General features: G+C 39.5%; 1 protein-coding gene across 18 annotated transcripts; it reads right to left on the reverse strand.

Moving 5' to 3' along the window:
* Positions 1–72,386: 72,386 nt before the first annotated feature.
* MSRA (methionine sulfoxide reductase A) lies at positions 72,387–886,284 on the reverse strand. 18 transcript variants are annotated; one of them, XM_064272632.1, is made up of 10 exons: positions 886,039–886,149; positions 739,938–740,056; positions 675,355–676,244; positions 575,139–575,207; positions 534,447–534,489; positions 520,950–521,069; positions 488,849–488,917; positions 335,195–335,299; positions 244,276–244,382; positions 72,392–73,703 (listed from the first exon to the last, which is right to left on the reverse strand). In XM_064272632.1, exons 4-10 carry the CDS (start codon positions 575,196–575,198, stop codon positions 73,539–73,541), a joined length of 669 nt encoding a protein of 222 aa, XP_064128702.1. In that variant the 5' UTR covers positions 575,199–575,207; positions 675,355–676,244; positions 739,938–740,056; positions 886,039–886,149; the 3' UTR covers positions 72,392–73,538. The 18 variants fall into 18 exon arrangements, with proteins under 18 accessions (XP_064128706.1, XP_064128704.1, XP_064128705.1 ...); XM_064272631.1 differs by lacking the exon at positions 739,938–740,056 and adding an exon at positions 682,645–683,909 and having other exon boundaries at positions 886,039–886,134; XM_064272634.1 differs by lacking the exons at positions 675,355–676,244; positions 739,938–740,056 and adding an exon at positions 625,210–625,372 and having other exon boundaries at positions 72,391–73,703; positions 886,039–886,057.
* Between the last annotated feature and the right edge of the window lie 267,149 nt (positions 886,285–1,153,433).

A 1,153,433-nucleotide genomic window follows, 5' to 3' on the forward strand; every position in this document is an offset into this window, starting at 1 on the left:
AGAAGAGCTTAACTGTCTCCCAGAAAGCAACTGCCCATCTGGAAATTACATTTTATGTCCTCTTTGCATCTAAACAAGACCATATGACTAGGGTTCAACATTGGAATTTGAGAAGAAATGATGTGTGTCCCTTTCAGGCCAAAGTGGTTAATAAGTGGGTGTTCCTTATCCACTCCCTCTTCCCCATATGCTCACTGAATAGGGGACTCTCACGTCATCATCCTCTGGATGATGGAACCACAAGATGAAACCACCATGGTTCCCTGAATCAGCACAAGGAAGAAAATGACCATTAAATAGGATGTCCACATTGGAATGTTACTAGAACAAAAATTAAAATTCTATTGAATTAAGCCATCAAAATCCTAGATTTCTGTTATAGCAGCTAGTATTAGCCTATTTGTCAAACCCAGGATTCCCAATAAGCTGTCTAGTAGCTGCCTTCTAAAACTAAGAAAGACAGCGTTAGATGCTGAGGGCTCCTTTATTTCATATGGGGTTGATATAATTCTGGAGTCAAAGGTCATACGGTAGCCCTTGACTGTCAAAATTATGATGGACATGGTGACCATGGTAGGCAAAGGACCAACAAAATCATTGCAGTGGTTTGACTAGCTTTTGGCACTGTCAGTGGCCAGTAATCGTAGGGTTCCTAGGATTGAAATAAAAAGGCAGCCTACTAGGCCTTACTTGATCTGTGAAAAAAAAGAAGAAGAAGAAAGAGAGAAAAGAAAATGAAGAACTACATCTGATGAATAGAGGCCACTTTGAGTCACAACGGTGTGTCGTACCTCTCACCTAGTTGCCTAATCTGAGCCTTAAATGAACAAAAGGATAGGGCCCCTTGAGGAAAGATTTTATACCTCTGACATAATATATAATCTTCTAGTCTTTCCCATATCAAGATTACTGTGTATTGGGAAAGAAAAAAAAAAAACTGTTGTGAAAAATTGGAAAGAATGAAACAGGGAATGAGGAAAATCCATTGAGCTAGTTTCTTCCGTGGGAAAATGGGCTCAATCCCACTGAAGATCCTCTGAAGAACTATGTAGAATGAGTCTTAGAACTGCCCCTTTAATGACTAAAAGCCAAAGAAGTGATCTACTATCTTCTGCCCCCATTGATCAGGGGTTGCTCCAGAGGGATGAAGTCCCCTGTAATTCTAAACTACACACATAAATGAGCCCAGTGAACCCCTGCCAGCTTCCTTGGCATTAGACGAGCCCTGGGCAGAAGGTAAAGATGTAATGTTCATGCTGAGGTAAGACATTGTCAGCATAGATGTCACCAAAGTGGAAGGTGAATCTGAGAGGATGTGATTCAGGATGTCAGATGCGTCTACTGCAACATACTCACATTGCACCTAGTAGAATATTTACACTGGTTCCTTGACCCATGGATTCTGGGGTACTGTGTCAGGAGAGGCCAAAATGAAGACCTGTGAAAAATCCCCTTCTCGCCAATATAATACAACATTCCTAAGACAATTGCAGAAATTAGTGAAACAACTACTTGAAAAAAAAAGGTAGAAATAGTCCTTTTTCACTGGCCCCATTTATTTCAGAGGCATATGGAAACCCTGGTAGCATAGTGGTTAAGTGCTACAGCTGCTAACCAAAAGGTCAGCAGTTCAAATCCACCAGGCTCTCCCTGGAAGCTCTGTGGGGCAGTTCTACTCCATCCTATAGGGTCACTATGAGATGGAATCAACTCAACAGCCACAGGTTTGTGGACTTTGGTTGTGTCATCTGCATAATGCAGGCTGTTAATGAGTCTTCCTCCAATCCTGATGCCCTATTCTTCTTCATATACTCCAGCTTCTTAGATTACTTGCTCACATACAGATTGAATAGGTATGGTGAAAGGATACAACCCTGACACACACATTTCCTGACTTTAAACTACTCAGTATCCCCTTGTTCTGTCCAAACAACTGCCTCTTGATCTATGTACAGTTTCCTCACGAGCACAATTAAGTGTTCTGGAATTCTCATTCTTCACAATTTATCTATAATTTGTTATGATCCACACAGTCGAATGCCTTTGCATAGTCAATAAAACACAGGTAAACATCCTTCTGGTATTCTTTGCTTTCAGCCAGGATCCATCTGACATCAGCAAAGGTATCCCTCGTTCCACATCCTCTTCTGAATCCGGCTTGAATTTCTGGCAGTTACCTGTTGATATACTGCTGCAGCCGCTTTTGAATGATCTTCAGCAAAACTTTGCTTATGTGTAATATTAGTGATATTGTCTGATAATTTCTGCATTCAGTTGGATTACCTTTCTTGGGAATAGGCATAAATATATATGTCTTCCAGTCGGTTGGCCAGGTAGCTGTCTTCCAAGCACTTACAGATGAAGATTAAAGACCACAGCCTTCAGTATGGATTACACCGTAACATAAAAAAAACAAAAATCTTCACAACTGGACCAATAAACAAATCATGATAAACAGAGAAATAACTGAAGTTGTCAAGGATTTCATTTTACTTGGATCCACAATCAACAGGCATGGAAACAGCAGTCAAGAAATCAAAAGACACATTGCATTGGGCAAATCTGCTGCAAAGAACCTCTTTAAAGTATTGAAAACCGAAGATGTCACCTTGAAGACTAAGGTGCACCTGACCTAAACCGTGTTATTTTCAATTGCATCATATGCCTGTGAAAGCTGGACAATGAATAAGGAAGATTGAAGGAAAATTGACGTCTTTGAATTACAGTATTGACAAAGAATATTGAATATACCACGGACTGCCAAAAGAACAAACAAGTCTGTCTTGGAAGAAGTACAACCAGAATGCTCCTTGGAAGCAAGGATGGCGAAACTGCATCTTACATACTTTGGACATGTAGTCAGGAGGTATCAGTCCCTGGAGAAGGACATCATGCTTGGCAAAGTACAGGATGAGTGGAAAAGAGGAAGACCCACAACAAGACAGATTGACACAGTGGCTGCAACAGTGGGCTCAAGGATAACAATGATGGTAAGGATGGCACAGGACCAGGCAGTGTTTCATTCTGTGGTACATAGGGTCACAATGAGTGGGAACCGACTTGATGGCACCTAACAACAACAACAACATGGACTTTGGTAATGAAAATGGATTATCATAAACTTAATCAGGTATTGATTAAGTATTAAGTATTGACTGATTACAACTGATGTTCCACTTATGATATTTTTATTGGAGAAAACTAATATAACTCCTGGTAACTGATATGAAGCTATAAAATTGGGAGATTATTTTTTTTCTTACTATCAAATGGTGAAGACCACCAGAAGCACTTAGTTTTCACTTGACGAAAAAACAGCTCATATTCTCCTTATCTATTTCTCTGAAACCTTCAGCTGTCTGTCATAATCTAGTCCCCAGAAATCTTGATTTTCTCATCATCCCACAAGATATCACTCTGGTCCACTACGTTGATGACATCATGCTGGTAGTATTAAGTAAATGGGAAGTAGGAAATATCATATATGTAAGACGCATTTGTGTTAATCATAGAAATATCTCAGTTGTAAGGATCTTGTAGATCATCTTATGGCCTAACTCCTACTTTTCAAAAGGGGTAAATGGGGAATTCAGGAGGACATGGTGCTAACAAGTACTGATGACATATTATATATCAGGATCTTTGTATATGCCATTAAAATTAATCCTACAACAAACCCATGATCTAGTGCAAATTAGCTCATTCCCCATTTTATAGACAGTGAAAAAGGTATATACATAAAAAAGAAAAAGACAGTGAAAAAGGTATAGTAGGCTTAAATGGCTTGGATAAATCTTACACAGCTGCTAAGGATTTGTGCCAAGATACAAATCCATATAATTTGATTCCTAAGGCCGTTGTTCTTCAACAATGTCCTTTCACTCAGAGTTTTTAATTCTCAAAATATTATTTAATTCTCACAACTCAGGAAAATGAGGAAACTAAGTATCAGATTTAAGTGATATTATTTTTAGGAATAGAATTCTACGTGGTATAGAATTTCTTTCAGTACTATAAAAATCCCCCAAGAGTCTGTCAGAATCTTGTATTCTGGGTGTTTGCATGTTGCCACTGGTATCCAAATACCAGCAAGGTCATCCACGGTGGAAAGATTTCAGCTCAGCTTCCAGACTAGGAAGAAGGACCTGGGGGTCTAATTCTGAAAAAAATTAGCCAGTGATAACCTTATGAATAGTACCAAAACATTGTCTGATAAGTGCCAGAAGATGAGGCTCTCAGGTTGGAAGACACTCAAAATATGTCTGGGGAAAAGCTGCCTCCTTAGAGTTGACCTGAATGATGTGGATGGAGTCAAGCTTTCAGAACCCTCATTTGCTGATGTGGCATGACTCACAATGAGAAGAAACAGCTGTAAAAACCCATTAATAATCAGAATGTGGGATGTACAATGTATGAATCCAGGAAAATTGGAAGTTGTCAAAATGAAATGGAAGGAAAAAAGATCGATATCCTAGGCATTATTGAACTATTACCTATTCCAACCCCCATGATGTCTTATTTTATAACTAGCCTCTCTACATCAGTCATCATGATCCAGCCACTACTCCCATGGTCCCCAGCCATTCTCTAGTATATCCTATTTTGTCTTCTTTGTACAATTTATTAGGACTTGAAATCATCTTAATCATTTATTTGTTAACTTGTACATTGTTTTTGCCCCAAAACTGCCTTGAAGGTAAGGGTTCTTGAAGGTAAGTTCTTATTTTCTGTCATTTCCTTCACTACCAACAAGAATTCTGGGTGCTGCTTAGCATTCAATAAGCATTTGTGAGTGGACAGATAAGGCTACATGACTTCTCAGAAATGAGATAGAGAAGACATCTTCAGTGCTAGTTGGTTTATTTAATATACTGTGAACTTGTTAAGGTTCAAGGTCCTAACCCAAAATATCAGAAACATCCTTCCTGGTGTTTTCAAAGAAAAAGCAGCAAGATAAAAAATCTGTCCTTAAAACTGCATGATATCTAGTCTCGTGGCACAGCTCAGTCAATTGGCATAACATAGTTCATAAAGATAATGCTCTGCATCCTAGTTTGGTGAGTAGCACCTGGGGTCTTAAAGTCTTGCTATTGGCCATCTAAGATACAACTATTGGTCTCTTCCTGTCTGGAGCAAAAGAGAATGAAGGAAACCAAAAAACTCAAAGAAGAATCCAGTCCACAGGACTAATAGCCCACACAAACCATGGCCTCTTCTAGTCTGAGACCAGAACTAGATGGTGCCGACTACCACTACTGACCATCCCGACCAGTGACATGATAAACAGTCCTGGACAGAATGGGAGAAAAATGTAGAGTGAAACTCAAATCCCTAAAAAAGACCAGACTTACTGGACTGATAGAGACTAGAGGAAACCCCAAGACTGTCTTCCAAAGACACCCTTTTGACTTGGAACTGAAGCCACTCCCTGAGGTCTTCTTTCAGCCAAATAACAGATTGGCTTATAACATAAACAACAACACCCGCGAGGAATGTGCCTCCTTAAACAATCAGCAATATGAGACCAAATGGTCAACATTTACCCCAAAAATGAAAAGGCAAGGAGGGTCAGGAAAGCTAGATAAATGGAAACAGAACAAACAGAATGGAAATAATGAGAATGCTGACACATTGTAAAAATTATAATCAATGTCATGGAAGAATTTGTACAAAATTGTTAAATGAGAACCCAATTTTCTGTGTAAACCTTCGCCTAAAACACAATAAAATACTCTTCCCCCAAATTGCATGATTTTGTGGCATTTTTGGCTGGTTGGCTGGTTATCCTAGTATTTGTGAGAGGCTTTCATTACTTATATTGACAATTCACTCTGGAAAAACTCTGATACCTAACAAAGATATTTACATACACATATACATACACACTATCATACCCAGTGAGGCTACTATACATAGTGACTTTAAAATTTTACATTTTACTAGAGTAATTTGTTGCAAACTATGATCCCAGAAACCACCAGAAATCTTTATCTCTTCTAAGGGCTTGAAGGTGTTCTTCTTTATTTTTCTCCAAAATATTGTTTTACCTTTCACATTTAAATATGACATCCGTATGGAATTGTTATCTGTTCTTAGTGTGAGGTAAAAGTCAAGACACATTTTTTTTCCGTAGGCCTATGCTAATGACCTTGCATTACTTATTTAAAAGACCATTCTTTGCTCACAGCACATCAGTGTCATCCTTGTCATAAACTGGACTTTTGTTTTCTGTTATTTTTATGTCTAACGTATAGAAATACCAACTTTTTATATATTGAACTTCTATCCAATGACCTCGCTAAATTCACTTACTAATTCTAACAGTTTGTATTTAATTTTTTTTCAGGTTTTCTAGTTACACAGTTATGTTATTCATGTATAATTACAGCTTTATTTCTTTTTTTCAATTCTTATGTCATACATTTATTTTTCCTGCTTTACTGCACAGGATACGCCTCTAGTACAATGTTAGATAGACATTGTGATGAGGATAGATGTAGCTTATCTTATTCCTTAACTTAGGGAAAAATTTTCCAATATTTCACCATTGAGTATAATATTTCTTATACAGTTGTTTTTTTGGGGGGTGAGGCAGAAATTATTTAATGGGATAAGGCAGTTCTCTTATATTCCTAATTCACAGAATTTTTTTTTAAGAGAATTTTGTGAAATACACTCACATGCACACACACATGTATGTGTGTGTGCATGTGAGTGTATTTCACAAAATTCTCTTAAAAAAAAATTGATTTTAGGGGTTGTGGTCACGTGTTTGTAGGGGATGGAAGCTCCAAAATTTGTATGACAGATTTTAGGGGTTGCGGTCACGTGTTTGTGGGGGATGGAAGCTCCAAAATTTGTATGACAGGTCATCAGGAGTTGACAGTACAGTCTTAAAGGAGAATTTCTTCTTCCATGTAAAACCTCAGTTTTCTATCTTAAAGTCTTCATAATGATTGCACTGGAGCCCTGGTGGTGCAGCGATTAAGAGCTATGGCTGCTAAGCAAAAGGTCAGCAGTCTGAATCCACCATCTGCTCCTTGGGAACCCTATGGGGCAGATCTTCTCTGTCCTGTAGGCTCACTATGAGTCAGAATCGACTTGATGGCCACTAGTTTGGTCTTAGTTTAGTAATGATTGCATTACGACCACTTACGTTATCAAGAAAAATCTACTTAAAGTCAATTGATTTTAAATACTACAAAATATCTTCATAGTAACACCTAGAGTAGTGTTTGATTAAATAACTGGATACTGCAGCCTAGCCAAGTGACACGTAAAACTATCATACACTGAATTTGACTTACTAATATTTTGTTGAAGTTTTTTGCAACTATGATCATAGGACAGATTGGTCTGTCATTTCCCATTCTTGTAATATACTTGTCATTTTTTGGAAACAAGGTTATGATGACATCATCAAGTGATTTAAGAGTGTTTCCTCTTTTTCTGGAAGAATTTGAACAAGATTGGTTATTTCTTTCTAAGTATTTGGAAGAATTCATCAGTACAACTATCTGGATTGTAGAGTCATGTTTTCTTGGTCTTTTGTATGTTTGGCAATATTTAAAAATTAATCAACCCTGTGTATTTAGAAAGAAGAAAAAGAAGTTCTAGATACTGTTATCTTCCACCATTGAGGATCCCCTTCTCCTCTGTTGGGCAGATAAATTAAAGAGATGATAATCTCAATCCAATCAGGGATTTAGCCGAGTTATAGCTATTTTAAAGAAAATGACAATTTCGTAACTGGACAAATAAACAACATCAAAATAAACGGAAAGAATTTGAAATCGTCAAATATTTCATTCTTCTTGGATCAACAATCAATGCCCATGGAAGCAGTAGTCAAGAAGTCAAAGTGTTGCATTGGGCAAATCTATGGCAAAGGAGCTCTTAAAGTGTTAAAAAGTAAAGATGTCACTTCGGTGAATAAGGTGCACCTGACCCAAGCCATAGCCTTTTCCATAGCCTCATATCCATGCAAAAGCCGGAAAATTAAAAAAGGAAGACAGAAGAAGAATCAATGCAATTGATTTCTGGTGTTGCTGAGGAATATTGAATATACCATAGACTGCCAGAAGAATGAGTAAATCTGCCAAGGAGAAGGTATAGCCAGAATGCTCCTTAGAAGCAAGGATGGTGAGACTTTGTCTCATTTACTTTGGACACTTCATCAGAAGAGATGAATCACTGGAGAAAGACATTATGCTTGGTAGAATAGAGGGTCAGTAGAAAAGGAGACCCTCAAAGAGATGGATTGACTCAGTGCCTTCAACACTGAACTCAAACATACCTACTATTGGGAGGATGGCATGGGACTGGGCAATGTTTTGTTCTGTCACACATAAGGTGGCTACGAGTCAGAGCTGCCTCAATAGTACTTAACAACAACATGACTGTTTTTGCAGTTTAATAAGACTCAGTCTATCTCTTTTTTATTCCTATTCTTTGGCATGGCCCTTTCATGCTTTTGATTGAGAGCCTGGCAGGTCTCAAATTCCTCAGCCTTGAAAGTCTGCAAGAGATCTAGAGTTCCCAAACTAGGTCTCCACCCCTCACTTCAGGCAGCTTCAACCTGGCATACGTTTTGAGAAGGAGATGAGTGGTGATCTTGAGGCTTATTTCTTCCATTGGTGGGTCTTTGTTCTCTAATCATTGGAGATATTTCCCTCTGCCTTTTAGAAGTTATTAGTCTAGTTTTCCAGACATCCACACAGCTCAAGATTGTGTGCTTGGGATCTCTCACATTTCCAGTTAGTCCTCCAGTCCCACACAACTGTTAAAGTCTTGTTTCTCTCCCACTGCAGAGGATCTCTACCTGGACAAAGTCTGATTTTCAGCCTGCACACAGAGTTGGCAAATGTCCCCATCGTAGGGGTGACAGAAATATGTTGGCAATGTCACTTCAGAACAATGCTGATTATCTGAAAGTTCAGCTCATTTATTCCTCATTGCTCTCACAGATTTCTGTGCTGTGATTTTAAGACTTATCCAGCTTTGTCTATTAATACAGTGGGAACATTCTATCTAGAATTCTATCCAGAAGTGAAAATCAAGGAAACTCTCATGTCTCCAAGTCCACAATATCCATCAGAATTTTTGCTTTAATTCTTCTGAATATAATCTTCAGCATAATGTAATGTTTTTCATCTCAAATATTAGTTGTAATCATGCTGTTGCCATTCTCTCAAAGGATGTCTTAAAGAAAAGGAGAAACTTGGGCCTATATTCTTTTTTTTTATTTACTTTTTTATTGTGCTTTAAGTGAAAGTTTACCGTCCTAGTTTCTCATACAAAAACTTATACACACATTGTTATGTGACTCTAGTTGCTCACCTATAATGTGACAATGCACTAACCCTTTCCACTCTGTATTTTCCATGTCCATTCAACCAGCTCCTGTCACTTTCTCCCTTCTCATCTTGCCTCCAGACAGGACCTGCCCATTTAGTATCATGTATCTACTTCGGCTAAGAATCACACTCTTCACAAGTATCATTTTTTGTCTTATAGTCTTATGGTTTTAGTTTGGGGCAAACAGAGAGTCCAGGGGTCATGTCTTCTGGGGTCCCTCCAATCTCAGTCAGACCATTAAGTCTGGTCTTTTTACTAGAATTTGAGTTCTGCATCCCACTTTTCTCCTGCTCCATCAGGGACTCTCTGTTGTGTTCCATGTCAGGGCAGTCATTGGTAGTAGCCAGGTGCTATCTAGTTCTTCTGATCTCAGGCTGATGGAGCCTCTGGTTTATGTGGCCCTTTCTGTCTCTTGGACTTCATATTTTCCTTGTGTCTTTGGTGCTCTTCCTTCTCCTTTCCTCCAGGTGGGTTGGGACTAATTGATGCACCTTAGATGGCCAGTTGCTAGCTTTTAAGACCCCAGACACTACTCACCAAAGTGGGATGCAGAACATTTTCTTAATAAACTTTGTTATGCCAATTGACGTAGATGTCCCCTGAAACCATGGTACCCAGACCCCCACCTGCTACTCTGTCCCTTGAACTGTTTAGTTGTATCCAGGAAACTTCTCAGCTTTTGGTTTAGTCCAGTTGTGCTGATTTCCCCTGTATTGTGCGTTGCCTTTCCCTTCACCGAAGATAATTCGTATCTACTATCTAGTTAGTGAACAACCCTATCTCTCCCTCATAACCATCAAAGAATGTTTTCTTCCGTGTTTAAATCTTTTCTTGAGTTCTTATAATCGTGGTCTCATACACTATTAGTCCTTTTGCGATTGACTAATTTCACTCAGCATAATGCCTTCCAGATTCATCAATGTTATGAGATGTTTCACGGATTCATCGTTATTCCTTATAGTTGCATACTATTCCATTGTGTGAATATACCATAATTTGTTTATCCATTCATTGGTTGGTAGGCACCTAGGTAGTTTCCAATTTTTGCTATTGTGAACAGTGCTGCAATGAACATGGGTGTGCATATATCTATTTGTGTGGGGGCTCTTATTTCTCTAGGATGTATTCCAAGGAGTGGGATTGCTGGATCATATGGTATTTCTATTTCTGGCTTTTTAAGGAAGCGCCAAATTGATTTCCAAAGTGGTTGTACCATTTTCCATTCCCACCTGCAGTGTATAAGTGTTCCAGGCTCTCTACAACCTCTCCAACACTTATTATTTTGTGTTTTTTGGATTAATGCTAGCCTTGTTGGGGTGAGATGATATTCCATTGTAGTTTCGATTTGTATTTCCCTAATGGCTAATGATTGTGAGCATTCCCTCATGTATCTGTTAGCCACCTGAATGTCTTCTTTGGTGAACGGACCTATATTCTTGACAGAGATCATCAAGGAAGGAGAAAGGTACTTAGGGGTAGTATAAGTTTTAAATGAAGTAGAAAAAGGTAGACTAAATTATGTATTAGAGTAGGAATTGTAGTGCTGTGGTTTGACACTCAATTCTGCCTTACTAACTAGGTTGCCCTGGTGAAGCCACTTGTTTCTCTCAGTTTCATTTTCCTGGAATTTGAAATGAGGCTTGTTTGACCCTAAAACCTATACTCTGCCCACTACACCAATGCTGCCTTAATTGCACATTGGGGATCCCTGACGTGGATCTTGTCTGTTTGAAAAAGGTCCTACAATAAAAGTTCTAACAGAGAGGTGTGATTTTTCTGACCGCCACTGCAAATGGATAACTGTCCTCTGAAGTTTTTTTTATCAGAGATATAATGAAATGAAAATTAAAGGACTCAGGATACTGGAGAGGCAAAAAGGGCTGAGGAGAGTCTTGGAGCTGGACTCACCCAAGATTATAGAGGCTGAAATCTTAGAAACTTCATTTCCTAGACTTCTTTTACAGCTGTATGGAAGACGAGTGAGTCCCAATCCAAGGTCTTCATTTTAGTACTCTGATGTCTTTCATGTCTTTGTTTCTCTAGTAACAAACATTTTCAGAGTGTTGTAATTTGTATTAGACTCACAAAGATAATTCATTGCTAGAAGAACTGAACTACAAAAATGTTAAAGGAAGTTCTCCAAACAGAAGGAGGATGATATCAGATGGAAATACGAATCAACAAAATGAATAAAGAGCACTGCAAATAGTAATTACATGGGTAAATATAGAATAATGTTTTCTTATTGTTTAAATATTTTCATAAAATAATTAACTGTTTAAAACAAAAATAGTAACAATGTATTGGGAGTTTACAGTATGTGTAAAGTAAAATGTATGCTAACAATAGCATACCCACCGGGGGGAAAGAAATGGAAGTACTGTATGCTGTTTTAAGTGTAATATCAATTGAAGTAGATGGTGATAAGCTAAAGATTTTTATGATAAATCTTAATGCAACCACTAAAATAACACAGCAAAGAGATATAGCTAATAAGCCAATGAAGGAGGTAAAATGGAATCATAAAAAAAATTCAATAATGTAAAAAAAGGGAGAAAAACACAAAAAGGAGAACAAAGAACAGGTAGGAAAGGAAAAACAAATAGAAATACGTTAGATTTAAGCCTAAACATATAAATTATCATATCAAATATATGTGGTCTAAACATCCAAATTCAAAGTCAGAGATTGTCAGATTGGCTAAAACAGCAACTATATGTACATACAAACCAACTTTAAAGATATATAAAGACACAAATTGATGAAAAGGATGGAAATTAAATATCCTATGAACATTTTTTTTATGAACATTAATCTAAGGAAAGCTGGAGTGGCTAAGTTGGTATAAAAAAGAGTGGATTTCAGAGCAAAAAATATTCCCAGGGATAAAGTGGATCACTTCATAATAAAAAGGTCAGTTCATCAAGAGGATATTAAAATCTGAGACAGTTATGCATCTAATGACAGAACTTCCAAACACATGAAACAAAAACTGATAAGCCTGTAAGGGGAAATAGACAAAGCCACAATCAGAGCTGCAGATTTTGACACTCATCTCACAATAGTTGATAAAAGGAGCAGACAGAACATCAACAAAGATGTGGACGACTTGAACAACACAATCAAACAACTTGGCCTCTTGACATTGACTCCACTCAACAACAGCAAAAAAAAATACACCGTTTTAAGGTGGACATGGAATATTTATCATGGCAGACCATATTCTGGACCATAAAATAAGTCACAATAAATTCAAAAGCATTCAAGACATACTAAGTATAATTTCTGACAACAATGAAATTAGAAACCAATAACATATCTCTGGAAAATCTACAAGTATGTGGAAATTAAATGACCAAAACCCATTGCTATCGAGTCAATTCTGACTCATAGCGACCCAATAGGACAGAGTAGAACTGCCCTATAGAGTTTCCAAGAAGCACCTGGTGGATTCCAAATGCCCACCTTTTTGGCTAGCAGCCGTAGCACTTAACCAGTACACCATGAGTATTTGGAAACTAAATAACATAATTCTAAATAATTCATAGGCCAAAGAAGATATCAAAAGGAAAATTTAAAAATAATTTGAACTGGATGAAAATGAAAGCACAATATATCAAAATTTGTGAGATTTCACTAAAGCAGTAGAAGGAAATTTATTACACGAAAGAAGGTCTCAAACTAGCGACCTTAGTTTCCAACTGTTATGTTGTTGTTAAGTGCTGTTGAGTCAGTTCTGACTCATAGAGACCCTATGTACAACAGAATGAAACACTATCCAGTCCTGTACATTCTTCACCATCATTGTTATGTTTGAGCTCATTGTTGAAGCCACTGCGTGAATCCATCTCATTGAGGGTCTTCCCCTTTTCTGCTGTCCCTCTACTTTACCAAGCATGATGTCCTTCTCCAAAGACTGTATAACATGAACAAAGTACTTCAGATGAAGTCTCGCCACCCTTGCTTCCAAGGAGCACTCTTCATGTATTTCTTCCAAGACAGACTTGTTCATTCCTCTGGCAGTCCATTCGTTGCCAATACCATAATTCAAAGGCATCAATTCTTCATTGTCTTCTTTATTCATTGTCCAGCTTTCCAATGCATATGAGGCAATTGAAAGTATCATGGCTTGGGTCAGGTGGCACCTTAGTCCTCAAAGTGACATCTTTGCTTTTGAATACTTTAAAGAGGTCTTTTAAAGTAGATTTGCCCAAAGCAATATTTCCCTTGATTTCTTAACTGCTGCTTCCATGGACGTTGATTGTGGAACCAAGTACAATGAAATCCTTGACAACGTCAATCTTTTCTCCCTTTATCCTGATGTTGCTTCAATTGTGATGATTTTTGTTTTCTTTATGTTGAAGTGTAATCCATACTGAAGGCTGTAGTCTTGAATCTTTATTAGTAAGTGCTTCGCGTCCTCTTCACTTTCGGCAAGCAAAGTTGTATCATCTGCATATTGCAGGTTGTTAACGAGTCTTCCTCCAATCTTGATTTCACATTCTTCTTCATATAGTCTAGTTTCTTGAATTATTTGCTCAGCATACAGATGAAATACATATGGTGAAAGGACACAACCTTGACACACACTTTTCTTGATTTTAAACTTTGCAGTAACCACTTGCTCTGTTCGAATGACTGCTTCTGGGTCTACGTACAGGTTCATCATGAGCACAAATAAGTATTTTGGAATCCCATTCTTTGAAATATTATCCATAATTTGTTATGATCCCTGCAGTCAAATGCCTATGCATAGTCAATAAGGTACACATCTGTCTGGTTTCTCTACTTTCAGCCAAGATCCATGTGACATCAGCAATGATATTCCTTGTTCCACATCCTCTTCTTAATCTGGCTTGAATTTCTGGCAGTTCATTTTTGATGTACTGCTGCAAGCCCTTTTGAATTTTCTTCAGCAAAATTTTACTTGCGTCTGATATTAATGATATTGTTAAATAATTTCTGCATTCCGTTGGATCACTTTTCTCTGGAACAGGCACAAATATGGCTATCTTCCAATCAGTTGGCCAGGTAGCTGTCTTCTACATTTCTTGGTACAGACAAGTGAGCACCTCCAGCACTGCATCCGTTTGTTGTAACATCTCAATTGGTATTCCATCAATTACTGCAGCCTTGTTTTTTGCCAATGCCTTCAGTGCAGCTTGGACTTCTTCCTTCAATGTTATCAGTTCTTGATCAGATGCTACCCCCTAAAATGACTGAATGTTGACCAATTCTTTTTGATAAGGTGATTGCATATTCCTTCCATCTGTTTTCAACGATTCCTGCGTCATTCAATATTTTGCCCACAGAATCCTTCAATACTGCAACTCAAGGCTTGAATTTTTCTTCAGTCTTTCAGCTTGAGAAATGTCAAGTGTGTTCCTCTTTTTTGGTTTTCTAACTCCAGGTCTTTAAACATTTCATTATAATACTTCACTTTGTCTTCTTAAACTGCCCTTTGAAATCTTCTCAGTTCTTTTACTTCATCTTTTCTTCCATTCCCTTTAGCTACTCAATGTTCAAGAGCAACGTTCAGAGTCTCTTCTGACATCCATTTTTGTCTTTTCTTTCTTTCTTGTATTCTTAACAACACTTTTGCTTTCTCAAGTATGATGTCCTTGATATCTTCCCACAATTCATCTGGTCTTTAGTCATTAGTGTACAATGTGCCAAATGTATTCCTGAAATGGTCTCCAAATTCAGATGCATATATACTCAAGGTAGTGCTTTGACTGTGATGGACTTGTATTAATTTTCTTCAGCTTCAGCTTGAATTTGCATATGAGCAATTGATGGTCTGTTCCTTAATCTGCCCCAGGCCTTGTTCTGACTGATGATATTGAGCATCTTCATTGTCTTTTTCCACAGATGTAGTCAATTGGATTCCTGTGTTTTCCATCTGGTGAGGTCCATGTGTATAGTTGCCATTCATGTTGTTGAAAAAAGGTATTAACAATGAATTAGTCATTGTTCTCCCAGCACTCTATCATGTGATCTCCAGGGTTGTGTCTATCACCGAGACCATATTTTCCAACTACCAATCTTTCTTCTTTGTTTCTAACTTTCTTATTCCAATCACCAGTAATTATCAATGCATATTGATTACATGTTTGATCAATTTCAGACAACAGTAGTTCATAAAAATCTTCAGTTTCCTCATTTTTGGCATCAGTGGTTGGTGTGTAAATTTGAATAATAGTCCTATTAACTGGTCTTCTTTGTTGGCATTTAGATATTATCCTATCACTGACAGTGTTGTACTTCAGGGTAGAACTTGAAATATTCTTTTTGATGATGAACAAGAAGCCATTCCTCTTCAATTTGTCATTCCTGTCATAGTATACCACATGATTATTTGATTCAAAATGGCTGATATGAGTCCATTTCAGCTCACTGACACATAGGATATTGATCTTTTTGCATTCCATTTCATTTTCAACTTCCAATTTTCCTAGATTTTTCTTCGTACAGTCTACATTCTAATGGATGTTTGCAGCTGTTTCTTCTCATTTTGAGTTCTGCCACATCACCAAATGACAGTCCTGAAAACTTGACTCCATCCATGTCATTAAGGTTGACTCTACTTTAAGGAGCCAGCTCCTCCTCAGTCATATTTTAAGTGCCTTCCAACCTGAGAAGCTCAGCTTCCGGCACTGTATCAGACAATATTCCACAGCTTTCATAATGTTTTTCACTGGCCATTTTTTTCAGAAGTAGACGGCCAGCTCCTTTTTCCTAGTCTGTCTTAGTCTGGAAGCTCTGCTAAAACCTGTCCACCAAGGTGACCCTGCTGGTATTTGAAATACCGGTGGCAAAGCTTCCAGTATGGCAACAACACACAAGTCACCATAGTACAACAAACTGACAGACATGTGGTGGAGTTTCTAATTTCCAACCAGAAACTAGTAAAATGGAGAAAAAAATAAAACCAAAGTAAGCAGAATAAAGAAAAGAATGACGTTCAGGACAGAAATCAATTGAATAGAATATGTTGTAGAGACTATTGATGAAAGCAAAAAATGTTTCATTGAGAAATAATTTGAATCACTTGAATAAATTCATAAATCTCTAGAAACTGATCATGATAAAAATAAATAGAGAAAAAACAAATTACCAATACCAGAAATGAGAGAGGTAACATCACTACAGGATAAATAATAAGTAAATTAAAAAAAAAAGAGGATATTATGGCAATAAATTCTATGACTTAGTTGAAATAGACAAATTCCTTGAAAAACAAAATCTACTAATGCTCATTGAAAAAGAAATAAATAACTTCAATAGTCTGTCTATTAAACATATTCAATTTGCAGTTAAAGCCCTCCTGCAAAGAAAACTGGAGACCCTGATGGCTTCACTGGCAAATTCTACTAAATATCTAAAGAATAATTAATACCAATTGTAACCAACTCGTTCCAAAAACTGAAAAGAGGAAATACCACCCAATTTGTTCTTTGTGGCTAGCATTACACTGATGCCAAAACCAGAGAAAGACTTAAAAAGAAAAAAAAAAAAAAAAAACTACAGACCAATATTCTTAATAAGCATAGATGCAAAGTTCTTAATAAAATTTTAGCAAATCGAATCCAACATTATACAGGTAGTCCCTGACTTATGAAGGGGTTCCATTCTAACAATTCCATTCTAAGTCTGTTCTGACATAAGTTGAATACCTCATTTTTTTTTTTTTTTTACTTTTAATTATTATTGCCTTTTATTATCAGTATTTTTATAAATCCCACCTTTGGGAGGTTGTAAACATTACGTATAAACTTACAGATATATTTTAATACATACATGAAAATAGTTTGTTGGATGACATCATTTTGTCAGTTGCAGTAATAATTCTACTTGTGCAATGTTCTGGATCATATACTTTATCCCTGGGAATGGGAATGGCATTTCTAGTCAATATATGAGTGAGCATTGTCTGTATAGTCCTTTTCTTTTTTTCTTCATATGTTTCCTAGTAACATCTCCCTGCTTCCCATATCTGCCTACTGACTTTAGTAAAGCGATCAGTGTTTGGGCCTATGTTTTCAAGCAACTGAAGCCCCTGATTTAGCTTAGAAAAAAACTTGAGATAATTCTTTCGCAATAAAAAAATTTTTTTTTTTACTTTAGATGAAAGTTCACAGAGCAAACAAACTTCTTATTAAACAACGAGTACACATATTGTTTTGTGACTTTGATTACTGACCCCACGACATGTCAACACTCTCCCTTCTCGACCTTGGGTTCCCTATTCCCAGATTTCTTGTTCCCTCCTGTCTTCTAGTCCTTGCCCCTGGGCTGGTGTGCCCCTTTAGTTTCCTTTTGTTTTATGGGCCTATCAAATCTTTGGCTGAAGGGTGAACACCAGGAGTGACTTCATTACTGAGCTGAAAGGGTGTTGGGGGGCCATATTCGCAGGGTTTCTCTAGTCTCTGTCGGACCAGTAAGTCTAACCTTTTTTTGTGTGTGTGTGTGAGTTAGAAGTTTGTTCTACATTTTTCTTCAGTTTTGTCCAGGATCCTCTATTGTGATCCCTGGCAGAGCAGTTGGTGGTGGTAGCCGGGCACCATCTATTTGTGCTGGGCTCAGTCTGGTGGAGGCTGTGGTATTTGTTGACTAATCTTTCCCTTGTGTCTTTGGTTTTCTTCATTCTCCCTTGCTCTTGATGGGGTAAGACCAGTAGAGTACCTTAGATGGCCACTCACAAGCTTTTAAGACCACAGAAACTACTCACCAAAGTAGAATGTAGAATACTGCCTTTATAAACTATGTTATGACAATTGAACTAGATGTTCCTTGAGACCATGGTCCCCACAGCTCTCGGCCCAGTAATTTGGTCCCTCAGGGAGTTTGGATGTGTCTATGGAGCTTCCGTGACTTTGCCATATACAGGCCGTGCTGGTTTCCCCAGTATTGTGTACAGTCTTACCCTTCACCAAAGTCACCACTTATCTATTATCTATTTAGTGTTTTTCAATCCCCACCCCTGCGCTCCCCCATAACCATCAAAGATTATTTCTTTTTGTGCGTATATCTTTTCATGAGTTTTTATAGTAGTGGTCTCATGGAACATTTGTCCTTTCGTGATTGACTTATTTCACTCAGTGCAATGCCCTCCAGATTCATCTATGTTGTTCCCAGATTCATCGTTGTTCTTTATCACTGTATAGTACTCCATTGTGTGTATGTACCATAGTTTGTTTACACATTCATCTGTTGATGGGCACCTAGGTTGTTTCCATCTTTTGCTATTGTAAACAATGCTACAGTGAACATGGGTGTGCATATGTCTATTTGTATGGTGGCTTTTATTCCTCTAGAACAGGTTCCTAGGAGTGGGATTGCTGGATCATATGGTATTTCTATTTCTAGTTTTCTAAGGAAGCACCATATCATTTTCCAAAATGCTTGTACCATTTTGCGTTCCCACTAGCAGCGCATAAGAGTTTCAATCTCCCTGCAGCCTCTCTAATATTTGTTATTTTTTGTTTTTTTTTACATTTGTGCCAGAAATTCTGGGGTGAGGTGGTATCTCATTGTGGTTTTTATTTGCATTTCTCTAATGGCTAGTGATCGCGAGCATTTCCTCATGTGTCTATTAGTGAGTGAACGTCTCCTTTGGTGAAGTGTTTGTTCATTTCCTTTGCCTATTTCTTAAATGGATTATTTGTCTTTTGTTATAAGGTGTTGGATTTTCCTGTAGATTTTAGAGATTAGACTTTTGTCAGATTTGTCATAGCCAAATTTTTTTTCCCAGTCTGTAGGTTCTCTTTTTACTCTTTTGGTAAAGTCTTTTGATGAACATAAGTTTTTAATTTTTAGAAGATCCTAGTTATCTAGCTTATCTTCTGGAGTTTATGTGTTGTTAGTTATGGTTTGTATCCTGTTAATGCCTTGTATTAGGGCCTCTAGCTTCCATCGTCTATGATCTTTATAGTTTTTGGTTTTCTATTTAGGTCTTTGATCTATTTCAAATTAGTTTTTATGTATGGTGTGAGTTATGGGGTCCTGTTTCATTTTTTTTGCAGATGGACATCCAGTTTTGCCTGCACCAATTGCTAAAAAGACTGTCTTTTCCTCATTTGATGGACTTTGGGCCCTTGTTGAAGATCAAGTGACTATAGGTGGGTGGATTTATGTCTGGGTTCTCAATTCTGTTCTGTGGGTCAAAATATCCACCGTTATACCAGTACCAGGCTGTTTTGACTACTGTATCTGTATAGTAGGTTCTGAGGTCAGGTAGTGTGAGCCCTCCTACTTTATTCTTCTTTTATAGTGCTTTACTTATCCAGAGCCTCTTCCCTTTCCCTATAATGATTAGTTTTTCCATCTCATTGAAAACGTTGTTGGTATTAGGATCAGGATTGCATTGATTTGTAGATTGCTTTAGGTAGAATTGACATTTTCATAATGTTGAGTCTACCTATCTATAAGCAAGGTACGTTTTTCCATTTATCACACTATAAAACTTGACAACTTTTCCCCTTCCTTTTCCTCATTATTTCTTTCTTCTTCAGCATTTCTTTCCTCTTCAAAATCTGTTATGTTCTCACTTGTCTATTCCCCTCCTTCATGAACTTTGAGCTGCTCCACATCAGTGATATCAGGTTCTAAATTCAGTGTCCTTGCCATATGAACAATTTATTTTTAGCAATCTCTCCCATCTTATTATCCTGATCAAATGGTTGGAGAATGTTCACATAACTCAGCAATTTTTTCCATATCCCCCTGAATGCATTTTCCCATAACTTCCTCCCAGGAAGAAGCAATGTTATAGATACACTGAAGAATATTGCAGTTATCCCAGAAATCGTAAAATGTTACCGTATCACCATCTGAGCAAAAGAAGTCCATAGGTAGTATGCCTTAAAGGTGGCAATTGTACATTAATCCATAGGGTAAACCACAGCTGTCGTACTGGGAGGTAGATCCACTTTCACATCTTGATTTAGATCATCTACGTGAGACATCAACATCCTATTTGTGAATAAAGATCCATTCTGACATCCTTTTCCAACAAGCCTGTCTCATCCACATTGAAAATCTGCTGTGGAAGATATTCTTCATCTTGTATGATCTCGTCCAGCCCATCCTTGAATTTTTCAGCAGCTTCTACATCAGTGCTTCCTTCTTGTCCAGTTATACAAATATTACATAAGCCAAATCTGTGTTTGAAGCAATGAAACCAGCCCTTGGTGGCATTAAAATACAGCACTCTTTTCCTTGTTATTGCTTCAGGTTTCCAAAAAGGCTGTGAGCTTTGATTTGAATTGTCAGTAAACTCATAGGAATTTTCCTCTGAATTTGGTCTTCTATCCAAATCATCAAAAGCTTCTCCATCTGTGAATTGGCCTTTGCCCCTTCTTTGTAAAAATTGTTGATTTTATGCAAATGCCTCCTTTTAACTGCTTCCAAAATATTATTTTTATCCTTAATGGTTGTTGAAATTGTTGAATGAAACAGTCCTTCCTCACACGATACTTCACTGACTTTTTTTCCTTTATCATAGGCCTTAATGATCTTCATCTTTATATCCATGTATAGAGCCTTCCTCGCCTTCTTTTTTGGTTTGGAACATTCAGTTCTAAACTGAAATGACTTCTTTTGCTAGACATATTGTCCAGGGTATAAACAGCGCCGGTGTTAAAGTTAGAGAAACTTGAACAACTTGGCTTCAGATTAACAACCGATCCTTCTTATGGTACAAAATGCTGAATAAGATCATGTTATATAGGGTTTTTTTTTTTTTTTTTTTAGGGTCACTATGAGTGAAAAATGACTCGACAGCAGAGGTTATAGGTCCGGTCTACAGTAAAGTCAGCATCAGTGTCATAAAAATGAAGTCAGAGTCATAATGGTTGTCAAGTGCATGCACAGTTCAATTGTCATGTCATTAGAGTTGAATATTGCTCAACTTTCTATCTGTTATGACTCCTGACACTGACACTGATTTCATTGTAGACCAGGCCATAGCTGGCTACCTAGCAGTATTTTGAACAGTAAATCATAAAATTGGACATCTGCAAGTGAATATCTAAGAAGAATAACATCAGCAAATTACATGCTACAACACTGTAGTTTAGTACATATTACTAATGATAAGATGTACCAAAAAAAAAGACCCAGACAATTGTAAGTACAGTTCGTTGTAACTCAAATATGTCATAAATCAGGGACTGCCTGTATAAAAAAGAAAATATATCAAGATCAGGTGGGCTTATCACAGGATTACAAGATTGATTTAATACTCAAAAAATCAATCAATGTAACTCACCGTATTTATATACTAGAAAAGAACATCCATATGATAGTCTCATATGAAAAACAAGCACTTGACAAAATCCAACACTCATTCCTCATAAAAACTCTCAGAAAACTGGAAATAGAAGTAAACCTCACTAAGGAAATCTATGAAAAGCCTACAGTTAACATATGTGTAACAGTGAAAGACTGAATGCTTTCCCCCTAAGACCAAGAACAAATCAAGAATGCCCACTCTCACCATTTCTACCCAACATTGCACTGGAGGTAAAGTGCGATTGAGGTAAAGGGAGAAAAAGCATCAGATTGGAAAAGAAGAAGTAAAATTGTCACTATTTGAACATGACATATGCTTCAGCAAATTTGAAAACCCAGAGGAAATGGACAAATTTCTAGAAACGCACTACCTACCTAAACTAACACAAATTTGAAGCCCTAGCTAAAAGCTCCTGAGAGGCATCTCAAGATAAGACAGAGTTGCTGTGCAAGGTCCGTTAACACCCTTTTCTTCCTGACTAATCACTGATATGCTCTAGGCAACATTTTCTTAGTAATATTTTTCAGGTCAGAAGGCTGCACCTTGAGAACCAGCTCCAACTGGCCACCCACACTTGCGCAGAACCCGACCTGGGAACCTCCTTCCTCCAAAGGGGAACACAATTACCAGCCTACCGTTGGACCTGGAGTCCATTTTGGAGCTAGAGGTCCATCCACTGGTACATCTGGCCCAAGGTGACTTGGCAACCTGACTCCCAAACTTGGACAGGGGAAAGAAATTCCAAGGTGGGTGGGCTAAGGGGGACTGAGGTGTAAGACAGAAACCAGTCTCCCCATAAAAGATTCCCAAGTCCCCAGCTCAGGAAGATCACGGTCTTCTGGTCACCAGGCCTTGCCTTGCTCCTTATCTGTGCAGATAAAAAAATTGCCACTTTCTGTTTTCCTTGCAACTGGTGTCTGTCTTATGTCAATCAGCTAATAGAACAGGATAAGAACCTGAGAAGCATTCAGTTAGAAACTGAGGTCAAAAATCAACAAACTCATAATAAGAAAAAAGATTGTAAAAGTAATAATAATAAACCCAACAAAAAATAGTCCTGGGCCAGATGTCTTCACTAAAGAATTCTACCAAACATTCAGAGAAGAGCTCACACCAGTACTGCTGAAACTATTGCAGAACATAGAAAAGTAAGGGATACTTCCAGATTCATTCTATGAAGCCAGCATAACCCTGACATAAAAAAACATAAAAACCAGGCAAAGACACCACAAAAAAGAATATTACAGACCGATATCTCTCATGAATATAGACGCAAAAATTCTCAACAAAATTCTAGCCGATAGAATTCAGCATCATATAAAAAAAAAGTACACCACGACCAAATGGGATTCATACCAGGTATGCAAGTCTGATGGTTAGCATTGTATGTCAACTTGGCTGGGCCATGATTCTCAGTGTTTTGGCAGTTGTATAAAGTTGTGATCACTTCCCTGTTCATGATCACCCCCATGATGGAATCTGCTGAGTTGTACTGGCAGGGCCAGGGCCTGGGGGGGCTCACCATCCCCTCAGCCTTCATCTCTCCACCTTCTGCCCTCTAGTTCTTCCTGCTTATCTTGCCGGGCTTTTGCTTGTTCTAGATCCTGCAGGTGGACCCCATTCATCTGACCTCCAGTTCTTGGGACTTGAGCTAGCAGTTTGCCTGCTGATCTTGAGGTTCCTCAACCTTCACAGCCCGCTACAGCCCTGCTGTCCAGCCTGCCAATCTTGGGTTTGCCAGCCTCTGTGGCTACATGACTCAGGACAATCCTCTGTCCTGCCCCATGGAATTGGGACATTACAGCCTCTAAAAACCACATGAACTATTTCCTTGATATAAATATAAAAATATATATGTATAAATAAATACATATATATATGCATATGCTTTACTGGTTACTGGTTTTGCTTCTCTAGTGAAACATTAGAAAATCAATCAGTGTAATCCACCACATAAATAAAACAAAAGAAAAAATCACACTATCATCTCAATTGTTGGAGAAAAGGCACTCAATAAAGTCCAACACCCATTCCTGATAAAAACTCCCTATAAAATAGGAATAGAAGGGAAATTCCTCAACATAATGAAGGTTATCTATACAAAACCAACAGCCAACATCATTCTCAATGGAGAGAGGCTGAGAACACTCCCCTGAGAAGGGGAATAGGACAAGGATGCCCTTTATCACCATTCCTATTTAACCTTGTGCTGTAAGTCCTAGCTAGAGCAATAAGGAAGAAAAAGAAATGAAGGGTATCCAAATTGGAAAGGAAGAAGTAAAACTATCCCTATTCATGAATGATATAATGCTATACATAGAGAACCCTGAAGTCTCCACAAGAAAACCACAGGAACTAATAGATTCAGTAGAGTAACAGAATACAAGGTAAACATAAAAAATCAGTTGGATTCCTATACACCAATAAAGAGAGCTATGAAAAGGAAATCAGGAAAATAATATTATTTATAATAGCCTCTAAAAAAATAAAATATTAAAAAAAAAATACCCAGGAATAAATCTAACCAGGGACATAAAAGGCTTATACAAAGAAAACTACAAAACACTGCTGCAAGAAACCAAAAGAGATCTACATAAATGGAAAACATACCGTGCTCATGGATAGGTAGACTCAACATTGTGAAAATGTCAGTTCTACCCAAAGCAATTACAAATACAAAGCAATCCTGATTCAAATACCAACAGCATTCTTTAACGAAATGGAAAAGCCAATCATTATTGAAGAAGAAGAGTAAAGTAGGAGGCCTCACACTGCCTGACCTCAAAACAGCCTGGTCAGGTACAATGACAGACACATTGACCAGTGGAATAGAACCAAGAGCCCAGATATAAATTCATCCACCTACAGTCACCTGGTCTTTGACAAATGCCCAAAATCCATTAAATGGGGAAAAGACAGTCTTCTTAATAAATGGTGCTGGCAAAACTGGATGTCCACCTGTAAAAAATGAAACAGGACCCCTAATTCACACCACACACAAAAATTAATTCAAAATGGATCAAAGACCTAATTAGAAAACCAAAAACTATAAAGATCATAAAAGAAAAAAAATAGGGTCAATGCTAGGGGCCCTAATATATGGCATAAATAGGATACAAACCATAACTAACAATACACAAACACTAGAAGATAAGTTAGATAACTGGGATCTAAGTGTTTAAAAATTAAACACTTATGCTCATCTAAAGACTTTACCAAAAGAGTAAAAAGAGAACCTACGGACTGGGAAAAAAAAAAAAAAAAAAATTGGCTATGACATATCTGACAAAGGCCTAATCTCTAAAATCTATAGGAAAACCCAACACCTCTACAACAAAAAGGCAAATAACACAATTTTAAAATAGGCAAAGGGTATGAAAAGACACTTCACCAAAGAAAAGATCGGGTGGCTAACAGACACATGAGGAAATACTTGTGATCACTAGCCATTAGAGAAATGTATGAGATACAATTTTACCCTGACATTACCAGAACAAACCAAAAAACAGAAAATAATGTTGGAGACTCTGCAGGGAAATTGGAACTCTTATGCACTGCTGGTGGAAAAGCAAAATGGTACAAGCATTTTGGAAAACAATATGGTGCTTCCTTAAAAAGCTAGAAATAGAAATACCATATGAAGCTGCAATTCCACTCCTGGGAATATATCCTAGAGAAATGAGAGCTGTCACACAAATAGACATGTGCACAACCATGTTTCATTGCAGCAGTATTCACAATAGCAAAAAGATGAAAACAACCTAAGTCCTCATCAACAAATGCATGGGTAGATAAACTATGGTACGTACACACAATGGAATACTACGCAAAGGAGAAGAACAAGGATGAATCTGGGAAAGTACTTCACAACATGGATGAATCTGGAGGGCATTATGCTGAGCGAAATGTCAATCACAAAAGGACAAATATTGTATGAGACCACTATTATAAAAACTCATGAAAAGATTTACACACAGGAAGGAACTATCTTTAATGGTTTGAGGGAAGAGAAGTGTTAGAAGGGAAAAACACTAACTACGCAATAGGTAAGTGGTAATTTTGGTGAAAGGTAAGACAGTACGCAATACTGAGGAAGTCAGCACAACTTGACCAAGGCAAAGTCATAGAAGTTTCATAGACACAACCAGACAAAGTGACTGGGTTAAGGGCTGGGGACCATGGTCTTGGGGGGCATCTAGCTCAATTGGCATAACATAGTTTATAAAGAAAATGTTCAACATCCTACATTGGTAAGTAGCGTTTGGAGTCTTAAAAGCTTATGAGTGCAAATCTAAGATACTTCTGCTTGTTCCACCTTGTCTGGAGCAAAACAGAATGAGGAAAACTAAAAACACAAGAGAAACATTAGTCCAAAGGACTAATGGACCACAACCACTACAGCCTCCACCAAACTGAGTCCAGAACAACTAGATAGTGCCTGGCTACCACCACCAACTGCTCTGACAGGGAACTGCTCTGACAGGGATCACAATAGAGGGTCCCAGAAAGAGCAGGAGAAAAATGTAGAACAAAATTCAATCTCACAAAAAAAGGCCAGACTCACTGGTCTGACAGAGAGTGTATAAACCCTGAGAGTATGGCCACCAGACACCCTTATAACTCAGTACTGAAGTGACTCCTGAAGCCCACCCTTCAGCCAAAGATTAGAGGGACCTATAAAACAAACAATAACACACATAGTTCAACCATGTATATGAGATGAAATGGGCACACCAGCCCAAAACCAAAAACCAGAAGGCAGGAAGGGATAGGAAAACTGGACAGATGGAAATGGGGAACATGAGGTTGAGAAGGGGAGACTGTTAACACATGGAGGGGTTGGCAACCAAAGTCACAAAACAACGTGTGTATTAATTGTTTAATGAAAAACTAATTTGCTCTGTAAACTCTTCACCTAAAGCACGATTAAAAAAAATAAAAGAAAAGAAATATTTAGTGGTAAATCTGACGAAAGATGTGTAAGATCACCAGGATGAAAACAAAACATATAAGACCTAAACAAATTGAGCACTGTCTTAGTCATCTAGTGCCACTATAACAGAAATACCACAAGTGGATGGCTCTAACAAAGATAAATTTATTCTTTCACTGTCTAGTAGGCTACAAGTCTAAATTCAGGGCATCAGCTCCAGTGGAAGGCTTTCTGTCTCTGTTGGTTCTGGAAGAAGGTCCTTGCCATCAGTCTTTCCTTGGTCTGGGAGCATCTCAGCACAAGAACCTCAGGTCCAAAGGACATGCCTTGCTCCTGGTGCTGTTTTCTTGGTGGTAAGAGGTCCCCCCTCTCTGCTCACATCCCTTTTGTTTTTATCTCTTGAGAGATAAAAGGTGGTGCAGGCCACACCCCAGGGAAATTTCCTTTACATTGGATCAGGGATGTGATGTGGGTAAGGGTGTTACAATTCCACCCTAATCCTCTTTAACATAAAATTAAAATCACAAAATGGAGAACAACCACACAATACTGGGAATCCTGGCCTAACCAAATTGACACATATTTTGGGGGGACACAATTCAATCCATGACAAGAGCTATATTGCATTCAAGGAGCCCTTGTGGTACAGTGGTTAAGCACTCAACTGCTAAACAAAAGGTCAGTGGTTTGAACCCACCAGTGGCTCCATGGGAGAGAGATGTGGCAGTCTTCTTCCCTAAAGATTTACATCCTTAGAGACTCTCTGGGGTGGTTTTACTCTGTCCTGTAGGGTCTCTATGAGTCAGAATCAACTTGATGGCAACAGGTTTTGTTTGGTTTATATAGTGTTCATAGGTAGAAAGACATAATACTGTTAAGGTAATAATTCTCCCTAAACGAGTCAGTGCAATCCCAATTGAAATCCCAGCAGGGTTTGTTCGTTTTTTGTGGAAATTGACAAGCTGATTTTAAAATGGGAATGTGAAGGACTTATGATAACCCAAAGGAACTTTGAAAAAAAAACAAAAACAAAGTTGGAGAACATATGATACTTGACTTTGTTAAGGATTATAGAATTATTTAATATGCTATTAAATGAAGATATAAACTACCAATGTTAAGTTTCCAGACAGAAACTTAAATAACAATTATATTCAGATCCGATTTGTATGTAGACCCTTCCCACATTTTCTCCCAGAAACCCACATCCATTCTGTTTCCAGGGCTGCAGGCCAGTTCACTCTTCAGGAGCCACATAACACCTCAGAAGGTTGCTTTGAAAATCCAATTCTTGTGCAGTGGTTTCTTTTGAACTTGTAGTCTGAGAAATCAGGTTCTGATTGTTCACAACACAATTTTCTTGAAATAGAGAACAAAATCAGACTTCAGAGAAATTTAAAGAATATGTATTCTTGCTGAATGATGGAAAAGGACAATTAAGAATCTCATTTGACACCAGAGTAGGGCTTTAACTTCTGATCTTTCACTGATTTTCATTGCTTATATTACCTGAGTGGCACAGTGGCACAGTGGTTATCAGCTTGGCTGCTAACCTAAAGGCCTGCAGTTTAAATCCACCAACTGCTCTTTGGAAACTCTAGGGACAGGTTTACTCTGTCCTATAGGGTTGCTATGAGTTGGAATTGACTTGACGGCAATGGGTTTGGTTTCTTTTTACAGTCATCAAGATGGTATGGCATTGCCATAAAGAGAGACAAATAGAATAAAACAGAATACATAGTCCAGAAATAGGTTCACACATGTATGAACAGTTTATTTTTAACAAACGTGCAAAATCATTTCTGTTGAGAAAGGATAAATGGTGATGGAGCAATTAGATGTCCATATCCAAAAATAAATAAAAGAACTTCAGTCCATGCTTTGGATGCTGTACAAAAATAAACTCAAAATGGATCATAGGCCTAAATGTAAAACATTATATTATAAAACTTCCAGTCTTTACTTAGGCAAATATTTCTTAAGTATAATATCAAAAACACAATCCTTAAAAGAAAAACTTGATAATTTGGTGTGCATCAAAATTAAGAACTTCTGTTCTTTAAAACACACTATTAAGAGAATGATAAGACAAGTTACATAACTTGCAAAACAGCTGATAAAGGACTTGTATCCAGAATATATAAAGGACTCTCAAAACTCAATATTAACAAAACAAAAAATCCAACACAAAATGGGCAAAAGATTTCAACAAATCCTTCACCAAAGAAGACATTCAGATGGCAGATAAGCACAAGAAATACAATCAACATCATTAGTCATTAAGGACATATAAATTAAAACCACATGATATACCACCTGCGATGGTTAAGGTTGTGTGTCATCTTGGCTGGGCCATGATTTTCAGTGGTTAGAGAGTTATGATCTACTTTGGCAGATATGTAATGATGCAGTCACCTCCGTGGTGAGATCTGATATAATGTATCCACCTCCATAATGAGACCTATTATGAGCATCCAATCAGTTGAAAGGGATTTTCTTTGGGGATGTGGCCTGCATCCAATATATATGGGCTTTCTGGCAAAGCTTGCTGGCTTTTGCTTTGCTCTGGGTCCTGCATTCAGCTCATCATCATCTGACCTCAAGTTCTTAGGACTTGAGCCAGCAGCCTGACCCACGGACTCGGGATTTTCCAGCCTCTACAACTGTAAGAGCCATTTTCTTGATATAAATCTCTCTAGGTGGATAGATGGATGGATAGATGGACAGACAGGCAGGAAGGCAGACAGACACAGAGAGACAGACAGATAGGTATAGATAGATAGGTTGATACACACATAGACAGATGCTTCACTGGTTTTGACTCTCTAGAGAACTCAGCGTAAGACATTTCGTACTGAGAGTGGTTCTTCTAGAGAAATAAAATTGTAAGGATGAATTTTCTGTATTGGTTCTCAAATCTGGTTAGTCTTGGAGATGTTAATGACTGCTTCCAGTAGTAAAGAGGTCACTGATAATCCATGACATGAGGTGGCAATAGAAATATGCAACATATCACCACCAGTAGATCAAGTATTGGTGAGAGGTGAGGTTTTGGGTGATCGCATGTTTGACACTTTTCTACAATTTTGTCAGAATAAGAACTATAAGAAAGCTTGTTGGTTGGTTCTACTTTTGCTAGACGAAGTGGCAAAAGAAAGAGATGAGCTTTGGGCTTCAGATTCAAAGCACAAGTACCATATAAACAACCTCGAAATTGCCACTTGTGCCCTGAAAGAAACTTTTATTTCTTGTAGTAATGGAGCTGATGCTGCTGAAAACCAAACTAAGAGTCTTATTGAGTGGCTGAATTACAATGTCAGTTGAATTCCCAACCTTGAGTGGTGCCTGAAATTAAAGTGAGGGCACTGATTGGGAAAAAATAGGAAACTGAAAATTGGAATGGGGATATATGGAGAGATAGTCAGGAATCTGAGGACACTGGACTCCTAAATTCCATTGAATCACTTCTGGCTACAAAACCATTAGTCCCTCCACCCCCATCTGATAAGATTAACCCAGCCATGTCTGAAGAACCATTGTCTGAGAAATTGCTTCAGGTGGCATCTGAGTCATCCCCTGGGGAGGCATCTGAGTCATTGCCTGAGGCATCACCTGAGGCAGATGTCTTACAAGACATTGTTTAATGTTCTCGAAACACATCTCCACCATCCATTTTTGCTTCTATACCTATAACTAGATTTAAGTCACAGCAAGGCCCAAGAAGTGAAGTACAAAGTGTGACCCAGGAGGAGGTATACTACACTCAAAAATAACTGCTCGACTTTCTTAAAACATACAGATGGGTTGTCATGGATTGAATTATGTCCCCCCAAAAATGTATCAACTTGGTTAGGCCATGATTCCCAGTATTGTGTGGTTGTCCTCCATTTTGTGATTGTAATTTTATGTTGAGAGGATTAGGATGGGATTGTAACACCACCCTTACTAAGGTCACCTTCCTGATCCAATGTAAAGGGAGCTTCCCTGGGGTGTGGCCTGCACCACCTGTTATCTCTCAGGAGATAAAATGAAAGAGAAGCAAGCAGAGAGTTGGGGACCTCATACCACCAAGAAAGCAGTGCCGGGAACCTGTGCAGAGAAGCTTTTAGTCTGGGGGAAGGTTGATGACTAGGCTGACAGAGAGAGAAAGCCTTCCCTTGGAGCTGACACCCTGAATTTGGACTTTTAGCCTACTTTACCATAAGAAAATAAACTTCTCTTTGTTAAATCCACCCACTTGTGCTATTTCTGTTACAGCAGCACTAGATAAGTAAGACATGGATCTTGGAGAATGACGATAGATTATCAGACTTAACCAAGTGATGACTCCAACTACAGCTGCTGTTTCAGATGTGGTTTTCGTGCATGAGCAATGTTATGTATCTTCTGATACCTGGTAAGCAGCTGTTGATCTGGCTAGTGCCTTTTTCTCCATACTTGTTTCAAAGGGCCACCAGAAGCAGTTTGCCTTCAGGTGGGAAGGCCAGTGATACACCTTCACTGTCCTACCTTATAGGAATATCAACTATCCAACCCTATGCCATAATTTAGTCTGAAGGGAACTTGATCACCTTTCCCTTCCACAAGATGTCACACTAGTCCATTACATTGATGACATTATGGTGACTGGACCTAGCCAGGAAGAAATGTCAATGACTCTGGACTTACTGGTAAAACATTTGTGTGCTAGAGTGTGGGAAATTAAAGCACAAAAATTCAGGTGCCTTACCCCACAGCGAAATTTCTAGGAGTCCGGTGGTGTGGGCATGTAAAGATATTCCTTCTAAAGTGAAGGATAAATTATTGCATCTGGCCCTTTCCACAACTAAAAAGGAAGCACAACACCTAGTGGGCCTCTTTGGACTTTGGAGACAACATATTCCTCATTTGGATGGGCTACTTCAGCCTATTTATCAAATGACTCAAAAAGCTGCTAGTTTTGAGTGGGGCCCAGAACAAGAGAAGACTCTGCAACAGGCTCAGGCTGTCATGCAAGCTGCTCTGCCACTTGAGCCATATGATCTGGCAGATGCAATGGTGCTTGAAGTGTCAGTGGCAGATAGAGATGTTGTTTTGGAGTCTTTGGGAGGCCCCTACTGGTGAATCACAGTACGGACCCTTAGGATTTTGGAGCAAAGCCCTGTCATCCTCTGCAGACAATTACCCTCCTTTTGAGAAACAGCTTTTGGCTTGTTACTGGGCCTTAGTAGAGACTGAATGCTTGACCATTAGCCACCAAGTCAACATGTGGCCTGAGCTAGCTATCATGAACTGGAGGTTGTCTGACCCATGAGTCATAAATTCAGACATGCACAGCAGCACTCTACCATTCAATGCAAGCGGTATACACAAGATCGGACCCAAGCAGGACCTGAAGGCACAAGTAATTTGCATGAGGAAGTGATCCCAATGCCCATGGTCTCCTGTCACAAGGAAATACCATCTCCCAGTCAGTACCTATGGCCTCATGGGGAATTCATTACGATCAGTTGACTGACGAAGAGAAAACTTCTGCCTGGTTTACAGATGGTGCTGCACGATATGCTGGCATCACTTGAGAGTGGGCAGTGGCAGCACTACAGACCTTTTCTAGGTCCTTCAGGGAGGACACAACAGGTCCCAACAGGCAGAACTTTGAGCAGTGCCCTTGGTTGTTCACTTCGCTTAGAAGGAGAAATGGCCAGATGTGTGATTACATACTGCTTCATAGCTGTGGCCAGTGGTTTGGCTGGATGGTCAGGGACTTGCAAGGAACATGGTTGGAAAATTGGATATAAGGAGGCATGAGGAAGAAGGATGTGGATAGACCTCTCTCAACGGGCCAAAGAAGTGTAGATATTTGTGCCCCAAGTGAATGTTCACCAAAGGGTGACCTCAGCAGAAGAAGATTTTAACAATCGAGTGGATAAGAAGGTGTGTTCTATGCAAACCAGTCATCCTCTTTCCCCAGCCACTTCTGTCATTGCCCTATGGGCTCATGAACAAAGTGACCATGGTGGCTGGAGGGAAAGTTATGCATGGGATCAGCAACATGGTTTTCCACTCACCAAGGCTGACTTGGCTACAGCCACTACTAAGTGCCCAATCTGCCAGCAGCAGAGACCAACATCAAGTCCCTTATATAGCACCATCCCTTAGAGGTGACCAGCCAGCAAATTGGTGACATTTTGATTATATTGGACCACTTCTATCTTGGAAAGAGCAGCATTTTGTTTTTACTGGAACAGACACTTATTCTGAATATGGATTTGCCTCCCCCGCATGAAATGCTTCTGCCAAAACTACCATTCATGGGCTTACAGGATGGCTAATCCACCATCATGGTATCCCATGCAGTATTACCTCAGATCAGGGGACTCACTTTAAGCAAATGAAGTGCAGGAATGGGCCCATGTGTATGGAATTTACTAGTCTTACCATGTTCCCCACCACCCTGAAGCAGCTGGCTTGATAGAACGATGGAATAGCCCTCTAAAGACAGAATTACAGTGCCTGCTAGGTGGTAATACCGTGTTGGGTTGGGGCAATATTCTCCAGGAGGTTGTATAGCCTCTAAACCAGTGTCCAGTAAATGGCGCTGTATCTCCCATAGCCAGGATTCATGGGTCCAGAAATCAAGGAGTGGAAATGAGAGTGGCACCATTATTACCCCTAGTGACCCACTCTCAAGGTTTTTGCATCCTGTCCCCATGACCTTATGCTCTGCAGGCCTAGAGGTCTTAGTTCCAAAGGGAGGAATCCTCCCATCTGCAGACACATTACTGATTCCTTTGAACTGGAAACTAAGAATGCCACCTGTCCACTTTGAGCTTCTTATGCCTCTGGATCAACAGGCAAAGAAGGGAATTACCACAGTGGCTGGTGTGAATGATCCTGATTACCAAGAGGAAATCCGATTCTTATTCCATAATGGAGCAAAGAAGACTATGTCTGGAATGCAGGAGATCCCTTAGGGCATCTCTTAGTACTACCATGCCCTGTGATTAAAGTCAATGCAAAACTACAGCAACCCAATCCTGATATGGCTACTAATGGCCCAGATCCTTCAGGAATGAAGGTTTGGGTCACCCTACCAGGCAAAGAACTACAACCAGCTGAGGTGCTTGCTGAGCATAAAGGGGTTACGGAATGGGTGGTGGAAGAAAATATTTCTAAATACCGGTTATGACCGCGCGACCAGTTGCAGAAATGAGCACTGTAATTATTATGAATATTTCTGCCTTGTATGTGTGCACCAAATATTTTTGTTTTCTTCATTTATATAATAACCCACCCAGTGCCGTTGAGTCAATTCTGACTCATAGCAACCCTATAGGATGGAGTAGAACTGCACCATAGAGTTTCCAAGGAGCACCTGACAGATTTGAACTGCCGTCCCTTGGGTTAGCAGCTGTAGCACTTAACCAATATGCCACCAGGGTTTCCTCATTTATGAAATATAAGATGTAAACAGGGCTTTTGCATATTCAGTTACACGTGTGTTCATTGTATCATGTTAGATGCAAGTACGACTGTAAAATTATCTTTAATCAGAGATTATGTATCTTTTAAGGAGATCTGTACAGATGCCAAGTTGACAAGATTATGTGTCACCTTGGCTGGGCCATGATTCCAAGTGCTGTGGCAGTTATGATATAGTTTGACAGTCATATGATGTTGTGATCACTTCCATGATGAGATTTGACATAATGTGGTCACCTCCATGATGGAATCTGCTGTGAGTAGCCAATCAGTAGAAAGGGAGTTTCCTTAGGGGTGTGGCCTGGATTGAATATAAGTGGACTTTCTGCCAAGGCTCCTGGGCTTTTGCTTGCTCTGAATCCTGCAGCTGGCTTCTGTTCCTCTGACCTCTGGTTCTTGGAACTTGAGCTAGCAGCTTACCTGTTCTCATGCCTGCCAATCTTGGGATTCATTGATCTTCACAGCCTGTGAGCAAGAGCTCTGCTCTTCAACTTGCCAACCTTGGGTTTACCAGCCCCTGCAGCTACGTGAATCGGAAGAAGCCTCTATTCTGACCCACAAACTTGGGACATTCCCGCCTCTACAATCTCATGAGCCATTTCCTTGGTATAAATCTCTCTCTATATATATTTATACACTTTACTGGTTTTGCTTCTCTAGAGAACTCAGCCTAAGACATGGTGGAAGGTGATAGGTCTAAATATCAGCTACAACCACTTGACCAGTTGCAGAAATGAGGACTGTAGTTGTTATGAGTATTTCTTCCTTGTACGCGTGCATCAAATTTTTTTTCTTCACTTATAAGATGTAAACAGGGGTAGTACCTTTTTGATTGTACATATGTTAGTTGTACCATATTAGGCTCAAGTGTGACTTTATAATTGTCTTTATTTAGAGATTATGTGGAGCCCTGGTGGTGCAACGGTTAAGAGCCTAGCTGCTAACCAAAAGATCGGCAGTTCAAACGCACCAGTCACTCCTTTGAAATCTTATGGGACAGTTCTACTCTGTACTGTAGGGTCACTATGAGTCAGAATTAATTCTAAGGCAATGGGTTCGGTTTTATGCGTGGCTTAAGGAGATGTGTACAGGTGCCAAGCTGACAAGGGGTGTGCTGTGATGGTTATGGCTGTGTGTCAAATTGGCTGGGCCATGATTCTCAGTGAATTGTCAATTATGATGTGTGTATAATGATGTAATTGCTTTCGTGGTGAGATCTGATATAACGTTGCCATCTCCTTGATGATATCTGCTATGAGCAGCCAGTCAGTTGAAAGGGAGTTTCCTTGGGAGTGTGGCCTACATCTGATATATATGGACTTTTGGCAAAGCTTGCTGGCTTTTGCTCTGCTCTGGGTCCTGCATTTGGCTGGTCATCATGTGACCTCTAATTCTTGGGACCTGAGCCAGCAGCCTACCATCTTACCTGACAAACTTGGATTTGTCAGCCTCCACTGCCCATGAGCCAGCAGCCTGATGGCTGACCCACAGACTTGGAACTTTCCAGCCTCTACAATCATGGGAGCCATTTCATTGCTACAAATCTCTCTCTCTTTCTTGCTCTCACTATATATATATATAAAATCCCCCTGGTTTGCTTTTCTAGAGAACCCAGACTGAAACACCACCTCACACATATTGGAATATCTAAAATAAAAAACACTGACCATGCCAAGTATTAGCAAAGATGCCAATGAACTAGAATTCTCATACACTGTTGGTAATAATGTAAAATATTACAAGTTTGGGAGGCTGGGGGCCAAGAAGGCTGACTAGGTAGAAGCTACCTCGGATCCCTCTTGCAACAAAGACTCGGAAAAACAAGTGAATTGATCACATACATGACAATCTACGAACCCTGACCATCAAACACAGATCTAAAGAGTCAACCTGAGTGACAGAGACTGAGAATGAACAACCACGGGGAAGGAGCGACTGTTTTCGGAGCCTGGAGCCAGCGTCCCAGTCAGGAAACCTTGGCGCCGGGCTTTGGACTGGGCTCAGGGGAGCTGAGCACAGCATCCTGGGGTGGTGCAAACATGGGATGCAGCCCTATCCACCAGAAGTGGCCTCGGGGGAAGCCCAGCCAGTGCACGCAGGCAGCACAGCAACACAGCTGACAGGAGAAGTCACCGGGAGGCAGTGACTGGTTTTGGAGACTGGAGTGCGGCATCCCAGCTGTGGAACCTTGGCACTGGGCTTTGGACTGGGAGAGGAGGAACTGACCACGGCTTCTGAGACAGCACAAGCACGGGATGCGGGCCTGACACTCCGGGGCAATCTATACCCAGCCAGCGCACACAGTCAACGCGTCCCTCAGAAATCCCAGATAAAACAGTTATCCCAAGCAAGATAAGTTACTTTGTCTATATTCCAGGGTCCTACTCTCTCCTATGTATCTGAACCCTCCCCTCCCCTTCCCAGGCAGCTTCATGAACATTGGAATTTCCTGAGCCAGAAAGTGAAGTGCGCTGTGGTTTTTCTTTCTTTCTTTCTTTTTTTTTTTTTTGGCCTTTTCCTAACCCATTCTCCTGGCCTGAGAGAAGCAGCTACAAAAAAACCAGGGGCCAAAAATCCTTCCCTAATTGGACTAAAAACACAGAACCAGCTCCAGCCAAACCTATGTGATCCACAGTCTTGGGCTTTCATCCCTACAGGGAACAAGGTGGCTATTATAATGCAAAGGCATTTCTGATAGGGATCTGACTGCAATTGTTTTAGTGGATCACTGGAAAGACAAGTTTCCCAGGTCTGATATCTCTGCATATGCAACAGAGCCATCACTGACCCACAACAGGGAACTGAGGGCTGAAGCTCCCCCCAGACCACCTAGTCTCCTGCCTTAGGGGTCTAAGGAGGGTGACACCTACCAATCTGTAGAGGTACTTGCATTGGGGGCATAAGGTACAGCTGCAGAGCCCACCCACCAAAGGGTTTTAAAAATAGAGACACACCTACCTCACTGGCACTTGGGGGAAGCCTGCCAGCATCCTGCCCCCCCGGAGTGTGACCCCCTGCTGCTACTAGAATCTGGTGCACACAACTATCGCCACTACTTCTCTAGGTGGATAGGTGACAGTCTGCACCACACACTTGATGACCCAAAATCAGATTCTACTCAAGAATAATGAATGGACTCTTAGGCTTATATATCTGGTAACAGCCCAAACCAGCTGGTAATAGGGCATAAGTGAGTCAAGGGCTACAACAATCAAGACAGCGCAATCTAGTAGCCCATGTACATATACTGAAAAAAAACAAAACAAGATAAGACTCAGTGAGCAAATACAGAATAAATCACTACAATATCTTAGAGATGGCTCGGAGACAGCAGTCGATATCAAACCACATAAAGAAGCAGGCCATGATCGCTTCTACAACTCCCCAAACTAAAGAATCAAAATCTTTCCCAAATGAAGATACGATCCTGGAATTGCCAGATGCAGAATAAAAAAACTAAGTTACAGAATGCTTCAAGACATCAGGGATGACCTCAGAAATGAAATAAGCCAATCTACAGAAAAAGCCAAGGAACACACTGATAAAGCAGTTGAAGAACTCAAAAAGATTACTCAAGAACACAGTGGAAAAATTAGTAAGCTGCAAGAATCCATAGAGAGACAGCATTCAGAAATCCAAAAGATTAACAATAAAATTACAGAATTAGACAACGCAATAGGAAGTCAGAGGAGCAGACTCGAGCAATTAGAATGCAGACCGGGAAATCTGGAGGACCAGGGAATTGACACCAATATACCTGTAAAAAAATCAGATAAAAGAATTAAAAAAAAATGAAGAAACCCTAAGAATCATGTGGGACTCTATCAAGAAGAATAATTTGCGTGTGATTGGAGTCCCAGAACAGGGAGGGATAACAGAAAACACAGAGAGAATAGTTGAAGATCTGTTGGCAGAAAACTTCCCTGACATCATGAAAGACGAAAGGATATCTATCCAAAATGCTCATTGAACCCCATTTAAGATTGATCCAAAAAGAAAATCACCAAGACATATTCTCATCAAACTTGCCAAAACCAAAGATAAAGAGAAAATTTTAAAAGCAGCCAGGGAGAAAAGAAAGGTCTCCTACAAAGGAGAATCAATAAGAATAAGTTCAGACTACTCAGCAGAAACCATGCAGTCAAGATGGCAATGGGATGACATATACAGAGCACTGAAGGAGAGAAACTGCCAGCCAAGGATCATATATCCAGTAAAACTCTCTCTGAAATATGAAGGCGAAATTAAAATATTTACAGGTAAACACAAGCTTAGAGAATTTGCAAAAACCAAACCAAAGCTACAAGAAATACTGAAGGTAATTGTTTGGTCAGAAAACCAATAATATCATACACCAGCACAACACAAGGTCACAGAACAGAACACCCTGATATCAACTCAAATAGGGAAATCACAAAAACAAACTAAGATTAATTTAAAAAAGAAAAAAATGCTCAAAACAGGGAATCACTGAAGTCAATATGTAAAAGATCACAATAATCAAAAGGAGGGACTAAATACAGGTGGCACAGAACTGTCATATGGAGACGGATACAAGGCGATACAGGACAATACAAGTTAGGTTTTCACTTAGAAAAATAGGGGTAAATATTAAGGTAACCACAAAGAGGTATAACAACTCCATAACTCAAAATAAAAACCAAGAAAAACATAACGACTCAGCAAACATAAAGTCAAATACTATGAAAATGAAGAACACAATTTACAAAGAAAAACATCTCAGCACAAAAAAGTAAGTGGAAAAATGAAATTGTCAACAACACACATAAAAAGGCATCAAAATGACAACACTAAACACATACTTATCTATAATTACGCTGACTGTAAATGGACTAAATGCACCAATAAAGAGACAGAGAGTCTCAGACTGGATAAAGAAACACGATCCATCTATATGCTGCCTACAAGAGGCACACCTTAGACTTAAAGACACAAACTAAAACTCAAAGGATGGAAAAAATATATCAAGCAAACAATAAGCAAAAAAGAGCAGGAGTAGCAACATTAATTTCTGACAAAATAGACTTAAAGTTAAATCCACCACAAAGGATAAAGAAGGACACTGCATAATGATTAAAGGGACAATTGACCAGGAAGATATAACCATATTAAATATTTATGCACCCAATGACAGGGCTGCAAGATACAGAAAACAAACTTTAACAGAACTGAAAAGTGAGATAGACATCTCCACAATTATAGTAGGAGACTTCAACACACTACTTTTGGAAAAGGACAGGACTTCCAGTAAGAAGCTCAATAGAGACACGGAAGACCTAATTGCTACAATCAACCAACTTGACCTTGTAGACTTACACAGAACACTCCACCCAACTGCTGCAAAGTATACTTTTTTTCCTAGCGCACATGGAACATACTCTAGAATAGACCACATATTAGGTCATAAAACAAACCTTTGCAGAATCCAAAACATTGAAATATTACAAAGCATCTTCTCAGACAATAAGGCCATAAAAGTGGAAATCAATAACAGAAAAATTACGGAAAGGAAATCAAATACTTGGAAACTGAAGAATACCCTCCTGAAAAAAGACTGGGTTATAGAAGACATTAAGGAGAGAATAAAGAAATTCATAGAATGCAAAGAGAATGAAAACACTTCCTGTCAAAACCTCTGGGACACAGCAAAAGCAGTGCTCAGAGGCCAATTTATATCGATAAATGCACACATACAAAAAGAAGAAAGAGCCAAAAGCAGAGAACTGTCCCTACAACTTGAACAAATAGAAAGTGAGCAACAAAAGAATCCATCAGGCACCAGAAGAAAACAAATACTAAAAATTAGAGCTGAACTAAATGAATTAGAGAACGGAAAAACAATTGAAAGAATTAACAAAGCCAAAAGCTGGTTCTTTCAAAAAATTAACAAAATTGATAAATCATTGGCCAGACTGACTAAAGAAATACAGGAAAGGAAACAAATAATCCAAATAAGAAACAAGATGGGCCACATCACAACAGACCCAACTGAAATTAAAAGAATCATATCAGATTATTATGAAAAATTGTACTCTAACAAATTTGCAAACCTAGAAGAAATGGATGAATTCCTAGAAAAACACTACCTACCTAAACTAAAACAATCAGAAGTAGAACAACTAAATAGACCCATAACAAAAAAAGAGATTGAAAGGGTGATCAAAAAACTCCCAACAAAAAAAAATCCCTGGCCTGGACGGCTTTACTGCAGAGTTCTACCAAACTTTCAGAGAAGAGTTAACACCACTACTACTAAGGTATTTCAAAGCATAGAAAATGACGGAATACTACCTAACTCATTCTATGAAGCCACCATATCCCTGATACCAAAACCAGGTAAAGACATCAAAAAAAAAGAAAATTACAGACCTATATCCCTCATGAACATACATGCAAAAATTCTCAACAAAATTCTAGCCAGTAGAATTCAACAACATATCAAAAAAATAATCCACCACGATCAAGTGGGATTTATACCAGGTATGCAAGGGTTGGTTTAATATTAGAAAAACCATTAATGTAATTCACCATATAAATAAAACAAAAGACAAAAACCACATGATCTTATCAATTGATGCAGAAAAGGCATTTGACAAAGTCCAACATCCATTTATGATAAAAACTCTCAGCAAAATAGGAATTGAAGGAAAATTCCTCGACATAACAAAGGGCATCTATACAAAGCCAACAGCCAACATCACTCTAAATGGAGACGAGCCTGAAAGCCTTTCCCTTGAGAACGGGAACGAGACAAAGATGCCCTTTATCACCGCTCTTATTCAACATTGTGCTAGAGGTCCTAGCCAGAGCAATTAGGCTAGACAAAGAAATAAAGGGTATCTGGATTGGCAAGTAAGAAGTAAAATTATCTCTATTTGCAGATGATGTGATCTTATACACAGAAAACCTTAAGGAATCCTCCAGAAAACTACTGAAACTAATAGAAGACTTTGGCAGAGTCTCAGGTTATAAGATAAACATACAAAAATCACTTGGATTCATCTACATCAACAAAAAGAACATCGAAGAGGAAATCATCAAATCAATACCATTCACAGTAGCCCCCAAGAAGATAAAATACTTAGGAATAAATCTTACCAAAGATGTAAAAGACCTATACAAAGAAAACTACAAAGTACTACTGCAAGAAACTAAAAAGGACCTACTTAAGTGGAAAAACATACCTTGCTCATGGATAGGAAGACTTAACATAGTAAAAATGTCTATTCTACCAAAAGCCATCTATACATACAATGCACTTCTGATCCAAATTCCAATGACATTTTTTAATGTGACGGAGAAACAAATCACCAACTTCATATGGAAGGGAAAGAAGCCTCGGATAAGTAAAGCATTACTGAAAAAGAAGAAAGTGGGAAGCCTCACTCTACCTGATTTCAGAACCTATTATACAGCCACAGTAGTCAAAACAGCCTGGTACTGGTACAACAACAGGCACATAGACCAATGAAACAGAATTGAGAACCCAGGTATAAATCCATCCACATATGAGCAGCTGATATTTGACAAAGGCCCAGTGTCAGTTAATGGCGGAAAAGATAGTCTTTTTAACAAATGGTGCTGACATAACTGGATATCCATTTGCAAAAAAATGAAACAGGGCCCATACCTCACACCATGCACAAAAACTAACTCCAAGTGGATCAAAGACCTAAACATAAAGACTAAAACGATAAAGATCATGGAAGAAAAAATAGGGACAACCTTAAGAGCCCTAATACAAGGCATAAACAGAATACAAAACATTACCAAAAATGACGAAGAGAAACCAGATAACTGGGAGCTCCTAAAAATCAAACACCTATGCTCATCTAAAGACTTCACCAAAAGAGTAAAAAGACCACCTACAGATTGGGAAAAAATTTTCAGCTATGACATCTCCGTCCAGTGCCTGATCTCTAAAATCTATATGAACCACAAAAAGACAAACAACCCAATCAAGAAGTGGGCAAAGGATATGAACACGCTCTTCACTAAAGAAGGTATTTAGGCAGCTAACAGATACATGAGAAAATGCTCTCGATCATTAGCCATTAGAGAAATGCAAATTAAAACTACGATGATATTCCATCTCACTCCAACAAGGCTGGCATTAATCCAAAAAACACAAAATAATAAATGTTGGAGAGACTGCGGAGAGATTGGAACTCTTAGACACTGCTGGTGGGAATGTAAAATGGTACAACCACTTTGGAAATCTATCTGGCATTATCTTAAAAAGTTAGAAATAGAACTACCATACAACCCAGAAACCCCACTCCTCGGAATATACCCTAGAGAAATAAGAGCTTTCACACAAACAGATATATGCACACCCATGTTTATTGCAGCACTGTTTACAATAGCAAAAAGCTGGAAGCAACCAAGGTGTCCATCAACGGATGAATGGTTAAATAAATTGTGGTATATTCACACAATGGAATACTATGCATCGATAAAGAACAGTGACGAATCTGTGAAACATTTCCTAACATGGAGGAACCTGGAAGGCATTACGCTGAGTGAAATTAGTCAGAGGCAAAAGGACAAATATTGTATAAGACCACTACTATAAGATCTTGAGAAATAGTATAAACTGAGAAGAACACATACTTTTGTGGCTACGAGGGGGGGAAGGGAGGGTGGGAGAGGGTTTTTTACTGATTAGCTTTAGTAGGTAAGAACTACTTTAGGTGAAGGGAAGGACAATACTCAATACACGGAAGGTCAGCTCAACTGGACTGGACCAAAAGCAAAGGAGTTTCCGGGATAAAATGAATGCTTCAAAGGTCAGGGGAGCAAGGGCAGGGGTTTGGGGACTATGGCTTAAGGGGACTTCTAAGTCAATTGGCAAAATAATTCTATTATAAAAACATTCTGCATCCCACTTTGAAATGTGGCATCTGGGGTCTTAAATGCTAACAAGCAGCCACCTAAGATGCATCAATTGGTCTCAACCCACCTGGATCAAAGGAGAATGAAGAACACCAAGGTCACACGATAACTATCAGCCCAAGAGACAGAAAGGGCCACATGAACCAGAGACCTACATCGTCCTGAGACCAGAAGAACTAGTTGGTGCCCGGCCACAACCGATGACTGCCCTGACAGGGAGCACAACAGAGAACCCCTGAGGGAGCAGGAGATCAGTGGGATGCAGACCCCAAATTCTCTTAAAAAGACCAGACTTAATGGTCTACCTGAGACTAGAGGAATGCCGGTGGTCATGGTCCCCAAACCTTCTGTTGGCCCAGGACAGGAACCATTCCCAAAGACAACTCATCAGACATGGAAGGGACTGGACAATGGGTTGGAGAGAGATGCTGATAAAGAGTGAGCTACTTGTATCAGGTGGACACTTGAGACTGTGTTGGCGTCTCCTGTCTGGAGGGGAGATAGGAGGGTAGAGAGGGTTAGAAACTGGCAAAATTGTCACGAAAGGAGAGACTGGAAGGAGGGAGCAGGCTGACTCATTAAGGGGAGATTAAGTGGGAGTATGGAGTAAGGTGTATATAAGCTTATATGTGACAGTCTGACTCGATTTGTAAACATTCACTTAAAGCTCAATAAAAATTATTTTTTAAAAATTACAAGTTTGGAAAAGAGTTTAAAAGTTTCTTAAAAAGTTAAACATATATATACCATATGACCCAGCCATTTTACTCCTAGATATTCAAGCAAGAGAATTTAAAGCAGACATCTACGCAAAGACATGTACACAAATATGCATAGCAGTTTCATGTATTATAGTCACAAACTGAAAACAACTCAAATGTCCAGTAACATATAAATGGAGAGCCACATCGTGTTATATCCATACCATGATATACTGTTGTTAGTTGCCATTTAGTTGGCTCTGACTCATGGTGGCCTTATATATACAAAAACAAAATATTGCCCAGTTCTGCACCATCTTCGTGATCATGGCTATGTTTGAGTCCATTGTTGTGGCTACTGTGTCAGTATCTCATTGAGGGCTTTCCTCATTTTTGTTGACCTTGTACTTTACTAAAAATGGTGTCCTTTTCTAGTGACTGGTCTTTTCTGATGATGCGTCTAAAGTAAGTGAGCCTAAGTCTCACCACCCTCACTTATTAGGAACATTTGGGTTGTATTTCTTCTAAGACTAATCTGCTCATCCTTCTGGCAGTCCACAGCGTATTCAAGACTCTTCTCCAACATCACAGTTTCTTTTTCATCATCCAAATTTTGCATGCATATGAGGCGATTGAAAAGACCATGGCTTGGATCAGACACAAAATAGTTATCAAAATGATATCTTTGCTTTTTAAAATTTCAGGAGTCTTTTGTAGCAGATTTGCCCAATGCAATATGCCCAGGTTGGAAGGCACTCAAAATATGACTGGGGAATAGCTGCCTCCTCCAAGTAGAGTCGACTTTAATGACACAGGGGGAATAAAGCCTCTGGAACCTTCATTTGCTGATGTGGCAGAACTCAAAATGAGAAGCAACAGCAGAAAACATTCATTAGTAATCAGTACATGAAATGTGGGATGTATGAACCAAGGAAAATTGAAAATTGTCAAAAATGAGATAGAAGGATTGACAATCAATATGCTAGCTATTAGTGAGCCGAAATGGACTGGTATTGGTCATTTTGAATCCAACAATCATATGGTCTACTATGCTTGGAATGACAAATTGAAGAGGCATGGCATTGCATTTGTCACAAAAAATAATACCTCAAGATCTATCCTGAAGACCAACACTGTCAGAGACAGGCTAATATCTATAGTCTATAAGGAAGACCAGTTAATATGACTATTATTCAAATTTATAACACCAACCATGAACGCCAAAGATCATGAAATTGAAGATTTGTATGAACTGCTGCAGTTTGAAATGATTGACTATGAAATCAAGATGTATTGATATTTACTGGTTATTGGAATATGAGTGTTGCAACAAAGAAGAAGGATCCGTAGTTGGAAAATATGACCTTGGTGATAGAAACTATGCTGGATATCATGTGATAGAATTCTACAAGGCCAATGACTTATTCACTGGAAATACTTTTTTTCAACAACATAATCAATGACTATATGTGTGGGCTTTGCCGGATGGACTACACAGGAGTAAAACTGACCACATCTGTAGAAAGAAACAATGGAAACACTCGGTATCAACAGTCAAGACAGCAAGGGGCTGACTGTGGCACAGACTAGCAATTGCTCATGTCCAAGTCCAAGAGGAAACTGAAGAAAATAAAATGAGACATTACTCAGCAATAAAAAATCAAATGAGATATTACTAGAATTATCTTCCATGTTCATGGATTGGAAGACTTAATATTGTTAAGATGTCAATACTACCCAAAGTGATCTATAAATACAATGCAATCCTGATCAAAACTCCAACAGCCTTCTTTATAAAAATGGAAAAACCAATCCTTAACTTTACATGGAGTGGCAAGTGGCCCTGAATAGCTAATGCAATATTGAATGAAAAGAACAAGTAAGAGGACTCACACTTCCTGATTTTAAAATATACAGTTACAGTAATTAAAACAGATTGCTACTGGTGTAACAATAGACACATAGACCAATGGAATAGAATTGAGTGCCCAGAAATACCCACATATGTATGGTCAACTGACTTTTGACAAGATTTTTGACAAGTCCATTTGATGGGGAAAGAAGAGTCTCTTCAATAAATGGTTTTGGGAAAATTGGATTTACACATTCATAAAAATGAAACCGAATGCCTGACTCACACCATACACAAAAACAAATTCAAAATGTATTCAGGACCTAGATGTAAAAACTAAAACTGAAAAATTCTTAGAAGAAAATGCAGGGTCAACACAGTGGGCCTAGCTTTTAAGAATGGATTATCTAATGTAATAACAAAAGCACAAACAGAAAAAGACAAAATAAAAAAATGAGGTCTCATAAAAATTAAAAACTTTTGTTCTTCAAAATACTAAAAAAGTGAACAGGCAAGCTACCGATTGGGAAAATATCTTCAGAAACCGTAGACCTGAAAAGAATCTAATAATAAAAATATTTATAAAACTTCAACAACTTAACAAAAAAAGACAACCCAATCATAAAATGGCAAAAAAACCTGAATAGACACTTCACCAAAGAGAAGATTCAAATGGCCACCATATACACTAAAAGATGCTCACTGTCATTATCCATCAAAAAAACAAACAAACCAGAAAATAACAAATATTAGAGAGGATGTGGGGAAATGGGAATACTTATCCATTGCTGATGGGAATGAAAATGGTGCAGCCATTGTGGAGAACAGTGTGGTGGTTCCTCAAAAAAACTAAAAATAGGACTACCATATGACCCAGCAATTCCACTGCTAGATATATGCCCAAAAGACTTGAAAATAGAAACTCAAATAGATACTTGTACACCAGTGTTCATTGCAGCACTATTCACAATAGCCAAAGGGTAGAAACAAACTAAATGTCCATCAATGGATGAATGGATAAACAAAATGTGGTATATACATACAATGGAATACTAATTAGCCAGCAAAAGAAATGAAGTCTTGATACACACTACAATATAGATGGAGCTTGAAGACCTTATGCTGAGTGAAATAAGTCAATCACAAAAGGACAAATATTGTATGCTCTCATTCATATAAAAAGACAAGAAAAGGCAAATGTATAGAGAGGCCAAAGTTTAATAGTGCTTACAAGGGACAGGAAGAAGGGGCAAAGGGGCATTATTAATTATGAGTACTCAGTAAAAAAAAAAAAGAAAAAAAAATTTTTCTTTTTTTTTTACTGAGTTTGTTTATGGTGGTAGAAAAATCTTATCAATTAAGGGTAGGACTGCACAATTGATTATAGTAATTGTTGTCAGTAAGTTGTACACCTGTAAAAAGGTGCACTGGAAAATGTTGTGTTTTAAAACAACGCCAAAAAAAAAGAAAAGAGAGAGTAGTTGCTGAGGCTGCTTAAGTACAGCCAAACACCTCATGGGATTTGATTCCTTGGTTGGAGATTTAAGATCATCATTTCAATTAATTGGCCTAATAACATGTTTAGTGCTTCTGTTCCTCCTCCTAGTTCGTTGTGTAGTGCTTGGGGCATTAGGAGCTTGCAAGTGGCCATCCAAGGCACAACAATTGGTCTCTATTCACCTGGAGCAATGGAGGAAGAAGGAGAGTCAGGAATAAGAGTAGGAAATTGATGCGTGGCTAATTGCCTCCATGACCAATTGCCTCCTTTGCCATGAGACCAGAACTGGATGATGCCCAGCTATAATTACAGAACATTTTGATCAAAGATTCTATCATATCATCCAGGAGGTGGAGCCAAGATGGCAGAATAAACAGACACTTCCTGCGAGCTCTCTTTACAACAAAGACCCGAAAGAACCAGTGAAACAAGCATATTTATGACAAGCTAGGAGCCCTGAGCATGAAAGGCAAGCTTAGAAAATGAACTGAGGAACAGGTGAAGGAAGAGACAGTTCAGGAGCAGAGAGGAGGTACCAGACCTGAATCATGGGGAGCCCTCTGGCACCAATTCCGGAGCGGTGGTGGTGGGCTGGTACTAGCATTTGGCTGCAGTTTCCTCAAGGAGAAACAGGCAGCCACACAGCCTACTCACACCTTCGGAACCAGGGAAGAATGGCACTCTTGGCAAAAGCTAAGTACTTGTGTATATTTTACCGCTCCCCTCCCTCCCACTCCCAAGCTGGCTTCAGTGGCTGATTTCCCTGGGCCTCAGATAGGTCCTGCTGAGCCCCTAGAGCCATCCTCCCGGTCTTGGAGAAGGAAAAATTTGCAATTGGGGGAAAAGATAATTTGCCAGCTCTGCTAACCAGGGGAGCTCAGGATAGAAGGGGATCCTGTCCAGGCATAAACGATCCATGGACTTTGAGTATATTTTCCCTCTGGATGGACCTGTGTGGGCCTATTACAGGGGAATAGGACCTTGTTGGCAGACTCCAATCATTTCAGCTGTGCGGCAGAGAGTTGGGTGTTTGATGTTTGACATTGCTTTGCCTATTAAGTAGGATCCTAAGCTACCCACATCAGGGGCCTAAGGACTGGTAGATCCACTCAGGTCACCCAGCTGCCTGTGACAGGGGTCCAAGGATAACTGGTACCTCAACCCACCTGGATCAAAGGAGAATGAAGAACATGAAGGACACTAGGTGATTACAAGCCCAAGAGACAAAAAGGGCCACATAACCAGAGACTACATCAGCCTGAGACCAGAAGAACTAGATGGTGCCCGGCTACAACCCATGACTGCTCTGACAGGGAACACAACAGAGAACCTCTGAGAGAGTAGGAGAGCAGTGGGATGCAGACCCCAAATTCTCGTAAAAAGACCAGACTTAATGGCCTGACTGAGACTAGGAGGACCCTGGTAGTCATGGCCCCCAGACGTTCTGTTGGCCCAGGACAGGAACCATTCCCAAAGCCAACTCCTCAGACACGGATTGGACTGGATAATGGGTTGGAGAGGGATGCTGATGAGGAATGAACTTCTTGGGTCAGGTGGACACTTGGGACTATGTTGGCGTCTCCTCCCTGGAGGGGAGATGAGAGGGTAGAGGGGGTTAGAAGCTGACAAAATGGACATGAAAAGAGAGAGTGGAGGGAGGGAGTGGGATGTCTTGTTAGGGGGAGAGCAATTGGGAGTATGTAAAAAAAAAAAATTTTTTTTTTTTTTGTAGCAAGGTGTATATTAGTTTTTGTGTGAGAGACAGACTTGATTTGTAAAGTTTCACTTAAAGCATAATAAAAATTAAAAAAAAAAAAAGAGAAAGTGTCCTGGGGTATTTGGGTATGAGTTCTACATGGAAGGAGGGGGAGGGTGCTGGTGAGCTCTGGAGGTTGGGTCTGGTTTTACCAGTATATTCTTTTCTGTTACTTTTACCCCATACATATATCCCTTCCTCTACTTCCTTTACTACAACAGAAAATCCCCCACTAAATAATATTCAAATTCCATCGCACTTTGTGGCAATGGCTGCTAGTTGTCTCTCAACATCCATCCTCCCCTCTGTCCTCTGGTAATGGAACTTCTGGGTTTTACCAGGCACACATCTACCTGGCCCAAGGCTAATTTTCCCAAACTCCCTTGTAGCTAGGTGTGGCCCCATGGCTGAGTCACAGCTCAGGGATGTGGAGGGAAGCGGAAGGGGTGACTTCTAGGCAACACTTCATTTTCACTTCCCTACTTCCCACTGGCTGGAATGTGGACATAATGCTGGAAGGTCTGTCTTGGACTGTAGGAGAGAAGTGTGACAAGTGTGACAAAACTGAAGGAGTCTGGGCCCCGATACTGTGAAGCTACCATATGGTAGGCTGAATAACGCACCCCCACCCCTCCCCAAAGACATCCATGTCATAATCCTGGAATCTGCAAATGTTACCTTACATGGCAAAAGGGACTTTGCAGACATGATTAAGGGCCTTGAGATGGAGCGATTATCCTAGATTATCCAGATGGGCCCAATGTCATTGTAAGGGTCCTTATAAGAAGGACACAGGAGGAGTCTGAGTTAGACAGAAGGCAACACGACGATGGATGCAGAGAGACAGAGAGAAAGAGATTTGAAGATGCCTATGTTGCTGGTTTTGAAGAAGGTGGAAGGGGATGGCCTTTGAGCTGGAAAGGGCAAGGGGAGAAACAGGTTCTCTCTTGGAGGCTCCAGAAGCAACACAGCCCTGTGTACCCATCATACGTCTGACCTCCAGAACTGTAAGATAATAAATTTGTGTTGTTGGAAGCCACTGTGGTAATTTGTTACAGCAGCAACAGGGAACTCATACATATCATAGTGCCCTGGATGCTCACACCCAGACTGTTACATGGGAAAGAATAAACTTCTATCTTGCTAAAAAAAAAAAAAAAAGATTCTATCATATGATCCAGAACAGAATTTGCAGACAGTGCAGAATAGAATTTCAAATTCTCATGGACTTCATATGTTCCAGAGCCATGGAAGCTGGACAAATCCCTGCAACTATTGCCCTGAGACAATCTTTTTATTTTTGTTGTGCTTTAAGTGAAAGTTTACAAATCAAGTCAGTCTCTCATACAAAAATTTATATACACCTTGCTATATACTCCTAGTTGCTCTCCCTCTAATGAGGCAGAACACTCCTCTCCACCCTCTATTTCCATGTCGATTCACCCACCTTCTGTCCCCCTCTGCCTTCTCATCTCCCCTCCAGACAGGAGCTGCTCACATAGTCTCATGTGTCTACTTGTTCTAGCCCTGAGATAATCTTTAAACCTTAAAGCAAAAAATATTCTTAAAACAAAACAATTGTTTAGCTTAACTAGTAAAGAATGTCCACCTGGACCATTACGCTCTCTTAAGATCTATCTATATAGGATCAAATTGACAAGAACAACTCGAAAGATTAAATAGGAACTAAAGAGGGCAGTAAGTTTATGTTAATGGGGGAGGAACAACTCAGAAAATTAAAGAGGGCAGTAAGTTTATGTTAATGGGGGAGGAACAACTCAGAAAAGGAGGATGAAAACACATCTCAAAGAATGTAATCAATGTCACTGAATTGTACATGTAGAAATTGCTGAATTGGTGTATGTTTTGCTTGTATACATTCTCAACAACAACAAAATAAAATAAATTACAAAAAAAGGAATGAATTAATAAGACATGCAATAACATGGATAAGTCTCAAAATACTTATGCTAAGTGCAAGGACCTGGACAAACAAAAGAATAAATACTGTTACATACAATTCTAGAAATGCAGATAAATGTGTAATAACAGAAAACAGATTGCCTCAGGATGCGGGTGGGGTGGGAGAGAGGAGAGGAGAATAGAGCTCAGGAATGAGTGATTTCAAAGAGGAACAAGGATTCTTTTGGTGTGATGGATACATTTACTGTCTTGATTGTGATGATATTTTCATAGCGATACACATACATCAAAAATATATGAAATTGCAGAGGCAGGGCTAAGATAGCAGAGTAGTCAGATGCTTCTGGTGATCCCTCTTACAACAAAGATCCCAAAAAACAAGTGAAACGATTGTATGTATATGACAAGCTAAGAGCCCTGAACATCAAAGGCAAAGTGAGGAAACTGAACTGAGTGGCAAGGGAAGGGAAAGACGGTTCAGAAACGCTAAGCTGCCAGACCTGACTTGGCAAGAACTGGCACTGCTCAGGCATGATCCTCTAGAGCGATTGTGGTGGGGCTACCAGTAGCATTCAGGACTCGGTTTCCTCAGGGAGAGATAGCGAGCCACACAGTCTACTCACACCCCCAGAACCAGAGAAGAACAGCACTTGCAGCAAAAGCTACTTGCATTTATTTTACCATGCCCCCAGCCCCCGAGCTGGTTTCAGTGGCTGTCAATTTCCCTGGGCCTGAGAAAGGACATGCTGTGCATCCTGAACTAGTCTCCTAGCCTTGGAGAAGGAATAAATTAAGAGTTGAGGGAAAAGATAGTTCCATTAAGCTGGGAAATCAGGACAGAAGCAGCTCCTGTCCAGACAAAAACTGTCTGTGGACTTTGAATACCTTTCAACCCTGCATGGGCCTGTGCGGGCCCATTTCAGGAGATTAGGCTATTGTTGGCAGTCTGCAACAGTATATGTCCTTGAGATCTAACTTCAACTGTTTCAGCTGTGTGGTGGAGAGGCGGGTTTTTGATGTTTGACACTCCTTTGCCTACTAAACAGTGTCCTCACCTACCCACATCAGGGTTCTGAGCACTGGTAGCTCCACCCACATCACCTAGCCACCTGTGACAGGGGTCCAAGAATAGGTTGTGCCAATCCTTACAACAAAAAGCATTGGGTGCCCGTGGTCCAGCTACAGAACCCACCCACCTGTGCACTCTAGAGAACAGGGATGCACTTTCCTCACAGACACTTGGGGGACGGTTGTCAGCCCCCTGCCTTGTTCAGAGTGTGCCTCCCTGCTGCAACCAGATACCTATGCCTACACTGAAAACCCCTGCCCCTCTAAGACTGTAGGACAGAGCCTGTACAACAAACTTGATGAACAACAACCTGGACACCTGAGCTGAATCCATAAAGAAAAGTGAATAAACTCCTAGGCTCATATACCTGGTAACATCTGGTGACAGGACATTATAGCTTCAAAGGCACAAATAATCAAGCTAGCTCACGCAAGCAGCCAATTTGGGCATATCAAAACAAAACAAAGAAGCTAGAATACAATAAGGAAACATTAAAAAAATTAATACACTAACATAGGTGGCTCAGAGACAACAGTCAATATCAAATCACTTAAAGAAGCAGACCACGATTGCTTCAACAGACTCTCAAAAAAGGAATCAAGGAATCTTCTGGATGAAGATGTCTTACTGAAATTACCAGGTGTAGAATACAAAAGATTAATATACAGGACTCTTCAAGACATCTGGAATGAGATCAGGCAAAATACAGAACAAGCCAACAACACACAGATAGAGCAGTTGAAGAAATTAAAAAGTTTATTCAAGAACATAATGAAAAATTTAATAGGCTGCAAGAATCCATAGAGAGACAGCAACCAGAAATTCAGAAGATTAACGATAAAATTTCAGAATTAGACAACTCAGTAGGAAGTCAGAGGAGCAGAATTAGAAATGGAAGGCAGAATTAGTGATATTGAAGATAAAACACTCAGTACCAATATATTCAAAGAAAAATTAAATAAAAGAATTTAAAAAATGATGAAACTCTAAGAATCATATGGCACTCTATCAAGAGAAATAACCTACAAGTGACTGGAGTACCAGAACAGGGAGGGATAATGGAAAATACAGACAGAATTGTCAAAGATTTGTTGGCAGAAAACTTCCCTGATATCATGAAAGATGAGAAGATATCTAACCCAGATGCTCATTGTACCCCACATAAGGTAGATCTCAAAAGAAAATCACCAAGACGTATTATAACCAAACTTGCAAAACCCAAAGATAAAGAATTTTAACAGCAGCTAGTGATAAATGAAAAGTCACCAACAAAGGAGAGCCAATAAGAAAAACCTCAGACTACCTGGCAGAAACTATGCAGGCAGGAAGGCAATGGGATGACTTATATAAAACACTGAAGGAAAAAAATTGCCAGCCAAGAATCATATATCCTGCAAAACTGTCTCTCAAATATGAAGGGGAAATTAGGACATTTCCAGATAAACAGAAGTTTAGGGAATTTGTAAAAATCAAACCAAAACTATAAGAAATACTAAAGGGAGCTCTCTGGTTAGAAAATCAATAATATTAGATATCAATTCAAAACTAGAACACAGGACAGAGCAACCAGATATCAACCAAGACAGGGAAATCACAAAAATAAATCAAGATAAAAAATGCTCAAAACAGGGAAATAGGAATGTCATTATGTAAAAGATGACAACACTAAAATTATAAAGAGGGACTAAAAAATGTAGTCATAGATCTTTCATATGGAGAGGAAGTCAAGGTGATATAAAGAAATAAAAGTTCAGTTTAAACATAGAAAAATAGGGGTAAATATTAAGTAACCACAAAGGAGACTAATGATCCTACACATCAAAAGTAAAATACAAGAAAAACATAAAGACTCAGCAGAAACAAAATCCAAAACAATGAATTAGAGGAAAAGACAATAGATAAACTACTCAGCACAAAAAATTAAGTGGGAAAAGAAACTGTCAACAACACACAAAAAAATTATATCAAAACGACAGCACTAGACTCATCCCTATCCATAATAATGCTGAATGTAAATGGACTAAATGCACAATAAAGAGACAGAGGGTGATACAAAGGATAAAAAAACACGATCTGGAGGCGGAGCCAAGATGGCTGACTAGGGAGAAGCTACCGCGGATCCCTCTTGCAACAAAGACTCAGAAAAACAAGTGAATGTATCACATACATGACAATCTGCGAACCTTGACCCTCAAACACAGAACTAAAGAGTTGACCTGAGTGACAGGGGAGCAAAAAGCCACATCCTGAAGCAGCGACCACTTCTGGAACTGGCATCCCGCACCACAGCCTTGAGCCCTTACAGTGCCCTGGTGCCAGAGAGGTGGGGCTGATTGTGGCTTACTGAGATGGGGCAAGCACAGGACACAGTCCTAACCCCTAACCCCCTGGAGTAACCTCAGCAGAGACTCAGCCAGTGCAAGTGGGCTGCACACTGATGCAGGTGACAAAAGAACGACCAACCATGGGGAAGCAGCGACTGTTTTTGGAGCCTGGAGCCAGCGTCCCAGTCAGAAAACCTTGGCACCGAGCTTTGGACTAAGTGCAGAGGAGCTGAGCACAGCTTCCTGAGATGGCACAAGCACGGCATGCAGCCCTAGCCCCCTGAAGTAATCTCGGGGGAAACCCAGCCAGCACACGCAGGCTGCACAACAACATGGCTGACAGAAGGAGAAATCACCGGGAAGCAGGGAATGGTTTTGGAGCCTGGAGTGCAGCGTCCCAGCCAGAAAACCTTGGCGCTGGGCTTTGGACTAGGAGAAGAAGAGCTGATCATGGATTTCTGAGACAGTGCAAGCACGGGATGCAGGCCTGACCCTTGGGGGCAATCTCGACCCAGCCAGCACACACAGCCTACACGCCCCTCTGGAATCTCAGATAAAACAGTCATTACCAAGCAAGATAAGTAACTTTGTCTATATTGCTGCACTAATCTCTCCTATCTATCTGATCCCTCCCCTCCCTGCCGAAGGAGGCTTCCTTAACATTGGAATTTCCTGGGCCAGGGAGTGAAGTGATCTGCAGGTTTTTTTTTTTTTTTTTTTTTCCCTAACCCATTCTCCAGGACTGAGAGAAGCAGCAACTAACAACCCAGGGGGAAAAATCCTTCCCTGACTTCCCTAAACTGGAATAATAATACAGAACCAGCTCCAGCCAAGCATATGAGATCCACAGTCTTTGGCTTTCATCCCTACAGGGAACAAGGTGGCTATTATACGCAAAGGCAATTCTGATAGAGATCTGACTGTAATTGTTTTAGCTGAGCAGTGGAAAGGCAAGTTTTTGAGGTCTGATACCTCTCTACCTATTAAACAGAGGCCTCATTGATCCACAGCGGGGAACTGAGGCCTGAAGCTCCACCCAAACCACATAGCCACCTGCTAAAGAGGTCTGAGGATAGTGATACCTACCAATCTTTAGAGGTACAAGCATTGGGTGCCTAAGGTACAGCTGCAGGGCCCACCCACCAAAGTGCTCTAGGAATAGAGACACACCTACCTCACTGGCACATGGGGGAAGGCTGCCAGCATCTTGCCCTCCTTGGAGTGTGACGCCCTGCCACTTCTAGAATCTGGTGCACACAACTATCACCACTACTCCTCTAATAGGTGACAGTCTACACCACACACTTGGTGACCCAAAATCAGAACACCTAAGCTGATTCTATTCAAGAATAGTGAATAGACTCTTAGGCTTATATATCTGGTAATAGCCCAAACCAGCTGGTAATAGGACATAAGTGATTCAAAGGCTACAACAATTAAGACAGTGCAATCTAGGAGCCCATCTGGGTATATTGAAACAAAACAAAACAAGAAGATAAGTCTCAGTGAGCAAATATAAAACAGATCATTACAATACCTTATAGATGGCTCGGAGACAGCAGTCGATATCAAATCACATAAAGAAGCAGACCATGATTGTTTCTACAAATCCCCAAACTAAAGAACAAAAATCTTTCCCAAATGAAGATACAATCCTGGAATTGCCAGATGCAGAATATAAAAAACTAAATTACAGAATACTTCAAGACATCATGGATGACCTCAGAAATGAAACAAGGCAATCTACAGAAAAAGCCAAGGAACACACTGATAAAGCAGTTGAAGAAATCAAAAGATTATTCAAGAACATAGTGGAAAAATTAATAAGCTACAAGAATCCATAGAGAGACAGCATTCAGAAATCCAAAAGATTAACAATAAAATTACAGAATTAGACAATTCGATAGGAAGTCAGAGGAGCAGAATTGAGGAATTGGAATGCAGAGTAGAGGAGTTGGAGAATAAGGCAATTGACACCAATATGAATATAGTTGAAGAAAAATCAGATAAAAGAATTAAAAAAAAAAATGAAGAAACCCTAAGAATCATGTGGGACTCTACCAAGAAGAATAACTTGCGTGTGATTGGAGTTCGAGAACAGGGAGGGATAACAGAATATACAGAGAGAATAGTTGAAGATCTGTTGGCAGAAAACTTCCCTAGCATTGTGAAAGATGAAAGGATATCTATCCAAGATGCTCATGGAACCCCATACAAGATTGACCCAAAAAGAAAATCACCAAAGCATATTATCATCAAACTTGCCAAAACCAAAGATAAAGAGAAAATTTTAAAAGCAGCCAGGGAGAAAAGAAAAGTCACCTACAAAGGAAAATCAATAAGAATAAGTTCAGACTACTCGACAGAAACCATGCAGGCAAGAAGTCAATGGGATGACATATATAGAACACTGAAGGAGAAAAAGTGCCAGCCAAGAATCATACATCCAGCAAAAAACATGATCTGTCTATATGCTGCCTATAAGAGACAAGTGTTAAGCTTACAGACACAAATTAAAATTGAAAGGATGGAAAAAAATATATCAGGCAAACAACAATCAAAAAAGGGCAGGAGTGGCAATGTTAATTTCTGACAAAATACACTTTAACGTTAAATCAGCTACAAAGGATAAGGGAGGACACTATATAATGATTAAAGGGAGAATATACCAGGAGGATATAACCATATTAAATATTTACACACCCAATGACAGGGCTTCAAGATACATAAAAGAAACTCTAACAGCATTGAAAATTGAGAAAGACACCTCCACAATAATAGTAGGAGACTTCAACACACCACTTTCGGAAAAGGACAGAACATCCAGAAAGAAGTTCAATAAAGACGCGGGAAGATCTAAATGTCACAATCAACCAACTTGACTTAATAGACATATACAGAACACTCCACCCAACAGCAGCCAAGTATACATTCTTTTACAACACACATGGAACATTCTCTAGAATAGACCACATATTAGGAAATGGAGAAAGCCTTAACACAATCTAAAACACCAAAATATTACAAAGCATCTTCTCTGACTGTAAATCCATAAAAGTGGAAGTAAATGAAAAAAAAAAAAAGCAAGGAAAAGAAATCAAACACTTGGAAACTGAACAATACCCTGCTCAAAAAAGACTGGGTTACTGAAGATATTAAGGATGGAATAAAGAAATTCATAGAATCCAATGAGAATGAAAAGACTTCTTATCAGAACCTTTGGGACACAGCAAAAGCAGTACTCAGAGGTCAATTTACAGCAATAAATGCACATATCCAAATTGAAGAAAGGGCCAAAATCAAAGAATTATCCCTACAACTCGAACAAATAGAAAAAGAGCAACAAAAGAAACCTTCAGGCACCAAAAGAAAGCAGATAATAAAAATTAGAGCAGAATTAACTGAAATAGAGAACAGAAAAACAATTAAAAGGGTTAACAAGACCAAATAGTGGTCCTTTGAAAAAAATAACAAAATTGGTAAACCATTGGCCAAACTGACAAAAGAAAAACAGGAAGGAAGCAAATAACCCAAATAAAAAGTGAGATGGACAATACCACACAGACCCAAATAAAATTAAAAGAATCAAATCAGATTACTATGAAGAATAGTACTCTAACAAATTTGGAAAACCTAGACGAAATGGATAAATTTCTAAAAACACACTACCTTCCTAAACTAACACAAACAGAAGTAGAACAGCTAAATAAACCCATAACAAAAGAAGACATTGAAAAGGTACTTAAAAAACTCCTAACAAAAAAAAAGCCCTGGCCCTTCCAGCTTCACTGAAGAGTTCTACCAAACTTTCAGAGAAGAGTTAACACCACTACTACTAAAGGTATTTCAGAGCATGGAAAGGATGGAATACTCCCAAACTCAATCTATGAAGCCAGCATATCCCTGATACCAAAACCAAGTAAAGACACCACAAAAAAAGAAGATTAGAGACCTATATCCCTCATGAATTTAGATGCTAAAAATCCTCAACAAAATTCTAGCCAATAGAATTCAACAACATATCAAAAAAATAATTCACCATGACCAAGTAGGATTCATATCAGTTATGCAAAGATGTTTCAATATTAGAAAAACAATGTAATCCATCATATAAATAAAGACAAGAACCAATTGATGCAGGAAAGGCATTTGACAAAGTCCAACACCCACTCATGATACAAACTCTCAGCAAAATAGGAATAGAAGGAAAATTCCTCAGCACAATAAAGGACATTTATACAAACCCAAGAGCCAGCATCATCCTAAATAGAGAGAATGTGAAAGCATTCCCCTTGAGAACGGGAACAAGACAAGGATGCCCTTTTTCACCACTCTTTTTTTTTTTTTAATAATTTTTATTGAGCTTTAAGTGAACGTTTACAAATCAAGTCAGTCTGTCACATATAAGCTTATATACACCTTACTCCATTAAAAAAAAAAATTTTTTTTTTACTCCCACTTAATCTCCCCCTAATGAGTCAGCCCTTCCAGTCTCTCCTTTTGTGACAATTTTCTCAGTTTCTAACCCTCTCCACCCTCCTATCTCCCCTCCAGACGGGAGATGCCAACAGTCTCAAGTGTCCACCTGATACAAGTAGCTCACTCTTTATCAGCATCTCTCTCCAACCCATTGTCCAGTCCCTTCCATGTCTGATGAGTTGTCTTCGGGAATGGCTCCTGTCCTGGGCCAACAGAAGGTTTGGAGACCATGACCACCGGGATTCCTCTAGTCTCAGTCAGACCATTAAGTCTGGTCTTTTTAAGAGAATTTGGGGTCTGCATCCCACTGATCTCCTGCTCCCTCAGGGGTTCTCTGTTGTGCTCCCTGTCAGGGCAGTCATCGGTTGTGGCCAGGCACCATCTAGTTCTTCTGGTCTCAGGACGATGTAAGTCTCTTGTTCATGTGGCCCTTTCTGTCTCTTGGGCTGATAGTTATCGTGTGACCTTGGTGTTCTTCATTCTCCTTTGATCCAGGTGGGTTGAGACCAATTGATGCATCTTAGGTGGCTGCTTGTTAGCATTTAAGACCCCAGACGTCTCATTTCAAAGTGGGATGCAGAATGTTTTTCACCACTCTTATTCAACATTGTGCTGGAGGTCCTACCCAGAGAAATCAGGCTAGATAAAGAAATAAGGGGCATCCAGATTGGTAAGGAAGAAGTAAAAGTATCTCTATTTGCAGATGACATAAGCTTATATACTGAAAACCCAAAAGAATCCTCAGAAAAACTACTGAAACTAATAGAAGAATTCACCGAATACAAGGATACAGGATAAACATACAAAAATCAGTTGGCTTCTTCTACACCAACAAAGAGAACATCAAAGAGGAAATCATCAAACCAATATCGTGTATAGTGGCCCCCAAGAAGACAAAATACCTAGGAAAAAAATCTTACCAGAGACATAAAAGATCTATACAAAGAAAACTACAAGACACTAGTGCAAGAAACCAAAAGTGACCTACATAAGTGGAAAAACATACCTTGCTCATGGATGGGAAGACTCAACATTGTAAAAATGTGTATTCTACCAAAAGTGATCTATAGATACAATGAAATTCCGATCCAAATCTCTGCGACATTTTTTAATGAGATGGAGAAACAAATCACCAACTTCATATGGAAGGGAAAGAGGCCACGGATAAGTAAAGCATAACTGAAAAAGAAGAACAAAGTGAGAGGCCTCATCCTACCTGATGTTAGAACATATTATACTGCCCCAGTAGTCAAAACAGCTTGGTACTGGTACAACAACAGATACATAGACAAATGGAACATAATTGAGAATTCAGACATAACTCTACCCACCAATAAGCAGCTGATATTTGACACAGGCCCAAAGTCAGTTAAATGGGGGAAAAGACAGTCTCCTTAACAAATGGTGCTGGCATAACTGGATATCCATCTGCAAAAAAATGAAACAAGACCCATACCTCACACAATGCACAAAAACTAACACAAAATGGATCAAAGACCTAAATATAAAATCTAAAACAATAAAGATCATGGAAGAAAAAACAGGGACAATGCTAGGAGCCCTAACACATGGTATAAACAGAATACAAAACATTATTAACAAACCAGAAGAGAAACTAGATAACTGGGAGCTCCTAAAAATCAAACACTTAATGCTTATCCAAAGACTTCACCAAAAGAGTAAAAAGATTACCTATAGACTGGGAAAAAGGTTTTAGAGATGATATTTCTGATCAGCGCCTGATCTCTAAAATCTACATGGTACTGCAAAATCTCAACAACAAAAAGACAAATAACCCAATTAAAACATGGGCAACAGATATGAACAGACACTTCACCAAAGAAGACATTCAGGCAGCTAACAAACACATGAGGAAATGCTCACAATCATTAGCCATTAGAGAAATGCAAATCAAAACTAAAACGAGATACCATCTCACTCCAACAAAGCTGGCATTAATCCAGAAAACACAAAATCATAAATGTTGGAGAGGCTGTAGTAGAGAGGCTGGAACACTTACACACTGCTGGTGGGAATGTAAAATGGTACAAACAATTTGGAAATCGATTTGGCACTTCCTTAAAAGGCTAAAAATAGAACTACCATATGATCCAGCAATCTCACTCCTTGGAATATATCCTACAAAAATAAGAGTCTCTACATGAGCAGACACATGCATGCCCATCTTCATTGCAGCACTGTTTGCAACAGCAAAAAGATAGAAGCAACCAAGGTGCCCATCAACAGATGAATGGATAAATAAATGATAGTATATTCACAGAATGGAGTACTACGCATTGATTAAGAACAATGATGAATCCGTGAAACATTTCATAACATGGAGGAATCTGGTAGGCATTATGCTGAATGAAATTAGTTGCAAAAGGACAAATATGGTATGAGACGACTATTATAAGAACTCAAGAAATAGTTTAAACACAGAATACTCTTTGATGGTTACGAGGGTGGGGAGGGAGGGAGGGAGGGAGAGAGGGAGAGGGGTATTCACTAATTAGATAGTAGACAAGAACTATTTTAGGGGAAGGGAAAGAGAACACACAATATAGGAGAAGTAGCACAACCAGACTAAAACAAAAGCAAAGACGTTTCCTGGATAGATTGAACCCTCCAAAGGCCAGAGTAGCAGGGAAGGGGGTCTGGGGGCCATGGTTTCAGGGTACATCTAGGTTAATTGGCCTAATAAAATCTATTAAGAAAACATTCTGCATCCTACTTTGCTGAGTGGAGTCTGGGGTCTTAAACGCTAGCAAGCAGCCATCAAAGATGCATCAATTGGTCTCAACCCACCTGGAGCAAAGGAGAATGAAGAGCACCAAAGACACAAGGTAATTATGAGCCCCAGAGACAGAAAGGGTCACATAAATCAGAGACTACATCAGCCTGAGACCAGAAGAACTAGATGGTGCCCGGCTACAACCGATGACTGCCCTGACAGGGAACACAACAGAGAATCCCTGAGGGAGCGTGGGTTGCAGACCCCAAATTCTTGTAAAAATACCAGACTTAATGGTCTGCCTGAGACTGGAAGGACCTCATGGGTCATGGTCCCCATACTTTCTGTTAGCCCAACACAGGAACCATTCCCAAAGCCAACTCTTCAGACAGGGATTGGACTGGGCTATAAGATAGAAAATGACACTCGTAAGGAGTGAGCTTCTTGGCTCAAGTAGACACATGAGACTGTATGGGTAGCTCCTGTCTGGAGGGGATATGAGAAGGCAGGCAGGGACAGAAGCTGTTTGAATGGACAGAGGAATACAGGGTGGAAAGGAGTGTGCTGTCTCATTAGGGGGAGAGCAACTAGGAGTATATAACAAACAAACAAACAAACCCAGTGCCATTGAGTTGATTCCGACTGATAGCGGCCCTATAGGACAGAGTAGAACTGCCCCATAGAGTTTCCAAGGAGTGCCTGGCAGATTTGAACTGCCAACCCTTTGGTTAGCAACCGTAGCACTTAACCACTATGCCACCAGGGTTTCCAGGAGTATATAGCAAGGTGCATATAAATTTTTGTATGAGAGACTGACTTGATTTGTAAACTTTCACTTAAAGCACAATAAAAATTAAAAAAATTATCAAATTGTACATTTTAAATACGTATAGTTTTTGTGACTCCAACTACATTTCAATAAATCTTTTTAAAAAAAAAACAATGAAATCACACAGTAAAATATTTACAGTTTTAGGAAAAGTATCAATAATAAACACAAAAGTCATCCAGTCAGGTCTCCCAAGGGCTGTCAGGATGTGAGTCTGGAAGATGGCTGAAAAGCTGAAGAAAAGGTAACAGCTTCATGCAACCAGGGTGTCTAGTGCAGTCCTTCCATTGTGGGTGCTCAAAAATACTAGTACAGTAGCCATTATCATTTTGGAGCCACTACCAATATTCATCCTTAAGACTCATCATCATACTCCTCAGTTATAAAAAGTTAATCATTAACACACAACACACATCACCATCATCACTGCTTTTCTTTTCTTCTTCCAATCTCACTGGCCTTCTTTCAGTTCCCCCAAAGTGTCCTGTTCCTTCCCACCTCAGGGCCTTTGCACATGCCTCTGCCTGGAATTTGCCCCCTCTCCCAACTGCAAGAAGCACCCCTTTTGCTTGTTAAATCTCATGACTTTTTCAGACTTCAGCCAAAATGTCACTTACTCATGTGAGATCCAAAAAAATACCAAACCCTTTGCCATTGAGTCAATTCCTACTCATAGCACCCTATAGGACAGAGTAGAACTGCCCATGGGGTTTCCAAGGAGTGGCTGGTGGGTTCAAACTGCTAACCTTTTAGTTAGCATCCAAGTTCTTAACCGCTGTTTTTATAACATATTATGATTTTCCTTCAGAGCATTACCTACAGTTTGTAATTATATATTTATAAAACTGATACTTTAATGCCCACCAGAGTATTATCTTTCTGAGACCAGCAACCATGTTTGGCTCCTACGAATGATTCTTACAAGTGATCTGGGAGCTAGGGAACCTCTGTTCACAGCTATTCCTTTTGCTTCCATTCATGGAGTTCCCCTGGAGAACATGGGGCCACTAGGCAGCAGAAAGCAGCTATGTAACAAGGAGAGGGAACTGGCTCATAGCGATGTCATCTCTTATGAAAATTCACATAGTGAGTAAGTTGTTGGTGCCCAGGAATATCTACCCCACACCCATTGCTGATGTCAGGGACATATTCTTGGTGTCCCAATGTTTCAACCGCAACACAGAATACATTGCAAAGTACCTGGAGCTTGATCTCAGTTGAAAATGTCTAGATTTTCACAGATGAAAAGGGCATCTTGGATTAACATATGGTGAGAAAGCTTGTTCCCCAGAAATTAATAATGTTTAGAAAGGGCCACTGATTATTCCAGGGTCAGACTGAATTCACAAAAGTGAATAAGACAAAAAAAAGTCTCATCAAATAATCTCCATTTCTCCTTTTCATAAGAAAACAATAGTATGTACCACATAAGGAGTACTTACTATGTCTCAGGCTCTGTACCAATTATATATTTAATATAACCTGTTGCCATCGAGTCAATTCCTACTCATTTTGACTGTACAGGACAGAGTAGAACTTTCCCACAGGGTTTCCAAGGAGTGGCTGGTGAATTCAAACTGCTGACCTTTTGGTTAGCACCTGAGCTCTTAACCACTGCACCACCAGGGCTCCATATTTAATATAGAACATATTAATCTTGGAAACCCTGGTGGCGTAGTGGTTAAGTGCTACAGCTGCTAACCAAAGAGTCGGCAGTTGGAATCTGCCAGGCACTCCTCGGAAACTCTATGGGGCAGTTCTACTCTGTCCTATAGCAGCGTTGCTATGAGTCAGAATCGACTTGACGACACTGGGGTTTTTTTTTTTTGGTTTTTACATTAATCTTCTCAACAACCCTGCAACATAGGTTTTATCATGTTCATTTTACACATGAGGAAAGTGAGTTTCAGAGGGATCATGTGACTTTCTCAAGGTCATTCAACATATGAGAGGCAGGACTAGCATTTTCATTTAGTCCATCTGATTCTAACTCCATTTAATTTCTCTATCAGCTCTTGTAATATTTCTAGAATTCCACAAGGCATCTGCCTCATTCTCTGATCATCATTTTTGTGGCTAATGATACACTGTTTGGATGATAGCCCTGTTGGATGACCTCACAACTGGTTGAGGCATTGTCTCTAAAGCGTTAGTCAATAATTCTGTGTCTACCTAAAAGGGAAACTCCAGGTTTCACCTGGAAAACCATGTCTGATTGGTTGGCAGTGGCTGCCCAAAGTCCTCTATGCAGAAGAATTCTGAAGGTGTACTTGGGCTCGACAGGAAAGAGTATCACAATCTACCAGCAATTTCTGCTATAAGTAGGAAAGAGGGAGGGTCATGAGCGGCACTAGAGTGACAAATCATGTCAATTATAATAAATGCTTTTATATCTTTCTAAGTGAACTGCCCAGGTCAATATTTTGCATAATGACTTTCAAGAAGACATTGAGGACATGCTAATGAAACCCATAAAAAAAACCCAATGCTTGTGACACAAAACTGAGAGAATATTTCAGATGTCAGAGTCTAAGTCAAAATTATTTTAACAGACTGAAATGCAGAGCTTAATAAAACAAAAATCATCAAAGAACAAACGTAAATTCCTATAACCCACGTTAAAATGATAATAATAAAGCAAGTATATAAGGATATGAATAAAGAGCTCTGGGTTGAAGGTAGCTTATATAAAAAAAAAAGATTTAGGCTTTTATCGATCCTTATGTGCCAATGAGATGACTTGACTGCATTAATAAAATCATATCATGAAGATCAAAGGACTTATAAGTCCCATCAAACTCTCTCCTTAGACCAGCACTGTCCAATTGAATTTTCTGTGATGATGGAAATGTTCTAAATCATACTGTACAATACGGTAACCACTAGCTACTTGTGGCTATTGTGCACTTGAAATGTAGCTAGTGCAAGTGAGGATATGGGTTTTAATTTTATTTAATGTTACTTAATTTAAATTTAAATAGCCCCACATGGCTAGTGGACACCATGTTGGACAGTGCAACCTTAGTCCATAAAAAAAAAAAATAGCTCATAAATAATCTTCAGTTCTGGATCCAGAGAATCCAGTGGTGGATGGTCAGCAGGTGTGAACCTAGGTTTTATAAGGACTACAGAAAGTTATTTAGCTTAGAAGTAAGATGATTTGGGGGAATGAGTTCTGTCTTCAAAGACCCTCAGGTGTCTCCTGAGGAAGAGGGTCAAACTTCTCTGGTGGCCCCAGATAATAGAACCAGGAATGATGGTTTGAAAACCACAGGGATAAAATTTCTTTTCAAGATAAAAATGAACTTGTGGCATTTTCCCATAGTGAAGAAAATATCTCCTCAGTTTCTTTACCTATAAAATGATAGTGATCATCTAAATTACATGTAAGACTTCTTTCAGCGCTAAAACGCTATGATTGTACATACTGAAGTATAGAATTTTGAAAATATTTTTACTTAATTAACATGAATATAGAATAGGAGCATCTTTTATAGTAATTTTTAACAGTTGTGGAAGAAAGCTTATTTTCCCTAGTTGTTTCTATGAGGCTTTTGGTAGGAAATAGATGACATACTCAAACTGGATGATTAAGGAGAGTTTCATGTAAGGAATATTTACAAAATGAACAAGATTCAGGAAAACCCTCAAGAAATGGTGCTTTAGACCATAATTAGCAACAATGTGGAGCTATTACCAACTACATACAGCCAACACTTGGGGGCCTTCAGGGAGGACAAATATCTTTACCAAACTCATCTCCCACCCTTAATCTCCTACTAGTATCACTATTGGCTAAATCCAAATTGAAGCAAGAGAGCCAGGAAGCCTATTGATACAATCCATACAGGTCAGATTCCCAGGACACAGACCAAGATGAAGAAGGGTAGAGTTTGGACCTGGAGGAACAAAAAGAAGATATTCATTATTTGTCTTTCAATACCCACATTCACTCTTGTCTTTTGTCTGGATGAAGGATTTATGTCCCCAACACAGGTTACACACAAAGTGCCATTAGCAAACGCATGTCAGTTTTGTCATATTCCCAGAAGAAACTAAAACGTTTGGTATAACCAGCAATCTTCATGTATGGTCATAGGGTAAAATGGAAAGGTGAGGGGACAATTAATGCATCTAAAACATAACATGAACCCTTCTTTCACCATTTATTTCCATGTTCTTCTTTCCTCTGCCAGAAACACAAATGGGCAGGGTTCTTTGCCTGCTGGGGTGATACGAGCCTTTATTCCTATTTGGTCTAGTCCAAACATAATCCTCTTTGCTCCCATTGTTTCCTTTTGGAAGTTGGGATCAATCATCTCAGTGAATACAGTAAACTTTCTTAACTGTCTATTGGTTCATCAGCATAAGGGGCCCAAAATGACTGGGGGATGAGGAGAATTTCAACTTTAAAATTAACAGAAATATGACTGTGTTCCATAATGGAAGCCTTGATACCTTGAGCACTAAAGCCTTCAAACCCACTGAGTCCAAGGCTTCAAGGATGTAAGCAAGTATTCCTTCAATTGACTATTTGGTGTTATGATGAGGGACCACTTGCATTTTCATGTCTTGATTGCTAGACCTGTGCATATTGGATGCTGGCTTAAGTTATAGGGTCACTATGAGGCAGAATTGACTCTATGGCAACGGGTTTTTTTTTTTTTTTTTTTTCGGTTGGCCTACAGTATATGACACTTCCTGTATAACAGCATACCAACTTTACTGGGGGTTGCCACCCAGCTGGGGTAGTAGCCAAGCCTTCAGCAGGCCGCTCCATAATTCTGTCAACCCAACTGCTCCTGAATGACGGAGAATGTGGTAAGACACATTTTCACACTTCTTTTACTATAAAATGTCTCTTTTATTAAAGTCAGTGTTGTAGAGTATTATACCATATTACAATTCCATTTGTAAGATCCTTCCATTCCTGCCACACGGCCACTTTATTCATGAGTCCATTGATCAAGCACCAGCATAGTTTTGGAAAGAGGCTGGCATCTACAAGATGGGACATATTGTTCACTTTCTTATTGACTCCAAAGTGATGGCCTTTAGTAGAAATTTATTTGAAAAACAAGTATTTCATACTTTGTGCCCAATTCAAGAGATTTAGCCATATATAATTCTCCCTTAGATCTCATTGTAATCAATCTTTCAATTTTCTTTCCTATTACCTGACCATTAACCACTGCCCATAAATCAGTATAGATACATAGAATTTGTACAGATACATATCTTTGGCTATCTCTTCTTCAATATCAACTGGATAATAACATGTACTACTCGAATCTCTGCTCACTGGGAGAAATTTCCCACCGCTGTCATTCAGGGCAAAGCAAATGGTGCTTCTGACTGCAGTCAACCTACAATGAACTATCTGTAAACCAGTCCACCATTTTCTCCTTCTTTAACTAGTTACAGGAGACTCCCTATTCGGTCATATGTGTGGGCTGAAGAAAAAGTGGTAAAGTTGAAGTAGGTATCGTGTGAGTCACAGCCACCTACTATAGCAGTGTATTTATACTGTCTAGATCTTTAGATCTGCTTGAGCCCAACCTCATATACATAATTTTCATTAAACAATAAACTGCTGTCAATTTTACTACTCAGAGGATCAGACAGAATCCAGGTCATGATGAGCTTTTGAGTTTCCTAGTTTTCTACCTGGGCATAATAGCAAACCAGGAGTTTAAATGGAGAAGGGAAGAGGCTGTGGCTTTATTCCCAAAACCCTAGGATCTTCACTGTGATTCTTCTATTAGGGTCTGCCAGTATCCTTATATAACATTTTTTTTTTCCCCCACAGATAATGTTCAATACACTGGAGACTGCTGTGTGGCTGAGTAGCTTGCATCACAGCCTGGATCTGCTGAAGAGTCTTCTCTTGCTCTAGACCCAACTCAGAACTGGCAGGTTATTCGGTGCGTGGTTCAAATCAGCCCACCCAAATGTGGCTGTCTGTGCTTTACAAACCTAAAGAGAACCACTAGGCATTATGTCTCTTTCTTTACGATGTGTAGTACAAGATGCAACAACTTGTCTTCTCATGTTTCAGATTTTCAGACTGCTAGAAATTTTACCAATATGGCAGCCCCCTGAATTTGTTGGCAGTAATTCTCTCACCATCTAGTCTGCTTGTTCCTTCCTGCCCACGAAGTTCAATTAGCCTAATGTCATCAATATAATGGATCAGCTGATGTTCTGTGAGATATCAAGATGATCAAGATTTCTTTGGATGATATTATGACAGAGAGTAGAATTGGTATAGCCTTGAGACAGGAAAGTAAAGATATAGTGCTGATCTTACTATATGAAGGCAAATTGCGTCTGATAGTCATACTCATAGGTAGCTAAAAGAAAGTATTTGCTAGGCCAATAGCTACATATTAGATGCCAGTGGCTGTGTTAACTTGTTCCAGTAAATATACTATATCTGAAGCCAATGAAGCAATTGTCATATCCACCTGATTAAGTTTATGACATCTACATTCATTCAATTTCCACCTAGTTTTACCACCTGCCAAACAGGGGAACAAAATAGGGATATGTATAAACCACCTCTTCTGCATCATCTAAGTTTACACTGGTACCACTAATCTTTTAAATTCCCCCAGAGATAAGGTATTGTTTTTTTTATTTACCACAATGGGAGTAAACCAAAAAAAAAAAAGAAAAACTAAACCCGCTGCCATCGAGTCAATTCTGACTCATAGCGACCCTATAGAAGTCTAATTCTTTAATGCTTGTATTAAGATACTAAGAGGGATTTTTTTTTCAGTAGTTTAAAAAAAATTGCTATAGAGTCATTTCTGACTCATGGTTACCCCATGTGTGTCAGAGTAGAACTGTGCTCCGTAGGGTTTTCAATGACTGATTTTTTGGAAGTAGATTGCTAGGCCTTTCTTTTGAGCACCTCTGGGTGGACTCGAACTTCCTACATTTCAGTTAGCAGCCAAGTACCTTAAATATTTGTACCACCCAGCTACTTTCAGCTATTAGGTCTTATCTATTCCTACTGTGTATTTTGAGAACGGGAAACCTGATCTTTATAAGCCTCGACTCTGACCTGTGGACCATGGTGGCATTTTAGGTCTCCAGGGATTAGCTTCAGTTCAGAGCAAGTATGTAAAAACTCCTAGAAAGCCTGGGTTATTTCCATTTCTCAAGTGCACAGTCATCTTGGTAAAGAGGGAAGGCATGGGGAAAATTCAGGATACACATCTCTTGAAACATTGCATAGCTGCCTCATCATTTTTGGCTTTAGTCTGCTCAGCACATAGAAGGAAGTCTAAGATTTGCCCCAGACTCATGATTCAACCTAGGATACATATCTGTGCTTAGTTTTCACTGGGAGAACACATTTAACTTGATGTGCAGACCTTAAGTGTCCCTTCTCAAATTCCTATGCTGATTCTTCCTCATTTTCGGACCTATATGTTGGAGCACCCTAGTTTTCAATCCTTAGATCCTGTCTTAGTTACCTAGTGCTGCTATAACAGAAATACCACAAGTGAATGGCTTTAAAAGAGAGAAATGTATTCTTTCACAGTCTAGGAGGCTAGAAGTCCAAATTCAGGGTTCCAGCTCCAGGAGAAGGCTTTCTCTCTCTGTCGGCTCCAGAGGAAGGTCCTTGTCATCAATCTTCCCCAGTCAAGGAGCTTCTCAGTGCAGGGACCCCAGATCCGAAGGACGTGCTCTTCTCCTGGCTGTCCTCAAGTCTCTCTCCTTGGTTCTCCTTTTATATATCAAAAGAGATTGGTTTAAAACACAATCAAATCTTTTAGATTGAGTCCTGCCTCATTAACATATCTGCCACTAATCCCATCTCATCAACATCACAGAGATAGGATTTACAACACATAGGAAAATCACATCAGCTGACAAAATGGTGGACAATCACACAACACTGGGAATCATGGCCTAGCCAAATTGATACACATATTTTTGAGGAACACAACGTGATCCACGACAGGCTCCTTCTCTTTCTTTACATTCCTCCCTAAATGATCTCAACTAGTTCCATGGCCTCAAATACCATATATAGCTGGTGATCATTTTTTTCTTATTTTCTGTGAAAATACAAGAAAATATACACCACTTCAATAATACCTACATGTACAGTTCACTGACATTGGTTACATTCTTCAAGTTGTCCCACCTTTCTAGACAGCCTTTTTCACCATCATTAACACAAACTCACTGACCCCTAAGCTTCTCATCTATCCTTTTGAGTTGCTATTGTCAATTTGATCACATAAAGATAATTCTTTAAAAGAGTATAATACTTAATGCAGATATTCTTGTCAAATTAAGCTAAACTAGTATCTGGACCAAAGATTACTTCAGGGTGTAGTTTTAGTTCAAGGTTTAAAGATTCCTCAGGTAATAGTTTTTTGGGGGCAGTCATCCAGCCTCGATAGCTCCAAGATGTCCAGATTCCATGAGAATTTTAAATTCTGTTCTGCATTTCTCCCTTTTGATCAGAATTTTTCTATAGACCTTTGATCTAAATGTTCAGTAATGGTAGCCAGACACCATCCGGTTCTTCTGATCTCATGGCAAAAAAGACAGTTGTTCATGGAGGTGATTCGATACATATTCCATTTCCTCCACCAATTCCTGGCTCTCCTTCTTCCTCTGCCAGTGAATAGACACGAATTATTGTACTTTGGATGCCCATTCACGAGCTTTCAAGACCCCAAGCACACTACACAATTAACTAGGAGGTAGAACTGAAACTCCAAAATCAATATTAGGCCAACTGATTAGAATGTCTATATCTGGTGATTATTAAATGTCTCTCTCTCTCAGACCTCTCCCAAGATCCAGACTCACACAGCAAGTTGCCCTACTCCACATCTCCTCTAGGATGCCTAAACAAACAAACAAACAAAAAAAACCAAACCCATGCTGGCAAGTCGATGCCAACTCATAGTAACCCTAAAACTCTGTATGGCCAAAACAGAACTACTCATTCACTTGTTTTCACCCCATATCTGCCCTCTCACAAGTAAATACCACCACCCATCTAGTTGCTCAGCTTGAAAAAAGAGAACTGTTTAAAACCCTCCAATGTCTGCTCAATTAAATAGCATAAACTCAAAGATCCATTACCATGTCCTTAGAAGGTTCTACATAATCTGAACTCTGCCGACCTCTCTGAGATATCGCAAACCAATACCTTTTCCCATTCACACTATTCCAGCCCCATTTGTCTTTATGTCCCTGTCTTTGACCATTTATACTTCCTGGTCTTTTTGTTTAGAAAGCTTTTCCTTCAAGCAACCATAGTGGGAATGTTGGCATTCGTTAGGTATATGTTTTCCACTTACATGTTCTTGATATGCTACCAGTTTTTCATCAGTCAGATCATTCAGGTTTCAACTTAAGTTTCACCACTTCAGGAAGGCCTTCTCTGACCACCCTAGCTAAAACCTAACTCTATAGACCCTAAACACAACTATCATCTTATCCTTTTTTATTATCTTCTTCATATCATTTATTAGATGCAAAAGTATCTTCTTTAATCATTTACATATTTATTGGTTATGTCCACTATACCTTGCCTTGAATATAAAGAACCTTATAAGGACATGGCAGGGTTTGAGTATGTCTTGTTTTTTGCTATATCTCTACAACTAGAATAGTTCTTGGTACATGGTAGACATTTAATAAATATTTGTTGACTAATAGACTGACAGACAAGGCTACACGAGTCCTCAGGACTGAGGTAGAGAAGGAGACACTTTAAAGCTAGTGATTTTATGTTTACTGTTCCCTCATTGTAGTATGTGACTCGTGGTTTAGCATAGTAGAGCTCTGACATAATCTGATACTGAGGTTTACATTCTTAACCTATGAAATTAGAAGATCTTCAGAAATGTTTCAGGTGAAAGCTGGATTTACCAGTTGTTAGGATATGGGTTGTCCACATGACTTCTTAGGCCTGCTGGCTGGTTGCCCAGGACTTGAAGGCTTTCGTTACTTATATTGACAACTCACTCTGGAAAAGCTCTGACACATAACAAAAATATTTAAACTGTCTCACACATGAGCTCACATGTATCATGTTCCTCCATATATAACTTTAAAGTTTGGGGAGGAGAATCCGGCCCAGCCTAATAGGAAGGTGTGTGAGTGGGTGGTGAGGAGAGGAAAGATGCCATTAGGGAAGACTCCTTTGAGCTGAGTTAGTCCATAAAGGGAGATTGCAGTGTGTGGTGTGTGGGTGGAAAGGCATTCCAGGCAGACAGAACTCTCTGTGCAAAGGCACGGAGGTGCATGGGAACTTCTTGAGGACACAGCATCAGGCTGGAGCAGTAAGCAGGGGTCAGCTCATTGTGTCAAGCCCAAACCAGAATAAATAGTCTTCTGTGATATATAAAAAAAAGAAGCCATCACAGATGTGACAGGAATATGGAAAACACCTATTATTACTAAGTTGCAAGGAACTAGAGGCATACATGTTTTCTAAAATTTCAATCATAATTATTTCCCAGTTGGGGGAAAATGACTATCAGATTTTTTCCCTCTCAAGTTCTTTTAGAGTTCTTAAATTTATCTTACAGCACTTAGAAATATCCTATCTAAAGAAGTAAAAGGTAGACAAAACATCAGGCAGTTTGTATTATTAGACTGTAGACTTTTATTAGAACAAGCATTTCTCACAGCTGTAAGCAAAACACCAGAATTCATCAAGCCAGCTCACATCTTTTCTCTCCCACAAAACCCCAAAAATGAAACCCGTTGCTGTCGAGTTGATTCCGATTCACAGCAACCCCATGTGTTACAGAGTAGAACTGCTCCATTGGGCTTTTTTGCCTGTAATCTTTAAGGAAGCAGATTGTTAAGCCTTTCTTCCATGGTACTGCTGGTTGAATTTGAACCACCAACCCTACAAGAGGGTGAGAAGGGAGAGGAAGCTGTGTACCCATGTCTAGGTTCAGTAGAGCAGTGTCTCAGTGAGTGATGTACCGAGGTTATAAGTGTCTACAGATTTTAAGGCACAAGAGGGCAAGTGTGCATGTAAGGTGGATCAGAGCATAGTAAATAATTCTCAACATCACCCCCAGCCTGCCCAACAACCTCCCAGCTTAATTCCTTAGCTTCAATGGCAGGCGCCCAGAGTTCAAGAAGGTGAATATAGCATATCTATTATCTTTATTTCAACCCCAAACGATCCAAAAAATTTCAGTTCTACTTCCATCAAAACTTATCAGAAAATAAATTGACATTTAATCAACTTGCCATTGTACTTCATGTAAATTATACCTCAATAAACCAGATTTTTAAAAATGCCTTTGTACTTTGCGTACTTCAAAAAGTCATTGATATGAATCACAAAAGAATTACCCAACTTGTTGAATGCATTTTTGCTGTACTTTTAAGGCCCGACACGTGGGGAGAAATTATTTTTTCACACCAATTGGACAGGAAACTCCCGTGCCCCCGAGCCCACAGTACCCATCAGGGTTCTTGCTCAGGTACTGCTGGTGGTAGTCTTCCGCGTAGTAGAAGGTCTGCCTGTCTCGGATGTCGGTGGTGATGGTGCCGTAACCACTCTGGGAGAGAACCTGTGCAGAGAGAGGAGCCATTAGGGCCTAAGTGCTAAACAGTGATCATCAGGACTAGCAGCTACTGGTGGGTGGTAATGGGGGTGGGGTTTTCAGTGAAGCAGACACAGGTGGTTTAGGTGGGTAGTTCAGGACTGCACTCTGCCAATTGCCAGCTGTGTAGTTCTGGGCAAGCCGCTTACCTCCCTGTGCTTCAGTTTACTGGGATTTGCCATCAGGATTTGTGACGCTATAACTTATGCTCTACCCACTACACCGATGCTGCCTCATTTGCATGTTTGGACCCTGTCAGTCTGTTTGAAACCAGTTCCCATGGTCTCCCAGAGGAAACAGCAGATACGTGTGGCTCCCTGGCTGCCCTTGAGGAAAGAACAAGCATCCTCAGAGGGGGCCCAAACAGGGCTGCAGTGGAAGGAAATGGAATGGCACTATGGGCCAGGGACCAGGCAAGAAGGGCTGCCGCCCAGCCCAGCTCTGCTGCCCTCTGCCTGCCAGCCCAGGAAGAGACCCTGGTCCACTCACAGGTCAGCACTCCCAGAGCTGGATAGAGGACTCCCACAATCACTATGGTTCTGGGGAGCAGGAACCTGGGTAGGACCTCCTGAAGAGAAGAGGTCGTTTGGGGATTGTGCATGGCCACTGAAGGTCGGGAAGAATGGGGAATCAGGTCATGGGAGGACATGCCCTGAGGGCCTTTGTCAGCTCATCATCACCCTCTCTGACCTAGTTTAAGTCCTGATGGTCTGGTGGCATCTGCTGCAAGGGAAAGAAACAGAACACAAAACACAAGTGGGGGAGGAGAGCAGAGCTATTTGGGGCAGGAGACAGACTAAGAAATAGAAGTTGTTCCCCCTATGGATTTTAGCCTGTTTCTCTTCTGTTTTGGATTTCTGCTGTGCCCTCATTTTTAAGACAGGCCGCTTGGAGTATTTGGGCACAAGGCGGCAGAGACTTTACCCCAGTTTCATGGATTCCGTTTGGTACAGAAGTGCAAGGCAGAGCCCTGGATTTGGGTTTTCATAAGGGAATTGACCAGGCTGTGACTGTTGGTCCTTGAGATAAAGTTCTCAAATCTGCCAAGTATGTTGAATCTAATACTAATATAATATGCAGCATTTTTCCACTGGTTCAGTTTTTCCTCAGGACTTTTCCCTTTTTTCTGAATCTCCATTCATCCCTCTAAGACAAAATGAGGCAGATTGATGATCCTAAAGCCAAGCAGGCCTGGGATGGTAAGGAAAAGGACTCAGGCCAATGAGTGTGGATTGGGATCAAACAGCTCAGAAACAGCCACTGTTCTTACAGGAGTTAGAAATGAGGACGAGGAGCCATTCTAACTTCAATCTTGATTTTTTTCTAGTAAACTAGCAATTATTAAGGCTTACTGTATACCACACCGTTGCTAAGACTTCACAAGTGTTCATTTTAGCCTCACAATAAGCATACGAAGGAAGTACTTTTATTATCACCCACAGTTAAGGGTATATATTAGGTATTGTTCCTTGATCCCTGAGATTCTAAGCTTCCTTTAGTATTGCATAGGCTGAGCGCTTAGAAACTACATTTACCAGGTTCTGTTGCCAGTAACATTCCAGTTCAGATTCCACCAGTGAGAGAAACTCACGTGAAATTTGGAGGGCTAAATAAAAGGAGAGGAGCCCTGGTGGCACAGTGGTTAAGCGTTTGGCTACTAACTGAAAGGTCAGCGGTTCGAACCCACCAGCTGCTCTATGGGAGAAAGATGTGGCAGTCTGCTTTTGTAAAGATTACAGCCTTAGAAACGCTAGGGGGCAGTTCTACCCTGTGCTATAGAGTCACTATGAATCAGAATCGACTCAGTGGCAGTAAGTTTTTTTCTTTTTTTTAAATGAAAGGAGACATTATTACTCTCTAGTCACAGCTGTGAGAATGGGCATGCATATCTGCAGATAGCAGACCGAGGCTTTGCCATACTCCTAACCATCATTCACTCTGGGGATAGGGGCAATGGAAATCATCACCAATGATTTCTGGCAACTTCTGTGACCTCTGATATCCTGATAGCTCTAGTGGTGATTTTCCCTGATTTTCATTTCCTCCAACAGCCTTTCTAGTGATTCTGTAAACACTGAATTCCTTATGTTAAATCCATCCTGCTTGAAATATCTAGAATACTTTCTGTTTTCCTGACTGAATCCTGGCTAACAGCATTTGGTACCAGAATTGTTTTCAGGAAACAGAACCTAAAAGATGAGAATCTAGAATTGGTTAGCTAACATCATTAGATTTAAAGTAAAGAATAGCCTCCTCATTGCCAGTGGAAAACGGACTAGTGCCATGTTGTGTACTGGCAAAACATTCACTTAAATTAGTATTAGCATTTGCCTGTGAAGAAGTGCCTGTTGAAGGAAGGCTTTGGGAAACCAGTGGCAGTAGTAATGGAATATTTTGGTGAACATTCAAAGTCAAGGTCTGTGGGGTGTGCTAGCCATTTCAGGAAGCACTAGAAAACTTATAGAAAGAAAATCACAAGTCCAGGACTTATTATGGGTCCAAGGCAAGGCCAGAGCACCAGAGAGTTTGTAGGAAAGATTTGAAATAATCTCTCATCTTTTGTTGCTATATCCAAATACCAGATGAAAAGTTTGACCCTGAGGCTTCCAGATTTACAATACAGTGGAGTTCACAACCTCAATAGATCTAAAGCCCAGAAACAATGTACACACCTAAAGCCCAGAAATAATCTCCCTTGAGCACTCATCCGCTCACATTGTTTCAAACACTGCCTATATGAGAATCTCGCCTCCAGTTCTTGCCGGAGATGCTCTCCCCTGACACAACCTCCTGTCTACACGACTCTTTCATATTTTGGCCTCAAACATTTCCCCACTATGGCCAAAACAGTCAGAGCTTCCACTCCCTTCTCTGTATCCTTCATCCCTCACATCAGGCCCACACTTCCCAAATCTACCCCCATCTCTCTGCTGACTCTCCTGGCCTGGCTCTGTTCTCTTTGTGCGTGAACAGCACCATAGCAACCTCCTCACAATCTGCCTGCCTGTCTTCACTCCTTCACAAATTTTGGTTACCCCTGTATGAACAAGAATGACCTGCCCCAGCCTAGGAGTTTACAACCATGGTCTCTGAGAAACTGCTCTAAAAATGGCATGCAGCCAAAGGAGATCCTACCAGCAGCAAGGACAGCAAGATTTACTAATCAAGCTCCTCTTCCCTCTCCCCCTGGTTAATGCCTCACAGAGCTGTCATCCCGTACCACCGCCTACAATCGCCACAGTCCCAGAGTGAGGTGCAATGCCAAGTCTTGGGGGAGCAGTAGGAACGGAGGTTGACAAGTGGGGGCCCCGTAAATACTAGTCCTTTGCCACGAGATGGCGGAGACTTGACTTTTATTTGAGAAACACCCCCCCTCCCGCCCCCAGAAAAAAAGTTGCTGTGGATTCTGACTCATAGCAACCCTATAGGTCACAGTAGAGTTGCCCCGTAGGGTTTCCAAGGAGCGGCTGGTGGATTCAAACCGCTGACCTTTTGGTTAGCAGCCATATCTCTTAACCACTGCGCCACCTGAGAGGAGGAGGGGAAAAAAAAAACACCCAGAAATAAACAGTGATGAAAACCCACACAAGATGGAGCTACAAGCTGCTTTTCTGTACCTCACATTAAGCTTGGACATCCTGGACAGGTCTTGCTAGGGTGGCCCATAAAAGCTGGGCTACCAGGGCCTTTGGTTAACATGGTCCCCTCGGCACTCAGTAAATCACGCCTCCTGGCTGGGGCTGTCACTAAGCTCAAGCCTTGGCTAGCCTCTCCCCTCCCCTCTGCATTAAAGCTGGGGGGAAAATAGGGCAAAAATGAAGGAAAGAAACTGGATGCAAAAGAAGAGGAAATAGGAAAAAGAAAAATAATTATCTGGTCAGCTTTCTTTTCCCTTCACATCCCCCACAATCCCTATCCTTTGCTTTCTCATTTGCATTTTCACAATATCAAGTAGCCCCCCTCAGAGGCCTCCCAGGCCCTGTGTCTTTCCTCCATAGGGTCTTGCCAGATGCACACAGACTGGACTGTAGTGATTTGCTCCTCTTCACTTTTTTTTTTAAAGATCGTGTCTCATGGCTTTCAGTTTTGCAGCTGTCATTTTTAATCACTCTTTCATTCTATCCCTTTTGCTGTGATCCTGTTATATGCTTGGCAGAAGCTACAGGGTTAAATAGAACGTGATACCTCCCCTCCAGGGACCTGCAGGCTTGTTAATCTTCCAAAATTGTAGGTGGTCTGATTATTCCCCACAGAATCTAGGAGAGTATATGTTAGTAATACACCTCCCTAAGCCAAGGAGAGGAAAACCTCTCCCTGGTTCCTGAGTAGACTATGAAAGGCCCTTCCTGGTTAGGCTCCACTCCACCTCCTCAGCCTCATCTCTTCACTTTTCTCTCTTTCCTTTCCTTTCCCTTCTGTGTACTATTGCTGGATTCATGTTGAACTTTACCTGTTTCCCTGAATGTTCCACTCCCTTCCACATGACCCCCTTGGAATGTCCTTTCCTGTCTTCCTTGTTGCATGAATTCTGACCTCATCTCTCAGGACGCAGATCAAATACCAGTATGTCTATAAAACTTTTCCTGATTCTCTAAGGTAGAAATTACTCGATCTCCTATGCTCCCAGAATATTAAAACTTTTCCTGATTCTCTAAGGTAGAAATTACTCAATCTCCTATGCTCCCAGAATATTACGATGGCTTTATTATAGCACTTATGACATTGCATTGTAATTACCCGCTTTTTCACTAAGTCCCCACTCCACTCCACTCTGACTATATACATACTAGACCATGTGCTCCTTGAGAGTGTAGACTGCCTTGTCTAGGCCTCATCTCAGTGTTTAATATACATGAAATGAATGAATGAATAAAAAATGAACAATTGATTCTTAGGGATTTGTTGGAGATTCTCTCCACCTTTCAGGTTTCTATCTGGTTTTAATAAGAATCAAACCCTGTGTCTGCTTAAAGACAAAGCACTTCCTTTAGGACCTGGGAAGGAACAGAGAGAGGGAGCTAGGGGACCCGGAAGCTCAGGCCCTCACTGTCCTTGTCACAGATCCCTGGCCAAATTTGTGGATGGGCTTCCTGGATGGGCTTACTGTTAGGTTGTGGCATTTGTTTGGTCCTACACAGGTAGGACCAAACATCTTCCACAGAAGGATGGTCTCAGCATCAGCCACAGCTCCTGAAAAATCCAGTTTTCTGTTCTGGGGGTAAGTGAGAGTAGGTGGAGGAGGAAAGGAAGTGGGAGATGAAGACTATTATCTCTGGGTTCCAGATGGTCCCTCTGGGCTGCTCCAAAGTCCACTGGTTAATTCAGCCCGGTGCCCAAGAGCTGCAATTGCTGAGGGAGTGGGGTGGGGGGTGGGGCACCAGGTCTTCTGATGTTTCTCACTGCAGCATCAGCTACACCAGGGTGTCCAAATCACTTTTCAGGTGGGCCATAAATTTGTTACCAATAATGGTTAAAGTAATTTACTTTTCCTTAATAAATTAGAGCAGATTGCAGGTTACCATGATCATCGCATCATTCTCTCTCACTTGCCTACAGAAAAGCAAGTGGTTGGGGATGGCATATCATCAGCAGCATGCCCTGCCTGCCCCACAGTCCATGATGATAGACCATTAATGATCAAAGAAGTAATGAGTCACATTGATAGTGAGTGCAGCCAGCAGCTGCTCGGCCATTATCCAGCAAAATCTGTCCCTCCCTGTCCACTGTCCTCAAAGACCCTGAAAGCTGTGTGGCTTAGTTCCTGTCTTAAACCACTCAAATTCAGTTTACCAGCCTCAGAAGTGTAAGATCTCCACACAGGGTGGGACTTATCTGCCATTTTCTGTACACACTAAGGGAAAAAAAAAATGCAATTTGTCTTACTGCACCTGCACACCATGAAAACCTATGTAGTTCATGATGCTTATATGAACTTCCTTGTGAAGGACGGCTGTGGGAGGGCTCTCAGCCCATGGAAGGCCTCAGCCACCTGAGGCCCCAACAGGTGTTTCCAGTCCTAGCCACTCTAGCTGAACACTACAGGCATACAAGGAAGTAGCCAGGCCATTCCCTTACAGATACTCTGCCAGCTGGAGCCCAGGGAGCCAAATCCATCCTTCAAGGGCTGCCAGTCAGAAGCTTGTCTTTTAATAACATTAATGAACATGTGATCTTCTTTCTGCTTACAAAAACCTGCTAATCAGCTTATTATTAGCATTGCTGAGATTCTTCGAGAGCCCAGCCATACTCAGAATAGTGCATGGAAATGACACACTTTTGCACCACTCTGGGAATGTGCAGTCTGAAGACACATAGCAATGCAGGTTACAGTGGACTATCCAGTGTGTAAGTTTAAAAATCCATCGAGAGAGGCCAGCATTAATCCCAAGCACTTGCATTTTTCCAGATACGCAGTGCTTCCAAATGCTCTCTATTTCATGTTATCCTTCCACTGACTCTAAGAGATGGATATTGTTATTCTTATTTCTCAGCTGAGGACAATGAAATCTAGAGAGGGAGGAGGCTTGTCCAAAGCCACTCACTAGTACCAGGTAGAGCTAGGACTAAACCCCCCAACTCCTATTTCCATTACTAGTCTAAGGCCAGTGCCCCAGATGGTCAGATAAAAATACTACCTTTCCCTACAGGAAGGACAGTTTATTATTAAAACTATCCAAAAGTGTTCTAAAAATTAATTATACTGGAATCATGAATGTCTCCCACCCTGCTCACATTCCTGGAACTCAAAACATGTGGTGTATATCTCACAGGTCATCTCATTGATTTTTAGTTGTCAAATGATACATCCTTCTCCATGACAAGCACTCCCTACAACAGTTACTTAGACATCTCCTGGCCTGTTAGAATGTTAAGTTCCTCCAAAGAATTGTAAAAAGAGTACGATAGTGAAAAAACTCACTCCAAACTTGTGTTATCAGTGATTCCTTCTGTTGTCCCACCTCAACTAATCCCATTATCAATAATTCCATTATAAAGATGGAACACTAATGCAGAGAGCTTGTCTAAGATCACCTAATTAAGTGAGAGCTGGAATTGCCTGCCTTGCATTCACTTAGACAGATAAATGCCCTCCAAATACTAAATTCTACAAACCAATATCCTGTATCACCTGGTTCCAAGGTTTCAAGAGATGACAGAGGACATATTCAATGTGTCAGGAAAGCAGAGTTTGTTCCGTCTCTATTGTCTAATAGATGTTAGAGGAGGTGTTTACTGGGCCCCTCCCATGTGGCAGAAGTGAGTTGAAGGTACTATTTCTTGCATTGTCTTGTTTCATCATGCCAGCAATACTGCCAAGGGGTGGAGGCAGCAGTGGGGATTCCAAAATATACACTGTCCCTCAACTTTGGGACTGTGGGGTAAGAGTGCATGGAGTTTAGTCTATACTGTCCTGCAGTGTGTCAGAGTTAAAACTGGTCGATATGAATACACCTAGAACCTTGTATTGGAATTCTTCAGAGCAGGAAGGGAATAGAGGGTTGAATCTAGAGACACTGACCCAAGCCAGCACTCAAGGGTCCAGTAAGGTTTCTAGGCTCATATCCAAAGGTAGGTGAAGGGATGTACACATGTATGTGGAAGCAAGGAGCATGTGTGTGTACACTTGCATGTGACTGTGTAATCAAGCAGACTTACCTGTGTACGTATACAAATGCATGTACATGAGGATGCTGTGTAATATATCCCTACCTTGGATGGGTTGACCTATAGATACCTTTCACTTTTGAGAAAACAAAAAAAAACTTCTTTTTGAGGGGGAGGTCATGGATTCCCTTCAGAATCTGATGAACACTATGGATACTTTTCCCATATAAATTCACAATAAAATATTTTCTTATAATTTCAAAGGATTCTATGACCCTCTTGTTCAACTATGCACCCCAGGATCAGAGCCTTTGCCAAGTCCAGAGTCATCATGGGCACTGCTCCCTCCCCAGCATTTACCATTCAGAGTTCTGGAAACATGCAGTCACATTCAGCTGGCAATGAACATATTCAAGACAGATGACCCTAATTTTGATCACAGTTTGAAGGCCCCTGTAGCAATGAGAAATGCCTGTGCTTGCTACAGAGGAAGTTACCAGGAAATGAAGATGGTAGCTGCAGTTCATACCTCATCAGACTCAGACTCATATTTTTTAAAGCCTTAATATATCTGATCCAAGCAAATCTCATTTCCTGCACCCACCAAAAGGATTTAGCCTTATCTTAAATATTGGGTTTTTTTTTTCATAATTGTTTGTAAAATGTATATATGTGTTTCACTTTATTTTAGGATCCTTTCTTTTTTTTTTTTTTTTTTTAATTTGAATGATATAAAATTAGTTTCCTAGAACTGAAATCCAATTTACAATACTGAGCCCATAGGAAATTGGGGGCTGACTCGGAACTGCTGTCTCCAACCAGGTGTTCTTTACAGGAAGGGGCTTTGGGGTAGGACGAAGGACACCTGGATTCTATTCCTCACTCTGCCCTCTAGTAGGTGCAGGGAACTTGTACCAGGCATATCAGCTCCTCAGTTCCTTCTGAACTGAGAGACCCCTTCAGTTCTTTCAGCTGTTGTTGTTGGTGTTGTTAGGTGCTGCTGAGTCAGTTCCGACTCATGGCGACCCTATGCACAAGAGAATGAAACACTGCCTGGTCCTGCGCCATCCTCACAATTGTTGCTATGCTTGAGCCCATTGTGGCAGCCACTGTGTCAGTCCTTCTCATTGAGAGTCTTCCTCTTTTTTGCTGACCCTCTACTTTACCAAGGATGATGTCCTTCTCCAGGGACTGATCCCTCTTGACAACATGTCCAAAGTATGTCAGACATAGTCTCACCATCTTTGCTTCTAAGAAGCATTCTGGTTGTACTTCTTCCAAGACAGATTTGCTCGTTCAACTTAATTCCATCTAATTCTGTGCTCTGCTGCCATCCTACGTACACACACACACCCTGAGCTGACTTAATAAGGCTCAGCCAATGCCAGTGCCCAAGTCAGCAGTTTTATTCCATAGGCAGCTCTGGCTGACCAGATTGCCATCAATCAAAAATTCTAGGAAAGGATATAAAATGACTGGCATCACTTTTAAATAAAACCACTAGAAATAAAAACACCATCTATTCCAAGCTGAGCCAGGCTCATGTATTTCTGGTTCAGCATGGCACAGAGCAAAGCACCCACAAAACTGCCAGTGTGCAGGTCTGGTCAGCAGGTTACCCCTGCCCATAGTACTTCAGCCATAGGGTGGGGCAGGGATAGGTACCACCAGAGAAAACTCTATCTAGGCTCTGAAATAATAGAATTACCCCTGTGAGTCACTCAATTACTGTTGGCACATGCAAGGAGAACAAATTGGAGCAAAGGCTCACTCAAACAACAATATGACATTGACAAGGAGAGTGGTGCTAAAAGGGGCCTTTATAAGGCCCAATGAGAGCCGCTGCAACCTTTCACAGTTTTGTGGAACTGATAGGAAGGAAAGTAGAAAAACAGATGACATAATTAGATCTAATTTGATCCATTAAGGAAAAAAAAAAAAAAAAAAAACCCTGCTTATGCAGATGGATGGATGGCCTCTAAAAAAAAAAAACCAAACCCATTGCTGTCGAGTCGATTCCAACTCATAGCGACCCTATAGGATGGCCTCTAGGTGGAACAATTTGGCTTCTTATAACAGATACAGTCTTCTTGTGCTCTGTCCTTCCCCAGACTCTACAGTTCTGTCAAACAGTTAATGGCTTTCATTATGTATTCTTCTGTGTTGCCCTCACCCTTGAGGTAATCACAAGTGTCTTTTGACCATCAAAGGATATTTTTTTGGTTTCAATGCAAAGTGATTGAGCTACAAGCTGACTTTTGTCTCCACAGAGAAGAAGGAGGAGGGAAGAGTTCAGTTTGCTCACTAGACCAATAAGAATCCAAAACTCTCCTGTTGCTACTCAAAGTGTGGACAGGCAGCCAGCGGCCCCCTTCCCAGGCCTAGTGAATCAGAACCTGCATTTTAAAATCATCTCCAGGTGATTCATACACACATACAGAATTTGAGAAGCTGTGTTCTACAGGACAAATGTGGTAGACTGCATTACTTATCACCAAAATCCCTTCCCTTCCCTTGTGAAGCCACGTTACCCCTGTGAGAAAAAGTGACACATGTCATTTCTGAGCAAGAGCTTTAAAGAGCTAATATGAGTTTCACTACTTTTCCCCTTTGCCACAGTAACCACCAAGGCTCCAGTTGGTAGTTACTCCATCATCCTGGGCCCTGACAATCTGGGAGCATAACTTTTGAACAGAGCCCCCAAAATGAATATTTTATTTCCTCTATTTTATTTTTCTGTTTTTTCCTGACTTTGGGGTACCCTTTTATTAGATTTCCCTGGCTTTTCCTGGTTTGCAGGGTGATGCTGGAAAATGGTAGTAGACAGGCAGTTTACTGTAAGTGTAAGCCAGTCATGAGACATCCCTGCAAATATGCTTTTTAACTCTATAACTTTACTTAATTAACTAATTTCAACAGTCATTATGGGGCAGTCCTATGTGCCAAAGATTGTGCTAGGCATTAGGAATATAGAGATGACCTCAAGTAGCTCTCAGTAGAACAGGAAAATCATGACAGATATGCGTGCCATTACAATAGTGTGTGAAGGGCCTCAAATGTAGCAGGCACAGGGTGAGGCACTGGGTATGTTGGGCTGAAGAAGAAAAAGTTCCCTGCCTTCAAAGAGTTTATGGATAGAGGGGCAGTCAGGAGACCCAATGAGGATGTGATAGCCTAAGGGTGAAAGGTAATAGCTAAAACGGGAAAAACAGTACTGGCGGCAACTGAGGTCTTCGGAGCTTGATGGAACAGGGGCCCTTATTCAATTCAGTGACTACTTATCAAGCACCTACAGAGTGCTACACCCATATAACCAGGAGTAAGATGGTCTCTGTCCATAGGAGACCAGAATTCTACTAGAGGAGTTAGGGCATACATGAATGTTGTCTTAGTCATCTAGTGCTGCTATAACAGAAATACCACAAGTGGATGGCTTTAACAAAGAGAAATTTATTCTCACAGTCTAGTAGGTTACAAGTCCAAACTCAGGGTGTCAACTCCAGGGGATGGCTTTCTCTGTCAGCTCTGGAGGAAGATTCTTTGTCATCAATCTTCCTCTGGTCGAGGAGCTTCTCAGGCACAGGGACCCCAGGTCCAAAGGACGTGCTCTGCTCCCAGTGCTGCTTTCTTGGTGGTATGAGGTTCCCTGTCTCTCTGCTTGCTTCTCTCTTTTATATCTCAAGAGATTGCCTCAAGACACAATCCAATCTTTAGATTGAGTCCTGCCTCACTAACACAACGGCCACCCATCTTCCCTCATTAACATCATAGAGGCAGGATTTAAAACATAGGAAAATAACACAATACCAGGAATCATGGCCCAGCCAAATTGATACACACATTTTTGGGGGGACATAATTCAATCCATGACAAACATGAATATTCACAGTGCAAGCCAGAGGGAATGTGCTATTATGTTGAAGGTGCAAACAGAATCCTTTGAGGGCATGGAGGAAGAACGGGTACTGAGGCAAGTGGGCACTGAACTGCAAATTTGAAAATGGACGGTTGTGAGGGCAGTAAAGGGTCTATTCTAAACAGAGGAAATTATGTAATCAAAGGAATGAAGGAGGGAGGTAGATAATAAGGCATCTTTGAGGAGTGCTGAATTTGAGGACTGTTGGAAGTAAAATAATAGAAAAGAAACAATGTGAACACTAGCCAAAAGAAGGCTGGTAAAGCATACTACTTACTGACCTTGTGACCTGCTCTCCTAAAGATCGTAGCCTAGGAGACCCTAAGGAGCAGTTCTACTCTGTCCTATAAGGTCCAAAATGAGTTGGAATCACCTGAGCAGCCCACAACAATATACTAATAGCAAAGTATGCAGGCGATCCTTGGAAACTCTATGGGGCAGTTCTACTCTGTCCTATAGGGTCGCTATGAGTCGGAATCGACTCGATGGCAGTGGGTGGGTTAAGTCATGAATAGAGGCAGAATCATAGAGGATTCAGATATTGAAGGTAGCAGACAAGGGCTTTAGGATAACCATAATTAATATATTAAATAAAATAGAGGCAATATGGACAAAATGAATGAAGAGATATAGAGCTCCAAAAGAGAATTGTAAATTATAAAGAGACAACTGGATCTTGTAGGGCTGGAAAAATATACTACCTGAAATTAATAACCAGATGGGTGATTTCAGTAGCAAATGAGATAGCAGAATACAGAAATTAGTTAACTGGAAGGGATGGGGAAAGCAATGGTGAAATTGAGGATAAACCAGAAGGGTAGGCTGGGGCCAGGGCAAGGAGGACCTGGAATACAGGCTGAAAGAGACTCTGGGGCTAAACAGCAGGAAGAGATGAAAGGAGAGTTAGAGGGAGAGGCCTTTGGAGGCATCAGTTCTGGCCTTTTTCTGGGTTACCCATTTAAGGTAACCCAGCTACTCACTTTCTGTTTATCTCCTGCCTTGCATTCACAGTGACATGTAGGAGGACTTTCTGAGATTAAAGGAACCACTTGAACTTAGGCCAAGGTGGCAGATGCCTCTGTGCTTCACCTGCTTGCCTGCAGCGATGTTTTTAAGACTGACCTGAGTCAAGGCGAGGATACAAGAAAAGGAGGTGGCTGTTGTTTGTTTTCCATTTGCTTAGTTGTTATACTTCATCTCCTCACAGCCTACAAATTCCAAGCACCATTTCCTAGGTACAGAAGGAACTGGGTCCTTCCTTCTTCTCTACTGTGTGTCTAGAAAACAGACACCCCAGCTAGGCTGGGCTGGACTGAACACAGCTGATAAGGCCTGAGAAGAGAGGCTGAACTGGGGAATTCTGCTTCTGGCCGACAGAAGAAGTGCAGGGTTGTATGGCTTAAATCTGCCATTGCCCATTCACTCTGGATTACTCTGAACATCCTCCACCCATAAGATGATTTACATCAATCACGTGTTCAGGGCTGCTGATTTCTCTTGATTTGGTCTTTCCGTTTAGGTCCACTGGTTTTGAAAAGGAATTCGAATGATTTTTTCCTATATGAGCTTTTCTGTCATGGCTTTCAGCCTCAAAGGAAATGGAGATCCTCTCTCTTTCTCTCTCTCCTCTGTCTATATCTCTGAGGGGTTATACTCCGCTTTTTCATATCTGAAATCAATTAACCACCCCTGTTTTTGTTATATTCTTAGCATTTAGTATACAAAAGAGACCGCTTTTCACTTTTCAGAGAAAGCCAAGGACACCAGGTTTCACCCTGAGGATGAAATGCAGATTTCATCAAAAGGAAAGATCCTTCATTCCAAAAGATTGAATAGAAAAGAACTTAAAGCAAAATGCCAGCTGCTTAAGCTTAGAGCATTGGATTCAGTACAGGAAAGGAACTTTTTTGAACATCATCATTTCTCATTTATGTATGAGTCTAAGCAATTCAGACCAGAGGAAAAATATTGGTCTCAATTTGAACTTTAGACAGAGTAACCAACCATCCCAGGACTGGAGGGGTTCTCAGGATGTGGGACTTTCACCACTAAATCTGGGAAAATCTCAGGCAAAATAGGATGGCTGGTCACCCTACTGTTGAACAGTTGAAGAAATTCATGTCTATTATGTTACAAGCACTGGGCAATTTGTTTCACCCACCTGGGCCTCAGTTTTCTCATCTGTAGAATGAGCATGTTAAAGTAGAATGCCACCCTTTTGTTACTATAGTCTCTCTTTGAACCGTGTGTTCCACAGTTGTCTTAGGCTGGGTTCTCTAGAGAAGCAAATCCAGTGAAGTGTTTATACATATACAGAGAGAGAGAGATTTATATCAAGGAAATGGCTCATGGGGTTGTAGATGTTGGAAAGTCCCAAGTCCATGGGTCAGACTGGAGGTTTCTCCTGACTCACGTAGGCGCGGGCACTGGCAAACCCAAGATCAGCAGGCAAGCTGGCAGACCACTGACTTACAGACTGCAGAGGCTGACTGATCCGAAGATCAGAAGGTGAGTTGGCATATACTGCTGGCTAACAGAGAGTGGAGGCTAACGAATCCCAATATTAGCAGGTAAGCTGCTAGTTCAAGTCCCAAGAACCAAATGTCAGATGAATAGGAGCTAGATGCAGGATCCAGAGACAGCAAAAGTCCACAAGCCTTGCCAGGAAGTCCACCTATATTGGATACAGGCCATAACCCCAAGGAAACTCCCTTTCAACTGATTGGCTGCTCACAGCAGATCCAATCATGGAGGTGATCACATTATATCAGATCTCATCATGGAAGTGATTACATCATTATATGACTGCCAAACTGCACCATAACTGCCAAACCACTGAGAATCATGGCCTAGCCAAGTTGACACATGACCTTAACCATCACAGTCCCCCCCTTGTAAACTTGGCACCTGTGCACATTTCTTTAAACCATACATAATTTCTGAATGACAGTCATACTTGTGCCTAACTTGACACACCTAACATGCATACAACCAAAAACCCACTAGCCCTGTCTATACCTTATATTTTATAAGTGAAGAAAATAAAAATATTTGATGGACACATACAAGGAAAAAATACTCATAACAATTACTGTCCTTGTTTCTGCAACTGGTCACGTGCTTCTATTCCACTGTCCATTATGGTAACTATGCCCACTTTGTCGATTGAGTGCCACCACTTGGCCCTACCACCAGGTGGTCCAATCAGCCCCATTGTAGTTAGGTGTCTTAATTCAGTTAAGACAGTTCCCACTGTCAAATCTGACTTACATAAAATAGCAATCATAGCAGTCTTCAAGGATGCCGGGGCTCCCTTCACAAATTTGTTCCTCACCGTTGTGGTAAAAGGTATGTCCTCTGGGCACCCCATGTGTGGGTCTGTGGGTATAATCTGATAAGTCCACTCTAATATGCCAATTTCCCTAAGCCTTTGGATACTTTCTTCTACAGTACAGTGAGGCAGGTCTGGTACTTCAACTTGATTTAGCGTAGGCCACTGTGTAAATCCATGCTTCAGTGATCCAACCAAATAAACTATTAGATCCTTTCCTAACCTCTAAAGCAAAAACACAAAGAATCTGTGCTTAGTTGGCCCATATCAATAAACTCAGATCGATCCATTTTTATGTTCCTTGCACAATTGTCCCACACCTTAATAGCCATTCCCACACATATCCCTTAATTTTCTGTTTGTGCATATTAGAAAAGTCAAGCAGTTCTTTTGGAGTGTAGCATACCCCCTCCTGGGTCACACTTTGTACTTCACCTTTTGGAGCTCACTGGGACTTAAATCTGGTTATAGGCCTAGAAGCCAAAATGGGTGGTGGGGATGTGTTTTGAGAACATTCAGCATTGTCTTGCATCTGCCTCAGTCAATTCCCTAGGCAATGGCTCAGACAAAGTCTCTTTAGATACGGCTCAGTTAATCTCATCAGATGGGGGCGGAGGGGCTAATGGATTTACCAGTGAGGGTGGTTTAGTGGGCAAGGATGATTACTCTTCAGATGGGAGAGGGTTTGTTCTGTTGGCAGGAGTGATTCAACAGAGTTTAGGGGCCCACCTTCATGATTATCTCCCCATGTGTCCCCATCCCAAATTTCAGGATTCCCTTTCTTCCTAATTAATGCCCTCACTTTAACTTCAGACACCACTTGAGGTTGGGAATTCAGTTTGCATTGTAATCCAGCCACTCTTACGATAAGACTGAGTTTGGTTTTCAGCAATATCAGCTCTGTTGCTATAAAAATAATAATAATAAGCCTTTCTTTCAAGGCACTGGTGTAAACTTTGAGTTTATACTGTGTAAGCCCTGAGCTTATACCTTTCTTTCACCACTTTGTCTAGCAAAAGTAGAACCAACAAACCAGCTTTCTTATACTTCTCATTATGACAAAATTGTAGAAAAGTATCAAACATGCAGAGCCTGGCTTCTCGCCAATACCTGATCTATTGGTGGTGATATTTTGTGTGTTTCTATTGCCCCAATGGCACTGGGTTCGGTTTTCGTTCGGTTATTGCCACCTCACACCATGGATTAGCAGTAACCTCTTTACTACTGGAAGCAGAGTCGTCAACATTTTTAAGGCAAACCAGACTTGAGAACCAATTTAGAAAACTCATTCTTACAATTATGTTTCTCTGGAATCACTCTTGGTACCAAATGTCTTTGGCTGGGTACTCTAGAGAAACAAAACCTGTGAAGCGTCTATATATGTGTGTGTGTGTGTACACGTGTATATATCAGTGAAGTGTCTATATATATATGCGTGTGTGCACACGCATATATATATAGACACTTCACCGATTTTGCTTCTCTAGAAAACCCAGCCTAAGACATGCCTCTATCTACCATCTAATCTACCTACCTACCTATCTACCTACCTACCATCCATCCATCCATCCATCCATCCATCCATCCATCCATCCATCCATCCATCCATCCATCCATCCATCCATCCATCCAGCCAGCCAGCCATCCATCCATCTATCTAATCATCTTAGTTTTATATATATATTTACATCAAGGAAATGGCTCACACAGTTGTAGAGGCTAGAAAGTCCCCAGTCTCTGGTCAGGCTGGAAGCTTCTCCTGACTCACACAGCTGTGCAGGGGTTGGAGAACCCAAGATTAGAAGGCCAGACAACAGGCCTTGGCTCACATGTTGCAGAGGCCAACAAATCCCAAATTGGCAGTTAAGCTGGCAGGCCACTGGCTCAGAGACTGTAAAGGCTGATAAATCCCAAGATCAGCAAGTAAGTTACTAGCTTAAGTCCAAAGAACTGAGATCAGAGGAACAGGAGCCAGATGCAAAATTCAGAGAGAGCAAAAGTCCACTAGCCTTGCCATAAAGTTTGCTTATATTGGATGCAGACCACACATCCAAGGAAATTCCCTTTCAACTGACTGGCTACTCACAGCAGATCTCATCATTAGAGGTGATCACCTTATATCAGATCTCATCATCGAGGTGATTACATCATTATATGAGTACCAAACTATATCATAGCTGCCAAACCAATGAGAATCATGGCCTAGCCAAGTTGACACACAACCTTAATGATCACAAGACCATTTTCTAAACTATGCTTTTTTTTTTAGTATGTAACAGTTTAATCAAGATACAATTAAAATACCATACAATTTCCCCTTTTAAAATGTTCAATTCAGTGTTTTTAGTATATTCACAAAATTGTGCAACCATCACTATCTAAGTTTAAAACATTTCCAGCACCCTAAAAGAAACCCTGTACCCATTAGCAGTCATTACCCACTACCCTCTTCTCTCAGCCCCTGGCAACCACTAATTTACTTTCTGTCTCCATGGATCTGGCTATTCTGGATGGTCCATGTAAATGGATTCATAAAATAGGTGGGTTTTTGTGTTTTCATTTATCTTGAGCATATACCTAGGAGTGGAATTGTTGGGTAATATGATAACTCTATGTTTAACTATTTGAGAGACTGCCAAATGATTTTCCAAAGCAGCTGCATCACTTTACATTCCACCAGCAGTGTGTGAGTGTTCCAATTTCTCCACATCCTGTCAGTTTTTTTTTTATTTTGGTCATCCTAGCAGGTATGAAGTGACATCTCATTATGGGTTTGATTTACATTTCTTTAATGACTAATGATGTTAAGCGCCTTGTCATGTGCTTGTTTTTTTTTTTTTTTTTTTAGTCATCTGTATATCTTCTTTGAAGAAATGTCTATTCAAATCCTTTGCCCGTTTTTTAATTGGGTTACTTCTGTTGTTGAGTTTCCAGGGTTCTTTACATATTCTGGATACAAGTCCTTTATCAGATCTATAATTTGCAACTATTTTTTCCCATTCTGTACATTGTGTCTTCATGAAAGTTTTTAAATTTTGATGAAGTTCACAATTTTATGTTTTGTGACATGTTTTTGGTATTGCATCTAAGAAACCAACACAACTATCACAAAGACTGACTCCTATGTTGTCTCCTAAGAGTTTATAGATTTATCTCTTTCATTTAGGTTTTTGACCCATTCTGATTTGATTTTTGTTATAAAAGGAGTCCAATTTCATTCTTTTGTATTTGAATATCCAGTTGTCCTAGCACCACTTATTGAAAGGATTATTATTTTGCCATTGAATTGTCTTGGCACCCTTGTGGAAATCAATTAACCATCAATATAAAGGTTTATCTCTGGATTTAATCCTATGGATTAATTGTATATTGATAGACATATTGATCTATATGTCTATCCTTATGCCATTACCACATAGCTTTGATTACTATAGCTTTGCAGTAAGTTTAAAAAATGGAAATATGAGTCCTCCAATTTTGTTCTTCTTTTGCAAGATTGCTTTGGTTATTTTGGGTTCCTTGCATTTCCATCTGAATTTTAGGATCAGCTTGTCAATTTTTGCAAAAAAGTAAGTTGGGATTTTGACAGGGATTTGTTGAATCAATACATCAATTAGGGGAGTATTGCTATCTTAACAGTGTAAGGCTTCTGTTCCATAACACGGGATTCTTTCCATTTATTTATGATCTCTTTAATTTCTTTCAACGATGTTTTGTAGATTTCAGAGTAGAAGTCTTGTGTTTCTTTGGTTAAATTTGTTCTAAGTATTTATGTTTATATTACTGTAAATATAAATTTTTCTTAAGTTCATTTTCAAATTATTCATTGCTGGTGTACAGAAATACAAATGATTATTGTTTGTTGATCTTGTAATTCTGTTGAACTTTTTTTATTAGTTCTAATTGTTTTTATGTATGTGTACGTGATCCCTTAATATTTTCTGCATAACAGATCGTGTCACTTTAAATAGAATTTAACTTCTACCTTTTCACACTGTCTTAGTTTCTTAGTGCTACTATAACAGAAATACCACAAGTAGGTGGCTTTAACAAACAGAATTTCATTTTCTCATAGTTTTGGAGGCTAGAAGTCTGAATTCAGGGTGCCAGCTCTAGGGAAAGGCTCTCTCTGTCCACTCTGGTAGAAAACTCTTTTCTCACCTTCTCTAACCCTGGCATACCTTGGTGGTTCCTTGGTAATCTCTTTCCCTCATTTGTGTTTGTTTGTCTCTGCGCCTAGTCTGTTCTTCTACATCTTGAAAGTGGTTAAGGTTAAGATACACCCTACACTGATATGCTTTCATTAATATAACAAAGAAAACTCTATTCCCAAATGGGATTACAGCCACAGGTGTTAAGTGTTAGGATTCCAACACATATTTTGGGGGGACACAAAGCCATAGCAAACTGAATGCCTTTTATTTCTTTTTATTGATTAATGGCTTTGGCTAGAAACTCCAATACATTGTTGAGTAGAAGTGGTGAGAGCAGACATTCTTGAGTTGTTCATGATCCTAAGAGAAAAGCATTCAGTCTTTCACCACTAAGCATTATGCTAGCTGTTAGCATTTTATAAGTGTCCTTAATCAGGTTGAGGAAGTTCCTATTTCTAGTTTGTTCAGTGTTTTTATCACGAAGGGGTGTTGGATTTTGTCAAACACTTTTCCTACATATATTAAGCCAGAAAAGGGTGAGTTTTGCCATTTATTCAGTTAATATGTTGTGTTACATTGATTTTTCAGATGTAAAACCAACCTTGCATTCCTTGGATAAATCCCACTTCAGCATGGTGTATACTTCTTTTTATATTTTCCTTGATTTAGTTTACTAGTATTTTTGTTGAAGATTTTTATGCCTACATTCATAAGGAATATTGGTCTGTAGTTTTCTTTTCTTGTAATGTCCTTGTATGGCTTTGATATCAGGGTAAAACTGGCATCCTAGAATGAATTGGGAAATGTTCCCTCTTCTATTTTTTACAAGTTTGTGAAGAATCACTAATTAGTTCTTATTTAAGAGCTGGGTAGAATTCATCAGTAAATTATTTTTCAATATAGACATTTACAGGTATAATTTTTCTCTCTAAGCACTACTTTAGCTGCATCCCGTAAGTTTTGGTATGTTCTGTTTTTGTTCTCATTAATCTCAAAACAGTTTCTAATTTTTCTCATGATTTATTCTGAACCATTGGTAATTTAGGAGAATGTTCTTTAATTTCCTCAAAGTCATAAATATCTTAAATTTCCTTCTGTCATTGATTTCTAACTTAATTCCATTGTGGACAGGGAAAATACTCTATAAATTCAACCCTTTAAAATTCATTGATGCTTGTTTTACCATCTAACATGTGGCCTATCCTGGAGAATGTTTCATATGCAATTGAGAAGACAGTGTGTTCTGCTCTTGTTAGGGGGGATGTTCTATAGATTTCTGTTAGAGTATTTGATTTAAAAATCTTCTATTTACTCACTGATATTCTGGCTTATTTTATTTTCATTATTAAAACTGGCATATTGAAGTGCCCAACTATTACTATTGAATTGTCTATCCCTTCAATTCTGTCAGGTTTTGCTTCATGTATTTTGGAGCTCTATTCATAGCTGCATATCTGTTTGTAATTGTCATAGCTTCCTGATTGACTCTCTTACTATTATAAAATGTCCTTCTTTGTCTCTTGTAACAATTTTCATCTTAAAATATATTTTGTTTGATATTAACATAGCCACTCTAGCTCCCTTTTGGTTACCATTAGCCTGGTATATCTTCTTCCATTTATTTATTTTGAGCCTATTTGTATCTTTGAGTCTAAAATTTGTCTCTTGTAGACAGCACGTAGTTGGATCATGTTCTTTTATGTTTATCTATTCCGCCCTTCTCTGCCTTTTGATTGAAGCGTTTAATCCATTTATATTTAATATAATTACTGATAAAGTAGCATTTATACCTGCCATTTTGCTATTTATTTCTATGTCTAACGTCTTTTTTTGTTCCCTTATTTCTCCATTATTACCTTCTTCTGTGTTACATATTTTCTCATGTACCATTTTAATTTTCTTGTCTCCTTTACTATAATTTTAAAGGTATTTTCTTAGGGATGCCATGGAAATTATAATTAACATCTTAAAACAATCTCGTTGTGATTAATACCAACTTAATTTCAATATTATACAAAGCTTTGTTCTTATATACTTCTATTCCCTCCTCCTTCTTTGTGCTATTATTATAATCCAAAATATATATTTATATAGTATAAGCCCATCAACACAGTTTTATAATTATTGCTTTATGTGATTTTATTTTAAATCATATAAGAAAAGAAAAATATTACAAATAAACTATATGTATATTATCTATTATATTTACTTGTCTAATTACCTTTTCTCTTGCTTTTTATTTCTTCATGTTGATTTGAGTTACACTCTAGTATCCTTTCATTTCAGCTTGAAGGACTCCCTTTAGTATTTCTTATAGGGAAGATCTTCCAGTGACAAATTCTCAGTTTTTGTTTATCTGAGATGTTTTAACGTCTTCATTTTGAAGAATAGTTTTGCTGGATATAAAATTATTGGTTGGCGCCACCTCTGCATCCTCCCAATATTTTGCATATGTCATCCCACTGCTTTCTGGCTGCCATGGTTTCTGATAACAAGTCAGCTGTTAATGGCATTGAGGGGCCCTTGTATATGATGTAAGTACCAGAGTGGTACTAATAATTAACGTGCTTGGCTGCTAACCAAAAGTTTGGACGTTTGAGTCTACCCAGAAGTGCCTCAGAAGAAAGACCTAGAAATCTACCTTAAAAAAAAAAAATCAGTAATTAAAAACTCTGAGGAGCAAAGTTCTACTCTGACACATATGGGGTTCCCATAAGTCAGTGTCAACTCAATGGCACATGGCTGGTGTATATGATGAGTCACATATGATGAGTCTTGCTGATGAGACATTTTTCTCTTGCTGCTTTCAGAATTCTCTCTTTGTCTTTGACTTTAGGCAGTTTGATTATGTTGTGTTTAGGTGTGGATCCCTTAAGAGTTTATCCTGCTTGCAGTTCATTGAACTTGGATGTGTACATTTTTTTTTTTCAAACTTGGGAAGTTTTCTGCCATTATTTCTTCAAATACTCTTTCTGTCCCTTTCTCTCTCTCTCTCTTCTTCTAAACTTCCATTTGTGCGTATGTTGGTATGATTGACGGTGTCTCACAGGTATGTTAGTCTCTGTTCATTCTTTTTTATTCTTTATTGTTTCTGTTCCTCAGACTGGATAATCTCAAATGACTTATCTTCAAGTTTGATGATTCTTTCTTCTGCCAACTTAGTCCCTCTAGTGAGTTTTTCATTTAAGCTTATTTACTTTTGAACTCCAGAATTTCTACTTAGTTTTTCATTTATATGTAATTTCTATCTCTTTATTGACATTCTTTATTTAGTGGGACACTATTTTCATAATTTTGTTTAATTCTTTAGGCATAATTTTCTTTAGTTCTTTGAGTATAGTTATAATAACTTATTTAAAGTCTTCATCTAGTAAGTCAAACATCAGAACTTCCTCAGAGACAATTTCTATAAACTGCCTTTTTCCTGTGTACAGGCTATATTGCCATATTTTCTTGTGTGTCTCATAACATTTTGTTAAAATTTGGACATTTTAAATAATATAATGTGGCATCTCTAGGAATCAGATTCCTCTCTCCTTCCTAGTTTTTTGTTCTTCTTTGTTGTTTTGCTGCTACTGCTATTCATTTGTTTAATGACTTTCTTGGACTAATTCTGTAGTTTATACTCCCTGTTATATGTGGCTACTGAAGTCTCTGCTCAGTTGGAAAATGATCAGATAATGAGCATACAGAAAATTCCTTAAATATTTTGAAGCAATAAAACCAAAAAACCAAACCCACTGCCGTTGAGTCGATTCCGACTCATAGCGACCCTATAAGACAGAGTAGAACTGCCCCGTAGAGTTTCCAAGGAGTGCCTGGTGGATATGAACTGCCAGCCTCTTGGTTAGCAGCCATAGCACTTAACCACTATGCCACCAGGGTTTCCAATAAGCCCTCCACCATTTGCTGAGAAACTCTGTGTGTGTGCTGGGGCACACTTTCAACATTTAAGCAGCTTTGAACTCGGCTTTATTTTTCCCTTTTGTTTGCACAGGACCTCAGTGTCAGCCAAAGATTAGAGCCTGCTCAGGTATACATATACCATAGTCTCTTTAACAATTCACTAGGCGAAGGACATTTAGGTTGTTTCCAGTTTGGGCTATTATGAATAAAGCTGATATAAACATTTGGTTATAGGTTTTTGTATGAACATAAGTTATCATTTCTTTTAGGTAAAAATCTAGGAGTAGGATGGCTGAGTCATATGATATACGTATATTAAACTTTGTAAGAAATTTTAAAATGGTTTTCGAAGGAGTCATTCCATTTTCCATCCCTCCCAGGAATGCATGAGAGTTCCTATTGCTCTGCACCTCACCAGCACTTGGTATTGTCATTATTTTTTTCATTTTGCCATTCCAATTGGTGTACAGTTGTATCTCAACATGGTTTTAATTTGCATTTCCCTAACAACTAATGAGAAGCCTGGTGGCACAGCAGTTAAGTGCTCAGGCTGCTAACCAAAAGGTTGGCAATTTGAATCCACCAGCTCCTCCTTGGAAACCCTGTGGGGCACTTCTACTCTGTCATATAGAGTCACTATGAGTTGGAATTGACTCAATGACAATGGGTTTGGGTTTGGTTTGGAATGACCAACGATGTTGAGTATCTTTTAATGTTCTTATTTGCCATCTATATATCTTCTTTGGTGAAGTGTCTATTTAAATCTTTTGTCTATTTTTTTAAATTGGTTTCTTTGCTTTTATTGTTGCATTTTGAGAATTCTTTATAAAATATCCCAAAGTTGTGTTTTGATTCAAATGCATTACCTCTACCCCAAGACTCTGGTATGCTCCCCTAGAGTCACATATGCCTCCCATTAAGTATCTTGGCTCTATATCTGTAATACAATGTTTTATATTTTATATTATATATGTGTGCATACACACATTGCTTAAGCAACTTGCTTTTTCAGTTTAGTTCAAGAACCATTTATTGTGTCCACATTCAGGCACTGTACAAGGTACTAGGGAATCAACATTGAATAGCATTTAAAAAAAAAAAAAAAAGCATTAGGCCCCTGCAATTGAGAAACTTTCAGTTTAAGAAATGTGGTTTTAATCTGGATTAAGTTAAGAAATAACAAAAAATGACTGCATGTAACGCATCAGCTTTTTGTATACTATTTGTTCAGATAAATGATTTAAACATTTTCATTATGATTCCATAAAGGCTATTAATTATAATTAGTAAACTATTTCTTTATTCATAGTCAAAAATATTCCTCAATACAGTCCTTGCCTAAAGTATCATATATTCTACAAGAATGCAGTTTGCATTAAAAGACTTCTGCTGCAATTTTAATTGGATATTCCTGTATTCTAAACTTATGAAATATGATGAAAGCAAAGTCATGTTCCCTTCAAAGACAAAGTAAAACCACTCTATGAACAGCTCACCACACACCCTTTTCCTGCTGAGGGGTTGTGTCTACGGAGCAGCCCTATAAAAATTCTCACTTAGCAGCAATATGACTGTCTATCTGTAGAACTGCTAGAAGAATCCTTCTGAACACAGAGAAAATTAACTTTCAACAGTAACTTAGAAAAATCCTCTTATACTGAATTAAAAAAATGAGACTTAGCAACTTAATTTTTTTTTATTCACTGATTAAGACAAAACTTGTGCTCATTTCAACATTACAAAATTAAAATCTCTCGAGATTTTCTCTGCCCTTGGGTAGGTTACATCTGTCAACTGCCAACAGGCTGGCCAGCTTGCAAGCTGAAATTCTCCCTAGGGCTGCAATATGTATAACGTCACACTATATTGGGTAGGGCTAAGAATTAAATGATTTGATTTTTATTATTTAAAAAAAAACCTAAAAATAAGACTATAAAATATAAGCTATAAGAGAAAATGCATTTAAAATACATTTTGATTTAATGCTTTAGCTTCCAGCCTAACATGGTAGAGAATTTAAGCTGATATAAAATAAAGAAAAGAAGCTTTTGTTAGTTTCCTCTAAAGCTTAAATGACACAGTGTGAGTGAATGAAGGCTGGCCTACAAAATGGGCTGTTTTCCTGAGATATTGTCAGTGTGAGGTCTAGATGCTATAGGTGATAACCATGCATTGCTTTCTAGTTTGAGACATCATCTCAACTTCTAAGTAGGCAACATTGGAGGATTCTTGCCTCCTCAGTTCTTCTAATTGGTAACAGAATAACAAAGGGAAAAATAAAACCTGAGTGGAGATAAGATGATGGAGTCAGTATTAATGAAGACTCTCTGTTCAGGTTGTTTAAGCTTCTCAGCAATGAAGTATAGTTAGGATTTTTTTTTTTTTTTGAAAGAAGGGAGGAGACAAGGGAAGATGGGAGGGCGAGAAGAGGGGGAGAGAAGAAGAAAGAGGGAGAGAAGGAAAGAAAATATAAAAAGAAAGAATGCCAAATAGGCTATGGATGTTCTTTGTCAAAGCATGATTTTACTTTTTTTCAGGGCTTGGAACCAGTGAAAGAACTAGAGTTCCCTCAAGAGAAGATATCGAGAACATTAGCTAATTATACAATTTAAATTTGATAATACAATATAATTGGCATACTTTTAGGTAAAGGAAATAAAAATCCGTGTTAACTGGAGTTAAGACATTTAAAGTAGCACTTTGTATTCTTTATAATATCTCCAGGAGTTCTCGAGTTGACTTTGGTGACAAGAGGGATCTGAAATCTACTCTTGGTTCTACCAAACCACATGGCCTTGAACATATTACCTTGAGGCTTGGCTTTCTCTTCTGTAAAATGAGGATAAGATACCTACCTGTCAATGTTGTTTTGAGGAATAGATGAAATTACACATTTGAAATAATAAATGTTAAATATTATATTTCAGCAGCACAGCTCAGGCTATGTTAATTATTTCTGAGATGTTATGGTCTCAGGAATTACATGGTGATAGGGATTATGCCCATAAAAGATGAGAAAACTAAAGCCCAGACTTATTAAAGCCATTTCTGTTTAAGTTTCTTAGCAATGAAGTATAGTCAGGATTTTTTTGGAAGAAGGAAGGAATGACTGACTTAATGTTTCACATCTCATCCACATTTTTGGTACTGAGAAGATACAGCCTGTGGACCAGACTTCCCACGTTGGAGTGCTGGTGGTGCCTGGCAAACCAGTCAAGTTGCACGTGTGTATTGAGTGTCACAAAATACACAACAATGGATGGGATCGGCAGCCATCATTAGGAAGAACCTGGACACAGGCTTCAAAGGACAATATATTTCCCTTTGATTCCTTCTGTGAAGAAATATGTGGATTGATATCTACCAAGGCCCCAGAGAAAATCCTGTGTTTCTGAAATGAATGGAATAGGATAGGTCTGAACAGATCTGGAGAAATTGGATGGACTAGAACAGAACAGTGTAGAATAGAATGGGTATGCCAGGGGAGCAGGTAGGGAGGAACCAACAGCTAGGTGCCTTACATATATTGTCTTATGTAATCCTTATAACATCCCTTCTTGTAAAAGTGATATTATTAACCCCATTTCAATAATGAGGACATTGAGCACAGAGAAGTGGTGGGGGTAGGATTTGAATCCAGACCATCTGACTCTGGAGGCCTGTCTTTTTAAGTGAAAAGTGTTTCATGTCCTCTGTGTGACTATATACCTGGCACCATGGTAATAGTAAATGTACTCATATTAACTCCTTTCAATATGATGGAAGAGGTTAACTTCACCTAAAAACTTGGATATTTTATTACATATTCTCCTTTGAATATCAATACAAAGATGTAAAATAAGACTAGTAACAATAACATCCTGGTAACAATTCCTGAGAACTTTAATTTTTATACTTCTCCTCCCAGAGATATGTCCATTTATCCCCGGCTTTTGTTTCCTGTCAGTAACCTAGGTCCTGTCTGTGACAACACAATTTTGATGCCATGCTCCTGATCTCATGGCTACACTTGAAACAAAATTAGAATTTGTTGTGTAAGCTTGCTGCTTATCAATTTTTTTTTATTGAAAATGTAAGCAGGTTATATCTACTGGTTCTTCTTTGCAATCCTACTAATCCACTCAGAGAATATTTGCATGGCTTGAAGATTTAAGTGATTCCAGATAAAACTCTCAGAATTGATACCTAATCAGGCCCGGAATGCAATTAGCATTGGTGGCATAATAGTCATTAAAGTAAAAATATAATGAGCAAGTAAGAATTTTAATAAAAATGCAAACTATTCTATACTCCAGGTACTATGTCATTTAGACCAATGATAATTCATACTCCATATTTCTATTCCTTACCATTTCCTGGGATCCAGACCCATCTCTCTACTTGCTTATGGAATACTTCCAACCTCTCCCCTGTCCCCTGAGCTTCCAACACAGCATGTCCAAAACTGGACCTATTATTCTTCCTCTCCCAAAACTATCCATTTTCCCCTATTCCCTCTCATCATATACAACATCATCGTCCACCTACCCCAAGATATACATCTCATTGCTACTGTAAACTCTCCGCTGTCTGATGTACCATAGCAAATAATAATTGTCAAGCAAATCTTGAAAAGTCATCCTGAAATCTCATGAATCTACCACCCTCATTGATATTTCCAAGGTTCAGTCATTATCAATCTTTTTCTGGACTGTTGCAATAACCCTTCAGTTGGTCTTGCTGACTCATATCATGACTCAACTCTATCCGTCACCCTGACATTGGACCAAAGGGAGCTGATGGAAGGGTGACTGGGAGAACATGGGCATTCTACATGAACCTCTAAATTGTTAGTTTCGTTATATCATATTTGCAAATGACACAAAGAAAATCAGATGATAAAGACAAGCAAGATTCAAGGCCATCTCCAACTTGATTCCTTGAATTGGGTATATGTCAAGGAGATCTCAGCTGGCCAGGAAAGTACATCCAAACAAGAAAATGTTTCAAAGTGATAAAGAAAATCCTTGCACCCTATTTGAAAGAAATCAAAGGAACAAGCACAGAACACTTTGAAAAGATATTTTGTGTTTGAGAGTAGACTGCCAACTTCACCAATGCCAAGAGGAAAAACTAGATGTCTTGAAGATAGTTAAACAATGTACAATGTCCAACGGTGAGGAGATAACCCCAATCTACCCAAGCTATCCTATCCCACTATGTGCTGCCTGATATCCCTGATATTAACTTTTAGCCTGCCTGCTCTTGGCAGTAATTAACACCATCTCTCCCATTTCTGTGCTTTAGTCACCCCGCTATACTGACAGTAATAATACCCACCACCACCATTTACTGAGTGTCTCCCTCTGCTAGGTACCACAGTGTAGTGGTTAAGAGCATGGACTCTGGAGCTTCCAGCTATTCCACTTATCAGCTGCATGACCGAAGCCAAATCTCTTAACCTTTCTGTACTTCAATTTCCTCATCTCTAAAATGAAAATGACAGCATCACCTTGTAAACTTGTTAGTTGAAAGTTCACAAAGCAAGTATTCAAGAGGATATTATTCCCATTTTTTCAGATGAATGACAGAGACTCAGAGAGGTTAAGTAACTTACCTAAGGCTGCACAGCTAACAAATTGCTATGACCGTTAGATACCATACTTGGCCTGCCATACTCAATTTTCCTTCAGTGCCTCTGGCTGAGTACATGTACCCCTTCTCCCTTTGCTCCTACCCTACACAAGTAGATGAGTATGAGTCTTTTTTCTAGTACCACCCTAGCTCAGTCTGGAGTCTGTCACTCCACAAAGAACCAGATAAAGTGAAAGTCATTAACATTTCTGCCTTGCATTGGGAAAGAGCAGCACTTAGTTCCTATTGTCTTTTTCTGATCCTATTCAGCACACTAAAAATGCATTCACTGCATACAGCCTTACACATATAATGTACTCAGTGACTAGCCCTTCTCTGCCAATCCTCTATCTCTTATGATCCCATCATCTGTGAGAGCTGTGCATGTATGTGTGCACGCATTTCCCTCAGAGTTCAATTCTAAACCTCACCACCTCAGCAAGCCCCACTCTGCCCACGTTCACATAATTTATTCCATTGTATTCCAAAGGAGCAATCAACATAAAGTGGCAAAAGTTGGCTCTAAAACAGTTATGGATATTGTGTCCCTAGGCGTCCAAGTTCCAGGGAAAGAAAAGTGATAACTGATATGTCAGGGTAAAAAGAAGAAAAAATGTGGGGCATGTAACACATTTTTATTCACTCTCTCTCTTTAAGAATTTGGCACAAAGAGCTCATCTCCTTCCTGTGAGTGATGGAACAGTAGTGACTTGGCAACAGTCTCAAACCAGATGTCATCCTCATCTGGTTGCCTTGGCTGGTTATTTGTTTGGAATGAACAGTCCAAACATCGTGCAGGCAGGGCTCTGGCAAGGCTGTGGGACCAGTGACATTCCTAACAATGCCCTGATCTGTTAGGGACTGGGGTCAGTTAATGGTATCTCTCTGCTTAAGTGCAGGGTCATTCATAAGGGCAGACCTGCTTATTCCCTCCTGGCTCTCTCCTGAGGGTGCGCTGCATGATTGTATTCCCTTTGGCAGCTGAGTCATAGACATGTCTTGCTATTTTATGAAGAGACAAGGCTCCCAGTACATTTCCAATCCAGTCAATAGTGGAGCAGCTTCTGCTCACATGAGTCTGTTCTGTCCAAAGTGTGCAAGACTCTGGGAAGCAGATGGAAGGGAGTAGAGCACAGAGCAGCCCTGGCATCCAGCGTCCTGTGATTGTGGCAGGCTGCGGCTTGGCCTTTGTGGGCTTCATCCAAGCAGAGCCCAAAGCCATCACTGTGGAGCCCTGGGTAAACAGTCACAGCTCTAGTTAAACACACCAGTGAGGATACACACATGACTATAGAATGCATGAGAGAGAAAACTGTGCCGAGAACTGAGAGCATGCCAGATTCCCAATCTTGTGGCCAGATAGTAAAGGGTTTTAAACTGAGGTGAATGACCCAGATGAACACATGTGTCATTCTGGAATGGGTCCTCTGGTCCCACCTGAAACCAAAGGCAGGTGCCTTTAGAACAAAGCTGAATACTCAAATGTGTGTTTGTATACACATCAGTACTTGCAATGGGAAAGCAGCATTGTGGTAAAACCTGCCAGCAAGCCCATTTTGGTCACCATCTGCTGTAGAGAGCTTAAGCACCTGTCAGAAACAGCTGCTGATGGCAGATTGTAGGTGAGGGAGGGAAGTAGCCCCACCCCAGGATGAACTATTGCAGGAGCACATGGCCTGTCCCCACAGGAACGCCAACTGTTCACTTTGAAGCCCATCCCAGTTAGGAGGGGGAGTGTGATAAAATTCAGCACTGCTCATTTATTTCATTCCAGGAAGTGTGGGAGGAATGCTATCTCCTTGCCTCCCCTGGCATCAGGTATGACAGTTGTTTGTCATAAGGGCTGAGAAGCCATAATGGGCATTCTAGATTCCCCATTGGCAAAGAAAATTCTAGGGGGATTCTTCTCTGGAGGCACGAACTCAAACAATCCCAAGCTAAAAACCCCTGCCTCACTGTATGGATGGGCAGCAGTGCCACTTCATTTCCTGGCACTATTTTTTTTTTTTTTTATTGGGGAACAAGGTGTCCCATCTGTGTGAGGCCAGGGGTGTAGCGATGGATTAAAATAAGCAGCAGAGGGTCAGGCAGCCTGGGAGTAAGTCCTCTGAAGTATTTCTTTCAGGTAACTGACATTTACTCCATTCAGATAAAATAACAACTTTTAACATTATAATAATTTTAATGAAAGTCTTTCTAAAATTAGTTATATACTCTCCTGTCTGCCATTTTTAAAAAGTATGTCATTTGTTAAATGCTTATTTGTTGCAGATATTTTTACTACTTTACTTCCATTAAACTTTACAACAATCCTAAGTGGTAGGTGCAGTTTTTATCCCTATGTAACAGATTGGAGAACTAAGGCTTAAAGAGATTAAATTACTCACTAGGGACACACAACTAGTAAGTATAAAGCTGGGACTCCAGCTTTACCATATGTCTTTGGTGTTCTTCATTCTCGTTTGCTCCAGGTGGGTTGAGACCAACTGATGCATCTTAGATGGCACTTGCTAGCGTTTAAGACCCCAGATGCCTCTCACCAAAGTGGGATGCAGAACATTTTCTTAATGCATCTTGTTATGCCAATTGACCTAGATGTCCCCTGAAACCATGGTCCCCAAATCCACATCCCTGCTACTCTGGCCTTCAAGGTATTCGGTTGTATTCAGGAGCCTTCGTTGCTTTTAGTTTAGTCCAGTTGTCCAGCGTTCCTTTTTAATGTTGCCCCTTAATCTTTCTCTTTCTGTCACCACCTAACATTGTGACTTCCCTGAAAGGCTGAGAGCGCACCTGTTCCCCATATCTCTCAACCAGATCATTACTACCTCCAGGCAGCAGCCCCCCAAACCACGTGTACCTTCAAAGTCAGCATACATGAAACATAATTCTTTATCTGTCTCCCACACCTGTTCCTACTCCTGCTCTCCCTATTTCAGTTCCAACACCAGTCACACAAGGGGGAAACTGATGTTATTCTCAGCTCCAGCCCTCTCATTTTATCTCATTCGCTCATCTCTTCCTCCCTCCCTCTCTTTCTTTCTGTCTCTCTCTCTCTCACACACAGACTAAATAAGTCATGAAGTCCTCCTGAACTCACCTCTGAATTATTTCTTAAAACTGTCTCCTCCCCCTCCATCTTCTCCACCATTGCCTCAATCTCGGCTCTTACCATTTCTCGCCTTTGATCTATCTTTCTGCCTCCACCCCATTCTAGCTCAGCCACCTCCAGTCTGATCATGTAACATGCAAATCTGATCTTCTCTCTGCTGTTGAAAATTCCTTAGATTCCCTACTTGTAGGAATACAGTCTAGCAGCCTAGCTTCACCACATACACACAAGCCTGCCCCATACTTTCCCCGCAAAAAACCCAAACCCATTGCCATTGATTCTGACTCACTGCGACCCTACGGGACAGAGTAGAACTGCCTCATACGGTTTCCAAGGACCATCAGGTGGATTTGAACTGCCGAACTTTTGGTTGGCAGCTGTAGCTCTTAACCACTATGCCACCAGGGTTTCCACTCTGTGCTTTAGACACACTGAAACTTCTGCTGGTTCCTAAATAATCCATATATATTTTTTAATTCTCATGCCTTTGCACATTCCTTTCCCCTTGTCAGGAAAGCCCATAACTCCATTTTCCACCTGATTCTTCCAAAAACACCTCAAAAACCAGTTGCTCCTGACGCATGGTGATCCCATGTATTGTAGAGTAGAACTGCACTCCATAGAGTTTTCAAGGCTGTGACCTTTCAGAAGCAGATCACCAGGACTTACTTATAAGGCACCTCTGGGTGGGTTCAAATCCCCAATGTTTCAGTTAGTATTTGAGCACTTAACTGTTTATGCCACTCATATCGCCTCCTTTGTAAAAAGTCCTGGATTGTTCCTAAAACCACCTGAAGCAGAACTGGTTGTTGTATCACATGTGTTGTAAATCCTCTGCAGTTTATTAACAATAACAACAACAGTAATAATTAACGCTACCACCACCACCATCACAACCATCTTCAGTACTGTGATGGTTAAGATTGTGTGTCAACTTGGCTGGGCGATGATTCTCAGTGTTTATATGTGATGACCCCATGATGGGATCTGCTGTGAGTAGCCAATCAGTTGAAAGGGAGTTTTCTTGGGCAAGTGTCCTGCATGCAACTATAAGTGGACATTCTGGTTTTTGCCTGCTCTGGATCCTGCAACTGCCTCCTGTTTGTCTGACCTCCAGTTCTTGGGACTCGAGCTAGCAGCTTATCTGCCAATCTTGGGATTCGTAGATCTTCACAGCCTGTGAACAAGAGCCCTGGTCTCCAACCTACCAATCTTGGGTTCACCAGCCCCTGCAGCTATGTGAATCAGGAGAAGCCTCTATCCTGATCCACAGATTTGGGGCATTCCAGCCTCTTCAATTGCATGAGCTGTTTCCTTGATATAAATCTCTCTCTCTATATATTTATATGCTTTACCAGTTTTCCTTCTGTAGAGAACCCAGCCTAAGACAACTACCATTTGTTTCATGCTTCCTATGCTCCAACACGATGAGGAACATTTATAGAATACTTATTTGTTCTCTTGTTCATTTCTGCCCCTAGACGGTGAGCTCTTTGAGGACAGGGATTGTCCTCTATTCATCTTGCAACCTCTGACACACAGCCAAATCAAACCCATGGCCACCGAGTTGATTCTGATTCATAGCTACCCCATAGGACAGAATAGAACTGCTCACACAGGGTTTCCAAGGCTGTAAATCTTTAGGGAAACAGATAGCCACATCTTTCTCCTATGGAGCAGCTGCTGAGTGCTTTAACCACTGCACCACCAGGGTTTCTTTGACACATAGCAGGTGCTAACAAATATTTGACAAATAAAAATGACTTCAATCTCCTGGTTTAAAGTTTTGTAGCCCATAGAAAATTCCACACTTTAGGCAGCTGCTCATTTCCTCTGTGCGAATAGGCAGTTTATCAATCCAACGGTTGGCAGCAGATTTGCTGAGCTTTTTTCTAGGGCCATCCCTCCACTCAGGTGGAAACTGCATCTGACTCTCTTGATAGGGGCTTTTGCCAGGGAGCTAGGAAAGGCTCAGTTCAGCCTTACCATTTCTAATGCTATTTTAAAAGCAAATCCAGAAGCAATGGTGATATTTTTTGCCCTTAAGAACAAGATAACTCCTTTGACATAATAAGTTTTAAAAAGTAACAAAAAATCCCATACTGCATTTCCTCTCGGCTGAATTGAAAAAATCCTCAATCTCCCAGTTCCAGCTGGCAGACCACTGGACTCTCAGCTTCTGAGGAGAAGGGGAGTGGAAAGATCAGTCCTCAGCAGCTGATGGCTTATTTTTGGCTGAGCAGCTGATGGAGGAACTGCTGACACCACACAGCATCTACCCAGCACAGAGTGCAGTGGCATCTGACTCTATATGGGGAGAAGACCCCTGTCCAAGTCTGGGCACGCTACTTTTAAACTGACATTGATGAGTCTGAAACTCTCAGGGTGAAGGCAACTAGAATGGTCAAGGACCTTATGAGGGCCCCTGGGAGGAGGAAAGGGTGTTCAGATAACCAAAAAGGAGGTTCCAGGGGAACTTCATTGCTGACCTCAAAGAAAACCATCTTTTGGAAAAGAAGAGAAGACTTGCTCTGCCTTGCTCTAATGCTGAAACTAGGACCAGTGGGTGGAATTACACAAAGGCAGAACTTGGCCCTTCCACTATCAAGAAAAACTTTCTCCAAATTAGAGGTCTCTGATAATGGAATGGGTTACCTGGACTGTCTAAATAGGTGCTGACTGATCCTTCGCTGGGAGTTTATAAGAGGGGCCACTGGGTTTTGTCAAAAGAACTTAGCTTCTTAGAAAGGCCATTTGAGACTAGTTAGAGATCTATGAAGTTATCATTTTGGATTGTCAACTGGATAATAGAGGTCAAAATTTTGATAGGTTCTAACCTGGATTTTTACCGTAAATAACAAATTTATTTGCTCTGACTAAAGCCATAGAATAATTGTTAATCTTCTTTATTTCATATTGAATACACAGTACATTTAATAATAATGATGGCATAGTCCAAGTTCAAGGCTTTCCATGATAACACCAGAGAGAAGAGAGTCTATCCACTTATACTAATCACTAAACTGTTATAATGGGCTCACTTCTTTACTTCTTTTTTAGTAATTTACAACAACAGGAATAAAAAGTCCTAAAGACTATGAGAAAATGGAATGTTTTTCAAAGAAAGCTTCCGCATTTATATTCAAGCCAGGCATCCAACACTCCAAAACATCTTCATGTTCATTGTGGAATATTTTTAAATGGAACTCTATCTAAAGCAAGAGAACATGAACTAGATAGAAGAAGAAATTATTTTCACTTGTAGAAAAACTTCCAATTCAATCTCAGAGAGCATCTGTTATGTGCCAAGTACCACACTGGCTACCATCACGCATAAAGAAATGTGAAAGCTGTGGTCCCTGCCCTCCAGGGACTTCTGATAAGCACTCTGAAGCCTGGCTACAGCAAACTCTCCCAGAAAAGAAAACAAGCTCCACAGTGCTCACACCTGTGTACTCCACCTCAACTGGGCTGTACTGACCTCTTCCTCCACAAATGCCCCCAGTCTCCGGCCCCACTGACTCTCTCCAGGCCAACAGGTTTACTCTCTGGCTGCTTTTATTTCAAACTAGGTCAATTCAACCAACATTTATTGAGTTCCTACAATGTACCAGGGTCAATGTCAGAGCCTCAGAGGAGTAGGATTCAAAGGTAAGTGATTTTTCTAAAAATTTTTCCATTTGCTTGTTTGTTTGCTATTGTTGTTAGTTGCTGTTTAGCTGGCTCCAACTCATGGCAACCTTATGTATAAGAGAAGGAAACATTGCCTGGTCCTGGACCATCTTCACAATCCTTGGTGTGTTTGAACTCGTTGTTGTAGCCATCATGTCAATCCATTCAATGGAGGATTTTCCTCATTTTCACTGACCTTCTACTTTACCAAACATGATGTCTTTATTTGTTTTTACCTTCACTTATTCCACAAGCATGTGAAATGGCTTACAAAAATAAAAGAGGACCAGGCAAAATATACATTCTAGGAGAAGGTAAAACCAGGAGACAAAGGCAGACCACACACATGCAGGTCACAGAGCCCTACAAGGATGGACATGACGTAGCCCCCAAGCTATTTGAGGGTGAAGAACAACCGATATACAGGTTTCCAGAGTGTAAAAGCACAGAGCCTGCCACACAGCAGGTGCTGTAAATGCTTACTGTTTGGATACTAATGGATGACATCAGCGCTGAAGAGGGCGTGCCTTGGAACACAAAAGAGAACCTTGGAACGCAGACATCAAATTGGATAATTTTGGCTGGGAGGTGCAGGGAAAGCTTTACCAAAGAGTTCTCATCTAAGTTGGGCTCCTTTGATGGAGAGTGCCAAAAGTAACCAAGTCAGTAATCACTGCTGCCACTGACACTGGAATGGAAGTGGCACTGTAAAGAAAAATACCACACAATTCCTCAAACCATGGTGGTCCCTGCTAAAAAGGGCATGCTGACTGCATAGGGGGTCAGTACCTCAGTTTAGGGGCTATGTTCCAAATACTCAATTTTGATTGGCTTGGGCAATTTCATTCATTTAACAACTTTGAGGTTCTAAATGGAGATACTGGTCTTATGAAAGGAAAAAAAAAGAAGGCCATAGCAACATTTCTAAAGGCAATTCCTTTGGGTATAGAAACAAGGTCATTCAACAGTCAAAAATATATAATCCTTCTAGAAAGTTCTAATCCAGAAATTATCTTCAACCCATACCTAAAGCCCTTACAGTCCAAGGAATCTAAAAAGATCTGTAATCATTCCAAGGAGGTTTAATGGCCATGACATGCTTACAGGGGATCACAACGTGAGTTCTCAGTGAGAAATCATCAAAAACCATTCCCGTTTTAGCTCTAATGTTGCTGTGGTTTTCCTCCAAGCAGTATTTTCCTTCAATGATACTGTCTCTTATCTCACTGAAGCTTCAAATACAGGAAAACAAGGGGTTATTAAAATATTAACATCCTTTTTCATTGAAATGCTGCATCTTCTTTCACAGCCCTTGCCACTCAGCATGTAAATAAAATAAAGAAAAAAGGTGGGGAGGTGAAAGGACACAGAAGGTGAAGAAATGGAAGCCTCTGAAGAACATCAGCATTGGATAAGTGCATGGACGGTTTCTCACTGAGGCCTGGTTCTTGTACCAAGGGCAAAGACCATTCATAATAACAACAGCTCCAGCTTGTCCCTGTAGTTTAACTGGCTGTGGGCCCACGCAAATGAGCAGAAAAAACAACATCATATAGGGGGATGTTATGGATTGAACTGTGTTTCCTAAAAACATGTGTTGTATAACCTGTGGTTATAATCTTGTTTGGGAATGGGTTGTCTTTGTTATGTTAATGAAACAGGATTAGTGTAGGGTGTATCTTGAGTCAATCTCTTTTGAGATATAAAAGAGATTAAATGGAAGCTAAGGAAGCAGAGATGCAGGAAGAGAGATGACAACTCACATGAAGATCACCCAGGAGCAGAAGCTCAAAAGAGACAAGGGCCTTCCCTCAGAGACAACAGAGAAAGAGAAAGCCTTCCTCTTGAACCGGTGCCCTGAATTTGGACTTCTAGCCTCCTAAACTGTGAGAAAATAAATTTCTTTTTGTTAAAACCTTCCACTTGTGGTATTTCTGTTATAGCCACACTAGATAAGACAGGGGATCAGTCCTTGCAGGTGGGAGATGCTAGCCTGAAAGAGTAAAGGTTGTTGCTAAGGAGCCTCGTAGGGAGGGGGGAGGAGGTAAACACCATTAGAGATGGATGATTCCAACAGAAATTGTACAATATGAAATATGGAGAAGACATTGCCCAGTGGAGCTTGAACCCATTTTGAGGGCCTTGCAAAGGTTGACAGAAACAGGTATCTTTGTGAAATGTCATCTCTGATTTTAGCTTTTGTAGAAGGGGGCTGTATGCTTAGGAGAGCCACTTCACAATTTTACTGAAGCCATTTGCCTCTGAAACCTATAGCAGATCAGTAGCCTCAAGGACTTTAGCACAGAGCAAAAATTAGTTGAAAAGCACTCTCGGAAGTAAACAAATGTGTTTTTGCTGGATCCAGGGAGGGTTTCCAATTGTTCTGTGCTAAAAGGTAATTTCTGTAGCCAGGGTGAACCCAAGGTCAGTGGGCCTGCAGACATTCTCAACATGTCACTACAAATGGAGGAGCAGTGACAATAACCCTTCTCACTCCAAGCTGAGATGGCTCGTATGACTCTGCCTAGACTTCTGCAATAGCCTCCAAATGGCGTCAGCCTCTATTTCCAGCCTCCTCCACACCATTTACCTTGCCCCAGTTAGAGTAATTTTTCTAAAATAATTCCCTGGCCTTGCCATTCCCCTATTCAAAATATTTCCTCCAATCTCAAGACTGGTCTCAGTCCCTCTACTCCCTACTCCCTTTCTATGTATAGCCTATGCTTCTACACCAATGAACACATGGCTTCCCAGACTCACAACTTATTGAGGTCATTCCTTCTCCCAGGAATGTACTCCTTCTCCCATTACCTACTGCAGCCCTTTGCAAACACATATGTGCACGCATGTACACATGTACACATATACACACCATTTTCACTGTTGGTAGAAACTCCTACTCATCTTTTAAGTCATACTCTTTTATAGGAACATCCTCTGGAAAGTCTTCCCTCATGCCCAGAATGAGAATTCAGTGGTCCCTTAGATAAGTCTCTAGAGCATCTTGAGCTCACCTTTGATATAGCACTTAACTACTTTGTCATAGGTGGCTGTATGTGTGCTGGTTTCTTCCACTTGACTATAAGTCATTTGAAGGTAGAGACTGAGATAGACTGTCCTAAACATGGTGGATACTCAGTACATGTATGGATTAATTGAATTGACTATTTAATTACAGATCATTGATTTACAATCAATAAGTATGGACAATATTGAAAGAAATCTGGATCTGATTCAGACAAATAACCATTACAATATTAGATAGAAATTGGACAAGACAACTCACATTGGTACCTCTCAGTGTCTCACTAAACAAAGTATTTATAAAGTAACTGATGAAATTAGAGCACAGTGTAGAAAGGAAGAAGTCTTAGTTGATTACTAAGAACAGTGGAAGGCATGGAAAATGACCTGGATGTGGACCCTGGCTCTATCTCTTATCAGCTTTGTGACTTCAGTTAAATTCTACAGCCTTTCTGTGCCTTGGTTTCCCCATCTGTAAAATGGGTATAAGAATTCTGCCAACCTGATAGGGCTGCTGAAAGAAATAAATGAGCTGATATATATGAAAAGGCTTCAAGAATTAAAAATGTGCCACTCAAATGAAAAAAAAAAACTTATGAAATCATTTTATAAATACTATTGTGATACGCAAATTTTTGTTGTTAACATGACATCAATCCTCTTTTTTAAACTGTGTAATGGAGGGACGTGGTAAGTAGTTCTACTTATATTTTAATGCCCTCTGGTACTTTGGGACAGCTTCTTTGAAAATAGAAACTGTTATCTTTGGGGAATCACAGGGTTATGACTTCTAAAAACACAGAGGCATAAGGGTCAATTTTGGTTTCTCTACAATAAAAACATTAGGTGGCTTTTTTGGGGGGGGGATGATTGAGAAAAACTCATCATTACAAACTACAGGAAAGATGAAAAGACTGCTAAAATATTTAAATGTTATTTTAAATATACAAAATGCAGATGCCATTTAGCTAATAATTCCTATCAACTCCCTGGAAACACAATACTAATATTGGACCTGTTATCTTATCTTAGTGTTTCTCCTATTTGTGTTTACTTTACCAAAGATGCCAAAAAGCTACACAAGGCCTGTTATGGATCGTGTCCCCCCAAAATATGTGTCAACTTGATTAGGCCATGATTCCCAGTATTGTGTGGTTTCTTCCATTTTGTGATTGATGTAATTTTCCTATATGGTGTAAATTCTAATCTCTGCCTATGGCTAATGAAGCAAGATTAGATTTCGTTAAAAAGGATTAGGGTGGGATGCAACACACTTGATCAGGTCACATCCCTGATCCAATGTAAAGGAAATTTTCCTGAGATGTGGCCTGCACCACCTTTTAGAGTACGGGGCCTCATACCACCAAGAAAGCAGCACCGGAAGCAGAGCATGTCTTTTGGACCCGGGGTTCCTGTGTGGAGAAGCTCCTAGACTAGGAGAAGATTGATGACAAGGATCTTCATCTAGAGCCAACAGAGAAAGACTTCCCCTGGAGCTGACACCCTGAATTCGGACTTCCAGCCTACTAGACTGTGAGAGAATAAACTTCTGTTTGTTAAAGCCAACCACTTGTGATACTTCTCTTACAGCGGCACTAGATAACTAAGACAAGGCCTGTAGCTGGCTAAGGTGCCATGCTTACATTATGCTGCATGCAGACCACATAACCACACATGTGGTATCTTCATCCCAGGCCATGTATACATCAATGCACTAAGCCCACACACTGACCATGCAGATATGCACACATGATGACCATGGGCTAATCACAAAACTGTCGATTCAATAACTATGTGCTCACTTGTTAGCTGTGTAACTGTTCATATACAATACCCACCTGCTGACCACATAGCTATAAATGTAAGTTGTCTGTGTGTGGGTCATAAGACATCTGCATGCTAGCCAGTACTGAATATTTACAATTGCTCTCCTGCAATCAAATACGTAGAATATTTGCACGCTATCCATTTAGCCACATATTCTATTTTTGCATGACAGGCAAGTAGTTATACATCTGTAATATCTAGGTGCTGGCCACAACACTGTTTACACAGTAACCAGGAGGTCATCATGTCACACAGTAGCTGTGTGTCAGGCATGGAATTATTGCAGCAATTCTCTTAAAGCTGGCATCCTTTTGCCTAGAACACAAGGCCCATTTTCACTAAAAGCCAAGAAATCCCTCTCAGCTATCTAGTAGGATTTAATGTAACAACTTTGAATTCAAGTATGAAAACTTCATTATGGAAAGTTCAATAGAAAAATAATGCAGTAAAAATATACCCAACAACCCCAAGGAAATAAACACCCAGCTGATGTTTTACCTACCCATTCTAAAAACATAAGAAGGGGCCTTGTCTCCTCTTCACAAACAGAATGGAAAAGGGGGTGGACTAGAATTCAGATGTGGTGGCCCTACTTTATTTTCTCAGATTCTCCCAAAACCCAAGAAGTGTCTGTGGGCAGCCAAGAGTGGTCAGTTCTCACTATATACCTCAGGGCTCAGGAATTGCCAAACATTTTTGTTTTGTTTTTTAGAAGGGCAGTGTTCCTTTCAAGTTAACTAATTCAACCCTTCTAAGATTTTTTTTTTTTTTTTAAATATCACAGAGGAAGCCATGGTGGCATAGTGGTTAAGTGCTGTAGCCATTAACCAAAAGGTCAGCAGTTTGAATCCACCAGGCACTCCTTGGAAACTCTAAGGGGCAGTTCTACTCTGTCCTATAGGGTTGCTATGAGTTGGAATAGACTTGATGGCAATGGGTAATGGGGTAACGGGTAATATTACAGATGAAAATATCACTGAAGGCAGAGAGGTAAAGTGATGGCTACAGGCCACACTGCTGATTAAAGGATGGTTACATACTCAGCCACCAGATTTTTAATTACAGGGTACTCTTGGCTACTGGCTATATTTAGTGATAACAAAAAAAGCATCATGGCTGCATCAATTGGTCTCAACCCACTTGGAGCAAAGGAAAATGAAGAACACCAAAGATACAAGCTAAATACGAGCCCAAGAGACAGAAAGGGCCACATAAACCAGAGACTATATTGGCCCGAGACCTGAAGAACTAGATGGTGCAACTGATCACTGCCCTGACAGGGAACACAACAGAGAATCCCTGATGGAGCAGGACAGTAGTGGGATGCAAACCTCAAATTCTCATAAAAAGACCAGAATTAATGGTCTGATTAAGACTACAGGGACGTTGGAGGCCATGGTCTCCAGACCCTCTGTTAGCCCAAGATTGGAACCATTTCTGAAGCCAACTCTTCAAACAGGGATTGGAGTGGACTATAAGACAGTAAATGATACTGGTGAGGAGTGAGCTTCTTGGCTCAAAGAGACTCATGAGACTGTGGGCAGCTCCTGTTTGGAGGCAAGATGAGAAGGCAGAGGGGAACAGGAGCTGGTTGAATGGTTACAGGGAATACAGGATAGAGGGGAGGACTGTGCTCTCTCATTAGGGGGAGAGCGGCTAGGAATACATAGCAAGGTGTGTGTAAGTTTTTGTACGAGAGACTGACTTGATTTGTAAACTTTCACTTAAAGCACAATTAAAAAAAAAAAAAGCATCATGGCCAGATCCAGATGGAAGGGGAAGGAGAAGATGAGGGTAGAAAGTAGAGCTCAGGACAAAGTGGAGATTGGAGGTTGGGAACAGCACAGAAGGGAACACTGGACCGGGAGGCAGGGCTGAGATCAGAGACTGGCTTTGATACTAAACAGCTGTGTGGTTTTGGCCAAGCCACCTTCTCTCTCAGGATGACTGCTTCCTGGGCTGTTAATAGGAGTCAACCTCTTTTAAAATTCCAGCATTCATGATTCAGCCTGATTCAGAAGGCAAATGCATTTTTTTATACCTAAGAAAGCTTCAAGAGAGAAGACAGATGTCTCTCCACTCAACTCTGGCCAGTCTTTGTGGTGTGTCTTTATTATCCTCACCTGATCTCACAGGTCTGTGGCCCACTCTCACCATAACACAGAAAAACTGACCCTCACAGTCTCCTTCCCTTAACAGAGGTGAACCTTCCTCTACAAAGTCAGCAGGGAGGCTGTAATTTACCAAACCTTCTTACCTTGTTTTCTGAGCACGCTATGATCATGTAGTGAATTCTTTTAAATCTGAAAGTCTGAAAAAGAAACCTAAAATATCAGCTTTTAGAAATGTAGAGGAATATTCTGTTTGGAAATGTTTCAGTACACTTATATAGATCAGAAATCATTCACTATGTTGAGCATCACTGTGGCAAAACTAGGCCAATGAACAAAGTCCTTGGTAAGTAAAATGCAGTATTTGAAAAAAGACATCACAGTCTATCTACTCTCTATTTCATCACTTCTTTTTACATGGGACAAATGAGAGCAAACAGACCACGAATTATTCTTCTTGAGTAGAAGAACCTGGCTCTAAACCTGGCCCAGCCATAGGCCAAAAAGTCAGATGTGTGACCCTGGGAACTCACTCATCTCTTCTGGCCTCAGATTCCTCATCTGTGTCATGCCAGTGTTGGGCTTATGTGTGCTCTAGAAAATCTTCTTGAATTCATTAATCTGATTTATTTGTAATAAAATGCTCACAGAGTTACCAATGAGTGATGAAAATTATCTAATTTTTTTTTTTTTTGGTGAAAATATACACCAATTCAAAAATTTCTACATGTACAATTCAGTGACATTGATTACACTCTTCAAGTTGTGCAACCTTTTCACTATGCTTTTCCAAATTATTCTACCACCATTAACATAGACTCAATGCCCCTAAGCAAAAACTCCTCCTTCTCCCCTCCCTCCCACCTCTGGTGGCCATTAATATTTATTTTTTGTTTGTTTATATTTGCTTATTTCATGAAAGTGAGATCATACAGTACATGTCCTTCAGCTGCTAACTGAAAGGTTGGTGATTTGAACCCACCAGCTGCTCCACCGAAGAAAGATGTGATAGTCTGCTTCTGCAAAGATTTCAGACCAAAACCAAGCTCATTGCTGTCAAGTCAATTCTGACTCACAGTGACTGTCTTAGGCTGGGTTCTCTAGAGAGGCAAAACCAGTGAAGCATATACGCACACACATATTTATCTATATAGAGAGATATATTTCTCTCAAGGAAACGGCCCACGCAGTTGTAGAGGCTGGCAAGTCCCAAGTCCATGTGTCACGTGTTAGGCTTAAGGCTTCTCTGGACTTACGTAACTGCACCCAAGATCAGCAGGTCAGACAGCAGGCTGCTGGCTCATGGGCTGCAGAGGCTGGTGAATTCAAGATCAGCAGGTAAGGTGGCAGGCTGCTGGCTCAAATCCCAAGAACCAGAGGTCAGATGATGATGAGCTGAATGCAGGATCCAGAGCAGAGCAAAAGCCCGTGAGCTTTGCCAGAAAGTCCATTGGATGCAGGCCACATCCCCAAGCAAACTCCCTTTCAATTGATTGACTGTTCATAGCCAAGTCAACTCCAATGATCTTATCATTGGAGGTGATTACATTATATTAGATCTCATTGAGGAGATCATTACATCATTACATAACTGCCAAACCACATCAGAACTGCCAAACCACTGAGAATTACGGTCCAGCCAAGTTGACATACAACCTTAACCATCACAGTGACCCTAGGACAGAGTAGAACTACCCCATAGGGTTTCTAAGGCTGTGATCTTTACAGAAGCAGACTGCCACTTCTTTTTCTAATGCAGTGTGGCTGCTGGGTTTGAACTGCTGATATTTCGGTTAGCAGCCAAGTGCTTAAGTGTTGCACCACCAGGCCTTCTTCTGCAATGGGTTTGGGTTTTGGTAGCAGAGCACCAAGGAACCCTGGTGGTGTATCAGTTAAGCACTCAGCTGCTAATCGAAAGGTCAGTGATTTGAACCCACCAGCTGCTCTGTGAGAGAAAAATGTGGCAGTCTGCTTCCATAAAGATTATAGCCTTGGAAACCCTATGGGACAGTTCTACCCCATCCTGTAGGGTTGCTATGAGTCAGAAGCCACTCAACAGCAACAGGTTTTATTTCATTCAGCATAATGTTTTCAAGGTTCATCCATGTTGTGGCATGCATCAGGACTTCATTTCTCTTATGGCTGAGTAATATTCCATTGTATGTAAATACCACATTTTGTTCATCAATTCACCTGTTGATGGAGATTTCAGTTGTTAACAGAGTTTTAGTTAAAGATTTCATTTTGATTTAATCAGCCAGAACGCCACAGACATCTACTATTTTCTGCTGGGTTCCAGGCAGCACACGAGATCCTTCATACACAATATAGTGCCTTCCCCTATGCAGGGCCAGTCTGAAGTAATTGCGCCCATTTTCAGATGAAAAAACTAGGACTTAAGTTGCCAAGAGCATAAACACGGTAAAGTGCTAGAGCAGGACTTGAATCCAGGTCTCCTGTTGTCACAACAACGATAAATGAACCTCTTTTCTCACCAGTTTAACATATGCAGGCTGCATTACAGATAACTTAAAGGTTTAATGGGAAAATGTAAAGGTCAATGCAAAATTAGGTTAATACTTTTATAAAATTGTTCTTCCTATGGGATCAAAATATTTAAGTTCAAAAATTACTTCCCTCTATTTTTACTTTTTGAATCACCAGAACATGAGCCACATTTGAAAATGGGTAGAATTCACCTTTACAAATTCAGAACATGATACTTTGTATTTTTTTTAAATTTCTCATTCAAAGTTTTATACATATATTGTTTTGTGACACTGGTTGAAATCCCCACAATGTGACAGTATACTCCCCCTTTCTATCCTGGGTTCCTGTATCCATTTGTCCAGTTCTTTCCCTTCCTGCTTTCTCATTTTGCTTTTGGGCAGGAGTTGCCCATTTGGTCTTGGATATTTGATTGAATTAAGAAGCATGTGCCTGGAGGTGGGGCCAAGATGGCGGACTAGGTGGACGCTATCACGGATCCCTCTTGCAACAAAGACTCGGAAAAACAAGTGAATTGATCACATACATAACAATCTACGAACCCTGAACAACAAACACGGATTTAGAGACGGAGAAAGAACAAATACAGGGAGGCAGCGATTTTTTTCAGAGCCTGGAGCCAGCGTACCAGTCAGGTGACCTTCGGCGCCCGATTTGGGGCAAAGCCCAGGGGGGCAGACGGCACAAACAAGGGGCCTAGCCCTGGCCCCCGAACTCATTCCGGGAGGGGGCCCAGCTGGTTGGCGTGGGCGGCGTGGCGGCGCAGCCGGTGGGAGAAGTCCCTGGGAGGCAGTGACGGGTCTTGGAGCAGGGAGAGCAACGTTCCAGCCGGGGAGCCGTCCCACCGGGATTTTGGTGGGGCACAGGCGTGGGGAGCTGCTCCACCCCCGAACTAACCCCGGGAGGGGGCCCAGCCAGTTCGCGCTGGTGGCGTGGCGGCGCAGCCGGTGGGAGAAGTCCCCGGGAGGTAGTGACTGGTCTTGGAGCGGGGAGAGCAGCATCCCAGCCGGGGAGCCGTCCCGCCGGGATTTTGGCGGACCGCGGGCACTGCATAAGTGCGGGGAGCAGCTCCACCCCCTTGAACTGACCCCGGGGCGGGCCCAGCTGGTTCGTGCGGGTGGCGTGGCAACGCAACTGGTGGGAGAAGTCCCCAGGAGACAGTGACGGGTCTTGGAGCGAGGAGAGTGGCGTCCCAGCCGGGGAGCCGTCTCACCGGGATTTTGGCGGGGCGCAGGCGCGGGGAGCTGCTCCACCTCCCTGAACTAACCCCAGGAGGGGGCCCAGCCGGTTTGCGCGGGCGGCGTGGCGACGCGGCCGGTGGGAGAAGTCCCCGGGAGACAGTGACAGGTCTTGGAGCGGGGAGAGTGGCGTCGCAGCCGGGACGCGTGGTCGTGGCGCAGGTGCGGGGAGCTGCTCTGCTCGTCTGAGCTGACCCTGGGGGGGAGCCCAGCCAGTTCGCGGGGACGGCGCGGCGACGCGGCAGGCGGGACGGGGAGTCCCCGGGAGGCAGCGACTGATTTTGGAGTCGGGAGTGCACCGTCCCAGGCTGGCAGTGGAGGATCTGACCGTGATTCCAGTGGGCCAGACCCCCCGGGGGCAATCTCCACACAGCCAGCACACATAGGCGACGCACCCCACGGAAATCTCAGATATAATAGTCATTCCAAGCAAGACAAGCAACTCTGGCTATATTCAGAGGTGCTACTCTCCTATCTCTCTGATCCCTCCCCCACCCTCCCCAGGCGGGTTCATTAACATCCGAATAGCCTGAGCCAGAGAGAGAACTCTGATAGGGATCTGACTGCATTTTTTTTAGCAGATTTTCTGGAAAAACTAGTTTCCCAGTGATGGCTCAGAGACAGCAGTCCATATCAAACCACATAAAGAAGCAGACCATGACAGCTTCTCCAACCCCCCAAACAAAAGAATCAAAATCTTTCCCAAATCAAGATACAATCCTGGAATTATCAGATACAGAATATAAAAAACTAATTTACAGAATGTTTCAAGACATCACAAACGAAATAAGGCAAACTGCAGAAAAAGCAAAGGAACACACTGATAAAACTGTGGAAGAACTCAAAAAGATTATTCAAGAACATAGTGGAAAAATCAATAAGTTGCAAGAATCCATAGAGAGACAGCATGTAGAAATCCAAAAGATTACCAATAAAATTACAGAATTGACAACACAATAGAAAGTCAGAGGAGCAGACTCGAGCAATTAGAATGCAGACTGGGACATCTAGAGGACCAGGGAATCAACACCAACATAGCTGAAAAAAAATCAGATAAAAGAATTTAAAAAAATGAAGAAACCCTAAGAATCATGTGGGACTCTATCAAGAAGGATAACTTGCGGGTGATTGGAGTCCCAGAACAGGGAGGGGGGACAGAAAACACAGAGAAAATAGTTGAAGAACTCCTGACACAAAACTTCCCTGACATCATGAAAGACAAAAGGATATCTATCCAAGATGCTCACCGAACCCCATTTAAGATTGATCAAAAAAGAAAAACACCAAGACATATTATCATCAAACTCGCCAAAACCAAAGATAAACAGAAAATTTTAAAAGCAGCCAGGGAGAAAAGAAAGGTTTCCTTCAAGGGAGAATCAATAAGAATAAGTTCAGACTACTCAGCAGAAACCATGCAGGCAAGAAGGGAATGCGACGACATATACAGAGCACTGAAGGAGAAGAACTGCCAGCTAAGGATCATATATCCAGCAAAACTCTCTCTGAAATATGAAGGCGAAATTAAGATATTTACAGATAAACACAAGTTTAGAGAATTTGCAAAAACCAAACCAAAGCTACAAGAAATACTAAAGGATATTGTTTGGTCAGAAAACCAATAATATCAGATACCAGCACAATACAAGGTCACAAAACAGAATGTCCTGATATCAACTCAAATAGGGAAATCACAAAAACAAATTAAGATTCATTAAAAAAAAAAATAATACACATAACAGGGAATCATGGAAGTCAATAGATAAAAGATCACAACAATCAAAAAGAGGGACTAAATACAGGAGGCATTGAACTGCCAGATGGAGAGTGATACAAGGAGATATAGAACGATACAAGTTAGGTTTTTACTTAGAAAAATAGGGGTAAATAAAAAGGTAACCACAAAAAGGTATAACAACTCCATAACTCAAGATAAAAGCCAAGAAAAACGTAACGACTCAACTAACATAAGGTCAAACACTATGAAAATGCGGATCTCGCAATTTACTAAGAAAAACGTCTCAGCACAAAAAAGTATGTGGAAAAATGAAATTGCCAACCACACACATGAAAAGGCATCAAAATGACAACACTAAACACTTATTTATCTATAATTACGCTGAATGTAAATGGACCAAATGCACCAATAAAGAGACAGAGAGTCACAGACTGGATAAAGAAACACGATCCATCTATATGCTGCCTACAAGAGACAGACCTTAGACTTAGAGACACAAACAAACTAAAACTCAAAGGATGGAAAAAAATATATCAAGCAAACAATAAGCAAAAAAGGAGTAGCAATATTAATTTCTGACAAAATAGACTTTAGACTTAAACCCACCACAAAGGATAAAGAAGGACACTATATAATGATAAAAGGGACAATTGATCAGGAAGACATAACCATATTAAATATTTATGCACCCAATGACAGGGCTGCAAGATACATAAATCAAATTTTAACAGAATTGAAAAGAGAGATAGACACCTCCACAATTATAGTAGGAGACTTCAACACACCACTTTCGGAGAAGGACAGGACATCCAGTAAGAAGCTCAATAGAGACACGGAAGACCTAATTACTACAATCAACCAACTTGACCTCATTGACTTATACAGAACTCTCCACCCAACTGCTGCAAAGTATACTTTTTTTTCTAGCGCACATGGAACATTCTCTAGAATAGACCACATATTAGGTCATAAAACAAACCTTTGCAGAATCCAAAACATCGAAATATTACAAAGCATCTTCTCAGACCACAAGGCAATAAAACTAGAAATCAATAACAGAAAAACTAGGGAAAAGAAATCAAATACTTTGGAAACTGAACAATAAAAAAAAAAAAAAATGAACAATACCCTCCTGAAAAAAGACTGGGTTATAGAAGACATTAAGGAGGGAATAAGGAAATTCATAGAATGCAACGAGAATGAAAATACTTCCTATCAAAACCTCTGGGACACAGCAAAAGCAGTGCTCAGAGGCCAATTTATATTGATAAATGCACACATACAAAAAGAAGAAAGAGCCAAAAGCAGAGAACTGTCCCTACAACTTGAACAAATAGAAAGTGAGCAACAAAAGAATCCATCAGGCACCAGAAGAAAACAAATACTAAAAATTAGAGCTGAACTAAATGAATTAGAGAACAGAAAAACAATTGAAAGAATTAACAAAGCCAAAAGCTGATTCTTTGAAAAAATTAACAAAATTGATAAACCATTGGCTAGACTGACTAAAGAAATACAGGAAAGGAAACAAATAACCCGAATAAGAAACGAGAAGGACCACATCACAACAGAACCAAATGAAATTAAAAGAATCATTTCAGATTACTACGAAAAATTGTACTCTAACGAATTTGAAAACCTAGAAGAAATGGATGAATTCTTGGAAAAACACTACCTACCTAAACCAACACATTCAGAAGTAGAACAACTAAATAGACCCATAACAAAAAAAGAGATTGAAACGGTAATCAAAAAACTCCCAACAAAAAAAAGGCCTGGCCCGGACGGCTTCACTGCAGAGTTCTACCAAACTTTCAGAGAAGAGTTAACACCACTACTACTGGAGGTATTTCAAAGCATAGAAAATGACAGAATACTACCCAACTCATTCTATGAAGCCACCATCTCCCTGATACCAAAACCAGGTAAAGACATTACAAAAAAAGAAAATTATAGACCTATATCCGTCATGAACATAGATGCAAAAACCCTCAATAAAAATTCTAGCCAACAGAATCCAACAACACATCAAAAAAATAATTCACCATGACCAAGTGGGATTTATACCAGGTATGCAAGGCTAGTTTAATATCAGAAAAACCATTAATGTAATCCATCACATAAATAAAACAAAAGATAAAAACCACATGATCTTATCAATTGATGCAGAAAAGGCATTTGACAAAGTCCAACACCCATTTATGATAAAAACTCTAACCAAAATAGGAATTGAAGGAAAATTCCTCAACATAATAAAGGGCATCTATGCAAAGCCAACAGCCAATATCACTCTAAATGGAGAGAACCTGAAAGCATTTCCCTTGAGAACGGGAACCAGACAAGGATGCCCTTTATCACCGCTCTTATTCAACATTGTACTTGAAGTCCTAGCCAGGGCAATTAGGCTAGACAAAGAAATAAACGGTATCCAGATTGGCAAGGAGGAAGTAAAGTTATCACTATTTGCAGATGACATGATCTTATACACAGAAAACCCTAAGGAATCCTCCAGAAAACTACTGAAACTAATAGAAGAGTTTGGCAGAGTCGCAGGTTATAAAATAAACATACAAAAATCACTTGTATTCCTCTACATCAACAAAAAGAACACCGAAGAGGAAATCACCAAATCAATACCATTCACAGTAGCCCCCAAGAAGATAAAATACTTAGGAATAAATCTTACCAAGGATCTAAAAGACCTATACAAAGAAAACTACAAAGCTCTACTAGAAGAAATTCAAAAGGACATACTTAAGTGGAAAAACATACCTTGCTCATGGATAGGAAGACTTAACATAGTAAAAATGTCTATTCTACCAAAAGCCATCTATACATATAACGCACTTCCGATCCAAATTCCAATGTCATATTTTAAGGGGATAGAGAAACAAATCACCAATTTCATATGGAAGGGAAAGAAACCCCAGATAAGCAAAGCATTCCTGAAAAAGAAGAAGAAAGTGGGAGGCCTCACTCTACCTGATTTCAGAACCTATTATACAGCCACAGTAGTCAAAACAGCCTGGTACTGGTACAACAACAGGCACATAGACCAGTGGAACAGAATTGAGAAGCCAGATATAAATCCATCCACGTATGAGCAGCTGATATTTGAGAAAGGACCAGTGTCAGTTAATTGGGGAAAAGATAGTCTTTTTAACAAATGGTGCTGGCATAACTGGATATCCATTTGCAAAAGAATGAAACAGGACCCATACCTCACACCATGCACAAAAACTAACTCCAAGTGGATCAAAGACCTAAACATAAATACTAAAATGATAAAGATCATGGAAGAAAAAATAGGGACAACCCTAGGAGCCCTAATACAAGGCATAAACAGAATACAAAACATTACCAAAAATGATGAAGGGAAAGCCGGTAACTGGGAGCTCCTAAAAATCAAACACCTATGCTCATCTAAAGACTTCACCAAAAGAGTAAAAAGACCACCTACAGACTGGGAAAGAATTTTCAGCTATGACATCTCAGACCAGCACCTGATCTCCAAAATCTACATGAGTCTGTCAAAACTCAACCACAAAAAGACAAACAACCCAATCAAGAAGTGGGCAAAGGATATGAACACACATTTCACTAAAGAAGATATTCAGGCAGCCAACAGATACATGAGAAAATGCTCTCGATCATTAGCCATTAGAGAAACGCAAATTAAAACTACGATGAGATTCCATCTCACACCAAGAAGGCTGGCATTAATCCAAAAAAACACAAAATAATAAATGTTGGAGAGGCTTCGGAGAGATTGGAACTCTTAGACACTGCTGGTGGGAATGTAAAATGGTACAACCACTTTGGAAGTCTATCTGGCATTATCTTAAACAGTTAGAAATAGAACTACCATACAACCCAGAAATCCCACTCCTCGGAATATACCCTAGAGAAACAAGAGCCTTCACACAAACAGATATATGCACACCCATGTTTATTGCAGCTCTGTTTACAATAGCAAAAAGCTGGAAGCAACCAAGGTGTCCATCAACGGATGAATGGGTAAATAAATTGTGGTATATTCACACAATGGAATACTACGCATCGATAAAGAACAGTGACGAATCTGTGAAACATTTCATAACATGGAGGAACCTGGAAGGCATTATGCTGAGTGAAATGAGTCAGAGGCAAAAGGACAAATATTGTATAAGACCACTATTATAAGATCTTGAGAAATAGTAAAAACTGAGAAGAACACATACTTTTGTGGTTACGAGGGGGGGAGGGAGGGAGGGAGGGAGAGGGTCTTTTATTGATTAATCAGTAGATAAGAACTGCTTTGGGTGAAGGGAAAGACAACACTCAATACATGGAAGGTCAGCTCAATTGGACTGGACCAAAAGCAAAGAAGTTTCCGGGATAAAATGAATGCTTCAAAGGTCAGCGGAGCAGGGGCGGGGGTCTGAGGAACATGGTTTGAGGGGACTTCTAAGTCAATTGGCAAAATAATTCTATTATGAAAACATTCTGCATCCCACTTTGAAATGTGGCGTCTGGGGTCTTAAATGCTAACAAGCGGCCATCTAAGATGCATCAATTGGTCTCAACCCACCTGGAGCAAAGGAAAATGAAGAACACCAAGGTCACACAACAACTAGGAGCCCAAGAGACAGAAAGGGCCACATGAACCAGAGACCTACATCATCCTGAGACCAGAAGAACTAGTTGGTGCCCGGCCACAACCGATGACTGCCCTGACAGGGAGCACAACAGAGAACTCCTGAGGGAACAGGAGATCAGTGGGATGCAGACCCCAAATTCTCATAAAAAGACCATACTTAATGGTCTGACTGAGACTGGAGGAATCCCGGCGGCCATGCTCCCCAGACCTTCTGTCGGCACAGGACAGGAACCATCCCCGAAGACAACTCATCAGACATGAAAGGGACTGGTCAGCGGGTGGGAGAGAGATGCTGATGAAGAGTGAGCTAATTATATCAGGTGGACACTTGAGAGGGTATTGGCAGCTCTTTTCTGGAGGGGGGATGGGAGGATAAAGAGAGAGGGAAGCTGGCAAAATTGTCACGAAAGGAGAGACTGAAAGGGCTGACTCAATAGGGGAAGAGCAGGTGGGAGTACAGAGTAAGATGTATGTAAACTTATATGTGACAGACTGATTGGATTTGTAAGCGTTCACTTGAAGCTTAATAAAGGTTAATAATAAAAAAAAAAGAAGCATGTGCCTTACGTGTTTTTTTTTTTTTTTTTTTTTAGGCCTGTCTAATCTTTTTTTTTTAATCTTAGTCCGAAAAGTAGCCTTTGGGAGTGGTTTCTGTTCTGAGTTAGCAGAGTGCTCAGGGGCCATAGTCTTGGGGGTTCCTTCAGTCTCTGTCAGACCAGTAAGTCTGTTCTTTTTTCTTGTACTAGTGCAATCAAGGACCCTCTAGCAGCCTTGCTATTCAAGTGTGGTTGAACTGTGCAGAACAGCAGCAACTGCATCACCCGGGAGCTTGTTAGAAATGCAGAATCTCAGGCTCCACCCCAGGCACCCTGAATTAGAATCTACAAGATCCCCAAGTAATCTGTATGCACATTACAGTTTGAGAGGCACTGGTCAGAACTGGCTGGAGTTCAGCTGCTCCTGTGCCTTGTGTTACCACTTTTCTGTAGCCTCTGAAATATTTTGTAAAGAAAAAAAAGGAAAGAAGAAGAAACTCTGAAAAGACTCCTCAAAGGAGAATGAGATCTAACAGTTTAGAGACTAAAACCAAATACATTTCTCCCATACTTTCGAAAATAGAATCTACCACCTTTGCACGGTAAATTAGATTCATGGTTCTCAAAATGTGATCCCAGGATCATCGACATCACCTGATAACTTGTTAGACATGTTTTTTTTTTTACCCTAGTCCTATCGAATAAAAAAAATCTAGGGGAGTGGCAGCAATTGTATTTTTACAAGCGCTCCAGATGCTTCCAATCCACACTGGATCGGAAAGTTTCCAAACCACTGGAGAAGACTACAGCTTTTAAGAATACAGAATAGAATGTTCATAGCCTGTGACTCAGACATGCCATTTCTGAGAATCTATCCTAAGAAAACACTCTTTCCTCTGTTGTTGGACAGTTTTGCCAGTAATTCTCTAATGAACATCATTGTGCAAAAACCTTTTGTTTCTGTCCTGTTTCAGATCTATTTCACCCCGCATTCCACAGCTGCCTTAAACATTTTCCTAAAGTCTCATCAGAGAAAAGTAATTGGTATGAAATGTGAGACAGTAGAATCAGACAGACCTGGATTCCAATATTATCTCTTCCACTAAATTACGAAACTTGGGGGAGTTATTTCACCTCTCTGAGCTCCAGTTTCTCCGTTTGTAAGCTGGAGACCATTATAGGTACTTATCTCACAGGACTGTATGAGATTTAAATGAAAATATATTATGCAGAATTGTTTTTAATAAATAATAATATGGTCACATATGCTAGAATGGCCCTTATACTCTGAAGTTTTAAAAGGAATTGACATGATATTGTGTATCCACCCCACCCACCCTGAAGTACCCACAGAAGGGGTCAATAACGAATGGGTTATGATAGGAAGGGACATTGTCTCCAGAAAGCCACTCCTTCATCTTTGTTTCTACAACAATATACTACTCTCCTGTATCAGTATTTGCTCTGAGTCACCTCTGCAAGCTCCTCTTCTTTTGCTCTCTCCACGACTGTTGATGTTCTTTCCTTGACCCTATTTTTATAGGACATCTCTCCCTGGGAGAGTGATAAAATTCACAATTCACTGCCATGGCTGTAGAAACCATTTAAATGCTAAGGATGCCTATATTTTTTACCCCCACCCTTCTGGAAATCTCCAGCTGGATTGCCCAACAAAGACCTCAAATGCCACATACTCCACAACTTTCTAACATCAGAGTGATCTTTTTAAATCAAAGACCTGATATTCTCACTCTCCTATCCCTGTCCCTCACCGCACAAAGGGCCAAACCCATCACGTCACATGCTCTTGCCATTCCCTTCTGCCCCACACCCTGTGTATGCTCCAGTGCAGCATGCTAACCCACATTCCCCTAATAAGCTTGTGGGTCCTTCCACTAGTCCATCAGTTCTCAACTCTGTCACATACTAGAAACACCTGGTGCTTAAAAAAAAAAAAAAACTATTCATGATGTTTGGGTCCCACCTCCCCCAAAAATCAGTTGTTGTCTCATCAGTTCTGATTCATGGCAACCTCATGTGTGTAAGAGTAGAGCTGTGCTTCACAGGGTTTTCAATGGATGATTTTTTTGAACTAAAGATCACGAGGCCTTTCTTCTGAGGTGCCTCATAATGGACTCGAACTGCCAATCTTTCTGTTAGCAGCTGAGAACATTAACTGTTTGCATCTCCCAGGGGTTCCACATCACAGCAGCTAAAAGAATGTGGAAGGAGTTTCTAAAGCTCCACAGGTGACCCCATGTGCAGCTGGTGTTGAGAACCTCTTACCTGGACCATTCTTTCTCCCCTTCACCACCTGAAGAAAGAAAGCAATTCTACCAGGGCTACCTTGAGAGGCTTCGTGCTGAAGCTCCCTCCAAACCCGTACCAAGCTAAACCCATTGCTGTTGAGACGATACTGCCACTGGGGCATTTATCTCATTGTGCTTCATTGTTTGTTTAGCTGTCCAAGCCCCCGAGAGCAGGAACTCTGGATTTTCATTCTCTGTGTTCCCAGCACTGGCAGATGGCTGGTAGTGTTTTTTAATCGAATTGAAGGAGTCAGAGCAGGCAGGTTGGGTGAGAGTCTTCTCCTATTTCAAGGCAGGCTGCTACTACTTCTCCCCTCAAAAGGAACTGTCACATAGTTCTCCAGGGTGCTACAGCCCTATACATTAGGAATTTCTTGTTTGAGGTACAAATTCTGGGTTCGTAGCTGTCTTAAAATTGGTGGGTAAAGGTCACTGTTATCATTTCAATGTGTGATTTTATGGAGCAAGAGTGGTACAGAGTCATTGATTTGGGTGTGATTCTCAGCTCTGTGACATCAGAAATGTGAATGTGGTCACATCCTCATACTCGGAACCCCTGAGAAATGAGTGGGGTGAGAATATGAAGAAGATCCCTGAAGTTCTTACATCTCTAACATCCTAGGATGCTCTGACAAACAAAATAGAAATGCTCTGTCCTTTTCTGTACTCAAGTGAATCAGAAGTCACAGAAATGAGGGTGTCAGTGAGCAGGAAATAAATTCACAAAGGCAGCCATGCTCGGCAGTATCCTATAATTTTACAACCCATCACTGGGCTTCGTCTGTGTAGACTGTTCAAAGAAGAGAGATAACAACTTGTAATGGCCAGAAGAATGATTCCAATTGTGCTTCCTAGAATAATGTACTTAAAATTCCTCTTTACTTCAAGGTTCTGATATAGTTTCCAAAACATTTTTACAAATGTCAAACTCACTGTTAACCCCCCCCCCCAAAAAAAAAAAACTGACAGGCAGCTAAATTAAAGGAGCTAAAATTTCACTGAAGTATTTCAGGGACCTTTTAAACCACAAGAACCAAACTAAAATTACTTCAGTGGAGCCCAGAAACTTGAGTTAGAACAGGCCACAAAACTCTCTCTCCCTCATACACATAGACACACAGACACACACACATACACACTTTATAATTGACCCCATGGGAGATGAACTGGAACCTTCTCTCAGAGCAGGGTCTCATTCACCGCATTTTCCATTCTGAGCTTCTCTTGATAAATGTCTCATGCAAGTGATCCTACAAAAGCCTGCATACCCACCTTCTTCCCCTTTATCTTTCTGGCTTTCCAGAAGGCAGCAGGATTTGGCTAGCACCCTTCATTTGGACAGTCCTGATTCTGCCATCAGTTAGTTCTATGAATCTGAGCAAATCCCCAGGTCTCAAATATTTCATTTAAAAGGCCAGGTGGGTGAACTAGGTCATCTCTCAATAATTCCTCCCATAGCTCTAAGGAAGCTCCCTACCTCTCACCCTTTTAGAAAATGAAGGCCCAAGAATTCTATTCTCACATCTAGCACCCCAGGAGTTAAGATAGAAGTTGCTAAAAGAGGAAAACAAGTTTACGAAGCTGAATACCTAGAAGGGAGTTGGCTAGGGATGGTGGCAGGGAGTCAGGAAGGGTAAATTATCAGGAAGCAGGGATGGTGTAATTGTAGTCTGCGTCAGCAGCTAGTTAGCAGCAGAGCTGTACCTCTTCCATATGAAGTCCTGTCCTTCCATATGAAGTCCAGTGTATCCACTTGGAGAGAAGGGTCCAGAAACACCATTTTGGCCCTTGAATGACCTTTAGCCCATTTGAGACATTTGCCATCTGCCAAATCTACAAATAGAGCTAATATGTTTGCCAAATGAAGCTGTAGCTGGTGGGCCCCAAAGGTCTGCTGAACAGATTTTCATGAGATGCTTTGGCAAAGCCCTCTCCTGAAACCATCTTTATGAATCTAGACCAGGCCTCCAAGTGAGAGGTAGGTACAGAATGACTGCCTCTGGTCATTTTGCAAATAGGGTACTCAAGATGTAACTCCTTCTCAGGTCAAGATGAGCCTCTATACCAGCTGGTACCAATGGATCTTTCCACTGAAAGTAATGCAAGGGAGACACTGGGCAGAGGCGACTCCTCAAAGCCAGTATGGGTCAGGGGGATAGAGACTAGGGAGATCATGGGCTTGGACCCTCATCCTAAAGACCTGAGAGAACCATGGTGGGTGGAGGATATATATGGGCAGAGCCATCTCCAAGTCCAAAGGGTCCTAAGCTGCTGGCATTGCTCAGTGATTTGGAGAAGCAGCTAGAAGAGGGAAAGGAGGCAGTTCCGTCTGCTGAAGCTAAAATTACAACCTGTAATTCATCCACAACCAAATAATACACAACAGCCTTGCCGAAGTCCAATAATCTCTGATGGTAGCACAACTTCAGACAAGCCACTAAACCCCACTGGGCCTCTGTTTCCTCACCCGTGAGGTGGGCAGGAAAATCCCACACCACACAGGATAAAATGGCTTAGCATTTCTAGTCTCCGAACATATTCTACTTCTTCAAACAGTTACTATGTGCAGTTTGTCTCCTGCAGGTCTGCTATGACATGTCTCTAAACCCCTGGGGTTCCAAAAGTGAAAAGTGCCTGATGTGGGACAGGAAGACTGACTCCTTAGGGATGGCCCTGACTTCATGGGTCCCTGCCAAAGTTCCCATAGCTCTAAGAAAGCAGTGCCTCATAATCTTCCTGGTGGTCCCACCTGCTTCTCTGCTTAGACATTGTGGATGGGACATAATCTACTACTCTTAACAATTATGGCGCAGGTACATCTCTGTGGTTTAATCTAACAAGTTCAGAAAGAATGTCAAACCTAGAGCACCCTCCAGCCACAGGGGTTTGGAACATACGTGTCCCTACCCACCAGCATGGCTTTTAGAAAAGCTGATAGGCTTGCCTCCAATGTGAAGGGTGAGAAACTCATATGTGGAGGGGCCAGTAAGGCAGATCAAGCTCCCAGGATCTAAGTGTCATAGTTTCCTTCTTCCCAGCATTTCTCCTGAAATGCTCAGGGGATTCTGTTCTACCATCAGCATCTTTCATAGGTCCCTTGCGATATGCTTAAAGAAGGAAATTTTAAAACTGTATTGTAACAATGCTCAAAAAAAGGAACTAAGATTCAGCATCCCTGCATCCTAGCACCAGAGGCCCATCCCACCAAGCACAGTGCCTGGGGGTGTCCTCTAGTTGCCCACCCAAAGCCTCCACCTAATCCTGCAGAGGTGGCAGTAGAAACACTTCCAGCAGGAGGTAACACTTCTAGCTGAGTCTTAAACCATGATTAGGAGTCAAACAGAAGATAAAAGGGAAAAAGACATTCTAGGTAGAAGAAACAGTATATGAAAAGATGAAAACAAAATAAAACATTAACAAACAAGGCAAGAACAATCACTGCCCATTCAGGGATGACTGGAATATGCAGTGGGGGGATGTACGGTAGATAAAGCTGAAGAGATAAACCAAAATGAAGGCTGACATCAACACTCTTGGTCATCTATCTTTCACTGGAACTTTTATTTTTACTGAATACGATTGCTTTTAGGTTAGGGGTACTTGCAAGTTTATTACAGGCCACACTCTCTCTTATCTTCTGGACCAATTCAATACTTACTGTACTAGCCTACCCCTTTTTAGGCATCTGAACTGAGTTTGTAATCCATAAGCCAAATATTGAAGAATCTAGTTTGCCATGTCATGAAGTTTGGATTTTATCCCCTAAGCAATGTGGAGCCATGGACAGGGGATAAATCCAGATTGCCACTAACAGAAGAGACAATGGCATAAAAGATGCCTTAAGGACCACCCTTAGACCTAGCAATTCCATATCTAGGAATTTATCCTAGTAAAATAATTTTTAAACATTACTGTGTTGGCAGTGGTGGGTGGTTGGGTGTTATTTTTATGGCCCAAGAATTATAACTGGCCTTAGCAAAATCCAGTAGGCTGCCACTAGGGGGAGTGCTGGTCAAGCTGTACGTTTCAGACTCTTTTCAAAAGGCTGTGCCAGGCTGGGTGAAGGGAAAAGAGAAAAGATGGCACACCAGAGTGGAAGAGTGAGAAGGTGGAAGCAGCATGAAAAGAAAGAGAGGGACCTTCCTGATGGGAGACCAGGATGCTCAGGAAATGACCAGTTTCAGCCCTGCTGGGTGCCAACAGCAGGCCTGGCAGGCCAAAGGGGCAGGGAGGTTCCTATTTCCAACTCCCACACCATACTCCTCCTCTCCTGATGCTGACTGTAAGTGAATGAGGCTAAGAAAACTTGGGAAAACTGGTATTTTTCAGTCATGATACATCACTGCAGATTTAGTATCTACTGTTTTCTTTCTGTTAAGTAATCTTCTTCAGATAATCTCATATTGAGGGCTTGCAGAGAGGTCAATATTGGGCTGACAGGAGGTTATAGGGAATGCCCCAGAAGCTGACCTAGCCCTGTGTCTTAGTTCACTGGACAGGCAAGTTATATTTACAATAGTGAAAAGTGGCAAGTCACCTAATGACTAATAATAGTCAAAGCAAGTCAGGGAAGTGTTTATAGCCATTAAAAATGATAATATGAAGGTTATGAAGCAATGAAAAAAAGAGTAAATTTTTTTTTATTGTGATTCAGGTGAAAATTTACAGCTGAAGTTTTTTAATTTCTCATTCAAAAATTTATACACATATTGTTTTGTGACACTGGTTGTAATCCTCACCATGTGACACCACACTTCCTCTCCTCTTTCCACCCTAATTCCCTGTGTGCATTCATCCAGTTCCTGTTCCTTCCTGACTTCTAGTCCTGCTTTTGGACAGGAGCTCCCCATTTGGTCTTGTACATTTGATTAAACTAAGAAGCACTTTCCTCATGTGTGTTATTTTTTGTTTTACAGGTCTGTCTAATCTTAGTCTGAAAAGTGGGCTTCAGGTACAATTTCAGTTCAACACTAGTATTGTTAAGACAGAAAAATACAACACAAAGTGTCTCTACACAATGTTGTTTATGTAAAAAATGTAAGTGCATATAGACAAAGACTGGAAAAGAGCTGTAATCACTAAGATGTGTGTCAACTTGGCTGGGCCATAATTCTCATTGGTTTGACAGTTATGATGTAGTTTGGCAGTCTTATAATGATGTGATCACCTCCATGATGAGATTTGATATAATGTGATCATCTCCATGATGGGATCTGCTGTGAGTAGCCAATCAGTTGAAGAGGAGTTTCCTTGGGGGTGTGGCCCACATCCAATATATGTGAACTTTCTGGCAAGGCTCATGGGCTTTTGATCACTCTGGATTCTGCAGCAGGCTCCTGTTTGTCTGACCTCCAGTTCTTGGATTCTGACCTGAGCTAGTAGCTCACCTGCTGTCTTGCCTGCTGATCTTGAGATTTGTTGGTCTTTGCAATCTGTGAGCCAAAGCCCTGCTGTCTGACTTGCCAATCTTGGGTTTGCCAGCTCCTGCAGACATGTGAATCAGGAGAAGCCTCCAGCCTCACCCATGGACTTGGGATGTTCCACTCGCCACAACCACATGAGCTATTTCCTTGATACAAATCTCTCTCTGCATGTATGTATATATTTATAAACTTCACTGGTTTTGCTTCTCTGGAGAACCCAGACTAAGACATTTGGTACCAAGAGTGGTTCTAGAGAAACAAAACTATAAGGATAAGTTTTCTAAATTGGTTCTCAAGTCTGGTTAGTCTTAAAGATGTTGATGACTCTGTTTCCAGTAGTAAAGAGGGCACTCACTGCTAATCCATGGCATGAGGTGGCAATAGAAATATGGAAAATATCACCACCAATAGATTAGGTATTGGTAAAAGATGGGGCTCTAGGTAACTGTATGTTTGATATCTTTCTACAATTTTGTCATAATGAAAAGTATAAGGAAGCTGGTTGGTTGGTCCTACTTTCACTAGACAAGGTGGTGAAAGCAAGAGATGAGCTTAGGGCTTCAGAGTCAAAGCTCAAGTGCCACATAAACGACCTCAAAGTTTGCACTTGTGCCTTGAAAGAAAGCCTTATTTTTTGTAGTAACAGAGCTGATATTGCTGAAAACCAAACCCAGAGTCTTACTGTAAGGATGTCTGAATTACAATGCAAATTCCTAGCCTCAAGTTGTGCCTGAAGATAAAGTGAGGGCATTGATTAGGAAGAAATGGGATCCTGAAACTTGGGATAGGGACATATGGGCAGATAATCATGAAGCTGGAGACACTGAGCCCCTAAATTCTATTGAATCACTCCTGCCAACAGAACCAGCTCTCTCACTCCCATCTGAAGAGATTCCTCCATCTTTGTCCACTAAGCCACCACCTCTAGTAAAACCATTAGCCTCTCTGTCCCCATCTGGGGAGATTAACCCAGCTTTGTTTAAAGAGTTTTTGTCTGAGTCATTGCCTGGGGCATCACCTAAGGCAGATGTCTTACAAGACAATGCTGAATGTTCTCAAAACACATCCCCACCACCCATTTTGGCTTCTAGACCTATAACCAGACTTAAATCCCAGAAAGCCTCAAAAGGTAAAGTACAAAGTGTGACCCAGAAGGAGGTATGCTACACTCCAAAAGAACTGCTTGAATTTTCCAATATGTACAACAAGAAACCTGAGGAATATGTGTGAGAATGGCTATTAAGGTGTGGGACAATGGTGCAAGGAACATAAAAATGGATCAGTCTGAGTTTATTGATATGGGCTGACTAAGCACAGATTCCTCTTTCAGTGTTTCAGCTCGAGAGGTTAGGAAAGGATTTAATAGTTTATTTGGTTGGATCACTGAAGCATGGATTACATGGTGGCCTACACTAAATCAAGTTGAAGTACTAGCCCTGGTTGTTATACTGTAGAAGAAGGTATCCAAAGGTTTACAGAAATTGGCATGTTAGAATGGATTTATCAGGTTAGAACCACAGACCCACACATGAAGTGCCCAGAGGATGTAGCTTTTACCACAATGATGCGGAACAAATTTGTAAAGAGAGCACCAGCATCCTTGAAGATTGCTGTGATTGCTATTTTATGTAAGTCAGATTTGACAGTGGGAACTGCCATAACTAAATTAAGGCACCTAACTACAATGTGGCTGATTGGACCCTATGGTAGTAAAGGCCAAGTGGTGGCACTCAGTTGACAAAGACGAGGTAGGCATGGTTACCACAATGGACAGCAGAGTCAAAGCAGTAATTAGAATAGTCTGACTCGTATGGACTTATGGCATTGGCTGCTTAATTATGGTGTCTCTAGGAGTGAAATAGATGGGAAATCTACTGAATATTTACTTGACCTGTACGAGGAGAAGAATTCAAGGCCAAGTGAACAGCAGTCTAACTTGAATTGCCAGAATGGAGAGTCATGAGATTAGAGAATCAATTCCAGACTTGAATGAGTTTAAAGACTCACAAGCCCTTGAAAGTAGGGAAGGCTGGGTCTCCTTGAGGAAAGACTCTACGAAACTGCCAAAAACTTATACTGTTCTTCTTTCTCCCAACCTTCCTCAAAGGGATCTACAGCCTTTTATGAGAGTGACTGTTCATTGGGGAAAAGGAAATAATCAGACTTTTGGGGGATTACTGGATACTGGCTCTGAACTGACACTAATTCCCAAAAAAACCCACTGCCGTTGAGTCGACTCCAACTCATAGTGACCCTACAGGACATAGTAGAACTGCCCTGTAGAGTTTCCAAGGAGCGCCTGGCGGATTCGAACTGCTGACCTTTTGGTTAGCAGCTGTAGCGCTTAACCATTACACCACCAGGGTTTCTGACACTAATTCCAGGAGACCCAAAATGTCACTGTGGCCCACCAATCAGAGTGGGGCATACAGATTTCAGGCTATTAATGGAGTCTTACCTCATGTCTGTCTCACAGTAGGTCCAGTGAGTCCCCAAACACATCCTGTAGTGATTTCCCTGGTTCCATAATGCATAATTGGAATAGATATACACAGCAACTGGCAGAACCTGACATTGGATTTCCTGACAAGTGGAGTAAGGGCTGTTATGATAGGAAAAGCCAAGTGGAAACCATTAGAACTGCCCCTACATAGGAAAATAGTAAACCAAAAGCAATACTGCATTCCTGAAGGAATTGCAGAGATTACTGACATCATCAAGGACTTGAAGGATGCAGAGGTGGTGATTTCCACCACATTCCCATTCAACTTGCCTAGTTGGCCTGTGCGAAAAACAGATGGCTCTTGGAGAATCACAGTGGATTACTGAAAACTTAACCAGGTGGTACCTCCAATTGCAGCTCCTGTTCCAGATGTGCTTTCATTGCTTGAGCAAATTAATACATCTCCTGGTACCTGGTATTCAACTACTCATCTGGCTAATGCCATTTTATCCATACCTGCTTCAAAGAACCACGAAAAGCAGTTTGCCTTCAGAAGGCCAGGCCAGTAATATACCTACAGTTGCCTACCTCAAGGGTATATCAATTGTCCAGTCCTATGTCATAATTTAGCCTGCAGGAAACTTGATGGCCTTTCCCTTCCACAAGGTGCCACTTGGTCCATTACACTGATGATTTTATGCTCATTGGACCTAGTAAGGAAGAAATGTTAATGACTCTGGACTTATTGGTAAAAAATTTGTGTACTAGAGGGTGGGAAATTAAACCCACAAAAATTCCAGTGCCTTCCACCTCAGTGAAATTTCTAGGGATCCAGTAGTGTGGGGCATGTTGAGATATTCCTTCTAAAGTGAACGATAAGTTATTGCATCTGACTCCTCCCACAACTAAAAAGGAGGCACAACACCTAGTGGGCCTCTTTGGATTTTGAAGGCAACATATTTTTCATTTGGGTGTGCTACTCCAGCCTCTTTTATTAAGTGACTTGAAAAGCTGCTAGTTTTGAGTGGGGTCCAGAACAAGAGAAGGCTCTGCAACGGGCTCAGGCTGTCTTGCGAGCCACTCTGCCATTTGGGCCTGAAGATCTGGCTGATGCAATGGTGCTAGAAGTGCCGGTGGCAGAGAGAGATGCTGTTCGGAGTCTTTGGCAGTCCCCTATTGGTGAATCACAGTGCAGAACTTTAGGATTTTGGAGCAAAGCCCAGCCATCCGCTGCGGAAAACTTCTCTCCTTTTGGGAAACCACTTTTGGCTTGTTACTGGGCCTCTGTAGAGACTGAATGCTTAACCATGGGCCAACAAGTCACCATGCAACCTGAGCTGCCCATCATGAACTGGGTTTTGTCTTACCCACAGAGCCATAAAGTTGTAGGTGCACAGCAGCACTCTACCATTAAAAGGATGTGGTATATACGAGGTTGGGCCTGAGCAGACATGCACAAGTAAGTTGCATGAGGAAGTAGCCCAAAAGCCCATGGTCTCCACTCTTGTCATATTACCTTCCATCTCCCAGTCTGTACGAATGGCCTCATGGGGAGTTCCTCATGATCAGCTGACTGAGGAAGAGAGAACTTGTGCCTGGTTTACAAATGGTTCTGTGTGATATGCAGGCACCACATGAAAGTGGACACCAGCAGCACTACAGCCCCTTTTTGGGACCTCCCTGAAGGACAGTGGTGGAGAGAAATCCTTCCAATGGGCAGAACTTAGAGCAGTGCACCTGGTTGTTTACTTTGCTTGGAAGGAGAAATGGCCAGATGTGCAATTGTATACTGCTTCGTGGTCTGGGACCAGTGGTTTGGCTGGATGGTCAGGGACTTTGAAGGAACATGATTGGAAAATTGGAGACAAGGAGATATAGGGAAAAGTTATGTTGATAGAACTCTGAATGGGCTGAAGAAGTGAAGGTATTTGTGTCTCGTGTGAATGCTCACCAAAGGGTGACCTCAGCAGAGGAGGACTTTAACAATCAAGTAGATAGGTTGATGTGTTCTATGGAAACCAGTTATCCTCTTTCCCCAGCCATTCCTGTCCTTGACCAATGGCCTCATGAACAAAGTAGCCATGGTGGCTGGGATGGAGGTTATGCATGGGCTCAGCAACATGGACTTCCACTCACCAAAGCCAACTTGGTTACAGTCACTGCCGAGTGTCCCATCTGCCAGCAGCAGACACCAACACTGAGTCCACAATATGGCACCATTCCTCAAAGGGATCAGCCAGCAACCTGGTGGCAGGTTGATTACATTGGACATCTTCCATCATGGAAAGGGCAGCGTTTTGTTCCTACTGGAATAAACACTTACTCTGGATGTGCATTGTCTTCCCTGCAGACAATGCTTCTGCCAAAACTCCCATTCGTAAATTTACAGAATGCCTTATCTACCATCATGGTAACCCACACAGCATTGCCTCGGTCAAGGGACTTACTTCACAGCAAATGAAGTCCAGCAATGAGCCCATGCACATGGGAATTCACTGGTCTTACTACATTCCCCATCATCCTGAAGCAGTTGGTTTAATAGAACGATGGAATGACCTTCTAAAGACACATTTACAGTGCCAGCTAGGTGGCAATACCTTGCAGGGTTGGGGCAATGTTCTCCAGGAGGCTGTATATGCTCTAAACCAGTGTCCAAAATATGGTGCTCTTTCTCCCATAGCCAAGGTCCATGGGTCCAGGAATCATGGGGTGGAAATGGGAGTGGCACCACTCACTATTACTCCTAGTGATCCGCTCACAAAATTTTTTCTTCCTCTCCCTGTGGCCCTATGCTCTGCAGGTCTTAGTCCCAAAGGGAGGAATTCTCCCATCTGGAGACACATCACTGATTCCATTGAACTGGAAGCTAAGAATGCCACCTGAGCACTTTGGAATCCTTATGCCTCTGGATCAACAGACAAAGAAGGGAATTACCATATTAGCTGGTATGAATGGTCCTGATTACCAAGAGGAAATTGGATTGATATTACATAATAGAGATAAAGAAGGGTATGTCTGGAATGCAGGAGATCTCTTATAGTGTCTCTTAGTAGTACCATGCCCTGTGATTAAAGTCAATGGAAAACTAAAGCAATCCATTTCTAACATGACTACTAATACCCCAGACCCTTCAGGAATGAAGGTTTGGGACACCCCATCAGGCAAAGAACTGCAACCAGCTGAGGTGCTTGCCAAGGGCAAAAGGAATACAGAATGGGTGGTGGAAGAAGGTAGCTCTAAATACCAGTTACAACCACGTGACCAGTTGCAGAAAGGAGGACTGTAATTGTTACGAGTATTTCTTCCTTGTATGTGTACATCAAATATTTTTGTTTTCTTGACTTATAAAATATAAGATGTAAACAGGGCCAGTGCATTTTTGTTGTATGTGTGTTAGTTGTATCATGTTATGTGGAAGTACAACTTTATAATTGTCATTATTTTGAGATTACATAAGATTTAAGAAGATGTATACAGGTGCTAAGTTGACAAGGGTGGACTGTGATCGTTAAGGTTGTTTGTCAACTTGGTTGGGCCATAATTCTCATTATTTGGCTGTTATGATGTAGTCTGGCAGTCCTATAATGATGTGATCACTTCCATGATGAGATTTGATATAATGTGATCAACTCCATGATGTGATCTGCTGTGAGTAGCCAATCAGTTGAAGGGGAGTTTTCTCGGGGATGTGGCCTGTGTCCAATATAGGTGGACTTTCTGACAAGGCTTGTGGGCTTTAGCTTACTCTGGATCCTGCAGCTGCCTCCTGCTTGTCTGGCCTTCAGTTTTGGGGACTTGAGCTAGCAGCTTACCGTCTTGCTTGTAGATCTTGGGATTCATCGATCTTTGTAGCCTGTGAGCCAGAGCTCTGCTGTCTGACTTGTCGATCTTGGTTTTGCCAATCTTGGATTTGCTGACCCCTGCAGCTACATGGATCTGGAGTAGCCTCCAGCCTGACTTGGAAAGTTCCAGCCTCTACAACTGCATGAGCTATTTCCTTGATATAAATATCTCTCTGTGTATATATTTATATGCTTTCCTGGAGAATTCAGCCTAAGTAAGAGCCCGAAAAGATAAAGAGTCATTGTGATGGGACAGTGGGGTTACGGACAATTTTAAAAACTGTAGTGTTGTCTTAATAATAAGACACTTTTTGAAATGAGACAGACAGACACTGATGAATAATATTGCCCAGTGCAGTGGTTCTCAAACTTCAGCTTGCCTTAGACAACTAGGAGGGGCTGTTAAAACCCAGATTGCTAGGCCCCACCCTCAGAGTTTCCGACTCAGTAGATCTGGGATAGGGTCTGAGAATTTGCTTTTTGAACAAGTTCCCAGGTGATGCTGATGCTGCTGGGACCATCCTTTGAGAATCACTGGTCTAGTGAATCCTAGGGGTTGATGGTCTGTGTGAAGGGATGAACTTTGAGCTATTGAGGAGGATGTCAGGAACAACATGAGGCTCTCAGGTGGCCCAGGAGATAAAGCTAGTTTTGCTCTGATGGATGAAGTAAGCCCAGCAATCTCCATCCTGTTCATGATCAGGATCCCTAACTCAGTGAGGTCACTAAAGATGCCGCCCTGATAGGAAAACTCTTCAAAGCCTCACAGAAACTGAGAAATCATTGTAGAGCCCAGTTATCTGACCAGCCCAGTTTCTGTGGTCAGATGGTGCCTGACAATAGGGGTTTATGTTAGATTCCTTTTGGGCAATTGTCTACTCAAGGATTCTTTCACTGTGAAATTGCTCTTTCAAGTCTGCTCTTCCCTGTGGTCTGAGAATCCAGAACACAGGCTTTTAAGCCAACTATCTAACTCAACTGCTAGCTTTTGTATGTGAAGAAACCAAGGCCCAGAAGGCAGAAGCCACACAGCTTGTTAGTGGCAGAGCTGAGACTAGAACCCAGGGTTCCTGATCCTCTGTTCAGAGAGATTTCTCTGCCATTAGGCCCTGTGCTCTCAGAAGTTAGCAGAGCCCCTCACTGCCAATGCTCAGCCACTGATAAAGACATCTGCTGGCCTTGCTACCCAGAGGCTTTCCCCCTGAGCAGGTGTTGCTGATTAGAAACTTCTGTGCTGGGGCCAGCGCTCCCAGTGTGGGGGTCATACGTATGCTTCCACAGCCAGAGCTCACATTGAAATCCTCTTGAACCACAAATGCCAGCACTGCCAGGAAACTTCCATGGGGATCTGTGCTAAGCTGGTCCCAGCTGGCCGGCCCTGAAAGATGCGGCACCACCTCCAAGCATAAAACAAACATACAAACAAAAAACCTGTTGCTGTCAAGTCGATTCCGACTCACAGCGACCCTATGGGATAGAGTAGAACTGCCGTATAGAGTTTCCAAGGAGTGCCTGGTGGATCGGAACTGCTGACCTTTTGGTTAGCAGCTGTAGCCCTTAACCACTAAGCCACCTCCATGCCTAGCATTTTGGTATTCATGACTCTCCCTTGAAAAAGTGGTTTGCCAGCAGGAGTTGGCCCTGTGAACTTGCCATAATTAAAGCAGCCCAGAGAAAACCAGTAAAGGTTCAAATCTGATTTCAGAGCCCTGAATCTGTCAGCCCCAGTGTTCTGAAAGATACATGCTACTGGCCCACCCACTCTCCCTCACCTCAACTTCACAGGATCCCAGCTGTCTCCATAGGCTATTCTGGTACTAAATCTTGCTGGGCAGGGGCAAAACCAAAGGTTGGAATTGCAAAGTACATTTCTGGGTAAAAATATCTATACTCCTTACTTCATCTACCTCTATGGCATTTTTTTTACCACTCACCCACCCACCCACCCAAAGGATACAGCTGACCAGGGAAGCTACTTATTCTAATAGAGTCAGTTGCTGCTATTGTAATAAACTTTTGCTGAAGTGAACAAAGAATCATGATCTGCTAATGATAAGGGATTGCTACTAGTCATATCAAAGGATCTGTTTCTCATTAGGTCACACTCCGCTTCAAATCAGAGGTCCTACATAGCGGCTGGCAGAAATCTCCTTAAAGGGGATTTAGGCCACCTTCAGGTCTGGGATTTTACCAGCCAAGAATGTCAAATGTAATTAATGTAAAATCATGCAGACAAACTGGCCTGGTTTTTACCCTCTGGCTGGGTCCACCTGCATAGCAGGTAAACCGTTCCAAGAAAACTTTTGATCGTTACTTTCAGTCAGACAGATTGCTATGGTCTTTCTACACAGTTCTATTATATTGTTATTGTTATGTGCCATACAGTCAGTTCCCCATAGGGTTTCCAAGGAGTGGCTGGTGGATTTGATCTGCCAACCTTTTCGTTAGCAGCCAAGGTCTTAACCATTGCGCCACCAGGGCTCCATGATAGAAACTACCATTAGAATTCAGGGCATAACTTTGTAGCCCTATTTTATAGAAGAGGAACCTGACTGAGACCAAGGAAGCTTCAATGGCTTACTCAAGTTCAAACGATGAATTGGTTGCAGATCAAGGCTAAGACTCAATCTTCTTGAGCTCCTCTCCTCTCTTCTTTAAAGTTTCAGGCAAGATCTTTTTTACTGGACTTAAATGCAGTAATACAGTAAAGAAAGCACCTACGTATTTGTTGTAGCTATTCTCAGGAATAGTTGCTTCCACTAGACTAAGGTCTCTTTAAGGAAAATGACTTTAGCTTAGTTGTCTTTATATATTCAGCATTTGTTATAGTGTCAGTTCATCGTATGTACTCACTGAATGTTTGTAGTTATGAGTTGAGTTAGACAACTAAATCTAATATATAAACTCCAATGAAGTTAAAAATAGGATATCCTTGGGGTTTGAGGTGCTTAATAATGGCTAGTATTTATCGATCACTGTTATGGAGGGAATCCTATTTAGAAATAGGGTTTCATTTGTTATGTTAATGAGGTCATACCAGTATAGGGTATGTCCTAAACCTAATCACTTCTGAGAGCATATTAGACACAGAAAAAAAAAAAAAACTTTTTTTTTTTTTTTCATGCACAAACTGGGGAAGACAGATACCATGTGAGGATCCTCTACAAACCAAGGAAGCAAGGAATGCACAGGATTACTTACAAGAAAGGAATCAACATAGCTCAGACCCTGATTTGGACTTTTAGCATCCAGAAATGTGAGAAAATAAATTTCTGTTCTTTAAAGCTACCCATTTGGGGTATTTGTGTTATGGCAGCACTAGAAAACTAAGACAAACACTTCTACGTGTCAGGCACTACTCTAAAAGATTTACATGGAAAAATTTAGTGAATATTTACTGAACCCCAGGATGCAGTTATTATTATTGTCCTAATTTTACAGACTGAGAAACTGAGGCAGAGAAGATAAGTAATGTGACATGTCCAAGAGCACACAGAAAGTGGTAGAGCTGAGATTCAACCCCAGATAATATGACACCAGAGTCCATGATCTCAACCATTGTGCTAGATATTATCTCTAATTTTAGGTAATTTCTTTATCTGTACTTGAGTATAAATATATGTACTGTAATGAAGATGTCTTATACCTAAATGCAATCCAAAGGATTTTTGCTGTTCCTGGTGGTACTGTAGAAGCAAGGGATATGAGGATCCTCAAAAAATGGGCCAGAAACATCGTTGACCTAAGGTCCACTTGCTTATGATCTCGTGTAAAAGTTACACTCATTTTACAATCATTTTGGCCAAATGACTCTGTTAAAGTTATTGTCTCTCTGCTAAGTAACAATGAGCTGCTTAGATGGTCAGAAATGTAAGTCTGCAACCCCGAAAAAGAATTCAGTAATAGAAACCTGAATAAAATCAAGTCAAATTCCAGGCATAGGCAGTCTTCCCAGGGCCCATAAAGTCCTTAACTTGGCAGGGCTTTGGGAGAACACAATCATTAAATAGGAATCATTGTTAGTAATCCCCACCCCCCAAAACTCTGAAAATCCACAGGGAAACCTCCCATGTAATGCTGATTTTATTGACCTAATACTACATTCCATCCCAGTGCCAAGAAGGGAAAAGGAAGTCTCTCTTTCAGAGGGCCAGGTCAGAGCATTCCTAGTTAACAGAGAACAGGAATGATCAGGCGTTTGTAACAAGTCCTGTGTCTGCTGACTTGGCTTTGTCCCGCAGCAGGATTTTGGTCTTTGAGGGGTTGCAGGCAAATGCAGAGTGTACCTGTGTCTTCTCCCTGTTTCCGTTAATGATGTGGCCTCCTGCTGGTGAAGGCGCAGTGCAGCTTCATGACTTATTCACCAATGGATTATCATTCCGAAAAATGCAAAGCCCAGGCCCTTGCTGCTGGTTACTGGGAATCTCCCATTAATCCTTGACTCCCTGCCTGATGCTTGGCTGCTGCCCTTGGCTCCATGTGCCCCCAAATGCAGCCTGTTCTCCCTGAGATATCCACAGAGCCACCAGCTCCACAGAACATCATTTCACCGTGGGCATTAAGACACATGAATTCAGCTCTGCAAATAAATTTGTGACGGTGACCCCAATATGAAGTTTTTTATTCACCTCAAGGGCCAAAAATCAACAACAGTCAGTCCATATATAGCATATAATCAGGTTAAGTCTAACAGTAAGTCAGACTGATACACATCTAATATTAGCCTAATTTTCATTTATTTATTTATTTTATTAAGACTGAGGAGGAGGGAAGATGCAGTAAAGAGAAAAAAAAAAATAGGAAGAGAAAGAGCAGATATACGTCTGTGCAAGTCATTAAAGAGAAGAAAAGAAAGAAAGGACCAAAATGGATGTCAGAAGAGACTCTGAAACTTGCTCTTGAACATAATGTAGCTAAGGTGAATGGAAGAAATGATGAAGCAAAAGAGCTGAACAGAAGATTTCAAAAGGTGGCTCAAGAAGACAAAGTATTACAATGACATATATAAAAAGGCCTGGAATTAGAAAACCAAAAGGGAAGGACACACTCTGCATTCCTTAGGCTAAAAGAACTGAAGAAAAAATTCAAGCCTCCAGTTGCAATACTGAAGGATTAACGGGGTAAATGTTAAATGATGCAGGAAGCATCAAAAGCGGATAGAAGGAATACACAGAGTCACTATACCAAAAAGAAATGGTAAATGTTCAACCATTTCAGGAGGTAGTGTATAATCAGGAACGATGGTACTAAAGGAAGAAGTCCAAGCTGTACTGAAGGCATTGGCAAAAAACAAGGCTCCAGGAATTGATGAAATACCAGTTGAGATGTTTCAACAAATGGATGCTGGGCTGGCAGTGCTCATTCATCTATGCCAAGAAATTTGGAAGATAGCTACCTGGCCAACTGACTGGAAGAGATCCATATTTATACCTATTCCAAAGAAAGGTGATCGAATTGAATGGAAATTATCAAACAATATCATTAATATCACACACAAGTTTTGCTGAAAATCATTCAAGGTGGCTGCAGCAGTACATCAAAAGGGAACTGCCAGAAATACAAGCTGGATTCAGAAGAGGACATGGAACCACGGAAATCATTGCTGATGTCAGATGGATCTTGGCTGAAAGCAGAGAACACCAGAGAGATGTTTACCTGTGTTTTATTGACTATGCAAAGGCATTTGATGGTGTGGATCATAACAAATTATGGATAGCATTGCAAAGAATGGGAATTCCAGAACACTTAATTGTGCTCATGAGGAAACTGTGCTTAGACCAAGAAGCGGTTGTTCAAACAGAACAAGGGGATACTGTGTGGTTTAAAGTCAGTAAACGTATGTGTCAGGGTTGTACCCTTTCACCGTACTTATTTGATTTGTATGCCAGCGAATAATCTGAGAAGCTGGACTATATGAAGAAGAATAGGGTATCAGAAATGGAGGAAGGCTCATTCATAACCTGCGATATGCAGATGACACAACCTTGCTTGCCGAAAGTGAAAAGGACTTGAAGCACTTACTGATGAAGATCTAAAACTACAGACTTCAGTATAGATTACACCTCAACATAAAACAAAAATCCTTACCACGACCAATAAGCAATGTTATGATAAATGGAGAAAAGACTGAAGTTGTCAAGGATTTCATTTTACTTGAATCCGCAGTCAACACCCATGGAAGCAGCAGTCGAGAAATCAAAAGACGCATTGCATTGGGCAAATCTGCTGTAAACAACCTCTTTAAAGTTTAAAAAATAAAGATGGCACCTTGAAGACTAAAGTATGCCTGATCCAAGCCATGGTGTTTTCAATGGCCTCATATGCATGTGAAAACTTGATGATAAATAAGAAGACTGAAGAGGAATTGATGCCTTTGAAATGTGGTGCTTGCGAAGGATATTGAATATGGACTACCAAAAGAATGAACAAATCTGCCTTAGAAGAAATACAACCAGAATGCTCCTTAGAAGGATGGCGAGACCACTTCTCACATGCTTTGCATATGTTATCAGGAGGGATCAGTCCTTGGAGAAGGGCATCAAGCTTGTTAAAGTACAGGGTCAGTGAAAAAGAGGAAGACCCTCAAGAAGATGGATTGATGCAGTGGTTGCAACAACGGGCTCAAGCATAACAATGGTTGTGACGATGGTGCAGGACCGGGCGGTGTTTCGTTCTGTTGTATATAGGGTCACTGTGAGTTGGAACTGAATTGATGTTTTTTTTTTTTTAACAACAACTACAAATCAATTCCAGAAGGCTCTAGTCTATTCAAATGCAAAATTGATGAGAAAATGCAAACTATATGATTGTGCTCTCCAAATGGTTCAAAGCAAAGATCCTTGGCCAGCCAGCTCCTACTACATGATTATTTCCAGCGAATGCACAGTGGGAAGGACACAGAAAGATGAAAATTGCAATTTTACTTGTCATTAATTAGCTGTAAGACATAGGGCAAGTTATTTAATATTTCTGAGACTTAATTTCCTTATCTGCTAAATGGGATTAATAATACTTTCTTCCAGAGTTCTTGTAAGGACACATCTGTAAAACACCCCACCTGGAACTTAGCATGCAGTATGGGCTAAATAAGTGGTTGCTTTTATCAAATATCTACCGCAGTATGGAGGCTGATTAGATAACTGTCCCCACTACCACTGAGGCAGCCAACAGGTCTGATACCACAAGGCTTTCTCCTAAATGGAGAACCACTATTTCCCCTTATAATATCTCTGTCCATAATCCTCAGCTTATAGTCTGTGATTTCACTTCTGTACTTTCTTATCCATAAACTCCGTAAGAAAAATGTTCTGGGACTAGAGGGATCCTAGGAATTTGGCCTGGAGAACAAAAGCTCATCAGCTTGCCACACTGAACAAAAGGAGGCTTGACTTCAGAATAATAGGGAAAAAATGTCACCACTGGCGTTTCCTGTGTTTACATATAAGCCAGGACCAGGGGTGTGCCAGGGAGTCCAAACTCATGGCTAAGGATGCTAACATGGCAGTGAGTCACACGTCTGCCCTCAGGTCTGATCCATAGTCTTTCATGGACCCTGAAAGTTTGGCCTGACCACTCTGTGGTCCTAACCGCAGTTTGCATTTGGCACCAAAATCCTGAACATGAGCAAACCAGGATTTTGGCACATGTGCAGGACCTGAAGAGCTGTGTCCTCAGCCTGAATCTGGACTTCAGCATTGCTGGTGAGGAAGATATTTTCCAGCACACCATGGTGCCTAAGCCCATTTGCAAAGAAAAGGTCTTTGTAACATGACTCAGTGCCGGTACCTCCAAGTGTGGGCATAGGAGGGCTCAGAGTTTCGGATTTTGAGCAACAATCCCTGTACCCTGGGGACTTGAGGACATAAGAGCTCCCAGCTCCCTGGTCTCATTGCTCCTTGTTTCCATGAACAATAAATTTCCACTTTCTGTTTCCCTTGCAACTGGTGGTATGGTGTCTGTCTTACTTTGATTGGCTAATTAGGACAGGACAAGAACTTGTGTTCCATTACAGCCACAGCGCTGACGGCCAGCCAAAGCTCTGCTTTGACGATCTTTACAAACACCTTTCTTCTGACCTCCTGCATCTGCTCAGAACCCTCCAAAGGCTCTTGTGATCTACCCCATCAGGTCCAAGCTCCTCTGTCTGTTAAATCCCATCATAATCTGACACATTCTCACCCCTTATCCACTTGTTCTCCACAGCCCCTCAACATGTGCCCTCTCTCCTGGTGTCCACAGTTCCGTAAACGGCACTTTTTCATGTTCTTGTGCCTCTAGTCATACTAGCTTCCTTCCTGGAATGCTCTTCCTCCTCTTCCCCAAAGAGGCCAATCCTGACTCCATTCAAGGGCGAGTTCCTGCCCAGCTAAGCATTTTCTAAATGAGTCAACCAAGGACTGGAAGAGTTAGGTAAATTGTCCAAGGTGACCCAGCTAGCAAGTAGCTATGTGTAGCTGAAACCCAGGCCTGACTGGAGCTTTTAACCCAACATCGTGCTTAATAATCTTCATGGAGGAAGCAGGGCAGGAACTAGGGTTTCCCTGGGTGGTACAAAAGGTTATGTGGTGGTCTACTAATTGAAATATTGATGGTTCAAACCCACCCAGAGACACCTTAGAAGAAGAAAAAGCCTGACGATCTGCTTCGGAAAGATAAAAACCATGAAAACCCCAGGAAGCAGTTCTACTCTAAAACACATGGGGTCAGCATGAGTTGGATTCAACTCGATGGGAACTGGTTTGGGTTTGCTTTTTTTTTTTTTTTAATTAATAATAATAGTACCTACCTCACAGACAAACACATTGCCATAGAGTTGATTCTGACTCATAGCGACCCTATAGGATGGAATAGAGCTGCCCCATAGGGTTTCCTAGGCTATGATCTTTACAAAAGCAGACTGCCACTTCTTTCTCCTGCAGAGGGGCTGGTGGGCTCGAACTATCAATCTTTTGGTTAGCAGCTGGCACTTAACCAGTATGCCACCAGGGCTCCTCAAAGACTGGATAGGGGACTAAATAAAATAATGCCTGTAAACACCCACTTAGCACAGTGCTTGGTTAATAGTTAAACCCTCAAAAATAGTAGGTATTATTTTACTTATTATTCCCTGACTATTCCAACCTTCTCTAGCAAGTCCCCTTAGCACCTAGGGTCTGTTTCACATCATTCAGTGTTATTTGTTTAGTTTTTCATATCTTGGCTTTCTCTAATTGTAAGTTTATTCCTTTTGTTCATATCCAGAAAGACAGAGGTAGGAGTAGATTCATGTCGATTGGATCATTCCTGTTGCTAGGAATACAGTAAGTAATGTCTCTCTGGGTTTGATTTGTGTCACAGATTTAACATCAGTTTTTTAAACAGTGTTTCCAAGGCCTCAGCTATGCCTGTCAGCTGAAACACATTTGATAAGAAGAACTTGATAGAAGCCACATGGAAAATATAGGCTTACGAGTTCTGAGTTCAATGAGTTGCCAAAATTTACTGAGAAGGTACCAGAGGAACTTAGGCAAAAGGTATCAGATGAAATTTAGCAGTTTCCTTTTACGAAAAGGTAAAATAAAAATATTTAGATGTTGAGTCCTATGATGGTTAAGGTTGTGTGTCAACTGGGCTGGGCGATGATTCTTGGTGGTTTGGTAGTTATGATGTAGTTTAGCAGTTATATGATGTTGTGATTGCTTCCATGATGAGATTTGATATAATGTGATCGCTCCCATGATGGGATCTGCTGTGAGTAGCCAGTCAGTTGAAAGGGATTTTCCTTGGGTGTGTGGCCTGCACTGAACATAAGTGGATATTCTGGCAAGGCTCATGAGCTTTTGCGTGCTCTGGATCCTGCAGCTGGCTCCTGTTCATCTGACTTCTGGCTCTTGGGATTTGAGCTAGCAGCTTACCTGCTACCTTGTCTGTAAATCTTGGGATTCATCAGTCTTCACAGCCTATGAGCAAGAGCCCTGCTCTCTGATCTTGGGTTCACCAGTCCCTGCAGCTATGTGAATCAGAAGAAGACTCTATCCTGACCCATGGACTTGGGATGTTCTAGCCTCTACAACCATGTGAGCCATTTCCTTGATCTAAATCTCTCTATATACATATATTTATACACTTTACTGGCTTTGCTTCTCTAGAGAACCCAGCCAAAGACAAGTTTTTACCCAGCATAATAGAGAGTACATCCAACATGGAGTCAAGGCTTAGCTTCTTCCCACACTGGTTGTATAAGACATTCTCTGAGACTCCATTTATCAATCTGTTGTTGTTGTTGTTAGGTGCCATCGAGTCGGTTCCAACTCATAGCAACCCTATGCACAACAGAATGAAACACTGCCCGGTCCTGTGCCATCCTTAAAGTCGTTGTTATGCTTGAGCTCATTGTTGCAGCCACTGTGTCAATCCACCTTGCTGAGGGTCTTCCTCTTTTCCGCTGACCCTGTACTCTGCCAAGCATGATGTCCTTCTCCAGGGACTCATCCCTCCTGACAACATGTCCAAAGTATGTAAGATGCAGTCTTCCATCCTTGCTTCTAAGGAGCATTCTGCCCACACTTCTTCCAAGACAGATTTGTTCGTTCTTTTGGCAATGCATGGTATATTCAGTATTCTTCACCAACACAATTCAAAGGCGTCAACTCTTCTTTGGTCTTCCTTATTCATTGTCCACTTTAACATGCATATGATGCCATTGAAAATACCATGGCTTGGGTCAGGCGCACCTTAGTCTTCAGGGTGACATCTTTAAAGAGGGCCTTTGCAGCAGATTTGCCCAATGCAATGCGTCTTTTGATTTCTTGACTGCTGCTTCCATGGCTGTTGATTGTGGATCCAAGTAAAATGAAATCCTCGACAACTTTAATCTTTTCTCCGTTTATCATGATGTTGCTCATTGGTCCAGTTGTGAGGATTTTTGTTTTCTTTATGTTGAGGTGTAATCCATACTGAAGGCTGTGGTCTTTGATCTTCATTAGTAAGTGCTTCAAGTCCTCTTCACTTTCAGCAAGCAAGATTGTGTCATCTGCGTAATGCAGGTTGTTAATGAGTCTTCCTCCAATCCTGATGCCCCGTTCTTCTTCATACAGTCCAGTTTCTCATATTATTTGTTCAGCATACAGATTAAATAGGTATGGTGAAAGAATACAACCCTGACGCACACCTTTCCTGACTTTAAACCAATCAGTATCCCCTTGTTCTGTCCGAACAACTGCTTCTTGATCTATGTACTGGTTCCTCATGAGCACAATTAAGTGTTCTGGAATTCCCATTCTTCGCAGTGTTATCCATAGTTTTTATGATCCACACAGTCAAATGCCTTTGCATAGTCAATCAAACACAGGTAAACATCCTTCTGGTATTCTCTGCTTTCAGCCAGGGTCCATCTGACATCAGCAATGATATCCCTGGTTCCATGTCCTCTTCTGAAACCGGCCTGAATTTCTGCCAGCTCCCTGTCGATATACTGCTGTAGCCGTTTTTGAATGATCTTGAGCAAAATTTTGCTTGCATGTGATATTAATGATATTGTCCTATAATTTCCACATTTGGCTGGATCAGCTTTCTTGGGAATAGGCATAAATATGGATCTCTTCCAGTCAGTTGGCCAGGAAGCTCTCTTCCATATTTCTTGGCATAGATGAGTGAGCACCTCCAGCATTGCATCTGTTTGTTGAAACATCTCACTTGATATTCCATCAATTCCTGGAGCCTTGTTTTTCGCCAATGCCTTCAGAGCAGCCTGGACTTCTTCCTTCAGTTACCATCAGTTCCTGATCATGTGCCACCTCTTGAAATAGTTGAATATCGGGTAATTCTTTTTGGTATAATGACTCTGTGTATTCCTTCCATCTTCTTTTGATGCTTCTTGCGTCGTTTAATATTTTCACCATGGAATCTTTCACTATTGCAACTTGAGGCTTGAATTTTTTCTTCAGTTCTTTCAGCTTGAGAAATGCCAAGCATGTTCTTCCCTTTTGGTTTTCCATCTCCAGCTCTTTGCACGTGTCATTATAATACTTTACTTTGTCTTCTCAAGAGGCCCTTTGAAATCTGCAGTTCTTTTACTTCATCAATTCTTCCTTTTCCTTTAGCTGCTTGATGCTCAAGAGCAAGTTTCAGAGTCTCGTCTGACATCCATCTTGGCCTTTTCTTTCTCTCCTGTCTTTTCAGTGACCTCTTGCTTTCTTCATGGATGATGTCCTTGATGTCATTTCACAACTTGTCTGATCTGCAGTCACCAGTGTTCAATGCATCAAATCTGTTCTTCAGATGGTCTCTAAGTTCAGGTGGGATACACTCAAGGTCATATTTTGGCTCTCGTTGACTTGCTCTGATTTTCTTCAGTTTCAGCTTGAACTTGCATATGAGCAATTGATGGTCTGTTCCACGGTTGGCCCCTGGCCTTGTTCTGACTGATGATATTGAGCTTTTCCATCATCTCTTTCCACAGACGTAGTCAATTTGATTTCTGTGTGTTCCATCTGGCGAGATCCAAGTGTATAATTGCCGTTTACGTTGGTTAAAGAAGGTATTTGCAATGAAGAAGTCATTAGTCTTGCAAAATTCTATCAATCTAGAAGTAGGAAATAGAGCATCTGCCCTACTTCCCTTATAACTTTATTGTGGGGAAATAAAATACAATAAAGTGGTATATGTGCAAGCATATTATAAATACAAAGCACTACACAAGCATAAAGAATTTGTTTATATTATTTGTAAGCATGGTGAAAATAATCTCTGTGGAGTTCATTTGGAAAATTACTACAATCACTTTCAGCTCAACGAGGCCTGCGATTGTAATAGTCTATTTCTTAATTCATAATTGGACCCCTCTGGCTAATGTAGCAGCAGCTGCCCAGCAGGGACGAGGACACCCAGTGAGAAAGCCCTGAGCAGTGTTTGAGGTGAAAGGTGGTAGAGCCTACTGCCTGTGTTCAAAGAGCCGACAATAGTCTTCCAAAGCCAAGGTTCTGTTCAGACTGCTCCATCATTCCAGACTACATTTGTTATTGAATAACAATAAAAGTAACTTCAAATTTTTGAAATTATCTGGCAACAAGTTGGCTATGCTCTCGCCTCTTCTACGTAAGTACGCTTCAACCTCACATGTAGGAGGAAAGGGAAAGAAGAATTGTGGAAACCCTATAGAATCACAGAATCGGGAACAGGAATCGAACAAACCTTCAGCAGAACTTCCTGAGTACCTAACGTGTGCCAGGTGCTTCCTCCTAGGCAGTGCTGGGAGAGGACAGTTGTGGACACACAAGAACACTACATAGCACAATAGAACTGTGATACTATGGACCACAGAGGAAGGAGGTACTTGCTCTCCTTGTACAGCTCATCACCGGCAGTAAGCTAAGAGCAAGGCAGGGGAAGAAGCAGAAAACACTGAGACAAAGGCACAGAGGTATCAATGAAAAAAAACAAAGAGGCTTATGGTATACAATAAAAGGGGTTAGGCAGAGGGAAGACAGCCTGGCAAAAATGCGTACAGCCTTGAATGCAACGCTAAGGGAGTCTAAACTCTGTCTTGGCCAGATGGCCAATCCCTCTTCTCCCTTCCCAACTGGTAAGAATGTTTCTCTTTGATGCTGTTTACTTTTGCCCAGGGAAAGAGCTGAGGGTAGTTCCTGGATGGTACAAAAGGTTAATTAATGTGCTTGGCTGCTTAACCGTAAAGGTTGGTAGTTCGAGTCTAACCAGAGGTGCCTTGGAAGAAAGGCCAAGAGATCTGCTTCTGAAAAATCAGCCATTGAAAACCCTGTGAAGTATAATTCTACTCTGACACACATGGGGTCACCATGAGTCAAAATCAACTCAACAGTGGTTTGGTTTGTTTTTTTGGACAGAGCTGAGAACAAGATGCAATTAAGTCACTCTCAAGATGCAGGGACTATCTTCGGAAAGCATGTGCTGATCTTATAGTTATCATGTGTGGGGTCAGGGAAAGGAGCTCTGGAGGCACATTGGTTAAAGTGCTGGGCTGCTAACCAGAAGGTCAGAGGTTTGAACCCACTAGCTGCTCTGTAGGACAAAGTTGTGGCAGTCCGCTTCCATAAAGATTTACAGGCTTGGAAACCCTATGGGGCAGTTCTACTCTATCCTATAGGGTCACTATGAGTTGGAATAGACTTGACGGCAATGGGTTTGGTTTTTTGTTTTTTTCGGTTTGGGGTCAGGGAAATTGGGGAACGTGGCACTGGTCACAGAAAGTGTGGGACTGATGACACTCTGCTCCATGTCCAACATGAAGGAGATAACATGAATATAGATTTCTCCCATAATATATGAACTTCCCTAATCTTAGATTTGCACCATTTTGAAAGGCTGAGACGACAAGTTACTTCCTTTCTGACTTTCAAATGACTTCTGGTATTTATTTCCTTCCTGAATCTTGTGCCCAAAATAATATACCCTAAAAATAGCTGATGAATGAAGTTTTTATCAATCACCTACCATGACACAGACAGTTCTGTTTCTTATTTGGGGTTGCAGAGATGGTGCAGTGGGTAAGCACAATTTGCAAAAGTCCCTATGGGATGATGATATGACCAGGTGGAGAATCATTAGCACAGGATGGTGAGCAAATGATCTTCATTTTTAGGACGGGCTAAAATCAGAAAAGGATTCAAATTATGGAGAGGAGATTTGGCTCATACTTCAGACACATTTTCTAATGACTAACCAGTGTGTGTGTGCACTCATATGTGTGATGGTGTGTCCCAAAACAAAATCAATGCCATTTTTCTCCAGGACAATACTGACACATATTTGCTCAAATAAATTGTCATGCAATGGGTTGCTTTTATATGGCCTTTCTAGCTGTGGTCTTGTAACTCCCACCGAAGCATTGGGTGGGACTATGTAAATAAGACCCACCAAGGGGATTGGACAGCTTGCTAATAATATGAATAAGGTGTATAGTACCCTTGTGGGGGGAGGTAAGACCACGCAAATAAGGTGTATGGAACCCTAGTGAGGGTTTTTCCATCCCACTAGGCTTAAAATAAGCCATCCCAGAGGCAGAAAGCAGGGACCTCACTACCACCTAGAAGAAGATACAGGAGTAGAGCACACCGTTTGGACTAGAGGTCCCTGTGCTGACAATCTCCTAGACCCAGGAGGCAGAGACAGAGAGTTGTAACACTGGACACGGTGCAAGATGGTGAGAAACAGCAGCAGAGAAATAGTGGCAGCAGAACCAGGAGACTGGTGTAAGATGGTGAGGTGGGTTTCCTGGCCCACAGAGCAAGGCAGTTATAGAAGGTGTGCCGACTCAGGGAGCAAGATTCCTGAGCACCTTTGGGCAGGAGGCTTCCTGGAGGAGTGGGGTGCCCCTGGGAAATTATTGGTGGGGCTAGGCTCACCAACCCATGGAGTGAGAGAGCTGAGTGCCTTCAGGCCAAGGCTTACTGGTGGAGTGGGGTGCCCCCAGCCATTATTGGTGAGGCTAAAGAGTTTTGTAACACTTGCCCAAGGAGAGCAGACGCCAGGGGGCCCGAGACCCATTAGGCCAGGGGCCAGAGGGATGCTTGCCTGTGGACACAGCTGAGAAGAGGCTGTCCTGATTAAAGAACTATATCCTGAGTCATTTTTTATCCTGAATTGTAACCTGTTACTTTCCTGATAAACCCCATAACTGTGAGTATGCTCTGTGAGTTCTGTGTGGCCACTGCAACAAATTCTCAAACCCACCAGAGAAGTAGAGAGTGCCATGGGAGGGACAGATGGTGCAGGAATTGGTAAAAAGGTTGGAGGGTGGAAGTATATCTGGCCTCCACCTCATAGGAATCAGCTTTGGGGTGTTGATGCTGGTAATAACTCCAACACCCTGCTATACCATTTTTATAGCTGGTATCAGGAGCGGGATTAGTTGCAATGGCTCCAGACTCACAGAAGCATGGGGATTTGTAACAGAAAGAACAAAGGAGTGTGGGAAGTAAAACTTTTGATTCTTGAATGGTTACTTTGGTTATTTTCTGTAATAGCTGAAAGGAAAGTAAGAGATGTTGCATTGCAGCTGAATACACAAAAGACGCATCTGGAGTTGCTTGGGGCAAAAGCCAGGCCAATAAAACAATATAATTGATAGGTGCCAGGGTCTTTTGGTTCCACCAAGCCAGAGGCCCAAGGCCATACACATATGAATGGTAGTCAAGGGGTGGAGAAGAGAATACAGAACTTGAATGTTTTAAAAGGGGTTATGAATGTCCTAGGGATATTAAATGTTTTTCCTACTTAGTGTTGTAAAACAGACCTAAATGTATAATGGAAATGATATTGGGTATTATAGATTATAGACAGTATGTAACTCTACCTTCGGCCAATGCTTGATTAGATATGCTAAAAGGGGAATGAAGGTTTGCCCAAAAGAAACACAGGCTGTTTATTTCAATGCAGTAGCCCTGTATATAGTGCATTAAGGGGTTAGGTTGAAAATGTGAGCCCCACCCAGAATCTTTCCAGTTAGGAAATTTGCATTTGAAATTATATGCAGGCCTATGGAAAGAGCAGATTTGCATTTGAAGGAAGGACCTGCAGAAAAAAAAAAAAAAGACTGTTTTACTTTTTGAATTTTGAGCAAGTGGTTTGCTGTTGGATGCATCAAGGCAGGGAAAGTCAGTACCCATCAGAACCCACTTCCAGGACTGGAAGTTAAAGGGAGCCAGTGAGTAGACAGCCTGGTATGCTCACCTGAGGTAACCACCTGGGGCCACAAGATGAGTGGAAGTGAGGGAGGTACAGCAATGAAGAAATGGGCTGAGTTTGGACATGTTCCCCTGGGACCAGGTGACCTAGCCCATGGAGGCTAGAGATGAAAGAGAAAGAACTGGCTAGTCTGAAGTGCAGGGAGTTGTGTGGACTCCTGAGCCTACAGGTGGTGTCCATTGACACAGGAGCTAGGAATGAGAGAGAGAGAGGAGGGGGTGGCTGGTCTGAAGTGCAGGGAGATGTGTGGGCTCCAGAGCCTATGGCTGGTACCCACTGACCTAGCCCAGAAGCGCTAGGGATAAGCTGACCAGAATTTGACCAAATAATGAGAAAGATGCTTGACACCGTGAGCGGGTATAGACTGCTACAGTTTGATGGCTTGCTCTGGACTCAATTTTGCTTATCGATGTAGATGCTCTAAGTTCCAAATGGAACAGAAGATTCTTTAGGTCAAGGAACACACTTGTCTCCTCAGAGTATTGGTTTGATAGAGATGGGCAATTTAAACACTGGCTACCTAAAATGAGAGGAGATAAAGGCATGAAGTGGCTGGCTTACATGCTTTCATGAGTATGTTGTTGTCATTGTTAGGTACCATTGAGTCAGTTCTGATTCATAGCAACCCTGTGTACCACAGAATGAAACAGTGGCCCATCCTCAGCCATCGTTACAATTGTTGTTATGCTTGAGGCCATCGTTGCAGCCACTGTGTCAATCCATTTCATTGAGGGTATTCCTCTTTTCTGCTGACCCTGTACTTTACCAAGCATGATGTCCTTCTCCAGGGACTGATCCCTTCTGACAACATGTCCAAAGTATCTAGGACACAGTCTCGCCATCCTTGCTTCTAGGGAGCATTCTGTTTGTACTTCTTCCAATACAGATTTGTTCATTCTTTTGGCAGTCCATGGTATTTTCAATATTCTTAACCAACACCACAATTCAAAGTGTTGATTCTTCTTCAGTCTTCCTTATTCATTGTCCAGGTTTCTCATGCATATGATGTGATTGAAAATACCATGGCTTGGCTCAGGCACACCTTAGTCTTCAAGGTGACATCTTTGCTTTTCAACACTTTAAAGAGGTCCTTTGCAGCAGATTTACCCAATGCAATGTGTCATTTGATTTCTTGGCCGTTTCTTCCATGGGTTTTGATTGTGGATTCAAGTAAAATGAAATCCTTGACAACTTCAACCTTTTTTCCATTTATCATGATGTGGTTTATTGGCCCATTTGTGAGGATTTTTGTTTTCTTTATGTTGAGGTGTAATCCATACTGAAGGCTATGGTCTTTGATCTTCATCAAAGTCCTCTTCACTTTCAGCAAGCAAAGTTGTGTCATCCGCATAATGCAGGTTATTAATGAGTCTTCCTCCAATCCTGATGCCCCATTCTTCTTCATATAGTCCAGCTTCTCAGACTATTTGCTCAGCATACAGATTGAATAGTTGTGATGAAAGGTTACAACTCTGACGCACACCTTTCCTGACTTTAAACCACTCAGTATCCCCTTGTTCTGTCCAAAAAACTGCCTCTTGATCTATGTACGGGTTCCTCATGAGCACAATTTAGTGTTCTGGAATTCCCATTCTTTGTAATGTTATCATAATTTGTTACGATCCACACAGTTGAATGCGTTTACATAGTCAGTAAAACAGAGGTAAACATCTTTCTGGTATTCTCTGCTTTCAGCCAAGATCCATCTGACGTCAGCAATGATATCCCTGGTTCCATGTCCTCTTCTGAATCTGGTCTGAATTTCTGGCAGCTCCCTGTCGATAAACTGCTGCAGCCGCTTTTGAATGATCTTCAGCAAAATTTTGCTTCTGTGTGATATTAATGATATTGTTCGATAACTTCCTCATTCAGTTGGATCACCTTTCTTGAGAATAGGCATAAATATGGATCTCTTCCAGTTGGTTGGCCAGGAAGCTATCTTCCATATTTCTTGGCATAGATGAGTGGGCACTTCCAGGGCTGCATCCATTAGTTGAAACATCTCAATTGATATTCCGTCAATTCCTGGAGCCTTGTTTTGCACCAATGCCTTCAGTGCAACTTGGCCTTCTTCCTTCAGTACCATCGGTTCCTGATCATACGCTACCTCTTGAAATGGTTGAACATCGACTAATTCTTTTTGGTATAATGACTCTGTGTATTCTTTCCATCTTCTTGTTAGGCTTCCTCTGTTGTTTAGTATTTTCCCCATAGAATCCTTCACTATTGCAACTCAAGGCTTGAATTTTTTCTTCAGTTTTTTCAGCTTGAGAAATGCCAAGCATGTTCTTCCCTTTTGGTTTTCTATCTCCAGCTCTTTGCACCTGTCATTGTAATACTTTACTTTGTCTTGTTGAGCCACCCTTTGAAATATTCTGTTCAGTTCTTTTACTTCACCAGTTCTTCCTTCTGCTTTAGCTGCTTGATGTTTGAGACCAAGTTTGGTTCTTGTAGGGGTGGGAGCATGCAAATAAGGTATATGGAAGCCTAACAAGGGGATTTGTCAATTTTGCCATCCCATTAGGCTTAAAACGAGCCATCTCAGAGGTGGAAAGGTAGGACCTCACTACCACCAAAAAGAGATGGAAGTGGGGCACGTCCTTTGGACCTGGAATCCCTGTGCTGAGAACCTCCTAGATCCAGGAGACAGAGATAGAGAGCTGAAACATCAAAGACAGAGCAAGACAGCAAGAAACAGTATCAGAGAAACAGTGGCAGCAGAACCAGGAGACTGTTGTGAGAGGGTGCAGTGGGCTTCCAGGCCCACGGAGCAAGGTGGTTACAGTGGGTGTGCCATCTCATAGAGTAAGAGAGCTGAGCACCTTTGGGCAGGAGGCTTCCTGGTGGAGTGGGATGTCCCAGGCACTTATTGGCAGAGCTAGGCTTACCAACTCACAGAAGGAGAAAGCTGAGCACCTTTGGGCAGGAGGCTTCCTGGCAGAGTGGGGTGTCTTTAGGGACTTGGCACAGCGAGGCTCGCAGACCCTTGGAGCAAGAGAGCTGAGCACCTTGGAGCAGGAGGTTTCCTGGTGGAGTTGGGCACCCCTAGGCACTTATTCGTGGAGCTAAAGTGCTTTGTAACACTTGCCTGAGCAGGGCAGAGGCCAGGCCAAGGAACTGAGAGGCTGAAGGCCAGAGAGGCTGAGGGCTAGAGAGAGGTCTACCTGCGGGCACAGCTTAGAAGAGGCTGTCCTGGTCAAAGAACTGTATCCTGGGTCATTCCTAATCCTGAATTGTAACCTGTTACTTCCCAAATAAACCCCATAACTGTGAGTATGGTCTGTTGAGTTCTGTGTAGCCATTGCAGTGCGTTATTGAACCCAGCAGAGGAGTAGAGAGTGCTGTGGAAGGGACAGCTGGTGTCAGAATTATTAAAAAGTTTGGAGGGTAGAGGTATGTCTGACCTTTGCCTCATAGGAATCAGCTTTGGGCTGTTGATGCTGTTGGTGATTTTCTCTTTCTCCTGAAGTTAGTGAAGGACCTCTGACCTTCTGCCACGACATTTTTACATCAGTGTTCCATTTTGACTGACTCATTTGGCAAGAGAACGAATCCATATGCCAGTACAAACGCTGACCAACAAGCTCTTTTTAGTGAAATCTGTATGGCGTTTTTAACAGAGTACATTTTCTCCGTTCTTTATAGTGACAAGCAATGCCATTCCCTTGGTATTCTAGGTACAGACACGGACTGGAGATGGCAAAGAACAGAAAAGGGCTTCAGAAAAAGTAGGAGCACATTACAATTCATCAAAATGTGGGCTCTTTAAGGCCAGGAGCCAAGTCTTTGTTCTTTGTCCTGACAGTGCGGAGGATATGATTGGCACTCTTTCAGTATTTACTATTGAATGAATAAATGAATGAATTAGAACAAATATTTTATTAAAAGAAAAGATTAGATCTAACAGTTTAAATGTGAAAACTCTTCCCTTGGTAACTCGAGACAATCGTGTTATTCTCTTGTTATTTTTTGACTGGCCACAGCTACACCACATATGTAACAGAATCAAAGATTTTTATCTTGAGGAATAATTCTTATTTTCTCTTGGAAAGCAGTGCCATGTAGTAAAATATGATGTTTACAGCCAGAAAACTTAGATTTACATTCCACCTGTGCCACTTACAGGCTATATGATCTTGGGCAGTCTTTCAATTTCTACGAATATAATGGTTTCCTCATCTTTAAAGCAAAGGTAATAACTATCTAGTGGTTGGAAAAATGAAAATGAAATTTGAAAGAACTTCACAATTCCAAAACATGATACAAATATTGGCTACTATTAAACCATAAAACAAAAGAATGACAAAACCTGCAAGTATACATGTATCTGTAGGCATATGTATATAATACATATGTGCTGCATAAATATAATAAAACATCTAGGGGGCACCGTTACGGATACTTCCTAGACATAACCAAACACCTCATAAGATTGGTTTACTGGGTTTGAAGTCTTAGGACCATAGTCTCATGGGGTAACTCAGTCAATTGACCGGACTTACTGGCCTGAGAGAGAATGCAGAAACCCCGAGAGTATGGCCCCCAGACACCCTTTTAGCTCAGTAATGAAGTCACATCATCCAAAGATTAGACAGGCCCATAAAACAAAATAAGACTAAAGGGGCATACCAGCATACCAGACCAGAGGCAAAGACTAGAAGGTAGGAGGGGACAGGAAAGCTGGTAATAGGGAATCCAAGGTCAAGAAGGGAGAGTGTTGACATGTCATGGCATTGTTAACCAATGTCATAAAACAATATGTGTACTAACTGTTTAATGAGAAACTAGTTTGCTCTGTAAATCTTCATCGAAAGTACAAAGTATAAAGTTCAAGTTCTACAGTCTAGTTTGGTGAGTAGTGGGGTCTTACAAGCTGGGAAGCAGCCATTTAAGATACAACTATTGGACTCTACTTGTCTGGAGCAAAAGAGAAAGGAGGAAACCAAAGACTCAAAGAAGAAACTAGTCTGTAGGATTAATAGTCTACACAAACCATGGCCTCATCTATACTGAGACCAAAAGAACTAGATAGTGCCCAGCTACCACTGCCAACCATTCTGACCAGGGACCTAATAGATGGTCCCAGATAGAATGGGAGAAAAGTACAGAATGAAACTCAAATTCCTAAAAAAAAAAGGCCAGACTTTACTGGACTATTTAAGACTAGAGGTACCCCCAAGACTATCGCTTTGAGATACTTTTTAAACTTTGAACTGAAACCCCTCCCGGAGGTCACCTTTTAGTTAAATAACAGATTGACTCATCAAATAAACAACGTCACCCATGAATACTGTGCTTCTTTTAAAAAAAATCATCTGTGTGAGACCAAATGGTTAACAGTACCCTAAAGCAAAGACGAGAAGGTAAGGAGGACAGGGAAACTAGATTTATGGAAACAGAACAACCAGAAGAGAAATAATGAGATGTTGACATGTCATGAAAAATGTCACCAATATCACTGAACAATATGTATAGAAACTATGAAAAGGAAACCTACTTTGCTGTATAAACTTTCATCAAAAACACAACAAAATATTATTTTTTAAAATGACAAAACAAAAGTTTATGAAGCTGACCCTGTCTACCCTTACTGAGGACTCAAAATCAAATTTCTACCTCAACAAGAACAGAACTTATATGCCACAGCAAGTGTGCACCAACAATCAGTATATTATAATTTTGCATATGTTGGTACTTAGTTATTAACTAATAGTTTCATAGACTCATAAGAAAATGAATGGGTGGTTGTTCTTCCTTTCCTTTCTGTTACAAATTATGTAAGGGTGCTTTTAAATCTGGTAAACTGAAAAATAATTGTCAAATGTGTATTTTTGTCCCTATGACTGTTTTTAAACATTTTTGACTAATAGGCCCCAATTAAGTTAAATACATTACCGAACCATCAAAAATGCATCATAAATAGTATAATGACCATTACCTACCACACATTAATAATTATTTTTATCTATGTCCAATTTTTAACAAGTTTTCTTTCTAAAAGCAAATTTTGATATATTTTAAATCTGTAATAATTTTTTAAATCTTTCATTTCATTCTGTTGTACATAGGGTTGCTATGAGTTGGAAACTAGTTTGTGGCACCTAACAAAAACATATTTTTACCTTGCCTTTACTTAATTTCTGATGAACTTTTGATGGATAAAGCACCATGTATCCAAAGGCAAGCAAATGTCAAAAGATGACATCCTATTATTTGGGTCTCATAATAAATTGTACACTATAGATAAGGTCATTTTTAATAGATAGGATTTAGCTAGTTGTAATTATATTTAGTTTGAAATTTTGTTTTTGTGTGCCAGCTCATAGCAACCCTATAGGGCAGAGTAGAACTGCCTCATACAGTTTCCAAGGAGCAGTTAGTGGATTTGAACCACTGACCTCTTGGTTAGCAACCTGAGATCTTAACCACTATGCCACCACGGCTCCTTTGAAATTTTAGTTCTGCTTCTTTAGGTACTTTGTCTGCAATTAAGGCACTCAGAAGTGTCATGATCATGCCATGATCCAAGCAAGCTCTGTCTAGAATTACTAGCTAGAAAGGAGCTAGAAATCTATTTTTCTTTCCTTTAAAAATAATAGATTTCTTCATGAATAAGAGCTACAATTTCAACAGTATTTGAAAAAACATTTTAGTTTTTACAACTTAATATAAGGCAATAGGAGTTCCTGAGTTGTTTAACTGGTAAACACGCTCAGCTGCTAACCAAAAGGTTGGTACCTTCAAGTCTACCCAGAGGCAACTAGGAGAAATGCCTGACAATCTACTTCCAAAAAATCAGATACTGGCTCACCACTTCAGGAGCAAGGTAGAATGAAGAAAACTAAAAATACAAAGGAAAGATTAGTCCGAAGGACTAATGGACCACATCTACTACAGTCTCCACCAGACTGAGTCCAGTACCACTAGATGCTGCTCAGCTACCACTACTGGCTGTTCTGACTGGGATCACAATAGAGGGTCCTGGACAGAGCTGGAGAAAAATGTAGAACAAAATTCTAACTCAAAAAGAAAGACCAGACTTACTGGCCTGATAGAGACTGGAGAAACTCCGAGAGTATGGCCCCCAGACACCCTTTTAGCTCAGTAATGAAGTCACTCCCAAGGTTCACCCATCAGGCAAAGATTAGGCAGGCCCATAAGACAAAATGAGACTAAAGGGGCACACCAGCCCTGGGGCAAGGACTAGAAGGCAGGAGGGGGCAGGAAAGCTGGTAATAGGGAACCTAAGGTCGAGAAGGGAGACTGCTGACATGTCGTGTTGTTAACCAATGTCATAAAACAATATGTGTACTAACTGTTTAATGAGAAACTAGTTTGCTCTGTAAACCTTCATCTAAAGTACAAAAAAAAAGAATTAAAAAAAAAAATCAGACATTGAAAACCCCATGGAGCATGGTTCTACTCTGACACAGACGGGGTCACCATGAGTCTGAATCGATTTAATAGTAACTGGTGTTTTTTTTTTTTTTAATATAAGGAAGTATTAAAAATCATAAATCTTACCTTAACTAGTCACCCTTAATCACTCAACCAATCACTACTTAACATAACTTCTCCCCTAAAAACTAAAAAAAAAACTAAATGCAGAGTTTATCTCAAACTCCCTTTGAATCCTTGGTTTGGATTCTGACACTTGCTTTTTTTGTTTTTGGACTTCATGCCAGTTGTTTCAATGCACCTGTGGGATATGATCCCTGTTGACACAGCTGTCCCTACAACCATACAATTCTGTTTTCTTTCTAAGCTATTAGAGCCCACTAAAGTGGAAGCTTACTTTGTTTTTCTGGCTATTAAAATGACTAGAAGACCCTTCTCCCAGCCTTCAGAGTTTACTGTCCCATCTTCCAGGCAGAAGAAAGAAAAAGTGGTGACAGATGTGTACAAGCCTCTATGGGGCAGCAAACACCACCAATCCGCTACTACATAGAAGAAAGTGATGTTCCACTCTTCCTTAAGGGAGAAACACCCCTCCTGCCAAGGGGAATCTTGAGATGTAAAAAAAAAAAAAAAATTTTAACTCATTTAAATAAAACCACACTTTCTACATGTTTCCCTTAGTAACAACTATAACTCAGGGTCAGATACAAACTCTCTCACAGAACTGCTTTATGAAAGAGCTTTTATCTTTTATCACACAGAGCGTATCTTGAAAATTGCATTTATGCAGATATCTTTGCAAGCTTTTAAATTCACACTTAAATAGTTCCATCACTAGAAGAAATCAGGGGAGAGGCCATGTTGAATTGGATTTGGCCTAAGTGATAGGTTTTGCAGCCCCTCCGCTGCATCCAGCAGTCTCCACTCCAGTGTTTCTGCAGACCAACACCTACAGTCCCTGGAGGGGAATCACTGTTTCATCTTCTGATTTTGCAAAGGAAAACACTTTTCAGTAAATCAGATGATAGTGCTGCATTTGATCGTGATTTCAAATTTGAATTATTATTATTTTTTAATTTCTACTCTTCTGATCAGATTTTCAAGCCTGGGGGCAGGAAAAGAGGTTAAAATGACTCATTCTGTAAAAATGAGTTAAGACTACTTTAAGCTTTAAAAATGTATCATCATCTGGGTTTGAAGAGTATAATGCTAGGGGAACTAAGTCAAGCATATAAGGACAAATATTCTATGATCCCTCTTTTATAAGAAGACATGAATAAATAAATATAGAAAGGCCAATATTCACTAGCTGTTATGAGGGAGGGGAGGGGGGTAAAGTACACTTCAGACCACAGAGACGTGTTATTTTTGGTGATGGGAACAGCGGCATCAAATGTGGATGTAGTAAGCACAGCACAACCAAGGTAAAAATGAGTGTTTGAGCACAAATAGATGGGTATAGGTATATCAGTAGGTAGGTACAAGGGTGTACCTAGGTGAGAACAGAGAGAAGTCTTTATAAAAATGTGTAAATACAAATATGTGGGTGCAGGCATATATAGTCATTGAAGATACAAGTACATATACTCCTCAGACATAACCAAATACCTTCTAAGATTCGTTTTCCGGGTCTGAAAGCTTAGGACCATAGTCTCATGGGATAACTCAGTCAACTGGCATACCATAGTTCACAAAAATCATGAACCACATCTAAGTGAAGTGAGTAGTGTCTGGGGTCTTGAAAGCTTGGGAGCAGCCATCTGAGACACAACTACAGGTCTCTGCTTGCCAGGAGCAAAACAGTAAGAAGGTAATCAAAAGCTTAGAGAAGAAACAAGTCTACATGAGCTACAACCTCATCTGCCCTGAGACCAGAAGAACTAGATGGTGTCTGGCTACCACCACTGACCGTTCTGACCAAGGTCACAAGAGATAGTCCCAGATAGAATGGGAGAAAAATGTAGAGCAGAACTCAAATTCTCATTTAAAAAAAAAAGCCAGACAAACTGAAACAGTAGAGGACAGAGGACTATCACCCTGGGGCACTTTAAACCTAGAACCAAGCCTATCACCTGAGATCACCTTTTGGAGAAATAGTAGAGTGACACACAAAATAAAGGATATTACCCATAAGATCGGTGCCCTACTTAAAAACCATCAGTATGAGACCAAAAGATCAACAATTACTTAAAAGCAAAGATAAGAAGACAAGGGGCAGGGAAACTAGAGTACTGGAAATGGGACAAACAGAACACAATTAAAGAGAATGTTGACACATTGTGATAAATGTAACTAATGCCACTGAACAATTTGTGTGGAAATTGTCAAATGTGAACCTAACTTGCTATGTAAACTTTCACCAAAAACTCAATAAAATATTATTTTTTAAAAAATGTATCATCATAATCACCATTGTTTTATGTACTAAACTAAAAATATAGAACTAAAGAATTTTGGAGTCACAATGGGCATTTTAAGACTCATTTGTACCAAATTCCATATCAGTGAGGTGTCCTTTCTATGGCTTCATGACAAATGGTCATTCTGTTGCTGCTTGGTTCTACTGTGAAGGGGCACTCAAGCCTTGGCAGGGCAGGACATTCTACTGTCCAGCAGCATGTGACCTTGAACAAGACATTTCACCTTTCCATGTCTCAACCTTCTAATCTGAACATTGAGGAAGCCTGACAAGAAGAGGCTAAGACATGTCTTCCTTCCCTACAGTCAGAGATTATGAAGAGATTCATTCTCGCTGGGGCTCAGACAATTTCTCCAGTCAGTCCTGTGATTCTGTATCCTCTTTTAACTAGAGGCAGGCAAGTAAAAAGTTCATGTTCTTAGTCTGTAAGTAGTTCTTGCTGTTGCAGATAAAATTAAGCGCCACGGCTATTTTGGTGGAAAATCAGGTAAAAATGCTGAAAAAATAAACTGTCAATGCCAACCCCTCCCTTCCCCCATGTTCTTTTAATGCCCATTTGGTATTTGTTTTTAATTCTGGCTGATTGTCAATTTTAAAACCTGATGCATAGAGTGGCTTGCAATTCCGAAGGCGTTATTTTAAGATGAAACAATGTAAATTCTGACTTGAAAGGCAGATGGCTGGCAGTTCACTGTTTGGCAAACCAACTGGTATGGTATGTTGGAAATTCAGAGCAGCAGGTATGCAGCTCAATTTGAAACCACCACAGATGCTCCCAGGGAGCAGGGGAGGGGCACAAGCTGGTCAGGAAATTAGGAACAGTAGTCTGAGCTGAGGAAAAAAAAAAAAAAAATTTTTTTTTTTTGAGCTGAGAGAGGGTGAAAAGATGATAATTAGCTGGAAGTTCCCTTCTTCCAGTTTCTACTCTTCTTTCTTTTTGGTTGCTTTTCAGAAAACCAGGAAGGGTCAGAGAAGTCAGCACAGGGAAAAGCTTCTAAATTTGAAATTTGCTTCACGTATCTGCCTGTTTGGCAAAGCTTAACCTGGCTGAGAAATTTAAAGGTGAGGAAAAAAGCAGATAAAGAGAATCTCAAACTTGTTATTCAACAGAGAGGTACAAATAAAATATATAAACAAATAGGTAGTGCTAAATAAGGAGCCTAACTCTGAGTAGATTTTTATCAATGAATTCTATGTCAGGAAGTAGGGCTCAGAGTTTAGGAAAGACCTGCACACACAAAGTCAACAACTTCAGTGTTTCTTCATCTACAAATTCCCCAAAACAAAGTAAGAAAAAAAAAAAAAAGAGGGCGTGATAATTACTGCTGATCTCCATTATAGATAATGTTTAGCTTGCCCACCTGAGGAGGGACTGAAGCCTCTGCCCAAATTTCACACAACAATTTAGACCTATTGAAAGTCAATAAGGGCACAGTATAAAAGGTCATTTATACTGCAAATATCAAATTGTTAGAATTCTGTCAAGTGGAATGTAAAAACAACTCATTAGAACATGAATTCTTGACTTTTTTGTGTGAAAATTGAGCTGTTTTTCATTTCCTCCAAGTTCTTAGGATCACTGGGAGGCAAGTAGGGTAGTTTCTGTTCATGGCCCCACAATTCCTCTCTAGGGATGTCAAAAGTAAACAGGAGGATAGACCAAGCAAAAGAAGCTAGAAGGAGACCTACCAGGTAAGATGTTGAATCTTAACAGTATCTCCTGAACTATTCCTGCATTAAGGGTCCTCTGACACCTTCCAGGTTTAAGGAGCTTGCTCTGAAGGTCCTGACAGGCAGCAAAAATCCCACTAGGGGTGTTCATTGATCCTAATGACTGAATAACTCAAATGGGCAGGGATGATCTGGGTCACTATATTGCAACCAGGTATTTTGACTCAGGTTAAATATACTTGGGGAGCCATCTACTTAAAGTGACTATTAAGAAAATCATTTTGTTAAGTAAATAATTCTTCTGAAATGTAAAAGTGACCTCCCAATTAATCTGTTCTAGAATTTCAACTTTCAGTATCACACTGTCATCTCTCAAGACAAAACTGTATTTTTTATTTCCATTGCCTTGCCCTTCATATCCTCATATAATTTCCTTCACATGAGGTATGTGGTTTCTCTTTCCCTAATTTCCCACGTGATTATTTGAATCTCTTGCTCCCAAGGAAGCTGAAGAAAAATCCTGGATTTGGGTGTGAGAGAGACCTGGGTTCCCACTCCAGCTTTGCCCTAACTAGCTGTGAAACTTTTAACTAGAGCCAGGCAAGTAAATTTTTTTTTAACAAACTAATTAAAATTCTAATTCATAACATAATTGCTTATCTGGACCTCCAGTAATAAGCAAAGGATCTCTGGGTTTTTAAAAGATAATACAAGTGTGTATGTGTGCCATTTCTGCAACAGAGCATTGCCAATTTCAGAAAATAAAAGAAGGCATTTGTCCAGAATGAGGTCTGGAGAAAGTAACCACTTCTCTTTGCTTATTCCTCATACCCTCAGTGAAGGATTAAGTGTGTGTGCAAACATTTAGCATCTACAAGGCACTGTTCTAGACACTGGGGGACACAAATCAGAATCAGATTTGGCTCTTCTAAAAAACTTTACAGTCTAGGTAGAACAATAAATTGTGAATATACATGATTACAGTGTAAGATAGAACATGGTAGCTCCTGCAGGAGAGAGGCAAAGAAAGACCTAAAGGAACTGTGAGTTCCCAGTCCTCTGAGGAGGTTTTAAGTCCGGAAAGGTGAAGCATGTTTGGAAAAGTCCTCACACACCCAATTTGACAGATTCTTCTCATGCTCTATTGGTCCTATGGATCAAGGGGGGGACAAAGTATCTCAAGCCCTTCCTTCCATTTTATGGCCCAAAGAATTGAGCCATATTCCCTCACAATTTTCCCTAGAACCTCATTCAATGGGCCAGATTGAGATGGATGCCCCAGCCTGAAAATAAATTAGAAACTGGTGTGTGTCAAATACAGAATTACCTGAAAGGCAAAGTAATCTTAGGAAGAAGGATAAAAATGATAGGAGAATGGAAATTTTGGGGTGGGGATGGGGGGGGGGATACTTTACTTGTTTTATAACCAACCACCAAATATGAACCACACCAGTGAAAGAGTCTGGAGAGGGTCCCTGAATACATTTCTTGTGGGTACACTTACCACCGAATGGATCAAAAATAAATTTTTTCCCAAGATGCTGCAAAAACAGCATGTCCTTCTGTTGTTTCAAAAATGACATTTAAGCAGCAACTGAGTATATTGGGAAGGGGAGGCAGGAGCAGGGACAGCAGAAGAGTTGGGGACCAGAAGAGGTGGGGTAAATTAGGAAGAGCACAGGTTGGTGAGGTGAACTGTGCTTAAAAATCAACAAGAAGGAAAAAAGAAGGGACAGAAGGCCAAGAGAAAAATCAGGACCAGCACATATAAGCATGATCTTCTAGTCTCTGAAGCAATATTTTTCAAAAGGGCCCCCATCTAAGACCATCTCCTCTTGGGGAGGACTGATGGGGGAGGAGGGAAAAACGAGTCTCTCTGTAGATCCTGGACTCTAAGGGGACTGCTTGGCTATGAGTGGTGTCTATCTCTACGAAAAGAACCAGGCACATCTATGACAACAAAACAGATGAGGCATGAAAAAATCAGAAATGGGAAGGAAAAGATGTCCCAATGCCCATCTGCCCCCACCACCCCCTACCAACCCACCACTCACGTTTTTTGGTTTGGATTTCTTTGCTTATGGCGTAACCGAATGGTATTTCTGATTTGTTTTAGTTAACTGTACATAAATTTGTATTGAGAAATGTCTTCAACAACACAGAAAGAGAAAGGGATGAAATTTCACCCAGAGAGGGTAGGGGTTTAGGATCACAAAGTATTTCTCTTTGGCAAGAGGTTGAATTTTCATTGACAAGAGTAGTAGTTCCCTCAATTATTTTTTTGAGCATCTATACTTTTTTTTTTTTTTTATACTTAGCCAGGTACCAAGTGCTTTATTTATGTTATTACATTAATCCTGCTGGCAACTAGTGATACAGGAATTTTTATACTCATTTTACAGGTGAGAAAACTGCTAGAGGTTACCTAATTTATCAAAGTTTCACAGCTAGTTAGGGCAAAGCTGGAGTGGGAACCCAGGTCTCTCTCACACCCAAATCCAGGATTTTTCTTCAGCTTCCTTGGGAGCAAGAGATTCAAATAATCACGTGGGAAATTAGGGAAAGAGAAACCACATACCTCATGTGAAGGAAATTATATGAGGATATGAAGGGCAAGGCAATGGGAAGAAAAAATACAGTTTTGTCTTGAGAGATGACAGTGTGATACTGAAAGTTGAAATTCTAGAACAGATTAATTGGGAGGTCACTTTTACATTTCAGAAGAATTATTTACTTAACAAAATGATTTTCTTAATAGTCACTTTAAGTAGATGGCTCCCCAAGTATATTTAACCTGAGTCAAATAAAAATCATTCACATGTAACTTTTGAGGAAGACAGGGAGTTTCCTGAAATGGTAAGGTATAGTTTGAGTCCTCAAATGTGTCTACCAGAAGTATTGTTTATTTGCATGCAGAATTCCCAGTATCTAAGGAAAAAAAAAAAAAAAAAACCTTTTTTTTTTTTTTTAAGAATCCTAACAAATGCAAAAATAGACTTGTGTGCCTCCAACACCCAGGATATAATGGTCTTCTGGGAACAGGGAGATTCAAAGGGGAAGTTGCTTATTTCATTACAATTTTGCCCAGGGCCACAGCCACTTGAGTTACAGTCTAAAAAACTGAAAGACTAAGAAGCATAAGTCCCAGGGATAAGTTTCTTGAACAAAAGTTTAATGAACTTTAGAGGCAGAAATATGGCATTATTAATATGACTCAACAGCTAAGGCAGTCACTGATCTTGGCTAAATCTTCCCCAATATTCTGCATTTCAAAAGGCCTGCTATGGCAGTAAAGGTTGCATTAAATGTCTCTTGTAATTACTCCAAGAAACAATACTGTTCTCCTCATTTTTTTTTCATTAAATGTTTCAGTGGGTGGTCCTGCTGAAGGAGGCAGGAACTTAACCCTGAAGCTATCATGCCTGAGAGGACAAAGGAAGAGGCCACCAAGGAGTTGTCTATCTATATTAGCCTGGGTGAAGCTTTTTATTGGGTTGAAAACTGTTTTTAATTAGGAATCTATACAAAGAATCAGACAAGTCAGTGCTATATAAAGTACTTTAATAGACAAAGGTACTGAGAGTCACAAGCTTGCCCAACTACTTTCCATCCTGGTTTTGTTCAAAGCAGAGCTTCAAATCGGTTTGTTCTGGTTTGAACCCCTGCAGAGAATTTGCATTTCCACTCTAGACATACTGAATCAGAATCTACAGTTTAACAAGATCCCTAGGTGATTCTCATGTATAATAATTTTTTAGAACCACTGCTCTACTAGTGGTTCTTAGAACTGGAACCTAACCAGCAGTTAGCATTGCCTAGAAACTTGTTAGAAATGCAAATTCTCAGCATGGGTTTGAACCAGAACAAACCTGTTCAAAGCCCTGGTTCATAGTGGCAGCAGTGAATTCTAAAAGCAAATAAAACATTTGCAACTCATCTCCAAGAAATATGCAGCCGAGAGCCACCCTCCCCCTACTTGAGGGAGAAATTCCCAAGGACCAGGACTAGATCATGTGTCCCCACCATCCTAATGAACGGCAATTCTCCTTGGAAATAGGATGAGTCAGCAAAAGCACATTTCTGCCTGTTTACAGGCTGGGGTTCTAATCCAGAGATGGACTGTTTTATTTTATTCCACAAACATTTATCAATCTATGTTATACACAGGACAACCTATGAAGTGCTGTGGGGGGTTTAACAATGAGCCCTGCCTTCTATCAGCCGAAAATACTGCTGGGGGATTCTAGGAAGATGGCAGCTGCAGGGACATCTTCCCAATGCCTCACAGAAAAAAAAGGAAAAGAAAGAAAAACAAAACAGAGAAACTAAAAAGCAAAATCAAAAACTGACATTTACAACAAACCAGGTGACAAGGTATCCTCCTGAACCCCAACATTCAAACCAGTGGATAAAACCACCCATAGCCACAAAACATGCATTTTATCAGCGTTTTTTGTACTACAGAAAGCAAAGGGAAGCAACAGGGCATCTGATGGACCTGAGAAGAAAACAGCAAAATATCCAACAGGTATTCACTGGAAAGCACAGATGGCCAATTTGAGAGCAACAGCTGAGACTAAGTAGTTTTCTCACTCTAAAAAGTGCATACAAAGGGTCTGTGGTAAGAAGCCAAAGCTGTGTAGGCTCTATGAACTCTCGATGAACTCTTCCAGGACTCCACTCCTGGGAGTGTGATCAAAATTGACTGGGATAGAGATTACAGAAATAAAGGAAAGGAAAAATTACAGAAATAAATATAGACACAGGTGGAGGAGGGGAACAGAAATAGGACATCTCAAAAGTAAGCTGCCATATTTTTTTCTTAACACTATGTGAAACAACAGAAGAGGGAACAGTATGAAGTAAGAAAAGCTATATATACTAATTCTCCTCCTAAAAATTAAAAAAAAAAAAATTCAGGAAAACTAAATTCACATAAAAATGCACATTTTGTTAAAGGACTCCCATCCAAGACTACTCTCCTCTTAGAGAGGATTGGTGAGGGAACTAGAGGAAGAGGCCTCCCTGTGGAGGTGTGTATTCAGGTCAAATCTTACACAAAAGTATTATTAAAAAAAAAAAAAGGAATAAACAGCAGAATAGCATCCCTACAGAAAATGAAGACATGCCAGAAAGACAGGCTCCAAAGCTATCAAAACTGTGGAATACTATTTCAAAATGAGCTAGCAACCTTAAGAAAATTATGCAAGTCCTGAAATAACATTGAAGTTTAATTTTGTACATGAAAACTAAAGTAGAAAAAACACAAAAGCAAATACATAAAATAAATAATGTCTTAAGAGAAATGGAAGGTGAAAAGGATAAAAGTTTTTAAAAATAAAAAAGAAGTTAAGAGATGTCACATACACACACAAAAATCCCCCCCCCCCACCAAAAAAAGAAGTTATGGACTGGATGGCTTCACTAGAGAATTCTACCAAACGTTCAGAAAACGGTAGACACAAATTCTACTCAAACTATTTCAGAACATAGAAAAGAAAGGAACACCCCCTAATTCATTCTATGAAGAGCATAATCCTGACACAAAAGCCAGGCAAACCATTGCTGCTGAATAGCTTCTAACTCATAGCAACTCTATAAGACAAAGGCAGCACAAAGAATGGAAAATTACAGACCAATATCTCTCATGAATATAGATGCAAAAATTCTTAACAAAATTTGAGCCAAAATAATTCAACAGCATATCAAAAAAATAATACATCATGATCTGGTGGAATTCATACCAGGGATGCAAGGATGGTTCAACATTAAAAAAATCAATCAGTATAATTCACCACATAAATAAAATGAATGAAAAGAATCACATGGTCATCTCAATTGATGCAGAAAAGGCATTTGATAAAATTCAACACCATCTCCTGATAAAAACTCTCAGCAAAATATGAAAAGAAGGGAAATTTTTCAACATAATTAAGGGCATATATGTAAAACCAATAGCCAAATTTATTCTCAAAGGAGAAAGACTGTGAGCATTCCCCTTGAGAATGAGACAAGGATGCCCATTATCACCACGCTTGTTGAATACAGTACTAGAAGTCCTAGCCAGAGCAATAAGGCAAGAAAGGGAAATAAAGGATATCCAAACTGAAAAGGAAGAAGTGAAACTATATACAGAAAATCCCAGAGGCTCCACAAGGAAGTTATTGGAGCTAATAGAAGGATTCAGCAAAGCGTCAGGGTACAAGATCAACACACAAAAATCAGTTGGGTTCCTTTACACTAACAAGAGGGACTCTGAAATGGAAATCAAGAAAACAATATAGATTACAATAGTCCCCCAAAAGATAAAATACCTGGGAATAAACATAACCAGGGACATAAAGACTTATACAAGGAAAACTATAAAACACTACTGCAAGAAACCAAAAGAGACCTACATAAATGGAAAAACATTTTATGCTCATGGATTGGAAGACTTAACATTGTGAAAATGTCAGTATTACCCAAAGAGATCTATAGATACAATACAATCCCAATCTAAATCCCAACAACATTCTTCAATGAAGTGAAAAAACTAATCTTCAACTTTATACGGAAAGGAAAGAGACCCTGAATAGCTAAAGCAATACCGAAGAAGAAGAATAAAGTAGGAGGCATCACACTTCCCAATCTCAAAACTTAGCATACAGCGACAGTAATAAAATAATCTGGTAGTAGTTCAATGACAGACACATAGACCAATGGAATAGAATTGAGAACCCAGAAGTAAGTCCATCCATCTACAGGCAGCTGATCTTCGACAAAGGGTCAAAGTACATTCAATGGGAGTAAAAAGTCTCTTTAATAAATGGTGTTGACAAAACTGGATATCCACTGGCAGAAGAATTAAACAGAATGTATAGCTCACACCAGAAAACCCTGGTGGCGTAGTGGTTATGAGCTATGACTGCTAACCAAAAGGTCAGCAGATCAAATCTACCAGGTGCTCCTTGGAAACCATAGGGGGCAGCTCTACTCTGTCCTTTAGGGTTGCTATGAGTCAGAATCAACTCAACAGCAACAGGTATACCTCACACCATGCACAAAAACTAACTCAAAATGGATCAAAAAACTAAATGTTAAATCTAAAACTATAAAGTACTTGGAAGGTAACACAGGGACAAAATGAGCAGTCCTAATTTTTGCATAAATAGCCTGTCGAACACACTTAAAAATGCATGAACAACAGAAGATAAATTAGATTAGCTGAGGCTTCCTAAAAATTCAATACTAAGGCTCATCAAAAGACTTTACCAAAAGAATAAAAAGAGAACCTAAAGATTCAGAAAAAAATCTTTGACAAAGACCTATCTGACTAGGGTCTAATCTCTAAAATATATAGAAAACTTTAACAACTCAACAACAAAAAGACAATCCAAGCAAAGAATGGGCAAAGGACATAAACAGACACTTTACCAAAAAGGACATTCAGGTGGCCAACAAATACATGAAAAAATGCTTGTGATCATTAGCCATTAGAGATAGAAATCAAAGCTACAATGAGATACCATCTCAGTCCTGCAAAAATGGCAATGATTAAAAAACAAATGCTGGCGAGGTTATGGGGAGATTGAAACTCTTTTTCACTGCTGGTGGGACTGAAAAATTGTTCTACCACTATGGAAAACGATATGTTGCTTCTTCAAAAAGCTAGAAATAGGGTGGGGCCAAGATGGCAGAATAGTCAGATGCTTCCAGTGAGCCCTCTAACAACAAAGACCTGAAAAAAACAAGTGAAACAAGTACATTTATCACAAGCGAGGAGCCCTGAACATCAAAGGCAAAGTTAGAAAATGAGTTGGGGGTACAGGGAGGAAGACACAATTCAGAAGCGGGGAGGACTTACCAGACCTGAATCGCTGGAAGCCCTCAAGCACCTACCAGACCTGAATCGCTGGAAGCCCTCAAGCACCTTTCCTGGGAGTGACTGCAGTGGGCTAATACTAGCGTTCGGCCACAGTTTCCTCAGGGAGAAGTAGCCAGCTGCACAGACTAATTACTACTCTGGGACCAGAGTAGAACAGCGCTTTCCGCAAAAGCTAAGCACTTGCGTATATTTTACCCCGCTCCCCACCCCTAAGCCAGCTTCAGTGGCTGTTGATTTCCCTGGGCCTGAGATAGGCTCTGTTGAGTGCCTAGAGCCATCCTCCAGGCCCTAGAGAAGGAATAAATTTGCAATTGGGGGAAAAGATAATTTGCCAGCCCCACTAACCGGGGGAGCTCAGGACAGAAGTGGTTCCTGTCCAGGCATAAACGGTCTGTGAACTTTGAGTACCTTTCCCCTCCGCATGGACCTGTGTGGGCCTATTTCATGAGAATAGGCTCTTGTTGACAGAATACAACAGTTTCAGCTGTGCGGTGGAGAAGTGGGGGTTTGATGTTTGACACCACTTTTCTTATTAAACAGGGTGCTCACCTACCCACATCAGGGACCTAAGGACTGGTGGCTCCACTCAGATCACCCAGCCACCCGCGACAGGGGTCCAAGGATAACTGCTACCTCCAGGTCCTTACAACCAAAAACATTGGGTACCCATGGTCCATCCACAGAACCCAAACACCTGTACACTCAGGGGAAGAGGGACGCGCTTTCCTCAGAGATACTTGGGGAATGATTCTCAGCCCTCTGCCTTGTTCACAGCGTGACAGCCTACTGCAACCAGATGCTGGTACCTACACCAATCATTCCTGCCCCTCAAAGACTGCAGGAGAGCTTGTACCACACACTTGATGATCAGCTACCTGGACACCTGAGCTGAATTCATACAACAAAAGTGAATGGACTCCTAGACTGATACCTTTGATAACAGCAATAGCCACCTGGGGACAGGACGTCAGAGCTCCGAAGACTAAAATAATCAAACTAGCTCACCCAAGCAACCCATTTAGACATATCAAAACAAACAAAGCAAGAAGCTACGATACAGTAAGCAAAGATAAAATAAGCTAAAACAACTTACAGATGGCTCAGAGACAACAGTCAATATCAAATCACAAAAAGAAACAGAGCATGGTCACCTCAACAAGCTCTCAAAACAAAAAATCCAGGGATCTTCTAGATGAAAGTGCCTTCCTGGAATTACCAGATGCAGAATACAAAAGATTAATATATAGAACCCTTCAAGACATCAGGAAGGAAATCAGGCAATACGCAGAACAAGCCAAGGAACACACAGAAACGGCAGATAAAGAAATTAAAAAGGTTATTCAGGAACATAATGAAAAATTTAATAAGCTGGAAAAGTCCATAGATAGCAATCAGAAATTCAGAAGATTAACAATAAGTTTACAAAATTAGACAAGTGAATAGAAAGTCAGAGAAGCAGAATTGAGCAAGTGGAAGGCAGAATTAGTGAACATGAAGATAAAGCACTTGGCACCAATATATTTGAAGAAAAATCAGATAAAAGAATTTAAAAAAGAGAAGAAAACTTAAGAATCATGTGGGACTCTACCATGAGAAGTAACCTACAAGTGATCGCAGTAGCAGAACAGGGGGGGATAACAGAAAAAACAGAGAGAATTGTTGAAGGCTTGATGGCAGAAAACTTCCCTGATACTGTGAAAGATAAGAAGATATCCACCCAAAATGCTCACTGAACTCCACGTAAGGTAGATGTTAAAAGAAAGTCACCAAGACATATTATAATCAAACTTTCCAAAAACCAAGGATAAAGAGAGAATTTTAAGAGCAGCTAGGAATAAATAAAAAGTCACCTACAAAGGAGAGTCCATAAGAATATGCTCGGACTACTCAGCAGAAACCATGCAGGCACGAAGGCAATGGGATGACTTATATAAAAAATTGAAGGTAAGAAATTGCCAGCCAAAAATCATATATCCACCAAAACTGTCTCTTAAATATGAAGGTGAAATTAGGACATTTCCAGATAAACAGAACTTTAGGGAACTCGTAAAAATCAAACCAAAAGTACAAGAAATACTAACGGGAGTTCTTTGGTGTGAAAAACAGTAATATCAGGTGTCAACCCAAGACTAGAACACTGGGCAGAACAATCAGATGTCAACCCAGGCAAGGAAATCACAAAAATAAATCAAGATAAAAAAACACTAAAAACAGGGAAACGGCAATGTTATTACATAAAAGAAGACAACGTTAAAACAATAAAGAGGGACTAAGAAATGTAGTCACAAATCTTTCATATGGACAGGAACACAAGGCTATACAAAGAAATAAAAGTTAGGGTTAAATATAGAAAAATAGGGGTAAATAATAAGGTAACCACAAAGGAGACAAACTATCCTACACATCAAAATAAAATACAAGAGAAAAATAGAGACTCAGCAGAAACAAAATGAATAACGAATATGAGGGAAAGACAATATATAATCTACTCAGCACAAAAAAATGAAGTGGGAAAAAGAAGTGGGCAACAACACACAAAAAAAGACATCAAAATGATAGCGCTAAATTCATACCTATCTGTAATTACGCTGAATGTAAATGGACTAAATGTACCAATAAAGAGAAAGAGAGTGGCAGAATGGATTAAAAAACATGATCCGTCTATATGCTGCCTGTAAGAGACACACCTTAGACTTAGAGACACAAATAAACTAAAACTCAAAGGATGGAAAAAATATATCAAGCAAACAATAATCAACAAAGAGCAGGAGCGGCAATATTAATTTCTGACAAAACAGATTTTAATGTTAAACCCATCATAAAGGATAAGGAAGGACACTATATAATGATTAAAGGGACAATTTTTTTATACCATGAGGATATAACCAAATTAAAAATTTATGCACCGAATGAGAGGGCTGCAAGATACATAAAACAAACTCTATCAGCATCGAAAAGTGAGACAGACAGTTCCACAACAATAGTAGAAGACTTCAACACACCACTTTCGCTGAAGAACAGGACACCCAGAAGGAGCGTCAACAAAGACACGGAGGATCTAAATGCCACAATCAATCAACTTGACCTCATAGACATACACAGAACACTCCACCCAACAGTGGCCAAGTGTACTTTCTTTTCTAGTGCATGTGGAACATTCTCTAGAATAGACCACATATTAATTAGGTCATAAAGCAAGCCTTAGCAAAACCCAAAACACTGAAATATTACAAAGCATCTTCTCTGACCATAAGGCCATAAAAGTGGAAATCAATAACAGAAAAGGCAGGGAAAAGAAATCAAACACTTGGAAACTGAACAATACCCTGCTCAAAAAAGACTGGATTATAGAAGACATTAAGGATGGAATAAAGAAATTCCTAGAATCCAATGAGAATGAAAACACTTCCTATCAGAACCTTGGGACACAGCGAAAGCAGTGCTCACAGGTCAATTTATATCAATAAATGTACACATCCAAAAAGAAGAAAGGGCCAAAATCAAAGAATTATCCCTACAACTTGAACAAATACAAAGAGAGCAACAAAAGAAACCCTCAGGCACCAGAAGAATGAAACAATCAAAATTAGAGCAGAACTAAATGAAATAGAAAACAGAAAAACAATTGAAAGAATTAACAAGACCAAAAACTGGTTCCTTGAAAAAATCAACAAAATTGATAAACCATTGGCCAAACTGACAAAAGAAAAACAGGAGAGGAAGCAAAGAACCTGAATAAGAAATGAGATGGGTGATATTACAACAGACCCAACTGAAATTAAGAGAATCATATCAGATTACTATGAAATATTATACCCTAACAAATTTGAAAACCCAGAAGAAATGGACGAATTCCTAGAAACACACTACCTACCTAAACTAACACAGAGGTAGAACAACTACATAGACTCATAACAAAAGAAGAGATTGAAAAGGTAATCAAAAAACTCCCCTCTCCCCATCCCCCCCAAAAAAAACCCTGGCCCAGATGGCTTCACTGCAGAGTTCTACCAAACTTTCAGAGAAGAGTTAACACCACTACTACTAAAGGTATTTCAGAGCATAGAAAAGGATGGAATACTACCAAAGTCATTCTATGAAGCCACCATATCCCTGATACCAAAACCAGGTAAAGACACCACAAGAAAAGAAAATTACAGACCTATATCCCTCATAAACTTTGATGCAAAAACTCTCAACAAAATTCTAGCCAATAGAATTCAACAACATATCAAAAAAATAATTCACCAGGATGAAGTGGGATTCATACCAGGTATGCAGGGATGGTTCAACAATAGAAATCAATTAATGTAATCCATTACGTAAATTAAAAGACAAGAATCACATGATTTTATCAATTGATGCAGAATAGGAATTTGACACCCATTCATGATAAAAACTCTCAGCAAAATAGGAAGAGGGGGAAAATTCCTCAACATAATAAGGGACATGTTTTATACAAAGCCAATAGGCAGCATCATCCTAAGTGGAGGGAGCTTGAAAGCATACCTCTTGAGATCAGGAACCAGACAAGGATGCCCTTTATCACCTCTCTTATTCAACATTGTGCTGGAGGTCCTAGCCAGAGCAATTAGGCTAGATAAAGAAATAAAGGGCATCCAGGTTGGCAAGGAAGAAGTAAAAGTACTGCTAGTTGCAGATGACATGATCTTATACACAGAAAACCCTCAGGAATCCTCCAGAAAACTACTGAAACTAATAGAAGAGTTCAGCAGGGTATCAGGATACAAGATAAATGTACAAAAGTCAGTTGGATCCCCCTATACCAACAAAAAGAACATCGAAGAGAAAACCAGAAATCAATACCATTTACAATAGCCCCCAAGAAGATAAAATACTTAGCAATAAATCTTACCAGAGATGCAAAAGGCCTATACAAAGAAAACTACAAAATATTTCTGCAAGAAACCAAAAAAGACCTACATCAGGGGAAAAACATACCTTGCTCATGGATAGGAAGACTTAACATCGTAAAAATGTCTATTCTACCAAAAGCAATCTATAGATTTAATGTAATTCTGATCCAAATTCCAAAGACATTTTTTAATGAGATGGAGAAACAAATCACTAACTTCATGTGGAAGGGAAAGAGGTCCCAGATAAGTAAAGCATTACTGAAAAAAGAACAAAGTGGGAGGCCTCACTCTACCTGATTTTAGAACTTGTTATACCACCACAGTAGTCAAAATAGCCTGTTACTGGTACAACAACAGATGCATAGACCAATGGAACAAAATGGAGAATCTGGACATAAATCCAACCACATACGAGCAGCTGATGTTTGACAAAGGCCCAAAGTCAGTTAAATGGGGAAAAGACACTGTTTTTAACAAATGGTACTGGCATAACTGAATATCCATCTGCAGAAAAATGAAACAAGGCCCATACCTCACACCATGCACAAAAACTAACTCAAAATGGAGCAAAAACCTAAATATAAAATCTAAAATGATAAAGACCATGGAAGAAAACAATACTGACAACATTAGGAGCCCTAATAGATGGCATAAACAGTATACAAAACATTACTAACAATGCAAAAGAGAAGCTAGATAACAGCAAGCTCCTAAAAATCAAACACCTACGCTCATCCAAAGACTTCGCCAAAAGAGTAAAAAGTCTACGTACAGACTGGGAAAAAGTTTTTAGCTATGACATTTCTGATCAGCACCTGATCTCTAAATCTACATGATACTGCAAAAACTCAACTACAAAAAGACAACCCAATTAAAAAAATGGGCAAAAGATACGAATAGACACTTCACTAAAGAAGACATTTAGGTAGCTAACGGATACATGAGGAAATGCTCACAATCATTAGCCATTAGAGAAAAGTAAATCAAAACTACAATGAGATTCTACCTCACTCCAACAAAGGTGGCATTAATCCAAAAAACACAAAATAATAGATGTTGGACAGGTTGTGGAGAGAATGGAACACTTATACACTGCTGGTGGGAATGTAAAATGGTACGACCACTTTGGAAATCAACTTGGCACTTCCTTAAAAAGCTACCATATCATCCAGCAATCCCACTCCTTGGAATATATCCTAGAGAAATAAGAGCCTTTACACAAACAGATATAATCACACCCATGTTCACTGCAGCACTGTTTACAATAGTAAAAAGATGGAAGCAACCAAGGTGCTCATCAATGGATGAATGGTTAAATAAATTACAGTATATTCACACAGTGGAATACTACACATTGATAAAGAATCGTGATGAATCCGTGAAATATTTCATAACATGGAGGAATCTGGAAGGCATTATGCTGAACGAAATTAGTCAGTTGCAAAAGGACAAATATTGTATAAGACCACTATTATAAGAACTTGAGAAATAGTTTAAACAGAGAAGGAAATATTCTTTGATGGTTATGAGAGGAGGGAGGGAGGGAGGGTGGGAGACGAGTATTCACTAATTAGGTGGTAGACAAGAACTACTTTAGGTAAAGGGGAAGACAACACACAATATAGGCGAGGTCAGCACAACTGGACTAAACCAAAAGCAAAGAAGTTCCTGAATAAACTGAATGCTTTGAAGGCCAGCGTAGCAGGGGCAGGGGTTTGGGGACCATGATTTTAGGGAACATCTAAGTCAATTGGCATAATAAAATCTATCAAGGAAACATTCTGCATCCAACTTTGCAGAGTGGCGTCTGGGGTCTTAAACGCTAGCAAGCAGCCATCTAAGATGCATCAATTGGTCTCAACCCACCTGGACCAAAGAAGAATGAAGAACACCAAGGACACAAGGTAATTACGAGCCCAGGAGATAGAAAGGGCCACATAAAGCAGAGAATACATTAGCCTGAGACCAGAAGAACTAGATGGTGCCCGGCCACAACCAATGACTGCCCTGATAGGGAACACAACAGAGGACCCCTGAGGGAGCAGGACAGCATTGGGATGCAGAACCCAAATTCTCATAAAAACACCAGACTTAATGGTCTGACTGAGACTAGAAGGACCCCGGTGGTCATGGCCCCCAGACCTTCTGTTAGCCCAGGACAGAAACCATTCCCAAAGCCAACTCTTCAGACAGGGATTGGACCGGAAAATGGGTTAGAAAAAAATGCTGGTGAAGAATGAGCTTCTTGGATCAAGTAGACACTTGAGAGTATGTTGTCATCTCCTATCTGCAAGGGAGATGAGAGGGTAAAGGGGGTTATAAGCTGGCAGAGTGGACACGAAAAGAGAGAGTGGAGGGAAGGAGCAGACTGTCTCATTGGGGGAGAGCAATCAGGAGTATATCCAAAACCCAGTGCCATTGAGTCGATTCCGACTCATAGAGACCCTACAGGACAGAGTAGACCTGCCCCACAGTTTCCAAGGAGCGCCTGGTGGATTTGAACTGCCAATCTCTTGGTTAACAGCTGTGGCACTTAACCACTACGCCACTGGGGTTTCCTAGGAGTATATAGCAAGGTGTACATAAATTTTTGTATGTGAGACTGACTTGATTTGTAAACTTTCACTTAAAGCACAATAAAAGTTAAAAAAAAAAAAAAAACTAGAAACAGAAATACCTTCTGATCCAGCAATCCCATTCCTAGAGTTATAAGAGCAGTGACACTAATAGACATATGCACACCTACATTCATTGTTCCACCAGAACCAAAATATGACCTTGAGTATATCCCACCTGAATTTAGAGACCATCTGAAGAATAGATTTGATGCATTGAACACTAGTGACCAAAGACCAGACAAGTTGTGGAATGACATCAAGGAGATCATCCATGAAGAAAGTAAGAGGTCACTGAAAAAACAGGAAAGAAAGAAAAGACCAAGATGGATGTCAGAGGAGACTCTAAAACTTGCTCTTGAACGTCAAGCAGCTAAAGCAAAAGGAAGAACTGATGAAGTAAAAGAACTGAAAAGAAGATTTCAAAGGGTCTCTCAAGAAGACAAAGTATTATAATGACACGTGCAAAGAGCTGGAGATGGAAAACCAAAAGAGAAGAGCACATTCGGCATTTCTCAAGCCTAAAGAACTGAAGAAAAACTTCAAGCTTCGAGTTGCAATAGTGAAGGATTCTATGGGGCAGGAAGCATCAAAAGAAGATGGAAGGAATACAGAGAGTCATTATACCAAAAAGAATTAGTCGATGTTCAGCCATTTCAAGAGGTGGCATATGATCAGGAACCGATGGTACTGAAGGAAGAAGTCCAAGCTGCTCTGAAGGCATTGGCGAAAAACAAGTCTCCAGGAGTTGATGGAATATCAAGTGAGGTGTTTCAACAAACACATGCAACGCTGGAGATGCTCACTCATCCATGCCAAGAAATATGGAAGACAGCTTTCTGGCCAACTGACTGGAAGAGATTCATATTTATGCCTATTCCCAAGAAAGGTGATCCAACCAAATGTGGAATTATAGACCAATTTCATTAATATCACATGCAAGCAAAATTTTGCTGAAAATCATTCAAAAGCAGCTGCAGCAGTATATTGACAGGCAACTGCCAGAAATTCAGCCTGGTTTCAGAAGAGGACATGGGACCAGGGATATCATTGCTGATGTCAGATGGATCCTGGCTGAAAGCAAGAATACCAGAAGGATGTTTTAATATCACATGCAAGCAAAATTTTGCTGAAAATCATTCAAAAGCAGCTGCAGCAGTATATTGACAGGCAACTGCCAGAAATTCAGCCTGGTTTCAGAAGAGGACATGGGACCAGGGATATCATTGCTGATGTCAGATGGATCCTGGCTGAAAGCAGAGAATACCAGAAGGATGTTTTAATATCACATGCAAGCAAAATTTTGCTGAAAAGCATTCAAAAGCAGCTGCAGCAGTATATTGACAGGCAACTGCCAGAAATTCAGCCTGGTTTCAGAAGAGGACATGGGACCAGGTATATCACTGCTGATGTCAGATGGATCCTGGCTGAAAGCAGAGAATACCAGAAGGATGTTTACCTGAGTTTTATTGACTACGCAAAGGCATTCGACTGTGTGGATCATAAAAAACTATGGATAACACTGCGCAGAATGGGAATTCCAGAACACTTAATTGTGCCCATGAGGAACCTTTACATAGATCAAGAGGCAGTTTTTTGGACAGAACAAGGGATACTGATTGGTTTAAAGTCAGGAAAGGTGGGTGTCACGGTTGTATTCTTTCACCATACCTATTCAGTCTGTATGCTGAGCAAATAATATGAGAAGCTGGATTATATGAAGAAGAACGGGGCATCAGGATTGGAGGAAGACTTATTAACAATCCGCATTATGCAGATGACACAATCTTGCTTGCTGAAAGTGAAGAGGACTTGAAGCACTTACTAATGAAGATCAAAGACCACAGTCTTCAGTATGGATTACACCTGAACATAAAGAAAACAAAAATCCTCACAACTGGACCAATGAGCAACATCAGGATAAATGAAGAAAAGATTGAAGTTGTCAGGGATTTCATTTTACTTGGATCCACAATCAACAGCCATGGAAGCAGCAGTCAACAAATTAAAAGACTGTACTGCATTGGGTAAATCTGCTGCAAAGGACCTCTTCAAAGTGTTGAAGAGCAAAGACGTCACCTTGAAGATTAAGGTGCGCCTGGCCCAAGCCATGCTATTTTCAATTGCATCATATGCATGTGAAAGCTGGTCAATGAATAAGGAAGACCAAGGAAGAACTGATGCCTTTGAATTGTGGTGTTGGCGAAGAATATTGAATATACCATGGATTGCCAAAAGAATGAACAAATCTTAGAAGAAACACAGCCAGAATGCTCCTTAGGGGCAAGGATGGGGAGACTGCGTCTTACATAGGTTGGACATGTCAGGAGGGATCAGTCCCTGGAGAAGGACATCATGCTTGGCAGAGTACAGGGTCAGCAGATAAAAGGAAGACCCTCAACGAGGTGGATTGACACAGTGGCTGGAACAATGAGCTCAAGCATAACAACGATTGTAAGGATGGCTCAGGACCGGGCAGTGTTTTGTTCTGTTGTGCATAGGGTCGGTATGAGTTGGAACCGACTTGACGGTACCCAACAACAACAAGAACATGTTCATTGCAGCATCTTTCACAATGGCAAAAAGATGGAAAGAACCTAAGTGCCCATTAACGGATGAATGAATAAACAATTTTGGTGAATACATACAATGGAATACTATGCAACTATACAGAATAATGAAGAGTCCACAAAACATCATATAACATGGATAAATCTGGAGGATTTATACTTAGTGAAATAAGTCAGTCACGAAAAGACCAATATCTTATGATTCCACTATTATAAAAAGTCAAGGATAGATATACTCGCAGAAAGCAACGTTCTTTGATGGTTACCAGGGATGGGAGGGGGAGGCAGAGGAAAATCACTTTCTAGATAGTAGACACTTGTTACTTTTGTGATAGGAAAGGGAATCCAAATATGGGTGAAGTTTACACAACTTAACCAAGGTAAATGAAGCACTAAGAAATATACAAGAAAAAGGGACAATTTTGGTAAATGTTATAACATATACAATTATGCAACAACAGTAATAATAACCAAAAAATATGTGTATGGTTACATAGGTAGATATGTACACATATATGTGTATAGGAAGGCATATATGAATAAATAAATGTGCATGTATAGGTATATCTGCAGGCATATGTATACATATGTTTGTGTGTGCTGCATATATATCCATATATGTAATAATGCACATAGGGGGCAGTTACATATCCAAATAACTTGTGGGATTGGTTTACTGTGTTAAAAGGCTTAGGACCATAGTCTCATTGGACAACTTAGTTAATTGGCATAACAAAGTTCATAAAGACCGTGTTCTAAATCCTAGTTTATTAAGTAGCATCTGGAATCTTACGAGCTTCAAGCAGCCATCTAAGATACAATTATCAGTCTGTATGTGTCAGAAGCAAAACAGAAAGAAGGAAACCAATGACTCAAAGAAGAAACTGGTCTACAGGACTAATAGTCTACGTGAACCACAGCCTCACCGGAAGAACTAGATGGTGCCTGGCTACGACTACCAGCTGTTCCAACTAGGGAGGACACATTAGATGATCCCAGATAGAATGGGAGACAAATCTAGAACAAAACTAAAATTCCTAAAAAAGGCCAGAATTACTGGACCTGTAGAGACCAGGGGAACCTTTGAAATTATTGCCCTGGGATGCCCTTTAAACTTGGAATTCAAACCACTGCCAGTGGTTACCTATCAGCCAAAAGAAAGAGTGATTCATATAATAAATAATATCACCCGTGAGAACTGTGCTCCCATAAACAATCATGTAAATGAGACTTAATGGTCAACATTTACCCTAGACCAAAGATGAGAAGGTAAGGGGGAGACAAGGAAGCTAGATTAATGGAAATAGAACAACCAGAGTGGAAATAATGAGAATGCTGACACATTGTGAAAAGTGTAATCAATGTCACTGAATAATATATATAAAGAAAAAAAAAAATGAGAACCCAATTTGCTATGTAAATTTTCTCCAAAAACATAATAAATTATTTTTTTAAAAAAAAGCTTGTAAGTGGCCACCTAAGACACAATTATTGGTCTCCACTCATCTGGAGCAAAAAAGAATGAAGGAAACCAAAAAATAAAAGAAGACACTGGTCCACAGGACTAATAGCCCACAAGAACCACATCCTCTTCTAACTTGAGACCAGAAGAATTAAATGGTGTCTGGCTACCACTACTGACCATTCTGACCAGGGACACAATAGAATGTGCCAGTTAGAATGGGAGAAAAATGTAGAACAAAATTCAAATTCCTAATAAAGGCTGGACCTATTGGACCAATAGAGGCTAAAGGAACCCCCGAGAATATCACCTTAAGATACTCTTTGAACCTAAAACTGAAGCTATTTCTGAAGGTCACCTTTCAGCCAAATAATAGACTGGCTTATAAAACCCATGAGTAATGTGCTCCCTTAAACAATCAACTATATGAAACCAGTCAACATTTATTCAAAAGCAAAGATGAGAAGGCAAGGAAGGGAAGGGAAGGGAAGGGAAGCTAGGTCAGTGGAAACAGAACAGAATGGAAATAACGAGAATGCTGATACATTGTGAAAACTGTAACCAATGTCATAGAACAATTTGTGTAAAAATTGTAAAATGGGAACCTAATTTGCTGTATAAACTTTCACCTAAAACACAGTAAAATATTTTTTAAAAAGAAGTTAAGAAAAATATTTTTAAAAATCACCAAGAAAGGGACACATACTGAAGATAGGCAAAGACGACCCAATCAATGGAAAACAGGTGTCACTAATAATTTCTAATTCTATCATCCCCTGTGTCCTTAAGAATCAGGATCCTTCATTTGGAAGAATGGAAATATAAATGCAATATATAAATGTTGTTGTTAGGTACCCTCCAGTCAGCTCCAACTCCTATCAATTCTATGTACAACAAAATGAAACGTTTCCCTGTTCCTGTGCCATTCTCATGGTTGTTGTCATGCTTGAGTCCATTGTTGCAGCACTGTGTCAGTCCATTTCACTGAGGGTCTTCCTCTTTTCCGTTGAATGGTGCCTCCTGATAACATGTCCAAAGTATGTTAGAAGAAGTCTGACCATCCTTGCTTCTAAGGAGCGTTCTGGCTGGACTTTGTTCAAGACAGATTTGTTCATTCTTTTGGCAGTCCATGGTTGTCAGGGATTGAATTATGTCTGCCAAAAAATACGTGTATCAACTTGGTTAGGCCATGATTCCCAGTATTGTGTGGTTGTCCTCCATTTTGTGATTGTAATTTTATGTTGAGAGGATTAGGATGGGATTGTAATGCTACCCTTACTCAGGTCACCTCCCTGATCCAATGTAAAGCGAGTTTCCCTGGGGTGTGGCCTGCACCACCTTTTATCTCTCAAGAGATAAAAGGAAAGGGAAGCAAACTGAGGGTTGAGGACCTCATACAACCAAGAAAGCAGTGCTGGGAGCAGAGCATGTGCTTTGGGCCTGAGATTCCTGCGCTAAGATGCTCCCAGACCAATGGAAGACTGATGACAAGGGCGTTCCTCCAGTGCTGACAGAGAGAGAAAGCCTTCCCCTGGAGCTGGCACCCTGATTTTGGACATTAGGCTACTAGACTATGAGAAAATAAGTTTCTCTTTGTTAAACCCATCCACTTGTGGTATTTCTGTTATAGCAGCACTAGATGACTAAGACAAAGGTATATTCAATACTCTTAGCCAACAACATAACTCAAAGGTGTCAATTCTTCTTCATCTTCCTGATTTTATTGCCCAGCTTTTGCATGCATGTGAGGCTATTGAAAGCACCATGGCTAGGGTCAGGTGTACCTAAGTCCTTAAAGTGACATCTTTGTTTAACACTTCAAAGAGGTCGTTTGCAGCAGATTTGCCCAATGCAATGCGTCCTTTGATTTCTTCACTGCTGCTTCCACAGGTATTGACCGTGGACACAAGCAAAATGAAATCCTTGACAACTTCAATCTTTTCTCCATTTATCATGATGTTGCTTATCGGTCCAGTTGTGACAATTTTTTAATGTTGAGGTGTAATCCATCCTGAAAGCTGTATTCTTTGACCTTCATCAGCAAGTGCTTCAAGTCCTCCTTACTTTCAGTAAGCAAGGTTATGTCACCTGCACATCATGGGTTGTTAATGAGCCTTCTTCCTATCATAATGCCCCATTCTTCTTCATATAATCCAGCTTCTTGGATTATTTGCTCAGCATGCAGATCGAATAAGTACGGAAAAAGGATGCAATCCTCATATAAACCTTTTCTCATTTTAAACCACGCAGTATCCCCTTGTTCTGTTCAAACAACTGTCTCTTGCTATCTACAGGTTTCTCATAAGCACAATTAAGTGTTCTGGAATTTCCATTCTTTCATTGTTATCCAGAATTTGTTATGATCCACACAGTCGAATGCCTTTGTATAGTCAATAAAGGTAAACATCTTTCTGGTACTCTCTGCTTTCAGCCAAGATCCATCTGACATCAGTCAGCAATGATATCCCTGGTTCCACATCCTCTTCTGAATCTGGCTTGAATTTCTGGCAGTTTCTATAGATGCACTGTTGCAACCACTTTTGAATGATGATCAGCAAAATTTTACTTACATGTGATATTAATGACATTGTTCAATAATTTCCGCATTCAGTTGGATCACCTTTCTTTGGAATAGGCATAAATATAGATCTCTTCCAGTTGGTTGGCCAAGTAGCTCTCTTCCAAATGTTTCAGCATAGACGAATGAGCACTTCCAGTGCTGCATCCATTTTTGAAACATCTCAACTGGTATTCCATCAATTCCTGGAGCCTTGTTTTTTGCCAATGTCTTCAGTGCAGCTTGGACCTCTTCCTTCAGTTCCTGATCATATGCTATCTCCTGAAATGACTGAATATTGACCAATTCTTTTTGGTACAGTGGCTCTGTGCATTTATTTCATCTTTTTTTGATGCTTCCTACATTGTTCAGTATTTTGCCCAAAGAATCCTTTAATATTGCAACTTGAGGCTTGAATTTTTTCTTCAGTTCTTTCAGTTTGAGAAATGCCTAATATGTTCTTCTTTTTAGGTTTTCTAACTGCAGGTCTTTGCATATGTTATTATAATACTTTACTTCATCTTCCCAAGCTGCCCTTTAAAATCTTCTGTTCAGCTCTTTTCCTTCATTATTTCTTCTGTTAGCATTAGCTGTTCAATGTTCAAGAGCAAGTTTCAGAGTCTCTCCTGACATCCATTTTGCTCTTTTCTTTCTTGCCTGTCTTTTTAATGACCTGTTCCTTTCTTCATGTATAATGTCCTTGATGTCACTGCACAACTCATCTGGTCTTGGGTCATGAGTGTTCAACGCATCTAATCTATTTTTGAGATGGTCTCTAAATTCAGTGGGATATACTCAAGGTCATACTTTGGCTCTTATGGACTTGTTCCAATTGTCTTCAGCTCCAACTTTATATTTATATGTAAATTTACTTATAAATAAATAGTTAAGTAAAAACCCTATAGTTCTGAATATAAATTGGAAATAACAGTTTGAACTCACAATGTGTTTAACATACATGCGTTCGCATGCACACAGATAAAAACAATGATCTGCTCAGTGGCAATGTTGTTGTTTTTAGGTGCCATTAATTCAGTTCCAACTCGTTGCAACCCTATGTACAGCAAAATAAAACACTGCCTGGTCCTGCGCCATCCTCAAAATCATTGCTATGTTTGAGCCTATTGTTGCAGCCACTGTGTCAATCCATCTCCTTGAGGGTCCTCCTCTTTTTTACTGACCCTCTACTTTACCAAGCATGATGTCCTTCTCCAGGAACTGGTCTCTCCTGACAACATGTCCAAAGTACTTGAGACACAGTCTCAACATCCTTGCTTCTAAGGAGCATTCTGGCTGTACTTCATCCAAGACAAATTTGTTTGTTCTTCTGGCAGTCCATGGTATATTCTATATTCGTCAACACTATAATTCAAAGGCATCAATTCTTCAGGCTTCCTTATCCATTGTCCAGCTTTCACATGTATATGAGGCAATGGAAAATATTAAGTGCATCTTAGTCCTCAGAGTGATATTTTTGCTTTTCAACACTTTACAGAGGTCTTCTGCAGCAGATTTGCCCAATGCAATATATCATTTGATTTCCTGACTGCTGCTTCCACGAGCCTTGATTGTGAATCCAAGTAAAATGAAATCTTTCAGAAATTCAATCTTTTCTGCATTTATCATGATGTTACTTATTGGTCCAGTTGTGGGGATTTTTGTTTATTTATTTATTTATTTTGAAGTACAATCCATACTGAAGGCTGCAGTCTTTGATCATCATCAGTACTTGATTCAAGTTCTCTTCACTTTCAGCAAGCAAGGTTGTGTCTGCATATCGCATGTGGTTAATGAGTTAATCCAATCCTGATGCCGTTCTTCTTCATATAGTCCAGCTTCTTGGATTAGTTGCTCAGCATACAGATTGAATAAGTATGGCAAAACGTTACAACTCTGATGCATACCTTTCTTGAATTTAATCCATGCAGAATCCCCTTGTTCTGTTCAAAGGATTGCCTCTCGGTCTATGTACAGGTTTCTTAATTCCCATTCTTTCCAATGTTATCCATAATTTGTTATGATCCACACAGTTGAATACCTTTGCATAGTCAATAAAACACAGGTAAACATCTTTCTGGTAGTCTCTGCTTTCAGCCAAGATCCATGTGATATCACCAATGATATCCCTTGTTCCAAGTCCTCTTTTGAATCTGGCTTAAATTTCTGGAAGTTCCCTTTCAATGTTTTTTTTTTTTTTTTTAAAAACCCAAAACCCACTGCTACCAAGTTGATTCTGACTCATATCACCCCTATAGGACAAAGTAGAACTGCCCCATAGGGTTTCCAAGGAGCAGCAGGTGGATTTGAACTGCTGACCTTTTGGTTAACAGCTGAGCTCTTAACTACTGTGCCACCAATGCTTAGATGCATTAATTCCTTGGGAGCTGCAAATGGTGATCTACTAATTCTATAAATTCTTTGTTGTGTGTCTTTGTTTCAGGTGTATTCCTCGTAAGCTGTATATTATGGAATTTTGTTTTTAGCCCATTTGATAATTTCCATCTTTTATTAGATTTTAATATACTTACTCTGATTAGTTTTAAAGGATTTTCAGGATGTTCTAGGCTCTATCCAGATAAAATCCAAAGGATAAGACTAACAACTAAGGAGTTTACTTACAGTAGTGACTGTCGAGGCTTCCTGAATCTGTAGCCACTGAAACTTCACAGCTGAGATCAGTTAATCCCCAGCTCTCCAAATAAATGAAGGTGCTTCAGATCAACAGCTCAGCAGTCAGGCTGCTGGTTCTATTCTTACCTTTGTACCTCAAAGGAACTGTTAAATTCATTATGAACATCCACTTCTTCAAATCCCAGTTTTAGTACTGAATACCAGTTTTCCTGTTGCTTAAATTCTAGGATCCCCCTTCCAATGAACAAAGCCATGCCTTGTTATTGCTAAATCTTTAAGAAATTGAGTTTCTACTTTGAACCCGAATCCCATGACTGCTGGGGCTCCCTGATGCAGGCCATTTGCCACCACCAACCATTGGCCTCTGAAGGCACCCATCTAGTGTCTGAAGTCCTGATCTCCAGCCAGTTAGGACTTCCAGATAATGCCTACTTCCAAGACTCACCTGGACTGCCTGGCTTCCCACAGTGTGGTTGTCCTGGTGTAGCCCAGGTCCTTCTGTTGTCATTAATGTTCTGAAGGAATGTATCCATTAGGTAAACTTACTTCTCCAACCTCATTGCAGTTTATCTTTGACAAAGCACATTACCCAAACTAGCTTTTTCCATCACTTACTCATGGCTCAGAATAAAAATCTCATAAATATATCAAATCAAAAAAACCAAACCCTTTGCCGTCGAGTCGATTCTGACTCATAGCGACCCTATAGGACAGAGTAGACCTGCCCCATAGAGTTTCCAAGGAGCGCCTGGTGGATTTGAACTGTTGACCTTTTGGTTAGCAGCCATACCTTCTAACCACTACACCACCAGGTTTCCCCATAAATGTACAGATCTGGAAATGCCTTTGGTCAGATCGCCTTTTTAAATTTTCTCATTCGCTTTTGTTAGGAAATTGAGAATCAGAGAAGTGATATATGTTTTGTAGGTCTCACATTTATCAGTGATAAAGCTTGTACCAGAATCCAGGTTTTTAGCCCTAGTTCAGAATTCAAAGTCCATTCCATTTCATCACACTGCATTTTCTACCAATAACCTTTGCAGTCTCTGACAATGACTTTTTCCCTACTTCCTCTCCATCCATCCACAGCCATTGTCACTTTTCAAACATGCATTAATACTCAGCGCTTCCATGCAAGCTTCCATTAACTCTGAGCCAGGAACTACACTGGGTAGGAGGCAGTGGTGCTGGAGGGGCTGGTGAGGTATGTTGGTATAGATTGATGAACAAGGCAAACACAGTCCTGCTCTAACAAAAGTAAAGATTTAAGGGGAGGACAATAAATAAGCAAATCACAATACAGTATGTTAAATGCCATAGTACAGAAAATACATGGTGCTATTGATACATATACATATCAAAAGCTACAAAAGTTTGTATTCCTATGTATACAGCAATTCCTCTGGGAACCTATTCTGGGGAAAAACTCATGGATTCATGGAAAAAATTAGCTATAAGTATGCTCATCACAGTAGTGAGTGTTTATGATCATGAAATATTGGAAACAACCCAAACATCAAACAATACTGGATTGCTTAAATAAATGATGGTATATCTGTTCAATGGAAACTATGCAGTGATAAAAAATAATAAAGTAACACTTAATGGTATAAAAATATATTCATGAAATATTGATCAATGAAAATGCATATTGCAAAATATAATGTAGATCATGATTCCATATTTAAGGTATTTATTCCCATACAGAAAGGAACAGAAGTATACATACCAAAATGTTTTAAAAAAAAAGTAATTATTAAAGGTAGTTTTTACACTCTTCTTTTGCTTGTCTGTGTGTTCCAGAAACATATATATAAATTATGTAATACCAAAACCAAACCCAGTGCCATCGAGTTGATTCCGACTCATAGCGACACTATAATTACATAATAAGAAAAAAAAAATTAAATATCCCGTCCCACCTCATAATACCTTAAAACTCATCTTACTTTCTCACTTACTCATCTTGTTGTGTTTCCTCAGCATTTGCGTGTTTAGGACATTTTCTGTGGTTGAATCTTGCAAACATGGATTCCACCAACTTAGGGATAAACTCCAAAGCAAATGCATTTAATTCAATTAATGGCTTTAAAAGACTATCAGTGAGCTAGTTTCTCTTTGTACTAGAACATGGGCTTTCCTGAGTACAAGAAAATATTCATTGTTTAAAAGAACAATAATTTAAATTCTAATACTAACAAATATATGCAAAACAAAAAGTGCTGTTTTATGCTTATCACATTTTTTTTTTAAAACATTAAAAATAATGATAGCACCTGGAGTTGGTAAGGTTGCAATGCAGTACACTGCAATGCAGTGGATTGAACATGTGCTTTTAAAAGTTAATTAATTGAAAAAAGAAAAATTAGTTTTAGTTCACGGCACTTGAGCAAATTTTCTTACATGCCAATTATACTGCCTTTTTCAATAACAAATATCCTGCATCTTTAAAGTTCTTTGCATTATCTTTTTTCTTCATTTTTTTTTCCTGAAATAACAAAGTTTCCAAGACATTAAACAAGTCCTGGGAAAATAGTTATTTACTTGTTTTGATTGCCCTGTGTGGGATTCAAAAGAATTTTCCAAATGGAACTCTGATCTGCTTGATATCTTAGAAGCTAGAAGAGTGGGCATTGGGCAAAAACTGAGAGGGAGAGTTAGGATTCATACCTTCCTTCCATCTGTAGCTGAGCCTATTTTCTATTCTTCTGTTAAACATGCATGTATGTCTTAAGGAGAATGCCATGGTTAGAAAAAAGGTACTTAGGAAAGTATTAAAAGAACAGAAGCTACCCAGAAAATTGCATCTAATCACAGAGAAGTCAGCCATGCTGCTCTGCAGTAGATACTGGCCCCAGTTTCAGGTACAAGAATCACAGACTCTGAGGTGGAAGGATGCTTCAGGATGGCTCACAGTCCCTCCCAGGGTCGTTCTCAATACACTCCATCAAGGAAGATGGTAGCAATCCAGCAACTAATCAAACTGTTGTAGCAAAAAAAAAAAAAAAAAAATTTATTTAAAAAATTTTTTTGTGACTACGCTAAACAGAAAGCAAGCTGCTGAGTGGCCTTGTAATAGCCAGGCTACAAGAAGCACTTTCTCCTCAAGAAATTGGCTATTTGCAAAATCAGTTCTCCTGAGAATGTTCTGCAGTGTGTCAACCACCTCAAGTAATTCTTTGTCTCTTAGTGGGAATGTGTGAGTACATACACATGTTTGTGGCTCTGGCCACAGTTACAGAAAAATGCAGAGAAAGGGAATACAATGCTGTCATTCTCCTCCCTCCCACTGGAATGGAGATGGTGCCTGGTAAAACAACTTCAGTTGCAGAAGTATACCCTAAAGACTGCTCAGATGGTCAATGAAGAGAAAGCAATGCGGCTCGCCAGCCGAGCACTGCAAAATGCTCTAATATACTGCAAGGCAGAACTGATTTTTAAAAATAAAAGAAAAAGGTAGTCAAAGCTCTTTTCTCCCCCTGATCGTTGTTGACTCTCGAAAACACTGCGTCTGGCGCACATTCTGATCCCTGGAGTTTGATGCACGTTTGATTCACAGACTGTAGCGCGTCTGCACCAGATGGCCTCAAGTTAATGAACACAAACTCATCACTTTTGCTCACCAGGGAAATGTGCAGCTCAATCTGATTTGTACTCTACGACTAAAAATATTTGAGTATTTTTAGGGAGCTTTTTACTGAGACAAAATGGCACTTTAGGAAAGCATAAAAGAATAGAGACTAACCAGCAAATTGCAACAGCAATCTTCCACAAATTGACAAGCCAGCTCCTCAGATCATTCTTCCATCAAAATTAAATATGCTATAAATTCTAAAGTAATGATTCTGCCCTCCCACCTCTTTCCTCTTCTCCAACTCTACTGCCCTGCCCCAAACTGAACTTGTTATTCCAAAGCACAACGTATAACTCATTCCAAACACTACATGTTCTCATTTACATATTAGCAGAAACATTTTTCAAAGGACATACATATATGTGCATGTGAAAATAACATGGGGGCAGTCTCTGACATCCTCTAATTTCACAAGGGGCAAGGAGAATTAAGATCAACAGCCCAAGGCTGATTCCTATGAGGTGGAAGTCAGACATGCCTCCTCTTTCCTCCATCTTTACCAGTTCTGACACCAACCATCCCTCCCACTGCTGGGCTTGATAATTCATTGCAATGGCCACACAGAACTCACAGACAATACTCATGGTTATGGGGTTTATTAGGGAAGTAGCAGCTTTCACTTCAGGTTCAGGAATGCTCAGGATATGGTTCTTCCATCAGGACAGTCTCTTCCCAGCTGTGCTGCAGGTACACCTGCTCCTGGCCCCTCGGCCCCTCTCCTGCCCAGGCAAGTGTTACAAAGCTCTTTCAGCTCTGCTGATAAGTGCCCAGAGGCACTTTACTCCACCAGCAAGCCTCCTGCCCAAAACCACTCAGCTTTCTCACTCTGTGGCCTGGAAGCCCACTGTGTGGTCTCCTGCCTGTCTCTGCTGCCAATCTCTCCTGCCATTGCTTCTTACCATCTTCAGGATTACAGCTCTCTCTCTCTCTCTCAGTCTCCTGGTTCCAGGAGCTTCTCAGTGCAGGGATCGCAGGTCCAAAGGATGTGCTCTCTGCTCCTGGCTGTTCTTCCTTGGTAGTGGTATATGATTCTTTCCCTGCTCAAGAATTGGGTTTATTTTAAGGCAAAACTAACCAATCCCCTTGGTGGGCCACAATTGCCTTATTTGCACAGTCCTACCTAATCACTTGGATAGGAGTTACAAGACAATGGCTGGAAAGGCCACACAAAAGCGATCCATCACACCACGATGTGTGTGTGCGTGTGTGTGTGTGTCTATATACACACATACATATACTATTATATGTGTTCATACACACACATATATACATACGTTTTTATACATAAGAAAACTTTAGGGTTCAGATAAATTCAATAAATTAACTCTACAAAAGTCCCATCTTTTCCAACTGTGATAGGCTTTTGCTCAATTGAGTGCTTTCCCTGGCAACAGCACCAGCCAACAGAATAGATGACTCTGAATAATGCACTGGAAAACCAGAAGCTCTTTTGAATAGCTCACTTTTTTCCTTCTCCAAACTCCCACCTTTTCTTGCTGTTTTATTTAGAAATCTCAGTGATTAGATTCATGAATATTAAAGTTAGGACTTACCTTGCTCAGGACTTACCCTGTCCATAAGTTCAGTTCCCATCAATCTGTCAACAAAGTCAACAACCACATAATCGGGTTCTCTCCCATTAAAGGTGACTGTTGGGTATCCAGGGTCTAGAAAAAATTCCTTATAGCCTTGAAACCTGGGCCTCATCCGGGTGGTTGTTAGGAATGCAGAGTCTCAGGCCCTACCCCAGGCCTCCTAAGTGAGAATCTGAACTTTAACTAGGTGCCCCGGTGACTTCTATTCACATTAAAATGTGAGAGGCATTGCCTTATAGTCATCTTGTTATATATAAAAATGCTTGAATACCACAAGTATTCTTACAGGTTGTACTGTCTGAGTTGGGGAAGTAGTTTAATGACCTAGAGTCCTTCCCTATAAGGATATTTTACAAGTATCAGGTTTTAATGGAAAGCTTTGATTTTTTCATAGTGATCATCTATAAAAATAAAAGTTACTCCACGGTTTCAGAGAAAAACATCATGCTTTACAAAGTGTTCTTTGTAAACATTAACATGAGAGAGGGGGAAAGTACAGTGCTTTTTACCAGAAGGGGTGAGCTTGGAGGTAGGGTGTCACTACTAAGAAATAAGCTTCACACCACGCATCTCAAGTTGCCTTTGGCAGGATGTCTCCTGACTTCTCCTACTCAGGGAGCTTAAATGAGGTTCTCTTTTCAGCCAATTCTGGGGCAGCAGCATATAATTAACAGGCCTCAGGCTGCTCAGGACTTACCCAATTTAATCCTTCCCTGCTAAGAAAATCTGAAGTGATCCTTAGAACTAGAAGAGATAAGAGAAGCCACACATAAGGGAAACCTTGTTGCTGTGGAGGGGGAGGCAGAGACCTCTAAGAGTGCTGATATAGTTGGTGAGTCATCTTATGGCTTGGTCTTGGTACTGCTGCCACTGAATGCTGCTGAACACATCAGGGCTGCTGGCCATGCCAATCCTCCACTGCATTGGGCCAGAAAAAAAGTGTGAACTTGCTTCAAGCCCACTCATCTCTGAAGGCCAGCAAATCTGACTCTGCAAATTTGAGAGCTGCTGTCTGGTTCAGTTTCAAACACTGTGGCTACTGATAAATGAGTTTTAACCCAGTGAAACTGCTGTGGTAGTTCTGGACTGATTTAACTCAGGAATTCACCTTAGCAGTAGATTCACCGGATGTCAGAGCAGAAAGGACTGTATATAACACTCTCATCCAGTAGTTTCTGATTCAAATGCCTTCAGAAGGACAAGAAATGAGCTAAGTGAGAAGGATACAGAATTACACTGTGCAACAGTGTAACCACTAGCTATGTGTGGCTTTTGAATACTTGAAATGTACCTAACCCAAATTGAGATAAAGCACAAAATGCTTTTCAAAGACTTAGTAGGAGACAAAAATACATAAAATAGCTCATTGATATCTTTATATTAGTTATATGTTGAAATAATATATCTTGGATATATTGGATTAAATAGTTTATGAAAATTAATTTCACCTGTTTCTTTTTAATGTTTTAATGTGGCTGCTAGAATATTTGAAATTATATATGTGACTCAGATTTTTGGTTCACTTTTCCTATCGGACAGTGCTGGTCTAGAACAACGGAGAGGGATAGGAACTATGACTAACTGTAAAATAGCTTTGTGAAAGGCATTAAAATTAAAAAAAAAAAAAGACCACAGACCAAATTCCACTCATAAGTCACTTGTTTGTGACTAATGATTTTAAACAGTAAGTGCCCCAAATCATACAGCTAGTTACTGGGAAATCCGAAATGAAAATCTAGGTCTCCTGAATCTTAGGGGTCAAAAAGTTTTTCTTATGGATGCTTGTTTAACAAAGTCAAAAGTTTAAATGACAGCTGGAAGGGAACCTGTGAGCTTAACGAAGTCTCCTCAGCTCTCTGGATTTGTATCTGTACAATAAGGAGGTTGTATGGGGAAAAAATATATATATATATATTTTTTTATGGGAAAGCCCCTAGGTATCCCTGGGCTCTCACATTCTAGCATTCATGAGTATCACATAAAGGACCCAGGAGTAACCCTTCACAGACATAACGGTTGGTGGGACAGGAGACGCCAAATGAATAGTGATGGGAGACAGCAGCTGTCTTAGAATCAAACTGTGAGAGTCCCAAAACTCTATTGGATCAATTTCACTAAATAAACATTTACTGACTTCCTACTAAGTTTCAGGTCACGTACTAGGTATAGCAATGGGGAGGAGTTTACAGAAGCTCTCCTAAGGCAGGGTCCTTTTAGTCTATGAGGAATGAACAGGGGAAGCACAGAGATGGAGAGAAAGGTACACGCACCAGGTACATTACAAGGCCACGAAGGCATGTTAGTAAATGTGCAAGGTGCTCTGCGGTTGCAGAAGAGAAAGCAATGCCAAAGGGAATTAGGGGTAGCTTCATGGAAGAGTTGGGGGTTTAATTAAATCTTGAAGAATGAAAAAAATGGAGAAGAAAAAATATTCTAGGCAGAGGGAACGGTATGTATAAAGGCATACAATGATGAAACTAAGCAGAATGGGGAAGGGTGTAGCAGAGAAACATTTCATTGCATCTACATTAACCATCACAAGCACATATTATACTTGTCATTCATACCATTTGAAATGGCTACCTTGCATCTCATGACAGCAAAGATGAATCCACTGGCAGTATAAATTTTGATGCTCCAAAAAGTACTTTCATTATATAAACTTCAGCAATTGAAATAATAAATGTATTGTTTAATTTGTAATTGTTTAAATCTATTATTATGTATAATTTGCATTGTCTAATCATGTTTTAAAACTAATGGATGTATTTCATATGATAATTAAGATTTCATAGGTATTCTTTTTATTCCATTTCCTTATGCTGGCATTCTCCACAGGTTTTATTGTCTTCTTCAGATGTAGAAATACAAGAACCAAAATACAAATTGGCAAGCTTTTTCAGCTCATACAAGCCACAGAGCAACCATTTTCTCGTTTTCCACCTTGCTGGTCTATGAATCCATAATTACACTGAATGTAAATGGACTAAATGTACCAATAAAGAGACAGAGAGTGGCAGAATAGATTAAAAAACATGATCCATCTATATGCTGCCTACTACAATCACCCTGCCTATCTAGCACTGTAGATAAGAGCCCACATAATACACTCAGTGACTGACGAGCTGGACACCTGAGCTGAATCCACATAAGACAAGTAAACAGACTCATGGGTTCGTATACCTAGTAACAGCTCTAGTGACCTGGAGACAGGACATGAGAGCTTCAAAGGTACCAATAATCAAAGTAGCTTATATTACCAGCCTATTTGGGCATATCAAAACAAAACAAAACATGAAGCTAGGACACAGTAAACAAGTATAAAATTCATAAATAACTTATTGATGGCTCAGAGACAACAGTCAATATCAAATCACATAAAGAGGTAGACCATGTTGCCTTCAGGAAGCCACCAAAACAAACAATAAAAAAAACTTCTAGAGAAGGAGAACTTCTTGGAATTCCCAGAGGTAGAATTCAAAAGACTAATATACAGAACTCTTCAAAAAATCAGGAAGAAGACCAGAAAAAATGCAGAACAAGCCAAGGAACATATGGACAAAGCAATAGAGGAACTTCAGAAGGTTATTCAAGAGCATAATGACAAATTTAACAGGCTGCAAGAATCCATAGAGAGACAGCAAACAGAAATTCAGAAGATTAACAATAAAATTTCAGAATTAGACGACTCAATAGAAAGTTATAGGAGCAGAATTGAGGCAATGGAAGTCAGAATTAGTGAGATTGAAGGTAAAGCACTTGAGATCAACTTACTTGAGGAAAGATCGGATAAAAAATTAAAAAAAATGAAGAAACCCTAAGACTTATGTGGCTACAAGTGATTGAAGTACCAGAACTGGGGGTGGATATCAGAGAATACAGAGAGAATTGGTGAAGATTTGTTGGCAGAAAACTTCCCTGATATTGTGAAAGACGAGAAGATATCTACTCAAGAAGCTCATCAAACTCCACATGAGGTAGATCCCCCTAGGAAGTCACCAAGACATATTATAATCAAACTTACGAAAACTAAAGATAAAGAGAGAATTTTGAGAGCAGAAGATCTAAATGCCACAACTAACCAACTTGATCTCATAGACATATACAGAACTCTCCACCCAAAAGCAGCCAAGTGTACTTTCTTTTCCAAAGCACATGGAACATTCTCCAGAATAGACCACATATTAGGCCACAAAGCAAACCTAAAAAGAATCCAAAACATTGAAATATTACAAACCGGCTTTTCTGACCATAAAGCCATAGAAGTAGAAATCAATAACAGGAAAAGCAAGTAAAAAAATCAAACACATGGAAACTGAACAACACCTTGCTCAAAAGCTACTGGGGTATAGAAGAAATTAAGGATGGAATAAAGAAATTTACAGAATCAAATAAGAAAGAAAACACATCCTACCAGAACCTGTGGGACACAGCAAAAGCAGTGCTCAGAGGTCTATTTATAGCAATAAATGCACACATCCAAAAAGACGAAAGGGCCAAGATCAAAACATTAACCCTACAACTGGAACAAGTAAAAAGAGAATGGCAAAAGAAACCCTCTGGCACCAGAAGAAAGGAAATAATAAAAAAAGACTAGAGCAGAATTAAATGAAAGAGAGAAGAGAAAAACAATTGAAGGAATTAACAAGACCAAAAAATGATTCTTTGAATAGATCAACAATATCAATAAACAATTGGCCAAACTGACAAAAGAAAAACAGGAAAGAAAGCACATAACCTGAATAAGAAATGCAATGGGTGATACCACAACAGATCCCATTGATATTAAAAGAATCATAACAGAATACTATGAAAAATTGTACTCCAACAAATTTGAAAACCTAGAGGAAATGGACAAACTTCTAGAAACATATTACCCACCTCGACTAACACGAACAGAGGTAGAACAACTAAATAAACCTATAACAAAAGAAGAGATTGAAAATGTAATTTAAAAACTTCCAAAAAAAAAAAAAAAAAAATCCCTGGCCCTAACAGCTTCACTGGAGAATTCTTCCAAACTTTCAAAGAAGAATTAACACCATTACTACTGAAGGTATTTCAGAGATAGAAAGGATGGAATACTTCCAAACTCATTCTATGAAGCCAGCATAACCCTGATACCAAAACCAGGTAAGACAACATAAAAAAAGAAAATTACAGGCCAATATCCCCCATGAACACAGATGCAAAAATCCTCAACAAAATTCTAGCCAATAGAATTCAACAACACATGAAAAAAATAGTTCATCATGACCAAGTGGGATTCATACCAGGTATGCAGGGATGATTTAACATTAGAAAAACAATATAATTCATCACAAAAATGAAACAAAAGATATGAACCACATGGTCTTATCAACTGATGAAGAAAAGATATTTGACAAAGTCCAACACCCATTCATGATTAAAACCTCTCAACAAAATAGAAATAGAAGGAAAATTCCTCAACATAATAAAGGGCATTTATACAAAGCCAACAGCCAACAACATCCTAAATGGAGAGTGTCTGAAAGCATTCCCCTTGAAAACAGGAACCAGGCAAGGATGCTCTTTATCACCACTCTTTTTCAACATTGTGCTGGAGGTCCTAACCAGAGCAATTAGGCTAGAAAAAGAAATAAAGGGCATCCAAATTAGTAAGGAAGAAGTAAAAGTATCCCTATTTGCAGAAGATATGATGTTATACACAAAAAGCCCCCCAAAATCCACAAGAAAACTACTGGAACTAATAGAAGATTTCAGCAAAGTATAAAGATACAAGATAAACATACAAAAGACAGTTGGGTTCTTCTACACCAACAAAGAGAACTTCGAAGAGGAAGTCACCAAATCAATGCCATCTAAAATAGTCCCCAAGAAGATAAAATACATAGGAATAAATCTAATCAGAGATGTAAAAGACCTATACAAAGGAAACTACAAGACACTACTGCAAGAAACCAAAAGAGACCGACGCAAGTGGAAAAACATACCTTGCTCATGGATAGGAAGACTCAACATTGTGAAAATGTTAAGTCTACCCAAAGCTATCTACAGATAAAATGCACTCCTGATCCAAATTCCAATGACATTTTTTAATGACATGGAGAAACAAATCACCTACTTCACATGGAAAGGGAAGAGGCGCTGGATAAGTAAAGCATTACTGAAGAAGAACAATGTGGACGGTCTCACACAACCTGATTTCAGAACCTATTATACTGCCATGGTAGCCAAAACAGTCTGGTACTAGTACAACAACAGATACATAGACCAATGGAACAGAATTGAGAATCCAGACATAAATTCAACCACCTATAAGTAGCTGATGTTAAACAAAGGCCCAAAGTCAGTTAAATGGATAAAAGGGAGTCTCTTTAACAAATGGTGATGGCATAACTGGATATCCAACTGCAAAAAAATGAAACAAGACCCATACCTCACACCATGCACAAAAACTAACTTGAAATGGTCAAAGACCTAAATATAAAATCTAAAACAATAAAGATCATGGAAGAAAAAATAGGAACAATACTAGGATCCCTAATACATGGCATAAACAGGATACAAACCCTAACCAATAATGCACAAACCCCAGAAGAGAAACTGGATAACTGGGAGCTCCTAAAAATCAAACACTTATGCTCATCCAAAGACTTCACCAAAAGAGTGAAAAGAGAACCTACAGAATGGGAAAAAATTTTTGGCTAGGACATATTCTATCAGGGTCTAATATCTAAAATCTACAAGATACTGCAAAACTTCAACCACGAAAAGACAAATAACCCAATTAAAAAATGGGTTGCTGTTGTTGTTAGGTGCCATCAAGTTGGTTCCGACTAATGGTGACCCTATGCACAACAAAACAAAACACTGCCTGGTCCTGAGCCATTCTTAATAAATCGTTATTATGCTTGAGCTCATTGTTGCAGCCACTGTGTCAATCCACCTCGTTGAGGGTCTTCCTCTTTTCCACTGACCCTGTACTCTGCCAAGCATGATGTCCTTCTCCAGGGACTGATCCCTCCTGACAACATGTCCAAAGTATGTAAGACACAGTCTCACCATCCTTGCCTCTAAGGAGCATTCTGCCCACACTTCTTCCAAGACAGATTTGTTCGTTCTTTTGGCAGTCCATGGTATATCCAATATTCTTCGCTAACACCACAATTCAAAGGCATCAACTCTTCTTCAGTCTTCCTTATTCATTGTCCAGCTTTCACATGCATATGATGCGATTGAAAATAGCATGGCTTGGGCCAGGCACACCTTAGTCTTCAGGGTGACATCTTTGCTCTTCAACACTTTAAAGAGGTCCTTTGTAGCAGATTTGCCCAATGCATCTTTTGATTTCATGACTGCTGCTTCCATGGCTGTTGATTGTGGATCCAAGTAACATGAAATCCTTGACAACTTCAATCTTTCCTCCATTTGTCATGATGTTGCTCATTGGTCCAGTTGTGAGGATTTTTGTTTTCTTTATGTTCAGGTGTAATCCATACTGAAGGCTGTGGTCTTTGATCTTCATTAGTAAGTGCTTCAAGTCCTCTTCACTTTCAGCAAGCAAGATTGTGTTATCTGCATAATGAGGGTTGTTAACGAGTCTTCCTCCAATCCTGATGCCCCGTCTTCTTCATATAGTCCAGCTTCTCATATTATTTGCTCAGCATACAGACTGAACAGGTATGGTGAAAGAATACAACCCTGACACCCACCTTTCCTGACTTTAAACCAATCAGTATCCCTTGTTCTGTTCAAAAAACTGCCTCTTGATCTATGTAAAGGTTCCTCATGAGCACAATTAAGTGTTCTGGAATTCCTATTCTTCGCAGTGTTATCCACAGTTTGTTATGATCCACACAGTTGAGTGCCTTTGCGTAGTCAATAAAACGCAGGTAAACATCCTTCTGGTATTCTCTGCTTTCAGCCAGGGTCCATCTGACATCAGCAATGATATCCCTGGTTCCATGTCCTCTTCTGAAACCAGGCTGAATTTCTGGCAGTTGCCTGTCAATATACTGCTGCAGCTGCTTTTGAATGATTTTCAGCAAAATTTTGCTTGCATGTGATATTAATGATATTGGTCTATAATTCCACATTTGGTTGGATCACGTATCTTGGGAATAGGCATAAATATGGATCTCTTCCAGTCAGTTGGCCAGGAAGCTCTCTTCCATATTTCTTGGCATGGCTGAGTGAGCATCTCCAGCGTTGCATGTGTTTGTTGAAACAGCTCACTTGATATTCCATCAATTCCTGGAGCCTTGTTTTTCGCCAATGCCTTCAGAGCAGCTTGGACTTCTTCCTTCAGTACCATCGGTTCCTGATCATATGCCACCTCTTGAAATGGCTGAACATCGACTAATTCTTTTTGGTATAATGACTCCATGTATTCCTTCCATCTTCTTTTGATGCTTCCTGTGTCATTTAATATTTTCCCCATGGAATCCTTCACTATTGCAACTCGAGGCTTGAATTTTTTCTTCGGTTCTTTCAGCTTGAGAAAAGCCGAGCGTGTTCTTCCCTTTTGGTTTTCCATCTCCAGCTCTTCGCACATGTCATTATAATACTTTGTCTTCTCAAGAGGCCCTTTGAAATCTTCTGTTCAGTTCTTTTACTTCATCAATTCTTCCTTTTGCTTTAGCTGCTCGATATGAATAGGCACATCATCAGATAAAACATCCAGGCAGCTAACAGATACATGAGGAAATGCTTAGGATCCTTAGCCATTAGAGAATTGCAAATCAAAACTACAATGAGATATTATCTTACCCCAACAAGGCTAGCATTAGTCCAGAAAACATAAAACAGTAAATGTTGGAGAGGTTGTGGAGAGACTGGAAAATTTATACACTGCTGGTGGGAATGTAAAATGGTACAATCACTTTGGAAATCGATTTGGCGCTAAAAAGCTAGAAATAGAAGTACCACAGGATCCAGCAATCTCACTCCTTGGAATGTACCCTAGAGAAATAAGAGCCATCACACAAGTAGATATATGCACAGGTGTGTTCATTGTAGCACTGTTCACAATAGCAAAAAGATGGAAACAACCTAGGTGCCCATCAACAGATGAATGGATGATCAAATTATGGTATATTCACACAATGGAATACTATGGAAAGATGAAGAACAATGAAGAATCCTCAAAACATCTGATAACATGGTTGAATCTGGAAGGCATTATGCTGAGTGAAATTAGTCAATCACAAAAGGACAAATACTGTATGAGACCACTATTATAAGAACTCAAGAAAAGGTTTAAATACAGAAGAAAACATTCTTTGATGGTTACAAGGGTAGGGAGGGAGGGAGAGGGGAATTCACTAACTAGATAAAAAAATAGTAGACAAGAATTCTCTTAGGTGAAGGGAAGGACACCACACAATACAGGGAAAGTCAGCACCACAGGACTAAACCAAAAGCTAAGAAGCTTCCTGAACACAGCCAAGCACTTTGAGGGACAGTGTAGCAGGGGGAGGGGCCTGGGGGCCACGGTTTCAGGGGACATCTAGGTCAATTGACATAACAATGTTTAAGAAAATTTCTGCATCCCACTTTGGTGAGTGGCATCTGAGGTCTTAAAAGCTGGTGATAAGATATATCAATTGGTCCCAACCCACCTGGAGCAAAGGAGAATGAAGAACACCAAAGACACAAGGAAAATATTAGCCCAAGAGACAAAAGGGGCCACATAAACCAGACTCCATCAGCCTGAGATCAGAAGAACTAGATGGCGTCTGGCTACCACCAACAATTGCCCTAACAGGGAACATAACAGAAAGAGTCCCTGATGGAGCAGGAGAAAAGTGGGGTGTAGAACTCAAATTCTAGTAAAAAGACCAGACTTAATGGTCTGACTGAGACTGCAAGGACCCCGGAATACATGCCTGCCATCTCTCTGTTAGTCCAGAACTGAAACCATTCCTGAAGCCAACTCTTTAGACAAAGAATATACTGGACTATAAATATAAAATGATACTCGTGAAGAGTGTTCTTCTTAATTCAAGTATATACATGAGACTAAACAGGCAGCTCCTGTCCAGAGGTGAGATAAGAAGGCAGAAAGAGATAGGAGGTGGTTGAATGGACACAGCAAGTCCAGGGTGGAGAGGAGGAATGTACAGTCACATTACAGGGATAGCAGCTAGGGTCACATAACAACGTGTGTATAAATTTTTGTATGAGAAACTAACTTGAGCTAAAAACTTTCACCTAAAGCACTATTAAAAAAAAAAAAAAAGTGTAGCCAGAATGCTACTTAGAAGCGAGGATGGTGAGACTTCGTCTCACGTACTTTGGCCATGGTATTGGGAGGGATGAGCTACCTGCTGGTCCCAAATTCTGCCAAACTATCTCCCTTTCCAGCATAACAGGGGATTGCAGAGTGTTAACAAGTAAATAAATATTCTAGATGCCTTTCACTTTTTTTTAGAGGGTGAACTGAACTTCCACTAAAGACAAACAGGTATTTTGCAATGCTGCTGATATATATCTCGAAAAAAAAGAAATCCCCTTGGAAGAAGGTCTCAGCAATTTGCAAAACATAATTATTTTGCAGAAACATAATTATTCTGATACTTTGTCTATATGATCCCAAAATTTTCAAGTAAACTCTCAAATGCAAGTTTGAACTAATTATAAAATCAATCTAAGATAAAATCATATTATGTGAAGCTTATTCGAGATGCACAGACCAGCTGCATCATTCATTCATTAATTCAAACAAATATTTATTGTGTGCCTACTCTAGTCCAGGCAAAGAGCAGCTAAGGTGGGGTTTCAATGAGCTCAGTCCAACAAGAGAAGGAAGATATTTGCATTGATACTGCAATATAGCGCAGCATATATCGAGGTGATACAAGGGACGTATGTGCTCAGTCATTCATTTAGGTTGGAGTGGTGGTAAAGTCACCACAGAGAAAGGAAGGGGAAAAACATGTCCTAGAAATGAGAATTAGGACAATTTTATCAGAAAGTAAGGTATGCATAAGGAATAGTGAGCACTGTGGGGGACAAGGTCACTTAAGATCATATTGTACAAAACACTGAACGCTAAGAAATATGAGGCCATAGAAGCATTTTCAGCAAGACAGGGAGCATAACCAAAGTGGAACTTTGGAAGAATGTGGAGGATGCAGTACAGAGAGGGAGAATAGAACCCAGTAAGAAGGAAGAAGGCTGTGTAAGAGTCCTAGCCAGAACAAGGGTTGAGATGGGAGTGAAAAGGAATGGGCAGAAATAGAGGAGATAAAGATGAGGGAGACTCACTGGTGACTAAGTAGCTATAGGGGACAAAGGAGAGGAAGCCGTGTTTGGAAGAACAGTGAGGCTTTAAAAAATGAGGACATCATAAGGAGGAACTGACTTAGGAGAAAGATCAAAAGTCTGGTTTTAGACACGTTAATTTTGAGATGCAAGTGGGATATCCAGTTGAAAATAACCATCAAGCCATGGGAAATGAGGACCAGAAGGTGAAAAGTGGGAGATATATTGGGCTATATTTGGTATTTGTCAATTATTTATTTAATAAAGATTTACTTTAAGCCAATTGGATACCAGACATTGTGCTAGGGAGTACAGATACAATGATGCACGAGAGAATCCCGGCCCTCAAATAATTTCTGTACCAAAAGGGGAAATAAACTGGTCACAGTTATAATAGAGGTGGATAAGCACTATAATAGACATGTTGAAGAGGGATTTATCCCAGAGTTAGGAAGTCAGGAAAGGGTGTGTGTCAGGAGAGGGAAAATGGAACATTCCAGGCAGAGGGAACTATAAATGCCCTGACTCTGGAACCAAAGAGAGCTGACTGGTACTTTCAGTTGGGGAAACGGCCCTGGTTCAGTAAAGCCAGGGTACAGCACACATCTGTTGGGGTGGAGGATCAGCAGACTGGGAAAGGGAATTAGGGTTTGGGAGAGTGGGGAATCAGCAACAATATTAGGAATGGCCTTATACCATGGGGAGTATGAAGTTCATGCTGAGTGTACAAAGTCATCCACATACAGATGATAACTGATTTCAAATCTTTACTCCCATCTTTTCAGGTCTAGTTTTCAGAGAATGAACAAAGGAATGAGTTCTGATGAGACTACAATCACAGAGCCAAGGAAATCCCAAGTCACTCAGTCTTTGTCCACCATATAAGTAAGGGGTTTATGGATGTCCCAGTACTCTTAGGGAACTTTGCAAATTTGAAACAGTGAGCAAGAGGTCACATCTGAACTGCCTGCCCCAACAAACACATGAAGATTCAAACCCAACACAATAAACAAAGTAAATAAACAAAAATACCGGGAGACAGAAGAGAAGAAACTAGCTGAATTACGGCTCTGTTTTTTTTTATCAGAGTAGATTTTTTTTTATCAGAGTAGACTGTTAAATGGTTAGAGTAAATAAAAACTTGGGTTAGCTAAAAAGCCTCCATTTTGAGTAAGGGCTATAACCAAATGGTAGATTTGACCTGTCAGTCTGCTTCTTTTGTGTTTAATTTCCTGAAAATGCCTTTTGATTTGCTAAACTTATTTAGAGTGAGCTTAAATCACCAGAAAAGAAATGGAAGCCTGAATAAGTTGGTTTTTATGACAATGTAATTATTTTTAATTAAGATATATTTTAGGAGATAAAAGATTCCAATCTCATGACAAGTTTTTTGAAAACATCAGAATTCTTCATAAATATTATTTGTAAATTTCATTTGTATATTCTTTATCATTTTCAAGATGCTCCCAATCAAATTTGGTTTCACCATCATTGTGTGGGATACAGCTTTTGTGTGTGTGTATTGATTGGTGGGCAGTTGTATCACTTGGTCCAAGTTTCCCTTTGCTGATAAAGAAAATGGAACCTGTGACCTCACACATACTTAGAAATAGATCTGGCACAGAAAATACATCTCTAGAGTCTCAGGCTGGTCTCCTGTGCATTCTTAGTAACCTATTCCCATCTTACTGACAAAAAAAACTGAGGCTAAGTGTGATAGATTGTTATGCTAATAGTCTCAGTGACTCACTCCTCCTGGTGTCCACACTCTTGTGACATTCTCTCCCACATTAATGTTGGGTCTGTATAAGCATATGCATACTAGGTCTCAGCATGCTACCTACCACTTCCTTGTGAGGAAGCTTAGCCCAGAATAACTTCCTTAAGGAAGAACGAACACATGAAGAGAGAGAGGTCAAGGACATTCCAGCTCCCTAAACTGAGCCCAGCCTCCGGGTGACCCACCAACTGAATGTAGTAGCATGAATGAGTCTAGCTGAAATCAGAAGAAACATCCAGCCAACCCAGAGAATCATAAAAAATAAAAAATACTTCTTGTTTTAAACTACTAAGTTTTGTGGTAGTTTGTTATGCAAGAATATAAACTGATACACTAAGGAAAAATAAATTTGTCCATGGCAGTCATTCACAAGCTCAAGAGAGGACCTCAGGTCTTTGAAAGCCACCACCTCACACAGAAAAAGGGAATGTCTTAGTGAGCTACCCCTGAATCGGAAACCTGAGATAAAGTTCTAGATTCACCCAAAATCACTATGGTTAGCTCATTCAGCTGCTTAAGCATACTCATTTTATGTAGCATACTCCTCCCATCAAGGCCATTGGATATGGGTGGCTTTGCATGCTGGAGGATAGGGGTGGGAAGGAGAACTACCTACCAATCTGTAGACCTACATTAGAGTTAGAAGGCTGCTGAGAGATTATGGTACAGAAGTAGTGAAAGGATGACCAGAGAGATGAAGGCACTTGCCTAGATCACACAGTTGTTAGTATAAGGGCCATGATGAGAACCCAGGGCTTTTTAATCCAAAGCTGGTATCTTTTGAGTGATACATCCTACCTCCTTAAGCAAGAGGAATAAGCTCCAGTCCTGTGACTTACAGATAACGATCACATGTTAGTTCTAGGAGTGACGCTGCTAGTGGGACTATTGAGTGTTATGTCTTCCAAGTGACCTTTGGGTGACCGGCAGAAACGCAAGAGGTGTTTCCCAGAGAGACAATCAGCAAGACTGAGAATGAATCAATCTATTCATTCACTATTGATACAGGATCTGAGATGGCAGGGCCATGGATTGTAGATGATCTCATTTGGCTTGATACATAAAACTATAGCTATTTCTAGGACATTATTGTAGACGCTCTATCTTTTGTTGTTTGCTAGAAAAGCCTTCAAGTTCACAAATACTGTCTGATCCATATAAATAATTTGCAGAAGAGATCTGTTGGCTTGTGTGTGAGGGCCACCAGGGACTCCAGAAATAAAGTGTTATATTTACATTTGTCAAATGAGAAGAACTGGGTCATCTACCATCACTAACCTCTACCATGAACTGGCCAGTAGACAATTAAAAAGTGGTTGTTGTTGTGATAGTTGTTAAGTGCTGTCAAGCTGATTCCAACTCATAGAGACCCTATGTACCACAGAACAAAACACTGCCTGGTCCTGCACCATCCTCACAATCGCTGCTATATTTAAGCTCATTGTTGCAGCCACTGTGTCAATCCATCTCATTGAGGGTCTTCCTCTTTTCTGATGACCCTCTACTTTTCCAAGCATGATGTCCTTTTCCAGGGACTGGTACCTCCTAGTAACATGTCCAAAGTAAGTAAGACAAAGTCTTGCCATCCTTCCTTCTAACGAGCATTCTGGGTGTACTAAAAAGTGGTTTGGGAATGTAATTTGCAAATGGGTGGTGCTAAAGGAGCACATATTCCATTTTGGAGGGGGAAAAAAAAAGGAAAAGAAAAACATGCTAGGAACAACTTTTAATCATCATAAATCATGCTTCAGTTTATTCAACTGTAATAATACTATTCCTTGGCACATTATGAGGTTTCATACTACCTTGAAAACACTGATCATGTCTGCATGACATACACCATGGATTGTTGGGTCTGACATGCAAACTAATTACATCTGATTTTAGTTCTAAGGCATTCAACACGAAATGTGGAATCTCCTCACCCTGCTCTTGCTGAGCCACCCTGAAGGTTGTCGGAAAGAGAAACAATTGAGACTGAAAGATGGGGAAAAGGTAGAGTAATTTCCAGTAGTGGCACAATGGTTAAGTTTGGTTGCTAACTGAAAGGTTGGCAGTTCAAACCAACCCAGCAGCTTCATAGGAGAAAGACCTGGCAATTTGCTTCCATAAAGATTTCAGCCTAGGAAACCCTATGAGGCAGTTCTACTCTGTCACACTGGGTCACTATGAGTGGGAATTGACTCGAGGGCACCTAACGACAATAACAAGCCTCCAAGAGCTAGTTTGTCTGAAGCTAAAAGAGGACTGTAAAAATGATTAGCAAGTCAGGGGAACCTATCAGACTATAATAATGGCTAATAGTTATCAAATGCACATGCAAGACACCACTCCCTTTCTATATATTATCTCACTTAATTTTCCCAGCAAGGCTACAAGGTATTTTTATTATCCACATTTTATAGATAAGAAAGTTGAGGCCAGAGAAATTAAGAAACTTGCCCAAGGTTATACAATAGCAGAGCTGGAACTGGAGCCAAGCTGTCTTTCACCTAAGCCTGTACTGTATGTCACTAAACTGAGCTGTAGGGGTAAGCCTAGTGGTCAGAAGCTCTAGGTTATAAACTCAGTGTGGCAACCAGGCTATACGAGCTTGGCAACATTGTTTCATCTCTCTGGGGCTCAGGTTTTTCATCTACAAAACCAAGGAACTGGTGTAGGCTCTGAGATTTTCTCTAAGGTCCCTTTCTAAGTGTAACATAACAGTCAGTGCTTCAGTATTCTGTGTTCTGATTTCTGTGCTTCTTTGTGAGACAGATCAGCATCGCAGGACGTATCCTGTACATTCAAGATCAACAGTTCTTGGTGCAGCACAGGGACTGCTGAGGTCCTCAAGATCTTTGTCAGGGGTCCACACAGTCAAAACTATGTTCATCATAATACTAAGACATATTTCCTTTTATACTTCATTCTCTCATGAGTATAGATGGACTTTTCCAGCGGCTTCATGACGGGCGATGACATCATCTCTCTGATGGCTAATGGAGTGTGTTTGTGTTTTAAAAATTTCTCAGTTTTAATTCCTAATAGGGAAAACATCAACAGATATAACCCTAAAAGACAAAAGTTCTTTGGGGTTTTCAATAATTTTTAAGAGTGTAAAGAGATACTGAGACCAAAAAGTCTGAGAACCGCATTTAAGGTCATACCTGTTTCACCAATGGAAATAAAATAGCCTAAAATCTCAAACACTGGAACTTCAGAACAAAAAGACCAATGCTTTTGTTTATCTTTTGCACAGCTGATTAATAAGATGACATTTTTAATTTCTTGAATATAGCGCATAACTGACAGCAGTGCACACACAGCACAGGAGGATGAGAGTGGGAGAAGACTGTTTGATGAGGATCTTGTGGGTTAACTCTTCCCTAAAATCCTTAACCACAACTTGAGCACTCAGAACACAAGAGGCATAGCTCATGTCGGAGGAGGAAATATATTGGTAGAAAACTGTGTAGCCAAGGATCAAATGAGGGAGTAACAACAACAACAAAAAAATTACTGAATTGGCCTAAAGATGACTTATGAACATACCTTAGTTAGCAACTCTTATGGATTGAATTGTGACCCCCCCCAAAAAAAACAGCATATGTTGGAATTTTAAGCCCTATGCCTATGGATGTAATCTTATTTGGGAATAGGGTTTTCTTTATTAGGTTAATAAGGCCATATCAGTCAGTGTAGGGTGTGAGCTAAACCTAATCACTTCTGAGTTATAAGGAGCAGCACAGACACAGAAACAAGCAAGCATGAATGTGAGGGTGGGGGCAGAACAGATGCCACATGAAGATCAGAAGGAACTCAGGAGTCCCAGGGCTACAAAAGTTGGGTCCAGGGTCTTTCCCCAGAGCTGACAGAGCATTCCCCCATAGCCAGTACCCTAGATTTGGACTTCTAGCCTCCTAAACTGTGAGAAAACAAATTCCTGTTCTTTAAAGCCACCCATTTGTGGTATTTCTGTTATACCAGCACTAGCTAACTAAGACAGCAACCATCCCGACCCATGCTTTGCTCATCAACAGTTCAATGTTTAATGCCAAACCTCTTGAGCAAGTCCTTTGCCACTGTATGCCAATCATTGATATAACTGAAAACTTCAGTATAAACTGAATCTTGATATAATGTGGTATTATAGTGTGGTAGAATGGAAAGAGTACTGAAGGGGAGGGAAGACAACCAACATTCAACCCTTTTAGAGATTAGGAAACTGAAACTGACAGGTTAAGTTACTTACTCAGGCTCAAACAGTCAGCTAAGTCTGTCTGACACCAAAGATTCAGTACTTGTCCACTGCACTTGATTTACAAACCCGGCTCTGCATCAAAATTACTTAGAGAAAAAAAAAAAAAAAAGCTTTTAAAATTTCACATTCCCAAGCCCCACACCTGAAGATTCTAATTCAACAAGTCTGGGTGGGGTTCTGGAATCTTCAGAACCCTAAAAATAGCCTACTTCTAGCTTGGGCTCTAATTAGCAATATGATTAGTTGGATAAGTCATTTCAGTTTTGGAAGACTTTCTCACACTACTGGTTAGCTTTTTTTTAGGGCCAATAATATTTTTATTATTTCACGAGAATTGCTCTTTAGAGACCAAATGAATAAAGAAGCTCATGCAGGATGGCTGACAGGCTCTTGCAAGCACCAAGTGGTCATGCATATACGTTTGTAGATTTTGATTCTACATCATGGTCTCTGCGACACCTCCCCTACCCTTAATATCAGGTACTTAGTAAATATTTTTATACAACCCCACAACATGTCAACACTTTCCCTTCTCAACGCTGGGTTCCCTATTACCAGCTTTCCTGTTCCTTCTTGCCTTCCAGTCCCTGCCCCAGGGCTGGTGCGCCCCTTTAGTCTTGTTTTGTTCCACAGGCCTGTTCAATCTGTGGCTGAAGTGTGAACCTCAGGAGTGGCCTCATTACTGAGCTGAAAGAGTGTCTGGAGGCCATATTTTCAGGGTTTCTCTGGTCTCTGTCAGGCCAGCAAGTCTGGTCTTTCTTTATGAGTTAGAATTTTGTTCTACATTTTTCTCCAGCTCTGTCTGGGACCCTCTATTGTGATCCCTGTCAGAGTAGTCAGTGGTGGTAGACGGGCACTATCTAGTTGTACTGGACTCAGTCTGGTGGAGGCCGTAGTAAATGTGGTCCATTAGTCCCTTGTGTCTTTAGGTTTCTTCATTCTTCCTTGCTCCAGAAGAGGTAAGACCACTGAAGTATCCTGGATGGCCACTCACAGGCTTTTAAGACCCCAGATGCTTCTCACCAAAGTAGAATGTAGAACATTTTCTTTATAAACTCTTATGCAAATTGAGTTAGGTGTTCCCTGAGACCATGGTCCCCACAGCCCCCGGCACAGCAATTCAGTCCCTCAGGGAGTTTGAATGAGTCTATGGAGCTACCGTGGCCTTACCTTTTACAGGTTGTGCTGGCTTCCCCAGTATTGTGTACTGTATTACCATTCACCAAAGTTCCTGCTTATCTTTTGTCTATTAAGTGTTTTCCCATCAAATATTGTTGATTTTTGTGTATAAACCTTTTCAGGAGTTTTTACAGTAGTGGTCTCGTGCAATATTTGTCCTTTCGTTATTGACTTATTTCACTCAGCATAATGTCCTCCAGATGCATCCACATTATGAGATGCTTCACAGATCCATTGTCGTTCTTTATCGTTGAGTTTATTGCTGTCATTTTGTAGTGCCTTTTTTTTTTTTTTTTGTGGTGCTAACATTTTCTTTGTTCCTCTTACTCTCCTGTGCTGAGTTTCTTTTGTTTGTGGATTTCTTTTTCCTTTCTTTTGTTTTTGTAGATTTTGTTTTTATTGAGACTTTATGGTTTTCTCCTTTATTTTGATGAGTAGGTTTGTTAACTTTCTTGTGGTTACCTTGAAATTTACCCTTATCTTCCTAGGTAATAGGTTCCTATTATTATTTGGTATCACCTTGCCTTCCTCTCCATTAAAAAGTCTTATACCTATACCGTTTACTCCCTTTTTTATTGTTCTGAAGTTGTCATTTACAGATTAACCTCTCTGGTTCCCTGTTGTAATTGTTTTGGTTTTGGATAGTCCTTGTGAGTTCATTCTAGGTTGGTATCTGGCTGGTACAATCTTGTGTCCTACATTCAGGCTGTGGTCTGATGTTGTTTGTTCTCAGACTGACAGGCTCCCTTTAATAATTCTTGTAAGTTTGGTTTGGTTTTTACATAGTCCCTTAATTTCTGTTTATCTGGAAATGTCCTAATTTCACCATCATAGTTGAATGAAAGCTTTGCAGGATATACTATTCTTGGTTGGCAAGTTTTTTCTTTCAGTGTTTTATATATGTCATTCCATTGCCTTCTTGCCTGCATGGTATCTGCTGAATAATCAGAGCTTAGTCTGATTGTTTCTCCTCTGTGTGTGACTTTTTGTTTTTCTCGAGCTGCTCGCAGGGTTCTTTCTTTGTCTTTGGTTTTAGTGAGTGTGATTATGATATACCTTGGTGTTTTTCTTTTGGGGTCTACCCTATATGGGGTTCATGGAGCTTCTTGGATGGTCAGCTTTTCATCATTCATGATATTAGGGAAGTTTTCTGTCAGCAATTCTTCAATGATCCTACGTTTTCCATTTTCCCTCCCTGTTCTGGAACTCTGATCACTCGCAAATTTTTGCTTTTGATTGTATCCCACATAATTCTCAGGGTTTCTTCATTTTTCTTTGTTCTTTTTTCTGATTTTTCCCCAGAGTTGTAGCCAAGTGTTTGTCTTCCATTTCACTGATTCTGTCTTCCATCATTTCAAACCTGCTCCTCAGCCCTTCTATGACACTGTCCATTTCTGAAATCTTGTTTATCGTTTGGATTTCTAATTGTTGTTTTTGTATGATTTCTAGTTGTGAATTAATTTTGACATTTCATTCCTCTATTACTTTCCTGAATTGTTCCATTTTTTTTGTCTGTATTTTCCACGAATTTGTCTGCCTTTTCTAAAAATTTATCTATTTTTCCCTCATTTTGTCTGCTTTTTGCTTCAACTCTTAGGTTGCTCTGAATATTAGAGATGTGAATTCCCTGTCAGGTAGTTCTAGCACCTTTTCTTCTATTGGAAAGTCATCTGGTGTTTTATTTTAGATGCCTACTAGACCTTTCCTGTCCTGTTTTTTTAAATATGTTTTGATATTGTCTGCTGTTTGGGGGACATTCAGTAGTTATTTTCTTTGCTTCTTGATTGTAGATTTGTTTGTTTCACCCTGCTTTTTTGTTTTATTTGATTATGCCGGAGCAAGTGGGCTGTGTGCTCTTTGTTGTTTGCTCATCTGTAGTCACTACACTTTTCACCTACTTGTCCAATGGGCAGGGCCAGTCACCCAGCAATGGTACAGCTGGGCAGGTCCCGCTGAAGGGGAGGGGCTGGGATGGGTTGTTTATGGCATGTACTAGGGCTGACAGGGCAGGCCAGGAATCAGCGCTGGGCAGGTTCCAGTAGGCTGCGCCTGTGCTGCTCAGATGTGTGATGCTCAGTGCACAGTGCAGGCAGGCAGGAAAGTGGGGGAGGTTGTGATGTGTGGAGCTAATGCGGGTATGGAAAAGAGGACAAAGAGGAGAGAAAAACAGGAGCCAAAAACAAACAAGCAAAGAAAGGGGGAAAAAAAGACTGCTAAGGGAGCTTGCCGTTGGAGTGATGAGAAACCGAGAAATGGAGAAAAGCAAAAAGGGAAAAAAGAAAGAGGGAAAAAGAAAGAAAAATGACTAAGATAAAAATTTGGAAAAGAGAAAAAGAAAAGAAAAGCCCCTAGGAGTCCCAAAGTCCCACTGGTAGGGATGCTAAGGCCAGGGAAGTGGCTCCCAGGCTGCGCAGTATAGCCTGGCTAGAGGGGGTATAGATGTCACACAGCACCAGGTATTCAGGAGACAGGAAAAGAAGGTAAGCGTAGAGAGACAAGAACTGAGAAATGAAGACAGAAAGGGAAAGAGAGACAGAAAAGAAAAAAGAGAAAGAAAAAAAGAAATGCCCCCAGGGATCCCACCTACGCAGCTGCGCAGATTGGGGAAGTGGTTCCTAAGCTGTGCGGTGTAGCCCAGCTAGAAAGGGCTCCCAAACTGTGAAAAGAGAAAGAAAACAAACAAAACTGAACAAAGCAAAACAGGGGGAGAAAAAAGCCCCAGGGCTCCCACCAGCATGGTGTCGCAGGCCGGGAACGGTTCCCCAGTCAAGCGTGGCTTCGCAGCCTTTCAAGAAGAAGCAAACATCGCACACAGACCGAGGTGTCCCAGGGGAAGAGGGGGTGGCGAGGTAGAAGGCACAGAAGAAACAAAAAGAGATGGCAAGAAGCAATACCAGCTCAGGGGTCCAGCCAGTGTGGGCAGGGCGAATCCAAGCAGCCTGAGGCCAAAGAAGTTGCCTGGGAAGCAGAGAAGGCCGAAGGTGGTGGGGTGGGGCGGGGGAGGAGAGGGGCTAGGAAAGCGTATATCACTTGTTCGCGCGTGCTCATCTTCTGCTGGGAACTTCGTGAAGCTGCTTTCCTGTACTCTCTGTCCACTGATCTCCAACATGGGTGGGGAGAACCCAAGTGGCACAGATTATGCACTTCCCGGCCAGCCGAGCCACCACAGCCAGCCAGGAAGCTGGGAGGGAGAGCAGCGGGGAGAGAACAGGGTGTGGGAAAGCGTGTATCGCTGGTTACCGGGTGCTCTGTCTCCTGCTGGGAGTTCCACTAAGCTGTTTTCCCTTGCTCCCAGTCTGCTGATCCCCAAAAGGAGTCCAAGATGGTGAATCTGTGCTGCATTAGCTGATAGAGTCTTCAGCACGTATCTCTCCTTGCTCTCTGTCCTCTGTCAGTTTCTTACTCAATGAGGTGCTTGGCTGAGTTCTCTGTCTCTTTATTTGGCACTTCAGGTTCCAGGAATGACGTTTGTCTGTGTTTTACTTAGTTTTTCGGGTCTTTGCTGTGGAGAGACGGTGTGGTGCTTCTGTCTATGGTGCCATGTTGGCTGGAAGTCCTAGTATTTTTTTAATTGAATTGAAATGTCATCTCATGCAGTCCTCACAACTTTGTAAAGTAGGTATAATAATTCCCAATTTGATGGCTCACAAGTTTTCCACAATAACTGGAATTGGGATATAAATCCTTTTTGATCTCCAAAATCTAGTTCAACAAACTGGTGGCACTGACTGCTCAAAAAAAAAAAAAAAAAGAACTGATAATTGCACAGACCTCTACGGGGAATGGGTGGCTGTGGCTCCTTAGGCTCCCGTGGCCACGTGTTCCCTTCCTTGTCTCCTTTCCAGTCTGTGAAAGCATTAATCACCATTCATACTCTCATACCACACAGGACAGGTAATGGCAGTGTTGACAGCTGCTACCACATGACAGCTAACAACAAACACCACCCTAGGAGTATACCAGCCCTGCTATCTTTGGGTACATGTGAAACTGAAAGAGAGGGAGAGCTGAGGCCTGGGTGGAGGCAGGGTCTGAGAATACCACAAGAGGGCAGGCAAGAGGGAGAGTCTCTCTGTTCTTTTAAATTTTCAGACAACTTGGTGTGAAATTTGCCTTGAAGGGTAGAGGGAGGGCACTGACAGCAAGGAAAGAGAAGGTGCCGAATTAATTTTATTTGTATTATATATGTTGGTTTCTAAATAGATCCAAATTAAAAATGGCCAAAATAAGACACGAATCACAAATTATAGCAAGTTATGATACAAATTCATCTGTAATTTAAAGGATGAGTTTACCTTCTGAAGACAAGTTATTTACCCAGGAGAATTACAGAAAAGGGGCCGTCTCCACATTTAAAGAAAGGGACAGTAATGGAAGAATTTTACAAACTCCAACTGAAAGGTTGTGGTCCCTCTAACTGTCCATGAGTTATGGTTTTCACTCTATATCTAAGGAGCTCGGAAAATACGTGCCATCTTGGCAATCGTTAATGATGTGGAATGGATAAGCTAAATGTACATGTGTAAGCCACCCTCAGCTTTGTCTCTGCAATTAAGTCAAATAGGATGTATGAGGGATGAGGACAGGACTAAGAAAGAAAATGCAAGCCATCGTACGCACATTGTGTATGAAAAAGGAACCTACAAAGTAGGCCTGAATAAAGAAATACTAGCAGAAAATGAAAGGTGGTCATGAATAATTGCATTCAAGAACAAAGAAAAACTAAATGTCTAAGGTTTGAAAAAACACTGGAGAGAAGTCACACCGAAAAAAACATCTGAGTAACACTGCTTATGAAAAGTTTCTAATACCCTTTGATGGGATTTTTATGATGCCTCAGTGACTCATACAACTTTTTAAAAAATAATTTCTTAATCTGCAAAATTGAACTAGTAATTCTTACCCTGCTTGCTCACATTGTGTAAGAAATTATTTCTCCTACCTAAGGATACTCTTTTCCTCTTCGATTATCCCTTTGGTTCATTTTCTTATCTTTTATCAACTACCCTAATGCCTGATTTCCTGGGCCACCTAATTTACCTCTCTACTTTCAAGTCTTACTACTCTTGCAACAGAAACACAAAGCCCTACTGTCATAACAAGCAATGTGTGCATTTGTTAGGACCATTCTTCAAACTGATTTAGCAGAAAGAAGGGTACCTTGCTGCATACTATCATTGTTTTAATAACATTTCCCTACCACAAGTGCTTCAGTGTTAAACTTTATGGATTCCTGAAACCACACAGCACCATTTGTGTGAATATGTGTAAAAACAATATATTAATGTTTAATTCACTAAATGTCTTTAGCACAAATAATGATATCCCCAAAACCAGGTTCATTTTTTTCTTGCATAATTATTTTTCTTTCTCACTATTTTGTGATGCAGTATTTGTATTTGTAAATGTGTTTCTACATTCGTAAAATAATCCTTGTGGTGCAAGAGTTTAGTGCTTTTCTTAAGGAAATGAGTGTCTAAATAAAAGAACATTGAACCTACATTCTGAGGATTTTGTATATTACCTTTATCCTACAGTGAGGAACTCAAATATAAAACAAGACAAGAAGACAAGGAGCACGGAGTTTAAACTTCAGATAAAAAACAAGTGTTGCTATTTAGTCTCCTGATATGCAGTAGGCCCAATAAATCTTTTTTGCGAAAATACCACTCTAATTCCAATCCATATTTTCTCTCCATTATTATGTTATTTTTGTTGGTGAGTGCCGTCAGACTACTAGCGACCCCATATGACAGAGTAGAACTACCCTATAGGGTTTTCTTGGTTGTAATCTTTACAGAAGCAGATTGCCAGGTCTTTCTCCCACAGAATCAATGGGTAGGTTCAAACTGCTTGCCTTTCAGCTGGCAGCTTGACCATTGTGCCACCAGTGCTCCTTATTTTGTTATAGAATCTGAAATTAATGAGGAAATTAAGGGTAATTTTATAGACTCACTAATCCACATCATTGTGGCTAAATAATGTTGGACAAAATAACTTAGAGGGCTTTCTCCAGGTAGAAGAATCTGTAATTACAGTTAAGAAAAAGGGAAAAGAAAAAGAGAAACAAACCCTTGCCATTTCTTAGATGTAGTAAGCATAGTCACGGGTAATGGTCTTATTCCTGCATGCCTCTAATAAATCACTATTATAGACTAGGGAGAATTTTTTTAGACTGATTTCTTTTCCAGGTGTTTAAACGGAAATCAGGAGCTTTCCTGCCTTTTATCTTATTGTTCCCCTCCACCCCCATGGAGAACTCATTGTTAAAATCTGATTCCCACTACATTTTTCTTATGGCCTCATAAATACTGATCAAGGAAATATTTGGAGAATTACCAGTGAACATTGGGAGTAAAAGGAAGGCATAATAAGAATAGTTGCTTGTAGGTTTCTTAAGCTAAGTGTGATCATTAAGGTTGTGTGTCAACTTGGCTGGGCCATGATTCTCAGTGGTTTGGCAGTTATGATGTAGTTTGGCAGTGGTATAAAGATGTAATCACTTCCATGATGAGATACAATGTGATCACCTCCATGATGGGATCTGCTGTGAGTAGCCAATCGGTTGAAAGGAAATTTCCTTGGGCTTGTGGCCTGTATCCAATATAGGTGGACTTTCTGGGAAGGCTTGTTGGCTTTTGCCCACTTTAAATCCTGCAGCTGGCTCCTGTTCATCTGACCTCTGGTTCCTGGGACTTGAGCTAGCTGCTTGCCTGCCAATCACTCGCCAACCTCCACAGTGGATTTTGGGTTTGCCAGCCCCCGCAGCTACCTGAGTCGGGAGAAATCTCTAGCCGACCCAAGGACTTGGGACTCTCCAGTCTCTACAACTGCATGAGCCATTTCCTTGATATAAATCTCTCTCTCTCTCTCTCTCTATACACACAGAGAGAGAGAGAGACGCTTCACTGGTTTTGCTTCTTTAGGTGCTGGGAGTGGGGTTCTTCCTCAAAAGGACCTGGCCTTCCCATCATTCAAGCGGTTGTGGGTCCTTATCCTCGCTCAAGTCTGGGAACTGACTGAGGGGACATGACACTCTATTCTGGCGATTTGAGTTAGATCGCTGTTCACTTAATCTTGAATTCTGCTTGTACAGATCAGCAAATATTTAGTAGATTTCCTATCTATTTTACTCCTAGGGACACCACGACGAAATAGCCAATGCCAGACTATTCTGATTACTGCTTTGACTCCACTGTCCACTATGGTAACCACGCCCACCCTGTCTTTGTCGATTGTGTGCCGCCACTTAGCCTCTACCACTGTGGGCTCCAATCAGCCCCATTGTAGTTATGTGTCTTAATTCAGTTATGGAAGTTCCCACTGTCATATCTAACTTACATAAAATTTAGGAGCTTCCATATGGGCAGATAATCAAGATGCTGAGGACACTGAGCCCCTACATTCTGTTGAATAATTCCTGCCAACAGAACCAGCCCTCTCACTCCCATCTGAAAGATTACTCTACCTTTCTCTGCTAAACCACCCTCCCCAGTAAAACCATTAACTCCTCCACACCCATCTGATGAGATTAACCCAGCTGTGTCTGAAGAGCCTTTGTCTGAGTCATCGCCTGAGGCAGATGCCTTACAAGACAACGCTGAATGGTCTCAAAACACAAATCCACCACCCATTTTGGCCTCTAGACCTATAACCAGACTTAAGTCCCAGTAAGCCACAAAAAGCAAAGTACAAAGTGTGACCCAAGAGGAGGTACGCTACACTTCAAAAGAGCTGCTTGACTTTTCTGATATGTACGAACCTAAGGAATATGTGTGGTAGTGGCTATTAAGGGTGTGGGTAATGGTGCAAGGATCATAAAGATGGATCCATCTGAGTTTATTGATATGGGCCCAGTAAGCACAGAGGCCTCATTCAGCATTTCAACTTGAGAGGTTAGGAAAGGATCTAATAGTTTATTTGGTTCAGTTGCTGAAGCATGGATTATGAGGTGACCTACACTAAATCAAGCTGAAGTACTGGACCTGCCTTGGCATACTGTAGAAGAAGGTAACCAAAGGCTTAGGGAAATTTGAATATTAGAGTGGACTTATCAGGTTAGACCCACAGACCCACACAGAGAGTGCCCAGAGGACACATCTTTTACTACAATGGTGGATAACAAATTTGTGAAGGGAACTCCAGCATCCCTGAAGACTGCTGTGATTGCTATTTTATGTAACTCAGATTTGACAGTGTGAACTGCCCTAACTGAATTAAGACACCTAACTACAATGGGGCTGATTGGACCCCATGGTAGTAAGGGCCAAGTGGCAGCTCTCAATTGACAAAGACAAGGTGGGCGTGGTTACCAAAATAGTGAAGTCAAAAAGCAGTAGTCAGAATAGTCTGATTCATATGGACTTATAGCATTGGCTACTTAGTCGTGGTATCCCTAGGAGTGAAATAGATAGGAAATCTACTAAATATTTACTTGATCTGTACAAGCAGAAGAATTCAAGGTGAAGTGAACAGCAGTTTAACTGGAATCACCCGAATAGAGTTATGGCCCCTCAATCAATTTACAAACTTGACTGAGTTTAAAGACCCACAACCCCTTGAATGAAGAGGAGGCTGGGTCTCCTTGAGGAAAGACCCCACTTCCAGTATCAAATATCTTAGGCTGGGTTCTCCAGAGAAGCAAAACCAGTGAAGTATACGTTTCACTGGTTTTGCTTCTCTAGAGAACCCAGCCTAAGACACCAAGTCGAAATCTACTCTTTTACATCTTTTACTCTATAGACTGGGTCCTATGTTCTGGGGCAAAATACATCTCTGGAAACTTTATTACTCAAGATATCCCTGGGTGGTGCAAACAATTAAGCACTGAACTGCTAACTGAAAAGTTGTTGGTTCCCAGAGGTACCTTGGAAGACAGGCCTGATGATCTCTTCCAAAAGCTCACACCCTTGAAAACCCTATGCAGCAGTTCTACTCTGCACACATGGGGTAACCATGAGTTGGAATCGACTTGAAGGCAACTAACCAAAGAGCTTCACTACTCAGATTTTAATAAAACTATTAACTTTGTTTATTAACTTTGCTGGATCTGCTGAGCATATGAATGAAAAAGACTGGTGTGTGAATCATTGATGATTGTGTCAGTCCTTGTTTAGCCATGTTACAGAAGCAATCACTCTCATATAATCATATAAAAAAGACAGGTCCATTACCTAATACTTTTTTCTGTTCCTTAGTTCTTTCAAAGATTTAGGAATGTATAAACCCCTAAACTTCTAGAGTTAGGACAAAGGAAATGAGCAAAGGTGGCAGAGAGGCAGACATTAATAGTACGGATTTTCTCCTTCATGATTTTGTGGTATATTTCTATTTTGATAATTCCCAAACTACCCCAAAATTCAGTCACCCAATAAATAAGTCTGAGAGAGGAAGGCAGAGTGAACAATAATTTTTACTTTTGTTTCATGGCTTTGGCACAAATCCAGTCTTTGTTCTTACCCATGGGCCATTTTGCTCAGTGAAAGTGCACTGTCTATGGTGCTTTCAAATTACTATAACCAAAAGCAGCCACTAGAAATGACAACAAAAATTTCTCAAACCACTAACCCCTAAAAAAAAAAAAACCCTGCCCTTGACAAATTAAACACTAATAAGACACTCTTGTAAAATAGGCACAAAAAGCATGAAGAAAAACAGGAGTGATCTTCTTCATAAGCCTCCTTCCCGCTTCTAAATCCCTAAAGGCATTAAATGTACAGAAGGAATGCACTGTGGCCATGTGACAGGATAGGAAAAGCATACAGTTAGAAAGCAAAAAATGGAAATTAACTTCCTGGGCTTGTCCATTTACAAATTATGTGACCTTGGGACAAGAGAATGGTTGTGAAAGTTCTTTCTACACCCCCAACTATGCTGTCAGTGGTGGCACAGTGCTGCAAGGTTACCACCACCACCAATGCCTGGTTATGAGGGTTGTAGGCCCTGGGTGTGGCTAACACACTGACACTTCCATTGCTCATCAGCGAGTACCTCATATCCACCATTAGAGTAGGGCTGAGAGAGGCAGCTCAGCCCCATCAGTGAGGCTTTCAAGGCTGCTCTTGTCAACATCTATCTGATTGGCCAGATGCAAGGTCAGGCATCTGGGGGTCACCTGTTCACCTGGCCCTGCGTAGAGGATACCAGAAAACTGCAGCTATCAGGACAGAACAGTGATTCCAACATGTAGTTAAATTCAGAGGTGACTCCAATAAGAGGAAAATGATTTTAAAAACAATCAGGTTCAGGTGTGGATTTTGAAAATCGAATGCTATCCTCTTTTCATTTTAAAGTGACAGGGTAATGGTCAAGACAGTGGAATTTGACAGAAGCTTTTATTCTGACAGCTTAACTTTGGCATAGGCCCTCTCACTATGAGGATGGCTGTGAGTAGAAAAGGTCATTCTATAGAATTTCAAATCTAAACACTATAAAAGAAAATGGAGCTCAGAGGAGGTCAAGGTGAAGGAAAACGCAGCCCACTTCTCTTTACATGCTCTGCTTTTGTTCTTCACACTCTTCACACCTGAGGGAGAAGCTAATAACATTGACCTCTGGGGCTCCATTCTACCCCGGCAGTGTACACAGCTGTGGTGGGCGGTCCCTGTGGACCTTGGTCAGCTTCAGCATGCTCCATTAACGTGGCCAAGCCAGCAGCTGACTGAAAACAGCGGCAGTTGGGCACTAGGCACATGACCCCTGACACTGTAGGCTCTTTTTTCCTCCTTTCTGCTTGCAGCCAGTGGTGGGCTCTCTCCTCTGGCTGCTATGGCAACGAGAAGGCTCTGCAGCGCCCAGAACAGATGTCAAATGAGCCAAGATGAATGTGGTGGGATGGGGAGTGTGTGGTGGGGGTGGGGAGGGAGGATGAGGGAACACATTTGGAGTTAAATGGTCCCACCAAAGGGAATAAGTCATATTTTGAAGTAGGTGTAAAGCAGTAACATCTATTTTCTTTCTTTCTCCTGTCCTTTATGTTCTAGACACACTTGCACAAACACAACTGTCCTTTCATCGCTGCTCCTGGGGTGCTTGAGGCTCTCTGGCTTTCAATGCAAACATGAAAGCTATGATCTCCTCTAAACCTTAAACAAAAGTCGCCTGCACTACAGAAATGCAAGCAGGCAGTCTCGGCCATTTGGGAGCAGGCTGGGAAGGTCTGTTTAGGTAAATAGGAGAAACTTAGAACCTCCTGGAGCTGAAACAAAATCTACGGGAATTTTAAAGGCAAACACACTACTTCTGTAGGCAAATAAATTGTTTTACTCTCATTGTCACTAAAATGAAGGGCTCCAGCTTGCCCCCTCCCCCATTTTTGTAGTTTCTCTGATCGTACCATTCCTAAGGTCATTTTACATAGACTAAACCCAGGCAAGTGCTATAAATCTACTTGCTTAAACAAAGACACTTTTGTTGTCTTGAAAATAGATTCAACCTTAGTTGAAATACTGCATTTAAAAATGTTTCTACTCACTCCAACAAGACTGGCATTAATCCAATAAACACATGATAATAAATGTTGGAGAGGTTGTGGAGAGACTGGAACACTTATACACTGCTGGTGGGAATGTAAAATGGTACAACCACTTTGGAAATCGATTTGGTACTTCCTTAAAAAGCTAGAAATAGAACTACCATATGACCCAGCAACCCCACTCCTCGGAATATATCCTAGAGAAATAAGAGCCTTTACATGAACAGATATATATGCACACACCCACGTTCATTGTGGAAACCCTGGTGGTGTAGTGGTTAAGTTCTACGGCTGCTAACCAAAAAAAAAAAAAAAAAAAAAACCAAAAGGTCAGTTCAAATCCACCAGGCATTCCTTGGAAACTCAATGGGGCAGTTCTACCCTGTCCTATAGGGTCGCTATGAGTCAGAATCAACTCAACAGCTATGAGTTTTTTTTTTTTTATGTTTGTTGCAGCACTGTTACAATACCAAAAAGATGGAAGTAACCAAGGTGCCCATGAACAGATGAATGGGTAAATAAATTATGGTATAGTCACACAATGGAATACTATGCATCTGTAAAGAACAATGATGAATCTGTGAGACATTTTTTAACATGGAGGACTCTGGAAGGCATTACGCTGAGTGAAATTAGTTGCAAAAGGGCAAATATTGTATGAGACCCCTATTTTAAGAACTCAAGAAATAGCTTAAACAGAGAAGAAAATATTCTTTGATGGTTAAGAGATGGGGGAGGGAGGGAGGGAAGAAGGGAAGGAGAGGGGTATACACTAATTAGATAGTAGACAAGAACTCATTTAGGTGAAGGGAAAGACAACACACAATACAGGAGAGGTCAGCACAACTAGACTAAACCAAAAGCAAAGAAGTTTCCTGAATGAATCAAACATTTCAAAGGCCAGCGTAGCAGGGGATCATTGTTTCAGGAGACATCTAGGTCAATGGGCATAATAAAATCTATTAAGAAAACATTCTGCATCCAGTTTTGGAGAGTGGCATCTGGGGTCTTAAACACTAGCAAGCGGCCATCTAAGATGCATCAATTGGTCTCAGCCCACATGGACAAAGGAAAATGAAGAACACCAAAGACACAAGGTAATTATGAGCCTAAGAGACAGAAAGGGCCATTTACCAGAGACTACATCAGCCTGAGACCAGAAGAACTAGATGGTGCCCAGCTACAACCAATGCCTGCCCTGACAGGGAACACAACAGAGAACCCCTGAGGGATGAGGAGAGCAGTGGGATGCAGACCCCAAATTCTAGTAAAAAGACCAGACTTAATGGTCTGACTGAGGCTAGAAGGACCCCAAAGGTCATGGCCCCTAGACCTTCTGTTAGCCCAAGACAGGAGCCATTCCCAAAGTCAACTCTTCAGACAGGGATTGGACTGGACTACAAGAAAATGATACTGGTGAGGAGTGCACCCCTTGAATCAAGCAGACGCATGAGACTATGTGGGCAGCTCCCGTCTGGAGAGGAGATGTGAAGGCCAAGGGGGACAGAAGCTGGCTGAATGGACACAGAAATACAGGGTGGAGAGAAGGAGTGTGTTGTTTCATTAGGGGGAGGAGTGCAACTAGGAATGTGTATATAAGTTTTTGTATGAGACTGACTTGATTTGTAAACTTTTACTTAAAGCACAATAAAACTTTTTTTAAAAAACTGTTCCCACTGTCTTCCATTTACCTGCCACTGAAATTAACAAGTAATTTAAATTCATATTAATTTAAATTAACATTAAACAAGTAAACATATTATCTTAGTTGATAAAATAAGAGATGATATCAGTGGCAGGCAGGCACTAGTCACAACCTCTGACACTGCAGGCCTTTTTTCCTCCTCTCTGCTTGCAGCCAATAGGCAAGAACTTGATCCTGTTACCAGACCAAAGGAATTAGGGAGACAAGAGGACAGATGTATATAAAAGGTCCTGTCCAAATCTGATAGATGAAATGTACCTCATAAAGTGTTCCAAAAGATACAAAGCAAGAGAAAGTCCCACTTATAATCAAGAAAGAGGAGAGATTTGGAAAATCTTACAATAGGTCAGATGAAATAAGTGTTTAAGCAAAACACTATGAGAACATGGAGGAAGGATGGTTCTGAGAAGCATCCTGGAGTGTAGGGAGATGAAAAGAAAGAATCTTGCATTGACTGAACACCTATTCCGTGACAAACACTTTATATATACCATATAATGTAATGCTTATGACAGTATCTAGTAATACTTAAAACTAGTGATCCTTAAGAAGTAGCTATTACTATTGTGATTTACGAATCAGGAAACCAAGGCTTAGAGTGGTTAAGTAACTATCCAAGGTCATACAGCAAACAAGTAGCAAAGCTATTGTTGACCAAACCTCAGTCATCCATGTACCTTTTTGCTCCATCTACAGACTAGAAGTGGTTAAGCAACTGGCTACTAATCAAAAGGTTGGCAGTTTGAACCCACCCAGAAGCACCACGAAAGTATGGTCTGGCGTTCTGCTCCCATAAAGATTACAGTCTAGAAAACCCTATGGGACAATTCTACCCTGTCACATGGGGCCACTATGAGTCGAAATTGACTCGATGGCACCTAACAACAACACAGACTAATGGAAGTGATATATTACTGAAAAGAATGTGGCTGTGTGTATAGGCACCATCTGCTGGGCTTTGCCTAAGCAAAAAGGTTCGTGAAATCTTGGGCTTCAAACACTCATCATATTTTTTCTAAAAATATTAAAATAAACACATAACTATTCAAATTTAGAAAGTTAATCTGGATACCCCCTAAAATCATCTTATGTACCACCAGAGGTACATATGTCACATTTCAGGAGTCACTGCACTTTCTCATATTAATTACCCTTGAAAGATGAGTGGGAGTGTGGTCCATGGAGAATTTGAATTCATTGAAATGTCACACTATGTTGGTCAGGGTTATTTTATATATATACCTTCACTAAAATGAAATGTCTTCTTGGTCCTCATAAGAACACTTACTTCTACCATTATCCTGACCTGTAAGTGGTCAGATGCAATGCAGTTGAATAAAATGTAGTGCATGTGTATGAAAGACTGATTGCCCAGCAATGTCTGATACCTGCATTGCTCCAGGAAGCTGCCACTGCAAGCAAAATCCCACGCCAGGGATGCAGTTCACCGCCCCTGCAGCAAAGGCCTGAAACCACCAGAGGGCAGTAATACAAATCAGATTTTTTTTTTTTTTCATTTGGGCGAAAATGTGGATGCACACAGTTTAATAACATGTAAAGCCCATTTTTACAAGCTTTTCCTCTCCCCACACCCTATTAATGAAAAAAATGCCCAGGAGTAATGCAGATATGTCTAAATACATTCCAAGAAAGGGCAATCTGTACTCATACACAGGGAGCCTAACACACAGTAATAAGTGGAAATGAAAATAATCACCCATATGCAACTAAACCATTAAGGCTAAATATTTAGCTATCTGCATGGCTGCATACTTAGAAATATAGATGCCTGCCTTCCAGAAATGGGAATTTTTAAAACATTTATTTCACAAGTTCTTATTTAAAGTTCATAACAATACCCTTAATTATAACCACAAAGACATTTTATTTCTACTTCTAGGCATACAAAGGGAAGTTTTTCTCTTTGACTAAGGTAAGTGAATGAATTATTCAGGGACTTTCCATGAACACTTTAAAATCATACCTCTTTGCTTTAAACAATAGCACACACACACACAAAGGTGACAAAGGAAGCTGGCTAATCCCCAAACCATAAAATGTAACTGGTATTTAGGGTCCTCCAATGTAAATAAATTATTTTCATTGTGGGTGAAAGCAGAAGTCTTTTGGTGCTGTTGCTGGTTTTAAACATCACAGCAAAGACAATATACTGAGAAAGAATACTTCTAGTATATAACCTACCCATTTCCCTGTGAACAAAGAAACCAAAATAACCCTGACATTTTCTCAATTCACAATAGAAATGAGGATTCCTTGATCTTATATTTTCATAATGATTTGGTGACTTCTGAGGACTTCTGAAAAAGGGAGGTTGCAGTCAAGCAATGTTATTGGTTTTCCTGGCACTGCAGATAGTTCTGTCTCTGGAATCACCCCTATGAAACTCTGGTTTTGTGAATGCTTGACAGATTACCAAGTGTCTCCACATTGCATGTGTGAACAGCATATGAAAGTCAGAGTCAAATGACTCTAACTCTCTAAATTTAATATCGGGATCATCTTGGGAATGTGAATTAACCTCTCCCAGTTTCAGTTTCCTCATATGGCAAGTGGGAGTACTGATCCTTACCTATCTCCCTGTGTGGATGTGAAGGCCACTCAGTATAATATAGAAGCAAGCACTAAAAACTTTGAAGATTTATGAAAGGTTTCATTGTTCTTATTTTCTCCATTTTACAAGTAAGGAATTACAGCTGCAGAGACTTTTCTAAGGCAACACTTGGTAAAGGCAGAGCCAGGGCTCCGAACAAGTGTTCCTACCACTCTGTGGAGCTGAGCACCCCAAACAGGAGCAGAAAGTGGGCTTCATTGCTCTGTATCTTTTCGTTCAGGTCAACAAATATTTGCTGACAATCTGCCATGTTCCGAGCACAGTACCAAGCATTGAGGAAACAAAGATGAACAGGAGCCTCCATAAAGCTTACTTAATGGAAAAAATATCAGAATATTTTGTGCACTGACTCTGTACAAAATGTTCTACAGGAAAGAGCATGTGTGAAATGTGGGCTTTTTTTGAGAGTGTGGAGGAAAGTTTATGACAACAAGTTCTACGCAATTCTTCAGATAGCATTGTTTAAAACAATTGTAATGTGAGTCTGGCAAGTAATTAGTACATAATTACTATTTAACAAGTAATTCATTTATTAATTTACTGAGGGAGGTGGAGGTAGGAAGAGAAGGTCATTTTTAGCCTATAAAAAAAACTAGATACTTAAAAAAAAGCAAAAAAGCAAAGTATCTGTACCTTCTGGAATGGAATCAATGGGTCCAGTTATATTATGACAGCTATAGTATGGCTGGTATGTACTGAATATATTTAATCTCTCTCAATTGGGTTGGCGTAATTAAAATTACTTTCTAGATTGGAAAACTGAAAGGGCTCAGGTTCAATTAATGTATATTGGGTGAATACTACATGCTTGTTACTTGTGTTTGTGTGTATAAGCTCATTTAATTCTTAGAAATGAGGAAAATTTTGCTATCCACACTTGTTATTGTTGTTAGCTGCCAATGGAGTTGGCCCCCAACTCATAGCAACCCTGGACCATTGTGATCCACAGGGTTTTCATTGGCTGATTTTTCAGAAGTAGATCATTAGACCTTTCTTCCTAGTCTGTCTTAGTTTGGAAGCTCTGCTGAAACCTGTTCAGTATCATAGCAACATGCAAACCTCCACCAAAAGGCAGGGGTGGTAGCTGTGCTTGAGGTACATTGGCCAAGAACAGAACCTGGATCATCCACATGGAAGGTGAAAATTCTACCACTGAACCACTATTAAAAAAAAAAAAAAACTTAGATATTTTAAAAATGAGGATCAGAAATATTGTTAAAGCTGACACACAGTAACTGAAAGAATACTAGAACACTTGTCAACCATCTAAAAATTTTTTTGATTATACACACACACACACACACACAAACGCAGTTTTCTTCTTCCCCACCCCCTCAAGCACTCTTCTCGTGAATAGGGTTTTGTTTATTTGCTAGTTTTCTGTTGTTATTTTGGTATGCTGCTTTATTTTAGTAAGTAGTCTGGAGGTAAAAAAAAAAAAAATTATTTCTATTATGGAGGTAGAGGAGCCCTGGTGGTGCAGTGGTTAAGAAATACAGCTGCTAACTAAAAGGTTGGCAGTTTGAACACATCAGCTGCTCCTTAGAAACCCTATGGGGCAGCTCTACTCTGTCCTCTACGGTTGCTATGAGTTGGGATCGATGGCAACAGGTTATATTAACAGGTTATAGAGATGAAGTTGGGTGTTTTTGAAGGTAGAGATATTTGAAAGGGATAAAATTATGCAAATTTCTACCTCCCTTCAAGGTCCCCAAGAAAGAGAAAATCAAGTCTCCCTGCTCTCCAGAGAACTTGAGTGAGTTCTGTGTGTTGCCCTGGGGTCCAGAGCAAACCAGCTGAGCACAGTGAGCTTGGCCTGCCTCTCCAGAGCAGCCTAGGGATGATGAGTCCCCAATTTCAGTCTCCATCTTAGGGAGATGAGCGATGATGACATGTTGGAAACCAGGCCACGAGGACTGTAGTAGACTGAATAATGGCCCCCCAAGTGTACACATCTGAATTCCCAGAACTTTGAATTACCTTATATGGTATAGGCTTTGCAAATGTGATTAAGGTAAGGATCTTGAGATGGAGAGATTATCCTGGATTATCTGGGTGGGCCCTAACTGCAATCACAAGTGTCCTGACCAGAGAGAGGCAGAAGGATATTACACACATTAATTTCTGCTGTTTTAAACTACCAAATTTCTGGTAATTTCTTACAGTAGTCACAGGAAATTAACAGAGGAATGGTCAGTTAGAGATTTGGCAAGCTGGGAAAAAAAGGCAGTTTCATGTATCAGCCACTCATTTAGTCTTATAAAATATTGTTTCATAATCACAACATTTAGCAATTTCTTGTGTCAAGAGAGCTTGCAAGATATGCTTTGGGGGCAAGAACACTGTGGCTAATGTATTGCTCCTGGTATACAGCACATACTAAACAAAGCAGCAATTACTCAGATCTCTGAATTTTGTCTCTTTGTGGCAACAGTAGGTCTGCACAGGAGTTAGCTTTAAAGTACAAAGACATATAAAGCCATTCTTTATAATGTTCACTGCACAGGAATAAAATTTTCCATGAGTGTACATGGTTCTTATCCTGAGTGCTCAGATCTCCAGAAGTTCTTAAACTTTATTTTAAAGATTCTGAGGTTTGGGCAAGAATTATGTATCTTAGATATACCACAATTATTAGACTCTCTGATTAGAAGTTACACATATCTCATAGAAAGATGGCAAAAGGATTGTGAGGAACCTTGTAGGTCATATAAGGTTCATTCTAAATACAATGGGAGACTATGGAAGAGTATGACATAGGGAAATGAAATGATCTGAATGAAATTCATGATGATTACTCTAGCTGCTCTGTGTGGGTGGTGGTGGTAGTGGAAGGATAAGAAATCCTGTGGTTGAGGCAAGAGATAATGGTGGTCTAAACTGTGGTAATAACTCTGAAAATGAGAGAGAAGCAGGCATATTTGAGATACATTTTGGTAGGAGAATGTAGATTAGTCTGATTAATTGGATGTGAGGCAAAGGGGTGAATCAAGGTGACTCGTAGGTATCCTGTTTAAGAAAATTAAAAAATGATGGATGGGGAAGGCAGTCGGGGGGGTGGGCGGGGAGAAGGGAGCTGTGAAGCTTGTAGTTGGGTGGGGGGGAGGGTCCTAGGAAATATTATGTGGATAAGTAAGTGCATATAACAAGGCAGTTGGATATAGGGCTCTGGAGTCCACAGGGTAGTATGGACCATAAATCTGAGCATCACTGACATACAGATTGTATTTAAACTACGCTAGAAAAATAAGCAAAAACCTAACTGATAGTAGAGGTAAAGGTAGGTAGGTTATTTGGGAATTAAAGTTTTTATCCTTCTATCTCCTTCCCCTGTCCCACTCTGCACATGCAAAATGTGCAGACAAACCACAACTGGAGAGCGTGGGGAGTCACTGAATATCTGGCTGCATTCCAAGTGCTTTAGGGGAGAAAATTAAATAATCTAACTGAACCTTTATTCCAAAAAAAATGCTAGTGGTAATCTATTCATTGCATACTATTTTTTTATCCTTCACTTTTATTTAAAATTGACACTGTACTGAGCATAGACAAACACATAGATGATGATAGATTGCTAGGTAATTGAAATTTAAGATAAAATTATGGCAAATACTTAAGAATTACAGTTATATGTTGGAGATACAGGTAATTGGATAGGTGAATGGATAGATGGATGAGAACAGATTGAAAAACTGAGAGATAGAGATTTTAAAAACTGTTTTATATTGAAATATAGTGGAAATTTTAGTATTGATTCCAAAATGGTTTTATTCTTATTAAAACTTACTAAGTCGTAAAATATATGCAAAGGAATCCCTGCTCCTTTTTTTTTTTCTTTAATGATAACAATTATCCAGAGGAGAGGTTGTGCTTACTGTTCATGAAGCTTCGGGAGTTTGGAAGATGCCAGGTCATGTGACCAGGAAAATAATCTTTAGGTGTATTAATTCTCTATTAAATTTCCAGAAATATAATCTAAAAGTATCATAGTTATCTAGTGCTGTTATAACAGAAATACCACAAGTGGCTGGCTTTAACAAACAGAAATTAATTTTCTCACAGTTTAGGAAGCCAAAAGTCCGAATTCAGAGTGCCAGCTCCAGGGGAAGGCTTTTTCTTTCTGTCTGCTCTGGAGGAAGGTCCTTGTCTCTTCTGGGCTTCTGCTCCTGGGGAGTTTTCATGTGGCTTGGCATCTCTCTTCCCCCAACTCTGCTTGCTAGCTTGCATTTAATCTTTAGTATATCTCAAAAGAGGCTGGTTCCAGATGCATCCTACACTAGTCCTTCCTCATTAACATAACAAAGACAACCAATTCCTAAATAGGATTATCATCACAGGCATAGAGATTAGGATTTACAACACATATTTTTGAGAGATGCAATTCAATCCATAATAGTCCACCCTTTAAAAAAAAAAAAACCCTTTAGTCCCCCAAAATTTATGTCCGTCCCACATGCAAAACACATTTACCCTATCACATCATCCCAAAAGTTTTAAATCAACTCTAAGTCCAAAAAATTCATCTTCTGAATCATCTAAATCAAATATAGGTGAGACTTTAGGCATACTCTATCCCGAAGCAAAATTCCTCTTCACCTGTGAACTTATGAAATCTAGACTACAAGTTATCTGTTTTCAAAGTACAATGGTGGAACAGACATTTCCATTACAAATGGGAGATACTGGAGGGGAAGAAGGGGTAACACGCACCAAGCGCATCGAAAACCCAGTAGAACAATTTAAATTAGCTCTAAAGACTTGAAAATAATCCTCTGTTCTCTGAGACTATTTGGGCAAACTCTGGAAGTTGGCCACGTCCTCTGAATTCTTGGCGGAGGCCTCTCAGCCCTGGGCTTCAGTTCCACCTTTCAGGCCTACTGGGACGGCAACTCTGCTCCCTCAGCTTTGGGCAGTCCCATTCTCCTAGACCATCTGAGCAGCAACCCCAAACTCTCTGCCCTGGTAGGCTCTGTTCTTCTGCCCTTTGGGCATGGCAGCCCTGTCCCCTCAGCTTTGGGCAGCAGCCCCATTCCCCTGGCACACCTTAATGGCAGCCCTACATCCTGGGAACTGAGTTGATGAGCAGACTCTGACACCTAGGCAGCTCTGGCCCTACCCTTTGGCATCCAGGAGACCATGGTCCACCTTTGATACCGAGAAGGTCCTGGTTACCATGGACCTTGCAACAGTTCTGTTGATCTCCAGTTTCCTCCGGGGATGGTCCTTTTCTTTTCTTGGAGGACAACAGATGTAGCTCCTGTGGCCTGTGTCCTGCCTGTAGAATTCCAAGAGGCAGACAGCATTTTTTCCTTTCATTCTTTTTCTGTCCCCTTCAGTCTAAGCTGATGGCTCTTCTGCTGTGATAGTTGGTTAGGTTCCTCAGTCACAGGCCTAATCTCTTTAACAAAAGGTTGTGTGGCCACATCCTTGATGAACAGTCTAGGATGTGTGTCCTTAGTTTGTACAACAGAATTTTCCAAATTTTAAGTTCTGTTTTCATTTTGCACTGTCCATTTTTTCAGTCCATCTCTTTCCTCTCACATTTTACTATAAGCAGCAAGGTGAAACCACATCGCCCCTTTAAGATCTTGTTTAGACATCTTATCAGCCAGATATCCAAGTTCATCCCTTACGAGCTCTACCTTCCATCAAACATTTGAACATAATTCAGACAAGTTCTTTGCCACTGTATAAAAAGCATATCCCTGGCTTCATTGTCCAATCCCATATTCATCATTTTCCTTTAAAGCCTCACCAAAAGTACACTGAACATCCAAATTTCTAGCAACATTCTGTTGCTGGCCCCATATGTATTCTCTAAGATGACAGAGATATTCTCTATAGCTTTCCTCACTTTCTTCTGAGCCCTTACCTGAAGTCCCTTTGATGTCAATAATTCTACCAACAGTCTCTTCAAGGCAATATATTTTTTACTTTTGGGTACTTTCAAACTCTTGCATTTTCCACCCATGACCCAATTTCAAAACCATTTCCACATTGTACAAATTTGTTAGAGCAGCACCCCACTCTTAATGCCGGTATAACAGAAATACCACAAATGAGTGGCTTTAACAAACAGAAAGTTATTTTCTCACAGCTTAGGAGGCTAGATGTTCGAATTCAGGGTGCTGGCTTTAGGGGAAGGCTTTCTGTCTTTGTCAGCTCTGGAGGAAGGTCTTTGTCTCTTCTGAGATTCTGCTCCTGGGCGATCTTCATGTGGCTTAGCATCTTTCTTCTCCTGTGTCTGCTTCCTAGCTTGCTTGTTTAATCGCTTTTGTATTTCCAAAAAGATTGACTCAAGACACACCATACGCTAATCCTGCCTCATTAACATAACAAAGACAACCCATTTCTAAATGAGATTATAAGCACAAACATAGAGGTTCAGATTTACAACACATATTTTTGGGGAACACAATTCAATCCATAACAAAAAGTGATCAAAAGACTAAATTTCTAATGAGGAAGAGTTGCATTTTCATGCTGTAGAAACCACATGTGAACCATCTCCCCCACCACTACCAGAGGCCATGATTCAGTTTTGGATATTAGAAAACCTTTGTCATGATAGGTTCACTTGTGAAGAAAATTTATCTACATTTGCTAATGCAAAAACAGTTATATATTAGATGATCTCTTGCAATTAATACTATAAGCAAATAATTCCACCATGAACTCTTTGAGGAAAAAAATATAAAAATGAGGTTAAGAAAAGATAACTAAATCTTCGTCAAAAGACAAAAATACTCTCACGTTCTATTCAAGACCTCAGCTCACCAATAGGCATTAAATAGCTGTCATATTTTGGGAGCAGAATGCAACATTTTTCAGGTCAGGAAATCCAGTGTGAAGTTTGCATTTCACTCTGATCCTCCCCTTTTAAGAGTTTCCTGCTCCTCTAATCTAATTAGAAATTAGCAAATGTATTCAGCCATTTTTCCTTTCCTGAAGTTGTTGGTGATCCTGGTATCTACAACCCAGCCAACTTTGCAGAAAACCACAGTTTAGATTGAAAATCACTTTAGGTTTCTGGCTCAACAGCAGTACTGCACATCTAATTAGTCCAACAATTGGTCCCTGTTACAAAATCAGCTAATTTTATGTTCAAAGGGCTGCTCTGTGGGAAGCAATACTGTCACTCTAAACTTCATATATAAAGAAGTTGCTGAAGAAGCTGGTTACTAGGAGATCACTGGGGGCAAGCTGGTGAAGACTATTAAATTAGTAACTTAAGTCAACATTATAGTTAGTGCATAGGGGTCCCAGCAGTGCTCAAATAAAATGAATTCCCAGAATCTAGTGACAGGGCCAGGAAATGCCAAATGAGAAATTTATATGTGGAAAATGAATGAAATGAGTAGTTTGCAGAATTTTCCCACTCTTGGACACAAACCCTAAATGTTTCAGATGAGATTATGGAGTTCTAGACCCTAATCTAGGACTGTTAAGAAATGACTCTCCATAACTTAAATATCTCTGTTGTTTCAGCTATTTGGTTCAAAGGTACTCTAGGTATAAAACACAGGAAAGCAAATTCCAGGGTCATCTCTTCAGCTTCCTGCTCTCCTTCAGTCAGCTGTTAATGCAATTGGTGGGATCTGAGAATCTCCCTTGTGGAATCTATTAGGAATCATGTTTCTTTTCAAGTTAAAGGTAAAAGCATGTATCAACTCCTTTATGTGGTAAAAGCTAATCATATTGCCTCTCGTAAGTATTGTCTCTTATCCCAGACTCTGCTGCAGTGACCAGTTCTGCATAGACTGTGATTAGCTTTATGTAGGTACAACCTTATAGCACCACCCCTTCAGATCCATGCCATGTGCCTCTTGCCTCCTGTCCTAGGGATGCAGTAACCTCCCTGAGACTATACATGTGCAACCTAGAAGTGCACAGTGAATTCTGACCAATAGGATATGGGATTCAACAGATAAATGCTTCCCTTTCTTCCCCTGGAATGACTGGTCCTGAAGTATATTTCATAAGGCTTCTCAGAGGGTTCTGCAGGATCAAGTCACCAGTGGCAATAGCCAACTTGTATTGGCTCTTTCTTCTTTTCTTTTTATTGCCCCTGCCCCTTACTTCTGCTCTCTGGCACCACATACCCCAAGAAGTACTCACACACAAGCCTTTGTCTCAGGCTCTGCTTTCTGTGGAACTCAGACTACGACAAAAATCATAGTGTCTACCTGTGTAAAAGTGGGTATTTAGTCCTATTGTTCACTAGGGCAATGTATATAGTGAGACATCATGTCCATTGGTGGCTGAAAACTACTTGATGCTTTGTGGTGTGGCTCTCCAGAAAGGGAAAGGGGGCAATAGTTCCTGGTGCTTACAGGAGGCCAGAAGGATATATTCTGATACAGTGCTTCTGGGTGGAGGCCATTGGCAATGGCTGTGTCAGGAATGGAAGAGCTCTCTGCACTTGACTGAGCTCAGTCAAGGGTTCCCAGGGCTGGGGCTTTCAGTACTTAGCTCTTCCATTAGTGGCAGAAAAGACACAGCTACTTGACCCATCATGCTATGGATTTCTAGAAAGGGAAAGGAAACAGTAGTTCCTGGTGGAGCATCTCTGATGGCCAGGAGGATCTATGTTCTTGGCAGTCCCATGGTCTTGTGATAAGCCATAGCAAGAATAGAAGGCTTAGAATCCTGAGTCTCCCAGCTTGGGAGCCAGGCTGGCATCTGCCTTTGCCACCCACAACACACACACACTTAGGGCTGTCTAGACTGCTGTGCTGTCTAATATGGTAGCCACTAGCCACGTGTGGCTATGGGAATATAAGTTTAAATTAAAATAAAATGAAGTAAAAATTTAAAATTCAGTTCCTCAGTCACACTAGCCACATGTTAGGTGCTCAAAGGCCATATATGAGTCGTGGCTACTCTTTTGGACAGCACAGAATAGACCACCTCCATCATAGCAGCAAGTGGTATTGGAAGGGCTTGTCTAGAGTCAAGGCTCTCCGGGTCTTAGTCATTTATCTCTGAGAGAAATACTGGACTTTCTACTCATCTATCAGTGGCATTTAGGGCTGGTTTATTTATGTGATAAAACAAAAGCAACATGACAGTATTTGGTCCCTGATTTAGTGATAAAGCAGTAATATGTGGTTATGTTAAACAACAGCAACGGATACCTAGATTCAGGGGACATAGGAGACCCCAATCTTTATGAAAAAAGGCCCCATTTTTAAAAACCAAACAAAAGAAAAACTATATGTCTGTCTATCTATATACTTAATTCCCATATGCTTGGGTGCAGAACACCCAAAAAGCATTTAGTTAGAACAACTCTCTGTAATTTAAGATTGTTGCTGTTGTTAGGTGCTGTCAAGTCAGTTCCGACTCATAGGGACCCTATGTACAACAGAATAAAACATTGCCTGGTCCTACGCCATCCTCACAATTGCTGTAATTTAAGATTTACCTTTAGATTATAATTTAACATTCCAAAAGGCTACAAAAATAATTGAGGCAATGATGACAACAATTAATTAATATTCCATACCTAAATTTTTATCATTTTAAAGTTATCTAAAATCAACATGGGCTCCATTCAAAGCTAAAAGTAAGAAACTATATTGGGATAAAAACTGGAAAATAATGTAAGTAAGCTTCTTTGTCCTTATATGGAAGTCATTGACAATTTGAACCTAAAATCTTAATTGCGTACACCAGAATATCATCTCATTTTGAGACATTCTGGAGAAAAATTAATATTCTTTCAGGTTCTCCTAGTATTACTGTCAATATTATGAGGGACTATGAATCATTACATCAGGCAATTTATATATAGCATTAATCACTAATTTAATATTAATTACTAAGATTGCCTTTATAATTAAATATAATGAGATTATGCCAAATAGAACTACTTTTTAAGTACTGCCTTGGGGTTGATTCTCTACAATGTCTTGCTTGCTGTGGGCATTCCCCTACCATTTCTCAAATATTGGTGTTCCTCAGGTTCTAAGCCTTCTTCTATCATCTCTTATCACTTTTCTTAGGTTATCTTGTCAGCTCCTAGGGCTTCATTTACTAAATATATGTTGATAATGCCCAATAGTATTAAAGATTAATATTTATTGAGCACTTTACAAGTATAAACCCAATTAACCATCACAATACCCCTTCCTAAGAGACAGGGACAGCCCAAGTCTCCCCCTAACCTCCAGTTGGATGCCCATCTCATAGGTACCTCAAACTCCACATTTCCAAAACTGAATCTACCTTCCCCACAAATCTGCCTCTACTTCTCCATACCTTTGTCCATACCTCCTCCATCCCTTGCCACATGAGCTGCCTCACAACACGGCTGATGGCTTCTCCCAGGGAAAGTGATCCCAGAAAGAGTGAAAGAGCCCCTAGAGGGAAGCCACAGTCTTTTGATAACCTAATCTCAGAAGTGACATCCCAACACTTCTGTCATTCACTAGCAGTGAGTCACTAAATCCAGCCCACACTCAAGGGGAAAAGATTACACAAGGGCAGGGACCACTGGGGCTTATTCTAGAAGTTGCTTACCACAAGGGGCTAGGTTTGATTGTCACCCAAACCCATCACAGCTTTGGACGGTGGTGGTCAGGGAGGGCTTAGGAATGAGTGAGGACCTATCAGCATCTTCCTCAGACCTCTCTGCTTTTTGGAGTTGAACTATGAGTTTCATGCCTTGCGTGTGTTTCAACAGTTGGCACATTCCTGGCCTAGTCTTCTCTTCACTGATGTCTCTCTGCCACCAGGGGAACAGGTGGAGAACCTACACATTCCAGAGGATACTGCATACCAGGCTTTTTACAAAATTCTAAAATAGATCAGCATTATAGTAGCTACTAGCTCTATTGTTAACTGTGAATCCAAATAGAAAATATCATAAGTAAATTTTATCCTGAAGCTCTAAAAAATAAACTCAAGTTGTTTTTAGGAGAACTATATCTCTATTGGAGGAAATTTAAGAATATTATACAGGTTAATACTGAAAATAATTATTTTATGATGTGATGTATATATTTCTGAGGAGTATTTTTATTACAATCCGATTTACTGTTACTGGGAGGAGGGACAGAGAGAGAATGAATGTATAACAAGCTACAGATTCATCTGGATGAGTTAATTTTAAAGAGAAATACTAAAGGCTCACTCTTAAAATCTCATTTAACAACATATATTGAGCACAATGGTTCCACTCCAGGAGGATGACACAAATTAAAAAAAAAAAAAAAAAATTACAAATGCAACACAGTTCCAGGGGAAAAGAAACCAGACTATTCCTCTAAAGGCAGAAACCTAGAGTGAGTCATGATTGCCCAACCAGGCACACAAGTGACAGCAGCCCGTACCTTCTGGTAGTCCTCTTTGGACCTCAAGGCCACCTCCATTTGCTTGGCAGAGGTGGGATAGATGGCTGAACGGTACTGAGTGCCATGATCGTTGCCTTGGCGCATGCCTGGTAAAGTAGAAAACAGAGAATTATTGGGGTTGAATGGTTAATAATGTCAGAATCCAACTAACCAAAACCCTGACAAGTCCAGGTATTAATTTTTTTATGTTCTCTATGAGAGATGTTCTGTTAGTGCTTGTTTTAATTTCACTTTGGCATCATTTTCTTTAAACAAGCATGAAATGCATCTTTTTTTCCTCTAAATTTATTTTGTTCCTGTTGTTGAGTATATACACAGCAAAACATACACCAATTCAACATTTTTACATGCACAATTCAGTGACATTGGTTATATTCTTCGAGTTGTGCAACCATTCTTACCCTCCTTTTCTGAGTTGTTCTTCCCTCAGTAGCATAAACTCACTGCCCCCTAAGGTTCCTATCTAATCTTTTTTGAGTTGCTATCGTCAATTTGATCCCACATAGATAGTTCTTAAAAGAGCGTAATGCTCAAGGTAGGCCTTTTTTTATTACTTAAGCTAAACTACGGTTTTAAGATGACTTCAGGGAATATTTTTGGTTTAAGGTTTAAAAGTTATCTCAGGGCAATGGTTTCAGGGTTTTATCCACCTTCCATGACCCCAGAAAGTCTAGAGTCCATGAGAATTTGAATTTCTTTTCTGCATTTTGCCCATTTTGATCAGGATTCTTCTATGGAATCTTTGCTCAAAATGTTCAGTAATGGTAGCTGGGTACCATCCAGTTCTTCTGGTCTCATGGAGGCAATTAGCCAGACATTCTATATCCTCTTTCTATTCCTGACTCCCCTTCTTTCTCTGTTGCTTCACGTGAATAGAGTCCAATTGCTGTGCCATGGATGGCCACTTGCAAGCTTTTAAGACTCCAGGCATGGGTGGAGCCAAGATGGTAGAAGAGACAGATGCTTCCAGCAAGCCCTCTTTACAACAAAGACCTGAAAAGACAAGTGAAACGAGTATATTTATCACAAGCTAGGAGCCCTGAACATCAAAGGCAAGCTCAGAAAACAAACTGAGGTGCAGGGGGAGGAAGAGACTGTTTAAAAGCTGAGAGGAGTTCCTGGATGTGAATCCCTGGCAGACCTCACACACCATTCTTGGAACGGCAGCAGTGGGCTTGTACTAGTGTTCAGCTGCAGTTTCCACAGGGAGAAGCAGCCAGCCACACAGCCTACTCATACCTCTAGAAGCAGAGAAGAACAGCACTCTCAGCCAAAGCTAAGTACTCACGTGTACTCCCAAGCCTGTTTCAGCGGCTGACTGCCTTGGGCCTGAGAGAGGCCCTGCTGAGCATCTAGAGCCATCCTTCCAGCCTTGGAGAATGGATAAATTTAAAATTGGGGGAAAAGATAATTTGCCAGCTCCACTAACCAGGGGAGCTCAGAACAGAAGCGGCTCCTGTCCAGGCATAAACGTTCCATGTGTGAACATTTATGTTTCAGCTGTGCAGCAGAGAGCTGGGTGTTTGATGTTTGACATTGCTTTGCCTATTAAACAGGGTCCTAACCTACCCACATCAGGGGACTAAGGACTGGTAGCTCCACTCAGGTCACCCACCCACCCATGACAGGGGTCTAAGGATAACTGGCACCTCCCAGTCCTTACAACTAAAAACATTGGGCCCCCATGGTTCGTCTGCAGAACTCACCCACCTGTACACTCTCACTCTAGGGAACAGGGACATGCTTTCCTCAGAGACATGTGAGGGACGATTCTCAGCCCCCTGCCTTGTTGAGAGTGTGACCCCATGTTGCAACCAGATACTGGTACCTACACCAATCACCCCTGCCCCTCTAAGACTGTAGGACAGAGCCTGTACGACACACTTGATGATCAGCCACCTGGAAACCTGAGCTGAATTCATACAAAAAAAGTGAATGAACTCCTAGACTGATATACTTGATAATAGCTCTAGCCATCTGGGGACAGGATGTCAGAGCTCCAAAGGCAAAAATAATCAAGCTAGCTCACTCAAGCAACCAATTTGAGCATACCAAAATAAAAAAAGCAAGAAGCTACGACGCAGTAAACAAATATAAAATAAACTAATACAATAACTTATAGATGGCTCAGAGACAACAGTTAATATGAAAGTCACATAAAGAAACAGACCATGATGACCTCAACAAGCTCTCAAAACAAAGAATCAAGGGATCTCCTAGATGAAAGTGCATTCCTGGAATTACCAGAGGCAGAATACAAAAAATTAACATACAGAACCCTTTAAGACATTAGGAAGGAAATGAAACAATATGCAGAACAAGCCAAGGAACACACAGATAAAGCAATTGAAAAAATTAAAAAGATTATTCAGGAACATAAAGAAAAATTTAACAAGCTGGAAAAATCCATAGACAGACAGCAATCAAATTGACAAGATTAACAATAAAATTACAGAAGTAGACAACTCAATAGAAAGAAAAGCAGATTTGAGCAAGTGGAAGGCAGAATTTCTGAACTTCAAAATAAAGCATTTGGCACTATTATATGTGAAGAAAAATCAGATAAAAGAATTTTAAAAAAGTGAAGAAACCTTAAGAATCAGTGGGACTCTACCAAGAGAAATAACCTACGAGTGATTGGAGTACCAGAAGAGGGAAGGATAACAGAAAGTACAGAGAGAATTGCTAAAGATTTGTTGGCAGAAAACTTCCCTGATATCGTGAAAGATGAGAAGATATCTATCCAAGATGCTCATCAAAGTCCACATAAGGTAGATGTTAAAAGAAAGGCACTAAGACATATTAAAATGAAACTTGCCAAAACCAAAGATAGAGACTTTTAAGAGCAGCTAGGGATAAACGAAAAGTCACCTAGAAAGGAGAGCCAATAAGAATAATCTCGGACTACTCAGCAGAAACTATGCAGGCAAGAAGGCAATGGGATGACTTATATACAGCACTGAAGGAAAAAAATTGCTGGCCAACACTCATATATCCAACAAAACTGTCTCTCAAATATGAAGGTGAAATTAGGACACTTCCAGATAAACAGAAGTTTAGGGAATTTGTAAAGACCAAACCAAAGCTACAAAAAATACTAAAGGGAGTTCTTTGGTGAGAAAATCAATAATATCAAGTATATCAACCCAAGACTAGAATACTGGGCAGAGCAATAAGAAGTCAACCCAGACAGGAAAAAAAAAAAAAAATCAAGATAAAAAAAAAGCTCAAAATAGGGTAACAACGATGTTATTATATAAAAGACGATATTAAAACAATAAAGAGGGACTAAGAAATGCAGTCATAGATCTTCCATATGGAGAGGAAGATAAGGTGACACAAAGAAATAAAAGTAAGGTTTAAATTTAGAAAAGTGGGGGTAAATAATAAGTTAACCACAAAGGAGACAAACTATCTTACACATCAAAATAAAATAAAAGAAAAAATAGAGAGTCAGCCGAAACAAAATCAACAGCACCGAATATGAGGAAAGGAAAATATATAAAGATGATCTACACAGCACAAAATTAAGTGGGAAAAGAAACGGTCAACAACACACACAAAAAGAGACATCAAAATGATAGCACTAAATTAATACCTCTCCATAATTATACTGAATTATACCAACAAAGAGAAAAACAATGGCAGAATTGATTAAAAAACACAATTCATCTATATGCTACCTACGAGAGACACACTTTAGACTTAGAGACACAAACAAAGTAAAACTCAAATGATGGGAAAAAAATATAATTAGCAGACAACAACCAAAAAAGAGCAGGACAAAACAGACTTTAAAGTTAAATCCATCATAAAGGATAAGGAAGGACACTATATAATGATTAAAAGGACAATACACCAAGAAGATATAACCATATTAAATATTTATGCACCTGATGACAGGGCTGCAAGATACGTAAAACAAACTCTAACAGCATTGAAAGCTGAGATAGACATCTTCACAATCATAGTAGGAGACCTCAACACACCACTTTTGGTGAAGGACAGGACATCCAGAAAGAAGCTCAATAAAGACACTGAAGATCTAAAAGCCACAACAAACCAACTTGATCTCATAGACATACACAGAACACTCCACCCAACAGCATCCAAGTGCACTTTCTTTTCTAGTGCAAATGGAACATTCTCTAGAATACATCACATATTAGATCATAAAGCAAGCCTTATCAGAATCCAAAACATTGAAATATTACAAAGCTTCTTCTCTGACCATAAGGCCATAAGAGTGGAAATCAATAAGAGAAAAAGCAGGGAAAAGAAATCAAACACTTGGAAACTGAACAATATCCTGCTCAAAAAAGACTGGATTATAGAAGACATTAAGGATGGAATGAAGAAATACATACAATCCAATAAGAATGAAAAAAATTCCTAACAGAACCTTTGAGACACAGTGAAAGGAGTGCTCAGAGGTCAATTTATATCAATAAATGCACACATCCAAAAAGAAGAAAGGGCCAAAATCAAAGAATTATCCCTACAACTTGAACAAATAAAAATAGAACAACAGAAGAAACCCTCAAGCATCAGAAGAAAACAAATAATAAAAATTAGAGGAGGCGGAGCCAAGATGGAGGACTAGGGAGACGCTACCTCGGATCCCTCTTGCAACAAAGACTCGGAAAAACAAGTGAATCGATCACGTACATAACAATCTACGAACCCTGAACAACAAACACAGATTTAGAGACGGAAAATGAACAAATACGGGGAAGCAGCGATTGTTTTCAGACCCTGGAGCCAGCCTCCCAGTCAGGTAACCTTTGGCACCCGATTTAGGGCAAAGCCCAGGGGAGCTGACGGCACAAACAAGGGGCCCAGCCTTACCACCCTGAACTCACCCCGGGAGGGGGCCCAGCCGGTTTACGTGGGTGGCGTGGCGACGCAGCAGGTGGGAGAAGTCCCTGGGAGGCAGTGACCGGTCTTGGAGCTGGGAGAGCAGCGTCCCAGCCGGGGAATCGTGCCGCTGGGATTTTGACTGGGCCCTGTCACGGCACAAGCACGGGGAGCAGCTCCACTCCCCTGAACTAACCCCGGGAGGGGACCCAGCCGGTTCGCGGAGGCGGCGTGGCAACGCGGCTGGCGGGACGAGAAGTCCCCGGGAGGCAGCGACTGATTTTGAAGCTGGGAGTAAAGCGTCCCAGCAGGGGAACATTGACGCTAGGATTTGGACTGGCAGCGGGTGGCTTCAGAGGGCCAGACCCCCGGGGGCAATCTCCACACAACCAGCACACATAGGCGACATGCCCTGTCGGAATCTCAGATATAATAGTCATTCCAAGCAAGACAAGCAACTCTGGCTATATTCTGAGGTGCTACTCTCCTATCTCGCTGATCCCTCCCCCACCCTCCCCAGGCGGCTTCATTAACATTGGAATTGCCTGAGCCAGAGGGAGAATGGCTCTGGCTCCGTGGCGGCTTTGCTTCCCCCCCCTTTTTCTTTCTTTTGGTCTTTTCCTAACCCACTCTTTCGGCCTGAGAGAAGGAACAACAACAACAACAAAAAAAAAACCACAGGGACCAAAAATCCACCCCTAATTGGACTAAAAACACAGAACCAGCTACAGCCAAGCAAATATGATCCAAATCTCAGACTTTCATCCTTACAGGGAACAAGGTGGCAGTTATAATCCAAAGGCAATTCTGATAGGGATCTGACTGCATTTTTTTTTAGTGGATTTTCCGGAAAAACTAGTTTCCCAGTGATGGCTCGGAGACAGCAGTCTATATCAAACCACATAAAGAAGCAGACCATGACTGCTTCTACAAGCCCCCAAACGAAAGAATCAAAATCTTTCCCAAATGAACATACAATCCTGGAATTATCAGATACAGAATATAAAAACTAATTTACAGAATGCTTCAAGACATCAGAAAAGAAATAAGGCAAACTGCAGAAAAAGCCAAGGAACACACCGATAAAACTGTGGAAGAACTCAAAAAGATTATTTAAGAACATAGTGGAAAAATTAATAAGTTGCAAGAATCCATAGAGAGACAGCATGTAGAAATCCAAAAGATTAACAATAAAATTACAGAATTAGACAACGCAATAGGAAGTCAGAGGAGCAGACTCGAGCAATTAGAATGCAGACTGGGACATCTAGAGGACCAGGGAATTAACACCAACATAGCTGAAAAAAAATCAGATAAAAGAATTTAAAAAAATGAAGAAACCCTAGGAATCATGTGGGACTCTATCAAGAAGGATAACTTGCGGGTGATAGGAGTCCCAGAACAGGGAGGAGGGACAGAAAACACAGAGAAAATAGTTGAAGAACTCCTGACACAAAACTTCCCTGACATCATGAAAGACGAAAGGATATCTATCCAGGATGCTCATCGAACCCCATTTAAGATTGATACAAAACAAAAAACACCAAGACATATTATCATCAAACTCGCCAAAACCAAAGATAAAGAGAAAATTTTAAAAGCAGCCAGGGAGAAAAGAAAGGTTTCCTTCAAGGGAGAATCAATAAGAATAAGTTCAGACTACTCAGCAGAAACCATGCAGGCAAGAAGGGAATGGGACGACATATACAGAGCACTGAAGGAGAAGAACTGCCAGCTAAGGATCATATATCCAGCAAAACTCTCTCCGAAATATGAAGGCGAAATTAAGATATTTACAGATAAACACAAGTTTAGAGAACTTGCAAAAACCAAACCAAAGCTACAAGAAATACTAAAGGATATTGTTTGCTCAGAAAACCAATAATATCAGATACCAGCACAATACAAGGTCACAAAACAGAATGTCCTGATATCAACTCAAATAGGGAAATCACAAAAACAAATTAAGATTAATTAAAAAAAATACTCATAACAGGGAATCACAGAAGTCAATATGTAAAGGATCACAATAATCAAAAAGAGGGACTAAACACAAGAGGCATAGAACTGTCATATGGAGAGGAAAACAAGGCGATACAGAACAATACAAGTTAGGTTTTTACTCAGAAAAATAGGGGTAAATATTAAGGTAACCACAAAGAGATAAAACAACTCCATAACTCAAGATGAAAGCCAAGAAAAACGTAACGACTCAACAAACATAAAGTTGAACACTACGAAAAAGAGGATCTCACAATTTACTAAGAAAAAGTCTCAGCACAAAAAAGTGGAAAAATGAAATTGTCAACAACACACATAAAAAGGCATCAAAATGACAACACTAAACACTTATTTATCTATAATTACGCTGAATGTAAATGGACTAAATGCACCAATAAAGAGTCAGAGCGTCTCGGACTGGATAAAGAAACACGATCCGTCTATATGCTGCCTACAAGAGACACACCTTAGACTTAGAGACACAAACAAACTAAAACTCAAAGGATGGAAAAAAATACATCAAGCAAACAATAAGCAAAAAAGAAGAGGAGTAGCAATATTAATTTCTGACAAAATAGACTTTAGACTTAAATCCACCACAAAGGATAAAGAAATACACTACATAATGATAAAAGGGAAAATTGATCAGGAAGACATAACCATATTAAATATTTATGCACCCAATGACAGGGCTGCAAGATACATAAATCAAATTTTAACAGAATTGAAAAGTGAGATAGATGCCTCCACAATTATAGTAGGAGACTTCAACACACCACTTTCGGAGAAGGACAGGACATCCAGTAAGAAGCTCAATAGAGACACGGAAGATCTAATTACAACAATCAACCAACTTGACCTCATTGACTTATACAGAACTTTCCACCCAACTGCTGCAAAGTATACTTTTTTTTCTAGCGCACATGGAACATTCTCTAGAATAGACCACGTATTAGGTCACAAAACAAACCTTTGCAGAGTCCAAAACATCAAAATATTACAAAGCATCTTCTCAGACCACAAGGCAATAAAACTAGAGATCAATAACAGAAAAACTAGGGAAAAGAAATAAAATATTTGGAAACTGAACAATACCCTCCTGAAAAAAGACTGGGTTATAGAAGACATCAAGGAGGGAATAAGGAAATTCATAGAATGAAACGAGAATGAAAATATTTCCTATCAAAACCTCTGGGACACAGCAAAAGCAGTGTTCAGAGGCCAATTTATATCAATAAATGCACACATACAAAAAGAAGAAAGAGCCAAAATCAGAGAACTGTTCCTACAACTTGAACAAATAGAAAGTGAGCAACAAAAGAATCCATCAGGCACCAGAAGAAAACAAATACTAAAAATTAGAGCTGAACTAAATGAATTAGAGAACAGAAAAACAATTGAAAGAATTAACAAAGCCAAAAGCTGGTTCTTTGAAAAAATTAACAAAATTGATAAACCATTGGCTAGACTGACTAAAGAAATACAGGAAAGGAAACAAATAACCCGAATAAGAAACGCGAAGGACCACATCACAACAGAACCCAATGAAATTAAAAGAATCATATCAGATTATTACGAAAAATTGTACTCTAACAAATTTGCAAACCTTGAAGAAATGGATGAATTCCTGGAAAAACACTACATTTTTTTTTTTTTTTTTACCTAAACTAGCACATTCAGAAGTAGAACAACTAAATAGACCCATAACAAAAAAAGAGATTGAAACGGTAATCAAAAAACTCCCAACAAAAAAAAGCCCTGGCCCGGACGGCTTCACTGCAGAGTTCTACCAAACTTTCAGAGAAGAGTTAACACCACTACTACTGAAGGTATTTCAAAGCATAGAAAATGACAGAATACTACCCAACTCATTCTATGAAGCCACCGTCTCCCTGATACCAAAACCAGGTAAAGACATTACAAAAAAAGAAAATTATAGACCTATATCTCTCATGAACGTAGATGCAAAAATCCTCAACAAAATTCTAGCCAATAGAATCCACCAACACATCAAAAAAATAATTCACCATGACCAAGTGGGATTTATACCAGGTATGCAAGGCTGGTTTAATATTAGGAAAACCATTAATGTAATGTATCACATAAATAAAACAAAAGACAAAAACCACATGATCTTATCAATTGATGCAGAAAGGCATTTGACAAAGTCCAACACCCATTTATGATAAAAACTCTCAGCAAAATAGGAATTGAAGGAAAATTCCTCAACATAATAAAGGGCATCTATGCAAAGCCAACAGCCAATATCACTCTAAATGGAGAGAACCTGAAAGCATTTCCCTTGAGAACGGGAACCAGACAAGGATGCCCTTTATCACCGGTCTTATTCAACATCATGCTAGAAGTCCTAGCCAGGGCAATTAGGCTAGACAAAGAAATAAAAGGCATCCGGATTGGCAAGGAGGAAGCAAAATTATCTCTATTTGCAGATGACATGATCTTATACACAGAAAAGCCTAAGGAATCCTCCAGAAAACTACTGAAACTAATAGAAGAGTTTGGCAGAGTCTCAGGTTATAAAATAAACATACAAAAATCACTTGGATTCCTCTACATCAACAAAAAGAACGCCGAAGAGGAAATAACCAAATCAATACCATTCACAGTAGCCCCCAAGAAGATAAAATACTTAGAAATAAATCTTACCAAGGATCTAAAAGACCTATACAAAGAAAACTACAAAGCTCTACTACAAGAAATTCAAAAGGACATACTTAAGTGGAAAAACATACCTTGCTCATGGATAGGAAGACTTAACATAGTAAAAATGTCTATTCTGCCAAAAGCCACCTATACATATAACGCACTTCCGATCCGAATTCCAATGTCATTTTTTAAGGCGATAGAGAAACAAATCACCAATTTCATATGGAAGGGAAAGAAGCCTCGGATAAGCAAAGCATTACTGAAAAAGAAGAAGAAAGTGGGAGGCCTCACTCTACCTGATTTCAGAAGCTATTATACAGCCACAGTAGTCAAAACAGCCTGGTACTGGTACAACAACAGGCACATAGACCAATGGAACAGAATTGAGAAGCCAGATATAAATCAATCCACCTATGAGAAGCTGATATTTGAGAAAGGACCAGTGTCAGTTAATTGGGGAAAAGATAGTCTTTTTAACAAATGGTGCTGGCATAACTGGATATCCATTTGCAAAAAAATGAAACAAGACCCATACCTCACACCATGCACAAAAACTAACTCCAAGTGGATCAAAGACCTAAACATAAAGACTAAAACGATAAAGATCATGGAAGAAAAAATAGGGACAATGTTAGGAGCCCTAATACAAGGCAAAAACAGAATACAAAACATTACCAAAAATGACGAAGAGAAACCAGATAACTGGGAGCTCCTAAAAATCAAACACCTATGCTCATCTAAAGACTTCATCAAAAGAGTAAAAAGACCACCTACAGACTGGGAAAGAATTTTCAGCTATGACATCTCCGACCAGCGCCTGATCTCTAAAATCTACATGATTCTGTCAAAACTCACCACAAAAAGACAAACAACCCAATCAAGAAGTGGGCAAAGGATATGAACACACACTTCACTAAAGAAGATATTCAGGCAGCTAACAGATACATGAGAAAATGCTCTCGATCATTAGCCATTAGAGAAATGCAAATTAAAACTACGATGAGATTCCATCTCACTCCAACAAGGCTGGCATTAATCCAAAAAACACAAAATAATAAATGTTGGAGAGGCTGCGGAGAGATTGGAACTCTTATACACTGCTGGTGGGAATGTAAAATGGTACAACCACTTTGGAAATCTATCTGGCGTTATCTTAAACAATTAGAAATTGAACTACCATATAACTCAGAAATCCCACTCCTCGGAATATACCCTAGAGAAACAAGAGCCTTCACACAAACAGATATATGCACACCCATGTTTATTGCAGCTCTGTTTACAATAGCAAAAAGCTGGAAGCAACCAAGGTGTCCATCAACGGATGAATGGGTAAATAAATTGTGGTATATTCACACAATGGAATACTACGCATCGATAAAGAACAGTGACGAATCTGTGAAACATTTCATAACATGGAGGAACCTGGAAGGCATTATGCTGAGCGAAATTAGTCAGAGGCAAAAGGACAAATATTGTATAAGACCACTATTATAAGATCTTGAGAAATAGTAAAAACTGAGAAGAACATATACTTTTGTGGTTACGAGGGGGGAAGAGAGGGAGGGAGGGAGAGGGTTTTTTTATTGATTAATTAGTAGATAAGAACTGCTTTAGGTGAAGGGAAAGACAACACTCAATACATGGAAGGTCAGCTCAATTGGACTGGACCAAAAGCAAAGAAGTTTCCGGGATAAAATGAATGCTTCAAAGGTCAGCGGAGCAAGGGCAAAGGTTTGGGGACTATGGTTTAAGGGGACTTCTAAGTCAATTGGCAAAATAATTCTATTATGAAAACATTCTGCATCCCACTTTGAAATGTGGCTTCTGGGGTCTTAAATGCTAACAAGCGGCCATCTAAGATGCATCAATTGGCCTCAACCCACCTGGAGCAAAGGAGAATGAAGAACACCAAGGTCACATGACAACTAAGAGCCCAAGAGACAGAAAGGGCCACATGAACCAGAGACCTACATCATCCTGAGACCAGAAGAACTAGTTGGTGCCCGGCCACAATCGATGACTGCCCTGACAGGGAGCACAACAGAGAACCCCTGAGGGAGCAGGAGATCAGTGGGATGCAGACCCCAAATTCTCACAAAAAGACCATACTTAATGATTTGACTGAGACTAGAGGAATCCCGGCGGCCATGGTCCCCAAACCTTCTGTTGGCACAGGACAGGAACCATCCCCGAAGACAATTCATCAGACATGAAAGGGACTGGACAGTGGGTGGGAGAGAGATGCTGATGAAGAATGAGCTAATTATATCAGGTGGACACTTGAGACTGTGTTGGCATCTCCTGTCTGGAGGGGGGATGGGAGGATAGAGAGAGTTGGAAGCTGGCAAAATTGTCATGAAAGGAGAGACTGGAAGGGCTGACTCATTAGGGGGAGAGCAAGTGGGAGTACGGAGTAAGATGTATGTAAACTAATATGTGACAGACTGACTTGAATTGTAAACGTTCACTTGAAGCTCAATAAAAGTTGATAAAAAAAAAATTAGAGCAGAACTAAAAGAAATAGAAAACAAAAAAGAAATTGAAAGAATTAACAAGACCAAAAGGTGGTTCCTTGAAAAAACTGATAAACCATTGGCCTAACTGACAAAAGAAAAACAGGAGAGAAAGCAAATAACCCAAATAAAAAATGAGATGAGCGATATTACAACAGACCCAACTGAAATTAAAAGAATCACATTGGATTACTATGAAAAACTGTACTCTGACAAATTTGAAAACCTAGAAGAAATGGATGAATTCCTAGAAACACACTACCTACCTAAATTAACACAAACAGAGGTAGAAAAAGTAAATAGACCCATAACAAAAGAAGAGATTGAAAAGGTAATCAAAAAACTCCCAACGAAAAAAAAAGCCCTGGCCCAGATGGCTTCACTGCAGAGTTCTAACAAACTTTCAGAGAATTAACACCAGTACTACTAAAGGTATTTCAGAGCACAGAAAAGGACAGAATACTCCCAAACTCCTTCTAAAAAGCGACCCTTTAGTACAAACTCCTTCTAGAAGCCGGCATATACCTGATACCAGAACCAGGTAAAGACACCACAAAAAAAGAAAATTACAGACCTTTATCCCTCATGGACACAAATGCAAAAATGCTGAACAAAATTCCAGCCAAGAGAATTCAGCAACATATCAAAAAAATAATTCACCATGACCAAGTATGCAGGTTTTTTTTTTTTTAATTTTTTATGCAGGGATGGTTCAACATTAGAAAAACAATCAGTGTAATCCACCACATAAATAAAACAAAAGACAAGAATCACATGATTTAGAAAATGCATTTGACAAAGTTCAACACCCATTCATGACAAAAACTCTCAGCAAAATAGGAATAGACGGGAAACTCCTCAACATAATAAACGGCATTTATACAAATCAGTATAGTCAACATCATTCTAAATGGAGAGAGCCTGAAAGCATTCCCCTTGAGATCAGGAACCAGACAAGGATGCCCTTTATCACCACTCTTATTCAACACTCTGCTAGAGGTCCTAGCCAGAGCAATTAGGCAAGATAAAGAAATAAAGGGCACCCAGATTGGAAAGGAAGAAGTCAAAGTATCTCTATTTGCAGATGACATGATCTTATACATAGAAAACTAAAGAAACCTCAAGAAAACTACTGAAACTAATAGAAGAATTCAGCAGAGTATCAGGTAGAAGGTAAACATACAAAAATCAGTTGATTCCTCTACACCAACAAAAAGAACATCGAAGAAAAAATCACCAAATCAATACCGTTTACAGTAGCCCCCACGAAGATAAAATACTTAGGAATAAATCTTACCAGAGATGTAAAAGACTTATACAAAGAAAACTACAAAATACTTCTGCAAGAAACCAAGAGAGACCTATATAAGTGGAAAAACATACCTTGCTCATGGATAGGAAGGCGTAACATTATAAAAATGTGTATTGTACTGAAAGTGATCTATAGATTTAATGCAATTCTGATTCAAATTCCAATGACATTTTTTAATGAGATGAAGAAAGACATCACCAAGTTCATACGGAAGGGAAAGAGGCCCTGGATAAGTAAAGCATTACTGAAAAAGAACCAAGTGGGAGGCCTTACTCTACCTGATTTTAGAACCTATTATACTGTCACAGTAGTCAAAACATCCTGGTACTGGTACAACAACAGATACATAGACCAATGGAACAGAATTGAGAACCCAGACATAAATCCATCCACATATGAGCAGGTGATATTTGACAAAGGCCCCAAAACAGTTAAATGGGGAAAAGACAGTCTTTTTAACAAATAGTGCTGGCATAACTGGATATCCATCTGCAAAAAAATGAAACAAGACCCATACCTCACTCCATGCACAAAAACAAGCTCAAAATGGATCAAAGAACTAAATATAAAATCTAAAACAATAAGGATCATGGAAGAAAAAATAGGGACAAAGTTTGGAGTCCTAATACATGGCATAAACAGTATACAAACATTACTAAAAATGCAGAAGAAAAACTAGATAAATGGGAGCTCCTAAAAATCAAACATCTGTGCTCATCCAAAGATTTCACCAAAAGAGCAAAAAGTTTACCTACAGACTGGGAAAAAGTTTTGAGCTATGACATTTCCAATCACGCTTGATCTTTAAAATCTACATGATACTGCAAAAACTCAACTACAAAGAGACAAATAATCCAATCAAAAAATGGGCAAAGGATATGAACAGACAGTTCACTAAAGAAGACATTTAGGTAGCTAACAGATACATGAGGAATGATCATGATCATTAGCCATTAGAGAAATGCAAATCAAAACTACAATGAGACCTCATCTCACTCCAACAAGGCTGGCATTAATCCAAAAAAAAAAAAAAAAAAACAGAAAATAATAAGTATTGGAGAGGCTGTGGAGAGATTGGAACACTTATACACTGCCAGTGGTAATGTAAAATGGTACAACCACTTTGGAAATCGATTTGGCACTTTTTTAAAAAGCTAGAAATAGAACTACCATAGCATCCAGCAATCCCACTCCTTGGAATATATCCTAGAGAAATAAGAGCCTTTACTCGAACAGATATATGCACACCCATGTTTATTGTAGCACTGTTTACAATAGCAAAAAGATAGAATCAACCAAGGTGCCCATCAATGGATGAATGGATAAATAAATTATGGTATATTCACACAATGGAATACTACCCACCCACTGCTGTCGAGTCAATTGTGACTCATAGCGACCCTATAGGACAGAGTGGAACTGCCCGATAGAGTTTCCAAGGAGCACTTGGTGGATTCTAACTGCCGAGCTTTTGGTTAGCAGCCATAGCACTTAACCACTATGCCACCAGGGTTTCCAATGGAATACTATGCATCGAAAAAGAACAGTGATAAATTTGTGAAACATTTCAGAACATGGAGGAATCTGGAAGGCATTATGCTGAGTGAAATTAGTCAGTTGCAAAAGGACAAATATTGTATAAGACCACTATTATAAGAAATCAAAAAATAGTTTAAACAGAGAAGAAAATATTCTTTGATGGTTACAAGAGGGGGGAGGGAGGGAGGGTGGGAGATGGGTATTCACTAATTAGATAGTAGATAAGAACTACTTTAGGTGACAGGAAAGACAACACACAATACAGGTGAGGTCAGCACAACTAGACTAAACGAAAAGGAAAGAAGTTTCCTAAATAAACCGAAAGCTTCAACGGCCAGCGTAGCAGGGGTAGGGGTTTGGGGACCATGGTTTCAGGGGAAATCTAAGTCAATTGGCATAGTAAAATCTACTAAGACAACATTCTGCATCCCACTTTGAAGAGTGGCGTTTGGGGTCTTAAATGGTAGCAAGCGGCCATCTAAGATGCATCAATTGGTCTCAACTCACCTGGAGCAAAGGAGAATGAAGAACACCAAGGATACAATGTAACTACGAGCCCAAGAGACAGAAAGGGCCACATAAACCAGAGACTACATCAGCCTGAGACCAGAAGAACTAGATGGTGCCCGGCTACAACCCATGACTGCTCTGACAGGGAACACAACAAAGAACCCGAGGAAGCAGGAGAGCAGTGGGATGCAGACCCTAAATTCTCATAAAAAGACCAGACTTAATAGTCTGACTGAGACTAGAAGGACCCCGGTGGTCATGGGCCCCAGACCTTCTGTTGGCCCAGGACAGGAACCATTCTCAAAGCCAACTCTTCAGGCAGGGACTGGACTGGACAATGCGTTGGAAAGGGATGCTGGTGAGGAGTGAGCTTCTTGGATCAGGTGGACACTTGAGATTATGTTGGCATCTCCTGCCTGGAGGGGAGATGAGAGGGTAGAGAGGGCTAGAAGATGGTGAAACGGACACGAAAAAAGAGAGTGGAGGGAGGGAGCAGGCCGTCTCATTAGCGGGAGAGCAGTTGGGAGGATATAGCAAGGTATATATAAGTTTTTGTGTAAGAGTCTGACTTGATTTGTAAACTTTCACTTAAAGCACAAAAAAAAAAAAAAAAAAAGGACTCCAGGCACTACACATTGAACTAGGAGGTAAAACAGAAGCACTAAACACGTTATTAGGCCAATTAACTGGGATGTCCCAGGAAAACATGACTCTAAACTTCCACACCAAGGAATCAGATTCCATGAGGTGTTTGGTTGGACATAAGCAGCCTCAGCAGCTATAATTTTTTTTTTTTTTTTGGTCTTTGTTGTAAATATATATATCACATGACTTTTTCCAATTCAACTTCTACTAGTGTAGAATTTATTGGCAGCAATTACAATAATCGGATGTGCAACCCTACCCCTGATCAATGCAATTTTTCCATCACTGTTAACCCCCCTTTTCCCTGTCCTTCCTGCTGCTGGAAACCATTAATGATCTTTGGTCTTTATACAGTTGCCTTTTCTTGCCTTTTTATATGTGTCTTCAAGCTCCATCCATACTGTAGCATGTATCAAGACTTCATTTCTCTTACTGCCTGAGGAGCATTCCACTGTATGTATGGACTGTATTTTCTTTATCCATTCATCTGTTGAACTGCATCTGTTTTGATTTGCCTGTTTTAATAATAAATATCTTTGAACTTAGGTAAATTGATCACAGGTCTTGGAACATAGCAGATGCATTAGAATAACCTGGGGATCTTGTTAAAATGTAGGTTCTGTTTCAGTAGGTCTGAGATGAGCCTAAGATTCTGCATTTCTAAGATCCTGTCAGGTGTGGTCATCAGACCATACTTTTAGTAGCATGGGTTTCGAGTTTGCAAAGATATTTTCAAGGCTCTTTATTTAATTCTTCAACAATATTTTCACTTCCAGTATTCTGATGAAAAAAAACCTGAATCTTCCAAATCAACCTTATTCAGGTATACCATGTACAATGCTCCCTCCAATGCTGAAAAGAGGCTGCCCTGATAGAAGAAGTGTATCTACAGTGTTCCTCAACCTAAATTGTAACCAAAGGGCAGCTCGAGGAGACAAAGTGAAGTATTATAATGAAATGTGCAAAGACCTGGAGTTAGAAAACCAAAACGGAAGAACAAATTCAGCATTTCTCAAGCTGAAAGAACTGAAGAAAAATTCAGGCCTCAAGTTGCGATTTTTAAGTATTCTATGGGGAAAATATTAAACGACACAGGATGCATCAAAAGAAGATAGAAGGGGAGGCGGGGACAAGACGGTGAAGTAGTCAGACACTTCATGTGGCCCCTCTTACAACAAAGACCCAAAAAAATCAAGTGAATCAATTATATATGACAAGCTAAGAGCCCTGAACATCAAAGGCAAAGGTGAGGAACTGGACTGAGCAGAAAGGGGAGGGAGAAACGGTTCAGAAGCAGTGAGGAGTTGCAAGACCTGACATGGCAGGAACCGGCACCCCACAGGCTGATTCCACTGCTGGCTGCCAGGAGCCCAGTGAGGCAAGCAGAGGTGCTCAGACTGTGTTTTCTACATTGGGGGAGGCTGAATGGCAGAGAATCTGCTCAACCCTCCAGAACAAGGGAGGAAAAAAAAGAAGTGGCCCACAATTGGCAAATGATAAGTACCTACATTTAATCTACTGCAATTCAAATATACACCTTCAGGAAAAACCGCTCACCCACTTACCTGCTCCCTTCCTGCTCCTCACTGGGTCCCACTGGGCTGCATCCCCTGAAGAAGGACCCTGCACTTGCCCAGAGCCATTCTTCCGGCCTGGGAGAGGGAACAAATTAACAAATGGAAAAAATAATCTGCCAGCTCCCCTAAGCCGGGAACTCAGGGCAGAAATAGCTCCTTTGCCTAGGCACAGGCACAAGGGGACCATGGACTTTGAATGCCTTTCACCCCTGCATAGACCTATGCGGTCCCATTTCAACAGCACAGGCCCTTATTAGCACAGTACAACAGGGTATATACCTGAAGTCTAACTTCAACTATTTCCGTTACATGGTGGAAAGGCAAGTTCGTGTCATTTGACAATGATCTGCCTATTAAGCAGGGTCCTCACCTACCCAGATCAGGGGCCTGAGGACTAGTGGCTCCACCCACAACACAGCCACCCGCGACAGGGGTCCAAGAATAAGTGGTGCCTCCCAGTCCTTACAGCCAACAGCATTGAGTGTCCGTAGTCAGGGTGCAAAATCTACCCACCTATGTGCTCTAGGGGACAGGGACACACTTTCCTCAGATACTCAGGGTGGTGGCCAGCCCCCTGCCTTGCTCAGAGCGTGACCCCCTATACCAATCACCCCTGCTCATCTAGGACTGTAGGTGAGAGCCTGCACCACACACTTGGTCACTATCTGGACACTTGAGCATTTATACAAAACCAACAGCCAACACCATCCTAAATGGACAGAGTCTGAAAGCATTCCCCTTGAGAACCAGAGCTAGACTAGGATGCCTTTTATCATCCTCTTTTAGTGCCAGAGGTCCTAGCCAGAGCAGTTAGGCTAGAAAAAGAAATAAAGGGCATCCAAATTGGTAAAGAAGAAGTAAGAGTATTTCTATTTGAAGAAGGTAAGATCTTATACACAAAAAACCCCAAAGAATCCCCAAGAAAAATAATGGAACTAATAGAAGAGTTCGGCAAAGTATCAAGATACAAGAGAATCATACAAAAAATCAGCTGGATTCCTCTACAGCAACAAAGAGAACTTTGAAGAGGAAATCACTGAATCAATACCATTTACAATAGCCCTCAAGAAGATAAAATACTTAGAAGTTAATCTAACCATAGATGTAAAAGACCTATGCAAAGAAAACGACAAAACACTCCTGCAAGAAACCAAGAGACCTAAGTCAGTGGAAAAACATATCCTGATCATGGATAGGAAGACTTAATATTGTGAAAATGTCTATTCTACCCAAAGCGATCGACAGATACAATGCAATCCCGATCCGAATTCCAACGACATTTTTTAATGAGACAGAGAAACAAATCACCAGCTTCACATGGAAAGGGAAAAGGCCTCGAAGTAAAGCATTACTGAAAAAAAAGAACAAAGTGGGAGGTTTCACACTACCTGATTTTAGAACCTATTATACTGCCATGGTAGACAAAACAGCCTGGTACTGGTACAAAAACAGATACATAGACCAGTGGAACAGAATTGAGAATCCTGACATAAATTCATCCACCTATGAGCAGCTGATATTTGACAAACAGAGTCTGTTAAACGGGTAAAAGACAGCCTCTTTAACAAATGGTGCTGGCATAACTGGATTAAAAAAAAAAAAAAAAACGAATAAACTGGATAGTCATCTGCAAAAAATGAAACAAGACCCATACCTCACACCATGCACAAAAACTAACTCGAAATGGATCAAAGACCTAAATATAAAATCTAAAACGATAAAGATCATGGAAAAAAAAATAGGGACAATGCTAAGACCCCTAATACATAGCATAAACAGAATAAAAAACATTCCTAACAACGCACAAACACCAGAAGAGAAACTAAATAACTGGGAGCTCCTAAAAATCAAACACCTATGACGGCACTAGGTTTTTTGTGGGATGCTCATCCAAAGACTTCTCCAAAAGAGTAAAAAGACAACCTACAGACTGGGGAAAAAAATTTGGCTATGACAAATCCAGTAAGTGTCTAATCTCTAAAATCTATATGATACTGCAAAACCTCAACAACAAAAAGACAAATAACCCAATTGAAAAATGGGCAAAGGATATGAAAAGGCTCTTCACCAAAGAAGACATTCAGGCAGCTACCAGATACATGAGGAAATGCTCACCATCAGTAGCTATTAGAGAAATGCAAATCAAAACTACAATGAGATACCATTTCACCATAACAAGGCTAGCATTAATCCAAAAAACACAAAATAATAAATGTTGAAGAGATTGTGGACAGACCGGAATACTTATACACTGCTGGTTGGAATGTAAAATGGTACAACCACTTTGGAAATACATTTGGCACTTCCTTAAAAATCTAGAAATAGAGCTACTATATATATATAAAAAAGATAGTAGACAAGAATTAACTTAGGTGAAGGGAAGGACAAAACACAATACAGGGGAAGTCAGCACAACTAGACTAAACCAAAAGCCAAGAAGTTTCCTGAATACAAGCAAACACTTCAAGGGACAGAGTAGCAGGGACGGGAGCCTGAGGACTATTGTTTCAGGGGACATCTAGGTCAATTGGCACAACAAAATTTAAAAAAATGTTCTGCATCCCACTTTGTTGAGCTGCATCTGTGGTCTTAAAAGATAGCAAGAGGCCATCTAAGATGCATCAATTGGTCTCACCCCACCAGGAGCAAAGCAGAATGAAGAACACCAAAGACATGAGGAAAATATTAGCCCAAGAGACAGAAAGGGACACGTAAACCAGAGACTTACACCATCCTGGGACCAGAAGAACTAGATGGTGCCTGGCCACAACCGATGACTGCCCTGACAGGGAGCACAACAGAGAACCCCTGAGGGAGCAGGAGATCAGTGGGATGCAGATCCCAAATTCTCACAAAAAGACCAGACTTAATGGTCTGACTGAGACTAGAGGAATACCGGCGGTCATGGTCCCCAAACCCTCTGTTGGCCCAGGACAGGAACCATTCCCAAAGACAAGTCATCAGACATGGAAGGGAGTGGACAATGGGTAGGAGAGAGATGCTGATGAAGAGTGAGGTACTTTTAGCAGGTGGACACTTGAGACTGTGTTGGCATCTCCTGTCTGGAGGGGAGATGGGAGGGTAGAGAGGGTCAGAAACTGGCAAAATTGTCACGAAAGGAGAGACTGGAAGGGCTGACTCATTAGGGGGAGAGTAAGTGGGAGTATGGAGTAAGGTGTATATAAGCTTATATGTGACAGACTGACTTGATTTGTAAACGTTCACTTAAAACTCAATAAAAATTATTTAAAAACAAAAACCAAACCAAGACTACAAGAAATATTAAAGGGAGTTCTTTGGTTAGAAAATCAATAATATCAGGTATCAACCCAAGACTAGAACACTGGACAGAGCAATCAGATGTCAACCCAGATAGGGAAATCAGAAAAATAAATCAAGATAAACAAGCATTCAAAACAGGGAAACAGCGATGTTATTATGTAAAAGAAGACAATATTAAAACAATAAAGAGGGACTAAGAAATGTAGTCATAGATCTTTCACATGGAGAGGAAGACAAGGCAATATAAAGAAATAAAAGTTAGGTTTAAATTTAGAAAAACAGGGGTAAATATTAAGGTAACCACAAAGGAGACAAACTATCCTTACACATCAAAATAAAATACAAGAAAAAAATAGAAACTCACCAGAAACAAAATCAACAACAACGAAGAAGAAGAAAAGACAATATATAAAGATACACTACTCAGGACAAAAAATTAAGTGGAAAAAAAAAAACTGTCTACAACACACACACAAAAATTCATAGTTATCCATAATTAGACTGAATGTAAATGGACTAAATGCACCAATAAAGACACAGAGAGTGGCAGAATGGATAAAAAAACATAATCCATCTATATGTTGCCTGCAAGAGACACACCTTAGACTTAGAGACACAAACTAAAACTCAAGGATGGAATAAATACATCAAGCAAACAACAATCAAAAAAGAGTAGGAGTGGTAATATTAATTTCTGACAAAATAGACTTGAAAGTTAAATCCACCACAAAGGATAAGGAAGCACACTACATAATGATTAAAGGGACAATATACCATGAGGATAAAACCCACCCATATTAAATATTTATGTACCCAATGATAGAGCTGCAAGATACATAAACTCTAACAGCATTGAAAACTGAGATGGACAGCTTCACAATTACAGTAGGAGACTTCAACACACCACTTTCACTGAAGGACAGGACATCTGGAAAAAAGCTCAATAAAGACACAGAAGATCTAAATGCCACAATCAACCAACGTGATCTCGTAGACATATACAGAACACTCCACCCAACAGCAGCCAAGTATACTTTCTTTTCTAGTGCACATGGAACATTCTCTAGAATAGACCACTTATTAGGTCATAAAGCAAGCCTTAGCAGAATCCAAAACACTGAAATATTACAAAGCTTCTTCTCTGACCATAAAAGTAGAAATCAATAATAGAAAAAGCAGGGAAAAGAAATCAAACAACTGGAAACTGAACAATACCCTGCTCAAAAACGGCTGGGTTATAGAAGACATTAAGGATGGAATAAAGAAATTCATAGAGTCCAATGAGAATGAAAACGTTTCCTATCAGAACCTTTAGGACACAGCAAAAGCAGTGCTCAGAGGTCAATTTATAGCAATAAATGCACACATCCAAAAAGAAGAAAGGGCCAAAATCAAAGAATTATCCCTACAACTTCAACAAATAGAAAGAGAGTAATAAAAGAAACCAGCAGGCAACAGAAGAAAGCAGATAATAAAAATTAGAGCAGAATTAAATGAAATAGAGAATAGAAAAACAATTGAAAGAGTTAACAAGATGAAAAGCTGGTTCTTTGAAAAAAATTAACAAAATTGATAAACCACTGGCCAAACTGACAAGAGAAAAACAGGAGAGAAAGCAAATAACCCAAATAAGAAATGAGATGGGCAATATTGCAACAGACCCAACTGAAATTAAAAGAATCATAACAGGTTACTATGAAAAATGGTACTCAAACAAATTTGAAAACCTAAAAGAAATGGATGAATTCCGAGAAACACACTACCTACCTAAATTAACACAAACAGAGGTAGAAAAACTAAATAGATCCATAACAAAAGAAGAGATTGAAAAGATAATCAAAAAATTCCCAACAAAAAAAAGCCCTGGCCCTGAGGGCTTCAATGCAGAGCTCTACCAAACTTTCAGAGAAGAGTTAACACCATTACTACTAAAGGTATTTCAGAGCACAGAAAAGGATGGAATACTCCCAAACTCCTTCTAGAAGCCAGCATATCCATGATACCAAAACCAGGTAAAGACACCACAAAAAAAGAAAATTACAGACCTATATCCCTAATGAGCTTAGATGCAAAAATCCTCAATAAAATTCTAGTCAATAGAATTCAACAACATATCCAAAAAATAATTCACCATGTCCAAGTGGAATTCATACCAGGTATGCAGGGATGGTTCAACCTTAGAAAAAAAAATCAATATAATCCACCACATAAATAAAACAAAAGACAAGAACCACATGATCCTATCAATTGATGCAGAAAAGGCATTTGACAAAGTTCAATACCCGTTCATGATAAAACCTCTCAGCAAAATAGAAATAGAAGGAAAATTCCTCAACATAATAAACGGCATTTATACAAAGCCAATAGCCAACATCATCCTAAATGGAGAGACTCTGAAAGCATTCCCCTTGAGATCAGGAACCAGACAAGGATGCCCTTTATCACCACTCTTATTCAACATTGTGCTGGAGGTCCTAGCGAGAGCAATTAGGGTAGATATAGAAATAAAGGGCATCCAGATCGGCAAGGAAGAAGTCAAAGTATCTCTATTTGCAGATGACATGATCTTATACACAGAAAACCCCAACGAATCCACAAGAAAACTACTGAAACTAATAGAAGAGTTCAGCAGAGTATAAGGATACAAGATAAACATACAAAAATCAGCTGGATTCCTCTACACCAACAAAAAGAACATCGAAGAGGAAATCGTAAAATCAATACCATTTACAGTAGCCCCCAAGAAGATAAAATACTTAGGAATAGATCTTACCAGAGATGTAAAAGACTTACACAAAGAAAACTACAAAACACTATTGCAAGAAACCAAAAGATACCCACATAAGTGGAAAAACATACGTTGCTCATGGATAGGAAGACTTAACATTGTAAAAACGTCTATTCTACCAAAAGTGATCTATAGGTACAATGCAATTCTGATCCAAATTCCAATGACATTTTTTAATGAGATGGAGAAACAAATCACCAACTTCATATGGAAGGGAGAGGCCCCAAGTAAGTAAAACATTACTGAAAAAGAAGGAAGAGGGAGGCCTCACTCCACCTGATTTTAGAACTTATTATACCGCCACAGTAGGCAAAACAGCCTGGTAGTGGTATAACCACAGGTACATAGACCAATGGAACAGAAGTGAGAATCCAGACATAGATGGAGTGGGGTGCCTCTGGGCACTTGTCTGCAGAGCTAAAGAGCTTTGTAACATTTGCCCAAGCACGGCAGAGGCTAGGGTGGCCCAAGAGGTCTGAGGGGCCAAGGGGTTGAGAGCCTGAGGGCCATACAGATGCCTGCCTGTGGGCACAGCTGAGAAGAGGCTGTCCCGATAGAAAAACTGTATCCTGGGTAATTTCTGATTCTGAATTGGAACCTGTTATTTCCCTAATAAACCTCATAATCATGAGTATTGTCTGTGAGTTCTGTGTGGCCATTGCAATGAATTACCAAACCCAGCAGAGAAGTAGAGAGTGTCATGGGAGGGATGGCTGGTATCAGAATTGGTAAAAAGGCTGGAGAAGGGAGGTATGTCTGACATGGACTTCATAGGAATCACCCTTGGGGTGATGCTGATGGTGAGTCCCTCTTCCCTTCTTGAAGTTAGGAGGATGTCATAAGCACCTGCATGCCTTCTTCTGCAAACATATATGTTTGCCATATATGGCAATGGAATTTCAGAGGAAAGAGAAATTTCTACAGTTCAAAGAAGTGAAGAAAGTTTTCATGAAAAGGAAGGAATGAGAACTGGGTTTCGAAGAATAAAAAAATGGAATATAAAAAGAAGTGAATTCTGGTGAGGAAAAGAGCATCACAACCTAAAGTCCAGAAATTAGAACAAACTTGGTATATTCTGAGACAAGAGACAAGACTTGGTTCTGACAAGGGGCCTGGTAGGAAGTGAAGCTGGTCAGTTGAGTGTGAGGTCAGGTCATACCAGAAATTAAAGATTTATGGAAAGATTAGTCTCAAAGTTGCTACAGAGCTTTGTGGAATCCTGGGCAGGTGAGTATAATCATCAAAAACCCGGAACTCACTTTCACACATATTAAATAACTATTGCAAAGTTCATCTGCCCTTCACTTACCTTTGCAAACACTAAGAGAATAAATTAATGACACTATTTGGCTGTCCTCATTTCCTAAGGAAGAAAGCAATGGGCTTGCTGTGGTGGATGAAAAGAGAATAACTGGCTCAGAAATAACATCTTGTGTTTAAAATTCTTCCATAATATTCTAGGAACTGATTGATGAGGACTGGGGCTTTCTTGAAGAGGACTGACCTCTTGTCATCTACCAACTGTTTAAGATTTCTCATCAACCTTTTCCAAATAAGATTTTAAAGTGACAAACCATCCTGAAACTGCTCTAAAGTTCCTCTCTTTCACAGCATAACCAGAGAAAACACAGAAATGCTTACTCTATAAGGAAGCAAAAATATCTATGGGTTATCATCTGCTCAGTGGGGCTTCAGACTTTAGCTCATCTTTGGTTAATATTTCTGTTTCATACATTCTGAGTGAAGACATCAGAAACATGTTTGAATATGAGAATTTTAAAGCGAAGTTCATGCTGTGGGTTTTTGCTAGGTGATCACTTTAAAGAGATCATAGGAATCACTAGCTGATAATGAACACCAGGTAAGAAAGGATATATCCTTAATAGTCTGAAATTACTATTTCTATATTGGGGAGCTTCCTAGTAACAACTGAATTAGCAGGAAATTTTTTTTTTTTTTACCCATGTTGGTTGAAACACAGGGTGAGTCCTACCAGGATGAACTCTGCATTCTCTTCTGTATACTGTTGCTAGGAAAAAGATAGATCCATAGTCTGCTGTATGGAGCAGAAGAATATGCATAGGTTTTGGCACAAGAAGGCTCTGAGTTCTAATTACTAAACCGACCTGAGCTTCAGTTTCCTTGTTTCGTAAAATGGGGATGATAATATATACCTTGCAGGTTGTTAGGTATCTTACAAACGTGCTCAGTAAACATATTTCCCCATCCTTTTGTGACTTCCAACACAGAAATCCAAGAAAGAGAATTTTTCTGCATACTACTCTAATAATTAAAAAAATCGTCAGTCAACAAAAGATTTACTAAGCATATACCACAGTCCAGGAATCTTGCTAGGAATCAGCTAAAATGTAAACCAATAGCTTGACCTCAATCTCAGTTTACTAGGATTTTGATTGTGATTGTGATGAATTTATAGAGTAATTTGGGGGAATTGACATTTTAGCTGTATTGAGTCTTCTGAACCACAAACATTGTTTTCTCCATTAATCTAGGTCTTTTTTTTTCTCTCATAATATTTTTTAGATTTCAGTGTATAGCTCTTGCACAATTTTTGTCAGATTATCTCTGAGTATTCCATATTTTTGTTATTTTAAATTATATATAAGTATAAATATATAATTGGAAGTACCCATTTGATGAGGTGGGACTAAGATGGCAGAATAGTCAGATGTTTTGTGTCATTCCTCTTACAACAAAGACCAAAAAAAAAAAAAACTCAGTGAACTGGATATATATGACAATCTAGGAACCTTAAGCATAAAAGACAAAGCCCAAGAATCAGGCTGAGTGATAGTGATAGGAGAGACAACTCAAAAACAGTGGAAATGGGGAATTACAGATCAGTGGATTGCCAGCGTTCTGCTAGCTGAATCTGCACAGGGCACATAGGTTGATGAAGCAGCATTATCCCAAGCGCAAACGTACCCAATCTGGTATAGCTAAGCAGCTAATCCCATGCACCTCCAGAACCAAACAGGAGTGACACCAGACCTACAAAAGTGAAGTACAAGCTCCCAACCCAGCATGTGTGCACCATAACCCTTCCCCCACCAGAGCTCCATTGCCAAAGAACACTTCCTTCTCCTCATCCATCTCCCTTCCTTTTCTGACACCAGTCCAGTGGCATTCAACACTGCCACACCCCATGGCCTGGTCCAGAGGCACCCACCCCTTCACCCAGCCACTGGCATAGAGGGCCCATGGGCTTGCAGCACCCTACACTCTCGCTACACCCACACCAGTGCCTTGTTGCCCAACCCAGCACAGCATGCTCTCATTAGGACAAGACAGGTAGGGTTTCCACCTGAAGCCCATTTTCACCTGCAACCACCAAGTGGGACCTGCAGATTTGTGACATCTGACACCACCCCACCTCCTAAGAAAGGGCATCACCCACCCAGCCTGGGAGCCGGAGGACGGGCAATACTACCCGCTCCATCTAACTACCCATGACAGGGGCCTGAGACTTACTGGCACCCCCCAATCACTCTAGCCAATGGCACTGGGCACCCAAGGACCAGCTGTACTACCCCCCCCCACTATGCATTCTAGCAGACAGGGGCACACCCTGCATCTGGGCACTCATGGCGGCTGACGGTACCCTGTCTTACTCCCCACATTGCCCCTCCCACAGCAACCAGAGACTTGTGTCTGCTTCCAAAACCCCCACACAGCCCTGCCCCCCAGGACTGCTGTACCACATACTTTGTGACCAACAACCTGGGAACATGAGCTCCAACCAACCAGTAAGCAGCAGAGCACACATACAACACCCAATCCAATGATCAGGGAGAACACCTCCTGCACCCATAGCCAGTGGACCAGCAGGAAAGATTCATCACCTCACCAAAAACACTGCCTACATCTTTAGCACCCTGCAAGAACAGTGGACAGACTCCCGGGTTCACACACCTAGTAGTTGCTCTGACCACATGGAGACAGGAGGTGAGAGCTTCAATGAGGCCAGATTAATGACCAGACTAGCACACATGCCCAGCCTACTGGGACATATCAAAACAAAACAAAAATTAAGACATAGTAAACAAAATATAATAAATAAATATAATAACTTATTGATGCCTCAGGGACAACAGTCACTATCAGATCACATAAAGAAGTAGGCTAAGATGGCTCAAGCAAGTGACCAAGGAAGATAAGGCAATGAAACTACCTGATGAAGAATTCAAAAGACTAGTGTACAGAACTCTCGAAGAGATAGAGAAGGAGATCAGGCAAATCATAGACTAAACCAAGAACACACAGACAAAGCAATAGAAGAATTCAGGAAAACAATACAAGAACAAAATGACAGAATAAACAGGATACTGGAAACCATACAAAAACAGCAATTAGAAATCCAAAAGATGAACAATAAAATTTCAGAATTAGACAACTCAATAGAAGGTCATAGGAAAAGAATTGAGACAATGGAAGTCAGAATTAGTGAGATCAAAGATAAATTCCTTGACCTCAATTTGTTCGAGGAAAAATCAGAAAAAAGAATGAAGAGAATTATGTGGGGATATTATCAAGAGATAAATCCATGAGTGATTGTAGTACCAGAATGGGGGAGGAGGATAATGGAAAACATAGAGAGAACTGTTGAAGATTTGCTAGCAGAAAACTTCTCTAATATGAAAGACAAGAAGATATCTATCCTAGAAGCTCAGTGAAGCCCATACTGGAAAGACCCCAAAAGAAAGTTACCAAGACATATAATCAAACTTGACAAAACCAAAGAACAGAAAGAATCTTGAGAGTGGATAGGGATAAACAAAAAGTCACCTACAAAGGAGAGCCAATAAGACTCAGCTCTGATTACTCAGCAGAAACCATGCAGGCAATGGGGTGACATGTGAAACCCTGAAGGAAAAAAAATTGTCAGCCAAGAATTTTATATCCAGCAAAACTCTCTCAAATGCGTTGATTAAATTAGGTCAACTCCACCTAAACAGAAATTAAGGGAATACATAAAAACCAGACCAAAATTACAAGGACTATTAAAGAGAGTCCTCTGGTTAGAGAACAAACAACAATCAGGACACAGAACAGATCAACCAGATACCAACCGATACGGAGCTCACAAAAACAAAAGAAAGCTAAAAGACTGAAAGTAGGGAACCAGAGATGCCAATATGTAAATGACAACAATGTAAAAAAAAAAAAAAAAAAAGGAATAAATGGTGTAGTCACAGAACTTCCATGTGGAGAGGAAGTCAAGGCGACACTAAGGAATAAAAAACTGGTTTAAACTTAGAAAAATAAAGGTAAATTTCAAGGTAACCACAAAGGAAGATAACAAAACTACCCAGAAAAATAAAAAAAAGAAAAACATAAAGACTCGGCAAACACAAAATCAACAATAATGAGAAAGATAAAAAGAACATACATAAACAAAAAGAACTCAGCACAGAAAAGTGGAGCAAAGAAACCATCAACAGCACACACACACACACAAATACAACAAAATGACAGTAGTAAACTCAGACCTATCAATAATTACACTGAATATAAAAAAAAAGGCCTAAATGCACCAGTAAACAGAGAGTGGCAGAATGGATAAGAACACAAAATCCATCTATCTGCTGTCTACAAGAGCAAAAATACAAAGACATAAACTAAAACTCAAAGGATGGTGCCATGGATTGAACTGTGGCCCCCAAAATATCTGTCAACTTAGCTAGGTTATGATTCCTTTGTATGATTGTATAATTGTCTACCATTTTATCTTCTGATGTGATTTTCCTATATGCTGTAAATCCTATTACTATGATGTAATAGGATTTACGTAATAAGATGGATTAGAGGCAATCATACTGATGAGGTCTACAAGATTAGGTAGTGTTTTAAACCAATCTCTTTTGAGATATAAAAGATAGTAGTGAGCAGCGGGACATGGGGACCTCATACCACCAAGAAAGCAGTGTTGGTAGCAGAGCATGTCCTTTGGACCTGAGGTTCCTGTGCTGAGATGCTCCCAGACCAAGGGAAGACTGGTGCATCACAAGGCCCTTCCTCCAGAGCTGACAGAAAAAGCCTTTCCCTGGAGCCAGCCCACTGAACTTGGACTTCTAGCCTACTGGAATGTGAGAGAATAAACTCCTCTTTGTTAAAGCCATCCACTTGTGGTATTTCTGTTATAGCAGCCCTAGATGACTAAGACAGATGCAAAAAAATATATCAAGCAAACAATACCCAAAAAAGAGCAGGAGTGGCAATATTAATCTCCAATAAAACAGAATTTAAAGCAAAATCCATTATAAAAGATAAGCAAGGACACTATATAATGATTAAAGAGTCTATACACCAGGAGGACATAACCGTGATAAATACATACACACCCAATGACAGAGCTCCAAAATACATAAAACAAACTCTAACAGCACTGAAAAGAGAAATAGTTCCACAATAATACTAGACTTCAACACACCGCTTTTGCTGAAGGACAGAACATCTAGAAACTCGATAAAGATACAGAAGATTTAAATGCCACAATCAACCAACTTGACTTTATAGAAATATACAGAACACTCCAACCAACAGCAGCAAAGCATACATTCTTTTCCAATGCACATGGAACATTCTCCAGAATAGACCACATTTTAGGCCACAAAGAAAGCCTTAACAAAATTAAAAACATTAAAGTAATACAAAGCATCTCCTCTGATCATAATGCCATAAAAGTTGAAATTAATAACAGAAACAGCAAGGAAAAAACCCCAAATACATGGAAACTGAACACCTTGCTTAAAAACTACTAGGTAATAGAAGAAATCAAGGATGGGATAAAAAAAATTCATAGAATCAGATGAGACTGAAAACAAATTCTATCAAAACCATTGGGATACAGCAAAAGCAGTGCTTAGAGGTCAATTTACAGCAATAAATGCACACATCCAAAAAGCAGAAAGGGCCAAAATGAAAACATTAACCCTGCAACTCAAACAAATAGAAAGAGAGAAGCAATAGAAGCCTTCAGGTACCAGAAGATAGGAAATAATGAAGATTAGAGCAGAAATAAATGAAATACAGAACAGAAAAACTATTGAAAGGATCAATAAGACCAAAAGTCGATTCTTAGAAAAAATCAACAAAATTGACAAACCACTGGCCAAACTGACCAAAAAAAAAAAAAAGAGTGGAGGCAAATAACCTGAATAAGAAATGAAATGGGTGATATCTCAACAGACTCAACTGAAATAAAAAGGATCATAACAGAATTCTATGAAAAATTGTACTCCAACAAATTAAAACACCTGGAAAAACTGGGCAAATTTCTAGAACTAAATAAACGAATACAAACTGAGGTAGAAAACCTAAACAGACCCATTACAAAAGAAGAGATTGAAGATGTAATAAAAAAACCTCAAAAAAAAAAAAAAAAGCCATGGCCGAAAGGCTTCACTGGAGAATTACACCAAACTTTCAGAGAAGAGCTAACACCAATACTACTCAAGCTATTTTAGAGCATAGAAAAGGAAGGAATACTCCTGAACTAATTCTGTGAAGCCAACATAACCCTGATAACAAAGCCAGGCAAAGACACCGACACCACAAAAGAGCAAACTATAGACCAATAACCCTTATGAAAATAGACACAAAAATTCTCAACAAAATTCTAGCCAATAGGGAGGCAGAGTCAAGATAGTGGACTAGTCAGACACACTAAGCCATCCTGCTGCAACAAAGACAAAAAAAATAAAGTGTAACAGATACAGTTGCATCCAGGGGACCCAGCCCGAATTTCAGGCTCTTTCCCACAGGCTCCGGACCCCTCGTGCTGCCTACTGCTGCCATCAGGGGAACATGCCCGGACTCTAGGCCCCAACTGCTGGCTTTGGACCCCTCCCACCACCCGCCACAGCTCCCAGGGGACCCAACCCAGACCCCAGGCCCCTTTTCGCCCACTCCAGAAGCTTCCTGCCACCCTGCTGCTGCCCCCAGGGGACCAGGACCAGACCCCAGTTCCAACTATTGGTTCTGGACCCACTCTGCCACCTGTCTTGGCTATGAGGGGACACAGCCCAGATGCCAGACCCCTTGCTGCTGGCTCCGGACCCCTCCTGCCACCTGCTGTGGTACCTAAGGGACATGGCCCAAACCCCAGACCCCTTCCCTCTGGGTCTGGGCCCTCCTGCTGTCTGCTGTGGCCCTGAGGAGACCTTGTCTGGACCCCAGACCCTTCTCCATTGGCTTGGGACACCCCCACAGACTGCAGGACCCCACTGCAGCCCCTGGCATGGTTCACGCTGCAGACAAAAGACCCATCTCTGCCCCTTCCCTTCTTACCAGACCTGCCATGCTGCACCGTAGCTGAGTGATTGGCCTTGCACACCAGAACAAGGTGGTGAGAACTATCACGCCCACAGACAAGCAAGCAACAAACACACCTGACCCACCTGTCAAGACATAACCAAGCAAAACAAAAAAGCAGGGTGAAATAAACAAACCTACAATCAATAAATGAAGTAATACCCGAATGTCTTGGAGACTGCAAACAATATCAAAACATAAAAAAAACAGGACAAGATGGCTCCAGTAAGTGACCAGAATAAAGTATCAGGTGACCTCCTGGCAGAAGAAAAGACACTGGAACTACCTGGTAGGGAATTCGAAAGTCTAATATTCAGGGCTATCCAAAAGATTAGAAAAGAGATCAAGGTAAAGGTAGGCAAAAGCATGGAAAACACAGACAAAACCAACCAAAACAGCCAAAATCAACAAAACCACAGACAAGGCAATAGAAGACTTCAGAAAAATGATACAATAACAAAATGTAAAAAAAAAAAAAAACTAGAAATCATGCAAAAATGGCAATTAGAAATCCAAAAGGTAAATAACAAAATTTCAGAAATGACAATGGAATGGAAGGCTTTAGGAGCAAATTTCAAACAATGGAATACAGAATTAGTGAAACTGAAGACAAATCCAGGGATGGGACTTTGAGGAAAAATCATAATAAAGAATGGAGAAGCATGAAGAAAACCTAGGAGCTATGTGGGATACAATCAAGGTTAAAAAAAAAAAAAAATTGTGCATGATTGAAGTTCCACAATAGGGGGAGAAAATGGAAAACACATAGAGGATCACTGAAGATTTGTTGATAAAAACTTCCCTAATATCATGAAGTTATTAAAAGCTGACCATCCAAGAAGCTCAAAGAACCCCATGTAGGATAGACCTCAAAAGAATCACCAAGACTTATCATAATCACATTGGCCAAAACCAAAGACAAGGAAAGAATCCTGAAGGCAGCTCAAGAAAAACAAAAAGTCACTGTAATGGATTGAATTGTGTCCCCCCAATATATGTGTCAACTTGGTTAGGCCATGTGTGGTTGTCCTCCATTTTCTGATTTTCCTATGTGTTATAAATCATAACCTCTGCCTGTGGTTAAATAGGATTAGGGTGGGATGTAATACCCTTGTTCAGGCCACATTCCTGATCCAATGTAAAGGGACTTTCCCTGGGGTGTGGCCTGCACCACCTTTTATCTCTCAAGAGATAGAAGGGAAGGGAAGCAAGCAGAGAGTTGGGGACCTCATACCACCAAGAAGGCAACACCAGGAGCAGAGTGCATCCTTTGGACCCAGGGTCCCTGCGCCTGAGAGCTCCTCAGCCTTGGGAAGATTGAGGACGAAGACCTTCTTCCAGAGCCGACAGAGACAGAAAGCCTTCCCCTGGAGCTGAAGCCTTGAATTTGGACTTTTAGCCTACTTTACCATCACGAAATAAATTTCTCATTGTTAAAGCCATCCACTTGTGATATTTCTGTTATGGCAGCACTAGATGACTAAGACAGTCACATACAAAGGGGAAACAATAAGACCAAACTCTGATTACTCAGTAGAAACTATGCTGGCAAGAAGGCAATTAGATGACACACATAAAACCTCAAAAGAAAAAAAATTGCCAATCAAGGATAACATATCCAGCAAAATTATCCCTCAAATATGATGGTAAAATTAGAACATTTCCAGATAAACAGAAATTAAGGGAATTTGTAAAAAACCAAACTTACAAGAGTCATTTAAGGGAGTCCTTTGGTTAGAGAACCAACAACATCATACAACAACCTGAATCTAGGACACAGGTCAGTATCAGCCAAATACCGACCTAGGTAATGAACTTTCAAGGATAAAATAAAACTAAAAAATTCAAAGCAGGGAACTAGAGACATCAATCTGTAAATGACGAAAATGTCAGAACAATAAAATGGGGGAATACATGGTATAGACACAGAACTTTCAATTGGAGAGAAAGTCAAGGTGATATCAAGTAATAAAAGACTGGTTCAATCTCAGGAAGCTCAGGGTAAATTTCAAGGCAACCACAAAGAAAGTTAACAAACCTACCAATCAAAATAGAGAAGAGAAACATTAAGTCTCAGTAAACACAAACTCTACAATAATGAAAGAAATGGAAATTTAACAAACAAAAGGAACTCAGCACAGGACAATAAGAGAACAAAGGAAATGTCAGCACTACAAAATGACAGCAATAAACTCACACCTATCAATAATCACACTGAACGTAAACGGCTTTAATGTACCTATTAAGAGACAGAGAGTGACAGACTGGATAAAAAACAGGACCCATCAATGTGCCGTCTACAAGAGAAACCACCTTAGACACAAAGACATAAATACATTAAAAATCAAAGGATGGAAAAAATATATCAAGCAAATAGCAACCAAAACAGAGCAGGAGTGGCAATACAAATCTCTAAAAAAAAAAAAAAAAAAAAAATTTAAGGCCAAATCCACCATAAAGAAAAAGGAAAGCTATTACATAATGATTAAAGGGGTGGTTCAATATGATGACATAACCATAATAAATATCTATGCACTCAACAACAGGGCTTCAAAATACGTAAAACAAATGATAACAGCACTGAAAAGAGAAACCGACAGTTCCACAATAATAGTAGAAGATTTCAACATACCACTCTTGGTAAAGGACAGAACATCTAGAAAGAAACTCAGAAAAGATACAGAAGATCTCAAGGCCACAATCAACCAACTTGACTTCATAGACACATACAGAACATTCCACCTGCTATGGATTGAATTTAGTCCCCCCAAAATGTGTGTCAACTTGACAAGGTCATGATTCCTGGTATTGTATGATTTTCCACCATTTTGTCATCTGAAATGATCTTCCTATGTATTGCAGATTCTACTTCTATGATGTTAATGAGGCAGGATTAGAGGCAGTTATGTTAATGAGGCAGGACTGAATCTACAAGATTAAGTTGCATTTTGAGTCAATCTCTTGCAATACAGAAGGAAAGCGAGCAGAGAGATGGGGGAACTCCTGCAACCAAGAATGAAGAACAAGAAGGGGAACACCTCCCTTGGACCCAGTGTTCCTATGCTGAGAAGATTCTAGATCAGGGGAAGATTTATGACAAAGACCTTCCCCCAGAGCTGACAGAGAGAGAAAGCCTTCCCCTGGAGCTGGCAGTCTGAATTCAGACTTCTAGACCCTAGACTATGAGAGAAAAAAATCTCTGTTAAAGTCATCCACTTGTGGTATTTCTGTTATAGCCACACTAGGTAACTAAGACAGAATTTGGTACTGGCAGTGGGGTGCTACTCTAATGAGACACCTTCAGTGTGGAAGCACTAACAGATACCTAAAGTGTGGAAGCAATTTTGAAACTGTGAATGGATCGAGGCTGGAAGAGTTTTAAAGTGCCTGATAGTAAAAGCCTAGATTGCCTTGAAAAGACTGTTGGTGGAATTATGGATATCAAAGACAATTCTGCTGAGGACTCAGAAGGAAATGAGGAGAGCTGTTACACTGGATATGGCACAGATGGTGGGAAGCAGCAGCTGAGAAATGGCAGCAGCAGAACCTGGAGACCAGCCCGAGACGGTGCTAGAAATAGCTGAGTGCCTTTGTGCAGAAGGCTTCTTGCCGGGGTGGGGTGCTTCCCAGGCACTTATAAGTGGAGCTAGGCTTGCTGACCCACGGAGGGAGGGCACTGAGTGCCTCCTGGCCAAAGTTTACTGGCAGAATGGGGTGCACCCAGGTACTTATTATTACAGCTAAGCAGCTTTGGAACACTTGTCCCACCAAGGCAGACACGGGCAGTGAGTCCCAGGGGGCTGAGAGGCCAAGGAACCAGGAAGCAGAAGCTGAAGAGACAAGGAACACAGGAAGCAGAGCTACCTCAGTCTCCAAGGGTAGGGCCATGACTTCTGGGGTCTCAAAGGGTGGAGTCACCACTCAGATGGAGTAGGAGAATGGAAGCACCCAAATTTGAGGATGTAGAGTTGCCATTCCAGTGGCCCTAGAAGGCAGAACTAAAGCCCGGGGCCAAGGTGCCTCCACTCAGAATCCAGAAAGCGGCCAATACGTAGAGTCTGCAGGGCAGGGCCATTGTCTAAATGGTTTCAGACAACAGAGGATTATTTTCAAGCCCCAAAGGCTAATGTAATATGTTCTGCTGACTTGATTTGATGCCTGTTAGCCCTCCCTTCCTTCTAATTTCTCCCATTTGTAATGAAAATGTTTACATTGTGCCTATTCCACCATTGTACTTTGGAATCAGATAATTTATGTTCTAGATTTCACACATGAGGAGGAATTTTTGGATTTTGAACATGGAGTTGATTTAAGACTTTTAAGACTTGATATGATGGCGTGAATGTGTTTTACATGTGGCAAAGACATGAATTTTTTTTTTTTCCAAATCAAGGTCTTATTTTTTTTTAATTGTGCTTTAGATAAAGGCTTCCAGAGCAAATTAGTTGCTCATTAAACAATTAATACATATATTGTTTTGTGACATTGGTTGCCAATCCCACGAGGTGTCAACACTCTCCCCTTCTCGACCTTGGGTTCCCCATTACCAGCTTTCCTGTCCCCTCCTGCTTTCTCGTCCTTGTCCCTCAGCTGGTGTCCTCATTTAGTCTCATTTTTTTTTTTTATGGCCCTGTGTAAGCTTTGGCTGAAGGGTGAAGCTCTGGAATGACTTCAGCACTGAGTTAAAAGGGTATCTGGATTACTACAGTCTCTGTCAGAGTAGTAAGTCTGGTCTTTTTATGTGAGTTAGAATTTTGTTCCGCATTTTTCTCCAGCTCTGTCCAGGATCCTCTATTGTGATCCCTGTCAGAGTAGTCAGTGATGGTAGACGAGAACCATCTAGTTCTCGCTGGACTCAGTCTGGTGGAGGCTGTGGCAGTTGTGGCCCATTAGTCCTTTGGATCAATCTTTCCCCTGTGTCCTTGGTTTTCTTCATTCTTTCTTGCTCCAGATGGGGTGGGACCAGTGGAGTATTTTAGATGGCTGCTCACAAGCTTTTAAGAACCCAGTCACTACTCACCAAAGTAGGATGTTGAACATTTTCTTTATATGCTTTTATGCCAATTGAGCTAAATGTCCCCCAAGACCATGGTCCCCAGGCCTCAACAATTAATTTCATCCCTTAGGGACTTTGGATGTGTCTATGAAGCTTCTATGACCTTACCTGATCAAGTTGTGCTGACTTGCCCAGTATTGTTTCTTGCCTTTCACCAAAGTTACCACTTATCTATTGTGTAGTTAGTGTTTTTCCCTATCCACTCCTCCCCTCCCTAGTAACCATCAAAGACAGTTTCTTTCTGTGTGTAAACCTTTTTTATAACTTTTTATAATAGTGGTCTCATACAGTATTTGTCCTTTTGTGATTGACTTATTTCACTCAGCATAATGCCCTCCAGATTCATCCAGGTTGTGAGATGTTTCACAGATTCATCATTGTTCTTTATTGTTGCATAGTATTTCATTATGTGTATGTGCCATTTTTTTTTTTTTATGTGCCATAGTTTGTTCATCCATTCATCTATTGATGGGCACTTAGGTTGTTTCCATCTTTTTGCTATTGTGAATAATGCTGCAGTGAACATGGGTGTACATATGTCTATTTGTGTGACGGCTCTTATTTCTCTAGGATATATTCCTAGGGGTGTGATAGCTGGATGGTATGGTAACTCTATTTCTAGCTTTTTCAGGAAGTGTCATATTGCTTTCCAAAATGGTTGTACCATTTTGCATTCCCATCAGCAGTGCATAAGAGTTACAATCTTCTAGCAGCATCTCCAACACTTGTCATTTTTTTGCCAGTAACGTTGGGGTGAGATGGTATCTCATTGTAGTTCTGGTTGCATTCCTCTGGTGGCTAATGATCGTGAGCATTTATTTCCTCACGTGTCTGTTAGCCACCTGAATGCCTTCTTTGGTGAAGTGTCTGCTCATATTCTTTGCCCATTTGTAAATCATATTATTTGTTTTTCTGTTGTTGTTGTAGAGGTGTTGGGTTTTAATATAGATTTTAGAGATTAGATCCTTGTTGGATTTGTCATACCCCAAATTTTGTTCCAAGTTTGTAGGTTCTTTTTCTACTTTTTAGGTGAACTCTTTTGATCAGCATAAGTGTTTAATCTTTAGAAGATTCCAGTTATCTAGCTTATCTTCTGGTGCTTGTGTATTGTTAATTATGGTTTGTATGCTATTTATGCTGTGTATTCGGACCGATAGCTTTGATCCTATTTTTTCTTCTACAATCTTTATAGTTTTTGGTTTTATATTTAGGTCTTTGATGAATTTTTAATTTGTATTTATAGTTTGAACCAGTCTCTTATCACTTGATATCACCTTGCCTTCCTCTCCATTAGAAAGCTTTATACCTACACTGTTTATTCCCTTTTTTATTGTTCTGACATTGTCATTTACAGATTATTCTCTCTGGTTCCCTGCTGTAATTCTTTTGGTTTACGATAGTCCTTGAGAGTTCATTTCCTAGGTTGGTATCCGGCTGGTACAATCTTGTGTCCTACATTCAGGCTGTGGTCTAATGTTTTTTATTCTCAGAACAAAGGACTCCCCTTAATAATCCTTGTAAGTTTGGTTTGTTTTTTACATAGTCCCTTAATTTCTGGTTTATCTGGAAATGTCCTAATTTCACCATCATATTTTTTTCATTTGAATGAGAGTTTTGCAGGATATATTATTCTTGGTTGGCAATTTTTTTCTTTCTGGTTTTTATATATGTCATCCCATTGCCTTCTTGCCTGCATGGTTTCTGCTGAATAATCAGAGCTTAGTCTGATTGTTTCTCCTCTGTATGTCATTTTTTGTTTTTCTCAAGCTTCTTGCAGTATTTTTTCTTTGTCTTTGGTTTTAGCAAGTGATTATGATATGCCTTGGTGATTTTCTTTTAAGATCTATCCTATATGGGGTTCATTGAGCTTCTTGGATGGTCAAATTTTCATCTTTCATGATATTTGGGAAGTTTTTTTGTCAGAATTCTTCAATGATCCTTTTTTTTCTCTATTTTTCAGGAATTTGTCTGCCTTTTCCATGAATTTGTCTATTTTTTCCTTATTTTTGTCTGCTTTTTGCTTCAACTCTTGAATATTAGAGATTTTGAAATCCCTGTCAGGTAGTTCTAGTGCATTTTCTTCTACTGGAAAGTCATCTGGTGTTTTATTTTGGATGCTTACTGGAATGATCCTGTCCTCTTTTTTTTTTTTTTTTTTAATATGTCTTGATATTGTCTGCTGTCTTCAGAACATTCAGTAGTTACTTTCTTCATTTATTGATTGTAGATCTGGATGTTTCATTCTGCTTTTTTGTTTTATTTGGTTGTGTCTGAGCAGGTAGGCTGTGTGTTCTTTGTTGTTTACTCGTCTGTGATCATGATACTCTTCACCCTCTTGTCCAATGGGCAGGGCCAGTTGCTCAGCTATGGTGCAGCAGGGCAGGTCCAGCTGAAGGGGATGGGCTGGGATGGGCTGTTTGTGGCACATACTAAGGCTGACATGGTAGGCTGGGAATCAGTGCTGGGCAGGTTCTGGTAGGCCATGCCCGTGCTGCTCGAGGGTGTGATGTTCAGCACATGGTGCAGGTAGGCAGGAAGGATGGGGAGGTTGAACTGTTTGGAGCTAATATGGGTATGGGAAAGAGGAGATAGAGGAAAGAGAAACAGGAGTCAAAAAGAAAGAAACAAAGAGTGGTAAGAGGGCTTGCTGTTGGAATGGAGAGATGAGAAACTGAGAAATGGAGAAAAAATAAGGGAAAAAGAAAAAAATAGATTAAAAATTGAAAAAAAAAAAAAGAATATAAAAGCTCCAAAGTGTCCCACTGATGTGGCTGCAAAAACTGGGGATGTGGCTCCCAGGCTGTGCAATATAGCTCAGCTAGAGGGGGTATAGATATCAAATAGCACCAGGTATTCCAGAGACAGGAAAAGAAGGTAAGTATAGAGAGACAAGAACTGGGAAAGGAAAAAAGAGAAAAAAAAAGTAAGAAAAAAGAAATGCCCCCAGGGATCCCACCTATGTGACTGCACAGATTGGGTGAGTGGCTCCTGAGCTGCACAGTGAAACCTGGCTAGAAGGGGCTCCCAGGCTGTGAAAAGAAAAAGAAAACAAGCAAATAAACAAAACAAAGCAAAAAAAAAAAAAAGCCCCAGGGATATCGCCAGTGTTGTGTCACAGGCCAAGTGAATGGTTCCCCAGCCAAGGGGCACTCAACAGCCTTTCAAGAGGTAGCAAAGATGGCACACAGAGCCAGGTGTTCAAGAGGAAGGAGGGCAAGGTGGTGGTGGTGGTGGGGGCACAGAAGAAACCAAAAGAAACAGAAAAAGCAAGATCATCAACAGACAAATGGCACTCAGGGACCGGCCCACATGGGCAGGGTGAATACAAGCAGCCTGGGGCTGAAGTAGTTGCCTCCAGGCCAAGAGACTGTGCTGCAGAGAAGCAGAGGAGGCGGGGAGGGAAGGAGGGTGGGTGTCAGTAAAGCGTGTATTGTTAGATACTGGGTCCTCTGTCTCAGGCTGGGAACTCCAAGAAGCTGTTTTCCCGTACCCCTGTCTGCCAGTCTGCAATGTGGGTGGGGTGAATCCAAGCTGCATGGACGCTGCACTTCCTGGCCAGCTGAGCCACTCTGGCAGCCAGAAAGCATGGAGGTAGAGCAGCGGGGAAAGGATGGGGGGTGGGAAAGCGTGTATTGCTGGTTACCAGGTGCTCCGTCTCCTGCTGGAAGCTCCATGACGCTGCTTTCCCCATGCTCCCTGTATGCCAATCTTGGCCAGGAGTCCAAGATGGCAAATCCGTGTTGTGTTAGCTGATAGGGGACCTCTGCGTGTATCTCTCCTTGCTCTCTGTTCTCTGTCAGTTTCTTATTCGGTGCTTGGCTGAGTTATTTATCTCTTCATTTGACACTTCAGGTTCCAGGAATGATGTTTGTTTCTGTTTTACTTAGTTTTTCAGGTCTTTGCTGTGGCACTGCCCATCAAGCAGGGGCAGGGATGGCACATGGGGCTACGTGGGTGGAATGAAGGAAAGGAAAGAAGGGAGAGAAGAAATAAAAAAAAATGGCACTGAAAGAGCCTCCCAGTGGGGGTGGGGCAGATCTGGGTGTCAGGTCGTGTCTCTCCAGGTGAGTGGCCACCTTCTGTTGGAAAGTGGTGGAGGCCAAGTAGAGGGAAGAATGATGAGGGGAAAGAAAGGGTGTATCCCTGGTTATCGGGTGCTGTCTTCTGTGGGGAGCTCCATTAAGTTGCCCTCCTGTACTCCCAGTCTGCCATTCTTGGTGGCTGAGATCCAAGATGGTGAATCCATGCTGCATTAGCTGGATCCCTGGGCCTGAGATAGGCCCTGTTGAGCACCTAGAGCCATCCTCCTGGCCTTGGGGAAGGAAAAAATTTGGAACTGGGGGGAAAAGATAATTTGCTAGCTCTATTAACTGGGGGAGCTCAGGACAGAAGCAGCTCCTGTCCAGGCAAAAACCATCTGTGGACCTTGAGCACCTTTCCATTCTGCACAGACCTGTGTGGGCCTATTTCGGGAGAATACGTCCTTGTTGGCAAACTCCAACCATTTCAGCTGTGCAGTGGAGAGGTGGGTGTTGGACGTTTGACATAGCTTTGCCTATTAAACAAGGTCCTCACCTACGCACATCAGGGACCTAAGGACTGGTAGTTCCACTCAGGTCACTTAGCCACCTGTGACAAGGATCCACAGATAACTGATACCTCCCAGTCCTTACAATCAAAAACTTTGGTTGCCAATGGTCTGTCTGCAGAACCCACCCATCAGCACAATCTAGGGAACAGGGATGCATTTTCCTCAGAGACACTCGGCGGTCGGTTCTCAGGCCCCTGCCTTGTTCCGAGCGTGACCCCCTGTTGCAATCAGATACAGGTATATATGCCAATCATCCCTGCCCCTCTAAGACTAGGACAGAGCCTACACCACAGACTTGATGATCAGCTACCTGGAAACCTGAGCTGAATTCATACAAGAAAACTGAATGGACTCCTAGACTGATATACCTGATAACAGCTCTAGTCAGCTGGGGACAGGACACCAGAGCTCCAGAGGCGAAAATAATCAAGCTAGCTCACTAAAGCAACCCATAGGGGTATAACAAAACAAAACAAAGCAAGCAGCTACAACACGGTAAGCAAGCATAAACTAATACAATAACTCATAGATGGCTTGGAGACAAGAGTCAATATCAAGTCACATAAAGAAACAGACCATGATCACCTCAACAAGCTCTCAAAACAAAGAATCAAGGGATCTTCTAGATGAAAGCAAATTCCTGGAATTAGCAGAGGCAGAATACAAAAGTTTAATATACAGAACCCTTCAAGACATCAAAAGGAAATGAGGCAATATATAGAAAAAGCCAAGGAACACACAGATAAAGCAAATGAAGAAATTGGAAAGATTATTCAGGAACACAATGAAAAGTTTAATAAGCTGGAAAAATCCATAGACAGTCAGGAATCAGAAATTCAGAAGACTAACAATAAAATTACAGAATTAGACAACTCAGTAGAAAGTCAGAGGAACAGAATTGAGCAAGTAGAAGCTAGAATTTCTGAATTTGAAGATAAATCACTTGGCACTAATATATTGGAAGAAAATTCAGATAAAAGGATAAAAAAAAATGAAGAAACCTTAAGAGTCATGTGGGACTCTATCAAAAGAAATAACCTACGAGTGATTGGAGTACCAGAACGGGAAGGGGTAATACAAAATACAGAGACAACTGTTGAAGATTTGTTGGCAGAAAACATCCCTGATATTGTGAAAGATGAGAAGATATCTACCCAAGATGCTCATAGAACTCCACATAAGGTAGATCTGAAAAGAAAGTCACCAAGACATATTGTAATCAAACTTGCCAAAAACCAAAGATAAAGAGAGAATTATAAGAGCAGTGTGGGATAAACGAAGTCACCTACAAAGGAGAGCTAATAAGAATAAGCCCGGACTACTCGGCAGAAACCATGCAGGCAAGAAGGCAATGGGATGATATATTTAAAAAATGGACGGAAAAAAATTGCCTGCCAAGAATCACATATCCAGCAAAAACTGTCTCCTAAATATGAAGGTGAAATTAAGACATTTCCAGATAAACAGAAGTTCAGGGAATTCATAAAAACCAAACCAAAACTACAAGAAATACTAAAAGGAGTTCTTTGGTTAGAAAATCAATAATATCAGGTATCGACCCAAGGCTAGAACAATACGCAGAGCAACCAGAAGTCAACCTAGACAGGGAAATCAAAAAAAACAAACCAAGATTAAAAAAAAAAATAAAAGGCCCAAAACAGGGTAATAGTGATGTTATTATATAAAAGAAGACAACATTAAAATAATAAAGAGGGACTAAGAAATGTAATCGTACACCTTCCATATGGAGAGGAAGACATGACGATACAAGAAATAAAAGTTAGTTTTAAATTTAGAAAAATAGGGGTAAATAATAAGGTAACCACAAAGGAGACAAACTATCCTACTCATCAAAATAAAACACAAGGGAAAAATAGAGACTCAACAGAAACAAAATCAACAACAACAAATATGAGGAAAGGAAAATACATAAAGAAAATCTACTCAGCACATAAAATAAAGTGGGAAAAAGAAACTATCAACAACACACAAAAAAAGACATCAAAATCACGGCACTAAATTCATACCTATCCATAATTAAGCTCTATGTAAATGGACTAAATGCACCGAAAAAGAGACACAGAGTGGCAGAATGCATTAAAAAACAAGATACGTCTAAATGCTCCCTACAAGAGACACACTTTAGACTTAGAGACACAAACAAACTAAAACTCAAAGGATGGAAAAAAATGTATCAAGCAAACAACAATCAAAAAGAGCAGGAGTGGCAATATTAATTCCTGACAAAATAGACTTTAAAGTTAAATCCATCAGAAAGGATAAGGAAAGACACTATATAATGATTAAAGGAACAGTACACCAAGAAGATATAACCATATTAAATATTTATGCACCTGATGACAGGGCGGCAAGATACATAAAACAAATTCTATCAGCACTGAAAAGTGAGATAGACAGCTCCACAACGAAAGGAGGAGACTTCAACATACCACTTTCACTGAAGGACAGGACATCCAGAAAGAAGCTCAATAAAGACACAGAAGATCTAAATGCCACAATCAACCAACTCGACCTCGTAGACATATACAGAACACTCCACACAACAGCAACCAAGTATACTTTCTTTTCTAGTGCACATGGAACATTCTCTAGAACAGACCACATATTAGGTCATAAAGCAAACCTTAGCAGAATCCAAATCATTGAAAAATTACAAAGCATCTTCTCTGAGCATAAGGCCATAAAAGTGGAAATCAATAACAGGAAAAGCAGGGAAAAGAAATAAAATACTTGGAAACTGAACAAAAAAGACTGGATTATAGAAGACATTAAGGATGGAATAAATAAATTCATAGAATCTAATGAGAATGTGAGTCGGAACCAGCTCGACGGCAGTGGGTGGGAATGAGAATGAAAACACTTCCTCTCAGAACCTTTGGGACACAGCAAAAGTCGTGCTCCGAGGCCAATTTAAATCAATAAATGCACACATCCAAAAAGAAGAAAGGGCCAAAATCAAAGAATTATCCCTACAACTTGAACAAATAGAAAGAGAGGAACAAAAGAAACTCACAGGCACCAGAAGAAAACAAATAATAAAAATTAGAGCTGAACGAAATGAAAAAGAAAACAGAAAAACAATTGAAAAAATTAACAAGACCAAAAGCTGGTTTTTTGAAAAAATCAACAAAATTGATAAACCACTGGCCAAACTGACAAAACAGGAGAGGAAGCAAATAACCCAAATAAGAAATGAGATGGGCGATATTACAACAGACCCAATTGAAATTAAAAGGATCATATCAGATTGCTATGAAAAACTGTACTCAAACAAACTTGAAAACCTAGAAGAAATGGATGAATTCCTAGAGACACACTATCTACCTAAACTAACACAAACAGAGGTAGAACAACTAAATAGACCCACAACAAAAGAAGAGGTTGAAAAGGTAATCAAAAAACTCCCAACAACAAAAAAAAGCCCTGGTCCAGATGCCTTCACTGCAGAGTTCTACCAAACTGTCAGAGAACAGTTAACACCACGACTACTAAAGGTATTTCAGAGCATAGAAAAGGACAGAATACTACCAAACTCATTCTATGAAGCCAGCATATCCCTGATACCAAAACCAGGTAAAGATACCACAAGAAAAGAAAATTACAGACCTATATCCCTCATGAATGTAGATGCAAAAATCCTCAACAAAATGCTAGCCAATAGAATTCAACAACATATCAAAAAAATAATTCACCATGACCAAGTGGGATTCATACCAGGTATGCAGGGATGGATCAACATTAGAAAAACAATTAATGTAATCCAGCACATAAATAAAACAAAAGACAAGAATCACATGATTTTATCAATTGATGCAGAAAAGGCATTTGACAAAGTTCAACACCCATTCATGATAAAAACTCTCAGCAAAATAGGAATAGAAGGAAAATTCCTCAACATAATAAAGGGCATTTATACAAAGCCAACAGCCAACATCACCCTAAATGGAGAGAGCCTGAAAGCATTGCCATTGAGATCGGGAACCAGACAAGATACCCTTTATCAACTCTCTTATTCAACATGGTTTTGGAGGTCCTAGCGAGAGCAATTAGGCTAGATAAAGAAATAAAGGGCATCCAGATTGGCAAGGAAGAAGTCAAAGTATCTCTATTTGCAGATGACATGATCTTATACACAGAAAACCCTAAGGAATCCTCCAGAAAACTACTGAAACTAATAGTAGAGTTCAGCAGGGTATCAGGATACAAGATAAACGTACAAAAATCAGCTGGATTCCTCTACAGAAACAAAAAGAACATCGAAGAGGAAATCACCAAATCAATGCCACTTACAGTAGCCCCAAGAAGATAAAATACTTAGGAATAAATCTTACCGGACATGTAAAAAACTTATTCAAAGAAAACTACAGTACACTTCTGCAAGAAATCAAAAGAGACTTACATAAGTGGAAAAACATACCTTGCTCGTGGATAGGAAGACTTTACATTATAAAAATGTCTATTCTACCAAAAGCAACCTATACATTTAATGCAATTTCGATCCAAATCCCAACGACATTCTTTAATGAGATGGAGAAACAAATCACCAACTACACATGGAAGGGAAAGAGGCCCCAGATAAATAAGGCATTACTAAAAAAGAAGAACAAAGTGGGAGGCCTTACTTTACCTGATTTTAGAACCTGTTATACCACCCTAGTAGTCAAAACAGCCTGGTACTGGTACAACAACAGATGCATGGACCAATGGAACAGAATTGAGAATCTAGACATATCAATCCACATACAAGCAGTTGATATTTGACAAAGGCCCCAAAACAGTTAAATGGGGAAAGACAGTCTTTTTAACAAATGGTGCCAGCATAACTGGAAATCCATCTTCAGAAAAATGAAACAAGACCCATACCTCGCTCTATGTACAAAAACTAATTCAAAATGGATCAAAGATCTAAATATAAAATCTAAAATGATAAAGATCACGGAAGAAAAATAGGGACGTTAGGAGCTCTAATACATGGCATAAACAGTATACAAAACATTATTAAGAATGCAGAAGAAAAACTAGATAAGTGGGTAAGAAAAAAAATTTTTTTTTTTTTTTTTTTGATAAGTGGGAGCTCCTAAAAATGAAACACCTATGCTCATCCAAGGACTTCACCAAAAGAGTAAAAAGACTACCTACAGACTAGGAAAAAGTTTTTAGCTATGAAATTTCTGACCAGTGTTTGATCTCTAAAATCTACATGATACTGCAAAAACTCAACTACAAAAATGCAAATAACCCAATTAAAAAATGGGCAAAAGATATGAATAGACACTTCACTAAAGAAGACATTCAGGTAGCTGTGATGCTGGAAGCTGTGCCACCAGTATTCAGATACCAGCAGGGTCACCTATGAAGGAAGGTTTTAGCTGAGCTTCCAGACTAAGACAAACTAGGAAGAAGGACCCGGCAGTCTACTTCTGAAAAGCATTAGCCAGTGAAAACCTTATGAATAGCAGCGGAATATTGTCTGATATAGTGCTGGAAGATGAGCCCCCCAGGTTGGAAGGCACTCAAAAGATGACTGGGGAAGAGCTACCTCCTCAGAGTAGGGTCAACCTTAATGACGTGGATGGAGTAAATCTTTCAGGACCTTCATTTGCTGATGCGGCATGACTCAGCATGACTCAAAATGAGAAGAAACAGCTGCAAACATCCATTAATAATTGGAACCTGGAATGTACGAAGTATGAATGTAGGAAAATTGGAAATCATCAAAAATGAAATGGAACACATAAACATCAATACCCTAGGCATTAGTGAGCTGAAATGGACTGGCATTGGCCATTTTGAATCGGACAATCACATAGTCTACTATGCTGGGAATGACAACTCAAAGAGGAATGGTGTTGCATTCATCGTCAAAAAGAACGTTTCAAGATCTTTCCTGAAGTACAATGCTGTCAGAGATAGGATAATATCCATATGCCTACAAGGAAGACCAGTTAGTACGAATATTATTCAAATTTACACACCAATGACTAGGGCCAAAGATGAAGAAATAGAAGACTTTTATCAGCTGCTGCAGTCTGAAATTGATTGAACATGCAATCAAGATGCATTGATAATTACTGGCGATTGGATTGTGAAAGTTGGAAACAAGGAGGAAGGATTAGCAACTGGAAAATATGGCCTTGGTGACAGAAACAACACCGGAGATCGAATGATAGAATTTTGCAAGACCAACGACTTCTTCATTGCAAATACCTTCTTTTGCCAACATAAATGGTGACTATACACATGGACCTTGCCAGATAGAACACAAAGAACTCAAATTGACTACATCTTTGTAAAGAGACGATGGAAAAGCTCAATATCATCCATCAGGACAAGGGCAGGGGCTGACTGTGGAACAGACCATCAATTGCTCACATGGAAGTTCATGCTGAAACTGAAGAAAATCAGAGCAAGTGCACGAGAGCCAAAATATGCCTTGAGTATATCCCACCTGAATTTAGAGACCATCTCAAGAATAGATTTGACACATTGAACACTAGTGACCGAAGACCCGACAAGTTGTGGAATGACATAAAGGACATCATCCATGAAGAAAGCAAGAGGCCATTGAAAAGACAGGAAAGAAAGAAAAGGCCAAGATGGATGTTAGAGGAGACTCTGAAACTTGCTCTTGAGCGTTGAGCAGCTAAAACAAAAGGAAGAGTTGATGAAGTAAAAGAACTGAACAGAAGATTTCAAAGGGCGTCTCGAGAAGACAAAGTAAAGTATTATAATGACACGTGCAAAAGGCTGGGGACGGAAAACCAAAGGGAAGAACACGCTTGGCATTTCTCAAGCTGAAACAACTGAAGAAAAACTTCAAGCCTCGAGTTGCAATAGTGAAGGATTCCATGGGGGAAAATATTAAACGACTCAGGACGCATCAAAAGAAGATGGAATGAATACACAGAGTCATTATACCAAAAGAATTAGTCGATATTCAACCATTTCAAGAGATGGCATATGATCAGGAACCGATGGTACTGAAGGAAGAAGTCCAAGCTGCTCTGAAGGCATTGGTGAAAACAAGGCTCCAGGAATTGATGGAATATCAATTGAGATGTTTCAATAAACAGATGCAGCGCTCAAAGTGCTTACTCGTCTATGCCAGGAAATATGGAAGAGAGCTTCCTGGCCAATTGACTGGAAGAGATCCATATTTATCCCTGTTTTCAAGAAAAGGGATCCAACCAAATGTGGAAATTATAGAACAATATCATTAATATCACACGCAAGGAAAATTTTGTGGAAGATCATTCAACAACGGCTGCAGCAGTATATCTACAGGGAACTGCCAGAAATTCAGGCCAGTTTTAGAAGAGGACGTGGAACTAGGGATATCATTGCTGATGTCAGATGAATTCTGGCTCAAAGCAGAGAATACCAGAAGGATGTTTACCTGTTTTTTATTGACTATGCAAAGGCATTCGAATGTGTGGATCATAACAAACTATGGATATCACTGCGAAGAATGGGAATTCCAGAACACTTAACTGTGCTCATGAGGAAACTTTATTTAGATCAAGAGGCAGTTGTTCGGACAGAACAAGGGGATACCGATTGGTTTAAAGTCAGGAAAGGTATGCGTCAGTGTTGTATTCTTTCACCATACCTACTCAGTCTGTATGCTGAACAAATAATACAAGAAGCTGGACTATATGAAGAAGAGCGGAGCAGTAGGATTGGAGAAAGACTCATTAACAACCTGCATTATGCAGATGACACAACCTTGCTTGCTGAAAGTGAAGAGGACTTGAAGCACTTACTGATGAAGATCAAAGACCATAGCCTTCAGTTTGGATTGCACCTCAACATAAGGAAAACAAAAATCCTCACAACTGGACCAATGAGCAACATCATGATAAACGGAGAAAAGATTGAAGTTGTCAAGGGTTTCATTTTACATGAATCCACAATCAACAGCCATGGAAGCAGCAGTCAAGAAATCAAAAGATGCACTGCATTGGGCAAATTTGCTGCAAAGGACTTCTTCAAAGTGTTGAAGAAGATCAAAGATGTCACCCTGAAGACTAAGGTGCGCCTGACCCAAGCCATGGTATTTTCAATCACGTCATATGCATATGAAAGCTGGACAATGAATTTGGAAGACTGAAGAAGAGCTGACGTCTTTGAATTGTGGTGTTGGCGAAGAATGTTGAATATAACATGGACTGCCAAAAGAACGAACAAATCTGTCTTGGAAAAAGTGCACCCACAGTGGTCCTTAGAGGCAAGGATGGCGAGACTGTGTCTTACACACTTTGGACATGTTGTCAGGAGGGATCAGTCCCTGGAGAAGGACATCACACTTGGCAAAGTACAGGGTCAGCAGAAAAGAGTAAGACCCTCAACGAGGTGGATTGACACAGCGGCTGCAACAATGAGCTCAAGCATATCAATGATTTTAAGGATGGCGCAGGACCGGGCAGTGTTTCGTTCTGTTGTGCATAGGGTCGCTGTGAGTCAGAACCGATTTGACAGCACCTAACAACAACAACAACAAACAGATATATGAGAAAATGTTCACAATCATTAACTATTAGAGAAATGCAGATGAAAACTACAATGAGATTCCATCTCACTCCAACAAGGCTGGTATTAATCCAAAAAACACAAAATAACAAATGTTGGAGAGGCTGTGGAGAGATTGGAACACTTATACACTGCTGGTGGGAAAGTTCAATGGTACAACCACTTTGGAAATCAATTTGGCGCTTCCTTAAAAAGCTAGAAATAGAACTACCATAGGATCCAGCAATCCCACTCCTTGGAATACATCCTAGAGAAATAAGAGCCTTTACACGAACAGATATATGCATACCCATGTTTATTGCAGCACTGTTCACAACAGCAAAAAGATGGAAGCAACCAAGGTGCCCATCAATGGATTAATGGATAAATAAATGATGGTATATTCACACAATGGATTACTACACATCGATAAAGAACAGTGAGGAATCTGTGAAACATTTCATAACATGAAAGAACCTGGAAAGGCATTATGCTGAGTGAAATTAGTTGCAAAAGGACAAATAGTGTACAAGACCACTATTATAAGAACTTGAGAAATAGTTTAAACTGAGAAGAAAACATTCTTTTGTGGTTACGAGAAGGGGGAGGGAGGGAGGATAGGAGACGGACATTCACTAATTAGATAGTAGATAAGAACTACTTTAGGGGACGGGAAAGACAGTATGCAATACAGGGGAGGCCAGCACAACTGGACTAAACCAAAAGCAAAGAAGTTTCCTGAATAAACTGGATGCTTCGAAGGCCATCATAGCAGGGGCAGGGGTCTGGGGACCATGGTTTTAAGGGACATCTAAGTCAATTGGCAAAATAAAATCTATTAAGAAAACATTCTGCATCCCACTTTGAAGAGTGGCATCTGGAGTCTTAAATGCTAGCAAGCAGCCATCTAAGATGCATCAATTTGTCTCGACCCACCCGGATCAAAGGAGAATGAAGAACACCAAGGACACAAGGTGATTACGAGCCCAAGAGACAGAAAGGGGCACATGAACCAGGGACTACATCATCCTGAGACTAGAAGAACTAGATGGTGCCCGGCTGCAACTGATAACTGCCTTGACAGGGAACACAACAGAGAGCCCCTGAGGGAGCAGGACAGCAGTGGGATGCAGACCCCAAATTCTCATAAGACCAGGCTTAATGGCCTGACTAAGACTAGAAGGACCCCTGTGGTCATGGCCCCCAGACCTTCTGTTGGCCAGGACAGGAACCATTCCTGAAGCCAACTCTTCAGACATGGATTGGACTGGACAATGGGTTGGAGAGGGATGCTAGGGAGAATTGAGCATCTTGGATCAGGTGGACTCTTGAGATTTATGTTGGTATCTCTTGCCTGGAGGGGAGATGAGAGGGTGTAAGGGGTAGAAGCTGGCGAAATGGACACCAAAAGAGAGAGTGGAGGGAGAGAGCGGGCTGTCTCATTAGGGGGAGAGTAATTGGGAGTGTGTAGGTGTATATGGGTTTTTGTGTGAGAGACTGACTTGATTTGTAAACTTTCACTAAAAGCACAATAAAAAGTATATATATATAAAAAAAAACAACAAAAAACCCACAGAAGCAGAAGTCAAGAAATCAAGAAGGATTGCACTGGGCAAATCTGTGGCAAAAGACCTTTTTAAAGGATTAAAAAGCAAAGATGTCACCTTGAAGACTAAGGCATTCCTGACACAAGCCATGGTGTCTTCAATCACTTCATATGCATGCGACAGCTAGAAGATGACTAAGAAAGACAGAAGAACTGATGCCTTTGAATTGTGATGTTGGTGAAGAATATTGAATATACCATGTACTGCCAAAAGAGCAAACAAATCTGTTTTTGGAAGTACAACCAGAATGCTCCTTAGAAGCAAGAATGGCCAGACTATGTCTCATATGCTTTGAACATGTTATCAGGAGGGATCAGTCCCCGGAGAAGGACATCATGCTTGGTAAAGTAGGAGGTCAGCGAAAAAGAGGAAGACCCTCAATGAGATGGGTTCACACAGTGGCTGCAACAGTGGGTTCAAGCATAACACCAATTGTGATGATGGTGCAGAATGGGTAGTGTTTTGTTCTGTTGTAACTAGGGTCTCTGTGAGTTGCAGTCGACTTGATGTCACGTAACAACAACAACAACAACAACACATCCTCTTCTGAATCCAGCTTGAATTTCTGGCAGTTCCCTGTCAATGTATTGCTGCAACTGCTTTTGAATGATCTTTAGCAAAATTTTACTTCGGGTGGTATTAATGATATTGTTTGATAATTTCTGCATTCTTTTGGATCGCCTTCCTTTGGAATGGGTACAAGTATGGATCTCTTCCAGTCTGTTGGCCAGGTAGCTGTCTTCCAAATGTCTTGGCATAGAGGAATGAACACTTCCAGCGCTGCTCTGTTTGTTGAAGCATCTCAATTAGTATTCTGTCAATTCCTGGAGCCTTGTTTTTTTTTTTTTTTTTACCAACACCTTCAGTGCAGCTTGGATTTCTTCATTCAGTACCATAGGTTCTTGATCATATGCTACCTCCTGAAACGGCTGAATGTTGACCAATTCTTTTTGGCACAGTGACTCTGTGTATTCCTTCCATCTTCTTTTGATGCTTCTTGCATTATGTAATCTTTTCCCCGTAGAATCCTTCAATATTGCAACTCATGTCTGGAATTTTTTCTTCAGTTCTTTCAGCTTGAGAAATGCAGAGCATGTTCTTTCCTTTGGGTTTTCTATCTCCAGGTCTTTGCACATTTCATTATAATACTTTATTTTGTCTTCTCATGCTGCCCTTTGAAATCTTCTGTTCGGTTCTTTTACTTCATCATTTCTTCTTTTGCTTTAGCTACTCTATATTCAAGGGCAAGTTTCAGAGTTGCTTCTGACATCCATTTTGCCCTTTTCTTTCTTTCCTGTCTTTTAAATAACATCTCATTTTCTTCATATATGTCATATCTGTTAGTTTGTTGTACTCTAAGGGCTTGTGTGTTGCTGTGATGCTGGAAGCTCTGCTGCCAGGATTCAAATACTAGCAGGGTCACCCATGGCAGACAGGTTTTAGCTGAGCTTCTAGACTAAGACAGACTAGGAAGAAGGACCTGGCAGTCTATTTCTGAAAAGAAAAAAAAAAGTGAAAGCCTTATGAATAGCCGCAGGACATTGTCTGATATAGTGCTGGAAGATGAGCTCCTTAGGTTGGAAGGCACTCAAAATATGACTGGGGAAGTGCTGCCTTCCAAAAGTAGAGTTGAGCTCAATGACGTGGATGGAGTCAAGTTTTTGGGACCTTTATTTGGTGATGTGGCACACCTCAAAGTGAGAAGAAACAGCTGCAAATATTCATCAATAAACAGAATACGGAATGTATGAAGTATGATTCTGGGAAAGTCATCAAAAATAAAATGGAATGCAGAAACATTGATATCCTAGGCATTAGTGAGCTGAAATGGACTGGCACTGGACACTTTGAATCAGACAATCATATGGTCTACTATGCCAGGAATGACAAATTGAAGAGGAATGGTGTTGAGTTCATCATATAAAAGAACATTTAAAGATGTATCCTGAAATTCAACACCGTCAGTGATAGAATAATATCCATACGCCTACAAGGGACACCAGTTAATATGACTATTATTAAAATGTATGCATGAAGCACGAAGGCCAAAGATGGAAGACTTTACGAACTTCTGCAGTCCGAAATTGTTTAAACATGCAGCCAACATGCATTGATAACTACTAGTGATTGGAATGAGAATGTTGGAAAGAAAGAAGAACTGGTAGCTGGAAAATATGGCCTTGGTGATAAAAACGACACTGGAGATCGCATAATAGAATTTTGCAAGATCAATGACTTGGTCATTGCAAATACCTTTTTCACCAACATAAACAGTGATTATACATATGGACTTTGCCAGATGGAATACACAGGATCAAATCAGCTGCATATGTGGATAGACTCTGTGGAAAAGCTCAATATCATCAGTCAGTACAAGGCCAGGGGCAGACTGTGGAACAGATCATCAGTTGCTCATATGCAAGCTCCAGTTGAAGCTGAAGAAAATTAGAACCAGTGAGAACAAAAGTATGACCTTGATTATATCCCACCTGAATTTAAAGACCATCTCAGGAATAGATGTGATGCATTGAACACTCATGACCTAAGACCAGACAAGCTGTGGAATGACATCAAGAACATCATAAATGAAGAATGCAAGAGATGGGGAGGGTGGGAAAAGGGAAATCACTAACTAGATGATAGTAGATAAATGTCAACTTTAGTGAAAGGAAAGACAACAGAGAAATTCAGCACAACTTGACCTAAACAAAAGCATAGAAGTGTCCTAGATATATCCAAACAATTTGAGGGACCAAGTACCTGGGACTGGGTGTTGGGCACCATAGTGTCAGTGGACATCTAGGTCAATTGGCACAACACAGCTCATAAAGAAAATGTTCTACATCCCTCTTTGGTGAGTAGTGTCTTGCATCCTAAAAGCTTGCTAGCAGCCATCTAAGGTACATCTATTAGTCCCATCCTACCCGGAAGAAAGAAGAATGAAGAAAACCAAAGACACAAGGAAAATATTAGCCCAAAGGACTAAAGGATCACATGAACCAGAGGCTCCATCGGACTGAGCCCAGAAGAATTAAATGGTGCCTGGCTACCACTACTCATGGCTCTGACAGGGATCAAAACAGATTCTCAGACTGAATGGGAGAAAAAATGGAGAACAGCATTCAAACTCGCAAATGAAGACCTGATTTAACAGTCTGAAAGAGACTGGAGGAACTCCCGAGATTATGGTCCCCAGACACTCTGTTAACCCAGAACTGAAACCACTCCTGAAGCCCACCTTTCTGACAAAGGTTAGATAGGCCTTGTTATTAATTGAATTGTGACCCCCAAAATTTGTGTCAACTTGGCTAGTCCATGATTCCCAGTATTGTGTGACTGTCCACCATTTTGTCATCTGATATGATTTTCCTATGTGCTGTAAATCCTACCTCTATGATGTTAATGAGGTAGGATTAGCAGCAGTTATGTTAATGAGGCAGGACTCAATCTACAAGTTTAGGTTGTACCTTAAATCAATCTCTTCTGAGATACAAAAGAGAGAAGAGAGCAGAGAGACATGGGGTCCTCATAGGACAGAGAAACAAGAGCTGGGAGAATATCATGTCCTTTGGACACGGAGTCCCTGTGCTGAGAAGCTCCTTAACCAGACCTTCCCCTGGAGCTGACAGAGAGAGAAAGTCTTCCCCTACAGCTGACAACCTGAATTTGGACTTCTAGCCTCCTAGATGTGAGAGAATAAATTTCTCTTTGTTAAAGCCATCTGCTTGTGGTATTCCTGTTATAGCAGCACTAGATAACCAAGACAGAATTTGGTACTGGGATTGGGTTGCTGCTCTAAAAGATACCTAAAATGTGGAAGCAATTTTGAAACTATGAATGGATAGAGGTTGCATGAGTTTTAAACTGCCTAATAGTAAAAGCCTATAGGGTCAATACGAGTTGGAACAGACTTTGACAGCAATGGTTTTTTTTTTTTTAATAGTAAAAGCCTAGGTTGCCTTTAAGAGACTGTTGGTGGCATGAGTGACAATGAAGACAATTTTGGTGAGGACTCAGAAGGAAGTGGGGGGAGCTGTTGCACTGGAGATGGCACATGTGTCGAGGAGCAGAAGCAGAGAAACCACAGCAACAGAATGAGATCACTGTGAGACAGCACTGGAGCTGATCCACTGAGAGAGAAACAACAGTGGCAGAACCAGGAGGCCAGCAGGACACAGTGCTGGAGACAACCCACAGAGCAAGAGAGCTGAATGCCTTTGCAAAGGAGGCTTCCTGGCAGAGTGGGGTCTCTCTAGGCATGTATTGGCAGAGCTATAGAGGTTTGAACATTTGCCCTAGCAGAGTAGATGCAGGTGGGGAGGCCTGAGGAGCCAAGAGGCCAAGGAGCCAGGAAGCAGAGCTGCCTCAGTCTCAAAGAGCAGAGCCATGACCTCTGTGATCTCAAAGGGTGGAGTCGACACTCAGATGGACAAGGAGAATGGAGCCACCCAAAGCTGAGGGAGTACAGTTGCCTTTCCAATAGGCCAGGAAGATGGAGCTGAAACCCAGGGCTGAGGGGCCTCCACCCAGAATCTGGAGAGTGTGGCCAACACCCAGAATCTGGAGGGCAAGGACACTATCTAAAATGGTCTCAAAGAGCAGAGGATTATTTTCAAGCCTTGAGGACTAATGTAATGTGTTCTGCTGACTTGCTTAGTGCCTGTTACCCATTCTTTACCTCCAAACTCTCCCAATTGTAATGGAAATGTCTAGCTTGTGCCTGCCTGTTGCACCATTGTACCTTTGGAAGCAGATAACTTGTGTTCCAGAATTCACAGATATAGAGGAATTTTTGGATTTTGGACTTGGAGTTGAATTAAGACTTTTCATGATATGATACGATACGATATGATGGGGTGAATGTGTTTTACATTTGACAAGAACATGAATTTTTGGGTAGAATGCTGTGGACTGAATTGTGTCTCCCCAGATTTGTGTCAACTTGGCTAGTCCATGATTTCCAGTATTTTGTGATTACCATTTTGTCATCTGATGTGATTTTCTTACCTGTTGTAAATCCTACCTCTATGATATTAATGAGGTGGGATTAGTGGCAGTTATGCTAATGAGGCAGGACTCAATCTACAAGATTAGGTTGTATCTCAAGTCAATCTCTTCTGAAATATAAAAGAGAGAAGTAACCAGAGAGACACGGGGACCTCATATCACCAAGAAACAAGAGCCAGAAGAATAGCGTGTCTTTTGGACCTGGGGTACCTGTGCTGGGAAGCTCTTTGACTGGGGAAGATTTTATACTATCTACTTCATGCAAGGAAACCCTAGTGGCATAGTGGTTAAGTGCTATGTATAGTATAAGAAATTTGCAACAATAGATGTTCATTTCTTTTATCCCAGACTTTGTGCTATTTTTGTCATACATTTTACTTCTACATATGTTATAACCTCAAAATATAGCCATTGTTTTTTCTTTAAACACTGAGTTATCTTTTAAAGAGACTTAACTTTTTAAAAGTCTTTATATTTACTCAACATAGTTAACACTGCTAGTACTCTTTATTCCTTTGTATAGATTCAGATTTCCATCTGGTATTATTTTCTGCTTGAAGGACTTCTTTTAACATTTCCTTCTAGTGCTGGTCTGCTGGTGATGAATTCATTCGGCCTTTGTATATCTGAAAAAAGTTTGTATTTCCCCTACGTTATTTAAAGATGTTTTCATTGGGCAAAAAATTCCAGTATGACAGTTGGTTTTTTCTTTCGGTATTTAAAGATGTTGCTCCACTGTTTGCTAGGTTGTGTTGTTTCTGACAATAAATCTGCTGTCATTGGTATCTTTGGTCCTCTACAGAATTTGTCTTTCTTCTGTGGCTGATTTTAAGATTTTTCTGTTTATTACCGATTTTAAGCAATTTCATTATGATGTTCCTGTATGTAATTTTTTCATGTTTTCTTGTGCTTAGTGTTCCTTTAGCTTCTTAGATCTGTGATTTTATATTTTTTATCAAATTTCCATTTTTTCTCACATTTTGTCTGAATTTTTTATCTTACACATTGTAGTTTTCATCTGTTTATGTTCAATTAGAGTCTTTTTAAAATCTCTTCCATGCTTCTATATACATGTTCATTCTTTCCTCTAGATTCTTAAGCATATTGAATACAGTTAAATAGTTTTAATGCCTTTGTTACTAATGCCATTATCTATGTCAACTCTGAGTCATTTTCAGTGGATTGACTTTTTTCCTCAGTACGGGTAGGACTTTTGTATTTTGCTTCTTTGAATGCCTGGTTATTTTTTATTGTATGCCAGAAATTGTGAATTTTACCTTGCTGGGTAACTAGATATTTTGGTATTTCTATATTTTTTTATATATAGTCTTATTCCTTGTCCCAAGGTGTAGTTAAGTTACTTGGAAAAAGTAACATGATTTCTTTAGGTCTTGCTTTTAAGTATTAAGTAGGACCAGAGAAGCTTTTAATCTAATTACCTCATTACTGAGACAACCCCTTCTGAATACTCTACCCGATGCCCAATGAATTCTGATATATTCTACTTTGTCTGAAGAAAACCGGTTCTATTTCCAATCCTATGTAAACTCTGGGATTGTTCCGTATTTCAGGTGATTCTTTCCCTAGCCTCAGATAGTTTAATCACACACACATGTTGGTCAGTACTCAGACAATGCTTCGAGGAAACCTTGCAGTTCCAGACGTCACTCCCTGAACATTTCTCTCCTTTCTGATCGTCTGTTCTGTGAATTCTACCTCCTTCAGTGCCCCTGGGCTTCTAGCTCCATCTCTTCAATTCATGGAGACTGCTGGACTCAGCCTGAGTTCCACCTCCCTGCAATGCAGCCTAGAAACTTTCTCCAAATAAGATGGGGAAATTGTAGGACTCATTTCTTTTGTCTGATGTCCAATGACTTGAGAGCTATTGTTTCATACGTTTTGTTCAGTTTTTGGTTGTTTCAGGTGGGAGGGTAAATCCAGTCCCTTACTCCTTGTTCACAAGCGAAAGTCTTTAGGCTAAAAATTTTCTAACATATCTTCTAGCCTTAATTTTTAAAAATCATCTGCAGTTAAAATAATTATCATGGAGACATAGACTACAAAAATTTCCTTAGGTTTGTTTTTTGTTTGTTTTTCCTTTATGTTAAAATTAATTTTGATAATTTATTTCAGTAAAATAACTTAGATAACTAAAATTTATACAAACGGCATGTGGATGGTGCTAAATATTTTAAAATCCCAACCATTAGTCAACAAAATTAATTTTGCCTAATTTTACCCTTTTGTTCTCATCCTTGATCAATCTCCTGCATCTGACAGTGTTAATAGCCCCTTACTTCCTTAAATGCTTTTCCCCTTGCCTCTTGTAATTACTACACTTGGACCTAAGTCTATCACCATTTCCCGACTGCCCTATCTCTATTTACTTTGCAGAGTACCTCCCCCCTTCCTTTTCACTACAGATGTTCCTTGGTTCAGTCCTTGACCTCTGTCCTCCCTTCCATGTGCCCTCCAGTGGAATCTGTCCCCTCTTGGTGCTGATAACTTATAAATCTACATCTGTAACACAAGCTCTCTTTTAGGCTTTGGTCACATACAGCCACCTTCCCATTAGATATTTACATATCTAGGCTCCACTGCCTCTCCGTTATCAACCTGATGTCATTATCTGTCATTGCTCTCCACCTTCATCATCTCTATCAACTGACATGATCATTCTCCTAGCCACTCAAGCTTTACATCTTAGAGTAATCCATGTGTCACTTTGGTCTCTTTTGTTCCTTAAACCAGGCAGTCACCTAGCTTTACCTTTGTTTTCTGAAAAATCTTTCACTAATGTTCTTCATTCCCTTTCCATAGACTGCACACTGATCTAGAGTCAATATCTCAAGATGTGTGGTGATAAAGCCAGGATGAACACCTGGATATTTGGAAAACTCATAATTCGATGTCGCTTAATGAATGCTTCTTGATTGTTTTTTATTATGTAGATTGACCAAAATGGAGCCCTGGTGGTGTAGTGGTTAAGTGCTTGGCTAACCTAAAAGTCAGCAGGCCAAACCCACCAGCTGCTTTGCAGGAGAAAGATGTGGCAGTCTGCTTCCATAAAGATTACAGCACTGGAAACCCTATGGGGCAATTCTACTCTGTTCTATAGGGTCGCTATGAGTCAGAATCGACTTGATGGCGAAAGGTGTATGTGTTTTTTTGGTTTAGGCTGGATAAATTCCTTGTAATAGTAGGTAATTTTACTGCATAATCCTGTCACTGCTTCCAGAACTGAATGTTTCACTTTTCTTCTCATGAACAAAGCCTAAGGGCACCATTTTTCAGATTTTCCATTCTCTGAGCAAAGTAAAAATAATGGAGAAAAATAATTAAGGTCTGTGATTCTTCCTATACAATATACCTTAATTTCCTAAGTTTTATGCTAGACTTACAGTTTCAACATGTTTTTTTATTTATAAAAGCCAATACATGAATCAGTTATTCTCCGTATCAATATTCACTAAAGTGAGATGCATAAAGTTGCCTTCAAACAATTCACTGAACTTAAAATATAAACATGTTTAATTTCTGATTTTTGAATCAAGGCACCCCAGGAAATTATATTGAAATATGGACTCCCCTATGGTTTTGGTTAAATGTAAGCCTTCAGTCACTGTTTGGCTACTAGGGAATGATACAGCATCAGCGTGGAAGAGTGTTAAGAAGGTCATTTGGAGGCAGACAAGAGCAACTGGGCTATTTTATAGATAGAGAAAATTCATGTACTATGAATGAAATTTAGGTGCTTCAAAAACATTGTTGGGCAACTAGGTGTTAAAATACAAAGAATGAAAGCCAAGGATTTTCTCTATATCAGAGATTTTTTTAACCTTTGGATTATTGATGTCTTGGGTAGAGTAATTCTTTGCTGTGAGGGGCTGTACTATGCATTGTAGGGTATGCAGCAGCATCTCTGACTTCTACTCACTGATGCCAGTAACATCCACCCAGTTGTGAAACCAAAAATATCTCTAGATACTGCTAAATTTCCCCTGAAGGGCAATATCAGACCTAGTAGAGAATCACTGCTCTATGTTAATGAAGTGCATGTTTGGATATCATGGCTTATAAGCCTCCTTTTTCAAGGCAGATAAATGAAGCAACACTTACCAAGTGATAGCTTTAGGTTGGTTGGAGACCAATAGTTCCAAAAGAGTATCAGAGGTCTTTGGTATTCATATTTTCTTTTGTATCCATTAATTTCAGTAGTCATCAGTGTGGTTTCATTTTTTTTTTTAATTGCCAAATTCAAGAGAAAGAATACTTACATTAGAGAATACCACTTTTTTTTTTCTTTATTTTGTAAAATAGCATTTTAAGCTACACATTGGAAGTTTGAAAAGAAGGGAAGAAGTCATTACAGACTTTTGATGAGTAAGTACAAATTCAAATCAGTACGCATATAGGTTGAGAGAGATGAGGTGCTTAATTACAGAGAGAAAGCAAGAAAAAGTCTTTTTTTTTTTCTTATTGAATACTTTGGGCAGGGACTACCTCGTGACTATCTCGTTTTGCCATCTCTCTCAGGAAATCTCTATGATACCTGTCTCTCTATCTCACTGTACCAATTAGGGATTGCCTTCAGTTACTAATAACAGAAATAAAAAATAATAGTGGCTTAAATAGGATTGAAATGTATTCTGCTTTCACTTAAAATAAATGAAAGATTACAGAGGTAGGAAGTTTAGGGGAGGTAGGGTGGCTGCATGGGCTCCAGGGACACATATTTCTTCCATCTTTTTGCTCAACTACCCTAAACATATAGCTTTCATTCTCAAGGACATAAACATCTTCTGGTACTACAGCCATCACACCCAAATAGCAGACTAGAAGAAGAAGAAACAATGGAAGGATACTCCCTCTATCTTTAAACAGCCTTCCAAGAAGTTCTACACCACACTTTCACTTATATCTTATTAGCCAGATCATAGTCACATGGTCACACCTCCAGAACCTCCCTTTCCCGTGATTCAGGCCAAGGCTAAACTTAACCTAGACCACATCCTTGCTCAGCTCCTTCACCTTCCTTTTGTTACTTGTGTCGCTACTTCACAGGATTTTTCCCGTGGGCATTCCTTAATAAACCACAAGCACCTGAATCCCTGACTCAGGCTCTGCTTCTAAGGAAGCCCACCTAAGACTCCAAGCTATTCAACTAGTTTTACTCTCATTCAAGCTGCCATACTGGTCCACCTCTAGTACTATGTTATCTCTTACATTCTATCACTTAGTTGTTTATGTCCTGGGATAAATTCTTATAAGATATATTTATTAAAATATTGTTAAATAAGTTTATTAAACTATAAGCTAGGAGATGTAACTTCTTGTGGTCAGCCATATAGCTTATATATCCTTAAAGGATATTACACTCAAAGAAGACCACTGGCATACATATTGAATTGGTCACATTCAGGACAGTGTGTCTTATGTCATATGATATGATTCTCTTTGTGAGATTAACATGAGGAGAGGCTTAGCTGCTATGCCTCTATTTAGCAGATTTTGAACACTCCCACTTGCCCCTTCTGAATTTATCTCACTGAAGATGAAACAACCAACAACACAAGACTTCAAGCATTCTGAACACATAAATAGAGTTAGTCCCTCCACTCTTTGCTTCTTAAATTGACCCACAAGTTTGCCTCCACAAAAATGGCACAGAAAGGCCACGTGGGACGGAAACACCTGTGTGCCGCAGTGGCTGCAGTGTGCTGCCATTTATGCATTAGTGGAACAGGCACAAGGAAATTGAGTGCATAATCTGCACTTTAACCCAGGTGTTTGAGATAAGGCTTATTAATATGGAATAATCTTACCTGATTGAAAATTTAATTCTGTCAATTTTAACTGACAGCTCATTTTAAAATTAAAACACTGAGTGGATAGATGGACAGTCCTTATTTCATCGCCAAAGGGGGGAAATACTAGAAAGAAATGTTAATTTCTTCAACTACCTCTTTCTTCCTCTGAAGTGTGAAAATAACTCTCAGAAGGAAAAAAAAAAATGAGATGAAGGAAACTATTATGAATGACCCACTATGAAACTGGCCAGTCTGCATTTAATAGAACTCCAACTTCTGCCTGGGAAGAACAGTAACACATACCAGTTAAGAAAAACACATCAATCCTTTCCATTTCTCATGTTTGAACATTACAAAAACTGGCAATTATCCCAGTTAGTTACAATTACACACATACATGCCTATTAAACTAAACATATCTTAACTACAAATGTAATGTTTGATTCAGGTAATCATCAAAATAGCTAATGATCCTAGAGCCCTTAACTATGTGCCAAGTATTGTGTTTTACTTAGGTTATTCCTTTAATACTCCAAATATATGGAGTACTATTAGGTCTCTGCAAGGAGCCCCAGTGATGCAGTGGTTAAAGTGCTTGGCTGTTAACCAAAAGGTTTGGCAGTTTGAACCCATAAGCTGCTACATGAGAGAAAGACATGGCAGTCTGCTTCTAAAAGATTTCAGCCTCAGAAACCCTATGGGGGAGTTCTACTCTGTCCTATAGGGTTGCTATTTGTCTGAATAGACTGGATGACAAGGGGTTTGGTTTTTTATTAGGTCCCTGGATGGTGCAAGTAGTTTGGAATTGGCTGCTAACCTAAAGGTTGGCAGCTGGTGGTTTAAAACTACCAAGGAGCACTGTGGAAGAAAGGTCTGATGATCTGCTTCTGTAAAGACTATATTCAAGAAACCCCTACGGAGCAGTTCTATTCTGTAACACGTGGGATTAGTTTGTGACTGTCATTTTCACAATATTCTTTCTATTCTTTCATGCAATGCATCTAAAGAGAGATAAAATAATATTGCTATATAACAAAGGTGCCAAATATTCACTTTGTACCTAAAAGCAAAAAGGAAGGTATTGATTTTCAGTATGAGAATACATTACTACATAATCATAAATAAATTACTTTGAAAAAATTGGTAATTTCTTCCTAAAAGGTAAAAAAGTTATCTTAGTGTGGATTTTGCTTCTATAAAAGCTAAATTCTAGGGGTAAATGCAGAACAGAATTTCAAATTTTCACAGACTCCAGGAGCCATGAAGGGTAGATGAATCCCTGAATCTATTGCCCTGAGATAATCTTTAAGCTTTAAGCCAAAAATATTCCCTGACATCATCTTAAAACCAAAAAGTAGTTTAGCTTAACTAGTAAAAAAAAAAAAGGTCTACCTTGAGCATTATGTTCTCTTAAGAACTACCTATATGGAATCAAACTGACAAGAGCAACTTGAAAGATTAGATAGGAAACTTAGGGGGCTGTGAGTTTATGTTAACAATGGAGGAACAACTCAGAAAAGGAGGGTGAGAATGGCTGCACAACAGGAAGAATGTAATCAATGTCACTAAATTGTACATGTAGTAACTGTTGAATTGGCGCATGTTTTGCTGCGTATATTCTCAACAACGAGAAGATAAATAGAATTTAGAAACAAAAAAGGTAAATTATTTTATAACTGGCCAAGGGAAATATTTTAAATTATCATATCTCTCCTTAAATGTTTTCTGGGACTACATATCCATTTATCCTTTAACTCACAAGTATGAACAAATAATGAGTTTTAAAATGTTCAAATTAACATCAAAATGTATAAGAAAACTTTCAAAACATTAAAATCTCTATGGTACCATGTCCAATACAAATCTTAAAATTTTGCAGAAATCGATCAGCCAAAGTATCCCACAACACAGCATCAGGTATGTTAATGAGATTTACAAGGTGCTTACATTTGAATTCGTACCAATCATATGTGTGCACAGACACAAAGCTAGTCCTTCATCACGGATATTTTTCACATTATTAGCAGAAGTAGCAGTCAACATATTAACCTTTGTAAATTCTAGATCCAATTACAGAAAAGTACATAAAATATACACAGCTTATTAAATACATTAGAAATCATTAATCATTTATATATATATATATATATACACACACACACACATACATAAAGTGAACACTCCTATATCCACTATCCATGTCAAGAAACAGAGCATTACTAGCACCCCTGGAAGTCCTCCATGTGTTCCTACTGATGACATCACCTTCCCTCTTTTCTACTTATAACCTCACCTGATTTTTATGGCTATCATTTCCTTGGTGCATAGGCACACCTGGAAAAAACACAGTTTAGTTTTGCCTGTTTTTGAAATTTATATAAATGAAATTATACCGTGGTTTGAATTTTTCATTTACTATTATGTTCATGGAGCCCTGGTTGCACGGTGGTTAAAAGCTGGCTGCTAACCAAAAGACTGGCAATTCAAATCCACCACTCACTCCTCGGAAACCCTATGGGGCTGTTCTACTCCGTCCTATAGGATTCCTATGAGTTGGAATCAACTCAATGGCAATGGGTTTAGTTTTCTGGTTTATTATGTTCATGAGATTCTTCTATTTTCTTCATTCTCATTGTTTCATAGTATTCCAGTGTATCAATACATCACAATTGATTTATCCATTCTACTGTTGACAGAAATTTGTGCTATTTCCAGCTTGGAGCTGGACATTGTTGACATGTATTCTGTTATACTTACGTATGAGTTTTTCTTGAATACATACCTAGAAATACAATTGTTGGCTTACAGGGTTTGCATTTCTTCAACTTAATTTGATGCTGAATCATTTTCCAGAGTAGTTGTACCAATTAAAAAACCCACATCAATGTAGGAAAGCTCCTTTTGCTCTAAATGTTAGCCAATTCATTAAAGTTTGTTAATGTCAAACTTTACTTTTTGTAAATATGCTTGGTGTGTGATCGAATCTCACTTGATCTTAATTTGCATTTATAGTGATATTTATTACCATTTCATATGTTTCTTCACTGCTGTTGAAGTCTTTTGCCTATTTTTTAATCTATCAGGTATATTTGAAAAATTTATTCTGTATATATTTTGAATACTAGTCCTTTGACAAATATAACCTATCTCTCTATTCTTGCTTTTTTTTTTAGGGTGTTTTTTTTAATAAGCCAAAGTTATGATTTTTTTTTTTTGAGTTGCACTCTTTTTTTTTTATTGTGGTATATATATATATATATACCTAAACATTTGCCATTTCAATATGTTTACATGTACAATTCAAAGACATTAATTATGTTCATCATGTTGTATAATCAAAACCACTATCCTTCTCCAAATTATTCCACCACCATAAACAGAAGCCAGTGCATCCCTAAGCAACGGCTCTTCTTTTCCCCTGCCTCCTGCCCCTGGTAACCACTAATATGCTTTGTTCTCTATACAGTTACCTCTTTTATATAAATGGGATCACACAGTATATGTCCTTTTGTGACTGACTTATTTCACTCAGCATAATGTTTCAAGGTTCGTCCATTATTGTAGCAGATATCAGGACCTTATTTCCCTTTATTGCTGAGTAATATTCCATTGTATGTATATACTGCATTTTGTTTATCCATTCATCTGTTGTTGAACATTTCAAAGTTGTGATTTTAATACAGTTGAATTTATCAAACACTTTTCCTTTATACTGAGTGCTTTTTGTGTCTTTTCTAAGAAATACTTGCCAAATCCTAGGTCATATATTACCTGCTATTACCTCTACCCTGGTAGAGTAGTGGTTAAGTGCTATGGCTGCTAACCAAAAGGTCGATGGTTTGAATCCACCAGGAGCTCCCTGGAAACTCTATGGAGCAGTTCAACTCTGTTCTGTAGTGTTGCTACGAGTCAGAATTGACTTGACAGGAACGTGTTTGTTTGTTTTTTGATTTTATTTTCTATTCAAAGTTGTGTAGTTTTGTCCTTCACATTTAGGCCTTTAGTATACATGGAATGGATTTTTGTGCATGGAGTGAAGTAGAAAACCAGTGGAAATTTTTCTCATATGAAAACTCAATCATCTTATGACTATTTATTAAAAAGTCATTCTTTCCTCAGTACTCTGAAATGCCAACTGTTCATCTGGCGTATCCACATATGTGTGGGTCTGCTTCTGGATTCTCTATTTTATCCTATTGGGCTATTGGTCTGTCCCTGAATCAAATTCACACTGTTTCGATTACTGTAGCTTTATAATAAATCTTGATATATGAAGAATAGAAAGCTATTCAGAAAGCTGTGCCAGAAATTCAGGCTGGTTTCAGAAGAGGATGTGGAACCAAGGATATCATTGCCGATGTCAGATGGATCCTGGCTGAAAGCAGAGAATACCAGAAAGATGTTTACCTGTGTTTTACTGCCTATGCAAAGGCATTCGACTGTGTGGATCATAACAAATTATGGATAACATTGCGAAGAATGGGAATTCCAGAACACTTAATTTTGCTCATGAGGAACCTTTACATAGATCAAGAGGCAGTTTTTTGGACAGAACAAGGGATACTGATTGGTTTAAAGTCAGGAAAGGTGTGCATCAGGGTTGTATTCTTTCACCATGCCTATTCAATCTGTATGCTAAGCAAATAATATGAGAAGCTGGACTATATGAAGAAGAACGGGGCATCAGGATTGGAGAAAGACTCATTAACAACCTGCGTTATGCAGATGACAGAACCTTGCTTGCTGAAAGTGAAAAGGACTTGAAGCCCTTACTAACGAAGATCAAAGACCACAGCCTTCAGTATGGATCACACCTCAACATAAAGAAAACAAAAATCCTCACAACTGGACCAATGAGCAACATCATGATAAATGGAGAAAAGATTGAAGTTGTCAAGGGTTTCATTTTACTTGGGTCCACAGTCAACAGCCATGGAAGCAGCAGTCAAGAAATCAAAAGATGTATTGCATTGGGTAAATCTGCTGCAAAGGACCTCTTTAAAGTGTTGAAGAGCAAAGATGTCACCTTGAAGACTAAGGTGACCCAAGCCATGGTATTTTCAATCACATCATATGCATGTGAAAGCGGGACAATGAATAAGGAAGACCAAAGAAGAACTGGCACCTTTGAATTGTGGTGTTTGCGAAGAATATTGAATACACCACGGACTGCCAAAAGAACGAACAAATCTGTCTTAGAAGAGTGCTTCTTAAAGGCAAGGATGGCGAGGCTGTGTCTTACATACTTCGGACATGTTGTCAGCAGGGATCAGTCCATGGAGAAGGACATCATGCTTGGCAGAGTACAGGGTCAGCAGAAAAGAGGAAGACCCTCAAAGAAGTGGATTGACACAGAGGCTGCAAAAATGAGCTCAAGCATAACAACGACTGTAAGGATGGCTCAGGACCGGGCAGTGTTTCATGCTGTTGTGCATAGGGTCGCTATGAGTTGGAACCGACTCGATGGCACCTAACAACAACAATGACAACAGCAATATGAAGAATGATTCCTCCTATCTTCTTGTGCTTGTGTGAGAATGTCTTTGCTTTTCTGGACCTTTTGAATTACCATATAAACTTTATAAGCAGCTTGTGAGCTCCACAAAAAAAAACAATAATAACAATGAACAAACAAAAACAAACTTTTGGGATTTCATTTGGATTTGCAGTAAATTTTAAAAAAATTGGGGGAGATTTGACATCTTTATAACCCATGAAAAAGACCCAATACTGGATCTTCCAGTTGTCTAACCACTAAGTCAATATCATATTTTAGATTTTTTTTTAGTGGCACCTCACTTCAAGGTACCAATTCCTGGCATATAAACAAGCCCTGAAATGTAAGGGGCTTAACTTAACAGAAATTTGTTTCTTGATCATGCAAAGTCCAATTAGTAAAAAGGAGCTGGGAAAGGGTTGTCTCATGAACTTTTGGAGGTCTAGGCTAACGGAAGCTTAACCATCTTTAATACATTGTTTTAATGGTTTCTTTTCTCATCCACAGTCAGCTGGAAGACAGGGGAAGAGAAAAGTTCAAATATATTGTCAGAAGTTTTTATGGGTCAGACCTGGAAGTAGCATATGTCATTTCTGCCCACATTTCATTGGCCAGAACACAATCATGTGGTCACTACAAGATGGGAAATGTTGTCCAGCTAAAGAAAGGTAAACAGATATCTGCTACAGTTTTCAATCATAACACTTTTCATTTCTTTTCTTGACTTACTATAACAGCCAGGGCCCAATACCCTGTCAATTAGACATGTAAAGGCATCATTTTGGTGTCTTAATATTTCACTAGTAAGTAAGATGTTTGTTGTACGCTTTGGTATATATTCTTCACAAGATTAAGAAAGTCATTTTTTATATGTGGTTTTTCTAAGACACTTTTAAATCATATATAAATACTGAATTATATTAAATACCTTTTCTGTAATTATTCTGGATAATCACATAATTTTTTTTATCTGCTAATGTGGTAAGTTACATTAATTAATACTAAAATGCAAAATCAAGCTTGTATTCTATGGATGAACCTAAATCAGTTGTGATGTATTACCCTTTTCATAGATAAATAAACTTAGTTTGGAAACCCTGGTGGTGTAGTGGTTAAGTGCTAACCAAGAGGTCAGCAGTTCAAATCCGCCAGGTGTTACTTGGAAACTCTATTTGGCAGTTCTGCTCTGTCCTATAGGGTCGCTATGAGTCGGAATCGACTCGACGACAGTGGGTTTTTTTTTAAGTACTTTGTTTAGGAGTTTTGCATATATGTTAATAAGTAAGATTATCCTATTTTTTTTTTCTCACATTGTCAGGTTTTGGTATCTTGGCTATACAAGGATCATAAAATGAATTGCATCTCCTTAATCTCTCTAAGAATTTGTGGAAGACTGCAATTATTTCTTCCTTAAACGTGGACAGAACTCCCTGATGAAACCATCTGAATCCAGTGGTTTCTTTGTGAGATGATTTTTAAATACTCTTTCAATTTCTTTAACAGACTTTAGGCCTATTCTGTTTTGTTAAGCTACATTTTTAAGGAATTTGTTTTATCTAACCTTTCAAATTTATTTACATAAAGTTGCTCATGATGTCATTGAGTATCTGTAATTATGTATGACATTATAAAGAATGGGAATTCTAGAACACTTAATTGTGCTCATGCTGAATATGTACATTAACCAAGAAGCAGTCATTTGAACAGAACAAAGGTAAACTGCATGGTTTAAAACTGGAAAAGATGTGTGGTAGGGTTGTATCCTTTCACCTTATTTATTCTATCTATATGTTGAGCAAATAACCCAAGAAGCTGGACTATATGAAAAAGAATGTGGTATCAGGATTGGAGGAAAGCTCATTAACCTCCTGAGATATGAAATGACACAATTTGCTTGCTGAAAATGAACGCAACTTGAAGCACTTACTGATGAAGGTCAAAGAATACACCTGAATGTGAAGAAAACAAAAATCCTCACATGATGATGATAAACAGCATCATGAAAAAAGGAGAAAAAATCGACATTATCAAGGATTTCATTCTACTTGGATCAACTATCAACACCCATGGAAGCAGCAGTCAAGAAATCAAATGATGTATTGATTTGGGCAAATCTGATACAAAAGACCTCTTTAAAGTTTTAAAAAGCAAAGATGTCACTTTGAGGACTAAGGTATACCTAAGCTAAGCCATGTTATTTTCAACCACTTCATATGCATGCAGAAGCTGGACAATGAATAAATAAGACCAAAGAAGAATTGATGCATTTGAATTATGGTGTTGGTGAAGAATACTGGATATATCATGGACTGCCAGAAAAATGAATAAATTAGTCTTAGAAAAAAATATAATCGGAATGCTACTTAGAAGTGAGGCTAGTGAGACTTCAACTTGCTTGCTTGGAGTACATCATCAGAAGAGATCAATTGCCAGAGAAGCACATCATGTTTGGTAAAGTATAGGGTCAGTTAAAATGACAGAAGTGCTGAATAAGATGGATTAACACAATAGCTACAACAGGCTCAAACATAACAATCATCACGAAGACGGCACAGGATCAGGCAATGTTTCGTTCTGTTATATACAATATCACCATGATTCAGAGCTGCCTTGACGGCAACTAACAAAAACAATGCCTGTAAAATCTGCAGCATCTGTAGTGATATCCCATTTTTTATTCCTGATACAGATTATTTGTGCCTTCTCACTTTTTCGTTGATCAACTTAGCTAGAGTTTTATCAATTTTATTAGCTATTTTGAAATACCATCCTTGACTGTGCTGATCCTTTCTACTGCTTGTTTGCTTTCCATTTAATTTATTTCTGTTCTTTATCAGCTCTTCGTTCTTCACTGTTTGGGTTTACACTGTTGTTGATTTCCTAAATTATTGAGATGAATGTTTAGCTCTTCTAATATTTGGATTTAGAGTTCTCTTTCCAACCGCTTTAGCTATGCCCAATAAATTTTGATGTATAGTGTGCTAATTACCATTTAGTTCAAAATATTTTCTAATTTTCATTATGATTTATCTTTGATCCACAGTATAGTTACAATATTTCTTATTTGCAAGATATCTTTTTGAGGTTGATTTCTAACATAATTGCATTCTGATAAGAGAGACATATTCTGTATGATTTTAATCTATCCCTCCTGCAAATAGAATTAATTTAGTGCCTCACCACCACTCTCTGAGAATACCAATCCCGTAGCTCACTCAGTCTCCCTCAGCATGCTCTGGATTTCCTTCAGGACTCACTCATCATTAAGCTCTAGGGGGTTTTCCTTGGCTTATTTTTTGGAAGGAGATCAGTAGGCCTTTCTTCCAAGGTGCTTCTGGATGGACTAAAACCTCCAACTTTTCAGCTAGTAGCCAAGTGTGTTAACCATTTGCACACACATCCTTACTAAGGCCTTCAGAATTCAAATTTTATGGGATTGGCAAATTTCCTAGGGTTAAATTTGTGTGCCTTAGCTCTCTGCTTACCTCTCTGGGGTCCTTTCAGTTTTAACCTGAAATTCTTAATAATTTTGTTAGCTCTTTGATGTGATGCTCTTAGTATGTTTTTCCTATTTTATACATTTCGAGTTACTTTCAGTGAGAAAGTTGATCTGAATAACCTAGTCTACCACTACTGGAAATTGGAAATTCTAGTTCCTGTCAATATTATAAGCTCTGATTTTTATAATGAAATGTGCAAAGACCTGGAGTTAGAAAACAAAAACGGAAGAACATACTTGGTATTTCTCAAGTTGAAAGGACTTATTATGGACTGAATTGTGTCCCTTGAAAACGTGTGTCGACATGGCTAGGCTAGGATTCCCAGTACTGTGTGATTATCCACCATTTTGTCATTTGATGTGATTTTTCTATTATCTTGTAAATACTACCTCTATGATGTTAATAAGGTGGGATAGACGGCAGTTATGTTAATGAGGCAGGACTCAATCTACAAGACTAGGTTGTATCTTGTAGAGTCAATCTCTTTTGAGCTATAAAACAAAGAAGCTAGCAGAGAGACAGGGGAAACCTCATGCCACCAAGAAAGCAGCACTGGGAGAGGAGCGCGTCCTTTGGGCACAGGGTTCCTGTGTGGAGAAGATCCTAGACCTGGGGAAGATGGAGGACAAGGACTTTTCCCCAAAGCCGACACAGAAGGAAAGCTTTCCCTAGGAGCTGGCAACGTGCATTTGGACTTCTAGCCTCCTAGACTGTGAGAGAATGAATCTCTGTTTGTTAAAGCCATCGAATTGTAGTATTTCTGTTACAGCAGCACTAAATTAAAAAAAATTCAAGCCTCAAGTTGCAATTTATAAGGATCCTGTGGGCAAAATTGGCACTGGGGTTGGTTTGGGTGGACAAAATATTGAACAATACAGAAGGCATCAAAAGAAGATGACAGGAATACAAAGAGTCACTTTACCAAAAAGAGTCAGGTGATGTTCAACCATTTCAGGAGGTAGCATATGATCAAGATCTGATGGCACTGAAGGATGAAGTTGAGATCTTTCAACAAATGGATGCACACTGGAGGTGCTCACTCATCTATGCCAAGACATTTGGAAGACAGTCACCTGGCCAATTGACTGGAAGAGATCTATATTCGTGCCCATTCCAAAGAAAGATGATCCAATAGAAGGCAGAAGTTATCAAAAAATATCATTAATATCACACATAAGTAAAATTTTGCTGAAGATCATTCAAAAGCAGTTGCAGCAGAACATTGACAGAGAACTGCCAGAAATTCAAGCCAGATTCAGAAGAAGTGAAATGAGGGATATCATTGCTGATGTCAGATGGATCTTGGCTGAAAGCAGAGACTACTAGAAAGATATTTGCTTGTGTTTTGTTTACTATGCAAAGGCATTTGACTATGTGGATCATAACAAATTATGGATAACATTCCAAAGAATGGGAATTCTAGAACACTTAACTGTGCTCATGAGGAACCTATACATAGACCAAGAGTCAGTCATTCAAATAGAACAAGGGGATACTGCACAGTTTAAAGTCAGGAAAGGTATGTATCAGGGTTGTATCCTTTCACCATACTTATCCAATCTGTATACTGAACAAATAATCTGAGAAGCTGGACTATATGAATAAGAACACGGCATTAGGATTGAAGGAAGACTCATTAATAACGCACGATATGCAGATGACACGACATTGCTCGCCGATAGCAAAGAGGACTTGAAGCACTTACTGATGAAGATTGAAGACCACAGCCTTCAGTATGGATTGCACTTCAATATAAAGAAAACAAAAATTTTCACAATTGGACTAGTAAGCAACATCATGATAAACAGAAAATATTGACATTGTCAAGGATTTCATTTTACTTGATTCATCATCAATGCCTGTGGAAGTAGCAGTCAAGAAATCAAATGTTGTATTGCATTGTGCAAATCTGCTGCAAAAGACCTCTTTAAAGTGTAAAAGCAAAGGTGTCAGTTTGAGGACTAAGGTGTACCTGACTCAAACCATGGTATTTTCACACACCTCATATGTATACAAAAGCTGGACAGTGAATAAGGAAGACCACAGAATTGATGACTTTTAATTGCTGGTGAAGAATATTGAGTATACCATGGACTGCTGGAAGAATGAACAAATTTATCTTGAAAGAAGGACAGCTAGAATGCTCCTTATAAGCAAGCATGGCTAGATTTCGTCTCATGTACTTTGGACATGTTATCAGGATGGAACAGTCCCTGGAGAAGGACATCATGCTTGCTAAAGTAGAGGGTCATCAAAAAAGAGGAAAATCCTCAAGATGGATTGATACAGTGGGTGCAACAATGGGCTGAAGCATAATGATTGTGAGGAAGGCACAGGACCAGTGTTTCATTCTCTTGGACATAGGGTTGCTATGGATCAGAGCTGACTAACAACAACATGATTTTTCTCTTATCTGATTTAGTGCTCTTTTATGTGAAGTACAGTAATTCTTCTGACTTTATTTCATTTTATTGACTTTATACCACTTTAGCAATTTTTTTAGCAATTTATCTAAATTTTAAGTGATCTTATCATTACTATCTAAAATATGTGAAATTCTTCCTGGCTGAAAGTTTTAAAGAGCCTGATTATTTGAATTTCTTTATCTTGCAAATCTTTAACAGAATTATAAAATTATAATGGATACCACAAACAGTACACGAGGATAGAAACTCTTTAATGAATAATGTGTTGCTGGTTCCAGTCACGGTGTGTTGTGTTTTCTGTCATTTGATAGTACCATATAACAAAGTGGGCCATGTGCTATACAATGGAAAGAATACCACGTTTGGAATCGAGCCCTTTGCTCCAAATCTCAGCTCTGTCACATAACGTGCTAACTGACTTTTGCCAAATCACTTCACCTCATGAGCTTGTTTCTTCATCTGTAATATGGGTGTAAGACCATCTACTCACAGGCTACTTTAAGGATTAAATGGGATGACACAAATGTCAAGTGATTAGCACCATGCCTAGCCCAGAGAAGATAACTATTAGGAGTTCTTTCATTAAGTTTGGAGCACCCAAACACTTACAACACTAGAAAAGCAAAGGAAAAGTGTTAAAATCTCTATTGTATTATACGAGAGAATGATTTGAAAGTGCTCTGTAGATAGCAAAGATGTTATGTACATGTAAGATAATGTTATGCAAGGAAGGTATGACTGAAAAAACAATTAATAAATAACAGTTAAATTTTGTCTTTTTTTTTCTGTTTCCGAAATTCTTAAAAGAATGAAATCCCTTTCAGAATTCATAACGCTGAGTTTGAGCCATTTTTGCATTTTATATGTGTGCAGCTGTTCCTCCAGTATAAGTATACACATCTGCTCATTAGCAATACAATTTCCACTGTCTAATTATTTGCAGATGATTCCTTGTACATGGTGTAAAAAAAGTACAGTCCTTCAAAACTTGTGACTTATTAAAAAAATAACTTAAAAGGGTCAGCATAACAAAGTTCATATATTAATTTGGCAAGTTCAAACATATTACACCAGCATATAATTCCCAACTCAATGAGAAACAGAAGGAAAAATGGGCTTTTTCTCCCTCCAATTAATGCTTCCCAGTACATAGCACAGGGGGTTCAGTTCTCTACCAAACACCTGGAAAGAGGCTATGGAATAAACCCGCTGCAAATAGAATGGACCAGCCTCTCCCCTCAGTCTCTGGGGGCCTCCTGAAAACAACCTGCCAACTTCACTGGAGCATGATGGGTGGCATGTAGGGACCAAGGGCACAGAGTGGAAAAGCATTCTTGAGTATTCTCCTGTTCCAATCACGGGCTGAGAAGCCCTATTTAATCTTCCACTCATGGCTCTGAAGCCTAAGGCAGCAGACCAGGGTGTGTGGTCCTGGGATTACATGAAACCTAACACAGTATAGTGTGGCTCAATGGGGCAAACCAGATGAAGCTTTCTAAGGACAACTGGGAGCTCACTGTTGGAGGGTGGAGGCGGTAGGGAATGGGTTGATGAGTTGATTGGGAATAAAGGGTATGAGCCAAGAACAGGAAATAATTGGAGGTAATTAGAACATGGGCTAGGAGAAAATACAGAGAAAAAGTGGAGAAATACAGGGGTTCAAGAAGGAACAAATTAAATTGGAGCTGGTGAAAGCTGCTCTGACATAGGCAGCATATTTATAATAGCATATACATATGCAGTCCTCAAGGAGCCCTGGTGGTGCAATAGTTAAGCACTCAGCTGCTAACCAAAATGTTGGCAGTTTGAACCCACCAGCTGCTCCATGGAAGAAAGATGTGGTAGTCTACTTCTTGAAAGCTTTGGAAACCTTATGGGGCAGTTCAGAATTGACTCCATGGAAACAGGTTTTTTTTTTTTTTTTTTTCCTCACTCTATGCCAGGTACAATGCTAAGCACAACAAACTATATTGCTTCATTACTTTTTTGATATAAATTATGAAGCAGAAAATATTTTACACGTGCAGCTACTGAGAAATATTTACTGTGGAGCTTACTTTCTAGAGAAGGAGACAGATAAATGAAAAACAAGTAAACAGATAATTCTACCTTGTGATAAATGTCAGAAAGGAAATAGAGTGCAGTGATAGAGAAACACGTGGGAGTGAGGACTAGGGAGTGTTACTTTAGTTAGGGAAGGCCCCTCTGAGATACGACATTATAAGCTGAGACCTAAAGGAAAGGGAGAAGCCAGTCAGGGTAAGAGCTGTGGGCAGACTGCGCAGTTACTGCAGGCCCTAAAGCAAGGTCTCCTAGGAATGGAATGAACAACAGCTACAGTGGCTCAAGAGCTGTGAATAGCAGTAGAGAGGAAGAGTCGCATGAGCCATAGGTTGAAGAAGTAGGCATGGGCCAGTTAATTATGGGTCTTGTTGGTTGATGTAAAGAGTTTGCACATTATCCCACAGACACTGGTCAACCAACAAAGGATTTTAAGTAGAAGAGGGACATACTTTGCTTTGCATTTTTCACAAATTGTTATGGAGAATGGATTGGAGTAGGGCAAGACAGTTCAGTTAGTAACTTTCCCAGGTCACAGAGCTAGTATATTGCAGACCTAGTTCAAAGCCATATCTTCTCTAACCTCAGAGTCTATATCTTAATAACAGGTTTGACCAAATAATATTTACCTAAGGGGACATTTTAATCAAGGTTTTCAGAGAGCTGACTGGGAGTTCAGTCACCAGGTTAGGATTGAAGGCTGTATTAGTTAAGAATTCTTGCGTAAACAATCCAGCCTAGAATGATGACTCTGTTCAATCCAGTTCAGGTCCAGGATCCTCATATCTAGCAGCTCCCCATCCCTGTGGTTCACCACCACATCCACATTCCAGCCTGTGGGAAAGGGGGAAGAAGATGAGCATACCCTTTCCTTTAAGTACACACACACAGAAGTTGTACATTATCACTTGTACTCATACTCCTGTAGTCAGATTTTGCGACATGCCTTACCTAGCTAAAAAGAGTTTGGGAAATCTATGATAGTCATTTTACTTGGATCCACAATCAACAGTCATGGAAGCAGTAGTCAGGAAATCAAAAGATGCATTGCATTGGGTAAATCTGCTGCAAAGGACCTCTTTAAAGTGTTGAAGGGCAAAGATGTCACCTTTAAGACTAAGGTGCACCTGACCCAAGCCATGGTATTTTCAATCACATCATATTCATGTGAAAGCTGGACAATGAATAAGGAAGAGCAAAGAAGAACTGATGCCTTTGAATTGTGGTGTTGGCGAAGAATATTGAATATACTATGGACTACCAAAAAAATGAACAAATCTGTCTTAGAAGAAGTACAACCAGAATGCTCCTTAGAAGCAAGGATGGCAAGACTGCATCTTAAATACTTCAGACATGTTGTCAGGAGGGACCAGTCCCTGGAGAAGGACATCATGCTTGGCAAAGTACAGGGTCAGTGGAAAAGAGGAAGACCCTCAACGAGGTGGATTGACACAGTGGCTGCAACAATGAGCTCAAGCATAACAATGATTGCGAGGATGGCACAGGACTGGGCAGTGTTTTGTTCTGTTGTGCATAGGGTCACTGTGAGTCAGAACTGACTTGATGGCACCTAACAACAAAAACAACAACATGGTGGTCCTTATTGGTGGCTGCATATACAGCTAAAATTCCAATACTACATGAGTGGGAAAACTGACATTGGGATCAACTAGCAGTCTCAGCCAGAAGGCCTTTGCACAAAGACCAGTGTTTCTGAAGGAGTGCCCTGGAGCAGTTTCCCATTTGTGGCTGCAGGTCCCTGGAAAGGCTTTGAGTTACTTTAAGAGGTCACAAATCCTGCTGTGCAGCAGGCATCATCTGGAGGCTGCGGAAGACATCATGTTTGAGCATTTTCATTTTCCAGAGGTGACACTGTGGTAGTTAATAAAATAGGCATTCAATTTATAGTGTAATTAAATTCATAGTAATATTTTAATACACTTGCATTAAAAAATAATATAAATACAACTATTATTATGTGGGTGATCTATGAAAATTTTTATCCTTAGAAGAAATCCTCTATTTCTGAACTTAGAAATGGAAGGGATACTTCCAAACTCAATTTGTGAAGCCAGCATAAGCCTGATACCAAAACCAGGCAAAGACACCACACAAAAAAGAAAATTACAGACCAATATCTCTCATGAATATAGATGCAAAAATTCTCAACAAAATTCTAGCTGGTAGAATTCAGCATCATATAAAAAAAATACACTACGACCAAATGGGGTGTGAATAGGGTCACTATGAGTCAGAACTGACTCAACAGCACCTAACAACAACATGCAAAGATGGTTCAACATTAGAAAATCAATCAATGTAATCCACCACATAAATAAATAAAAGACTTACATGATCATCTCAATCGACACAGAAGGGGCATTTGACAAAGTCCAACACCCATTCCTGATAAAAACTCTCAATAACATAAGTATAGGAGGAAATTCCTCAACATAATAAATGGCATCTAAAAAAAAAAAATCTTTTTTCTTTATATAAAACCAAAAGCCAACTCATTCTTAATTGAGAGGGGCTGAAAACATTCTCCTTGAGAACAGGAACAAGACAAGGATGCCCTTTATCATCGTTCCTATTTAATGCTGTGCTGGAAGTCCTAGCTAGAGCAATAAGACAAGAAAAAGAAATAAAGGGCATCCAAATTGGTAAGGAAGAAGTAAAACTGTCCCTATTTGTGGATGATATGATACCATACATAGAAAACCCAAAAGACTCCACAAGAAAACTACCTGGAACTAATAGAAAGATTCAACAGAGTAGCAGGACACAAGATAAACATACAAAAATCAGTTATACCAATAAAGAGAACCACAAAAAGGAAATCAGGAAAACAACACCATTTATCACAGCACCTAAAAAAAAATAAAATACTTAGGAATAAAATCTAACCAGGGATGTAAAAGACCTATACAAAGAAAACTACAAAACACTACTGCAAGAAACCAAAAGAGACCTGCATAAATGGAAAAACATACCATGCTCATGGATAAGTAGACTTAACATTGTGAAAATACGAATTCTACCCAAAGGAATGAAGAAATACAATGTAATCCTGATCCAAATACCATCATCATTCTTTAAAGAGATGGAAAAACTAATCATTATCTTTATACGGAAAGAGAAGAAGCCCCAGATAGGTAAAACACTCTTGAAGAAGAATAAAGTAGGAGGACTCACAATACCTGACTTCAGAACCTACTGTACAGCTACAGTAGTCAAAACAGCTTGGTACTGCTACAACAGATGCATTGATCAATGGAACAGAATTGAGAACCCAGATATAAATCCATCCACCTATGGTCACCTGATCTTCGACAAAGGCCCAAACTCCATCAGATGGGGAAAAGACAGTCTTTTTAACAAATGGTGCTGGCAAAACTGTATATCCATTTGCAAAAAAAAAAAAGTAAAACAGGACCCATACCTCACACTATACACAAAAACTAGTGCAAAATGGACCAAAGACCTAAATATGAAACCAAAAGCTTATAAAGACCATAGGAGAAAAAAGAGGGTTAACGCTAGAGGCCCTACTACTGGGCATTAACAAGATACGAACCATAACTAACAATACACAAACACCAGAAGATAAACTAGATAACTGGGATCTTCTGAAAATTAAACACTTAATGCTCATCAAAAGACTGGAAAAAAGTTTTTGGCTATGACAAATCTAACAAAGGTCTAATCTCTAAAATCTACAGGAAAACAACACCTTTACAACAAAAAGGCAAATAATCCAATTAAAAAATGGGCAAAGGATATGAACAGACACTTCACCAAAGAAGATATTCAAGCAGCTAACAGATACATCAGGAAATTTGAGATCTGCTTCCCACTGCTCTGTTCCATCAGGGATTCTCTGTTGTGTTCCCTGTTAGGCCAGTCATCAGTGGTAGTTGGGCACCACCTAGTTCTTTGGGTCTCAGGCTGATGGAGTCTCTGGTTTATGTGACCCTTCCTGTCTTCTGGGCTCATATTTACCTTGTGTCTTTGGTGTTCTTCATTCTCCTTCGCTCAGGTGCGTTGAGACAAATTTATGCATCTTAGATAGCCGCTTGCTAGCGTTTAAGACCCCAGACACTTCTCACCAAAGTGGAATGCAGACAGTTTTCTTAATACATTTTGTTATGCCAATTGACCTAGATGTCCCTTGAAACCATGGCCCCCAGACCCTCCTCCCTGCTACTCTGGCCTTCGAAGCTTTTGGTTCTACTGAGGAAATTTCTTTGCTTTTGATTTAGTCCAGTTGTACTGACTATCCCTGTGTTATGTGTTCTCCTTCCCTTCACCTAAAAAAAAAAAATGTTTACTATCTAGTTAGTGAATATCCCTCTCCCTCCCTCCCACCCTCGTAACCATCAAAGAATATTTTCTTCTGTGTTTAAACTTTATCTGGAGTTCTTATAATAGTGGCCTCAAACAATATTTGTCCTTTTGCAATTTCAGTCAGCATAATGCCTTCCAGATTCCTCCATGTTACGAAATGTTAGAACAAAACTTTAACTCACACACACACACACACACACACACAAACACCAGATGTACTGGTCTGACAGAGACTGGAGAAACACTGAGAGTATGCCCTCCAGACACCTTTATAGCTCAATAATAAAGTCACTATTGAGGTTCACCCTTTAGCCAAAGATTAGACAGGCCCATAAAACAAAACAAGACTAAATGGGCACAACAGCCCAGGGGCAAGGACTAGAAGGCAGGGGTGGGGACAGGAAAGCTGGTGATGGGGAACCCAAGGTCACGAAGGGGAGAGTGTTGACATGTCATGGGATTGGCAACCAATATCACAAAATAATATGTGTATTGTTTAATGAGAAACTAGTTTGTTCTGTAACCCCTCATCTAAACTACAATTTTAAAAAAAAAAGTCCTCCTAGTCAAGAAAGCTTAGGCCCTTCTGGTGTAGGGAAAAGAAAATATACTTCAGCTTTAGGTAGAGCCAGGTTCAAATATTGCTATTAACATCAAGAAAGATAGTTAATCTTTCTGAACCCATTTTTCTCTACTCTTAAACGAGAAAAATGATCTCTATATCACAGGGTTTTGTAAGGATTAAATGCAGTTACAAATATAAAACATCTATCACTAAGACTGGCACATAAGCGTTACTTAATAAATATTGCTATCCTTCTCCTCAGCAAGGGCTAAAGGCTGAGAGAAATAGCCTAGTAGATCAAGGAGAGTGAAACGGGTTGAACTGAGAAGTCAGGTAATGGGGTCAAGTCAGACAAAGCTGAAGTCTCTGGCTATGTAGTGCGTGTGGAGCTTGGCCCACAGTACATGGTCTGTCTGTGCCCTGGTGCCTTCATGCAGGAATGAGAGATTTGGAATGGTGTAACTCACAAACAGGGCCTGCTAGTTAGAAGGATACAGTCCGGACATGATTAGTAATTCTTTTGATTACTGTATCAGTATCAGATTTAAGGAACCTTGTAACTGAGGATCCACCAGCCTCACCAGCACCACCCCGTTTCATCACAGGATGACAACATAAACAATACGGAAAGCTTTCCAACTCACATGGAGTACAATAGAAACTCTGTGGGTGAAAACTCATACTTTAGTAGATAGAGGGTAAATTTTTTCCCACAGAAAGAAATCAAGGACTGCATGGATATAAAAACAAATGTTGTTGTTGTGAGGTGCCGTCCAGTCGGTTCCAACTCATAGCAACGTTATGCACAACAGAACAAAACACTGCCTGGTCCTGAGCCATCCTTACAATCGTTGTTATCCTTGAGCTCATTGCTGCAGCCACTGTGTCAATCCACCTCGTTGAGGGTCTTCCTCTTTTCCACTGAACCTGTACTTTGCCAAGCATGATGTCCTTCTCCAGGGCCTGAACCCTCCTGACAATATGTCCAAAGCATGTAAAATGCGGTCTCGCCATCCTTGCCTCCAAGGAGCGTTCTGGCTGTACTTCTTCTAAGACAGATTTGTTCGTTCTTCTGGCAGTCCATGGTATATTCAATATTCTTCGCCAACACCACAATTCAAAGGCATCAATTCTTCTTTGCTCTTCCTTATTCATTGTCCAGCTTTCACATGCATATGATACAATTGAAAATACCATGGCTTTTTTTTTTTTTTAGGTCAGGTGCACCTTAGTCTTCAAGGTGATATCTTTGCTCTTCAACACTTTAAAGAGGTCCTTTGCAGCAGATTTACCCAATGCAATGCGCCTGTTCATTTCTTGACTGCTGCTTCCATAGCTGTTGATTGTGAATCGAAGTAAATGAAATCCTTGACAACTTCAATCTTTTCTCTGTTTATCAAGATGTTGCTCATTGGTCCAGTTGTGAGGATTTTTGTTGTCTGTATGCTGAGGTGCAATCCATACTGAAGGCTGTGGTCTTTGATCTTCATTAGTAAGTGCTTCAAGTCCTCTTCATTTTCAGCAAGCAAGGCTGTGTCATCTGCATAACAAAAAAATTTTTTTTTTCCCTCCAATCCTGATGCCCTGTTCTTCTTCATATGGTCCAGCTTCTCATATTATTTGTTCAGCATACAGATTGAATAGGTATGGTGAAAGAATACAACCCTGAGGCATACCTTTTCTGACTTTAAACCAATCAGTATCCCCTTGTTCTGTCCGAACAACTGCCTCTTGATCTTTGTAAAGGTTCGTCATGAGCAAAATTAAGTCTTCGGGAATTCCCATTCTTCGCAATGCTATCCATAATTTGTTATGATCCGCACAGTTGAATGCCTTTGCATAGTCAATAAAACAATAAACATCCTTCTGGTATTCTTTGCTTTCAGCCAGGATCCATCTGACATCAGCAATGATATCCCTGGTTCCACATCCTCTTCTGAAACCGGCTTGAATTTCTGGCAATTCCCTGTTGATATACTGCTGCAGCCGTTGTTGAATGATCTTCCACAAAATTTTGCTTGCATGTGACATTAATGATATTGTTCTCTAATTTCCACATTTGGTTGGATCACTTTTCTTGGGGATAGGCATAAATATGGATCTCTTCCAGTCAGTTGGCCAGGAAGCTCTCTTCCACATGTCTTGGCATAGACAAGTGAGCACCTCCAGTGCTGCATCCGTTTGTTGAAACATCTCAATTGATATTCCATCAATTCCTGGAGCCTTGTTATTCACCAATGCCTTCAGAGCAGCTTGGACTTCTTCCTTCAGTACTGTTGTTTCCTGATCATATGCCACCTCTTGAAATGGTTGAATATCGACTAATTCTTTTTGGTATAATGACTCTGTGTATTCATTCCATCTTCTTTTGATGCTTCCTGCATCATTTAATATTTTCCTCATAGAATCCTTCACTATTGCAACTCGAGGCTTGAATTTTTTCTTCGGTTCTTTAAGCTTGTGAAACGCCAAGCAGGTTCTTCCCTTTTGGTTTTCCATCTCTAGCTCTTTGCACATGTCATTTAAAAACTTTGTCTTCTTGAGTGGCCCTTTGAAATCTTCTGTTTGGTTCATTTACTTCATCAATTCTTCCTTTTGCTTTAGCTGCTTGACATTCAAGAGCAAGTTTCAGAGTCTCCTCTGACATCCATCTTGGTCTTTTCTTTCTTTCCTGTCTTTTCAATGACCTCTTGCTTTCTTCATGGATGATGTCCTTGATGTCATTCCACAACTCATCTGGTCTTCGGTCACTAGTGCTCAATGCATCAAATCTATTCTTCAGATGGTCTCTAAATTCAGGTGGGATATACTCAAGGTCATATTTTGGCTCTTGTGCACTTGCTCTGATTTTCTTCAGTTTCAGCTTGAACTTGCATATGAGCAATCAATGGTCTGTTCCACAGTTGGCCCTTGGCCTTGCTCTGACTGATGATATTGAGCTTTTCCATTGTCTTTTTCCACAGAGGTAGTCAATTTGATTTCTGTGTGTTCCATCTGGCAAGGTCCATGAGTATAGTCATCATTTATGTTGGTGAAAGAAGGTATTTGCAATGAAGAAGTCGTTGGTCTTGCAAAATTCTATTCTGCATTGTTTCTATCACCAAGGCCATATTTTCCAACTACTGATCCTTCTTCTTTGTTTCCAACTTTTGCATTCCAATCACCAGGAATTATCAATGCATCTTGATTGCAAGTTTGATCAATTTCAGACTGCACCAGCTGATAAAAATCTTCTATTTCTTCATCTTTGGCCCTAGTGGTTGGTGTGTAAATTTGAATAACAGTCATATTAACTGGTCTTCCTTGTAGGCGTATGGATATTATCTTATCATTGACAGCATTGTACTTCAGGATAGATCTTGAAACGTTCTTTTTGACAATGAATGCAACACCATTCCTCTTCGAGTTGTCATTCCCAGCATAGTAGACTATATGATTGTCTGATTCAAAATGGCCAATACCAGTCCATTTCAGCTCACTAATGCCTAGGATATCAATGATTCTGCATTCTATTTCATTTTTGACAAGTTCCAATTTTCCTAGATTCATACTTTGTACATTCCAGGTTCCAGTTATTAATGGGTGTTTGCAGCTGTTTCTTCTCATTTTGAGTCATGCCACATCAGCAAATGAAAGTCCCGAAGGCTTTACTCCATCTATCTCATTAAGGCTGACTCTACTTTGAGGAGGCAGCTCTTCCCCAGTCATCTTTTGAGTGCCTTCCAACCTGGGGGGCTCATCTTCCAGCACTATACCAGACAATGTTCTGCTGCTATTCATAAGGTTTTCACTGGCTAATGCTTTTCAGAAGTAGACTGCCGGGTCCTTCTTCCTAGTTTGTCTTAGTCTGGAAGCTCAGCTGAAACCAGTCCTCCATGGGAGACTCTGCTAGTATCTGAATACCGGTGCCATAGCTTCCAGCATCACAGCAACACACAAGCCCCCGCAGTATGACAAACTGACAGACACACGGGGGATAAAAACAAATAAGTCAGTGAAATTTTGTTTTAAAAAGTCATAACAACAATATCTGGCATTTGCATGGTACTTTCAATTTCAAGTGATTTTCCCTTTATTCGATGAATTCTTGTGATAGCCCACAGAGTAGGCAATGTAGATATCATTATGCCTTTTCTGTAGGCGAGGAAACGGAGACTCTGACTGAGTAACTGTCTTGGCCAAGGTCACACAGTTGGGACACGGCCAAGCTGGGGCCACAATCCAAATCACCTAAAGCTCAGGCTGTGCCATGTTGCCCAGAGAATGTCTGAGTTTGGACACCACATGGTCAGGAATTGGCAGCTCTAGTTTATCCTTAGAAGTCTATATTTGACCCATGAGTGTAAAAAAAAAAAAAAAAAAGCTCCAACAGGACACATTAGCCTACATGGTGGTGTTTGAATGTGTGATGGTTAAGATTGTGTGTCAACTTGGCTGGGCCATGATTCTCAGTGTTTATACATAATCACCCCCATAACGGGATCTGTTGTGATTTGCCAATCAGTTGAAAGGGAGTTTCCTTGGGGGTGTGGTCTGCATTTGAATATAAGTAGACATTTTGGCTTTTGCCTGCTCTGGATCCTGCAGCTGCTTCCTGTTCATCTGACCTCCAGTTCTTGTGACTTGAGCTAGCAGCTTATCTGCTGATCTTGGGATCAGCTGATCTTCACAGCCTGTGAGCAAGAGTTCTGCTCTCTGACCTGCCGATCTTGGGTTCACTAGCCCTTGCAGTTACTTGAATCAGGAGAAGCGTCTATCCTGATCCACAGACTTGGGACGTTCCAGCGTCTACAATCTTGTTAGTCATTTCCTTGATATAAATCCCTCTCTATATATATTTATATACTTTACTGGTTTTGCTTCTCTAGAGAACCCAGCCTAAGACAGAATGCTTCTGTAGAAATAGAGGTTTCGTGGTAATTGGTAACTTAAGAGAAAAGACTACATGTGGCTACATGTAGTAATGATGTTATTAGGTCTGTTATTTCACCTGAAACTAATCTACTGAGTGACACTCTCTCTGGACTCACTGCATATTGGCTGTGGAATGATAGGTCTCTGGCTCCACATGTATCTTTTAAAAAGCCTACGGTTTTCTCCTGGTCTTTCTTTTACTAGCTTTGCTCCCTTCAAAATGGTGTACCACAAGTAGCTTTAAGTAGTGAAGATCAGGCAGAGTTTTCTCTGGCTAGTCTGTGCTATGAAGATATGATTTAGTTGAAAGCATACTATAAGCTTAAATTCATATTGTATAATTGACCGTTGACAATAGCAAGCATCCCCATATTTGCAAATACCATTCTAGGATATTGTTTCTCACATAAAATTCCATAAATTATAACTAAAATATTTAAGTGGCTCCCTCAAATCCTTAACGGCTTTATAAATAGGTACTAAAGTCTTTCAACATGTTAATTAGAACACATTTCTCCTGAATCGTATTTCTATTAATAATAATGTGTTTCTTGAGAATATCCTCATACCAAAGGTCAATGCCTTCTCAGCTTTTACTCAAGTTTTGTCTTTTTGGTTATAAACAATTCTGGCACAAGCAAGAACACTTCTCAAATACTGTAGTTTTAGGAATCACTCTAATACCTGAAAAGAACATAGAATAAGCTATCACTCTACAGGTCAGAGTCTCCATAAAATCCAGCATTCTGCTCTCTTCTGAAACATCATTTTCTGAGTAAGAACAATCAGTTTTACATATCTTCAGTTCCCTTATCTGCTCTATTGGGTGGCCTTCTTTTCAGGGCCACTTTTCACTGAGAGACTTTGCAAGAGTCACCATGTAACTTCAAATACAGAATAAAAAATCATGGTGGGGTGTAGTGCTTGACTGATGGCTAAGTTAATTTACTGGCCTGCCCATTTCCTTCTGCATGCCAGTCTTTCAGGGAGTAGGGTCCAAATCTTTGGTTGGCTACATGCTTTTGACCTTTAGGGCTCCCTGGGAATACTGAATTCATTGATAACAAAGTTCTACTGAACTTATACATTTTCTTTTGCTTTTAATATTTCAGTGTTTAATACATACTTGCTTTAATAATTTTGTGTTAATATTTTGATATTAACTTTCTTCATATAGGAATATATATTTTCTGTGTATTAACCAAAAGGCTAGATACACTTGCTTATTTGAGACATTTAGTGATTTAGCACCACCTGCCAGAGTGCTAAAGCCCTGGTGGCACAATGGTTAAGCACTTGGCTGCTAACCAAAAGGTTGGTGGTTTGAACCTACCACCTACTCCATGGGAGAAAGATGTGGCAGTCTGCTTCTGTAAAAATTATAGCCTTGGAAACCCTATGGCGCAATTCTTCTCGGTCCTTTATGGCCACTATGATGGATTAGAGTTTTGGTAGCACAGCGCCAAGGAACCCTGGTGGTATAGTGGTTAAGTGCTCAGCTGCTAACCAAAAGTTTGGTGGTTGGAACTCACCAGCTGCTCTGCGGGAGAAAAATGTGGCAGTTTGCTACCATAAAGACTGTAGCCTTGGACACCCTATGGGGCAGTTCTACCCTATCCTATAGGGTTGCTATGAGTGGGAATCGACTTGATGGCAACAGGTTTAGTTTTTTTTTTAAGGTTTTTAGCAGAGTGCCTGGCAAACAGAATAGACACAAGATAAATGTTAATGAATGACTGACTTTCACAATATTTTAGAGATAATGAGAGAGGGTCTGATATATTCTTGAGTCATATATGCCAAATCCTAAACCCAAATTCTTAATTCTGAATTGCCAAGAAAACCCCTATTTGAACTGTCAGCAGGCCTTGAAGAAGTAATTGTTAGTGGCCTCTACGCTATGACTAAGTCAATGTCAACACTGTTAACCAAATGGTTTTAGAACTTCTGGTTTATAAAGTCAAATGAACATAATGGACACCATAATTCTCTACATTGAATGAGTGTATTAGTTGGGCTTTTGTTGTTGTTACTACTGTAAGTGATAGAAACCCAACAATCTAGCTTAAGCAAAAAAATATTTTTAAATGGGGAACCTAGTAGTTCTCATAGCTTGGAAAGCTATCAGGAGAGCTCTCAAAATTGGTGAAAGAGCTGTGGGAAGGAGGGGCCTCAGGGACTGTGTCTCCTGGGTGTTCTCTATTAGTGTCTCTCATCTCAGTGTCTCTGCCTATTTTGATCCTTTGTTTTTACTGTAGACAGGATCTTTCCACATATAGAGGAGTTGAAGATTGGCATCCCCAACAAAATGAGAACATCTTTTTCTCTCATATACAATCTCAGGGAAGGGCTCTAATTGGTTCTGTTTGGGTCATGTACCCATTCCTTGAATCAAAAACTGTTCACAACAGCAGGACAAGATATTGTGATTGGCCAGGCCTGAGTCATGTCATGTACCAGCATCTTTGGCTAGTGAAGCAGGGTCTATTTCCAAAACAGTCTTGGAAAACTTTGCAAGGCAGAAAAATACTGTTACCATAGTCATTATACTGAGCTATCTAAAAAGGTCATTCTACTAATAACGTGAAAAGACTGGGTATTCTGTGATTTAATATGTGTGACTGTTACCAAGCACTATACTAAACAGGAACAAATATATTCAAGGGTAGAAAAACTCTCCTCCTACATGTGTAATTTGTCCAAAATATCAGTGGAAAAAAGTATGTCACTCAAAACTCAAAACTTGTTAACTGCACCATTAGCAATTTAGTCTTTTGTCTAATAGTATTGAATCTAAAAGGGTCTAGTCTGCGAAGTAAGGTCTTCTATAGCCTGAGTCTATGAATCCCCTGTTAGAAACAAAATACCTCTGAAACAATAGTAACCAAAGCTAATACTGGTCATTAATACATTATTGGACAGTAAACCATTAATTTCAAAAGAGATAGCTGAATTGTAAGGACCAAAGCATTTGAGACAAGATTAATACGTGGGGGAGAAGGAGAATGACAAGTTCTTCTAAATTAGAATTTTCCAGAGATTCAGGGGCCAGTGCTAGTGACCAAATCTGACAAGGTGTGTAGATGTGATAAAATGTCAATGATAGGAATTGGGAATAATTCCATTAGGAATGTCAATGATAGGAATGATAGGATTAGGAATTTTGCCAGGGCTGGGTCTAAGGAGATTCTATCAAGGCACAGCATTATGGTTAGCCAGGCCAAAGGCACGTACCCAATCTTGCGGGCCTGTGAGTAAGTTTCCTACAATACCTCAGGCTTGCCTGGGCTCCAGATGTGTGTCTCCATTAACAATTTTGGAGGTCTCAGCATCCTGCCCTGATCCTTGGCTTTGATGATCAAATGACTGAATGGCCTGCTCCTTCCAGCTAGAAATCTTACCAGTATGACCTCCTGGCCGTCACCACTCCTATTTATAATGCTCACCAGTCAGTTTCCTGCTGAACCAAGGCTGTCTACCCCTTAGGCCTACCTGTCTCATATGATATGACAATCCAGTATTACAAACGGCGGTGAAAACTGAATCTTTTGATTATAGTATTCTTATCTTACCAGTCTTCTACCTCTCCAGCCCCATACCTCATTCCTACCCTACCAGGGACTTATCCCCCCATGTCAAACCAGACTCTACTGTAATGAAAACCCTACCGCTGGCCTTCTTCCTAGGTCCAGTCCTTAAGCCTTCACCTATCCTGGTTGGTCTGCCTGAATCCTTGACCTACCCTGCCTTTCTCAAGCTTATCAAGAGCCTTGCTCTGCTGCTCTTGCTTTGGCTTTGACCTTTACCCTCCTTGGATGGTTCTTAGAACCAAAACTTAGAAACCATCAACTTGCACTACTGGGGTAATATTAAGATTCCACCAAAAAGTATGACAAACATTTGGAAATGCACATCCATTCATCACTAAACAGCCAATATCGCATACCCACTACACAAAAACCTGACACCAAAGGAAAACTATTTCTGTTAAATAGACTGCCAAATGAACAAGTGTTGTGAAAATCACATCAATTATATGTGACTTTTCAATTTATAAAAATAAACCCATTGACATGGAGTTGATTCTGATTCATAGTTACCTAATAGGACAGAGTAGGACTGCCCCATAGAGCTTCCAAGGAGCAGCTGGTGGATTCGAACTTCTGACCTTTTGGTTAGCAGCCAAACGTTTAACCGCTACTCCACCACGGCTCCTCTCAATTCATAAGCTTCATAATATCAGATCATCATATTGGCAAAGTGGTGCTTGTAAGGTTGGTAAAATGAAATTTGGAAATTGCTTTATTATTGAATGTTACAATGATTTTTGCCAACATGGGATTTTTTGCATGTGTGTGAATTCAAATGAAGTTTCTGGCCACCATTGTTTATAGCCAAAATATGTTATATCTCCATGTAACAAACTCCAAAGAAAACAATGAAATATTTAAATAATTGAAGCATTGTGGATTCACTGAATACTGTATTTTACCTTTATGTTCAATTTTTTTCTTATCGCCCACAGACGTTGAAAAAAAAAAAAAAAGCCTGATCAAGTTAAAAGATGAGAAAGGCTAAATTGAAGGAAATAAAGGAACCATAAATCAGGAAAACTTTGGAGCTGCTAGAAAGACACTTTAATTTTGTAGACAAAAGACTGCATTAAGGAGGAATAATGCAATAATCAAAGGTGAACGGATCTCTATTGTCTGGCGTTTTTCTATGTGGGAATTTTCCCACCCCTGACAGCTGTAAAAGGGGGGAGGGCGCCAAATGTGGCTGTGCCTTTATTCTCTCACCCTCTTTCTCCCCCGTCCCTCCTCCTCTCGTCAATAAATGTCTGCAATCATATTCTTGAGCTCCTGTGCGATTTCAAGGTTCACCTCTTCCATACAGCTCAAATACTAATTATCCCAACTGTAATTAGTAAGATAATTAAATACTGGCTCACTCATCACTCTACCTTGTGTTGGGTCATGATTCTCCCAGAAGACCTTGAGCAGTTCCTCAAAGCTGATGTGTTCTGGCTGGTACACAACTCGGACTACTTCTGCATGACCAGTTTTTCCTTGAAAGAAATGGAACATACAACCAAAATGTACTGAAAACAATTTATTACAAGTTATTTGTTTCAAAAACCAACAGGCACAAGCTGAAATTCTTCCCTCTGGAGGAAGAGGGTAGGAGGTTAATTGTACTTTAACAGTTTCATCCTAAGTCTCTGTCGGTGATATTTTAACTTCTTTTTGTATAAAAGCATACAGTTATTCTCTAGCAAGTTTCCTGAGCAAGATTAGTGTCTTCATTGTGTTCCGTTTTTTTTTTTTTAAGTTCATAAGGAAACAAACTGGGGTTTTTATTTTTCTAATCTCGTTCTCAAGAACCTATAGAGCCAATATGACACTGTGCTTAAGAAGGTTTGAAAACTCTGAATGGGGAATGAGCCAGTTTATTTTTACCATCATCTTATGCTATATGTAGTAAACTCTGCTGCACTACAGAGGGAGACAGTGCCAGATAGGAAACCTATAAAAAACAGGCTTCTAACTTGTTCCCATCAGATGAATTAGTTAACAGAGGAACATATTTGCTGTGTTGTTAACACTGAGGCCAGGGGCAAGTTGAAATACCCAGTGTTTTCTCAGCCTAATTCACCTCTGTCGTAAACAACTACTGGAACAAATACATCTTTGCTGCACGCACTGTTAGCAGGGGAGGGCCAATTCTTGAAGGTAGTTTTGGGTTCAGGAAACCAGGGGTTTGCAGTACCACTTCTACCTATAGAATACATGCTCTTTCTTATTTTACAGTTTTAGAACATGGTAAATAATAAGCCCCTACATATTAACCTCACCTCTATATTATTATTTTTTTTTATTAACTTAGTTTGCAACAGTTTTTTTCCCCCCATATGTTATCTCACTTTATTCTCACAACCATCTGATGGTATAGGCAGAAAAGGTAGAAATCCCCATTTTACAGTTGGGAAAACTGAGATACAAATAAGTTAGATTTGCCGAAGTTCACACAGCTAGTGAATTACTGGGCCATTAACTAAAGAAATACCTTCTGATTTCTTGTCCAGAGTTCCTTCCAATACATCAAAGGAAAAAGAGCAAGGTAAACATTCAGAAACATGGATCCAGAAAAGGGAAGAAATCTACTCATTATATTTAACCTTCCTTTTAATTTTTAAATTTCTTTCTGATTATAGAAACAATTTTGCAAACAGTGCGAAGCTTAGAAAGTGTAAAAAATAAAAACGAATATAAAAATCATCTATAATACTACCATATAAGATAATTACTATCAATATTTTTTGTGTCTCTCTTTCTAGATGTATATCAGATACATAACATGCCACCCCACATGGAAACTGTTTTATGTAATCATTGCATCTTGCCCCATTTACCAGTATACTGTATTTCCCCACGTCATTGAAATTTTTAGAAAACATCATTTATAATGACTTCATCACACTCCATTAGGTGGTTGTACTATTACCTATTCAATCATTTCCTATCACTGGGCATTTAGACTGAATTCTATTTTTAACTACAAATATCTTGTATATCATTTTCTATACTTCTTAGGCTGCCTCAAGCCATATTTAAATAAGTGGAATTTTTAAACCAATGTTTATAAATATTTTTGAGTTTCTTGATACCTAGTGACAAACAGTTTTTCAATTTTCTCTCCCGTCAGCAGCATCTTTGAGGGCTACTCTATCACTATTAAAGTAATTTTAATCCTTAGCAATTTATAGCTGCAAAACAGTATACTACTGTTATATACTGAATGAATTAAATTATTACTGAGATAAAAAATTATGTTTATTAGTAAGTTTACTTTATTATTTGGTCTAATTTTTGCTCCTGTCCTTTTTATATTGGGTTATTAATGTTTTATTACTAACTGGTATAGTAATCATGTGACTGTAAAACCACTTTTGAACTACTTTAAAAGTCTTATTACCTTGTATTTTGAAATGTTTAAATACACACTTCAACTACATAAACATTAAAACCCTATGACTATCAAAAATGGTAACAGTATGTCATATGACAGATATATTTGGTAAGAAAAGCTTTGAAACCATAATAGAAATAAAGGCAAAAGATATAAACAAGGCATAGGAAGAAAGAAATGTAAATCAAGACATAAAAAGTACTCAACATCATTGGGGATCAAAGAAATGCATATTAAAACATTAACATGCCATCTCTTTATAATTACATTTTGTAAAAATGCTTAAAAGTGAACCTGGAGCAGTTGAGGATTCAATAAAACTGGTGCACTTATATGGCTGGTAGCAGTTTAAATTCCTACAATCTTTTTGAAACCTACTGGCATATGTAGCAAGAACCACAAAGATGTTCATTCATCTTAGTTAAGTGGTTCAGGAAATCTATCCCAAAGATATAGCCTTAAATAATGGGAAAAAAATATATATATACCCAAAAATTCATTAATCATTATTATAACTGTACAGCACTCTAAGAAAGCCAAAAGTAAAACAAAAAAGAAACAAGTTATGGTATAACCACATGATGAAATATAATCATTACAATACAATGTCAATGTCCCACCCATAGCAAAAGCCATTACTATTTACCTTACACTGACAATTTGGCAGGCGCTTTATGTGCGTGCATGATGTCATTTAATGCTCACAACAATTTTGCAAGAAAGATCTGGTCCCTATTTTACAGGTAAAGAAACACAAGTTTTCTCACACAAAGTTACCCCAGCTAGTAAGTGGCAAAGTTCAGTCAAGATTTAAATTGGAGGGGAAGCTTGGGCTTGTTCTATAACTCCATGCTAGGCTCCTGAATGTACAAGGCCAAAGTCACCTCATGACTGCAAATGTCACACAGGCAGTAGCCCAGATTAAGAAATCAAGGCTGTCAAGAATATTGTACAGGATTGGCTCTTCTTTTCTGGCAGCAACAGTTGATCAGGAAAGATTTCCACCCACCAGCAAACACTTTCTGACATAATCTGAATACTGACATTATTTGTGGAAGTGTTTAAAGAAGCCTGGTTGTTTCAAAGAAACTACTACCATTAAAATTCGAGATCCATCTGCATTGATAAACAGTGCTGAGATACCCTCGCCAAACTCACATTTTAGTTTCTTTACTTTATTTCTCCAAAGTAAAAGAACCTGTGTAAAAATACACAGTGCAAATAATCAAAAAGATTAAGGGACTAGGAACCACCTACAGAAATGGCCACACTTTACAGAAATGAACCAATGTGCTAGGCTAATTCGATTTCAGTGACCAATCTGTAAACACTTTCTTGTGCTTCCAGAGATAAAAGGCTATATCTTAAAAATACTTCGAGCTGTGTCTTCACATAATGTCGTGTAAATAGCATGATAGATGTGATGTGCAAATGTGCATGTTAAAAAAAAAATCACAGTAGCATTGTAGGTGCTTCAAAATTGTTGTTCAAAAATATCTTTAAAGTAAAAATGAAAAGGATGAATGTTCTCTCTGAAGATTTTCCTCTTGTCTTATTCCATAATCCCTGAGGAAGGCGAATGAACTCAGAGGGCTAGATTATGAGTGACCACTTCTTACAAGACAAAACATCCAAGAAGAGGTACAATGGAAGTGTTTTGCGGGAGAAAATCAGGCGTTCTGGAATCATTCTGAGCTACATGGAGGCTGAGTAAGCCACGGAACCAGATGCTTTTAAAAAGAACCCCAAGATAAATCAACCAATTTTTTAAGTCCTCTTTCATAGCTTTCCATCCTATGGGGACAATGTTTTCTTCAACTCTTCTGGGTCAGCATGCTTAGTTTTTGCTATTGCTGACTGTTAGGGCAAGAAGAGAGAACAGGAAATTGGCCTATCCTTAGATGAAAATGCAAAAGAACCAGAGAGCTTGGTGAGATGTGTGAGCAGACGGATTGTACAGGGAGGCAGTGTTGCGCACTGGAGAGGAGGACTCACTATGGAGCCAGACTTCCTCTGTCTGCATACTGGCTCTGCCACTTGGCAGCTGTGTGACCTTGGCACAACCAGAGGAGAAGAGAAGCTCGTTCAAATTACAGCTCCCTGGCAAATGAGCTAGGAGCCCTGGTAGTACAGTGGTTAAGAGCTCGGCTGCTAACCAAAAGGTCAGCAGTTCAAATCCCCCAGCCACTCCTTGGAAGCCCTATAGGGGCAGTTCTACTCTGTCCTATAGGGTTGCTATGAGGTGAGATTGACTCCATGGTGAGTTTTTTTGAGGGGTGGGGTGGGGGTGCGAATGAGCTGTGCCTTTACTACGGGTCAGACCCATTATTGGAGAGAGGAACCCTGGTGCAACAATGGTTAAGTGCATGGCTGTTAATAAAAAGGCTGGCAGTTTGAACCCACCAGCTGCTCTGTGGGAGAAAGATGTGGCAGTCTGCTTCCATAAAGATTATAGCCCTGGAAACCCAATGGGGCAGTTCTTCTCTGTCCTACAGGGTCACTATGAGTTCGGAATCAACTCTGCCACAATGGATTTGGTTTGGTGTAACCTCTCTATGCCTCAGTTTCCTCATTTGCCAATGGGGGATTGAAATGGTACCTGGCACACGGTATAGAAGTCTATATGCCTTATTATTATGTTATAACTGTTCTCTAATCAGCAGTAATGGAGTGAAAAAGGATTAAAATTGAAGTAACGAGAAGTATCTTAAACCACAGTTCTAAATACTTAGTACTTGTTTTTAGATGAGAATAAAAATAACCTCTCTGACAGGACAGTTACAAAGATTAAATGAGGTAATATGTGAAAAAGTATTTGGGAAGAGTATATACATTATACTGTACACACAAAAGTGAGGTTTCTATTGTTAATATTCTTTTGTGGTTTCTTAAAATGGATGTCTGGACTAAACTCAAGGAGAATAAACTCCAGGGGAAGGTGTCTAATTTTTATTTTATTCATCCACTCATTCTAGAAATATTGGTTAAGTATTTTACTGAGTTGAATAGTGTCCCCCGAAATTCATGTCCACCTGGAACTTTGAAATGTGACCTTATTTGGAAATTGGATCTTCGCAGATACAATTAGTTAAGTTAAGGTGAGGTCATACTGGATTAATGTAGGCTGTCATCATCATACTATGCCAGAGAACTAGTATGATGAGCAAGTGAGACAGGAATTGAGAATCATACTCCAAATTCTATGTAGAAATGATGGCTCTTCCTAACAGAGTGGGCAAACCTCATGCAGAGGAGATTTCTATAAGGAGAATGAATCTGCACCAAGAGGAGCTTGAGCAAGGGAGGGGCTCCTGGGGGCAGGCTCATCTAGCCTGACCAAGAGAGGGCTCCAAGGGTGAGCCAGTCAATCAGAAGACCCACATAATCTACGTGGCTTCCCATGTTCTCTCCTTTATGTCAAGATCTGGCCAGTGGTCACCAGATCACAGTCAATAGTGTTCCTGTCTAGATGCAGAGTGCTGGACACTACCCAGACCAAGGAAGTATATGGCAGAGTACTTAGGAGCTTCAGCTTGGGAACCAAGTGCCTGAATTTGCTTCCGGGGTTTACTCCTGGCCACTCACCAGGTGTGTGATCTTGGTAAAATTTTTTACTCTTTGGGCTTTAGTTTCCTTATCTACAAAATGGGGAAATTAATAGTACTTACCTCATAGGACTATTTTGAAGGTTAGTTAAATAATCCATGGAAAGCTTTTAGAATAGTTTGGCCCATTACACATGGTAAGAGCTCAACCAATAAAAGCTATTAGTAGTAGTACTATTGTTAGACTGCTACTACTACTACTACTATACTGTTATTTTATAATTGGTGGGATTGAGTCTAGGAATTTATATTTTTACAAGATTTTTCAGGTGATTTTTAATAATAACTAAAGAGCCCAGGACACTCCCTAAGCAGCCAGCTCTCAACCTTTGCTCTTCTGCATCCCAATACTCACCATCTTAGTTATCAGGAGGAATGCAGGAGCCCCAAAGGCCTCAAGGAAGGAAGAAACGGAGGAAGGCAGGAAGGGCGAGGGCGACTGAGAGGGAAGGGAAGGGGTGGGAAGGGGAGAAAAGAAGAATAGAGGGTGGCAACAGAGGGAGTGAATGGGGAGAGGGTAGAAAGAAATCAGATCAAAGGAGGAAGGATATTAAGCCGTTACAAAAATCTGTAGTATGAATGAAGAGGGTGGGTGAATAGGGAAATATAAGACTTTTCTTTATCCTTAGGGAGATTATTCCCTAGGAATAATAATACTATGAATAGCTAACTTACATAGCATTTATTAAATACCATGTATTGTTCTAAGCACTTTATACATATTAATGGAGTTAACTCTCACAAAAACACAGATAGGTAACATAATTCCCTTTTTTTTGGATGAGAAGATTGAGACACAGAATGGTAAAGGAATGTGTCCATAGTCACACAAATATTAAGTAGTGGAGACCGGACTTGAGCCAGGTCTAATATGCTCACATTCAGACAATGAAGAGACAGCGTAAGTTTGATTTACAATCATGTAGCCACCTTAGAAGGGAGGATAGAAAGACTTGTACTTTGGACATGTTATCAGGAGGGACCAGTCCCTGGAGAAAGACATCATGCTTGGTAAAGAAGAGGATCAGTGAAAAAGAGGAAGACTCAACCAGATGGATTGACACAGTGCATGTAACAATGGGCTCAAACATAGCAACAATTGTAAGGATGGTGTAGGACCGGGCAGTGTTCCGTTCTGTTGTACACAGGGTTGCTAGGAGTCAGAGCCAACTAGACAGCACCTAACAACAACAACAACAATGACCTTATCAGGATATTAGCTACATAGACAGGGAAATAGCCATTGTGGAATGAAGAGGTCAGGGTGATTCAGGAAGGAGAGGGGAGGACATCTTGAATGAGGTGAATATCACCAAAAGCAGAGATTCAAAGATAAGAGGTAAAGTGACACAGGAGCTTGTTCTTTCTGCTTTAGTGTCCTAGGCCTGCTCCAGAAGCTCACCCCATCAGTCCCTTTACTATAAAAACCTCAAAGCTGGCCTTGCCTCCAGGCTCCCCTGCTGCATAAACCATAAAACCCCTACCTTTGTTAATAGCACTTTATACCTTGCGAAGTATAATGTACCTTGCTTTTGAATCCATAAAAATCATTTTATTACCACAACCACTCTTCAGGTTGTCAATATTAATACTATTATGTCCACTTTACGGATAGGAAAGCCTAGTCTAGCGAGATTGAATAACTTGCTCCAAGTCTCAAAACTTATAAGTGACTGACACAATCCAGAATTTAGCCAGAATCCAATGCTTTCTCCTCCCTGCTTCTTCTTTCATACCTTGACTCTGTCCAGGAACCTACAGGATCCTTTGTCTGCCCACCAGGACCTTCCATAAGCTGGCCTTATAACCAACTTCATTTCCTCCACACCTTCCTTCTGATGCAGGAAATCCACACCTCCACCTCTGTCCCCCAGCTGATATTGTCCTCCCCTTAGTCATTTGTTAATCCAAGCCCTCCCGTATTGTCAAGGTCATTTAAGGTCCTGAGTGTGAGATCTTGAGAAAAGCCATGCTGCAGCGGTAAAATCACAGTTAGGTAGATCCAATGGGATCTGATGTACTAAAATTCAGGCTCCTCAAGTGAATTACATCTCTTGAGGTCCTTCAGAGAGTTATTGTGATGAGCAAAGATAATTGTATGTAGCAAAGTCCAGTGACTGGCACATAGAGGGGATTTATAAAACGATGTTTCTCCTACAAACCCCACTGTTGGAGCATCCACTGAATTCTTATTATACTTGGAAACAGATCCTCATAGTGTAACAGTTGAGTGGTAATTATTCTAGAATGTTCATTTAGTCTTTCCTCACACATAGTGAGCTCCTTGAAAAAGGAACCATGACACTGGTTCTTCTCTGTAGTTCTCTAACAGTGAACATGTAATATGATATTAATAAATACATATGAATCAGAGGATAATTGTTTTGAATTTCTCCACTACTTACTTAACCTTCATCACAACGGATGTCTATGCTTAACAGCCACTCACCTGCTTAACGACCAGTCCCTTAAATGGAACCATAAGTTCATGCTCTGCTCAGACTTTCTATCCTTAACCACTGAATTATACATAAGCCACACTACATATCCTAAAATGTGAAAAGTACTAGAAATAATTAATATTAACACTTTACTGTATAGGCCAACATGATAGCTTTATTTACTCGATAACTAATACAAATTTATTGAACACCTATAAACTGCCAACCTGGAGACTCAATGGTGAGTGAATGTTAATATGATGACAAGAAATAACTCTTATACAATCAGTATTGCCTATAGTCTGGGTTCAAATAAGGGACTGCTCTTTAAAATAAAAAGAACTGATCTATTTTATTTATATTCTTTAGGCAAGATGGAGAGATGTGAGCTATAGCTATTTTTTTTCATTAAACAGTAATATTCTTCAACTTCCCTCATCTTTCTCTGCCAACAAGATCCATCCAAACTGTTAAGCCAAATGAAAGAGCACACAAAAAGATCCAGGTGTTTGAAGGAAGGAGAAAGTGTAGATGAATAATACCTCCCCCTTTCCTATACAAGATTCAAAACACTACTTTTTCTCTTGTTAATTAACTATATAGAGGTAAGATGCCAGCTCAGTTGCATCTCCAGCTCCTGCAGATAGAAAATGTGATTTCTAACAATGTACTCATTGTTTAAAAAAAAAAAAAAAATCCTAATACATCAAAATTTGATGCCCTGTGGAATTCGTTATAGGATTAGAGGAGTTGTCTATGCTGTCATTTCATCTTGGCTTTTTTTCTTTTGTCTCATCAGTCACTTAAAGTGTCCAAAGGGAAAAGTAATCGTTGAAGGTGTCATATTGATTGAAAACTACAAAAAATACTATTACAGCAATTGTAATTTTTTTTTGGTCCATCATGGAGAGACATGGCGGGGAATTTATAATCCTCTGGTGTATATGTAATAGGGAACATCCTTCAGAGATTATTCTCTCAGAGGAGTACTATAAACACATTTGAATATTTGATCAAGAAAACTCCACAGGAAACAAATGAACTAACCCACCACCAAAACCAACAAGTCAACTACAACCATTCTTTGTGCCACTGGAGGTGTCTTAATATTACCACAAAGGTAACTAGTAGTAACTAGTATAGGAGTGAGCAGCTCACTAGTTTCTATATCCAACCTGCTGATTATAGAGGCTAAACTTCACACCCCGTGTTAACACTTCAAGCTAGTTTCTCTAGAACATGAAGCATACAAAAGGATACATATGTAGTGGGCTGATAAATGGCTATTTCCTACATCAGCATCAACTCCCACCCCGCCATGAGATAGGCGGTGATTATGAGATATTAGCAAAATTAACCTGCCAATTAGAGATCGTGGTATCCTTGCAGTTTAAGAGAATAAACACAGTTTTACTAAACTGCCTGACTGATATTAACAAACCCTTGTTCACTAAGAAACTATGACTCCTTGTTGCTGCCAAATTAAATCACCAATTTCAAAATGTGGCCTTTTGTACCTTGTGATAAGTGGGGCTACATAAGAAGAGGGGTTTGGAGAAAGGCCAAGATGGCAGAAGACAGATGCTTCCCGTCATCCCCTTTACAATAAAGACCCAAAAAAACAAGTGAATCAATTATATATGACAATCCAGGAGCCCTGATCATCAAAGGCAAAGCTGAAGAGTAAGACTGAGCGTTAGGGGGAAGGAGAAACAATTCAAAACCCTGCTGGCTGGGTCAGCTGGTGCAACAGGCTGAGGTGAGCAATAGCATTCTGGACATATTTTACCACATCAGGAGAGGCTGGGTAGCAGCATGTCTGCAGCAGCTTCTGGAGCCGGGTGGAAGCGGTGTTGGACCTGCAAAGTTAAGTGTAAGCATCTAACCTACAGTGCAGGGGCAAAATAACTCCTACCCTTCCAGGAGTTTCACAGCAGAGAAGCGCTTCCTTCCCCTCACACGCCTCCCATCCCACTCCGTTCTGATACCTGTCTGCAACCAGTCTCACGGTGTTAAAAAAAAAAACACCAAGTCCCCCAAGCCAGGAACTCAGGGCAGGTTGGGAGGCCCTGACCTTTTTTTTTTTTTTTTTATTGTGCTTTAAGCGAAAGTTTACAAACCAAGTCAGTCTCTCATATAAAAACTTATATAAAAAATATATACACTGTGCTATATACTCCTACTCCCTCTAATGAGGCAGCACACTCCTTTCCTCCGCTCTCTATTTTCGTGTCCATTCGGCCAGTTTCTGCCCCCCTCTGCCCTCTCATCTCTTCTCCAGACAGGAGCTGCCCACATAGTCTCATGTGTCTACTTGATCCAAGGAGCTCACTCTTCATCAGTATCATTTTCTATCTCATAGTCCAGTCCAATCCCTGTCTGAAGAGTTGGCTTTGGGAATGGCTCTTGTCTTGGACTAACAGAAGGTCTGGGGACCATGACCTCTGGGGTCCTTCTAGTCTCATTCAGACCGTTAAGTCTGGTCTTTTTACAAGAATTTGAGGCCCTGACCTTTTGTCCAGTCACTGGAAAAGGGGCCCACAGACTTCCAGCACCCTTTTTCCCCACCTAGATCTGTGTGGGCCGAGTCAACACCACATACCCTTATTAGCATAAAACAACAGGGCACACACCTCATCATGGATTGAATTATGTCCCCCCAAAATGTATGTATCAATTGGGCTGGACCATGATTCCCAGTATTGTGTGATTTTTCTGTATGTTGTAAATCCTGCGTCTATAACGTTAAGGAAGGAGGATGAGCGGCAGTTGTCTTAGTGAGGCAGGACTCAATCTGCAAGATCGGATTGTGTCTTGAGGCAATCTCTTGAGATATAAAAGAAAGAAGTGAGCAGAGAGACAGGGGGACCTCATACCACTAAGAAAGAAGCACCAGGAGCAGAACACACCCTTTTTACCAGAGGTCCCTGTGTGAAGAAGCTCCTAGTCCAGGGGAACATTGATGAGAAGGCCAACAGAGAGAAAAAGCCTTTCCCTGGAGCTGACACCCTGAATTTGGACTTTTAGCCTACTTTATTGTGAAGAAATAAATCCCTCTTTGCTAAAGCCATTCACTTGTGGTATTTCTGTTACAGCAGCACTAGATAACTAAGACACACCTGAAGCTCATTTTCAACTGCAGCAGCCAAGGGGGAACTGCAGATTCGTGCCATTTGACGCTGCCCTGCCCATTAATCAGGGACCTTATCCACTCACGTTAGGGGCCTGAGGGCAGTTCCACCCACAACAGGAGTCTGAGAATAAATGATGCCTCTCAGTCCCTCCAGTGAGCTTCCAGCTTAGGGGATGTGGCAGTTGCAGACTGGTATTGGAATGGAGTGGGGTGGGAGGTGTTGAGGGGAAGGAAGCACTTCTCTGCTGTGAAACTCTTGGGGTAGGGGTTATTTTGCCCCTACACTGTAGGTTAGATGCTTGCACTTAACTTTGGCAGGTCCAGAGCTGATTCTACCCAGATCCAGAAGCTTCTGGACCAGCAGTAATACGCCACCCACTACACGTTGTAGGGGACAGGAACATGCCCTCTACCCAGGCACACAGGGGCAGCTGTCAGATCCCTGCCTTGCTCCACACATAGCCCTCTACTGCAGCCAGATGTCTGTGCCTGCTCCAAACACCCTACACAGCCCTGACCATCTAAGACTGTAGGTGAGAGTCTGTGACCACTTGGTGGTCGATCATCTGGACACCTGTGCTGCAACTGCACAAGAAAAGTGAATAGACTCCTGGTAGTAGATAATTTAACCATCTAGAGACAGGACTTGAGAGCTTCAAAGACACCAATAACCAAAGTAGGTCATACGCCCAGCCCTCTTGGGCATATCAAAACAAAACGAAAAGCTAGGACACAGTAAACAAATATACAATAAATAAATATAACAACTTATTGATGGCTTGGAGACAACAGTCAATATCAAAACACATAAAGAAGGAGGTCAAGATGGCTCCAGTAAACGACCAAAATAAGGAACCTGGAAACCTTCCAGAGGAAGTAAGATCACAGAATGACCTGAGTTAGAATTCAAAAGACTATTATACAGAGTTCTCCAAGAGATCAGGAAGGAGATCAGGCAAAACTCAGACCCAGCCAAGGACATACAGACAAAGCAATAGAGGAATCTAGTAGAACAATACAAGAACAAAATGACAAATTTAACAGGCTGCTAGAAACCATAGTGAGACAGCAAAAGAGTAACAATAAAATTTCAGAATTAGACAACTTAATACAAGGTCATAGGAGTAGAATTGAGGCAACAGAAGTCAGAATTAGTAAGACTGAAGATAAATTGCTTAACACCAACTTATTTGAGAAAAAATCAGAAAAAAGAATTTTTTTAAATGAAGAAAGCCTAAGAATTATGTGGGACACTACCAAGAGGAAAAACCTACAAGTGATCAGAGTAACAGGGGGTGGTTAACAGAAAGCACATAGAGAATTGCTGAAGATTTCCTGGCAGAAATATTCCCTGATATCATGAAAGAAGAGAAGATACCTATCCAAGAAGCTCAATAACTCCCACACGGGGTAGATCCCCCACAAAAAGTCACCAAGACATATCATAATCAAACTGGCCAAAACCAAAGACAAAGATAGAATCTTGAGAGTAGCTAGAGAAACAAAAAGTAACGTACAAAGGAGAAAAAATAAGACTAAACTCTGACTACTCGCAGAAACCATGCAGGCAAGAAGGTAATGGGATGACTTATATAAAGCCTTAAAGGAAAAAAAACTGCCAACCAAGAATTACATATCCAGCAAAACTGTCAAATAACAATGGCAAAATTAGGTCATTTTCAGATAAACAGAAATTAAAGGAATTTGTAGAAACCAAGCCAAAATTACAGGAAATATTAAAGGGAGTCCTCTGGTTAGCAAACTAACAATATCAGACAACAACCCAAGACTAGAACACAGGTCAGATCAACCAGATATCAACTCAGATAGAGGAGTCACAAAAACAAGTCAAAAGTAAAAGACTGAAAGTAGAGAACCAGAGACATCAATATGTAAATGATGAAAATGTCAAAACAGAGAAGAGGGAATAAACAGTGTAGTCACAGAATTTCCATATGGAGAGGAAGTTAAGGCGATATCAATATATAAAACACCAGTTTAAACTTAGAAAAATAAAGGTAAAATTTAAAGTAACAACAAAGGAAGCTAACAAATCACCCATCAAAATTTAAAAAAGAAAAACAAAAAGACTCAGGAAGCACAAAATCAACAATAATGAAAAAGCAAAAAGAAAATACATAAAGAAAAATGACTCCGCACAGAAAATTAAGTGGAACAAAAAAACTGTCAACACCTCAAAAAACGAAAATCAAAATGACAGTAAACTCATAAAGATAGAAACATACCTATCAATAATTACACTGAATGTAAAATGCACCAATAAAGAGATAGAGAGTGACAGAAGGGATAAAAAAAAAGCATGATCCGTCTACATGCTGCCTACAAGAGACACACATTAGACTCAAATACACACAAAAAAATAAAACTAAAAGGATGGAAAAAAATATATCAAGCAAACAACAACCAAAAAAGGGCAGAGAGGCAATATTAATCTCTGACAAAATGGACTTTAAAGCAAAGTCCACCACAAAGGATAAGGAAGGATACTATATAATGATTAAAGGGTCAACATACCAGGAGGCCATAATCATAATAAATATTTATGCACCAATGATAGGGCTCCAAAATACATAAAACAAATCTAGCAGCATTGAAGAGAGAAATAGCTCCACAATAATAGAAGGAGACTTCAACACTCCACTTTCAGTGAAGGACAGAACATTGTAGAAAGAAACTTAAAAAAGATAAGGAATATCTAAAAAAAAGGCAATCAATCAACTTGACCTCATACACATATAAAGGGGCCTTCACCCAACAGCATCCAAGTATAAATTCTGTTCCAGTGCACAAGGAACATTCTCCAGAAGAGACCACATTTTATGCCACACAGCAACCCTTAACAGAATCCAAAACATTGAAACACTACAAAGCATCTTTTTTGACCATAATGCCATGAAAATAGAAATCAATGATAGAAACAACAAGGAAAAAAAATCAAACACATGGAAAATGAATGACACCTTGCTTAAAAACTACTGGGTTACAGAAGAAATCAAGGATGGGATAAAGAAATTCATAGAATCAACTGACAATGAATACATCTTACCAGAACCTTTGGACACAGCAAAATCAGTGCTTAGGGGTTAATTTATAGTAATAAATGCACACATCCAAAAAGAAAAAAAAGGCCAAAATCAAAACAATAGCCCTAAAACTTAAACAAATAGAAAGAGAGCAGCCAAAGAAGCCCTCATGCACCAGACCCATAAAAAAAAAAAAACCCAGAAGAAAGAAAATCATAAAAATTAGAGAAGAAATAAATGAAATAGAGACTAGAAAAACAGTTGAAAGAGTCAACTATATCAGAAGTTGGTTCTTTGAAAAGATCAACAAAATTGACAAACCACTGGCAAAACTGACAAAGAAAACAGGAGAGGAAGCAAATACTTTGAATAGCAAATAAGATAGGTAATATCACAACAGATCCAACTGAAATAAAAAGGATCATAACCGAATAAATTGTATTGCAAAAAATTTGAAAACCTCGAGGAAACGGGCAAATTTCTAGAAACACACTACCTACCTAAACTAAAACAAACTCAGGTAGAAAAACTAAATAAAGCCATAACAAAAGAAGACACTGAAGAAGTAATTAAAAAACAAACAAACTCACAACAACAAAAAAAGGGCCTGACCTGGATGGCTTCACTGGAGAATTCTACCAAACTTTCATAGGCAAGTTAACAACACTACTATTAATGGTATTTGAGAGCATAGAAAAGGAAGGAATTCTCCCAAACTCATTCTGTGAAGCCAGCATAACCCTGATACCAAAACCAGGTAAAGACACCACAAAAAAAAATTACAGACAAATATCCCTCATGAACATGGATGCAAAAATCCTCAACAAAATTCTAGCCAATAGAATTCAACAGTACATTAAAAAAATAATTCATCATGACCAAGTGGGATTCATACCAGGTAAACAGGGATGGTTCAACATTAGAAAAACAATCAGTGTAATCCATCAAATAAATAAAATGAAAGATAAGAACCACATGATCTCATCAATTGATGCAGAAAAGGCATTTGACAAAGTCCAGCACCCACTGATGATAAAAACTCTCAGCAAAATAGGAATAGAAGGGAAATTCCTTGACATAATCAAGGGCATTTATACCAAGTCAACAGCCAACATCATTCTAAATGGAGGGAGACCGAAAGCGTTCCCCTTGAGAATGGAAACCAGACAAGGATGTCCTTTATCACCACTCTTATTCAACATTGTGCTGGAGGTCCTAGCCAGAGCAATAAGGCAAGAGAAGGAAATAAAAGGCACCCAATTTGGTAAGGAAGAAGTAAAAGTATCCCTAGTCACAGATGATATGTTCTTATACACAGAAAACCACAAAGACTTCACAAGAAAACTACTGGAACTAACATAAAATTTTAGCAAAGTAGTAGTGTCTTAGTCATCTACTGCTGCTATAACAGAAATATCACAAGTGGATGGCTTTAACAAAGAGAAGTTTATTCTCTCACAGTCTAGTAGGTTACAAGTCCAAATTCAGGGTGTCATCTCCACCTTTCTCTCTCTGTTGGCTCTGGAGAAAGATTCCTTGTCATCATTCTTCCCTTGGTCTGGGAGCATCTCAGCGCAGGAACCTCAGGTCCGAAGCACACGCTCTGCTCCCGGCACTGCTTTCTCGGTGGTACGAGGTCCCCATTCTCTGCTTGCTTCCCTTTCCTTTTAAGAGGTGGTGCAGGCCACACCCCAGGGAAATTCCCTGTACATTGGATCAGGGATGTGACCTGGTAAGGGTGTTACATTCCCACCCTAATCCTCTCTAACATAAAATTACTATCACAAAACGGAAGACAACCACACAGTACTGGAAATCATGGCCTAACCAAGTTAATATGCACATTTTGGGGTGGAAGGGGGACATAATTCAATCCATGACAAGTAGGATACAAGATAAACATAAAAAAATCGGTTGGATTCCTCTACCCCAACAAAGAGAACTTCCACAAGATATCACCATATCAATACCATTTACAATAGTCCCCGAGAAGATAAAGTACTTAGGAATAAATATAACAAGAGACATAAAAGAATGACACAAAGAAAACTACAAAACACTACTGCAAGAAACCTGTATCAGTGGAAAAACATACCATGCTCATGGATAGGGAAACTCGACAATGTGAAAATGTCAATTCTACCCAAAGCAATCTACAGATACAATGCAATTCCATTCCAAATTCCAATAGCATTTTTTAATGAGATGGAGAAATAAATCACCAACTTCACATGAAAAGGGAAGAGGCACCAGATAAGTAGAGCATTACTGACGAAGAACAAAGTGGGAGGCCTCGCACTGCCTGATTTTAGAACCTATAATATCGCCATGGTAATCAAAACAGCCTGGTATTGGTACAACAACAGATACATAGACCAATGGAACAGAATTGAGAACCTAGACATAAATGCATCCACCTATGAGCACCTGATATTTGACAAAGGCCCAAGGTCCGCTAAATGGGAAAAAGACAGTCTCTTTAATGACTTGTTCTGGCATAACTGTATATCCATCTGCAAAAAAATGAAAGAGGACCCATACTTCACACCATGTACAAAAACTAGCTCAAAATGGATCAAAGACCTAAATATAAAATCTAGAACGATAAAAGATCATGGAAGAAAAAATAGGGACAACACTAGGAGCCCAATACATGGCATAAATAGTATATGAACCATAACTAACAATGCACAAACACCAGAAAAGAAACTAGATAACTGGGAGCTCCTGAAAGTCAAATAATTGTGCTCATCAAAAGACTTCATTAAAAGAGTAAAAAGAGACTGGGAAAAAATTTTTGGCTATGGCATATCCAATAAGGTCCTAATCTCTAAAATCTACAAGATATTGCAACACCTCAACAACAAAAAGACAAATAATGCAATTAAGAAATGGGCAAAGGATAAGAACAGACACTTCACCAAGGAAAACATTCAGGTGGCTAACAGACACCTGAGGAAATGCTCACGATCATTAGCCATTAGAGCAATGCAAATCAAAATTGCAATGAGATGCCACCTCACCCCAACAAGGGTGGCACTAATAATAATAATAACCAAAATAATAAATGTTGGAGAGGTTTTGGAGAGACTGGAACACTTATGCACTGCTGGTGAGAATGTAAAATGGTACAATCACTTTGGAAGATGATTTGGTGCTTCCTTAAAAAGCTAGAAATAAAAATACCACACGATCCAGCAATCCTACTCCTAGGAATATATCCTAGAGAAATAACAGCCAAAACACAAATAGACATATGCATACCCATGTTCATTGCAGCACTGTTCGCAATAGCACAAAGATGGAAACAACCTAGGTGCCCATCTACAGACGAATGGGGAAACAAATTATGGTACATACACACAATGGAATACTATGCAACGATGAAGAACAATGATGAATCCGTGAAACATCTCACAACATGGATGGATCTGGAGGGCATTAAGCTCAGTGAAATTAGTCACAAATGGACAGATATTGTATGAGACACTATTATAAGTATTCAAGAAAAGGTTTCAACACAGAAAAAAGCATTCTTTGTCGGTTACAAGGGTGGGAAAGGGGAGGGGAATTCACTAACTAGACAGTAGACAAGGATCATCTTTGGTGAAAGGAAGGACAACACACTGTACAGGGGAAGTCAGCACAACTGTACCAAACCAAAAGCCAAGAACTTTCCCAGACACATCCAAATATTTTGAAGGACAGAGTAGCTGGGGCTGGGGCCTGGGGACCATAGTTTCAAGGGACATACAAGTCAATTGGCATAACAAAGTTTTTTAAGAAAATATTCTGCATCCCACTTTGGTAAGTGGCATTTGGAGTCTTAAAGCTTGCGAGCGGCCATGTAAGATGCTTTGACTGGTACCAACCCGCCTGGAGCAAAGGAGAATGAGGAAAGCCAAAGACACAAGCAAAATATTAGTCCAAGACTAAAGGTCCACATAAACCAGAGGCTCTACCAGCCTGAGACTAGAAGAACTAGACAGTGCCCAGCTACCACCAATGACTGCCCTGATAGGGAACACAACAGATAGTCCTGGATGGAATGATAGAAAAGTGCTGAGCAGAGCTCAAATTCACATAAAAAGACCAGACTTAATAGTTTGACAGAGACTGGAGGAACCCCTGAAACTATGGCCCCCAGATGCTCTGTTAACCCAGAACTGAAACCATTCCCAAAGCCCATTCTTCAGACAAATACTATACAGGACTATAAACAAAAAAAATGATACATGTGAGGAGTGTGCTTCTTAGTTCAACCATATACACGAGACTAAATGGGCAGCTGCTGTCTGGAGGCAGGATGAGAACACAGGAAGGGACAAGAACTGGTTGAATGGACACAGGGACCCAGAGTGGAAAGGGGAAGTGTGCTGTCATATTGTGGGGATTGGAACCAATGTCACAAAACAATATGTGTATAAATTTTCGTATGAGAAATGAACTTGAGCTGTAAACTTTCATCTAATGCACAATAAAAAAAAAGTGTTAGGAGCCAAGGTGGGGTATAGGTAAGTGTTTTGGAAATTTGGAAAGGAAGATAATAGGGAAGATTTCATACTGGAGGTGCATCGGAGGTGGATCTTGAAAAAGGGGTACAATTTAGACATAAAGATCTGGTGTGAGGGCCTGTCAGATGAGAATGTCAAGCACCATGGCATAGAGATAGAAAACCACAAGTGGTCACAATGGTCCAGATTAACTGATCTACACCATTCCTCTGGCAAACACAATGGCAAATGCCCACAGTACCAAGAATAAAAAAAACAGTACCAAGAATACCTACGGTTAATTGGCCATTCTCTGGCACATTTCCACTCTTCTACTCCCACCAGGTGAGATGCTTGCTTACCAAGTTAATTGTGGTTTTTTTCCAAGTATATTTAGATTAATTGTACTTTGCATTGTAATTGAAAAACTTAAATACCACATCAGAGGAAATAAATGTAGGAAAAGAAATAGAGTTTTGTTTCTATTAAAATTAAATTGAATGATATAGAAAAACTCAATAAAAAGGAATTCATTAAAAATGTTTTCTAAAGTCAATAACCTAACTCTACAACTGAGGAACTAGAAAAAGAAGAGCAAACTAAGCCTAAAGCTACCAAAGGAAGGAAATAATCTCTGATCAGAGGTAAATGAAATAGAGAAGAGAAAAACAATATAGAGAACAAATGAAACCAGAAATTAAAAAGAAAAAAATCAATAGAATTGACAAGCCACCAGCTAGACTGACAAAAAAGAGAAAATATGCAAATATATAAAATCAGAAATAAAAGTGGGGATGTTACAACCAACTGTATAGAAATAAAAAGAATCATAAAAGAATACTATGAACAATTATACACCGACAAATTAAATAACCTAGATGAAATGGAGAAATTCCTAGAAACACAGAAACTTCCTACAATGACTCCAGAAGAAATAGAAGATCTCAATGAGCCCATAACAAATGAGGAGACTGAATAAGTAATAAAAAACTTCCCAAGAAGAATAGTCCTGGACCAGATGGCTTCACTGGAGAATTCTAGTGACTCAGATCCTTCTTAAGCTTTTCCAAAAAAAAAAAAAAAGAGAAGGGAACACTTCCTAACTCATTTTATGAGGCTAGCATTGCCCTGATACCAAAGCCAAAGACACCACAGAAAAAGAAGATTACAGACCAATATTGCTTATGAGTATAAATACAAAAATCCTTAACAAAATACTAGCAAACCAAATATAAAAGCACATTTAAAGGATTATAACCATGATCAAGGGGGGTTTATTCCAGGAATGCTAGGTAGGTTTAACATTAAAAAATCAATTAACGTAATACATCGCATTAAGAAAACAAAGGAAAATAACCAAATGATAATTGACAGTGATAACCAATCTCAATTGACAGAGAAGGCATTTGACGAAATCCATCATCCTTTCATGATAAAAAATACTCAACAAACTAGGAATAGAAGGGAAATTTCTCAATATTTTAAATAATATTTTTGAAAAACCCACAGCTAACATCATATTCAATGTAGAAAGACTGAGAGCTTCCCCCTTAAGGTTGAGAACAAGATAGGAGACCATGTAGGGGCTGTCATACCTGGACGCCCCCCCCACCCTGCCATCCACCTTGTGAAGGTCAAAGTCCCTTTAGACCTCCTGAGAATATTGCTATTCAACATTTTATTGGAAGTCCTAGCCAAAGCAGTTAGGCAAGAAAAAGAAATAAAAGGTATTCAAAGCAGGAAAGAAAAAGTAAAATTATCTCTCTTTCAGATGACATGCTCTTATCTAAAGAAGACCACAACAAATCCACAAGAAACTACTAGAGCTAATAAATGAATTCAGCAAAGTGGCAGGATATGAGGTTAACACAAAAAAATCAGTCAGGTTTTGATACATCAGCAATGAGCAATCTGAAAAGGAAGCTAAAGAAACAATTCAATTTACAATACCATATGAAAGAATAAAATTAAATTTAACCATGGAAGTGAAAGACCTGTACACTGAAAACTATGAAACATTACTGAAAGAAATTTAAAAGACCTAAATAAATAGGACATCCCATGCTCATGAATTAGAAGACCTAATATTGTTAGAATATCAATACTACCCAAAGCAATCTATAGATTCAATGCAATACCCATCAAAATTCTAACAAATTTTCTGCAGAAATGAGAAATCTAATCCTCAAATTTCTATGTAATGGAAAGGGGCTCCAAAAAGCCATAGAAATCTTTTAAAAGAAAAACAAAGTAGGGGGACTCATACTTACTGATCTCAGAACATATTACAAAGCTACAGTGATCAAAACATTCTGGTACTGATATAGTGACAGACATATAGGCCAGTGTAATAGAATTGAGAGTCCAGAAATAAATCCACTCATGTAGGGCCAAATGATTTTTGACAAGGGTGCTAAGTCCATACAATTGGGAAAAAAAAAATTCTCTTTAATAAACAATGATTAAAAAAAAAATAAACAATGACAGAACACCTAAATTTCTATATATACAAGAATGAACCCAGACCCATACCTCATACCATATACAAAACTAACTCAAAATGGATCAAAAACCTAAATGTAAGACACAAAACTCTTAGAAGAAAACATAGGCCTAATACTTCAACACCTAGGTTTTAACAATGAATTCTTACATATGATGCTGAAAGCACGGACAGCAAAAGACAAAACAGATAAATGAGAGCTCATCAAAATTAAAGCCTTTTGTTCATCAAAGGAATTTATGAACAAATTGAAAAGACAAATTTGAGGAAATCTGGGGGAACCATTTATCTGACAAAAGTTTAATACCTAAAATATATAACTACTAAAAGTTAACAACAAAAAGACAACCAACCAAAACAGGGGCAAAGACTTAAGAAGACATTTCACCAAAGAAAAAATAAAAATGGCCAAAAAAAGTACATGAAAAGATGTTCAACATCATTAGTCATTAGGGAAATGCAAATCAAAATCATAAGAAATCTCTTCATACCCACTAAAATTGTTCTGACTCGTAGCAACGAAAGGCTGCCCAGTCCTGCACCATTCACAATCTTTGCTATGTTTGAGCCCATTGTTGCAGTCACTCTGTCAACCCATCTTGCCAAGGGTCTTCCTCTTTTTCGCTGACCCTCTGCTTTACGGAGCATGATGTCCCCCTCCAGGGACTTGTCCCTCCCAATAACATGTTCAAAGTATGTGAGACAAAGTTTTGTCATCCTTGCTTCTAAGGAGAATTCTGGCTATACTTTTTCCAAGACAGATGTGTTCATTCTTCTGGCAGTCCATAGTATATTCAATATTTGTAACCAACACTTTAATTCAAATTCATCAATTCTCTTCCTTATTCATTATCGAGGTTTTGCATACATGTGAGGCAACTGAAAATCCTATGGCTTCGGTCAGGCACAACATAAACCTCAAAGTGACATCTTTGCTTTTAAACACTTTAAAGAGGTCTTTTGCAGCAGATTTACCCTATTACACCATTTTTTTCTCTTTTTATTGTATTTTAGATGAAGGTTTAATAAGTTTCTTATTAAACAATTAATACACATATCGTTTTGTGACATCGGTTGCCAACCCCATGACATGCCAATTCTCTCCCCTTCTCGACCTTGGGTTCCTGTTACCAGATTTACTGTCCCCTCCTGCCTTCTCATCCTTGTCTGTGGGCTAGTGTGCCCATTTAGGCTTGTTTTGTTTTATGGCTCTGTCTAATCTGCTGAAGCATGAATCTCAGGAGTGATTTCAGTATTAAGTTAAAAGGGTGTCCACGGGCCGTACTCTCGGGGTTTCTCCAGTCTTTGTCAGACCAGGAAGAGAAGTCTTTTTATGTGAGTTAGAATTTCATTCCACATTTTTCTCCAGCTCTGTTTGGGACCTTCTATCGTGATCCCTGTCAGAGCAGTTGGTGGAGGTAGCCGTGCACCATCTAGTTGTACTGGACTCAGTCTGGTGGAGGCTGTGGTAGCTGTGGTCCATTAGGTCTTTAGACTAATCTTTCCCTTGCGTCTTTGGTTTTCTTCATTCTTCCTTGCTCCAGGTGGGGTGGGACTAAGTGAAGTATCTTAGATGGCTGCTCACAAGTTTTTAAAACCCCAGAAGCTACTCATCAAAGTAAGATGTAGAACATTTTCTTTATAAATTATGTTATGCCAACTGAGCTGGATGTCCCCTGAGATCACGGTCCCCACAGCTCTCAGCCCAGTAATTTGGTCCCTCAGGGAGTTTGGATGTGTCTATGAAGCTTCCATGACTTTGCCTTGGTCAAGTTGTGCTGACTTCAAGTATGGCGTAGTGTTATATCCTTTATCAAACTTACCACTTAATTATTGTCTAGGTGCTGTTTTTCCCTCCCCACCACTCACCTCCCTAGTGATCATCAAAAACTGTTTCTTTCTTTGTGGAAACATTTTCATGAGTTTTTATAATAGTGTTCTCATACAGTATTTGTCCTTTTGTGACTGACTTATTTCACTCAGCATAATGTCCTCCAGATTGATCCATGTTGTGAGATGTTTTGAAGATTTATCTTTGTTTTTTACTGTTGTGTAGTATTCCATACCGTAAGCACCATAGTTTGTTTATCCACTCATCTGCTGGTGGGCACTTAGTTGTTTCCATCTTTTTGCCATTGTGAATAATGCTGCAATGAACACAGGTATGCATATTTCTATTTGTAGGGCAGCTCTTATTTCTCTAGGATATATTCCTTGGAGTGGGATTGCTGGATCATATGATATTTCTATTTCTAGCTTTTTAAGGAAGCACCATATCATTTTTCAAAATGGCTGTACCATTTTACAATCCCACCAGCAGTGCATAAGAATACCAATCTCCCCCCAGCCTCTCCAACATTTGTTATTTTGTTGTTTTGATTTGTGCCAGTAATGTCAGGATGAGATGGTATCTCACTGTAGTTTTCATTTGCATATCTCTGATGGCTAGTGGTAAACCCTGGTGGTGTAGTGGTTAAGTGCTACAGCTGCTAACCAAAGGGTCGGCAGTTCGAATCTGCCAGGCGCTCCTTGGAAACTCTATGGGGCAGTTCTACTCTGTCCTATAGGGTTGCTATGAGTCGGAATTGATGGCACTGGGTTTGGTTTTTGGTTTTTGGAATGGCTAGTGATCATGAGCATTTCCTCATGTGTCTGTTAGCTCTCTGAATGTCTTCCTTGATGAAGTGTCTGTTTATGTTTTTTGCCCATTTTTCAATTGGATTATTTGCCTTTTTGATGTAGAGGTGTTGGATTTTCCTATAGATTTTAGAGATTAGACCTTTGTCAGATCTGTCATAGATATTTTTCCCAGTCTGTAAGTTCTCTTTTTACTCTTTTGGTGAAGGCTTTTGATGAGCATAAGCGTTTAATTTTTAGAAGATCCCAGTTATCTAGCTTATCTTCTGGTGTTTGTGCATTGTCAGTTGTTTGTATGCTATTTATGCCGTGTATTAGGGCCTACGGCCTCTAGCATTGACCCTATTTTTTCTTCTGTCTTCTTCATAGTTTTTGGTTTTGTATTTTGGTGTTTGATCCATTTTCAATTAGTTTTTGTGTATGGTGTGAGGTATGGGTCCTGTTTCATTTTTTACAGATGACATCGTTTTGCCACACCATTTTTAAAAAGATTGTCTTTTCCCTATTTAATGGAGTTTGGGCCTTTGTCAAAGATCAGGTGACTAAAGGTGGATGAATTTACAGCTGGGTTCTCAATTCTGTTTCATTGGTTAATGTGTCTGTTGTCATACCAGTATCAGACCGTTTGACTACCATAGCTGTATAGTAAGCTCTGAGGTCAGGTAGTGCGAGTCCTCTTACTTTATTCTTTTTCTTCCGTAGTACTTTATTTATACAGGGCCTCTTTTTAGTTTTTTTGTGACATTGACTCTTCTTTGTTCCTCTTACTCTCCTGTGCTGAATTCCTTTTGTTTGTGGATTTTTTTTGTTTCATTTTTATAGTTTTTGCATCTAGACTTTATGTTTTTCTTCATTTTGATGAGTTGGTTTGTAAACTTCCTTTGTGGTTACCTTGAAATTTATCCCTGTCTTCCAAAGTGTAAACCAGTTTTTTATTACTTGATATCATCTTGACTTCCTCTCCATTTGAAAGTTCTATACCAATACCATTTATTTCCTTTTTTATTGTTCTGACATTGTCATTACAGATTATCCTCTCTGATTCCCTGTTGTAAATTTTTTTAGTTTTATTTTAACGTTGAGAGTTCATTACCTAGGTTGGTATCTGGCTGATGCTGTTTTGTGTTCTAGATTCAGTTTGTTGTATGATGTTTGTTGTCAGACAAAAGGACTCCCTTAATAATTCTTGTAAGTTTGGTTTGGTTTTTACATATTCCCTTAATTTCTGTTTATCTCGAAATCTCTTAATTTCACCATCATATTTGAGCGAGAGTATTGCAAGATATATTATTCTTGCTTGGCAGTTTTTTTCCTTCAAGGTTTTATATAGGTCATTTCATTGCCTTCTTGCTGGCATGGTTTCTGCAGAGTAATTGGAGCTTAGTCTTATTGTCTCCCTTTGTATGTGACTAATTGTTTTTATCGAGCTGCTCTCAGGATTCTTTCCTTGTCTTTTGTTTTAGCAAATGTGATTATGATATATCTCGGTGATTTTCTTTTGGGGTCTATCCTATATGGGGTTTGTTGAGCTTCTTGGATGGTTGGCTTTTCGTCTTTCATGATATAAGGAAATTTTCTGTCAGTAAATCTTCAATGATCCTCTCTATATTTTCCATTTTCTCTCCCTGTCCTGGAACTCCAATCACATGCAAATTTTTGGTTTCGATTGTATACCATGTTGTTTTCAGGGTTTCTTCATCTTTTTTTCATTCTTTTTTCTGATTTTTCCTCAAAGTGGTATCCGAGGATTTGTCTTCAATTTCAATGATCTTGTCTTAACATTGTTTCAGATTTGCTCCTAAAACCTTTTATTGCCCTGTCCAATTCTGAAGTTTTGTTTATCTTTAGAATTTCTAATTGCTGTTTCCATATGATATCTAACTATTTTTTATTTTGACATTTTATTTCTGTATTATTTTCCCGAATTCTTCCTTTGCTTTTTGTGTTTTTCCTTATTTTGTCTCTATTTTCCATGATTTTGTCTACTTTTTCCTTACTTTTGTCTGCATTTTCTTTTATCTCTTGGAGAATCCTGAATGTTAGAGTTTTGAATTCTCTATCAGGTAGTTCCAGTGCCTTTTCTTCCACTGGAAGGTCAGTCATCCGGAGTTTTATTTTGGTTGCTTTCTGGAGCCATCCTGTCCTGGTATTTTTTTATGTTTTGATATTGTCTGGTGTCTCTGGGGCATTCAAGAATATTTTCTTCATATATTGATTGTAGATTTGTTTGCTTTGGCCTGCTTTTTTGTTTTATTTGGTTATGTCTTGGAAGGTGGGCTGGGTGTGTTTAGTTGCTTGCTAACCTGTGGGCACAATACTTCTTACCACATTTTCCAAATGGGCAGGACAGATCACTCAGCTCTGCTGCATCAGGGTGGGTCCAGCGGGGGTGAAGAGGGGGATGTGTAGTTTGTGACACAAACTGGAACTGATGGGGTGACCCAAGGGGCCAGTGCAAGGCAGGGTCCAGGGGACTGCATTGGTGCCCCTCAGGGGCACAGCACTAGGAACATGGTGCAGATAAGTGGGAGGGAAGAGAGAGGCTGTAATGTGAGGAGCCAAGTGGGTGAGTCAAAAAAGAGGAAGAAGAGAGAGAAAAGAAAAAAATAGAGGAAAAAAGAAAAAGGTAAATAAAATGGTGGGTGTGGTAGAATTCATCGTGTGGGGGAATGCACACCCAGTGAGGCCCTGTGCTGGTAGATCTCTGGGTGAGTGGTGTGGCTTGGTCTGTTGAGAAAGGGCATGGGAGGTACATGTGGCTAGGTGGACAGGAGAAGGGGAAAGAAAGAGGGGAAAGAGAGAGAAGAAACCAATCAATGAAAATAAATAAGTAAAAACAACAACACCAACAACAGTAACAAAAAATATGGTGGCAGGGAAGCCAGCCATTGGGGTGGGAGGGAGAAAGAGAAGGGAGAAGGGAAATGAAAAATAAAAATGTGGTCCTGAGGGATCCAGCCTATAGGGGCAATGCAGACCCAGGAAGGCCATGTGCCATGGGCTTTCCAGCCGAGCAGTACAGCACAGCCCACCAAGCAGGGAGGAGGGCAATGCATGGGGCTAGGTGGGTGGGAGAAAGGAAAGAAAGAAGGGAGAGAGAAGAAACAATAACAAAAAAAAGAACAACAAAAACAAACAAACAAAAAATAAAGAAATAAATAAAATGATGCTGGGGGAGCCAGTCAGTGACAGCAGTACAGACCCAGGGAGGCGGCATGTACTGACTTTCCAGCTGAATGGTGCAACACGGCCCCTCAAGAAGAGGCAGGAATGGTGCACAGGGCTGGGTAAATAGGAGGAAGGAAAGGAGAGAGAGAAAAGAAATAGAAAGAAAACAAAAGAACACACCAAAAAAATCACAGGCTGTCAACAAAGGGAGGGAATGGCACATGGGGCTAGCTGGGTGGAAGAAAAGAAAGGAAGGAAGGGAGAGACAGAGAAGTGGTACATGTGAAGAATGTTGAAATGGCATATGTTTTGTTAGATATATATATTTACCACACACACGCACACACACACACACAAAGATCAAATTAGGAACAGGCAATCCTACTACATTAAATTGGGGAGGAAATCATAAAAATCTAGGTAAATTCTATGTTCAGATTGTTTCATAAGGGTCTTTAAGTTTGCTCTTGATTTTAAAGAAGTCAAAACTAGAAATCATAGATGACGATAATAATAATGGCAAATGCTTGGTGTTATTCTATATAAGTCACTGTTCTAAGTGATTTACCTATATTAACTTATTTAATCCTCCTCGGAGCCAAGAAGGAAGGCACTATGATTATACTCACTTTACAGATGAAGAAAATTAGGCACAGAGAGGTTAAATGACATGACCAAGATCACAATGGCAATAAGTGGTAGAGTCAGAATCTAAACTTAAGTAGTCTAGCCACAGAGTCTGCACTCATAACCCCACTCTATGCTATGGAAGGAAAATAAGAAGGCACTCCAGTTAGAAAACCCATAATCAAAGAAAATAGAATGGCTCTTGTATTAGTTATCTAGTGGTATTATAACACCACAAGTAGATGGTTTTAACAAACAGAAGTTTATTCTCTCAGACTTCAGGAGGCTAGAAGTCCAAATTCATGGTGCCAGCTCCAGGAGAACGCTTTAGCTCCCAGCTGGCTCTGGGAGAAGCCCCTTGTCATCAATCTTCCCCTGTCCTAGGAGCTTCTCAGCGCAGGGCCCTCGAGTCTAAAGGACATGCTCCCCTTCTGGTTCTGCATTCTTGGTGGTAGGAGGTCCCCCTTATCTCTACTTGCATCTCTCTTTTATGTCTCTAAAGAGACTGACTTTAGATACAATCTAATCTTGTAAATTGAATCCTGTCTCATTAACGTAACTACTTCTAATCCCACCTCATTACCATCAAAGAGGTAGGACTTACAACATGTAGGAAAATCACATCAGATGACAAAATGGTAGACAATCACACAATACTGGAAATCATGGACTAGCCAAGTTCCCACACATTTTGGGGGGACACAGTCCAATCCATGACAGCCCTGAATCAAAAGACTGGTAAAAGAACATGCATTTACTTAAGTCAAAAAAAAAAATTAAGGTTTGTATAAATCTTTTTTTTTTTTTTAAATGATTTTCCCCTTTTAATCAATTTTCCCACAACTCTTCTGGTTTGGTCATTAGTGTTCAGTGCACCAAGTCTATCCTTGAGATGGTTTCTAAATTCAGGAAGGATGTATTTGAGGTTGTACTTTGACTCCTGTGGATTTGCTTTGATTTTCTTCAGCTTCAGCTTGAACTTGCATATGAGCAATTAAAGGTCTGTTCCTGCAGTTGAACTCTGACTCGTTTTGACTGAAAATATTGAGTTTCTCCATTGTGTCTTTCCACAGATGTAGTCAATTTGATTCCTGTGTAATCTATACAGTGAGGTCCACATGTACAGGCACTGACTGTATAGCTTGGAAAAATTATTTCTTACGAATAATTCATTGGTCTTGCAGAATTCTACCATAGGATCTCTGATGTCATTTCTATTACTGAGACCATATTTTCCAACTACCGATCCTTCTTTGTTCCCAGATTTCACATTCCAATCACCAGTAATTATCAGTGCATCTTGACTGCACGTTCTATCAATTTCAGACTGTAGAAGGTCATAAAAATCTTCGATTTCTTCATCTTTGGCATTTGTGGTTGGTGTGTAAATTTGAATAATAGTTGTATTAACTAGTCTTCCTTTTAGGCATATGAATGTTAACTGTTATGGATTGAATTGTGTCACCCCAAAATATGTGTTATAAATCCTAACATTATATCTGTCATTATAATCCTATTTGGGAATGGATTTTCCTTGTTATGCAGATAAGTAATATTAGTATTTGTCTTAAGCAAATCTATTTTGAGATATAAAACAAGCAGATAGGGCACAGAGAAGCAAGCAGAAATGGAGGAACATAGATGCCATGCCACAGGGACACCAACAAACCAAGGAACACAAGCTAAAAAGAGTCAGGACCTTCCCACAAAGCCAACAGACAGAGAAAGCATTCTCCTGGAGCTGGCACCCTGAATTCAGACTTCTAGCCTCCTAGACTGTGAGAGAATAAATTTCTCTTTGTTAAAGCCATTCACTTGTGGTATTTCTGTTTTAACAGCACTAGATAACTAAGACAGAATTTGCTACCAGGAGTGGGGTGCTGTTCTAACAGATACCTAAAATGTGGAAATGGTTTTGAAATTGGGTAATGGTAGAATCTGGAGGAATTTTGGTCTGCTTCATAGGAAGGCCCTAAATTGCCTTGAAGAGGCTGTTGGTAAAATGATGTACATCAAAGGCAATTCTGGTGAGGGCTCAGAAAGAAGTGAGGTGGGCTATAGAGAAAATCTCTATCATCTTAGAGAATATGTATGGCACTATCAAACTATTGCTAGAAACGTGGACATTAAATGTGCTTCTAGTGAGGCTTTAAGGGAAATGATCAACATATGATTGGACAATGGTGGAAGGGTGATGCTTTTTATGTAGTGGCAAAGAATTTGCCTGAATTATGTTCAAATGTTTGGTGGAAGGTAGAACTTGTAAGTGATGAACTTGAGTATTTGGCTGATGAGATTTCTAAGCAAGATCTTAAAGGGGCTGTGTGGTTTCTCCTTGCTGCTTATAGTAAAATATAAGAGGAAAGAGATGGACTTAAAAATGAACTTTGCAAAATGTAACCAGAACTTAAAAATTTGGAAAATTCTGTTGTACAAACCAAGGACACATGCATAAAACTCTCACCAAGGACTTGGTGACTCAACCTTTTGTTAAAGAGATTAAGCCTGTTCCTGCTGGACCTATTCAACCACCTAAACAAAAATTCCATCAGCTTAGACTGAAAAGAAAAAGGCAGTACAAAATGAAGGAAAGCTGCCTGCTTCCTAGGATTCTACAGGCAGAAAGCTGGCCAATGGAGTGACATGGTTCCAACCACCTATTGCGCTCCAAGAAAATAAAAGGACCATCCCTGGAGCAGATCAAAGATCATTAGAACTGTTGGAAGGAGCACAGGAAGTAGCGCTGCCTCAGTTTCAAAGGGTGGAGCCATAGCTTCTAGATTTCAAAGGGTGGAGCCATGGCCTCCTGGGTTTCAAAGAATCAGAGCTCCACCAACTCAGTTCTAGAATGTGAGGCTGCTGTTCAGGTAGCCCAAGAAAATAAGGCACCACCCAGAGCTGAGGGGGTGGGGCTGCCATGCCCAAGGGGCTAGAGAATGGAGCCTGACAGTGTCGAGGGACTGGGGTCTCCAATCAGATGGCCCAGAAGAATGGAGCTGCCCAAAGCTGAGGGAGCAGAGTTGTCATCCCAGTATGCCTGGAAGGTAGGGCTGAAGCCCAGGGCAGCAAGGCTTTCACCCAGAATCCAGAGAACATGGCCAACACCCAGAGTCTGGAGGGTGGAGCCATTGCCCAGGTGGTCCCAGAGAACAGAGGATTGTTTTCAAGCCTTGAGAACTAATGTAATTTGTTCTGCTGGATTTGGACTTGCTTAGTGCCCGTTATCCCTTCTTTCCCCCTAATCGCTCCCATGGGAATGGGAGATGTCTACCTTGCGCCTGTTCCACTGTACTTTGGAAGCAGGAAACCACTCTAGATTTCACAGGTTTACGGATGAAGAGGAATTTTGCCCCAGGATGGAATATGCCTAAAGTCTCACCCATATTTAATTTAGATGATTCATAAGAACAGATTTTGGATTTGGAGTTGATTTAAGCTTGTTGAAAAATGATGGGATGGAGTGAATGTGCTTTGCATGTGGGAAGAATATGAATTTTTGAAGGGCCAAAGGGCAAAATGTTATAGATTTGTGTCTCCCAAAAATATGTGTTGTAAACCCTAACACCTATACCTATGATTACAATCCCATTTGGGAATGGGTTTTCTTTGTTATGTTAATGAGGCAGTATTAGTGTAGGGTGTGTCTTAATCTCTTTCGAGATATAAAAGAAGCAGATGGAGCACAGAGAAGAAAGTAGAGATGGGGAAGGATAGATGCCATACCACATGATCACCAAGGAACTGAGGAACAGAAGCTGAAAAGAGACAATGACCTTCCCTCAGAGTCCAGAGAAAGAGAAAGCCTTCCACTAGAATGGCGCCCTGAATTTGGACTCTCAGCCTTCTCAAGTGTGAGCCCTGGTTGCCTGCACATTAAATGCTCTGCTGCTAACCAAAAGGTCAGTGGTTTGAACCCACCAATAGCTCTGCAGAAAAAAGATGTAACAATCTGCTTCCTAGAGATTACAGCCTTGGAAACCCTATAGGGCAGTTTTACTCTGTCCTGTAGGTTGACTATGAATTGAAATCAATTCAATGACACACAACAATAATAACAACCTGTGAGAAAATAAATTTCTGTTTGTTACCCACTTGTGGTATTTCTGTTATAACAGCACTAGATAACTAAGACATTAACCTATCATTATCAGTCAGAATCGACTGGACGGCAATGGGTTAACCGCATTGTATTTCAGGATAGATCTTGAAATGTTCTTTTTAACAATGAATACAATGCTACTCCTCTTTGATTTGTTGTTCCCAGCATATGTTTGTTGGATTCAAAATAGCTAATATCAATCCATTTCAGCTAACATCTATGATATTAATATTTGTGTTCATTTAATTTTTGATGACTTCTAATTTTCCTTGATTCATACCTCATACATTCCATGTTCTGATTACTAATGGATGTTTGCAGCTGTTACTTCTCACTTTGAGTTGTGCCACATCAGCAAATGAAGGTCCCCAATGCTTTACTCCATCCATGTCAGTAAGGTCAGCTCTACCTCGTGAAGGCAGCTCTTCCCAAGTCATATTTTGCATGCCTGAAAGATGAACCTGAAGGGCTCATCTTTCATCTCTGTATCAGACAATGTTTTGTTGTTATCAACAAGATTTTCACTGGCTGATTTTGAAGTAGATCATCAGGACTTTCTGCCCAGTCTCTCTTGGTCTGAAAGCTTTGCTGAAACCTGTCCACCATGGGTGACCCTGCTGGTATTTGACATACTGGTTGTACAGCTTCCAGCATCATAGCAGCACATAAGCCACCATAGACGGATGAACTGACAGATGGGTGATGAATAAGAGATACAGCACCTGCCTCTCCAGTTATATGATAGAGAACTCTGAATTTCAGAATCGAAAGCACAAATTTCGAGGCAAGAAAATGAGCTGATAAGAGCTGCATTATTTTAAGATCAACTTAGCAGCCCTGTGTGGGATAAGTTGGTGGTAGCAGGGGTATTAAAAGAGACTTGCCTTTTTTCTTGGTTTATGCTCATCTCCCATCCCCGTTACTCAACGATTAGGGTCACAAGAGAAAAGACTAAAATGTGCTGAAGGTTTTGTGTCAACGCAGTGCCATCTGGGCTAGACACAGTAGGGCATAGAATAAACACCTGTCCCCAGTACGGCAATGCTGCTGACAAATACGAACTTCACTAGATTTGCTATTCCCTAGAAGCATTTGGGTTACTGAATTTCATGGATTTCATCTTAGTAGGTATCTATTATGTAGATCAGCATAAATTATATTCCTTGACCACCAAAATAACTAATAAAAATAAATTTAAAGTGACTTTCAAAATATACATTTCAAGCTGCAGATAACTCAATAACTATTTCCATACTTTATTCTCTGTCTTGGCCCTTCTGCAAATTAGGGATAATTGTACTTTCCAAACATTTACTTCAGAGGTTGGTAAGAGGATATTTGTAATATCTTGTTGGTTTTCATGGATGAAAGATTTTTGATTAGAACAAATTATAAATTATTACTATTCATTAAAAAGAGCAAATAAATTATTTCAGCTCCTAATGCATCTCTGACATCCACATGCTATTGTACACAGGAGGACAGTCTTGAAGAACACACCCCATGCACAGCAACACCATTAAAGAAAACTACATCCCTCTATCTTAAAAAGAACACTTCAGAGCAGCCTGAAAAACCTGAAAAGCCAGTCCCATATTTCTTTGTTCCTTTATCTAAAAAGTAGAAAAAATATAATTAGAAACGTGGCTAAGAAGCCTTCACTATTGTGCTTGGTTATAAGCTTCAGGTGTTTGGATCTCAGCTCGATAATGGCAATCATCTTGATCGGTGCCCTTTTACAAAGCATGCTGCTACTTCACAGACAGGGTGGGGTCAAGGTTTCTGACATAGAGAATAAAGTAAAATTCCCCACAGAGGAGCCACTCCATAGAACCCAGTTATTGTGTAGATTTGATACCATTTTCCCCTGCAGCACATGCTAGAAATTGTATCTTAAAGACCATTTTTGAGATATAGCATTTTTCTAAGGTGTGTTATACAGATAGTCCCTGGATTATGAGCAAGTTCCACTCCTAAGTCTGTCTTTAAGTTAAATTTCTATATAAATCATAACAGGTACGGTTCATATCTAATGTCAGTTAGTCAAATGTTTGTCTTAGTATATAGTATATAGTGCACCATTCTATGCATAAAAAAAATTAAAGAAACATTTCCAGATTCACTAAAACATCTTTAACTTAATACAGTAATAATAATAATAATGTTTTGATATGCCTTTCAAAGTAGTGCATTTGTTATGAACCCATTGTATATACCTCAAATTTTTAATTTAATAGGCTTTACTGGGTTGGTTCGTAACTATAAGTCAGATGTTTGTAACATGGGGACTGCCTGAATATGGTATACTTGATTCTGCTTTCACCACAGTTGTATTGTTTCAATTTTTTTCCCAACAAAAGCATGGAGTCTGAGTGCTACTTAGTAAATACTGACACATTTTTGAGGTTGTATCACACAAGTTTGTTTGTATACCATTATCAAACATGGTAAAAAAAAAAAAAAAAGGTAGAAGTTGGAAAATTATGCTTATGTCAATGTTCTCCATTAATTTTCATTATATCAATCCTTTTTGATACATAAGTTAAATGAGACAGAGAGAGGCAGAAAGAGAGAATTTGCACAAATTTAAACCAAGCAGTTAGAGATATAATTTATTGGTGATTTCAGAAGCAAAAGCTTCCCCCCCGCCTTGGTAACAGCTTTATTGAGAGATAATTCATATATCACAAAATTCACCCATTTAAAGTGTACAAATAAATGGTTTTAGTACATTCACAGACGTGTTCAACCATCATCAAAATCAATGTCAGGTCATTTTCATCTTCCCAAAAAGAAGCCTTTATTCTTTGTGTGTGCATGTGTGTGAGGAAGGTTTACATAGCAATTGTTTCTCATCAAACAATTAATACACATATTGTTTTGTGACATTCGTTGCCAAAACTCTCCCACTCTTGACCTTGGGTTCCCCATTTCCATTGGTCTAGCTTTCCTGTCCCCTCCTGTCTTCTTGTTCTTGACCCTGGGCTGATGTGGCCATTTAGTTCCCTATATGTGGCTGAGCTATGTGCATTATTGTTTGTTTTAAGAGTTGTCTAATCTTTGGCTGAAGGGTGAACCTCAGAAGTGACCGCAGTACTGAGTTAAAAGTGTGTCTGGGGTCATACTCTTGGGGTTTCTCCAGTCTCTGTCAGACCAGTAAGTCTGGTCTTCTTTTGTGAGTTAGAATTTTGTCTGCAGCTCTGTCTGAGACCCTCTATTGTGATCCCTGTCAGAGCAGTTGTGGTGGTAGCTGGGCACGATTTAGTTGTGTTGGACTCATTCTGGTGGAGGCTGTGTTAGCTGTGGTCCATTAGGTCTTTGGGCTAATCTTTCCCTTGTGTCTTTTCTTCATTCTCCCTTGCTCCAGATGAGGTGGGACCAGTGGAGTATCTTAGATGGCTGCTCACGAGCTTTTAAGACCCCAGATGCTATTCATCAAAGTACAATGTTGAACATTTTTTTATAAACTGTATTATGCCAATCAAGCTAGGTGCCCCCTGAGACCATAGTCCCCAGCACTCAGCCTGGTAATTTGGTCCCTCAGGGAGTCTGGAAATGTCTGTGAAGTTTCTTCCATGACCTTGCCTTGGTCAAGTTGTGCTGGCTTCTCCAGTATCATGTACTCTCACCCTCCACCAAAGTTACCACTTATCTATCTAGTTAGTATTTTTTCCTCCCCACCCCTCTACTCCCCCATAACCATCAAAGATTGTTTCTTTCTGTGCGTAAACCCTTTCATGGGTTTTTATAATAGTGGTCTCATTCAGTATTTTTCCTTTGTGACTGACTTACTTCACTCGGCATAATATCCTCTAGATTCATCCTGATTGTGAGATGTTTTGCAGATTCATCATTGTTCTTTATTGTTGTATAGTATTCCATTGTGTGTATGTACCACAGCTTGTTTATCCATTCATCTGTTAATGGGCACTTAAGTGGTTTCTATCTTTTTGCTATTATGAATAATGCAGCAATGAACATGTGTGTGCATATGTCTATGACAGCTCTTATTTCTTTAGGATGTATTTCTATGATTGGGATTGCTGGATTGTAGGGCATTTCTATTGCTAGTTTTTTTTTTTTTTTTAAAAAGCACCATATTGTTTCTCCAAAATGGTTGTACAATTTTACATTCCCACTAGCAATGCATGAGTTCCAATCTCCCCTCGACATCTGCAACATTTGCTATTTTCTGTTTTTTTTAATTCTTGCCAGTAATGTCGGGGTGTAGTTTTGATTCACATTTCTCTAATGGCTAGTGATCACGAGCATTTCCTCATGTGTCTGTTAGCTGCCTGAACGTCTTCTTTAGTGAAGTGTCTGTTCATATTCCTTGCCCAATTTTTAATTGGATTATTTGTTTTTTTGTTGTAGAGGATTTAACCATAGATTTTAGAGATTAGATCTTTGTCAGATTTGTCATAACCAAAATTTTTCTCTCAGTCTGTAGGTTCTCATTTTATACTTCTGGTGAAGTCTTTTGACAAGTGTGTTTAATTTTTAGAAGATCCCAGTTATCTAGCTTATCTTCTGGTATTTATGTATTGTTAGTTATGGTTTGTATCCTATTTATGCCATGTATTAATGCCTCTAGCATTAACTCTATTTTTCATCTACGAACTTTATAGTGTTTGGTTTTATATTTAGGTGTCTGATACATTTAGAATTAGTTTTTGTGTATTATATGAGGTATGGGTCCTGCTTCATTTTTTTAAAGATGAACATCCAGTTTGCCAGCATCATTTGTTGAAAAGACTATCATTTCCCCATTTAATGGAATTTGGGCCTTTGTCAAAGATCAGGTGTCCGTAGATGGATGAATTTACATTTGGGTTTTCAATTCTGTTCCACTGGTCAATGTGTCTGTTATTGTACCAGTACCCAGTTGTTTTCACTTCCATAGTTGTATAGTAGGTTCTGAGGTCAAGTAATATGAGGCCTCCTACTTTATTCTTCTTCTTCAATAGTGCTTTACTTATCAGTGGCCACTTCCTTTCCATATAAACTTAAAGATTAGTTTTTCCATCTCGTTAAAGAATGATATTGGTATTTGGATCAGGACTGCATCGTATTTGCAGATTGATGTCTGGGCAGAACTGACATTTTCACAATGTTGAGTCTACCTATCCATGAGCATGGTATTTTTTTTTTTTTCCATTTATGTAGGTCTCTTGGTTTCTTACAGTAGTGTTTTGTAGTTTTCTTTGTATAGGTCTTTTACTTATTCCTAAGTATTTAATTTTTTAGGGGTTATTATAAATGGTATTGCTTTTCTGAATTCCTTCTCCTAGTTCTCTCTATTGGTGTATTGGAATCCAAATGATTTTTCAGTGTTTATCTTGTATCCTGCTACTCTGCTGAATTTTTCTATTAGTTCCAGTAGTTTTTTAGAGGAGTCTTTTGGGTTTTCTATGTACAGTATCATATCATCTGCAAATAGGAACAGTTTTAATTCTTTCTTACCAGTTTGGATGCCCTTTATTTCTTTTTCTTGTCTTTATTGCTCTAGCTAAGACTCCCAGCACTATATTAAATAGGAGTGGTTATAAAGGGCATCCTTGCTTTGTTCCTGTTTCCAGGCGGAATGTTTTCAGCCTCTCTCCATTGAGAATGATGTTGGCTGTTGGTTTTGTATAGATGCCCTTTTCTCTATTAAGGAATTTGCCCTCTATACCTATTTTATGGAGAGTTTTTATCAGGAAAAGTTGTTGGACTTCATTGGATGCATTTTCTGCATCAATTGAGATGATCATGTGATTTATTTATGTGGTGGAAACATTGATTTTCTAATGTTGAACTATCGCTGCATACCTGCTATGAATACCACTTGGTCGGGCTGTGTTATTATTATTATTTTGTATGATGCTGAATTTTATTGTGAATTTTTGCATTTATATTCTTAAGAGATATTGGTCTGTAGTTTTCTTTTTTTGTGGTGTCTTTGACTGGTTTTGGTATCAGGTTTATGCTGGCTTCAAAGAACGAATTTGGAAATATGTCTTCCTTTTCTATGTTCTGAAATAGTTTGAGTAGTACTGGTACAAGCTCTTCTCTGAATGTTTGGTAGAATTCTCTAGTGAAGCCATCTGGGTCAGGGCTTTTTTGTGGGGAGAAGGGAGTGTTTTTTATTACCTTTTCCATCTCTTGTCATGGGTCTGTTCAAATTTTCCACCTCAGTTTGAGTTAGTTTAAGTAGGTAGTGTGTTTCTAGAAACTTGCCCATTTCCTCTAGGTTTTCAAATTTGTTGGGGTATAATTTTTCATAGTATTCTGTTATGATCCTTTTTATTTCAGTTCAGTCTGTTGTAATGTCCCTCATTTCATTTCTTATTTGGGTTATTTGCTTCCTCTCCTTTTTTTCTTTTGTTGATTTGGCCAACAGTTTGCCAACTTTGTTGATTATTTCAAAGAACCAGCTTTTAGTTTTGTTGATTATTTCTATTGTTTTTCTATTCTCTATTTCATTTATTTCTGCTCTGATCTTTATTATTGCCTTCTGATAGCTGTAGGCTTCGTTTGTTGCTCTCTTTCTATTTGTTCAAGTTGTACAGCTAATGTTTTGATTTGTCCCTTTCTTCTTGTTTGATATGTGTATCTATTGCTACAAATTGACTTCTGAGCACTGCCTTTGCTGTGTCCCAAAGGCTTTGGTATGATGTGTTTTCATTCTCCTTGGATTCTAAGAATTTTTTACTCCATCTTTGATTTCTTCTATTACCCAGTGGTTTTTAAGCAAGATGTTATTAAGTTTCCATGTATTTGATTTTTTTTTCCCTTGCTCTTCCTTTTATTAATTTCTACTTTTATGACATTGTGATCAGAAAAGATGCTTTGTATTATCTCAGTGTTTTGGATTTTGTTGAGGGTTTCTTTGTAGGCCAAAGATGTGGTCTATTCTGGGGAACGTTCCAAGCACATTGGAAAACGATGTAGACTTTGCTGCTCTTTGGTAGAGTATTCTCTATATGTCTATGAGGTCAAGTTGGTTGATTGTGGCCTTTAGAGTTTCTGTACCTTTGTCGAGTTTCTAGATGTTCTGTCCTTTACCAAAAGTGATGTGTTGAAGCCTCCTACTATGATTGTGGAACCGTCAATTTATCTTTTCAGTGCTGTTAGAGTTTGTTTTACGTATTTTGGAGCCCTGTCATTGATATTTATTATGGTTATGTCCTCATGGTGGATTGTCCCTTTAATCATTGTATAATGTACTTTGTGTTTTATAGTGCATGTTTTTAAAAGTCTATTTTATCTGAGATTAGTATTGCCACTTCTGCTCTCTTTTGGTTGCTCTTTCCTTGATATAATTTTTTTTGCATACTTTGATTTTTAATATATTTATGTCTTTGTTTCTAAGGTGTGTCTCTTTTTGAAAACGTATTGATGGGTCTGTTTTTATATCCATTCTGTCACTGTCTCTTTATGGGTGCTTTGAAGCCATTTACATTCAGTGTGATTATAGATAGGTGTGAGTTTATTCCTGTCATTTTGTAGTGCTTTTTTTGTGGCATTGACTTTTTCTTTGTTCCATTTATACTCCTGCGCTGTATTCATTTTGTCTGTGGATCTTTTTTTTTTTGGTAGATTTTGTATTTACTGAGGCTTTATGTTTTTCTTCTTTATTTCAATGAACATGTTTGTTAGCTTTCTTTTTGGTTGCCTTGAAATTTACTCCTATCTTCCTAAGTTTAAACAGTCTTTTATTAATAGATATCGCCTTGACTTCCTCTCCATTTGAAAGTTCTATACCTACACCATTTTTTACCTCTTTTATTGTTCTGTTGTTTTTGTCCCTTAAAGATTGATGTCTCTAGTATATTGCTTTGAATATTTTAGTTTTGTTTTATCCTTAAGAGTTCATTACATACATTAGTATACGGCTGATGCTGTCCTGTGTCCTAGATTCTGGTTGTTGTTTCTCTAACTGAAGGACTCTCTTTAATAATTCTTGTAACTTTCGTTTTGTTTTTACATATTCCCTGAACTTCTGTGTATCTGGAAATGTCCCAATTTTCCCATCATATTTGAAAGAGAGTTTTGCAGGACGTATTATTCTTGGTTGGCATTATTTTTCTTTCAAGATTTCATGGATTGAATTGTGTCCCCTCAAAATATCTGTTAACTTGGCTAGGCCATGATTCCCAGTATTGTGTGAGTGCCCACCATTTTGTCATCTGATGTCATTTTCCTATGTGTTGTAAATCCTATCTGTATGATGTTAATAGGATGGGATTACCAACAGTTCTGTTAATGAGTCAGGACTCAGTCTACAAGATTAAATTGTATCTTAACTCAATCTCTTCTGAGACATTAAAGAGAGAAGCAAGCACAGAGACAGGGGGACCTCATGCCACCATAAAAGCTGTTCCCAGGGCAGAGCGCATCCTTTGAGGTTCGTGCATGGAGAAACACCTAGACCAGGAGAAGATTGACGACAAGGACCTTTCTCCAGAGCCAACAGAGAAAGCCTTCCCCTGGAGCTGGCGCCCTGGTTTTGGGCTTATAGCCTACTAAACTGTAAGAGAATAAACTTCTGTTTGTTGAAACCATCCACTCGTACTATTTCTTTATATCTGCACTAAATAACCACAACACAAGATTTTATAAATGTCATCCCATTGCCTTCTTGCCAGCACGGTTTCTGCCAAGTATTCAAAGCCTAGTCTTATTGTTTCTACTTTGTGTCTTTTTGTTTTTCTTGAGCTGCTCTCAGGATTCTTTCTTTGTCTTTAGTTTTTGCGAGTGTGATTATCATATGTTTTTTTGACTTTCTTTTGAGCTCTCTCCTACGTGGGGTTCATTAAGCTTCTTAGATGGTTTGCTTTTTGTCTTTCATGATATTAGAGAAGGTTTCTCTCAGCAAATCTTCAATGATCCTCTTTGTTTCTTCTGTTTTCTCCCTCTTTTCTGGAACTCTGATTACACATAATTTTTTGCTTTTTGTTGTATCCCACATTGTTCTCAGATTTTCATTTTTCATCTTTTTTTCTCTGATTTTTCCTTAATGTGGTATCCAAAGATTTGTCTTCAATTTCATTGATCCTGTCTTCCATTGTTTAAATTTGCTCCTAAAATCTTTTATTGCACTGTCTCTTTCTCATAGCTTATTGTTTATCTTTTGGACTTCTGATTTTTTTTTTTTTTTTTTTTTTTAGTATGATTTCTAGTTGTTTATTTTGACATTTTGTTCCTGTATCATTTTCCTGGGTTCTTGCATTGTTTTGTCTATGTTTCCCTGGTTTTGTTTCTATTTTCCATGATTTTACCTATTTTTCTGTGTTTTCCTTCATCTCTTTACTTATCTGTTGGACAGCCCTGATAATTAGACTTCTGAATTCCCTTTCAGGTAGTTCCAGTGCCTCTTCTTCTTGGAAGGTCATCTGGTTTTTTATTTTCATTGCTCTCTGGAGCCATCCTGTCCTGTTTCTTAATATGTTTTGTTATTGTCTGCTGTCTCTGGGGCATCCCACAATTATTTTCTTCATTTATTGATTGTAGATTTGTTTGTTCCATCCTGCTTTTTTGTTTTATTTGGTTATGTTTGGGCAGGCTGGCTAGGCATGTTTTGTTGCCTGCTTGTCTGTGGGCATGATACTTCCTACCACCTTTTCCAGGTGGGCAGGGCTAGTTGCTTAGCTATAGTGCAGCAGGGCAGGTCCAGTGAGGGCAGAAGGGGCAGTGGTGGGTCGTTTGTAGCATGAACTGGGGCCAACGTGGTGGGCCAGGGGTCAGCACAGGGTGAGATTGGGGGCCTGGGGATCTGCGCCTTTTTTGCTCAGGGCACTTGGTGCAGATAGGCAGAAGGGATTGGAGAGGATGTGATGTGCAGGGTGGGTGCTCCGTCTCCCGTTTGGAGCTCTGTGAAGTTGCCTTCCCATACTCCCTGTCTGCATTCTTCGTTACTGTAATCTAATATGGCAAATCCGTGGCTCATTAGCTAGTAGGGGACCTCCACTCCATAGCTGTCCTTCTTCTCTGTTCTTTGGCAATTTCTTATTCCATTCAGTGCTTGATCGAGTTCTTTATCCTTTAATTTGATGCTTAGGTTTCCGGGACTGGTGTCTGTATCTGCTTTAGGTAGTTTTTCAGGTCTTTGCTACAGAGAGACAGCATGGTGCTTCTGTCTATACTGCCATGTTGGCTCTGCCTCTGTTTGAAAACCTGTATTCTTTAGCTGTCTCTTCTACCCAGCCCTAGGCAACCTCTAATCTTCTTATGTCTCTATAGATTTTCCTATTCTGGACATTTCATATAAATAGAATCATACAATATGTATTTTTTTGTGACTAGTTTCTTTTACTTAGCATGCCCTTTTCAAGATCATTCATGTTGCAGCATGGATCAGTACTATATTTTTTGCAAATAATGTGCCCACATATATAATGCGCATAGTGCACCCAGGAAAATAATGCATAAGTGGGATGTGCAGTTGGAAAAAAGTATAATGGGCATTTTTTTTTACATAGAAATATGGTAATTCATTCTTTTTTATTGTCAAATTATATTCTACTTTATGAATATACCACATTTTATTTGCCCATTCATCAGTTGATGGACATTTTGTTTTTTTCCACTTTTCAGCTACAATGAATAATGCTGCTATGAACATTTATGCACAACTTTTTGTATGAACATGTTTTCATTAGTCAGAATCTAATCAATGGCAACTAACAGCAATAATATATATGTAGGAGTGGAATTGCTGGGTAACTATGCTTAACATTTTGAAGAACTGCCAGACAATTTTCCCAAATAGTTGTAACATTTCACATTCCCAAAAACAATGTATGAGGGTTACAAATGCTTTTTTGACTTAAGACCTGTTTTCATCAGCTGGCTGCAGTGTGTCTTAATCACCTATGATCATTCTAAGAACATAAATTTAGAGCATTATAGCCAAAACCATTCTGCAGGAGTTCATTCCTATTTGTAATACATATTTCTCTCTCAACTTAAAACTTTCTTATTAAAACAAATCTGCTGAAACACAAATCCTAAATAAAGTATAAAATATCTTTTTTAATCTATGTATGAGATCGGAGGAAACTAAGGGAAGTCTCCTAAGTCCAAAAATGAATCAGAAGTATAAGTTCATAGAAGCAAATGAGCAATGAAGCTACTGGTAACCTAGAGCTTCACTGCTAACTGCCCTGTGCAAAGGAGATAGGAGACAAGGTTTTGAGACTACCATGGCAGGAGTGAAATCAGAGACTGAGCATAAAGCCAGGACTATGAAAGCTGTATCATCAAGGAAAAGTCAGATAGAAAGAATTCACTCTAAAGAAAATTTATCTTTCTCAGCCTTAGTTCCAGGTGATAGAGGATTAAAAAAAAAAAAAAAACTCTCTTGAGAATTACTATATGGCCATAGATTTAAGTTCATGTGAATACATAGCCTAATCCATAGTATTTTCATTATCTGAAAATCCACAAGACAGAATTTAAATTTAAAATGGATTTAGATTTATACTGCCACAGCTACCTAATAGAACCAATAATAAATCATTTCTGGAGGAACACACCTTCAACCCAGGTCTCCGATATGTCACTGATACATGTCCAAAGCATATGAGCTACAATTAAAAAATAATAAAGCATGAAGAAACAAGAATCTAAGAACAAGAATCAGCAAACATAAAAAGCCATAAGTGCAGATCCACAGTTTTCAGATATTAGAATTATATGATAAATAATACATTTTAATTTTTTTAAAGAAATAAAAAAAGGGGATTAAAAAATGAGCAAAAAGAAGCTATCGAAGATGACCAGAAATGTAAACTGAATATAAAATATAATAACAAAAACTCAGTAGCCTTGCAGTAATGGCTTAGAGTTGGCGACATAAGAACTCATGTTTAGCTTACTTTAGACAAAGATGGTTATATAAAGAAATCTTTATAGATATGTGTATGTACATGGGTTGATACACATGTATTTCTCTGCTCTGTCAGCTGAAAGGGCCTAAAAGAAATGACATTACGGTAGCAACAAGCATACCTAACACCCAGATCTTGGTTTCAAATACCATTGTCCAGAAAGGAAGCAGGGCTCCTTACAGAAATGGCTGATTCTACTTCTGAGTCAGAAAATATACAATATGAGCTTGGAGCATCCTATAATATCATAAAGTAAGGAAGTACTAAAAAAAAAGCCACATTGATGAGGGCATGTCAAGGGGGCATAGGAGCCAACTGAAAGAGCTCCCAATGTCAAAGCTGGAAAATTTTCCATAGCAAAGGAAATAAAATAGTACTGGATTATAATCCAAAGTATAAAATAAATATCCATGAATCCATACTGATATAAATAAAATTATTAAATGGCAGAGTAGATTCAAATCTTCTGTGCAGAATAATTCCAAAAGAATTCTGTAGATACCCAACCCTAAAACACAGTGGCCATAACTACCTACTCCATAATTCCTCACTGATCATAGTGACTTGCTTCCAACATGTACAGGTGGAAAGAGGGGAAAAGAGTAGCTTTACAGTAAAGAAACCTGACAAACACTGCCTCAGCCTAGAGATCAATGTCAACATCAACAGTCATATGTACTCTTGATACAATGTAATGAAAATGGTACTTTACGCATGTGGTCTACCTTCCAAAAACCCATAAACCCAGGTAAATCATGAGAAAAACATCAGAAAAATTCCAATAGAGGGGCATCCTACAATATACCTGACCTGTACTTCTCAAAATTCTCAAGGTCATGAAAATCAGGGAAAATCTGAGATATTGTCACAGCTAAGATGAACCTAAGAAGACATGATAAGTAAATATAATGTGGTATCCTGGATGGAATCCTGGAACAGAAAAAGGACATTAAGAAAAGACTTAGGAAATCTGAATAAATTATTGACTTTAGTTAATAATAATATATCAGCATTGGCTCATTAACTGTAACATATACACTACAGTACTGTAAAAAAAAACACTGTTAAAATACAGGAAACTGTGTAGTATGGTACATGCATGGGAACTCTCTGTGCTATCTGCAGTTCTAAAAAACAAAGTCTATTAGTTTAAAAAAATGGAAAGGGGAAACAATAGATTAGAAGTGGCTGAAGAGAGAACTAGAAAACTGTAACAGAGATCTGGATAAATTACACAGAACGCAGCACACAGCGACAAAGAAAAGGATGAAAGCGAGTAGGAGACATAAGGAATAGAGTAAAAAGAATCTATTAGAGTCCTAGAAGAAAACGATAGAAAAAATGCAGTGAAATCAGTATTAGAAGTGGTTCATTATTTTAAAATTTTCAGAATTGATCCTCAGATTCAGGTCTCTCACTGATTATTAAACCAGTTAAATAAATAGAAAATCAACACCTACAAAAATCACAGTGAATCTGCAGAATACCACAGGTAAGGAGAAAAAATAAATAAATAAGGCAAAGAGAAAGTTTTAAAAGCTAGCCAGAGAGAAAATACAGATTATTCTCAGGGGAGTGGCAGTTAATATTGATAACTGTCTTTTCAATAGCAACAGGGCAACCCAGAAGGCAGTAGGATGACAGATCATTAAGTGGATAGAAATTAACTGTCAACCTAATATTGTACACTCAGTGAAATTATCAAGAATAAGGGCACAAAAAAAGATAATTTCATATGAAATAGTTTATTAGCAACAGACCTCACTAAGGGAATCTCAGGATGTAGTAGAGGAAGAAAGAAAGAAAATGATATCAAAATGAAGGTCTGAGATATAAGAAGGAACAATGAGCAAAGAAAATAAGTAAGCACTCATGTTCATTTAAATAAGCACTGCTGGTATAAAAAGGCAAAAAGATGAAGGTAAAATACTGGATAATGCAGTATGTAAGTGAGAATATGAATTAAAGCATTGTTATGTATCGTATTGTTAGGGAGTAGTGTAAAGATATTAAACGTAGACTTTATTAAGTAGACATGTTAAAATTTCAAGAGTAAAAACTGAAAGAATAGAAACAAAATGTATACCTATCAAAATAGTAGAGAAGTGAAAACAAAATGAGTAAAAGAATTTCAACAATTCCAAAGAAGGCAAGAAAGGAGAGAAAAAGAAATGTGAAAGAGGATATTTAAAACGTAAAAGCAGAGGAGAGCTGAAAATAAAAGGATAGTCAGATAAATATTAATCAAAGCAAACCTGAGACAGCTCTATTAATATAATCAGAAAAACAGACTCTGTGCAAAAAGCATCTCTAAAAACAGAGGGTCACTAAATAAGAAGAAAATATTGAGTTCTTCAAGAAGATATAACTCTAAAATTGTTTGCACTTAACACCGCTAAACTTGTTTGTACTTTAAGCTTTAAAAAAGTTTACAGCTAGAAAAAAATTTTTTAAATCATCATATCCATCCAGAGAAAGAGATTTCAACATACTTTTGTTAGTATTAGATAGAGTAAGCAATCAATGCAATTAAAAAACAAAACAGTGAGTATACAGAATGCTTGGCTAACACAATTCACAAACTTTACATTATCAAAATATATAGAACCCAGCGACAAATACAACAATGATATATTATCTGACCACAATGTAACTGTGATAGAAATCGGTATGAGACAGATAACGTTTAAAAATTAAATAAGCCAAAAAGAAAAAATTACCATGAAAATTTTAAAATATTTAAAGCTGAATTATAATGAAAGTGCTACTTTCAAAACTATTGGAATACAGCAAAAGTGGTTCTTTGATGGAAACTTATAACTACGATGCAATCATATTATTAGAAAGGAGAAAAACGTGAAAAATCAATGAACGAAGGAATGAGCTAAAAAGAAGACAACAGAATAAGACAGGTATTTGAAGAAAGAAACTAAAAGAGCGAAGAAAAATTAATGAAAAGTAAAACAAACATTCAATTGAAAGGATCATGAAGCTAAACACTGATTAAGAAAAGGAGAACACAAATAAATTACAAATAAAAGGGAGTTATAACTACAGATGTAGCAAAGGTTTAAAAGATGAAAAAGATACTATAAGAATTTTATGCCAATAAGTATCTTAGAAAAATATAACTTTCTAAAACTGGCCCACAAAGAGAAATGCTGAATTCTCTTTAATAACCATTGAAAAAAAAACTCTGAATTGTTAGTAAAAAAGAAATCTTCCCAGAAGGAAAGTGTCAGGCCTGGTGGATTTACAGGCGAATTGTATAGAATATTCAAGACACAAATTATCCAAATCTTATCTATACACACACCTCAACACATTCTACAGATTGGTATAACCTTTATACTAAAATTAGACAAAGACGGTATAAAAAAGGAAAACTACAGGCCAAACTTGTTCCTGAACCAACATGCAAACTCCAAACTAAAATGAATGATGAACCCTAAAATATGTGTCAATTTGGCTAGTCCATGATTCCCAGTACGGTGTGATTGTCCATCATTTTGTCATCTGATATAGTTTTCCTTTGTGTTTGTAAATCCTACCTCTATGCTGTTAATGGGAGCCCTGGTGGCATAGTGGTTAAGAGCTTGGCTGCTAACCAAAATGTTGGCAGTTCGAAGCCACCAGCCATTCCTTGGAAACCCTATGGGGCACTTGTACTCTGTTGTACAGGGTTGCTATGAGTTGGACCTGACTGCACAGCACCTAACAGCAACAACATGACGTTAATGAGGCAGGATTAGAGGCAGCTATGTTAATAAGGCAGGACTCAATATACAAGATTAGGTTGTGTCTTAAATGAATCTCTTCTGAGACATAAACTAGAAAAGGGAACACGAAGACCGCATACCACCAAGAAAGCAGTGCTGGAAGCAGAGTGTGTCCTTTGGACCCAGGGTTCCTGCGCAGAGAAGCTCCTTCACCGGGGAAGACTGATGACAAGGACTTTGCTCCAGAGCCAACAGAGAGAGAAAGCCTTTCCCTAGAGCTGGTGCCCTGAATAAATTCATGTTTCTTAAAGCCATCCATCTGCAGTATTTCTGTTATAGATAACTAAGACACAAACCAAATCCAACAAAGTATTTAAAAAAAAGGAAACCCTGGTAGCATAGTGGTTAAGTGCTATGGCTGTTAACCAGAAGGTCAGCAGTTCAAATCTGCCAAACTAAAACTTCATGATCAATATAGGTTTATACCCAAAATATTATCAAAATCATGATCAGAAATTTTTTGTGAAAGTTGACAAACTGATTCTAAAATATAGTATAGGGAAGAACAAAGGACTAAGAATAGCCAAAACCCTCTTAAAAAACTAGGTGAAATCACCTTGCAAAATACATAACTAATTATTAAGACACTACATTGGTGCAGTGACAGATGGAACTAAGGAACAAAACAATGAGCCTAGAAAGAGACCCATGCAAGTATGAAAACAGTATATAGCAGAGGTTAAACTGCAGATCCCTGGAACAATGGATTATTCATAAAGAGAGAAATGAAATTAGATTGCTACATATCACACCATAACAAAAACCAATCCCGTTTACATAAAAATTTGTAATGTAAAAGAAAAACTCCTTTATTGTCTTTAGAAGACAATAAGCCAAACCAAACCCCTTGTCATCGAGTTGGTTCCAGCTCATAGTGACTCTACAGGACAGAGCAGAACTGCCCCATAGGGTTTCCAAGGAGTGGCTGGGGAATTCAGACTTTTTGGTTAGCAGCTGAACTCTCAACCACTGTACCAGCAGGGCTCCTTAGAAGGCAATAGAGGTGAATATATTTGTAAAAATGGCATGGGGGCAAAGTCTGACCTCCTCTGACTTCACAAGAGGAAAGGAGAACCAAGATCAACAGCCCAACGCTGATTCCAAAAAGGTGGAGGCCAGACAAGCCTTTTCTCTCTGCCATCTTTACTAATTCTGACACCAACTGTACCTCCCACAGCACTCTCTACTTCTCTGCTGAGTGCCATAATTCATTGCAATTGGTACACAGACCATACTCAGGATTATGGGCTTATTATAAGGGAAGTAACAGTTACAGTTCAGGCTCAGGAACATTCAGGATACAGTTCTTTCATCAGGACAGCCTCTTCCCAACCGTGCTTGTAGGCACACCTCTCCCTGGCCCTAGGCCTCTCCCCAACGGCACTCAGCTTTATCTCTCCGTGGGCAAGGAAGCCCACTGTGCCATCTCCTGCTGCCCGGTCTCTGCTGCTGGGTCTCTCCTGCAGCTGCTTTTCACCGTCTTCAAGGTTACAGCTTGCTTTCTCTCTCTCTTTCTTTCTCTCTGGGTCTCCTGCTTCTCAGTGCAGGGATCCTGGGTCCAAAGGCTGTGCTCTCTGCTCCTGGTTGTTTTTCCTTGATGGTAATAGGATCCTCCTCTATGCTCTGGAATTGGTTCTCTTTTAAGGCAAAACTGACCAATCCCCTTGGTAGGCCACAATTACCCTATCACAGAGTCCCGCCCAATCACCTAGATGGGAGTTACAAGACCAAGGCTAGAAAGTAATTAATCCACTGCAATATTTATGATCTTAAGGAAGTACTTTTAGGCAAGATACAAAAGATACAGACATTAAAGAAAAAGATTAATAAACTCAACAACATTAAAATTAAGAACTGTTTATCGAAAGGCACAATAAAGAATTTTAAAAAGGAAAGCAACCAAAGTTAAGAAAAATATTTATTATGGTGTAACTATCAAAGGAGTACCATTCAGAATATTTAAAGAACTTAAAATCATCAAGAAAAAGACATTTCACAGAAAAGAAATATGAATTGTCAATAAATATATGAAAATTATTTCCCATTAGTGAATCAAATTAAAACCACCTTGGAAATACCATTTCATACCCATAAAATTGGCAAAACTTCTATACACTGAAATAGTACATCCTACTTTAGAAATCAAAAGCTGAGGATACCCTACAACTAAAAAAAAAATCTAGATAGAGCCTAGAAATACTCCTGCAGGTATGTACCGGCAGACATGTGCAAGGCTGTACAAAGCAGCATTATTTATAATAGAAACAAGTGGAAACAACTCCAATGTCCATGTATAGGAAAACGAAAAGATAAATCTCAGTATGGCCATACAGCAATATGCCATCAGCAAAAAAGTCAATGAACTATAGCTACCAGAACAATATGGATGAATCTCAGGAATATCATATTGAATGAGAAAAATAACTCATGCAAGAATAAGTAAGGTACCACTTACAAAAGGCTCCAAACAGGTGAGACTAAAATATCGTTTTGGGATACACACCCAAACCAAAAACTAAACCCTTTGCCATTGAGTCTATTACAACTCATTGCAACCCTACAGAACAGAGTTTCCGAGGAGTGGCTTGTGGATCCAAACCACTGACCTTTTGGCACATGTGGTAAAACTACAAAGGAAAGCACTAGAATGATCAACACCATATTCACATGGTGGATACAGCTGGAAGGAAAACAAGAGGATGTGATGAGGGAGGTGCACAGCAAGGGCTGCAACATTATTGGTAAAGTTCTATTTCTTACTTTGAGTGATGGGCTCATTTTATTATTATGCTTTACAATTTAAATTTGCTTCACATTATCCCTCTCATGGAGCAAATATTTAATTTAATTTTAAAATAAATGCCTTTAATGTCCCTAGAATATCAGCCTTATATCTGTCCCTATCAAAAGAAACTATGGGTATTGACCTTTATTTTTCATTTTAGGAGAAAATTATTCCTAACACCTCACCTATAATTCAATTTTAATTATACATACAAGCACACAATTACTAATCTACCAAAAAATTTTAAGGTACGTCATATCAATCTAGAACTGAAAATAATCATTTTCATTACAGAGACCGTGATTCAAACCTCTTTTCCTATTCTATTAAAATTTATCTTTCAGAAACCTTGATGTGGCTTGGAGATTGTTTAATAACCAAACTCCCAGACCCACTGGAGGGTCTCTGCTAGGAAGTTAATATGATTGCCTTCTACAGTAAACCTTTAAATGAACTAGAAAATGACTAGTGAATGACTAGATTAATTGAAAAAATCAGACCTTGAGGCAGAAGTCACATTGTTTATGACAGGTACAGTCCAAAGACCTCCTGATGATGGCCTTGTAAGAACATTCTCACTCTTCTTCCTAAATTGGGCCTGCTTCAGGCCAAGAATCTTGGAGTGGGGGTTGGGGGAAGGAAGTGGTTAGCTTCTTCATGTTCTGCTTTGTCCTACTCCCTCACTCTGATCCGTGCAGGGTTGGATCCATGGAGAAAGGAGGTAGGGACAATGAGCCCTGCCGTACATGGTGGGTGACATTTGTATTCTGGTATTGGGTTTCCCTCTATATGTGGTAGATGCACAATTAAAGCTTTTTTTCTACATTGAACAATTTTGGGGGCTTCTTGGGGACCCTCCCTTTGAGAATCTCTGGCCACCACTCCCTTGAGGTGGGTGACACCTCTCCTGTCTGCTCCAGCTGACCACTTACAACTGCCCCTACCAGCTCCCTAGCCTCTGGGCCTCCAGCAATCCATTTCTACAAATTTTCTCTGTAGGAGTCCCTTTGCTCCTCCAAGTGGTTCTCTAAGGATAGATACTTTTAAAAGATGCCAGGGCAGCTCTCTACATAAGGTCCAAAATACATCTTTGCCCTGCCATGATCCCAGTCTAGTTGTGTGTCTTCTTTCCATGGTCACTGCCTTAGCCTTTATTCTCCACAGGCAGGAATTATATACCAATCCTTACATTTCCCAAATTCCAGGATCCAAGTCAAGTCCTCTGGACTCTCTCCTTGAAAACTCCTTCACTTCACTAGAGATAACAATGAAGTATGTACTTTACAGGATATCCTTTAGTGTTGGGTAGGGAAGGTACTTCCTTCTCCAACAATTCTCTCCAAAGAAATACTCTCTATCAATTCTCAACTCTTTAATAACCCCCTCTTTTCCTCTAAAAAAAAAAAAAAAAAAAAAAATTTTTTTTTTTTTTTAATGTCAGTATAAAAGGTTTTACAATTTCTTAGAACGTCTCCTACACAGGTAGTATAAAACCTTGTTACAGAATGTGGGTTTTGGCACCTCCTCTCTTGTCCTACATTTCTGGAGCTCAGATAACTTTGACGAGTTGAATTTAACACCTAGTTCCACTTCAACTTTTGCTGCCCACTACCCTAGAATATATGAAGGAATGTATTCGTATTAGTGACTGAGACTGAAACCAGATATAAGCCACAACAAAGGGGCATGTTGGACTGGCTCTCCAAGTTTTCTCACTTTGGAGTTTTAATTCCCCTTTGTGTCGGAACTGACTCGACAGCAATGGGTTTGGGTTTTTTGTTTGTTTGTTTTAGTTTGGCTGGAGGAGTCTGAACGGTACAAACAGTTAACACACTTAGCTGCTAACAGAAAAGTTTACAGGTTTGAGTCCACCCAGTGGTGCCTCAGAAGAAAGTCCTGGTGATCCACTTCCAAAAAATCAGTGAATCAAAACCCTGTATGGTTTTTCTCTATACACATGGGTTTGCCACGAGTCAGAATTGACTCAATGGCAACTGGATTTTTTAGTTTGGCTGGATGATTTAACCCCAGGGAGTTTAATTTTCCCCTACTTTCCATGTAACAAGGTGAAAGAACAGGCCTAAAGCTCAAAAGAATAAATTTTAGACTAACTCTAGAGGCCAGAGAATGGTGGGGCTTGGGATTAGCTGATGGGAGAATCCCGGGACCCAAGCTTCTTAAGCACAGGAGCTGAGCTGCATTCTGTCTTTGAACCCCAAGAATCTAAGATTTGTACCTCCCTGTAGCAGGTAATCACTGAAGGCTCCTTAAAGTGAATTCTAAATACACTGACCATTGAGAGTCTGACTGAGCTGGAGTTCATGGAGAAACTCAGGAAAACTGAAGGCCACTGGTGAATTTTTGTTATCTTTCTGACTATTTTAAAACACATTTTAGTATCTGTGGGGAATTATTCAGTGCCGTAATATTACATGTATGTTGTGTGTGTGTCGGGTGATTTGGCCCCAAGCTACCTTTCCTACCAGCCTTTCCCACCAATTCTCAAGGGCCACCCTTTCCTAACACCATTCCTCACATACATCTGGTGCTTCTGTCTGGACTCATCCTCCCCCGCAACATCAGCTCCTATGTGATTCCTTGCTGATCCTCAGCCAGAAATCATCTCTCACTCCTTTGAATTCCTTTGGCTCTCTACCTGTATCTGTTTTGTGGCCCTCAGCACTGCCTACCTTAAGTTAGAGTTGTCTTCTCTGATCTACTATATGGCAAGCTACTAGAATTACAATAAAATTATGTCTTATGAATCTTTGTATCCCTCATAGCACCCACATTGTCCATCATATAGAATGCCACTCAGCAAATAACATTTTTTGTATTCAATGCACATAATTTCTTCCCCAATGATGAGAAAGAATGACAAAAAGGTTAACTCATACATTTGATTTACAGGCTTAATTTTACAGTCATTTTTCAGTAAACAAAGTCATGATTTTTTTATGGTTCTTCTTTTCCAGAAAGCAAAAATATACATTGTTGTCATTGTTAGGTGCTGCCAAGCCAGTTCTGACTCATAGAGACCCTATGTACAACTGAAGGAAACACGGCTGGGTCCTCACACTTGCTGCTATGCTCAAGTCCATTGTTGCAGCCACCGTGTCAATCCATCTCTTTGAGGGTCTTCCTCTTTTTCACTGACCCTCTATTTCAGCAAGTATGATGTCATTCTCCAGGGACCAATTCCTCCTGATAACATGTCCAAAGTATGTGAGACAAAGTCTCACCATCCTAGCTTCTAAGGACCGTTCTGGCTGTAATTCTTCCGAGACAGTTTTGTTCATTCTTTTGGCAGTCCATGGTATATTCATGATTCTTATCCAACACCGTAATTCATAGGCGTCAATTCTTCTTTGATGTTCTTTCTTCAGTGCCTAGCTTTTGCATGTATATGAGGCCATTGAAAACACCATGGGTTGGGTCAGGCACATCTTAGTCTTTAAAGTGACGTCTTTGCTTTTTAACACTTTAAAGGGGTTCTTTTACAGATTTGCCCATTAGAAACGGTTTTTTTAAAAAAAAAAATCTGCAAGTCCTCCATTAACAATCATCTCTTGCATCAAGTCTACCATCATGAATAAGTTAACTTTGATTATCTTACAGCAGTGCTTCTCTTGTGAGCCTAGCCTTTGTTATTATGACAAATATTTTTTTGTTTGGTGGTTTGTTTTTACTTTTGTATGGCAATTTGATGAAATATCTAAAGACCTATACATTATTTGCTTATTCCTCTTGCAAAATCTCAGAAAGCACAATTTTCATCCAAATTGATGTCTTGTTACATTTTTAAAGTTTTTTTTTTTTTTTTTAACATGGAGATTGTTTTGAACATATAGCTTCTAATGAAACAGGATTAAGGTACAAAAACCTTGGTTTTTGTGTGTGGAAATGAAAACCATAAAAGAAGGAACATATCTGGGATTTTGGATACATGCTAACAACTATTCAGTAGAATATTCTAATCCTAAACTTGCATTTACACCAAACTTTGTTCTGCCAAGCACTGTTACATGGTATAGCAGACACTGCTGACTGTCTACCCGACAGCTATCCAACCACTCTCCTTTTTTCTTGCTTAGGGAATACAATTTGGCTCAGGAAGCAGACATGAGGTAATTCAGAACAGGGTGGGCCCCCTGGGGCCCTCTGATGGAGCAAGGGATAAATCTTGACTATTCTATGTCTCCATGGTCATTTCTTTCCCTTTTTCAGTGACTGGTTTAGGAACAGGCATGTGAAACAATTCTAGCTAGTGAGATATAAGGGAATACCTTCTGGGGGACTTCTAGGAAATTTTTCTCATTCTTGAAAAAGGGTGCAAATATGAGCCATTAACCCCTTTTTCTTGACAGTGGATATTGATGTTCAGGATTTGATGCCTGAAATCGTTGCAATCACCCAGTGAAGAAAACTGCCAAAGCGAAGGATGGCAGAGTAGAAGTATGAAAAGAATCTGAATTATTAATGATTTTTTGAACCACTGAATTAACCACCTTGAAACCTCGTGACTTCCAGTTATGTAAAAAATACATGTTCCTATTTTTAAGCCAATTTTAGTTGAGTTTTCTGTTATCTGCAGCCAAGAAGTATCCTAAATAATCCACATATTGGATCTCATTAAATCCTCACATCAGTGGTGTGAAGCAAGCATGTTACAAATGAAGCAAATGAAATAGAAAAGTTAAGTGACTGTGCTAAGGTCACATGCCTGTAAATGGCATAGCTGGACCTGAAACCTGGTCTGATTCCAAATTTGGTATTTCTTCCAATGAAACCTGATCACACACACACACACACACACACACACACACAAACCCAGAGCAAAAACAAACAAAAAAACACATACTGTCAAATCTTGCTGACATCCTTAATGAGTCTAAGGCAACTGTGTGTGCCATCATGGAAACAGAATAGCTGCTGGGTCCAGGTGGTAGTTCTGTCAAAGACTCTGTGATTATGATTGAATCACTTAATATTTCTCAATTATGAAACTCATTTTCGTCATCTATAATTCAAAACAAGATAATTCAAGACAATTTCAAAAACACTAACAGCCTACCATTTGTCTAAAACTATTTGGCATTACGGGAGATCCATGATAGACCAGATGTTAGCTTGTCCTTAAAGAATTTACAGTTCACCTGAGAATCTGAGTCATGTATCACTGAAATAGCTAAAGAAGCACACTAAGGATTATATCATATACTAGCATACATGATGTCGATGATTCATACTAGAAGCTAAACGTAAGTATGGAACTCAAAAGAAGAGTAATATGCTGTTTCCCATGAACCCTAGGTTCAGGTGTCAAATGTCACTCAATAACCCCAAAAATATTTCGTGCATCCTATGTATTAGGATCAACCATAGGAAATGGGTAATATTCAACCATTTTTTACCACACAAATGATAATTTTATGCATTTCAACCTTGCTAGATCCAGGAAACAAAAAAGCATTTAATCTAGTAGGAGATTCAGAGATGTAAACTGGCAATAACAATAGAGTTGGATGAGCACTCAGGTAGGATAAGACCACTCAAGGGAATCATTTAACCCAAAGTTGTGGGGTCAGGAAAGGTTGCCCAAAAGAGGACATACCTCAGCTGAGTTCTCAATGGGAATTAATTTTGATATTACTGATTTCTTAAACCTCTGAGAATGTATATTTTTAAAATGCATGTTCATACTCCCCCTTATTTTCACCCATTGCCCATATCTGGAGAGCCAGCTATTTTATGTTAACTAATTCATTTAACAGAGCTATATTTTTTTATATTAATATATGGAAGATACTGTGATGCATGTTTTAATCATCACCTCATTCAGCAAGGCAAAAATTATTATCCCCACTTTTACTAATGAAGAAGCGGAGGTTCATACAGATACTCAAGGTAATATAGCCATTTAGTAGCAGAGCCTGGGGAAAAAATTATGGTGGGAAATAAGAGGAAGAAAACAACAGGATGATCCCCCATGTAATCCCCTTGGGGGAGGAGGAACTCAACCATCAAGAGAAATTAAGGGAAAAAAATCTACTTTAAGGCAAAAATCTATTCTGGTTACTAGGCATACTCAACACAACTACCGTAATTGCCCTGTCTGACTACCACCCAAATGGTGCCAAGAACACTTGTAGCTCCAATAAAATTTTAAAGACCAACGCAGAAGTGAAATTAGTCAGATGGGAGTTTAGAAATACCTAAACCCTTGAAATTCAACTTAAAAAGTGCTGAGCTCACAAGACAACCATTTCAGCACTTACTTCCAGGAGTTACCACATAACCATAGGAGTTACCAGTAACCATAGGAGGGTACAGCTGAAAATGACTTGAGTATCGCAGCCGATTCTACTAGCTGTTCACCAAAAATCCACTTCCTTGTCTTTGGAAGCCCAGTGTTACTACATTCCCTGGCTCCCCTGCAATTAGGAGTGGCCTTGTGACTGAGTTCTAGCCAAGGATGTGAGCAGAAGTGAGGTGTGCTATTTTCTAAGTCAAGGAAGGCATAAGGAAACAGGTTTTCCGACTCCATGTTCTCCTTACACATCCAGTGAGCTAAACATGGACAACAGTGGGGTCACAGTAGATAGCCTCGCCACAAGAAAGAAGGTGTCTGGCCCTCTCAATCATCATGTGAAGAAAGCTCTCCACTGACCAGAAATGCCTGTTTTCAGATGTTACATGAACAAAAAGTATTTGTATTGTGTTTGAGTCATTATACATTTTGGTGGTCTCTTTGTTACAAGGGGAGCCCTGGTGGCGCAGTGGTTAAGCGCTTGGATGCTAACCAAAAAGTCAGCAGTCTGAACCCACCAGCTGCTCTGTGGGAGAAAGATGTGGCAGTCTGCTTCCGTAAAAATTTATGGCCTTGGAAGCCCTATATGGCAGTTCTACTCTATCCTACAGGGTTGCTATGAGTTGGAATAGACTGGACGACAGTGAGTTTATTTGTTAAAAAGAGTCCCTAGGTGGTGCAAATGGTTAAAGCACTTGACTGCTAACCGAAAGGTTGTGATGTTTGAGTCCATCCAGAGGCACCTCGGAAGAAAGGCCTGGTGATCTACTTCCCCAAAATCAGCCATTGAAAACACTATGGAGTGCAGTTCTACTCTGATACACATGAGATAACCATGAGTTGCAACCGACTTGACAGCAACTGGTTCTGTTTGTTACAGCAGCTAGTCCAATCCCATAGATAATGGCATAATCAGATCAAGGGGCAGGTAATCTCCCTCTTGGGTAGTAAAGGGGTTTATGAGCAGATGGCTCAGACAGAGGAAATCTGCAGCACATCTGACTCATATCAAAGTGTCTCTCCCCTGCTATACCTGTCTCTTGGTCCCAGATGCTCTCTTGTCCAGGGCTGTGACCACGAATCATTTTTGGAAGTGAGACCTAATTAATTAAGAGATAAACAAATAAATAAATGACTCAAGTGACAGTTTAACAGGGTAGTGAATATCAGTGTTACGAAGGATATCAAAAAACTGGGCAAAATGAGAGGAGAATGGAAAAAAGTTTTTAGAACTTGTCCCTAGCATAACATGTACTACTCCTTGATAACTGTTTGTTTGTTTGTTTGTTTGTTTGTTTTTATTGACTGTTTGAAGAGTTCTTAATGTAAGCCAAATTTCTGGTAATAAGTCATCAAAGAAACATCAAAAAGATGACCATTTATTTATAAAAAGTATAACAAGCAATTAAAAGTATGTGCAATGACAACTGGACTAAACCAAAAGCTAGAAGCTTCCTGAACACAACCAAACACTTTGAGGGATAGAGTAGCAGGGGCTGGGGTCTGGGGACCATGGCTTCAGGGAACATCTAGGTCAATGGGTATAGTAAAATTTATTAACAAAATGTTCTGCATTCCACTTTGGTGAGTGGCATCTGGGATCTTAAAAGTTTGCAAGCAGCCATCTAAGCTGCATTAATTGCTCCCAACCCACCTGTAGCAAAGGAGAATGAAGAACACCAAAGACACATGGAAAATATGAGCCCAAGAGACAAAAGGGCCACATAAACCCAAGACTCCATCAGTCTAAGGCCAGAAGAACTAGATGGTGCCCAGCTACCACTAATGACAGCCCTGATAGGAAACACAACAGAGAGTCCCTGACAGAGCAGGAGAAAAGCATGGTACAGAACTCAAATTCTAGTAAAAAGACCGGACTTAATGGTCTGACTAAGACTGGAGGAACCCTAGAAGACATGGCCAGCAGACTGTCCATGAACCCAGAACTAAAACCATTCCCAAAGCCAACTCTTCAGACAAAGATTAGGCTGGACTATAAAAACATGAAATAATACTCAGGAAGAGTGTGCTTCTTAGTTCAAGCAGATACACAAGACTAAATGGGTAGCTCCTGTCAGGATGCATGATGAGAAGGCAAGAAGGGACAGGCGCTGGTTGGATGGACGTGGGAAGCCCAGAGTGGAATGGAGGAGTGTGCTGTCACATTATAGGGATTACAGCTAGTGTCACATAACAATATGTGTATGAATTTTTATATGAGAAACTAACTTGAGGTGCAAACTTTCACCTAAAGCTCAATAAGAAAAAAAAAGCAAAAGGTTTCACACTCAAAAAAAAAAAAGCAAAAACAGTATGTGCAATGATACTGAGTTATTTGAGGCTCTTTGACTTCTAGAAATTACTAGATGTGACTCAAATATCAGTAGATTTGGTCATTTACACTTTATAGTTTGTGAAGGGGAAAAGAAAAAAGACTGCATTGGAATTAGACTCAGAGAGTCATACTTTTTAAGTTGGATAAAACCTTAGACGTTGGAACTATATAGTAAAAGGACTAGAAGAGATTTTAGAAAGCTTCCTTCTCATTTTCCTAATTTTATAGATGAGGAAACTTAGGGATAAAGAGGTTAAGTGATTTTCCAAAGAAAAACAGCTCTTTGGTGAGAAAAAGTGAAGTTACTCCATTTTTACTCACCAAAGAGCTGCCTGCCAGTCTTTGGCTTTGAGAGTACAAAAGGAAGATCAAACTTCACTGCAGAAAAATATCTGAATATATACTTTCAAAGGCTAAAGTCTAAAAAAAAAGTCTAGTAAGAGGAAAAAAAAAGGAGAGATGAGACTTAGAATTATTACCCACTTAAGTTTGTTGGAATACACTTTATAAAAATAATTTCACTGGGCTTAAAAAATTATTCAAGACATCTATAAAACATTGTCCTTACTTCTTCCACTATCATTCACCACTATTATAATAAAAATCTAGGTATCAAATAATGAAGTGTACACTTTCTTATTTTAAAAAGCTAACAGATAATTTACAATCATTAAAACAGTTACATACTTTCAGTTATACAAAGAAAATATCAAATCCCTTTTAATTTTATCTTTCCTAACCCTGAAGGATATTTCCTCCAGATTTCACCAGCTGATACAATTTAGATGGAAAAAAAAAAAGTCCTTTATTACTTAAGAGAAAGCTGTAAATCAAATGTGGATCTCAAGGGGGTGGGGTACAAAGGAGAAAGAGGGAAGGTTCATTTGCTTATAAGGTTTCCATAAAAAAAAATTAAGAATAACAAGCAGAACTAAGTCTGCCTATAATTGAAGCCCTGTATCAGTTTGCTACTGAAACATTAAAGACTTCTTGTACAGACAAAATGCAATCAACCTAACTTTCTGTTGTCTTGTATACATACGTACTGCTCCCACTGATGAGATGTTATTAATAAAGGAAGAGATGGCTACAAATTAAAGCAAGCCCTGCTTAATCACATTAATCCAGAGCGAGTCAAAGGCTTTAATTTTCTAAATAATTTTGGGCTTAATGCCTTTGAGATGGGCAGACTGCTCCATTGAGGCAGCAGCTGCTCCAATTTAAGCTGCATTGTGCGGCAGGAATCGTCAGGTTCTTACAGAAACAAGGAAGCCTGACAGTTTTCAGGATACAAGCAAAACTGCTGAGACAAAGGAAATTTCAAGAAATTGAAAGGGGCCTGTAACAATCACAAGGCAACCCACTGTCGGGTGGATTACATATGATTAGCCAACTCTCACTCTCGGGATGGGGTGGCATGTACTTACTGCTACTGTGCCCCGCAGCCATTGAGCCCCAAACAGCTGCTGCAGGAAGCATGGACACAGAACTGCTATTTTGGGCCCCCAATTACAAAAAGGCCTCTTGATAAAGAAACAGAGCAACCACCATTGAAGAGGTCACCTTAACAATTCCCCTCTCTCCTCCATAGAGACAGCGGCTGCACTGGACTTCAGGCAGCTCTATGTCTGGAGAAGACAGACGTGGGAGGCACCAACAAGTAAACACTGCTGGAGCATCTGAATGACAGAAGGGGATTAAACCCTGAGTATTAGAGATCAGGTTTTCAACAGCAGGATTTTGATTTTCATAAGCAATGATCTTAATGATTTTCTATGCAACAAACTAAAAAGTAGGTCAAAAAAACAAGTACTGAATTGTGAATCAGGAGACCTAGTTTATAATCCCAGATGTACAACTCTTTGGTGTTGGGCAATTCATTTAATTCTCTGGGCCCTAGTTTCTTCATTAATCAAACCCAGGTTTCCAGCTTTGAGTTATACACTTTGTGAAAGACAGAGTTGGCTAACCTCAAATTTCCTATACCATCCCTTTATACTTACATATTTTCTAACACATTGGGAGACGACATTGCATGGCAGTTAAGAGCAGAGACTCTGCAGTCAAAATGCCTGGGTTTGAAAATTTGTTCCACAACTTACTACTTACTGTTATTATTATTACTTATTTCAACACTGAACAATGAAGAGGTCCTACAAAAGAAATGCTTTTCATGATTTCATTTCTGCCTTAGAACTCCAATTCTTTAAAATTCCCATGTGTCAGAAAATAAAACACATCCGTATTCAAACACTAAAATTATACTATTAACCCTCCCCGACAAGGCCTTAACTAAGGAGACAAGGAATTTGAAACATAAAAGACCTAGGTGCTAGTCCCAGCTCTTTGGCTTAAATAATTATGTGTTACCTTTTAGAAACTTCAGACTTAACAGCGTAGAATTACCTTGGAGTTGCTTATTTTATTTTACATGTTGCATTTTCTCATTTTAATGCTTTGTTCTATCTGGTTTTATTTAGTCTTCTTGCTGATATTACTCCTGTCTTTTTGGCGTATTATGAGAAATTTTTAGGAAAAGGACACCTGGAACATAAAAGACAGCAAATAGAAGAGTATTCTAATATTTAAACTGAATAAAAAGAATACATCTGTATGAAGGTCTTTGATTAGTTCAAATATTAATGTCATAGCCCTTGGAAGCCAATCAATAAACAGTGGTCCAAATAATATGAGTTTTAATTGACTGAAGTAACTTCACTGAGTTTCAAAGCAACTCAAAAGATGGATGGATGGAGGGAGCGAGGGAGGGAGGGATATACAGATAAATAGATGGATTGATAGATACATTGGTATGACTTACTTTAGGTTATAGAGGTGCTCCTGAAAAGTCCATAGCTTTTCCAGATTGGAATGGACCTTAGAGGTCATCCAATTCAACTTCCTACTCAGGTTGAGCTCCTACAGTTTGACAGTGAATCATCCTAGTCTCTGCTGCTTCATTCTTAATGATGGGAAAACTGCTACATTTAGAGACAGGCATCCACATTCCTCATGTAATGGCAAAATCCATCTCCGTATAACTTTCACTAGTTTTGTCCTTCTGAATAACAGCACACAATAATGATTTCCTCCTTCATGTGTCAGTTGTTCAAATATTCCAAAACAACTAACATGCACCCCACCTCTCACCACACATATTCAAATATTTGCTTTAGCATTTGTAATTTAACAGTTTATTAGAAGACTTCTTAATTTAAGAGGACAGCTAGTTATTAGATCATTGCCTCTCAGTTCCAAATCCATCCTTCTGTCCCTGCTTTGTGGTAATAGAGGTGGTCTTTGTAAATATTTCTCCTTTGCTTAGCGGCATGAGTTAAGCCTTGTCAGTAGAGGGCACTGGAGGGACACTAGAGGAGGAAGGGGTTCTCACCCTGGTTTTGGTGTGCTTCCCTCACCAGGCTTCTGAAGGACACAGCTTTTACCCACACTAGGCTCCTACTGGCTACAGTTTTCTTCAGCCCTCACCTACTATAAAACAGTTTCTCTCTACAGGCTCATACAGAGCACACCTTCTCTAGTGCTCAAGAGTGCACACAGTTTATCCCACACTTACCTCCTAGAGAAAGCAGCTTCTCCAGCTTCTGCTTTGTGCAGCCTGTGGCAACCAGTAGCAGCCAGTGAACAGCAGCATCCCCCAGCATCTTCCTCCAGCAAGTTTGCAGTGGGGTACTACTGGAGCGGCACTGCCCTGAGGATGGCCCTTTCTGGCACCCCCTCAGGAAATTTTGCAGCATATTTTGAGGCATAAAACCTCCTATGGACAGTTCTCCTGGCAACCCAGAGGACTGATTTACTATAAGTCCCACCGGTGAGGCACCCTAGCAAATTCTCCACCATCCAGTGAGCCATAGTCATACCTCTCCAAGGAGTCTGGATCCCAGCCCTGAGGAAAGGGAGAGAGATTCTTCCTCGGGCACTCTATCACAGTCCTAGGGTAGTAAATGTTCCTTATATCTGCTATTTCTGTATTCTTTAAAGTTATCTTTAACTCTTACTAGCTTATTCCCCAATTCTTTAATTCCTTATTAATAACTTAAAAAATTTTTAAATAACTTTTCATATTAAACTTTCCCTGTTCAAATTACTGTGTAGTTCCTGTTCTCTGATTGGAATCTGACTGATATAATATGGTTATGAGCAATTTATAATGTCAATCAAACTACAGCACTAAAAACAATTCAAAAGAGACATTGTTAAAAATGGTGGATCGCATTAGATTTTTCTATTTTGCCCACAAGACACAATTAAAATGAAAAATAAAGAATTGGTTTTTAAAAAATAAACCTAGTAAGACAAAGAAGATAGGCTCATAAATAACAACAAATAAGACATTTCAAAAAATCTCTAAAAGAGAGAAAACAAATAGATATGTGGCAATTGAAGAGCAGAAATCCAGGATCCTCTCCCTGAGGTGTTCACTGAGGTATTTAGAGTCTAGGAGGAAGTCAGTACGCCCCTCCCCGCAGAGTCTTGAAGAGATTAGAGACTCTAATTATGGTGGTGCAAACAGTAAGGTGTAGAGCTGAAAATGAAAGCTTTATAGAATAGTTGGCCCTGCTCCCATCCACATCTACCCACAGAACTCCTACAGTCAGACATTTACCACTCAGTAAAGAGATCATTTGTGCTTTCTCTATAGAAATACAGTGGCCTCAGAAAAAAGTCTTTACATTTAGTATTTAGGATACTGAGGAGTGGTGGTGTCTACCAATGTAACCCAGATCCCGCACCCCCTCAATTATTCTAAAGAACACTTGCCAGAAACTGAACCCTAACAATATAGAGAGAACCTTCAAGCAGTGTTTTAGTGCCTCATGCTTAAATATGAACTGTCAACCAAGGACCATGAAACATAGGAGGAAAGCTTCCAACTTAAAAAAAAAAAAGACTAATAAACAGAAAATAAAATAAGCCTAGATAAAATCAAGATAATAAAAAGTGACAGGAGAGAACTTTAAAAAAAATTAGTGTCTTCCATTATTTGAGAAACAATGATTAAAGACATAGTCTTGAATATTAAATATGTGATTTCTAAATTTGTTTTTAAAAAAATGAATAAAAGGGTTGGAAGACAAAAGTCTAAGACATCTCCTAGGAAGTAAAACAAAAAGACAATGAGACAGAACAAAACATAAGGAGATACAACAATGAAATAACAGGAATTCAAAAAGAAAGAACAGAGAATCTGCTAAAATATTAATATTAAATTATTAAATAAATAATACATGAAAATTTCTCATGGCTGAAGGGCATGAATCTTCAGGCTGAAAGGGTCCACAATGTGTGCTCTAAAAAATGATTTTAAAAGACCCACACTAAGACACATCATATTAAACACATTGAAAATCAAGTACAAAAAGATGATCCTAAAACCTTCAACAAAAAAGCCTGCTTATCTACAAAGTAGCAAAAAGTAGCACAGCAGCACTGACTGCTAGAATAAATAAAGCAATATCTTCAAAATTCTAAGTGAAAATTATTTTTTAATTAGAATTTCATACTGAACAAGCTATTAATTAAACTGTGAATTTAAAATAAAAATATTTTCAGACTTAGAAGTGGTTCCAGAAAATTTACCTCCCAATGGTTCTATATCTCAAAGATAAGGGGTGTTATGGATTGAATTGTGGACCCCAAAATATGTGTTGAAATCCTAACCCTTATATCTGTGGATGTGATCTTATTTGGAAACGGGGGTTTTATTTTTTTATGTTACTGAGATCATTCCAGTGTAGGGTAGATCCTAAACGAATCACTCCTGATTTATAAAAAGACCAGGATGGACACACACACACACACACACACACACACACACACACACACACGGGAAAGACAGATGCCATGTGAGGATTGTCAAAGAACCAATGAACACCCAGGGCTAACAACAAGAAAGGAATCTACATGGCCAAGACCCTGATTTGGACTTTTAGCCTTCAGAACTATGTAAAAGTAAATTTCTATTCTTTAAAGCCACCCACTTGTACTTATTTTTGTTATAGTAGCACTGGGTAACTAAGACAGAGGGTCACTAATAAAAAAAACAAATAAGTGGATGAGAGCCAAGAAATGGCAAATTCAGGCTAAAAGAGCTGTGCAGGAACTCCCAGAAGGGCAGCTCTGTAGCAGGTATAGAGTGCAGATGACCCAGCTAGGAGCAGAAGGATAAAATCTACAAAACGAGAAAGGAAGCACAGTAATTGATGATAAACAAGGGAGAAGAATGATGATTACTTTAGGTGAGTGACACAGTGCTGTGAGAAGAGGGTGCATTTGATTAGATATATGCCATTATTGAGGTCTTAGCTTTTGTTTTCAGTAGCGGGTTCATGGGTACTTATTACATTATTATAAATAAATATAAGCAGGTCATGATTGATGAGAGTATGTCATGAACCAAGGATTGGATGGATCTAATTATGTGCATCTGAAATCCAATTTTTTTTTTTTATGTTGAAGGAATTGGAAAAAAGAAAAAAAAGTGAGGACATATGCAGGATTACAGTACAGAACAAAAGGAAGCGAATTTTAGTACACATGGCATATATGGTAGATTCGCTTGTTGTTGTTGTTAGGTCCTGTCGAGTCAGTTCCAACCCACAGCAGCCCTATGCACAGCAGAACACTGCCCAGTCTTGCACCATCCTTACAATCACGGTTATGCTTGAGCTCATTGTTGCAGCCACCTCGTTGAGGTCTTCCTCTTTTCTGCTGACCCTATACTCTGCCAAGCATAACGTCCTTCTCCAGGGACTGATCCCTCCTGCAACATGTCCAAAGTGTGTAAAATGCAGTCTCGCCATCCTTGCCTCTAAGGAGCATTCTGGCTATACTTCTAAGACAGATTTTTCATTCTTCTGGAAGTCCATGGCATATTCAATATTCTTCACCAACACCACAATTCAAAGGCATCAATTCTTCTTCAGTCTTCCTTATTCATTGTCCAGCTTTCACATGCATATGATGCGATTGAAAATACCATGGATTGGGTCAGGCGCACCTTAGTCTTCAAGGGGACATCTTTGCTCTTCAACACTTCTTTAGAGAGGTCTTTTGTAGCAGATTTACCCAGTGCAATGTGTCTCTTGATTTCTTGACTGCTGCTTCCATGGCTGTTGGCTGTGGATCCAAGTACAATGAAATCCTTGACAACTTCAGACTTTGATCTTCGTTAGTAAGTGCTTCAAGTCCTCTTCACTTTCAGCAAGCAAGGCTGGGTCATCTGCGCAACGTAGGTTGTTAATGAGTCTTCCTCCAATCCTGATGCCCCATTCTTCTTTGTATAGTCCAGCTTCTTGTATTATTTGCTCAGCATAGAGATTGAATAGGTATGGTGAAAGAATACAAACCTGATGCACACTTTCCTGACTTTAAACCAATCAGTATCCCCTTGTTCCGTCCGAACAACTGCCTCTTGATCTATGTAAAGGTTCCTCATGAGCACAATTAAGTGTCTGGAATTCCCATTCTTCACAATGTTATCCATAATTTGTTATGATCCACACAGTCGAAAGCCTTTGCATAGTCAATAAAACACAGGAAAACATCCTTCTGGTATTCTCTGCTTTCAGCCAGGATCCATCTGACATCAGCTATGATATCCCTGCCAGTTTGTTGTACTGTAGGGGCTTGCGTATTGCTGTGATGCTGGAAGCTATGCCACTGGTATTCAGATACCAGCAGGGTCACCCACGGAGAACAGGTTTCAGCTGAGCTTCCAGACTAAGACAGACTAGGAAGAAGGACCTGGCAGTCTACTTCTGAAAAGCATTAGCCAGTGAAAACCTTATGAATAGCAGCAGAACACTGTCTGATATAGTGCTGGAAGATGAGCCACCCAGGTTGGAAGGCACTCAAAAGATGACTGGGGAAGAGCTGCCTCCTCAAAGTAGAGTTGACCTTAATGACGTGGATGGAGTAAAGCTTTTGGGATCTTCATTTGCTGATGTGGTGCAACTCAAAATGAGAAGAAATAGCTGCAAACATCCATTAATAATCAGAACCTGGAATGTACAAAGTATGAATGTAGAAAAATTGGAAATTGTCAAAAATGAAATGGAATGCATAAACGTTGATATCCTAGGCATTAGTGAGCTGAAATGGACTGGTATTGGCCATTTTGAATCAGACAATCATATAGTCTACTGGGATTGACAATTTGAAGAGGAATGGTGTTGCATTCATCATCAAAAAGAACATTTCAAGATCTATCCTGAAGTACAACACTGTCAGTAATAGGATAATATCCATACACCTACAAGGAAGACCAGATTCACTTAATCAACATTTATTCCAACCTACTTCTAGTATGCCTTCTGGTACTGCAGAGGCTGGAAAGCTAAAAATTATATTTCTCAGACTTCCTTGCACCCAGAGATCTAACTAAAAAGAAGGATCAGAAGCTGGAATATATGGCCTTAACGACAGAAACAATGCAGGAGATCACATCACAGTATTTTGCAAGTTCAACACCTTATTTATTACAAATACCTTCTTTCTCACAACATAAATGGCGACTATAAACGCGGATCTCCCCAGATGAATACACAGGAATCAAATCAACTATATTTGTGGAAAGAGATGATGGAGAAGCTCAATACCATTAGTCAGAAAAAGGCCAGGTGCTGACTGCAGAACAGACCATCAACGGCTCATATACAAGTTCGAGTTGAAGCTGAGAAAAATTAGAGGAAGTCCATGACAGACAGCCAAAATACAATCTTGAGTATATCCCACCTGCATTTAGAGAGCATCTCAAGAATAGATTTGACGCACTGAACACCAATGACCAAAGACCAGACATGTTGTGAGATGACATCAAGGACATCCATCATATGCAAAGAAAGCAAAAAGTCGTTAAAAAGACAGGAAAGAAAGAAAAAGACCAAAATGGATGTCAGAATAGACTCTAAAACTTGCTCTTGAATGTAAACCAGCTAAAGTGAATGTAAGAAACGATGAAATAAAAGAGCTGAACAAAGTATTTCAAATGGTGGCTCAATAAGACAAAGTATTATAATGAAATGTGAAAAGCCCTGGAGTTAGAACACCATAAGAGAAGAGCATGCTCGGTATTTCTCAAGCTGAAAGAACTAAAGAAAAAAAATCAAGCCTCGAGTTGCAAGGACTCTATGGGCAAAATATGGAACAATGCACGAAGCATCAAAAGAAGGTGGAAGGAATACACAGGGTCACTGAACCAAAAAGAATTGCTCAATGTTCAACCATTTCAGGAGGTAGCATATGATCAAGAGCTAATGGTACTGAAAGAAGTCCAAGCTACACTGAAGGGAATGGCGAGAAACAAGGCTCCAGGAATCGGCAAAATACGAAGTGAGATCTTTCAATAAACAGATGCATCGCTGGAGGCGCTCACTTGTCTATGCCAAGAAATTTGGAAGACAGGTTCCTGGCCAACTGACTGGAAAAGATCCATATTTGTACCCAATCCAAAGAAAGGTGATCCAATAGGATGCAGAAATTATCAAACAATATCATTAATATTATACGCAAGTAAAATTTTGCTGAGGATCATTCAAAAGCAGTTGCAGCAGTACATCGATTGGGAACAGCCGGAAGTTCAAGCCGGAATCAGAAGAGGATAAGGAATGAGAGGTATCATTGCTGATGTCAGATGGATCTTGGCTGAAAGCAAAGAATGCCAGAAATTTGTCTACCTGTGTTTTACTGAATATGCAGAGGCATTCAGCTGTGTGCATCACAGCAAATTATGGGTAACATTGTGAAGAATGAGAACTCCAGAATACTTAATTGTGCTCATGGACACAGAACCAAGAGGCAGCCTTTAGAGCAGAACAAGGGGATATTGTGTGGAAAGGTGTGTGTCAGAGATGTATCATTTCACCATACTTATTCAATGTGTATGCTCAGCAAATTATCCAAGAACCTGGATTATATGAAGAAGAATACGGTATCAGGATTGGAGTAAGATTCATTAACAACCTCTGATATACAGATGACATAATTTTGCTTGCAGAAAGCAAAGAGGACTTGAAGCACTTATTGATGATCAAAGACTATAGCCTTCAGTATGAATTACACCTCAACACACAGAAAAAAAAAATCTTCACAACTGGACCAAAAAGGAACATCAAGATAAACAGAGAAAAGACTGAAGTTGTCAAGGATGTTATTTTACTTAAATCCACAATTGACACCCACGGAAGTAGCAGTCAAGAAACCAAATGATCTATTACATTGGGAAAATCTGCTGAAAAAGACTTCTTTAAAGTGTTAAAAAGCAAAGATGGAGGCGGGGCCAAGTGGTAGAGTAGTCAGATGCTTCCTGTGGTCCCTCTTACAACAAAGGACCCCCCCAAAAAAGTGAATCGATTATACATGACAAGCTAGGAGCCCTGATCATCAAAGGCAAAGTTGAGAAATTGGACTGAGTGGCAGCGGGAGGGAGAGAAGGTTCAGGAGCAGTGAGGAGTTGCCAGGCATGACTCGGCAGGAACTGGCACCCCACAGGCTGCATCAGCTGGCATTTGTGGTGAGGCAAGCAGTGGTACACTAGATGCATTTTCCAGATCAGGAGAGACCCAGCAGCGGACAGTCTACTCAAGCTTCCAGAACAAGTACATGAATGGAGAGGAAGTTGAGGTGATATAGAGAGATAAAAGTTTAGTTGAAACTTAGAAAAACAGGGGTATATAATAAGGTAACTACAAAGGAGACTAACAATACCACACATCAAAATAAAATACAATCCCACTTCTAGGAATATAACCTAGAGATGTAAGAGTTGTCATGCAAATAGACATATGCACACCCATGTTCACTGCAGCACCGTTCTCAATAGCAAAACGATGGGAACAACTGGGATGTCCATCAACAGATAAATGGATAAACAAACCGTGGTACATACACACAATGGAGTATCACACAATGATAAAGAACAACGATGAATTGGTGAAGCATCTCATAACACGGATGAATCTGGAGGGCATCATGCTGAGTGAAATAAGCCAGTCACAAAAGGACAAATATTGTATGAGACCACCACTGTAAAAAATCAGAAAAGGCTTACATACAAAAAGAAACAATCTTTGATGGTTATGAGGGAGAGGAGGGGTAGTGTTGGAAAAACCCTTAATAGACAACAGATAAGTGGAAACTCTGGTGAAGGTAAGACAGTACAAAAACACTGGGGAAGCCAGCACAACCTGTTCAAGACAAGGTCATGGTAGCTCCTTAGACACATCCAACTATCTGAGGGACCAAACTGCCGGACTGAGGGCTGCGGGGACTCTGATCTTGGGAAATATCTAGCTCAATTAGCATAACATAGTTTATGAAGAATATGTTCTACTTTCTACTTTGGTGAATAACATCTGGAGTCTTAAAAGCCTGTGAGCGAGGGGCCAAGATGGCTCACTAGGTAGAAGCTATCTCAGATCCCTCTTGCAACAAAGACTCAGAAAAACAAGTCAATCGATCACATACATGACAATCTACGAACCCTGACCATCAAACACAGATCTAAAGAGTTGACCTGAGTGACAGAGACTGAGAACAAGCAACCATGGGGAAGCAACGACTATTTTCGGAGCCTGGAGCCAGCATCCCAGTCAAAAAACCTTGGTGCCGGGCTTTGAACTGGGCGCAGAGGAGCTGAGCACGGCATCCTGAGATGGCACAACATGGGATGCAGCCCTAGCCCCCTGAACTGACCTCGGGGAAAGCCCAGCCAGTACACGCAGGCAGTGCAGCGACGCGGCTGACAGGAGGAGAAGTCACCGGGAGGCAGTGACTGGTTTTGGAGCTTGTAGTGTGGCGTGCCAGCCAGGGAACCTTGGCGCTGGGCTCTGGACTGGGAGTGGAGGAACTGACCACGGCTTCTGAGACAGCACAAGCACAGGACGTGGGCCTGACCCTCGGGGGCAATCTCGACCCAGCCAATGCACACAGGCTACACACCCCTCGGGAATCTCAGATAAAACAGTCATCACAAGCAAGATAAATAACTGTCTATATTCCAGGGTGTTATTCTCTCCTATCTATCTGATCCCTCCCCTCCCCTTTCCAGGTGGCTTCATTAACATTTGAATTTCCCGAGCCAGAGAGTGAAGTGCTCTGTGGTTTTTTTTGGGGGGTGGGGGTCTTTTCCTAACCCATTCTCCTGGCCTGAGAGAAGCAGCTACAAAAAACCCAGGGACCAAAAATCCTTCCCTGACTTCCCCAAATTGGACTAAAACTACAGAACCAGCTCCAGCCAAGCATATGAGATCCACAGTCTTGGGCTTTCATCCCTACAGGAAACAAGGTGGCTATTATACTGCAAAGGCAATTCTGATACGGATCTGACTGTAATTGTTTTACCAATTACTGGAAAGACAAGTTTCCCAGGTCTGATATCTCTGCGTATTAAACAGAGCCTTCACTGACGCACAATGGGGAACTGAGGGCTGAAGCTCCCCCCAGACCACCTAGCCTCCCGCCTTGGGGGTCTGAGGATGGTGACACCTACCAATCTGTAGACGTACATACACTGGGTGCCTAAGCTACAGCTGCAGAGCCCACCCACCAAAGTGCTTTAGGAACAGAAACACACCTACCTCACTGGCACGTGAGGGATGCCTATCAGCATCCTGCCCCCCCGGAGTGTGACCCCCTGCTGCTACCAGAATCTGGCACACACAACTATCACCACTACTTCTCTAGGTGGATAGGTGACAGTCTGCACCACACACTTGGTGACCCAATATCAGATTCTACTCAAGAATAGTGAATGGACTCTTATGCTTATATATCTGGTAACAGCCCAAACCAGCTGGTAATAGGACATAAGTGATTCAAGGGCTACAACAATCAAGACAGTGCAATCTAGTAGCCCATCCACGTATATTAAAAGAAAACAAAACAAGATAAGACTCAGTGAGCAAATATAAAATAAATCATTACAATATCTTATAGATGGCTCGGAGACAGCAGTCGATATCAAACCACATAAAGAAGCAGACCATGATTGCTTGTATAACTCCCCAAATTAAAGAATCAAAATCTTTCCCAAATGAAGATACAATCTTGGAATTGCCAGATGCAGAATATAAAAAACTAATTTACAGAATACTTCAAGACATCAGGGATGACCTCGGAAATGAAATAAGGCAATCTACAGAAAAAGCCAAGGAACACACTGATAAAGCAGTTGAAGAAATCAAAAGATTATTCAAGAACATAGTGGAAAAATTAATAAGCTACAAGAATCCATAGAGAGACAGCATTCAGAAATTCAAAGATTAACAATAAAATTACAGAATTAGACAACACAATAGGAAGTCAGAGGAGCAGACTCGAGCAATTGGAATGCAGAGTGGGCAAGGTGGAGAATAAGGCAATTGACACCAATATAGTTGAAAAAAAATCAGATAAGAGAATTAAAAAAAATGAAGAAATCCTAAGAATCATGTGGGACTCTATCAAGAAGAATAACTTGCATGTGATTGGAGTTCCAGAACAGGGAGGGATAACCGAAAATACAGAGAGAATAGTTGACGATCTGTTGGCAGAAAACTTCCCTAACATCATGAAAGACAAAAGGATATCTATCCAAGATGCTTATTGAAACCCATTTAAGATTGATCCAAAAAGAAAATCACCAAGACATATTATCATCAAACTTGCCAAAACCAAAGATAAAGAGAAAATTTTAAAAGCAGCCAGGGATAAAAGAAAGGTCTCCTACAAAGGAGAGTCAATAAGAATAAGTTCAGACTACTCAGCAGAAACCATGCAGGCAAGAAGGGAATGGGATGACATATACAGAGCACTGAAGGAGAAAAACTGCCAGCCAAGGATCATATATCCAGCAAAACTCTCTCTGAAATATGAAGGCGAAATTAAGATATTTACAGGTAAACACAAGCTTAGAGAATTCGCAAAAACCAAACCAAAGCTACAAGAAATACTAAAGGAAATTGGTCAGAAAATCAATAATATCAGATACCAGCACAACACAAGGTCACACAACAGAACATCCTGATATCAACTCAAATAGGGAAATCACAAAAACAAATTAAGATTAATTTTAAAAACAAAAAAATGCTCAAAACAGGGAATCATTGAAGTCAATATGTAAAAGATCACAATAATCAAAAAGAGGGACTCAATACAGGAGGCACAGAACTGCCATATGGAGAGGGAAACAAGGCGATACAGAACAATACAAGTTAGGTTTTTACTCAGAAAAATAGGGGTAAATATTAAGGTAACCACAAAGAGGTATCACATTTCCAAAACTAAAATAAAAACCAAGAAAAACATAACGACTCAGCAAACATAAATTCAACTACTATGAAAATGAGGAACACACAATTTACAAAGAAAAACATCTCAGCACAAAAAAGTAAGTGGAAAAATGAAATTCTCAACAACACACACAGAAAGGCGTCAAAATGACAGCACTAAACACATAAAAAAATTTTTTTTTAATTATGCTGAATGTAAATGGACTAAATGCACCAACAAAGAGACAGAGTCTCAGACTGGATAAAGAAACACGATCCGTCTATATGCTGCCTACAAGAGACACACCTTAGAGTTAGAGACACAAACAAACTAAAACTCAAAGGATGGAAAAAAATATATCAAGCAAACAACAAGCGAAAAAGAGCAGGAGTGGCAATATTAATTTCTGACAAAATAGATTTTAAAGTTAAATCCACCACAAAGGATAAAGAAGGACACTACATAATGATTAAAGGGACAATTGACCAGGAAGATATAACCGTATTAAATATTTATGCGCCCAGTGACAGGGCTGCAAGATACATAAAACGAACTTTAACAGAACTGAAAGTGAGAAAGACACCTCCCAAATTATAGTAGGAGACTTGACACACCACTTTCAGAGAAGGACAGGACTTCCAGTAAGAAACTCAATAGAGACACGGAAGACCTAATTGCTACAATCAACAACCTTGACCTCATAGACTTATAGAGAACACTCCACCCGACAGCTGCAAAGTACACTTTTTTTTCTAGTGCACATGGAACATTCTCTAGAATAGACCACATATTAGGTCATAAAACAAACCTTTGCAGAATCCAAAGCATCGAAATATTACAAAGCATCTTCTCAGACCACAAGGCCATAAAAGTGGAAATCAATAACAAAAAAATCAGGGAAAGAAATCAAATACTTGGAAACTGAACAATACCCTCCTGAAAAAAGACTGGGTTATAGAAGACATTAAGGAGGGAATAAAGAATTTCATAGAATGCAATGAGAATGAAAACAGTTCCTATCAAAACCTCTGGGACACAGCAAAAGCAGTGCTCAGAGGTCAATTTATATCGATAAATGCACACATACAAAAAGAAGAAAGAGCCAAAATCAGAGAACTGTCCCTACAACTTGAACAAATAGAAAATGAGCAACGAAAGAATCCATCAGGCACCAGAAGAAAACAAATAATAAAAATTAGAGCTGAACTAAATGAATTAGAGGACAGAAAAACAATTGAAAGAATTAACAAAGCCAAAAGCTGGTTCTTTGAAAAAATTAACAAAATTGATAAACCATTGGCCAGACTGACTAAAGAAATACAGGAAAGGAAACAAATAACCCAAATAAGAAACGAGATGGGCCACATCACAACAGACCCAACTGAAATTAAAAGAATCATATCAGATGATTCAAACTAACACAATCAGAAGTAGAACAACTAAATAGACCCATAACAACAACAACAAAAAGAAACTGAAAAGGTAATCAAAAAATTCCCAACAAAAAAAAGCCCTGGCCCGGATGGCTTCACTGCAGAGTTCTACCAAACTTTCAGAGAAGAGTTAACACCACTACTACTAAAGGTATTTCAAAGCATAGAAAATGATGGAATACTACCTAACTCATTCTATGAAGCCACCATATCCGTGATACCAAAACCAGGTTTAAAAAAAAAAAAAAAAGACACCACAAAAAAAGAAAATTACAGACCTATATCCCTCATGAATATAGATGCAAAAATCCTCAATAAAATTCTACCCAATAGAATTCAACAACATATGAAAAAAATAATCCACCACGACCAAGTGGGATTTATACCAGGTATGCAAGGCTGGTTTAATATTAGAAAAACCATTAATGTAATCCACCATATAAATAAAACAAAAGACAAAAACCACATGATCTTATCAATTGATGCAGAAAAGGCATTTGACAAAGTCCAACACACACTCATGACAAAAACTCTCAGCAAAACAGCAACTGAAGGAAAATTCCTCAACATAATTAAGGGCATCACAACAGCCAATATCACTCTAAATGGAGAGAGCCTGAAAGCATTTCCCTTGAGAACAGGAACCAGACAAGGATGCCCTTTATCAACGCTCTTATTCAACATTGTGCTAGAGGTCTTAGCCAGAGCAATTAGGCTAGACAAAGAAATAAAGGACATCCAGATTGGCAAGGAAGAAGTAAAATTATCTCTATTTGCAGATGACATGATCTTATACACAGAAAACCCTAAGGAATCCTCCAGAAAACTACTGAAACTAATAGAAGAGTTTGGAAGCATCTAAGGTTATAAGATAAACATACAAAAATCACTTGGATTCCTCTACATCAACAAAAAGAACATCGAAGAGGAAATCACCAAATCAATACCATTCACAGGAGCCCCCAAGAAGATAAAATACTTAGGAATAAATCTTACCAAAGATGTAAAAGACCTATACAAAGAAAACTACAAAGTACTAGTGCAAGAAACTAAAAAGGATCTACTTAAGTGGAAAAACATACCTTGCTCATGGATAGGAAGACTTAACATAGTAAAAATGTCTATTCTACCAAAAGCCATCTATACATACAATGCACTTCCAATCCAAATTCCATTGACATTTTTTAATGTGATGGAGAAACAAATCACCAACTTCATATGGAAGGGAAAGAAGCCCCGAACAAGTAAAGCATTACTGAAAAAGAAGAAGAAAGTGGGAGGCCTCACTCTACCTGATTTCAGAACCTATTATACAGCCACAGTAGTCAAAACAGCCTGGTATTGGTACAACAACAGGCACATAGACCAATGGAACAGAATTAAGAGCCCAGATATAAATCCATCCACATATGAGCAGCTGATATTTGACAAAGGCCCAGTGTCAGTTAAGTGGGGAAAAGATAGTCTTTTTAACAAATGGTGCTGGCATAACTGGATATCCATTTGCAAAAAAATGAAACAGGACCCATACCCCACACCATGCACAAAAACTAACTCCAAGTGGATCAAAGACCTAAACATAAAGACTAAAACGATAAAGATCATGGAAGAAAAAATAGGGACAACATTAAACTTTCACTTAAAGCACAATAAAAATTATTAAAAAAAAAAGTGGGCAAAGGATATGAACACGCACTTCACTAAAGAAGATATTCAGGCAGCTAACAGATACATGAGAAAATGCTCTCGATCATTAGCCATTAGAGAAATGCAAATTGAAACTACGATGAGATAACATCTGACTGCAACAAGGCTGTCATTAATCCAAAAAACACAAAATAATAAATGTTGGAGAGGCTGCGGAGAGATTGGAACTCTTATACACTGCTGGTGGGAATGTAAAATGGTATAACCACTTCAGAAGTCTATCTGGCGTTTTCTTAAAAAGTTAGAAATAGAACTACCATACAACCCAGAAATCCCCTTCGCAGAATATACACTAGAGAAATAAGAGCCTTTACACAAACAGATATATGCATACCCATGTTTATTGCAGCACTGTTTATAATAGCAAAAAGCTGGAAGCAACCAAAGTGTCCATCAATGGATGAATGGTTAAATAAATCATGGTATATTCACACAATGGAATACTACGCATCGATAAAGAACAGTGATGAATCTGTGAAACGTTTCCTAACATGGAGGAACCTGGAAGGCATTATTCTGAGTGAAATTAGTCAGAGGCAAAAGCACAAATATTGTATAAGACCACTATTATAAGATCTTGAGAAATAGTATAAACTGAGAAGAACACATTCTTTTGTGGTTATGGGGGGGGGAGGGAGGGAGGGTGGAAGAGGGTTATTTACTGATTAGTGAGTAGATAAGAACTACTTTAGGTAAAGGGAAGGATAATACTCAATACACGGAAGGTCAGCTCAACTGGACTGAACCAAAAGCAAAGAAGTTTCCTGGATAAACTGAATGCTTTGAAGGTCAGCGGAGCAAGGGCGGGGGTTTGGACACTATAGCTTAAGGGGTCTTCTAAGTCAATTGGCAAAATAATTCTATTATGAAAACATTCTGCATTCCACTTTGAAGTGTGGTGTCTGGGGTGTTAAACGCTAACAAGCGGCCATCTAAGATGCATCAATTGGTCTCAACTCACCTGGAGCAAAGGAGAATGAAGAACACCAAGGTCACACGATAACTATGAGCCCAAGAGACAGAAAGGGCCACATGAACTAGAGACTTACATCATCCTGAGACCAGAAGAACTAGATGGTGCCTGGCCACAACCGATGACTGCCCTGACAGGGAGCACAACAGAGAACCCCTGAGGGAGGAGGAAAACAGTGGGATGCAGACCCCAAATTCTCATAAAAAGACCAGACTTAATGGTCTGACTGAGACTAGAAGAATCCCGGCGGTCATGGTCTCTGAACCTTCTGTTGGCCCAGGACAGGAACCATTTCCGAAGACAACTTATCAGACATGGAAGGGACTGGACAGTGGGTTGGAGAGAGACGCTGATGAAGAGTGAGCTACTTGTATCAGGTGGACACTTGGGACTGTGTTGGCATCTCCTGTCTGGAGGGGAGATGGGAGGGTAGAGAGGGTTAGAAACTGGCAAAACCATCACGAAAGGAGAGACTGGAAGGAGGGAGTGGGCTAACTCATTAGGGAGAGAGTAAGTGGGAGTATGGAGTAAGGCGTATATACGCTTATATGTAACAGACTGACTTGATTTGTAAACTTTCACTTAAAGCACAATAAAAATTATTAAAAAAAAAAAAAGCCTGTGAGCAGTCATCCAGGATACTCCACTGGTCTCACTCCTTTGGTAACAAGAAAGAATGAAAAAAACTGAAGTACAAGGGAAAGATTAGTCAAAAGGACTAATAGATGACATCTACCATGGCCTCCACTAGACTTAGACCAGTATGACTAGATGGTGCCCGGGTACGACCAGTGACTGCTCTGACAGGGATCACAATAGAGGGTCCCGGACAGAAGTGGAGAAAAACAGAGAACAGAATTCTAAGTCAGAAAGAAAGACTAGACCTGCTGGCCTGACACAGACTGGAGAAACGATAAGAGTATAGCCTCTGGACATATTTTCAGCTCAGTAACAGGTCACTCCCAAGGTTTAGCCTTCAGTCAAAGATTGAACAGGCCCATGGAAAAAAACAAGACTAAAGTGGTACACCAGCCCCGGGGCAGGGACTGGAAGGCAGGAAGGAACAGGAACATTGATAATAGGGAATCCAGGTTTGAGGAGGAGGAGCATTGAAATATTGTGGGGCTGTTAACCAGTGTCAGAAGACAATGTGCGTTTGATGAGAAACTAACTGTTTGATGAGAAACTAGTTTGTTCTGTAAACCTTCATCTAAGGTACAATAAAAAAAAAGAAGATAGAAGATAAACATAAATACTCAGCAAAAACAAAATCAACAACAATGAAACAGAGGAAAAGACAATTATAAAGAAAAACTACTCAGCATAAAAAATTAAGTTGAAAAAAGAATCTGTCAACAACACACAAAAAAAGACATCAGAATGACAGCACTAAACTCATACCCATCCAAAATTACACTGAATGTAAATGAACCAACTGCATCAATAGACAGAGAATGGCAGACTGGATGAAAAAACAAGACCCGTCTATTTGCTGCCTACAAGAGACACACCTTAGACTTGAAGACACAAACTAGAACTCAAAGGATAGAAATATATATATATAACGCAAACAACAATCAAAAAAGAGCACCTGTGACAATGTTTATTTCTGACAAAAAAAGACTTTAAAGTTAAATCCACCATAAAGGATAAGGAAAGACACTATATAATGATTAAAGGGATAATATATCAGGAGGATATTACCATATTAAATATTTACGCACCCAACGACAGGGCTTCATGGTACATAAAACAAAGTCTAACACCACTGAAAAGAAAGATAGACAGCTCAACAATAATAGAAGGAGACTTCAATACACTACTTCCAGTGAAGGACAGAAAATCCAGAAAGAAGCTCAATAAAGACATGGAAGAGCTAAATGCCACAATCAACCAACTTGACCTCATAGACATATACAGAACACTCCACCCAACAGCAGTCAAGTTTGCTTTCTTTCCCAACACACATGAAACATTCTCTAGAATAGACCACATATTAGATCATAAAGCAAGCCTTAACAGAATCCAAAGCATCGAAATATTACAAAGCACCTTCTCTGACTATGAAGACATAAAAAGTAGAAATCAGTAACAAAAAAAGCAGGGAAAAGAAATCAAACACATGGGAACTGAACAACACCTTGCTCAAAAATGACTGGGTTTTAGAAGAAATTAAGAACGGAATAAACAAATTCGTAGAATCTAATGAGAATGAAAACACTTCCTATCAGAACCTTTGGGACATAGCTAAAGCAGTACTCAGAGGTCAGTTCATAGCAATAAATGCACACATCCAAAAAGAAAAAAGGGCCAAAATCAAATTACCGCTACAACTTGAACAAACAGAAAGACAGCAATGACGACAACAACAGCAAAACCCCTAAGACAACAGAAGAAAACAAATAATAAAAATTAGAGCAGAATTAAATGAAATAGAGGATAGACAGACAATTGAAAGAGTTAACAAGACCAAAAGCTGGTTCTTTCAAAAGATTAACAAAATTGATAAGCCACTGGCCAGATTGACAAAAGAAAAATAGGAGACAAAGCAAACAACCCGAATAAGAAATGAGATGGGTGTTACCATAACCGACCCAACTGAAATTATAAGGATAATATCAGATTACTATGAAAAATTGTACTCTAACAAATTTGAAAACCTGGAAGAAATGAACAAATGTCTAGAAACACACTACCCACCTAAACTAACACAAACAGACGTAGAACAACTAAATAAACCCACAACAAAAGAAACTGAAAAGGCAATTTAAAAACTCCCAATAAAGAAATATATAATAAAGAAAAGCCGTGGCCGTGACAGCTTCACTGCAGAATTCTATTAAACTTTCAGAGAAGTGTTAACACCAGTACTACTAAAAGTATGTCAGAGCATAGAAAAGGACGGAATACTCCCAAACTCATTCTATGAAGCCAGCATTCCCCTAATACCAAAACCAGGTAAAGACACCTCAAAAAAAGAAAATTACAGACCTATATCCCTCATGAATTTAGACATAAAAATCCTCAATAAAATTCTAGCCAATAGAATTCAATAACATAACAAAAAAATAATACACCGTGACCAAGTGGGATTCATACCAAGTATGCAGGGATGGTTCAATACTAGAAAAACAATCAATGTAATCCACCATATAAATAAAACAAAAGGAAACAGCCTCATGTTCTTCTCAATTGATGCAGAAAAGGCATTTGACAAAGTCTGACACACATTTGTGATAAACACTCTCAGCAAAATAGGAATAGAAGGAAAATTCCTCAACATAATAAATGGGCATTTATACAAAGCCAACAGCCAACATCATCCTAAATAGAGACAGTCTTGAGAACGGGAACCAGAGAAGGATGCCCTTTATCACCACTCTTATTCAACACTGTGCTGGAGGTCCTTGCCAGAGCATTTAGAAAGCAAAAAGAAATGAAGGGCTTCCAAATTTGCAAAGATGTAAAAGTATCTCTATTTGCAGATGACATGATCTTATACACAGAAAACCCTAAAGAATCCTCAAGAAAACTACTGAAACTGACAGAAGAGTTCAGCAGAACATCAGGATACAAGATAAACATACAAAAATCAGTTGGATTCCTCTGTACCAACAAAGAGAACATGGAAGAGGAAATCACCAAATTATTACCATTTACAATAGCCCCCAAAGAAATAAAATACTTGGGAATAAATCTAACCAGAGACGTAAAAGACCTATACAAAGAAAACTACAAGACACTACTTAAAGACACCAACAGAGACCTACATAAGAGGAAAAACATACCTTGCTCATGGAAAGAAAGACTCAACGTTGTAAAAATGTCTATTGTACCCAAAGCAATCTATAGATACAAGGCAATCCTGATCCAAATACCAATGATATTTTTTAATGAGATGGAGAAACAAATCACCAGGTTCATATGGAAGGGAAAGAGGCCCCAGATAAGTAAAGCATTACTGAAAAAGAAAAACAAAGTGGGAGGCCTCACACTACCTGGTTTTAGAACATATTATACCAGCATAGTAGTTTAAACAGCCTGCTACTGGTACAACAATGGATACATAGACCAATGGAACAGAATTAAGAATCCAGACATAAATCCATCTACATATGAGGAGTTGATATTTGACAAAGGCCCCAACTCTGTTAATTGGGGAAAGACACCCTCTTTAACAAATGGTGCTGACATAACTGGATATCCATCTGCAGAAAAAATGAAACATGACCCACACCTCATACCATGCACAAAAAGTAACTCAAAAAGGGTCAAAGATCTAAATATAAAATTTAAAACGACAAAGATCATGGAAGAAAATCTAGGGACAATGCTAGGAGCCCTAATACATGGCATAAACAGTATACTAAACATTACTAACAATGCACAAACACCAGAAGAGAAACTAGATAACTGGGAGCTCCTAAAAATCAAACACCTATGTTCATCCAAAGATTCTACCAAAAGAGTAAAAAAGATTAACTACAGAGTGGGAAAAAGTTTTTGGCTATGACAATTCTGATCAGCATCTGATCTCAAAATCTACATGACACTGCAAAACCTCAACAACAAAAAGACAAATAACCCAATTAAAAAATGGGCAAAGGATATGAACAAGCACCAAAGGAGACATTCAGGATGCTAATAAATACATGAGGAAATGCTCATGATCATTAGCCGTTAGATAAATGTAAATCAAAACTACAATGAGATACCATCTCACCCCCACAAGGGTAGCACTGATGCAAAAACACAAAATAATAAACGTCAGAGAGGTTGTGGAGAGACTGGAACACTTATACACTGCTGGTGGGAATGCAAAATGTTACAACCACTTTGGAAATCAATTTGGTGCTACCATAAAAAGCTAGAAATAGAGCTACCGTACAACCCAGCAATCCCACTCCTTGGAATATATCCTAGAGAAATAAGATCCTTCACACGAACAGCTATATGCACACCCGTGTTCACTGCAGCACTGTTTACAATAGCAAACAGATGGAAGCAACCAAGGTGCCCATCAACAGATGAACAGATGAATAAATTATGGCATATTCACATAATGGAATACTACACAATGATTAAGAAAAACAACGAATCCATGAAATATAACATGGAGTAATCTGGACAGCATTATACTTAGTGAAATTGGTTAGTAGCAAAAGGACAAGTAAAGTATGAGAACACAATTAGAAGAACTCAAAAACAGTTTATACACAGAAGAAAATATTCTTTGATGATTACGAGGGTGGGGAGGGAAGGAGAGAGGTATTCACTAATTAGATAGTAAACAGGAACTATTTTAGGTGAAAAGAAAGATAACACACAGTACAGGAGAGGTCAGCACAACTGGCCTAATCCAAAAGCAAAGAAGTTTCCTGAATACAACCGAATGCTTTGAAGGCCAGTGTAGCAGGGGCGGGGGTTTGGAGACCATGGTTTCATGGGACATCTAGGTCAGCTGGCATAACAAAATGTATTAAGAAAACGTTCTGCATCCCACTCTGGTGAGAGGCATCTGGGATCTTAAATGCTAGCAAGTGGCCATCTAAGATGCACCAGTTGGTCTCAACCCACCTGGAGCAAAGGAGAATGAAGAACACCAAAGACATAAGGTAAAGATGAGCCCAAGGGACAAAAAGGACCACATAAACCAGAGACTACATCAGCCTGAGACTGGAAGAACTAGATGGTGCCCGGCTACCACCGATGACTGCCCTGACAAGGAACACAACAGAGCATCCCTGATGGAGCAGGAGAACAGTGGGATGCGGATCTCAAATTCTAGTAAAAGGACCAGACTTAATGGTTTGACTAAGATCAGAGGCATGCCAGAGGTCATGGTCCCTGGACCCTTTCTTAGCTCAAGACTGGAACTATTCCCGAATACAACTCTTCAGACAGGGATTGGACTGGACTATAAGACAGAAAATGATACTGGTGAGAAGTGATCTTCTTGGCTAAAGTAGACACATGAGACTATATGGGCAACTCTTGTCTGGGGACGAGGTGAGAGGCAGAGGGGGACAGGAGCTGGTTGAATGGACACGGGGAATACAGGGTGGAGAGGAGTGTGCTGTCTCATTAGGGGGAGAGTAGCTAGGAGTACATAGCAAGGTGTGTATAAGTTTTTGTATGAGAGACTGACTTGATTTTTAAACTTTCACTTAATGCACAATAAAAAAAAAAGGAAAAAAGGAAGATAAGTTCACGCATCTAACCTACTGCATGGATGAAAAAACACCCCCTTTGGGTAGAACCTCTCTCCCATTTACCTGCTCCCTCCCCACTCTGCACCGGGTCCTGGGCTGGCTTCAGCATTGGCTGCTTCCCTTGGGCAGAAGTAGGAGCTGTTGCTTACCCTGAGCCATTCTCCCGGCTTTGGAGAGGGGAAAAATTAACAAACAGGCAGAAATAATCTGTCAGCTTCCCTAAGCCGGGAACTCAGGCCAGGTACAGCCCCTTTGCCTAGGCACAGGAAAAAAGGGGTCCATGGACTTTGAATGCCTTTTATCCCTTCATAGACCTCTGTGAGACCATTTCAACAGCATAGGACATTAGCACAGTACAACAGGGTATATACCTGAATTCTATTCTCAACTGTATCAGCTATAAGGTGGAATGGCAAATTGGTGACATTTGACACTACACTGCCCATTAAGCAGGATCCTCACCTACCCACATAAAGGGCCTGAAAAGTTGTGGCTCCACCCAGACCAACTAGCCACCTGTGACAAGCATTCAAGAATATAAGTGTTGCCTCCCAGTCCTTACAGCCAACAGCATTGGGGGCCCAAAATCCAAATGCAAAACTTACCTACCTATGCGGTCTAGGGAACAGGGACACGCTTTCCTCCCAGACACTGAGGAGCAGCTGTCAGCCCCCAGCCTTGCTCAGTGCATGACCCCCTACTGCAGCCAGATACCTGTGACTACTCCAATCACCCCTGCCCTTCTAGGACTGTAGGTGAGACCCTGTACCACAAACTTGATGACTGACTACCTAGACACTTAAGCTGAACTCATACAAGAAAAGTAAACAGACTCCTGGGCTCACATACCCAGTAACAGTTCCTGGTGACAGGATGTGAGAACTTCAGTGCAGCCAATAATCAAACTAGCTCATACAACTAGCCTATTTGGGCATATTGAAAAATACCAAGAAGCCAGGATACAGTAAGCAAATACAAAATAAATAAATATAATAACTTACGGCTCAGAGAAAATGGTCAACATCAAATCACATAAAGAGGAAGACCACGATGGCTTCAGCAAGCGCCCAAAACAAAGAATCAGGAAACCTGCCAAAGGAATATAACTTCTTGGAATTACTGGAGGCAGAATTCAGAAGATTAATATACAGAGCTCTTTAAGAGACCAGGAAGGAGATCAGGCAAAACACAGAAGAAGCCAAGGAACATACAGACAAAGCAATACAGGAAATTAAGAAGATTATACAAGGGCATACTGATAAACTTAACAGGCTGCAAGAATTCATAGAGAGACAGCAAACAGAAGTCCAAAATGTTAACAATAAAATTTCAGAATTAACTGAATAGAAAGTCATAGGAGCAGAATTGAGGCAATGGAAGTCAGATTTAGTGAGACTGAAGATAAAGCACTTGATAACAACTTATTTGAGGAAAAAATTCAGATAAAAGAATTAAAAAAAATGAGGAAACCCTAAGAATTAAATGGGTCTTTATCAAGAAGAATACCCTACGAGTGATTGCAGTACCAGAACAGAAGGGGATAACAGAAAATACAGAGAGAATTGTTGTAGATTTGGCAGCAGAAAACTTCCCTGATATCATAAAGGTGAGAAAATATCTATCCAAAAAGCTTATCAAACCCCACACAAGGTAGATCCCAAAAGAAAGTCACCAAGACATAAACAAAATTGTTAAAATCAAAGATAAAGAGAGAATTTTAAGAGCTGCTGGGGATAAATGAAAAGTCATCTACAAAGGACAGTCAATAAGTCTAGCTCTGACTACTCAGCAGAAACCAGGCAAGCAAGAAGGCCATGTGATGATGTATATAAAGCCTTGAAGGAAAAAAAATAGCCAGCCAAGAATTATATATACAGCAAAACTGTCTCTCAAATATGATGGTGAAATTAGGGCATTTCTAGATAAACAGAAGTTTAGGGAATTTGTAAAAAACCAAATGAAAATTACAAGAAATACTAAAGGGAGTCCTCTGGTTAGAAAATAATAATATCGGATAGCAACCCAAGAGCAGAACACAGGATAGAACAACCAGATATCAACCCAGATAGGGAAGACACAAATAAGCCAAAGCTATAACACTGAAAATAGGGAAACAGAGACATCAATATGTAAAAGATGACAACATTAAAACAAAAAAGATGTAGTCACGGATCTTTCCTATGGACAGGAAGTCAAGCCAATATAAAGAAATAAAAGATTGATTAAAACTTAGAAAAATAGAGGTAAGTATTAAGGTAACTGCAAAGGAAACTAATAATCCTACACATCAAAATAAAAAACAAGAAAAACATAAAGACTCAGCAAATACAAAATCAACAACAATGAAAAGAAAATACGTAAAAAAGACTCACCACAGAAAGTTAATTGGAACAAAGAAACTGTCAACAACACACACACAGAAATTACATCAAAATGACAGCACTAAACTCATATCTATCTATCAATAATTATGCTGTATGTAAATGAACTAAATGTACCAATAAAGAGACAGAGAGTGGCAGAATGGATTAAAAAAACATGATCTGTCTATACACTGCCTACAAGACTCAAAGGCACAAACAAACTAAAACAAAGGATAGAAAAAATATATCAAGCAAACAACAATCAAAAAAAGAGCAGGAGTGGCAATATTTATCTCTGACAAAATAGACTTCAAAGCAAAATCCACTACAAAGGATAAGGAAAGATACCATATAATGACTAAACGGTCAATACAGCATAAGGACATAACCATAATAAATATTTATGCACCTAATGACAGGGCTCCAAAGTACTCAAAACGAATTCTAACAGCGTTGAAAAGAGAAATAGATAGCTCCACAATAATAGGAGACTTCAACACACCACATTCAGTGGACAGAACATCCAGAAAGAAGCTCAGTAAAGACATGGAAGATCTAAACGCCATAATCAACCAACCTGATCTCATTTAATAAATGGTTCTGGCATAACTGAATATCCACCTGCAAAAAAATGAAACATGACCCATACCTCACACCATGCACAAAAACTAACTCAAAATGGATCAAAAATCTAAATACAAAATCTAAAACGATAAAGATCATGGAAGAAAAAATAAGGACAACGCTAGGAACCCTAATACATGGCATAAACAGAACGCAAAACATTACTAAAAATGCACAAACATCAGAAGAGAAACTAGATAAATTGGTGCTCTTCAAAATCAAACACACTCATCAAAAGAGTAAAAAAGACAACCAACAAACTAGCGAAAAATTGTTGGCTACAACATATCTGATCTGACTCTAATCTCTAAAATCTACAAGACACGGCAAGACCTCAACAACAAAAAGACAAAAAACCCAATTAAAACATGGACAAAGGATATGAACAGGCACTTCACCAAAGACGATATTCAGGTGGCTAACAGATACATGAGGAAATGCTATCATTAGCCATTAGAGAAATCCAAATCAAAACTACAATGAGATTCCATCTCACACCAGCAAGGCTGGCATTAATCCAGAAAACACAAAATAATAAATGTTGGAGGGGTTGCGGAGAGACTGGAACACTTATATACTGCTGATGGGAATGTAACAAGATACAACCACTTTGGAAATTGATTTGGCACTTCCTTAAAAAGCTGGAAATACAAGTACCATTAGATCCAGCAATCCCTCTCCTTGGAATATACTCTAGAGAAGTAAGAGCCATCACATGAATAGATATATGCACACCCATGTTCACTGAAACACTGTTCACAATAACAAAAAGATGGAAACCACCTAGGTGCCCAACAACAGAAGAATGGATAAACAAACTATGATATATTCATACAATGGAATACAATGCAATGATAAAGAACAATGAATATGTGAAACAGGAAGGCATTATGCTGAGTGAAATTAGTCAATCGCAAAATAACAAATATTTTATGAAACCACTATTACAAGAACTCAAGAAAAGGTTTAAACATAGAAGAAAACCTTTGACAGTTACGGGGGTGGGGAGGGAGGTAGAGGAGGATTCACTAACTAGATAAAACTAGATAGTTGACAAGAATTATTTTAGGTAAAGGGAAGGACAGCACACAATACAGGGGAAGTCAGTACAACTGGACTAATCCAAAAGCTAAGAAGTTTCCTGAATTAGGGACAGAGTAGCAGGGGTGGGAGTCTGGAGACCATGGTTTCAGGGAACATCTAGGTCAACTGGCATAACAAAGTGTACTAAGAAAATGTTCTGCATGCCACTTTGGTGAGTGGCACCTGGGGTCTTAAAAGCTAGCGAGCTTCCATCTAAAATACATCAATTGTTCCCAATCCACCTGGAGCAAAGTAGAATGAAGAACACTGAAGACACAAGGAAAATATTAGCCCAAGAGATAGAAAGGGCCACATAAACCAGAGACTCCATCTGCCTGAGACCAGTAGAACTAGATGGTGCCTGGCTACCACCAATGACTGCCCTAACAGGGAACAGAACAGAGAGTCCCTGATGGAGCAGGAGAAAAGTGGGGTGCAGAACTCAAATTCTAGTTAGAAGACCAGACTTAATGGTCTGACTGAGACTGGAGGAACTCCGGAAGACATGGCCCCTGGACCGTCTGTTAATCCAGAATTAAAACCATTCCCGAAGCCAACTCTTCAGACAAAGACTAGACTGGTGAATAAGACAAAAAATGATATTCATGAAGAGTGTCCTCTTAGTTCAAGCAGATACATGAGACTAAATGGGCAGCTCCTGTCCAGAGGTGAGATGAGAAGGCAGGATGGGACAGGAGCTAGTTGAATAAGGACACAGGAAATCCAGGGTGGAAAGGAGGAGTGTGCTGTCACATTACAGAGAGAGCAACTGGGTCACATAACAATGCGTATATGAAATTTTTATATGAGAAACACATAAGCTGTAAACTTCCACTTAAAAGCACAATTAAAAAAAAGATTGCTAGTGAATGTAAAAAACAAAAGCAAAGATGTCAGGTTGAGAACTGAGGTGTGCCTGACCTAAGCCACAGGTATTTTCAATTGCCTCACATGCATATGAAAGCTGGACAATAAATTAAGATCAAAGAATTGATGCCTTTGAATTATGGTGTTGGCAAAGAATACTGAATATATACCCTGGACTGTCAGAAGAGTAAACAAATCTATCTTGGAAGAGGAACATCCAGAATGCTCCTTAGAAGTGAAGATACTGAGACTTCGTCTCCTGCACTTTGGACATGTTATCAGGAGGAACCAGTCCCTGGAGAAATACATCATGCTTGGTAAAGTAGAGGGTCAGCAAAAAAGGGAAGACCCTCAAGGAGATGGATTGGCACAGTGGCTGCAACAATAGGTTCAAACATAGCAAAGACTGCGAGGATGGCACAGGACTGGGCAATGTTTCATTTGGTTGTACATGGGGTCGTTATGAGTTGGAACGAACCTGACAGCACCTAATAACAACAACAACACTCCATGTAAATAATCATAAAATCAGAGACTCTCCAACACATTAGTTTGCATTTTCTAGAGTTTTATATAAATTGAAACACAGAGTATACACCGGCTTTTGTCTCGCTTCTTTCACGAGACCTAACTGCTTGAGATTCATCCATTTTGTTTTGTGTATCAATAGTTTATTGATTTTTATTGCTGAATAGTATTCCATACGATGCTTGATTCCACTTCACAGCATCCTTCAAAAACGTTTGGAACTAAAGCTTGTCTGACATCTTTTTCTCATTAAACAGTTAGCACAGATATTGTTTTGTAACATTGGTTACAAACCCCACAACATGTCAACACTCTCCCTTCTCGACCTTGAATTCCAATCACCAGCTTTCCTGTCCCCTCCTGCCTTCTAGTCCTTGCCCCTGGGCTAGTCAATGCTGTAAATCTTTACACAGCAGACTGCCACAATTTTCTCCCACTGAGCAGCTGGTGGGTTCGAACCTCTGATCTTCCTGTTAGCAGGTGAGCACTTAACCACTGTGCCACCAGGGCTTCTTGGGATTTGATACGTATCAATAAAACTCTCAGAAGCAAATATACAGTGAAACAAATTTTATGATAATATTTCATATTATTATTCATATTATTTCATTATAGTTTCATATATGAAACTCGAATTAGTTTTATAGTTCATATAAGAATACATTAATTCTACAGTAACTAAAAAAAAGTTTCTCCTATACTATTTAAACTGTAAAGCTGCATTGTCTTATTTGGCACTCAGCAAACCTATGAAGTGGCAGAAAGGGTAATTTTTCCACAGTCACATATAGAGCGAATGATAGCAACAGCAAGGTTGATACCCAAACTTTTCTACCTCTAAATCCCATTTTCCGCTATGCCCCACCAACTGCCTATAGGTAACACTTCCATGTTGTCCACACCATTCCATGCCTGATGCATCCAGGAAACTCAAAGAATTAATGGTGTGGTCCCAACCTTACAAAAGTCATCTAGTAATCAAAGTCAACATGTATATTATATATATAAATAAGTATATATCATGACATATTTCTGATTCTGCTGCAAATTCTGTTTCTTTAAGAAAAGAAATTCCTTTAAGCCTTTATTTTCCCTTTGAAAAATAGTTGACAAAGGAATGGTTTACAATGAAACCATTTAAATGATTCAGAAAACTGAGAATGGCTCACTCTGTGGTATCATTTCTTTGAGCACAACTGTTTGAGCACAGTTGTTGGGATGAATTCTATTCTTTCCCATTATCTGAACACAATGTGTGGCAGCAAATTGCATTTTGTGGTAATAATGCATCTATATTGGCTAGAACTCTATTTTCAACTGCCAAAACGGGTGTTGGAAAAGCATTCAAACCTAGAGACAAATGACTGTACAAGGAAACAGAGAGCACCTGCAAATGGGCCTGTGAGGGTAGGCCTTATCTATTTGTAGCAATTGTGTTCAAATCTGCATTTTTTCCAGGAAACTAAAAATAAGAGTCCCAAGTTATGCTCTAATGCCAAGAAGTTAAATTGTACCTGAATTCCAGGAGAATAAAATGAAATGGTTTTCTTTAACAGGTTAGCTCAGCTAGGCATATGGATGACAGCCATTTAATGGCTTAATGTGGCCTATTGAGAAAATTAGCCTGTAGTCTTGCTGAAAAGAATAACTGGGTCACAGAGTCACATTATATCCCGTGATGGTAGAAGACCTCATGGCCTTAAAAGTTTTGAAACCAAGATTATTTTTCTCATTCTTTATGGTATAGAACTTGTTTGAGCACATACTTAATCACTCAGCAGCAATTCATTGATTGCACTCTTACTATGTATGCCAGGCACTGTTCTAGATAATAAGGATTCAGTAATAAATAAGACAGATGTTAAATAAATAATTACACAAATGATTAGTAATAAGTGTAAGAAAAGAGGACAGTGCTGTGAGAATGTATAGTGAGGGGCTTAACCTAATCTAGGCAGTAGAGAGAGAGGTGCCAGGGAAAGCTAAGAAATGCAGATGAATAATGGCTAGAATAAAGGAATAAAGTCCCTCCTTATTTCTTCTACTCTGTTTAGAAATCATTTTTCAGCAACATATTTTTCACTGAAATGTCTTGAGTGTTAATAAAACTATTTTATTAGATGAGTAAGAATTGATGGGAAAATAAAGTGTTCATATTTTGTTTTAAAATGAATGAATGAATGAATTGCTATGTTAGAATGGTGTGCTACAATTACTCCTGTGTATGTTCATCTCCTCCATTAGGCTATGAATTCCTGTAACATAAGGTCTGCCCTGTACATCTTCATGTTTACTCATTTATTTGTTTATTCATAGGATAGTTATTAAGTGGCACTAGCGTTATAAATTAGAGGTTGCGGACCTGAAGAAGCTCCTATTCTAGTCAGGGAGAAAAAAAAAATCATTGCGATTTAGTAAGTACAATGAGAGAAGCACGCAAAGGCTAATGGGGGTGTGGAGGGAGAACTAACCCAGTCTCAGTGTGTGGGGATGGGATTAGTGAAGACTTCCAGGAGGATCTGAGGCTGATTCATGAGATGCCTCCCAAAAGCATATGTGCAAGTAATTTTTGCTATATGAAAGAATGAAAGGATGCATGGCCCTGGGCCATTATTAGTAACACTGTAGGTGTGCAGAGCACATGTCACAGCATACCTGTGATTACACCAAAAAGATACTCTTCTCTTTGCTTGGCAGATAAGGAAACAGGTGTTGGGAGAGGCTAAATGACTTACCCCTGGTCTCTAGGCAGGTATAAGGGACTGTCAGAGTGCAAACAGTCCAATCCCTTGACCCCTATTCCAGTGTTCTTTCTCTATATCTCTACTGCTTTTTAGAAAGCAAGCACACCTTCCCAAGCCAGGAGCACAGTGGAAGGTTAAATACTAGGATCCACGAGAAATCCCCATGGATGAATTGACTAGCTCCAATCTGTGATATCTCTTGCATGCAACCTGAGTTATACATTATGATCAGTGGGATGGTGCTAAGATCTCCTCTTTCTCTAATAACTACAAAAGTGAGCAGAACCAAAACCCCAATATCCTTACATAGCCTTCCAAAATTGACTGCTTCCCTGTCCATGAGCTGCTCTCCATGTCCCCAGTCTCTCCTCCCACAAACTTCTCTTTGGGCTGTTCCTATGAACAGCAGAAAGAGTGCTCTACATTGTTTGGTATATCTTGTGTACCCCTCCAGAGTTATAATTACATGAGTAAGCACTGCATTCTCTCCAGGAAATGTAAAGTGCCATAATTACCACAACCGGGAGGAGTAGGGGTAAACAATGTGCAATCACTGCTGTTGACAATATTTTAAACTTAAGCTCAAGATTATATTGGTCCCCATTAAACAGGGATGAGGCATACTTCTTACTCCAACTATGTTCATATTAGGAATACAACAAACTCTAATCAAAAATATAATCACGAATATAACAAAACACTGATTGCCTTTAATGGCCTAATTATTCTTTTGTTAAATGTATTATGAAAACTGGGTGATATATTTTAGTGATTTTTTGAGCGATGTACATATATAATGTATGGTTGACCTTTGTATTTAAATATGATAGCATTGGTAGAAGATTCCTATCCCCAACTGTGGATAAAGAGACCACATGCCTTTTGCTAGACTGAACACATGTTAAAAGGTTCCCATATACAAAATTAATTCAAAATGGATCACAGACTTAAACGTACAACCTAAAACTAAAAAATTTCTATTAAAAAAAAAAATCTTGTGAACTTAGGTAGACTTAAATGTACAACCTAAAACTAAAAAATTTCTATTAAAAAAAAAATCTTGTGAACTTAGGTAGGCCTACCTAAGTTCACAAAGATTTTTTAGATATAACGTCAAAACCATGAGCCATAAAATAATTTGATGAATTGGACTTCATTAAAATTAAATGTCTATTATTTGAAAGCCACTATTAGGAAAATGCAAAGACAAGCCACAGACTCAAAGAAAATATTTGCAAATCATATATTTACTGAAGACTTGCATCCAGAATATTTAAAGAATTCTCAAAACTCTAGAATAAGAAAACAACACAATTTTAAAATGTTCAAAAAACTTGAACAGACACTTGACCAAAGATATACAGATGGCAAATAAGCACATGAAAAAAAAAAAAATCCTCAGTATCATTTAGCCATTATGGGAATGTAAATGAAAATCACACTGAGACAACAATATATACCTATCAGAAAAGCTAAAGTTAAAAAAGACTGATGATACCAAGCAATGATGAGGATATAGAGCAACTGGAACTCTCAAATACTGCTGACGGGAATATAAAATGGTACAACCTGCAGTGCCATGGGTTGTTTTTGTGTGGCCTTTCTCACCAGGGTCTTGTAAATTCCACCCAAGTGATTGGGCAGGACTGTGCAGATATGGTAATTGTGGCCCACCAAAGGGATTGGTCGGTTTTGCCATTCTGCTGGGCTTGAAATGAGTAACCCCAGAGGCAGGAAAGAGAAGCTTCCACCACCATTAAGGAAGAGATCCCTGCACTGAGAAGCTCCTGGAAGCAGGAGACAGAGAGAGAAAGAGAGAGATGTAACACTAAAGGCAGCGAGATGGGGTAACACAAATCCGGCAGCAGGATATGGCACAGTGAGCTTCCGGACCCATACCGAGGGAAAGCTGAGTGGCTTTGGGCAGAGGCCTAGGGCCAGGGAGAGGAGTGCAGGCAAGCAAGGCTGGAAAGAGGCTGTCCTGGTGGAAGAACTGTATCCTGAGTGTTTCTGAGCCTACACTGTAACTGTCAGTTCTCTAATAAACCCAACAATCATGAGTATTGTCTGTGAGTTCTGTGTGGCCATTGAAATGAATTATCAAACCCAGTAGAGAGTGCTATGGGAGGGACGGTTGGTGTCAGAGTTGGTAAAGGTGGAGGAGAGAGAAGGTATGTCTGACCTCCGCCTCAAAAGAATCAGCCTTGGGCTATTTATCTTAATTCTCCTTCCATCTTGTGAAGTGACAGGAGGTCAGACACTGTCTCCATGCCGTTTTTACAAACCACTTTGGATAAGTTTGCAGCTTCTTAAAAAGTTAAACATACACCTATCATATGACCCAGCCATTCCACTCCTAAGTATTTATCCAAGGAAAATGAAAACATATGTTCACACAAAGACTTACATATGAATATTTATGGTAGCTTTATAAGCAATGTCCCCAAACGGGAAACATCACAAATACTCAACAATAGGTAGTATATACATATAACAAGGAATAAACTATTGATACACACAACATGGATGAATTTCAAAACTATACTGAATGAAAGAAGCTAGACATTAAAGAGTACATGCTGTCTGATTTCATATAAAATTTTAGAAAATAAACACTAGGCTATAGTGACAGAAAGAAGATGAGTGGTTGCCTGGGACAGAGACGGGAGAGCTGGTGGGGGAGATGGGGAGGGACAGCAGAAAGGGATTACAAAGGCACATAAAGAATCTTTGGGGGCGACAGATATGTTTAGTATATTGATCGCGGTGATGGTTTTATGACTGTCTACATGTCAAAACTTATCAAATTCTATAATTTAGGAGGCAGGGCTGAGATGGCAGAATAAACATATGCTTCCGGAGAGCCCTCTTACAACAAAGACAAAAAAAAAAAAAACAAGTGAAACTAGTATATTTATGACAAGCTAGGAACCCTGAACATCAAAGGCAAGCTTAGAAAACGAATTGAGGGGCAGGGAGAGGAAGAGCTGGTTCAGATGCAGAGACGAGTTACCAGAACTCAAATGTGGGGAGCCCTCAGGTACCATTGCCGGGAGCAGCGTTGGCAGGCTGGTACTAGCATTCAGGCAAGTTTCCTCAGGGAGAAGCAGCCAGCCACACAGGCTACATACACCACCAGAGCCAGAAACGAATGGCACTCTCGGCAAAAGCTAAGTACTTACGTATATATTACCAACCCCCCACCCCGCTCCCAAGCCAGCTTCAACTGTTGATTTCCCTGGGCCTGAGATAGACCCTGCTGAGTGCCTAGAGCCATCCTCCTGGCCTTGGAGAAGGAATAAATTTGAAATTGGGGGAAAAGATAATTTGCCAGCTACACTAACCGGGGAAATTCAGGATAGAAGCAGTTCCTGTCCAGGCATAAACACTCTGTGGACTTTGAGTACCTTTCCCCACTGCATGGACCTGTGTGGGCCTATTTCATGAGGATATGACCTTGTTGGCGGACTCCAGCCATTTCAGCCGAGCAGTGGAGAGGTGGGTGTTTACTGTTTGACATTGCTTTACCTATTAAACAGGGTCCTATGCACATCAGGGAACAAATGACTGGTGGCTCCACTCAGGACGCCCAGTCACTCATGACAGGGGTCAAAGGATAACTGGTACCTCCCAGTCCTCACAACCAAAAACACTGGGTGCCTATGGTCCATCTGAAGAACCCACCCACCTGTAGGCTCTAGGCAAAAGGGACATGCTTTTCTCAGAGACACTTGGGGGACAATTCTTAGTCCCCTGCCTTGTTCAGAGTGTGACCCTCCTGCTGCAACCAGATGCCGGTATCTACACCAATCACCCCTGCCCCTCTAAGACTATAGGATAGAGCCTGTACCACACAATTGATGATAAGCTACCTGGATACCTGAGCTGAATTCCTACAAGAAAAATGAATGGACTCCTAGACTGATATACCTGATAACAGCTCTAGCCATCTGGAGACAGGACGTCAGAGCTCCAAAGGTGAAAATAATCACACTAGCGCCCTCAAGCAACCCATGTGGCTACATCAAAACAAAACAAGGCAAAAAGCTATGACACAGTAAGCAAACATAAAACAAATACAATAACTTATAAATGGCTCAGAGACAATAGTCAATATCAAGTCACATAAAGAAACAGACCATGATTGCCTCAACAAGCTCTCAGAACAAAGAATCAAGGGATCTTCTAGATGAAAGTGCCTTCCTGGAACTAACAGAGGCAGAATACAAAAGTTTAGCATACAGAACCCTTCAAGGCATTAGGAAGGAAATCAGGCAATATGCAGAACAAGCCAAGAAACACACAGATAAAGGAATTGAAGAAAGTGAAAAGATTATTCAGGAACATAATGAAAAATTTAATAAGCTGGAAAAATCCATAGACAGACAGCATTCAGAAATTCAGAAGATTAACAATAAAATTACAGAAGTAGAAAACTCCATACAAAGTCAGAGGAGCAGAATCGAGCAAATGGAAGGTAGAATTTCTGAACTTGAAGATAAAGCACTTGGCACTAATGTATTTGAAGAAAAATCAGATAAAAGAATTTTTTGAAAAAGGAAGAAATCTTAAGAATCATGTGGAACTCTACCAAGAGAAATAACCTATGAGGGATAACAGAAAATACACAGAGAATTATTGAAGATTTGCTGGCAGAAAACTTCCCTCATATCGTGAAAGATGAGAAGATATTTATCCAAGATGCTCATCGAAGTCCACATAAGGTAGATTTCAAAAGCAAGCCACCAAGACATAATGAAACTTGCCAAAACCAATGATAAAGAGAGAATTTTAAGAACAGCTAGGAATAAATGAAAAGTCATCTACAAAGGAGAGCCAATAAGAATAAGCTCGGACTACCCGGCAGAAACCACGCAGGCAAGAAGGCAATGGGATGACTTATATAAAAAACTGAAGGAAAAAAGTTGCCAGCCAAGAATCGTACATTCAGCAAAACTGTCTCTCAAACATGAAGGTGAAATTAGGATATTTACAGATAAATAGAAGTTTAGGGAATTTGTAAAAACCAAACTGAAACTACAAGAAATACTACAGGGGGTTCCTTGGTTAGAAAATCAATAATATCAGGCATCAACCAAAGACTAGTACATTGGGCAGAGCAATCAGAAGTCAACCCACACAGGGAAATAAAAAAAATAAATTAAGATTAAAAAAACACTCAAAACAAGTAAACAGTGATGTCATTACATAAAAGAAGACAACATTAAAAAAATAAAGAGGGACTAAGAAACATAGTCATAGACCTTCCAGATGCAGTGGAAGATAAGGCAATACAAAGAAATAAAATTTAGGTTTAAATTTAGAAAAATAGCAGTAAATAATAAGGTAACCACAAAGGAGACAAACTAGCATACACATCAAAATAAAATACAAGAAAAAAAATAGAGACTCAGCAGAAACACAATCAACAACGAATATGAGGAAATGACAATATATAAAGATAACCTACTCAGCACATAAAATTAAGTGGGAAAAAGAATCTGTCAATAACACACACAAAAAAGACTTCAAAACAACAGCACTAAGTTCATAAGAAAAAAAACTACCCATAATTACCCTGAATGTAAATGGACTAAAAGCACCATTAAAGAGACAGAGAGTGGCAGAATGGATTAAAAAACACGATCCCTCTATATGCTGCCTACAAGAGACATACCTTAGACTTGAAGACGCAAACAAACTAAAACTAAATGGATGGAAAAAAGTATACCAAGCAAACAACAATCAAAAAAGTGCAGGAATGGCAATATTAATTTCTGGCGTGAAAGACTTTTAAAGTTAAATCCATCATAAAGGATAAGGAAGGACACTATATAATGATTAAAGAGACAATGTACCAAGAAGATATAACCATATTAAATATTTATGTACCCAATGACAGGGCTACAAGATCCATAAAACAAACTCTGACAGCATTGAAAAGTGAGATAGCTCCACAATCATAGTAGGAGACTTCAACACACCACTTTCGGTGAAGGACAGGACATCCAGAAAGAAGCTCAATAAAGACACAGAAGATCTAAATGCCACAATCAACCAATTTGACCTCATAGACATATACAGAACACTCCACCCAACAGCAGCCAAGTATGCTTTCTTTTCTAGTGCACATGGAATGGTCTCTAGAATAGACCACATATTAGGTCATAAAGCAAGTCTTAGCAGAATCCAAAACACTGAAATATTGCAAAGCATCTTCTCTGACTGTAAGGCTGTAAAAGTGGACATCAATAACAGAAAAAGCAGGGAAAAGAAATCAAACACTTGGAAACTGAACAATACCCTGCTCAAAAATGACTGGGTTATCGAAGACATCGAGGATGGAATAAAGAAGTTCATAGAATCCAGTGAGAATGAAAACACTTCCTATCAGGATTTTTGGGACACAGCAAAAGCAGTGCTAAGAGGTCAATTTATATTAATAAATGCACACATACAAAAAGAAGAAAGGGCCAAAATCAAAGAATTGTCCCTAAAACTCGAACAAATAGAGAGGAACAAAAGAGACCCTCAGGCACTAGAAGAAAACAAGTAATAAAAATTAGAGCAGAAGTAAATGAAACAGAAAACAGAAAAACAATTGAAAAAATTAACAAGACCAAAAGCTGGTTTTTTGAAAAAATCGACAAAATTGATAAACCATTGGCAAAAATGAAAAAAGAAAAACAGAAAAGGAAGCAAATAACCCAAAAAAGAAATGAGATGGGCGATATGACAACAGACCCAACTGAAATTACAAGAATCAAATCAGGTTACTATGAAAAATTCTACTCTAACAAATTTGAAAACCTAGAAGAAATGGATGAATTCCTAGAAACACACTACCTACCTTAACTAACACAAACAGAGGTAGAACAACTAAACAGACCCCTAAGAAAATAAGCGACTGAAAAGGTTACCAAAAGAACTTCCAACAAAAAAAAAGCCCTGGCCTGGACGGCTTCACTGCAGAGCTCCACCAAACTTTCAGAGAAGAGTTAACATCACTATTACTAAAGGTATTTCAGAGCACAGAAAAGCTTGGACTACTCCTAAACTCATTCTATGAAGCCAGCATATTCCTGACAAAAAAAAACAGGTAAAGACACCTCAAAAAAGAAAATTAGAAACCTATATCCCTCATGAACGTAGATGCAAAAATCCTCAAAAAAAATTCTAGCCAATAGAATTCAATAACATATCAAAAAAATAATTCACCATGACCACGTGGAATTCATACCAGGTATGCAGGGATGCAGGGATGGTTCAACATTAGAAAAGCAATTAATGTAATCCATCATATAAATAAAGCAAAAGACAAGAATCACAAGATTTTATCAATTGATGTAGAAAAGACATCTGACAAAGTTCAACACGCATTCATGACAAAAATTCTCAGCAAAATAGGAATAAAAGGAAAATTCCTCAACACAAAAAAGGGCATTTATACAAAGCCAACAGCCAACAACATCCTAAATGGAGAGAGCCTGGAAGCATTCCCACTGAGATCGGGAACCAGACAAGGATGCCCTTTATCACCACTCTTATTCAACATTGTGCTGGTGGTCCTAGCCAGAGCAATTAGGCAAGATAAAGAAATAAAGGGCATACAGATTGGCAAGGAAGAAGTGAAAGTATCTCTATTTGCAGATGACATGATCTTATACATAGAAAACCCTAAAGAATCCTCAAGAAACGTACTGAAACTAGTAGAAAAGTTCAGCAGAGTATCGGGATATAAGATAAACATACAAAAATCAGTGGATCCCTCCACACCAACAAAAAGAACACTGAAGAGGAAATCACCAAATCAATAGCATTTACAGTAGCCCCCAAGAAGATAAAATACTTAGGAATAAATCTTACCAGAGATGTAAAAGACTTATACAAAGAACACCACAGTACGTTTCTGCAAGAATCCAAAAGAGACCTACATAAGTGGAAAAACATACCTTACTCATGGACAGGAAGATTTAACATTATAAAAATGTCTATTCTCTACTATAAGCGATCTATAGATTTAATGTAATTCTGATCCAAATTCCAATGACATTTTTTAATGAGATGAAGAAACAGATCACCAAATTCATATGGAAGGGAAAGAGGCCCTGGATAAGTAAAGCATTATTGAAAAAAAAGAACAAAGTGGGAGGCCTCACTCTACCTGATTTAAGAACCTATTATACCGTCACAGTAGTCAAAAACAGCCTGGTACTGATACAAGAGCAGATACATAGACTAATGGAACAGAATTGAGAATCCATCCACATATGAGCAGTTGATATTTGACAAAGCCCCCACAGCAGTTAATTGGGGAAAAAAACATTCTCTTTAACAAATGGTGCTGGCATAACTGGATATCCATCTGCAAAAAAAAAAAAATGAAACAAGAAACATACTTCACACCATGCACAAAAACAAGCTTGAAATGGATCAAAGACTTAAATATAAAATCTCAAATGATAAAGATTATGGAAGAAAAAATAGGGACATTAGGAGACCTAATACATGGCATAAACAGTATACAAAACAGTGCTAACAATGCAGAAGAGAAACTAGGTAACTGGGTAGAAAAAAAAAAAAATCAAACACCTATGCTCATCCAAAGACTTCACCAAAAGAGTAAAAAGATTACCTACACACTGGGAAAAAGTTTTTAGCTATGATATTTCCGATCAGCGCCTGATCTCTAAAATGTACATGATACTGCAAAATCTCAACTACAAAAAGACAACCCAATTAAAAAATGGGCAAAAGATATGAACAAACACTTCAATAAAGAAGACATTCAGGTAGCTAACAGATACATGAAGAAATGTTCACGATCATTAGCCATCAGAGAAATGCAAATCTAAACTACAATGAGATTCCATCTTACGCCTACAAGGCTGGCCTTAATCCAAAAAAACACAAAATTATAAATGTTAGAGAGGCTGTGGAGAGATTGGAACACTTCTACACTGCTGGTGGGAATGTAAAATGGTACAACCACTTTGGAAATCAATTTGGTGCTTTCTTAAAGAGCTAGAAATAGAACTACCATACAATCCAGCAATCCCACTCCTTGAAATATATCCTAGAGAAATAAGAGCCTGAACACGAACAGATATATGCATACCCAAATTCACCGCAATGCTGCAGCACTGTTTACATTAACTAAAAGACAGAAGCAACCAAGGTGCCCATCAATAGATGAATGGATAAATTATGGTATATTCACAAAATGGAATACTGCGCATCGATAAAGAACAGTGAGTAATCTGTGAAACATTTCATAACATGGAGGAATCTGGAGGCATTATGCTGTGTGCAATTAGTTGCAAAAGGACAAATACTGTATTAGACCACTATTATAAGAGCTCGAGAAATAGTTTAAACAGAGAAGAAAACAGTCTCTGATGGTTATGAGAGGGGGGAGGGAGGGGTGGTGGGAGAGGAGTATTCACTAATTAGATAGTAGGTAAGAACTTTAGGTGAAGGGAAAGACAACACACAATACAGGGGGGAGGTCAGCACAACTGGACTAAACCAAAAACAAAGAAGTTTCCGGAATAAACCAAGTGCTTCGAAGGCCAGCATAGCAGGGGTAGGGGCTTGGGGACCATGGTTTCAGGGGACATCTAAGTCAATTGGCATAATAAAATCTATTAAGAAAACATTCTGCATCCCACTTTGGAGAGTGGTGTCTGGGGTCTTGAATGCTAGCAAGCGGCCATTTAAAACGCATCAATGAGTCTCAACCCACCTGGACCAAAGGAAAATGAAGAACACTAAGGGTACAAGGTAATTACAAGCCCAAGAGACAGAAAGGGCCACATAAAGCAGAGACTGCATCAGCCTGAGACCAGAGGAACTAGATGGTGCCTGGCTACAACAGATGACTGCCCTGACAGGGAACACAACAGAGAACCCCTGAAGGAGCAGGAGGGCAGTGGGATGCAGACCCCAAATTCTCATAAAAAGGCCAGATTTAGTGGTCTGACTGAGACTAGAAGGACCCCAGTGGTCATGGCCTCCAGACTGGAACCATTCCCAAAGCCAACTCTTCAGGCAGGGATTGGACTTTACAATGGGATGAAGAGGGATGCTGGTAAGGAGTGAGTTTCTTGGATCAGATGGTCACTTGAGACTATGTTGGCACCTCCTGCCTGGAGGGGAGATGAGAGGGTAGAGGGGGTTAGAAGCTGGGGGAATGGACAGGACAAGAGAGAGTGGAGGGAGGGAGCGGGCTGTCTCATTGCATGGTGAGCAATTGGGAGTATGTAGCAAGGCGTATATAAGTTTTTGTGTGAGAGACTGAGTTGATTTGTAAACTTTCACTTAAAGCACAATAAAAATTAAAAAAAAAATTTCTATAAATATATGTAGTTTTCTGTATGTCAATAGGCCTATTTTTTTTTTTTTTAAATTCAAATAAGATAAACACCAAAGTTCTGATTAGGCACTGCTGCGGGCATGAGTGGTAAGTTTTTTCCCTTCCCTGAGCTTCAATTTCCTCTTCTGTAAAAAGAAATGATTCCAAAGGCCCTTCTAGTTCTAATAATTTGATTAGAAGCATGGGTCACTATTTCCAGCAGTCATCACAATATGTGATGATCTCAGGAGCTTCAGTCAGCCTAAAGACCTGGCTTAAAGGGAGTATCCCAGAGTTTACTGCTGCCGAGAGGCCTGAGGGATACACCACTTCGTTGTTGGTGTCTGTGTGCACTACTGTGATGGTTAAGGTTGTGTGTCAACTTGGCTCAGCCATGATTCTCAGTGGGTTGGCAATCGTATGATACTCTGATCACTCCCATGATTAGATTTGATGTAATATGATCACCTCCATGATGGGATCTGCTTCAAGTAGCCAATCAGTTGAAAGGGAGTTTCCTTGAATGTGTGGCCTGCATCTAATATAAGTGGACATTCTGGCAAGGCTCCTGTTTGTCTGACCTCCGATTCTTGCAACTTGAGCTAGCAGCTTACTTGCGATCTTGCCTGCCAGTCTTGGGCTTCATCAATGTTTACCACCTGTGAGCAAGATCCCTGCTCTCTGATCTGCCAATCTTGGGTTCACCAGCCCCTGCAGTTATATGAATCAGAAGAAGCCTTTATCCTGACCCATGGTCTTGGGATGTTCTACCCTCCACAACTGCGTGAGCCATTTCCTTGATATAAATCTCTCTCTATATATATTTACATGCTTTGCTGGTTTTGCTTGTATAGAGAACCCAGCCTAAGACAACCATATATCTTTTAATGCTGTTGTGGATCCTCTAGACCAGCCTGAGTTCCTTTGCACCTCTCTTCTCTCAACACCACTTTTTGTTTGACCAGGCTCTCCTCTAGTCAGCTACTTGGCACCTTAGCATCTGGTTTTGATTTCTGGAACAGGGATTGGTCGCCCCTCCATCAAAAAGTTAATTGAGTAAACATCACAAGAAATTCAGATTGGGCATCAAATCAGCTGCGATTGAAAAGTGTGCAATAATCCTCAGTTCTCTTGTTTTCTTGAATCAAAGACAAAAGCCTCAGTTTGTCTCAACCTAATTGTACTGGCCACTTATGACTCACTAAAACTCCAGCCCTAGTGCCAGCACATACATAGAGGTGGATTTAAAGCATCCTGCCCCTCTTTGGGCCAGTCCAATTCCTGCTTCCTCCCATTTGGCTCTCACTTCAATCTCGTCAACAAACTGGCCTATCTATTTGACTGACTTCCCAGTACCCTCTACATTTGCCTCTCAAGTTTATTCACAGGGTACTTCCTTGGACTTGATATACAGGCATACCTCAGAGACATTGTGGGTTCAATTCCAGACTACTGGAATAAAGTAAATATTGCAAATAAAGTGAGTCACACAAATTTTTTTTGGTTTCCCAGTGCATATGAAAGTTATGTTTATACTATACTGCAGCCTATTAAGTGTGCAATAGTATTATGACTAAAAAAAAAGTACATACCTTAATTAAAAAATAATTTATTGCTAAAAAATGCTAACTATCATCCAAACCTTCAGCACATCATAATCTTTTTGCTGGTGGAGGGTCTTGCCTCGATGTTGATGGATGCTGACTGATCAGGTGGTGGTTGCTGAAGGTTGGGGTGGCTGTGGCAATTTCTTAAAATAAGACAACAATAAAGTTTGCCGTATCAATTGATTCTTCCACGGAAAATTTCTCTGTAGCATGCGATGCTGTTTGATAGCATTTTACCCATAATACAGCTTCTTTCAAAATTGTAGTCAATCCTCTCAAACCCTGCCACTGCTTTATCAACTAAGTATGTGTAACATTCTAAATCCTTTGCTGTCATTTCAACAATGTTTACCAGGAGCATCTTTACCAGGAGTGTTTCATCTCAGGAAACAACTTTCTTTCCTCATTCATAAGAAGCAACTATTCATCTGTTAGAGTTTTATCACGAGATGGCAGCAATTCAGTCACATCTTCAGGCTCTACTTCTAATTCTAGTTCTCTTGCTATTTCTACCACATCTGCACTTACTTCCTCCACTGAAGTCTTCAGCCCCTCAAAGTCATCCATGAAGATTGGAATCAACTGTTTACACACTCCTGTTAATGTTGATATTTTGACCTCCTCCCATGAATTACAAATGTTCTTAATGGTATCTAGAATGATGAATCCTTTCCAGAAGGTTTTCAACTTACTTTGCCCAGATTCATAAGAGGAATCACTATCTTTGGCACCTATAGCCTTACGGGGTGTATTTCTTAAATAATAAGACTTGAAAGTTGAAATTACTCCTTGATCCATGGGCTGCAGAATGGATATTGTGTTAGCAAACATGAAAACAACAGTAATCTCCTTGTACATCTCTATCAGAGCTCTTGGATGACCAGGCGCATTGTCAATGAGCAGTAATATTTTGAAAGGAATTATTTTTTCTGAGTGGTAGTTCTCATTAAAAAACCTAGTGCCAATAATGGACTTAAAATATTCAGTAAACCATGTTGTAAACAGATGTGCTATCATCCAGGCTTTGTTGTTCCATTTATAGAGCACAGGCAGAGTAGATTTAGCATAATTCTTAAGTCCCCTAGGATTTCCAGAATGGTAAATGAGCATTGGCTTCAACTTAAAGTCACCAGCTGCATCAGCCTGTAGCAAGTCAGCCTAAACTTTGAAGCTTTGACGCCAGGCATTGATCTCTCCCCTCTCTAGCTATGAAAGTCCTAGATAGCATCTTCTTCCAATATAAGGCCATTTCGTTTACCTTGAAAATCTGTTGTTTAGTATAGCCACCTTCATCAATTACCTTAGCTAGATCTTCTGGATAACTGGCTGCTTCACTTTGCAGTTTTATTTTATGGAGATGGCTTCTTTCCTTAAGCCTCATGAGCCAACCTCTACTAGCTTCAAACTTTTCTTCTGCAGCTTCCTCAGCTCTCTTAGCCTTCATTGAATTGAAGAGAGTTAGGGCCTTGCTCTGGATTAGGCTTTGCCTTAAGGGAATGTTGTGAATGGTTTGAACTATAGTGATCTGCACTAAAATTTTCTCCATATCAGCAATAAGGCTGTTCCATTTTCTTATCATTTGTGTATTCACAGGAGTAGCACTTTTAGCTTCCTTCAAGAACTTTTCCTTTGCATTCACAACTTGGCTAACTGGCACAAGAGGCCTAGCTTTTGACTATCTCAGCTATTTCTAGCTTTTGATTTAAAGTGAGAGATGTGCAACTTTTCCTTTCACTTCTCTCACTTAATATTTAAAGGGCACTGTGGGGTTATTTCAGGATTATTGGAAATCCTGGAGGCATAGTGGTTAAGTGCTATGGCTGCTAACCAAAAGGTCAGCAGTTCAAATCCACCAGGAGCTTCTTGGAAACCCTATGGGGGCAGTTCTACTCTGTCCTATAGGGTCGCTATGAATCGGAATCAACTCGACAGCAACAGGTTTTTTTTTTTTTTTTTTTGGTGGGATTATTAATTGGCCTAGTTCCAATATTGTTGTATCTCAGAGAATAGGGAGGTCTGAGGAGAGGGAGACAGATGGGGTAATGGTAGGTCAGTGGATCAGTCAGAACATACACAACAGTTATCGATTAAGTTCACCATCTTATATGGGTGAGGTTTGTGGTGCCCCAAAACAATTACAATAGTAATATCAAAGATCACTGATCACAGAGCACCATAACAGATATAATGAAAATGTTTGAAATATTGTGAGAATCACCAAAATATGGCACAGAGACATGAAGTGAGCACAAGCTGTTGGAAAAATGGCACCGATAGACTTCTTCGACATAGGATAGCCACAAACCTTCAATTTGTAAAATACGCAATAGCTGTGAAGTGCAATAAAGTGAAGCACAATAAAATGAGGTATGCCTCTACAGGACTTACGCATCAAGGCTAAAGGTTTCTCACTAATTAGTCATCTTACCTTAATAGCCACTGCACACCAAAAAGTAACCTTTATCCCAATTGCCCTTCCTCTTCTTCACCTTGGACACTACAGCTGTGCCCTTGGTTATGCCCACCTGTTTACTCCTGTTTTCCAAGAAGGTCAGTCCCAGCCTGATTACCAGCTTCCTACTGCACCCACTTGGGTCCAACCTAGAGCAGCTGTACCTGGAAACTCCACCTTTACCCTGGTCAGCCATAGTTCCAAAAAAAATTGAAACGTATGTGGAAAAGTTGCAGAATTAAAAACACTTTGGAGAGTCTGGAGGCGGGGCCAAGATGGCGGACTAGGGAGACGCTACCCCGGATCCCTCTTGCAACAAAGACTCGGAAAAACAAGTGAATCGATCAAGTACATAACAATCTACGAACCCTGAACAACAAACACAGATTTAGAGACGGAAAACAAACTCATAACAGGGAATCACGGAAGTCAATATGTAAAAGATCACAATAATCAAAAAGAGAGACTAAACACAGGAGGCATAGAACTGCCAAATGGAGAGTGATACAAGGCGATATAGAACAATACAAGTTAGGTTTTTACTTAGAAAAATAGGGGTAAATAATAAGGTAACCACAAAGAGGTATAATAACTCCATAACTCAAGATAAAAGCCAAGAAAAACATAACAACTCAACAAACATAAAGTCAAACATTACGAAAATGAGGATCTCACAATTTAATAAGAAAAACGCCTCAGCACAAAAAAGTAAGCGGAAAAATGAAATTGTCAACAACACACATAAAAAGGCATCAAGATGACAACACTAAACACTTATTTATCTGTAATTACGCTGAATGTAAATGGACTAAATGCACCAATTAAGAGACAGAGAGTCTTGGACTGGATAAAGAAACACGATCCGTCTATATGCTGCCTACAAGAGACACACCTTAGACTTAGAGACACAAACAAACTAAAACTCAAAGGATGGAAAAAAATATATCAAGCAAACAATAAGCAAAAAAGAAGAGGAGTAGCAATATTAATTTCTGACAAAATAGACTTTAGACTTAAATCCACCACAAAGGATAAAGAAGGACACTACACAATGATAAAAGGGACAATTGATCAGGAAGACATAACCATATTAAATATTTATGCACCCAATGACAGGGCTGCAAGATACGTAAAACAAACTTTAACAGAACTGAAAAGTGAGATAGACACCTCCACAATTATAGTAGGAGACTTCAACACACAACTTTCGGAGAAGGACAGGACATCCAGTAAGAAGCTCAATAGAGACACGGAAGACCTAATTACAACAATCAACCAACTTGACCTCATTGACTTATACAGAACTCTCCACCCAACTGCTGCAAAATATACTTTTTTTTCTAGCGCACATGGAACATTCTCTAGAATAGACCACACATTAGGTCATAAAACAAACCTTTGCAGAGTCCAAAACATCGGAATATTACAAAGCATTTTCTCAGACCACAAGGCAATAAAACTAGAGATCAATAACAGAAAAACTAAGGAAAAGAAATCAAATACTTGGAAAATGAACAATACCCTTCTGAAAAAAGACTGCGTTATAGAAGACATCAAGGAGGGAATAAGGAAATTCTAAGAAAGCAACGAGAATGAAAATACTTCCTATCAAAACCTCTGGGACACAGCAAAAGCAGTGCTCAGAAGCCAATTTATATCGATAAATGCACACATACAAAAAGAAGAAAGAGCCAAAATCAGAGAACTGTCCCTACAACTTGAACAAATAGAAACTGAGCAACAAAAGAATCCATCAGGCACCAGAAGAAAACAAATAATAAAAATTAGAGCTGAACTAAACGAATTAGAGAACAGAAAAACAATTGAAAGAATTAACAAAGCCAAAAGCTGGTTCTTTGAAAAAATTAACAAAATTGATAAATCATTGGCCAGACTGACTAAAGAAGTACAGGAAAGGAAGCAAATAACCCGAATAAGAAACGAGAAGGACCACATCACAACAGAACCAAATGAAATTAAAAGAATCATTTCAGATTATTACGAAAAATTGTACTCTAAAAAATTTGCAAACCTAGAAGAAATGGATGAATTCCTGGAAAAACACTACCTACCTAAACTAACACATTCAGAAGTAGAACAACTAAATAGACCCATAACAAAAAAAGAGATTGAAACGGTAATCAAAAAACTCCCAACAAAAAAAAAGCCCTGGCCCGGACGGCTTCACTGCAGAGTTCTACCGAACTTTCAGAGAAGAGTTAACACCACTACTACTGAAGGTATTTCAAAGCATAGAAAATGACGGAATACTACCCAACTCATTCTATGAAGCTACCATCTCCCTGATACCAAAACCAGGTAAAGACATTACAAAAAAAGAAAATTACAGACCTATATCCCTCATGAACATAGATGCAAAAATCCTCAACAAAATTCTAGCCAATAGAATACAACAACATATCAAAAAAAATAATTCACCCTGATCAAGTGGGATTTATACCAGGTATACAAGGCTGGTTTAATATCAGAAAAACCATTAATGTAATCCATCACATAAATAAAACAAAAGACAAAAACCACATGCTCTTATCAATTGATGCAGAAAAGGCATTTGACAAAGTCCAACACCCATTTATGATAAAAACTCTCACCAAAATAGGAATTGAAGGAAAATTCCTCAACATAATAAAGGGCATCTATGCAAAGCCAACAGCCAATATCACTCTAAATGGAGAGAACCTGAAAGCATTTCCCTTGAGAACGGGAACCAGACAAGGATGCCCTTTATCACCGCTCTTATTCAACATCATGCTAGAAGTCCTAGCCAGGGCAATTAGGCTAGACAAAGAAATAAAAGGCATCCGGATTGGCAAGGAGGAAGTAAAATTATCTCTATTTGCAGATGACATGATCTTATACACAGAAAACCCTAAGGAATCCTCCAGAAAACTACTGAAACTAATAGAAGAGTTTGGCAGAGTCTCAGGTTATAAAATAAACAAACAAAAATCACTTGGATTCCTCTACATCAACAAAAAGAACACCGAAGAGGAAATAACCAAAGCAATACCATTCACAGTAGCCCCCAAGAAGATAAAATACTTAGGAATAAATCTTACCAAGGATCTAAAAGACCTATACAAAGAAAACTACAAAGCTCTACTACAAGAAATTCAAAAGGACATACTTAAGTGGAAAAACATACCTTGCTCATGGATAGGAAGACTTAACATAGTAAAAATGTTTATTCTACCAAAAGCCATCTATACATACAATGCACTTCTGATCCAAATTCCAATGTCATTTTTTAAGGTGACAGAGAAACAAATCACCAATTTCATATGGAAGGGAAAGAAGCCTCGGATAAGCAAAGCATTACTGAAAAAGAAGAAGAAAGTGGGAGGCCTCACTCTACCTGATTTCAGAGGCTATACAGCCACAGTAGTCAAAACAGCCTGGTACTGGTACAACAACAGGCACATAGACCAATGGAACAGAATTGAGAAGCCAGATATAAATCCATCCACGTATGAGCAACTGATATTTGACAGAGGCCCAGTGTCAGTTAAGTGGGGAAAAGATAGTCTTTTTAACAAATGGAGCTGGCATAACTGGATATCCATTTGCAAAAAAATGAAACAGGACCCATACCTCACACCATGCACAAAAACTAACTCCAAGTGGATCAAAGACCTAAACATAAAGACTAAAATGATAAAGATCATGGAAGAAAAAATAGGGACAACTCTAGGAGCCCTAATACAAGGCATAAACAGAATACAAAAGATTACCAAAAATGATGAAGAGAAACCCGATAACTGGGAGCTCCTAAAAATCAAACACCTATGCTCATCTAAAGACTTCACCAAAAGAGTAAAAAGACCACCTACAGACTGGGAAAGAATTTTCAGCTATGACATCTCCGACCAGCGCCTGATCTCTAAAATCTACATGATTCTGTCAAAACTCAACCACAAAAAGACAAACAACCCAATCAAGAAGTGGGCAAAGGTTATGAACACACACTTCACTAAAGAAGATATTCAGGCAGCTAACAGATACATGAGAAAATGCTCTCGATCATTAGCCATTAGAGAAATGCAAATTAAAACTACAATGAGATTCCATCTCACTCCAAGAAGGCTGGCATTAATCCAAAAAACACAAAACAATAAATGTTGGAGAGGCTGCGGAGAGATTGGAACTCTTATACACTGCTGGTGGGAATGTAAAATGGTACAACCACTTTGGAAATCTATCTGGCGTTATCTTAAACAGTTAGAAATAGAACTACCATACAACCCAGAGATCCCACTCCTCGGAATATACCCTAGAGAAACAAGAGCCTTCACACAAACAGATATATGCACACCCATGTTTATTGCAGCTCTGTTTACAATAGCAAAAAGCTAGAAGCAACCAAGGTGTCCATCAACGGATGAATGGGTAAATAAATTGTGGTATATTCACACAATGAAATACTACGCATCGATAAAGAACAGTGATGAATCTGTGAAACATTTCATAACATGGAGGAACCTGGAAGGCATTATGCTGAGTGAAATTAGTCAGAGGCAAAAGGACAAATATTGTATAAGACCACTATTATAAGATCTTGAGAAATAGTAAAAACTGAGAAGAACACATACTTTTGCGGTTACGAGGGGGGAAGGGAGGGAGGGAGGGAGGGAGAGGGTTTTTTATTGATTAATTAGTAGATAAGAACTGCTTTAGGTGAAGGGAAAGACAACACTCAATACATGGAAGGTCAGCTCAATTGGACTGGGCCAAAAGCAAAGAAGTTTCTGGGATAAAATGAATGCTTCAAAGGTCAGCGGAGCAAGGTCGGGGGTTTGGGGACCATGGTTTAAGGGGACTTCTAAGTCAATTGGCAAAATAATTCTATTATGAAAACATTCTGCATCCTACTTTGAAATGTGGCGTCTGGGGTCTTAAATGCTAACAAGCAGCCATCTAAGATGCATCAATTGGTCTCAACCCATCTGGAGCAAAGGAGAATAAAGAACACCAAGGTCACATGACAACTAAGAGCCCAAGAGACAGAAAGGGCCACATGAACTAGAGACCTACATCATCCTGAGACCAGAAGAACTAGTTAGTGCCCGGCCACAATCGATGACTGTCCTGACAGGGAGCACAACAGAGAACCCCTGAGGGAGCAGGAGATCAGTGGGATGCAGACCCCAAATTCTCATAAAAAGACCATACTTAATGGTCTGACTGAGACTAGAGAAATCCTGGCAGCCAGGGTCCCCAGACCTTCTGTTGGCACAGGACAGGAACCATCCCCGAAGAAAAGTGATCAGACATGAAAGGAACTGGACAGTGGGTGGGAGAGAGATGCTGATGAAGAGTGAGCTAATTATATCAGGTGGACACTTGAGATTGTGTTGGCATCTCCTGTCTGGAAGGGGGATGGGAGGATAGAGAGAGTGGGAAGCTGGCAAATTGTCACGAAAGGAGAGACTGGAAGGGCTGACTCATTAGGGGGAGAGCAAGTGGGAGTACGGAGTAAGATGTATGTAAACTTATATGTGACAGACTGACTTGATTTGTAAACGTTCACTTGAAGCTCAATAAAAGTTAAAAAAAAAACACTTTTGAAAAGACTGAATGCTAAGCTTCTGGAAAACTTAGAATCAATCATATCTTGTAATTATTTTAAACTATGTGCAAGTAACTTATAATAGTTTCATTCAATGATAAGTTTGTTTTGAACAATTAAGGAAATAGCATAATGCTACATGAAATGAAATGCTACCTACTAATAGCTGGAGTTCTCATAAGCTATTGGAAATGAGGAGAAGATGATTTTGGCAGTGGCTTGATAACAAAGAGGCATAGATTGAAAATGGGAATTTAAAATCCACCATAGGTAAATTTTAACAAAAGAGTGGTGATTGATTTATAGAAGACGAGCTTTTTAGTCAAAGCTTTGAAGTTATCCTATAGTATAGTTTAAATTTGGAGGTTTTTTTTCCTCTATGGTAATAAACCACTAGCTTATTAAAGTAAAAACAAAAAACTTTTCATGACAAGCAAATATAAAAAGACCTGAGATAGTTTTTTTTTTTTTTTTAATGTAAAGAAACATATCATCAAACCATTATTTACCTGAGTAAAGAGGAGGGAACAAGGGTATAAACAAGCAGACGACAAAGCTTTTAAAATTATTAAAGCTTAATTGTGTAATGTGTTTTTAATTTATATTTGATTTCTAGAAGCACTGCATGTTCTAAGAATTTGCTTCAAATGGAATAACAAAATCACTCTGTGAAAATGTCACTATAAGATCCAAAAAAACAAAAACATCCATCGCCATCGAGTCGATTCTAACTCATGGTGACCCTATAGGACAGAGTAGAACTGTCCCACAGGGTTTCCAAGGAAAGGCTGGTGGATTTGAACTGCCAACCTTTTGGTTAGCAGCTGAGCTCTTAACCACTGCACCACCAGGGCTCTGACTATAGGATAGATTTGAAAAATTATCTAGTCCTCTCCATCTTATTCTCCTATTTAGCTCCTTTTCCATTTAGGGGAAGGCAGCCTTCCCTTCAGAGAGATCCAAGGCAAGAGTCTAAAGCCCTGTCTCAATGGACCAGCTGTACAGCCAGAGCCATTTCCACACAAATGGCATCTGGAATAAAAAAAAAAAAGGGAAGAATAGGCTTGAGAAGGATTTGATCGTTTAAGAAAAAGTCAAAGAATTCTTTCCAAATTTCAGCACTGTAAACACTCTTAGGGGCTGTCATACATTTACAGCCAACTGATTTTTGACAAGGGAGCCCAGACAATTTAACAGGGGAAAGAATAGTCTCTTCAACAAATAGTGCTAGGACAACTGGTTCTGCACATAAAAAAAATTAAGGTGGACCCCTACCTCACACCATACACAAAAATTAACTTAAAATGGATTAACAACCTAAATATAAGAGGTAAAATAATAAAACTCATAGAAGAAAACAGGGTAACTCTTCATGATCTTGGATTTGGCAGTGGATTCTTAGATTATGACCAAAAAAACATGAATAACAAAAGAAAAAAATTGAACTCCATCAAAATTAAATTAAAAAATCAAAATTAAAAACCTTGTGCATCAAAGAGCTTTACCAAGAAAGTGAAAAGACAAACTCCAGAATGGGGGGAAGTATTCACAAATCATACGTTTGATAATGGTCTCCTATCCAGAATATATAAAGAACTCTTACAACACAAGAGCAACAGGACAAACAACCCAATTAAGAAAATGAGCAAAGGGACTTCCAGTCAACATGGCACCACAGACAAAGCACCACACCGTCCCTCCACAGCAAAGACCCAAAAAATGAAGGCAAACATCAGACAAAGACAAACATCAGTCCTTGTACCCAAAGTGTCAAATGAAGAGATAAAGAACTCAGCCAAGCACCAAACAGAATGAGAAACTGAAAGAGAAGAGACAGCGAGGAGAGATATGTGCAGAGGTCCCCCATCAGCTAACGCAGCAGGGATTCGCCATCTGGAACTCCTCTTGGAGTTCAGCAGACAGGGAACATAAGAAAGCAGCTTTGCGGAGCTCCCAGCAGGAGACAGAGCACCCAGTAACCAGTGATACACGCTTTCCCACCCCCCATCCTCTAACCACTGCTCTACCTTGGTGCTTCCTGGCTGACAGCAGTGGATCAGCAGGCTGGGAAGTGCAGCCTCTGTGCTGCTTGGATTCATCCCACCCACAATGGAGATCAGTGGACAGTGAGTACGGGAAAGCAGGTTCATGAAGTACCCAGCAGGAGACAGAACACCCAGTAACAACTGATATATGCATTCCTAACCCCCACTCTTCTTCCCCAACCCCCAACCTCAGCTGCTTCCTGCAGGCCTCAGTCTCTTGGCTCAAAGGCAACTGCTTTGGCCCTGGGCCACTTTGATTCTCCCCGCCCACATTGGCTGTCTCCCTGAGTGTCATTTGCCTGTCGCTGATGTTGCTTTTTTCCGTTTCTTTTTTTTCTGTACATCCCCCCCCCACTTTCTCTTGAACACCTGGTTCTGTGTGCCATTTTTGCTCTCTCTTGAAAGGCTCTGAGGTGCCATTCAACTGGGGAACCACTCCCCTGGCCCTCGACACCACGCTGGTGGGATCCCTGGAGCTTTTTTTTTTTTTTTGCTTTGTTTTGTTTGTTTTCTTTTCGCAGCTTGGGAACCCCTTCTCACATGGCTGCACTGCACAGCTTAGGAGCCACTCCTCCACTCTGCACACAATGTAGGTGGGATCCCTGGGGGCATTTCTTTTCTCTTTCTTTTCTATCCTCTTTTTTCCTTTTTGTCTTTCTTCATTTCTCAGTCCTCATCTCTCTATACTTATTTTCCTATCTCCTGAATACCTGGCACTGTGAGACATCTATATCCCGTCTAGCCAGGTTGTACTGAGCAGTCTGAGAGCCACTTCCTCAGTCTTTGCAGCTGCACTGGCAGGACCCCTAGGGGCTTTTCTTTTTCTTCCAAATTTTTATCTAGTTTTTTTTTTTTAATTTTTTTCTTTTTGTTTTTCTCCATTTCGTGGTTTCTTATCTCTCCATTCCAATGGGAAGCTTGTTAGCACTCTCTTCTTTGTCTGTTTTTTGCTCCTGTTTCTCTCTCCTCTTTCTCATACATATATTAGCTCCACACATCACGACCTGCCCCCTCCTTCCTGCCTACCTGCACCATGTGCTGAACAACACAACCCCAAGCAGCACAGGCATGGCCTACAGGAACCTGCCCAGCACTGATTCCTGGCCTGCCCTGTAGGCCCTAGTGCTTGCAGCAAACAACCCATCCCAGCCCCTCCCCTTCAGCTAGATCTTCCCTGCTACACAATAGCTGAGCAACTGGTCCTGCCCACTGGGCAAGGAGGTGGAAAGTATCATGTCCACAAATGAGTAGACAACAAAGAACGCACAGCCTGCCTGCTCAGGCATAACCAAATAAAACAAAAAAGCAGGACAAAACTACAATCAATAAACAAGGAAAATAACTGCTGAATGTCCCGAAGACAGAGGACAAAATCAAAACATAAAAAAATAGGACAGGACGGTTCCCGTAGGCATCCAAAATAAAACACCAGATGACTTTCCAGTAAAAGAAAAGGCACTAGAACTACCTGACAGGGAATTCAAATCCCTAATATTCAGAGCTATCCAAGAATTGAAGCAAAATAAATAAATAAATAATGAGGAAAAAATAGACAAATTCATGGAAAATAAGGACCAAAAAAAAAAAAAAAAATGGAAGAATTCAGGAAAAAATATAGGAACAAAATGCCAAAATAAATTCACAACTAGAAATCATACAAGAACAACCACCAAAAATTCAAAGATAAACAAGATTTCAGATATGGACAGCATCACAGAAGGGCTGAGGAGCAGGATTGAAACAATGGAAGACAGGATTAACAAAGCAGAAGACAAACACTTGGATACAACTCTGTTTGAGGAAAAATCAGAAAAAAGAATGAAGAAACCCTGAGAATTATGTGGGATACAATCAAAACCAAAAAATTGTGTGTGATCGGAGTTGCAATACAGAGAGAGAAAATAGAAAACACAGAGAGGATCATTGACGAATTACTGACAGAAAACTTCCCTAGCATGAAAGATGAAGAGCTGACCATTCAAGAAGCTCAACGAACCCCATATAGGAGAGACCCAAAAAAAAAAATCACCAAGGCATATCATCATCATACTCACTAAACTAAAGACAAAGAAAAAATCCTAAAAGCAGCTTGAGAAAAGCAAAACATCACATACAGAGGAGAAACAATAAGACTAAACTCTGATTATTCAGCAGAAACCACGCAGGCAAGAAGGCAATGGGATGATATATGTAAAACCTTTAAAGGAAAAAACCGCCTATCAAGAATCATATACCCTGCAAAACTCTTGTTCAAATGTTGTTGTTGTTGTTGTTAGTTGTTAGGTGCCATCGAGTCTGTTCCAACTCATAGCGACCCTATGCAGAACAGAACAAAACACTGCCCGGTCCTGCGCCATCCTTACAATCGTTGTTATGCTTGAACTCATTGCTGCAGCCACTGTGGCAATCCACCTTGTTGAGGGTCTTCCCCCTTCCACTGACCCTGTACTCTCCAAAGCATGATGCCCTTCTCCAGGGACTGATCCCTCCTGACAACATGTCCAAAATATGTCAGACGCAGTCTCACCTCCTTACCTCTAAGGAGCATTCTGGCTGCACTTCTTCCAAGACAGATTTGTTCGTTCTTCTGGCACTCCATGGTATATTCAATATTCTTCACCAAAACCACAATTCAAAGGCATCAACTCTTCTTCGGTCTTCCTTATTCATTGTCCAACTTTCACATGCATGTGACGTTATTGAAAATACCATGGCTTTTGGGTCAGGCACACCTTAGTCTTCAGGGTGACACCTTTGCTCTTCAACACTTTGAAGAGGTCCTTTGCAGCAGATTTGCCCAATGCAACGCGTCTTTTGATTTCTTGACTGCTGCTTCCATGGCTGTTGATTGTGGATCCAAGTAAAATGAAATCCTTGACAACTTCTTTCTTTTCTCCGTTTATCATGATATTGCTCATTGGTCCAGCTGTGAGGATTTTTGTTTTCTTTACGTCACGTGTAATCCATACTGAAGGCTGTGGTCTTTGATTTTCATTAGTAAGTGCTTCAAGTCCTCTTCACTTTCAGCAAGCAAGGTAGTGTCATCTGCATAACGCAGGTTGTTAATGAGTCTTCCCCCAATCCTGGTGCCCCGTTCTTCTTCCTATAGTCCAGCTTCTGGTATTATTTGCTCAGCATACAGATTAAACAGGTATGGTGAAAGAATACAACGCTGACGTACACCTTTCCTGACTTCAAACCAATCAGTATCCCCTTGTTCTGTCTGAACAATTGCCTTTTGATCTACGTAAAGGTTCCTCATGAGCACAATTAAGTGTTCTGGAATTCCCATTCTTTGCAGTGTTATCCATAGTTTGTTATGATCCACACAGTCAAATGCCTTTGCATAGTCAATAAAACACAGGTAAACACCCTCCTGGTATTCTCTGCTTTCAGCCAGGATCCATCTGACAACAGCAATGATATCCCTGGTTCCACGTCCTCTTCTGAAACCAGCCTGAATTTCTGGCAGTTCCCTGTTGATATACTGCTGCAGCTGGTTTTGAATGATCTTCAGCAAAATTTTGCTTGCATGTGATATTAATGATATTGTTCTATAATTTCCACATTCTGTTGGATCACCTTTCTTGGGAATAGGCATAAATATGGATCTCTTCCAGTCAGTTGGCCAGGAAGCTCTCTTCCATATTTCTTGGCATAGATGAGTGAGCACCTCCAGCGCTGCATCTGTTTGTTGAAACACCTCAATTGATATTCCATCAATTCCTGGAGCCTTGTTTTTCACCAATGCCTTCAGAGCAGCTTGGACTTCTTCCTTCAGTACCATCGATTCCTGACCATATGCCACCTTTTGAAATGGTTGAATATCAACTAATTCTTTTTGGTATAATGACTCTGTGTATTCCTTCCATCTTCTTTTGATGCTTCCTGCATCGTTTAATATTTTCCCTGTGGAATCCTTCACTATCGCAACTCGAGGCTTGAATTTTTTCTTCAGTTCTTTCAGCTTGAGAAACGCCAAGTGTGTTCTTCTCTTTTGGCTTTCCATCTCCAGTTCTTTGCACATGTCATTATAACACTTTACTTTGTCTTCTTGAGAGTCCCTTTGAAATCTTCTGTTCAGTTCTTTTACTTCATCAATTCTTCCTTTTGCTTCAGCTGCTCGATGCTCAAGAGCAAGTTCCAGTCTCCTCTGACATCCATTTTGTTCTTTTCTTTCTTTCCTGTCTTTTCAGTGACCTCTTGCTTTCTTCATGGATAATATCCTTGATGTCATTCCACAACTCATCTGGTCTTCGGTCACTAGTGTTTTACGCGTCAAATCTATTCTTGAGATGGTCTCTAAATTCAGGTGGGATATACTCAAGGCCATATTTGGCTCTCGCGGACTTGCTCTGATCTTCTTCAGTTTCAGCTTGAACTTGCATATGAGCAATTGATGGTCTGTTCCACAGTCGGCCCCTGGCCTCATTGTGAACTGATGATATTGAGCTTTTCCATCGTCTCTTTGCACAGATGTAGTCAATTTGATTTCTGTGGAAGACCAGTTAATACGACTATTATTAAAATTTACGCATGAACCACTAGGGCCAAAGATGAAGAAATAGAAGACTTTTATCAGCTGGTGCAGTCTGAAATTGGCTGAATATGCAATCAAGATGCATTGATAATTACTGGCGATTGGAATGTGAAAGTTGGAAACAAAGAAGAAGGATCAGTAGTTGGAAACTATGGCCTTGGTGACAGAAATAATGCTGGAGATCGAATGATAGAATTTTTCAAGACCAACAACTTCTTCATTGCAAATACCTTCTTTTACTAACATAAATGGCGACTTGCTCAAATACCATGGTGAAATTAGGACATTTCCAGATAAACGGAAATTAAGGGAATATGTAAAAACTAAACCAAATTTACTAGAATTATTAAGGGAGTCCTTTGAACTGAGAACAAACAACATCAGACCACAGCTTGAATCTAGGATGCAAGATTGTACTAGCCAGTTACCAACCTAGGAAATGAACTCTGAAGGACTATCAAAAATCAACAGAATTACAAAAGGGAACCAGATATGTTATCTGTAAATGACAACAATGGAAGAACAATAAAAGAGGGAATAAACAGTGTAGGTATAGAACTTTCCAATGGAGAGGAAGGCAAAGCGATACCAAGTAATAACAGACTGGTTCAAACCTAGGGAGATAAGGGTAAATTTCAAGGCAATTAAAAAGAAAGTTAACAAACCTACTCATCAAAATAAAAAAAGAAAAACATAATGTCTCAATAAAAACAAAAGAAAGGAAAAAGAAGTCCACAAACTAAAGGAATTCAGCACAGGAGAGTAAGGGGAAAAAAGAAAATGTCAGCACCACAAATAAAAAGCACTACAAAATGATAGCAATAAATTCACACCTATCAATAATTACACTGAATGAAAATGGCCTAAATGCTCCCATAAAGAGACAGAGAGTGACAGAACGGATTAAAAAAACAAGATCCAGCCATATACTGTCTACAAGAGACACACCTCAGAAACAAAAATGTAAATTTAGTAAAAATCAAAGGATGGAAAAAAATATAACAAGCAAATAACTACCAAAAAAAAAAAAAAGAGTAGGACTGGCAATACTAATCTCAGAAAAAATAGACCTTAAAACAAAATCCACCATAAAAGACAAAGAAGGGCACTATATAATGGTTAAAGGGATGATCCATCATGAAGACTTAACCATACCAAACATCTACATACCCAATAACAGGGCTCAAAAATACGTAAAACATTCTAATAGCATTGTAAAGAGAAATTGACAGCTGCACAATAATAATAGGAGGTGTCAGCACACCACTCTTGGTAAAGGAAGGAACACCTAGAAAGAAGCTCAACAAAGTTACAGAAGAGCTAAAGGGCACAATCAGCCAACTTGACTTTATAGACATGTACAGAACACTCCATCCAATGCACATGGAACATTCTCCAGGATAGACTACATCTTAGGCCACAGAGCAACCCTCAACAAAATCCAACAAAAAACACTGGTATCTTCTCTGACTACAACATCATTAAAGTAGAAATTAACCACAGGAAGAACAAGGAGAAAAATAATCAATTATATGGAAACTGAATAACACCCTGCTTAAAAACCACTGGATAATAGAAGAAACTATGCAAAGGCATTTGACTGTGTGGATCATAACAAAGTACGGACAACACTGCGAAGAATGGGAATTCCAGAACACTTAATTGTGCTCATGAGGAACCTTTACATAGATCAAGGGTCAGTTGTTTAGACTGAACAAGGTGATACTGATTGGTTTAAAGTCAGGAAAGGTGTGTGTCAGGGTTCTATTCTTTCACCATATCTATTCAATCTGTATGCTGAACAAATAATCCTAGAAGCTGGGCTATATGCAGAAGAACAGGGCATCAGGATTGGAGGAAGACTCATTAACAACCTGCATTATGCAGATGACACAACCTTGCTTGCTGAAAGTGAAGGAGACTTGAAGCACTTACTAACGAAGATCAAAGACCACAGCCTTCAGTATGGATTGCACCTCAACATAAAGAAAACAAAAATCCTTACAACTGGACCAATGAACAACATCATGACAAACAGAGAAAAGACTGAAGTTGTCAAGAATTTCATTTTACTTGGATCCACAATCAACAGCCATAGAAGCAGCAGTCAAGAAATCAAAAGACACACTGCACTGGGTAAATCTGCTGGAAAGGACTTCTTTAAAGTGTTGAAGAGCAAAGGTGTCACCTTGAAGACTAAGGTGTGCCTGACCCAAGCCATGGTATTTTCAATCGCGTCATATGCATGTGAAAGCTGGACGATGAATAAGGAAGACCAAAGCAGAATTGATGCCTTTGAATTGTGGTGTTGGCAAAGAATAATGAATATACCATGGACTGCCAAAAAGAATGAACAAATCTCTCTTAGAATAAGTACAGCCAGAATGCTCCTTAGAAGCAAGGATGGTGAGACTGTGTCTTACATACTTTGGACATGTTGTCAGGAGGGATCAGTCCCTGAAGAGGACATCATGCTTGGCAAAGTACAGGGTCAGCGGAAAAGACACAGTGGCTACAACAACGAGCCCAAGCATAACAATGATTGTAAGGATGGCGCAGGACCAGGCAGTGTTTCATTCTGTTGTGCATAGGGTCGCTATGAGTCGGAACCGACTCAACGGCACCTAACAACAGCAACAACAATAAAAGAAATAAGAGATGGAATAAAAAATTCCTAGAATCAAAACACATCATACCAAAACCTTTGGGATACAGCAAAGAGAGTCCTCAGAGGTGAATTTATAGCAATAGATGCACACATCTAAAAAGAAGGGACAAAATCAAAACATTAGCTACACAACTTGATCAAATAGAAAGAGAAAAGCAAAAGAAGCCCACAGCCATGAGCAGAAAAGTACCAGAGCAGAAATAAATGAAATAGAGAATAGAAAAACAATGGAATCAACAAAACCAAAAGTTGTTTATTTGAAAGAATCAACCAAATCGACAAACCACTGGCCAAACTGACAAAGAAAAACATGAGAGAACACAAATAGCCCAAGTAAGAAATGAAATGGGGGACATTACAACAGATCCAACTGAAATAAAACACATTGTAACACAGTATTATGAAAAACTATACACCAACAAATTTGAAAGTCTAGAGGAAATGCGCAAATTTCTAGGAAACACACTAACTCCCTGAACTAACACAAAATGATGTTGAAAATCTGAACAGACCCATAACAAGAGATTGAAAAGGTAATTTAAAAAACTCCCCCCCCCCCCCCCCCCAGAAAAAAGCCCTGGCCCAGATAACTTCCCTGGAGAAATCTACAAACATTCAGAGAACAATTTATGCCGGTACTACACAAACTATTTCAGAACATAGAAAAGGAAGGGATACTTCCAAATTCACTCTATGAAGACAAAGTAACTGTGTTACCAAAACCAGGCAAAGACACCACAAAAACAGAAAATTACAGACCAATATTTACGATGAATATAGATGCAAAAATTCTCAACAAAATTCTAGCCAATAGAATTCAGCATCATATCAAAAAAATAATAACCATGACCACGTAGGACTCATACCAGGTATGCAAGGATGATTCAACATTAGAAAATCAATCAACGTAATCCACCACATAAATAAAACAACAGAAAAGAATCACATGAGCATCTCAACCAATGCATAAAAGGCATTCAACAAAGCCCAACACCCATTCCTGATAAAAATTCTCAATAAAATAGGAATAACCTAGAAGGGAAATTTCTCAACATAATAACGGGCATCTATGCAAAACCGACAGGCAACATCATTCCTAACAGAGCGAGGCTGAAAACATTCCCTTTGAGGACAGGAACAAGACCAGGATGGCCTTTATCATACCTCCTATTTAACAGCTAGGGCAATAAGGCAAGAAAAAGAAATAAAGGGCATCCAAATTGGTAATGAAGAAGTTAAACTGTCCCTATTTGCAGATGATATGATACTATACATAGAAAACCGAAAAGACTCCATGAGAAAACTACTGGAACTAATAGAAAGATTCAGCAGTGTAGCAGTGTCTTAGTCATCTAGTGCTGCTATAACAGAAATACCACAAGTGGATGGCTTTAACAAAGAGAAGTTTATTCTCTCAGAAGTCCAATTTCAGGGCACCGGCTCCATGGGAAGGCTTTCTCTCTCTGTCGGCTCTGGAGGAAGGTCCTTGTCATTAGTCTTCCTTTGGTCTGGGACCATCTCAGCGCAGGAACCTCAGGCCCAAAGGATGCACTCTGCTCCTGGTGCTGCTTTCTTGGTGGTATGAGGTCCCCCTGTCTCTCTGCTTGCGTCTCTCTTTTATATCTCAAAGAGACTGGTTTAAGACACTATCTAGTCTTTTATATCTCATCAATATAACTGCCACTAATCCATCTCATTTCATCTTAGTGATGGGATTTACAACACAGGGAAATCACAAAAAATTCTGGACAATCACACAATACAGGGACTCATTGTTCAGCTAAATTGACAGATACTTTTGGGAGATACAATTCTATCCATGACAAACAGGATATAAGATAAACACACAATAACCATTTGGATTCCTATTCACCAATAAAGAGAACGCTGAAAAGGAACTCACGAAAACAATACCATTTACAATAGCCCCTAAAAAAAAAAAAAAAAAAAAAAAAACTTAGGAATAAATCTAACCAGGCATACAAAGGACCTATACAAAGAAAGCTACAAAACGCTACTGCAAGAAACCAAAAGAGATCTACAGAAATGGAAAAAACATATCATGTTCATGGATAGGTAGACTCAAACTTGTGAAAATGACAATTCTACCTAAAACGATTTACAAATACAATGCACTCCCAATCCAAATACCAACAACATTCTTTAAAGAGATGGAAAAACTTATCATTAAGTTTATATGGAAAGGAAAGAAGCCCCAGATAAAAGAAAGCACTATTGAAGAAGAAGAACAAAATAGGACAATTCACACTACCTGACCTCAGAATCTGCTATATACAGCTATGGTAGTCAAAGCAGACTGGTACTAGTAAAACGACAGGTACATCAACAAATGGAACAGAATTGAGAACCCAAATGTAAATCCATCCACGTATGGTCACCTGATCTTTGACAAGGGCCCAAAGTACATCGAATGGGGGGAAAAGATAGTCTTTTTAATAAATGGTGCTGATAAAACTGGAAGTCCATCTGCAAAAAAAGTGAAACAGGGCCCATATACAAAAACTAATTCAAAATGGATCAAAGACCTAAATATAAAGCCAAGAACTATGAAGTTCATAGAAGAAAAAATAGGAACACTGCTACAGGCCCTAATACATGGCATTAACAGGATACAAACCACAACCAACAAGACACAAACTCCAGAAGATAAGCTAGATAACTGGAATCTTATAAAAATTCAACACTTACGCTCATCAAAAGACTTCACCAAAAGAGTACCTACAGACTGGGAAAAAATTTTGGCTATTACAAATCAGACAAAGGTCTAATGTCTAAAATCTATAAGAAAATCCAACACCTCTACAATAAAAAGACAAATAATCCAATTAAAAAATGGGCAAAGGAAATGAACAGACACTTCACCAAAGACGACATTCAAGCGGCCAACAGACACATGAGGAAATATTCGCGATCACTAGCCATTAGAGAAATGCAAATCAAAAACCACAAGGAGATACCATTTCACCCTGGCATTACTGGCACAAATAAAAAAAAAAAAAAAAGGAGATAACAAAAGTTGGAGAGGCTGCAGGGAGATCGGAACTCTAATGCACTGCTGGTGGGAATGCAAAATGATACAACCATTTTGGAAAACAATATTGTGCTTCCTTAGAAAGCTACAAATAGAAATACTACATGGCCCAACAACCCCACTCCCAGGTATATAAAAAAGTGTCATCACAGGAATAGACATATGCACAACCATGTTCATTGCAGCATTGTTCACAGGTAGCAAAAAGATGAAAACAACCTAAATGCTCATCAACAGATGAATGGATAAACAAACTGTGGTACATATACACAATGGTGTATTATGCATCGGGAAAGAACAAGGATGAATCTCTGATGCATCTCATAACATGGATGCATCTGAAGGGCATTAAGCTGAGTGAAGTAAGTCAATCACAAAAGGACAAATATTGTATGAGACCCCTATTCTACTGAAAAGGTTTACACACAAAAAGAAACAATCTTTGATGGTTACGAGGGAGGAGGGGGTGGGGAAGAAAAAACACTAGATAAGTGGTAACTTTGGTGAAGGGTAAGACAGTACACAATACTGGGGAAGCCAGCACAACTTTGTACAAGGCAAGGTCATAGAAGCTTCATAGACACATCCAAATTCCCCGAGGGGACAAATTGCTGGGCTGAGGGCTATGGGGACCTTGGTCTCAGAAAACATGTAGCTCAATTGGCATAAGATAGTTTATAAAGAAAATGTTCTACATTCTAATTTGGTGAGTAGTGTCTGGGGTCTTAAAAGCCTGTGAGCAGCCATCTAGGGTACTCTACTGGTCTCGCCCCTTTGGGAGCAAGGAAAAAAGAAGAAAACTAAAGATACAAGGGAAAGATTAGTCCAAAGGACTAATGGGCCACATCTACCACAGCTTACACCAGACTGAGATCAGTACAACTAGATGGTGCCCAGCTACCACCACTGAGTGCTCTGACAGGGATCACAATAGAGAGTCCCAGACAGAGCTGGAGAAAAATGTAGAACAAAATTCTAACTCAAAAAGAAAGACCAGACTTGCTGGCCTGACAGAGACTGGAGAAACCCTGAGAGTATGGCCCCCGGACACCTTTTCAGCTCAGTAATGAAGTCACTCCTGAGGTTCACCCTTCAGCCAAAGATTGGACAGGGCCATAAAACAATAGGAGACTAAAGGGCCACACCAGCCCAGGGGCAAGGACTAGAAGGCAGGAGGGAACAGGAAAGCTGCTAATAGGGGACCCAAGGTTGAGAAGGGAGAGTGTTGACATGTTCTGGGGTTGTTAACCAATGTCATAAAACAATATATATACTGTTTAATGAGGAACTAGTTTGTTCTGTAAACCTTCATCTAAAGTACAATAAAAAAAAATGGGCAAAGGACTTGAATAAACATTTCTCCAAAGATGACAGACAAATGGCCAATAAAAAAAAAAAAAAACCCAGTGCCAATAAGCACATGAAATATGCTCAACATCATTAGGCAATGCAATCAACGTTAGAAAAATGCAAATCAAAACTACTCCACACCCACTAAAACAAATGCCATGGAGTCAATTCCAACTCATGGCAACCCCCTGTGTCACAGAGTCGAACTGTACTCCATGGCATTTTCATGGCTGTGAATTTTGAAAGCAGATTGCCAGGCTTTTCTCCCAAGGTGTCTCTGGGTGCTTTCAAACCTCCAATCTTTCAGTTATTAGTTGAGCGCTTAACCATTTACACCACCCAGGAACCCATCACACCCACTGTTGGTTGTTGTTAGGTGCCATCAAGTTGGTTCTGACTCATAGTGACCCTGGGTACAACAGAACAAAACACTACCTGGTCCTGTGCCATCTTCACAATCGTTGCTATGCTTGATCCCAATCTTGCAGCCACTGTGTCAATCTATCTCGTTGAGGATCTTCTTTTTTCACTAACCCTCAGCAAAGATGTCACTTTGAGGACTAAGGTACACCTGACCCAAGCCATGGTATTTTCAATCACCTCATATACATGCAAAAGCTGGACAATGAATAAGGAAGACCAAAGAAGAATTGATGTCTTTGAATTATGGTGTTTGCAAATAATGTTGAATGTACTACGGACTGCCAGAAGAATGAACAAATCTGTCTTGGAAGAAGTACAGCCAGGGTTCTCCTTAGAAGTAAGAATGGCGAAACTTCACCTCACATACTTTGGACATGTTATCAGGAGGGCCCAACCAGTCCTTGGAGAAGGACACAATGCTTGGTAGGGGGTCACATCCAAGAAGATGGCTATAATTTTTTAAAAAATAGAAAATAACTAGTGTTGGTGAAGATGTAGAGAAATTGGACCCCTCATACATTGCTGGTGGGACTGTAAAATTGTATAGCCACTATGGAAAACAGTTTGGCCATTCCTAAAAGAGATAAACATAGAATCATCACGTTGTTATTGTGTGCCATCGAGTAGATTCCACCTCATAACGACCTATATGACAGAGTAGAACTGCCCACAGTGTTTCTTAGGGGATAATCTTTACAGGAGCATATTGCCAGGTCTTTTCTCCCACTTAGTACACTGTGAATGCACTAAATGTCACTGAATTGTACACTTAAAATTGTTACTTTTATGTTACATAAATTTCACCTCAATAAAACAAATTATTAATCTTAAAGACAAGTAATGAACATACATCCTTACGAAGGCAGAAACAAGTCAGCCTTGTTCACCACTGCACCCCAGCACCTAGCACCGTGACTTTCACATATCCATTGCTATCAAGTCAATTCCAACTCAGAGGACAAGGTAGAACTGCCCCATAGGGGTTCCTAGGCTATAATTTATACAGAAGCAGATTGCCAGCTCTTTCTCCCACAGAGCCACTGGGTGAGTTCAAACCACCAACCTTTTGGTTAGCAGCCAACTGCTTAACCATTGCTTCAGCAGGGCTCCTTTTAGGTGATTAATTTTAAGACGGTTTCAATAGAAAACTCATAACATGAATGTGTATGTATAGTAATGCATATAAAAATGTTAAGTAGATAGCAACTTAAGGTATGCAAATTCATTCATTTTACCATCAAATGAAAATGTTATCAGTGCCATCAGAGCCAACTATATTTTGTAGTACACTAATACAGTGACCTAAATGTAGACAGAATTTTTTTAACGTTATATTGTTTTTTTAAATGAAAACCCATTCTTGCATTTTATACTTTATTTTAAAAACTGAACTATACTTTATAATTAACTATTTCCAAGAAAGCTATTATTTTGCACTTTGTACTTAGAGTAAAAATTCAGTTTTAAGAAAATTTGTTTCAGATATATTTTGCATAGCCCTGGTGGTGTTGTGATTAAGAACTCGGCTGCTAACCAAAAGGTTAGCAGTTCAAACCCACCAGCTGCTCCTTGGGAACCCTATGGGGCAGTCATACTCTGTCCTATAGGGTCACTATGAATGACCTGCAGTCAGAACTGACTGGACAGTACCTAACAACAACAAAAACATAAATATATATGTATAAAACCCAGTGCTGTCGAGTCGATTCTGACTCATAGCGACCCTATAGGATAGAGTACAACCGCCCCATAGAGTTTCCAAGGAGCACCTGGTGGATTCGAACTGCTGGCCCTTTGGTTAGCAGCCCTAGCACTTAACCACTACGCCGCCAGGGTTTCCTATATATGTATACATATATATAACATCCAAATGTTATTCCTTATTCTAGCGCTCTGAATGTCATATGACTACAACATTCAGAAGTGACCAAATTAAAGTCAGGTTTTACAAAGATGAATTAAAGGTGATAAGTCCTCTTACAAAAAACATTAATAAAACAACACATATACACACACAACGGGATTTCCTTTATTCTCTGATTGAACTTCATTTGCTTTTTTCCCTACCAGTGCAAATTGCCGTTTGCTCCTCTTTCAGATCATAAGCACTCTGCTTCTACCGCTGCCCAGGTATGTTATCATTGGGTCAGCCTCATATGTCCTTGGATTTCCTACCAGGCATTTGTGGTCCCTGGGTATCCAATTTATGTGATAAATTGTCCATCTGTTGCCCTAACTCCAGGCTATGTGAGCAGCCCATCTGTACTTGTTGACATTGTGTGCTGCCTCACTAATGTGCATGTGCTGCTAGAGTTGGGGGGTGTTCTAGTTCCTTCTCTCTCTCTGCGTGTCAGTCTATCTCATTTATGGAGACTTTGCACATTCTCCCTTTCGTTAATCTTGGGCTACTGGTAGCTTTTTTACTCCACTTTCATTACTAAACAGATTTCTGTGCCCTGTATCATTGACTTAAGCATGGCGATATTAAATAGCTCTTGCTTACTTGTCATATGTGATTTCTCATCTAGAAATGGGGCTTTATTCTGCTGCAACTGGTCCAAGTTACACGTTGAGCCTTGTTCATCACATAGATCACCTACACACAGCTGCTGATTTCTTCCAATCCTTTGACACTGATTCTGACAGATAATATATTTACTATGCCTGCTTTTTGTCCTGGCAGTGTTTATTTCCAATCCACGTTGGAAAATAAACCAAAATAACACAGCCGTATTCTCTTTTCTGGAACTTCTATATCTCATAGAACCTCAGGGAAACAAGTCTAGGCCCTTTCTCTGGAGCTTCTGTGTTGAGGTTATCACAGGGCTTGTCCCAAGCTAGGATCATGAACAACAGAACCATTCACCAATGGGAGCCTAAAGGTGAGGGTGAGGTACACACAAGCAAGAGGAATCAAAGTCAGGAACATGTGTAAGCATGGTAAGACTACAATCACCAACTGAAAAGCCCACAAAAGCAGCAGTCACAATTTGAAAAGGCAAAGTCAGAGATATGGAAGATAAGATTCAGGGAAGGACAGAAAACACCACATCTTTAATCTCTCCTCTGCATACACTGATCACTGTCTTTTAGTCCTATATTCCCTACTGTAGGATACATTCCCAGAGTTTAATCAATATATTCATTTCTCAACTTCCAAAAATCCAGAAGAATATTTGTCACCTAGTATGTACTCAACAGATATCGGAAGAGAAAGAGGGAGGGAATGTAAACTTATGAATCCCACCCATGTGAAGGGGAAGAGAGATGCACATCACTACAGACAAGAGAGTGACTTGGGTCCCTAAATATCTGGTTTGACCATGAAGTAAATTCTTTATCACCTGACTCTAATTATGAATCATGTTCCTGACAATTTTTACAGGTTCCTTTCACCAATCTGTGAATTGATTCTACTTTATAGATTCAATGTTTAGAGAGTACTCCAGCAGCTATGTAAACTATTTGTGATAAACTGTGTCATTCTTACCACACTCCAACAAATGCTGATGGGGGGATCATTTATACCGAAAGTAAAGCCTTAGATATAAGTCCATTTTTTCAGGGCATTGAGAACTTCATTAAGTCTGACAGCATCAGAGGTAACAAATGGATGAACCTGAATATCCATTTTTTTTTTTTTTTTACATTTCTCAGATAATTAACAAAGTGATCTGCTAAAAAAATTCTGATGAAAAGCCTGGTTTTAACTAGACCTCTGCTCTTTAAACCATTAAGAAGGACTTTCAAAATATGAGACGATGTTGCTGTTAGGTGCCCTCAAGTCGGTTCTGACTCATAGTATCCCTATGTACAACAGAAGAAAGCACTGCCGGGTCCTGTGCCATCTTCACAATCATTCTATGTTTGAGCCCATTGTTGCAACCACTGTGTAAAACCATCTTGTTGAGGGTCTTCCTCTTTTTTGCTGACCGTCTACTTAACCAAGTATGATAAGTGGAACTGGTTCCTCCTCATAACATGTCTAAAGTACATGATATGAAGTCTCACTATGCTCTCTCCTAAGGAGCATTCTGGCTGTACTTCTTCCACAATAGATTTGTTTGTTCTCCTGGCAGTCCACAATATATTCGACACTCTTCGCCAACATCATAACCAAATGCATCAATTCTTCTTTGGTCTTTGCGATGGTTATGATTGTATGTCAACTTGGCTGGGCCATGATTCTCAGTGTTTTGGCAGTCATATAATGTTAACATTTTCCTGTTGAGATTTGATATGTGATTACCCCCATGATGGGATCTGCCATGAGTAGCCAATCAGTTGAAAGGCAGTTTCCTTGGGTGTGTGGCTTGCGTTTGAATTTAAGCAGATATTCTAGCAAGGCTCAGGGGCTTTTGCTCATATTGGATACTACAGCTGGCTCCTGTTCGTCTGACCTCCACTTTTGGGGACTTGAGATAGCAACTTACCTGCGGTCTTGCCTGATAATCTTAGGATTCATTGAACTTCAAAACCTGTTAGCAAGAGCCCTGCTCTCCAACCTGGTGATCTTGGGTTTGCCAGTCCCTGTGGCCACATGAATCAGGAGAAGCCTCTATCCTGATCCACAGACTTGGGACGTTCCAGGCTCTACAACCACGTGAGACATTTCCTTGATAAAAATCTTTCTAGATGTATAGATTTATACACTTTACTGGTTTTGCTTCTCTAGAGAACCCAGCCTAAGGTATTTGGTACTGGAAGTGGTTCTAAACAAAATTGTAAGGATGAATTTTCTACACTGGTTCTCAAGACTGGTTAGTCTTAAAGATGTTGATGACTGCTTCCAGTAGTAAAGAGGGTACTGCTAATCCATGACATGAAGTGGCAATTTGAATATGCAGAATATTATCACCAATAGATTATTTATTGGTGAAAGGCGAGGCTCTGGGTGATTGCATGTGTGATACCCTTCTATTATTTTGTCATAATGAGAAGTATAAGGAAGCTGGTTAGTCGGTTCTACTTTCACTAGACAAACTAGTGGAAGAAACAGATGTGCTCAGGGCTTCAGAGTCAAAGCTCAAGTGCTGCATAAACAATGTAAAAGTTTCCACTTGTGCCTTGAAAGAAAGCCTTATTTCTTGTAGTAAGAAAGCTGATATTGCCGAAAACAAAACCCAGGGTCTTATTGTAAGAATGGTTGAATTACAACACCAACTCAACTGCCAACCTCGAGAGGTGTCTGAAGTTAAAGTGAGGGCACTGATTGAGAAGAAATGGGATCCTGAAACTTGGGATGGGGACATATGGGCAGAAAATCAGGAAGTTGGAGACACTGAGCCCCTAAATTCCGTTGAATCACTCCTACCAACAGAACCAGTCCTCTCACTCCCATCTGAAGAGATTACTCCATGTTTGTCTGTTAAACCACCCTTCCCAGTAAAACCATTGACCTAGCTGGATTTAAGAGTCTTTATCTGAGTCATTGCCTGCAGCAGTGCCTGAGGCAGATGCTTTATGAGACAATGCTGAACATTCTCAAAACATGTCCCCACCAACTCTGACTTCTAGACCTATAACTAGGCTTAAGTCCCAAAAGTCCCAGTGAGCCCCAAAAGGTGAAGTACAAAGTGTAATCACGGAGGAGGTACACTACACTCCAAAAAGACTGCTTGACTTTTCTAATATGTACAAACAGAAACATGGGGAATAATTGTGGGAATGGATACTAAGGGTATGGGATAATAGTGCAAGGAACATAAAGATGGATCAGTCTGAGCTTATTGATAGAAGCCCACTAAGCACAGACTCTTCATTCAGTGTTTCAGCTTGAGAAGTGCGGAAAGGATCTAATAAGTTTATTTGACTGAGTTTCTAAAGCATGGATTAGGTGGTGGCCTACACTAAATGAAGTTGAAGTGCCAGACCTGCCTTGGTATACTATAGAAGAAGGTATCCAAAGGCTTAGGGAAATTGGCATGCTAGAGTGGATTTATCAAGTTAGACCCACAGACAAACACATAAGAGTGCCCAGAAGACACGCCTTTTACAACAGTGAGGAAAGAATTTGTGAAGGGAGCCCCAGCATCCTTGATTGCTGTGATTGCTATTTTATGTAACTCAGATTTGACAGTGGCAACTGCCCTAACTGAATTAAGATACCTAACTACAATCAGGCCGATTGGAGCCCGTGGTGGTAGAGGCCAAGTGGACGCACTCAGTTGACAAAGACAAGGTAGGCATAGTTACAGTAATAGACAGCAGAGTCAAAGCAGTAGTCAGAATAGTCTGACTCCTATTGATTTATGGCTTTGGCTACTTAGTCACGATGTCCCTAGGAGTGAAATAGATAGGAAACCTACTAAATATTTACTTCATCTGTACAAGTGGATAAATTCTAGGTCAAGTGAACAGCAGTCTAACTTGAATCGCCAAAATAGAAAGTCACCGCCCCTCAGTCAATTCTCATACTTGAGCAAGTTTAACGACTCACAAACCCTTGATTAAAGGGGAGGCTGGGTCCCCTTGAGGAAGTACTCCAATACACTGCCGAAAACTTACACTATTAATCTTTCTCCCAGTTTTTGCCAAAGGGATCTACAGCTTTTTATGAGAATGACTGTTCACTGGGAAACAGGAAATAATCAGACTTTTCAGGGATTACTGGATACTGGCTCTGAACTAATTCCAGGAGACACAAAACATCACTGTGGCCCACCAGTCAGAGTGGGGGCACTTGGAGGTCAGGTAATTAATGAAGTCTTAGCTCATGTCCACCTCATGGTAGATTCAGTGAGTCCCTGAACCTATCTTGTAGTGATTTCTCCAGTTCCAGAATGCATAATTGGAATAGATATGCTCAGCAAATGGCAGAACCCCCACATTGGGTCCCTGACAAATGAAGTAAGGGCTATTATGGTAGGAAAAGCCAAGTGGAAGCCATTAGAACTTGCTCCTGCCTAAGAAAATAGTAAACCAAAAGCAATACTGCATTCCTGTAGGGATTCTGAAGATTACTGCCACCATCAATGACTTGAAGGATGCAGGGATGGTGATTCCCACCACATCCCCATTCAACTTGCCTATTTGGCCTCTGCAAAAAACAGATCTTTGAGAATGACAGCGGATTACTGAAAACCTAACCAGGTGGTGAATCCAACTGTAGCTGCTGTTCCAGCTGTGGTTTCATTGCTTGAGGAAATTAATATATCTCCTGGTACCTGGTATACAGCTATTGATCTGGCTAATGCCTTTTTCTCCATACCAAAGGACCATCAGAAGCAGTTTGCCTTTAGTTGGCAAGGTCAGCAATACACATTCAGTTTCCTACCTCAGAGCTACATCAACTCTCCAGCTCTATGTCATAATTTAGTCCACAGGGACCTTGATTGCCTTTCCCTTCCACAATATGTTACACCGGTCCATTACATTGATGACATTGTGCTTATTGGACCTAGAAGGAAGAAGTGCCAAAGACTCTGCTTATTGGTAAAATAAATTGTGTGCTACAGGGTGGGAAATTAATCCCACAAAAATTCAGGCACGTTTCACCTCAGTGAAATTTCTAAGGTACCAGGGGTGTGAGGCATGTTGAGACACTCCTTCTAAAGTGAAGGATAAGTTATTGCATCTGGCTCCTCCCACAACTAAAAAGTAGGCACAGTGCCTAGTGGGCCTCTCTGGATTTTGGAGGCAGCATATTCCTCATTTGGGTGTGCTATTCCAGTCTATTTATCAAGTGAATCAAAAAGCTGTAGTTTTGAGTGGGGGTCTAGAACGAGTGAAGGCTCTGCAACAGGTTCAGATGGCTGTGCAAACCACTCTGCCACTAGGGCCATATGATCTGGCTGATCTAATAGTGCTTGAAGTGTCAGTGGCAGATAGAGATGCTGTGTGGAGTCTTTGGCAGGCCTCTATTGGTGAATAACAGCACAGACCCTTAAGATTCGAAAGCAAAGCCAAGCTCTAACATCCTCTAAGATAACTACTCTCCTTTTGAGAAAAGCTTTTGTTTCTCGGCCTTAGTAGAGACTGAATGCTTAACCATGGGACACCAAGTCACCATGCAGCCTGAGATACCCACTGTGAACTGGGTGTTGTCTGACCCGGAGAGCCATAAAGTTGGACGTGCATGGTAGCAATCCATCATTAAAAGGAGGTGGTATACATGAGATTGGGCCCAAGCAGGACCTGAAGGCAAGAGTAAGTTGCATGAGAAAGGACTCAAATGCCCATGGTCTCCACTGCTGTCACATTACCATCCATCTCCCAGTCTGCAGCTATGGCCTCACAGGGAGTTCCTTATGATTATTTGACTAAAGAAGAGAAAACTCGTGCCTGGCTTACAGATGGTCCTGCACAATAGGTAGGCACCACTCAAAAGTGGAGAGCGGCAGCACTACAGCCCCTTTCTGGGACCTCGCTGAAGGACAGCGGTGAAGGGAAATCCTCCCAAAGGGCAGAACTTCAAGCAGTGCGCCTGGTTGTTCACTTTGCTTGGAAGGAGACATGGCCAGATGTGTGACTGTATATTGCTTCAAGGGCTGCGGCCAATGTTTTGGCTGGATAGTCAAGGACTTGGAAAGAACATGACTGGAAAATTGGAGACAAGGAGGTATGCGGAAGAGGTATGTGGATAGACCTCTCTGAATGGGCCAAAGAAGTGAAGATATTTGTGTCTCACGTGAATGCTCACCAAAGGGTGACCTCAGCAGAGAAGGATTTTAACAATCAAGTGAAGAGGATGAGTTGTTTTGTGGAAACCAATCATCCTCTTTCCCCAGCTACTCCCATCATTGCTCAATAGGATCATGAATAAAGTGGCCATGGTGGTAGGGATGGAGGTTATGCGTGGGCTCAGGAAACATGGACTTCCACTCACCAAAGCCAACCTGGCTATAGCCACTACTGAGTGCCCAGTCTGCCAGCACCAGAGACCAACACTGAGTCCCCCAAGTGACACCATTCCTTGAGGTGATCAGCCAGCAACCTGGTGGCAAGTTGATTACATTGCACCACTTACATAATGGAAAGGGAAATATTTAATTCTTACTGGAAAAGACACTTATTCTGGATATGGATTTGCTTTCCCTGCACACAATCCTTCTACCAAAACTACCCTCTGTGAACTTTCAGAATGTCTTATCCACCATCATGGTATCCCACACAGCACCATCTCAGATCAAGGGACTTACATCACAGCAAATGAAGTGCGGCAATGGGCCCATGATCACGGAATTCACTGGTCTTACCATGTTCCCCATCATCCTGAAGCAGCTGGTTTGATAGAACAATGCAATGGCCTTCTAAAGATATAATCACAGCACCAGCTAGGTGGCAATACCTTGCAGGGTTGGGGCAATGTTCTCCAGGAGGCTGTATATGCTCTAAACCAGCATCCAATATATGGTGCTGTTTCTCCCATAGCCAGGATTCATGGGTCCCGGAATCGAGGGGTGGAAATGGGAGTGGTACCACTCACTACTACCCTTCGTGGCCCACTCACAAGGTTTTTGCCTCCTGTTCCCGTGACCTTATGCTCTGCAGGTCTAGACCTTTTAGTTCCAAAGGGAGGAATGGTCCCACCTGGAGACACATCACTGATTCCATTGAACTGGAAGCTAAGAATGCCATCTGGCCACTTAGGGATCCTTATATCTCCGGATCAACAGGCAAAGAAGGGAGTTACCATGCTGGCTGGTTTGACTGATCCTGATTACCAAGAGGAAATTGGATTGATATTACATAATGGAGGTAAAGAAGAGTATGTCTGGAATGCAGGAGATTCCTTAGGGCATCTCTTAGTACTACCATGCCCTATGATTAAAGTCAACAGGAAACTATAGCAACCCAATTCCAACATGACTACTAATATACCAGACCCTTCAGGAATGAAGGTTTGGGTCACCTCACCAGGCAAAGTACCACGACCAGCTGAGGTGCTTGCTGAGGGCAAGGGGAATACAGAATGGGTGGTGGAAGAAGGTAGTGCTAAACACCAGTTATGGCCATGTGAGGACTGCAATTATTATAAGTATTTCTGCTTTGTATGTGTGCATCAAATATTTTCCTTTCCTACACTTATAAAATATAAGATGCAAACAGCCTGTTGTGCATAGGGTCACTATGAGTCGGAACTGACTCGACGGCACCTAACAACAACAACAAACAGGGCTAGTGCATTTTCAGTTGTATGTGTGTTTGTTGTATCATTTAGGTACAAGTATGACTGTATAATTGTCTTTATTCAGAGATTATGTATGGTTTAAGGAGATGTGTACAGGTGCCAAGTTGAGAAGGAGTGGCCTGTGATGGTTACAATTGTGTGTCAACTTGGCTGGGCCATGATGCTCAGTGTTTCGGCAGTATTATAATGTTGTGATCACTTCCCTGTTTAGATTTGATAAGTGATCACCCCCATGATGGGATGTAGCCAATCAGTTGAGAGAGTTTCCCTGGCTGTGTGGCCTGCATCTGAATATAAGCGGATGTTCTAGCAAGCCTTGGGAGCTGTTGCTCGTTCTGGATCCTCCAGCTGGCTCCTGTTTATCTGACCTCCAATTCTTGGGACTTAATCTAGCAGCTTACCTGTTATCTTACCTTTCAGTCTTGGGATTTGTCAATCTTCACAGCCTGTGAGCAAGTGCCCTGCTCTTCCACCTGCCAATCTTTAGTTCGTCAGCCCCTGTGGCCATGTGAATCAGGAAGAGCCTCTATCGTGATCCATGGACTTGGGACGTTCCAGCCTCTACAACTGCATAAGCCATTTCCTTGACATAAATCTCTCTAGGTGTATATATTTATACGCTTTACTGGTTTTGCTTCTTTAGAGAACTCAGTCTAAGGCAGTCTTCCTTAATCATGGTCCAGTTTTCATACACATATTAGGCAACCGAAATACCATTGCTTGGGTCAGGTGCACCTTAGTCCTCAAAGTGACATGTTCGCTTTTTAACACTTTAAAGAGGTCTTTTACAGGAGATTTTTCCAATGCAATATTTCGTTTGAATGGTTTCTCATTCAAAAATTTATATACAAATTGTTTTGTGACATTAGTCGCAACCCCCACAATGTGTCAGCAATGTCCCCCTTTCTCTTTACACCCCCAGTTCCCAGTGTCCATTTGTCCAGTATTCCTGTCCTTTCCTGCCTTCTCATCTGCTTTTGGGCAGGTGTTACCCATTTGGTCTCATACACCTGATTGCACAAAGAAGCATGTTCTTCACTTGTATTATTGTTTTACAGGGCTGTCTAAGCTTTAGCTGAAAGGTAGACTTCAGGAGTGGCTTCAGTTTTGAGTTAGCAAGGTGTCCAGGGGCTATAGTCTTTGGGATTCCTCCAGTTTTTGTCAGAGCACTAAATCTGGTCATTTTTTGTGAATTTCAATTTTATCCCACAGTTTTCTCCTGATTTGTTCAGGACCCTCTATTGTCAGAGCTGTGGGTGGTGGTAGCCTGGCACCATCTAGTTCTTCTAGGCTCAGGTGGGTGGAGGCTGTGGTTGATATGTTCCATTAGTCCTTTGGACTAACATTTTCCTTATGTCTTTGCTCTGGACAGGATGGGGCCAATAGAAGTATCTTAGATGGCTCATTTGATTTCTTGACCGCTGCTTCCATGGGCATTGACTGTGGATCCAATTAAAATGAAATCCTTGACAACTTCAGTCTTTTCTCCATTTATCATGATGTCACTTATTGGTCCAGTTGTGAGGAATTTTGTTTTCTTTATGTTAAGGTGTAATCCATACTGAAGGTTGTTGTTTTTGATCTTCATCAGTAAGTGCTTCAAGTCCTCTTCACTTTCAGCAAGCAAGGTTGTGTCATCTGCTTATTGCAAGTTGTTAATGAGTCTTCCTCCAAACCCGATGCCATGTTCTTCTTCATATAATACAGATTTTTTGGATTATTTGCTCAGCATATAGATTGAATAAGTATGGAGAAAGAATAACACCTTGGAGCACACCTTTCCTGATGTTAAACCAGTATTCCCTTTTTCTGTTCGAACGATGGCCTCTCGGTCCATGTACAAGTTCTGCATGAGTACCATTAAGTGTTCTGGAATTCCCATTCTTTGCAATGTTATCCATAATTTGTTATGATCCACAAAGTCAAATGCCTTTGCATAGCCAATAAAATACAGGCAGACATCTTTCTGGTATTCTCTGCCTTCAGCCAAAATCCATCTGATATCAGCAATAATATCCTTCATTCCATGTCTTCTCAATCTGTCTTGAATTCCTGGCAGTTTCCTGTCAATGTACTGCTACATCCATTTTTGAACTATATTCAGCATAATTTTACTTGTGTGTAATTTTAATAAGTAGCCCTGGTAGCACAGTGGGTAAGCTTTCCACTAATAACCAAAAGGTCAGTGGTTAGAATCCATGAATTGCTCCCTGGAAATCCTGTGGGGCAGTTCTACTGTTCTATAGGATTGCTAAGAGTCAGAATCAACTCAATGGCAATTTTTTTTTTTTTTTTGGCTTTTATAACACTAATGATGTTGTTTGATAATTTCCACATTCTGCTGAATCACCTTTCTTTGGAATGGACACAAATGTGGATCTGTTCCAGTCAGTTGGCCATATTGCTGTCTTCCCAATTTCTTGGCACAGACAAGTAAGTGCGTCTAGCGTTACATTTGTTTGTTGAATTGTCTCAACTGGTATTCCATCAATTCCTGGAGCCTTATTTTTCACCAATGCCTTCATTACAGCGACTCTGTGCATTCCTTCCATCTTCTTTTGATGCTTCCTACATACCAGGGAGAATTTAGAAAAATCTTTGGACTTTGTCATGGTACTTTTCCTCCATTCATCAACTAATCAGGATGAATCACACAAGATTTAGTGGCAGGGCCTCGTGAGACTTTCAAGTAGGATGGCACCAATTCTCAAGCATTGAGTTTACTGAAAATAAAGTCCATTTAATTATAACTACTTGTTCTTTCTCACTTTCTTTTAGAGATATATAGTATTTTAAAGCAATGATTCTAGGTGCAGACTATCTAGGTGTGAATTCTGGTTCTGGCACTTACTACTTATGTGGGCTTAGACGAATTAGATAATCTTTCTGTGCCTTTGTTTGCTCATCTTTGAAATAGGCATACTAGCACCCCACTCATACAGCTGTTATGAGAATTGAGAAAGTTGTTACATGTAAGACATGTAGAAGTATGCCTGACACGTGCTAAGCACTCAAAAATATTAACCAATATTTTCTTTCTCCAACTTCATATTTAAAGACCATCAAAATGTGCAGGTATTAATATTTTAATCTCATTTCCTACTTCTAAACAAGAAATGCTTAGGCTTACCTCTCTGCTGCTTTGTTCTGGCTAAAGAGATCAGTGACATCAAGGGTATCCAGTTAGAAAAATAAAATTAGGAGGCAGAACCAATATGACACTATAGACAGAAGCATCATGCCATTTTTCAGTAACAAAGACCCAAAAAACTAAGTAAAATAGATACAAATGTTAATCCTGGAATCCTAAGTGTCAAATGAAGGGATAAGGCACTTGATTAAGCACCAAATGGGATAAGAAACTGACAGAAAACAGAGAACGAAGAGAGCTATGGAGAGAAGGTCCCCTACCAGCTAAAGTAGCATGGATTCACCATCTTCGACTATAGCCACCAAGGAATGTAGACAGACAGGCAACTTCTCAGAGCTGCCAACAGGAGACAGAGCACCCAGTAACAAGGGATACCCACTTTCCCATCTCCCACCCCTCTTCACCTGTGTGGTCATGGTTGCTCAGCCAGAGAGACACCAGCTCACTGCCACCCAGGTCTGCCCCACTCCCAGTGGCTGGCTACTTCAGTGCCACTTTTTAAAAAATTATTTTCTTGACTTTTTTTTACTTTCTTCTTCCGCTCTTCTTTCCTTCCTTTCCTTTCTCCCACCCAACTAGCTCCGTGCATTGCACCACCCCACAGCTGTGCTGCACTGCTCGTCTTGAGAGCCTCTGGCACATGGACTCCCAGGGTCTGTGCCACCTCCACAGAACAGCTACTTCAGTGCCATATTTTTTATCTTTCCCCTTCTGCCTTTTTCTTCTCCCTCCTACCTACACCCTGTGCTGCCTCTGCCCCTTCGTGAGGGGTCATGCCTCACCACCTGGTGAAAGAGATCACCTTGCCACCACTCCAACTACACCCTGCCCCCTATAGCAACATCCCTCAGCACCTATTTATTTTGTTGTTGTTGTTGATTCTGTTTGCTGGGGTTTTCTTGTTGTTGCTGTTGTTTCTTTCATTTTCCTTCCTTCCTTTTCTTCCTCCCACCCACCTACCGCCTATGCCACCCACATCCCTTCTCAGCAGGCCAAGCCACCCCACCTGGCTAGAGAGCCACCAGCACACAGCCTCCCTGGGTCTGCCCTGTCCCCATTTGCCAAATCCTACCACGTCACAGTTTTATTTACTTTTTAAAAATTTTTTCTTCATATTTTTGCCTTTTTTTGCTTCTGTTCCTCTCTCTTCTTTCTCTCACCCATTTAGCTCCACGCATCACATCCTCTCCTTTTCCTCCTGCCCCAGACCACCAGACCCCTCCCTGCACTGTTCCCCAGTCATGCCCCATCAGCACGAGCTGGTGCCGCAAATGAACCATCCCCACCCCTTCCCCAATTTGGACCTGCCTCGTTGCACCATTGCTGAGCAAAAGACCCTACCCACCTGGAAAAGACGGTGAGAAGTATCGTGCCCACAGATGAGCAAGCAACAAAACATGCTTAGCCAGCCTGCCCAGACATAACCCATTAAAACAAAAAAGCAAGATGAAAAAAACAAATCTGCAATCAATATCCCAGAGACAGCAGAGAGTAAAAAAGTAAAAAAAAAAAAAAAACAAAAAAAACAGGACATAATAGCTCCAGAAAGTGACCAAAATAAAACACCAGACGACGTTCTGGTCTGGTAGAAGAAAAGGCACTGGAACCACCTGATAGGAAATTCAAAAGTCTAATATACAGTGATCTTGAAGAGATTAGGAAAGAGATGAAGGAAGATGCAGATAAAAATAAGGAAAAAATAGTCGAAATCATGGAAAATACAGATAATACCAGGGAAAACACAGAAAATGGATGGAAGAATTCAGGAAAATATTACAGGAACAAAATGTCAAAATAAATAAATGACTAGAATTCATACAAAAACAGCAATTAGAAATCCAAAAGATAAACAAGATATGAGAAATGGACAGTGGAATAAAAGGTTTTAGGAGCAAATTTGAAACAATCAAAGACAGGATCAGTGAAATTGAAGACAAATTCCTAGATACCACATTGTTTGAGGAAAAATCAGAGAAAAGAATGAAGAAAACCTGAGAACAATGTGTGATACAATAAAAAGCAAAAATTTGCTTGTGATCAGAATTCCAGAACAGGGGAGGAAAACAGAAAACACAGAGAGGATCATTGAAGATTTGCTGACAGAAAACTTTCCTAATATCATTAAAGATGTAAAGCTGACAATTCAAGAAGCTCAACGAATCCCATATAGGATAGACCCCGTAAGAAAATCACCAAGACATATCATAATCACACTCACCAAACTGAAGACAAAGAAAGAATCCTGAGAACAGCTCGAGAAAAACAAAAAGTCACAGACAAAGGGAAAACAAAAAGACTCAGCTCTGATTACTCGGTAGAAGCCCTGCAGGCAAGAAGGCAATGGGACGATGTTTATAAAACCTTGAAAGAAAAAAACTGCCAACTAAGAATAATATATCCTACAAAACTTTCCCTCAAATATGATAGCAAAATTAGGACATTTCCATATACGCAGAAATTAAGGAAATATGTAAAAACAAAACCAAATTTGTAAGAATTATTAAAGGGAGTCCTTTGGTTAGAGAACCAACAACATCAGACAACAACCTGAATCTAGGACACAGGACAGTATCAGCCAGATTTCAACCTACTTAATGAACTCTCAAGGTTAAAACAAAACTGAAAGATTCAAAGCAGGGAACTAGAGGTGTCAATCTGTAAATGAAAATAAGATCAGAGCAATAAAAGATGGACTAACTGGTGTAGATACAGAACTTTCCAATGGAAAGCAAGTCAAGGTGATATCCAGTAATAAAGGACTGCTTTAAACTTAGGAAGATAGGGGTAAATTTCAAGGTAACCACAAAGAAAGTTAACAAAACTACTCATTAAAATAAAGAAGGAAAACATAAAGTCTCAGAAAATACAAAATCTTTTAAAATGAAAGAAATGAAAAAAAAAATCCACAAACAAAAGGAATTCAGCACAGGAGAGTAAGAACAAAGAAAACACCAGAACCACACAAAAAAAAAAAAACTACAAAATGATAGCAATGAACTCACATCTATTAGTAATCACACAGAATGTAAATGGCTTAAATGCACCCATAAAGAGACAGAGTGACAGAATGCATATAAAAAAGAGAACCCATCAATATGCTGTCTACAAGAGACACACCTTAGAAACAAAGACAAAAATACATTAGAAATCAAAGGATGTAAAAAAATAAACAAACAGTAAACAAACCAGAGTAGGAGTGGCAACACAAATCTCAAAAAAAATAGACTTTAAAACAAAATCCACCATAACAGACCTGAAGAATATTATGTAATGATTAAAGGGTCAATTCAACATGAGGACATAATTATAATAAATAGCCATGCACCCAGTGACAGGGATCCAAGATATATAAAACAAACTCTAGCAGCACTAAAAAGGGAAATTGACAGTTACACAATAATAATAGGAGGCTTCAACACACCACTCTTGGTAAAGGATAGAACATTTAGAATGAAACTCGACAAAGACACAGGAGGTCTAAAGGCCACGATCACCCAAAATGACCTCATAGACATGTATAGAACACCCCACCGAATAGTAGCATAGCACACATTCTTTTCCAACACACTTGGAAAGTTCTCTAGAATAGAACATATCTCAGGCCACAAAGCAACCCTCAAGAAAATCCAAAACACTGAGATAATACAAAGCATCTTCTCTGATCACAATGACATAAAAGTAGAAATTAATAACAGGAAAAACAGAAAAATAATTAAAAAAATGGAAACTGAATGACAACTTGCTTAAAAACCACAGGGTAATAGAAGAAATCAAATATGGAATTAAAAAAAAATCCCTAGAGTCAAAAGAGAATAAAAACTCATCATACCAAAACCTCTGCAACACAGCAAAGGCTGCTCAGAAGTCAATTTATAGCAATAAATGCACACATGAAAAAAGAAGAAAGGGACAAATCAAAACATTAGTTACACAACTCAAACAAATAGAAAGAAAACAGCAAAAGAAGCCCATGGCCACCAGAAGAAAGGAAATAATATGATCAGAGGAGAAATAAATGAAATAGAGAATAGAAATAATCAATAAAACCAAAAGTTGGTTTTTTTGAAGGATCAACAAAATCAACAAACCACTGGCCAAATTGACAAGAAAAAAAAAAAAAACCGGAGAGGATCCAAATAAGAAATGAAATGGGGGACACTGCAACAGACCCTATTGAAATAAAAAGAATCATTACAGAGTATTATGAAAATCCATACTCCAACAAATTTGGAAACCTAGAGAAAATGGGCAAATTTCTAGAAACACACTACCTACCTAAATTAACTTAAACTGAGGTAAAAAAAAAAATCTGAACAGACCCATAACGAGCAGAGAGACTGAAAAGGTAATAAATAAAATTCCTCCCTAAAAAAAGCCCTGGACCAGATGGCTTCGCTGGAGAATTCTACCAAACATTTAGAGAACAGGTTACACCAGTACTATTCCAACTATTTTACAACACAGAAAAGGAAGGGATACTTCCAAACTCATTCTATGAAGCCAGCATAACCCTGATACCAAAACCAGGCAAAGACACCACAAAAAAAGAAAATTACAAACCAATGTCTCTCATGAATATAGATGCAAAAATTCTTAACAAAATTCTAGCCAATAGAATTCAGCACCACATTAAAAAAAAAAATACACCCTGACCAAGTGGTATTCATACCAAGTATGCAAGGATGGTTTGACATTAGAAAATCAATCAATGTAATCCACCATATAAATAAAACAAAAGATCACATGATCATCTCAATCAATGCAGAAAAGGCATTCTATAAAGTTCAATACCTGTTTTTGATAAAAACTCTCAATAAAATAGGTATAGAAGAGAAATTCCTCAACATAATAAAGGGCATCTACACAACAGCCCACAGCATTCTCAATGAAGAGAGGCTGAAAACATTCCCCCTGAGAACAGGAACATGACAGGGATGCCCTTTATCACCACTCCTATTTAACATTGTGCTGGAAGTCCTAGATTAGAGCAATAGGGCAAGAAAAAGAAATAAAGGACATCTGAACCGATAAGGAAGAAGTAAAACTATCCCTATTCGTGGATGTTATGATACTATACATAGAGAACCCAAAAGACTCCACAAGAAAACTACTGCAACTAATGGAAAGATTCAGCACAGTAGCAGCACACAAGATAAACATACAAAACTCAGTTGGATTCCAATACACCAATAAGGAGAACCAGGCAAAGGAATTAGAAAAGCAATACCAAAAAAAAGGAAACACTTAGGAATAAATCTGAACAGGGACAAAAACTACAAAACAGTACTGCTAGAAATCAAAAGAGACCTACATAAATGGAAAAACATACCATTCTCATGTATAGGTAGACTCAACATTGTGAAAATGTCAATTCTACTCAAAGCTATGTACAAAAAAAACACAATCCTGATCCAAGTACCAACAGCATTCTTTAATGAAATAGAAAAACTAACCATTGACTTTATATGGAAAACAAAAGAGGCTCCGGATAAGTAAAGCACTGTTGAAGAAGAATAAATTAGGGGGTCTCACACTACCCAACCTCAGAACCTACTCTACAGCTACAGTAGTTAAAACAGCCTGGTACTGGTACAACGACAGACACACTGACCAATGGAGCAGAATCGAAAACCCAGATGTAAACCCATCCACCTAAGGTCACCTGATCTTTGACAAAGGCCCCAAGTCCATTAAAAGAGGAAAAAACAAATGATGGAGGCAAAACTTGATGTCCATCTATAAAAAAATGAAATGACCCACACCCCACACCATACACAAAAACTAATTGAAAGTGGATCAAAGACCTAAATATAAAACCAAAAACTATAAAGATTATAGGAGAAAAACAGGGTCAATGCTAGAGTACCTAATACATAGCATAAGTAGGATACAAACCATTACTAACAATACACAAACACAAGAAGATAAGCTAGATAACTGGGATCTTCTAAAAGTTAAACACTTATGCTTATCAAAACACTTTACCAAAAGTGTAAAAACAGAACCCACAGACTGGGAAAAAAATTTGGGCTATGAAATCCGACAAAGGTCTAATCTCTAAAAAATCTATAGGAAAACCAACACCTCTATAACAAAAAGACAAATACTCCAATTACGAAACAGGCAAAGGATATGAACACCCACTTCACCAAAGAAGGCTTTTCAGGTGGGTAACAGACACATGAGGAAATGCTCATGATCACTAGCCATTAGAGAAACGCAAATCAAAACTACAATGAGATACCATCTCACCCTAACATTCTGGCATGAATTAAAAAAAACAGGAAATAAACGGAGAGGCTATAGGAAATTGGAACTTTTCTTTTTTGGGCGGGGGGATGTACTGCTGATGGGAATGTAAAATGGTACAACCATTTTGGAACACAATATGGCACAGTCATAAAAAGCTAGAAATATCATACGATCCAGCAATCCCACTCCTAGCAATATATCAGAGAGAAATAAGAGCCATCACACAAACAGACATATGCACACCCATGTTCATTGCAGCATTATTCACAATAGGAAAAAGAAACAACCTAAGTGCCCATCAACAGATGAATGGATAATCAAACTATGGTACATACATACAATGGAATACCATGCAAAGAGAAAGAACAATGATGAATCTGCAAAACATGTTACAACGTGGATGAATCTGGAGGGCATCATGCTGAGTGAAGTAAGTCAATCACAAAAGGAAAAATACCATATAAAACCACTAGTATAAAAAGCCATAAAAAGGTTTACACACAAGAGAAACAAACTTTGATGATTATGAGGGAGAGGAGTTGTGAGGAGGGAAAAACACTAACTAGACAATAGATAAGTGGAAACTTTGGTAAAGGGTAAGACAGTACACAATACTGGGGAAGTCAGCACAACTTGACCAAGGCAAAGTCATAGAAGCTTCACAGACACATCCAAACTCCCTGAGGGACTGAATTACTGGGCTGAGGGCTGGGGATCATGGTCTTGTGGGACACTTAGCTCAATTAGCATAACACACTTTATAAAGAAAATGTTTTATATCCGACTTTGGTGAGTAGCACCTGGGGTCTTAAAAGCTTAAGTGGCCATCTGAGACACTCCACTGGTCCCACTCCATCTGGAGCAAGGGAGACTGAAGAAAATCAAAAGACACAAGGGAAAGAGTAGTCCAAAGGACTAATGCATCGCAATTACCACAGCCTCCACCAGACTGAGTCCAGCACTAGATGGTACACAGCTACCACCACCAAATGCTCTGACAGGGATCACAAAAGAGGGTCCTGGACAGACTGGAGATAAATGTAGAAGAAAACTGAAACTCGCAACAAAAGACCATACTTACTGTCTGACAGAGACTGGAGAAACCTCGAGAGGCCCTGGACGTCCTTTTAACTCAGTACTGAAGTTGCTCCTGAGGTTCACCCTTCATCCAAAGATTAGATCCAAAAACCAAACCAAACCCAGTGCCATCGAGTCGATTCCAACTCATAGCGACCCTATAGGACAGGGTAGAACTGCCCCATAGAGTTTCCAAGGACCACCTGGTGGATTTGAACTGCGATCCTTTGGTTAGCACCCATAGCACTTAAACACTATGCCACCAGGGTTTCCAAAGATTAGATAGGCCCATAAAACAAACAATAATACACATTGCTCAACTAGACTAAATGGACACACCAGTCCAGTGGCAAGGACAAGAAGGCAGGACGGACAAATGGAAATGGGGAACCCAAGGTCGAGAAAGGGAGAATGTTGACACGTCACAGGGTTGGTAACGAACCAATGTCACAAAACAATACATGTATTAATTGTTTAATGAGAAACTAATTTGCTCTGTAAACTATCATCTGAAGCACAATAAAAAATAAATAAAAAAGAAAATTATGTCTTAGGTAAAAGAATGAATTTTTGGACCAGCGCAAGTCCCCTTCTAAATGGGAATCTAATTCTCATCAAATGCCTGAGAAACGGGTCCAAAGATCAAGGTAAACTTGTACTTAGCATCTGTACTCAAATGGTAGGTCATCAAGGCAGAGTATGTTAAAACAAATGAAAGTGCTTATAGAACCACACAGAAAAGAACACCTGGGTCTGGTGGAATATATAAGCTGCCTAATGCATTGACACTCAAGGTTTCTGAGATAAAAATATACTAGTATAAGTGTATCCCACGTTTAATTGCAATGTTTTGCTTGGAGCTACAGAAGGACTGTCACAGTAGCTGGGGGGAGGGAGAAAAATATAAGTGCCACAGTAGCTGGGGGGAGGGAGAGAGCTTTCAAACATATTCAGAGAGCTAGAGCTGAAATTGAAAACTTCAGGAGTGCAAGTAACTGGGAGAAACTGGATGCTCAGGCAGCTCTGCTGTGTGACCTGGAACTTGGGCAAAAATGTCTATGCTTAGGGCTCCATGCCTGGGTAAATCAAGGCAGAGAAGGGAAAGGCCTCCTTCTCAAGCCTTCCAGAATTTTCTCTTTGGATGGCATCCCTGACATTCCCATGGATTCCTATAAGCTTTCAATGCACAGCCTAACAGCAAGCATTAGTGTCTAATGAGGCCTGGAAGATCTTCTTTTTACTGTGTGTTTCAGCCCAGAGTGAAGTTGTCTCTGGTCCTTAATCACTTTGCAAACTGAGCTGCTCGTGGGTTCCAAGGGGCAAGAATAAAGAGGAGAGTATAAGAGGGAAGCCCCCTCTTCCAATCAGAGCATCTCTGATAACTGTTTTAACATTAGACTTCTCAGTAAATTTTTTGTCTGAAGAAAAGATTCTTTTGCTTAATGAAAGTTTCAATAATCACTGGAATAAATGATCTCTAAGGTCCACTCAGCTAAAAAAAAATCCATGTTTCTATAGATAAGGTTCACTAAATGCTTCCATACTGATAGACTACTAAAAAAAACAAAAAACCCTCTGCCGTCAAGTCGATTCCATCTCATAGCAATCCCTATAGGACAGAGTAGAGCTGCCCCATAGAGTTTCTAAGGAGCATCTGGTGGATTTGAACTGCCGACCTTTTGGTTAGCAGCTGTAAACTTAACCACTATGCCACCAGGGTTTCCGATAGACTACTAGACATTTCTTATAAACCATTTCCAAAATTTTGGTTTATCTCAAGAAGAATTTAACAGATTTATTTAGTATTTTTTAAAGCATCCTAAAATGCTCAAGAAAGGTAAATAAAAATGCATTTATTGGAAAAAAAAAAATGAAGAAAGGGCTTAGAAGGAAACCTTCTAAAACAGAAATCCTGTTTTCCTTCCAAAAGAAATACCACTAGAAGAGATTGTCAGCACCTGTAATTAGCTGGGTGACACACTGAGCAGCTCACTAAATGTCTCTGAGCTGTTTGTACATTCATAAGTGTGAGCAATAATATCGCTCTGTCTATCTCAGGAGTTTGTTACAAAGATCAGTCGAGAGCATAGAGTATGTGAAAATGGTTTGTAGATCATAAACTAGCAATTGGGTTTTTTTTTTTAATTATAATATCTATTGTGAATATTATGTTATAAACCATTCTAAACCTAAAGTTGTCCATTAAATACTAAATCATCAGTTTTTGTGATTCTTAAGGACTAACTATAACAACAGCATAAACCAAAAAACCAAACCCATTGTCATCGAGTCGATTCCAACTCATAGTGATCCTACAGAACAGAGTAGAACTGCCCCATAGGGTTTCCAAGGAGCACCTGGTGGATTTGGACTGCTGACTGAGCTCTTAACTATGGTGCCACCAGGGCTCCAATAATAGTATAGGAGTGGGAAAAAAAACAACTTATCCTTAACTAGAAGAAAGAAGGAGAAAAAGAGGGAAGGGGAGGAGGAGAGGGAAGAAGAAATGACAAAAAAAAAAAAAACAAGGAAGGAGACATCTACAAATAAATGGTTCAAAACATTTGGATAAGCAGTCTTCCTAACCAGAACCCTTCTGCAAAAGAGACATTGACATTAGCTCCCATTTTCAAAGACCTAAGATGCTCAGAGCAGTTTCATCCCCTGGCATTCCTGATAGATAACGTAATTCCACACATCAGGGGTCAGGATTTATTAAGCAATGTTTACCCACAGCTGAGGAAACTCAGTGGTTTGTAAATGATTCACATGCTGACGAGGCTCAGGCAAATCTGAGGTGCAGGACATGCACTGGCAAACAGCAGAGGCCTCTTCCGAAGCCACACAGTTCATAACTGGGTTGACTCACTCATACGAATGGTGACCATACTTTTGTATGAGTCCCATTTGCTGTAATTTTAGCTTGGCAGATGGGGCAGTAATTAACCCAGATACTTAATTTTAATATAACTGAGGAAAAAGAGGAACCTTATTTTAAGGCTCTAAAAATTGATCGTCATTATGAAGTAATTAAGACCCAGCATATCACATAAAATTCCTAGAGAAGTTCAACCCCCTATAAAGTTATTTTCTCATGTTACCTTATGGCGCCATTATATGTGATTTGAAAATATCAGTGTAGGCACATTCATCAACTGCTTTTGCAATTATGTTTTAAGAACTTGCTATAGCAAATTCCTCTTAATCTCCCTTCTAAATTTTTGAGAATATAACCCTGAAACAATGAAAGGATAAACTAATTCCAGTGTTGGATGGTTATAAGAGATGTTTTTATTACTGTTTCTTTCCATATAATTTATTTCCTATTTAAATGATTAGAATTTTAAGGAACTCTTGTGGCACAGTGGTTAAAGTGCTCAGCTGCTAACTAAAAAGTCAGTGGTTCGAATCCTTCAACCACTACATGGAAGAAAGACGTAGCAGTCTGCTTTCGCAAAGATTTCAGCCTTGGAAACCCTATGGGGCGGCTCTACTCTGTCCTTTAGGATCACTGAGTCAGAATTGACTCAATGGCAATGGGTTTGGCTTTGTTTCACTAGAATTTTATTATCAGATATGCTGAAATATTGACACACTTAACTACTTACAGTATGTTAGTTTTTTGACTTTTGACCACCACACCTGTTCTCAGCATTGATTTAAGCTGTACAAGGTAAGAGATGGATTGAACTAGCCGTCACAATGCATTCAGACCCTTAAATGACAAAGAACAAACACTGACACAACTGGAGCCTGTGGTTGAAAGACCTGACAAAGAAAGTAAGGTACTAAACAGCTGTCTTTACAATCTGAACACAGCTGTCTTATGGTGGCTTATGTTTTGGTGCCTGCCAGCCTTCAGTTCTTTGAAGCTATACAAAATTCTCACCCTCTGTAATGTCTAATGATGAATTTAAATATTTTCACCAACTTAAAATATCTCTAGCAAAGTGTGCCAGTGTCTGTATCATTTCAACTTCTGGAACTCTCACCTACTCTTTAGCACAGTAGCTCCACCTCTAGTTGAACAACATGAGACCTGCAGCGTAATGGAGCACCTTTTTTTTTTTTTTTAAGGAAGCCGGTGTTTTTTTTTTGTTTGTTTGTTTTTTACTGTGCTTTAAGTGAAAGTTTACAGTTCAGGTTAGTTTTTCATACAAAAATTTATACAGACATTGTTATCTGTCCCTAGCTGCTCCCCCTAAAATGTGACAGTACACTTCTCCTTTCCAACCCAGATTTCCCATGTTCATTCAACCAGCTCCTGTCCCTTTTGCCTTCTCATCTTGCCTTGGGACAGGAGCTGCCTACTTACTCTCATGTATCTACTTGAGCATGGAAACCCTGGTGGCGTAGTGGTTAAGTGCTACCGCTGCTAACCAAAGGGTCGGCAGTTCAAATCTGCCAGAAGCTCCTTGGAAACTCTATGGGGCTGTTCTACCCTGTCCTATAGGGTCACTATGAGTTGGAATCGACTCAGTGGCACTGGGTCTGGGTCATCTACTTGAGCTAAGAAGCACTCTGTCTTGATGTGTATCATTTAATGTCTTATATTCCAGTCTAATCTTTGTCTGAAGAGTTGGCTTCAGGAATGGTTTCGTTTCTGGGCTAACAGAGATTCTGGGGGGCCATGTCTTCCAGGGTCCCTCCAGTCTCAGTCAGACCATTAAGTCTGGTCTTTTTAATAGAATTTGAGGTCTGCACCCCACTTTTCTCCTGCTCCATCAGGGACTCTCTGTTGTGTTCCCTGTCAGGGCAGTCATTGGTGGTAGCCGGGCACCATCTAGTTCTTCTAGTCTCAGGCTGATGGAGTCTCTGGTTTATGTGGCCCTTTCTGTCTCTCAGGCTCATATTTTCCTTGTGTCTTTGGTGTTCTTCATTCTCCTTTACTCCAGATGGGTTGGGACCAATTGATGTATCTTAGATGGCCATGGATCGCTTTTATTTGGCCATCTGGCCTTTCTCACCATGGTCTTGTAACTCCATAATTGGGTGGGATTATGCAAATAAGGTGCTTGCATCCCACCAAGGGGACTGGACAGCTTACTAATAATGCAAATAAGGTGCATGGCACCCTTGTGCGGTAGAACCATGCAAATAAGGTCTATGGAACCCTAACATGGGGATTGGTCAGTTCTGCCAACCCATTAGGCTTAAAATGAGCCATCTCAGAGGTGGAAAGAGGGGACCTCACTACCACCAAGAAAGAAGAGCCAGGAGTGGAGTATATTCTATGGACCCAAGGTCCCTGCACTGAGAACCCAGGAAACAGAGAGCCGTAACACAAAATGGTACAAGACAGTGAGAAACAGCAGCAAGTGTGGCAGAGTACCAGCAGCAGCAGAACCAGGAGACTGGAAGGAAATGGCATGGTGGGCTTCTCAGCCCATAGAGCAAGATAGCTGAGTGCCTTCAGGCAGGAGGCTTGCTCATGCAGTGGGGTGTTTCCCGGCCCTTACTGGTGGAGCTAAAGAGCTTTGTAACACTTGCCTGACCAGGGTGGAGGTAAGGCTGAGAGGCCTGCCTGTGGGCATGGCTGAGAAAAAGCTGTCCCAATCAAAGAACTGTATCCTGAGTCATCTCTGATCCTGAACTGTAACCTGTTACTTCCCTAATAAGCCCTATAACTATGAGTATGGTCTGCAAGTTTTCTGTGGCCGTTGCAATGAATTATCAAACCCAGCAGAGAAGTAGGAGTGCCATGGAAGGGACAGCCAGTGTCAGAATTAGTAAAAAGGGAGGAGAGAGGAAGTATGTCTGACCTCCACCTCGTAGGACTTGGGATGATGTTCATCTTGATTTTCTCCTACCTTTGTGAAGTCAGGCAAGGAGTTCTGACAATATACCATGCCATTTTTACAAGACCACATTATTTTGTCAAGACTTTGTATAAGAGCCCCCATTATAGTTGCTCTAAATTTAGATTCCATGAATGAAGGACATATGAGATGACAAAAAGCTGCTCTGAATTCAGTAACACTTTTTCAGGGAATGTATGTTTCCTTTGTCACAATGTCATTTCCCTTATACATTGAAATCAGAAGAAAATGTGACCAAAGTTATTACATCTATGGTCTGCAGGCCATGCTTGGTGACAAGTCAATTTGTAGACTGTTTGCCCTAACTCTGCAGGCCCTGGGGACCCACAGCTCAGGCAGGGAACCAGATCTGCAGAAGCTTTGAAAGAGAATGAGGGGAGGAAGAAAAGAAATTACTCTCTTGTTTAATAATTTCCTTTCTCATTCCTACATCCTGGGGAAATAGAAAATGCTAAAGCATCTGTTAACAAGAGAAGCTCCTCTAGGTTTTCTTTATTGTCAAAACCTTAGCTCTGCTCCTGGCTGTAGCAGACAGCACTTAAAGCATCTAGCAGACACAAGAACCATTAGTAAACAATTAAAAAAAAAAAAAAAAGAAACTAACCTAACTGAAATAACCATGAAATAGTTGACAAAAATATTGATCTCTGCAGATCTTAACATTCAAACTCAAAAGCCACCTCCACTTTGAATCCATGATCCTCCTCCTCACTCAAAAGAGCATAATGGAAACAAGGCCTTAACTTCCTTTTAGAATTCTAGCAACACGATAATCTGGGAACACAAAGAAATTTTCACCCCTTCTACTTGAATCTATTTCTGAAATCATTTAATCTCTCTCAGCCTCAGTTTCCTTATCTGAAAGAAAGTCATCTCAGTGGTTTTCAAACATTTTAAAGAAGTTTTTAAAAATAAAACATTAGAAACATATAGAACAGCTAAATGGTGTGAATGGGTTCTCCAAGCAACTTAAATTTGCAAATTTAGGTAAAATACTTTATTATTTTGAGGACCTCTGAAGTACCTTCCTAGAGCCTAGGATCCCAGGCTTACTCAGTTTGAAAGTCAGAAGCCACCCACTTTGAATCCATGATCCAATGTTTGAAATGTTAAGATTTTAAGAGATCAATATTTTTGTCAACTGTATCATAGTTATCATTTCAGCTGGCCTGGATTTCTTTATTTTTAAATTGTTCACTAATAGCTCCCTTCCAGGTCTAAAATGTCATGACTTCCCCTTGACCAATGCCCCATGACTCCTGATGTCAGCCCTTCAGAGAAGCGCCCGTTGTCAAAAACCCAAGCTTGTGTTTTCTGGTGATTGAAGTTTAAGAAAAACAAAAGCAAGCAGTTTTCCCATTACCTATTTTTTGTCCGTTCAACTATTACGTCTTAAATAGCCATGTGGATGGGCAGTGAAGGAGTTGGGATTGGGTGGGGAACCTATTTGGTCCTAGGGGTTATAATTGTGATTTACAGGGTTCCTGTACTTGAAATTTACTTACTTCCTGTTGGTTTGAGAGCGAGATGCGTTTCCATCATGCCTGCTACATGTTCAAGTTCTAATTTTATCTCTAAAATAAGAGAAACAAAAAGCAATCAAATTGCTTATAGCCAGACTGAAGACCAGGATTCTTGCATTTTCAGGAATATGTCAATAATTTAGTAATTTACTTTGACATTGAAATGAATACAATAAGACTGGCTATGCACTAAAAAGGGATTTAAAGCAGTCTGCAATGAATTTAGAAAGACTTTTATGTTGCTGGATAAAATCTGCTAATAACAGAACTCATCACCACTTTGAAGAAGAATGAGATCATTAATCTCATGGTAGATATACAGATATGTACATCTACCCAACAACTTCAGAAATTAAGTCAAATTAAAAAAGTGTACTTATTTGCTTTATATTCAATGTTTAGTTAGAGCTCTTAAGCATTAAAGAAATAGCTACATGGATTTGGGAAAGAGGATATATATGACCTATTAATAACACAGAACAGAAAGACAAGAAAACAGGTTTCCTTTGTAGTGGCAGGTACACATACTGTGAGCTGATCTCAATCCCTTGCCAAGCAATGCTCTATGACCCATCACTTTTACCTTTAACATGCCTAAGAGAGTGATAGAAAGCATATGTCCTGGATTTTCTGGAATACTTAAGATTTGAAATAATTTTATTTTTAAATAAAACCCTGCCACAACTCTTGTGGCTCCACAAAGCAGATATAACTCAAATTGTTGTTGTTGTTATCGTTAGGTGCCCTTAAGTCAATTCTAACTCATGATGACCCCATGTGACAGAGTAGAACTGTCCCATAGGGCTTCCTACATGTGAGGAAACAGGCTCAGACAGGGAAATGGCTTGGGCATCGAAACCACTAGAACGTGACATGAGGACTCCTGTTCTCTACTCCTTCCATATTCAGGGGCCTCTGTCTAACATTTTGCCTGAAATCCATCATTCTATTGATAAGGTAGGTGTCTGGGCCTCAGATTTTCTGTGGTGATTGTGTAAATCTCACTTGTGAGAAAAATGTGTACAGTCCTTTTCATCCTTCTGGTTTTGGTACCACTTGGTTTTGTGCAGATTTCTAAAAGCTTATGAATAGACTAATAAACATGGAATTGTTCTGAACATCTGTAAGCAAAATACGAAATGATATTAACCACCGAATGAACATCCTAGATTTTCTTGCCAGAATTGGGGTATTTGTGTATTAGGCTAATGCACTGAAATTAACCCAGAATGCTTATCCATCGCAAAATGTCTTTTCACATTTTTATCCGTACAGTTGTTATTATAAAACGTAAGAATAATTCTCTATCAGGGTATTCAGGAATCTGAATAGCTCAATTACTTCTAAAATCAGTGTAGTAAAGCAACAGCATGCCAGTTAATCAGATTTTTTTTTTTTTAATGCATAACAACTGTTTGGGGGGAGAGGAGTGTGTCTGTGTGTGTGTGTGTGTGCATGCACCTGCATGTGTGTGTGTGTAAAGAGGAAGCCAGGGTCAGCCCAACTCTTTAAAACAAGTATGAAAGATCAAGCTTTCATTTGACTGTAGAGAAAAGAATTCGGGAAGAGGGAGACTATTAATTGTATTATTCAACTTCATATCATAAACAACTTTCCCCTAGTACTCAGTACAATGTCTTACATCTGGTACATTCCCAATAAACAGTGTATTTAATTTATTCAGAAAGTCAACCTGAAATTCCAGATTCCTGTGGGTTCTCTAGCACCAAGTATACGCCAAGCTTTTAAAGAATACCAAATGTATGAATGAATCCCTGGAAATCATTTTAGGAACAGAATGGTGACCACTAAGACTTAAATTACTTCTCAGCACCTCCCTTAGACACAGATTAGAAACCCAATAGACACAGTGGTCAAATAAAGGTCTGCTGGCTGTAAGTGCTACCCTGCATCCAAGCTAAGACAGTTCTTGGTTCTAGTGCAGTAAATTGGTAGTGGGTGGCTCTCAGATTGAGTCAGAATTCAACCTGAAACATTTGGCAGATTCAAGTTACTCAGTATGTGAACTACGGGCTAAATGTCAATTAATGAATCCTAGGAAGAGAAGCTTACTTAAGTCTGTTACAGGAGAATGCCCACTTTTAAAACCAAAAACAAAAAACCCACTGCAATTGAGTCAACTCCTACTCAGGTTCAAATAAACTTATGAACATAAGTAAGGGGCAGGGAGTCTTCAGGGAAATCAAGGAGTCATCATAGGCCTTGAGGAAATGTTGGTGGTCTAGTTTCTGGCTTTCAGTTTTGCAAGGCCAAAAAATTCCATTTGTATCACTTAATTCAGACCAAAGTTAATCCAATTTAGAAAGAATAATCTATGCAGACTGAACTCATCATAGACTTAGATATTCATCTCAAAATGGCATTTTATTGATATTAAAATGAGAATCAGAAGTGTCTGGCTGACTGCCCTGATCTCATTGCATTGTCTTTTTTTTTTTTTTTTATATAGCTTTTATTGTGCTTTAAGTGAAAATTTACAAATCAAGTCAGTCTCTCACACAAAAACCCATATACACCTTGCTACACACTCCCAATTACTCTCCCCCTAATGAGACAGCCCGCTCTCTCCCTCCACTCTCTCTTTTCGTGTCCATTTCGCCAGCTTCTAACCCCCTCCACCCACCCATCTCCCTTCCAGGCAGGAGATGCCAACATAGTCTCAAGTGTCCACCTGATCCACGAAGCTCACTCCTCACCAGCATCCCTCTCCAACCTGCTGTCCAGTCCAATCCATGTCTGAAGAGTTGGCTTCAGGAATGGTTCCTGTCCTGGGCCAACAGAAGGTCTGAGGGGCCATGACCACCGGGGTCCTTCCAGTCTCAGTCAGACCATTAAGTCTGGTCTTACGCGAATTTGGGGTCTGCATCCCTCTGGTTTCAGCTCCCTCAGGGGTTCTCTGTTGTGTTCCGTCAGGGATGTCACTGGCTTTAGCTGGGCACCATCTAGGTCTTCTGGTCTCAGGATAATGCAGTCTCTGGTTCATATGGCCCTTTCTGTCTCCTGGGCTTGTAATCGCCTTGTGTCCTTGGTGTTCTTCATTCTTCTTTGATCCAGGCGGGCTGAGACCAATTGACGCATCTTAGATGGCTGCTTCCTAGTGTTTAAGACCCCAGACGCCACTCTTCAAAGTGGGATGTAGAATGTGTTCTTAATAGATTTTATTATGTCAATTGACTTAGTTTTCCCCTGAAACCATGGTCCCCAGACCCCTGCCCCTGCTACGCTGGCCTTTGAAGCATGCAGTTTATTCAGGAAACTTCTTTGCTTTAGGTTTAGTCCAATTGTGCTGACCTTCCTGTATTGTGTGCTGTCTTTCCCTTCACCTAAAGTAGTTCTTATCTACTATCAAATTAGTGAATGCCCCCTCCCACCCTCCCTCAATTCCCCCTCTCGTAACCACAAAAGAATGTTTTCTTCTCAATTTAAACTATTTCTCAAGTTCTTATAAAAAAAAAAATTTTTTTTTTTTTTAATAGGGGCCTTATAGAATATTTGTCCTTTTGCATCTGACTAATTTCACTCAGCATAACACCTTTCAGGTTCTTCCATGTTATGAAATGTTTCACAGATTCCTCACTGTTCTTCATCGATGCGTAGTATTCCATTGTGCAAATATACCATAATTTATTTATCCATTCATCCGTTGATGGGCACCTTGGTTGCTTCCATCTTTTTGCTGTTGTAAACAGTGCTGCGATAAACATGGGTGTGCACATATCTGTTCATGTAAAGGCTCTTATTTCTCTAGGCTATATTCTGAGTGGGATTGCTGGGTCGTATGGTAGTTCTATTTCTAGCTTTCTAAGGAAGCGCCAAATCGATTTCCAAAGTGGTTGTACCATTTGACATTCCCAACAGCAGTGTATTAGTGTTCCAGTCTCTCCAAAATTATTTTGTGTTTTTTGGATTAATGCCAGCCTTCTTGGAGTGAGATGAAATCTCACTGCAGTTTTGATCTGCATTTCTCTAATGGCTAATGATAATGAACATTTCCTCATACATCTGTTAGATACCTGAATGTCTTCTTTAGTGAAGTGTCTATTCATATCTTTTGACCACTTTTTAATTGGGTTATTTGCCTTTTTGCAGTTGAGTTTTTGCAGCATCATGTAGATTTTAGAGATCAAGCGCTGATCAGAAATGTCATAGCTAAAAACTTTTTCCCAGTCTGTAGGTAGTCTTTTTACCCTTTTGGTGAAGTCTTTGGATGAGTATAGGTGTTTGATTTTTAGGAGCTCCCAATTATCTAGTTTTTCTTCTACATTCTTTACAATGTTTTGTATACTCTCTATGTCATGTATTAGGGCTCGTAACATTGTCCCTATTTTTTCTTCCATGATCTTTATCATTTTAGATTTTATATTTAGGTCTTTGATCCATTTTGAGTTAGTTTTTCTGTGCAGAGGAACCCAACTGATTTTTGTATGTTTATCTTGTATCCCGATACTCTGCTGAACTCTTCTATTAGTTTCAGTAGTTTTCTGGAGGATTCCTTAGGGTTTTCTGTGTATAAGATCATGTCATCTGCAAATAGAGATAATTTTACTTCTTCCTTGCCAATCCAGATGCGCTTTATTTCTTTGTCTAGCCTAATTGCTCTCGCCAGGACCTCCAAAACCATGTTGAATAAGAGTGGTGATAAAGGGCATCCTTGTCTGGTTCCCGATCTCAAGGGGAATCTTTTCAGGCTCTCTCCATTTAGGGTGATGCTGGCTGTTGGCTTTGTATAAATACCCTTTATTATGTTGAGGAATTTTCCTTCTATTACTATTTTGCTGAGAGTTTTTATCATGAATGAGCGTTGAACTTTGTCAAATGCCTTTTCTGCATCAATTGATAAAATCATGTGATTCTTGTCTTTTATTTATGTGGTGGACTACATTAATTGTTTTTCTAATGTTAAACCACCCCTGCATACCTTTTATGAACCCCACTTGGTCATGGTGAATTATTTTTTTGATATGTTGTTGAATTCTATTGGCTAGAATTTTGTTGAGGATTTTTCCATCTACATTCATGAGGGATATAGGTCTATAATTTTCTTTTCTTGTGGTGTCGTTACCTGGTTTTGGTATCAGGGATATGGTGGCTTCATAGAATGACTTTGTAGTATTCCATCGTTTTCCATGCTCTGAAATACCTTTAGTAGTAGTGGTGTTAACTCCTCTCTGAAAGTTTGGTAGAACTCTGCAGTGAAGCCATCCAGACCAGGGCTTTTTTTGTTGGGAGTTTTTTGATTACTTTTTCAATCTCTTCTTTTCTTATGGGTCTATTTAGTTGTTCTACCTCTGTTTGTGTTAGCTTAGGTAGGTAGTGTGTTTCTAAGAATTCATCCATTTCTTCTAGGTTTGCAAATTTGTTTGAGTATAGCTTTTCATAGTAATCTGATATGATTCTTTTCATTTCAGTTGGGTCTGTTGTAATATCGCCCATCTCATTTCTTATTCGGGTTATTTGCTTCCTCTCCTGATTTTCTCTTGTCAGTTTGGCCAGTGGTTTATCAATTTTGTTGATTTTTTCAAAAAAACAGCTTTTGGTCTTGTTAATTCTTTGAATTGTTTTTCTGTTTTCTATTTCATTTAGTTCAGCTCTAATTTTTATTATTTGTTTTCTTCTGGTGCCTGTGGGTTTCTTTTGTTGCTCTCTTCCTATTTGTTCAAGTTGTAGGGATAATTGATTTTTGCTCTTTTTTCTTTTTGGATGTGTGCATTTATTGATATAAACTGGCCTCTGAGCACTGCTTTTGCTGTGTCCAAAAGGTTCTGATAGGAAGTGTTTTCATTCTCATTGGATTCTCAGAATTTCTTTATTCCATCCTTAATATCTTCTATAATTCAGTCTTTTTGGAGCAGGGTATTGTTCAGGTTCCATGTGTTTGATTTCTTTTCCCTGCTTTTCCTGTTATTGATCTCCACTTTTAAGGCCTTATAGTCCAAGAAGATGCTTTGTAATATTTCAATGATTTGGATTCTGCTAAGCCTTGCTTTATGACCTAATACATGGTCTATTCTAGAGAATGTTCCGTGTGCACTAGAAAAGAAAGTATACTTGGTTGCTGTTGGGTGGAGTGTTCTGTATATGTCTACAAGGTCAAGTTGGTTGATTGTGGCATTTACATCTTCCGTGTCTTTATTGAGCTTCTTTCTGGGTGTCCTGTCCTTCACCAAAAGTGGTGTGTTGAAGTCTCCTACTATTATTGTGGAGCTGTCTATCTCCCTTTTCAATGCTGATAGAGTTTGTTTTATGTATCTTGCAGCCGTGTCATTGGGTGCATAGATATTTAATATCTTCTTGGTGTATTGTCCCTTTAATCATTATATAGTGTCCTTCCTTATCCTTTATGATGGATTTGACTTTAAAGTCTATTTTGTCAGAAATTAATATTACCACTCCTGCTCTTTTTTGATTGTTGTTTACTTGATATATTTTTTTCCAACCTTTGAGTTTTAGTTTGTTTGTGTCTCTAAGTCTAATGTGTGTCTCTTCCAGGCAGCATATAGACGAATTTGTTTTGTAATGCATTCTGTCACTGTGTGTCTCTTTATTGGTGCATTTAGTCCTTTTACATTCAGGGTAATTATGGACAAGTATTAATTTAGTGTTACCATTTTGATGTCTTTTTATGTGTTTTGTTGATAGTTTCTTTTTCCCATGTAATTTTATGTGCTCAGTAGATTTTCTTTATATATTGTCCTTTCCTCATATTTGTTTTTGTTGATTTTGTTTTTGCTGAGTCTCTATTTTTCCCTTGTATTTTTTTTTGATGAGTAGGATAGTTTGTCTCCTTTGTGGTTACCTTATTATTTACCCCTATTTTTCTAAATTTAAAACTAACTTTTATTTCTTTGTATTGCCGTATCATCCTCTCCATGTGGAAGGTGTATGATTACTTTTCTTAGTCCTTCTTTATTATTTTAATGTTGTCTTCTTTTATATAATAACATTGCTGTTACCCTGTCTTAGGTTTTTTTTTTTTTTTTTTTAATATAATCTTGCTTTGTTTTTTGGATTTCCTTGTCTAGGTTGACTTCTGGTTGCTCTGCCCAGTGTTCTAGTCCTGGGTTGATACCTGATATTACTGATTTTCTCACCAAAGAGCTCCCTTTAGTATTTCTTGTAGTTTTGGTTTGGTTTTTAGGAATTCCCTAAACTTGTGTTTATCAGGAAATTTCTTAATTTCCCCTTCATATTTAAGAAACAGTTTTGCTGGCAGGGAATTTTTTCCTTCAATTTTTTAAATATGTCGGCCCATTGCCTTCTTGCCTGCATGGTTTCTGCCGAGTAGTCCGAGATTATTCATATTGGCTCTTCTTTGTAGGTGACTTTTCATTTATCCCTCGCTGCTCTTATAATTCTCTCTTTATCTTTGGTTTTGGCAAGTTTGATTATAATATGTCTTGGTGACTTTCTTTTAACATCTACCTTACGTGGAGTTCGATGAGCATCTTGGATAGATATCTTCTCATCTTTCACAATATCAGGGAAGTTTTCTGCCAACAAATCTTCAACACTTTTCTCTGTATTTTCTGTTATTGCTCCCTGTTCTGGTACTCCAATCACTCATAGGTTATTTCTCTTGATAGAGTCCCACATGATTCTTAAGGTTTCTTCATTTTTTAAAATTCTTTTATCTGATTTCTCTTCAAATATATTAGTGCCAAGTGCTTTATCTTCAAGTTCAGCAATTCTGGCTTTTACTTGCTCAGTTCTGCTCCTCTGACTTTCTATTGAGTTATCTAATTCTGTAATTTTATTGTTAATCTTCTGAATTTCTGATTGCTGTCTGTCTATGGATTTTTCCAAGTTATTAAATTTTTCATTATGTTCCTGAATAATCTTTCTAATTTCTTCAGTTACTTTATCTGTGTGTTTCTTGTCTTGTTCTGCATATTGCCTCATTTCCTTTTGATGTCTTGAAGGGTTCTGTATATTAAACTTTTGTATTCTGCCTCTGCTAATTCCAGGAATTTGCTTTCATCTAGAAGATCCCTGGATTCTTTGTTTTGAGAGCTTGTTGAGGTGATCATGGTCTGTTTCTTTATGTGACTTGATATTGACTCTTGTCTCCAAGCCATCTATGAGTTATTGTATTAGTTTATGCTTGCTTACTGTGTCGTAGCTGCTTGCTTTGTTTTGTTTTGTTATACCCCTATGGGTTGCTTGAGTGAGCTAGCTTGATTATTTTCACCTTTGGAGCTCTGGCGTCCTGTCCCCAGCTGACTAGAGCTGTTATCAGGTATATCAGTCTAGGAGTCCATTCTGTTTTTTTTGTATGAATTCAGCTCAGGTTTCAAGGTAGCTGATCATCAAGTGTGTGGTATAGGCTCTGTCCTACAGTCTTAGAGGGGCAGGGGTGATTGGCGTATATACCAGTATCTGATTGCAGCAGGGTGTCACGCTTTGAACAAGGCAGGGGGCTGAGAACTCACCCCCAACTGTTTCTGCAGAAAACTCGTCTCTGTTCCCTAGAGAGTGCTGGTGGGTGGGTTCTGCAAAGGGACCATAGGCACCCAAAGTTTTTAGTTGTAAGGACTGGGAGGTACCAGTTATCCTTGGACCCAGTCACGGGGTGGCTGGGTGAGCTGAGTGGAGCTACCAGTCCTTAGATCCCTGATGTGGGTAGGTGAGGACCTTGTTTAATTGGCAAAGCAATGTCAAACGTCAAACACCCACCTCTCCACTGCACAGCTGAAATGGTTGGAGTTTGCCAACAAGGGCCTATTCTCCCGAAATAGGCCTGCACAGGTCCATGCAGAAGGGATAGTTGTTCAAGGTCCACAGATGGTTTATGTCTGGACAGGAGCTGCTTCTGTCTGAGCTTCTCCGGTTAATGGAGCTAGCCAATTATCTTTTTCCCCCAATAGCAAATTTTTTCCTCCCCAAGGCCAGGAGGATGGCTCTAGTTGCTCACCAGGGTCTATCTCAGGCCCATAGATTCAGCCACTGAAGCTGGCTTAGGGGTGGGGGAGGCGCAGTAAAATATGCACAAGTACTTAGCTTTTGCCGGGAGTGCCGTTCTCCTCAGGTTCGAGAGGTGTGAGTAGGCCGTGTGGCTGGCTGCTTCTACCTGAGGAAACTGCAGCCAAAAGGCGGTACCGGCCCGCTGCTGCTGCCGTTCTGGGAATAGTGCCTGAGAGCTACCCGCGATTCAGGTCCTGTAACTCCTCTCCACTTCTGAACGATCTCTTCCTCCCCCGCCCCTCAGTTCATTCCCCAAGCTTCCCTTTGATGCTTAGGGGTCCCAGCTTGTCACAAATATACTCGTTTCACTTGTTTTTTCAGGTCTTTGTTGTAAGGAGGCCTCACCGGAAGCATCTGTCCATTCCGCCGTCTTGGCTCCGCCTCCTGCATTTTCTTTCTTAAATAATCTCCACAGGAAGACAAAAGATTAGAAGTTTCTACAGAGCATGGATCAGAAAAAGAGAAGTTAGTTATACAAGTTAAAAGTTTAAAGGTGTTCGGTTTCGTGAGTCCTAGCAAATCAGGCTCTACAGAGAACATAGTAGGGTGCCAGCAGGATTTCCTCCCTTTTCTAGGCTGTCATGGCTCCCTGTTGAGGTATGATTTTTTCTTTTATCTATGTCAATGCATTCCATCAGGTTACTCTAAAGTCCTACAGACCCGGAAGCTGTTTTCTTTAAGTGACTGCCTATCACTGCTCTGATTCATTATGGGTTTATTTTATACTTTGATTCCCAATGGGCAACTTTATTCCAGATTCTTATGGAATTGTTGCCCCCTTGCATCTTCTACATACAACAGGCTCAAGTCTCACCACAGGCACTCACCCAGCAGTGTAACAGACCCGTCAGTGAGCTCATTAGTGGATGTTCTACTTACATGCAATAGTCAGCTCCAATCATGTGTTAGTGCTGGGTCCCCTCCTCTCATGACTATTATTAGACATTGTAGAATTTTTTTTCTATATACTGATCACAACTCCAGTTAAGTCTTCAAAATCACTGGTCCATAAACATCTACAGAAAAATACCCATACTGACATTAATATACACTGTCTCTGAATACACACTTGCTTTTACATGCACACCTACACCCACTAACCCACTCATTACGTGATGAGACTGTGTATACACATGCGGAGCAGGCACAACAAACATGAGCCTTGGTGTTTGATCACAACGTACATGGGAACCCTGACATTTACTATCAGGTAATAGATTGGGAAAGAGCCTCGGTGGTGAAATAGTTAAGCACGCAGCTACTAACCAAAAGGTTGGTGGTTCAAACCCACCCAGAGGCTCCACAGGAGAAAGACTTGGTGATCTGCTCCCATAAAGATTACAGCCTAGAAAACCCTATGGGGCAGTTCTACTGTTACTTGGAGTCACTATGAGTCAAAAATCAACTCAAAGGCACCAAACAACAATAGGTTAAAGGGAGGGGGTGGTAAGGCTAGCCATGCGTATTTTGATTATGTATCCTGAGTACCTCCCTTGTAATATTGGCATCTGACTACAAGAAATTAAATGGTGCCTTAGATTCAAGAGTACTGTTCTGTGAGAGAAGGAACGGGGCACACAATCCAGGTCTTCATGCTTCCTTTCTTGGCAAACAACACTTGTAGGTTACGACCAGTTTTGCAAACTTAATTACAAACACAAGAGTAATCAATCTTGAAATTAACGTGAGTACTAGAGTACAAATTTATTTGCCTCACACTAAATCTCAGCGATTATTACTCATTTTAGTAGAGTCTTGGTTTTCTTTCTTTGAAGGGAGGCCCCTCCAAAGCTGACTTGTTCAGCAAGGCTTTGAGTACCAGAGGCTTCAGAGTGAAGGTCTACCAGTATAAATGGATTTCCATCTCCCCCAGCACTGCCTTGGTCAAGGACCTTTAATTAGAGGCAAGGCCAAGATGGCAAAGTAGTCAGGTGCTTCCTGTGGTCCCTCTTACAATAAAGACCCAAAAAAAAAAAACAAATGAATCGATCATATATGACAATCTAGGAGCTCTGAACATCAAAGACAAAGTTGAGGAGTCGGACTGAGTGGCAGGGGGAAGGAGAGACAGTTTAGAAGCAGCAAGAATTTGCCAGACCCGACTTGGCCGGCACCCTGCAGGCTGGATCAGCTAGTGCATGTGAGTTAAGACAAGCAGTAGCACTCGGAACACATTTTCCAAACCAGCAAAAACTGTGTGGCAGAGTGTCTGCACAGGCCTGCGGAACCTAAGAAAAGCAGTGCTGAATCTGTGAAAGTGCAAGCGTCTAACCTACCACACAGAATCAAAAAGACCCTTCGCCTCCGGGAAGTACCCCTCTCCAATTTACCCACCCCTCCCTGCTCTGCTCTGGTCCTGGTAGGGCTTCAACGATTGCCACATCTACTGGGCTAAAAGTGGTATGCATCGTGCACCCCAAGCGACTCTCCCAGTTTCAAAAAAGGGAACAAATTAACACACAGGAAAAAATAATCTGCCAGCTCCCCTAAGTAAGGAACTCAGGGCAGGCCCAGGCCTTTGCTTAGGCATGGACATAAGGCATCCACAGACTTTGAAAGCCTTTCACCCCTGCATAGGCCTGTGTGGGCCCATTTCAACAGTGTAGGCCCTCATCAGCACAGTACAACAGGGTATATACAAGAAGACTATATTCAACTTCAACAACTAAGGTGGAATGGCAGACTCATGACACTTGACAGCACCCTGCCCATTAAGCAGGTCCTCACCTCTCCACATCAGAGGCCTGAGGACTGATGGCTCCACCTACTCGACCTAGCCACCTGTGACAGGGGCCCATGAATAAGTGGTGCCTCCCAGTCCTTACAGCCAAGAGCACTGGGTGCCTAAAGTCCAGCTACAAAACCCACCCACTTACGTGCTTTAGCGAACAGGGACACACCTTCCACCCAGGCACTCAGGGGCAGCTGTCAGCCTTTTACCTTGCTCAGCACATAACCCCCTGCTGCAGCTACATACCCATGCCTACTCCAATCACTGCTACTTAGCCCAGCCCATCTAGGACTGTAGATGAGAGCCTGCACCTCACATTCAGTGGCCGATGACCTGGACACATAAGCTGAATCCACACAAGAAAAGTAAATAGACTCCTGGGCTCACATAAGCAGTAACAGCTCTAACCATGTGGTGACAGGATGTGAGAGCTTCAAAGATACCAATAAACAAAGTAGCTCACATGACCAGCCTATATGGGCATACCCAGAACCCAGAAAAAAACCAGTGCCATATCAAAATAAAACAAAGTGAGAAGCTAGGACACAGTAAGCAAACACAAAATAAATAAATGTAATAATTTATTGATGGCTAAGAGAAAACAGTCAATATCAAATCACATAAAGAGGCAAACCATGATGCCTTCAGCAACCAGCCAAAACAAAGACTCAAGAAACATTCCAGAGGAAGAGAAAGTCTTCGAGTTACCAGAGGTAGAATTCAAAACATTAATATACAGAGCTCTTCAAGAGTGGAGGAACAACATCAGGCAAAACAAAAACCAAGCCAAGGAACATGCAGACAAAGCAAAAGAGCAACATAAGAAAATTATACAAGAGTAAAATGACAACTTTAATAGGCTGCAAGAATCCATAGAGTGACAGCAAACAGAAATTCAAAAGAGAACAATAAAACTTCTCAATTAGACAACTCAATAGAAAGTCATAGGAACACAATTGAGGCAATGGCAGTCAAAATTAGTGAGGTTGAAGATAAAGCACCTGATACCAATTCATTTGAGAAAAAATCAGATAAAAGAATTAAAAAAAATTAACAAACCCTAAGAATTATACCAAAATAAACTCCACAGCAACAGGTTTGATTTTTTTGTTTTTTTAGGAATTATGTGGGACCACAGTTTCCTCAGGAACAGACAGCAAGCCTTACATCCTACACACAAGCCTGGAACCAGAGAAGAATGGTGCTCTCGACAAAAGATAAGAACTTGCATTTATTTTACCATATTCCTAGCCCCAAGTCAGCTTCAGTGGCTATTGATTTCCCTAGGCCTGGGAAAGGTCCTGCTCCATGCCCTGAGCCATTCCCCCGGCCTTGGAAAAGGAATAAATTCACAACCAGGGGAAAGGATAATCTGCCAGGTTTACCAGAAGCAGAATACAAAGGATTAATATACAGAACTCTTCAAGACATGAGAAATGAGATCAGGCAAAATGCAGAACAAGCCAAGGCACACACAGATAAAGCAGGTGAAGAAATTAAAAAAGCTTACTCAAGAATATAATGAAAAATTTACTAAGCTGCAAGAATCCATAGAGCGACACCAATCAGAAATTCAGAAGATTAACAATAAAATAACAGAATTAGACAATGCAATACAAAGTCAGAGGAGCACAACTTAGCAAGTGGAAGGCAGAATTAATGAGACTGAAAATAAAACACTTGGCACCAATATATACAAAGAAAAATCAGTTAAAATAATTAAAAAAAAATGAAGAAACCCTAAGAATCATTTGGGACTCTAACAAGAGAAATAACCTATGAGTGATTGGAGTACACAGAACAGGGAAGGATAACAGAAAATACAGAGAGAATTGTTGAAGATTTGTTGGCAGAAAACATCCCTGATATCGTGAAAGATTAGAGGATACCTATCCATGATGCTCATCCAACTCCATACAAGGTAGATCTCAAAAGAAAGTCACCAAGACATATTAAAATCAAACTTGCCAAAACCAAAGCTAAAGAGAGAATTTTAACAGCAGCTTTTTAGGGATAAAAGTATCTGCACAGAAGAGTAAGAATAAGCTTGGCACTACTTGGCAAAAAAAAAAAAATATAGGCAAGAAGGCAATGGGATGGCTTATATAAAGCACTGAAGGAAAAAACTGACAGCCAAGAATCATATATCCAGCAAAACTGTCTCTCAAATATGAAGGTGAACTTAGGACATTTCCAGATAAACAGAACTTTAGGGAATTTGTGGAAACCAAAACAAAACTAAAAGAAATACTAAAGGGAGTTCTCTGGTTACAAAACCAATAACACAAGATATCAACCCAAGTCTAGAACACAGGACAGAGCAACCAGGTGTCAATGCAGATACAGAAATCCCAAAAATAAATCAAGATTAAAAAACGCTCAAAAAAGGGAAACAGCGATGTCATAATAAAAAGAAGATAACATTAAAACAATAAAGAGGGACTAAGAAATGTAGTCACAGATCTTTCATATGGATAGGAAGTCAAGGCAATATAAAGAAATAAAACTTAGTGGAGGTGGAGCCAAGATGGCAGAATAGACAGATGCTTCTGGCAAGCCCTCATTACAACAAACACATGAGAAACAAATGAAACGAGAATATTCATGACAAGCTAGGAGCCCTGAATATCAAAGGTAAGCTTAGAAAACAAACTGAGGAGCGGGGAGAGGAAGAGACAGTTCAGGAGCAGAGAGGATTTACCAGACCTGAATCACGGGGAGCCCTCAGGCACCATTCCCAGACCAGCAGCGGCAGGCTGGTACTAGCGTTCGGCCGCAGTTTCCTCAGGGAGAAGCAGCCTGCCACAAAGCCTACTCACACCCCCAGAAGCAGAGAACTGCGCTCTTGGCAAAAGCTAAGTACTTGTGTACATTTTAAAGCACCCCCCCCCACCCCCAAGCTGGCTTCAGCACCTGAATTCCCTGGGCCTGAGATAGGCACTGTTGAGTGCCAAGAGCCATCCTCCTGGCCTTGGAGAAGGAAAAAATTTGCATTTGCAGGAAAAGATAATTTGCCAGCTCCACTAACCAGGGGAGCTCAGGACAGAAGCGACTCCTGTCCAGGCATAAATGGTCTGTGAGCTTTGAAAACCTTAACCCTCTCCATGGACCTGTGTGGGCCTATTTCAAGAGAACAGGCCCTTGTTGGCAGGCTCCAACCATTTCAGCTGTGCGCTGGAAAGATGGGTGTTTGATGTTGGACATTGTTTTGCCGGTTGAACAGGGTCCTCACCTACCCACATCAAGGGCCTAAGGACTGGTAGCTCCACTCAGGCCACCCAGCCACCCACAACAGGGGTCCAGGGATAACTGGTACCTCCCAGTCCTTATGACAAAAAACATTGGGCACCCATGGTCCATCTACAGAACCCACCCACCTGCATGCTCCAGGGAATAGGTATGAGCTTTCCTCACTGACACTTAGGGGTCAGTTCTGAATCCCCTGTCTTGTTCAGAGCATGACCCCCATCTGCAACCAGATACCAGTACCTACACCAATCACCCCTGCCCCTCTAAGACTGTAGGACAGAGCCTGTACCACACACTTGATGATCAGCTACCTGGAAACCTCAGCTGAATTCATACAAGAAAACTGAATGGACTCCTAGACTGATATACCTGATAACAGCTCTAGCCATCTGGGGACAGGACGTCAGAGCGCCAAAGGCGAAAATAATCAAGCTAGCTCACTCAAGCAACCCATCTGGGCATATCAAAACAAAACAAAGCAAGAAGCTACAACGGAGTAAGTGAACATAAATTAATACAATAACTTATACATGGCTTGGAGACAAGAGTCAATCTCAAGTCACATAAAGAAACAGACCATGATCACCTCAACAAGCTCTCAAAACAAAGAATCCAGGGATCTTCTAGATGAAAGCAAATTCCTGGAATTAGCAGAGGCAGAATACAAAAGTTTAATATACAGAACCCTTCAAGACATCAGGAAAGAAATGAGGCAATATGCAGAACAAGCCAAGGAACACACAGGTAAAGCAACTGAAGAAATTAGAAAGATTATTCAGGAACATAATGAAAAATTTAATAACTTGGAAAAATCCATAGACAGACAGCAATCAGAAATTCAGAAGATTAACAATAAAATTACAGAATTAGATAACTCAATAGAAAGTCAGAGGAGCAGAACTGAGCAAGTAAAAGCCAGAATTGCTGAACTTGAAGATAAAGCACTTGGCACTAATATATTTGAAGAGAAATCAGATAAAAGAATTTTAAAAAATGAAGAAACCTTAAGAATCATGTGGGACTCTATCAAGAGAAATAACCTACGAGTGATTGGAGTACCAGAGCAAGGAGGCATAACAAAAAATACAGAGAGAATTGTTGAAGATTTCTTGGCAGAAAACTTCCCTGATACTGCAAAAGATAAGAAGATATCTATCTATTCAAGATGCTCGTCGAACTCCACGTAAGGTAGATGTTAAAAGAAAGTCACCAAGACATATTATAATCAAACTTGCTAAAACCAAACATAAAGAGAGAATTTTAAGAGCAGCAAGGGATAAACAAAAACTCACCTTCAAGGGACAGCCAATAAGAATAAGCTCGGACTACCTGGCAGAAACCATGCAGGCAAGAAGGCAATGGGATGGCTTATTTAAAAACTTGAGGGAAAAAAACTGCCTGCCAAGAATCATATATCCAGTAAAACTGTCTCTGAAATATGAAGGTGAAATTAGGACAATTCCAGATAAACTGAAGTTTAGGAAATTTGTAAAAACCAAACCAAAACTACAGGAAATACTAAAGGTAGTTCTTGGTTAGGAGATCAAGAATATCAGGTATCAACCCAAGACTAGAACACTGGGCAGAGCAACCAGAAGTCAACCCAGACAGGGAAATAAAAAAAAAAGCAAGATTTAAAAAAAAACAAAAGCTCAAAACAGGGTAACAACGATGTTACTATATAAAAGAAGACAACATTAAAGCAATAAGGAGGGACTCAGAAAAGTAATCACAGGTCTTCCATATGGAGAGGAAGATACGGTGATACAAACAAATAAAAGTTAGGTTAAAATTTAGAAAAATTGGACTAAATAAAAAGATAAACGCATAGGAGACAAACTATTCTACTCATCAAAATAAAATACAAGAAAAAAATAGAGACTCAGAGAAAACAAAATCAACAACAACAAATATGAGGAAAGGTCAAAACATAAAGATAATCTACTCAGCACATAAAATTAAGTGGGAAAAAGAAACTGTCAACAACACGCAAAAAAAGACATCAAAATGACAGCACTAAAATCACACCTATCCATGGTTGGTCCATAATTACCCTGAATGTAAATGGACTAAATGTACCTATAAAGAGACAGAGAGTGGCAGAACTCATTAAAAAAACAGGATCTGTCTATATGCTGCCTACAAGAGACACACCTTAGGCTTAGAGACACAAACAAAAACTCAAAGGATGGAAAAAAATACATCAAGCAAACAACAATCGAAAAAGAGCAGGAGTGGCAATGTTAACTTCTGACAAAACAGACTTCAAAGTTAAATCCATCAGAAAGGATAAGGAAGGACACGATATAATGACTAAAGGGAAAATATACCAAGAAGATATAACCATATTAAATATCTATGCACCCAAGGACACGGCTGCAAGATACATAAAACAAACTCTATCAGCATTGAAAAGGGAGATAGACAGCTCCACAATAATAGTAGGAGACTTCAACACACCACTTTCGGTGAAGGACAGGACATCCAGAAAGAAGCTCAATAAAGACACGGAAGATGTAAATGCCACAATCAACCAACTTGACCTCGTAGACATATACAGAACACTATACCCAACAGCAACCAAGTATACTTTCTTTTCTAGTGCGTATGGAACATTCTCTAGAATAGACCACGTATTAGGTCATGAAGCAAGCCTTAGCAGAATCCAAATCATTGAAATATTACAAAGCATCTTCTCTGACCATAAGGCGATAAAAGTGGAAATCAATAACAGAAAAAGAGCGAAAAGAAATCAAACTCTTGGAAACTGAACAATACCCTGCTCAAAAAAGACTGGATGGAAAGAAGAAATTCATAGACTCCAATGAGAATGAAAACCCTTCCTATCAGAACCTTTGGCACACAGGGAAAGCAGTTCTCAGAGGTAAATTTATGTCAGTAAACGCACACCTCCAAAAAGAAGGGCCAAAATCAAAGAATTATCCCTACAGCTTGAACAAAGAAAGACAGCAACAAAAGAAACCCTCAGGCACCAGAAGAGAGCAAATAATAAAAATTAGAGCAGAACTAAATGAAATAGAAAACAGAAAAACAATTGAAAGAACTACCAAGACCAAAAGCTGGTTCTTTGAAAAAATCAACAAAATTGATAAACCATTGGCCAAACTGACAAAAGAAAAACAGGAGAGGAAGCAAAGAACCTGAATAAAAAATGTGATGGGCAGTATTATAACAAACCCAACTGAAATTAGAAGAATCATAGATTACTATGAAAAATTATACTCTAACAAATTTGAAAAACTAGAAGAAATGATTTCCTAAAAGCACACTACCTACCTAAACTAACACAAACAGAGGTGGAACAACTAAACAGATCCATAACAAAAGTAGAGATTGAAAAGGCAATAAAAAGGACTCCCAACAAAAAAAAGCCCGGCCAGGACGGCTTCACTGCAGAGTTCTACCAAACTTTCAGAGAAGGCTTAACACCAATACCACTAAAGGTATTCCAGAGCATAGGAAAGGACAGAATACTCCCAAACTCATTCTATGAAGCTAGCATATCCCTGATACCAAAACCAGGTAAAGACACCACAAAAAAAGAAAATTACAGACTTATATCCCTCATGAACATAGACATATACAAAACACTTCACCCAACTGAACTCAAGTATACTTTCTTTTCCAGCACACATGAAACATTCTCCAGAATAGACCACATATTAGATCATAAAGCAAGCTTTAATAGGATTTGAAACATCAAACTATTACAAAGCATCTTCTCTGACCATAGGCCATAAAAGTAGAAATCAGTAACAGAAAAAGCAGGGAACAGAAATCAAACACTTAGAAACTGAACAATGCCCTGCTCAAAAATGCCTGGATTATCAAAGACATTAAGGATGGAATAAAGAAATTCATAGAATCCAATGAGAATGAAAACCCTTCCTCTCAGTACCAATGGGACACAGAGAAAGCTGTGCTCAATGGTCAATTTATATCAATAAATACACACATACAAAGAGAAGAAAGGGCCAAAATCAAAGAATTATCCCTATAAGTAGAACAGAGAACAACAAAAGAAACACTCAGGTACCGGAAACAGTAAATAATAAAAATCAGAGCAGAATTAAATGAGAGAACAAACAACTGAAAGAGTTAACCAGACCAAAAGCTGGTTCTTTGAAAAAATTAACAAAATTGATAAACTACTGGCCAAACTGACACATCACACACACACACACACAAAAAAAGGAGAGGAAACAAATGAGCCAAACAAGAAATAAGATGGGCAATATCACAAGAGACCCAGCTGAAATTAAAAGAATCATATCAGATTACTAAGAAAAATTGTTCTCTAACAAATTTGAAAACCTATAAAATAGGTGAATTTCTAGAAACACACTACTTACCTAAACTAACACAAACAGAGGTAGAACAACTAATTAAACCAAAAAAAGAGAAGAGATTGAAAGGTAATTTAAAAGCTCCAAAAAAAAGCCCTGGCTTGGAGTGCTTAACTGGAGAGTTCTAATAAACTTTCAGAGAAGAGTTAGCACTGCTATTACTAAATGTATTTCAGAGCATAGAAAAGGTTAGAATACTCCCGAGCTCATTCTAGGAAGTCAGCATATTACTGATACCAAAACCATGTAAAGACACTACAAAAAAGAAAATTACAAACCTATATCCCTCATGAACTTAGATGTAAAAATCCTCAACAAAATTCTAGCCAACAGAATTCAACGACATATCAAAAAAAAAAAAAAAATTCACAATGACCAAGTGGGATTCATACCAGGTGTGCAGAGATGATTCAACATTAGAAAAACAATTAATGTAATTTATCACATAAATAAAACAAATGAATCACATGGTCTTATCAATTGATGCAGAAAAAACATTTGACAAAGTCCAATATCCATTCATGATAAAAACTCTCAGCAAATTAGGAATAGAAGGAAAATTCCTCAACATACAAAAAGGCATTTATACAAAGCCAACAGCCAACATCATCCTAAATGGAGACAGTCTGAAAGCATTCCCCTTGAAAATGGGAACCAGACAAGGATGGCCTTTATTATCACTCTTACTCAGCATTGTGGTACAAGTCCTAACCAGAGCAATTAGGCTAGATAAAGAAATAAAGGACATCCAGATTGGTAAGAAGTAAGAATATCTCTATTTGCAGATGACACGATCTTAGACACAGAAAGCCTTAAGGAATCCTCAAGAAAACTACTGAAACTAATAGAAGAGTTCAGCAGAGTACAAGGATACAAGATAAATCCACAAAAATCAGCTGGATTCCTCTACACCAACCAAAAGAACATCGAAGAGGAAATCACCAAATCAATACCATTTACAGTAGCCCCCAAGAAGATAAAATACTTAGGAATAAACCTTACCAGAGATGTAAAAGACCTATACAAAGAAAACTACAAGACACTTGTGCAAGAAACCAAAAGAGACCTACGTAAGTGGAAAAACATACCTTCCTCATGGATAGGAAAACTAAACATTGTAAAAATATCTATTCTACCAAAAGTGATCTATACGTACAATGCAATTGCAATCCAAATTCCAATGACATTTTTTTTAATGAGATGGAGAAACAAATCACAAACTTCATATGGAAAGGAAAGAGGCCCCGGATAACTAAAGCATTACTAAAAAGAAGAACAAAGTGGGAGGCCTCACACTACCTGACTTTACAATCTATTATACCACCACAGTACTGATACTGGTACAACAACAGATACATAGACAAGTGGAACAGAGCTGAAAATCTAGACAAATCCATCCACATATGAGCACCTGGTATTTGACAAAGGCCCAAAGTCAGTTAAATGGGGAAGAGATAGTCTGTTTAAAAATGGTGCTAAGCATAACTAGACATCCTTCTGCAAAAGAAATGAAACAAGACCCCATACCTCATACCATGCACAAAAACTAACTCAAAATGGATCAAAGACCTAAATATAAAATCTAAAACAACAAAGATCATGGAAGAAAAACTAGGGACAATGCTAGGAGCCCTAATACATGGCATAAACAGTATACACAACATTATTAAGAATGCACAAACAGCAGAAGAGAAACTAGATAACTGGGAGCTCCTAAAAATCAAACACGTATGCTCATCCAAAGACTTCACCAAAAGAGTAAAAAGATTACCTACAGACTGGGAAAAAGTTTTTAGCTATGACATTTCTGATCAGCGTCTGATGTCTAAAATCTACATGACACTGTGAAAACTCACAACAAAAAGACAAATAACCTAACTAAAAAATGGGCAAAGGACATAAAAAGGTACTTCACTATAAAAGATATTCTGATAGCTAACAGATACATGAAGAAATGCTCACGATCATTAGTCATTAAAGAAACGCAAATCAAAACTATAATGAGATTCCATCTCACTCAAACGAGGCTGGCATTAATCCAAAAAACAAAAAAATAAATGCTGGCGAGGTTGTAGAGAGACTGGAACACTTATACACTGCCAGTGGGAATGTAAAATGTTACAACCACTTTGGGAATTGATTTGGTGGTTCCTTAAAAAGCTAGAAACAGAATTACCACACAATCAAGCAATACCACTCCTTGGAATACATCCTAGAGAAATAAGAGCCTTTACATGAACAGATACATGTGTACCTATGTTAACTACCGCACTGTTTACAATAGCAAAAAGATGGAAGCAACCAAGGTGCCCATCGATGGATGAATGGTTAAATAATTTACAAACAAATTATAATTATAAGTTACAAATAAATGAGATGGTATATTCACACAATGGAACACTATGCATCAATAAAGAACAATGATGAATCTATGAAACATTTCATAACACGGAGGAGTCTGGAATGCATTCTGCTGGGTGAAGTTAGTTGAAAAAGGACAAATATTGTATAAGACCACTATTATAAGAACTCAAGAAATACTTTACACAGAGAAGAAAATATTCTTTGGTGGTTATGAGTGGGGGAAGGAGGGAGAAGGGTATTCACTAATTAGATAGCAGACAAGAACTATTTTAGGTGAAGGGAAAGGCAACACACAATACAGGGGAGGTCAGCACAACTAGACTAAACCAAAAGCACAGAAGTTTCCTGAATAAACAGAATGCTTTGAAGGCCAGCATAGCAGGGACAGGGGTTTGGGGACCATGGTTTCAGGGGACATCTAAGTCAATTGATATAATAAAATCTATCCAGAAAACATTCTGCATTCCACTTTGGAGAGTGGCATCCAGGGTCTTAAAAACTAGCAAGTGAACATCTAAGCTGCATCAATTGGTCTCAACCGACCTAGAGCAAAGGAGAATGAAGAACACCAAAGACACAAGGTAATTATGAGCCCAAGAGACAGAAAGGACCACATAAACCAGAGACTACATCAGCCTGGGACCAGAAGAACTAGATGGTGCCCGGCTACAACTGATGACTGCCCTGACAGGGAACACAGTACAGAATCCCTGAAGGAGCAGACTGGGATACAGACCTCAAATTCTCATAAGAAGACCAGACTTAATGGTCTGACGGAGACTACAAGGACTCTGGAGGTCATGGTCCCAGTCCGTCTGTTAGCTCAAGACAGGAGCCATTCCCAAATCCTACTCTTCAGACAGGGATTGGCCCGGAGTATAAGATAGAAAACGATAGTGGTGAGTGGTGAGCTCCTTGGATCAAGTGAGACACATGAGTCTATGTGAGCAGCTCCTGTCTGGAGGGGAGATGAGAAGGCAGAGGGTGAGAGAAGATGGCTTAATGGACATGGATATACAGGGTGAAGAGAGGGAGTGTGTTATCTCATTAGGAGAAGAGCAACTAGGAGTATATAGCAAGGTGTATATAAATTTTTATATGAGAGACTGACTTGATCTGTAAACTTTCACTTAAAACACAATAAAAATTAAAAAAAAATTATGTGGGACTCTATTAAGCATAATAGCCTACAAGGCACTGGAGTATGAGAGCTGGGAAGGGGGGAGGGAATACAGAAAAGACAGAGAGAATTGTTGAAGATTTGGTGGCAGACAACTTCCCTGATATCATGAAAGATGACAAGATATCTATCGAAGAGGCTCATTGATCCCACACAGGGCAGATCCCAAAAGAAAGTCACCAAGATATATTATAATCACACTTGCCAAAACCAAGGATAAAGAGAGAATTTTAAGAGCAGCTAGGGATAAACAAAAAGGCATCTACAAAGGACAGTCAGTGAGACTAAACTCTGACTGCTCAGCAGAAACTATGCAGGCAAGAAGGCAATGGGATGACATATATAAAGCCCTGGAAGAAAAAAATTGCCAGCCAAGAATTGTATATCCAGCAAAACTGTCTCTCAAATATGATGGCAAAATTAGGGCATCTTGAGATAAACAGAAGTTCAGGAAATTTGTAAAACCAAACCAAAATTACAAGAAATACTAAAGGGAGTCCTTTGGTTAGAAAAACAATAACATCAGATAACAACCTAGGACTAGAACTGGGGACAGAACAACCAGATATCAACCCAGATAGGGAAGTCACAAAAATAAATCAAAGCTAAGCAAATATAAAATCAACAATGATGAAAAAGAGGAAAAGAAAATACATGAAGAAAAATGACTCAGCAAGAAAACTGAAACAAACTGTCAACAATACATACAAAAAAAAAGGACATAAAAATAACAGCACTAAAACCATACCTATCAATAATTACACTCAATGTAAATAGACTAAATGCATTTATAAAGAGATAGACAGTGGCAAGGACAGGCAGTGGCAGAAAGGATTAAAAATACACAATCCATTTATATGCTGCCTACAAGAGAACAGAAAAACTCAAAACACGAACAAACCAAAACTCAAAGCGTGGAAAAAAATTTATCAACCAAACAACAATCAAAAGAGAGCAGGAATGGCAGTATTTATCTCTGGCAAAATAGACTTTAAAATGAAATCCACCAGAAAGGAAGGACGCTATATAATGATTAAAGGGTCAATACAACAGGAGGACATAACCACAATAAATGTTTATCAACCCAATGACACGGCTCCAAAATACATAAAACAAACTCTCACAGCATTGAAAACGGAAATAGACAGCTCCACAATAATGGTAGGAGACTTCGACACATCACTTTTGGTGAAGGAAAGAACATCCAGAAAGAAGCTCAATAAAGGCGTGGAAGATCTAAATGCCACAAACAGCTCGATCTCATAGATATATGCAGAACACTTCACCCAACAGCAGCCAAGAATACAGAACATTCTCCAGAATAGACAACATATTAGGCCACAAAGCAAGCCTTAACAGAATTCAAAACATCAAAATATTACAAAGCATCTTTTCCGACCATAAAGCCTTAAAGTAGAAACCAGTAACAGAAAAAGCAAGGGAAAAAAAATCAAACACATTGAAACTGAAAAACACGTTGCTCAAAAACTACTAGGTTATAGAAGAAATCAAGGATGGAATAAAGAAATTCACAGAATCAAATAAGAATGAAAACCCACCCTACCAGAACTTTTGGGACATAGCAAAAGCAGTGCTCAGAGGTCAATTTATAGCCATAAATGCACATATTCAAAAAGAAGGAAAGGGCCAAAATCAAAGAATTAACCCTCCTACTTGAAGAAATAGAAAGAGAGCAGCAAAAGAAACCCTCAGGCACCAGAAGAAAGCAAATAATAATTAGCAGAATTAAATGAAGTACAGAATAGAAAAACAATTGAAAGAGTTAACAACACCGAAATCTGGTTCTCTGAGAAGATCAACGAAATCAATAAACCATCAGCCAAACTGACAAAAAAAGAAAAAAAAAAAGCCAGGAGAGGAAGCATATAACCCAAATAAGAAATGAGATGGGCCATATCACAACAGACCCAATTGAAATTGAAAGAATCATAACAGAATAGTATGAAAAATTGTACTCTAACAAATATGAAAACCTAGAGGAAACGGACAAATTTCTAGAAACACACTACCTACCTAAACTAACACAGAGGTAAAACAATAAATAAACCTATAACAAAAGAAGAGATTGAAAAGATAATTAAAAAAACTCACAACAACAACAACAAAAGCCCTGGCACTGACAACTTCACTGGAGAATTACTAAAGGTATTTCAGAGCATAGAAAAATATGGAATACTCCTAAACTCGTTCTATGAAGCCAGCATAACCCTGATACCAAAACCAGGTAGACAGCACAAAAAAAGAAAATTACAAACCAATACCCTTCATGGACTTAGATGTAAAAATCCTTAACAAAATTCTAGCCAAAAAAATTCAACAACATGTCGAAAAAAAATTCACCATGACAAAGTGGAATTCATACCAGGTATGCAGGGGTGGTTCAACATTAGAAAAATAATCAGTGTAATCCACCATAACATAAACAAGACAAAAGATAAAAACCACACGATCTTATCAACTGGTCAGAAAAAGCATTTAACAAACTCCAACACCCATTCAACCCTATGGAGCAGTTCTACTCTGTCCTGTAGGGTCGCTGTGAGTCAGAATCTACTTGACAACAATGTGTTTTTTTGGTTAATATCTATTCATGATGAAAACTTCCAGCAAAGTAGGAATAGAAGGGAAATTCCTCAGCATAATAAAGGGCATTTATACAAAGCCAAGAGCTAACATCATCCTAAATGGAAAGCGTCTGAAAGCATTCCCCTTGAGAATGGGAACCACAAAAGGATGCCCTTTATCACCACTCTTATTCATCATAGTGCTGGATGTCCCAGCCAGAGCAATAAGGCAAGAAAAAGAAATAAAGGGCATAAAAATTAGTAAGGAAGAAGTAAAAGTATCCCTATTTGCAGATGACTCATACACAGAAAACCCCAAAGAATTTACAAGAAAACTAACTACTGGAACTGATAGAAGAGTTCAGCAATGCATCAGGATACAAGATAAACATACAAAAATCAGTTGGATTCCTCTACACCAACAAAGAGAACTTTGAAGAGGAAATCACCAAATCAATACCATTTACAATAGCCCCTAAGAAGATAAAATACTTAGGAATAAATCTAACCAGAGATGTAAAAGACCTATACAAAGAAAACTACAAGACACTACTGCAAGACACCAAAAGAGGCCTCCATAAGTGGAAGAAGACACCTTGCTCATGGATAGGACGACTCAACATTGTGAACATATCAATTCTACCCAAAGTGATCTACAGATACAATGCAATCCTGATCCAAATTCAAACAACATTTTTTAACAAGATAGAGAAACAAATCACTAACTTCACATGAAAAGGGAAGTAGCCCCAGATAAGTAAAGCACTGCTGAAGAAAAACAAAGTGTGAGGCCTCACACTACCTGATTTTAGAGCCTATTATATTGCCACGGTAGTCAAAACAGCCTCGTACTGGTATAACAACAGATACATAAACCAGTGTAACAGAATTGAGAATCCAGACATAAATTTAACCACCTATAAGCAGCTCATATTTCACAAAGGCCCAAAGCTTGTTAAATGGGGGAAAAGACAGTCTCTTTAACAAATGGTGCTGGCCTAACTGGATATCCATCTGCAAAGAAATGAAACAAGACCCATATCTCACACTGTGCACAAAAACTAACTCAAAATGGATCAAAGACATAAATATAAAATCTAAAACAATAAAGATCATGGAAGAAAAGTAGGGACAATGCTAGGAGCCCTAATAAATGGCAAAAACAGAATATAAACCATAGCTAACAATGCACAAACACCAGAAGAGAATCTAGATAACTTGGAGCTCCAAAAAATCAAACACTTATGTTCATCAAAAGAGTAAAAAGACAACCTACCGACTCAGAAAAAATTGTTGGCTACAACATATGCAATCAGGGTCTAATTTCTAAAATCTATAAGATACTACAAAGCCCCAACAACAAAAAGACAATTAACCCAGTTAGAAAATGGGCAAAGGATATGAGCAGGCACTTCACCAAAGAAGACATTCAGTTGGCTAACAGATACATGAGGAAATGCTCATGATCATTAGCCATTAGAGAAATGTAAATCAAAATTACAATGAGATTCTATCTCACTACAACAAGGCTACCATTAATCCAAAGAACAAAAATAATAAATGTTGGAGAGGTTGTGGAGAGACTGGAATACTTACACACTGCTGGTGGCAATGTAAAATGGTACAATCACTTTGGAAATCAATTTGGCACTTCCTTAAGAAGCTAGAAATAGCTCATAGTGACCCTATAGGACAGAGTAGAACTGCCCCCTAGAGTTTCCAAGGAGCACCTGGCAAATTTGAACTACAGATCTTTTGTTTAGCAGCTGTAGCACTTAGCCACTACACCAGCAGGGCTTCCAGATGTACCATGTGACCAGCAATTCCACTCCTTGGAATATAACCTAGAGAAATGAGAGCTGTCACATAAATAGATATACGCACACCCATGTGCATTGCAGCACTGTTCATAATAGCAAAAAGATGGAAACAACCTAGCTGCCCATCAACAGACAAATCGATACACAAATTATGGTATATACACACAATGGAATACTATACAACAATAAAGAACAATGATCAATCTGTGAAACATCTCATAATTTGGATGAATCTGGAAGGCATTATGCTGCATGAAATTAGTCAGTCACAAAAGGACAAATATTATATGAGACCACTATTACAAGAACTCAAGAAAAGGTTTAAACACAGAAGAAAACATTCTTTGGTGGTTACTAGGGTGGGGAGGGAGGGAGAGGGGAATTTGCTAACTATATAATAGACAAGAAGGGAAGGACAATACACAATACAGGGGAAGTCATTACAACTGGACTAAATCAAAAGCTAAGAAGTTTCCTGAACCAAACATTTCAAGGTACAGGGAAGTAGGGGTGGGGGTCTAGGGACCATGGTTTCAGGGGACATCTAGGTCGATTGGCATAACAAAGTTTATTAAGAAAATGTTCTCATCCCACTTTGGTGAGTGGCATCTGGGGTCTTAAAAGCTTGAGAGGGGCCGTCTAAGATCCCTCAATTGATCCCAGCCCACCTGAGCAAAGGAAAATGAAGAACACCAAAGACACTAGGAAAATATTAGCCTGAGGGACAAAAGGTCCACATAAACTAGACACTCTATCAGCGTGAGACCAGAAGAACTATATGGTGGCCAGCTACCACCAAGCACCGCCCTAACAGGGAACAGAACAGAGAGTCCCTGACGGAGCAGGAAAAAATTGTGGTACAGAACACAAATTCTAGTAAAAAGACCTGACTTAATGGTCTGACTGAGATTACAGGAACCCCAGAAGTTAACCCAGAGCTAAAACCATTCCTGAAGCTAACTCTTCAGACAAAGATTAGACTAGACTATATACAACATAAAATAATAGTTGTGAAAAGTGTGCTTCTTAGTTCAAGTAGATACACGAGACTAAATGGGCAACTCCTGCCTGCAGGAGGGATGAGAAGGCAGAAAGTGGTAGGAGCTGGTTGAATGGACAGGGGAAACCCAGGATACGAACGGGTAGTGTGCTGTCACATTATAGGGATTGCAACTAGGATCACATAATAATGTGTATATAAATTTTTGTATGAGAAATTAACTTGAGCTGTAAATTTTCACCTAAAGCACAATTGAAAAAAAAAAAAAACTCTTTAATTAGTTGTTCACCATAATTACTCTCTAGCTAGGGATCTTATTTTTTCTCCTTTCCTACTATTTCCAGGAATCTGAAGTCTCTACAATTCTGTGCCACAGGGACCTTTCTATCACAGCTTCTGTCTGCCTTCCTGCCCCCCCACCCCCCACCTTTCATGAATAGAACAAAAGCCTGGAGAAAGAAATCACCTCTCTGTCTCTGTCTGGGTAAGATCCCACAACTATCTTTTTCCAATCCAGAACAGGTTTCCATGACAACTATGCTTCACAATGCAACTGCTAACTTAGCAGGTAGTATTCATATCAACTAGAGGCCTCTTTACCAGCCCCTGTGGTTTCTGTACTTCACCATTGCTATAGGTCTCTAACACACCAGCTGTTAAAAAGAACTTTTTCTTAAAAGGGTCTTGTCCTTTTTTTCTTCTAGACATCAGAAAGACAAAAAAATTAAAAAATTGCTTAGTATTTTCCTTACAGTAATCACTAAGCACACCAATATAGCTATGAAGGTGAATATGTGGCCTGGATGGAAATGTGAATAGATGATGCAAAAAACCTGAAACACGATGACAGTTGTGTGATTTATCATCATGGTCAAGGGAATAAACTTTGTGCTGAGAGAAAATAAGGTTGGATCCCTGCTCTGTGTGACCTCGGGTAAGTTATTTATCCTCTCTGAGCCTCAACACTCACTCTGTAAATACAGAAACTAGGATAAAAAAACCCATGAGAATTGTTAGATCAAATGGGAAAGTTCAAAGACTCAAAGACTGCTTATTAGAGTCTCTGGCACATAGTAGGAGTTCAACAAATGGCAAATATATTGTTATTCTTAAGGAAAGGAGCCCTAGTGGTGCAACGGTTAAGCACTCAGCGGCTAACCAAAAAGTCGATGGCTCGAACCCACCAGCTTCTCTGAAGGAGAAAAGACCTGTCAATCTGCTTCTATAAAGATTAAAAAACCCACTGCCGTCGAGTCGATTCCAACTCATAGTGACCCTACAGGATAGAATAGAACTGCCCCTTAGAGTTTCCAAGGAATTTTTTCTTTTTTTTTTTTAAACTCTATAAAGATTATAGTTTAGAAAACCCTATGGGGCAGTTCTCTCATAGAGTCAGAGTCAGAATCAACTCAAAGGTACACAACAACAACAACATTGTTAAGGAGAAGAAATGAATCGAAAAGAGTCTGAGCAAACAAGTAGTCACAATATTCTAATTGACTATTAATATTTTCTTAGTACAGAATAATTTTTTTTTTACAGAATAATAGTATAAGCAGTAGATATCTGGAAATTTTTTTAGCAACCTTTTACTCTTAGGTTATTTAGTCATGTCTGAAATTCCAGGAACGGACCAATTCATTTCCATTCCTGAGACTTGAGAGGAAACACCTGAGCAATCTTCAGGGTTCATCTGAACCTCTCTATTTATAGTTCTGCATAAACACTGGCTTAATTTTGAAACAAGCAAAAAAAAAAAGTGAAACATTAAGGTATTTGCTCAATATTGCACATTCTCAACCCAATTAGAATATTTCAGTTCTTCTTCACAGGCAAAAAAAACTAGAGCATACATATTTTTATACTTCCATTGTTGCACAGCTCAAATTTCATTTCAAACTTAAATTTTATATTGTAGCAATCAAATCAACACGCTTATTATTCGAGAAATTCCCATGTTCCAACTCCTCCTCCACCTACACTCACAGTACGTCAGAGAGCTCAGAGGGTCTGCCACAAATATACTAATTCATACCTTTATGTCCAAAAAATAAAATTTGTCTACATAACTTTTAAATACCATTTATGTCAATATAGTAGATTATACATATGGATCAACTCTCCCCATTAAGAATTCTTAACTTTGATGGGGTTAGTAAATCTTAAAATGGTGAATAAAAATATATATTTTTCAATGTTTACATTTAGAAATATTCAAAAATATTCTTTTGTTTTTAAATGCTTCCTGAGATGGCGGGAAAGAAAGTAAAGGAAATCCTTGAGGGCCAGAGTCTTAAAATACAAATCCAGAGAGGTAATCTTGTATTCAAGCTAGAATTTCAAGCCATGAAATAATTTGCATATTCCCAGTAGCCTAGAGCAGAGACTGTCAGTTTTTTTTTCTGTAAAGAGCCAGACAGTATATATTTTAGGCTTGCAGGCCATACAATCTCTGTCACAACCACTCAGCTCTGCCATTGTAGCATGAAAGTAGCCACCCAAAAAATGTAGCCACAGATGATACATAAACAAATGAACATGTATGGGTTTCAATAAAACTTTATTTACAGAAATAGGCAGCAGGCTGGATTTGAGCTGTGGGACATAGTTTGCCAACCCCTACATTACATCATGGCTTTTAATGTTTTTCCCTCCAAAAAAATACGTCTGGTATATGACATGTGCTTCCCATGTGGTAGATTGTTGAAAACCCATTAAAAAAAAAACAAAAAACCTATTCTCACTGAGTTGATTCCAACTCACAGCTACCCTATAGGAGAGAGTAGAACTGTCCCATAGGGTTTTCGAAGTTGTAAATCTTTACAGAAGCAGACTGCCACATCTATTTCATGTGGAACGGCTGGTGGGTTCAAACCGCCAACCTTTTAGTTAGTAGCTGGGCGCTTAAGCACTGTGCAACCAGGGCTTCTTTTGATTGTTGAAATACCAAACCCATTGCCATCGAGTCGATTCCGACTCATAGCGACCCTATAGGACAGAGTAGAACTGCCCCATATGGTTTCCAAGGAGCCCTGGTGGATTCGAACTGCCAATCTTTTGCTTAGCACCAGTGGCACTTAACCACTATGCCACCAGGGTTTCCGATTGATTAAATAGTGGTCCCCAATTCCTTCACACCTGTAACCATGCCTTTGGGGAGCCCCTCCCACAATGACTCTGGGCTAAATCACGTAACTTGCTTTGTCTAATGGAACAATACTAAATATAACACAGACTTGGAAATTGCTAGCAGAATGGGGTTGTTCTCTCTTGGTGTTCCTGGTACCTCTGCAACCACCACAATGTGAATTAGCCCAGGCCAGCCTGCTGAAGACATAAGGCCCAGTTATCCCCATGACTCCAGACAATAGCCAGCACCAACCAACAGCCAATACCAATTGCCAGGCATATAAGTGAAGCCATTCTATACCAACCAACCCCAAGGCAACTTACCAGTTGACTGTAACGACATGCGTGAGCCCAGGAGAGACCAAACGAACTGCCAAGCTGAGCCCAGCCTATATTGCTGACCCAAGAACTTTAAGTTCATAAACAGTTATTTAAAGTCACTAAGTTTTTGAAGAGTTGTCTATAGCAAAAGCTGAATGGCACATTCTATGGAAAGTTTATTATTTTCTAAAAGCATAAAGTGAGAGACCAAAAAGCATACGTACAGAAATGGGAAAAAAAAGACTGAAGAAACACAAAAAAAATGTATTTCTATTTTCAGGACCCTGTCACCCACCAGCAGGGAAAAGCCCTCACTTGTTCCTCCTAGTTATCTGACAAAGCAAATTCCTCCTACCTGAACAGACTTCCTGATAAGTGGGATTGGAAGTATAGCCCCCTGCATAGCCAACTTGAGTGGAATATACTCCTTTCAGGATCCAGAATTTCCTTTCAGCTCCCCAAAAACACCCCATTCCTAAGGATAAAATAAAACATTGGTTAATCCTTTGTCAAAAACAAAGTGGTCAGTGCAAATTAGATTACCTGTTAGGCTAGAAAAGAAGCTGTTCCTGTCATCTGATAATCAATAATGACTAAAATCTATCTTTTAAAGGAGGGGTTTTTAACATTTAAAAATAATTTTATTTAATGTTATTTGCATAAAATATCTCTTTGCTTTAGATGCACAAAAACGTAGAAAGCCTCAAATTTTGATGAAGTTAATAAATCTACAACACCTTTCCAAATTAACATAATACAATGGTAACTTGGTATTTCATGAATGATTTCCACACTTGATTGATTACGGACTTGTCAAAATACAATAACCTGTATTAGTATACATTTATGTAATTATCAACTTCCTGATCACGCTTTAAAAAAATATTTTAATAAAGAGGAGTAGCACTAAATTACCGATTTTAATGGAAAAATTCCAGACTCAATACAGATTGAAGCAAAGGACAACTTCCCATACATGTTATAGTTTGGTTTTTAAATTTTTGTTGGAGTCATTATACAACTTCATGTGACAAATCACTGCTCACCAAAAAAATTATTTTTCTGAGTTCTATTACTGAATATAATGAAAAAAAGAGAATGAGACAAGGAGAAAGGGAGAGGAGGAGGAAACAACAACAAACTGACAATAAACTCACAAACACAGCATTCCATTCTATTAGCAAACATTGTGTGTTTACCAGTAGTTATTGGATTACTTTGAATATTCACCTTTCAAGAATGTACATACTTACACACACAAAAATGTTGCATTTCATTTCAGGGTGTTCTTCAACCCCTAGAGATCTATCCCAGGGCTACAGATAAAGAACCTCTGATTCCTTTTTTCTTTTTAATTTTATTCTGTTTTTGTTGAAAGTTTACAGCTCAAGTTCGTTTCTCGTCCCAAAATTTATTTACATATTGTTTTGCGACATTGGCTGCAATCCCCACAATGTGACAGCACTCTTCCCCTTTCCACCCTGGGTTCTCTGTGCCCATTCATCCAGTTCCTGTCCCTTCCTGCCTTCTTATGTTGTTTCTGGGCAGGAATTGCCCATTTGGTCATGTATATTTGATTGAACTAAGAAATACGTACCTCACATGTATTATTGTTTTTTAGGCCTGTCTAATCTTTGTCTGAAAAGTAGGCTTCAAGGAACCTCTGATTTCTATGCTAAGTTTCTGAACTGCCCGGGAAAGCTCCTATTCTGTGGCCAATCTCCAGATGTAAGCAAAATTATCACCTCACTCAGGTTTTATATGGCTTTATTTATTCATGAGTAAATAAAATCTTGGGTGGAATAATAGTTGGTAAATTAATATTTGCCTCTTCTTCATACAATCACTAGGTTTGCTAGGTTCAGCAACAGAGCTGCAAGAAAAATTAGGCAGTTTACCGAATTCTTGACACATTAATATATTGCTTTAAAAATTCAAAGCAACAATAACCAAAAAGCAATTGTGCATAAACTTATATACTATGAAAGTATTCTGTTTACTCAAATATGAGGGGAAATCTATTAATCAAATATAGATGAACAATTGAAAATATAATAGAACCAAATGATGAAATTTAATACAGTAAAAATAATTACTGCTGTGATACTGGTCAAAAGAGATAATATTTTTGATAGTATCATAATTACCTAAGACTAAATGAAAAAGAAAAAAAATACAATTATATGCATGTTTCTATTATAACTATAAAAAATATTCATACAAATAAAGACTGGGAAGAAATATGTTAATATTATAACCATGACTGTATCATAGTGATAAGAATGTATGAATTTTTTTTCGGATTTCAAATTTTTCCGTAATACAGTTGAATTACCTTAAAAATCCTCATGCGTCTCTCAATTTGTCATACCGTGATAGCTTGAGAGTGGCCATGATGCTGGAAGCTATGCCACCAGTATTTCAAATACCAGCAGGGTCACCCAGAGTGGACAGGTTTCACTGGAGCTTCCACGCTAAGGTAGACTAGTAAGAAGGAACTGCCAGTCCACTTCTATAAAAACTGGCCAATAGAGGCGGGGCCAAGATGGCTGACTAGGTAGAAGCTACCTCAGATCCCTCTTGCAACAAAGACTCAGAAGAACAAGTGAATCGATCACATACATGACAATCTACGAACCCTGACCATCAAACACAGATCTAAAGAGTTGACCTGAGTGACAGAGACTGAGAACGAACAACCATGGGGAAGCAGCGACTGTTTTCGGAACCTGGAGCCAGCGTCCCAGTCAGAAAACCCTTGCGCTGGACTGGGCACAGGGGAGCTGAGCAGGACATCCTGGGATGGCGCAAACACGGGGCGAAGCCCTAGCCCCCTGAACTGACCTCAGGGGAAGCCCAGCCAGTGCACGCAGGCAGCGCAGCAACGCAGCTGACAGGAGGAGAAGTCACTGGGAGGCAGCGACTGGTTTTGGAGCTGGGAGTGCGGCGTCCCTGCTGGGGAACCTTGGCGCTGGGCTTTGGAATGGGAGCGGAGGAACTAACCGCGGCTTCTGAGACAGCGCAAACACGGGACGCAATCTCTACTCAGCCAGCGCACACAGTCAACGCGCTCCTCGGGAATCTCAGATAAAACAGTCATCCCAAGCAAGATAAGTAACTTTGTCTACATTCTGGGGTGCTACTCTCTCCTATGTATCTGAACCCTCCCCTCCCCTTCCCAGGTGGCTTCATTAACATTGGAATTTCCTGAGCCAGAGAGATAACTGGGCTGCGGGTTTTTTTTTTTCTTTCCTTTCTTTTTTTGGTCTTTTCCTAATCCATTCTCCTGATCTGAGAGAATCAGCTACAAAAAACCCGGGGACCAAAAATCCTTCCCTAATTGGACTAAAAACACAGAACCAGCTCCAGCCAAGCATATGTGATCCACAGTCTTGGGCTTTCATCCCCACAGGGAACAAGGAGGCTATTATAATGCAAAGACATTTCTGATAGGGATCTGACTGCAATTGTTTTAGCAGATTACTGGTAAGACAACTTTCCTAGGTCTGATATCTCTGTGTATTCAACAGAGCCCTCACTGACCCACAACAGGGAACTGACGGCTGAAGCTCCCCCCAGACCACCTAGCCTCCTGCCTTAGGGGTCTAAGGAGGGTGACACCTACCAATATGTAGAGGTACTTACATTGGGGGCCTAAGGTACAGCTGCAGAGCCCACCTACCAAAGTGTTTTAGGAATAGAGACACACCTACCTCACTGGCACTTGGGGGAAGCCTGTCAGCATCCTGCCCCACCGGAGGGTGAACCCCTGCTGCTACTAGAATCTGGTGCACACAACTATCACCACTACTTCTAGAGGTGGATAGGTGACAGTCTGCACCACACACTTGGTGACCCGAAATCAGATTCTACTCAAGAATAGTGAATGGCCTCAGGCTTATATATCTAGTAACAGCCCAAACCAGCTGGTAATAGGACATAAGTGAGTCAAGGGCTACAACACTCAAGACAGTGCAATCTAGTAGTCCATCTACATATATTGAAAGAACACAAAACAAGATAAGACTCAGTGAGCAAATATAGAATAAATCACTACAATATCTCAGTGATGGCTCGGAGACAGCAGTCAACATCAAACCACATAAAAAAGCTGACCATGATTGCTTCTCCAAATCCCCAAACTAAAGAATCAAAATTTTTCCTAAATGAAGATACAATCCTGGAATTGCCAGATACAGAATATAAAAAGTAATTTACAGAATGCTTCAAGACATCAGGGATGACCTCAGAAATGAAATAAGCCAATCTACAGAAAAAGCCAAGGAACACACTGATAAAGCAGTTGAAGAACTCAAAAAGACCATTCAAGAACATAGTGGAAAAATTAGTAAGTTGCAAGAATCCATACAGAGACAGCATTCAGAAATTCAAAAGATTAACAATAAAATTACAGGATTAGACAACGCAATAGGAAGTCAGAGGAGCAGACTCGAGCAGTTGGAATGCAGAGTGGGAAATCTGGAGGATCAGGGAATTGACATCAATATAGCTGAAAAAAAATCGGATAAAAGAATTAAAAAAAATGAAGAAACCCTAAGAATCATGTGGGACTCTACCAAGAAGAATAACTTGCGTGTGATTGGAGTCCCACAACAGCGAGGGATATCAGAAAACACAGAATAATTGAAGATCTGTTGGCAGAAAACTTCCCTGACATCATGAAAGATGAATGGATATCTATCCAAGATGCTCATCGAACCCCATTTAAGACTGATCAAAAAAGAAAATCACCAAGACATATTATCATCACACTTGCCAAAACCAAAGATAAAGAGAAAATTTTAAAAGCAGCCAGAGATAAAAGAAAGGTCTCCTACAAAGGAGAATCAATAAGAATAAGTTCAGACTACTCAGCAGAAACCATGCAGGCAAGAAGGCAATGGGATGACATATATAGAACACTGAAGGAGAAAAACTGCCAGCCAAGGATCATATATCCAGCAAAACTCTCTCTAAAATATGAAAGCGAAATTAAAATATTTACAGACAAACACAAGCTTAGAGAATTTGCAAAAACCAAACCAAAGCTACAAGAAATACTAAAGGAAATTCTTTGGTGAGAAAACCAATAATATCAGATACCAGCACAACACACAGTCACAGAGCAGAGCATCCTGATATCAACTCAAATAGGGAAACCACAAAAACAAATTAAGATTAATTTTAAAAAGAAAAAAACACTGAAAACAGGGAATCATTGAACTCATTATGTAAAAGATCACAATAATCAAAAAGAGGGACTAAATACAGGTGGCATAAAACTGCCATATGGAGAGGGATACAAGGCGATATAGGACAACACAAGTTAGGTTTTTACTTAGAAAAATAGGGGTAAATACAAAGAGGTATAACAACTCCATAACTCAAAATAAAAACCAAGAAAAACATAACGACTCAGCAAACATAAAGTCAAATACTATGAAAATGAGGAACACACAATTTACAAAGAAAACCGTCACAGCACAAAAAAGTAAGCGGAAAAATGAAATTGTCAACAACACACATAAAAAGGCATCAAAATGACAACACTAAACACATACTTATCTATAATTACGCTGAATGTAAATGGACTAAACGCACCAATAAAGAGACAGAGAGTCTCAGACTGGATAAAGAAACACAATCCGTCTATATGCTGCCTACAAGAGACACACCTTAGACTTAGAGACACAAACAAACTAAAACTCAAAGGATGGAAAAAAATATATCAAGCAAACAATAAGCAAAAAAGAAGAGGAGTAGCAATATTAATTTCTGACAAAATAGACTTTAGACTTAAATCCACCACAAAGGATAAAGAAGGACACTACATAACGATTAAAGGGACAATTGACCAGGAAAATATAGCCATATTAAATATTTATGCACCCAATGACAGGGCTGCAAGATACATAAAACAAAGTTTAACAGAACTGAAAAGTGAGATAGACACCTCCACAATTATAGTAGGAGACTTCAACACACCACTTCCGGAGAAGGACAGGACATTCAGTAAGAAGCTCAATAGAGACACGGAAATCCTAATTGCTACAATCAACCAACTTGACCTTGTAGACTTATACAGAACACTCCACCCAACAGCTGCAAAGTATACTTTTTTTTCTAGCGCACATGGAACATTCTCTAGAATAGACCACATATTAGGTCATAAAACCTTTGCAGAATCCAAAACATCAAAATATTACAAAGCATCTTCTCAGACCATAAGGCCATAAAAGTGGAAATCAATAACAGAAAAATTAGGGAAAAGAAATCAAATACTTGGAAACTGAACAATACCCTCCTGAAAAAAGACTGGGTTATAGAAGACATTAAGGAGCGAACAAAGAAATTCATAGAATGCAACGAGAATGAAAACAGTTCCTATCAAAACCTCTGGGACACAGCAAAAGCAGTGCTCAGAGGTCAATTTATATCGATAAATGCACACATACAAAAAGAAGAAAGAGCCAAAATCAGAGAACTGTCCCGACAACTTGAACAAATAGAAACTGAGCAACAAAAGAATCCATCAGGCACCAGAAGAAAACAAATAATAAAAATTAGAGCTGAACTAAACGAATTAGAGAACAGAAAAACAATTGAAAGAATTAACAAAGCCAAAAGCTGGTTCTTTGAAAAAATTAACAAAATTGATAAATCATTGGCCAGACTGACTAAAGAAATACAGGAAAGGAAACAAATAACAGGAATAAGAAACGGGATGGGCCACATCACAACAGACCCAACTGAAATTAAAAGAATCATATCAGATTATTATGAAAAATTATACTCTAACAAATTGGAAAACCTAGAAGAAATGGATGAACTCCTAGAAAAAGACTACCTACCTAAACTAACACAATCAGAAGTAGAACAACTAAATAGACCCATAACAAAAAAAGAGATCAAAGCGGTAATCAAAAAACTCCCAACAAAAAAAAAAAAGCCCTGGCCCGGATGGCTTTAATGCAGAGTTCTACCCAACCTTCAGAGAAGAGTTAACACCACTACTACTAAAGGTATTTCAAAGCATAAAAGATGATGGAATACTACCTAACTCGTTCTATGAAGCCACCATATCCCTGATACCAAAACCAGGTAAAGACATCACAAAAAAAGAAAATTACAGACCTATATCCCTCGTGAACATAGATGCAAAAATCCTCAACAAAATTCTAGCTAATAGAATTCAACAACATATCAAAAAAATAATCCACCACGACCAAGTGGGATTTATACCAGGTACGCAAGGCTGGTTTAATATTAGAAAAACCATTAATGTAATCCACCGTATACATAAAACAAAAGACAAAAACCACATGATCTTATCAATTGATGCAGAAAAGGCATTTGACAAAGTCCAACACCCATTTATGATACAAACTCTCAGCAAAATATGTATTGAAGGAAAATTCCTCAACATAATAAAGGGCATCTATACAAAGCCAACAGCCAACAACACTCTAAATGAAGAGAGCCTGAAAGCATTTCCCTTGAGAACGGGAACCAGACAAGGATGGCCTTTTATCACCGCTCTTATTCAACACTGTGCTAGAGGTCCTAGCCAGAGCAATTAGGCTAGACAAAGAAATAAAGGGCATCCGGATTGGCAAGGAAGAAGTAAAATCATCTCTATTTGCAGATAACATGATCTTATACACAGAAAACCCTAAGGAATCCTCCAGAAAACTACTGAAACTAATAGAAGAGTTTGGCAGAGTCTCGGGTTACAAGATAAACATACAAAAATCAGTTGGATTCCTCTACATCGAAAAAAAGAACATCGAAGAGGAAATCACCAAATCAATACCATTCACAGTAGCCCCCGAGAAGATAAAATACTTAGGAATAAATCTTACCAAAGACGTAAAAGACCTATACAAAGAAAACTACAAAGTACTACTGCAAGAAACTAAAAAGGACCTACTTAAGCAGAAAAACATACCTTGCTCATGAATAGGAAGACTTAACATAGTAAAAATGTCTATTCTACCAAAAGCCATCTATACATACTATGCACTTCCGATCCAAATTCCAATGACATTTTTTAATGTGATGGAGAAACAAATCACCAACTTCATATGGAAGGTAAAGAAGCCTCGGATAAGTAAAGCATTACTGAAAAAGAAGAAGAAAGTGGGAGGCCTCACTCTACCTGATTTTAGAACCTATTATACAGCCACAGTAGTCAAAACAGCCTAGCACTGGTACAACAATAGGCACATAGACCAATGGAACAGAATTGAGAACCCAGATATAAATCCATCCACATATGAACAGCTGATATTTGACAAAGGCCCAGTGTCAGTTAATTGGGGAAAAGATAGTCTTTTTAACAAATGGTGCTGGATATCCATTTGCAAAAAAATGAAACAGGACCCATATCTCACACCATGCACAAAAACTAACTCCAAGTGGATCAAAAACCTAAACATAAAGACTAAAACAATAAAGATCATGGAAGAAAAAATAGGGACAATGTTAGGAGCCCTAATACAAGGCATAAACAGAATACAAAACATTACCAAAAATGACGAAGAGAAACCAGATAACTGGGAGCTCCTAAAAATCAAACACCTATGCTCATCTAAGGACTTCACCAAAGAGTAAAAAGACCACCTACAGACTGGGAAAGAATTTTCAGCTATGACATCTCCGACCAGAGCCTGATCTTTAAAATCTATATGATTCTGTTAAAGCTCAACTACAAAAAGACAAACAACCCAATTAAAAACTGGGCAAAGGATGTGAACACGCACTTCTCTAAAGAAGATATTCAGGCAGCTAACAGATACATGAGAAAATGCTCTTGATCATTAGCCATTAGAGAAATGCAAATTAAAACTACGATGAGATTCCATCTCATTCCAACAAGGCTGGCATTAATCCAAAAAACACAAAATAATAAATGTTGGAGAGGCTGCGGAGAGATTGGAACTCTTATACACTGCTGGTGAGAATGTAAAATGGTACAACCACTTTGGAAATCTATCTGGTCTTTCCTTAAAAAGTTAGGAATAGAACTACCATACAACCCAGAAATCCTACTCCTTGGAATATATCCTAGGGAAATAAGAGCCTTTACACAAACAGATATGTCTACACCCATGTCTATTGCAGCTCTGTTTACAATAGCAAAAAGCTGGAAGCAACCAAGGTGTCCATCAATGGATGAATGGATAAATAAATTATGGTATATTTACACAATAGAATACTATGCATCGATAAAGAACAGTGATGAATCTGTGAAACATTTCATAACATGGAGGAACCTGGAAGGCATTATGCTGAGTGAAATTAGTCAGAGGCAAAAGGACAAATATTGTATAAGACCACTATTATAAGATCTTGAGAAATAGTTTAAACTGAGAAGAACACATTCTTTTGTGGTTATGAGGGGGGGAGGGAGGGTTATTTACTGATTAGATAGTAGATAAGAACTCCTTTAGGTGAAGGGAAGGACAATACTCAATACACGGAAGGTCAGCTCAATTGGACTGGACCAAAAGCAAGGAAGTTTCCTGGAAAAACTGAATGCTTCGAAGGTCAGTGGAGCAAGGGCCAGGGTTTGGGGACTATGGCTTAAGGGGACATCTAAGTCAATTGGTAAAATAAATTCTATTAAGGAAACATTCTGCAACCCACTTTGAACTGTGGCGTCTGGGGTCTTAAATGCTAACAAGCGGCCATCTAAGATGCATCCATTGGTCTCAACCCACCTGGATCAAAGGAGAATGAAGAACACCAAGGTCACAAGATAATTACGAGCCCAAGAGATAGAAAGGGCCACATGAACTAGAGACTTACATCATCCTGAGATCAGAAGAACTAGATGGTGCCCGGCCACAACTGATGACTGCCCTGACAGGGAGCACAACAGAGAACCCCTGAGGGAGCAGGAGATCAGTAGGATGCAGACCCCAAATTCTCATAAAAAGACCAGACTTAATGGTCTGGCTGAGACTAGAAGAATCCCGGCGGTCATGGTCCCCAAACCTTCTGTTGGCCCAGGACAGGAACCATGCCCGAAGACAACTCATCAGACATGGAATGGACTGGACAATGGGTTGGAGAGAGATGCTGATGAGGAGTGAGGTATTTGTATCAGGTGGACCCTTGAGACTGTGTTGGCAACTCCTGTCTGGAGGGGAGATGGGTGGGTAGAGAAGGTTAGAAACTGTCATGAAATGAGAGACTGGAAGGAGGGAGCGGGTGACTCATTGGCGGGAGAGTAAATGGGAGTATGTAGTAAGGTGTATATAAGCTTATATGTGACAGACTGACTTGATTTGTAAACTTTCACTTAAAGCACAATAAAAATTATTTAAAAAAAAAAAAAGAAAGAAATGGACTGGATAAAGATCAATATCCTAGGCATTAGTGAATGGAAATGGACTGATACTGGCCATTTTGAATGAAACAATCATATGGTCTACTATGCCAGGAATGACAAATTGAAGAGAAGTGGTGTTGCAATTATCGTCAAAAAGAACATTTCAAGATCTATGCTGAAGTACAGTGCTGTCCGTGATAGGATAATACCTGCACACCTACACGGAAAACAGTTAATTTAACTATTATTCAAATTTATGCACCAACCACTAATGCCAAAGACCAGGAAATTGAAGATTTTTACCAACTTCTGCAGTCTGAAATTGATCAAACATGCAATCAGGATGCATTGATAATTACTAGTGATTGGAATGCAAAAGTTAGAAACAAAGAAAAAGGACTTGTAGTTGGAAAACACGGCCTTGGTGATAAAAACAATGCCGCAGATCATGAGGATCCTGTACATAGACCAAGCGGCAGTCATTTGAACAGAACAAGGGGATGCTGCATGGTTTAAAGTCAGGAAAAGTGTGCATCAGGGTTGTATTCTTTCACCATACTTATTCAACCTGTATGTAAACTGAACGACTGCCTCTTGGTCTATGTATAGGTTCCTCATGAGCACAACTAACTGTTCTGGAATTCCCATTCTTTGCAATCTTATCCATAATTTGTTATGATCCACACAATAGAATTCCTTTGCAGAGTGAAATAAAACACAGGTAAACATCTTTCTGGTATTTTCCATTTTCAGCCAACATCCACCTGACATCACAAATGCTATCCCTCATTCCACATCCTCTTCTGAATCTGGCTTGAACTTCTGGCAGTTCCCTGTCAATGCATTAATTCCTTTGGAGTGCCAAATAGGGATCTTCTAATACTATAAATTCTTTGTTGTGTGTCTTTATTTTAGGTGTACTTTTTTCTTATAAGCTGCATATTATAGAATTTTGTTTTTAGCCCATTTAATAAGTCTACCTTCTATTAGATTTTAATATATTTACTCTGATTACTTGTATATTTGAACTTATTTCCACAATCTTATTTTGTGTTTTCTGCTTAACTTTTTTTTTTTCCCCCCATTGATTTTCCCCCTCATATGCTCTCTCCATCCCCTGTTGATTTGGAAGATGAAAAAATGTTTTGCCTTTTTTTTTCTTTTAGGGCTGGCTCTTCGAATTTTTCCATATGTACTTCACTGCAATGTTTTCCTAACCAGTTCTAAAGTTACTCAGTATTTGCATCATCCTCCCAAAATCAAGGCCCCTTACACTAAACAATCCCCATCTTATCTAGTGTAGCCTAAAGAGTTGTTTTTTTTTTCCTCAACACAAAAAAATAGTTATTTTTTGACAGTTGATTTAATTATCAACATTTTAAAATCATCTTTGAGCCCACCATTATTTATTATACTTCATGATTCCCCTTTAGATTAATTTTTCTTCTTGCTGAAGTATAACTTTTAAAAGGTTTTTTTAATGCAGGTGTGTGTGTTGTGAAATGTCTTCGGTCTTTATATGTCTGAGAAAGTTTATCTTTTTGTTCTTCTACTGAATGAAAGTTTAGATGGGTATAAATTTCAAGATTTCACCAGTACTTTGATGATGTTACTCCACTATCTTCTGGCATTGATTGGAGCTGATAAGTCTGCTGTCATTCTGTCATTCCTTTGTAGGTAATCTGTCTTTTCTTTCTGTACTTTTTCAGATTTTTTCATTATTCTTAACATTTTGGAGTTTAATTACAATTTGTCAGGGTGTTCATTTATTTTTATTTATCTTGTTTAGTGCTTAAAATGTACTTTTAATATGATTATTTATGGCTTTGGGAGAAAGCTGTGACAATCTGCTTCCATAAAGATTTACAGCCTTGGAAACCTTATGGGGCAGTTCTACTCTGTCCTACAGGTTGCTCTGTCCTATGGCAGTCAAAATCAGTTCAACAGCAGTGGGTTTGGTTTGTGGGTTAATGGATTTCTTTAGTTCAAGAAAATTCTCAGCCTTTACCTCCTTAAATATTGCTCCTCCACCATTCTTGCCAGGATTTCCTCAGGAACTCCTTTTTACATCAATTGGAGCATCTCAATTTATCCTTCATATCTCTTAACTGTTGAAAGATGCTAGATAGATAGATAGATAGATTAGATAGATAGATAGATAGATAGATAGATAGATAGATAGATAGATAGATAGATAGATAGATAGATAGATAGATAGATAGATAGATAGAGAGAGATAGAGAGATAGATAGAGAGATTGATAGAGAGATTGATAGAGAGATGATAGATAGATAGATGATTTTTCTATTTTCCCTATTCTGTCTGCATCAGAACTATTCACTAAATTCCTCATCCACTGAGTTTGATCTAAAAATTCCATCTATGGAATTACTTCAATAGCTTTTTTTTTAATACAAGTTTTATAATTATTACTTTTGCTTTATTTTGCCTGATTTTGTCATACTTTTTATAATTTCATCATTTATCTCTTTGAATATAAACATGCATATTTAGAATTTTTTTCAGTTTGCTGCAAAAAATTAATTTCATGAGTAAACTTATATTTAACTTATTGATGTTATGGGTTTCTTTATTGACATTAGATTATTTCATATACTTTGGCATTTGGGTTTGCTGATGCAGTTGTAGCATTTGAACACCCAAGGGTATACCAACTTGGGCAGAAGGAAGATGTAGGATGCACTTTCAAGTTGCACCTGCATGACGGCAGTCACTGCTCACAGGGTTAGTTCCTGCAGCAGCAGCTAGAACAAGGGACAGGTGAACCCTGAAGGATCTGAAGTTAAGCATAAGATGTATCTTTTTTTTTTTTTTTTTTAACTTTTATTGAGCTTCAAGTGAACGTTTACAAATCAAGTCAGACTGTCACGTATAAGTTTATATACACCTTACTCCATACTCCCATTTGCTGTTCCCCTAATGAGTCAGCCCTTCCAGTCTCTCCTTTCGTGACAATTTTGCCAGCTTCCAACTCTCTCTATCCTCCCATCCCCCCTCCAGACAGGAGATGCCAACACAGTCTCAAGTGTCCACCTAATACAAATAGCTCACTCTTCATCAGCATCTCTCTCCTACCCATTGTCCAGTCCCTTCCATGTCTGATGAGTTGTCTTCGGGAATGGTTCCTGTCCTGGGCCGACAGAAGGTTTGGGGACCATGACTGCCGGGGTTCCTCTAGTCTCAGTCAGACCATTAAGTACGGTCTTTTTGTGAGAATTTGGGGTCTGCATCCCACTGATCTCCTGCTCCCTCAGGGGTTCTCTGTTGTGCTCCCTGTCAGGGCAGTCATCGATTGTGGCCGGGCACTAACTAGTTCTTCTGGTCTCAGGATGATGTAAGTCTCTGGTTCATGTGGCCCTTTCTGTCTCTTGGGAAAGATGTATCTTTTATAGAATATATGTGAATTGTTCTTTAGAGACTACTTTATCCCAAGGTAATGCTTATGTCAGTAGTGTGCAGGCCAGCCTTTGGAAGTAATAGTTTTAATGGATTTACCTGTTATTCCTTCCCCCAAGAACTTCTGAAAGTTGTCTACATTCTGTAAAAATAAAGTTCTGAGATGAAAAAAGATTCAAATTTACATTATAAATTTAGCACCTAAAAGATTTATAGAACATATCAAAATTACAACTGTGTCACTGCATCAGATTTACAATGTTGGCACTATCATTAAAAATCACTGCTTCATAAGAACCTTCCAAAAATTCTGCTAGATTTTTAAAAAATTTATAATTACCTCTAGATTCCTGCATTTCTATTCAAACTTTTTACCGTCATTTCTAATGAATTTCTGTGGCTATGGGATTTTATGGTACTCAGCTGAAGTCTACCGAAAGAACTTAAAAGTTAACTTAAAAGTAGTTTCAAAATTTTCCAAAATACATTCACAATGCAATTTTGACCTGACTAGTAAAGATCTGTTATTGTTAAAATGCTATCTTTATAAAAATAATTGACAGGCTGAGCACTACAACTTTAACACTCTTGAAAAGCAGTCTTCCACACTCTGCCTGAGTGTCCTTAAGGTTTTGCTGCACGAATTGGCTAGGAGAAGTTCTGCTAAGTAGTATACCCCATTCTCTGCTTACTAGAACACTCCATTCTCTGTTAACTAGCACACTCTATTCTCTGCTAACTAGCACACTCCATTCTCTGCTAACTAGCATACTCCATTCTCCGCTAACTAGCACATCCCATTCTCCCATTTTGCCTGTTAGGGGTGTCACTGAATAACAAACACTCAGGTAACAGATGGGGTAGAAAGAACGGTCTGTCCTATTAGAATGGAAACCAACAGAGAGGCTTGGCTTTTATTAGAGCATGTGCAATCACCCCAAGTTCCTTTAAAATTGTATCTAAATGTTGCCTCTCTTATTGCTCTTCTACTCACTTTTAGACTTTACAAGGAACATAGCCCTGTTCACAATAATTTCCAGTGTTTCCTCCACTACTAGTATCCTGGAAAGTTAGACTGGAGAACAAGAGTGACACAGCTGTCCCATTTTTGAGATTGTGTACTTTTCCCCCAGTTCCCTGATAGTTTTCTGACAGTTTGAGGCAAGAAAAGCCCTTTGCCTGTTTTAACTTGCTATATACACTTTACACTTTTTTACACTTTTAAAAAGCCCTTTTCTATATAGTTCAAATCACATACTATCTGTTTCAAAATGGCTCTGTTTCAAAATCTATAGGCTAACCCCTGACCATTCTCCATGCAAGCTTTAGAAAGGCATACATTCCCAATTCCCTACTAGGCATCTCTACCTGGAAGGCTCCTTGACAGTTTAAATACAATATATGTAATTGGCCAACCAAGCCAGCTCTTTCTTTTCTATTTGTTTCAATGGCATCACCATTCTTCTAGGTGCCTAAGTAGCAAACTTTGTTTCTTCTGTCTGACTTGTCTCACTCATCTAGTTTCCTAGTCTACAGTCCCTTATATTCTCTCCTTTCCCATCACCACCAGTCTAGTTCAGTTATTTATCAGGTAGGTGATTACAACAGTCTTCCCACCTCAGCCTCCTTCCTCAACTCCAACTCATCTTTTACACTGCTTTCAGGTTGATCTTCATATACTTTCAAACATGTTTCTTTATTCAAACCATGAATAGTTAATATACAAGAATCTTAAATGTAATGGTACCTTTTGATCCTATTATTCTACTTCCAAGAAACATTTTTTAATTGACAAATAGGGAGATTCAGAAATGTTTGTAACACCATTATTTATAACAAAAATTTTTTAAACAACCTAAATGTTCAACATTAGGAAAAGTATTTAATAAATGATGGTCCACTGATAATTTGGAGTTAGACTATTAAACAGCCATGTTTTCTAAGATTATTTAATTGTATGGAAGAAATGTTCAAACTATAACATTAAGGAAAAAAAGTAGGATATTGAACTTTATGAAGAATTTGTTCATTTCTGGGTTATTGTATAAAATGAAAAAAATTAAACCCATTGCCCTCAAGTTGATTCCAACTCATAGTGACCCTATAGGACAGAGTAGAATTGTCCTATAGGATTTCCAGGGAGAGGCTGGTGGATTCAAACTGCCAACCTTTTGGTTAGCAGCCATGCTTTTAACCACTCCACCACCAGAACTCCAATGCATATACATTGAAAAACCAACTCAAGGGAAATAAACCAAAATGTTAATAGTGGTGATTATTTCTAATTATAGGATTATAGGTGATTTTTTAATTTTTTTCTTTATATCCTTCAGTAGTTTCCAAATTTCTATCAGAAATATGTTTTCCAACTGTCATAATCAAAATGAGGTTTTTTGTTTGTTTGCTTTTAATGTTTATATAAATTGAGTGACAAAATCTGGAAGGAAATATAATAAAATATTGAAATGATAGATGTCTCTGGGTGTTATCTTTTGTGTTTTTATATACTTAACAAATTTTCTCTATTAAGCATGTGTCCCTTTTATAACCAACAAAGCTAAGACAGCTCTTAAAGTTCTAATACCCATACTCTACTGTGTAGCCAAACTGGAACACTTTGGTCAGGCCATACATCTTCACCTCCATCTTCACTTGTGGAAATCCTGCCCATCCACCCAGAATAATTTCAGATATCATCTTCTTCCTTAAGGTTTTCCAGAATCCCATCAAGATACAAAGTTTTACTTCTGGGAACTCCAAAGCATGTCCACCCCTTCTTAACTCAGGCATTTATAGTCTACTCTGCAGTATGATTCATAGCTCATAGTGACTCATAGCAACCCTATAGAACAGAGTAGAACTGCCCCATAGGGTTTTCAAGGAGCACTTGTTGGGTTTGAACTGCTGATCTTTTGGTTTGTAGCTGAACTCTTAACCACTACTCCACCAGGGTTTCACTATGAGTCAAAATCGACCTGACGGCTACAGGTTTTTTGGTTTTATCGTGTGATTATTGGCTGACTTCTTATAACTTCCTCTCTAGACTGTGAACTCTGAACACGGGACCTGCCTTCCTGGTGATTGTTTCCCTCTATCATCTAGTACATTGCATATATAAGGCTCCTGAAGTAGAGGAGAAAAAGGAGCCCTGGTGGTACAGTAGTTAAGCGCTTGGCTGCTCACTGAAAGATCGGCAGTTTGAACCCACCAGCTACTCCACAGGATAAGGATGTGGCAGTCTATTTCCATAAACATTACAGCCTTGGAAACCCTATGGGGCAGCTCTACTCTGTCCTATAGGGTTGCCATGAGTTGGAATCGGGTTTTTTTGTTCGTTTTTTCTTTTTTGGGGGGGGGGAGATCTGTTCAATTGAACTGGAATTCTTCGAAATTGGAATCAACCATCTTTTATAATTGTAATGGGGCTCATAATAGAGGGATTTCTAGAAATTATAGTCCCAGGTTATGGAGAGTTTAAGATCTTTCTTTGAGGCTCCTAAAGTAGAAATTAAATTATTATATGGTGAAAAAAATACAATGCTGAACACAAAAAGGAAAAAAAAGTTCTCATTTCACCTCTCCCTTTCCTCTTCCAGATTCCTGGATTTTTGTAGACATGGATTCAGAAGTACTGAATATGTTCTATTTCAACCAGACCTATATGATGAAACATGACCTGGGTGGCCTCAGGTAAGTTCCCTATAGTCTTTAAACCTTAGTTTCTTCATCTATAAACTAGGAATAAAGATAATATTATTCACAGTCATTGAAAGGATTAAACAGGTAACATTTAAAAAGCATCAAGTATATCGTAGCAAATAACCAGTTGCATCTAGTCAGCTCCAGTCATGACAACCCCACGTATGTCAGGGTAGAATTGCACCCCACAGGGTTTTCAATGCCTGATTTTTTTGGAGCAAATTTCCAAGCCTTTCTTCTGAAGCACTTCTGAGTGGACTCGAACCTCCAATCTCTAACCTTTTGGTTAGCAGCTAAGTGTGTTAACCATTTGCACCACCCAGGGACTCCAAGCATACACCAAAACCAAACCCAGTGCCATCGAGTCAATTCCGACTCATAGCGACACTATAGGACAGAGTAGAACTGCCCCATAGAGTTTCCAAGGAGTGCCTGGTGGATTCAAACTGCTGACCCTTTGGTTAGCAGCCATAGTGTTTAACCACTACGCCACCAGGGTTTCCCCCAAGCATATAAAAAAAAAAAGTAGATAATAAATGTTAGTTTCCATTCTCTTCTCTTATTTTCTCTGCTTACTCCACGTCCTCCTTCCTGACATACACATATGCACACTGAAAACTCCATTCCTCAATTCACACAGGTCAGGGCTGCTTCTCCTATCACCCTTGGTCTCTGAGAAACCACAATATCTCCGCAATAGAGCCTCAGACCCATTCCTCAGTTCTTAAATGATACAGACTACATTGTGGCCTCTTCTCCGAATTCTGCTCATGGAAATTTCTGTGAGCCACTTTCTCCATTTCCTGAGCACCTAACTCTCTGGTCACCACCCAACTGAGATGTTCTTTCTTAACAGCTACCTCTGAACCCATAACTTTTAAAAACATTTAACATTTCTTCATATCTCTGCCTTCTAACTGCCTCCTACCCAATGTCACCAGCCAGATCTTTGTCACTGCAAAACAGCAAGGAACACTAGCCTCGACCAGGGGAACTCTAAGCTGTACTTCCCTGGATAACTCAGTGGGATGTTTAAAGCTTTAATTTCTCACCTGAAAAACAAGTGAATTATTTCTAACACCCAGCTTGATGATTAAATGATCTAATGACACTGTAAAAAATAAATAAATAAATAAACCACTTGCCATCAACTCTAACTCATGGTAACCCTCTGTGTCAGAGTAAAGCTCCACTCCATAGAGTTTTCAATGGCTGTAGTCTTTTAGGAAGTAGATCACCAGGTCTTTCTTCCAAGGCATCTCTGAATCAGTTTGAACTGCCAACCTTTTAGTTAGTAGGTGAGGTCTTAACCATTTGCATCACTTAGGGACTCTATGGTGCCTCCGTGGAGTAAATGATAATAAGAATTGAAATCTATTTTCCTCTTTTCTTCAACCTTAACTGTGACTTTATGTTTGTGATCAGTCAGCAAATAAAAATTTTTCTATAAACAGTACATAACCAGGCATCTTTTTCTTATAGACAGGGAGGAAAAAAAAGAAAAGTAGTTCCTATTATTTATCAAATGTCTACTGTGAGCCACACATTGTACTAGTTAGTATCTTTGTACACATGTAATCCTACAAGGAAGACATTATTAGCTCCACTTTAAGGATGAGAAAACAGAGATTCAGAGAGTTTAGGCCACTTGCCCAAAGACATAGAACCAAGGCAGAACCAGGATTCTGATCCAGGCATGCCTGAAATTCAAAACCTATGTCCTTTCCACTATGTCATGCTGCCTCCCCGGAAAACAATTTCAAAATCTGAGTCTTTGTGAAAATCTGCAAACCTGTAAGCAAGGGGAATAGCCTCCCTACTATAGAGACAAAGTTCAAAGGATGATTGTGTTCTATCACATTAGTCGTAATAGAGAACTCAGTAGCACTTGATAAATAAAATGCCATTCATGTGGATCTGGTGAAGACAGCACAATTTTATAGAGCACTCTGTTGGAATTCCATTTTCTGTAATGGGATCTTACTGGGTATAAATAAAGTATACATATAATCAATAGCAAGTGTAGCACATGTCTGATGTACTCCTTTTTGTGGCTCTGTCCTCTTTAAAGGCACAGATATGGCATTTAGATAAGACGTTGTCCAGGGCAACAAATTGAAACCCAAATTTCAGCCACAATCTGACAGACGTGGGCCCTTTATCAAAAGAGGGAACTCAGAGGTGGAGCTAACATGACACTATCAACAGAAGCACCACACCGTCCCTCTACAGCAAAGACCCAAAAAACTAAGTAAAACAGATACAAACATCAATTATGGAACCGTAAGCATCAAAAGAAGGGATAAAGAACTCAACCAAGCACATAATGGAATAGAAAACAGAGAATAAGGAGAGCTACAAAGTGGAGGTATCCTACCAGCTAACACAGCACGGACTCACCATCTTGGACCATAGCCACCAAGAACAGCAGACAGGGAGTTAGGGAAGGCAACTTCATGAAGCTCCCAAGGGGAGACAGAGTACCCACTCCACACATCACATACTCTCCCTTTCCTCCGGCTTATCTGCACTGCCTGCCGAATGCCACACCACCAAGTGGTGCAGGTGCAGACTACCATACCCCACCCTGCACTGAACCCCAGCCCCACCCTGTTGGCCCCAGTATGTGCTACAAATGACCTATCCCCACCTCTCCCCGTCCATTGGACCTGCACTGCTGCAATATAGCTGAGCGACCAGCCCTGCCCACCTGGAAAAGGTGGTGAGAAGTATCATGCCCACAGATGAGAAAGCAACACAAGCACATTCAGTCCGCCTGCCCAGACATAGCCAAATAAAACAGAAAAGCTGGACAAAACAAAGAAATTTACAATCAATAAACCAAGAAAATAATTCCTGAATGTCCTGAAGACAATAGACAATATCAAAACATATTAAGAAAAAAAAAGGACAGATGGCTCCAGAAATTGTCCAAAATAAAACACCAGATGATACTGTGGTAGAAGAAAAGGCACTGGGACTACCTGAAAGGGAAGTCAAAACTCTAATAATTAGGGACCTCTAGGAGATGAAGGAAAATGAACACAAAAATAAGGAAAAAAAAAAAAAAGACAAAATCATGGAAAATACACAAAAAATCATGGAAAAGACAAACAAAACAATGAAAGTAGTCAGGAAAATAATACAGGAACAAAATGTTAAAATAAACAAAAAACTAGAAATCATAAAAACAGCAACTATAAATCCAAAAGATAAACAAGATTACAGAAACAGTGTAATAGAAGATTTTAGGAGCAAATATGAAACAATGGAAGACAGGATCAGCAAATTTGAAGACAAATTCTTAAGGAAAAATCAGAAAAAACAATGAAGACAAAGAAACCTTGAGAATGATGTAGGATACAAAAAAGCAAAAATTAGCATGTGATCAGGGTTCCAGAACAGGGGGAGAAAATGGAAAACACAGTGAGGATCACTGAAGATTTCCTGACAGAAAACTTCCCTAATAGAACACCAGGTTGAGAAGGGAGAGTGTTGACATGTTGTGGGGTTGTTAACTGATGTCATAAAACAATACGTATATTAACTGTTTAATGAGAAACTAGTTTGTTCTGTAAACCTTCATCTAAAGTACAATAAAAATAAATAAATAAAAAGAAAATTTCCCTAATATCATGAAAGATGAAAAGCTGACCATTCAAGAAGCTCAACGAACCCCATATATCACAGACCCCTGAAAAAATCACCAAAACATATCATAATCATGCTCCCTAAAACCAAAGGCAAAGAAAAAATCCTGAGAGCAGCTCGAGAAAAACAAAAAATCACACCCACAGGGAAAATAATAAGACTAAACTCTGATTACTTGGTAGAAACCATGCAGGCAAGAAGGCAATGGAATGACATATATAATACCTTGAAAGAAAAAACCTACAACCAAGAATAATATATCCTGCAAAACTCTCTCTCAAAAAAGGTGGTGAAATTAGGACATTTCCAGACAAACAGTAAAAAAGGGAATATGTAAAAAACAAACCAAACTTACAAGAATTATTAAAGGCAGTACATTGGTTAGAAAACTGACAAAACCAGACATGAGAATCTAGGATGCAAGGCAGCATCAGCCAGATAACAACCTAGGTAACGAACCCTCAAGGATAAAACAAAAAAAAGATTTATAACAGGAATCCAGAGTAGTCAATCTGTAAATGACAACAACGTCAGAACAATAAAAGAAGGAATAAATGGTGTAGGTATAGAACTTTCAAATGGAGAGGAAGTCAAGGTAATATCAAGCAATAAAAGAATGCTTTAAACTTAGGAAGGTAGAGGTAAATTTCAAGGTAACCACAAAAAAAGTTAACAAACATACTCATCAAAATAAAAAAAAGCAAAGTCTCAGTAAACACAAAATCTACAAAAAACAAAAGAAACAAACCAAAAAAAAAAAAAAAATCCACAAACAAAAGGAATTCAGCACAGGTGAGTAAGCGGAACAAAGAAAACATGAGCACCACAAAAAAAGTACTACAAAACAACAGCAAACATCTATCAATAATCACACTGAACATAAATGGCTTAAATATATACACTCATAAAGAATGGATTAAAAAATAGGATCCATCAATATCTTGTCTACAAGAGACACACCTTAGAAACAAAGACATAAATATATTAAAAATCGAAGGATGGAAAAAAAATTGATCAAGCAAACAACAACCAAAAAAGAGCAGGAGTGGCAACACTAATCTCCAATAAAATAGACTTTAAAAATCAAAATCCATAATAAAAGACAAAGAAAGAAAGATACTATATAATGATTAAAGGGACAACCCCCCACAAAGACATAACCATAACAAATATCTACACACCTAATGACAGGGTTCCAAAACACATAAAACAAACTCTAACAGCACTAAAAAGAGAAACTGACAGTCCCGCAATAGTAGGAGGCTTCAACGCACCACTCTAGGTAAAGGACAGAACATCTAGAAAAAAACTCAACAAAGATATAGAAGATCTAAAGGCCACAATCAACCAACTAAACCTCATAGAACACTCCACTCAACAGCAACAAAGCACACATTCTTTTCCAACATGCATAGAATGTTCTCCAGAAGAGATCATATCTTAGGTCATAAAACAACCCTCAACAAAATCCAAAACACTGAAATAATGAAAGCAACTTCTCTGATCACAACACCATAAAAGTAGAAAATAGTAACAGGAAGAGCAAGAGAACAAAAAAAAATCAAATACATGGATTGAATAACATCTGCTTAAAAACCACTGGGTAATAGAAGAAATAAAAGATGGAATCAAAAAAATTCCAGAATGAACACATAACGTATAAAAATCTTTGGGACACAGTAAAGGCAGTGCTCAGAGATCAATTTATACCAAGAGATGCACACGTCAACAAAGAAAGGGACATAATCATAGCATTAACTACACAATTCAAACAAATAGAAAGAGAACAGGAAACGAAGCCCACAACCACCAGAGAAAAGGAAATAACAAAGAGCAGGGAAAAAAGTGAAATAGAGAATAGAAAAACAATAGAAATAATCAACAAAAGCAAAAGTTGGTTCTTTGAAAGGATCAACAAAATTGACAAACCATTGGCCAACTTGACAGAAGAAAAACAGGAGAGGACCCAAACAGCCCAAATAAGAAATGAAATGGGGGGAGCAGCCAACATGGCTGACTACACAGAAGCTTCCGCTGAACCTTCTTGCAACAAAGACCCGAAAAAAGAAGTGGTGCTGTGCTTTGGCGTGAGTGCAGTGGGGCTGATGGTGATTTCCTGAGACAAGGTAAGCAAGGGATGCAGCCCTAAACCCCTGGGGCAATCTCAGTGGGGACCCAGCCAGCACACACAGGCTACACACTGACGTGAGAGACAGAGGAGCGAGAGACCGCGCAGAAGCGGTGACTAGTTGCGGAGCACATGTACAACGCCCCAGCCCTGATCCCTTGGTTCTGTGCTTTGGCACGAGTGTGGTGGGGCTGATGGTGGCTTCCTGAGACAAGGCAAGCACACGGGATGCAGCCCTAACCCCCGGGGCAATCTCGGCAGGGACCCAGCCAGCACACAGGCTACACACCCCTCTGGAATATCAGATAAAACAGCCCTCTCAACACAAGATAAGTGATTTTGTCTACTTTACTGCACTATTCTTTCCTATCTATCTGATCCCTCCCCTTCCTGCCCCAGCTGGCTTCATTAGCATTTGAATTCCCTGGGGCAGAGATAGAAGTGCCCTGCTTTTTTCTAACCCATTCTTCTGGCCTGGGAAAAGCAGCAAATTAACAGTCAGGGGAAAAATCCTTCCCCAACTTCCCTAAACTGGAAGATCAGAGCAGAAGCAGCTCCAGTCCAGGCATAAGAGATCCACAGACTTTGGCTTTCACCCCTACATGGAACCAGGTGGCTATTATAATGCAAAGGCAATTTGGTTAGAGGTCTGACTGTAATTGTTTCAGCTGAGTGATGGAGAGGCAGGTTTTGGAGGTCCGATACCACTCTACCTATTAAACACAGCCCTCACCTACCCACAGCAGGGAACTGAGGGCTGAGGCTCCACCCACACCACCTAACCCAGTACCCAGTGCCATCGAGCCACACCACCTAGGCACCCTCAAAAGAGGTCTGAGAATAGTGGTGTCTACCAGTCTTTACAGGTACAAGCACTGGGTGCCTAAGGTACACCTGCAGAGCCCACCCACCAGAGCACTCTAGAGAACAGAGATGCTCCTTCCTCACTGGCACTTGGGAGAAGGCTGTCAGCACGCTGCCCTCCTTGGAGTGTGATCCCCTGCTGCTATCAGAAACTGGTGCATAGAGCCATCAACACTACTCCTCTAAGATAGTAGGTGAGAACCTACACCACACACTAGGTGACCAACCATCAGGACACCTGTGCTGATTCTGTTCAAGAATACTGAATGGACTCATAGGCTCATACACCTGGTAACAGCTCTAACCACCTGGTAACAGGACATAAGTGCTTCAAAGTCTCCAACAATCACGTTAGCGCACTCTAGTAGCCCATCTGGGTATATTGAAACAAAACAAAACAAGAAGACAAGACACAGTGAGCAAATATAAACTAAATTATTACAATAACTTATGGTTCGGAGACAGCAGTGGATATCAAATCACATAAAGAAGCAGACCCTGATCACTTCTACAAACCCCCAAAACAGAGAATCAAGATCTCTTCTGGATGAAGATATATTCCTGGAATTGACAGATGTAGAATACAAAAGACTAATAAACAGAACGCTTCAAGACATCAGGTACGACATCAGAAATGAAATCAATGTGCAGAAAAAGCCATGGAACACACTGATAAAGCAGTTGAAGAAATTAAAAAGATTATTCAAAAACATAATGAAAAATTTAATAAGCTGCAAGAATCCATGGAGAGACAGCATTCAGAAACTCAAAAGATTAACAATAAAATTACAGAACTAGACAACACAATAGGAAGTCAGAGGAGCAGAACTGAAGAATTGGAATGCAGAATTGGGGAGATGGAGGATAAGGGCAATTGGTACCCATATATTTGAAGAAAAATCAGGTAAAAGAATTAAAAAAAAATGAAGAAACCCTAAGAATCATGTGGGACTCTATCAAGAAGAATAATTTGCATGTGATTGGAATTCCAGAACAGGGAGGGATAACAGAAAATACAGACAGAATTGTTGAAAACCTGTTGGCAGAAAACTTCCCTGACATCGTGAAATATGAAAGGATATCTATCCAAGATGCTCATTGAACCCCATACAAGGTAGATCCCAAAAGAAAATCACCAAGACATATTATCATCAAACTTGCCAAAACCAAAGATAAAGAGAAAATTTTAAAAGCAGCCAGGGATAAACGAAAAGTCACCTACAAAGGAGAATCAATAAGAATAAGTTCAGACTACTCGGCAGAAACCATGCAGGCAAGAAAGCAATGGGGTGACATACATAGAGCACTGAAGGAGAAAAACTAACAGCCAAGAATCATACATCCTGCAAAACTTTCTATCAAATATGAAGGTGAAAGTAAGTCATTTACAGATAAACACAAGCATAGAGAATTTGCAAAAACCAAACCAAAGCTACAGGAAAATCAATAATATCAGATAGCAACACAGAAGAGAGCATTCTGATATCAACTCAGATAGGCAAATCACAAAAATAAAATAAGATTAACAACAAAGAAAACAATGCTCAAAAAAGGGAATCATTGATGTCACTGTGTAAAAGATGACAATAATCAATAGTTAAGGACTTAATACAGGAGGAGGCATACATTTTCCATATGGAGAGGAAATCAAGGCGATATAGGGAGATAAAAGCTAGGTTTATACTTAGAAAAATAGGGGTAAATGTTAGGGTAACCACAAAGAGGACTAACAATCCCATACTTCAAAATAAAAACCAAGATAAACATAACAACGCAGCAAAAACAAATTCAACTACAATGAAAAAGAGGAACACATAATTTACAGAGAAAAACTTCTCAGCACAAGAAACTAAGTGGAAAAATAAAACTGCCAACAACACACAAAAAAGGCATCAAAATGAACAGCGCTAAACTCATCTATAATTATGCTGAATTTAAATGGACTAAATGTACCAATAAAGAGACAGAGCTGCAGACTGGATAAAAAAACATACTCCAGCTATATGCTGCCTGCAAGAGACACACCTTAGACTTAGAGACACAAACTAAAACTCATAGGATGAAAAAATAAAAAAATCAAGCAAAAAACAATCAAAAAAGAGCAGGAGTGGCAATATTAATTTCTGACAAAATAGCCTTTAAAGATAAATACACCACAAAGGATAAAGAATGACAAAATATAATAACTAAAGTGACAATTTACCAGGAAGATATATCCATATTAAATATATATGCACCCAATGACAGGGCTGCAAGATACATTAAAACAAACTCTAAGAGCACTGAAAAATGAAACAGCTCCACAATTATAGAAGGAGACGTCAACACACCACTGTTGGTGAACGACAGGACATCCAGTAAGACGCTCAATAAAGACATGGAAGATCTAAATGCCACATCCAACCAATTTGATCTCATAGGCATATACAGAACACTCCGCCCAACAGCAATCAAGTATGCTGTCTTTTCTAGTGCACATGGAACATTCTCTAGAATAGACCACATATTACGTCATAAAGCAAGCCTTTGCAGCATCCAAAACATCAAAATATTACAAACCACCTTCTCAGATCATACGGCCATAGATGTAGAAATCAATAACAGAAACACCAGGGAAAAGAAATCAAATACTTGGAATGTGAACACTGCCCTGCTCAGAAAAGACTGGTTATAGAAGACATTAAGGAGGAAATAAAGAAATTCAGAGAATCCGATGAGAATGAAAACATTTCCTATCAGAACTTTTGGGGCACAGAGAAAGCAGTGCTCAGAGGTCAATTTATATCAATAAATGCACATATACAAAAAGAAGAAAGGGCCAAAATCAAAGAACTGTCACTATAACTTGAACAAATAGAAAGAGAACAACAAAAGTAAGCCTCAGGCACCAGAAAAAAACAAATAATAACAATGAGAGCAGAATTAAATGAATTAGAGAACATAAAAACAATTCAAAGAGTTAACAAGACCAAAACCTGGTTCTTTGAAAAAAATTAACAAAATTCATAAACCATTGGCTAGACTGATTAAAGAAAAACAGGAAAGGAAACAAATAACCTGAATAAGAAATGAGATGGGTGATATCACAACAGATCCAACTGAAATTAAAAGAATCCTATCCGATTACTACAAAAAATTGCACTCTAACAAATTCGAAAACCTAGAAGAAATGGACGAATTCCTAGAAATACACTATGTACCTAAACTAACACAGAGATTGAACAACTAAATAGACCATAACAACAAAAAAAAGAGATTGAAAAGGTAATCAAAAACCTCCCAACCAAAAAAACACTGGCCCTGATGACTTCACTGGAGAGTTCTACCAGACTTTCAGAGAAGAGGTAACACCACTACTACTAAAGGTATTTCAGAAGATAGAAAAGGACGGAATACTCCCTAACTCATTCTATGAAGCCCACATATCCCTGATACCAAAACCAGGTAAAGACACCACTAAAAAAGAAAATTACAGACCTATACCCCTCATGAACATAGATGCAAAAATCCTCAACAAAATTCTCGCTAATAGAATTCAACAACATATCAAAAAAATAATTCACCATGACCAAATGGGATTCATAACAGGTATGCAGGGGTGGTTCAACATTAGAGAAACAATTAATGTAATCCACCATAAAAATAAAACAAAAGAACCACAAGATTTTATCAATTGATGCAGAGAAGGCATCTGACAAAGTTCAACACCTATTCATGATAAAAACTCTCAGCAAAATAGGAATAAAAGGAAAATTCCTCAACATACTAAAGGGCATTTATACAAAGCCAATAGCAAACATCATCCTAAATGGAGAGAGTCTGAAAGCATTCCCCTTGAGAACGGGAAACAGACAAGGATGGCTCTTATCACCACTCTTATTCAACATTGTGCTGGAGGTCCTAGCCAGAGCAATTAGGCTAGATAAAGAAATAAAGGGCATCCAGATTGGCAAGGAAGAACTAAAAGTATCTCTGTTTGCAGATGACATGATCTTATACACAGAAAAGGCTATAGAATCCTCAAAAAAATTACTGAAACTGATAGAAGAATTCAGCAGAGTGATAAAATACTTAGGAATAAATCTTACCATAGACGTAAAAGACATACAAAGAAAACTACAATACACTCGTGCAAGAAACCAAGAGACCTACATAAGTGTAAAAATATACCTTGCTCATCCATTGGGAGAATTAACACTGTAAAAATGTCCATTCTACCAAAAGCCATCTATAGATACAATGCAATTCTGATCCAAATTCCAAAGACATTTTTTAATGAAATGGAGAAACAAATCACCAATTTCATATGGAAGGGCAAGAGACCCTGGATAAGCAAATCATCATTGAAAAAGAAGAACAAAGTGGGAGGCCTCACTCTACCTGATTTTAGAACCTATTATTTTCTACCACAGTAGTCAAAACAACCTGGTACTGATACAACAACAGACACATAGATCAATGGAACAGAATTGAGAATCCAGACATAAAGCCATCCACATATGAGCAGCTGATATTTGACAAAAGCCCAAAGTCAGTTAAATGGGGGAACAGACAGTGTGTTTAAAAAATGATGCTGGCATAACTGAATATCCCTCCGTAAAAAAATGAAACAAGATCCATACCTCACACCATGCATAAAAAAGCTAACTCAAAATGGATCAAAGACCTAAACGTAAAGTCGACAACAATAAAGATCTTGGAAGAAAAAATAGCGACAACATTAGGAGCCCTAATACATGGCATAAACAGTATATAAAACATCACTAAAAATGCAGAAGAGAAACCAGATAACTGGCAGCTCCTAAAAATCAAACACTTATGCTCATCCAAAGACTTCACCAAAAGAGTGAAAAGACTACCTACAGACTGGGAAAAAGTTTTTAGCTATGACATTTCCAATCAGCACCTGATCTCCAAAAAGTACATGATTCTGCTAAAACTCAACCACAAAAAGACAAATAACCCAATTAAAAAATGGGCAAAGTATATGAACAGGCACTTCACTAACGAAGACATTCAGGCCGCTAACAGATACATGAGGAAAGGCTCACAATCATTAGCCATTAGAGAAATGCAAATAAGAACTACACTGATATTCCATCTCAGTGCAACAAGGCTGGCATTAATCTAAAAAATACATAATAATAAATGTTGGAGAGGTTGTGGAGAGACTGGAACACTTAAACACTGCTAGTGGGAATGTAAAATGGTACAAGTACTTTGGAAATCAATTTTGCACTTCCTTAAAAAGCTAGAAATAGAACTACCATACGGTGCAGCAATCCCACTCCTTGGAATATATCCTAGAGAAATAAGAGCCTTTACAGGAACGGATATATGCACACCCATGTTCACTGAAGCACCGTTTATAATAGCAAAACGATGGAAGCAACCAAGGTGCCCATCAACAGACAAAAGGATAAATAAATGATGGTATAGTCACACAATGGAATATTACGCATTGATAGAAAAAAAAAATAGAGAACAATAATGAATCCATGAAACATTTCATAACATGCAGAAATCTGGAAGACATTATGTTGAGTGAAATTAGTCAATTGCAAAAGGACAAATATTGTATAAGAGCACTATTATAAGAACTGAAGAAACAGTTTAAACAGAGAAGAAAATATTCTTCGATGATTACTAGATGGGGGAGAGAGGGAGAGGGGTAATCACTAATTAGGTAGTACGTAAGTTTTATTTTAGGTGAAGGCAAAGACAATACACAATACAGGAGAGGTCAACACAACTAGACTAAACCAAAAGCAGAGAAGAGAAGTTTCTTGAATAAACTGAACGCTTCAAAGGCCAGCATAGCAGGGGCGGGAGTTTAAGGACCATGGTTTCAGGGGACATCTAAGTCAACTGGCATAATAAAATCTATTAAGAAAACATTCTGCATCTCACTTTGGAGAGTGGCGTCTGGGGTCTTAAATGCTAGCGAGCGGCCATCTAAGATGCATCAATTGGTCTCAACCCACCTGGAGCAAGGAAGAATGAAGAACACCCAGAGACACAAGGTAGTTATGGGCCTAAGAGACAGAAAGGACCACATAAACCAGAGACTATATCAGCCTGAGACCAGAAGAACTAAATGGTGCCCAACTACAAGTGATGACTGCCCTGGCAGGGAACTCAACAGAGAAACCCTGAGGGAGGAGGACAGCAGTGGGATGCAGACCCCAAATTCTTGTAAAAAGACCAGACTTAATGGTCAGACTGGGAGTGAAAGAACCCCGGAGGCCAAGGTCCCTAGACCTTCTGTTAGACCAGGACAGGAACCGTTCCCAAAGCCAACTCTTCAGACAGAGATTGGACTGGACTAGGGGATGGAAAATGATACTGGTGAAGAACGAGCTTCTTGGATCAAGTGGACACATGAGACTATGTTGGCATCTCCCGTCTGGAGCGGGAATGAGAGGGCAGAGGGGCCAGAAGCTACCCAAAAGGACACGAGGAGAGAGAGTGGAGAGAAGAACTGTGCTGTCTCATTGGAGGGAGAGCAATTAGTAGTGTATGGCAAGGTGCATGTAAATTTTTGTATGAGAGACTGACCTGCTTTGTAAACTTTCACTTAAAGCACAATAAAAATTAATTAAAAAAAAAAATGAAATGAAATGGGGGACATTACAACAGACCCAACTGAAATAAATAGGATCATAACAGAGAGCTATAAAACTATACTCTGACAAATTCGAAAATCAGAGAAAATGAACAAATTTCTAGAAACACAGTAATCACCTAAAATAGCACAAACTGAAATCAAAAATATGAACAGACCCAAAACAAGAGAAGAGATTTAAAGGTAATTTTAAAAAGAAAAAAACTCCAAACAGAGAAAAGCCCTGGCCCAAAAGCCTTCACTGGAGAATTCTACCAAACATTCAGAGAAGAGCTTGTATCGGTACTACTCAAACTATTTCAGAACATAGAAAAGGAAGAGATACCTTCAAATTCATTATGATGCCAGCATAACCCTGAAACCAAAACCAGGTAAAGACACCTGTCGTGGATTGAACTGTGTCCCCAAAAATATGTGTATCAATTTGGTTAGGCCACGAATCCCAGTATTGTGTGACTGTCCACCATTTTGTCATCCATGTGATTTTCCTATGTGTTGTAAATCCTATCATTATGACGTTAATGAGCTAGATTAGGAGCAGTTACGCTGATGAGATCTACAGGACTGCATTGTGTCTTAAGCCAATTTCTTTTGCTATATAAAAGAGAGAAGCAAGCAGAAAGACAGGAGAATCTCATACCACCAAGAAAGCAGTCCTGGGAAAAGAGAACGTCCTTTGGACCTGGGGTTCCTGTGAGGAGTGCTCCTAGTCCAGGGAAACATTCATGAGAAGGGCCTTCCTCTAGAGCTGACAGAGAGAGAAAGCCTTCCCCTGGAGCTGACGCCATGAATTTGGACTTCTAGCCTACTAAACTGTGAGAAAATAAATTTCTCTTTGTCAAAGACATCCACTTGTGGTACTTCTGTTACAGCAGCACTAGATAAATAAGACAACACCATAAAAAAAATTTACAAACCAACTTCTCTCATGAATATAGATGCAAAATTCTCAGCAAAATTCTAGCCAGTAGAATTCAGCATCACACTATATGTATGTATGTATGTGTATATACACACACACACACACACACACACCCCACAACCAAGTGGGATTCATACCAGGTATGCAAGGACGGTTCAACATTAGAAAATCAATCAGTGTAACCTACCACATAAATAAAACAAAAGAATCACATGATCATCTCAATCAACACAGAAAACACATTTAACAGACTCCAACACCCATTCCTGATAAAAAAACTCTCAATAAAATAGGTATAGAATGGAAATTTCTCAATATAAAAAGGGCATCTATACAAAGCCTGGTGGCGTAGTGGTTAAGTGCTACAGCTGTTAACCAAAGGGTGGGCAGTTCGAATCTGCCAGGCACTCCTTGGAAACTCTATGGGGTAGTTCTACTCTGTCCTATAGGGTCGCTATGAGTTGGAATCGACTCAATGGCACTGGGTTTTGTTTTTAGTTTTTATACAAGGCCAACAGCCAACATCGTTCTCAACAGAGAAAGGCTGAAAACATTCTCCCTAAGAACAGGGACAAGACAAGGATATGCTTTATCACTACCCCTATTTAACACTGTGCTGGAAGTCCTAACCAGAGCAAGTAGGCAAGAAAAAGAAAAAAACGGCAATCAAATTGGTAAGGAAGAAGTAAAACTGTCCCTATTTGTGGATGATATGATACTATACATAGAGAACTGAAAAGACAAGCTGGAACTAAATGTAGAACAAAATTCAAACTCACACACACACACAAAAGACCAGACTTACTGGTCTGACAAAGACCAGAAAAACTCCGAGAGTATGGCTCCCGGACACCCTTTTAAATACAGTACTGAAGTCGCTCCTGAGGTTCACCCTTCAGCCAAAGATTAGACAGGCCCACGAAACAAAAGGAGACTAAATGGGCACACCAACCCAGGGTCGAGGACCAGAAGGCAGGAGTGGACAGGAAAGCTGATAATGGGGAACCCAGGTCAAGAGGGGGAGAGTGTTGACACATCTTGGAGTTAGCAACCAATGTCACAAAACAATATGTGTATGAATTGTTTAATGAGAAACTAACTTGCTCTGTAAACCTTCATCTAAAGCACAATTAAAAAAAAAAAAAGGAACTCAGGCAGAGATGGGGGGTGTCTTGGGCTAAATCCTAGAAAGGCAACTGAGTACCTCTGAGACAAGGCGGGGGGACAGGTACCTGACTTAGGCACTGAATGTGTCTGGCCTGGAGCAAATCACTGCTAGTCATCTGTCCAACACAGGAGGGGAAAGAAGAAGGCAAATTTGAAGATGGACCTCAGTCCAAAATGCTATGACTCACTCTCCGGAAAGATGAACATGTATGGTAAAAATGCAAGTGAGGTTTCAGTATATTTTCTATGCCAGCTTTACTTTTTAACAAGCCTACATCATGCCAGACATTCAAGTCAGATTCAGAACAGGAGGTGGAACGTGGGATATCACTGCTAATGTCAGATGGATCTTGGCTGAAAGCAAGAGAATATCAAAAAGATGTTTCCCTGTGTTTTATTGACTATGCAAATATATTCGACTATGTGGATCATAGCAAATTATGGATAACGTTGAGAAGAATGGGAATTCCAGAACACTTAATTGTGCTCATGAACAACCTGTACATAGACCAAGAAGAGTCGTTCAAACAGAACAAGGGGATACTGCATGATTAAAATCAGAAAAGGTGTGCATCAGGGTTGTATTCTTTCACCACACTTATTCAGCCTGTATGATGAGCAAATAATCTGAGAATGTGGACTATATGAAGAAGAACATGGCATCAGAATTGGAGGAAGACTGATTAACAACCTGCATTATGCAGATGACACAAGCTTGTTTGCTGAAAGTGAAAAGGACTTAAAGCACTTACTGATGAAGATCAACGACCACAGCCTTCATTATGGATTACACCTCAACATTAAAAAAAGAAAACAAAAATCCTCACACCTGGACCAAAAAGCAACATCATAATAATGGAGAAAGTATTGAAATTGTCAAGGATTTCATATTACTTGGATCTACAATTAACACAATGGAGGCAGCAGTCAAGAAATCAAACAACCTACTGCACTGGGCAAATCTGCTGCTAAAGACCTCTTTAAAGTGTTAAAATCAAAGATGTCACTTTAAGGACTATGGTGCGCCTGACCCAAGCCATGGTATTTTCAATTGCATCATATGCATGTGAAAGTTGGACAGTGAATGGGAAGGACCAAAGAAGAATTGATTCATTTGAATTATAGTATTTGCAAAGAAAAGAATTTTGAATATACCATGGACTGCCAGAAGAATGAACAAATCTGTCTTGGAAGAAGTACAGCCAGAATATTCCTTAGAAGCAAGGATGGCAAGACTTCGTCTTGCTTACTTTGGACATGTTATCTTGAGGAACTAGTCCCTGGAGAAGGACATCATGCTTGGTAAAGTATGGCAGAGGATTCGTGAAAAAGAGGAAGAACCTCAAATAGAAGGGTTGACACAGTGGCTGCAACAATGTGTTCAAACATAGCAAGGATAGTTAGGATGGCAAAGGACCAAGCAGTGTTTCGTTCTATTGTACTAGGAGTCGGAACTGACTCAACAGCATCAAACAACAAAAACATCATGTTAAATAATTCAACAAGATTCTTTCCTTATCGCTATTCTTACTTTAAAACTACAAGACTAAAAGGTATCTTCCTCTAATAAAAGAAACCATATAGCAATTAGGGTCTGGTTGATATTTTCAGTATTTAATGATAATTAATTACGTTCTGTCCACATCAATTCATAATACTACTTTCATTATTCTTTGCATATCTCTTCCCTAATTTAAAACATACACATAAACACACATGTACACCCCATAGTACCTTTGTGCTGTGATTAATGCAATTCCAAGTTCTTTAAACAAATTGCTCCATTTCAGCCTTCACCCTGGGAACATTCTCTGAAGAGTAACCCATTGCCATAGAGTTAATTCCGTCCGACTCATGGTGACCCCACATGTTACAGAGGAGAACTGCTCCCTAGGGTTTTCTTGGCTGTAAACTTTATAGAAGCAGATTGCCAAGCCTTTCTTCTGTGGTGCCCCTCGGTGGGTTTGAACTGCCAACCTTAAGGTCAATTGTTGTTGTGTGCCACTGAGTTGATTCTGACTCACAACAACTCTACAAGACAGAGTAGAACTTTACCATAGGGTTTGCTAAGCTGAAATCCATATAGGAGCAGATTGTCCAGTCTTTTATCCTGTAGCCAATAACAAGTCCTTTGCACCACCCAGGGACGTCGTCTTTGAAAAGTAAAAAAGATAACGTGTTGCCATTGATTCAATTTTGACTCATAGCAACCCAGTAGGACAGCCCCTATATTCAACTTCTTTTTCTTTAGCATAGTAGGAGAGCCACTTTCTGTTTGCACCCACTTTTCTTATAAGTTACTATGAACTGGGAAGTGCTCTCAACGGACATGCTGGTTAAATGCTGTGGTTACCAACTCTGTTTCCCTTCTTTCAGGGATTATTTCACCTCTGGTTACTTCCCATTTTTGGCTGCTCTCCAGTTGCCTTCATGCAATTTTTTTTAATTTATATTTTGTCCAGAGATAAAATTATTATTAGTCAGAGGTTCAGAAGCAAACTCAGCTCAGTTCACAATTCATAAGTAGCAGAGTTAAGATTTAAACCCAGATTTAAACAAACACCTGACACTTCTTCCAATCAGTATTTGGAGCTGGAAGAGTTAAAAGATATAGGCAAATGATGATTTACTTCACTGATAAATTTTAGAATGTTATTTTACACACAGAGTTTTTTAATTACCTCACAATATTCATTTGACCTGTGCTTCCCTTTCACACTTCACAAACAACAGAAGTACAATCTGAAGTGTTTCTCAATTGTTTAATAATACGTTTTGAATGGAATCTAGTTTCGTTCAACACAATGCTTAGTGGCTGAATTCAATACTTTCCATCTAAAAATGCAAGTATGCTGACCTATAAGTACAGCAATAATAATACCTAAGTACTCTATAAAGGAGAGTTTGTAGAGAATAAGGGTGATTTAAAATGGTCATTTAATTCTTAAAAAACAGGGATATAAAATATTCTAAAGCTATAAATATATAGCATTTGAGAAAGGTCCACAAGGGTATAGTTGAAGCTTTTTAAATTAAATTATTACTACTTTTTTTTAATTAAAGTAATGCAGGCTCAATCCAAAACCAATGGACTAGGAGGCAAAAATACTCCTATATGATATTTCTGTTTTTTCTCTCACCATCCTAAATAGTCTATCTTCAACACAGCAGCCAAGGTGATTCTTTAAAGAACAAGTCATATCATATCACTCACTCCTCTGCCTCAAATCTTCTAATGCCTTCCCACAGCACGCAAAATAAAAGTCAAGGTCCTCACAATTACCTAGAAGACCATTTACAATCTAAGTCTTCATAGTCTCTGACTTCAATTACTACTCTCCCCTGATATACCAGATATTTTGCATATTCATCTTATTTTCTGTCTCACCCTACTAGAGAGTATAAGCTCTATGATGGGAGGTATTTTTGACTGTTTAGCTCCTGCTGCAATAAGTGAATGAATGAATGAACAAATCCTCTGAATGCTAGACCTGGTTCTAACTCGACTAGTAGCCTTGCCCTGGGAAGGTCACTTAATCCTTCTGAGCCTCAGTTTTCTCGTCTATAAAATAGGAACAATAACTCTGGCTCTTCCTACTTCTCAGGGTGAATATAATAACTCTGGCTCTTCCTACCTCTCAGAGTTAATACAAAGAACAAATGAAATTTTATATATATATTTATATGCAAAAATTGCTACATAAATGTAAAAAGTTAGTTGTTGACGGTGGTGCTGTTTTACAGTCTCTTCGTTGTTAGTTAGATTAAAAAATATGCTACATGGGAAACAGACAGGGACAAAAATTTCGGTTGTTACCACTGCAATAACAGCAATTGAAAAGCTATTTGTCATTCAGCTGGACCAACTACCAGATTGTACGTCATGTGTCACTGTAGATGCATTTATTGGCACCAGGATTAAAGCACAGATGATTTGCTTGGGAACTCAGTTTGTATTTTTTCAGGTGGGAAAGTAGGGCCATATGCTGAATCCATGCCCACTGGGCCTTCTCCATATCGTGGTCACCTATCTGCACAGCTCTACTGCAAAGCTGTTAAGTTAAGACACAGACAAAGGACATACTGCTAATCACAAGATATTCCGCCAAGAGAAGGGGATGCCAGGAAGCTGTCCCGTACATTCCCGACAGGTCACTTGCTCCTCAGGTAGCTGTCACTCCAAGCTCCTAATGTCATCACATTCCTGTAATTTTCCCACATGATCCTCTCCATCACCACTCCCCCTTAGTATTTCTTATGAGGTAAATACAAACTCTTCTACTCTTCCCAGGGTAAATATCACTGCAACCTGGATAAAGGTCATATGCCAAGGAAATGGACCAAAAACCCACTGCCGTCGAGTCGATTCTGACTCATAGCGACCCTACAGGACAGAGTAGAACTGCCCCATAGAGTTTCCAAGGAGTGTCTGGCAGATTCAAACTGCTGGCCTCTTGGATAGCACTTAACCACTACGCCACCAGGGTTTCCAAGGAAATGGAACCCTGGTAGAAAAAAAGGTAACAAGAAATTCTACCAGGTAATCTACCAGTTGCTGTGGAGTCAATTCTAACTCATGGCAACCCCATGTGTATCAGAATAGAACCGTGCTCCACAGAGTTCTTAATGACTGATTTTTTTCAGAAGTAGATCACCAGGCCTTTCTTCCGAGGTACCTGTGGGTGGACTCAAATCTCCAAACTTTTGGTTAGCACGCTAACCATTTGCATCACCCCGGGGATACCAAGTATAGATGTGGGCTTCCACTGGAAACATTTTCATCGTGACCTGACAAGCAACAATACTAAGGAAACTAAGAAGCTGGAAAAGGTTCATCACATAGAAAGACATCCAAGATTGCAAGGGCTGCAAAGGAGTTTTTAGGGGAGACCAAAGATGTGGCCTGAAAAAAAAGTTTGTTTTTTTTCCCTTTTCACATAAAAGAAACATCACGGACTCCTGAGTAAGCTTGATTCTCCAGGCCACATCTGAGGATGTTTTCAGGCATCTTATGGAAAGTATATACATATTTTGAACATCTCTTTGAGTTTGCTCATGATAAAGTCTACCATGAACTATCATTAATTCTTTCCATAGTATCATGAGTCTTGTAATTACAGCTGAGACTCTGAAGAATATAAGGTGTGACCTATTCCAGAAAGATATCCACATGGCAAGCACCACTGTTAGTGCCAATGTCAGTAGGCTCAATTGGGAAACTTGATCTTGGTCAACTATAATCCTTTGTCTAAAGCCTAGGGCATTGATACACAACAGGAAGATGAAAGGTATTTTGTATAATAACACTTAGTGTATATGGACACCTGGGTTTTTGCTGACACTCTATACACAAGAATTCAGAAAAAGTTCACAGGTTCTTTCATCCTTTTTCATACTATTTTGGCCCAAGGCATGTCAGCCAAATAACTGTTTCTAAGCATGGATCAAATATGTTGCTTTAACTGAATCCCATCTCCTAAGGTTTCAGTGACAAAATATTTCCAGTTACTCCTGGAAAAGTAGAGCTGGCACTGTTTGATTTTGATTGCCTAAAAGAAAACTATATTATATTGGGCCTAAAAAATGTCATTTATAGAAATTAATTTATTTTTACTTACTTATACAAAGTATTACTCCAAAAGAAAAATTGGAGACATCTTACAAAAGTATGTGCAGTACCATGGGATAAAAATTAAGTAGGTCAGTAACTATTTCCCCCTCTTGAATCTCAAAATACCTGGCAGTGGTAACTGTGGATAGCTTTACCTACACTATCTGTGAAAACTGGAAGGATGAGAGAATAGAAAACGCACCCCGATAAATGTCTCTTGCTACCCTCACACACATTCACAACAGTAAGCCAAAGCATGAAAAAGTGTTCCAGGAGAAATAGCCCAGCTGTTAATCTTCACACTGAGCAGCATTCCTGAAGAGCTTTGTAATTTCTTGGCTGCTTATCCATTTCTGTCATTTCAATATTTTGAAAGCATTCCAATTCTAGGAGCAAGACCTCCCCAGTCCTCAGGCCCTCTCCGGGAGTTTGTTTTTTAACCATGTCTGCTGAGGTTCAAAACTGGAACCTAAATATAGCAGGATGACACCTGGTAAGGAGATCTGAGGTAAGAATGAATGGAGTTCACTGCTCCTCAGATACAGCTTTGTCTAAGAAACAACCTTCTGCCACCTGTCTAAATGTCTGTTTCTTTGTTTTTTCCAAATTCGTTGAGGCAGTCTGTCTACTCTTACTATATTTTCTAGCATCTGAGCAAAGGGTTACAAATTTCAATTATTTGGTTAAATGTCCAAGTGAAAACGGTCATTCAATCACATTGAAGGCATTTGCATCACTTATTAACTAACTTTTGATTTAAGCAAAACACACACACTGATTCATGAATATACATTTAACTCACGCTCGGATACATGGAGCAAAGCAGCAAATAACAGGAAAAAACTAAATACTTAGTCTGCTTTTTGAAGCAAACTAAATCTCAAGATAATCAAATAGTTGATAAGGGAAGTTTTAAAGAAATATTTCGGCTCATAAATAGCGGGAAATGCCAGAATTAGAATATTACCATTTTTTAGCCTCTAATAAAATAATAGATCTAGGCGATGGTCATTAAAGGGTGCTAACTTCACCAAAAGAACAAGGACCAGTTAATAAGTTTCTCTGGAATGACTTACACACCAACACCTATGGCGTATTCTTGCCAGAAAATCAAATTTGATTCTAATCAATCTCTAAGTTCCAGTTTATAGAAAATACAGAGGACAGACTAACATGATAATTAAATCCAGGCTGAAGGAAACTTTACCACATAAATGATCTAATTTCTTGAACAAATAAATTATAAGAAAAAAAAAAAGGGAGAGGTGAACTTTAAGATTGAGACAGACTAAATAGTCCTATCAACCAATTGCAATGTGTGGACTCTGTTTGAATCCTGACCAACTGCATGTGTGGACTCTGTTTGAATCCTGATTCAAAAAAAGGTTAAAAAAATGTTATGAGACAATAGAGGAAATATGGACAAACTAGGGATTTTTATGATAGTAAGAAACTACTGTTTGTTTAGGTAAGATAATGGCATTATACTTTCCTATTAAAATTGTTCTTATCTTTCAGAGATATATATCAAATGCTTATGGATGTTGAACATCTGCCTCCTTTGCCATGAGACCAGGAGAACTGGATGGTGCCCAGGTACCATTACTGATTATTTGATCAAAGATTCTATAGGGGAATCCTGATGAAAAAGGGAGAAATGCAGAATAGAATCCAAATTCTCATGAAATCCAGGTTTTCTGGAGCCACGGATGTTGGATGAACCTCCAAAACTATTGCCCTGAGATAATCTTTAAACCTTAAAACAAAAACATCCCCTGAAATCTTCTTAAAACGAAACGACAGTTTAGCTTAACTAGTATAAAATGCCTTGAGTGTTGTGCTCTTTTAAGAATGAGATCAAATTGACAATAGCAAATCAAAAAAAGATTAAATAGGAAACTCAGGAGGCAGTGAGTTTATATTAATCGGGAGGAACAACTCAAAAAAGAAGGGTGCAAAGGGTTGCAAAACTCAAAGAATGGAATCCATGTCACTGAATTGTGCATGTAGAAATTGTTGAATTGGTATATGTTCTGTTGTATATATTCTCAACAGCAGTGAAAATAAATTTAAAAAATATTTGTAGATAAAATGATATCTGATATTTGCTTCAAAATAATCTGGGGTAGGGGACAGGGAATGAGTGGGAATATGAATGAAACACATGTAGCCATAACCAATAACTGACTGAAGCTGAGTAAAGCTTCATTATACTCTTCTCTCCATTTTTACATATGTTTGAAATTTTTCATAATAAAATACTAAAAAATAAATATTAAAAAAAAACTCAACTGAGAGAAATAAGAATGATAGAAAATTCCTTAAAAGATATCTAGTTCATCTACTGTTTCAGACACAATAAAACTAACTTCTGAACTAAGCTTGAGCCTGTCAGAGAAGCATACTGGTGAGCTGCAGGACTGCTTGTACTGAAATGTGTCCTAGTGGATGTCATGAGCCTAAAGTGAAGATCAGCATTACAAACAATCCCACAAAACTCCCCAAGCTGCTAACTCTAAGGTGTTCTCAACAATACTACTTGCTGCATTACATTAGATGGTGTCTTCCTTATTAGTACTCTTGAGAGAAATGTCTTCCTGGTTCTAGAATTAGGAATTTTTATGATTTCCCAAGCATTTAGATTTTCAGTTATCAATAAGAAAAAAAAAAATCCATATAACCAACTGGTTTCTCTTAACATTGCTGCTAGAAAACATACAGCCATACTTGTGGCCAATTTTTTGATAAGTGTATAGGACTGTAGCACGCACTCTTTGTATATTTCATTTATCTCACGTTTATTTACTCTAATATTTACCTACTTAATGTATGCCATTATGCTGTGTCTTGTATGTATTTTAAGTTGCCTTTAATCCATTTTGGAAAACCTGGTGGCATAGTGGTTAAGTGCTACAGCTGCTAACCAACAGGTTGGCAGTTTGAACCCACCAGGTGCTCCTTGAAACTCTATGGGGCAGTTCTACTCTGTCCTATAGGGTTGCTATGAGTTGGAATCGACTTGACAGCAACAGGTTGGTTTTTTAACCCATTTTATAACAAAGTCCAAGGTAAACAGTTGGGGAGACTGAGTGTAAGAGAGAGAATATTCTGTTTCTTATTATCTTCAACAAAGGGCACAGTATTTTTCTTAAAAATGCTAGTTGAGTTAAACTGAAGAATGGGTAACGTTTTTAGTTTTTGTTATTCTTATATCCATATTTCTCTTCTATGACAAATTTAACACAGAAGTGGTAAAAGTATAATTATTGTTTCTCCTGCAGATTCTATTTTGTTTCCTCTATAAAAATTCAAGAAATTGCCACCACATTTGTAAAATAAGTTAAATAAATCTTTTTCATTTTTTAAACTAAAAAAAAAGGGGGTTGTCATTGTACACTAATGATAATAGTGTAGATGAGCCACAGCTCATCTACTTTCTGAAAGCCCCATACTAATACAAAAAGTAACTGTCTAGCTTAGACTAGCGGTGAGACTGAGTCTAGTAGAAAGTTTAATAACAAAGGCTGGCCAGTGTTATATTAGTTCTTAACTAACACTATTTGTTATCCTTCAAAATCCCTGAGTTAAAGGACTCATCAAGTATTGTGAAGGAGAGATCATGGAAATCAAATGGAACTGATTACTCTTGTGGTCACCCTCCTGGGGCCTTAATCACAGTTAGTCTTGACTGGGGAGACCACTGGTGGCCTACCAGGGAGTACCCTCTCCAGCTGGCCCTGGGAGTAGCACACTTTGTGTCAGACCCCAGGCACAATGCCGTGTATACATTGTCTGATAACACCCTAAAAACAATGTCATGAAGTTAATACTCTCTCATTTTCAGATGAGTAATGAGGCTTAAAGAGGGTAAGAAACTTGTCTAGAGTCACACGACAAGGTTTGTCTGACTCCAAAGACCTCTGTGAATTTCGAATTACTTATAGACTTCTCTACAACTCCATGCTGTTCTATTCTAAACTAGGGCCAGGACCACAATCCCAGGCAAAACTAAAAGGGATTTTTAACACAGATTTTAACTTCCCCCTTCTCTATGCTACATGACCTCTTCATACTTCCCTGACACCCACCCTCCAAAAATAATGAAAACTGAGATCGTTAAAGACATGAAAATGATATATAAAATAAAATGTGACTTAAAATATGTCTCCAAATGACAAATAATTGTCCTTTAAAGGTGTTTCGAACTACCATGGGAGAAAGGCCTATTTTTGTTTCCTCAAGTACCTCATCATTTTAGAAGTTTGCACCAGTTAGCAGCCTGCTGTTCTTACAGTCTTGTGAATTCAGATTCTTTAGTTAATTATAAACACAGCTCAAAGTCATTCTTTCTGGCCTTTTTCCTGGAATGACTGCCATTCTGCACCTCACAGAATGATCTTCAATGGTTTTTAGTCAAGGTTCTGGAAGAAATATGGTACACCGGGATTCGATTATTTACCAACATAAAGTTGGATTCAAGCCAAGGAGACACCAATATGTTTTTCTTTGAAGTCTGACATATTGCCTGCTGTTTTCAAGGCTGGCAGACAAATAATTGTGGCTGTTTCAAAAATCACCTAAAATTCAAGTCAGGGGGAAATTTCTTGTGATTGGTTCATCTTACAGTCACTGATCTCATGCTCCTTTGGGATGCCAAAGGTGAGTCCTCCACAGTGGGGTGAATTTTGGGACCTTTGACAGTCATTGAACTGACAGAATGATCAGTCCATCCACACAGCTATTCAAGAAGGTGTCCAGTGATTTCCTGGCACCTCAGCTACAAACAGAGATATGTAATGTGATCATCAGCTTAGATTGGTTGTTGTTCACTCTCGTTTCAATAACCTTAAGAGAAATGACATAGAAAACAAGTTTGGTAGGGGTCTGAGGTCACACAGCCATTGCTGTCAGGCTATTGCGAGCCTAAAACACCATAGCAACCCAAAGAATTCACTAAGGTACTTCTGCTGTTGTTGCTTGGTATCGATTTCTGAACAGCAGAATTTCTCACTAGAGAGTCTTACTCTCACCAAACAGCTTGAATGTGGGTTTCTAAATGACAGGATAAAAGAATTTAGAGTTAGAAGCATTCTGAAGCAAATTAGATTCTCAGTAATTGAGAGGAAAGAATCTTAGAGGCCATTTAGTCCTATTTTCCAACTGGTTAGGAATGATCTTTTAAATACCTCTAGTGATGAGGAGTTCATTACCCTACATCACTGAACAGCATTAGTACAATATCAACATTCCAAAGATAAAATCAGATCAATTCTGCATCTAATATAGAAGTTATATGAGCCAAGTTTTATAAATATAAATTAATTTTTAATTTAAGGTCATTCAGAAAAAATATAATACACCTACTCCTCACTTATCAGCTACTCATTATCCAACATTTTGCATTTATGACAATAGGAAAAACCTACTATCCGTCTATTTTGCACATTACCAACGTATATCTGGCAGTAATGAACACTGAGGTGCAAGGTGACAGTGATCCTGGCTGTGATGGTTAACTTGGCTGGGCCATGATTCTCAGTGGTTTGGCAGTTATGTAATGACGTATTCATCCTCCATTTTGTGACCTGATGTGATCATCTCCATTTTTGCACAATACTGATTTTCACATAACAACCTCTTCTTTGGAAGCTAACCACGTCAATAAGTTGAGGAGAGGGTGAGTAAAGATGCTACATTACATATAATTTAAAATTATTATGTTATATTTTGGAGCCTTGGTGGCACAGTGGTTAAGAGCTTGGCTGCTAGCCAAAATGTCAGCAGCTCAAATTCACCAGCTGCTCCTTGAAAACCCTATGGAGCACTTCTACTCTGTCCTGTAGGGTTTCTAAGAGTCGGAATCAAAAGCAACGGGTTACTTCATTTTACACATCTAAGATCATCATTTTTCAATTCCAACGTTACTCAATGCATATTTATTATTCTTGGTGCAGTATTTTATAACATCTACCCTCAACAGAGTGTAACATTATATTCAGTTGCCTGAAGCCTCCCAGGTTTACACAGCATCATTGCAGCATAATTTTTAATAGCACCCCTTTCACTCTCAAAAGTGTACTAGTTTGGATGATAAATTATACAGTCAAGTACTGTACTTTAAAGTTTTTTTAAATTATATTTCATTTTTTTTAATTTTGCTAAAAATGCTCACAAATTAAGATCCAAATCTCTGGCCTCCTACTTCCCACCCTTTTCAATTAAAATGCTTTAATTTTTTTAAATGATCAATCTTTCTGACTGTGGAGTATTTTTAATACAGTGAACAGTTGCTCCATGCTTAAGAACCACCACCACAGAGAGGCTAGAAACCTATGCTCTCTGCAAAGACAGAGTGGCCCACTGTCAGTGGAATGTCGCTTTCATTAAGAGATTGAGAGCGGTAGAGAGCCTTGCTAAAACAGGCACAGCATGTTGGCAAATGTAATGTGGATGTCCTCATACCCGAGAAAGCCTTCTCTCCACTTGACCATGTCTCTTTAATCTTTGTGTGCCTCAGTTTCTCTGTCTATAAAAGAGCAAAATAATACCCACTTCACAGGGCTGTTGTAAGGATTAAAGGGATAATATCTATAGGGTACTCTTAAATGTTCAGTTCTACTTTTTAAGCTTGTGAGAAAAGGTATCCCACTGACTTGAAAGAAAGCATCATACACAGAGAAGAGAAGCTCACTAGTAGAACAGAACCTATTACCTTCCTTGTCATTGTCCCAAATCATAGAGTGCAAAAAGAGCAACAAAGAAGCTAAAGAACTGTGTTTGCATAAAAACAAAATATAACAAGGAAAAACTAATGGCCCACAAAAGAAAATCTGAAAAAATAAGTCTTTAAATTAAAAAAAAAAAACCTGTGAAGACTGTATGCCAGAAATAGTTTTTAAGAAATCATCTATATAGTCCCCGATCACTTCAAATAACATATTCATATATTTTTCACAAGGGAATGTGCCCTTGTCCCTCACTCTATCCTTGTATTATGCATTCTAATCTAAAAGCCTAATGACGATGGTCACTTTCAGAGTAGATTAAATTTAAAAGTTACTATTTGGACATTATTCTGTAAGGTATATCCAAATTATTAAATAATAGATAATGAAGTTGAAATTGGTGATACTATTTTGGGATAAAATATTAAGGCCTCCAAAGTCGAGCAATGAGTTCAGATAAATACAAAGTGCCACTGCTGCTTTGGATAACTTGCAGTAAGACATTCTTCTATAAATCAGCAAACCAAAAACCAAACTTTTGCTGCCAAGTCCATTATGACTCATAGCAACCATACAGGACAGAGTAGAACTGCCCCATAAAGTTTCCAAGGAGCAGCTGGTGGATTCAAACTGCCAACCTTTTGGTTAGCAGCTGGGCTCTTAACCACTGCACTACCAGGGCTCCTAAACATTAATGTATGCTACTAAAGTCAAATCACACAACAGAATTTTGTAAGACCAAAGATTTCTTCATTGCAAATACCTTTTTCAACAACATAAATGGTGACAATACTCATGCACCTAGCCAGATGGAATACACAGGAATCAAATTGACTACATCTGTGGAAGGAGATGATGGAAAAGCTCAATACCATCAGTCAGGGCTAGGTCAGGGGTCAACTGTAGAATAGACCATCAATTGCTCATATGCACGTTCAAGCTGAAAAAAATTAGAGCAAGTCCATGACAGCCAAAATACTACCTTGAGTATAACCCACTGAATTTAGAGACCATCTCAAGAAGAGATTTGACACATTGAACACTAATGACCAAAGACCAGACAAATTCTGGAATGACATCAAGGATACCATATAAGAAGAAAACAAAAAGTCATTAAAAAGCAGGAAAGAAAGAAAAGACCAAAATGGATGTCAGGAGAGACTCTGAAACTTGCTCTTGAATGTAGAGTAGCTAAAGCAAACAAAATGATGAAGTAAAAGTACTTAACAGAAGATCCCAAACAGCAGCTCAAGAATTATAATGAAATGTGCAAAGACCTGGAGTTAGAAAACCAAAAGGGAAGAACATGCTCCGTACTCTCAAGCTAAAGAATTGAAGAAAATATTCAAGCCTCAAGTTGCAATGCTGACGGATTCTATGGGGAAAATATTGAACGACTCGGGAAGCATCAGCAGAGCATGGACAGAATACACAGAGTCATTGCTCCAAAAAGAATTGGTCAACATTCAACCAACCATTTCGGGAGGTAGTATATGATCAAGAACTGGTGGTACTGAAGGAAGAAGTCCAAGCGCCTGAAAGGAATAATGAAAAACAGGCTTCGGGAACCGACGGAGTATCAACTAAGATCTTTCAACAAACAGATGCAGCACTGGAGGTGCTCACTCATCTATGCCAAGAAATTTGGAAGACAGCTACCTGGCCAACCAACTGGAAGAGATCCATATTTGTGCCCATTCCAAAGAAAGGTGACCAAACAGAAGGCAGAAATTATCAAACAAAATCACACACAAGCAAAATTTTGCTGAAGATCATTCAAAAGTGGTTGCAGCGATACATCAACAGTGAACTGCCAGAAATTGAAACCAGATTCAGAAAAGGATGTAGAATGAGGGATCCACTGCTGATATCAGATGGATCCTGGCTGAAAACAGAGAATACCAGAGAGTGTTTTATTAACTATGCAAAGGCATTGGGTTGTATGTATCATAACAAATTATGGATAACATTGAGAAGAACGAGAATTCCAGAGTCATACAGAACCTGTACAAAGACCAAGAGGCAGTTGTTTGAACAGATCAAGGGGATACTGCATGGTTTAAAGTCAGGAAAGGTGTGTGTCAGGGTTGTATTCTTTCACCATACTTATTTAGTCTATATGCTGACCAAATAATCTGAGAAGCTGGACTATATGAAGAAGAACATGGCATCAGGATTGGAGGAAGACTCATTAACAACCTGCGTTATGCAGATGACACAACCTTGCTTGCTGAAAGTGAAGAGGACTTGAAGCACTTACTGATGAAGTTCAAAGACTACAGCCTTCAGGATGGATTACACTTCAACATAAAGAACACAAAAATCCTCACAGCTGGACCAATAAGCAACATCATGATATATGGAGAAAAGATTGAAATTGTCAAGGATTTCATTTTATTCGGATCCACAATCAACACCCATGGAAAGGGCAGTAAGGGAATCAAAAGACATATTGCATTGGCCAAATCTGCTGCAAAAGATCCCTTTAAAGTGTTAAAAAGCAAAGATACCACATTGAGGACTAATGTGCACCTGACCCAAGCCACAGTGTTTTTAATTGCCTCATATGTATGCAAAAGCTGGACAATTAATAAAGAAGACCAAAGAAGAATTGATGCCTTTGAATTATGGTGCTGGAGAAAAATACTGAATATACTATGGACTGCCAGAAGAATGAAAAAATCTGTCTTGGAGGAAGTACAGCAAGAATGCTCCTTAGAAGCAAGGATGGTGAGACTTCATGTCTATGTTGGACATGTTATCAGGAGGGACCAGTCCCTGGAGAAGGGCACAGTATTTGGTAAGGCAGAAGGTCAGCGAAAAATGAAAGGACCTCAACAATATAGATTGACACAGTGGCTACAACAATGGGCTCAAACATAGCAAAGATTGTGAGGATGGCACAGGACTGAGCAGTGTTTCCTTCTGTTGTATGTAGTGTTGCTGTGAGTCAGAACCAACTCGAGGGCACCTAACAACAACAACAACAACTAAAATCAAATAGGGAAAACCATGAATAGTAGAAGATGTCCCTCCAAGCAGTATTTCCCAGCAAAACTGCATGTCAAGAGCTCTTCAGAGTACTTGGAATGCATAAAATTTTACAAATCAATTTGTTAAACTGGATTGGCTGGAAATCACGCTCTTTGTGCATGGATCCAAGGAGGCCTGGTGGTTAAGTGCTTGGCTGTTGATGGAAATGTTTGCATTTTGAACCCACCAGGCTCTCTGCAGGAGATAGATGTAGTGGTCTACTTCCATAAAGATTACAGCCTTGGAAGCCCTATGGGGCAGTTCTGCTCTGTCCTATAGGGTTGCTCTGAGTCAGAACCAACTGGACTGCAATGGTATTTTTTAAACAGGTGCATGGATCCAGCAGAAAGGCATTTCTGAATTCTCCAGGCTCTCCAGGACTTATTCAACCAATGCTAAAAGAGGGTCAGGTGACATCGTGAATAGAGCATGGACTTCAGGGTCAGTTAGACTTGGGTTCAAATTCTCACTTGCTGTGTAACTTTAGGTAAGCAACGTGACCTCTCTCAGAAGAGGATTGCATAATACTATCAGCCTTACAAAGTACTAGGAGAATTAAAAACCCACTGTGCATAAAAGAGCTAAGCACCAAGCTTAATTTGGTTTTTTCAACATAGCTATAAAAAACCCAGAAAGAAAGACGTGTTCCCCCAAAACCATCTGCTCCCTCATTTCACTGTAGATCAGGTGGTCAAGTTATATAAAGCAAGTACAGTTTTAAAAACACTAATATAAAATGCTTGTATGTACCTAGCCAAAATAGATGCTTAATTTAATTTAAGCATCTAAAAGAGCCAAACTGCAGATTCTTAGATGTCAAAAGATGATCCTATTTTACGATCAATAAAGGAGCCCTGGTAGCACAATGGTTAAGCACTTGACTGCTAACCAAAAGGTCAGCAGTTCGAACTCACCCAGTGACTAAGCAGGAGAAAAGAACTAGAGATCTGTTCCTGTAAAGATTACAGCCTAGGAAACCCTATGGGCAGTTCTACTCTGTCATATAGGGTTGCTGTGAGGCAATAACAAATTGAAAGCACACAACAACATATATTCTTAACTTGTGGAAATTATACACATTCAACAGGTGAATTTAAGACTGAGGTTTGGAGAGGGGAAGTTGCTTTCCCCAAGTCAAACAATCAGACCATGAGTTAGGATTTTTAGTAAAGCCACTATAAACCAAACCTGTGACCAAAGGAAAAAAAAAAAAATCACCACAGAGCTTTATTCACTGACATTTCTAACTCTGTGGCCAAACAATGTCAGCAACCTGTCTGGCAATGGGTCTTTGGGAAGGTAATTTGACCTGTGGGAGGAAAGTTTTCCTCTAATATCACAACAGAGGGAAACCTGCTAAGATAAGGCAGCCTCAAATTTCTCAGTATGACATAGAACCTGCTTTCTAACATGTCTGGGGGTTGACAAACCTGAACGGCAAAAAAAATCATCAAAATAACCCTTTGAGCACTGAATGTGACACTTGCTGCCTCATGGTAAGAGACACTGTGTTAGGCCTACAATTTGGGTAAAACGTTATCATCTGAACATAATTTCTCACAGGTGAGTTAACAAATCAAACGTTTTAGCACACTTTTTAAAGTGTCCATTATACCTTTTTCTATAAAAATCAAATTCTCCAGTTAAATTTCTGATCATAATTACTTCTAATCACTGACCAGTACATTTAAAAGGTAACCCATACAGTGCAAGATTCATAAACACCTAAGTAGAATTAGGTCCCTGTTGCATAATTCTTCAACTGTAAATAATTTCATTTTACTTGGATCTACAATCAATGCCTATGGAAGCAGCTGTCAAGAAATCAAATGAAGCATTGCATTTGGGCAAATCTGCTGCAAAAGATCTCTTTAAAGTGTTAAAAAGCAAAGATGTCACTTTAAGAACTAAAGTGTGGGTCGGGGCCAAGATGGCTGACTAGGTAGACGCTACCTCGGATCCCTCTTGCAACAAAGACTCGGAAAAACAAGTGAATCGATCACATACATGACAATCTACGAACCCTGAACAACAAATGCAGATTTAAAGAGTTGACCTGAGTGACAGAGGCGGAGAACGAACAACTATGGGGAAGCAGCGACTGTTTTCGGAGCCTGGAGCCAGCGCCCCAGTCAGGTAACCTTGGCGCCGGGCTTAGGACTGGGCGCAGGGGAGCTGAACACGACATCTGTGATGGCGCAAACACGGGGCGCAGCCCTAGCCCCCTGAACTGACCCCGGGAGGGGGCCCAGCCAGTCCGCGCAGGCAGCACGGCCACGCGGCTGGTGGGAGGAGAAGTCCCCGGGAGGCAGTGACTGGTTTTGGAGCCGGGAGTGCAGCGTCCCAGCCAGGGAACCTTGGCGCCGGGCTTTGGACTGGGCACAGGGGAGCTGAACGCAGCAAATGGTCATGGCGCAAACATGGGGTGTAGCCCTACTCTCCTGAACTAACCCCGGGAGGGGGCCCAGCTGGTCCACGGGGGTGGCGTGGCAACGCGGCTGGCGGGACGAGAAGTCCCTGGGAGGCAGTGACTGATTTTGGAGCCGGGAGTGCAGCGTCCCAGCAGGGGAACCTTGACGCTGGGCTTTGGACTGGCAGCGGAGGATCTGACCGCGGCTTCAGTGGGCCAGACCCTCGGGGACAATCTCCACACAGCCAGCACCCATAGGCAACACGCCCCTCGGGAATCTCAGATAAAATAGTCATCCCAAGCAACATAAGCAACTTTGGCTATATTCTGGGGTGCTACTCTCTGCTGTTTTTCTGAACCCTCCCCTCCCCTTCCCAGGCAGCTTCATTAACATTGGAATTGCCTGAGCCAGAGGGAGAAGGCTCCGGCTCCACGGCTTTGCTTTTCTCCTTTTTTTTTTTTTTTGGTCTTTTCCTAACCCATTCTTCCGGCCTGAGATAAGCAACCACAAAAAACCCAGGGACCAAAAATCCTTCCCTAATTGGACTAAAAACACAGAACCAGCTCCAGCCAAGCATATATGATCCAAATCTCGGGCTTTCATCCTTACAGGGAACAAGGTGGCTGTTATAATGCAAAGGCAGTTCTGATAGGGATCTGACTGCATTTTTTTTAGCGGATTTACTGGAAAAACAAGTTCCCCAGGTCTGATATCTCTGCTTATTCAACAGAGCCCTAACTGACCCACAACAGGGAACTGAGGGCTGAAGCTCCCCCCAGACCACCTAGCCTCTTGCCTTAGGGGTCTAAGGAGGGTGACACCTACCAATCAGTAGAGGTACTTGCATTGGGGGCCTAAGGTACAGCTGCAGAGCCCTCCCACCAAGGTGCTATAGGAATAGAGACACACCTACCTCACTGACACTTGGGGGAAGACTGTCAGCATCCTGCCCCCCCTGGAGTGTGAACCCCAGCTGCTGCTAGAATCTGGTGCACACAACTATCACCACTACTTCTCGAGGTGGACAGGTGTTAGGGTGCAGCACACACTTGACCCAAAATCAAATTCTACTCAAGGATAGTGAATAGACTCAGGCATATATATCTGGCAACAGCCCAAACCAGCTGGTAATAGGTCATAAGTAAGTCAAGGGCTACAACAAACAAGACAGCACAATCTAGTAGCCCATCCACGTATATTCAAAGAAAGCAAAACAAGATAAGACTCAGTGAGTAAATATAGAATAAATCACTAAGTGATGGCTCAGAGACAGCAGTCGATACCAAACCACATAAAGAAGCAGACCGGGCAAAGGATATGAACACGCACTTCACTAAAGAAGATATTCAGGCAGCCAACAGATACATGAGAAAATGCTCTCGATCATTAGCCATTAGAGAAATGCAAATTAAAACTACGATGAGATTCCATCTCACTCCAACAAGGCTGGCATTAATCCAAAAAACACAAAATAATAAATGTTGGAGAGGCTGCGAAGAGATTGGAACTCTTATACACTGCTGGTGGGAGTGTAAAATGGTACAACCACTTTGGAAATCTATCTGGCCTTTCCTTAAAAAGTTAGAAATAGAACTACCATACAACCCAGAAATCCCACTCCTCGGAATATACCCTAGAGAAATAAGAGCCTTCACATAAACAGATATATGCACACCCATGTTTATTGCAGCTCTGTTTACAATAGCAAAAAGCTGGAAGCAACCAAGGTGTCCATCAACGGATGAATGGTTAAATAAATTGTGGTATATTCACACAATGGAATACTACGCATCGATAAAGAACAGTGATGAATCTGTGAAACATTTCATAACATGGAGGAACCTGGCAGGCATTATGCTGAGCGATATTAGTCAGAGGCAAAAGGACAAATATTGTATAAGACCACTATTATAAGATCTTGAGAAATAGTATAAACTGAGAAGAACACATACTTTTGTGGTTACGAGGCGAGGAGGGAGGGAGGGTGGGAGAGGGTTTTTTACCGATTAATTAGTAGCTAAGAACTGCTTTAGGTGAAAGGAAGGACAATATTCAATACATGGAAGGTCAGCTCAACTGGACTGGACCAAAAGCAAAGAAGTTTCCGGGATAAACTGAATGCTTCAAAGGTCAGCGGAGCAATGATGGGGGTTTGGGGACCATGGTTTAAGGGGACTTCTAAGTCAATTGGCAAAATAATTCTATTATGAAAACATTCTGCATCCCACTTTGAAATGTGGCGTCTGGGGTCTTAAATGCTAACAAGTGGCCAACTAAGATGCATCAGTTGGTCTCAACCCACCTGGAGCAAAGGAGAATGAAGAACACCAAGGTCACACGATAACTAAGAGCCCAAGAGACAGAAAGGGCCACATGAACCAGAGACCTACATCATCCTGAGACCAGAAGAACTAGATGGTGCCCGGCCACAATCGATGACTGCCCTGACAGGGAGCACAACAGAGAACCCCTGAGGGAGCAGGAGATCAGTGGGATGCAGACCCCAAATTCTCATAAAAAGACCATACTTAATGGTCTGACTGAGACTAGAGGAATCCCGGTGGTTATGGTCCCCAAACCTTCTGTTGGCACAGGACAGGAACCATTCCCAAAGACAACTCATCAGACATGAAAGGGACTGGACAATGGGTAGGAGAGAGATGCTGATGAAGAGGGAGCTAATTATATCAGGTGGACACTTGAGACTGTGTTGACATCTCCTGTCTGGAAGGGGGATGGGAGGATAGAGAGAGTTGGAAGCTGGCAAAATTGTCACGAAAGGAGAGACTGGAAGGGCTGACTCATTAGGGGAACAGCAAATGGGAGTATGGAGTAAGGTGTATATAAACTTATACGTGACAGTCTGACTTGATTTGTAAATGTTCACTTGAAGCTCAATAAAAGTTAATTAAAAAAAAAAAAAAACTAAAGTGCGCCTGACCCAGGCCAAGGCATTGTCAATAACTTTATATACATGCGAAAGCTGGACAATGAATAAGGAAGATCAAAGAAGAATTGATGCCTTTGAATTATGGTGTTGGAGAATATTAAATTTACCATGGACTGCCAGAAGAATTAACAAATCTGTCTTGAAAGAAGTATAGCCAGAACATTCATTAGAAGCAAGGGTGTAGAGATTTCATCTCACATATTTTGGACATGTTATCAGGAGGGACCAGTCCCTGGAGAAGGACATCATGCTTGGTAGAGGGCTGGCAAAAAGAGGAAGACCTTCAACAATATGTACTGACACAGTGGTTGCAAACAAGGGGCTCAAGCATAACAATGAATGTGAGGATGGTGCAGGACTGGGCAGTGTTTCATTCTGTTGTACCTACGGTTGCTATGAGTCAAACTCGACTCAAGGGTACCTAATAACAACAACAACAAAATCAATATTGATTACTAATCCTGATTCCATCTCTGGGATTAAGAAAAAACATATCCTGAATACATTAATTTAGAGACAGGGTTGTCCTGGGGCTCATTTCCAGTTCAAGTACATATCAATGCTTCAAAGCAGTTTTGCATGAAAAGCACTTACTGGAGACTACCATCAAGACCAGAATAGGATGGAAGCTAGAAGAGTTTTGACAACTCAAAACTACTTGAATCTCAGTCTTTAACAAGGTCATATATCAATGTGGGAAAAAAAAAATCCCTTCGGCTAGAGAAAAACTTGAACTCTAGGTGAATTCACAGTGTGGACGTAAGAAATAGCAAATACACAGTTTGATATTTAGGTTGTCAAAGCGAGAAAAGAAAGAATACGTAAGTCTATAGAATAAGCCTTTCTGATACCAGAAACTACTGAGAATTCAATAGTTTTCTTGGCTGCAATGACTTGTAAATATCTAGAACAGCCCAGATTTTGAAGCCCTGAGGACTCTTGCTAAGAAATTTGGCACTAGTCTTTGCATACAATTTGGGGTTTCTTTCAGTGTTGATATCTTACCAAATAGAGCCATCTGTGCTCCCTCTGGGAAAGGTTCAACTGTTCTGTTGCCATTGACATGATGTTTGGCTAGAAAAAAGGAAAAAAATGCAAGTTTAACTGTAAAGTTCTACACAGATACTAACACGTGTCATTAAATGTGTCAAGGAACCTATTTGTCATTTTTAGCTATAGAGAGCATCAAAGCTTGCCCTCTTCAGACAGTTTTGACTTTTATTTTTAATCTCATAGTTAGAGAAAACACTAGAAGAGATCATGTAGTTCAGGTGTACTTTGTTTTACACATGTGTGTGCCCAGGCTGAGCTTGTGGAGTTGTCCAGCAGGTGGTGACAGAGTTAGTCCAGCAGAAAAGCCCCTGACTCTTGGCCAGAAGGCTCCCACTGTGCCAGACTGTCCCTTAGAAAACCGGGGAAACTCCAGTTCCAGGGTGCACTGGGGGTGGCTTCCCCTAGAAGACTCCTGACAATCACTGACCCAATCAGTATTTAAATTGAGAAATAAAGATAGTGGGTCCAATTTTTCAAGAAACAGAAGAGCAGAGCACGTCATTCTACCACAATTCAAGCACTGTTCCCAGGGCCAAAGACACTAGCTCTTTTAAAGTCAAGATGGATATTCCAGTGCTTCTTACTACTTTTCATCCCCCAGCGCCCTCAACCAATCATCTTTCCCACTCTAATGCATTTCAAGTACTTAGAAATAAAAAGTGATAAGATTATGCTTTTCAGTATTAACTTGTTCTTACAGCCCTGAAATAGGGAACATACACAGAATTTTTGAGTATGTCCCATTTATGAGTAGTTTAATAATATCCTCACTAATTCTTTACTGTGAGCATTTATGTAGGAAATACATAAGAGAAGAATAGCTAAAACAATGTGCCGCTGCATCACTGAGCACAAATATCTTGATTTAATGGGTTATACTCGACAGCACTGGGTTTTTCTGTTTTTTTTTTTTTTCTTTATTAGATGTATGGAAGCCTTGGTGGTGTATGGTAAAGTAATATAGCTGCTAACGGAATTGACTCGATGGCACTGGGGGGGGGGGGTGGGAACCAAAAGTCAGCAGTTCAAATCCACCATGCGCTCCTTGGAAACTCTATGGGGCAGTTCTACTCTGTCCTATAGGGTCGCTATGAGTCGGAATCGACTCAACGGCAATGGGTTTGGGTTTATTAGATGTATGGAAACCCTGGTGGCATAGTGGTTAAGTGCTACGGCTGCTAACCAAAGGGTTGGCAGTTCGAATCCGCAAGGTGCTCCTTGGAAACTTTATGGGGCAGTTCTGCTCTGTCCTGTAGCGTCGCTATGAGTCAGAATTGACTCGAGGGCAACAGGTTTGGTTTTTTGCTTTATTAGATGTATTGAGCTCCAGCAAAGGGGTATGACCTAGGGTAAAAGGGATCTAGGGAGAAAATCCTGATGGAGAGTACAATTATCTTCAAGAGGTAAAAATTCAAAAGCAAACAATATCAGAAAGATTATAATTAATTATGTGCTAAGTAGTGGAGTATAGACGGAAAGTACTATAGCAGTTAGTGGCGGGTGGGAGGAAGTTGGGAAGTTAGTCTACAACATGGAGGAATTGAGAGTAGCGTAGAGTCTTAAAGGAGAGGTAGCGTTTGAAAAGGCAGAGAGTAAGGAAGTAACTTGACTGAAGGCCAAGAGCAGAATATAACCTCCGTATCTTCCTGGGCCAGAGAAGAATCTGGTCTGAGTGAAGCAGAGGTGATATGCTGAGAAGCAATGGCAATTAAGGACGGATTGGTAGGTCTTGAGAACCCTATTCAAATTCATGGGAACACTAGGCAGTCTCTGAAACCACTGAAAGTCTTGTAGAACCTGAAGGTTTTCGAGGTTCAATCTAGTTCAGACAATCCTTTGATGATTCTATCAGTTCAGGAGTTCAGGGGCTTCCACTGGTTCCTAAGTAATTATGGCACTATGCTAAAAACAGAAAACCTGGGAAAAGGGAAGGAGTCATCCCAGGGTTCAGAGTACAAGGTAGTAGTTTTAGCAGCCTGCAAGTAGTCTCTAGCTACTAACTGGCACAATTAGCAGCTGAATGAAGGAAGATCCCAGGTAGCCACATGACCTTGTCAAGTATACACTCATATGCTTAGTATCAATGATTACCGAATCCAAAGAAACATGATGAGGCTCCATGTGAAGGTCATGATTCTGTTCAACGGTTATAGAGATATCCAAAAAAACCAAAACCATTGCTACTGAGTTGATTCCAACTCATAGCGACTCTATAGGACAGAGTAGAATTGCCCTATAGGGTTTCTGAAGAGGCTCGCTTATCCAAAAGTAAAGAAATTGGTTCCTGGTATGGATTGAATTGTGTCCCCCCCAAAATATGTGTCAGCTTGGCTAGGCCATGATTCTCAGTATTATGTGACTGCCCACCATTTTGTCATCTGATAGGATTTTCTTATGTGTTGTAAGTCCTACCTCTATGATGTTAATAAGGCAGGATTAGAGGCAGTTTGGAGCCCTGGTGGTGTAGTGGCTAAGAGATTGGCTACTAACCAAAAGACCAGCAGTTTGAATCCACCAGCTCCTCCTTGGAAACCCTATGGGGCAGTTCTACTCTGCCCTACAGGGTCTCTATGAGTCAAAATCGACTTGACAGCACCGAGTTTGGTTTGGTTATGTTAATGAGGCAGGACTTAATCTAAAGATGAGGTTTTATCTGGAGTCTACCTCTTTTGAGATATAAAAGAGAAGTAAGCAGAGAAGCAGAGGGACCTCCTACCACCAAAAATGAAGAACCAGAAGGTGACCACATCCTTTGGACCTGGGGTCCCTGCACTGAGAAACTCCTCAACCCAAGAGAAGATTGATGACAAGGAATTTTCACCAGAACAGAGAGAGAAAGCCTTCCCCTGAAGCTGGCACCCTAAATTTGGACTTCTAGTCTCCTGGACTGTGAGAGAATAAATTTCTCTTTGTTAAAGCCATCTACTTGTGATATTTCTGTTACAGCAGCCCTAGGTAATTAAGACAGAATCTGGTACCAGGAGAGCGGGGTGCTGCTCTAACAGATACATAAAGTGTGGAAGCGGTTTTGAAACTATAAATGGGTAGAGGCTGGAAGAGTTTTAAAGTGCTTAATGGTAAAAGCCTAAATTTCCCTGAAGAGACTGTTGGTAGAATTATGGACATCAAAGAAAATTCCAGTGAGGACTCAGAAGGAAGTGAAGAGAGCTGTTACAATGAAAATGGCACAGATAGTGAGAAGCAGCAGCAGAGAAACAGCAGCAGCAGAACAAGGAGACCAGCATGAGACAGTGCTGGAGCCAACCCATGGAACAAGAGAGCTGAAAGCCTTTGCGCAGGAGGCTTCCTGCCAGGGTGAGGTGCCTCCAGGCACTTATGGGTGGAGATAGGCTTGCTGAACCACGGAAGAAGAGAGCTGCGTGCCTTCCAGCTGAGGGTTTTACTGGCGGAGTAGGGTGCCTCCAGGCAATTATCAGTAGAGCTTCACCAACTCATTTCTGGAGTGTGGGGCTGCCCTTCACATGTGCCAGTGGGATGGGGCCAGATCTGCTGCCCAATGCTGAGGGGGCAGGGCTGCCATGCCCAAGGGGTAGAAGAACTGGGCCTGCTGGGGCCAAAGGATAGAGTTGCCACTCAGATGGACTACAAGAATGGGGCCGCCCAAATGCAAGGGAGCAGACTGGCTGTTCCAGTGGGCCTGGAAAGTGGAGCTGAAGCTCAGAGCTGAGGGGCCTCCACCCAGAATCCAGAGAGTATGGCCAACACCCAGAGTCTGGAGGGCAGGGCCGTTGCCTAAATGGTCTCAGAGAACAGAGGATTATTTTCAAGCCTGGAGAGTGAATGTAATGTGTTCTGCTGACTTGCTTGGTGCCTGTTATCACTTCTTTCCCTCCAATTTCTTGTATTTGTAATAGAAATGTCTCCCTTGTGCCTGTTCCACCACCGTACTTTGGAAGCAGGTAACTTGTATTCTAGATTTCACAGATGAAGAGAAATATTTGGATTTTGGACTTAGAGTTGAATTAAGACTTTTGCTATGATATGATGGGGTGAATGTGTTTTATACATGAATGGGTGAGGGGAGGCAAAGAGTGGAATGTTACAGATTGAATTGCATCCCCCTAAAATGTGTGTCAACTTGGCTAGGCCATGATTCCCAGTATTGTGTGACTGTTCACCATTTTGGCATCTGATGTGATTATCCTATGTTTTGTAAATCCTACCTCTATAAAGTTAATGAGGTGGGATTAGAGGCAGTTAAGTTAATGAGGCTGGACTCAATCTAGAAGATTAGGTTGTATTGTGAGTCAATCTCTTTTGAGATATAGAAGAGAGAAGTAAGCAGAGAGAAAGAGGGACCTCCCACCATCAAAAATGAAGAACCAAGAGGGGTGGGTATCCTTTGGAAGTGGGGTCCCTGCACTGAGAAAGTCCTAGACCCAAGAGAAGATTGATGACGAGGACCATCCACCAGAGTGAACAGAGAGAGAAAGCCTTACCCTGGATCTGGCACCCTGAATGCATTCTTTTAGTCTCCTGGACTGTGAAAGAATAAATTTCTCGTTGTTAAAGTCATCCACTTGTGGTATTTCTGTTACAGCAGCACTAGATAACAAAGACACTTCCAAAACTATAATTCAAGAATTTATAGAATGGAATATTATGCAGCATATTTCAAATATAGCATTTGAGAGATATACAGAAACATGGAAAGATATTTGGGATAATGGCAAATAAAAAGAAATCCTATTACATATTCCACGTAGATTATAATTACAACTATGAATGATTATGGAAAAAGACTGGCAAAAATATGCAAAACTTAAAATAACTAGGGAGTCCCTGAGTGGTGCAAACACTCGACTGCTCATCAAAAGGTTAGCAGTTTGAGTCCATCCCAGGGCAGCTCAGAAGAAAAGCCTGGTGATCTACTTCAGCCATTTGAAACCCTATGGAATACAGTCCTACTCTGACACATATGGGGTCGCCATGTGTTGGTGTCCTCTTGACAGCAAACAGTTATTGGTTGGTTATCTTGTGGATTGTTTTGATAATTAAATGAGTTAATATATGTAAAGCATTTAGAACAGTGCCTGGCACATAGCAAACACTACATTAACCATTAAGGTATTACTAATACGTGTGTACTGCATTTCTAATAAAATCCAAGACAGAAATGGCAAACACATGGCACAAATTTGCCTCTCCTCTACCGCCATACCCATGGAATACATCACTAATAGACCACAGCATATTTTCATGATGACCCCAAATGTGATTACAAAATTCTTTCTCAGCATAGCACTCCACAAAATCTTTGATTACTTGGAGACAGCATGAAATCATTTTGCCATTCTTGGTATAAATTAAACAGAGATGGTACAAAGAAAGAAACCATATTCCTTATTATTTCTACATGATCAATTGCAATAAAAATCCTTTGAAAATCTCCAAAACTTTATATATAGCTTTAGGGATAAAAGATTGGGGGAGAGAATTTAGTGCTACTTTCAATTTCTTGCAGCTAAGCAATGGCATTTCTATTCCTTGGAAACCAAGGCTGAGCTTCTGAGGCATTTTCCAATTGAAACTCTCTTAAGGCAAATATTTGGAGGCCAAATAACCAAAAGTCCTATTTTTTAAATACATAAACATTTTTAAAACACTTATTTAAAAATAAGGGAAGGGCTAATCTGGTAACTTAACCAGCTTTTGTGTGTTTGTGTGTTTTAGGTGAAAATTTATAGTGCAAATTATTTTCTCATTCAAAATTTTATACACAAATTGTTTTATGGCATTGGTTTCAATCCCCACAATCTTTTGGCACTTCCCCCCCCCCCGCCACCCCACCACTTTCCTTTTACACCACGGGTGTATAGTAGGTTCTAAGATCAAGTAGTGTGAGGCCTCGTATTTCTTCAGTGCTTTGCTTTTCCAAGGCCTCCATCCTTTCCATGTAAAGTTGATAATCAGTTCTTCCATCTCGACAAAAAATGCTGTTGGTATTTGAATTGGGATTGCATTATATCTGTAGATTGCTTTGGGTAGGATTGATATTTTCATAATGTTGAGTCTACCTATCCATGAGTATGGTATTTTTTTTTTTTTTTTCATTTTGTAGGTCTCTTTTGGTTCCTTGCAGTAATGTTTTGTAGTTTTCTTTGTATAGGTATTTTACATCCCCGGTTAGATTTATTCCTAAATATTTTATCTTTTTAGGGGCTATTAGAAATGGTATTGTTTTCCTGATTTCCTTTTTGAAGTTTTCTGTTGGTGTATAGGAATCCCACTGATTTTTGTATCCTGATCTTATATCCTGCTGCTCAGCTGAATCTTTCTGTTAGTTCCAGCAGTTTGCTTGTGGAATCTTTGGGATTCTCTATGTATAGGGTCATATCGTCTGTGACTAGGGATAGTTTTACTTCTTCCTTTCCAATTGGGATGCCTTTTCTTTTTCATGCCTTATTGCTCTAGCTAGGACTTCCAGCACAAGTTAAACAGGAGTGGTAATAAAGGGCATCCTTGTCCGGTTCCCATTTTCAGCGGAATGCTTTCAGTCTCTCCTCATTGACAATGATGCTGACTGTTAGTTTTCTATTAAAAAAATAAAATGTTACCAATGAGTCAATTCCAACTCATAGTGACACTATAGGACAGAGTAGAACTGCCCCATTGGGTTTCCAAGGTGCAGCTGGTGTTTATTATGTGGAGGAATTTCCCTTCTATTCTTATTTCATTGAGTTTTTATCAGGAATGGGTGTTGGACATTATCAAACAACTTTTCTACATCAATTGAGATGATCAAGTGATTCTTTTCTTTTGTTCTACTTACATGGTGGCATATCTTTATTGATTTTCTAATGTTAAACCGTCCTTGAATACCTGGTATGAATCCCACTTGGTCATGGTGTATTATTTGATATGATGCTGAATTCTATTGGCTAGAATTTTGTTGAGAATTTTTGTATCTATATTCATGAGAGATATTGGTCAGTAATTTTCTTTTTTTGTGGTGTCTTTGCCTGGCTAGTGTATCAGGGTTATGCTGGCTTCCTTTTCTATGCTCTGAAATAGTTTCATTAGTACTGTTGTGAGCTCTTCTCTGAATGTTTGGTATAATTCTCCAGTAAAGCAGTCTGGACCAGGGCTTTTTTTTTCTTGGAAGTTTTTTTTATTACCTTTTCAATCTCTTCTCTTCTTAAGGTCTATTCAGATTGTCTATCTCAGTTTGTGTTAGTTTATGTACATAGGGTTTTTCTAGAAATTTGTCCATTTCTGCTAGGTTTTCAATTTTTTTGGAGTATAATTTTTCATAGTATTCTGTTATGATGCCTTTTATCTCGGTTTGGTCAGTTGTAACGTCTCCCATCTCATTTCTTATTTGGATCATTTGCTTCCTCTCCTGCATGGCCAAAGGTTTATCAATTTTGTTGATCTTCTCGGAGAATCAACTTTTGGTTTGTTGATTCTTTCTACTGTTTTTCTGTAATCTATTTCATTTATTTCTGCTCTAATCATTATTATTTCCTTTTTCTGATGGCTGTGGACTTCTTGGAAACCCTGGTGGCATAGTGGCTAAGTGCTACGGCTCCTAATCAAAGGGTCGGCAGTTTGAATCCACCAGGCGCTCCTTGGAAACTCTATGGAGCAGTTCTACTCAGTCCTACAGTCTCGCTGTGAGTCAGAATCAACTCAACAGCACTGGGTTTGGTGGGCTTCTTTTGCTATTCTCTTTCTGTTTCTTTAAGTCATAGGCCAACATTTTGATTTTGGCCTGTTCTTTCTCATTTTATTATTTCTTTTTATTGTGCTTTAAGTGAAAATTTAGAGCTCCAAGTTAATTTCTCATACAAAAATTTATACACATATTTTTATGTGACCATAGTGGCAATCCCTATAATGTTACAGCACACTCCCCCTTTACACCCTGGGTTTCCCGTGTCCATTCAACCAGCTCCTATCCCTTTCTGCCTTCTCATCCTGCCTCCAGACAGGAGCTGCACATTAAGTCTGGTGTATCTACTTGAACTATGAAGCACACTCTTCACAAGCATTATTTTATGTTTTATACTCCAGTCTAATCTTTGCCTACAGAGTTGGTTTCAGGAATGGTTTTAGTCCTAGGTTAACAGAGAGTCTGTGGGCCATGTCTTCTGGGTTCTACTAGTCTCAGTCAGACCATTAAGTCTACACTACACTTTTCTCCTGCTCTGTCAGGGACTCTCTGTTTTGTTCTCTGTCAGTGTGGTCATTGGTGGTAGCAGGGCACCATGTAGTTCTTTTGGTTTCAGGCTGATGTGGTCTCTGGTTTATGTGGCCCTTTTGTCTCTTGGGCTAATATTTTCCTTGTATCTTTGGTGTTCTTCATTGTCATTTACTCCAGGGGGCTTGGGACAAATTGATGCATCTTAAATGGCTGCTCGGTAGATTTTAAGACCCCAGATGCCACTCGCCAAAGTGGAATGCAGAACACTTTCTTAATAAACATTGTTATGTCAATTGACATAGATGTCCCTCAAATCATGTTCCCCAGACCCTTGTCCCTGCTACTCTGTACCTCAAAGTGTTTGGCTGTGTTCAGGAAATGTCTTAGCTTTTGGTTTAGTCCAGTTGTGTTGACTTCCTCTGTATTGTGTGTTGTCCTTCCCCTCGTCTAATTCTTGTCTACTTTATCTAGTTAGTGAATTCCCGTTTCCCTCTCTCCCACCCTAGTAACCATCAAAGAATGTTTTCTTCTGTGTTTAAACCTTTTCATGACTTCTTATAATAGTGGTGTCATACAATATTTGTCCTTTTGCAACTGACTAATTTCACTCAGCGTAATGCCTTCCAGATTGATCCATGTTGTGAGACGTTTTGCGAACTCATCAATGTTCTTTACCATTATGCAGTATTCCATTGTCTGTATAAACCGTAATTTGTTTATCCATTCATCTGTCGATGGGCACCTAGGTTGTTTCCACCTCTTTGTTCTTGCAAACAGTGCTGCAATGAACATGGAAGCATATACATCTATTCGTGTGACAACTCTTATCTCTCTAGCATATATTCCAAAGAGTGGAATTGCTGGATCACATGGTTCTTCTGTTTCTAGCTTTTTCAGGAAGCACCAAATCGATTTCCAAAGTGATTGTACTATTTTGCATTCCCACCACCAGTGTATAAGTGTTCCAGTCTCTCAAAAACCTCTCCAACATTTATTATTTTGACTTTACAGATTACTGCCAGCCTTGATGGGGTGAGATGGTATATCACTGTAGTTTTGATTTGCATTTCTCTAATGGCTAATGATTGTGAGCATTTCCTCATGTATCTGTTAGTCACATGGAGTCTTCTTTGGTGAAGTACCTGTTCATATCCTTTGCCCATTTTTAAATTGGGTTATTTGTCCTTTTGTTGTTGAGGTGTTGCAGTATCTTATAGATTTTAGAGATCAGACCTGGATTGGATATGTCATAGGCAAAATTTTTTTCCCAGTCTGTAGATTGTCTCTCTATTTTTTTGGTGAAGTCTTTGAATAAGCATAAGTGTTTGATTTTTAGGAGCCCCCAGTTATCTAGTTTCTCTTCTGGAGTTTGTGCATTGTTAGTTACGCTTTGTATTCTGTTTATGCCATGTATTAGGGGTTCTAGCATTGTCCCTATTTTTTCTTCCATGATCTCTATCATTTTAGATTTTATATTTAGGTCTCTGATCAATTTTGAGATAGTTTTTCTACGAGCTGTGAGTTGTGGGTCTTGTTTCATCTTTCTGCAGATGGATACTCAGTTATGCCAGCACCACTTGTTAAAGAGACTGTTCCCCATTTAACAGACCTTGGGCCGTTGTCAAATATCAGCTGCTAGTAGGTGGATGAATTTATGTCTGGATTCTCAGTTCTATTCATTGGTCTATACATCTGTTGTCATACCAGTACCAGGCTGTTTTGACTACTGTGGCGGTATAATAGGTTCTAAAATGAGGGAGCGTGAGGTCTCCCACTTTGTTCTTCTTGAGTAATGCTTTACTTATCTGGGCCTCTTCCCTTTCCATATGAAGTTGGTGATTTGTTTCTCCACCTCGTGAAAAAAAGTCATTGGAATTTGGATCGGGATTGCACTGTATCTGCAGTTTATGTTGGATAGAAATGACTTTTTCACAAGGTTAAATCTTCTTATCCGTGAGCAAGATACATCCTTCCACTTATGTAGGCCTCTTTTGGTTTCTTGCAGTAGCGTCTTGTAGTTTTATTTGCATAGGTCTTTTACATCTCTGGTTAGATTTATTCCTAAGTACTTTATCTTCTTGGGGGCTATTGTAAATGGTATTGATTTGGTGATTTCCTCTTCAAAGTTCTCTTGGTTGGCGTAGAGGAATCCAACTGATTTTTGTGTTTATTTTGTATCTTGATACCCTGCTGAACTCTTCTATTAGTTCCAGCAGTTTTCTCATGGATTCTTTGGGGCTTTCTGTGTATAAGATCATATCATCTGCAAATAGAGATATTCTTATTTCTTCCTTATCAATGAATGCCCTTTATTTCTTTTTCATGCCTAATTGCTCTGGCTAGGACCTCCAGCACAGTGTTGAATAAGAGTGGTGATAAAAGGCATCCTTGTCTGTTTCCCATTCTCAAGGGGAATGCTTTCACACTCTCCATTTAGAATGGTGTTGACTGTTGGCTTTGTATAAAGGCCCTTTATTATGTTGAGGAATTCCCCTTCCATTCCTATTTTGCTGAGAGTTTTTATCATGAATCGGTGTTAGACCTTGTCAAATGCCTTTTCAGCATCAATTGAGAAGATCATGTGGTTCTTGTCTTTTGTTTTATTTATGTGATGGATTACATGATTGTTTTTCTAATGTTGAACCATCCTTGCATCCTTGCATATCTGGAATGAATCTCACTTGTTCATGGTGAATTTTTTTTTTTTTTTTTATACTTTGTTGAATTCTATTGTCTAGAATTTTATTGAGGGATTCTGGTCTACAATTTTCTTTTTTTGTGGTGTCTTTACCTGGTTTTGGTTTCAGGGTTATGCTGACTTCATAGAATGAGTTTGGGTGTATTCCATACTTTTCTATGCTCTGAAGTACCTTAGTAGTAGTGCTGTTAACTGTTCTCTGAAAGCTTGGTAGAATCCTCCAGTGAAGCGGTCAGGGCCAGGGTTTTTTTCTGTTGGGAGTTTTTTAATTTCCTCTTCAATCTATTCTTTTGTTATACGTTTATTTGGTTTTTCTACCTCTCTGTTAGTTTAGGTAGGTAGTGTATTTCTAAAAATTTGTCCATTTCCCCTAGGTTTTCAAATTTGTTAAAGTATAATTTTTTATAGTAGTCTGTTATGATTCTTTTAATTTCAGTTAGGTTTGTTGTGATATTGCCCATCTCACTTCTTATTTGGGTTATTTGCTTCCTCTCCTGTTTTTCTTTTGTAAGTTTGGCCAGTGGTTTATCGATTTTGTTAGTCTTTTCAAAGAACCACCTTTCAATTGTTTTACTATTCTCTATTTCATTTATTTCTGTTCTAATCTAATCTTTATTATTTCCTTTATTCTTGTGCCTGTAGGCTACTTTTGCTGCTCTCTTTCTATTTGTTTGAGTTGTAGGTTAATGTTTTGATTTGGGGCCTTCCTTCTTTTTGGATACGTACATTTGTTGTTGTAAGTTGACCTCCAAGCACTGCTTTTACTGTGTCCCAGAGGTTTTGGTAGGATGTGTTTTCATCTTCTTTTGATTAAGTGAATTTCTTTATTCCATCCTTGATTTCTTCTATAATCCAGTAGTTTTTGAGCAAGATGTTGTTCAGTTTCCATGTATTTGATTTTTTTTCTCCCTTGCTTTTTCTGTTGTTGATTTCTACTTTTATGGCTTTATGGTCAGAAAAGATGCTTTGTAATATTTTGATGTTTTGGATTCTGTTAAGACTTGCTTTGTGGTCTATTCTGGAGAATGCTCCATGTACATTGAAAAAGAACATATACTTGGCTGTTGTTGGGCAAAGTGTTCTGTATATGTCTGTGAGATCAAGTTGGTTGATTGTGGCATTTCGATCTTCCATATCTTTATGGAGCTTTCTAGATGTTCTGCCCTTCACCAAAAGTAGTGTGGTGAAGTCTCCTACTATTATTGTGGAGCTGTCTATTTCCCTTTTCAATGCTGTTAGAGTTTGTTTTATGTATTTTGGGGCCCTGTTTTTGGGTGGGTAAATATTTATTACAGTTATGTCCTCCTGGTGTATGGAAACTTTAATTATTATATATCCTGCCTTATCCTTTCTGGTGGATTTTACTTTAAAGTCTATTTTGTCAGAGATTAATATTTCCATTCCTGCTGTTTTTTGATTGTAGTTTGCTTGATGTATTTTTTTCCATCCTTTCAGTTTTACTTGGTTTGTGTCTTTGAATCTAAGGTGTGTCTCTTGTGTGCGGCGTATAGATGGATCTTATGTTTTTATCCATTCTGCCACTGTCTCTGTCTTTATTGCTGCATTTATTCCATTTACATTCAGCATAATTATTGATAGATATGAGTTTAGTGCTGTCATTTTGATGACTTTTTTGTGTGTTGTTGACAGTTTCTTTGCTCCAATTAATTTTCTGTGCTGAGTCATTTTTCTTTATATATTTTCTTTTCATTCTTTACATTGTTGTTGATTTTGCTGAGTCTTTATGCTTTTCTTCTTTATTTTTGTGTGTAGGATTGTTAGTTTCCTCTGTGGTTACCTTAAAGTTTACCTTCAGTTTTCTAAGTTTAAAGCAATCTTTTATTTCTTGATATTGCCTTGACTTCCTCTCCATATGAAAGTTCTATGAGTACATTATTTAATCCTTCTTTTTTTGTTTTAATGTTGCCATTTTTCATATTGACATCTCTGTTTCCCTCTTTTTAGGGTTTAGCTTTGATTTATTTTGTGACTTCCCTATCTAGGCTGATATCTGGTTGTTCTGCCCTGTGTTCTAGTCCTGGGTTATTATCCGATGTTATTGATTTTCTAACCAAAAGACTACCTTTAGCACCTCTTGTAATTTTGGTTTGGTGTTTACAAATTCCCTTAACTTCTCTTTTTCTGGAAATGCCCTAATTTTGCCATCATATTTGAGAGACAGTTTTGCTGGACATGTAATTCTTGGCTGGCAATTTTTTCCCTCCAATGTTTTATATATGTCATCCCATTGCCTTCTTGCTGGCATGGTTTCTGCTGTGTAGTCAAAGCTTAGTCTTATGGACTCATCTTTGTAGACTGACTCTTCTTTTATCTTTAGCTGCTCTTAAAATTCTCTATCTTTGGTTTTGGGGAGTTTGATTATGTCTTGGTGACTTTCTTTTGGGATTTGCCCTGTGTGGGGTTTGATGAGCTTCTTGGATAGATATGTTCTTGTCTTTAATTATATCAAAGATGTTTTCTGCCAACAAAGCTTCAATAATTCTATGTGTGTTTTCTGTTACCCACCTCGCCCTCCCGTGTTCTAGTACTCCAGTCACTCATAGGTTATTCCTCTTGATAGAGTCCCACGTAATTCTTAAGGGTTCTTCATTTTTTAAAATTCTTTTATCTGATTTTTTTTCCTCAGATAAGTTCGTGTCAAGTGGTTTATCTTCAGTCTCACTAATTCTGATCTCCATTGCCTCAATTCTGCTCCTATGACTTTCTGTTGTCTAAATCAGAAATTTTATTGTTAATTTTTGGATTTCTCTTTGCTCTCTATGGATTCTCGCAGCCTGTTAAATTTGCCATTCTCCTCTTGTATAGTTTTCCTAAATTCCTCTATTGCTTTGTCTGTATGTTCCTTGGCTTGGTCTGAGTTTTGTCTGATCTCCTTCCTGATCTCTTGAAATCTCTGTATATTAATCTTTTGAATTACAGCTCCAGTAATTGCAAGATCTTACCTTCCTCTGGGAGGTTTCCTTGTTCTTTGTTTTGGTCGCTTGCCGGAGTCATCATAGTCTGCCTCTTTTTTTCAATAAGTTATATTTATTTATTGTATGTATATTTATTTATTGTATGTTACTGTGTTCTAGCTTCTTGTTCTGTTTTGATATGCCCAAATAGGCTGGTCGTGAGCCACTTTGATTATTGGCATCTTTGAAACTGTCACATCCTGTCACCAGATGGTTAGAGCTGTTACTAGGTATGTGAGCCCAGGAGTCTGTTTACTTTTCTTGTGTGGATTCAGCTCAGGTGTCCAGGTTGTTGGTCACTGAGTGTGTGGTGCAGGCTCTCACCTATAGTCCTAAAATGGCAAGGCTAGTAGGGTGACTGGAATAAGCACAGGTATCTGGATTCAGTAGAGGGTTATGTGCTCAGCAAGATACCAGGCTGATGGCTGCCCCTGAGTGCCTGGGTAGAAGATGTGTCCCTGTTCCCTACAGCATGTAGGTGGGCGGGTTTTGCACCCAGGCTTTGGGCACCCAATGCTGTTGGCTGTAAGTTCTGGGAGGCATCATTTATTCTCGGACCCCTGTCACAGGTGGCTAGGTGGAGTAGGTGGAGCCACCAGTCCTCAGACCCCGGATGTGGGTAGGTGAGGACCCTGCTCAATGGGCAGGGCAGTGTCAAGTGTCATGAATCTGCTACACCCTGTTCGCTGTTATAGCTAAAAATAGACTTCAGGTATATACCCTGTGGTACCGTGCTAAAGAGGGCCTAAAGCTGTTGAAGGGGCCCACACAGGTCTATGCAGGGATGAAAGGCATTCGTGTTCTGTGGACCCCTTATGCCTGTGCCTAAGCAAAGGGGTTTGTGTCTGCCCAGAGTTCCCAGTTTAGGGGAGCTGGCAGAATTTCTTTTTATGTGTTAATTTGTTCCCTCTCCAAAGCCGGGACAATGGCTCAGGGTACACGATGGGTCCCACTTTCAGCCCAGGGGGCATGGCAATCACTGAAGCCAGACAGGGACTGCAGTAGAGCAGGAAGGGGGCAGGGAAACGGGAGAGAGGTACTTCCCAGAGGGAGGAAGGGCTTCTTGATCTGCAAGGTAGGTTAGACACTTGCACTTAACTCTCACAGATTCAGTGCTGCTTCTTCCTGGTTCCAGAGGCTTCAACAGGCTCTCAGCCACTTGGTTTCTCCTGGTGTGGAAAACGCATCCCAAGTGCTACTGCTTGCCTCAGCCTGCGCGCACCGTCCGATCTGGCTTGCAGTTTGCCGGCCACAGCAAGTCAGACAAATCCTCATTGCTTCTGAACACTTTCTCCTTTACCCTGCCATTCAGTTTGACTCCTCAACTTTGTGTTAGATGTTCAGGGCTCATAGATTTTCATATATGATCGACTTTTTTTTGTGTCTTTGTTGTAAGAGGGACCGCAGAAATCATCTCACTACTCTGCCATCTTGGCCCTGACTGTTTTTTAATATATGTAATTATTGCTATAAATTTACCTCCGAGCACTGCATTTGCTGTGTCCCAAAGGCTTTGGTATAATATGTTTTCACTCTCATTTGATTCTAAGAATGTTTTGATTCCCTCTTTGATTTCTTCTAGTATCCAGTTGTTTTTAAGCAAGGTGTTATTCAGTTTACACGTATTTTATTTTTATTCCTTGCTCTTCATGTTATTGATTTCTACTTTTATGACATTGTGATCAGAAAAGATGCTCTGTAGTATTTCAATGTTTTGGATTTTTTTGAGGATTGCTTTGTCGTCTAAAATGTAGTCTAACGTAGAGAACATTCCATGTGCATTGGAAAGGAATATGTACTTTTCTGATGTTGGATGGAGTGTTCTATATATATCTATGAGGTCAAGTTGGTTGATTTTTGGCTTTTAGATGTTCTGTATCTTTGTTTAGCTTCTTTTTATGTATTCTGTTCATTACCGAAAGTGGTGTGTTGAAGTCTCCTACAATTATTGTAGAACTATTTCTCTTTTCAGTGATGTTACAGTTTGTTTTATGTACTTTGGAGCCTGGTCGTTGGGTGTGTAGATATTAAATAACGTTATGTCTTCTTGGTGGATTGTCCCTTTAGTCATTATATAATGTTCTTCCTTGTCTTTTATGGTTGATTTTGCCTTAAAGTCTATTTTATATGAGATTAGGATTGCCACTCCTGCTCTTTTTTGCTTTTAATATATTTATGTCTTCGTGTCTAAGGTGTGTCTCTTGTAAACAGCATATCGATGGGTTGTGTCTTTTTATGCATTCTGCTATTCTTTATCTCTTTACAGGCATATTTAAGCCATTTACATTCAGTGTGATTATCAGGGGGTATGAGTTTATTGCTGTCATGTTGTGCTTTTTTTGTGGTGCTGATGTTTTCTTTTTTACTGTTATTCTCCTGTGCTGAATTCCTTGTGTTTGTGGATTTTATTTTATTCACTTTTACAGATTTTGAGTTTACTGAGACTTTTTCTTCTTTTTTATTCTGATGAGCAGGTTTGGTAGCTCTTTGTGGTTACCTTGAAATTTACCCTTACCTTTCAAAGCTTCAACAAGTCTTTTATTACTTGACACCACCTTGGCTTCCTCTCCATTTGGAAGTTTTATACCTACACCATTTATTCCCCCTTTTATTGTTTTGATATTATAGTCATTTACAGATTGAAATCTCTATTTCCCTGTTTTAAGTCTTTTAGTTATGTTTTATTACTGAGAGTTCTTTACCTAGTTTGGTATCTGGCTGATGCTGTCCTGTGTCCTAAACTCCAGTTGTTGTTTTATGTTGTCTGTTCACTAACTGAAGGTCTCCCTTTAATATTTCTTCTAAGTTTGGTTTGGGTTTTACAAATCCCCTTAATTTCTGTTTATCTGGAAATGTCCTAATTTCACCATCATATCTGAGACAGAGTTGCAGGATATATTATTCTTGATTGACTTTTTTTTCTCTCAAGGCTTTATATATGTCATTCATCCCATTGCCTTCTTGCCTGCATAGTTTCTGCCAAGTAATCAGAGCTTAGTCCTATTGTTTCCCCTTTGTAAATGACTTTTTGTTTTTCTTGAGCTGCTCTCAGGATGCTTTCCTTGTCTTTGATTTTGGCAAATGTCATTATGATATGTTTTGGTGAGTTTCTTTTGAGGTCTATCCTATATGGGGTTCATTGAACTTCTTGGATGGTCAGCATTTCATCTTTCATGATATTTAGGAAGTTTTCTGCCAGGAAATATTCAACAATGTTGTCTATGTTTCCCATTTTTTCCTTTTGTTCTGGAACTCTCCATGTGCAAATTCTTGCTCTTGTGTCCAACATAATTCTTAGGTTTTCTTCACTCTTTTCTATGATTTTTCCTCAAACAAAGTAGTGTCCATGGATTTTTCTTCAATTTCACTGATTCTGCCTTCCATTGTTTCAAATTTGCTTCTGAAACCTCTTATTGACTTGTCTATTTCTGAAATTTTGTTGTTTACCTTTTAGATATCTATTTGCTGGTTTGGTATGATTCCCAATTGTCTATTTATTTTTGACAGTTTGTTCTTGTATTATTTTCCTGAATTCTTCTATTGCTTTGTGTTATTCTTCATTTTGACTATGTTTTCTTTGGTTTTGTCTGTATTTGCTGGACGGGAAGCAGTACAGGCTTGCTTCCCTCCATTCAGCAGCTGGTCAAGTGGTAGCAGAAGAGACAGTGCAATCCTGGTGTTGGCAGCAGGCCTGAACTAAGGATGGTCTAGCCATTATGGCGCTTCAAGGGCCAGCAGGAAGGTGGGGGGGGGGTGGTATATGGGGCTAGGTAAGGGTAATAAAGAGAGAGAAAGAAAAATAAGGGGAAAAAAAGGGTAGCTGGCAGGTGAGGATGGGGTGGACATAGGGCCTTGTGGAAGGGGGTGTAAGGTGTTGTACAGGGCTAGGTGGGAGAAAAAAATTTAAAAGAGAAAAAAAAGGTGCAGCAAGATCTCTTAGATGGGGGCAAGGTGTACCCAGGGTGACAGAAGACAAGTGGCTTTCTTGTTGCGGCAGTGTGGCATGGCCTGGCAGGAAGAGGTAGAGCTGGTATATGGGGCTAGGTGGGAGGGAAAAAGAAAAGGAAGAAAGGAAAAAACAAAAAAAGAATTGCATGATGAGAGCTGTGGGCAGGGGTGGGACGGACTTGAGCTGGCAGCAGGCTGGTAGCTTTTTACTCATGATTGTGTGACGTGGCCCAGTGGGAGGGGGTAGAGATGGTGTACAGGGCTAGGTGGTAGGGAGAAAGAAAAAAAAGGGGGAAAGATGGTGTTGTGGAAGCTGGAAGGCGGAGGTGTAGGGGACCCAGGGCAGCAGTGGGCCTGTAGCTCTCTACCTGTTGCAGCGTGGCAAGGCCCGGTGGGAAGGGGTAGAGGTAGTATACAGGGCTGGGTAGGGGAGAGAAAGAAAGGAGAAAAAACAGCAGGACAAGAGCTGGCAGGTGGGGGTGGGGTGGACCCAGGTGACAGCAGACCAGTAGCCTCTAGACGAGTGGCACAGCATGACCCATCAGGAAGGACTGGAGGTAGCGTACAGGGCAGATGTGTAAGGGGTGGGAGAGTATGTTTCTCTGGTTACTGCGTGCTCTGTCTCCTTTTGGGAGCTCCGTGGAGTTGCCTTTCCTATATTCCAGGTCCAGGGTTGTTTCTGGCTATGTTCTAAGATAGCGAAGCTGTGTCTTGTTAGTTGGCAGTGACCTCCCAGCACCCTCTGTAGAAGAGCCAGAACTTTAACATGTCAGAGCAGGATGAGTCAGAACAAGGCAAAAGCCTAAATCCCAGCTTATATAACAACGAGTTTTGGTGAAGCATAAATCATGGGAGGGTCTTTGCAGAGGTATAACAAAGGTATAGCAGGTAGGGTGTATGCCCTGGATGCCACCTGAAGCGGTATGCTAATGAGCAGTTTCTATGAGCCATGGCAGTTTCCACACCCAGGTATGAGAGATCATTCAGCAATTTAAAACTAATTACCATAGGTGCTATTTTCCATACATAGGCTCCTGCCTTTGCTTCATATGTTTTGCACTTGCAATTATGTTTTGAGTATTTAATATGTGCCAGTTACTATGATAGGTGTTGTGAGGGCAAAGATAGATATCACAGACCCTACATTCAAGGACATTCATTTAATCAACAAACTTGTTGAGAGAAACTCTAAGGGAATATTTCTAGCCAGACTAGTGAGGGAACAAGGGTGAGAATGTGATTTAAAAACTATAAAGCATTATTCAAATATAGGACATTCTTATGTATTTTCTGAGCTCTGCTCAGTGCACAAGATGAATATATTACAAACTTGGAACAGCAATGCCAAGCATAGCTATCCTCAGCTACTAAAAAAACAAGCCCCTATTATTTCCCAAGAAGAACAGGCCTAAAATGATCCTGCCTGGAATGATCCTACTGTGCCCTGTGTTCCTTGAGGCTACAAGCGTGCCCTGGATAGTGAAGGAAGATGTAACACAGGAGTACCCACAATTAGGTGTAAGAGGTAAGCCAGGGGCCCTAGAAACCGGCTTTAGGATGATTTCTCCATGGTCCCCAAGCAGGCTTCCTTGACTGTGTAAAAGATAGTGATTCCATTACCACAGAATAAGAGGAAAATGACAAAAACAGACATTACACATAAAAACTGAAAATTCTACAAATAACAAATAAATATGCAAATAGATGCTCAATCACACAGTGAGATACTATTCCGAATTCATCAATATGGCAAAAGCTAGAAAAAACAATGCTCGGTAATGATGTCAGTACGGTGAAATGGGCATGCTCAGCACCGCTCCTGGAAGTGTGAAGTTGTTGTTGTTAGGTGCTGTTGAGTCGATTCCGACTCATAGTGACCTTATGTACAACAGAACAAAACACTGCCTGGTTTTGCGCCATCCTCACAATCATTGTTATGCTTAAGCCCACTGTTGCAGCCACTGTGTCAATCCATCTCATTGAGGTTCTTCCTCTTTTTTGCTGACCCTCTACTTTGCCAAGCATGATGCCCTTCTCCAAGGATTGATCCCTCCTGACAACATGTCCAAAATATATGAGACATAGTCTTGCCATCCTTGCTTCCAAGGAGCAAGGAAGTGTGAAGAGCTACAATAAATTTGAAAAGCAACTTGGCAACATGCCTCAAGAGTATCAAAAGCTTTTAAACCTTTGACCTGGTAATTTCAATTACAGGTATCTACCTTAGGAAATAATCAGAATTGAGGCAAAGATTTCTGAAGATATTTGCAACAGCATTGTTTAAATAGTGAAAAACTGTAAACAACCTAAATAAACCAACAAAAGAGGAATAATGCAGGAAACTGTGACACAGTCACAAGATGCAGTTATTATATAATAATTTGAAAAGTATGTCCTTAAATAGTATTTCACCCATCAGGAAATAATAATAATATAGAGTTGAGTGGGAAAAAAAGCAGGAAACAAAAAAGTATCCTATTCAATTAAGTAAAGAACAAAGGCACAGAAAAAATGACTAGAAGGACACATGCTAAAAATATAGTAGTGGCTGCTTCTCTATGCTGACTTATGGATGATTTTTTTCATCTTTATACTTTTCCATACTTTTAGATTTTCTTAAGGAAGTGTTTCTTTGATAGCCAGGAAATGATATGTGTGTGTACATATATGTGTGTGTGTGTATATATATGTATACATGCATAAATATATATACGTGTGTGTGTGTGTGTATATATATATTTAACTCTAAAAAAGCAACACTTGAAGAAAAAGCTAGACTCTACCAGGTATATTTTCAAGTTATAAAAATCTAAACATTTTCCTTTGAGACCCACCCCTCTGTTTTCTTTGAGTAGAATGAACAAAAGAAAACATAACACTTCCCTGAAGTAAAAATAATCAATGAGCAGATTATTTCCTGCTTAATTACAGGACTCAGTAGGGGGCCCTTTTCTTTCCAGAGTTTTGAATATCTTGAAATGTCTCGGCTTGCTACATAAAACACTGTTCTGAGTGATGAGCACTGAAACTGTTCAGTGACTTCCAGACTAACTCAAGCCAGCTGTATCACTGGTACATTAAATCCTCTCTGATGACAGCCATCTAGGAAATCACTCCTGACTTGGGCAGAGCTATTGACTTTATGAATTCTTAGGCAGGCATGTGAGGGAAGAGAGAGCAGAGGTCAACAGAAGGAATTGGGAGGGCATATCTACCCCAGCAAGTCAAGGCACTGGGATCCATATTCTGTCCAAATAACATCATAGTTCAGAAAACATTTATTGACCACCTGTTATGGGACAGATACCCTACTTAGTACTGGTGATATAAAGACATAATGTTCTTGTCAGCTGCTGTCAAGTCAGCTCCCAACTCATGCAGATGCCATGTACAACAGAACAAAACACTACCCAGAGTTCTGTGCCATCCCCATGATTAGTTGGGGATGAGACCATTGTGACCTATGGGGTTTTCATTGGCTGATTTTCAGAAGTAGGTCACCTTACCTTTCTTCCTAGTCTTAGCCTGGCAGTTCCACTGAAATCTGTTCCACATCAAAGCAACACAGACGCCTCCGCTGACAGACAGGTGGCAGCTGCACATGAGGTGCACTGACAGGGAATGGAAGCTGGGTATCCCTCAAGGAAAGTGAGAATTCCACCACTGAGCTACCACTGCCCCCCTAAACACATAATATCTGCCCTCTATTCATTTTAGGAGCCCAGGTGGCACAGTGGTTAAAAGCTCAGCTGCCTTTAACCACCACAAAGGTCAGCAGTTCAAATCCACCAGCCACTCCTTTGAAACCCTATGGGACAGTTCTACTCTGTCCTATAGGGTCGCTATGAGTTGAAATCACCTCAATGGCAATGGTATTCATCTTTAACCAACCAGCAATGATAGCATACCCATTTCTTAGAGCTGCTGATCAGAAATATCTATGCAAGGATCTCCATTAATAGCACCGCCTACATCTCTTAAAGCATTGTGTTACTCCCACTGTTATCAGACTAGTATGAATTCCCAATTCATACTATATTATTCCAGTAAAAGTACTCCATCATGGTTAATTTCATTTTTAGAAGAATTCAATCTTCATTTTTATGATACTTTCATTAATTACCACATTTAGGAGCCATGTCTAACTTAGGCATCTATGATAAGTATATAGTACTAATTGATGAAAAATTTCCACCTGATTTTTATGAAATATTACCCTCCATTTACATATGTAATGATTACCAAAATTAGACAATTTTCAGAATAGAAATTACACTTAAAATAACGTTATTTCAAGGTTACTTAAGGATTAAAATTTATGTTTCAGCCTTATAAATGTGACATCCCTGTGAATAACAGTAATGAAAACAGTGTATTGAAAAATATGGTTGTAAACCAAAACAATCTTCTTTTATTCTAAGGTGCATGTTTCCTATTGAGCCTAAAATATATTTTACATTTTTACAGATAAATGTAAAACATATCTATAAAGGATAATGCAGAAATCAGACTTTTTATTATTGTTTAAAAAACATTGCCCTTCAAATACTTATAGAAGCCCAGTTTCCCTGGCTTGCATTGCTTTAGTCCGCTACACATAGATGAAAGTTGCTTACTTTCTCCCTAGCATTTGTCAATGTCAGTTCTGCCATATTAAAACAGTGTTGTGTACAGTATCCAACTTCTGTGAATATAATTAAGGCCTAAAACCCACGGATGTATTTTCTCCTTCTATCATCCTATCACTTTGAAGCCTAACTGTACACCTGTAATATACCATTAAATCTGCTTTTACAAACTAGTCTATGAGGTAAAGCATTTCTTAGGAATGAGGTAAAGCATTGCCTTAGGAAAGCACATAGCATGCAGCAGATCTTATTTCGCTTTTCCTTGTGAACATGTCAATGGCCTTAAGCAGGTAGTACACTGCCTCTTGATGGTGCATCATCTGCATGGAGGTTTTGTGAAGTGCCATCAGCTGTCAGTCAGTAGATGAACAGGAGTGATCCAGTAGACTCCTCCACTTCCCTCCATCCCACCTACCCCCTTTGACAGTGATAAATGACCAGGGCCTAATGCTCAGCTGAGCCTGATGGGCCCAGACCTCCCTCCCTTGCAATCTGTTCCAGGCCAATAACAACCTTTTCCCCAGAACATTTCCCGTCAGAACTACAAAGTGGGGCTGTTACAGTGTCAGGTCAGACCTATGGGCTTTCTTGTTGCTGTTCTCTCATGGAAAGAAATTATGACTTTATTTCTTGAAGGAAGCTCATAATCGAAAATAAAAAATAAAGGAACACGCAATGTGTTGTTACAAACCTTGCAGGAAACTTGTTTCAATTCTCTTTGTACATTAGAAATGGAGAAAGGGAGATAGAGCTAAATATGCAGCTTTAAGAAGAAAGAAAGAGGGACAGTCATAGATATAAACATAGATGTTGATTTTGCTTGGGCTGGCCTCTATTAAAGATAATAAGGCTTCCAATTTATTAATTATCCGTTGTTGGGGATTAGGAGAAGGAGATAAAAGGTTCTAGGGGGAATAAAATATTGATCAAAACATGGAAAAATAACATGGAACATTAATAAGGTTCATCAGAGATCAGCTTCTAAAACAGTTTTTGATCATGTACAAAGATAGTCATTACAGGATTGCTTGTAAAAAGATTGACATCAAACTTTTGCATAAAATAATCTACATTGTAGAATAATATTTCCCCATTATAAAGAATGAGGTAACTCTATAAGTGCAGATACGGAACTATCTGTGAGATACACTATTAACTGGAAAAAAATCAAAATGCAAGATAGCATATATAATATGCTACAATTTGTGCTTTTAAAAAGTACTCTCTTTTTTACCTTTTGAATGCCATACCATGTGATGTATTACTTTAAAAAAGAAAAAAAATTCGTGTCCCCAGTTTTTGCTACCCTGGTGAACACCAACAAAATCTCAAGAGCCTCTTCTCAGTGACTGTGTTTTTACTATGAAGGCTTCAACTTATTTTCAATGAGTCACTGGAATCAAAAAATGAAAAAACTTTTCCCAGCTCTTACTAGAGAGACAGCGTGTGTAAATCAGCTACTCTGAAATCTTCTCTAAAAACCAAAAAAAAAAAAAAAACCCATTGCCGTCAAGTCAATTCCGACTCATAGCAACCCTGTAGGACAGGGTACAACTGCCCCATGGAGCTTCCAAGGAGTGCCTGGTGGATTCGAACTGCTGACCTTTTGGTTAGCAGCTGAACTCTTAACCACTGTATCACCAGGGCTCTTGGTTCTACAAATGACACAGAAAGATATTTAAGATATTTGTTAAACTTGACTTCTAAGAAAGTGATGCAAAATAAAAAACCTTAACTTGGGGAAGCTAAGTGGAGATAGAGGTGGCTCTTAAATCTTGACCAAGAGCACTGTTTTGGTTATCTGACATAAGGGATAGAAATTAGAGGTGACAGTGTAAAGTATATTTGCTTACTTTTTCTAGAATACATACACAAGCAAATCAAGAAATGGGTCAATTCCTGAATCAATGCTCTAGTGGTTGACTCGATCATAGCTAAATAAAGTGAGAGCCATGTCCGAGAATATCAAACTCGCAATAGGTAAAGGCAGGTAGCCTTCCATTGAACCCACTCAGAAGCCTGAATGGTAGTCACACTCAGGTGGAAAACTGCCATATACATATGGGCTGAAGGGGGGATCTTACGGCAGACCAAAAATGTTTCTCATGTACTTAATCTGATCAAGTGTTTTGGAAGTACCTGATTAAGACCATAGAATTCTAGAAATGGAAAAGACAACTGTGACTGTAAAGGGGCTTCAGTACAGGTCCTGCAGAAAATCTGATTTTGAGTAGAAATGTATCTCCCTAGGTCTCCCAGGTTCTTAACACTAAGAGTAAATTACAGTCATCTCTATTTTCTGTCACTTTCTATTCCAAAATGGCTGATAGCTCAATGTAAACTATTGTGGAAAATGTTGCTAGGGAGGAGCTAATGTAATATAAGCAGTCCCCAACTTAAAAAAGAGTCACATTTCGAAAGTATGCTTAGAAGATTGACATCTGAGATATAGAAACCATTTTGCTATGAACATGCTGTTATAAATGATGGTGAGTTGGCCTACAAGGGCCTATTCAACATATAATGAGTCTCATATTTGACTCTTTCCTATGATTCTAACCATCATTTATAGAATACTATTTCAATGGGAAAATATATTCTAAGTTCTACTGTATAATACCAAGAGCCCTTTCGCAGTAGTCGTTTTTTTTTTTTTTTTAATTTTTTTGATGGGTAGAGAAAACATTTCCCTACTTTTCCAAGCAGCCTAACTACTAACCATACCGAAGAAAGTAATCCCCACACTGTACTACTCATCACCAGGAGAGAAGGAAGTCCTCCCAAGGAGAGAAGGAAGTCCCTAACTGCACAATAACCACTGTTCAAATGCATGATACATTCTAATTCAGAATCTAAACTCATATTAGAATATGAAATTGGATAACTCTGGCTCAGGGTCTCCCACAAGGCCGCAGTTACATGAAGGCTCAATTTAGGGAGGATCCTCTCTCAAGCTGACTCACATGATTATTAGCAGGCCTCAGTGGGCTTGAGAGCAGATACTCCCCCAATTCTAAATGTTGTTATTGTTGTTGTTAGGTGCCGTCGAGTCAGTTCTGACTCATAGAGACCCTACGCACAACAGAACGAAACACTGCCCGGTCCTGCACCATTCTTACAATCGTTGTTATGCTTAAGCTCATTGCTCCAGCCACTGTGTCAATCCACCTTGTTGAGGGTCTTCCTCTTTTCCGCTGACCCTGTGCTGTGCCGAACATGATGTCTGTCTCCAGGAACTGATCCCTGCTGACAACATGTCCAAAGTAGGTAAGACGCGGTCTCACCATCCTTGGCTCTAAGGAGCATTCTGGCTGCACTTCTTCCAAGACAGATTTGTTCGTTCTTTTGGCAGTCCATGGTATATTCAATATTCTTCGCCAACACCACAATTCAAAAGCGTCAGCTCTTCTTTGGTCTTCCTTATTCATTGTCCAGCTTTCACATGCATATGATGCGATTGAAAATACCATGGCTTGGGTCAGGCGCACCTTAGTCTTCAAGGTGACATCTTTGCTGTTCAACACTTTAAAGAGGTCCTTTGCAGCAGATTTACCCAATGCAATGCGTCTGGCCATTTCTTGACTGCTGCTTCCATGGTTGTTGATTGTGGATCGAAGTAAATGAAATCCTTGACGACTTCAATCTTTTCTCCATTTATCACGATGTTGCTCATTGGTCCAGTTGTGAGGATTTTTGTTTTCTTTATGTTGAGGTGTAATCCATACTGAATGCTGTGGTCTTTGACCTTCATTAGTAAAGGCTTCAGGTCCTTTTCACTTTCAGCAAGCAAGGCTGTGTCACCTGCATAAGGCAGGTTGTTAATGAGTCTTCCTCCAATCCTGATGCCCCGCTGTTCTTCACATAGTCCAGCTTCTCGTATTATTTGCTCAGCATGCAGATTAAATAGGTATGGTGAAAGAATACAACCCTGACGCACACCTTTCCTGACTTTAAACCAATCAGTACCCCCTTGTTCTGTCCGAACAACTGCCTCTTGATCTATGTAAAGGTTCCTCATGAGCACAATTAAGTGTTCTGGAATTCCCATTCTTTGCAGTATTATCCATAGATTGTTATGATCCACACAGTGAAATGCCTTTGCATAGTCAATAAAATACAGGTGAGCATCCTTCTGGTATTCTCTGCTTTCAGCCAGGATCCATCTGACATCAGCAATGATATCCCTGGTTCCACGTCCTCTTCTGAAACCAGCCTGAATTTCTGGCAGTTGCCTGTCAATATACTACTGCAGCCATTGTTGAATGATCTTCAGCAAACTTTTGCTTGCGTGTGATATTAATGATATTGTTCTATAATTTCCACATTCCGTTGGATCACCTTTCTTGGGTATAGGCATAAATATGGATCTCTTCCAGTCAGTTGGCCAGGAAGCTCTCTTCCATATTTCTTGGCATAGATGAGTGAGCACCTCCAGCGCTGCATCTGTTTGTTGAAACATCTCAATTGATATTCCATCAATTCCTGGAGCCTTGTTTTTCGCCAATGCCTTCAGAGCAGCTTGGATTTCTTCCTTCAGTACCATTGGTTCCTGATCATACACCACCTCTTGAAATGGTTGAATATCGACTAATTCTTTTTGGTATAATGACTCTGTGTATTCCTTCCATCTTGTTTTGATGCTTCCTGAATTGTTTAATATTTTCCCCATGGAATCCTTCACTATTGCAACTCGAGGTTTGAATTTTTTCTTCAGTTCTTTCAGCTTGAGAAACGCCAAGCGTGTTCTTCCCTTTTGTTTTTCCATCTCCAGCTCTTTGCACATGTCATTATAATACTTTATTTTGTCTTCTCAAGAGGCCCTTTGAAATCTTCTGTTCAGTTCTTTTACTTCATGAATTCTTCCGTTTGCTTTAGCTGCTTGACACTCGAGAGCAAGTTTCAGAGTCTCCACTGACATCCATCTTGGTCTTTTCTTTCTTTCCTGTCTTTTCAGTGACCTCTTGCTTTCTTCACATATGATGTCCTTGATGTCATTCCACAACTTGTCTGGTCTTCGGTCACTAGTGTTCAGTGCATCAATCTGTCCTTCAGATGGTCTCTAAATTCAGGTGGGATATACTCAAGGTCATATGTTGGCTCTCGTGGACTTGCTCTGATTTTCCTCAGTTTCAGCTTGAACTTGCATATGAGCAATTGATGGTCTGTTCCACAGTCGGCCCCTGGCCTTGTTCTAACTGATGACACTGAGCTTTTACATCATCTCTTTCCACAGATTGTAGTCAATTTGATTTCTGTGTGTTCCATTTGGCGAGGCCCATGTGTATAGTTGCTGTTTAGGTTGGTGAAAGAAGGTATTTGCAATGAAGAAGTCATTGGTCTTGCAGAATTCTATCATTCGATCTCCGACATTGTTTCTATCACCAAGGCCATATTTTCTAACTACTGATCCTTCTTCTTTGTTTCCAACTTTTGCTTTCCAATCACCAGTAATTATCAATGCATCTTGATTGCATGTTCTATCAATTTCAGATCGCAGCAGCTGATAAAAAATCTTATATTTCTTCATCTTTGGCCCTAGTGGTTGGCACGTAAATTTGAATTATAGTCGTATTAACTGGTCTTCCCTGTAGGCGTATGGATATTATCCTATCACTGACAGTGTTGTACTTCACGATAGATCTTGAAACGTTCTTTTTGATGATGAACGCAACGCCATTCCTCTTCGATTTGTCATTCCCAGCATAGTGGACTATATGATTGTCCTATTCAAAATGGCCCATACCAGTCCATTTCAGCTCACTAATGCCTAGGGTATCGATGTTTATGCGTTCCATTTCATTTTTGATGATTTCCAATTTTCCTAGATTCATACTTTGTACATTCCAGGTTCTGATTATTAATGGGTGTTTTCAGCTGTTTCTTCTCATTTTGAATCATGCCACATCAGCAAATGAAGGTCCCAAAAGCTTTACTCCATCCACGTCATTGAGGTCAACTCTACTTTGAGGAGGCAGCTCTTCCCCAGTCATCTTTTGAGTGCCTTCCAACCTGGGGGGCTCATCTTCCAGCACTATATCAGACAATGTTCCGCTGCTATTCACAAGATTTTCACTGGCTAATGCTTTTCAGAAGTAGACTGCCAGGTCCTTCCTCCTAGTCTGTCTTAGTCTGGAAGCTCAGCTGAAACCTGTCCTCCATGGGTGACCCTGCTGGTATCTGAATACCGGTGGCATAGCTTCCAGCATCACAGCAACACACAAGCCCCCACAGTACAACAAACTGACAGACATATGGGGGCCAATTTTAAATACATAGTCACAAATTCTTTGATCCTCCTCCCATCAAGAGGTGGAGCTTAATTCCCTTCCTCTTGAGTGCATTTAGTCACTTATTTTTATTGAAGAGCATACAACAGAAATATTGGAAGGTCAATTCTGAGAGTAAATTATAAAAAGACTGCAAGTTATGACATCCTCCTACAGCCATGGCCTGAATTCAGACTTCTAGCCCCCTGAATTATGAGGAAATACATTTTTGTTCTTTAAAGCTCACCCCCACCCCAACACTCCCCCCTGCAAAAAAGGCCACAACTTCTGCCTTGGGGCTCTCTTGGTTTCTCTTGGATAGCTTGCTATGAGGGAAACCAGCTGCCATGTCACGACACAGTCATGTGGCAAGAACCTGGAGCCTGCCAAAGCCTTTTGAGTGATCATGAAATTGGATCCTCCCACAGCTGGACCCTCAGATAAGACCACAGCCTTGGCTGACATGTTGATTGCAGGTCATGAGAGACCCTGATCCAAAGACTCCCCAGCTAAGCCACAACCAGATCCTTGACCCAAAGAAACTGTGAGATAATAAGCCACTAATTTTGGGATAATTCATTACACAGCAACAGATAACTAATACATTGACATTTTCTAATAAGGGAAAAATAATTTTCAGGAAGAGAAAACTAATGACATAAGACAGGAAATAAAATAATCTCCTATAAAGTTGTTTTCCACAAGAAAAAAAAATACTCCCAGTCTAACTAATTTACAATTCAACCTCTAGACATGACCATTTCTAAGTCGGAGACTAACTCTATATCATTTATTTTTCCCCAAAACATTGTTCCCTAGTGATGGAACTGCTAAAATAGGCATTCCTGAATCACTGAAGTCTAGGGAACCAACAACAAAGTCTAGGGACAGTGTATTAAATATCAAAGTAGGGCTTTTAGCACTTTTGCCATAACTCTCGCAATTTTGATTTCATTTGCATTATTCAGAGGATTGTTATTGCTTATCTACCCTGTCTTGTTTGGGGAAGTCCTATCTCTGCCTCACAGGGCTTACAAAAACAATGATGAAACATGTTTTTCCAAAATTCCCAAAGGAAGCTGAATTTAAACTCATGCCCAAGGCCAAACTTAGATGGAGAGATTTTTCTGAATCTCTATTGGGTTTTGTTTAGTTGGTTGGTTCACTGAGTTTTAGCTTTCTTTTCTTTCTCTCTCTTTTTTTTTTTTTTTTTGACTAGATGAAAGTAAAAAGATGTTTGGGCTATTTCTATTCATAGTAGTACCTATAAGAAATATGCTTTCCCCATTTTCTATGTGAATAAACATCAAATCTGAAAATTAAAATTGTTGCTGATATTAAGCTAGGTAATTTATTAGCCTGGCTACTTCAACCATAGTTTAAGGTCATAATACTTCTAATCTAGGCAGTGAAATACTGTGATTTTATTATATTCTGTGCTCATCAACACCTGAAGAAATTCAAAACATCTCTGGCAACCACCATGAAACACTGCAAGGGTAAATCTGGAGTTGGTCATTTCAGTGATGTAGAAAATGCTGTTCCTGTTTTCTGACTGATTGTTAAACTTTCCGTTCTTACAGAAATATTACTAGCCGCGCTCTGATCTTCCCTTCTCTTGTTTTAGTTAAGTTCCTGGTTAAAAAACACGGGAAGAGAATAAAGTGAAGGAAGGAGAAAAAAACTGTTCAATACATAACAATGTCTCCTACCTTTCTTGAAAATGAAGACAAAAACCACAGGTAACAAAAATCCCTGGGATTTTCCTCAACTCACATAGTGCTAACCAGAAATTCATTCTGTGGCAGCCTGGGTCCAATCAGGAGACAGAAATGACACAGTAGGTTAAAAAAAAAAAGGTTAAAAAGGGGAAGGTTTTTCTGTTTTTGTTTTTTTGTGTGTGTGATTTAGGTGAAAGTTTACAGAGCAAGTTAGTTTTTCATTCAAAGATACATACACAAATTTTTTCATGGCACTGGGTGCAATCCCACATTATATGAGCACTTTCCCTTTTCCGTTTCCATCCTGGGTTCACCACATCCATTTGTACAGTTTTCCTGTCCTCTCCTGACTTCTCGTCTTTGTTCTTGGGCAGGTGTTGCCCATTTGATCTTGTATACTTGATTGATCTAAGAAGCCCATTAATCACTAGTGTTATTGTTTGTCTTAAAGGCCTGCCTAATCTTTGGATGAAAGGTGAATTTCGGGAGTGGCTTCAAGCCTGAGTTAGAAGGGTGTCCAGAGGCCATAGTCTTGGAGGTTCTTCCAGTCTCTGTCACATCAGTAAGTCTGGACTTTTTTTGTGAATTTGAATTTTGTTCTGTGATTTTCTCCCACTCTGCCCTGGACCCTCTATTGTGATTCCTTTCAGAGTGGTCAGTGATGGTAGCTGGGCACATCTAGTTCTTCTGGTCTTAGGGTAAAGTTAGATGTGGTTCATGTGGTCCATTAGTCCTTTGGATTAATTTGCGCCCTTGAATCTTTAGTATTTTTCCATCTCTTTGCTCCAGACTACAAGAGATCAATAGCTGTATCTTAGATGGCTACTGGCAAACTTTTAAGACCCAAGAAACTACTCACCAAAGTAAGATGTAGAACATTGTCTTTAAGAACTATGTTGTTCCAGGGAGGCGGAGCCAAGACAGCAGAATAAACAGATGCTTCCAGCGAGCCCTCTTTACAAGAAAGACCCAAAAAAAACAAGTGAAATGAGTATATTTACGACAAGCTATGAGTCCTGAACAACAAAGGCAAGCTTAGGAAACAAACTGAGGGGAAGAGGGAGAAAGAGACATTTCAGAAGCAGAGAGGAGTTACCAGACCTGAATCTTGAGGAGCCCTCAGGCACCATTCCAGGAGCAGCAGCTGTGGGCAGGTACTAGTGTTTGGCCACAGTGTCCTCAGGGAGAAGCAGCCAGCCACACAGCCTACTCACACCTCCAGAACCAGAGAAGAACGGCACTCTCAGCTAAAGCTAAGTAGTTGCGTATCTTTTACCAGGCCCCCCTGGCCCCAAGTCAGCTTCAGCAGTTGTTGATTCCCCGGGGCTTGAAATAGGCCCTGTTGAGCGCATTCCTCCCAGCCTTGGAGAAGGAATAAATTTGCAATTATTTGCCAGCTCCACTAACCAGGGGAGCTAGGATACAAGCGGCTCCTGTCCAGGTATAAACGGTCCAAGGACTTTGAGTACCTTTCCCCTCTGCATGGACCTGTGTAGACCTACTTCAGGAGCACAGGCCCTTGTTGGCAAAATCCAACCGCTTCAGCTGTGTGGTGGAGAGGTGGGTGTTTGCCTATTAAACAGGGCCTCACCTACCCACATCTGGGGCCTAAGGACTGGCAGCTCCACTTAGGTCACCCAGCCACCCGTGACAGCTGTCCAAAGATAACTGCTATCTCCCATTCCTTACAACCAAAAACATTTGTTCCCATGGTCCATCTGGAGAACCCACCCAGCTGTACACTCTAGGGAACAGGCACGTGCTTTCCTCAGAGACACTTGGGGGATGACTGTCAGCCCCCTGCCTTGTTCAGAGTGTGACCTCATGTTGCAACCAGATATCGGTACCTACACCAACCATTCCTGCCCCTCTAAGACTGTAGGACAGAGCCTGTACCACACACTTGATGATCAGCTACCTGGACACCTGAACTGAATTCGTACAAGAAAAGTGAGTGGACGCCTGGACTGATATGCCTGATAACAGCTCTAGTCATCTAGGGACAGGACGTCAGAGATCCAAAGGTGAAAATAATCAAGCTACCTCACTCAAGCAACCCATTTGGCCATATCAAAACAAAACAAGACGCCAGGACACAGTAAGCAAACATAAAATAAACTAATATAATAACTTATAGATGACTCGGAGACAACAGTCTATATCAAGTCACATAAAGAAACAGACCATGATCACCTGTACAAGCTCTCAAAACAAAGAATCCAGGGACCTTCTAGACGAAAGTGCATTCCTGGAACTACCAGAGGCAGCATACAAAAGATTAATATACAGAACCCTTCGAGACATCAGGAAGGAAATCAGGCAATACACAGAACAAGCCAAGTAACACACAGATAAAGCAACTGAAGAAATAAAAACATTATTCAGGATCTTAATGAAAAATTTAATAAGCTTGAAAAATCCATAGACAGACAACAATCAGAAATTCAGAAGATTAACAATAAAATCACAGAAATAGACAACTCAGTAGACAGTCAGAGGAGCAGAACTGAGCAAGTAGAAGCCAGAATTTCTGAACATGAAGATAAATCACTTGTCACTAAAATATTTAAAGAAAAATCAGATAAAAGAATTACAAAAAACACAAAGAAAACTTAAGAATCACATGGGGTTCTATCCAGAGAAACAAACTATGAGTGATTGAAGTACCAGAACAGGGAGGGATAACAGAAAATACAGAGAGAACTGTTGATGATTTGTTGGCAGAAAGCTTCCCAGATATCATGAAAAATGAGATCTCTATCCAATACGCTCATCAAACTCCACGTAAAGTAGATGTTAAACTAAAGTCACCAAGATATAATCAAACTTGCCAAAACCAAAGATAAAGAGAGAATTTTAAGACCAGCTAGGGATAAACAAAAAGTCACCTACAAAGGACAGTCAATAAGAATACACTCAGACTACTCTGCAGAAACCGTGCAGGCAAGAAAGCAATGGGATGACTTATATACAAAACTGATGGAAAAAATCGCCACTCAAGAATCACATCTAGCAAAACTGTTTCTCAAATATGAAGGTGAAATTAGGACATTTCCAGGTAAACAGAAGTTTAGGGAATTTGTAAAAACCAAACCAAAACTACAAGAAATACTAAAGGCAGTTCTTTGGTTGGAAAATCAATAATATCAGCTTTAAACCCAAGACTAGAACACTAGACACAACAATCAGAAGTCAACTGAGACAGGGAAATCAAAAAAATAAGTCAAGATAAAAACAGCATTCACAACAGGTTCACACCGATGTTATTATGTATAAGAAGACAACATTAAAACAATAAAGAGGGACTAAGAAATGTAGTTGTACACCTTACATATGGAGAGGAAGATAAGGCAATACAAAGAAATAAAATCAGGTTTAAGTTTAGAAAAACAGGTAAGTAATAAGGTAACCACAAAGGAGACAAACTATCCTACACATCAGAATAAAATATGAGAAAAAAAAAAAGACTCAGCAGAAACAAAATCAACAACGAATATGAGGAAAGGACAATATATAAAGATAATCTACTCAGCACATAAAATTAAATGGGAAGAAGAAACTGTCAACAACACACACAAAAAGACATTAATATGAAAGGACTAAATTCATACCTGTCCACAATTACGCAGAATAAGCAGACTAAATGCACCAATAAAGAGACAGAGAGTGGCTGAATGGATTAAAAAACATGGTCTGTCTATATGCTGCCTACAAGAGACAACCTTACAGGCAGAGACACAAACAAACTAAAATTCAAAGGATGGAAAAAATATATCAAACAAACAACAATCAAAAAAGAGCAAGAGTGGCAATATAAATTTCTGACAAAATACATATTAAAGTTAAATCCATCATAAAGGATAAAGAAGGACAGTATATAATAATTAAATGGAAAATACACCAAGAAGATAAAACCATATTAAATATTTATGTGCCCAATGACAGGGCTGCAAGATACATAAAACAAACTCTATCAGCATTGAAAAGTGAGATAGACAGCTCCGCAATAATAGTAGGAGACTTCAACACACCACTTCCGGTGAAGGACAGGACTTCCAGAAAAGAGCTCAATAAAGACACAGAAGATCTAAAAGCCACAAAAAAAAAAACTTGGCCTCATAGACAAATACAGAACACTCCACCCAATAGCAACCACGTATACTTTCTTTTCTAGTGCACATGGAACATTCTCTACAATAGACCACATTTTAGGTCATAAAGCAAGCCTCAGCAAAACCCAAAACACTGAAATATTACAAAGCAACTTCTCTGAGCATAAAGCCATAAAAGTGGAAATCAGTAACAGGAAAAGCAGGGAAAAGAAACCACACTTGGAAACTGAATAATACCCTGCTTAAAAAAGACTGGATGATAGAAGACATTCAGGATGGAATAAAGAAATTCAGAGAATACAATGAGAATGAAAACACTTCCTCTCAGAACCTTTGGTACACAGGGAAAGCAGTGCTCAGAGGCCAATTTATATCAATAAATGCACACATCCAAAAAGAAGAAAGGGCCAAAATCAAAGAATTATCCCTACAACTTGAACAAATAGAAAGAGAAGAACAAAAGAAACCCTCAGGCACCAGAAGAAAATAAATAATAAAAATTAGACCAGAACTAAATGAAACAGAAAAACAACTGAAAGAATTAACAAGACAAAAAGCTCATTGTCTGAAAAAAAATCAATAAAATTGATAAACCATTGGCCAAACTGACAAAAGAAAAACAGGAGAGGATGCAAAAACCCGAATAAGAAATAAGACGGGAGACATTACAACAGACCCAACTGAAATTAAAAGAATCATATCAGATTACAATGAAAAACTGTACTCTAACAAACTGGAAAACTTAGAAGAAATCGATGAATTCCTAGAAACACACTATCTACCTAAACTAACACAAACAGAGGTAGAACAAGTACATAAACCCATAAGAAGAGATTGAAAAGGTAATCAAAACACCCCCACCCCCCAAAAAAAGCCCTGGCCCAGACGGCCTCACTGCAGACTTCTAACAAACTTTCAGAGAACAGTTAACACAGCTACTACTAAAGGTATTTCAGAGCATAGAAAAGGACATAACACTCCCAAACTCTTTCTATGAAGCCACCATACCCCTGATACCAAAACCAGGTAAAGACACCAAAAAGAAAAAAAAAAAAATTACAGACCTATATCCCTCATGAACTTAGATGCAAAAATCCTCAACAAAATTCTAGCCAATAGAATTCAACAACATATCAAATAATTCACGATGACCAAGTGGGATTCATAACAGGTATGCAGGGATGGTTCTACATTAGAAAAACAATTAATGTAATCCATCATACAAATAAAAGACAAGAATCACATGATTTTATCAATTGATGGAGAAAAGGCATTTGACAAAGTTCAATACACATTCCTGATAAAAACTCTCAGCAAAACAGAAATAGAAGGAAAATTCTTCAACATAATAAAGGGCATTTATACAAACGCAATAGCCAACATCATCCTAAATGGAGAGAGCCTGAAAGCACTCCTCCGGAGATTAGGAACCAGATAAGAATGCCCTTTATCACCGCTTTTATTCAACATTGAGCTGGAGGTCCTAGCCCGAGCATTTAGGCAAGATAAAGAAATAAACGGCACCCAGATTGGCAAGGAAGAAGTAAAATGATCCCTATTTGCAGATGACCCTAAGAAATCCTCCAGAAAACTACTGAAACTAATAGAAGAGTTCAGCAGAGTATCAGGATACAAGATAAACACACAAAAATCAGCTGGATTCCTCTACACCAATAAAAAGTACATCGAAGAGGAAATCACCAAATCAATACCATTTACAGTAGCCCCCAAGAAGAGAAAATACTTAGGAATAAATCTTACCAGAGATGTAAAAGACTTACACAAAATAGTAATAATAATAAAATATACAAATATACAAAGAAAACCAAAATACACTTCTGCAAGAAACCAAAAGAGACCTAAAAAAGTGGAAAAACATACCTTGCCCGTGGATAGGAAGACTTAACATTATAAAAATGTCTATTCTACCAAAAGCTATCTATACATTTAATGCAATTCCGATCCAAATTCCAACGACATTCTCTAACGAGATGGAGAAACAAATCACCAACTTCATATGGAAGAGAAAGAGGCCCCGGATAAATAAGGCATTACTGAGTAAGAAGAACAAAGTGGGAGGCCTCACTCCACCTGATTTTAGAACCTATTATACCGTCACAGTAGTCAAAACAGCCTGGTACTGGTATGACAACATATACATAGACCAGTGGAACAGAACTGAGAATCCAGACATAAATCCATCCGCATATGAGCAGTTGATATTTGACAAAGGCTCCAAAACAGTTAAATGGGGAAAAGACAGTCTTTTTAACAAATGGTGCTGGCATAGCTGGATATCCACCTGCAAAAAAGGAAACAAGACCCATGCCTTACTCCATGCACAAAAACGAGCTCAAAATGGATCAAAGACCTAAATATAAAATCTAAAACCATAAAGATCATGGAAGAAAAAATAGGGACAACATTAAGAGCCCTAACACAAGGCACAAACAGAATACAAAACATTACTAAAAATGACGAAGAGAAACCAGGTAACTGGGAGCTCCTAAAAATCAAACGCCTATGCTCATCTAAAGATTTCACCAAAAGAGTAAAAAGATTACCTCCAGACTGGGAAAAAGTTTTTAGGTATGACATTTCCGATCAGCACCTGATCTCTAAGATCTACGTGACACTGCAAAAACTCAACTACAAAAAGACAAATAACCCAATTAAAAAATGGGCAAAAGATATGAATAGACACTTCACTAAAGAAGACATTCAGGTAACTAACAGATACATGAGGAAATGCTCAGGATCATTAGCCATTAGAGAAATGCAAATCAAAAATATAGTGAGATTTCATCTCACTCCAACAAGGCTGGCATTAATCCATAAAACACAAAATAATAAATGTTGGAGATGCTGTGGTGAGATTGGAACACTTATACACTGCTGGTGGGAATGCCAAATGGTACAACCACTTTGGAAATCGATTTGGCGCTTCTGTAAAAAGGCAGAAAGAGAACTACCATATGATGCAGCAATCCCACTCCTCGGAATACATCCTAGAGAAATAAGAGCCTTTACACAAACAGATATATGCACACCCGTGTTTATTGCAGCACTGTTTAAAACAGCAAAAAGATGGAAGCAACCAAAGTGCCTATCAACTGATGAATGGATAAATAAATTATGGTATATCCACACAACGGAATACTGTTGTTGTTGTTGTCAGGTGCAACTCATAACGACCCTCTGCACAACAGAACGAAACCCTGCCTGGTCCTGACCCATCCTTACAATCACTGTTACACTTGAGCTCATTGTTACAGTCACTGTGTCAATCCACCTCGTTGAGGGTCTTCCTCTTTTCCGCCGACCCTGTACTCTACCAAGCATGATGTCCTTCTCCAGGGACTGATTACTTCTGACAACGTGTCCAAAGTATGTAAGATGCAGTTTCACTATCTTTGCCTGTAAGGAGCATTCTGGTTGTACTTCTTCCAAGACAGGTTTGTTCATTCTTTTGGCAGTCCATGGTATATTCAATATTCTTCGCGAACACCACAATTCAAAAGCATCAATTCTTCTTCGGTCATCCTTATTCATTGTCCAGCTTTCACATGCATATGATGCCATTGAAAATACCATGGCTTGGGTCAGGTGTACCTTAGTTTTCAAGGTGACATCTTTGCTCTTCAACACTTTCAAGAGGTCCTTTGCAGCAGATTTACCCAATACAATGGAATACTACGCATCAATAAAGAACAATGATGAATCTGTGAAACATTTCATAACATGGAAGAATCTGGAAGGCATTATGCTGAGTGAAATTAGTCAGTTGCAAGAGTACAAATATTGTATAAGACCACTATTGTAAGCCCTAGAGAAATAGTTTAAACAGAGAAGAAAATATTCTTTGATGGTTACGAGAGGGGCGAGGGAGGGAGGGAAGGTAGGAGGGGGGAACCAATAATTAGATAGTAGATAAGAACTACTTTAGGTGACAGGAAAGACAACACACAATACAGGCGAGGTCAGCACAACTGGACTAAACCAAAAGCAAAGAAGTTTCCTGAATAAACTGAATGCTTCGAAGGCCAGTGTAGCAGGAGCAGGGGTTTGAGAGCCATGGTTTCAGGGGACATCCAAATCAGTTGGCATAATAAAATCTATTAAGAAAACATTCCGTATCCCACTTTGGAGAGTGGCGTCTGGGTCTTAAATGCTAGCAAGCGGCCATCTAAGATGCATCAATTGGTCTCAACCCACCTGGACCAAAGGAGAATAAAGGGCACCAAAGACACAAGGTAATTATGAGCCCAAGAGACAGGAAGGGCCACGTAAACCAGAGACTACATCACCCTGAGACCAGAAGAACTAGATGATGCCTGGCTACAACCGATGACTGCCCTGACAGGGAACACAACAGAGAACCCCTGAGGGAGCAGGAGACCAGTGGGATGCAGATCCCAAATTCTCATAAAAAGACCAGACTTAATGGTCTGACTGAGACTAGAAGGACCCCAGTGGTCATGGTCCCCAGACCTTCTGTTGGCCCAGGACAGGAACCATTCCCAAAGACAGGGATTGGACTGGACAGAGGGATGCTGGCGAGGAGTGAGCTTCTTGGATCAGGTGGACACTTGAGACTATGTTGGTGTCTCCTCCCTGGAAGGAAGATGACAGGGTAGAGGGGGTTAGATGCCGGCGAAATGGACACGAAAAGAGAGAGTGGAGGGACGGAGTGGGTTGTCTCATTAGGGGGAGAGCAATTGGGAGGATGTAGTAAGGTGTATATAAGTTTTTGTGTGAGAGACTGACTTGATTTGTAATCTTTCACTTAAAGCACAATAAAAAAAAAAAAAAGAAAGAAAGAAAAGGAACTATGTTGTTCCAACTGACACAGATGTTCCCCAAGTCTATGGTCCTTTGTCTTCAAGCCTGGGAACTTAATCACATGAAGTATCTAGTTATGTCTAAGAGGTTTTCCTGACTGTGCCACTTGTGTGCTCTATTGTCTATATTCATATCTAAGGAGCACCTACACATGTATTTAGAAATTTCTACCTCCAAACCTGTATCTGCTGGTGGGTGTGTTCCCTTACCCTCTCCCTCACTTCTTGGCATATCTATGTATAAATTCATAGATTATTGTTTGTTGATTGTATTGTTGCAGGATTGTCTATACTATTTTTATAGTAGACAGCATCAAAAACGAACCCATTGCTATCAAGTTGATTTGGACTCATAGTGATCCTACAGGAAAGAGGAGAAATGCCCCGTAGGGTTTTCAAGGAATGGTGGTGGATTCAAACTGCTGACCTTTTAGTTAGCAGCCCTTACTTTTAGCATTGCACCACCAGGCAGGGCTCCATAGTTGTCTTTTATTCCTGCATTCCCCTTAGTGTCCTCTCTTGCCTTGGTCATGTTGTGCTGACTTCTCCCATATTGTATATTGCCTTTCCCTTCACCGGTATTAACTCATGCCTACTACCTCTTTCATAATTTTCCCTGCCCCCCGCCCCACCTTCATCCTTGGTAACTATCAAAGCATCTTTTTTATCTTTTTTTTTTTCCTTTTCCTGTGTATAAACCTTTTGTTGTTACTTTGTAAAAGGTGTCTCATATACTATTTGTCTTTTTGTTATTGACTTACTTCACCTAACATAATGCCCTCCAGATTGATCCATGTTGTGAGATGTTTCATGGATTTGTCATTATTCTTTGTACGTAATATTCCATTGTGTGTACGTCCCACAGTTTGTTAATGGGCACTTAGGTTCCTTCCACCTTTTTGCTATTGTGAATAATGTTGCAATGAACATGGGTGTGCATGTGTCCATTTGTGTCACAGCTCTTACTTCTTTAGGGCATATACCTAGTAGCGGGATTGCTGGATCATGTGATAGTTCTATTTCTAGCTTTTTAAGGAAGTGCCATGCCGTTTTCCATAGCGGTTGTACCATTTTACATTCCCACTAGTTCCACGAGTTCCAATCTCCCCACATCCTTGCCAACATTTGTTATTTTCTGTTTTTTTAATTAGTGCCAGTAATGTTGGGGTAAGACGATATCTCATTGTAGTTTTGATTTGCATCTCTCTAACTGCTAATGATTGTGAGCATTTCTTCATACGTTTGTTAGCAGCCTGAATGTCTTTTTTGGTGAAGTCTCTGTTCATTTCCTTTGTCCATTTTTTAATTGGATTATTTGTTGTTGTTGAGATGTTGAAGTTTTCTATAAATTTTAAAGAGATTAAACCCTTGTTGAATATGTCGTAGCCAAAAAAATTTTCCCAAGCTGTACATTCTCTTTTACTCTTTTGGAGAAGTTTTTTACGAAGCACAAGTGTTTAATTTCTAGGAGGTCTCATTTATGTAGTTCATTTTCTTCTGTGTGTGCACTTTTAGTTAATCCTGGTAATCTATTTATGCTATATATTGGGGCTAAAAAGGGGAAGTTTAACATAAAGAATTATAGACTATGATAAAATAATAGCTATACGATAAAAGGAAACCAGGCCTTCAAACTGGTTCGCTTTGGTTCGACCCCCTACTGAAAATTTCTCTTTCTACCCCAGATATACTGAATCAGAATCTACATTTTAACAAGATCCCCAGGTGATTGTAATATATCACCTGAGGGTACAAAATAATCACCTGGGGATCTTGTTAAAATGTAGATTCTGAATCAGTGTATCTGGGGTGCAAATGCAAATTCTCAGCAGCGGGTCAAACTAGAATGAGCCAGTTTGAAGGCCTGAAGGAAACTATAGTACCCTCAGGCTGAGAGAGACTAACTAAGAAGGTGCTCAGACCTCACTGGAGAATGTGTGGTTTGGCCCACCATAAAGCTGAGAAATTCAGTGGTTTGGCCAGGCCAGAGCTGATCTGGAGATGCTGGGCAAGCAATAGACCACCCTCCAGAATGCACGCTGGGGAGCAGGCCATCTGCAACCAGTGGCATAGGTGTGCAGTGGAAGCCCTGGTACTAGCATGGGCAAGAGGACTTTGTCATTTAGTTGTTCCATGCCATCAAGTCAATTCTGACTCACAGCAACCCTATGGGACAGAGTAGTACTGCCCATTGGGTTTCCTAGGCTATAATCTTTATGGGAGCAGATCTCCAGGTCTTTTCTCCTGTGTAGCCACTAGTTATCAGCCAAGTATTTAACCATTCGGCCACCAGGGCTCCAAGAGGCCTTTAGTACAGTAGAACTACTACAGAACTACCTCAAACAGAGAAATAGCCAGAGTATAAACTCCATGCTGACAGGGAAACATGTTTACCTAATACACTTAAAGCTTTAAGATTAATTTAAAAATAATAATGATTTGTTGATTTTATTCTTTTTCCACTGCTTACTATTAACATTTAACTATAATTAAAACACTTTGGGAAGAAATACAGAGGAATAAGTTGCGCCTTTTTATTACAATGGACAAACTACTTATTTTTCATTTTCTCAGATTATCAGTTGCACATTTGTACAGAAATACATTACATAAACATTCCTTTTGGGCTGTGGAATGTTCATTTTGAAGGGTGACTATATAATCAAGCACCTACATAGTACCCTAGCTGCAGCATTCTTAGTAAAGTTGCTAACAAACAACATTGGAGTGGGGGAGGCTGGGTGCAGAAGATAGCTTGGCGACTAGTGAGAGCCATCAAGTTCCTTATTAAATTTCCATTTCCTTTCCTGTGCTTCTTTCCAAATTCCACAAGCTGGTGTAACTTTTTATGAAAGCTTTTACTCTAGGGTGCACTCAAGAGTGGGTAAAAAGCAAACTTCAAGAGACCACAGACCAAGTTTCAGGCAATGCAAAGGCCCAGGTTCCATAGTTACTGTGAATCACTTAGAGACCATGCGGAGGTAGGTCAACCATTGATCTTCATGGCCAAAAGAAGGTAGACAGCAGCTTATTGGACCCTTTGCTGCAGTTTTCACATTAAAGGAGTCTAAAGTAGTCCTCTCTAGTATAATGGCAGGTGCCCATATCTTAAAAATCTAGTTGAGATTAAAAGTTTAACTAAAACTGAAACTCCATGTAGGTACAAACTGAAATAAAAACTTCACGAAATTGTTTACAAAAAAAGCGATCCCTCTAACAATACTAAAAAGTATGAATTTACAAAATCAACAATCAGAATGGCTGATGACAGCGCACGCAAAAAGATATTTTCGAAAAACAAAAAGCAAGATGTTTTTCTCTACACAGAGCTCAAACACAAATGACAAAATAGGGTTTAAACCTAACATTTTCACTAGAGAGACAATAATAGCACAGCAAGCCTGACCTTATTTTACACATAGGCAGCTATGTCCTTGGTATCACCTCTCCCACCCCACCATCACGGCCACAACTGCCCAAAAATCCCTTTAGGAGATGACAAAGCCTTTCACCTGCAATCAAAGACTTAATTGTCGGTGCTTCCAGGAGACCTAACACAGTGACAATTTTACCCAAAGGTACATGTTTACTATCCAATTATTTCCTAGAATGGGGGCTGGCAAACTATCGCCCTCTAGCCAAATCCAGTTTGCCACCCGCTTTTGTAAGGCCCATGAGTTCAGAATGGTTTTCATTTTTTTTAATAGTTGAAAAATATCAGAGGATTATTTTATGACACATGCGAATCATATGAAATTCAAATTTCAGTGTCTAAATAAAGTTTTATTGGAACACAGTCACACTCATTGATTTATATATCATCTATAGCTGCTTTCACAATAAAGAAGCAGAGCTGAATAGTTGCAACAGTGACAGTATGGCCTGGAAAGTGTAGTATATTTATTATCTGGACCTTTACAGGAAAAGTTTGCTGACCCCTGTCCTAGAACAAAACTCTGAGAGATAGGACAGAAAAGGATGAGAATGTGAGGGCACGGAGAAGTTACTGTTCCAGTAAAGAGGTAAATAATATGCTAGTTAAAGGCTTCACGGGGTTCCTGACTGATGCAAACAGCTAATGCATTCAGCTGGTGACTGAAAGGCTGGAGGTTCACAGCCACTCGGAGGCACCTCCGAAGAAAGACCTAGCAATCTGCTACCAAAAAATCAGTCATCGAAAACCATGGGGTCTCCCTGAGTCAGAACCAATTCAAAGGCAACTGTTTTTGAAAGGCTTCACGAGAAAGGGCCAGGAGCACAGGAATCAAACCTGGCTAATTTCACCACTGTGTCCAAGCCCAGTACAACCATATTATCAGCAAGGGGAAGGCCAATAAGATACGAGTGGAGCATAATGTGGAAGGAGCCTTGGCTGGAGAGTCAAAAGAACTGTATGGGGAGTTCTAGTGGGCTCTACTCACCACCAGAACTGTGTCTTTGAGCAAATCACATAACCTTCTGAGTTTCAATTCCCTTATCTGAAAAATGAATGAAAACAATATCAACTTATGGAGCTATTGTAAGACTTCTGAGGAAATGATCCACATGAAAGTCCTTGGTCCTAGCATTACAGTTGAGCTTTGAAAGATGAGTATGGTTTCCATAGGTAAAAAACTAGGGAAGAAAGGAAGACATCTGTGATGGTTAAAGTTGTGTGTCAACTTGGCTGAGCCATGATTCTCAATGGTTTGGCAGTTATGACATAGTTTGGCAGTTATGTAATGATCTAATTGCCTCCACGATGAGATTTGCTATGAGCAGCCAAGCAGTTGAAAGGGATTTTCCTTGGGGGATGGCCTGCATCCAATATAGACTTTCTAGAAAAGTTTGCTGGCTTTTGCTTGCTCTAGATCCTGCATCCGGCGCGTCATCATCTGATCTCTGGTTCGTGGAACTTCAGCCAGAGGCTTGCCATATTGCCTGATGATCTTGGGATTCAGTGATCTCTGCAGCCTATGAGCCAGCAGCCCGCCATCTTACCTACCAATCTCGAATTTGCCAGCCTCTTTTATAGCCTATGAGCCAGTAGCCTGCCATCTGACCTGCAGATCTTGGGTTTCTGAGCTCCTGAAGTTACGTGAGTGAGGAGAAGCCTCTAGCCTGACACCTGACCCATGGACTTGGGACTTTCCAGCCTTTATTAACACATGCATCATTTTCTTGATATAAATCTCTCACTTCACTGGTTTTGCTTGTCCAGAGAACCCAGCCTGAGACAACATCTGAGATTGAGTGAACTTAGGGAACAAAGGTCCCGGGGACTGACTGAATGATTAGTTTGGGCCATCATCTAAGACTCAGTCAGAGATATTGCAGGCAATCAAGACCCATAACCTTGGAAAGCAATCTGGGGTCCCATATTGAAGGTATAAAATACCATGTATAACTCTCTCCTTCACTCTTCCTTTGGTTATTTCTCTCGCTTCTCTGTTCATGCCCCTCTTTCCAATGACTCTCAAAGACACTCTTGAGTATTCCTTGGCCCATTAGGGGCATTAAGGGTTAAACTGTGCCCACAGAGTATCTATTCTGAAGTAGAAACAGGCGTTTCTGCCTTACCTCCACTCATCATCAGACCACGTGACCTACTTGTCCCTGATTCTCAGGTAAAATCTTTGGGGGAAACCCTAGATCCACAGCTGGTAGCATCTTCCAGTTGCTCAGTGAGAATTAAGTGACATTCCTGGGACTCTGAGGCATTTATAACGAATTCTAATGACTGCTAGTTCCCAGCCGTGATGCATAGTGATGAACTGCCCCTTGCAGCCAGCTGTCCTTCAATCACCAATTGTCCACAAGGGGGTTCACATTCACTAAGGGCACAGCCAACTTCCAGAGATGGGAGATCAGCAGGGGCTCTGCAGAGAAAGGATTTCATGGTAAATGTTGGGAATATTCACAAAGAGCAGAAGGCATGAACCAGATCTCAGCTCTGCAATAAAGATCATAATGCTATGCATGTAAACTATTTATTCTCATATTTTATTCAATGTCATTTACTTCCTTTTTCTTCTTTCACCCTTTCTTTCTCTCAAAGAGTGGGTGATAGAATCAGGCTGCTCAATCTGAGCATTGGATTTGAAGTCAGAAGACTTAGGTATGAAGCCTGGCTGCATATAGTTATTAGTTGTATAACATATAGCTGTGTGTCCTTTGACACATCACTTAACTTTTCTCAATCTAGATCTTGACATCTTCCATCAAATTAGGTCACATATGCTCTACCTGCCCGCCCAGATTTTTATGTGGATCAGGTGGTAATATATGGGAAGATGGGCATGGTAAGCTTAAAGTATCAGACAAATCTAAGGAATCTTTATTGTTGTTTTAAATATTTCTTTACCATTAAAAATTTTCTTGCCAGTTTCTAAAAGAACTGATCAGGGAAATATTTTAAAAGTAACCCTAGAATTCTATGTAAATTAAGCTATTTGATCCTGGCCTGGAAAGAAAGGGGGCTCTTCTGCTATTTTCACTGAATATAACATTAGGACCCCCGGTGGCACAGTGGTTAAGCGCTAGGCTGCCAACTGAAAGGTCGACAGTTCAAGCCCACTAGTTGTCACTCTGCAGAAGAACGATGTTGCAGTCTGCTTCTGTAAAGATTACAGCCTTGAAAACCCTATGGGGCATTCTACTCTATCCTGTAGGTCTCTATGAGTCAGAATTGGCTCAATGGCAATGGGTTTGGTTTTGTTTGTTTTTTTTTAAACATAGTTTTTTTTTTTAAGAAAACCTTCTACATTTAGAGGGAATATAGTTATCAGGGTTCACAGTTCCTAGACACAGAAAATTGATTTCTTATGCTTCATGGGAAGAGGTTTGTATTCTACAAATCTTTAAGAGGGGGAAAATTATTTCAAAGCTGGCTATGTAAAGAGTGCAATGAGGGAAAGTAAATTCTACAACTAACACCAATAGCAACAGCCTCAGCTTTCCTTTCCTGATGCACACCTGCTTCTATTCCAGCTAACAGAAAGGACACCATGCCTCTATATCCAGGCCTGGGCTACCATGAAAGATTCTTTAAAAAAAAAAAAAGTCCAGGGGCAAATGTCTTTGCCACTGCTCTCTGCTCACCAGTGTTGCTATTCTGCTCTATCTGAGCTTCCATATTTTACACCATTTTGCCTTGAACGCCACTGCTTCAAGCTCGCAGACTTTTGGCCTGTCATTGACTGTGGGTACCATGGACTCCCAACAACTGTTCTGGCTTCTTTGTTGTAGGATTCTTCCCTGGCTGTTTACAGTAGGTCTCAGTGGGCGTTCCAGCCATTTTCTAAACCTCTCACCTCCTCCTGACCCATTACTCGCCTTTGGTCCCTGGAAAACTGAGGCCATAAGTACCAGGTGGCATGCCATAGATCTGTCTTCCAATAGTTCTCACCTAGTCCTTTTTTTTTTAGTCCCAGTCCTGGCCATGACTAACCTATCTTTATCACCTTCTATATCCTAGTGTGACAGAGGCCTAAAATGACACACTTATAGCCAGGTCTGATGGGCCAGTGCAGCACCATGTCTGGAGAGCCACCCTGGCCTTAAGATCTAGGAGAAAACACAAAGTTCAGATTTAAGATAAACTAAACTATAAAATTGAAGGCTCTTAACATGGTGGTCTCTTCATGGCATTAAATGAAACTATAAAAGAAAATGTCAAAGACAAGTGAGATGGCTAATTCGATCATGCTTTGTGTTGCTTTAAAGGCTTGCTCTAAACTACATTATATGCTTTAAAGACATATTGATGCAAGAAAGGAAAAAAGTACAGAAAACACAGAATTTAACATAGGTAAGCCTTTTTTTTTTTTTTTAAGCCTTAACATCTTGAGTCTCAAACAGAGCCCCAGATGGGGCATTTATATCCCAGGACTTTGGCCTGGGATCTCCAGGTGGTGGCAGGGCATTTAAAATGTGCAGATGAATAAAATCCCAAGGTTGAAACTGCAAGCATAAAAACCACAAGCTGTCAGCTTTGTGGCAGGCTAAATATAATCCACTGACACTCCACTGGGTTCTAAATCATAAGTCCCAGCTCTACCTCATACTAGCTATGGTCTTGGGCAAGTCACATCACCTTGTTGAGTGTTAGGTTCCTCATCTGTAAGAAACAAGAAGGGTCCAGGATGATTCTGCTGTAATATTCTGTGAGTCAATCCACGATTCACAGATGTGGCAGGCAGTCTGTCTTAGTCATCTAGTGCTGCTATTACACAAATACCACAAGTGGATGGCTTCAATGAAGAGAAGTTTATTCTCTCACAGTCCAGTAGGCTAGAAGTCCGAATTCAGGGCATTGGCTCCAGAGGAAGGCTCTGTCTGTTGGCTCTGCAGGAAGGTCCTTGTCATCAGTCTTCCCTCGGTCTGGGGGCATCTCAGCTCAGGAACCTTGGGTCCAAAGGATGTGCTCTGCTCCCAGCACTGCTTTCTTGGTGGTATGAGGTTCCCCTGTCTCTCCGCTCACTTCTCTCTTTTGTATCTTAAAAGAGATTGGCTTAAGACACTACCTAATCTTGTAGACCTCATCAATATAACTGCTGCTAATCCATCTTATTACATTGTAGTGATAGGATTTACAACATATAGGGAAATCACATCAGAAGATAAAATGGTAGACAATACAAGGGAATCATGACCTAGCGAAGTTGACAGATATTATGGGGGGGACACAATTCAATCCATGACACAGTCTCTAGGATGGACTCCCATGACCCCCACCTCCATCTCCTTATGGCCTTGTGTCTTAGTTATCTAGCGCTGCTATAACAGAAATACCACAGACAGTTGGCTTTAACAAACAGAAATTCGGCTAGAAGTCCGAATTCAGAGAGCTGGTTCTAGACGAAGGCTTTCTCTCACTGTTGGCTCTGGAGGAAGGTACTTGTCTCTTCAACTTCTGCTTCCTGGTTCCTTAGAGATCTCCACGTGGCTTGGCATGTGTTTTTCCCCACCTCTGATCCTTTCACTTGCTTGCATAATCTCTTTTATATCTCAAAAGGGATTGATTTAAGACACCCTACACTAATCCTGTCTCATTAACATAGCAAAGACAACCTATTCCCAAATGGGATTTAAACCACAGGCACAGAATGTAGGATTACAACACATATTTTGGGGGGAACACAATTCAATCTGTAACACCTTGTGTAATCCCTTTTCCTTGAATGACTTGTTTCTAACTAATAGAATATGGCAACATTGAGGGTATACCACTTCCATGATTAAGTTACAAAAGACTATGATTTCTGTCTTGCTAATAAACTCTCTCTCTTACATGCTTTAATGACGCAAGCTGCCATGTTGGAGAGGGCCATGTGGCAAGGAACTGAGGGTGGTCTCCAGACAACAGCCAGCAAGGAACTGAGGACCTCAGTCCAACAACCTAGAGGAACTGACTGCCAACAATCATATAAGTAAGCACGGAAGCAGATCCTTCCCCTGTCAAACCTTCAGATGAGGCCTCAGCCTTGGCCAGAACATTGAGTGCAGCCTGTGAGGGACCCAAAAGAGGAGAAGCCAGGACAAAACACAAAATATAGGGTTCGGTACTATCTGTGGTTTCAGGCATCTACTGGGGGTTTTGGAATGCATCTTCTGCAGATAATGGGGGACTACTCTATATAAAACAATGTTCTGCTGATATTTGTAAGGCTTTCACTGGCCATTTTTTTTCAGAAGTAGGTCGTCAGGTCCTACTGTCTATCTGGAAGCTCCACTGAAACCTGTCCACCATGGGTGACCCTGCTGGTATCTGAAATACCAGTGGCATAGCTTCCAGCATCACAGCAATACGCAACCCACCACAACACAAGAAACTGACAGACAAGTGGTGGATTCAGAAAAGGATGTGGGACAAGGGATATCACTGTTGATATCAGATGGATCTTGACTGACAGCAGAGAATACCAGAAAGATGTTTAGCTCTGTTTTATTGACTATGGAAAGGCATTCAACTGTGTGGACCATGACAAATTATGGATAACACTACAAAGGATGAGAATTATAGAACACTTAATTGTGCTCAAGCAGAACCTGTACACAGGCCAAGTGGCAGTTGTTCGAATAGAACAAAGGAATACTGTGTGGCTTAAAATCAGGAAAAGTGGGCATCAGGACTGTATCCTTTTACTACACTTATTCAATCTGTATGCTGAGGAAATAATCTGAGAAGCTGGATTACATGAAGAAGAACATGGCACCAGGATTGGAGGAAGACTCATTAACAACCTTCATTATGCAGATGATACAATCTTGCTTGCTGAAAGAGGACTGAAGCACTTACTGACAAAGATCAAAGACTACAGCCTTCAGTATGGATTATATCTCAACATAAAGAAAACAAAAATCCTCACAATAGGGCCAATAACCAACATCATGATAAACGGAGAAAAGATTGACGTTGTCAAGGATTTCATTTTACTAGGATCTAAAATCAACACCCTTGGAAGCACCAGTCAAGAAATCAAACAATGTATTGCATTGGACAAATCTGCTGCAAAAGGCCTCTTCAAAGTGTGAAAAAACAAAGATGTCATTTGAGTACTAAATGCTCCTGACCCAAGCCATGGTATTTTCAGTGGCTTCATGTGAAAGCTGGACAATGAATAAGGAAGACTGAAGAAGAATTGATGCCTTTGAATTGTGGTGTTGGCAAAGAATTTTGAATATACCTGGGACTGCCAGAAGAATAAACGAATCTGTCTTGGAAGGAGTATAGCCAGAATGCTCCTTAGAAGGGAGGATGGCGAGACTTCGTCTTATATACTTTGCATATGTTTTCAGGAGGGATCAGTCCCTGGAGAAGGACATCATGCTTGGTAAAGTAGAGGGTCACTGAAAAAGAGGAAGACCTTCAATGAGATGGGCTGACAAGGTGGCTAAAACATAGCAATGACTGTGAGGATGGCATAGGACTGGGCAGTGTTTGTTGTACATAGGGTCACTATGAGTTGGAATTGACGCAACAGCACCTTACAACAACAAAAATGACCTCAAATGCACACCTACCGCATTGTCAGGCCAATGCACAGAGATCATGGAGGAAAGACCATTCACATATAGGAGCATGGATTTAAGTTAGGCTCCAGGGCACTGAATATTCTCAGAGAAACTATCTCTTCCAAACAGCAGTAAGTCCCGCTTGTTCAACCTTCAAAATATATGAGTAGAACCACATCCTACCACCTCTATCACTACTCAACCAGTTCATCAAGGAACTAGGCCTTTAGTCCAACAGCCTCGAATTTCTGCCACTAATGAAAGTGCCTCCTGATTTAACTTTTGCCCTCTCTTTAGGTCCCCCACCACCTCAGTGTATCCTCCAGTGAGCAACCTGAATAATTCTCTTCAATGTTAATAAAATTACATCAGCCTCCAACTTCAAAATTCCCTGAGGCTGCCCATCATTTAGGTTACATTCCCGTCTTCACTTTGACCGAAAGCTACTGTCAATCTTGCCCCCATCTGTCCCTGACTGGTTTCCAGCCTCATTTCACTCCTCTCTAGCCATACCCACCATCGCACTGTCTTTTCAGCTTATCAAGATTGTTACCACAAGGTCTTTACACTTGCTATTCCAACTGCCTTCTAGAACACTCTTCCTGCATGTATTTGCCTGACTCAGTTTCTCATTTAATTCAGGTTTCTACACAAACACTAGTCAAAAACAGGGATGGAGTCCCCAGTAAGCAAGGTACACACAGGCTTACTTTTGTTTATTTACTAACCTTTAGTGCACAATTTCAGATGTGGTGAAACCCATGTAAAACTGTACACTACCAGTTAGTAAGAAAACATAATTAAGCCCATATGTACCTTGTTACTGCAAGCCTGTGCATACCTTGCTTACTGGTTAATCTAACCGTGCTCAAAAACTACCATATACATTTGATTACTGGTTATTTTCTGTCTTCTCCATCTGTATACAAGTTTATTGAGGGTATAGATATTATCTATTTGCAGGACTAACTGTAAATTTGATAGGTGAGCCCAGAAAGAAAGACTGGAACGGAAGATATCAAGGTATAGGTCATGGGCAAGAGGTCAAGTTCAGCAAATCAGCTAAAAAGAGCGTAGTGGCAGGTTTCAAAACTCTGGCAATATTTGGAAGCGGTGAAGAAGTAGGCAGAGCATACTAGCACAGCTCTTAATCCTCTTGCTTCTGAAAACATCTGGTTTCATGTCTTCTTCAACGCATTCAAATGAAGGAAATAAAAAAAACAAGTTCAAACAATGCTTGATAGTAATAAATATGTGAATTGTATATAACTTAGGTATTCACATTTGACTATATAAAAACCCTTAAGGTGGGAGGCAGGGCCAAGATGGCGGATAAGTCAAACACTTCCTGTGGTCCCTCTTACAACAAAGACCCCAAAAAAACAAGTGAATCAATTATATATGACAATCTAAGAGCCGTGAACATCAAAGACAAAGTTGAGGAATCAGACTGAGTGGCAGGCAGAGGCACAGACAGTTGAGAAGCAGCGAGGAGCTGCCAGACCTGACCCAGTGGGAACCAGCACTCTGCAGGCCAGGATCCATTGGTGCCAGTGTTGAGGCAAGCAGTGGCATTCAGGACATGTTTTCCATATCAGGAGAGACCGAGTGCCAGAGAATCTACTCACAACTCCAGAATCAGTGAACAGCAGCGATTAATCGGCAAAAGATAAGTACATGCATCTAATCTACCACGGGGATCAAAAAACACCCCTTTGGGAAAAAAACTCTCCCCCATTTACCTGACTCCTCCCTGTTCCGCCCTGGGTCCCGGGCCGGCTTTAGTTATAGCTGCATTGCCTGGGCTGGACGTAGGACCCATTGCTAGGAACCATGCCATGTCCTGAGCCATTCTCCTGGCTTAGAAAGGAAACAAATTAACGAACAGGAAAAATAATCCACCAGCGCCCCTAAACTGGGAACTCAAGGCAGAAAGAGCTCCTTTGCCTAGGCACAGATATCAGGGGTCCATGGATTTTGAATGCCTTTCATGCCTGCATAGACCTGTCTGGGCCCATTTCAACAATATAGGCCCTCATCAGCACAGTACAATAGGGTATATACCGGAAGTCTAACTTCAATTGTTTCAGCTATATGGTGGAAAGGTAGGTTCACGACGTTTGACACTGCTCTGCCTATTAAGCAGGGTCCTCCCCTAATCACATCTGGGGCCTGAGGACTGGTAGCTCCACCCATACCACCTAGCCACCTACGACAGGGGACCAAGGATAAGTGATGCCTCCCAGTCCTTAAAAAGCCAACAGTATTGGGTGTCCATAGTCCAGTTGCAAAACCCACCCAACTAGGTGATCTAGGGAACATGGACATGCTTTCCTCACAGACACTCAGGTGTAGTTGACATCCCCCTGCCTTACTCAGCACATGACCCCCTACTGCAGCCAGACACCTGTGCCTACACCAATCACACCTGCTCATCTAAGACTATAGGTGAGAGCCTGTACCACACACTTGGTGACTGGCTACCTGGACACATAAGTTGAACACATATAATAAAATTAAATGGACAACTGGGTTCACATACCTAGTAACAGCTCTAACCACCTGGTGACAGGGCATTAGAGCTTCAAAGGTGCCAATAATCAAACTAGCTCACTCATGCAACTTATTTGGGCATATCAAAACAAAACAAGAAACTAGGACACAGTAAGCAAACATTAAATAATAAAATAATTTATTGATGGTTCGGAGACAACCAAAACCAAACCCAGTGCCGTCAAGTCGATTCCGACTCATAGCGACCCTATAGGACAGAGTAGAACTGCCCCATAGACTTTCCAAGGAGCGCCTGGCAGATTCAAACTGCTGACCCTTTGGTTAGCAGCTGTAGCACTTAACCATTATGCCACCAGGGTTTTCTTGGAGACAACAGTCGATATCAAATCACATAAAGAGGCAGACCATGATGGCTTCACCAAGCTCCCAAAACAAAGAATAAAGAAATCTTCCAGATGAAGAGAATATCCTGGAATTACAAGAGGTAAAATACAAAAGTGTAATATACAGGACTCTTCAAGAGATCAGGAAGGAGATCAGTCAAAATGCAGAACAAGCCAAGGAGCACACAGACAAAGCAACAAAGGAACTTAAAAAGATTAGAGAAGGGCATAAAGACAAATAAGCTGCAAGAATCTATAGAGAGACAGCAAACAAAAATCAAGAACATGAACAATAAAATTTCAGAATTAGACAACACAATAGAAAGTCATAAGAGCAGAATTGAGGCAACGGAAGTCAGAATTAGTAAGACTGAAGATAAAGCACCTGCCACCAACATATATGAATAAAATTCAGACAAAAGAATTTTTTTTTTAATGAAGAAAACTTCCAATTATGTGGGACTCTATCAAGAGGAATAACCTATGACTGATGAGAGTGCCAGAATGGGGAAGGAGGGGATAACAGAAAATACAGAGACAATTTAAGATTTGTAGGCAGAAAACTTCCCTGATATTGTAAAGATGAGAAGATATCTATCCAAGGTACTCATCAAATCCCACACAGGTAGATCCAAAAGAAAGTCACCAAGACGTATTATGATCAAACTTGCCAAAACCAAAGATAAAGAGAGAATTTTAAGAGCAGCTAGGGATAAACAAGACGTCACCTACAAAGGAGAGTCAATAAGACTATGCTCAGACCACTCAGCAGAAACCATGCTGGCAAGAAGGCAAATGGGATGACATATATAAAGCCTTGGAGGAAAAAAAAACTGCCAGCCAAGAATTATATATACCCAGCAAAACTGTCTCTCAAATATGATGGTAAAATTAGGGCAATACCAGATAAGTAGAACTTTAGGGAATTTGCAAAAACCAAACCAAAATTACAAAAAATATTAAAGGGAGTCCTCCGTTTAGAAAATCAATAACATCAGATAACAACCCAAGACTAGAATATAGGACAGAGCAATGAGATACATACCCAGATAGTGAAATCACAAAAACAAATCAAAGTTAAACGCTCCAAACAGGGAAACAGAGATGTCATTATGTAAAAGGTGATGACATTAAAACAAAAAAGAGGGACTAAAAAAATGTAGTCATAGATCTTTCATATGGAGAGGAAGTCAAGGTGATGTAAAGAAATGAAAGACTGGTTTAAACTTAAAAAAATAGGGGTAAATATTAAGGTAACCACAAAGGAAACTAACAACCTTACACATCAAAATAAAATACAAGAAAAACATAAGTACTCGGCAAAAACAAAATCAACAACAATAAAAAACAGGAAAATACATGAAGAAAAATGACTCAGCACAAAAAATTGAGTGGAAAAAAGAATCTGTCAACAACATGAAAAAAAAAAAAGACATCAAAACCACAGCACTAAACTCATACCTATCAATAATTACACTGAATGTAAATGAACTAAATGCACCTATAAAGAGACAGAGAGTGGCAGAATGGATTAAAAAACACGGCCTGTCTATATACTGCCTCCAAGAGAAAGACCTTAGACTTAAAGACCCAAACTAAAACTGAAAGGATGGAAAAAAATATATCAAGCAAACAATAATCAAAGAAGAGCAGGAGTGGAAATATTAATCTCTGACAAAATACAGTTTAAAGTAAAATCCACCACAAAGGATAAGGAAGGACACTATATAATGATTAAAGGGTCAGTACACCTGAAGGACATAACCATAATAAATATTTACACACCCAACAATAGGGCTCCAAAATACATAAAACTCTAACAGCATTGAAAATAGAGATACACAGCTCCACAATAATTAGTGGAAGACTTCGACACACCACTTTTGGTGAAGGAAAGAACATCCAGAAAGAAGCTCAGTAAGGACACGGAGGATCTAAACACCACAGTCAACCAACTTGACTTCAAAGACATGCAGAACACACCACCCAAAAGCAGCCAAGTATACTTTCTTTTCCAACGCACATGGAGCATTCTCCAGAAGAGACCACATATTAGGCCATAAAGCAAGCCTTAACAGAATTCAAAACATCAAAATATTACAAATCAACTTTTCTGACCATAAAGCCATAAAAGCAGAAATCCATAACAGAAAAAGCAAGGAAAAAAAATCAAACACATGGAAACTGAACAACATCTTGCTCAAAAACAATTGGGGTATAGAAGAAATTAAGGACAGAATAAAGAAATTCATAGAATCAAATGAGAATGAAAATACTTCCTACCAGAACCTTTGGGACATAGCAAAAGCAGTACTTAGACATCAATTTATAGCAATAAATGCACACATCCAAAAAGAACAAATGGCCAAAATCAAAGAATAATCCCTACAAGTTGAACAAACAGAAAGAGGGCAGCAAAAGAAACACCTGGGCACCAGAAGAAAGCAAATAATAAAAATTAGGACAGAAATAAATGAAATAGAGAATAGAAAAACAATTGAAAGAGTTAATAAGACCATAGTCTGGTTCCTTGAAAAGATCAACAAAATCAATAAACCACTGGCCAAATTGACAAAAGAAAAACAGACGAGGAAATAAATAACCCAAATAAGAAATGAGATGGGCAATATCACAACAGACCCAACTGAAATTAAAAGAATCATATCCGATTACTATGAAAAATTGAACTCTAACAAATTTGAAAACCTAGAGGAAATGGACAAATTTCTAGAAACTCACTACCTACATAAAATACCAGAGATAGAACAACTAAATAAACCTATAACAAAAGAAGAGATTGAAAAAGACTAAGTGGGCAGCGCCTAAGTGGGCGAGATGAGAAGGTAGAGGAGGACAGAAGCTCACTGAATGGACACAGGAAATACAGAGTGGAGAGGAGGAGAGTGCTGTCACATTATGGGGAGAGCAACAAGGGTCACATAACTATATGCGTGTAAGTTTTTATATGAGAAAGTGACTTGAATTATAAACTTTCACTTAAAGTGCAATAAGAAAAGGAAAAACAAAAACAGAAATTTTAGGGTGGCAGAGAACCAAGCAAGCGGGGACAGAGTGTCAAAACTAATACCACTGCTGAGCAGGAGAGCTCAAGGTAAGCATGGGGTGGATCTTAGGAAAGAGACCATTTTTGTCTGCCCTTTTTGGAATGCTTTGCTGGGCTCCAGTGGGCCAAGGCTTTAGTGAACACACAACCCAGACCTTTCTAAGTAGGTAAAATTTCATTCTTTTCCAATAAAACAATTTATTAAGAGCAAACCAGGAAATCAAGACTGTATCAGACTATGTATTCCGGTGTTCATTACAGAAAACAAAGTCCCCACTCTAGGACTCCTAGCTGTGGCAGCATCAAAAGAAAAACAAGTACCCCACAGGTACATGTATTCTAAGCCTTGATCCAAACAGGATCAAGGGTACTAGTTCTTCTCACAACCCAGGAAAGTCTCGTGGAAATGGGGCATTTTTATCATGCTCAGGGCAAAGGCATCAGTAGGTGGCTGCCTCCAGAGAAAGAAAAATGACATCCAGGCCAGCTCCAAACACAGGGCATCCTGAGATCTACCTAAGCAGGGGCTGGAGAAGCACACAGACTCTAAACAGCCATAGTTGTGGTCCAAAGAAGGCGAGGGCAACACCGGAGCAGTGATTCTCAAGGCAGCCCCACATCTCCCTCAGCCTTGATCCCTGAACAACTAACTACATGGAACAGAATGGCACCCACCCCAAGCCAACTGGGCTTTATGTAAGCAAAAAAATGAATTTCTGTTTTGCTGGACCGCTAAGATTTCAGAGTTTATCTGTTAGAACAACTATGGTTTAAAAAAAAGTTAAAATACTAGGTGCTCTGCACGTTACAAGAATGTATGAGAAGACACTGGCTTCAGAATATAACAGAATAAGACACCATTATATTTCTTAAAACAAACATCATTCTTAGAGTCTAGACTTCATATTCTTCTCATTGCCACTCCAAGGCAAAACTTTCTTTCTTTTCTTAATGACTGAAAGGTGCAGATACAACAAGCATTATAATCATAAATAACTGTTAGAGTGGAAAGTACCCACAGAGACCATTCAGTCCCATCCTTTACCTGAAAGACAAAGGGACCAAGTCCCAGAGCTCTGAGTCCCACCATTAGAGAGAGAAACTGAACCTCCATCTTCTCTCCTTAGTACCTATGCAGACCCAAATATTTGCAGCTCCTACAAGAAACTTGGCACCCTGGTGGTGCAATGGTTAAAGCATTAAGCTGCTAACCGAAAGGTTGGCAGTTCGAATTCATCAGCTGCTCCATGGGAGAAAGATATGGCAGTCTGCCTCTGTGAAGATTTACAGTCTTGGAAACAATATGAGGCCGTTTTGCTATCTCCTGTAGGGTCTCTGGAAACCCTGGTGGCATAGTAGTTAAGTGCTATGGCTGCTAACCAACAGATCAGCAGTTCAAATCCAACAGGCACTCCTTGGAAACTCTATGGGGCAGTTCTACTCTGTCCTATAGGGTTGCTCTAAGTCGGAATCGACTCGACGGCAACAGGTTTGGTTTATAGGGTCTCTACAATTGTGAAGATGGCACAGGACCATGCAGTGTTTTATTCTGTTGTACATAGGGTCACTATGAATCAGAATCGACTCAACAGGGTCTCTATGAGTTGGATGGTAATGGGTTTGGCTTTTCACTTTGGTATAAGAAACTTAATTCAAACTTGAACGGTTTGCTATATTTTTAAAAATAGATGATAATCCTGTCTTAACACTACATTACTATTGGGGAAAAAACTCAATTATTAAATAGGATGGGACACAGACTCACTATAGCTATCAGAGTAAACTGGATACTGTCAAGGGAGAGATTATTATAAAGAAGATATTTTAAGTCTAATGCCTCTGAATCAACAAAGGCATCCAGAAACTTGCAACAAGGTATAAGTATTAAGGGTCATGTCCCTCTAGCAAAAACAGAAAACAAAAATTACAAAAAGAAACAAACAAAAGCCTTAATGAAGGAACTTCTTCATTTGGCAACAGGTCTAAGCAATAGGTCCAGATACCAGTGCCATCCTTTTCTTCTCAAACACAGACAACAACAGTTGTCTCCCCTACCTCTTTATCTAGTAAAACATCCCACAACATTTCAATTCAGTTTCAATCCTTGATAAAATCTAGCGCCTCCAATCTTTCAACAATATGGCTTACATATCAACCTGGGATACTGTGAATTTCAACTGAAGAAATAAAATCTGAGTTACTAAAATGACAATTATTGTCACTGATGTCTAGGCAAAGTGTTTTGAATATGTTTTCAGTCACTAAGGTGAATATTTAATTTTCTTAGACAAAATGTTTATTATATCTTTATCACTACACTCATAACTCAGTAGTAGCTGCTGACACAAAAATCAGCATTATCGCAGTTAACAGGATTTTGAAATTAGTTTCCTGCTTGTAATGTTACTGTCGTTGAATAGCTAAGATCAATTTGGTTTTACCATCGGTATGTGTTAAACTAAAGGAAATCTATTAGGAAGTGTATATACCCTTGAGCTTTCTGATTTTCACACTTAAGCTCAGGGACAATGCAGACATTTAAAACATCATGGATAATTAGTTAGCCTTTTTACAAATAAGATTTCTTGCTCTGATAGAATCACCAAGTTTGCCAGTCTCAGTAATAGATGTACTCATTAGGAGGTGATCAGATGTGAAATATTTGTTTATCTTTCTGGAATAAAATAGACAGGGTGAAGTTGTAGAAAGGATGCAAGCCTAGAGGACAGGAGACCCAGGTTCTAGAACTAGTTCTAAGTGATTTGGGAAAAGTCACTTTATGTTTTTAACTCCATTTTCTCAACTATAAAGCAAGGGAATCTAAAGACTCCCTCCAGTTCTTAAAATCCTACTCTGCCTCAGCTATACTTAGACTTATCTTCAAATGAAACAGATGCTATGTAGATAACATGAACTTTCAACTAGGTATCCCCAGGCATCTGCAACTTTTCTTCTTTACCAGGCTGTTTTTAAGAAATTCCAGGACTATTCATAGACCTACTGGTAGAAAAAATTTACCAATAAATAAAACCTCAACAAATACCAGATATAAACTGAGAAATTTGTTACAAAAAGAGATCTTAAATGTCCCTAATGCATACATTTTGTCTTCAAAACTGTGGCTAATACCTATAAAAATCAAAACCCATTGCCGTCAAGTCAATTTCAACTCACAGCAATCCTATAGGACAGGGCAGAACTACCCCACAGGGTTTCCATGGAGCAGCTGGTGGATTACACTGTGAACCTTTTGGTTAGCAGCTGAGCTCTTAACTACTGTGCCACCAGGGCTCCCTAATACCTATAAGCAACTTTTAAATCAATGCTGATAAACTATGTCAAACCATTATTTTTATGGTCATTTAGGGTAAGTACTAAAATGTGACCATTTCCTCCAAAAGAAATAGTTGTTAATAATATACTTGTGAAGCACTAGGTACCTGGCAATTTCACTGCTTTAATAACAACAATAAACTTAAAGAAAATGTGCCAACAAAAAGTATCAAAGCTCCAAAACCAAAAACCAAACCCACTGCAGATGAGTCAATTCTGACTCATAGCAACCCTATGGAACAGAGTAGAACTGCCCCATAGGGTTTCAAAGGCTGTAAATCTTTAAAGAAATAGACTGCCATATCTTTTCTCCCGCGGAGAGGCTAGTGGTTTCAAACCGCTGACCTTTCAGTTAGCAGCCTAGTGCTTTAACCACTGCACCACCAGCACTTCTTTATGAAAGCTCAGGAATAAGAAAAGCAATACACAAGTAAATATAGTACAAGCACCTTGAGTTCAGAGAATCATATTTTTGATCCCCCACCGTATCCATCTAAGTGCCTTGTCAGTTACATTACATTGATGGAGTTGTTAAAGTACATAACAATTTTGGGTTGTAGGATCCAAACCAATCCCTTCACAATGAATCAGCATCGACCTGTCTTTGGCTGTGAGTGCTGTGAAAGGTTTCTGAAATCACAAGAGGCATATACTTGACACATTTCTTTAGTGCTAAGTTCTTCAATATCATAATGACACCACTCAGAACATCTACCATTTGCAAAGATACATGAGATGCATTGAACCAATGAGAAGAGCAGCACATAATAAACTGAATGGGTCTGCAGAACTATTTTTCACCCTGAACTCAGTATTGAGAAACAAGAGCTTTATCATAGCCCTGTTTCATTTATAAAATGCATTGAACTTATAGCCCCCATTAATAAGTCTCTAGATAAGATTCTAACTATACTAAGAAAGGAAGCTAAATTATTTAGGGTCATTTCCCAGACAAGAAGAAGGACATAGGTTAACGAAAATAATTTGAAAACACAGCTATTAAGTGATCAGAAGTCCCTGCTGGAATATACTTCTGAAAGTGATGGCAGGAGCCCTAGCTGGGGAATAGATTCTGCCATTCCAGTGTTAATTGGCCATGTGACCTTAGGTAAGCCATTTAATTTCTCTGATCTGTTCTTCAGATCTGGAAAATGAAGACAGTGGTCTAAGTACCTTTTCACAGGATTCTCTTGAGTTGGAATTTTTCTATCTGTATTCTTCATACAAAAATGAGAGAGAAGAAATCAATACTTGTGGAAAAACGTGAAGTCTTCCACAGCTGAAACAAGAGATGGGTTAAAAAAAAAAAAAAAACCCATGGAGTCAATTCTGACTCATAGAGACCCTATAAAACAGAGTAGAACTGCCCCATAGTGTTTCCAAGGAGTGGCTGGTGGATTCAAACTGCCAACATTTTGGGTAGCCTCCGTAAATTTTAACAGGGCTCCTGAGATGGATTAGTGATCCTTAGATATGAACAATCCATTCTGGAGCCCAACTTAACAACTGAGGCAAAGGAACTCTCTACTTGGGAAGACTTAAATCCAAGACTTAGGACTTTTATAGGACTATAAGAAGGCCTCCTGGTACCACACTGGGCTTCCATATCTGCTTCTTCTTTGTCCTTTCTGTCTTGGGTCTTTGTGAACTAGAACCCTATTCTTCCCAGTACTACTCTGTCAAAGGGAGACAGGGTTCATTTCTTTGGGGATGTTTAATTTGAGATGAACAAATGGTTCTGATTTTAGAAAGGACAGATTTAAGGACTTTTCCACAGGCAGGCTTCTTCTGAAACTTCAGTTCTCATCCTGAATTTTAAAACCATAATGTGACATTTTAACATATGGCAAAGAGAGATGAATTTGAGATCATTTCAAATTGCTTAAAAGATCTGCACTAAACACAGATTTCCATCTGGGCTATCAGCAAGAGTAAGTAATTACCATTCAACTTAGGCCTTCCAGTCTATTAGCCCAATACTGATGATTCAGGAAAAGCCGTACATGAAGAACAATATGCTGATAAAAGATAAAATGGAATGTAAGAAAATGCCGCTGCCTTATCCCATTCTGCTATACCTATTGTAAAGAATGAATCAAAAACAAATAAGTTCAAAGGTAAATATTAAGAATATAAAATAGAGTTGTAGCTACCTAGATAAAAGAAGAAAGCAAAATACCTCCTTGAATACATTATAGGCTTCAAAGGATCTTCAGTCATCAGTTACAATGCTTACCTATGTATAAAGACTGGATCTAAGTGATACCATCTTCAAATTGAAAAATTTAAGTAGGCATTCATTCAATAAACTTTAGCCAGCTTTTGCTCCAAGCTAGGTCTGAGGATACAAACATTAATGAGACACTATCCCTACCCTCAAGAAGTTTTAGGATTATTAGGGACATAAATAATTATACCGAATATTACAATACAATGTGACACATGTTGATAGAAATATGGACGGGGTGGAACTGAACCATATCAGGATGTCATTACTGAAGCATCTAACCCAGAGCAGATGGGGCCCTGAAAGGTTTTTGGAAGGAAGGCCAGCCAGAGTTGAGCCTTGAAAGAGAAAGGCGTTAAACCGGGTGAAAAAAGGGGCTACGAATGTTCCAGACAGGGAATGTAGCACATGGAGAATGAGAGGGAACGTGGAAGGTGGGCAAGAAGTATGAGGGTGGGGGTTGGGGGAAATAGAGAGTCTAGAAGATCTATGATGCTAAGAATGCAAGGACCAAATCATGTGGGAAATTTAAAATACTGTAACAAAGAGTTTGAGTGCTATCCTGTAAACATTTGGTTTTGAACCAGGGAAGTAACATGATCAGCAGAAAGATCTACTAATTTTAGTAGTAAGGACAAGAAATTGACGACAAAGACTGGCTGCAGTATTGTGGGAGGGATGCAAGTACAGGAAGGAAAAGAGATTCACGATAGTCCTTTTAACCATACCAAATTGAACAAACTGAGTAAGTTTTCCACTAAGACTAACTAGTTTTAAACTCATCAGACTAAAAATTTTCTTTAATTCAGAATCCCAGTTATCAATTAACCAACGTTTGTTGAGCCCATGTATGGTATACTTACTTTTGTGTGTGGCCTTCCTAGTCACTGTCTTGTAACTCCTACCCAGGTAATTGTGTGATAGGGTAATTGTGGCCTACCAAGGGGATTGGTCAGTTTTGCCTTAAAAGAGCAATTTTAGAGCAGGGAGGAGGAGTCCACCACCAAGGAAGGAGAGACCAGCAGAGAGACCCAAAAGCTGAGACCTGGCAGCAGAGAGCCAGCAGCAGGAGACGGTGCCTTCCCAGCCCATGGAGAGAGAAAGCTGAGTGCCTTTGGGCAGAGGCTCAGGGCCAGGAAAAGGTGTACCTGTGGGCACAGCAGGGAAGAGGCTATCCTGATGGAAGACTGAGTGTTCCTGACCCTGAATTGTAACTGATATTTCCCGAATAGACCCCTAATTGTGAGTATGGTCTGAGTTCTCCGTGGCCATCGCAGTGAGTTATCGAACCTAATAGAGAGTGCTACGGAAGGAACTGTTAGTGTCAGAATTGTTAAAAATGGTGTAGAGAGGAAGCGTGTCTGACCTCTACCTCAGAGGAATCAGCCTTGGGCTTTTGATCTTGGTTCTCCTTCCCCCTTGTGGAGCTGGAGGAGGTTAGACACCTCCCTCAAGCCATTTTTACACCCCGTTACATTCTTGGCATTTGGAGGAATACAAGAATAATGATCACTGTGATTTGGTAACAGTGTGTATTCAAATTAAGGATGTAAGACTAATATACTTGAAACAGGAGACACTGAACATGTATGTTAAATTGTGTAGTAAAAATGATCAGTTGCAGAGGAAGGCAAAGAAAAAAACGGAATGGGCTGAAAAGACTTCAAGGAGGAGATAAACTGTGACCATGAGGCCATCTCTTTAGCACAGGGGAGAAGGTCTTGTTCCTGGAATGGTGAAATGACTGGCATGGCTAGCAAAAATGGTGCATGTAGAAAAGTTATAGGGGAAAGGGCCACATAGATAGCGTACAGCCAGTTACATGGGTCATGAAAACCGTGTTAAACAGTGCTTAGGCTGGCAATGGAAACCCTGGTGGCGTAGTGTTTGAGTACTGCAGCTGCTAACCAAGAGGTTGGCAGTTCAAATCCACCAGGCCCTCCTTGGAATTTCTATGGGGTGGTTCTACTCTGTCCTATATGGTCGCTATGAGTTGGAAATCAACTAGACGGCAGTGGGTTTGTTTTTTTTTTGGTTTAGGCTGGCAATGGTATGGAAGGTGGATCACAGGAAATAAACTTAATGAGAACCACGTTGAAGGAATAAAGTTCAGAACTGGGGACAGCTGCATGGACCAAGGGGAAGAGCTAGATACAAGATCAACAAAACAAAGAGGAAACATCAGAGAGAGCTGATGACCACTAGTTTGGGGACATTAACTACTGACAGAAACAGGAAAACAAAAAGAAGTGCTATGTGAAGTGGTAAGATGATGAATTTGCTTTTTGCCGTAAAGCGTATGAAATCAGAATTGGAAGAGATCTTAGAGGTCATTTCACTGGACTCCTCCAATTGGATGTCTGAATATAGCACACTGAATCTGAGGTGACAGTGCAACAGCCAGTGGAAATGTCCAATAAGCAATGAAAATGGGAGCAGGGTTGAATGAGACCTCAAGACTGCAGACACAGATTTGAGAGTCTGTTGCCACACAAGTAATAAGTGAATCTGTGAGCCTGGATGAGGAGAGAGCTGAAAGAGAAAGCTGAGATAGAAGAGGATAGGACTAAGGGCTAAAACTTGAGCTCAAGAAAGGGAACAGGAGGGGTAAGTGAGCTTATAACGTATCTGGAGAAGAAGCAATCAGAGAAGGGCAGGAAGTGTTGTGGGATTACATTACGCCAAATGCAGTGAATTGCTGCTGGTTAATCTTCTGGGCTTCCTTCATCTTGAGTCCACACCTAGTCCATTTTTTTTTTTTTAAACCTATATGCCCCATGTATTTTGTCCACTTTCTCTTTTCTTGCTGCCTCCACAAGCTCTTCTATCAGTGTTCCCTTTTATAGGGTCGGGTACAAATTCCTCTTACCTATACCTCCATAAGGAAACCTTGGTGGCGTAGTGGTTAAGAGCTATGGCTGTTAACCAAAAGGTCAGCAGTTCGAATCCACCAGGCGTTCCTTGGAAACCCTGTGGGGCAGTTCTACTCTGTGCTATAGGGTTACTATGAGTCAGAATCGACTCGATGGCAATGGGTTATACCTCCATAAGGAGCCCTGGTGGTACAATGGTTAAAGCAACGAACTGCTAACCAAAAGGTCAGCCATTTGAAACCAGCAGTGGTTCCGTGGGAGAAAGATATGGCAGCCTGTTTCCATAGAAATTTACAGCCTTGGAAACCCTATGGGGTCACTATGAGTTGAGACTGACTTGACGGCAGTGCATGGGTGTATCTCCATACCCTTATCAAAATATCCAATTATGAGTACCCAAACCCCTTTTTGGTAATATGTAGAGAGCTAGGGCTGCTCATAACTCCCTTCCTCAAAACTTTTTTTAGGTAACCCTGTGGATGGGAGTCTTCATCTTAGCTCTTGTGTGAAATATCTGCCCAGCACCATCCTCTTTAATTTGGATGCTGGGTCCAGTCAATCAAAACCACAGTACCCTGGGATGACTAGCCCAGTTCCCCAGTTTGATGTGCATTCCAGGTGTGTTTCTCTATGCAGGAGACAAAAGCTGTTTTGTGTGACTTAAATGTAAATGTATAAACTGTCATTGCCATCGAGTCGATTCCAACTCATAGCGACCCTATAGGACAGAGTAGAACTGCCCCATAGAGTTTCCAAGGAGCACCTGGTCGATTCAAATTGCCGACCTTTTGGTTAGCAGCTATTGCTCTTAACCACTATGCCACCAGGGTTTCCAGCGTAAATGTAGTCATTTGCAAATGCAAATACATGAGATGGGACAGACTATGAACACAGATGACTGCAGGAAAAATGAAAACAGTGACAAGAAAACAGTGACAAAGAAGGGGCTGCAGATTGAGTTAATGAAGGCAGAATTTGGAAGACAACATCTTGAAAACTTGAGTCTGGCTGCAAGCCCAGAAGAGAGACAAACGGAAAGATCCCTGGGCATGTGGCCTAAGGAGGGTTCAGCACATGTGTGGGGTGTCAGGGAGATGCCTGGAGATCAGTTTTACCCTCAGTTTGTCAGCAATGCCCAGAAGCAGCCAGAAAGGGTTGATTCTTTCAAGGTTCAGGGGTTAGTATAGAAACAAGGAGACACCAAGAACTGAAACAGGACTCTTCTTTGCCTGGGCAGTTAAACCATGAAACTAGGTGACTTCAACTTGTCTACACTGTCAGATTCTTCATCAGAGTGATTTCTTGATTTCAGAACAGCTGGGTATGACAGTGCTGATACCAACTTTAATTTCTCACATGGCAGAGAACAAAGACTACTGGCAAATACAGAGTACATTCAGTTCAGAGATGCCTGGCATTTAACTGCCTTCTTTCCGAAAAGCTAAAAACCACATAGATGAACCAAAGGTGCTAAGATTTTAAGCAAGATAGTTTGTATCAGGGAAAACTTTGAACAGAAAAAGGATTCGTAAGGACCAGAAAATGCCATGAGAAAAAATTAACCCTCCCTCCATGCTCATCTATATGTAGTATAAGTAGCGCACTATTTTAAATGCCCTTTGTACATGCTTTTCTTTCTGCCTAAAATGTTCTTCCTGCCCTTTCTCCTCTCCACTGCACTTTCCAAACTACTCAGAGCCATAACTCAGATTTTAGCTCACTTTACTCCTGCTGTTGTTGTGGCAATTTCCAGTTGGAATTATATTTGTAATTATAGATTTAGTCTGTCCCCCTCTCATACATAACCTCCCGAAAACTCTTTTATTCATCTTTATAACACGGCACCTGTGCCTCACACATAATAGACACTCAATATGTACTAGCCTGGAAACGCTGGTGGCATAGTGGTTAAGAGCTATGGGTGCTAACCAAAAATTTCAGCGGTTCAAATCCACAAGGCACTCCTTGGAAACTCTACGGGGCAGTTCTGCTCTGTCCTATAGGGTCACCATGAGTCAGAATTGACTTCACGGCAACTTTTTTTTTTTTTTTCAATGTATTAGCCTGATAAATGAAAAACGAGTCCCCTTAAAGAGAAGGTGAGCTACAAGCGCCCAGAGTTTCCTGTTGCTCAATTAGTTTGCCTCAAGTAGGCCACCACTCTGTTTCCTCCAAGGCTCCTTGGTTTTACCTCTCTGGTGAGTCAGCTCTTCATATTATGCGAAACTTTGGGCCCCTAGCTTCTCTCTTAGAAATTCACTCTATCTTCCACTTCCAATACCAAGATGGACTATTTCTTTTGTGTCCCCGCCCCCCACTCCCCACCCCATTGGCCTGAGTTTTAGGTCTGTCCTCTATTTCAGGTCAAGGATGGTATCTCTTTCATCAAATGATTCTTAATTGGCATAGTCCCTAACCCCTCAGTTAATTCTTTATGATCCAACCAACGTCCCAAGCTAGAAATCTGGGTGTCATCCATGTCTCTTCCCCTTCCTACCCTCAACTGACCACAACTGGACTGTTCTGCTCTGGCTTCAGAGTCAGCTCCAGAAATAAACTGAGCATCCTTTTCCTTCCAGCCAGCCCAACTTCTTCTTGTCTGTACTGCTTTCTATCAGCCCCTAGCCCCTTCCCCCCAATATGCACTTCCTGTGTTCTCCTAAAATGCCATTCTTTTGCTGTTCTGAAATAGTCTAAGAGCTAAAGTTGCTAACCAAAAGTCAGCAGTTCAAATCCACCAGCCGCTCTTTGGAAACCCTATGAGGCGGTTCTACTCTGTAGGGTCACTGTGAGTCAGAATCGACTCAATGGCAACAGGTTTGTTTTTGTTGTTGTTGTTGTTCTGTTTTTTTAGCATCATCTCCCTTGCAGAGTGACTGCCACTCCAGCCACCCTTCCTCCCCAGATTTCATTGCCTTTGTTATTGTCACCTCTTTTTCAGATCCTGGCATGGAAGAAGTATGCATCTACAGTTCTATTGTACTTCCATTCCTCCGACCCCAGCCACATCAAAGCGACCCCAGCCACATCAAAGCGTACTCCCTAGTCCACAAAGAAATCCAGGAGGGAGGTTTTTTTTTTTCTATTAATCTTCTTCTGTATGGGACATTTCCTATACATTCCCTGTCCCATAACCTCAACTCTGGTTCTATTGCCTACTTTGATAAAGATTTCATTATCTCTTCTAATAAGTGACAAATAAACAACTTATAAAAGAAACACTTTGGAAAAATCTAAAAATAGACTATTTTCTGATTTCAAGTAATTGTTAAAAAAAAAAAACACTATAATGCTATTACAGTGATTGATACTTTGTACAAACTCTACTACCAGCTAAACAAATCGGAAATACATTTTTAAGGTGATTTTAAAACTGTTTTTCACATGGTTGAGTTGATGGTTTAACTTTTCTCAGTAATATAATCCTTATTTAATTAACTGGGTGATTACATCTCCGTAGTCTGCTGTTGCTGCCAGTGCTATTAAATGTGTAGTAATTTAGTCACAGGGGAATAACAACACTGACAAATTAAAAAGTATATTTCCCTTTACAGTTTTGTTCATTAATAACAGTTACTTGATGTCTTATCAACAAAGATATAAGGCCCTTGTTTTGTCTCACAGAAACTAGAAGGTAAAAATTTGATGAGAATTCCTGTTATAAATACAAGGAAGTGTTAAAAGCTATTCATTCTCACAAAGTAAGGTTTTAGCTGGGATAAGTCTCATCAAATGTTAGCTCTGACATTTTTCAGGGCTAACGAGTACAGGGAGAGAAGAACAAACTAGGGGGAATATACCTGCACCGGCCCACAGGACAGGAAGATCAAATATTTCTAAAACAAACTAAAGTGGACCTCCACAAAGTGTAGCTTTTTTAAGACTACTCTTGGCTCAGCCTCTTTCTTTCTCTACCCTTCAGCAGAATGTGAAAGATATAGGGAAAAAGTCAGTTGGGAGACTGTAACCCTGCCATTAATATGTTAAAAGTACAAAAACCTACAGCTAGCATAATTTTGAATGGTGTAAGAGTAAGTGCTTTTCCCCTAAGGTCCCCTAAGAACAAGAACCAGGCATATCTACTCTCACCATTCTTATTCAGTATCATGCTGGAAGTCCTAGCCAGTGCAGTAAGGTAAGAAAAGGAAATAAAATACATTTAGATTGTCAAGGAAGAAATAAAGCTGTCACTGTTTACAGAATAGGTGATCATTTACGTAGAAAATCCCAAAGAATGGACAAATAAGTTACTAAAACTAATAAGTTAGTTTAGCAGGTCTCAGGATACAGGTTAATATACAAAAATCAAATGAATTTTTATAAACTAACAATGAATAGTCAGAAATTGAGAAAAAATTTAAAGCACCATTTAAAGAGCATTAAACTACATGAAATGCTATGGAATAAATATGTGCAAGATTTGTCTTTTCTTCTTAATATCTTTTGAAGAACCAAAGTTTTTTATTTTTATAATGTCCAATTTATTTTTATTTTTATTTTTTTTTTACGGTTCATGGTTTTTGTGTCCTATCTAAGAATTCTTTGTCTAACTCAAGGTTACAAAGATTTTCTCCAATAGTTTCTTCTGGAAGTATGACAGTTTCTGTTTTACTTTTAGGTGTATGACTCATTCTGATTTAGTTTCATATAGGGTGCAAGGTATATAATTCTGAAATAAGAAGACACTAAAAAACTAAAGTGAAAACAACACAAGAAACTAAAATATAGACAAAAAATCAGAGGGTTCACACTAAGTGTACACGCACAGCTTTCTGTCAGCTTCCCCAGATTAAAGCAAACAGTTGTGCTTTAATTACATAGTAATTCATGTTGATGAATATGCTAATATTTTTGCCATGAAGGCAGGTTATGAGAAAAATTATACAAATGCAAAATTACTTAGAACATTGCTTGTATTAGGCTCTATCTCAAATTCCGCCTATAGCACATAGTAAATAAAAAATAATTTGTAAATCTCTTGGTTATGAATATCTATTAAAAAAATTTTTTTTTTATACTTGTATTGAATTATCATTAGCATTACCTGTAACTATAAAGGAACCCTGGTGGCGCAGTGGTTAAGAACTTGGCTCCTAACCAAAAAGTTAGCAGTTTGAATCCACCAGCCACTCCTTGGAAACCCTATAGGGCAGTTCTACTCATTCCTATAGGGTCACTATGAGTCAGAATTGACTCAACAGCAATGGTGACTATAAAAAATAAATCAGATATATTGATATATACTTAATATATTCAAGATGTCATGCTCTTCCAAATAGATGATTTATTCAAGAAAATTCTTGGTTATCAGTTTTTAGGAGTATGGAAGAAATGATTCCTGCATGGGTAGAGGTTGGATTTCATGAGCTTAAAGCCCCCCAAGTGGTGGGCAAGAGTTCAGTCTTTGAAAATAGAAAATGTTCAAATCCCACATGACCATTAACTAGCTATATAACATTGCACAAGTTACTTCACTTCTCTGAGACTCAGTTTCATAATCTGTAAGTGGACTAAAAGTACTTTATCTTATAGGGACATCCCCCAACCCCTACCCCAGGGTTAAATGAGACTACAACTAAAACACTGAACTTAGTGTCTGGCACTCACTAGATAATCAATGCTATTTCCTTCCTTCCTACTTTCCAACAATTACATTCATACTGTAGAATGTTCAAAAAAGTTATTTTTGTGCCAAGCTACAACATTCTGCATGGGAGTGGAAGGAGGACCAGTGCATATGCTTGAGCCTTAGCCAGTGACATCTAAGCTGACCTGGGATGCCATCACCTGTTGGTGGAGAACCAGAATAATATAGAAATATATACATCTTGATATTATTTGCCAGACTGGGATTCCACACAAATACATAGGACAAAGGAACAAAGATTATTAATAATAGTAGTAGTAGTAGCTAACACACAACTGTGTTCAACATAATACATGTAGTAACTCACTGGATCCTCACGGCAATCCTATGAGGGAGGTACTTCTATTATCCCCATTTTAATGATAGGGAAACTAAGGGAACAGAAAGAGCTTTCCCTAGGTCACTAGTAAGTAAAAAGTTGACATTCAAACCTGGCAGTCAGGCTTCAGAACCTCTAAAAAACCCACTGCCGTCGAGTCGATTCCGACTCATAGCGACCCTATAGGACAGGGTAGAACTGCCTGATAGAGTTTCCACCTCTACTGCGTCCTAAAGATCAGAAGGAAAGGAAAGGAAACATCTTCTCATCAAGAAGTGACATTTCCAAGTTCTAACAGAGGTTTTCATTCCTGCCCACACATATGTCTGTTCTACATGCCCAATTTTCTTAAACAACATATTCTTGGGTATTGGCAATATTCCATTCCGTGGGGAAAAGGTAGTTACGTAGGTATTTATAATTATTTGTTCTTTTTTATTGCTATATACATATATATAAGTAACAAACCATTTGCCATCTCAACATTTCTCACATGTACAATTCAGTGACATTAATTATCTTCATGTTGTACAACCATCACCACTATTTGATTTCAAAATTTGCCATCAATCTTAGCAGAAATTATTAAGTTTTATCTTCTCTTCTGTTTGTATATCTCTCTATAAGAAAAAGTGGATCAGCATCCATTCCAGGACCCAACTATCTGGGCTTTGGACATCGTGAAGGTTTCAAAATAAGCTGCCCCTGATACACACCTAAGACACAGCAAAGAGGTTAGCATGTAGATGAGCAAAAGACGCTGCACACTGCCACCCTCCTCTGCATACTCGGAATTTGCATGCTAGAATTACTAGAGCAAATACTCAGCTAATCTTCTGGCTGGCATGACTGTTATTATCATGCAGCACACACATGCATATTCATCCAGATTTAAAGAGAAAAAATAAGCCTCTCTCATAGCACTGCTGATAAACAAGCACCCCAAAATCTTTTTCCCTATACTCAAACACATTTTGAAGCCTTGTCATACTTAAAAGGGATTTGCTCATGAGTCTTTTATATGTTAATAACATTATACATTGAATATTTCTGAAAGATCATTATTTGATTGGTTTCCACATGATTCTGAGCACAAGGGAAATGGGATGCAGCAATATCTGGTGCATTTGGGCACCAATCTCCATGTTAAAACTCACATTGCTGGCATCTGAACACACTGAACACAGCTGCAGCAGAAGCCCAGGCCATGATTGTCAAGTCCGCTTATTTCCAGACAAAACATTTTAATTCCTTTTTTTTTTTTAGTGGAGAGGGGGCTGGGGAGAAAGGAAGTACTGGAAGAAGATGGAAAGGAAGGGAGGAGGATAGAGGGGAAAATGGAAAAGGTATAATCAACCCTAAGTCAAGGTATTTGGCTCTACTACTTTTTTAAAACCCCCCAGGTATTTTAAGAGTCTAACTTCTCTGTATAACCATGTTTTCTTCTCATAGCTTAGGGATATACAGCCAGTGGTTCTCAGCTTGGGGGCATATTAGACTCACCCTGGCTCCTCCTGCAGAGGGTCTTATTTAAGAGAGTCAGAGGGTGCTGAGTGGAGCAGGGAGAGCAGGAGAAACCTGGGCATCAGTCTTCAGATGACTTGACGTGCAGCCAGGGTTGAGAGTTTGTGGTAAGCCCTCAGGCTCTGCACACACAGGAGATTCAGGCAGATCACAAAGGTGGCAGGCAAGGATGCTCAAATATACCTGGAAATGGGTGTACCCCATCATTTAGTGAGGGCTAGGCTGAGATATGGGATGGGAATCCCTGGGTGGTACTGTTAGTGTGCTTGGCTGCTAACCAAAAGATTAGAGGTTCAAGTCCACCTAGAGGTGCCTCGGAAGAAAGATCCGGTGATCTACTTGCAAAAAATTATCCACTGAAAACCCTATGGAGCACAGTTCTACTCTGGCGGTCACCGTGAGTCATAATTCTATGGCAACTCGTGGTGGTGTGCTGAGATGGCTCAAATGGCATCTAGCCCTGAAAGTAAGATGAGTGAATGCTGAGCTGAAGCAATACAAGATACCAAAAGATAAAATTCAGATCCCCAACTCAGAGAATGCAAAGTTGAAGAATGAGGCCAGGTCACTTGTCAGGTAACTCTCCAATACACATACGCACACACATGCACCCGTATACACATGCACACACATACCTTTATGCCAAAATGTATCTCTTATACATTTCAACCTTTGACAGTTTCATTAATTAATAACATTCCAACGTTGATCTCCCCTGTTATAACATATGCCACCAAACCCTTCAAAACTTAAAGAAAAATTACCACCACCACTCACACCCTACCCACTAAAAAAAAAAAAAAAAAATTACCCACTAACCCATGCTAATTCTCGATCTCCTTGATTCTTTTGAGTGGAGAGATGATTACCTCTACTCCCACACCTCTGATTTTACCAGCCCCAGGGTCATTCATTTACTGAGAGTCTATACTGGGCCAGGCATTGTCTCAGGCACTTTCACTTGCCTTAGACAAGGCAGCACAGAACTTATGGTCACAGACTCTGGAATCATACTACCCCGGTTCCAATCCTATGCAATCCCGGGCAAGTTACTTAGCCTTTTTGTGCTTTCATTTTTTCATCTCTAAAAGGGAGATGATAATGGTACTTACCTCATAAAGCTGTTTTGAGAATTAAATACTACATTTTTTAAAAACTTAGAACCATATCTGGCACATAGTAAACACTCAATAAATGTTAGCAATTATTTAATCCTCCCTGAAATTCTGTGAGGGATTCCACAATGCCTACAATTTACAGATGAGGAAACTGAAATTCAGGCTCCAATTATAATATCCTCATATATACTCTCTCATTTACAAGACCATGTGTCCTTATTGGGGGATTAGAAAATAGACTTATTCTACAAAGATCTAGCCAAACCCAAAACCAAAACCACTGCTATCAAGTCAATTCCAACTCAGAGCGACGAAAAAGGACAGAGTAGAACTGCCCTATAGGGTTTCCAAGGCTGTAATCTTTACAAAAGCAGACTGCCACATCCTTTTCCCATAGAGTGGCTAGTGGGTTTGAACCGCTGACCTTTTGGTTAGCAGATGAGTGCTTAACCACTACTCCACCACCAAGGCTCCTTACCAACATCTAAAGACCTTTTGAAACTATCATAAAGAGGCTAAAACCACCTGGACACAAACTGCAATTTATTTCCTGGAAGATGATCCAGGTGTGAACTTGCTGCTTCCCTGCCCCGCCACCTCCCTCTAGACCTGGTCTTAGCCCCTTGCCTGACTGCAGGCTGGGTTTGTCTGTTTCTCAGGGCCACTGTAGCGCTGTGGCAGGAAACCATTTGAAATTTATGATCTAATCTCTTGTTTGAATGCAGTTCCAAGGTTCTGTTCTAGTGTAAGCTTGGGCTTTTGGTTGGAAGCTCAGCCTTTTAAAAAATAAGTGCATATGCCAGAAAGCGTATATATTTGTGGAGAGAGGGGTGTTAGTGCTCAGTAAGTTTAATGCAAAACAAATGCATTACATTTCAATGATATTAACCCTAACTAGAAGCCAGCTGCTTCAAAGGCAAAAAGCACAAAGGCAGCCAGTTTCATTCCTCTAAAAACTGAGCTTCTCAACCCAGGCTGCAATTAAAATTACCAGGGGAGCTTTTTAAAAATATTAACAACTAGGTCTCACCCCCTGAGATTCTGATTTAATTGATCTAGGATGGAGCCCAGGCATCAGTATTAAGAAAAAAGAAAGAAGCTCCCCTGGCAATTCTTATGGGCAGAGTTTAGAATCACTCTTCTAAAGGGAACGGGATGGATATTTTTTAAGTCCTTTTTTTTTTTTTTTTCTATATCCCAGGCATTGTACCATGCTTTCAAACACATTATATGATTAAATTAAAAAACTGAAATTTTATGAGGATTTGGGTGGTGCAAACAGTTAATTCGCTCAGCTACTAACCACAAGGTTGGAGGTTTGAGTCCATCCAGAGGTGCCTTGGAAGAAAAGCCTGGTGGTCTATTTCCAAAAAAATCAGCCACCGAAAACCGTATGGCACACAGTTCTACTCTGACACACGTAGGATCGCCATGAATCGAAATCAACTCAAGGGCAAGTTTTTTTTTTTTTTTTTTTTTAATGTAATCCCAAGGGTTTTTTCATTTTCCGTGACATCAGTTAACTTACTAATTTTTCCCCCTTTGCCCTATGGTGGGGCTAGAGAGGAGATGAATTATCAGAGCCAGCACAACATACAACTTCTAAAAACCTAGAGAAGCCAGTTAGGGCCGTCCTGCTAATTGCCCTGAACACTGGGCACACGGAACTGAGGCAGGAAAAACAAAGCAGCGACTAAGCAAAGGATTCCAGTTTTTCTGATGCCAGGATACACTGAAGACCCATAGAGGTGAATAGTAAAAACAACAACAGCTTAAGGAGAAGAATCTAAAGAATCAAGTACAAGTTAAGACAGACTAAGAGAATGATCCCTCTTATATTCCCAGGCCTGGATCTGGCAGTACTGGTTTCCCTCACGGGCTCAGAATACAGAAAGCAAAAAGAAGGCTAGTTCTAGAAAATACTTTGAGTATACTCAGCTGTAAACAAGCAGCAGCTGACAACACTGACCCAAGGTAAAAAAAGGTAAAGTGGCAGAATATGTCATGATGATCTTTGTTAGCCTCCCACTTGCCTCTATTCCTGATGGGCCATTTTGCTGCTGCTTAGGCGTCGAGGGTCCATGCCACACTCCCAAAGCCTCCATTCTGCCTGTGGTCCCCTATGAGGTTCTTACCCAGGCCTACTTTCCACTTTGACGATGCCTCTGGCTCCTTACCTTTGCCTCACTCTTATCAATAAATAAATGGTCATTTGAGCTCAGACTTCACTATCATGAGATAGAATTCTGTTTATACCCAATGCCATACTTATTTCACACTTAATTTTCCAATTTCTGGATATGTGCTAGCTTTGTTTGATTTTCAAGTGTGGCACCAAAACAGGAGTTTTTCCCTAAAATGCCCTACCTTCCAAGATAAATGGCAAAATAACTTGCTGTATGGTCAATGGTCATGAACCTCATGACATCTGAAAATGGAACATCCATCTGCAGTTGCTAACAGTATACACATCGGTTCCATGCACACAGCCTCATTTCTTTCTCACAACAGCCCTGTAGGGTGGGTACTATTTTACTGCACAAAAAACTGAGATTATGTTGTACAGGTTAAGTAACATAGCCAAGGACACATCCAAGGTTCTTAGCACACCAGTGTCCTGATTCTAGGTCATGATGACATTACACAAACTCCCCATCATACACAATTCTGTCATGGCTGAGAGTGTAAGGGCTCCAGTTAGAATGCCTGCATTTAAATCCAAGTTCTCTACCTACTACGTGAGTGACCCTGGGCAAGCCACTCAATCTCTCTAAACTTTAGTTTCCCCTTCCACAAAGGAGAATGATATCAGTTCCTACCACATAAAGAGTTGTGAGAATTAAATGAGATTGTGTATATAAAATGCTTGGTACAATACCTAAAACAGAAAATAATAAATGAAAGCTACTTTTGTTGCTATCTATCTTTATTTCATGGGTGTATCTGTGTATATATGTGTTTGCAAATATGGTTCTCAACCAGACTCTCTGAGATCTTTCTGGCCTCTTGCACTACTGTGATTTACAAGTAGCCTTTCCTTCTTCTCTGCTCTTCGGAAGTCTCTGGGACTATAAGAGGAAACCATTCTCTCAGTCTGTCTTATCCTTATTTTTTAGGCCAACCATCATCTCTACAATTTCTCCTTTGCCACAGTTTGGCAAGGCCTTAAATACCACCCCCCCACCCCCCCCCATCAAGGTCGCCCAGCCACTGACAGCTGCCAGTCCCTCCACTGATCAGGCACTTAGCTCAGCAGGAGGGCCTTACAGTCCTTCAGAATTGGGGCACTCACAGAAATAAAATACTTGTGAATTAAAGAAGCAACATTGTTGGCACTCAGTGGGTGTTAAATACCCATAATGATAGCAGGATGCACTCAAGATTGCATGCCACACCCCCAAAGCCTCCATTCTGCCAGTGCCCTTCCTAAAAATAAAAATAAATAAGAGCCTTGGCTCACAGCTATAGGAATAATTTAGGCATTGTTCCATTTCAAACTATTTCTCTGTACTAGGCCAAACTCTATCACTTTATTATTTAATCACCTCACATCAAAAGTCCTAAGACCCTGCTTCAAAGTCCTGCACACAGTGCCCTTAAAGAATCTAGGACAGGAGGGAGGGTGAGAACCAACATCCTTTGAGCACCTGCTAGAAGCCAGGCTTTGTGCAATTGCTTTCAAGAGTTTTTTTTTTTTTTTTTTAAATCCTCACAACCACCTTGTGACATGTAGGTAAAACAAGTGTCTTCCAATTTAAAAGATGGGGAACATGAGGCTTAGAGAGATTGCATGACTTTCTTAGAGAGATGGGGACCCACGGCTGGCAGGGGCAGGGGCAGGGGCAGGATTCAAACACAAGTCTGAGTGCAAAGCCTGTGCTCCTCACTCAGATTCTTTCTGAAAGGGGTCTTAGAAAGCCAGCAACCAAGTTCCCTAGCTTCCAGATGTGAAAATTGGAGGCGGAGCCAAGATGGCAGAATAGATGCTTCCAGTGAGCCCTTTTCACAATGAAGACCCGAAAAAAAAAACCAAGTGAAATGAGTATATTTATGACAAGCTAGCCCTGAGCTTCAAAGGTAAGCTTAGAGAACAAACTGAGGGGCAGGGGGAGGAAGAGACCGTTCAGAAGCGGAGATGAGTTACCAGACCTGAATCACGGGGAGCCCTCAGGCACCATTTCCTGGAGCGCAGCGGTGGGCTGGTACTAGGGTTCGGCCACAGTTTCCTTGAGGAGGAGCAGCCAGCCACACAGCCTACTCACACCTCCAGAACCTGAGAATAACAGAGCTCTTGGCAACAGCTATGTACTTGCATATATTTTACTGCACCCCACCCCCCACCCCCAAGCCGGTTTCAGTGGCTAAATTCCCTGGGCCTGAGATAGGCACTGTTGAGCATCTAGAGACATCCTCCCGGCCTTGGAGAAGGAAAAAATTTGCATTTGGGGGAAAAGGTAATTTGCCAGCTCCACTAACTGGGGGAGCTCAGAACAGAAGCGGCTCCTGTCCAGGTATAAATGGTCTGTGGACTTTGAGCACCTTTCCCTTCTGCATGGACCTGTGTGGGCCTCTTTCAGAAGAATAGGCCCTTGTTGGTAGACTCCAACCGTTTCAGCTGTGCGGTGGAGAGGTGGGTGTTTGATGTTTGACATAGCTTTGCCTATTAAACAGGGTCTTCACCTTCCCACAGCAGGGGGAAGGTGGCAGGTCACCCAGCCACCCATGACAGGGGCCAAGGATAACTGGTACCTCCCAGCCCTTACAACCAAAAACATTGGATGCCCATATCATAAAAAGACCAGACTTAATGGTCTGACTGAGACTAGAGGAATCCCAGCGGTCATGGTCCCCAAACCTTCTGTTGGCACAGGACAGGAACCATTCCCGAAGACAACTCAACAGACATGGAAGGGACTGGACAATGGGTAGGAGAGAGATGCTGATGAAGAGTGAGCTACTTGTATCAGGTGGACACTTGAGACTGTGTTGGCATCTCCTGTCTGGAGGGGAGATGGGAGGGTAGAGAGGGTTAGAAACTGGCAAAATTGTCACGAAAGGAGAGACTGGAAGGGCTGACTCATTAGGGGGAGAGTAAGTGGGAGTAAGGAGTAAGGTGTATATCAGCTTATATGTGACAGACTGACTTGATTTGTAAACGTTCACTTAAAGCTCAATAAAATTATTATAAAAAAAAAAAACATTGGGTGCCCATGGTCTGTCTGCAGAACCCACCCACCTGCATGCTCTAGGGAACAGGTATGTGCTTTCCTCAGAGACACTCAGGGGTCGGTTCTCAGCCCTCTGCCTTGTTCAGAGCGTGACCCCCTGCTGCAATCAGATACCGGTACCTACACCAATCACGCCTGCCCCTCTAAGACTGTAGGACAGAGCCTGTACCACACACTTGATGATCAGCTACCTGGATACCTGAACTGAATTCACACAAGTGAATGGACTCCTAGACTGATATATCTGATAAACAGCTCTAGCCAGCTGGGGACAGGACGTCAGAGCTCCAAAGGTGAAAATAATCAAGCTAGCTCACTCAAGCAACCCATTTGGGCATATCAAAACAAATCAAAGCAAGAAGCTATGACACAGTAAGCAAGCATAAACTAATACAATAACTTATTGATGGCTTGGAGACAACAGTCAATATCAAGTTACATAAAGAAACAGACAATGATCACCTCAACAAGCTCTCAAAACAAAGAATCCAGGGATCTTCTAGAGAAAAGTGCCTTCCTGGAATTACCAGAGACAGAATAAAGAAGATTAATATACAGAACCCTTCAAGACATCAGGAAGGAAATCAGGCAATATGCAGAACAAGCCAAGGAACACACAGATTAAGCAATTGAAGAAATCAGAAAGATTATTCAGGAACATAATGAAAAATTTAATAAGCTGGAAAAATCCACAGACAGCAATCAGAAGTTCAGAAGATTAACAATAGAATTACAGAAGTAGACAACTCAATAGAAAGTCACAGGAGCAGAATTGAGCAAGTAGAAGCCAGAATTTCTGAACTTGAAGATAAATCACTTGGCACTAATATATTTGAAGAAAAATCAGATAAAAGAATTAAAAAAAAAAATGAAGAAACCTTAAGAATCATGTGGGACTCTATCAACAGATGTGAAAACTGAAACCCAAAGAAAGTCTGCCTTGCTTCAGCTGCACACCAGGAACCAGAACCCCATTCTCCTGCATTCTTTTCAGTATATCACGTTCTTTATTCACCTTTTCTTTATATAAAAAAAAAAAAAATTTTAATATCAATAATTTGTTGATATCATGTAAAAGGATGTTCTCCTAGGAGACAAAGTGTCTCTCAAAGTTGTTTTCTAAAAGAACTTTATTTTTTTCCTCCTTTTCAAAAAACCCAGTTTAAAGCTGCATAAAACCTGCCCTATTTAGAGCTTCTGCTAAAGGTTCAGCTTTTGTACATGGTAAATCAAATTCAGCTTTACTGGGGGACTCATTATACCAAGTACTAACGAAGATAATCCATCAACACTACAGCAACTTTATTGGGCCATTCCTGCCCCCAGAAATAGCAAAAACAGCCAGGGAAAAAAAAGTCACCAGGAATTAAGTTGGGGAAAAAGATGATATTCAATTATATAAATATTCTCAGCAATGCTCTGAGGAATGAAATTATCGGCTTGCTAGGAAGGCTCTCATTGAACTAGGCAGCAAAAGAGATTTATACCACATAGTTCATGTTTTCATTAGAGTTCATACAGCCTGTATTTAGAAAGCGGGTATCTGTAATCTGATAGTATTGCATATTCATAATCTGACACTGTAATATGATGGCTTTAAAAAGAGAAGGGGGGCTCCACTCATTCATTTAATATTTACTTTTTATTAGTGTTATTATTTGACATAATTATATACAAAGAATTAGCAATGTTAATTAATGCTGCACTAATGCAATCATAACTACCTCCATTTATTCCAGAACATAAGTGAATTTATAAATTTATTTATTTGGAATTCAAGTGACTTCTTGGATTCATTTTGTTTTTTAAATAAAATCTATTTATCCATTCTCTCTAACTAACCCTGCAGAGCATAGAGGTTGTCTAGGATTTTAGCTAAACAGAACTCTCCTACTAAATTCACAAAATGGGAAAATTAAGTAGTTTTAAAGTTGAACCATTGATTCATCCCAACTATATTTCTAATTACCTATTAGGTTTGCTTGACATTATTCTTATCCCTCTTCCATCATAATAAAGTTGAATTAAGTTGCCCAAAGAGAATTTTAAATGAACAGCTTTTTACATTTTCAACTGACAAAATGCAAAGAATAAAAAGAAGAAAAGTACTTGATTTCAACACCCTCCTAAAATACTATACTATTGTCTCCAAAGGGCTTAAAAAGATTTCAAGTTATAAAAGTATCTTCCTGGGGAAAACCAAGTGAAACTATAAACATTTTCTTCCACATTTAAAGTAAAATATCCATTAATGATTAATATTCCAAAAATATTTTGGAGCAGAAAAAATGGAAATGTCTTTTGAGTTCATATTTAGGCTTCACTTCAATATCTAAACAACAGCCTCTACCCCACTTCCATTTTATGAGATAAATAGCATTACATTGAGATTATGAAACTAGTTTTATAAATGATTCACTTGCTTAACTAATTTAAATCAGCTGATCTGAGTCATCAGGATGACACCTCCCAGTATACTTTTGAAGTCCACCATTTGAAACACATAATAGTTTATATTACCAGTTCATCTTTATGACACAAAGCAAAACATTTGTGGTTGCTGGTTAAACTGTGACAATGAAAGGCACATTAACAATGAAGGAGGCGCACTGGATCCCACCCAACCCTTTTCCCCTTTCCAGGGACTTAACTCAATGGATGATGCCTTCTCTTTATCTCCTGGGCTCCTTCTCTGCTAGATTTCTTCCTATTAGCATATAAACCTGATGTATAAACAAATCTCCATTTTTTTTTTAATTTTATTGTTTTTTAGGTGAAAGTTTACAGCACAAACTAGTTTTTCATTAAAAAATTTTATATACAAATTGTTTTGTGACATTAGTTGCAATCCCCAAAATGTGTCAGCTTTCTCCCCTTTTCCCTTTCTACCCTCAAATCTCCAATTTAAAAAGGAACAAATACACATCTTCCAGCTCATGTTCCATTCTTCCTTCATTCAATACCAAAGTTCTTAAAAGGGTTTGTCTATCTACATTCAATGCCTCCCTCACACTCATTCCCCAGTCCACTCCCCATTTCTCCACTGAAACCTTAATCACTCAAACAATATCAACTAACTTCCTCATTGCTAAATTCAGTGAAAAATTAATGGTCCGTTATTTTATTCAACCATATAACAGTGCTGATCACTCACTCCACCTTGAAATGTTCCTTTCCCTCATCTGTGTGTTCTAGGATGACACATTTTTTCTGCATTTCCTCCTTCCTCTCTGGATGTTCCTTTCTCAGTTTCCTCTCTGAGCTGCTCTTTCTCTGGCCTCTATCCAAGATCCCAGTCTCCTATTCTCACGATTCAACCAACTCCCAAAGTTTGAATTACTTTCAATATTTTAACAATTCCCACATCTGTATCTCCAGCCCCGAGATCTCTCCTGATCTCATCTCTTGGCTGTAACCATGGGCACCTTAAACACAATGGTTCCAAATCTAAACACAACACCTTCACCTCTCCAGCAGAAAAACAGCTCATTTTGCCTTGTCCCCTAGGTCCATGAATGGTGTCATCTTCCATTCAGTTCCCAAGCAGCAAATCCAATTGCAAGCGATTCCTGATCCCCACATCCAACCAATCACAAATTCTTACGGGCTATACGTCTTTTTTTTTTATATACGTCTAGATACACCTGTAATCTATCCAGTTCTCACCATCCTCATAACCACTAGGTTAGTCTGTCCACTGTCATCCTTCACCTGGTTATGAAACAGCTTACTGACTGGTCTCCCTGACAGTATCCCTTCTACAATACAGTAAGAGTGACCTTTATAAAATCTAAATTAGATTGTCATTCCACTGCTTAAAACTGTACAAGAGCCCCCAGGGAAATACAAATCAAAACTAAATGAGTACCATTTCACAACTACTAGGATGGTTATAACCAAAAAGACAGATAATAACAAGTGTTAGTGAGAATGTAGAGGAATTTAAAACCTCAAACTCTGCTAGTGGGATTGTAAAATGATATAATGCATTGAAAGGCACTTTGGCAGTTACTCAAAATGTTAAACACAGGTTACCATATGACTCAGGATTTCCACTCTTGGATACATACATATATACCCAAGAGAAGTGAAAACATATGTCTACACAAAAACTTGTACATGAACAGCAGCAATATTAGTAATAACCAAGAATTGGCAAGAACCCAAATGTCCATCAGTTGATAAACTGGGTAAATAAAATGTATATCCACAAATGGGCTATTACTCAGCAATGAAAAAGAAAGTGAGGTACTGATATATGCTGCAACATAGATGAACCTTGAAAATATTATGCTATGTGAAAGAAGTCAGTCACAGAAGACCACATATTATATGTTTTCAGTTATATGATTTGTGTTCACCTAGGGCTGTGAGAGGTTTGCGGGGAAATGAGGAGTAACTGCCAAGAGGTGCAGAGTTTCTTTTGGGGCTGATAAAAATGTTCTAAAATTAATTGTAGTGATGGTTGCACAACTATGCTAAACACCATTAAATTGTACGCTTTAAATACATGAATTGTATCATATATGTATTATATTTCAGAAAGATGTTATTAGAGAAAGCGATAGAGAGGCTTGAAAGACCTATCAACCAACTGCAACACAAAGACCTTGTTTAGATACTGATCTGAACAAAGTGTAAGTAAAATAAATTTGACTCTGACTCAAATATTTGATGATATTAAAATTACTATTAAATTTTGAGGAGTGAAAAGAATTAAAAACATGCCAGAGCTTTCAGTTTTTTTTATGATCAAATTGCAACTCCATAATAACTCAGCCCATCTCCCTCTCCAGCCTCACCACCTCTCATCACTATACTTCCAAGCCCCCTTGGCTTACATCCCCCAGACTTTGCCTATGTAAGAGTGATTTTTTTTTTTTAATTTTTGAAAGTGTCATGCTATTATAATTCCTCAAATTAACTGAGATATCAACTAGATCAACCAATAATTATATTCTAGAAGACTATGGTCCCCAGGTCACACAGTCAGATAGTGATAGAACTGGAACTAGAGCCCAGGACTTCTTACTCCCAGTACAATTCTATACCTACCATTTTCTCTTCACACTCAAATATTATATATTGAGAGAATAACTTGATCTTTGTTGTTGTTGTTGTTGCCATCAATTCCAACTCATGGCAACCCCATGTGTTGATCTTTACTACAATGAATATCCTCAAAAATGTAATCATTTAAGAAACTATTTAAAATAGTTTATTTTCAGGTACAAGCAGCACAATGTTGTAGAATGAATACATAAAAAAAACTAAAGTCAGAGAGAATTGGGCTTAAGTTTCAACTCTACAAATTACTCACTGTATGACCTTGTGAAAGCTACTCAGCATCCTAAGCCTGCTTCCTTGTGGTAATAAGGAGATAATGAAGAATAGAGATAATTTACATAAAAAAACAAAGCAAAGTGACAAGCACATAGTAGGCATTCAACAAATGACAGATATTATTAATTACTTTGTTGCTTTATTTTCCAAAAGAATCTTCTAATATGTAAAGAACTAAGCTTATTGATACAGAACCAGATGAAAATAAGTACAGCTGCATTATTGGAAAATTCAACTCTACCACCACTATTCAGTAATAAGGTACCAACATTCACATTTTCCATGGCGGGGAGTAGCGTGGAAAGGATATAATGAAGCCCTGGTGGTACAGTGGTTAAGAGTTCAGCTACTAACCATAAGGTCAGTAGTTCAAATCCACCAGCTGCTCCTTGGAAACCCTATGGAGCAGTTTTACTCTGTCCTATAGGGTCACAGAGTCAGAATCAACTCCACAACCATGGGTATGGAAACTATTTCTCAGGGACTTCCTTAGCACTATATCTTTCTGGTTCTATAAGAAAAAGCAGAGATTAATGGGTATACTTTTTTACTTATTTTTAAATTTATTTATTTTTTATTTTGAAAACTTTCAAATCTACAGAATTACTGAAGCAACAGTTCAATGAACACCTATATACTCCTCACCTAGATTCACTATCTTGCCAAACCCATTTCCTATCTCTCTCTCTCTCTCACACACACACACACACATACACACATACACACACACACACACACATATGTATACATGCTTTCCTTTGGCCAAACTATCCAAATGTCTGCTTAAGACATCATGAAATTTTGCCCTAAATACTTCAAATGTATCTCTCAAGAAGAACGTTCACCTATGCAACCAAAGCCTTTAAAAAGTGAACATTAATTTAATGTCATCATCCAACATACAGTTCATATTCAGATTTCCCCAGTTGTCTCAAAAATGTACTTTATAGCTGTTTTGTTTGTTTTGATCCAGAATCCAATCAAGTTTCACTCACTGAAAATAGCTGTTATTTCTTCTTAGTCTCCCCCAATCTGAAACTGTCCTGCACTTTCCTCTTTCTTTGTAACATTAAATCCCTTAAAGACTCCAGGCCAGTTATCCTGCAGAAGTTGTATACTCCTGCTACATCACATCAGACTCCCCACTACTAATGATGCCAAGCTTGACCATTTGGTTAAGATAGGGACCACTAATCTCTCCATTTTTCCCTTAAATAATCTGTGGGGAGTTACCTTGAGAAATGAGGATATTCTGTTCCCTAACAGAACAACTTTCCCCCCACTAGTTTTAGCTTCCACCATGAGTCGACCATTACACTGGGGTTACAAAACAATGATTTTTAAAATTCTACAATTCTTTCTATATTTGCTATGTGGCATTCTTCTATAAAGTAGAGCTTCGCCCACCCTCTCTCCTGCCCCTCTCATCACTGTGGATCCCCAATTTTTTTTTTTAACATTTTATAATCCATGATCATCAACATTCTTTTTGATGCTTAAATTGTCCTAAGTTTGACTAGTGAGAGTTACTTAAAGCTTGTTCCTTGACATGACCCCTTTAGTCTTTGAGTACATCCTTGCTTTCTGGTATAACAAAATATCTCAGGTTCACCATTTCTTCAATGGTTTGTTTTACGGGAAAATGAAATTTAGAAACCAAGATCTGGTCATTAAAGATGCTCATTCTTACCAGGATGATATGGCTTCTAGGTTCTTTCAGCGGACACAGGTAGGAAATGTGTGTGTGTGTGTGTGTGTGTGTGTGTGTGTGTGTGTAATATGAATTCATACTGATACTTTCAATTCAAATCCAATACCATGAGATCCTTCCTCACATTCCAGCTTTCCCATATTTGTGTCCCTCCTTCTTCCACAGTGAAAATTCTGGTTTCCAACACTTGAAGATATTTACTCATTTGCTGTCTCCTAAATAAACACAAAAGTTTCAGAGTTGCATCACCAACATCCCTACCAACACAAGCTCACAAAAAAAAAAAAAAAGTCAATGTTTCTTTATAGTTCTCTTTGTCATAAGACTATATTCAGTGTCCTGGTTTGAAATGTGTCCCCCCCAAAAATATGTATCAACTTGGTTAGGCCATGATTCCCAGAACTGTGTGGTTGTCCTCCATTTTGTGATTGTAATTTTCTGTTGAGAGGATTAGGATGGGATTGTAACACCACCCTTACCCAGATCACCTCCCTGATCCAATCAAGGTAAAGGGAGTTTCCCTGGAGTGTGGCCTGCACCACGTTTTATCTCTCAAGAGATAAAAGGAAAGGGAAGCAAGCAGAGAGTTAGGGACCTCATATCACCAAAAAAGCAGCACCAGAAGCAGAGTGCGTCCTTTGGACCCCGGGTCGCTGTGCCTGACAAGCTCCTTGACCATGGGAATATTGAGGAAAAGGACCTTCTTCCAGAGCTGACAGAGGCAAAAAGGCTTCTCCTGGAGCTGATGCCTTGAATTAGGACTTTTAGCCTACTCTACTTTGAGGAAATAAATTTCTCTTTGTTAAAGCCATCCATTTGTGGTATTTCTGTTATGGAGGCACTAGATGACTAAGACATCCAGTGTGGGTATTTTTTTTTTTTTTTAATATAGGACTCTTCGTTAAACTTAGAATACAAGGAATCTGTTCATCATAAAATTAGCTTGTTCTCTTAAAATGCGAATGCAATGCAATGTCAATACATATGTGCATATAAGAATCAAACTCTGGCTATTAAAATTAGACTTGACATTAAATTTTCCAATATATATTTTAAAAAGTAACATTAAGTTTTTGTGAATCAACGTGAGCGAGCATTTAAAGACCATGGTCCCAATTTCCATTGAAACAATAGATCGCTATTTCCAAGAAAAAAAATTAATATCTTTTTAAATATATAAGGAATTTTCTTAAAATGGCCTTCAAACCATATGCTCGACTCATGTTTTCACATTATTTCCAAAGAAATGAGTGAAATCGTTCCATTTCAAATGTAAATTTATTATTCCTACTAAACACAAATATGGCCTTGAGGCTTCATCTTATTGAAGCAGATTTTGATAATATCTTTTTAGCTAGTGTTTTTAATTGGGTTGTCACATCTACCATAACGTTGGTAAGAATTATAAGTATTTTTGATGGCTACTCTTCTGCAATGTTCTCATACAAGTCCCCACCCATACAGATTTAATTAATGGGGATGGTTTGACCATTTCTCATCCCTCATGATCAGTCCTTTACCGTTCCTTACATTCTACTTTCAACAAACATATATTATGTGTTGAGGATCCCAGACTATTATTTCCTTTCATCCAATACTATCTATAAAAATACAGATTTTTCAGTTCAAGACCATAGTGGTTTCCACTTAAACTTTAGCTACAGGCATTGAATATCCACATGTAAATTATTAAATCTCATCAAATATACCATTGCTTTGTTTTTTTGTTTTCCTGTATCATGTTAAACATCTAGATAATTTTTAATTACTTATATCAGCAAGAAACATCCTAAAACCTTGATCTAAAAAATAAATTTTAGGTTGAAATTGAGAATGTTTAAGATTCTAAAACCAATTCCATTTTCTCTCTCTAGATTTTTTTCTGAATCTGGCTCACCTGCTTCTTACAGAAGCATGTTTAGTAGCACATACTACATGCTTCATTATGAAAAAGCAACGTGGAAGAACAGCCAATGCACTTAATGTTCTTCTCTGATGGTGGTCAGTATCCTCACCTGGGCTATTGGCTGCTGTTGCTTTGGGAAGTAACCAACAACAATAACTCAAACTTTCAGCAGAAAAAAGAGAAAAAGATCACTAAATCTCCACCCTAATTTGTGCCACAATCAGCCTTACAAAGAGAAAGGGAGACTTGAAGGCAGAAGCAAAAGAAAGATGTTCATGTGATTATTCTCCTAAGGTAAAGAATAACTAAATATGAGGGGGTAAAAGCAGGTTGGATGAAAAACAGATTGAGTGAAAGGGGAAAAAATTATGTAGTAGGTAAGTGAGAGATAGGATAAAGTAATTAAGGAGGGAAATGAAGGTGGAAGACTTCTTCCCTCACCTCATTGCTCAGAAGAATTTCCAGATCTGAAAACAATTTGACCATCCCAACTTTTCAGCCTTCTGTTTCTGATGTTCTGAATAAAATGCTTCATTCATTTTAACACCCTCCTTCAGAACGTACAGGAGCCCTGGTGGTGCAACGGTTAAGGCACTTGGCTGCTAACTGAAAAGTCAGCAGTTCAAACCTACCAGCCACTCCACAGGAGAAAGATGCGGCAGTCTGCTTCCATGAGGATTACAGCCTTGGAAACCCTATGGGGCAGTTCCACTATCCTATAAGGTCACTATGAGTCAGAATCAACTTGCCAGCAATGGGGTTAGTTACAGGTTCAGAACGTACAGCATTACCTCTTTCTTAATATAATTAAAAAAAAAAAAGTACTAGGCAAGACATCCATAGAATCTTAAGAATTTAGAGGAAATATCTGTTTTGATAAGTCCCCAGTTTACTGTTGCCTGATTAGGGTCCATGCCCTGGAGCAGTCAAGGCAGTGAAACATACTCCAAGTCAGAAAGAGAGAGAAAGTTTATTAGGAGGTGACACCAACGGGAAGTCTAGCAGCAATGCAGGCTGTCTTTATGGAGTTCTGAAAAGCAATTTCTACATCACAGCTTATATATCATTTTGGCAAGGATTACCTAGTGTTTTCAAGCACGTGGCCCACAGATGGTCACATACATCACAAAACAAGTGCAAGAAACTCTTTATTAAACTAAATACGCATGCCGGACATCTGGACTCTAATCTTTATGTTTGTAACAGGAAAAAAAACTTATATAAAAATCTCTTGGCTAGTGGAACTGGCCTGCCAAGTTTACTCTGACCAAGATAAGCAGCAAGAAATAAAGTTACAGACCAAAAGCACCACGCAGCCTTCCTAGCTGCTGTCTCGCAAGCTGAAGGCCATCCCTCCAAAAGAACAAAGAAAAGGACGAAAACCAAGGCCACAAGAGCCAAGAAGGCCCTGTACCCCTTTGGAAAGACAGCAGTGCAGGTGGTACAGTTTTAAAAAAAAAAAAACAGGTTACTTAAAGTATCATTATGGCATTAGTTATTTCAAGCTCTCAAGCTCCCATTTTGAAAAGGAGAAAACATGTTGAGAGGTATTAGGGCCACACCATCTTGATACCCAATCACTGATTTATCCAATGTTCCTAAATATCCAGCTTGAAATAAGTTTGTCCCAGGATTCTTTATAGCCTGTGATTCAGATCTAGTGACTCACCTTCCTGTCAAGACCATGAGGAATTAGGCAAAAAGAAATTGACACACTATTTCTTGGTCTTAAAAACACCTCTTAGATAACAACTACTTTAGGTGAAGGGAAAGACAGCACACAATACAGGCGAGGTCAGCACAATTGGACTAAACCATAGCAAAGGAGTTTCCTGAATAAACTGAATGCTTTGAAGGCCAGTGTAGCAGGAGCAGGAGTCTGGGGACCATGGTTTCAGGGGACATCTAAGTCAATTGGCATAATAAAATCTATTAAGAAAACATTCTGCATCCCACTTTGAAGAGTGGCATCTGGGGTCTTAGATGGTAGCAAGAAACCATCTAAGATGCATCAATTGGTCTCAACCCACCTGGATCAAAGGAGAATGAAGGACACCAAGGACACAAGGCAATTATGAGCCCAAGAGACAGAAAGGGCCACATGAACCAGAGACTACATCATCCTGAGACCAGAAGAACTAGATGGTGCCCGGCTACAACTGATGACTGCCCTGACAGGGAACACAACAGAGAACCCCTGAGGGAGCAGGAGACCAGTGAGATACAGACCCCAAATTCTCTTAAGACCAGACTTAATGGTCTGACTGAGACTAGAAGGACCCCGGTGGTCATGGCCACCAGACCTTCTGTTGGCCCAGGACAGGAGCCGTTCCCGAAGCCAACTCTTCAGACATGGATTGGACTGGACAATGGGTTGGAGAGGGATGTTGGTGGGTACCGAGCTTCCTGGATCAGGTGGACACTTGAGACTGTGTTGGCATCTCCTGCCTGGAGGGAAGATGAGAGAGTAGAGGGGGTTAGAAGCTGGCGAAATCCACATGAAGAGAGAGAGTGGAGGGAGAAAGCAGGCTGTCTCATTAGAGGGAGAGTAATTGGGAGTGTGTAGCAAGGTGTATATGGGTTTTTGTGTGAGACTGACTTGATTTGTAATCTTTCACTTAAAGCACAATAAATATTATTTAAAAAAAAAAACCTCTTTATTACACCTCACTTTTGAGTCATAAAAACAATCTCTCTCTATAGATTTTACAGCTAACATATTTATACTTTTATGACTCAATCCAATTTTGTTTTATTTACGTAACATGCATATATGTACATGTATGTATATGTGTACCTGTATACATGTATACACACACAAGGAACCTGGTGGTACAACAGTTAAAGCACTCAGCTGCTAACCGAATGGTTGGCAGTTTGAACCTACCCAGTCAATCCTTGGGAGAAAGACCTGCGATCTGCTCCTGTAAAGATTACAGCCTAGAAAATCCTATGGGACGGTTCTACTCTATCACATAGGGTCACTATGAGTCAAAATCGACTCAAGGGCACCTACACATCAACAACAACACACACACACATACACACATATATACTTACACACAGAGTTTTATTTTCAATCTATCCTTTTCAAGCTGAAGTCCAATAAGCTAAATTTTCAAGGTCATTTTTCCACTTTAATTAATATACACAAAAAATAAGATCATAACTACATATAATAAAATTTCCAGTGCAGTTAAGTGAGCCACGTTTCAGAATGGAGGTTTACACAAATTAAAATAAGTATTTTAGAAGCACCCCCAATTTTCTTTTGAATACAACACAGCCTCAAGATAAGCTGACCACAAGAATCCAAGGAAATGAGGGTCAAGTGATGTGATATTGATGTTGTGAAGTTGAGTTAAAGATTTTAAGTCAGATAAAAAGACCAGGTAACCTTTTAAATGACCTCTTTTGTGTGTGTGTGTGTGTGTGTGTGTGTGTGTGCTTTAGATAAAAGTGTACAAAGCAAATTATCTTCTCATCTAAAAATTTATGCACCAATTGTTTTGGGACATTGGTTGCAATCCCTACAATGTGGCAACACTCTCCCTCTTTCCACCCCGGGCTCCCTGTTTTCCTTGGTCCAGTTTCCCTGTCCCTTCCTGCCTTCTTATCTTTGCTTCTGGGCAGGTGTTGTCCATTTGGTCTTGTATATTTGGTTGATCTAAGGAACATGTTCCTCACATGTGTTGTTTATTTTATAGGCCTTCTAATCTTTGGCTGAAAAGTGAACTTTGAGAGTGGCTGCAGTTCTGAGTTATAACTGTGTCTGAGGGCCACAGTCTCAGGGGTTCCTCCAGTCTCTGTCAGGCCATAAGCCTGGTCTTTTTTGTGAATTTGAATTTTGTTTTACACTTTTCTCCTGCTCTGTCTGGGGCCCCCGTTGTTATCCCCGCCAGAGTGGTCAGTGGTTGTAGCCAGGCACCGTCTAGCTCTTCTGGGCTCAGGTTGGTGGAGCATATGGTTCATGTGGTCCATTAGTCCTTTGGACTAATGTTTTCCTTGTGCCTTTGGTTTTCTTCATTTTCCTTTGCTCCACAAATGACCTCATTCTTTACATAAGGGTTGAAACATGGTCTCCTCATCCAGCAGCACACACAGAATAAGAAATAATATTCTTCCCAGTATAATCCCACCATTGTTTATCTCCTTGGTTTAACTTCTAATCATACTTGTACCAATCCAATCCAAATACTCTAATACCTTCTTTCTTCTAGAATGTTCTCCACCCCCAATTCCTTCCTGTCTAAAACCTTTCCATCTGCTAAGTCTCCTCCATGTAACCCTTCCTGACACTCCCACACGTAAGCATGATTCCTCGCTCTCTAATCCTGCTCGTTTATGGTTCCCAAATAAAACAAAGGGTATGTTATAAATTATTACCATGTCTTGCTTCCCCACCCCAAACACATATGCACATGTGCACACTCACACACACATGCACATACACTTACATACTAGCTTGGGTTCCTTCAAGTTATCTACACAAGTTGTGTTTGGCCACCTATATCAATTTGTCCAGCTATACCTTACCTATCTACAAAATGAAGAGACTGCTGTCCCTGTTACCACCTCCACACACAGAGGTTCATGGGACAACTGAAAAGATACTATAAAGCAAAATAACTGACAGTGCAGTGCAGAAATGAGGGATGTAGGACCTGAAGAGAGGGATGGTTTAAAAACCCTATGCACTTTATACAGCGGCTTCAGAATAGCGAATTAAAAAAAAAAAAAAGAAAAAAACCACTGCTGTCAAGTCGATTCCGACTCATAGTGACCCTATAGGACAGAGTAGAACTGCCCCATAGAGTTTCCAAGGAGCGCCTGGCAGATTCGAACTGCCTATCTTTTGTTTATCAGCTGTAGCTTTTAACCACTACACCACCAGGGTTTAGGCTGGCTTTTTTAACATAAGTCAAATTACCAAGCCGGACATGAAAATAAACTCATAGATAACCATCAATCAGACTAGGCCATAATTGCTACGTGAGGCTATTTGTTGTTTGTTTCTAGAGATCTGAGGTCATATATTAACACATTAATTGAAATTTTGGTCATAATTAACATGTATTAAGCTGTTGATTACATGGTTGCATTTTGAAATTTTTAATTGGTTTGTTTCAGCTGATAAAAAATAATTTGGGGGTGATGTTTACAGCTATGTGTTTAATTATCATTGAATAGACAATATATTGTAGCAATAGTAAGCAATGACTACAGTAACTATCACTCAAGTATACATATTTGTACAGATAGTACAGACTGATTTTCTCTCTAAAGCTGCTTTAGTCTTTGCTCTGAGCTGCTTACATTAATAATGCCGTTTCACTTCCTCTGCAGATGTAATTAGCAGCATCTCTGTCTCATCTGCTTCCTTCAATTTGTAAAGAGCTTTGAGAATCCATAAGGACAAAGGACGTCCTAAAAATCACATCTCACTTCATTTTTCCCTCTTTGCAGTTTACTCACTCAGCTTTTCTGAATTTTCAATCTGCTGTCAGAATTCCTGCAGTTTTAAATGGAACCTTTTTATCAAAGTGTTCCTTTATCATCTGAGCACTCTTTTCCCCAACAGAGTCATCACAACCCAAGTGTGGTAAAGCTTCCCACCACACCAAACCCACTGCCATCAAGTCAACGTGGACTCATAGTGACCCTATAGGACAGAGTAGAATTGCCCCACAGGATTTCCAACGCTGTAATCTTTAAGGAGCAGACTGCCATATCTTTCTCCCGAGGAGCCTACCATAGTTGTTTAATTAAATTCAGTAGAAAAACATAGCACTTAACCAATAGGCTGAACTTCACTATTTGTTAACTGACAGATGAAGTTATCAGAAACGTCAGCATTTTTTAATCTTCTTTCCTTACCAAAAAAATCCCCAACTCATGAGAAATAATCATGAACAATATGGGCTCAATTTTTAAAGCTCTGCCTGTCAGCCCATCAATAAAACTGCTGTTACAGACAAGCCTCCTCAGAGGCTGAAGCCCATCACGTCTCCTGCTTGGTCCCAGAAGTGTGTGGTACATCCTGTGCAGAAGCTACAGGAGAGAGCTCAGTCACCAAACTTGACTCAATGGTAGTAAAGATATTTCTGTACCTCCCTAACAGTAACTAGATGCCACTAGGGAAACTGGCCCACACTTTTTCCCTTTTCAGACCTTCTCTCTTGCCTTCATTTCTCCCCTCTGTGTATACAAGGTGGTACCTCAGAGGCAGCAGTGATGGGGGAAAGAAATGACTACATTTTCTGGTGCTATAAAGAAAAAAGACCCAGGGCATGGTGACTGGCAAGTCTTCATTCCTCATCCCCACCAGAGCAGAGGAAGGGGTGGCCTGCCCTTTCCAGGCACATAGCACCCCAGGCTACACACAACTTAGGGCTTTAAACCACCCCCCTCCCCCCCTCAAAAAGCTCAAATCCATTGTTGTCAAGTCAGTTCTGACTCATAGCCACACAGGGCTTTAGGGATGGCCAAATCTGCAGCTCACTAAATGAACAAATATGAGCAAATTCCTAGTTTAATAAAACTTAAATGTGGGGGGTGGGGGAGGCATGAGTGGCCAGAATGCAAAGAGAGGGAAACCAAAAAACCAAACTGGTTGCTATCAAGTTGATTCTAACGAATGGCAACCCCATGTGTTTCAGAGTAGAACTGTGCTACATAGGGTTTTCGTGGCTGTGACCTTTCAGAGGAAACCCTGGTGGCGTAGTGGTTAAGGGCTACAGCTGCTAACCAAAAGGCTGGCAGTTCAAATCCAGCAGGCGCTCCTTGGAAACTCTATGGGGCAGATCTACTCCCTCCTGTAGGGTTGCTATGAGTCAGAATCGATTCGATGGCAATGGGTTTGGTTTGGACCTTTCAGAAGTAGATCACCAGACCTTTCTTCCCAGGTGCCTCTGTGGTTTGAATCACCAACCTTTCAGTTGTGCCACCCACAGACTCCAAGGGGAGGGGAGGAGCCCATACACTTTTTCTTTATTTATATGAAAAAGGTCTGGAGATCAGTAATATCATCTGAATATCAAGAAGACAAAACTAAAATATGGTTTGTTTGATCTTGTTCTAAAATGTATTTTTTTTAACATTTTCCAAACTTCTATAAAAATATGGGAGCCCTGGTGGTGCAGTGGTTAAGAGAGCAGCTGTTAATCAAAAGGTCAGCAATTCGAATCTACCAGGCTCTCCTTGTAAACCTTATGGGGCAGTTCTACTCTGTCCTACAGGGTTGCTATAAGTCTGAATCATCTTGATGGTAATGGGTTCGTTTTTTGGGGGGGGGGAGGGGTTCTATGAAAATATAAAATAGCATATTCTAACAGTTATCTTGCATACATGAAAACCCAATTTAATAGAACATTTTACCAGCATTAAGTGATGCAAACTGCACAAATATTATCTCATTTGGGTCCTCACAATAGTCCTGTGAGATAAGGAGAACAAATGTTATTCCATTTTAGAGTTAAGAAAACTATGGTCACACATCTAAGACATGATGATGCCACGCCCAGCACTGCTGAGGAAGAGTTCAGAGCACTCTTTCCCATAAGACAAAGATATCTCAACACCCATTTGTTGACTAGGTGAATGAAAGCTAAACTAACATATCCTAAGCTGGTGTTTCCTAAATGTTAGTCACTTTCATGATTCTACCAGCTGTAATACGATTTATATAATAATTGCATGTAAATTACTTTTTTTAAATATATATGCATTTATTTTCCAGAGAGAACTATATACTACTACCGTAAATGGAAACCCAGTTTATCATTCTCCATAAATAGAATATAATAAATGCAATGAAAACCTACCCAAGGTTTCTGAGGCTTCTCCTCTCTTTGTAAACAGGGAAGCCAGCAAATATGAGAAAGGTGATGATATAACAGCACTATACTGAGGCCTTCTCCTTCAATAAGGACTAAGAAACCTGAGAGTCCAGAAGAGTAGGGGAGATAGAAGGTGGTATAAATAGAACAAATTACCTCCAACGATTAATACTTGCCTCAGATCCCTCCCTCTGCCTAACTCCTCACTCCTGCAAAGGGTTCTCCTTTCCTCAGAGTTTGGGATTCACTCTTAGCCTTTCTGCCTTTTCCACATCCATTTCTTTTAATTGCCTGTCCTCATCTTATAATCAACTAAGTATCTAGAATTCATTACCTTTTAAATGCAATTAAATTCCTATTCTTAATATTAAGAACAACATTTTCCATTTCTTCATCCCCAACCAAAAAATTAAAATATGGTGAATATTACTAGTGGATAAATTTAAATAGGGTGAATATTACCAGTGGGTAAATTTTAACATATTTTTTAAATGGATTAGAAGCCACACCAATTAGGAAGGTTTATCCCATCCCTACGTCTCCAGAAATAGAATATTTATAACCCTATTCTAAAAAACTTCCCCCTTTCCAGCTTCACAGGACAAAATGAAATATGCTGCAGAGCTGAAAAGATACATTTATGTCCACTCGCATCCTCATTCTTAACTTAGTTGGGCTGAAATCTGATTTCAGGCAGGGACCACTCAACCCTTGCCTGGCAGCCTCTGTGGCCATGCCCAGAGTGGAAATCACTTTGGAACATGTCAAAAAGCATAGGTACTGGCAGCAATACCTCAAATGATGGAAAAACTCATTTCCTTTTCAGTCCCTCCAAAGTCATTTTTCCTCCCTTTGGGGCTTTGCATCATGGTCTGGAATTGGGAGCAATTGTTGGGGTCAAGAATCTCTACCCCACCCCACTGACCTGAGTCACGGGACAGCAGCCTCCCAAGGCTGACAGTCCAGAGAGACAACATCCTATGCATTTTGTTTCACCAGCATCTGGCACAGAGATGGTGTTTCCAAAGGTGAAGTAAATGAATGAATCCTTGAGGCAGCCCATGTATCCTTTCAAGTGAGCTTGCTCCAGACTGACAGCTAAGGGCCAGAGTAATGGCATTCCTCCACAGACTTTCCAGTGTCAATGACCCATACTGTTCAATTGATGATTTACACTCCAGTGTTAAGGAACCCGTACATGGTAGTCAGTATCCAAGATGGCTCCCAGTGACCTCTACCTGTATGGTTCTCTCTGCCTTTGCATCACAGTTGGTCTGTGTGATCATTAGCATACATCAGAACTAATGGTATATCATTAAGTTATAAAAGATCCGTGGCTTCTGCCTTGCTCACTCTCTCTTGGAACACTCACTCTGGGGGACACTAGCTGCCATGATGTAGGGACACTTAGGCAGTCTATGGCAAGGTCCATGTGATGATAATCTGAGGCTTCTGCCAAAATGTGGGTGAGTGAACCATTTTGGAAGTTGATCCTCCAAATCTCCTGTTTGCAGTCTCCCAAATCTCTGTTTCCGGCCTCTTTTCTGAGGTCAGAGCCACATTTCCAACTCTTCAGAGTGGATATACCTACCACTGGTCCCACAAATCCAGCATATGCCAAAAGGAAACCATTTTAAAGTAGAAGTTAGCACATTTAGACTCTTTATCTCCTGCAAACTTACCCTTCTCAGCACAACCTTATCTGGTTTGGCTCCCCATCCTCCCAGGAATGCAGCCTGGAAAACTGAGTGTTTCAGACCCTCTCTCTCCACTTACCCCACATCCAACAGTTAACAGGCCCTGCTGGGATTCCACTTTCTCAGTGTCTCTGACTTCTGTCTCCTCCTTTCCATTCTCACTGCAACCACCCCAGCTCCCAGTTAAGGACTACTTTGCCTCTCAGCTGCTAACCTAAAATAGCCTCAGCTGGTGTTCCACCTTTCAGAAACCACTCTCCTTGTGTCTGTGAATAGCTTTTTAAAGAACAGTTTAAATGTGCTATGCCTCTATTTTAAAACTTTCAATAGTTCCACTTTGCCAGTAGAAGCACAGACTTTTAGCATGACCTTCAAGGCTCTCTAAGATAAAGCTTCAGCCTATCCTTTCTGCCCAAACTCCCAGTACTCTTCTATCTCCTCTATGCTCCAACCCAGCAGTTCTTGACTCGGCACATTATAATCACCTGAGGAGCTTTATTAAAAGGTGAGGGCCTACTGCCCCATCTTCAGAGATTCTGATTTGACTGATCTGTAGTGGGACCCAAGCAGCAGTAATTTTTATAACAGCTTTATTGAGGTATAATTCACATACCATACAATTGACCATTTAAAGTGTACAATTCAACGGTTTCAGTACATTAAGAGTTGTGCAACCATCACCACATCCAATGTTAGAACATTTCCATCACCCCCAAAAGAAGTCCCATACCAGTTAGCAGTCATTTCCCATTTACCCTCGCTTTCCCAGCCCTGGTGTTATTAGCTGCCATCAGTCAACCCAGACTCACAATGGGATCTGACCATTGTGCTCCATAGGTATTTATTGGCTGATATTCAGGAGCAGATTACCAGGCCTTTTTTCCCCCTCATCCCTGGGCAACCACTAATCTACTGTCTGTCTCTATAGATTTCAGGCAGCAGTAATTTTTATTAACAGTTTTCCAGTGATGTGAAAGCATGGCCAGAGATGAGAACCTCCAGCCAAACCATACCTCTCTCCGGTGTAGCTGCTTTTGCTTATGTGTTTCACTCTGCTTGAAATGTTTTTCTTCTGTTTCTATGTTTAAAATTCTCCCCACACTTCAAAGTACACTTCAAGTACAACCTCCTCCTTTCAACCTTCACTGATCTCTCCTCTTCCTCAACTTACTCTTCCATCACCTGAATAGTGGTGGGGGGGTAGGTATTCAAAGCAAATTAGGTTCTTCCTCTACATTCTCTGCTGTTCTTTGTACCCTCAGCACTCATCACATTCCTGGCTATATTAGAGTTGTGTGTGCAAACATGTTCTCTTCCAGATCACACACTCCACAACGGACCACACACTCCCTAATGGATCACACACTCGCTAATGGATCACGTACTCCTTAATAGATACACACTCCATAACAGATCACACACTCTGTAACTACTGGAAAGAAACCATTTCTATTTTACCTCTGTGTCTCACAATGCCTACAGCACAGTGTCTTGCACATAGTAGGTGCTGAAAATATAGGTTCAAAACAAGCAGAAATATCATCTAATTTTCTTCACTGTTACAAAATTTCAAATTAAAGAACACCTTCTCTCACTCACACTAAAGTCCTACTATTTTCCTTAGTAAAAGTAATAATGAAAAAAATGCTGTTCAATAGCCTTTCAAGTTACTTACAATGCCAAAATTTTTATACACACATATACACACACACATTTGTATGCATATAATTTTTTAATGTCTGCCAAAGTGAGCAGAGATAGTCTGAATACAATACATACAATTATTAATCTACCATCATATAAGGCATTATTCCTTAAAACATTTCAGAGAAATCACATGTAAAAATTTCCTGTTAAATGAAGGACTTTGAAAATGAACAAGCCACATGTTCACATCATTAGAATTTGTAAACAGTACAAATACAACAAGGATACTTGCCATGCAGATTATATGATAACAAGCATGCATCTTCAGAGAATGCGTGCGTGGTGAATGTGGCAATATAAAATGAATTAGGTAGACAGTAAATAAAATACAAAATCAAGACAATACATTCTTAAGCTAAAACATAGGTTTAATCAATAGTCTAGCTGCTTCTTTAAAATGGATTAAATACACCTGAAAATTGCACACGGTAATTTCACAAAGAACCTTATCTAACCCAGATTACTTATTTCATCCTCTATCCATTGATCTTTCTTTTCCAACAAGATATTCTATGCATTAATTATTTTATTTTATTGTTTGTTGTAAATAAGAGAAAAGCAGAGCCCACTGTAGAAGAGATGCTCATATTAGACCTTATAGTTGTATTGCCTGCCTCAGTCACTTGAGTTTTGACTCAGCTCTGTCAGTGAAAAATTAGACTTCATTTAAGTATGCTAATAACAATCTATCCAAAACAATGTAATCAAGGCCTCATGTGCACCTATAATTTCATCCTTGACATAAGCCTGACAGCTATTTATTGTCTGAAACGAAGGGGGCAGGGGAGGGGAGAGTTCTACAATACCCTCCTCCTCCAAAACAAACCCAGCAGCTTTATATTTAAAGGCAGAGTCTTTGCAAACTCCAAAAAAAAAAAAAAAAAAAAGGCAACAATCATGGGGTTTACATTTGTCTTGTCTTAAGCAATCAAGGCAGAGAGTTAACAGGGAAGTACATTCAGATGTGCCAATTCCCAAACTGCCCACCTCTGATGAGCCAGCTGTGAGCCACAATTGTCACATTATAATTTAGGCAAAGGGGGAAAAAAAGGCATCAGAATATACACTGGATCAACATAATTATTCACAGCAGGATGCTGCAGAATTAATTTAGCCAATCAGAAATATACTTGGGGGTTGGGTGCACTGCAGAGATGGAGACGTGTAGTAAGAAAAAGCAGGGAGCAGGAAGGGGGAGATAGGAAGAGATGAGGGAAGGGGAAGGGCTGTTTTCAACACCTCACTAGTATTTGGATAATCCAATTTTCAATATATTTTGAACACATGTAAGGGCAATACTACTTATTTTTCATTTATTTACAAATACCTATATTTTGTTTTGTTTGTTTTACCTATATAACACTTACAATGTCCCAGTCACTTACCAATAATTATTTATTTAGTCCCGGTAACTACAGACTCTTTCACGGTCAGCCCCTGGGCTTATTCTGACTGACGATATTCAGCTTCTCCGTCATCTCTTTGCACAGCTGTAGTCGATTTGATTCCTGTGTATTCCATCTGACGAGGTTCATGAGTACAGCCACCTTTATGTTGTTCAAAAGGGGTATTTGCAATGAAAAAGTTATTGGTCTTGCAAAATTCTATCATGCAATATCCCAAGTTGTTTCTATCACCAAGACCATATTTTCCAACTGCCAATGCTTCTTTGTTTTCAGCTTTCAAATTCCAATCACCAGTAATTAACAGTGCATCTTGATTACATGTTTGATCAATTTCAGACTGCAGAAGTTGGTAAAAATCTTCAAATTTTTTCAGCTTTGGCATTAGTGGTTGGTATGTAAATGTCAATAATAGTCATATCAACTGGTGTCATATTAACATCAATATATTATACATTAATGCCTAGTATGTCGATCTTCAAGTGTTCCATTTCATTTCGTCAACTTCCAATTTTCCTTGATTCATACATAGTACATTTCATGTTCCGATTATTAACGGATTTTTACAGCTCTTTCTTCTCATTTTGAGTCATGCCACATTAGCAAATGAAGGTCCTAAATAAAAGCTTTACTGCATCCACATTATTAAGGTCCACTCTTCTTTGAGGGGGCAGTTCTTCCTCACTCATATTTTGAGTCACTTCCAACCTAAAGGACTCATCTTCCAGAATTATATCAGAAACATTCAGCTGCTATCCATAAGGTTTTCACTGGTCAGTTTTCTTAGAAGTGAATTGTCAGGTCCTTCCTAAATGTACGTCTTAGTCTGGAAGCTCTGCTGTTCAAGTTGAAGGTGCATGTTCAAGTTGAAGCTGAAGAAAATCAAAACAAGTCCAAGAGAAACAAAATACAGTATGTATTCGTTATAAGACAGAATAGAGGGCTACATAAGTGGGAAAACATAGCTTGCTCATGGAAATGACATTTTTTAATGAGATGGAAAAACAAATCATCAACTTCATATGGAAGGGAAAGACGCCCAGGATAAGTAAAGCATTATGGAAAAAGAAGAACAAAGTGGGAGGCCTCACTCTACCTGATTTTAGAGCATATTATACTACCACAATAGTCAAAAAAACCTGGTACAGGTTCAACAACAGAAACAAAGACCAATGGAACAGAATTGAGAGTCCAGACATAAATCCATCTACATACAAGGAGCTGATATTTGACAAAGGCCCAAAGTTAATTCAATGGGGAAAAGACAGTCTCTTTAACAAGTGATACTGGCATAACTGGATATCCTTCTGCAAAAAAAATGAAACATGACCCATACCTCACACCATGCAAAAAAACTAACTCAAAATGGATCAAAGACATAAATATAAAATCTAAAATTATAAAGATCATGGAAGAAAAAATAAGGACAATGCCAGGAGCCCTAATACATGGCATACGAAACATTACTAACTGCACAAACACCAAAAGACAAATTAAATAACTAGGAGTGCCTAAAAATCAAACACCTATGCTCATTCAAAGGCTTCACCAAAAGAGTAAAAAGGTTACTTACAGACTGGGAAAAAGTTTTTAGCAATGATATTTCCAATCAGCATCTGATCTCTAAAATCTACATGATACTGTAAAACCCTTAACAACGAAAAGACAAATAACCCAATTAAAAAGTGGGCAAAGGATATGAACAGACACTTTGCTAAAGATGACATTCAGGTAGCGAACAGATACATGAGGAAATGCTCACAATCACTAGCCAGTAGAGAAATGCAAATCAAAACTACAATGAGATTTTAACTCACTCCAACAAGGCTGCCATTAATCCAAAAAACACAAAATAATAAATGTTGGAGAGGTTGTAGAGATACTGGAACACTTATACACTACTGGTGGGAACGTAAAATGCTACAACCACTTTGGAAATCAATTTGGTGCTACCATAAAAAGCTAGAAATAGAACTACCATACGATCCAGCAATCCCACTCCCTGGAATATATCCTAGAGAAATAGGAGCCTTTACATGAACAGATATAGGCACACCCATGTTTATTGCAGCACTGTTTACAATAGCAAAAAGCTGGAAGCAATCAAGGTGCCCATCAACAGATGAATGGATAAATTATGGTATATTCACACAATGGAATATTACCCATCGATAAAGAACAATGATGAATCCGTGAAACACCTCATAACATGGAGGAATCTGGAAGGCATTATGCTAAGTGAAATTAGTCAGCTGCAAAAGGACAAATATTGTATAAGACCACTATTCTAAGAACTTGAGAAATAGTTTAAACTGAGAAGAAAACATTCTTTTTGTGGTTATGGGAGTGCAGAGGGAGGGAGGGTGGGATGGGGCATTCACTAATTAGATAGCAGATAAGAACTACTTTAGGTGAAGGGAAAGACAGCACACAACACAGGGGAGGTCCCCACAACTGGACTAAACCAAAACAAAGAAGTTTCCTGAATAAACTGAATGCTTTGAAGGCCAGCATAGCAGGGGCAGGGGTCTGGGGACCATGGTTTCAGGGGACATCTAAGTCAATTGGCATAATAAAATCTATTAAGAAAACATTCTGCATCCCACTTTGAAGAGTGGCATCTGGGGTCTTAAACGCTAGCAAGCAGCATCAATTGGTCTCAACCCACCTGGATCAGAGGAGAAGGAAGAACACCAAGGACACAAGGCAATTATGAGCCCAAGAGACAGAAAGGGCCACATGACCCAAAGACTACATCATCCTGAGACCAGAAGAACTAGATAGTGCCTGGCTACAACTGATGACTGCCCTGACAGGGAACACAACAGAGAACCCCTGAGGGAGCAGGAGACCAGTGAGACACAGACCCCAAATTCTCTTAAGACCAGACTTAATGGTCTGACTGAGACTAGAAGGACCCCAGTGGTCATAGCCCCCAGACCTTCTGTTGGCCCAGGACAGGAACCATTCCCAAAGCTAACTCTTCAGACATGGATTGGACTGGACAATGGGTTAGAGAGGGATGCTGGTGAGGACTGAGCTTCTTGGATCAGGTGGACACTTGAGACTATGTTGGCATCTCCTGCCTGGAGGGGAGATGAAAGGGTGGAGGGGGTTAGAAGTTGGTGAAATGGACACGAAAAGAGAGAGTGGAGGGAGAGAGTGGGCTGTCTCATTAGGGGGAGAGTAATTGGGAGTGTTTAGCAAGGTGTATATGGGTTTTTGTGTGAGAGACTGACTTGATTTGTAAACTTTCACTTCAAGCACAACAAAAATTATATAAAAAAAAAAAATACCATACAATCCAGCAATCCCACTCATAGGGATATATCCTAGAGAAATAAGAGCCATCACATGAATAGATATATGGACGCCCATGTTCACTGCAGCAGTATTCACAAGAGCAAAAATATGGAAATAATCAAAGCACCCATCAACGGATGAATGGATAAACAAACTATGGTACATACACACGATGGAATACTATGCAAAGATAAAGGACAATGATGAATCTGCAAAAATCTCAAAACCTGAATGAATCTGGAGGGCATTATGTTGAGTGAAACAAGTCAATCACAAAAGAACAAATATTATATGAGACCGCTATTATAAAAACTCATGAAAAGGTTTACATACAAAAAGAAACAATCTTTGATGGTTACCAGGGAAAGAAGGGGTAGGGAGGGAAAATCACTAACTAGATAACAGAAGCAGCAACAAGTACAACCAGAATGTTCCTTGGAAGCAAGGATGGCAAGACTGCATCTCACATACTTTGGACATGTTGTCAGGATGGATCAGTCCCTGGAGAAGGACATCATGCTTGGTAAAGTAGAGGGTCAGTGAAAAAGTGGAAGACCCTCGATGAGATGAATTGGCACAGTGCCTGCAACAATGGTCTCAAGCATAGCAACCAACAATTGTGAGGATGGCACCTGACCAGGCAGCGTTTAGTTCTGTTTTGCACGGGGTCGCTATGAGTCGGAACCAACTCGACAGCACCTAACAACAACAACAGACAATAAAAGGGGCTCTCGTGGTGCAGTGATTGAGAGCTTGGCTGCTAACCAAAAGGTTGGCAGCTCAAATCCACCAGCTACTGCTTGGGAGCCCTGTGGGGCAATTCTACTCTATGCTACAAGGTCACTATGAGTTGGAATCAACGATGGCAATGGGTTTTTCTTGGGTTTTAGACAATAGATAAGCGATAACTTTGGTGAAGGGTAAGACAGTACACAACACTGGGGAAGTCAGCACAACTTGACCAGTGCAAACTCATAGAAGCTTCACAGACATATCCAAACTCCCTGAGAGACTGAGTTACTGGGCTGAGGACTGGGAGCCACATTCTCAGGGGACATCTAGCTCAGTGGGCATACACAGCTTACAAAGAAAATGTTCTACATCCTACTTTGGTGAGTAGTTTCTGGGGCTTTAAAAGCTTGTGAGCGGCCATTTAAGATGCTCCACTGGTCCCGCCCTGTCTGAAGCAAGAGGGAAGGAAGAAAACCAAAAACACAAGGGAAAGATTAGTCCAAAAGACTAATCTACCACAACTGACACAGCCTCCACCAGACTCAGTCCAGCACAACTAGATGGTACCCAGCTATCACCACCCACTGCTGTGACAGGGATTACGATAGAGGGTCCCAGACAAGGTTGGAGCAAAATGTAAAACAAAATTCTAACTCACAAAAAAAGACCAGACTTGCTGGTCTGACAGAGACTGGAGAAACCCTGACAGTACGGCCTCCAGACACCATTTTAACTCAGTACTGAAGTCAATCCTGAGGGTCACCCTTCAGCCAAAGATTGGACAGGCCTATAACACAAACAATAATATATGTAGCTCAACCATGTATGTGAGACTAAATGGGCATGCCAGCCCAGGGGCAAGGACGAGAGGGGATATGAAAGCTAGACAAATGGAAATGGGGATCCCAAGATTGAGATGGGGAGATTGCTGACACCTGGTGGGGTTGGCAACCAATGTCACAAAACAATATGTGTATTAATTGTTTACCGAGAAACTAATATGCTCTGTAAACTTTCACCTAAAGCACGATAAAAAGAAAAACTACTCAACATTAATTGAGTGCCTACAATATGCTTGGAATAATGCAACCATGATAATCCCTCTAGAACACTATTTCATCTAGCAAAAACTGCTGTCAAATTTTTATTGCCTCTAACAAAAGCAGTGGTAGTTGTCATGGATTGAATTCTATCCCCCAAAAATATGTTTCAGCTTGGTTAGGCCATGATTCCCACTACTGTGTGGTTGTCCTCCATTTTGTGACTATAATTTTATATTAAAGAGGATTAGGGTGGGATTGTAACACCCTTACCAAGGTCACATCCTTGATCCAAAGTGAAAGGAGTTTCCCTGGGGTGTGGCCTGCACCACCTTTGAGATAAAAGGAAAGGGAAGCAAGCTGGGGGGTGGGGCGGGTGCGTGCACAACTTCATACCACCAAGAAAGCAGTGCTGGGAGCAGAGCGCATCCTTTGGACCCAGGGTCCCTGCTCGGAGAAGCTCCTAGTCCTGGGGAAGACTGATCAGAAGGCTGACAGAGAGGGAAAGCCTTCCCCTGGACCTGATGCCCTGAATTTGGACTTTTAGCCCACTTTACTGTGAGGAAATGAACTTCTCTTCGTTAACGCCATCCACTTGTGGTATTTTTGTTATAACAGCACTAGATGACCAAGACAGTGGTTCAGCAGTAGAATTTTCGCCTTCCATGCAGGAGACATGAGTTCCCATTCCCAGTTAATCCACCCCATGTGCAGTTACCACCTATCTGTCAGTGGAAGCTTGTGTGTTGCTTTGATGATGAACAGGTTTCAGCCTAGCTTCCAGACTAAGACAGACTAGGAAGAAAGGCTTGACAATCTACTTCCAAAAATCAGTCAATTAAAAGCGAGAGTAGAGGGAGAGAGTGGGCTGTCTCATTAGGGGGAGAATAATTGGGAGTATGTAGCAAGGCGTATATAAGTTTTTATGTCAGAGGCTGACTTGATTTGTAAACTTTCACTTAAAGCACAATAAAAATTATATATATTAAAAAAAAAAACCTATGGAACACAATGTTCTGATTCTCAACTGATCGTGGGGAAGGCGCAGAACCCAGCAACGCATAGCATCATCCATGAGTTGGGGCCAACTTGCTGGCAGCTAACAACAACAAACTCATACTGTCCCTTTCACTTTATAACAGGTCAAAACAAGCATTTGCCAAAAAATCTAACTCTGTGGTTTCCACGTGTTCTTTGGGTGTGTTTTCTTTGTCACTGACATAACTATCTTTGCATTTCTACACTTCTATGTTGTTGGGAGAAGGGGAGACAGCTGAGCCAATGTGGGTATCATTGTATTAATTGTGCATCTGTGTGGATTTTCCTTTGTGTAGAGCCCTTTCTAGAATCTGACTCTAGGTTCAAATCTCAGCACCATCGCTTACCAGCCGTGTGATACTGTGTAAGTCATGTAATCTCTTTGTGCCTCAGTTTCCTCATTTCTGAAATGGTGATAGTAACAGTATCATGCCTCCGGGGGTGTTATGAGAATTACATAAGTCATTATGGGTAAGGCACTTAGAAAAAGGCCTGACACATAGTACACTCTCAGTAAATGTTGGCTTTTATTTCTGTGGGTATTCATAACCCAGGATCTGATGTAGTGGCCAACAGGTGACAGATGGATTTCCTTTGGCAGTGTTCTATTGTGTTGGGTTTGAATGCCTTGAGGGGAGACAAAAACCAAAAGACCAAACCCGTTGCCGTCAAGTAGATTCTGACTTATAGCGGCCCTATAGGACAGAGTAGAACTGCCCCATAGAGTTTCCAAGGAACCCCTAGTGGATTCAAACGCCAACCTTTTGGTTAGCAGCTGTAGCTCTTAACCACTATGCCACCAGGGTTTCAGGCACTCTGCAATTAAACATATTGCCCACCACCTCTTATTATGTGACCTTATTACCTGCATGGACCACAAAAGGATTTCAGCTTGCTAGCTTTGCTGTTGTTAGGTGCTGTCAAGTCGGTTCCAACACTTAGCTACCCAACGTACAACAGAACAAAATACTGCCTGGTCCTGTGCCATTCTCACAGTCATTCCTATGTTTGAGCCCACTGTTGCAGCCACTGTGTCAATCCATCTCACTGAGTGTCTTCCTCTCTTTCGCTGACCCTATCCTTTACCAAGCATAATGTCCTTCTCCAGGGACTGGTCCCTCCTGATAACATGTTCAAAATATATAAGACGAAATCTTACCTTCCTCCCTTCCAAGGAGCACTACGGCCATACTTTTTCCAGGACAGATTTGCTCTTTATTCTGGCAGTCCATGGTATATTCAATATTCTTTGCCAACACCATAATTCAAAGGCATCAATTCTTCTTTGGACTTCTTTATTCATTGACCAGCTTTCACATGCATATGAGGCTACTGAAAATACTATGGCTTGGGTCAGGCACACCTTAGTACTCAAGTGCTTTCTAACACTTTAAAGAGGTCTTTTGTAGCAGATTTGCCCAGTGCAACACATCGTTTGATTTCTTGACTGCTACTTCCATGGGTGTTGATTGTGAATACAGGTGCAATGAAATCCTTTGACAACTTCAATCCTTTCTTCGTTTATCATGATGTTGCTTATTGGTCCAGTTGTGAGGATTTTCATTTTCTTTATGTTGAACTGCAATCCATATTGAAGGCTGTAGTCTTTGATCTTCATCAGTAAGTCTATCAAGTCCTCTTCACTTTCAGCAAGCAAGGTTGTGTCATCTGCATATCACATGTTGTTAATGAGTCTTCCGCCAATCCTTATGACACATTTTTCTACATACAGTCAGGCTTCTAGGATTATTTGCTCAGCATACTCCATTCACCTCACTAAGGTCAACTCTACTTTGAGGATGCAGTTCTTCCCCAGTCATATTCTGAATGCCTTCCAACCTGAGGGGCTCATCTTCTGGCACTATATCAGACAATGTTCCACTGCAATTCATAAGGTTTACACTGGCCATTTTTTTTTTTTTTTTTAAGAAGTAGATCGCCAGGTCCTTCTTCCTAGTCTGTCCTAGTTGGGAAGCTCCACTGAAATCTGTCCACCATAGGCAACCCTGCTGGTATTTGAAATATCAGTGGCATAGCTTCCAGCATCATAGTAACACACAAGCCCCCACAGTATAACAAACTGACAGATGAGTGGTGGTAGCTTTGTATATATTTCTGTGTATTCACTTTGTGTCTCTGTTTCTCATTTAGGTCTTTGTTTTTTCCTTTTTTTCTCTTAGTCTCTGTGTGTATGTGTGTTTTGTTCCATGATCTCTCTTTCCTCCTTTTTATTTCCCTTCTGAATCTCTGTTCATTTTTAATTTTAGCATTCATTAAATAGTGTTTTATGTTCCCTGGTCTTATTTTTTAAAACAGAGAAGTAGAATACATTCCCTTCTTAAAGAAATTAAGTTGCTTTTTACTTAGTAGACCTTTTTCTTGTGTACCAGTGACTTTTGATAGAAAAAGTGCTCTCCACCTCTGCTGTAAGAAAATTAAAATTATAAGTAGATTAATTGGGGAATTATGTACATTACAAAAAAGTTCACTAAGTGGTTTTTTTTTTGTTTGTTTGCTTATTTGTTTAGTTTTTACTATCAGGCCCTTAGTACACTGAATCATAAATTTATTATCTATGATCAGTTATTGAAGATGAACATTAACGGGAAAAAATGTCTAAAATCTGAAAATGAAACAAAAATAAAAATGGAGAATGTTTGAAAAACTATGCAAATAAATGGAAAATATGGGCACTTTATGCACAACTTTCAGAAACACAACCCCTCGTACTTTTCAGAGACACTCATTTTTCAACACCTGTATTCTTCCAAGACTTAAAAATGCTATTTTTAAAATAAAATATGTAGAATATCATTTCACCATCCAATATTCAGATTATTTTTTAATTCACGGGTTACATGTTCTTAAAATACATTAGCACATCTAGCCCAATTAAGATCATAGCATTCTCAGATTTTTTCTGATAAAATATTAATAGTGAGAAATCCACAAAACATAAGAAACTCAAATCTAAGATTTCTTCTTCGGTATTATCCAGTCAAATACAAGAAATTCAAATTACTCTGTTCAGTGTGATAGCTTAATGAAAACCTTCAAAATAATAAAACCTTAGATTTCAAAAGCACAGCAGGGTCTAATATACCACCCAATGTAGAGCTCTACTCCTCCATGTCCGGGACTGACAGTGGCCAGCCCCTGCCTGCCCATTTCCAAGGATAAACAGCCCAGCCAATCCCCAGGCAACTCGCTCCTAGTGAATAAGCTCTGTTGTTTTGGGGATTGTTGTTAGGTTGAACCCAAATCTCTCCTACTGAATGTTCTGCCCTTTAGGCTTTTCTGTGCCAGCATACCATATTTTTTCACAAATAACACGCCCACGTAAATAACATGTCTATACATATAATGCACATAGTGCTCCTAGGAAAATAGTGCTAGAGGGGGTTGCATGGTTGGCAAAAAACTTAGAACGCATGCGTTATTTGTGTAAAAACACAGCAGTTGCACTAAGATAGGCTTTTCTTGCAAGTGGCTTTTACCCTGATAAAATTGTGAGATAAATCGTGGTACTGTTGTTAAGTGCCATCAGATCGGTTCCAACTCAGAGCAGCCCTATGTACGACAGAATGAAACACTGCCCGGTCCTGCACCATCCTCATAATCATTGTTATATTTAAGTCCATTGTTGCAGCCACTGTGTCAATCCATTCCGTTGATGGTCTTCCTCTTTTTCACTGACCCTCTACCACTGACCCTCGACGGCACTGGGTTTTTTCTTTTTTCTACCAAGCATGAAATCCTTCTCTAGGGACAGATCTCTTCTGATAAATCGTGTTGAGCAACTTCTTTTTCTAAGGATGATTCAGAAGGGGGAAAAATGTTTTTAGAGTCTTTCATTCCATTCAAAATGCAAATATCTTTATTTCATCCCATAGGAAAATATATAACATTCTTACGATTCAGATTACCTACTCTGTTGAATAAAAGCATGTCATTGAGAAAACTGGCATATTTGAGAAGTAGAAACATGTAAGCAGGCTTCTATTTCCTTACTCTGAAAGCTGTATTTTGAAAATTAGTGAGCCACATGTGTCCCTTAGGCCATAAGCTGCTCATCACTGAAGTTACTTGCAAGTTTATGTTCCTTGTCCTAAGCCTCCCTGTCTTCTGCTCTTCATTCACTGCAACATCCACACCCTGTCCTTAGGCTCCCAAGCCTTCAGGTCTTCAAGACCCTCCTTAGATAGCATCTTATACATTTATTGAAACCAGTTCACACCAATGAATTAACTCTCCAACAGATTTCCATTTTAAAATCTTTTTCCTCTATGTTTCTGAAGGCTGTATCCCAGTTACCACCTAACCCTCCTTGAATATCTTCTAGTTTACCACCCACCACAGAACAAAACATTCCATAAATAGTTTGCCCAGTTCAAAGAATCCTGAGTTTTTATTTCATCCATATACAACCCTATGATTCAGTGAAATGAGCACTAAATTAAGAGTCAGAAGAACTACATTCTAATCCCTGCTGCTGTACATATTAGTTGTGTGGTCTTAGACAAGTTATTTAACCTCTACAATCCTCAGTTTTCTTTTATGAAAAATGGGTACATTGGGGATAATAATGCCTACACTATCTCTTCCTGAGGGTCAAGTAAAACAACGTATATAAATATGCCCCTAAAATTATAAAACTTTATGTGTACTTAAGTGATTACTACATCTATATAATTAATACATTAACACATGGTCTTCAAATGTCTGTGAAGGAGGTTACCTAAGGGAAGGAGAGACAGAGCAGGCTGTACAGTAGGGACTCTGGCTCCTTACACCTCCCCCAATACCACGAAGACCACACACTGCTTTCTCTGTTTTAAACAAATGGTTCCAAGTAAGATTTCCTTTGAGAAAAGGTTTCCCCACTGTATTAACTGTTTCAGCTTCAACATTACATGACTGATTCCTATCAACTTATGCTCAGTTCTTTCACTTATTCTGAAATGATTTTTCACTGGATTATTTCCCAGTATATCACATCCTCTTGCAGTGAAACAAGCACATGATAATAAAATAAATACTGATTCTAAGTGTAAATCTGAGCAGCCCTTTTTCCTCTCAGAGAAGGCAGTTACCAACTTCCGAATGTCAAAAGGGTCTTTTAGATGACTGCCGTAAAAAATAACACACACCTCAAAGTTCCTAAATTAAACAAAACCCAATTCCTTTACTCACAAACACAACAAACTAATTTTTAGAATATATTTTTAAGTTGGGAAATAAAGGCAGAAATGTTACTCTCCAAATCTAGTGTTAAAATGAAGATTTACTGAGGTACCCACAGTCCCCAGCGAAGAGGACAAGTTTTGTTTTGTTTTTTAAATGTATACCTTCTTCACAATAAGGATTTGAGATGGAAACAGATTTGTCTCAGCCCAACACACATCACAGGTTACTACAGAATTCAAGAAGAATATATTTGATCAATCTGTACAGTTAAAGGAGCAGTCTTTTCAGGCTGGTGGGAACAATGAATAGGGGTGTTCCTGACAGACTATATGTCTTCCACAGAGGACAGCAAACAGGGTGGAAATTCAGTGGGAGTGAGGAGTGGGAAGGGAGGCAATTTCTAATTTTGAGAAAGACATACAGAAAATAGTGAAGAAGAGGTAAAGATACAGTCAGTCAGAGGCAAAACCTCCAAAGGCAATATGATGTGTGCCCAAGATAGGCAATCCAATATTAAATTCCTTGAGGTCCATGTGTGGATTCCTGCTTCAGCCACAGACACAGCTGCATTTATGACACCACCTACACTTCCAGAAAGATGTCTGCTTCATTTATTTGGACTCCCTGGCTTGGTAAGCACTTGTTTCTACTCTATAAAAAGAAATACATTTATATAATGTACAGGTTTACTTTTGTCCCAATTTTCTAATTTCATGGCACTTTAAAAAAATCCAAACCCACAGTACCTATTGAGATGTATATGTTCCATATGGCTACTTATTATGTAAACATTTAAATTTAGCAGTCTAACAAGGTGGAACTAATTCTTATCTATGTCAGAGAATAAGGATGGATATGAGGAGCTTGAAGGTTGCTGGGCACCAAGTGAGTAAATTTGCATGAGGAGCATAAAGGCAGTTTTGGGAGGAGGAAATGTTAGGCCTTGAGCACCTAACCCCTTCTCCCCCAGTTTCAAATTCCTAAAGCCTATTGAGATTTTTTTTTTTTTTAATTGAGATGGATAAGGGTAGTGCCAGAGGCAGGGAAGGATGACAAGACCCCTGAAGTAAGAAGAAAGAAAAAGCTGAACTGCAAGTCCAATCCCAACCTGCAGTACTGATGCTGGCCTGTACCCTGGCAAAGACGCTATATGAAAAAAAAAAAAAAAGAGGAAATCTAAATCACTTCTGACAGGGGCTTGGGAAAGGAGCACTTGACAGACTAAGGCAGGTCACTTAACCATGGAAAGGCTCAGCCCTCATCTGCAAATGGCCTCTCCTGCTGGCACTTCCACATGTTGTACACCCAGTCCTCTGCTCCTCAACCCATCTCCTCCTCACCTGACCAGTCACCTTAAAGGCTGAATGGCTAACTCCCTTCCCCCATCACTCCTTCTCTGTACCACAGAACTTTCTATTGCCTAGGACCTCAGTACCTAGTTATAGCTAGAGGACTGTACCAGTTGCTTTGTTCCTAAATTAGGGACATCACAGGCAATATTTGTTTTGATAATCTGAAATTTAAAATCAATAGGGGAAGGCCAAACACATTGCCCTAGGAGATGAACAAGACTAAGTTCCAGGCTCAAGCTCCGCACAAATTCACTCCATGGCCACAGCAAGTCTCTGCACTTCTCAGGGCCTCTCTTCTATAAAACGAGGGAGTGCAGCCATGCAACCCCTAAGGATCCTTCTGGCTCTTCAATTCTATGATTTAATTATTAGATACACATTTGAGAATTTTATCTTTCTGCATGATTAGTTATACATTTGTGAAAATATATGCACATCTTTATGCCTGTGAAATATGTCAGAGATATCTCAATGAAATTCTGGAACTATGTCTGCCAGTTTGGGTGTACACAATGGTGTTTCAGTTGAACTACTTAGAGTTGCCATTATTTGGCCTTTTTTGCTCACAAAAACGGCAATTTCATGTGGTTCAACCTAAATCTATTTGTACCAAGCCAAAAAAACCAAACCCTTTGCCATCGAGTCAATTCCAACTCATAGCAATCCTACAGGACAGAGTAGAAACCACAGGGTTTCCAAGGAGCAGCTGGTAGATTCGAACTGCTGACCTTTTGGTTAGCAGCCACGCTCTTAACCACTGTGCCACCTCAGATCCACAAATGCACAGACTATTGCTGCCATCTTACATTCAGCTGTTGTGAATTTTATATATGTGGGATCATGAACCATACTTTTGTCTCATCATAGTAAAAATGTAAGTGTGATAACCTGTTGCCATCGAGTCAATTCCAACTCACATCCAATAGGACAGATTAGAACTGCCCCATAGGGTTTCCAAGGAGCAGCTGGTGAATTTGAATTGTGGAGCTTTTGGTTAGCAGCTGAGCTCTTTACCATTGCACCACCAGAGATGTGTGTGATAACATGTATTAAATGCCTAATATAATATCTAGCATATTAGTAATATCCCAATATGACCAATGAAATCATTGCTTCTACTATTTTTCACACAAGGAAATTACTTCATTCTATCTAATATATATATCAGACCAAAAAATCATTTTAGGTAGAACAGAACTGGGAAAATTATCACCAAGTAAACTGAGGAGTTTCTTTTGTCAATTTAAAGATTTGGGTTTCTGTGGTTAAAACATCATCACCTCATTCATCCCGTTGCCTTCGAGTTGATTCCAACTCATAGCATCTCTAGAGGACAGAGTAGAGCTGGCCCACAAGGTTTCCAAGGCTGTAATCTTTATGGAAGCAGACTGCCATATCTTTCTCCCACAAGCAGCTGGTGGGTTGGAACTGCCAACCTTTTGGCTAGCAGCTGAGTGTTTAACACTGCACCATCAGGGCTCCTATGGTTACAACACAGGAAGGCTATTTCTACTCACCACATTGCTTCTCTCTAAAGTAAGCAACCCCCAGTAATGGGGACTTCCTTGTCAAGGGCATTGCCTGAAAAGCAAAGTACAGCTGAAGGCGTAGCTTATATTGTTAGTTGCTGTCGAGTTGATTTCAACTATGGTGGCCCCACGTGTGTAGATTAGAACTGCTCCATAGGTTTTTCAAGGCTATGACGTTTAAGAAGCCTTACTTCCGAGGCGCCTCTGGGTAGGTTTGAACCACCAACCTTTCAGTTAGTAGTCGATCACTTAACCATTTTGAGACAGGGAACAGAGGGCGCCCCCCATATCTGCAAACAAAGTACAGGAAATGGGCCAGGACACAGAAACAAAGCCATTCCCCAGAACAGTGGGGCAGGGTATCAGAAAATAGCCCACAAACTTCTTTAAAGTTCACTTACAGAAGCAACTGGATAAAACCAGCCCCATGGACATGCACAGAACATCCACCTGTGACCGCTGTGTGACCTTCCACCAGGGACAGTGAGGGGCAACAGCAGCTGGGAATTGACTTTGGGGAGCGAGAGGCTGCACAGGCACGACACCCCATAATAAGTCCTGCTACAAATCCCAGAAGCCTCCAGGACAGGAACCATCTTAGAAAGCTGCTGCGTGCACACTGTAGTTAGCACATTCCCACCTATGCCTGTGAATAAACATGAATCTTTTCCCGTCCAAGAACTTTTAAAAACCCAGGCAAGTCTTTTATTCTGTGAGACGGGGGTATGCATTGCTTAGGCCCTCCTCGTGTCCGCTTGCAAACCTCTTCAATAAAGCTTTGCTCGTGTGGAAAACTCTACGTGCCTTACCTTCTCATTTTTGACCAGTGAGAGGCAAGAACCTTATTCCGGTAACAGAGACAGTTTGGCTGTAGCCTAGGTTCAAATCTGGTTCGCTCTTTACTAGCTGTGTGGCCTTTTAAGCTTGAACCTCTCCAAATCTTAGTTTTATCATTCCTAAAGTGGGGGGGGGGGGGAATACTTATAGGATTATTGTTAGACTTAAATGAGAAAATTGATAAAAGCACTAAGCACATGGCCTGGCACAAGGTGAGTGCTCAAGAAATGGTAGCGACTGCTATTATTGTGATTCTTTGAGGCTGAATCTTAACTGGTTGCTTTTCCTGACCCATAAATCTACTTCTTTAGATCCTCTCTTAAAAGAATTAATGTCATGATGAATTATAAAATGCCTTTTCCATGCCATCTGGCTTCCAGTATTCACTCTCCTACTCTCTACCATACTATTGCTCCATTACAGGAGAGGCTTACAGAATTCCAGGTGCAAGTCAGTACCTATTACCATATAAGGACAGGAGAAAAAGAATACCTTACCACTTCCTGGTGTTTATCAACTAGAAAACACTATATTTTAAATTTTTCAGTATTGAGTTCATGTGGACATAGCATAAAAACTGTAGATAAATTCTTTTCATGCCAAACTAGTCGGTAGAAGACAGAAATTTTAATGTACACGTGTTGGTGTTTTCAAATACAGGTGACAGTGTGACATATCCATTTCTGTCTGACACACATGCTGTCAGTATTTGCTTTTGTTTGAGGACGCTTTTGCTCAAGGGTTGATTGGTCTGCACAGCCTCTGGTCTAAATTCTCCCACAGCTCCTTGTTGTTTCATGGATACCAGTCCAGAAAACACTGGGTGTGTGTGTTAGATAGAGTTTCTTATTCTTGCAATGACAGAGAAAAGCCTGTTTTAAAAAAAAATAGGGATTAATGAAATCTTTGGGGGGGCGGATCTCTCTCTATGGTAGAACAGAGAACCTAAACCAAATGATTGTTTGAAATACATCTGTGATGAACCCACTATAATTCTTTGTTTGAAAATGTCATTTCATTTTCTGCTCAAATGTTGTTTTACAAACTATGTTCTGATTGCAATGTAGGCTTTTTAAGAAATCAATACCAAAGAACTCTTGCTGTAGTAGTCTGTATCCAAGGTAGGCTATAAAAGCTAGAGCTGTTGCCAAGGGAACCAAATGAGGAATTTAACTATATAAATCTCGCTATTGTATTGAATTTTCATGTAACATCTGACCCTTTTAAAGTGAAAAGGAAAACAGATGAAGAATTAAAAGTCAAAGATTAATGAGATAGGTATCATCATTTCAGGACTGTCTGCTTTTACCATCAGTGTTTATATTTCACTCTTTTAACAAACAATTCCATTTTTATTTTTGGTCACATTATTACCGGAATAAGGTTCTTGCCTCTCACTGGTTAAGAATGAGCAGGTAAGGCACGTAGAGTTTTCCACACGAGCAAAGCTTTATTTAAGAGGCTTGCAGGCAGAGACAAGGAGGGCCTTAGCAAAGCATACCCCTAATCTCACAGAATAAAAGACTTGCCTGGGTTTTTTAAAGTTCTTGGATGGGAAAAGATTCATGTTTATTCACAGGCATAGGCGGGAATGTACTAACTACAGTGTGCACGCAGCAGCTTTCTAAGATGGCTCCTGTCGTAGTGTTGACTGATGATATTGAGAATCTCCATCATCTCTTTCTACAGATGTAGTCAGTTTGATTCCTGTGTTTTCCATCTGGCAAAATCCATGTGCATAGTCACCACTGATGATATTGAAAAGAGGTATTTGCAATGAAGAATTTATTGGTCTGACGACTTCCCATTTTCCTAGATTTATACTTTGTACATTACATGTTCTGATTATTAATGGATGTTTGGAGCTGTTTCTTCTAATTTTGAGGTGCTGAAGGCTTTACTCCATCCACGTAATTAAGGTTGACTGTACTTTGAGGAGGCAGTTTTTCCCTAGCTGTATTTTGAGTGCCTCCCAACCCAAGGGGCTCATCTTCCAGAACTAACAATATTCTGCTGCTATTCATAAGGTTTTCACTGACCAGTTTTTTTAGAAGTAGACCACCAGGTTCTTCTCCCTAGCCTCTCTTAGTCTGGAAACTCCACTGAAACCTATCTACCAAGGATGACCCTTCTGATATCAGAAATACCAGTAGCATAGCTTCCAGCATCACAACAACATGTAAGCCACTACAGTGCAACAAAACTGACAGACACGTGGGAACATCATGATATATGGAGAAAATACTGAAGTTTTCAAGGATTTCATTTTACTTGGATCCACAATCAGTGCCCATGGGAGCAGTTGTCAGGAAATCAAACAATGTATTGCATTGGGTGAATCTGTTGCAAAAGACCTCTTTAAAGTGTTCAGAAGCAAAGATGTCACCTTGAGGATCAGATGCAGCTGATGCAAGCCATGGTATTTTCAATTTTTTTTTTCTATATGCATGTGAAAGCTGGACAATGAATAGGGAAGACAGAAGAAGAACTGATGCCTTGGAATTACAGTGTTGGTCAAGAATACTGAATATATCACAGGCTTCCAGAAGAATGAACAAATCTGTCTTGGAAGGAGCAAGATGGTAAGACTTTATCTCAGATACTATGAAACGCAATCAGAAAGGACCAGTCCCTGGAGAAGGACATCATGCTTGGTAAAGTAGAGAGTTGACCAGAGAAGGAATACCCTCAATAAGATGGAATGACACAGTGGCTGCAATGATGGGCTCAAACATAGCAATGATTGTGAAGATGGTGCAAGACTGGCCAGTGTTTCTTTCTGTTGTACATAAAGTCAGTATGGGTCGGGACTGACTAAATGGCACCTAAAAACAACATAACTATGAGTTAGGTACTATTATTACTCTTGTTTTACATACTGAAACACAGGCAGGTTAAAAAACTTGTCAAGATACACAGCTAGTAAGTGGTACAGCTAGAAATTGAACCCATATAGACTGGATCCATAAGCCATGCTATTAACCAGCACAGTTAAAGATTCTTGCTCCTACATAAAACAATTATCAATAAGAAAGAGAGCACACTATGAGAAGTGATGTGTTTAATCTATAAAAGTGTGTAGCTAGAGCTTCACCATCCCTATATTCCTTTAAAGTGATTTTTCTAAAGACAGCGGAGATCTGACACTATTGAACCTGGTCACTTTGCCTGAGAGCTATTAAATTCCTCACCCAGGTATTGTCATCATCAAAATTCCCAAACTGGGAAGAACAAACAGTTATCCCAGGAGTCTTGCAGTGCTCTGTGCAGACTGACATCAGGGATAGCATCTTGGCCTCCTCATCTTGACATCCAAAAACCCACTGCCATTGAGTTAATTCTGACTCATAGCAGCCCCATACTGTTTTCTAGGCTCTAAATCTCTAGAGAAGCAGACTCCCACATCTTCCCCCCATGAAGCCTTTCAGTTTGCAGTTGATCACTTTAACCATTGTACCATCAGGTATCCTTGTCTTGACAAATCATCAGATAGGAAGGCGGAGCCAACATGGCATTATAGACATAAGCACCAGGCCACCCCTCCACAGCAAAGAATAAAAACTAAGTAAAATAGAAACAAATGTCAATCCTGGAACTCTATGTGTCAAATGAAGTGATAAAGAACTCAACCAAGCACTGAATGGAATAAGAAGCTGACAGAGAACAGAGAGCGAGGAGCTATACGAACGGAGGTCCCCTGTCAGCTAACACAGCATGAATGACCATCTTGGACTCCTGTCGGAGACTGGCAGACAGGGAGTATGGGAAAGCAGATTCACAGAGCTCCTAGCAGGAGACAAAGCATCCGGTAACCAGAGAGAAACACTTTACCACCCCCTATCCTACCTCCCCCTGCTCACCATCCGCTGCTTCCTGGCTGGCTGATACACGGCTTCCCAGGGGGTCAAACCCTGGCTTCTCGGTGGGCCAATCCAGAGCTTATCAGCAGGATGATTCCTGGCTTCCTGGAGGGCTGATTCACTGCTTCCCAGAGGGCCCATACAGGGCTTCCTGGCAGGCCGATTTGCTGCTTCCCAGTGGACTGCGACAGAGGCACAGGAGGTTCCAATTCCATGCCGTACAGATTCACCCTACCCACACCAGCCACCTTCTTCACTGCCATTTCTTTGTTGCTGATGTTGCTTTTTTCAGCATCTTTTTGTTATTTCCCTGCTTCTTACCTCCTCCACCGCCTTTGTCTCCAACGCCTGACTCTGCGTGCCACCTTTGCTTCCTCTTAAAAGGCTATGAAGTGCCATACAGCTGTGGAACAGCTTCCCCGGTCTGAGCCACCACGCTGCAGGAATCCTGGGGGCTTTTGTTTGTTTGTTTTCTCCTTTTTTCCTTTCTATTTTTCTTCATTTCTCCATTTCTCATCTCTTTCTATTTACCTTCATTTCCTGTCTCTTGAATACCTAGGTCTGTGTATCATCTCCACCCCTTCTAGCCAGGCTGTATCATGCAACTTGGGAGCTGCTTCCCTGGTAAGTACAGCCAGGCTAGTGGGATCTCTGGGGGCATTTTTTTTTTCACTTATTTCTTTTTTATTTTAATTATTTTTTTCCTTATCATTTTTCATTTCTCAGTTTCTTGTCTCTCCACTCCAATGGTAGGCTCCCTCAGCATTTTCGATTTGCTCCAGTTTCTCTCTCCTCTCTCTCTCTTCTTTTCCATACCCAACCCAGCTCCACACATCACAACCTCCCCCCTGCCGTGGCCTATCTGCACGTGTGCTGAAAACTGCACTCCTGAGCAGCACAGGCATAGCCCACTGGAACCTGCCCTGAACTGACCTCTGGCTCAATTTGTAGGCCAGAGTACATGCTTCAAACTACCCATCCCAGCTCCCTTCCCCTTCAGCTGGACCTGCCCTGCTGCACCACAGCTGAGCAACTGGCCCCGAGAATTGGATAAGGAGGTGAAAAACATCATGTCTGCAGATGAGCAAAAAACAAAGCATGCACAGTCTGCCTGCTCAGACATAACCAAATAAAACAAAAAAGCAGAACAAAACAAACAAACCTACAATCAATAAACCAATAAAATAACTACGGAAAGGCCCAAAGACAGTGGACAATATCAAAACATATTTAAAAAACAGGACAAGATGGTTCCAGTAGGTGTCCAGAATAAAACAACAGATGACTTTCCAGTAGAAGAAAAGGCACTGAAACTACATGATAGGGAATTCAAATCTCTAATATTCAGAGCTATCTAAAAGTTGAAGCAAAAAGCAGAAAAAATGAGGAAAAAATAGAGAAATTCATGGAAAAGGCAGACAGATTCATGGAAAGTACAGGAAAAAATGAAGACTTCAGGAAAATAATGCAGGAACAAAATGCCAAAATAAATTCACAACTAGAAACCATACAAAAAAAACAACTAGAAATCAAAAGACAAACAACAAGATTTCAGAAATGGACAGTGTCACAGAAGGGCTGAGGAAAACGTTTGAAACAATGGAAGACAGGCTCGACACTTGGATACAGCTTTGTTTGAGGAAAAATCGGAAAAAAAAGAACAAAGAAAAGGGAAGAAAACGTGAGAAATATGTAAGATACAATCAAAACCAAAAATCTGAGAGTGATTGGAGTTCCAGAGCAAGGGAAGAAAATGGAACACATAAAGAGGATCACTGAAGAAGTGTTGACAGAAAACTTCTCTAATATCATGAGAGATGAAAAGATGACCATCCAAGAAGCTCAATGAAACCCATGTAGGATAGACCCCAAAAGAAAATCACTAAGGCTTATCATAATCACACTCGCTAAAATCAAAGACAAAGAAAGAATCCAGACAGCAGCACAAGAAAAATTAAAAGTCACATACAGAGTAGAAACAATAAGACTAAGCTCTAATTACTCGACAGAAACCATGCAGGTAAGAAGACAATGGGATGACATGTAAAACCCTTAAAAGAAAAAAATTGTCAACTAAGAATAATATATCCTTCAAAACTCTCATTCAAATATGATGGTGAAATTAGGATATTTCCAGATAAACAGAAATAAAGGGGATACATAAAAACCAAAACAAACATACAAGAATTATTAAAGGGAGCCCTTTGGTCTGAAAACAAACAACATCACACGACAGCCTAAATCTAGGATACCAGGTCACAGCAGCCATATACCAACTTAGGAAATAAACTCTCAAGGACTATCCAAAACCAAAAGATTTACAACAGGGAACCAGATAGGTTAATCTGCAAATAATAGCAAGGTCAGAATAAAAGAGAGAATAAATGGTATAGGTATAGAACTTTCTAATGCAGAAGAAGGCAAGGCAACAGCAAGTTATAATAGACTGGCTCAAACCTAGGAAGATAAGGGTAAATTTCAAGATAACCACAAAGAAAGTTAGCAAACCTACTCACCAAAATAAAGAAGAAAAACATAGTGTCTCAGTAAAAACAAAATCTATAAAAACAAAAGAAATGAAAAAAACCCACAAACGAAAAGAGTTCAGCACAGGAGAGTAAGGGGAATAAAGAAATTGGCAGTGCCACAAAAAAAAAAAGAAAAAAAAAAACTACAAAATGACAACAATAAACTCACGTGAACCTATCAATAATTACACTGAAAGTAAATGGCCTAAATGCACCCATAAGAGACAGAATGACAGAATGAATTAAAAAACAGGGTTTATCAATATGCTATCTACCACAGACACACCTTAGAAGCAAAGACATAAATTTTTTAAAAATCAAAGGATGAAAAAAATATATCAAGCAAACAGCAACCAAAAAAGATCAGGAGAGCAATACTAATCTCAGATAAAATAGACTTTAAAAGAAACTCCACCATAAAAGACAAAGGACACTATATCATCATTAAAGAAATAATCCAGCATGAAGACATAACCATAATAAATATCTATGCACCTGATGGCAGGGCTCCAAAATACATAAAACAAACTCTAACAGCATTGAAAAGAAAAATTGACAGTTCCACTATAATAGTAGGAGACTTCAACATACCACTCTCAGTAAAGGACAGAACGTCTAGAAAGAAACTCAACACAGATACAGAAAAGCTAAAGGCCACAATCAGCCAACTTGAACTCACAGATATCAGCTGCAAAGTACACATTCTTATCCAATGCACTCGGAACATTCTCCAGAATAGACCACATCTTAGGCCACAAAGTAACCCTCAAAAAAATCCAAAACATTGAGATAATACAAAGTATCTTCTCTGACCACACCACCATCAAAGCAGAAATTAACAACAGGAAGAGCAAGGGAAAAAAAAAAAAACCTAACTAACTATTACATGGAAACTAAATAACACTCTGCTTAAATACCACTGGGAAGTAGAAGAAATCAAAGATGGAATCAAAAAAAATTCTTTCGGACATAGGAAAGGCAGTGCTCAGAGGTCAATTTATAGCAATAGATGTACACATCAAAAAAGAACGAAGGGACAAAATCAGGACATTAGCTACACAACTCAAACAAATAGAGAACAACAAAAGGAACCTACAGCCACCAGAAGAAAAGAAATAATAAAGATTAGAGCAAAAATAAATGAAAAATAGAGATTAGAAAAACAATAGGAAGAATGAGCAAAATCAAAAGTTGGTTCTTTGAAAGGATCAACAAAATCAACAACTAGCCAAATTGACCAAAGGAAAACAAAAGTAACCCAAATAAGAAATGAAACGGGGGACACTATGCTAGAAGTCCTAGTTAGAGCAATAAGGCAAGAAAAAGAAATAAAGGGCATCCAAATTGGTAAGGAAGAAGTAAAACTGTTCCTATTTGCAGACGATATGATACTATATACAGAAAACCCAAAAGGCTCCATAAGAAAACCACTGGAACTAATAGAAAGTTTCAGCAGTATAGCAAGATACGAGATAAACATACAAAAATCAGTTGTATTCCAATACACCCATAGAGAGAAAGAAAAAAGAAAATCAGGAAAACAATACAATTTAAATTAGCCCCTAAAAAATAAAATACTTAGGAATAAACCTAATCAGGGATGTAAAACACCTATACAAAGAAAACTACAGAACACTACTGCAAGAAACCAAAAGAGATCTACGTAAATGGAAAAATATATCATGCTCATGGATAGTTACAGCCAACATTGTGAAAATGACACTTCTACCCAAAGCAATCTACAAATATAATGCTATCCTGACCCAAATACCAGCAACAGTCTTTAAAGAGATGGAAAAAACAATCCTTAACTTTATATGGAAAGGGAAGAGGGCCTGGACGACCTCAGAACCTAGTATACAGCTACGGTAGTCAAAACAGCCTGGTAGAATGACAGATACACTGACCAATGGAACAGAATAGAGAATTCAGATGTAAATCCATCCACCTATAGACACCTGGTCTTTGACAAGGTCCCAAAGTTCATCAAATGGGGAAACGACAGTCCTTTTAACAAACGGTGCTGGCAAAACTGGATGTCCATCTGCAAAAAAATGAAACAAGATACATACCTCACACCATACACAAAAAACTAATTCAAAAATTGATCAAAGACCTAAATATAAAACCAATTACTATAAAGATCATAGAAGAAAAGAAAGGATAATCGTGAGAGACCCTAATACACGGCCTTAACAGGATACAAACCATAACTAGCAACATACAAACTCCAGAAGATAGGCTAGATAACTGGGTCTTCTAAAAATTAAACACTTAAATGCTCAGCAAAAGACTTCACCAAAACAGTAAAAAGACAACCTACAGACTGAGAGAAAAATCGTGGCTATTACAAATCCAACAAAGGTCTAATCTCTAAAATCTACAGGAAAATCCAACACCTCTACAACAAAAAGACAAATAATTCAATTAAAAAATGGGCAAAGGAAATGAACAAACACTTCACCAAAGAAGACTTTCAAGCAGCTAAGAGAAGCATGAGGAAATGCTTGAGATCACTAGCCATTAAGTCAAAACCACAGTGAGACACCATCTCACCCGGGCATTACTGGCACGAATCAAAAAAAAAAACCAAACAAACAGAAAATAACAATGTTGGAGAGGCTGCAGGGAGATTGGAACTCTTATGAGCTGCTGGCAGGAATGCAAAATGATACAACCATTTTAGAAAATGATATGGCACTTCTTTCGAAAGCTAGAAATAGAAATACCATATGATCCAGCAAGACCACCGTTAGGAATACATTCTAGAGAAATAAGAGTCATCACACGAATAGACATATGCACACCCATGTTCATTTCAGCACTGTTCACAAGAGCAAAAGATGGAAACAACCTAGATACCCACCAACAGATGAATGGATAAACAAACAATGGTACATACAAACAATGGAATACTACACAATGATAAAGAACAATGATCAATCTGTGAAGCATTTCACAACATGGATGAATCTGGATGGCGTCATGCTGAGTGAAATGTCAATCACAAAACGATAAATATTTTATGAGACCACCACTGTAAAAACTCAAGAAAAGGTTTACGCACAAAAAGAAACAATCTTTGATAGTTATGAGGGAGGGGACAGTTGGGGTGAGAAAACACTAAACAGACTATAGATAAGTGGTAACTTTGTTGAAGGTAAGACAGTACACAATACTGGGAAAGCCACCACAACTTGTTCAGGGTAAGGTCATGGAAGCTCTATGGACAAATCCAAAGTCACTTAGGGACAGAATTACTGGGCTGAGGGCTGTGGGAACCATGTCCTCAGGGAACATCTAGCTTAACTCAGAGTTTATAAAGAAAACGTTCTACACTCTACTTTGGTGAGTAGCGTCTGGGGTCTTAAAAGCCTATGAGCAGCCATCTAAGATACTCCACTGGTTTCACCCCTTCAGAAGCAAAGGAAAATGAAAAAAAAACTAAAGACACAAGGGAATGATTAGTCCAAAGGACTAACAGTCTACAACTACCATAGCCTCCACCAGACTGAGTCCAGTACAGCTAGATGATGCCCGGCTACCACCACTGTACTGCTCTGACAGGGATCACAAAAGAGGGTCCCGGACGAAGCTGAAGAAAAATGCAGAATAAAATTCAAACTCAGAAAAAAAAAAAAAAGACCAGGCTTACTGGCCTGACAGAGACTGGAGAAACCCTGAGAGTATGGCCCCTGGATACTTTTTAGCTCAGCAGTGAAGTCATTCCGGAGGTTCACCTTTTAGCCAAAGATTAGACAGACTTATAGGACAAACTGAGATTAAAGGGGCACAGCAGCCCAAAGGCAAGGACTAGAAGGTAGGAGGGGGCAGGAAAGCGGGTAATAGGGAACCCAGGATCAAGAAGGGAAAGTACTCACATGTCACTGGGTTGTTAGCCAATGTCATATGTACTAACTGTTCTATAAGAAGCTAGTTTGTTCTGTAAACCTTCACCTAAAGTACAATTAAAAAATATATAACAATAAGATAAAGTGTCAGATAGGAGTCCGGAAAATCAATTGGTAAGAAAAGGGAAGTGGGCTGTTCCACAAGTAAGAGTTCAGTTACATGCCTGACATTAAAACACATATATAAACATTATAAAAGAAATTAGAGGTCACACTAAAACAACTTCTTGCCTGAATTGGTATCTGTAGAGTCAAGTTTGTGAATACATGAAATGATGCTCCCCTCTCTCATAGGTATAAAAAAAAAAAAAAGGATGATTTAAAATTGAAGCAGCCTTCTCTCTCTCATACCTAGAATTCTGTCATGAGGGTAGATATCAGAGAAGCCAAGAGGAGTCTTGATTTCCTTGTAAAAGTTAGACTTCAGCATGCATTCACTACTTCTGATAATGAAGGGGAATGACAGGGAGCAGCCCAGGATTTTATGTCTGGCAATAATGTTTGATCTATACCATTGTCAATGAGAACTGTGATTTAATCCATAAGGATATAGAGCCTCATGATGAAAGGGGAATAATGACAAATCCTGATTAACAATCACTGCTACACTAAAGCAGGTCACCATAGTAACAGGGCTGAAATTATACAACAAACTGTGATGCCATACCAAGCAAATTACTCCATGAAGGGGCTCTTCTCTGAAAGCATTTGGCTTTCTGTGTTCTTTTAAAATTAAGATGCAAGCATCTTACTTTTAAATTACATTAGTTTCCCCCTTTTTTTTTTTTCCAAACATTCCCTCTTTAGTTGGTTTCAGATAATATGAGAGATAAATATGTACCACAGGAAATATAGCAAACAAGCACATTCCATCCTCTCTTGCCCCTGAAAGCAGAAGACAAAACAAAATTATGGTAAAAAGTATCATATTTTCATACAATTCTTTTTATAAAATCATGCTTAATTTCTTTACTTACGGTATGGAGGAGTCAAAGCAGAACCCAGTAAAATATTCTCTCTCTCAATCCATGTAATAAAATTCTCTGAATTTGTAGGAAAGAGAGCAAAATAAAGGATCATAGTGGGGATTGGGAAATGGAATGTATTTCCTTTGTTTCCAAAGATGTTGAATTTTTAATTGAAATAAGAAAAAAAAAATGGTTTTAAAAGCTTACTCAAAATAATTTCAAAAACTATGCAATAGAATTAACATTGGTAAATATTATGCTATTTACCAATATTATGCTAAAACTATTATGCTATTGCAATGGCCTTTGGCAATGAACCTTTATAAAATGTATCATATCAAATAAAAACAGCCTAGGAAAAGTCCCCTGCATTTAAAAATTGTACTCAGTGTCCTCTTTCAATAACAGAGAAATAGAAAATGAGACATTAAAAATAAACAGAAAAATCATGGTCCTAAACATCCTCTTAAAGGAAGTGAAGATCTAAAGGGTGGTTAAGAAAATTTAAGCACAGCAGATATTTAATATTCCTCCTTTTAAAATAGGAAAAAAAGATCAGCCTCAGATCTTTCAGAAATGCAAAAGCTCTAGAAAAAAAATACATTTCCCTCAAGATTTATGAATGCCTTTCAGGTTTAATTATTGAAGGTAAACACTTTCTAGTGGAAAGAAAACTGGATTTAGAGCCTTGGGTACGAGCTCAATCACTTGCTGGCAGTAGGTCCTCAGGAAAATCACTTAGCCCTCCAGGTCTTGGTGTCTTCATCCGTAAAACAGGAATAATAATATCTATCTTGTTTACTTAAAGAAGTTTATCAGATAAAGAGTAAAATACAGTATATAAAAACATTCTGAAAAAACTGTTGAATAGGGAGGGGGCCAAGATGGCTGACTAGGTAGATGCTACCTTGGATCCCTCTTGCAACAAAGACTCGGAAAAACAAGTGAATAGATCACATACATGACAATCTACGAACCCTGAACAACAAACACAGATTTAAAGAGTTGACCTGAGTGACAGAGACCGAGAACAAACAACTACGGGGAAGTAGTGCCTGTTTTCGGAGCCTGGAGCCAGCGTCCCAGTCAGGTAACCTTGGCACCGGGCTTCGGACTGGGCGCAAGGGAGCTGAACGGCGCAAACATGGGGTGCAACCCTATCCCCCTGAACTGACCTCGGGAGGGGGCCCAACCAGTCAGTGTGGGCAATGCGGCCATGCGGCTGGCAGGAGGAGAAGTAGCTGGGAGGCAGCGACGGGTTTTGGAGCCGGGAGTGTAGCATCCCAGCCGGGGAACCTTGGCGTGGGGCTTTGGTCTGGGCGCAGGTGAGCTGAGCACCACATCCTGTGACAGTGCAAACACGGGGCGCAGCCCTACCCCCCTGAACTGACCCCGGAAGGGGGCCCAGTCGGTCCAGAAAGGTGGCGCAGCGACGCGGCTGGCGGGAGGAGAAGTACCCAGGAGGCAGCGACTGGTTTTGGAGCCGGGAGTGCAGGGTCCCAGCCGGGGAACCTTGACGCTGGGCTTTAGACTTGCAGTGGAGGAACTGACCGCAGCTTCTGCGGGCCTGACCCTCAGGGGCAATCTCTACCCAGCCAGCACACACAGGAGATGCGCCCCTAGGGAAGCTCAGATAAAACAGTCATCCAAGCAAGATAAGTAACTTTGTCTATATCCCGGGGTGCTACTCTCTCCTGTTTTTCTGAACCCTCCCCTCCCCTTCCCAGGCGGCTTCATTAACATTGGAATTTCCTGAGCCACAGGGAGAACTGCTCCACGGTTTTTCTTTTCCCTTTTTTTCGGTCTTTTCCTAACCCATTCTTCCGGCCTGAAAGAAGCAACCACAAAAAACCCAGGGATCAAAAATCTTTCCCTAATTGGACTAAAAACACAGAACCAGCTCCAGCCAAGCATATGTGATCCACACTCTCCGGCGTTCATCCCTACAGGGAACAAGGTGGCTATTATAATGCAAAGGCATTTCTGATAGGGATCTGACTGCATTTTTTCTTTTTAGCGGATTTACTGGAAAGACAAGTTTCCCAGGTCTGATATCTCTCCTTATTCAACAGAGCACTCACTGACTCACAACAGGGAACTGAGGGCTGAAGCTCCCCCCAGACCACCTAGCCTCCTGCCTTAGGGGTCTACAGAGGCTGACACCTACCAATCTGTAGAGGTACTTGCATTGGGGGCCTAAGGAACAGCTGCAGAGCCCACCCACCAAGGTGCTTTAGGAATAGAGACACATCTACCTCACTGACACTTGGGGGAAGCCTGTCAGCATCCTGTCCCCCCTGGAGTGTGAACCCCAGCTGCTACTAGAATCTGGTGCACACAACTACCACCACTACTTCTCTAGGTGGATAGGTGACAGTCTGCATCACACACTTGATGACCCAAAATCAGATTCTACTCAAGAATAGTGAATGGATTCAGGCGTATATATCTGGTAACAGCCCAAACCAGCTGGTAATAGGTCGTAAGTGAGTCAAGGGCTACAACAATAAAGACAACGCAATCTAGTAGCCCATCAAGTATACTGAAAGAAAATAAAACAAGAGAAGACTCAGTGAGCAAATATAGAATAAATCACTACAATATCTTAGTGATGGCTCAGAGACAGCAGTGGATATCAAACCACATAAAGAAGCAGACAATGACTGCTTCTACAACCCCCCAAAACAAAAGAATCAAAATCTTTCCCAAATGAAGATACATTCCTGGAATTGCCAGATACAGAATATAAAAAACTAATTTACAGAATGCTTCAAGACATCACGGATGACCTCAGAAATGAAATAAGGCAAACCGCAGAAAAAGCCAAGGAACACACTGATAAAACAGTTGAAGAACTCAAAAAGATTATTCAAGAACATAGTGGAAAAATTAATAAGTTGCAAGAATCCATACAGAGAGAGCATTCAGAAATCCAAAAGACTAACAATAAAATTAAAGAATTAGACAATGCAATAGGAAGTCAGAGGAGCAGACTCAAGCAATTAGAATGCAGAGTGGGAAATCTAGAGGACCAGGGAATTAACACCAACATAGCTGAATAAAAATCAGATAAAAGAATTTAAAAAAATGAAGACACCCTAAGAATCATGTGGGACTCTATCAAGAAGGATAACTTGCGTGTGATTGGAGTCCCACAACAGGGAGGGACACCGGAAAACACACAGAGAATAGTTGAAGATCTGCTGACAGAAAACTTCCCGGACATCATGAAAGACGAAAGGATATCTATACAAGATGCTCAACGAACCCCATTTAAGATTGATCAAAAAAGAAAAACACCAAGACATATTCTCATCAAACTTGCCAAAACCAAAGATAAAGAGAAAATTTTAAAAGCAGCCAGGGATAAAAGAAAGGTCTCCTACAAGGGAGAATCAATAAGAATAAGTTCAGACTACTCAGCAGAAACCATGCAGGCAAGAAGGCAATGGGATGACATATATAGAACACTGAAGGAGAAAAACTGCCAGCCAAGGATCATATACCCAGCAAAACTCTCTCTGAAATATGAAGGCGAAATTAAGATATTTACAGATAAACACAAGCTTAGAGAATTTGCAAAAACCAAACCAAAGCTACAAGAAATACTAAAGGAAATTGGTCAGAAAACCAATAATATCAGATACCAGCACAACACAAGGTCACAGAACAGAACATCCTGATATCAACTCAAATACGGAAATGACAAAAACAAATTCAGATCAATTAAAAAAAAATGTTCAAAACAGGGAATCGTTCAAGTCAATATGTAAAAGATCACAATAATCAAAAAGAGGGACTAAATACAGGTGACATAGAACTACCATATGGAGAGGGATACAAGGCGATATAGGACAATGAAAGTTACATTTTTACTTAGAAAAACAGGGGTAAATATTAAGGTAACCACAAAGAGGTATAACAACTCCATAACTCAAAATAAAAACCAAGAAAAACGTAAAGACTCAGCAAACATAAACTCAAATACTATGAAAATGAGGAACACACAATTCACAAAGAAAAACATCTCAGCACAAAAAAGTATGTGGAAAAATGAAATTGTCAACAACTCACATAAAAAGGCATCAAAATGACAGCACTAAACACATACTTATCTATAATTACGCTGAATGTAAATGGACTAAACGCACCAATAAAGAGACAGAGAGTCTCAGACTGGATAAAGAAACACGATCCGTCTATATGCTGCCTACAAGAGACACACCTTAGACTTAGAGACACAAACAAACTAAAACTCAAAGGATGGAAAAAAATATATCAAGCAAACAATAAGCAAAAAAGAAGAGGTGTAGCAATATTAATTTCTGACAAAATAGACTTTAAAGTTAAATCCACCACAAAGGATAAAGAAGGACACTACATAATGATAAAAGGGACAATTGACCAGGAAGATATAACCATATTAAATATTTATGCACCCAATGACAGGGCTGCAAGATACATAAAACAAATTTTAACAGAACTGAAAACTGAGATAGACACCTCCACAATTATAGTAGGAGACTTCAACACAGCACTTTCAGAGAAGGACAGGACATCCAGTAAGAAGCTCAATAGAGACACGGAAGACCTAATTACAACAATCAACCAACTTGACCTCATTGACATATACAGAACTCTCCACCCAACCGCTGCAAAGTATACTTTTTTTTCTAGCCCACATGGAACATTCCCTAGAATAGACCACATATTCGGTCATAAAAAAAACTTTGCAGAATCCAAAACATCAAAATATTACAAAGCATCTTCTCAGACCACAAGGCAATAAAACTAGACATCAATAACAGAAAAACTAGGGAAAAGAAATCAAATACTTGGAAACTGAACAATACTCTCCTGAAAAAAGACTGGGTTATAGAAGACATTAAGAAGGGAATAAGGAAATTCCTAGAATGCAACAAGAATGAAAATACTTCCTATCAAAACCTCTGGGACACGGCAAAAGCTCTGCTCAGAGGTCAATTTATATCGAAAAATGCACACATACAAAAAGAAGAAAGAGCCAAAATCAGAGAACTGTCCCTACAACTTGAACAAATAGAAAACAAGCAACAAAAGAATCCATCAGGCACCAGAAGACAACAAATAATAAAAATTAGAGCTGAACTAAATGAATTAAAAGAGAACAGAAAAACAATTGAAAGAATTAACAAAGCCAAAAGCTGGTTCTTTGAAAAAATTAACAAAATTGATAAACCATTGGCCAGACTGACTAAAGAAATACAGGAAAGGGAACAAATAACCCGAATAAGAAATGAGATGGGCCACATCACAACAGACTCAACTGAAATTAAAAGAATCATATCAGATTATTATGAAAAATTGTATTCTAAAAAATTTGCAAACCTAGAAAAAATGGATGAATTGCTGGAAAAACACTACCTACCTAAACTAACACAATCAGAAGTAGAACAACTAAATAGACCCATAAAAAAAAGAGATTGAAACTGTAATCAAAAAACTCCCAACAAAAAAAGCCCTGGCCCGGATGGCTTTACTGCAGAGTTCTACCAAACTTTCAGAGAAGAGTTAACACCACTACTACTAAAGGTATTTCAAAGCATAGAAAATGACGGAATACTAAATAACTCCTTCTATTTTTTTTTCTATGAAGCCACCATTTCCCTGATACCAAAACCAGGTAAAGACATCACAAAAAAAGAAAATTACAGACCTACATCCCTCATGAACATATATGCAAAAATCCTCAACAAAATTCTAGCCAATAGAATTCAACAACATATCAAAACATAATTCACCATGACCAAGTTGGATTTATACCAGGTATGCAAGGCTGGTTTAATATTAGAAAAACCATTAATGTAATCCACCATATAAATAAAACAAAAGACAAAAACCACATGATCTTATCAATTGATGCAGAAAAGGCATTTGACAAAGTCCAAAACCCATTTATGATAAAAACTCTCAGCAAAATAGGAACTGAAGGAAAATTCCTCAACATAATAAGGGGCATCTATACAAAGCCAACAGCCAACATCACTCTAAGTGGAGAGAGCCTGAAAGCATTTCCCTTGAGAACAGGAACCAGACAAGGATGCCCTTTATCACCACTCTTATTCAACATTGTGCTAGAGGTCCTAGCCAGAGCAATTAGGCTAGACAAAGAAATAAAGGGCATCCGGATTGGCAAGGAGGAAGTAGAATTATCTCTATTTGCAGATGACATGATCTTATACACAGAAAACCTTAAGGAATCCTCCAGAAAACTACTGAAACTAATAGAAGAGTTTGGCAGAGTCTCAGGTTATAAGATAAACATACAAAAATCACTTGGATTCCTCTACATCAACAAAAAGAACATAGAAGAGGAAATCACCAAATCAATACCATTCACAATAACCCTCAAGAAGATAAAATACTTAGGAATAAATCTGACCAAAGATGTAAAAGACCTATACAAAGAAAACTACAAAGTACTGCTACAAGAAACTAAAAAGGACCTACTTAAGTGGGAAAACATACCTTGCTCACGGATAGGAAGACTTAACATAGTAAAAATGTCTATTCTACCAAAAGCCATCTATACATACTATGCACTTCCGATCCAAATTCCAATGTCATTTTTTAATGTGATGGAGAAACAAACCACCAACGTCATATGAAAGGGAAAGAAGCCTCGGATAAGTAAAGCATTACTGAAAAAGAAGAAGAAAGTGGGAGGCCTCACTCTACCTGATTTTAGAACCTATTATACAGCCACAGTAGTCAAAACAGCCTAGTACTGGTACAAAAACAGGCACATAGACCAATGGAACAGAATTCAGAACCCAGAAATAAATCCATCCATATATAATCAGCTGATATTTGACAAAGGCCAGGTGTCAGTTAAATGGGGAAAAGATAGTCTTTTTAACAAATGGTGCTGGCATAACTGGATATCCATTTGCAAAAAAATGAAACAGGACCCATACCTCACACCATGCACAAAAACTAACTCCAAGTGGATCAAAGACCTAAACATAAAGACTAAAACGATAAAGATCATGGAAGAAAAAAATAGGGACAACATTAGGAGCCCTAATAAAAGGCATAAACAGAATACAAAACATTACCAAAAATGACGAAGAGAAACCAGATAACTGGGAGCTCCTAAAAATCAAACACCTATGCTCATCTAAAGACTTCACCAAAAGAGTAAAAAGACCACCTACAGACTGGGAAAGAATATTCAGCTATGACATCTCAGACCAGCGCCTGATCTCTAAAATCTATATGATTCTGTTAAAGCTCAACTACAAAAAGACAAACAACCCAATCAAGAAGTGGGCAAAGGATATGAACACACACTTCACTAAAGAAGATATTCAGGCAACTAACAGATACATGAGAAAATGCTCTCGATCATTAGCCATTAGAGAAATGCAAATTAAAACTACGATGAGATTCCATCTCACTCCAACAAGGCTGGCATTAATCCAAAAAACACAAAATAATAAATGTTGGGAAGGCTGCGGAGAGATTGGAACTCTTATACACTGCTGGTGGGAATGTAAAATGGTACAACCACTTTGGAAATCTATTTGGCGTTATCTTAAACAGTTAGAAATAGAACTACCATACAACCCAGAAATCCCACTCCTCGGAATATATCCTAGAGAAATAAGAGCCTTCACACAAACAGATATATGCACACCCATGTTTATTGCACCTCTGTTTACAATAGCAAAAAGCTGGAAACAACCAAGGTGTCCATCAGTGGATGAATGGATAAATAAATTGTGGTATATTCACACAATGGAACACTATGCATCGATAAAGAACAGTGACAAATCTGTGAAACATTTCATAACATGGAGGAACCTGGAAGGCATTATGCTGAGTAAAATTAGTCAGAGGCAAAAGGACAAATATTGTATAAGACCACTATTATAAGATCTTGAGAAATAGTATAAACTGAGAAGAACACATACTTTTGTGGTTACGAAGCGGGGAGGGAGGGAGGGTGGGAGAGGGTTTTTTTACTGATTAGTTAGTAGATAAGATCTGTTTTAGGTGAAGGGAAGGACAATACTCAATACATGGAAGGTCAGCTCAACTGGACTGGACCAAAAGCAAAGAAGTTTCCGAGATAAACTGAATGCTTCAAAGGTCAGCAGAGCAATGGCGGGGGTTTGGGGACCATGGTTTAAGGGGACTTCTAAGTCAATTGGCAAAATAATTCTATTATGAAAACATTCTGCATCCCACTTTGAAATGTGGCATCTGGGGTCTTAAATGCTAACAAGTGGCCATCTGTGAAGCATCAATTGGTCTCAACCCACCTGGATCAAAGAAGAATGAAGAACACCAAGGTCACACGATAACTATGAGCCCAAGAGACAGAAAGTGCCACATGAACCAGAGACTTACATCATCCTGAGACCAGAAGAACTAGATGGTGCCCGGCCACAATCGATGACTGCCCTGACAGGGAGCACAACAGAGAACCCCTGAGGGAGCAGGAGATCAGTGGGATGCAGACCCCAAATTCTCATAAAAAGACCATACTTAATGGTCTGACTGAGACTAGAGGAATCCCAGCGGTCATGGTCCCCAAACCGTCTGTTGGCCCAGGACAGGAACCATTCCGGAAGACAACTCATCAGACATGGAAGGGACTGGACAATGGGTAGGAGAGAGATGCTGATGAAGAGTGAGCTATTTGTATCAGGTGGACACTTGAGACTGTGTTGGCATCTCCTGTCTGGAGGGGGGATGGGAGGATAGAGAGAGTTGGAAGCTGGCAAAATTGTCACGAAAGGAGAGACTGGAAGGGCTGACTCATTAGGGGGAGAGCAAGTGGGAGTATGGAGTAAGGTGTATATAAACATATGTGACAGTCTGACTTGATTTGTAAACGTTTACTTGAAGCTCAATAAAAGTTAAAACAAAAAATCTATTTGGAGTAAAAAAAGATTAGGTTGATTATCTGAATATTAAAAATAAGAAACCAAAAAAAAAAAAAAACTGTTGAAGAACTACTAAATCTTGTGATTCAATTACTCAGTGTTACCCGACATTACTGGCACTAATCAAAAAAAAAAAAAACAGAAAATAACAAATGCTGCAGAGGCCTCTGGGAGATTGGAACTCTTAGCACTGTTGGTGGGAATGCAAAACAATATGGTGGTTCCTTAAAAAGGTAGAAATGGAAATGTCATACAGTCGAGCAATCCCACCCCGAGGAACAAAGCCTAGAGAAATAAAAGCCATCACACAAATAGACTTATGCACACCCATGTTCATTGCAGCATTATTCACAATAGCAGAAAGATAGAAACAACCTAAGTGGCCATCAACAGATGAATGGATAACAAACAATGGTACCTACACACAATGGAATACTGTGCAAAGATTAAGAACAGTGATAAACCTGAGAAACATCTCACAACCCAGATGAATTTGGAGGGCATTACTCTTAGTGAAATAAGTCAATCACAAAAGGACAAATGTATGAGACCACTACTATAAAAACTCATGAAAAGGTTTACATACAGAAAGAAACAATCTTTGATGGTTACGAAGGAGGGGAGGGGTAGGGATGGAAAAACACTAGACAGCAGCTAAGCAGTAACTTTGGTGAAGGGTAAGACAGTACACAATACTGGGGAAGCCAGCATAACTTGTCCAAAGCAAGGTCATGAAGCTCCATGGACACATCCAAACTCCTTGAGGGACCAAATTACTGGGCTGAGGACTATGGGACCAGGGTTTCGGGGAACATCTATCTCAACTGGCATAACATAGTTTATAAAGAAAATATTCTATATTCTACTTTTGTGAGCAGTGTCTGGACTCTTAAAATACATTCCACTGGTTCTACTCCATCTGGAGCAACAGAGAATGAAGAAAACCAAAGACATAAGGGAAATTTTAGTCCAAATGAAAAATGGACCACAAATACCAAGCCTGCCCCAGACTGAGTCTAACACAACTAGATAGTGCCCAGCTACCACCACCAATTGCTCTGACAGGGATCAAAATAGAGGGTCCCAGACAGAGCTGCAGAAAAATGTAGAACAAAATTCTAAATAAAAAAAAAAAAAGTGAAGCAAGGCCAAGATGGCGGAGTAGTCAGATGCTTCCATGGGTCCCTCTGACAACAAAGACCTGAAAAGTGCATCGATTATATGTACAACAAGCTAGGAGCCCTGAACATCAAAAACAAAGTTAAGAAATGGGACTGAGCGGCAGGCAGAGGGAGAGATGGTTGAGAAGCTGCGAAGACTTGCCAGCCCTGACTCAGTGGGAACTGGCACCTCTCAGCCCTGATCCCCTGGTGTGACCGTGGTGGGGCTGGTGGTAGCATTTGGGACTTGGTTACTTCAGAGAAAGAAGGCGAGCGAGTGGCGCAGCCCCGATCCCCTGGCATGATGATTATGTCAGGGCAGGCAGTAGCGTTCACGACATGGTTTCCATAGCCACAGAGAGCCAGGGGCACAGAATCTACTCATGCCTCCGGAATCGGCAAAAAAAATGCTCTCAGAATAAGTGATTGTGTCCAATTTACTGCAAAAATCTAATACTTCCAGTTTTGAAAGAACTCTCTCCCATTTATCTGATCCCACCTCCCTCTGCCCCCAGCCTCCTTCAGTGACAGTCAATTTCCCTGGGCCTGAAATAGGTCCTGCTGCATACCCCGAGCCACTCTCTCAGCCTTGGAGAATGAAAAAATTAACAAATCGGGGAAAAATAATCTGCTAGCTCCACTAAACTAGGAACGTAGGGCAGAAACAGCTCCTGTCCAGGCAAAAGTGATCCACTGAACGTGAATTCCTTTCACCCTGCGTGAACCCATGTGGCCTCATTTCAGCAGCTAGGCCCTTGTTACATTGCAAGGGTTTATGTGCCTGAGGTTAACTGTATCAGCTGTGCAGTGGAAAGGTGGGTTGTTGACCTTTGACATTACTCTGCCTGTTAAACAGAGTCCTCACCTATCCACCTCAGGGGCCTGAAGACTGGTGCCTCCACCCACACCACCTATCCACCCATAAGAGGAGTCCAAGGAAAACCGGTGTCTCCTAATCCTTACAGTTAAAAGCACTAGGTGCCTATGGTACAGCTGCAGAGCCCACCCACCTGTGCACTCTTGAGAAGAGGGATGCACCTTCCTCACAGACACTCACAGGAAGGTTTTCAGCCTCGTGCCTTGCCCAGAGTGTGACCCCCTGCTGCACCCAGAAACCTATACATACACCAATCACTACTGCTTCTCTAAGACCATAGGTGAGAGCCTGCATGACGAACTTGGTGACCGGCTACCTGGACACCTGAGCTGAATCCGTACAAGAAAACTGAATGGACTCCTAGGCTCATATACTTGGTAACAGCTCTAGCCATGTGGTGACAGGGCATTGGAACTTCAAAGGCTCCAATGCTTAAGTTAGCTCACTCGAACCACCTATTTAAGTAAATCAAAACAAAACAAGAAGCTTGGACACAGTAAGTAAACATAAAATAAAAATAACTTAAAAAACAATAACTTAAAGATGGCTCAGAGACAACAGTTATCAAATCACATGAAGAAGTAGACCATGATCGCTTCAACCAACTCCCAAAACTTCCAAAATCTTCCAGATGAAGAGTTCTTCCCGGAATTACTAGAGGTAGAATACAAAAGATTAATATACAGAACTCTTCAAGAGATGAGGAAGGAGATTAGGAAAAATGCACAAAAAGCCAAGGAATACACAGATAAAGCAGTAAGGAAATTAAAAAGGTTATTCAAGAGCATAATGAAAAATTTCATAGGCTGCAAGAATCCATACAGAGACAGCAATCAGAAGTTCAGAAGACTAACAATAAAATTTCAGAATTAGATAACTCAATAGAAAGTGACAGCAGCAGATCTTAGGAAATGGAAGTCAGAAGGAGTGAGATTGAAGATAAAACACTTGGCACCAACATATTTGAAGAAAAATCAGATAAAAGAATTTTAAAAAATGAAGAAACCCTAAGAATCATGTGGGACTCTATCAAGAAAAATGATTTACGAAGGATTGGAGTGCCAGAACAGGGAGGGATAACAGAAAATACAGACAGAATTGTTGAAGATCTGTTGGCAGAAAACGTCCCTGATATCATGAGAGATGAGAAGAGATCTACCCAAGATGATCGAGAGCCATATGAGGTAGATCCCAAAAGAAAGTGACCAAGACAGTTATAACCAAACTTGCCAAAACCAAAGACAAAGAGAGAATTTTAAGAGCAACTACAGATAAACAAAAAGTTATCTACAAAGGAGAGGCAATAAGAATAAACTCAGACTATTCAGCTGAAACCATGCAGGCAAGAAGGCAACGGGATGACTTATATAAAGCCTTGAAGGAAAAAAATTGTCAGCATGTATCCTGCAAAACTGTCTTTCCAATATGAAGGCAAAACTAGGACATTCGCAGATAAACAGAAGTTTAGGTAATTTGCAAAAACCAAACCAAAACTACAAAAAATACTAAAGAGAGTCATCTGGTTAAAAAATCAACAACATCAGATAACAACCCAAGACTAGAACACAGGACAGAGAACCCAGATATCAACTCAGATAGAGAAATCACAAAAATAAATCAAAATTAAAAAAAAAAAACACTCAAAACAGGGAAACATAAACGCCATTATATAAAAGATGACAACAAAATATCAATAAAGGGGGACTAAAAAAATGTAGTCATAGATCTACATAGAGTTAACAGGTGACATAAAGAAATAAAAGTTTGGTTTAAATTAGAAAAATAGCACTAAATAATAAGGTAACCACAAGGAGATTAACAATCCTTCACCTCAAAATAAAATGCAAGAAAAACATAAAGACAAAAAACAAAAGCAACAATGGAAAAGACAATACATAAACATAAACTACTCAGCACAAAAAACTAAGTGGAAAAACAATCTGTCAACAACACACACAAAAAGACATCAAAATGACAGCACTAAACTCATACCTCTCAATAATTACGCTGAATGTAAATGGACTAAATCCACCAATAAAGAGACAGAGAGTGGGAAAATGGATTTAAAAAAACCTAATCCATCTATATGATGCCTACAAGAGACAAGCCTTAGACTTAAGGACAAAAACAAACTAAAGCTCAAAGGTTGGAAAAATATATATCAACCAAACAACAATCAAAAAGAGCAGCAATGGCAATACTAATTTCTGAGAAAATAGACTTCAAAGTTAAATTCACCACAAAGGATAAGGAAGGACACTCTATAATGATAAAAGCGACAATATATATATTAAAAAAAAAGACAATATACCAGCAGGATATTACCACATTAAATATTTATGCACCCAGTGACAGGGCTTAAGATACATAAAACAAACTCTAACAGCATTGAAAAGTGAGATAGGGAGCTTCACAGTAATAGTAGGAGACTTCAATACACCCCTTTCAGTGAAGGGCAGAACATCCATAAAGAAATTCAATAAAGACATGGAAGATCTAAATGCCACAACCAACCAACATGATCTCATAGACTTATATAGAACACTCCACCCAACAGCTGACAAGTATACTCTCTTTTCCAATGCACATGGAACATTCTCTAAAATAAAGCTCATGTTAGTTCAGAAAGCAAGCCTTAACAAAACCAAAAACACTGAAATATTACAAAGCGTCTTTTCCGAACCGAAAGCCATAAAACTAGAAATCAGTAGCAGAAAAAACAGGGAAAAGAAATCAAACACATTGAAAATGAACAGCACCTTGCTCAAAAATGACTGGATTATAGGAGAAATTAAGGACAGAATAAAGAAATTCATACAATCAAATGAGAATTAAAATACTTCCTATCAGAATCTTTGGAACACAGCTAAAGCAGTGCTCAGAGGCCAATTTATAGCAATAAATACACACATCAAAAAGAAAGGGCCAAAATAAAAGAATTATCCCTACAACTTGAACGAATAGAAAGAGAGTAACAAAAGAAACTGTCAGGTACCAGAAGAAATCAAATAATAAAAATTAGGGCAGAATTAAATTAAATAGAGCACAGAAAAACAATTGAAAGCATTAACAAGACCAAAAGCAGGTTCTTTGTAACGATCCAAAAAATCAATTAACCATTGGCCAGATTGACAAAAGAAAAACAGGAGATGAAGCAAATAACCTGAATAAGAAATGAGATGGGCGATATCACAACAGAACCAGTTGAAATTAAAAGAATCATATCAAATTACCACAAAAAATTGAACTCTAACAAATTTGAAAACCTAGAAGGAACGGACAAATTTCTAGAAACGCACTGCCTACCTAAACTAGCACAGAGGTAGAACAACTAAACAAATCCATAATGAAAGAAGAGACTGAAAAGGTAATTTAAAAACTCTCAATAAAAAAAAAAACCCTGGATCTGACAGCTTCACAGGAGAATTCTACCAAACTTTCATAGAAGAGTTAACACCACTACTACTAAAGGTATTTCAGAGCATAGAAAAGGATGGAATACTCCCAAACTCATTCTATGAAGCCAGCATTTCCCTGATATCAAAACCAGGTAAAGACATCACAAAAAAAAAAAAGAAAATTACAGACCTATATCTCTCCTCAGAAAAAAAGCCAATGGAATTCAACAACATATCAAAAAAACAATTCGCCATGACCAAGTGGGATTCATACGAGGTAATTTTTTTTTTATGCAGGGATGGTTCAACATTAGAAAAACAATCAATGTAATCCATCTCATAAACAAAAGACAAGAACCACATGATCTTATCAATTCATGCAGAAAGGCATTTGACAAAGTCCAACACCCATTCATGATAAAAACTCTCAGAAAAATAAGAATAAAAGAAAAATTCCTCAACATAATAAAGGACATTTATACAAAGCCAACAGCCAACATCATCCTAAATGGACAGAGTCTGAAAGCATTCCCCTCGAGAACAGGAACCAAGCAAGACTGCTCTTTATCACCACTCTTATTCAAAATTGTGCTGGAGGTACCAGCCAGAGCAATTAGGCTAGATAAAGAAATAAGGGGCATCCAAATTGGCAAAGAAGAAGTAAAAGTATCTCTATTTGCAGATCACATGATCTCATACACAGAAAACCCTAAAGAATCCTCAAGAATACTACTGAAACTAATAGAAGAGTTCAGCAGAGTATCAGGGTTCAAGATAAACATACATAAATCAGTTGGATTCTTCTACACCAACAAAGAGGAAATCATCAAATCAATACCATTTACAATAGCCCCCAAGAAGATAAAATAGTTAGGAATAAATCTAACCAGAGACATAAAAGTCCTATACAGAGAAAACTACAAGACACTACTGCAAGAAACCAAGAGACCTAAAGTGTCCAGGGGAGAGAACCCTAAAATCTAGTCATGCCTATAGCCAGGAGCTCATCACTGAAGAACTGCGGGAATTGCAGAGCAGGGCCTGGCTCTGGACCAAGCATCTTTCTGGGTGGGGAGCTCCAGAGCCAGTCCCTCACCCCAAGGCCTGTTTTCATTTCTAATACCCAAAACCCAGTGCCATCCAGTTGATTCCAAATCATAGTGACCCTAGAGGATAGAGTAGAACTGCCCCATAGAGTTTCCAAGGAGCTCCTGGCGGATTCAAACTGCCGACCCTTTGGTTAGCAGCTGTAGCACTTAACCACTACGCCACAAGGGCTTCCTCATTTCTAATACGTACCAATAATACAAATCATGAGGATTCAATGAACTAAAACAGAATGTAAAGCACTTAGCACCATGTAGCTGATGCTCAGTTCCCTCCTCTTCCACTACTCTCCCCGATCTGACCCAACATATTCCATGGAAAAAGACAGAAAAAAGATAATTCAAAATGGAGGTCTTGCTGACAATGGATCCAGGGACCGTGGGCATCTTTCCAGAGCATTCATACCCAAAATGGCTTTTCTTCCCCGAGAGCTGGACGGTTTGGCCCTTCAAAAGGCACGTTTCAGGTCCCAGCTCTAAGGCAAGATCCCATATGGTGCCTATTACAAGTACAGCACAATTTATATGAGACGAGGCCTGCTCTACAGACTTCCAGTGTCCTAGCACAAGCGGCAATGTATAAAATGTTCAAGACCTTGTTCCACCCCAATATGGGATCTATCCAGACTAAGAGTAAAAAGACATAACTTTGCTTACTGACTCTGCAATCTCTTTACTTTATGACTGGGGAAATCATTCAACATTTCTGGCCCTATTATAGTAGGCACTCACCAAATAGTAACAAGTATACATACTGTATATCTTGCAGAATTGTTGTTAGACTTCAAATGTATAGGAAAGGCCTTGTAACATACAAAGGGCTATGGAAATGCCAGGAGATGGACAAACTGGGCTGAAGCAAACTGGGGAGCAGGGGACACAGAGGAGATGTGTTGTTGGGTCTGACAGCTAGGGCTAGGTCCAGACCAGCCCATTGACCTTTAAGAGGAAGAGGAGCAGGAAGTCATCTGCTAAGTCAAGCTATTGAAACAGCAGCCTTTAATATGTCACATGTGATTGCAAGGCCCACTTGATTGGTACAATACTCTTCATACCCAGTTGCACTGAACAACACACTACTGTAACCAGACCCGAGGCCCAAGTAGGGCCAAAGGTGCTACGGGGAATCCAGTGACAAAAATATCAGAGAGTGGCCAGGGCAGGAATACAGTGGAGCTTGGATTTGGCATCATTAAGGTCAGAGAAGCAACTGTTTTGTGAAAAGGGAGGCTTCACTTCCTTGAGTACAATCTCCTATTTACAAAAGGATCAGGACCAACGTTGGTTCACTGAAAAGCACATCTCAGATGAATTAAAAATACCAATAAACCTTGAGAGTTTTTTTGGAAAGGCAGGAATAATTTCACTCTATCTGAGCCATGACAAAAGATAACAGGTCAGTCTTCCCCATATATATTTCCCTTTATTAATCAGTTAGGAAACAAAAAAAAAAAAAATCACAATAAAAATCATACAAAAAGTTTACAAACGGTGGAGCCAAGATGGTCGAAGAGACAGATGCTTCCCACGAGCCCTCTTTACAAAAAAGACCTGAAAAAAAAAAGTGAAATGAGTATATTTGTGACGACCTTGGAGCCCTGAGCTTCAAAGGCAAGCTTAGAAAACGAACTGAGGGGCAGGGGGAGGGAGAGACCGTTCAGAAGTGGAGAGGAGTCACTGAACCTGAATCACAGGGAGCCCTCAGGCACCATTCCTGGAGCCGCCGCAGTGGGCTGATGCTAGCATTCAGCCACAGTTTCCTCAGGGAGAAGCAGCCAGCCACACGGCCCACTCACACCTCCAGAACCTGAGAAAAACGGCGCTCTCAGCAAAAGCTAAGTCCTTGCGTGTATTTTACTGCGCTCCCCCCCACCCCCAAGCCAGCTTCAGGGGCTGAATTCCCTGGGTCTGAGATACACCCTGTTGAGCACCTAGAGCCATCCTCCCGGCCATGGGGAAGGAAAAAATCTGCATTTGGGGGAAAAGATAATTTGCTAGCTCCACTAACTGGGAGAGCTCAAGACGGAAGCGGCTCCTATTCAGGCATAAAACCTCCGTGGACTTTGCGCACCTTTCCCTTCACCATGGACCTGTGTAGCCCTACTTCAGGACAATAGGCCCTTGTCGGCAAACTCCAACCATTTCAGCTGTGCGGTGGTGAGGTGGGTGTTTGATGTTTGACATTGCTTTCCGTTTTAAACAAGGTCCTCACCTACCCACATCAGGGACCTAAGGACTGGTAGCTCCACTCAGGTCACCCACCACCCACAGCAGGGGTCCAAAGATAACTGGTACCTCCCAGGCCTTACAGTCAAAAACTTCAGGTGCCCATGATCTGTCTGCAGAACCCACCCACCTGCACGCTGTAGGGAACAGGGATGTGTTTTCCTCATAGACACTTCCGGGTCAGATCTCAGCCCCCTGCCTTCCTCACAGTGTGACCCCTGCTGCAATCAGTTACCAGTATATACATCAGTCACCCCTGCCCCTCTAAGACTATAGGACAGAGCCTATGCCACGACTTGTTGATCAGCTACCTGGAAACCTGAGCTGAATTTATATAATAAAACTGAACAGACTCCTAGACTGATATACCTGATAACAGCTCTGGTGAGCTTGGGACAGGACATCAGAGTTCCAAAGCTGAAAATAATCAAGCTAGCTCACTCAAGCAACCCATAGGGGTATACCAAAACAAAACAAAGAAAGAAGCTATGACACAGTAAGCAAGCATAAACTAATACAATAACTTATACATGTCTCGGAGACAATAGTCAATATCAAGTCACATAAAGAAACAGACCATGATCACCTCAACAGGCTTTCAAAACAAAGAATCCAGGGATCTTCTAGAAGAAAGTGCATTCCTGGAATTACCAGAGCCAGAATACAAAAGTTTAAAATACAGAACCCTGAAAGACCTCAGGAAGGAAATGAGGCAATACACAGAACAAGCCAAGGAACATACAGATAAAAGCAATTGAAGAAATTACAAAGATTATTCAGGAACATAATGAAAAATTTAATAAGCTGGAAAAATTCACAGAGAGCAATCAGAAATTCAGAAGATTAACAATAAAATTACAAAAGTAGACAACTCAATAAAAAGTCAGAGAAGCACAATTGAGCAAACAGGAGCCAGAATTTCTGAACTCAAAGATAAATCACTTGGCACTAATATATTTGAAGAAAAATCAGATAAAAGAATTTAAAAAAATGAAGAAACCCTAAGAATCATGCGGGACTCTATCAAGAAAAATGATTTACGAAGGACTGGAGTACCAGAACAGGGAGGGATAACAGAAAATACAGAGAGAATTGTTGAAGATTTGTTGGCAGAAAACTTCCCTGATATTGTGAAAGATGAGAAGATATCTATCCAAGATGCTCATCGAACTCCACATAAGGTAGACCTGAAAAGAAATTCACCAAGACATATTATAATCAAACTTGCCAAACCCAAAGATAAAGAGAGAATTATAACAGCAGTGAGAGAAAAATGAAAAGTCACCTACAAAGAAGTGCAAGTAAGAATAAGCTCGGACTACTTGGCAGAAACCATGCAGGCAGGAAGGCAATGGGATGACATATTTAAAAAACTGAAGGAAAAAAATTGCCTGCGAAGAGTTATATACCCAGCAAAGCTGTCATTTAAGTATGGAGATGAAATTAAGACATTTCCAGATACACACAAGTTTACGGAATTCATAAAAACCAAACCTACAAGAAATACTAAAGCGAATTCTTTGGTTAGAAAATCAAATAATATCAGGTATCAACCCAAGATTAGAAAACTGGGCAGAGCAACCAGAAGTCAAACCAGACAGGGAAATCCAAAAAAACAAAGCAAGAAAATAAAAATAAGAAGCTCAAAACACGGTACCAGTGATGTTATTATATAAAAGAAAACGACTTTAAAATAATAAAGAAGGGCTAAGAAATGTAATCATACACCTTCCATATGGAGAGGAAGATACGGCGATGCAAAGAAAGAAAAGTAAGTTTTAAATTTAGAAAAATAGTAGTAAAAAATAAGGTAACCACAAAGGAAACGAACTATCCTACTCACAAAATGAAATACAAGAAAAAAATAGACTTAGCAGAAACAAAATCAACAACAAATATGAGGAAACAACAATATATAAAGATAATCTACTCAGCACATAAAATTAAATGGGAAAAAGAAACTGTCAACTACACACACAAAAAGACATCAAAATTCATACCTATGCATAATTACCCGGAATGTAAATGGACTAAATGCACCAATAAAGAGACAGAGAGTGCCAGAATGGATTTAAAAAAGTAATCTGTCTGTATGCTGCCTAAAAGAGACACACCTTAGACTTAGAGACACAATCAAATTAAACCTCAAAGGATAGAAAAAAATATATCAAGCAAACAACAATCAAAAAAGAGCAGGAGTGCCAATATTAATTTCTGACAAAATAGATTTTAAAGTCAAATCCATCATACAGGATAAGGAAAAACACTATATAATGATTAAAGGGAAAATACACCAAGAAGATATACCCATATTAAATATTTATGCACCCAGTGACAGGGCTGCAAGATACATAAAACAAATTCTATCAGCATTGAAAAGTGAGATAGACAGTGCCACAATAATAGTAGGAGACTTCAATATACCACTTTTGCTGAAGGACAGGACATCCAGAAAGAATCCCAATAAAGGCACGTAAGATCTAAATGCCACAATCAACCAAATGGACCTCATAGACATATAAAGAAAATTCCACCCAACAGCAATCAAGTATATTTTCTTTTCTAGTGTACATGGAACATTCTCTAGAATAGCACATATTAGGTCATAAAGCAAGCCTTAGCAGAATCCACATCATTGAAATATTACAAAGCATCTTCTCTGACCATAAGGCCATAAAAATGGAAATCAATAACAGGGAAAAGAAATCAAACTCTTGGAAAATGAACAATACCCTGCTCAAAAACGACTGGATGATAGAAGACATTCAGGATGGAATAAAGAAATTCAGAGAATCCAATGAGAATGAAAACACTTCCTATCAGAACCTTTGGCACACAGCAAAAGCGGTGCTCAGAGGACAATTTATACCAATAAATGCACACATTGAAAAAGAAGAAAGGGCCAAAAATCAAAGAATTATCCCTACAACTTGAACAAATAGAAAGAGAGCAACAAAAGAAACCCACAGGCACCAGAAGAAAACGAATCATAAAAATTAGAGCTGAACTAAACTAAATAGAAAACAGAAAAACAATTGAAAGAATTAACAAGACCAAAAGCTGGTTCTTTGAAAAAATCAACAAAATTGATAAACCACTGGCCAAACTGACAAAAGAAAAACAGGAGAGGAAGCAAATAACCCAAATAAGAAATGAGATGGGTGACATTACAACAGACCCAACTGAAATTAAAAGAATCATAGAGGATTACTCTGAAAATTTGACTCAAACAAATTTGAAAACCAAGAAGAAATGGATGAATTCCTAGAAACACACTACCTACCTTAACTAACACAAACAGAGGTAGCACAACTAAATAGACCCATAACAAAAGAAAAGGTTGAAAAGGTAATCAAAAAACTCCCAACAAAAAAAAGCCCTGGTCCGGACTGCTTCACTACAGAGTTCTACCAAACATTCAGAGAAGAGTTAACATCACTACTACTAAAGGTATTTCAGAACATAGAAAAGGATGGAAAACTACCAAACTCATTCTATGAAGCCACCATATCACTGTTACCAATACCAGGTAAAGACACCACAAGAAAAGAAAATTATACAACAATATTCCTCATGAACATAGATGCAAAAATCCTCAACAAAATTCTAGCCAATACATTTGATGAAGTCCAATACCCATTCATGATAAATACTCTCAGCAACACAGGAATAGAAAGAAAATTCCTAAACATAATTTTTTTATACAAAGCCAACGGTCTACATCATCCTAAATGGAGACAGCCTAAAAGCATTTCTCTTGAGAAGGGGAATGAGATAAGGATATCCTTTATCACCGCTCTTATTCAACATTGTACTGAAAGTCCTAGCCAGAGCAATTAGGCTAGATAAAGAAATACAGAGAATCCGGATTTGCAAGGAAGAAGTAAAATGATCTCTATTTGAAGACAACATGATCTTAAACACAGAGAACCATAAGGAATCCTCAAGAAAACTACTGAAACTAATAGAAGAGTTCGGCAGAGTTTCAGGTTACGAGATAAACATACAGAAACCAGTTGGATTCCTCAATATCAACAGAAAGAACACTGAAGAGGAAATCACCAAATCAATACTATTCACAGTAGCCCCCAAGGAGATAAAATACTTAGGAATAAATCTTACCAAAGAGGTAAAAGACCTATACAAAGAAAACTACAAGGTACTACTGCAAGAAACTAAAAGGGACCTACATAAGTGGAAAAACATACCTTGCTCATGGATAGGAAGACTTAACACTATAAAAATGTCTATTCTGCCAAAAGCCACCTATATATACAATGCACTTCCGAACCAAATTCCAACTACATTTTTTAATGTGATGGAGAAACAAACCACCAACTTCATATGGAAGGGAAAGAAACCTAAGATAAGTAAAGCCTTGTAGAAAAAGAAGAAAAAAGTGGGAGGCCTCACTCTACCTGATTTTAGAACTTATTATACAGCCACAGTAGTTAAAACAGCCTGGTACTGGTACAACAACAGGCATATAGACCAATGGAACAGAATTGAGAACCCAGATATAAATCCAACCATATATGAGCAGCTGGTATTTGACAAAGGCTCAGTGTCAGTTAATTGGGGAAAAGATAGTCTTTTTAACAAATGGTGCTGGCATAACTGGATATCCATCTGCAAAAAAATGAAACAAGACCCATACCACACACCATGCACAAAAACTAACTCCAAATAGATCAAAGATCTAAACATAAAGTCTATGGTAGAAAAAATAGGGACAACGTTAGGAGCGCTAATACAAGGCATAAACAGAATACAAAACATTACTAAAAATGACTAAGAGAAATCAGAAAGTTGGGAGCTCCTAAAAATAAACACCTATACTCATCTAAAAAAATAAATAAATAAAGACTTCACCAAAAGAGTAAAAGACCACCTACAGACTGGGAAAAAAATTTCAGCTACGACATCTCCAACCAGCACCTGATCTCTAAAATCTACATGATTCTGCTAAAACTCAATGACAAAAAGATAAACAACCCAATTAAAAATTGGGCAAAGGATATGAACAGGCACTTCACTAAAGAAGACATTCAGGTGGCTAACAGATACATGAGAAAATGCTCTAGATCATTAGTCATTAGAGAAATGCAAATTAAAACTACAATGAGATCCCATCTCACTCCAACAAGGCTGGCATTAATCCAAAAAATGCAAAATAATAAATGCTGGAGAGGCTGTGGAGAAATTGGAACACTTATACACTGCTGGTGGGAATGTCAAATATTACAACCACTTTTGAAATCGATTTGGCACTTCCTTAAAAAGCTAGAAATACAACTACCATACGATCCAGCAATCCCACTCCTCAGAATATATCCTAAAGAAATAAATAAGAGCCTTTTAATTAACAGATATATGCACACCATGTTTATTGCAGCACTGTTTACAATATCAAAAAGATGGAAGCAACCAAGGTGCCCATCAATGGATGAATGGATAAATTATGGTATATTCACACAATGGAATACTACGCATCGATAAAGAACAGTGAGGAATCTGCGAGACATTTTGTAACATGGAGAAACCTGCAAGGCATTATGCTGAGTGAAATTAGTCAGTTGCAAAAGGACAAATATTGCATTAGACCACTATTATAAGATACTGAGAAATAGTTTAAATTGAGAACACATTCTTTTGTAGTTATGAGATGGGGGAGGGAGGGAGAAAGAGGTTAATTTACTGATTAGATAGCAGATAAGACCTACTTTAGGTGAAGGGAAGGACAACACTCAATACAGGGGAGGTCAACACAACTGGACTAAACCAAAAGCAAAGCAGTTTCCTAAATAAACTGAATGCTTCAAAGGTCAGCAAAGCAGGGGCAGGGGTTTGGGGACCATGGCTTCAGGGTATATCTAAGTCAATTGGCAAAATAAAATCTATTAAGAAACATTCTGCATCCCACTTTGAAGTGTGGTGTCTGGGGTCTTAAACACTAGCAAGTCGCCATCTAAGATGCATCAATTAGTCTCAACCCACCTGGATCAAAGAAGAATGAAGAACACCAAGGACATAAGGTGATTACGAGCCCAAGAGACAGAAAGGGCCACATGAACCAGAGACTACATCATCCTGAGACCAGAAGAACTAGACGGTGCCCGGCTACAACCGATGACTGCCGTGACAATGAACACAACAGAGAACCCCTGAGGGAGCAGGAGACCAGTGGGATGCAGATTGCAAATTCTCATAAAAAGACCAGACTTAATCGTCTGACTGAGACTAGAAGGACCTCGGTAGTCAGGGTCCCAAAACCTTCTGTTGGCCTAGGACAGGAACCATTCCTGAAGCCAACTCGTCAGACATGGAATGGACTGGACAATGGGTTGGAGAGAGATGCTGATGTGGAGTGAGCTACTTGCACCATGTGGACACTTGAAACTATGTTGGCATCTCCTGTCTGGAGGGGTGATGGGAGGGTAGAGGAGGTTAGAAACTGGCAAAATGGTCACGAAAGGAGAGACTGGAAGGAGGGAGTGCGCTGACTCATTAGTGGGAGAGTAAATGCAAGTATGTAGTAAGGTGTATATAAGTATATAGGTGAGAGACTGACTTGATTTGTAAACTTTCACTCAAAGCACAATAAAAATTATTTTAAAAAAATTCTAGCCAATAGAATTCAACAACACATCAAAAAAAAATGCACCATGACCAAGTGGGATTCACACCAGGTATGCAGGGATGGTTCAAAACTAGAAAAACAATTCACATAATCCATCATATAAATAAAAGAATCACATGACTTTATCAATTGATGCAGAAAAGTCATTTGACACAGTAAACACGCATTCATGATAAAAACTCTCAGCAAAATAGGAATTGAAGGAAAATTCCTCAACATAATAAAGGGCATTTATACAAAGCCAACAGCTAACATCACCCTAAATGGAGAGCGCCTGAAAGCATTCCCCTAGAGATCGGGAACCAGACAAGGATGCCCTTTATCAAGGCTCTTACTGAACATTGCGTTGGAGGTCCTAGCCAGAGTAATTAGGCTAGATAAAGAAATAAAGGGCATCCATATTGGTAATAAAGAAGTAAAAGTATCTCTATTTGTAGATGACATGATCTTATACACAGAAAACCCTAAGGAATCCTCCAGAAAACTACTGAGACTGATAAAAGAGTTCAGCAGAGTATTGGGATACAAGACAAACATTTAAAATCAGTTGGATTCCTCTACACCAACAAAACAAACATTGAAGAAGAAATCACCAAATCAATGCCATTTACAGTAGCCCCCAAGAAGATAAAATACTTAGGAATAAATCTTGCCAGAGATGTAAAAGACTTATACAAAGAAAACTACAGTACACTTCTGCAAGAAACCAAAAGAGACTTACATAAGTGGAAAAACATACCTTGCTCGGGGATAGGAAGGCTTAACATTATAAAAATGTCTATTCTACCAAAAGAGGTCTATACATTTAATGCTATTCCGATCCAAATACTAAATACATTCTTTTAATGAGATGGAGAAACAAATCACCAACTTCACATGGAAGGGAAAGAGGCCCCGGATAAATAAGGCATTACTGATAAAGAAGAACAAAGCAGGAGGCCTTACTTTACCTGATTTTAGAACCTATTATACCGCCACAGTAGTTAAAACAGACTAGTACTGGTACAACAACAGATACATAGAACAATGGAACAGAATTGAGAATCCAGACATAAATCCATCCACATATGAGCAGTTGATATTTGACAAAGGCCCCAAAACAGTTAAATGGGGAAAAGGCAGTCTTTTTAACAAATGGTGCTGACATAACTGGATATCCATTTGCAAAAAAATGAAACAAGATCCATACCTAACTCCATGCACAAAAACAAGCTCAAAATGGATCAAAGAACAAAATATAAACTCTAAAACGATAAAGATCATGGAAAAAAAATAGGGACAACATTAGGAGCCCTAATACATGGCATAAACAGTATACAAAACATTATTAAGAATGCAGAAGAAAAACTAGATAACTGGGAGCTCCTAAAAGTCAAACACCTATGCTCATCCAAAGACTTCATCAAAAGAGTAAAAAGGCTACCTACACGCTGAGAAAAAGTTTTTAGCTATGACATTTAGAGATCAGTGCCTGATCTCTAAAATCTACATGATACTGCAAAAACTCAACTACAAAAAGACAAATAACCCAATTAAAAAATGGGCAAAAGATATGAATAGACACTTCACTAAAGAAGACATTCAGGTAGCTAACAGATACCTGAGGAAATGTTCACGATCATTAGCCATTAGAGAAATACAGATCAAAACTACAATGAGATTTCATCTCACTTTAACAAGGCTGGCATTATTCCAAAAAAACACAAAATAATAAATGTTGGAGAGGCTGTGGAGAGATTGGAATACTTATACACTGCTGGTGGGAATGTCAAACGGTACAACCAGTTTGGAAATCGATTTGGCGCATCCTTAAAAAGCTAGAAATAGAACCACCATACGATCCAGCAATCCCACTCCTCGGAATATATCCTAGAGAAGTAAGAGCCTTTACACAAACAGATATATGCACACCCATGTTTGTTGCGGCACTGTTTACAACAGCAAAAAGATGGAAGCAACCAAGGTGCCCATCAACAGATGAATGGATAAATAAATTATGGTATATTCACACAATGGAATACTACTCATCGATAAAGAACAGTGAGGAATCTATGAAACATTTCATAACATGGGGGAACCTGGAAGGCATTATGCTGAGCGAAATTAGTTGCAAAAAGGACAAATATTGTATAAGACCACTATTATAAGAACTTGAGAAATAGTTTAAACTGAGAAGAAAACATTCTTTTGTGGTTATGAGAGGGGGAGGGAGGGAGGGTGGGAGAGGTGTATTCACTAGATAGTAGATAAGAACTACTTTAGGTGAAGGGAAAGACAACACACAATACAGGGGAGGTCAGCACAACTGGACTAAACCAAAAGCAGTTTCCTGAATAAACCGAATGCTTCAAAAGCCAGCGTAGCACGGGCAGGGGTTTGGGGACCATGGTCTCATGGGACATCTAAGTCTATCGGCATAAGAAAATCTATTAAGAAAACATTCTGCATCCCACTTTGAAGAATGGCATCTGGGGTCTTAAACACTAGGAAGTGGCCATCTAAGATGCATCAATTGGTCTCAACCCACGTGGACCAAAGGAAAATGAAGAACACCAAGGACACAAGATAATTATGAGCCCAAGAGACAGAAAGGGCCACATAAACCAGAGACTACATCAGCCTGAGACCAGAAGAACTAGATGGTGTTCGGCTACAACCATTGACTGCCCTGACAGGGAACACAAGAGAGAACCCCTGAGGGAGCAGGAGACCAGTGGGATGCAGACCTCAAATTTTCATAAAAAGACCAAACTTAATGGTCTGACTGAGACTAGAAGGACCCCTGTGGTCATGGCCTCCAGACCCTCTGTTGGCCCAGGACAGGATCCATTCCCGAAACCAACTCTTCAGTCATGGATTGGACTGGATAACGGGTTGGAGAGGGATGCTGGTGAGGAGTGAGCTTCTTGCATTCAGACTTGAGACTATGTTGACATCTCCTGCCTGGAGGGGAGATGAGAGGGTAGAGGGGGCAAGATGCTGGCGAAATGGACACGAAAAGAGAGAGTGGAGGGAGGGAGTGGGCTGTCTCATTAGAGCAAGAGTAATTGGGAGTATGTAGCAAGGTGTATTTAAGTTTTTGTGTGAGAAACTCTCTTGATTTGTAAACTTTCACTTAAAGTACACTAAAAATTATAAAAATAAAAAAGCTTACAAACATCATTCAAATCTTCTTCACCATTCATTTGCTTTCTTTTAGTATAACTGGGTTTCCATTAAAAGAAAATTAAATAAAATATGAGATGTTATTGTACCTACTTAAAAAGAGAGTTGAGGATCATACGCCTTAGAAAAGAAATTTCCATTTCCATTCTGCTCTTGGCATCCCAGCACGGTCTTCCAGCTCGGTAACATACACGGCCAGAGTCTCCTATGGCTGGTGATGGTCCAAAGCTGCCCATCGGCTATGAGGAACAACAGGATCTCTGGGGTCTTCTAAACAAGGAGTAAGAGGAAGAACTCCTAGGCACTGGAATTTTTAGTAGGCTCCAAAGCAGTTTCTGGGGCATATCAAAGTTGGAGGACTAGAATTCTTAATTTAGTGACCGATAAATACAAGTTGATTCTCTGAATGATCAGCTGTATATACTAACATCTCCTAAGCCTTAGCTGTTCTCCATTTTATGCCACTCCTGTTCTAACCTTTGCTAGTGTTATTCCATTGGCTTGGAATGTCCTCCCCTGCAATACCTTCTTCTTTCCCCCTGCAAGCTAATTGCTACCTGCCCAAATCTTACATAGTCTTGAAAACAGTTAAATACCATTTCCACTCTTTCTTCTATGTAGCTTTCTTTGATTGTATCAGCCAGAAGTAATTTCTTTTTCTGCTAAATTTCCATTTAATTTCTACTTCATTTGTATGATTATCACCTTATACCTTGCTTTGTAGATATTAATGCACACACTTCCCCCATGTTAGATTGCTAGCTTCTGACCAGAAGACTCCACCTCTGATTTATCTTTATATCTATAGAACCTAGCACATGACATGTGCTCTGTTATATATAGAAGGAAATAAATAAGAAACAAAGGAAAGGATGAGAATGTGTGTCCTTTCTGATAACTTTTATAGTTCTGTAGTTTGTAAAAACAAGCTGAGCTTGCTCCACAGGCCATTAACATTTCTATATACGCACTCAGCCTGCTAATAAAAGCACAACTGAGGATTCTTAAAGGCCCTATAAGAAAGGTTTTATATATTGGCTTTGGCATCGCTGGCATCTGTGGCATCTAAAACCTGAGAATGCTATTCCTCTGAGGTATCATTAGCTTTCTGTATGCCTTCACAGGCTCAAAAACAATTTCCTGTACTCCTATAAGAATGTCAGTTTCTTTCCAGGCATTTCAAAATATATCTTAGCTACCACTACCACTGAAATTGTCATTTGCTTTCTATGCCTTCAAAAGCACTGTGAGAGATATAGTTCTGCACTATTATTGGCACTGTCGGTTTCCCCATATAATATCAAAAGAGCCCTCCAAAGTCTGTGTGTGCAGTCTCTGTGTGTGTGTACAGTGACACTAAGATTATTTTTCTGGTGAAATGCCTTGTTCACAAACCCAATCCAACTTTTATCTAATAGCATCCCAATGAAAGAATATCTGGAGGAAAAAATTCAAGTAGTAACAACCCTTTATTTCACCCATAAGAAAACAATGATAGCAGTGCCTTAAAATCCAAAATAATATTCACATCTATGTTAGAATTTAACATACCTAGCATTTCACAGCATGGATCAAAAGTCTGTGAATATTTCACTGAGTAATACTATTACTCAAGGCAAAGGCTCTCTTACTTCCCCTGAAAATGTTATGCTGTATGATAGAATTATAAGCAGACTTTCTAATTCACAAAGTTGCTGAGGGTTCTTGCATACTCTAATGGCACAGTATTTCTCAATGGGGGTGTTACCGGCATTTGGGGGAGGACAATTCCCTGTTTGGGGGTTCTCCTGCACTCTGCTGAATGTTTAGTATTCCTGAAAACACCAGTAACACTCTCTGCTCATTATGATGACTCCCCCCTCCACAAATACACAAACAGTTCCAGTTACCCAGTTACCCCTAAGGGAGACGACTACGGCTACATATGGATTGATGGATGGATACACATACACACACACACTTGCATTTACACACACACATCTTAAAATCAGTATTGCTACTGTGTACTATATTTGTATACAGTTTTACATATATGTGTGTGTGTGCGTATGCATATATCACTAGAAAGAGAGAGAAAAGGGAAATGTGGAGAATAGAGCGAACACCTGTTGAATGCTGACTATGTACGCTGCTTTCACAAGTATGAATGGGTTTGGACACAGGTCCAATTCAGCAATTTATAAACAAAGAATGTCTTTATTTTTCCTAATAACTAATATCTTTGCTTTTTTGAGCTTTCCATGGCTCGAGGAGCGGAATCTGGGGAGACAAAACTTAAGATTGCCCATTAACAGCATTCCTACCCCTTCTGATATATTCAGTCCAATCCAGTGAATATTGTGTTCTAATTCTGCTATTAAAACCAGGCTTCCTTGTCTCCACTAGTCTTTTCCCTTCTCCTCCTCAAGGTACTGCTTGTTGGTGCTCCCGGGTCCCTTGCACCCAAGGCTGTATCTGGTCATGAGGGGAAAGAAGAAACATAGTTTGTGGTTTCATGGTATTGCCACAAGCAAATTATTCATCTCATCATTTTACACATACATTATTGATTTAATTTTCTTAACTTCCTTGAAAGATGTGTATTTTAATTCACTTTTTCTTTACAGGAAAACTATAGCTCAGAGAAAGTCAAGTAAATTTTCCAAGTAGTGTAGCCAAAGCTATTCACTCCAAAGACTGTGCTCTCTTCTTTTTACATTTCTGCCTCTATGCTACCACACTACCACTATTATCACTCATAATAATGAAGAAAATAATAATACCAAAGAACATACATGGTGGGAAAGAACCTACAGAAAACTCATATCCAATTTTCTACTTAAAAATACCATCTCAGTCAGACAGAAAGCTAGAGGAATAGGATGCCCTGGTTGATGGAATCCATCAATTAACCACAAAGCTTGTGTACAAAAGAATATGGGATAGTATTAAAATACAGTCTTCTCTTTCCCTCAAGGGGCTTGAAAGTAGTGAAAAAATTAAGTCTTAGAGAGACAGTGATTAAGACTAAGTAGGGCAGACAGTAAAAGCATTTACCAGGGAGATTTGAATGTCTTCCTAAACTACTGTCATTGAAAAAAAAAATCAATCTAAAATGTAATTAATATAACAAGATTTGATATGATTAACTATAACATATCTATTGCATAGTGAATTATTTGTTCAATGAATAAATAAATGAGGTAATGATTAGTACCTTTGATAAAAATAAAAGAGTGGAACAGCAAAGAATTTTTCACTAAGACTTTAGCATTATCTAAGTAGGAAAAAGACATGATACAGTGGCCCCTTCCCATTCTGGAGACTCATGTAAATTTAGAATATCATTGTGGGTAGAATTTTCCTCACAAAATGAGTACTTGTACAGACAGCAAAGCCAAAATGACAGGTGAACAGTTAGTAGCTTGTTTTTTTAGGCTCAGCTACTAGCTAAATGAGCCACATCAGCTTCAATAGTTATGCCTCAGAAGATTCATAAATTAATATTCACAAATTAATATAAGTCACATGAGCTCACCTATACTAAAAGATAGTCAAACTCAGAAATGGCATAGCCAGTAATGCCACATGATCTTGATTATGTTTATGTTGCTGTTTTACTATTACTGGAATTAAGTGATAATTAATGATCTCTTGGAGAATGTTTCAAGAAATAGCTTGGCCATTCTCTAGAATCCCCTCTCCCCCACGAGGGTCTACAGGAGGGTCCATGACTCACTCCAGTTTAGGAAACACTGCCTACGTGGAAAGACTGAGAAAGCCAACATGGTACTACAGACAGAAGCACCATGCTGTCCCTCTGCAGCAAAGACTGAAAAAACTAAGTAAACAGACACAAACATCAATCCTGGAACCCTAAACATTAAATGAAGGGATAAAGAACTAAACCAAGCACTGAATGGAAGAAAAAACTGAAAAAGAACCGAGAATGAGGAGAGCTACGGAGTGGAGGTCCTCTGCCAGCTAAGGCAGCACAGATTCACCATCTTGGACTACAGCCACCAAGGACCGTGGACTGGTAGTACACGAAGGCAATTTCACAGAGCTCCCAACAGGAGACAGAGCACCCAGTAACAAAAGATACATGGTTTCCCACCCCTTAGTCCCCCCAGCACCATTTTTTTTGTTTGTTACTTTTTGTTTTTGGTTTCTTCTCTCTCTCCCTTCCTTCCTTTCCTTTCTCCCACCCACCTACGCCTGTGCACCAACCTGGTCCCTTCTTTATGGGCCATGCCATACCACTTGACTGGACAGTCACCAGCACACAGCCTCCCTGGGTCCATGCCACCCCCACCGGCCAGCTTCCTCAGTGCCATATTTTTTTGTTTTTATTTTATTTTTGGTTTCCTCTATCTCCCTTCCTTTCTTTTCTCCTGCCTACCTAGCCCTGTGTGCCATCCAGACACCCTCCTCGATGGGCCGTGCTGCTCCACTCAGCTAAATAGCCACCAGCACATGGCCTCCCAAAGTTCATGCCATCCCCACCAGCCAGGTCCATGAGCACCATATTTTTCTTTGTTCTGTTTGTTTGTTTTGTTTCTCTCTCTCCTCCCCTTCCTTCCTTTCCTTTCTCCCACACACCTAGCCCTATACATTGTCCCCGCCCCTTCTTAACAGGCTGTGTCGCACCACTTGGCTAGAGAGCCATAGACAAAGCTTCCCTGGGTCTGCACCACCTCCACCCGCCAGCTCCCACAGCACCATATTTTTTATTTTTATCTTTTCCTTATTCCCTTTTCCTTCTCTCCCCTACCAAGGGCCCACACTGCCTCCGCCCCTTCCTGAGGAGCCATGCTGTACAGCCCAGTAAGAAAAAAACCAGTTCACCCCCATCACACTTCTGCCTCGCCCCCAAAAGCTGGTTCTCTCATCACCATATTTATTTTTGTTGTTGTTGTTTTGTGTGTCTTCTCTCTTTCCCTTCTTTCTTTTCCTTTTTCCTGCTCACCTAGCCCCATGTACCACTCCCACCCCTTCTCGACAGGCTAAGCCAGACCACTCAGCTAAAAAGCCACTGCACACTGCCTCCCTCGGTCTGCCTCTCCCCAACCTGCCAACTCCCACCGTGCCACCATTTTATTTATTCCTCTTTTTTTGTTTGTTGCATTATTTTGCTTTTGTTTCTCTCTTCTTTCTCTTCTCTTTCCACTTAGCTCTGCACATCACATCATCTCCATTCCCCTGACTTCTCTGCATTGTGTGCAGAGTGCCATGCTCCCAAGCAGCACTTGTACAGACCTTCAGACCCCCAGACCCAACACAGCGCTGCCCCCTGGCCCTGCCCTATTGAGTGCTGCACACCTGAATGGCACTGGCACGGACCCCTAGACCCCACCCCACACTGCCCCCTGCCCATGCCCTGCTGGCCCCAGTTCATGCAACAAATGATCTCGCCTGCCCCTCTCCCCCACTGTACCTGCCCTGCGGCACAACAGTTGAGTGACCAGCCCTGCCCAACTGGACAAAGTGGTGAGAACTATTGTGCCCATGGATGAGCAACCAAAAATACACCCAGCCCACACACCCAGACATAAAGAAATAAAAAAAAAGCCTACAATCAATAAATGAAGGAAATAATTTCTGAATGTCTCAGGGACAGCAGGCAATATGAACATATATTTATAAAAAACAGGACAGGATGGCTCCAGTAAGCAACCAAAACAAAACACCAAATGACCTTCCAGTAGAAGAAAAGGCAGTGGAATTACTGGATAGGGAATTCAAAAGTCTAATACACAGGAATCTACAAGAGATCAGGAAAGAGATGAAGGAAAACAGAAAAAACTAAGAAAAAATGGACAAAATCATGAAAAATGCAGACAAAATCAGTGAAGACACAGACAAAGCAAAGGAAGAATTCAAGAAAATAATACAGGAACAAAATGTCAAATAAATAAACAATTGTAAATCATACAAAGCAGCAATTAAATATCCAAAGGATAAAAAAGAGTTCAGAAATGGCCAGTGGCAATAGAAGGTTTTAGGAGCAAATCTGAAACAACAGATGAAAGGATCAGTGAAAGTGAAAACAAATCCTTGGATACTACCTTGTTTGAGGAAAAATCAGAAAAAAGAATGAAGAAAAGCTGAGAACTATGTGGGATACAATCAAGAGCAAAAATTTGCATATGATTGGAGTTTCAGGACAGGAAGAGAAAATGGAAAACACAGAGATGATCACTGAAGATTTGCTGACAGAAAACTTCCATAATATTATGAAAGACGAAAAGGTAACCATCCAAGAAGCTGAACGAATGCCATATAAGATAGATGCCAAAAGAAAGTCACCAAGATATATCATAATCACTCAAGCAAAAAACAAAAGGCAGAACCTGAGAGCAGCTCAAGAAAAACAAAAAGTCACATACAAAGGGGAAACAAAAAGACTGAACCCTGACAGGTTGGCAGAAACCATCCACACAAGAAGGGCAATGAGATGACATATAAATAAAACTTTGGAAGAAAAAAATTTCCAATTAAGAATAATATATCCTGAAAAACTCTCTCTCAAATATGGTGAGGAAATGAGGACATTTCCAGATAAACAGAAATTAAGGAAATATGTAAAAACCAAGCCAAACTTAAAAGAATTATTAAACGGAGTCTTTTGGTTAGAGAAAAAACATCAGACAACAACCTGAATCTAAGACACAGGACAGCATCAGCCAGATATCAACCTAGATAATGAATTCTTGAGAGTAAAACAAAACTAAAGGTCTTAAAACAGGGAATTGGAGATGTCAGTCTGCAAATGACAATAACGTCAGAACATTAAAAAAGGAAATAAAAGGTATAGGTATAGAACTGCCACATGGAGAGGAAGTCAAGGTGATATCAAGTAATAAAAGACTGGTTCTAATTTGGAAAATGGGATAAATTTCAAGGTAACCACAAGAAAGTCAACAAGCCTACTCATCAAAGTAAAGAAAAACATGAAGTCTCAGTAAACATGAAATCTACAAAAACAAAAGAAATTAAAAAAAAAAATCCACAAACAAAAGAAATTCAGCACAGAAGAGTAAGAGGAACAAAGAAAACACCAGCACCACAAAAAAAAGCACTACAAAATGGCAGCACCACAAAATGACAGACACACCTATCAATAATCAAACTGAATGTAAATGGCTTAAATGCACCCATAAAGAGACAGAGAGAAAGAGAATAGATTAAAAAAATATGACCCATCAATGCACTGTCTGCAAGAAACACACCTTAGAAACAAAGACATAAATATATTAAAAATCAAAGGATGGAAGAAACATATAAAGCAAACAGCAGCCAATAAAAAACAAGAGTGGCAATACTAAACTCAGATAAAATAAACTTTAAAACAAAAATCCACCATAAAAGACAAAGAAGGACATTATATAACGATTAAAGGGAAAATCCACCATGAGGCCATAGCTGTAATAAATGTCTACACACCCAATGACAGGGCTCCAAAATACATAAAACAAACTCTAACAGAACTGAAACAGAAACTGACAGTTCCACAATAATAGTAGGAGACTTCAACACACCAATCTCGGTAAAGGACAGAAGATCTACAAAGAAACCCAACAAAGATACAGAAGGGCTAAAGGCCACAATCAACAAAATTGACATCATAGACATATATAGAACACTCCACCCAACAGCAGCAAAGTATACATTCTTTTCCAAAGCACATGGAAAGTTCTCCAGAACAGACCACATCTTAGGCTCAAAGCAGCCCTCAACAAAATCCAAAACATTGAGATAATACAATGCCATAAAACTAGATATTAATAACAGGAAAAGCAAGGAAAAAAAATCAAATCAATGGAAACTGAATAACACCTTCCTTAAAAACCACTGGGTAATGGAATAAAAAAAAAATTCTAAAATCAAACAAGAATGAAAACACTTGATAACAAAATCTTTGGGACACAACAAAGGCAGTGTGCAGAGGTCAATTTACAGCAATAAATGCACCACACATCAAAAAAGAAGGGAGGAAAGCAAAATGTTGGCTATACAACTCAAACAAAAAGGTAGAGAACAGCAAAAGAAGCCCACGGCAACCAGAAAAAAAAAGTAATAATAAAGATTAGAGCAGAAATAAGTGAAATAGAAAACAGAAAAACAAAAGAAAAAAATCAACAAAACCAAAACTTGGTTCTTTGAAAGGACCAACAAAAGCAACACATCACTGGCCAAAATGACAAAAGAAAAACAGGAGAGGAAGCAAATAACCCAAATAAGAAATGAAATGAGGGATATTACAATAGACTCAACTGAAATAAAAAAGGTCATAACAGTACCATGAAAAACTGCACTTCAACAAATCTGAAAAACCTAGAAGAAATGGACAAATTTCTAAAAACACACTACCTACTTAAACTGACACAAACTGAGGTTGAAAATCTGGAAAGACCCATAACAAGAAAAGGGATTGAAAAGGTAATTAAAAAAAAAAAAAAAACCCTCCCGAGAACAACAGCAACAAAAAAGCCTGACCCACATGGCTTCACAGGAGAATTCTACCAAACATTCACGGAAGAGCTTGCACCAGTACTACTCAGATTATTTCAGAATGCAGAAAAGGAAGGGATATTACTGAATTCATTCTATGAAGTCAACATAACCCTGATACCAAAACCAGGTAAAGACACCACAAAAAAAAAAAAAAAAATTATAGACCAATATCTCTCATGAACATAGATGCAAAAATTCTCAACAAAATGCTAGCCAATACATTTCAGCATCATATCAAAAAAAATAATACACCATGATCAAGTGGGATTCATATTAGGTATGTAAGGATGGGTCAACATTAGAAAATCAATCAACATAACACACACATAAATAAAACAAAAGAATCATATGATCCTCTCAGTCGAAAAAGAAAAGGCATTTGACAAAGTCCAATATCCATTCCTGATAAAAATTCTCAATAAAACAAGAACAGAAGGGAAATTCCTCAACATAATACAAGGCATCTATATCAGCAGCAATGGATTTGGTTTTGTTTGTTTTGGTTTCTTTTATACAAAATTAAAACCTAACGTTATTCTCAATGGAGAGAGCTGAAACCTTCCTCCTGAGAACAGGAAAAAGACAAGGATGCCCTTTATCACTATTTCTATTTGACATGGTGCTGGAAGTCCTAGCTACAGCAATAAGGCAAGAAAAAAAAATAAATGCATCTAAATTGGTAGGGAAGAAGTAAAACTATCCCTATTCGCACATGACATGATATTATACACAGAAAACCCCAAAGACTCCACCAGAAAACTACTGGAACTAAGAGAAGATTGAGCAAAATAGCAGAATACAAGATAAATCTACAAAAATCAGGTGGGTTCCTATACAGCAATAAAAAGAATTTTGAAAAGGAAATCCAGAAAGCAATACCATTTATAATAGTCTCTAAAATAACAAAATACTTTAGGAATAAATCTAGCCAGGAATGTAAACAACTATGCAAAGAAAACTACAAAACACTATTGTGAGAAACCAAACAAGACCTAGATAAACGGAAAAACATGCCATGTTCATGGATAAGTAGATTCAACATTGTAAAAATGTCAATTCTACCCAAAGCAATCCACAACTACAATGAAATCCCAATCCAAATGCCAACAGCATTCTTTAATGAATGGAAAAACTAATAATTAGATTTATATGAAAAGAAAAGAGGCCCCAGGTAAGTAAAGCATTATTGAAGAAGGACAAAGTAGGAGGCCTCACACTACCTCAGTCAGGACCTACTATACAGTTACAGTAGTCAAAACTGCCTGCTACAGGTACAATAACAGACACATTGACCGCTGGAACAGAAGCAAGAACCCACGTAAATCCATCAACCTAAGAAACCAGATATAAATTCATCAACCTTTGGTCACCTGATCTTTGAAAAAGGACCAAAGTTCATTAAATGGGGAAAAGACAGTCTTTTTAACAAATGGTGCTGGAACAACTGGATATCGATCTGCATAAAAATTAATCAGGACCCATATCTCACAACATAAACAAAAACTAACTGAAAATTGATTTAAAAAAAAAACTTAAATATAAAACCAGAAACTATAAAGATGGTGGAAGTAAAAATAGTGTCAACACTAAACCAAAAAAAAAAAAAAAACCCATTGCCATCGAGTCAACTCCAACTCACAGCAACCCTATAGGATCAAGTAGAACTGCCCTATAGGGTTTCCAAGGAGTAGCTAGTGAATCTGACAACACTAAAAAAAAAAAAAAAAAAAATTTTAGGGGCCCTAATATATAGCATAAATAGAATACAAATCATAACTAACAATACAGAAACACCATAAGATAAGCTAGATAACCGGAATCTTCTAAAAATTAAACACTTTTCCTCATTAAAAGAGTAAAAAAGAGAACCTACAGACTGGGAAAAAATTCTGGTTATGATGTATCTGACAAAGGTCTAATCCTTAAAATCTATATGAAAATCCAACAACTCTATGACAGAAAAACAAATAATCCAATTAAAAAATATATGAAGAATATGAACAGACACTTCACCAAAGACATTCAGGCACCTAATACACACAGGAGGAAATGCTCCTAATCACGAGCCAATAAAAACCAAAAACCAGGAGAGGAGCCAAGGTTGCGGAATAGACAGACGCTTCAGGCGAGCCCTCTTACAACAAAGACCCAAAGAAACAAGAGAAACGAGTGTATTTATGAAAAGCTAGGAGCCCTGAACACAAAAGGCAAGCTTAGAAAATGAACTAAGAGGCAGAGAAAGGAAGAGATGGTTCAGGAATGGAGAGGAGTTATCATACCTGAATCACGGGGAGCCCTCAGGCACCATTCCCTAGAGCACTGGCGGCAGGCTGGTACTAGCCTTCGGCGGCAGTTTCCTCAGGGAGAAGCAGAAAAGCCACACAGCCTACTCATACCTCTGGAACCAGAGAAGAACGGCGCTCTTGACAAAAGCTAAATAATTGTGTATATTTTACTGCACCCCCCCCCCACCACCCCTGCTTCCAAGCCGGCTTCAGCAGCTGATTTCCTTAGGCCTGAGATAGGCCCTGTTGAGCACCTAGATAGAGCCATCCTCCTGGCCTTGGAGAACGAATAAATTTGCAATTGGGGGAAAAGATAATTTGCCGGCTCCACTAACCAGGGGAGCTCAGGACGGAAGCAGCCCCTGTCTAAGCATGAATGGTCCATGGACTTTGAGTACCTTTCCCCTCTGCATGGACCTGTGTGGGCCTATTTCAGGAGAATAGGCCCTTGTTGGCAGACTGCAGCCATTTCAGCTGTGCGGCAGAGAGGTGGGTGTTTGATGTTTGACACTTCTTTGCCTATTAAACAGGTTCCTTACCTACCCACATCAGTGGCCTAAGGACTGGGAGCTCCACTCAGGTCACCCAGCCACCCATGACAGGGGTCTAAGGATAACTGGTACCTCCCAGTCCTTACAACCAAAACATTATGTGCCCATGCTCTGTCTGCAGGACCCACCCACCTGTACACTCTAGGGTATAGGAACACAATCTCATCAGAAACACTTCAGGGACGATTCTCAGCCCATGCCTTGTTCAGAGTGTGACCCCCTGCTGCAACCAGATACTGATACCTACACCAATCACCCCTGCCCCTCTATGATTGTAGGACAGAGCCTGTACCACACACTTGATGCTCAGCTACCTGGAAACCTCAGCTGAATTCACAGAAGAAAAAGGAATGCACTCTTAGACTGATATGCCCTATAACAGCTCTAGCCATCAGGGAACAGGACATCAGAGCTCCAAAGGTGAAAATAATCAAGCTAGCTCACTCAAGCAACCCATTTGGGCATATCAAAACAAAACGAAGCAAGAAGCTACAACACAGTAAGCAAACATAAAATAAACTAATACAATAACTTACAGATGGCTCAGAGACAACAGTCAATATCAAGTCACAGAAAGAAACAGACCATGATCATCTCAACAAGCTCTCAAAACAAAGAATCAAGGGATCTTCTAGATGAAAGTACATTCCTGGAATTACCAGAGGCAGAATACAAAAGATTAATATACAGAACCCTTCAAAACATCCGGAAGGAAATGAGGCAATATGCAGAATAAGCTAAGGAACACACAGATAAAGGAATTGAAGAAATTAAAAAAATTATTCAGCAACATAATGAAAAATTTAATAAGCTGGAAAATCCATAGACAGACAGCAATCAGAAATTCAGAAGATTAACAATAAAATTACAGAAGCAGACAACTCAATAAAAAATCAGAGGAACAGAATTGAGCAAGTGGAAGGCAGAATTTCTGAACTTAAAGATAAAGCACTTGGCACTAATATATTTGAAGGAAAATCAGATAAAAGAATTAAAAAAAAATAAAGAAACCATAATAATCATGTGGGACTATATCAAGAGAAATAACCTGCAAGTGACTGGAGTACCAGAACAGGGAGGGATAACACAAAATACAGAGAGAATTGTTGAAGATTTGTTGGCAGAAAATTTCCCCTGATATCGTGAAAGATGAGAAGATATCTACCCAAGATGCTCATTGAACTCCACATAAGGTAGATTTTAAAAGAAAGTCACCAAGACATATTATAATCAAATTTGCCAAAACCAAAGATAAAGAGAGACTTTTAAGAGCAGTTAGGGATAAACGAAAAGTCACCTATAAAGGAGAGTCAATAAGAAAAAGTTCACACTACTCAGCAGAAATAATGCAGCCAAGAAGGCAATGGGATGACTTATATAAAAAACTGAAGGAAAAAAACTGCCAATCAAGAATCTCACACCCACAGAAAGGGCTACATGAACTAGAGACTACATCATCCTGAGACCAGAAGAACTAGATGGTGCTCGGCCACAACTGATGACTGCCCTGACAGCGAACACAACAGAGAACCCCTGAGGGAGCAGGAGAACAGTAGGATGCAGACGCCAAATTCTCATAAAAAAACCAGGCTTAATGGTCTGACTGAGACTAGAAGGACCCCAGTGGTCATGGTCCCCAGACCTTCTGTTGGCCCAGGACAGGAACCATTCCTGAAGCCAACTCGTCAGACACGGAATGGACTGGACAATGGGTTGTAGCTGATGAGGAGTGAGCTACTTGCATCATGTGGACACTTGAGACTATGCTGGCATCTCCTGCCTGGAGGGGAGATGGGAGGGTAAAGGGGGTTAGAAACTGGCAAAATGGTCACGAAAGAAGAGACTGGAAGGAGGGAGCGGGCTGACTCATTGGAGAGAAAATGGGAGTATGTAGTAAGGTGTATATAAGTTTATATGTGAGAGAATGGCTTGATTTGTAAACTTTCGCTTAAAGCACAATAAAAATTAATTTAAAAAAAGGAAGAGGTTAACCATCTGTATAAGTCCTTAAGAGTGAAGTAGAAGTGATCTACTAAAGAGTTGCTTGGTAAATGAGTGGCTGAGGAGGCTTTTTTGGACATCCAAGTTCAAGGAAAGTAACAAGGAAATAATAAAATAGAACTAAAAATCTTTTATCTAACCAATGATATTGTAATCTTGTTTAAGGATATAGTATCTTATGATCTGAACTCTGTATTTCCATCTCTGCTCAGGGCTGACCACATGGGCCAACGCAGCTACAAGTTTGCTTGGTTTGGCTTCTTGTTGGTAAATGCACCAGACTATCATTAATATTTTATTATTTCCATTATTCTGACTACAGGTGCACAGAGCAAATTTCTAGTGTTATTTGCTTTCCCCTGAAGAGTTTATTTTACATCAAAGAGAATATGCTGGCCAACCACCAATACAGCTATAACCATCATTATTAATTCCTTAGCACTCTGTCTTAGGATGTATCTGACATTTGGTTATTGTGAGTCAGTCCTGCAAACCTGAAAAACTCTAGGTGAACGAAAAAATAATTTGATTATGCAAAGGAGAAGAAAAGAATTTGAATGGTGATGCCTCCAACAAGACCCAACCATTCTCTGAGGAACTGCCTGAACAGCCAGGTATTCCAGCTCCTTGGCTACTCCCAAATCTTTAACTGTATCTCTTTAACTGTGGCATATGCAGTTTCCTGGAACCAGAGGCTGAGGGTCCAGGAGCATTTTTAAGATGTCCCCTATTAAATGACTCCCTAAGTCTGCACAAAAATCAACTGTTGAGAAAGCTATCCTGAAATACAGACTATTCAGTGCCTAGGGTCTTAAAAGCTCGTGAGCAGCCATTTAAGATACTCTACTGGTTTCACCCCGTTGGGAGCAAGGGAGAATGAAGAAAACCAAAGACACAAGAGAAAGATTAGTCCAAAGGACTAATGGGCCACAACTACCACAGCCTCCACCAGACTGAGTTCAGCACAGCCACATGGTGCCGGGCTACCACCACCAACTGCTCTGACAGGGATCACAATAGAGGGTCCCGGGCAGAGCTGGAGAAAAATGTGTGACAAAATTCTAACTCACAAAAAAAAGACCAGACTTACTGGCCTGCCAGAGACTGGAGAAGCCGTGAGACTATGGCCCCCATATCCCCTTCTACCTCAGTAATAAAGTCACTCCTGAGATTCACCCTCAGCCAAAGATTACACAGGCCCATAAAACAAAACAAGACTAAAGGGGTGCACCAGCACAGGGGCAAGGGCTAGAAGGCAGGAGAGGACAGGAAAGCTGGTAATAGGGAACCCAGGATAAAGAAGGGAGAGCGTTGACATGTCGTGGGGTTGGTAACCAATGTCACAAAACAATATGTGTACTAATTGTTTAATGAGAAGCTACTTTGTTCTGTATACACTCATCTAAAGTACAATGTAAAAAAAAAAAAGGAATTATGTTAAGAAAAAAAGATAAAAAGAAATACTCTTAAAGGTCCAGAAAAAAAAAAAAAAGAATCTCACATCTAGCAAAACTGTCTCTCAAATATGAAGGTGTAGTTAGGACATTTCCAGATAAACAGAAGTTTAGGGAATTCATAAAAAACCAAATCAAAACTACAAGAAATACTAAAAGGAATTCTTTGGTTAGAAAATCAATAATATCAGCTTTCAACCCAAGAGTAGAATAGTGGGCAGAGCAATCAGAAGTCAACCCAGACAGGGAAATCACAAAAATGCATCAAGACAAAAAAAGTTCAAAACAGAGGAACAGCAATGTTATTATGTAAAAGAAGTCAACATAAAAACAATAAAGAGTGACCAAGAAATGTAGTCACAGATCTTCCATAAGAAGAGGAACACAAGGCTATATAAAGAAATAAAAGTTAGGTTCTAATTGAGAAAAAAATAGGGCTAAATAATAAGGTAACCACAAAGGAGACAAAGTATCCAACTCATCAAAATAAAATATAAGAAAAAAAACAGAGATTCAGCAGAAACAAAATCAACAACAACGAATATGAGAAAAGGACAATATATAATCTACTCAGCACATAAAATTAAGTGGGAAAAAGAAACTGTCAACAACACACACAAAAAAAAAACATCAAAATGATAGCACTAAATTCATACCTATCCATAATCATGCTGAAAGTAAATGGGCTAAACGCACCAATAAAGAGACAGAGAATGGCAGAATGGATTAAAAAACACAATCCATGTATACACTGCCTACAAGAGACACACTTAAGACTTAGAGACACAAACAAATTAAAACTCAAATGATGGAAAAAAAAACATATCAAGCAAACAACAATCAAAAAAGGGCAGAAGTGGTAATATTAATTTCTGATAAAATTGACTTTAAAAGTAAATCCATCATAAAGGATTAGGAAGTAAACTATAAAACGATTAAAGGCACAATATGCACCCAATGACAGGGCTGCAAGATACATAAAGCAAACGCTATCAGCATTGAAAAGTGAGATAGGCAGGGCCACAATAATAGTAGGAGACTTCAACACACCACTTTCAGTGAACCACAGGACATCCAGAAAAAAAGCTCAATAAAGACACGGAAGATTGAAATTAAACAATCAACCAACTTGACATCATAGACATACACGAACACTCCACCCAACAGCAGCCAAGTATACTTTCCTTTCTAGTGCACATGGAACATTCTCTACATTAGGCCACATATTAGGTCTTAAAGCAAGCCTTAGCAGAATCCAAAACATTGAAATATTACAAAGCATCTTCTCTGACAATAAGACCACAAAAGTAGACATTAATAACAGAAAAAGCAGGGAAAAGAAATCAAACACTTGGAAACTGAACAATACTCTGCTCAAAAAAGGCTGGATGATAGAAGACATTAAGGATGGAATAAAGAAATTCAGAGAATCCAATGAGAATGAAAACACTTCCTATCAGAACCTTTGGCACACAGCGAAAGCAGTGCTCAGAGGTCAATTTATATCAATAAACACACACACACAAAAAAGAAGAAAGGTCCAAAATCAAAGAATTATCCCTACACCTTGAATAAATCAAAAACACAGCAACAAAAGAAACCCTCAGGCACCAGAAGAAAACAAATAAAAAAATTAGACCAGAACTAAATGAAATAGAAAACAGAAAAACAATTGAAAGACTTAACAAGGCCAGAAGCTGGTTCTTTGAAAAAACCAACAAAATTGATAAACCATTGGTCAAACTGACAAAAGAAAAACAGGAGAGGAAGCAAAAACCCAAATAAAAAAATGAGATGGGCAATATTACAGCAGACCCAACTGAAATTAAAAGAATCATTATCAGATTACTATGAAAAATTGTACTATAACAAATCTGAAAACCTAGAAAAAAATGGACGAATTCCTAGAAACACACTACCTACCTAAACTAACACAAAGAGAGGTAAAGCAACTAAATAGACCCATAACAAAGGAAGAGATTGAAAAGCTAATTAAAAAAAACTCCCAACAAAAAAAAGCCCTGGCCCCAGTGGCTTCACTGCAAAGTTATACCAAACTTTCAGAGAAGAGTTAACACCACTACTATTAAAGGTATTTCAGAGCATAGAAAAGGACGGAATACTCCCTAACTCATTCTATGAAGCCCGCATATCCCTGATACCAAAACCAGGTACAGACACCACTAAAAAAGAAAACTATAGACCTATATCCCTCATGAACTTAGATGCAAAAATCCTCAAAAAAAATCTAATCAATAGAATTGGACAACATATTAAAAAAATAATTCACTATGACCAAGTTGGGTTCATACCAGGTATATAGCGATGGTTCAACATTAAAAAAAAAAAAAATTAATGTAATCCATCATATAAATAAAACCAAAGAAAAGAATCACATGATTTTATCAATTGATGCAGAAAAGTCATTTGACACAGTTCAATACCCATTCATGATAAAAACTCTCAGCAAAATAGGAATTGAAGGAAAATTCCTCAACATAATAAAGGGCATTTATACAAAGCCAACATCCAAAATGACCCTAAATGGAGAGAGCCTGAAAGCATTCCCCTTGAGATCGGGAACCAGACAAGGATGCCCTTTATCACCACTCTTATCCAACATTGTGCTAGAGGTCCAAGCCAGAGCAATTAGGCTAGATAAAGAAATAAAGGGTAACCAGATTGGCAAGAAAGAACTAAAAGTAACTCTATTTGCAGATGAGATGATGTTATACATAGAAAACCCTAAGGAATCCTCAAGAAAACTACTAATACTTATAGAACAGTTCAGCACAGTATCGGGATATAAGATAAACATACAAAAATCAGTTGAATTCCTCTACACCAACAAAAAGAACATCAAAGAGGAAACCACCAAATCGATACCATTTACAGTAGCCCCCAAGAAGATAAAATACTTAGGAATAAATCTTACCAGAGATGCAAAAGACTTACACAAAGAAAACTACAAAATACTTCTGCAAGAAACCAAAAGTGACCTACATAAGTGGAAAAACATACCTTGCTCATGGGGTAGGAAGACTTAACATTATAAAAATGTCTATTCTACCAAAAGCAATCTGTAGATTTAATGCAATTGTGATCCAAATTCCAAAGACGTTTTTTAATGAGATGGAGAAACAAACTGCCAACTTCATACAGAAGGGCAAGAGGCCCCAGAGTAGTAAATCATTACTGAAAAAGGAGAACGAAGTGGGAGGCCTCACTCTACCTGATTTTAGAACCTATTATACAGCCACAGTAGTCAAAACAGCCTAGCACTAGTACAACAACAGACACATAGACCAATGGAACAGAATTGGGAATCCAGATATAAATCCATCCACATATGAGCAGTTCATATTTGACGAAGGCCTCAAAGCAGTTAAATGGGGAAAAGAGATTCTTTTTGATAAATGGTGCTGGCATAACTGGATATTCATCTGCAAAAAAATGAAACAAGACCCATACCTCACACCATGCACAAAAATGAGCTCAGAATGGATGAAAGACCTAAATACAAAATCTAAAACGATAAAGATCATGGAAGAAAAAATAGGGACAATGTTAGGAGCTCTAATACATGGCAAAAATAGTATACAAAATACTACTAATGATGCAGAAGAAAAACTAGATAACTGGGAGCTCCTAAAAACAAACACCTGTGTTCATCTAAAGACTTCACCAAAAGAGTAAAAAGATTACCTACAGACTGGGAAAAAGTTTTTAGCTATGACATTTCCAATCAGCATCTGATCTCTAAAATCTACGTGATAGTGCAAAAACTCAACTACAAAAAGACAAATAACCCAATTAAAAAATGGGCAAAAGATATGGACAGATGCTTCACTAAAGAAGATATTCAGGTATCTAACAGATACATAAGGAAATGCTCACGATCACTATTCAGTCGAGAAATGCAAATCGAAACTAGAATGAGATTCCAGCTCACTCCAAGAAGGCAGGAATTAATCCAAAAAACACAAAATAATAAATGTTGGAGAGGTTGTGGAGAGATTGGAACACTTACACACTGCTGGTGGGAATGTCAAATGGTACAACCACTTTGGAAATCGATTTGGCGCTTCCTTAAAAAGCTAGAATTAGAACTACCATACGATCCAGCAATCCTACTCCTTGGACTATATCCTAGAGAAATGAGAACCTTTACACGAACAGATATATGCACACCCATGTTCATTGCAGCACTGTTTATAATAGCAAAAAGAGATGGAAGCAACCAAAGTGCTATCAAAAGATGAATGGATAAATAAATTATGGTATATTTACACAGAGGAATACTACCCATCGATGAAGAACAGTGACGAATCCGTGAAACATTTCGTAACATGGAGGAATCTGGAAGACATTATGCTGAGTGAAATTACTCAGTTGCAAAAGGACAAGTACTGCATAAGATCACTATTATAAGAACTCGAGAAATAGTTTAAACAGAGAATAAAATATTCTTTGATGGTTATGAGAGGTGGAGGGAGGGGAGGTGGGAGAGGAGTATTCACTAATTAGATAGTAGATAAGAACTACTTTAGGTGACGGGAAAGAACACAATACAGGGGAGGTCAGCACAACTGGGCTAAACCAAAAGCAGTTTCCTGAATAAACTGAATGTTTCAAAAGCCAGTGTAGCAAGGGCAGTGGTTTGGGGACCACGGTTTCAGGGGACATCTAAGTCAACTGGCATAATAAAATCTATTAAGAAAACATTCTGCATCTCACTTTGGAGAGTGGCATCTGGGCTCCTAAACACTAGCAAGTGGCCATCTAAGATGCATCAGTTGGTCTCAACCCACCTGGAGCAAAGGAGAACTAAGAACACCAAGGACGCAAGGTAATTACAAGCCCAAGAGACAGAAAGGGCCACATAAACCAGTGACTACATCAGACTGAGACCAGAAGAACTAGATGGTGCCCAGCTACAGCCAATGACTGCCCTGACAGGGAACTCAACAGAGAACCCCTGAGGGAGCAGGAGACCAGGGGGATGCAGAACCCAAATTCTCGTAAAAAGACCAGACTTAATGGTCTGACTGAGACTAGAAGGACCCCAGTGGTCATGGCCCCCAGACCTCCTGTTGGTCCAGGACAAGAACCATTCCCAAAGCCAACTCTTCAGACAGGGATTGAACTGGACAATAGGGTGGAGAGGGATGCTGGTGAGGAGTGAGCTTCTTGGACTCAGCTGGACTCTTGAGACAATGTTGGCATCTCCTGCCTGCGGGGGGAGATAAGAGGGTAGAGTGGGTTTAGAAGCTGGCGAAATGGACATGAAAAGAGAGAGTGGAGGGAGGAAGTGAGCTGTCTCACTGGGGGGAGAGCAATTGGGAGCATGTAGCAAGGAGTATATAAGTTTTGTGTGATAGACTGATTTGATTTGTAAACTTTCACTTAACGTACAATAAAAATTAAAAAAAAAAAACCTGTTGCTGTTGAGTCGATTTCAACTCATAACGATCCTATAGGACAAGTAGAACTGCCCCAGAAAAATGCAAATCAAAATAACAATGAGAAACCATCTCACGCTGACATTATTAGGATAAATCAAAAGAAAAATAAATAACAAATTTTGGAGAGGGTGCAGGGAGATTGGAACCATTATGCACTGCCGGTAGCAAAGCAAAATGGTACAACTATTTTGGAAAATGATATGACACTTCCTTAAAAAGCTAAGAATAGAAATACCATATGATCCAGCAATCCCACTACAAAGAATATCTCCTAGAGAAATAAGAGCTGTCACACAAATAGACATATGCACACCCATGTTTATTGCAGCATTATTCGCAATAGTAAAAAGTGGAAACAACCTAAGTGCCCATTAACAGGTGAACGGAAACACTAACTATAGCACATACACACAATGGAATACTGTGCAAAATTAAGTACAGTGATGAATCTGTGAAACATCTCACAACATGAATGAATGTGGAGGACATTATACTGAGTGAAATAAGTCAATCAAAAAAAGACGAAAACTGTAAGAGACCACTATCATAAAATCTCATGAAAAGGCTTACAGAAAGAAACAGTCTTTGATGGTAACAAGGAAGGGGAGGATTGGGGAGGGAAAAAATATTAACTAGACAATACCTAAGAGGTAAATTTGGTGAAGGGTAAGACAGTATACAATCTAGGGAAGCCAGCACAAATTGACAAAGGCAAAGTCATAGCAGCTTCATACCAAACCCAAACCAAAACCGTTGCCATCGAGTCGATTCTGACTCATAGCAACCTTATAGGACAGAGTTGAACTTCTCCATAGGGTTTCCAAGGATGGCTAGTGGATTCAAACTTTTCCCTTTTGGTTAGCAGCTGTAGCTTGCCATAGCTTTTAAGCACTTTGCCACCAGGGCTCCGCAGACATATCCAAACTCCCTGAGGGACCGAGTTACTGGACTGAAGGCTGGGAACCATGGTCGCAGGGGACACCTTGCTCAATTGGCATAACATCGTTTATGAGGAAAATGTTCTACATCCTACTTCGGTAAGTAGTGTCTGGGGTCTTAACAGCTTATGAGAGGCCATCTAAGGTACGTCTAGTGGTCACATCGTGTCTGGAGCAAGGGAGAATGAAGAAAATCAAAGACAGGGAAAGATTAGTCCACAAGACTAATCCACCACAACTAACAGCCTCCACCAGGCTGAGTGCAGCACAACTAGATGGTGTCCAGGTACCATCACTGGCTGCTCTGACAAGGATCACAACAGAGAGTCCCAGACAGAGCTGGAGAAAAACACAGAAAAAAATTTTAACTCATAAAACAAAACCAGACTTACTGATCTGACAGAGATTGGAGAAACCCCAAGAGTATGACACTCAGACACCCTTTTAACTCAGTACTGGAGTCCCTCCTCAGTTTCACCCTTCAGCCAAAGATTTAACAGGCCTAAAAAACAAATAATAATACACGTAGCTCAACCACGTATACGAGACTAAATGGGCACACTAGCCCAGGGGCAAAGAGAAGGCAGGAGGGGACAGGAAAGCTAGACGAATGGAAATGGGGAACTCAAGGTCAAGAATGGCAGAGTGTTGACACGTTGTGGGGTTGGCAACCAATGTCACAAAACAATATGTGTATTAATTGTTCAATGAGAAACTAATTTGCTCTGTAAGCCTTCACTGAAAGTATAATTTTAAAAAATATTTATCGTAAAAACAAAACAAACAAAACATCATGGGAATAGAAATTAAAAAAAAAACTGAGCTGGTTTCATGTTCACACGCAAACAAACTATTCCATGTGGTCAACAAAAATACATTCTTCTTGAACGTATGAAAAAGTCTGAAATTGAGTAAGATTTAAATTTCATACCACCATAAAGACAATAGTATTAGGTTTTCATACCTGAATTTCTATCTTTGCACTTACTCAAACTCTGGCATTTTCTAATTACCTATTTCTTGTATTTAACAAGAACCTTTTGAATTTTAACCAAATTATCTAATGTACTTGTTACTTTACTCAATTCTCTTTTATCAATAAATATAGCAAGCACCCTTAATCCCCGTATTAAATATTCATTGATTGTCTCAATGCTAAATAGTAATGTCAGGAAGAATCCCTGAAGAATGTCGTTAAATATATCATCCTTGGCTCATTTCATCTGGGTAATTCTAGTCTAGTGACATCCACTCTTCTGAAACAAATCTAACTAGTATAATGATCACTGAACACAAGAATAATCTCTAATCCACTACAAAAGTGGGTTAATCAAATCAAAGATAATTACAAATGGTTCAGAATCAGCTTATTCTCCCTCTCACTGTACTCCATATATATTTTATTTACTTTTTTGTAAATAATCCAATCACTGCAAAAAAAAGAAATAATGTTGAACATACTCCCTAACTTAAGAAACCTGAGGAGCAGAGAAAACATCTAGACAATCACAATACCACATGATACACTTCACCGAAGAAGGCATCCTGGCAGCCAACAAATACATGAAGAGATGCTCACAATCATTAGCCATTAAAAAAATAGAGATGCAAATCAAAACTACAGTAAGATACCATCTCGCACCGGTAATAATGGCACTGATCAAAAAACACAAAACAGCAAATTCTGGAGAGTCTGTGGGGAGACTGGAACTGTCATACACTGCTGGTGGGAATGTAAATGGTGCAACCACTATGGAAAATGATATGGTGCTTCCATCAAAAAGCTAGAAATACAACTACCATAGGACCCAGCAATCCCACTCCTACATATATCTAGAAATAACAACTGTGGCATGAATAGACATATACACACCCATGATCATTGCAGCATTATTTACAATAGCAAAAAGATGGAAACAGCCTAAGTGCCCACCAACAGATAAATGGATAAAACTGGTACATAAACACAATGGGATATTATGCAACATTAAATAATAATGAATCTGTGAAACATCTCACAATATGGATGAACTTCGAGGATATTATACTGAGTGAAATAAGTCAATCACAAGAAGACACATATTGTATGAGATCACTATTATAAAAGTCAAGAAAAGGTTTTCACAAACAGATACATTCTTTGATGGTTACCAGGGATGGGGGGATGGGGGAAGCCACTAACCAGATAGTAGACACGTACTAATTTTGGTGAAGGGAGAGATCATAATTAAGGTAAAGGAAGACACTGAAAGGTACTAATATATATATAATCCTGCAATAACAAACAATAATGTACAAACGGACACATAGATAAATATGTAAGCTGAACAGAGGAAGGAGGGCATATGGAAGTATACCCACATACATATATATGTGTTTATGCTGCAAATATACCCATGTATGCAATAGTGTGTACAGGGGACATAGTCATAAAAAATTTCTTAGCCATAACGACACATCTCCTGGAACTGAGGTCCTGGGCTTGAGGGTTAGGGACCATAGTCTCAGAGGACATCTAGGTCAATGGGCATATCATAATCCATACAGACAACATTCTACATTCTACCTTGATGAGCAGTGACTAACGTCTGAAAAGCTTGCAAGCCGCCATCTAAGATACAATTGGTCCCTTCACATCCAGAGCAAAGAGGAGTGAAGAAAAACAAAGATTCAAGGTAATAATTAGGCCAAAGGACTAACGGACCACATGAACCACAGCCGCCACTAGCCTGAGACCACAAGAACTAGATGGTGCCCAGCTACCACTACTGACCCTCTGACCAGGACCACAATAGTAGGTCATGGACAGAGTGGGAGTGAAATGTAGAACAAAATTCAAACTCATAAATAAGAACAGAGTTACTGGTCTGATAGAGACTGGTGGAACCCCCAAGACTATGGCCTTTAGACACCTTTCAAACTTGGAACTGAAATCACTCTTGGAGATCACATTATAGCCATACAATAGACAGAACTATAAAATGAATACTAAAACCAGCGAGGAAGGTACATCTCAGAACAATCAACTATACGAGACTTAAAGGGCAGCATTTGCCCAAAAGCAAATTTAAGGACAGTAGGGACAGGAAAGCTGGTAGAATGGATATGGGGAACCCAGGGAGGAAGTGGTGAGAGTGCTGACACATTCAGGAGTTTGCAACCAACGTCATGAAACGAGGTGTATATAAGCTGCTGAACGGAAACTAATTTGCTCTGTAAACTTTCACCTAAACAACAATAAAATGTCCAAAAAAAAAAAAAAAATACCACATGATTAATGCTACACTAGAAAGAGAACAAACCACTTTGGAATTTACAAGCTAAGAGTGACTAAGAATAGAAAGCTATACATTCTAGAGAGATGCCTTGAAGAATGCTCATCAAAATATTTTCCGTAACCACCAATTTCTGTCAATTCATTCTAACTCATCACGATCCTGTGTGTGTCAGAGTAGAACTGTGCTCCATGGGATTTTCAATGACTGATTTTTCAGAAATAGATCACCAAGCCTTTCCTCTAAGGCACTTCGCTCTTTGGTTAGCACCTGAGCGTGTTAATAATTGGGTGATTTTGAGACACTACTAGACTTCATTTACAATAAGCACATATCATGTAACAAAACAACACGGTTATTTTTGAAAAGAAAAAGGTGACTAAAACACTGGGCAATGGAGTGAGTCCATCGTCTTCCACCACTTTATCTGGTTTTAACAACTTTAATGTAAGACACATGTCCACTAGCCAGGAAGTATTTATGAATTATAAAAACCTTAGATTCCTACCCAGAGTTAGTCTTTCAAGTATATAATGGAAGTACCATTAAAGACAGATAAATACAAATCCTTGTTCTAAAATTTGGCTAAATCCTGTAGGGAACATTTACCCTTGGTGGTTTTAATTAATCTCAAAACATAAAAGCTGTGGCAAAGGCCTATTGAAGGGGTTGATGATCTTGTCTTAGTACAAAATGGTCAAAAGTCTCTGTCTTTGTTGTTTGGCAACTTGGAGTCAACTCTGACTCATAGAGACCCCATGTGACAGAGCAAAACTGCCCCATAGGGTTTTCTTGACTGTAATCTTTATAGAAGCAGATCACCACCATGTCTTTCCCGCACAGGGATGCTCTGTGGGTTCATACCACCAACCTTTCAGTTAGCAGACAAGTGCTTAACAGTTGTACCATGAGGGTGCCTTCAAAAGGCTCTAGTAACCTAACAAACTATGATAAATTGTTGTAACTAATAAAACTTACTGGTATCAGTTTCCATGAATTGACTTCTGGTCATAAACGACTGCAAAGTTTAAGCTATTGCATCATCTATTATACAATTTATACTACAACTTTGTGGAACAATTGATATTTTGAACAACCAAAAACGTTTAGGAGGAAGACTTTCTGATTAGAGGCTTTCTGATGACTTCAAAACCCTTAACAAGAGAAGAGATTGAAGAGGTAATTAAAAAAAGAAAAAAACTCCCCCCCCCAAAAAAAGCCATGGCCCAGATGATTTCAACAGAGAATTCTACCAGACATTCAAAGAGCTTGCACCAGTAATACTCAAACTATTTCAGAATATAGAAAAGGAAGGAATACTCCCGAATTCATTCTATGAAGCCAGTGTAACACATACACCAAACATACACCAAAGCCAGGCAAAGACAATGAAAAAAAAAATTACAGATCAATATCTCTCATGAATATAGATGTAAAAACTATCAACAAAATTCTAGCCAATAAAATTCAACATCATATCAAAAAATAATAACAATAATACACCACAATCAAGTGGGATTCATACCAGGTATGCAAGGATGGTTCAACATTAGAAAATTAATCGACATACTCCACCACTAAATAGAACAAAAGAAAAGAATCACGTGATCATTTCAATCAATGCAGAAAAGGCATTTGACTATGTCCAACACCCATTCCTGATAAAAACTCTCAATAAAACAGGAATAGAAGGGAAATTCCTCAACATAATAAAGGGTACTATACAAAATCAACAGCCAACAGCATTGTCAATGGAGAGAGGCTGAAAGCATTCCCCCTGAGAACTGACACAAGGCAAAGATACCCCTCAGCACCACTCCTCCTTAAAACTGTGACGGAAGTCCAGGCTAGAGCAATAAGGCAACAAAAAGAAACAAAGGACATCCAAACTGGAAAGGAAGAATTAAAACTATCCCTATTTGCACATGATGTACTGTACATAGGAACTCCAAAGATTCCACAAGAAAACTACTGCAACTAATAGAAGAATTCAGCAGAGTAGCAGGATACAAGATCAACATACAAAAATCAGTTGGATTCCAATATACCAAAAGGAGAACATTGAAAAGGAAATCAGGAAAACAATAACATTTATAATAACCCCTAAAAAGATTAAATACTTAGGAATAAATCTAACCAGAGACTTAAAAGGCCTATGCAAACAAAACAGTAATGCAAGAAACCCAGAGCGACTTATATGAATGGAAAAACATACCGTGCTCATGGATAGGTAGACCTAACATCGTGAAAATGCCAATTCTACCAAAAGCGATCTACAAATATAATGTAGTCTTGATCCAAATACCAAGAGCACTCTTTATAGAGATGGAAAAACTAATCACCATCTTTATATAGAAAGGAAAGAGGCCCTGGATAAGCAAAGTATTACTGAAGGAAAAGACTAAAGTAGGAGGATTCACACTACTTAACCTCAGAACCTACTATATAGTGACAGTAGTCAAAACAACCTAGTACTGGTACAACGACAGGCACATTGACCAATGGAACAGAATTGAGAGCCCAGATGTAAATTCATCCACCTTTGGTCAGCTGATCTTTGAAAAAGGACCCAAGTTCATTAAATGGGGAAAAACCAAATCCAGTGCCGTCAAGTCGATTCCGACTCATAGCGACCCTATAGGACAGAGTAGAACTGCCCCCATAGAGTTTCCAAGGAGTGCCTGGCGGATTGGAACTGCTGACCTTTTGGTTAGCAGCCATAGCACTTAACCACTACACCACAAGGGTTTCCAAATGGGGAAAAGACAGTCTTTTTAAAAAACAGTGCTACCAAAACTGGATATCATCTGCAAAAAAATTAATCAGGACCCATACCTCACGCCATACACAAAAACTAACTCAGGGAGGAGGGGCAAAGATGGCTGACTAGGTAGAAGCTACCTCAGATCCCTCTTGCAACAAAGACTCGGAAAAACAAGTGAATCGATCATATACATGACAGGCTACGAACCCTGACTAACAAACACAGATTTAAAGAGTTGACCTGAGTGACAGAGACTGAGAATGAACAACCACGGGGAAGAAGCGACTGTTTTTGGAGCATGGAGCCGGCATCCCAGTAAGGAAACCTTGGCGCCGGGCTTTGGACTGGGCACAGGGTACCTGAGCATGGCATCCTGAGACGGTGCAAACACGAGGTGCAGCCCTAGCCCCCTGAACTGACCTCAAGGGAGGCCCAGCCAGCGCACGCAGGCAGCGCAGCGACGCCACTGACAGGAGGAGAAGTCGTTGGGAGGCTGTGACTGGTTTTGGAGCTGGGAGTGAGGCATCCCAGCCGGAGAACCTTGGCGCTGGGTTTTGGATTGGGAGCAGAGGAACTAACCGCGGCTTCTGAGACAGTGCAAGCACGGAATGCGGGTCTGACCCTCGGGGGCAATCTCTAACCAGTCAGCGCACACAATCAAAAACACGTCCCTCGGGAATCTCAGAAAAAACCGTCATCCCAAGCAAGATAAGTAACTTTGTCTATATTCCCGGGTGCTACTCTCTCCTATTTATCTCAACCCTCCCCTCCCCTTCCCAGGCAGCTTCATTAACATTGGAATTTCCTGAGCCAGAGAGTAAACTGCTCTGCGATTTTTCTTTCTTTCGTTTTGTTTTTGTCTTTTCCTAACCCATTCTCCAGGCCTGAGAGAAGCAACTACAAAAAACACAAGGATCAAAAATCCTTCCCTAATTGGACTAAAAACACAGAACCACCTCCAGCCAAGCATATGTGATCCACAGTCTTGGGCTTTCATCCCTACAGGGAACAAGGTGGCTATTATAATGCAAAGGCATTTCTGATAGGGATCTGACTGCATTTTTTCTTTTTAGCGGATTTACTGGAAAGACAAGTTTCCCAGAGCCCTCACTGACCCACAACAGGGAACTGAGGGCTGAAGCTCCCCCCAGACCATATAGCCTCCTGCCTTAGGGGTCTAAGGAGGGTGACACCTACCAATCTGTAGAGGTACTTGCATTGGGCGCCTAAGGTACAGCTGCAGAGCCCACCCACCAAGGTGCTTTAGGAATACAGACACACCTACCTTACCGACACTTGGGGGAAGCCTGTTAGCATCCTGCCCTCCCAGAGTGTGAACTCCAGCTGCTACTAGAATCTGGTGCACACAACTATCACCACTACTTCTAGAGGTGGAGAGGTGACAGTCTGCATCACACACTTGATGACCCAAAATCAGATTCTACTCAAGAATAGTGTGAATGGACTCAGGCTTATATATCTAGTAACAGCCCAAACCAGCTGGTAATAGGACATAAGTGAGTAAAGGGCTACAACACTCAAGACAGCACAATCTAGTAGCCCATCTACGTACATTGAAAGAAAACAAAACAAGATAAAACTCAGTGAGCAAATATAGAATAAATCACTACAATATCTTAGTGATGGCTCGGAGACAGCAGTCGATATCAAACCACATAAAGAAGCAGACCATGACTGCTTCTACAACTCCCCAAACTGAAGAATCAAAATCTTTCCCAAGTGAAGATACAATCCTGGAATTGCCAGATACAGAATATAAAAAACTAATTTACAAAATGCTTCAAGACCTCAGGGATGACCTCAGAAATGAAATAAGGCAAACTGCAGAAAAAGCCAAGGAACACACTGATAAAACAGTTGAAGAACACAAAAGATTATTCAAGAACATAGTGGAAAAATTAATAAGTTTCAAGAAACCATAGAGAGACAGCATTCAGAAATCCAAAAGATTAACAATAAAATTACAGAATTAGACAACGCAATAGAAAGTCAGAGGAGCAGACCCGAGCAATTAGAATGCAGACTGGGAAATCTGGAGGAACAGGGAATTAACACCAATATACCTGAAAAAAAATCAGATAAAAGAATTTAAAAAATGAAGAAACTCTAAGAATCATGTGGGACTCTATGAAGAAGAATAACTTGTGTGTGATTGGAGTCCCAGAACAGGGAGGGATAACAGAAAACACAGAGAGAATAGTTGAAGATCTGCTGGCAGAAAACTTCCCTGACATCATGAAAGACAAAAGGATACCTATCCAAGATGCTTATCCAGCCCCATTTAAGATTGATCCAAAAACAAAATCACCAAGACATATTATCATCAAACTTGCCAAAACCAAAGATAAAGAGAAAATTTTAAAAGCAGCCAGGGATAAAAGAAAGGTCTCCTACAAGGGAGACTCAATAAGGATAAGTTCAGACTACTCAGCAGAAACCATGCAGGCAAGAAGGCAATGGGATGACATATATAGAGCACTGAAGGAGAAAAACTGCCAGCCAAGGATCATATACCCAGCAAAACTCTCTCTAAAATATGAAGGTGAAATTAAGACATTTACAGATAAACACAAGCTTAGAGAATTTGCAAAAACCAAACCAAAGCTACAAGAAATACTAAAGGAAATTGTTTGGTCAGAAAACCAATAATATCAGATACCAGTACAACACAAGGTCACAGAACAGAACATCCTGATCTCAACTCAAATACAGAAGTCACAAAAACAAATTAAGATTAATTAAAAAAAAAAAAAAAACGCTCAAAACAGGGAATCATTGAAGTCAATATGTAAAAGATCACAATAATCAAAAAGAGGGACTAAATACAGGTGGCACAGAACGGCCATATGGAGAGAGATACAAGGTGATATAGGACAATACAAGTTAGGTTTTTACTTAGAAAAATAGGGGTAAATATTAAGGTAACCACAAAGAGGTATAACAACTCCATAACTCAAGATAAAAAACGAAGAAAAACGTAAGGACTCAGCAAACATAACGTCAAATTCTATGAAAATGAGGAACGCACAAGTTACAAAGAAAAACGTCTCAGCACAAAAAAGTGGAAAAGTGAAATTGTCAACAACACACATAAAAAGGCACCAAAATGACAGCACTAAACACATACTTATCTATCATTACGCTGAATGTAAATGGACTAAATGCACCAATAAAGAGACAGAGAGTCTTAGACTGGATAAAGAAACATGATCCGTCTATATGCTGCCTACAAAAGACACACCTTGGACTTAGCGACACAAACAAACTAAAACTCAAAGGATGGAAAAAAAATATATCAAGCAAATAATAAGCAAAAAACACCAGGAGTAGCAATATTAATTTCTGACAAAATAGACTTAAAAGTTAAATCCATCACAAAGGATAAAGAAGGACATGACATAATGATAAAACGGACAATTGACCAGGAAGATATAGCCATATTAAATATTTATGCACCCAATGACAGGGCTGCAAGATACGTAAAACAAACTTTAACAGAACTGAAAAGTGAGATAAACACCTCCGCAATTATAGTAGGAGATTTCAACACATCACTTTTGGAGAAGGACAGGACATCCAGTAAGAAGCTCAATAGAGACACAGAAGACCTAATTACTACAACCAACTTGACCTCATTGACTTATACAGAACTCTCCACCCAACCGCTGCAAAGTATACTTTTTTTTCTAGCACACATGGAACATTCTCTAGAACAGACCACATATTAGGTCATAAAACAAACCTTTGCAGAATCCAAAACATTGAAACATTACAAAGCATCTTCTCAGACCACAAGGCCATAAAAGTGGAAATCAATAACAGAAAAATTAGGGAAAAGAAATTAAATACTTGGAAACTGAACAATACCCTGCTGAAAAAAAAGACTGGGTTATAGAAGACATTAAGGAGGGAATAAAGAAATTCATAGAATGCAACGAGAATGAAAATACTTCCATCAAAATCTCTGGGACACAGCAAAAGCAGTGCTCAGAGGCCAATTTATATTGATAAATGCACACATACAAAAAGAAGAAAGAGCCAAAAGCAGAGAACTGTCCCTACAACTTGAACAAATAGAAAACAAGCAACGAAAGAATCCATCAGGCACCAGAAGAAAACAAATAATAAAAATTAGAGCTGAACTAAATGAATTAGAGAACAGAAAAACAATTGAAAGAATTAACAAAGCCAAAAGCTGGTTCTTTGAAAAAATTAACAAAATTGATAAACGATTGGCCAGACTGACTAAAGAAATACAGGAAAGGAAACAAATAACCCGAATAAGAAACGAGATGGGCCACATCACAACAGACCCAACTGAAATTAAAAGAATCATATCAGATTATTACGAAAAATTGTATTCTAACAAATTTGAAAACCTAGAAGAAATGGATGAATTCCTGGAAAAACACTACCTACCTTAACTAACACAATCAAAAGTAGAACAACTAAATAGATCCATAACAAAAAAAGAGATTGAAAAGGTAATCAAAAAACTCCCAACAAAAAAAAGCCCTGGCCTGGATGGCTTTACTGCAGAGTTCTACCAAACTTTCAGAGAAGAGTTAACACCACTACTACTAAAGGTATTTCAAAGCATAGAAAATGACGGAATACTGCCTAACTCATTCTATGAAGCCACCATATCCCTGATACCAAAACCAGGTAAAGACATCACAAAAAAAGAAAATTACAGACCTATATCCCTCATGAACATATATGCAAAAATCCTCAACAAAATTCTACCAATAGAATTCAACAACATATCAAAAAAAATAATGCACCATGACCAAGTGGGATTTATACCAGATATGCAAGGCTGGTTTAATATTAGAAAAACCATTAATGTAATCCACCATATAAATAAAACAAAAGACAAAAACCACATGATCTTATCAATTGATGGAGAAAAGGCATTTGACAAAGTCCAACACCCATTTATGATAAAAACTCTCACCAAAATAGGAATTGAAGGAAAATTCCTCAACATAACAAAGGACATCTATACAAAGCCAACAGCCAACATCACTCTAAGTGGAGAGAGCCTGAAAGCATTTCCCTTGAGAACGGGAACCAGACAACGATGCCTCTTATCACCGCTCTTATTCAGCATTGTGCTAGAGGTCCTAGCCAGAGCAATTAGGCTAGACAAAGAAATAAAGACCATCCGGATTGGCAAGGAGGTGGTAAAATTATCTCTATTTGCAGAGAATATGATCTTATACACAGAAAACCCTAAAGAATCCTCCAGAAAACTACTGAAACTAATAGAAGAGTTTGGCAGAGTCTCAGGTTATAAGATAAGCATACAAAAATCACGTGGATCCCTCTACATCAACAAAAAGAACATCAAAGAGGGAATCACCAAGTCAATACCATTCACAGTAGCCACCAAGAAGATAAAATACTTAGGAATAAATCCTACCAAAGATGTAAAAGACCTACATAAAGAAAACTACAAAGTACTACTACAAGAAACTAAAAAGGACCTACTTAAGAGGAAAAACATACCTTGCTCATGGATAGGAAGACTTAACATAGCAAAAATGTCTATTCTACCAAAAGCCATCTATACATACAATGCACTTCCAATCCAAATTCCAATGACATTTTTTAATGTGACGGAGAAACAAATCACCAACGTCATACGGAAGAGAAAGAAGCCTCGGATAAGTAAAGCATTACTGAAAAAGAAGAAGAAAGTGGGAGGCCTCACTCTACCTGATTTTAGAACCTATTATACAGCCACAGTAGTTATAACAGCCTGGTACTGGTACAACAACAGGCACATAGACCAATGGAACAGAACTGAGAACCCAGATATAAATCCATCCACATATGAGCAGCTGATATTTGACAAAGGCCCACTGTGAGTTAATTGGGGAAAAGATAGTCTTTTTAACAAATAGTGCTGGCATAACTGGATATCCATTTGCAAAAAAATGAAACAGGACCCATACCTCACACCATGCACAAAAACTAACTCCAAGTGGATCAAAGACCTAAACATAAAGACTAAAATGATAAAGATCATGGAAGAAAAAATAGGGACAACTCTAGGAGCCCTAATACAAGGCATAAACAGAATACAAAACATTACCAAAAATGACGAAGAGAAACCCGATAACTGGGAGCTCCTAAAAATCAAACACCTATGCTCATCTAAAGACTTCACCAAAAGAGTAAAAAGACCACCTACAGACTGGGAAAGAATTTTCAGCTATGACATCGCCCACCAGCACCTGATCTCTAAAATCTATATGATTCTGTTAAAACTCAACCACAAAAACACAAACATCCCAGTCAAGAAGTGGGCAAAGGATATGAACACACATTTCACTAAAGAAGATATTCAGGGAGCTAACAGATACATGAGAAAATGTTCTCGATCATTAGCCATTAGAGAAATGCAAATTAAAACTACGATGAGATTCCATCTCACTCCAACAAGGCTGGCATCAATCCAAAAAACACAAAATAATAAATGTTGCAGAGGCTGCGGAGAGATTGGAACTCTTATACACTGCTGGTGGGAATGTAAAATGGTACAATGACTTTGGAAATCTATTTGGCGTTATCTTAAACAGTTAGAAATAGAACTACCATACAACCCAGAAATCCCACTCCTCGGAATATACCCTAGAGAAATAAGAGCTTTCACACAAACAGATATATGCACACCCATGTTTATTGCAGCTCTGTTTACAATAGCAAAAAGCTAGAAGCAACCAAGGTGTCCATCAACGGATGAATGGGTAAATAAATTGTGGTATATTCACACAATGGAATACTACGCATCGATAAAGAACAGTGACGAATCTGTGAAACATTTCATAACATGGAGGAACCCGGAAGGCATTATGCTGAGCGAAATTAGTCAGAGGCAAAAGGACAAATATTGTATAAGACCACTATTATAAGATCTTGAGAAATAGTATAAACTGAGAAGAACACATACTTTTGTGGTTACGAGGAGGGGAGGGAGGGAGGGTGGGAGAGGGTTTTTTATTGATTAATCAGTAGATAAGAAATGCTTTAGGTGAAGGGAAGGACAATACTCAATACATGGAAGGTCAGCTCAACTGAACTGGACCAAAAGCAAAGAAGTTTCCAGGATAAACTGAATACTTTGAAGGTCAGTGGAGCAAGGGTCGGGGTTTGGGGACTATGGCTTAAGGGGACTTCTAAGTCAATTGGCAAAATAGTTCTATTATGAAAACATTCTGCATTCAACTTTCAAATGTGGCGTCTGGGGTCTTAAATGCTAACAAGCGGCCATCTAAGATGCATCAGTTGGTCTCAACCCACCTGGATCAAAGGAGAATGAAGAACACCAAGGTCACATGATAACTATGAGCCCAAGAGACAGAAAGGGCCACATGAACCAGAGACTTACATTATCCTGAGACCAGAAGAACTAGATGGTGCCCGGCCACAACCGATGACTGCCCTGACAGGGAGCACAACAGAGAACCCCTGAGGGAGCAGGAGATCAGTGGGATGCAGACCCAAATTCTCATAAAAGACCAGACTTAATGGTCTGACTGAGACTAGAGGAATCCCGGCGGTCATGGTCCCCAAACCTTCTATTGGCCCAAGACAGGAACCATTCCCGAAGACTACTCATCAGACATGGAAGAGACTGGACAATGGGTAGGAGAGAGATGCTGATGAAGAGTGAGATACTTGTATCAGGTGGACACTTGAGAGTGTGTTGGCATCTCCTGTCTGGAGGGGAGATGGGAGGGTAGAGAGGGTTAGAAACTGGCAAAATTGTCACGAAAGGAGAGACTGGAAGGGCTGACTCATTAGGGGGAGAGTAAGTGGGAGCATGGAGTAAGGTATATATAAGCTTACATGTGACAGACTGACTTGATTTGTAAACATCCACTTAAAGCTCAATAAAAATTATTAAAACAAACAAAAAAAAACTAACTCAAAATGGATCAAAGATCTAAATATAGAATCTAAAATGATAAACATCTTGGAAGAAAAAATAGGGACAACACTGAGCCATTGCCATCAAGTTGATTCCGACTCATAGTGACCCTATAGAAGAGAGTAGAACTGCCCCATAGAGTTTTCAAGGAGCACCTGGTGGATTTGAACTGCTGACTGTTTGGTTAGCAGCCATAGTACTTAACCACTAAGCCACCAGGGTTACACTAGGGGCACTAATACATGGAATAAATATAATACAAACCATAAATAACAATGCACATGCACCAGAAGATAAACTAGATAACTAGGAGCTCCTAAAAATTAAACACTTATTCTATAGATTTTAGAGATTAGACCCTTGTTGGATACATCATAATCAAAAGTTTCCCCCAGTCTTTCCCCCTAAGTTTTCTTTTGGTGAACTCATGAAAAGACATCCTACAGTGTCCTGTAATCACCTTGCTCATCGAAAATATTTTCCTTCAACAGAGATCCATTCATATTTCATTATGAAGACATGCATTTTATAGACAAATTATATGGCAACATTAAAACACTCCAGGAATAATAGCCAAGATAATATATCTCCATGGAGTTAATGGTTGCAATTCACTATCATGCTCTTAGAAAATACTTGTGTAGACACAAGCTATGAACTATAAGGAAGCAGAACAAGAGCCTACAGAAATATACGAGAGGTTGAAATGCATACATACCTGGGTCCCCCATGTGCACAGAGAATTCCAGAGGCCCCTAGGAGTAGGGGGAGTCTCCTTTAAAGGTCTCTAAGAATCTGCCTTCATGAATGCTGAGATCTTTCTGAAGAAAGTTAAACTAGCCTGGGCTGGACCAGGAAAGCCAAGGATTGTTGTCTTCCAATATTCCAGGCACCAATGATCTTTATCCAAACTAATCCTACATCCCAGATGTTCTAGCACAACCCCAGAGACCCATTCTGCAGTGGGGACATGGGGGAGTTTGGACAAGAGTTTCACAGAGGAGGTTAACAGGGGACCTGCTTTTAAAGAATGTGTAGAAGTTGGCCATATAGTGAAAATAAGAGAATTCTAAGCAAAGAAGGCACAAAGGTAGTGAAGTGAATGGCATTTGAAGAAAGGGCAAAAAGATCAGTCTGAGAGGACAGGATGTGGGAAGGAGTGGTAGGAGGGAAGGATATCAAATTGCTTGGGATTAAATTATAAAGAACCTTGGGTGCTAAGCTATACTTCAAAGCTTATCGTAGGGGAAATAGCCACTGAAGGTCTTTGAAAAGAAAACAGACACAAAGAGACCTATAGTATTTCCTCCATGAGATTATACTCCCCTTGAAGTAAGGATTTGTCTTCTACAATTATTTATGTCATCCAGGGGCTTTTACACATAGTTGGAACCATTGATTTACATATTTTTGTTCCCCTCCAACACTTCCCATTGTTCACTGCACATAGCTAACAATGAATAAAAGAGTTATTATTATAAAGTCTTTCCTAAAAGATGTACATCAATGACTGATTGTACCTGCCAAGGCAATAACGTAAAAATATTACTTCAACAAAGGAACAAGGAATAAGAAAAATTACAGCTAATGCTCAAGATCTGCCAATGACTACCAAACAACATTAGCTCAAGTAGAAATCTGCATAGTTAAAATCCAGTGAAAACATAATGCCAGAAACTTTCACTTAAAACCTGTAAACAGGAGGCGGAGCCAACATGACAGAAGCACGACACTGTCCCTCCACAGCTAAGACCTGAAAAACTAAGCAAAATAGAAACAAACACCAATCCTGGAACCCTAAGTGTCAAATGAAGAGATAAAGAACTTAGCCAAGCTCTGAATGGAATAAGAAATGGACAAAGAACAGAGTGAAGAGAGACACAAATGGAGGTCCCCTATCAGCTAACACAGCACGGATTTGCCATCTTGGACTCCTGTGGGAGATCAGCGGACAGTGAGTATGGGAAAGCAGCTTCACGGAGCTCCCAGCAAGAGACAGAGCACCTGGCAACTAGTGATATACACTTTCCCAGCCCCCATTCTTCCCCATTCAGCCTCTGCCACTTCCTAGCTGGCTGTGGTTGCTCCGCTGACTGAAAGGTTCAGGCTCCATACCACCTGGATTCACCCCACCCACATCCAAGAGCAAGAGCCAGGGAGTATGGGAAAGCAGCTTCATGGAACTTCCAGCAGGAGACAGAGCACCCAGTAAACAGCAATACATACTTTTCCACCCCCAACCCTTCTCCCCCACACTTGGCCTTTGCCACTTCCTGCCGGCCACAGTCTCTTGGCCAGGAGGCACTGGCCCCGGCTCTGTGCCACTTGGATTCATCCCACCCACAGTGACCAGATCCCTCAGTGCCATCTCTTTGTTGCTGTGTTCCTTTTTTCTGCTTCTTTTGGTTTCTTCCCTGCCTCTCACTTCTTCGCCTCCTTTCTCTCAAATATCTTTGCTTCTTCTTGAAAGGCTGTGAAGTGCTGCTCAGCTGGGGAACTGCTTCCCCAGTCCGCACCACCATGCTGGTGGGATCCTTAGTGACTTACTTTGCTGTTGTTTTGCTTTGTTCTGTTCTATTTGTTTGCTTATTTTCTTTGTCTTTTCATGGCTTTGGAGCCCCTTCTAGCTGGGCTGTACTGTGTACCTTGGGAACTGCTGCCTTGGTCTGCGCAGCCGTGCCAGTGGGATCCCTTGAGACATTTTTATTTTCTTTTATCCTTTTCTCCTTTTAGTGTTCCGTTACTTCTCAGTTTCTCGTCTCTCTATACTACCTTCTTTTCCTGTCTTCTGAATACCTGGCACTGTGTGACATCTCTGCCCCTTCCAGCCAGACTGTACTGTGCAGCCTCTGAGCCACTTCCCTGGTCTTTGCAGCTGTACCAGTGGGATCCCTGGGAGCTTTTCCTTTCTTTTTTCTAATTTTTACTTATTTTTTTCTTTTTCTTCTCTTTTTCCTTTTTCCATTTTATTTTTCTCCATTTCTCAGTTTCTCATCTCTCCACTCCAATGGCAAGCTCCCTCAGCACTCTTTTTTGTAGCTGTTGTTTTTGACTTCTGATTCTCCCTCCTCCCCCTCTTCTTTGCCATACCAATCTTAGCTCCACACAGTACAACCTCCCCCCTCCTTCCAGCCTACCTGGACCATATGCTGAACATCACACCACGGAGTAGCACAGGCACAGCCAACTGCAGCCTGCCCTGCACTGACTCCTGGCCCACACTGTCAGCCTTAGTATGTGCCACAAACAACCCATCCCAGCCCCTCCCCTTCAGCTGGACCTGCCCTGCTGCAACTCAGCTGAGCTATTGTCCCTGTCCATTAGACAGGAGGTGAAAAGTATCATGCCCACAGACAAGCAAACAACAAAGAACACACAGCCTGCCTGTTTAGACATAACCAAATAAAACAAAAAAGCAGGACAAAACAAACAAATCTACAATTAATAAAAGGGGAAAATAACTACTGAATGCCCCAAAGACAGCAGACAATATCAAAACATATTTTAAAAAAGGACAAGATGGTTCCAGAAGGCCACCAAAATAAAACGCCAGATGACTTTCCAGAAGAAAAGGCTCCAGAAGTACCTGATAGGGAATTAAAATCTCTGATATTCAGAGCTATCCAAGAGTTCAAGCAAAAAGAAGACAAAAATGAGGGAAAAATAGACAAATTCATGGAAAAGGCAGATAAATTCATGACAAAATTCAGGGAAATAATGCAGGAACAAAATGCCAAAATAAATTCACAACTAGAAATCATACAATAACAACAATTAGAAATCCAAACAACAAGATTTCAGAAATGGACAGTGGCATTGAAGGGCTGAGGAGCAGGTTTGAACAATGGAAAAATGGATCAGCAAAACTGAAGACAAACACTCGGATACAACTTTGTTTGAGGAAAAATCAGAAGAAAGAATGAAAAAAAATATGAAGAAACCCTAAGAATTATGTAGGATACAATCAAAAGCAAAAATTGGCAAGTGATCAGAGTTCCAAAACAGGGAAAGAAAACAGAAAACACAGGGAAAACCACTGAAGAATTGCTGACAGAAAACTTCCCTAATATCACAAAAAATGAAAAGCTGATCATCCAAGAAGTGCAACGAACCCTGTATATGAAAGGCCCCAAAAGAAAATCACCAAAGCATATCATAATCCCACTTGTTAAAACAAAGGCAAAGAAAGAATCCTGAGAGCAGCTCGAGAAGAATGAAAAATCACATAGAGAGCAGAAAGAATAAGACTAAGCTCTGATTATTCAGCAGAAACCATGCAGGCAAGAAGGCAATGGGATGATATATACAAAACCTTGAAAGAAAAAAAATGGCAAAAAAAGAATAATATATCCTGCCAAACTCTCGTTCAAATATGATGGTGAAATTTGGACATTTCCAGATAAACAGAAATTAACGGAAAATGTTAAACCAAACCAAACCAAACTTGCAAGAATGATTAAAGGGAGGCCTTTGGTATGAGAACAAAGAACATCAGACCACAGGTTGAATCTAGGACACAAGATTGTACCAGCCAGGTACCAACCTAGGAAATGAACTCTCTAGGGCTATCAAAAGCCAAAAGAATTACAACACAGAACCACAGAGGTTAATCTGTAAATGACAACAACATCAAAACAATAAAACGGAATAAACTGGGTAGGTATAGAACTGTCTAATGGAGAGGAAGGCAAGGCAATACCAAGTAATAATAGACTGGTTCAAACCTAGGAAGATAAGGGTAAATTTGAAGGTAACCACAAAGAAAGTTAACAAACCTAATAATCAAAACACAGAAGAAAAACATAAAGTCTCAGTGAAAACAAATCTCCAAAAAAGAAATGAAAAAAAATCCACAAACAAAAGGAATTCAGCACAGGAGAGTAAGAGGAACAAATAAAACGTCAGCACCACAAAAAAAGCACTACAAAATGACAACAATAAACTCACATCTATCAGTAATTACACTGAAAGTAAATGGCCTAAATGCACCAATAAAGAGACAGAGTGACAGAATGGATTAAAAAATAAGATCCATCGATATGCTGTCTAAAAGAGACACACCTTAGAAACAAAGACAAAAAGTATATCAAGAAACAGCCACCAGAAAAGAGCAGGAGTGGCAATACTAATCTCAGATAAAATAAACTGTAAAACAAAACACACCACAAAAGACAAAGAAGGGCACTATATAATGATTAAGTGGACAATCAATCATGAAGTCATCATAATAAACATCTATGCACCCAATGACAAGGCTGTAAAATATGTAAACCAAACTCTAACAGCACTGGAAAGAGAAATTGACAGTTCCACAATAATAGTAGGAGACTTCAACACGCCACTCTCAATAAAGGACAGAACATTAACAAAGATACAGAAGAACTAAAGAGCACAATTAGCCAAATGAACTTCATATACATACACAGAACACTCCGCTCAACACCTCCAAGCTACACATTCTTTTTCAATGCACGTGGAACGTTCAGCAGAATAGACCACATCTTAGGCCACAGAGCAACCATCAACATAATCCAAAACACTGAGATAATACAAAGGACCTTCTCTGACCAAAACGCCATCAAAGTAGAAATTAACAATAGGAAGAGCAAGGAAAAAAATAATAATAATTACACGGAAACTGAATAACACCCTGCTTAAAAATGACTGGGTGATAGAAGAAATCAGAGATGGAATCAAAAAGTTCCTAGAATCAACAAGAATGAAAACACATCATAACAAAACCTTTGGGACACAGGAAAGGCAGTCCTTAGATGTCAATTTATAACAATAGATGTACACATCAGAAAAGAAGAAAGGGAAAAAATAAAAACATTAGCTATACAACTTAAACAAATACAAAGAGAACATCAAAAAAAGCCAAAAGCCACCAGAAGGAAGGAAACAATAAAGATCAGAGCAGAAATAAAAGAAATAGAGAATGGAAAAAAATAGAAATAACCAACAAATCCAAAAGTTAGTTCTTTGAAAGGATCAACAAAATCAAGAAGATGCAAATAATCCAAATAAGAAAAGAAATGGGGGACATTACAGCAGATCCAACTGGAAAAAAAAAAAAAAAAAAGGATCATAACAGAGTATTATGAAAAACTATATGCCAACAAATTTGAAAACCTAGAGGAAATGGATAAATTTCTAGAAACACTCTACCTACTCAAGCTAACACAAAATGATGTTGAAAATCTGAACAGACCTGTAACAAGAGACTGAAAAGGTAAAAAAAAAAAAAAAAAACTCCCAACAAAAAAAAAGTCCTGGCCCAGACGGCTTCACTGCAGAATTCTACCAAACATTCAGAAAAGAACTTCCACTAGTACCACTCAAACTATTTCAGAACATAGAAAAGGAAGCAATGCTGCTGAGTTCATTCTATGAAGCCACCACAATGCTGAAACCAAAACCAGGGAGACACCACAAAAACAGAAAATTACAGAACAATATCTCTCATGAATAAAAAAAAATACAGATGCAAAAATTCTCAATAAAATTCTAGCCAAGAGAATTCAGCATCATATCAAAAAAAAAAATACACTATGACCAAGTAGGGTTCATACCAGGTATGCAAGGATGGTTCAACATTAGAAAATCAATCAACATAATTCACCACACAAATAAAAGGAAAGAAAAGAATCACACGATCATCTCAGCTGAGGGCATCTGTGCAAAACCAATGGCCAACATCATTCTTAATGTAGAGAGGCTGAAAACATTCCCCTTGAGAACAGGAGCAAGACAAGGATGCCCTTTATCACCACCCCTATTTAACATTATGCTGGAAGTTCTAGCTAGGGCAATAAGGCAAGAAAAAGAAATAAAGGGCATCCAAATTGGAAATGAAGAAGTTAAAGGGTCCATATTGGAAGATGATATGATAGTATACATAGAAAACCCAATAGAGTCCATGAGAAAACTGCTGCAACTAACAGAAAGATTCAGCAGAGTATCAGGATACAAGATAAACATACAAAAATCAGTTGGGTTCCTATACACTAATAAAGAGAATGATGAAAAGGAAATCATTAAGAAAATGCCATTTATAATTGCCCCCCAAAAATAAAATACTTAGGAATAAATCTAACCGGGGATGTAAAGGACCTATACAAAGAAAACTACAAAACGCTACTGCAAGAAACCAAAAGAGACCTACATAAATGGAAAAACATACCATGCTCATGGATAGGTAGACTCAAAATTGTGAAAATGACAATTCTACGCAAAGTGATTTAAAAATAAAATGCAATCCCAATCCAAATACAACAACATTCTTTAAAGAGATGGAAAAACTTATCAATCACTTTATATGGAAACGGGGAGAAGCCCCGGATAAGTAAAGCACTATTGAAAAAGAAGAAAGTAGGAGGACTCATACTACCTGACCCCAGAACCTATTATACAGCTACGGTAGTCAAAACAGCCTGGTACTGGTATAAGGACAGATACATTGACCAATGGAACAGAATTAAGAACCCAGATGTAAATCCATCCACGTATGGTCATCTGATCCTCGACAAGGGCCCAAAGTCCATCAGATGAGGAAAAGACAATCTTTTTAACAAATTGTGCTGGCAAAACTGGACGTCCATCTGCAAAAAAAATTAAACAGGACCCATACCTCACACCATATACAAAAAGTAACTCAAAATGGATCAAAGACCTAAATATAAACACAAAAACTATGAAGTTTATAGAAGAAAAAATAGGATCAACACTACAGGCCCTAATAACAGGATACAAACCATAATCAACAACATACAAACTCCAGAAAATACGCTGGATAACTGAGACCCTCTAAAAATTAAACACTTATGCTCATCAAAAGACTTCACCAAAACAGTAAAAAGAGAATCTACAGGCTGGGAAATAATTTTTGGCTATTATAAATCAGACAAAGGTCTAATCTCTAAAATCTACAAGAAAATCCAACACCTTACAACAAAAAGACAAATAATCTGATTAAAAATGGGCAAAGGAAATGAATAGACACTTCACCAAAGAAGACGTTCAAGTGACCAACAGACACATGAGGAAATGCTCCAGATCACCAGCTATTAGAGAAAGGTAAATCAAAACCACAATGAAATACCATCCCACCCTGGCATTACCAGCAGGAATCAAAAAAACAGGAAATAACAAACGTTGGAGAGGTTTTAGGGCGATCGGAACTCTTATGCACTAATGGAGTGAATGCAAAATGATACAACCATTTTGGAAAACAATACGGCAATTCCTTAGAAAGCCAGAAATAGAACTACCATATGGTCCAGCAATTCCACTCCTAGGAATACATCCTAGAGAAATAAGAGTTGTCACATGAATGGACATATGCACACCCATGTTTACTGCAGCATTGTTCACAACAGCAAAAAGATGGAAACAACCTAGATGTTCATCAACAGATGAATGGATAAGTAAACTATGGTACATACATACAGTGGAGTATTATGCAATGATAAATCTGCGAAGCATCTCATAACATGGATGAAACTTTTTATGCTGAGTGAAATAAGTCAATTACAAAAGAATAAATACTGTATGAAACCACTACTGCAAATGCCCATGAGAAGGTTTACACACGAAAAGAAACAATCTTTGATGGTTACAAAGGAGGGGAGGTGTGGGGATGGAAAAACAGTAAATAGACAACAGATAAGTGGCAACTTTGGTGAAGGGTAAGACAATACACAATACGGGGGGAACCAGCACCATTTTTCCAAGGCAGGGTCATGGAAGCTCCACAGACTCATCCAGATTCCCTGAAGGACCGAATTGCAAGGCTGAGGGCTGTGGGGACCATGGTCTCAGGGAACATCTAGCTCAACTGGCATAACACAGTTTATAAAGAAAACGTTCTACATTCTACTTTGGTGAGTAGTGTCTGGGGTCTTAAAAGCCAGTGAGCAGCCATATAAGATACTCCACTGGTCCCACCACTTTGGGAGCAATGGAGAATGAAGAAAACTAAAGATACAAGGGAAAGATTAGTCCAAATGACTAATGGACCACAACTACCACAGCCCCCAGAAGACTGAGTCCAGTACAACTAGCTGGTGCCCAGCTACCACCACTGACTGCTCTGAAAGGGGTCACAATAGAGTGCCCCAGACACAGCTGGAGAAAAATGTGGAACAAAATTCTAACTCAAAAGAAAGACAAGACTTGCTGGTCTGACAGAGACTGGAGAAACCCTAAGAGTATGACCCCCAGACACCTTTTCAGCTCAGTAATGAAGTCACTTTTGAGGTTCACCCTTCAGCCAAAGATTAGACAGGCCCATAAAACAAAACGAGACTAGAGGGGCACACCAGCCCTGAAGGCAAGGCATAGAAGGCAGGAGGGGACAGGAAAGCTGGTAATAGGGAACCCAAGGTTTAGAAGGGAGAATGTTGACATGTCATGTGGTTGTTAACCAATGTCATAAAACAATATGTGTGGTAACTGTTTAATGAGAAACTAGTTTGTTCTGTAGCCCTTCATCTAAAGTATAATTTAAAAAAGTAGTCACAGACACACTGAAGACACTGGCAAAAAACAAGACTTCAGTAATTCATGGAATACCAACTGAGGTATTTCAACAAATGGATGCAGCACTGAAAGTGCTCAATTGTCTATGCCAAGAAATTTGGAAGACAGCTACCTAGCAAACTGACTGGAAGGGATCCATATTTATGCCTATTCCAAAGAAAGGTGATCCAACAGAGTGCAGAAATTTTCTAACAATATCATTAATATCACACGCAAGTAAAATTTTGCTGAAGATCATTCAAAAGCAGCTGCAGTGGTATATCGACGGTACTGCTAGAAATTCAAGATGGATTCAGAAGGGGATGTAGAATCAGGGATATCATTGAGGATGTCAGATGCATCCTGGCTGAAAGCAGAGACTAGCAGAGAGTGTTTTCTTGACTATGCAAAGGCATTCAACTGTGTGGATCATAACAAATTATGGATAACATTGCAAAGAACAGGAATTCCAGAACACTTAATTGTACTCATGAGGAACCTGTACATAGATCAAGAGGCAGTCATTGGAACAGAACAAGGGAATAGCACATGGTTTAAAGTCAGAAATGGTGTATGTAAGGGTTGTATCCTTTCACCATACTTATTCAATCTGTATGCTGAGCAAATAATCCAAGAAGTTGGACTATATGAAGAATAATGGGGCATCAGAATTGCAGAAGACTCATTAACAACCTGGGTTATGCAAATGACACAACCTTGCTTGCTGAAAGTGAAGAGGACTTGAAGCATTTACTGATGAAAATCAGAGACTACAGCCTTCAGTCTGAATTACACCTCAACATAAAGAAAACAATTATCCTCACAACTGGACCTATAAGCAACACCATGATAAATGAAGAAAAGATTGAAGTCAAGGATTTCTTTTTACTTGGATCCACAACCAATGCCCATGGAAGCAGCAGTCACGAAATCTAATGACACATTGCTTTGGGCAAATCTGCTGCAAAAGGCCTTGCTAAAAAGCAAAGGTGTCTGTCACCTTGAAGACTAAGATGTACCCGAACCAAGCTATGGTGTTTTGAATTGCATCATATGCCTGTGAAAGCTGGCCATTGAATAAGGAAAAATGGAAGAAGAATTGACGCCTTTGAGTTATGGTGTTAGCGAAGAATATTGAATATACCACGGACTGCCAAAAGAATGAACAAATCTGTCTTGAAAGCAGTACTGCCATAATGCTCCTTAGAAGCAAGGATGGTGAGACTGTGTCTCACATACTTTGGACATGTTACCAGGAGGGACCAGTCCTTGGAGAAGGGCATCATGCTTAGTGAAGTAGAGGGTCAGAGAAAAGGAGCAAGACCGTCAATGAGATGAACTGACACAGTGGCTGCAACAATGGGCTCAAGCATAAAAACAATTGTGAGGATGGTGCAAGTCTGGGCAGTGTTTCATTCTGCTGTACACTGGGTCGCTATAAGTTGGAACCGACTCGATGGCACCTAATAACAACAGCAACAAGTGCTCAACAACAGCTTGCTGAATTAATAAATTTTTACTCAATATATGAAATTAGTGAACTATATTGATCATTAATACTACAAGTTATCTTGAGTTTTAGCACTGTTGGTAGTAAAGATGGGTCTTCCCTTCTTTGACTTAGAGCTTTAAGCCATGCCCCAGGACAGTAGAGAGCATGGCAACTGTTTCAGTAACAGAGTCACAGGTAGTGGCTCCAGCTACAAACTCACACCTCCTTCTCCTCTAGCCCCCATGTATGACTGAGGGGAAAAGTGAAGACAGAGCAGCTACTCTGGTCCCCACAAGAGCCTGGTTCTACTCGAAACAGATGTCTTAGTTGTTTTACAAATTGACACGGTTTACATTTTTGTATATTTTCTATGTATTAAATCATTCGCTTAAGAATTATTGAGTGTCTCTCCTAGAGAAATAAGAGTCTTTACACAAACAGATATATGCACACCCATGTTTACTGCAGCACTGTTTACAATAGCAAAAAGATGGAAGCAACCAAGGTGCCCATCAATGGATGAATGGATAAATAAATTATGGCATGTTCACACAATGGAATACTATGCATCAATAAAGAACAGTGAGGTATCTGTGAAACATTTCATAACATGGAGGAACCTGGAAGGCATTATGCTGAGTGAAATTAGTCAGTTGCAAAAGGACAAATATTGTATAAGACCACTATTTTAAGAGCTTGAGAAATAGTTTAAACTGAGAAGAATACACTCTTTTGTGGTTACGAGAGGGTGGAGGGAGGGAGGGTGGGAGAGTAAAAGTATTCACTAATTAGATAGTAGATAAGAATTACTTTAGGTGAAGGGAAAGACAGCACACAATACAGGGGAGGTCAGCACAACTGGACTAAACCAAAAGCAAAGAAGTTTCCTGAATAAACTGAATGCTTCGAAGGCCAGCATAGCAGGGGCAGGGGTTTGGGGACCACGGTTTCAGGGAACATCTAAGTCAATTGGCATAATAAAATCTATTAACAAAACATTCTGCATCCCACTTTGAAGAGTCGCATCTGGGGTCTCAAATGCTAGCAAGCAGCCATCTAAGATGTATCAATGAGTCTCAACTCACCTGGATCAAAGAAGAATGAAGAACACCAAGGACACAAGGTAATTACGAGCCCAAGAGACAGAAAGGGCCACATGAACCAGTGACTACATCATCCTGAGACCAGAAGAACTAGATGGTGCCCGGCTACAACCAATGACTGCCCTGACAGGGAACACAACAGAGAACCCCTGAGGGAGCAGGAGACCAGTGGGATGCAGACCCTAAATTTTCATAAAAAGATAAGACTTAATGGTCTGAGACTAGAAGGACCCTGGTGGTCATGGCCCCCAGACCTTCTGTTGGCCCAGGACAGGAACCATTCCCAAAGCTAACTCATCAGACATGGATTGGACTGGACAATGGGTTGGAGAGAGATGCTGCTGAGGAGTGAGCTTCTTGGATCTGGTGGACACTTGAGACTATGTTGGTATCTCCTGCCTGTAGGGGAGATGAGAGGGTAGAGGGGGTTAGAAGCTGGCGAAATGGATACAAAAAGAGAGAGTGGAGGGAGGGAGTAGGCTGTCTCATTAGGGGGAGAGTAATCGGGAGTATGTAGCAAGGTGTATATTAAGTTTTTGTGTGAGAGACTGACTTGATTTGTAAACTTTCACTTAAAGCACAATAAAAATTATTAAAAATAAAAGAACTATTGAGTGTCATCTATGTTCTGTTCTCCCTGTTCTAAATGCTGGGGATACAGCAGTGACTGAAATAAAGTCCCTGTCCCCAAGGAATCCACACTGCAGATTTCACAAATCTATCAGGCAGATCTGTGAAGTTTCTTTTAAACATGAAATAGAACCTCTTATCTACCCAAAAAATGAATAAGTAAACACAGACTATGGTATCGAGCTTTTAGAAAACTCAGTAATATTTCTGCCTACTCCCTCTGTCAAATCCCACATCTGATTAGTCACTTAGTCCTCAATTCAGTGTCCAAAACATCTCTCAGCTCTATCCCCTCTTCTCTCATCCAGTTGCCACTCTCCAAGTTCGTACTTTTGTAATTTTATATATAAATTATTTTAATACTTTCCTGACTGGCCTCCTTCCATTCAATCTCTCTCCCTACCATTCCACAAAACTTAATCCACACATGACTGCCAGAACCTGTCTTCTGATGTTCTATGGCTACATTTTTCTCATAAATATTTAACCCATCTATAATTTATTTTGGTGCAAGGTATGAGATAGGGACATAACTCTTTTCAATTTAGTTATCCAGTTGTCCCCACACCATTTATGAGATTACCCATTTTTTCACTTCTGATGATGCAATGTCATCTTTATCTTACACTAAACGTCCATATAGCTTGGGGCTGTTTTTGGATCTTCCCTTTTGCTCCATTAAATCACTGGATCATTCAAGTACCGAACCATGCTGTTTAATAGTTAGCATTATGTTTAAAAAAAAATTTTTTTTTTTAATAAATAAATCTCTATCATTGCTGTTCTTTTTCCCCCAAACATACCTTGAATATTCTCATGCAATTATCATTTCAGTTGAACTTTAGAATCATTTTAGCAAATCCATCACTGGGATTTTAGTTGGGATTACATTTCTTTTGCATATGAGATTTTGAGAGAATTGACATCTTTACAACATTGAGTCTTTCATTTATTTAAGCCTTCCTTTATAAAAGTTTTATAGTTTCCTTCAAATTCATTCCCTTTGCTGTCCACTTGCCACCATCCTCAACTGCTGGCATGGAACCTCCCAGCAAAATCCCAACCATGGATCAATCCAATTGCTCGCCTTCAACATACACCTTGAATGAAATACCACTTCATACAGTCCTTGGGTGGCGCAAATGATTAAGCACTCAACTGCTAGTCAAAAAATTGGCTGTTCTACCTAATGGCCATCAACAGATGAATGGATAAACAAACTATGGTATATACACACAATGGAATACTACGCAATGATAAAGAACAATGATGAATCTGCAAAGTGTCTCACAACACAGATGAATTTGGAGGGCACTGTGCTGAGTGAAATAAGTCAATCACAAAAGGACAAATACTATATGACACCACTACTATAAAAACTCATGAAAAGGCTTACATACAGAAAGAAACAATCTTTGATGGTTACAAAGGAGAGAAGAGGTGGGAATGGAAAAACTCTAAATAGACAATAGATAAGTGGTAACTTTGTTGAAGGGTAAGACAGTCATAATACTGGGGAAGCCAGCACAACTAGCTCAAGGCAAGGTCATGGAAACTCCATAGACACAACCAAATGCCCTGAAAGACCAAATCACTGGGCTGAGGGCTGTGGGGACCATGGTCTCAGGGAACATCTAGCTCAACTTGCATAACATAGTTTATAAGGAAAATGTTCTACGTTCTACTTTAGTGAGTAGCATCTGGGGTCTTAAAAGCTTGTGAGTGGCCATCTAAGATGCTCCACTGTTTTCACCCTATCTGGAGCAAGAGAGAATGAAGAAAACCAAAGACACAGGAAAGATTAGTCCAAATGACTAACTGACCACAAGTATTACAGCCTCTACTAGACTGAGTCCAGCACATCTAGATGGTACCTGGCTACCACCACTGACTACTCTGGCAGGGATCACAATAAAGGGTCCCAGACAGAGCTGGAGAAAAATGTAGAACAAAATCTAACTCAAACGCACATACAAAAAAAGTCCAGACTTACTGGTCTGACAGAGACTGGAGAAACCCCAAGAAGTATGGCCCCCAGACATCCTTATAGCTAGTAGTGAAGTCACTCCTGAGGTTCACCCTTCAGCCAAAGATTATACAGGCCCATAAAACAAAATGAGACAAAATGGGCACACCAGCCCAGGGACAAAGATGAGAAGGCAGGAGGGGACAGAAAAGCTGGTAATAAGCAAAAGGTAAAAAATGGAAGAGTGTTGACATGTTATGGGGTTGGCAACCAACGTCACAAAATAATATGTGTACTAATTATTTAATGAGAAGCTAGTTTGTTCTGTAAACCTTCATCTGAAGTACAAAAAAAAAAAAAAATTGGCTGTTTGAACCCACCCAGAGGCACCTCAAAAGACAGGCCTGGCAATCTGCTTCCAAGAGGTCACAGACTCGAAAATCCTTGATTTCCATAAGTCAGAATCAACTCAACAGCAACTAACAACAACTGGATTACTATAATAAAAAGACTGACAGTAACAAGTTTTGGTGAGAATGTGGAAAAATTGGAACCCTCATACATTACTGATGAGAATGGAAAACAGTTGGGAAGTTCCTCAAAAAGTTAAACACAGAGTTACCATATAACCCAGCAATTGCAAGAGAACTGAAAATATATGTCTACCCAAAAACTCATATAAGAATGTATATACTGGCATTATGCATAATAGCCAAAATGTACAAACAACCAAAATGTCTATCAAGAGGTGAACGGATAAACAAAATATAGTATATCCATGCAATGGAATATTATTCAGTCATAAAAAAAGAATAGAGTACCAATAAATGCTCTAACATGGATTAACGCTGAAAGCATTATTCTAAGTGAAAGAACAAACGGCCACATATTACAGTTCCTCTTTATATCTCATTTTCAAAGAGCTTTCATTTCTTTTTTTTTAAGAAATTATATAACTCCAATTATATGAAATTCCCCAAATAGGCAAATCCATAGACACAAAAAGTAGATCAGTAATTGCCAAGGGCTGGGGAGACAGGAGAATGAATAGTGGCTGCTAATTTGCCTTTTCACCCCAGATATACTGTGTCAGATTCAGATAGCTACGGTAGAATGGCAAATTCTCAGCAGGGGTCAAACCAGGAAGAACTGGTTCAAAGCCCTGCTGCTAATGAGTATGGAATTTCTTTTAAAGATGATGAGAATCTTTTGGAATTAATGGTAATGCTTACATAACTTTGTGAATATACTAAAAACACTGAATCACATACTTTTTTAAGTAATTTTATGATATATGAATTATATCTCAATAAAAAAAATTAATTTTTTAAAAAGGATACATAAGTGCTTCCAGGGAGAATTGCCTAAACTGGAAGACTGCTGTCACTCTAAGTTCACTGTCTTCCACCTTTAACTGGGTGTCCAGAAAATCTTCCACATTTTTCTAGTCAGCTCTCTTTTTCTTTTCTTAATGGCTAGTTCATGTGTTTTTTAGTTCATGTTTTACTATCTATATTACTCAGACCTCCAGTCCTGCTATCTCCCATTCATTCTTAGAAAATTTCATCATCTCCTAGAGGAAAACTTTCCCAACTTCCTATCACTTGGCCTATAAACTTCACTTTCTGAGCCAATCTTCTCTTCCTACTTTCCCATTACAAAGAAGAGCTATTTTTCTTCTTCTTTCAGGCTAATGCCTGTGCTCTGTATCCCAAGCCTTCATAGGTTATCCCTCCCTCCCCTCTCCTGTATCTTCAGCCTCTCCCTCAGCATTTAAACATTCTCAAGTCTCTTCCACTTCAAAACACACAAAACAAAATGAAACAAAAAACCTCTTCTTATCAACGCCATACCTCCCCACCCCACCAAAGGCCCTGCCCCCTCTGACTCCTCCTGAAAAAGTTGCCTGTAATTGCTATCTTCTGTCTCTACTTCCTCTTTTTCAAAGCAATTACTCAACAAATATTTATTGAGCGCCTACTCAGTAAAGAAGGAGCCCTGGTGGTGCAGTGGTTAAGCACTTGGCTGTTAACCATGGGAAAAAGATGAGACAGTCTTCTTCTGTAAAGATTACAGTGATCAAGACTGAGAAGGCTCCTAAACTCTTGGAACATATATTCTAGGTGATAGGGATAGAGACAGACAATAAACAAGTAAGAAACAGATGAGACCATTGTAGAAGGCGACAATTGTGGTGAACAAAACGAAAAAAGTTGACATGAATAAAAGTGCCGGGCAGAGGGAACAGCAGGAGCAAAAGGCCGAGTCAGCAATCAGCCTAACACGTCTGAAGAACAGAAAACCTCACCCACCCCCGGCCCCCCACAATCCCTCAAAGCTGGATAATGCCCCAGTGGTTAAAGTGCTGGGCTGCTAACTGAAAGGTTGGTGGTTCGAACCCATCAGCCGCTCCATGGGAGAAAGACCCACCAGCCTGCATCCACAAAGATTTAAAGCCTTGGAAACCCTATGGGGGCATTTCTACTCTGTCCTATAGTGTTGCTATGAGTCGAAATTGACTCAACAGCAATGGATTTGGGTTTTGGGTTTTGGGTTTTGGGTTTTTGTTGTTTTTGGAGGGATTTATTATGCTCCCATAGCTCTTTGGGTTTTCTCCATCATAGAATTTATAATGCTAGATTGTAATTGCTGGTTTAACTGAATGTCTTCCCCATTATACTGCAAGTTTTTCGAGTCGGGGGTGTAACACAGAGTAGGTACTTAATAAATATCTCTTCATGAGCTCTCCAGGTAGTCATATCTGAAAATAATGTTTTCTTTTCCTTTCCAATATTTACATCTCTCATTTCTTTTATATTGTTTAATGGCATTAGCTACCATTTGCAAAACAAGGTTGAATAAACATCATTATAGCAGGCTCATGACTTTCGTAAGAAAGTTTCTGTTTCACCAATAGAGGGATGATGTCGCCAATGGTTTTTTTGTAGATATTCTCTACCATATGAGAGGTTCCTTTTTATATCTCATTTACAAAAAGCTTTTGTTTCTTTATTTTTAAGAAAAAGTAGATGTTGAATTTAATCAAATGGCCTTGGAGTGTCTATCTGGATGATCACATAGAGTTTCTTTCCTAAAGAATTAATATGATCCATTACTAGAAAAAAAAAAAAAAGTTTTTTTTCTAGTATTACAATAATAAGTTTCCTAATATTGAACCATCCTGTGTTTCTGGAATGAACTCTACTTGACTGTAGTGCAATATTTTTTTTAAATAAGGAGGATAAAAGCTAGGACTTGGGTATCAGAACTGATTAATGAGTCAAAGAAGAAACAAAATGCAAATAAAGAAGAAAAAATCTATTAGAATTAATAAACAAAATTCAGAACTGGTTCTTTGAAAAGAAAAATAAGGTAGGCAAATTTCTGGGAAGTCTGACCAAGGGAAAAGAACGAACACAACATTAAGGAGAAGAGATAACCTCAGCAATCACCAGGTGGTCCTCAATTCAATTAAGTCTCAGTTCCCCCATGTATTATGATAAATGTACCTCATAAGAGTGGGGTTGTGATGTTTAAATGAGATGATGTGTGTAAAGTGCTTGATACACAGAAATAAAAATAAATCCAATGATCACAGCAATTTGCTGCTTGAAAGTTTTCAATGGATACCATCTTTCTACTGCAAGGTCTTTAACAAGATGACTGTAACTCTTTCTCACGTCATCATCTAGAGCTCCATCTATAAGTCTATGATCCAGCCACAAAGAAGCATTTGTCAGGCCCCGTAAATCCCATGTAGTTTTATGTCTCTAAGTCTTTGCTCATGTTTTTCCCCTACCTAGAATGTTCTCTCCCAGTTTCTACACCTGATACAATTCTATTCATCATTCAAGATCCAATTTAATTGTGAAACAGAAGTGGTCACTCCTACCTCTGTGTTTGGATATTCCTTCACTCATAATAATTCTCACAGGATGTCTCATATTGTGTCATAATTGTTTATTTCTCTTTCTCTGCAGCTAGATTTTGAGTTTTCTGATGACAGATTATATCTAATTAAACCACTCTTCTTCTTAACATCCTTGCTCTACTTAATCCTAGTACTTAGCAAAATGCCTGGTACATAGTAGTAGCTCAATAATATGTTCTCATAACATCCTACACTTTTCCCTTACCATCTGTAGTCTATCTATCTATAGTTGTTGTTTTTAGGTGCTGTTGAGTCGGTTCTGATTCATAGCATTCCTATATACAACAGAATGAAATACTTCCCAGTCCTGCTCCATCTTCACAATCATTGCTGTCTGAGCTCATTGTTGTAGCCACTATGCCAGTCCATCTCATTGCCTTCTTCCCTTTCACTGATCCTCCCCTTTAACAAGCACGATGTCCTTCTCTAGGGACAGGTCCCTCCTGATAACATGTCCAAAGCACATGAGACGAAATCTCACCATCCTCACTCTGAAGGAGCACTACGGCTGTACTTCTCCCGAGAAAAATTTGTTCATTATTCTGGCAGTCCATGATATAGTCAACATTCTTCACCAACACCATAATTCAAAGGCATCAATTCTTCTCCGATCTTCCTTATTCATTGTCCAACTTTTTACATGCATATGAGGTGATTGAGAATACTATGGCTTGGGTCAGGCGCACCTTAGTCCTCAAAATGACATATATATATTTGGTAAATGCCTGTTCCCTATTATACATCATGAGGGTAGAGACCTGAATGTTTTGCTCACCACTATATCCTCAGCTCTTAGCATAGGACCTTGCATATGGTAAATGCTCAAAAAACATCCGATGAATGAATGTTGTTCGAAATAATTCATGTATGATTAACCTACAAGAGACAACTATTTGTCCAAGAGAGAGAAACATTAATATAAAATGGCTTTAGAATTTGACAGATTAATAGAGATTTGAGAAACCCTATGCTATAGCCACCCAAGTGTGGTAGTTTAGTAAGGATTCATTAGGAGGCTCTGGGGAAACTCTATCATTAGTATGGCACAACAGCTATTTCGAAACAATGGTAGCAACAAAGGTAGAACAAAATCTTCTGACTCATTCATTCATTCAGTGAACATTACTGAATGCCAACCACGTGCCAGGTAATGCTCCAGAGACTGAACATTCTCAAATTAAGATACTTTCAACCCCAATCACATAATCTTCCTTTTGGAGGAACTAGAGCATGATGTATAAACACTATGGTAAAAAAAAATCCCTTGAAACTGTCTGATAACCACTCCCTACTATGATTTCACTTGCTACTAGCCAGAAGAGATGAACAAATCATAAATGTAATTAACCTGGGAATTCATTTTATATACCTTAAGATCCTAGTACCTTATATCTTTAGCTCTTACAAAGTCTTTTCAAAGGAGACAAGATTAAGTGGCCCTATGAGACAGAAATATGCAGTAGTGTAGCACTGCAGTGAGGGAAGGAGCTAAGATGGAGGTGGAAAGGTTTATGCTCATAGACTATATAAACATTCCAGATGGCCCCAAATTTGTCATTAAACACCCTATCCAACACTGTTCTCCATACATTCACACATCATAATTACATAGCCCTATAATGGGTACTAAGAAATCACTGAAGCCAGGTTCAAATGATCAAAGTGAATCTAGGATTAAAAAAACCCACTGCCCAGAAATATCCTGCCTGTCTCTGGATACAATAGAAACCCTGTTGTCCTGCTGAGGGAAGAAAATAGTCTAGTTAGTCAAATACTCAGGCAAATAGGAAGTTAGCAGGCTTGCTTGACTTCTAGCAAGGACGATGATGGTCCAGCTTTGTCACACTGCACCAGTTACTTGTCATTTTGCAAGCCACTCCATAATAAAGAGGAGGTTTACAGGAGAAACATGTAACTAAATTATGCCATTTTATAAATGGCTGAATACAGGAGAGGCATTTTTCAAATATGTGAAGGGCTGCCACATGTCAGAATTAGAATTTGTTCTATATGAGCCCAAAAGGTAAAAGAAAGATCAGTAGATGAAACCAGTAGCATAAAGATCACAGCATCACAGCTCAACAGACTATGCTAACAAAGATAATATGGGTCAATCTATGAGAAAGTGACATCACTGTCGTGGAAAACAAGACAATCACTTGCCACAGGTTCGTAAAGCAAACTGAAGGACCAGAGAAGTAGTCTTGCAAAATAATATTTAAGTTACCCTCCAAATATGAGCTTCTGTAAAAAATTCTTTTTAGAAAACAACTAAAGAGAATCTCCAAATGCACTGATTAGACAATGATACAGGTAAGAAGTGATAGTTCTCATTTACGTTATTTCTCCTAATTAAACTAAGTGTTCATCCCACTTTTAGCCAGCAGTGAGAATGACTCAGTGGAATTCCAACATCTCTTTTGGCTCCAGTTCCATTCGCCCCGCCATATAAATCTTAGTAAATAATAAAACAGGAGGCAGGCTAGAAATCAAGACACAAATTTGGATAATCCATACACTTGGAAACATCATCCAGGAACAATTAAGAACTGAAAGAAGAAAAAAAAAATTATAATCTGATTCCATTATAATCTGAACCAAAAAAGTATACTGAAATAGACCAAATCTTGCTTGACTCAAACCCATCTTCAAATAGATATTAGCTAAATAATTTTGAGGGAACAAAGTGGGTCTAAATGGAAGTCTCATTGATGCCAATGTCATAACACTTGGCAGGTGCTCATAAATGTCTACTGAATGCATGAATTATGTGGCTGCAATCAGGCTTGGCCTCACATCTGAAAGCTGGGGACTAAATAAGATCTAGGATCTTGTAGTGAGAGAGATACATCCTACTAAGGGCAAACATAGTACGTAGAATGTACTTTTACATATGTTGAAACCAGAAATTGTGGTAACCTATCTTTGACAGGCTAATGTTAAAATGCAGAGTTAGGTAAGGTCACGTTCAGACTGGTTTTGAACTGCGTGGTACCACTGATCACTAGATTAAACAATTCAAATATCAATGAAAAGAAATGTAAAATGAACGTGTACCTTGCTTATAGCTTCACGAAATTAATGACTTCCCCGCCTCATTAAAAATTTTTCATAATACAAATTAAACTACTATCAGAGACAAACTGTTTCTCCAAATAAAATGATGTACCTTCAAAATGTGTAAGTTCAAATGCTAAAAGTGCATTATATGAAAAAAGAAGGCATTTATACTCATTAGCATTTTAGCATTCCAAGTATTAATTTAAATAACATTAAAAATTAAGCACTAGGGATAAAAAAGTTAAAACTGATTTATCATATGATGTCAAATTTTGTTCTTTTGCCAAAGCACTTATTTTAACGTCACGTACTATATGCATCTTACCTCCTGGTCTTAATTTGTGTTTTGCTATGTTCAACAATTTTAATGCCAAGAGGAGGAAACCAAGTGAGAAAGGGAATGTACTGGTCTGAATCTACAGAGTTGATCTAATTGAACTGAAAAATTAAAACCTTTCTCCATCTGTTCAGTATACCTGCTGATGGAGCACTACTACCACAGGTAGGGAGGAAATCCATCAGAGACCAGTTATAAATAGATTTTTATTTCATCTGCTAAAAGCTTGGCAGCACAGGTGGGAGGGCTGCCTATGTTGGCAGCAAGGCAAAAGCTCTGTGCTGCTTTTATGTTTAAGTGAATGGAGTGAAAAGACAAAGACCTTTAAAAAAAAAAAAAAAGGAGTAAATTTCCCAACAACTCATTTGACAACCAAACAAGAATTACAAGTTTGCTTAAAATCTGCCAAGCATTTCTGATAAGTGCTGGAGAGATACAAAGATCAATCACACCTCCTCCTGAAGATCATACAGAATCTAATGGGAAACAGACATGTTCACCAATAATTTACATAGCAAAGTTTATCCATTGAAACTTTCCTTGTAGCATGTATAAAATTAAATCATGAGTGAGGAGAGCACTGAAAACACGATAATTCTAATTTTACTTGCATGTTGTATCTTTAAAGGAGCCCTGGTGGCACAGCAGTTAAGCTCTCAGCTGCTAACCAAAAGGTCGGTGATTCGAACCCACCAGGGACTCCTCAGGAGAAAGATATGGCAGTCTGCTTCTGTAAAGATTACAGCCTTGGAAACCCAATGGGGCAGTTGTACTCTGTCCTACACAGTAGCTATGAGTCAGAATCGACTCGACAGCAATAGGTTTGGTTTTGGGGGTTTGGCCATATCTTTCTGAGGATAAGGTCAATGGAAACTCGAAATGTAAATCAGAATAAAGTCTCTTATTAGGGTAGAAAAACCAGTAGCTCTAATTCATAGACTATCAGAAGGAGCATAACTGGGAAGAGCTATTCGAGTTCCTCCTTCCAAGTATAAGTCCTACCATCCCCTTCAGCCTCTAAAAAGGCACCTTACACCTAGAAAGAAGTCAACAAACATCAGTTAAATTCAGTGAATCAACAGCAAAAGAAGTGATAAAAAGATCCTGCCCTCTGGGTCTGTAACAATGGATATCGCAAAACAGGCCTCGTGAATATTCAGATCAGAGTGTAAAGAGCAAAATGTCACAGATTATATTTCCAAATAGGACCCTTGAGAAGGGGGGGGGGGGCAGGTAGAAGAAAAGCCATAAATTTATTTCACTTGGAGAAGTGAAAGCTCGGGAAAAACTTCCTGGTGTCCTTCAAGAACATTAAGGATATTATACAGAAGACAGTGGCCTGCTCTTCTCTGTGGCCACCAAGGACAAGAGAAATGGATTTGAGGTGTGGCAAGGGAAAACTGGATTAAATATGACGAAGAATTTCCTGACAGTAAAAGTTATTAAACACTGAAAAGGGAAACTAGAGGAAATTAGGGCTCTCTGGAGGTCTTTAAAAAAGTAGAATAGCTTGGCAACTATCTGGGGGTAATTTAGGTATAGTTCTGTCTGTTCCTCTGGCCTTTATCAGAACTCTAATTTATCCCCTGGCTCGGACAGGACCCATTCACCATGGTAAACTACTGTCATACTCTCTTCGATAATGAGCTCTCAGAAGGAGGATAAGCATTAAGAAAATGGCAAAAGCTCTCCTGGAAGTAAAACTCATTTTTTCTTTATTTTAACTGCATGTTGGGTTTGCATGTGTTTCTCTTCTTTGCTTTCTTTTTTAGCACTTGTATCCAGAAATAGACAAACAAAGCTCATCTCCACTGGTCCGCTATTACAAAGCATTAAAAAGAAACCAGGTGGAAGATTAAGTGTGGATAATGTTTTGTGTCAGAGACATACAGAATAATTTATTATGCACTTCTCTTCCGGGTGTTGTTTAACATGGGAAACTGCTGCCTAGAAATTCTGGGATCTCCTAAGAAAAAAGGGTCTCACTGGTTTGGCTACATAGAGGCCAACTAAATGATCTTTAAGATTCTGAAAACTGTGCAATCTTTGTTTATTTCTGGACCTGTATACTCAGTGCTTAAGAGCTTGGCTGCTAACCAAAGGGTCAGCTGTTTGAATCCACCAGCCATTCCTTATAAACCCTATGGGGCAGTTCTACTCTATCCTACAGGGTCACTATGAGTCAGAATTAACTTCACCACAATGGGTTTTTATACTTGATGTGAAGCCCTGGTGGTGCAGTGGTTAAGAACTTGGCTAACCAAAAGGTCAGCAGTTGACTCAACAGCAATTGGTTTGGTTTATACTTGGTATTACATAAAAAGCACTCAGAAAAGTCTTCTATTCTAAGAGCGCCATATTCTTTGAAATACATGAATTTTTAATCTCTATGTTGAAAAGAGAAAAGAGGCTGAGGGTAAGAAAGCCAACTTTTTAAACCAGAACCCTCTTCTTCCCCTGTTACAACAGTCATTATACTTTGTTCCATTTACTTGTTAGGTCTTTCCTCACAATTATACTATAAGCTCCATAAAGGCAAGGATTGTGTATTACTTTGTTCATTGCTTAGCCCTAATAGACACTCAGATATTTAATGAATGATGGGTTGGCTGCTTGAATGAATGAATGGAGAACAGCGTATTTACCTAAATACCAGTCCCAAATACTGTACGGAAGGACTACTATAAGGGTAACAACTTGATTTTCTACAGGCAACTCTGTCACAGAATGAACAATCGCAGATAAATGGAAAGAAGAAGGGATTTGGAGGCAGAGGACATGATTCGAGCCCTGGTATTGCTACAAACTAGGCCAGGCACTTCTCTCTGAGCCTCAATTTTCCTACCTAAAATGTGTGTGTGAGTGTGTCACAGAGCTGCAGTAACTTACATAACATATAGAAAACAGTTTGTAATTAAATGATGGTCATTATTATCATACATTCTTTAATAGGGTTTTCTGTAAAATTTTAAATAGTAGAGGAATGGTAACTGGTGACAAACATCAATTCCAGGGAACAATTCACTAAGTGGATGAAAGAAGAATTATCAAAGCTCACCCAACGAGAGGACACTTAACTGGTTCCCTACCATGCTCTTGCAAGGCTCATTCACCACACTAAAGAGCAAGCTAGTAAGGCAAACATACGTTGAGCTAAGCATACAACATCTGTCCTTAATAAAGGCAAATCTGCAAATCCAGACCGGGAAGGCTTGTTTTATAGGTTTGGGCTTGCAAGCCCAGTCTTCCATCAACTGTTAATTTCTAGCTAGAATTTTACCTATTATTATGGCAAATTATCAGCAGACAGGCAGTGGTACCAAACAGCCCAAGCAACTAGGTTTTCTATCAGTATAGTCAGAGGAATATACTTTCCCACTCAAATTTTGTAATACACATAGAATTATTAAAGCAGTTACATAAACACAGTTACCAGCAAAGAAAGGAGTAGTCATCCATGCAGAACATACAACATCTGCCCGCATGCCTCCTGGTTTCTGTATTTTCTGTGTTCTTTGTTTCGCAAAGCGATGTGGGAGATTAGGTGGGTTTTGTTTAGCCAAGACAGTGTGAGGAAAGTTGCTGAATAATTGCTACTTGATTGCACAACAAAAGATACACAAGGAGACTCAGCCACAACTCACTTCCACTTGCCTCAACAGTTTGAATTTCTCAATTAGATTATTTTGTTAGCAAGACTACTGGTTAGGGAAAGGAGAAAGTGCTTATTGCACTGAGAGTATTCACTGTATATAAATCACCGTAATCAGATCAACAGAACATTCTTTCTAAGGGCCAGAGAACTTACTATTTGGTAATGTTGCTGAGGCAATCAGAACGTGCTGGAATTACTAGTGTGCTTAGGAGGCTCTTCTAAGCACTCTAAAGTAATCCTAAGCAAGCAAGTAAATATGGCATTTGTTAATTCTCTAAAACTGCACAATAGGGTCACTATGAGTCGGAAATCGACTTGACAGCAGTGGTTTTGGGTTCACAATAGTCTTTACTTCAGCAATTGATGTTGTAGAACTAGGAATCTGCCCAAAGATTTCAAATAGACCAAAATTCTATATGGCAAATCAGAAATTCTATTTTCAACATATTAATTAAAGGGATAAAATTCTGGTCATGCTAATGAAATATTAGTACCACAATCCCTCTCTGGTACATCCAACACATTGGACTCTAAGTATTACCAGTAAAACCATCTTTGAAAGTAAAAAATGCAAGCATTCCAATTTTCCAAGCACACACCATAGTTTATTTGAAAAGTCAGCGTAAACAAAGTGAAAAAACAAGCCAAAGACTAAGAGGATATTTTCAACTACGTTACAAAAGATTAGTATATAGAATATACCACAGATCAGTAAAAATAAAACAAACCTAATGAAAAAAATGTGCAAAGAGTATAAAGAGAGAATTTAAATCTAAATTGCTAATATAAAAAGATATTCAGTCTCACTAAGTAATCAGGTATGCAAATAAAGATAACAGTGGTACATGTCTTGCCCCTCAGATTGATAAAAAATTTAAAGTCTGATAATACCAAACATTGGTGAAGATATAGAGACATGAGAACTTTGATATCTTAGTGCAAGAATATTAACTGGGTTGCCAGGAACTGGAGGAGGAGGGAATGGGGAGGGACTGCTTAACGGATATGGAGTTTCCTTTTGGGGTAATATTCTGAAATTAGTGGTGATGGTTGCATGACACTGTGAATGTACTAAATGCCACTGAATAGTACACTTTAAAATGGTTAAAATGGTAAACTTTATGTGTATTTTACTATAATAAAAACTATTTACACAATTATATTAAAAAAAAAAACAAAACGAATGTTAACTGGCACAAATGCTTTGAAGAATAATTTGGCATTACTAGCAAAGTTGTAAAGTAACTCAGCTCCATTTCTAGGTATCTACCACAGACATAAATCCTATGGAACAGTTCTACTCTGTCCTATAGGGTTGCTATGAATCAGAATAGACTCTACAGCAACGGGTTTTGGTTACCACAGAGATTACACGTATGTGTAGGAGATATGCACAAAGATGGCCATTACAGCATGGTTAGCCCAAGCAAAAAAGTAAATGTCCACCAACAGAAAAATGGATAATAGGTCTACATTAACAACATGGATAAATCTCAAAAAACAGTACCAAGTGAAAAATCAGGTTTGCAAATGAATAGGAACGGTATAAAACCATTTATAGGTTTCAAATCATATAAAATACTAGTTATTTATGGCTACATGTGTATGCAGTGATACTACAAAAAAGTCCACGGAAATGTTCTACACCAATTTCAGAGATGAAAGAATAGGACTTTAGTTATACGCTTAACATTTTATTTTCTAAAAAAAAAAAAAAATCTTCAGCAAGTAAATATGGCATTTGTTAATTCTGGATAACAGGTACATGGGTATTCATTGTATTTTATTCATCACTTTGCTACATCTTTGGAAATTTTTCATAATTAAAATTTTAAAGCATTTTAAAAGGATATATGTGCATAATCCATTGCCTACTACCATGCAGAGCTGGAAGGCATACAAAACTAGGTACACTATCTTCACCAATAACAGTCAAGTGCTTGGGCTAGCTAGATAACTCTCTCTCAAATTGTGTAATACTTGCCAGTTAAATTGCTCCCCGGCATATTTTCTCACCTAATATTCTTAACAACTCTTTGGTGTAAGTATTATGACACCCATTTTACTGATGGAAAGTCAACTTTCCAAATTTAGATTTGCCTATGATCACCCATCCAGTTAGCCAGTGACCAAGCACTGCGATCCAGTACTGTCATTATTGGCCTTTAAGAATCCTATTACTCTCAAGACATATGTATTATCTTTAAGATCTGTGTTATTAACCTGAAACCACAAGTGCAGGTTAACAATTCAAATGAAATACTTTATCACTGAAATTTTAAAAGCCTCCAGTCCAACTCATTTCTTCTGATCATTTTCTAATATATTGACCTCTTCTAAGTTTAAAAAGTCTGAAAAAAACCTACCCACTGTCATCAAGTAGATCCCAACTCACAGCGACCCTACAGGACCCATAGGTTTGCCAAGGCTATAAATCTTTACGAAAGCAGAATGCCACATCTTTCTCACGTGGAGAGGAGCAGCCGATGGGTTTGAACCACCGGGCTTTCTGTTAGCAGCCAAGCACTTTAATCACTGTGCCACCAAAGCTCCTCTGATAAAACCTAGCACGCTAATAATAGGAAAATGGAATTCTTACCCAAGTAAGTTTTTTCTACTTTTAAAAATAAATTTTCAAAATTAACTTAAAAAAGGAACTATAATTTCATTTCTTCATTTAAAATCTTTTATTCAATGCATTACTGGTAAGCACATAATCTCAGAGAAGCTAGTAATTAGAAAAGGCTCAGTCCCTAATTTGAGAGCTTGACTATAATTAAGCAAGTAATCAAAGACACGTAGCACCAACAAAATAAGCTAAATGTAAGGTATATACAACCCAGGGATTATCCAGGTTATTGTGTCATATAAAAAACAAACAATAAAAATAATATCTATCATTTACTGAATACTTACTACGTGTCACATACTATGTTAAGAGTTGAGAATATATTTCCTTATTTCTCCTCCCAACAGCCCTTTGAAGGAGACATCATTATCCCCATTTTATAGGTGAAGAAACTAGGCCTATATAACTTGACCAAAGTGCCCAATTAAAAAGTGGATTCAAAATTCAAACTCAGATTGGTGAGACTCTGAAGCCTAGCCTCTCTAACACATATTATTAAAGGAATATTTGTTTCAAAAATAGCTTTCTTTTGAGTATACCTAAAGTAAAGCACTCTCAGGAGTTCCTAGGAGCACAAACAGTTAAGCACACATTTACTATACCAAAAGGTTGGCAGTTCAAACCCAACCAAAGGTACCTCAGAAGAAAGGCCTGACGATCTGTTTCCCAAAGGTTACAGCCTTGAAAACCCTACCCAACACGTGGGGTCACCATGAGTTACTATGGATTTGGCAGCAACTGGTTGGTAAAGTACTCTCAGATCCCTGAGAACAATTTGTTCTTTTCAAGTAAGGGAAAATAAGAATGGCTAAAGGAAAAACAGGAGCCCTGCTGGCACAATGGTTAAGCGCTTGGCTGCTAACCGAAAGGCTGATGATTCAAACCCACCAGCGGCTCCACAGGAGTAAAGACCTAGCAATCTGCTCCAATAAAGACTACAGCCTAGGAAGCCCTATGGGGCAGTTTTACTCTACCCTATAAGGTTGCTATGAGTCAGAATCAATACAATGGCACACAAAAACAACAAAGGAAAAAGGCATTAATACGTGGTATAAAAAGGATGGCATCACTACAGAAGTACTAATACCTTGAAACCTAAATCATAATTTCAAACTGTTTTCTACAAAACCTCAAGATCCATATATTAGAGATGTATTTATTTGTACAGGAACAAAAGGTCCTTAACTGTAAAAAACAGAGGAGAAATTTTAATTCTTATATCATTGTGGAATACAGAATACAAACAAGTAACCTTTTTTTTTTCTTTTCTGTACTTCCTTTTAGAGAAATGAAATAACCTTAGTCCAATTACCAAACTTTTAAGTTGAGCCTTCCAGAGTTGGTGCTATTATTCACAACCTATCAGGTTTCAACTAAACGCCTAACTCTCAGTACTCTCTGAATATTTTCTTTTACTTTACTGGAATTTCTACTCACTCATCTTTGCCTATCACCATGTTCTTGGGAACTTTTCTGACTACATTCCCCACACCACCTGAATCACATGGCCAAATACTGGGATGCTGCCTTCCCAACCCTAACCCATTTGATCATCCCTCCTATTGCAATTTCAAGCCCGGATTTGTCCCTACTGCCCATTCTCTCCAGAGCCACCACTAGCACCCATGCTCCCCATGTACCTTATCCAAGCACACCAAGGCACAGGGCTTGGGCAGAAGAGAAGGGGCTGAATTTCAGTCCCCAAACATCCCCTCAGCCAGATATCTCTCTGCAAGGCACACTCCATAACTATACACAATGGCCCTGACTCTGCTCCCTATTCAAAACACCCCTAAAGAAAGATCTAGAAAGATGTTGTTCAACATAAACTGGCCTCACCAACCATTTTACAGCCCCTATAATGCCTTATCACACTCTTGGCACTGATTGTTTCTGATATTCCATTCTAACCCCAACGTACCACACACACCCTCAGAGTTTTACTAGGCCTCACTGTGTAAGTTACTGACAGGACTGAAGGAGTGCCCTCAGCTCTCCACATTTTCCCTAACACATTCTCTCTGTCTCCATTCCCTTATCCTTCTTTCCATGCTCACAAATATTTTAAACTTGTTAGACAATTCAGCTGGTCTGCTCAATGCCTAGCCTACACCAACAAATCCTAACAGACATTATGGGATCCTTTGGAGAATCTAGGACAGAGAAAACACAAGAGAATGGAGGCCCGCTGAAGAGGGAATGGAAGTCAGGGCCATTGTGTACCACCCAAGCCCTTATCTTATACTGTCCACAATGGCTACCTCAGGTGATCCTAACACAGTCAAAAAGAATGTGGTCTTAGGCTCCACACCACCCCCCACCCCACCAGCAACACAAACTCAAGGTAAAAACAAGCACAGTGCTTTTTGTTTCTCAACCATGAGGAAAAAAATTCTCTTAAATAAGATTCAAGAGCAGTCTTAATGGTTTAGTCCTTCAGTAAACACTTATTGAGTGTCCATTATACCAGTCCTTGTACTAGACATTGCTGCTAGGATGAAATGAGATACCAGGTGAAAGCATTTGGTAAACTATCAAGAGATACACGTATATCAGTTATTCCTACCCTACTCCTCCCCACTATACTATGAATTCCTTACAGGTGGAAATTATATCTTTGTATCCCCTACATCCTACATGCTGACTGGCACAGAGTAGTAGGGCCTCGGGGAATATTTATGGAATTACTTCAGCAGTGCATACCTGCTGCTGAAACATTCCTTATTTCCATCCCATCAGCCACCATCCCTGCCACAGGCCTTGGCTACCACAACAGCCTCCGAGCTTATCTCCCTGACTTTTATCTCCTCTTCAGAATTATTATTTTTTTTTTTCAGAATATGAACCTATACTTTCTTTATTATATTAGAGAACAACTGCATGCGATAAAGTAAGCTACTAAGTTTAGTGCTCACTTACATCTAGAGTCAAAAGATGTGTTATACCTATGAGTCTTTTTTGTTAGTGAACAAAGCTAAGGATAAAAAAACATAAATAATTACCTTAGAGAATACATGAAGTGAACTGATTGGTCCCTTTAAAATACACTGCCCCCATCAAACTTACTTTCAAAGAGCCATGCTGGCTTAAGGATGTGGAATTGGCCGCCTCTTCCTCCTCTTTCTCACAAAAGAAAACAATGGAAAGAAAAAATCTCTTACAATTAGGTCACTGCCTTTTACACTACAGCCACATCTTGGAAAGGGTCAGCGACACTTGCTTCAACATACATAAAATCTAGCATGTGAGCAGTGGTTCAATCTTCCCCATTTCTTCCTCACAGCATTTGAATTGCTTATTTTACACATCTGTCAGAAAACTTGAACAACTGAAGCTTTTTGACTAATAAGATGCAGCCGTCTAAACAATGGTTAAAACAAAATTCCTATAACTATATGAACTACACCTAATTTCCTGATTTTTTATAATAACATTCTATAATACATGTATTGTGCAATAAAATTTAACATACTTTATGGGAAGAAATCTCATTGGCAGTACTGCTCTTTTCTAACTAGGCTTTTGTACCTCTATTTTAAGTCTATTCCCTCTTCCATTCATCTATGTGGCTTCCTTCCCTATTGCCCAAAATAACTTCAATAGAATATTAGCATATTTAAGTGGGTGCTCATTAAACATTTGTTGAATAAATGAATAAATAATTATAAAATACTGGACTAAGCCCCCTTGAGAGGCTCATGAATTGTTTATAAAATAAGGTATTTGTATGTTCAGGTATATACATCCAAATGGAATTTAATTATAGCTTTATCAAGTAGTAGTTAAATATTAATCTGTCTTAATAACTCTACTTCGAAATATACATTTCAAACTACAATGAATATATGCTGAAATAGAGTTCATTTACAATCAAACCACTTGCATTTATACACTTTAAAATAAGATCTGAAATATTCTCATGTGGAAATAATTAAAAGTTTTTTTTTATAGGTCAATGTGTTTGTTAATAGAAAGTCTAAAAGTAAAGACCCATGTGTTATGTTAAACCTGAATGTATGTTTTTTAAAAATGTAATCCACACAATTTCTTAAACATATCTTTAAAAATGGTTGTACAAAGGAGTATTTATTATACCAGGTAACAAGAAGTATCTTAATAGGGAACTTCATCATTTTAAGGTATGTAACAAGTAGGCCAGAGATAATGTATTGCTAAGAAACTTCATGGGATATAACAGCTGATATTTATAAAATCTTAAGTCTAATAAACTATAAAAGATAGTTCTACGAAAACCGAGAAATTTAACATTTCTTAAAGTATCTTCTGACATCTTCATTTCTTAATTTATCTACTCTTCATTGTAGTGTTAGAAAATAATACGTGGACATAAAATAGTTTGAATATAAGATAAGTTTGTTCTCACTGAGTTCGCTGCAAAGAAGTTAAAAAATAAGCCAGTAAAGATTCTTCAAACTTTAAGAAAAAAAATTATCTAAGATAAATTAAAGAAGTTATATAATTAGCAACCAAAATGAGAAGAGGTTATGTTAAATTTTCAAGAAGTAAATTAAAGTAAATAAAAATCGGTAATAAGATGGACAATATTAAAATGTAGCTCTCATTTAAACTTATTTACTGAACTTTCTTTTTGTTTCAAATATTGTTGGTTTTTAGTACAGGCATGAATGATCCTGTGATTATTCAAAATAGAAGACTATAGTCATGCAAACATTTCCTTTCCAGAGACTATCAGCATGTCTTTTATGTCTTGGCATCCATTTTAGGATTATGAGCAAGGTAGTGTATAAAGAAGCTTATAAAACAAAGGTTGTCATTTTGGCAACTCACATAAACATAAAAGTAATTTCATTTTATTGAACATCAAAATGTTGATTAGTACATTAGCTTAACTATTCAAACACTTATATTAGATTTCATACTAAATCATATTTGTATATTAAATGCCATTCTCAGAATTGCTGATGTATCATTCTAATTCTATAAATACCATTTAAAAAAATTGACAACGTAAGGTGGAAAATAATATAACTATAAAGAAAAAATCTTTCCTTTTTTTGTCAAAGGGTTAACAAATTAATAATTACATACTCAAAACAAAAGCATAGATCCTGGAACAGTCTTTTATACTGTCCAAAATGATTAGCACTTATGTAAATATATACGATTTTCTTCTATTCTTTTAATATATAAAATAAAAAGAAGATATATTGTTATAATAAGTCATAACCTAATCCTACAACTCAAACTCTCTTTTTTAAAATTAGAATACTTACTAGCAAGGAGGGAGGTCCACAAAAATACGTGACTTACACTTACCCTCTCCTACAAAAATGCTGATTTTCAGAGCAGAACTATCACAATCCAACCATAACCCGGCCTAATAGGTAGTATTTATTGTTAAGAAATTAGATATAAAGTATATATATAACTAAGACACCAGATAGTTTTAAAAAGAAAATCGATGAACTTTCCAGATTTTCCTTCTTAAAAAATTTTGAGAGCCAAGCTATAGTAATCGTTTAATTATAAAAATCTAACCAACTAAAAACAATGGAATTTTTCTCAAAGTATTTCAAATACAGCTCACTACTTCTTATCCTCAAGAAACATTTAGATTTCTATCCTCTAATTCTCAAGAAACATTTAGATTTCTATTCTCTACCATTCCCAGCCATTCTGCCAACATTACAAAAATTACCTTTTATCATTTCCTTCTCACAATGAGAATTCACTAATCGCACACATCTTTTAGACATAGACACCTACCCACTCCCCTCCCCAACCCTCCAAAAATGGTTCAGAGCAAAGACACAAAAAAAAATAATGACCAAGCTCACATTTCTTGTTTGCCCTTCAAGCGAAGTCTGGGTGTCTTCAGCTTGCCTTTCTGGTCTTCAGTGTTGTCACTAATTGCTGGGGGATAGTTTAGGACAGCAGGAAGCAGCAGAAATAAAAGCTGCTGCTTTAAGAAAATGTTTTCTTAAACACATAGAACAACTTTTACCCTGACTTCTTGACTGGGTTGCATAAAATCTTAGAAAGGCTCCTTGAAAAGTTAATGCCTATAAATGGGAAAAAATAAAATAAAATCTAAAAACTTACGTTCTGGACACATTCCGAAGGATGTCTGATTTGGTTTGAAAGCAGGTTTGTATTGATGAACAGACTTTATTTTGTAAAAAATTCATATCCTCTCTAATTAAAATTTGCCTTGCCATCTTCTAAATTAGTCCTGTCTCTCATGGTATAATCATACATGCAAAAAATCAAATACAGTATTTCCCAAATGCATGGACACTGTGGAAGCTTCATTTTGAAAACAGCATTTTATTTCCCTTAATACTGATGACTAAAGTCACTGTATGTACCAATACTTTCAAAGAGCCCAAGAGAGTTAAAAAAAAAAAAACCTTCTGAGTTTGAAAAACAAAAAGTTCTGAGTTTGTCTGTACCCCTGGACGGTTTTCCTTCCTGAAGCTCAAGCCGAGAAAGCAGACAAAAGAAGCTGATCTGACTGAGCTGTGCCAAGTCTTGCCTTTTTTTTTTTCTTTCCTCAGCTCTCCCTCTCACTCTGCCCCTCTCTCTCTTTCTTTCTCTCTCTCTCACATCACTCTTCTACTCCCAGTATGGCAACCTTCCGAGCAGTCTTGGCGGAGCTCCAGCCTGTGCCAGTCTGTCTGAATTCTTGTCTCCAAAAGATGTCCTTTGCAGATCAATTAATACATTTGAAAACAGGAAACTGTGGTATGGTACCCAAATCCTGGCACCAACAGCGTCGACTTCTGCCAAATCACCTTGCAGATTTCACGGTATCCTACCTTTCATAATCATTACTAACACATTCCCAGAGCAATAATGGAGTACTGGAAGCCACTCACTGCTCAGCAATAAGGAATCTGTTTCCTAGAAATGTCCATATGCGACATATGCACAATGCAGTGAATCAAAAATCTCCTGTGAGAAGAGATGTATGTAAATTTAATAAGCAGCACGTACTGTATTTCATTTTATAAGACTTAGTTTTCCTTGTCCTGCTGCAAAGAATCATGGGAGAATAGAAAAGGAAGCATGCAGATTAAAATTAATACTGTATGACCAAATAAGTCATTATCCTATGGGAAAAGAATGTAGGCTCTGACCAGTAAATCGTATTTTTAAGGAAATTCTAATATAAAGTTTACCTATTCCAAACTTTGCTGGAGATGCCGTGGGGAGGGGGATAGGATGGGAGGTTCTTTTCAAAAACAGAAATAGCAATAAAAAGGGAAAGAAAAAACAATGTGGACCTAGCAAAATTAAATATCTTTTCATATTTTGATACTCACGTTTTAACATAGTCACTTATTTGTTACATTTATACTACTACATTCTAATGACCATACATTTATTTGTAGCATGTATGCCTCTTGAGGCAAAATAGCCAGTATGTGCTTCACACATTTACCTTATTTAAAAAATCATTTTTACCTTTGAAGCTTGAAAATACAGAACTGTTACACCCTACAGTCCCATAGTTTCATATAAAGAACCCAAACAAATGGGTTCTAGTCCCTGGCTCTGCCACTTTCTAATTTATGTGACCTCAAGGTTTCAAATTGCTTGATCTGTCTAATCCTCAGTTTGTTTATCAAATATGAAAATCAATAACTTCCTCCTCTGTGATTCCATAATTCTTTGATTATACTCATAACATACGTCCATCTTATAGTCCTATTGTATTGTAGTTAGTTGAGTGTGGTGCTCTGCCAATCAAATGTGTTATCCTCACAGGCAGGACTATGTGTTACTTATCTCAAAACAATACAAGTCTCACACAGAGCCTTCCATATGCAGGTGATCAACAAATCCATCAAGCAAATGATTGATGAGAATGGATCACATAATTATCACTCTGAAGTTCTATGAACATATGAATTATGATAATGAAAATCAAACCAATGTATTACTAAGTCATAAAGTTGATAGATTAGAGAAATGCTATAAAGATTTCACAAAGGTTGAATTAAAGCATTAACAAAATGTCCCATGCTATCTTTTCTGATGGGTAATTAAAGGTAGGAAGGATCACAGTGGATTTTCAATTCATAATCAAACTTCTGAAAGACAAAGATGAGAATCTTGAAAGCAGCAAGAGAGAAGCGGCTCATCAAGTACAAACCAAAAAAAAAAAAAAACCTGGTGCCATGGAGAGTCGATTCGGACTCATAGCAACAAAGGACCCTCGATAGGCGTAACAGCTGATTTCTAATCGGAAAACATGGAGGCCAGAAGACAATGGGATGATATATTCAAAGGGTTGAAAGAAAAGACATATCAACCAAGAATTTGACATCCAGCAAAATCATCCTTCAAGAAACAAAAAGACTTTGAGATATCCCAGATGAACAAAACGTGACAGAGTTCAACACTAGCAGACCTGCCCTACAAGAAAGGAGGTCCTTCAGATTGAAATGAGTAACACTAGACGGTAATTTGAATCTACATGAAGAAATAAAGAGCATTGGTAAAAGTAACTACTTTTGAAAATATAAAAGACAATATAAATGTATTTTTTGCTGTTTGTAACTCCCTTCTTTTCCTATCTGATTTAAAAGACAATTATATAAAGCAATAATTATAAATCTATGCTGATGGGCACATAATGGATAAAGATGTAATCTGTGATAATAACAGCATAAAGGAGGGAGGAAAATGGAGCTATAAAGGAGCAAAATTTTTGTACGCTATTTAAATTAACTTGGTATTAATGCAAATTGTTTTTGTTGTTGTTAGTTGCCACCAAGTTGATTCCAACTCAAAGCGACCCCATGTGTAGAACTGCTCCCTAGGATTTTCAAGACTTTAACCTTTCAGAAGCAGAGCACCACACATGTCTTCCAAGACATCTCTGGGTGGGTCTGAGCTGCCTACCTTTCAGCTAGTAGTCAAGTGCTTAACCATTTGCCTACTAATCCAAAATAGGCTGCTATAAATTAAGATGGCAACTGCAGTACTCAGGGGAACCACTAAAAACATAACTCAAAAATATACAGTAAAAGAAAGGACAAGGGAATAAAAGTGGTAGCAAGGAGCAGCTGGTGGATTTGAACTGCTGATGTTTTGGTTAGCAGCCGTAGCTCTTAACCACTATGCTACAGCAGAATATAAATTCTTCTCAATTGCACATGGAACATTCTCCAGAACAGACCATAAGCTAGTCCATAAAACAAGCCTCAATAAATGTAAAAGGACTGAAATCACACACAGTAAATTCTCTGATCACATAGAATGAAATTAAAAATTAATAACAGAAAAAAATTGGCGAAACTCACAAATATGTCAGTATTAACCAATACACTTTTACACAATTCAAAAGGAAAATAGAAAAAGTTTGAGATGACAAAATTGAAGACATAAAATGCCAAAGCTTATAAAATGCAGTGAAAGCAGTTCTCAGAAGGAAATTTATAGCTATAAATAACTACACTGTAAAAGAAAGATCTCAAGTTAGTCACCTAAATTCCTACCTTAAAGAAATTGGAAAAAGAAGATCAAACTAAAGTCAAACCTAGCAGATGGAAGGAAAAAATAAACATTAGAGTAGAAATAAATGAAACAGAAAAACAATAGAGAAAATTAAAAAAAAAAAAGTTGGTTCTTTAAAAGATCAACAAAATTGACAAACATTTAGCTAGATTGACCAGAACAAAGAGAGAAGATTCAAATTACTAAAATCATAAATGAAAGAGGGGCACTTTTTACCAATCTTACAGAAGTAAAACAGATTATAAGTGAATATTGTGAACAACTGTATATCAATAAATTAGATAACTTAAAAAAAAATGGACAAATTCTCAGAAGAAACTACCAAAACTGATTAAAGATGAAATTAAAAATCTGAATAGACCTATAACAAGTAAAAAGATTGAATTAGTAATCAACAAATGCCCTTCACACACACACACACACACAGAGACACACACAAATTCCAGGCCCAGATGGCTTTAGTAGAGAATTCTAACTAAGGTTTAAAGGAGAAATGCCAACCTTCACAAACTCTTCCAAAAAAGAGGAGAGAACACCTCCCCACTCATTCTATGAGGCCGATAATCACGGACACCAAAACCAACAAAAATATAACAAGAAAAGAAAACTAAAGGCCCCTACCCCTTACAAATGCTGTGCAAAAATACTAAAAAACTAAATTCAGTAGTTTATAAAAAGGACTGTAAACCATGGCCAAGTGAGATTTATTCCAAGCATGCAGGTTTGTTCAAGGTAATGCACCACATAAATCAAATAAAGGACAAAAGCCAAATGACTACCTCAATAGACACAGAAAAAGAATTTAAGAAAATAAAACACCTTTTTATGATAAAAACACTCAACAAACTGGGAAAGAAAGGAACTTCCTCAAACTGCAACGGACACCTACAAAAAGCTCACAGCTAACATGATACTTAATGGTGAAAAACTGAAAACTTTCTCCCTAAGATCAGGAATAAGACATGGATGTCTGCTCTTTTCTCTTCCATTCAACATTTTACTAGAGGATCTAACCAAAGCATTTAGACAAGAAAATGAAATAAAAGGCATCCCAATTGGAAAAGAAGTAAAACTATCTCTATTTGCAGATGGCATGATGTTGTACATAGAAATCCTAAGAAACCCACAGAAAAACTACTAGAACTAATGAACAAGTTCATCAAGGTTGCAGGATACAAGCTCAACATACAAAAAGTAGTTGTATTTCTACACACTAGCAATGAAAAATCCAGAAATGAAACTAAGAAAATAATTCTATCACAATAGCATTAAGAAGAATAAATTTAATCAAAGAAGCACAAGACTTGCACACTGAAAACTAGAAAATATTGTTGAAAGAAATTAAAAACCTAAATAAATGGAAGGACATCTCATACTCATGGATTTGAAAGACTTCATATTGTTAAGATACTTCCACGATTGACCCAGATTCAATGCAATCCCATTAAAATCTCAGCTGGCTTTTTTGCAGAAATTGACAAGCTGATTCTAAAATTAATAAGGGAATGCAAGCAACTCAGAATAGCCAAAACAATCTTGAAAAAGAACAATGCTGAAGGGCTCATACTTCCCAACTTCAAAGCTTACTACAAAGCCACAGTAATCAAGACAGTGTAATATTGGCATAAGGGAAGAAATATAGATGGAATAGAACTGAGAGTCTAGAAATAAACCCATACATTCATGGTCAATTGGTTTAAACAGGGTGCCACAAAACTTCAATGGGGAAAAGAATACTCTGTTCAACAAATGGTGCTAGGACAACTGAATATCACATGAAAAGAATGAATTTGGACCCCCACATCAAAATTTTTGATCTCAAACTATATGCAAAATTGCTGAAAATGGATCACAAACTTAAATATAAGAGCTAGAACGATAAATCTCTTGAATTAGACAAAAAGTTCTACATGAATGTTCATAACAGCATTAGTTATAATAGTCAAAAAGTGGACGCAATCCAAAAAGCCCATCAATAGAATATTATTCAGCAGTAGAAAGGAATGAAATACTGGTAAATTCTACAAAATGGATGAACCTTGAAAACATTATGCTAAATGAAAGAAGTCAGGCACAAAAGTCCACATATTGTATGATTCCATTTATATGAAAGGTCTAGAATAGGCAAATCCAGTGACACAGAAAGTAGATTACCATATTTTTACGTAAATAATGTGCATCTTCTACATTTGTTTGCCAACCACGCTCTCCCCCGCAAGGTATTTTCGTGCTAATTTTTTTTACTTGTTGCTGTGTTCATATTATGGTAAAAGCAGCAAGCTAAGGCTCTAGGAAATACAGAGACACATCAGAAATGGCCCCAATCCTCGAGAAGTTTAAAGTCTTGTATTAAGATAAAACACATGCAAACCGTTATGCTTTATGTGGTAAATGTTATCATTTAAATTTCTGGTAAAATCCTAACTCTTCCATGTTGTCTTCCTGGTGCCATAAAATAAAAGATAAATTCCATTTTCCACCAAGCTCAAATTTGGAATTCTGATGGACCACCCTTCCCATGTCTCTCTCTCCCTCTCTTTCCTTTTCCCACTTCTTCTCCCTCTCCCCCCTCCTTCTCCTTTCTTCTCTCTCTCTTTCTCTCCCTCTCCCCTCCCCTTCTTCTCACTCTTTTCCTTCCTCTCTCTGCCTCCCTCTCTCCTCCTTTCTCTTCTCTCTTCCACTCTTTCTCTTTTCTCCCTCCCTCCCTCTCTCCCTTTTTCCACCATTACATACTTGGTTATTACCTGCATTCTTCGATTTATTAAGTCAGTGTTTGCTAAGCACCTGTTATGTGCAAAATAAGCGGTTAGACAATAACAATAAGCACTTTCACACTCCTTAACTCATTCATTCCTCACCCAACCTTTGGAGGAAGGACACGTATTATTTTATTTTATAGATTAAAAAAAACTGACATCACAAGTTTTATGACTTGTCCCAACCATCAGACAGACATCTAGGATACGGAAAATTGAAGCAGCTACCTCAGGGTGCATTATTTAATAAATTTACATAGATGGAATGAACATAGTTGGCCTCTATATCCAGCTACCTACTTAATAGTTCCTCTTGAATGGCTAAGAAGCATCTCAAACTCAACTTGGCTAAACCAAAACTCTCGATTTTCCTCAAAATGTCCATTCTTCTCTCAGCCTCCCATTAAATGGTAGTACCAAACACCAAATTACTCAACCTGAAAATCCAAGTCACCCTTGATTCATCTCTAATCACCCACTAGAATGGCTATAAGAAAAAAAAAACACACAATACAAAGTGTTGCCTACAACGTGGAGAAACTGGAACACTCATACAATGCTTTTGGGAGTATAAAATGGTAAACAATTTGGCAGCTTTTTAAAGTTAAACCTACAGTTACCATATGACCCAGTAATTTCCACTCCTAGTTACCCAAGAGAAATGAAAACTTATATTCATACAAAGACATGCATGTGAAGTTCATACAGTATTATTCGTAATACCCGAAAACCAAAAATGTCAATATCCACCAAGTGGTAAATGGATAAACAAAATGTAATATATCCATTGCTACATTTTTTTTTTTTACTAAGTAATAAAAACAAAAACACCACTAATACAAGCAACAACATGGATGAACCTCGGAAACATTTTGCTAAGTGAAGGAAGCCAGACAGAAAAGGCTACATATTGCATAATTCCATTTACTTAAAATTTCTTTATAAAGGCAGAAAATAGATCAAACGTTGCCTGGGCCTGAGGGTGGTAGAGGGGAGTGACTACAAATAGCAAGAGAGAATTTTTAGGGGTGATGAAAGAGTTGTAAAACTGGACTATTTTGATGGTTATGCAACTGTATAAATTTATTTTAAATGATCTAGCAGTACAGCTAAAACAGGTGAATTTAAAATAGGTGAATTTGGTGGTATATAAATTATACTTCAATTCAGAAACACAGCAGTTAGAATAAAATATTTACTAATATTTATTGCATCCAAGGCACTGTAATACCCTAATAAGAGTATTAAGATAATATCACACCCCCGTCCTAAAGGATAGTCCAGTCCTTTTCTTCCAGCTGAAGAAACAAGACCTACACATGGAAATAACAGAATCATATACCGAAAATGGAACAGATGATGAGCATGTCAAGGTCTAGATGAAGGAGACTAGAGCCAAGGTATGGACGGAAGGCCTTGCAGAGAACGTCAGTTTTGAATGGGGGGTTTAAGGATGAGTGAAAATTGGGAAAGTGGAGAGGAACTGGGAAGGCAGCCTTGAGAAAAAAAAAAAATCAGAAATGCTCAGAACATGTCAGTAATCAATGGGGCAGTCTGGCTATAATAGAGGCCCATGAGGAGAGCAGAAAATGCACCAGGCCAGTTGAAGACAGACGGTGAAGGCCAAAAGCATGTGCTCCTCCAACTTCAGGCATTTGTGGACCATGTTCATGTTTTTGCCATGTATCAAGCTACAGTATGACATATTTAATATTTACTTAGTATTTTAAACTCACCTTTGTTAACCTAGATTAATTTTAAAAGACATTTATATTATAATTATAAATGGAAAACCAGCATCATTTGCCAGAAATAGAAAAACTCTGTCAAAATGGCTATTTTTAAATTCTGAAAGCCTATAGCTGTCCCTTGCCATCTTATCAGGAGGGATCAGTTCCTGGAGAAGGATACCATGCCTGGTAAAGTAGGTCAGTGGAAAAGAGGAAGACCCTCAAAGAGAGAGACTGACACAGTGGCTGCAACAATGGGTTCAAGCTTAACAACGATTGTGGGATGTCACAGGACCAGGCAGTGTTTCGTTCTGTTGTACGTAAGGTCGTTATGACTGGGAACCAACTTGACAGCACCTAACAACAACAGCATAGCTGAAAGATTATTATCAAGTATTGGAGAAAGATTAAAAACATTCAGTACCAAGCTGACACTTCCATCATGATATAATCAGAAAAGCTAAAAGACAGTTGAAAAAAAGGAATAGTTTTTTCACTATGTGATTGTTATTCAACGCCATGCCCTTGAACCAGCTAATAACAACTTGAATTATTTTCCATATTTTGGAAAATGCTGGTCTACAGCAAATCCTAAAAGAAGGGTGGTAATAATTATAACAATAACTAACAGTTATTTAGCATTACAATGTGCCAAACACTGTTCTAAATATTTCTCATTTTATTTCATTAAATCCTCATAACAATATTATCGTTGTTACTGTTAGTTGCCTTCCGCTCTGACTCATGGTGGCCCCATGTATGAGAGAACAAAATATTGTCTGGTCCTGAGCCACCTTCGAGATCATTGGCACATAACAATGATACCCACTTTATAAGGGTATTATCAACCTCATTTTTCAGACTAGAAAACTGAGGCATAGAAAGTTTAATTAACTTACCCAAGATCATACAGTTAATAAACGGTAGAGCTGGGTCTGAACCCAGGCTGACTATCTCCAGTCTATGCACCTAAAAAGTACAATTGAGCTGCTTCTCAGGTGAAATGATATTTTAGGAAGATTTATCTGGCTATGATTTGTTTGATGAGCTGAATGACCGAGAGACCAGAAGACTATTGCAATGATCCAGGTATCAAAACCTATGAGCTAGCTGGCCCTGGAAGGGTTAGCTGCCATTTGCTGTGGGCAGTAGAGGGCAGCAAAGAGCTGTGGAGCAAGAGCTGGGCCCTTGCCCAGGCTTCTGGCCCGTGAGAAATGTAAAGCCTGCACCAGGGAAGAGAAGAGCTGACAATACCTCTGTATATAACCTGCTGCCGTCGAGTATATACGATGCCAAAATGAGTCAGATCGAAATCAGATCTTGGAAGTCAAGACAAAACCCGGAGAGATGTAGGGGTGCCAAAGGAGTAGTGTCCCCAAACAGCAAGGGAGTTGAAACACTTGGTTGTGCCCTCTGGGTTCCTGGATGACCACGAAAGATCCCCTTTACACTCTGACACTACCAAAGTTCTTTGAAGTTTAGCTTCCAAAACATAATATTTATTTGCAAATGGTTCTCAGATCTTTCAAGAGTACAAAATTGGGCTATATATTAGCCTAAATCTCTTTAAAATTCAAAATATTTACTTGGGACTGGTATCTAATTCTTTGAGAAAGTATTTTAAAATTAAAATGAAGAAATACATGTAGATGCTATTTCCAAGCTTCTAACAGGTCTGAAACATCCTGAATATAGACACCATTAATCCACAGACATCAAAATTGTTTTATTACTTTAATCTCCCAAAACCACTGTTTGAAGAAAAAAATGGGTTAGCAAATAAAACTGTCAGAATAAGAAAGAAAGCCTCCTCTAAAATAATTTCCTTTGCATGACGTTAAAAGAAAAACTCAAAAATTAAAAACAAAAATAATTGATCTGGAACTGCCCAATTTGCTACTTAACTCAGATTTTGTTAGAAAAATTAGACACCAGACATTTTGTGATTTACTCTTAGAAAAATGTGATTTCTTATTCCCAGGAGAAAAGTTTTAAGAACATCAATAGATTTCTCTGCATATAAAATATTTCTCCATTATTGTGAGTAAATTATATTTGGACCAAAATCAGATTAAATTTCCCTTAAAATACCCAGAAACATGTCACATACCCAAAAACAATATTTCATCCTAATACCCCCATGGAAATCTCTCCCTGTTAGAATAATTACCAGAAAACAAAATTAACTTGAGTTTTATATTTTTACTAAATTCAAAATAACTTGTTAAAACTAGATTGTCATTTGCTGATGCTAAAATGAAATTCATAATCTTTGATGCCCTTTAAAAATACCTGAAAATACGGCTATACACTTCTGTTCTTAATATGGAAAAATTGGGTATGTGAATCACTGATGAGCTGGATAAGAGTCGCAATTTTATTTAAATGCTGTAAATACAACAAAGAATGTAGATATGCTTAATTAAGCACTTCCAAATTCTTGACAAATTCACCCCCCAGTCAGTACCACAAGGCTCATGGCTTAATTATTCTCTGATTTTCTCATATGTGTTATTTTGCCTTCCTGACTAGACTATAAGCTCCTTAGAAACAAAGATTAACTTTTTTAACCATCTCCATTAGTACAGCACTGAGCACATCTATTTGCTCAATAAATATTTACTGAATATCTACTGGGTTCAGGGCACCTTGGTCCGTGCTTCAGGGATAAGATGATGATACAACATAGTCCCTGTCTTTAAAGTCTTTACTGTCTAGGAGCAAAGGTGATGGGGGATAAAACACAAACATGTGACAAGATCAGGGGAGTCCTCAGACACTCTGGAGTGGAGATTAGAAACAACGGTCCTCCAAATCCAATCGCTCCTCATCATCCCTTCTCCCCATCTCTCTCATAGTTAGTCTGGAAGCTCCAATGTTACAAAATTTAATCCAGGTCAATGAATTAAAAGTCTACTATCTTTGAGAAAATAACTTGATAATGTTTTTGAAGTAGAAGGTGAGATCCTCACAGCATGGATATTAGCTAGAACCCATGCCAAAAAGAAATGCTAGATTTGTTTTTTGTGAGAAAAGAAGATTTACATTTTCTTTGGAGGATGAAAGAGGGATGAGAAGGGTGGGACAAGAGGTGGGAAGGAGAGTGGAACCTGAGTGGTATAAGGCTTTGCCCTATCTGCTGTGAAGGGCCAAGAAGAAACCCCTGAATGAAAGGCTGGGCAAAAGGCACTTGGGAACAGGGATTTCTGAGGTAAGATTTTAACCTGTTCGCTGCATGCAGTGCAACTTCTCCTTCATCACCCTGACCCCAATCTTCAGTGAAGTTTATGACATTCTTAAATGTGTTCTGAGAAGAGCTTTGGTAGAAAATGCTAAAGGGGTCAGTTCAGTGTGAAAAAGAGATACTTTCTGTGGATGCAGGACTCTAGAGGCAAAGACAAGCAGGAAAACATAATCACCCTCCTCCTACACTCAGAAATTTACAGAAATCTTATGGGTAGATTTGGACTTCCACAAAATGGAATTGGGGTTTAAGCCAAGGACCAGGAAGTCCCAAATGTCAAGTGCCATATTCAGACTGCTGATGGATGCCAGCCAGTTCAGAGGAACACCGTGTCCACATTAATTCAAGCAGAGTGGCCATGTTTTGCCCTAACTCTCATACCTTGCTTCCTAATTAACCCTCTACTGCCATTGATCAGGGATTGCCTTCTGACTGAATCCGGCGTGCAGCCCTAACTAGACCTGCCACCTCCTGTCGTAGTGTCCTGGTATATAGCCCCATCCTGCCCCCAGCACTAATTCTGCCCCAATTTGTGTTGCGACATCTTGCCCAAGCATTTCCCCAGCAACCAACCTCAGCCTATCTGCTTTCCATTTGCTACCTCCCTTTCTCCACCACGTGTCTGTCAGTTTGCCATACTGTGCTGGTTTGTGTGTTGCGGTGGTACTGGAAGCTTTGCCACTGGTATTTCAAATACCAGCAGGGTCACCCTTGTTGGACAGGTTTCAGCTGAGCTTTCAGACTAAGACAGGTTAGGAAGAAGGAAATGGCAGTCCACTTCTGAAAAAAATTGGCCAGTGAAAATCTTAGGAATAGCAGAGAACATTATCTGATATAGTCCTGGAAGATGAGCCCTTCAGGTCAGAAGGCACTCAAAAGATGCCTAGGTAAGAGCTGTCTCCTCAAAGTAGAGTCAACCGTAATGACATGGACGGACTAAAGCTTTCAGGACCTTCATTTGGTGATGCGGCACAACTCAAAATGAGAAGAAACAGCTGCACACATCCATTAACAATAGGAACGTGGAATGTATGAAGTATGAATTTAGGAAAATTGGAAGTTGTCCAAAGTGAAATGGAACACATAAATATCCATACCCTAGGCATTATGGAGCTGAAATGGACTGGTATTAGCCATTTGGAATCAGATAATCATATACGATCTACTACACCAGGAATGACAAATTAAAGAGGAATGGTGTTGCATTCATCATCAAAAAGAACATTTCAAGATCAAACCTGAAGTACAACACTGTCAGTAATAGGATAATATCCATATGCCTACAGACCCCAAAACCAAATCCACTGCCGTCGAGTCAATTCCAACACATAGCAACCCTATAGGACAGAGTAGAACTGTCCCATAAAGTTTCCAAGGACTGCCTGGTGGACTCAAACTGCTGACCTTTTGGTTAGCGGCCATAGCTCTTAACCACTATGCCACCAGGGAGGGTTTCCTTATGCCTACAAAGACCAATTAACACGACTATTATTCAAACTTACACACTAACCACTAAGGCCGAAGATGAAGAAATTGAAAATTTTTACCAACTTCTGCAGTCTGAAATTAATCAAACATGCAAACAAGATAAACTGATAATTACTGGTGACTGGAATGTAAACATTGGAAACAAAGAAGGATTTGTAGTTGGAAAATATGGCCTTGGTGATAGAAATGAGGCTGGAGATTGCACAATAGAATTCTGCAAAACCAACAACTTCTTCATTACAAATACCTTTTTTCAACAACATAAACAACAACTATACATGTGGCCTTGCCAGATGGAATACACAGGAATCAAATCGACTACATCTTTGGAAAAAGATAATGAAAAACCTCAATATCATCAGTTAGAACAAGGTCAGGGGCCAAGTGTGGAACAGGCCATCAATTGCTAATATGTGAGTTCAAGTTGAGGTTGTAGTATACCTTGAGTATATACCACCTGAATTTAGAGACCATCTCAAGAATAGATTTGACATACTGAACACTAATGACCAAAGACCAGACGAGTTGTGGAATGACATCAAGGACATCATACATGAATAAAGCAAGAGGTCATTAAAAAGAGAGGAAACAAAGAAAAGACAAAAATGGATGTCAGGAGAGACTCTGAAAGTTGCTCTTGAATGTACAGTAGCTAAAGCAAAATGAAGAAATGATGAAGTAAAACATTTGAACAGATTATTTCAAAGGGCAGCTGGAGAAGGCAATGCAAAGTATTATAATGAAATGTGCAAAGACTTGGAGATAGAGAACCAAAAGGGAAGGAAATGCTCAGCATTTCTTAAGATGAGAGAACCGAAGAAAAAATTCAAACCTCAAGTTTCAATATAGAAAGATTCTATGGGGAAAATATTGAATGACGTAGGAAGCATCAAAAGAAGATGGAAGGCATACACACAGTCACTGTACCAAAAAGAATTGGTCGATATTCAACCATTTCAGGAGGTAGTATGTGATTAAGAACTGATGGTACTGAAGGAAGAAGTCCAAGTTGCACTGAAGGCATTGGTGGAAAAACAAGCCTCCAGGAACTGACTGAATACCAATTGAGATGTTTCAACAAACAGATGCAGTGCTGGAAGCACTCACTCGTCTATGCCAAGAAATTTGGAAGACAGCTACCCGGCCAATCCACTAGAATAGATCCATATTTGTACCCATTCCAAAGAAAGATGATCCAACAGAATGAGGAAATTATTGAACAATACCATTAATATCACAAATGCAAGCAAAATTTTGCTGAAGATCATTCAGAAATGGTTGCAGCAGTACATCAACAGGGAACTGCCAGAAATTCAAGCTAGTTTCAGAAAGGGACGTGGAACAAGGGATATCATTGCTGATGTTAAATGGATCCTGGCTGAAAGCAGAGAATATGAGAATGATGTTAACCTATGTTTTACTGACTATGCAAAGGCATTCGACTGTATGGATTATAATAAATTACGGGTAACATTTGGAAGAATGGAAATTCCAGAACATTTAATTGTGCTCATGAGGAACCTTTACTTAGAACAGAACAAGGGGACACTGCGTGGTTTAAAGTCAGTATGAATATCTGGCACACAGTAATTAGGGAAAGACTACTCTTTGGAACTCAACACTATGAACAAATTTCACATTTAAGAGATAGAGCTGCAAGCTGTCACAGAATCAACAGTCTTCAAGAACAAAGCCCACATGTATTCTGTGTGGAAAGAACTTTAAGTCATTGAGAAAACCATTGCTTGGATCCACTTTTAAACAGCTTATGAGGTTTGGTTCAATTGTACTTTCAAATATCCAGATATAGGGGAAAAAGGATAGGTTTCTTTCAGAAATTTCAAGAAGCTAGCTAGATTTTTTTTTTTTTTAATTTGTAAAAAGCCATCCCAACAAAATGAAATAATAAGAAAGGATAAAGTTAGATCCCAGGCAGAGATATGGATTCCTGGTTGCCAAAGTAACTTCCTCCAGATTTAGAAAAAGACTGTCAGGAAGAGTCATAACTGTGTTTGTAACTATGATGCATGTCTCTATTTCATTTCTCGTTCTCCACCTTTTACTCAAAGGGAAAAAAATGAGCAGGAAAAAAAAGAAAGTGAGACCCTGCAAGAAAGATGCAAGGCTTAGAGCTAGAATTAATAAGCTTTGAGGAAAGGAGATTAACACTCAAGGAAATAGAGAATGTGCTAAGCATAACACAAAGAAAATGCTTAAAATTGGTGCAAGTTAGACTGGAAACAGAACTTCCAGGAATTTTGCTTTCAAACACTTTTTAGAGATAAATGAATGGATGGCCACGGAAGCTATACAAATTGCACAAGGTTGCACAGTGAGTTAGCAGCAAAGCCCAGAACTCCTGACCCCATGTTCAGCGCTCCTTCTGAGCCGACAGTGGCTTCTCACCTGCCTTTGGTAAGCAGACCAAGTTTGGCAGTAGGAGAAAAGTGTCTTATGGGAGTCTCTAGATAGACCAAGAACCCTGTAACTATTAAATTTTGAGGCATCAAATAATGGAAGACAAGTAAATGGTCTCCTTAAAGTAGGAAAAATAAATAGAGGTCGAGCTTTTACAGTGCCGCACTCAATAATAGCTGAGTTTAACAACAAAGTTAGTTTTTACTAGGTATTTGCATATTTGTAAATGTTATTTCTTCTAGTGAGGAATGCAATAATTAGTGCTGCTACTTTAATCTTGTGTCTTGTTTTTCTAGAAAAAAAAACATAAGTACTAGATTATAGGCTGAGCCAGGTTCTACCATTCATCTGGTTATTGCAACCTAAATGTGTGCGCTGAGTGCCTCGAAGGGAACACTCAAAATCTGTGGGAGGAGCTGGTGGGGAAGCAAATCTACAGCCCCCACAGGCACTGTCACACGTATGCAGGAGTCCTCACCAGCGGCAGGCACTGTCACATATAGGCAGGAGTCCTCACCAGCCGCAGGCTCTTTATATACAATGGCAAACACTGGAAAAATACAAATGTCTAGCATGCCTGTGGCCCTATCATAGCCTTTCAAAAGTGACTCTTGTGAAAGCTAGCTAGAGACCACTGGTTTAAAACCAGTCATTCTCACTTCTTTTCTTTATCTTTTGAACATTTTATTGTTTTAGGTGAAAGTTTGCACAACAAATTCATTTCCCATTCAACAATTCATATACAAATTGTTCCACGACTTTGGTTGCTATCCCTGCAATGTGTCAGTACTCTCACCATTTTCACCCTGACTTCCCTGTTTCCATCCAGCCAGATTCCCTGCCCCTCCTTGCCTTCTCATCCTTGCTTTTGGGCAAATGTTGCCCATTCATTCTCATATAGTTGACTGTTCTAAGAAGCACATTCCTCACAGATGTTACTGTTTATTTTATAGGCCAATCTATTATTTGGCTGAAAGGTGACCTCCAAGAGTGGCTTCAGTTCCAAGTCAAAGGGGTGTCTTAGGGTGATAGTCTTGAGGGTTCCTCCAGTAAGTCTGCTCTTTTTTATGAATTTGAGTTTCTTTCTACATTTTTATCCCTTTCTAACCAGGAACTTCTACTGTGTCCGTAGTCAGAGTAGTCAGTACTGGTAGCCTGGCACCATCTGGTTCTTCTGGTCTCAAGCTTGTGGTAGCTGTGCTTCATGTGGGCCATTAGTTCCTGTGGACTAATTGCTTCCTTGAATTTTTGGTTTCCTTCACTCTCCTTTGATCCAGATGGGAAGAGGCCAATAGCTGTATGTTAGATGGCTACTCACAAGCTTTTAAGACACCAGACGCTACTCACCAAACTAGGACAGAGAACATTATGAACTATGTTATGCCAGTTGACCTTGATGTTCCCCCAAGACTATGGTCCTGAGCCTTCAAACCCAGTAATTTACTCCCATGAGGTGTTTGGCTGTGTCTAGGAAGCTTTCATAACTGTGCCCCCATGTGCTCTATTATATATATGAATATATATGCAGCATATTCAAATATGTATATACAAATACCCACAAATATAGCTATTCTTGCTTATTTTCTATTAAAGACAATTCCTTGTTAGGAGACCCCAGACTTAAGAGTAAGGAAGGCAGGTATGTTAGTTTGGTACAAGTGACAAAAATCCAACTTGAACTGGCTGAAAAATAGAGACAGAGATAGAAACAGAGAGAAATGGAGAACTCACTTTTTGTTTCAAGGAACTCAAAGAAATGTTGAGCAATAAAACTGTAAGCAAGGGCAGGAATGCAGTTAGAGGTCACCAGCAAACAGAATAAGGGGTTTGAGTGCAGCCAAGCATATCTATCATTTCTGCCTCCTGCACAGAACTTCATTCTCTCCTTTTGAAAATAGGCCTCCAGAGGGCAAAAAATACAGTTGCTGCCAGCTCCAGAATACCTTCCACCTGTAGAGAAGAGGCACAAAATGCCTGGAGAGAGACTCCGACCAGAGAGACTCCAGGTGTAATAAGCAGTGCCTAGGGGATGAGTCATATTAGACTACTGGAAGAGGACTGAAGCAGTTCCTAGGCAAGGGTGCTGGGCAGACTAGTCCCAGGTGGACATACAGCAACCACCCTCATCTCTGTCACATATGGCACTGTGTTCATAAGAAGTACATGCCTGCATAAACTACCCATACATATGAACTTTCATATTTCAGCTTTCCTGCTCATCTCCAACACAATATCAAACTGCCTGAGTAGAAGAAGAGGAAAAGGAGGATGAAGAAGAAGGAGGAGGGAGCAAAAGAGAAGGGGGAAAGGAGGTCAAAAAAGGGAAGTTTCAAAACTATACTTCGCTCTCTGCCCCTCCAAAAAAAAACTGTTACAATATACTTATTGGGAAACAGTAACTAAATTTCCCCACATGGGTTTTGTATCAGTTCTAAATTAAAAAACCATTTTGTGTACTTAATTATTTACACTACCTATGCTTGACAGAAATTGGTTAGGCTAACATCCCAAACCTTTCAAAGAATTAAGCACAAAAGTGAAAAAATTAGTAACAACAAAGTCTACAATGCCCTGAGATATGTCTCGGCACATATAAATTATACAGTAATCATTTAAAAATACTTAGTAAGGATTAATGTACACCTGAAGATGGACGAATGGGACAAATGGATAAGCTAGTTTCTTCCTAAAAGGAAAATACAAAGCTGCCATAACCCACATCTCATGTGGTACTGATGGTGTCCAAAAAAGATGGCCAGAAATCCATTATTAGATAAGATGTTAGAAATCCTTAAAAAAAAAAAAAAGATGATGACAAGAAAGCAGGCAAGCAGACAGGCTGACAGGTCTTCCACCCTGCCCCGACCTGGAAAACAACAAGAAATTAAAAAACAAAAGGAGACAGGGAGTCAGATAAGAACTTGCCTGTAAAATAACAAAAAAAAAAAAGCAGTGTGAATTTAAATGGATTTGTTTTCTTCAACACCCTCCCATGTCTTTCACCTTCAGAATATACACATATTCAATTCTTGCCCATCTTTAATTTCTTTAACTGCTTTATCTGTGTGTTCCTTGGCTTGTTTTGCATATTGCCTGATGTGCTTCCCGATCTCACTCTTAAAGAGTTCTGTATATTAATCTTTTGTACTCTGCATCCAGTAATTCCAGGAAGGCACCTTCATCCGGAAGATTCTTTGATTCTTTGTTTTGAGAGCTTGTTGAAGCAATCATGGTCTGCTTCTTTATGTGATTTGATATTGACTGTTGTCTTCAAGCCATCTATAAGTTCTTGTACTAGTTTATTTTATGTTTGCTTACTGTATCTTAGCTTCTTGCTTTGTTTTGTTTTGATATGTCCAAATAGGTTGCTTGAGTAAGGAGCTTGATTATTTTTGCCTTTGAAGCTCTAACATCCTGTCACCAGCTAGCTAGAGCTGTTACCAGGTATATGAGCTTAGGAGTCCATTCATTTTTCTTGTATGAATTTAGCTCAGGTGTCCAGGTAGTTGGTTATCAAGTGTGTGGTACGGGCTCTGTCCTACAGTCTTACAGGGGCAGGAGTGATTGGTGTAGGTACCAGTAGCTGGTTGCACCAGGGGGTCACACTCTGAACAAGGCAGGGGGCTGACAACCATCCCCCGAGTGTCTGTGAGGGAAGTGCATCCCTGTTCCCTAGAGCGTGCAGGTGGGTGGGTTCTGCAGATGGACCGTGGGCACCCAATGCTTTTGGTTGTAAGGACTGGGAGGTAGCAGTTATCCTTGGACCCCTGTTTGGAGTGGCTGGGTGACCTGAGTGGAGCCACCAGTCCTTAGACCCCTGATGTGGGTAGGTGAGGACTCTGTTTAATAGGCAAAGTGGTGTCAAACATCAAAACCCACCTCTCCACCACACAGCTGAAACAGTTGCAGTCTGCCAACAAGGGCCTATTCTCCTGAAATAGGCCCACACATAGGTCCATGGGGGCGGAAACATATTCAAAGTCCACGGACTGTTTATGCCTAGACAGGAGCTGCTTCTGTCCTGAGTTCCTCAGGTTAGTGGACTGGCAGATTATCTTTTCCCCAACTGTGAATTTATTCCTTCTCCAAGGCCAGGAGAATGGATCAGGACATGCAGCAGGACCTATCTCAGACCCAGAGAAATTGATGGCCACTGAAGCTGGCTTGGGGGCTGGGGACGCAGTAAAATATACACAAGTGCTTAGCTTTTGCAGAGAGCGCCATTCTTCTCTGGTTCCAGAGGTATGAGTAGGCTGTGCAGCTGGCTGTTTCTCCCTGAGAAAACTGCAGCCGAATGCTACCACCAGCCCACTGCAGCCTAAGGGTTCCCAGCGATTCAAGTCCAGCAACTCCTCTCTGCTTCTGAACAGTCTCTCCCTCCCCCTACTGCTCAGTCCGTTTTCTAACTTTGCCTTTGATGTTGAGAGCTCCTAGCTTGTCATAAATATAATCATTTCACTTGTTTTTTCAGGTCTTTGTTATAAGAGCATTCACTGGAAGTATCTAACTACTCTGCCATCTTGGTCCTGCCTCTCCTTCCCATCTTTAAAAACTACATACCCTCTGAGCTAAACCATTGACCTACCTCCTTTCTTTTTCAGTCAAGCCTTTTGAAAGAGAATATAAAACCAATTTTGGTCTCTACTTCCTCATACCTGTGTACTTCCAGGCCTAAGCCAGAGTCATCTGCTTCTGCTCTCCCTCCCCATCAAACAATGTCAGCAAAGCCTCCTGACTGCCAAATCCAATGGGGGTGTGGCTAACTATTGCTTTCTTCTTGATTTTCTCTCCTCTACTAATTTCCTGAGCACACATTCTTCTTTTCTAACTACTATATACGTGTGTGTGTGTACATACATACATATATACATGTACATATATATATATATATATATATATATACACGGGGCAGTTCTACTCTGTCCTATGGGGTGACTATGAATCAGAATCAACTCGACGGCAATGGGGTTGGTTGGGTTTTTTTATATACATGTATATATGTGTGTGTACATATATATGTCCTTAGTGGCACTCTGCTTTGGGGATTCCATATCACTCCACCCTAGGCCTTCTCTCTCTTCTTCTGATGCTACATACTTTGTCAAGACTACATGCAGACAACTGAGAAAAAGGCACTGGAATCTAGAAATTGAACAGAGTTGGAAGGCACTCTAGCTACCAATTATACAGCCACCACTGTTTTTAAGGGCTTTAAAAACATCCGAGTAAGATTCACCCAGCCTCTGCTTCAACTCTTCTGTCATAAGTGAACTCATTGAGAAAAATCAGAGAAAAGAATGAAGAGAAATGAAGAAATCCTGACAATTATGTGGGATACAATCAAAAGCAAAAAGTTGCAAGTGATCAGAGTTCCAGAACAGGGGAAGAAAATGGAAAACACACAAAGAATCACTGAAGAATTGCTGACAGAAATCTTCCCTAATGTCATGAAAGATGAAAAGCTCGCCATCCAAGAAGCTCAATGAACCCAATACAGGAGAGACTTTAAAAGAAAATCACCAAGGCATATCATAATCACAGTCAATAAAACCAAAGACAAAGAAAGAATCCTGAAAGCTATTCAAAAAAACAAAAAAAGTCACCTACAGAGGGAAAACAATAAGACTAAGATCTGATTACTCAGCAGAAACCATGCCAGCAAGAAGGCAATGGGATGACATATACAAAACCTGTAAAGGAAAAAATTGCCAATCAAGAATACTGTATCTTGCAAAATTTCCAGAAAAACAGAAATTGAGAAAATACATAAAAATCAAATCAAACTTACAAGAATTATTAAAGACATTCAGTTGGAGAACAAACACCACCACACCACAGCCTGAATCAAGGATGCAAGACTGTATCAACCAGATACCAACCTAGTTAATGAACTCTCAAGGATAAATCAAAACTAAAAGATTTACAACAGGAACCAGATAGGCTAATCTGTAAATGACAACAAAAGAGAGAATAAACAGTGTAGGTATAGAACTTTCAAAGGGAGAGGAAGTCATGGTAATACCAAGTAATAAAAGACTGGTTCAAACTTAGGAAGATAAGGGTAAATATCAAGGTAACCAGAAAAAAGTTAACAAACCTACTCATCAAAATAGAGAAGAAAAACATAACATCTCAGTAAACACGAGATCCACAAAAACAAAAGAAATGAAAAACAAAGTCTACAAACAAAAGGAATTACACACAGGAGACTAAAAAGAACAAAGAAAACAGCACACACACACAGGAAAAAAAAAACTACAAAATGACAGGAATAAACTCATACCTATCAATAATTACACTGAATGTTAATGACCTAAATGCACCCATAAAGAGACAGAAAGCGACAGAATAGACAAAGAAGAGCATCCATCAATAAGCTCTCTACAAGAGACACACCTTAGAAACAAAAACATAAATCCATTAAAAATCAAAGGATGGAAAAAAATATACCAAGCAAACAGCCACCAAAAAATGAACAAGAATAGCAATACTAATCTGAGATAAAATAGGCCTTAAAATAAAATCAACCATAAAACACAAAGAAGAGCATTATATAATGATCAAAGGGACAATCCACCGTGAAGACGTAACCATAACAAACATCTACCCACCCAGTGACAGGGCTCCAAAAACGTTAAACAAATTCTAACAGCACTGAAAAGAGAAACTCTTCCACAAAAATAGAAGGAAATTTCAACACATCACTCTCAGGAAAAGACTGAAAGTTTAGAAAGACACTCAACAATGAAACAGAAGATCTAAAGGCCACAATCAGCCAACTTGACCTCAAAGACATATATAGAACACTCCACCCAACAAAGTACATATTCTTTTCCAACACACTTGGAACACTCTTCAGAATACACCATATCTTAGGCCACAAAGCAACCCTCAACAAAATCCAAAACACTGAGATACTACAAAGTTTCTTTTTTGATCACAATGCCATCAAAGTAGAAATTAACAAGAAGAGCAAGGAAAAAAATCAAATACATGGAAACTGAATAACAGACTGGTAAAAAACCACTGTGGAATAGAAGAAATCAAAGCTGGAATAAAAAATTTCCTAGAATCAAATGGGAATAAAAATACAACCTACCAAAACCTTTGGAACACAGCAAATGAAGTGCTCCAAGGCCAATTTATAGCAATACATGTATGCATCAAAAAAGAAGAAAAAGACAAGATCAAAACATTAGCTATACAATTCAAAGAAATAGAAGGAGAACACCAAAAACACTAAATAGACAATAAATAAGTATTAACTTTGGTGAACCATAAGACAGCACACAATACTGGCAAAACCAGCACAACTTGTACAAAGCAAGGTCATAGAAGCTCCATAGACATATCCAAGCTCCCTGAGGGAACAAATTACTGGGCTGAGGGCTGTGGGACCATGGTCTCGGGGAACATCTACCTCAATTGCCATAAATTTGTTTATAAAGAAAATATTCTACGTTCTACTTTGGTGAGTATTGTCTAGGGTCTTAAAAGCCTGTGAGCAGCCATCTAGGATACTCCATTGGTCTCACCTCCTCAGGAGCAAGGGAGAATGAGAAAAACTAAAGATACAAGGGAAACATTAGTCCAAAGGACTAATGGACCACATCTACCACCGCCTCCACCAGACTGAGTCCAGTACAACTAGATGGTGTCTGGCTAAAAACACTGACTGCTCTGACAGGGATCACAATAGAGGGTCCCAGACAGAGCTGCAGAAAAATGTAAAACAAAGTTATAACTCAGAAAGAAAGACCAGACTTGCTGGCCTGAAAGAGACTGGAGAAACCCTGAGAGTGTGGCCTCCGGACATCCCTTCAGTTCAGTAATGTAGTCACACCTGAGATTCACCATTCAGCCAAAGATTGGGCAGGCCCATAAAACAAAATCAGACTAAAGGGGCACAACAGCCCAGGGGCAAAGACTAGAAGGCAGGAGGGGACAGGAAAGCTGGTAATAGGGAACCCAAGGTTGAGAAGAGAGAGTGTTGACATGTGTGGGGTTGTTCCCCAATGTCAGAAAACAATAAGTGTAGTAACTGTTTAATGAGAAACTAGATTGTTCTGTAAACCTTCACATAAAGTACAATAAAAACAAACAAAAAAAGGACTATGTAGGATGTATAAAAAAGGTAACAGCAGAAGTCCACAGCCACCAGAAGACAGGATATAATAAAGATCAGAGCAGAAATAAATGAGATAGAGAAGAGAAAAACAATAGAAATAATCAACAAAACCAAAAGTTGGTTCTTTGAAAGGATCAACAAAATCGACAAACCATTGGCCAGATTAACAAAAGAAAAACAGGAGAGGATGCAAATAACCCAAATAAGAAATGAAACAGGGAACGTTAAAACAGACCCAATTGAAATAAAAAGGATTATAACTGAGTACAGTGAAAAACTACACTCCAACAAATTTGAAAACCTAGAAGAAATGGGCAAATTTCTAGAAACACACTACCTACCCAAACTAACACAAACTCAAGTTGAAAATCTAAACAGACTCATTACAAGAGAAGAGATTGAAAAGGTAAAAAACAAAAAACTCCGAACAACAAAAAGCCCTGCCCCAAGTGGCTTCACTGAAAAATTCTACCGAATATTCAGAGAAGAGCTTACACCAGCACTACTCAAAACATAGAAAATAAAGGGATATTTCCAAATTCATTCTATAAAGCTGGCATCACCTTGATACAAAAGCCAGGCAAAGACACCACAAAAAAGGAAAATTACAGGCCAAATCTCTCATGAATATACATGCATAGATCATCAACAAAATTCTAGCCAATAGAAATCAGCATCATATCAAAAAACTAATAGCTATGACAAAGTGGGATTCATACCAGGTATGCAAGAATGGTCCAATGTTAGGAAATCAATCAACATAATCCACCACATACATAAAATAAAAAAACCACATGATCACCTCAACTGATACAGAAAAGGCATTCAACAAAGTCCAAATCCCATTCCTGATTAAAAAAAAACTCTCAATAAAATAGGTATAGAAGGGAAACTCCTCAACATAATATGCAAAACATCTATGCAAAACCAAGGGCCAACATCATTCTTAATGGAGAGAGGCTGAAAACATTCCACTTGAGAACAGGAACAAGACAAGGATGCCCTTTATCACCACTCCTATTTTACATTGTGCTAGAAGTCCTAGCTAGAGCAATAAGGCAAGAAAAAGAAACAAACAGCATCTAAATCGGTAATGAAGAAGTAAAACTATCCCTATTTGCAGATGACATGATACTATACATAGAAAACCCAAAAGATTCCATGGGAAAACTACTGGAACTAATAGGAAGCTGCAGCAGACTGGCAGGATACAAGATAAACATACAAAAATCAGTTGGATTCCTATACACAAATAAAGAGAACTACAAAAAGGAAATCAGGAAAAAAATACCATTTGTAATAGCCCTTAAAAAGATAAAATACTTAGGAATATATCTAACCAGGGATGTAAAAGACCTATACAAAGAAAATTGCAAAACACTATGGCAAGAAACCAGAAGAGACCTACATAAATGGAAAAACATACCACGCTCATGAATAGGTAGATTTTACATTATGAAAACGTCAATTCTACCCAAAGCAATCTACAAATACAATGCAATCCTGACCCAAATACCAGCAGTATTCTTCAAAGCGATGGAAAAACTAATTATTAAATTTATGTTGAAAGAGAAGAGGCCCCAAATAAGTAAAGCACTGTTGAAGAAGAAGAATAAAGTAGGACTGACATTACCTCACCTCAGAACCTACTATACAGCTACAGTAGTCAAAATAGCCTGGTACTGGCAAAACAACAGTTACATTGACCAATGGAACAGAATTAAGAACCCAGATGTAAATTTATCCACCTACTGACACCTGATCTTTCACAAAAGCCCAAAGTCCACTAAATGGGGGAAAAGACAGTCTTTGTAACAAATGGTGCTGGCAAAACCAGATATACATCTGTAAAAATAGGAAACAGGATCCATACCTCACACCATACAAAAACTAATTCAAAATGGATCAAAGACCAAAATACAAAACCAAAAACTATAAAGATCATAGAAGAAAAAACAGGATCAAAGCTAGAGGCCCTAAAACACGGCACTGACAAGATACAAACCAAAACTAACAACAGACAAACTCCAGAAGATGAGCTAGATAACAGATTTTCTAAAAATTAAACACTTATGCTCATCAAAAGACTTCACCAAAAGAGTAAAAAGAGAACCTACAGACTGGGAATAAATTTTTGGTTATGACAAATCCAACAATGGTCTAATCGCTAAAATCTGCAGGAAAATCCAACACCTCTACAACAAAAAGACAAATAATCCAATTAAAACACGGCCAAAGGAAATGAACAAATACTTCACCAAAAAAAACATTCAAGCGACTAACAGACATATCTGTTATGCTCAGGATCGCTAGCCATTAAACCATTAGAGAAATGCAAATCAAAATCACAATGAGATACCTTCTCACCCTGACATTACTGGTACTAATAAAAAAGAAAAGAAAAGAAAAGAAAACAGAAAATAACAAATATTGGAGAGGCTGTGGGGAGACTGGAACTCTCATGCACTGCTGGTGGGAATACAAAATGGTACAACCATTTTGGAAAATGATATGGCACTTCCTTAAAAAGCTAGAAATAGAAATACCATATGATCCAGCAATTCCACTCCTAGGGATATATCCTAGAGAAATAACAGACATCACATGAATAGACATATGCACACCCATGTTCACTGTAACATTCTCAACAGCAAAAAGATGGAATCAACCTAGATGCTCATCAACAGATCAATGGATAAACAAACTCTGGTACATACATACAATGGAATACTACATAACAATAAAGAATAATGATGAATCTGTGAAGCATCTCACAACATGGATGAATCTGGAGGGCATTATGCTGAGTAAAATAAGTCAATCACAAAACGGCAAACATCATATGAGGTCACTACTATAAAAACTCATGAAAAGGTATACATACAAAAAGAAACAATTTGATGATCATGAGGGAGGGGAGGGGTGGGAAGAAAATACACTAAATAGACAATAGGTAAATGGTAACTTTGCTGAAGGGTAAGACAGTACACAATACTGGGAAAGTCAGCACAATGTGACGAAGCCAAGGTCATGGAAGCTCCACAGACACATCCAAACTCCCTGAGGGACCAAATTATTGGGCTGAGGGCTGTGGTGACCATGGCCTCAGGGAACATCTAGCTCAACTGGCATAATATACTTTATAATGAAAATGTTCTACATTCCACTTTGGTGAATAGCATCTGGGGTCTCAAAAGGTTGCGAGCAGCCATCTAAGATACTCCACTGGTCTCACCCCTTCAGAAGCAAGGGAAAATGAAGAAAACCAAAGACACAAGGGAAAGATTAGTCCAAAGGACTAATGGATCACAACTACCCCAGCCTCCAGGAGACTGAGTCCAGCACAACTAGGTGGTACCTGGCTACCACCAACAACTGCTCGGACAGGGATCACAATAAAGAGTTCCAGACAGAGCTGGAGAAAAATGTAGAACAAAATTCTAACTCACACACACATACACACACACAAAAAAAAATATCATACTTACTGATCTGACAGAGACTGCAGAAACCCTGAGAGTATGGCCCCTGGACACCCTTGTTGCTCAGTGCTGAAGTCACTCCTGAGGTTGACCCTTCAGTCAAAGTTTAGACAGGCCCATAAAATAAAATGAGACTAAAGGGGCACACCAGCCCAGGGGCAAGGATGTGTAGGCAGGAAGGGACAGGAAAGCTGGTAATGGGAAACTTAAGGTCAAGAAGGGGAGACTGCTGACATGTTGTGGGGTTGGCAACCAATTTCACAAAACAGTATGTGTATTGACCGTTTAATGAGAAACTAGTTTGCTCAGTAAACTTTCATCCGAAGTACGATTTAAAAAAAAAGTAAAGATGAGAAGATAAGGGGCAGGGAAACTAGACTACTGGAAATGGAGCAAACTGAACACAGTTAAAGAGAATGTTGACACGCTGTGAAATGTGTAACTAATGTCACTGAAAAATTTGTGTGGAAATTATCAAATGGGAACCTAACCTGTTGTGTAAACTTTCACTAAAAACTCAATAAAATAAAGAGAAAAAGAAAGTGAGCTCATTGATGTCCAAGCAGTTCACCTATGAGAAATGGAGTGGGCCATTCAGGATGGATGCTATTTCCTGTGAATTGGGGAAAATGGAACCTGAGTAAATGCATACACCATGTTGGCCACCAAAAGTCATCGGAGAGATTCTCTTTTCAGAAGAGGTAAGAGGAATATGGGTTTAACTAATAATAGATTTCCTTGCCTTAGAAGGGGGTTTAGTGGCCAACTTTTCTGAAAGGAAGGCTGGCCCAGAAAAGGAAATTTAGTTGAGTTCAGATCAGTGGTGGGTCTGTGGCTTTATTGCTTCCCTGACCCATACTGCAGCTTGTGAGTGAGTCTTGTGATATCATATGACCATCAGCCACTTTTACAGAACAGGGGGCAACAATCCACTAGTATGTGGTACCCTAAACTTCCCACCAGATGCATTGGACTGCAAATGAAATGTTCTGTGCATCTACCAGGAGTAGTGTGTCATGCTAGATTCTTTCACCATTATCTCATCTAATCCCAGAAATATCCATGTGAGACACATACCACTGTTTCTATTTACAAAGAGAAAACTGAGGTAAATTTGTTCAAGGCAATACAGTCAGTAAGCATATGAAGTGAGGTTCAGACTCAGACAGTCCAACCATGAAGCGCCTCTACTTTCCAAAAACCAACTTGTCACTCATTGGAGAATACATTTCTGAATGCTGCCTAATTATATTGAGGCGTCAAACATCTACCTATGGCTATGAAAGGTCCTGTAGAGAGAGATAACAAACAGGCATTCATTTCCCAGCATCATATATAGCAGCATAAATGAGTTTCCACATCTTTGTATTAAGTCAAGAGAGGAAAGTGGTACCCTCGAGAGAAAAATATGAATGATACTAAAGGAATGCAGCAAACTCAACAAATTCAGAGTCTAATATTGCTATGTGATCTCTGTAGTAGTTATACTGGTACTCTTTGTGGAATTTGTTAAATCAGAAAATCATCTCTTCTCTTTTTCATGTAAATACAACCTTGGGGAAGCAGCAGATAACTGCAGATCTTTTTAAGATATTTTCTTCAGTCACACTGGGAGTCATTTCCTTCACTCACCAATATTTTTACATATTTGTAGAAAGACTTCTCTTCCATAAATATTAAACACAAATCATAATATAGAAGCTAAGAGCTCACAACTCCTCTAATAATTTGTGGAAAGTTAGCCATTGGGCTCACACAAGCAGTCATAGTCAAAGTTCTAAAGATTGATAGTTTGTGCTAAAAGGTAAGTTAAAAACATAGCATCCATTTATTGAGATTCATTAATATGTACTGACCTGCACCATACTATAAGGATTTTATTGAACAATTTCCAAACATAATATGACAGAGTACAAAATCATTCTTTCTTCATTTAATAATTATTGTATAACATAAATAAGCATAGGTATTGTGGAGATACAAACATGTAAATAACCCTTTACAAAACTTACAATGTAGTTAGAGAGAAAAAATATACATACATAAAAGTTAAATACTATTATAAAGTTAAACAATAATAAGACAACAATAAGATGTCTTAAAACAATATAAGTACATGTCAAAGGAGTAGTATAGAAAATAAACGGCAGGAATTCATAAGAGAGAAGAGTCAAATGGGTTGGAGAGTAAGAAAAGACATCACTGAGGGAGGGAGGTAACTGGGTAAGAGAAACTTGGCAAAAAGAAGAAAAAAGAGTATTACCAAAAAAAAAAAAAAAAAGCACATTGTAGAAAAAGTACGTCAAACAAGCTAGAACAAAATGTGTATGTAGAGATGCAGGACGTACTAGCTCCACCAATTAATAACTAATAAGCACAAAACCACACTGATTTCCTTTCCAGTAATCAAAGGAGCACACAGTATTCATCTATTTCCTAGCTTAAGGGCTCAGGTCACAGTTTATCCAGCTCCTAATTTCCAGCCAAAGCAACAAATCTGCCAAAGCTAAAAGCTTTAAAACTTCCTCAGAAAAACAAAACTATGATAAATAGGTAACTGCAATGTAGAGAGTCATAAAGCTTAGGATGCAACATTCCGCTGGACCCTTAGAGATCACTAAAGTCATCTCTCTTTCCATCATGAAAACATCCTGAAACACAGCAATGCAGACTATATAGTAAAAGAGAATCAAGGCAGGAAATAATGTACAGGCCATGAAGTAATTGCAATGCAAGTAACTTGTTTGGGGTGACAGTCAAGGAAAGGAGTTAACAGTAGTTATCGAATAACAGTATCCAAATTGCTGCTGCTGACAGAAACACAGACATTTTAGAGTAGGAAGGGCCTTTAGAAGACAGCTAGATCCTCATACATTCACCTCCATGTTTTCTTTTGAGGCTGGCACCAGCCAACGACTCAAGCCCTAGGTCGTGGTCAATTAAAACGCATATGTGGAGTCATTAAGAGTTCACAACCATCTTATGATATCGGGAGACAGGAGGAACTCTGAGAAGGAAAAAACAACTAAAAACCAAAAGACAGACTTCATGAAACTACAGAAGTCAGAAAATCTTTTCTGGAAAAAGCCAAACAGTAAATGTTTTAGGTTTTGAGGGTCATATGGTCTCACAACTACTCAATTATGTCATTTTACTATGAAAGCAGCCATACACCATAAACGAACCAATAAGCATGCCTGTGTCCTAATAACACTTTACGTATAAAAACAGGTGGAAAAATATTCATGATAAAAACACTCGCCAAGCGAAGAATAGAGGGGAACTACCTGAACTCAGTAAAGAACATCTACATTTACAAAACAACATACAAAAAAACCCTACAGTTAACATCATACTTAAGAGCAAATTCTTTCCTTCGAAAAATGTGAAGAAAGCAAGGATGTCCACTCTCACACTCTTAACATAGTACTGGACATTCTACCCACTGCAATCAGGAAAATAAAAGAAATAAAAAGCATACATATTAGAAATGAAGAAATAAAACTATTCACAAATAACACTGGTGTCTACGAGAAAAAATCCCAAATAATCTTAAAAAAAACTCCTAGAACTAAAAAGTAAATTCAGCATGTCTGAGGCTACAAGATAAATCCACAAAAATCAACCACACTTCTATATACTAACAATGAACACGTGGAAACAGAAATTATAAACACAATGCCATTTACACTCATTCCAAAGAAAATGAAATATTTAGATATGGACTTAACAAACATGTACAGGATCTATACACTGAAAATTACAAAAGGCTGGTGAAAGAAAACCTAAATGAATGGAGAAACACACTGTGCTGATGGATTGGAAGAAAACAGAGTAAAATTGTTAATTCTACCTAAATTGATCCATAAGCTTAACGCACGCAATTTCTATCAAAATCCTGGCAAGGTAGAGGCAGAGCCAACATGGCACTATAGACAAAAGCACCATGCCATCCCTCTTCAGCAAAAACCAAAAAAACTAAGTAAAATAGATACAAATGTCAATCCTGGAACCCTAAGTACCAAATGACAGGAAAAAGGACTTGATCATGCACCGAATGGAATAAGAAACTCACAGCGAACAGAGAACGAGGAGAGCTATGGAGGGGAGGTCCCATACCAGCTAACGTGACCAGATTTGCCACCAAGCTAGGGCCACCAAAGAACTCAGATAGGGAGTACAAGAAGGTGACTTCATGGAGCTCTCAACAGGAGACAAAGCACCTAGTAACCAGGGATACATGCTTTCCCACCCCTCCACCCTTCTTCCTTCTACTCCACCTCCACTGCTTGCCAAGAGGCCACAGCTGCTTGGCCAAAGAGACACTAGCTCACTGCCACCAAGGTCCATCCTGCCCCCACCAGCCAGCCGGTTCCGTGCCATTTGTTTGTTTGTTTATTTGTTTTTGGTTTGTATTTTTTGTTTTTTGATTTTCTTTTGTTGCTTCTCTCTCTCTTCCTTCCTTTCCTTTCTCCCGCCCAGCTAGCACCCTGTGCCATCCCCTCCCCTGCTTGATGGGCTGTGATTTTTTCCATCTGTTTGTTCTTTTGTTGTTGTTAATGGGTTTGTTTTCTGATATTGTTTTGGGGGGTTATTGTTGTTATTTCTCTCTCTCTCCTCCTTCCCTTTTTTCCTCCCACCCAGCTAGCCCCATATACCCCTCCCCTTCTTGACAGGCTGTGATATTTTGGTTTCTTTGCATTGTTCTTTTTTTTTTTGGTGGGTTTTTGCTGTTGTTGTTAGTTTGTTTTTTGATATTGTCTTCTGGGCTTTTGTGTTGTTGTTGCCCCTCTCTCTCTTCCTTCCTTTTTATTCTCCCACTAAGCTAGCCCCATATGCCATCTCCTCCCCTTCTTGATGGGCTGTGATTTTTTTGTTTGTTTGCTTTGTTCTTTTTTTTCTGTTCTCTCTCTCCTGTCCTCCCTTTCTTTTCTCCCACCCACCCAGCACTGTGCACCGCCCTGGCTCCTTCTGGAGGGCTGTACTCCACAGCTTGGTTAGAGAGTCACTGAGTGCAGTCTCACCTAGTCTGTGTCACCGTCACTGATCAGCTCGCTCTGCATCATTTTATTGATTGGTCTTCTTTTTTTATTGTTTCTTCTCTCTCTCCCTTCCCTCCTTTCCTTTCTCCTGTATACCCAGCCCCATGCACCACCCCAAACACCTTGGTGGGCTGTGATGTACCAATCACCTGGAGAGCCTCTGGCACACAGCCTCACTGGGTCTGTCCAGTCCCCACCCACTGAATCCTACTGCATCACCATTGAATCTACTTTTCTCTTTTTTCTTCATTTTTGACTTTTATTCGCCTTTGTTTCTTTTTTCTCTTCTTTCACCCACCCACTTTACATGTCACATCCTCTCCTTTCCCTCCTGCCTATCTGCACCATGCGGCAAACGCCATACCCCCAAGCAGTACTGACGCAGTCCCCTGGATCATGTCCTGCACTATCCCCCAGCCCCACCCTATTGCTCCCAGTTCTTGCTACAAACTACCTATCCCACCCCTCAACCCCTGCTGGACTGACCCTGCTGCACCATAGCTGAGTGACCCAGTCTGCCCACCTGGACAAGGTGGTGAGAAGTATCATGCCCACAGGTGAGCAAACAACAAAACACATGCAACCCACCTGCCCAGATATAACCAAATAAAACAAAAAAGCAGGATGAGCCAATCAAATCCACAATCAATAAATGAAGAAAATAATTCCTGAATGTCCTGGAGACAGCAAACACTATCAAACACATGAAAAAACAGGAGAGGATGGCTCCAGAAAGTGACCAAAATAAAGCACAAGATGACCTTCTACTAGAAAAAAGGCACTGGAATTTCCTGATAGGGAATCAGAACTCTAATATTCAGGGTTCTCCAACAGATGAAAGAAAATGCAGAAAAATATAATGACAAAAATAGACAAAATCATGAAAAATACAGATAAAATCATGGCAAAGACAGACAAAAGAATGGAAGAATTCAGGAAAACAATACAAGAATAAAATGTCAAAATAAACACATACCTAGAAATCATATGAAAACAGAAATTCAAAAGAAAAACAACAAGATTTCATAAATGGACAGTGCAATAAAAGGTTTTGGCACCAAATATGAAACAATGGAAGACAAAATCAGTGAAATTGAAAAATCCTTGGATACCACTTTCTTTAAGGAAAAATCAGAGAAAAAACAAAAATGAAGAAACCCTAAGAATGATGTGGGACATAATCAAAAGCAAAAATTTAAAAGTGATCAGAGATCCAGAACAGGGAGAGAAAACGGAAAACACAGAGAGGATCACTGAACATTTGCTAACAGAAAACTCCCCTAATATCATGAAAGACAAAAAGCCAACTATCCAAGAAGCTCAATGAACCACATATAGAAAATACCCCAAAAGAAAAACCACAACACATATCATAATCACACTCACTAAAACCAAAGCCAAAAATAGAATCCTGAGAACAGCTCTAGAAAAATAAGTCACATACAATAAGATTAAGCTCTGATTACCTGGCAGAAATCATACAGGTAAGAAGGCAATGGGATGATATATATAAAATCTTGAAAGAAAAAAACTGTCAACTGCAAAACTCTTGCTCAAATATGATGGCAAAATTAGGACATTTCCAGATAAACAGAAATTAAGGGAATACATAAAAACAAAACCAAACTTACAAGAATTATGAAAGGGAGTCCTTCAGTTACAGAGCCAAAAACATCAGACAACAACCAGAAACTAGCACATAAGACAGCATCAGCCACATACCAACCTAGATAATAAACTCTCAAGGATAAACAAAACTAAAAAATTTACGTGGAGCCAGAGATGTCAATCTGTAAATGAAAACGAAGTCAGAACAATAAAAGAGGGAATAAACAGTGCAGGTATAGAATTTTCAAATGGAGAGGAAGTCAAGAAGTTATCAAGTAGTAAAAGACTGCTTTGAACTTAGGAAGATACAGGTAAATTTCGAAGTAACCACAAAGAAAGTTAGCAAACCTATTCATCATAAAATAAAGAAATACATAAAGTCACAGTAAACACAAAATCTACAAAAATGAAAGAAACAAAAAGAACTACACAAACAAAAGGAATTCAGCTCAAAAGAATATGAGGAACAAAGAAAATGTGACCACCTTTAAAAATAAAAAACACTAAAAATGACAGCAATAAACTCACATATATCAATAATCACACTGAATGTAAGTGGCTTAAAGCATCCATAAAGAGACACAGAGGGACAGAATGGATTTAAAAAAACAAAAAAAAGGACCCATCACTATGCTGTCTACAAAAGACACAACTTAGAAACAAAGAAAAACAAAGACATAAATTAAAAATCAAAGGATGGAAAAAAATATGTGAAGCAAATAGCTAGCAAAAAAGAGCAGGAGTGGCAATACTAATCTCAGATAAAATATACTTTAAAACAAAATTCACCATAAAAGACACAGACTCACTGCTGTCAAATCGATCATGACTTCTAGGGGCCCCAAAGGGTTTACGAGGCTATAAATCTCTACAGAAGCAAACTGCCACATCTTTCTCCTGCAGAGCTGCTGGTGGTTTCGAACTGCCAACCTTTCAGTTAGCACTCAATCACTTTAACCTCTGTGCCAACAAGCCTCCTATAAAAGACAAAGAAGGGTATCATATAATGATTAAAGGGACAATCCACCATGAGGACATAACCATAACAAATATCTATGAACCCAATGACAGGGTGCCAAAATACATAAAACAAACTCTAACAGTGCTAAAAATAGACACTGATAGTTCCAGAATAATAGTAGGAGACTTTAACACACCACTCTTGGTAAAGGATAGAACATCTAGAAAGAAACTAAAGATAGAGGAGATCTAAAGGCCACAACCAACCAATTTGACATTATAGATACATATAGAAAACTCCACCAAATAGCAACAAAGTACATATTCTTTTCCAATGTACATGAAACATTATTCAGAATACACCACATCTTAGGCCACAAAGCACCTAAACAAAATCCAAAACACTGAGATAATACAAAGTATCTTTTCTGATCACAACACCATCCAAATAGAAACAGGAACAGCAAAGAAAAAATCAAATACATGAAAACTGCATAACGCCCTGCTTAAAAACCACTGGGGAATAGAAGAAATAAAAGATGTGATAAAAAATTCCTAGAATCAAATGAGCATGAAAACACATAGTACCAAAACCTATGGAACACAGCAAAGGCAGCACTCAGAGGTCAATTTATAGCAATAAATGCACAATCAAAAAAGAAGGGGCAAAATCCAAACATTAGCTATACAACTCTAATGAATAGAAAGAGAACAGCAAAAGAAGCCCAAAGCCACCAGAAGAAAGGAAATAATAAAGAGCAGAAATGAATGAAATAGAGAATTAAAAAAACAATGGAAATAATCAACAAAGCCAAAAGTTGGTTCTTTGAAAGGATCAACAAACTCAAGAAACCATTGGCCAAACTGACAAAAGAAAAACAGGAGAGGACACAAATAATTCAAATAAGAAATGAAATGGGAGATCCAACTAAAACAAAAAGAATCATAACAGAGAACTGTGAAAAACTATACTCCAACAAATTTTGAACCCTAGAGGAAATGGACAAATATCTAGCAACACACTACCTACCCAAACCAACACAAACTCATGTCAAAAATCTGAACAGACTCATAACAAGAGAAGAGACTGAAAAACTAATTTAAAAAACTCCCAACAACAACAACAAAAAGCCCTGGCCCAGATGGCCTCACTGGAGGATTCTATCAAACATTCAGAGAAGAGCTTACACCAGTACTACTGAAACTATTTCAGAACATAGAAATGGAAGGAATACTTCCAAATTCATTCTATGAAGTCAGAATAACCCTGACACCAAAACCAGGCAAAGACACCACAAAAAAAGAAATACAGATGCAAACATTATCAACAAAATTCTAGCCAATAGATTAGCACATATCAAAAAATAATATACCTTGACCAAGTGGGATTCATACCAGATACACAAGGACAGGTCAACATTAGAAAATCAATCAAAGTAATCCACCACATAAGTAAAAGAATCACATGACCATCTCAACTGATGCAGAAAAGGCATTTGACAAAGCCCAGCACCTATTCCTGATTAAAACCCTCAATAAAACAGGTATAGAAAAATAAAAGAAAAAATTCCTCAACATAATAAAGGACATCTATACATAACCAACAGCCAACATCATTATTAATGAACAGAGGCTGAAAACATCTCCCCTGAGAACAAGAATAAGACAAGGATGCCCTTTAACACCACTCCTATTCAACATTGTGCTTAGAAGTCCTACCTAGAGTAATAAGGCAAGAAAAAGAACTAAAGCATAAACAAACTGGTAAGGAGGAAGTAAAACTGTCCCTATTTGCAGACGATATGATACTATATGTAGAAAACCCAAGAGACTCCACGAGAAAACTACTGGAACTAACAGGAAGATGCAGCAGAGTAGCACGATACAATATAAACATACAAAAGTCAGTTGAACTCCTATACACCAATAAAGAGAACTACAAAAAGGAAATCAGGAAAACAATACCATTTATGATAGCCCTTAAAAAGATAAAATACTTAGGAATACATCTAACCAGGAATGTAAAAGACCTGTACAAAGAAAACTGCAAAACACTACAGCAAGAAACCAAAAGATACCTAAATGGAAAAACATAGTATGCTCATGGATAGGTAGACTTCACATTATGAAAATGTCAATTCTACCCAAAAAAAAAAAAGCAATCTACAAATACAATGCAACCCTGATCCAAATGCCAGCAGCATTCTTTAAAGTGATAGAAAAAACTAATTATTAAGTTTATGTGGAAAGAGAAGAGGCCCCAGATAAACAAAGCACTGTTGAAGAGGAATAATAAACTAGGAGGACTCGCACTACCTGAACTCAGAACCCACTATACATCTACTGCAGTCAATATAACTGGTACTGGTACAATGAAAGAATTGAGAACCCAGATGTAAAACCATCCACCTCTGTTCCCCTGATGTTCAACAAAGGCCCAAAGCCCATCGCTTGGGGAAAAGACAGTCTTTTTAACAAACGGTGATGGCAAAACTAGATGTTCATCTGTAATACAATGAAACAGGACCCATACCTCACACATATCCAGAACCTAGTGCAGTCGAGTCGACTCCGACTCATAACGACCCTATAGGACAGGGTAGAACTGCCCCATAGAGCTTCCAAGTAGTGCCTGGCGGATTCAAAGTACCAACTCTTTGGTTAGCGACCGTAGCACTTAACCACTACGCCACCAGGGTTTCCACCTCACACATACACAAAAATAATTCAAGATGGATAAAACACATAAACATAAAACCGAAAGATATAAAGATCATAGAAGGAAAAATAAGGTCAAAGCTAGAGGCCCTAATACACGGCATTAACTGGATACAAACCATAATTAACAATATACAAATGCCAAAAGATAAGCTAGATAACTGGGATCTTCTAAAAATTAATGATATATATAGACATATGCACATCCATGTTCACTGCAGCATGGTTCACAACATCAAAAAGATGGAAATAAACCTAGGTGCTCATTAACAGATGAATTGATATGCAAAATATGGCACATCCACATAAAAGAATACTAAGCAATGATAAAGAACAATGATGAATCTGTGAAACATGGATGAACCTGGAGGGCATTTTACTGGGTCAGGTAAGTCAATCACAAAAGGACAAATATTGTGTGAGACCACTACTATAAAAACTCATGGAAAGGTTTACACACAAAAAGAAACAATCTTTGATGGTTATGAGGGAGGGGAGGGGTGGGAAGGAAATACACTAAATAGACAATAGATAATTGGGAACTTTGTTGAAGAGTAAGACAACACACAATATGGGGGAAGCCAGCACAAATTGCCCAAGGCAGGGTCATGGAAGCTCCATAGACAGATCAAAACTCCCTGAGGGACCAAACTGCTGGGCTGAGGGCTGTGGGGACCATAGTCCAGGGAACATCCAGCTCAATCGGCATAACATAGTTTATAAAGAAAATGTTCTACATCCTACTTTGGTGAGTAGCGTCTGGGGTCTCAAAAGCTTGAGAGTGGCCATCTAAGATACTCCACTGGTCTCATCCAGTCTGGAGCAAAGGAGAATGAAGAAAACCAAACACAAGGGAAAGAGTCCAAAGGACTAATGGGCCACAGCTACCACAGCCTCGGCATGACTGAGTCCAGCACAACTAGATGGTACGCGGCTACCACCACTGACTCTTCTGACAGGGATCACAATAGAGGGTCCTGAACAAAGCTGGAGAAGAATGTAGAACAAAATTCTAACTCACAAAAGGAAAAAAAAAAAGGCTTACTGGTCTGACAGAGACTGGAGAAGCCCTGAGACTATGACCCCCAGACACCCTTTTACCTCAGTAGTGAAGTCACTCCTGAGGTTCACCCTTCAGCCTACGATTAGACAGGCCCACAAAACAAAACAAGACTAAATGGACACACCAGCCCAGGGTCAAGGATGAGAAGGCAGGAGGGCACAGAGAAGCTGGTAATGGGGAATCCAAGGTCAAGAAGGAGAGAGTGTTGACATGTCATGGGTTGGCAACCAATGTCACAAAACAATATGTACATTAATTTTTTAATAAGAAACTAGTTTGCCCTCTAAACCTGCATCTAACATACAATAAATAAAAATAAAAACATCCTGGCAAGGTTTTCTGTACACATAAATAAGTTTATTCTGAATTCATATGAAAGACACTCTCATAAAAAAGGTAAAGAAAATGGCTAAAACAATCTTGAAAAAAGAATAAAATAGGAGAAATCACTTTACCCAATATAAAGGATTACTACATAACTACAGTAATCAAAACACTGGTATTAGCAAAGGGATAGATATAGATAGGCCAATGCAAAGAATAAAGAACTCATAAAGGCCCACACCAAAATGCTCAGTTAATATCTGACAAAGGTACAAAAACAATTCAATGTAGGAAGGATTTCAACAGATAGTACTATAAAAATTCATAGTTTCATCCCTCATTATGGTTGAATAATATTCCATTGTAGGTATGTTGTTGTTAGGTGCAGTCGAGTCATCTCCAACTCATATCATACAACAGAACGAAACACTACCCAGTCCTGCACCATTCTCACAATTGTTGCTGTGTTTGAGGCCATTGTTGCATCCACTGTGTCAATTCATCTTGTAGAGGGTCTTACTCTTATTCACTGGCCCTCTACCTTACTAAGCATGAGGTCCTTCTCCTGGGATTGGACCTTCCTGATAACATGTCCAAAATACATAAGACGAGACTCGCTATTATACCTTCCAAGGAACATTCCGGCTGTCCTTCCAAGACAGACTTGTTCATTCTTCTGAAAGTTGATGGTATATTCAGTATTCTTCACCAGTACCATAATTCAAAGGCATCAATTATTTTTTGGTCTTCCTCACTGATTGTCTAGCTTTTGCCTACATATTAATGGCAACTAAAAATACAATGGCTTGGGTCAGGCACACCTTAGTCCTCAAAGTGACATCTTTGCTTTTCAACACTTTAAAGAGGTCTTTTGCAGCAGATTTGCCCAGTGGAATATGTCTTAGGTTTCTTGACTGATTGTGCATCCAAGTAAAATGAAATCCTTGGCAACTTCAATCTTTTCTCCACTTATCATGATGCTGATTATTGGTCCATTTGTGAGGATTTTTGTTTTCTTTATGCTGAGGTGTGATCCATAGTGAAAGCTGTAGTCTTTGTCATTAGTAAACGATTCAAGAGCAAGTTTCAGAGTCTCCTCTTTGTCTATCTTGGTCTTTTCTTTCCTGTCTTTTCAATGACCTCTTGCTTTCTTCATGTATGATGTCCTTGATGTCATTCCACAACTTGTCCGGGCTTCAGTCACTAGTGTTCAACGTGTCAAATCTGTTCCTGAGGTGGTCTCTAAATTCAGGTGGGATATACTCAAGGTTGTATTTTGGCTCTCGTGGACTTGCTCTGATTTTCTTCAGTTTCAGCTTGAACTTGCATATGAGCAATTGAAAGTCTGTTTCAGTCAGGCCCTGGCCTTGTTCTGACTGATGATATTGAGCTCTTCCATCCTCTCTTTCCAGAGATGTAGTCAATTTGATTCCTGTGTGTTCCATCTGGTAAGGTTCATGTGTATAATTACCATTTCTGTTGGTGAAAAAAGGTATTTGCAATGAAGAAGTCATTGGTCTTGCAAAATTCTATCATTCGATCTCCGGCATTGTTTCTATCACCAAGGCCATATTTTCCAACTACCAACCTTTCTTCTTTGTTTCCAACTTTTGCATTCCAATCACTGGTAATTATCAATGCATCCTGATTGCATGTTCCATCAATTTCCGACTGCAGAAGCTGATAAAAATCTTCAATTTCTTCATCTTTGGACTTAGTGGTTGGTGCATAAATTTGAATAATAGTCATATTAACTGATCTTCCTTGTAGGCGTATGGATGTTATCCTATCACTGAAAGCATTGTACTTCAGGATATATCTTGAAGTGTTCTTTTTGACGATGAATGCAACACCATTCCTCTTCAAGTTGTCATTCCTGGCATAGTAGATTATAAAAGGAAGAAATGATGAAGTAAAAGAATTGAACAGAAGATTTCAAAGGGCGGCTGGAGAAGACAAAGTAAAGTATTATAATGACATGTACAAAGAGCTGGAGATAGGAAACCAAAAGGGAAGGGCATGCTTGGCATTTCTCAAGCTGAAAGAACTGAAGAAAAAAATTCAAGGCTCGAGTTGCAATAGTGAAGGATTCTACGGGGCAAATACTGAACGACACAGGAAGCATCAAAAGAAGATAGAAGGAATATACAGAGTCATTAAACCAAAAAGAATAAGTCGACATTCAGCCATTTCAAGAGGTAGCATATGATCAGGAACCAATGGTACTGAAGGAAGAATTACAAGCTGCACTGAAGGCACTGGCGAAAAACAAGGCTCCAGGAAATGATGGAATATTAACTGAGATGTTTCAACAAACAGATGCAGCGCTGGAAGTGCTCACTATCTATGCCAAGAAATATGGAAGACAGCTTCCTGGCCAACTGACTGGAAGAGATCCATATTTATGTCTATTCCCAAGAAACGTGATCCAACCAAATGCAGAAATTATAGAACAATATAATTAATATCATGCACAAGCAAAATTTTGCTGATGATCATTCAAAAGTGGCTGCAGCAGGGTATTTACAGTGAACTGCCAGAAATTCAGGCCAGTTTCAGAAGAGGACATGGAACCAGGGGTATCATTGCCGATGTCACATGAATGCTGGACAAAAGCAGAGAATACCAGGAAGGATGTTTACCTGTGTTACATTGACTATGCAAAGGCATTCAACTGTGTGGATCATAAAAAATTTTGGATAACATTGTAAAGAATGGAATTTCTAGAACACTTAATTGTGCTTATGCAGAACCTGTACATAGGTCAAGAGACAGTTGTTCAGATAGAGCAAGGGGATACTAAGTGGTTTAAAGTCAGGAAAGGTGTGCATCAGAGTTGTACCCTTTCACCACACCTATTCAATCTGTATGCTGAGCAAATAATTAGAGAAACTGGATTCTCTGAAGAAGAACAGGCCATCAAGATTGGAGGAAGTCTCATTAACAACCTGCATTATGCAGATGACACAACCTTGCTTGCTGAAAGTGAAGAGGACTTGAAGAAATTACTGATGAAGATCAAAGACCACAGCCTTCAGTACGGATTACACCACAACATAAAGAAAACAAAAAGCCTCACAACTGGACCGATAAGCAACATCATGATAAATGGAGAAAAAGTGAAGTTGCCAAGGACTTAACTTTACTTGGATCCACAATCAACAGCCATGGAAGCAGCTGTCAAGTAATCAAAAGATGGATTGCATTGGGCAAATCTGCTGCAAAAGACCTCTTTAAAGTGTTGAAAAGCAAAGGTGCCATCTTGAAGGCTAAGGTGTGCCTGACCCAAGCCATGTTATTTTCAATCACATCATATGCATGTGAAAGCTGGACAATGAAAAAGGAAGACCGAAGAAGAATCAATGCCTTTGAATTGCGGTGTTGGCAAAGAATATCGTATATATAATGGACTGCCAAAAGAACGAACAAATCTGTCTTGGACAAAGTATAACCAGAGTGATCCTTAGAAGCAAGGATGGCGAGACTGCATCTTACATACTTTGGACATGTTGTCAGGAGCGATCAGTCCCTGGAGAAGGACATCATGCTTGGCAAAGTAGAGGGTCAGCGGAAAAGAGGAAGACCCTCAACGAGGTGGATTGACACAGTGGCTGCAACAATACGCTCAAGCATTAACAACCATTGTAAGGATGGTACAGTATTGGGCAGTGTTTCATTCTATTGTGCATAAGGTTGCTATGAGTCAAAACCGACTCAACAGCACCTAACAACAAGTAAATGATTCCAGTCCTCTTCACTTTCAGCACGCAAGGATGTGTCATCTGCATAACGCAGGTTGTTAATGAGTCTTCCTTCAATCCTGAAGCCCGGTTCTTTTTCATATACTCTAGTTTCTTGGATTATTTGCTCAGCATACAGATTGAATAAGTATGGGGAAAAGACACAACCCTGATGCACACCTTTCCTGACTTTAAACCACGTAGTATCCCCTTGTTCTTTTTGAACAACTGCCTCTTGGTCTATGTACAGGTTCCTTATGAGCACAATTAAGAGTTCAAGAATTCCCATTCTTCTCAATGTTGTCCATAATTTGTTTTGACCCACCCAGTTAAATACCTTTGCATAGTCAATAAAACACAGACAAAAATCTTTCTGGTATTCTCTGCTTTCAGCCAAGATACATCTAACATCAGCAATGATATCCCTCATTTCACATCCTTTTCTGAATCTGGCCTGAACTTCTAGCAGTTCTCGGTCGATGTACTGCTGCAACAGCTTTTGAAAGATCTTCAGCAAAATTTTACTTGCACATGATATTAATGATATTGTTCAACAATTTCCACATTCTGTTGGATCACCTTTCTTTGGAACGGGTACAAATATCGATCTCTTCCATTTGGTTGACCAGAAAGTTTTCTTTCAAATTTCTTGACACAGACGAGTGAGCACCTCCAGCGCTGCATATGTTTCTTGAAACATCTCAATTGATATTCCATCAATTCCTGGAGCCTTGTTTTTTACCATTCCCTTCAGTGCAGCTCAGACTTTTTCATTTAGTACCACTGGCTCTTGATCACACGCTACCTCCTGAAATGGCTGAATGTCGACCATTTCTTTTTGGTACAGTGACTCTGTATATTCCTTCCATCTTTTGTGGATGCTTCCAGCATTGTTTAATATTTTGCCCATATAATTCTTAAAAATTGTAACTCAAGGCTTGAATATTTTCTTCAGTTCTTTTAGAAATGTTGAGTGTGCTCTCTTCTTTTAGTTTTCTAACTCCAGATTGTTGCACATTTCATTATAATACATTATTTTGTCTTCCTGAGCCATCCTTTTGAAATCTTTTGTTCAGCTCTTTTACTTCATCATTTCTGCCATTCGCTTTAGCTACTCTATGTTCAAAAGGAAGTTTCAGAGTCTCTTGTGACATCCATTTTTGACATTTCTTTCTTGTCTTTTTAATGATCTTTTGCTTCTTTCGTGTATGATGTCCTCGATGTCATCCCACAACTCTACTGGTCTTCTGTATTTAATGCGTCAAATCTATTCTTGAGATAGTCTCCAAATCCAGATGGGGTATACTCAAGGTCATATTTCGGCTGTCATGGACTTGTTTTAATTTTCTTCAGCTTCGACTTCAACTTGCATATGAGAAATTGATGGTCTGCTCCACAGTTGGCCCCAGCCTTGTTCTGACTGATGACATTGAGATTTTCCATTGTCCCTTTCCACAGATGTATTCGATTTGATTCCTGTATTTTCCATCTGGGGAGGTTCAGGTGTGTAGTCGCTCTATATGTTGTTCAAAAAAGGCATATGCAATGAATAAGTCCTTGGTCTTACAAAATTCTGTCATGTGATCTCAGGCATCATTTTTCTATTACCAAGGCCATATTTTTCCAATACAAATCTTTAATCTTTGTTTCCAACTTTCACATTCCTATCACCAGGAATTATCAATGCATCCTGATTGCATGTTTGATCAATTTTTCAGACTGCAGAAGTTAGTAAAAATCTTCAGTTTCTTCATCTTTGGCATTAGTGGTTGGCATGTAAATTTGAATAACAGTCCATATTAACTGGTCTTCTTGCAGGTGTATGGATATTATTCTATTACTGACAGCGCTGTACTTCAGGGTAGATCTTGAAAAGTTCTTTTTGATGATGAACAGGACTCCATTCATCTTCAATGTGTCATTCCAGGCATAACAGATCGTATGATTGTCCAATTCAAAATAGCCAAGAGCAGTCCATTTAAGATCACTAATGCCTAGGATATCAATGTTTACGCATTCCATTTCATTTTTGACAACTTCTTATTTTCCTAGATTCATACTTCATACATTCCATGTTTGTATTATTAATGGATGTTTGCAGCTGTTTCTTCTCATTTTGAGTTGTGCCACATCAGCAAATGAAGACACCGAAAGTTTACTCCATCCATGTCATTAAGGTCGTCTCTACTTTGAGGAGGCAGCTCTTCCCCAGTCATATTAGTGCCTTCCAACCTGAGGGGCTTATCTTTCGACAACTTATCAATGTACTGCCGCTATTCATAAGGTTTTCATGGGCCAATTTTTTTAGAAGTGGACTCCCAGGTCTTTCTTCCTGGTCTGTCTTACTCTGGAAGCTCTGCTATAACCTAACCACCATATTTGACTCTGCTGGTATTTGAAGTACCAGTGGCATACCTTCCAGCATCACAACAACACACAAACCACCACAGTAAAACCTTTAAGTCCATGAACAAGCAATAAAAAAAAGCAATACCATAACTAAATCTGGCTGCCAAGCTGTATTTAGAAACCAATCTCCAAATGTACTAGCAAGCCTCAAAGGCCCATAAGACAGTAATGCTTCATAGGTAGGGTGGTAGGCATCGGCAACCTGAGCCTCTTATTTCCCCCCAGAGTATGCATCATCACACAACTTACATTCTTTCCATTTTCCATTCTGGTTCAAACTCCTTGAGTTGTCTTTTAAGGCATTACATAACCTACTACCAGCATTATCTCCTTTGGCTAGATTTAGCGGGGAGGTATCCATAAGCACTTCCATACATACATTCAAACATACCCATGGCTGTCAAGTCGATTACAACTCATAGTGGCCCTATAAGACATAGTAGAACTGCCTCACAGGATTTCCAAGGCTGTAATCTTTACGTAGCGGACTGCCACATCTTTGTCCTGCAGAGTGGCTGGTGGGTTCGAACCACCAACCTTTCGGTTAGCATCCAAGCACCAGGGCACCACCAGGGCTGCTTCCTTACCATATATATACAATGTACCATGACTAATGAATATATCAATATTATTACTAGGGTCAAACACTAAAAAACTGCTAAAGAGGTTGGCTTTCTTTCACTTTAATGAATTGTGGTACATACAAACTATAGAATATTATGCAATGTTAAAAAGAACATACTAAAGACATATCAGTGGACTTGGAGGTATTTCCACGGACTAAGTGAGAAAAGCAAAATGCAGACAATACATCTGATCTATTTTTTATAAAACACCAACAATAAATAATATATATGATTTTATGAATATGGAGAAAGGTGCTTGTCTTAGTCATCTAGTGCTGCCAAATAAAACTGAAACACAACAAGTGGATAGCTTCACCAAAGAGGAATTTATTCTCTCACAGTCTGGTAAGCTAGAAGTCCAAATTCAGGGTGTCAGCTCCAGGGGAAGGCCTTCTCTGTTGGCTCTGGAGGAAGGTCCTTTTCATCAATCTTCCCTGGACTAGGAGCTTCTCCACACAGGAACTCTGAGTTCAAAAGACATGCTTTGCTCTTGGCACTCTTTTTCGGTGGTATGACATCCGCAACTCTCTGCTTGCTTCCTTTTCATCTCTTGTAAGATAAAAGGTGGTGCAGGCCACACGCCAGGGAAACTCCCTTTACATTGGATCAGGGATGTGATCTCAGCAAGGGTGTTACATCCCACCCTAAACCTCTTTTAACCACAGAGATTATGATTTATAACACATAAGAAAATCACAAAATAGAGGATGACCACACAATTACTGGGAATCATGGCCTAACCAAGTTGACACATATTTTGAGGGGACACAATTCAATCCATGACAGTGCTGAAGAATGCTCTCTTGGTTTTGAACATTGGTTACTTCATAAGTTAGAGAAAAGAGGATAAAAATGATTCAGAGACCACAGATAAAACTTTGAGACAAAATATAAACAAAATCTAAGATTTAAGCAACAAAGACCCTGAAACAAAGAGGTGCCATCTCAGCATAGATAGAATGGGTGAGCAGTGAGAAGAAGTTATTACCAGTCCCATTGGGAAGAGAAATTAGAGACCGATAGCAGAGACCACTTGGTTCCTTCCTAATTAGTTTAATATATCCATATAGAGTAAACGATAGAGAGTTGTCATTTTAAAACTTATATCAACTTTGATTATCAACCATCCTACAAGTTCTAAAGCAAATGTATACACAAAATTAAACCTAGGCTTCAGCTCTCTAATGAATCCCCTTATTCCAAAAAAATAAATTGTCATGTTTTAAATAAACCAAAATAGGTAAAGCTTAAATTCCATCACTATATTAATAGAAATCCCTTGGTTTATATCTTGCAGCTGAAAATTCATACTTAAATTATATACCTTATTCTTTAAATTGGTGTGCGTCTTCCCAAATATATTGCAGCAAACGACTACATAATTTTACTCATCCAAATCCTAACTTTCACCAGAAAGTAATTACCCCCTTTTATTTCACATATTGAAATAAATCTACAGAGCTTCTTAATATGAACATAACGTTAAAGAAGAATATATATATATATGCCTGGAAACCCTGGTGGTGTAGTGGTTAAGTCCTACAGCTGCTAACCAAAAGGTCAGCAGTTTGAATACACCAGGTGCTCCTTGGAAATTCTACGGGGCAGTTCTACTCTGTCCTATAGGGTCATCATGAGTTGTAATCAACTCAACAGCAACAGGTTTTGATTTTGATTTTATATATATATATAATTTTTTTATTTTTAAAAAAGTTATCTGCAGTGTGGGCTCCTCAAACCTCTTATACATTCAGAGGACTGGCAGTTGGGTGAAGTTTCTACTCTTCATGTTATGCCGTTTCCCAGCAACCTGCATCGAGTTGTCAGAGAGACACTCTGCTTGAGCTCAGTCTCTTATCAGGGCTGCTCATTCCCAAGGTGGGGGGAGCGGGGAGTTTTGTGCAGAGCTTCTTCATTACAGTGTACACGTCTCAGCATGGGGGGAATGGCAAGTGGTTAGCTAGAAACTCCAGGGACTGGCCTGAGTCACTGCAGAGGGTTTACTGCTAGATGACATAAAAAAATTAGCTCTTTATAAATTAGCTCCTAAAGAAAGATAAGGAAATGGAGGTTTTAAGCAATGCAGTGTTTTCTCCAGAGCTCTACTTGACTCTTTGCTACTCCACTCTGCAAACTCTTAACATAGTATTCCTTTTATCCGCTAACTATTCTGCATTCAAGTTTTTACTTTAGATTTCATTTTCTCCAGCTGCAAAGCTATAAATTCCCTCAAATAATTTTATTTTGATGACTCGCCTTTTGAGTAAAGTCCATTAAAATATCATATTTTTCAGCTGGCCAAAGAATAATTTTTGGCCTCATTTGAGCAATGATTTTTAATTTTTCACATTGTATTTGACCTAAACTATAAACTACCTAACAGTAAGATACTAATTTAAAAAACCAAAGGTAAAATATAAAAAATGTACAAAGGAAAATTCAACACTAATATTACCTTACCATGGTAACATTTTCAAAAGAATAAATTTTATATAGGTGCTTTGGGAATACATTCAATGTTTCTAAATTTTATAATTTTTTTTAATGCAATGATAATATATCCATCGAAACATATTATCACTTCAGTTTCACTGTTACCATTCTTTGCTGTATTATCATGCAAATGTAATACACTTACGCAACAAGCTAGAGGATCAGAAATATACCCTGCATTTTTAAGAAACACTGTAGATACACTCACACGAAATGATACAAAAAGTCCTACACAAATATAGAAGGAAACATGTCTTTCTTTATGTAGGGCACTAGCCTTATATAACACTTCATAAGAGGCTCAATTTACAGAAGAGGTTACAGCTGACCCAGAGGACAAGGTAGAATCAAGCATTTGGCATTATGGCTTAAAGTAATCAAGTATCTCACCAACCGGGAAGAACATTTTGATAGGACATCCAGGAGGAAGTAACGTGGGAGCTCTGGAGATACCAGCAAGGTACTGTAAACAGACAGAAGAAGGAAATGACAAGCACTGAGCACTAAGAAACAGCAAATACAAGAAACCAACTCTACCTTCACCTCCCTAAGAAGAAACATTGGAATGAAAGTGCAAAACAGGGCCACACCTCACAGCTACAGTTCCACCTCTAACTCTAAAAGCAACCTAAGAAGAAATAGTACCAAAAGGCTGCATGGAAGTAGGAAAAGTTGAGTGTAGCCTTGAAAGACCCCATAAGATTTCAACAGGCTGTAAGGAAGAAGGGGGAGTCCCTGGGTGGTATAAATGGTTAATGTAATTGGCTGCTAAGTGATTTTGAGTCCATCCCGTGGCTAGACTGGTGATCTACTTCTGAAAAACCTGCCATTGGAAACCCTATAGAGCATAGTTCTCTTCTCTATGAGTCAGAATCAACTTGACAGCAATTAGTGTTTTTTTAACTGGTGAAGAAAGAAAATATCCTGGCAGGAGCTAAGAGCAGGAGTAACACCACATGGGTGGAGGCAAAGATCTGGAATGCTAAGGTAAGCAGCAATTTACCCAAAGTTTCTAACACCAGGATTAGGAGTGTGATCATACAGACCATATAGAATCACTTCTATTTTCTAAAAGTGATATAATGAGATTTGAGTTTTAGGCAGATGTCTGATAGTGGTGCTCAAGATAGGCTGGACAGGGAGACTGAAGGTGGAGAGATCAGGGAGGATACCAATGAAAGCAACAAAGAATCAAGACAGTATATCAGAAGGGAGATGTCAATTACAGAGGCAAGAATCAAAGATAGATGTCGCTAAGATTTCTGGGTTGAGAGCATAGCAGTACCAAAAATTAGAAAATTAAAATATGTAGCCAATCTTTTGAAGGAAAAAATGGTAAGTCTGGCTTTAGAACTGAGTTTAGGGTTTATAGCAGGACGTACAAATCCTATAACCAAACCAAATCAAACTCACTGCCCTCAAGTCGATTCTGACTCATGTTGACCCCGTGTGTTACAGTGTAGATCTGAGCTCCAAAAGATTTTCTTCACTGTAATCTTTACAGAAGCAGATCACCAGGCTTTTCTTTTGTGGACCTCTGAGTGGGTATGAGGTGCCAACCTTTTAGTTAGTAGTCGACTGCAAACTGTTTGCATCACATAGGAGCCTACACATCCTACAGTATTTGGAAAACCAGAACTTTCACAAGATGAGGTATACATTCAGGAAGCATCCATACAGAGAGTGGTTGAAACTATGGCAGAAGCAAGGCATCCATGAGAAGAAGGATAGAAAGAGCAGAGCAGAAGGATGAAAGTGGTAATGCCAGCAAATGCCGACTATGCTTACTCAAAGATAAGGCTGTTGTCAGGCACTTTCAGCCTCTTACTTTAAGTTAGGTAAAGAGATAGACTGGATTGCAATGATCAAATTGTTGTATGGTGACAAAACCAAGGCTCCCTAGAAATATGACATAGTTAAAGCTCTAGGCAGCATGGAAACAACTCAGCTCTGCACAGACAAACCTGAGTTGACCTCTGAACTACAGAAAGAAGGCAAGTGGCAAGTAAAGACTGTCATCATGTAACAGGGTAGAGTGACACTCCATTCTTCAGACATGGTCCACTCCTTGTCCTAATACATTTCCATATGGCTACAGAAATTCTGTCATCCTAAGAAAGTTTTCTGATACTACAGGAAAAACCAATAACATGGAAACCCCCAAACAATGGCAAGCCCAAGCCCCCAAAATCCCAACCCTTCCTATATTCTTCAATGCACTGTTCTCCTCTCTACTACACACTCAAACGTGTATTGAATATCTATTATGTACCTATACCATAATATATAATATATGTATGTCTGTTATGTATGATATGGAGCCCTGGTAGTGCAGTGGTTAAGAGCTTAGCTGCTAACCAAAAGGTTGGCAGTTCAAATCTACCACCCACTCCTTGGAAACCCTATGGGGCAGTTCTACTCTATCCTATAGGGTTGCTATGAGTTGGAATCGACTTGACAGCAGTGGTTTTTATGGGTTAGTTTGTTTAGTGTTATGTATGATACTGTTCAGAGAGACTCATGCCTTACAAAGAGCTCAAAATGTAATATGCTATAGTTATTCAATAAATATTTCATTTTAAGTCAACTATGTTCCAAACACAAAGAATAAGACAATTCCTGCCCTCAAGTAGTTCATGGTCTATTGCTACATATTCATAAAACATTAAATATTGCTACATTCTCAAACTGGGAATGTAATATGTAAGAAAGATGAAAGGATAGAATATAGAAGATCCACGGCTCTTATTCTTCATATGCTGATACCCTAAGACCATCTTTGCAGAATTCAATCTTTCGTACATCACCAGAGGTTTGATAATTTGGGGTATCACAGGATGGCACGTTGCAATGGGAAGGGACCTGGCCTCTACCAAGGCAGCAGGTGATTGTTGGGGCCAGCGACGGGCCAGACTAAGTTCAGCGAGGCAGCCTCCACTCTGTCCTTACTGAGGGCCTGGAACCTGCTCACTCTCAGGGCCCAGCCCCAGGCTGATGTCTCATCACCCAACCACCCTACAATTCCTCATCTCCTCTGTACTCACTCTCCTCCCTCCCACCAACCTTCCCTTCACCAAAACAGGCAGGGGCTGGCTGTGACTCCTGAACCTAAGGGTAACAGGCAAAGGCCTCACTTAGATCATTCTCTGCTGCAGATTCCTAACAACTCTCTATTCATCATTTATCTTGGCAGATGAAAAATTTACCACTACATGAGAGATGGGGAGAAAGTTTAAGGAAATCAGCACAAATCCATCACCACTACTGGAAAAACAATTTAGAGTACATATCCAATGAACAAAAGGTCAGCTGTATCACCTTCTTCTCACAATGCGAATTTTAGGACAATCTTTTTGTTTACTGTTTTCAGCTGATTGTCTGCTGTCAACAATAACCAAACTCTGCATGATAACAACGAGGGTTTCAAACCAGTTTCATTAGGTTTCTTCCAGTTTAAACCCCTGCTGAGAATTTGCAATTCTAACAAGTTCGCCCACCAAGCATCTGTTAGTTTGTCTGCTGTGGTGGCTTGCATGCTGCTGTGATGCCCGAAGTCATGTAAACAGTGCCGGAAGTTATGTAAACAGTATTTCAAATACAGCAGGGTCACCCAGTATGGACAGATTCCAGGGGAGCTTCCAGATTAAGTCAGACTACGAAGAAGAACCTGGTGCTCTAAACTCTACATCTGAAAAAATGGGCCAGTAAAAACCTTATGAATAGCAGCAGAGCATTATCTGATGCATTGTCTTATGATGAGCCCCTCAGGTTGGAAGGCACTCAAAATACAACTGAGGAAGAGCTGCCTCCTCAAAGGACAGACTAACTTAATGACATGGATAGAGTAAAGCTTTCGGGAACTTCATCTGCTGATGTGGCACAACTCAAAATAAGAAGAAACAGATGTAAACATCTGTTAACAATAGGAATATGGAATGTACGAAGTTCAAATCTGGGAAAATTGGAAGTCATCAAAAATGAAATGGAACTCAAAAAGACTGAAATCCTAGGCATTACTGAGCTGAAACGGATTGTTATTGACCATTTTGGATCAGACGATCATGTCATTTACTACATCGTGAATGACAATTGAAAAGGAATGGCATCCATTTATCATCCAAAAGAACATTTCAAGATCTATCCTGAAGTGCAATGTGTCAGTGATAGGATAACATCCATATGCCTACAAGGAAGACCAGTTAATGTGGCTATTATGTAAATTTAAAAACCAACCACTAATGCCAAAGATGAAGAAATTAAAGATTTTTACCAACTTCTGCAGTCTGAAATTGATCAAACATGCAATCAAGATGATTGATAACTACTGCTAAAGTTGGAAATGAAGAAGGATCTGTAGTTGAACAATATGGCCTTGGTAAAAGAAACAACGCTAGAGATCACACGATAGAATTTTGCAAGTCCAATGACCTACTCATTACAAAAGCCTTTTTCCAACAACATAAACGGTGACCTGGCTGAACAAATAAACACAGGAATCAAATGCACTACAACTGTGGAAAGAAATGATGGAGAAACTCAATATCATCAGTCAGAACACGGTCAGGGGCCTACTGAAGAACAGACCATCAACTGCTCATATGCAAGATTAAGTTAAGCTGAAGAAAATTAAAACAAGTCCGCAAGAACCAAAATACAACCTTGAGTATGTTGTTGTTGTTAGGTACCATTGAGTTACTTCTGACTCACAGTGACTCTAGGTACAATAGAATGGAAAACCACCCGGTCTCTGCCATCCTCACAATTGTTATGCTTGAGCCCATTGTTGCAGCTACTGTGTCAATTCATCTCATTGAGAGTCTTCCTCTTTTTTGCTGACCTTCTACCTTACCAAGCATGATATCCTTCCCTAGGGACTCCTGATAACATGTCCAAAGTATGCGAGATGAAGTCTTGCCATCCTTGCTTTTAATGGAGCATTCTGGCTGTACTTCTTCCAAGACAGATTTGTTTGTTCTTCTGGCAGTCCCAGGTATATTCAATATTCTTGCCAACACCATAATTCGAAGATATCAATTGTTCCTCAGTCTTCTTTATTCATTGTCCAGGTTTCACATGCATATCAGGTGATTGAAAACATCATGGCTTGGGTAAGGCCCACCTTAGTCCTTAAAGTGACATCTTTCTATTTAACGCTTTAAAGAGGTTTTCTGCTACAGATTTGCCCAATGCAATGTGTCATTTGTTTTCTTTACTGCTGCTGCCATGGGCATTAATTGCAGATCCAAGTAAAATGAAACCCTTGACAACTTCGATTTTTTCCTCCATTTATCATGACATTGCTTATTAGTCCAGTTGTGAGAATTTTTTGTTTTCTTTATATTAAGGTATAATTCACACTGAAGGCTGTCGTCTTTGATCTTCATCAGTAAGTGCTTCAAGTTCTCTTCACTTTCAGTAAGCAAGGTTGTGTCATCTGCATATCATACGTTATTCATCAGTCTTCCTCCAATCCTGATGCCGCATTCTTCTTCATATAGTCAAGCTTCTCAGGTTATTTGCTCAGGCTACAGACTGAATAAGTTATTGTGAAAGGGTACAATCCTGACGCACACATTTCCTGACTTTAAACTACGCAGTATCCTCTTGTTCTGTTTGAATGGCTGCCTCTTGGTCTATGCACAGATTCCGAATGAGCACAATTAAGTAAGTGTTCTCGATTTCCCATTCTTTGCAGTGTTATTCATAATTTGTTATGATCCACATAGTCGAATGCCTTTGCATAGTCAATAAAACACAGGCAAACATCCTTCTGGTATTCTCTGCTTTCAGCCAAGATCCACCTGACATCAGCAATGATATCCATCATTTTAAGTCCTCTTCTGAATCCAGCTTATATTTCTGGCAGTTCCCTGTTGATGCACCTCACCAATGGCTTTTGAATGATCTTTGGAAAAATTTTACTTGTACACACACACACACACACACACACACACAAATATACAGGCAGTCCTTGGATTACAAACAATTCTGTTCCTAAATCTGTCTTTAAGTTTAATTTGTACATAAATCAAAATAGTTAGGTAAGGTTTGTATCTAACGTCAGTTAGTCAAATGTTTGTCTTAGTATATAGTGTTCCTTTGTACACATAAAAAACAATAAAAAAAATTTCCAGATATGCTAAAACATCTGTAACATAAAAATAAAGTAATAATATTAAAAATGTTTTGATGTACATCACAAAGTAGTGCCCGTTTGTTATTACAAACCATTGTATGTACCTCAAAGTTTTAATATAATAGGTTTTATGAGGGTTGGTTCTTAATTACAAGTTGTAGGTAAGTCAGATATTAGTAACTCAGGGACTGAGTATATATAAATCTGAATAAGCTTTGTGGGTTTTACCAATGTCAATACCTGGTTTTGTTAGTGTACTATAGCTGTGCAAGATGTCACCATTGGGGGAGGCAAGGTGAAGGGTATATGGGACTTCCCTGTACATTTATTTGAACTTTCTGTAAATGTATACTTATTTGAAAATAAAACATTTCTGTGTGTGTAAAAACAATTTTTTTTTACTTGTGTGTGATATTAATGATATTGTTCGATACTTTCTGCATTCAGTTAGATCACCTTTCTTTGGAATGGGCACAAATATAGAACTCTTCCACTGGGTTGGCCAGGCAGCTGTCTTCTAAATTTCTTGGCATACACAAGTATGCATTTCCAGTGCCACATCTGTTTGTTGAAACATTTCTATTGGTATTTTGTCAATTCCTGGAGCCTTGTTTTCACCAATGCATTCAGTGCAGCTTGGACTTCATCCATCATTAACATTGATTCTTGATCATATGCTACCTCCTGAAATGGCTGAATATCAACCAATTCTTTTTGGTACAGTGACTCTGTGTATTTCTTCCATCTTGTTGTGATGTTTCCTGCATTGTTGAATACATTCCCTGCTGTAGAATCCTTCAATATTACAACTCGAGGTTTGAATTCTCTGTTCAGTTCTTTCAGTTTGAGAAATGCCAAGCTTGTTCTTCCCTTTTGGTTTTCTAATGCTAGGGACTCTTCACATTTCATTATAACACTTCACTTTTCAAAATGAGAAGAAATAGCTGCAAACATCCATTAATAATATGAATGTGGAATGTATGAAGTACGAATCTAGGAAACTTGAAAATCATCAAAAATGAAATGAAATTCAAAAACATCAATATCCTAGGCATTAGTGAGCTGAAAGGGACTGCTATTGGCTATTTTGAATTGGACAATCCTATGGTCTACTATGCCAGGAAGGACAAATTAAAGATGAATGGAGTCGTGTTCATCATCAAAAAGAACAATTCAAGATCTATCCTAAAGTACAATTCTGTTAGTGATAGGATAATATCCTTATGCCTATTTTTTTATAAGGAAGACCAGTTAATATGGCTACTATTAAAATTTACATACTAATCACTAATGCCAAAGATGAAGAAACTAAAGATTTTTACCAACTTCTGCAGTCTGAAAAATCGATCAAACATGCAATCAAGATGCATTGATAATTACTGGCGATTGGAATGTGAAAGTTGGAAACAAAGAAGAAGGATTTGTAGTTGGAAAATATGGCCTTGGTGATAGAAACGATGCCTGAGGTCACATGATAGAATTTTGTGAGACCAAGGACTTATTCATTGCACATGCCTTTTTTGAACAACATAAAGAGCAACTACACACCTGGACCCCACCAGATGGAAAATACAGAAATCAAATTGACTACATCTGTGGAAAGGGACAATGGAAAAACTCAATATCATCAGTAAGAACAAGGCCAGGGGCCGACTGTGGAACAGACCATCAATTTCTCATAAGCAAGTTCAAGCTGAAGCTGAAGAAAATTAAAACAAGTATATCCCATCTGAATTTGGAGACCATCTCAAAAGAGATTTGAAGCATTGAACACTAGTGACCGAAGACAAGATGAGTTGTGGGAAGACATCAAGGACATCATACATGAAGAAAGCAAAAGTTCATTAAAAAGACAGGAAAGAAAGAAAAGACCAAAATGGGTATCAGAAGAGACTCTGAATGTTGCTATTGAATGTAGAGTACCTAAAGCAAATGGAAGAAATGATGATGTAAAAGAGCTGAAGATATCAAAGGTAGCTCAGGAAGACAAAGTAAAGTATTATAATGAAATGTGCATAGACCTGGGGTTAGAAAACCAAAAGTGAAGAACATGCTCAACATTTCTCAACCTGAGAGGACTGAAGAAAAAATTCAAACCTCAAGTTGCAATTTTGAAGGATTCTATGGGCAAAGTATTGAATGATGCAGGAAGCATCAAAAGAAGATGGATGGAATACAGAGTCACTGTACCAAAAAGAACTGGTTGGCGTTCACCCATTTCAGGAAGTAGCACACAATAAAAAACCAATGATACTGAAGGAAGAAGCTCAAGCTTCACTGAAGGCATTTTGAAAAACAAGGCTCCAGGAATTGACAGAATGGCAATTGAGATGTTTTAACAAATAGATGCAGGGCTAGAGGTGCTCACTCATCTAAGCCAAGAAATTCAGAAGACAGCTACCAGGCCAACCCACTGGAAGAGAACCATATTTGTGTCCAATCCAAAGAAAGGTAATCCATCAGAATGCAGAAATTATCTAACAATATCATTAATGTCACATGAAAGTAAAATTTTTCTGAAGATAGTTTAAAAACGGTTGCAGCAGTACATTGGCTGGGAATTGCCAGAAATTCAAGTCAGATTTAGAAGAGGACGTATACCAAGGGATATCATTGCTTACGTCAGATGGATCTTAGCTGAAAGTACAGAATACCAGAAAGATGTTTACCTGTGTTTTATTGACTATGCAAAGGCATTCAACTGTGTGGACCATAACAAATTGTGGATAACACTGCAAAGAATGGGAATTCCAGAACACTTAATTGTGCTCATTCAGAATCTGTACATAGACTAAGAGGCAGTTGTTAGAACATAACAAGGGGATACTTTGTGGTTTAAAGTCAGGAATTGTGTACATCAGGGTTGTTCACCATACTTATTCAATCTTTATGCTGAGCAAATAATCCAAGAAACTGAACTACATGAAGAATGCAGCATCAAGTTCTGAGGAAGACTCATTAACAACCTGCTATATACAGATGACATAACCTTGCTTGCTGAAAGTGAAGAGGACTTGAAGCATTTACTGATGAAAATTAAAGACTACAGTCTTCATTATGGATCACACCTCGACAAAAAGAAAACAAAAATTCTCACCAATAAGCAACATTATGATAAATGGAGAAAGATGGAAGTTGTCAAGGATTTCATTTTACTTGAATCTACAATCAATACCATGGAAGCAGCAGTCAAGAAACCAAAGATGTATTGCATTGTGCAAATCTGCTGCAAAAGACCTCTTTAAAAGAAAAGAAAAGCAAAGATGTCAGTTGGGCCTGACCCAAGCCATATTTTCAAGTGCCTTACATGCACCCAAAAGCTGGACAGTCAATAAGGAACACAGAAAACTGATGCCTTTGAATTATGGGGTCAGTGAAGAAAACTGAAAATGCCATGGACTAATTTTTTTTTTTTTTACCAGAGTAACAAACAAGTCTTTCTTAGAAAAAGTACAGCCAGAGTGCTCCTTGGAAGCTAGGATGGAGGGATTTTGTCTCATGTACTTCGGACATCAGGAGGGACAAGTTCCTGGAGAAGGACATCATGCTTGGTAAGGCAAGAGGGTCAGCAAAAAAGAAGACGACCCTCAATGAGATGGACCGGCTGCAACAATGGGCTTAAAAACACAACAATTGTGAAGATGGTGCAGGATTGGGCAGTGTTTTGTTCTTTTGTGCAAAGGGTGGCCACGAGTTGAAATGGACTTGAAGGCACCTAACAACAAGTTTCCAAGTAGTTACCATAAGAATCACCTGGGGCTCTTGTTAAAATGTATATTCTGATTCAGTATATCTGCGGTGGAAATGCAAATTCTCAGCAGGGAACTTGTTAGAAATACAAATTCTCAGCAGGGGTTCAACCTGGAGGAAAGAACCCAGTTGGAAGCCCTGATATCAACAAACCATTATATGTGTAGGGTCCTTTGTGAAGGGCTATATAAACTAGAGATTAAACTAAGTATAAAACACAGCTCCTCCATTCAAGGAGCCAAACACCATCCTTCCTTTCAAGGAGCTAACCATCTAACTGGGGAGATAAGACATAGATTTGATAATTTAGCAATAAAACATCTAAGTAGCAATTGAAGACGCAGATAGAGAGGTTTTATAAAGTAGTGCATAATTATTTGTCCAGTAGAGAAGGGTTCATTTAGGTTAGAGAGAAAAGGGGTGAGTTTATGGGAAAAATGGAATTCAAGCAGGGAAAGTTTTGAAGAATGGGTAGGATAAGGATATGTGGACAGGATAGGAAAACATAATACCTTATCTAAAAAAAAAAAAATTTTAAGCATTTAATAAACATTCAATGAATTAATAAATGAAAGAATTGCAAAGTGATTCCACCTGGGTAGAATCATGTGAACAACTACAGGGGAAGAACACTGAAACATATTTTAGCTAGAAGATGGGGCCTAGGCGGGCACAGTGGGAAATAAGTAAGGGGAGGTAGGCAAAGATTAGATTTTGGAAGCATGGAGTATGGGACGCCTTATCCTAGGGACTTCAGAGAAGCACTGAGGGCTTCTGAAACAGGGGTAAAATAAAGAGTTTGGGGCAGGATTCAAAGAGGAGAAATAACATTTCTTGTCCTACAATTTAGAAATTATCACACATGGGGAAATTTTTTCAAAAAGAAAAAATGTCTTTCTATCATTTTCTTTTAAAAATCTATATACATCACTCAAAATAAAAGAAATATACAGAATGCCTTCTACAGAACAGTGGAATTTGTCCCCTTCAATAAAAATGAATATTTATGAAATGTAAAATGACTTGGATTAACTTATTCCAATTTCACACTCTAAATTTAGATTTTTAAATGACACCAAAATGTAGATTTTGATTACAAAAGCAAGTTGGAAAAAAAGATCTACCATGCTTGACAAGAAAAAGAGAGGAAAAGTTAAAAAAAAAAAAAAACTTTAAATAGGTATGACAAAATATGATAGAAAGGTGGTCAATTAGACTAAAAACAGCAGAGATCATATTCAAAGTGGGGTTATTTAATTCAATAATGCAGTCACATTATAAGAATCAAAAGCTATAAAAAAGCATAATCTCCCAACTATGCCTCCAACCTCATCTCATTGTACATGTTTATCCCCTCTTATTAGTTTCTTAGCTATCCTTACAAAGTTTCTTTATGTATATAGATTATTCTTCTCCCTACTCACACAAGGCCTGGTGGTGCAGGAATTAAGCACTTGGCCGCTAACTGAAAGGGCAGCAGTTCAAATCCACCAGCCACTCTGTGGGAGAAAGATGTGGCAGCCTACTTCTGTAAAAAAGTTTACAGCCTGGGAAATCCTACGGGGCAGTTCCCTGCTGTCCTACAGGGTCACTATGAATTGGAATCGACTCACTGGCAACAGGTTAATACGCTAACACAAAAGTTAGCATACTATATACACTGTTCTGACCTTGCTTTTTTTCACTTAACATGGTATCTTGGCAATCTCTCCATATCCATTCATGCAGATTTTTCTCATTCTTTTTTACAGTTGCATATCCCATTGTATGGAAACCCTGGTGGCCTAGTGGTTAAGTACTACGGCTACTAACCAAGAGATTGGCAGATCAAATCCACCAGGCACTCCTTGGAAACTCTATGGGGCAGTTCTACTCTGTCCTGTAGGGTCACTATAAGTCAGAATCGACTCGAGGGCAGTGGGTTTTTGATTCCATTGTAAGGATGAACTATAATTTATTTAACTAGCCCCTACTGATGGGCATTTGGGTTGTTTCCAATCTTTCGCTATCGTAGTGAATTACCTGGTACAATCATCATTTGGCATGCATGCAAGTGTAACTGTAGGATGAATTCCTAGAAACTGAATTCCTGGGTCAAAAGGTACATGCATTTAAATTTTTGATAGATAATTGCCAAATTGCCTCTCATAAAAGTTGAGCCAATTTACACTCTTGCCAACAATGTATGAGAGTGCTGTTTCTTTAAGGATTTACCAACAGAGTGTATCATCAAACTTCTGGGTTTTTGCCAACCTGAAAAATAAAAAATGGTATTTGCCTTCTCCTTACTATGAGTGAAGTTGAACATCCTTTTTTATATGTTTAAGAGCCAAGTGCACTTCCTTTTCTGTAAACTGTTCATATCCTTTGCCTATTTTTCTAATAGGTGTCAGTGTTTTTCTCATGAAATTCTAGCAGTTTTTTATACATTTAGATTAGTCCTTTCGCAGTGATATGACTTGCAAATATTTATCCCAGTTTGTCTTTTGACTTTGCTTATACTTTAAAACATCTGTAGCTTACTTATACCTAATACAATGTAAATAGTTGTTAACGCTTATAGTTAACACAATGCTTTCTCAGTCTTCGCAAGCACTTTATCGCAAACCAGAGAGACCATTTTTGCTATTGTGAGGCCACCACCAACACTTCCACAAATTTCAGCTTCTTTCTGCTTTTTTGTGCAAATGTTCGGTTTGTTCTCACTGACCTTACATTCCACTTCAGCAAGCAACATGACACTTTTCAAAAGATTTAATATTTTAATTTTCTTATTGAGAGAGAGCACTTCATGCTCCCTCTTAGCCTTTGAGGGATTGCTTTCACAATGCCCACTTCATTGCTTTGTAGGAGCCATTTTTTCACAGAAACAAAGTGTGCACACGAGTAACAAGCCAATAAGCTGCGAGGTGAACAATGCTCAAATGAAGAGTGCCAGTGAGAGACTGAGGATGCCTACACATCACTTCATTTGTGTGGATTCGGCATAGTACGCGGCATGTGGCAGATTCAAGTTTTGCTTTTTGGAACCTTCTTTTTTTTTTTTTTTCCAAATATCTTTAACCCACAGTTGGTTGAATCCATAGATGTGGAACCTGTGGATATGGAGGGCCAGGTGTAATACAATGTCTGCTGTCTTAGTTATCTAGTGCTGCTATAACACAGATACCAAAAGTGAATGGTTTCAACAAAGAGAAATTTATTCTCTCACAGTCTAGGAGCCTACAAGTCTGAATTCAGGGTGCCAGCCCCAAGGGAAGGCTTTCTCTCTCTGTTGGCTCTGGGGGAAGATCTTTGTCATTAATCTTCCCCAGTTGAGGTACTTCTTCCTTCAGGTACCCCAGGTCCAAAGGACATGCTATTCTCCTGGTTCTTCTTTCTTGGTAGTATGAGGTCCCCCTATCTCTATGCTTGCTTCTCCCTTTTATATCTCAAAAGAGATTGACTTAGGACACAACCTAATTTTGTATATTGAGACCTGCTTCATTAACACAACTGCCTCTAATCCTGCCTCATTAACATCATAGAGGTAAGACTTACAACACATAGGAAAATCACATCAGATAACACTACAGTGGATAATCACACAATCCTGCCCTAGCCAAGTTGACAGATTATTTTGGGGGGGGCACAATTCAATCCGTGACATCTGGCATATAGTAAGCATTCAATAAGTGTGAACTATAATTACCATCATATATCTGTTTGGAATTTATCCTGATTTAAGGTCTTAAGTACAGATTTATCTGTGTTTTTTCCATATGGCTACCCACACGTCCCAACACCATTTAATGCATGTTCCATTCTTTACCCACAGATTTGCCATATCCCCTTTATTATGTGCTACATTCCCATATTTATTCAAGAATTTCTAATCTTTTTATTCTGTTTTATTTGTCTGTCTATTCATGCACGATACCATACCACTGTAATTACAAATCTTTACTTTCACTATCTGGTAGGGCTTACCTCTCCCTCCTCACTCTTCTTTTACAGAGATACATAAATAACTATGCTTATTTTTCCATATGAATTTTTTAACCAGTGTATCTAATTCTACAACAAACTATAAATACTACTTTTTTTTAATTTTTATTAAGCTTCCAGTGAACGTTTACAAATCAAGTCAGTCTGTCACATATAAGTTTATATACACCTTACTCCATACTCCCACTTGCTCTCCCCGTAATGAGTCAGCCCTTCCAGCCTCTCCTTTCGTGACAATTTTCCCAGCTTCCAACCCTCTCTACCCTCCCATCCCCCCTCCAGACAGGAGATGCCAACACAGTCTCAAGTGTCCACCTGATACAAGTAGCTCACTCTTCATCAGCATCTCTTTCCTACCCACTGCCCAGTCCCTTCCATGTCTGATGAGTTGTCTTCAGGAATGGTTCCCGCCCTGGGCCAACCGAAGGTTTGGGGACCATGACCGCCGGGATTCCTCTAGTCTCAGTCAGACCATTAAGTTTGGTCTTTTTGTGAGAATTTGGGGTCTGCATCCCACTGATCTCCTGCTCCCTCAGGGGTTCTCTGTTGTGCTCCGTCAGGGCAGTCATCGGTTGTGGCCGGGCACCAACTAGTTCTGGTCTCAGGATGATGTAAGTCTCTAGTTCATGTGGCCCTTTCTGTCTCCTGGGCTCATAGTTATCATGTGACCTTGGTGTTCTTCATTCTCCTTTGATCCAGGTGGGCTGAGACCAATGGATGCATCTTAGATGGCCGCTTGTTAGCATTTAAGACCCCAGACGCCACATTTCAAAGTTGGATGCAGAATGTTTTCATAATAGAATTATTTTGCCAATTGACTTAGAAGTCCCCTTAAACCATGGTCCCCAAAACCCCGCCCTTTTCCGCTGACCTTTGAAGCATTCAGTTTATCCCGGAAACTTCTTTGCTTTTGGTCCAGTCCAGTTGAGCTAACCTTCTGTGTATTGAGTATTGTCCTTCCCTTCACCTAAAGTAGTTCTTATCTACTAACTGATCATTTTTAACTGATCAGTAAATAACCCTCTCCCACCCTCCCTCCCCGCCCTCCTCGTAACCACAAAAGTATGTGTTCTTCTCAGTTTATACTATTTCTCAAGATCTTATAATAGTGGCCTTATACAATATTTGTCCTTTTGCCTCTGACTAATTTCACTCAGCATAATGCCTTCCAGGTTCCTCCATGTTATGAAATGTTTCACAAATTCGTCACTGTTCTTTATTGATGCGTAGTATTCCATTGTGTGAATATACCACAATTTATTCAACCATTCATCCGTTGATGGACACCTTGGTTGCTTCCAGCTTTTTGTTATTGTAAACAGAGCTGCAATAAACATGGGTGTGCATATATCTGTTCGTGTGAAGGCTCTTATTTCTCTAGGATATATTCCGAGGAGTGGGATTTCTGGGTTGTATGGTAGTTTTTTTATGGTAGTTCTATTTCTAACTGTTTAAAATAACGCCAAATAGATTTCCAAAGTGGTTGTACCATTTTACATTCCCACCAGCAGTGTCTAAGAGTTCCAATCTCTCCGCAGCCTCTCCAACATTTATTATTTTGTGTTTTTTGGATTAATGCCAGCCTTCTTGGAGTGAGATGGAATCTCATCGTAGTTTTAATTTGCATTTCTCTAATGGCTAATGATCGAGAGCATTTTCTCATGTATCTGTTAGCTGCCTGAATATCTTCTTTAGTGAAGTGCGTGTTCATATCCTTTGCCCACTTCTTGATTGGGTTGTTTGTCTTTTTGTGGTTGAGTTTTAACAGAATCATACGGATTTTAGAGATCAGGCGCTGGTTGGAGATGTCATAGCTGAAAATTCTTTCCCAGTCTGTAGGTGGACTTCTTACTCTTTTGGTGAAGTCTTTAGATGAGCATAGGTGTTTGATTTTTAGGAGCTCCCAGTTATCTGGTTTCTCTTCGTCATTTTTGGTAATCTTTTGTATTCTGTTTATGCCTTGTATTAGGGCTCCTAGAGTTGTCCCTATTTTTTCTTCCATGATCTTTATCATTTTAGTCTTTATGTTTAGGTCTTTGATCCACTTGGAGTTAGTTTTTCTGCATGGTGTGAGGTATGGGTCTTGTTTCATTTTTTTGCAAATGGATATCCAGTTATGCCAGCACCATTTGTTAAAAAGACTATCTTTTCCCCAATTAACTGACACTGGGCCTTTGTCAAATATCAGCTGCTCATATGTGGATGGATTTATATCTGGGTTCTCAATTCTGTTCCATTGGTCTATGTGCCTGTTGTTGTACCAGTACCAAGCTGTTTTGACTACTGTGGCTGTATAATAGCTTCTGAAATCAGGTAGAGTGAGGCCTTCCACTTTCTTCTTCTTTTTCAGTAATGCTTTACTTATCCGAGGCTTCTTTCCCTTCCATATGAAGTTGGTGATTTGTTTCTCCATCACATTAAAAAATGACATTGAAATTTGGATCGGAAGTGCATTGTATGCATAGATGGCTTTTGGTAGAATAGACATTTTTACTATGTTAAGTCTTCCTATCCATGAGCAAGGTATGTAGGTCCTTTTTAGTTTCTTGTAGTAGTACTTTGTAGTTTTCTTTTACATCTTTGGTAAGATTTATTCCTGAGTATTTTATCTTCTTGGGGGCTACTGTGAATAGTATTGATTTGGTGATTTCCTCTTCGACGTTCTTTTTGTTGATGTAAAGGAATCCAAGTGATTTTTGCATGTTTATCTTATAACCTGAGACTCTGCCAAACTCCTCTATTAGTTTCAGTAGTTTTCTGGAGGATTCCTTAGGGTTTTCTGTGTATAAGATCATGTCATCTGCAAATAGAGATGATTTTACTTTCTCCTTGCCAATCCGGATGCCCTTTATTTCTTTGTCTAGCCTAATTGCTCTGGCTAGGACCTCTAGCACAATGTTGAATAAGAGCGGTGATAAAGGGAATCCTTGTCTGGTTCCCGTTCTCAAGGGAAATGCTTTCAGGTTCTCTCCATTTAGAGTGATGTTGGCTGTTGGCTTTGTATACATGTCCTTTGTTATGTTGAGGAATTTTCCTTCAATTCCTATTTTGCTGAAAGTTTTTATCATAAATGGGTCTTGGACTTTGTCAAATGCCTCTTTTCCATCAATTGATAAGATCATGTGGTTTTTGTCTTTTGTTTTATTTATATGGTGGATTACATTAATGGTTTTTCTAATATTAAACCAGCCTTGCATATCTGGTATAAATCCCACTTGGTCATGGTACATTATTTTTTTGATATGTTGTTGAATTCTATTGGCTAGAATTTTGTTGAGGATTTTTGCATGTATGTTCATGAGGGATATAGGTCTGTAATTTTCTTTTTTTGTGATGTCTTTACCTGGTTTTGGTATCAGGGAGATGGTGGCTTCACAGAATGAGTTAGGTAGTATTCCATCATTTTCTATGCTTTGCAATACCTTTAGTAGTAGTGGTGTTAACTATTCTCTGAAAGTTTTGTAGAACTCTGCAGTAAAGTTGTCCGGGCCAGGACTTTTTTTAGGGGGGGGAGTTTTTTGATTACCTTTTCAATCTCTTTTTTTGTTATGGGTCTATTTAGTTGTTTTACTTCTGATTGTGTTAGTTTAGAGTGTTTTTCCAAGAATTCATCCATTTCTTCTAGGTTTGCAAATTTGTTAGAGTACAATTTTTCCTAATAATCTGATATAATTCTTTTAATTTCAGTTGGGTCTGTTGTGATGTGGCCCATCTCGTTTCTTATCCGGGTTATTTGTTTTCTTTCCTGTATTTCTTTAGTCAGTCTGGCCAGTGGTTTATCAATTTTGTTAATTTTTTCAAAGAACCAGCTTTTGGCTTCGTTAATTCTTTCAATTGTTTTTCTGTTCTCTAATTCATTTAGTTCAGCTCTAATTTTTAGTATTTGTTTTCTTCTGGTGGCTGATGGGTTCTTTTGTTGCTCACTTTCTGTTTGTTCAAGTTGTCGGGACAGTTCTCTGATTTTGGCTCTTTCTTCTTTTTGTATGTGTGCATTTATCGATATAAATTGGCCTCTGAGCACTGCTTTTGCTGTGTCCCAGAGGTTTTGATAGAAAGTATTTTCATTCTCGTTGCTTTCTATGAATTTCCTTATTCCCTCCTTGATGTCTTCTATAACCCAGTCTTTTTTCAGGAGGGTATTGTTCAGTTTCCAAGTATTTGATTTCTTTTCCCAAGTTTTTGTGCTATTGATTTCTAGCTTCATTGCCTTGTGGTCTGAGAAGATGCTTTGTAATATTTCGATGTTTTGGATTCTGCAAAGGTTTGTTTTATGACCTAATATGTGGTCTATTCTAGAGAATGTTCCATGTGCGCTAGAAAAAAAAGTATACTTTGCAGCAGTTGGGTGGAGAGTTCTGTATAAGTCAATGAAGTTGAGTTGGTTGATTGTAGTAATTAGGTCTTCCCTGTCTCTATTGAGCTTCTTACTGGATGACCTGTCCTTCTCCGGAAGTGCTGTATTGAAGTCTCCTACTATAATTGTGGAGGTGTCTATCTCAGTTTTCAGTTCTGTTAAAATTTGTTTTATGTATCTTGCAGCCCTGTCATCGGGTGCATAAATATTTAATATGGTTATATCTTCCTGGTCAATTGTCCCTTTTATCATTATGTAGTGTCCTTCTTTATCCTTTGTGGTGGATTTAACTTTAAAGTCTATTTTGTCAGAAATTAATATTGCTACTCCTGCTCTTTTTTGCTTATTGTTTGCTTGATATATTTTTTTCCATCCTTTGAGTTTTAGTTTGTTTGTGTCTCTAAGTCTAAGGTGTGTCTCTTGTAGGCAGCATATAGACAGATCGTGTTTCTTTATCCAGTCTGGGACTCTCTGTCTCTTTATTGGTGCGTTTAGTCCATTTACATTCAGCGTAATTATAGATAAGTATGTGTTTAGTGCTGTCATTTTGATGCCTTTTTATCTGTGTTGTTGACAACTTCATTTTTCCACTTACTTTTTTGTGCAGAGATGTTTTTCTTTGTAAATTGTGTGTTCCTCATTTTCATAGTATTTGACTTTATGTTTGCAGAGTTGTTACGTTTTTCTTGGTTTTTATTTTGAGTTATGGAGTTGTTATACCTCTTTGTGGTTACCTTAATATTTACCCCTATTTTTCTAATTAAAAACCTCACTTGTATTGACCTATATCGCCTTGTATCCCTCTCCATATGGCCGTTCTATGCCACCTGTATTTAGTCCCTCTTTTTGATTATTGTGATCTTTTACATATTGACTTCAATGATTCCCTGTTTTGAGCGTTTTTTTTTTTTTTAATTAATCTTAATTTGTTTTTATGATTTCCCTATTTGAGTTGATATCAGGATGTTCTGTTGTGTGACCTTGTGTTGTGCTGGTATCTGATATTATTGATTTTCTGACCAATTTCCTTTAGTATTTCTTGTAGCTTTGGTTTGGTTTTTGCAAATTCTCTAAGCTTGTGTTTATCTGTAAATGTCTTAATTTCACCTTCATATTCCAGAGAGAGTTTTGCTGGATATATGATCCTTGGCTGGCAGTTTTTCTCCTTCAGTGCTCTGTATATGTCATCCCATTGCTTCTTGCCTGCATGGTTTCTGCTGTGTAGTTTGAACTTATCCTTATTGAGTCTCCCTTGTAGGAGACCTTTCTTTTATCCCTGGCTGCTTTTAAAATTTTCTCTTTATCTTTGGTTTTGGCAAGTTTGATGAGAATATGTCTTGGTGATTTTCTTCTTGGATCAGTCTTAAATGGGGTTCAATGAGCATCTTGGATAGATATCCTTTCATCTTTCATGATGTCAGGGAAGTTTTCTGCCAGCAGATCTTCAACTATTCTCTCTGTGTTTTCTGTTTCCCTCCCTGTTCTGGGACTGCAATCACACACAAGTTATCCTTCTTGATAGAGTCCCACATGATTCTTAGAGTTTCTTCATTTTTTTAAACTCTTTTATCTGATTTTTTTTCAGCTATATTGGTGTTAATTCCCTGGTCCTCCAGATTTCCCACTCTGCATTCTAATTGCTCAAGTCTGCTCCTCTGACTTCCTATCGCGTTGTCTAATTCCGTAATTTTATTGTTAATCTTTTGGATTTCTGAATGCTGTCTCTCTATGGATTCTTGCAACTTATTAATTTTTCCACTATGTTCTTGAATAATCTTTTTGAGTTCTTCAACTGCTTTATCAGTGTGTTCCTTGGCTTTTTCTGTAGCTTGCCTTATTTCATTTCTGAGGTCATCCCTGATGTCTTGAAGCATTCTGTAAATTAGTTTTTTATATTCTGTAACTGGCAATTCCAGGATTGTATCTTCATTTGGGAAAGATTTTGATTCTTTAGTTTGGGGAGTTGTAGAAGCAGTCATGGTCTGCTTCTTTATGTAGTTTGATATCGACTGCTGTCTCCAAGACATCACTAAGATATTGTAGTGATTTATTCTATCTTTGCTCACTGAGTCTTCTCTTGTTTTGTTTTCTTTCAATATACATAGATGGGCTACTAGATTGCGCTGTCTTGAGGGTTGTAGCCCTTGACTCACTTATGACCTATTACCAGCTGGTTTGGGCTGTTACCAGATACATATGCATGAATCCATTCACTATTCTTGAGTAGAATCTGGTTTTGGGTCATCAAGTGTGTGATGCAGACTGTCACCTATCCACCTAGAGAAGTAGTGGTGGTAGTTGTGTGCACCAGATTCTAGCAGCAGCTGGGGTTCACACTCAAGAGGGGGCAGGATGCTGACACGCTTCCCCCAAGTGTCAGTGAGGTAGGTGTGTCTGTATTCCTAAAGCACCTTGGTGGGTGGGCTCTGCAGCTGTACCTTAGGCCCCCAGTGCAAGTACCTCTACAGATTGGTAGGTTTCACCCTCCTTAGACCCCTAAGGCAGGAGGCTAGGTGGTCTGGGGGGAGCTTCAGCCCTCAGTTCCCTGTTGTGGGTCAGTGAGGGCTCTGCTGAATACGCAGAAATATCAGACCTGGGAAACTTGTCTTTCCAGTAAATCCGCTAAAAAGAAAAAATGCAGTCAGATTCCTATCAGAAATGCCTTTGCATTATAATAGCCACCTTGTTCCCTGTAGGGATGAAAGCCCAAGACCGTGGATCACATAGGCTTGGCTGGAGCTGGTTCTGTGTTTTTAGTCCAATTAGGGAAGGATTTTTCATCCCTGGATTTTTTGTAGCTGCTTCTCTCAGGCCAGGAGAATGGGTTAGGAAAAGACCAAAAAAAAAAAAAAAAGGGAAAAGAAAAACCGCAGGGCAGTTCACTCTGGCTCAGGAAATTCCAATGTTAATGAAGCCGCCTGGGAAGCGGAGGGGAGGGTTCAGATAAATAGAAGAGAGTAGCACCCCAGAATATAGACAAAGTTACTTATCTTGCTTGGGATGACTGTTTTATCTTAGATTCCTGAGGTGTGCGTCGACTGTGTGCACTGGCTGGGTAGAGATTGACCCCAAGGGTCAGGCCTGCGTTCTGTGCTTGCGCTGTCTCAGAAGTCGCAGTCAGTTCCTCCGCTCCCAGTCCAAAGCCCAGCGTCAAGGTTCCCCGGCTGGGATACTGCACTCCCGGCTCCAAAACCAGTCGCTGCCTCCTGGTGACTTCTCCTCCTGTCAGTCTCGTCGCTGTGCTGTGTGCACTGGCTGGGCTTCCCCCAAGGTCAGTTCAGGGGACTGGGGCTGCGGCCCGTGCTTGCACCATCACAGGATGCTGTGCTCAGCTCCCCTGCGCCCAGTCCAAAGCCCCACGCCAAGGTTCCTCGGCTGGGACACCACACTCCCGGCTCCAAAACCAGTTGCTGCCTCCCAGCGACTTCTCCTCCCACCAGCCGCGTCGCCGCGCCACCCGCGCAGACCAGCTGGGCCCCCTCCCAAGGTCAGTTCAGGGGAGTAGGCCTGTGCCCCGTGTTTGCGCCATCACAGGATGCCGTGCTCAACTCCCCTGCACCCAGTCCAAAGCCTGGCCCCAAGGTTTCCTGACTGGGACGCTGGCTCCAGGCTCCAAAAACAGTCGCTGCTTCCCCGTGGTTGTTTGTTCTCAGTCTCTGTCACTAAGGTCAACTCTTTAAATCTGTGTTTGTTGGTCAGGGTTTGTAGACTGTCATGTGTGTGATCGATTCACTTGTTTTTCCGAGTCTTTGTTGCAAGAGGGATCCAAGGTAGCGTCTTCCTAGTCAGCCATCTTGGCCCCACCTCCTATAAATACTATTTTTGTGGAAAATACATTAATTTTATAAATTAACCTAGGGAGAACTGGTATGTATGCTGTTCAGTCTTTCTGTCCAAGAACCTACTATGTACTCCCATTTGTTCAGTCTTTTTTTGTGTCCTCAGTGTTTTGTTTTGTTTTTCTCAAGTTCTTATAAACACAGGTCTTATAAAATATTTGTCCTTTTGCAACTGACTAATTTCACTCAGCATAATGCCTTCCAGCTTCCTCCATGTTACGAAATGTTTCACAGATTCCTCACTGTTCTTTATTGATGCGTAGTATTCCATTGTGTGAATATACCACAATTTATTTATCCATTCATCCATTGATGGGCACCTCGCTTGCTTCCATCTTTTTGCTATCGTAAACAGGGCTACAATAAACATGGCTGTGCATATATCTGTTTGTGTAAAGGCTCTTATTTCTCTAGGATATATTCCGAGGAGTGGGACTGCTGGATCGAATGCTAGTTCTATTTCTAGCTTTTTAAGGCAGTGACAAATCGATTTCCAAAGTGGTTGTACCATGTGACATTCCTACAAGCAGTGTGGAAGTGTTCCAATCTCGCCACAGCCTCTCCAACACTTATTATTTTGCATTTTTTGGATTAATGCCAGCCATGTTGGAGTGAGATGAAATCTCATTGTAGTTTTGATCTGCATTTCTCTAATGCACAATGATAGTGAACATTTCCTCACGTATCTGTTCACTACCTGAATGTCTTCTTTAGTAAACTGTCTATTCATATCTTTTGCCCATTTTTTTATTAGGGTTATTTGTCTTTTTGTAGTTAACTTTTCACAGTATCATGTAGATTTTAGAGATCAGACACTGTTCGGAAATGTCATAGCTAAAAACTTCTTCCCAGTCTGTAGGCAGTCTTTTTACTCTTTTGGTGAAGAATTTGGATGAGCATCGGTGTTCGATTTTTAGGAGCTCCCAGTTATCTAGTTTTTCTTCTGCATTTTTAATAAGGTTTTGCATACTGTTTATGCCGTGTATTGGGGCTCCTAAGGTTGTCCTTATTTTTTCTTCCATGATATTTATCATTTTAGATTTTATATTTAGGTCTTTGATCCATTTTGAGCTCTTTTTTGTGCATGGAGTGAGGTATGGGTCTTGTTTCACTTTTATGCAGATGGTTATCCAGTTATGCCAGCACCATTTGTAAAAAAGACTGTCTTTTCCCCATTTAACTCTTTTGGGGCCTTTGTCAAATATCAGCTGCTCATATGTGAATGGATTTATGTCTGGATTCTCAATTCGGTTCCATTGCTCTATGTATCTGTTGTCATACCAGTACCAGGCTGTTTTGGGTACTGTGGCAGTATAATAGGTTCTAAAATCAGGTAAAGTAAGGCCTCCCACTTTGTTCTTCTTTTTTGGTAATGCCCTATTTATCTGTGGCCTCTTTCCCTTCCGTAAGAAGTTGGTGATTTTTTTCTCCATCTCATTAAAGAATGTCGTTGGGATTTGGATCGGAATTGCATTTAATGTATAGATCGCTTTTGGTAGAACAGACATTTTTATAATCTTAAGTCTTCCTATCCATGAGCAAGGTATGTTTTCCCACTTATGTCAGTCTCTTTTGGTTTCTTGCAGAAGTGTACTGTAGTTTTCTTTGTATGTCTTTACATCTCTGGTAAGATTTATTCCTAAGTATTTTATCTTCTTGGGGGCTACTGTAAATGGCACTGATTCGGTGGTTTCCTCTTCAATGTTCTTTTCGTTGGTGTAGAGGAATCCAACTGATTTTTGTATGTTTTTCTTGTATCCCGATACTCTGCTGAACTCTTCTATTAGTTTCAGTAGTTTTCTGGAGGATTCCTTAGGGTTTTCTGTGTATAAGATCATGTCATCCGCAAATAGAGATACTTTTACTTCTTCCTTGCCAATCTGGATGCCGTTTATTTCTTTATCTAGCCTAACTGCTCTGGCTAGGACCTCCAACACATTGTTCAATAAGAGCAATGATAAAGGGCATCCTTGTCTGGTTCCCGATATCAGTGGGAATGCTTTCAGGCTCTCTCCATTTAGGGTAATTTTGGCTGTTGGCTTTGTATAAATGCCCTTTATTATGTTGTGGAATTTTCCTTCAATTCCTATTTTGCTGCGAGTTTTTATCATGAATGAGTGTTGAACTTTGTCAAATTCCTTTTCAGCATCAATTGATAAAATCATGTGATTCTTGCCTTTTATTTATGTGGTGGATTACATTGTTTTTCTAATGTTGAACCATCCCTGCATAAAAACCAGGTATGAATCCCACATGACCATGGTGAGTGATTTTTTTGATACGTTGTTGAATTCTATTGGCTAGAATTTTGTTGAGGATTTTTGCATCTACATTCATGAGGGATATAGGTCTATAATTTTCTTTTCTTGTGGTGTCTTTACCTGGTTTTGGTATCAGGGATATGGTGGCTTCATAGAATGAGTTTGGGAGTATTCCGTCCTTTTCTATGCTCTGAAATACCTTTAGTAGTAGTGGTGTTAACTCTTCTCTGAAGTTTGGTAGAACTCTGCAGTGAATCCGTCCGGACCAGGGCTTTTTTTTTATTGGGAGTTTATTGATTACCTTTTCAATCTCTTTTGATAGGGGTCTATTTACTTGTTCTACCTCTATTTGTGTTAGTTTAGGTAGGTAGTGTGTTTTAGGAATTCATCCATTTCTTCTAGGTTTTCAAATTCGTTAGGGTACAATTTTTCATAGTAATCTGATATGATTCTTTTAATTTCAGTTGGGTCTGTTGTAATATCGCCCATCTCATTTCTTATTTGGGTTATTTGCTTTCTTTCCTCTTTTTCTTTTGTCAGTTTGGCCAGTGGTTTATCAATTCTGTTGATTTTTTTCAAAAAAACAGCTTTTGGTCTTGTTAATTCTTTCAATTGTTTTTCTGTTTTCTATTTCATTTAGTTTAGCTCTAATGTTTACTGTTTGTTTTCTTCTGGTGCCTGGGGGTTTCTTTTGTTGCTCTCTTTCCATTTGTCCAAGTTGTAGGGATAATTCTTTGATTCTGGCCCTTTCTTCTTTTTGTATGTGTGCATTTGTTGATATAAATTGGCCTCGGAGCACCGCTTTTGCTGTGTCCCAAAGGTTCTGATAGGAAGTGTTTTCATTCTCATTGGATTCTTTGAATTTCTTTATTCCATCCTTAACATCTTCTATAATCCAGTCTTTTTTTTTTTTTTTTTTTTTTTTTGAGCAGGGTTCAGTTTCCAAGTGTTTCCTTTCTTTTCCCTGCTTTTCCTGTTGATTTCCACTTTTATGGCCTTATGGTCAGAGAAAATGCTTTGTAATATTTCAATGTTTTGGACTCTGCTAACGCTTGCTTTATGACCTAATACGTGGTCTACTCTAGAGAATGTTCCACGTGCACTAGAAAAGAAAGTATACTTGGTTGCTGTTGGGTGGAGTGTTCTGTATACGTCTATGAGGTCAAGTTGGTTGACTGTGGCACTTAGAGCTTCTGTGTCTTTATTGAGCTTCTTTCTGGGTGTCCTGTCCTTCACGGAAAGTGGTGTGTTGAAGTCTCCTACTATTATTATGGAGCTATCTCACTTTTCAATGCTGATAGAGTTTGTTTTACATATCTTGCAGCCCTGTCATTGGGTGCATAACTATTTAATATGGTTATATCTTCTTGGTGTATTGTTTCTTTAATCATGATACAGTGCCCTTCCTTATCCTTTATGATGGATTTAACTTTAAAGTCTATTTCGTCAGAAATTAACATTGCCACTCCTGCCCTTTTTTGATTGTCGTTTGTTCGATTTATTTTTTTTTTCTATCCTTTGAGTTTTAGTTTGTGTCTCTAAGTCTAAGGTGTGTCTCTTCTGGCAGGATATAGATGGGTCTTATTTTTTAATCCATTCTGCCACTCTCTCTTTATTGGTGCATTTAGTCCAATTACACTCAGGGTAATTATGGATAGGTATGAATTTAGTACTATCATTTTGATGTCTTTTTTTGTGTGTTGTTGACGGTTTCTTTTTCCCACTTAATTTTATGTCCTGAGTAGATTATCTTTATATATTACCCTTTCCTCATATTTGTTGCTGTTGATTTTGTTTCTGCTGAGTCTCTATTTTTTCTTGTATTTTATTTTGATGAGTAAGATAATTTGTCTCCTTTGTTGTTACCTTATTATTTGCCCCTATTTTTCTAAATTTAAACCTTTTATTTCTTTGCATCACTGTATGTTCCTCTCCATATGGAATGTGTATGATTACATTTCTTAGTCCCTCTTTATTATTCTAATGTTGTCCTCTTTTGTATAATAACATTGCTGTTACCCAGTTTTGAGCTTTTTTTATATATAATCTTGCTTTGTTTTTTTTTTTTTTTTTGGATTTCCCTGTCTGGGTTGAGTTCTGCTTGCTCTACCCAGTGTTCTAGTCTTGGATTGATACCTGATATTATTGATTTTCTAACCAAAGAACTCCCTTTAGTATTTCTTGTAGTTTTGGTTCGGTTTTTATGAATTCCCTAAACTTGTGTTTATCTGGAAATGTCTTAATTTCACCTTCATATTTAAGAGGCAGTTTTGCTGGATATATGATTCTTGGCAGGCAATTTTTTTCCTTCGGTTTTTTAAATATGGCATCCCATTGCGTTCTTGTCTGCATGGTTTCTGCCCAGTAGTCCGAGCTTATTCTTATTGGCTCTCCTTTGTAGGTGACTTTTCGTTTATCCGTCGCTGCTCTTATAATTCTCTTTATCTTTAGCTTTGGCAAGTTTGATTATAATACGTCTTGGTGACTTTCTTTTGACATCTACCTTATGTGGAGTTTGATGAGCATCTTGGATAGATATCTTCTCATCTTTCATGATATCAGGAAAGTTTTCTGCCAACAAATCTTCAACAATTCTCTTTGTATTTTCTGTTATCCCTCCCTGTTCTGGTACTCCAATCACTCATAGGTTATTCTCTTGATAGAGTCCCACATGATTCTTAAGGTTTCTTCATTTTTTTTTTTTTGATTCTTTTACCTGATTCCTCTTCAAATATATTAGTGCTACATGATTTATTTTCGAGTTCAGAAATTCTGCCTTCCAGTTGCTCAATTCTGCTCCTCTGACTTTCCATTTAGTTGTCTACTTCTGTACTTTTATTGTTAATCTTCTGAATTTCTGATTGCTGCCTATCTATGGACCTTTCCAGCTTATTAAACTTTTCATTATGTTCCTGAATAATCTTTCTAATTTCTTCAATAGCTTTATCTGTGTGTTCCTTGGTTTGTTCTGCGTATTGCCTCATTTCCTTCCTGATGTCTTGAAGGGTTCTGTATATTAAACTTTTTTATTCTGCATCTCGTAATTCCAAGAATGCGCTTTCATCTAGAAGATCCCTAGATTCTTTGTTTTGAAAGCCTATTGAGGTGATCATGGTCTGTTTCTTTATGTGACTTGATATTGACTGTTGTCTCCGAGACATCTATGAGTTACTGTATTAGTTTATGCTTGCTTACTGTGCCATAGCTTCTTGCTTTCTTTTGTTTTGTTGTGCCCCTATGGGTTGCTTGAGTGAGCTAGCTTGATTATTTTCACCTTTGGAGCTCTAATATCCTGTCCCCAGCTGGCTAGAGCAGTTATCAGGTATATCAGTCTAGGAGTCCATTCAGTTTTCTTGTATGAATTCAGCTCAGGTTTCCAGGTAGCTGATCATCAAGTGTGTGGTACAGGCTCTGTCCTACAGTCTTAGAGGGGCAGGGGTGATTGGCGTATATACCAGTATCAGATTGCAGCAGGGGGTCACTCTCTGAACAAGGCAGGGGGCTAAGAACCGACCCCCAAGTGTCCCTGAGGAAAGTGCATCTCTGTTCCCTAGAGTGTGCAGGTGGGTGGGTTCTGCAGAGGGACCATGGGCACCCAATGTTTTTGGTTGTAAGGACTGGGAGGTACCAGTTATCTTTGGACCCAGTCGCTGGTGGCTGGGTGACCTGAGTGGAGCTACCAGTCCTTAGGTCCCTGATGTGGGTAGGTGGGGACCTTGTTTAATAGGCAAAGCAATGTCAAACATCAAACACGCACCTCTCTACCACACAGCTGAAATGGTTGGAGTCTGCCAACAAGGGCCTATTCTCCTGAAATAGGCCCACACACAGGTCCATGCAGAAAGGAAAGGTGCTCAAAGTCCACAGACTGTTTATGCCTGGACAGAAGCTGCTTCTGTCCTGAACTCCCCCGGTTAGTTGAGCTAGCAAATTATCTTTTCCCCCAAATGCAAATTTTTTCCTTCCCCAAGGCCAGGAGGATGGCTCTAGGTGCTCAACAGGGCCTATCTCAGGCACAGGGATTTCAGCCACTGAAACCGGTTTGCGGGTGAGGGGGCCCATTAAAATATACACAAGTACTTAGCTTTTGCTGAGAGTGCCGTTCTCCTCAGGTTCCGGAGATGTGAGTGGGTTGTCTGGCTGGCTGCTTCTCCCTGAGGAAACTGTGGCCGAACACTAGGACCAGCCCACTGCCACCACCACCGCTCCAGGAATGGTGCCTGAGGGCTCCCTGCGATTCAGGTCTAGTAACTCCTCTCTGCCTCTGAACGGTGTCTTCCTCCCTCTGCTCCTCAGTTCGTTTTCTAAGCTTGCCTTTGAAGCTCAGGGCTCCCAGATTGTCACATATATACTTGTTTCACTTTTTTTTTCCGGTCTTTGTTGTAAAAAGGGCTCACCGGATGCGTCTGTCTATTCCGCCATCTTGGCTCCGCCTCCTGTCCTCAGTGTTTTAAAAATTTCTTCATATAACTTTTGCATATTTCTTAAGTTTACTCCTAAATTTTACTGTTTTGGTTGCTATTATAAATGGGTGTTTTCTTCTATTATATTTCCTAACAGATTTTTGTTTTTATATAGCAGAGCTATTAATTTCTGTTTATAAGTGTATACTCTGATACCAAATTCTCTTGGATTTTCCACGTATATAATTTTACCATCTGCAAATGGTGTTAGTTTTACCTCCTCTTTTGCAATTTGTACATCTGTAATTGCATTCTCCTGTCTGATTGCATTGGCTAATACTGACAATACAATGTTAAATAAGAGTGTTAATGATGGGTATCATTGTCTTGATTTGTACTTTAGTGGGAAACTGTTTCTTCATTAAGTGCGATGATGGCTTTTGGGCTGAAATAAATTAATTTTATTGAGTTAAGGAAGTAGCAATCTATTTCTACTATTTTGAGTGTTATTATCAAAAATGGTTGTTAAATCTGGTCAAATAACTTTGAAGCTTCTATGGAGGCAGATACACCACTTGTCTCGTTTGATCAATTAATCAAAAAACCAAAACCCATTGCCATCGAGTGGATTCTGACTCATAGTGACCCTATAGGACAGAATAGAACCGCCCCATACAGTTCCCAAGGAGCACCTTGTGGATTCGAACTGCCAACATCTTGGTTAGTAGCCGTAGCTCTTAACCACTATGCCACAAGGGTTTCCAATCAATTAATATGATTAATTATATTAATAGATTTCCTAATATTGGCCCATTGCCAGATTCTCTTTGCTCATATATTTCGGAGTTTTGCTTCAGTATTCCTAAGTGAGAATGCTCTGTAGTTTTCTTTTTTGTGCAGTCTTTTTCAGGTTTGGTGACAATGTTTTACCTGCTTCTTAAAAAGAATTTGGATGTGTTTTTTCCATTTAAAATGGTATTGTAATTGTCTGCTCTTTAAATGTTTGGTAAAAATCCCCTTTGGAATTCTCTGAACTTAACGCTTTGGGAAGAGGTAACTCTTTGACAACTTTATCTTTTCTATAGAAATTGATCTGTTTAGATATTCTTCTGAGGTCAGTTTTGGTAAATTATACTTTCCTAAAAATTACCAATTCCATCCAAGTTTTTCAAATTTACTTTCAAAGAGTTCAGTAAATAATCTGTTGATTCTTTTTCTGTTTCTACTGTTATTCCCTCTTCTCAGTTCTTATTTTGAGTATTTATACATCCTTCCTTCTCTCTTGATTACACTAGTTAATATTTCATAATTTTTTAAAATGCCTTTTGGATTAATATAGTAGTTCTACTGTTTTACTATTTATATTTTAAGTTCTTAAAAGAAGATACCTTCATCAATTATTCTACTTCTTCTCTATTCCTGTTATGGATTGAATGTGTCCTCCCAAAATATGTGCTGGATCATAACCCCTATATATATGGATATAATCCCATTTGTGAGGTTAGTGCAGCCTTGACAGGTTGTGTCTTAAACTAATCCTTTTTGAGATATAAAAGAGCAGATCAGGCAGAGAAGAAAGCAAATTTGAATGGGGGAAAAGATAGATGCCTCTTAGAGGTCTCCAAGGAATGCCCAGAAGAACGATAGAGAAGCTACAACAAGGATTTTTCCCCCAGAGTGGACAAAGAGAGCCTTCTCATAGAGCCAGCACCCTGAATTCAGACTTCTAGCCTCCTAAACTGTGACAAAAAAAAAAATTCTGTTTCTGAAAGCCACCACTTGTGGTATTTCTGTTACAGCAGCACTAAGAAAGTAAGACACTGGCCCTCAAAAAAGCATTACAACAAAAAATAGACTAAAAGCTATCTAAGAAAGGCAAAAAAGCAGAGGTTGAACAGAAATTGTCAGGTAATCTTAAATGATATCTCCAAATTCCAAATATCTAATCAAGAAAACAAATGAGCAATGTTTTCCATCTAATTAAAAAATAGTGCCATATAAAATAAAAGCAGGGTTTCTAATCAATTCACTGGAAATAACATCAGTTACTGATTACAATAAACATACATTTTAACGATATAGGAGGCACTCTGAGATGTTAATTATAAGCTTTCCTCCTTCTGCCTATCTCCAGCAAAAACTCACCAATTTTCTTCAACAAGAATGAATCCCCCTTTTCCCTCAGTTTCAAAGTTCTCAGAATATTGCTTTGTAGCCAGGCACTGAAGCAGAATAAGAACATCGCCACACATAAACCAAACCAAATCCACTGCCATTGAGTCAATTCCAACTCATAGTGACCCTATAGGACAGAGCAGAACTGCCCCCATAGAGTTTCTAAGGAGTGCCTGGTGGATCTGAACTGCCGACATCTTGGTTAGCAGCCATAGCTCTTAACCACTACATCACCAGGGTTTCCTTTATACACATAAGACCAGGCCAATTGCCCTTCCAGGCCGCCAGAGCTGTCCAGAGGCAACCACTAAGCTGAGTGTACTTCAAATGAGGAAGTTCAGTCCAGGTTTAGTTTTAATCAATCATCCAAAGAAGGTCTATTCATGTTTGATTCACTTTAGAGACCCTGGAAGAAACTAAACATTAAAGGAGAGTGACGGTTTGAATCTTACCTTCTTGCAAAGTGAAAATCCACCACTTTCCTACTGGTAGTGGAAATCTACCTGTTTATAAAAGGGAAAACATTCCTTAACAACACAAAAAAGATAGGATTAAAACTGATAAAATAACCCTTAAGACTAAAGTATTTGAGAATGCTACATACCTGGTACTAGGCTGAACAAAAGACACTAAAGAGATAGGCCTTGTCTTCTTAAATCAAAAGCATCAGAGATATATCATAGCACTTTTGAGAGAAGGTGCAAGTAACAACAGACATGTTGTTGTTGTTTTTGTTGTTGTTAGGTGCCATGGAGTCAGTTCCGACTAAGCAACCTTATGTACAATATAACAAAATACTGCCCAGTCCTGTGCCATCCTCACAATCGTTGCTATGTTTGATCCCATTGTTCAGCCACTGTGTCAATCCATCTCGCTGAGAGTCTTCCACTTTTTCTCTGACCCTCTACTTTACCAAGTGTCTTAGTTATTTACTGATGCTATAACAGAAATACCACAAGTGGATGGCTTTAACAAAGAGAAATTTATTTCCTCACAGTAAAGTAGACTAAAAGTCCAAATTCAGGGCATCAGCTCCAGGGGAAGGCTTTCTCTCCCTGTTGGCTCTGGAGAAAAGTCCTTTTCATCAATCTTTCCCTGGAGTAGGAGCTTCTCTGCACAAGAACCCTGGGTCCAAACAACACGTTCTGCTCCTGGCACTGCTTTCTTGGTGATATGAGGTCTCTCTGCTTACTTCTCTCTTTTATATTCCAAAAGAAACCAGCTCAAGACACAATCCAATCCCTTAGATTGAGTGCTCCTACTCCATCATCAACACAACTGCCACCCATCCCCCATCATTACCATCATAGAGGCAGGATTTACAACACATAGGGAAATCATGTCAGATGACAAAATGGTGGACAATCACATAATACTGGGAATCATGGCCCAGCCAAACTGACACATGCATTTTCTGGGGGATACAATTCAATCCATGACATTCCACCCTTTGGCCCCCATAAAATCACATCCTTGCAATGTGTAAATCATATTTACCCCATTATATCATAGCAAAAGTCTTAACTCCAAGTCCAAAATCCAAAAATTCCTCTTCATCTGTGAAATCTAGAATACAAATTATCTGCTTCTGAAGGCACAATGGCAGAACAGGCACAAGCTAGACATTTCCATTACAAACGTGAGAAACTAGAGGGAAAGAAGGGATAATAGGCACCAAGCAAGTCACCTTACCTTAGCATCAATTCTCTATTCTGTGAGACAATTTGCACGATGGCCCTGCCCTCCAGACTCTAGGTATTGGCCACATTCTTCAGGTTCTGAGTGGAGGCCCCTTGGCCCTGGGCTTCAGCTCCACCTTTCAGGCCCACTGGGACAGCAACTCTCTGCTCCCTCAGCATTAGGTGCACCATTCTTCTAGTCCATCGAGTGGTGATTCCACCCTTAGAAATACCAGAGGCCATGGCTCCACCTTTTGAAAACTCAGAGGTTATGGCCATATCTCTTGAGACTGAGGCAGCTCAGCTTCCTGTGTTCCTTATCTCTTCAGCTTCTGCTTCCTGGTTTCTTGGCCTCTCAGCCCTCAGGTCTCACATCCACATCTGGCCTGTTGGGGCAAGTGTTTCAAAGTTCTGTAGCTCCACCAGTAAGTACCTGGAGACACCCCCACTCCATCAGGAAGCCTCCCGTGCACAGGTACTCAGCTTTCTCACTCCACGGGTTGGCTCCAGTGTCATCTCATACTGGTCTTCTGGTTCTGCTGCTGCTGGTTCTCTTCCACTGCCAGTACTCTGCTGCTATCTCTCACCATCTGCGCCTTCTCCAGTGTTAACAGTTCTCCTCACTTTCTTCTGAATCTTCTATCCATTCAGGTTTCAAAACTACTTCCACATTTTAAGTATCTGTTAGAGCAGCACCCCACTCCTGGTACCAAATTCTGTCATAGTTACCTAGTGCTGCTATAACAGAAATACCACAAGTGGATGGCTTTAACAAAGAGAAATTTATTTTCCCACAGTAAAGTAAGCTAAAGGTCCAAATTCAGGGCATCAGCTCCTGGAGAAAGCTTCTCTCTCTATTGGTTCTGGAGGAAGGTCCTTCCCATCAATCTTCTCCTGGACTAGGAGTTTATCTGTGAAGTAACCCTGGGTCCAAAAGACACGCTCTGCTCCCAGCACCACTTTCTTAGTGGTATGAGGTCCCCCTGTCTCTCTCCTCAATTCTCTCTTTTATATCCCAAAAGAAATTGGCTTAAGACACAATCCAATCCTGTATGTTGAGCGCTGCCTCATCAACACACCTGCGGCCCATTCCCCTCATTAACATTATAGAGGAAGGATTTACAACACATAGTAAACTCACATCAGATGATAAAATGGTGGACAATCACACAATACCGGGAATCATGGCCCAGTCAAATTGATACATACATTTTGTTGGGGGACACAATTCAATCCATGACACCAAGTATGATATCCCTCTCCAGGAACTGGTCCCTCCTGATAACATTTCCAAAGTACATGAGATGAAGTCTTGCCATCCTCACTTATAAGGAGCATTCTAGCTGTATTTCTTCCCAGACAGATTTGTTCATCCTTCTGGTTTGTTGTTGTTGTTGTTGGGTACAGTCGACTCAGTTCCGACTCATAGCAACCCTATGTACAACAGAACGAAAAGCTGCCCTATTATGTGCCATCCTCACAATTGTTGCTATGCTTGAGCCCATTCTTGCAGCCACTGCTGTGTCAATCCATCTCGTTGAGGGTCTTCCTCTTTTTCACTGACCCTCTACTTTACCAAGCATGATGCCCTTCTCCAGGGACTGATCTCTCCTGATAACATGTCCAAAGTGTATAAGACAAAGTCTCGCCACCCTTGCTTCTAAGGAACATTCTGGTGGTACTTCTTCCAAGACAGATTTGTTCGTTCTTTTGGCAGTCCATGGTATATTCAACATTCTTTGCCAACACCGTAATTGAAAGGCATCAATTCTTCTTTGGTCTTCCTTATTCATTTTTCAGCTTTTCCATGCATATGACCAACTGAAAATACCATGGCTTGGGTCAGGCGCACCTTAGTCCTCAAAGGGAGATCTTCGATTTTTAACACTTGAAAGAAGTCTTTGGCAGCAGATTTGCCCAGTGCAATACATTGCTTAATTTCTTGACTGCTGCTTCCATGGGTGTCGATTATGGATCCAAGTAAGATGAAATCCTTAACTTCAATCATTTCTCCATTTATCACGATGCTGCTTATTGGTCCACTTGTGAGGATTTTTGTTTTCTTTATGTTCAGCTGTAATCTATATTAATGCTGTAGTCTTGGATCTTCTTCAGTAACTGCTTCAAGTCCTTTTCATTTTCAGCAGGCAAAGTTGTGTCATCTGCATATCACAGGTTGTTAATGAGTCTTTCTCCAATTCTGATATCACATTCTTCTTCATATAGTCCAGCTTCTCAGATTATCTGCTCAGCATACAGATTGAAGAAGTATAATGAAGGGATACAACCCTGACACACACCTTTCCTGACTTTAAACCATGCAGTAGCCCCTTGTTCTGTTCAAACAACTGCCTCTTGGTCTATGTACATGTTCCTCATGAGCACAATTAAGTGTTTCCCATTCTTGTCAATGTTATCCACAATTTGTTATGCTCCACACAGTCAAACGCCTTCGCATAGTCAATAAAACACAGGTAAACATCTTTCTGGTATTCAGCCAAGATCCATCTGACATCCAATGACATCCCTCAGTTCACGTCCTCTTCTGAATCCAGCTTGAACTTCTGGCAGTTCCCTGTCAATGTACTGCTGCAACCATTTTTTAATTATCTTCAGCAAAATTTTACTTCTGTGTGATATTAATGATACTGTTTGATAATTTCCACATTCTATTGGATCAAGTTTCTTTGGAATGGCCACAAATATGAATCTCTTCCAGTCAATTGGGCAGGTAGCTTGTCTTCCAAATTTCTTGACATAGACAAGTGAGCACCTCCAGCACTGCATCAGTTTGTTGAAACATCTCAGTTGGTATTCCGTCAATTCCTGGAGGCTTGTTTTCACCAATGCCTTCAGTGTAGCTTGGATCTCTTCCTTCAGTGCCATCATTTCTTGATCATAGGCTACCTTCTGAAATGGCTGAATGTCAACCAATTCTTTTTGGTACAGTGACTCTGTATATTCCTTCCATTTTCTTTTGATGCTTCCTGCAATGTTTAACATTTTCCCTGTAGAACCCTTCAATATTGCAACTTGAGTATTTTCTTCAGTTCTTTCATCTTAAGAAATGCCGAGCATGTTCTTCCCTTTGGTTTTCTAACTCCAGGTCTTTGCACATTTCATTATAATACTTACAGTATCTTCTCAAGCCTCCCTTTGAAACTTTTTATTCGAACTTTTTACTTCACTTTCTCCTTTCACTATAGCTACTCTATGTTCAAGAGCACCTTTCAGAGTTTCTTCTGACATCCATTTTTTTCTTTTCCTTCTTTCCACTCCTTTTAATGACTGCTTGCTTTCTTCATGTATGATGTCCTTGATACCATCCCACAACTCACTTGGTTTTTGGTCATTAGTGTTCAATGTGTCTAATCTATTCTTGAGATGGTCTCTAAATTCAGGTGGGATATACTCAAGGTCATACTTTGGCTCTCATAAACTTGTTCTAATTTTCTTCAGCTTAATTTAATCTTGCATTTGAGCAGCTTATGATTTGTTCCTCAGTTGGTTCCTGGCGTTGCTCTGACTGATATTGAGCTTCTCCGTGGTCTCTTTCCACAGATGTAATCGATTTAATTCCTGTGTATTCCATCTGGCAAGGTCCACATATGTAGTCATCATTTACGTTGTTGAAAAAAGGTATTTCCAATGAATAGGTCTGTCATGGATTGAATTATGTCCCCCAAAAAAATCTATGTATCAATTTGGCTGGGCCATGATTCCCAGTATTGTGTGGTTGTCCTCCATTTTGTGATTTTCCTATGTGTTATAAATCATGATCTCTGCCTGTGGTTAAAAGGGATTAGGGTGGTTGTCCTCCATTTTGTGATTTTCCTATGTGTTATAAATCATGGTCTCTGTCTGTGGTTAAAGGGGATTAGGGTGGGATGTAACACCCTTGCTCAGGCCATCCCTGATCCAATGTAAAGGGAGTTTCCTTGGGGTGTGGCCTGCACCACCTTTGATCTTGCAAGAGATAAAACAAAAGAGAAACAAGCAGAGAGTGAAGTAGCTCATACCATCAAGAAAGCAGTGCCGGGAGCAGAGCACATCCTTTGGACCTGGGGTCCCTGTGCAGAGAAACTCCTAGTCTGGGGGAAAATTGATGAGAAGACCGATAGAGAGAAAAAGCTTTCCCCTGGAGCTGACACCCTGAATTTAGACTTTTAGCCTACTTTACTGAGGGAAAATAAACTTCTCTTTGTTAAAGCCATCCACCTGTGATATTTCTGTTACAGCTGCACTAGATAACTAAGGTCGTTGGTCTCAAAAAATTCTATCATGCAATCTCCAATGTAGCTTCTGTCACTAAGGCCATATTTCCCAACTACGAATCCTTCTTGTTTCCAGCTTTTGCATTCCAATCACCAGTAATTATCACTACATCTCAATTGCATGTTTGATCAATTTAAGACTGCAGAAGTTAGTATAAACCTGCTGTTTCTTCATCTTTGGCATTAGTGGCTTCTGCATAAATTTGAATAATAGTCGTATTAAGTGGTCTTCCTTGTAGGCACATGGATATTATCCTATCACTGACAGCACTGTACTTCAGGGCAGATCTTGAAATTTTCTGTTTAATGATGCATGAGGTACCATTCCTCTTTAACTCGTCATAGTAGACAATATGATTGTATGATTCAAAATGGTCAATATCAGTCCATTTCAGCTCACTAATACTAGGATATCAATCTTAAAGCGAGCCATTTCATTTTCAAAAACTTTCAATTTTAGATTCATACTTCATACCTTTCATGTTTTAATTATTAATGGAGGTTTGCAGCTGATTCTTCTCATTTCGAGTCATGCCACTTCAGCAAATGAAGGTCCCGAAAGCTTTACTCCATCCACATCTTTAAGGCTTACTCAAAAAAAAAAATTTTTTTTTTCTACTTTAGGATGCAACTCCTCTCCAGTTACATTTTGAATGCCTTCCTGCCCGAGAAGCTCATCTTCCAGCAGTATATCAAGACAATGTTCCTCCTCTCTTTATAAGGTTTTCACTGACCAATATTTTTACAAGTAAATTGCCATGTCCTTCTTCCTAGTCTGTCTCAGTCTGGAAGCTCCACTAAAACCTGTCCTCCATGGGTGTTCCTGCTGGTATTTGAAATACCAATGGCATAGCTTCCAGCATCACAGCAGCACACACGCCACCACAGTACAACAAACTGCCAGAAGAGTGGTGGTTTAGAAATCTGATAAAGAATTTTTTGTTTGTTTCTTAGACATCTGGGAGGGCATACCAAAGACACTGAACTATACAGTACAAGCTGGGGAAGTCCATCATTTAGAAAGTATTACCTTTAAACACCCATTTATGAATCCTGGTTTGTAAAAAAGAATTCATTTTTAAACAAATTAATAAAGCTTAGATAAAATTAAGAAAAAAATTTTTTTTTCCAAATCCATTCTCTGAATTTAAGTCAAAAATAAATAGGCCTCTAGGGCTGGGAACAGGTGGCACAGGGTTGGGTGCAAAGTGATCAGAGAAGTAGGGAATAGCAACTGCTAATGTAGGTGAATGAGAAAAAGGTCACAAAGCATCAATTTCCAAACTGCCCCAAATCCAATAAACCTCTACCTTCTCTAATCTCATTCTATATGATGCTATGAAAGCTCACCATGACCTTCTCCTATACTCAAAAATTAATTAAGGAAAAGAAAAATAGAAGAATTTTTTAGGGCATTTTTAAATGCAGGAATTATCTTGGCATTAAACTATAGGCAAAAGATTATTCATTACTTAACCAACCACCCAGAGCTGTAAGAAAATGGTTTTCAAACTGTACGGTGCATTAGAACCAGAAGGCTTGTTTAAAAATCAGGGTGGATCCCGATCCAGTTTCTGATTCAGTAGTCTGGGGCAAGGCTCCCCAAGTAATGCAGATGCTGCTGTTCTGGGGGCCACACTTTGACAATCACTGTACTAAGTTAATCCTACTCACAGTATGGTCCTCACCAGTGCTGTCTGGGAACTGCTTGTTATCAGTCTGAGGCAGAAATCGAAAGTACCTTCTGAAGACTTTTCTAGCAATTTAACATTACCGTGTCATGCAAACTGCCCCCAAAGAGTTCACAACGTCGTAATCTTTAGGGAAGCAGACTGCCGCATCTTTCTCCCCAGGAGTAGTTGGGGGGTTCACCATCCTTTCAGTTAGCAACCCAGCGCTTTAACCAATGCTCCACCAGGGCAGTGGTTGCTCTGAGTCAGAATCAACTCAAGGCCAGTGGGTATGGCATGCAACCACGTGGCCATTTTTCTATTTATTCGTTTTTATTGTATTTTCCAAAAGTATTGGTATGCTATTGACAGGATTTTTTTTTTTTTTTTTTTTAAGTCTGAGAAGCCCTGTTGTAAAATAACACCTTTGCACCACTGATACACAGGGGCGGCCTCATCTAAGAACGCGGTCCGCCCACTTAGCCCACGCAAATGAGAGAGCGCAGGGCCAGGGCAGCTTCTGCCAACTGGAGAAATCCAGGGCGTCCTAAAGGATAACAGGAGGCAGAGGATAATTTCAGCAGCCACAACACCCGACTGAGATTCAATTTCAGCACTTAAGTTTTCATCGTTATGTATCCTCCCAGTGCCTGTACAGCCCTGCACCATCGCTGCAAGTGGCCGGAAACAGCGCCCCGGATCAAAAAAGAAAAGAATGAGGGGGCACAAAAAACATCCTGTGGCTTATACTTGTCAGAAACGGCGGGAAGTCAGGTCAGTGCTTTTCCTACCCAAAGTTTGGAGCTGCCAAGGTATTTACACAATAGGTGAGTTATCTCAACACATTAGATTCCTTGAAAGTGTTTTGTTTTAGCAAGGTGAGAAGCTAATAAGAGTCAGCTCAAACCCACCCCAGCAAAGACTACTGTTTTTCCTCCCCTCCTGGCGCCTCCTAGCGCCTGCGCGGAATCCGGGACTAAAACCCAAACTGAAGCCGTCCCAAGACTTCCTTCCCTGCTGGCGGAGTATAAACAGCTTCCCGAGCTCGCGCGCTTGCGCACCAGAGGCGACCGCAACCTCTGTGCGTGCCCGCGTCCTTACCCGCTACTGATATCGGCTCGTTCCTGCCGGGCAAGGCCTCCTGAGGGCTGACGACCTTAGAAGCAGAATCGCCCATTCTTGGGGAAGGAAAAAGGCTGTGGAAGAGCTGGCGAACCTTCTTAGTGGTCGAGAGCATGGGCGGAGCGCCAGGCTAAGGGCCGCCGCGCCGTGGGGCCGAACCGCGAGTCCGAGAGCGGAACTACCACTTGCAGAGCCCGAGTTTGGCGCCCTTCCTCCTCGTCGTCGTCGTCGTCGGCGGCGGCGGCGGCGGCGGCGGCGCGGGACCGGCGTGCACTGGGCCGGGCTGCGGGCAGGCGCGGATCCCCGAGGCCTAGTGCCCTCCCGATTTTGCAAGCGGTCACCCCGGAATACAGGTTACCTATTTAAGACTTGGGGCAGACGGGTTATACGTGTGTCCGTTCTCTGAAGGGAGTACGTGGTGACAGTAGTACGGAGCCAGTTTTTCTGGCTCTCTGCTTGAGGACAAAGTTCTCTGGCAAAGAACAAGTGTACTAATAGCGGCACGAAGTACAGTGACAAAGGCCAAAAAATAATAATGCCTAACCTTTGTGTTGTAATTTAATTTCAAAGTTCATTCAAATTTCACCATCTCCTTAGGGACTACTGGAATTTATGTGTGTTTCCGTTGGAGACATGATGTTGAGACAGGCAAGAGATCGGACTGGCTGTAATTAAATAACCTCTGTTTCAGTATTCGGAAACCCTGGTAGCGTAGTGGTTACCCGCTACAGCTGCAAACCAGAAGGTCAGCAGTTCGAATCCGCCAGGTTCTCCTTGGAAACCCTGTGGGGCAGTTCTACTCTGTCCTGTAGGGTCGCTATGAGTCAGAATTGACTTGATGGCAGTGGGTTTGGTTTTTTGGTTTGGGATTCAGTATTCTTGGCATCTAAACCTAAATGCAGACCACCATATAACTTTTACTGCTAGCACCCGAGAACTACTTGTGATTAACAAACTAGGTGCTCAGACAAGATAAGGGCTGCATTCCAAGGCCCTGTGTGCTTGACCAGCTATAATTAAATAACCTCTGATTCATTATTCTTAGAATCTAAACCTAAATGCAGACCACCATATAACTTTTACTGCTGGCACTCGAGGACTACTTGTGACTAACAAACTAGGTACTTAGACAAGATAAGGGGCCATATTTCCTATCCCTACATGCTTGACCAGTTAATATTTACTGATAACCATCCTGAGTTGTTTTTCAAGTCCCTCACCAGGTGCAGAGCATGCACAGTAAAAATTAAGGTAACCTATGAATGACATTCAGGGATCCCTCTCTGGGACTCCAGCCACAATCCAGAGACATCCCACTTGGGCAACATGTCAGAATAAGTCCTGTTTGGCATTCCAGCAGCCTTTGTGACAGACTCCATCTTAGTTCCAGCAACCTCTGAGAGGAAATCCATCTTGAATTCCAACTACACGTGCATTTGATTTTCATAATCCCTCCCCTTCTGGAAATCTCCACCCATCTAATGAATAAAGGTATTATCTTTTATAAACCCTAAGAAATCCTTCCTTCAGAGAGAGACTGGAGGCTAGGGTAGGTGGAAACCCTTCTCCATCTCTCCCTCGCGAGCGTTTTACTTTCTTTCTGTGCCTAATAAACCTTTGTTCGTGTGGAACCTCTGAGCCTCTCCTGGTCATTCTTGGTCAGAAGAAGGTAAGAACCTAGGCAGAGCTTAGTCCAGAGCTGGGAAGCCCTGCCCTGTAACAATGTTACTAAAAGAATTAGTATTTATCCAAAATGAAAACTAAGCACAATTCTCTAAAAGCTAGGAAAAGTGAAGATGTATTCTATATAACAATATAATGTTAGATGTATACCAGAAAAATGAAAACGAAACCCCTTACCACGAAGTCCTTCAGAATCACAGATACTATACAGGCCAGAGTTTAGAACTCCCCAGTAGGGTTTCCAAGGCTAATGTTTATTCGTCTGCTCCCTTAAATGTTCAGGTCATCACGAGCTGGACTTGGTTTGGTTTGGATTTAATCTTTAAGGACGCAAACTGCCACTTTTTCTCGCATGGGAGCAGCTGGTAGGTTCCAACCACTGACTTTCGGGTTAGTGACCCAGCTCGTTAACCACTGTGCCACCAGGGTTCCTTGTTAGATGTATTAAAAAAAAAAAAAAAACTGTTGCGGTCTAGTTGATTTGAACTCACAGTGACCCTGTAGGACAGAGTAGAACTGCTGCATAAGATTTCCAAGGAGCAGCTGGTGGATTCAAACTGTCAACCTTTTGGTTAGCAGCCAGCTCTTAATCGCTGTGCCCCCAGGACTCCATTATTAGATGTGTAGTAGTGTTAAAAACAAAAGGTTTTGACAATTAAATAGGTCAAATTTTATTGAGAGAAACGTTTGCAGAAGAGCAGTCAATTCTGGAGAAGCTGTCCACTATTGCAGAGTTGTTTTTGGTTTATGTGCTGTTTAGAATCTTGTGATAAAAGAATGTGCGGTTGGTTCTTTGAAGGTTATAAATGAAAAAGTCACAATGAATACAAAAAAATCCTAGAGATAACAAGTCTTGGGAAAAAGAAGCTTCTAGGTTAAACATCTACCATCTGTTACTTCAAAGTTAGCAAGGTCCTTGGGAAAACTGGAAAGGGCGTTTTTGAGCGATTAATGAGGTTGGTTTGCAGGGGTACATTCAATGGTAAGATGGCCAGAAGATTGGAGTGTTGTCCAAGCTTCTGGGGAGTTGTTTAATTTTAACAGCATGTAGGTAGATAAAATAAATTTAAATCCATTGCGGGGGTGTGGGGGGAATAAAGGAACAATGCAGTAATACCACCTTTAGCACAATTTAGGTGAATTTGATGGTGCTGTTGGGTCTTTCTTGTTGCTCAAATCAGAAGAAATAGCATTTGTTCCTCTGACAGATTTTCATTGTGAATAAGGTGAATGGAGCCAGATAAGTGAATTGTGAAATTTGGGGTTTATACAACTGTTCTGCCAAAGTGGGTGGATGATCCCAGATGAGGAAAGGAACTTCAGATTATACCCACAGAAATGAGAAGGCTTTGCCACTCCCCTTTGCCATGGGTTTAATTACATTCTTGTTTTAATGTGGTCTGGACTATATCATAAAGAGGATTAGCCCCACGTACTGTTGAATGTTGCCAGACAAGTAGCATTAACCTTAAAGTATTTATTTTGTAATTTAGGTTTCCCTTGGGCAAAAGAGTGCCTCAGTATTTACTTTTGGTTTGTTTTTGCTATAAGATTATATGCAGTAGGTTCTACAGGCCTTTCCTGAAAACACACTGAAATGTCTCTTCTAGGCTTGTGAAGGCTTTGTCATGCTAGTAATTTGGAAAAAAAAAATGTCATTCTCTGTCAAAGGAAATATTCTGTACTTTTTAAAAATTACTGCCTTTTGATACACACTGATTTGCTTTTTCTGTGTTTCATAGTTGATTTATGAATGTAAGCAAATGCTAGAAATACTGAGAACTGAAGATTTTTAATGTCAAGAAGTACTTGACGTACTTGCATAAAGTTAAATGAGAAAGTGCAAAAGAACTACAGCATGACCTCAACTATATAAAAATACATACACACTTGTACATTCACTGAAAAAATACAAGAATAAATAAAAATAATGTTTGCAGTTTTGTTGTTCAGATAGTGGGAGTCTGCTGGTTTTCTTTAAACTTCTTTTAAAATGCTGTACATTGTTACAGTATTTGAAAGTGGTCCAATGCTATGTATTAATGTTATAAAAAATAAATATTTTTAAGGAAAAATATGTAGTAATTTATTATTCAAAACATCTTTTCATAAAACTCATTTACCAGAATAATAGCAAGAAAAGTTACATCAAGTTTTTTGTTTTGTTTTTTAGGAGAGAAATATTCCTGTCTTCAATCATTCCATTTTCATCACTAGAAATTCCTTTTTTTCAGACTCTCCACCTAAATCCTCTGAGCTTCTCTACACTGACATAGCCTTTGTTTCAATACCCCCATCTGGCATACCCTGTTAGTTTTGTGATTCTGCTCTGGTTTTCCAACAAATTCTGACAATGTTTATTCCTTAGCATGTGGTGTAAGCATCCTCTTTGGTATAACAAAAAAACCCAAAATCCAGCAGTTAAGAAGAAGAGTTTCTTTCTCTCTCATGTAACAATCTAGAAAAATGTAGTCAAGCACTAGGTCTTCCATATCTCATACAGAATTGGCTCACATTAAGTATTGGATGGTACTTTAGTTGTCTAGTGCTGTTGTAACAGATATACTACAAGTGAGTGGCTTTAACAAACAATTATTTTTTCTCACAGTTTAGGAGGCTAGAAGTCTGAATTCAGGGCACTGGCTCCAGGGAAAAGCTTTCTATCTCTGTTGGCTCTGGGGGAACATCCTGTCTCTTTTCAGCTTCTGCTTCTTGGTTTCTTGGAGATCTTATGTGGTGTTATGGATAGAATTGTGTCTCGAAAAAATATGTGTTGTAAATCCTAACCCCTCATAGTACAGTGGGGTTGAGCACTCAGTTCCTAACAGGTTAGTGGTTTGAACCCACCAGCCACTCCACAGGCGAAAGATGTGTTACTCTGCTTCCATAAAGATTTACAGCTTTGGGAGGCAGGACCAAGATGGCCAAATAGTCATTAGACACTTCTGTGGTCCCTCTTACAACAAAGACCTGAAAACACAAGTGAATCGATTGTATAAGACAATCTAGGAGCCCTGAACATTAAAGGCAAAGTTGAGGAGTCAAACTGAGCAGCAGGGAGAGGGAGAGACAGTTCAGAAGCAGCAAAGAAGTGCCAGACCTGACCTAGTCAGCACCCGGCAGGCTGAATCATTGGCGCACATGGGCTGAGGCAAAAATTAATGCTAAGGACACGTTTTACCATGTCGGGAGAAACCTAACAGCAGAGAGCCTAAAGCCTCCAGAGCCAGGGGGAGCGGCAACTGAATCTACAAAAGTTAGGTGCAAGCACCTCAAGGGATCAAAACAACCCTTTCCCTTTTCGGACTTTTGTAACAGATGTGCTTCTATTCCCCTCACCTGTCCCCTCCCCACTCCACTCCAGTGCCTGTCCAGCAGTGTTCAGTGGTTGTCGTGCCCTGATGCCAGAAGTAGGACCCATCGTGCCCAAGCCAGTCTCACGGCATTGTGGAGGGAACAAATATACGAACGAACAAACAGAAACTGCCAGCTCCCCTAAGCTGGGAGCTCTGGACTAACTGCACCCAAACCAGCCTCGGGGCTTTGAAAAATTGCTATACTTCCTAAGCCAGGAACTCAGGGCAGACATTGCCCCTTTGCCTAGGCACTGGCATAAGGGGTCCACAGACTTCAAATGCCTTTCACCCCTGCCTAGACCTGTGTGGACCCATTCAACATAGGCCTTTATTACCATGGTACAACAGGGCATATACCTGAAACCTATTTTCAACTGCAACAGCTAAGGGGGAGTGGCATATTCATGACATTTGAAACCACCCTGCCCATTAAGCAGGGTCCTCACCTACCCACATCAGGGGCCCAAGGACTGGCAGCTTCACACATCCCATCTAGCCACCCATGACAGGGGTGCAAGAATAAGTGGTGCCTCCCAGTCCTTACAGCCAACAGCATCAGGTGCCCAAAGTCCAGGTCCAAAACCCACCCACCTACGCACTCTAGGGGACAGGCACGTGCCTTCCACCTAGACACTCAGGCAGCCATCAGCCCCCTACCGTGCTCGGCATGTAACCCCTACTACAGCCAAATACCTGGGCCTGCTCCAGTCACCCCTATGTAGCCCTGCTCATGTAGGACTGTAGGTGAGAGCCTGCACCACACACGGTGAACTGAATCCACATAAGAAAAGTAAGCACATTCCTGGACTCACACACCTAGTAGCAGCCTAACCACCTGGTTACAGGCCATGAGAGCTTCAAAGATGCCAACAACCAAAGTAGCTCACATCCCCAGCCTACCTTCAGCATATCAAAACAAGAAGCACAATAAGCAAATGTGCAATAAATAAGTATAATAACTTATTGATGGCTCGGAGACAACAGTCAATATCAAATCACATAAAGAGGCAGACCATGATGGCTCCAGCAAGCAACTAAAACAAGGAACGAAGAAACCTCACAGAAGAAGAAAAGGTCTCGGAATTTCCAGAGGTAGAATTCAAAAGGTTAGTATACAGAGCTCTCCAGGAGATCCGGCAAAATGAAGTCTAAGCCAAGGAAAACACAGACAAAGCAATAGAGGAACATAAGAAGGGTATACAAGAACATAATAATGACAAATTTAACAGGCTTTTTTCTTAAGAATCCATAGACAGCAAACAGAAATCCAAAAGATTAACAATAAAATTTCAGAATTAGATAACTCAATAGAAAGTCATCAGAGCAGAATTGAGGCAGTGGAAGTCAGAATTAGTGAGATTGAGGATAAAGCACTTGACACCAATTTATTTGAGGAAGAACCAGATAAAAGAATTTTAAAATATTTTTTAAAAAACCTTAAGAATTATGTGAAATTCTATAAAGAAAAATAACCTATGAGTGATTGGAGTACCAGAATGGGGAGGGGGGAAACAGAAAATACAGAGAGAATCATTGAAGATTTTCTGGCAGAAAGCTTCCCAGATAACATGAAAAATGAGAAAATATCTATCTAAGAAGCTCATCAAACACTATATACGGCAGATCCCAAAAGAAATTCACCAAGATATAACCAAATTTGCCAAAACCAAAGAGGATTTTAAGAACAGCTAGGGATAAACAAAAAGTCACCTACAAAGGAGTCAATAAGACTAAGCTCTGGCTACCCAACAGAAACAGTAAAAGCAGTGCTCAGAGGTCGATTTATAGCAATAAATGCACACATCCAAAAAGAAGAAAGGGCCAAAACCAAAACATTAACCATACAACTCAAACAAATTAGAGAGCAGCAAAAGAAGCCTTCCAGCGCTAGAAGAAAGGAAATAATAAAAATCAGAGCAGAAATAAGTGAAATAGAGAATAGAAAATCAATTGAAAGAGTCAACAAGACCAAAAGCTGGTTCTTTGCCAAACTGACAAAAGAAAAACAGGACAGTAAGCAAATAAGCCGAATAAGAAATGAGATGGATGTAATCACAACAGACCCAGCTGAAATTAAAAGAATCATAACAGAATACTAAGAAAAATTGTACTCTAACAAATTCGAAAACCTAGAAAAAATGGACATATTTCTAAAAACACATTACCTACGTAAACTAACACAAACCCAGATAGAAAAACTAAATAAACCTATAACAAAAGAAGACATTGAAGAGATAATTTTTAAAAAACAAAAAACTCCCAAAAATAAAAAGCCCTGGCTCTGACGGCTTCACTGGAGAATCCTACTAAAATTCCAGAGAACAATTAACACCAGTTCTACTAAATGTATTGCAGACCATAGAAAAGGATGGAATACTCCCAAACTCATTCTACGAAGCCAGGATAACCCTGATACCAAAACTAGGTAAAGACACCACCAGAAAAGAAAATTGCAGACCAATATTCCTCATAAACATAGATAACAAAATCCTAGCCAATAGAATTCAACAACATATCAAGAAAATATTCATCATGACCAAGTGGGATTCATACCAGCTATGCAAGGATGGTTCAGCATTAGAAAAACAATCAATGTAATTTGTCACTTAAAACAAAAGGTAAGAACCACATGATCTTAACAATCGTTGCGGCAAAAGCATTTGACAAACTCCAACACCCATTCGTGATAAAAACTCTCAGCAAAATAGGAATAGAAGGGAAATTCCTTGACACAATAAAGGGCATTTATACAAAACCAACAGCCAACATCATCCTAAACTGAGAGAGACTGAAAGCGTCCCCTTTCAGAATGAGAACCAGACAAGGATGCCTCTTATCATCACTCTTATTCAACATTGTGCTGGAGGTCCTAGCCAGAACAATAAGACAAAAAGAAATAAAGGGCATCCAAATTGGTCAGAAGTAGAAGTATCCCTATGTGGAGATGATGTGATCTTATACACAAAAAACCCCAAAGTATTCACAAGAAAACTACTGGAACTAATAGACGATTTCAGCAAACTGCCAGGATACAGGATAAACAAAAATCAGTTGAATTCCTTTATACCAACAAAGAGAACTCCAAAAATGAAATCACCAAATCAATGCCATTTACAATAGCCCCCAAGAAGATTTACTTAGGAGTAAATCTGAACAGAGACGTAAAAGACCTATACAAAGTAAACTATAGAACACACTAGTGCAAGAAATCAACATAAGTGAAAAAAAAAAATACCATGCACATGGATAGGAAGTCTCAACATTGTGAAAATGTCAGTTCTACCCAAAGCGATCTACAGATACAATGCAAAACTGATCCAAATTCCAACCACATTTTTTAGCAATATGGAGAAACAAATCACCAACTTCATAGGGAAAGGGAAGAGTCCCGGATAAATAAAGCATTACTGAAGAAGAACAAAGTGGAAGGTCTCACGCTACCTGATTTTAGAACCTATTATACGGCCACGGTAGTCAGAACAGCCTGGTACTGGTACAAAAAAAGATACATAGACCGACGTAAATTCACCCACTTCTGAGGAGCTGATATTTGACAAAGGCCCAAAGTCTGTTAAATGGGGAAAAGGCATTCTTTTTAGCAGATGGTGCTGGCATAACTGGATATCCATGTGCAAAAAAATGAAACAAGACCCATACCTCACACCATGTACAAAAACCAACTCAAAATGGATCAAAGGCCTAAACATAAATTCTAAAATGATAAAGATCGTTTAAGAAAAAACAAGGACAATGCTAGGAGCCATAATACATGGCATAAACAGAATGCAAACCATAACTAACAATGCAGAAACACCAGAAGAGAAACTAGATAATGGGGAGCTCCTAAAAATCAAACGGTTTGGATCATCGAAAAACTTTACCAAAAAGAATAAAAAGACAACCTACAAACTGGGGGAAAAAAATTGAGTATAACATACTTGATAAGGGTCTAATCTCTAAAACCTAGAAGATACTGCAACACCTCAACAACAAAAAGACAACCCAATTAAAAAAGGATAGGAGAAAGGGCAAAGATGGCAGAATAGCCAGATACTTCTGGCAATCCGTCTTACAACAAAGACCCGAAAAATCAAGCGAAACGATTATGGCAAGCTGAACATCAAAGGCAAAGTAAGTGGCAGGAGGAGAGTGAGACCGTTCAGAAACAGAGAGGAGTTGCCGTACTTGAATCGCTAGGACCCCTCAGGCACCATTCCCAGAAGCAGCTATGGCAGGCTGGTGGTAGCATTCGTCCGCAGAGATGTCAGGAAGAAGCAGCCAGCCGCGCAGCCTACTCACACCTCCAAAACCAGAGGAGAATGGCGTACTCGGCAAAAGCTAAGTACTTGCATATATTTTACCATTCCCCCCGCCCCGAAGCCGGCTTCAGTAGCTGTTGAATTCCCTGGGTGTGAGATAGGCCCATCTGAGCGCCCTGAGCCATGCTACCGGACTTGGAGAAGGAGGGATTCACAACAGGGGGTAAAGAGAATTTGCCAGCTCTACTAAACTACAGAAATTACAGAGCTCAGGAAAGAAAAAGAAGCAGCACCTGTCCAGGCATAAACCAGGTAAAGACTCTACAAAAAAAGAAAATTACAGACATATATCCCTTACGAACTTAGTTGCAAAAATCCTCAACAAAATTCTAGCCAATAGAATTGAAGAACATATCAAAAAAATTATTCATCATGACCAAGTGGGTTTCATACCAGGTATGCAAGGATGGTTCAACATTAGAAAAAACAATCAATGTAATCCGTCATATGAATAAAATAAAAGACAAGAACCACATGATTTTATCAATCGATGCAGAAAAGGCATTTGACAAAGTTCAACACCCATTCTCACAAATGGAGATATTCTAAAAGCATTCCCCTTGAGATTGGGAAACAGACAAGGATGCCCTTTATCACCACTCTTGTTCAACATTGTCTTAAAGGTCCTAGCCAGAGAAATTAGGCTAGATAAAGAAAGAAAGGGCATCCAGATTGGTAAGGAAGAACTAAAAGTATCTCTATTTGCAGATGACAAGATTTTTTACACAAAAAACCTTAAAGAATCCTCAAGAAAACTACTGAAACTAATAGCAGAATTCAGCAGAGGATCAGGATACAAGATGAACATACAAAAATGAGTTGGATTCTCCTACAGTAACAAAAAGAACATCGAAGAGAAAATCACCATATCAATACCGTTTACAGTACCCCCCAAGAAGATAAAATACTTAGGAATAAATCTTACCAGAGATGTAAAAGGCTTATATGAAGAAAACTACAAGACACTACTGCAAGAAACCAAAAGAGACATACATGAGTGGAAAAACATACCTTCTCATGGATAGGAAAGCTTAACATTGTCAAATTTATTCTGCCAGAAGCCAACTATAGATACAATGCAATTCCCATTCGAATTCCAACAACATTTTTTAATGAGATGAAGAAAAAAATCACCAACTTCATAAGGAAGGAAAAGAGGCCCCAGATAAGTACAGCTTTACTGAAAAAGAAGAACAAAGTGGGAGGCCTCATTCTACCTGATTTTGGAACTTATTATACTGCAACAGGAGTCAAAACAACCTGGTACTGATACAACAACAGACACATAGACCAATGGAACAGAATTGAGAACCCAGACATAAATCCATCCACATATGAGCAGCTTATATTTGACAAAGGCCCGAAGTCACTTAAATGGGGAAAAGACAGTCTCTTTAACAAATGGTGCTGGCATAACTGGATATCCATGTCCAAAAAAATTAAACAAGACCATACCTCACTCCATCCACAAAAACTAACTCAAAATGGATCCAAGACCTAAAGATAAAATCTAAAACGATAAAGATCATGGAAGAAAAAATAGAGACAACGTTAGGAGCCCTAATACACGGCATAAACAGTATAGAAAACGTTACTAACAATGCAGAAGAAAAACTAGATAACTGGGAGCTCCTAAAAATCAAACACCAATGCTCATCCAAAGACTTCACCAAAAGACTAAAGAGATTACCTACAGACTGGGAAAAAGTTTTTAGCTATAACATTTAGAGATCCATGCCTGATCTCTAAAATCTACATGATACTGCAAAAACTCAACTACAAAAAGACAAATAACCCAATCAAAAAATTGGCAAAAGAAATGAATAGACACTTCACTAAAGAAGACATTCCAGTAGCTAACAGATACATGAGGAAATCCTCAGGATCACTAGCCAGTACAGAAATGCAAATCAAAACTGCAATGAGATTCCAACTCACTCCAACAAGGCTGGCATTAAGCCAGAAAAACGCGAAATCATAAATGTTCGAGAGGTTGTGGAAAGACTGGAAAACGTACATGTTCCTTGTGGGAATGTAAAATGGTACAACCACTTTGGAAATATATTTGCAGCTTCCATAAAAAGCTAGAAACAGAGCTACCACATGATCCAGCAATCCCACTCCTTGGAATATATCCTAGAGAAATAAGAGCCTTTACACAAACAGATATATGCACACCCATGTTCATTGCAGCACTGTTTACAATGCAAAAATTGGAAGCAAAAAAGGTGCCCATCAACAGATGAATGGATAAATAAATTATGGAATATTCACACAATGGTGAATCCATGAAACATTTCATAACATGGAGGAAACTGAAAGGCATTATGCTGAGTGAAATTACTCAGTTGCAAAAGGACAAATATTGTATAAGACCACCATTAGAAGAATTCAAAAAATAGTTTAAAGAGAGAAGAAAATAGTCTTTGATGATTATGATGGGGGGAGGGTGGTGGGGAGGGAGAGGGGTTTTCACTAACTAGGTAGTAGATAAGAACTATTTTAGGTGAAGGGAAAGACAACACACAATACCAGAGAGGTCAGCACAACTGGACTAAACCAAAAGCAAAGAAGTTTCCTGAATAAACTGAACAGTTTGAAGGCCAGCATAGCAGAGGTGGGGATTTTGGGGCCATGGTTTCAGGGGACATCTAAGTCAATTGGCATAATAAAATCTATTAAGAAAACATTCTGCATCCCACTTTGGAGAGTGGCATCTGGGGTCTTAAATGCTAGCAAGCAGCCATCTAAGATGCATCAATTGGTCTCAAACAACATGGAGCAAAGGAGAATGAAGAACACCAAAGACACAGGGTAATTATGAGCCCAAGAGACAGAATGGGCTGCATAAACCAGAGACTACATCAGCCTGAGAGCAGAAGAACTAGATGGTACCCGGCCACAACCAGTGACTGCCCTGACAAGGAACACAACAAAGAACCCCTCAAGGAGAAGGAGAGCAGAGGGAAGAAGACCCCAAGTTCTTGTAAAAAGACCAGACTTAATGGTCTGACTGAGACTAGAATGACCCCAGAGGTCATTGTCCCCAGACCTTCTTTTAGCCCAAGACAGGAACCATCCCTAAAGCTAACTCTTCAGACGGGATTGGTCTAGACTATGGGATAGACAGTGATACTGGTGAAGAATGAGCTTCTTGGATTAAGTAGACACCTGAGATTATGTTGGCATCCTCCATCTGAAGGGGAGATGAAAGGGTAGAGAGGGTAAGAAACTGACTGAATGGACCCAAAAAGAAATAGAGGAGGGAAGGAGTGTGCTGTCTCATAGGAGGAGAGCAATTAGGATTATATAGCAAAGTGTTAATACATTTTTCTATGAGAATCCAATTTGATTTGTAAACTTTCATTTAAAACACAATAAAAGTTAAAAAAAAAAAAAAAGGCTATGACCAAGCATATCACCAAAGATGTTCAGTTGGCTAACAGATACATGAGGGAATGCTCACAATCATTAGTCATTAGAGGAATGCAAATAAAAACCACCCCAACAAGGCTAGCACTAACTCAAAAAACACAAAATAACAAATGTTGGAGAGGTTGTGAAGAGACTGGAACACTTATGCACTGCTGGTGGGAATGTAATGTGGTACAACCACTTTGGAAATGGACTTGGTGCTTCCTTAAAAAGCTAGAAATAGGGGGCAGCCAAGATGGCAGAATAGACAGGCACTTCCAGCAAGCCCTCTTACAACAAAGACCCAAAAAAACAAGTGAAACGAGTATATCTGTGACAAGCTAGGAGCCCTGAGAATCAAAAGCAAGCTTAGAAAATGAACTGAGGGATGGGGGGGAAGAGACAGTTCAGAAGTGGAGAGCAGTTACTGGACCTTAATCTCAGGGAGCCCTCAGGCACCAATCCCAGGAGCGGCGGCAGTGGGCTGGTACTAGCGTTCGGCCACAGTTTCCTCAGGGAGAAGCAGCCAGCCATGCAGCCTACTCACACCTCCAGAGCCAGAGAAGAATGGCACTCTCGGCAAAAGCTAAGTACTTGCGTATATTTTACCACACCCCCTCCCACTCCCAAGCCGGCTCCAGTGGCTGCTTTCTCTGGGCCTGAGATAGGCCCTGTTGAGCACCTAGAGCCATCCTCCCGCCCTTGGAGAAAGAATAAATTTGCAACTGAGGGAAAAGATAATTTGCCAGCTCCAACAACTAGGGAAGCTTGGGACAGAAGTGGCTCCTGTCCAGGCATAAATGGTCCGAGGACTATGAATACCTTTCCGCTCTGCATGGACCTGTGTGTGGGCCTATTTCAGGAGAATAGGCCCTTGTTGTCAGACTCTAACTATTTCAGCTGTGTGGAGGAGAGGTGGGTGTATGATGTTTGACATTGCTTTGCCTATTAAACAGGGTCCTGACCTACCCAAATCAGGGACCTAAGGACTGGTGGCTCCACTCAGGTCACCCAGCCACTCCCGAGAGGAATCCAAGGATAACTGGTACTTCCCAGTCCTTACAACCAAAAACATTGGGTGCCCATGGTCTGTCTGCACAAACCACCCACCTGTACACTCTAGGGAACAGGGACAAGCTTTCCTCAGAGACAAATGGGAGATGATTCTCAGGCCCCTGCCTTGTTCAGAGTGTGACCCCCTGATGCAACAAGATACCAGTACCTACACCAATCACCCCTGCCCCTCTATGATTGTAGGACAGAGCCTGTACCACACACTTGATGCTCAGCTACCTGGACACCTAAGCAGAATTCACAGAGGAAGAGTGAATGGACTCCTAGACTGATACACTTGATAACAGCTCTAGACATCTGGGGACAGGATGTCAGAGCTCCAAAGGTGAACATAATCAGGCTAGCTCAATCAACCAACCCATTTGGGTATATCAAAACAAAACAAGGCAAGAAGCTATGACACAGTAAGCAAACATAAAATAAACTAATACAATAACTTATAGATGGCTCAGAGACAACAGTCAATATCAATTCACACAAAGAAACAGACCATGATCGCCTCAACAAGCTCTCAAAACAAAGAATCAAGGGATCTTCTAGATGGAAGTGCCTTCCTGGAATTAACAGAGGCAGAATACAAAAGATTAATACAACAGAACCCTTCAAGACATCAGGAAGAAAATGAGGCGATATGCAGAAAAAGACAAAGTACACAGACAAAGCAGTCGAAGAAATTAAAAAGATTATTCAGGAACATAATGAAAAATTTAGTAAGCTGGAAAAATCCATAGACAGACAGCAATCAGAAGTTCAGAAGATTAACAATAAAATTGCAACATTAGACAACTCAATAGAAAGTCAGAGGAGCACGACTGAGCAAGTGGAAGGCAGAATTTGTAAACTTGAAGATAAAGCACTTGACACTAATATATTTGAAGAAAAATCAGATAAAAGAACTTTAAGAAATGAAGAAATCTAAAGAATCATGTGGGACTCTATCAAGAGAAATAACCGACAAGTGATTGGAGTACCAGAACAGGAAGGGATAACAGAAAATACTGAAAGAATTTTTGAAGATTTGTTGGCAGAAAACTTCCTGATATCATGAAAGATGAGAAGACATCAATCCAATATGCTCACTGAACTCCACATAAGGTAGATTTTAAAAGAAAGTCACCAAGACATATTATAATCAAACTTGCCAAAACCAAAGATAAAGAATTTTAAGAGCAGCTACGTATAAATGAAAAGTCACCAACAAAGGAGAGTCAATAAGAATAAGATTGGACTACTTGGCAGAAACCATGCAGGCAAGAAGGCAATGTGAGGACTTATAAAAAATTAAAGGAAAAAAACTGCCAACCAAGAATTATATATCCAGCTAAATGGTCTCTCAAATGTGAAGGTAAAATTAGGACATTTCCAGATAAACAGAAGTTTAGGGATTTCATAAAAACCCAACGAAAATTACAAGAAATACTAAAGGAAGTTCTTTGCTTAGAAAATCAATAATATCAGGTATCAATCCAAGACTAGAACACCATACTGAGCAATCAGAAGTCAACCCAGACAGGGAATTCACAAAAATAAATCGACATACATAAAAACACTCAAAACAGGGAAACAGCAATGTTATTATGTAAAAAGAAGACAACATTAAAAAAATAAAAAGGAACTAAGAAATGTACTCATAGAGCTTCCATATGGAGAGGAAGACAAGGGACACAAAGAAATAAAAGTTAGGTTTGAATTTAGAGAAAAGGGGTAAATAATAAGGGAACCACAAAGGAGACAAACTATCCTAAACATCAAAAAAAAAAAAAAAATACAAGAAACAAATAGAGACTCAGCAGAAACAAAATTAACAACAGCGAATATGAGAAAAGGACAATCTATAAAGATAATCTACTCAGCACATAAAAGTAAGTAGGAAAAAGAAACTGTCAATAACACACACAAAAAAAGACATCAAAATGATAGCACTAAATTCAGACCTATGCATAATTACCCTGAATGTAAATGGACTAAATGCACCAATAAAGAGAGAGTGGCTGAATGGATTAAAAAAAAAAAAAAAAAGATCCGTCTACATGCTACTTACAAGAGACACACCTTAGACTGAGAGACACAATAAACTAAAACTCAAAAGATGGAAAAAAATATATCAAGCAAACAACAATCAAAAAAGAGCAGGAGTGGCAATATTAATTTCTGACAAAAAAAAATTTCTGACAAAATAGACTTTAAAGTCAAAGCCATCATAAAAGATAAGGAAGGACACATAATGATTAAAGGGACAATATACCAAGAAGATACAACCATATTAAATATTTATGCACCCAATGACAGGGCTGCAAAATACATAAATCAAACTCTATCAGAATTGAACAGTGAGATAGACAGCTCCACAATAATAGTAGGAGACTTCAACACACCACTTTCGGTGAAGGACAGGACATCCAGAAAGAAGCTCAATAAAGACACGGAGGATCTAAATGCCACAATCAACCAACTTGACCTCACAGACATATACAGAACACACCACCCAAAAGCAACCAAGTGTACTTTCTTTTCTAGTGCACATGGAACATTCTCTAGAATACACCACATATTAGGTCATGAAGCAACCCTTAGCAGAATCCAAAACATAGAAATATTACAAAGCATCTTCTCTGACAATAAGACCATAAAAGTGGAAATCAATAACAGGAAAATCAGGGAAAAGAAAGGAAACTCTTGGAAACTGAACAATACCCTGCTCAAAAAAAGACTAGATTATAGAAGACATTATGGATGAAATAAAGAAATTCATAGAATACAATGAGAATGAAAACACTTCCTATCAGAACCTTTGGCACACAGTGAAAGCAGTGTTCACAGGCCAATTTATGTCAATAAATGCACACATACAAAAAGAAGAAAGGGCCAAAATCAAAGAATTACCCCTACAACTTGAACAAATAGAAAGAGAGCAACAAACGAAACCCACAGGCTCCAGAAGAAAACAAATAATACAAATTAGAGCTAAACTAAATGAAATAGAAAACAGAAAAACAATTGAAAGAATTAACAAGACCAAAAGCTGGTTTTTTGAAAAAAAATCAACAAAATTGATAAACCACTGGCCAAACTGACAAAAGAAAAACAGGAGAGGAAGCAAATAACCCAAATAAGAAATGAGATGGGCGATACTACAACAGACCCAACTGAAATTAAAAGGATCATATCAGATTACTATGAAAGATTGTACTCTAACAAATTTGAAAACCTAGAAGAAATGGATGAATTCCTAGACACACACTGCCTACCTTAACTAATATAAAGAGAGGTAGAACAACTAAATAGACTCATAACAAAAGAAGATTGAAAACGTAATCAAAAAAACTCCCAACAAAAAAAAGCCCTGGCCTGGATGGCTTTACTGCAGAGTTCTACCAAACTTTCAGAGAAGAGTTAACATCACAACTACTAAAAGTATTTCAGAGCATAGAAAAGGACAGAATACTCCCAAACTCATTCTATGAAGCCAGCATATCCCTGATACCAAAACCAGATAAAGACATGACAAAAAAAGAAAATTATAGACCTTTATCCCTAATGAATTTAGATGCAAATATCTTCAACAAAATTCTAGCCAATAGAACTCAACAACATATCAAAAAAATAATTCCCCATGACCAAGTGGGATTCATACCAGATATGCAGGGATGGTTCAACATTAGAAAAACAATTAATGTAATCCATCATATAAGTAAAAGACAAGAATCACATGATTTTATCAATTGATGCAGAAAAGTCATTTGACACAGTTCAACACTCATTCATGATAAAAACTCAGCAAAATAGGAATAGAAGGAAAATTCCTCAACATAATAAAGGGCATTTATACAAAGCCAACATCATCCTAAATGGAGAGAGCCTGAAAGCATTCTCTCTGAGATCAGGAACCAGACAAGGATGTCCTTTATCACCACTCTTATTCAACATGGTGCTGGAGATCCAAGCCAGAGCAATTAGGCTAGATAAAGAAAAAAAGGGCATCCAGGTTGGTAATGAAGAAGTAAAAGTATCTCTATTTGCAGATAACATGATCTTATACACAGAAAACCCTAAGGAATCCTCCAGAAAACTACTGAAACTAATAGATGAGTTCAGCAGAGTATCGGGATACAAGATAAACACAAAAATCAGTTGGATTCTCCTACACCAACAAAAAGAACATCGAAGAGGAAACCACTAAGTCAATACCATTTACAGTAGCCCCCAAGAAGATCCAAATTCCAACGACATTTTTTAATGAGATGGAGAAACAAGTCACCAACTTCACATGGAAGGGAAAGCATTACTGAAAAAGAAGAAGAAAGTGGGAGGCCTCACTCTGCCTGATTTTAGAACCTGTTATACCACCACAGTAGTCAAAACAGCCTGGTACTGGTATGACAACAGATACATAGACCAATGGAACAGAATTGAGAGTCCAGACATAAATCCATTCACACATGAGCAGTTGATATTTGACAAAGGCCCCAAAACAGTTAAATGGGGGAAAAGGCAGTCTTTTTAACAAATGGTGCTGGCATAACTGGATATCCATGTCCAAAAAAATTAAACAAGACCCATACCTCACTCTGTCCACAAAAACTAACTCAAAATGGATCAAAGACTTAAAGATAAAATCTAAAACGATAAAGATCACGGAAGAAAAAATAGAGACAATGTTAGGAACCCTAATACATGGCATAAACAGTATAGAAAACATTACTAACAATGCAGAAGAAAAACTAGATAACTGGGAGCTCCTAAAAAGCAAACACCAATGCTCATCCAAAGACTTCACCAAAAGACTAAAGAGATTAACTACAGACTGGGAAAAAGCTTTTAGCTATAACATTTAGAGATCCATGCCTGATCTCTAAAATCTACATGATACTGCAAAAACTCAACTACAAAAAGACAAATAACCCAATTAAAATATAGGCAAAAGATATGAACAGACACTTCACTAAAGACGACATTCAGGTGGCTAACAGATACATAAGGAAATGCAAATCATTAGCCATTAGAGAAATGCAAATCAAAACTACAATGAGATTCCATCTTACTCCTACAAGGCTGGCACTAATCCAAAAAACACAAAATAATAAATGTTGGAGAGGCTGTGGAGAGGCCGGAACACTTATACACTGCTGGTGGGAATGTAAAATGGCACAACCACTTTTGAAATCTATTTGGTGCTTCCTTAAAAAGCTAGAAATAGAACTACCATACAGTCCAGCAATCCCACTCCTTGGAATATATCCTAGAAAAATAGGAGCCTTTACATGAAAGATATATGCACACCCATGTTCACTGCAGCACTGTTACAATAGCCAAAAGATGGAAGCAACCGAGGTGCCCATCAATGGATGAATGGATAAATAATTTATGCTATATTCACACAATGGAATACTATGCATCAATAAAGAACAGTGATGAATCTGTGAAACATTTCATAACATGGAGGAATCTGGAAGGCATTATGCTGTGTTAAATTAGTCAGTTGCAAAAGGCCAAATACGGTGTAAGAACACTATTATAAGAACTCGAGAAGTAGTTTAAACAGAGAATATTTTCTTTGATGGTTACAAGAGCGGGGAGGGAGGGTAGGAGAGGGGTATTCGCTAATTAGATAGTAGATAAGAACTACTTTAGGTGACAGGAAAGACAAAACACAATACAGGAGAGGTCAGCACAACTGGACTAAGCCAAAAGCGAAGAAGTTTCCTGAATAAACTGAATGCTTTGAAGCCCAGCATAGCAGGGGTGAGAGTTTGGGGATCACGGTTTCAAGGGACATCTAAGTCAATTGGCATAATAAAATCTATTAAGAAAACATTCTGCATCCCACTTTGGAGAGTGGCATCTGGGGTCCTAAATGTTAGCAAGCAGCCTCTACGATGCATCAGTTGGTCTCAGCCCACCTGGAGCAAAGGAGAATGAAGAACACCAAGGGTACAAGGTAATTATGAGCCCGAGAGACAGAAAGGGCCACATAAACCAGACTACATCAGCCTGAAACCAGAAGAACTACATGGTGCCCGGCTACAACCGATTACTGCCTTGACAGGGAACACAACAGAGAAACCCTCAAGGAGCAGGAGAGCAGTGGGATGCAGAGCCCAAATTCTCATAAAAAGACCAGACTGAATGGTCTGACTGAGACTAGAAGGACCCCGGTGGCCATGGCCCCCAGACCTTCTGTTGTCCCAGGACAGGAACCATTCCCAAAGCCAACTCTTCAGACAAGGATTTGACTGGACAATGGGATGGAGAGGGATGGTGGTGAGCAGTGAGCTTCTTGGATCAGGTGGACGCTTGGGACTATGTTGGCATCTCCTGCCTGGAGGGGAGATGAGAGGGTGGAGGGGGTTAGAAGCTGGTGAAATGGACATGGAAGGAGAGAATGGAGGGATGGAGCAGGCTGTCTTGTTAGGGGGAGAGCATCTGGGAGTATGTAGCTAGGTGCATATACTTTTTTGTGTGAGAGACTGACTTGATTTGTAAACTTTCACTTAAAGCACAAAAAAACTAAAAAAAAAAAAAGCTAGAAATAGAACTACCATATGATCCAGCAATCCCACCCCTTGAAATATATCCTAGAGAAGTAAGAGTCATCACGTGAATACATATATGCACACTCATGTTCATTGTAGCAGTGCTCACAATAGCAAAAAGGTGGAAAAAACCTACGTGCCTATGAAGAGACGAATGGATAGACAAATTACGGTACATATACATAATGGAATATTATGTAATGATATAAAGCGTAATGATGAATCTGTGAAAAGTCTCACAACATGGGTGAATCTAGATGGTATTATACTCAGTGAAAGCAGCCAGTCGCAAAAGGACAACTATTGTCTGAGACCCCTGTTATAAGAATTCAAGAAAGGATTTAGACACAGAAGAAAACAATCTGTGATGATTATAATGGTGGGGAGGGATGGAGAGGGGAATTCACTAACTAGATAGTAGACGAGAATCACTTTAGGTGAACGGAAGACAACATACAATACAGGAAAATTCAGCACAACTGGATTAAATCAAAACCTAAGATGTTTCCTGAACACAACCAAACACTTTGAGGGACAGAGAAGCTGGGGCTGGGGTCTGAGGACCATGGTTTCAGGGGACATCTAGGTCAATTGGCATAACAAAGTTTATTAAGAAAATGTTCTGCATCCCACTTTGGTGAGTGGCATCTGGGGTCTAAAAGCTTGCGAGCGGTCATCTAAGATGCATCAGTTGGTCCCAATTCATCTGGAGTAAAGGAGAATGAAGAACACCAAAGACACAAGGGAAATATTAGCCTAAGAGACAAAAAGGCCACATAAATCAGAGACTCCATCAGCCAGGGACCAGAAGAACTAGATGGTGCCCAGCTACCACCAATGACAGCCCTGACAGGGAACACAACAAAGTCCCTGACAGAGCAGGAGAAAAGTGTGATACAGAACTCAAATTCATGTAAAAAGACCAGACTTAATGGTCTGAGTAAGACTAGAGGAGCACCAGAAGACATGGCCCCTGGACTCTCTGTTAACCCAGAACTGAAACCATCCCCAAAACCAACTCTTCAAAGATTAGACCGGACTATAAAACATAAAATAATACTCACGAAGAGTGTGCTTCCTAGTTCGAGTAGATGTAGAAGACTAAATGGCAAGCTCCTGTCCAGAGGCAGGATGAGAAGGCAAAAAGGGATAGGAGCTGGTTGAATGGACACAGGAAACCCAGGGTGGAAAGGGAGAGTGTGCTGTTACATTACAGGGATTGCAAATAGGGTCACAAAACAATATATGTATAAATTTTCACATGAGAAATTAACTCTAGCTGTAAACTTTCACCTAAAAAAAATAAAAGAATAAATTCTACTGGCCCCTGAAATTCAAACGTATGGAAACCACTGAGATAATGTATCTGATAGCACCTGGTGCACAAAAGGCATTCCATCCACCACCCACCTACTACCATCCCTGGTTCATAAAGATCGGCCCATAACAAGCAACTTCTTGCTCTCTTCTCATGAGCTCCAACTCATTATCCCCACTTGGCTTTCCTAACCATGCATTGTCCCAAACTGCACCTCCCAGATAGACTAAAAAGAATAAAGCACATGACTGAAGGGATGAGAGAGAAGGTCAAGTGTCCTCATCCATCCTCCCATCCTGGGATGAACCTAGGGATGGAATCTTAGAAACATGCACGTGGGCTGGGGGAGAATCTGAGGATCCGGGAGCTAGTGCTCAGAAAAACGAGGGCAGGAAAAGCAAAGGAGGGATTAATCCTTTCCTGTGTGTCCCTGAAGTCTCTCCAGAAGAATTTATAAAATTGGATCACCATTCAATTTCTAAATTCCATGATAATATTATATTGTATACATTACTGATGAAATGAGCCTAATTTCAATACTGAAACCTTCCTATAAACTTAGAAACTTTAATGCTCGGTTATTTCATCAGTTCATTTTCTTCCATAAAGTCATCTATATGCTAACAAATAAAACCCGACCCATTGCCATCAAGTCGATTCCAACTCATAGCGACCCTATAAGAAAGAGTAGGGTTTCCCAGGAGAGACTGGTGGGCTTGAACTGCTTACCTTTTGGTTAGCAGCTGTGGCACTTAACCACTACACTATCAGGGCTCCATCTATGTGCTAGGTTTACTAAAAAAACAGAAAGGAAGAAAATCATACTCCTTAAGAAGCTAGCTAATACATGAAGACATTTTAATTTATTAAGAGTTAGGAAATCAATTGTTATATAAGGTAAGGATATCACATTTAACTAAATTAATAAGAACATACTTGCTTCTGAGTTACAAATGTTAAAATAATTTTTTTTGATGTGTTACTTTAAATATGCTTTTTGTATTGCCCCTCTATGCAGATACTGCTGAAACCTTCATTTGTTTAGCAAATACTTCTTGTGCTCACGCCGCTTACACTGGTGCCAGACTGGATTATGTACCCTGAAGAATAAGACCTTCTCTAGGACTCCAAGAGCTCACAGTGTAGTAGGAACATAACCCACAGACACTGTGCAAGGTAGACCATGCTGCATAGCACAGCCTTGGACAAAGGACTGCAGAAGTTTTAGAGAAGAAAGACCAGATCCTCATCTTCTCTTGGGTGGCAGGTCATAGACATGGAGGGCCACACATCAGGACTTTAAAAAGAGTTGTCAAATGTTTGGAGGAAAACTTCAAGGCAAACTGCAAAAGGCAAGGCTTTCTCCCACTCCAGGAGGCTCTTCTCTGTGTTCTTTATTAAAGCATGAATAACTGCAGGGATGCCCTGGCAGACTCGAACAGAGATAAGGCTTTTTTGGCCTTTTTCATAAAAAGCCACTTAACTAGATAGTCAATTGTGATTCATGGTGATCCCACGTGTGCAGAGAAGAACTGAGCTCCATTAGGTTTTTCTTGGCAGTAATCTTTATGGAAGCAGATTGCCAGACCTTTCTTCTGTGGTGAGTTTAAACCACCAACCTTTTGGTTAATAGCCAAGAGCAAACTTTTTGTGCTATTCAGACCCAGAAACCCAGTGCTGTCGAGCAGGGACCTACAATAACAACAAAAACAGTAGTTACTAATTCCAGAGCACATATTATCTACCAGTCACCATGTTAAGGGCTTTACATGCATTATTTTTAACCTTCCCTTTGACCTATTATCACAATTTTATAGATGAGGAAATAAGCTCAAAGAGGTGCCCAAACAAATAAGAGAAATTAAGGAGATGCATCTGGATTCAAACCCAAGTTTTCCTAACTCCCAAGTTTAAGGTCATTCCTTTACAAAAATGAGTTGGCTAGATCTTACTTTCATAAATTCCTTTGCTCTAAAATACAGGGAAGTTTGGACCTAACAGAAAAGAGAATGGAATGATTTAGGCAAAAGTAAAACTTTCCTTCAGGTCCTTCCTAAGAGACTACTAGTTTTCTCCCGACATCCATTCTTCCCTTTTTCCATTGTTCATAGAGCTGCCCCCCAGATTATAACTGGGCCTATGCTACCAGATAAAGTCGACATTTTCTTAACCCTCCGTACAGCTAGGTGTGGCCATGTGACTAGGTTATGGTCAATGAGATTCAAGCAGAAGTAATGTTTGCAGTTCCTAAATCGTGAACTTAAAGGGAGGAGGCATGCTCTCTTTCTGACCTTTCCACTTTCGCACTGGCTGAAATTTCATGTGAGAGCCAAAACTGGAGTAACCACTGCAGGCCATGTGACAGAAGCTGTATTATGAGGATAGCAAAGCAACTGTATAGAGTTACTGAGTCCCTGATATCATGGAGTTGCCACGTGGATTAATGCATTAGTGAGAAATGAACTTCTATTTTGTTTAAGCCACTGTGATTCTGAGTCAGCTGAACTTGTGTTTCTAGCTCAGTGGTTCTAAAACTTCAACATGCATCAGAATCACCTAGAGGGTTTGTTAAAACACAAATTGGTGGGCACCACTCTACAGTTTCTGATTCAGAAGTCTGGAGCCTGAGGCTGAATGGACACTTGCCATTTCTAATGAGTTCCTATGTGATGCTGATGTTACTGGTCTGAGTACCAAACTTTGAAATCCACTGTTGTAGCTAATACCCATACCCACTGTTATGGGTTGAATCATGTCCCCCAAAAAGGATAGGTTGAAGTTCTTACTGCTGGTACCTGTGAATATGACCTTAAAAATAATTAATAATTTTCTCAGTTGTCCTCACCCATTCCAGATTGCATACCAAATCTGAAACTAAAACTTAGCTCAGCGTTAATTTATCCGAAGCTATAATTGCTTGAATCTAAAAATATTTGGAACATACCAGAAATCATGTAAAGTCCCAGGAAACATAGTATATACAGTACCCATTACCGTCGAGTTGATTCCAACTCATAGCGACGCATAGAACTGCAGCTGGTGGATTCACTGGTGACCTTTTTGGTTAGCAGCGAAACGGTTAACCACTACACTAACAGGGCTCCGGTATACCCAATAAAGAAAAGAAAAAGTATACCCAATAAAAAAAATCTGATAAATCTGTTGAATCATCTAAATCTGGGTTCTAGAATCTAGGTAATTTAAAACTTCTCTTTGTAAAAATCTTTCATTTTCTATCTAACTGGAACTTTAAAAAAAAAAAACATTTTTTAAAAACTCATGTAGATTTGTGATGTATCAAATTAAGTTAAGCTCTGACTTTGAGTAGTTCATTTTCCTGCCCAAGCACATTACTGAATCAGATCAAAAGTTGCTGAGAGGGTGAGGCATGTGAAGCAATGGCCACATGGCTGAAAATGGAAAATAAAACCCCCCATGGGAGAATCTGAAGATTCTGAGTGGCATCAATGCTCAGCAGACGACATAGGTAATGACAAGAGGAATACTTGAAAACCAGAAAGCAAAAAGGATGTTGTAAGATACTGTGCAGGGAAACTTTCAAATGTGTAATTCATGCTTCTCCGAGCCACTCTGGCCTTTAGGGGCGTTCGATAAGGGACAACTCTGAGCTCTTTCCCTGGCAGGGTCCCAGGTGACTTGTGAGCTCTCCTCAGCTGTCACTGATGTCCCCAGCTACCACCAGAGATGCCACTCTCCTGTTGCCACCACTGGAACATCTGACACTGCTGACCACGATCCTGCCAGTGCTGCTGCCCTCTCTGTGGGTAGCCTAGGAGCCCTGGTGTGGCACTGGTTAAAGTGGTCAGCTGCTAACTAAAAAGTTGGCGGTTTGAATCCATGAGCCACTCTGTGGGAGAAAGATGTGACAGTTTGCATCCGTAAGGATTTACAGCTTCGGAAATCCTATAGGGTCCCTATGCGTCAGAATTGACTTGACGGAAACGGCTTTGGTTTGGTGAGTAGCCTGATGCGCTCTATCTTGGAATTCTCCTCTTTGAAAAATTCAGGATCAGCACCCTTGAGCTGGGCCAGAGAACAATTCAGGAACGCAGTTCAGTACTGCACAGCCTTCAGCATATACCCACTGCTGTAGAGTAGATTCCAACTCATAGTAACTCTATAACACAGAGTAGAACTGCCCCATACGGTTCCCAAGCCTGTAAACTTTACAGAAGCAGACTGCCACATCTTTCTGCCATGGAGTGGCTGGTGGGTTCAAATCACTGACCTTTCAGTTAGCAGCTGAGGGCTTAACCACTGAGCCACCAGGGGTGACCTCAACATACGGTAAGGAATAGTTAATAAATGTTAATTTTGAACTCTCTTGCTGCTAATGATTAACTCATACCCCAAACCAATATACTTTCAGCACTTCCCTACCTCGTAGTGAGTACCTTGCCTACCTCAGAAGATGGTGCAGCTTTTGACAAACCCTTCACCTTTGTTAAGAGTGTAACTTTTTCGTAGTCTTCTGAGGCTCCCAGGCTAGGGGAGGTCCCCCAGTAAATGATCTCATATCATCATGAACCTTTCCTTCATACCACTTATCAGAAATATAATTGGATGTAATAATAGTAGCATGAACCTCATAGTTGTTTTTGTTTTTCTTGGTGAGGATTAAAAAAGCTAATATGGAGAAAGTACCTGCAATAGTGCCTGACACATAGTAAGCCCTCAATTAATATAAGTCGTGTTTATTATTTACATATATTTGTGTGATCATTTAAAATCTGTCTCCACTAGACTGTCAGTTCGTAAAGGCACGTGTTGTGTACATTGTTTGCTTATTATTGTATCTGAAGTACCTACTCAGGATTAGGCACGTAGTAAGCATTCAGTCCATATCGACGGAATTAATATATGAATCAATCACGGTATCTCCTGAGCCAACTGTGTAAGTCCTTAAGTCCTCCTCACCATTTGTCCAGGATTCCTAGTGGGTCTCGATATGACTCCTCATCTCTTACGTTTTTATCTGAGCGTTCTTGGGTTAGTATACAAATTAAGCTCCCTCATACACACACACAAACTCACGCACACATCACAGAAGCCCCAAAGGATGCAGGTAAAAAAAAATTTTTTTTTAGAATACTTTGCCAACATTATCTTTTTCTTTTCTAACTGATTGCTAAAAATGTATGACCATTGTCTTGGATTGAATTATATCCCCCCAAAAGTGTGTGTATCAACCTGGATAGGCCATGATTCCAGTATTGAGTGATTGTCCTCCATTTTGTGATTGTAATTTTATGTTAAGAGGACTAGGGTGGGATTGTAACACCACCCTTACCCAGGTCACCTCCCTGATCCAATATAAAGGGAGTTTCCCCAGGGTGGGAAAAGCTGCACCACTTTTTATCTCTTAAGACCTAAAAGGGAAGAGAAGCAAGCAGAGAGCTGGGGACCCCATATCACCAAGAAAGCAGCACCAGGAGCAGAGCGCATTCTTTGGACCCCAGGTCCCTGTGCCTGAGGAGCTCCCCGACCATGGGAAGATTGAGGACAAGGACCTTCCTCCAGAGCCGACAGAGAGAAAAAGGCTTCCCCTGGAGCTGACGCCCTGAATTTGGACTTTTAGCCTACGTTACTGTCAGAGAATAAATCTCTCTTTGTTAAAGCTAACCACTTGTGGTATTCTGTTACTGCAGCACTAGATGACTAAAACATCTCTTATGTTGTTATCTGGGTGTTCTTGAGTTAGTATACAAATTAAGTTTCCTCATACACACACACAAACTCACGCACACATCGCAGAAGCCTCCAAAGGATGCAGGTAGAATTTTTTTTTTTTAAAGAATAATTTGTCGACATTATCTTTTTCTTCTCTAACTGCTTACAAAAAATGTATGACCATTAAACAAGAAAATCCAAGTGAAAACACTTAACATAGTGCCTAATGCCCAATAGCTGTTGTTACTATTGTTGTTTTTATTATAAGACATGACAAGCTAAGCACACTGGACTAATATTAAAGGGACTTAATAACCATTTGTTGATTAAATGAACATATGCAAGGTGAGCAAGTACGAAAGAGGAGGTCTGAATTGTAGTCCTAGTTTTGGATTAACTAGTTCTGTGACCTTTGATAAGTTATGTACCATCTCTTAGTTCTTATCTATGAAGTTGAGAAGGGAGGCAGAGGAGAATCACAAGTTCTCTAAATTCATTGAATCATCAACTTTTTAAGCTGAAAGGGCATTTCGTAGACCTGTCAGTTACTGGATTGTTCATTAAGTTCACCTGCAGTATGCAGGTGGTACTGCCAGGTTATTCAAGTTTGAACTATACTGTCTGATTCTTAGCTCAGAAAACAATACCTCTAGGCACATGGTAGGGTCTCAATTGTGTGTTGAATGAATGAAATAGTGAACTGCACAGTATTACCTAATTTAAAGCTGTTTATGTTGAGTTTTTAAAGCTTAATTATTAGATAACCTATTTGACTATTAGTTATCAAAGATAATTCAATTAACCACTGGAATGAAGATAATTCAGTCAGTTGATCCTATCTTTCTAATGAACATTTTTGCCCTCGGGATACATATACAGTGCATCTTTTTTTTTCTTTAACCTGTTTTATTCAACATGTTATTTTAACAAAATACAGTTATTTTAGAATTTCGTTATTTTGTGGGTGTGTCTGTAAACAAGAAAGAATAGAAAAAAAGCCTGGAAGAATCTGTATAGGATGTTAACAGTAGTTATCTCTGGATGGCAGAAATAGAGGTAATTTTTACTTTCTTCTTCATTCCTTCCTTTATAATGAATATATACATACATATCTTTTAATTCAGAAAAATAAAGCTGTTTTGCAATTCATTTATTGAATAGTCTGAACTTAGGGGATATAAGCACATGTAGTTAACTTTTTATGCTTTCTAATTGTAAAAGTAATATAGATTTTTAAACAAAATTTGAAGAATATAATAAGTATAAAGGAGAAAATATAAACTATTTTTATAACGTAATAGGTCAGATCTCCCTTCCCACCTCAAATAGATTTCTGGAGAGCTTTATACACATTTCCAGTTTTTAAAAACATTGTCCAGTTCAGTTCATACTTAAAGACTTCAATCGTGTCTGCTTTAATGATAATTTGCTACTATCCCCACTCCCAGCCCAGCACAGACCCATCTTCCCTCCAAAAAGGCATGAAGAAGAGGGTATCCATTTTTCTCTCTATGCCTTCTCCTCCCTTTTCTGGGGTCAAGCTCTTTGGAGATTGGGTACTGGAAAAAAGAATAAAAGAAATGGGACAAGCTTCTCTTTCTGTAACTGGACTGTCAGTGTGTTTCTCAGTAGGTTTCTCTATAAGCTTCTCAGGCTCATACCCACTGGCACAGAAGCCCGCCATGTGGCAGGTATGACTTGCAGATTCTCTAACTGAATGCTCAAGTGAGACTCTCCATGGCATGATGCCCTGATATGAGAGATCCACAGCCAGGAAGCCTCTTCCAAACACTCTCCAGCACCTGCCCCTGTGTCTGGCTGCTAGAGATCCTTTGCCCCTAGGAAATCCTCTTGGGTGTTGTAGAGAAAAACAAATCAGGCTAAATGCCCTCTGCCCAGCCCTCTTGTCCCAGGGGGAGTTTATACACCCTCACCTTGCCAAATGTTGGGACCGCTAATCTCTCTACCCTGCCTTTTTCTCCTTTTCCCTGCTAAGGAAAGTATGGAGCAGATCTATAAGTACAGGCTTTTAGCAGACATTCCTTCAGGAGACAAATACAGATTTCTTTCCCATTCTTGCAGACCTTCCCAATCTTTGGGGGACTCTATTTCCTTGAATTTGGGAGGGAGGGGTAGTGGGGTCTTCCCCACAGAGTAGACGACTCATGACTTGTCCATCTCCCCCCCACCCCACCCTTTTGCTTATATACACTGGGAATCTTTGTCTGTTTCTTAATAAGCTTTGAGTGAGAATGTGGACCCTAACTGTTTGAAGATACCTTTAGACCATGGAGTAAGACTTGATGACTCTCTGCCCAAAGCTTTGGGTCATCCATGGAAACAGGTAAGATTTCCCTCAACGCTCAGTTACGTATATATCATACTTAGATACATAAGAAAAAGAATGAAAGAAAATAACCCAAAATGCCAATGGTGGTTATCTCTGTGTAATGGGATTGTAGGTAATTTTAATTTTTTCCTTTGTATTCTTCTACTTTAAGAATTTCTAGAGTGAACATATATCATTTTTTAAAAGCTAATTGTCCAGTTTATCTCCGTAGACCATTATGTTTGAAAGTAGGCTGTTTCCCCAGTTCACTGGGTTTCTTTTATTAAAGTCTCATTTAAAAAAAAAAAAAAAAAGACCTATACAAAGAAAACTACAAGGTACTACTGCAAGAAACCAAAAGGGACCTACATAAGTGGAAAAACATAACTTGCTCATAGATAGGAAGACTTAACATTGTCAAAATGTCTATTCTACCAAACGCCATCTATATATACAATGCACTTCTGATCCAAATTCCAACGACGTTTTTTTTTAATGAGATGGAGAAACAAATCACCAACTTCATATGGAAGGGAAAGAAGCCCCGGATCAGGAAAGCATTACTAAAAAAGAAGAACAAAGTGGGAGGACTCACTTTACCTCATTTTTGAAACTATTATACTGCCACAGTAGTCAAAACAGCCTGGTACTGGTACAACAACATGCATATAGACCAATGTAACAGAATTGAGAATCCAGATATAAATCCATCCACATATGAGCAGCTGATATTTGACAAAGGCCCAGTGTGAGTTAATTGGGGAAAAGATAGTCTTTTTAACAAATGGTGCTGGCATAACTGGATAACCATCTGCAAAAAAATGAAACAGGACCCATACCTCACACTATGCACAAAAACTAACTCCAAATGGATCAAAGACCTAAACGTAAAATCTAAAACAATAAAGATCATGGAAGAAAAAATAGGGACGTTAGGAACCCTAATACATGGCATAAACAGAATACAAAACATTACTAAAAATTCCAAAGAGAAACCAGATAACTGGGAGCTCCTAAAAATCAAACACCTATGCTCATCTAAAGACTTCACCAAAAGAGTAAAAAGACCACCTACAGACTGGGAAAAAATTTTCAGCTATGACATCTCTGACCAGAGCCTGATCTCTAAAATCTACATGACTCTGCTAAAACTCAAAGACAAAAAAGACAAACAACCCAATTAAAAAATGGGCAAAGGATATGAACAGGCACTTCACTAAAGAAGACATTCAGGCGGCTAACAGATAAATGAGGAAATGCTCTTGATCATTAGCCATTACAGAAATGCAAATCAAAATACAATAAGATTCCATCTCACTCCAACAAGGCTGGCACTAATACAAAAAACACAAAATAAAAAATGTTGGAGGTGCTAGAACACTTATACACTGCTGGTGGGAATGTAAAATGGTACAACCACTTTGGAAATCAATTTGGCACGTCCTTAAAAAGCTAGAAATAGAACTACCGTACGACCCAGCAATCCCACTCCTTGGAATATATCCTAGAGAAATAAGAGCCTTCAGGAGAACAGATATATGCACACCCATGTTTATTGCAGCATTGTTTACAACAGCAAAAAGATGGAAGCAACCGAGGTGCCCATCAACAGATGAATGGATAAATAAATCATGGTATATTCACACAATGGAATACTACACATCAATAAAGAACAGTGATGAATCGGTGAAACATTTCGTAACATGGAGAAACCTGGAAGGCATTATGCTGAGTGAAATTAGTCAGTTGCAAAAGGACAAATATTATATAAAACCACTATCATAAGATCTTGAGAAATAGTTTAAACTGAGAAGAACACACTCTTTTGTGGTTACGAGAGGGGGGAGAGAGGGAGGATGGGAGGGGGTATTTACTAAGTAGAACTACTTTGGGTGAAGGGAAGGACAACACTCAACACAGTGGGGATCAGCACAACTGGACTAAACCAAAGCAAAGCAGTTTCCTGAATAAACTGAATGCTTCAAAGGTCAGCGAAGAAGGGGCAGGGGTTTGGGGACCATGGTTTCAGGAGACACCTAAGTCAATTGGCATAATAAAATCTATTAAGAAAACATTCTGCATCCCACTTTGAAGAGTGGCGTCTGGGGTCTTAAATGCTAGCAAGTGGCCATCTTAGATGCATCAATGAGTCTCAACCCACCTGGATCAAAGGAGAATGAAGAACACCAAGAACACAGGATAATTACGAGCCCAAGAAACAAAAAGAGCTACATGAACCAGAGACTACATCATCCTGAGACCAGAAGAACTAGATGGTGTCCAGCCACAACTGATGACTGCCCTGACAGGGAACACAACAGAGAACCCCTGAGGGAGCAGGAGACCAGTGGGATGCAGACCCCAAATTCTCATAAAAAGACCAGACTTAATGGTCTGACTGAGACTGGAAGGACCCCGGTGGTCATGGCCCCCAGACCTTCTGTTGGCCCACTACAGGAACCATCCCTGAAGCCAGCTCGTCAGGCATGGATTGGACTGGAGATGGGTTGGAGAGGGATGCTGGTGAGGTGTGAGCTACTTGGTTCAGGTGGGCACTTGACACAATGTTGGCATCTCCTGCCTGGAGGGGAGATGTGAGGGTAGAGGGGCTTAGAAGCTGGCAAAATTGTCATGAAAAGAGAGAGTGGAAGGGGAGGGAGCTGTCTCATGGGGGGGAGGAAATTGGGAGTATGTAGCAAGTTGTGTATGGGTTTTTGTGTGAAAGACTGGCTTGATTTGTAAACTTTCACTTAAAGCACAATAAAAATTATTTAAAACAAACAAACCCTTGGCGGTTTAGTCGATTTCAACTCATAATGACCCTACAGGACAGAGTAGAACTGCCCAATAGGGTTTCCAAGGAGTGGCTACTGGATTCGAACTGCTGACCTTTCGGTTAGCAGCCGTAGCTCCTAACCACTGTGCTGCCAGGGCTCCAAAATTCTCTATTTGCTAATGAGAATTTATATTTATTTGCTAAATTCTCATTAGCAAATAAATATTTTTAAATTGCTAACTAATAATTCTAAGGTATGTTATACCCTCAGCACTATGGAGAAATTTATGCTGAGTTACACCTACTTCAACTATTGTTAAGGAATTTAAAAATAATCTGACATTGAATATTGCTAAAGGGCCTCTTTAATATATATATTTTAAAAGCAGGCATGGCAGATTGACCTATTTTTTATTTTTTGTCTAAAAAGGTTAATAAAGTTTCCTATCTCAAGGTTTATATAGTTAGAAAGAAGATCCATAATCAATGGAAACCCTGGTGGCATAGTGGGTTAAGAGCTAGAGCTGCTAACCAAAAGGTCAGCAGTTCAACCCTACCAGGTGCTCCTCAGAAATTCTATGGGGACAGTTTACTCTGTCCTATAGGGTCAGTAGGTGTAGGAATGGGCTCGATGGCAGTGGTTTGGTTTGCTTTTTCAGAGAATCCATGACTCTTTTGACTATGCCTCCATAACCGGTGCCTGCCCCATGTTGTTGGTACCATCCAGTCAATTCTGACTCAGAGCAACCCCATGTGACTCAGTAGAACTCCGCCATAGGGCTTTCTAGGCTATAATCTTTGTGGAAGCATATGTCAGGTCTTTCTCCTGTGGAGCAGCTGGGTGGTTTAAAACAGAGAACCTTTAGGTTATCAGCCTAGTGCTTAACCATTGCGCCACCAGGGCTCCTTACTTGCCCATTAAAAAAAAGAAAAAATCTTTCCGTCCTTTCCATTCCGACTCATAGTGACCCTATTAAACAGAGTAGAACTGCCCCAGGGGATTTCTAAGGAACATTTGGTGGATTTGAACTGCCGATCTTTTTGGCTAGCAGCCGAGCTCTTAACCCCTACTACACCGGGGCTCCAACCTACCCCATAATAGGTATTTAATACCTATTTGTGAAATGCATGAATGATTTTGGAATTATGTTTAACCAGGCTTATGTTTGGACATTCAAAACTTATAAACAAACACGTACTTTTCCAAAAACCTCACACACTACGGAGAGCACGGAATAAAAATGAAAGAGCCGCATCAACATATTCCACCCATGAAGTATATTCTCCCAGATCTTTTTCTATATAGGTTTATTTTTAAATGACCTCAGTAAAACATTTTAATTCAATTTAACAATTTCAAATCTAATTTTAAAATGCAAATACCATGTAAATAACATTTTGATATATACTATAGCGGTTAAGGTTTTGTTTTATTTTTTTCCCCTTTAACCCATTCTGTGTATAGATAACATGCCCCAAATTCTCTAGGTCAGAATTATTTTTCCACCAGCACTTCTCTGGTAAATGGTAACAAGCGCTAGTGCAGACAAACAGAAAAGAAATCAATCTTCACTTCTAATCTGCCATACATATTCTAGGTTTATGTGGCATATGCTTCAATAAGGCTCTCAAAAGGTTTGACTGGGACTTAGGTACTAAAAAATAGTTGTTGAATTGAATTTTAGTAATGATTCAGTATTTCTTAAAGAATGTAGATACTGGGAGGTAACAAAATATGCAATTTTGTGTTTTCACGTTGCAAAGCCTCTACAAAACTATTACTGAAATCAGATGATATTGAGAAGTGAGTTTTTATTGGTTATTTGGGGTTTCATTACGAAAAAAAAAAAGCCTTTTGATTCCTTTCCAATCCCTGCATTCTTTTCGTCCCAGATTTCTAGGCTAAAATCAATTGGGAATAAATTCTTTTCCTTAAGCCATCTGGTGGCTTTCCCTTGTAATTACAACATCAACTAATGGCCAAACACAGAACAGAATTATAATACATGCCTTAATACCTGCAGAGATTGTCGTTTTTGTACTGCATCTCTTATAAGATGTGCTATGATGAAATGATACCTACATACCTACATAATATATTGAAAACACATGGGAAATCTTCATGGCTCTAACCTCAGGGCCACTTTAATGCCAAGACCAAAAAAAAAAAAAAAACCCTAAACTCATTGCTGTCAAGTGGGTTTCGACTCATAGTGATCCTGTAGGACACAGTAGAACTGCCCCATAGATTTTCCAAGGAGAGGCTGGTAGATTCGAAATGACGACCTTTTGGTTAGCAGCCCTAGCTTGCCGTAGCTCTTAACCACTTCACCACCAGGGCACCTTAAGTGCCAAGAGTAACACAGTAAAGGCTGTGGATGATGGGGTAAGAGAAATCATATTAATTTAAGAGAAACTGTATTAATTTAGATAAGCCTTATTGAGCACTTACAATGTTGCAGGCAGCCTAGACTTTGGGGCTTTTAAAAACTGATATGATAGGGCCCATGTGCTCAGGGAATACAGGCAAAATGCTGTGTGAATAAATACAGCACAACACGGTAAGTGTTACAATAGACATGTCAAGATGAAGATGATGAAAACCCTGATTCGTGTGTAGGGATCTTTTACGTCAGACTGAACACCAGGTAATGGCCACCGTTTCCTCCTAGGATATTTAAAATACCAGAAAATAAAATCGAAGTTCTTTCTTGGAGCCAATTCACAAGATAATGGAGCCGATTCTTTTGTGTAAATCTGTATCCTACCTTCTACAAAAGCCAACAATATCCATACCTTTGTGTAATATACAACCCTCAAGGTCATGTTAGCTTAAGTTGGATCACAGCTGAGGAACCAAGTACCAGGTTGGTAGACAAGCTCCAGGTGTCCCCTCTAACTTAGCCAAACACCAGTCACTGCCCCCAGCTCTTGGAGGAAGTGGGACAGAAAAGAGGGTGCAGGGCCTGCTTGCCAGACTACAAGTTGGTCCCACTACCTCTACCCCCATTAACCTTGGATTCTAAGGGGGTAAAGACTGGGTTAATTGTGGATGAGTGGATAGGCATGCACCAGATAGATACAGGAGGCAAGGTCATTCCATGTATTGGAAGCATGAACAGCAGTGCAGAGTATTTAACAAGCCAGGCCTATTTGGGGAGCTGCAGGCAATTCAGTATGGTCAGAAAAAATGTTGTGAAAGAGTGGTGAACGCTGCAGTTAGAAGGGTAGGCAAGTGCCAGCTCAGGGAGGTGGTCATGTCAGGCCAAGGAGATGAGCCTTTTGCCCAGCAGGTAATGGAGGCCACTGAAGTATTTTAACCAGGGCGATGATGCCATCATTTGCATTTTAGGAAGACCATCTTGGCAGTAAATTTGATATTAAGTTGAAAAGACACACAACGAGCTAAAGGCCAGTTAGGTGGCTGTTGGTATATTCCAGGCCTGACATTATGAAAGTTTCCAGATGAAGTTAGTGGCAATAAAGATGGAGAAGCAGGGACGGATTTGAAAAATATTTAGTAAGTAGAATAAATGGGTCTTTGTGACTTGCATGTAAGAGGTCAGATATATAGAGGAGTTTAATATGATTCCTGATGAGGGCAGTGATAGTTCAGTGGTAGAATTTTAACCTTCCATGCAGGAGGCCTGGGTTCAATTCACAGCCAATTCACCTCATGCGCAGCCACTGCCCATCTGCCTGTGGAGGCTTGTGTGCTGCTATGATGCTGAACAGGTTTCAGTGGAGCTTTCAGACCAAGAAAGCCCTGGCCATCTTCTTCTGAAAAATCAGGCAGTGAAAACCCTACGGATCACAACAATCTGATAGGCCACCGGTCATGTGAACGGGATGGCATAGGACCAGGCAGCATCTGGTTCCATTGTGTATGGTGTTGCCGTGAGTTGAGGCTGACTCAGTGGTGGCTAACAATAGTGTGAACCCCAGGTTTCTGGCTTGTAAACCTAGGGAGAGGTATATACCATTCACTGAGCTCAACAACAGAAGAGAAAAAGCAGGTTAGGGAACATGTGAACTCATTGATGTTCCTCAGGCAGTAGGATAAACGGATCTGAAATATGGTGAGAGGTCAGGGTCAGAGATGTAAATATAGAACTCACAGCACCCATGCTATGAGAGAGGAAGAGATCATTCCTGACAAAGATATTATGATACTCACATTAGAACAAATACCTGTTCAGTGAAAAAAAATATGCATTCTCGTATGTATCTAAGCATGCACAGATAACCTGGCAGGCTGAATAAAAAGAAGCCAGCCTAGCATTTTCTGTAGAGTGGTGCCTAGAAATGAGGTTGTTGGAGCTGGGGTGGGTGGGAGGTCTAGGCCAAGCAAGATGAGTATCTGGTTTCATGAAAATGTTATGGATAGTTCTAAAAATAAGTATTTCCACAAAGCATGTGTCTATCTTCATTAATACCCTATAACTGAAGGCATAGTGCTGCGTCGTCTTTGTTCAGGGCTAGCTGTTACTCCTTCTTCAGCCTTGACCGGAGCACTGAACCCGGAGCCCAACCAGCACTCTGGAATGGGAAGTGCAGAAGGATGAGCCAGCTGACAGGTATGGACTTAGGAAAAACATGCCTCTTCCTGGCTATCTTAGACTAGGTGGAAATTCCAATCAAGGTCACCCTGTGGAAATACCAACATTATTCATCACCTGGAACTTTAAATTAAAAAGCTACCTACTTCTTGGGGGGGGGTGTTCCCCCTTCCATCAATAAGTCAATTTTTTCCCTCTCATCTTCTACTCTACTATATTTTCAGGAAAAAAAAATTCATTCCAGTTAATATGGAAATGAGAAGCCAGAAATTGTAATGGATGCTTATGGATGCAGTTCAAATGATTTACCAAGTCTGTCTGTTAATCTAGGTATCAATAATACACTTATTTTTCTGTCATTTAAATGGTCTCAGTATCCATCTGTTCCTGGAACAAATCTAAGCATCCTACTATTAAAAGGAATATATTAATGGAAAGATACTGAGCCCCTTTATTAATATTAAAAGCTCCATGTAAGTCTCAGGGAGTCAGCAGGGACTCCCTAAAGGGAGATAAGACATTCACACAAAGCTAACATTGGAATGAGCCTGACCCCTGTGGCAAAAGGGCGCCTACCAATAAACCTTAGCCCAGAAGCAGGTTTTCCCTTACTGAGATGTCCAAAAGTAGAAAATACATACATATTTCACCACATTTCTACTCAAACACTTATTATTATTTTTACCTTATTCCAGGTGGTAACCTGGAATCTGTAACCTGTTGCCATCAAGTGAATTCCAACTCATAGCAGCCCTGTAGGACAGAGTAGAACTGCCCTATAGAGTTTCCAAGGAGTGGATGGTAGATTTGAACCAGTGGCCTTTTGGTTAGCAGCCGTAGCTCACCGTAGCTCGCCATAGCTCGCAATTTAAAAATAGGGATTGCCCAAATGAAATCGAGCACTTTCTATAAAATGTGTTGACATTTAATGGGGCAAGAATTCCTTTGTAAATACTCTTTTTGAAAATTATTTTGTTTTTTCTCCCCTACTCATTTTTGTTGATAGATTTTGGATGAATTTATCAATTTCCTCAAAAAATTCTTTGGGGTTTTGATTGGAATCTTACTAAACCTGTCATAAACTCGAGAAAACTGACGTTCTTACTGTCTGTAGTGTTCCTGTCCATGAATGTGATATGTCCTTCCATTTATTCAAGTTTTTTTTTTCTGCCTCAGTGAATTTTATCATTTTCTTTATGCAGGTCTACATATGTCTTAAGCTTATTCACAGTTATTTTACAACAGATAACTTCATGTGAAATGTGTCCAAAACTGCAAGCCAGAGTGTCATATTTACCAGGCACTTAGGGAACTGAAATATTCCTATTGTGGTATTTAAGACATCACAGAAAATAGAGGAAAATGTCATAGTCATCCTTCACTATAAAGAAATGGTTCATCTTACAAATTATATTGGGTGGCTTTATGGAAATAGGCAACTTGCAAATACCTACAAAATCAAACGGTGACTGCAACAAATGTGGGTTCTCCCCCACCAAGGCTGTAAATCATTTGTGTGTGTGTGTGTGTGTTCTAAGTGAAAGTTTATGAATCAAGTCAGTCTCTCATACAAAAATTTATATACACCTTGCTATATACTCCTAGTTGCTCTCCCTCTAATGAGACAGCACACTCTTTCCCTCCACCCTCTATTTTCATGTCCATTCGACCAGCTTCTGATCCCCTCTGCCCTCTCATCTCCTCTCCAGACAGAAGCTATCCACCAAATGTGGGTTTTTGAAGAGCACATTCTGTCAGATCAATCCAATTTCCTTCCAGAGTAGGGTAGCCGACTTTTAGATAAGGGCGAAGAAGTGTATGTGAAATATCTGATATTTCAGGAACTCTTTAATAAATATGATTCTGCCATAAAGAACGTAGCAAACATAGTCTGGTTCTGGCTGTATTGTTGGTGGAGAAGTTGTACTTGAAAGGGGCTGTTTTTCATCTCTGTGATTATTTTTATTAAATTTAAAAGATAACCAGCCCATGGTAAACATAAACCTTATAGGAAAACTCAAATACCTTTTGCTGTTGGTCACAGATAAAACTCAGTTTAATTCCCTTGGTCTATTCACTTGGGTACATCCCTGGTAGTGCAAATGGTTTGCGCTCAACTACTAACCTGAAGTTTGGTGGTTGAACCCAGTGAGTGGCACCACAGAAGAAAGACCTAGCAATCTCCTTCCTTAAAGATGATACCCAAAAAAGCTCTATGGATCACAGCTCTACTCTGTAACACGTGGGGTCACGGTGAGTCAGAATCAACTCAACACCAACAGGTTTGATTTGTTATTCACTTGGAAAACATTTGCCTACAATCTCAACACACAACTGTAGATATTAGACACCACAATGTCAGTTTGAGGATAATGAGAGACCACAATTATATATATCATCATGATTCCATGAACCCAGCTATTCCTATCCCTACCAGTTTATTTAGCCTTTTATTAACATATGGCAGCCAAGTCCAAAGGAATGGTGGAGGGCAAGGAGGGGGGAATCCATGGACAAATATTAGACCTTCACAGCATACTAATCCCTCCAAAAAATTTAAAGGCTTGAACAGATAATTATGGTAAAAAGCAACAGAAACTGATGAGGGTGTAGAACAACTGGAACTCTTACATATTGTTGGTGGGGATGCAAAATATTACAACCACCAACCCACTTTGGAAGACAATTTGTTAATATTTTCTTAGCCAGGATTCTCTAGAGAAACAGAACCAGTATAGGTAGATGATAGATAGATAGATAGATAGATAGATAGATAGATAGATAGATAGATAGATAGATAGATAGATAGATAGATAGATAGATAGATAGATAGAGAGATAGAGAGATAGAGAGATATAGATGATAGATAGATAGAGAGATATAGATGATAGATAGATAGACAGTATTTTTACACAAATAACATGCAACTTCTGTATTTGTTCTCTGGCAGTATCCTCCCCCCGTGAGGCACTCTCACAAGTGCCACCATGCCAATCCTCTTCCACATATCATTGTAAAAAAATTAGCATAGCACACTTATAAAAATACCTCATGGAAGGAGTGTGTGGGCAGCAACCAAACTCAGAAAGTGCATGTTATTTGCATAAAAATACAGTATGTATGGAGCCCTGGTGGAGCAATGGTTAAGCACTCGGCTGATAACCAAAGTTGGCAGTTTGAATCCACAAGATGCTCCACGGGGGAAAAGACCTGGCGATCTGCTCCCACAAAGATTATAGTCTAGGAAATCCTATGGAGTAGGTCTACTCTGTCCTATAAGGTTGTTATGAGTCAGAACTGTCGCAACAGCACATAACAACATATTACATAATACATGTATACCATATTTTTATACAAATAATATGCACATTCTACATTTGTTTGCTGGCCATGCCCTCCCCCCGAGGTATTTTTGTAAGCACATTATGTTAACTTTTTCATAGCAACTTGTGGAAGAGGATTGGCATGGCAGTGCTTGTGAGGGTGCTGTGTAGGGGAAGGGCGCAGCCAGCAAGAAAACACAGAAGGCGTGTGTTCTTTAAGTAAAAATATAGTGTGTATACATATATATGTACATATGTGTGTGTAGATACATATACACATATCACTGGGTAATGCAAATGGTTAAGCGCTTAGCTACTAACAGAGAGGTTGGCAGTTCCAACCCACCCAGAGACGCTTGGGAAGACAGGCCTGGTGATCTGCTTTGAAATCCTGTGGAGTAGGTCTACTCTGACAAACATGGAGTCACCATGAGTCAGAACTGATTCAACAGCAACTAACTAACAACAACATATATATGCATGTATATGTATAGAGAGAGAGAGAGAGAGATTAATTTACTTGAAGAGATTGGCTCACACGATTTTGGAGGCTGGCAAGTCCAAATCCATAGGTCAGGCGACAGAAAGGTGCAGAGTAGGGAAAGAGAGATCAAGTTCTGCCCCAAATATCTATTTATACCCTGGAAGCAGAACACACACGAAAGAAACCCCTTTTCAACTGATTGATTATATTACCTTAGTTTACATTATGGAAAGTCATCGCATCGCATCACATCGCATCGCACCGCACCGCACCGCACCGCATCGCACCGCACCGCGTCGCATCGCATCGCATCGCATCGCATTATATAGTGAAAAACCAACTAGCCTAGTGTTTGGTCAAACCACTGGGAATCATAGCCTAGCCAAGTCAATATATAAAATTAATCATCACAAGTATCTTATTAAGTTTAACATACGTTTACCATATAACCCCGCAATCCTACTCCTAGGAATTTGCTTAAAACTGGCCACATAATTTTTGAGATACAGTGAATGAAAATCCAGAATCCCTAGTTTAAAAAGTATTAAGAATTTGAAGAAGGCAACAGCAGAGCTTTGACATAAATGGCTAACCTCCAAGTAATCTCCAAGCATCTCGTCTAAAAGGCACACAATCCCCTGCACCTGCCAAATTCTGTGTGTGCTTTCAAGACCATTCGAAACACTCTTTCCTTTGGGAAGAGGGAGAAATGGAACTCTTAGCTGAGCACCTACTATCCTCACATACCTCAAGATTGGAAGAAGACTCATTAACAACCTGAGTTACGCAGATGACACAACCATGCTTGCTGAAAGTGAAGAGGACTTGAAGCACTTACTGATGAAGATCAAAGACTACATACAGCCTTCAGTTTGGATTACACCATAACATAAAGAAAACAAAAATCCTCACAACTGGACCAATAAGCAACATCACAATAAATGGAGAAAAGATTGAAGTTGTCAAGGATTTCATTTTATTTGGATCCACAATCAACACTCATGGAAGCAACAGTCAAGAAATCAAAAGATGCATTGTACTGGGCAAATCTGCTGCAAAAGACCTCTTCAAAGTGTTGAAAAGCAAAGATGTCACCTTGAAGACTAAGGTGTGCCTGAACCAAGCCATGGTGTTTTCAATTGCCCCATATGCATATGAAATCTGGTCGATGAACAAAGAAGGCCAAAGAAGAATTGATGATGTCTTTGAATTGGGGTATTGGCAAAGAATATTGAATATACCATGGACTGCTAGAAGAATGAACAAATCTGTCTTGGAAGAAGTACAACCAGAATGCTCCTTAGAAGCAAGAATGGCAAAACTACGTCTCACATTCTTTGGACATGCTATCAGGAGGGATCAGCCCCTGGAGAAAGACATCATGCTTGGAGGAGGGTCAGTATAAAAGAGTAAGACCCTCAACAAGATAGATTGACACTGGGGTTGCAACAATGGGCTCAAGCATAACGATTGTGAGGATGGCGCGTTCTGTTGTACGTAGGGTCACTATGAGTCAGAACCGACTTGACAGCACCTAACAACATCTATACATATATTTTTCTCCTTTACTCCTCATAGCAACTTTGTAGTGTTGGCATTGTTATCCCCATTTACCAGCCAGCCCTCATCCAAACATATTTTTCCCTCCATCCTCTGAAGCCCCTCTGTACTTTGGCTTTGCTATATTCTGCCTTGTGTTGTTATTTGTTGCCGTAGGTTGAGTTCCCTGAAGCAGACCCCTAGACAAAGATGCAGGTGCAAGTGAATGGGTAAACAGGACAAGAAAGGAGAAGAGGCCAGGTGTAATACTTGCAAGGTGCAATTTCAGGCAAAGACTCAGCCTCTGCCTTATCCCCTGGGACCCTTTGGAATCTAAATTACGTTCAAGTTTGCTATCCTCGGGGCGAGGGAGCTGGGCTTTCCTATACCTCCACCAGTGTAGGTGTAGCTACACTAGGGATGTAAACTCCCAGGTAGGGTTTTTCTGCAGATGTAGGCACAGCAACTGTGGGCCATTTGGAGCAAAAGCCCACAGAAGCTAGAGAAGGGATGCAGAGAGGGAATCAGAAGGAGAACTCTGAAGCAGCACTGACATGCCCCCCTGCATTTGTACATTTGCCTTATCTCCCCCAGACTGTCAGCTGCAGGAGGATAGAGGAAGTGCCCTATTCATTTTACCCCTCCAGTGTCTGTCTTGTAACGGATGCTGGACTAGAGGAAGTGAAGCCCTTACTCTATCATTAGATGCTCAGAGCTGTATCCCGGCCCTGTGTTGGCTAAGCAATTCCATTTGGGAGCTTCACTAGGCTTTGTATTGCTCCTGAAAACATTTATATTTGTCAGCCCCACTCTCCTGTGTTAGAATCAGCTGAATCTCTTTCCCTGGCTTGCACAGCACCTTAGGTAAACGTCTATGCTGGCTCTGCCAGATTTTTAGGTGATCTACTTGTGCTTCTGTCTTCCCCCAAGACTAAGGACCCTGAGGTCTGTGTCTTATTTCTTTCTAAACCCCCAATACCCAGTGACTGGCACAAAGTAGAATTCATGTCCAAATGCTAAACCAAACAGACTTGGTTATTTTAAAATTTAGCTACACGATCAAGAAAATTTCTGAATACTCCTTAGCATTCTATTTCCATCAGAGCAACACAGTGCTCAAAGAGGATATTGTGGTTATGTAATATATTTTATTCACTACTAATAGAGAGGCTGGAAAGCTTGTCCTACTCATTTCTTCACAGTTTATTATGTAGTAAAACATAAGCCATCTGTTTTCCTAGGTTGTTAGCTTGGTACTTCACTTCACGTATAAAACTTGCATTAAAAGACACTACCTCTGTAAGTTATCAGCCATTTAAAGAATAAAACTACTTTACATATGAGGAAATCTCAGAGCACACACTCTATGAAGAATGGCTTGATAAGCCAGGAGAGGGGAGAGACTTATGACCTGGAGGCCTTATCACTTAATATTAAAACCTAATAAAGTTGGTATAGGACTTACTTCAAAGAGTGTGAAATTGAGAACAAAAAAGATAAAGTAACAAATCCAAGATCACACAGTAGGTAAGGGACAGAGACTAAGTCATTCTGACTCAAAGCTGGGATTTTTAAAGAACTCTCAAAGTGAGAGAATATAAACCAAACACTGATAGAAATGAAGGGAGAAAGAGATAGCACTACAATAATAGTTGGATACTTCAATGCACCACTTTCAATATTGGGCAGAACATCTAGAAAGAAGATAAACAAAAAAAACAGAGGACCTGAAAAACATTATAAACCAACTAGACTTAACAGTCATATATAGAGCACTTCACCCAACAACAGCACAATAGATATTCTACTCTAGTGCACATGGATCATTCTCCAGGTAGACTACATGTCAGGTCACAATAAATTTCAAAAGATTGAAATCATAGGAAATACATTCTCTGACCACAAAGGAGTGAAGCTAGAAATCAATAACAGAAAAAAAAAAAAAAAAAAAAAAAAACCCACACTGGAAAATACACGATACATGGAAATTAAACAACACACTATTAAACTACAAATGGGTCAAGGAAGAAATCAAACGAGAAATCACAAATTTCTTAGAGCCAAATGAAAATGAAAGCACAACATACCAAAACTTATGGGATGCAGTGAAGGCAGTACTCAGAGGGAAACTTAAAGCAATAAATGCCTACATGAAAAAATCCTGAAATCGACAGCCTAACTCTACAACTTGAGGAACTAGAAAGACAAGAGCAAACCAAGCCTAAATGTACCAGAAGAAATGGAATAACAAAGATGAGAGCATAGATAAATAAAATCGAAAACAGAAAAACAGGAGAATCAACAAAACCAGAAGTTTTTTTCTTTGAAAAGATCAATAGAATTGACAAACATTTAGCCAGACTTTACAAAGAAAAAAAAAGAGGACAAATGCAAATAACCAAAACAAGGAATGAAAGGGGAGACATCATAACTGACCCAACAGAAATAAAGACATAAAAATTCATAAATAAAGACATAGAAATTCATGACAGAATATAATAAACAACTGTACAGCAACAAACTGGTAACCTAGATAAAATGGACAAATTCTTAGAAGAACATAACCCACCCAAACCAACTCATGAAGAAAGAGGAAATCTCAACAGACTCATAACAAGTGAAGAGATGGAATCAGTGATCAAAAAACTCCCAACAACAACAACAACAAAAAGTCCTGGACCAAATGGTTTCATTGTGAAAGTCTATCAAACATTTAGAGAAGACTAGACACCAATTCTGTTCAAACTCTTCCAAAAGATAGAGAAGAAAAGAATACTCCCTAATTCATTCTATGAAGCAAACATAACCCCGATACCCAAACAAGACAAAGATACCACAAGAAAACTACAGGCTAATTTTTTTTTTAATACCCCTTATGTATAGATGAAAAAATGGTCAACAAAATATAGTGAATAGAATCCAGGAGTATATCAACAGAGTCAGTGAATGTAGGAATGGTTCAACATCAGAAAAACAATCAACATAATAGATGACATCAATAGAACAAAGGAAAAGAACCACACGATTATATCTATGAGTGCAGAAAAAGCATTTGAGAAATCCAACACCCTTTTTGTTTGTTTTGTTTTTGATTTTAACAGTCAAAAATTAATTTTTTCACAGTTTAGGAGGCTAGAAGTCTGAATTTAGTATGCCAGCTCTAGGATATTGTTTTCTCTCTGTTGGCTCTAGGGGAAGGTCCTTGCCTCTCTCTTTCTCTCCTTTTTTAAAATGTGCTTTTGATGAAAGTTTATAGGCCAAGATAATTTCTTATACAAAAATTTATACACATATGGTTATGTGACTTTAGTTGCAATCCTACAATGTGACAGCACACTCCTCTTTTCCACCCAGGTTTCTTTCATCCATTCAGCCAGTTCTTGTCCCTTCCTGCCTTCTCATCCTGCCTCTAGACAGAAGCTGCCCATTTGGTCTCCTGTATCAAACTTGTTTTTTTATCTGCTTGAACTAAGAAGCACATTCTTCGCAAGTATTATATTATGTTTTATAGTCCAGTCTAATCTTTGTCTGAAAAGTGGGCTTTGGGAATGGTTTTAGTTCTGAGTTACAGAGCATCTGGGGGCCATAGTTTCTGGGGTTTCTCCAATCTCTGTCAGACCAGTAAGTCTGGTCTTTTTATGTGAATTTGAGTTGTGCTCCACGCTTTTTTCCTGCTCTGTCCAGGACTCTCTGTTGTCCAACACCCCTCACCGCCTTTTTATTTATTTATTTATTGTGCTTTAAGTGAAAGTTTACAAATTAAGTCAGTCTGTCATACAAAAAGTTATACACACCTTGCTATGTACTCCTAGCTACTCTCCCCTTAATGAGACAGCACATTCCTCCCCTCTACCTTGTATTCTTCATGTCCATTCAACCAACTCCTGTCCCCGCCCCCACGTCTCATCTTGCCTCCAAACAGGAGTTGCCCACATAGTCTTATGTGTCTACTTGGGCCAAGAAGCTCACTTCTCACGCGTATCATTTTCTATCTTATAGTCCAGTCCAACCCCTGTCTGAAGAGTTGGCTTTGGGAATGGTTCCAGTCTTGGGCTAACAAAGAGTCCAGGGACCATGACCTCCAGGGTCCCTCCGGTCTCAGTCAGACCAGTAAGTCTGGTGTTTTTACGAGAATTTGAGATCTGCATCCCACTGTTCTTCTGCTCCATCAGGGATTCTCTATTGTGTTCCCTGTCAGGGCAGTGATCAGTGGTAGCTGGGCATCATCTAGTTCTTCCATTCTCAGGCTGATGTAGTCTCTGGTTTATGTGGCCCTTTCTGTATCTTGGGGTTTTCTTTACCATATGTCTTTGCCAACACGCTTTATTGACAAAAACCCTCAAGAAGATCGGAATACAAGAGAAGTTTCTCAATATGATTCAGGGTATACATGAAGAGACAACAGCCAACATTATACTTAATGGAGAAAAAGGCTTTCCCCTTGAAATCAGGAATAACACAAGGGAGCCTGCTCTCACTACTTCTATTTAATATTGTATTGGAAGTCCTAACCAGAGCAATAAGGCAAGAAAAAGAAATAAAAGATATCCAGATTGGTAAAGAAGCAAAATTATCTCTATTCAAGAACGACATGATCCTGTACATAGAAAATTCCAGAGCCCACAAGAAAGCTTCTAGAGCTAATAGATGAATATAGCACAGGTGCGGGGCACAAGGTCAACAAACAAAAATCAGTTGGGTTTCTATACACCAGCAATGAGAAATCTGAAAGGGAAATTAGGGAAACAATTCCATTTACAGTAGCGTCTAAGAGAATGGTATCTAGGAATAAAATTAACAAGACATGTGAAAGATTTATACGATGAAAATTATAGAATACTGTTGAAAAAGATTAAAGAAGACTTAAATAGATGGAAATGTGTCTCATGTTCATGGGTTGGAAGACTTAATATTGTTAAGATGTATACTGCCCAAAGCAATCTATAGATTCAATGTAATCACAATAAAAATTTCAACTGCCTTCTTCACAAAAATAGAAAAACTAATCCTCAGCTTCATACGGAATGACAAGAGGTACCTAATAGCTAACACAATGTTGAAAGAGAGGAACAAAGTAGGTGGAATCACACTTCCTGATTTTAAAACATATTACACAGCTACAGTAATCAAAACATCCTGGTACTGGTACAACAGTAGACACATAGACCAATGGAATAGAATTGAGAGTTCAGAAATAAACCCATACATCTATGGTCAACTCATTTTTGACAAGGCTGCTAAGTCTATTGGATGAGGAATGAAGAGTCTGTGCAATAAATTATTAGATTATTAGATTTCCATATGCAGAAAAATAAAAAAGGATTCATGCCTCATACCATACTCAAAGACAAATGCAAATGAATTGAAGATCTAAATGTGAACACTAAAACCATAAAATTCTTAGAAGAAAATGCAGGGGCAACACTGTTGGACCTAGCCTCTAACAATGGATTATCTAACATACTAACAAAAGCACAAACAGCAAAAGACAAAAATAAATGGGACCTCAAAAAATTAAAAATGTTTGTTCATCAAAGGGCTTTACCCAAAAAGTGAAAAGATAAGCTACAGCCTGGGAGAATATCTTTGGAAACCGTATGTCCAACAAGAATCTAATAACAGAAGTTTATATAAAACTTCAACAACTTAAAAACAAAGAGGCAAATAACCCAATCATAACATGGGCAAAGGACTTGAATAGACATTTCACCAAAGGGGTCATTCAAACGGGTATCAAATACATGAAAAGATGTTCAATGTCATTAGCCATCAGAGAGATGCAAATCCAAACCACAATGAGATATCATTTCACTCCCACTAGATGGCTAAAATTTAAAAATAATAATAACAAGTGTTGGCGAGGATTGGAACACTTGTCCATTGCTTGTGGAAATGTAAAATGGTACAACCATTGTAGAAACAGTGTGGCAGTTCCTCAAAACACTAAAAATATGACTCAGCAATTCTACTCCTAGGTATATACTCAAAAGACTTAAAATCAAAGACTCAAAAGATACTCGTACACCAATGACAATAGCTAAAAGGTAGAAACAACCTAAATGCCCAACAACAGATGAAGGGATAAACAAAATGTGGTACATACATACAATGGAATACTATTCAGCCAGTAAGAGAAATGAAGTCTTCATACATGCTACAGTACTGAATGAGTTTGAGGACATTGTGCTGAGTGATATAAGTCAACATTATGTCCCCCAAAAATATGTGTTGTAAATCCTAATCTCTATGCCTGTGGTTATAATCCCATTTGGGAATGGGTTGTCTTTGCTGTGTTAATGAGGCAGGATTAGTGAAGGGTGTATCTGGAGTCAAGCTCTTTTGAGATATAAAAGAGATTAAATGAGTAAGCAATAAGTAGAGATGCGAGAGAGATATCAAGACACAAAGCGATCTTCAAGGAACCTGGGAGCAGAAGCTGAAAAGACAAGGACCTTCCTCCAGAGCCAACTGAGAGAGAAAACCTTCCCCTAGCACCACCATGCTGAATTCAGACTTCCAGCCTCCTAAACTGTGAGAAAATATATTTTTGTTTGTTAAAGCCCTCCACTTACAGTATTTCTGTTACAGTAGCATTTAGCACTAGATAACTAAGACACAATCACAAAAGGACAAGTATTGTAAGACTTCACTTATATAAAAAGACAAGAGCAGAGCAATGTATAGAAACTAAAGTGTATTAGTGGTTGCCAAGGGTGGGAGGGAGAGGGAAAGGGGGCATTACAGCTTATGGAGTACTGATTTTTCGTTTACAGTGATGGCAAAATTGCATTGATTAATGGCAGGTTTGCACAGATGATTAACGTAAGTGCTGTCAATAAGTTGTAAACCTGAAAAATATTGAATTGGCAAAAGTTGTGTGATAGATATATTTAAAATAATGACAGAAAAAAATAGCAGCTTCTGTGGCTGTTTATGTACAACCAGCCATCTCATGCAGTTTGGTTTCTTGGTTTGGAGGTTTAGGTTCATGGTTTCATGGAACATTCCAGTTAGTTGGCCTAATAAAGTATTTAGTGCTTCTATTCTACCTCCTAATAGGGTCAGAATTGACTTGACAGCGAGTTTGGTTTTTGGTTTGGTTTTATTCTACCCCCCATTTTGTTGTGTAGTGCCTTGGGTCTTAAAATCTTGTAAGTGGCCCTTCTAGGCACAGCGATTGGTCTCTATTCGCCTGGAGCAACAGGAGAAGGAGAGTCAGGAACAGAAGGAGGAAATAGGATGTGTGTGTGTGATCATTATGGTTGTGTCTCAACTTGGCTGGGCCATGATTCTCATTGGTTTGGCAGTTATGATATAGTTTGGCAGTTGCATGATGATGTGATCACTTCCATGATGAGATTTGATATAATGGGATCATCTTCATTATGGGATGTGATGTGAGTAGCCAATCAGTTGAAAGAGAGTTTCCTTGGGGATGTGTTCTGCATCAAATATAAGCGGACACTCTGGCAAGGCTCACAGGCTTTTGTTCATTCTGGATCCTGTAGCTGGCTCCTGCTCATCTGTTCTTGGGACTTGAGCTCGAAGCTTACCTGTGGTCTTGCCTGCCCATCTTGGGATTTGTCAGTCTTTGCAGCCTGTGAGCAAGATCCCTGCTGTCTGACCGGCCCATCTAGGGTTAGCCAGCCCCTGCAGCTCCGTGAGTCAGTAGAAGCCTCCAGCCCGACCTATGGATTTGGGATATTCCAGCTTCTACAACTGTGGGAGTCATTTCCTTGATATAAATTTCTTTATATAGATATTTATATACTTTACCAGTTTTGCTTCTCTAGAGAACCCAGCCTAAGACATTGTGGCTAATTGCCTCCATGAACAACCACCTCCTTTGCCATGAGACCAGAACTGGATAATACCCGGGTACCATTACTGAACACTTCGATCAAAGATTCTATAGAAGAATCCTGATCAAAAAGGGGAAAATGCAGAACAGAATTTCAAATTCTCATGGAATCCATACTTTCTGGATCCATGGAGGCTGCATGAACCTGCAAAGCTATTGCCCTGAGATAATCTTTAAAACTTAAGCCAAAAATTTTCCCTAAAGTCTTCTTTAAACTTAACAATAGTTTAGCTTAACTAGCAAAGAATGTCTGCCTTGAGCATCTATGTGAGATCAAATTGACAACAGCAACTTGAAAGTTTAGATAGGAAACTTAGGGGGCAGTGAGTTTATGTTAATGGGGGAGGAAATACTCAGAAAAGGAGGGTGAGAATGGCTGCACAACTCAAAGAATTTCATCAATGTCACTGAACTGTACATGTAGAAACTGTTGAATTGGTGTATGTTTTGTTATGTATATTCTCAACAACAACAAATAAAATAAATTATTTAAAAAGTTAATAAATTACTCAGGGTCAAATTAAAAAAATAAAGATAAAAAAAGATAAACTAGGCATTTATTACATGGATTTTTGTCTTCTTTACAGAAACCTTTGTACAATCCTATCACAGAAAAGTGATTTACTATTTAATATTATGGTCAATCATTATTATTCTTAAATGCTTACATAAAGTGTTATAAAAATACAGAATAACTTATGATTTGAAGAATTCTTAGGAATTCATAGGGACTATAATTTTGTATTCTTGAATCTTGAAGATGAACATCTATCAGGAATTTGGAAATATTTCCTGCCCACTTTTTAATGCAACTCAATGCATCAGAAAGTTGGCAAAAAAAAAAATGTAACTCATTAGTTCAGGTGAACTGTATTTGCATATTGGTAAATAAATAGACCCTAGTCTTACTACAGAGTCCTGGTGGCACAATGATTAAGAGTGGCAGTTCGAATCCACCAAGCCGCTCCTTGGAAACCCTATGGGGCAGTTCTACTCTATCCTTTTAGGGTTGCTATTAGTCAGAATTGATTCAACGGCAATAGTTTGTTTTTGTTTTACTGTAAGAAGCCATGGTGGTGCAGTGGTTAAGCACTTGAGTGCTAACTAAAATGGCAGTTCAAACCCACCAGCAGCTCCGTGGGAGTAAGATACGGTAATCTGCTTCTGTAAAGATTATAGCCTTGGAAATCTTACAGAGCACTTCAACTCTATCCTATAGGGTCAATATGAGTCAGAATCGACTCTACAGCAATGGGTTTAGTTTCCGTTTTACTCTTACTACAAGGAGCACTGGTTAACAATGGTTGAGCACTCAACTGCTATATACACACCCCCAAAAAAACCCACTGCTGTAGAGTCGATTCCGACTCATAGCGACCCTATAGGACAGGGTAGAACTGCCCGACAGTTTCCAAGGAGCGCCTGGCAGATTCGAACTGCCAACCTCTTGGTTAGCAGCTGTAGCACTTAACCACTACACTGCCAGGGTTTCCTACACACACACACACACACACATATATGTACATGCAGTGAAATCTATGAGATCCACAACTGGACAGGACTGCCTTGAGTTTCCAGGGCTTGCAAGTTTTCTGTGTTTTATAGGGTGCAGCCATACCACTTTTCTATCGTTTGTTTCAGTGGAAAATATTTGAGTTTGCCTTCTCTGACAGATTTCTGCCTTACAGTTTCCAGCTTCACACGTTTTACTGTACACACACACACACACACACACAGACTCCAGCATGGATTATACCTCAACATAAAGAAAACAATAATCCTAACAACTGAACCAATAAGCAATATCATGATAAATAGTGAAAAGATTAAAGTTGTCAAGGATTTTGTTTTGCTTGGATCCACAATCAATGCCCATGGAAGTAGCAGTCAAGAAATAAAACGAAGTGTTGCATTGGGCAAACCTTCCACAGAAGACTTCTTTAATGTGTTAAAAAACAAAGATGTCACTTTGAGGACATCTTTGTGTGCCTGAGCCAGGCCATGGTATTTTTAATCACCTCATATGCATGCAAAAGCTGGACAGTGAATAATGAAGACAAAAGAAGAATTGACACATTTGTTTGGCAAAGAATATTGAATATACCATGGACTGCCAGAAGAATAAAAAATCTGTCTTGGAAGTACAGCCAGAATGTTCCTTAGAAGTGAGGATGGTGAGACTTCATCTCACATACTTTGGACATGTTATCAGGGGGGACTAGTCCCTGGAAAAGGATATCACGTTTGGTGAAGTAGAGGGTCAGCAAAAACAAGGAAGACCCTCAACGAGATGGATTGACATAGTGGCTGCAACAAGGAGTTCAGACATAGTAATGATTATGAGGATGGTGCAGGTGTGGGCAACATTTCATTCTGTTGTACATAGGGTTGCTACAAGTCGGAATGGACTCAACAGCACCTAACCACATGTATATATAACTACGTTTATACATAGACTATTATTCAAATTTACTTTCACCTCTCTAATTAGGGCAAAAAGTCTATAATGGGTAAAATATTGTCTTATTCCAGATACCCTAGAAAGCAGAGTCAAGGCAAGAATTGAGTCCTGATGCATCACTTGGAAGGTACAATCCCAGGGCATGAGAGAAAAGGGAAGTGAGGCCAGGAGGGATAGAAAGCATTGCAAGATAGTGTGTCATAGCACTAGCCACTGCTTTACAACAAGCTGTGAAGAGACATAGCTGATTGCTTGACAGAAGCAATCACTGGGTCACCCAGGACTTCTCTAGACAGGCTATACAGAGAAACTATGGCTTAAGACCAGCCATGGGAGGGAACATGAAAGAGTTTATCTACCCAGCTTCTTCCCATCTCCTATTTCCTTTGGTCAGACCTTGCCTCAGTGGGGAATTATTCCTCTGTACATCTGATTTCCATCATCTGGCCAGATGTCAGATCCCATGCCCAACCATGCAGCTTATTATTGAAGCCCTAAAGGAGTGGGAGAAGTCGGAAACTTGAGATTGGTGACTGGTTGGGCTTGCTGTGCAGCAGACCCAGTGACTGATCACCATCAGGCCATGGAACCATGCAAGCCCAAGAACAGCCAGTAGGCAGAGAAACAGCTGGACCAGAACAAGCAGCTTGGCATCCAGGAGGTGACAATGGAATTGAGAGAATCTAAAAAGGAACATAAGTTGTACCTGATACAAGTGTCTCACATCAGATTTTCAAATTTTGGTTTTGATGAGGATAGATCAGAAATCAACCAAACCAAACAACATCATCACTTCTTTTCATGTCTGTCAGTCATTCACAAGCCCTGAGATCAGTTTCTATAGCAGCCAAATTATTAGGTCTCTGAATCTTCCAGAATTAATGGGCCTTTTGAAAAAAAATTTTTATTGTACTTTAGATGAAGCTGTACAGAGCAAACTAGCGTCTCCTTAAGAGTTAACACATATTGTATTGTGACACTCGTTGCCAACCCCGCAACAAGTCAACACTCTCCCCTTCTCAACCTTGGGTTCCTCATCACCAGCTTTCCTGTCCCCTCCTGCCTTCTAGTCCTTGCCCCTGGGCTAGCGTGCACATTTATTCTCGTTTTGTTTTATGAGCCTGTCTAAACTTTGTCTGAAGGGTGAACCTCAGGAAGAGACTTTGTTTCTGAGGTAAAATGATATCTGGGGGCCATACTCTCAGGTTTCTCCAGTCTCTGTCAGACCATTAAGTCTGCTCGTCCAGGACCCTCTATTGTGATCTCTGGCAGAGCAGTCGCTGGTGGTAGATGGGCACAATCTGGTTGTCCTGGACTCAGTCTAGTGGAGGCTGCGGTACTTCTCGTCCGCTACTCCTTTGGACTAATCTTTCCCATATGTCGTTGGTTTTCTTCATTCTCAATTGATCCAGGTGGGCTGAGACCAGTAGAGTATCTTAGATGGCCACTCACGAGCTTTTAAGACCCCAGACACTACTCACCAAAGTAAAATATAGAACATTTTCTTTATAAACTACACTGTGCCAATTGAACTAGATGTTCCCAGAGACCATGGTCCCCATAGCCCTCAGTCCAGTAATTTGGTCCCTCAGGGAACTTGGAAGTGTCTCTGGAGCTTCCATGACCTTGCCTTGGACAAGTCATGCTGGCTTCCTAAGCATTGTGTACTGTCTTAACTTTTCACCAAAGTTACCACTTATCTATTGCCGATTTAGTGTTTTTTCGTTCCCACTTCTCCCCTCCCTAAAACCAACAAAGACTGTTTCTTTTTGTATGTAAACCTTGCCATGAGTTTTTATGGTACTGGTCTCGTACAATATTCCTCCTTTTGTAATTAACTTATCTCACCTAGCATAATGCCCTCCAGATTCATCCATGTTGTAAGATGCATAATATTCCATTGTGCGTGTAACATAGTTTGTTTATCCATTCATCTGTTGATGGCCACTTAGGTTGTTTCCAACTTTTTGCTATTGTGAACAGTGTTGCAGTGAACTTGGGTATGCATATGTCTATTCATGTGACAACTCTTATTTCTTTAGGAGATATTCCTAGGAGTGGGGTTGCTGGATATATGGTATTTCTATTTCTAGCCTTTTAAGGAAGCACCATAACATTTTCCAAAATGGTTGTACCATTTTATATTCCCACCAGCAGTGCATAAGAGTTCTAATCTCCCCACAGCATTGCCAACATTTGTTATTTTCTTTTTTTTTTTTTTTTATTCATGCCAGTAATGTCAGGGTAAAATGGTATCTCATTGTGGTTTTGATTTGAATTTCTCTAATGGCTAGTGATCATGAGCATTTCCTCGTGTGTCTGTTAGCCGCTTAAGAGTCTTCTTTGGTGAAGTGTCTGTTCACATCATTTGCCCGTGTTTGAACTGGATTATTTGTCTTTTTGTTGTAGAGGTGTTAGATATCCCTACAGATTTTAGAGATTAGACCTTTGTCAGATTTACCATAGCCAAAAATTTGTTCCCAGTCTGTAGCTTCTCTTTTTACTCTTTTGGTGGTCTTTTGATGAGCATAAGTGTTTAATTTTTAGAAGATTCTAGTTATTTAGCTTATCTTCTGGTGTTTGTATATTGTTAGTTGTGGTTCGTATCCTGTTAATGCCGTGTATTAGGGCTTCTTGCATTGACTCTATTTTTTCTTCTATGATCTTTATAGTTTCTAGTTTATATGTAGGTCTTTGATCTATTTTGAATTAGTTTTTGTGTATGGTGTGAGGTATTGGTCTTGTTTCATTTTTTTTACAGATGAACATCCAGTTTTGCCAGCACCGCTTGTTAAAAAAAACTGTCTTTTTCCCCATTTGATGGTCTTTGGGCACTGTCAAAGATCAGGTAACCAAAGATGGATGGATTTACATCTGGGTTCTCAATTTTGTTCCATTGGTCAATGTATCTGTCCTTGTACCAGTACAAGGCTGTTTTGTCTACCGCCTATATTGTAGGTTCTGAGGTCAGGTAGTGGGAGTCCTTCTGCTTTCTTCTTTTCTTCAATAGTGCTTTACTCGAAAGAATGCTATTGGTATTTGGATCTGGATTGCACTGTATTAGTAGATTGCTTTGGGTAGAATTGACATTTTTACAATGTTGAGGCTACCTATCCATGAGAATAGTATGTTTTTGCATATCTGTAGATCTCTTTTGGTTTCTTGCTGTAGCTTTCTTTGTATAGGTCTTTTACATCCCTGGTTAGATTTATTCCCAAGTATTTTACTTTTTTAGGGGCTATCGTAAATGGTATTGTTTTCCTGATTTCCTTTTCCTGTTCTCTTTATTGGCGTATAGCAATCCAACTGATTTTTGTATGTTTACCTTGTATCCTGCTGCTCTGCTGAATCTTTCTATTAGTTCCAATAGTTTTCTCATAGAACCTTTTGGGTTTTCTGTGTATAGCATCATATCATCTGCAAATACAAACAGTTTTACTTCTTCCTTACAAATATGGATGCCTTTTATTTCTTTTTCTTGCCTTATAACTCTAGCTAGGACTTTCAGCACAATGTTGAATAGGAGTGATGCTAAAGGGCATCCTTGTCTTCTTCCTATCCTCAGGGGGGAATGTTTTCAGCCTCTCTCCGTCAAGAGTGATGTTGGCTGTCTTTCTTAGTGTAGATGCCCTTTACAATGTTGAGGAATTTCCCTTTTTTTTTTTTTTTTACTTATTTTATTAAGAGTTTTTATCAGGAATGGGTGTTGGACTTTGTTGAATGCCTTTTCTGTGTCAATTGAGATGATCATGTGATTCTTCTCTTTTGCTTATGTTGACTATGTTGATTGATTTTCTAATGTTGCACCATCCATGCATACCTGGTATGAATCCCACTTGGTCATGGAGTATTATTTTTTTGATATGATGCTAAATTCTATTGGCTAAAATTTTGTTGAATATTTTTGCATCCATAGTCATGACAGCTATTGGCCTGTAATTTTCTATTTTGTAGTGTCTTTTCCTGGCTTTGGTACCAGGGTTATACTGGCTTCATAGAATGAATTTGGAAGTATCCCTTACTTTTATATGTTTTGAAATAGTTTGAGTAGTATTGCTGTAATCTCTTCTCTGAATGTTTGGTAGAAATCTCCAGTGAAGCCATCAAGGCCAGAAGTTTTTTTGGTTAGGAGTTTTATGTTATTACCTTTTCATTCTGTTCAATTGTTATAGGGTTGTTCTAATATTCAACTTTGGTTTGTGTTAATTTAGGTAATAGTGTGTTTTTCATCTAAGTTTTTTAAATTTGTTGGAATATAGTTTTTCAAAGTACTCTGTTATGACCCTTTTTATTTCAGTTGGGTCTGTGGTAATTTCTCCTGTTTCATTTCTTATTTGAGTTATTTGCAGCCTTTCCTGTTTTTCTTTTGCCAATTTGGCTAATGGTTTGTTGATTTTTTCAAAAAGACACCTTTTGCTTTTGTTAGTGCTTTCTATTGTTTTTTTTCTATACTCTGTTTCACTTATTTCTGCTCTGTACTTTATTATTTCCTTTCTTCTGGTAGCTATGGGCTTCTTTTGCTGTTCTTTATTTGTTCAAGTTGTGTAGCTAACGTTTTGATTTTGTCTCTTCTTTTTTGATGTGTGCCTTTATTGCCATAAATTGCCTCTGAGCATTGCCTTTCCTGGGTCCCAAAAGTTTTGATATGATGTGTTTTCATTCTTATTTAATTCTAGGAATTTTTTGGTTTTATCTTTGATTTCTTTTATTACCTGGTTGTTTTTAAGCAGGGTATTATTCAGTTTCCATTTTTTTTTTCCTTGCTCTTCCTGTTATTAATCATTACTTTGATGGTGTTGTGATCAGAGAAGATACTTTATATTATCTGAATGTTTTGGATTTTTTTCTGAGGGTTGCTTTGTGGCCTAAGATGTGGTCTATTCTGGAGAATATTCCATGTACCTTGGAAAAGAATGCGTGCTTTGCAACTGTTGAGTGGCGTGTTCTATATATGTCTATGAGGTCAAGTTGATTTATTGTGGCCTTTAGATCTTCTGTTTCTTTTTTGAGTTTCTTTCTAGGTGTTCTGTCCTTTACCAAGAGTAGTGTGTTGATGTCTCCTACTATTATTGTGGGACAGTTAATTTCTCTTTTCAGTGCTGTCATTGGGTGCATGGATATTATAGTTATGTTCTCTTGGTGGATTTTCCCTTTAATCATCATATAATGTCCTTCCTTGTCTTTTATGATGGAATTTATCTTAAAATCTATCTGAGATTAGTATTGCCACTTCTGCTCTTTTATGGTTGCTGTTTGCTTGATAAATTTTTTTCCATCCTTTCATTTGTAATGAATTTATATCTTTGTTCCTAAGGTGTTTCTCATGTAGACAGCATGTCTTAGTCATCTAGTGCTGCTATAACAGAAATACAAGTGGATAACTTCAACAAAGATAAATTTATTTTCTCAAAGCCTAGTAGGCTAGAAGTACAAATTCAGGATGTCAGCTCCAGGGGGAAGCTTTCTTTCTCTGTTCAGGTCTGACTAGGAGCTTTTCCATGCATTAATCCCAGGTCTAAAGGATGTATTCTGCTCCTGGTGCTTCTTTTTTGGTGGTATAAGGTCCCCAACTCTCTGCTTGCTTCCTTTTCTTTTTATCTTTTGTAAGATAAAAGGTGGTACGGGCCACACCCCAGGGAAACCTTTTTTTCATTGGACCAGGGATACACCCTGAGCAAGTGTGTTACATTCCACCCTAATCCTCTTTTACCACAGTCAGAGATTATGATTTATAACACATAGATTATGATTTATAACACATAGGAAAATCACAAGATGGAAGACAACCACACAATACTGGGAATCATGGCATAACCAAGTTGACACATATTTTGGGGGGACATGATTCAATTCATGACACAGCATATTGATGGGTCCTATTTATTTATCCATTCTGTCACTCTCTGTCTCTTTATGGGTGCATTTATTTTCTTTTTGTTCAGTGTGATTATTTATAAGTGTGAATTTATTGCTGTCATTTTGTAGTGCTTTTTTTTTGTGGTGCTGCTGTGTTCTTTGTTACTCTCACGCTCCTGTGCTGAATTCCTTTTGTTTATGGATTTTTCTTTTGTTTGTTTCTCTCATTTTTGTAGATTTTGTGTTTACTGAGATGTTATGTTTTTCTTCTTTATTTTGATGAGTAGGTTGGTTAACTTTGTTTGTGGCTACGTTGACATTTACCCTTATCTTCCTGAGTTTGAACTAGTCTTTCATTACTTGGTATCACCTTGACTTCCTCTCCATTTGAAAGTTCCGTACCTACACCGTTTATTCCTTCTTTTATTTTTCTGACATCTTTGTCATTTACAGATTAACCTCTCTACTTCTCTGTTGTAAATCTTTTAGTTCTGTTTTATCGTTGAGAGTTCATTACCTAGGTTGGTATCCGGCTGATGCAGTCTTGCATCCTAGATTCAGGCTATTTTCTGATATTGTTGTTACTCTAACTGAAGGATTCCCGTAAATAACACTTGTAAGTTCAGTTTGGTTTTTACATATTCCCTTAGTTTCCATTTACCTGGAAATGTCCTAACTTCACCATCATATTTAAGTGAGAATTTTGCAGAATATATTATCCTTGGTTGGCAATTTTTTTCTTTAAAGGTTTTATATATGCCATTCCATTACCTTCTTGCCTGCATGGTTTCTGCTGAGTAATCAGAGTTTAGTCTTATAGTTTCCCCTCTGTATGTGACTTTTTGTTTTTCTTGAGCTGCTTTCAGGATTTTTTCTTTGTCTTTGGTTTTGTTGAGTGTGATTATGTTGTGCCTTGGTGATTTCTTTTGGGGTCTATCTTATACGTGGTTCATTGAGCTTCTTGGATGGTCAGCTTTTCATCTTTCATGACATTAGGGAAGTTTTCTGTCAGCAATTTTTCAATGATCCTCTCTGTGTTTTCTGTTTTCTCCCCCTGTTCTGGAACTCCAATCGCTCACAAATTTTTGCTTTTGATTGTATCCCACATCATTCTTAGAGTTTCTTCATTTCTCTTCATTCTTTTCCGTTTTTTCCCTCAAATAAAGTGGTATCCAAGGATTTGTCTTCAATTTCGCTCATCCCATCATCCATTGTTTCAAACTTGCTCCTCAAACTGTCTATGGCACTGTCCATTTCTGAAATCTGGTTGTTTTTCTTTTGTGTTTCCAATTGCTGTTTTTGTATGATTCCTAGTTGTGTTTTTATTTTTTACTTTTTGTTCCTGTTTTATTTCATTGTTTTTTCCCATGATTTTGTCTATTTTTCCTCATTTTTGTCTGCTTTTTCATTCATCTCTTGGATAGCCCTGAATATCAGAGTTTTAAATCCCCTGTCTGATAGTTCCAGTGCCTTTTCTTCTACTGGAAGGTCATCTGGTGTTTTATTTTGGATGCCTACTGGAACTATCCTGTCTTGTTTTTTCATATATTTTCATATTGTCTGCTGTCTTTGGGACATTCCGTAATTATTTTCTTAGTTTATTGACTTTAGATTTTTTTGTTTCTTCCAGCTTTTTTGTTTTATTTGTTTATGTCTGGGCAGGTGGGCTGGGCATTCTTTGCTGTTTGCTAGTCTGTGGGCACAATACTTCTCAATACTTTGTCCAATGGGCAGGACTAGTTGCTCAGCTATGGTGCAGCAGGGCAGGTCAAGCAGAGGGAAAGGGGTGGGGATGGGTCATTTGTGGCATATAAGGGAGATGACATTGTGGGGCTGGGGGGCGATTCAGGGCAGGGTCTGGTGGTCCTTGTCTATGTGCTGCTTGGGGATGTGGTGCTTGGCATGTGGTGCAGATAGGCAGGAGGAATTGGGGAGGATGTCATGTGTGAAGCTAAGTGGGTGTGGGAAAGAAGGGAAAGAAGACAGAGGAACAGAAGCCAAAACAAAAAAGGTGCTGAGGGGTCTGCCATTGGAGTGGTGCAGACCCAGAGAAGCTGTGTGCCCATGGCTTTCTAGCCAAGTAGTGTGGCACAGACTGTTGAGAAGGGGCAGAGATGGCACACACAGCTAAGTGGGTGGGAGAAAGGAAGGGAGAGAGAGATAAGAAACTGGAGGAAAAAAAAGAGAAAGACACACCTGGCCAAGTGGTTGGGAGAAAGGAAAAGAAGGAAGATGGAGAGAGGCAAGTAACCAAGGAAACAAACAAACAAAAAGCCAAGTGGTCAAGAGGAAGGAAAGGAAGGAAGGAAGGTAGAGAGAGACAAGAAACCAAGGAAAAAAGGGGAAAAAATTCCCCAAATGAGCCCATCAGTAGTTTCCCAGCTGAGTGGTGCTGCACAGCTCATCAAGAAGCAGCCGAGATAGCACACGGTGCTGTGTGTTCAGGAGAAAGGAAAGGAAAGGAAGGAAGGTAGAGAGAGAGAAGAAATTAAGAAAAGCAAAACAATGCCTCAAGGGATCCCACTAGTGTGGCGGCTCGGACCAGGGCAGGGGCTCCCCTGCCGAGCTGCACTGCACAACCCACCTAGAAGAACTGGAGATGGCACATGGCACCAGGTGTTTGGGAGAAAGGAAAGGAAAGAAGGTAGAGAGAGGTAAGAAACCAAGAAATGAAGAAGGAAAAAAATATGTCCCCAGGGAGTGCACCAGCGTGGCTGCGCAAAATGGGGAAGGGGCTCCCCAGCCAAGTGACACTGCACAGCCTGTCTAGAAGGAGTGCGGATGGCACATGGTGCCAGGTGTTAGGGAGAAAAGAAAGGAAGGAAGGTAGAGAGAGAGAGAAGAAACCAAGAAAAGAGGGGGAAAAAAAACAGCCCCGGAGGAGCTCACTAGCTCGGCAACATGGACCAGGGAAATGGTTCCCCAGCTAAGTGGCACAGGTCAGCCTGTCAAGAAGGAGCAGAGATGGCACATAGTACCAGGTGTATGGAAGAAAGGAAAGGAAGGAGGTGAAAGAGAAGAAACCAAAAGAAGCGCCAAAAAGCAACCACAGCAACATAAAATGGCACTAAGGAGGCAGCCAGTGAGGGTGGAGTGAATCCATGCAGCAAGAAGCTGGCATCTCCCTGGCTGAGGGACCTCAGCCCACTGAATAGCAGCAGAGGCCATGCAGAGGGAAGACGGGTGGAGTGTGAGAAAGCATGTTACCAGGTGCTCTCTCTCCTACTGGGAGTTCTGTGAAGTTGCCTTCCCATACTCCCTGTCCACTATTCTTTATGGCTGAAGAGTCCCAGATGGCAAATCCGTGCAGGATTAGCTGACAGAGGACCTCCCTTCCATATCTGTCTTCACTCTCTGTTCTCTGTCAGTTTCTTATTCCATTTGGTGCTTAGTTGAGTTCTTTACTCCTTCATTTGATGCTTAGGGTTCCAGGATTGACATTTATATCAGTTTTACTTAGTTTTTCCAGTCTTTGCTGTGGAGGGGCGGCATGGTGCTTCTGTCTACAGCACCATGTTGGCTCTGCCTCGAGCTTTCTTCATTTTTTTTAATCAAAATGAGAGTTTCCAAAAAAGCATTAGATAAATTTTCTAGTAAAATGCAGCAATATATTCAAGTAGGCACTGTATGTTTTAATGAATAATTTATGTATTACCCTGGTATTAGCTCTAAAATTATCTTACTACCTCTCACTGTGATATAGCAATAATTATTAATACATTAGTGCACTCATTATGAAGCTTGTGAAGTACCTTTAATCAAATCAATAAAAGAAATGAAAAAATGTAGAAATTATAATGTGTTCTACAAAAAAAATTAAAAACTTAGAAACTTATGAAGCCTGATTGAAAAAAAAAGAAAACTAGAAAAGCAAAATGGCTGAAATACCAAATATTTGCATGGAATGATTAATGTTGACTTCATACAATTATCAGTTTATTCAGTTCAGTTGAAGCTTTGGGGATTAAAAAAAAATTATATGACTTGAATAAAATACATCGAAAATAATCAAAGATGGGTGACCAAAAGAAATGACTTATGCAATAAACAAGAAAATAGCGAACCAAAACACTGTTTTATTTATACATTTTATCAGAGGATTTAAAAGCGCTCAATAAAGACTATTTAATTAGACTCATTTACATTATAGCAAGATAAATATGGATTGTTTTGTCTTGTTTTTTATTATTTCTTCTTCCCCTTCCCCTATCCTTTAGCCATCTCTTCTTTGGGAAGATTCTGTACTATTTTTTTTCTCAAGTCTCATGTTTTTCATCCTTTTAATTGCATTTTGTTGTTTCTCCATTTAGACACACTATTTTGAATCACATCAACATTCATTTGAGTGCTGTTAGTGGAGAGGGAAAAGACAAAAAAGCCAGTCTCTGTCCTCAAGGTATTTACTATCTAGAATGAACAAGCACTTAGAGATTTAGGGGTCAAATATACTTAACTTATTTACATTTCCTTCTAATAGAGTCCTGTGTGTGGGATATTATGTATTTTTTTTACCCCTTTTCCCAGGACCACTCTGCTATGTAAAGTTGCCTTTCACCAGTAAAATGGATAAATTGTGGTATATCACACAATGGAAAAAAATAAAGCAGTAAAAATGAACAGTTTACAACTATTCTCAACAATATGGGTGAATCTTACAAGCATAAAGTTGAACAAATGAAACCAGACGTTAAAGGGTGCATACTGTATAATTTCATGTATATAACACACAGGAACAGGCAGAATTAATCTATGCTGTTATAAGTCAGGAATGCGGTTACTCTAGGGATTCCTGAGGGGAGCAGTAACTAGTTAAGAGTGTGAGAGGGACCTCTGGGATGGTGGCAATGTTCTCTTTCTAAGTGCTGGTTAAACAGATGTGTTCAGTTTATGACAGTTCATTGAGCTGCACACTTAGCATATGTGCACTTTTCCCTATGTATATTATACTTCAACACAAAATTTTTAAAATGCCCACTGATAGAAAATTTTTCTAATATTGATAATAATTTAGCTCCCGGTTTTCCTGGTTTTCAAGACATATCTCAAAGAGAGAGGCATGACTTTGTTCAAAATACTAAAATGTGTCTCCTTAAACTAAGTCCCCTTCAGATTGAGCTAGAAGAGGAAACTATGCAACAACTGATTTGATTTCCTATCCTTTGCCCATTCCAAAGTCATAGACTAAAAGCCATAAGAAATTAGATTAAAACAACAAAAACGGTTAAGTCCATTTTTTAAAAGCAGCAAAGGGTGTGTGGCTAACAAGAATTTCAAGAAGGGTACAATCTGAATGAAATTAATGTGTTTTTAAATTATTTCTATTCAATGGTGAAGAAAAATGCTTTTTAAAAAACATTCACATCTTCTATTTCAGCAGTAATAAACCAAGAGAAATCTAATGGACTCACCACTCAGTGAGAATGAACAACTTGTGAATCCAAAAAGGCAGCTAAGTACCTTGTTTAAGGCATCTACACAAAAGAAATAACATGGAGTCAATTGTGCCAAATAAGCTTTTAAAAAAAAAAAAAAAGTCCCCTTAAGGAACATCACAACCAAAAGGGAAATCAATTGAATTTTACAAAACATAAGTGTGTGCTCTAAAGTTTAAGACCTGTATTTAATTGGTAGGATTGAAAGACTTTGCACTTTCCTTCCACATGTGCCTATAGCATATTATATGTAAAAGCAATTCCACAGGTCCAAAATGCAAAAACTCAATAAAAATAATAATGAAGCATTATATAAAACCAAAACTAAGCAACTTAAAACCTGATTAGATACATATTAGATCATGGCAGGACACATATAAAATGAATCCATACTCTATCCTTGATTTCAAATAAGGACTAATGAAAATGGCTCAGAGTATAAAATTATGGAAAACATTACAGTACATCAAAGCAAAGCAAGTTTAGTTAGGCTTAGTTTGATAATTGCTGAACACAAAGAGCCTAACTCACAGCATGGCTGGTGTAAAATCCAGCAATAAGTCCAGTTGGTCCAAATTAAAACTGTCCTATCTACCGTCTCACATGAATTCTTTTATCTGAAGGCTACAGAGAACAAAGAATTGTAATTTAGTGCAGAATTACAGAGGGTGAGTCATTTTTTTCATCAGGGTTTGCTTTGGCTAAAACTTGACTATGCTTCATTTCTCTATGTTAAAAATATAACATTAATATAACTTTATGAATATAAATATAACTAAGGTAAAAATCAAGACACAAACCAATACCAGCAAAAGCCAGTAGCAGCTCACATATATTTCAGTCTATTTGGATCTGTAGAATTAATTTCCATTCTTCCTTATGTAGAAGTCATAGGTGAATAAATTCATAGTCTGGTAGTCAACATCTTCCCTGAATTATTCTTTACATAGGAAGTGTAGGAATTGACTTCTCAGAAGAATTATAAAATCTCCCTAAAATGTAAATATACTAGAAACACAAGATTAATTAGGGCAAAGTATTATTGATGTAGTAATTTTTCAAAGTGGGAAAGTATAACGGAGAATCAGAAAGCCATAAAGGAAGTCAGAGGTGGAGACCAAAGTCAGAGGTGGGGACCAAGTGCTGTCAGATCCAGCATCCTTTCTCCATTTCCACTTCCAATGCCCAAGTCGGGCTGTCATTACCTCTCACCAGGACCATCACCAACAGCCTCCTCTATGATGTTCAGGACATCAGACTCCTGGATCCACCTGCTCTCGACACCTTCATCCAAATTACAGTTCTAAAAAATAAATACGATCGAGTTTTCTGCCTACTTAAAAAATTCCACTTAAATTTTTAAAATTCAATACTCTAATGAAAACCTTCAACTTCACTAATAATAAAAATGCTAAGTAAAACAGCAATTAAATATCATCTTTGCTTACCAAATTGGCACAAATATAAAACAAAAATGATTAGTGCTGGCAAGAGAGCTATGAAAGAGCCACTTTTATAAATAAGGTTGGTGGTTCAAACCCATCCAGAAGCTCCACAGCAGAAAGACCTGGTGGCCTGCTTTAGTCAAGATTACAGCCTAGAAAAACCTATGAGAAAGTTCTACTATGTCACATGGAGTTGCTATGAGTTGAAATAAACTCAACTAAATCTAACAACAAAAGCAAAAGTATCAGTTTGTATAGCCTTTTTGAAAATCAGTAAGTCATACACAGCCATGAGCATTTTAAAAATACCATATACGTTGACCCTACTTCTGAGAATTAACCCTAAAATATGATCAAAGATATGAACAAAGATTTATGTAGAAAAGTATTCATGGCAGCTTAAAATTGCCACCCTTAACAGAAACAATTCAAAGGCCCAACAGTAAGAAAATAGTAGCCATATGGCCATCCCAAGGCAGATGAAACACTCCAGGAAAGAACTCTGAGTATAAGGACCTCTACAGCTAGCAAGAGCTGTACATGCAATGACTAGTCTCCAAAGTAAGAAAGGAGTGAAGCTTATGGTTAATGTCATAGGCAAAGGCATAGATATAGATGAAGCAAATTATCCTGATTTGCAATGCCCTGCAAAGTTGCTAACACTACATTCAAAATACATATTGACTTTTTAATGATACATATACATAATAAAGAATCCATTAATATAGAGAATACAAAGTTAAATTTTAGCCCAAATGCCACCACATAAAATAAATCATTATTTAATATTAAAGTGAGCATCGTTCCAGGCAGGCCTCCATGTATATATAAAGACAGAAAAAGCACTTTATAAAAATAGAACCATAATATAACTTCTTTTTTTATTTAAAAGTATTGCCTTTAATTTTACTTTAACAGAAGGAAAAGAATAAAGGAAAATTAAAGGAATTACTGAAGTCTAGATAAATATTTTTTCACCACTAGATATAATATTTCATAAAATATCCCTCCAAGGTTAAGGAAAAAAAAGAGGTTGAAGTCATTTGGAGGCTACATGTTTTAATTTTAGATAATAACAATACTGTCTGTAATGAAAGATTTTTAAAAAGTTAGCACTCTCATATTTCCTCCCACGTTCTTATGTTTGTTATCTATAATATTCTTCTTTCAACTGGAGGTATATGATATTCGCATAAACCATAATTCTCAGACTTGTTTGATCTTAATTCTGTACAGGTAGTTCCCAACTTACCACATAATTGAGTTATGATAAACTGCATTTAGGACTGTCTGTTTTTTCTTCAGTATATCTGGAACATTGCATCTACCTGGGAGGGAGTTATGGGAAAATGCATCCAGGGGATTTGGAAAAAATTGCTGAGTTATATGAACATGCTCCAAGCATTTGATCAGGATAATACTATGGAAGAGATCAGTGGAAAATTGTCCATAAGGCAGGAACGCTGAATTCAGAACTTGGTATCACTGATGTGGAACAGTCCATAGACCCTGAAGAAGTGGATTTGATAGATCAGGACTTCACAGATTTTGAAGAGGCAAAAAATGCTGAAGAAGAAAGAAATAATGAAAAATAAGAAGGAGAGCAGTTGTCAAAAATTTTACAGTGAAAGGATTACCTGAAGTTTCTTCTAAACTAAATCAGGGGCTTCAGTTGCTTGAAAACATGGACCCAAACACTGATCACTTTGCTAAAGTCAAAAGGCAGATTTGGGAAAGAGTGAGGTGTTACCTCAAAATATATAAAGGAAAGATAAAAAAAAAAAAAAAGGACCATGTGACAACTCTTGCTGACTTTCTTTCAAAAAATGCTATCTCTCTTCCCAGGTATTGTGGATTAAATCATGCCCTCCAAAAATACGTGTATCAATTTCGCTGGGCCATGATTCCCAGTACTGTGCGATTTTTCTATCTGTTATAAATCCTGCCTCTATGATATTAATGAGGAAGGATGGGCGGCAGTTGCGTTATGAGGTAGGACTCAATCTACAAGATTGGATTGTGTCTTGAGGCAAACTCTTGAGATATAAAGGAGAGAATCAAGCAGGGAGACAGGTGAACCTCGTGCTACAAAGAAAGCAGTGCTGGGAGCAGAGCGCATCCTTTGGACCCAGGGTCCCTGTGCAGAGAAGCTCCTAGTCTGGGGGGATATTGATGAGAAGGCTGATAGAGAGAGAAAGCTTTCCCCTGGAGCTGATGCTGAGAATTTGGACTTTTAGCCTAGGAAATAAACTTCTCTTTGTTAAAGCCATCCACTTGTGGTAGTTCTGTTATAGCAGCACTAGATGACTAAGATGCCAGGGATAATCCAGAACCTTCCACAAATGTAGTTATTACTGCAACTGACAAAATCCCAACATCGTTCAACTCTTCTTCATTGTGAGAATAAACTTTTTTGATTCATGTATTTTTAATGTATGTATGTATTAAAATATATCTGAAAGTTTTTACATCATGTTTCCAACCCCAAAAGACAAATAAAGATCATGTTTATAAAGATACTGATAATAAAAGGTAATAATAATGAAAACTAAAAAAAAAAAAAAAATGGTATTCAACTTTCATCAGAACCAACTTACGATGGAGTTTTCAGAATGGAACCCCATCGTAAGTTGCAGATTAACTGTATTTAAACTTACTGTTCAGGGAAGCCTACGTATGTGGTAACATTTTTTTTTTTTTTATTTAAGGGAATGCTAAAGACAAGAGTTGTTTATTCTGTTTGGGGAGGTAAGTAGATGGGATCAATGAAGAACAGATAGATAAATTCAATTGTGTTGAGTGGTATATCCATGGCTTTCTGTGTGTTTATTTCCAGTCTGCAAAAGGGAAATCAGAAAATACCTTGAGACAAATGAAAACAAAAACACAACATACCAAAATGTATGGGATGCAACAAAAGTGGTACTAAGAGGAAAATTTATATCAGTAAAATGTCAAAATAGTGGTATAGGAAAATTTAGAGGTTGGTGTCTCCAACAAAGCAAAAACTGAACTGGAAAGGGCAATTGGAATTAATAATTTTGGAACTCTGGAACCTGAGCAGACCAAGGGAGTACCTGATGAAGGTAGAGGCTACTAATCTTTTGTGGGCCACTAGCTGACTGCAGAGATAACAGAACAGAAATTTCAGTGACCACACATAATTGGAACACACATTTTGCAAAATTTGGAAAAGGCACTAAACAGACAACTGCAGCCTTCATGAAGTAACAACAGCAATCTGTAAAGCACAGGAGCTACCACATTATAATACTTGGAATGTCCAATTCTCAACAAAAAATTACAAAACACACAAACAGAAAAGCAAGGCCCATTCACAGGAAAAAAAGAATTTGACAGAAACCATCCCTGAGGAAGCCTAGACATTGGAATGACTAGTCAAAGACATTAAATCAACTGTATTAAAAATAAATGCTCAATGACCTAAAAGAAACCATGGACAAAGAACTAAAAGAAATTAGGAAAACACTGTATGAACAAAATGAGAATATGAATAAACAGATGGAAAAAATAAAAAGGTAACAAGCAGAAATTCTAGAGATAAAAAGTACAATAACTGAGATTAAAAATTCACTAGAGGGGTCTATCAGAAAATTAGAGCAGGCAGAAGAACAAATTAGTGAATTTGAAGATGAGATTATTGAAACTATTGAGTTGGAGGAGCAAAAACAAAACAAAAAAGAAGAATGAAGAAAAATGAACAAAATCTGAGGAACGTATGAGAAAACATCAAGCACACCAACACACACAACACAGGAGTTCCAAAAGAAGATGAGACAGAGAAAGGGGGCAGAAAAAATATTTGAAGGAATAATGCCTGAAAACTTTCCCAAGCTGATGAAAGATACAAATATACACATCTAAGAAGCCTGACAAAGTTCAAGCAGAATAAACTCAAAGAAATACACACCAAGACACAGCAAATTTTTTGAAGAGAAGAAAAAGATAAAATCTTGAAAGCAACAAAAAAGAAACAATTTATCTTATAAAATGGATCCTCAATCAGATTTACAGATAATTTCTCATTAGACACCATAAAGGTCAGAAGGCAGTGGGGTGACATATTTAAAGTGTTGAAAGAAAAAAAAAGTCAAACAAGAATTCTATACCAGGCAAAACTATCTTTCAAGACAGAAGGAGAAATTAAGACATTTCTTCATACAAGAACAAAAGCTGAGGGGATTCATTACCAGTAGATTTTCCCACAAGAAATATTAAAGGAAATTCTTCACGCTGAAATGAAAAGACACTTGAAACATAAGAAGAAATAAAGCACACTGGTAAATGTGACTACATAGGTATATATAAAGGACAGGGTCATTGTACTTTTGGATTGTAACACCTCTTTTTTATGTATAGTATTTTAAAGGCAAATGCATAAGACGATAATTACAAATATATGTTAATGGACACACAAAGTGAGATGCTTTATAGCAGCAGTCCTTCACTAATAGGACTTCCAAAATATGTATTTTAGAATGAAGGAAAATGACCCTATCAAGAAGGTCTGAAATGAAAGAAGGAAAGGAAAACAAAGAAATTGATAAACACATAGACAAATTTAAATTAAAATTTTTTGTTGAAAAGAGAGAGGGCTATGCATGACCTTGATACCTATATCAAATAACGGCAGTATTAAAAATTTTCTAGATAACATTTTTCTTGACACCCTTCCCAAGTGTGTTTGTGTATTTTGTTTTCAATTATCAATCATACCCTGAGTGCAGAAGAAGAAGGACCCAGCAGTCTACTTCTGAAAAGCATTAGCCAGTGAAAACCTTATGAATAGCAGCAGAACATTGTCTGATATAGTGCTGGAAGATGAGCCCCCCAGGTTGGAAGGCACTCAAAAGATAACTGGTGAAGAGCTGCCTCCTCAAAGTAGAATTGACCTTAATGACGTGGATCGAGTAAAGCTTTCAGGACCTTCATTTGCTGATGTGGCATGACTCAAATGAGAAGAAACAGCAGCAAACATCCATTAATAATCAGAACCTGGAATGTACAAAGTATGAATCTAGGAAAATTGGAAATCGTCAACAATGAAGTGGAACAGCTGAAATAGACTGGTATTGGCCATTTTGAATTGGACAATCATATAATCTACTATGCTGGGAATGACAACTCGAAGAGGAATGGTGTTGCATTCATCGTCAAAAAGAACGTTTCAAGATCTATCCTGAAGTACAACGCTGCCAGTGATAGGATCATATCCATACGCCTACAAGGAAGACCAGTTAATGTGACTATTATCCAAATTTATGCACCAACCACTAGGGCCAAAGATGAAGAAATAGAAGATTTTTATCAGCTGTTGCAGTCTGAAATTGATCGAACATGCAATCAAGATGCATTGATAATTACTGGCAATTGGAATGTGAACGTTGGAAACAAAGAAGGATCAGTAGTTGGAAAATATGGCCTTGGTGATAGAAACAGTGCCGGAGATCGAATGATAGAATTTTGCAAGACCAACAACTTCTTCATTGCAAATACCTTTTTTCACCAACATAAATGGTGACTATACACATGGACCTCGCCAGATGGAACACGCCGAAATCAAATTGACTACATCTGTGGAAAGAGACGATGGTAAAGCTCAATGTCATCAGTCAGAACAAGGCCAGGGGCCAACTGTGGAACAGACCATCAATTGCTCATATGCAAGTTCGAGATGAAACTGAAAAAAATCAGAGCAAGTCCACGAGAGCCAAAATATGACCTTGAGTATATCCCACCGGAATTTAGAGACAATCTCAAGAAGAGGTTTGATGTCTTGAACACTAGTGACTGAAGGCCAGACGAGTTATGGAAGGACGTCATCCATGAAGAAAGCAAGAGGTCACTGAAAAGACAGGAAAGAAAGAAAAGACCAAGGCGGATGTCAGAGGAGACTCTGAAACTTGCTCTTGAGCGTCGAGCAACTAAAGCAAAAGGAAGAATTCATGAAGTGAAAGAGCTGAACAGAGATTTCAAAGGGCCTCTTGAGAAGACAAAGTAAAGTATTATAATGACATGTGCAAAGAGCTGGAGATGGAAAACCAAAAGGGAAGAACACACTCGGCATTTCTCAACCTGAAAGAACTGAAGAAAAAATTCAAGCCTTAAGTTGCAATAGTGAAGGATTCCATGGGGAAAATATTAAATGATGCAGGAAGCATCAAAAGAAGATGGAAGGAATACACAGAGTCATTATACCAAAAACAATTAGCCGATATTCAACCATTTCAAGAGGTGGCATATGATCAGGAATCGATGGTACTGAAGGAAGAAGTCCAAGCTGCTCTGAAGGCATTGGTGAAAAACAAGGCTCCAGGAATTGATGGAATATCAATTGAGGTGTTTCAACAAACAGATGCAGCGCTGGAGGTGCTCACTCATCTATGCCAAGAAATATGGAAGAGAGCTTCCTGGCCAACTGATTGGAAGAGATCCATATTAATGCCTATTCCCAAGAAAGGTGATCCAACCGAATGTGGAAATTATAGAACAATATCATTAATACCACACACAAGCAAAATTCTGCTGAAGATCATTCAAAAATGGCTGCAGCAGTATATCAAACAGGGAACTGCCAGAAATTCAGGCTGGTTTCAGAATAGGACATCGAACCAGGGATATCATTGCTGATGTCAGATGGATCCTGGCTGAAAGCAGAGAATACCAGAAGACTGTTTACCTGTGTTTTATTGATTATGCAAAGGCATTTGACTGTGTGGATCATAACAAACTATGGATAACACTGCAAAGAATGGGAATTCCAGAACACTTGATTGTGCTCATGAGGAACCTTTACATAGATCAAGAGGCAGTTGTTTGGACAGAACAAGGGGGTGCTGATTGGTTTAAAGTCAGGAAAGGTGTGAGTCAGGGTTGTATTCTTTCACCACACCTATTTAATCTGTATGCTGAACAAATAATACGAGAAGCTGGACTATATGAAGAAGAATGGGGCATCAAGATTGGAGGAAGACTCATTAACAACCTGCCTTATGCAGATGACGCAGCCTTGCTTGCTGAAAGTGAAGAGGACTTGAAGCACTTACTAATGAAGATCACAGCCTTCAGTATGGATTACACCTCAACATAAAGAAAACAAAAATCCTCACAACTGGACCAATGAGCAACATCATGATAAACGGAGAAAAGATTGAAAAGATTGAAGATTTCAAGGAGTTCATTTTACTTGGATCCACGATCAACAGCCATGGAAGCAGCAGTCAAGAAATCAAAAGACACATTGCATTGGGCAAATCTGCTGCAAAGGACCTCTTCAAAGCATTGAAGAGCAAAGAGGTCACCCTGAAGACTAAAGTGTGACTGACCCAAGCCATGGTATTTTCAATCGCATCATACGCATGTGAAAGCTGGACTATGAATAAGGAAGAACAAAGAAGAGCTGACGCCTTTGAATTGTGGTGTTGGTGAAGAATATTGAATAGACCATGGACTGCCAAAAGATGGAACAAATCTGTCTTAGAAGAAGTACAACCAGAATGCTCCTTAGAAGCACGGATGGCAAGACTGCGTATTACACACTTTGGACATGTTGTCGGGAGGGATCAGTCCCTGGAGAAGGACATCATGCTTGGCAGAGTACAGGGTCAGCGGAAAAGAGGAAGACCCTCAACGAGGTGGATTGACACAGTGGCTGCAACAATGAGCTCAAGCACAACAACGATTTTAAGGATGGCGCAGGACCGGGCAGTGTTTTGTTCTGTTGTGCATAGGGTTGCTATGAGTCGGAACCGACTCGACGGCACCTAACAACAACAACTCTGAGGGCTATGTATTTTGTAATCTACCTGCACTTCTATACCCAGAAGGTGAGAGGTGTGGTGGATAGGCAGGGATCTGTTCATTCTGAGTTTATGATTCCTTGAATCTCTTCCTTCTCTGCCTAAAAAAAAAAAAAAAAAACACCGACTCGACGGCACCTAACAACAACAACTCTGAGGGCTATGTATTTTGTAATCTACCTGCACTTCTATACCCAGAAGGTGAGAGGTGTGGTGGATAGGCAGGGATCTGTTCATTCTGAGTTTATGATTCCTTGAATCTCTTCCTTCTCTGCCTAATCAGGGGAAAATTCATTACACTCTGTCCAGAACTCCAGTATAAAAGTTACGGAGGCTTAACTTCCAACAGAATTAGCCCTTCTTGCTCACTTCCTCCCTATCCCCATTTTCTTGATCCCAGTAACAAAGTATAAAGACAACCCCTCAATTATATTATGTGCAAACTTAGACATATTTGGGAGGATGTATGTGTAGTCAGAGTTAGGTTGTGCCAGAATCTTCTTTAACCACAATATTTTTATGTGTGTGGTATTGGGTGGTTTCCCTTTTATTGCTTAAAATCTACTAGTAATTAAAAATGATTTTTTTGTATTATTTATTTTTGCTTTTTAAACTTGTTCATTTCATTAGGTGTCATGGAAGAGACATTCTATGATCCAGTTTCACTCTGTCTTCTCTACCCAGATGCCTTTCATAGTCCTAGTATTAAAATTTTGATGCTGGGTCATGCATCCTTAGAAACTGTTAATACTGATTAGTGTTTGTAAACAAGAAAACTCCTTTTGTTAGGGAAAAAGACAGGCAAAAATCTCTATCACATATTGCCAGGATTGGGACCAAAATAAAATCAGAGTTGAGAAAAGAGATGTATTCTCTTACTTAAGGCCATCCTGAACAATAACCACAAAAATGACTCTTCTAGAGCCCTAAAATTGTGAATGTTTCCTGTGGAGCTTCCCTGAGGAGTCTACACAATCCATTTTATAATCGCTCTGAATGACAATTACCTTCTGAAATTGAATGTTGACCAATTCTTTTTGATACAGTGACTCTGTGTATTATTTCCATCTTTTTTTGATGCTTCTTGTGTAGCTCAATATTTTGCCCATACAATCCTTCAATATTACAACCTGATTTTTGCAGTTGGCAAAAACAAAGGCTCCAGGGATTGACAGAATACCAATTGAGATGTTCCAATAAACAGATGCAACTCTGGAAGTGCTCAATTGTCTATGCCAAGAAATTTGGAAGACAGCTACATTGCCATTCAACTGCAAGAGATCCACATTTGTGCCCATTTCAAAGAAAGGTGTTCCAACAGAATGCAGAAATTATCAAATAATATCATTAATATCACACATGAGTAAAATTTTACTGAAGATCATTCAAAAACAATTGAAGCAGTACATCGAAAGGGAACTGCCAGAAATACAAATCAGATTCAGGAGAGGACGTGGAACGAGGAATATCATTGCTGACGTCAGATGGATCTTGAATGAAAGCAGAGAATAACAGAAAGATGTTTACCTGTATTTTATTGGCTATGCAAGGGCATTTGACTGAGTAAACCCACTGCAGTCGAGTCGATTCTGACTCATAGTGACCCTATAGGACAGAGTAGAACTGCCCCGTAGAGCTTCCAAGGAGCACCTGGTGGACTCAAACTGCTGTCCTCTTAGTTAAGAGCCATAGCACTTAACCACTACACCATCAGGGTTTCCATTTGACTGAGTAGATCATAACAAATTATGGATAACATCGCAAATAACAGGAAATCCAGAACACTTAGTTGTGCTCATGAGGAACCTGTACATAGACTAAGAGGCGGTCATTAGAACAGAACAAGGGTATACCACGTGGTTTAAAGTCAGGAAAGGTGTGTGTCAGGGTTGTATCCTTTCACCATACGTATTCAATCTGCATGCTCAGCAAATAATTTTAAAAACTGGATTATATGAAGAAGAACATGGCATCAGGATTGGAGGAAAACTCATTAACAAACTGTGATATGCAGATGACACAACCTTGCTTGCTGAAAGTGAAAAGGACTGGAAGCATTTCAATATGATGCACTTCAGTATGATGAAGATCTAAGACTACAGTATGAATTACATCTCAACATAAAGAAAACAAAAATTCTCAAGAAGATCAATAAGCAACATCATGATAAATGGAAAAGAGATTGAAGTTGTCAAGGATTTCATTTTACTTGGAGCCACAACCAATGCCCATGGAAGCAGCAGTCAAGAAATCAAATGATGAAGCTATTTCTTCAGGATGGCAGACTAGTTAGGCACCCTAAACCATCTTGCTGCAACAAAGACCTGAAAAACCAAGTAAAACAGATACTGAAGTCAATCAATCCTGGAACCCTGAACCTTAATGAAAGGATAAAGTATTAGATCAGAAGCCACTGAGAAGAAACTGATAGAAAATGGCAAAGGAGTGGAGATACAGAATGGAGGTTCCTGGCCAAATAGAATGACTCAGCATGGCCATCTTGGAATAAAGCCAACAACTGTGCATGCAGAAAGACATCTCCACAGAATTCCCAATAGGAGATAGAGGTACAGCACGTACACACCCAGGGCTAAGTAAGACAACTTTTGTTGGCTGCAACCCAAGGAGGAGCCCAGACCATCTCACCCAGTAATCACAAGAGCATGCTCCTACAATCGCCACCCCTCTAGTGAACAGCAGCAAGAGCCACCCCATCCTGGCAGCCCCAACTGCCAGATAACAGTACAAACCCAACCTATTGGCCTCCTCCATCTAACTACCTCTGCCCCTGCCTTTGCCCACCCTCCAGCCCCACTGGCTGGACCCCCAGACCCCACTGGGTCAGTTCAGCCCACCTCACTGCATTCCACAACCCTGATGGGAACTGGCCTGGATTCCAAGACCCCTCTCTGCTGGCTCCACCCTCATGTTGCCATGCCCTGTGGCTCTAGGGGAACAAATGCAGACCCTCTGAGACCCTTACCAACTGGCTCAGCTCCCACTTGCTGCGCCCAGGGGCCCCAAGGGGAATAGGTTCAGACCTGAAGACCCCACCTGAACACCTCAGCCTCCACCTTGCCACACCTCATGGCCCTGAAGGGGACTGGCCCAGACCCCAGAGCTCAACCACTGGCTTGGCCCCTGGCTTGGTGCACCCCACAGCCCTGAGGTCTGAACCCCCAGACCTCTCTAGCTGGCTGAACTACCTCCTTACAGCACCCTGTGACTTCATGGGAACAAGCCTGGTCCTCAGGCTAAACCTGGCAAGCTCAGACCCTGACTCACAATGCCCCACAGCCCCAAAGGGAACAAACTCAGACTCCCACAACCCTCCCAACTGGCTCAGACCTCTATATCACTGCACTCAGCAGCTATTAGGGGAACCAGACCACCCTGCCATAGGCCCTGCTCTAGCCCCCAGCAGACAAACAACCCATTTCTGCCCTTCCCCCCGTGCTGAGCCTGCTCTGCTACACCATACCTGAGCAACCAGTCCTGCACACTTGGGCAAGGTGTTGAGGACAAGTGTGCCCACAAATGGTAAGGAAAAAAGCACACACAGTCCGACCACCCAGACATAATCAAACGAAACAAAAAAGCAGGAGGAAACAAACAAACCTACAACCAATAAATAGAGAAAATAAGACCTGAATGTCTTGGAGACAGCAGATAATATGAAAACATAAAAAAATGGACAAAATGGCTCTGGTAACTGACCAAAATAAAGCAGCAGATGACTTTCTGGCAGAAGAAAAGGCATGGGAACTACTTGATAGAGAATTCAAGTCCAATATGCAAGTATTCAAGTCTCTCCAAGAGAACAGTAAAGAGATCTCAAGGAGAACACAGACAAAATAAGGGACGAAATCAACCAAAACATAGCCAAAATTAAAGAAAACACAGAAAAAGCAATATAATAATTCAGGAAAATAATACAAGAACAAACGTCAAAATAAATAAACACTTAGAAATCATTCAAAAACAGCAATTGGGAATTCAAAAGATAAACACAAAAATTTCAGAAATGAACAATGCAATAGAGGGCTTTAGGAGCAAATTTGAAACAACAGAAGACAGGATCATTGAAATTGAAGACAAATCAATGGATGTCACTTTGAGGAAAACTCAGAGAAAAGATTGAAGAAAAATGAAAACCTAAGAACTATCCATGATACAATTAAGGGAAAAAATTTGCATGTGATCAGAGCTTCAAAACAGGAAGAGAAAATGGAAAATACAGACAAAATCATTGAAGTTTTGCTGACAGAAAATTTCCTTAATATCATGAAAAAGGAAAAGCTGACCATCCAAGAAGCTCGACAAAACCTATATAGAATAGGCCCCAAAAGAAACTCACCAAGACATATAATCACATTCGCCAAAACGAAGGACAAAGAAAGAATCCTGAGAGCAGCTTGAGAAAAACGAAAAGACATATACAGAGGGGAAACAATGTGAATAAGCTGTGATTACTCTGCAGAAACCATGCAGGCAAAAAGGTAATGAGAAAACATATATAACACCTTGAAACAAAAAAATTGCCAACCAAGAATAATGTATCCTGCAAAACTCTTTCTCAAATATGATGCCAAAATTAGGATATTTCCAGATAAACAGGAATTAAAGAAATTTGTAAAAACCAAACCAAAATTACAAGAATTATTAAAGGGAGTCCTTCAGTTAGAGAACCAAAAACATCAGACCACAACCTGAATCTAGGACACTGACCAGTATCAGCCAGATACAAGCCTAGGTAATGAACTCTCCAGGAAAAAACAAAACTAAAAGCTTTACAACAGGGAACCAGAGAGGTCAGTACGTAAATGACAACAATGTCAAAACAATAAAAGGGTAATAAATGGTGTAGGCATAGAACTTTCAAATGGATAGGATGTCAAGGCAATATCAAGTAATAAAAGTATGAGATCACTATTATAAAGACTCATGAAAAGGTATGCTCAAAGAAAGAAACAATCTTCAACGGTTATGAGGAGGTGGAGGGGTGGGGAGGGAAAAACATTAACTAGACAATGGATAAGTGGTAACTTTGGTGAAGGGTAAGACAGTACACAGTATAGGGGAAGTCAGCACAACTTGACCAAGGCAAAGTCATGGAAGCCTCACAGACACATAGAAACTCCCTGAGGGACTGAGGGCTAGGAACCATGATGTCTCAGGAGATATCTAGCTCAACTGGCATAACATAGTTTATAAAGAAAATGTTGTGCATCCTACTTTGATGAGTAGCATCTGGGATTTTACAAGCTTGTGAGTGGCCATCTAAGGTACTCCACTGGTCTCACTCCATTTGGATCAAGGGAGGATGAAAAAAACCAAAGGACTAATGGATCACAAGCAACACAACCTTCACGAGACTGAGTCCAGCACAAACAGATGATGCCCAGCTACCACCACCGACTGCTCTGGCAGGGATCACCATAGAGGGCCCTGACAGGGCTGGAGAAAAATGTAGAGCAGAGTTCTAATTCACAAAAAAAGACCAGGCTAACTGGTCTGACAGAGACTGAAGAAACCCCAGGAATACAGCCCCGGGACAGCCTTTTAGCACAGTACTGAAGTCACTCCTGACGCTTATCCTTCAGCCAAGGATTAGACAGACCCATAAAACAAAATGAGACCAAATGGGCACATCAGCCCAGGGGCAAGGACGAGAAAGGAGGAGGGGACAGGAAAGCTGGTGATGGAGAACCCAAGATCAAGAAGGGGAAAGTGTTAACACATTGTGGGGTTGGCAACCAATGTCACAAATCAATATGTGTATTATATGATGAGTAATTAATTTGCTATGTAAAACATCATCTGAAACAAAATAAAAAGATAGAAAAAAAAAAGAGAGAGAACCTACAGAAAAGGAAAAAAAAAATTGGCTATGACATATCCGACAAAGGTCTAGTCTCTAAAATCTATGGGAAAATCCAACAACTCTACAATAAAAAGACAAATAATCCAATTAAAAATGTGTAAAGGATATGAACAGACACTTTACCAAAGATATTCAGGCGGCTAACAGACACAGGAGGAAATGCTCGCTATCATTAGCCATTGTTGTTGTTGTCATTAGGTGCCCTCTAGTCGGTTTTGACCCATAGCGATATTTTGTACAACTGCCTGGTCCTGCACCATCCTCAAAATCATTGTTGTGCTTGAGGTCGTTATTGCAGCCACTGTGTCAATCCATCCCATTGAGGGTCTTCTTTTTGGCTGACTTTCTATTTTACCAAGCATGATGTCCTTCTCCAGGGACAGGTCCCTCCTGATAACATGTCCAAAGTAGGCGAGACATAGTCTTGCCATCCTTGCTTCTAAGGAGCATTCTGGCTGTACTTCTCCCAAGACAGACCTGTACATTCTGTCCATTGTATGTTCAGTATTCTTCGCCAACAGCATAACTCAAAGGCATCAGTTCTTCTTCAGTCTTTCTTATTCATTGTCCGGCATTAAAATGCATATAGAACAATTGCAAACACCATGGCATGGGTCAGGCGCATCTTAGTCTTCAAGGTGACATCTTTGCTTTTCAACACTTCAAAGAGGTCTTTTGCAGCAGCTTTACCCAATGCAATCCATCCTTTGATTTCTTTTAATTTCATTAGGTTCTGTTGTGATGTGGTCCTTCTCGTTTCTTAGTCGAGTTGTTTCCTTTCCTGTATTTCTTTAGTCAGTCTAGCCAATGGTTTATCAATTTTGTTAATTTTTTCAAAGAACCAGCTTTTGGCTTTGTTAATTCTTTCGATTGTTTTTCTGTTCTCTAATTCATTTAGTTCAGCTCTAATTTTTAGTATTTGTTTTCTTCTGGTGCCTGATGGGTTCTTTTGTTGCTCACTTTCTATTTGTTCAAGTTGTAGGGACAGTTCTCTGATTTTGGCTCTTCTTTTTGTATGTGTGCATTTATCGATATAAATTGGCCTCTGAGCACTGCTTTTGCTGTGTCCCAGAGGTTTTGATAGGAAGTATTTTCATTCTCGTTGCATTCTATGAATTTCCTTATTCCCTCCTTGATGTCTTCTATAACCCAGTCTTTTTTCAGGAGGGTATTGTTCAGTTTCCAAGTATTTGATTTCTTTTCCCTAGTTTTTCTGTTATTGATTTCTAGTTTCATTGCCTTGTGGTCTGAGAAGATGCTTTGTAATATTTCGATGTTTTGGACTCTGCAAAGGTTTGTTTTATGACCTAATATGTGGTCTATTCTAGAGAATGTTCCATGTGTGCTAGAAAAAAAAGTATATTTTGCAGCAGTTGGGTGGAGAGTTCTGTATAAGTCAATGAGGTCAAGTTGGTTGATTGTTGTAAGTAGGTCTTCCGTGTCTCTGTTGAGCTTCTTACTGGATGTCCTGTCCTTCTCCGAAAGTGGTGTGTTGAAGTCTCCGGCTATAATTGTGGAGGTGTCTATCTCACTTTTCAATTCTGTTAAAATTTGATTTATGTATCTTGCAGCCCTGTCATTGGGTGCATAAATATTTAATATGGTTATGTCTTCCTGATCAATTGTCCCTTTTATCATTATATAGTGTCCTTCTTTATCCTTTGTGGTGGATTTAAGTCTAAAGTCTATTTTGTCAGAAATTAATATTGCTACTCCTCTTCTTTTTTGCTTATTGTTTGCTTGATATATTTTTTTCCATCCTTTGAGTTTTAGTTTGTTTGTGTCTCTAAGTCTAAGATGTGTCTCTTGTAGGCAGCATATAGATGGATCGTGTTTCTTTATCCAGTCTGTGACTCTCTGTCTCTTTATTGGTGCATTTAGTCCATTTACATTCAGCGTAATTATAGATAAATAAGTTTTTAGTGCTGTCATTTTGATGCCTTTTCATGTGAGTTGTTGGCCATTTCATTTTTCCACATACTTTTTTGTGCTGAGACGTTTTTCTTATTAAACTGTGAGATCCTCATTTTCATAGTGTTTGACTTTATGTTAATTGAGTCGTTACGTTTTTCTTGGCTTTTATCCTGAGTTATGGAGTTGATATTCCTTTTTGTGGTTACCTTATTATTTACCCCTATTTTTCTAAGTAAAAACCTAACTTGTATTTTTCTATATCGCCTTGTATCACTCTCCATCTGGCAGCTCAATGCCTCCTGTATTTAGTCCCTCTTTTTGATTATTGTGATCTTTTACCTATTGGCTTCCATGATTCCCTGTTATGTGTATTATTTTATTTATTTATTTATTTTTAAAAATTAATCTTAATTTGTTTGTTTTTGTGATTTCCCTATTTGAGTTGATATCAGGACGTTCTGTTTTGTGACCTTGTATTGTGCTGGTATCTGATATTATTGGTTTTCTGACCAAACAATCTCCTTTAGCATTTCTTATAGCTTTGGTTTGGTTTTTGCAAATTCTCTAAACTTGTGTTTATCTGTAAATATCTTAATTTCGCCTTCATATTTCAGAGAGAGTTTTGCTGGATATATGATCCTTGGCTGGCACTTTTTCTCCGTCAGTGCTCTGTATATGTCGTCCCATTCCCTTCTTGCCTGCATAGTTTCTGCTGAGTAGTCTGAACTTATTCTTATTGATTCTCCCTTGAAGGAAACCTTTCTTTCCTCACTGGCTGCTTTTAAAATTTTCTGTTTATCTTTGTTTTTGGCAAGTTTGATGATAATATGTCTTGGTGTTTTTCTTTTTGGATCAATCTTAAATGGGGTTCGATGAGCATCTTGGATAGATATCCTTTCATCTTTCATGATGTCAGGGAAGTTTTGTGTCAGGAGTTCTTTAACTATTTTCTCTGTGTTTTCTGTCCTCCCTCCCTGTTCTGGGACTCCAATCACCCGCAAGTTATCCTTCTTGATAGAGTCCCACATGATTCTTAGGGTTTCTTCATTTTTTTAAATTCTTTTATCTGATTTTTTTTCAGCTATGTTGATGTTGATTCCTTGGTCCTCCAGATGTCCCAGTCTGCATTCTAATTGCTTGAGTCTGCTCCTCTGACTTCCTATTGCGTTGTCTAATTCTGTAATTTTATTGTTAATCTTTTGGATTTCTACATGCTGTCTCTCTATGGATTCTTGCAACTTATTAATTTTTCCACTATGTTCTTGAATAATCTTTTTGAGTTCTTCAACAGTTTTATCAGTGTGTTCCTTGGCTTTTCTGCAGTCTGCCTTATTTCGTTTGTGATGTCTTTAAGCATTCTGTAAATTAGTTTTTTATATTCTGTATCTGATAATTCCAGGATTGTATCTTCGTTTGGGAAAGATTTTGATTCTTTTGTTTGGGGGGTTGGAGAAGCTGTCATGGTCTGCTTCTTTATGTGGTTTGATATGGACTGCTGTCTCTGAGCCATCACTGGGAAACTAGTTTTTCCAGAAAATCCGCTAAAAAAAGATGCAGTCAGATCCCTATCAGAGTTCTCCCTCTGGCTCAGGCTATTCAGATGTTAATGGAGCCGCCTGGGGAGGGTGGGGGAGGGATCAGAGAGCTAGGAGAGTAGCACCTCAGAATATAGCCAGAGTTGCTTGTCTTGCTTGGAATGACTATTATATCTGAGATTTCCGTGGGGCGCGTCGCCTATGTGTACTGGCTGTGTGGAGATTGCCCCTGGGGGGTCTGGCCGGCTTGAGTCACGGTCAGATCCTCCGCTGTCAGCCCCACTCCCTAGGTTAAGGCTCCCCTGCTGGGACGGTGCACTCCCGACTCCAAAATCAGTCGCTGCCTCCCAGGGACTCCCCGACCCACCAGCTGGGTCGCGTGCTGCCTCCGCGAACCAGCTGGGACCCCCCCCGGGGTCAATTCAGGGGGATGGAGTTGTTTCCCGCGCTCACGCCACGCCCGCGCCCGCCAAAATCCCGGCGGGACGGCTCTCCCCGGCTGGGACGCTGCTCTCCCTGCTCAAAGACCAGTCACTGCCTCCCGGGGACTTCTCCCTCCGGCTGCGCCGCTGCGCTGCCCGCGCTAACTGGCTGGGCGCCGCCCACGCGAGCTGGCTGGGCTCCCCCCCAGGGTCAATTCAGGGGGATGTAGCTGCTCCCCGCACTCACGCCACGCCCGCTCCTGCCAAAATCCCGGCGGGACGGCTCCCCGGCTGGGACGTTGCTGTCCCCGCTCCAAAACCAGTCACTGCCTCCCAGGGACTTCTCCCACCGGCTGCGCCTCCCCGCCGCCCGCGCAAACCTGCTGGGCCCCCTCCCGGAATGAGTTAGGGGGCTAGGGCTGGGCCCCTTGTCTGTGCCGTCTGCCCCCTGGGCTCTGCCCTGAATCGGCTCCGAAGGTCACCTGACTGGTACGCTGGCTCCAGGCTCTGAAAACAATCGCTGCCTCCCCGTTTTTGTTCGTTCTCCGTCTCTAAATCTGTGTTGTTCAGAATTCGTAGATTGTTATGTATGTGATCGATTCACTTGTTTTTCCGAGTCTTTGTTGCAAGAGGGATCCGCGGTAGCGTCCACCTAGTCTGCCATCTTGGCCCCGCAGCCATCCTTTGATTTCTTGATTGCTGCTTCCATGGGGTTTGATTGCAGATCCAAGTAAAATGAAATTCTTGGCAACTTCAATCTTTTCTCCATTTATCGTGATGTTGCCTTATTGGTCCATCTGTGAAAAAATTTTTTTTCTTTATGTTGAGGTGTAATCCATACTGAAGGCTGTGGTCTTTGATCTTCATCATTAAGTGCTTCAAGTTCTCTTCACTTTCAGCAAGCAAGGTAGTGTCACCTGCATAACACAGGTTTTTAATGAGTCTTCCTCCAATCCTGATGCCCAGTTCTTCTTCATGTAGACCAGCTTCTTAGATCATTTTCTCAGCATACAGATTGAATAAGTATGGTAAAAAGATAGAACCCTGATGCACGATTTTCCTGACTTTAAACCACACAGTATACCTTTGTTCTGTTTGAACAAATGTCTCTTTGTCTATGTACAGTTTCCTCATGGGTACAATTAAGTGTTCCGTAATTCCCATTCTTTGAAATGTATCCCATAATTTACTATGATCCACACAATCGAATTCCTTTGCATAGGCAATAAAACACAGGTAAACATCTCTCTGGTATTCTCTGTTTTCAGCCAGGATCTCTCTGACATCAGCAGATACCCTTTGTTCCATGTCCTCATGTGAATCTGGCTTGAATTTCTGGCAGTTCCCTGTCTACGTACTGCTGCAGCCACTTTTGAATGACCTTCAGAAAATTTTACTTGTGGACTTCTGGCCAATATGGCGCCATAGTCAGAAGCACCACGCCGTCCCTCCACAGCAAACACCTGTAAAACAGAGACAAATGTCACTCCTGTAACCAGAAGTGTCAAAGAGATAAAGAACTCAGCCAAACACCAAATGAAGTAAGAAACTGACAGAGGACACAGAGCAAGGAGAGATATGTGCGAAGGTCTCCTAGCAACTGATCCAGTATGGATTCACCATCTTGGGCTCCTGTCGGAGAGCATGGGAAATCAGCTTCATGGAGCTCCCAGCAGGAGACAGAGCACCCGGTAACCAGCGAGACATGCTTTCCCACGCTTCATCCTCTCCCCGCTGCTCTACATCCGCGCTTCCTGGCTGTCGGCAGCGGCTTGGCCATCTGGGAGGTACAGAGTCCTTGCTGCTTAGATTCGCCCCACCCACATCGGAGATCGGAGGACAGGGAGTACAAGAAAGCAGCTTCACCAAGCTCCCAGCAGGATCGGAGATCGGAGGATAGATAGTGCAGGAAAGCAGCTTCACCGAGCTCCCAGCAGGAGACAGTACACACGGTGACCACCTATATAAAAACCACCTATATACACGTTCCAAATCCCACCCTTCTTCTGCCTCCTCTGCTTCCCGCCAGCCACAGTATCTTGGCTGGGAGGCAACTGTTTTGGCCCGTGGCCACTTGGACTCACTCTGCCCACACTGGCTGGATACCTGAGCTCATGTTGCTTTTCTCCATTTCTTTTGGTTTCTATCGTGTCTCCCACTACCTCCCCATCGTTTCTCTCCAACACCTGGTTCTGTGTGCCATCTTTGCTTCTTGAAAGTCTGTGAAGTGCCGCTCAACTGGGGAACCACTCCCTGGGCCACAACACCACATTGGTGGGATCCCTGGGTCTTTTTTTTTCTTTGCTTTGTTCTGTTTTCTTTTTCTTTTTGCTTCTTGGGAGACCCTTGTAGCTGGACTGCACTGCATGGCTTAGGAGCCACTTCCCCAGTATGCACAACCACTAGGGGCATTTCTTTCTCTTCCTTCCTTCCTTCCTTCCTTCCTTCCTTCCTTCCTTCCTTCCTTCCTTCCTTCCTTCCTTCCTTCCTTCCTTCCTTCCTTCCTTCCTTCCTTCCTTCCTTCCTTCCCTCCCTCCCTCCCTCCCTCCCTCCCTCCCTCCCTCCCTCCCTCCCTCCTTCCTTCCTTTCCTTTTCCTGTCTTTTTTTCCTTTCTGTCTTTCTTCATTTCTCAGTTCTCATCTCTCTACACTTACCTCCTTTTCCTGTCTCCTGAATACCTGGTGCTGTGTGACATCTATGCCCCCTCTACCTAGGCTATACTCTGCAGCCTGGGAGCCACTTCCCTGGTCTTCACAGCTGCATGGGTGGGATCCCTGGGGGCTTTTTTTCCCCCAAAACTTTCATCTAGTTTTTTTTTTTCCTTTCTATTCCCCCCCCCTTTTCCTTTTTTACATTTTTTCCACTCCAAGGGCAAGCTCTATTCTCACTTTTTTTCCTTTTGTTCACTTATTTTTGGATCCTGTTTCTCTATACTCTCTGTCCTCTTTCCTATACCCATATCAGCTGCACACATCATGCCCTATCCCCTCTTTCCTGCCTACCTGCACCATGCACTGAACATCACACCCCTGAGCAGCACAGGCATGGCCTACTGGAACCTCCCCAGCACTGATTCCTGGCCCATCCTGTTGGCCCTAGTACTTGCCACAAAAAAACCCATCCCATCCCCTCCCCTTCAGCTCAACCTGCCCTGCTACAGACAAACAAAAAAGAATGCACAGCCTGCCTGCTCAGATATAATGAAATAAAACAAAAAGCAGGATGAAACAAACAAATCTACATTCAGTAAATGAAGAAAATAACTATTGAATATCCTGAAGAGAGCAGACAATATCAAAACACATTTAAAAAAGGACAGCATGGTTCCAGTAGACGTCCAAAATAAAACACCAGATGACTTTCCAGAATAAAAGGGACTAGAACTATCTGACATGGAATTCAAGTCTCTAATATTCAGAGCTACCCAAGAATTGAAGCAAAAACAACAAGGAAACAATAGACAAATTCATGGAAAATACAGACAAAAATGAAAGAATTTAGGAAAACAATACAGGAATAATGCCAAAATAAATCCACAACTAGAAATCACACACAAAAAATTAGAAATCCAAAAGATAAACAAGATTTCAGAAATGGACAGTGTCATAGAAGGGCTGGGGAGTAGGTTTGAAATGATGGAAGACAGGATCAGTGAAATTGAAGACAAATATTTGGACACACCTCCATTTGAGGAAAAATCAGAGAAGTGAAGAAACCCTGAGAATTATGTAGGATACAGTCAAAGGAAAAAAATTGTGAGTGATCAGAGTTCCAGAACAGGTGGAGAAAACTGAAAACACAGAGGGCAATTGAAGAATTGCTGACAGAAAACATCCCTAATATCATGAAAAATGAAAAGCTGACCATCCAAGGAGCTCAATGAACCACATATAAGATAGACCCCAAAAGAAATCACCAAGGCACATCATAATCACACTCAGTAAAACCAAAGACAAAGAAAAAATCCTGAGAGCAGCTCCAGAAAAACAAAAGGTCACATACAGATGAAAAACAATAAGACTAAGTTCTGATTATTCAGCAGAAACCACGCAGGCAAGATGGCGATGGGATGATGTATGCAAAACCTTTAGAGAAAAAAACTGCCAACCAAGGATAATATATCCTTCAGAACTCTTATTCAAATATGATGGTGAAATTAGAACATTTCCAGATAAAAGGAAATTAAGGAGATATACAAAACCAAACCAAACTTATGAGAACTACTAAAGAGAATCCTTCAGTGTGAGAACAAACAATATCAGACGACAGCCTGAATCTGGGACGTGAGATTGTACCAGTCAGATACCATTCTAGGAAATGAACTCTCAAGGACTATCCAAAACCAAAAGAATTGCAGTAGGAAACCAGAGAGGTTAATCTGTAAATGACAACAACAGCTGAAAAATAAAAGAGGAAATAAACGATGTAGGTATAGAACTTTCTACTGGAGAAGAAGGCAAGATGATACTAACTAATAATAGACTTGTTCAAACTTAGGAAGATAAGGGTAAATTTCAAGGTAACCACAAAGAAAGTTCACAAACCTACTTATCAGAATAAAGAAGAAAAACATAATGTCTCAATAAAAACAAAATCTACAAAAAGAAAAGAAAAAGAAATCCACAAACAAAAGGAACTCAGCACAGGAGAGAAAGAGGGAACAACGAAAATGTTACCACCACAAAAAAAAAATAGGACTACAAAATGGCCACAATAAACTCACACCTATCAATAATTACACTGAATGTAAATGGTCTAAATGCACCCATAAAGAGACACAGAGTGACAGAATGGATTAAAAAAACAAGATCCATCAGTATGCTGTCTACAAAAGACACACCTTAGAAACAAAGGCATAAATTTATTAAAAATCAAAGGATGGAAAAAATATATCAAGCAAATAACTACCAAAAAAGAGCAGGACAGGCAATAATAATCTCAGATAAAATAGGCTTAAAACAAAATCCACCATAAAAGAAAAAAGAAGGGTACATTATTATGATTGAAGGCACAATCCATCATGAAGACTTAGCCATAATAAACATCTATGCACCCAATGACAGGGCTACAAAACACACAAAACTGTAACACCAATGAAAAGACAAATTGACGGTTGCACAATAATAGTAGGAGACTTCAAAACTCCACTCTCAATAAAGGACAAACATCCAGAAAGAAACTCAACAAAGATACAGAACAGCTAAAGCACACAATTAGCCAACTTGACCCCATAGATATATATAGAACACGCCACCCAACAGCTGCAAAGTGCACATTCTTTTCCAGTGCATGTGGGGTGTTTTCCAGAATAGACCACATTTTAAGCCACAGAGCAATCCTCAACAAAATCCTAAATATTCAGATAATACAAAGTATCTCCTCTGACCAAAATGCCATCAAAGTAGAAATTAACAACAGGAAGAGTAAGGAAAAAAATCAATTATATGGAAACTGAATAACACCAAGCTTAAAAACCACTGGGTAATAGAAGAAACCAGAGATGGAATAAAAAAAAAATCCTAGAATAAATCAAAAATGAAAACACATCCCACCAAGACTTTTGGCACACAACAAAGGCAGTGCTCAGAGGTCAATTTATAGCAACAGATGCATGCAACAAAAAAGAAGAAAGGGAAAAAAATCAAAACATTAGCTATACAACTTGAACAAACAGAAACAGAATAGCAAAAGAAGCCCACACCCACAAGAAGAAAGGGAATAATAAAGACCAGAGCAGAAATAAATGAAATGGAGAATAGAAAAACAATAGAAAGAATCAACAAAACCAAAAGTTGGTTGTTTTAAAGGACCAACAAAATTGACAAACCACTGGCCAAATGAACAAAACAAAAAGAGGAGAGGATGCAAATAACCCAATAAAAGAAATGAAATGGGGGATGTTACAAGAGACTCAACTGAAAAAAAAAAGGATCATAACAGACTATTATGAAAAACTATACACCAACAAATCTGAAAACCTAGATGAAATGGACAAATTTCTAGAAACACACTACCTACTTAAACTAACACAAAATGATGTTGAAAATCTAAACAGACTCACAACAAGAGAAGAGATTGAAAAGTTAAAAAAAAAAAAAAAAACCCCAACAATGAAAAGCCCTGACTCAGATGGCTCCACTGGAAAATGCTACCAAACATTCAGAGAAGAGCTTACACCATTATTACTCAAACTATTTCAGAACATAGAAAAGGAAGTGATACTTCTGAATTCCTTCTACGAAACCAGCGTAACCCCGACACCAAAACCATGAAAAGACACCACAGAAAAAAAATTACAGACCATTATCTCTCATGAATATAGATACAAAAATTCTGGCCAATAGAATTCAACATCATATCAAAAAAATAATCCATGATGACCTAGTAGGATTCATACCAGGTATGCAAGGATAGTTCAACATTAGAAAATCAATCAACGTAACCCACCAAATAAATAAATCACATGATCATCTCAACTGACACAGAAAAGGCATTCAACAAAGTCCAACACCCATTCCTGATAAAAACTCTCAATAGAACAGGTATAGAAGGGAAGATTTCCAACATAATAAAGGGCATCTATGCAAAACCAATGGCCAAAATCATTCTTAATGGAGAGAGGCTGAAAACATTCCACTTGAGAACAGGAACAAGACAAGGATGTCCTTTATCACTACTCCTATTTAACATTGTGCTGCAAGTCCTAGCTAGAGCTATAAGGCAAGAAACAGAAATAAAGGGCATTCAAATTGGTAATGAAGAAGTTAAACTGTCCCTACTTGAGGATGATATGATACTATACACAGAAAATCCAAAAGACTCAACCAGAAATTCAACTGGAATTAAAGGAAAGATTCAGCAGAGTAGCAGGATACAGGTAAACATACAAAAATCAGTTGGGTTTCTATACACCAATAAAGAGAACAAGGAAATCAGAAAAAAAAAAAATGCCATTTTTAATAGCCAGCTGTGCTGACCTCTCCTGTATTGGCTGTTGTCTTTCCCTTCACCTAAAATAGTTCTTATCTACTATCTAATTAGTGAAAACCCCTCACCCTCCCTCCCCACTCTTGTAACCATCAAAGAATATTCTCTTCTTTGTTTAAAGTATTTCTCGAGTTCTTATAATAGTGGTCTTATATAATATTTGTCCTGCCTTCCAGATTCACCCATGTAATGAAATGTTTCACAGATTCATCATTGTTCTTTATCAATGGGTAATATTCCATTGTGTGAATATACCATAATTTATTTATCCATTCATCCCTTGATGGGCACCTTGGCTGCTTCCATCTTTTTGCTATTGTAAACAGTGCTGCAATGAACGTGGGTGTGCATGTATCTGTTCGTGTAAAGGCTCTTATTTCTCTAGGATATATTCCAAGGAGTGAGGTTGCAGGATTGCATGGTAGGTCTATTTCTAGTTTTTTAAGAAAGCGCCAAATCAGTTTCCAAAGTGGTTCTACCATTTTACATTCACACCAGCAGTGTATAAGTGTTCCAGTGTCTCCACAACCTCTCCACCATTTATTATTTTGTGTTTTAGGATTAGTGCCAGCCTTGTTGGAGTCAGATGGAATCTCATTGTAGTTTTGATTTGCATTTCTCCACTGGCTAATGATCCTGAGCATTTCTTTATGTATCTGTTAGCTACCCGAGTGTCTTTTTTAGTGAAGCGTCTGTTCATATCTTTTGCATCTTTTAATTGGGATATTTATCTTTTTGCAGTTGAGTTTTTGCAGTATCATGTGGATTGTAGAGATCAGACGCTGATAGGAAATGTTATGGCTAAGAACTTTTTCCCTATCTATAGGTAATTGTACTCTTTTGGTGAAGTCTTTTGATGAGCATAGTTGTTTTTGATTTTTAGGAGCTCCCAATTATCTGGTTTCTCTTAGGCACTGTTAGTAATGTTTTGTATACTGTTTATGCCATGTATTAGGGCTACCATAATTGTCTGTGTTTTTTCTTCCACGATCACTATCATTTTAGGTTTTATATTTAGGTCTTTGATCCATTTTGAACTCGTTTTTGTGCATGGTGTGAGGTATGGGTCTTGTTTCTTTTTTTTTTTTTTTGCAGATGAATATCCAGTTATGCCAGCACCATTTGTTAAAAAGACTGTCTTTTCCCCATTTAACTGACTTTGGGCCTTTGTCAAGTATCAGCTGCTCATGCGTGGGTGGATTTATGTCTGGATTCTCAATTCTGTTCCATTGGTCTATGTATCTGTTGTACCAGTATCAGGCTGTTTTAACTACTGTGGCGGTATAATAGGTTCTAAAATCAGGTAGTGTGAGGCCTCCCACTTTGTTCTTCTTTTTCAGTAATGCTTGACTTATCCAGGGCCTCTTCCTTCCATATGAAGTTGGTGATTTGTTTTTCCAGCTCATTAAAGAATGTTGTTGGAATTTGGATCGGAATTGCTTTAAACGTATAGATCACTTTTTGGTAGAATAGACGTTTTTACAATGTTCAGTCTTCCTATCCATAAGCAAGGTATGTTTTTCTACTTACGTATGTCTCTTTTGGTTTCTCACACTAGCGTCTTGTAGTTTTCTATGTATAGTTCTTTAACATCTCTGGTAAAATTTATTCCTAAGTATTTTATCTTCTTGGGGGCTACTGCAAATGGTAATGATTTGATGATTTCCTCTTCGAAGTTCTTTTTGTTGATGTAGAGGAATCCAGCTGATTTTTGTATGTTTATCTTGTATCCTGATACTCTACTGAACTTTTCTATTAGTTTCAGTAGTTTTCTTGAGGATTCATTAGGGTTTTCTGTGTATAAGACCTGTCATCTGCAAATAGAGATACTTTTACTTCTTCCTTGCCAATCTGGATGCCCTTTATTTCTTTATCTAGCCTAATTGCTCTGGCTAGAACCTCCAGCACAATGTTGAATAAGAATGGCGTTAAAGGGCATCCTTGTCCTGTTCCCGATCTCAAGGGGAACGCTTTCAGGCTGTCTCCATTTAGGATGATGTTGGCTGTTGGCTTTGTATAAATGCCCTTTATTATGTTGAGGAATTTTCCTTCTATTCCTGTTTTGCTGAGAGTTTTTATCATGAATGAGTGCTGAACTTTGTCAAACGCCTTTTCTGCATCAATTGATAAAATAATGTGGCTCTTGTCTTTTGTTTTATTTATATGATGGATTACGTTAATTTTTCTAATGTTGAACCATCCCTGCATACCTGGTAAGAATCCCACTTGGTCACAGTGAATTATTTTTTTTGATATGCTGTTGAATTCTATTGGCAAGAATTTTGTTGAGGACTTTTACATCTGAGTTCATGAGGGATATAGGTCTCTAATTTTCTTTTTTTGTGGTGTCTTTACCTGGTGTTCGTATCAAGGATATGCTGGCTTCATAGAATGAGTTTGGGAGTGTTCTGTCCTTTTCTATGCTCCGAAATACCTTTAGTAGTAGTGGTGTTAACTGTTCTCTGAAAGTGTGGTAGAAGTCTGCAGTGAAGCCGTGTGGACCAGGGCTTTTTTTGTTGGGAACTCTTTAATTACCTTTTCAGTCTCTTGTTTTGTAATGGGTCTATTTGGTTGTTCTAGCTGTGTTAGTTTAGGTAGGTCGTGTGTTTCCAGAAATTCATGCAATTCTTCTAGGTTTTCAAATTTGTTACAGTACAATTTCTCACAGTAATCTGATATGATTCTTTTAATTTCAGATGGGTCTGTTGTAATATCACCCATCCCATTTCTTATTTGGGTTATTTGTTTCCTCTCCTGTTTTTCTTTTTTTCAGTTTGGCCAATGGTTTATCAATTTCGTTAATTTTTCAAAGAACCAGATTTTCATCTTGTTAATTCTTCCACCAATTGTTTTTCTGTTTTCTATTTCATTTAGTTCTGCTCCAATTTTTATTATTTCCTTTTTCCAGTGCCTGAGGTTTTTTGTTGCTCTCTATTTGTTCAAGCTGTAGGGATAATTCTTTGATTTTGGCCCTTTCTTCTTTTTGGATGTGTGCATTTATTGATATAAATTGACTTCTGAGCACTGCTTCCGCTGTGTGCCAAAGGTTCTGATAGGAAGTGTTTTCATTATCATGGATTCTATGAATTTCTTTATTCCATCCTTAATGTCTTCTATAACCCAGTTTTTTGTTTTTGTTTTTGTTTTGAGCAGGATATTGTTCAGTTTCCAATTGTTTGATTTCTTTTCCCTGCTTTTTCTATTGTTGATTTCTACTTTTATGGCCTTATGGTCAGTGAAGATACTTTGTAGTATTTCAATGTTTTGGATTCTTTTAAGGCTTATGTTATGACCTAATATGTGGTCTATTCTATAGTATGTTCCATGTGCACTAGAAAAGAAAGAATATTTGAATGTTACTGGGTAGAGTGTTCTGTATATGTCTATAAGGTAGAGTTGGTTGATTGTGGCATTTAGATCTTCTGTGTCTTTATTGAGCTTCTTTCTGGATGTCCTGTACTTCACTGGAAGTGGTGTGTTGAACTCTCCTACTATAATTGTGGAGCTGTCTGTCTCACTTTTCAATGCTGTTAGTGTTCGTTTCAATGCCCTGTCATTGGGTACATAAATATTTAATATGGCTATATCCTCCTGGTGTATTGTCCATTTAATCATTATACAGTGTCCTTCCTTATTCCTTTGTGGTAGATTTTACTTCAAATTCTATTTTGTCAGAAATTAATATTGCCACTCCTGCTCTTTTTTGACTGTTCTTTGCCTGATATATTTTTTTCTATCCTTTGAGTTTTAGCTTGTTTGTGTCTCTGAGTCTAAGGTGTGTCTCTTGCAGGCAGCATATAGACAGATTATGGTTTTTTATCCATTCTGCCATTCTCTGTCTCTTTATTAGTGCATTTTGTCCATTAACATTCAGCATAATTATGGATAGGTATGAGTTTAGTGCTGTCATTTTGATGTATTTTTTTGTGTTTTGTCGACAGTTTCTTCTTCCCACTTAATTTTTTGTGTTGAGTAGTTTTTCTTTATGTATTGTCTTTTCCTTTTCTTCGTTGTTGATTTTGTTTCTGCTGAGTTTTCATTTTTTTTTCTTGTATTTTATTTTCATGGGTAGGATAGTCTCCTTTGTGGTCACCTGAATATTTAACCCTATTTTTCTAAGTTTAAACCTACCTTTTATTTCTTATATCACCTTGTTTCCCTCTCCATATAAAGGACCTATGACTACATTTCTTAAAAAATAAAAAAATTCTTAGTGCCTCTTTATTATTTTAACGTTCTCTTCTTTTACATAATGACATCACTGTTTCTCTGTTTTGAGCATTTTTTTATCTTGATTTATTTTTGTGATTTCCCTGTCTGGGTTAACATCTGATTACTCTGTACAGTGTTCTAGTCTTGGGCTGATACCTGACATTATTGATTTTCTAAGCAAAGTACTCCCTTTAGTATTTCTTGTAGTTTTGGTTTGGTTTTCACGAATTCCCTAAACTTCTGTTTATCTGAAAATGCCCTAATTTCACCTTGATATTTGGGACACAGTTTTGCTGGATATACGATTCTTGGCTGGCAATTTTTGTCCTGAAAACTTTATATAAGTCATTGCATTCCCTTCTTGCCTGCATGGCTTCTACCAGTAGTCAGAGCTTATTCTTATTGACTCTCCTTTGTACATGACTTTTCGTTTATCCTTAGCTGCTCTTAAAATTCTCTTTGTCTTTGGTTTTGGCAAGTTTGATTATAATATATCTTGGTGACTTTCTTTTCAAATCTACATTATGTGCAGTTCGATGAGCATCTTCGATTGATATCTTCTCATCTTTCACAATTTCAGGGAAGTTTTCTGCCAATGAATCTTCAACAATTCTCTCTGTATTTTCTGTTATACCTCCCTGTTCTGGTACTCCAATCACTCATAGGTTATTTCTCTTGATACAGTCCCCACGTGATTCTTAAGGCTTCTTCATTTCTTAAAAATCTTTTATCTGATTTTTCTTCAAATATATTGGTGCCAAGTGCTTTATCTTCAAGCTCACCAATTCTGCCTTCCACTTTCTCAATTCTGCACCTCTCACTTTCTATTGAGTTCTCTAATGCTGTAATTTTATTGTTAATCTTCGGAATTTCTGATTGCTCTCTCTCTGTGGATTCTTGAGGCTTATTAAATTTTTCATTATGTTCTTGAATAACCTTTTCAGTTTCTTCAACTGTTTTATCTGTGTGTTCCTTGGCTTGTTTTGCGTATTGTCTGATATCCTTCCTGATGTCTTGAAGAGTTCTGTATATTAATCTTTCGAATTTTGCATCTGGCAATTCCAGGAAGGCACCTTCATCCAGAAGATCCTTTGATTCTCTGTTTCAAGAGATTGTTGAAGTGATCATCGTCTGTTTCTTTATGTGGCTTGATGTCAACTGTTGTCTCTGAGCCATCTATAAGTTATTGTATTAGTTTATTTTATGTTTGCTTACTATATCCTAGTTCATTGCTTTGTTTTGTTTTAATACACCCAGATGGATTGCTTGAGTGAGCTAGACTGATGATTTTCGCCTTTGGAGCTCTGATGTCCTGTCACCAGTTGGCTAGATCTGTTATCAGGTATATGAGCTTTTGAATCCATTCACTTTTCTTGTGTGGATTCAGCTCAGGTGTCCACGTAGCTGCTCATCAAGTGTGTGGTACAGGCTCTGTCTTACAGTCTTACAGGGGCAGGGGTGTTTGGTGTAGGTACCAGTAACTGCTTGCAGCAGGGGGTCACACCCTGAACAAGGCAGGGGGCTGAGAACCATCCCCCAAGTGTCTCTGAGGAAAGTGCATCCTTGTTTCCTAGAGCGTACAGGTGGGTGGGTTCTGTAGACGGACTATGGGCACCCAATGATTTTGGTTGTAAGGACTGGGAGGTAACAGTTATCCTTGGACCCCTGTCGGGAGTGGCTGGGTGACCTGAGTGGAGCCACCATTCCTGATGCCCATGATGTGTGTAGGTGAGAACCCCGTTTAATAGGTAAAGCAGTGTCAAATATCAAACACCCACCTCTTCACCGCACAGCTTAAATAGTTGCAGTCTGCCAGCAAGGGCCTAGTCTCCTGAAATAGGCCCACATAAGTCCATGCAGTGGGGAAAGGTATTCAAAGTCCAAGGAATGTTTATGCCTGGACAGGAGCCACTTCTGTCCTGAGCTCCCCAGGTTAGTGGAGCTGCCAAATTATCTTTCCCCCATTGTCAATTTATTCCTTCTCCAAGTCTGGGAGCATGGCTCAGCTTGCTCAGATGGGACTATCTCAGGCCCAGGGAAATCAACAGCCCCCGAAGCTGGCTTGGGCGTGAGGGTTGCAGTAAAATATATGCAAGTACTTAGCTTTTGCAGGCAGCGCCGTTCTTCTCTAGGTCTGGAGGTGTGAGTAGGCTATGTGGCTGGCTGCTTCTCCCTAAGGAAACCTTGGCCAAACCTCACTACCAGCCCCCTGCAATCACTCCTGGGAATGGTGCCTGAGGGCCCCCGGCGACTCAGGTCTGGTAACTCCTCTCCACTTCTGAACCGACTTTCCCACCCCCTGCCACTCACTGCATTTTCTAACATTGCCTTTGATGTTCAGGGCTCCTAGCTTGTCATAAATGTAATCATTTCACTTGATTTTCTGGGTCTTTGTTGTAAGAGGGATTGCCGGGCGCACCTGGCTATTCCGTCACTGTGGCCCTATCTCTCCAAGTCTGGTCTTTTTATGAGAATTTGAGGTCTCCATCCCATTTCTCACCTGCTCCATCAGGGATTCTCTGTTGTGTTCCCATTAGGGCAGTCATCGGTTGTAGCCAGGCACCATTTAGTTCTTCTGGTCTCAGGCTGATGTAGCCTCTGATTTATGTGGACCTTTCTATCTCTTGGGCAAATAATTACCTTGTGTCTTTGGTGTCCTTCATTCTTCTTTGCTCCAGGTTGGTTGAGACCAATTGATGTATCTTACATGGGTGCTTGCTAGCATTTAAGACCCCAGATGCCACTCTCCAAACTGGGATGCATAACGATTCTTAATAGATTTTCTAATGCCAATTGACCTAGATGTCCCCTGGAACCATGGTCCCCAGACCCCTGCCCCTGTTACTCTGATCTTCGAAGGGTTTGGTTTATTCAGGAAACTGCTTTTGGTTTAGTCCAGTTGTGCTGACCTCTCCTATATTTTGTGTTGTCTTTCACTTCACCTAAAATAGTTATTGTCTACTAATAGGTGAATACTACTCTCTCTCCCTCCCTCCCAAATCTCGTAACCATCAAAGAATATTTTCTTCTGTGTTTAAACTATTTCTTGAGTTCTTATAATAGCGGTCCCATACAATATTTGCCCTTTTGCAACAGACTTATTTCACTCAGCATAATGCCTTCCAGATTCCTCCATGTTATGAGATGTTTCACAGATTCATCATTGTTCTTTATCGATGCATAGTATTCCATTGTGTGAATGTACCACCATTTATTTACCCATTCTTCTCTTGATGGGTACCTTGGTTGTTTCCATCTTTTTGCTATTGTAAACAGTGCTGCAATGAACATGGGTGTGCATATATCTGTTCATGTAAAGGCTTTTACTTCTCTAGGATATATTCCAAGGAGTGAGATTGGTAGATCATATGGTAGTTCTATTTCTAGCTTTTTAAGGAAGTGCCAAATGTATTTCCAAAGTTGTCATACCATTTTACATTCCCACCAGCAGTGTGTAACTGTTTCAGTCTCTCCACAACTTCTCCAACATTTACTATTTTGTGTGCTTTGGATTAATGCCAGTTTTTTGTTGTTGCAGTGAAATGGAATCTCATTGTAGTTTTGATTTGCATTTCTCTAATGGCTAATTGTCATGAGCATTTCCTCACGTATATGTTAGCCCCTGGAATGTCTTCTTTGGTGAAGTACCTGTTTATATCTTTTGACCATTTTTTAATTGGGCTGTCTTTTTGTTGTTGAGGTTTTGCAGTATCTTGTAGATTTTAGAGATCAGACACTGATCAGAACTCTCATAGCTAAAAACTTTTTCCCAACCTGTAGGTAATCATTTTACTCTTTTGGTGAAGTCTTTGGATAAGCATAGGTGTTGATTTTTAGGAGCTCCTAGTTATCTTGTTTCTTTGCTGGTATTTGTGCATCGTTGGTACTGTTTTGTGTATTTTTTATGCCATGTATTAGGGCTCCTGGCATTGTCTCTATTTTTTCTTCCATGATCTTTATCGTTTTAGATTTTATATTTAGGTCTTTGATCCATTTTGAGTTAGTTTTTTTGCATGACGTGAGGTATGGGTCTTGTTTCATTTTTTTTGCAGATGGATATCCAGTTATGCCAGCACCATTTGTTAAAGAGACTGTTTTTTCTCCGTTTAACTGATTTTGGGCCTTTGTCAAATATCAACTGCTCATATGTGGATGGAATTATGCCTGGATTCTCAACTCCTTTCCACTGGTCTACGTGTCTGTTGTTCTACCAGTATCAGGCTGTTTTGACTACTGTGACGGTATAATGTGTTCTGAAATTAGCTAGTGTGAGGCCTCCCGCTTTGTTCTTCTTTTTCAGTAATGTTTTACTTATCTGGAGCCTCTTTCCCTTCCATATGAAGTTGGTGATTTGTGTCTCAATCACATCAAAAAATGTCATTGGTATTTGGATCGGGATTGCATTTTATCTACAGATTGCTTTTGGTAGAATAGACATTTTTACAGTGTTGAGCCTTCCTATCCATGAGCAAGGTATGTTTTTCTAATTTTGTAAGTGTCTTTTGGTTTCTTGCAGTAGTGTCTTGTAGTTTTCTTTGTATAGGTCTTTTATGTCTCTGGTTAGAATTATTCCTAGCTACTTTATCTTCCTGGGGGCCACTGTAAATGGTATTGATTTGGTGATTTCCATGTTCTTTTTGTTGGTGTAGAGGAATCCAACTGATTTTTGTATATTCATCTTGTATCCTGATACTCTGCTGAACTCTTCTATTAGTTTCAGTAGTTTTCTTGAGGATTCTTTAGGATATTCTGTGTATAAGATCATGTCATTTCCAAATAGAGAAACTTTTGCTTTTTCCTTACCAGTCTAGATAACCTCCATTTCTTTATCTAGCCTAATTCCTCTGGGTAGGACCTCCATCACAATGTTGAATAAGAGTGGTGATAAAGGGCATCCTTGCCTGATCACTATTCTCAAGGGGAATCCTTTCAGACTGTCTCCATTTAGGATGATGTTGTCTGTTGGCTTTGTGTAAATGCCTTGTATTATGTTGAGTAATTTTACTTCCATTCCTATTTTGCTGAGAGTTTTTATCATGAATGGATGTTGGAATTTGTTAAATGCCTTTTCTGCTTCAATTGATAAGATCATGTTGTTCTTGTCCTTTGATTTATATATGATGGATTACATTGATTGTTTTTCTAATATTGAACCATCCCTACATATCTGGTATGAATCCCTCTTGGTCATGGTGAATTGTTTTTTTGATATGTTGTTGAATTCTATTGGCTTTTTTTTCTGAGGATTTTTGCATCTAAGTTTGTTGGGGATATAGGTCGGTAATTTTCTTTTTTTGTGGAGTCTTTACCTGGTTTTGGTTTCAGGGATATGCTGGCTTCATAGAATGAGTTTGGGTGTATTCCATCCTATTATGCTCTGAAATAACTTCAGTTGTAGTAGCATAAACTCTTCTCTGAAAGTTTGGTAGAATCTCCAGTGAAGTCGTCAGGGTCAGGGCATTTTTTTGTTGGGAGTTTTTTGATTACCTTTTCAATCTCTTCTTTCACTATGGGTCTATTTAGTTGTTCTACCTCTGTTTGTGTTAGTTTAGGTAGTGCGTTTCTAGAAATTCATCCATTTCTGCTAGGTTTTCAAATTTTTTAGAGTACAATTTTTCGTAGTAATCTGATATGATTCTTTTTTTATTTCAGTTGTGTCTGTTGTGATTCTGCTCATCTCATTTTTTATTCAGGTTATTTGCTTCCTCTCCTATTTTTCTTTTGTCAGTTTGGCCAATGGTTTATTGATTTTGTTGGTTTTTTCCCCCAAAGAACCAGCTTTTGGTCTTGTTAACCCTTTCAATTGTTTTTCTGTTCTCTATTTCATGTAATTCTGCTCTAATTTTTATTATTTGCTTTCTTCTGGGGCCTGAGGGTTTCTTTTGTTGCACTCTATTTGTTCAGGTTGTAGGAATAATTCTCTGATTTTGGCCCCCTTTTTTTTTTTTTTGGATGTGTGCATTTATTGCTATAAATTGACCTCTGAGCACTACTTTAGATGTGTCCCAAATGTTCTGTTAAAAGTGTTTTCATTCTCATTGAATTCTATAATTTCTTTATTCCATTATTACTTTCCTCTATGACCCAGTCGTTTTTGAACAGGGTGTTGTTCAGTTTCCAAGTGTTTGATTTGTTTTCCATGGTTTGTCTGTTACTGATTTCTACTTTTCTGGCTTTATGTTCAGAGAAGATACTTTGTAATATTTCAATGTTTTAGATTTTTTTAAGGCTTACTTTATGACCTAATATGTGGACTATTCTAGAGAATGTTCCATGTGCACTAGAAAAGAAAATATACTTGAAACAAAAAAGAAAGTATTCTTTGATGGTTACGAGAGGGAGGAGGGAGAGTGGGAGGAGGGTATTCACTAATTAGATAGTAGATAAGAACTACTTTAGGTGATGGGAAAGACAACATACGATACAGGCAAGGTCAGCACAACTGGACCAAACCAAAATCAACGAAGTTTCCTGAATAAACTGAATGCTTTGAAGGCCAGCGTAGCCGGGGAGGGGAGGGGTTTGGGGACCATGGTTTCAGGGGACATCTGAGACAATTGGCATAATAAAATCTATTAAGAAAACACTCTACATTCCACTTTGGAGAGTGGCGTCTGGGGTCTTAAGCACTAGCAAGAGGCCATCTAAGGTGCATCAATTTGTCTCAAACCACTTGGATCAAAGGAGAATGAAGAACACTAAGGACACAAGGTAATTATGAGCCCAAGAGACAGAGAGGGCCACATAAGCCAGTGACTACATCAGCCTGAGACCAAAAGAACTAGGTGGTGCCAGGCTACATCTGATGACTGTCCTGACAGGGAACACAACAGAGAGCCCCTGAGGGAGCAGGAGAGCAGTGGGATGCAGACCCCGAATTCTCATAAAAAGACCAGACTGAATTGTCTGACTGAGACTAGAAGGACCCTGGTGGTCATGGCCCCCAGACCTTCTGTTGACCTAGGACAGGAACCATTCCCAAAGCCAAATCTTCAGACAGGGATTGGACTGGACAATGCGTTGGGGAGAAATGCTTTTGAGGAGTGAGCTTCTTGGATCTGGTGGACGCTTGGGACTAAGTTGGCATCTCCTGCCTGGAGGGGAGATGAGAGGGTAGAGGGGGTTAGAAGCTGGTGAAATGGACACGAAAAGAGAGAACGGAGAGAGGAAGCAGGCTGTCTTATTGGGGGAGAGCAACTGGTAGTGTGTAGCAAGATGTATATGGGTTTTTGTGTGAGAGACTGACTTGATTTGTAAACTTTCACTTAAAGCACAATAAATATTAAATAAGAAAAAGTATACTTGGATGCTGTTGGGTGGAGTGATCTGTATATGCCTATGAGGTAAAAATGGTTGATTGTGGCATTTAGATCTTCCGTGTCTTTATTGGGCTTCTTTCTGGATGTCCTGTCCTTCACCAAAAGTGGAGTGTTCAACCCTCCTAGCATTATTGTCGAGCTGTCTACCTCACTTTTCAATGCTGGTACAGTGTGTTTTATGTATCTTGAGGCCCTATCACTGGGTGAATAAATATTTAATACGGTTGTATTCTCCTGGTATATTGTCTTTTTAATCATTATATAGTGTCCTTCTTTATCCTTTGTGGTGGATTTTACTTTAACGTCTACTTTGTCAGAAATTAATATTGCCACCCATGCTCTTTTTTGATAGTTATTTTCTTGATATATATTTTTTCCATCCTTTGAGTTTTAGCTTGTTTTACTATTTAAGTCTAAGGTTGTCTCTTGTAGGCAGCATAAGATGAATCATGTTTTTTTATCCATTCTGCCACTCTCTGTCTCTTTTTTGGTGCATTTACTCCATTTACATTTGGAGTAATTATTTTTTATGAGTTTAGTGCTGTCATTTTGATGTCTTTTTTTGTGGGTTGTTGACCGTTTCTTTTTCCAGCCTAATTTTTTTTTTAAATAACTTTTATTAAGCTTCAAGTGAACGTTTACAAATCCAATCAGTCTGTCACATATAAGTTTACATACATCTCACTCCCTACTCCCACTTACTCTCCCCCTCTTGAGTCAGCCCTTTCAGTCTCTCTTTTCTTGACAATTTTGCCTGCTTCACTCTCTCTATCCTCCCATCCCCCCTCCAGACAAGAGTTGCCAACACAATCTCAAGTGTCCACCTGATATAATTAGCTCACTCTTCATCAGCTTCTCTCTCCCACCCGCTGACCAGTCCCTTTCATGTCTGATGAGTTGTCTTCGGGGATGGTTCCTGTCCTGTGCCAACAGAAGGTCTGGGGACCATGGCCGCCGGGATTCCTCTAGTCTCAGTCAGACCATTAAGTTTGGTCTTTTTATGAGAATTTGGGGTCTGCATCCCACTGATCTCCTGCTCCCTCAGGGGTCCTCTGCTGTGCTCCCTGTCAGGGCAGTCATCGATTGTGGCCGGGCACCAACTAGTTCTTCTGGTCTCAGGATGATGTAGGTCTCTGGTTCATGTGGCCCTTTCTGTCTCTTGGGCTCTTAGTTGTCGTGTGGCCTTGGTGTTCTTCATTTTCCTTTGCTCCAGGTGGGTTGAGACCAATTGATGCATCTTAGATGGCCGCTTGTTAGCATTTAAGACCCCAGACGCCACATTTCAAAGTGGGATGCAGAATGAGTTCATAATAGAATTATTTTGCCAATTGACTTAGAAGTCCCCACAAACCATGTTCCCCAGACCCCCACCCTTGCTCCGCTGACCTTTGAAGCATTCATTTTATCCCGGAAACTTCTTTGCTTTTGGTCCAGTCCAATTGAGCTGACCTTCCATGTATTGAGTGTTGTCTTTCTCTTCACCTAAAGCATTTCTTATCTACTGATTAATCAATAAAAAACCCTCTCCCACCCTCCCTCCCTCCCCCCCTCGTAACCACAAAAGTATGTGTTCTTCTCAGGTTTACTATTACTCAAGATCTTATAATAGTGGTCTTATACAATATTTGTCCTTTTGCCTCTGACTAATTTGGCTCAGCATAATGCCTTCCAGGTTCCTCCATGTTATGAAATGTTTCACAGATTCGTCACTGTTCTTTATCGATGCGTAGTATTCCATTGTGTGAATATACCACAATTTATTTAACCATTCATCCGTTGATGGACATCTTGGTTGCTTCCAACTTTTTGCTATTGTAAACAGAGCTGCAATAAACATGGGTGTGCATATATCTGTTTGTGTGAAGGCTCTTGTATCTCTAGGGTATATTCCGAGGAGTGGGATTTCTGGGTTGTATGGTAGTTCTATTTCTAACTGTTTAAGATAACGCCAGATAGATTTCCAAAGTGGTTGTACCATTTTACATTCCCACCAGCAGTGTATAAGAGTTCCAATCTCTCCGCAGCCTCTCCAACATTTATTATGTTGTGTTTTTTGGATTAATGCCAGCCTTGCTGGTGTGAGATGGAATCTCATCGTAGTTTTAATTTGCATTTCTCTAATGGCTAATGATCGTGAGCATTTTCTCGTGTATCTGTTGGCTGCCTGAATATCTTCTTCAGTGAAATGTGTGTTCATATCCTTTGCCCACTTCTTGATTGGGTTGTTTGTCTTTTTGTGGTTGAGTTTTGACAGAGTCATGTAGATTTTAGAGATCAGGCGCTGGTCGGAGATGTCATAGCTGAAAATTCTTTCCCAGTCTGTAGGTGGTCTTTTTACTCTTTTGGTGAAGTCTTTAGATGAGCATAGGTGTTTGATTTTTAGGAGCTCCCAGTTATCTAGTTTCTCTTCACCATTTTTGGTAATGTTTCGTATTCTGTTTATGCCTTGTATTAGGGCTCCTAGGATTGTCCCAATTTTTTCTTCCATGATCTTTATCGTTTTAGTCTTTATGTTTAGGTCTTTGATCCACTTGGAGTTAGTTTTGTGCATGGTGTAAGGTATGGGTCCTGTTTCATTTTTTTGCAAATGAATATCCAGTTATGCCAGCACCATTTGTTAAAAAGGCTATCTTTTCCCCAGTTAATTGATACTGGTCCTTTGTCAAATATCAGCTGCTCATACTTGGATGGATCTATGTCTGGGTTCTCAATTCTGTTCCATTGGTCTGTGTGTCTGTTGTTGTACCAATACCAGGCTGTTTGGACTACTGTGGCTGTATAATAGGTTCTGAAGTCAGGTAAGGTGAGGCCTCCCACTTTCTTCTTCTTTTTCAGTAGTGCTTTGCTTATCCGGGGCTTCTTTCCCTTCCATATGAAATTGGTGATTTGTTTCTCTATCCCCTTAAAATATGACATTGGAATTTGGGTCGGAAGTGAGTTAAATGTATAGATGGCTTTTGGTAGAATAGACATTTTTACTATGTTAAGTCTTCCTATCCATGAGCAAGGTATGTTTTTCCACTTAAGTATGTCCTTTTGAATTTCTTGTAGTAGAGCTTTGTAGTTTTCTTTGTATAGGTCTTTTACATCCTTGGTAAGATTTATTCCTAAGTATCTTATCTTCTTGGGGGCTACTGTGAATGGTATTGATTTGGTTATTTCCTCTTCGGTGTTCTTTTTGTTGATGTAGAGGAATCCAAGTGATTTTTGTATGTTTATTTTATAACCTGAGACTCTGCCAAACTCTTCTATTAGTTTCAGTAGTTTTCTGGAGGATTCCTTAGGGTTTTCTGTGTATATAATCATGTCATCTGCAAATAGTGATAACTTTACTTCTTCCTTGCCAATCCGGATACCTTTTATTTCTTTGTCTAGCCTAATTGCCCTGGCTAGGACTTCCAGCACGATGTTGAATAAGAGCGGTGATAAAGGGCATCCTTGTCTGGTTTCCGTTCTAAAGGGAAATGCGTTCAGGTTCTCTCCATTTAGAGTGATATTGGCTGTTGGCTTTGCATAAAAAAAATAGATGCCCTTTATTATGTTGAGGAATTTTCCTTCAATTCCTATTTTGGTAAGAGTTTTTATCATGAATGGGTGTTGGACTTTGTCAAATGCCTTCTCTGCATCAATTGATAAGATCATGTGGTTTTTGTCTTTTGTTTTATTTATGTGATGGATTACATTAATGGTTTTTCTGATATTAAACCAGCCTTGCATACCTGGTATAAATCCCACTTGATCAGGGTGAATTATTTTTTTGATGTGTTGTTGGATTCTATTGGCTAGAATTTTTATTGAGGGTTTTTGCATCTATGTTCATGAGGGATATAGGTCTATAATTTTCTTTTTTTGTAATGTCTTTACCTGGTTTTGGTATCAGGGAGATGGTGGCTTCATAGAATGAGTTGGGTAGTATTCCGTCATTTTCTATGCTTTGGAATACCTTCAGAAGTAGTGGTGTTAACTCTTCTCTGAAAGTTTGGTAGAACTCTGCAGTGAAGCCGTCCGGGCCAGGGCTTTTTTTTGTTGGGAGTTTTTTGATTACCGTTTCAATCTCTTTTTTTGTTATGGGTCTATTTAGTTGTTCTACTTCTGAATGTGTTAGTTTAGGTAGGTAGTGTTTTTCCAGGAATTCATCCATTTCTTCTAGGTTTTCAAATTTGTTAGAGTACAATTTTTCATAATAATCTGAAATGATTCTTTTAATTTCATTTGGTTCTGTTGTGATGTGGTCCTTCTCGTTTCTTATTCGGGTTATTTGTTTCCTTTCCTGTATTTCTTTAGTCAGTCTAGCCAATGGTTTATCAATTTTGTTAATTTTTTCAAAGAACCAGCTTTTGGCTTTGTTAATTCTTTCGATTGTTTTTCTGTTCTCTAATTCATTTAGTTCAGCTCTAATTTTTAGTATTTGTTTTCTTCTGGTGCCTGATGGATTCTTTTGTTGCTCACTTTCTATTTGTTCAAGTTGTAGGGACAGTTCTCTGATTTTGGCTCTTTCTTCTTTTTGTATGTGTGCATTTATTGATATAAATTGGCCTCTGAACACTGCTTTTGCTGTGTCCCAGAGGTTTTGATAGGAAGTATTTTCATTCTCGTTGCATTCTATGAATTTCCTTATTCCCTCCTTGATGTCTTCTATAACCCAGTCTTTTTTCAGGAGGGTAGTGTTCAGTTTCCAAGTATTTGATTTCTTTTCCCTAGTTTTTCCGTTATTGATTTCTAGTTTCATTGCCTTGTGGTCTGAGAAGATGCTTTGTAATATTTCGATGTTTTGGACTCTGCAAAGGTTTGTTTTATGACCTAGTATGTGGTCTATTCTAGAGAATGATCCATGTGCGCTAGAAAAAAAGTATATTTTGCAGCAGTTGGGTGGAGAGTTCTGTATAAGTCAATGAGGTCAAGTTGGTTGATTGTTGTAAGTAGATCTTCCGTGTCTCTGTTGAGCTTCTTACTGGATGTCCTGTCCTTCTCCGAAAGTGGTGTGTTGAAGTCTCCGACTATAATTGTGGAGGTATCTATCTCACTTTTCACTTCTGTTAAAATTTGATTTATGTATCTTGCAGCCCTGTCATTGGGTGCATAAATATTTAATATGGTTATGTCTTCCTGATCAATTGTCCCTTTTATCATTATATAGTGTCCTTCTTTATCCTTTGTGGTGGATTTAAGTCTAAAGTCTATTTTGTCAGAAATTAATATTGCTACTCCTCTTCTTTTTTGCTTATTGTTTGCTTGATATATTTTTTTCCATCCTTTGAGTTTTAGTTTGTTTGTGTCTCTAAGTCTAAGATGTGTCTCTTGTAGGCAGCATATAGATGGATCGTGTTTCTTTATCCCGTCTGTGACTCTCTGTCTCTTTATTGGTGCATTTAGTCCATTTACATTCAGCGTAATTATAGATAAATAAGTGTTTAGTGCTGTCATTTTGATGCCTTTTTATGTGTGTTGTTGACAATTTCATTTTTCCACATACTTTTTTGTGCTGAGGCATTTTTCTTAGTAAATTGTGAGATCCTCATTTTCATAGTGTTTGACTTTATGTTAGTTGAGTCGTTACGTTTTTCTTGGCTTTTATCTTGAGTTATAGAGTTGTTATACCTTTCTGTGGTTACCTTATTAGTTACCCCTATTTTTCTAAGTAAAACCTAACTTGTATTGTTCTATATCACCTTGTATCACTCTCCATATGGCAGTTCAATGCCTCCTGTATTTAGTCCCTCTTTTTGATTATTGTGATCCTTTACCTATTGACTTCCATGATTCCCTGTTATGAGTATTTTTTTTTAATTAATCTTAATTTGTTTGTTTTTGTGATTTCCCTATTTGAGTTGATATCAGGACGTTCTGTTTTGTGACCTTGTGTCGTGCTGATATCTGATATTATTGGTTCTCTGACCAAACAATATCCTTTAGTATTTCTTGTAGCTTTGGTTTGGTTTTTGCAAATTCTCTAAACTTGTGTTTGTCTGTAAATATCTTAATTTCGCCTTCATATTTCAGAGAGAGTTTTGCTGGATATATGATCCTTGGCTGGCAGTTTTTCTCCGTCAGTGTTCTGTATATGTCGTCCCATTCCCTTCTTGCCTGCATGGTTTCTGCTGAGTAGTCTGAACTGATTCTTATTGATTCTCCCTTGAAGGAAACCTTTCTTTTCTCCCTGGCTGCTTTTCAGATTTTCTCTTTATCTTTGGTTTTGGCGAGTTTGATGATAATATGTCTTGGTGTTTTTCTTTTTGTATCAATCTTAAATGGGGTTCGATGAGCATCTTGGATAGATATCCTTTCATCTTTCATGATGTCAGGGAAGTTTTGTGTCAGGAGTTCTTCAACTATTTTCTCTGTGTTTTCTGTCCCCCCTCCCTGTTCTGGGACTCCAATCACCCGCAAGTTATCCTTCTTGATAGAGTCCCACATGATTCTTAGGGTTTCTTCATTTTTTTAATTCTTTTATCTGATTTTTTTCCAGCTATGTTGGTGTTGATTCCTTGGTCCTCCAGATGTCCCAGTCTGCATTCTAATTGCTCGAGTCTGCTCCTCTGACTTCCTATTGCATTGTCTAATTCTGTAATTTTATTGTTAATCTTTTGGATCTCTACATGCTGTCTCTCTATGGATTCTTGCAACTTATTAATTTTTCCACTATGTTCTTGAATAGTCTTTTTGAGTTCTTCAACAGTTTTATCGGTGTGTTCCTTGGCTTTCTCTGCAGTTTGCCTTGTTTCATTTGTGATGTCTTGAAGCATTCTGTAAATTAGTTTTTATATTCTGTATCTGATAATTCCAGGATTGTATCTTCATTTGGGAAAGATTTTGATTCTTTTGTTTGGGGGGTTGGAGAAGCTGTCATGGTCTGCTTCGTTAAGTGGTTTGATATGGATTGTTGTCTCTGAGCCATCACTGGGAAACTAGTTTTTCCAGAAAATCAGCTTAAAAAAAAGATACAGTCAGATCCCTATCAGAGTTCTCCCTCTGGCTCAGGCTATTCAGATGTTAATGAAGCCGCCTGGGGAGGGTGGGGGAGGGAACAGAGAGATAGGAGAGTAGCACCTCAGAATATAGCCAGAGTTGCTTGTCTTGCTTGGAATGACTATTATATCTGAGATTCCCGCAGCGCGCGTCGCCTATGTGTGCTGGTTGTGTGGAGATTGCCCCCGGGGGGTCTGGCCCGCTGGAGTCAAGGTCAGATCCTCCGCTTCCAGCCCCACGCCCAGCGTCAAGGCTCCCCTACTGGTACGGTGCACTCTCAACTCCAAAATCAGTCGCTGCCTCCCGGGGACTTCTTGTCCCTCCAGCCGCGTGGCCGTGCCACCTCCGAGAACCAGTTGGGCCGCCTCCCGGGGTTAGTTCAGGTGGGTGGAGCAGCTCCCCGTGCTTGTGTCATGACCGAGTGTCCCAGCTGGGACGCTGTTCTCCCCGCTCCAATACCAGTCGCTGCCTCCCGGGGACTTCTCCTACCGGCTGCGTCCCATGCCGCCCGCGTGACCCAACTGGGCCCCCTCCCAGGGTTAGTTCAGGGGGGTGGAGCAGCTCTCCGTGTTTATGCCGTACCTGCGTCCAGTCCAAATCCCGGCGGGATGGTTCCCCGGCTGGGACGCTGCTCTCCCCGTTCCAAGACCAGTCACTGCCTCCCGGGGACTTCTTCTACTGGCTGCGTCCCATGCCGCCCGTGGAACCGGCTGGTCCCCCTCCCGGGGTTAGTTCAGGGGGGTGGAGCAGCTCTCTGTGCTTGTGCCGTACCTGACTGGTACGCTGGCTCCAGGCTCTGAAAACAATCGCTGCTTCCCCGTATTAGTTCGTTCTCCGTCTCTAAATCTGTGTTTGTTGTTCAGGGTTCGTAGACTGTTATGTATGTGATCGATTCACTTGTTTTTCCGTGTCTTTGTTGTAAGAGGGATCCGAGGTAGCATCTGCCTAGTTCGCCATCTTCGCTCCGCCTCCTGTCCATTTAGTTTTAGTGTTTTTCTATACCCACCCCTCTCCTCCCTCATAATTATCAAAGATTGTTTCATTTTGAAAAGTCACCTGTAAAGAAGAGTCAATCAGAATAAGCTCAGGCTATTTGCCAGAAACCATTCAGGCAGGAAGACAATGGGATGACTTATATAAAGCATTGAAGGAAAAAAAGTGCCAGCTAAGAATAGTATATGCTGCAAAACTGTCTCTCAAATATGAAGGCGAAATTAGGACATTTTCAGATAAACAGAACTTCAAGGAATTTGTAATAACCAAACAAAACTATAAGAAATACTAAAGGGGGTTCTTTGGCTAGAAAATCAATAATATTAGATATCAACCCCAGACTAGAAAACAGAACAGAGCAATCAGATGTCTATCCAGATAGGGAAATACCAAAAATAAATCAAGATAAAATAAAGTGCTCAAAACAGGGAAACAGCGATGTCATTACGTAAAAGAAGACAACATTAAAACAATAAAGAAGGACTAAAAAATATAGTCTTAGATCTTTCATATGGAAAGGGAGTCAAGGAGATATGAAGAAATAAAAGTTAGGTTTAAACTTAGGAAAATAGGGGTGAGTACTAAAGGTAAACACAAAGAAGACTAACAATCCTACTCATCAAAATAAAATACAAGAAAAAAATACAGAGTCAGCAAAAACAAAATCAACAACAACAAATAATAGGAAAACACAATATATAAAGAAAAACTACTCAGCACAAAAAATTAGGCTGGAGGAGGCGGAGCCAAGATGGCGGACTAGGCAGATGCTACCTCGGATCCCTCTTACAACAAAGACACGGAAAAACAAGTGAATCTACCACATACATAACAGTCTACGAACCCTGAACAACAAACACAGATTTAGAGACAGAGAACGAACTAATACGGGGAAGCAGCGATTGTTTCCAGAGCCTGGAGCCAGCGTACCAGTCAGGTACGGCACAAGCACAGAGAGCTGCTCCACCCCCCTGAACTAACCCCGGGAGGGGGACCAGCCGGTTCCACGGGCGGCATGGGACGCAGCCAGTAGAAGAAGTCCCCGGGAGGCAGTGACTGGTCTTGGAACGGGGAGAGCAGCGTCCCAGCCGGGGAACCATCCCGCCGGGATTTGGACTGGACGCAGGTACGGCATAAACACGGAGAGCTGCTCCACCCCCCTGAACTAACCCTGGGAGGGGGCCCAGTTGGGTCACGCGGGCGGCATGGGACGCAGCCGGTAGGAGAAGTCCCCGGGAGGCAGCGACTGGTATTGGAGCGGGGAGAACAGCGTCCCAGCTGGGACACTCGGTCATGACACAAGCACGGGGAGCTGCTCCACCCACCTGAACTAACCCCGGGAGGCGGCCCAACTGGTTCTCGGAGGTGGCACGGCCACGCGGCTGGAGGGACAAGAAGTCCCCGGGAGGCAGCGACTGATTTTGGAGTTGAGAGTGCACCGTACCAGTAGGGGAGCCTTGACGCTGGGCGTGGGGCTGGAAGCGGAGGATCTGACCTTGACTCCAGCGGGCCAGACCCCCCGGGGGCAATCTCCACACAACCAGCACACATAGGCGACGCGCGCTGCGGGAATCTCAGATATAATAGTCATTCCAAGCAAGACAAGCAACTCTGGCTATATTCTGAGGTGCTACTCTCCTATCTCTCTGTTCCCTCCCCCACCCTCCCCAGGCGGCTTCATTAACATCTGAATAGCCTGAGCCAGAGGGAGAACTCTGATAGGGATCTGACTGTATCTTTTTTTTAAGCTGATTTTCTGGAAAAACTAGTTTCCCAGTGATGGCTCAGAGACAACAATCCATATCAAACCACTTAACGAAGCAGACCATGACAGCTTCTCCAACCCCCCAAACAAAAGAATCAAAATCTTTCCCAAATGAAGATACAATCCTGGAATTATCAGATACAGAATATAAAAACTAATTTACAGAATGCTTCAAGACATCACAAATGAAACAAGGCAAACTGCAGAGAAAGCCAAGGAACACACCGATAAAACTGTTGAAGAACTCAAAAAGACTATTCAAGAACATAGTGGAAAAATTAATAAGTTGCAAGAATCCATAGAGAGACAGCATGTAGAGATCCAAAAGATTAACAATAAAATTACAGAATTAGACAATGCAATAGGAAGTCAGAGGAGCAGACTCGAGCAATTAGAATGCAGACTGGGACATCTGGAGGACCAAGGAATCAACACCAACATAGCTGGAAAAAAATCAGATAAAAGAATTAAAAAAATGAAGAAACCCTAAGAATCATGTGGGACTCTATCAAGAAGGATAACTTGCGGGTGATTGGAGTCCCAGAACAGGGAGGGGGGACAGAAAACACAGAGAAAATAGTTGAAGAACTCCTGACACAAAACTTCCCTGACATCATGAAAGATGAAAGGATATCTATCCAAGATGCTCATCGAACCCCATTTAAGATTGATACAAAAAGAAAAACACCAAGACATATTATCATCAAACTCGCCAAAACCAAAGATAAAGAGAAAATCTGAAAAGCAGCCAGGGAGAAAAGAAAGGTTTCCTTCAAGGGAGAATCAATAAGAATCAGTTCAGACTACTCAGCAGAAACCATGCAGGCAAGAAGGGAATGGGACGACATATACAGAACACTGACGGAGAAAAACTGCCAGCCAAGGATCATATATCCAGCAAAACTCTCTCTGAAATATGAAGGCGAAATTAAGATATTTACAGACAAACACAAGTTTAGAGAATTTGCAAAAACCAAACCAAAGCTACAAGAAATACTAAAGGATATTGTTTGGTCAGAGAACCAATAATATCAGATATCAGCACGACACAAGGTCACAAAACAGAACGTCCTGATATCAACTCAAATAGGGAAATCACAAAAACAAACAAATTAAGATTAATTAAAAAAAAATACTCATAACAGGGAATCATGGAAGTCAATAGGTAAAGGATCACAATAATCAAAAAGAGGGACTAAATACAGGAGGCATTGAACTGCCATATGGAGAGTGATACAAGGTGATATAGAACAATACAAGTTAGGTTTTACTTAGAAAAATAGGGGTAACTAATAAGGTAACCACAGAAAGGTATAACAACTCTATAACTCAAGATAAAAGCCAAGAAAAACGTAACGACTCAACTAACATAAAGTCAAACACTATGAAAATGAGGATCTCACAATTTACTAAGAAAAATGCCTCAGCACAAAAAAGTATGTGGAAAAATGAAATTGTCAACAACACACATAAAAAGGCATCAAAATGACAGCACTAAACACTTATTTATCTATAATTACGCTGAATGTAAATGGACTAAATGCACCAATAAAGAGACAGAGAGTCACAGACGGGATAAAGAAACACGATCCATCTATATGCTGCCTACAAGAGACACATCTTAGACTTAGAGACACAAACAAACTAAAACTCAAAGGATGGAAAAAAATATATCAAGCAAACAATAAGCAAAAAAGAAGAGGAGTAGCAATATTAATTTCTGACAAAATAGACTTTAGACTTAAATCCACCACAAAGGATAAAGAAGGACACTATATAATGATAAAAGGGACAATTGATCAGGAAGACATAACCATATTAAATATTTATGCACCCAATGACAGGGCTGCAAGATACATAAATCAAATTTTAACAGAAGTGAAAAGTGAGATAGATACCTCCACAATTATAGTCGGAGACTTCAACACACCACTTTCGGAGAAGGACAGGACATCCAGTAAGAAGCTCAACAGAGACACGGAAGATCTACTTACAACAATCAACCAACTTGACCTCATTGACTTATACAGAACTCTCCACCCAACTGCTGCAAAATATACTTTTTTTCTAGCGCACATGGATCATTCTCTAGAATAGACCACATACTAGGTCATAAAACAAACCTTTGCAGAGTCCAAAACATCGAAATATTACAAAGCATCTTCTCAGACCACAAGGCAATGAAACTAGAAATCAATAACGGAAAAACTAGGGAAAAGAAATCAAATACTTGGAAACTGAACACTACCCTCCTGAAAAAAGACTGGGTTATAGAAGACATCAAGGAGGGAATAAGGAAATTCATAGAATGCAACGAGAATGAAAATACTTCCTATCAAAACCTCTGGGACACAGCAAAAGCAGTGTTCAGAGGCCAATTTATATCAATAAATGCACACATACAAAAAGAAGAAAGAGCCAAAATCAGAGAACTGTCCCTACAACTTGAACAAATAGAAAGTGAGCAACAAAAGAATCCATCAGGCACCAGAAGAAAACAAATACTAAAAATTAGAGCTGAACTAAATGAATTAGAGAACAGAAAAACAATCGAAAGAATTAACAAAGCCAAAAGCTGGTTCTTTGAAAAAATTAACAAAATTGATAAACCATTGGCTAGACTGACTAAAGAAATACAGGAAAGGAAACAAATAACCCGAATAAGAAACGAGAAGGACCACATCACAACAGAACCAAATGAAATTAAAAGAATCATTTCAGATTATTATGAAAAATTGTACTCTAACAAATTTGAAAACCTAGAAGAAATGGATGAATTCCTGGAAAAACACTACCTACCTAAACTAACACATTCAGAAGTAGAACAACTAAATAGACCCATAACAAAAAAAGAGATTGAAACGGTAATCAAAAAACTCCCAACAAAAAAAAGCCCTGGCCCGGACGGCTTCACTGCAGAGTTCTACCAAACTTTCAGAGAAGAGTTAACACCACTACTTCTGAAGGTATTCCAAAGCATAGAAAATGACGGAATACTACCCAACTCATTCTATGAAGCCACCATCTCCCTGATACCAAAACCAGGTAAAGACATTACAAAAAAAGAAAATTATAGACCTATATCCCTCATGAACATAGATGCAAAAACCCTCAATAAAAATTCTAGCCAATAGAATCCAACAACACATCAAAAAAATAATTCACCCTGATCAAGTGGGATTTATACCAGGTATGCAAGGCTGGTTTAATATCAGAAAAACCATTAATGTAATCCATCACATAAATAAAACAAAAGACAAAAACCACATGATCTTATCAATTGATGCAGAGAAGGCATTTGACAAAGTCCAACACCCATTCATGATAAAAACTCTTACCAAAATAGGAATTGAAGGAAAATTCCTCAACATAATAAAGGGCATCTATTTTTTTTATGCAAAGCCAACAGCCAATATCACTCTAAATGGAGAGAACCTGAACGCATTTCCCTTTAGAACGGAAACCAGACAAGGATGCCCTTTATCACCGCTCTTATTCAACATCGTGCTGGAAGTCCTAGCCAGGGCAATTAGGCTAGACAAAGAAATAAAAGGTATCCGGATTGGCAAGGAAGAAGTAAAGTTATCACTATTTGCAGATGACATGATTATATACACAGAAAACCCTAAGGAATCCTCCAGAAAACTACTGAAACTAATAGAAGAGTTTGGCAGAGTCTCAGGTTATAAAATAAACATACAAAAATCACTTGGATTCCTCTACATCAACAAAAAGAACACCGAAGAGGAAATAACCAAATCAATACCATTCACAGTAGCCCCCAAGAAGATAAGATACTTAGGAATAAATCTTACCAAGGATGTAAAAGACCTATACAAAGAAAACTACAAAGCTCTACTACAAGAAATTCAAAAGGACATACTTAAGTGGAAAAACATACCTTGCTCATGGATAGGAAGACTTAACATAGTAAAAATGTCTATTCTACCAAAAGCCATCTATACATTTAACTCACTTCCGACCCAAATTCCAATGTCATATTTTAAGGGGATAGAGAAACAAATCACCAATTTCATATGGAAGGGAAAGAAGCCCCGGATAAGCAAAGCACTACTGAAAAAGAAGAAGAAAGTGGGAGGCCTCACCTTACCTGACTTCAGAACCTATTATACAGCCACAGTAGTCCAAACAGCCTGGTATTGGTACAACAACAGACACACAGACCAATGGAACAGAATTGAGAACCCAGACATAGATCCATCCAAGTATGAGCAGCTGATATTTGACAAAGGACCAGTATCAATTAACTGGGGAAAAGATAGCCTTTTTAACAAATGGTGCTGGCATAACTGGATATTCATTTGCAAAAAAATGAAACAGGACCCATACCTTACACCATGCACAAAACTAACTCCAAGTGGATCAAAGACCTAAACATAAAGACTAAAACGATAAAGATCATGGAAGAAAAAATTGGGACAATCCTAGGAGCCCTAATACAAGGCATAAACAGAATACGAAACATTACCAAAAATGGTGAAGAGAAACTAGATAACTGGGAGCTCCTAAAAATCAAACACCTATGCTCATCTAAAGACTTCACCAAAAGAGTAAAAAGACCACCTACAGACTGGGAAAGAATTTTCAGCTATGACATCTCCGACCAGCGCCTGATCTCTAAAATCTACATGACTCTGTCAAAACTCAACCACAAAAAGACAAACAACCCAATCAAGAAGTGGGCAAAGGATATGAACACACATTTCACTGAAGAAGATATTCAGGCAGCCAACAGATACACGAGAAAATGCTCACGATCATTAGCCATTAGAGAAATGCAAATTAAAACTACGATGAGATTCCATCTCACACCAGCAAGGCTGGCATTAATCCAAAAAACACAACATAATAAATGTTGGAGAGGCTGCGGAGAGATTGGAACTCTTATACACTGCTGGTGGGAATGTAAAATGGTACAACCACTTTGGAAATCTATCTGGCGTTATCTTAAACAGTTAGAAATAGAACTACCATACAACCCAGAAATCCCACTCCTCGGAATATACCCTAGAGATACAAGAGCCTTCACACAAACAGATATATGCACACCCATGTTTATTGCAGCTCTGTTTACAATAGCAAAAAGTTGGAAGCAACCAAGATGTCCATCAACGGATGAATGGTTAAATAAATTGTGGTATATTCACACAATGGAATACTACGCATCGATAAAGAACAGTGACGAATCTGTGAAACATTTCATAACATGGAGGAACCTGGAAGGCATTATGCTGAGCCAAATTAGTCAGAGGCAAAAGGACAAATATTGTATAAGACCACTATTATAAGATCTTGAGTAATAGTAAACCTGAGAAGAACACATACTTTTGTGGTTACGAGGGGGGGAGGGAGGGAGGGTGGGAGAGGGTTTTTTATTGATTAATCAGTAGATAAGAAATGCTTTAGGTGAAGAGAAAGACAACACTCAATACATGGAAGGTCAGCTCAATTGGACTGGACCAAAAGCAAAGAAGTTTCCGGGATAAAATGAATGCTTCAAAGGTCAGCGGAGCAAGGGTGGGGGTCTGGGGAACATGGTTTGTGGGGACTTCTAAGTCAATTGGCAAAATAATTCTATTATGAACTCATTCTGCATCCCACTTTGAAATGTGGCGTCTGGGGTCTTAAATGCTAACAAGCGGCCATCTAAGATGCATCAATTGGTCTCAACCCACCTGGAGCAAAGGAAAATGAAGAACACCAAGGCCACACGACAACTAAGAGCCCAAGAGACAGAAAGGGCCACATGAACCAGAGACCTACATCATCCTGAGACCAGAAGAACTAGTTGGTGCCCGGCCACAATCGATGACTGCCCTGACAGGGAGCACAGCAGAGGACCCCTGAGGGAGCAGGAGATCAGTGGGATGCAGACCCCAAATTCTCATAAAAAGACCAAACTTAATGGTCTGACTGAGACTAGAGGAATCCCGGCGGCCATGGTCCCCAGACCTTCTGTTGGCACAGGACAGGAACCATCCCCGAAGACAACTCATCAGACATGAAAGGGACTGGTCAGCGGGTGGGAGAGAGACGTCGATGAAGAGTGAGCTAATTATATCAGGTGGACACTTGAGATTGTGTTGGCAACTCTTGTCTGGAGGGGGCATGGGAGGATAGAGAGAGAGAGAAGCCGGCAAAATTGTCACGAAAGGAGAGACTGAAAGGGCTGACTCAAGAAGGGGAGAGTAAGTGGGAGTAGGGAGTGAGATGTATGTAAACTTATATGTGACAGACTGATTGGAATTGTAAACGTTCACTTGAAGCTTAATAAAAGTTAATAAAAAAAAAAACTAAATGGACAATGGTGAAGGGTAAGACAGTACGCAAAACTGGGCAAGCCAGCACAACCTGTGCAAAGCAAGGTCATGGAAGGTCCATGACGTTGTTGTTGTTAGGTGCCATAGAGTCGGTTCTAACTCATACCAAACCTATGAATCACAGAACAAAACACTGCCCGGTCCTGTGCCATCCTTACACTCATGCTTGAGCCCATTGTTGTACCCACCATGTCAATCCATCTCATTGAGGGCCTTCCTCTTCTCCACTGACCCTGTACTTTACCAATCGTGATGTCCTTCTCCAGTGACTGACCCCTCCTGACAACATGTCCAAAGTATGTAAGATGCAGTCTCACCACCCTTGCTTCAAAGGAGCATTCTGGTTGTACTTCTTCCAAGGCAGATTTGTTTGTTGTTTTGGCAGTCCATCGTATTTTGATATTCTTTGCCAACACCACAATTCAAAAGTGTGAGTTCTTCTTTGGTTTTCCTCATTCATTGCCCAGCTTTCAAATGCATATGATGCAATTGAAAATACCATGGCTTGGGTCAGGCGCACCTTAGTCTTCAAGGTGACATCTTTGCTTGTCAACGCTTTAAAGAGGTCCTTTGCAGCAGATTTACCCAGGTCAATGCGTCTTTTGATTTCTTTTTTTTTTTAAATTGTGCTTTAAGTGATAGTTTACAGATCAAGTCAGCCTCTCATGCAAAAATGTATATAAAAACAAAACCAGTGCCCTCGAGTACACCTTGCTATATACTCCTAGTTACTCTCCCCCTAATCAGACAGCACATTCCTTCTCTACGCCCTGTTTCTGTGTCCGTTCAGCCAACTTCTATCCCCCTCAGCCTTCACATCTCCCCTCTAGACAGGTGCTGCTCAGAAAGTCTCATGTGTCTACTTGATCCAAGAAGCACACTCCTCACCAGTATCATTTTTTGTCTTGTAGTCCAGTCCAATCCCTGTCTGAAGAGTTGGCTTTGAGAATGTTTTCTGTCTTGAGCTAACAGAAGGTCTGGGAAACATGACCTCAGGGGTCCCTCTGGTCTCAGTCAGACCATTAAGTCTGATCTTTTTACTAGAATTTGGGATCTGCATCCCACTGCTCTCCTGCGCCTTTAGGGATTCTCTGTTGAGTTCGCTGCCATGGCAGTCATTGGTTGAAGCTGGGCACCATCTAGTTCTTCTGGTCTCAGACTGATGTAGTCTTTGATTTATGTGGCCCATTCTGGCTCTTGGGCTGATACTTACGTTGTGTCTTTGGTGTTCTTCATTCTCCTTTGCTCCAGGTGGATTGAGACCAACTGTTGCATGGCTGCTTGCTAGCGTTTAAGACCTCAGGCACCACTCTCCAAAATGGGATGCAGAATATTTTCTTAATATTTTCTATTATTCCAATTGACCTAGATGTCCCCTGAAACCATCGTCCCCAAACCTCCGCCCCTGCTACTCTGGCCTTTGAATCATTTGGTTGTATTCAGGAAACTCCTTTGCTTTTGGTTTAGTCCAGTTGTGGTGACCTCTCCTGTACTGCGTGTTGTCCGTCTCTTCACCTAAACTAGTTCTTGCCTGGTATCTAAATAGTGAATCCCCTCTCCCTTCCTCCCTCCCTCCCCGCTCTTGTAACCATCAGAGAATATTTTCTTCTCTGTTTAAACTATTTCTTGAGTTCTTATGGCAGTGGTCTCATACAATATTTGTCCTTTTGCAACTAATTTCATTCAACATAATGCCTTCCAGGTTCCTCCATGTTACGAAATGTTTCGCAGATTCATCGCTGTTCTTTATCAATGCGTAGTGTTCCATCTCGTGAATAATTTATTTATCCATTCATCCATTGATGGGCACCTTTGTTGCTTCCATCTTTTTGCTATTGTAAACAGTGCTGCAATGAGCATGTGTTTGCATATATCTGTTCGTGTAAAGGCTTTTACTTCTCTAAGATGTATTCCAAGGATTGAGATTGCTAGGTCATATGGTACTTCTATTTCTAGCTTTTTAAGGAAGTGACAAATCGATTTCCAAAGTGGTTCTACCATTTTACATTCCCACTAGCAGTGTATAAGTGTTCAGTCTCTCCACAACCCCTCCAACATTTATTATTCTGTGTCTTAAGGATTAATGCCAGCCTTGTTGGAGTGAGTTGGAATCTCATTGTAGTTTTGATTTGCGTTTCGTGAGCATTTCCTCAAGTATCTGTTAGCTACCTGAATGTCTTCTTTAGTGAAGTGCCTGTTCATATCTTTTGACCATTTTTTAATTGGGTTATCTGTCTTTTTGTTGTTGAGTTTTTGCAGTACATGGAGATTTTAGAGATTAGCCACAGATCAGAAATGTCATAGCTAAAAACTTTTTCCAGATCCGTAGGTAATCTTTTTACTCTTTTAGCTAAGTCTTTGAATGAACATAGGAGTTTGACTTTCAGGAGCTCCCCGTTATCTAATTTTGCTTTTGCTGTTTTTGCAGTCCTAGTAATGTTTTGTATACTGTTTATGCCATGTGTTGGGGCTCTTAGGATTGTTCTTATTTTTTCTTCCATGAACTTAATCGTTTTAGATTTTATGTCTATGTCTTTGACCCATTTTGAGTTAGTTTTTTAACATGGTGTGAGGTATGGGTCTTGTTTCTTTTCTTTTTTTGCAAGTGGTTATCCAGTTATGCCAGCACCATTTGTTAAAAAGACTGTCTTTTCCCCATTTAACTGATTTGGGGACTTTGTCAAATATCAGTTGCTCATATATGGATGGATTCATGTCTGGATTCTCAAATTTGTTCCATTTGTCTATGCATCCATTGTGGTACCGATATCAGGCTGTTTTGACTACCGCAGAGTATAATATGTTCTAACTTCAGGTACTGTGAGGCCTCCCACTTTGTTCTTCTTTTTTTTATTTATTTGTTTGTTTGTTTGTTTATTTATTTAACTTATCCAGGGCCTTTCGCTTCCATATGAAGTTGGTGGTTTGTTTCACCATCTCATTAAAAAAATGTCACTGGTATTTAGATAAGGATTGCATTGTACCTATAGATCACTTTGGGCAGAATAGACATTTTTACAATGTGGTATATTCCTATCCATGAGCAAGGTATGTTTCTCCAGTTATGAAGGTCTCTTTTGGCTTCTTTCAGTAGTTTCTTGTAGTTTTCTTTGTATAGATCTTTTATATTTCTGGTTGATTTATTCCTAGGTACTTTATCTTCTTAGGGTCTATTGTAAAAGCCCCTATTTGGTGATTTTGTCTTTGTTGCTCTCTTTGTTGATCTAGAGGAATTCAACTGATTTATCTATGTTTATCTTGTATCCTGAAACTCTGCTGAACTCTTCTATTAGTTTCAGTAGTTTTCTTAAGAATTCTTTAGGTTTTTCTATGTATAAGATCATGTCATCTGCAAACAGAGATACTTTTACTTCTTCTTTGCCAATTTGGATGCCCTTTATTTCTTTATCTAGCCTTATAGCTCTGGCTAGAACCTCCAGCACAATGTTGAATAAGAGTGGTTATAAAGGGTTTCCTTGTCTGGTTCCTGTTCTCAATGGGAATGGCTTCAAACTCTGTCTGTTTAGGATGATGTTGGCTATTGGCTTTGTATAAATGCCCTTTATACTGTCTAAGAATTCTCCTTCTATTCCTATTTTGCTGAGAGTTTTTATCATGAATGGGTATTGAACTTTGTCAGCTGCCTTTTCTGCATCAATTGATAAGATCATATGGTTCTCGTCTTTTGTTTTATTTATGTGATGGATTACAATGTTTGTTTTTCTAATGTTGAACCATCCCTGCATACCTGGTATGAATCCCACTTAGTCATGGTGAATGATTTTTTTTGATATGTTGTTGAATTCCATTGGCTAGAATTTTGTTGAGGATTTTTACATCTAAATTCATGAGGGATATATTGGCCTGTAATTTTCTTTTTTTGTGGAGTCTTTACCTGGTTTTGGTATCAGAGATATGCTGGCTTCATAGAATGAGTTTGGGGGTATTCCATCCTTTTCTATGCTCTGAAATACCTTTAGTAGTAGTGGTGTTAACTCTTCTCTGAAAGTTTGGTAGAATTCTTTTTCGACGTGCACCTTTATTGATATAAATTGGCCTCTGAGTACCGCTTTTGCTGTGTCCCAAAGGTTCTGATAGGAAGTGTTTCCATTCTCACTGGATTCTCTGAATTTCTTTATTCCATCCTTAATGTCTTCTATAATCCAGTCTTTTTTTTGAGCAGGGTATTGTTCAGTTTCCAAGTGTTTGATTTCTTTTCCCTGCTTTTCCTGTTATTGACTTTTCATTTTATGGCCTTTTGGTCAGAGAAGATATTTTGTAGTATTTTGATGTTTTGGATTCTGTAAAGACTTGCTTTATGGCCTTATATGTGGTCTATTCTAGAGAATGTTCCATGTGCATTGCAAAAGAAGGTATACATGTATGATGTCAGATGGAGTGTCTGTGAGGTCAGGTTGGTTAATTGTGACATTTAGCTCTTCCATGTCTTTATTGAGCTTCTTTCTGGATGTTCTGTCCTTCACTGAAAGTGGTGTGCTGCAGTCTCCCACCATTATTGTGGAGCTGTCTCTCTCTGTTTTCAATGCTGATAGAGTTTTTTTTTATGTATCATGAAGCCCTGTCATTGGGTGTATAAATATTTAATATGGTAATATCCTCCTGGTATATTGTCCCTTTAACCATTATATGTTGCCCTTCCTAATCCTTTGTGGTAGATTTAAGTTTGAAGCTTGTTTTGTCAGAAATTATTTTAGCCACTCCTGCTTTTTTTTTTTTGATTGTTGTTTGCTTGATGTATTTTTTTTTTTTTGCATCCTTTGAATTTTAGTCTGTTCATGTCTTTAAGTCTATGGTGCCTCTCTTGTAGGCAGCATATAGCTGGATCGTGGTTTTTTAATCCATTCTTCAACTGTCTGTCCCTTTATTGGTGCATTTAGACCATTTACATTCAGCATGATTATAGATAGGTATGAGTTTAGTGCTGTCATTTTGATGTCTTTTTTTGTGTGTTGTTGACAGTTTAATTTTTCCACTTTTTTGTGCTGAGAAGTTTTTCTTTGTAAATTGTGTGTTCCTCTTTTTCATTGTGGTTGAATTTGTTTTTGCTGAGTCTTTTTGTTTATCTTGTTTTTTATTTTGAAGTGTAGGATTGTTAGTCTTCTTTGTGGTTACCTTGATATTTACCCCTGTTTTTCTAAGTTTAAACCTAACTGTATCTCCCTATATCGCCTTGATTTCCTCTCCGTACGGAAGATCTATGCTTACTTTATTTAGTCCCTCTTTATTGACTATTGTCATCTTTTATATAACGGCATCACTGATTCCCTGTTTTGAGCATTTGTTTTTTTCTTTTAATCTGGGTTTATTTTTATGATTTCCCTATCTGAGTTGATATCTGCTTGCTCTGTTCTGTGTTCTAGTGTTGGGTTGATATCTGATATTATTGATTTTCTATTCAGAGAATTTCCTTTAGTATTTCTTGTTGTTTTGGTTTGGTATTTGCAAAATCCCTAAGCTTCTGTTTATCTGTAAATGTCTTAATTTCACCTTCAAATTTGAGAGACAGTTTTGCTGGATATGATTCTCGGCTGGCAATTTTTCTCCTTCAATGCTTTTTGTACATCATCCCATTACCTTCTTGCCTGTGTGGTTTCTGCCGAGTAGTCCAAACTTATTCATATTGATTCTCCTTGTAGATGCCTTTTTGCTTATCCCTGGCTGCTCTTAAAATTTTCTCTTTGTCTTTGGTTTTGGCTAGTTTAATGATAATATGTCTTGAAAATATGTCAAGAGGCAGTTGTTCGGACAGAACAAGGGGATACTGATTGGTTTAAAGTCAGGAAAGGTGTGTGTCAGAGTTGTATTCTTTCACCATACTTACTTAATCTGTATGCTGAACAAATAATACGAGAAGCTGGACTATATGAAGAAGAATGGGGCATCAGGATTGGAGGAAGACTCATTAACAACCTGCATTATGCGGATGACACAACCTTGCTTGCTGAAAGTGAAGAGGACTTGAAGCACTTACTAATGAAGATCACAGCCTTCAGTATGGATTACACCTCAACATAAAGAAAACAAAAATCCTCACAACTGGACCAATGAGCAACATCATGATAAATGGAGAAAAGATTGAAGTCGTCAAGGATTTCATTTTACTTGGATCCACAATCAACAGCCATGGAAGCTGCAGTCACGAAATCAAAAGATGCATTGCATTGGGCAAATCTGCTGCAAAGGACCTCTTCAAAGTATTGAAGAGCAAAGATGTCACCCTGAAGACTAAGGTGCGCCTGACCCAACCCATGGTATTTTCAATCACATCATATGCATGTGAAAGCTGGACAATGAATAAGGAAGACTGAAGAAGAGTTGACGCCTTTGAATTGTGGTGTTGGCAAAGAATAGTGAATATACCATGGACTGCCAAAAGAACAAACAAAACTGTCTTGGAAGAAGTGCAGCCAGAATGCTCCTTAGAGGCAAGGATGGTGAGACTGCGTCTTACGTACTTTGGACATGCGGTCAGGAGGGATCAGTCCCTGGAGAAGGACGTCATGCTTGGCAGAGTACAGGGTCAACAGAAAAGAGGAAGACCCTCAATGAGGTGGATTGACACAGTGGCTGCAACAATGATCTCAAGCATAACAACGATTGTAAGGATGGCGCAAGACTGGGCAGTGTTTCCTTCTGTTGTGCATAGGTTTGCTATGAGTCGGAACCAACTCGACGGCACCTAACAACAACAACATGTCTTCGTGACTTTATCTTGGGATCTACCTTGTATGGGGTTCGATGAGCATCTTGGATAGATACCCTTTCATCTTTCATGATATCAGGGAAGTTTTCTGCCAACACATCTTCAACAATTCTCTCTGTATTTTTTGTTATCCCTCCCTGTTCTGGTATTCCAATCATTTGCAAGTTATTCTTCTTCATAGAGTCCCATGTGATTCTTAAGTTTTCTTCATTTTTTAAAATACTTTTATCTGATTTTTCTTCAAATATATTGGTGCAAAGTGATTTATCTTCAATCTAATAAATTCTGCATTCCAGTTCCTCAGTTCTGCTCCTCTGACTTTCTTTTGAGTTGTCTAATTCTGTAATTTTATTGTTAATCTTCTGAATTTCTGAATGTTGTCTCTCTATGAATTCTTGTAGTTTATTAAATTTTTCATTATGTTCTTGAATAATCTTTTTAATTTCTTCAACTGCTTTATCTGTGTTTTCCTTGGCTTTTTCTGTTTCTTGCCTGATCTCGTTCCTGATGTCGTTCCTGATGTCTTGAAGAGGTCTGTGTATTAATCCTTTGTATTCTGCTTCTGGTACTTCCAGGAATACATCTTCATCTGGGAGAGTCCTTGATTATGTTTTTGGAGTTTGTTGAAGCAATCATGGTCTGCTTCTTTATGTGATTTGATATTGACTGTTGTCTCTGAGCCATCTATAAGTTATTGTATTAATTTATTTTGTGTTTGCTCACTGTGCCCTAGTTTCTTGCTTTGTTTTGTTTCTATACAGCCAAATAGGCTACTAGAGTGAGCTCACTTGTTACTGGAGCTTTTGAAGCACTAATGTCCTGTTATCAGATCTCTAGAGCTGTTTCCAGGTATATGAGCCTAGGAATGCATTCACTATTCTTGTATAGATTCAGCTCAGGTGTACCGATAGTCGGTCACCTAGTGTGTGGTGTAGGCTTTCACCTACTATCTTAGGGGAGCGGTGGTGATGGGTGTATGCACTGGTTTCTGGTAGCAGCCGGGGGTCACACTCTGAGGAAAGCAGAGGGCTGACAGCCTTCCCCCAACTGTCAGCGAGGAAGGAGTGTCTCTGTTCTTTTGAGGGCTCTAGTGGGTAGGCTCTGCAGCTGTACCTTAGGCACCTAATGCTTATACCTGTAAGGACTATTAGGCACCACTATCCTTTTGTGGGTGGCTAGGTGGCATGGATGGAGCCTCCAGTCCTCAGGCCCCTGCTGTGGGTAGGTGAAAAAAAATTTTTTTTTGGTAGGTGAAGGCCCTGTTTAATAGGCAAAGTGGTAGCATACCTCCAAAACCTGTCTACTGCACAGCTGAAACAGTTACAGCCAGACCTCAAAAAGATTTGCCCTTGCAATATAATAGCCACCTGGATCCATGTAGGGGTGAGAGACAAAGTTTGGACTGGACTGGAGCCCCTTCTGCTCTGAGATTCCAGATTAGGGAAGTCTGCAGAGTATTTTTCCCCCTGTTTGTTAATCTGTTCCTTCTCCCAGGCCAGAAGAGTGGCTCGGGAAGCACAGAAGGTCCTATCTCAGGCCCAGGGAAATCAACTGTTAATGAAGCTGGCTGGGGTAGAAGGGGGAGGGATCAGATAGCTAGGAGAGAGTTCTTTCAAAAGAAGGAGCTATTAGATCTGCAGGTGGTAAATTAGACTAAATCACTTATCTTGTGTCAAGAGTGCTGTTTTATCTCAGATTCCAGAGGCACGTGTAGCCTGTGTACGCTGGCTGGGTTCCCGCCTAGATTGCCCCAGGGGGTTAGGGCTGTGTCCCATGCTTGCCTTCTCTCACTGAATCAGCTGTGTCCTAAACTCCACTGCCAGTCCCGCAGCCATCATACCAGGGGGTCGGAGTGCCGGCACTTCAACACTTCGGTTTTTGGTTGCCTTCTTTCGCTGCCTAAATGCCACAGCCAGCTCCGTTGTAGACATGCCAGAAGGTCAGGGGTGTGCCACTCTGCTTTCTTCTTTCGCTGAAGCTGCCGTGTCTCAGGGAATTACCATCAGCTCTACTGCCAAGGAACCAGAGCTGAGGCATTGCGTGGTCTCGGTAACTTGTTGCTGCTTCTGCACCATCTTTACCTCCCCCGTTGCTCAGACTGATTCCTTAATTTTGCTTTGATGTTTAGGGTTTCTAGTGTGTCATATACATAATCAATTCACTTGTTTTTTCAGGTCTTTTTTTTTTTTTTTTTTTGTTAGAGGGATCAGCGGAATGTTCTGATTAGTTCTCCGTGTTGGCCCCGCCTCCCATTTTTTGATTTCTTCACTGCTGCTTCTATGGCTGTTGATTTTGGATCCAAGTAAAATGAAATCCTTGACAGCTTGAATCTTTTCTCCGTTTATTCTGATGTGGCTTTTTGGCCCAGTTGTGAGGACTTTTGTTTTCTTTATGTTGAGGTGTAACCCATACTGAAGGCTGTAGTCTTTGCTCTTCATCAGTAAGTGCTTCAAGTCCTCTTCGCTTTCAGCAAGCAAGGTTGTGTCATCTGCATATTGCAGGTTCTTAATTATTCTTCTCCAATCCTGATGCTCTGTTCTTCATAAAGCCCAGCTTCTCGAATTATTTGTTCAGCATACAGATTGAATAGGTATGGTGAAAGGATACAACCCTGGTGCACACCTTTCTTGACTTTAAACCACTCAGTATCCCCTTGTTCTGTCCAAACACATGCCTCTTGACCTATGTACAGTTTCCTCAGGAGCACAATTAAGTGTTCTGGAATACCCATTCTTCACAATGTTATCCATAATTTGTTATGATCCACACAGCTAAATGCCATTGCCTAGTCAATAAAACACAGGTAAGTGTCCTTCTGGCATTCTCTGCTTTCAGCCAGGGTCCATCTGACATCAGCAATGATATCCCTGGTTCCACATCCTCTTTTGAATCCGGCCGAATTTCTGGCAGTTCCCTGTTTGATATACTGCTGCAGCTGCTTTTGAATGATCTTCAGCAAATTTTGCTTGTGTGTGATATTAATGATATTGTTCTATAATTTCCACGTTTGTTTGGACCACCTTTCTTGGGAATAGGCATAAATATGGATCTCTTCCAGTCAGTTGGCCAGGTAGCTGTCTTCCAAACTTCTTGGCATAGATGAGTGAGCACTTCCACCACTGCATCCGTTTGCTGAAACATCTCAGTTGATATTCCACCAATTCCCAGAACCTTGCTTTTCGACAATGCCTTCAGTGCAGCTTGTTCTTCTTCCTTCAGTACCATCAGTTCCTGATCATATCCTACCTCTCGAAATGGTTGAAAGTTGACTAATTCTTTTTGGTATAATGACTCCGAGTATTCCTTCTATCTTCTTTTGATGCTTCCTGCGTCATTTAATATTTTCCCCATAGAATCCTTCACTATTGCAACTCAAGGCTTGAATTTTTTCTTAAGATACTTCAGCTTAAGAAACATTGAGCATTTTCTTTCTTTTTGGTATTCTATCTCCAGTTCTTTGCACATGTGATTATAATACTTTGTTTTCTTGAGCCACCTTTTGAGATATTTTGTTCAGTTCTTTTATTTCATCCTTTTGCTTTAGCTGCTCAACATTCATGAGCAAGTTTCAGAGTCTCCTCTGACATCCATCTTGGTCTTTTCTTTCTTTCCTGTCTTTTCAATGACCTCTTGCTTTCTTCATGTATGATGTCCTTGATGTCATTCCACAACTTGTCTTGTCTTTCTCATTAGTGTTCAATGTGTTGAATCTATTTTTGAGAAATTCTCTAAATTTAGGTGGGATATACTCAAAGTCGTACTTTGGCTCTCTTGGACTTGCTCTGATTTTCTTCCGTTCAGTCTTGAACTTGCATATGAGCAATTGATAGTCTGTTCCACAGTCACCCCTGGTCTTGCTCTGACTGATGATATTGAGCTTTTCCATTGTCTCTTTCCACAGACATAGTCGATTTGATTCCTGTGTATTCCATCTGGTGAGATCCGTGTCACCATTTATGCTGGTGTAAAAAGGTATTTGTAATGAGGAAGTCATTGACCTTGCAAAATTCTATTATTGAATCTCCAGCTTTGTTTCTATCACCAACGCCATATTTTCCAACCACCAAGCCTTCTTTGTTTCCAACTTTTGCATTCCAATCACCAGTAATTATCAATACATCCTGATTGCACGTTCTATCAATTTCAGATTGCAGAAGCTGATAAAAATCTTCAATTTCTTCATCTTTGGCCTTAGTGTTTGGTGCATAAATTTGAATAATGGTCATATTAACTGCTCTTCCATGTAAGCATATGGATATTATCCTGTCACTGATAGCGCTGTACTTTAGGATAGATCCTGAAAAGTTCTTTTTGATGATGAATGTAACACCATTCCTCTTCAAGTTGTCATTCCCAGCAGTGTAGATTATATGTTTGTTCCATTCAGAGTAGAGAATACCAGTCCATTTCAGCTCACTAATTCCTAGGATATCGATGTTTATGCATTCCATTTCATTTTTAATGATTTCCAATTTTCCTAGATTCATACTTTGCCATTCCAGGTCTTGATTATTAATGGATGTTTGCAGCTTTTTTTTTTTTCTCATTTTGAGTCATGCCACATCAGCAAATGAAGGTCCTGAAAGCTTTACTCCAACCACATCATTAAGGTCAACTCTACTTTGAGGATGCAGCTCTTCCTCAGTCTTCTTTTAAGTGTATTCCAACCTGGGGACTCATCTTCCAGCACTATATCAGACAATGTTCCAATGTTATTCATAAGATTTTCACTGGCTAATTCTTTTCAGAAGTAGACTGCCAGGTCTTTCTTCCTAGTCTGTCATAGTCTGGAAGCTCAATTGAAACCTGTCCTCCGTGGGTGACCCTGCTGGTATCTGAATACCAGTGGCATAGCTTCCAGCATCAGAGCAAAACGCAAGCCCCCATAGTACAACAAACTGACAGACACATTGGGGGGAACCTCCATAGACACATTCAAACTCCCTGAGGGCCCAAATTGCTGGGCTGAGGGCTGTGGGGACCATAGCCTAGAGAAATGTCTAGCTCAATTGGCATAACATAGTTTATAAAGAAAATGTTCTTTATTATACTTTGGTGAGTAGCCTCTGGGGTCTTAAAAGCCTGTGAGTGGCCATCTAGGATACTCCACTGGTCTCACCCCTTCAGGAGCATGGAAAAAATGAAGAAAACTAAAAATACATGACAAAGATTAGTCCAAAGGACTAATGGACCATATCTATCATGGCCTCCACCAGACTGAGTCCAATACACCTAGCTGGTGCCCAGCTACCACCACTGACTGCTCTGACAGGTATCACAATAGAGGGTTCTGGACATAGCTGGAGAAAAATGTAGAACAAAATTCTAAGTCAACAAGAAAGACAAGACTTGCTGGCCTGACAGAGACTGGAGAAACTCTGAGAGTATGGCCCCCAGACAAACTTTCAGCTCAGTGCGGAAGTCACTCCTGAGGTTCACCCTTCAGCCAAAGATTGAACAGACCCATAAAACAAAACAAGACTACAGGGGCACACCAGCCCTGGGGCAAGGACTAAAAGGCAGGAGGGGACAGGAAAGCTGGGAATAGGGAACCCAAGTTTGAGAAGGGAGAGTGTTGACATGTCATGGGGTTGTTAACCAAGGTCATAAAACAATACGTGTACTAACTATTCAATGAGAAAGTTTGCTCTGTATTCCTTCATCTAAAGTACAATAAAAAAAATTTTTTTTTTGCTTTGTGTGATATTAATGATGTTTCATAATTTCCACATTGCTTTGGAATAGGTATAAACCACCTTGGAATAGGTATAAATATGGATCTCATCCAGTTGGTTGGCCAGGTAGCTGTCTTCCAAATTTTTTGGCATAGTCAAGTGAGCGCTTCCTGCACTGCATCTGTTTGTTGAAACATCTTGTCATGTATTGAATCATGTCCCCCCAAAATATCTGTCAAATTAGTTGGGCCATGAGCCTCAGTGTTGTGTGATTTCCACTGTTTTATGTGATTTTCCTATATGTTGTAAACCCTGTCACTATGATGTAATAAAATGGATTATGACTCGACGGCAGCAGTTTATATTGATGAGGTCAACAAGATTAGGTAGTGTCTTAAGCCAGTCTCTTTTGAGATATACAAGAGCGAAACAAGCAGAGAGACGTGGGGACCTCATACCACCAAGAAAGCAGTGCTGGGAGCAAAGCGCATCCTTTTGTCCTGAGGTTCCTGCCCTGAGATGCTCCCAGACCAAAGGAAGACTGATGCATCACAGGGACCTTCCTCCACAGCCAATAGACAGAGAAACCTTCCTCTGGAGCGGAGCCCTGAATTCAGACTTCTAGCCTACTGGACTCTGAGAGAATAAACTTCCCTTTGTTAAAGTCATCCACTTGTGGTATTTCTGTTATAGCAGCCCTAGATGATTAAGACACATCTCAGTTGGTATTCCTTCAATTCCTGGAGCCTTGTTTTTTGCCAATGCCTTTTTTTTTTAGCACAGCTTGGACCTCTTCCTTCGCTACCATCAGTTCCTGATCATGTTCTACCGCCTGAAATGGTTGAATGTTAACCAATTCTTTTTCATATAGTGACTCTGTGTATTCCTTCCATCTTCTTTTAATACTTCCTTTGTCATTTAATATTTTCCTGCAGAATTCTTGATTATTGAAACTTGAGGCTTGAATCTTTTTTCTTCAGTTCTTTCAGCTTTAGAAACGCCGAGAGTGCTCTTCCCTTTTGGTTTTCTAACTTCAGATCTTTGCACATGTCATCATAACACTTTACTTTGTCTTCTTGAGCCACACTTTGAAGTCTTCTGTTCAGCTCTTTTACTTCATCATTTCTTCCATTAGCTTTCGCTACGTGACGCTCAAGAGCAAGTTTCAGAGTCTCTTCTAACATCCATTTTGGTTTGTTTATTTCCTGTCTTTTTAATGACCTTTTGCTTTCTTCGTGTATGATGCCCTTGATACCATTCCACAGCTCATCTGATCTTCTTCAATGCATCAAATTTATTCTTGAGGCAGTCTCTAAATTCAGGTAGGATATTCTCAAGGTCACGCTTTGGCTCTCGTGGACTTGTTCTAATTTTCTTCAGCTTCAACTTGAATTTACATATGAGTACATACGCCGTTTGCCCCTGACCTTGTTCTGACAGATGTAATTGAGCTTTTCCATCATCTCTTTCTACAGATGTAGTCAAGCTGATTTGTGCGTACTCCATCTGGTGAATTCTATGTGTATAGTCACCATCTTTGTTGTTGAAAAAATGTGTTTGCAATAAAGAAGTTGTTGGTCTTGCAAAATTCTATCATGCAATCTCCAGCATAGTTTCTATCCTCAAGTCCATATTGAAATTCCCAGATAAACCAAACTAGTTGCCCTTCAAGTCAATTCTGACTCATGGTGACCCTATGTGGATCCGAATAGAACTGTGCTCCATAGGGTTTTCTAATGGCTCAAATATATCAATGATTGTGCAAATGGTGCAGCACTGGGTAGTGTTTTGTTCTGTTGTACATAGGGTTGCTATGAGTCAGAACTGACAGCACCTAACAACAACAAGGACCATTATTTAGAGTCTTCTGGTGATCTGGCCCCACTTTAAGTGTTCTGTATTGTAAATATCTGGAGTTACAAAATCTGTAGTTATTCAGACAACTAGTGCTTATTGAGTACCTACTATGTGTGCAACTGTGTACTCAGTTCTATGGGAGACTAATAAAAAGTGTTAGACAGTTTCTATCCTCAAAGAACTTACCATTTGGGGAGATGAGACGTATTCACCCTAAACACTGGTATAACAGTTCAAATCACAGATAAGTGCTCCATTCTGGGAACAGATTCATTCTAAAGTTTTGATTAAACTGATTAAATCCATTGGAAAGGCCTCAGGGGGTCATTTTTTCCAACTTCTCCCACTGAAGCACTTACAATAAATGCTTTATTTGTTGAGCAGCCATGGCCAGTCATTAACTGATAACTGCAAGTGACACTTTAAAAATGTGAAATTATTGAGCTCTTTGTGTGTAAAAGGTTTTTGAACTACCTATTAGTCAATCTGTTTTCCCTCAGAAGCATATAAAAATGTCATTTTGAGTCACCCTGAGTCAGTCACAGGCTCATGGATGATACTTTGATTCAGGGCGGCAAAAGTTACTTTATTTTGAGCAAGAGGTTAGGATGCACCCACTCCTGCTACCATTCTAGTTTTCCTAAAAATTACCACATATCTATCATCCATGGACCAAAATCAGTATCTTTTAAACAAATTTCAGCTTGGATGGCAATACAGTATAAAAGGAACTACAGAACCAACTCTTGGTTCAGAATCCAAATCTTCTATTTTCTAGCTCCATGACCTTGCACAGGTTCCTCATCTGCAGAATGGGGACCAGAAGATTTACCTATCAAGGTTGTTATGAGATTAACATAATGCTGTAGGTAAGGTAGAGTCCCTGGGTGGTGCAAACAGCTAACACACTTCCAAAAAGTTGGAAGGTTGAAAGTTCAAGTCCACCCAGAAGGACCTCAGAAGAAAGAACTGGCAATCTACTTCCAAAAAGTCAATCACTGAAAACCCTATGGAACACAGTTCTACTCTGACACATGTAGGGTCCCAATGAGTCAAAGTTGACTCAACAGCAACTGGTTTTGGTAGATAAAGCACTGGGCATAATAGCAGTGCTTGGTAACAGTGTCCTTCCCTTCTTTACATAATAAGTTCTCTAAGTTTATGGCCTTATTAAAGGACCCCTAATTTTAGTGTTCTAGGATTTCATTTTTCACATATTTAGTAAATCTTTGATGTGTCCAAGATAGTGTAGCAATTGAGAGCACAGAGAGACTAATGACATTATTGGGGTTGCCATGGAGAATGTAAAAACTAGAGATGAATCTTAACAAATATGCAAGCTTTGGGTAGTCTAAGGAGAGATTGAAAAGCATGGCAGAGGTGGGGCCTATACGAGCAAAGTTGAGGAGTGGGAGTGAATATGCTGTTTCATGTTCAGGAAGACTACCAACCTGGCTCCTGAAAGAAACAAGGTAAATAAATAAACATTTTTAGAGAAACTGCTATGTGCCCAGCATCTTTTGGGGCACATCGTTGCATTTAATCATCCTGACAAGATAAGGTAGATTAATTTACCCATCTCACAGTTATTTATTGAGTGGCTATTACTTTATTTTGAAGAAATTAGGAAAAGTTAAGAAATTTACTAAAGATCATACAGACAACAAGTGGTAGAGCTAGAATTCACACCCAGAGTTGCCTGTATCAAGCTTATGTTGCTGCCTCCACAGTGGGAGAGGTGTATAGATAATTAAAGAGGAGTTTTTTTTTGTTTTGTTTTTTTTTTAGAGAGGACTGTAAAGTCTGGTAGATCAGCTTACAATTGTTGCTTTGGGCAGTTAGAAGTCATTGAAATTTCCAGATAAACCAAACTAGTTGCCCTTCAATTAATTTTGACTCATGGTGACCCTATGTGTGTCAGAATAGAACTGTGCTCCATAGGGTTTTTTAATGGCTGCTTTTTTTAGAAGTAGATTGCCAGGTCTTTATTCCAAAGCACCTCTGGGTGGATTTGAACCTCTAACTTTTTGATTAGCAGCCGAGCACATTAACCATTTGCACCACTCAGAGACTCGTCCAGATAAATGGTAGTTGGTTATTCTCTTGCCCTGTTAGTCAAATTGTAGTAGTCAGCCATATACAGGTATATCTTTTATCAGTGATGAAATAAATACAGGTTTTTTGTTAATCCAGATTAAAAGAGACATGGCAACTAAATGCAATACCCAATCCTACACTGGATCCTGGGCTGGCAGGGGGAAAAAAATGTTTTGTGAAGGACATTAGTTGGTCAATTGACAGAATTGGAATATATATAGTAGAGTAGATAAAAAATATTTTGTAGTTAAATTTATTGAGCTTGATAACGGCATTATGGTAAGGTAAAGAAACATCCTTCTTAAGAAATACACTTAAATTATTGAAGGATAAAGGTCTATAACGCATGCCACTCACTCTCAAATTGTTTAGAAAAAATTACACGTATATAAAAATGTATGTGCATGTGAGGAAATCCTCGTGGCACAGTGGTTAAGAGCTATGGCTGCTAAGAAAAAGTTCAGCAGTTCAAATCCACCAGGTGCTCCTTGGAAGCCCTATGGGGTGGTCCTACTCTGTCCTTTAGGGTTGCTATGAGTCGGAATCAACTCAACGGCAATGGGTTTTTTTTTTTTTTTTGGTTTGCATATGTGTAGAGAGAGAAAGAGACAGACAGACAGAGGGAAAGAATGATAAAGCCAAAGAAGTAAGATATATTCAGGTATTCAGGTGTTCTTTGTACTACTCCAATTCTTACAACTTTTCTGTAATTTGAAGTCATTCCCAAATTAAAAGTTTCGAAAAATGATACGAGACGTATGGTCACTTTTATTTTTAAAATTTGAGAATTTGTGCTTCGGTCAAATATTTAAGGTCTAAAGACAATAAGGTCAAAATAAAATTTTAGTATAACACTTTTAGTATAACACTTTTTTCTTTTTAAAAAATCAAATTTATCCAGAATGTATGAAAAAAGAAGAGAACTTAATGAGCATTTTACATAGTCTAAACCCTTTTTAAATTTTCTCACTTAGTCCTTATAACAACCCTGCAAAGTGGATTTTATCTCCATTTTATGAATCAGGAAACTGAGGCTCAAAGAACTCAAGTCAAGTCCAAAGGTAAGTGGTAGAAACTGAATTTGAATCTAGGTCTACTTAATATTTATAGTGTCAAATCAAACTGTTGTCACTATATACTTTTAAAATATAAAGATATCACAATCACCTCATATATGTTTATGTAAAATAAAAATACATTGATATAAAACACATTGTATTGATATTAAATAAATGCTAGCTAATATCCATTCTTTTCTTGGGTAAGAACTCATTACTGGGAATCATCACTCTAAAAACATATTTTGGATTATTTGTCATTAAATACATTGTCTTTCACATGTCCCTTCTGAAGCTTTAATGAATGAGGTAAATCACCAACTAAACTGACTCATGAAGCAAAGAGAGAAAGCCACAGCAGAAATTACTGGCTAGAACTCCTGACTTCAACTACTCCTCACCCCACCTGTTGGGTCCCTATATCATGCTACACATGCACACGCACACACACTCACACACACACAAACACACCACAGATGATTACACTTAGTCCCTTACTCCCTACCCACACAAACCTATACACTTCCAACTTGGGACAACGTCCTTCCATTCTATTCAATACCTGTTACCATAGAGAGTCTCAGGGCCCACAGTGAAACAGGATCACCAATGTCCCATCTCCACAGGTTTACTTCTGCACAGGTAATTCCACCCAATAATACACTTCACTGATTTGATTTCCTTTATCATATTCTCTATTTTGATCCAAAACAGACTTAAATGCTGTTAAACCAGGCTAAGAATGCATTTGGAGAGCATATAGAATAGAATTAAATGTAAGAAGATGTGTCAGTTATCATAGACTTGTTCATCTTTTTCCTGTCAAGGTGGCATTTGATATTTTTCTAGAAGCCATTTAGATTCCAATCTCTGAGCTTCCTTTTCCTTTCTTCCGGCTTCTAAGTCAAACAGATTTTTCTTGGGAAAATAACCCTTCAGTTACTACCAAGGACAGACTGGCATATGGGCCACAACAGATGTACAAGATAAGCTCTACAGGCATTTTAAAGGGTTCGATGTCAAGATAAAATTTATCTAATGCAGCATTTCCTCTCAAGTGCGATTTATCATCCCTTAGATGTTGAACCCCTTATGAATATTAGATTTCCTTTTTTCTCAAACCCTGCTTGTTATTTTACCTTTGGCTTAGGACAGCCTTTGAAATTAGATTGACTTGTTTCATTTCTGCTTGTAAATTCACTTTCTGTACTTCCAATTCTATTTTTTTTTTTTTCCTGTGCCTTGAAATTCAATTTATATTCTAACACTTTGGAACACAAAATCAATTAGAATTTGGCACTTTTGTGGAAGCTGTTTCAAAACGCCTTTTAGCACATTCATATCAAGGAAGTATCTCTCGGTGGACCCACATCGTAGGAAAATGAATGATGATTACAAAGTCACCCACTGTGTGCCCCAGGTGTGACAATATCTCTGATGTCATGAGGTCTTTACTGTGACTGAGTGAAGATACCCACTTGCTTCTAAATTTACTAAGTCCAATGATCATAGACAATTAGAACTCATAGAATATTAGTCTCTTCCAGTCTATGGTGGCAAGCCTGGGAAAGGAGTAGTAGTCACAGAGAATGATCTCAGGGAATGATTATCAGATCCTGACCGAGAGGACACCAGGTCATATCATAGTAAAACCAAAACCAAACCAAACCCATTGCCATCAAGTAATTTCCAACTCATAGCAACCCCATGTGTGTCAGAGTAGATCTGTGCTCCATAGGGCTTTCAATGGCTGGGACCTTTCAGAAGTAGATCATCAGGCCTTTCTTCTGAGGTGACTCTGGGTGGATTTTAACTGCTGACTTTCGGTTAGTAGCCAAGCACTTAATCGTTTACAGTACTCAGGGACTCCTATGTTGTAGTAGCACATCCAAAACAGGCTGACAAAGCTAAGGCCTCTTGAGGTAAAAATTGGAAATACCAGTGCATAACCAATGGATGTCAGAAACCAGATGCGCAACGGATCAAAAGAACAAGCCAGGTTATAAAAAAAAAAATATATAGATGAGGCAAATTCTGGAGATGGGCCAATGTCCTCTGCTGGTTCCATTCCTTTTGTGTTTGGAAGGGGCAGAATTTAGAAACCTTCTAGCCCAATACCTGTGCTGAACATGGCCCAGAAAGATGTAGATCCTCTGTGAGGCTGTCTATGTTTTCCCCAACTGAAATTAATCACTCACTTCCCTATACTCCCACAGACCTTTGTTACCTTATTTCTAATTCTATTGATAATATATAACTAAACCTGTTAGAATTTTCCTTTCTTTCTTTTTAAAAACAGAAATGTAAAAGCCATCTTGGAGAATATACAACCTTTATGAACCCAGAGACACAAATGGTTCAATCCTAGAGATTTTTACTGAAAGGCACAGAGCAATAGACAATCGAAAATAAAAAGGAATTCCATTATTGTGTCTCCTGTAACATTAAAGGTGAACATAATCGATAGCACTCAATAAAATCTCCCTTCGTAATTTATTTACTTCCCTGGTACTCCATATGTTAAGAATGTCTCTCCTCAACAGCTCCCCTCCAAAACAAATAAAATCTTCTTCAGGTAGGGAAAGGGAACATCTCCACTTTAAACATTTATGTCCTAACATATATATTTGGAATATATATATGTGATATGTGATGCATATAAGCTACATAAATGAGAATATAAATTCCCACTCAATATATTGAGAATTTATTGGTCATTCAAGAATAAAATTCAGAATGCAGAGCCAACATGGCACTATAGACAGAAGCACCATGCCATTCCTCTGCAGCAAAGACCCAAAAAACTAAGTAAAACAGAGGCAAATGTCAATCCTGGAAACGTAAGCATCAACTGAAGAGATAAAGAACTCAACCAAACACCAAATGGAATAAGAAACTGACAGAACGGAAACCAAGAAGAGATACAGACTGGAGGTCCCCTATCAGTGAACGGGGCATGGATTTGCCATCTTAGACTCCTCAACCACAGCCAACGGCAGACAGGGAGTACCAGAAGACAACTCCAAGGAGCACTCAGCAGGAGACAGAGCAACCGGTAACCAGCGATGCATCCTTTCCCACCCCTACCCTTCCTACCCCTGCTAGGCCTCAGCCACTTTCCGGTGGTCTGCGGTAGCTCATTGGAGGAGGCGCCAGCTCCTTACTCCTTGGATTCACTCTACCCCCACCAGCCGGCTCCTTCAGTGTCATTTTTTGGTTGTTCCTATTGCTATTTATGGCTTCTTTTGGTTTCTTTTCTTTCTCTCGCCTGCTTCCCTTCCTTTCTCTCAAATATCTAGCTCAGTGTGCCATCTCTGCTCCTTCTTGACAGGCTATGAAGTGCCGCTCAGCTGGGGAGCCACTTCCTGGGTCGCAGCTGCCACGCCGGTTGGATCTTTGGGAAATTTTTTTTCCTTTTTGTTTTTCTTCATTTCTCAGTTTCTCACCTCTCTCTACTTTCGTATTTTTCCTGTCTCCTGAATACCTGGTGCTCTTTGCCATCTCTACCCCTTTTTGATGGGCTGTGCAGTGCTGGGCGGCTTGGGAGCCACTTCCGTGGTCCACACTGCTAAGCCTGTGGGCTCCATTGGGGATTTTTTTTTTCTTTTCTCAGTTCATTGTCTCTCTCTATTAACTGTCCCTTCTTTTCTCCTGAATACCTGGTGCCATGTGCCATCTCTACACCTTCTAATGGGCTGTGCAGTGCTGCACAGCTGGGGGGCCACTCCTCCAGTCCATGCCAACACACCAGTGACCTCCCTTGGGGCATTTTTTTTTTCTTTCTCTCTTATTTCTTTTCTTGGTTTCTTGTCTCTTTCTACCTTCTTTCCTTACACTTCTCCTGAACACCTAGCACTGCATGCCGTCTCTGCTCCTTCTAGATAAGCTATGCAGTGCCACTTGGCTGGGGATTTGCTTCTGGTGGGCTCCGTTGGGGCTTTTTTTTTTTTTTTTTCTTGGTTTCTTGTCTCTCTCTACCTTCCTTCCTCCCAACCACCTAGCATCTTTTGTTTTTCTTTATTTTCTCAGTTTCTTATCTCTCTACACTCCTTCCTTTCCTTCCTCCAGCCCACCTAGCAGCTTTTGCTCTACCTGTCCCATCTTGACAGGCTGTGCCTAACCACCTGGCTAGAAACCCCTGGCACACGACTTCCCTAGGTCTGTGCCACTCCAACGGTAGGCTCCTTCAGGGCTTTTTTTTTTTTTTTTTTTTTGGCTCCTGTTTCTCTCCCCTCTTTCTCTTCTTTCCCACACCCACTTAGATTCATACATCACAACGTTGTCCCTGCCTCTGGTCTATGCACACCACACACTAAGCATCGCACCCTCAAAAAGCACAGGCATGGTCCACCAAAATCTGCCCTGCACTGATCCTTGACCCTGCCTGTTAAGCCCCAGTATGTGCCACAAACGACCCATCCCAACCCATCAGCTTATGCTGGACCTGCCCTGCTGCACCATAGCTGAGTGACAGACTCTGCCCATTGGAAAAGGTAGTGAGAAGAATTGTGCCCACAGACGAGCAAACAACAAAGAAACTCTCAGCCCACCTGCTCGGATGTAACCAAATAAAACAAAAAAGCAGGACAAAACAAACAAATCTACAATCAGTAAATGAAGAAAATAACTACTGAATGTTCCACAGACAGCAGGCAATATCAAAACATATTTTTAAAAAACTGGACAGGATGGTTCCAGGAGATGTCCAAAATAAAACACCAGATGACCTTCCAGTAGAAGAAAAGACACTAGAACTACCTGATAGGAAATTCAAATCTCTAATATTCAGAGCTATCCAAGAACTGAAAGAAAAAGCATATAAAAATGAGGAAAAAATAGACAAAATCATGGAAAATACAAAGTCTTGGAAAAGACAGACAAAACAATGGAAGAAAACAAGAAAAAAAACACAGGAACAAAATTTCAAAATAGAAATCATACAAAAACAGCAATTAGAAATTCAAAAGGTGAAAAAAACAAGATTTCAGAAATGGACAGCATTGTAGAAGGTTTGAGGAGCAAATTTGAAACAGTGGAAAGCAGAATTGTTAAAACTGAAGACAAATCCTTGGATACCACTTTAAGGAAAAATCAGAGAAAAGAACAACAACAAAAAAAAAAAATGAAGAAACCCTCAGAATGAAGTAGGATACGATACAAAAGCAAAAATTTGCAAGTGATCAGAGTTCCAGAAAAAAGCAAGAAAACAGAAAATACAGAGAGGATCATTGAAGAATTGCTGACAGAAAACTTCCCTAACATCATGAACGATGAAAAGCTGACCATCCAAGAAGCTCAACAAACCCCAGATGGGCTAGATCTCAAAAGAAAATCACCAAGATATATCATAGTCACACTCATGAAAACCAAAAAAAAAAGAAAGAATCCTGAGAGCAGCTCAAGTAAAACAAAAGTCACGTACAGAGGGGAAATAATAAGACTAAGCTCTCAGAAACCATGCAGGCAAGAAGGCAATGGGATGACATATATAAGACGTTTAAAGAAAAAAATTGACAACCAAGAATAATATATTCTGCAAAACTCTTGTTCAAATATGATGGTGAAATTAGGACATTTCCAGGTAAACCAAAGTTAAGGGAATATTTAAAAACCAAACCAAACTTACAAGATTTATTAAAGGGAGTCCTTCAGTTAAAGAACCAGCAACATCAGAAAACAGCCTGAATCTAAGATGTAAGACCACATCAGCCAGAGACCAACTTAGGTAAAGAAATCTCAAGGATAAAACAAAACTAAAAGGTTTACCACAGAGAACCAGGGAGGTTAATCTGTAAATGACAACAATGTCAGAACAATAAAAGATGGAGTAAATGGTAGAGGTACAGAACTTTCAAATGGAGAGAAAGTCAAGGCAACATCAAGTAATAAAAAACTAGTTCAAACTTAGAAAGATAGGGGTAAATTTCAAGGTAACACAAAGAAAGTTAACAAACCTACCACCAAAATAAAGAAGAAAAACATAAAGTCTCAGTAACACAAAATCTACAAAAGCAAAAAAAAAATCCACAAATAAAGGAATTCACCACAGAGAGTAAGAAAACGTCAGGACCACAAAAAAAAAAGCACTGAAAAATGACAGCAATAAACTCACACCTATGAACGATTACACTGAATGTAAATGGCCTAAATGTACCTGTAAAGAGACACAGAGTGAGCGCACAGATAAAAAACAGGACCCATCAATATGCTGTCAACAAGAGACACACCTCAGAAACAAAGACACAAATTTATCAAAAATCAAAGGGTGGAAAAAAATAAATCAAGCAAATAGAAACCAAAAAAGAGCAAAAGTGGCGATAGTAATCTCAGATAAAATACACTTTAAAACAAAATTCACCATAAAAGACGAAGAAGGGCATTATGTAATGATTAAAGAGAAAATCCATCACGACAACATGACCATAATAAATATCTATGCACCCAATGACAGAGCTCCAAAATAAACTCCAATAGCACTGAAAAGAGAAATTGACAGTTCCACCATCATAGTAGGAAATGTCAACACACCACTCTCAGTAAAGGGTAGAACATCTAGAAAGAAACTCAACAAAGACACAAAAGATCTAAAGGCCACAATCAGCCAACCTGACCTCACAGACATATATAGAACACACCACTCAACAGCTGCAAAGCACACATTCTTTTCCAACACCCATGGAATATTCTCCAGAATAAACCACATCATAGGCCACAAAGCAACCCTCGACAAAATCCAAAACATTTAGCTAGAACAAAGAATCTTCTCTGATCACAGTGCCTTTCAAGGCAGAAATTAACAACAGGAAGAGCAAAGGAAAAAAAATCAAATACATGGAAACTCAATAACACCTTGCTTAAAAATCACAAGGTAATAGAAGAAATCAAAGATGGAATCAAAATTTCCAAGAATGAAAACACATCATACCAAAACCTTTGGGACAAGAAAAGGTAGTGCTCAAAAGTTAATTTATAGTAATAAATGCACACATCAAAAAAGAAGAAAGGGACAAAATCAAAACATTAGCTACACAACTTGAACAAATAGAGAACAGCAAAAGAAATCCACAGCCACCAGAAGAAAAGGAAATAAAGATAGGAGCAGAAATAAAGGGAGTAGAGAATTGAAAAACAATAGAAAGAATTAACAAAACCAAAAGTTGATTCTTTGAAAGGATCAACAAAATCGACAAACCACTGGCCAAACTGACAAAACAAAAACAAGAGAGAATGCAAATAACACAAATATGAAATGAAAAAGGAGAAATTACAACAGGCTTAACTGAAATAAAAAGAATCATAACAGAGTATTTTGAAAAACTATACTCCTACAAATTTGAAAACTTAAAGGAAATGAACAAATTTCTAGAAACACTACCTACCCAAACTAATGCAAACTGAAGTTGAAAATCTGAACACACCCGTAACAAGAAAACAGATTGAAAAGGTGATAAACCTACTAACAAAAAAAGTCCTGGCCCAGATGGAGTCACTGTAGAATTCTACCAAACATTCAGAGAAGAGCTTACACCAGCACTACTCAAACTATTTCAGAACATAGAAAGTAAAAGGATACTTCTGAATTCATTCTATGAAGCCAGCATAACCCTGATACCAAAACAGGCAAAGACACCTCAAAAAAGAAAATTACAGGCCAACATCTCTCGTGAATATAGATGCAAAACTTTTCAACAAAATTCTAGCCAATAGAATTCAACATCGTATCAAAAAAAACAATACTCCATGACCAAGTGGGATTCATATCAGGTATGCATGATGGTGCAACATCAGAAAATCAATCAACATAGTCAACATAAATAAAAGAGAAGAATCACATGATCATCTCAATCGATGCAGAAAAGGCATTCGACAAAGTCCAACACTCATTCCTGATAAAAACTCTCAATAAAATAAATATAGAAGGGAAATTCCTCAACATGATGAAGGGCATCTATACTAAGAAAGACAAGTAACGTCATTCTTGAGGGAAAACATTCCTCCTGAGGACAGGAACAAGACAAGGACGCCCTTTAGCACCACTCCTATTCAACATTGTGCTGAAAGTCCTAGATAGAGCAATAAGGCAAGAAAAAGAAATAAAGGGCATCCAAATTGGTAAGGAAGAAGTAAAACTGTCCCTATTTGCAAATGAGATGATACTATACACAGAAAACCCAAAAGACTCCATGAGAAAATGACTGAAACTAATAGAAAGATTCAGCGGAGCAGCAGGATACAAGATAAACATAAAAATCAGTTGGATTTCTATACACCAATAAAAAGAACAAGGAAATCAGGGAAACAATACCATTTTTAACAGTCCCTAAAAAAAACAAAATACTTGGGAATAACTCTAACCAGGTATTTAAAATACCTATACAAAGAAAACTACTGCAAGAAACCAAGATATCTACATAAATGGAAAAACATACCATGCTCACAGATAGGTAGACTCAACATTGTGAAAATGTAATTCTGCCCAAAGCAATCTACAAATACAATGCAATCCTGATCCAAATACCAATAACATTCCTTAAAGAAATGGAAAAACTAATCATTAACTTTATATGGACAGGGAAGAGGTCCCAGCTAAGTAACGCACTATTGAAGAAGAAGAGAACAGGAGGACTCCCTCTACCTGACCTTAGAACCTACTATACAGCTATGGTAGTAAAAACAGCCTGGTGGTGGTACAACAGATACATTGACCAATAGAACAGAATTGAAAACCCAGATGTAAATCCATCCACCTACAGTTACCCAATCTTCGACAAAGCCCCGAAGTCCATCAAATAGGGGAAAAGACAGTTTTTCTTAACAAATGGTGCTGGCAAAACTGGATGTCCATCTGCAAAAAGAATGAAACCATACCCATACCTCACACCATACATAAAAACTAATCAAAAATAGATCAAAGACCTAAATATAAACCAAAAACTATAAAGATCATAGAAGAAAAAATAGGATCAGTGCTGGAGGCCCTAATACACAGCATTAACAAGATACAAACCATAACTAACAACACACAAACTCCAGAAGATAAGCTAGATAACTGGGATTTTCTAAAAACTAAACACTTACGGTCATCAAGAGATTTCACCAAAAGAGTAAAAAGAGAAGCTACAGAATGGAAAAAAATTGTGGCTATGACAAAGGTCTAATCTCTAAAATCTACAGGAAAATCCAGCACCTCTACAACAAAAAAGACAACCGAATTTAGAAATTGGCAAAGGAAATGAACAGACGCCTCACCAAAGAAGACATTCAAGCAACTAACAGACACATGATGAAATGCTCAGGATCACTAGCCTTTAGAGAAATATAAATCAAAACCACAATGAGACACCATCTCACCCCAATGAGATACCATCTCACCCCAGCATTACTGGCACACACACACACAAAAAAAAACAAACAGAAAATAACAAATGTTGGAGAGGCTGCAGGGAGCTTGGAACTCTTATGCACTGCTAATGGAAATACAAAATGCATATGGCGCTTCCTTAAAAAGCTAGAAATAGAAATACCATACGATCTAGCAATCCGACTCCTGGGAATATATTCTAGAGAAATAAGAATCGTCATGCGAATAGACGTATGCATACCCACATTCACTGCAACATTGCTCATAATAGCAAAAAGGTGGAAACAACATAGATGCCCATTAACAGAAGAACGGATAAACAAACTACAATACATACACACAACGGAGTACTACACGAAAATAAAGAACAATGATGAATCTGTGAAGCATCTCACAACATGGATGAATCTGGAAGGCATTATGCTGAGTGAAATAAATCAATCACAAAAGGACAAATACGGCCTGAGACCACTACTATAAAAAATCATGAAAAGGTTTACACACAAACAGAAACAATCATTGATGGTTACGAGTAAGGAAAGGAGTGAGAATAGAAAAATCACTAGACAATAGGTAAGTGGTAACTTTGTTAGAGGGTAAGACAGTACGCAATACTGGAGAAACCAGTACGGAAGGTCCACAGACACATCCAAACTCCCTGAGGAGCCGAATTACTGGACTGAGGACTGTGGGGACTGTGGTCTCGGGGAACATCTAGCTCAATTGGCATAACATAAATTATAAAGAAAATGTTCTACCTTCTACTTTGGTGAGTAGCGTCTCGGGTCTTAAAAGCTTGTGAGCAGCCATCTAAGGTACTCTACTGGCCTCACCCCAACTGGAGCAAGGGACAATGAAGAAAACCAAAGACACAAGCAAATGATTAATCCAAAGGACTAATGGGCCACAACTACGACAGCCTCCACAAAACTAAGTCCAGCACAACTAGATGGGGCTCAGCTACCACCACTGATTGCTCTGACAGCGATCATAATAGAGGATCCCAGACAAAGCTGGAGAACAATGTGGAACAAAATTCTAATTCACAAAAAAAGACCAGACTTACTGGCCTGACAGAGACTGGAAAAACTCCGAGAGTATGGCCCCTAGACACCCTTTCATCTCAGTACTGAAGTCACTCCTGAGGCTCACCCTTCAGCCAAAGATTAGATGGGCCCATAAAACAAAATGAGGCTAAAAGGGAACTCCAGCCCAGAGCCAAGGACTAGAAGGCAGGAGGTGACAGGAAAGCTGGTAATTGGGAACCTAAGGTTGAGAAGAGGAGACTGTTGACAAGTCATGGGATTGGTAACCAATGTCACAAAATAATATGTGTACTAATTGTTTAATGAGAAGCTAGTTTGTTCTGTAAACCTTCATCTAAAGTATAATAGTAATAATAATAAAGAATAAAATCCACATCCAAACATATTTACACAGCTACCCATATATACTTTGAAAAACAAAATGTTTTGGCTGCTTCTTCCACATTTCATCTTTCAGCTCCTCTTACACACATTTGTTAGAATTTTGTTTTTGAGCAGTTTCCTTCATCCTAGGAAATGGGATTGCATCCATCTGTTATGTGAATGTTTTCAAATAAGCTTTCCTGAAGTCTGAAGATAGTCCTTGCCTATGAACACTAAGACGTCAGAGTCACTTTCTCTAAATGTTCCCATCACTTCCACTTCACTAGTCACTTTTCCCAATTCTGAGGGCACTCCAGGGCATGTGCCCTTCACAAGTCTCCCTGCCCTCTCTCAGTCCACACCTGGTCTTGCTAATCTGCTCAGGGATTATCTGTTAAACCTCATGACTCAGCTAGGCTTCACACCAGAATCACCACCAACAAACACAAATCAGAACTCTTAACCAGTATATTTCCAAATGTCTGCTTGTCACTACCCTCCACATGGCTGAGTCCCTGTTCCCAGGAACCCATCATGAAGGCATGGTTATGACTCAAAGCTGGGGATTGCTCAGGAAAAAAAAAAAATATGTCTGTAACAAAATGACAAAGAGTTATACTTAATATAGTAAAAAATAGTAAAAAAAATATCAAGACCCTCAGTTGATGAGTGGATAAACAAAAAGTTGACCAAAATTAAATACAAATGATTAACAAATTCAGGTAAAATTTCCACCTTCTCAAGTAATCAAAGCAATACAAATTGATACAATGATAAAATTTGGTAACAAAGATATTTAAAAGATAGGAAAACAGTCTCACACACTTCTGGTAAATTAAAATAATCCTTGTTGAAAATAATTTCAGGGTATATGTTTCCAATTTTATAATTCTGTAGTAAAGATTAAATCAGAATGAAAATTTATAAACAAAAATATTCACCATTATGTGTGTTACTCAGCATTACTTGTATTAAATAAAATGGAACACATAAAGATCAATATCCTAGGTATTAGTGAGCTGAAATGGACAGATATAGGCCATTTTAAATCAGACAATCATGGTCTATTATGCCGGGAATGACAAATTGAAGAGGAACAGTGTTGCATTTTTCAAAAATGACACTTCAAGATCTATCCTGATGTACATCACTGTCGGTGATAGAATAATATCCATACATCTACAAGGAAGACCAGTTAATACAACTATTACCCAAATTTACACACCAAATACTAATGCCGAAGATAAAGAAATTGAAGGTGTTTAGCAGATTCTGCAGTCTGAAATTGATCAAATATGCGATCAAGATGCATTGATAATTATTGGTGATTGGAAAGCGAAAGTAGGAAACAAAGAAGAAAAGTCAGTAGTCGGAAAAAATGTCCTTGGTGAGAGAAAAAATGCCATGGAGATTGTATGATAGAATTTTGCAAGACAAATGACTTCTTCATTGCAAATACTGTTTTTCAGCATAAATGGCAACTATACATGTGGACCTCACTGAATGGAATACACAGGAATCAAATCGACTACATCTGTGGAAAGAGATGATGGAGAAGCTCAATATCAGCAGTCATAACAAGGCCAGGGGCTAACTGCAGAACAGACCATCAGTTGCTCATGTATGAGTTCAAGTTGAAGCTGAAGAAGATTAAAATAAATCCGTGAGAGCCAAAGCATGACCTTGAGTATATCCCACCTGAATTTAGAGACCATCTCAAGAATAGACTTGACGCATTGAACACTAATAACCAAAGACAGGGTGAGTTGTGGAATGACATCAAGAACATCATAGTTGAAGAAAGCAAAAGGTCATTAAGAAGACAAGAAAGGAAGAAAAGACCAAAACGGATGTCAAAAGAGACTCTGAAATTTGCTCACGAATGTAGAGTAGCTAAAGCAAATGGAAGAAATGGTGAAGTAAAAGATTTGAATAGAAGGGTTCAAATGGCAGCTCGAGAAGAAAAAGTAAAGTATTATAATGAAATATGCAAAGACCTGTAGTTAGAAAACCAAAAGGGAAGAAGACACTCAACATTTCTTAAGCTGAAAGAACTGAAGAAAAAATTCAAGCCTTGAGTTGCAATATTGAAGGATTCTACAGGGAAAATACGAAATGATGCAGAAACCATCAAAAGAAGATGGAAAGAATATACAGAGGCACTTGGTAAAGTAGAAGGTCAACTTTGGTGAGTAGCATCTGAGCTCTTAAAAGCTTGCAAGCAGCCATCTAAGATACATCTATTGATCCCATCCTCTCTGGAGCAAAGGAGAATGAAGAAAACCAAAGACACGAGGAAAATAATAGCCCAAAGGACCAACGGACCACATGAACCAGAGACTCTACCAGCCTGATCCCAGAAAACTAGATAATGCCCAGGTATCACCACCAACCACTCTGACAGGGATCACAACAGAGAATTCTGGATAGAACAGGAGAAAAATGTAGAACAGAATTCAAATTCATGTAAAAAGACCAGACTTACTGGTCTGAAAGAGACTGGAGGGATCCCCGAGACGATGGCCTCTGGACACTCTGCTAACTCAGAATTGAAACCACTCCTGAAGCCCACTTTTCAGACAAAGATTAGATGGGCCTATAAAACAAAAAATAACACACGTGAGGAACCTGCTTCTCAGTTAATCAAATATACGAGAAGAAACTGGCAATTCCTACCCAAAAGCAAGAAGAGAAGGCAAGAAGGGACAGGAACTGGATAAATGGACACAGGGAACCTAGGGTGGAAAGGGAGAGTGTGTTGTCACATTGTGGGGATTGAAACCAATGTCACAGAATAATATGTGTATAAATTTTTGAATAAGAAATTAACTTGAGCTGTAAAGTTTCACCTAAAACACAATAAAGTTAAAAAATAATAATGAAGTAGAGGGTCAGCGAAAAAGAGATGGGTTCACACAGTGGCTGCAACAACGGGCTCAAACATAGCAATGATTGTGAGGATGGTACAGGACCAGGCAGTGTTTCCTTTTATTGTACATAGCATCACTATGAGTTGGAACTGACTCGACGGTACCTAACAACATTTATATTAGCAAAAAAAATAATAATAATTAGAAATAAGCTTAATGTCTACTCTGACACAAATTATTAAATTATATATGATGCTTATGTTTATTATACTAAACATGCACACATACATATATATACATGCACACATACATATATATGTATATGTATGTGTGCATGTTTAGCATAATAGAAATATGGGTAAAATGTGCATAGGAAAAAGGATGAAAGTAAATACACTAAACTATTAACAATGATTGAGTTTAAACGATAGGACTATGCATGATCCTCTATCTTTAATTTTTCTGTGTTATTCAAATGTTCTTTAATAAGAATGTGCTGTATCTATAGCAAGGGGGAAAACTTTTTAAAAGAAACATGAATTGGGAATCAAGATTCTGGTTTCTACTCCAAGTTCTACCCCTAAAAAATTATTGAGCTTTGGATAAATCATTTCATGTCTGAGTCTAAATTTTCTAATCTGAGTATGGTGGCTTTGTGATATGTCAGCTTGACTAGATCAAGCTGTTCCCTAAAATTCCTTTCCCTATAAGTTTCCAGTTCAGGTGGGTCCCTGAGATTTGGAGGGTAAAGACAAGCAGAGGTCATGTTGTTCTTCCTCTCAGGTCAGTGCAGGGGGACCAGGCAGCTCATGCACACAGCAGTCAATCCTGCAGCTGTTCCACCTTCCTGCAGATCCCCATTCAGCTCCTCCAAATCCTGGACCAGGTATGTGTTTAGCTCTGTGATGAAGGGTACCAGCTTCTCCTGCAGGATGTTCACACCATCAAGTTCAAAGGCAATAAGAACTGACACAGGTTGCACTCCATCCTCATGGGCTTCAGCTAGTAATTCTGGGTTCCATCTTGTCCTGACTTCCCCCTCCTTTATATTTATCTTCCCTGACCACCTTTCGGAATTCAAACTCCAGGATTAACCAAAAGACAACAGCCATAGAGAGATTTTTTAACCATCTCCCCCAACTGTGTAAGGTCAAATTCCTACAGTAAGTATATATAATCAGCTCTCACAATTGTGTAAGCTCAAATCCCTATTATATGAAAATTAAATATAAATATGTGTGTGTGTGTGTGTGTGACTATAGACTGATACAAATATAGGTATATATAGGTAGAGGTAAAGACAGAGATATAGAAATAGAGATATCCTACTGGTCATTCTTCTCTGATTGAATCTTGACTGACAGAAAATAAGAGGCGAGGATATTTATTTATTTAAGTCCAAGTTTCTTTCTAGTCCTAAACTTAGAGGATTCTAAAGTAAACTCAATGCCTCACATCCATAATCAATTGAAAATTCAGAGTTTTCTTTTCTGCACAAAATTAACATCAGCATAAAGTTTTCAGTTCATAGTGAGGTGCCAAGCACTCTTGGGTATCTCCTCTTCTCCCAAGATGCCATGAAAAGAACAGTAAAAGAGTGTGAACGTATGAACCCACAAGAACCAAGAGAATGGGAGGAAAGTAGGTAGGTAAAGAGTTTTACAGTAGGTAAAGAGTTTTAATAAATTGCTGAAAGACATAAAGCAGATGGAAGAATGATGCCTAGTGAAGGGAAACAAAGGAGGAGTCTGCAGATGTTGTAAAAAAAAAAAAAAACTCTAGACAAGACATTGAGATAGTAGGTGCCACAGGGCACAGGAGTGAAAAATGGTGTTGAGAATACAGGGACCAATTAAAGTCTTGAATATGTAGACCCTCTGACTCCCATCTCTTCCCTGCCTCAGTGAGCAGAACTGCCACAACCAGGACAAATTTTGTCCCTGGACAAAAATTGAGATTTATTCTCAATTTTAAAAATAAACTAAAAATTTTAAAAGCTGTTCTCAACTTTAAAAGTTACCTGGGGAAGTGGCTAAGAGTTCGGCTAACCAAAACATCAGCAATTTGAATTCACCAGGCGCTCCTTGGAAACCCTATGGGGCAGTTCTACTCTGTCCTATAGGGTCGCTATGAGTCTGAATCAACTCAATGGCAACAAGTTTGTTTTTTGGTTTTGGTTTAGTAAGCATTATCACCACAGAGTAGAGTCCTCATTTAATTCCACGTAGAGGTCCCCAGCAAAACAGCCTGCTCCCTACCAACTGATAGTCAACACTCCCTTTCCATACACACAGTGCTCACAATTCAGGAAAAGCTCCCATTTTATTGCTTTGAGAGTAAATGTGAACAAATCACCCTATATATGCTACATAAATTTAAAAAAATCAAGCAGGAAGAAAAAAAATAACCCCTTTAAAAACAAAGGTAATTCAGGGCATAGCAGAAAACTGAAAACAAAACAAAATCTGTAAAACTAAGAATTATTTTCTAAGAATAAATGAGCCACGAGGGAATAAGAAAGAACACTCGGAATTCAAAAATCTGGCTGGCTGCATAATTTCTGAAATTTTTGAAGTCCAATAGAAAAAATAAAAAACAAATGAGAGACTATCCTCAGCATATAGGGAGAAAAAAAGATTTGAAAAATTCGAGAGAGAGATCAACCAGGATGTTCAATATCACACAAGAGTTTTAGAATCAGATAACAAAGGAAACAGAGGGGAAGAAATTATCAAGGAATAATATACCAGCATTGAAGAAGGACACAAGTCTTTAGCTTTAAAAGAGTAAAACTCAATGAATGCCAGAAAGAGTAAAGATTTACTGGTGGGAGAGAGAAGAATGTATTCAGAAAGAGGAAGCAGTGAGTAGGATGGAGGATGAAGCTGGAGAGATATATGGACAGTGGGAAGAGAGAAATTCAAGGGGTAATTGCTATGTTAGAGACAGATGGGGAAAGACAACGTTAAGTTTTGTTGTGCATTGTGAGTTGAATCCTTCTCTGACATATATCAAAAATAATAATTCGAATTACTTTTTAGTAAAGATTTACTTTCCAATTAAAAAAAACCTCAATGAATGAAAAACAGACTATCAAGACACAGCATTATGAAATTTCAGAATACCAAAAATAAATTACAAACATAAAGAAAAAAAAAGGTCACCTAAAAAAGACATAAGTCAGCCTGGCATCAGACTTCTCATCAGCATCACTGAATGCAGTGCTGCTATGGAGTAAGTCCTGAAGAAAAATTCTTTCCAACCTACAGTTCTACATCCAGTGTGAAGATAAAATGGACATGTTAATACAGTCGAGGAGTTCAAAAGTTTACCTCACACAAACCCTTCGTTAGGAAGCGACTTGAAGATAGAATACTGGGAGAAAAAATAATAATAAGGGCATAAAACAAGAAAGAAGGAGGCATGAATCTAGTAAACCAACTTCAGTCCAACCTGGGAGAACGGCGAGTAGAAATCCATCTTAAACAGAAGGACAGAGGGCTCTAGAATGAATAATAGTAATAACAGTAGAATACAAGCATGATTTAAAGTTTGAAAAAATTGAGGATCCAATGAAGGCAAGTACTGGAGTATAAAAAAAAGAACAATCTGTTTGAACTAAATGTTAGCCACAACCTCCACCGAGTGGCAAAGTGATGATAATGCCAGACCCACAGAGAATAAATCCAAGTGTAGTACTTTTCATGTTAGTGAACAATATTTACATGATTATAAAAAGGTAAATAATGCTTACTGATTTTAAGCTTTTGGAATCAACATATAGAGAAATCAAGGAAAAATTGGCCATGGTTATAGAATACAATGTTACTGTTACCCAGTATGAAGGTATAAAATGTAAAGACAAAACTGACAGATTGGGAGGTGAACAGAGGTGGGGAGAAGTAGAGGAAGAATGAGCACAGTGTCCTCATCTTACAAAGTAAAGAGTCAGGATATAGTGCATAGAATAAAGTGTGAGAATGCTATTTGGAGCTGCAGAAATGTTCCAGGGAAGAAGAAACCAAGGATAGTGATTGTAATGGGTTGAATTGTGTCTGCAAAAATTATGTGTATCAATTTGGCTAGGCCATGATTCCCAGTATTGTGTGATTGTCTAACATTTTGTCATCTGATCTAATTTTCCTATGTGTTATGAATCCTGTCTCTATGATGCTGATGAGATGGGATTAGTGGCAGTTATGTTAATGAGGCAGGACTCAATCTGCAAGATATACATTGTGTCTTAAGCCAATGTTTCTGACATACAAAAGAGAGAAGCAAGCAGAAAGACAGAGGGACCTCATACTGCCAAGGGCAGAGTGCATCCTTCAGACCTGGGGTTCCTGTGCAGAGAAGCTCCTAGACCAAGGGAAGATTGATGACAAGGATCTTCCTCCAGAGCCAACAGAAAGAGAAAGCCTTCCCTTAGAGCTGGCACCCTGAATTTGGACTTCTAGCCTACAAGACTGTGAGAGAATAAACTTCTCTTTGTTAAAGCCATCCATGTGTGGTATTTCTGTTATAGCAGCACTAGATGGCTAAGACAGTGATAGAACTCTGTTGGGCCAGACAGAACATGAGTGATGAGATACTCCTCAATCATGGAAAAAAATAAAGTTAACAAATCAAGAAGCAGTGATAAAAGTCTGTTTCTATAATTATTTGCATAGTACTGCTGACTCTGGTTAAAATCTCAGCTGCTAACAAAAGATCAGCAATTTGAATCCATCAGACGCTCCTTGGAAACCCTATGGGGCAGTTCTAATCTGTCCTATAGGATCAATGAGTTGGAATGGACTCAACAGCAACAGGTTTGGTTTTTTGTCTTGTTTTATTTATTTATTTTAGAGACTATGAAAGTGGCTAACCAAAGGGATCCAAAACAAAAAAAAAGTAGTTGCCTTTGGGGAATAAGACAGGGAAGTGAGAATGAGATAGCCTGGAGATACTGTGGCCACCTTGAGAAGAAGGTCTGCTTGAGAGTGAAGCCAACATAGAGCAATCAGGATCAGGAAACAGACATCAATCTAGATCCAACAATATTGCTAGAGTCCCTCAGTCCAGCTAAGTACAAAACTGGCTTTTTAATTATGTAAGTTTTTGAGCTGGGTTTCTTCCACTTGCCATTACAAATATCCAATATATACCAACTGTCCCTCTCCCACCATTCCCACCTCCAGCTGAAGTCCTTGCTTTCCTATCTTTATAAACAAGTATTGTTGGATGCCTTGTGCCGTGTATTTTCATAACAAGTTAGAAGTTCTTAACTATGTGGTATAATAGTAGAATTATTTTTTTAATTTATAAGTCCAAGTATATCCAGCAATCTTGTCAAAAAAATGAGGCCATAGTCTCATGGGACAACTCAGTTAATTGGCATAATATAGTCCATAAAGTGTATGTTCTATATCCCAATGTGATGTAGTGTCTGAGGTCTTAAAAGTTTGCCAGTAGCCATCTAAGATACAACTGGTAGTCTCTACTCATCCAGAACAAAAGAGAAAGAAGAAAACCAAAGACTCAAAGGAAAAAGTAGTCTACAGGACTAATAGTATACACGAACCATCTACTCTAAGATCAGAAGAGTTATATGGTGCCTGGTTACCACTACCAACTGTTCTGATCAGGGCCACAATAGATAGATCTTTATAGAACAGGAAAACTTAAATTCTTAAGAAGTCCAGACTTACTGGGCCAATTGAGACTAGAGGGCTCCCTGAGATTAGCCACTCTGAGACACTCTTTAAACCTTAAACAGAAATTATCTCTTAAGGTCACCTTTTAGCTAAATTATAGATTGGCTCATAAAATGAAGACTATCACCAGTGAGTAATGAGCTCCTTTAAAAAAATTATCTATATTGAGACCAAATGGTCAAAAATTACTCTAAAGCAAAGATGAGAAGGTAGGGGGCCAAGGAGACTAGAAAACTAGAAATGGTATAAGAATGGAATGAATGAGAATGATGACATATTGTGAAAAACGTAGCCAATACCACTGAGTGATTGTGTAGAAATTGTTAAATGGGGGCCTAACTTGCTGTGTAAACTTTCACCTTAAAAACAATAAAATATTATTTATAAATAAATTAATAAGGAGATACTGTTGATTTGAAAAAAATCCCTGGGTGGTGCAAATGGTTAACACGCTCAGCTGCTAATCAAAAGGTTGGAGGTTCTAGTTCACCCAGAGGCACCTTGGAAGAAAGGCCTGGTGATCTATTTCCAAAATATCAGCAATTGAAAACCCTATGGAGTACAGTTCTACTCTGACACATATGGGTCATCATGATTTTGAATCAACTCGACAGCAACTGGTTTTTGGTTTCAGTTGATTTGAAGAGGTTGGAGTGGGCACCTAAGTTTCGGAGTTTGGGGCATCTCTGTGGTAGCCACCACAAGAATATTCTTGGGTTGAGCCCCAAAGCACTGTTTGATGAACAAAATGCATGACTGTCTTTTTTCAACTTTAGAATTATAGAGTCATAGGATACCCGATCTGAAAGGATCTTAGAGATCACCTAGTCTGATATCCCTTTTTTTTTTTTTTTTTTTATGAGAAACTGAGACCCGGAGCAGTTAAGTAGTTTGCTCAGAGTTAACATCAAGAGTTAGTGGAAGAACTCGAATTGGAATCTTGGTTTCTTTGGGTTTGCATCCCTTGATCTTTTTGTTAAAAGCCTTTGGAGGACAGAGAGGATAATGGCAAAAAATCAAGTTTTCACAGTCAAATAAGGAACACAAGGTACCTGGGATGACTATGACTGATCACTGGGCCTCTCCCCAGAGGCCTCCATGCCCAATGCTTTCCCTGGCTGAGGCCAGCTCTGGGGAGCTCTAAAGTCCTTCTGAAACTAAGATTCTGGACCTTGGAAGCTGGGACATCTGGAGCTGACAAATCCTTCTGCCTCCCCTGGTGGCACAGCATTAAAGTGCTTGACTCCACTGAGTGAAGTAGGATGCCCAACCTGTAACATCCCTGTACAGGGCAGTGTTTTCTGTGTCATGCTGTTGGGTTTTAAACTTTTTTCAGTCATAGAAACATTTTATTATTTTTTCATATGTAATCAATAGTAAATTATAGTCTCGAATAAGTGTTGTTGAAGAGCATTAAAGGAACATCTAAAGGGAAAAAAAAGCATTACCCTTAGATTCACAACCCTCACACAATAGCTGACTTCCTTTTTGCTTATTCTCTGCTGGCTTTCATCCATGTGCACCCATAATTTTGCTTGGCTGTAATCAGAAGGAGCATACAATTTTGTATTAGAGCAATAAAGTTTTAATGATGTATAGATATATAAAGCAAATGGCTATAAAACAAAATTTATGCAGGTTTGTAGGGAAAAAATCCATTTGAAAGGGGAGAGCATGGGGTAATAGCACATATTAGAGCAGTACATTTGGGATAGTGCTTATGAAAATTTCAATAAAATTCTTCTCTTTCCTTTTTATATTGTTCCTTAACCAAGTCATAATGAAATAAATGTAATATATATTCAGCCTACATTTGTACTATCTGATTTTTAGAACAATCATGGTGGTTAGGGAGGGGGGGAGTGGAAAAAAGCATAGATCTTAGCTCTAGAAGGAAACTTAGGAGATATTACTTCCAACCCATTGTTGTTACTGTTAATTGCCGTTAAGTCCAGCTCATGGTGACCTTATGTACAGAACAAAACGTTGCATAGTCCTGTGCCATTCTCGTGATGGTTGGTATGTTTGAATCCATTATTATTATGGCTATTGTGTCAATCCATCTCATTGAGAGTTTCTTTTATTTTTGCTGACCCTCTACTGTATGAAACATGGTGCCCTTTTCTTGTGATTCTTCTTTCCTGATGGTGTGTCCAAAATAAGCTAGCCGAAGTCTCACCATCTCACTTCTAAGGAGTATTCTGGTTGTAATGCTTTTAAGAGTGATTTGTTCCTTCTTCTGGCAGTCCAGGATATATTACTATTCTTCACCAACACACAGTTCAATAGCTTTTGGAATTATGTAAGTGAAGCTCTACTTTTTTATCCCTCTGTCTTGCCATGTAAATTCAGTTAAGCTCAATTAGTAAGTCAACAAATATTTACTATTTATTACGAGTCTTGAAAAATTGAGGGAAACATACATTAAATTGTCAGTGAATTGACTTATTATATATGTAATTGTGACTTTTTTGTTTTTGTCTATATTCTCCAGTTAGAATGCAAGCCCCATGAAGGCAAGGACTTTTTTTTTTTTTTGCTCAGCTGCTCCTGAACAGTGCCTGACAATTGTGGTTCTCAACATGTCAGCTGACTCCCAATTTCTGTTGCAGTCACCCCAGAGTTGCAGCCCAGCAGTATCCTGGCAGCCTTCTTGGCCCCACTCTAGTTCTAGACTGTTGGCTAACTGGTCTTTTTCATCTCTGTATCTCAAATAATGTGTCAGATTTTAATATTTGAGAAGATGGGCAATCTTTGTACCTCTTACGACTGTTACACACGGATACAGCAATGAGACGGCTAATCAATTCATGTTAGCTCTCAAAATTTAGGCACGGTAGCTCCTGTTCCTTTGACAGTGTATTGGGCAGTGTATTTTCTACAGTTCAGGGTTCTGTTGTAAAGAATACAATCAACTCAAACAGAAAAGTTGTTTATTGCAGGGAATTACCTGGCTCACAGTTTTACCTGGAGACCTTCAGAGACAACTCTACACTGAGCTTCCAGAAACAACTTCCAAAGTCACATCACAGAACTGGGCTACCAAGGTTGCTGCTCCTCTTGCCACAATCAGAAATTCCTGGTCACATCAGGAAGCTACCACTGCAACTGCCAAATCCAAAATCACACCACATTTGCTACAATCCAGGCTGCTGCCGCTCTCGTCTATATCTGATTGATACAATATAATTCACATGCAGAAATTTAACTGCAAGGAAATCTGGGGAGTACTGTTCCTGACTCTTCTAATAGTCACTCTAGCGAGACCAGCTGCAGTAGAGTCAACTCCAACTCATGGCAACCCCATGTGTGTCAGAGTAGAAATGTGCTCCATGGGGGTTTTAATGGCCAATTTTTTTTTCAGAGGTAGGTTACCAAATCTTTCTTCCAATGCACCTTTGGATGGACTCAAACTTCCAACCTTTCAGTTAGCAGTCGAGTGTGTTAACTGTTTGTGCCACCCAGAGACTCCTCTAGTAAGAAGAAAGAGGAAATAGTGGCTGAGGGGTCCAAGCTGCACTATCTTCCACACTGATAGAAATGCACCAGAATTAAGGGAGTGAACTTTGTGTGCTCTCCCTTCTTACTCATTTGAGTAGAATTGACTTCTCTGTTAAACATTTATTGAGCCTCTTCAATGAATCAAGCACTGTGCAATAGTTGGGAACACCAAGATGACAACAACGTTGGGACTGCTGTCTAGTGGAAAACAAATTTATAACCCAGTGGTGACAACGCAGAAAAAAGATTTCTAGAAGAGACTTAAACAACATGCTCAGGGAGCCCAAATGAAGTGATGCACAGTCTCTGGGTTCCTCTTCTCTGATAGGATTAACCAGATTCCTACTGCTTCTTTTGATGGATCCTCTGATTTTTCCAGAGTATTTCCTCTGAATGAGCTTGCTGTCAAAATCTAGGCAATAAAAGTTATAAATCACTTGAAACCTGGCTGGGTTTTTTGTTTGTTTGTTTTGATTTGGTTATTGTTTTAACATAGCACCTAAATGACTTTCCTCAAAGGAAACACTTTAAGCAAATATTAGTACAGCTTTTTTCATACATGTATTTATGTGCATATTTATGTAGTTCGGATTGTGTCTGTGTATATGTGTTGCTACATAAACCTACATTTGTATACATTTGTACCCATGAATGTTTGTAGAGGGAAGTGTGTTTGCATAGTGCTGTCACTCTACAAATGTTCTTTTCTCAATACTTATAAAAATGCATGAATTCGATGAAAGTTCAACAACTGTCATATATGAATAAACAAATTCAAGGAAGTATCAGGGAAGAGGGTAAAATATATATGTATAGGAATCACATTTAGGGTTCTCAAACTGAACTGTAAGGGTTGCCTAAAGAACATCTTGTTTTATTTCCAGAGTGATCTTAGAAGGGCTCCTTTATTATTTCCAAGTAAAAGGGCCCTCTCAAGTACAAGGTTAACCCACCAACTGAGCCCAATCCCTGTCTATCTCTTCCACTCTATGCTGTTCCTTGAGAACAGAATCTGATCTATCTGCAATGCACAGTGCCTGACACAAGAATGGAGCTCAAAAAAAGGAAATAGGGAGGGAGACAGGAAAACAAAGAGGAAGGAAAGCAGAGAGGGAAGGAAGGAGAACAGAAAGGAAGAGGATGTGTCATCTACATATCACAGGTTGTTAATGAGTCTTCATCCAGTCCTGATGCTGTTTTCTTCTTCATATAATCCAGCTTCTCAGATTATTTGCTCAGCATACAGACTCAGTAAGTGTGGTGAAAGGGTACAACCCTGACACACACCTTTCTTGACTTTAAACTACACAGTATCCCCTTGTTCTGTTCGAACTACTGCCTCTTGGTCTATGCACAGGTTTCTCAGGAGCACAGTCAAGTGTTCTGGAATTACTATTCTTAGCAATGTTATCTGTAATTTGTTATGATCCACACAGTCGAATACCTCTGCATAGTCAATAAAACCCAGGTAAACATCCTTCTGGTATTCTCTGCTTTCAGCCAGGATACATCTGACATCAGCAATGATATCACTTGTTCTACGTTCTCCTTTGAATCCGGCTTGAATTTCTGACAGTTTCCTGTTGATGTACTGCTGCAATCACTTTGAATGATCTTCAGCAAATTTTACTTGTGTGTGATATTAATGATATTGCTTGATAATTTCCTCATTCTGTTGGATCACTTTTCTTTGGAATGGGTACAAATATGGATGTCTTCCAGTCAGTTGGCCAGGTAGCTCTACTCCAAATTTCTTGGTATAGATGCATGAACACTTTCAGAGCTGCATCACCAGTGTGTTGAAACATCTCAATTGGTATTCTGTCAATTCCTAGAGTCTTATTTTTCACCAATGCCTTCAGGGGAGTTTGGACCTCTCCCTTCAGTACCAGTGGTTCTTGATCATATGCTACCTCCTGAAATGGTTGAATGTCAACCAATTCTTTTTGGTACGGTGACTCTGTGTATTCCTTCCATCTACTTTTTATGCTTCCTGCATCGTTTAATATTATCCCCATACAAAAAAGCCAAACCCATTGCCGTCGAGTCGATTCCGACTCATAGCGACCCTATAGGACAGAGTAGAACTGCCCCATAGAGTTTCCAGGGAACACCTGGTGGATTAGAACTGCCAATCTTTTGGTTAGCAGCCATAGCTCTTAACCACTACGCTACAAGGGTTTCCATTTTCCCTGTAGAACCCTTCGATATTGCATCTCGAGGCTTGAATTTTTTCTTCAGTTCTTTCAGTTTAAGAAATGCTGAATGTGTTCTTTCCTTTTGGGTTTCTAACTCCAGGTCTTTGCCCATTTCAGTATAACACTTTACTTTGTCTTCTCGAGCCGCCCTTTGAAATCTCCTTTTCAGCTCTTTTACTTCACCATTTCTTCCTTTTGCTTTAGCTACTCTACATTCAAGAGCAAGTTTCAGACTCTCTTCTGACATTCATTTTAGTCTTTTCTTTCTCTCCTGTCTTTTTAATGGCCTCTTGCTTTCTTCATGTATGATGTCCTTGATATCATTCCACAGTTCTTCTGGTCTTTGGTCATTAGTGTTCAATGTGTCAAATCAACTTGTGAGGTGGTCTCTAAATTCAGGGGGAATATACTCAAGGTTGCTACTTTGGCTCTTGTGGGCTTGTTCTAATTTTAATAATAGAACTGGAATAATGAGCCCCGTAATAGAACTGGGCTAATGAGCTGCTGGATAAGAACAGTTTCTCACTGGAACAAAGAGTCACCCAGAGATGTCACGCCCACTGTCTGCACCTATCTCAATATCATCTTGGCCCAAGCCAGCTTCTCTCCTGACCCATCCAAGGCCTCTCAGCCCTGGAGTTTGGAGGGCCATCCTTGGCTTGACCTGCAGGAGGCTCTTTGTCTACACAAATAGATGCCCGATCTGCACATGCAGCCTGGTAAGGTGGAAAAAGCACTGGCCTGTGAGCTAAGACCTTGAAGTTTTGCCCCTGATTATCTGAATGACTTTGGGCAAGTCACTCAATCTCTGTGGATGTCATCTGTAAGTGTCCTTATTTGTTAAATCAAGCCCTGTATGATCTCTAAGGTTCCTTCCTGCCCTGGAATACTGTAATTCTGTGCCAGCTAGCTCCTGCCTTCATGGCCATCCCTGAGGCTCCTTTTGTTTGTGACTCAGACCTCGGGAGAGCAGCCTACCCCCTTCCCCACTGCCTCATCCCTGGGCTGGTCATCAGTTCACAGCACTCCCATGGCCCCACTTTATGAGGAAAACAGCAGCCACCTCACCAGAGAGGATCAATAAACGGGGTAACACTATTTTATGCTCAGGCAAGCACCGCATCTCAGGTTAGAAACCAAGTTCAGCTTGGGAGGCTGTTCCCGCAGGGTTTTGAACAATCTGATTAAATTGATCCAATCCCAGACCTAGTCTTTTATCAGTCAAGGGTGTTTCTGGTCTGCTCAGACACCGACAAATCCTCACCCAGCTCCCTTGGCTACTCAGCTACTCAGGAAGTCAGCTCCCTCCAAAGTCCTCTCCTCAAACAACTCATTTTCTCTTCTCTGCTCTGCTTCTCCCCAGTCCTGTTCCCTGGGTTCTCTTCATTCCTTTTATTAAAACACCCATAAGCATAAAGACACCTCTTCAGGGAGGCAAAGAGACTTCTTGTATTTATCCGAGGCTCACACAGGCACACTAGCTGCCAGTGATTAAAGAAATCTGTAGATCCACCCCACGTGTGAAACTCCCAAGGCACAGGAGAATAGAATAAAGGAAGTATGCTGCTTCTCTGAGATCAGGAAATGAAAGAAGATGGGTGCCCTGGGGAGGAAGGAAGGCAGGAATTCATCTAATATTAATATTCAAAGCACTGAGGTGGGTACCAGGAGGGTCTCAGAGATGAATATATCACATCCCTCTCCTAAAGGAATTTTCTGTTTGGTAAGGAAGACAGGTGCATGGGCCGTAAACTGCAATTTGCGTAAAGCATCCTGGAAAAAAATGCTAAATACAGCATACTGAGACAGTTCCAAGGAAATAGTCTTTAATTCTGTCTTGGGGAGAGTCAAGGTAGACATTCAAGGGGAAATGAAATCTGAAGGCTTTTTACATTTTTAAGTTTTATTAAATAGCTGTAATAATGCTTTATATTTTTGCTGAAACTTATGGTCAACAAAGTGCCTTCACAACCTTTATTTCATTCGATTCATTCATGCATTTATTCATGCACTTAAACATTGCTTGAGCCCACAATGAATCAGGCACAGCTATGGCTGTAAAGATGAACAAAACATAGTCCTGGCCCTCAAAGAGCTCACTCTCTGGTAGGTCAGAAAGGCAGGAAAACCAACAAGGCAAAGTATTCAAGTTACTGCGGTGGCAAAAGGGAGTGTGGAGTTTAATCCAAGGTGGGGGAGGGGACAAAGTTTAGGGACTGAATTACAAGTAATGTTTGGGGATGCTGGAGATGAGGCAGGACGAGCCAGGGTGTGACAGTATGTAATAATGGGAAGAGTGTTCTGGAACAACAAGATCAAAGGCAGGGGTTGGCCATAGTGGGCTAGAATATAGGGAGGAAGTGAGGACAGAAGAACTAAAGATACAGGCAGATGCCTGATTATCCTCGGCACAGAATTACTTGAAGAGCTTCCTCCAAATACGCACATCCTCATCCCCCACCCCCGATCCTCATATTCATAAGGGGAAAGATACTTGCTTTTCAGTGGTCTCACAAACTTCTTTTAAAAATAAGAAAGAAAAACGGGCACTCTTCCCCCTTGCAATTCTGATTTCTTATCCACACTCCCCTTCCCTTTAGTCATTTCGTAGGTTCAGCATCCCTGTAAAACCAGTTGCCATCAAGTCAATTCTGACTCATGGGGACCCCATGTGTGCACAGTGGAACTATGCTCCATAGGGTTTTCATTGGCTGATTTTTTGGAAGTAGATGACTAGGCCTTTTGGAAAAGGCACTTCTGGATAGACTCAAACCTCCAACCTTCCAGTTACCAGCCGAGCATGTTAACCATTTTCACCCCCAGAGACTCCCAGCATCTATCTCTCCCTATATTGAGGGTGGAATTTTCTTACTATCTTCCAACTTCCTTCTGGTTAGGATTAAACGTGCCAGGCCCAGGGCTACATACACACAGCCACTAACTTGGCCACTGTTGTGTAACGTACCCTGACTCTTCTGGACCCTCTGGCCCTGACCCCTGGCCTGTCTGGATCTGAGATATCCTTGTTTACTTATGCCTCCATAGACCATAAGATTGCCTGACTCAAGAGACCTGAGCCAGCTTATTTTCACTCCGATCCTGGCCAGGCCTACGTTGCCACATCCATCCCCATATGACAGATTGATACACCCCAGGTTGATACACCACAGGATGAGTAGTAGTTTTGCAGGTGGAAAAGGAAGGGAAACCTTTGCAAAAATAAGAAACAGCAAGTACAAACGCACTATCATAAAAGAACGTGGAACTCAAGAAACTGCAACAAACGTGGTGTGGTTGCAGCATGAGGTGTGTGGGCAAAAAGTAAGGAAGGTGAGGCTGGTAAACTCTGGTGGGGCAAACTTGTGAAGGACCTTCTACACATAGGACTTTTCCATGAAATATAAAACACTCCACATGTTTGATAGCTTTAGGGGTCACTCATCATCATTTTTATCTCTGGAGTGCTGAGTTTCTGCATTCTTAGAAAATTTCTCAATAGTAAAAGTGTCATTTCAAAAATTGAGTTGAATCTCTGTAATTAAGAGACATCAAACTACCTAGTGACTATTTAGTGAACTATCTTGTCACACTAGAAGAGTAGGGGGAGGCTGGATTTAAGCTGTATTAAAGAAGCAAAATCAATAGACTGTAGTGAATGATTGGAGAAGGATATATTAACTAAGGACACTTTTGATTGCCAGAATATTCAACACAAACTTGCAAATACAATAGAGGAAATTGGTTGGCTCATGTAACTGAGAGTCCAGCAGTAGAGAGGGCTTCAGGTATGTTTCAATCGGCGACACTCTGTTTATGATTCACTCGGCTCTGATCACCCTGGTGAATAGGCACACAATGGCTTTCTTCCTGGTAGCAAAATTGTTTCAGCCTGTACAAACTTCATATTTGCATATCACCTCAGTCAAAACAAAAGAAAAGGTTTTCCTTCCTCCAATTATCATACAAAAGTCTATTTGTACCAACCTGAATCAGCCTCTCTCTGGTCCAGTGAAATGCCACACACTGAATGGCTTGGGCCTCTGAACCAATCTCTGTGGCAAGAGGGATGAAATCATGTGGGTTGACTTAACTAATAAGAGCCAACCACTTGGGCTAGGAGCAGGGTAAATTTCACTCAAACCACATAGCAAATACCCAAAGGGGGTAGTCGTTGTTGGTTGCCCTCAAGTCGATTCCGACTCATGGAAACCCCATGTGTTACAGAGTAGAACTGCTCCATAGGGGTTTCTTGGCTGTAATCTTAACGGAAGCAGATCACAAGGCCTTTGTTCTGCAGCACCTCCGGGGGCGGGGGGCAGGGGAAGCGGACCAGCAATCTTTACGATACCAGCCACGTAGGAACTGTTTGCACCACCTAGGGATTTAAAGGGGGTATAAAATTAATTGCTATCAAGTCGATTCCAACTCATAGTGACCCTATAGGACAGAAGAGAACTGCCCCACAGAGTTTCCAAGGAACGCCTGGTGAATTCGAACTGCCGACCTTTTGATTAGCAGCCACAGCACTTAGTGCTCCCCAAATGAAAATCTGGATTTTGTGAGCAATAGGACAGGGAAGGAATGGATGCTGAGTAAGAATCAAGCCTGTCCATGATTGAGGGGGAGGAAAAAGAGGGAACCAAGGACAGTGCCAAGGTTTCTCACTTGGATGACTGTGTGGATGTTAACACCCTCAACAAAGACTAGAAAAACAAAAGAAGAAGCAAGTTTGAGAGTAGGTCAGAGAGGTGAGGGGAACACAACAAATTTTTTGTTGAATTTGAAGAGACTAAAAGACAGATAGATGGATATGCTTGATGTTTGATGGTCAGTTCTGTATGTTTCCCGTAACCCATAACAAGTGAAACCACAACTAAATGGTCCCATTGTTTTTCACAACACTATGCCATGTCTCTTTAGAGTTTTGAAACACTCCAGTCATTGATTAGCCATTAGTGATTCCCACTGACCCTACATAAGTATTTCCTCTTCCTCTTTAGTACTACAACCTACAAATAGCTGGAAATGGGGTTCCGCAGGTGCAAATCAGAAGACAAAACATTTCTCTTAGTGTGAGAAATTAATCTGTGACTGTAAATGCCTCAAACTTTAAATGCAAAAAAAAAAAAAACAACACATTCTCCCAGCACTCAAAATAGAACACAGGCTTTATCTGAAGAAAGAAAATAAGCTGTCAGGGAAAAAAAAAAAGGACTTATATTGCTAAATTGTCAATCTTACCACATTGTTAAAGAGAGGCAGGTGTAATTACATTCAAATCTACATAGAATCATTTTTTGAGTGGTGTGCACAGGAGCCTAAAGGTTTAGCATTTCAGAATGGACAAGATACATTAAACAAAGGCACTGGAGAAAGAGCAAGGTATAATGGGGAAAAAACATGATCTGGAAATGAGGTTTTGGGTCCTTGCCCCAGCTCTGCTGTGAAAGTACTCTATGACCTTGGTCAAATCATATACCTCCGTGGACCATAGTTCTGTGGTCTGTAATAGAAGGCACTGAAATGTAAACATTCTCAACGTGCCTTTCACATCTGTGAAAACATCACAGAATATTGAGTCAAGATACTTTCCTAAAAATACTTATTTTATAGAGTGCAGCCTTACTGGTTGTTCTGTGTCCTTATAAATTATATGAGGAGGTGGCCTGAAATTTTCTGAGTCACAGATGTCAAAACAGAAGTAAGGGAAAAGCCTCATATGAGGTGATCCAGAAAATCAGTGGTGACTCAGAACTTCATGAACTAAAACCATAGCACTTCTCAGAGGCTCGGCCCCTGAGTAATCAACTAAAAATAAAAGGCAGCTTTACTAACTCAACTGAAAATGAGCCAACTTTTATCCATCTTCCCTTTCTTCAGTCCTCCCTCACCCTGCCAAGAAAAAAAATTGGAGGAGAAAAGTTATTTTAAAGTCTCTTCATAAGTTAAAGACCAGCAGGTATGTGGGCTTCTGAGGGCACTAAGCACAGGGAAGAACATGCATTATCACAAAATATCCCCGCTGAAGGCACCTTAACTGAGCAACTGTTCTGCACCAGAGTCTGTAAACAAGGTGTTGGGAGGGAATATTTAGACAACTAAAAAGACTAATCGCTTTAATAAACTTTAAGGGTTGTACCTCAAGAGGCATCTCCAACCTGCAGCCAGCTGCAGATATTCTCTGGCCCTGTGTTCAGGCTGTTCTGCATTATAATTGCAAATAGTCTCTACCCAGTTCCCAATATTATTCCAAGGGCTACTAGCCCAACTCCCTTTGGGAAAACATTTTCATATGCCTTCTCTCTTCTTTTTCTCTCTTCCTTCTTTCCTTTCTTTTTATATCCAGAGCAAAGCCATTTGAGGAAATCAGTTCTTGGTACAGGACATGTCTCCCCACTCCTGCATGGTATCTTCTGAGACATTTAGGAGCATCAAGAAACAGCTGGAAAAATCGAAAAAGGATAGTAGAACACAGAAATATTTTAAGGCAGTAAATGGAAGCTAAATTCTCATTTCCATAAACAATAGCTGGGTACTATGTAGTACACACATACAGAAATACTCCAGGCTAAGTCCGTGCGTGAAGTCCATCTTCCAATAAGGACAATGCTCAGGATGAGAATTTTGCCTACAGAAGTCAGAAGCTTTCAGAAGGTCCACAAATCAGTCTGCAAGAACCCCTGAATAAGTTTTTTAGCTTAGGGCATATGAAGACAACAAAAAGATGGGTTAAAAATGAATGAATCTGCACTGTTGAATGAGAACTAGATACAGTTTATTATGCAGCTAACTTAAACATAATTATTTAAGCAACAATAATAAGTTACATATAGAAGGGTTCTGATATCAACTTCCAATCTCCTCTCATTAAGGAACTGGGACAATCCTTCATCAGATGTGACATGGCATTGCCTTTGTCTGATCCTGTATAGATTTATTTTCTTTTCACGTTATCCAGGTTCTGCTGATCCTAGGTGTCCTAGACGGTTCTTGTTCTGTTCTATGCTGGAATGGTTACTTCCTGATATCAGTCTCATTAATACTAATTTCAGAAAATATCTGTCTCTTGGCCAGAGATTTCAAAATGAGTCTTCATCTGTTGTAATTAAAGAACTGCCTATTGCCAGTTCCTTATCACCTCAGGACTGCCTTTTTCCTCCTACATGGCTGTGGCTTTCTCTCTGTCTAAATGCTCTCTATCTGAAACCTCTGTGTTCCCCCCAAAATAGCTAGAGGAAGATTGGGAATGTATAATCTTGTTCCTTTGGACAAGAAGAATAATTTGTAGATTCACACTCAAATTCAAACCAAAATTGCTTCCCTTCCTCACCACTGCAAAAACACAGATGACTTACTACTTCTAGCACAATCCTTTCTGGCTGCAGTAGCCTAGGTTTGATTATTTAACTATTTCACATCCTCTGTTGTGTTAGGACAAACTTGCAGTGGTCTGACATTTTTAACAAATTTACACTGTCTGATGTGAGTTCCCCTTTCATTCTGACTCTGGTGAAACACTATGTAATTGCATTAAAGACTAAATTAAGACCATAAAATTTCAAAGATAGAAATTATATCCCAAATCCTAGATAGAATTTTTGCCTTAAGACACCTTTTATTTTCTAGGGTTTGGTTGAGGGTCAATTGTTGTTGCTGCTATTAGTTGCTGTCAAATCAGTTCCAACTCACGGTGACCCATGTGTTACAGGGTAGAAGTGTCCTATAGGGTTTTCTTGGCTACAATATGTAAGGAAGCAGATAACCAGATCTTTTCTTCTGTGGCATCACTGGCTGGGTTCAAACTGCCAACCTTTAGATTAGTAGTCAAGCAGAAACCATTTCTGCCACCTAGAGACCTGTAGAGGGTTGATTGTTGTTGTTAGCAGCCATCGAGTTGATTTCAACTCATGATGACCCCATTTGTGCAGAGCAGAACTGTTCCATATGGTTTTCAAGGCTGTGACTTTTTGGAAGCAGATAGCTAGACCTGTCTTCCAAGGCAATTCTGGGTGAGTTCAAACCACCAAACTTTAGACTAATAATCAAGCACTTAACGATTTGCACCACCTAGGGACTCCTGAGGGTTGATTAGGAAAAATCTACGTTTGGCAATCAAATGTATTTAAATGACAGAGTCTATATCACCAGAATATTTTGCCCCTGACTTAGCTTACCTGTAGATATGAGAAATCTGATTCCAATCCTATATGGAATTTTTGGACTCTGAATCAATAAACAGCATTTTTATCAATATATATGTATTGCAATATTGTAATGTGGGGTCTTTAGACACCTCTCTTTAAAAATAAAAATATATATGCATATATATATTTTATTTGAGTCGTCGTCTCTGATGGGAAACATTTCTTCACTCTTGTTCAGTTCACTTTAGACCGGAGAACAGTGAATTGCCTTTGTCTGGTGCTGCATGGATTTATTTTCTTCTCACGTTATCATGTATTTGATGGTCCCATAAGCAAACTGAAGGCAGCTATCTCTATTAGTCAATAATCAATATTTGTTCTCAGCTAAAATATTGTTTCAAATTCCACTTCTTTCTTTTTTTATTGTGCTTTAGGTGAAAGTTTACAGAGCAAGTTAGTCTCAATTTCTTACTCAAAAATTTATACACAAATTGTTTCGTGACACTGGTTGCAGTCCCCGCATTGTGTCAGCACTCTCTCCCATTCCCTTTCCACCCTGGGTTCATCAGTTTCACTTGTCCAGTTTTCCTGTATCGTCCCACCTTCTCATCTTTGTTTTGGGGCAAGTGTTGCCCATTTGGTCTCCTATACTTGATTCATCTAAGAAGCATGTTCCTCATGTGTGTTATTGTTTGTTTTATAAGGCTGTCTAATCTTTGCTGAAAGGTCAAATTCCGTTTCTAAGTGAGAATTTTTTATATTCCAAAAATAACTGGCTCTGTGGTTGAATTTATTTCCAAATGGTCTGAATTCATCGCCACTTCATCTTAACAATATATACAGAATATCTAGGTATCACCAATACAAAAAAGTGTTTATACCTAACTACAAAGATTTCAAAGTTCTGAGCAACACATTACCAGTGCTTCTTGACTTTCTGGACTACCCTTCTAAAGGCTTTTTCAGTTGTTCAAAATTCAAAAAGTTACATCTTATAACTTCTCTCTTGAGAAGCAGACATAACTAAAAAGACAAATGCAGTGGGAGTATCTAAATGATGTCCCTGTTGGATGTCAGCTTCAGCTCAAATCATTTCCAATTTTGCCTTTCCAATGATTTGCTAGCAAGGCTTACAGCAACTGAATCAACATGACCAATCTTTACCTCAACTCCCTTTATTCTCGATATTTTCACAATTCTCTCACCCCTCGTTTGTAATAAACCCAAATGTCTCCAGGCCCCTTCAGACTTTGAAAACCAAGGAGGTAATTTTAGCATGAGTAAGTGGTTCCTCAAACTCTACCTGGGGAAGCTTTCAAATCTACACTAAGACTCCATTTTACAGCATCTTATAGTAGGATCTTGTGCTTTAGACAAGGGTTTTCAAAAATTTTAGCAACTGATTTCTTTCAATGAAATCTTACGTGAAAGTCCTAAAGCAGATAAAAAGCAGAACTGTTCCTCTATACTTTTTAAGTCTTTTTTTTCATTTTTCATATCTCAAGAAATTTTTTAAATTAAAAATTGGAACTGGTTGAGTTGTAACGAGGCCCCCAAGAGACTCTCCAGACTTGAGTTCTAGCCCTTCACTTATTGAAAAGTACTGGAAACATCTCTGAGAAACTCTAGGGCTCCTCGAGGCACAGTTTGAAAACCACTGCATTAGAAAGCTTTCTCTTTACTTGTGTGTAGGATCAATGAAAGTGGATTAAGAGCTGGGGGAAGGTGGTCTTTCTTCCAAGGCACCTCTGGGTGGAGTTCAACCTCAAGTCTTTCAGTTAGCAGCCAAGCGTGTTAACTGTTTGCACCACCTAGGGACTCCAACCGTTCATGCCAGATGGGTAAATAAAGATGGTAAACCAAACGTTAAACATCATTAGAAGCAAAAATCTAGAATGGTCTGGTGGCTCAGTGGCTAAGAGCTCATCTACTGGCCAAAAGGTCGGCAGCTCAAGTCTACCAGCATCTCCTTGGAAACCCTATGGGACAGTTGTATTCTGTCCTATGGGGTTGCTGTGAGTGGGAATTGACTCGACAGCAACAGGTTTTTTACATCACAATACAGAACTCAGGCTCAGGATGCAATATTTGAAAATGAGAACATTTAGCGCATTATTTAATAAGTTGTGCACTTCATTAGCAGGAAGTAAACTTTTTTTTTCATGAAAAATGGTCTGATGTTTATAAAATAAAGCATTTTCTAAGCATCTGTCTCACTTTTGAATTTTCCATTTAAGCCAGGAACATTTTTGTAGTACAATGGGTTATTCTTATATATGGATTTTCTGGTCTTGGGTTTATAATTCTGCCAAAACGATTGGCTAGGCTACAGTCTTGCAAAGGAATTGGTTAGTCTACTATACAAATAGGGCACATAAAACCACCAATAGGATTAAGTGACCTTGTGGGAATTGGTCAATTTCTGTGTAAATTAAGTGACTGTGGCCTACAAAGGGGATGGGTCAGTTTGTGGTCCTGGTAGGAGGACCATGCCTTGAAACTGACAAGAAGTAGGCTTTCCTAAGGGCTAATCCCACAGAAGTTGAGGGGGACCTCACCACCATCAAGAAGAGCCTGGATCAGAGTAAGTCCTTTGGACCTGGGGTCCCTAAGCTGAGAACTTCCTAGACACAGGAGAGAGAGCTATAACACTGGAGATGGTGCCAGACAGTGAAAAACAGCAGCAACCACAACAGAGCCCAGTGACAGAGAAATAGTGGCAGCAGGATGAGTGGAAGGAACCAGGAGATGGACACAAGGTGGCTTCAGTGAGCTTGCCAACCCACAGAGCCAGAGAGAGCCAAGTACCTTTGGGCAGGAAGCTTACTGGCAGAGTGCGGAACCTCCAGGCACTTGTTGGCCAAGCCAAAGGCAGATTATCCAATAGGCAAGGTAAGCACAGCACTAACCTTGCTTACCAGATCATCTGCAATGAGCAATTTCACATTTTTACACCACACCAAAAATTCTGCTTCTAGGTACAGCTGGCATCTGTCTCTCTGCCAACTCTACAGACTTTCCTACAGAATCAAAGCCTCTTTTCAAATTTACAATTCCTGATAGGGGTGGATGACCCAGTAAACAAGACTTACTAATCTATAGTGAATAATTTCACTATAGATGTTCTGGTAAGCAAGATAGTTCCCCTGTGGCGAACTAAAGTGCTGTAATACTTGTCTGAAGAGGGCAGAGGCCTAGAAAGTCCCAGCTGCAAGCACGGGCAAGAGAAGGGTTGCCTGTCTGTGGGCACAGCTGAGAAGAAGCTGAGAGCTGTCTTGGTTGGAAGCTGTCCTGATTGAAGAACTGTATCTTGTCTTTTGTGTTGTACCCTCTCACTTTCAAGTAGATCCTGATCTACTTTAGTTGCTTCCCTACTAAACCACATAAATGTGAAATAAAAAAGAAAAGAGCTGGGGGCAGGAAAACCAGCTAGGAGATCACTGCCATCGCTCAAATGGGAGATAATAAAGTCCTGAAGTAACCTAAGAGACATTTCAGAGATATAGTCACAACCAATTGGATGTGAAAGTCAAGAGAGAAGACAAAGATGGCTCTGATTTTTCATGCTTGTGCGACTGAGAAAATTAAGCTCCCTCTTAAATTAAGAGGGAACTAGTCAATTTGACTTGAGGCATGGCACACATTTTGTGTGGAATAGTTTACCTTCTCTCTTTGAAGTACCCTGGGAGCACTTACCTATACCAAAGAGAGGTGACCTGTCCACAGGTTCCCATAGTAAATCAGAAGAAAGCAATGATACCATCATGCCTCAGAGGTAAACAGCTAAAAGATATACAGTGCAAAAATATAAGCCAGGTTCAATGGAATAGACCCCAGGCTGTGAGATCTACTTACCACAAACCCGCAGGCAAACAATCAAGGTCAAGGCCAAGCATAATGCTGTTTATCCAGATAAAAAATGCTTTCTCTCTCCAGACTCAGCCCTTCTGAGGAAAAAGGCAGGCAGCATTGCCATCAGTTTGAATGCTGTCAGGTCAGATAATCAACAAATCTTTACTGAGGGACTACTATGTTGGGGTTAGCCTAGAGAGGTGAAATTACTGGCTCCCCTTGATAGTCAACCAATTTAAGCACACAGATGAAGTCGCTCACACCACTGTTTGTTCTCCAGAGCGAGTTCATTTGTTTATCTCTGAGGAGCGATCCACAAATAGTGACTTTCATGCAGTAATGACCAGGGCTTTCTGTGCTCCATGACCCAGGCTGGATGCAGAAAGCTGTCAGAGAAATCTTCCAGTGCCAATCATCTTTCTCCCTCTGTTTGCCACTGAATCACCAGAGAAGGCAGGTGGTGCACTGCAAACACATCCATAAACAAGGCAAATGTGAATCATGTTGATAATGAAAATCCAGCATTGGAAACACCATCACATGGGACTGACTACTGTACTGGGGCCACTGGGTGGAAATAGGAGACAAATTTCAGTTTACAACAGGGAAGAAAACTTACTAGCTGTTAAGAGTGTGACCTACAGTCAGCCTACCTGGCTTCGATTCCCTCTTCCATCTGTTAGTAACTGTGAAGCCTCTCTGTGCCTCAGTTTCCACATTTGTAAAAAGAGAACAATGATAATACCACCTAAGGTGGACATAGGCATAAAAAGAGAATAAGCCACAGAAAGATTTTAGCACTGTGGCTGCCACAAATAATGCACCCAATTAATGTTGTTGTTGTTGTGTGCTATTGAGTCAATTTTGACTCATAGTGACCCTATAGAACAGAGTAGAATTGCCCCGTAGGGTTTCCCAGGCTATAATCTTTACAGGAGCAGATCACCAGGTCTTCTCTCCCGTGGAGCAGCTGGTGGGTTCAAACCGCTGTTCTTTTGGTTAGCAGCTGAGCTTAAGGAATATTAACTATTATTAAATACCATTCTGAAAAGGTATGGGCTGCCTCAGGTTAAGAGCTGCCCCATTACATGATTTTTCACTCATAATTTGGACACCTTTGCCAAGAATGTTGTAGAGTATTATAATTCAGCATGGATGGGCATGGACTCTATTTTGCTTACTCTAAAGCCACTTTCACTGCCGAGACTCTGAAATTTGGAGCCATATCATTTCTTCATGGGCATCTGTATCACCCCATGTTCTGTCAACATTCATGGACACCTACTATATCCAAAGCAGTATGCCCTAAATGTCATCAGTGGGAAATTTTAACCACAAAGGCAAGGCAAGTTTGTTTACACCCAGTCTGTGTTGCCAGAGCTCTAATAAGGAGGGTTGAGCTAGGGTGGTGATTGCAGGAATGACTCCAGAACTGGGTATAGTACAGGCATCAAACTAATGAAGCAAACACAACTTTTCTATTTCTGCCTTTAGGATTATCTAAGAGATTGGCAGGTCTTTAACTTGCTCCAAGCTACTTGACCGTGACACCAGGCCTGCTACCAAAAACACCCTGCCACGCATGATTCTATCAAAGCAAGACTTTAAAAAATTCTTTTCTTTCAATTTCCACTCTATTTCTTAATCAAGAAATACATGATCCCAAAAGACAATAATCCCTCATTTTTCTCTCTATCTCTCACTCACTCTCTCTCTCTCTCCCTCGCTGTCTCACTCAGTCTCTCTCTCTTCCTCTTTCCCTCTCTCCCCAACCCTTCAAGCTTTTATCATTTTAAGCTGTATGCATGCCATTCTACAGGGGAGTAAAGACCAATTTAGTCTTCTGCAATTGTTATTACCTACCCCTTGGCTTAGGAGATGCATTTGCCTGCATTTGTAATGCATCAATAACTTCCACTCTCCTCCATTTGTAAACAATGCATTATATTAAATAGCATGGATCTAACCTTGGATTGAAACAGAAGATAAATTAGGACTTCTAGTTAGTTCTTGGTTTTTAATGATTCCTAAATCTACCAGTTACATGCCTGCCTGCCCCACTGAACATTCTCTGTAAAGCTGAGAATATATGAAGCCCTTGTTCACCGTTCCCGCTGTCTCCATCACTGCTGCCGGCTGTCAGTTTCACACCACCAAGCAGATTGTAATTGGCAGTATGAGGTGCAGAAATAGGGAATGGTTTGAATAAGTTGTTTTCACTGCACACACATACACTCAGTCTTTCTGGCTTACAACATGCTGCAAATTTAGGGACTCAATATGTGAAATCTTCTGATTAGAATCCACAAGGGCTACCCTCATTTTCTAGCACATGGATTGGAAGCAGAGAAAGGAAACAGTGCAATCAACACCTAGCGCTGTCCTAATCCAGTGCACAGTCTGCCCTGTCCTGGATGGATGTTGTTTTGGGAACGTGCCCTGCTCGAGTCTGCCCTTGTGCTTTATTGGGAGGTTTCCCTGGGTTCTGGGATCCGAAAACTTTTCAACAGTCACAATGGCCCTGCTTAGCCCTTGGATGAGACTCTGGAGTGAGGAGCAGAACTTCCCTGGAAAGAGGAAAAACAACCTCACAGAATCTCGGGTATTCTTTGTGGACCTTTTTCTTCCAGGGAATGAAAACTCAACATCGATCTGACCAATGGGTGCATTTCAACACCTACCATTTTTATACAAATTCGAACCTAGCTTTAAGGTCCCATAAAGCAGAGTTTCTCAACCTCAGTGTTATGGACACTCTAGACTTGATACTTCTTCATTCTGAGGGACTGTCCTGTGCATTGTAGGATGTTTAGCAGCACATTAGCCTCTCTACTAGATTGCAGTAGCACTTCTCTCCAAGTCTTGACAATCAAAAATGTCTCTAGACATTGCCAAGATGGCCCCTGCACAGGAATATCGTCCCTAGGTGAGAACCAAAATAACTTTAGAGTTATATTTAGTCCTGATGTCTACCCATAGTTGCAGGATTTCAGACCCTAACAGGGACCAGAGAGTTCTTCTACTCCAGTAGTTCACAAAGTGTAGTCCCTAGACCAGCAGCATCAGCATCACCTGGGAACTTGTAGGAATGCAAATCATTGAGCCTCACCCTAGATATACTGAATCAGAAACTCTGAGGGGGCCCAGCAATCAGTGTTTTAAAAAGCCGTCCAGGTGATTCTGATGCAGGCTACAGTTTGATAACTACTGCACTATTCCCATATTCAACTTTTACAGATAGAAAAACTGAGACCCAGAGAGGTAACGTGACTGCCCCAAAGTCACACAACTACTTTGTGACACAGACCTACTACTGCCCAGACCAAAGCACTTACCACTAAATCACTCTCCCATACCCTATCCTGGATAATTTTCCCATCTCATTCTTCGGTGTGCTGCTTTCTCTACCTCCCTCATTTACCCCTTTTGGCACTATTCTAATTTGTACTATTCTTTTGTGCTTGTTTTCTTGATCCTTTACCCCTTTTGAGATATTGACAGGATTCTCCACTTATTTGGGTGAGATTATGTTTAGCAATCTCTTTGTTGATGCTCCCTGCCTCCTGGCAGTGGGGCGTGTGGCAATGCATATGGTGTGAGTGTGGGTCTGTGTGGGTCATCTCTGTGTTTGTGTCTACATGTGTGTGTCTCTATGGATGTGGCTATGTGTGTGCATCTAAGCATGTGTGTGCATGTGGAGGAGACATGAAGGAGGGAGGCAGAGGTTATTACCATAGAGTGGCCACGCTTCTGTTCTCCCAAGCCCACATCTCCGAACACAGGATCAGTAACCTGTGACAGCCACTGGCAGCTTGTCCCTCACTTTGAGGGCCAGTGGCAGGCACAAATTTTGTAAGGCAGATTTCAGGCAAGCAGAAACTCACCTGTGTTTTTTCCTTCAGAAAGGATGATTATGAAAATTCATCTCTGGGGACTTTCCAGAAACACAAGTTAATCCAGGGTCAACAGACTATTTTTGACTAAAATTCAAACAGACTTTATGGTTTTTTTCTGATAAGCTGTTAGAACCCAAAACAGTTATTTTTCACATATGGTGAACAAAGTGTCCGACCCCTACTCTTATGTGAACATTAATAGTTTAAAAATAAGTACTAAAATAGTTTATTTTCTAGCTCAAAAGAAGCACTGAACTACCGTCCAGTTTACATTCTGATTCTAGTCAAGTGTGGATGTATCTGGGTCTCTGTAAAATGTACTTAGAAGGCAAATAATCTAGACTGCAAATTCACAATGAAGATTGGGGAAAAAATTCAGGAGACCTGGACTTTAAGCCTCATGGTTGTGTTCACACATCAGCCAGATTGTATCCATTTCAAATGGGAAAACAGACTTTTTTTGACAGATACCGCAGGGTGAGAGGAGACTACTCTTTGACCTTGGGTTTTGGTAACCAGTTGACATCGAGTCAATTCTGACTCATGGTGACCTCATGTGTGTAAGAGTAGAAATGCACTCCATAAGGTTTTCTAGGCTGTAATCTTTAAGGAAGCAGGCTCAGGTTTTTCTACCACCAACCTTTTGGTCAGTAGCCAATTGCTTAACCATTTGGGCCACCCAGGGACTCCCAGCAACTTTGAAAACCTAGGATGCAGAGGCAAGATAAGATCACCAGGCCATCCTTCCCCACTCTCAGTCCAGCACTTGAGATTTCTGTGAACTCCTGGAATCTGGAGAATTCTATCCCCAGGTAAGGATTACTCAGCAGATCTGTGAGGAGAAGCCAGTGAATCCCCAGATAAAATGGTTCAAACCTGGGAACCGAAATAGAAGACAGGATCATATGAAATTGTCGTTTTCATAGTCAAAAATAGAATGTTGGGCAGCTGTCTTCTGAGCAGCCTCCATGTCCACAGGACTCAAACAATGGGGAAGAAAGGTGAGGGAGCAAAGAATGTAAGACTTCAAGGAGTACAACCTCATGTAAGACTCAGAAAATTAGAAGAATGTTCCTGTCTTACTCCTGAATCAGAAAAAGTAAGTATGTACATCTGCATTGCTTCTGTAGTTGCTTGTCTTTATGGTGAAGATTCCTTAACATTGGATCATTTCTTGATCAAAAAAAAAAAAACAGAAAACTGTGGACTTGATAAATAACATTTAATAAGTATGCTTTGTTTATTTTAAAATAATTTTGATTTCAAGGAGGTGAATAACAAGACAACTTACTTGTTATAAGAAAGACAACTTACTGCGGGTCACCCAGCAAAAGACTGACAAACCTCACTTCCTAGAGAAAAAAAAGTTGGCCTCTTACAGGACTAAATGAAAATCAGTGGATAGAATTCTACTCAACTATGGCCATTCGCAAACTTACTGAACAGTTACTAATTCATGACAAGTTGTTGTTGTTAGTTTTTATTAGGTACCTTCGAGTAGGTTCCAACTCAGCAAAACTATGTAAAACCGAAGAAAACACTGCCCAGTCCTGCACCATCCTCACAATCATTCTTATTGTTGAGCCTATTATTGCAGCCACTGTGTCAATCCATCTCCCTGATACTATTCCTCTTTTTTGCTGACCCTCTATCTCCATGCACTTGTCCCTCCTGATAACATATCCAAAGTATGTGAGATGAAGTCTTGCCATCCTTGCTTCTAAGGAGCATGCTGGCTGTACTTCTTCCAAGATAGATTTGTTCATTCTTCTGGCAGTCCAAGGTATATTCAATAGGCTTCGCCAACACCAAAATTCAAAAGCATCAATTCTTTGGTCTTCCTTTTTCACTGCCCAGCTTTCACATGCATATGAGGCAATTGAAAACACCATTGCCTGGGTCAGAAACACCTCAGTCCTTAAAGTGACATCTTTGCTTTGTAACACTTTAAAGAGGTCTTTTGCAGCAGATTCGCCCAATGCAATACTTCCTTTGATTTCTCGACTGCTGCTTCCATGGGCATTGATTGTGCATCCAAGTAAAAAGAAATCTTTAAAACTTCAATGTTTTCTTCCTTTGTCATGATGTTGCATATTGGTCCATTGTGAAGATTTTTGTTTTCTTTATGTTGAGGTGTAATCCATACTGAAGGCTGTGCTTTATCAGCTAGTGCTTTAAGTCCTCTTCATTTTCAGCAAGCAAGGTTGTGTCATCTGCGTATCACAGGTTGTTAATGAATCTTCCTCCAATCCAATCTTCATATAGTCCAGTTTCTCAGATTATTTCATTAGCAGGCAGATTGAATAAATATGGTGAAAGTGTACAATTCTGACACACACCTTTCTTGACTTTAAACCATTCAGTATCCGCTTGTTCTGTTCAAACAACTACCTCTTGGTCTATGTACAGGTTTCTCATGAGCACAACTAAGTGTCCTGGATTTCCCATTTTCTTGAAACGTCCATAATTTGTTATGATCTGCACAAACACCTTTCCATAGTCATGAAACACAGGTAAACATTTTTCTAGTATTCTCTGCTTTCAGCCAGGATCCATCTGACAACAGCAATGATATCCCTTGTTCCATGTCCTCTTCTGAATCTGCATTGAATTTCTGGCAGTTCCCTGTTGAAATACTGCTGCAACTGATTTTGAATGATCTTCAGCAAAATTTTCCTTGTGTATGATATTAATGATATTGTTCGATAAGTTCCACATTCTGTTGGATCACCTTTCTCTGGAATGGGTACAAATAAGGATATCTCTTCCAGTCTGTTGGCCAAGTAGCTGTCTTCCTAATTTCTTGACATAGACCAGTGAGCACTTCCAGGACTGCATCTGTTTGTTGAAACATCTCATATGGTATTCCGTCAATTCCTGGAGCTTTGTTTCTCACCAACGACTTCAGTGCAACTTGGACCTCTTCCTTCAGTACCATTGGTTCTTGATGTCCTTGACATCAGACCAGACAACTCATCTGGTCTTCAATTATTACTGTGCAATGCATCAGATCTATTCTTGAGATGGTCTCTAATTTCAGGTGTGATGTACTCAAGGTCATACTTTGGCTCTTGTGGACTTGTTATAATTTTCTTCAACTTCAACTTGAACAATTGATGGTCTGTTCCACAGTCAGCCCCTGGCCTTGTTCTGACTGATGATTTGAGCTTATTGTTGAAAAAAGATATTTGAAATGAATAAATCGTTGGTCTTGCAAAATTCTGTCATGTGATCTCCAGCATCATTTCTATCACCTAAGGCCATATTTTCTAACTACCGGTGCTTCTTCTTTGTTTCCAACTTTTGCATTCCAATAACCAGTAATTATCAATGCATCTTAATTGCATGTTTGATCAATTTCAGACTGCAGAAGTTGGTGAAAATCTTCAATTTCTTCATCTTTGTCCTTAGTGGGTGGTGCATAAATTTGAGTAAGAGTTATATTAACTTAACTGGTCCTCCTCTTAGGCATATGAATATTATCCTATCACTGACAGTGTTGTACTTCAGTATAGATCTTGAAATGTTCTTTTGGACAATGAACGTGACGCCATTCCCCTTCAATTTGTCATTCCTCGCATAGTAGACCATATAATTGTCTGATTCAAAATGGCCAATACCAGTCCATTTCAGCTCACTAATGCCTAGGATATTGATCTTTATGTATTCTATTTCATTTTTGACAATATCCAATTTTCCTAGATTCATACTTCGTCCATTCCACATTTCGATTATTAATGGATGTTTGCAGCTATTTCTGCTCATTTTGAGTCATGCAGCATCGGCAAATGAAGGTCCCAAAACCTTTACTCCAACCACTTCATTAAGGTCAACTCCACTTTGAGGAGGCAGCTCTTTTTGAGTGCCTTCCAACCTGAGGAGTTAGTCTTCCAGCACTATATCAGACAATGCTCTGCTGCTATTTATAAGGTTTTCACCGGCCAATTATTTTCAAAAGTGGACTGCCAATTCCTTCTTCCTAGTCTGTCTTAGTCTGAAAGCTCTCCTGAAACCTATCCACCAAGGGTGACTGTGCCGATTTTTGAAATACCAGTGGCACAGCTTCCAGTATCACAGCAACACAGATGCCATCACAGTACGACAAAATGATAGACAAGTTTTGGTTGTGACAAGTAAGTACAGAAAATAAGAGTAATCATTTAAAAACATTTATAGCAATTTTCATTAATTGTAATTTAAGTGAAAGTTTAGACAGCAAATTAGTTTCTCATTAAGCAGTTAATGCACAAATTGTGATATTGTTTTGTGACGTTGGTTGGCAACCTTGTGATGTGCCAACACTCTCCCCATCTCCACCCCAGGTTCCCTGTTGCCATTCATCCAGTTTTCCTGTCCTTCTTGCCTTCTCCCCTTGCTTTTGGGCTGGTGTGCCCATTAGTCTCATGTACATGATTGAACCATGAAGCACGTCCCTCAAGTATGTTATTGTTGGCCTTATAGACCTGTCTAATCTTCGGCTGAAGGGTGAATCTCAAAAGTGACTTCTTCAGTACTGAGTTAAAAGGGTGTCTGGGGCCATACTCTAGAAGTTTCTCTGGTATCCGTCAGACCAGTAAGCCTGGTCTTTTTTGCGTGGGTTTGAATTTTGTTTGACATTTTCCTTCTGTTCCGTCTACTCTGTTCTGTCTAGGACCCTCTATTGTGATCCCGCCAAGCAGTCAGTGGTGGTAACTGAGAAGCATCTAGTTGTTCTGGGCTCAGTCTGATGGAGGTTGTGGTAGTTGTGGTCCATTAGTCCTTTGGACTAATCTTTCCCTTGTGTCTTTGGACTTCTTCATTCTCCTTTGCTCCAGCTGGGATCGAACCAGTAGATGTATCTTAGATTGCCACTAGCAGACTTTTAGACCCCAGTCACTACTCAACACAGTTTGCGTATAGAACATTTTCTTTATAGACTACATTAAGCCAATTAAGGTAGGGCCCCCCCAAGTTTGTGGTCCCCAGGCCTCAGCCTAATAGCTGGGTCTTTCAGGGCATTTGGACATGTCTGTGAAGCTTCCATGGCTTTGCCCTGGTCAAGTTGTGCTGATTTCCCCAATATTGTGTACTGTCCTACCCATCACCAAAGTTACAGCTTATCTACTGTCTAGTTAACGTTTTTCCCTCCCCATCCCTCCTGACCCTCATAATCATCAAAGATTGTTTCTTTCTGTGTATAAACCTTTTCATGAGATTTTATAATAGTGGTCTCATACAGGATTTGTCCTTTTGTGATTGACTTATTTCACTGAGCATAATGCCTCCAGATTCATCCATGTTATGAGATGTTTCACAGATTCATCATTGTTCTTTATCATTGTGTAATATTCCATTGCGTGCATGTACCATAGTTTGTTTATCCATTCATCTGTTGATGGGCACTTAGGTTGTTTCCATCTTTTTTCTATTGTGAATAATGCTGAAATGAACATGGATGTGCATGTCTATTCATGTGACAGATCTCATTTCTCTAGAAGATATTCCCAGGAGTGGGAATGCTGGAACCCATGGTATTTCTATATCTAGCTTTTTAAGGTAGTGCCATATTGTTTTCCAAAATGGTTGCACCATTTTGCATTTCCACCAGCAGTGCGTAAGAGTTCCAATCGCTCCAAAACCTCTCCAACATTTGTTACTTTATGTTTTTTTTATTCATACTGGTAATATTGGGGTGAGATGGTATCTCATTGTTGTTTTGATTTGTGTTTCTCTAACCGCTAGTGATTGTGAGCATTTCCCCATGTGTCTGTTAAGTGACTGAAAGACTTCTTTGGTAAAGTGTCTGTTCATATCCTTTAGCTGTTTTTTAATTGGACTATTTGTCTTTTAGTTGTAGAAGTGTTGGATTTTCCTATAGATTTTAGAGATTAGACTTTTGTCAGATACGTCATATGGTTCTCTTTTTACTCTTTGCTGAAGTCCTTTGATGAGCATAAGTGTTTAATTTTTAGAAGATTCCAGTTATCTAGCTTATCTTCTGGTGTTTTTGTATTGTTAATTACGGCTAATTATGGTTTGTGTGCTGTTTATATATTAGGACCCCTAGTGTTGACCCTATTTTTTCTTCAATGATCTTTATAGTTTTTTTATTTTGTATTTAGGTCTTAAATGCATTTTGGATTCGTTTTTGTGTATGGTGTGAGGTATGGGTCCTGCTTCTTTTTTTTTACAGATGGACATCCAGTTTGCCAGCACCATTTGTTAAAAAGACTGTCTTTTCCCTCATTTAATGGATTCTATGCCTTTGTCAAAGATCAGGTGACTGAAGGTGGATGGATTTACATTCAGTTCTTGATTCTGTTCCATTGTTCAACGGGTCTGTTCTTGTACCTGTACCAGGCTGTTTTGACCGCCCCGTATGGGAGGTTCTGAGATTAGGTAGTGCGAGGCCTCATACTTTGTTCTTTCCCTTCAGTAATGCTTTACTTATCTGGGGCCTCTTTCCCTTCCATATAAAGTTAATGATTAGTTTTTCCAGCTCGTTAAAGAATACTGTTGGTGTTAGGATCAGGATTGCATTGTATTTGTAGATTGCTTTGGGTAGAATTTACGTTTCCACAATGTTGAGCCTACCTACCCATGAATGTGGTAAGTTTTTCGACTTATGTAGGTCTCCTTTGTGGTTTCTTGCAGTAGTATAAAAACATTTATAGCAATTTGACATAGTAAATATATTTCTGTTGGTTTTAGCAACAAAAAATTGGGGTTTAAACTTTGTTTCTGTCTTTTTGGAGGGGTTTGAATTTTGTATGTCTTTTTTATTTTTTTCTAGTTATTCAGTTTTACAATATTTTACACAATTGTTATTTCTCAATAGATTGGAAATTTAAAAAAAAAGTCCTTTCACCACGGATATTTAGGAAGCACTGATCTACAGCCTGGTGGACATCAGCTTAATGTAAATAACAAGGACTAACATTTTCATAATGTTTAAAATGTAACAGCTCCTGTTATAAACGCTTACAAACAGAAACTCATTTACTTTTTACAAGAACCGTATAAGGTGGGAACCATTATTCTTTTGATTTTACAGATGAGGAAACCATGGCCAGAGAAGTTAAGTTACTTTCCCATTATTTCACAACCACTAAGTGATAGGACTGACGTGTGGATTGCGGCTCTTTGGTTCTTAAGTCCATGCTAGTAACCTCAGTCATGAGACTCTACAGTATGATAGGAAACAACTTGGTTCACAAGTGGTAAGAATATAAAGAAAACTAAGGGATGATTAATATCAGAACTCTAGAAAAGGGACACCTCTGAGAGGATAGAAGGCAAAGAATGTAACTGGTGAGGTGCACCTACCAGTGCACGTATCAGCTTCAAAATCTATGTTCAGAGGAGGGACCAAGATGGCGGAGTAGTCAGATGCTTCCTGAGATCTCTCTTAAAAAAAAGACTCAAAAAAGAACAAGTGAATTGATTATAGATGACAAGCAAAGGACCCTGAACATCAAAGGCAAAGCTGAGGAGTCAGACTGATCAGTAGGGGGACAGAGAAACAGTTCAGAAGCAGCGAGTTCCCAAAACTATCCCAGCAGGAACCGGCACCCCACAGGCTGATTCCACTGGTGTGAGCATAGTGAAGCAAGCAGTGGCGTTTGGAACTCGTTTTCCACATCGGGAGAGATCAAGTGGTGGAGCCTGCTCAACCCTCCAAAACAAGCAAGAAACAGCCCTCAATCGCAAAGGATAAGTACTTGCATTTAACCTACCACGACCCAAAAATACCCCTTTGGGAAAAATTTCTCTTCGACTTGCCTGCACCTTTCCTGCTCTGCACTGGGTCCCAGCTAGCTGCATCCCCTTGGCCAGAAAAAGGACCCTGTACTTGCACTGAGCCATTCTCCCAGCCTTGGTGAGGAAACAAATTAACAAACAGACAAAAAATAATCTGCCAGCTCCCCTAAGCCAGGAGCTCAGGACAGAAACAGTTCCTTAGTCTAGACACAGGCATGGGGCCCACAGACTTTGAATGCCTTTCACCCCTGTGTAGACCTGTGTGGGCCCATTTCAACAGTGTAGGCCTTCATTAGCACAATACAACAGGGTATATACCTGAAGTCTAACTTCAACTATTTCAGCCACATGGTGGAGAGGCAGGTTCATGATATTTGACACCACTCTGCCTTTTAAGCAGAGTTTTCCACCTACCCACATTAGGGACCTGAGGACTAGTGGCTCCACCCACAACACCTAACCACCCTCAAAAGGGATCCAAGAATAAGTGGTGGCTCCCAGTCCCTACAGCCAACAGCATGGGATGCCCATTGTCTGGATGCAAAACCCACCCACCTACACACTCTAGGGAACAGGTACATGCTTTCCTCACAGGCAGTCAGGGACAGTTGTCAGCACCCTGCCTTGCTCAGCACATGACCCCCTACTGCAGCCAGATACCTGTGTCTACACCAAACACCCCTGTTTGTCTAGGACCATAGGTGAGAGCCTGCACCACACACTTGGTGACTCACTACCTAGACACTTGAACTGAATCCATACAAGAAAAGTGAATGGACTTCTGGGCTCATATACCTAGTAACTGCTGTACCACCTGGCAACAGGACATTAGAGCTTCAAAGGTGCCAGTAAGAAAACTAGCTTACTCACTCAGCCTATCTGGGCATATCAAAACAAGGAGCTAGGACACAGTAAGCAAACATAAAATAAATAAATACAATAACTTATTGATGGCTCAGAGACAACAGTCGATATCAAATCACATAAAGAAGCAGACCACGTTGGCTTAAGAAAACTCTCAAAACAAAGAACCTTCTGGATGAAGAGAACTTTCTGGAATTACAGGAGGTAGAATACAAAAAAATATACAGAACTCTTCAAGGGATCAGGAAGGAAATCAGGCAAAATGCAGAACATGACAAGCAACACACAGACAAAGCATTAGAGGAACTTAAGCAGATAAAACAAGAGCATAATGACAAATTTAATATGCTGCAAGATTCCACAGAGAGACAACAAACAGAAATTCAGAAGACTAACAATAAAATTTCTGAATTAGTTCAATAGAAAGTCATAAGAGAAGAACTGAGGCAATGGAAGTCAGAATTAGTGAGACTGAAGATAAAGCACTTGGCACCAACATATTTGAAGAAAAATCAGATAAGGTAATTCCAAAAAATGAACAAATCCTAAAAATTATGTGGGACTCTCTCAAGAAGAATAACCTATGAGTGATTGGAGTGCCAGAATGGGGGATAACAGAATACAGAGAGAATTGTGGAAGATTTGTTTGAGGAAAACTTCCCTGATATCGTGAAAGATGAGAAAATATCTATACAAGATCCTCATCAAACCCCACAAAAGGTAGCTCCCAAAAGAAAGTCACCAAGACATATTATAATCAAACTTGCCAAAGCCAAGCATAAAGAGAGAATTTTACGAGTTGATAGGGATAAACGAAAAGTCACCTACAAAGGAGAGTCAATAAGACTAAGCTCAGACTACTTAGCAGAAACCATGTAGGCAAGAAAGCAACGGAATGACGTATATAAAGCCTTGAAGGAAAAAATTTGCCAGCGAAGAATTGCATAGCTATCAAAACTGTTTCTCTAATATGATGGCAAACTTAGGAAATTTCCAAACAAACAGAAGTTTAGGGAATTTGCAAAAACCAAACCAAAATTAGAAGAAACAGTAAAAGTAGTCCTCCAGTTAGAAAGTCAATAATATCAGGTAACAACCCAAAACTATAACACAAGACAGAGAAACTAGATATCAACCCAGATAGGGAAATTACAAAAATAAATCAAAGATAAAATGCTCAGAACAGGGAAACAGAGATGTCATTATGTAAAATATGACATTAAAACAAAAAAACAGGGCCTAAAAAACATAGTCATAGATCTTTCATATGGACAGGAAGTCAATGAGATATAAAGAACAACAAGAATTGTTTAAACATAGAGAAACAGGGGTAAATATTAAGGCATCCACAAAGAAAACTAACAGTTCTACACATCAAAATAAAAAAAAAGAAAAACATAAACCCAGACAAAATCAATAACAATGAAAAAGAAGAAAAGAAAATATATAAAGAAAAGCAACTCAGCACAGAAAATTACGTGGAACAAAGAAACAGTCGACAACACACACAAAAAAAGATATCAAAATGACAGCACTCAACTCATAAAAAAAAAAACTCATACCTATCAATAATTACACTGAATGTAAATAGCCTAAAAGTACCAATAAAGAGACAGAGAGCGGCAAAATGGATTTAAAAAGACGATCCATCTATATGCTGCTTTAAAAAGACACATCTTAGACTTAAAGACACAAACAAACTAAAAGGATGAAAAAAAAATATCAAACACACAAAAATCAAAAAAGAGCAGGACTGGCAATATTGATTTCTGAAAAAATAGACTTTCAAGTAAAATCTACCACAAAGGATAAGGAAGGACACTATATAATGATTAAAGGGACAATACACCAGGAGGACATAACGATAACAAATATTTATGCACCCAAACTCAGGGCTCCAAAATATGTAAAACAAACTCTAATGGCATTGAAAAGAGAGATAGACAGGTCCACAATAATAGTAGGAGACTTCAACACACCACTTTCGGTGAAGGACAGAACATCCAGAAAGAAGCTCAATAAAGACATGGAAGATCTAAATGCCATAATCAATCAACTTGATTTCATAGACATATACAGAACACTCCACCCAACAGCAGCCAAACACGGTTCCTTTTCCAATGCATATGGAACATTCTCGAGAATAGACCACATATTAGGCCATAAAGCGAGCTTTAACAGAACCCAAAACATCAAAATATTATGAAGCATCTTTTCTGACCATAAAGCCATAAAAATAGTAACCAATAACAGAAAAAGTAAGGAAAAAAGATCAAACACGTGGAAACTGAACTTGCTCAAAAACTATTGGTTATAAAAGAAACTGATGATGGAATAAAGAAATTCATAGAATCAAATGAGAATGAAAACGCATTCTACCAGAACCATTAGGACACAGCAAAAGCAGTGCTCAGAGGTCAATTTATAGCAATAAATGCACACATCCAAAAAGAAAAAGGGCCAAAATCAAAGAATTAGCCCTACAACTGAAACAAAGAGAACAGCAAAAGAAACCCTCGGGCACAAGAAGAAAGCAAATAATAAAAATTAGAGCAGAATTAAATGAAATAGAGAATAGAAAAACAATCAAAATTGTTAACAAGACCAAAAGCTGGATCTTTGAAAACCATTGGCCCAAATGACAAAAGAAAAACAGGAGAGGAAACAAGTAACTGAATAAGAAATGAGATGGGTGATATTACAACAGACCCAACTGAAATTAAAAGAATGTTAACAGAATACTATGAAAAACTGTACTCCAAAAAATTTGAAAACCTAGGGGAAATGGACAAATTTCTAGAAACACACTACCTACCTAAACTAATACAAAAAGAGATAGAACAACTAAATAAACCTATAACAAAAGAAGAGATTGAAAAGGTTATTTTAAAATTTCCAAAAAAAAGCCGTGGCCCTGAGGTCTACACTGGAGACTTCTACCAAATTTTCAGAGAAGAGTTAACATCATTACTACTAAAGGTATTTTAGAGCATAGAAAAGTATGGAATACCCCCAAACTCATTCTATGAAGCCAGCATATCCCTGATACCAAAACCAGGTACTAGTAAGACACCACAAAAAAAGAAAATTACAGGTCAGTATCCCTCATGAACTTAGACATAAAAATCTTCCACAAAATTCTAGCCAATAAAATTCAACAACATATCAAAAAAATCATTCACCATGACCAAGTGGGATTCATACCAGTTATATAGAGATGGTTCAACATTGGAAAAACAATCGATGTAATCCACCACATAAATAAAATGAAAGACAAGAACCACATGATCTTATCAATTGATGCAGAGAAGACATTTGACAAAGTCCAACACTAATCCAGGATAAAAACTCTCAGCAAAATAGGAATAGAAGAGAAATTCCTCAACATAACAAAGGGCATTTATACAAAGCCAACAACCAACTTCATCCTAAATGGAGAGAATACGAAAGCATTTCCCTTGAGAATGGGAACCAGACAAGGATGCTCTCTATCACCACTCTTATTCAACATAGTGCTGGAGGTCCTAGCCAGAGCAATTTGGCTAGAAAAAGAAAAAAAGAGCATCCAAATTAGTAAGGAAGAAGTAAAAGTATCGCTACTTGCAGATGACGTGATCTTATACGCAGAAAGCACCAAACAATCCACAGGAAAACTACTGGAACTAATAGAAGATTTCAGCAAAGTATCAGGATACGAGATAAACACAAAAATAAGTTGGATTCCTTTACACCGACAAAGACAACGTCGAAGAAGAAATCACTAAATCAATACCATTTACGATAGTCCGCATGATGATAAAATACTTGGGAATAAATCTAACCAGAGATGTAAAAGACCTACACAAAGAAAACTACAAGAAACTACTGCAAGAAACCAAAAGAGAGCTACATAAGTGGAAAAAAAACACCTTGCTCATGGATAGGAAAATGCAACATTGTGAAAATGTCTATTCTACCCAAAGCAATCTACACATACAATGCAACCCCCCTCCAAATTCCAATGGCATATTTTAATGAGATGGAGAAACAAATTAAGAACTTCATATGGAAAGGAAAGAGGCCCCAGATAAGTAAAGCATTATTGAAAAAGAACAAAGTGAGAGGACTCGCACTAACTGATTTTAGAACATATTATATGGCCACAGTAGTCAAAACAGCCTGGTACTGGTACAACATATACATAGACCAGTGCAACAGAATTGAGAATCCAGCCATAAATTCATGCACCTATGAGCAGCTGATATTTGACAAAGGCTCAAAGTCCATTCAATGGAGAAAAGACACTCTCTATACCAAATGGTGCTGGTGTAACTTGATATCCGTGTGCAAAAAAATGAAAAGTCCCATACCTTTCACTATGCACAAAAACTAACTCAAGGGAGGTGGAGCCAAGGTGGTAGAATGGACAGACGCTTCCAGCTAGCCCTCTTTACAACAAAGACCTGAAAAAAACAAGTGAAACGTGTATATTTGTGACAAGCTGGGAGCCCTGACCATCAAAGGCAAGCTTAGACAATGAAAAGAGGGGGAGGGGGAGGAAAAGGCCATGCAGAAGTGGAGAGGAGTTACCGGATCTGAATTGCAGGGAGCTCTCAGGCACCATTCCCAGAGCTGCAGTGGCGGCAGCAGCGGCGGGCTGGCACTAGCGATCGGCTGCAGTTTCCTCAGGGAGAACTAGCCAGCCGCACAGCCTACTCACACCTTCGGAACCTGAAAAGAATGGCATCCACAGCAAAACCTAAGTACTAGCATATATTTTACCACACTCCACCACCCCCAAGCCGGCTTCAGCGGCTGAATCCCTAGGCCTGAGATAGACCCTGATGAGCACCTAGAGCCTTGCTCCCAGCCTAGGGGAAGGAAAAAATTTGCAATTGGGGGGAAAAGATAATTTGCTAGCTCCATTAACCAGGGGAGCTCAGGACAGAAGTGGCTCCTGTCTGGACATAAAACATCCGTGGACCTTGAGCACCTTTCCCGTCTGCATGGACCTGTGTGGACCTATTTCGGGAGAATAGGCCCTTGTTGGCAAACTCCAACCATTTCAGCTGTGCTGTGGAGAGGTGGGTGTTTGATATTTGAAATTCCTTTGCCTATTGAACAAGGCCCTCACCTACCCACATCAGGTATCTAAGGACTGGTAGCTCCACTCAGGTCACCCAGCTACCCATGACAGGGGTCCAGAGATAACTGGTACCTCCCAGTCCCTACAACCAAAAACTCTGGGTGCCCATGGTCCGTCTGCAGAACCCACTCTCCAGCACGCTCTGGAGAACAGGGACACACTTTCCTCAGAGACACTTGGGGGTTGGTTCTCAGCCCCCCACCTTGTTTAGAGTGTGAACCCCTGCTGCAATCAGATAACAGTATCTATGCCAATCACCCCTGCCCCCCAAGACTGTAGGACAGAGCCATTACCACGCACTTGATGATCAGCTACCTGGAAACCTGAGCTGAATTCATACAAGAAAACTGAATGGACTCTTAGACTGATATGCCTAATAACAGTACTAGCCAGCTGGGGACAGGACACCAAAGCTCCAAAGGTGAAAATAATCAAGCCAGCTCACTCAAGAAATCCATAGGGGTATAACAAAACAAAACAAAGCAAGCAGCTACGACACAGTAAGCAAGCATAAACTAATACAACAACTTATTGATGGGTCAGAGACAAAAGTCAATATCAAGTCACATAAAGAAACAGACCATGATCACCTCAACAGGCTCTCAAAACAAAGAATCCAGGGATCTTCTAGATGAAAGTGCATTCCTGGAATTACCAGATGCAGAATACAAAAGTTTAATATACAGAACCCTTCAAGACATCAGGAAGGAAATGAGGCAATATGCAGAACAAGCCAAGGAACACACAGGTAAAGCAATTGAAGAAATTGGAAAGATTATTCAGGAACATAATGAAAAATTTAATAAGCTGGAAAAATCCATAGACAGACAGCAATCAGAAATTCAGAAGATGAACAATAAAATTACAGAATTAGACAACTCAATAGAAAGAGGAGCAGAACTGAGAAGTAGAAGCTAGAATTTCTGAACTTAAAGATAAATCACTTGGCACTAATATGTTTGAAGAAAAATCAGATAAAAGAATCTTAAAAAATGAAGAAAACTTAAGAATCATGTGGGGCTCTATCAAGAGAAATAGCCTACGAGCGATTGGAGGACCAGAACAGGGAGAGATAGCAGAAAATACAGAGAAAATTGTTGAAGATTTGTTGGCAGAAAAATGCCCTGATATTGTGAAAGATAAGAAGATATCTATCCAAGATGCTCATCGAACTCCACATAAGATAGATCTGTAAAGAGAGTCACCAAGACATATTATAATCAAACTTGCCAAAACCAAAGATAAAGAGAGAATCATAAGAGCAGCAAGGGATAAATGAAAAGTCACCTACAAAGGAGAGCCAATAAGAATAAGCCCGGACTACTCAGCAGAAACCATGCAGGCAAGAAGGCAATGGGATGACATATTTAAAAAACTGAAGGAAAAAAATTCCCTGCCAAGAATCATATATCCAGCAAAACTGTCTCTTAAATAGAAGGTGAAATTAAGACATTTCCAGATAAACACAAGTTTAGGGAATTCGTAAAAACGAAACCAAAACTACAAGAAATACTAAAGGGAGTTCTTTGGTTACAAAATCAATAATATCAGGTATCAACCCAAGACTAGAACATCGGGTAGAGCAACCAGAAGTCAACCTAGAGAGGGAAATTCAAAAAAACAAAGCAAGATTATAAAAAAAAAAAAGCTCAAAACAGGGTAACAGCAATGTTATCATATAGAAGAAGACAACATTAAAATAATAAAGAGGGACTAAGAAATGTAACATACACCTTCCATATGGAGAGGAAGATACGGTGATACAAATAAATAAAAGTTAGTTTTAAATTTAGAAAAATAGGGGTAAATAATAAGGTAACCACAAAGGAGACTAATTATCCTACCTATCAAAATAATACACAAGAGAAAAATACAGACTCAGCAGAAACTAAATCAACAACGAATATGAGGAAAGGACAATATTTTAAAAAAATCTACTCAGCACATAAAATTAAGTGGGAAAAAGACACTGTCAACAACACACAAAAAAAGACATCAAAATGATAGCCCTAAATTCATACCTATCCATAATTAACCTGAATGTAATTGGACTAAATGCACCAATAAAGAGACAGAGAGTGGCAGAATGGATTAAAAAACAAGATCCGTCTTTATCCTGCCTACCAGAGACACACCTTAGACTTACAAACACAAATGAACTAAAACTCAAAGGATGGAAAAAAATATATCAAGCAAACAACAATCAAAAAAGAGCAGGAGTGGCAATATTAATTTCTGACAAAATAGACTTTAAAGTTAAATCCATCAGAAAGGATAAGGAAGGACTCTATATAATGATTAAAGGGACAATACTCCAAGAAGCTGTAACCATATTAAATATTTATGCACCCAATGACAGGGCTGCAAGATACATAAAACAAACTCTATCAGCATTGAAAAGGGAGATAGACAGCTCCACAATAATAGTAAGAGACTTCAACACGCCACTTTCGGTGAAGGACAGGACATCCAGAAAGAAGCTCAATAAAGACACGGAATATCTAAATGCCACAATCAAACAACTTGACCTCGTAGACATATACAGAACACTCCACCCAACAGCAACCAAATATACTTTCTTTTCTAGTGCACATGGAACATTCTCTAGAATAAACCACATATTAGGTCATAAAGCAAGCCTTAGCAGAATCCAAAACATTGAAACATTACAAAGCATCTTCTCTGACCATAAGTCCATAAAAGTGGAAATCAATAACAGAAAAAACAGGGAAAAGAAATCAAACACTTGGAAACTGAACAATTCCCTGCTCAAAAAAGACTAGGTGATAGAAGACATTAAGGATGGAATAAAGAAATTCAGAGAATCCAATGAGAATGAAAACACTTCCTATCAGAACCTTTGGGACACAGCAAAAGCGGTACTCAGAGGCCAATTTATATCAATAAATACACACATCCAAAAAGAAGAAAGGGCCAAAATCAAAGAATTACCCCTACAACTAGAAAAAAAAAGAAAGACAGCAACAAAAGAAACCCACAGGCACCAGAAGAAAACAAATAATACAAATTAGAGCTGAACCAAATGAAATAGAAAACAGAAAAACAATTCAAAGAATTGACAAGACCAAAAGCTGGTTTTTTGAAAAAATCAACAAAATTGATAAACCACTGGCCAAACTCACAAAAGAAAAACAGGAGAGGAAGCAACGAACCCAAATAAGAAATGAGATGGGCGATATTACAACAGACCCAACTGAAATTAAAAGAATCATATCAGATTACTATGAAAAAGTTTACTCCAACAAATTTGAAAACCTAGAAGAAATGGATGAATTCCTAGAAACAGACTACCTACCTAAACTAACACAAACAGAGGTAGAACAACTAAATAGACCCATAACAAAAGAAGAGATTGAAAAGGTAATCAAAAAACTCCTAACAAAAAAAAAGCCCTGGTCCAGACGACTTCGCTGCAGAGTTCTACCAAACTTTCAAAGAGTTAACACCACTACTACTAAAGGTATTTCAGATCATAGAAAAGGGTGGAATACAACCAAACTCATTCTATGAAGCCACCATATCCCTGACACCAAAACCAGGTAAAGACACCATAAGAAAAGAAAGTTATAGATCTATACCCCTCATGAACGTAGATGCAAAGATCCTCAACAAAATTCTAGCCAATAGAATTCAACAACATATCAAAAAAATCATTCACCATGACCAAGTGGGATTCATACCAGGTATGCAGGGATGGTTCAACATTAGAAAAAAAAAAAAAATTAATGTAATCCACCACATAAATAAAACAGAAGAGAAGAATCACATGATTTTATCAATTGATGCAGAAAAGGCATTTGACAAAGTTCAACACTCATTCATGGTAAAAGCTCTCAGCAAAATTGGAATAGAAGGAAAATTCCTCAACTTAATAAAGGGCATTTATACAAAGCCAACAGCGAATATCACCCTAAATGCAGAATGTCTGAAAGCATTCCCACTGAGATCGGGAACCAGACAAGGATGCCCCTTATCACCACTCTTATTCAACGTTGTTTTGGAGGCCCTAGCCAGAGCAATTAGGCTAGATAAAGAAATACAGGGCATCCAGATTGGCAAGAAAGAAGTCAAAGTATCTGTATTTGCAGATGATATGATCTTATACACAGAAAACCCTAAGGAATCCTCCAGAAAACTACTGAAACTAATAGAAGAGTTCAGCAGAGTATCGGGATACAATATAAACATACAAAAATCAGTTGGGTTCCTCTGCACCAACAAAAAGAATATCAAAGAGGAAATCACCAAATCAGTGCCATTTACAGTAGCCCCCAAGAAGATAAAATACTTAGGAATAAATCTTACCAGAGATGTAAAAGACTTATACAAAGAAAACTACAGTACACTTCTGCAAGAAACTAAAAGAGACTTACATAAGTGGAAAAACATACCTTCCTCGTGGATAGGAAGACTTAGCATTATAAAAATGTCTATTCTACCAAAAGCAATCTATACATTTAATGCAATTCCGATCCAAATTCCAACGACATTCTCTAACGAGATGGAGAAACAAATCACCAACTTCATATGGAAGGGAAAGAGGCCCCGGATAAACAATGCATTATTGAAAAAGATGAACAATGTGGGAGGCCTTACTTTACCTGATTTTAGAACCTATCATACTGCCACAGTAGTCAAAACAGCCTGGTACTGGTACACAACAGATACATGGACCAATGAAACAGAATAGAGAATCCAGACATAAATCCATCTACATATGAGCAGTTGATATTTGACAAGAGCCTAAAAACAGTTAAATGGGGCAAACACAGTCTTTTTAACAAATGGTGCTGGCATAACTGGATATCCATTTCCAAAAAAATTAAACAAGACCCATACCTCACTCCATCCACAAAAACTAACTCAAAATGGATCAAAGACCTAAATATAAAATCTAAAACGATAAAGATCATGGAAGAAAAAATAGGGACAAGGTTAGGAGCCTTAATGCATGGCATAAACAGTATACAAAACATTATAAAGAATGTAGAAGAAAAACTAGATAACTGGGAGCTCCTAAAAATCGAACACCTATACTCATCTAAAGACTTCACCAAAAGAGTAAAAAGACTACCTACAGACTGGGAAAAAGTTTTGAGCTATGACATTTCCGGTCAGTGCCTGATCTCTAAAATCTACATGATACTGCAAAAACTCAACTGCGAAAAGACAAATAATCCAATTAAAAAATGGGCAAAAGATATGAATAGACACTTCACTAAAGAAGACATTCAGGTAGCTAACAGATATATGAGGAAATGTTCACGATCATTAGCCATTATAGAAATGCAGATCAAAACTACAATGAGATTTCATCTCACTCCAACAAGGCTGGCATTAATCCAAAAAATACAAAATAATAACTGTTGGAGAGGCTGTGGAGAGATTGGAACACTTCTACACTGCTGGTGGGAATGTCAAATGGTACAACCGCTTTGGAAATGAATTTGGCACTTCCTTAAAAAGCTAGAAATAGAACTACCATACGACCCAAGAATCCCACTCCTTGGAATATATCCTAGAGAAATAAGAACCTTTACACGAACAGATATATGCACACCCACGTTTATTGCAGCACTGTTTACAATAGCAAAAAGATGGAAGCAACCAAGGTGCCCATCAATGGATGAATGGGTAAATAAATTATGGTATATTCATACGATGGAATACTATGCATCGATAAAGAACAGTGAGGAATCTGTGAAACATTTCATAACATGGAGGAACCTGGAAGGCATTATGCTGAGTGAAATTAGTTGCAAAAGGACAAATATTATATAAGCCCGCTATTATAAGAACTTGAGAAATAGTTTAAACTGAGAAGAAAACATTCTTTTGTGGTTACGAGAGTGGGGAGGGATGGTGGGAGGGGACATTCATTAATTAAATAGTAGATAGGAGCTACTTTAGGTGAAGGGAAAGATAGCAGGTAATACAAGGGGAGGTCAGCACAGTTGGACTAAACCAAAAGCAAAGAAGTTTCTGGAATAAACTGAATGCTTGAAGGCCAGCGTAGCAGGGGCAGGGGTCTGGGGACCACGGTTTCAGGGGACAGCTAAGTCAATTGGCATAATAAAATCTATTAAGAAAACATTCTGCATCCCACTTTGAAGAGTGGCGTCTGGGGTCTTAAGCATTAGCAAGCAGCCATCTAAGATGCATCAATGAGTCTCAACCCACCTGGATCAAAGGAGAATGAAGAACACAAGGGCACAAGGGGATTACAAGCCCAAGAGACAGAAAGGGCCACATGAAACAGAGACTTCATCATCCTGAGACCAGAAGAGGTAGATGATGCCCGGCTGCAACTGATAACTGCCCTGACAGAGAACACAGCAGAGAACCCCTGAGGGAGCCGGAGACCAGTTGGATGCAGACTCCAAATTCTCATAAGACCAGACTTAATGCTCTGACTGAGACTAGAAGGACCCCGGTGGTCATGGCCCCCAGACCTTCAGTTGGCCCGGGACAGGAACCATTCCCAAAGCCAACTCTTCAGACATGGATTGGACTGGACAATGGGTTGGAGAGGGATGCTGGTGAGGAGTGAGCTTCTTGGATCAGGTGGACACTTGAGATGATGTTGGAATCTCCTGCCTGGGGGGGAGATGAGAGGGTGGAGGGGGTTAGAAGCTGGCAAAATGGACATGAAAAGAGAGAGTAGAGGGAGAGAGCGGGTTGTCTCATTAGGTGGAGAGTAATTTGGAGGTTGTAGCAAGCTGTATATGGGTTTTTGTGTGAGAGACTGACTTGATTTGTAAATTTTCACTGAAAGTACAATAAAAATTATTAAAAAAAAAAACTCTATATGGATCAAAGACCTAAATACAAAACCTAAAATGATAAAAATCATGGAAGCTAAAATAGGGACAATGCTAGGAGCCCTAATACATGTCATAAACAGTATACAAAATATTACTAACAATTCACAAACACCAGAAGAGAAACTTGATAACTGGGGAAAGAAAAACCAAACCCAGTGCCGTTGAGTTGATTCCGACTCATAGCGACCCTATAGGACAGAGTAGAACTGCCGTATAGAGTTTCCAAGGAGTGCCTGTTGGATTCGAACTGCTGACTCTTTGGTTAGCAGCCATAGCACTTAACCACTATGCCACCAGGGTTTCCTTAGATAACCGGGAGCTCCTAAAAATCAAACATTTATGCTCGTCCAAATCCTTCAACATAAGAGTAAAAAGACAACCTACAAACTGGGAAAAAAAAAATTTGGGGGGCTATGACAAATCCGATCGGCATCTAGTCTCTAAAATCTACAAAATACTGCAAAACCTTAACAACAAAAAGACAAATAACCCAATTAAAAAATGGGCAAAGTATATGAAAAGACACTTCACCAAAGAAGATATTAAAGCGGCTAACAGGTACATGAGGAAATGTTCACGATCATCAGCCATTAGAGAAATGCAAATCAAAACTACAATAAGATACCATCTAACCCCGACAAGGCTGGCATTAATCCAAGAAACACAAAATAATAAATGTTGGCGAGGTTGTGGAGAGACTGGAACACTTATACACTGCTGGTAGGAATGAAAAATGATACAGCCACTTTGGAAATCGATTTGGCACTTCTTTAAAAAGGTAGAAATAGAAGTACCCATATGATCCAGCAATTCTCCTTGGAATATATCCTAAAGAAATAAGAGCCTTCACACAAATAGATATATTCACACCCATGTTCACTACAGCATTGTTTACAATAGCAAAAAGATGGAAACAACCTAGATGCCCATCAACAGATGAATGGATAAACAAATTAAGGTATATTCACACAATGGAATACTATGCAACAATAAAGAACAATGATGAATCCATGAAACATCTCATAACATGGAGGAATCTGGAAGGCATTATGCTGAGTGAAATCAGTTGCAAAAGGACAAATATTTTATGAGACTACTATTACAGAAACTTAAGAAAAGGTTTAAACTCAGAAGAAAACATTCTTTGATGGTTATGGAGGTGGTAAGAGGGGTGAGAAGTATTCACTTATTAGATAGTAGACAAGAATTATTTTAGGAGAAGGGAAGGAAAAAACACAATACAGGGGAAGTCAGCACAACTGGACTAATCCAAAAGCTAAGAAGCTTCCTGAACACCAAACACTTTGAGAAACAGAGTAGCAGGAGTGGGGTCTGGGGGCCATGGTTTCAGGGAACATGTAGGTCAACTGGCATAGCAAAGTGTATTAAGAAAATGTTCTGCGTCCTACTTTGGAGAATGGCATCTGGGGTCTTAAAAGCTAGCAAGCAGCCATGCATGAATTTGTCTCAACCCATCTGGAGCAAAGGAGAATGAAGAACACCAAATACACTAGGAAAATATGAGCCCAAGAGACAAAAGGGCCACATAAACCAGAGACTCCATCAGCCTGAGACCAAAAGAACCAAAAGAACTGCCTACCACCAAAGACTGTCCTGACAGGAATCACAACAGAGAATCCCTGATGGATCAGGAGAAAACTGGGATGCAGACCTCAAATTCTAGTAAAAAGAGCAGACTTAATGGTCTGACTAAGCCCGGAATCTCTGTTAGCCCAAAACTAAAACCATTCTTGAAGCTAACTCTTCTGACAAAGATTAGACTGGACTATTTTTTTTATAAGACATAAAATGATACTGGGAAGGAGTATGCTTCTTACCTCAAGTTGACCCAGGAGACTATGTGGGCAGCTCCTGTCTGGAGGCAAGATGAGAAGGCAGAGAGGGACAAGAGCTGGTTGAGTGCACACAGGAAATACAGGGTGGACAGAAGGAGTGTGCTGTCGCATTGTAGGGAGATCAACTAGGGCCACATAACAATGTGTGTATAAGGTTTTGTATGAGAAACTGACTTGAATTGTAAACTTTCACTTAAAGCACAATAAAAAAAAAAAAAAAACTGACCACGTTCTATGTCTTAACCTAGTGAGAGATATACATGGGTGGTCTTTTTATTAATAGTCTTAAACTATACACAATTCTTACTTTCTTTTATGTGTATGATACATTTCACGGTTTAAAAAAAAAATTTAAGGAATAGCTGGAGCTGACAAAAAATGGCATCCACAGTCTCTGGAGAGGATGACCACCCCCCCTAGTCATCCTAGTGGAGTGAATAAGTATAGCCCTTCTCCTGTTAGGCACATGATAGGTGGGAAGTCAGAGAAATACCTCAACAATTCCTTGTACTGTTAAGAGTCTAGAACACTTTCTTAAGTCACATTCTAGAATTCACAGAAAGGAAGAAAAAAGCCCACATTACCTGAGAACTGAAGCCAATACTTTTATAAGTTGATGCGGAATTAACATTTAAGGCTGATGGAAATGCCACACTTCAGAAAATATACAAGAGCACAATTTACAGTGATAGAGAATATTGAGGAACTCCTCGATATATTCCGAAAGCTTTCCTTGTATGTGATTTATTCATTAACACACATGTGGATAATACGGGGGCCCACTTCAGTAAACAGGTGAAACTACTTGTCTCAGAAGAGACCGAGGTGAAATGTGTGTGTGCGCTGAACAAAGCCTCTTCTTAGTAATGTGTACAGGGCTGATGTTGCTAAGGAAAGTCTAGGCTGGAAGGTTTGAGCCTTTTTGGAGGGGTCCTGATAAGAACCACATGAGATGAACAGATAGGTCCCAAATCACCAACAAAGTTGGGGTACAAGGCAATTCAACAAACATTTACTGAGAGGCTGCAAGCAGCTGAGTCCCACAACAAACCAATTAAATCAGAATCTTTTGAGAATAGAAACCTGCTTTTCTAAAACTGCATTCCCCATCCCATAATTCTGATGGAGGTGTTCCTGGGACCACTTTAAAACGAAGGTTTTATAACCACACAAACCTAAGCTGAGTCTTGTTTCTGCCACTTACTAGTTTTATGACCTTGAGAAACTTATTTAACTTCACTGAGCCTCTATAGTCCCACCTGTAAAACTGGACTATAATACTACTTATCTCTTAGAGTTACTGGGTGGATTTAATTAAAGGTTGCATATAAAGTACATGGCACATAAAAAAAAACATAGTAAGCATTAAAAATGTTAGCTGTATTTATTTACTATCATTAATGAGTACCCATAATATGCAAGGCAATGTGGGGACAGAATCCAGGGATGAATACAGACATGAGCAAAACAGCTCCCTATCTTCAAGAAAATTATACTTAGTGGGGTTGCATTTAAAGCTTTCCAATAAACCCTCCAGGAGAAAGTTCTCAAATTTTTTCTAAGGTTATCAAGGTATTGCTAGCCTGCACCATTGGCACTTTAAAACCCTTGATCATATTCAGAAGACTCCTTTACAAGTTGGAGGAGTAAACCTCCTGGGACTGTGTATGATTCCAAAAAGTTGACCCCCATTTGACCCAAACTAAGGACTGTGAGTTAATTAAACTATCAATTGACAGAAAGTTTATCAGCCTATGCCCTGTTCCTCACACTGAGGCCCTTTATACGAACAGGTTTAATGCAGGAAAGCGTTACGGCCTTAAGAAATGTCCAACAATTTTTTTGGCAACTGTTTATAAGTCTTCTTCAAATTTCCCTTTACGATATAGTGGCTCCCAGGATTCTGTTGATGTATCTCTGCCAAGTGAGGTAGGGAAAGGGGGTGGCTTCCCAGATTCCTCCTCACACAGTTGGACCAGGGCCTTCCAAAGCCCATCCTCTCTGAAGTGAAAACAGGCCCCTAATGAAAGCATCTCTGATTTTTCAAGGTCCTATGATCCTGTTTTGTAAATAAACTGTAGTCAATTCTCTGTGCCAGGGGAGAAATATCAGTAACAGCTTTATGTCAATATGATAGCTAAGCCAGAAATTATACCTGAGGTTTTAAGACTGCACAATGCTTCAAACAACTTACTCCCTAAAGATTAACCCAAGGAAAGCTAAAAACTTGTACACCTTCTCTAACTTGAACTCTTTCCTAACTTGCATTCCTTCTAGAGAAGAACAGTGAACAACTCAGGGGTTGATGTAAAGCAATCTGAAGTTGATTTTTTCCTCTCTCTGATTCAAACTTGGTTGAAGTTGGTAAGTGTCATGGATTGAAATGTCTACCCCAAAAATATCTATCAGTTTCTCTGGGTCATGATTCCCAATATTTATGATTGCCTACCATTTTGTCATCTGATGTGACTTCCCCATGTGTTGTAAATCCTATCGCTATGATGTAATTAGATGGATAAGTGGGAGTTATACTGATGAGATCTACAAGATTAGATAGTGTCTTAAGCCAATCTCTTCTGAGATATAAGAGAGAAGCAAGCAGAGAGACAGGGGGAACTCATGTTGTTGTTGTCATTGTTGTTGTTAGGTGCCATCGAGTTGGCTCCGACTCATAGCGAACCTATGCACAACAGAACGAAACACCGCCCGGTCCTGCACCATCCTTACAATCGTTGTTATGCTTGAGCTCATTGTTGCAGCCACTGTGTCAATCCACCTCGTTGAGGGTCTTCCTCTTTTCCGCTGACCCTGTACTCTGCCAAGCATGATGTCCTCCTCCAGGGACTGATCCCTCCTGACCACATGTCCAAAGTATGTAAGACGCAGTCTTGCCATCCTTGCCTCTGAGGAGCATTCTGGCCACACTTCTTCGAAGACGGATTTGTTCGTTCTTTTGACAGTCCAATATTCAATATTCTCCGCCAACGCCGCAATTCAAAGGTGTCAATTCTTCTTCGGTCCAGCTTTCACACACATATGATGTGATTGAAAATACCATGGCTTGAGTCAGGCACACCTTAGTCTTCAGGGTGACATCTTTGATCTTCAACACTTCAAAGAGGTCCTTTGCAGCAGATTTGCCCAATGCAACGTGTCTTTTGATTTCTTGACTGCTGCTGCCATGGCTGTTGATTGTGGATCCAAGTCAAATGAAATCCTTGACAACTTCAGTCTTTTCTCCATTTATCATGATGTTGCTCATTGGTCCAGTTGTGAGGATTTTTGTTGTCTGTATGTTGAGGTATAATCCATACTGAAGGCTGTGGTCTTTGATCTTCATTAGTAAGTGCTTCAAGTCCTCTTCGCTTTCAGCAGGCAAGATTGTGTCATCCACATAATGCGGGTTGTTAATGAGTCTTCCTCCAATCCTGATGCCCCATCTTCTTCATATAGCCCAGCTTCTCATATTATTTGCTCAGCATACAGACTGAATAGGTATGATGAAAGAATACAACCCTGACGCACACCTTTCCTGACTTTAAATCAATCAGTATTTCCCCTTGTTCCTTCCAAACAACTGCCTCTTGATCTATGTAAAGGTTCCTCATGAGCACAATTAAGTGTTTTGGAATTCCCATTCTTCACAGTGTTATCCATAGTTTGTTATGATCCACACAGTCAAATGCCTTTGCATAGTCAATAAAACACAGGTAAACATCCTTGTGCTATTCTCTGCCTTCAGCCAGGATCCATGTGACATCAGCAATGATATCCCTGGTTCCATGTCCTCTTCCGAAACTGGCCTAAATTTCTGGCAGTTCCCTGTCGATATACTGCTGCAGCCATTTTTGAATGATTTTCAGCAAAATTTTGCTTGCATGTGATATTAATGATATTGTTCTATAATTTCCACATTCGGTTGGATCACCTTTCTTGGGAATAGGCATAAATATGGACCTCTCCCAGACAGTTGGCCAGGAAGCTCTCTTCCATATTTCTTGGCATAGACAAGTGAGCACCTCCAGCACTGCATCTGTTTGTTGAAACATCTCAATTGATAGTCCATCAATTCCTGGAGCCTTGTTTTTTGCCAATGCCTTCAGAGCAGCTTGGACTTCTTCCTTCAGTACCATCGGTTCCTGATCATATGCCACCTCCTGAAATGGTTGAATATCGACTAATTCTTTTTGGTATAATGACTCTGTGTATTCCTTCCATCTTCTTTTGATGCTTCCGGCATCATTTAATATTTTCCCCATGGAATCCTTCACTATTGCAACTCGAGGCTTGAATTTTTTCTTCAGTTCTTTCAGCTTGAGAAACACCACGCTTGTTCTTCCCTTTTGGTTTTCCATCTCCAGCTCTTTGCACAGAGACATGGGGAGCTCATAGCACCAAGAAAGCAGTGCAAGGAGCAGAGCTCCTTCTTTGACTCTGAGATGATCCCTGCACTGAGATGCTCCCAGACCAAGGGAAGACTGATGACAAGGATCTTCCCCCAGAGCCAACAGAGCAGCATCCTGAATTCGTACTTCTAGCCTACTGGACTGTGAGAGAATAAACTTCTCTTTTTAAAGGTGTTCACTTGTGGTATTTCTGTTACAACAGCACTAGATGACTAAGACAATAAGCAAGGGTTTTAATTCCAAAGGCCTCTTAATAAAATTACAGACTGCATAGAAACAACTGTAAGTCAGAACTAGTGAATGAGTTGAAGTAAGTAATAGGTTTTTATCACCCTTGCTAATTATGTCAATAAGAAACTTAAATCAAGATTTTCTGAGAAAGAACAATAGTTGGATAATACATCATCATATAATGACATCTGATAATTAGGAAAGAATTATGATTGCTAGGTATGATGCCTAACATGGTACAGTGATTCTTACTTGATCCTCTGAGTAGTTCTTTTAAAATACCGATGCCAGTCCCTACCTCAGAGTAACTAAATCAGAATTCCTAATGGTGGGGTCCAGGCATCAGTATTTTTTTAAAAAGATCTCCAAGTGGTTGTAATGAGAATTGAAAACCACTGTTTTAGTCAACAGAGCTTACTTGCCTAAACAGACAAATGTTCTTTTTAAAAATAGTATGACTTTGGAGAGGCAGAGCCTACATGGCACTGTAGACAGAGGCACCATGACATCCCTCTGCAGCAAAGATCTAAAAAACTAATAGATACAAACATCAATCTCAGAACCCTAAGCATCAAATGAAGGGATAAAGAACTCGATCAAATACCAAAAGGAAGAAGGAACTGAAGGAAAACAGAGGATGAGGAGAGATATGGAGTGGAGGTCCCCGGCCAACTAACAGGACACAGTGTAACCATCTTGGAGCACAGCCAGAAATGACCCAGACAGGAGATATGGGAAGGTAACTTCACGGAGCTCCCAACAGAAGACAGAGCTCCTGCCCCATACACCACTGTCCCCACTTCTTGCTGGCCCCTGGGTCCACCAAGCCACCACCAACAAGCTACCTTTTTTTTTTCTCTCCCTTTTCTTTCTCTTCCCCACCTAGCCCCGTATGCCACACCCTCTTCCCATCAACCCTCACTGTGCCATCGCAGCTACAGTGTCCCAAGCACTCAGGCCTGCCGCCACACTGGGCCCACACTGCCCCACCCCTACCACTGCTTGACCAGCTGTAGGAAGTGAGTCCACAACCACTCCATACCCTACAGCCATGCCTATCTGATGAAGGGCTGTGAGTGCTCCCACAAAGCTGGACCAACATTAAGGGGCAAAAAGTGCTCACCCAGTCTGCCCTTAGCCACCTCACCAAACCAGTGTACAGCAAAGCAGACGCAGCCTGCCTGCTGCTAATCTGGCACCTGGACAAGCAGGCCCACAGACAAGCAAGCAGCAAAGCATTCCTGGCCCGCCTGCCTGACATATCAAAACAAAACAATGAAAGAGGATGAAACAAAAAATATAAAATCAATAAGTAAAGAAAATGATACCTTAATGTACCAAAGACAGCAGATAATATCAAAACATATTTTAAAAGCAGGATAAGATGGCTCCAACAAGTGATCAAAATATAGAAGCAGAAGACCTTCCAGTAGAAGAAAAGGCAGTGGAACTACCTGATATGAAATTCAAAAGACTAATATTCAGAGCTCTCCAAGAGATTAGGAAAGAGATGAAAGAAAACAGACAAACACAATGGAAAAAAAAATAGACAAAATCATGGAAAACAGACAAAACCAACAAAAAATAGCAGAAATCAAGAGGCGGGGCCAAGATGGCGGACTAGGGAGACATTACCTCGGATCCCTCTTGCAACAAAGACTCGGAAAAACAAGTGAATCAATCAAGTACATAACAATCTACGAACCCTGAACAACAAACACAGATTTAGAGACGGAAAACGAACAAATACGGGGAAGCAGCAATTGTTTTCGGAGCCTGGAGCCAGCGTCCCAGTCAGGTAACCTTTGGCACCAGATTTAGGGCAGAGCCCAGGGGAGCTGACGGCGCAAACAAGGGGCGTGACGACGCAGCCGGTGGGAGAAGTCCCCGGGAGGCAGTGACAGGTCTTGGAGCTGGGAGAGCAGCGTCCCAGCCGGGGAACCGTCCCGCCGGGATTTTGACTAGGCGCTGGCACGGCACAAGCACGGGGAGCTGCTCCACTCCCCTGAACTAACCCTGGGAGGGGGCCCAGCCAGTCCGCGGAGGTGGCGCGGCGACGTGACGAGAAGTCCCCAGGAGGCAGCGACTGATTTTGGAGCCAGGAGTAAAGCGTCCCAGCAGGGGAACCTTGACACTAGGATTTAGACTGGCAGCAGGTGGTTTCAGAGGGCCAGACCCCCGGGGGCAATCTCCACACAGCCTGCACACATAGGCGATGCGCCCCGCGGAAATGTCAGATATAATAGTCATTCCAAGCAAGACAAGCAACTCTGGCTATATTCTGAGGAGTTACTCTCCTATCTCTCTGATCCCTCCCCCACCCTTCCCAGGCGGCTTCATTAACATTGGAATTGCCTGAGCCAGAAGGAGAACAGCTCCGTGGTGGCTTTGCTTCCCCCCCCCTTTTTTTTTTCTCTTTTGGTCTTTTCCTAACCCACTCTTTCATCATGACAGAAGGAACAACAACAACAATAAAAAAACCCAGGGACCAAAAATCCACCCCTAATTGGACTAAAAACACAGAACCAGCTACAGCCAAGCATATATAATCCAAATCTCAGACTTTCATCCTTACAGGGAACAAGGCGGCAGTTATAACGCAAAGGCAATTCTGATAGGGATCTGACTGCATTTTTTTTTTAGCGGATTTTCTGGAAAAACTAGTTTCCCAGTGATGGCTTGGAGACAACAATCCATATCAAACCACTTAAAGAAGCAGACCATGACAGCTTCTCCAACCCCCCAAACAAAAGAATCAAAATCTTTCCCAAATGAAGATACAATCCTGGAATTATCAGATACAGAATATAAAAAACTAATTTACAGAATGCTTCAAGACATCACAAATGAAATAAGGCAAACTGCAGAAAAAGCCAAGGAACACCCTGATAAAACCGTTGAAAACTCAAAAAGATTATTCAAGAACATAGTGGAAAAATTAATAAGTTGCAAGAATCCATAGAGAGACAGCATGTAGAAATCCAAAATATTAACAATAAAATTACAGAATTAGACAATGCAATAGGAAGTCAGAGGAGCAGACTCGAGCAATTAGAACGCAGACTGGGACATCTGGAGGACCAGGGAATTAACACCAACATAGCTGAAAAAAAATCAGATAAAAGAATTTTAAAAAATGAAGAAACCCTAAGAATCATGTGGGACTCTATCAAGAAGGATAACTTGCATGTGATTGGAGTCCCAGAACAGGGAGGGGGGACAGAAAACACAGAGAAAATAGTTGAAGAACTCCTGACACAAAACTTCCCTGACACCATGAAAGACGAAAGGATATCTATCCAAGATGCTCATCGAACCCCATTTAAGATTGATACAAAAAGAAAAACACCAAGACATATTATCATCAAACTCGCCAAAACCAAAGATAAAGAGAAAATTTTAAAAGCAGCCAGGGAGAAAAGAAAGGTTTCCTTCAAGGGTGAATCAATAAGAATAAGTTCAGACTACTCAGCAGAAACCATGCAGGCAAGAAGGGAATGGGATGACATATACAGAACACTGAAGGAGAAAAAGTGCCAGCCAAGGATCATATATCCAGCAAAACTCTCTCTGAAATATGAAGGCGAAATTAAGATATTTACAGATAAACACAAGTTTAGAGAATTTGCAAAAACCAAACCAAAGCTACAAGAAATACTAAAGGATATTGTTTGGTCAGAAAATCAATAATATCAGATACCAGCACAACACAAGGTCACAAAACAGAACATCCTGATATCAACTCAAATAGAGAAATCACAAAAACAAATTAAGATTAATTAAAAAAAAATACTCGTAACAGGGAATCACGGAGGTCAATATGTAAAAAATCACAATAATCAAAAAGAGGGACTAAATACAGGAGGCACTGAACTGCCATATGGAGAGTGATACAAGGTGATATAGAACAATACAAGTTAGGTTTTTACTTAGAAAAATAGGGGTAAATAATAAGGTAACCACAAAGAGGTATAACAACTCCATAACTCAAGATAAAAGCCAAGAAAAACGTAACGACTCAACAAACATAAAGTCAAACACTACGAAAATGAGGATCTCACAATTTACTAAGAAAAACGTCTCAGCACAAAAAAGTATGTGGAAAAATGAAATTGTCAACAATACACATAAAAAGGCATCAAAATGACAACACTTAAAACTTATTTATCTATAATTACGCTGAATGTAAATGGACTAAATGCACCAATTAAGAGACAGAGAGTCTCGCACTGGATGAAGAAACACGATCCGTCTATATGCTGCCTACAAGAGACACACCTTAGACTTAGAGACACAAACAAACTAAAACTCAAAGGATGGAAAAAAATATATCAAGCAAACAATAAGCAAAAAAGAAGAGGAGTAGCAATATTAATTTCTGACAAAATAGACTTTAGACTTAAATCCATCACAAAGGATAAAGAAGGACACTACATAATGATAAAAGGGACAATTGATCAGGAAGACATAACCATATTAAATATTTATGCACCCAATGACAGGGCTGCAAGATACATAAATCAAATTTTAACAGAATTGAAAAGTGAGATAGACACCTCCACAATTATAGTAGGAGACTTCAACACACCACTTTCGGAGAAGGACAGGACATCCAGTAAGAAGCTCAATAGAAACACGGAAGACCTACTTACAACAATCAACCAACTTGACCTCATTGACTTATACAGAACTCTCCACCCAACTGCTGCAAAATATACTTTTTTTTCTAGCGCACATGGAACATTCTCTAGAATAGACCACATATTAGGTCATAAAACAAACCTTTGCAGAGTCCAAAACATCGAAATATTACAAAGGATCTTCTCAGACCACCAGGCAATAAAACTAGAAATCAATAACAGAAAAACTAGGGAAAAGAAATCAAATACTTGGAAAATGAACAATACTCTCCTGAAAAAAGACTGGGTTATAGAAGACATCAAGGAGGGAATAAGGAAATTCATAGAATGCAACGAGAATGAAAATACTTCCTATCAAAACCTCTGAGACACAGCAAAAGCAGTGCTCAGAGGCCAATTTATATCGATAAATGCACACATACAAAAAGAAGAAAGAGCCAAAATCAGAGAACTATCCCTACAACTTGAACAAATAGAAAGTGAGCAACAAAAGAATCCATCAGGCACCAGAAGAAAACAAATAATAAAAATTAGAGCTGAACTAAACGAATTAGAGAACAGAAAAACAATTGAAAGAATTAACAAAGCCAAAAGCTGGTTCTTTGAAAAAATTAACAAAATCGATAAACCATTGGCTAGACTGACTAAAGAAATACAGGAAAGGAAACAAATAACCCGAATAAGAAATGAAAAGGACCACATCACAACAGAACCAAATGAAATTAAAAGAATCATATCAGATTATTATGAAAAATTGTACTCTAACAAATTTGAAAACCTAGAAGAAATGGATGAATTCCTGGAAAAACACTACCTACCTAAACTAACACATTCAGAAGTAGAACAACTAAATAGACCCATAACAATAAAAGAGATTGAAACGGTAATAAAAAAAAACTCCCCCAAAAAAAAGCCCTGGCCCGGACGGCTTCACTGCAGAGTTCTACCAAACTTTCAGAGAAGAGTTAACCCCACTACTACTGAAGGTACTTCAAAGCATAGAAAATGACGGAATACTACCCAACTCATTCTATGAAACCATCATCTCCTTGATACCAAAACCAGGTAAAGACATTACAAAAAAAGAAAATTACAGACCTATATCCCTCATGAACATAGATGCAAAAATCCTCAACAAAATTCTAGCCAATAGAATACAACAACACGTCAAAAAAATAATTCACCACGATCAAGTGGGATTTATACCAGGTATGCAAGGCTGTTTTAATATCAGAAAAACCATTAATGTAATCCATCACATAAATAAAACAAAAGACAAAAACCACATGATCTTATCAACTGATGCAGAAAAGGCATTTGACAAAGTCCAACACCCACTTATGATAAAAACTCTCATCAAAATAGGAATTGAAGGAAAATTCCTCAACATAATAAAGGGCATCTATGCAAAGCCAACAGCCAATATCACTCTAAATGCAGAGAACCTGAAAGCATTTCCCTTGAGAACGGGAACCAGACAAGGATGCCCTTTATCACCGCTCTTATTCAACATCGTACTAGAAGTCCTAGCCAGGGCAATTAGGCTAGACAAAGAAATAAAAGGCATCCAGATTGGCAAGGAGGAAGTAAAATTATCTCTATTTGCAGATGACATGATCTTATACACAGAAAACCCTAAGGAATCCTCCAGAAAACTACTGAAACTAATAGAAGAGTTTGGCAGAGTCTCAGGTTATAAAATAAACATACAAAAATCACTTGGATTCCTCTACATCAACAAAAAGAACACCGAAGAGGAAATAACCAAATCAATACCATTCACAGTAGCCACCAAGAAGATAAAATACCAAGGATGTAAAAGACCTATACAAAGAAAACTACAAAGCTCTACTAGAAGAAATTCAAAAGGACATACTTAAGTGGAAAAACATACCTTGCTCATGGATAGGAAGACTTAACATAGTAAAAATGTCTATTCTACCAAAAGCCATCTATACATACAATGCACTTCTGATCCAAATTCCAATGTCATTTTTTAAGGTGATAGAGAAACAAATCACCAATTTCATATGGAAGGGAAAGAAGCCTCGGATAAGCAAAGCATTACTGAAAAAGAAGAAGAAAGTGGGAGGCCTCACTCTACCTGATTTCAGAAGCTATTATACAGCCACAGTAGTCAAAACAGCCTGGTACTGGTACAACAACAGGCACATAGACCAATGGAACAGAATTGAGAACCCAGATATAAATCCATCCACGTATGAGTAGCTGATATTTAACAAAGGACCAGTGTCAGTTAATTGGGGAAAAGATAGTCTTTTTAACAAATGGTGCTGGCATAACTGGATATCCATTTGCAAAAAAATGAAACAGGACCCATACCTCACACCATGCACAAAAACTAACTCCAAGTGGATCAAAGACCTAAACATAAAGACTAAAATGATAAAGATCATGGAAGAAAAAATAGGGACAACTCTAGGAGCCCAAATACAAGGCATAAACAGAATACAAAACATTACCAAAAATGACAAAGAGAAACCCGATAACTGGGAGCTCCTAAAAGTCAAACACCCATGCTCATCTAAAGACTTCACCAAAACAGTAAAAAGACCACCTACAGACTGGGAAATTTTCAGCTATGACATCTCCGACCAGCGCCTGATCTCTAAAATCTACATGATTCTGTCAAAACTCAACCACAAAAAGACAAACAACCCAATCAAGAAGTGGGCAAAGGATATGAACACACACTTCACGAAAGAAGATATTCAGGCAGCCAACAGATACATGAGAAAATGCTCACGATCATTAGCCATTAGAGAAATGCAAATTAAAACTAGGATGAGATTCCATCTCACTCCAACAAGGCTGGCATTAATCCAAAAAACACAAAACAGTAAATGTTGGAGAGGCTGCGGAGAGATTGGAACTCTTATACACTGCTGGTGGGAATGTAAAATGGTACAACCACTTTGGAAATCTACCTGGCGTTATCTTAAACAGTTAGAAATAGAACTACCATACAATCCAGAAATCCCACTCCTTGGAATATACCCTAGAGATACAAGAGCCTTCACACAAACAGATATATGCACACCCATGTTTATTGCAGCTCTGTTTACAATAGCAAAAAGTTGGAAGCAACCAAGGTGTCCATCAACGGATGAATGGTTAAATAAATTGTGGTATATTCACACAATGGAATACTACGCATCGATAAAGAACAGTGACGAATCTGTGAAACATTTCATAACATGGAGGAACCTGGAAGGCAGTATGCTGAGTGAAATTAGTCAGAGGCAAAAGGACAAATATTGTATAAGACCACTATTATAAGATCTTGAGAAACAGTAAAAACTGAGAAGAACACATAGTTTTGTGGTTACCGGGGGGGTGGAGGGAGGGAGGGAGGGAGAGAGTTTTTTATTGATTAATTAGTAGATAAGAACTGCTTTAGGTGAAGGGAAAGACAACACTCAATACATGGAAGGTCAGCTCAATTGGACTGGACCAAAAGCAAAGAAGTTTCCGGGATAAAATGAATGCTTCAAAGGTCAGCGGAGCAAGGGCGGGGGTTTGGGGACCATGGTTTAAGGGGACTTCTAAGTCAATTGGCAAAATAATTTTATAACGAAAACATTCTGCATTCAACTTTGAAATGTGACGTCTGGGGTCTTAAATGCTAACAAGCGGCCATCTAAGATGCATCAATTGGTCTCAACCCACCGGGAGCAAAGGAGAATGAAGAACACCAAGGTCACACGACAACTAAGATCCCAAGAGACAGAAAGGGCCACATGAACCAGAGACCTACATCTTCCTGAGACCAGGAGAACTAGTTGGTGCCCAGCCACAATCGATGACTGCCCTGACAGGGAGCACAACAGAGAACCCCTGAGGGAGCAGGAGATCAGTAGAATGCAGACTCCAAATTCTCATAAAAAGACCATACTTAATGGTCTGACTGAGACTAGAGGAATCCCGGCGGCCATGGTCCCCAGACCTTCTATTGGCACAGGAGAGGAACCATCCCGGAAGAGAACTCATCAGACATGAAAGGAACTGGACAGTGGGTGGGAGAGAGATGCTGATGAAGAGTGAGCTAATTATATCAGGTGGACACTTGAGATTGTGTTGGCATCTCCTGTCTGGAGGGCGGATGGGAGGATAGAGAGAGTGGGAAGCTGGCAAAATTGTCATGAAAGGAGAGACTGGAAGGGCTGACTCATTAGGGGGAGAGCAAGTGGGAGTACGGAGTAAGATGTATGTAAACTTATATGTGACAGACTGACTTGATTTGTAAACGTTCACTTGAAGCTCAATAAAAGTTAATAAAAAAAATCAAGGAAAACATGGACAAAGAAATAGAAGAATTCAGGAAAATAATACAAGAACAAAACATCAAAAAAAAATTACAAATCATTCAAAAACAGCAATTAGAATTCCAAAAGAAAAACAACAAAATTTCAGAAACAGAAAACTCAATATAGGAGATTTTAGGAGCAAATTTGAAAGAATGGAAAGCAGAATAAGCAAAAATAAAGACAAACCCAAGGACAACACTTTGAGGAAAAATAAGAGAAATGAATGAAGAAAACCTAAGAATTATGTGGGATGCAATCAAGAGCAAAAAATCTGTGCACAATCAGAGTTCTGGAACAGGGGAAGAATATGGAAAACAGAGAAAATTCTTGAAAATTTAGTGGCAGAAAACTTCCCAAATATCATGAAAGATGAAAAGCTGACCATCCAAGAAGCTCAACAAACCCCACATAGGATAGACTCCAAAAGAAAATTACCAAGACATATCATAATCACACTTGCCAAAACCAAAGACAAAGAAAGAATCCTGAGAGCAGCTTAAGGAAAAAAAAAAGTCACAAAGGTGATTAATAAAACTAAGTTCTGATTACTCGGCAGAAACTATGCAGGCAAAAAGACAACAGGATGACAAGAAAAAAACTAAACAACTGAGTAATAAAAGAAATCAAAGACAGAATTAAAAAAAAAATCCTAGAATCAAATAAGAAGGAAAACAAATAATACCAAAACTTATGGGACACAGCAAATGCAGCACTCAGAGGTCAATTTATAGCAATAAACACACGCATCAAAAAAGAATGGGCCAAAACCAAAACATTAGCCATACAACTGAAACAGAAGGAGAGCGAAAGAAGCTCACGACCACCAGAAGAAAGGAAACAACAAAGATTAGAGCAGAAATAAATGAAATAGAGAATAGAAAAAAATCAACAAGACCGAAAGTTGGTTCTCTGAAAAGATCAAAATCAACAAACCACTGGCCAAACTTACAAAAGAGAAACCAGAAAGGAAGCAAATAATCAAAAAAAAAAAAAAAAAGAGACGCGAGGACGTTACATCAGACTCAACTGAAACAAAAAGGGCCGTAACACAATACTATGAAAAACCATACTCCAACAAATTTGAGAACCTAGAGGAAATGGACAAATTTCTAGAAACACACTATGTACCTAAACTAACACAAGCTGAGATAGAAAATTTGAAAAGCCTCAGAACAAGAGAAGAAGAAGAGGTAATAATTTTTTTTTAATCATCATATTAAAAAAAAAAATTACTACCAAGTGGGATTCATACCAGGTATGCAATGATGGTTCAACACTAGAAAATCAATCAATTTAATCCACCACATAAATAGAACAAAAGAAAAAAATCACATGATCGTCTCAATCAATGCAGAAAAGGCATTCAATAAAGTCCAACACACATTTCCTGACAAAAACACTCAGTAAAATAGGAATAAAGGGGAAATTCTTCAATATAATAAACAGCATCTACCCAAAACCAACAGCCAACATCATTTTCAATGGAGAGAGGCTGGAAGCATTTCCCCTGAGAATGGGAACAAGACAAGGCTGGATTTTAACACCACTCCTATTTAACATTGTGCTGGAAGTCTTAGCTAGAGCTATAAAGCAAGAAAAAGAGCAAAAATAAAAGAAATAAGGGAAGAAGTAAAACTGTATTCCCAGATGATTTCCATTTCATTTTTGATGACTTCCAATTTTTCATACTTCATATATTCCACATTCTGATTATTAATGGATGTTTGCAGCTGTTTCTGTTCATTCTGAGTCATGCCACATCAGCAAATGAAGGTCCAGACCTTGACTCCATCCACATCATTAAGGTCAACTCTTCCCCAGTTGTATTATGAGTACCTCCAACCTGAGGGGCTCATCTTCCGGCACTATATCAGAAAATGTTCCGCTACTATTCATAAGGCTTCACTAGCCAATTTTTTCAGAAGTAGACTGACAGAGCCTTCTTCCTAGGCTGTCTTAATCTGGAAGCTCAGCTAAAACCTGTCCACCATGGGTGACCATGCTGGTATTTGAAATATTGGTGGCAAAGCTTCCAGTATCACAGCAACACACAAGCCACCACAGTACGAGAAACCAACAGACAACGTGGTAGTCACAACAAATAAGTACAGAAATTAAAAGTAATCATTTAAAGTGGACTTCTGGCCAACATGGTGCCATAGACAGAAGCACCACTCTGTCCCACTAAAGCAAAGACCTGAAAAACTAAGTAAAACAGAGACAAACATCATTCCTGGAACCTGAAGTGTCAAATGAAGAGATGAAGAACTCAGCCAAGCACGGAATGGAATAAGAAACTGACAGAGGACAGACAGCGAGGAGAGATGTCTGCGGACCGCCCAGTTGCTAATGCAGCGTGGATCTGCCATCTTGGACTCCTGTTAGGGATCGGCAGAGAGGGAGCACAGGAAAGTAGCTTCACGGAACTCCCAGCAGAAGACAGAGCACCTGGTAACCAGCGATACATGCTTTCCCACCCCTCATTCTCTCCCTGCTATTTTCCTCCAAGCTTCCTGGCTGGCAAAGAAGTGCAGCATCCTTGCCGCTTGGATTCTCCCCACCCATGTCGGAGATCGGGCAGGGAGTACGGGAAGGCAGCTTCACAAAGTTCCCAGCAGGAGACAGAGCACCCAGTAATGAGCAATATATGCTTTCCTAACCCTCCCCTTCTTCTTCCCCCCTTCAGCCTCCTCTGCTTCCTGCCAGCCTCAGTCTCTTGGCCTGGAGGCAACTGCTTTGGCCTCAGGCTGCTTGGATTCACCCTGCCCATACTAGCCGGGCTCCTGAGATGGTGTTGGTTCTTTCTGTCTCCTACGGTTTCTTCTGTGCCTCTTATCATCTCCCCCTCCTTTCTCTGGAACACCTGGCTCCGTGTGCCATCCTTGCTTCTCCTGAAAGGCTGTGAAGCCACGCTAGACCGGGGAGCCACTCCCCCCATCCCTGACACCACGCTGGTGGGATCCCTGGTTTTTTTTTTTTTTTTTTTTTTGCCTTGTATTGCTTTGTTTTGTTTCTTTGTTTTCTTTTTCTTTTCACAGCTTGGGAGCCCCTTCTAGCCAGGGTGCACTGCACAGCTTAGGAGCCACTGCCCTAATCTGCACAGACCCCTAGGTGGGATCCCTGGGGGCATTTCTCTTTTTCTTTTTTTAATCTTTTCTCTCTCTTTTTCCCTTTTCGTCTTTTCTCATTTCTCAGTTCCCATCTCTCTACACCTATCCTCTTTCCCTCTCTCCTGAATGCCTGGTGCTTCGTGATATCTATACCCTCTCTAGCCAGGCTATACTGTGCGGCCTGGGAGCCACTTCCCTCCTCTTAGCAGCCCCACTGGTGGGACTCCAGGACACCTGGGGACTTTTCTTTTCCAAATTTTTATGTAGTTATTTTTTTCTTTCCCCTCCCCTTTTTTTTTCTTTTTGCTTTTCTACATTTCTTGGTTTCTCTTCTCTCCATTCCAATGGCAAACTCCCTTAGCATTCTTTTCTTTCTTTGCTTGTTTGTTTTTAGCTCCTGTTTCTCCTCTTCCCCATACCCCTATTAGCTCCACACATCACAACCTCCCCCCTCTTTCCTGCCTGCCTGCACTGTGCACTGAACATCACACCCCTGAACAGCATAGGCACGGCCTACTGGAGCCTACCCAGCATTGATTCCTGGCCCACCCTGTCAGCCCTGTTATATATCACAAATAACCCATCCCAGCCCCTCCCCTTCAGCTGGACCTGCCCTGCTGCACCATAGCTGATTGGCTGGTTCTGCCCATTGGACAAGGAGGTGAAAAGTATTGTGACTACAGATGAGCAAACAACAAAGAATACCCAGCTGCCTGCTCAGACTTAACCAAATAAAACAAAAAAGCAGGATGAAACAAACAAATCTATAATCAAGAAATGAAAATAACTACTGAATGTCCTGGGGACAGCAGACAATATCAAAACATATTAAAAAAGGACAGGATGGTTCCAGTAGGCATCCAAAATAAAACACCAGATGACTTCCCAATATAAGAAAAGGCACTAGAACTACCTGACAGGGAATTCGTACCTCTAATATTCACAGCAATCCAAGAGTTGAAGCAAAAAGCAGACAAAAATGGACAAATATATGGAAAAGGCAGACAAATTCACAGAAAATACAGACAAAAAAATGGAAAAATTCAGGAAAGTATTACAGGAACAAAATGCCAAAATAAATTCACAGCTAGAAATTATACAAAAACAACAATTAGAAATCCAAAAGATAAACAACAAGATTTCAGAAATAGACAGTGTCATAGAAGGGCTGAGGAGCAGATTTGAAATGATGGAAGACAGAATCAGCAAAAATGAAGACAAACACTTGGATACAACCCTGTTGAGGAAAAATCAGAAAAAAAGAACAAAGAAAAATGAAGAAACCCTGAGAATTATGTAGGACACAATCAAAAGCAAAAATTTGCAAGTGATCAGAGTTCCAGAACTGGGAGAGAAAACAGAAAACACAGAGAAGGTCATTGAAGAATTGCTGATAGAAAGCTTACCTAATATCATGCGTGATGAAAAGCTGACCATCCAAGAAGCTCACCGAACCCTATATAGGATAGACCCCAAAAGAAAAACACCAAGGCATATCATAATCACACTCACTAAAACCGGAGAAAAAATCCTATGAGCAGCTTGAGAAAAACAAAAAGTCACATACAGAGGAGAAGCAATAAAACTAAGCTCCGATTATTCAGCAGAAGCCATGTAGACAAGCAGGCAATGCAATGACATATATAAAACCTTGAAAGAAAAAAATTGCCAACCAAGATTAATATATCCTGCAAAACTTTTGTCCAAATATGATGGTAAAATTAGGGCATTTCCAGATAAACAGAAATTAAGGGAATATGTAAAAACCAAACCAAACTTACAAGAATTCTTAAAGGGGGTCTTTCGGTCTGAGAACAAGCAACATCAGACCACAGCCTGGATCTAGGAGGCAAGATTGTACCAGCCAGATACCAATCTAGGAAATGAACTCTCAAGGACTATCTAAAACCAAAACAATTGCAACAGGGAATCAGAGAGGTTAATCTGTAAATGATGACAATGTCAGAACAATAAAAGAGGGAATAAACAATATGGATATAGAACTTTCTAATGGAGAGGAAAAGTAATCATTTAAAAAAGCATTTATAGCAATTTTTTCTTTTTTTATTATTATATTTTAGATGAAAGTTTACAAACCAAACAAGTTATAGGATGGCATCAAGGACATCATACATGAAGAAAGCAAAAGGTCATCAAGAAGACAAGCAAGAAAGAAAAGACCAAAATAGATGTCAGAAGAGAACTGAAATTTGCTCCTGAATGTAGAGTAGCTAAGGCAAAAGGAAGAAATGTTGAAGTAAGACAGCTGAACAGAAGATTTCAAAGGGTGGCTCGAGAAGGCAAAATTAAGTATTATAATGAAATGTGCAAAAACCTGGAGTTAGAAAACCAAAAGGGAAAAACACCCTCGGTATTTCTCAAGCTGAAAGAACTGGGGAAAAAATTCAAGCCTCAAGCTGCAATATTGATGGATTCTATGGAGAAAATATTAAATTAAATATTAAAATATTAAATTAATATTAAATATTAAAGGAAATACAAAAAAAAGAGAGATGGAAGGAATACACAGAGTGACTGTACAAAAAAGGATTGGTAGATGTTCAACCATTTCAGGAGGTAGCATGTGATCAAGAACTGATGATACTAAAGGAAGAGGCGTGTCATGGATTGAATTGTGTCCCCCCAAAATGTGTGTCCTCTTGGCTAGGCCATGATTCTCAGTACTGTGTGGTTGTCTACCATTTGACATCTGATGTGCTTTTCTTATGTGTTGTAAACCCTACCTCTGTGATGTTAATGAGCTGGGATTAGTGGCAGTTATGTTAATGAGGCAATACTCAATCTAAAAGATTAGGTTGTATCTTAAGTCAATGTCTTTTGAGATATAAAAGAGAGAAAAGAGCAGAGAGACATGGGAACATCATACCACCAAGAAACAAGAGCCAGGAGAAAAACATGTCCTTTAGACCCAGGGTCCCTGGGCTGAGAAGCTCCTAGACCAGGAGGAAGATTGAGGACAAGGACCTTCCCTCAGAGCTGACAGAGAAAGAGGCCTTCCCCTGGAGCTGGCACCCTGAAATTGGACTTGTGGCCTCCTACACTGTGAGAGAATAAATTTTTCTTTGTTAAAGCCATCTACTTGTGGTATTTATGTTACAGCAGCCCTAAATGACTAAGACAAGGTCCAAGCTGCACTGAAGGTGTTGGTGAAAAGCAAGGCTCCAGGAATGATGGAATACCAATTGAAATGTTTTAACAAACAGATGCAGTGATGGAAGTGCTCATTTACCTATGCCAAGAAATTTGGAAGACATCTACCTGGCCAACTGACTGGAAGAGATCCACACTTGCACCCATTCCAAAGAAAGGTGATCCAACAGAATGCAAAAATTATTGAACAATATCATTAATATCAACTTCAACGAAAATGTTGCTGAAAATCATTCAAAAGAGGTTGCAGCAGTACATTGACAGGGAACATCCAGAAATTCAAGCCAAATTCAGAAAAGGGCATGGAACCAGTGATACCATTGCTGATGTCAGATGGATCCTGGCTGAAAGCAGAGGATACCAGGAAGATGTTTACCTGTGTTTTATTGACTATGCAAAGGCATTTGACTGTGGATCATAACAAATTATGGATAACATTGTGAAGAATGGGAACTCCAGAACACTTACCTATACTAATGAGGAAGCTGTTCATAGAACAAGAGACAGTTGTTTGAACAAACAAGGAGATACTGCGTGGTTTAAAGTCAAGAAAGGTATGAGTCAGGGTTGTATCCTTTCACCACATTTATTCAATCTGTATGCTGAGCAAATAATCTGAGAAGATGGAATATATGAAGAAGAATGGGACATCAGAATTGGACGAAGACTGCAGATGACACAACCTTGCTTGCTGAAAGTAAAGAGGACTTGAAGCACTCACTGATGAAGACCAAAGACCACAGACTTCAGTGTGGATTATACCTCATCATTAAAAAAAAAAAAAAAAATCCTCACAACTGGACGAATAAGCAACATCATGATAAAGGGAGAAAATATTGAAGTTGTCAAGGATTTCATTTTACTTGGATCCACAATCAACACCCATGAAAGCAGCAGTCAAGAAATCAAACCATGCATTGCATTGGGCAAGTCTGCTGCAAAAGATCTCTTTAAAGGGTTAAAAAGCAAAGATGTCACTTTAAGGCCTAAAGTGCATCTGACCTGAGCCATGGCATTTTCATTTTCCTCGTATGCATGTGAAAGCTGGACTAGGAATAGGGACAACCAAAGAAGAATTAATGTCTTTAAATTGTGGTGTTGGAAAAGAATATTGAATACACCATGGACTGCTAGAATGCACAACTCTATCTTGGAATGAGTACAACCAGAATGCTCCTTAGAAGTAAGGATGGTGAGGCCTCATCTTGTGTACTTTGGACATGTTATCAGGAGGGACTAGTCCCTGGAGAAGGACATCATGCTTGGTAAAGTAGCCCCAGCCCATTGCCCATTGCAGTCAAGTCAATTCTGACTCATAGTGACCCTATAGGACAGAGTAGAACTGTCCCATAGAGTTTCCAAGGAGCACCTGGTGGATTCGAACTCACAACCTTTTTGTTAGCAGCCATAGCACTTAACCGCTATGCCACCAGGGTTTCCTGGTAGAGGGTTAGGGATAAAGAGGAAGACCCTCAGCGAGATGGATTGACATAGTGGCTGCAACCATGGGCTCAAGCAGGATGATCGTGGATATGGTGCAGGACTGGGCAATGTTTTGTTCTGTTGTACATAGGGTCCCAATGAATCAGTACTGACTGGAAAGCACCTAAAACCAACACAACAACATTGGCAGATGATATGATCCTATACATAGAGAGCCCCAAAGTTTCCACCGGAACTAATAGAAAGATTCAACAGATTAGCAGGATACAAGATCAACACACAAAAAATCAGTTGGACTCCTATATACTAACAAAGAGAACTTTGAAAAGGACATCAGGAAAAAAAATACAATTTATAATAGGCCCTAAAAAAGATTAAATACTTAGGAATAAATCTAACCAGGGATGTAAAACACAGAAAACTACAAAACACTATTGCAAGAAACCAAGGGAGACCTACATGAATGGAAAAACATACCATGTTCATGGATAGGAAGATTCAATATTGTAAAAATGTGAATTCTACCTGAATTGATCTGCAGAAATAATGTAATCCCTATTTAAATACTAATGGCTATCTTTACGAGATGGGAAAACTAATCACCAACATTATATGAGAAGGAAAGAGGCCCTGGATAACCAAAGCATTATTGAAGAAAAAGAACAAACTTTTTCTTCAAAAGTCAGTGACTTCACACTACCTGATCTCAGAACCTACTATGCAGTCTCAGTAGTCAAAACAGCTTGGAACTGGTACAACAGCAGACATATTGACCAATGGAACAGAATTAAGAACCCAGATATAAATCCATCCACGTTTAGTCAGCTGATCTTTGAAAAAGGACCAAAGTCCATTAAATGGAGAAAAGACAGTCTCTTTAACAAACAGTGCTGGCAAACCTGGATGTCCATCTGCAAAAAAGGAATCAGGACCCATACCTCATGCCATACACAAAAACTAAAGCAAAATGGAACAAAGACCTACATATAAAACCCAAAAAGATTATGGAAGAAAAAATTAGACAACTCTAGGGGCCCTAATATATGGCATAATACAATGCAAACCACTAACTAACAATGTGCAAGCATCAGAAGAGAAACTAAACACCTGGGAGCTCCTAAAAATTAAATACTAATGTTCATCAAAAGACTTCACCAAAAGAGTAAAAAGAGAATCTATAGGCTGGGAAAAAAAAAATTATTTATGAGATAGGTCTAATCTCTAAAATCCATAGAATACTTCAACATATCAACAACAAAAAGACAAATAAGCCAATAAAAAAAAAAAATGGGCAAAGGATATGAACAGACACTTCACCAAACAAGATATTCAGGCAGCTAACAGACACATGAGGAAATGCTTGAAATCTTTAGCTATTAGAGAAATGCAGATCAAAACTACAATTAGATACCATCTCACCCAGATGTTACTGGCATGAATCAAAAAAACAAACAAACAGAAAATAACAAACGTTGGAGAGGTTGCAGGGAGATTGAAACTCTTATGCACTGCTGGTAGGAATGTAAAACAGTACAACCATTTTGGAAAGCCATATGGCACTACCTTAAAAAGCTAGAAATAGAAATACCATACAATCCAGCAATCCCACTCCTAAAAATACATCCTAGAGAAATAAGAGCCATCACTCAAATAGACATATGCACACCCATGTTCATTTCAGCATTATCCACAATAGCAAAAAGTTGGAAACAACCTGAGTGCCCAACAACAAATAAATGGATAAACAAATTATGGTACGTATACACAATGGAATATTATGCAATGATAAAGAACAGTGATGAATCTGTGAAACACCTCACAACATGGATGAATCTGGACGGCATTATGCTGAGTGAAATAAGTCAATCACAAAAGGACAAACACTTTATGAGACCATTATTATAAAAACCCAAGAAAAGGTTTACACACACACACACACAAACTATCTTTAGCGGTTATGACGGAGGGAAGGGGCAGGGAGAGAGATTCATAAATAGTAGAAAAGAAGTGTTAACTTTGGTGAGGGAAAAGACAACACACAATATTGGGGAAGTCAGCAAGACTTGAACAAGGCAAAGTCATAGAAGCTTCCTAGACACATCCAAACACCTTGAGGGACTGATTTACTGGAGCTGAGGGCTAGGGACCATGGTCTCGAGGGACATCAGCTCAACTGGCATAACACAGTTCATAAAGAAAATGTTCTACATCCTACTTTGGTGAGTAGCGGCTGGCGTCTTAAAAGCTTGTGAGCCGCCATCTAAGATACATCTATTGGTCCCATTGCATTCAGAGTAAAGGAGAATGAAGAAAACCTTGGTCACAAGGAAAATATCAGTCCAAAGGACTACTGGACCACATGAACCAGAACCTTCACCAACTTTAGCCCAGAAGAACCAGATGGTGCCCAGTTACCACCACCAACTTCTCTGATAGGGATCAAAATAGAGGGTCCTGGACAGAGCAGGAGAAAAATGTAGAATGAAATTTAAATTCACATAAAAAGACCAGATTTACCAGTCTGACAGAGGCTGGAGGAACCCCCAAGACTGTGGCACCCAGAAACCCTAATTCAGGACTAAAGCCAATCATGAAGTCCACCTTTCAGCCAAAGATTAGACAGGCGTATAAAACAAACAATGACACATGTGAGGAACATGCTTCTTTGTTCCATCAACTACAGAGGACCAAATGGGCAACACCTGCCCAACAACAAAAAGAACGAAAAGGCAGAAAGGAACAGGAAAACTGGATGAATGGAATGGAGAATGCAAGGTGAATACGGAAATGGGGAAAGTGCTGACACTTTGTGGGGATTGCAACCAATGCCACAAAACAATCTGTGTATAAATTTTTTAGTGAAAAACTAATTGGCACTGTAAACTTTCACCTGAAACAACAAAATTTTTAAAAAATAGTTTGACTTTTTTCCCTTGAGCACTAGAAGAATCATGTAGACTAATTAGCATTTCCAAACAACAGCAATAAATAAACTGCTGCCATTTTTTTTTTTAATGTTCAGGTCATAGAGTTAGGCATGACATCTGTCCATCAGACTGATCTCCCCAGATAGAAGATTGAAGATAGCTATCCAGGCAGGAGGGCTTGGCAGAGAGTAATCAGAGACAGATTGACCTCACTAGAGCAAGCACAATGTAAGGAATAAAAACAAAAAACTCTAAGTTAATGTCTACATTCACTCAAATATGAAGTGTGACAGGCACTTCATATTTGGGGCTAGAGATTTAGAAAATGCAATCCATGTTCCACAGGAACTAATAGTCTAGTGGAGAGAAAGAAAGGTAAACAAAACTGTCCAGCCATGCAATATGTAATTGAGGTACATAGCAGATACAAGGAGGAAGCACAAAGACCTCAAAATAACAGGTGAGGATTCCTGGAGAAGATAACCTATAAGCTGAGTGTAGAAGGGTAGGTGGGAGTCTGATAAGTCAAAAGTAAAGAAAAGCATGACATGTTCTGAAAACAGCGCAAGTGACACATGATGCTGCAAAAGTTTTGGACTTAAACTTGGAGGTGATGTGGGTTATTGATGTATTTTAAGTAGAAAAGTGACGAGTCGGTTGACATTTAGAGTGATCACTGCAGCAGTTGTATAGGGCCTTGCTGCTCAAAGTGTGGTCCACAGAGCAGAATCATCAGCATCACACAGGAGCTTTCAGAAAAGAAAAAAAAAAAAACAAACTCAGACTCCATACTAAATCGTAATCTGCATTTTAACAAGATCTCAGGTGATTCACATGCGCACTAAGGTTTAAGATGCACAATTAAAGAAGGGAAGTTTTCACGAGAGAGGTAAGACTTCAGAAAGACCACATAGAAAGCCAAGGCAATCATTTGTTAAACCATTCTTTTAAACAGATCTTTAACAATCAGATCTGGGTAACTGACTCCATGTATAGACTACATTTACATACTTCTCTAACACACTTCTCTACACCTTCAAAAATTCAGGTGATAAGTGAAAAATTCAAGCAAAATGTGAGCAGATTAGTTGAAATTTCCTCTCAAATGAGTTTCACTTCCCACCAGATTAGCCATAATCCTATAGACACAGCCATAACATAAAAAGAACCACAGGTATTGTGCACTGGGATATTCAATAGCATCTACTGTGAACTTTCAAATACAGTTTCAGCAGAAAGGAGAAGAGGTCCCTCTGACTAGTTTTAATGATGGATGCAGCTATTTAAAGGCCATAGTTTTCCATTCTTTGTTATCCAAAAGGCCTTGGTGGGAGAACCTAGACTAAAATCAGTTGTGAACTTTTCACAGTTGTGCATTGTATGTGCTGAACTGCAGTGGAGGGACAGAGAGAGAGAGAGAGGAGTGGCTGTGTGCCTTGGGGTGGTCTTTGGTGGAGAAAAGCCTCTCTCTTTGATCACTAGCAGTAGTGATAAGATGAAGCTGGGACTATGCTGAGGCACTACTTTTCATCAGAAAATAGCTGGTCCCGAAAGTGAATCTTGAAGAATTTGAAAGACAGGGTGTGGCCCGTTAGGTAAGAAGTAGGGGTTTAAAAAGACAAATAAGCAATTCCTCTATAAATAAGCACAAGTGTATCTCATCCTTAACAATCAGTGTGTTATTGAACAGGGTATACGATTTGAACTGGGGTTAAATGAAACCTGTTTTAAACCCATTCCGGGGGCTTGCTATTTAAAGGAATTCTTTGTCAAGTGGATAATCATCCATTAATGACGCTTTTGTTAAATCTGGTATCCTGCAAAGCTGGAGTTCCCAAACAGACTGTGATTGGAAGATCATCCATAGATATCTGGCAGAGTAGAACTTGTCTGTGTGCCAGAAAACCAAGCTCTTCAGAGAGTGCCCAGTGGTTAGGGACCCCACTCCTGAACTGAAAGAGGATGCTGTCCTTGGGGAAAGTGGGTAGGCAGACAGATGAACAGACACATAGCTTGGTGACTAGAAGAGAGCATAAGACCAAAGAGTCAAGTGAGGTCAGAAAGTAGAGAGCAGATTATTAGTGCAGAGCACACAAGAGAGGAGAGAAGAGAGGGTGAGTGATCATAAAGTGTTGAGAGATTATTCTTAAATCCAGACTAAATCCTTCTTTGCTCATCTCTAACCTCAGAATTTCTAGTGCTGGTATCCAGAATTTTTAAATACTGTTAATTTAATTGCCTATGGGGCATCTGTAAGTTCTTAACAAGCTAGGGAAACATTCTAGTTAGGAGAGATGTAATTTAGAGTTAATTGAGTGATCTTGGTTATATTGACTCCCAGTGGTTGTCCTTCTGTGCTAGACTTCCTGGAATGCCTCCAGAGAAAAGGTGGAACTTAAATAAGAAGTTGAAAGCTGGGGAAAACACTGTAATTTGGAAAGGGAGGTAGGAAAAAACAATCAGCTAAATCCAGAGTGGTAGCTACATAGGACTCTCTCTTTGAATTACAAGCCCAAACCATGGACTCTCAAATAAAGAAATATAAGCATGGTATGGGACTCCAAGAAGGGGGCCAGAGTGAGGAGATGAGAACCAAGCAAGCTCCACCTCCCAATAGCCATCTAGGATCATCACATCCTTCTCATTTCTTCATCCTTTCCATAAAGTCAAATGCCCCCTTGCTATATCTCAAAGCAGAATCTCAAATATTTATCGAGCCTCTAGTAATGAGGAGGATTGAGAATTACTCCTTTACCTTTAAAAATGTTTCCATGGAGTAGAAAGATTGGGCGAAATGCAAAGAAATAGTTCTGCAGGTCAAAGAAAATCTAAACACAAGAAAGAAGGTCTCAATTTAAATAAGCCGAATGTGAGGGGAAAAAAACCCATTTGATATCAGGGCTATTAAACATTGCAATGGGCTCCTTCTAAAAATACAGGCATTTCCAAAGGGACTTTTCCAGAGTGATATATGGTTTAGAGGATGGGATAATCAGCTGGAAACTCCACTCATGGCCTTCCTCTGAGGCTGTCAGCTGCACAGCCCCTACTGTTACATCTGTCCGCCATCCCACTCCACCAAGTCCTATGGAGGAGAGAGATTGGGAGGTCTTGGAGACTGTGGTAGATGTAAGAGTACCAGTCCAGTGGATAAAAAGAGAGACCAAGGGACAAAAAAGTCTGAGAGATGGGCCAGTGAAAGGTTCATAAATGGGTTTAAGTAGAGTTAAAAGAAGTGTCATTTAGATTTCAACCAAGATCAGTACCAGCTATTTCTCAAAAGCGCTTAAGACTTAATGTAACTTAGTAACTGACCTATGTTGGTTTTCGTTTTTACCCATATCAGTTTCTCACTCTTTACTACCAACGAAAATACTTAAGATTATGAACTTATTGAGGAATGGGAAGCATGGGATAAAAATTATGGACTATGTCCTGTTCAGATAGATTGTGACAAGGCAGTACAGCAAAAAAGAACAAAAGTTTCAGTCCTTAAGGTCCTCAGAATTAAAATCAATGGCTGAAGGCTGTCAGCTTTCTGGGATCAAGAAATGCTTCTCAGGAGAATGTGTTCTAGTAGAAGGAACCTGGTAGAACATTTCCTCAAGATGTTTCAGGAAAAAAAAGCACATAATTATCTGCACTTGTTTTATTCCTGACCTACTTGAACATCAAAGCCAAACCAGGTAATTAATCTTCATAGACTCTCCTGTTGTATTCTGCATTTCCTGGGCCAACGTTCTGTCAGGGCCAAAGGGGCTGGGAAAAAATTCAGGATCTTTTATAGTTAATTCAGGGCCCTCACAAGAGCCCTAGCCCTCTATCCCCACCAGACTCCTGGTAGGGAACTGTTGCTCTCTCTTATCAGTGAAGTCTCTGCCAGAGATGACTCTCACTGGAATGGCCAAGAGAATCACATTCCATTGTGAGAATCACACACACACACACACACACACACACACACACATGCAGACAACTTGTCCTCTTCTGACTGCCACCATGAACTGCCAGTCAGCAGGAGTTTGCAGTGGCTGTTCCCAGGGACAGCTCCTCAATACCTATGCAGCATAATGAGCATATCAGCACCACTGGAGAGGACAGCTCATAGCAGAGCACCTCTATGGAGTTTTTTCTAGAGATCCCTTCAAGTCACTTGAGGAAAGCAAACTTTCACTCCTTCACCCCTTTTGCTCTGCCCTGAGGCATAGTGAAGAAGATCTGTGATGCTCTCGTGCCTTAGGGAGGGCTCTCACGCCTCCCCCCAGGCTCAAAATAGGTTTTCATTTTAGAGAGTTGGGCATCTAGGTGGTTACTGTGCTAGTTTAGAGCCTTAATGATGCCACCAGAAATCCCAGGTCTTCCCATCTTTCCATTCTGTCATCCATAGCTTGTTGGCTTTTTGTCGTCTGATGGTCTCGAGATGGTTGCCCTGTTCCAGATAACACATCCACATTCAAAACACATGGAAGGGAAAAGAGATGCAGCTCCAGCAACAGCTGTCCATGTTATTAGGAAAACAGGAGACTTCCCTGAAGCGCCCAGAGATTTCCAATTAGGAATCACTGGCCAGTACTGTCACATGACCACCCCTAGCTGCAAGGGGGCTAGGAGAGTATCAAGCTTTTAGAGACTTTGTAGTTAAAGAGGGCAATGTGTCTGCAATAAGCAAGAAACAGTAATCACTGTGGGTCTACTTCCTCATCTGTAAAATTGAATGATTCCAGCACCTATTTCATAGGCATGGTGTGAAGCTACATAGCATGGCTCAGGACACAAGACATACAGACACATGAGGTCCTAGGACAAGCGCTGAGTAATCTATAGTTCACTGTAGGAGATACGCAAACAAAAATTTTGGTTATAATGTGATGCTAATGTCTATAAAAAAAATGTCTATAAAGAACTTTTAAGGCAAGAAAATACCTTAACATTAAAGTAATAGAAAGTCTGAAAGAATGAATCTTCATAAACTAAGAGTACAATTTCTTAAGATACAAGTGTACTAAACAGAAAAAAAAACTGATAAATTTGACAAATTTAAAATGAAAATTATCCCTAATTTACAGAAAACTTGAGGCTCAGAGAAGTTAAATAACTTGCCCATGATTATATAGTTAATAGTATTCATGACAATAGTAACTATCATTTCTTGAACACCTGGTATGTACATACATTACATATAATCCCCACAGATTCCTGCAAGATAGATATCATTATCCCTGCTAAGCTGGTAGGTCAGGAGAGCCAGTATCAGAACACAGGGCTGTCTGATTTAAAAACTCTTCCTGCTTCACCACACGTGTTACATAATAATCCCTTCTACCACCTACAGATGGGACCCAAGGAATGATCATAAAGAACATTCAAGCAGGTCAGTTCTTGGATCTGTACTTTAAACAAATCAAACTACTGTAGATCAACTGAGGGGAGAGGGCTATTTAACATAAAATATAATGAAGTCCATCCACCCACTCCCAATTCCTGGTGGGCTTCCCAGCTGTCCCTTAGTTCCACAGGCTCTTCTTACACCCTCAGGAAGGGTCATTCTTCTCAAAAGACACTCCCCCATCTAGCCTGTTGTAGAACGTGAAACAACATTAGGGTGGCTTTGAAAAGTGGCCGTATTGCTGGAAGATAGTATCCATGCTTATAGTTTGTTAGAAAATAATTAAGTTAGTTCCTTTTTAGTGAGCAATGAGCTGAGAACAAAAGGAAATGTTAACATTTTTTTAAACGGAAGTGGAAGGCTAGTTATAATAGACAGAGCTGGACAAAGAGTCAGGAGCCCTGGGTTCTGGCTGAAGATGTGTTGCTCTGTAAAGGTTGACTGGATTAAGTCTTTTCAACTGCATGAGCTTCAGTGTCTCTTACAGATCAGGTGCTAGAAAGGCAGCAAGTAGGTCTGAGTAGGGTACCTCATTGGAAGAGGTATCACGATCTTGCTTAGCCACTAAGTATTATGAGGCCTCCAAGTGAAATACAGTGTCCCTGGGTGGTGCAAACAGTTAACACACTCCGCTGCCGTGCACAAGTTTGGAGTTACAGTCCACCCAGAGATACCTGGGAAGAAACACCCGGCAATCTACTTCCAAAAAAATCAGCTATTGAAAACCCTGTGGAGCACAGTTCTACTCTGACACACACCGTGAGTCAGAGTCAACTTGACAGCAACTGTTTCGTTTTTTAAGTGAAATATTGGGCTGGTATTTTTACATGGCTTCAGCAATGGAAGTAGATGGGTGGAGATATAATGTAGGAAATGTAGAAAGTTTGTCCTGGACTTCCCAGTGAGGAAAAAATGGCCTTGTCTTTGTAGAAATCCAACCCCATGCTATCCTCACATACAAGTGGCCACAGTGCCCCTTACTAGGCAAAAAATGTGCATAGCTCGGAGCCATTTCTGAACAACAATATATGTCAAAAATAGTAAGTTATTAGACATTTATCCAGCACCAAGTTTATGTTTGCCACTGTGGGAGATACAGAAAAACCTAGAAGAAGAGATAAGCTATAGAAGAAATCAACATGTGTTGAGCACTAACTTTGTGTCAAAACCAATGTTAAGAACTTTTCACAGTTATTAGATTTCAGAAGTAAATAGCACAAAGTGATAAGTAATAAATTGCTATAAGAAATTCAGATGATAATAATAATTATAAAGCTAATACATCTTGAGTGTTTACTATGTACCAAGTACTTCCCTAAGCATTTTGCATGTATTGTCGAGTTGCAATACTGAAGGATTCTATGAGCAAAATACTGAACGATGCAAGAAGCGTCAAAAGAAGATGGAAAATACACAGAGTCACCGTACCAAAAAGAATTGATCGACATTCAATCATTTCAGGAGGTAGCATACGATCAAGAATGATGGTACTGAAGGAAGAAGTCCAAGCCGCACTAAAGGCATTGGCGAAAAACAAGGCTCCAGGAACTGACAGAATACCAGTTGAGATGTTTCAACAAACAGATGCAGCCCTGGAGGTGCTCACTCATCTATGCCAAGAAATTCAGAAGACAGCTACTGGCCAACTAATTGTAAGAGATCCATATTTATGCCTCTTCAAAAGAAAGGTGATCCAAGAGGATGCAGAAATTATCAAACAATATCATTAATATCACATGCAAGCAAAGTTTTGCTGAAGATCATTCAAAAGCAGCTGCAGCAGTATATCAACAGGGAACTGCCAGAAATTCAGGCAGAATTTAGAAGAGGATATAGAATCACAGATATCATTGTTGATTTCAGATGGATCCTGGCTGAAAGCTGAGAATACCAGAAGGATGTTTACCTGTGTTTTATTAATTATGCAAAGCCATTCCACTTGGTGGGTCATAACAAATTATGGGTAACATTGTGAAGAATGGTAATTCCAGAACACTTAATTGTGCTTGTGAGGAACCCATACATAGACCAAGAGACATTCATTCAAACAGAACAAGGGGATGCTGTGTGGTTTAAAGTCAGGAAAGACATACATCAGGGTTGTATCCTTTCACCATACCTATTCAATCTGTATGCTGAGCAAATAATCTGAGAAGCTGGACTATATGAAGAAGAACAGGGCATCAGGATTGGAGAAAGACTAGTTGACAACTTGTGTTATGCAGATGACACAATTTTGCTTGTTGAAAGTGAGGAGGACTTGAAGCACTTACTGATGAAGACCAAAGACTACAGTCTTCAGTACGGATTACACCTCAGCATGAAGAAAACAAAAATCCTCACAACTGAACCAATAAACAACATTATGATTAAAAAAAAAATTGGAGAAAAGATTGCAGTTGTCGAGGATTTCATTTTACTTGGATCCACAACCAACACCCAAGGAAACAGCAATCAAGAAACAAAACGACACATTCCATGGGCAAATCTGCAGCAAAAGATGTCTTTAAAGTGTTAAAAAGCAAAGATACCACTTAAAGGACTAAGGTGCTCCTAACCCAAGCCATGGTGTTTTCAATAGCTTCATATGCAAGCCGGACAATGAATAAGGCAGACCAAAGAAGAATAGATGCCTTTGAATTATGCTGTGGGTGAAGAATACTGAATATACCATGGACTTACAGAAGAATGAACAGAACTGTCCTGGAAGAAGTACAGCCAAAATGCTCCTTAGAAGCAAGGATGGCGAGACTACATCTTATATACTTTGTACAGGTTATTAGGAAGGACCAGTCTCTGGAGAAGGACGTCATGCTTCGTAAAGCAGAGGGTCAGTGAAAAGGAGGAAAACTCTGGACAAGATGAATTGAAAGAGTGGCTGCAACAATGGGCTCAAGCATAACAATTTTAAGGATGGCACAGGACCAGACAGTGTTTCATTCTGTTGTACGTAGGGTTACTATGAGTCGAAACCAACTCGACGGCACCTAACAACAACAACCTCATGAAGATAATGTGTTATGAAAGGTCTCTTAATTTTTCCCTACCTTTTCTTAGTTTTTCCCTCATCATCCAGATTTCTATTTCCTGAGTTTCCTTTCTGCTGCGTGGGGCCTCTGAGCCTGTCTTTGGTCTCTGTCCATAAAGGAAAGTGATTCTGGAAAATGAGGTTGGTGGAACTCCCATTATACTGCTAGCTCCCAGCGTGATGTGGGCAGGTGCAATGATCCAAATGGAGTCATCCAGAGAGACAAGGAGGGGAGAACAGTTCCCCAGAGAATGAATGCATTAAGGATGTGGCATCCCTTAAGAAGTGATCCATCACCCGTGACATTTAAAATGGAGTTGGGAAGAGTCGGAGGACAGGGACAGACAGAAGATAGTTCCCTGACTAATGCCCAGAAAAATGAAACTGGATGAGCTCCTTCCAGTGCTCTTCTGTCTGACTCCCCAGCTTCCATCCTATAGACTCAGCGGTCCCTCCCAGGGGCCAGATGGTGAGCTCAGCCCAGCTCAAGGCAAGGACTTGAGCTGTTAGCCCTATTAGATTCTCCATTTCCTGCTTGACCCTTGGTCTCTTAAGTAGTCACAACCCCAAAACATCTTAGTTGAATCAGAAGATTTACCCAATCGTTTACCTAGAGGTCTGAGCTCCAAATCTTTGGATGCTTTTATGAGATTGTGTGAATTTACCAAGTGTTTTCCCTTCATTTTGACATGGCCTCAGGTCTATATCTGGTTACAACACTAGTGCCTGAGGGAAGTGATGCATGAGGAGTAGATGTGCATTTTTTAAACCTGGAGTTCTGCTTACTGCACTTTCCTTTAATAGAGTGCACACCTTGATTTCTGTGAACCAGAACTATGGAAAGAGACTCCTCCCTGTTGATCACTCTTCTGTAATAGCAACTACAATTCATTTGTAGTTGATCACCCTTCTTTAGTAGCAACTACAATTCACCTTCAGTTTATGAAACACTTCAACATATATTTTTTTCATTGAAACTCCATGGAAACCAAGATAGTATTTTCTCACCCCACAATCAAGAATAAGTTTTCCCTCACTCTTAGGGACCACCTCCCTCAGGTATAACCTAAATAAAACTCAGCTTTCTTGTGCCTGCCTTAGGCTCAACTTTGGGATATAAGACTTTGGGATCATTCCCATCTATAAGAAAAAAAAAATCTGACCCCAAAAAAGACCTTACAAAAACTTGCAGTCAAGATGATACAATAAGGACCATAGTCTCAGGGGTCATCTACGTCAATCACCATAACATAGTTCATAAAGATAATGTTCTACATCCTAATGTCTGGGGTCTTGAAAGCTTGTGAGTGGCCATCTAAGGCACAACTATTTGTCTCTTCCTATCTGGAGCAAAGGAGAGTGAAGAAAATCAAAGACTTAAGGAAGAAATTAGTCCACAAGACTAATGGCCCACAGAAAACACGGCCTCTTCTAGTCTGAGACCAGAAGAACTAGATGATGCCTCGTTACAACTACCAACCTCTCTGACAAGGAACACAATAGAAGGTCCCAGTTAGAATGGGAGAAAAATGTAGAACAAAATTCAAATTCATAAAAAAGGCCAGACTTACTGGTCTGACAGAGGAACCCCCAAGACTGTTGCCCTAAAACACCCTTCTAACTTGGAACTGAAGCCACTCCCAGAGGTTACCTTTCAGCCAAAAAATAGACTGGCCTATAAAATAAACAATAACACCTGTGAGGAGTGTAATCTTTAGAGCACAATCAACTATAGAAGACCAAAAGGGCAACACTTGCCCAAAAGCAAAGATAAGAAGGCAGGGAGAGGCAGGGAAATCAGATGAAGGGAAATGGGGATTGCAGGGTGGAAATGGGGATCCCAGGGTGGACATGGGTAGAGTGCTGACACATTGCAAAGATTGCAACCAATGTCACAGAGTAATTTGCGTATGAACTCTTGAATGGGAAACTAATTTGCTGCATAAACTTTCACCAAAAGCACAATAAAATGTTAAAAAACAAACAAAAACCAACAAAAAGAACATCGAAGAGGAAATCACCAAATCAATGCCATTAATAGTAGCCCCCAAGAAGATAAAATACTTAGGAATAAATCTTACCAGAGATGTAAAAGACTTATACAAAGAAAACTACAGTACACTGCTGCAAGAAACCAAAACAGACTTATATAAGTGGAAAAACGTACCTTCCTCGTGGATAGCAAGACTTAACATTATAAAAATGTCTATTCTACCAAAAGTGATCTATACATTTAATGCAATTCCGATCCAAATCCCAACGACATTCTTTAATGAGCTGGAGAAACAAATCACCAACTTCATATGGAAGGGAAAGAGGCCCTGGATAAATAAGGCATTACTGAAAAAGAACAAAGTGGGAGGCCTTACTTTACCTGATTTTAGAACTTATTATACCACCACAGTAGTCAAAACAGCCTGGTACTGGTACTGGTATTGGTACAACAACAGATACGTGGACCAATGGAACAGAATTAAGAATCCGGATGGCACCACCACCACATATGAGCAGTTGATATTTGACAAAGGCGCCAAAACAGTTAACTGGGGAAAACAGTCTTTTTAACAAATGGTGCGGGCATAACTGGATATCCATCTGCCAGAAGATGAAACAAGACCCATACCTCACTCCATGCACTAAATCTAACTGAAAATGAATCAAAGGCCTAAATATAAAATCTAAAACGATAAAGATCATGGAAGAAAAAATAGGGACAATGTTTAGAGCCCTAATACATGGCGTAAACAGTGTACAAAACATTATAAAGAATGTAGAAGAAAAACTAGATAATTGGGAGCTCCTAAAAATCAAACACCTATGCTCATTCAAAGACTTCACCAAAAGAGTAAAAAGACTACCTACAGACTGGGAAAAAGTTTTGAGCTATGACATTTCTGGTCAGTGCCTGATCTCTAAAATCTACATAATACTGCAAAAACTCAACTGCAAAAAGACAAATAACCCAATTAAAAAATGGGGAAAAGATATGAATAGACACTTCATTAAAGAAGACATTCAGGTAGCTAACAGATATATGAGGAAATGTTCACTATCATTAGCCATTAGAGAAATGCAGATCAAAACTACAATGAGATTTCATGTCACTCCAACAAGGCTAGCATTAATCCAAAAAACACAAAGCAATAAATGTTGGATAGGCTGTGGAGAGATTGGAACACTTCTACACTTCTGGTGGGAATGTAAAACAGTACAACCACTTTGCAAATCTATTTGGTGTTTCCTTAAAAAGCTAGAAATAAAACTACCATACAACCCAGCAATCCCACTCCTTGGAATATATCCTAGAGAAATACGAACCTTTACACGAACAGATATGTGCACACCCATGTTTATTGCAGCACTGTTTACAATAGCAAAAAGATGGAAGCAACCAAGGTCCCCATCAATGGATGAATGGATAAATAAATTATGGTATATTCACACAATGGAAAACTATGTATTGATAAAGAACAGTGAGGAATCCGTGAAACATTTCGTAACATGGAGGAACCTGGAAGGCATTATGCTGAGTGAAATTAGTCAGTTGCAAAAGGACAAATATTGTATAAGACCACCATTATAAGAACTTGAGAAATAGTTTAAAATGAGAAGAAAACATTCTTTTGTGGTTACAAGAGGGTGGAGGAAGGGGGGTGGGAGAGGGGCATTCACTAGATAGTAGGTAAGAACTACTTTAGGTGAAGAGAAAGACAGCACACAATACAGGGGAGGTCAGCACAATTGGACTAAACCAAAAGTAAAGATGTTTCCTGAATAAACTGAATGCTTTGAAGGCTAGCGTAGCAGGGGCAGGGGTCTGGGGATCATGGTTTCAGGAAACAGCTAAGTCAACTGGCATAATAAAATCTATTAAGAAAACATTCTGCATCCCACTTTGAAGAGTGGCGTCTGGGGTCTTAAGCATTAGCAAGCAGCCATCTAAAATGCATCAATTGATCTCAACCCACCTGGATCAAAGGAGAATGAAGAACACCAAGGTCACAAGGCAATTATGAGCCCAAGAGACAGAAAGGGCCATATGAACCAGCGACTACATCATTCTGAAACCAGAAGAACTAGATGGCACCAGGCTACAACCCATGACTGCCCTAACAGGGAACACAACAGAGAACCCCTAAGGGAGCAGGAGAGCAGAGGATTGACTACTAGTCTGACTGAGACTAGAAGGACCCCAGTAGTCACGGCCCCCAGACCTTCTGTTGGCCCAGGACAGGAACCATTCCCGAAGCCAATTCTTCAGACATGGATTGGACTGGACAATGGGTTGGAGAGGGATGCTGGTGAGGAGTGAGCTTCTTGGATCAGGTGGACACTTGAGATGATGTTGGCATCTCCTGCCTGGAGGGGAGATGAGAGGGTGGAGGGGGTTAGAAGCTGGCAAAATGGACACGAAAAGAGAGAGTGGAGGGAGAGAGCGGGCTGTCTCAGGAGAGTAATTGGGAGTGTGTAGCAAGGTGTATATGGGTTTTTTTTGAGAGACTGACTTGATTTGTAAATTTGCACTTAAAGTACAATAAAAATTATATAAAAAAAAGATGATGCTGTAAGTTCAAACGTTGGTGTACTTCTCTGCTCCAACATATAGCAATGATAGATAACATTTTTTAAAATATTTAAACATGTATAGCTTGGCTCAAAAATCAAATAAATATTTCCATGTAGTATAAATGGAACAGAAAAGCCAAGTGGTAAGAGTGAGCAAGGTTAAAGGTATGGCTGCTAGGCCCTGGGTCCAGAAGCAGGCAGCAACAAGTGGAAATTCAGCTCCTGTAGCAAGTGGGCAGAAACCCTGGAGGCGTAGTTGTTGAATGCTACCGCTGCTAACCCAGAGGTCGGCAGTTTGAATCCACCAGGCACTCCTTGGAAACTCTATGGTGCAGTTCTACTCTGTCCTATAGGGTCACTATGAGTCGGAATCGACTCAACGGTACTGGATTTGGTTTTTTTGTTTGTTTGTTTGTTTAGAGAGTGCGCACTAACAACACTGTTCTTTATGAGGACTACATCTGGGTATACTCTTGAAGCCACAAGCAGAGTGGTGACCTCTACTCCCCCTCCAACTCTTGCCACCTCACTCTTAAAAAGAGCCTTAAAAACTGCTGCTGACTGCTCCTGAGGCTGTGGCTTATTCCGAGCCGGGCTGTGGGGCTGCAGGAGACCAGCTGCATGCTCACTCCAGAAACTGAACCAAGGCAACCACTGACCTGGCTGGGTCAAATGTTGCTTATTGTTGTTGTTAGTTGCCATCAAACTGATTCCAACTCATAGTGACCCCATGTGTGCGGAGTAGAACAGCTCCACAGGGTTTTCAAGGCTGTGTCCTTTCAGTAGCAGATCACCAGGCATGTCTTCTGAGGTGCCTCTGGGTGGCTTCAAACCTCTAATCTTTTGTCTAGTAGTTGAGCAGTTAACCATTTACACCACCCAGGGATTCTTCAAATAAATGGCTCTTAGGGACAAATAAGATGAGACTTGTCTGTCTTGTTTTCTGGCTCCTCCTTCTCCTGCTCCTTCTCCTTCTCCTCCTCTTCCTAATCATTAAATATTGGCATGACTCTTTGGGCTCTAGTAATACCTACTTTTTATGATATTTCTATAGCCTAACGTTTCCCAAAATGTACACTTGTAGCATTGACCTCTCTGCTATCTAGTGCTGCTGTAACAGAAATACCATAAATTGGTGGCTTTAACAAATAGAAGTTCATTTCCTCACAGTTTAGGAGGCTAGAAGTCTGAATTCAGAGCACCAGTTCTAGGGTTAGCCTCTCTGTTAGGTCTGGAGGAAGGTCCTTAGCTCTTCAGCTTCTGCTTTCTGGTTCCTTGGAGATCTCCATGTGTCTTAGTATCTGTCTTACCCCAACTCTCTTTCTCTGCTCACTTGTTTAATCTCTTTTTCTAAATCAAGAGATTGACTAAGATACACCCTACACTAATCCTGCCTCATTAACATAACAAAGACAATCCATTCCCAAATAGGATGATAACTACAGACATAACCAAACTCGCTGACGTCGAGTTGATTCCAACTCACAGCAACCCTGTAGGGCAGAGTAGAACTGCCTCATAGAGTTTCCAAGGAGCAGCTGGTGGATTCAAACTGCCCACCTTTCGGTTAGCAGCCGAGTTCTTAAGTACTATGCCACCAGGGCTTCTAGAGGTTAGGATTTACAATAAATGTTTTTGAGGGACATAATTCAATCCATAACAAACTCTACCCCTTAGTTCTGTTGTTGTTGCTGTGTGCTGCAGAACCCAACTCACAGTGACCCTGTAGGACAGAGTAGAACTGCCCCAGGGGGTTTCCTAGGCTGTAATATTTACAGGAGCAGATCACCAAGTCTTTTCTCCCATGGAGCCACTGGTAGGTTGGAACCACCTTTTGGTTAGCAACCGAGTGTTTAATCACTGCGCCACCAGGCTCCTTCCCCTTAGCTTTAGGCTTATTTAATTAAACTCCATGAGGGCAAAAACTGTCTTAATTCATTCATACATTCCTCATGATACTTAGGCCAATACCTTTCACACAGCAGGTCTGTGATGGGTGCTGCATGAAATTCTCCCCTGCCTCTTGAGCACAAAGGGGAGATGGACTGTACAATCTAGAAAGTTCAGTAATCGTTTCTCAGGCCTGTAGTTTCACTCTTGGGATGCTCAAGGGTGACTTGCCCTCATGCCATTCCAAGAGAGGACATCCTCCTTTGCTCCCACATGAATGGGAGAATAATCTTGCTGTCACACTTCTCCCGGCATTGATCAAAACACCATCACAACCACAATTAGAAGAATTGGGATCTGATCCTGTACAGCGGAAATTATTCAGCTCAATCAGAATAATTTCTAGACTAGCAGCAAGGGGACCCTGGGATAAAACAAGAGAAAATTTCTCCAAGACTAAGCAGGGGCAGGAGATATAAATCATAACTGGAACAGCATACCCATCAGGATAGGTAGCCTCTAAAATAGCCCCATAATTCCTGCCTCCTGGTATTCATACCTTGTGCAGTCCCTTTCCCTTGAGTGTGAGCTGGATTTACTGACTCACTTCTGATGAATAGAAATGACAGAAGTGATGGTATGTCACTTTCACAATTCGGTTTTAAGAAGAGTTTGGCTTTCACCTTAGGGCGCAGTCAGTTTGTGTTAATGGGAGAAGCACAACTCAGAAAACGGGGATGAGAATGTTTACACAACTCGAAGAACGTAATCAACTTCACTAAATTGTACATGTAGAAACTATTGAATTGGTGTATGTTTTGCTGTGCGACGCAGTGGTTAAAGTGCTCGGCTACTAACTAAAAAGTCATTGTTTTGAACCCAAAGCCAGTCCACATGAGAAAAATGTGGCAGTCTGCTTCCGTAAAGACTAAAAAAAAAAAAAAAAATTTTTTTTGAAAACCTAAGGGGACTTTGTATTCTGTTCTAAAGGTTGCTATGAGTCAGAATCAACTCAACGGCAACAAGTTTGGTTTTGGTTTGTTTTTGTTGTGTATATTCCAACAAAAAAAAAATAATAAAATAAGTTATTTTTTGAGAGAGTATGGCTTCCTTTGGGGGGCTCACTCTCACTCTCTCTAGAGGAAGCCAGCAGCCATGTAATGAGGCAGCCCTGTGGAGAGGCCATGTTGCAAGGATGTGAGGCCTGCCAGCAACCGCATGAGTGACCTTGGAAGCAGATCCTTCTCCAGTTGAGCTTTGAGCCCCAGCTGACAACTTGATTGTAGCTTCATGAGACCTTGAGCCAGAATCACCTGGCTAAGGTTCTCCCACATTTCTGACCCACTTAGAAACTGTGAGATAATAAATGTTTGTTGTTTTCAGCAGCTATATTTTGGGATAATCTGTAATGCAATAGTAGATAACTAATACACTAATGTTATTCTTTGACTCCCCAGTTCTGAATACCTATTTAAATATTTCCCATATTTGTCCAGATGTTAACACACACATTCAATTGTTACACACATTCTGTTCAATTGTTACATGCATGTAGATATTTCACACACATTTGGATACTAAAGACAGTTACTCAGATATAAAAGATTCATTTACATGTACACATGAGCTCTCAAGTTCCCTAGAAAAGAGAACCTGAAGCAAACCTTCTATGCCAATGCATTACTAGTGTTAAGGATTGAATTATGTCCCCCCAAAATATGTTAAAAATCCTAACCCCTATAAAAAAAAAAAAAAAAAAAAACTCTATACATGTGGATATAATCCCATGTGGAAATAGGGCTTCTTTGTCATGGTAATGAGGCTCTATTGGTATATGTCTTATGCTAATCACTTCCGAGATATGAAAGGAGCAGTTTAGGCACAGAGGCAAGCTAGGACAAACTGGGGAAGACTAATGCTGCGTGGAGATCGCCAAGGAACTCAGGAATAGAAGCTGAAAAGAAAAAGGGACTTTTCACCAGAGCCGACAAAAACAGAAAGCCTTCCCCTAGAGCCGGCACCCTGAATTCGAACCTCTAGCCTCCTAACTGTGAGAAAATAAAGCCACTCACTTGTGGCATTTATGTTATAGCAACACTAAGAAACTAACACAATTGGTTATACAATCCCAGGGCCACCACAGCTAGGGAGGGAAAAAAGAAAGGCAGGGAAGGACAGAAACAAATACAAGGCAGTATGTTACCAAACTGACCACAGCTTTGCATGGGAAAACAAAAAAAAAACACAGCCAGTTGCTTAGTCATATGGAGCTACTCTGACTTGAACACTCCAGAGCCACTGTACTTTAACAATCCACGAGGGGGAGAAAAAGTGAGTCACTGAGTCATTTATTTGCTGGCTCCTTCCTGTTTCTCATTAGTCAAAGTTCATCCCAGGATGTTAAAACTCCCTACACTTCCAGGATGGGGAAACCAAGTTCTATGCCTCCAGCTTGGTGTTTCTTCTGAGACCAGACATGAAGGAGCCAAAGCCTCTATAGGTCTGGTCAGGTCACTTCTAGGCCCTAGAGCTGTGGCCACCACCACAGCAGACTTTGTGGAGGCATTGCCAAAGTCTGGCCCTCACCCCAGGGGAGGCTAAGACAGATGGCAGTGTTAGGAGATGAAGTGACAGAGGAAGCCCTTGGAGTTCTTTATTGATCAGGCAGCCAAGAATTAGAGAGTAGGTGAGGCTGAGAAAATCTGGGCATAAACCGGGTCTGGAACAGATGTACACAGATGAACACCCACTCACTGGGATGCCATTTTTATTATACATATAATAAATATATACATCTTCCTCAAGGAAATTCCACTTTCCTGGAAACTTAATGTTGCTTAACTTCATTCTGGTTTCATATCATGATGTCATCAATATGTTTCCTCCTTCACAGAAAACAGAAAGATACAGAACACAGGAGCTGATCCAGGATGCAAATGCAACTGAGACAAAAACCAGTCCTACAGGGGGATCTGGAGCTGGAATGGCCCTTCAGAGTTGTCCGAAATCAAGGCGGCAGGAGGCGGGAGGCCTTTGGATTTCAATATCACCCAGTTGTTGGCAGGCCAACCTCTGAGGAGGATGTAACCTTGGATGAGACAACTCTCTGTCACCAAGAGCAATCTTACCAAGGGATGCAGCCAATATTCCCAGTAGCTGAAAGATGAGCCCCAAAGAGGGGATTCGGGTAGAACACCATAGTATCCACCACAGTTGGCTACCATCTTTACTAAACTTCTTATGTGAAGAATTATAATTTAACCGACTCTGGTTTTACTCCAAATTTGAGCACCTTGATTCACCCTAGAGTTTTCCCAGAGTCAAAAGGCTTCCAAATTTGGCAACGGATATTGGTGATAATTGCACAACACGATGGATGCAACTGGTATCGCTGAATTGTATACGTGAAAAATGTTGAATTGTTAAACATAGTGTTTTATGTGTGTGTGTGTGTGTATATATGTATGTATATATTTTTACAGCAATTAAAAAAAGGCTTTCCATCAGGCCTTATAAAACATCCCCAAGAAATGCTTATAATGATCACTGAAATATCTCTTGATGTTTCTTTCTGGACCCACATGATTCCCTGATTCACCAGAGTTAAAGGGATAGGAGCCATGCTACCAAACTCATTGCCATTGGATAGATTCTGACTCATAGAGGCCATACAGGACAGAGTAGAACTGCCTCACAGGGTTTCCAAGGAGCAGGCGGTGAATTCGAATTGCCAACCTTTTGGTTAGCAGCCACACACTTAAACACTGTGCCACCAGGGCTCTAGAGCCATGCTACAGTTAACTCCAAATTCCAGGAGCCTCTTCCTTTACAAATACTCTGAAAGGCAGATTCAGCTTTCTTAACCACCGTGCCTGGATTTTGTTGTCCCTCCTGAATCAAAGAAGCCACCAGAGCCCTGCACTGCTGGCCCCCTAGAACTAAATAAGCCAGCAAAATAAAATAACCTCAATCGTGTTAGAAAAGCCCACCAAACTCCCCTCCCAAATTTGGCCAACCTATTCTGATCAATCCCCCACACCCTCCCCCTTCTGCTTGCTGCTACTGTCCCTGCTGGTATCAAGACAGCAGGATCCTGTCACTGTGCCCAAAGTACTCAAAATCTGCTCACTTACCAAGCCCCCACAATTCTCCTGTTCCTGTAAACCAGTGCTTTTCAAGGGTGGCCTGTATCCTTTGGGGTCTGACACAGTAAGGAGCAGGCTTCTATGCTGGCTTTATTCAAGGTAGCTGTTCTATTTTTTGTTCCATCATTGTTGTTATTTTTAATCTGTTTTATACACTGGGTCTTTATATAAGATTCTTTATGAAGAAAAGTCAAGAAAATAAATTTGAAAATCTCTTTTCTCATTCACTATTCAAGTGTTTAACAGCAACAACATTTTTTTGACTTCAGTTTCAATAACTAGGTTCCTCTCTCTGAGCACAAGTTCCCATCTTCTAATACTTGCTAATTTCCCATTTTAACCAGTAAAATGTGGGCTGTGGCCATTAGCAATCTTTCTGGCACTACATAACATTGTTTCCATTGTATTCCTTTTATATTTGCCTTCTATTAATGCAAGCAAATGTGCTTACCATCTACATTCACGACATAATGTTTTCATTTTAAATAAATGTATTTAAGACTTCAAATGAATTGATTTAAAGAAAACTACTAAGTAAATAATAAAGCAGGCTCACACAGTTATGGCAATAACAACAAAAAGAACATGAAGATGGCACAGGGCTGAATGCCATCGTCTATGGGGCAGTTATCTCTTGCTAAGCATTCCATCTGTGGCCCATCACCACTGCTATCCAAATACAACACAGAGTTTTCCAACTTTATTGTGCATAAGAACCAGAGCTTCTAATTCAATATGTTGGAAATGCAGCACAAGAATCTGCATTCTTAATAGTTGCCTCAGGTTATTCTGATGCCTGATTATCCCCTTTCTAGGATACCAATTCTCCAGGAGTTTCTTAAGGGCAATGACCATGTTTCCTCATACTGGGGATCCCAGTACTTATCTCTGCTTAAAAAAAAGCCCATTGCCGTCCAGTTGACTCTGACTCATAGTGACAGAGAGTAGAACTGCCCCATAAGGTTTCCAAAGAGCAGCTGGTGAATTTGAACTGCTGACCTTTTGGTTAGGAGCCGAAATCTGAACCACTGTGCCACCAGGGCTCCTATCTATGCTTAGCGTATAGTCAACCCTCAAATATTTGTGGAATATAATCATACAGATAAGGCAGCAATTGTATGAGATCAGAAATGGCAAGCTAGGAAAAGCCTTTCCTTTTTTACAAAAGAGAAAAGTGAAACTCAGAGAGATTATATTCTTCATGTCTGACCCTTAGCTAATGAAAAGCAGGGGCAGGACTGAGGTCAAACACCTGGGCTTCAGGTCAGCATTCTTTCCCTTAGAGTCCTACACGAACGCTTCTTGAGTTGTACCTTCCAGGGTTGGAGAAGGTGTTGACAAGAACTTAGAAGATCATGGTCACATATTCAGTTAGATTCACTGTTCCACAGCCTAATTTAAGCCCTGAATTTTGCAAAAGCACAAGGGAGATTAGGTAAGAAAGCCTGGATGGATCTGCACGACTGGAGTAAAAAGAAGTCGCAAATCTCCTACTCAAAGAAGTCAGTAGCAGCTTCTTCAAGGGCAGGTTCCAGACATTGAACACACTCTGGAACCAAATGAAGTAAATGCCTTAGCGATGTTAAGAAAATGTACTGCCCCTCAACTGAAAGAATTTGAGGTCCTGATATAGCCATCTTTATCTACTTTTATGTCCCTCGCTGCAATACAGACCCCATTAAGCACATCCTGGGAGACATATAGTGTGGTAGCTAGCATGTGGGCTCTAGAGCCAGAAATCTGGGTTCAAATCCTGACTCTGTGCCTTACTATCTCCATAATCTTAGTCAATTTACTTAAAATTCTGTACTTTCATTTTGGAATGATAGTAGTTCCTACTTCATAGGGCCTTTCCTGTGTCAAAAGCCAGAACAGTGCCTAACATATATGAAGTATTCAATAAATTTTAGCAACTATTTTACATTTTTTCAGTACTTACCAATCAAGCACCTATGTTAGGCACCATGAGAGATACAAAGATGCCCTAGATATATATACAATCTAATAGATGAGATATAAAATGTACCAAAATAACTGAAATCCAAGGAGAGACAGTAAAGTCGTAAGGGTCATATACACAGTGACCACTTAGGGAGTGCCTGTCTATGAGGTAGATATGCCAGTCATTCCCATTTGACAAACAAAAGAACTAAGACACAGAGAGATTACTTTACATGTTCATAATCACGCAGATAGTTAGCAGCAGAGCGAGGGTTTGACGACAGGCTTCTCTTACTGCAAAGCCTGTACTCTTAACCATGATACACCACACACTCTCCCTGACAGAATGCTATGTTGCAGGTGCAACATATGACAGGGTTCTAAATAAACTCCATCAGGTGTTTATCTTCCCCAACCCAATAAATTCCCACCATATGTGCTAAACAGTTATTAACTTAATAAATACTTAATTAGCTAATAGCATATAGTGTGTATTCAACAATATTTGTCGAATAAATAAATTAGCTAATGGTTTACACTCATTTTCATGTTCAAATGTTTTTTTTAACATTTTTATTAGTAGCAGTAGTATTTTGTGTAATCAGGTTCTGGGTCTCATAAAAAGTATGAGCTCCTTAATATTAAAGGGTATTTGTTCTTTCCTAACTTCTCCACCAATTGAAGAATACCAGGGATCACAAGAGAAACTTTTTCCATTGTGCAACTGTACCAGAAGCCTGAGAAAACACCTAGCCTTGGATGGGGCAGAGTGAGGATAGGGATGAGGTTAATGGATTGTGAAGAGAACAAAAATTCTACAGCAAGGAACATTTCAGAAGCTGTGCCCCAGTAATTAGGAGCTACAGCTACTAACCAAATGATCAGCAGTTCAAATCCACCAGCTGCTCCTCAGAAACTCTATGGGACAGTTCTACTTGGTCGTATAGGGTTGCCATGAGTTGGAATCTACTTGATGGCAATGGGTGGTAATTAAGAAAAGTGGACTGGGAATTAAAGATGAAGTCAATTGGCAGCAGATAAATTAGAAAAACTTGTATGAAATCACTAACCCATTTTTCTGTTCTATGATCTTTAGTCAGTGTAGCCTTAATGAGGCTTATGTTCCTATCAGCTGGTACACTGAAATGAGACACTATAATAAACAGTTTGTCCTAACTAATACGGTCTGGCTTCCCCTATCTTGCAAGAAAAGATCCAGACTCTGCAAGAGAGCTGGAGTGGGCTGGAGGAGGCTACTCACAGCTGTGAGCAGGAAGCAAAGAGGTAATGCGATTCCCATCCTCAGCAAAGAACGGTCTCCAGCAATGAAGCGTGGGCATAGGGACAGGGCAAGAAGCAGATTTGAAGTGAAGGGCTCACCATAGTGATCAGGTAAGATGAACAATCGGGTTCAGGAGGCAGAACTGGGAGCGTCCCTGAGGCTCCAGCAATCTACAAGGAGACTTTGAGGCCTCCAGTAGCCAGTGGAAGTAGTGAAATAGGGCAAATGTTCCAGGCACCATCTTGGTTCACCCAGGTGGAGTGAATTACTTGGTGAGTCAGGAAACAAGTGGAATTTTACTTATGTGATCAAAGTCCTGGCAGGAAATGGATGGCAACTCTAACCAGATAAAAGAGGAGAGACTACTTACAAAAGAGACTACTTATAAAGAAGTCAGCAGGATTAGAAGAAATGAGTAAGGGAAAGTGCAGTACTCCAGAGCTAACAACATCAGGGAACCATTACCACTGCTGGCCCCAAAGAGACAAGGAGAGGTATTGGTTGCCAGAATCTGAGAAAGTGGTTACAGTGGAAGTCACTCCATGACATCAGCGCTGGCCTTTGGTACAAAGGATGTAGCCAGGCTGAGGTAATGCAGCAAGGAGGGAGCCAGGGGAGCAAATACCCTGCCACACCTCCCGGTGGTCCTTTCCATTGGCCAAATCTAACCAGAAGCTAGAGGTGGCCCTGAAGCACAAAGCAGAATAAAGGGTGGAGAGTAGATATGGAAGGGAGGGTAGAGCAGCAAATGCAACAGATGCATTTGATTTTACACACCTCCCAGAAGTCCTCTCTACCTTTCTCCATGCTACTTTCTACTTCTATGGATGGTATCAAAGGGTTCCCAAGATCTCTGACAACAGTGGACTCAAGCATGATGGCAATTGTGAGGATGACAGCAGGATCAAGCAATTTTGTTCTGTTGTACATGAGGTCACTATGAGTTGAAGAAGACTCAACAGCAGCTATCTATCTATTTATCCATAATTTATTATATGCCCCCAACAAATGAATTTTTTAAATACAAATAAAGCAAAGGAAAATGAATAGAAAGACAAGTAGGTAACTTAGGAACAAATACAAATGACAGACATACTTAAATAAAATTACTCTACCTCAACGGAATGTAAAAATACACCCTATTCACTGAATATAAGCTTTACAAAGACATGAATCTTTGTGTGTTTTGTACACTGATGTGAACAAGTACCTCATAAATAAATATTTATTTCAATAAATATTTGTTGAAAAAATAGTACTAAATTTGAAGAGGAGAGGCATTTCCTTCAGTGTACTATCACCCACTTCCTATACAGCTCCTTTCTCCAGCCAGACCCTTCTTTCATTGATGGCTTGCAAAATAGGCGAAGAAAACCTCCAGTAAGCCATAAGGCATGCCTTTCAATTTGAACTGTCTTCTAGCCGCAGAGAGGCTGAGACTGAGCACTCCCATCAAGGAATCCCTAACTGCAACCCCCTGAAACCCTGGGCAGCATCCAGTTACATGGGCACAGAATCAGAGCTGAAGGAGTCCAGCCCTCTCATTTTACAGATGCAAACTTTGGATGTGGTAAGATGGAGTGAGGGTCCCTGAGTGGCACAAATGGTTTGCTCTTGACTACTAATCTAAATGTTGGAGGTTTGAACCCGCCTAGCAGCACCGCACGAGAAATATCTGGTGGGAAAAAAAAAAAAAAGATTACAGCAAAAAAAAAAAAAAAACCCTAGTAAGCTCAGTTCTACTCTGTAACACATGGGATCAACTGAGTTGGAATTAACTCAAAGGCAACGGGTTTGGGTTTTTTTAGGGGGGGGAAGGTGGAGTGATTTTGCCAAGGGTACACAGTGAGCTCCTGAGTCCCTCTATCACTCCTTACCCATGCACAGGGACTTTTTTGGGAGGTTCTCTTGGCAAAATGCTGGAGGGTGGAGGATGTAGTGGTGTCTTGCAGTCTTGGTTTTCTATGCTTTTCTCCCCCTTCAGGTTTCCACAAGTCTTTGCTTTCCCAACCTTCCTAGAGCCATGATGAACTCAATGATTCATTCAATGATTTGCATTTAGTCCAGCAGACAAAACTCCTATTTACACTTTTCTAGGTATGAGGCTCCGGCAGTGGGATTTCAATCCTCAGGGATCTAAGTGGAAAGATATTTTCAGAGGAGTGAAACCTTGTCCAAACTCTAATGTGTGTTTCTTCAAAAGGACTTTCAACATTTTTTAACCCACACAGCAGGGCAGAAGTTTAAAGCCCATGAGAGGAAATTATCGGCCCAGGATTTCTCTGTGAGAGAGCTGTAGGAACCCAGCTTTTCTGGTTCTCGGCTCTCTTGCTGCAAATTTTCATTATTGTCATATCTTGAACAGAGAAAACTCACATATATAGGGAAATTCCAAGTAAATGTTCCCTGGATCCTCCCAAATCTAACTAAGCCCGAGCTATGGGAGCTTCTTCTCTTACCCATACTCTACTAATTGCACAAACCACATCACCAGAGGTTGCCAGTAGAGAACTTGAAGCAAGAGATAAGAAACCCAATGCTTAAAACAGATCACAATGACTTGTATCTGTTGAGCATCTAATATGCACCGAACACTCCCAATTATTCATTCTCTGGCATAATCCTCACAACAATCCCACAGCATAGGCTCAGAGAAGTTAAATAGCTTGCCAGGTATCACACAGCAATAAGTACCGAAGCTGAGATTCAAACTGAGTACTGCATGATGTCAAAGTCCATGTTTTTCTCTCTGTCATACTGTCTCCCTAAAATTCTGCCTCAGCGGGTAATGTCAGGTTGGACAGAAGAACCAGCCTCCCATCTGCCTTCAGTAGGATGGTTCTCATAGTCCCTCAGAGTCTGCCATCTTCATGGGCTCCTTTCCCTCCCATACTTCCAGGTTAGGTTTTCCACAGCTCCTGTTGCCATGGCATTAGGGGCTTTCATCACCATTTCAAAACCCAGAAGAGGAAAATAAGAGGATTCAGCTCTTTGATTTAAGAGCTGACCAGTTCTTTTTAAAGATAAACTCAATCTGGAATCAAGATTAGAAATTGGAAATAGATAATGACACTTGTAGGCCTTATACTTATTTTGCTTCTTGCTCCAAGAAGTTCAGTTCCGTTTTCAGACATGATCTCACCTTTCTCCACAGGATCTCAGTGGAGGAACAGTGAGGAGAAGCAGGGACAATCCTCTGTACAATCAGAGTAGGAGTGGGACTCAAAGGCCCCACCCATGTGTCTGAACTTGCTCCCTCTTCTCTCTTCTCCTAACTGACATGAAAGATAAGGGTTTCACACTACTACCACTGTTTCATGTAAATGGGAATTTACACAAAGACAATGATTTTGCCCATGCTAAAAAAATCAAGAAATAACTATGGGGAGCCAAGGTGGCAAAACAGACACTTCTGGCAAGCACTCTTTACAACAAAGACCCCCCCCCCCAAAAAAAACAAGTGAAACAAGCATATCTATGACAAGCTAGGAGCCCTGAGAATCAAAGGCAAGCTTAAAAAATGAACAGAGCTGCAGGGGGAGGAAGAGACGGTTCAGAAGCGGAGAGGAGTTACCAGACCTGAAACACAGGGAGCCCTCAGGCACCATTCCTGGAGCAGCGGTGGTGGGCTGGTACTAGCGTTCCGCCACTGTTTCATCAGGAAGAAGCAGCCAGCCACACAGCCTACTCACACCTCCAGAACCAGGGAAGAACAGCACTCCTGGCAAAAGTTAAGTTCTTGCGTACATTTTAACATGCCCCCCCTCCACCCCCAAGCCATTCGGCAGCTGAATTCCCTGGGCCTGAGATAGGCATTGCTGAGTGCCTAGAGCCATCCTCCCAGCCTTGGAGAAGGAAAAAATTTGCAGTTGGGGGAAAAGATAATTTGCCAGCTCCACTAACTGTGGGAGCTCAGGGAAGAAGCAGCTCCTGTCCAGGCACAAAAGGTCTGAGGACTTTCAGCACCTTTCCCCTCTGCATGGACCTGTGTGGGCCTATTTCAGGAGAATAGGCCCTTTTTGGCAAACTCCAACTGTTTCAGCTGTGTGGGAGAGAGGTGGGTGTTTCATGTTTTACATTGCTTTGCCTACTAAACAGGGTCCTCAACTACACAAATTAGGGGACTTAGGACTGGTAGCTCTACTCAGGTCACCCAGCCACCCTTGACAGGGATCCAGGGATAACTGGTACCTCACAGTCCTTACAACCAAAAATACTGGGTGCCCATGGTCCGTCTGCAGAACCCACCCACCTGCACGCTCTAGGGAACAGGGACATGCTTTCCTCAGAGACACTCAGGGGACAGTTCTCAATCCCCTGCCTCGTTTAGAGTGTGACCCCATGCTGCAACCAGATACTGGTACCTACACCAATCACCTCTGCCCCTCTAAGATTGTAGGACAAAGCCTGTACCAAATACTTGATGATCAGCTACCTGTACCCTGAGCTGAACTCATACAAGAAAACTGAATGGACTCCCAGACTGATATACCTGATAACAGCTCTAGCCATTTGGGGAGAGACCTCAGAGCTCCAAAGGGGAAAATAATCACTCTAGCTCACTCAAGCAACCCAGTTGGGCATATTAAAACAAAACAAAGCAAGAAGCTATGACACAGTAAGCAAGCATAAATTAATACAATAATTATACATGGCTCAGAGACAACAGTCGATATCAAGTCACATAAAGAAACAGACCACGATCACCTCAACAAGCTCTCAAAACAAGGAATCCAAAGATCTTCTAGATGAAAGTGCATTCCTGGAATTACCAGACACAGAATACAAAAGTTTAATATACAGATCACTTCAAGACATCAGAAGGAAATGAGGCAATACACAGAACAAGCCACGGAACACACAGATAAAGCAATAGAAGAAATTAGAAAGATTATTCAGGAACATAATGAAAAATTTAATAAGCTCGAAAAATCCAGAGACAGACAGCAATCAGAAATTCAGAAGATTAACAGTGAGATTACAGAAGTAGACAACCCAATAGAAAGTCAGAGGAGCAGATTTGAGCAAGTAGAAGCTAGAATTTCTGAACTTGAAGATAAATCACTTGGCACTAATATATTTGAAGAAAATTCAGGTAAAAGAATTTTAAAAAATGAAGAAACCTTAAGAATCATGTGGGACTCTACCAAGAGAAATAACCTATGAGTGATTGGAGTACCAGAACAGGGAGGGATAACACAAAATACAGAGAAAATTGAAAATTTGTTGGCAGAAAGCTTCCCTGATATTGTGAAAGATGAGAGGATACCTATCCAAGATGCTCATTGAACTCCACATAAGGTAGATGTTAAAAGAAAGTCACTAGACATATTATAATCAAACTTTCCAAAACCAAAGATAAAGAGAGAATTTTAAGAGCAGCTAGGGATAAACAAAAAGTCACCTACAAAGGAAAGCCAATAAGAATAAGCTCAGACTGCGAGGCAGAAACCATGCAGGCAAGGAGGCAATGGGATGACATATTTAAAAAATTGAAGGAAAAAAAATTGCCAGCCAAGAATCATGTATCCAGCAAAACTGTCTCTTAAATATAATGGTGAAATTAGGACATTTCCAGATAAACAGAAGCTTAGGGAATTCATAAAAACCAAACCAAAACTACAAGAAATATGAAGGGAGTTCTTTGTTTAGAAAATCAGTAATATCAGGTATCGACCCAAGACTAGAACACTGGGAAGAGCAATCAGAAGTCAACCCAGACAAGGAAATCAAAAAAACAAACCAAGATTTAAAAAAAAAAAAATGCTTAAAACAGGGTAAAAGCGATGTTATTATATAAGAGAAGACAACATTAAAATAATAAAGAGGGACTATGTAGTCATAGACCTTCCGTAGGGAGAAGAAGATACGGTGATATAAAGAAATAAAAGTTAGGTTTAAATTTAGAAAAATAGGGGTAAACAATGTAACCACAAAGGAGACTAATTATCCTAGTCATCAAAATAAAATACAAGAAAAAAATAGAGACTCAGCAAAAACAAAATCAACAACAACGAATATGAGGAAAGGACAATACATGAAAATAATCTACTTAGTATATAACATTAAGGGGGAAAAAGAAACTGTCAACAACACACAAAAAAAAGACATCAAAATGATAGCACTAAATTCACACCTATCCATAATTACCCTGAATGTAAATGGACTAAATGCACCAATAAACAGACAAAGAGTAGCAGAATGGATTAAAAAACAAGATCCGTCTATATGCTGCCTACAAGAGACACACAGTAGACTTAGAGACACAAACTAAAACTCAAAGGATGGAAAAAATATATCAAGCAAACAAGAATCAAAAAAAGAGCAGGACTGGCAATATTAATTTCTGACAAAACAGACTTTAAAGTTAAATCCATCAAAAAGGCTAAGGAAGGACACTATATAATGATTAAAGGGACAATATACCAAGAAGATATAACCATATTAAATTTTTATTCACCCAATGACAGGGCTGCAAGATACATAAAACAAACTCTATCAGCACTGAAAACTGAGATAGACAACTCCACAATAATAGCAGGAGACTTCAACATACCACTTTCAGTGAAGGACAGGACACCCAGAAAGAAGCTCAATAAAGATACAGAAGATCTAAATGCCACAGTAAAACAACTAGACCTCATAGACATGTACAGAACACTCCATCCAACAGCAACCAAATATACTTTCTTATATACTGCACATGGAACTTTCTCTAGAATAGACCACATATTAGGTCATAAAGTAAGCCTTAGTAGAATCCAATACATTGAAATATTACAAAGCATCTTCTCTGACCATAAGGCCGTAAAAGTAGAAATCAATAACAGAAAAAGCAGGGAAAAGAAATCAAACACTTGGAAACTGAACAAAACCCTGATCAAAAAAGACTGGGTCATAGAAGATATTAACGATGGAATAAAGAAATTCAGAGAATCCAATGAGAATGAAAACACTTCCTATCAAAACATTTGGAACACAGTGAAAGCAGTGCCCAGAGATCAATTTATAGCAATAAATGCACACATCCAAAAAGAAGAAAGGACCAAAATCAAAGAATTATCCCTACAACTTGAATGAATAGAAAGGGAGCAACAAAAGAAACCCTCAGGCATCAGAAGAAAACAAATAATAAAAATTAGAGCAGAACTAAATGAAATAGAAAACAGAAAAACAATTGAAAGAATTAACAAGACCAAAAGTTGGTTCCTTGAAAAAAGCAACAAAATTGATAAACCATTGGCCAAACTGACAAAAGAAAAACAGGAGAGGAAGCAAATAACCCAAATAACAAATGAGATGGGCGATATTACAACAGACCCAGCTGAAATTAAAAGAATCATATCATATTACTATGAAAAATCGTATCCTAACAAATTTGAAAACCTAGAAGAAATGGATGATTTCCTAGAAACATGCTACCTACCTAAACTAACGCAAACGGAAGTACAACAACTAAATAGACCCATATCAAAAGAGATCGAAAAGGTAATCAAAAAACTTCCAACCAAAAAAAAAGCCCCAGCCCAGATGGCTTCACTGCAGAGTTCTACCAAACTATCAGAAAACAGTTAACACCACTACTACTAAAGGTATTTCAGAGCATAGAAAAGGACGGAATACTATCAAACTCATTCTATGAAGCCACCATATCCCTGATACCAAAACCAGGTAAAGACATCACAAAAAAAGAAAATTACAGACTTATATCCCTCGTGAACTTAGATGCAAAAATCCTCAACAAAATTCTAGCCAATAGAATTCAACAACATATCAAAAAAAATCATTCACTGTGACTAAGTGGGATTCATACCAGGTATGCAGGGATGGTTCAGCATCAGAAAAACAATTAATGTAATCCATCACAAATAAAACAAAAGGCAAGAATCACACGATTTTATGAATTGATGCAGAAAAGGTATTTGACAAAGTTCAACACCTATTCATGATAAAAACTCCCAGGAAAATAGGAATAGAAGGAAAAATCCTCAACATAATAAAGGGCATTTATACAAAGCCAACATCATCCTAAATGGGAAGAGCCTGAAAGCATTCCCCTTAAGAACGGGAACAGGACAAGGATGCCCTTTATCACCACTCTTATTCAACATTGTGTCGGAGGTCCTAGCCAGAGCATTTAGGCTAGATAAAGAAATTAAGGGCACCCAGATTGGCAAGGAAGAAGTAAAAGTATCTCTATTTGCAGACGACATGATCTTACACACAGAAAACCCTAAGGAATCCTCCAGAAAACTACTGAAACTAATAGAAGAGTTCAGTAGAGTATCACAATACAAGATAAACGTACAAAAATCAGTTGGTTTCCTCTACACCAACAAAAAGAACATCAAAGAGGAAATAACCAAATCAATGCCATTTACAGCAGCCCCCAAGAAGATAAAATACTTAGGAATAAATCTTACCAGAGATGTAAAAGACTTATACAAAGAAAACTACAATACACTTCTGCAAGAAAATAAAAGAGACCTACATCAGTAGAAAAACATACCGTGCTCATAGGTAGGAAGATTTAACATTATAAAAATGTCTATTCTACCAAAAGCAATCTGTAGATTTAATGCAATTCTAATCCAAATTCAAAAGACATTCTTTAGTGAGATGGAGAAATAAATCACCAACTTCATATGGAAGGGAAAGAGGCCCCAGATAAGTTAAAAAAAAAAAAAAAATTTTTTTTTAAAAGCATTACTAAAAAAGAACAAAGTGGGAGGCCTCACTCTACCTGATTTTAGAACCTATTATACTACCACAGTAGTCAAAACAGCCTGTTACTGGTACAACAACAGATACATAGACCAATGGAACAGAATTGAGAATCCAGACACAAATCCATCCACATGTGAGCAGTTGTTATTTAAGAAAGGCCCAAAACAGTTAAATAGGGAAAAGACAGTCTTTTTAACAAATGGTGCTGGCATAACTGGATATCCATCTGAAAAAAAATGTGGCAAGACCCATACCTCACTCCATGCACTAAAAAAAAAAAAAACCTAACTGAAAATGAACCAAAGACCTAAATATAAAATCTAAAATGATAAATATCATGGAAGAAAAAATAGGGACAATGTTAGGAAACCTAATACATGGCATAAACAGTATACAAAACATTACTAACAATCCAGAAGAAAAACTAGGTAACTGGGAGCTCCTAAAAATCAAACGCCTATGCTCATCCAAAGACTTCACCAAAAGAGTAAAAAGACTACCTATAGACTGGGAAAAAGTTTTGAGCTATGATATTTCTGATCAGCACCTGTTCTCTAAAATCTACATGATACTGCAAAAACTCAACTGCAAAAAGACAAATAACCCAATTAAAAAATGGGCAAAAGATATGAACAGACACTTCACTAAAGAAGACATTCAGGTAGCTAACAGATACATGAGGAAATGCTCAGGATCATTACAGAAATGCAAATCAAAACTACAGTGAGGTTCCATCTCACTCCAACAAGGCTGGCATTAATCCGAAAAACACAAAACAATAACTGTTGGAGAGGCTGTGGAGAGACTGGAATACTTTTACACTGCTGGTGGGAATGTAAAATGGTACAACCACTTTGGAAATCGATTTGGCACTTCCTTAAAAATCTAGAAATAGAACTACCATACGACCCAGCAATCCCACTCCTTGGAATACATCCTAGAGAAATAAGAGCCTTTACACGAACAGATATATGCACATCCATGTTCATTGCAGCACTGTTTACAATATCAAAAAGATGGAAGCAACCAAGGTGCCCATCGACGGATGAATGGATAAATAAATTATGGTATATTGACACAATGGAATACTATGTATCGATAAAGAACAGTGAGGAATCTGTGAAACATTTCATAACATGGAGAAACCTGGAAGGCATTATGCTGAGTGCAATTAGTCAGTTGCGAAAGGACAAATATTGCATAAGACCACTATTATAAGAACTCAAGAAATAGTTTAAACCAAGAAGAAAATATTCTTTGATGCCTACGAGAGGGGGGACAGTGGGAGGGTGGGAGAGGGGCATTCACTAATTAGATAGTAAATAAGAACTACTTTAGGTGACGAGAAAGAGAACACACAATACAGGCGAGGTCAGCACAACTGGACTAAACGAAAAGTAAATAAGTTTCTGGAATAAACTGAATGCTTCAAAGGCCAGCGTAGCAGGGGCGGAGGTTTGGGGACCATGGTTTCGGGGGACAGCTAAGTCCATTGGCATAATAAAATCTATTAAGAAAAAATTCTGCATCCCACCTCGGAGAGAGGCATCTGGGGATCTTAAACACTAGCAATCGGCCATCTAAGATCTATTAATTGGTCTCAACCCACCTAGTTCAAAGGAGAATGAAGAACACCAAGGACACAAGGTAATAACGAGCCCGAGAGACAGAAAGGGCCGCATAAACCAGAGACTACATCAGCCTGAGACCAGAAGAGCTAGATGGTGCCCGGCTACTACCGATGGCTGCCCTGACAGGGAATGCAACAGAGAGCCCCTGAGTGAGCAGGAGACAAGTGGGATGCAGACCCCAAATTCTCGTAAAAAAACCAGACTTAATGGTCTGACTGAGACTAGAAGGATCCCAGTGGTCATGACCCCCAGACCTTCTGTTGGCCCAGGACAGGATCTATCCCCAAAGGCAACTCTTCAGACATGGATTGGACTGGGCAATGGGTTGGAGAGGGATGCTGCTGAGGAGTGAGCTTCTTGGATCAGGTGGACACTTGAGCCTATGTTGGCATCTCCTCCCTGGAGGGGAAATGAGAGGGTCGAGGGGGTTAGAAGCTGGCAAAATGGGCATGAAAAGAGAGAGTGGAGGGAGGGAGCAGGTTGTCTCATTAGAGGGAGAGCAATTGGGAGTACGTAGCAAGGTGTATATAAGTTTTTGTGTGAGAGACTGACTTGATTTGTAAACTTTCACTCAAAGCACAATAAAATTTAAAAAGAAATATGCTGTAAGATTTGTAGACTATTTGAGCTAAGAAGGACATTACTGTTCTAAGCCCTATGCCTCTCACCTACCACACACCTGCGATCTTCCAGAGGAGCAAACAGAAGCACAGAAAGCTCAAGTGAACTGCAGGAAAAAAAAATTTGTTACCCTCCTTCAAAATAGTCTGTATGTATTCAGGCCACCTTTCTGCTGCCAGTGAGGAGCAATTTCCACTTTATCTATAGATGCTCAGAGTATGTTTTATTTATCACTCACTCTACTGGTCTTTTGTTTTTGTTTTTCCATGATTCTACTAGCTCTTAGATTGTTGGTATTTGTTGTTCTTGTTAGGTGCCGTGAAGTCAGCTCTTGGCTCATGGCAACACATGCACGAGGGTACAAAACTTTGCCTGGCCATGCACCATTCCCACAATCAGTTGCAGATAGGACCGTCGGCTTTACAGAAGTAGATCACCAGGTTTTTCTTCCTAGTCCATCTTAGTCTGGAAGTACCACTGAGACCTGTTCAGCATCATAGTGGGACGCAAGCCTCCGCTGACAGACAGGTCGTTGGTGTGCATGAGGTACATTAGCTGAGAACCAAACCCCTGTCTCCCACATGAAAGGCAGGAATTCTAACACTGAAGAAAGAAAGTGCCCTTTGGAATCAGGCAGACTTGGGTTTAAGTTTAGCTCCTCCTGATTAGCTGTATGATTTTAGGTAAGTTATTGAGACCAGGCTGGACACACCCATTCAAAGTCCAACACTCCCTGATTCCCTGTCCTGTTGTTATTGTTGTGTGCTGTCAAGTCAATTCCAACTCATAGTGACACTATGGGGTAAGTAGAACTGTCCCATAGAGTTTCCTAGGCTGAAATCTTTATGGGAGCAGATCGTCAAGTCTTTTTTCTTGAGGAGTGGGTGGTGGGTTCAAACCACTGACCTTTCAGTTAGTAGTCGACTGCTTAGCCATTACCCCACTGGGCTCCTTATTCTCTGTCCTAGTTTAATTAAAACAAGGTATTAGAAGATTCCCAGTCCTTCCTTTATGTCTTGATTTCTAGTGCTTGCATTTCTAATGTTTTTAACATTCAATTTGGAATTCCACATCTCAAATTCACCAAGTTTTAATAGTTAAAGAAGCTATGGTTTCAATCTTGTCACCTGTTCTCAGTACAGAGGGATCTATTTGGAAGACTAAGACATACCTGTTAAACTTCTTAATGATGAAAGAAGAGGAGGAGCTCTTACTTTTGTAGCATGCTATTTAGTAACCAACTTCCTAATTTGGAGGTGAGAAAATAATGTTAAGTGTAGTTTGTTTAGTCATCTGCAAATCAGAATTCCCAGCTTTCTTCCCAAACTGCAAAGGGTATTTTAGTTGAAATTTCAAAAAGTTCCAGTTTGGGGCAGCACATAAACAGGAAAGAGAAAAATTTCTAGGAGTGCAATTCTAGAACTTCCTAGCCCAGTCATCATACTCAAAATTTGAGCACAATATACACTATTTAATAAGAATTCATCCAGGACATCAACCACATGTTTAGATTAAACTATCTACTTACCATGGTTGCAGCAATGGACTTGAGCATACCAACAATCATAAAGATAACACGGGACAGGGCAACATTTTCTTCTTTTGTACACAGGATTGCCATTAGTTGGAGTGACTTGATGTCAATTAACAATAACATCTACTTACCTCTCTTATCAAATAAGTCTCAAAGTCAGTGAGGCTTGGGGACCTAAGCAATATTCCAATAATTTAGGAGCTTTGAGCTTTCACATTCTACAAATCCTCCAATCCCCATGTGAGTTAAAACCCCTAGTCAGTGGCACTGACGAGGACATCCGGACCCCGGGACCCATGCCACGCCTACTCCGTACCCTGCCCCAAAGAGAACCGCACCCCTGAGCAGCACCGGCACAGACCTCCAAACACCCAGCCCCAGTCGTGTGCTGACCCCAGCCTCACCCCTCCAAAGACTGCACCTCCAAGTGACACCAATGTGGACTCCTGGACCCCTGGACACTGCTCCATGCTACCAGTGGCTGTGCCCCACCAAGTGCAGCACCACCATGCAGCACCAAGGCAGACCCCTGGACCATATGCTAAAGTCCAATGCCCATTCCTGATAAAAACCCTGAATAAAATAGGAATAGAAGAGAAATTCCTCAACATAATAAAGGACACCTATACAAAACCAAGAAACCCTGGGGCACAATCTTAACTGCTATGGCTGCTAACCAAAAGATCGGCTGTTCGAATCCACCAGGCGCTCTTTGGAAACTCTATAGGGTAGGTCTACTCTGTCCTATATGGTTGTTATGAGTCAGAATCAGCTGTACGGCAATGGGTGTGGTTGTTTGTTTATATAAAACCACCTGAGCCCTGGTGGCTTAGTGGTTAACTGTTAGGCTGCTAACAAAAAGGTCAGCAGTTCAAATCCACCAGGCACTCCTTGGAAACCCTATGGGGTAGTTATACTCTGCCCTATAGGGTCACTATGAGTTAGAATCCATTCAAAGACAATGGGTTTGTTTTTGTTTGTTTTTTAGTTAAACAAAACCAACTGCCAACATCATTCTCAATGGAGGGAGGCTGAAAACATTCCCCCTGAGAATGGGAACAAGACAAAGATGCCCTTATCACCGCTCCTCCTTAACATTGTGCTGAAAGTCCTAGCTAGAGCAACAAGGCAAGAAAAAGAAATAAAGGGCATTCATATTGGTAAGGAAGAAATAAAACTACCCCTGTTCACAGATGATATAATACTATACATACAAAAAACAAACAAGAAACCAAACCTGTTGCCTTTGAGTCAATTCCGACTCATAGTGACTCTAAAGGACAGAATAGAACTGCCCTAGGGTTTCCAAGAAGCACCTAGTGGATTTGAACTGCTAACCTTTCGATTAGCAGCTGTAGCTCTTAACAACTACTTGATCGGGTTTCCATACTCTACATTCTATACATAAAGAATTCCAAAGACTTCACAAGAGAACTACTGGAATTAACAGATTCAGCGGAGTACCAGGATACAAGATAGACATACAAAAACCAGTTGAATTCTTATACACCAATTATGAGAATTTCTAAAAGGAAATCAGGAAAGCAATACCATTTATGTTGTTGTTGTTGTTAGGTGATTCATAGCAACCCTATGCAGAACAGAACGAAACACTGTCCAGTCCTGCACATTCTCACAATCATTGTTATATTTGAGCCCATCGTTGCTGCTGCTGTGTCAATCCATCTCAGCGGGGGTCTTCCTCTTTTTCGATGACCCTCTACTTTACCAAGCATGTCTTTCTCCAAGGGCTGGTCCCTCCTGATAACATGTCCAAAATAGGTGAGAGAAGTCTCGCCGCCCTCTTCCAAAGAGCACTCTGGCTGTATTTCTTTCAAGACAGACTTGTTCGTTCTTCTGGCAGTCCATAGCATATTCAATATTCTTCACCAACACCATAATTCAAAGGCATCAATTCTTCTTCAGTCTTCCTTATTCATTGTCCAGATTTTGCGTGCATACGAGGCTATTGGAAATATCCTGGCTTGAGTTAGGTGCATGTTAGTCCTCAGAGTAACATCTTTGCTTTTTAACACCTTAAACAGGTCTTTTGCAGCAGATTTGCCTAATGCAATACATCATTTGGTTTCCTGACTGCTACTTCCACAAGCGTTGATTTTATATCCAAATAAAATGAAATCCTTGACAATGTCAATCTTTTCTCCATTTTCATGATGTTGCTTATTGATCCAGTTGTGAGGATTTTTATTTTCTTTATGTTGAGGTGTAATCCATACTGAAGGATGCAGTTTTTGATCTTCATCAGTAAGTGCTTCAAGTTCTCTTCCCTTTCAGCAACTAAGGTTGTGTCATCTGCATATTGCAGGTTGCCAAGGAGCCTTCCACCAATCCTGATGCCACATCCTTCTTCATATAGTCCAGCTTCTCTGATTATATTCTCAGCAAACAGATTCACTAAGTATGGTGAAACAACGAAACCTTGAAACACACCTTTCTTGATTTCAAACTATGCAGTTTGCCCTTGCTGTGTTTGAGCGGCTGCCTCTTGGTCTATGTACAGGTTCCTCAGGAGCACAATTAAGTGTTCTGAAATTTCCATTCTTTTCAATATTATCCATAATTTGTTATGATCCACACAGTTGAATGTCTTAGCATAGTCAATAAAACACAGGTAAATATCTTTCTGGTATTCTTGGCTTTCAGCCAGGATCCATCTGACCTCAGCAATGATATCCCTTGTTCCACATCCTTTTCTGAATCTGGCTTGAATTTCTGGCAGTTCCCTGTCAGCGTACTGCTGAAACCAGTTTTGAATGATCTTCAGCAAAATTTTACTTGCTTGTGATATTAGTGATGTTGTTTGATAATTTCCGTGTTCTGTTGGATCACCTTCTTTGGAACTGGCATAAATATGGATCTCCTCCAGTCAGCTGGCCAGGTAGCTGTGTTCCAAATTTCCTGACATAGAGGAGTGAGCACCTCCAGAATTGCATTGGTTTGTTGAAACACCTCAGTTGTTATCCGTTCAATTCCTGGAGCCTTGTTGTTCACCAATGCCTTCAGTCCAGCTTGGACTTCAGTACCATCAGTGCTTGATCATATGCTGCCTTCTGAAATGATTGAACGTAGACCAATTCTTTTTGGTACACTGATTCTGTGTATTTCTTAAATCTTCTTTTGGTGTTTCATGCATTGTTCAATATTTCACCCACAGAATCTTTCAAAATTGCAACTCAGGGCTTGAATTTTTTCTTCAGTTCTTTCAGCTTGAGAAATACTGAGCATGTTCCTCCTTTTTGGTTTTCTAACTCCGGGTCGTTGCACATTTCATTATAATACTTTGTCTTCTTGAGCTTCCCTTTGAAATCTTCTGTTCGGCCCTTTTACTTCATCATTTCTTCCATTTGCTTTAGCTACTCTATGTCCAAGAGCAAATTTCAGAGTCTGACATCCACTTCGGTCTTTTCTTTTTTTGCTGTCTTTTTAACTACTTTTTGTTTTTTATGTATGATTCCTTGGTGACTTCCCACAACTCATTTGGTTTTTGGTCATTAGTGTTAAATGCATCAAATCTATTCTTGGGGTGATCTCCAAATTCAGGTGGAATATACTCAAGGTAGTACTTTGGCTCTCATGGACTTGATTAAATTATCTTCAGCTTCATCTTGAACTTTCTTATGAGCAATTAATGGTTTGTTCCACAGTCAGCCCCTGGCCTTGTTCTGAGTGATGATGTTGAGCTTTTCCATTGTCTCCACAAATGTAGTTGATTTGATTCCTGAGTTTTCCATCCATGAGGTCCATGTGCATGTCACCATTTATTTTGTTGAAAAAACATGTTTACAATGAAGAATTCGTAGGTCTTGCAAAATTTGATCATGAGATCTCCAGCATTGTTTCTATCACCAAGACCATATTATCCAGCTACAAATCATTCTTTGTTTCCAACTTCCACATTCCAATCACCAGTAATTATCAATTGCATATTTGATCAATTTCAGACTGCAGAAGCTGGCAAAAGTCTTCAATTTCTTCATCTTTGACCTTAGTGGTTGGTGTGCAAATTTGAATAATAGTTGTATTAACTGATTTCTTTGTAGGCATATGAATATTATCTATCACTGACAGCATTGCACTTTAGGATAGATCTTGAAATGTTCTTTTGGGTGATGAACGTGACGCCATTCCTCTTCAATTTGTCATTCCTGGCATAGCAGGCCATATGATTGTCTGATTCAAAATGACCAATACCAGTCCATTTCAGCTCATTAATGCCTGTAGTTGTGGTATGCTGTAAAGTCGATTTCGACACATAGCAACCCTATAGGACAGAGTAGAACAGCAGCTGGTGGATTCAAGCTGCCAACTTTTTGGTTAGCAGCCTGAGCTGTTAACCACTTCGCCACCAGGGCTCCCACTAATGCCTAGGATATCAATATTTACATGTTCCATTTCATTTTTGGCAACGTCCAACTTTCCTAGATTCATACTTCGTACATTCCACATTCTGATTATTAATAGATGTTCGCAGCTGTTTCTTCTCATTTCGAGTCATGCCACATCAGCAAAGGAAGGTCTCAAAGCTTTGTTCCATCCATGTCATTAAAGTTGTCTCTACTTTCAGGAGGCAGCTCGTCCCCCATCACAATTTGAGTGTCTTGCAACCTGTGGGACTCATCTTCCGGCACTATATCAGATGATGTTCCACTGCTATTCATGAGGTTTTCACTGGCCAATTTTTTCAGAAGTAGACTGCCAGGTCCTTCTTCCTAGTCTGTCTTACTCTAGGAGTTCAGCTGAAACCTGTCCACTAAAGGTGACCCTGCTGGTATTTGAAACACTGGTGGCAAAGCTTCTACTATCACAGCAACATGCAACCTATCACAGTATGACAAACTGACAGACACTTGGTGGGTTCAATTAGTAGAATCTGTTATTGTCAGAGTAGTAGTAATAACAATAATTATGACAGTAATGGTAGTGAAATCATCCCCATAGCCTCCATAAAATTTCTTAATTCATTGTAGCTCCAAACTTTCTTTCTTCTCTAGATTATTATATATACAATTAATTTGAAAATGTGGAAATTAATTACCTACCTTTTTATTATAGTTCTTCTATTTTTGTCCAGAACAGTTTTCCACATCTTCCATTCATCTGCTTATATAGTTAAAAATAAAGTTTGCCAAGACTAAAGGGGCACATCAGCCCAGGGGCAAGGACTAGAAGGCAGGAGGGGACAGGAAAGCTGGTAATAGGGAACCCAAGGTCAAGAAGAGAGAGTGTTGACATATCATGGGGTTGTTAACCAATGTCATAAAACAATATGTGTACTAACTATGACAAGCTAGTTTGCTCTGTAAACCTTCATCTAAAGTACAATTTAAAAAAAACTTGTGAGCAGCCATCTAAGATACATCAATTGGTTCCATCCCACTTGAAGCAAAGAAAAATGAAGAAAACAAAAATAAATAAATAAATGATGTTTGCTTGTTTGTATCATCTTTCAGTTAGACTGTGAACCCCCAAGGACAGGGAAAGTATCTCAGTTCCCCTCCTCCCAAAAACTTATACTTGGGAGGTAGTCAATATGATTTTGTGACTGGATTTTATTATTGGATCCATTGTGAGTGTGAAATTAATCTCCTTACTGCTTCTTTTGTCTGTCGCTTCCCCAACTGTCCTTTCTTTTCTAATTTCCAACTAGTAGAATATCAATCATCTGTCCACATGTGAAGAATCAAACACTCTCTAAACATGGCTTCCTCTGCTTTCTATCACCCCTGTAAGGCAGACAATACAGCAGAGCCAAGAGGAGGAAATTATTGTTCCAGCTTACAAATCATCAGAGTGCCCTGCATAGAAGGGTGGACATTATACTCTTTCAATATGTTCCTTTGAGAAAGATTAATAAATGTGGCCCCCAGGAACCCTTTATATAACAGAATTTTGTTCCTAAAACTGGATTCCAAGGGATAAAAGGATCTTTCTACTTGACAAATACCTCCTTCCCTTTTAAGGTCCTTATTCTACGTAAATAAAGGACATCCTTCCTACCAAAACGAAGAAAACTACACAAATCAAGCCATTAAGTTAGCAAATGAGGCTTGGCACCTAGAAAAAACAAAGCAAGGTATGATTAAGAACAAATCTGAAAACCTAACAAAATAGAATTTATAAACTGGGAGAATATGTCTTCTAACTACTGTCACCTAATGTCATTGGACACACATGGCTGAGAATGACAGGAGTGAGTGAAAATGCTGTTGGTTTAAAAATATCAGTAGATTAATTTGGGATACTATTTGTAGGGATGGATAGTAGGTCAAGTATGCATTGTATCTTTGACAAATGACCTAGACCTATCTTCTGACCAGCAATTGGGTGTATTAGAAATGCTTTTAGAAGCAAGTAATAGAAATCCCTGTTCTATCAATACACAACTTTATTATCTCACATAACAAGAAGGCTAGAAGAAATACAGCCTTCAGAATCGATTAATTCAGTGGCTTGGCAATGTCACGAAGGACCCAGGTTCTTTTTCCCTCTCTGCCCCATCATTCTGAGTGCTGGCTTTAATATTATGCTAGTAGCAACTTGGCAGCAACAATTCTAAGTGTCTCATCCAGGCACTTCAACATCTCTTAAGCATAAAGAAGCCTGTCCCAGAGACCTCTCAGCACTAATCACTGGCAAAGAGAATAGGAATATTCTTTCCCCAATCAGGCCCATCCTGTAGCTGAGGATGAGGTCAGTGTTGCACAAAGTACATGGTTACGTGGCGAATGGGTGACGCGCGCACAAAACTGGAGCTATGTTAGGAAAGAAGAAAGGGGGAAAGGAGGCTGGGTAGGCAATCAAGTGTGTCTATTGCGTAAACCATTCTAGTATATACTAGGGTGACTGGAGATGGGCTAAATGCCTATATGAGCACATTGTTAGGAATTTCATTATCCAGAGGCTTAGTAATTATAGGGCTTTCAGAATCCCACTCCTCCCTTAGAAGAAATACAAAGCCGTTTTTCTTAAAATCCCTAAAGAAAGGTCAAATCATTCAAAAGATGTGGTAGCAATGAATGGAGGTGATATGAAGGTAGCTGAGGGACGGATGGAAAAATGCAAATAATTATGAATAAAACCTCACAGGCTTTGGCAAGATTCTGAGATGTCTAGCTGCCAGTGGGGAATGAGGGTGGGGGAGAGAATGTGTCACTAGCTGTTTCCAGCAGCACTATGACTGCCTGATAAATCAAGAGTGTCAGTGTGAGTCTCCCTGGCTTATTAAGTTAATGGAAGAAAATTTTTTCAGATACAGAAAGGACCAAGGGCAAGTTTACAGGCAACAGCCAACTCAAAGTAGGATGACAAATTTCTCCTTTGAACTGACCTGGTATCACTGTCTGCACACTCTGTGATGAGCATGATTTGACACTTTCATAGCGCACAATGACTAGGAAATCAGAAATCCAATTTCTTTCCATCGAAGTCTTTGTAGGGACAGTTATTATTAATTATTACATAGCACTCGGCAGCTAACAAAACAATTTTCCATAAATGATCTCATTAATTTTACATAAAATAGGTAATGTTATTGTTATCCCCCTTTTACAGTTGAGAAAACAGACTCAAGGAAGTTGAAAGACTTGCTCAAAATTACATGATTGAAGAGAATTGTAACTATAAATTCAGTGTGACTTTTAATACAGGCAGAGAGTCATTTTGTTTTAAATTATGGCCTCCTTGAGGCCCTGGAGAGTCTCAGAGAGTATCTTCCACCTTGGTCTGAAATTGAGCCTGAAATTCCTACTAGCAAGATCATTCCCATTGAGCTAAGACACCATGTCTTCAAAATATCCCTGCCAAAAAGTCCGTGTACCGCCTGGGAAAGTAGAAATGAAATAGGCATCCAGTTTCCTGTCAGTTACACTTTAGTGTCCATCCATGCTTTCTTTGAAATCCAGTGCATTTTAGCCAGATCTTACATGCAAAACAGAGAGGCAGCATCCATGGAAAGAAAGAGCATACTCAGGACACAAAAAATTAGTAATGGGCAGGGGATAAGAGATGCCCCGGGATTTAGTCTTCTTTCTGATAGAATGGAGCAGAAAGGGTTAGGCAAGTGCCTCTAAACCAAAAAAAAAAAAAACCCACTGCCTCTAAAAAAATAAAAAAAATTAGTGGTTGGAAAAAGACAAAGAAGCCTTAAAGGCCAGGGAATAGACTTAAAAGGGAGATGATTCCTAGCCTGGAGTTAAACCCAAAGAAATCTGTGTTAGATCACCGGATGCTGAGCGTTTCTTAAGACCCCAGGCTCCAATCTTCAGCACAGCTTGCCAAGGAAACTGGATGGAAACATCCAGAACTCCTCTGTGTAAGCAGCAACAGAGCTCCCAGCTCAGTTCTAAGGGGGGGGGGGGGGGGGCGCCCTCAAGGAGCTGTCTTAGGTGCTGAAGTAGCACAACTAGGTGCCCAGAACACACAGAGGCAGGACAGACGTTTCTGGGCTGCTCCATGCTCCGCTTCTGATTTAGCTTCAAAGTCATGGCAGTTTTTCACCCTCCTCCATCCATGCCTTAAATCTCTGCCTCTACCCTTATTCCCACTACTCACTACAGCTCCTTGATGACATAATTATAAGTAAGGAGTTTTTGAAGCTTCAAGACCTGTATGCCAGTCAGACTGCCAGGTTAGATCATTTGTCACCAATATCTCAAGTTAAGTGGTTAAGTGCTACAGCTGAGAACCAAAGGTTAGGCAGTTCGAATCCACCAGGTGCTCCTTGGAAACTCTATGGGGCAGTTCTACTCTGTCCTATAGGTTCGCTATGAGTCAGAACTGACTCGAAGGCACTGGGAATGTCTCAAGAATCTACTTTTTGTGTCTCATTTCCCTATTCTGTGGTTTTTCCTTTCCCCTGTTTCAAAGGAAGCTCTCCAGTGCTCTTCCTATTCCACAATGCACTTCTTAAATTCACTCTTGGAAGAAGGTCTGAGAGAAGCCTTTTATAAACCATGTGAATTTAAGTCAACATGGGATTCCACATGAAACCTTAAATGCCATGGAATGAAAGGTTATTGTAGCCATTTAAGAATTCAGGGCATTATCAAACAGGTCAGGATTAGTATTTGGGAGGCATGGGAAGAGAGATTTCTCAAATCATATAATGGCATACCCATAGGCACTTTCCTATTGCCTTTACATACAAACAGTCCTTGTTACTATTATCATCACACAATGTAATATAGAAATAAACACATTTAACTTATTATGAACCAAGGATATTTAGTCATTCAAGTAAAACACAATGATTACCAAGACACAAACTCTATTCTTAAGGCATTCCCCATCTAGTTGGAGGAATGGGTGGCAAGTTTCAAACTACTAATTTATATAGCAAGATACGAGCCAAGTTCCATGAGAACCCAGTCCTGCCTGGAGGATCTAGGCATGGATCTGAAAAAGGAGTTTATTAGGTTAATAAAAGGGAAAGAGGGGAAAAAATGCAGGTTTTGAGTTTAAAAAGCCTGGGTCCCAGTCCTAACTCTGCCAATTATGGTGTGATATTAAAAAGTCACTAAATTTCTTTCTTCATTAATTGAGGTAATATGAAAACATACTCTATAAACTGCAAAGCACTCATAAATAAAATATTAAGCATTTTTGAGTTTTGAGGGACAATGACCAAGCCTGTATGTAAGTGGCAAGAAGGTAGGGGCTGGTTCGTTTCTTCTGCCTAGTTGCAGTGACTAGCACGGCGTCATGCTCCCAGAGATAGTTATCAAGAGCATTTTGATTTCAAAAGAGGTCTAACTTGGGGAAGAAAAGTACAATGTTTGTCCTCAGTGGCCAGTTCTGCCTAAACCACCTCTGGGGTGTAGGGCTGAGAGGTATAATGGGAGAAAAAAGGCTTTCACTGCAGGAGTTGGCCTAAAACGTTAGGTCCAGATGGAATTTCAGCTGGAAGCACACAGCAGCAGCTGAGCTCAAAGAATTACTGAGATTTTCTGGACCTACTCTCTGGCTGGTG

Source organism: Loxodonta africana, chromosome 19, assembly GCF_030014295.1.
Source record: "Loxodonta africana isolate mLoxAfr1 chromosome 19, mLoxAfr1.hap2, whole genome shotgun sequence".
Taxonomy (NCBI): Eukaryota; Metazoa; Chordata; class Mammalia; order Proboscidea; family Elephantidae; genus Loxodonta; species Loxodonta africana.

Coding starts and splice junctions, on each gene's coding strand:
- MSRA (XM_064272622.1), bottom strand. CDS start 886,174: ATGCTCTCGACCACTAAGAAGGTTCGCCAGCTCTTCCACAGCCTTTTT. Junction 488,918..520,949: donor TTATCAGGAAGTCTGTTCAG/GTAGGAGGAATT, acceptor CTCTTATTTTAG/AGATAAAATTAGAACTTGAA. Junction 335,300..488,848: donor CGCTCTCAAACCAACAGGAA/GTAAGTAAATTT, acceptor ATTTCTTTCAAG/GAAAAACTGGTCATGCAGAA.